This window comes from Planococcus citri, chromosome 2, assembly GCF_950023065.1.
Source record: "Planococcus citri chromosome 2, ihPlaCitr1.1, whole genome shotgun sequence".
Classification (NCBI taxonomy): Eukaryota; Metazoa; Arthropoda; class Insecta; order Hemiptera; family Pseudococcidae; genus Planococcus; species Planococcus citri.
Window position 1 is genome coordinate 80,614,791 of NC_088678.1, and position 1,034,330 is coordinate 81,649,120.

At 35.2% G+C, this 1,034,330-nt stretch overlaps 46 protein-coding genes, 5 long non-coding RNA genes and 1 other non-coding gene across 107 annotated transcripts; 21 read left to right on the forward strand and 31 right to left on the reverse strand.

Annotated features, from left to right (window-relative positions):
* Positions 1–2,065: 2,065 nt before the first annotated feature.
* LOC135837972 (multidrug resistance-associated protein 1-like) lies at positions 2,066–23,854 on the reverse strand. 2 transcript variants are annotated; one of them, XM_065353430.1, is made up of 31 exons: positions 23,707–23,854; positions 23,378–23,554; positions 23,163–23,279; positions 22,882–23,019; positions 22,674–22,799; positions 16,582–16,775; positions 16,122–16,316; positions 15,863–16,037; positions 15,084–15,252; positions 14,834–14,985; positions 14,406–14,543; positions 14,133–14,279; positions 13,970–14,051; positions 13,689–13,885; positions 13,414–13,590; positions 13,165–13,332; positions 12,639–12,816; positions 12,341–12,449; positions 9,263–9,288; positions 9,108–9,211; positions 8,796–9,018; positions 8,329–8,549; positions 7,891–7,980; positions 7,716–7,806; positions 4,872–4,980; positions 4,375–4,501; positions 4,032–4,280; positions 3,803–3,961; positions 3,457–3,623; positions 3,197–3,391; positions 2,066–3,085 (listed from the first exon to the last, which is right to left on the reverse strand). In XM_065353430.1, the coding sequence occupies exons 1-31, from the start codon at positions 23,734–23,736 to the stop codon at positions 2,974–2,976; spliced, it is 4,542 nt and encodes a 1,513-aa protein (XP_065209502.1). In that variant the 5' UTR covers positions 23,737–23,854; the 3' UTR covers positions 2,066–2,973. The 2 variants fall into 2 exon arrangements, with proteins under 2 accessions (XP_065209502.1, XP_065209501.1); XM_065353429.1 differs by having other exon boundaries at positions 9,108–9,288; positions 23,707–23,853.
* Positions 23,855–30,508: 6,654 nt separating this feature from the next.
* Positions 30,509–44,009, reverse strand: LOC135837973 (vesicular glutamate transporter 3-like). Of its 2 annotated transcripts, none has more exons than XM_065353431.1 (10): positions 43,792–44,009; positions 43,444–43,615; positions 36,391–36,621; positions 35,983–36,157; positions 35,733–35,863; positions 35,509–35,629; positions 33,049–33,182; positions 31,408–31,550; positions 31,206–31,326; positions 30,509–31,134 (listed from the first exon to the last, which is right to left on the reverse strand). In XM_065353431.1, exons 1-10 carry the CDS (start codon positions 43,866–43,868, stop codon positions 30,976–30,978), a joined length of 1,464 nt encoding a protein of 487 aa, XP_065209503.1. In that variant the 5' UTR covers positions 43,869–44,009; the 3' UTR covers positions 30,509–30,975. The 2 variants fall into 2 exon arrangements, with proteins under 2 accessions (XP_065209503.1, XP_065209504.1); XM_065353432.1 differs by having other exon boundaries at positions 43,785–44,000.
* Positions 44,010–44,469: 460 nt separating this feature from the next.
* Positions 44,470–64,385, reverse strand: LOC135837974 (ubiquinone biosynthesis O-methyltransferase, mitochondrial-like). Its single transcript, XM_065353433.1, has 7 exons — positions 64,131–64,385; positions 63,960–64,052; positions 50,709–50,835; positions 50,502–50,611; positions 50,272–50,410; positions 44,739–44,895; positions 44,470–44,608 (listed from the first exon to the last, which is right to left on the reverse strand). The coding sequence occupies exons 1-7, from the start codon at positions 64,211–64,213 to the stop codon at positions 44,487–44,489; spliced, it is 831 nt and encodes a 276-aa protein (XP_065209505.1). The 5' UTR covers positions 64,214–64,385; the 3' UTR covers positions 44,470–44,486.
* Positions 64,386–73,466: 9,081 nt separating this feature from the next.
* Positions 73,467–81,018, reverse strand: LOC135837975 (uncharacterized). Its single transcript, XR_010557280.1, has 5 exons — positions 80,584–81,018; positions 80,274–80,396; positions 79,932–80,120; positions 79,705–79,814; positions 73,467–75,773 (listed from the first exon to the last, which is right to left on the reverse strand). It is a non-coding gene; the product is annotated as an uncharacterized LOC135837975 (long non-coding RNA).
* Positions 81,019–81,381: 363 nt separating this feature from the next.
* On the forward strand, positions 81,382–82,704 carry Bka (FCF1 rRNA-processing protein Bka). Its single transcript, XM_065353436.1, has 7 exons — positions 81,382–81,536; positions 81,616–81,695; positions 81,770–81,847; positions 81,922–82,070; positions 82,152–82,312; positions 82,382–82,476; positions 82,554–82,704. Exons 1-7 carry the CDS (start codon positions 81,534–81,536, stop codon positions 82,600–82,602), a joined length of 615 nt encoding a protein of 204 aa, XP_065209508.1. The 5' UTR covers positions 81,382–81,533; the 3' UTR covers positions 82,603–82,704.
* A 73-nt stretch (positions 82,705–82,777) lies between these two features.
* On the reverse strand, positions 82,778–94,734 carry LOC135837976 (proton-coupled amino acid transporter-like protein CG1139). 2 transcript variants are annotated; one of them, XM_065353434.1, is made up of 10 exons: positions 94,460–94,734; positions 94,069–94,142; positions 93,571–93,744; positions 93,320–93,470; positions 93,119–93,240; positions 92,955–93,039; positions 88,486–88,758; positions 88,137–88,318; positions 87,751–87,923; positions 82,778–83,641 (listed from the first exon to the last, which is right to left on the reverse strand). In XM_065353434.1, the coding sequence occupies exons 2-10, from the start codon at positions 94,122–94,124 to the stop codon at positions 83,406–83,408; spliced, it is 1,452 nt and encodes a 483-aa protein (XP_065209506.1). In that variant the 5' UTR covers positions 94,125–94,142; positions 94,460–94,734; the 3' UTR covers positions 82,778–83,405. The 2 variants fall into 2 exon arrangements, with proteins under 2 accessions (XP_065209506.1, XP_065209507.1); XM_065353435.1 differs by lacking the exon at positions 94,460–94,734 and adding an exon at positions 94,245–94,393.
* An 8,107-nt stretch (positions 94,735–102,841) lies between these two features.
* Positions 102,842–248,731, reverse strand: numb (NUMB endocytic adaptor protein). 8 transcript variants are annotated; one of them, XM_065353440.1, is made up of 10 exons: positions 248,644–248,731; positions 133,043–133,204; positions 125,392–125,463; positions 121,328–121,405; positions 120,793–120,933; positions 115,306–115,603; positions 112,052–112,315; positions 111,214–111,374; positions 111,006–111,132; positions 102,842–104,644 (listed from the first exon to the last, which is right to left on the reverse strand). In XM_065353440.1, exons 1-10 carry the CDS (start codon positions 248,692–248,694, stop codon positions 103,983–103,985), a joined length of 2,016 nt encoding a protein of 671 aa, XP_065209512.1. In that variant the 5' UTR covers positions 248,695–248,731; the 3' UTR covers positions 102,842–103,982. The 8 variants fall into 8 exon arrangements, with proteins under 8 accessions (XP_065209512.1, XP_065209514.1, XP_065209515.1 ...); XM_065353442.1 differs by lacking the exon at positions 248,644–248,731 and adding an exon at positions 248,156–248,304; XM_065353443.1 differs by lacking the exon at positions 248,644–248,731 and adding an exon at positions 233,482–233,894.
* TRNAN-GUU (transfer RNA asparagine (anticodon GUU)) lies at positions 151,965–152,038 on the reverse strand. The gene has a single exon. It is a non-coding gene; the product is annotated as a tRNA-Asn (tRNA).
* Positions 193,475–195,423, forward strand: LOC135838210 (uncharacterized). The gene is made up of 6 exons (XM_065353841.1): positions 193,475–193,660; positions 193,736–193,909; positions 194,097–194,625; positions 194,711–194,787; positions 195,009–195,119; positions 195,247–195,423. The coding sequence occupies exons 1-6, from the start codon at positions 193,520–193,522 to the stop codon at positions 195,421–195,423; spliced, it is 1,209 nt and encodes a 402-aa protein (XP_065209913.1). The 5' UTR covers positions 193,475–193,519.
* LOC135837979 (uncharacterized) lies at positions 195,853–212,360 on the forward strand. Of its 2 annotated transcripts, XR_010557282.1 has the most exons (7): positions 195,853–196,576; positions 196,655–197,461; positions 208,058–208,176; positions 208,368–208,417; positions 208,506–208,645; positions 208,812–209,355; positions 212,124–212,360. It is a non-coding gene; the product is annotated as an uncharacterized LOC135837979 (long non-coding RNA). The 2 variants fall into 2 exon arrangements; XR_010557281.1 differs by having other exon boundaries at positions 195,862–197,461.
* A 4,083-nt stretch (positions 248,732–252,814) lies between the features above and the next one.
* On the reverse strand, positions 252,815–254,695 carry LOC135834586 (cytoplasmic dynein 2 light intermediate chain 1). Of its 2 annotated transcripts, none has more exons than XM_065348502.1 (8): positions 254,490–254,695; positions 254,296–254,406; positions 253,954–254,196; positions 253,799–253,873; positions 253,515–253,672; positions 253,225–253,372; positions 253,022–253,117; positions 252,815–252,953 (listed from the first exon to the last, which is right to left on the reverse strand). In XM_065348502.1, exons 1-8 carry the CDS (start codon positions 254,604–254,606, stop codon positions 252,915–252,917), a joined length of 987 nt encoding a protein of 328 aa, XP_065204574.1. In that variant the 5' UTR covers positions 254,607–254,695; the 3' UTR covers positions 252,815–252,914. The 2 variants fall into 2 exon arrangements, with proteins under 2 accessions (XP_065204574.1, XP_065204575.1); XM_065348503.1 differs by having other exon boundaries at positions 254,486–254,695.
* A 3,577-nt stretch (positions 254,696–258,272) lies between these two features.
* On the reverse strand, positions 258,273–388,833 carry Akap200 (A kinase anchor protein 200). 2 transcript variants are annotated; one of them, XM_065353453.1, is made up of 9 exons: positions 388,675–388,833; positions 331,319–331,662; positions 307,733–308,053; positions 288,327–288,353; positions 280,382–280,423; positions 275,129–275,215; positions 270,613–270,885; positions 270,435–270,533; positions 258,273–260,609 (listed from the first exon to the last, which is right to left on the reverse strand). In XM_065353453.1, the coding sequence occupies exons 2-9, from the start codon at positions 331,514–331,516 to the stop codon at positions 260,526–260,528; spliced, it is 1,131 nt and encodes a 376-aa protein (XP_065209525.1). In that variant the 5' UTR covers positions 331,517–331,662; positions 388,675–388,833; the 3' UTR covers positions 258,273–260,525. The 2 variants fall into 2 exon arrangements, with proteins under 2 accessions (XP_065209525.1, XP_065209526.1); XM_065353454.1 differs by lacking the exon at positions 288,327–288,353.
* Positions 388,834–392,991: 4,158 nt separating this feature from the next.
* On the reverse strand, positions 392,992–396,455 carry LOC135837981 (sphingosine-1-phosphate phosphatase 2-like). Its single transcript, XM_065353446.1, has 6 exons — positions 395,377–396,455; positions 394,974–395,137; positions 394,271–394,360; positions 394,020–394,189; positions 393,803–393,939; positions 392,992–393,725 (listed from the first exon to the last, which is right to left on the reverse strand). Exons 1-6 carry the CDS (start codon positions 395,840–395,842, stop codon positions 393,460–393,462), a joined length of 1,293 nt encoding a protein of 430 aa, XP_065209518.1. The 5' UTR covers positions 395,843–396,455; the 3' UTR covers positions 392,992–393,459.
* Positions 396,456–400,288: 3,833 nt separating this feature from the next.
* On the forward strand, positions 400,289–407,875 carry Bsg25D (blastoderm-specific gene 25D). Its single transcript, XM_065353447.1, has 21 exons — positions 400,289–400,474; positions 400,558–400,853; positions 401,859–402,022; positions 402,097–402,151; positions 402,226–402,347; positions 402,423–402,613; positions 402,709–402,969; positions 403,048–403,188; positions 403,275–403,437; positions 403,553–403,669; positions 403,818–403,951; positions 404,034–404,194; positions 404,517–404,602; positions 404,694–404,786; positions 404,861–405,673; positions 405,760–405,903; positions 405,994–406,209; positions 406,291–406,509; positions 406,584–406,698; positions 406,784–406,884; positions 406,963–407,875. Exons 2-21 carry the CDS (start codon positions 400,571–400,573, stop codon positions 407,086–407,088), a joined length of 3,705 nt encoding a protein of 1,234 aa, XP_065209519.1. The 5' UTR covers positions 400,289–400,474; positions 400,558–400,570; the 3' UTR covers positions 407,089–407,875.
* Positions 407,876–408,934: 1,059 nt separating this feature from the next.
* Positions 408,935–410,971, forward strand: LOC135837987 (uncharacterized). Its single transcript, XM_065353455.1, has 4 exons — positions 408,935–409,268; positions 409,556–409,617; positions 409,702–409,953; positions 410,201–410,971. Exons 1-4 carry the CDS (start codon positions 409,256–409,258, stop codon positions 410,651–410,653), a joined length of 780 nt encoding a protein of 259 aa, XP_065209527.1. The 5' UTR covers positions 408,935–409,255; the 3' UTR covers positions 410,654–410,971.
* On the reverse strand, positions 410,961–413,689 carry LOC135837985 (uncharacterized). Of its 2 annotated transcripts, XM_065353450.1 has the most exons (9): positions 413,548–413,689; positions 413,208–413,399; positions 412,931–413,134; positions 412,748–412,856; positions 412,550–412,669; positions 412,414–412,476; positions 412,207–412,314; positions 412,039–412,108; positions 410,961–411,953 (listed from the first exon to the last, which is right to left on the reverse strand). In XM_065353450.1, the coding sequence occupies exons 1-9, from the start codon at positions 413,548–413,550 to the stop codon at positions 411,551–411,553; spliced, it is 1,272 nt and encodes a 423-aa protein (XP_065209522.1). In that variant the 5' UTR covers positions 413,551–413,689; the 3' UTR covers positions 410,961–411,550. The 2 variants fall into 2 exon arrangements, with proteins under 2 accessions (XP_065209522.1, XP_065209523.1); XM_065353451.1 differs by lacking the exon at positions 413,548–413,689 and having other exon boundaries at positions 413,208–413,520.
* A 1,718-nt stretch (positions 413,690–415,407) lies between these two features.
* Positions 415,408–421,495, reverse strand: me31B (ATP-dependent RNA helicase me31b). 2 transcript variants are annotated; one of them, XM_065353448.1, is made up of 11 exons: positions 421,340–421,495; positions 420,793–421,025; positions 420,613–420,703; positions 420,274–420,508; positions 420,049–420,192; positions 419,682–419,776; positions 419,486–419,608; positions 419,278–419,406; positions 419,016–419,196; positions 418,718–418,929; positions 415,408–418,358 (listed from the first exon to the last, which is right to left on the reverse strand). In XM_065353448.1, exons 2-11 carry the CDS (start codon positions 420,876–420,878, stop codon positions 418,284–418,286), a joined length of 1,371 nt encoding a protein of 456 aa, XP_065209520.1. In that variant the 5' UTR covers positions 420,879–421,025; positions 421,340–421,495; the 3' UTR covers positions 415,408–418,283. The 2 variants fall into 2 exon arrangements, with proteins under 2 accessions (XP_065209520.1, XP_065209521.1); XM_065353449.1 differs by having other exon boundaries at positions 420,793–421,491.
* Positions 421,496–424,085: 2,590 nt separating this feature from the next.
* LOC135837995 (uncharacterized) lies at positions 424,086–508,156 on the forward strand. 4 transcript variants are annotated; one of them, XM_065353467.1, is made up of 6 exons: positions 424,086–424,925; positions 499,244–499,391; positions 507,046–507,293; positions 507,382–507,563; positions 507,658–507,795; positions 507,921–508,156. In XM_065353467.1, the coding sequence occupies exons 1-6, from the start codon at positions 424,500–424,502 to the stop codon at positions 508,021–508,023; spliced, it is 1,245 nt and encodes a 414-aa protein (XP_065209539.1). In that variant the 5' UTR covers positions 424,086–424,499; the 3' UTR covers positions 508,024–508,156. The 4 variants fall into 4 exon arrangements, with proteins under 4 accessions (XP_065209539.1, XP_065209540.1, XP_065209541.1 ...); XM_065353468.1 differs by having other exon boundaries at positions 507,661–507,795; XM_065353469.1 differs by lacking the exon at positions 507,921–508,156 and having other exon boundaries at positions 507,382–507,568; positions 507,658–507,793.
* A 64-nt stretch (positions 508,157–508,220) lies between these two features.
* GMF (Glia maturation factor) lies at positions 508,221–510,300 on the reverse strand. Its single transcript, XM_065353473.1, has 5 exons — positions 510,143–510,300; positions 509,950–510,046; positions 509,810–509,859; positions 509,604–509,736; positions 508,221–509,530 (listed from the first exon to the last, which is right to left on the reverse strand). The coding sequence occupies exons 1-5, from the start codon at positions 510,143–510,145 to the stop codon at positions 509,391–509,393; spliced, it is 423 nt and encodes a 140-aa protein (XP_065209545.1). The 5' UTR covers positions 510,146–510,300; the 3' UTR covers positions 508,221–509,390.
* Positions 510,301–510,516: 216 nt separating this feature from the next.
* Positions 510,517–516,038, forward strand: U2af38 (U2 small nuclear riboprotein auxiliary factor 38). 3 transcript variants are annotated; one of them, XR_010557285.1, is made up of 9 exons: positions 510,517–510,726; positions 510,830–510,917; positions 511,011–511,077; positions 511,160–511,242; positions 511,324–511,395; positions 511,471–511,604; positions 511,683–511,784; positions 511,862–512,028; positions 515,885–516,038. XR_010557285.1 is itself a non-coding variant. In XM_065353471.1 (8 exons), the coding sequence occupies exons 1-8, from the start codon at positions 510,683–510,685 to the stop codon at positions 511,947–511,949; spliced, it is 678 nt and encodes a 225-aa protein (XP_065209543.1). In that variant the 5' UTR covers positions 510,517–510,682; the 3' UTR covers positions 511,950–512,962. The 3 variants fall into 3 exon arrangements, 1 of the variants encoding a protein (XP_065209543.1); XR_010557286.1 differs by lacking the exon at positions 515,885–516,038 and adding an exon at positions 512,402–512,962; XM_065353471.1 differs by lacking the exon at positions 515,885–516,038 and having other exon boundaries at positions 511,862–512,962.
* On the reverse strand, positions 512,227–518,945 carry LOC135837989 (protein croquemort-like). 2 transcript variants are annotated; one of them, XM_065353457.1, is made up of 12 exons: positions 518,819–518,945; positions 518,643–518,721; positions 515,430–515,583; positions 514,675–514,835; positions 514,452–514,593; positions 514,155–514,379; positions 514,038–514,058; positions 513,864–513,968; positions 513,586–513,782; positions 513,223–513,505; positions 513,082–513,155; positions 512,227–513,000 (listed from the first exon to the last, which is right to left on the reverse strand). In XM_065353457.1, exons 2-12 carry the CDS (start codon positions 518,684–518,686, stop codon positions 512,697–512,699), a joined length of 1,710 nt encoding a protein of 569 aa, XP_065209529.1. In that variant the 5' UTR covers positions 518,687–518,721; positions 518,819–518,945; the 3' UTR covers positions 512,227–512,696. The 2 variants fall into 2 exon arrangements, with proteins under 2 accessions (XP_065209529.1, XP_065209530.1); XM_065353458.1 differs by lacking the exons at positions 515,430–515,583; positions 518,819–518,945 and having other exon boundaries at positions 518,643–518,727.
* A 1,270-nt stretch (positions 518,946–520,215) lies between these two features.
* LOC135837991 (protein croquemort-like) lies at positions 520,216–537,365 on the reverse strand. The gene is made up of 9 exons (XM_065353461.1): positions 537,226–537,365; positions 536,090–536,253; positions 535,826–535,986; positions 535,588–535,729; positions 529,509–529,724; positions 529,103–529,317; positions 528,654–528,948; positions 528,402–528,475; positions 520,216–520,952 (listed from the first exon to the last, which is right to left on the reverse strand). The coding sequence occupies exons 2-9, from the start codon at positions 536,207–536,209 to the stop codon at positions 520,703–520,705; spliced, it is 1,473 nt and encodes a 490-aa protein (XP_065209533.1). The 5' UTR covers positions 536,210–536,253; positions 537,226–537,365; the 3' UTR covers positions 520,216–520,702.
* Positions 537,192–551,815, reverse strand: LOC135837993 (protein croquemort-like). Of its 2 annotated transcripts, none has more exons than XM_065353464.1 (9): positions 551,011–551,815; positions 550,702–550,858; positions 550,427–550,587; positions 545,309–545,450; positions 545,003–545,221; positions 544,692–544,903; positions 544,301–544,595; positions 544,137–544,210; positions 537,192–544,012 (listed from the first exon to the last, which is right to left on the reverse strand). In XM_065353464.1, exons 2-9 carry the CDS (start codon positions 550,810–550,812, stop codon positions 543,769–543,771), a joined length of 1,458 nt encoding a protein of 485 aa, XP_065209536.1. In that variant the 5' UTR covers positions 550,813–550,858; positions 551,011–551,815; the 3' UTR covers positions 537,192–543,768. The 2 variants fall into 2 exon arrangements, with proteins under 2 accessions (XP_065209536.1, XP_065209535.1); XM_065353463.1 differs by having other exon boundaries at positions 551,019–551,813.
* Positions 551,816–555,043: 3,228 nt separating this feature from the next.
* On the reverse strand, positions 555,044–565,075 carry LOC135837994 (protein croquemort-like). 2 transcript variants are annotated; one of them, XM_065353466.1, is made up of 9 exons: positions 564,511–565,075; positions 564,050–564,352; positions 563,781–563,941; positions 563,555–563,696; positions 563,263–563,481; positions 562,938–563,146; positions 558,862–559,156; positions 558,681–558,754; positions 555,044–555,560 (listed from the first exon to the last, which is right to left on the reverse strand). In XM_065353466.1, the coding sequence occupies exons 2-9, from the start codon at positions 564,158–564,160 to the stop codon at positions 555,320–555,322; spliced, it is 1,452 nt and encodes a 483-aa protein (XP_065209538.1). In that variant the 5' UTR covers positions 564,161–564,352; positions 564,511–565,075; the 3' UTR covers positions 555,044–555,319. The 2 variants fall into 2 exon arrangements, with proteins under 2 accessions (XP_065209538.1, XP_065209537.1); XM_065353465.1 differs by having other exon boundaries at positions 564,050–564,388.
* Positions 565,076–569,797: 4,722 nt separating this feature from the next.
* LOC135837992 (protein croquemort-like) lies at positions 569,798–576,785 on the reverse strand. The gene is made up of 9 exons (XM_065353462.1): positions 576,527–576,785; positions 575,695–575,866; positions 575,449–575,609; positions 571,651–571,792; positions 571,352–571,570; positions 571,056–571,264; positions 570,627–570,924; positions 570,317–570,390; positions 569,798–570,187 (listed from the first exon to the last, which is right to left on the reverse strand). Exons 2-9 carry the CDS (start codon positions 575,803–575,805, stop codon positions 569,944–569,946), a joined length of 1,458 nt encoding a protein of 485 aa, XP_065209534.1. The 5' UTR covers positions 575,806–575,866; positions 576,527–576,785; the 3' UTR covers positions 569,798–569,943.
* A 432-nt stretch (positions 576,786–577,217) lies between these two features.
* Positions 577,218–584,850, reverse strand: LOC135837990 (protein croquemort-like). Of its 2 annotated transcripts, none has more exons than XM_065353459.1 (9): positions 584,518–584,850; positions 579,837–580,005; positions 579,411–579,571; positions 579,181–579,322; positions 578,876–579,091; positions 578,583–578,791; positions 578,212–578,506; positions 578,058–578,131; positions 577,218–577,985 (listed from the first exon to the last, which is right to left on the reverse strand). In XM_065353459.1, exons 1-9 carry the CDS (start codon positions 584,586–584,588, stop codon positions 577,754–577,756), a joined length of 1,569 nt encoding a protein of 522 aa, XP_065209531.1. In that variant the 5' UTR covers positions 584,589–584,850; the 3' UTR covers positions 577,218–577,753. The 2 variants fall into 2 exon arrangements, with proteins under 2 accessions (XP_065209531.1, XP_065209532.1); XM_065353460.1 differs by lacking the exon at positions 584,518–584,850 and adding an exon at positions 580,076–580,536.
* Positions 583,401–585,879, forward strand: LOC135837999 (uncharacterized). Of its 2 annotated transcripts, none has more exons than XR_010557288.1 (2): positions 583,401–583,984; positions 585,692–585,879. It is a non-coding gene; the product is annotated as an uncharacterized LOC135837999 (long non-coding RNA). The 2 variants fall into 2 exon arrangements; XR_010557287.1 differs by lacking the exon at positions 583,401–583,984 and adding an exon at positions 584,950–585,369.
* LOC135837988 (probable methyltransferase TARBP1) lies at positions 585,461–594,074 on the reverse strand. The gene is made up of 11 exons (XM_065353456.1): positions 591,217–594,074; positions 590,933–591,108; positions 590,771–590,842; positions 590,414–590,657; positions 590,072–590,230; positions 589,832–589,987; positions 589,574–589,747; positions 586,518–586,719; positions 586,167–586,444; positions 585,915–586,051; positions 585,461–585,841 (listed from the first exon to the last, which is right to left on the reverse strand). The coding sequence occupies exons 1-11, from the start codon at positions 593,881–593,883 to the stop codon at positions 585,688–585,690; spliced, it is 4,419 nt and encodes a 1,472-aa protein (XP_065209528.1). The 5' UTR covers positions 593,884–594,074; the 3' UTR covers positions 585,461–585,687.
* Positions 594,075–594,406: 332 nt separating this feature from the next.
* On the forward strand, positions 594,407–598,194 carry LOC135838000 (mucolipin-3-like). 8 transcript variants are annotated; one of them, XM_065353475.1, is made up of 14 exons: positions 594,407–594,610; positions 594,792–594,871; positions 594,949–595,151; positions 595,241–595,432; positions 595,506–595,644; positions 595,718–595,890; positions 595,979–596,075; positions 596,148–596,266; positions 596,348–596,497; positions 596,565–596,672; positions 596,749–596,871; positions 596,944–597,150; positions 597,231–597,388; positions 597,457–598,194. In XM_065353475.1, exons 2-14 carry the CDS (start codon positions 594,814–594,816, stop codon positions 597,506–597,508), a joined length of 1,779 nt encoding a protein of 592 aa, XP_065209547.1. In that variant the 5' UTR covers positions 594,407–594,610; positions 594,792–594,813; the 3' UTR covers positions 597,509–598,194. The 8 variants fall into 8 exon arrangements, with proteins under 8 accessions (XP_065209547.1, XP_065209551.1, XP_065209549.1 ...); XM_065353479.1 differs by having other exon boundaries at positions 594,792–594,865; XM_065353477.1 differs by having other exon boundaries at positions 594,795–594,871.
* An 826-nt stretch (positions 598,195–599,020) lies between these two features.
* On the forward strand, positions 599,021–601,545 carry LOC135838002 (acetylcholine receptor subunit beta-type unc-29-like). Of its 2 annotated transcripts, XM_065353484.1 has the most exons (9): positions 599,021–599,181; positions 599,363–599,487; positions 599,619–599,663; positions 599,763–599,872; positions 599,968–600,172; positions 600,309–600,492; positions 600,628–600,780; positions 600,908–601,077; positions 601,321–601,545. In XM_065353484.1, exons 1-9 carry the CDS (start codon positions 599,067–599,069, stop codon positions 601,474–601,476), a joined length of 1,263 nt encoding a protein of 420 aa, XP_065209556.1. In that variant the 5' UTR covers positions 599,021–599,066; the 3' UTR covers positions 601,477–601,545. The 2 variants fall into 2 exon arrangements, with proteins under 2 accessions (XP_065209556.1, XP_065209557.1); XM_065353485.1 differs by lacking the exon at positions 601,321–601,545 and having other exon boundaries at positions 600,628–600,692; positions 600,908–601,061.
* Positions 601,546–601,894: 349 nt separating this feature from the next.
* Smyd3 (SET and MYND domain containing, class 3) lies at positions 601,895–604,225 on the forward strand. The gene is made up of 9 exons (XM_065353483.1): positions 601,895–602,206; positions 602,280–602,451; positions 602,522–602,600; positions 602,675–602,802; positions 602,877–603,053; positions 603,122–603,298; positions 603,399–603,528; positions 603,602–603,764; positions 603,859–604,225. The coding sequence occupies exons 1-9, from the start codon at positions 602,109–602,111 to the stop codon at positions 604,043–604,045; spliced, it is 1,311 nt and encodes a 436-aa protein (XP_065209555.1). The 5' UTR covers positions 601,895–602,108; the 3' UTR covers positions 604,046–604,225.
* Uck (Uridine-cytidine kinase) lies at positions 604,043–606,319 on the reverse strand. 2 transcript variants are annotated; one of them, XM_065353487.1, is made up of 8 exons: positions 606,065–606,319; positions 605,381–605,466; positions 605,144–605,303; positions 604,971–605,067; positions 604,750–604,892; positions 604,553–604,650; positions 604,434–604,482; positions 604,043–604,355 (listed from the first exon to the last, which is right to left on the reverse strand). In XM_065353487.1, exons 1-8 carry the CDS (start codon positions 606,165–606,167, stop codon positions 604,249–604,251), a joined length of 843 nt encoding a protein of 280 aa, XP_065209559.1. In that variant the 5' UTR covers positions 606,168–606,319; the 3' UTR covers positions 604,043–604,248. The 2 variants fall into 2 exon arrangements, with proteins under 2 accessions (XP_065209559.1, XP_065209558.1); XM_065353486.1 differs by having other exon boundaries at positions 604,750–604,895.
* A 1,518-nt stretch (positions 606,320–607,837) lies between these two features.
* On the forward strand, positions 607,838–624,037 carry LOC135838004 (uncharacterized). Its single transcript, XR_010557289.1, has 5 exons — positions 607,838–608,912; positions 610,916–611,035; positions 617,262–617,371; positions 622,594–622,717; positions 622,835–624,037. It is a non-coding gene; the product is annotated as an uncharacterized LOC135838004 (long non-coding RNA).
* Positions 624,038–627,324: 3,287 nt separating this feature from the next.
* Positions 627,325–630,786, reverse strand: Hsc70-3 (heat shock protein 70 cognate 3). Its single transcript, XM_065353500.1, has 8 exons — positions 630,546–630,786; positions 630,243–630,382; positions 629,799–630,165; positions 629,104–629,721; positions 628,742–629,023; positions 628,481–628,618; positions 628,175–628,399; positions 627,325–628,092 (listed from the first exon to the last, which is right to left on the reverse strand). Exons 2-8 carry the CDS (start codon positions 630,365–630,367, stop codon positions 627,865–627,867), a joined length of 1,983 nt encoding a protein of 660 aa, XP_065209572.1. The 5' UTR covers positions 630,368–630,382; positions 630,546–630,786; the 3' UTR covers positions 627,325–627,864.
* Positions 630,787–631,804: 1,018 nt separating this feature from the next.
* On the reverse strand, positions 631,805–632,649 carry ubl (Ubiquitin-like protein 5). The gene is made up of 3 exons (XM_065353503.1): positions 632,491–632,649; positions 632,166–632,344; positions 631,805–632,023 (listed from the first exon to the last, which is right to left on the reverse strand). The coding sequence occupies exons 2-3, from the start codon at positions 632,341–632,343 to the stop codon at positions 631,980–631,982; spliced, it is 222 nt and encodes a 73-aa protein (XP_065209575.1). The 5' UTR covers position 632,344; positions 632,491–632,649; the 3' UTR covers positions 631,805–631,979.
* A 140-nt stretch (positions 632,650–632,789) lies between these two features.
* Surf4 (Surfeit locus protein 4) lies at positions 632,790–635,246 on the reverse strand. Its single transcript, XM_065353502.1, has 6 exons — positions 634,654–635,246; positions 634,317–634,580; positions 634,107–634,239; positions 633,936–634,033; positions 633,661–633,840; positions 632,790–633,310 (listed from the first exon to the last, which is right to left on the reverse strand). Exons 1-6 carry the CDS (start codon positions 634,711–634,713, stop codon positions 633,224–633,226), a joined length of 822 nt encoding a protein of 273 aa, XP_065209574.1. The 5' UTR covers positions 634,714–635,246; the 3' UTR covers positions 632,790–633,223.
* Positions 635,247–635,474: 228 nt separating this feature from the next.
* LOC135838009 (putative leucine-rich repeat-containing protein DDB_G0290503) lies at positions 635,475–638,611 on the forward strand. The gene is made up of 11 exons (XM_065353501.1): positions 635,475–635,859; positions 635,928–636,055; positions 636,133–636,401; positions 636,480–636,735; positions 636,809–636,973; positions 637,057–637,213; positions 637,309–637,426; positions 637,518–637,623; positions 637,700–637,906; positions 637,982–638,181; positions 638,250–638,611. The coding sequence occupies exons 1-11, from the start codon at positions 635,772–635,774 to the stop codon at positions 638,431–638,433; spliced, it is 1,878 nt and encodes a 625-aa protein (XP_065209573.1). The 5' UTR covers positions 635,475–635,771; the 3' UTR covers positions 638,434–638,611.
* A 172-nt stretch (positions 638,612–638,783) lies between these two features.
* Positions 638,784–645,287, reverse strand: LOC135838005 (exportin-4-like). Its single transcript, XM_065353489.1, has 22 exons — positions 644,305–645,287; positions 644,125–644,230; positions 643,865–644,040; positions 643,681–643,788; positions 643,495–643,611; positions 643,266–643,422; positions 643,049–643,173; positions 642,819–642,976; positions 642,559–642,736; positions 642,314–642,481; positions 642,135–642,227; positions 641,914–642,058; positions 641,639–641,825; positions 641,361–641,520; positions 641,119–641,288; positions 640,754–641,043; positions 640,486–640,679; positions 640,208–640,391; positions 640,014–640,138; positions 639,718–639,945; positions 639,561–639,653; positions 638,784–639,477 (listed from the first exon to the last, which is right to left on the reverse strand). The coding sequence occupies exons 1-22, from the start codon at positions 644,353–644,355 to the stop codon at positions 639,283–639,285; spliced, it is 3,408 nt and encodes a 1,135-aa protein (XP_065209561.1). The 5' UTR covers positions 644,356–645,287; the 3' UTR covers positions 638,784–639,282.
* A 686-nt stretch (positions 645,288–645,973) lies between these two features.
* Positions 645,974–650,782, reverse strand: LOC135838006 (dentin sialophosphoprotein-like). 3 transcript variants are annotated; one of them, XM_065353490.1, is made up of 15 exons: positions 650,447–650,781; positions 650,142–650,204; positions 649,934–650,041; positions 649,750–649,857; positions 649,609–649,668; positions 649,018–649,540; positions 648,854–648,937; positions 648,681–648,776; positions 648,412–648,603; positions 648,178–648,339; positions 647,910–648,101; positions 647,627–647,818; positions 647,344–647,535; positions 646,678–646,903; positions 645,974–646,586 (listed from the first exon to the last, which is right to left on the reverse strand). In XM_065353490.1, the coding sequence occupies exons 1-15, from the start codon at positions 650,517–650,519 to the stop codon at positions 646,449–646,451; spliced, it is 2,409 nt and encodes an 802-aa protein (XP_065209562.1). In that variant the 5' UTR covers positions 650,520–650,781; the 3' UTR covers positions 645,974–646,448. The 3 variants fall into 3 exon arrangements, with proteins under 3 accessions (XP_065209562.1, XP_065209563.1, XP_065209564.1); XM_065353491.1 differs by lacking the exon at positions 650,447–650,781 and adding an exon at positions 650,314–650,353; XM_065353492.1 differs by lacking the exon at positions 648,178–648,339 and having other exon boundaries at positions 650,447–650,782.
* A 146-nt stretch (positions 650,783–650,928) lies between these two features.
* Positions 650,929–654,874, forward strand: LOC135838007 (uncharacterized). Of its 7 annotated transcripts, none has more exons than XM_065353496.1 (15): positions 650,930–651,174; positions 651,258–651,591; positions 651,666–651,830; positions 651,915–651,976; positions 652,074–652,137; positions 652,212–652,274; positions 652,356–652,442; positions 652,535–652,604; positions 652,677–653,171; positions 653,252–653,392; positions 653,594–653,722; positions 653,890–654,009; positions 654,078–654,211; positions 654,296–654,444; positions 654,512–654,874. In XM_065353496.1, exons 2-15 carry the CDS (start codon positions 651,324–651,326, stop codon positions 654,653–654,655), a joined length of 2,091 nt encoding a protein of 696 aa, XP_065209568.1. In that variant the 5' UTR covers positions 650,930–651,174; positions 651,258–651,323; the 3' UTR covers positions 654,656–654,874. The 7 variants fall into 7 exon arrangements, with proteins under 7 accessions (XP_065209570.1, XP_065209571.1, XP_065209568.1 ...); XM_065353497.1 differs by having other exon boundaries at positions 651,915–651,964; XM_065353493.1 differs by having other exon boundaries at positions 651,666–651,976.
* Positions 654,875–655,338: 464 nt separating this feature from the next.
* Isha (Insulator su(Hw) mRNA adaptor) lies at positions 655,339–677,669 on the forward strand. Of its 3 annotated transcripts, none has more exons than XM_065353505.1 (19): positions 655,339–655,707; positions 656,009–656,137; positions 656,210–656,371; positions 656,448–656,616; positions 656,695–656,786; positions 656,865–657,008; positions 657,087–657,196; positions 659,287–659,395; positions 660,739–660,914; positions 662,016–662,171; positions 662,945–663,048; positions 664,225–664,433; positions 665,542–665,713; positions 665,806–666,186; positions 669,837–669,968; positions 670,056–670,223; positions 670,301–670,403; positions 670,493–672,175; positions 676,866–677,669. In XM_065353505.1, the coding sequence occupies exons 1-19, from the start codon at positions 655,591–655,593 to the stop codon at positions 677,326–677,328; spliced, it is 4,779 nt and encodes a 1,592-aa protein (XP_065209577.1). In that variant the 5' UTR covers positions 655,339–655,590; the 3' UTR covers positions 677,329–677,669. The 3 variants fall into 3 exon arrangements, with proteins under 3 accessions (XP_065209577.1, XP_065209576.1, XP_065209579.1); XM_065353504.1 differs by having other exon boundaries at positions 655,340–655,707; positions 665,794–666,186; XM_065353507.1 differs by having other exon boundaries at positions 655,340–655,707; positions 665,794–666,186; positions 676,831–677,062.
* Positions 677,670–682,834: 5,165 nt separating this feature from the next.
* Hr4 (Hormone receptor 4) lies at positions 682,835–895,296 on the reverse strand. Of its 4 annotated transcripts, none has more exons than XM_065353511.1 (13): positions 894,723–895,296; positions 704,685–704,798; positions 701,576–701,705; positions 696,078–697,799; positions 695,822–695,970; positions 692,911–692,972; positions 692,451–692,819; positions 692,215–692,349; positions 691,958–692,086; positions 691,647–691,796; positions 691,346–691,538; positions 691,095–691,243; positions 682,835–687,646 (listed from the first exon to the last, which is right to left on the reverse strand). In XM_065353511.1, the coding sequence occupies exons 2-13, from the start codon at positions 704,788–704,790 to the stop codon at positions 687,566–687,568; spliced, it is 3,375 nt and encodes a 1,124-aa protein (XP_065209583.1). In that variant the 5' UTR covers positions 704,791–704,798; positions 894,723–895,296; the 3' UTR covers positions 682,835–687,565. The 4 variants fall into 4 exon arrangements, with proteins under 4 accessions (XP_065209583.1, XP_065209580.1, XP_065209581.1 ...); XM_065353508.1 differs by lacking the exon at positions 894,723–895,296 and adding an exon at positions 752,967–753,926; XM_065353509.1 differs by lacking the exon at positions 894,723–895,296 and adding an exon at positions 752,967–753,750 and having other exon boundaries at positions 691,095–691,222.
* Positions 856,856–861,001, forward strand: LOC135834202 (uncharacterized). Its single transcript, XM_065348040.1, has one exon. It carries the CDS (start codon positions 856,856–856,858, stop codon positions 860,999–861,001), a length of 4,146 nt encoding a protein of 1,381 aa, XP_065204112.1.
* Positions 861,071–861,994, forward strand: LOC135834203 (uncharacterized). The gene has a single exon (XM_065348041.1). It carries the CDS (start codon positions 861,071–861,073, stop codon positions 861,992–861,994), a length of 924 nt encoding a protein of 307 aa, XP_065204113.1.
* A 6,049-nt stretch (positions 895,297–901,345) lies between the features above and the next one.
* On the forward strand, positions 901,346–907,716 carry LOC135838015 (uncharacterized). Its single transcript, XR_010557294.1, has 5 exons — positions 901,346–901,548; positions 906,381–906,643; positions 906,741–906,916; positions 906,990–907,126; positions 907,211–907,716. It is a non-coding gene; the product is annotated as an uncharacterized LOC135838015 (long non-coding RNA).
* A 34,839-nt stretch (positions 907,717–942,555) lies between these two features.
* On the forward strand, positions 942,556–945,677 carry LOC135838017 (uncharacterized). The gene is made up of 2 exons (XM_065353517.1): positions 942,556–942,710; positions 942,812–945,677. Exon 2 carries the CDS (start codon positions 942,857–942,859, stop codon positions 944,840–944,842), a length of 1,986 nt encoding a protein of 661 aa, XP_065209589.1. The 5' UTR covers positions 942,556–942,710; positions 942,812–942,856; the 3' UTR covers positions 944,843–945,677.
* On the reverse strand, positions 945,351–956,750 carry Gapvd1 (GTPase activating protein and VPS9 domains 1). Of its 5 annotated transcripts, none has more exons than XM_065353515.1 (25): positions 956,486–956,749; positions 956,096–956,260; positions 955,840–956,016; positions 955,354–955,754; positions 955,046–955,274; positions 954,610–954,975; positions 954,308–954,533; positions 954,036–954,229; positions 952,083–952,218; positions 951,867–952,001; positions 951,608–951,766; positions 951,352–951,521; positions 951,176–951,285; positions 951,024–951,106; positions 950,764–950,954; positions 950,540–950,687; positions 950,154–950,466; positions 949,916–950,067; positions 949,517–949,800; positions 947,175–947,317; positions 946,988–947,101; positions 946,567–946,893; positions 946,410–946,482; positions 946,083–946,280; positions 945,351–945,992 (listed from the first exon to the last, which is right to left on the reverse strand). In XM_065353515.1, exons 2-25 carry the CDS (start codon positions 956,231–956,233, stop codon positions 945,852–945,854), a joined length of 4,608 nt encoding a protein of 1,535 aa, XP_065209587.1. In that variant the 5' UTR covers positions 956,234–956,260; positions 956,486–956,749; the 3' UTR covers positions 945,351–945,851. The 5 variants fall into 5 exon arrangements, with proteins under 5 accessions (XP_065209587.1, XP_065209586.1, XP_065209584.1 ...); XM_065353514.1 differs by having other exon boundaries at positions 949,904–950,067; positions 950,160–950,466; positions 956,486–956,748; XM_065353512.1 differs by having other exon boundaries at positions 949,904–950,067; positions 956,486–956,748.
* Positions 956,751–996,993: 40,243 nt separating this feature from the next.
* On the reverse strand, positions 996,994–1,002,969 carry LOC135838018 (myrosinase 1-like). The gene is made up of 11 exons (XM_065353518.1): positions 1,002,693–1,002,969; positions 1,002,462–1,002,595; positions 1,002,190–1,002,324; positions 1,001,955–1,002,077; positions 1,001,618–1,001,801; positions 1,001,432–1,001,526; positions 1,001,174–1,001,321; positions 1,000,916–1,001,085; positions 1,000,279–1,000,413; positions 997,724–997,830; positions 996,994–997,596 (listed from the first exon to the last, which is right to left on the reverse strand). Exons 1-11 carry the CDS (start codon positions 1,002,868–1,002,870, stop codon positions 997,449–997,451), a joined length of 1,557 nt encoding a protein of 518 aa, XP_065209590.1. The 5' UTR covers positions 1,002,871–1,002,969; the 3' UTR covers positions 996,994–997,448.
* A 5,204-nt stretch (positions 1,002,970–1,008,173) lies between these two features.
* Positions 1,008,174–1,009,155, forward strand: LOC135838021 (DNA repair protein XRCC2-like). Its single transcript, XM_065353526.1, has one exon. It carries the CDS (start codon positions 1,008,314–1,008,316, stop codon positions 1,009,094–1,009,096), a length of 783 nt encoding a protein of 260 aa, XP_065209598.1. The 5' UTR covers positions 1,008,174–1,008,313; the 3' UTR covers positions 1,009,097–1,009,155.
* Positions 1,009,156–1,009,384: 229 nt separating this feature from the next.
* CkIIbeta (casein kinase II subunit beta) lies at positions 1,009,385–1,012,021 on the reverse strand. 4 transcript variants are annotated; one of them, XM_065353524.1, is made up of 7 exons: positions 1,011,895–1,012,021; positions 1,011,705–1,011,824; positions 1,010,562–1,010,637; positions 1,010,339–1,010,441; positions 1,010,063–1,010,254; positions 1,009,803–1,009,992; positions 1,009,385–1,009,715 (listed from the first exon to the last, which is right to left on the reverse strand). In XM_065353524.1, the coding sequence occupies exons 3-7, from the start codon at positions 1,010,631–1,010,633 to the stop codon at positions 1,009,607–1,009,609; spliced, it is 666 nt and encodes a 221-aa protein (XP_065209596.1). In that variant the 5' UTR covers positions 1,010,634–1,010,637; positions 1,011,705–1,011,824; positions 1,011,895–1,012,021; the 3' UTR covers positions 1,009,385–1,009,606. The 4 variants fall into 4 exon arrangements, with proteins under 4 accessions (XP_065209596.1, XP_065209593.1, XP_065209594.1 ...); XM_065353521.1 differs by lacking the exons at positions 1,011,705–1,011,824; positions 1,011,895–1,012,021 and adding exons at positions 1,011,092–1,011,318; positions 1,011,437–1,011,604; XM_065353522.1 differs by having other exon boundaries at positions 1,011,705–1,011,921.
* On the forward strand, positions 1,010,795–1,025,028 carry LOC135838019 (uncharacterized protein in vnfD 5'region-like). Of its 2 annotated transcripts, none has more exons than XM_065353519.1 (2): positions 1,010,795–1,011,048; positions 1,018,544–1,025,028. In XM_065353519.1, exons 1-2 carry the CDS (start codon positions 1,010,978–1,010,980, stop codon positions 1,019,985–1,019,987), a joined length of 1,515 nt encoding a protein of 504 aa, XP_065209591.1. In that variant the 5' UTR covers positions 1,010,795–1,010,977; the 3' UTR covers positions 1,019,988–1,025,028. The 2 variants fall into 2 exon arrangements, with proteins under 2 accessions (XP_065209591.1, XP_065209592.1); XM_065353520.1 differs by lacking the exon at positions 1,010,795–1,011,048 and adding an exon at positions 1,012,954–1,013,110 and having other exon boundaries at positions 1,018,544–1,025,025.
* Positions 1,025,029–1,028,759: 3,731 nt separating this feature from the next.
* Positions 1,028,760–1,029,688, reverse strand: LOC135838022 (small ribosomal subunit protein eS21-like). The gene is made up of 4 exons (XM_065353527.1): positions 1,029,476–1,029,688; positions 1,029,211–1,029,346; positions 1,029,077–1,029,132; positions 1,028,760–1,028,840 (listed from the first exon to the last, which is right to left on the reverse strand). The coding sequence occupies exons 1-4, from the start codon at positions 1,029,523–1,029,525 to the stop codon at positions 1,028,831–1,028,833; spliced, it is 252 nt and encodes an 83-aa protein (XP_065209599.1). The 5' UTR covers positions 1,029,526–1,029,688; the 3' UTR covers positions 1,028,760–1,028,830.
* Positions 1,029,689–1,034,330: the final 4,642 nt, after the last annotated feature.

Sequence of the window (1,034,330 nt, forward strand, 5' to 3'; positions counted from 1 at the left end):
TTTCAATTTCAAATTCTGCGAAAAATATTCAATCAAATGAAAATCGCTTCCGACATTTTCTTTTAATTGTTTCAAAGTATATATATTTCAAATTTCATCTAATTCTGTTCAGTAGATCTCCAGATCTGAAGATGCATGCTGATAAGCAAGGTTTACACGCTGCTAGTTTATTCAATTCAAACTACCGCAAGTAACTTGATTTTTTAATTAATTGACAGATTATCCATTCTATTTCACGATGAAAAATGATAAATACAAGTAAATTTATTTGATCAGAGATGATCAAGTACTTGAAAGTGAATGTACTTGAATTAAGTAAACTTGCAACGTGTGAATCTTAGTCAAGGATTCTGCCTGCTGCTTATGCAATAAAGTATGCGGAATCGGCCCTTAAACGTGAATTATTCACATTGAATAACAAAATGTTGATACCTAAAAAAAATAATGTGGTATTCTTGCGAATATGCTAATATTTTACTATTGCGGTAGGTGGGGATAGTGCAATGTCATTGTCATCATCCATCATGAATCATGATTGTCGTCAGCTGTAACCTTTGCTCGTTTGTCAAGCTATGTCGTTATTTCGATTGAATGGAAAGTGTCCGTTTTATACTTTTATTCGGTTAGGTATAATTAGTAATTAATTTTGTTTCTGTAATCGGTTTAATTCTTTTTCGAAGATTCGTTGGTGAGTACCTACCAATATTTCTTCGCGAATATTTTAATCGATTAAGTACTTCTCACGAGTGTTTCATCTTTCTATTTATAGTTTTTAGAATGGGGGGGGGTCTTAATTCGTCCACCGAAACCGATTCGTTGTTTTTTGGGGGGGGGGGACTTGTTTCAAATTTAATGCGATCGGTGATCGTTTCTCGTGATTCATTTTTCGATTATTCGTAATGAATAATATACATTTGTCTGTTCTCGCGATATTTAATAGTCAACGGTACCTACCTACTGTATCTTCAGTTCTGAGTTCAAATCCAAACACTTCGTTGCATTTTGTTTTGGTTCTAATCGGTTTCGGATTTTAGGTATTGAAGATAAAAACGAACACTGCATTTGTGTTCAGATGATGGAAGTATACTTACCGGAATTATCACGTTTTTCATCGTCATTTTGATCTTTCGGAGGTGATTTTCGACCAACTTCTTGAATGGGAATCGATACTCGACAGGGTTCTGGCCAATTTTGGAAAAAAGTGGCACACTTTGGAATTTTTTACCTTTAAAATTACAAATTGTAGCAATTTTTTCTGAAAAGCAAGAATTTTTGCCAATTTGTTGAAGAAGTGAGAATTTTTGATGATTTTAGGTAAAAAAAAGCAAAAAATGTACCCACAACTTGCTAAAAAAAAAAAAAAACGAAACTATTTGGAACTTTTGTTTCAGAAAAAAATGAACCGAGACGTTTGGATAATTTTTGAGATAAAAGTGAGCAATTTCTCTATAAAGTAAAGTGATTTGGGTGTGTCAATTTTTCTCAAAAAAACAAGACGTAGGCTATGGTAAATTTTGGATAAAGAAATGGACTATTTTGGAATTTTTTTAAAATAAAAAACGACAAATTTTGGCCATTTTTCTAAAAAGCAAAAATTGTTGCCGAAAAGAATCGAGAATTTTTGACGATTTTCAGAAAAAAATCCGGTACTCTTGGAGGTACCTACTTACTGGCGAAAAAGTGTAATTTTTTGGTAGGAATTTCAAGCGAAACTTTAGGTAAGGAAATTCTTGAAAAAATGACGAGTTTTTTCTCGAAGAGTAAAACTTTAACAATTTTAGCAAGAAGTGGAACTTTTTGATAATTTGGTATAAAAAAAATTGAGGTTTTTTTTTTGGCAAAAAAGCGAAACTTTTTGCAAATTTTAGGTTTTTTTATGAGGAGAAAGCGGGGAGGGGGTTCAACTGAAAATCTACCGACGGATATAGAGAAAACATAGGTACCAATTTTGGCGATTGATATCATTTCCATATAATTTTTCTAATTAGTATTTTGCAACAAGAAACAAACTGGCCCGAGCGAAGAAAAGGCGAAAGTTTTTACTTTTTAGATGAAAAGAGAACAATATTTTCGAATTCTATATTATGTATTTTACACAAAACGTTAAGTATGAAACAGGTTGCTACAGCCAATAAATATTAACAAACCGGCACAAAATTTTGATTTTTTTTTTTGAATGAAAAAAACTCGACATTTTTTTGTAACACCCCCCCCCCCACCCCTAACTTCAAAAATGAGTTCGAAGTAGTTTGAACTAATGAGTACTTACCTAACGACGCTAAAGTAAATGAAAAGTGAAATTCATAAGTCATAACACTACCATTTTTATTGTGATAGATCTATCACGGTTTACCTAGGTAAAGTAAACGAGAATACAGGGTGCCCAGAAATATCGAGTACCCCTAAGAAAGTTTTTCATTAAAAAAATAAGTTGGCAACGTGAAATAGATGCGTATGATTGGTGGAATGTTATCTCTCCAGTTCAACAACCAATCATGTGTTATCATTATTATCATTCACTGTGACCAACCCAAGTATTTTAGTAGAAAACTTTTTTAGGGGTACTCGATATTTCTGGGCACCCTGTACTAACAAGTAATCCTACAAAACTGAACTCTCAAATATTAGGTATCTGAGAATTTCCTTCAACCTGCCTCCTTTTTGCTTTCTTTTTTTTGAATATCAAAAGACACTAAGAAGACAGTATTGATTGAAGAACGCATTATGAGCGTTCATTTAAACTAAATCGATTGGAACATCAACACCCAACTTCGAATTTTCATACTAAACCGGCATCAACAGCCATTGCGTAGAATATCGAGGTCTTCTTTTGTAACAGAGCTTCCGGAGAATCATATTCCACCAAATATCCTCTGTCAAAAGACACTAAGAAGACAGTATTGATTGAAGAACGCATTATGAGCGTTCATTTAAACTAAATCGATTGGAACATCAACACCCAACTTCGAATTTTCATACTAAACCGGCATCAACAGCCATTGCGTAGAATATCGAGGTCTTCTTTTGTAACAAAGCTTCCGGAGAATCATATTCCACCAAATATCCTCTGTCAAGAACAATGATTCTATGCCAAAGAAATAATAATATAAATAGTAGTCACTAGTCAGATACCCGAAAGTTGAAATAAAAAAATATTCAAGTAGGTCCAGGTACCTACTCAACATGATAGGCTTACTTATCATAATCCATTATGGTATTCAATCGATGAGCAATCGTCAACACAGTACAGTCGACAAATTCGTTTCGAATTGTGTTTTGAATTAAATCATCAGTCTCTAAATCAACAACAGCTGTTGCTTCATCCAAAATTAGAATCTTCGTTTTACGCAATAAAGCTCTCGCCAAACAAATCAGCTGTCTCTGGCCACCGCTGCCATTTGAATTCGTCATCACACAAAGAGATCTAGGATGTTGTAAAAATACGAAGGAAAATACCTGACGTTTTCACCTCCTTCGGCGATTTCGAATCGTAGTGCATCGTTTAGACTCGAAATATAAGACTTTAGATGAGCTAATTCCAACGCGCGCCATATTTCGTCATCGGAATGATCACCGAAAGGATCTAAATTCATTCGTAATGAGCCAGCAAAAAGAACTGAATCCTGAAATATGAAAAATACGAATAAAAATATTCAATAAGGTATTGTTTTTTTCCTACAAGGTAGATAATGTTGAGGAAGTCAAGTTTTTTGCTTTTTTCGCAAAATGACAACACGTATCTATTATGTTATTCTGACTTACAAATTAATAAGAAAGAATAAGAAAAAAAAAAAAGATTTACCTGCGGGATAATAGTTAGTCTAGAACGAAGAGTATGTAATCCGAGAGTAGCAATGTCAATACCATCGATCAAAATTTTACCGCCGGCAGATTCCAGAATTCTGAATAAGCTCAAAGACAACGATGACTTTCCAGCACCAGTTCTGCCAACGATACCAACCTAGAATTAAGAAAAAATTATTCGAGCGTGTCTGGCTTAAAAACCTGATCGCAAACAAACATCGAATTACCTTTTGGCCATCACGTACGGAGAAAGTAATACCTTTCAAAACCAATTCCAAACCTTCTCGGTATCTGACTTTGAAATCTAGAAAATCTATATCTCCTTTTAAAGGCCAATTTTTTGGCATTGATTCATTAGGGACGTTCCAAGCTGCTTCTTGTGGCTTTTCACTGTATTCTTTAATCCTTTCCACAGAAACAATGCTGGTCTCGGTATTAGAAATTTTAAATATTGACCAACTCAGGGTCTGAGTAATCTAAAAAAAAAAAAAAGAAGATGACAAACTATTCATAGATTGAGTAGGTTAGATTAAGTATATTTAGGAGTCGATGAAAAAAAATATTATATACTTGAAAAGTGTATCCTACGGATAAACCAACAATTCCGGCACTAATAGAATCTCTTTCTAATACAGAAAACAAAGCCGCGAAAAATAGAATCAGATTGCTAATACTTTCTGCGCGAACCGAAAGCCATCTATTGATATGAAAACAATTTTAATATGTACTCGTATCATATCATTTTGATTTGATCAAAGAAAATTGGCGAAATTACATTATATCAATATCTAGGTCTATTCGTTTTACATGGGTCCTACCTACCTACTTATGTACAGGGTGCCCGGAAATATCGAGCACTCCTAAAAAAGTTTTCTACCAAAATACTTTGGTTGGTCACAGTGAATGATAATAATGATAGCCCATGATTGGTTGTTGGACTGGAGAAATAACATTCCACCAATCATATGCATCTATTTCACGTTGCCAACCTATATTTTTAATGAAAAACTTTCTTAGGGGTGCTCGATATTTCTGGGCACCCTGTACTTATTTGTTTACTTACTTACCTATTTGAAATAAGATTCAGGTAATAACTTCTATGATTATGGTCCAATTTTTCTTGCGACTGCTTGATGAATTTTTCTGTAAGACCGTAAGATCGAATTGACTGCGCACCTATAAGGTATAATATTTTTTTCAGAAATTATTTCTATCTCCGAATAAGTGATAAGTTTCATTCCATTTTAATAGTACAAGTTTAATATGCTTTAGATTATTTTCAATTTCTGTAAAATCGTTTCTGTGATCTGTGCCATCATCTCATTGTCAAAAAAATTTTTAAAAAACACTAATTTTTCAGCATTTTTTTTTTGTTTGAATTTGAATGTCCATTTTGGGGAGTTAGATTTGGATTTGGAAAATGACTCAAATTAATATAGAAACGTTGTACCTACTAAATTAAAGAGATTGTACTTGGTTACTTTTTAAAAATTTTGTTTACTACATAAAAGTAACTTTTTTTGAGTTTTTCCACATTTTTTTTTTTTCAAAATTATAACCAGAATTTTTGGAAAATTTGATCTTATTTGAATGGCCTCGCTGCTTTTTCAGCATTACAAATTTTATTTTTCTAGAGTTTATGATGTTTCTCGTGAAATTTTCTCAGGTTTTTCTTAATTTTAGCAAATAGGTACCTATTAATTATTAGATATTTTTGAATTTCTCGGTCCAGTTTTTGCCTTTGGTCCGAAGTGTTTGATCTGTTCAGTATACATGTTATCCACACCAGCAGCCTTCCTATTTTTGGACAATTTGATTGCAGACTTCACTTCTTTGTTAGTAATTGGTGTGGCAAAGTTATTCACTTCCACATCCATGCATCTTTCCACTTTTGTTCGGCGTTCGGCTGCATTTGCTTTCAGTTTTGCCATTCAGGAGTAGTTGATGGGCTACTTGGTTACCTATAACCTGAGTGAAATTGCTCTGTTGGGTTTTGCCTCCATCGTCAAGTCTCTTCAACAGTTGCCAGGCTCTTCAGCTATCTTTACAGAAATCCAGAATTTCTACTAATTTCTACCATTTTTTCTTTCTAAATTCTGCTATGCTATATCACTTGCTAATTGATTTCCTAGTTCAATGGTTTCCTCACTGAAAGGATTTTCATTAAATTTTTCAATATACTCCTTGTATTGTGTCATGAGGTGCAGCTCCATTACAGAGATATACTCTTTTCTTGCTCCCCTTGGAATATGATCTATTGAGGCTTTCTTAACAATTTCATTGAAGAGTTCATAATTTTCTGGTATTGGCAGTAGGTCATCTATCTTTTCTTCAAATGCTGGTTAAAAAGCTCGATGGTGAGGCGCCATTTAGCGTTAACTCCAATTTCCAAAATTTTACAGGAGAGCCTGTTGAAGTTTTCAAATCGAGATATTTTCAAAAAAAATGTATTAATTGAAAAACTGAAAATCCCGTTTCTAGTTTGGAGTTTTGGGAAGGGAATTATAATGCTACCAACACTGTTAAGGCATTTTTCAGGGAAATAGAAGCGAAAAACGATGAAGGTGTTGTCATGATTCCAAAATAATGAGCTGTGATTGGTTGAAATGAAATCATTTAACGTTAACTCCAGAAGTTGAGAATCATTTGACATTAACTCCACGAATTGATGGATTATGATTGGACAGTTCTTCATTTTAAGGGGATTTGATGTCGGAATTTCAAAAAACCAGTGGTACCACTGGTTCGGGCGCGAAATTTCCCTTAAGAATTCACCAAAAAGTGATTTTTGAAAAAAATTGGATTTAACGCTAAATGGCGCCTGACCATCGAGCTTCCCAATTGGCCTTTTTGAAATTGAATCTTGGAGGTTGGTTTTCACCTTTAATTGGGCTGATGACCGCCTTAATTTCGCATATAATTAGCCTGTGTTGGGTTCGGGGAATTGAATCTGCTACTAGTTTGTGACATAGACTTGAGATTCGCTCCAAAACAAAAATGTTATCTGGGTTATATCCGCGTTTCCATCTTCCACTATTGAAGGATGCCGGCAGTTTTGCATCAAAGACCAAGCTCAGCTGCTGCTCTTCAGCCCATTTCTCCACTAGGTCACCATCTGTATAATTTTCAGCATATCCCCAGCTTACACTATGGCTGTTGAAGTCTCCAACTATTATTCTTGTTTCTGTGGGTGGGACATTGCTGTTTTCTTTCCATATAAATTCTACATTCTCGTAAAATTACATATCTCCTGCAGGCTTTCTCACTATAGGTAGAGTTAAGTCATTTACATCTCCAAATATCATTCATTCAAATGCTATGTGAAAACATAATTGCACACGATGTATGTTTATGGCGATTTGTAAATAGTATAAATATAAGTAAAACAGTGTTTTTATTTATAACTATAAACATTGAATGTGTATGGTTGAATAGATAAGTTACGACCTTCTGAGCTAGCTGGCAATAGGCAATTATTCCCCACGTAAGGAATAATTCTTATCTTCATTGAGTACAAAATCAAACATTTCCTTCTCTCCCTTGAGTAATCCATCCGATTCTAACTATATCAACTTTTGAGAGTTTCTCATTTTCATCATTTCCATGATTTTGTGTTGAATTTTATAGATTCGTTTTTCTGCTTTAATTTTTGTTCTCATTATTTTGGCAAAACCTTTCTTCTTGAATTTTCTGGATTTTTATAAAATTTCGCCGCAAGTTTTAGTAATTTTTTCTGCTTAAATTTTTGTGGAATCCTCCTTTTTACAGTTTTTTTGGTTACCAATAAAGTTACTTTTTTTGAGAAAAATTTGAGTACAATCCCTATTGAAGTACATTTGAAGCGCTTCAGGGATATCAAAGACAGATACGATTCTTATACCTACGTCAAAAACAGTTCACATGAATCTTACCAACAACGGTTTCAACAAAATGCGAATACATGGGGGATCGTGATATCGATTCTAATCGTTTCAGTTGTCTCGACGTAGCCACATAAAATCGCTAAGTATTGAAAAAATACACCATTCGCGTTAGAAAATTTATAACGTGAAGCTGATTTTTATTTCATAGTCTTGAAGAACTTACTTGAACGAGACAATAAAGTACAGTGATGGGTAAAATGACGGTAACAAAAATCGGTGTACAGCAGCTGATAATGAATAGGTTGCATATCAGCTAAAAAAGTCAAAGGTATGTTACATGTAGTAAAAAACATTCCAAGCATGGGGAATCAAAATAATTATAAAGATTTTTATCCTACTAGTAGAATAAAACACTATTTTATTCACTCTTGCTAGTCGCTCGAGTAATCAAATGCGCTTTTTTGTTCACACGTTTGGATAAAATATGTTATTCAACTAGTGAAATAAAGTGATTTTCGACGATTTTTAATTACTTCCCTCGCTCTGCTCGGGAAATAAACCTCAAACATCGTCAAAAATCACTTTATTTTACTAGTAGGATAAAATACCATTTTGGAGCTTATTTTAATGGAATGTAACCTTGAATTTTTTGAACACATACGTCACCATTGCAGAAAAACACTTCACTGAGTAGATCAGGAAAAGAACCATCCACCACATCGATATCGCTTGAAAACCTGGATAAAATACGGCCACTGGGTGTCACATCCATGAATGAAAGTGGCAATCTAAGAAAGTTGTGCAGCAATGAATTATGTAAGACTTTGGCACTAATACAACACCCAACTCGAATAGCCACATCTGCCAAAAACTCTGTAACGCCTGTAAAAAAAAAAAAAAAAACAAATCAAAAAAATACAAAGTGAAGCAAATTGACCTACATATGATGAAATGAGCACCCCAAAACTGCAAATGATTGGACTGATGCTCCATCACACCAGCTTCGCCTTTAGAAGTACATAAGTACAAGCGAATGAGAAATTAACCTCAAGCAGTTTTGGAGCCTCTCCCACCCCCCCGCATAATCAGCAGGGGAGAGAAATGAGGGTATTTAATTTTTTTACCTACTTTTACTAAATCCCAACGAAATATAAATCCAAAGATAAAAATCCGTTTTACTAGTATTTTGAATACCATCTGAAGTAGTAATATTTGGGTCACTGGTCCATTCTATCAGCCACATACTTGAAGCAAAAGAAAACACTTGCAAAAAACAGTTTGAAAATATTATTCCACAAATCATGAGGTATCCAGTGGCACGTATGTAATAAGTGTAAACATCCCGACTTGACTAAAACATAAATATTCACGATGGAAAAACAAATTATCAGCACCTTGAAATTAAATCACTAGAGATAAGAGAAACACAATATTACTGACATTTCCCATTTCAGTGTGCTCAACTTCGATCAACTTTTGCCCAATTGCAGCGATCTCGTTTCCCTGCTTTGTTGAACGTTTTCTAAACGACTCTCGGGTATTCGAGTTCACTGACCAGACTGATTTACGTTTTGTAAACGACCCTCGGGTATTCAAGTTCACTGACCAAACTGATTTTCGTCTGTAAAAATTGAATCGTAACAATACTGGAATTGAAATAAGTGAACAATTGATTCGCTTACATGTAGATGACAGGGATGAGGGATGTTAACTGTAATTGTAATTTTCAACTGAAATGAATTTTAACCGCTAAAATGAGCCAAATACCTCTCCTTATTTTTCAAGCTTTTATTGCAAAGATCTTTTCAAAAAGTACAACATTTCATCATCAGGCAAGAGCACTTAATGACTAATACAAAGTATCAGACCAATAGTATCCAACATAGATGCACCCACATACCAGATTGCCAAACAACTTGTCACTGAATTACAAGCCATTAATCAGTCTGCCACATACCAAATAAGGAATAATGAAGAGCTGGTGGAGAAACTGAAAAACACCCGGATTACACCAACAGATAGACTCATCTCCTTTGATGTCACCAACTTATTCCCCAGTGTTCCCATACCAGAAACCTTGGCCATAATGAAAGACTGGCTCCAAAAACTAAAAAGAGAAAGTTTCTCAGGAAAGAATTGCTGAACTCATAAACTTCACAGAACTATGCATGAAACAAAAAATCTTTTGTGCAATTATCAACATTACACACCAAGTACCAGGGGACTACCAGTTTAGCCGAGCTAACAGATAATGCACGCCATCTGTTAGCAGAATCAAAAAGCTGAAACTGGTTCAAGTGTCTATAGAGGTCAACACTAGGTGCTTGTGTAGATGTCGCTAGAAAGCAATGGGAAACTACTAGTGGAAGCTCGAAACAACGTCGATTCCCTAGAATAATTGCAGTGGCAATAGGCATATGCCTCACCCTGTTAGGGTACCACAAAAATGTGATTTCCAATGTCCTGTAAAGGATAAGGAACCACGACTACGACGATGATGAGTATGAAAACAACCAATATTAACTGCCATTCCCTGACTTCCTGATCACCAGAAAAGACAACAAACTGGAATGTGATATCCACAGAAAGCCTATACCCACACCAACAATTACATTCCTGCTGACTCTTACCAGCCCTGGTACCAAAAACTGTCTGCTTTCAACAGTATGGTCCATAGATGTTGTGCACTACCCTTGAGTCCAAAAAATAGGAAGAGAGAATTTGACTAAGTACATTAAAAGAATAGACAACAATCTGGGTTATAACTCATATAAGACAAGAACTATAGACACTCCCATCAAAAACCATATCAGCAAACGAAGATTGAAAGAGATCACCACATTCCAAATAGATAAACCAGACAATAGAAGAATTAAGTTGACCTACTACCCAGGCATAACCAACAAACTTCACCAGATCTTGAGAAAAAATGATTTACATGGTTTGTCGAGGTTTGCCATAAAATGACATTTTGGTCAAGAAGTACCTGCTTTGGTCGAGAGGTCCCTCACTTACCTCATTCATTCAGTATAAAAAATTTTTTGGTTGTAAAACCATTTTCAGGAAAATCTTATGTTCCTTACATATCAATTACATGAAAAAAAAAAACAATTTTTTGGTCAGGTGGTCTATTTTTTGAATCGCCCTCACATATAGTCTACTGATCAACAAGACAAAAACAAAGATGAATGATAATTGACGCACTAACCAAACAACTCATCAGAAATTTAGGAAGTTGATGGAATCAAAGTTGTGAAGCAATTCTCCTACTTTGAATCCATCATCAAGAACACTGGTGGGTGTGAAGCTGAGATATGGCACAGCTGTCAGCTCAGCGGGACTATGATGACTCATTTGAAACAAATACCGGGTGACCAAGAATAATGGGGTTTGAAATGTTCTGATAAGTCAAAAAGGGGAAAAAATTTCCCTGGAATAACAAACGAGAAAAAGTGCTTTCGAATTATTGTTTCGATGCAAAATGAAAGATTATTTCTTGTTTCATTGAAACAATCATTCAAACGCTCATTTTTTACATGATTATTTAATTTTCTAATTTTCATCGTGGGAATTTTCTCTCCCTTTTGATACATCGAAATCCGTTATTCTTGGTCACCGGGTATGGAGAGATTTAGTGATAAGCAGGACCCTTAAAATTTGACTGGTCAATGTGCTGGTCTTCTCACTGTCAGTATTCCTATATGCATCACAGACTTGGGACCATTTGAAATGGGGATTGCTGACAGATCATGAAATCGACAGAGTTGGCGACAAAAGCAGTGGGATAATTTTTGCATACGAGTAGTCGTCTATATAACTAAAAAGTCGATGCATGCAACGGTCCTTGGCTGGATACTCCAAGTACTTTGGACAGGCCATAAGAGCAGATGGCATGCGCAGCGGAGACAATTTTATTCACAAATCAACAGGCTGCAGCTTTGTGGAATGGGTGAGAAGCACACTGGACAGAAAGCAATGCCAGGCGCAGGACCCACTTGAACACAGGCTTATTTAACTGTCAGGTCACAATAGTAATTTTGGCAGAATTTTGACAACTTCCATTGAATTTCCATACTTTTTTGACGATTCTCAGAGATTTTTTCCAAGTCTCAACATGCGTTGAAAGAAATTTCAAAGAAATTTCAACAATTATGCATGTAATTCCCACTGAATCCTCTTAAATTTTACAAAAGTTCATCTTTGAACATTTTTGCCTTTTTTTTATAACACATTTTCAACACTTCTACTTGCTCTTTTGGCACATTTTATCAAAATTTTATCAATTATTCAACTTTTTTTTGTCAAATTTTACATGTTTTCAACATTTCAAAAATGATTTCTTCCATGTATGTATTTCATTACTTTATGGAGATTTTCATGATTTTTGCACTTACTAGTTACTTTCCTATAATGGAGGAGTTGAGGAAAAACCATAACCTTTATTTTTAACCCTAACCACTATTTTTTTGTCATAACTATAACCTTTAACCATAAGGTAATCATTTTTTTGGATAAACCATAACTGCCAAAAAAATAAATCAATATTTTCAAGTGCAGAACCCTAATTAATTAGTAATTACAAAACTGTAAGTGAGCAATATTTTTTTTCATTTTGGTCAACTGGGTCAGCATCCCTGGTAGATGATAGTATATGCAATAGGTATATTACTTACTTCATTTCAAACGCTGCAATATCAGTCCCACAGTCAATTGACATCTGCCTAATATAATTATCATAGGTTTCTTTTTTCTTGACCAAAATATCTTTCAATTCACCCAACTCTGTGTAAAAGAAGAAAAAAAGTAAAAATTAAAAAAAAATTCAGACAAGAGATGTAGTACATATGTGAGGGCGCATACGGAAAGGGACCTTACAGAGTTCCTACAACAATTTCAGAGAACTTTTTTTTTTTTTTTGGTCGTTAGGTCCCTTTTCGTATGCGCCCTCACATATGTACTAATTCAACCAACCTTCTTCATCAGATTCCAAATTCTCTTCTAAATAAGTAATCAAAAATTCAGAGAAATCCCCTTTACTGTCGAGTAATTCCTGGAACGTGCCACATTCAGAAATAGTGCCATCTTTAATAACAATGATGAAGTCCACTTTAGACAAATGTGTGACGCCATGAGTCACCATGACGCGAGTCTGTGAATTACTTATGTATAAAAAGATGAGCCACGCAAATATGAAATATCTACACATTAAGCATGGACAGCTTCTATACACAGGGTGTGCCAAAGTGGCAAGTTCCCCAAAGAAAGTTTATTTTTAAAAATATAGGTTGGCAAGGTGAAATAGATGCATTATGATTGGTGGATTGTTATCACCTCAGCCCAACAACCGATTATGTGCTAGCAGCTAGCATTAGTATCATTCACTGTGACTGGCTGAAACATTTGACAGAAAACTTTTTTGGGGGTACTTGATGTTCCTGCACACCCTTTACATATGTATATTATACAATATACAAGTATAATAAAAATACGTGGGTACCTTATTTTTCAGCAACCCATTCGGTCCAATCACTCGTTCAAATACATGTTTACCAACTTGTGAATCTACTGCACTCAAAGGATCATCTAAAAGATACACATCAGCTCCATAATGCACCGCTCTGGCCAAGCTGAGTCTTTGCTTTTGACCTCCGCTTAAATTTATTCCCTGAACGAAAATATTAGACAATTACACTGACTATAAAATACATATCACCCAGATTTCAAAATCTAACAAAACAATTCTCACCTTGACTCCAATTTCTGTTAAATCACCACCAGAAAATGTTTTCAAATCTGGTTTCAAAGCACAAGCTTCCAGAACCTTGTCATATAACTGGCCTTTGACAGTTTCACCAAAAGTGATGTTATCTTTCACAGTGCTATTCAGGATCCAAGCTTCTTGTGGAACATATGCTATAGTACCCTGCACAAATATATATTCAAATTTGAATCATTCAACGACACCACCATCCCCCCTCCCCTAAAAAAACGATAATCAAGTTTTAAAAAGTGTCTTCTTACTTTTGTATTTACAACACCGGATAATTTATACATTTCACCAAGGAACGCAGAAAGTAACGAACTTTTACCAGACCCAATTGGTCCGACAACAGCTACCAGATCTCCTGCATTAATTTTCACATTGATGTCACGCAAAATAGGTAATGCTTCACTTCCTGCCCATGAAAAGGCCCCATGTTCCATAACCAGAACTTCAGCTGTAAAGACACAAAAATTATTCTTTCATGGCATCTTTTTCTTTGACAACGAGCAACCGGGTAGGTACTTTTGAAAAAACTCACGTCTGTCATCATGTGTAACATCATCGGAGCTTAATTCTTCGCAATTTAAAAATTTATCGATTCGTTTGACTGAAACATTGCTCTTGAAAAAATTTCATTTTAAATTAAAATATCAACGTGACTTATCATCTCATCAAAATAAGTCAGAATTAATCAAGGTTACCTGCACCAAATTGGATATCATGGATGATATAGAGAAAAGTGGCATTTTCAAAATACTAAACAATGCCAAAGATACAAAAACAACTCTAGCATCCAGTACATTTTTTTCATCTGATAACACATATACAGCAAAAGAGACAACATATACCTAAAATGAAATTGGAATAGATAGACAGTTAGATAGTCTGGCTATAATATAGCTGTTGGTACCTAAGCTATCAATTTAGGTGGCATGAACTATTTCATTTGCTGAGATATTTTATATTTTAATTACCAAAAAGGAAGTAGTATCCCAAGTAAATGTTGATATGCCAGTCAAGTATGCTTGTTTCTTCAATATCTTCATTTCATCATTTCGAATTGATGAGACTTGTTCTTCAAAACTGGGTTCCCATGCGTATAACTTCAACATCTGATGAGTAAACAACAGAAAAAAAAATAAGTAGGTAAACAGCTATGTTTCATTCGTCTTTGATTTTGCTGAAATTCAAGTATGTTGGAGATTTTGAGTTGAAATGACCTCATAACAATTTTCAGCGTCCCATATGTGCCCCTGTGCTGAAACAGTAGCCCTCCGGCCTCCCCCCTCAAAGTGGGGTCATTTTGAAAAAAAAATGTTTTTTAAATTTAAAAGCACCAGTCTTCGTTTTTTCTTAAAATTGGTAGGTAGCCCTGAAAAAGTGTTTTTACCCTAATACCTACTTTGATTCCATTGAGTATCTGATTCATTAATTTAATTCTGCTATCTTTTTTCTTCATTTGCTCAGATTGCAATAACTTTTTCTGAGATCCTATGTAGCTGTTGATAAGGATCGAAATTATCACAACGACTAAACTCGCTAATACGCTGGGACCTAGAAATAATATTGAAAAAAATATTTTTTCAAGAAATGCGCATATGACTATAACGGAAAGAGTTTTCGCATAAAATAGTTGAGAGAGAATTTCTTACCCAAAATTTGCCATAAAAAATACAGCGCCAGCACCGTTTGTAATGGAGTCGAAATGAATAAATACGAGTAGGATGGTAGTTCGACAAATCGATTGGCATCTACCGACATCAAGTTCACTATTTCTCCAGTAGTGAAATCTCTTCGAGCGACATTTGATATGTGTAATGCCTACAAACATAAAATAATTCGAATAGAAAAACAATCCAATTTTACAAGTGGAAAGATAATTAAATGCTGAATAGTTTTAGAGATGACTAGATCCTACCCAATTACCAACAAGGTATATTCATGTAATGTAATTAGTTCGTTTGAGACTCCTATATACCTTACTGTTCTCTATCTTTACACCAAATGTTAATTATATACCACAAATACGATCTATAAGTTCATTACACGAAATAATCGATTCAACAGATCAATGCTACATATATAATTAACATTTCACGGTAACAATCGAATTAATTCTTTGTATAACGAAATAACAGATTTACGCGAATTTGCAAACAATTAACAAACAATATTTAACCGATACAACACGATGTTTTACAATATTAAAACGTTCCTAGGTAAGCTATAAAAACAGACTAAACCGAGCCAACTGAGAGCAACCTTCACTACACTAAGTACCCCCCTACCTATTATAGGTACCTATTCTCCCTCCCTACTAAAGGTATTTTGTTGTACTTCGTTACTTTACGGTTATACTTCAGAGCTTATTCCAAGGAATGGGCCATAGATACTATCACACAAGTAATTTCAAAAAAATCGAATTTTGCACCTTTTTGTAAATAACTGAAATTAGGCAAGTTCGTATTTTAATTCCGATCGTGTACATTATGTCTTGATATTGTGCAGACAACAGGGTTTGAATTACAGCAGCTAAAAAAAGTGATGCTACGTATAGGTATCCTTTCCACATGGGTTCCTCGCTGCCCACAAAATCGATCAATAAGCTGTTCAAAAATTGAAAATATAACACTGTATTCGACTTTTTATCTCAAAACTGACAGATACAAAGTAATTTTCTCTTCACCTACCTTAATATCTGGGGATTAACGAAGACGAAAATGTCCAGGAAAATTTTCAACAGAGTCCCTTTTAAAAAAGTGCTACCAAAAGTTCGGCATAACGCAGGTACAACTGACGCGGGTTCATTTTTGATTTTATATTGGAGCCCATCGAAACTGCATCGACCACTTTTACGTTTAGCTTTTATACTGAAATCGGCATTTCTAAAAAAAAAATAATAATACATAGGTATTATATTTTCGTACTTATAATTCAGAATGATCTTACGATTAGATCATTATTTTTGAAAAGTAAAAATATTGAAGACAAAATGAAATAAAATTGGTTTAGGTACATTTGAGTACCTACCTACTTTAAGTATGTAAATACATCGCTCAAATTGGAATTTGAAAATTAAATTTATCAATCAACTTTATTTCTTCTCATCGTTTGCTTTTTTATTTTTACCCCATAAAAATAATTAATTACTTTTTGACTTTTCTTAAAGATTTCTTCAACTGTTTTTCAAATTTTGGCACGACGCAGGCTGTTGAAATTGAAGGATCTAAATTCCACAGATCTTCATCATCCAACGATTTTCTGTATCCTTTCCAAAGCAGCGGCTCAAACCATGCGAATAGAATTTGCGACAAAAATGAAGACTGGTTTCTTGGACATTCATTCTGTAAAAAATGAAAAAAATTGAGAAGTGCATTCTTCCTCATTTCAAAATTAAATACTCGGAATTACCCCATTTTTGGGGTAATTCCGATAATGAGTTTTATAAGGAAAGTAATTCTCCTGCGGATATCCTGCGGTAATTCCGAGCCAGTTATGTTGATGCATACCATTTATTGTATACTTAGGTTTTTATTTCATGTAAATTGAATCATTAGAACAAAAATTACAAAAATTTTACAAATATGAGTTTTTGAGGCATACTTTTTGAAAACTAGACTAACTAGAGAAAAATACCCCTTTCGATGTTTTTCTTTGATAATTTCGACCCCCCCCCCCCCAATAAAATACTACATTAAAACAGAGAAAAAAAACATTACCGGGCAATTTCACTAGGGCTATCGGAATTACCCCGTGGCATGAAAATGATCGACATGTTTAACAATTCAATACCACCAAAAAATAATTATAAAAGCAAAATCAAAAGAAGTACTGACACTTTAACACCTATCCATCAAATTTCAGCTTTGAAACAGAATTTTTCAACAAGTTTTGAACGATAAAAACGAGTTTCAAAAATGCACTGTTTTTTGCAGCAAAGGTTTTGGGCATTCAGATTTTGAACACGGCACAGACTTGACAAAACGGAGCAGATGGACAATCTGATCATTAATGGGTGTAGGTTAGCACTAATTCTACCTACTTTCTTCATCAGTTGTGCCAAAATGTGTTTTGCAACAAAGCTAGGGCTTGCTATTGGAATTACCCCACTTTACCTTAATTCCGATAACTCGACCTTCCAAAATGTTTTTTCAATTATATGTATAACGCCTCCACACAAATCACTCTTCAATATAGTCAATGTGTAGCTGAAGGACGTAGGAATAAAGTTGTTACATCAGTTTTGCCCCAAAATGTACAGGAAATCCAAAAAATGAGAAATTGCTAAAATTTTGAATTTTGCCATCGGAATTACCCCACTTTATTACCTTATCTTATTTTCTATTCTGGCATTTATGATGGTGAGTAGTAGCTTCAGTGTGTGGCTCATTAATGTGGTGGTTCTATATTCAGAGCAATTTGGCGAGTTGTTCTTTTTTGGTATTGGTACAAAATTTACTGCTTTGATGGCCATAGGCAGCTCACCTTCGTCGTAAGTTTTGTTTATAATCTTCAAAAGCTCCTATTTATACTCTGGTATTAGATGTTTAATCAAGTCTACTGGTATGAGATTTCCCCCCCCCCACTGCTTTGTGGTTCCTGGCTCTCTTCACCGCATTCCTCAGCTCTCACATTTCAATTTGTGGTACTGTACCTCCTTCATGGATGTAACTTCCATTTGAGCCAGACATGTGTCATCTAGTCATCTCCATACAATTCTTGTATGTAGCTGATCCAGACCTCTTCTGTTTCTTGATTATTAGCACCATACTTTCCATCTTTTCTTCGCATATATGCAGACCCAGACTGACCTACCCACCCACCGAGTTACTGAGAAAATCTCGGACAGTGGGGACGTATTTGGACCAATGAGGTAAAAACTGGGCCACTTAAAAAATTGCTGAATGAATTTGTATGCTCAGTGTCCTGCACTTTAAAAAATGGGAGAAAAAATTTAGCCGATTAATTAGGGAGCCCAAAATTAGGGCTCCTAAAATGGGATATCTCAGTGGGCTGCTAAATTTTCCATGTTCTTGGGTCCAGCCCGGCATATATGCTATTCCACTTCTCCTTTTCTTGTGGGCAGCCATCATCTGCTTCACTTTGGTATGCATTTCTCTGGAGTTGTGCCTTTTCTACAGTTCTTCTATTTCTTGGCACTTCTCCTCATACCATTCATTTTTGGCCATTCATTTGCACATTCCCATGATCTTGTTATTCAATGCTTTTAATTCACTACTTGGTCTGTTTGCTTTTCTTAATTCTTCCATCAGATTCAGTATCTCTTGAGTTATCCTTGGTTTGTGTTTTCTTTTTCCTTTGAGTGGAATAGACTTTTCTGCTGCTGCTTTAACCTTTTGCTCCCATTCTTGCCACTTTTCTTCGATACCTTGTTCTACTTCCACCTTGTCTTCCTTTTGTTTTTCTAGTTTTTCTCGGAATTTCTTTTGCAGGTGTTTTGATTTGATTTTTGCAATGTCAAGTTGTTGGTATCGTTCTTTGCTCTTCTTCTGGCTCTTCAAGGCTATCTGGTATTTTGCAGCCAATAGCTTGTGGTCAGAGTTACAGTCAGCACCAGAATATGTATGACAGTTCTTCACTGTGTTCTTGAATCGTTCTTTTACAAGTATGTAGTCTATGACTGGTTTCTGACTCGATTTCCAGGACTGCCCCACGTTAAGGTGGTTCAAAGAACAATAGAAAAAATTTTATGTTCTAATTTTTTTAGCTTACCCCTTAGAAGTGTTCCATTTGGTCAGAAAACACTTGACAAAAAATTTTAGGTCAAAAAAATAATATTTAGAGGTCGCACATGAAAGTTAAATGTTGAGAAGGTATGAGCGCATCGAGCAAAAACTTCCCACCGTTGCATGTTTGGGAGAGCAGCGTTGCATCTGCTCATTGGATCAAAGCAGATCACAACACATTATCCCCTCTACAATGCATGATAAGTAAGTCCTGTCCTTGGTTGACTTTTCAAGATGTTATTAATGATGAGCCAATGACAATTTTTCAATTCCAAAGATCACTGAAGGTGACAATACATATGAAAGATTTGAAAAGTAAAGAAAAAAGTACGAGTATGAATTTCAGGTTGTATTATTCTATTGTACTTGGAAACCGAAGGGAAAAAATTCATAGGATAAATTTATGTTGAAATATGTGATCTGTCACGAGAAAACCAACTTAGTGTCCAAAAAATCGATATCTTTTTTATGGTGGATATTAGTAGTACTTAGGGTGCTGAATCCGACTGTGGGGGTTGAAACGTTCGCGAACGATTCTCTTAACCCTAAATCTGAGGTCAAAAAATAGAGCAACTACAATAAAAGTTGGAAAAAATTTTTTTTTTTGATTTTCTTGAAAGGCATGTTCTGGGGAGTCGAAATACAGATTTTTACAACAATCGGCCCACATTTGGAGGATTTGTGCCATATTTTGGAATTTGAGTAAGGCTTGAGCTGGAAAAATCAACTCTTTTCACATTAAACAAATTTGTTACAAAACGTGATAAATTTAATAATAATAACTTATTTTTCATTAATAATTCATACTCAGGTAGTTTTTGAAACATTTTTGGTAAAAAATTCAAAAAAATCGAAAAAATCGATTTTGGGAAATTTCGATTATTGGACTTGGGCAACCTTGAATGCGATGATTTTGAAAAAAAAAATATCGGGTTATGTTGGCGCTCATGGGGGCCAAAAGTGGTACAAGTTTCATGGACCTACAAATTTTAGATCGCCTGATACATAGACTCAAAACTTCAAATGCCCTTCCTGTAAAATTTACGTTTTGGACACTAGGTTGGTTTTCTCGTGACAGATCACATATGAATATTATTTTATAAGATTCAGCACTTTAAGTTGATGTTTTACCTGTTCACTATTATCAATTTTAGAGCTGTTACTTAGTAAAAATGGAATTTTTTGATTTCTAAATTCTATAATTCAGGTTCAAATGAATTGTACAGCCAAAAAATCATAATCAATACTTTGGAATAGTTGTTTTAAAAACCCAAGAAAAATTGGTATCACTTAATAAGTTGTACTCGTAGTGGGGATGCCACACTCAGTACAGTTGTGTAGAATCAATCCCGTGGAGCTTCGTTGCATTTCTCGAGGCGCCGTCCTGGGAAGTGTTGTGCTTGCACGTGCTCAGGGGTGCTAACCTTAATTATTTTTATCAAGGTTACGGTTTCACTCCAATTTTTTCGTTGACATTTTTCAGTTTTTGTTTCGGTTTTGGTTTTAAAATTCAAAATTTCAATTTCGGTTTGGGTTTCGGTTTTATTTACAAAAATTTCGGGTTTGGTTTCGGTTTTCGGTTTTTTTCGTTTTACGTATTTTTTAAGAATTTCTTTAAAATTTCTCAATCTCAAAACACAAAGCGATTTAACAACCCTAAAAGCAACAAGTCAACAACAACAACCAAAGACCCAATTTAATAGGTTCTTTAAATTTATCAATTTCCCCGGATTTCGAGTCTCAAAAGTCGAAAATGTGAAAAAATCCCCCCAAAAAAATTGAAAAAACTGAAAAAACCCAAACCGAAAACCGAAAAAAACCGAAATAAATTATATCGGTTTAGGTTTTGGTTTCACTCACTCTGCTTCATTATTATTGTTATGGTTTTTTAGGGTTTTTAAAAAACTTATGAAATTTCGGTTTTTGTTTTCAGTTAGGGTTTGAAAATGGCTAAAATTAGGTTCTTGTTTGGGTTTCGGTTACGGTTTTCGGTTTTTTGCGGTTACGGTTAGCACCCCTGCACGTGCTTGTAGCTCTCAACATTCAACGCTTGTGCACGACCTCTAAATATTATTACTTTTCAACAAAATTTTTATGGTGTCATTTTTTCATCAAAAGGAACAAAATTAGGGGGTAAGACCTTAAGATTTGAGATTTCAAAAAAAATTTTACATGAACCACCCCTACCCCTACCCCACGTGTATAATCTTCTTGCATGCTGCTTGAACCAGGTATTGCATATTAAGAGATTGTATCTTTCTGCGAACTCTACGAGCATTTCACCTCTTTTATTCTGCTCTCAAAGTGCATACCACCCTGCAACTTGGCTGCTAACCGTAACCCCAAAAAACTGAAAACCGTAACCAAAACCTGAACAAGATCCATAATTTTAGCCATTTTCAAACCTTACCTGAAAAGAAAAACCAAAATTTCATAGGTTTTTTGAAAACCATAAAAAAACATTACAAGCATAATGAAGCAGTGTGAGTGAAACCAAAACCCAAACCAATATAATTTATTTCAGTTTTGGTTTTTTTCAGTTTTTCTTATTAGGTACATTTTTTTGCCATTCATTTTTTGCGATTTTTTCACTTTTTTGACTTTTGATTACAAATTATACTTTTTTAGAATTATTATGAAATTACTATACTTTGTTTCCTGAGATTGAGAAATTTTGAATTGAAGATATTTGAAAAAAAAGTTATGTAAAACCGAAAAAAAACCGAAAACTGAAACTGAAACTGAAATTTTTGTAAATAAGATCAAAACTGAAAACTGAAATTTTGAATTTCAAAACCAAAACTGAACCGAAAACTGAAAATTTTCAAGGAAAAATTGGAGTGAAACCATAATTGTAATTAAAATAATTAAGGTTAGCACCTCTGCTTGGCTGCCATGATCGTTCCCAACTTTGGCATTGAAGTCTCCCATCAAAAACACTACATCATTGTTTTTCATGCAGCTCATATGTAATTTGAGCAAATTCAAAATTTTTAGTTTTTTAAAACATCAAAACTTGTTGAAGTAGGTATGGTTTTTTCGCCGTTGTGGGCAAGGGTGGAGGAGTGAAGACAAATTTTTTCGAGTTCAACAATTTTTTAAAAATACTTGAAAAGGTTTGCCAGAATTTCAAAAATCCGATGGCAGGGGCATATGCCCCTGTAAATAGGCGAAATATTCCACATATGTATTTTACCCCAGAGTACCCTTTTTGAAAGCTGTTGCAACGGGCAGGGGCATATGCCCCTGTAAATAGGCAAAATATTCCACATATTTTACCCGAGAGTACCCTTTTTGAAAACTGTTGCAATTGTTGCATATCATTTTCAAAAAAGAGTGCCAAGCCTCGCAGAAACCAATATACCGCTAGTTTTGGAAAGCTCCTTCATACTCATTTTGCTTCTCAGAAGCGTAATAGTCATTTCCTAGAACGCTTTATTGTTATCTTACAGTGCAATAAACTCTCAAGTAGGTATCTTATTAGTTATTACAAACCTTATCAAACGGCCGAGGTAGGATTCGAGGGTATGAGTCAGCAAAACAATTCAAAACAAACACCACCACGATGGAAATGTAATAAATTACGTAGGAACAAAATTGCATCGTTGCGAATTGTCCTTGCTGAAAAAATTGAGTAACCAATCATTACCTAGATCGCAATTTTATTTTTATGAAATGTCCGAGGAAATATCGTAACGCTTACCTTGAACCATTTTAGTCGAAATTCAGTCCGACACTGAGGGGCGCCAAGTAACGCTAACAGTAACGAGAAGAAAAATAATACAGCCGACGACCTTCTACCAAATTTTACATTGGCATACGTTAATCCGAAAAACAGTATCTGAAATAAATAAATCATTCCAGATTAGCCAAGTTTCAAATTCGTAATATATTTATTCGACAAAATATACTTAATTGATTTTTTTCTCTTCTACTACGTTATAACGATCAGTACTTACAATAAATTAGTAGGTACCTACTTACCAAAGTAACAAACTTCACCAAAGGAGAATAAAAATCAACTGGAGAATGAGAGAAGTGAAAAATCACGTAGAGTACGATATCTGTAAGGGCAACAACAGCCGAAATGATTATTGCGATCTGTAAACGATTTGCACAAATATGTACCATACATCAAATCAGAGTTGACGACGAATTCCGTAGATAATTTTTATTAGATAGGTAAATGATTTGATTACCAATTTCGCAATATTATAAAAACTAAAAGGTATATGGGATGTTTTTGAACGACAAATATGGTAAATTTCCAGCGGCGAAAGAATCCAAAGAAATGTACAAGGAACCCAGACAAGAATAGTTTTTTCGAAACACAATGTCAAATCAGGATCATCTGTATCCCAAACAGCTCTTGAATCCTAGAATAATGCAATCACCGTAGGTGTAGGTAGAGGTACACATGAACAACAACGAACCAATGTTTTCTATGGAAACATTTTCCACAAAACGAATACCAAACCAAAATTGTCAATTTATGGAAAAAATTTAATCATTTGATCGGTTTACTTACCCAAAAAGCTGAACCGCAAAATTCATCCATCGTGTCTACGAAGCAAAAACGAACAAACGTACAAGTACCAACTTAATAACAACTAACGACATTTTTCACGATAACCCTACGGTTCCAAAGTAGCATTATAGATAATAATATAACAAAGAAACTTTATTAAACTAAATGCTAGGTATCGTTTCTTTGTCAATGTAATGGATTCAATTCTTGGTAGCATATCTGCAACGTTTATCTATATTCGTAGGTACTTAGAGCAAAGTAACTACTTACCTAATAATGAAAAAAGATTACGGATTTTTTTAAAAGTGCCCTTGCGAGGAAAATTTAAAGCAAAATAACTACTTACCTAATGAAAAAATATTACGGATTTTTTAAAAAATGACATTGCGAGGAAAATTTCCAAAATATCATACATTGCATTTCTTATCAAATGTCAAAACTGCAATATTCAAAACAAGGACAAGTTCGAAATTCAGAGCTGCGATAAATAACATGTAAAAGGTACTCCCGGGTAAAATTAATGAAATGCCCTTGTCCTCGGATTTTTGAAATTTTTATGAACTATACTGTTGGGTACCTACCTTTTAAAAAAATCTTGGACCCAAAACACACCCCATTTCCCCTCCTTCTACCTACACTGGCGAAAAAACGCATTTTTCGGGAAAAGAAATCACACTTCAACGAGTTTTGAAGAAAAAATTTCTTATTAACCAAAATATAGCCGAGACCAATCTAATTCTGGTACACAATTTTTTTCCTTCCAAAAAAATATATATCTGCATGAGTACGTATAAATGGTATTTTTTTTAGATTTTTCCTCCAGTAAGTGGGTCTTCTTAAAAAACTCAAAAAATTTCAGTTTCAATGTATAGCTCCGATTGTAAGTGGTATAGAATTTTGAACACATTTTTGAACTGTAGTACTTTGAGAGGGTGATCGAAGAATCATGTTAAAATCAGTGTTTATGTGAGATACTATCATGCCGACATTTGGTGTACGTGTGAAGTCCAGAAATCACTGGCTGGTGATTTCTAAGTACTTTGTCAACAACATCTGTTGTTGACAAATACTTTTTTGGTAAGTACCGTTTTGAATGCGCAACAAGACGGTACGTTCTCGTTTAAAATCATCTTTCCTTTTCTCCGGTTAAAGTTTAAATCTTGTAAAATAATCTTATAATTATTTTATCGCGAAAGTTTTCTTAACATTTTATAAATATTTTGTTTCAAGAAGTTTTCGTCGTTAATAACTATCAAAATAAACCTTTTCTCATTCGTGAATTAGTGTTATGCATTATTCGCGAATTATATGTGAAGCTTATCTTCTCGTGGAGAGAGCAAACTACGTAAACGACTATTTGGATCCCAGGGAATATTTCGAGGAAATATTTCAGCAAGTTATCTTTTACCGTTTTCCACCGAGAATCTCTAAGTTGTACTCTCACATTGCCACTTCCAAAAACCTTTAAAAAAAATAGTTAAAAACTCACAATCACAATTTAAACTTGTAGAATAACATATCAACAAATTGGACGGTCATTTGTCCAGTCATTTTAGTAAAATTTTTATTCGAACCTCGAAAAAATTGGGGGAAAGCTGAATTTCACATTATTTGTTCAGATTGGTCTCTAAAACAACCCATCAAAAGTTGCACACCGCAACTTGCCCCGCAAGAGGTCATTAACCTTTGTCGATACAGGTTTTTCGGCTATATCGCCGAAATGAAGAGCCACGAGGCAAAAAAGTGATTAAAATTTCCTATAAGCATGACCAGTTCAGTTAGAACTTATTTTTCGATTTTTGATGAATTTTTGAAAATCAAATGTTGGCCAAAAATGAGGAAAAAAAATCAAAATTTTACCAAATTGAGCTATAAAGCTTAAATTTGGGACATACCCTATTTTCGACCTGCCAAATTGATTGGAAAAGATTTCAACTCGTATTGAGCAGTTCTGGAGCCTCCAGCACATTTTTGAAACTTGAAATTTCCAGATAATTTCATCAAACGCTGTTGGAAAGCTAAAATACATTCTTTAAACTAATAATTTCAATACGCTAGGCAGCCGACTGCAAGTAGGCCTTCAGCGAGTTTTTGAAAATTACTGGAGCCTCCAGTAAATTTTTGAAACTTGCAACTTCTACAAAATTTCATCAAATGGAGTTAGAAAGCCGAAAGTTAATCCGGATAGGTTTTGTGGCATAGCCTATTTTAAAAAACAGAAGTTTCTAAAAATCTGCTGGAGACTCCAAAACGGATTGAAACTGCCTGCGATCCACTTCAGGATAATGTCAAAAATGGGGTGTCTCTGTTTGGTAACATTTTATGGAAATTTCGGGCATTGAAAAATCTCCTGGAGGCTCCGGTAATTTCTAAAAAGTCACTGGAGGCTCCAAAACAACTTGAAATCTACCGGTAGTCGACTTCATAGCGTATTGAAATTAATATACAGAGTGAATTTTAGCTTTCCAACTGCTTTTTTTAAAATGAAATTTCAAGTTTCTAAAATCTGTTGGAGGCTCTAGGAATTTTCGAAAAGTCGCTGAAGGCTCCAAAATCGCTCGAACCAACCTGCAGTCGACTTGATAGCGTATATTGAAATTGGAGTACACAGGGAATTTTGGATTTCCAATTCTGTTTGGTAAATTTTCATGGAAATTTCGAGCATTGAAATATCTGCAGGAGGCTCCAGTAATTTGCAAAAAGTCGCTGGAGGCGTCTAAACGATTTGAAATCTACTTGAAGTAGACCCTCTAGCGTATTGAAATTAGTTTACAGAATGTATTTTAGCTTTCCAACTGCTTTTGATGAAATATTGTGGAAATTTCAAAATTTCAAAAATCTACTGGAGGCTCCAAGAATTTTCAAAAAGTTGCTGGTGGCCACAAAATGACTCAAACCCACCAGCAGTCCACTTTGATAGCTTGTTTAAATTGGATTGCAGCGTGAATTTCCGCTTTTTCCAACTTCTTTTGATGTGTGGGAATTTCAAGTTTCAAAAATGTGCTGTAGGCTCCAGAACCGTTCAAAACGGGTTTAAATCGTTTCCAATCAATTTGGCAGGTCGAAAATAGGGTATGTCCCAAATTTCAGCTTTATAGCTGAGTTTGGTAAAATTTTGATTTTTTTCTCCACATTTTTTGCTAAAATTTGATTTTCAAAAATTCACCAAAAATCGAAAAATATATTTTAACTAGACTGGTCATGCTTAAGTATAGGAAATTGGATGTAGAATAATTTTAATTAGGTAAATCGCTTTTTTCCCTCTGATCCTTAATTTTGGTGATATAGCAGAAAAACGTAGATTGATAAAGGTTAATGACCTCTTGCGGAGGTAGCAGAGAAGTTCCAGTGTGCAACTTTGGTCAAAATATTTTCGAGTCTACTGTAAATCGAGTTCACGTTTTAAATTGTCGATTTTCATTTTTTAAAACAGTCATCATCATTGAACTTTGACCCGGTGAGCTGTTCGGCCCGTCTGGAAAATGGTAGAAGAATTGCTTGCTGATGTATCATCAAGTCTTTTCTTCGGTCTTTCTCTGCTCCTCCTGCCAGTTGGAGTGTATTCTTTGACTTTTCAAGGGGACCGTTTGTCAGGCATTCTGTCAACGTGTTTTCGCCATTTCTTTCTGTAATCTTTCACTCGTCTAATGATTGGCTCTGCTCCTAGCTCCTTCACAATGTCTTCGTTCCTTTTCCTATCTCGTCTAGTATATCCTGCTGTGGCTCACATGAATCTCATTTCCGCTGCGGTTACTCTGCTTTTTATATCCTTTCTCATTGTCCATGTTTCACTTCTATACAGCAGCATTGGTCTTGCCAGCGTATTGTAGATTCTTATTCGAGCTTCGACTCTGACTTTTGTTGGAGGTATGGCTCGGTTTATCGCTCCGCTTACTCTCAGGAATTTACTGATCTTAAGTTGTGCATCAACTTCTCCTTCATATGACAGCTCACATCCGAGATATTTAAAGCTTTCAACTTATTCCACTGGCAGTCCATTTACAAAAATTTTACTGCGTATGGCTCTTTCCCCCCTGAAGGTCATCACCTTTGTTTTTGATGACGAGATTCTCATTCTGTACTTATCAGCTACTTTCTGAAGGTTGTACAATGCTCTCTGCAAGTCATCTTTGTTGTCAGCAAAGACCACCTGATCATCAGCAAATAGCAGGGTATTGACATGGGTGTCGTTGATGTCTAGCCATTTTGGCTTGGTTTTCAGCCATTCTTTAATCATATCATCAGAGTAGATGTTGAACAGACTACAACTACATGACATTGGGCATCCCTGTCTTACTCCTCTTCCTATCTTCTTTGCTTCCAACATGTTTCCAGATCTTACTCTTATTACATTATCCACGTATATTTCTTCAATTAAGCATACTATTTGTTTGTTTACTTCAATTTTCCTCATGATTTCAAACAACTTCTTCCTTGATACTTGATCATACACCTTCTCCAGATCAACAAAGCACATGTGGGTCTCTAGGTTATATTCTCATCTCATCTCCATCAGCAGCTCTGTTACGTATACCCCATCTATGCATGATCTTCCCTTTCAAAATTAATTTTGGCATTCCAATAATATTGGTTCCGCATGGTTCACGATTCTTCTCACTAGCATCTCTGCAAGTATTTTGTAAGCAGCATTTAGTAGGCTAATTCCACAGTAGTTTGCTGGGTCATTTCTGTCTCCTTTTTTGAAAATGGGTATTACAATTGCAGTAAGGAAGTCTTTTGGTATGGTCGCACCTGATAGTATTTTATTGTAGAAAGCTAGCAGTCTCTTAATGGTTATTGTGGCTTTTTTGAATAAGTCTGTTGGTAATTTATTGCTGCCTGGGGCTTTTCGATTTCTGGAGCTTTTCAAGGCTCCATCTAGCTCTTCCCAAGAGAATGGCTCATATTTGTTCTCCTCATGGTTTGCCGCTTTGATTTCATTATCAGGATCACTCCATAGGTTTGCGTAGTATTCGACCATTTTTTCACAGTCTGGTGGGGCAATGTTGGCTCTGTGTGCCTCATCTTCCGATATTCTTTTGATTATTTTGTACACTTTTGGTTTCAGTTTATATGTATCCCTCTCCATGTTTGCCACAAACCTTTCATATTGTTCCTGTCGTGTTTCTCTTGTCATCTTTTTTCTCTTGCGGCTCTGTTCTTTGTAGCTTCCTTTGTCTTGTTCATTCTTTGAATGACAACTTTACCCCCTCCTTAGTAAGGGTGAAATCGCCATTTTTGGAAAAGCTGAACTAGTCATGCTGATAGGAAATATAGCGTAGAACAATTTTTGTTGGAACATTTTTCCTCTCGGATCCTTCATTTCGGCGATATAGCTGAAAAACCTGTATTGGCAAAGGTTAATGACTTGTTGCGGAGTTGGCCCGCAAGTTGCGGGTAGCAACTTTTGTTGGGTTGTTTTAGAGACCAATCTGAACAAATAATGTGAAATTCAGCTTTCCACCAATTTTTTTGAGGTTCGACTAAAAATTTTGCTAAAATGACTGGACCCTTGAAGTAATAATACATAATCAAGCAACTGGACTACAGGGGAACTTTGCCTAATATATTTTACGGAAGTACCCTTTGCACTCTGAGAAGTAAAAAACAATGTTTTTTTTGGTGATGAGTCGTATTTTTTTGATTCTATAATTTTAGGATTTGAACACCTAATCAAATCAAATCAACTTTATTTTTTGCAATAGGCAGCATTGCTGCATTTACAAAGTCGACTTATTTAATAATAAAGATATATATAAAAAAAGGGTAATAAAATGAAATAATATGAAAATTTAAAATGAATGTACCATGTACAGCATTGTAGAGGTAAGTATAGAAATAGCATAGATACATATTTATATAAATATCTTCAATAAAGCAATCGAATAAAAAAAAAAAACAAAAAAACATTGCAATAGATCAGAAAAAATACAGTATTGAGATATTTGGTACATTTATAAAAGATTCTTAGAATTATTTACAACATCACAAAATTATCAATCACACAAAAAGAATTAAAACGAAACAATGATGCTGTAAAAAGATCACTACATACTATTGAAGATGATAAATCGTAGTTTCAAATGCACTCAGTTATGTAACAGCGTCCAATTCCATATACTCATCTATTGAATAGAATGCTTTTTTTAGCAGCCATTTTTTCAGAGTTTTAGAAAATAATTTTGTGCAACTAACAACTTTGATTTCATTTGGAATTTTGTTATAAATTTTTGCAGCCATGAAGTCTATACTAACTCGGTAAAATTTAGTCCTGAATTGTGTGCTATGTAGTTGTTGGCTGTTTCTAGTGTAATGACTATGTTGAGGGGTATGTAATTTTACTATGCCCTTCTTCACAATAGGTACCTATAATATTAAAGATTTCCATTTTTAATAGAAGACAAGCAAACAGGCATGAGCGCGCGAAGCGAAGGTAAAAGCTTGCAACTAAGTATGTAGGTACTTAGATATGTTTAGAAAAAGTTCAAAATAGTATCTTTTTTTTGTTGAACATTAGGCCGTGGGGCCCGGGGGGCCCTATGGTGTCTCTCGATAGGCGAATCTCCCCCCCCCCCTTATCTACGTACGAAGAAAAGGTGAAATTCGGTCACGTAGCAAACCCCGTCGTGATAATCAGATAGGCACTCGTATGTGAACAGTTTAATGGGATTTCAGTGGAAAATGAATTGGTTGTTTTTTTTTGTAAGATAAGACGTAGGCAGGTATACATTATACAGGTGATGATTTCGGGAAAATCTCAATTCCTAGAAAAAAAACTCGTTAATGTTAAAGTACATATGAGTTCTGATAATTTTTCAAATTGGGGGGGGGGGTGGTGGTATCTCTTCACCGCGCTCATATCCTTGCAATTTCAGACACATGTGCACGTCACTGCCCAAAAGGAATCATTTTTAGTAAAAAGATAAAAATCGCTAAAAAAAAATCAAAAGCAGATCGATGTTTTCTAAAGCAAAAAATAGTGTTGAAAAATTTTAGATCTTTGTATTTTTAAATAAAACACAAAGGTTGTGTCCAATGCAAATTTTAATTTTAGTCTTGTTGCCTGTTGGAAAAAAAATCATATTTCATCGAAAAGAAATTCGAATTTTTCAAGCAGCCCTTACCCAGCTCATTCTCTACCACGCTCTTATCTTATATGGACAGAATGGTACCTATGTTTAAGTTTTATTAAAGATTGCGACAATCAAAAACAGCACATTGAGCATCGATGACTATAATATCGAAGAATTATTCGATTTGAATCCATAATCAGAAGTATACGAGAAGCGACGGTCGTCTATTTTCATTCACATTCGATGATAAGGCCCATTTTTGAGCTCTACTCGAGCCAAATTTTACGAATATTACTGTCCCAATGATGGCAACAATCGATGCTAAATAAAAACAATTATTCCATTCTTGAACTGTCTGAAAAATGCGACACGAACGATATAAGCGTTTTGGCATTTACGAGCATTATTCGGTTTCAAAAATCTTACATGGTGTGAGGTCATAAGGCCGATGACTGTTGCTGCGAGAATAGCGCTTAGTGAAAAGAAAAAAAACATCAAACTGGCAACAATGCTGGTATGATCGGGAGCTACGTTCACAACGACGATCCTGAAAAAAAAACAACAATGATTGCATAATTCGATAAAAAAAACGATCATGGAGTGACGAGTGCCAATGGTGGATACTTACTCGGAAATCAAGGGCACTGTGGACATTAGAATATCAATTACGACGAAAAAGCTCAACGTTACAGTAAAATTTGACAAAAACGTGCTAGCTATAAAGAAAATGGTCGCAGAAGTGAAGGCGATAGTAACCATGATTTTGTGTATCTGCAAAAATTACCTATACTCATTGATGGATTTTACCATAGGTATTCGATTCATCACTGTAACGAATCAACTACATATCTGAAACTTTTATTTATATCTAGCTGAAATATAAACTATAGGTAGGTACTAGAGCTGAAAACGGTTACGCTACCCGCTTACCGGTATCTGGTTAAAATACCGGCTAAACCCGCTAGTGGTTGTAGCGGGTTGATTCGGATATAGATAGTAGCGTCGCAGGGTTGGCAAGTAGACTATATAGTCTACTTTACACGCGTTGTCTATGTGTAAACAACATTACTGTAGACAACAATAGTTTACATGTAGACATTGTAGACTATGTAAACTATGTAAACTATGTAAACTATGTAAACTACAAAGTAAAACTGTTTTATGTTTTAGAATAAAGCCTTTGTTAGATGGATTTTGGCAGACAATTTTAAAAATTTGTGGTTAAAATCCAAAAAGTGTTCAAAAACAAGACATACTTACTTTGCAAAAAAGCTATACTTTTCATTTTTGGCAATTTTTGGCCCATCTAATTCTTGAAAAAAAGCGAAAATCTTTAGCAATATTGTTGAGCTGAAAAGCAAGAATTTGACAATTTTAGCAAAACACGGCATTTTTCCAATTTTTTTCGAAAAACGAGATTTTTTTGCATTTCTTGGGTAAAAAAAATGAAACTTTTGAAGAATTTGTAGAAAAAAAGGCTTTTTAATGTGTTTGCAGAAAAATGAAAATTTTCAGCAACTTGGCTGAAAAAACAAGAATTTTCAACAATTTTTGAAAAAAGGCGAGTACTTTATTTTTGACAACTTTTGAAAGGGAAAAAACTTGGAAAAAGCAAAACTGACAATTTTAGCAGAAGTAGATCTTGTCAATTACTTATTAGTGAGAAAATTATACTTTTTCACAATCTTTGTCAAAAATATAAGATTTTTTTTTCTTCAATTTTTCAGTTAAAAAGAGGGTAATTTTTTGCAAAAAAAAAAAATTAATGACAATTTTTAGCAAGAAGGGAGATTATTTGGGAATACACAGCTTCGAAGTTGACATACATTACACATAGTCTACAGGAAGTCTACTTTACATGAAGTTTACATAGATTACACGACAAATGTAGACTATGTAGACAAAGATAGTCTACGCGTAGAGAACCAACCCTGTATAGCGAGTACAACCCGAATGTTTTCGCACTTGGTCTGCGCACGCACCCCAAAATTTGATAATGCGTAAGTGGGAGGAGTTACGCTTCAACACCTGTCGTTCGTATGTGTGATCGACGTTTAACATGATTGATGACAATGATGATGTCATGCCGGCACACCAGCTACGCATTCAATGCGCTACTAGTTATATCCTGAACCGGTGCGACATTTTTTCAATTCGCTACCCGCTACTACCGAGTAGCGAGAATATACGATACGGATATGATAGTTACCCGCTGTCAGCGAGTACCGTTTTCAGCTCTAGTAGGTACATATGTAGGTATATGATTTACCCGAGTTAACGACATGATACCGCGATTGCTAAAGTGATCCATCAGTGGTCCAACGATTGGAAACATTAGGGTATAAACGACGCTCGGTATGGCCGATATCCAACCAATTTCGTCGGTATTCTTTTGAGTCAGATCTATTTGTAGTAAGATGTTTGGTATTCATTGGCATATAAAGTATAATGAAGTGGCAAATATGTAGCTGAATTTCAGAAGAAAACGGCTATTGGCGAAGTGAATTTTGGCGCGATGAATTTTAGGGTGATGATGAAATTTTCAAGACTGAGAACCACTTGGTCTCCTCCTCCTTCGATGGAGGTGGGGGCCTACAATTTTGAAACAATTCCTGTGGATCGAGTTTTAATCAGAAATCAAATATCCAGATTCCAAGTGCAATTCACTTGTGATTCACTTAGGATTCTATTCTAGTTAAGTTAACCCTAAAATTTGCAACTACTCAGAAAATGCGATAAAACTGATAAAATTATTTTTTCACAAATTTAGGATGCACTGAGCACAAAAATTGTGACAATTTTTTTTATTTTTTGCCCATAGGGCCCAAACTGTTAACTATACATTATATTGTAGTGTAAGTACTTTGCGTTTGCTTGGTGACTCGCGCCGTTTTCATCGAACCTGTATCCGATCTCTCTGACGACTGCGTTTTTAGCCGCTTTTCAAAGATTCTGAAATCGCCGAGGTACACCTGCGATAATGTACTCCGATAACGCAACGAATTTTGTTGGTGCAAAGAACGATCTCGAGAAAAATAATCCCAAACTCGCACTAGAATGGAAATTTATTTCTCCTAGAACTCCACACCAAGGTGGAGTCTGGGAAGCTGCTGTCAAAGCTGGGAAAAAGCATCTATTAGCTGCGACGAAAGGAGCTGTTCAAACAGAAGAAGAATTCCGAACAGTTCTCACCACTGTTGAGGCTATTCTCAATTCTAAACCATTATATGCCTCATGAAATTCGACCGATGTTGAGGAAATCGATGTCCTCACTCCATCTCATTTCCTGATTGGCTCAAGCTTGCTCGAAAAAGACGATCCTAGCCCTTTTGATATCACATTGGGTGAAAGATTGACGCTTCAAAGTCAGATTATTGAGTCCTTCTGGCATAATCTGAAATTGAGCTATCTTGCCAAGCTACAGACCCGCTCGAAATGGAAAAAAGCAGAACCGAATCTTTCAATCGGTGATATCGTCATATTGAAAGAAAATTTGTCACCATGTTCATGGCCACTTGGAAAAATCATCGATGGCAAACCGGATGCCAAAGGTCACTTACGAAAAGTCACCATCAAGGCCAAAGGATCGATTTTCCAACGAGGTGTCCAAGAACTGGTCAAACTTCCAGTCAAAATGAAAATCGCTGGAGACTAACGTTCGAATAATTTTAAACTCGTTTCGAAAGTTCGAATAATGTAAATAATTGTTCCTTTTCCATGTAAATTATTGAATTTTTTATTCTCTCATTTTTTTAAATTGTTTTTTTTGTTTTTACCCGCTCGAATGTAAATATCTTATGTAATCGTAATTTTTCTCGTTGTATAGCTTAGTTGATTACTACTCGAATGTATATAATTTATTTATATTTATTTCTTAAGACCCTTGGTCTTCCTGGGGGAGCTTTGTATAGATACTATTTGCGCTCTCTATCGGTATTAGTTACCATTTACCTCGTCTGTATATTTTCCCTTATCTCTATAACAGTCCACTTATATCCGTTGTAATGTGTATGTGTGTAAATAAAGCAAGTTAGCTTGTATGAGTTTTCTTCTATTTTTTATGCGTGTATCCGCGAAACACATGTCTAAAATCAAAAATGATTAAAATTCTATTCACAGAAATTATTTCAAAATTGTAGGCCCCATCCCCCTTGAAGAAGGGGGGGGGGCGCCTGAGTGTCTTTTGGTCTTAAAGTCTACATTTTCGCCCCTAAAATTCATCATACCAAAATTCACGCTTCTTTCGTCAAATACTATTTTTTTTCATTTGCCACTTCACTATTTGATAAGTCGGGTAAAATACAGGACAGGAGACTCATGAACAGCATGTGTCTGTGCCCTATAGCTGTGCGCATGGGTTTGGACTTCTGTTTGCTAGTGTGTAACTCTTGATAGGTTTGTTGGTGGTGTTTTTGAATATATTTTCCTATTATAAAATTCAAAGATAGTAATGTACCTACCTTATTCTTGGGGGTTTCTGTTTATAAAAATTACGCACGTATCTACCTACATACTTTTATGAATTTTTATCGAAAAATGGTGACTTTTATTCAAAAAATTCCGAGAATTTTCAAAACGGTCTGTTTTTTATACCTAGGTACTTAATGGCGTTTGATAACATGGCGACTCACACCACACTTGATAAAATTACAAGGGCGCATGCTGTCTCGAGTCTCCTGTGCAGAACTGCAGTTGTTTTTTTGTTGTTATTTTTGTTTCAAAATTTTACCTTTAACGTATAGAGGCAAACAAACCCCTAAATTAGTAACTATCCACATATAAACGAAGGATAGACAACACACCGACCAAACTGGTCTGGATGTCATAATTTTATTGTAAGGATGCTTAGTCTGCAAAACAATGTGAGATCTCATTAAAATCAATTTAAAGGCAATTGCAATGAAATAAGGTATAGGTACCTACTTATTTCAATAGTGATACTGATTCGCTTACTTTTGTTAGTTTATTATTGTCAGTTCCTTGGATTATGTATTCACGTTCTTCTTTTGATATGAATTTATCCTGTGATGGATGATTCTTTACAGCGAGCAAGCAAATTACCGCCATGATCAGCGGTAGTGTACCTTGAAGATGCCAAAAATATGGATTTATTCGAAAATCGTTGATAGTAAACTGACTTCGTATTAAATCTCGTATAGGTACCTATAATAAATTGGTGATACATATTATTATGGAATATTACCAGTAACGTAAAATACGGTTTCCCATCCCCATCTGTGAGCTACGTATCCGCTGAAAGGGTAAACTATCGCAACGCCTACGTTCGATCCGTTGAAACTGAATGATACTAGTTTTGATCTTTCTTGCAGAGGAAACCATCGTGAATACATCTCGGTAACACTCACATACAGGAATGTCTACGGAAGTGAATTGAAACAGAATAGGTATTGAAAAGTCATGATTCTGAGCACAGATGTAGGTACATTTGCGAAGTAGGTATCACGAACTATAGTAAAAAGAAACTGAACGCCCAAAAAAATTAACATCCAAAGGGTTAAAGTATAATACATATATGAAACGCCAGACTATAAAAATACTATCCGTCAACCAGTACCAAAGTAGATTAGAAATTTCTAGAGATGAGTTTAACCTGTGATAATCCGGTGATGAATCGACACGCCAAAAAGTAGTAAAAATGCACGTTCAACGCGTAAGGATGGAGTAAAGTGGTGATACCAGAAATCACCATAAAAACAGCGCAGCTCACTGAGCCTCCGAAAAAATTCACCATGAATCCGCCTAGAAATGAGAATAGGCCTCCGTACGCGAACATACTTATGACCAAAGCGACCCTCGTCGAATCCCAATCAAATTCTGGTGGCTGCAATATAAAATCGATTCATAAATTTTTACAAATTATTGGTACCACACAATGACCTTGTCGAGTGCTGATGTGAATTTCCTCGACATTTTCTATGTGTCAGTCTGGGTGGAAGGCAGGGGTGCTGTGATGCTATTTTCTTGATGAGTTTTCCTGCAGATTTGATGATTTTTTTTTAAAAATCTTCTTAGGTCATTTCTCCTTTCTCGATGGGTTTTAGTGGATTTTCTCCTGTTTTTATTGAATTTTACCTACTTGTGCATCTTGAATTTTGGTAGATTTTTTTCTCAAGTATCTAATTATTCCATTATTTCGTTATGAATTTTGACGATTTTTTTCACCTGAATTTTTGCTGACTTTTTATCAACTTGAGTTCTCGTGATTTTTTCATAAAAATTTCCCCTTAAGGAGCTTGTGTAATTTTATTGATTAAATAGTCGGAATTTCTCCTTATTTATGTTTGAACACTTTTTGAATTTTACGAGTTTTTTTTTCGCCAGATTTGGTGATTTTTCTTTAGAATTTTTGTAGATTTTCCCCCATCATTTTGAGGAGTAGGTATAATTCTTTTGAATTTTCGCGAGTTCTCTTTTTTTCTTTGACTATTTATATACATGGACTGCTATTGTAGAGACAGATTGTGCAGTATTTTCAGTCGCATAAGCGATAGAAATTCGTTCTGCCTATAGTCAACAGATTCTATTTTCCAATTTATTGACGATTTTCCCAAATTTTCATGTTTTTTTTGTGCCTACATTTTTGTAAATTTTCTGCAATTTTATTGTGAAATTTGATATAGGGCATACTGCCTCCATCGCCTAAAGGGGGACGATTTTATGAACCCCTTAAACTGAAAAGTTTGGTAACATGTTCCTTACGAAGGGTAAATAGTTAGCAATTTGTCATTAATTGGAATGACAGATTTATGATGACAGTTAGGTCTTTGTATCGAGCTCACGACCGCGAGTCGATTATTTAAATAGGGGAAAATGCCGACAAAGATCTTAGCCTTTGGTCACCTGACTATCTCAAAAAATTATATATACAAGTAGTCCGCGGCATTTTCTCCACTTAGTTCTGTTTCCTGCAGTAAGATGGTTCTTCATCATCCTAGTAATAAGTTTTTATTTGTTAACACCTCGCGTGTGAAATTATATAATTTGATTTAGACAATTAATTGATTCGATGATCAATTATATTGGAGTTCTTTTTGGTAGTTTGAGGTGTATCCGGACACCTGTAAATTATGCGAAGTGTTACATGAAATCTCGTTTAGTTAAGGTGCCATTGAAGTCCTTAGTATTGGTAGGACAACTGATAGAGATGGTCAATGTGGACAGTTTTCAGGTAAATGTTAAAGCGCATTTATCATCAAGGTAATTGGCTTATTACTAATTATTGTTATAGGTAGGTATATGGAATCCGAGAATTCTATGCCTAGCTAATTTTTATCAATGGTGTTTTGCATGATTTCATCGTGTATTATTTGTATAGGTTTCATGTTTTTCTACTCGTGAGCAATCCCTAAATAGGAGGATTGCTACGAGGAAATTAATTAGTTGCATCTAGTACTAGTTATAAATTATGCATTTTACTTCCTTATGACGGATCGTAGTAGACTTAGGCTACCAATAGGTAGAACCGATGGGTAGAACCGATGTCCTATGTACAAATACGAGTATGTTATAATCGTCGACCGTATATAATGGACGAATAATTCAACAGTGAAAAAATGACAAAATGTGACGGCTAGATTTTGGATGCAGAATCCTGGAAACAGGGGTGCTAACCGTAACCGCAAAAAACCGAAAACCCAAACCCAAACCCAAATAAGATCCATAATTTTAGCCATTTTCAAACCCAAACTGAAAACAAAAACCGAAATTTCGTAGGTTTTTTAAAAACCGTAAAAAACCAGAACGAAAATAATGAAGCAGCGTGAGTGAAACCGAAACCTAAACCGATATAATTTATTTTGGTTTTTTTCGGTTTTCAGTTTGGGTTTTTTTTCGGTTTTTTAAGGTTTTCTGTTGGGTTTTTTTCGGTTTTTTAAATTTTTTTGGGGAGATTTTTTCTAATTTTTGACTTTTGAGACTCGAAAGTCAAAATCCAGGGAAATTGATAAATATAATGAACTGAACCTAACAAATTCGGTTCTTGGTTGTTGCTGTTTGGGTTGCGAAGAAATTTTTTTAAAAAATATGTAAAACCCAAAAAAACCGAAAACCGAAACCAAAACTGGAATTTTTGTGAGTAAAACCGAAACCCAAACTGAAACCGAAATTTTGAATTTCAAAACCGAAACCGTAATCAAAACCGAAAAATGTCAACAAAAAAATTGGAGTGAAACCGTAACCTTAATTAAAATAATTAAGGTTAGCACCCCTGCCTGGAAATGTTCTGCTCATGCGCCAGACATGACGCTTACGGTGCTGGTGGAGAGAGAGACAGTTCCCTGGTTCAACCCATGTTCAACCAGTAAACTGTCTCTCTCTCCACCAGCGCCGTAAGCATCATGTTTGGCGCATGTGCAGAACGTTTCCAGGATTCTGCATCCAAAATCTAGCCGTCATTTCCTGCGATTTGAATTATTCGTCCATTATATACGGTCGACGGTTATAATAAATTCTTTAAATTGTAATGTAGGTTGTCTTTATTTCATCATTCATTACATAGTTTTTGCGTAGTTAAGTCAGGTTATTGGTTAGATAGAGAGTCTTGAGCTATCCTGGCAAATGAGGAAATATTCACCCCCAAGGTGATATTTCTAGAACTCACTAGCATAGGAAAATAAATTATTCCTTCTCTCCCTCTAACCAGTGGCCCCAAAATTAACTATGTCAAATTTTGTGATTTTTTTTCAATTTTTATTACCTACATTTTTTCTTTTTCTTAAATTTTAGTGCTTTTCACTCTGATTTTTTTGGAGGAGTTTTTTCACTATTCATCAAATTTTTATTCTGGAATCCTCGTGTTTTTTTTCAACTTTTTGAATTTTAGCAGAATATTTCTAATTTTTGGAGATTTTTTTTCATTTTGAATTTCGTTTTTGTGTTTTATTCTTAAGGACTTATGATTTTGATTTTAAAAAAAGATCACAGGGAGGTTTTTTCGCATTATTCTTCCGCTAATTCTTTTCTCTTCAGATCTTGATCTTACCTTTGCTTCCTGTTTTGGGTAATTTCTCTCAATTTCACTTAACTTTATCGCATTTTTTCCATTTATTTTTCAAAATGTAGTACGTGAATTTTTGCCTGGTTTTGATGTACTTTTCGGGTACATTTCCCCCTGCCCCCCATTTCGGGAGGGGTGGTAAAAAGCACCTAGAAGGATAGTGCTAGGTTAGTACTGGTTAGTGCACGTATCGCCGACGTTAGTGCACGCCCCCTTAACCCCCATTTTTTAAAAAATATGTGGGGGTACAGGGAAACGTGGTACCCCCCCATTCGCGGAAGGGGGTTAAAAACCACCTAGAAGGATAGTGCTAGGTTAGTGCTGGTTAGTGCACGTATCGCCGACGTTAGTGCACGCCCCCTTCACTCTCATTTTTTAAAAAATATGTGGGGGGTACAGGGAAACGTGGTACCCCCCATTCACGGAAGGAGGTTAAAAACCACCTAGAAGGATAGTGCTAGGTTAGTGCTGGATAGTGCACGCATCCCCAACGTTAGTGCACACTTTCTTCATCCCCTTTTTTGGCTTTTTTAAAAAAATTTGTGGGGGGGTACGGAGAAATGATTTACAAAAAAAGAGGAAGAACGTTGTTGAAAGGGTTAAAACCCACATAGTTCGATTCAGTTTCGTTAGTGCTGGTTAGTGCACACACTTATACAATTATTCCCCCTCCCCCTCCCTCCCCCAATATTAAATAAATAATTTTACACCCTATGGTCCAGTAAAATGAGCATCGAATAGGGAAAATCGAAGTGGCAAGCTGATTTTCGGTATATTGGTCCATTTTGATCTCCTGAAAACGAATCCGAGGAGTCCACCATTGTACCGGATCAACTTCCCCCCCCCCACCCTCAATCGGGGTTTAGCCAAAATCTCGAATAGTACATATTGACTCTAGCGCAAAAATGGTTTTAAAAAATGTTCTTCTACTTGTACGTCAAATTTCCCATTAGATGAGCCATTGATCAAATTTCCAGTCCCAAGGGGGGGTGGACCTACGGCGCTTCGAACACGTTGATAATTAATCATCATTAAATCGATTATATTGTTGTTTTACCAGGCGCATTATTTGACCCCTGTTACAAGATGTATTTTTCAAGGTCAGGGCTGTAAGGTAATTTATGTCGGTAAATTACAGCGGTAAATTATTGTATTTTACCAAAAGTTTATTGCCGTATTTTACCATCATTTACCAAAAAGCAAAATGGAAGACTTTTTTTGCAACTTTCTTTCATAAATTTCCTAATTTCCATGGAAATTTCTGAATTGAAAGTTACCAAAAATTTTCCATATAAATTTCCAATAATTTCCGTGGAAAATTTCCTATAATCTCTAATAACACCTAAAACCGATGAAAATTTACTTTGAGGACAGGTCAGAAGTTCAGAACTTCGAAATCAAACTACAAATAATTCTTCAAATCCAAATTGGTAAAATACCTAACGTATATTACCATATTATACCACCGTATTTTACCAGCGAATAAATTACAGTAATTTAACAGCCCTGTTCAAGGTGTTTCAATGACTTTTCAATCCCTCCCCAAGCGGATTTTCACACACTGTTTCGCAAAATGTGATTTTGTGTCTTCGCTGAAGACTCATCTCCTCCCCTCACACTTCCTCAAATTTTTCTAAAAGTCCCGATTCTTAAACATTGAACTAAAAATTCCCTTTGAGTACCTTTTTTTAAAGGCGTTCCCATAGCAGTCTTGCTAAAAAAAAATCATTTTCCTCAAAAACTTCTAAAAGTTTGGAGGGGAGGAGTGGGATAGGAAATCCCTGTAATCCTAATCTACACACTTCATACTTTCGGTTTTATGTGAAACAAACAAACTTTGGAGACTCTCAAGACTCGAGTGAACTTGAAGCAATTTTTCCAATTTGACCCATATTGAAGAAGATCGATAGGAAAAAGTTTCAGGGGGCTTGGGACCCACAAAGGGGGAGAATTCATTACTCTACGTTAAAATGGGTGTTTGAAACTCGTATTAACATTCCAATTTACATTCGACATTTTTACATTTTTTCGTACATTTCAATTCACTTCACGTACGTTATATGGGCAAATAACTAAATGGTCAGGGGCAGGTGGGAGGGGTGACACTGGTAGTCCGCTCTGTTCCTCAAAAAAACAAAGTGAATCACCATCATGCCATTTTTGAATGATTAAAAATATTACGATCAGTATTAACTATCATAGTTATGAAGCTATCCCAAACCCCCTTGTGTTCGAAGCGCCGTAGGTCCACCCCCCTTGGGACTGGAAATTTGATCAATGGCTCATCTAATGGGAAATTTGACGTACAAGTAGAAGAACATTTTTTAAAACCATTTTTGCGCTAGAGTCAATATGTACTATTCGAGATTTTGGCTAAACCCCGATTGAGGGTGGGGGGGGGAGTTGATCCGGTACAATGGTGGACTCCTCGGATTCGTTTTCAGGAGATCAAAATGGACCAATATACCGAAAATCAGCTTGCCACTTCGATTTTCCCTATTCGATGCTCATTTTACTGGACCATAGGGTATAAAATTATTTATTTAATATTGGGGGAGGGAGGGGGAGGGGGAATAATTGTATAAGTGTGTGCACTAACCAGCACTAACGAAACTGAATCGAACTATGTGGGTTTTAACCCTTTCAACAACGTTCTTCCTCTTTTTTTGTAAATCATTTCTCCGTACCCCCCCCACAAATTTTTTTAAAAAAGCCAAAAAAGGGGATGAAGAAAGTGTGCACTAACGTTGGGGATGCGTGCACTATCCAGCACTAACCTAGCACTATCCTTCTAGGTGGTTTTTAACCTCCTTCCGTGAATGGGGGGTACCACGTTTCCCTGTACCCCCCACATATTTTTTAAAAAATGAGAGTGAAGGGGGCGTGCACTAACGTCGGCGATACGTGCACTAACCAGCACTAACCTAGCACTATCCTTCTAGGTGGTTTTTAACCCCCTTCCGCGAATGGGGGGTACCACGTTTCCCTGTACCCCCACATATTTTTTTAAAAATGGGGGTGAAGGGGGCGTGCACTAACGTCGGCGATACGTGCACTAACCAGCACTAACCTAGCACTATCCTTCTAGGTGCTTTTTACCACCCCTCCCGAAATGGGGGGGGGGGGTACGGGGAAATGTACCCGTATTTTTCTCGTGAATTTGAGGATTTTTTTTTCTTTCTGAAGCAGGGTACATTTTTTGGTATTCGAATTTTTAAACCAATTTTTACAAATCACTATTTTCCCAAATTTGGATTTCAAGTCCCCTCTTTTGCTCTGTACCTTTGATTGTATAATATCATAGGTATGTTTCCTGGTCTAAAATGATTCTTTCTATTCATAGAGTTTTTTTTTTTACAATTACCTATTGTTTATTCTTTCTCAACACTTGAACAATTTTTCTCAATTGGGATTGTTGTGTTCATCTTTTTAAATGATTTTTGATAAAATATTACAAATTAGGGGGTGGATAGAAGGGAGCAAAGGTTCACTGGAAATAGGAGGGAACTCATAAAGTGCTCAGAGGATCACAGCACCCCTGAGTGGAAGGACGAGATCTATGTGACTTATTATACTCGTACTACATAATTCCAAGTACATACATATGTACATATTACATATTAAGCAATTAAGCGTACAAACTCGTACAATTGTAATATTGCTATCGACGAGTGATTTATTGGACGTCATCTCTACAACGGTGATGTTAATATGATTTCGTACGATTTGAGAAACGACTAGGCTTAAAAATAACACCACCACTACAAGTATTCGTTTCGATGGTAATAGTGGAGGTGCCATTGTCGTATTCGAGGTTTTTCTATGGAACAATAAAGTTTATTAGGAGTTTTCAAGATGTGAAATTACATTGCTAAATCAAATTTTCAAAGATCTAAGCGCATAAATGAGCGATAAGTAATTTTACATAAACAGAAAAGAGACAAGTATGTAGTATGTAGGTCAGTAAGAATAAAAATCAAAACACAAACTTCCTACTTGGATGCTGGATCATTCTGGTTCTCCAGAAGTTTCAGCGAACCGTTTGGTTGATCTGCTGCGTAGGTTTTCTCCATTATCCGGAAATTTTCCCTTCGATATTCTCGTCGACGAAATATTTTACTCGTACACCTTATTTATTTTTTATTTTACTTGCACAACTAAGTATGTATAAATGTACATAATGAAACACATTCACACCACTGAACAAGCGTAAAAGTGTCCTTGTTTTGAATGCAGCTTTGACATTTGCTAGGAATTTTACAGCGTGTTCTGAGAATTTTCCTCGCTTGTATAGGTTAAGTACCTATAATCTATATATTGAATACCTCGTACTAAGGTAGTAGGTGTCTGATATAGTATCTGACATTGTGTAATGTTTATGTCTATACAAGGTCGCTTTTATACTCTACTTAAAGTTCAAAGAATCCGTTATCTTTTTTCATCGCAGTAGGTATCTACGATACTTTGTTTTAGGTACTTGCGAAAAACGCTGGCCCGAAGGATCGACGGAGAGGTGCGCAATAGATCCTTATGCGGGCCCCGCGACTAATAGGCTTGAATTATGGTTTATTGGTCGTGTGATATGATATGAGGCGAGGTGTTTGTGAGAACATTGACCCTAGTGTTTGAAAAAACTCTGATAAGATATTTTAAAAAAAACAAAACAAAACAAAATCACACAATTATGATTTTTATTTTTCTTTCATTTTTATAGCATGAATCCCATAGAATAATGACTTGTACCAAGAAATCACGTAATCCTTTTTGAACGGATTGTAAAATATTCCTATGACGTTTTTACTTTCACATTTATCTGTAAATTAGAAAATCATTAGGTACATTTTGAAACACAGTAATACACATAGGTACGAGTATCTACCTATAAAAAATTGAATAGGTTATTGATCGAAATCATGAATAATAAGGATCATTTAAGAACTTACTTTTTTCGATCATCTTGATTAAAGATTCCGGAGTGATGAAATCATCGTAGTAGTGAGTACCTTTGGGAATCATGCCGATCAACTCGAATAAAAATATCACGATTATTCTGCTGGAAATTGTTCTGTTCGGGCAAGTGATGAATAATGAACCTCCGGGCTGTGGAACAGAAGTAATGAACTTATTTTTAAAATTTGCCATTGATGGTTTTTGATGATCTGGCGTGGGTGCCCACGTATTCGGTAAGAAACTCATTCTCCGCAGGATTCCCCCCCCCCTTCCATTGACAGGAGGAAAATCACCAAAATATGTTCAAAAAAAATAACGATTTCATTTTTTTAATTTTGAAACAGTTTTCTGCATTTGTTGTTGTTTTTTTCGGTGTAATTTTTTTGTTTTGGGTCAATTTTTCAATTTTTAACTGTCGTATTTCAAGACTCGACACCTGAAACAATTATCAGTTGATTTTTTGTATTTTACAGCAGTGTAAGGCAATAATGGTAACCACAAAAAATGATATAGTGCTAGTGATAAAAATGTTAGATTACTTAATGTGAACTATTACCAACAGAAGTGTAGGTATACCTATCTTAATGTTGAACAGAACCATTTCTCCTTTTTGTGTCTGTTAGTACATACATTATTCTACAATAATTCTCAAGGAGCAATATTTCATTTGACAGAGAGGGCAAAAATGTTCAGAAAAACTACAAAAATACTGTTCTGAATAAAAATGAACATTTTATGGTACATAATTATTTGTCCAATCCAAGATTTTTAAAACCCTTTTTTAAAAAATTCATCTTGGTATTGCTGAGACCATCGCTTTAGATTCAAATTCAAATTCTTTATTTGAGATATGTCCGACAGCATTGCTGTCATTATATCATTATATCGCGTTAAACATTAGGTACCTACATAATTAATAGAAAAATTATTTATAGAATTCAAATTTTATATTTAAATTAAATAAAAGGACATGATCAAAACATACAGAGATGAGGAGTTTTAAACTATATAAGGGTAGAAGCACCAAATATGGACCACTTTTTTTTTTGGAGGATTGCCACTTGAAAACTATAGGAGGTAGAAACCTCCACAAAGGCTTAAAATGAAGTTCCATCCTTCCACTGGGGGGCAAGGGATGAGCCTCCGCGAATGTTTTTTTTAAGAACTGTGAATAAAATTTCTCAATAAGCTGGCGCCCCCTGGAAACAGTAGTTCAACTACTGGCCAATCATCCCATCACCGGTCGATCGTGCACCCTATGCCCGGGTTAAAACGGCCCTTCTCAGGGCCTCCGACGAGGACACCTCCCTTAAGGATCATGTCCATAAATATAGAGGGCCTGTCAGGGCCAAAGGAAGTTATACTAGCTGAAATGGTCAAGAACCTGAACATAGACGTGATCGCCATTCAAGAAACACACAGGCGCAGAGAAAGCCAGAAGCCAAAAATTGAAGGAATGAAACTTATTATCGACAGACCTCATGAGAAATATGGAAGTGCCATACTAGTCAAGTTAAACATGGAGGTAATAAGTACTTCACTGTCTGATGAAAATAATGTTGAGATTCTAACAATCGACATGAGAAACTGCTCAATCTCATCAGTTTACAAACCACCAAATGTAGAATTTACTTGGACAGAAAACAGCAATGTCCCACTCACAAAAACAAGAATAATAGTTGGAGACTTCAACAGCCATAGTGTAAGCTGGGGATATGCTGAAAATGATACAGATGGTGACTTAGTGGAGAAATGGGCTGAAGAACAGCAGCTGAGCTTGGTCTTTGACGCAAAACTTCCAGCATCCTTCAATTCGGACCTCCACGTTCCCCAGAGCGCGCTAGCATTCGTGGTATGTGAGATTCTGTGCTCTTAGGTGTTTATCAAAATGGGACTTTTCTTATCACGAAATTGGCGTTTTCAAATTCGATGTCATATTTCCATTAATTCACATTAAATAAAACTAAATTTACGTGTAGTGAATTGTTTTGTCATCGTGCTATCAAGTAAATGTTGTGGTGAATTAAAATAACACTTGCAAACAACTTTAAATTTATTTAATCATGCAACTTTGTTTCATCCTTCTAAGCTCACTAAAACACTGTAACTCAAGGTAATATTAATTATTCACAATGTATCACGATATTAGAAGTCATAAATTAATCAAAAATACTAAAAAGTACCATGAAAGTTACGAAATTATCGAAATATCATTGAAAATATGAAATCGCATCGAATCGCCGAAGTTTGTGATAAGAAAAGTCCCGTTTTGAAAGTAAACACCTAAGAGCAATCTCACTAGCCAATCATGTACCGCGATGCTAGCACACTCTGGGGAACGTCGAGGTCCGAATAGTGGAAGATGGAAACGCGGATATAACCCAGATAACATTTTTGTTTCGGAGCAAATCTCAAGTCTATGTCACAAACGAGTAGCAGATCCAATTCCCCAAACCCTGCAAAATTAAGGCGGTCATCAGCCCAATTAAAGGTGAAAACCCCACCTCCAAGATTCAATTTCAAAAAGGCCAATTGGGAATCTTTTAAATAAGTAATTGAAGAAAAAATAGACGACCTATCGCCAATACCAGAAAATTATGAACTCTTCAATGAAATTGTTAAGAAAGCCTCAAAAGATCATATTCCAAGGGGAGCAAGAAAGGAGTATATCTCTGGAATGGAGCTGCACCTCATGACACAATATAAGGAGTATGTTAAAAAATTCAATGAAAACCCCTTCAGTGAGGAAACCATTGAACTGGGAAATAAATTGGCAAGTGATATAGCAGAATCCAGACAGAAAAAATGGCAGGAATTAGTAGAAAATCTGGATTTCTGCAAAGATAGCAGACGAGCCTGGCCAACTGTTGAAGAGACTCGATGGAGGTAAAACTCAACAGAGTAATTTCACACAGGTTACAGCTAACCAAGTAGCCCATCAACTACTCCTGAATGGCAAGACTGATAGCAAAAGCATCCGAACAAAAGTGGTAAGATGCATGGATGGGGAAGTGAATAACTTTGCCACACCAATTACTAACAAAGAAGTGAAATCCGCAATCAAACTGTCCAAAAATAAGAAGACTGCTGGAGTGGATAACATGTACACTGAACAGATCAAACACTTTGGACCAAAGGCAATAAATTGGATCCAAAAAATGTTTAATGCCTGTATAGAAACCTCAAAAATGCCAAGACTATGGCGACAGGCACATGTTATTGCATTACAGAAGCCAGGCAAAGATGCAAATGACCCAAAGAGTTACAGGCCTATCTCCCTGTTGTGTCATCTATACAAGATTTTTGAAAGAGTCATTTTAAATCGCATGGCTGACTGCATAGATGAGGGGCTAATCAAACAGCAGGCTGGATTTAGACCAGGAAAATCATGCACTGGCCAGATATTACACTTAACACAGCATATTGAAGATGGCTTTGAAAAGAAGAAAGTCACTGGAGTAGTGTTTGTCGACCTCACAGCAGCTTTTGACAGGGTGTGCCACCAACTACTCCAGTATAAGGTGTACCAACTTACAAAGGATTTAAAATTTACACAGATAGTCACTATGTTGATGAAAGACAGAAGATTCTATGTGACACTCAATGGTAAAAACAGCACCTGGAGGCAGCAAAAGAATGGATTGCCTCAGGGCAGTGTATTGTCACCAATCCTCTTCAACATTTACACCAATGACCAACCAATAGGACCAGATACTAACCACTTTCTGTATGTAGATGATCTTGCACTAACTGCCCAACATGACACGTTTGCGGAGGTGGAGGACACACTAAACCAGGCTATAGAAGAACTAGACACATACTATAAAGATAACCACCTCAAACCAAATCCAACAAAGACAGAGACATGCTCTTTTCATCTCAGAAATCGTGAAGCAAAGCGACAATTGAATATTCAATGGGGGTGGAACAGATCTGAAGCATGCAGATAACCCCAAATACCTGGGTGTAACCTTAGATAGGTCCTTGACCTACAAAAGGCACTGTGAGGCAACTAAAATGAAAGTTGCAGCCAGAACAAATATAATTCGCAAACTAGCAGGCAGCAGTTGGGGAGCTAAGCCCCAAGTTATGAGAGCATCTGCACTGGCACTGTGCTACTCAGTGGGAGAGTATGCCTGCCCTGTTTGGAGTCATTCAGCACATGCAAGCAAAGTTGATATACCCTTAAACGAAGCGTGTAGATTGGTGACAGGGTGCCTACGCCCAACACCATTGAATAACCTATATGAGTTGAGTGGAATTGCCCTACCAGCAGTCAAACGTGAAGTTGCATCCATGGTAGAGAAGACAAAGGTGCTAAAGAATCGACTGCATCCTATGTATGGATATGAAGAACTGACAGAAACCCTCCTCAGATCTACACACAGTTTCATGAAAACAGTTGAAGAACTAAAAGATACTCCTAGCACAGATAGATGCCGCATATGGAATGCAGGTGGTCAGGGAAGAGCTAGGCAGGAAGCCCTGCCAAGCGGAGAATACTTGAAATATGGACTGTGGAAAACACTGAACAGATTGAGGTGCGGAGTCACAAGGTCTAAGTACAACCTTCATAGATGGCAGTTGGCTGATGATGATCTGTGTGAATGCGGCGATGTTCAGACTGACACGACACTTATTTGAGTGTGAATTATCAGGAAAAATCGACCCTGGAAAATTGAATGGGACACTTGACGATGAAGCAGTTAGATTCCTGGAGTACTGGCAGGGGAAGGGTATATAGATTTAGATTTAGATTGAGTTTTTCATGTTAATTTAGGCATGTGGACCAGATACGAGAAAAAAAAAGTGGAAGCTAGCATTTAAAATTCTGAAAAAATTTCCATATATGTAGATACATTTTTAATACTGCTTTTTCGAAATATTCAAGTTTCGAGATGGGATCTCTTAATGGAGGGGGAGCACCCCCAACCCCCCAATTTTGAGCAAAACTTTCAAAAAAAAATCTCGGGCATGTGATGCATCGAATTGTATGTTTTTGGTGACGCTGAACACGAATATGACGTCAGATTTTTGATTGGACCCCATCCACGGCCCCCAGCACCTCCCCAAATGGGGTGAAAGTTCAAATTAGGGTTTTGTTCGTACAACACATGTAATAGTTCTACCTAGATAATTTTATAAAAATGTATGGATTACAGAAATAATTTGAAACATCGTGAGAATTATTGTAAATTTTTTAAAAATTGCTTAGCTTGCAAAAGTTAATTTTAAATGTCATGAAAATGTTAAAAAAAATGCCATAAAATGGTTTGAAATTTTCGGAAAATTATTAAAAATAGGTAAGTACATTTATGTACTATGTACCTATTGCAAAATAGGTAGGTTAAAATATTGAATTGGAACGTTTCAATATAAATAATTTTTTGACTTACTCTATCAATTTTTTTAAATTTATTTGCAAGTGAATCTTTCTCGCAACTTTTGCCTCATTTTATACCTATAAAGTAATATTTAAAAAATGTAGGTATTGTTATTATTGGTGAAGATATTTGTGTAACTTACTCGAAGAGCATTTATAGAGCTCGATAAGAATTTTTCTTTCTCTGTATTTGGTACATGCTCGATTACTTCGGAAATAATTACAGCGTCATATTTTTCAAAATTATCTCGTTCGTGTTCGTAAATCGAATCGTTTATGTAGCTGTAAAATAATTATAGGTAATTAAAAATAATAAGTCTTATAATCGATTGATTTTCTATCGCATACGAAATTGATCACTTAGGTAGTGTACTTTAAATTGTCTCTGATCGAATCGTCTAATAATTGATGATGTTTTGCTGTATCGAGGGCTTCTGCATCAACATCAAGTCCGTTTACATCTGCTCCTAATCTGGCTAATTCCTAAATTTTGATATCATTATAATTTCGCAATTTATTCTGTATCATTTAGGTATATTTTATGAAACAACGATCGCCACGATTGATGAAAATAGTTTACTTCGCAAAGTATTCCTCCTCCACATCCCACGTCGAGTACTTTGACACCATCTAAACGAGTTTTGTCGACAGTTGCTGTGTTATTTTTGATTCCAGTCTTATGAATGCCATCTCGAATGAAAGGAACTCTTGATTGAAATACATATAGGTATGTAATCAAATAATATACTTAATTTATATTCAGTCTGTTGTAGTTGATTCGAGAATAACCTTAGAATACAAATATTAATAGAGCGGGAAAATAACGTAAGTAGGTACCTAACTAAAGTTACTAATAGTAGCTTTTGGTTACTTTTTTTAAATAATTGGTTACTAAAAGTTACTTTTTCCGAGTTTTTTCACAAATTCCTCTTTGTTTTCAAAATTTTTTCCAAAATTCTTCGAAAAAAAATGTTTTTATGTAAATGGCATCGCTGCTTTTTCAGCACGAATTTTATTTTTTCAGTTGTGATAGATTTTCTTTCGAAATGTTACTTACCTAGGGGTTTTCTAATTTCGAAAGGGATTATTAAGTATTTTGAATTTCTCGATGGTTTTTTTCCTCTGAATTTTGACGATTTTTTTCGCTTGAATTTTTGCCGAATTTTATCACCTTGAATTCTCGTGATTTCTCCGTAAAAATTTTCCCTCGAGCTTGTGTGATTTTATTGCTCAAATAGTCGAAATTTCTCCTTATTTCTAGTCCGGCATATGACAACAGGAGTAATTGCCCCCCCCCCCGTCGATCCTCCGGGACAATTTTTTTCTTAAAGGGGACGTCCTAAGGAACATTTTAAAGCAAACTTGCCAAAAAAAAAGTTGGCCTTACTTACAAAATGGCGGCCATTTTAATTGACAGGTCAGCCGAAATCGCAGATTTTGCGTTTTAACATAGGACTTGCACGAACTTTTTCAAACTTTACAAAGGTAGATCGAAAGATCATGCAAAAATTTATCACCTATCAAAATTTCAAGTGCTAAAGTGGGTTTTTCGATTTTTGATGAATTTTTGAAAATCGAATTTAGGCCAAAAATGAGGAGAAAAAATCAAAATTTTACCAAATTCACCAAGAAAGCTGAAATTTGGGATATACCCTATTCTCGACATGCCAAATCCATTGGAAACGGTTTCAACCCGTTTTGAGCAGTTCTGGAGCCTCCAGCAGGTTTTTGAAACTCGAAATTCCTACGAAATTCCATAAAATTGGAGTTGTAAAGCTGAAATTTATTCTAAAAACTAATTTCAATACGCAACGAAGTACTGCAGGTGAATTTCAAGGAAGCCAATGGAGATGGAAAGCTGAAATATACTCGTACTGTACACCCCAATTTTAACACCCTGTGAAGACGACTTCAGGTGGGTTCAAGTCATTTTAGAGCCTCCAGCGACTTTTTTGAAAATTACTGGAGCCTCCAGTAGATTTTTGAAACTTGAAATTTCTCCAACATTAATTTATCAAATGGAGTTGGCACGCTGGAATTTACTTCGCAGACTACACGGTGGTTTCAAATGGTTCTGAAGCTTCCAGCTACTTTTAGGAAATTTCAATTTTCTAAAAAAACGTCATACAACTTTTCAAAAAGTTGCTGGAGGCGCCAAAACGACTTGAAATTCACCAGCAGTCAACTTCGTAGCGTATTGAAATTAGTTTGCAGAATGAATTTCGACTTTCCATCTTAGTTTGATGAAATTTTTGGGAAATTTCAAGTTTCAAAAATCTACTGGAGGCTCCAGTAATTTTCAAAAAAGTCGTTGGAGGCTTTACAATGACTTGAAATCCACCAGAAGTCGTTTTCAGAGGGTGTTAAAATTGGAGTGTAGAGTAAATTTCAGCTTTCCACTCCATTTTGAAGAAATTTTGTGAAAAGGAGGGGTATCGATAAGGCCATTTTTTGGCCCCAGACAGTTATCGACTGAACTACTCTTAAATTGTTGTAATAAATGCCCAAAATACGAATCCGTGGTTAGTTGACCCAAAATGACCATTTTTTGGGCTCCAGGGGTCCCCAAAGTTGCGAATAAAAAAAGAATTTTTGGAACCACTGAGTATTATTTTCAAAAACTTTTTTGGCGTAAAATATCTGTTTGAACCCGTTAAACATGATACGAGACAATCTTTCCATTTTCGACCCTCAGGGGCAGAAATTGGGGGGTTTTAATTTTTGGAAAATTTTGGAACCACCATTTTGAACCTAATCCTTTGAACCCCCCCAAAAAGCTGCTTACAGTTTATTAGTATCTGAAAGACCTCCATCCTACCAAATTTTCAGCTCAATAAAAATTTTCGCTGGTACTCAAAAATCCAATTTTCCAATTTTTTGTAATTTGGATTTTTTGGGAACCCCTGGATAGCTGGAAACCTGCGATTTGCGCCAAACGTAACGTTTTGAGGCATATATTCAATTACCTATGTGAAAAAGTTTAATTAAGCTTCCTGTATATTCATAATTTTGAACCCTTTTTTTAGAGCCCCCCACTTTGGGCACCCCTGAAAAAAGCGATTATGCATATTTTTTCAAATAAATTGAAGAATTTACATTTGGAACACACTAGCAAGAGCTCGATAATTTTTCACTCGATTTTACCAATAACTTTCAAAATTGATCTTTTTTGGACCAAATTCTGAGATTTTACTCTTCGAAAAAACGTTAAAATCACGTTTTCATGATTTCAACGAAGTAAAATCTCAGAATTTGGCCCAAAAAAACTCAATTTTGAAAATTATTGGTAAAATCAAGTGAAAAATTATCGAGCTCTTGCTAGTGTTTTCCAAATGTAAATTCTTCAATTTATTTGAAAAAATATGCATAATCGTCTTTTTCAGGGGTTCCTAAAATGGAGGGCTCTGAAAAAAGGGTTCAAAATTACAAATGTACACGGAGCTTAATTAAACTTTTTCATCTGGTTAATTGAATATATACTTCAAAACGTTACGTTTGGCGCAAATCGCAGGTTTCCAGCTATCCAGAGGTTCCCAAAAAATCCAAATTACAAAAAATTGGAAAATTGGATTTTTTAGTACCAGCGAAAATTTTTATTGAGCTGAAAATTTGGTAGGATGGAGGTCTTTCAAATAATAATGAACTGTAAAAAGCTTTTTAGCGGGGTTCAAAGGGGTGTGTTCAAAATGGTGGTTCCAAAATTTTCCAAAAATTAAAACCCCCCAATTTCTGCCCCCGAGGGTCGAAAATGGAAAAATTTTCCCGTATCATGTTTAACGGGTTCAAACAGATATTTTACGCCAAAAAAGTTTTTGAAAATAATACTCAGTGGTTCCAAAAATTCTTTTTTTATTCGCAACTTTGGGGACCCCTGGAGCCCAAAAAATGGTCATTTTGGGTCAACTAACCACGGATTCGTATTTGGGGCATTTATTACAACAATTTAAGAGTGGTTCAATCGATAACGGTCTGGGGCCAAAAAATGGCCTTATTGATATACCCCTCCTTTAAAGTTTCAAAAATCTGCTGGAGGCTTCAGGAATTTTTAAAAAGTCGTTGGAGGATCCAAGACGACTTGAAATTTACCTGCAGTACTTCGTACCGTATTGAAATTAGTTTTTAGAATAAATTTTAGCTTTACAACTCCAAATTGATGGAATTTTGTGGCATTTCGAGTTTCGAAAATCTACTGGAGGCTCCAGAACTGCTCAAAACGAGTTGAAACCGTTTCCAATTGATTTGGCATATCAAAAATAGGGTATATTCCAAATTTCAGCTTTCTTGGTGAATTTGGTAAAATTTTGATTTTTTCCCTCATTTTTGGCCTAAATTGGATTTTCAAAAATTCACCAAAAATCGAAAAACCCAATTTAGCTCTTTAAATTTTGACAGGTGATAAATTTTTGCATGATCTTTCGATCTACCTTTGTAAAGTTTGAAAAAGTTCGTGCAAGTCTTATGTTAAAACGCAAAATCTGCGATTTCGGCTGACCTGTCAATCAAAATGGCCGCCATTTTGTAAGTAAGGCCAACTTTTTTTTTGGCAAGTTTGCTTTATAATGTTCCTTAGGATGTCGTCTTTAAGAAAAAAGTAGTCCCGGAGGATCGGCGGGGGGGGGGGTGCAATTACTCCTATTGTCATATGCCGGACTATTCGGTTCGATGTTTTTTTTTTTTTTGAATTTTGTGAATTTTTTTCTTCGTCAATTTAGTAAATTATCTTTTGAATTTTTATAGATTTTCCCTATTTTGACAGGTATGATTTTTTTTAATTTTCGCGAGTTCTCTTTCTCGAAGTTTTTCGATGATTTTCTCGGAATTTCCATTTTTCTTTCTCTTTTCAAAATGTTGACGAAATTTCTCCAGTTTTGACAGACTTTTTTAACTTTGAATTTTCACGACTCTATAGTTTTGTTCTGGATTGTGGTCATTTTTTTCCCTAAATTTTGACTGTTTTTTTTTTTTGTTATAAGAGTATTTTGGGGAGGGTGGGGGGGTTCATGCTTTAAGAAAACAATAGTGATTTTTTGCTCACATTTTTTGGGAATTGTGATTTCTCTTCCAAAAATCACGATTTCCTTTAAATTTTGGTATTTTTTTTCGAGAATGGGATGAAAGTTTCTTCAAGATTTGATGACTTTGTTTTTTTTTATTTTCACCTTTTGTGGTGGATTTTTCTGCATCTTGATATCTTTCATTCGTTGATCCCTCTCTCTCTTTTCCTCTTAGTTACGAGGGAAGGTCATCCGGATTTCCTCTTTCTTTGAACAATTTTTTTTTCAAGTTCGAATTATTTTTCTCTGTTCTTTGCTGAACTGAATTTTCGAGAGTTTTCCAGTTTCATCATTTGCAAAATTTTGTTTTGAATTTTATCGATTCCTTTTTCTGCCTACATTTTTGTTCTTAATTTCGACGAAATCTTTTTTCTTGGATTTTCGAGAGATTTTTTAAATAAAATTTTCTCCTAACTTAGCTCAAATTTTATAGTAATTTTTTCTGCTTAAATTTTTGTGGAATTCCTGTGTTTGCAGATTTTTTTTCGAGGTTTTGAAAGTTTTTTTGGACTTTGAGACTTGATGGTTTTGTTTAGAATGTTTTTGAGGATTTTTTGAGTTTTTTTTCTCAAGTTTTATTCTTTTGAATTCTCGTAGATTTTATTTTCCATTCGTGATTTATTCTTTTGCGTCTAAATTTTTGTGAAGGTTTCGCAATTTTATCGTTAAATCTCGTGATTTTTTTTTCAAATTCTTGCGATGTTTTTTCTTAAGTTGTAGAGCTTTTTACCTCAATTTTTTCGGTGGAGTTTTTCTATACTTCTAATCGAATTTTTTATTCTGGAATCCTCGTCGTGATTTTTTTTTCAACTTTTTTACTTTTGACAAAACTCTGGTTTTTGGTTGTGTTTTATTCTTAGGGATGCTTTAGAGGTTTTTCAGCATGTTTTGACTTTTTTTTTTCGCTCCACATCTTGATCTTTGCTCTGCTTCCTGTTTTGCTCATTTTCTCTCATATTTTAATAATTTTATCGTCTTTTTTTCATTTTTAGTGTGCGTAGCACACTATTGGTTTCGTTCCGAAAGTTGAAAAATTCTTTGGCTCGAATGTTCTCTTAGAGGAATGGGCCGATTTTTTTGAATCTTTCGTAGGTAGGTGAGGCATAACTTGAGGGAGGGAATGTCGTAATTATAATTGCAATTACTCAATTAGCTTCTTGAGTAATTGCAATTAATTACGAAAATTTGTACCAAAAAAAGAATAAAAAAGGGAAAAGGGCCATATCAAAAGGGAAGCCGACAAAAGCGAAGCCGACTTTAAATTTTCAAAATTGAACAATGAGAAAGGTATCAAAAGCGGCGCCGACAGTCAGTTAAATTTCTAAATTTATGTAACTCCACAGGGGTGATTTTTCGGAAATTAAACAATGGGAAATGTTCTTACAACCCCATGCTGTGTTACATAAATTTGGAAATTTAACTGACTGTCGGCGCCGCTTTTGATACCTTTCTCATTGTTCAATTTTGAAAATTTAAAGTCGGCTTCGCTTTTGTCAGCTTCCCTTTTGATATGGCATTTCCCTTTGTGTTCGCTTATCTGCCGGTTTTTATTGAATTGAGCGAACACAACGGGTGGTAAAAATTTAATTTTGAAGAGCATGTTGCGGCTCCACGTGGAGCTAAACTTTAAATTTTCAAAATTGAACAATGAGAAAGGTATCAAAAGGGAAGCCGACATCGGTTTTAAAATGAAACACTGCAGGGGTCCTAAAACATTCTTATCTACAGTGTTATCTTTCCCATTGTTCAATTTTAGACTAGACGCCGAAAGCAGGTGGTTACCCTTTCGGAATCAAAACCCACCAGTCATTTGTGAAACACCTGCAGGTGTTTCATTTACACACGTAGATGCTGAAAGCAGGTGGTTACCCTTTCAGAATCAAAACCTCCAGTCATTTGTGATTTTGCTGTGCTCCCAAGAGGTTCTCTCACTCTCTCAGTACTGCAGTGCTTATGCTTTCCTGATATATCGCGTTGTGCTCCGGAGCTTTCAGAATAGCATAGCATAGTGTATTCGGAATCGCGTTGTGCTTTTTCTTTCAAAATCGTGTTGTGCTTTTTTTTGAAATCGCGTTGTGCTTTTTGTTCAAAATCGAGTTTTTTTTGAAAATCACGTTGTGCTTTTTTTTCAAATTTCGCGTTGCGCTTCTTTTTTAAAATCGCGTGCTTTTTTTCAAAATCGAGTTGTTTTTTTTAAAAATCACGTTGTGCTTTTTTTTCAAAGTTCACGTTGCGCTTCTTTTTTAAAATCACGTTGTGCTTCTTTTTTAAAATCGCGTTGTGCTTTTTTTTAAAAAATTGCGTTGTGCTTTTTTTTCGAAATCTAGTGCTTTTCAATTCCTAAAATTTGCATTGTGTTTTTTTTTTCGAAGTTCGCGTTGTGCTTCTTTTTCTGAAATTGCGTGGTGCTTTTTTTCGAAAACGCGTTGTGCTTTTTTTCTAAAATTCGCGTTGTTTTTTTATTTCAAAGTTCGCGTTGTGCTTTTTTTTTCAAAATCGCGTTGTGCTTTTTTTTCAAAATTGTGTGGTGCTTTTTTTCGAAATTGCGTTGCGATTCTTTTTGAAGTTCACGTTGTGCTTTTTTTTCAAAATCGCGTTGTGCTTTTTTTTTAAATCTCGTTTTTTTTTCAAAATCGCGTTATGCTTTTTTTCCAAAATGGTGTGGTGCTTTTTTTCAAAATTTTGTTGTGCCTTGATTTTTGAAGTTCGCGTTGTGCTTTTTTTTCAAAGTTCGCGTTGCGCTTTTCTTTAAAAATCACGTTGTGCTTTTTTTCCAAAATTTGCGTTGTGCTTTTTTTTCAAAATCGCGTTGCGCTTTTTTTTAAAAATCACGTTGTGCTTTTTTTCCAAAATTTGCGTTGTGCTTTTTTTTCAAAATCGCGCTGCGCTTTTTTTTAAAAATCACGTTGTGCTTTTTTTCCAAAATTTGCGTTGTGCTTTTTTTTCAAAATCGCGTTGTGCTTTTTTTTAAAATCTCGTGCTTTTTTTCAAAATCGCGTTATGCTTTTTTTCCAAAATGGTGTGGTGCTTTTTTTCAAAATTTTGTTGTGCCTTTTTTTTGAAGTTCGGGTTGTGCTTTTTTTTCAAAGTTCGCGTTGCGCTTTTTTTTAAAAATCACGTTGTGCTTTTTTTCCAAAATTCGCGTTGTGCTTTTTTTTCAAAATCGCGTTGTGCATTTTTTTTTAAAATCTCATGCTTTTTTTTCAAAATTGCGTTATGCTTTTTTTAAAAATCGCGTTATGCTTTTTTTCCAAAATTGTGTGGTGCTTTTTTTTCAAAATTTTGTTGTGCCTTTTTTTTGAAGTTCGCGTTGTGCTTTTTTTTCAAAGTTTGCGTTGGGCTTTTTTTTTAAAAATCACAACTGTTTTTTTTCCAAAATTCCCGTTGTGCTTTTTAAAAAAAAAATCGCGTTGTGCTTTTTTTCTAAAATTTGCGTTGTGCTTTTTTTCCAAAATTTGCGTTGTGCTTTTTTTCCTAAAATTCGCGTTGTGTTTTTTTTTGAAGTTCGCGTTGTGCTTTTTTTTTAAAATCACATTGTGCTTTTTTTAAAAAAAATCTTGTTGTGCTTTTTTTTCAAAATTGCGTTATGTTTTTTTTCCAAAATGGTGTGGTGCTTTTTTTCAAAATTTTGTTGTGCCTTTTTTTTGAAGTTCGCGTTGTGCTTTTTTTTCAAAGTTTGCGCTGGGCTTTTTTTTTAAAAATCACAACTGTGTTTTTTTTCCAAAATTCCCGTTGTGCTTTTTAAAAAAAAAAATCGCGTTGTGCTTTTTTTCCTAAAATTCGCGTTGTGTTCTTTTTTTTTGAAGTTCGCGTTGTGCGTTTTTTTTTTCAAAATCGCGCTGTGCTTTTTTTCCAAAATTTGCTTTGTGCTTTTTTTTCAAAGTTCGCGTTGTGCTTTTTAAAATGAAAATCGCGTTTTTTTTTTTTTTGAAATCGCATTGTGTTTTTTTCCAACGTTCAAGTTGTTTTTTTTTTAACGTTCACATTGTGCTTTTTTTCTGAAATTGTATTGTACTTTTTTTTCCGAAATTGCGTGGTGTTTTTTTTCAAAGTCGCGTTCAAAATGTCATTGTGCTTTTTTTTTTGAAGTTCGTGTTGTGCTTTTTTTCGATGTTTGCATTGTGCTTTTTTTTCTGAAATAGCGTTGTGCTTTTTTTCCAAAATCCGCATTGTGCTTTTTTTTAAAAGTTGGCCTTGTGCTTTTTTCAGAATTCACGTTGAGCTTTTTTTCAAAGTTTGCATTGTGCTTTTTTTTCAAAATTGTGGTGTGTTTTTTTTTCGAAGTCCTCATTGTGCTTTTTTTTTGAAGTTCACGTTGTGCTTTTTTTCCGAAATTGTGTTGTGCTTTTTTTTTCAAAATCGCATTGTGCTTTTTTTTTGAAATCGCGTTGTGCTTTTTTTCAAAGTTCGCTTTTTTTTCAAAATCGCGTTGTGCTTTTTTCCGAAATTGTGTTGTGCTTTTTTTCCAAAATTGCGTGGTGCTTTTTTTTCACAATCGCGTTCAAAATCGCGTTGTGCTTTTTTTTTGAAGTTCGCGTTCTGTTTTTTTTTCAACATTTGCGTTGTGCTTTTTTTCCAAAGTCGCGTTGTGCTTTTTTTCAAAGTTGGCCTTGTGCTTTTTTGAGAATTCGCGTTGATCTTTTTTCAAAGTTTGCACTGTGCTTTTTTTTCAAAATTGTGTTGTGCTTTTTTTTCGAAATCGCGTTGTGCTTTTTTTAAACTAAAATTCGCGTTGTGCCTTTTTTTCAAAATCGCGTTGTGCTTTTTTTCCAAAATCGCGTTGTGCTTTTTTTTAAATCATCATTGCGTTCTGCTTTCAAAATCCCAATCGCTTTTTTCCAAAGTTGCTTTGTGCTTTTTTTGAAAATCGTATTGTGCTTTTTTTCTCCAAATCACGTTGTGCGTTTTTTTAAAATCATGATTGCGTTCTGCTTTCAAAATCCCAATCGCTTTTTTTCAAAGTTGCATTGTGCTTTTTTTGAAAATCGTGATGTGCTTTTTTTTCATAATCGTATTGTGGTTTTTTTTAAAATCGTGATTGCGTTCTGCTTTCAAAATTCCAATCGTTTTTTTTTAAAGTTGCGTTATGCTTTTTTTTCAAAATCGTATTTTGATTTTTTTCGGAATCTTGTTCTATTTTTGAAATTTGCGTTGTGATTTTGTTCTAAATCGCATTGTGCTTATTATTTTGAAGTCGCATTGTGCTTTTTTCGAAGTTGCGCCTTTTTTTGAAATTTTGTTATGCTTCTTTTCCAAAATTGCGTTGCGCTTTCCAAACTAAAGAAGCTACGCACACTGTTACAGCTGCGCTTGGCGCAGCTGTCTAGTTTTTTTTTTGAATCGTGTCAATTTTTTTTCTTTTTGTAGCAAGGTACATTTTTTTGTACTTATTCGAATTTTCAAAATGATTTTCACCTATGACCTTTTTTCCAAATTGGGAAATCTTCGCTCATGTCAACATTTCTGCTATTTTACAATTGGTACATTTGTGTTTGATTTTTTGAAATGATTTAATTTTTTCAGTAGTTTAACACATTTTACGATTATGTTTTCAAATCTGATATTTTTTTCATGCTTTCTTTTTGCATTTTGACCTACGAGTTGTTTACTTTCGAAATGTTGATAATTATCTAATTTGAATTTCGATGTTTTTTTCTGGGTTTTTTGAAAAAACTGATATCGAAATTTTCGTTACGTTTTGTTTTTGTTTTTTTTTTGCAATCTAAAATAAAATGTAATATTTTATATGCGTTAAAGTTTTCTGATTGCCACTTTTTTTTACATTAAATTTTTTTTTCGGTCACTTTTTCCGATTTTTTTACTTACTAAAGTTACTTTTTTTGAGAAAAATTTGAGTACAATCCCTGCAATTGCTCCAAAAAGGTTGAAAAGGCTATAGGTGGATAAGTATGGTGAATTTGCCCCCGAGAGCTTCAGGGTTGATATTTGCATGGAAGGTTGGTACCCTTGAGCACCTTCCGTCACGAAAGTTTCAGACCCCCAGACCCCCCCGTTTTTGAGAAACCCCCCCCTTTTCTAAAATTACAATAAAAATTTTTTTCTCAGCCCCATGTGAACCGATATTTTTAATTTTTTGGTATGTTGTAAACATCCATAAGAGGCATCCCCACAAAAAATTTCAACCCCCTCCCCCCATATTTTCCCCTCAAAATGGCGTTTTTTAGTTTTGTTTGCCCGTTTTAGCAATGATCATGATTTGGCACAAAAATGCGAATAGCATTTTTAAATGTATTTTTGACTCCTACAAAACATATATTTTTTTCAAATAAAAATTTTTGGTGGGCCGTGGTCAAAAATTGAAAAAACCAACAGAGGGGGTTAAAAATGGATTCTGGTGTAAATCATTGTTTTTGGTAAACAAGGTGTCGTTTCCATATGAATCGAACCCCCCGAACACGAATATGACGCCCAATCTTATGCTACCCTCATCCACACCCCTCCAGCGCCTCTGCCTCCTTCTCAATTTTTACTATATCAAAAGTTGAGCTATTTTCGTAATATTGGTGTCGTTTCCAAATGAATCGAACCCCCTGAACACGAATATGACGTCCAATTTTTTGCTACCCTCATCCACACCCCTCCAGCGCCTCTGCCCCCTTCTCAATTTTTACTATATCAAAAGTTGAGCTATTTTCGTAATATTGGTGTCGTTTCCAAATGAATCGAACCCCCTGAACACGAATATGACGTCCAATTTTATGCTACCCTCATCCACACCCCTCGAGTGTCTCTGCCCCAACTCAATTTTCACTATAAATATTGAAAGTTCAGATATTTTCAAAATGTTGGTGTCGTTTCCATATGAATCTAACACCCCGAATACGAATATGAAGTCCAATTTTATGCTAACCTCAACCACAACCCTATACAGTGCCTCCGCCCCCACCTAAACCATAAATGTTTTCACCAACTCTGATCAATCTTCTACAAATAATTACTCGGGTTGTTATTACTTTTAAAAGTATGTTTCGCGAAGGTTGAAAACTCGTAAAACAATGACCATCGCAAGGTTCAAACTTTAACATTCAAGTTTCGAGGTTTCCATTCGTGCCAAAATGACACCCAGCATTATGAAAATAGGTTTAGCATTTCGAATAATAAAAATTGTTGAGCTGGCTGTAGCCTGAAAGGCGATGGACGGGATTAGAGCTAAATTGGACTTCATATTCGTGTTCGGGGTGTTCGACTCATATAGTACCGACACCAACATTATGAAAATATCTGAACTTTCAGTATAGTGAAAATTGAGTTGGGGGCAGACGCACTGGGGAGGGGTGTGGATGAGGGTAGCAAAAAATTGGAATTCATATTCGTATTCGGAGGGTTCGATTAATATGGAAACGATACCAACATTATGAAAATAGCTCAATATTTAATATAGTAGGAATTGAGGTGGGGGCTAAGGCACTGGAGGGGTGTGGATGAGGGTAGCGTAAAATTGGACGTCATATTCGTGTTCGTGGGGTTCGATCCATATGGAAACAATACCAACATTACGAAAATAGCTCAACTTTTAATACTCGTATAGTAAAAATTGAGAAGGGGGCAGAGGCGCTGGAGGGGTATGGATGAGGGTAGCATAAAATTGGACGTCATATTCGTGTTCAGGGGGTTCGATTCATTTGGAAACGACACCAATATTACGAAAATAGCTCAACTTTTGATATATTAAAAATTGAGAAGGGGGCAGAGGCGCTGGAGGGGTGTGGATGAGGGTAGCATAAAATTGGACGTCATATTCGTGTTCAGGGGGTTCGATTCATTTGGAAACGACACCAATATTACGAAAATAGCTCAACTTTTGATATAGTAAAAATTGAGAAGGGGGCAGAGGCGCTGGAGGGGTGTGGATGAGGGTAGCATAAGATTGGGCGTCATATTCGTGTTCGGGGGGTTCGATTCATATGGAAACGACACCTTGTTTACCAAAAACAATGATTTACACCAGAATCCATTTTTAACCCCCTCTGTTGGTTTTTCAATTTTTGACCACGGCCCACCAAAAATTTTTGTTTGAAAAAAATATATGTTTTGTAGGAGTCAAAAATACATTTAAAAATGCTATTCGCATTTTTGTGCCAAATCATAATCATTGCTAAAACGGGCAAACAAAACTAAAAAACGCCATTTTGAGGGGAAAATATGGGGGGAGGGGGTTGAAATTTTTTGTGGGGATGCCTCTTATGGATGTTTACAACATACCAAAAAATTAAAAAAATCGGTTCACATGGGGCTGAGAAAAAAATTTTTATTGTAATTTTAGAAAAGGGGGGGTTTCTCAAAAACGGTGGGGTCTGGGGGTCTGAAACTTTCGTGACGGAAGGTGCTCAAGGGTACCAACCTTCCATGCAAATATCAACCCTGAAGCTCTCGGGGGCAAATTCACCATACTTATCCACCTATAGCCTTTTGAGAAATTGTGAAAAGTCGCGTGATATATCGAATAATATGTCTTCGAGACCGCTGAGTATAAATATGAACTTATTTTCTAGGTCCAACCCCTCAAAGCCCCTCTGGGCCCCAAAAAAGGTCAAAATTTTGAAAAATCGTGAAAAGTCGAGTTATATATCGAATGTTATGTTATCGAGGTCGCTGAGTACGAATGTGAACTTATTTTTGGACTCAACCCCTCAATGTCCCTCTGTGCTTCAAAAAGGGGTGAAAATTTTGAAAAATCGTGAAAAAGTCGAGTGATATATCAACTTAAGAACCGCTACTTTCCCGCTCTGTCGATTCTCGATGATTTTTATTCTTACCGAACTGTATTGAAAAGTGTTAACGAACAACCATTCCACCAAGCCATATTTACTTTTTGTTGTTTTTCAGTTTCTTTTTGCATCGCAATCGATCTGAGAAGAATTTCACGACGAATCATTGATTTTTGACAATGCACTAGAAATGAAAGAAAAATAGGTAGAGGTACTCACTGTGTATGTAGGTCCATGTTTCCTTTTGCTTTTATTCGAAAAGCAAGTCGACGTAGGACAGTCGTATGTCTTGTAAATTCCATCACTTGTATAGCTTTTTGCCTTTATAGATATTGTAATAAAAATGATATCTATTTATATGTAGGTATTTATCTTACACAGGTATTTAATCTTTTCTCGCGAATGAATGCACTTGATAATCCGCCAGAGGCTATGTACATTGGACATCTGGTACAGTTATAGCTATATATGTAGATAGGCATAATGAAAATGAGAATGTACCTATTTAACAATAATTAATTGGAAGCAGTCTTCCTTGAACCATTTGATGCATTACAGACAGCATTGACGTCAGTGGCATACACACGCGACCTCTTCTGGGGGTGGATGGTCTTGGTTGAAGGTGTCCGAAGTGCGTAGGTATTATGTCTCATTAATACATTAATACATATAATTGAAAAGAAAAAAATTAATAAGGTACCTATATGCATTTTCTTACTTATATCGTCATACATTATGTAAAATCTAAACCCAAGGATAAAAATAATATAACAACGATTGAAAAATATGTAAAATCAAGTTAACGCTACATTAACCACCCTCGTTGTTGTTTCTATTACGACACGTCTGACGCAAGTACAGGCAAATGTACCATATTTATTCATTGATACATTACCTACATGTAATTATATAAGTAAGTACAGTGATGCAGATCTTATGGTCAGCAAAAACACGAATGCGTACTGGGCTCCCAATATCCCATGACCATAGGATGGGCCCACAGCCAGACCCATAATCCAAGCCCAAGACTACTGCTGGGTGGTCCTATATAGTTTTTAGGCTCTGAAGGTGCTGGTTTCATTGGAGAACGTCGAGGATCCTGAGCTTCTAAGTTTCTTTTGAAGCTCGTAGGGTATTCCTTGAGGATTGTGTACAGAAACCAAGTCCTGCATTCATTAGAAGACGCAGGGGTTGAAAACTGATATAAATTGATTTGAGGAGCTGAGAATCAATACTCACATTTGCCAAAAAAAAAAAAGTTTTATGGCAGATTTGGATATACCGTTTTACACTCTATAATGTGACATATTCGGTTTTTTTGGATCAAAGTCATTTTGGTGTGAAATTCACTCTCAAAACCAAGGGTTAGAATCAAAACTCACATTTGCCAGTGAGTTTTGATGAAAACTTATAGTTTTGTTTGCAAAATTCCATAGGGAAAAGTTTGATAACAAGCTGAATTTTGGTACACGGGGGTTTTTTGATACGCTGAACACGAATTTGAGGTGTCCAGGTGAATCCGGTGTACGCTTCCCCCTTTTTTGTGGACCTTACGCCTCCAAATTTGTTTTTATGCGTTCAGGTCCGAAAATATGCAATTTTATGCAAAATGCTTCTCATCGATTTCGTTTTACTATTCCACGTCGAATGAAGAGTCAGCGAAGTTTCCCACCCCAAAGGGGGTGGACCTATGGTCACTCAAAGTAGGGGTGCACAGTTGACTGTGAGCATCCTCAAAACGGGTGTAATTCAAAAACATACAATGAACCCTTAAAAAATGGTACAATGGTGTGCTCCCTTATGATTTTTGGGTTGCAGAATACGAATTTGACAATATTATTTTTGTAGGGGTGGGGGATGAGGGGGTGAGGGGGGCAAGAAATTCAAAATTTGACTATAATGATGTGCGATATGTCGAAATGTATGTTTTTGAGGGTGTAGATCACGAATTTGACAATATTTTTTTCGTAGGGGTCAATGGTGGGGGCTGACAAGGGGTGAAAATGGTTGAAAATTCAAAATTTGACTATAATGATGTGTGATATGTCGAAATGTATGTTTTCGTGGTTGTAGATCACGAATTTGACAATATTTTTTTCGTAAGGGTTAACGGTGGGGGATGAAGGGGTTGAAAAATTCAAAATTTGACCATAATGATGCGTGATATGTCGAAATGTATGTTTTTGAGGGTGTAGATCACGAATTTGACAATATTTTTTTCGTAGGGGTGAATTGTGGGGGATGAAGGGGGTGAAAACGGTGAAAAATTCAAAATTTGACCATAATGATGTGTGATATGTCAAAATGTATGTTTTCGAGGTTGTAGATCACGAATTTGACAATACTTTTTTCGTAGGGGTAATGGTGGGGGATGAAGGGGTTGAAAAATTCAAAATTTGACCATAATGATGTGTGATATGTCGAAATGTATGTTTTTGAGGGTGTAGATCACGAATTTGACAATATTTTTTTCGTAGGGGTGAATTGTGGGGGATGAAGGGGGTGAAAACGGTGAACAATTCAACATTTGACTATAATGATGTGTGATATGTCGAAATGTACCAAGTATGAATAATTCAACTGAAAGTGAGAAATTTTCATCAATTTACTCGATTTTAGTTATTATAAAGTCATTATATGTATAGAGGTTTAATTTACGTTAAAACTCCGTTTTTTGCCTACTCTGCTACATAAATAGGAATAGAACAAATTTTTGCACGTAGATGCACGGGAAATCCCAGGGGCTAGTACTTAAGATAGTGTATTTCAAGATGTCATTTGCCATTTTTGCCCCCGAATGCCCAGGCGACCACAACAGTCAATTATAGTGAAAAATCATGGTGAATTTTGTTTAAATGTTACAAATTTTTTCTTCCAGGGACTTTGACGGCTCTCCAATAGAAAATTCTCCATCCCCCACCCTTAACCTTTTCTAAACCTTCAAAAACATACATTTTGACATATCACACATCATTATGGTCAAATTTTGAATTTTTCACCGGTTTCACCCCCTTCATCCCCCACAATTCGCCCCTACGAAAAAAATATTGTCAAATTCGTGATCTACACCTTCAAAAACATACATTTCGACATATCACACATCATTATGGTCGAATTTTGAATTTTTCACCCTCTTCATCCCCCACCATTAACCCTTACGAAAAAAATATTGTCAAATTCGTGATCTACACCCTCAAAAACATACATTTCGACATATCACACATCATTATAGTCAAATTTTGAGTTTATCGCCCCCCTCACCCTCTCATCCCCCACCCCTACAAAAAAAATATTGTCAAATTCGTATTCTGCGACCCAAAAAACATAAATTTTGCATAAAATTGCATATTTTCGGACTTGAACGCAAAAAAACAAATTTGGGGGCATAAGGTCCACAAAAAAGGGGGAAGAGTACACCGGATTCACCTGGGCACTCCAAATTCGTGTTCAGTGTATCAAAAAACCCCCGAGAACCAAAATTCAGTTTGTTATCAAACTTTTCCCTATCATCGTAATTAAAACAGTGAAAAAAAATTTGATCGCAAATCTTGGAGTCAAAACTCACATTTGCCATTCTTTGTCTGGATATTAAAGCAGAAGGGAGCTAGGTTCTATTTATATGTACATACTAATCAATTAATGCATAAAAGTCAAAACATTACACATTATTTTGATGATTTAAATTTTAAATTTTTTATATTTGGTTTTTGAGTTTTGCACAAAACAGATTTTTATTTGGTTTTTTCTTGGTTTTTGGTTTTTCAACAGTTTCTCAACCCAGCTACCTGACAGCTCAACTTTTTCGAAAAATACTTCATTTCACAGGGAACTTTGAGCTTTTTGACCGAATCAACACCGGAAACGAATACCCCATACCCAAAAACCCCCCAACTCGTTCAGTTCGTACAGTCTGAAAAGCTCTCTAAAGCTCGTAAAGTGCATTTGAAAGTTCAAGTATTAGGAATGTCAAACCTCCTAATACTGTATATTCTCCTAATGAAATTGGTCTTATTTAGCATGTAATATGCTCAAAAACGAACAAAATTGAAACATTTGTACTTTTTCAAAATTGAGCTTTTTATCCGAATGAAAGCCAAATAGCGTGTACGAATAGTTGATTACCAGATTACCACTAATTCGACTTCGCTGATAACGTCAAGCTCGTTTATTTTAAGCGTCAAAGCTTTTTTGCACCTGAAAACTCAACTTTCTTGAATAAAAGCTTCATTTTGGAGGGAACTTTGAGCTTTTTGGAAGAACCAACGCCGGAAACGAATTCGCCGAACCCAAAAACCCCCCTATTCGTAGTTCGTACTGTCTAAAAAGCTCTCGAAAGCTCGTAACGTGTATTCGAAAGTTCAAATATTAGGAGTATCGAACCTCCTAATACTCTATATTCTCCTAATGAAAATGGTCTCATATAGCATCTAAGGTAGGTACTCAAAATCATCAAAATTGGAAAATTTGTGCTTTTCAAAAATTGAGCTTTTTAGCCAAATAAAAGTCAAATAGCCTGTACGAATAGTCAATTATCACTAATTCGACATCGCTGATCACGTCAAGCTCATTCATTTTTGTCAATCGAGCTTTTTTCTACCTTAAAGCTCAACATTTTTGAAAAAAAGCTTCATTTCAGACGGAATTTTGAGCTTTTTGCATGAATCAACACCGGAAACGAATTCGCCGACCCCATAAACCCCCTCATTCGTGCAGTTCGTACAGTCTAAAAAGCTCTCGAAAGCTCGTAACCTGTATTCGAAAGCTCAAATATTAGGAGGATCGAACCTCCTAATACTCTATATTCTCCTAATGAAAGTGGTCTCATATAGCATCTAATGTACTAAAAATTCTCAAAATTGGAAAATTTGAACTTCTTCAAAATTGAGCTTTTTAGCCAAATGAAAGCCAAAGAGCCTGTACGAATAGTCGATTACCAATAATTCGACATCGCTGATCACGTCAAGCTCGTTCATTTTTTTCTATCGAGCTACCTTAAACGTGTTCCCACAACCCTATAAAAATGTCGTATCTAATATAATTTTTGCGCCTTGTAAGTAGACAACTTCTTCGACACCATGGAAAATTTCAAGCACATTTTGTTTAAATCTATTTCAACGTCATTTTTTGGCAAGAACGAGTATCTACAGAACCAAAGACGTCGAGTTCAATTTCAGCGAATAATTTCAGCCAGAAACGCCAACCTTACCGTCCAAAATCGTGTAGATTGAAATTTGAATGCCAAAATTTCCAGTTTCTTTTAACTTCACTTGGAACATCGTTCGTATCATGTAACGAACAAAAATTACCGAATTTCATCATTTCATTTACCACAGCCAAAATTCTCAACTTCGGTCAAAATAATCCAATATGGTTCGCGCATTTTGGTAGTTGGCCTTCTGTTTCAGCTGCAATACGATCAAAAGTTCAAAAATTGAGCCCAACTTTCCTAGCGCATTACTACGCTAACTTGATTTGTCGCTGATTTATGTACCTACCATCATTAGTGAGATGCGAATCAAGTTTTAACACACGTGACGAATTAAAATAACACACAACAAAGTAAAAATGGCGATGCGGCGAAAAAAAAATGGAAGACTTATTCTATGCATACCTACTACTGATCAATCTGGGCAAAAAAAAAACACTGTTCGCCGCTCAACAGTGAAAACCCATGATCGATCATTACAAAGATGAAAGTAACTAGAGTACTAATAATACATGTTCAAGAATATGAAAACAATCAAATACACTAAAAACAATATTGCAATAATACCTAAAGATAGCTAAGCATAAGAGACGAGAACTTAAAGATGAACATTTTACCACTATTTAGGTATAGGAAATATTACTTACAATACCTGATATACTTATCAAATCAACGATAGAATATGTTACGACATGACAATATTGAACACCAAATACATCAACAATAAAATTACACAACAAAGTAGGTAGTAGATACGTACATCAATAACATACACAACAAAAGACAAAAATACGAACTTACCTATTTTCTAAAAACAAACAATAGGTACGAACGATGGGGCCATATCGATAAAAATCACGTTCGAGCTGAACTTGCAGAATTGGGCCTGAAGAAACGATCAAAGGAAACTAAAACTAATTCGAGCAAACCCTGTCAGTTCGAGAAAGTTCAACGAGAAATGTTTGAAAAACGTTCTTCAACCAGAGCAGTTGGTGAGCTGCTTTCTGGTGATATTTGCTGGCCATTCGATTGTTCCTTTGGTGGTCGCAAATTTCTCATCGTTATCAAAGATGATTATTCCAATTATCATCATAATATGTTCGTCGAGAAGGAGAAAACCGCCGCAGTAGTATCGCATTGCGTTCGAGAGGTACTGTCCAAATCTCACGCCTTAGGTCATTGAGTGTCAGAATTCCAGTCTGATAACCAAGGTGAGTTCGCTAACGAAGCGGTATGTTCAGTATTACGAGAGTTCAATGTTCATCAACGGTTTACGCCACATGCAGCTGTTGAATGTATTACATATCCTGTCAAAATCTGGGCTGAACTTGTTACCACCGCTTCATATTTGCTGAATCGAGTAGGCAAATCATCAAATCAACGGTTCGACTCCTTACAAGATGTGGTTTGGTATACCACCGTGAATAAAACATCTTCGAATTGTTAGTTCGAAATGTTATGTTAATGTTCCAATCCACCCGGGAAAAAATGGATTAGATCTAATTATATATAAAATGGTTAGATCTAACTAGATCAGTGGCGTAGCCAAGGGGGGGCGAAGGGGGCCATGGCCCCCCCTTGAGAGCAAAAATTTGAAAGAAAACACGCAAAAATGGACGTTTTTTCGTTGTTTAGACCATTTTTTCTAAAAATTTTCGCTCTCGCTTCGCTCGAGCAGTAATTTTGACTTCATTTTCGTGAAATCACCACACGTCACAATAGATTTCCAGAAAATTACCCCTCATTTCGATTTTTCATGCCTAATAATCTGGTTTTGCCCCCTCCTTGAGAAAATCCTGGCTACGCTACTGAACTAGATATAGAAAATGTCTCTATCTAGATAGATCTAACTACTCATAATTGATGTACTTGTGGCACCATTTTATATACTTTACACACGTTCAGGCACCAAAATTTACGTTGTGGCACCACCAAATGGTGCCACAACGTATTTTATTTAAAATTGTGTGGAATGTCATCAGGGCACTGCCAAGGGTCGTTAGGCAAATTTTTGTAATGGTGCCACAACGACATTTAAAAGTCCCTTTTAATATACTGGTAAAATTATATAGTCAACAGACGTTGTGGCACCATTTTCAGGTCTCATTGGTTTTCGATGTATTCTTTTGTAAAAATTCGTTGTAAAATGTTTCGATTAGATGGCGCAGTTGCTTATACCCTTAATCATCACTCTATACTCATATAATATAGAGGCACCAGTTGGTTTTTATTAATGAATAAACCGTTGCCAGAAAAACGCTCGTGTAAATGACTAAGTTTTTTTCACTTGCTACCTGGTGCCACAACGACGTTCAACTAAATGGTGCCATAACGTTACAAAAGTAGATATTGATATATATAATTTGATCTAATTATATCCAGTTAGATCTATTTAGATAGAGACATTTTCTATATCTAGTTAGATCTAACCATGTTATTGGTCAATGTTCAGTTTTATTCATTTACATATAGAAAGTGTTTTAGTCCAATTTGGATCCTCGCCCTTTAATATGTAGTTTGTCTCCCAAAAAATGGGTAGATGGAATAATAATAATGAAAATTATAATTTTCAACTGAAATGTTTTACTCAATCAATTTTACTTAGATGGAACCATGAAAAGTTAATTTGGAAGTTTGAGCCTTGAACCCTATATAGGATTCTGCTCAAGACTTTATCTGCGAGTAGCCAAAACGACACACTTTTCGAGCATTTCAGATCCAACTTGATCTTCATAGATCTAACCAGATATAATGAGATCCATTCAGATATAATTTGATCAACTCTGATCTGAATAGATATGTCCGCAAAAAATATGATTCAAACATTTTAGATCCAACTGGATCTTCATAGATCTGACCAGATATAATGAGATCAATTCAGATATAATTTGATCAAATCTGATCTGAATAGATATATGTTTGTAAGAAATACTATTCAAACATTTTAGATCTAACTGGATCTTCATAGATCTAACCAGATATAATGAGATCAATTCAGATATAATTTGATCAAATCTGATCTGAATAGATATGTTTGTAAGAAATACGATTCAAGCTTTTTAGATCCAATTGGATCTTAATATATATGAACAGATATAATGGGACAAATTTATATCTAAGATGATCAACATTCAGATATAATTTTATCAAATCTAATCTATGTTGATCAATTTTTAGATCTAATTTGATCACATTAGATATGATCAGATACAATTAGATCTGTCCCATTTTTTCCTGGGCAGTCACGTCGAAACCTGGATAAAAAGGTACTTGAAGGTTACCTCATTGGATACGATAGTGACAAGCAATATCGAGTTTATATACCAGCGAAACGTGACATTGTTATTTCGAAAGATGTTACCTTCAACGAGAAACTTCGAGATTGTGACCAACAAGTTACCTTACCAATCAATCGAGATTTGCTAGATCCGATTGATAACGATACCAATACTGAAATAAGCGATGAGAAGGATACTAAAAGTGCACCTTCTATGTCAAAGTCATCGCCTGTTACCTCAAAATCTTCAACCAATTACCAAATCAACTCCGAAAAGTTTACTGAAATCATCGAATAGTTCTTCACTCGAGAATGACGATTTCGATGATGCTAACAATAATATCAACGATGATATCAACAATGATTGTCAAGACAATTCAGCACTCGTTTCAGACCTGACAAAATGGCGATTATTAGGCGGCCAAAATCGTTTGAATTCTCAAGACATCAACAATCACGCTCATTGCGTTGAGATTGAGATTTTCATGGCTGAAGTAGAAGCTTCACCGAAGTGGTATGTGGAAGCTGTTTGAAGCCAACCTCGTTCCAATTTGAAAGACTCTATGGACACCGCGATCCGTTCCATAGCCGCTAACGATGCGCCGGATTTGCATTCAAGATCTCCGGGAAAGCTATCAGACATCGATAAGTCTGATATTTCCATTTGATCATCGATTAGCAGCAAATGAGCTGCTGTTACGTTGCCAGAGACACGTCGAAATCACTCAGGAAAATCCTACCACCGAAAACGCCAGCTGTCTACATCATGTAATTCACAGACAGCTCCAATATTCCAGCTTTGCTGAATTCGCCAGATGTCTGAGTCCGTTTCACTCGACAACTGGCGTACCTATTCGAAAATGCTGACGTGGCGATTTGTGGATCCAGGTAGTTGATCGAGTTACTTATTCGAGTTCATCACCGCTATCGAAGCATCTTTAACATTGACCAAATTCAAGGAAACATGATTATCGTTCATCATGTTAGATTTTTGAGTAGTTTTAGAATTTAGATTATTACTCGATAATTCTCGAATTAGAGAAAGTGTTAAAAATAATGAAAAATTTGCGTATACATTGTAATCGTTTATTACTTCGTAATTACTCGTAATTCGTCGTATTATTGAGATACATTGTATAGTTTACATTTCCGAGAAGTCAACAAACATCAATCATGACTTTGAAATATTTTCTATTTGAATATCCGACGGATTTCTATTCAAATTTATTACGTTTCCGTTCGCATTATGGCGATTTTATTTTCGTTTGAATTAATGTACATATTTTAATTATTATGTATTCAAGTAAATACATCTTTCACTTTGAATGTGCGCATTGTATTTTATTATGGAATGATTGAAATATCGTTTTTTTCAATATTTTCATACCGGATTAAACATTAAGAAATCAATCCACTCTACTCGCATCTAATCATCGCGAAATCATTCGCATTACAAAATTACGTTATTTTCAAGGATGCTTTTCATTTCAACATGACCAAAATATACTCCGAAACTTGAATTTGTTCATTCAAATTTTACAAAACACAAATTCAATCACAACCAGACATCGTACACAGTCCAGATCACCATACTCCTTTTCACACACACTCACCTGCCTGGCAAGTTGACCTAAGCAACAAACCCAGGTCAGCCTGCTTTGAAATTTCTCTAAAAAAAAACAACTCACATTTCACGCAAGCAAGTGTATGCAAAACCTAGAGTGCACCACTTACTGTGCGTGCGGTTGGTTCACAGACAGATCCGGCGATCCAACCGAGGCAGGTCATCCTTGATGGCAGGAATGGCAATATTGTCGATTCTGAGGGGCAACATTAACCATCCCTGCTCCATCTTTGATGAACCGGAACTAAGGTCACAGAAATAGTCAGACTATAACCGCTAGATGGAAACGCAAACGTTACTTCCTGTACCAGCCTATTACAACTACCCCTCGTTGGAGTGAGGCCAGGTTTCCCTCAATTCAACGAATATCATCGGCCCCTGGACTCCGTACAGTTTTCTGCCAGCGCGGCCCACCGAGCAGGCCCCCGACCTGACGGATCCTTGGGCGAGAGCCCGTACCCGCGGATGCGTTTTCTTAACCTAGAAGCTAACAGAAGACAAATTTTCAAAAAATCGCCATGGAAAATGTACAGTTGTGGGTTGATGCTTAACAGGCGAGCACGGGACAAAACGTAACAAGACCAGCCACAACCGTATCCCCTACAAACACTCACCACCGCCGCCACGCAACTTCCATCTGCACACAAATACCCACGTAGACTCATCACCAGCACTACACGCCAACATTTCTCTTTTGATCCCCAACTTCTACGATATCAGGTTGTAATTCAAACTTGCAGCCTATCTAACCAAAAATAATAATCCCACGACCACGTTCCATGATGTCAATTAGTTCAAATAACCGCGAAAGCGAAACACCTTCCCTAACAACCAACCACCAGAAATTTTTCGATTAATCATCGGTTTTCGTAAATAACAATACATAATTATATCGATAGCCCAAAATGAATCAAAAAGCCATAAACTTCCGCGAGCAAATAATATGTGCGTCTTGCAATCAAATCGCGAAAAAAAAAATAAAATACCCGCAAAATCTCAAGAATTCGAAAACCCCAAGTTACAAATTAAGCGAAAAATTTTGTGGGGAGGGGTGGAGGGTGAACGATGTTGAGAGACGAAGGATACGGCGAAAATCCTCGTATTTTACCGGAAATGTGGGTCGAAATTTGTTCACGACAAAGGTACATTAGGGCACAAAAGTGGATGGGAGGGGGGGGGGGGTTCAGAAAGTTTCATCAAAAATGTCAGTCGAAATGTATCGTGAAAATTTGAAACACAGTCGGAAAATTATCTGCAATTTATACAGCTTGGAAAAAGAAACTAAGTACGAAGAAAAATGAATTTGAAATCAAATTGTGGGGGGGGAGGGCTTGAATTGATTTCATTGAACATGACATATTCACTTGACAATATTTTAAACTCGTTATTAAATCATTCATGCTCTCTCTGATAAATTATTTCATTCGACTCGTAACTTGAAAATCCAAATTTCGAAGAAACCCAACCCAAATGTAAAATGACAGGGTGATTTTTCATTATTAAGCAATGGACGACTTACAGACGAAAGCTTATTTCGGGGGGGGGGCGGCGGGTAATGATGAAAGAGTCACTGGAGACAGGACAGAAACAGCATCAAATCTAGTTCATCTGATAGCAGCACCAAGACGTTGACAGAAGGTAGTACGTAGGTATGTTTTCTCTTTGTAGGCAGCCATGATGGAGATAATGAAGGCAGCATCAGACGATTTTGATTTGACAGCAACATGGAAACTCCTCTTGGTTTAATACGAGCACCTGAAATATTTGAAAAAGCAATACAGATTAGTGATCTTTCAAGAATTAAATAATATAGGTATAGAACATTCCTAAATCAATAACAATCATTTCAACAGTCAAGGTCAAAGTGATAAACAAAGAGGACAACTTGCAAAACCAAGTATATAAAAAACCGCGAATTTGAAAAAAAAGCACAACGCAAATTTGAAAAAAAAACAAGAGATTTTGAAAAAAAGCACAACGCGAATTTGAAAAAAAAGCACAACGCAAATTTGAAAAAAAGCACAATGTGAATTTGAAAAAAAAGCACAACGCAATTTTGAAAAAAAAACACAAGAGATTTTGAAAAAAAGCACAACACGAATTTGAAAAAAATCACAACGCGATTTAGAAAAAAAAGCACAATGCAAATTTGAAAAAAAGCACAATGTGAATTTGAAAAAAAGCACAACGCAATTTTGAAAAAAAAGCACAACATGAATTTGAAAAAAAGCACCACGGGATTTAAAAAAAAAGCACAACGCAATTTTAAAAAAAAAGAACATCGCAAATTTGAAAAAAAAAGCACAACGTGAATTTGAAAAAAAGCACATCGCGAATTAGAAAAAAAAGCACATCGCGAATTTGAAAAAAAAAACATGGGTTTTTGAAAAAAAGCACAATGTGTGGTGTAGGAATTAGGAATAAAAGAGATTTTTAGAACTAGGAACAAATAATGAGAAGATAGGTATTAGGAAAATTCACGATTAGGAAATATTGGGATGGGTTTGGATTAGGATAAGACAAACCTACCTAACCACATAATACAAAAATGCTCTAATTTTACTCAAATTCACGAAGATATGTTTCAACCAATATTCTATCGAAAGAAAGGGATTTTATTTACAAGGTAGGTAGAACCTACATCAAACACAATCGTAGTTGGAACGTATCCCAGTGTTAAATTAACTCGAAAAGTAATTGGAAATTACCTACATTTCTAGACATTGTAAAACAAGTCGAAATAGTTGGAAATCTACAAAATCTTTACCTAGATTATTCAGATTGAATCACTGTTACAAATCCATACCTAGATTATTCTGTGTAATTCTAACTACTTTACCATTAACCTAATCATTACCTTGACCATATCAATAGTAGTTTGGACTCAGTCTTTTCATAGACTATATCTAAGCCCTGCACTTTGAAATAAGAACCTAAATGCTGACCAACATATTGGCTAGAGGATTTCCCTCAGCCTTGCCGGCAACTCGATAAAGGAAACTTACTCCATTAGAATTATTGTCCAATTAATAACGAAATAAAATCATAACAACACAAATAACACTCGCGTTGCCGGAGAAATTAAATCATTTTAATCAGTTCAAATATTAAACAAAAAACTCGAATACTGCCATGAAATGACAGGCAAATTACAAGATAAAAAATAGAAAAAATACGAATACGCGTATATCATTCGAGAGGAAAAAACATACTGAATAATAGGTAGGTTATACCTATTGTCATAATCACTCGAGTTTCCCACCATAGATTTTAACCTTGAAATGGGCTCATTGAATTTATGCACCAAGTTTTGCCTAATTATTTCTATTTAGGCTCGTCTGTAGCACAAATGTGATTTTGAAAAAAAAGAACACAAATTTGAAAAAAAGCACAAAGCGATTCCGAATAACTACACTATGCTATTCTGAAAGCTCCTGAGTTGAAAGCATATGCGACTCCAAAAGCAGTACGGTACTGAGAGAACCTCTTGGGAGCACAGCAAAATCACAAATGACTAGTAGGTTTTGATTCCGAAAGGGTAACCACCTGCTTGCAGTGTCTAGGTACTGAATGTGTGTAAATGAAACACCTGCACCTGCAGGTGTGCTAAAAACCTTTCTCAAAATTGAACAATAGAGAAATGTTTAAAATTGATCAATGGGAAAGATAACACTGTAGATAAGAATATTTTAGGACACCTGTGGTGTTACATTTTAAAATGGATGTCGGCTTCGCTTTTGATAAAATCTTTTCCATTATTCAATTTTGAAAAATAAATTCGAAAATTGAACAATAGAAAAGATTTTAGAACTCCTGTGGTGTTACATAAATTTCAAAATTTATCTGACATCGGCTTTGTTTTTGATATGGCCCTATTCCCCTTTTTATTCTTTTTTTGGTACAAATTTTCGTAATTAATTGCAATTACTCAAGAAGCTAATAATTGTGATCTGTCACAAGAAAACCAACCTAGTGTCCAAAATGTAAATTTTACAGGAAGGGCATTTGAAGTTTTGAGTCTCTGTATCAGGCAATCTAAAATTTGTAGGTCCGTGAAACTTGCACCACTTTTGGCCCCCATGAGTCCCAACATGACCCGATATTTTTTTTCAGAATTATCACATTCAAAGTTGCCAAGTCCAATAATCGAAATTTCTCAAAATCAATTTTTTCGATTTTTTTGAATTTTTTGCCAAAAATATTGCAAAAACTACCAGAGTATGAATTATTAATGAAGAATAAGTTATTATTATTAAATTTATCACGTTTCTTAACAAATTTTTGTTGATTTTTCCAGAGTGAAGCTCATTCAAATTTCAAAAAAACGGCCTAAATTCTACAAATGTGAGCCGATATCCACAAAAATTTGCATGTTGACTCCCCCAAACATACATTTTTTTTGTAGTTGCTCAATTTTTTTGACCTTAAATTTAGGGTCAAAAGAATCGTTCGCGAACGTTTTTAGCACCGCAGGCAGATTCAGCACCCTGAATACTACCAATATCCATCATTAAAAAAATATTGATTTTTTGGACACTAAGTTGGTTTTCTCATGACAGATCACAATTGAGTAATTGCAATTATAATTACGGCGTTGAATGCCTCACGTCAAGCCGCATCTACATAAGGAAATTTCAAAAAAATCGGCCCATCCATCTAAGAGAACATTCGTTCCAAAGAATTTTTCCACTTTCAGACCGAAACTAATAGTATGCTACTCACACTAAAAAAACAGGAAATTTTGAAACTCGACTGGAAAATTTTCAGAATGTTTCAATTTATTTATGGAGGGGGGAGGCAATATTATGAGAAAAAACTTTTCGAATTTCAAAGTTCAAAAATCCAAATCAGGACCTTCGGTAAGAAATTTATTCAAATTTATTTCAAAACGAAATTTCTCCATGACAAATTTTTTTCATTTTCGAGGAAAGAAAATTACCGAAAACATTTTTAAAAACCCAAATTTGGAATGGGGGTCATTATTCAATCGATTGAAAGCATTCGACAAGATGTGGGGGGGGGAATTCATTTGTAAAATTTATTTAAATTAAAAAAATCAAAATTCCGAAGTGTTTAGAACAAACAGAAAATTTCGTAGAATTTCGGCTAAAAAAAGAGTACTTTCCAACAGTCAACCGGGGGCGTCTCAAGCAATACTACATGAAATACATATTTATAAAAATCCAGAATATCACAAAACGAGAGAATCGGTACTCATGGCAGTAAATACTCATCTTCTTGTGATTTCACCGAGAAATTGAAAAGGTGGGGGGGGGGATGTCAAAATTCATTCGATTCATCAGAATCAAAAAAAGACACCAGCAAAAAATTAAAACTCTAATACATAAGGAAGATTCTCAATCTCAACCAACAAAACATCAGAAAATTTCTTACATTTAGATAACTATAGAATTATTCAACTTGGAACATGTTTCTGACTAGAAGAGCAAGAAAAAAATTGCCTCGATACCAGTGAACTTGTCAAAAAATCAAATAAAAAAATCAAGAATAACTACGTTCAAAAAAAAAACTAAATTCTAATTAAACTGTATCTTGATCCACATGAAAAATTAGAATTTCAGTTTCTAAAAATAAGCTTATCGCGATTCAACATTTTGAAGCATCCATTCGCAGAACTCAAAAACATATTCCGAACTAAAGAAGATAGAAAAAATTGCCCACTCACCATCAGAACTCGTCAAGAAATTACGAAGTCCTATTGAAAAGAAAATATCGACAGCTCGTATTCTAATTCTGTATGCTCCATCGGCCAAAATACAATGACACCTGCTGGACCTGTTGACAATTCAAAGAAAAATTAATAATATGTACCTACGTTCAAAAAAAAAAAATTAAAAACGAATCAAAAAATAACTTGATCCAAATCTACACCAAGACGAGTTCTAAACGTACAGACAGATTGAAAAATTACAATTTCTTCCTCTGAAGATATGCTTATCACGATTCAACATTTTGAAAAATTGCTTTCTTAACAGTAGAATTTGTCAAGAAATCAAGAAGTCGTCCGATTGAGAAATATCAACAGCTCGAATTCTAATCCGGAATGATCCATCGGTACAAATACGTTGACAACTGCTGGACCTATTGACACATTTCAAAAAAAAAAAAAATTAACAATACGTCCAAAAAAACAACAACAAGAAACAAATAGGCCTAAGCCATTCAAAGAACTCATAGATGAACATATAGGTACCTATTCCTAACTAGAAAAGGATGCAAAAATTGTTTTCTTACTGGTAGAACTTGTCAAGAAATCAAGAAGTCCGATTGAAAAATATCGACAGCTTGCATTCTAATCCGGTACCTACTTATACTCCATCAGTCCAAAATTTCCAAGTACAATAACAACTGCTAGACCTGTTGACAAATTCAAAAAAAAATGATTAGTTTAGAAATAACAACAATAGATCAAAAAACGAATTTAAAAATAACTTGATCTCACATTAAGACGAGTTCTAAGAAACAAATAAACCATTCAAAGAACTCATAGATACCTAAACATATTATTTCTAACTAGAAAAAGATGCAAAAATTGTTTTCTTACCGGTAGAACTTGTCAAGAAATCAAGAAGTCCGATTGAAAAATATCGACAGCTTGCATTTTAATCCGGTATACTCCATCAGTCCAAAATTTCCAAATACAATACTTAACAACTGCTAGACCTGTTGACAAATCAAAAAAAAATGAATAGTTTAGAAAAAACAACAATAAATCAAAAAACGAATTAAAAAATAACTTGACATACACATACATAAGTACCTTCAAACTGCGACAATCATGCAATAATTTCAGCTACTTGTTCATTACAAAAAACCTTTCGACCGATAAAGGCAATAATTCACGCGAAATTGAAACCAAAAAATCCATATTTTTACTAACTAATTACGAAAAAAACGCAGGACATTTTACAAATAGAAGAAATTCAACTAAAAGCAAGAAGAATCAAGAAAAAAGAAAAACTGTGCAGGTGTGCATGGATTGTCGGATTGGGCGGGATTCTCAGCCGCTGAGTCATCACAAATTCCCAAAAATTCGCAAAAATTCCACAATGCGTTCAAGAAAGCAGGAAAGCACAGACAAAAAACTATGGAACACTTACACTAGCGCTCGGTTTTAGATTTTTAGAATCAAAATTTTTTTCAATTATTTTTTTTGGACAAAATTCATGAAATTTCAATTAGAAAAATATTTTTTTCTTGATATTCGGTAATGGAATTTACAATTTTAATTCAATACAATCAATTATTTCGAAAATAATTACAAAAAAACAATTATTCAAAAATCTTGAAAACTTTTTGACCGATTGTCGCGATCGAAGTTTTCATTTTTTCTCTGACTAGTGATAATAAAAACACATGATAAGATTTTTGTAAACATGTGATTTTTTTCGTTTTTCAATCACCGTCACAATTTATTCGAAAAATCCATAATTTTGAATATAAAACGCGAGTTTACAGTAATTAAAACACGTCTCTAACAAACCCTTCGGCAAAATGGTAACTACTTTCTACATTCATCAGAAACCTACGCTCATTCATTCGTCGATAAATAACCCATACATATTTTCAATTTCAGGGTAAAGCAAAGCAGCTTCGAAAACAAGCGAATAAATTCTCCAAAATGAAGAAAATGATGAGTGCTCGAGACAGCAGACTGTAAGGATCGCTAATACCTTCACTAATTTACTCTAGATATCTCATTTTAACACATCTTACGATGATTTCTACAGCAAAGAATCCGAACGTAAATTCAAAACGAAAAAGCCTAAGAAGAAGGATAACTCTCAAGAGATGAAAGTAAACAGAGTGTAAGTTTCAATGTATCTCCGTTGGAGGAATTCTACGAGCTGTAATATTATGTACTAATTCATTTACTTTACAGACCTCAAGTATCGTCAGCTTTGTTCTTCCAGTATAATACTCAGTTAGGACCACCGTTTCACATTCTAGTCGATACCAATTTCATTAACTTCTCAGTTAAATATAAACTAGACGTGATACAGAACATGATGGATTGTTTGTACGCTAAATGTGAGTAATCGTTCTGAATGAATCCATCGAGATTGTACGAAATATTCAATATTGATATCATGCATGTTCTTTCTTCGACAGGTATACCTTACGTGACAGATTGTGTTATCGGCGAATTGGAGAAATTAGGTCCGAAGTATAAAATAGCTTTAAGGATAGTTAAGGATCCACGATTTGAAAGAATACAATGTATGCATTCTGGCACTTATGCCGATGACTGCTTAGTCGAAAGAGTGAATCAAGTAAGCGTTTGACTACGAAACACATTCCATTTCATTTCGACCATATCTAACTCGATGCTGTAATTTCAGCATAAATGTTTCATCGTAGCTACCTGTGATAAAGACTTGAAACGTAGAATAAGGAAAATACCCGGAGTTCCAATAATGTACATATCCCATAGAAGGTAACGAATCGATATTGAAATCTAACTTGATTTTCTCAATCACCCAACTAACTCGATTGTTCCTCTTGCATTTCCAGATACACCATCGAACGAATGCCAGATGCATACGGAGCACCGAAAGTATAACCGTAAAACTCAATCCATTATTTATATTCTTTCCTGTTAAGTTATTTGATATATTTTGTTCTTCCTAACGAATTGTTTCCAATAAACATCTTGTTTGACGTATATTCATTTTCTATTTCTCTGCCACCGAAACCGATTAACTGTGAATCGAATCAAGCACAGTTTAGATAAAAACTCAACACACGTATTCTGTATGATTTGAAATTCTTTTTCAACACGTACAAAAATTCTCTTCTTATCAACGATGGTTAATTAAATAATGCATTAAAATAATCGAAATAAAACACTGGGAAAATAACAAAAAGATATTAAGTAATTAAAAATTGGAATAATTCAGCTAAAATATAATATAAGTCAACACGATCGAGGAATAGAGGAAGTACATGATGTGGATCTAGTACGTTACGTATACAAGATAAAACACACATACACACATAATTTGTACGAAGGACTAGATGAACAACGAAAGAAAAAAAATAAGGAATACAATAATAAAACAAAAAAAAAACGAAAATAAGGAAGGAAAACTTAATAAAATATAACACATTATTGTCTTCATTTGCTAAAATTAAAATCGAAGATCAGCTTGGAATGTTTTTAAGCGTAGAAAACCAGAAGAAAAAAAAACAAAAAACAAACGTTCGTTTAAAAATAATAATCGAGTGATAGAAGTTGGAAAATCTTTCACACGAAGTGGAAATGAAAAGCTTTCGATTTTTTTCGAGTCGAATATACTCGTCAATATTAAGGAGTTGTACGTAGTAGTAGGGTTTGTTTCGTTCTAGATCAGTAGTTGTTTCTTTCTAGTCGTAACCGTAGAGTATGTTCAATATACTTGTGTACGATCCGGCCACAAAACCTAGTAGTCCGAAGAGAGCGATGAATATGTCTTTGGCGATGGTAAAACGAGATATTCCGGCATCCCAGAAGGTGGCGAGTTCTATCAGTGGTGGGAAGATTAGAGCTAGCATCGAACTACTTACCGAACCGACTAACGAGATGACCGAACTCAGATTTGGAATTACAGCTGCGAGTAAAACTGTAACAAAAAATTGAGGAAAAAAATACAAGATGAATAATGATAAGCCAACGATCGAAAAATGTAACGCAATTGATGTTGCAGAATCTCATTTTTAGCAATTTTGAGTATTTTGGAAATACACATGAACGTAAAAATAATATCAAAAGTAGGTTTCGTAGAATTATAAGTTGAAAGGTAGAACTTGCTGACAATTTTGACAAAAAGCAGGAGTTTTGAAAGTTTTGACTAAAAGCGAAGCTTTTTTTACAATACATAAGGTATTATATGTATTAAAATCCTTATGCAATTATTTTGGCAAAAAACTGGTTTTTTTTTATCGAAAAAAATTAATTTTGACAATGATTTGGCAATAAAAAGACTTTTTAGAACAATTTTGGCAAAAGCAAGAATTTTTGCCAATTTTGACAACAGAATTTTTTTGAACATTTTGGAAAAAAGCAGAAGTTTTTTTCGGCAATTTTTACAAAAGTTTTTTTTATAATTTTGACAAGAAAGGAACTTCCTTACAATTTTAACATAAACGATACTTCTTTGACAATTTAGGCAAAACATAACAAGGACTTCTTAGGATAATTTTGGCAAAAGCAGAAATTTTCAAAATTTTGACTTCTGTTTTTTGGTTATTTCTGCAAGAAATATTACGAATTTTTTTAACGTCAAAAAAAAGGTATTTTTCGACCACTTTGGCAAAAAACAAGACTGTTTTGCAATTTTAACAAAAATTGGGATTTTTTAATAATTTTTTTTTTTTTGAAAAAAAACTTCTGTACAATTTTGAGCAAGAATGAGATTTTTTTGACAATTCTTCTGAATCTGAATAATAAGTATATGATTTTTTTAAACATTTTTTTGGCTACTTTTACAAAAAGATGAAAATTTTTAATAATTTTGGCAAAAATAGGAATTTTTGAATGTTTGGCAAACAACAGGGGTTCTTGTTTATTTTTACAAAAAAATGTATGACTTTTTTGATAACGTCAGAAGAAAATGTATTTTTTGACAAATGGAAAAAAGCGCTGTTTTTTTTGACAATTTTGACAAAAGTGACCATTTTGGCAATAAACAAGACTGTTTTGCAGTTTTAACAAAAGTTGGGATTTTTTAATAATTAAAAAAAAAAAACTTCTGCACAATTTTGGCAAAAATGAGATTTTTCTAACAATTCTTCTGGATATATGATTTTTATAAACATTTTTGCAAAAAACATGTGCTTTTTTGGCTACTTTTACAAAAAGATGAAAATTTTTAATAATTTTGGCAAAAATAGGAATTTTTGAATGTTTGGCAAACAACAGGGGTTCTTGTTTATTTTTGCAAAAAAATTTAGGACTTTTTTGATAACGTCAGAAGTGGCGATAAACAAGACTGTTTTACAATTTTAACAAAAGTTGGGATTTTTTAATAATTTTTGTTTAAAAAGAAACTTCTGTACAATTTTGAGCAAAAATGAGATTTTTTTGACAATTCTTCTGGATATATGATTTTTTTAAACCTTTTTGCAAAAAACATACGCTTTTTTGGCTACTTTTACAATAAGTTGAAAATTTTTAATAATTTTGGCAAAAATAGGAATTTTTGAAATTTTGGCTAACAACAGGGGTTCTTGTTTAATGTTTATTTTTACAAAAAAAATTAGAAATGTATTTTTTGACAAATGGAAAAAAGCACTGTTTATTTTTGACAATTTTGACAAAAGTGACCATTTTGGCGATAAACAAGACTGTTTTGCAATTTTAACAAAAGTTGGGATTTTTTAATCATTTTTTTTAAAAAGAAAGTTCTGTACAATTTTGGGCAAAAATGAGATTTTTTTGACAATTCTTCTGGATAAATGATTTTTTTAAACCTTTTTGCAAAAAACATACGCTTTTTTGGCTACTTTTACAAAAAATTGAAAATTTTTAATAATTTTGGCAAAAATAGGAATTTTTGAAATTTTGGCAAACAACAGGAGTTCTTGTTTATTTTTACAAAAAAATTTAGGACTTTTTTAGTAACGTCAGAAGAAAATGTATTTTTTGACAAATGGAGAAAAGCACTGTTTTTTTTGACAATTTTGACAAAAGTGACAATTTTGGCAATAAACAAAACTGTTTTGCAATGTTAACAAAAGTTGGGATTTTTCAATCATTTAAAAAAAAACAACTTTTGTACAATTTTGGGCAAAAATGAGATTTTTTTGACAATTCTTCTGGATATATGATTTTTTTAAACATTTTCGCAAAAAACATGTGCTTTTTTGGCTACTTTTACATAAAGTTAAGAATTTTTAATACCTTTGGCAAAAATAAGAATTTTTTAAATTTTGGCTAACAACAAAGGTTCTTGTTTATTTTTACAAAAAAAATAAAACAATTTAGGACTTTTATGATAACGTCAGAAGATGTATTTTTTAACAAATGGAAAAAAGCACTGTTTTTTTTTTTGATAATTTGGACAAAAGTGACCATTTTGGCAATAAACAAGACTGTTTTGCAATTTTAACAAAAGTTGGGATTTTTTAATAATTTTTTTCAAAAATAAACTTCTATTACAATTTTGGCAAAAATGAGATTTTTTTGACAATTCTTCTGGATATATGATTTTTTAAAACATTTTTGCAAAAAACATGTGCTTTTTTGGCTACTTTTACAAAAAGTTAAGAATTTTTAATAATTTTTGCAAAAATAGGAATTTTTGAAATTTTGGCTAACAACAGGGGTTGTTTATTTTTACAAAAAAATTAGGACTTTTTTGATAACGTCAGAAGAAAATGTATTTTTTGACAAATGGAAAAAAGCACTGTTTTTTTTTGACAATTTTGACAAAAGTGAGGGTTTTTGAAAGCTTTTGCCCTTGCTTCACTCGAGCTCGTTTGTTTTTTTTTTCAATTTTGAATTTTTCAAAAAAAACATTAATTGAATTTCAAAATTTTGAACCAAAGCAACAAACTTTTTACAATTAACTCATCACACAAAAAAATCATCGTTTTTTATACCTCTCAAAATACTGATTTCCGAGAGCTTTTGCCCTCGCTTCACTAGGGCCAGTTTGTTTCTCCTTTCCGCAATTAAAAAATTCCAGACTTAGAAGAGAAATCAAAATTTTGTACGTTGCAAAATTTTATCTTTCAAATGACAAAATTGTCATTATTTTTATCTCTTACTACTCTTACTATTGTTTTACTTTAAAACTCGCCGTTTCATTTCGAAAAATTGGTATATTTTCTCCTCAAATGCCATTCAATAATTTTTCATCATTTTTTTTTTTTGTATTTTTCAAAAAAGTTGTTACGTATGTTAAAAATTTGACAATTTCATTGCATTTTAGCATGAAAATAATATCAAAAATTGAAATGATATTATTATATTTTCAACATCCGCTTGCTAGACAAAAATCTTGAGATGTTTGATGACATTAGAAAAACGAAAAATTCTAATTTAAAATTTTGCCTCCCCATCCGGCTCCCTTTTCTTATAAAATTTTTCATTTTGTATCAATTTTCTTCCAATTTTAATTTTTTTGAGAATTTTCAATTTTTTAGTGAAAAATTTGACTTTGTTAATTTTTTATGTGTGTGTGGGTGGGGGGGGGGGGGTCGAGTGGATAGCATTCTGAAAATTTGGCTGAAAAAAGGTAGTGAAAAAGTAGTGATTTTTCCAAATAAAAATCCGTTAAGATACTATGAATTGTAAAGAAGTTCCTTTCTGGTCAAAATTATTATAAAAAACTCCTAACTTTTGTAAAAATTGCCAACAAAAAAAATCTGTTTTTTTCCAAAATGTTCAAAAAAATTCTGTTGTCAAAATTGGCAAAAATTCTTGCTTTTGCCAAAATTGTTCTAAAAAGTCATTTTCTTGCCAAATCATTGTTAAAATTAATTTTTTTCGATTAAAAAAAAACCAGTTTTTTTGCCAAGATAAATGCATAAGGATTTAATATCTATTGTAAAAAAAGTTTCACTTTTAGTCAAAATTTTCAAAACTCCTGCTTTTTGTCAAAATCGTCAGCAAGTTCTACTTTTTTGACATTGTAGACAAAGACCTTTTTTGACTAGTTATCCATGTGTTATGCCGAAATGTTCGACGCTGTTTTGCACAACTTCGACAAAAGTGAACTAAACTTACAGGTGAACATTATAAGAACAACTCGAACAACGTATTCGCCGTATTTCTTGGTAACCTCGGTAGGAAACCTTTGCGATAGAGTGGGCCAAATTATACTCATCGGTACGTAAAACTGTAATCCATACGAAAGGAAAATTGCAATCGCCATACAGACGCGGACACATTGGGCCAATCTGCGAAAAAAAAAACAACAAAAACAACGATAAGATTATCGAACAATGTAGAACGATAAAAGTAATAAAGATAAGCTAATTACTAATTAGTCTACCATAGACGTAAATTAAATCATCTCACTGCAGTCTACGTATTCAAACGTCACGTAATTTCGTTATCTAATCAAAATATTACAAAAGTCGGAGTAGGTAATTTCTCGATAATATACTCACATGTCGTTGGCGGGTAAATTCAACGTAATACTGCCTAGTTTGACTTTATCGCCGTACTTCAAGTACCCGAAGAATCCAACGCCGATATAGAGACAAGCAACGATCACCATTCCGGTATTTAGGACACCGGTATAGCCTCCGAAATCTTGGGGAGTTTCCATGTTATTTTCCAAAGGTAGCACCTACAACAAACAAATGATAAAGCATCGTTGGTGATAATCGATAACAACTACAAACAGTAGTACATAATTTGATCAAGTGTCGAAGTAAATATTGATCAGGAAATTATACAATCTCTAAGATGCAGTCAAATATTATGTACACGAACGTCACATCAGATCACACATACCAGGCTAATTCCTTCGAAAGCGTAAATAGCGGTTCCGAAGTACAACGGTAATTGGTCGAGGGGAGCGAACGCTCGTACAGTCGAAGTTCGAGGTAATCCTTGTAGGAGATAGAAGAAAGTAATACCCAGTCCGGATACGGTCAATATACTCGCGGTCAATGATGCGGGTGTTAAGTATTTCAGGCTCTTGATGAGATTCAAAAATATCAACGGTAACAGTAGAAGCACCAGGAACCATTTTACGTCCAGACGAACGAAGTAGTGGGCTGTGAACTGTAACAATAAAATCATCATTAGTAAGAAATAAAGTATAATGAGGGTACTATGGGTAGGATGTTTTCTTTTCTTCGATAGCGATTTGCATGAAATTGGTTTGGCGAATGTAATTGTAAACGGAGTGCAGGAAAAACAACTCAGCCTTCGTACGATGAAAAATTATTGTCATTATAAAGACGAGAATTTCTCAACTTTGGTCAATTAAGTTGAATTATTCGAACAAAAACGAACAACTCGAATGCAGATTACTGCAAAAGGTGTCAAGACCATGTTGAATTATTACTGATATATAAAATTGCTCAAAACTGATAAAATTTTGATGAAATTTTCACAAAATGCACGAGAAAATGTTTGAAACGTATTGACTGATCTAATAGTGCTCCTACAAAACATTAAAATCACTGAAAATGGCCAAAAACTGTTGAAATTTTGATGAAAGTTGCTCAAAATTGATTATTAAAAATTTTTAAAAAGTCAGAATGGCGTAAAAACATTCAGAAAAACAATCGAGTTTCTAAAAACGACCACATTTCAGTAAAACTTTGCCAAAAACGCATGAAAAAATCTTGAAAACGTGTTAAAATGGCGTAAACACTGTTCCCAGTTATGTAAAATGTACAAAGATGGGCCCAAGTTCAGGTTTTTTTTTGTCGAAATTGCAGGAGCTTTTCTTATTGAGAATTTCATCAGAAAATAAGTCTTCATCAATTTTGCAACTTTGACACCCGAAACAGTTTTTTTGTCCCTATAAAAACCTTTTTCAGTTGTCAAAATTGCAAAATTAATAAGTAAGTAAAAGTACTCATTTTCCATAAAAATTCTCAAAAAAAAATCTTTTTTATAAAAATTGGCAAAAAGTCTTGTTTTTTGCCAAAATTGAAGAAAAAAAACTTTTGTTAGCCAAAATCCCCCCTTAGGTGGTCAAAAGATCATGCTTCTGGTGTCAAATGATGCAAAAAAAAAAAAAACAGGGGATATTTTATCAAAGCTATTAAAATACTTTTTTTTTGCAAAAATTGGAAACATTTCTACGTTTTTTTGTAGAATTTGTAAAGCATTCTTTTTCAAAATTTCGAAAAATATTTTTTTTTTTTTTTTTAATCAAAATTGCAGGGAAGGTCCCTGTGATTGGGTCAAAATTGAAAATTTTTAGGAAGTTTTCCGTAAAAAGACTTAAGGCAAATTTTAACATTTTTGTAAAAAAAAACAGGACTATTGTTTGGCAAACAGTGTAACACAAAGTGGACTTTTTTGGTATATGAAGAAAAAATCAATGTTTTTTGGACGTTTTGGCCAAAAAAAATCCAAAATTTCTTGGCAATTCCTTGGACAAAATTACGACTATTTGACGATTTTATCAAAAAAGTACTCCCAGAAAAAATGTTGACGAAAAAACATTACAACTTTTCATCAACTAGCCAAAAATTGGCTCTTTCTATTTTGACAAAAAACAGGAGTTTTTCGCCAATTTTGGTTAAAGCTTGATTTTTTTGGCAATCTTGGACAAGACAGGACTGTTTTTATAATTCTGGCAAAAGTTGGCACTTTTTGACAATTTTACCAAAAATGGGCACTATTAGACCATTTTACCAAACATTGGCACTTTTTGACAATTTTACCAAGAATTGGCACTTTTTGATCATTTTACCAAAAATTGGCACTTTTTCACAATTTTACCAGAAGTTGGCACTTTTGACCATTTTACCAAAAATTGACACTTTTTGACAATTTTACCAAAAGTTGGCACTTTTTGACAATTTTGTCAAAAATTGGCACTTCTGACCGTTCTACCAAAAATTGACACTTTTTTAAAATTTTACCAAAAATTGGCACTTTTGACTATTTTACCAAAAAAAAATTGGCACTTTTTCACAATTTTATCAAAAATCGACACTTTTTGACAATTTTACCAAAAATTGAAACTTTTGACTATTTTACCAAAAAAAAATTGGCACTTTTTCACAATTTTATTAAAAGTTGACACTTTTTGACAATTTTACCAGAAGTTGGCACTTTTGACCATTTTACCAAAAGTAGGCACTTTTGACCATTTTACCAAAAGTTGGCACTTTTGACCATTTTACCAAAAAAATTGGCACTTTTTCACAACTTTATCAAAAGTTGACACTTTTTGACAATTTTACCAAAAATTGACACTTTTGACTATTTTACCAAAAATTGACACTTTCTGACCATTTTACCAAAAATTGACACTTTTTGACAATGATACCAAAAGTTGGCACTTTTTGACAATGATACCAAAAGTTGAAACTTTTTGACAATTTTACCAAAAGTTGGCACTTTTGACCATTTTACCAAAAAAATTGGCACTTTTTCACAATTTTACCCAAAGTTGGCACTTTTTTGACAATTTTGCCAAAATTGGGACTTTTGACCATTCTACCAAAAATTGACACTTTTAAAATTTTACCAAAAATTGGCACTTTTTCACAACTTTATCAAAAGTTGACACTTTTTGACAATTTTACCAAAAATTGACACTTTTGACTATTTTACCAAAAATTGACACTTTCTGACCATTTTACCAAAAATTGACACTTTTTGACAATGATACCAAAAGTTGGGACTTTTTGACAATTTAACCAAAAATTGACACTTTTTGACAATGATACCAAAAGTTGGCACTTTTTGACAATGTTACCAAAAGTTGGGACTTTTTGACAATTTAACCAAAAGTTGCTACTTTTTGACAATTTTACCAAAAAAATGGCACTTTTCGACAATTTTACCAAAAAATTGCATTTTTGACAATTTTACAAAAATTGGCACTTTATAACAATTTTACCAAAAATTGACACTTTTTAAAAATAATTCCAAAATGGGCTTATCTTGGCTATTTTGCTTAAAATTGACGCTTATCGACTTTTTTTTTTTTTTTTTTCAAAATTAACGAAAATTTATAAACTTCACCAGCAACCTTGGCCAAAACAGGATTTTTGTCTGCCAATTTTGGAACAAAAATAAGACTTTTTATGCAGGTGTGTCGAAAATTAATTCTTCTTGGATATTAAGGTGGGGGGGGGTGTGTGGAGGGATTACAAAAAATTATGAACTTACAACTTTCGAGAGAATTAGCGTGCTCCCCCTTCAACCAAGCTTTTTCGTTATACCTTTTCGTTCCATTCTGTGAAAGTTGTATCGTTTCGTTTCGTTTTGTTTCCGCTTCGTTTCGTTCCAGGCAAAAATGACAAAAAAGTGAGAAAACGGACATTTTTATCAACAAATGCAGAAGATAAAACCTCTAGAGGCTCTAGATGGATGAAATTTGAGTGAATTAGACAAAATTTGGTCAAAATTTACAAAAAAATTGCCATGAAAAGCCGAAAATTGAAGAAGTTTGAAATGATTTGTTTCGTTATAACGTTTCGTTCCGTGCAATTTTTTTATTCGTTTCGTTTCCACAGCCCTAAAATTACAAGAAACGTTACTTTTTCGTAAACATTATAGAAATGAAATATTTTTTTTGCCAAAATCAAATCTTGGAAAGATTTGTTTTTTTCTGGTCTTTATTCTCCTAAAAGTGTAGGTTGGTACTCTTGTTTGCCAAAGTTGCAAAATCGTTCAAAGGAACCTGAGTTCAATTTTCTAGAAATCTGGAGCCCAAAATTCTCGAATCCAAGAAACCAGATTTCAAAACGTAAATTTTCATACTTCGCTGGTAGAATTCTGGCAACCAGAGTCTATATAGGCACAAGAATAGCTAACAATTACAATCCCAGAAAAATCTCATACTCATTATTCATCTTGCACAAAATTAAACAACATTGCTGCAATCGCTCGATTAATTACTCTCGTTAAACATTATTCATCACCTAAATTTCAAATTACTCTATCTTTCTTTTGATAAGAGCTATCACGCCGGAAGATTGCGTTTTTCTCAAAATCGTAACTCGGAATAATTTCGTAACATTTAAAATGGAATTTTTATCAAATAAAATATAACCAAACTTTCACCGAAAGTAAAAATTTATCAATGACCATAGAGTGAAAGCTGCACGTTGCAATCATTCCGATCTCGTTATCGTTTTCGATGATTCGTCTTCCGGCTGCAACTGAATAGCTTTCCTTTCCCTTTTCCTTCCTCCGTTTACATACGTTCATTAATGAAAAACGAGCACGATACAAACACACTCATTGGTCCGTTGACGACAATCAATTAAATTTATACTCACTTCCTGCAAATTAGCCGCCACGAAAACGAAATATACGCAACAGAAACCAATTTGCGTAATTACGAGGAACGCGTTAACTAGAAATCTATCGAGAAAACAAAACGATTATTAATTTTCAGCACGATAGATCAATATTTTGAATACAAGTCGTTTGATTGATGTACCTCGCGAGTTTGGAGAATTTCTGAAACTGACGCGGTCCTGTATCGAAGGCTACTTCGGCCACATTAGCAAATCCCAACGTTGGTACTCGAATCCTTCGACATAATTCTTGCGAACAGTACACCTAAAACAGTATTCAAAGTTAGACGAATTCGTAGGTAGGTACTCGTGATTTTTATATCAAAAATACGCGACCTACTTACCAAGATATGCATACAATGGGTACAAATAACAGCCATAAACATGGTACCGAAAATACCCACTAACCAGCCAGAGTTTCGGAATGCATCTGGCATCGCTAAAATTCCAGTACCGATATTACCCTTCAAAAGATGTATCATCGTATCGAGATTACTACATGAAACAAAACAATAAAAATTCATCGTCAGCTTATACTCGTATATCGATGTACTCTCTTCATGAGCGTGATCTCATAGGCGAATATTTTACTTACGACGTAGGATTCTCGAGAATACGATTCAACAATGGATTATAAATACGTCTTTCTTCTTCGTTAGCACCTCTGATGTTTTTCATCGTATCGTTAGACTCTTCCATCGGTCCACCTCCAATATGAACGGTGGAGGTATCGGGCGATTCTCTAATCGGGTGATACGAAGAAGCAGACCTGTAACAGGACGAGAATCCGAATAATTTCCTTGTTTACTTCTGATAACTAAATGATAATAGAGTTCTGTGCCAGTGCCACGAACTGAGCAAATGGTAAAACGTGATTTATTATCTATCAGTGTGTAAATACTTGGCACAATTTTATCGATTCGGGGTCGTGAATTATGATAAACCAGAGACTCGTGATCGTTGTAGGTAATCGTTTAATAGGTCAGTTAAATTACGTCAAATGGTACGAACACCCGAAAAGTATAATGCAAGCAATACACACTAATCATCGATCATTTTCATTAAATAATACAATATTAGGTATCACCCTTACTTGTCTGCTTTCTTCGTATCTGGTGCTGATATCAAGGGTTGATTTTCTTCGGACATTTTGCGCGTTTATTTGATCTGTATAATATTGCAATTAAAACATCTTCGTTTAGTAAATCATTTCATCGAGATTTAATTAACTTAAGTATAATATTCGAGTATCTACAAGACGATATTAACTTGTTGAAACACTATATCTCTCGAGAGTATTGGTCATTCTCAGCGATCAAATGTGTTTCGCGAACAAAAAAAGAAAAACACTCGACAGGTAGGTTACGGTTACAGCACATTCGTTACACAGTAAAATGCTCACACGACTACTAACGAGTAACGAATTATAATGTACCTAGATGTGTTCTAGTCTAATTTAAATAAACAAAGAATTAATTACGTACCATATGTTGCTCAAGAACACAATAACGAGTTATTACATGTTTCGCGAAACAGTACTATTTTTGCATTCGACGAATATCCACCATTGCTAAATACACAATTACAACGTCGAAGCAATACTGTTTGATAATTTGCGATCACACAAGCTTCGAAATAATCTATAAAATAAAAGTATTATTTAATACACGACGATTCGGATTCAATATTTCACTACAAGTACACGATCTTATAACACAGATAATTTCAGTCCAGAGACAGGCAGACGCAGAAAGAAGTACTAGTGTTGCGCGATTATTAATCGATTAATCGAAATGGACGATTAATCGGCAAAAATAATCGATGATAATCGATTATCCGATTATTTGAAAAATCGTCAGATTAATCGATTATTTCAGAAATAATCGATTAATCGGATTTTTCTTATTTTTACGAGTTTTCCTGCAAAATTTTACAATGATTCTCAATACTTTGGCACTTGTAAAAAAAAGTATATTGAAAAAAACGTAAAAATTGATTCATACTATGTATTTTGAGGTTAAATTTCATGTTTTTCTAGAATACTTTGAAAAAATTTCAACTTTTTTTATGATTTTCTCACAATTGACAATTTACAACACTTTTTTTTCATAAATTCCCATGGAAATTTATCATTTTTAAGAGACCAGACATTTCCTTCATAAATTTCCAGAAACTTTTCGTGGAAAATTTTCCTTTATCTCTACTCTGCGCTACTTAAAAAATTGATCGATTAATCGATTAATAATCGATTATTTTTGTAAATTTTTGTCGATTAATCGATTGGAAAAATAATCGTAATCGGAATCATCGATTTTCAAAATAATCGATTATTCCCAACACTAAGAAGTACAGTAACTGTACCACTTTATCCGCAGCTCATTGTGTTGGTGGTTATGACGCATGCGCATTCGCTACGTAAGGTTTGATTGTTACAAATAGTTTTATGAACACCCAGCTGTTCGTGTGTTTACTTACATGTATTTCTCCTCGTTCCACCCATCGACTGGTGCCCGGTGCTTGGTCCATTACAATGCAAGCTGCAGTTTATCTTTCATTTTCATGTCGAAGTAGCCGAAGGGGAAATGAAGACGGAGATTTAATATACTGGTAGCTGATGCTTGAGGCTAGACTAGGTTTCCATTATTTTTTAGATTTCAATGGGTATATTCTATTCTACGAAGAACTCGAAGGAGTTGGCTAGGCTAGACAATTCATCTGACGTGAGAGAACACCTGTAATGAAAGAAAAAGAAACCCCAGATTAGTAGGTTCAACGAAATCGAGTGATGAATATAATTTTTAGACTGGACTCGAAGAGCTCTTTATTGACTTTATTAAGTGAATAAATTCTCTATCGTTTAACTCCACACAAGCTCACTCGTGCTGTTTTAGGCCTACAAGTAGTCTTGTAATAAAAATGCAATGGAAGTTGCAGTAAAAATTTGAATGCCATCGTCGTCTTTTAGAACAGTGCGAAACAAGATGTTTATTATCAATTTAAACATTTCTGATTACACTGATGAATTATACTCTTATCGACGAATGACCAATCATCACAAAAACATTTAATTTGTCAGTAGGAAAAATACGTACCTTCAATCACTCTATCAGCATTCGGCTCATTACGAAGAACCAGGGAGTAATAAATCTAATGAGTTTATATTTCTTGCAAATAAATAACGATAAGTATTGATTGAATTGAAGGTCAACATCAGTTCATCCCTCAGTCTCTGAGTCATAATATGATACCTAGAGGGAAAAGAAAAACAAACATTTATTAAGTACAAACTCGTAGATTCACTCGTAATAAAATGAAAAAAGTACAACAAAATGGTGATTGAATTTTTTGCTCCTCGAGGAGAAAAACTTACCAGAATTGCGATTGATTTTTTGCGAATTTTTAAAAATTCAAAATTGATCATTTTTGGCAGATTATGTTTTTTTTTTTAATTTTTTAATGGATTGGTACATATCAAGTAAAAATATGAAAATTGTCCTGAAAGTAATATGTAAATGAACTACCTCGAACGAATTTTTACCATTTATTTAGGCCAGTTTGGAGCTTCCAGTGCAATTTTTGATTTCTCCAAAAAATTTAAAATTCCTCTGAAAGGCACAGATATTAATTTAGGCAGCTGAAAATATAATTGTGGCTGATTTTCATTCCTTTAAAGGATTTATTCACATTTGAACCTATTTCCAAGCGAATACCACCAAAGTATGTTTTTTTGACTGGAGTTGAAAAAAAAATCAAAATCTGCATGTTTGCAAAAAAGTTTTCGAAATTTGCACAAATGGCTGTCTCTTGTTGCCATCCTCATGCAAATTTTGCAATTCCGAGCAATTCTGGAGCCTCCAGCGCGATTTTCGGTTTCTCCAAATTGATAAAATTTCTCCAGAAGGCGTAGAAATCAATTTGGGTGACTGAAAATCGGGTTGTAGCATATTCTCGAATATGTTTAGCGAGTTTATCCACATTTGGGTCGATTTCCAGGCAAACACTTCACGGTCTGGACAAATTTTTGAATTCTGGAAAAATCAAAAATCGTGCTGGAGGTTCCAGAATGGCCGAAAATGGTGAAATTTAGTTTGAGGGGGTTGATATTAATTTCAGGACTAATTTCCATTATTATTACTGAATATGTATCAATTTTTTTAAAAAAGCACAATTCGCCAAAATTAGTCCATTTTGAATTTTCAAAAATTCTCCAAAAATTGAAAAATCAATTTGGACAGCTGATTTTGGTCAAAAGGATTACAGACCATATAGTCCGGCATATGACAATAGGAGTAATTGCCCTCCCCCCACCGCCGATCCTCCGAGACAACTTTTTTCTTAAAGGGGACATCCTAAGGAACATTTTAAAGCAAACTTGCCCAAAAAAAATTGGCCTTACTTACAAAATGGCGGCCATTTTGATTGACAGGTCAGCCGAAATCGCAGATTTTGCGTTTCAACATAGGACTTGCACGAAATTTTTCAAACTTTACAAAGGTAGATCGAAAGATCATGCAAAAATTCATCACCTGTCAAAATTTCAAGTGCTAAAGTGCGTTTTTCGATTTTTGGTGAATTTTTGAAAATCAAATTTTGGCAAAAATTAGGGAAAAAATCAAAATTTTACCAAATTGACCCAGAAAGCTGAAATTGGGATATACCCTATTTTCGACATGCGAAATCGATTGGAAACGGTTTCAAACCGTTTTGAGCAGTTCTGAAGCCTCCAGCAGATTTTTGAAATTCGAAATTACCACAAAATTCCATCAAATTGGAGTTGTAAAGCAGAAATTTATTTTTAAAACTAATTTCAATACGCTATGAAGTACTGCAGGTGAATTTCAAGTCATTTTAGAGCCTCCGGTGACTTTTTTGAAAATTACTGGAGCCTCCAGCAGATTTTTAAAACTCGAAATTCCCACAAAATATCATTAAATGGAGTTGGAAAACCGAAATTCATTCTGCAAACTAACTTCAATACGCTATGAAGTTGACTGCTGATAAATTTCAAGTCGTTTTGGAGCCTCCAGTGACTTTTTGAAAATTCCTGAAGCCTCCAGCAGATTTTTGAAACTTGAAATGTCCCTAAAATTTCATCAAACTGAGATGGAGAGTCGAAATTCATTCTGCAAACCAATTTCAATTCGCTACGAAGTACTCCAGGCAAATTTCAAGTCATTTTGGAGCCTCCAGCGACTTTTTTGAAAATTACTGGAGCCTCCAGCAGATTTTTAAAATTCAAAATTCCCACAAAATATCATTAAATGGAGTTGGAAAGTCGAAATTCATTCTGCAAACTAATTTCAATACGCTACGAAGTTGACTGCTGGTGGATTTCAAGTCGTTTTGGAGCCTCCAGCGACTTTTTGAAAGTTTGTATGGCGTTTTTTTGGAAAATTGAAATTTACTAAAAGTAGCTGAAAGCTTCAAAACCATTTGAAACCACCATGTAGTCTGCGAAGTAAATTTCAGCTTGCCAACTTCATTTGATACATTAATGTTGCAGGAACTTAAGGTTTCAAAAATCTACTGGAGGCTCCAGTAATTTTCAAAAAAGTCGCTGGAGGCTCTAAAATGACTTGAACCCACCTGAAGTCGTCTTCAGAGGGTGTTAAAATTGGCGTGTAGAGTAAATTTCAACTTTCCATCTCCATTTGATGAAATTTTGTGAAAATTCAAAGTTTCAAAAATCTGCTGGAGGCTTCAGGAATTTTCAAAAAGTCACTGGAGGCTCCAAAACGACTTGAAATTTATCGGCAGTCAACTTCATAACGTATTGAAGTTAGTTTGCAGAATGAATTTCGGTTTTCCAACTCCATTTAATGATATTTTGTGGGAATTTCGAGTTTTAAAAATCTGCTGGAGGCTCCAGTAATTTTCAAAAAAGTCACCGGAGGCTCTAAAATGACTTGATATTCACCTGCAGTACTTCATAGCGTATTGAAATTAGTTTTAAAAATAAATTTCTGCTTTACAACTCCAATTTGATGGAATTTTGTGGTAATTTCGAATTTCAAAAATCTGCTGGAGGCTTCAGAACTGCTCAAAACGGTTTGAAACCGTTCCCAATCGATTTCGCATGTCGAAAATAGGGTATATACCAAATTTCAGCTTTCTGGGTCAATTTGGTAAAATTTTGATTTTTTCCCTAATTTTTGCCAAAATTTGATTTTCAAAAATTCACCAAAAATCGAAAAACGCACTTTAGCACTTGAAATTTTGACAGGTGATGAATTTTTGCATGATCTTTCGATCTACCTTTGTAAAGTTTGAAAAATTTCGTGCAAGTCCTATGTTGAAACGCAAAATCTGCGATTTCGGCTGACCTGTCAATCAAAATGGCCGCCATTTTGTAAGTAAGGCCAACTTTTTTTTGGGCAACTTTGCTTTAAAATGTTCCTTAGGATGTCCCCTTTAAGAAAAAAGTTGTCCCGGAGGATCGGCGGGGGGGGGGGGGTGTAATTACTCCTATTGTCATATGCCGGACTATTATGCAAATAGCGCCATTCTGGAGCCTCCAGCGCGATTTTCGATTTCTCCAAACTTATAAAATTTCTCCAAAAGGCGTAGAAATCAATTTGGGTAACTAATCAGGTTGTGACTTATTCTCGATCTGTTCAACGAGTTTATCCACATTTGGGTCGATTTCCAGACAAACACTTCATGGTCTGGACAAATTTTTGAATTCTGGAAAAATCAAAAATTGTGTTGGTGGCTCCAGAAGGACCAAGAAATGGTGAAATTTAGTTCTAGGGAGTTGATATTAAGTTTAAGGATTAATTTCCATTGTTTTTACTGAATATGTATCAATTTTTTTAAAAAAGCATAATTCGCCAAAAATGGTCCATTTCGAATTTTCAAAAAAAAATTCTCCAAAAATTGAAAAATCAATTTGGCCAGCTGAAATTTTGGTTAGAAGGGTTTCAGATCATGCTCTTCAAAAATTGCAGTGGGCTATTGGAGGTCATTGACCCGTCTGATGAAATATTTATGTGACCTAATATCAAAATGTAACGAAGGGGTAGAGGTTAATAAGGACAGTTCCTTTCTTCTCAATGCTGACTAAAAGTTGGAAGAGTCCATCAGCTTCAGGATCTCAGAACAAAAAATATCTCTCGATGATCAGCTATGAAAAGATGTATTTGCCATGATATTTTCCCCGATTTCTAAAAAAGGGCCATTAGGAGCTTTTTTTATTGTGTAGAAAATTGTGCTTTTTCATCAAAAAAACTCAACTTTCAATTCATGGAAATTTGCAACGAACATTCTAAATCTCCTTTAAATTTGCTTTTTGATGCGTGAGTTCAAGGAAATATATTCCAACTGACAGAAAAACATTTGAATACGTCACAGAGCAAAATTTCCGGTACCAAAGTACTATTCTTGATTTATGGTGAATTTCTAAAAATCAGACAATTTCGAACCGTTTAGAGCAGTTCTGGAGCCTCCAGCTGATTTTTTAAAGTTGAAATTTCCACAAATCACTAATACGCAATAAATTGGTAACGCTAAGATCCACTCAATTTCCAAATACCGAATGAACTCGAGGCGATTAGAAGCAGTTCTGGAACCTCCGACGATTTTTTTGGAAATTCCAGATTATCAAAAAGTTTCATAAAAACAGTCCAATATCCAGTTCAAAAAATTACTTACAGGGAGCTGCAAAAATCGATCACGATCGAAAATATCGATTTATTTGCGATTTTTGATCATACATGATCAGACCTGTATTTGAAATGAAAAAATTGGTCAAGCTTCAAAAGCAAACTGTCAGATTAAAAATTGGTTATGATCGAAAGTTAATTGATCTAATCTCTATATAATCGATTCATTTCTGATGTTCGATCTCATATGAAGGAACATGTTCAAAATCAAAAATCAAAATTTTGCCTTCAAAAGTGAACTTTATGATTGAAAATTGATCGTGATCAAAAATCAAACAATCGAATCTCAAAAATCGATTAATTTACGATTTTCAATCTCATATGATGAAACATGTTCGAAATCAAAAATAAAATTTTCATTTCAAAAATGAACATTTGATCAAAAATTGATCATGATCGAAAATCGAATATTTGAATCTCAAAAATCGATTCATTTGCGTTGCGATGTTCGATCTTACATGACCGGACATGTTGGAAATTTTCAAAAAATCACCTCAAAAGTAAAACAATCGGATCAAAAATTGGTCAAGATCGAAAATCGGTCAATCGAATCCTAAAAATCGATTAATTTATGATTTTCGATCTCATATGATGTAAAATGTTCGAAATCAAAAATGAAATTTTTATTTCAAAAATGAACATCTGATCAGAAAACTGATCATGATCGAAAATTGAATATTTGAATCTCAAAAATCGATTCACTTGCGATTTTCGATTTTACATGACCGGACATGTTGGAAATTTTAAAAAAGTCATTTCAGCCTTAAAAGAAAACTATCGAATCAAAAATTGGTTAAGATCGAAAATCGATCAATCGAATCCTAAAAATCGATTCATTCGCGATTTTCGAAAACTCGATTAATTTACGATTTTCGATCTCATAAGATGAAACATGTTCGAAATCAAAAATGAACATCCTGATCAAAAATTGATCATGATCGAAAATCGAATATTCGAAAATTGATTCATTTGCGATGATCGATCTTACATAACCGGACATGTTTGAAATTTTAAAAAGTCATTTCAGCCTCAAAAGTAAATTATCGGATCAAAAATTTGTCAAGATCGAAAATCGATCAATCGAATCCTAAAAATCGATTGATGAGCAATTTAAAAAAAATCGATTAATTTGCGATTTTAAAAAAATCGATTAATATTTGCGATTTAAAAAAAAATCGATTATTTTGCGATTTTCGATCTCATATGATGAAACATGTTTGAAATCAAAAATAAAATTTCTATTTCAAAGATGAACATTGATCAAAAATTGATCATGATCGAAAATCGAATATTCGAAAATCGATTCATTTGCGATGTTCGATCTTACATGACCGGACGACATGTTTGAAATTTTGAAAAACTCATTTCAGCCTCAAAAGTAAACTATCGGATCAAAAATATTAGTCATGATCGAAAATCGATCAATCGAATTCCAAAAATCGATTCATTCGCGATTTTTGATCTATAAAGTAACATGTTCGAAATCAAAACTCAAATTTGTCCTTCAAAAATCGACACGCTAAGATCCACTCAATTTCCAAATACCGAATGAACTCGAGGCGATTCGAAGCAGTTCTGGAACCTCCGACGATTTTTTGGAAATTCCAGTTTATCAAAAAGTTCCATAAAAACAGTCCTTTTCAAACACTTCTAATTACGTATTGGTACTTTTTGAAAATCTATAGTTTTCAAAATATGGCTGGAAGCTCGAAAAAGCTTAAAATCGCCAATTTTCGCTTTCCAACTTCACCGAGTAGATATAACTTTGAAGAAATTCCAACTTTCAAAAATTTTCTGGAGGCTCCAGAACTGCTCAAAACTGGTTGGAATCGTTTGTAATCGATTTGGAGATTCAAACATGGAGTACACAACAAATTTCTGTTTTCTAAATTAATTTGGAGAAATTTCAATTTTTCTCTCCATTTTTAAGGTCAAATTGATTTTTAAAAATTTACCAAAAATCGAAAAATGCACTTTCACTTTAGAAATTTTAGCTGGAGATGTATTTTAGCAGCCTTCAAAGTTACTACGTTCCTTCTTCACAAAAAAAAAAAAAAAAATCAATCGTAGTTTATGAAACTCCCTAATTCTGGAGTGAATTATCAACAAAATTTAGCAAGAGCGAATTTCCCTTACTTTTCCCGAATTAACCAAGATTTCCAACAACTGGACATCTCGAACGGAAAAAGAATAACCAAGCACACACTCGGTATAAAATTATATTTGTAACGCATAGCTACATTCTTTAACCCTAATAGTTTTCTTAATACTGAATTACATATTTCTATCTCTGTACAACGATATAACAAAAATACTACGATGATAAAAAAAAGAAAAAGAAAAAAAGGAATAGAAGAGAAAAAAAAATAAACACAACTAAAAAGCTCTTGTTTACGCAGTTTTTTTTTATCACACTACGAGAATTAGCTACCAACAGATATACGATGACGACGTGATATGCTCAAGTTCTCAAAAGCATTTACTTAATTTAAAGAAAAAAAACAAAACAAAAACAAAAAAAAAATAAATCATGATAAAAATAATGGCACTTAAAATTTTCATTTCGTAATAAAAACAACGTCAAGCGTATTCTGATATGTTTTGGAGACAATAAAGAACAAGAAGAAGAAGGTCGTAATGTAATGAGCATTGGTTCCCAAAAAAAAAAAATCACAACTCGTTGGACAACTGCGTCAAAGCTACCACGTGTAGTGTAAATTTACACAAAAAAATTATTACCTCTTATGCATTATATAGTAGTACAATATTTTGTTTCAAGTTTGTTTTTTTTTACAATATTATTATATTAACGAAACATGTACATAAAATAGTAAAGAAATAAAGAAGAAGTTCGAATATATTACATTTTTCTAATAACGACCGGATTCCACTCCGGTGGGAGATCAAATTAAAAAGTAAAAATAAAACAATAAGCTAATATCGTTTTGTTTTTATCCTTAAGTACACGTTCATTTTTTTTAATTTCAATTAAAAAGAGAGGAGGAAAACATAAAAAAAAAGAAACTAAAATAAAAAATATAAACCCTTCAACACGACGATGTACGTATACAGACAGTCTCAAAGCATTGCAGCAATAGCCCCCTCCTTAGCACCATAAATGCGCAATACTCTCAAACAAATTTCGCTCGGTAGAGCTCATAAATGTACTACTACGTTCAACTTAAAGACAAAAAAAAAGAGAAAGAAAGAAAAAAGAAAAGAAAAGAAAAACATGATCACAGCTCGCTCAGTCGTAATATACACAACATAAGTAGTCCAAATGGTACATTCTGATCAATCTAAAAAAATAAATAACAATGAAAGACTTGACAGATGACACGTTGCACTACATCTGTACTTCGAAAGACGTCTTGACGCCGCCACCACCGTCAGCTGTCGAAGAACTACCAGCCAAAGGGCTACCGGTCAAAAAAGGGTTGGTATTTTTAGACGACGGAGCTGCCCTCGAAGAAGGTTTCGCTGCTTCGGTCAAAGAAGCCCAATCGATATTAAACGGATCCGGTTTCTCGTTGTTGGCTGTCGCAGCTCGACTCAATACGGTTTCAGCTGACCCCAGGGAATAGCCTCGAGAATGCATCGCTAAAGTAGGTATACGTTTAATGGCAGGAGGCGACGTGGAAGAAGACGACGAATCTGAGACGTTCATTGTGAGTTGAGCTACTTTACCCAGCCATTGCTCGGGTTTCGGTAACTGGGCATTATTTGACGATAACGGAGGAGTATCTGGCGGAGTTAGAGGGATCTCGACCGATGATACGGTGGACATGGGCTGCGACAGAGTACTGCTGTTGCTCATCTCATCCCGGGATATGTTATTAATTGTATTATTAGCGGTAATGGTGTTATTGGTTGAGGTGGTGGTGTTGGTGTTGTTGTTGTTCAGAGTATTTGTGTCCATCAATTGGAGTACATCGGAGTGGTGGTGTTGTTGTTGTGGGTGTTGGGACGGTTGGTAGAGTAACTGGTCCAGAGGGTTATCAGAATCTGCTGTAAGAGAAAACCGTATTGGAATTAGTTTCGTTGAAATTATCTCGTTAAGTAAGTAGCCATATTATCGTACTAAATGGTGCAAAATTGAAGCAAAAGCGAGAAAATTGTCATTTCTGAAGGGAAATAGAATCAAGGAATGTAAGCAAATAGGCCCTAATTTCGACTAGATTTCAAAAAATCGAAAGGAAATGGGAAAGGGAACGTCTTTTTGGCAATTTTGGCAAAATGTATAAATTTCATTAAATTTTGACCCAAAAATAGACTTTTGAAAAAAAGGACTAAAAGTAAGAAATTTGAGCAATTTTAATGAAATGAAAAAAAAAAAAAAAAAAAAAAAAAAAAAAAATAGACTTCATGGGAAAAATACTACTTTTTGGCAACTTTGGCAAAAAGCAGAAAATGTGGGCAATTTTGGTTTAAAAAAGTCAGACTTTAAGGTAGCTTAAGCAGATAAGTGGAACTTTTAGAGAATTTTTGGGGCAAAGCAGGCCCTCAAATTTCAACAAGAAATACAATTTTCAGTAAATTTTAGAAAAAAAAATGTAAACTATCTGACAATTTTAACCAAAATTAGAACCTATTTTTAGTCAATTTCGGAAAAAAATCTACTGAACTTTTAAGGGTGTTTTCAACAGAAAAAAGAACTTTCAATCTTGGCAAAAAAATGCAGAACTTCAAATTTTGACAAAAACTTACGATTTTTCTTAGCAATTTTGGCAGAAAACAGGACTTGTTATTTTACTCAAAAAAATATTTTAGTGACTTTTGACCAAAAAATTAGAACATTTCTGCAATTTTTAAATTTTTTTAGCCCAAAAAAGTCACAATTTCTTATTGTTGGACGAAAAATCAAATCGACAATTTTTTGACCAAAATTTTGAAATCTGGACTTTTTTGGCAAAAAAAAAAAACTTTTATCAATTTTGACAAAAGCTTAGCCAATTTTGCCCAAAATTGAAACTTATAGTCCAGTTTGAAAAAAAAATCGGATTTTCTCAGAAAATAGGAATTTTGATCTAAAAGTTACTGCTTTTGGTTAAATTTGGAAAAAATCGAGGCCTTCGGTCAAATTGGGCAGAAATAAGGACTTTTGGGAATAATTCATGGTAGAAAACAGTGCCTTGCAATTTTGACATTGAATTGAGAATTTTTCCAAAAAGTATGACTTTTTAGCAATTTTTGGAAAAATTTCACTTTTTGCCAAAAAAAATATGCAATCTTCCTCTACAATTTTGCAAAAAATCTGCAATTTTTTGCAAAAAAAAAATGAATCTGTTGATCAATAATTATTTTAGCAAGTAAAAAAAGTAGACCTTTGTTGACAATTTTTTCCAAAGTTGAACAACTTGTAAACTAAAAAAGAGTGAGCATTTTTGGACATTTCTAGCAGAATGGTTTCGGCAAAAAGCAGCATTTTCAGTCAACTTTTGAATTGTTTGAAATTTTAGCAACAAACAGGACTTGCAATTTCTACAAAATGTAAGACTTTTAGTCATTTTTACCAAAAATCAGGACTTTCAGTCATTTCTGGCAAAAGTGCTCAACTTTTTTGAAAAAATTAGGGCTTTTTGACAGATTTTACAGGAACAAGACTATAGCAATTTTGCCCAAAAATAGGTGATTTTGAAGATTTAGGCAAAAATTAGGACTCATGAGCAATTTTGGAGTTTGAAAGAAAACTGGACTCACAATTTTTTGGCAATTTTTTTTTTGGAAATTTTGGCTAAAAATAGATGATTTTGAAGATTCAGACAAAAATTAGGACTCATGAGCAATTTTGGAGTTTGAAAGAAAACTGGACTCACAATTTTTCAAAAAAGACAATTTATTGGAAATTTTTGGGAAATTTTGCCCAAAAATAGATGATTTTGAAGATTTAGGCAAAAATTAGGACTCATGAGCAATTTTGGAGTTCGAAAGAAAACTGGACTCACAATTTTTCAAAGAAGACAATTTTTTGGAAATTTTTGGGAAATTTTTTTGGCAATTTTTTTTTGGAAATTTTGCCCAAAAATAGATGATTTTGAAGATTTAGGCAAAAATTAGGACTCATGAGCAATTTTAGAGTTCGAAAGAAAACTGGACTCACAATTTTTCAAAACAGACAATTTTTTGGAAATTTTTGGGAAATTTTGCCCATTAATAGATGATTTTGAAGATTTAGGCAAAAATTGAGACTCATGAGCAATTTTGGAGTTGGAAAGAAAACTGGACTCACAATTTTTTGGCAATTTTTGAAAATTTTTTTTGGAAATTTTGGCAAAATTGCAGAATTTTTTCAAACAAATTACGGTTTGCAATTAATGAAAATAAATAGAATTTTAAATGTAGTATCTTAACGAAAATTTGGAACTTTCTTTCTGCTGAATTTGACAGAAAATAAGACAATTTTTTTTTGAAAAAATAAGCCTTTCAGTCAGTTTAGGAAAAATTTGAAGCTTTTCGACAATTTTGGCCAACGTTGAAACTTCCAGTCAATATGTAGAAACTTTTTACCAACTTTGCAAAAACATGATAACTTTTGGGAAATTTTAGCAGAAAATAGGTCTCTTGATTTTGGCAAAGCAGCAATTTCAGTAAATTTTGCAAAAAATATACTTTTTTCAATAGCAAATCTTGACAGAAAACAGGACTTGAGAATGGTAGGATCATTATGACCTTGAAAATTCCAGAGATTTTATGAAAAAATTGAGACTTAAGGAAAATTTTAGTAAAAAAAAATAGCGCCTGTACTTTTTTTGAAAAGTAGAACTTTCAGTTAGTCGATTTGACGAAAAAAACTTTAACAATATTTTGAGTGAAAAATTCAGGTTTCAGATAATTTTGATGAAGAAAAGAAGCAGGATAACAGAACAGTTTGACATCCTCACAGCTTTTAAACCTCAGAAAAATGAAAAAAAAAAACAATATAAGTATAAGATGAAACCTCAGTAATGGATATGAAACAAAAATGACCGTGAAAGTTCAAAAAGGCAATTTTCAGAATTCAAAACAGCCTACATCGATAAAAAAAATAGAATAAAACCCTTTCACACAGCCACTGCAACAGCAGGATTTTATCAAAACCCGAGAGAAAAACTTCGTATAAAATTAATACAGTCCATCGATTACTTTCTTTTCTGTTTCTTTGGAAAAAAAAAGAAAAAAAAATACAAGTTCGTCTCCGTCATTTCAAATTACTCTCAAATTTCACCGTCAAATCAAAAATTAAAACCCACGATCCCCAAAAGACCGAAAAAAAAACAACAGTAAAGAAACATTGCTCATATTCCGATTTTCGACGACGACGTTGCCATGTGATTACAACAAAATGAGGCCTTTGACTTTCGCCTTTTCCTTTTCATTACAATTCCGCCAGATTGGATTAAAATAACCGACTCGAGAATTTGCTCGAATTAAAAAAAAAGGCCTCGTTAGTGGCCGATTAGCATCGGCACATTTTTCACGCTTTATAAAAGCAAAAAAAGAACAAACCACGAGCGCGAAGCGAACAGAAACCTCGAATCAACATAACCAGCAGGCAGCAGCGCACGGTAAATTTCGCTAAATCGATATTTGTGACCTTCTCGTGACACTAGACCGAGATAATTCCATATTTTCCGCACACTTGAAACTTCGCCGTGTAACGAAAAAGGTCAATCGGGGTAATTGCAAGCAAAGGGGGAGGGGGTAGTTGTAAAGAAGGCATTTACCTCTCAACATGTCACACATATCGAGTAACCATAACCAAACTTACATACACTCAATCAAGTATCACTCGACACAAAAATTGAAAATTTCATCATCATGATCGATAGCGATAGGGTAAATGATAAAACTCCATTACATTAGGGGACCACCTATAGCTGGTTTGGCGAAGTGGAAATTCTTGAACCAGGCCGGAAGTAATTTCTAATGTCAACAGAAATACCCACGCTAGGATGTATTACTATTACTACATATCCTCGCAACTTTTAATCTTCAACAGCACTTTCTCCCACACACATGGATTAACGTTGAAAGGTGTAACCCACCCACAATCTTTGTAACGAGATGTAATTCTCAGAGTAAAATGTTCATTTACTCGAAATCGAGGAATTTTGTGAATTTTTATCTCCTTTCCAGGGCTTTTTACTGACCGAGAAAAGGTCCAAAATTCAAATCAGGTATTTTTTTCATGTCGATCTTTCAATCTAAAAAGTTATAAAATTGGCGAATTTTCGCTGTTTTTGATCAAATTTTGGAAACAGAATTTCACTTTTCAATTCTTGAGGAATTTTTTAGAACAAAATGTCTCAGAAAACGCTTGAAGTAAGAAATTTTTGGAATACCTATTTCAATTTGAGGGAAAGCCAACTGATCATGTCAACATTTTTTTCAATCCACAATTTTTCAATTTCGACAAAAATTGAGAAAAATGAAAAAAATCAAACTTTTGAATGAAAAACAGAAAAGTGAACAATTTCAAAGTTTATTTGTTGAAAATTAAAAAAAAATTTTTTTCACAGTTTTGGCAGAAAGCAGGACTTTGAACAGTAAAGTTGTCTTTGAAGAAGGGGGAAGGGGAGTTGAACTTATTCAAGTCAAATTTTTCTATTAAAAACAAAAAACAAAAAAAAATTAAAAAATTTTGAAAAAACTTTGAAATCTGATTTTCAAGAAGGGTATAATAATCTAGTAATTAAAAACACCCCCCCCCCCCCAAAAAAAATCAAAATAGAAAACAGTTTTTTTTTGAAAATTTTGGAAGATAACATAACTTTCTGGTCATTCAATTTTGGTTTTAAAAAAAGAGATTTTATTCTTGAAAATTTTTCAAAAAAATAAAGGATTTATTTTTTTAAGTTTTTGTCAAAAATTGAGACTTTTTGCAAATTTTGGCAGAATGATCAAAATTTTTGCAATTTTGAAAGAACAGCAAGACTTTCTAAAAACTCAATTTTGAAGTATGAGGTGGAATTTTTTGCAGCTTTAGCAGCATTTTTTGAAATTTTATCAAAAAACATGACTTTTTGGAATTTTGGCGGTAAATAAGATTTTTTTACAATTATGAACAAAACTACAGCTTCGTTTCAATTTTGGTTTCGAAGTAGGACTTTTTTTTTTGCAGTTTTGGAAAAACACAGAAACTCTTGGAAACTCGAATTTGATGAAAAAAGCAACATTTTTTTCAGGTTTGACAAAAAAACGACAATTTTTTTGAAATCTAGTCAAAAATAGGGTCTTTTTTGCAGTTTTGAATTTTTTTTTAGCAAGTTCGCAAAAATTACGACCTTTCGACAGTTTTATCAAAAAACTACTTTTTGAGAATTTTGACGAAAAAACATTACAACTTTTCGTCAACTCGCCAAAAATTAACATTCTCTGGCAATTTTGATTGAAAAATGGAAATTTTTGACAATTTTGGTAAAAACAGGATTTTTTGGGCGATATTGACAAGAACAGGACTGTTTTGATACTTTTGGTAAAAATTGACCTTTTTTTCGACCACTTTATAACAGACATTTTTTGGCAATTTTCACAGGAAGGAGCACTTTTTCCCAAAAATGGACACTTCTTGACAACTTCACCAAAAATTGACACTGCTTGACTGGGACAAATTTAGCAGAAAAAAAGGCACACATTTTTTTAGCAATTTTGGCAAAAATTACGTCCATTTGACAGTTTTATCAAAAAACTACTTTCTGAGAATTTTGATGAAAAAAAATGATGAAAAAACATCACAATTTTTCGTCAACTCGCCAAAAATTGACGCTTTCTGATAATTTTTGGAATTTTTTGACAATGTTCACATAAAGAGATTCTTTTTGACAGATACCATGCTTGATTATATTTATCCAAAAGTTGACGCTTTTTGACATTTCCCCTAAAAATAAACACGTCTTGATTTGACAAAAAAAAAAAAAAAAAACAGAACATTTCAAGTGAACAAAAATTGTGAGAGGATTTTTTCCGATCCCTTCAGCTCCATTTTCCAACATTTAGAATTTCCGAATAACAAAATTTTCAATAATTTTTTTCGACGGATCGTATTTCTCTCCTCCTCCCCCCTCCCCCACCAACCATAATACCTACAAGCAATTTCCGGCACGAACAAGCTAATCAGCTTCGCTCGATCATAAACATCCTGGCCGAGACCGAGACAATCGTCCAGAGTCGAATATCAATCAGTGTTTGGCACATAGCGTTATTTTTACTCCTAATTGAGTATTCAGTCGACGTATCACGGAGTACAACCAGATACACAAGTACCTACTTCGGGTAGGTAGCTTAGCTAAAAGAAGCACATGGCTGCTAACAGGAAGGGCTTGTACCTACGTAGACCTACGCAGATTGCATGTGCAATACGAAATGAATGAAATAATGCAATATCCTTTACCTGAACTCGACTTGAGCATAAATGCCGACGAACTGGTGGTAGTCATGGTTTTCATTTCGATCAACTGCGAAAAATCATTCACTTTGCTGGCGAATAAATCTCTGGCTGCTAATTGATTCGAGCTCAGCTGAAATTACACAATTTGATACATCGTCAGAAACCATATTATAAAAAACACCCCACCGCTGATGATCTTTCAAACACTCACTTCGACAGAATTCGAAGTCAATAAATCATCATTTTTCGTCAAAAGTGATAATCCTTGCGATAGTTGTTGACACATGGCGCTAACTTGATCGGTTACCGTATTCACGGAACTTAGGTTAAGATCGTTCGAATGAGTCGGTGATACTTCGGGTATTGGACTTACTGAAATCATCGAGAAAAAAAATACATCAGTATAATACATATTATAAAAATTAGACCAATTTTCAGTCACAATGAATAATAAGGTAAAGCAAAATGTACTAATTAATTCTCAAAACGATTCGAAAATTCAACTCTAACTCTCTTCAATTAAGTAAACTAAATTTATTCCTATAGTGTCGGAAGACAACCAACGAAGTGAGGGAAAGAGGGTGCTCAAATGAAGGGCGCATCGATCGTCCGTGTATTAATTAATCTCGTATTTAAAATTCGTCCCGTCGACATTACCGTGTAATTCGATTTAGTACAAAACCCACCAATCCAACCAATGTGAAAAAAATTCCACCTAACGATACCGTGTTTTTTTTTCACTTTCGTCAAACAAGATTAAAATTAAAAAAAACGCGTGGGAGAAGGAAAGTAGGGATGTACACGTAATCGGGCTTTAACAGTCGTATTTTTTTTTTTTCGGAATAATTATAAAACGACCGACGACAACAGGCGACGATATACTAATCCCTCTGCGCAAAATGAACACTGAACAGACTATTATTTAATACAATTGTACATAAAACAATATGCTATAGAAGGGCGAGAGGGGCACTGATGATGAAGATGGGCGAGCGGAGGATGAGATTACTCGTTGAGTATTAGAGTAATATATGAGTCGGTATTTATACCTGGTGTTTTTAAATGGATGAATTGCGACGTAGGTGTCCTAGGATCTAGAGAGTATTGATCTAAGCTATGCGATCTCGTTCTTTCCACGTTCGAAGGTAAATCGCTAATTCTCAACGAGAGCTGCCTCTTGAAAGGCGATGCTTGACTGTTCAGATGTGATAAGCCTCTGAAGGAGCCTTGTCTTTGCAGCAGCGATATGGTAGCGTGAGGTCTTTCGATTGCAGCTGTGTGTATCTTTGGTGTTGACCTTATTGGAATATTCTCTGTAATGAAGAAAATTAAAAATTAAAAATCATTTAACGAGAGACGATAATTACATAATCGTAGACGAATATCAAAAAATGTGAAACATGTGAATAGTTTTTTTAGATGCTGAATTTCAAAATCAAGACTTAATTATGAAGTTTTTTTTTTCGAAATTCAAAAACTCAGAAGTCTGATGGAGTCTCTGGAACGCTTTGAAAGCGATATCTATCGATTCGATAAGCCAAAAATAGGGTACAAACTTGATTTTAGTTTTCTGCTTGAATTTTGTATTTTTTTTTTCAAAAATAAACACGAGTTTTTCAATTTTGGGGGGGGGGGGGGTGGGGAGGGGGTTCAACAGTCTTGCGTATACTATCAATTTCAAAAAGTATTGCTTTTTAGCTAAATCAGGGAAAAATTTCAACTTTTTCATCAAACAAGAAAAGTCCACCTTTCGAACCAAGATTGAAAAGAAGTCGTAGCTTCGTCCAAAATCGTAAAAAAATACGTTTTTCTTTCAAAATTCCAATAAGTCGTGTTCTTTGATAAAATTTGAAAAAATGTTGCTAAATCTGCAGAAAAAACATCGATTTTTACATCAGAATTGAACTGCCAGAAAATCTTGCTGCTCTTCCAAAATTTCAAAAAAGACTAATTTTGGGCCAAAAAATGCAACTAGCAAAATTTTCAAAAAAAAAGTCTTGCTTTGTGTCAAAAATTGCAAAAAAATCTACTTTTTGACAAAATTGCAAAAAAATCCTATATTTTATAGTTTTTTCAATCCAACACTTTGGAATTTTCATTTTTTATTCTCTTCCACTTCTCTTTAAAAATGAAAAAAAAATTGCAAAGTTGAAAAAGTCTCGGGCTAAAAATCGTGCTTTTTTGCCAACATTACAAAAAGCCATAATTTGCAACAAAATTGCAAAAAATAGTGATAAAAAGTTCGTTTCCAAAAAAATTACTGGCAATAAATTTTTATTTTTTGACAAAATTGAAAAAATCATCTCTTTTCTTCTTTTCAAGTATTTCAAAATTTTTAATCAACTCAATTTTTCAATCAGAATTTTCACGTTTTTTTAGTTTACTTGATTAAAGGAAAAATTCGACTCGAATGAATTGGGATTGGGTTTCCCTCCCCCCCCCTTGAAAATTTTCTGTTCAAAGGCTCAAATCTCTGTTTTTGGCCAAAACTGTAAAAAAAAATTCAAATTTTTCCACAATAAATTTTTAGAATTTTTCACTTTTTTTCTTTTTATTATTCATAAGTGTAATTTTTTCTCATTTTTTCAAATTTTTGTCGAAGATGACTCCAAATTGAGTTGTTAGGCAGTCTTGATGTTTTCTCAAAATTTCAAACATCTTTCATAATCCAGCCAAAATTACGAAATACGGTGTTATTTTCCAAAATTGCTAAAAAAAACAGTTTCATTTTTTTTTTCAAAAATCAGATTTCAAAATTTTCAATCAACTCGAGTTTTAATTCAAAATTTTCGAATTTTTCATACTTTTTTGAAATATAAAACATTCGGCTTTAATAAGTTCAACCCCTCCCCTCCCCTCCTCTCCTCCATTGAGAACTTTCCTGTCCAAAGCCTTTCTGCCAAACTGTAAAAAAAAAAATGAAAATTTTTTCCCCAATCAAGCCTTTAAATTTTCTACTTTTCTGTTTTTCATTCCAAAATTTTCAATTAACTCGAGTTTTTATTCAAAATTTTTGAATTTTTCTATTCTTTTGAAATATGTAAGTATAAAAAAATTGACTCTAATAAGTTCAACCCCCCCCCCTCCTTCATTGAGAACTTTCCTGTCCAATATCCTGCTTTCTGCCAAACTGTAAGAAAAATCAACATTTTTTCCTCAATCAGACCTCGAAATTTTCCAATTTTCTGTTTTTCATTCAAAAGTTTGATTTTTTTCTCATTTTCCTCAATTTTTGTCGAAGATGACTCAAAATTGAGTTGTCAGGCGTCTTGATGTTTTCTCATTGCAAACATCTTTCATCATCCTGCCAAAAATAGTGTTATTTTCCAAAATTACCAAAAAAAGCCATTTTATTTTTTTTTAAAATCAGATTTCAAAATTTTCAATTAACTCGCTGTCCAAAACCTTTCTGCCAAACTGTAAAAAAAACGATTTTTTTTCTCCAATCAAACCTTGAAATTTTCTACTTTTCAGTTTTTCATTCCAAAATTTTCAATTAACTCGAGGTTTTATTCAAAATTTTTGTATCATTTTATTTTTTTTTTGAAATATAAAAAAATTGACTCTAATAAGTTCAACCTCCCCCCTTCTTCATTGAGAACTTTCCTGTCCAAAATCCTGCTTTCTGCCAAACTGTAAGAAAAACCAAAATTTTTCCCCAATCAAACCTTGGAATTTTTTACTTTTCTGTTTTTCATTCCAAAATTTTCAATTAACTCGAGTTTTTATTCAAAATTTTTCTATTTTTCTATTTTTTTCGAAATATAAAAAAATTGACTCTAATAAGTTCAACCCCCCCCCCCCTCCTTCATTGAGAACTTTCCTGTCCAAAATCCTGCTTTCTGTCAAACTGTAAAAAAAATCAAAAATTTTTCCCTAATCAAATCTTGAAATTTTCCACTTTTCTGTTTTTCATTCGAAAGTTTGATTTTTTCCCCATTTTCCTCAATTTCTGTCGAAGATGCCTCGAAAGAAAACGCTGACCTGATCGCTTGATTTTACCTCAAATTGAAATATTTCAAAAATTCCCTACTTTCAAAAAATTGAAAACTGAAATTTAATATCTAAAATTTGATTAATTTTGCAGATTGTCTGGAGGGGGGAAGATGAGAAAAAAATTCACAAGGTTCCTCGATTTCGAGAGGAAAATTGCTACAAATTTCTGATCTTTTCCAGCAGAAAGCGAAATTCTCTCATTTTCCCCCGTTTTCCAGAGATCACTGGACAGTGGACATGCTGCTTTATAACATCCGTAACAACGACAACAACAACGACAAAACAAACAAAGCTTTCGGCATTTTACCTTTTCTATTATAATCGTTGCTATTGTTAATATTATTGATAACGTTGGCCGGAATATTCGGTAATGCGGCGGTATTATTCGTGGGCGTCGTAACCGATGCGTTATTAACGTTATTATTCACATTAGTCGTATCTTGAAGCTTTTCAGTGAGCGTCTGTTGTCGAAAACTACCCGTTCTGGTGAACGTTGAATTTTGCATATCGAAATTCATCGTAACGCTGCACTCTTTATCGCGTTTCTGTTTCCGTTCCAGACAAACGGAAAATGCGCAGCCGACCGCGTGGCTCAATCTTTCACCCTGTGAACATCGAATCAAAAACGTACAAAAAATTAGCTTCAAAAAGATAGCAACAGAAATGGTAATACATAAGTAGGTACATATAAAAATAATGCTCGATGTGAAACCCATTCGCAGCCCAGAAATACCTTCTCGAGTAGGTCTAGGTACACTCTGAGTGAGTAATATTGTAATAATCCAATAAATGGCCGATTACGTTGCGAAGGAGGGTAATAAGGCGAGAACTCGTGTTGTACTCGATTAACCTTCGCAATATGTACGACCAGAAAGAAAAAATGTTCATTATCGAGTTGTCGGATAGAGAGATGAGGAGGCAGACGAGGAACAACTGGTTATTATAGTATACGATCGTCGATGGTCTCTGCATGGCGCACGGTTTTGTATTTTTTTTTTTTTTTTTTGCTGGCTGACTTTCTTTCACCGATTCAAGGTACCTACTGCTAGCTATGTAGTGTAATAATTCGCTGTGCAATCGTCATCCAGAATGATCATCGGCTTCGTGACGTCACACAGAAGCTGAACATTGGTTGCTGATTGCTCGGGCAAAAAAAAAAAAATACATCGTACCTGCATCCTCTGTCAAGTACCTAACCCTACCCACAGGCCACAAACAACTGCAACGGATCCAGAAATGGGTAAACTTTATCTATCGAGTCGAGTCGAGCGAGTCCTTACAACACACCTTATGTTAGGTCACAGCGCAGCAACCTAATGTCGCCAAACTAGTCATCGTATAAGTGCATTTACTTTGAGCATAGAGCATTGTCTTGAAAATGCACATGTGCTAAGCCTCAGGCCACCAGCAAGCTGATCCAGCGCCCTACCACATCAACGACGATGTGCAGATTACTGCACCAATCGATTTAGTAATCGAAACATATTTTTTCAAATCGCACCTATCTTTTTAAAAAAATAAATTATTTCCTAGAATTGGGTGAGATATCGAATTTCTAGAAAAGAAAATAACCGAACGAGTACGTCACGATGTGGTATTGGTATTTGTCTCCATGGTAGAAATACCCAACGCCATTCGCATAATCTTGTCGCGAGACTATGCTAATAATGCGGTCTCAAAAGAGATTACGTCACCGCCGATGAATTTTATCGACTCGATCGAACGTTATTATACAGGTAGGACCAATACGCGTACTCGTATAACTAACGGTACGTGCTCGCTGTTCAGTTGCAGTAGCAGTAGCTGTACCTTGACGAGATGACAGCAGTAAAAGTGAAATCCAAGCACAAAGAGATGCTGATAAATGGATTTCAAACGAGACAAATAATGGTATATTTCCAACGATAGGGAGACGTTGAGAGTAAATTTCAAAACTCGAGATGAAGTTAAAACACGTTGATACGAAGAACAAAGCGAACTTTGTAGATAAACAGTGAGAATTGGAGAGGAAAAAAATAAAATGGACACAAAAAGCAGAAAAAATAATGAACTGATGAAATTTTTGACTGAAACATATCAACCACAGAAGCGAGAGCAATGGGAAAGAAAAAGCTTAATTCAAGACGTGAAAATGAACAGAAATGTCAGAAATGTGTGCTTCATTGAAATACAATCATGTTGGTATTCAAAATTGCTGATTCTAATCCTGAAAACTCTTCGACTCTAAAAATTGAAAAAATGCACTCAGAGAGAGATACAGAGGAGGGGTCGAAGATCAAGATTCTGAAAAATGCAACGAGTGTCAAAATCTGGGTTTTTAGGGACCGGATTCTCGAATTGATAGTTTGCCTTCAAATTAAAACTGAATCCTCGACGGAGAATGGTTGGGCCAAAATTTGTGCAAAATGGTAATATTGGTGTGAAGAATGCAGGCTCTCTAAGGAGCCTAGTCTCAGCCATATAGGGATTCTTGGAAAATCGATTACTTAATCGATTGACAAAAATTCTCGTTTGCGATTTTAAACTCATCAGATTGAACAAGTTCGAAAAGAAAAAAAGAAAAATTGAAAAAATCAACGTTTAAGCTTCAAAACTGAACTTTCAGACCAAAAATCGATCATGATCGGAAATCGATTAATCGCGTTCCAAAAATTTCAATCATCAAACTTATCAGATCGAACAAGCGTAAAATGAAAAATCAATATTTCAGCTTCAAAACTAAATTTTTTGATCAAAAATCGATCATAACCCAAATCGATTAATCGATTTCCAAAAATTCCGATTTTCAAACTTATCAGATCGAATAAGTTTGAAATGAAAAATCAGTATTCTAGTTTTAAAACTAAACTTTCAGATCAAAAATCGATCATGATCGCAAATCGATTAATCGATTTCCAAAAATTCCGATTTTCAAACTTATCAGATCGAATAAGTTTGAAATGAAAAATCAGTATTTTAGCTTCAAAACTAAATTTTCGGATCAAAAATCGATCATGATCGCAAATCGATTAATCGATTTCCAAAATTTTCGATTTTCAAACTCATCAGATCGAATAAGTTCAAAATGAAAAAATCGACATTTTAGCTTCAAGACTGAACTTTAAGATCAAAAATCGATCATAATCGCAAATCGATTAATCGATTTCTAAAAATTTCGATTTTCAAACTTATCAGATCGAATAAGTTTGAAATGAAAAATCAGTATTTTAGCTTCAAAACTAAATTTTCGGATCAAACATCGATCATGATCGCAAATCGATTAATCGAACTACATAAAATCGATTAATCGAGCTCCAAAAATCGATTCTTCAACGATTTTCCGTCTCATATGATACGAATAATCGAACATATGCTCGAGGCGATAAAATCAATTTCAATCCTCAAAAATAGATCAACCGATTCAAGAATACAATTCAAGATCGATAATCGATTTTATTCAGTCCACAAAAATCGATTCCATTTGCAATTTTCGATCCCATGTAATCAATCATATTCAAGATTGAAAAAATTAACCCCCTCCTCAACGATCTTTTGAATCCAAAGTCGATAATCGAATACCAGAAATCGACTTATTTGTATTTACGATTGCGATCTCACAAGATCAAACATAATTGTTATGATGCGAGATATGAAAAATTGATTTTTCGCTTCAAAAATCAAATTACGTATCAAAAGTTGATTTTGATCGAAAATCGATTAATCGAACTCTGAAAATAGATTCATTTTCATTGAACATGTTCAAAATCATAATTTTGTATATTCGTTTGAGCTTTTCTGTTTGGAAAAAATTGACCAAAATTACATTTCTTTTTTTTAAATCATCGATATTTTTAATCGAATGGTTTCTGATTTTTACTCCCGATCATAAAAAAGACTGATCGATCTTCTCAAAGATGATTGGGAGATCTGAAACTTGGAAAAATTGCGATCAATGATAGATAATTTTTTGGTAAATACCAAACTGGTACTTTTTGAAAATCAATAATTTGTTATGTATGTAAGAGAGCAGGGGGGGGGAGGATTAAAAGCGAGGGTTCTCAAAGTTACTCGCAGAAGGGATAAAAATTGAAAATTTTCCTGAAAAATCAAAAAATCTAAGAAAGGTTAGAAATATTTCGTCTAATCTTTGTCTGGAATCATCCCAAGACTTCAGCTCGATCTTGAGTACAGTGTTTCTCGATTCCTCCCTTTCTCCCCCCCCCCCCCACCTTACAAAATGTATCTTGCATCCGGAATTATTTCCAACATTCGCTCATTACTTCATTAGTAAATATTAGAGAACAAAAGTGCAAACATTAGTGGTCGATTCGACAATAAAACTAATGAGAAAAATCTCACAGGAAGTAGATCAGCATTTTTTACGACTTGATAAGAAAAAATAGTCAGAAGGGAACAGTTGTCTGTAAAAACAACAATAGGTATACGTGCGAAGTTTGAAAAATACGAGATTTAGCAAATTGAGAAGCTGGAGAAAAATAATTAATGAACAAAAAGCATTGATTAGCAAAAAAAAATGATCTTTCAAGGTCAAGATTGTGAATATCGAAACGACCGCAAATGACTCGCCTAACCATACATTTTCAATACAAATGCGACGAATACCGGAAGGAAAGGAGAGGAAGACACCAGTAATAATTCAATTGTTTCATTCTTGTTTTATCCCTCATCCCTCGTAAACAAAATGGTCTTACATATTTGGCCAAACATTAAAGCAATCACATTTCCTGGAACATTTTTCAAAGTAATGCAGGACAAAAAACCAGTCAAAAAGGTGAATTGGAGACCGGCACTAAAAGCCAGTGGAGCGTTCAAATGGTAAAATTTCAACAGATAGTTCACCAGTCGAGATAGACAATCTTTTAAATTTCACTTTATTTGCGTTTCGACTTCGATGGTGAACTGACTCGAGATTTTCACATCAAAGGCCAAAAATGGAGTTCGTTTTCGATTACTTTTTTCATTTGACAACTATTGAAGTGCATTTTCGCTTCACGTTTACAAATTGGTGTAATTTAGCTAGTTTTATGACGGTTGGACTTAGAAGACACTTTCAAGGTAAGTGTCCAATATTTCTATGAATTTTATCGTGATTTTTTAAATGTGTTCTAAGTAAATTTTCAATTATCATAAATTCGCGAACTTCACAATTTCTGTGGATTCGTTTTTGTGATTCATGCCATTTAAAAAAACAAGTTTCACAATATTCGATTGCGTTAAACAAATTTTTTTTCATGAATTTTTGGCCAATTTAGTCGATTGATCGATCAATCAATCATTTTAGATTCAAAAATTTCTCCACATCGTGATCAAGGATTACAAATTTTAAAAATTGACCAAAAATTTTTGAACCTAATTTTTTCCAAATCTGACCCACACAAAAAGTAAAACTTACGCAATGTCCCCCTTTTCCTTTCACAAAGACACACTTGACATCGAAACTAGGTTGATTTAAAACCAACCAGCTTCATTTTCAAAACTACATGACCGCATCCGGTACCATAACATTACATAACCTAGACTTGGCAACTTCAGAAGACCCATTTCCACATTCACTATCATTTATGCTGATTCGAAATCCACTAATAAGACTAATTACGAGATCCCATGTGACATCCATCCACCACCAACCCAATCTCATAGACCAACGTAAAAACCACATTAACTGGGGAATTCGAAACATAATACGTATATTACTATACGTTAAAAATTACATCATCGTCGTGATAGGATCAATGTCCCAGCATAATGACCAATTGACCATACACACAGATAAAATTATATGTACAACAATTACCGATTCTTTCAAAGCTAGGAATCCATGGCACATCCATCTTCTGGTGGTTCCATCTCGGCATATGTAGGAAAATCCGCGTTCGTTGTTTCTATCCGGAGCGCAGAATGATACCTTTTCGATAGTCTGGTCGACGATCAAACCCTGCAGCAAAATGTAAAATCACGTACATTAGAGAGAGATTTGAACACGATAGCTCAAGTGTAATGGTAATGTTACAGAAGGCCTGTCAAACCAAGCCCTAAAGTTAATCGAAAATTCTCTCTCATTTGCTTGAAATTTGTATACTTGAGGTAAAAAAACGATCGAATTGAGGTATACAATGCTCCACGTACAGGTGGTTTTCAAACGTCAGGTGTATTTTACCAACGTTCGCATTACCTATTACTATTAGTTATACTCTTTCTCTCTGTTTCCCTCGCCTTCATCGCCATATATAGTTTGCGTTTTTTCCGGGCATACCAGAGCACTCGACTGTCTATTATATTAACATGTGTGAATTTACACGAATATGTGTTCGGAATATGAATTACCATACCTTTGTATCATCTTCGACAACCCTTAATCCGTCTCCGGAAACGTACAATATTGCTTTTACGGGTTTACGACGCATATTCTGTAAACAAGACCGAATATTACACGTTAATTTATACCGTAAATTGTTTCACAAAGCCATGTTGTATATGATAATTAACTATATACTCAGAGGTCGTCGCATAGTTATCTATTTTTCATTATACAAATAGGTAGTTACATTATAACTTTAAAGTACGAGTAGGTAGAAGACTGAAGTTGCAGGAGATTCTATTTGTAAAAAGAATGTTTTCAAGGTGATAAATGAACTAGAACTGCGGATAGAAAACAGTCCAGATAAACTAGTTATGGACTTGAACCAGTAAATTCGATATTATTAGAACAGAAACGAAAAAGTGCCTATTTTTTTCAAGTAGATTTTTTTTTGTTGAAGAAAACAACAATTTCAAAGTAGGTATGCCTTCGAAGGGAGATCCTCAAGTTTTGTTTCGTTTATTCATTTAGACTCTAAAGTTGTTAATTAGATTTTACGAGAAAATGACAATTTTTCAATATTTTTCTCAACAGAAAAAGAGTGTGCATGAACCCCCTAACCCCCTCCCCCCGTACCTAATGAAAAAATGTTTTTCAAAAATTATTAATTTCTGCGTTGAAATATTTTCTCAAACGACTTCTTTTTCAGAAAAAATCTCTCCAATCCTCCAAAAAAAAATAATTGGTTCTTTCGTAATAATGACCCAGAGTTGACAATAAAAATACAAAAAAACCAAAAAAATGAAAATATTTTCCGAAGAATGATCAATTTTTACGACAGAATTTCTCTAAATCTTCTCACTTTCTTTCAAGAAAAAATCAACTGTCTCCTCTTTTTTCGAGAAAAATCTTTTCAAAGTCCCCAAACAGCGTTTAGAGTTAAGCAGGGATTCTCAAAGTTGAAAAAAAAAATCTGAAACTTCCAATGAAATCTGCAATTTTTTGACTTCTTTACGACAAAAGCAATTTTTTTTTTTTTGAAAATTCGGTTATTTCATTTTCAAATTTTGAACAGAATGAAAAATTCCGAGACAGGAATTAAAATTAGTTGAAAAAAATCACTGAACTTTCTTTCAGTTTTTTCTCGATTTTTTTCCATTTTGGAAGGGGTGAGGCTTCAAACCCCACGTTCTAGAGTGTAGGGGGTTGCTCAAAAGCAGTCAGACGCAAGAACTGAGGATTTCAAGAAAAATTTCATCATCAGATATGTACCTACATTTTTTTCAATTTCTGAAGGCTTCTCACTAAATACAATATTTTCTGCAGTTTGAAAGCTGAGAATTTAGTCAACGATCTTTTTTCATAAAAATCATCAATTTGGAAGAATGAGAATAAGAAATCAAATTTCAAAAAAAAAATCACAAGTTGGTACAAATAAGAGCAACCCTAAAATGCAGGATAATTTTTCAATTTCAATGATTCATTTTTCCACAACTTTTCGTCCATTTTCCAGGTCCAAAAAAAGTTTTATCAACGAATTTTGCAATATTTTTGATCAATAAATGAAAATTTTTCATTTTTAAGAGATTTTCGAACAATTTTTTGGAAATTATATTTTTTTAAATGAATTTTTCAGGTGTTAATTTCAGAAAGGAGTTCTACATGAAAAATAGTTTCCGTTTTAGATGAATTTTTGCACTTTCTTCTGAAGACAATAAACACGTTTCCAATCCGTAAGTTTTTCCAAAATTGTGCTGCAGAAATCCAATTTGGCTTACATTTGTGCATCCCAAAAAATTCAGTTAAATTTTGATGTGGGTTCAATTTTGGGCGATTTCAACACAAAAATAAATACGTAGACGTGATCAAAGGTAGGAGAGCCCAAAAAAATGCATCAGTTGGTTCCAAGCCACCAAAATTCGCAAAAAACGACCTCATATTTCAAGTAAAAATAAACTGTTCCAGAATTATTTAAAATTGACCTTGCAACCTATAAAAATAGGTTAAAATTTCGCGAAAAATTCAAATTTTTTCACGAGAATGTTTTTTGAGAATTTTTGAAAAATTTTGAGCTCAAAATTAGGTAATGATTTTTTGGATTACTAAAAATGTCATAATGGGTAAAAATTTCGCGAGAAATTAAGGTATTTCCACAACCATGGTTTTAGAACATTTAAACTTACATATTTTCACAACAATGTTTTTGAGCATTTTTGAAAAATTTTGAGCTCAAAATTGGGTACTTAATGATTTTTTGAACTTTTGAAAAAGTGTCACAAGCAACTTTCAAAATAGGTAAAAATTTCACGAGAAATTGAAACATCTCCACAACCATGTTTTTTTTAGCATTTTTGAAAAATTCTGAACTCAAAATTCAGTCAACGATTTTTTAAATTTTCAAAAAAATTTCACTATGCGACCTATTCTTAAAAAAAAATAAATAAAAAAAAATATCTAGTAATTTGTTGATAAACTTACATATTTTCAAAATTTTGAGCTCAAAATTGGGTACCTAATGATTTTTTGAACTTTTGAAAAAGTGTCACAAGCGACCTTCAAAATAGATAAAAATTTCACGAGAAATTGAAACATCTCCACAACCATGTTTTTTTTAGCATTTTTGAAAAATTTTAAGCTCAAATTTTTTTTTTTTTTTTTTTTTTTGGGTGAGTCAACGATTTTTTAGATTTTCAAAAAAATTTCCCTATGCGACCTATTCTTAAAAAAAAAAAATTAAAAAAAATTGTAATTTGTTGATAAACTCACATATTTTCACAACAATGTTTTTGAGCATTTTTGAAAAATTTTGAGCTCAAAATTGGGTAATGAAAATGATTTTTTGAACTTTTGAAAAAGTGTCACAAGCGACCTTCAAAATGGGTAAAAATTTCACAAGAAATTGAAACATCTTCACAACCATGTTTTTTTTTAGCATTTTTGAAAAATGTTGAGCTCAAAATTGAATCAATGATTTTTTAGATTTTCAAAAAAAAATTCACTATGCGACCTACTTATTTAAAAAAAAAAAAAAAATTCTAAAAATTCTAAAAATTTGGGGATAAGTAAACTTACATTTTTTCACAACAATGTTTTTGAGCATTTTTGAAAAATTTTGAGCTCAAAATTGGGTAATGATTTTTTGAACTTTTGAAAAAATGTCACAAGCGACCTTCAAAATGTGTAAAAATTTCACGAGAAATTGAAACATCTCCACAACCATGTTTTTTTATAGCACTTTTGAGACATTTTGAGCTCAAAATTAAGCTGTGGATTTCTAAAAGTGGTCTGGCAACTCATCAAAATTGGGTAAAATTAGGCAAGAAATTGAACTATATCCCACGAACATGTTTTTGACTATTTTTGAAAACTTTTGAGCCCAAAATTGGGTTATGACTCTTTAGATCTGTGAAAAAGGTGTCATGCAACCAGTCAATATAGGTTCTTTCGTCAAAAAGTCAAAAATCTTCAATCAAAACTTTTTTTGAGCAGTTTAGAAGAACTTCAAGCCTAAAATTGTGCCATAATTCATATTTTTGAAAAAGTTGTCATGCAACCTATCAAAATGGGTTAAAATTCTTTCAAAAATCAAAAATTTCTATCAAAATATCTTTTTGAGCCCTTTTTTTTGAGATTTTTGAGTCACAAAAATAAGGCAAATAAAATACCAATGGTGGTGAGAAAAATTTCTAAACGGCCAATCTCCCAAAAATTGTCACCTTCTTGAACCGCATGAATGACAAAATTGATTTCAAATATTCGAATAATCGAATCTGCAGAATTTTTGTTCGACAATTTTAACGAGTACTTAGTATGTAATAAAAATCACTCATAATCGGGAATTATGCAATTTTTCTGCAATTATGATGGCAAATTTTATTACATTGGTAAGTACTACATAAAAGGTGAATTTTTACGACCTTGAAACTCCTGTTTCTGTCTTACGAGTAGTAACGATTAAAACAACCTCTAGTCATATTTTTCAACAATTCAGAAGAATTTCAAATTGACTTCTGCACGAACGAAAACATCCAAGACGTCGTTCGAAGTATAATAAAAAAATATGTACAATACTGACACAAAATAAATAAAACTCACCTTAAGTACCTTTAAAGCTTCCTCGCAAACTTGCATTCCGCGAGATTCGAAAACTTCGACACAGCCTAAATACTGAAACAAGAACAAAAAAAATACCAAAACATAAATAAATAAAATACCAAAGAAAAAGAAAGAAAAAAACGTTCTTGAAATAGACTTAGGATTACAGTATAAAGTGAAAAAATCGAGAGACGTCGTAAAGAGCATAAATCCTCAGGTAGTAGATAAATCTTCTTTCAGTTTCGTATTATTCGTATTCTGATACAACAAAATATGCGTTTCGAACGTGAACGTGTTACGAATACTTTGTATACATATTTTTATCTTTCGTGAACCATCCTCTACATTTTCTTTCCCTACCCAGCCAATTCTTACTCATATAAAATTTCCAAAATCTCGTCGTATTTTTTTCACGTCAAAAACTCGAGGGAGCAATTCAAACATAGCTCGGAGCTGTCGTAAAACTGCACCGATATCTCCAGCTTGTCATTACATCCTCTCGCGTCCAATTAGGACGAAATCCCTTCATAATAATGGCTCGGCACATCGTCCACGTTTTCGTAAAATTATAACGACAATTTCCATCCTATATAATAACACCCATTAAATGAAAAACGAACATTGGGAATAAACAGAGGAGGTCATTTTGTACCCTCATTTCCTCCTTTTCGTGGCACACCCTCATTTTCTCACTCTGCTTTAGAGACAGAGTGGACAAGATGTGAAAATCCGACGAAACGAAATTAGCAACCGGAGAATACACCGTGTCATCTTGTCAATTAGCAGCTGTATTTTGCGTGGAAAATTCGAGAGAAGATGAGACAGAGAGGGAGAGGGAGAGGAGGAGCTACGTCAGTCTAGTTTCTCGTTAACTGTTTAAAATCCTGTGATCAGTCTACAAGTATGTAATCACTTTTCGAGTGGACTGGGAATTTCAAGTTGACCCCTTTTCCCCTTGGTCATAATTTTGCTTCTTTTTGGCACAAAACTTCGAATGATTGTCCGGCATTTATGACAATAGGAGTAATTGCACCCCCCCCCCCCGATCCACCGGGACAACTTTTTCCTTAAAGGGGACATCCTAAGGAACATTTTAAAGCAAACTTGCCAAAAAAAAGTTGGCCTTACTTACAAAATGGCGGCCATTTTGATTGACAGGTCAGCTGAGATCGCAGATTTTGCGTTTTAACATAGGACTTGCACGAACTTTTTCAAACTTGCAGAATAAATTTCGTCTTTTCAACTCCATTTTGATGAAATTTTGTGGGAATTTCAAGTTTCAAAAATCTGCTGGAGGCTCCAGAACTGCTCAAAACGGTCTGAAACAGTTTCCAATCGATTTGGCAGGTCGAAAATATGGTATATCCCAAATTTCAGCTTTCTAGGTCAATTTGGTCAGATTTTGATTTTTTTCCTCATTTTTGGCCTAAATTTGATTTTTAAAAATTCACCAAAAATCGAAAAAGGCATTTCAGCACTTGAAATTTTGTCAGATGGTAAACTTTTGCCTTTAAGAAAAAAGTTGTCCCGGAGGATCGGCAGGAAGGTGTAATAGTAGTCCGGCATATGACAATAGGAGTAATTGCAACCCCCCCGCCGATCATCCGGGACAACTTTTTTCTTAAAGGGGACATCCTAAGGAACATTCTAAAGCAAACTTGCCCCACCCAAAAAAAAAATAGATCGAAAGATCATGCAAACATTTATTACCAGTCAAAATTTCAAGTGCTAAAGTGCGTTTTTCGATTTTTAGTGAATTTTTGAAAATCGAATTTGGACCAAAAATGAGGGAAAAAATCAAAATTTTACCAAATTGACTAAGAAAGCTGAAATTTGGGATATGCACTATTTTCGACATGCCAAATCGATTGGAAACGGTTTCAACCTGTTTTGAACAGTTCTGGAGCCTCCAGCAGATTTTTGAAACTCGAAAGTCCCACAAAATTCCATCAAATTGGAGTTGTAAAGCTAAAATTTATTCTAAAAACCAATTTCAATACGCTACGAAGTACTGCAGGCAAATTTCAAGTCGTTTTGGATCCTCCAGCGACTTTTTGAAAATTCCAAAAGACTCCAGCAGATTTTCGAAACTTTAAATTTTCACAAAATTTCATCAAAATGGAGATGGAAAGCTGAAATTAACTCTACACTCCAATTTTAACACCCTCTGGAAACGACTTCTGGTGGATTTCAAGTCATTTTAGAGCATCCAACGACTTTTTTGAAAATTACTGGAGCCTCCAGTAGATTTTTGAAGCTTGAAATTTTCCCAAAATATCATCAAAGTAAGATGGAGAATTGGAGAGTCGAAATTCATTCTGCAAACTGATTTCAATACGCTACGAAGTTGACTGCTGGTGAATTTCAAGTCGTTTTGGAGCCTCCAGCAACTTTTTGAAAGGTTGTAAGACGTTTTTTTTGGAAAATTGAAATTTCGTAAAAGTAGCTGGAAGATTCAAAACCATTTGAAACCACCATGTAGTCTGCGAAGTAAATTTCAGCTTGCCAACTCTATTTGATAAATTAATGTTGGGAAAATTTCAAGTTTCAAGAATCTACTGGAGGCTCCACTAAAAGTCGCTGGAGGCCCTAAAATGACTTGAATCCACCTGAAGTCGTCTTCAGAGGGTGTTAAAATTGGAGTGTAGAGTAAATTTCAGGTTTCCATCTCCATTTTGATGAAATTTTGTGTAAATTTAAAGTTTCAAAAATCTGCTGGAGGCTCCAGTAATTTTCAAAAAAAGTCACTGGAGGCCCTAAAATTACTTGAGCCCACCTGAAGTCGTCTTCAGAGGGTGTTAAAATTGGAGTGTAGAGTAAATTTCAGCTTTCCATCTCCATTTGATGAAATTTTGTGAAAATTTAAAGTTTCAAAAATTTGCTGGAGGCTTTAGGAATTTTCAAAAAGTCGCTGGAGGATCCAAAACGACTTGAAATTCACCTGCAGTATTTCGCAGCGTATTGAAATTGGGTTTTAGAATAAATTTTAGCTTTACAACTCCAATTTGATGGAATTTTGTGGGAATTTCGAGTTTCAAAAATCTGCTGGAGGCTCCAGAATTGCTCAAAACAGGTTGAAACCGTTTCCAATCGATTTGGCATGTCGAAAATAGGGTATATCCCAAATTTCAGCTTTCTTGGTCAATTTGGTAAAATTTTGATTTTTTCCCCTCATTTTTGGTCTAAATTCGATTTTCAAAAATTCACCAAAAATCGAAAAACGCACTTTAGCATTTGAAATTTTGACAGGTGATAAATGTTTGCATGATCTTTCAATCTACCTTTGTAAAGTTTGAAAAAATTCGTTCAAGTCCTATGTTAAAACGCAAAATCTGCGATTTCGGCTGACCTGTCAATCAAAATGACCGCCATTTTGTAAGTAAGGCCAACTTTTTTTTGGGCAAGTTTGCTTTAAAATGTTCCTGAGGATGTCCCCTTTAAGAAAAAAGTTGTCCCAGAGGATCGGCGGGGGGGGGGGGGTGCAATTACTCCTATTTGCCATATGCCGGACTATAAAGACAAAAAATATCAACTAAATTGAACTTTTAATAAAAAATACTCGATTTTTGGAACTCTTTTGCCTCTTCACTCGAAAAATCGACACTTTAATTCATTTAAACCCACCATCGAACCTACGAGACTATACACCGTGTTATAAAACTTCAATCAAATTTCAAACTTCAGCCCTCCTCGAACTCGAAAACAAAACGAAGGCGTTTAAAAAGTTTTAACGACTTGTTCGTGAAAATTTACACACCTCTGAAACGCCACAACTCGCTCGAGATGACATTAAGGCGAATTAATTTAACCCGAAAACGCCAAAATAAACAGGTAATTTACTCGTGTCCCAAAAATAATACCACTTCTTTCGTCGAACAGAAGGTTGGGCAGAGAGAGGGGGGCAGCTTATCAAAACTTTGTTCGGCCTGGCCGCGGCCGAGGAAAGAAAAACTCGCTCGTGTTCAATTTTCCTCGTTAACAAGTTTTCTTTCCAGAAATGTACATAATTCAAAGTGGCGGTAGAGATGCGATCATCGTTACAAGGTAAATAAATGCGAGACGTTTTTATTACAAAAGCTAACACGATTATATCGGACCTTCTTGGCTCGTTTCTTCGATGAAAATCCTTGGTATAAGGCGTCGTTTTAAAAAGTCGAGTATTTTTTTTCCTCGTCGCCACTTTCAAAGTTTAAATTACGCGGGAAATTGATACTAAAAAGACTTACGAGCTCATCCAAGAACACACAAAAGCTTTGAGGAAGTTGAAGGGCATTGAGTCTTCAACGAAAATAAAATTTCAAATATCAAAAAACTGCTCCCATCGTAATTCTTGATCAACTACGAACTTGTGGGTGGGGGGGGGGAAGGGGAAAGATACAAACTGAATTTTTTTGTCAGAGAATTACATTTTCAAAGTACCAACTCGGTAGCGCGAATTCTCATTAAGGTTTGTTTACACACGAGTATATAAAATGTACACAATACATGCCACTTTGACATCCTGTTTCATTTATTTTTATCAACATGTTAACTCGCAGAGTAATTGGTAAGTTACATTGAGACGAGCGCTAATTAGCCTACATCATCGCAGAAATTCTTGCGACAATAGTTTACTTATGATAATTTAATATGGGTATCAAAACCTCTCTCTGAACGACACATTCATTATATATGTAGTAGCTTCTGTCAATAAAGATTCATAAATTATTGCATACGCGATACCCTGGTGGGATTTTTGTACTCGTAGTTGGAATTTCTCCCCTTTAGCGATCTCATTTTGCTAAAAGTAATCAACGTAATGAAAGTGTTTTAATTTTTCGAGATTCGGAAGGAGAAACCGTGTGAAGTGAAAAGTTTTGATTTAATTTTCTATAAAATCAGAAGCTAGAAAGGCAAACGCGAACACTGAACACTCAAATTTTATCATCATCAAATGTAGAATTCTCAGGGTTTGTAGTTACTCAATTTTTTCCAAAAAAAAAAAAAAAAACATGGAAAAATAATCAAAAAAGTTACAAAATGCGAGCCAAACATTTCAATAGCCTGTAGAAAAAATTACAAAAAAAACCTGATCGAGGTTTCAAAAATTTTTTCAAAAAGCAAGATTTTCTGAAAATCATTGGCAACAATTTTCGTAACACATCAGAATTTTTGGCAATTTTATCGAAAAGCAGTACTTTTTTTTTACCAATTTTCAGCAAAACAGCGAGAATGGGCATGGGCAAGTTTTGGGAAAAAAAGTGACTTTTTGATTTTTGGTAGAAAACTTAACGTTGACGATTCTAGCAAAAGGAACAACTTTCGGTGATTTCTGGCAAAAAAAGTAAGTTTTTTGAAATAATATTCAGCAAAAATGTTTGATTCATTTTCAATTTCAGGCAACAAAAAAAAAATGAAAGCTTCAGGAAATTTTCGGTAAAAAGCAAGACTTCAACCATTTGGCCAAAAAAAAAACTTTTTGAAAAAAAGACAATATTTTGACAATTTTAATAACAAAAGTCAGGACTTTTTGACAACTTTTGGCAAAAAGGCCGGATTTCTGGCAGATTTTAGGAAATAAGTGAGACTTGGTGGGATTTTTTGCATTAAACAATAATTTTTAGCAACATGGTTGAAAAGCGAAAACTTTTGAAACTTTTCGGAGAAAAACACTGATAATTTGATCAATTTTTGGCGAAATGAAATACTAGAACAATTTCAATGAAAGAAATGGATTTTTTTTTTTGAAAATTTCTGGCAAAAAAGCGAGACTTTTGGACAATTTTTTTTAAAAAGTGAGTGATGGAATTTTTTGCAAGAAATCAATACCGTTGAAAAGTAAAAACGTTTGAAAATTTTTGGCAAAAAACAAGACTTTTACAGCAAAAAGCAGCACTTTTTGACAATTTCTAGCAGAAAAGCAAGACTTTTGATAAATTTTGTGGGAAAATGAAAATCTTTGTGCTAAAACGCGAGAATTTTTGAGAATTTTAGGTTTGGTTGAAAAAGCGTGAATGTTCAATTACTACGTAAAAAGTTGACACTTTTGACAAGAGACTTGTGGACAATTTTTGGAAACATTTTTGGAATTTTTTTCTAAACAATAATTTTTATCAATTTTTAGCTGAAAAGCCGAGACTTTCCAATTGCTAAAAATCTAGAATTTCAGTCAGAAAACAAAACGTTTGAAATTAAAATTTTTGCAATTTTTTTTTGCAGAAAACGACAATAAATTAACAATTTGCTTGGGAAAAAAATAAAATTTTCATCACTTCATGAAAAAAAGATTTTGCCAAAAAGTGCATGAGGCATGAAGAATTAGAAATTTTTGGTTAAAAAAAACTTGGAAAATTTTGGGGAAAAAATTTTTTTTTGAAATTTTTTGGTAAAAAATATGACATTTTCTCAATTTTTGTAAAAAAAAAATAACCCTATGACAGTTTCAGAAAAAGACGAGAGCTTTTTAGCAATGATTTCTGGGAAAGAATCAAGACTTTTGGGCACTTTATTTTCAAAAATTACTTTTTGGAATTTCTTGCGAAAAAGCAAAAATTTCAAGCAGTTTTTTTTCTAATCATGAAAAACGAGACAAGACAACTTCGACTAAATGCAAAACATTTTGCTATTTTTGGTCGACCGAAAGCAAACCTCTGTCAATTTTGGCAGAAGGAAGAGCCTTTAGCATTTTTCAACAAAAAAGTGATGCTTATTGGAGATTTTTGATAAAAAATAAAAATTATTGGCAATTTTTGACAAAAAGCAGGACTTTTTAGAAATTCTTGGCAAAAAAGTAATGGGTAATTTTATCAAAAGGAACTTTTGACAATTTCTGGCAAAAAAGGGAGAAAAGAAAGTGAGACAATTTTCAGAAATTTTTGGAATGAAACAATGAAATGTAGGGTCTTATATTTTTTCATGTACATAAATGGTTTTTTCTTTTCATCAAAAAAATCAAAATCGCAGTAAAACTAAGCATTTTAGGAAGATTATTGATGGGGTGATTGCATAGAACAAAACTTGCAGCGCTTCAAATTTCCCATCAGCAATAACTGTCATTGAATTTTATATTGGATGCTTACAAGGAAATTTTTATGAAGTCGTTAACTTCGATCGAGCTCGAATTCGGTCCATTAAACAAAAATATAACTCACGACTTCAGAAACAAATTTTTAGCTGCCGAAGTTGATTTTTTGATCTCAGTGAACTTTTTGAAAATGGCTGAAATAACCCATCCAAAGGATAATTATGAATACCGCTAGTTCATTTTATAGGACTCAACAATGTATATCGATCAATAATTTGATTTGTTTTTTGTTTTTGCTTTTTTTTGCAGAGCCATACCTATACTCGAATTTACAAAAATCATCAGCCGATGAAGCCAACCCAGATGAAGCACTCGAAATTTTTGAAATTCATCGGACATTGACTCCAACATTCAATCAGATATTAAGACTTAATTCCAAAATCAAAAACTTGATTCAATTTGTATTTTTTTATACTTACAAATTTTCAATAACTCATCATGTTTTTTTTTAAATTTTTATGTGTAATGCTGTATCATTCACAATGATTTTCTCCCATACCCTAAAGACGACTCTCGTAATAAAATAATAAAAAATAAAACGTAATCCCAAAATTCGTTCAAATAACCAATCAAATAATGCAAACTTACTTTAACGTGAAAAGAACACGTTCCAGATCTAACATCCTTCTCATCACTCTGCCATAAATGCGGTTTCGCTGCTTCCGATATCGTCGGATCCTTTCGTCGGCGGAAACTGTCGCGGAAACTCCTCCTTAACTTATCCATCCTTCGAGGAGGAGACGATTTGTTCTGAAAGCAAACAAAAATAAAAAAAATTTAGTCGAGACCTTTTTTTTTCTTCTTCGTATAGCTAATATACGTATTAAAGAAACAGCAAAACTCATATTATAATAAAGAGCAGGAAACCGGAGCTAACGTAAGATCTTTCTCCCTTTTTCCTGAAAGGAAATCAAGCAACATCGGCTCAACCATGCTTGTACAAAGGACAAAGGTGAGGTACGTAGCTGCGGGACGGATCATTACCGGAATATGATACACATGTACACAGACACACACATTACACACATGCATGCATACGAGTATACGAGTACCAGAGTACGAGTCGTATTCCATGTACGGGTAAATCTGTCTTGTGTACCTAAACGAAGGTATTTCACAATCATACAATATTCGCTTTGTGATGCCGGAAACGCGAAGAAGACACGTGTTGCATTCGTAATATAATTTGCTGGTGATGGTAGATCAGCTATAGGTATAGGTACCAGGTATTCGGTGATACAGCCAAACCCCTCAAATTTTTTTAGAAAAGTCATGGGATTGGAAAATTTTGGAATTGATTTCTAAAACACTAATAGCTGAAGCTGCTCTCTCTAGAGGCTTCGATAAACACGAAATTATCGACGAATTTCCAATTATGTAAATCTCTTCAGAGCTGGGCAAAGGAAATCAAATTTAAATATTATCCCACGCAAAAAATTCAGGACTAAAAAGCTCATCATCCCACAAAATCCCAACTGACCATAATTCAAACTAAAAACTAAATCAAATTTAAATATTATCCCACGCAAAAAATTCAGGACCAAAAAGCTCATCCCACAAAATCCCAACTGATCATAATTCAAACTGAAAACTAAATCAAATTTAAATATTATCTCACGCAAAAAATTCAGGACCAAAAAGCTCATCCCACAAAATCCCAACTGACCATAATTCAAACTGAAAACTCCACAAATTATGTAACTCTTTGCTTTTGCTAATAAAGTAAAAGTATAATAAGCTGTAGGTATAAGACTCCACGGACCAAATCAGCTACCTACTACCGAAACCATGGCAAATTTTTCAACTCGTGTAGGCAATTCTTAAATTTATTTGATTAAATTACCGCGCATTCGATTCCCCAAAGAGCTACATGAAAATCGAACAATCCACACATCATTCTATGCGAAGTCATTCGCCACCCATCGCCATTCCAATACGATACACCAAATATCAATTCGATACGCAGCAGTAAAACATGAGAGATCGATTTATCACACAAATGTTATTGTTATTTGTATCAAGTACATGAAAAATAAACGCGCACGAAACGATGTGGTAATAAAATTTACTCGTTAACTGCAGGCAACCCTTCCGGGATTAGCTTGGATGTATTTGCAGAGGCAATAAGAAACAGCCATTTTCAACTTTTTTTATGCAGCGCTCGTGTCTGAAAATGGTTATTTGGTGACCTGTAAATTCATTTCAAGGCGATACAATAGTACATTTTCATCTTACCATCAAAAAGAAAAAAAAATGAAGTAGAAATGGTTTTATGTTTTGCTCAAAGTCCGAGATGTTTTATCAATTTTCACTTGTTCTCAAAAAAAAGTCACATTATCTGAGGGGAAAGTGATTGGATCTCTTATCAGGTTAGAACAGATCTGATTATGTCAAAACGCTGATCTGATTAGATCTCTATTTTCAATCGGGAGATTGATTTTTCATTTCAGAAATCGCAAATGAAACGATTTTTGGAATTCGAGAAATCGATTTTTGATCATGATGAATTTCTGATCCGGAAGTCAATTCCTGAAGGTAAAATTGATTAAATCATTTCGGGCATGTTCGATCATATAGACTCAGAAATCGCAAATAAATCGATTTTTGGAATTCGATTAATCGACTTTTGCACCAAAATTCAAGTTCGAAGATGGAATTTTTTCCATTTCAGACAAGTTTTATCATAAAATATGAAATTGAAAATTACACATAAATCGATTTTTGGAGTTCGATTAGTCGATTTTTGGAATTTGATTAATCGAATTTGGACCATGATGAATTTCTGATCCAGAGATCATTTAGAATCTAAAATTAATTTTCTCATTTCAGACCTGATCGATTATGTGAAATCGAAAATCGCAAATGAATCGATTACTGGAATTTGATTAATCGATTTTTGAACTGGAAGTCAATGTTTGAAGTTGAGATCATTTTTTTCATTTCGGGTAATTTCGATCACGTGAGATCGAAAATCGCACTTAGGTAAATCGATTATGATATTCGATTAATCGATTTTGATGTTCGATTGATCGCTTTTTGAACCAAAAGTCAAATTTTGAGGTTGAGATAATTTTTATCATTTCACAAAAATCGCACATAGGTAAATCGATTTTGATGTTCGATTGATCGATTTTAGAGCCGGAAGTCAATTAATCGATTTTTGAACCAGAAGTTAAATTTTGAAGTTCAGATTATTTTTTTTATTTCATAGGTAAATCGATTTTGATGTTCGATTGATCGATTTTTGAACCAGAAGTTAAATTTTGAAGTTCAGATCATTTTTTTTTTCATTTCAGGTAAGTTTGATCACGTGAGATCGAAAATCGCACATAGGTAAATCAATTTTGATATTCGATTAATCAATTTTGATGTTCGATTGATCGCTTTTTGAACCGGAAGTCAATTTTGAAGTTGAGATCATTTTTTTCATTTCACTAAAATCGCACATAGGTAAATCGATTTAGATGTTCGATTGATCGATTTCAAAACCTAAAGTCAATTAAATCGATTTTTGAACCAGAAGTTGAATTTTGAAGTTCAGATCATTTTTTTCATTTCATAGGTAAATCGATTTTGATATTCGATTAATCGATTTTGATGTTCGATTGATCACTTTTTGAACCGAAGTCAAATTTTGAAGTTGAGATCATTTTTTTCATTACACTAAAATCGCACATAGGTAAATCGATTTTGATGTTCGATTGATCGATTTTAGAACCTGAAGTCATTTAAATCGATTTTTGAACCAGAAGTTAAATTTTGAAGTTCAGATCATTTTTTTTATTTCATAGGTAAATCGATTTTGATGTTCGATTGATCGACTTTTGAACCGGAAGTCAATTTCTGAAGTTGAGATAATTTTTTTCATTTCAGGTAAGTTTAATCACCTGAGATCGAAAATCGCACATAGGTAAATCAATTTTGATATTCGATTAATCGATTTTGATGTTCGATTGATCGCTTTTTGAACCGAAAGTCAAATTTTGAAGTTGAGATCATTTTTTTCATTTCACAAAAATCGCACATAGGTAAATCGATTTTGATGTTCGATATTTCAGGTAAGTTTGATCACGTGAGATCGAAAATCGCACATAGGTAAATCGATTTTGATGTTCGATTGATCGATTTTTGAACCGGAAGTCAATTTCTGAAGCAGAGATAATTTTTTTTGTTTCAGGTAAGTTTAATAACGTGAGATCGAAAATTGCACAAAAGTAAATCAATTTTGATATTCGATGTTCGATTGATCGCTTTTAGAACCGGAAGTCAATTAATCGATTTTTGAACCAGAAGTTAAATTTTGAAATTCAGATCTTTTTTTTTTCATTTCAGGTAAGTTTGATCACGTGAGAATGAAAATCGCACATAGGTAAATCGATTTTGATATTCGATTAATCGATTTTGATGTTCGATTGATCGATTTTTAAATTGAAAGTCAATTTCTGAAGTTGAAATCATATTTTTTTCATTTCAAGTAAGTTTGATTACCTGAGATCGAAAACTGCACATAGGTAAATCAATTTTGATACTCGATTAATCGATTTTTGAATTGCAAGTCAATTTCTGAAGTTGAAATCATTTTTTTTTCATTTCCGGTAAGTCTGATCATACGAGATAAAAAATTACACTTTCGTAAGTAAACCAATTCAGATATTCGATTAATCGATTTTTCACTATGATTGATTTAAATGTTTTCATTCGTTCCAAGTTTTTCATCCAAAACAACACGAATGACGAATATACGTATTTCCCTCCAACACATTTTTTTATAATTTCCTCAGACCCATGACACCATTAGTCAAGCATTTAAATACCTACCATTCAAACTCATCTGCAACGACCTTCTACCGCCACACCGGATAATCAGACAACAGTGGGCCATACTTTACGGTACTTTATCCCAAATTTAATACATACTTTCTCTGTCTCTAAATACTTCTCTACGATTCAAAATCATGCTCCCTCGTACCATAACCTCTAATCACAAGTATACTCGAGTCGATACGCTCCTTCCATCATTTACTATAACGAGAAAAGCTCTTGAAAACGTTTCAAAAAAAAAGAAAAAAAAACCCAACACGTTTGAATTGAAGCCGCCCATCCGTGTTGACCTTTTTCTGGTTCGTTATTGAATGGTAGCAACAGCAAGCAAGAGCAAGAGCAGCGTATACAAAGCGAAATGATAAAAAAGCGTTAATACAAATAGTTGACGCGTTCACGCATATCGAAAGAGGCACACAGAGAAAGAGAACGCGTAACACCTCTCCTGTTTTATGTAACAATTACTCTCACACATACCTACTTCAATATATAAACGCTTCAACTTGCACATAATCGTCTTCTTTCAACACTCTACAAGTACGACTGAAGCACAAAACGACAGCTCGCTTTTTTTCCTTATTTCTCTCACATCCACGAGGAGCGGATAATCTACTCCTTTTATTTGAACACTCATATGAGATGAAAATTTCACGTGCTGAGATTCCAAAATACATATTTGTCAACAACGTATACTACATTACATTACATATAGGTTTAGGTATGTAATACTAAAACACCTACCTAATGTTCGTCATACAAATAAGAAACATTATTGCTACAGGGAACGCAACACAAGACCGGGTTTTGTTGCTTGAAATGTGTATAAGTGAGGTGTTGTAGGTACATGTGAGAGAAACAAGAACATTAGGAAGAATGACGTCATATACGACAATTATCGTTACAAAAAATAACATCAAAAGCTTACGACAGCGACATTACGATTAGGGCCACTATTTCTAATGTTTTGGAGTATTTTTTTCTCAACACGATATCAGAAGCACTCAAAGTACTTTTATGATTCATGAAAATTCTCGTAGAAATGGTGATAATTTTCGGGACATAAAAAGTACAATATTTTTACAAAAATATGATTATTTGGAAATTTCGAGTATTTGCTTCCAAAAGAAATCGACAAAACTAGCTAGGAGGAGAAGGGACGAAATGAAAGTTCAAAAGTTTGGGCAGGGTATTTTTCGAATGTTTCAGTTTGGAGGAAATGAGGTTTCAAACTTGCTTGAGACAGATTTTTTATGAAATCAATGTAGTTATGGGTTCATTTTCAAAAAAAAAAAATTATGTTGGAAAATCAAAATTCTGCAAGAAAAAAATGGTCTCAACTTCAAAATTTGACCTCCGGTTCAAAATTCGATTAATAGACTTCCGGTTCAAAAATCGATCAATCGAACATCAAAATCGATTTACCTATGTGCGATTTTTGATCTGATGTGATCAAACTTACCTAAAATGAAAAAAAAAATGATCTCAACTTCAAAATTTGACTTCCGGTTCAAAAATCGATCAATCGAACATGAAAATCGATTTACCTATGTGCGATTTTAGATGTCACGTGATCGAATTTACCTAAAATGAAAAAAAAAATGATCTCCACTTCAAAATTCAACCTTTGGTTTAAAAATCGATTATTTGACTTCTGATTCAAAAATCGATTAATTGACTTCCGGTTCAAAAATCGATCAATCGAATATCAAAATCGATTTACCCACGTGCGATTTTTAATCTCATGTGATCAAACTTATCTGAAATAAAAAAAAATGATCTCAACTTCAAAATTTGACTTCCGGTTCAAAAATCGATCAATCGAACATGAAAATCGATTTACCTATGTGCGATTTTAGATGTCACGTGATCGAATTTACCTAAAATGAAAAAAAAAAATGATCTCAACTTCAAAATTCATCTTTTGGTTCAAAAATCGATTAATTGACTTCTGGTTCAAAAATCGATCAATCGAACATCACAATCGATTAATCGAATATTAAAATCGATTTTATTTGCGATTTTTGATCTTATGTGATCAAACTTATCTGAAATGAAAAAAATGATCTCAACTTCAAAATTTGACTTTCAGTTCTTCAAATCCAAAAAGCGATCAATCGAACATCAAAATCGATTTACCTATGTGCGATTTTCGATCTCACGTAATCAAACTTACCTAAAATAAATAAAATAATCTCAACTTCAAAATTTGACTTTCGATTCAAAAATCGATTAATCGAATTCTAATAGTCGATTCATTTGCAATTTTTGATTGCACATAATCGATCTGGTCCGAATCAAATGAGAAAATTTATTTTAGATTCTATGTAAATGATCTTCTGGATCAGAAATTATTGATCATGGTCAAAAATTGATTAATCGCACTCCAGAAATCGATTCATGCGTAATTTTCCATTTCATATTTTATGATACAACTTTGTCTGAAATGGAAAAAATTCCATTTTCGAAATTGAATTTTGGTACAAATAAAGTACGAAGTTTGAAGAAATAAAAAAATACAGAACTCGTGGAACTTTCAGGAAATTTTGGCAAAAATAAGTCTTTTTAGCGTACCTTAGAAGAAAACAACGACTTTTTTTAACCATTTTCATAAAAGCAGCCTATTTTCGCAGAGTTTTTGGCAAAAAACAAATTTTTGGCCATTTTTACAGAACACTGGTTTTTGAGGGAGAGAAGGGAGGATTTCTGCCAAAATCGAGGACTTTGAAGTTTTTATATTAAAAAATTAAAAACCAGGATCGTTTTTCACTAGGAAGGCACGAATTAGCACTTTTCGGAGGTTATGACAGAAGAAGAGAAATTTCTCGACAATTTTGGCAAACAAATTAGGATTTTTTGGCAATTTTGGCAGAATAATGAAAATTTTAGTAAATTTTTACGACTTCTTTCGAATAGAAAAAAACAAGACCTTTTGCCTATTTTCATAAAAGCAGTCCTTTTTTCGGAGATTTTGGCAAAAAACAATTTTGTTTACAATTTTTGTAGAACATGATACATTTTTTGGGGGGGGGGGGGCGGAAATTTGTGCCAAAATCAAGGATTTTACAAGTTTTTTTTTTTTTTTTTTTGAAAAACTGGCCCATTTTTGCCATTTTGATTTCAAAAAATATTTTCAGTGTTATGGCAGCAAAGCAAGAATTTTTCAAAAAAGGCAAAAAGTAGGATTATTGGAAAGTTTTGACAAAAAAAGAGATTTTTGAGAACTTTCAAGAAAAGCACGACTTTTTTTTTAAAAATATTGGCAGAAAACTAAATTTTTTGTCAATTTGGATAAAAAAAACCACAAGATTTTTAAGCGTTTTTTGTCAAAAAAAAAACATATTTTTTGGCAATTTTGATGGGAAAAATTTGAAAAAAAAATAAAAACAGTAATTTCTTGACCATTTTGGTAAAAATGGAATTTCCTGACAATATAGACAAAAACTTGTATTTTTTCGGCAATTTTGGCAGAAAAACAAGTTTTTTGGAAATTTTTGCCAAAACATGGGATTTTCTTGAACAATTTATGAAGAAAAAACAGGATCTTTTTTTGGCAATTTGCAGGACCTGTTTCAACAATTTCGAAAAAAGCTCAACTTCCTTGAAAATTTTTGACAAAAAACGGGACGTTTTACAACAATTTTTGCAGAAAAACAAAATTTAAAAAAAATACCAATTTTTATGAAACTTTCCGCAAATACTTTCAAAAAAATTGACTCTGGCACACATTTTAGAAAAATTCTCTCCACGAAACTGACCAACCATGTATGTACAATGGTCCACAATACACTTTCTCCCACACATGGTGAAAAATCTGCCAAAAAATCGATAGCAGGTATTTCGAAACCTCTGCTATAATTTAATTCAACCTTAAGGCTCTCGAGACATCTCGAAAACAAAAAAATTCTTCGAAATGGGCACACGTTTCACATACGAGTTAGGTAGACGTAAAAGTACGTAATTCAGTCCGTTTTTTTTTTTTACGTTTCTCAAACCATATTACCCAATTCAGCGCGACACAATCGAATGGAATTCCTTTGGGAACACCACGTTGCTGCTGGTCTGCTGATACATTCAGTTCATAAAGTACACGTATCGTAATCTAGTGAACGCCCTTCTCTCTCGTTGTATACATGTGTAATGTAGTCAAAGTTGGGATACCACATGACGATAGAATATGCAACACACACTGTATGAGTATAAATTACCAATATACGAGTACGAGTGCGTATATAAACTCGTATTCGTATATGCACACGATCAGAGAGTAGCAGAGAAGACCGTTATGGGTAAAATTTGCTTCTTCCAAGTCGTATACGTATAACTTGTAAACACGATTACCTTGAAAAATATACGTGAAAATTCGCGCCTCCGTGCCCGTGTCGATGTCGCAGTTCCTTCTATACACATTTACATTCTGGGTCTGGGAGCAGAAATACGTGCCCGCAATTACCACAGATAATGATAACATAATCGTTTCTATTTACAAATAAAAACTACGAAAATGGATACAATAAAATACGCCGCAGAAATTTAATAAAGATGGTGTTTCCTCGTGGAAATGAAATTCGATAATTAATGTTGTTTTTTTTTCGAATTAGGAGAGGTTGGATTTACGACTCTTGGCATGTTTTTCAACGGGTGTAGAAATATTGACAAAATGATAGCTTCGGGCAATGATGAGATTTTGTTTTTACCATAATTTGTTTCGAAACTACGTCTACGACCAAAAATTATCAAAATGGATGCGAGAAGTCTAACTTTAGGAAAGATGTACATTACGACTCGAATTTTCAAAGGACTCGAGGTTGAGGGGGAGTAAAAAATTCGGAGATTAGGGTCTTTGAGAAAAACTGGAAGATCAGGTGGGGGGGGGGGTGGAATGCTCTGAAAATTGTTAAACTTCGACCCAAATACTGAAGAATACATCACATCGAACTTCAAAAAAAATATTGAACTTACAAAGCCCGTTGAGGGGATTCAAGAATACCAAATTTTTTCAAATCAGCAGAAGTCAGCAATTTTTTCGACTGAAAATTGGAAATGAATAGTCTGGATTTTGCAAACAGAGGGCATATTTGGGATACACAGTGAGTTAGGAAAAAAAAGGAGAGAGAGGATAAAATATCTCAAAATATGAAATGGGAATTCTAAACCTCATTCTCGAGTCCATTCCAAGTCTTTCATGCCCCACATCAAAGTACTTATTCAAGTTCATAAATCAAAAATTGTCGAATCAGGTAAGTTTTTGTGATTTTCATAAATTTTCAGGGCACACAGCCTCCCATCCAATTTTTTTGAGACTGGTAGGACGGACTTGTAAAACTTGAAGACAATCTGTTCGCGATGTTTCAAAGATGACAGAGTAATTTCAAGAATTTCAAAAGTTCAAAGTTCAGCTCTTTTTGAGAGCGTTTTCAAAAGCTTGCTCCAAATTTTTTGCAATAAGCACAAGTCGACAATTTTTTCGACTGAAAATTGGAAATGTACAATCCAGATTATGCAGACAAAAGAGATATTTGGGATACAAGGTAAGTTTAGGGAGGGAGGTTTCAAAACCATATACAAATACACGTCACAAAATATTAAAATTTTATTACATCTTGATCAAAATTTTGAGGCTCTTAACCTCTCCCCCCCCATGGAATGGTTTTTTTGAATCCCATCACGAAAAGTTCATAGACAGTCGTGAACATCATAAAAATAATATGCAAGACTCGCACATTATTTCAAAAAAAAAAAAAAAAAAAAACAACAACTTTAGCAACCAAAAATTTTGAAAAAAGACCCAAAAAAGTGGCAAAACGTGAGCAAAAAATTGTAAAGCAAAAGAAATCACCCTCCCTCCTCTCCTCTCCCCACAAAAAAAAAAAAACAGAAAATCACAAATTCAAATAAATTTTTCAAACAGTTGCTGGAGGCTCTAAAACGACTTGAAATTCACCTGCAGTCGTCTTCAGAGAGTGCTGAAATTGGAGTGCAGAGTTCACTTTTCAACCCCATGTTTATGAAATTTTGTGACAATTTCAAGTTTCAGAAATCTACTGGAGGCTCCAGTAATTTTCAAAAAGTCGCTGGAGACTCTAAAACGACTTGAAATCCACCTGCAGTCGACTTCGTAGCGTATTGAAATAAGCTTGCAGAATAAATTTCGTCTTTCCAACTCCATTTTGATGAAATTTTGTGGGAATTTCAAGTTTCAAAAATCTGCTGGAGGCTCCAGAACTGCTCAAAACGGTCTGAAACAGTTTCCAATCGATTTGGCAGGTCGAAAATATGGTATATCCCAAATTTCAGCTTTCTAGGTCAATTTGGTCAGATTTTGATTTTTTTCCTCATTTTTGGCCTAAATTTGATTTTCAAAAATTCACCAAAAATCAAAAAAGGCACTTCAGCACTTGAAATTTTGTCAGATGGTAAACTTTTGCCTTTAAGAAAAAAGTTGTCCCGGAGGATCGGCAGGAAGGTGTAATAGTAGTCCGGAATATGACAATAGGAGTAATTGCAACCCCCCCGCCGATCATCCGGGACAACTTTTTTCTTAAAGGGGACATCCTAAGGAACATTTTAAAGCAAACTTGCCCCCCCCCCCCCAAAAATAGATCGAAAGATCATGCAAAAATTTATTACCAGTCAAAATTTCAAGTGCTGAAGTGCCTTTTTCGATTTTTGGTGAATTTTCGAAAATCCCATTTAGGCCAAAAATGAGGGGGAAAAATCAAAATTTCACCAAATTGACCAAGAAAGCTGAAATTTGGGATATACCCTATTTTCGATAAGCCAAATCGATTGAAAACGGTTTCAACCCATTTTGAGCAGTTCTGGAGCCTCCAGCAGATCTTTGAAACTCGAAATTCCCACAAAATTCCATTGAATTGGAGTTGTAAAGCTGAAATTTATTTTAAAAACTGATTTCAATACGCTACGAAGTACTCCAGGTGAATTTCAAGTCGTTTTGGAGCCCCCAGTGACTTTTTGGAAATTCCTGAAGCCTCTAGCAGATTTTCGAAACTCGAGATTTCCTCAAAGTTTCATCAAACTGAGATGGAAAGTCGAAATTCGTTCTGCAAACTAATTTTAATACGCTACGAAGTTGACTGCTCGCAGATTTCAAGTCGTTTTGGAGCCTCCAGCGACTTTTTGAAAGGTTGTGTGGTGTTTTTTTGGAAAATTGAAATTTCCTAAAAGTAGCTGGATGCTTCAAAACTATTTGATCAGCTTGCCAACTCCATTTGATAAATTAATGTTGCGGGAAATTCAAGTTTCAAAAATCTACTGGAGGCTCCAGTAATTTTCAAAAAAGTCGCTGGAGGCTATAAAATGACTTGAACCCACCTAAAGTCGTCTTCAAAGGGTGTTAAAATTGGAGTGTAGAGAAAATTTCAGCTTTCCATCTCCATTTGATGAAATTTTGTGAAAATTTAAAGTTTCAAAAATCTGCTGGAGGCTTTTGGAATTTTCAAAAAGTCGCTGGAGGATCCAAAATTGGTTTTTAGAATAAATTTTAGCTTTACAACTCCAATTTAATGGAATTTTGTGGGAATTTCGAGTTTCAAAAATCTGCTGGAGGCTCCAGAACTGCTCAAAACGGGTTGAAATCGTTTCCAATCGATTTGGCATGTCGAAAATAGGGTATACCCTAAATTTCAGCTTTCTTAGTCAATTTGGTAAAATTTTGATTTTTTCCCTCATTTTTGGTCTAAATTCGATTTTCAAAAATTCACTAAAAATCGAAAAACGCACTTTAGCACTTGAAATTTTGACAGGTGATAAATGTTTGCATGATCTTTTGATCTACCTTTTTTGGGGGGGGGGGCAAGTTTGCTTTAAAATGTTCCTTAGGATGTCCCCTTTAAGAAAAAAGTTGTCCCGGAGGATCGGGAGGGGGGGTGGCGGCGGCAATTACTCCTATTGTCATATGCCGGACTATAAATCCTTATGCGCGCCCCCGACTACCGAGACTTCAAATTTTAGTCAAAATCAAGGCTTTTTGTGAATTATTGACCAAAAAAATATATGTATTTTAGGGGATTTTTGGAGAAAACCCGAGATTTTAGGACATACATTTTTTTTGAGGGTGCGAGAGATGTTGAAAATGTTTAGCAATATTGCTAAAAAGCAATTATTGTTCTTGTCAAAAAGCAGCAATCTTTGAGCACTGTTGGCAAAAAAATGACTCATATTTTTTCGCAATTTTTTCCACAAACCAGACTTTTCCCCCTCATTTTCTAGGCAAAAAACGAGATAACCTTCAAACCAAGCAGCAAATCTCATCCGTGAAAACTTTATTAAAAACATCGTCACCAAAAAAAAAGTTCTATCGATTTTCCCACCACAAAAACGACGTCAAAAACCTCAAAGAAGGGAAAAACTCTGTCACGTGAACTTTCCCTCGCAACCGAACCGTACTATACGTAGGAAGTTTATCGATATAATTAGCAGACGTGTGTCTGACAACATTGCCTATTCCATGTACCTAGTAATCGGCCAATCATCGCCTTACAACGGCAATAATAAGGGCCTTTTCTTCTTTTAACATCGAGGACCAGCACGACCACGACCACGAGGTGCACGTGAGAACCTCGAAGAAAGCAATAAACATAGCAAGGGAGGAGGGTATCGTACATTGGAAAAAAAAATCATATCATACCCACTTATCTAATCGTGAGAGAATATTCGCGCATCGCGTCGGCTAAAAAACACAAACCGTCGTCATAGTCGTTTTAATTACTATGTAAATATACGTCACACACACACACACACACGCCACAGCCGCCGCTTATATACCACTCAAACGACCCTTTCTCATTCTCTGTCCCCTCACCTCGAATATCACTATCTACTCGTTAGTCGTTCGTAGGACATTATTGACAATTAACCGGAGCGGTTAATTTTCAAAGGTGTGCAATGCACCGTATACCGGTTTCCATTTCAAGTAGGTATGATAAATTTATATACGAGGAATCCTCGTCATCGTCGTCATAATCATCATCATCGTTGTGCGAAACACCATCACCATTGAATTTTTTACACGATAATACACGATGACTAATTCCGTCCACCCTCTTTCCCTTCCACCTTCCTACAAAGCATCTTTTTTTCATCGTCCGACTTATAATATGTTTCTGTCAGTAAATAATAATGGATATAGAGCAAAGTACGAGTACAATAACGAAAGTTGTTTAACGTTGGAAAAAAAAATTGAAACAATAAAGTCGAGTAAAAAAAAACGCACCTATTAGCGGACTTAATCAAGGTTATATGCTCGAACAAACGGTATTTTTGTCTTAATATAAAATTATTAAATACAGTAAAAAATTCAATTAATTAAAACACTAGGTATCTGCGCGTTGCATATTTTCGGTCGTTTCGGTATTTTTTTTTCTTAGTTAATACGGTTTTTTATTCTTTTAATGAATCGAGAAAACTTTGTATAGGTATAGTTTGCAGTTGAAAGGATAAAGAAAATTAATACCGGAGTTTTTTGCTTTGAAAAGAAGATTCGATCATTATTCCTACCTTACCCTCTTTTTTTTTAGGGCGAAATAAGAATCTTAATTTATTGATTTATGACTTTTATTTTTTTTAGCTGACGAAAAATTCACCTTGAGGAAAAAAAATCGAAGATTTGGCTCAAATTACATAATCCGCGAACGTTGCTTCGTTCATTTATTTCAATAATCTTACTGTTTTTCAACTTCTATAATCTCTTCGCATTGTATACAGATACACACTACCTTGACGATTACAGCCTGCTCTTGAAAACTTTTACAGAAAAACACATAGGCCTACAACGCAGCCTGTTAATTTTAACCCCTGAAATACGGTTTATTTTTAACCTTCGAATTGCGAAGGAAATTATAGGTACACCTTTTAATACACTCCCTGACATCAATCACTGCACTAATATGTATAGTACAACCTCCGTGAAATTAATTAAAATTCAACGTTTTTACTCAACATTACACACAACTTACATGAAAATATTAAACTAAAATTTGCCACAAAAAAAAAAAAAAAAAAAATTACCCACATAAATCTAGAGCAGGCTGTGTTTTGTATAGCACGCGATTAAAATTCACGCGAAAAATTACGTACTTATGTAATTTACTTTGTACGTATTGTACTAATTTTACTCGAAGGTATTCTTTTCTATACAGTTTGGTATTGTAAGACGATCATTATCAAGATACCTTTGTTGTGAAAAGTTTCAAAGCTGTGCTAAAAGAAGATCGGAGGAGAGTTGGCTAACAACTCTCGAGTTATAAGAACAGAATAGATACGAATTTTGATGACGAGAATTCCTCAAAAAGATAAGGCCAACTCACGTTTCGCAATTCATTTTCAATATACGAAAATGCTTGATAAAAGGCAACCTTCCATTTCAACTTTAAAACTTTCCAAGACAACCTCAAAATGAAGCAACTGAAGCGTCTTTTTGAAAAAAAAAAAAAAAATGTTTATAATCCAAATATTGACTAAATTTCTCCTACACCAATTCTTGAGAATTTCAACGAGAAAATAACCAAGGTCAATTATTTTGAAAACAAAAGTGATGACTTCTTTATTCTAATTTTAAACAGATACATATCAAAACTTTGGCCATTATTTCTCTTCAAAAATTAGCTAACTGGAGAAAAATTTTATAGCATTTTTGAACGTTGAAAAAAGGCCAACAACCAACATCCTCTGAATCAAATCTTCACCTTTCCCCCTCTCTCTAAAATCGAATTTTTCAAAATTTTCACAACCTACCTACTTTAATTATTTCCTCTTTTTATTTTATTTTTTCCAAAAATTTTGGAAGGATTTATACAATTCCAGAAAAGTATTCAAAGCTCGTATTCAATTTTTTCCAAAAAAAGAAAAAAAGTATTTTTTAGTAATTGAAAAAGATTGAAAAAGTAGTTAAAAAGGTGACAAAACGTGAGCAAAATATTGTAATATCGTATTTATACCTAAGGAAAAAACAGAACATTTACAAATTGAAATGTTCTGGTTTTCAACTTTGAAATTTCAACTATTTCGGAATTTCGTGATAAAAAGCGAGACTTTCGGGGCAATTTTTGGCAAAAAGTGGAATTCTGACAATTTTAACAAAAGAAGCGATTTTCAGCAATTTCTGAAAAAAAAGGGAAAGACTTGGACAATATTTAGAAAAAAAATAGACTTGTAGATGTGATTTTTTACGAAAAAAAAAAATTTTGAAAAGTTGGAACTTTTGAAAAATTTTAGCAAAAAACAAGACTTTGACAATTTTATTTGGAATTGACAAAAAAGTGATACTTTTTGACAATTTCTGTCAAAAAATCGAGATTTCGAAAATTTCTGACAAAAAACCCGAGACTTTTCAAGAGTTTTTGGACAAAAGTGAGACTTATTGATGGGATTTTTTGCAAAAAAAAAAAAAAAATACAACTACTGTTGAAAAGTGAAAATTTCCAAAAATTTTTGGCAAAAAGCAAGACTTCGAAAATTTTTAGCAAAAAAGCAAGACTTTTGATCATTTTTTGGGGAAAACATGAAAATCTTGCGCTAAAAAGCGAGGATTTTTAATATCAAAAATCAAAAATTTGACAATGTTAACAAACAAGGATAATTTTTGGGAATAAGTACTTATTGTTGGCGAATAAATTGAACTTTTTCATCAGTAAAAAAAAGCGACAGTTTTAGGTAATTTTTGAAGATTTCAGACTTTCAATCGATCAAAAGCTACAATTTTTGACAAGTTTTTACAAAAAGCAGATTTGTGGACAATTTTGAGAATTTCTTGCTGAACAAAAAATACCTAATTTTCAACAATTTTAGCTAATAAACCGAGATTCTCCAATCTCTAAAAAGCAAGAACTTTTTTTTTTTTTTTTTGGTTGTTTATAATTACTAGATTATTTTCTGTTAAAAAGCCAGAATTTTCACATACAAAAAAAATATAAATGTACAGCATTTCTGAATTTTTTTGCAACAAACGACAATCATTATAGCAATTTGTTAAAAAAAAAAACAAGAATTTGGGTCAGGTGCTGACTTCTTTATTCTAATTTTAAACTCACCTTTCCCCCTCACTTTAAAATCAAAATTTTTCAAAAATTTTGGAAGAATTCATATACAACCCCAGAAAAGTATTCAAAGCTAAAATTCAATTTATTTCAAATTTTGTGATGAAAAGCGAGATTTTCGGGGCAAGTTTTGGCGAAAAAGTCAATTTTTTGGGAAAAAGTGGAATTTTGACAATTTCAACAATTTTCAGAAATTTCTGAAAAAAAGGGGGAGACTTGGATAACATTTTAGAAAAAAATTAAACTTGTAGATGTGATTTTTTGCAAAAAAAAAAAATATTATTTTTAGCAATACTGTTGAAAAGTGGGATCTTTTGAATACGTTTAGTAAAAAGCAAGACTTTGACAATAAAAGCACCACTTTTCAAGTTTGGAATTATTGGCAAAAAAGTGATACTTTTCGACAATTTTTGGCGAAAAATCGAGACTTTCGAACAGTTTTCGGAAAAAAGTGAGACATGTTGATGGGATATTTTGCAAAAAAAAAAAACTATTAATTTTTAGCAATTACTGTTGAAAAGTGGAAATTTTCGAAAATTTTTGGCAAGAAGCATAACCTTGACAATTTTAGCAATAAGCAGCACTTTTTGAACTTGTAATTATTGTCGAAAAAAGTGATACTTTATGACAATTTCTGGCAGAAAAGCAAGGCATTTGATCATTTTTGGGAAAAACATAAAAATCTTGCGCTAAAAAGCCTGCCAGAATTTTAAATAACGAAAAGCAAAAATTTGACAATAATTTCAACAAACAAGGACAATTTTTGGGAATTATTGGCGAATAAATTGAACTTTTTTCTCGTTTAAAAAAAACGACACTTTTAGGTGATTTTATGTTGAAAAAGCAACGACTTTCAATCGCTAGCAAAAGCTACAATTTTTGACAAGTTTTTACAAAAAGCAGATTCGATGACAATTTTTGGAATTTCCTGCTCAACAAAAAAATAATTTCCAACAATTTTAGCTAAAAAAAATCGAGATTTTACAATCCCTAAAAAGCTAGCATTTTTGTTGAAAAGCCAGACGACTTTCGACAAATTAAAAAAATACAGCATTTCTGAATTTTTTTGCAACAAATGACAATCATTAACAATTTGATGAAAAAAAAACAACAAGAATTTGGGTCAGTTTATGAAAAAGGAAAAAGACGAACAGGAGAGGGGGAGGGGGGAATTTCTTCAAAAGAAGATTGTTTGCAAAAATTCTAACCCTTACTCGAATTGATTTTTTTTTTCAAATTTTGGGACTTTCTCAACTCCAATTCAAAGAGCTAAAATTTTCAGAGATTTTTTTTCCCTCTCGGTTAAAAACGACTAAATTTGGGAGAGGGAGGAAAGCTCAGCTGAATAAATGGCAAAAAAAATTTTCACACGAGTAAAAATTCAATTATTATCGATTCCAAATTACAAAAATTGTGGTTTGCTAGTTTGCTACTATAGGTTGTAGTTTATAGCTGTACTATGTACTTACTTACACTAGCACCATCGGATCAAAAACTGGTTTTCAGGTTGAAAATTTTAAATTGTGATATATCGTTCAATTTTCGCAAATAATAATAAACATGTAAACGGTACATACTTTTTCACTTTTTCTCATCGTAAAATATTTTGTTTTAAATTCATTACTCACCTGAAACAAAGAAACAAAATTCATTCGTTAATTGATTGCTTATTTTATAATGGAATTACAAAAATAATACCTACTAGGTTTATTCTAGGACTATTCGAGAGACAATAAAATGGATAATATCGTAACATAAGAATTTTATGCAATAATATGTACGTGTTCAATTAATTCTCGCTATTTCAACGTTCAGAAAATGAGAAATTGATTGTTCAATTTTGATTTTTTTAAAAAATTACAATTTATAATTTTGAAAAAAAATACTATTGGGCAAAAAAAGTACTTTTTCTGACCAGGAGGACCTGTTAGACACCCTGTTTCATCAATTATACGGAATAGCAATATTCAGGTTGTCTAAAAAAAATACCATTTTGTATTTTCCTCTTTCACAAAAAAAAAAATTGAAGATAAATTGAAAATCAATTTTTACTTGAAAGAAAAAAAATAAGCCATATCAATAAATATTACATACAATGTTTGAGACGATCCTCGAACTCCGTAAAAAATAAATTTTTAAAATCTAAATATAACCGCAGGCAAGTGATAAGAAACTGAAAATTTTCGAGGTCAACACACGAAATGGGTCTGATACGTTGTAATCAATACATTTATTTTACAAAATAACTTTGTCAACAGTCAGCATTGACCAAAGACTAAACTTCCGACCTCATCGTTGAAAAAAAAAAAGAATTTATTACAAATTTTTTTGGTCATTTTTCCATTACAAACGCATCGTCTTCTGCGCACATCGAACTTCTTACAACTTCAGACCCCTACCCACCTCCCCACTGCAAATCTTCATTGCGCAAATGGTCAAACTTGTCTGGTTTCTGTACGTATGCTACGAGTACGAATATTCCATGTTATACTACGAGGAAACTTATTTTTATTTTTAAAAAATCGAATAAATTTTATAACTGACTCGGGTCAACTCTATTCCGCATGAAAAAAAATGCTGAACAAAATGGTGCCCTCAGAAATTCACTGGGGTGAAAATCCGAGAACAAAATTCTACGCCCCCGGGTGGGCTCGAACCACCAACCTTTCGGTTAACAGCCGAACGCGCTAGCCGATTGCGCCACGGAGGCTCGTACCGAAAGTGCCCGAACCATCGTACATAGCAACACAGCGATGACGACGACGACGAGTTTCGAGCACGTTGCATATCAAACACAACGAAAACACTCCACTCCTCACGCCCTGCCTTGCCTCCTGTTGCCCAGCTGCATGTAGAAGTATAGACAGTTTAGACGTACAATATTGTATCGTACACACAGTTTCACCTTTATGAATTTCGTTCGCGTAATATATTTTCATTTAGCTCACTCTGTCTTGTTCTGTTCTAACACAACATTGGATAATTTCTAAAATAAAACACAATAGGCCCAGGCTAGGCTCGAGTATCAAGTATACTAACTGATGTGTTTCAATGGCGATTACTCGACGTAGGTAATTACGAAACTTTGTCAACTGTACGAGTACGATACATTACGTTATGGTACTTATTTGGTGGCTCGATAAACTATACTACCAACTGTTTCCAATAAATCACGTTTCCATTACCATTCTACAGTACGTCTACGTACAAATAGTTGGGCACCTAATACCTATATGTATATCTACATTTATAACTTGAGTGGTTTACTTTCGCTCGTTTCTCTCTTGTTCCTATTCCTTTCCTACCAGATGTACGTAAAGTTATATTCTGATAAAATGTTACCTCGATTAACTCTCTGGTAATAGCATTCAACGTTCCATTTGTTTGTAGTTTGTGTACACTGTACATCAACATGAATAAATGTACCTACTTAATAATACGAGTAGCCTACGAAAGAACGAAAAGGTAGGCTGCTATGAATAATATGCCATCATTTTACTCTAGAATTTGTAGTTATAAGTAGGCTAGATAAGTGCCAGGTGGTAAAGTAAGGAGGTATTTTAGGGGTGATTTGGTTTCGTGTCATCGTAATTCATCAATTGGTAGAAAGAACCCGCTGGTTGGAAGAAACGAATCTGGTTGCCTACATACAGGGTGCCCCAATCATTTGACATCTCAAGGGGAAAAACTGTCTAATAAAATTGAGATTTCCAAGTTGTACCAATACCAGAAATTATTGACGCTGAGCTTCGAGATATCCACAAACTTGAAACAAAATTTGATGATGTGGCCAGAAGTCTCTTACTTTAGCTCGTACTGGAGAAAATAATACCATCTAGAATCATCAAAATGACTTTGATTCGTTGCATAGAAATATTGCAAAAAAAAATATTAAAAAACAGGAGCGTTTTTAAAATTTTGAATTACCAAAGGTGAACATACCAGAATTGAATGCAGACAACAAACACAGGTTGAATTTCTGAAACGTTTGCATCAAAATTATTCATAGCAACCGCCAACTTATTTGCACATAATATTTCAAAAACGAAGATCTCCCACCCAAAACATCTTTCATTGGCTTTTTGTTTTTTTCTCTCTCAGGACGTGTACTAAATTAACCAAAAAATCTCGAAAAAGTAACCAAATACTTGGTAGGTAACCAACAAAAATGACAAAAAGCAAGTAAAATATTTTAGTGCAGAAAAAATTACCGAAAAAACCAGACCTTTTCCTCTTTAATTAAAATCAAAAAATCAAACTGAAAAGAAACTTATACAATTTTAGCCAATAAGCACAGGCATCGTAGCCAAATTTTTCTAAAAAAAAGTGACTTTAGTGACTTTTATCAGTGAAAAAAGTGACCAAAAAAGTGACCAATTTTTTTTTAATTCCAGCGTTTAGGAGAGCAAAAAATCGAAAAACAAAAGCAAAAAAAACCTTCAATATCTCACCTAAAAACTATTACTTTATTCTCACGCCTGGCCCCACCGGAAAATCCGTTTTAAAAACAGGTCTAATCGAGGGCGAAAGCTCAGTTTATTTTCTGGCTTTAGAACTTGATTTTTAAAAAAAAATAAATTTCCATCTTTATTTTGAAAAAGAAAAGAAAACAAGCCCGAGCGAAGCGAGGGCAAAAACTTTCGAAAATTGATGTGTTGAAAAGTAAAAATTTGTGTTTTTAAAATTCTGAAAATTGTTCAATAAAGGAAATTCACATAATATCCTTTGAAAATGAATGTAAATAAGATAATTTGGATAAAAAACGAAAAAAAAATTCAAAAAAGTGACTTTTTGATGAAAAAAGTGTCCAAGTGACTATAAAAGTGACCCGCTACAATGCCTGAATAAGCAGGATTTTTTGGCAAGTGTGCAAAAAGTAATGCTTATTTTTTCTCAAATTTTTCCAAAAAAAACTTGATTTCACAACTTTATGATTTAAAAAATCAAGATTTTTTGGCAATGAGGCAAAAAGTGAGAATTTTGCAATTTCTGGCAAAAAAAAAACAAAACTTCTGATGATTTCTCAGCAAAAAAAAAGGTCTTTTTAGCAATCTCAGGTAAAAAAAAGACACATGAGTGTGACTTTGGAATTTTTTCTGTCACTTTTTAGCAATTCTTGTTAAAAAATGATACTTCTCTGGCAATTTAGGCGAAAAGCAAGCTTTTTTGCTACTTTTGGCAGGAAATAAGACTTAAGTAACAATTTTAGCAAAAGACAAGGGACTTCTTCATCATTTTTTTGCAATTTTTGTCGAAAGAGGTCGATTATTTTGCAATTTTTTTGGTAAAAAACAAAACTTTGGCGTACTTAATTTTTTGCAAAAAAGTTCAACTTTTTTGGGGGGGAGGTGTGATTTTCATTTCGTTGCTTTATTAGGAAAAGGTCGTAACTACAATTTTTATAAAAAATGAGATAGTGGTATCATTGGAAAGAGAATTTTGTCCTCTACATGATGCAACACTTGAAATTGAATTTTGATGTTTTTTGTTCTCGTAATAGCCGAAAACAAATGGTTTTAAATATACGTTTTCAAAACCGTTACAATGAAAAGGTTCTAAATGATATTGTTTCTCAGATTGAACCTATTTCTTTCGATTTTTGTAATTTGTTGGTAAGAAAAGTCATTATAAACACATAATTTCACGTAATTTCACTGATAAATTGCAGAAAATCAACCTCATCACCTTAAGGATATCGTTCCTGTGTATTTCTTATGGGCTTTTGATGAAAAAAGCTTGACTTAAGGTGAAAGTTCCTTTGTTGAATTTTACTTTTTTCAGTTCAGAGTTCCTCAAATAAAAAAATGAAAAATCAGTGCTACCAGGATGTTTATTTTGAAAATTAGCAGGAAAATGATTGCAATAACCAAATGTTCTCTTACCTTATCTAAAACTATCAAGTGTACTTGATAGAATGCTCTTTAAAAATTAAAATGCATTTTCTGAGAAATCAACTTTCATGTAGTTACGACCTTTTCCTAATAAAGCAACGATTTGGTTATTTTGCTATAAACATGCGAGATGTTTTGTAAATTTTTTGCAAATATCTAGACTTTTACAATTTTGGTTAAAGATACTTTTTTTTTTTTTTTTTAGCAATTTTTCACATTTTTCAACAAAAAATTCAATTTTTAAAGGGAAACAACAATTTTTTAAAAATTTTAGGAAGAAACGAGTTTTTTTTGGAAATTTTGAAAAAGGTAGGATTGGTTATTTTTGTATTTCAGCATTTTTGGCATAAAGCGAGATTTTTTTGGGATTTCTTCCCAAATTAGGGCCAAAATTTTGAAAAAATTATCCAAAATTAGTAACTGAGTACAAGCCCTGATTCATAATGCTGATATAATTGTCAAATTTTTCATCACAAGCTGGAATTTCAGGTAACTCCTGAAAATTTAGAAACGTGTTCAATTTTACACAGTTGAATATTGAATCCTATGTATTAATTTTATCAACTTCAATGGTGCAAGGGTCAAGGACAACACGGAAAAGCAAAGGTTAACAGGACAGGACTTTCAGCAGGGAAATTTTCAAGATTTTCAACGGGGGGGGGGGGGAGAGAAAGAGAGACAAGAAGGGCCAAATCTGAATTCATTCAAATCGGAAATTTTGGCTCAAAATTTTTATACTCTCGAAGGAGCTGGGGAAATTTTTCAAAAATCAGTGAAAGGAGAAAAAATTAAAATAGGTATAATAAATACCAAAGTTACCTACATACCTACCTACATTTTAAAAAAAAAAACAGAAATGTTCAAAAATTTAGGCAAAACTGCGAAACTTTTAGTCAAAAATAGACTTTTTATGCAATTTTGAAAAAAGTAAACATCCTGCCAATTTTAACAAAAATCCAGAACGTTTCAGTAAAAAAGGTCTATTTTTGCAATTTAAATCTTCAGCGATTTCAACAAAGCAGTATAGAAATGTTTTTGGTTGCTATAGTAGCTTTTTTCGATAAAGAAAGGATTTTTTACAATTTTGGTAACGAGAGGCGAATTTTTGTAAATTTTCGATCAAAAAGAAGACTGTAAGGCAATTTTGGCAACCAAAAAACTGGACAAAAGAAAGGGAAACAGGACTATAAAATCGGGTACTTTGATTAGATTTTTTTGAAAATACGTACCTATCAAAATCTGTACAAAAATGGGCAACAAATCAGCTTCATTTCATACGATTTGTCTGAAATATCAGTTTTGTTTGGTGAATCTTTACTTACACCTCAACCCCCCCCCCACCCACAATTAAACAATTCAAAAATGTACCTACAATTTTTTCAGCAAAAAAAACTTCAAAGTCACTCGTTACTTTTTTGTGATTGTGAATTATCTCCTCCGATCACAGGTGCAATTACTTCCATACATACAACATTTTTCATTTTTCTTGACCAGGTTCATCAACAGATGAAATAACATTAACCCTGTCATCTGGACATTTCGATCCAAAAAAATCTCAACGATGGGGACTTTTTTGAAATTTGTGGAATATTTCCCTGAACAACATATTAGAAATCCCCACCTATAGATGGTGAGCGTTACTTTGGAGCAGGGTAGGAGGGAGGGGGGGGGGGGCGAGACTCCAAAATCGATTTTTCGAATTTTCTTCTGAAAACACAAACAACCTATAATATTCAATTTTTACTCGTACAGTTTGAATTAAAATTTTGACAATTCCCCCTCTTCTAACTTCTTCTCCTCCGTCTAATAACATATTTAATACACGAATCAAAAAATTTCCACAAAATTTCACCACTATAAATTGATCGAATTCCACGTAAAAAGTCTCTGCAATATCGTACGAACAAAATGTAGACCACGACGATGAGGCCAAATAAAATACATATGTACTATATAATTTTATACGTAAATAAGGCAGAGGCATTCGTATAGGCAAGTACAACGAAAACCATTTCACGCGAGGATCCATTTTCCATATTTTCCTCGATCATGGCGAAATGTTTGTTTACTCGCATAATACCACAACTACCTTGGATTTCTTTTTATCTCATCCTTACACGCATATACCTACTACCTAGTAGGTAGCTAGGTACCTACGATATCGAAAAAGAAAATATATAATATTGAATATGGTTACCTCGGAACCTCGAACGAACACAATAATAATAATAATATACGAATATAGGTATACTGCTTGACATAAAACACTCTTCTCATTTGAATTTTCATCTCAGCATCTTTCATATGTATCTTCATAGACTCGTATATCTATATACCGGCACGTGGAAGGGAAAAAAAAGCACACCACGAAATATCAAACAAAGCTGTCTTCTTTTTTACACTACACCAATAGGTAGATGTATAGGAAGGTGAAGGTACTGCTGAACATACAATGTATGTAAATGCTCGCACTGCTCAGCAAAGCCACGAATATTGTTATTTCAAACTTATGTAGTATGGTTCGTATTTATTTATATTATGTATTATTGAAACAACAGCACGAAACACGATACACATTTATACGAAAACTCTCAATATCTCGGAATGTAAATAAATAGGTATACACACGAAAAAATTCAACTCGACTACGAACAACACAACACCATACTGAAGGTACGAGTATTATGACATTATGTATCTGCTATCTACACAGCAGTTGTAGGTATATTATAGGTATACACTTATGTATAGGTAGGTACACCTCACCTCTAAACATAACACAAACAGATACCAAGGTATGGGTTTTAGAAAAAATTCGTCACGTGTGACAGCTCACACACACACACACAGATAACCATACGACGTCTAGGAGGACTATATACGACCATATTATGAATTCGGGTAATTTCATAATTATATTTGCGAAAAAAAAAAGGTACCTAACCAGTAGTTAGTATTTTGACTCGTCGCAGGTACCTACAACTATCGAACTACATACATAGTATAAAGTAATTAGCAATTCATTTCGTTTCGAAACAGCAGGTAGTGCTATAATATAGTTACACTACCGAATGCCATGTGATTTATCATCCGTGAACTATATTACGAATAAGTACACCAATGTAGGTACTCTATTTTCATAGAGGGAAAAGCAGAAGAAATTATGTCGTAAAAATATATACGTACGTATTATGTATATGTACCATCAGAGAGACCAACATGCGTGATATAATCGTACAACTCATAAACGTAGTATACGTACCTAAAACCCACTATTTAGAAGCACACGATGTACTGGCTGCATACATTATCATTCAAGAAGTACCTATCATGATTATATTATTTGGGTGTTGCTTATACCTGAACTTTTGTACATGCAGCTCATTCACGACCGTTATCAAATATACTTTTTTTTCTAATCGCCGCAGCCATAAAAGCATAGCAGAGCATAGAGTTATTTTATAATATGTATTAGATGATTCCACAATTCCACATCCACACAGATAATCTTCTATCCACAATGAGGAAAGTAATAAACACACGTCATAGTTGCAAAAACAACGTTTCAACTAAGTAGTTACCTACTCATTTCATTTCAGTCGCACACTTACACTTACAGTCTGTTCTTCGTCAATGAAGTAATAAAAATGTATCCTCGTCATTACACAGAGAACGAATAACCACAGATGTAATTATCTAGTTTGCGAGAAATGTGTAATTGCTGCTCTTTGCTCTTTCAAGTGCATGTACGAGTGAATCGGAATAATAATCGTACTCGTAATTTCAGCACTCGAATAAATCCGAGCAGATTTGTTCGTTTGATTTCTGTGTAATCAACGTTGAAAGCATTAAATCAGTTCACTTTTAACGAGATGGTTGAATTTGATGATTTATTTGTTTAAATCATCGATGATTACGTATTTTCAACTCGCCTATATTGGATGGTTTTACCTGAAATAATTTCAAAAACAATCGCCAGTCAATTATGAAGCTTGGGTTTCCAAAAAGGGTACATACCAAACAGAACAATATGCAATAGCAGGGCATTTCTTCAAATATTTCAATGACCGGGGGGGGGGGGGTTGTAGAATAAAAATTTACGTTAGATAGCCAACACAACTTGTTTACATTTCTGATAAGAACTAAGAAAAATTGAAAAAAACTCGAATTTTTTTAGGAAGAAGGAAATGTACACAAAATATAAAAATTTGATTGAAAAAAGAACAGAACTGTTTTGCAAATTTTTCTATTATAAGAAATGATTTTTACAGAAAAATTGTGTTGAAATTTGACAAAAAAGGCCACAATTCATTTTAGCAATTCTGCTCATAAAGCAAAACATTTTGGGCAAAAAAGCATGACTTTTCGTGTGAAACGGGGGACTTTTAGTAATGTTATAGCGTTGAAAAAACATTTCCGTAAAAAAAGTTTTTTTTTTGCAATTTTGACAAAAAAACACGACTTTTTGGCAATTTTGAGCAAAAAAAAAATACTTTGAGCAATGAATTGTTTTGTCATCTTTGGAAAAGGAGAGGGAAATGATCTAGGTCAATCATGGACAATATTTTTCGGGTCAAAATTTTTCTATACCCAAAAAATATATAAAAATCCCCCCAAAAAATTGAACATACATACCTAGTTTAAAATAAATGAGGCAAGGAGGGATCCTTTTCTCAATTTGAAAAAAAAGTAGGTAAGATTTTTCACAGTTTTGGTTTTCAAGCATGACTTTCAGTAGAAGTTTTTCAAATATTTCGAAATTGTGGAGGGGAAGAGGGGAGGTCAAAATTCACCCCGAGTCAAATCTCTTCTATTTATCAAAATTCTAAACGAAAAAAAAATCTAAAAATTTTTTGAAAAAATAAAAAAAGTTGTACTATTTTGCAATTTTGGAAAAAAAAATCAAAATCCGGACAGTTTGGCAAAAAAGTGTCATTTTTTAGCAATTTTGACAAAAAACCAAGACTTTTGAAAATTTTGCCAAGAAAAAAGTTTTATTTTTTTCATTTTTTACTAAAATTCCAGATTTTTTTTGGTCAATTTAGGCGAAAAGGCAGAATATTTGACGACAAAAGTACGACTTTTCGACAATTTCAAAAAAAAAATTGTATTAAATTTTGACAATTTTGCCAAAGTGCAGAATTTTTTGTCAATTTTGACAAAAAAAGACTTTTTAGCGATTTTGAAAAAAAACAACCAATTTTGCATTTTTGATGACAACGACTTTTTGGCAATTTTTGTGAAAAACAGAACTTTTTTCTGTGATTTTGACCTGATTTTTTGGCAATTCTGACAAATAAGCACGAGTTCTTGGCAATTTTGGCAAAAAAAATCACAGCTGGATTTCAGGCGAGCAAGCAGAATATTTGACGAAAAAGGTACAACTTTTCGCCAACTTCAAAAAAAAATAAAAAAATTGTATCAAATTTTGGCAATTTTGCCAAAGTGCAGAATTTTTGGTCAATTTTGACAAAAAAAGACTTTTTAGCGATTTTGAAAAAAAAAACAATTTTGCATTTTTGATGACAACGACTTTTTGGCAATTATTGTGAAAAAACAGAACTTTTTTCTGTGATTTTGACCTGATTTTTTGACGATTCTGACAAATAAGCACGACTTCTTCGCAATTTGGGAAAAAAACCACAGTTGGATTTCAAGCTGGGAATTGCAGTATCAATAACTAATTATTTCAGTTGTTTTCTTTTGTTTGGTTGGGAGGATGATCGGGGGGGGGGGGGGAGGTTCAGTTCAATATTTATTCACAATAACATTTTAGGAGTCAAAATTTCTCCCAAAATGTTGAAATATCAGAATAAAATGATAAATTTGAAGCTTATTTTGGCAAAAAAAAAAGAACTTCTGGTAATTTCGACTCATTGAACAGGAATTTGAGTACATAAATAAGTTATTTTTTCATGTGTTTCAAACGAATGAGAGGGGGGGGGGGGGAGGTGAATGGAAATCTGGTGAAAATTTATTCAAGTCGAAACTATTCTAGTTATCAAAATTCTGAAAGAAAAAAGACAGTTAAAAATTTCAAAGTAGTGAAAAATAGAGAAAAGCACGACTATTTCGGCAGTTTTGTCAAAAAATTGGCAAAGTTCGAAAAAAAAATACATTTTTTTTGATATTTTGAAAATTTTTGGACAAAAAGCAAGATGTAGAATCAAATTCTGCTATTTTCGCAAAAATCCAGGTTTTTGGCAATTTTTTTGAAAAATTAGAACACTTTGGCAAGAAGATACTTCTCGACAAAAAACCAAGATATTTTGAAAATTCAGCTCAAAAACCAAGATTTTCTTTCAATTTTTGCCAAAATCTAAAATTAGCTGTCAATTCTGCCAAAAAATGCAAGATTTTGTACCAAATTTTAACAAAAAAGTACAACTTTCTTGAAATTTATGCAAAACTGCAGCATTTTTTGAATTTTTTTGAAATAGCTGAATATTTTGGCAAAAAAAGCAAAACTTTAGAAAAATGGTCAAAATTTATAGATTTTTTTTAAATTTTATTTCTGGAAATTTTGGTTGAAAAAGCAAGACTTTTAGGTAATTTTGACAAGAAGTTAAAATAAAAATTTTCAGCAATTTTGGTGAAAAAAAATGATACAAAAAAAGTAATGAAAACTGGAGAAAGCAGGATTATAACACTTTTCAATTCCCCTGGCAAATTAGAATTTTCGTGTTAAATTTGAAATAAATACAAGAAAAACTCCAAAATTTTACATCCCCTGGGCTGAAATTTGGAAAAGCAGTCAATTTTTTTCAATATTACTGAAAGTATTTTTCCCGATGTTTTCTCGTCATATTTTGCCATTTTCTTGAAAAAAATTAATTCCAAAAATATCTTTTGGACTACTCGTATTAAATGGAAGCCTTGAAGCACTAAAAAAAATTCAAAATAAATGATTTCAAGACGTGGTATCTCTACCAAATCATTCAATTTATGTACCCAATTTAAGGCATTTCCCACTTTCAGGTACTTGGCAATACTTTTCTAAAAAATTATCATTGAAAATATCCATAATTAATTAATTATAATCATTTCTGCAACTTGGACTGTAAATTTTCTAGCACCCTCGACTCCACAAATGGTCAAAAGAAACCCAACAAAGCAACTCATCTTGTACTTTCGAACGAAAAAACGACTTAAATTCAAAAACACAAGCCCACATATATGATCCCCTTATATACATAATAAGCTAGATTATCAAACCGATCGTCTCTTCAAGATGCAGTTAATCAACTTCACGAACCCTAAAGACCCTATAACCACAAAAATATTACAAGGCAACGTAGCTTGTATACGAGTATACTTTACGTAACAATCTCTCGGCTGCAGCATGAAATATGTAAATGACCCAATAAATCATCGTTTACGTTCCCAAATGAGCTGACTCTCTTTATAATCAAAAGAATACCTAAGCGAACTTCAATTAACCAACAAAAACGAGTATTGAAATACTGTACATACATAAGAAGTACAAGCCGAGTAGTTTCTCATTATACCTATGTACCTTTATATAAGATGAAAATCTAAACTATTTATTCATTTCAATCAATGTATGTACCTACATTATTATATAGGTAGGTACACGAAAATACCTCGTGGCGACATGGACACTTGCATCAGGGTACTTGATATACCTACCAGTGATCTTGGTACATAATCGTTCACATTTTAAAACCGTTCCCATGTACCTTTACCTACATATATCCATACAGGGTGCCCAGAAATATCGAGTACCCCTAAACAAGTTTTCTACTAAAATACTTTGGTTGGTCACAGTGCATGATAATAATGATAGCACATGATTCGTTGTTGGACTGGAGAGCTAACATTCCACCAATCATATGGATCTATTTCACGTTGCCAACCTATATTTTCAACGAAAAACTTTCTTAGAGGTACTCGATATTTCTGGGCACCCTGTACCCCAAGATGAACTAGGTACCTATACTATAACTTGGACCAAGGTGCACGTATTCGATTTTTTTTCCTCCTTCAAACACGACAGACATCTCGTCTTATTATTGAATTGATGCAGCCAGAGATCGCAAGATGAAAAGCCTCGATCTTGGTGTTCTTTGTGTGCTGTGTGCACGCCGAATGCACAAGCACATTGCGTAAGAGAATCTAAGCAACGTTGCCAAATACCTTCGGAGCGTTTATTTTCACGGAGAATACCTATGTAGTATATTGTATTAGTGTGCGAGATCGAGATTCGATGAAATGGCAGAATAAACTTGTATTTTATAGGAATTTTTTCAAGTTAACCAACGACAACGAGTCAGAGATGTTTCTTCGATCAACTCTCAGTAGTGTTATGATCGTTTTCAATTACTCAGCGATGATTAGGGTACTCGAGCTTATATTTTCAAACCTCTTCGCGAACAAATTGTTAGGAAAAAATTTGCAAATTCATTCGAATCATCTTTCCATTTAGGGTAATCTCACTCTAGCATTGATTTTCGAGCCAATCGACTCCACAGCTCTAACAAAATAGAACACATAACCTCTGGTATATAACGGCTCTAGGTCGCTCTAATCTACACAATGACATCAGCTTTCTTCACCAGGCGATGTTCGGTTCGGGTATTCGAACAAAGAACCATATGGAACTAGCAGTAGTAGGTAATTTCTCGAATACTTCTACTCACTTTGGATTTAGTTTGACGCATACTAGATGATCTTCTGAAAGACGTCCCATGTCGATCCAAACGTTCGGGATGGTGATGATGACTAGAAGTTGCACCCATTTTGGCACACACTAAAAAATAATCAGGGCTTCCAGAAAACAGACCACCAACACCAAAATTTTTCAACTAAACACTTCCACTCGGACGATCACCACTAAGTACACGACGATACACGAACACAGATTTATCAATGGAAAGGCAGATGAGGCAGAGGTAAATGACATTTGATAAGTGCCACTGACACAGCCGGCATCTATGAATTTCAAAATCACCGACCGTTAACTACTCTGGCAGCATTGTCGTCGTTGAACCGTAGCCAGTGATCCAAGTTCCACACACAAACACCATAAAACCGTTTAGATCTCTACGCTGCACTGAGGCAAATCATCGCCCAGATTCGCACTTTTCGATCGTCCGCGAACAACACCACAAAACACTATCGATCAACCGCAGAATACCTTTTTTTTTTCGTCGTCGTCGAAAAAGCACACCGAACACTTATTTTTAATAACTTTCTCGAAAAAAAATCACCGATATTCGGACACTGCACTGGTCAAATATACGAGAATAGCTTTACACTGCAAAAATAAAAAGGTAAAAGAGGTAACCAAAATAATGAAAAACAGAAGAAAAAAAATACGTTAAAACCCCGACGACCAGCACGACTATAAGAGTAAGAGAGACAGAGACTACGTAACGTATCCACAGCAGACCGTGAGAACTGTGAAAGTTGATAAATAACACGACGACGGGGAACCGAACACACTCACACTACCTCTACCTCTAACTAAACTCTAGCAGCTACCACAGCATACGAATACTACTATACTCGTATACACAAACCAAACCTAAACCAAACCAGCAACAGCTAACCATCGAGTTAGGGAGAAGAAGAGAATCCATTGCTCTCTGCGCGAGCCTACCTTATCCCGGAAGTAAGCCAGGGGTAAAGTGTACTAATAATAAAGGCTATAGGTGGATAAATATGGTGAATTTGCACCCGAGAGCTTCAGGGTTGATATTTGCATGGAAGGTTGGTACCCTTGAGCACCTTCCGTCACGAAAGTTTCAGACCCCCAGGACCCCCCGTTTTTGAGAAACCCCCCCTTTTCTAAAATTACAATAAAAATTTTTTTCTCAGCCCCATGTGAACCGATTTTTTTAATTTTTTCGTATGTTGTAAACATCCATAAGAGGCATCCCCACAAAAAATTTCAACCCCCTCCCCCCATATTTTCCCCGCAAAATGGCGTTTTTTAGTTTTGTTTGCCCGTTTTAGCAATGATCATGATTCGGCACAAAAATGCGAATAGCATTTTTAAATGTATTTTTGACTCCTACAAAACATATATTTTTTTCAAAAAAAAATTTTTGGTGGGCCGTGGTCAAAAATTGAAAAAACCAACGAGGGGGTTAAAAATGGATTCTGGTGTAAATCATTGTTTTTGGTAAACAAGGTGTCGTTTCCATATGAATCGAACCCCCCGAACACAAATATGACGCCCAATCTTATGCTACACTCATCCACACCCCTCCAGCGCCTCTGCCCCCTTCTCAATTTTTACTATATCAAAAGTTGAGCTATTTTCGTAATATTGGTGTCGTTTTCAAGTGAATCGAACCCCCTGAACACGAATATGACGTCCAATTTTATGCTACCCTCATCCACACCCCTCCAGCGCCTCTGCCCCCTTCTCAATTTTTACTATACGAGTATTAAAAGTTGAACTATTTTCGTAATGTTGGTATTGTTTCCATATGGATCGAACCCCAAGAACACGAATATGACGTCCAATTTTACGCTACCCTCATCCACACCCCTCCAGTGCCTTAGCCCCCACCTCAATTCCTACTATATTAAATATTGAGCTATTTTCATAATGTTGGTATCGTTTCCATATGAATCGAACCCTCCGAACACGAATATGAATTCCAATTTTTTCCTACCCTCATGCACACCCCTCCACGGTGCGTCTGCCCCCAACTCAATTTTCACTATATTGAAAGTTCAGATATTTTCATAATGTTGGTATTGGTTCCATATGAGTCGAACACTCCAAACACGAATATGACGTCCAATTTTATGCTACTCTCATCCACGCCCCTCGAGTGCCTCTGCCCCAACTCAATTTTCACTATATATTGAAAGTTCAGATATTTTCAAAATGTTGGTGTCGTTTCCATATGAATCTAACACCCCGAATACGAATATGAAGTCCAATGTTATGCTAACCTCAACCACAACCCTATACAGTGCCTCCGCCCCCACCTAAACCATAAATGTTTTCACCAACTCTGATCAATCTTCTACAAATAATTACTCGGGTTGTTATTACTTTTAAAAGTATGTTTCGCGAAGGTTGAAAACTCGTAAAACAATGACCATCGCAAGGTTCAAACTTTAACATTCACGTTTCGAGGTTTCCATTCGTGCCAAAATGACACCCAGCATTATGAAAATAGGTTTAGCATTTCAAATAATAAAAATTGTCGAGCTGGCTGTAGCCTGAAAGGCGATGGATGAGAGTAGAGCTAAATTGGACTTCATATTCGTGTTCGGGGTGTTCGACTCATATAGAACCGACACCAACATTATGAAAATATCTGAACTTTCAATATAGTGAAAATTGAGTTGGGGGCAGACGCACTGGGGAGGGGTGTGGATGAGGGTAGCAAAAAATTGGAATTCATATTCGTGTTCGGAGGGTTCGATTCATATGGAAACGATACCAACATTATGAAAATAGCTCAATACTTAATATAGTAGGAATTGAGGTGGGGGCTAAGGCACTGGAGGGGTGTGGATGAGGGTAGCGTAAAATTGGACGTCATATTTGTGTTCGGGGGGTTCGATTCATTTGGAAACGACACCAATATTACGAAAATAGCTCAACTTTTGATATAGTAAAAATTGAGAAGGGGGCAGAGGCGCTGGAGGGGTGTGGATGAGGGTAGCATAAGATTGGGCGTCATATTCGTGTTCGGGGGGTTCGATTCATATGGAAACGACACCTTGTTTACCAAAAACAATGATTTACACCAGAATCCATTTTTAACCCCCTCTGTTGGTTTTTTCAATTTTTTACCACGGCCCACCAAAAAATTTTTTTTGAAAAAAATATATGTTTTGTAGGAGTCAAAAATACATTTAAAAATGCTATTCGCATTTTTGTGCCGAATCATGATCATTGCTAAAACGGGCAAACAAAACTAAAAAACGCCATTTTGAGGGGAAAATATGGGGGGAGGGGGTTGAAATTTTTTGTGGGGATGCCTCTTATGGATGTTCACAACATACCAAAAAATTAAAAAAATCGGTTCACATGGGGCTGAGAAAAAAATTTTCATTGTAATTTTAGAAAAGGGGGGGTTTTTCAAAAACGGGGGGTCCTGGGCGTCTGAAACTTTCGTGACGGAAGGTGCTCAAGGGTACCAACCTTCCATGCAAATATCAACCCTGAAGCTCTCGGGGGCAAATTCACCATACTTATCCACCTACAGCCAATCCGGAAATATTTCATACATGAAAGAACAATACAAATCGCTCGATACGTAAAATTGTCATTATTCTTCGAACGATCATTATTAATCCATTTCCATCCGCAGGTTTGATCTCGTCAGCTCATTTTTTTTGGTCGATTTTCGTCGCTTTTGGCCATTGATAATGATGCCGATGACGATGCCGTCGATGACGATGGTCTTTCGTGCTCCTCGTCGTTAATAATAACGCCCCCTTATTTGTTGTCAAATTATTTCTCAATCATCTCCTCGTTAAGTATACACGACTCTTTTAATTACGAGCACGAATTCTCATATTATAGTGATATTATTGTTTCTCGTTATAATTGGATCCATTGGGATTGGGAGGTAGAATCCGCCGAATACGCCCTTCTTCCACGAGGAGTTTTCATTCTTTTAATACTAATTAGTAATCGAATCTTGCTCCAATTACCTTCACTTTCCAATAGTTCGACTTTGCAACGATTTGAAATCGAATCGAGCGTCTGTCTAACGAGTGCGTCAATTTTCACAGAAATTTGATATCGTTCGTTGTGGCGAGAAGAAAATCATTGAATCGATTCGGCGAATATATCCATTCATTGGAAAAGCTATCATCTGACTAATAATCGACTCGGAGTAGTTAACGAGAAAAAATGAATAAAGGCACAGGTGTTCGCAAATTAAGGCTTGAAATAACGTCCTAGTCATATTCAGCTTCAAAACTGCAGAAAGGACCGAAGAAAAAAGGGACAATTTGCCCTACAAGCTTTGATCTTAAGTGATTAGCAATCAAAACTATGTATTCGATTTATTTAGGGCCCTTCCCCAGTTGACTAACGCAGAAGGTATCAATGAAAAACACTTTGATGAATTGGATGAAAAAAATCACAAAAATTTTAGCAGGCATTTGGCAGGACACATTCAAATACATACAATATATTTCAAGAGGAAGGTAGGGAGAAAAGAAGAGAAGAGGTTGAAGATTTATTCGAATCAGAATTTTTTCGGCCAAAATTTACCATTTTTAAAGAGAACTAGAAATGATAAAGATAAAAAATTTGAGAGAAAATTGAAAAATAAAAGAAGAATTACTTCAAAGTTTCATCAAAATGATTGAATCAGGACTTTTTTGCATTTCAGACAAAAAAGCGAGACTTTTTCTGGCAAAGGTCATTATGAGAAAAAAGGAGGAATTTTTGGACATTGTGGCAAAAAAAAAAACATGATTTTTGATTAGAACTTTCAGACAATTTTGACTAAAAATCGTGAGATCATTCGGCAATTTCGACACAAAACAAAAATTTTTGCACACAATGAGTAAAGTTTTGCTGGCAAATTTTGAAAAAAAACAACTTCTGGAAAAAGGCAGGATTTTTAAAAATTGTAACAAAAAAATCTAGATTTCTTGGCAATTTTGGCAAGAAACAGAAATTTTTTGGCATCGATAGCAAAAAAAGCAAAATTTTGTAAAAAAAAAAAAAAAAAAAAATTGTAAAAAAAAAAAACTGAATTTTTCTAGTAAGTAATTTTGGGCGAAAAATGAGATTTTTGAAATTGTAACAAAATAAGCGCAATGGTAAAAACGAGAAATTTTGGCAATTCCAACAAAAAAGGCAGGAATTTTTGGCAATTTCGGTGAAAATTTCAAGTGAATGGCAACATTTTTTGGCAATTTTAACAAAAAGCAGGATAAATAAAGAAGCTATGATTTAAGTATTGGTTTATCTTGAAAAAACAAGAATTTATTTACACTTCAGGACATTTTCACAAAAATAAATAAATAAATGAATAAAAAAACAGGAATTTTTGGAAATTTTACAAAAAAAACAATTTCAGAAGAAAGAAAGGATTTTTGTGGCATTTTTGGCAAAAGAAATTAACAAAATCAAAATTTTCACCTGAATTTTGAAAAAAAAAACAGAAATTTTAGCTACTTTTGCAAAAAAAAAAAAACAAACAAACAAACAAACAAACAAAACAAGAAATTATGGTAACTTTTACAGAAACGCAAACATTTTCTGACTGCGTATTTTTACAAATAAAAAAAAAATGAAAAAAATAAAAACGAATAAAACATGAACTTTTGGAAATTTTGGCAAAAAAGCAAGATTTTTTCAAAAATGTTTCCAAAACAGGAATTTTAGGAAATTTTGCCTCAAAACAGTAGGATATTTTGTTAAAAAATGAAACTTTTTTGTAAGCTGAGAACTTCAAAACAAAAAAGCAAGATTTTAAACGCAATATTCAAAAAAAAAAATGGAAATTTTGACCAAAAAATCTTGATTTTTTTGAAATTTTGATTATAAACAAAACTTCATTGTTTTGCCAAAAATTAGATTTTTTCGTCATTTTCTATGAAAAAAAAGAAGGAAAAAACAGGAATTTTGGCAATTTTGGTAAAAATTAGGAATTTTAGTATTTTTGTTTTTTTTTTTTTTTTTTACAAAAGCATGATTTTTAGGCAACTTTAACAATTCTGGCAAAAACACGGGATTTTTTGACACCTTTGTTAAAAAAAAACAAAAAAAAAACTGAAATTATTAATGATAAAATTACACAAATTGGTGCATTTAAACTGATCTGAAATTACTGGATTTTGATGCACTTTCTCCAAATTAAAAAAAATATTGTTTTCGCTACAAAATGCAGTTTAAAATGCCCAGGGTGTCTAACAAAATTTCAAAATCAAAAAGTAGGACTTAAGTAGGACTTTTAGCAGGACTTTCAGCAGGTAATTTTTTTAGCACTTACGGAATTTTTAAGGTGGGAGGGGGTAGGGTCAAAATTTTTGTAAAAAAATGTTTCTTATGATTTTATTTAAACAATAAGTAGACACCAAAAATATAACGTTTCACTCCAATTTTTTGATTTATTCTCTCCTTATAAATTTTTAAAAAGGGCAGCTCTCAAAAATGTGTAAGTAATTCAAAATCTAAAGAAGTCGACAAATGAGCCTTTTAAACAAAATTTGTTCAAAATTCCGGAAAAGGGGGAAAATTGAAAATTTGAAAAAATCTTATTGAAAAAAAAGTAGGACTTTTGGATAAAATTGTTGAAAAGTAGGACTAAAAGGACTTTTGAGAACAAGTAGGACTTTAGTAGGACTAATAGGACCAGTAGGACCTGTTAGACACATTGATGCCGATTAACACGTTACAGAAAAGATTTATTATCTACTCTGCCTGGCAGGGAATTAAAAACACACACACAAATTTCAAAATATTCTAGATAAAATTAAGAAATTTCAAATACATTTTTCGAAAATTTGAAAAAATGTCATCATTAGGGTAACAAAAATGATTTTTTTAGCCCGATCCTCTTTCCTTTCCTCTCTATTCCTCTTCCTCTTCCTCAAATACATTATCATTAATGTTTATGTTTATAATGAGTGACGATAGTCAACTCGAACTTGTATGTATAAATTTTAGCAGATCTTTAAATTCAAAATATTGTCAATTTTGAAGCATATAGCGGTGATTCATTTCAGGGAAAGGACCATAAATTAGCTGCCATTATACATTTTTTTGGGATAAGCATTAGTCATCGATGCGATAAATCTCGAAAATTTCAAAAATTACAGAATTTACTAAAAAAAAAGCTAGCGTAGGTCATTCTTGTTTTGCTCTGCAGCAATTCTTATGGAGTTCCTCAACTTCCAAAGTACTCAAATTCCGCATCAACATACCACTCAACTCAACGAAACTCGTGTGTCAAGATCAGATCACACTATACCAATGAGTCATTCTCTACATAGGTATTATTCATAGCTGATGACAAGGTACACCAGTTTTACCTTCCAAGACCACGATACCTGGTTTGGTATAAACTGTATAGATGCGCGTACATATAATGAAACCGTTTGCTGCGCGAACCAACTATTATTTTAGCCACATTCCCCCTTTCATTCTACAATCCAACTAAGCTCGGGGATCTAGAACCTGTCCTCTACCTCGCACCTCTCACGTGTACTCGACTACTGAATACCCGCAGACCCACACCTTCCTGTGGTACCTCTACCTTTATATGTAGTATGTGTATGTCGGAATCATTTACGCCATCATTGCACAGCATTCGCAGACGATTTTAGGAACCACTCGCGAGATACGTAAAAATCTACGAGAGTATGATTAACTTAAGGGTATTCTTTACACCTTTATCAGTAAGTGCGGTTTCTGGTTGCATACCAGTTTTTCCTTAACATGTATGTTTACATTTGATGATTTACTTCGCGAACGACCAAAAATCACGAACTGCAGAGGTGCATTTCTTCTGTCTATTCATTTCATTCACAGTCAGACAATGGTGCATACGCAAACCCACTTTTAACAATATACCTACCCTCTTCACCCCACACTTGCATAGTTTTTTAAACCGTCTCAGCTTCTTGTTGTAAGTATACGTAGGTGTAGTGAGATACATTCGAGAATGACTTTTGTGTTACTGTACTGTATACACCCTACCTACCCATACCTAGACCTACACCCTGCTGTGTATTTTTATACTTTTTCTCTCAGTTTGTTTTTTTTTTCTCGCAAGTGTTATAGATACCTGGAGTGCATAAGACTACAGTAAGCTAAATTAGTAAAAGAAGAGAGGACATACTCATGCGAAATATTGAATTTTTGAGGGTGATTCTGATGGGACCTTTCACACTGATCTCGAGAATGAGAAAAATGATAAAAAAGTTCCACTTCATAAGCATTTTCCGCAAAACGAATTTTCTGATTGAAAATTTTTTTCAATTTTTCATCGTTTTTGAGGGTAAAAAATGCTACACGATCAAAATGTTTTTTAATTTTTGGGTCAATATTTTTTTTAGAAGACAAGGGGCTTCACATGTTTTTCAAATTTTGTTTCGAGTTGCGTAATAAAGACCTATTGCATTTTTGCGAATTTTGCTGATAAAATTTGAGAATAATGAGAGAAATTTTTCAATATTTCACTAAAGTTTGCCAATTTTTTGTCAATAATCGTGTTCTAAGATGTCGCTTTTTTGATGGAAGTGTGCTAAACCAAAATAGCTCAAACCAACAGGTTACAGGTGCCATTGAAAATCACCAAAACTGTCAAAACTGTGCAGTCCTCTGAAAACATTTCGAGAAAAACTTTATATTCAAAAATGGGGGAAAAAATTGAAATCTTATCAAATAGACCTAGAAAGCTGACATTTGGAATATACCCTATTTTTGACCTGCCAAATCGATTGGAAACTGTTTCAGACCGTTTAGAGTAGTTCTGAAGCCTCCAGAAGATTTTTAAAACTTGAAATTCCCACAAAATTTCATGAAATGGTGTTGGAAAAACGAAATTTATTCTGCAAACCAATTTCAATACGCTACGAAGTCGACTGCAGGTGGATTTCAAGTCATTTTAGAGTACTGGAGCCTCCAGGAGATTTCTGAAACTTGAAATTTTGTATTTTCACAAAATTTCATTAAATGGAGATGAAAAGCGGAAATTTACTCTGCACTCTAATTTTAGCACTCTCCGAAGACGACTTCAGGTGGGTTCAAGTCATTTTGAAGCCTCTCTTGCGCCTTTTTGGAAACTTCAATTTTTTTTTAAATGCCACAAAATCTGTCCGAATTAGCTCTAGCTTGTACTGTGCATAAAAGTTTCAAAAATCTGCTGGAGACTCTAGTAATAATTTTCAAAAAGTCTCAGGAGGCTCCAAAATGACTTGAACCCACTTGAAGTCGTCTTCGAAGAGTGCTAAAATTAGATTGCAGAGTAAATTTTCGCTTTTCATCTCTATTTGATGAATTTTTGTGAAAATTTCAATACTGGAGGCTCCAGTAACTTTCAAAAAGTCGCTGGAGACTCTAAAGTGACTTGAAATCCACCTGCAGGCTGCAGTCGACTTCGTAGCGTATTGAAATTAGTTTGCAGAATGAATTTCGTTTTTCCAACACCATTTCATGAAATTTTGTGGGAATTTCAAGTTTTAAAAATCTTCTGGAGGCTCCAGAACTACTCTAAACGGTCTGAAACAGTTTCCAATCGATTTGGCAGGTCAAAAATAGGGTACATTCCTAATGTCAGATTTCTAGGTCAATTTGGCGAGATTTTAATTTTTCCCCTCATTTTTGGCCTTTTGATTTTCAAAAATTCACCAAGAATCGAAAAAAGCACTTAAGCACTTGAAATTTTGTCAGTTCCTTAGGACTCCCCTTTAAAAAAAGTAGTCGCGGAGGATAGGCTGCGGGCTGCAATTGACCCTTATGCGAGTCCCCCAACTAATATAAGTAAGTACTTTTTATACGACCAGCTTCGTGTTTTATTGCAATTGAATGTTCTTTTCAGATGTGCCAATTTTCCTCAAAGAGAGGAAATTTTTCAAAATATGCATTGAGATTTTTTACTTCTACTACTATCTCCACCTCTTTTCAAAAAGAACTGCCCCAGTTCTAAAAGATAGTATACTTGAGATTCTGCGTGGCGTCGATCAATGATCAAGGTCCGTCATTGTCCTCAAAATCCAAGACCTCTTTTAGAGTTCTACTGAGTGGTTAAAAATTCTAAAATTGCTTAGTTTTAGGTAAGTAAATTAGTATTTTGAAAATTGTTTCTTCCCAAATATTTTGCATTAAGGCAAAACATCGAAAGATACTCGTATAATTTCTGAAACGGGGGAATACTTTGGAATTCAGTTGTGTCAATTTTTCAATCATTATTGCCAATTTCATAAACTCGAAAAATTTGTATCAATTTTAACCAATTTGTCATCAAACTAAAATACTAAATTAGAAACTAGTACTTACTAGTTACTCAAATAATTTCAATTTATTGATGAAAAAAAATGAAATTTTACTAAGTAGGTAGTACACTAGGTACATGACATACGTATCAAAAAAATTTCCTGGGTGAAACTCGAGTATTGTTAAGAAAACCAAACAGGCCTATACGTGAACTGGAGGCTTTAGCTTTTAAAAATTGATAATTCAAGAAGTAAAAACATCATTTTTGACGATCAGAAAAGTCTATTTTTCAAAATTTGATACTTAGTTTTAAAAAATTGAACAAGAACAAGCGTTTGAAATTTCATATTTCAAGAAGTAGGTAAAACAAAAAGCCTTCAGTTGCCTGCTTCGCTACTCGCAAGTTACTGTGTTTTCAAAGCTTTTTTTGAGAAAAAAAATTGATAATTTCGAAAAATCGCTACGTACTCGGCTAGATAAAAGAATAAACGTCATATTAAAACAAACTCCATTGAAATCGGTTAAAAATTCACGGAGTAATCAGGTGCATAAGTTGAGCATTTTTCTCGAGCTGAAACAACTGATAACAGTGGTAAAGAATACCCTTAAGGCAGGCGTGTGATTTTTCATTTAGTTTAGTTTTTTTTTTTTCATAGAATACTGTAAAAATACAGCAGCAAAGCAACACAGCTTTGAAGAAGAAGAAAAAAAAGGATAAAATTATACCGAAATTAAGAAGATGAGTATATAAATCGTTCACCCGAAGACCGGTTTTGTAGCTGGCGACCCAGACTGCTTTTCCTCTACTCTGATGCAGAGGTTCAACACACAAATCGATCGTTTAATCCTTTTGTTTCTACATAGGTACTTTTTCGAATCAAGTGGAAGGACAGGGCAAATTACACGTTTTGAACCCCGCACTGGCCTGAGGAGAGGGGGGTGTCAACAGCACGCATATTTTAAAGGCTACGTGTTTTTTGTTATTTTGGCAACATCGTCTCGTCATTGCGTTCATCAAAACAAAGTGTTTATTTTAGGTAATCTGCCAACACAACCAGCTTCTCCTCGTCATCGCTACTCAACTTCTCTATGCGTTATCATCGCGTATTTTATCAGTATTATTTGCGCTATTACAATACACCGATAGGTAATTTATCATATCGAGAGCATTGTTTGTAAAAAGCGAAGCTTTCTCAATCGCGAGGTACCTGAATGATGATTCACCACAGTCAACATACCTATAAGGTGGTCTACAAACTATACATAGTCAGTCAGAGCCGAGACTTCGATGCAGAAGAACTGATGGGCCAGTAATAAATTTTTACCCTCTCTCCATTCCAACACACGCAAAAAAAGACTGAATTAAAGTTCCCGAGAGAATCTAAAGCAGGTTTCAATCAGCCAAAGATCCAGTTGGAATTTGGATCACGCAATCACAAGACAGAAGAGCATCCATTCCACACCCCCCCCCCATCATGTCTACAGTTTTGAATGAATAATCCAATTCACATGCTGCAAATACTTCTGCGATCCTCGAACTAAGAGTAAGCCAATTGAACAAAGATATCGATTATGCGAATCGAGTCAGGTGACTGGAAAAATGTAGATGAACCCAGCACAAAACATTTGTACACGTCTACGTACCCTGTACTCTTGAGATCTGACAAGCCCGTATACTTCATTACAGTCTACAAAAATGGTGGTTATAACTATATCCATAGATCGAGCTCTTATAATTCAACCACACATGGCATAGAATACACGAGCCGGAGCGAGAGTTCCTCGACGAACTCTGTGGTCTTCTGTGACCTTGAAAAAAGACTGAGAAAAACCGAACCGAATTGTTCCAAAGTCTTTCTAACCAACTCTCATTTTTCTTTTGTCAATCCATTGACTCATCGCGTCGACTCTGGAAATTCCAGCTTTTAATCCAACAAGATGAAACAATTCCTCGCACGATGTAGGCACATTAAAATATCACGTCATTCTGTCTGTCAAATAGTACAAGTACATAGTACGAGTATGACAATAATTTCACGTTTAAATTTAACTCTGGACGTAATTGCTTGCTTACTGTACTACCGTAGTATATACGATGAAGTCGACCGACTCGACGTATGACATAGAAAAAAAAACAAAGTTAAAGAGAGAGAGGGGAAATAACACCAAAACACGTATTAACGTATACGTCATATCGTATATAGTTAATTGACGTAATAGGTATAGTAAAGGTACACTTAAGCTTCGTCATCGAGCTGCTCGAACATGTGTGTTTTTGAGGATACAATTACACATATTTTCCTTCACTTTCGGTGGCACTAGCTCGCTCAATACACATCACATCACATCACACATCATACAAAGACACGCACGCGTATTATTACATTTTGCGCCATATATAATAAAATAAATTTTGTGCTGTACTCTTTTACACAATGATAATAATAATCGAATGAAACGAGACGCCAGCGCCAGCCACAGGCAAAGGCACGCCATGGGAATTCCATTTTTAATGTTATCGTATGTGTACCTGCTGTGGCGTCATATAACTTTCACCCATATTACGAGAATAATGCTATATATGTAACCTTGCTGAGGGATTATTTTCAGCAAAAAATGCAGTAATTTCATTTCTCGTAAGTAGGCGACATAATTTTCCTCGAAAATTAACGAGATGTGGGCATATAGGTAGGTTATTTTTTGGAATTTTTTCGAGTAGGTAGGTAGTTGATCAAATTTCCTAATCCTCCAACCCCAGTGGATCATTTTTTTTCAACTTCACGGGGGCGAATAATGATTCCTCGGAATACTGAAAACGATTTATTATAAAAACACCTTTTTCTTGCCCATAAATAGGTATGGCATCAGGGATTATAATTATAAGGATTTTTTGGAGCTACACAACCAGTATAATTTCAATCTAAAAATTTTTCCAACCCCAATTTTTCCAAATTGTCCCCCTATTTTTGGTACTACGACTACGAGTACGAGTACCTCTACCTACCTACACAACAAATTTTTAAAACTACACAAAATGTGCGGAGCTACATTACACATTAAAATAATCTCTGTATGTGTTTGTGTATGGTATTAAATTCACGAACGATTCACAGTTGAACGACAACACAATTGAACTGTTAGTTCACAAACGACTCAGTTCAATTGAACGATTCGTTCGCGAACGATTCACTTTAATTGAACGATTCGTTCGCGAATGATTCTTTGATTTACTTCATGCATTATGATTTTACATAATTTGAATTTTGAACGATTCGTTAGCGAACGATTCACTTTAATTGAACGATTCATTCGTGAACGATTCACTTTGATTGAACGATTCATTCGCGAACGATTCATTTTAATTGAACGATTCTTTGATTCACTTCATTAAATTGATTTTACATAATTTGAATTTTGAACGATCAATCGAACGATTCACTTAAATTGAACGATTCATTTTAATTGAACGATTCGTTCGTGAATGATTCTTTGATTCACTTCATTCAAATGATTTTACGTAATTAGAATTTTGAACGATCAATTAATCGAACGATTCGTTCGCGAACGATTCAGTTTAATCGAACGATTCACTTTAATTGAACGATTCGTTCGCGAATGATTCTTTGATTTACTTCATGCATTATGATTTTACATAATTTGAATTTTGAACGATCAATTAAACGATTCGTTCGCGAACGATTCACTTTAATTGAACGATGAACGATTCGTTCGCGAACGATTCATTTTAATTGAACGATTCGTTCGCGAATGATTCTTTGATTCACTTCATTCAAATGATTTTACATAATTTGAATTTAGAACGATCAATCGAACGATTCACTTAAATTGAACGATTCGTTCGCGAATGATTCTTTGATTCACTTCATTCAAATGATTTCACGTAATTTGAATTTTGAACAATCAATTAATCGAACGATTCGTTCGCGAACGATTCACTTTAATTGAACGGTTCGTTCGCGAATGATTCACTTTAATTGAACGGTTCGTTCGCGAATGATTCTTTGATTCTCTTTCCAATTTTTCATTCAAATAATTTTACATAATTTGAATTTTGAACGATCAATTGAACGATTCGTTCGCGAACGATTCACTTTATTTGAACGAATCGTTCGCTAACAACTCACATTGAACAAACGATTCGTTCGCGAACCGATTCAGTACACTTGAACGATTCGTTCGAGAACGACTCACTTCATTTGAACAATTTTGGCTTTGGCGAACAACTCAGTCCAACTGAACAAGTTATTTAGGAATGATGATTCTATTCAGTTTATGTTGAATTAGATCATTGTTTTACCAAGGATTCACTTTACTTGATTTGAACGATTTGTTTGCTTGAGAAAGATTCACTCCGATTCAACGTTTCGTTTGCGAACGGCCCATTTTGAACATACGATCGTTCTAATGAAGTGAGTCGTTCGCGAACGACTCAGGCTACCTGAACGATTCATTCCAGTTCCAAACCAAAAGACTTATCATCAGTTCAATTGAACGATTGGTTCGCTAACCAATAAAATTCATTAAAAATTTAAATGATTATTTTATTAATTGAACGATTCCTTCGCGAACGATTCACTTCATTTGAAATTAGAATGATTTGTTTGTTTGAGAAAGATTCACACAAACTCCAATTAAAAGTTTGTTCGCAAACGACTCAAGTACTTCGAACAAACGATTCGTTCGCAAACAATTCACTTCAATTGAACGATTCGACCGCGAATGACTCAATCCAACTAAACAATTCGTTCCGAACGACTCAGTTCAATCAAATTATTCGTCTGCTGACGATTCACTTCATCTGGATTTGGAATTTCAGACGATTTGTTTGAGAAGGATTCATTCCAAATGAGGATCTGGTTTAAAAAAGCACCAATGTCAGAGCTAAATTCAACACCTGATGAAAAAAAACAACAGTAAATTGGTGAAAGTTCAGAGCCATGTTTTGACAATAATTTGAATTTGATAGACCCTGCCCCTCAATCGAACGTTTCGTTCAGGAACGACTCTTTTCGAGCAAACGATTCACTATATTTGAACGATTCGTTCGAGAAAGATTCACGCCAATTGAACGATGTGTTCGCGAACGACTCACTCTAAACAAACGATTAATCAGTTCATTTGAACAATTGAACGATTTTTTCCATAAATAATTCACGCCATTTGAATGATTCTTTCATTTCACGAAGAATTCACTTCATTCGAATTCGAACCATTCGTTCACAAAAGATTCACTCAAAGAAATAAAAATTCATCATTTACCATGAGGTCATTTCAAATTCTGAATTTAGATTTGTTCCCAGAATAACTCCACAACCACCACTACCACAAGCAGTTGATTCATTCTCGAAAAGATTCACTTCAAACTCCCTGTTTCTGTTCTTCGTTCGTTTCAGTTTCTTTAAAAATATGACTTCGCTACATAAAAAATAATTCATTCGCGAACTATTCGACACAAACGAATGAATATTTTTATTCGCTGCTCCAAACATCGAAATCTACTTCAAAACCAAACAGTCGCCCTCTTTTCCAAAATCCCTCCACTCTAATTTTTTTTTAAAAAGTAGCTTCTCGCGACGATTTTCATTTTAAATACGACTTCAAGGTTACACGAGTTTATTACCCCATCGCATTGCGTAACATCGGCGCTCGAGTTTATTCATCCGAGCGAGCATGTAAAATGAAAAAAAAAAAAAAAAAATGAAAATCTCGACAAATAGTTAAAGAATTTGACATCGCATATCATCGCGTAATCTCACCATACAAAACCGAACAAGGGGAAAAGAAAATGTACTTATGAAGAATCCGGTTGTCCCACACTCGTGCTCTTATACGTTCGTTTATCGACAAAAAATTTACTCTTTAGCAACGTCATTACGACGACGAGTATCTCTACTTGCAATTCGAGAGACTCGAGTAATACATACGAATTTCGTGCCAAAAAAAGACACTTTTGACGACTATAACAGCACGACAACATCGATAAAAATTTTATTTACTTTCAATCTTGTCTGGTAATCTCATTTTTACGTACGAGTAGATAACAAATGATAGAAAAAAAAGAAACAATAAGTCCCGAAATTAAATTCAATAAACCGCGTATACACGATTTACGAGTATGTACTGTATTTTTACAGGCAGATGAGGCACAGCTCCGCCTTCGTTTCATGCATTATTCATTTAAGCGATTCGAGCAAATACCATCCCTTCCCCCGTCTCTTTAACACATCGTAATACACCGAATACATTTACATTTATACGCAGATACTATTTTCTAGCCGGTGAGAAAATTTTCTACCGCAGTGATGGGCTCAAGCAGGGGCAGGGAAATGACGCCATAGTCGGTCGTTTTACTTTATATTTCACTAACGTTACAATTTACTTCGCTGTAACGCCCTTGAAATTCAACATCATCTCGTGTTTTCTTTTTTCACGAATTCGCAAAACGGCTCATCTCTCGACTCGTTAGCTCTCTTCTCCTTCCTCATTCTACAGCAAATACAAATAACACGATGCTTTATCAGGACCACCGGATCCCTTCACCCCTCCTCGCCAACTCTAGAGGTAAAAATTCGCCTATTTTCGTACACCTAATTATAGTAATAATGAAGCCCAGCTTTTCCGTAATTTGTCACACATCTCGTACGAGTATTTCCTCGATGACTCTTCTTCCGCTGCTATAATCAACGAGCCGCATCCTATGTATTCGTTAAGTTCATAAAAATAGTGAATTGTCACCGGTAGGTAGGTAGGTAGGGGTTTCTCTCTTATGCGCGTGATGACAAAAATATTCGTATGACGATCCGCGAGCCATCGTACATCATTCTTTTTAAGGCTTAAATTTATTGCAGGCTCGTTTGTAACCGTTACAGTGACCTATTTAACATATCAACCGTGTAACTTTACGTATAATAACCTTAACCCTTTGACGAAAAAATTACGTCGTCGCCGTCGTCGGTATATTACGCCAAACACTCGTGTATTTGTTGCGCTGGGAATACAAAACAATCGCGATATTTTAGAGTATGAAAAGAGGTCTGTTGAACTATATTAGAGACCTCCTCCCCCTCCGCGAGTTTCTGTTCTGAACCTCCAAATTCTCGGCAGGAGGAGAAAGGAGGAGGACTATGAATATGAACCCATAAAAATGGATTTTTCGGAACATTCAGAAATTTTGACCCACAAAACAGAAATTTTTCATATATTTTTGACAAAAAAAATTAAGAAATTTTTGGCAATTCTCTCGAAAAAATAAAAAATATTTTCCAGTCTATTTTGGTAGACAGGCTTTCCAGAGGAAAGAAGAGGGGGAAGAGTCGTCGATTCTTTGATAATATAATATTCTGGCTAGATTTCATCAGTATTTTCATCCGCCAACTTTAATCACGTCACTAATCGATTCAATTAGAATTCATCCCCTAACTCAATTAAAACTCTAAATAAAAATACTTACTCACGCTTTCAAAATTCATTAAGCGTTATAAATTTAAAATCAAATACTTACCCATGGTTTTCGAGTCAATTAATAAACAGTAAAATTTTATAGCTGTGGGCTCTTCGATTCCCACAGCCACCCCCGATTCACACGATAATTTGGTTCTCATAAATGTCAAAACTTGGAAATTTTTATGGCTTTGGGCTCACATTTTCGCCCTCACGCCTGCGACCATTTTCAATATGAAAAAACCAAAATCTGAATACGTTAATATTTTCTCATACCAAAAGTCGACACTTGTAACAATTTGTACAAGAGCTAATGAGCTCTAAGTACTTTTTAAACCCCTTTAAAATTAACCACAAGTACATTCAAAACATTGACATGACATTTACGACTTTTTTCATCACTTATCCACTAATTATTCAGAATTGTAACCCTTTTTCATTTGTTGCGCGCACATACCCTCCAAATTGCAACTTTATGATGTCATAAATGTCACCCACATTTCAAAATTGTGCATCTTTTTGATCCTTTCCCAAAATAAATTTAAATCAAACTGTCTTACCGATTTGCCCAATTCGAATCCCTCCCCTCTAACAAACCAAATTTTAATATAAATACAATTAGGGTGAGTTTACAAATCCTCAGTTGTTTTTGGACTGCTGAAATATATACTTGAGTTCTGTTTAATGGTTTGTTTCTCAACTACTGAATTTTTAAGTTCTTACTTACTTACTTATCAAATTTTTGAATTCACGAGTTTTATTTATTTTGTTCACTAATTTTCAAGTATCATTAATTTTGGAGATTTATTGAATTTATTCGCGAATCAATTTATTGGTCAATTATTTTTACTCTCGAGTCAACAAACGTTTTTTATCGCGCATTTTATAATTTTTCACAAGATCAATCGACAATTTGGTTTTTTGGTTCGCAAATCCATTTACAGCACTAGAGATTTCCTGTATATTTTACTAGTTCAATTTATGTGACAATTGAAGACGTCATAACAAAAAGGGGTATATGACACATATGTCCTTTTTGAGACAAATCCATATTGTTATTCTTCAGACCTTCCTCTATCAAATGAGACCACCCCCCACTTCACAAAGTCGAAAAACCAGTGAGATATCGCCATTTTAAAACTGCGAAGTCGATTAAAAATTTACTTTTTCAGAGATAATGGGTTACTCGTGGTCGATTTTGTGTTGTCAACCATTATTTACCTGGTTTAAATCCAAAAATTTGCTCAAAAACATTTTTAAATCAAAAAAAAAAATTGGCCAATTTTTCGCTTCAAAAAGGACATATAATTCGAAATGTTAGAGGTTAGAGCGCATTACTGCTAACACACAGTTTCCTCCAGACTGATGGTGCATAGCATTTCATATAGTTAGATAGTGGGAAAATAAGATAAAATCATCACCATGTTCAAATATGCACATTTCTAAACTTCACAAGCACTCAAACTTTCAAACAGTTTTTTCTCAAAATACAACTTTCACACATATGTCCTTTTTGCTATGACTTCTTCAATTGGTAAGTCTCCCTTTGGAGTTTTATTTATTTATTTATTTATTTATTTTTAGTTTATTTTTCCTTACTTCGCCTAAACTTAATTTCAAATCTTTGTATTTTGTGTAAAATAACAATTTAAATATTTTCCAAATTTGACCGTAAATTTTCATATAATTAGATTTTATTACTTTTTATCCAAAATTTTGTAAATTTCTATTTTGAATTTATCAAATTAAATTTTGAAAACTCGAATTTTTGAATTTTATTTAATTTAAACTTGAGGAATATAACAATAACAATTTGAGATTTTTTCATCCGGGAGAATTTTCACAAACCCAGTACCTACACTAGAAATAGTTTTAAGCCGTTTTGAAGCCTCCAGAAATTTTTTTTGGAAATTCCAGTTTTTCACAAAATTTTATCAACAACTGTTCAAATGAACTTTGGTACTTCTATTTTTCTCTAAAAAAAATCATTTTCCCTAATCCTGGATGAGACTATTTGATGAAGCACAACCACTCCAAAAATGGCTGAAAAAGAAATACTCTCACAATCCGAAAATACGAGAAAGAGAATACACACCTGAGCACCCCCTTCCCCTTCCTGTATCAGGATATTTGGGAATATCGATGCGACCTATCAAAATATCTTAAAATTTCGCGCAAAATTCAAAAATTGTGATCATTTTTCAATTCGACCCTCTCGACAGAATTTTTCCACTGTAAATGACATAAAAAAAGTAAACAGATCAATTTTATGCATCTATCGACATCAATATTGGCTGGAGAGATTTTCAATTTTGTTATATTTCTGCTTTAAAATTAACTCAATTTTCAATAAAGTAAACCGAGAAATTTTTCCAATACTTTTCGCAATTTCAATCGATCGGATTTCTGTAGATTCCTTCACCAATAATGAAAAATAAAACTCACTCGTGTTTATCCTTTTCAATTAGTATTCTACGAGTAATATGTACGATGAAAATTTAGAAACTGATGCTCACCTGAAACAAAAAAGCAAAACAAATTGTTGATTAGTTTATTTTTTCAAAACGAATGATGGATTATAGATAACTCTTATCATCACTTGAAGTGAATAGAATTTGCTTATCTACGGCTGATCTTATTTTGAAAACTATTTGTATCAATATCAAAAATCAAAATGAAAAGAGAATACTCGAAATTAGTTACGAAAACTTCGCATTTAGAGGTGTACAAAAAAGTGGAGGGGATGAAATGGACCCTTAGATCACAATTTAAATTCAAAATGAGAAACTTCTATACAGTATTGATCTTATTACAGTATAAACTCATATTCTATCAATTTTCATACATAATTTTCATCAGAAACTCAATCTCAATTCGTTCAACCATTTTACCAAAAATTGACGACAAACGACGCCATCATATAATTATTTCAAGGACATGGTACATCGTGTAGAACCTAGTTAAATTCATCTTGATGATAATCATTATCAAGATAGGTAAAAAAAAAGTAACAAACGAGCCGTATAATGCTGATTTAGCAAAATTTACTCGTATACCTACCAGACTCACATTTACTTTGTAAGTAGGTGTATTATTGTATGCAATCTACATCGAAAATACCAATAATTCGCAGCAAACGAGGTACTTAGGTACTTGTAAGTAAGATTTCTTAAAACTCATCTCAATCAGCAGCTCTCCACTCGCATTAAAGCATTCAACGAACAAAACCTTGCGATTATTTCTGATCTAAGCTACTAGATAAATATTGCCATCTGCATGGCTTTTCGAGGCCACTTAAGGCCCAAGGTATCTCGACGCACGCGACCAACTACTGGAACTCACTCAAAAGAAGAAATTATGCAACTACGCGGATCAAACAGAAGCAAAAAAAAAACAAAACGTGCACCAACAAAAGGTGTAAGAATAAGAAAATCTTATAAATACGACGACAAAGAAACTTATCTAGATACAAGTGGAAGATACGAGTCTAGAAGAGTATATATTGAAACAGTAAATAAGTATAACAGAGCAGATATCTATACTTAGAGCAAAACTAATAGAATAGCGACCTTGTGTAATAAATTCGCTGTATACGTTAATTATGATCGCAGCAGCGGCGAATAATTTGCTATCTATACTTTGAAATAATGTACATAATAATTCATCGCTTAGTTAAAATACCACCACAGCCGAGGGTTACACTGCGAACAATTTATTCATTCGATTGTTTTTTCACTGCCTTTTCAAATAGTTACCCTGCTGTAGCAAGTCTTTCCAAGAATTTAAATTTGCACAGAAGATATTTTACCGGTAAATTAAGAAATATTTGAGGGCTCTATGAACAAATCTCGAAATGTCGAGCTCAATAATTCCAGGAAGAATACAAGTAAAATAAAACAAGTACCTGCAAAGACTGAATAGGCAATCACCACAACGATATTGATAATTGAAAAACTGATCCCAACAATTTAAATACGCGAGACCTTTCAATTCTTATTTTAAAAACAAAACCGCGACAACGAAAAAAGATTCCGCAATCTTTGTCACATCCTGAAACACATCCGAACTCTGACCAACTGAACTCACCAAACCATAAACTCGATACAGAAACGATCGCATTCGAAAAACAAACACAAATATCCGATGTATTTTTCATTTTCAACGATCGATATGAAAAAGATAAATAAAAGCTAAAATTTCATCATAATAAACCATACCTACACGAACGAGACTTATGTACCTATATGTACATACGTATAGGTATACGTAACCATATTTTGAACTTGATAATTATCAATTTTAACGTACAAGTGTACCGTTATCCGTTCACGCCATCGTGATTTACCATCTATCTTTCGTATACAGTCGACAGATAAAGAATATTACACAAGAATATCCCACCAAAAAAAAAATACACCGTAAGATACATCAACGGCAACGTATCCGGAAAATCATCATTAATTCGTGGAGCAAGGCGAGATCGACTGCAGAAATTTTATCTCGTAGTTTGGATTGGTTTTTGTTCCCATTTCCTCGACAATGATTGAATACAAGATGATATTTGGTGAAAATAGCTAACTGACAGTAATTAGAATTTTAGAGAATCACACTTCTTAAAATCATTACATTTTTTTTCAAATTTCCAACACACTCAAGTCGTTCCGATTAAGTCACCTTTATTACAGGATTTAAAGCAGCATAATTTATTCCAATTTAAGCAATCTTTGGAATCTTCCTTCAAAATATACTACCAAAAACAAAAGTATTTCCTTCAAAATTTTGTAAATTTTACTGGATTTTAGTATTTTTGAATTTTGTATGTACTTTTTTTGGCCAGTAAAATAATTAACCCCATACCTTAATTTCCTTGACTGCAGGTGATTTCAAGCCATTCTAGAACCTGTAAGGACGTTTTGTTAATTCTACGTATGTTTCAAGTTTTCAAGCATTAAATCAGTTGTGAATAATTAATTGGTCAAGTAAATCCCTAACAAGCACGAATTGCAAGCACACGTGACACAGGCTAAATCCAATCGGCAGATATTTAACAAAGTTTTCTCTGGAAAACTGGAATTTTTAAATGTTGCTGAAGGTTCCAGAACAGCGTGTTCAGGTAGGCTTCTCTGTCTTTCCTGCAATTTCTCTGAACGCATCTATTCAAGGCCGTGTACTTGTTAACAAGCACTAATTGCAAGCACACGTGACACAGGCTAAATCCAATCGGCAGATATTTAACAAAGTTTTCTCTGGAAAACTGGAATTTTTAAAATGTTGCTGAAGGTTCCAGAACAGCGTGTTCAGGTAGGCTTCTCTGTCTTTCCTGCAATTTCTCTGAACGCATCTATTCAAGGCCGTGTACTTGTTAACAAGCACTAATTGCAAGCACACGTGACACAGGCTAAATCCAATCGGCAGATATTTAACAAAGTTTTCTCTGGAAAACTGGAATTTTTAAAATGTTGCTGAAGGTTCCAGAACAGCGTGTTCAGGTAGGCTTCTCTGTCTTTCCTGCAATTTCTCTGAACGCATCTATTCAAGGCCATGTACTTGTTATCATTTCCTTCCAGTTTTACTTTACTGTGTTCTTCTCAGAGCATCAATGTTTCTTCCAACATCCATAGTTGACATGTTTTCAGTTCTTCCTTCCTATTCTTGATCACAAAATCACGTTTCTTTTGGATTTGTGCTTTTTCCCATAAGGTATTTGGGTCCTCCTCATCCGTGTGATCAATACTTATTTGGGCAGCCAGTCTTATCCTTTCTTGGTTACTAAGGTAAGGTGCACCGGGGGAAGTCAGAACGTTTTTTCACAATTTCAACTTTGATCAGCTGTTACTCTCGTACTAATGAACCAATATGGCTGAAATTTGGTATGTAGGTTCCCATAAGGGTTCTTAACCTATGGTAAAAATTTCAGCGCGATTGTCGCAGTAGCTTTCGCACAATCGAATAAAATGTAACTTGTTCTGACTTACCCCACTTTGGGGTAAGTCAGAAAATCTACAAAATTAATTGGTATTATTAGGATTCGACCCTGATCGATGCGCAATATGTCGAATAACATGTTTTCGAGGTCGTAGAATCCAAATCTGGAGTTATTTTTTTTTTGTAGGAGTGGGGGGTGAGGCGTGGGGAGGGGGCAATTCCAAATTTTTCGTACATTATTGTGTAATATGTCGATTGATATGTTTTCAAGGTCGTAGACTCCGAATCTGCAGTTATTTTTTTTTAGGAGTGGGGAGTGAGGCGTGGGGAGAGGGAAAATTTCGAATTTTTCCCACATTATTGTGTAATATGTCGAATAATATGTTTTCGAAATCGTAGAATCCGAATTTGGAGTAATTTTTTTTGTAGGAGTGGGGGGTGAGGCGTGGGGAAAGGGAAAATTTCAAATTTCTCCTACATTATCGAGTTATATGTCGAATAATATATTTTCTAGGTCGTAGAATTCGAATCTGGAGTTATTTTTTTAGGAGAGGGAAGTGAGGCGTGGGAAGAGGTAATATATAAAATTTTTCCTACACTATCGTGAAATATGTTGAATAATATGTTCTCGAGGTCGTAGAATTCGAATCTGGAGATATTTTTTTTGTTGGGGTGGGAGGTGAGTCAAGGGGAGAGAGAGTAAATTACAAATTTTGCCTATATTAATGTGTAATATGTCGATTGATATGTTTTTGAGGTCGTATAATTCGAATCTGGGGTTATTTTTTCGCAGGGGTATGAGGCGAGGCAAGAGGAGAGGAGAAATTTCAAATTTTGCCTATAATATTGTGTAACATGTTGGTTGATATGTGTTCAAGGTCGCAGAATTCGAATCTTGAGCTAGTTTATAGGGTCGAGTGCTATTCAAGTATCACCGTTTGGGGAGAGGGCCCCACCCATGCGAACCTACGACTCACCTTCCACCTTCACCATAAAAAATGACTCCGGATTCGAATTCTACGACCTCAAAAATATATTATTCGACATATAACACGATAATGTAGGAGAAATTTGAAATTTTCCCTTTCCCCACGCCTCACTCTCCACTCCTACAAAAAAAATTACTCCAAATTCGGATTCTACGATTTTGAAAACATATTATTCGACATATTACACAATAATGTACGAAAAATTCCAAATTTTCCCTCTCCCCACGCCTCACCCCCCACTCCTACAAAAAAAATAACTGCAGATTCGGATTCTACGACCTCGAAAACATATCAATCGACATATTACACAATAATGTACGAAAAATTTAGAATTGCCTCCTCCCCACGCCTCACCCCCCACTCCTACAAAAAAAATAACTCCAGATTTGGATTCTACGACCTCGAAAACATATTATCCTACGTATTACACATCGATGAAGTCGAATCCTAATTATCAATGTTCACTTTTCTGACTTACCCCATAGCACTAATTTAGGGGGTAAGTCAGAAAAAGCGATATAAATAATGAATAATTGAAAATTAACAAAAATTGAATACTTGGGGTTTTACATTATTGTTTTAGGAATACTTTCGCTTATAATATCACTTTTACTGATCATTTCTTCTGAGGTAAAAAGCAGTTTGAAAAACACTGATTACAATTTGAAATCAAATTCAAAACAGCAACTAAAAATGAACCAATGAAAAGCCTGTAAAATGAAACTGGGTCGCGAAATTTTTTATGCTGTGATGAAGTAGGGGTAGTACCCTCAAGTTACCCCTGGGTAGCGCTTCGGCAGATATAAGCCTCTAAGAGCTAGAGCAGTTTTTCTGACTTACCCCGAATTCGGACTTCCCCCGGTGCACCTTATATGCAACTTTTCTTTGTTGGTTTCTTCCCACTGCGAAGATGCAATTTGAATGAAGCCACCAGCAATTGGTGATCTGATGCAACATCTGCTCCAGGATAAGTCTAGAATATTGTGTTATTGCCAACTTCCACCTCTTTTGTACTAGGATGTAAGTAATCAATTTGATTTTCAACACCTCCAATACCTCCATGTGTACAGTCGTCTACTATGATGCTGAAAGAGCATATTTGTAACGACCATTTCTTATTCAGCATAAAATTGTAACAATCTTTCAGACTTTCACCCCACTCATTCCTCGCACCTAATCCATGGCAGCCAACATAGCCATAGAACCCATCGAAGGTGTCAGATTTTTCAACTTTTGCATTGAAATTGTCCATAACCAGTTTCATATCTTGTCTAGGTACAAGGTATAGTCATAAAGTAAGTTTCACATTTTTTTTTAAAATAGAAGGTGTGGATATTTTTTGACCAAAATTGGAGGGGATGTAGTTCAAACATTCGACCAGATCTGACAAAATTTATTTTGCATTTGGGTGCGTTGTTCGTATTTCACAGCGTGATTAGTAAAGTGCTGATAGAAAAATGCCATCCAAATGTGGTATTTGGCCAAAAAAAATTTGTAGTTGTAATAATTATGACTAAAATTTATCAAAAATTACTCAAAACATATCATAGTAATTATTTCAAGTTAAGATGTTATTTGGTGCTGTAATTTGTTCATGTGATGGTTGCAAAATTTCTGGTGCTGAGTGACTCTCGACAATGCCGACATTCAGCAGATTATCACTGAACAATTTACTTGATTTGGATTTTGATTGAATCAAAATAATGTTAGTATGTTATGTCTTGAGTGGTTCTCAATCAATTTTCCGATGAATTTTTATTTTGTTAGGTTGAAAAATTCATTTTTTCTGAAATATAATTTTTGGATGGCATTTTTTTATCAGCACTTTACTAATCACGCTGTGAAATACGAACAATGCACCTAAATGCAAAATAAATTTTGTCAGATCTGGTCGAATGTTTGAACTACATCGCCTCCAATTTTGGTCAAAAAATATTCACGCCTTCCATTTTTAAAAAAAATGTGAAACTTACTTTGTGACTATACCTCATACATTGCCTAGCATCTCCTCCAAGTCCTTGTAAAATTTTTCAATTTCTTCATCCATTGACTGACTTGTTGGAGCATAAACCTGTATAACGCTTAGTGGGGTCAGAACTGCAGCAATTCGATCACTCATTGCCCTCGTCCCAATAACATTATCTGCATATTTTCCATCAACCTATTACCACTATGCCAGTGTGTTTGCCAGCCCCTGAAGCAAAAACTAGATTTCCCTCCAAAGATCTGAATTCTCCTCATGTCTTCCAGTGAGTCTCACTGAGTCCCAGCACCATAAAGTTCAGCCTCTTCATCTCCTTTTCCACAATGGTCAGCTTTCCCATTGAATTCAAGCCTTGTAAATTCCATAAGCCCATCTTGCTGCACATTTTTGCAATTTGAATCCGATTAGTGCAAACGGATATTCTTAGCACCCCTGCCCCATCTAAGGGGCACTGGAACTCGGGGCCATTTGGATTCATCACACTTGTCATCAGGGGTTTCTTGCGAATTGATTCCACTGTGGTTTTGCATTGCCTTCAGTGAGGCTATTTATCCTCTAGCCAAGAGAAGTCCATGTCTGTCCTGTTTCTGATATACATATGAAGAGTGATATTCCAAAACTCGCTTTGTCCATTTTTAGCAAAGTTTGGTTTTCAGTGGTACCTGGGAGATGAAGTATCAACTCACATTCCTACATCATCAACCTACCAAAATGAGGTTTTAAACTCACCTAAATAGCCAATTCACTAAAAAAATTTTAAAAAATAATGTTCCAAAATGCGCTTTGTCCATTTTTATTGAAATTTTTTTCAGCAGTATTTAGTGGATGAAATGTATACCTACACTCCTACATCATAAATCCACCCAAATAAAGTGCTAAACTCGCCTAAAAAGCCAATTTACCCGTTTAAAGGGAAACTGTTTTTCCTCTCTCCTGAAAAGTTGTGAAAATGGACAAAGCAAGTTTCGGAATATCACTCTTCATATAGTACCAAATAACTATTGCTTCTTAATGGTTTATAATTTGTATTGTATTGTGAGCTATGGACTGAGTGTAAGTGGCTGGCTTACTCAGTTCTCTTTTAGTCTCATTTTACGACCAGCAGAGACTATACCATGGGAAGATTTGTCAGATCAAAAACAAGCTATATAGCCTATGTAGAAACCTAATTTCAGCTTTCTAGGTCAATTTTGGTGAGATTTTGATTTTTTCCCATTTTTGGACCACAGTTAGAAAAAAAAATCACCAAAAATCGAAAAAAATAAGCTTCAGCATCTAAAATCTTGGCTTGTATTATTCAGTGTTGCTAAAACCCTAAGAAATCGCCAATCTCCACGAAATTTAGAACACTAATGAGGGTGAGAGTTGGACACTGCGTTAATTTGTCACAAGCAATTCGATTTCATCATGCTACAAATATAAAATAATTGAAAAGTAAAGATACTCAGAAAATTCCACATCATACCTACCTATCTAACTGATAAAATCAAATTTAGCGATCATCCAATCATAAGTACAAACTACACAAATACCAACCTAATCACCATTAATTTTAGTCAAAATTAATAATCATTCCCTTCCCTACTACACCAAACGATATGATAATTTCTATGTATTAACAGGGTTGCTAACAAAATTTCTCGGAAGAAATGCAGTACTTTTGCAGTACTTTTTGCAGTACCTTGTTTTTTTAATCCAGCTTACACCGACCCCCCCCCAAAAAAAAATCTTTTTGAAACAGTTGGAATTAAGCAGTAATTTTTTAGTTTACATGGAAAAACTTGTTAATTTCAGTTTGTTTTCAGTTTTCAGTTTTCAGTTTCAGCTTTCATATCTTGAGGTTCAAAAATTTTTTTAAAAAAGAATTCAATTTTTTCAGGAGTTTTCAAACACTAATTTGCCACTTGGCAGCAAAAACTTGAAATTTCAAACGCTAAAATTATGAAGAAATCCGAATAAGTTGAATTTTATAATTTGTAATAAGGGTATATATTCATAGCCTATCATGACTGAAAAAAAATCGTTTTCATTTTTCAATTTTTAGAGGCCTTAAACATAAAAACTTTATCATTTTGAAAAAAAATAAAATAATAACCATAAAAGTAAACAAGTTGAAAATTCCTGTTTTGATAAATGAAAGAACACGGTTTTTTATAGGAAGAGATTGATTTTTTTGGCTTAAAAATTTCAGAATTTGAACAATTTTTTTAAATAAATTTCAGTTCCAAAAAAGAAAAGTAAAAAAGCCCGAACGAAGTAAGGGCATAAGCTCTCAAAATTTTCGTATTTCGAGCAATAAAAAAAAATTTTTTTCATGTGAGGAGTTTATTTTTGATTCAAACATCTTTTTGAGTTTGAATGATGGATTTTTAGAAAGTTTGATTTTGTAAAAAAAAAACCAATAGACCTAGAAATTCAGAAAAAGAGAAAGAGCATTCGTCAGCCCGAGCGAAGCGAGGGCGAAAAATTCTTAAAATGTGCTATTCAAGTCTCACAAAAGTTGGTAATTAAACCTCTTTATTAAGACTAAAAATTTTCAAAATTTATTGACATTGACGAGTCCCAACACGATCAGCACATTTGGGCAAATTTGCTGACTTTTTATAATTTGACAACTTTGGGTAGGTGGTCCGTTGGAAAAATTAAAAGGTATACATAGATGAAAACTGACCAAACATAATGTGATTTTTATGAGTTTTTTTAAAATTGAGAAATATGAAAAGAAAACCAAAATATTGCCCGAGCAAAGTGAGGGCGAAAAAAATTTTTGTGGAATTTTGTTTGAAAAATAGTGGTTTTTAACCATTTTAAGCACAATTTTCACCAAAAACTGAAATGAGTTTGAGAAAAAATGCAGTACTTTTCAGGCAAAATGCAGTACTTTACAGTACTTGCAGTACCGAGGATTTCAATGCAGTACTTTTACAGTACTTGCAGTACCTGCAGTACCTGTTAGACACCCTGATTAAATTTTACAAATGCAAATTGGTTTTGACAAACATTTCATTTTATTCTCACTCTCATTATCACCTCACAAAAGTCTATGAGTGGTTTGATTTTTTACAGTCTTGTTCAGCAAAATATACCTAGTTACCTACCTACTATAATAATGAATTTTAAAAGTTTTCAAATTTGTTTCGCAGTTTTGATTGCTACGATGGAAATGCTGATATCATTACCACAAGTGAGTACCCAAATTTACAGCGAGTACCGAGATTTGTTAACTTAGCATAAATAACATGATTAAATTGAATTTTAGAATGAGATACTGACATCACTTCTTGATAAGAAAAATAAGGAAAAGGAGGCTTTAGGGAAACTAAACGAAGAAGAAAAAATTGAGAGTATCCTTGCCTTACAATCCGAATGGAAAATCATGGAAGAAAGATTGAAACGTCTCGAAGAAACAAAGAAACAACTCAACGAAACACTGGTTAGAATTTTTTTTTAAAACAAATATTTTCTAATTTCATGTTCAAAGTAAAATTCAGTTTTGGGCGAGTACACTCCTACATCACCAAATGCATAGTACACGTGTAAAAACTGCGCTATTAGATTTTGTAATTTGACATCATACGAGTATACTTACCTACTGGAATTCGAAACTTCAAAATTTTCAGATAGCAGAGACGAATTTAAGACTAAAGTTGCAGGCTATAGTCGATTTCAATCAACTCGTAAAAGGTCTTTTCGAAGAATGCTACCCCGAATGGGGTGAACACAGAAACGACGAATACACCGATCAAGCCTGGCACACCATGTTTCTAAACATTGAAAATGAAAGAATCATCGCCATCAAATTGGAAATGATCAAGAGCGGCATTTCAGAGGACCGATTCATCAAGGAAGTTGATAATTTTTTAATATTGCGGAATCAAAATGCCCATCAAGCTCTCACCAACGAAGAACGAGAAAAAGCGTACCCGAAGCTGTTGGCAGTGAGCAATGAAGGACAAAAGGTTGTTTTAGCTTCTCTGCTCAAGTTTTCCTATCTCGTGAAAAGCGACAATACCGTGATCACAAAGGAGGGAACAATCCCCCGCGCAAATGCGCAATATACCAACATTCTTCAAAATCTACCTGATTCCGCATCCAATGCTGAACATGATGATCATGAGCTGCTTGAAAAAATAACTCGTGATACTAAAAGTATGCTTGTTCAAATTCGTAGCTAAAAACCACCAACAATACGTAATCAGGTCTAATTGAAATTAATTTTTTTCTTCTTTTTCAGTGGCAAGAAAAGAGCTGAACCTACTGATAATTTCGAATTTCAAAGGCGACACACCCAGCGAAGAATCACTTGAAATGGTAAGCCCTTTTCATTTTAAAATCCTATTTTTGGGCTACCCTCTTCACCCAATGTGATCGTTAGAAGACTTCAACTTCAAATCAAACTTCGTATACCTGTTCAGCAAGTTCGATTCATATGATAACGATATTACCCATATTGTCAATCTTCATTCGCCCCAAAATTGAGGTTCCAAAAATTTGATTGATTTTGCAATTTTGCAATTATGATTTTTAAATAGGAACTTGACAAAAACGAAGAAACTAAAACACAAGCGTGTTTGGTCCATGAAAATAAAGTATTCTTTTTATTCGAAGATTTCGATAAAGCCTATGCTGCTTTCAAACATTTTGTAAGTAGTTCATCAGGTATATTATAATTAGAAAAATAGTTATGTGCATTATCATAAAAAGATAATATATTACCTATATCGTCCAGCACCAGTCGATCAGTCGTACTAACAATGCCTGGTTTTTTAGAATGAAGAAAAACATAGATTCACAGAAGAGAAAAACGCAGTCATCAAGAATTCGAAAGATTTTACAATACACAAGAGTCAATACTCCATATTAAAAATAGCGATATCAGAATCAGAATTCAACATAAATACGACCAATGGCATAAAAGAATACGTAAGTAGGCTACATTTTTTTTAGCAACTTCTCTTTTTAAATAATATTTACGTTGTAATTAATTTTATGAACAATTGCCTCGATACCTAGATATTCAAGAGTTATATTAAGGGCTCCAACTTTGAAAAACCAGTACTGTGGCAGCTTGATAGCGCAAGCGCCAAAAATAAGCGATTATTCTTCGCGACGTTTAAAACGATGGACCATCTACTAATCACTTACCAAGAAATGGTATGTATGAAAAAAGAAAACGAAAGGAAATTAAAAATATATACTCGTAATTATAGGATAGGTATATTTTGTATACGATCATGAAATTAATTGACAATTGACACTATTTCATTGCAGAAAAAGACATTCAAGTCAAAAGAAACAGAGATAAGAATAGTAGCCGAGCATAGGTACCTACTTGATTACTTATTTTACATTTTTTTTTTACATTTTGACCAAAATTTTGGGAATTTGCACAATCCGTTAATTTGTAATAAGGGATTCGATTTCATCACGCTACAAAATAATTAAAAAGCAACGATACCTATTCAAAAAATTCTACATCGTACTTATCTAACTGATTAAAAAATCTGATTCAGCGATCATTCGATCTTCCAATCATCCAATCGTAAGCACAAACTACACGAATATCAACCTAATCACGATTAACTTCAGTCAAAATTAATAATTAATCTCTACCATACCAAAATATTTGATAATTTTTATTAAATTCCAAATTCAAATTAGTTTTGGTTCACATTTTCAATCATTCTCACTCTCAGTAATATTTCAAAGAATCCAGCGAGTGGTTTGATTTTTCTACAGTTGTTTCGTTCAGTAAAAAACATCTAAAGAATTTCCAAGGTTCCAGGAAGAAACATCTAAAGAATTTCCAAAGTTTCCAAGTTACAATAATTTGCAGTGGTGAGTTAAGTACACTACTCTTGCTCTGTATAGCTTTCTTTGATTTCATATACTTTGTAGACTGTGAAAATAGGTTTCAAAATTGAACAAGTTTCTGTTTGGTGCACTGCTCAGTTTCTGTTTGTTTTAATTTTGGGATACTTACGAGTACCTACAAAAATGGTGTCCGGTTAATAATATTGTCATTTGTTTCAGTTAAGATTGCTATGATGGAAGTAATGAAGTCATTACATACAATACATCATTATCAACTATAAGAATGGTGAGTACCTATTTAAGCCTATCCAGTAGAAAAATTGTCAACCTAACATACACATAACTAATCATATCCTTATTTTAGAATGCGATTATGATATCATTGCTTGATGAAAAAAAAAGCGAAACGAAAGAATCATCGCCATAAAATTCGAAATGAATAAAAACGAGACACAACTACAGAAAAACTTAAACTGGAAACCGATAAGAACGAAAGACAACTATTAAAGAAACATGGCTACAAAATTCGAGAGGATAATCAAGAAGTGAATAATTTTCTAATCTTGCGAAATCGGGATGCCCATCAAGCTCTCAGCTCTGACGAACGGGAAGAAGCGTATCCGAAGAGTTGTTGGAAGCTAGCAGCAATGGAGGACAAAAAGGCTGTGGTACCACTTTTATACTCAAATTTTCCAATGTACCTTATGAAAACAATAAGACTGGAATCAAAAAAGAGGAAACACTCTCTGGTGCTAAATGAACAGCATTCCCCAAGTTGCCTATAGTTCCCAACTAAAGTACGAGCAGATTAGAAGAACAAGAAAGTTCTTTCTATTTGAAAATTCGAAAAGGCTTATGCTGCTTCATCAACATTTTGTGAAGATTAGGAGGACCACAGGATGACCAACGTGAAGAAGCGTATCCCAAGTTGTTGGAAGCTAGCAGCAATAATGAGAGACAAAAAGTTGTTTTATAGCTTCTACACTCAAGTTTTCCTATCTCGTGAAAAGCGACAATACCGTGATCACAAGGGAGGAAACACGGCTAAATGAACAACATTCGCCTAGTTGCCTATAGTTCCCAACTAAAGTACGAGCACCTTAGGAAAAGAACAAACGTATTCTTTCTGTTTGAAGATTTCGAAAAGGCATACGCTGCTTCTCAACATTTTGTAAGTATCTGAACAGTTACTATATAAAATAATAACAAAAAACAACGCTTTTGACTGGGCAGCTTCCAAGTAATACTTATAGAAGGATTGATAATCTGAGATCTGTAGAAATGAATGCTGCCACAATGAACATATGCAAATATTTCTTAAGTGAATTTTTAATACATTTACAAAAAGGAAAAAAATAATGAAGAAACTTTTGATTACACATTCTCCGATTAAAAACGAAACCAAGCTATATATCGGAAGAACATCGTCTTAAAACCCACGTAACCAAAATTACAGGTTCTAAAAAAGTTCATTTTTGGATTTTTGGCGAATTTTCGAAATTTTTTGAAGAAATGAACCAATGTGAATAATTGTTTCAATTCAACTCTCGTGCATCACTAACTACCAGCACCTACAGCGATTCCTCTAGAAAAATCATGAAGATTAGGAGGACACCAGACTTCAAATTTTGTAATGGATTAATAATATATGGTCCATCAATAATGTAAACAGCTTCTTCAATAAACCCTTCGCAGTATTTTGTTTTCCTGAACGGATTAAGATGGCGAAATTGCTTTAATTTTTCGACGGTCTTGATTTATTAACGAGAGGAAATCATAGGGGCGCCGCTGAGGTCAAATTTCTGGGGGGGGGGGCAAAGCTATGAGGGCAAATTACCAGCAGCATATACCTACATATATTTTTTTTACGTAACATATGATTTTAGTAGGGTACCCGAGTGCCTACATTCGTTCGTTTGCATTAAAAACAGTGTTTCAAAATACATATTCATTTTTGGTGCTAATAAAAACTTGAAAAAAGGAAAAAAAATGAAAATTTTAGAAACCAGAGCTCATCCAAAGGAAATTTTGGAGCTGCACAATGATGAGTTACTTCTAAAAAGTTTATCATTTACATTTTGTTTCAAAATTTTGAAATTCAAATGATGTTTTTTTTTTGAAAAATTCAAAAGCGAAAAAAATGAGCCCAAACGTTCTTGAAAATTAGTATTTTGAGAAGCAAGAAGCATGAAGCAATGGAATTTGAATGATGATTTTTTTTATAAATCTAAGAAGGAAAACAGAAAAGCAAACGGCCCGAGCGAAGCGAGGGCAAAATTTTCAAAAATCAGTCCTTCTTTCAAGAGGTACACGATGGTTTTATCACAGTGGGCCACAGACCCCCCCAAAAACGGCGATAATTCGGATTCAACCTTGATTAATGTGCAATACGTCGAATAATACGTTTTCGAGGTCGTAGAATTCGAATCTGCACTTATTTTTCTGGTAGGGGTTGGGGGGGGGGGTAAGGCGCGGGGAGGGGATAATTTCAAATTTTGCTTATATTATTGTGTAATATATCGATTGATATGTTTTCGAGGTCGTAGAGTTCGAATCTGCACTTATTTTTTTTGTAGGGGTGGGTGTGAGGCGTGGGGAAGTGAAAAATTCCAAATTTACCATTTGATGTTTTCTTATGTACCACATGATTTTGAAAGTTTACAGTTTTTTACACAAAATCAGAACACATTTTGGAACAAAACTCATATAACTGCGCAATCTTGCGTGTTCTCTTGTGCATAGTGATGTGTATTTGGGAGTAGTGTAAGTATACTATGTTTTAGCGATTTTTTGCCCGAAATTGCCCCATTGCTTTAGGTTCATTTTTCTATTAAAAATACATCAATTTTCTTCACAATTGCGGATATATCGCAATTTTAAGATCGAAACATGATATACTCGATTCAATTTTGATTGAAATACATTATTTGAGATATAAAATGATTTTTTCAAATCAACGATATAAACAACCTCAAAAACATAACAAACGGAATATTAAACGATAACATGAGCAAAATTTGGAATTTTTCACCTCTCCACGCCTCACTTTTAATCCCTACCAAAAAAATAACTCCATATTCGAACTCTACGACCTCGAAAACATATTAATTGATATATTACACAATAATATAAGCAAAATTTGAAAATTTTCCGCTTTCCACGCCTCACCCCCCCCCCCCCCACCCCTACAAAAAAAATAAGTGCAGATTCGAATTCTACGACCTCGAAAACATATCAATCGACATATTACACAATAATATAAGCAAAATTTGAAATTATCCCCTCCCCGCGCCTCACCCCCACCCCTACCAAAAAATAACTCCAGATTCGAACTCTACGACCTCGAAAACATATCAATCGATATATTACACGATTATATAAGCAACATTTCAAATTTTCCCGCTCCCAAGGCCTCACCCCCCACCCCTACAAAAAAAATAAGTGCAGATTCGAATTCTACGACCTCGAAAACGTATTATTCGACGTATTGCACATCGATGAAGGTCGAATCCGAATTATCGCCGTTTTTGGGGGGTCTGTGGCCCACTGTGGCTCACTGTGGCGTTAGCTCAAATATATACATACCTACTTTTCCCAAAAAACATCGGTCATAAAAACTTTTTTTTTCGGTTTTTCATTTTTGAAAATTGAATCCAAGGAAGAGAACATCTTTGTTATTCGAACCAAATGAGGGCGAAAGATTTGAAAATCTACGATTTGTGCGAACATGAAATCAGTTTTCTTCAGTTTACCTACTTCAAAAAATGAAAGAATTTTTATTTTTTTGTTGTGAGTGTAATTTTTATCAACTTTTTCATGAAATACGTCACAAAGAGGTCGAAATGAGACAACTGAATAAATTTAAACTTTTTTTGATGTTTGAAATTGGTAATTGAATTTTTTCGAATTTTGATTTTTTGTGACGAGTTCATTTCATCGAGTGAAAGGGGGGTTTTCAACTTTTTCAACAGATACGTAAAAATAGAGGTCAAATGGATCAACTTCACCTATCAAAACTTTTTTTCATGTTTTAAATCGAAAAATCGCATTTTTCGCAAACTTTAAATTTTTTTAAATCAACTTTGCAACATGTCAGCATACCAATTTTTTAATATGTTGTTCAGCATGAAAAGTTGTCCATAACATATTTTTTTCAGAATTTTTGAGAGTCGCAACGATATGAAATCTACGTTTCAAAACTTTTTAAGCTAATTTTTTGTACGAAAAAAAGTGGTAACAGTGATTTTTATGATATCACCAAAAAGCCTTTCAAACCCCCTAACTATGGGAAAATGTTCCATTTTGGTAGGTATCGCGGTTATCGAGTAATCTACTGCTGAAATTAATGATATTTTAGGTTCACTGAAAACTTTTGACACCCCCTGGCTGCCTCCAAAAATGGGCTAGAGGGCTGCGATTTGCGCTATTGGTCATACCTTTGAAAGGTCTTTGCACAGGAAAAATTTCAAAAAAATCGCCGAACCCCCCCCCCACCACATCTTGGTTCAATTGACGTGGAATGACCCCCCCCCCTCCTGGGATTTCCAAAATAATACTGAAGACTCCAGAATGGCTTGAAATCATATCCACTCGACTCAGCACGGTTGAAATTATAGAGTACAGGATGAATTTCAATTTTTCAAGTTCATTTGGTAAAATGTTGTGGAAATTTCAACTTTCGAAAATCTTCAGGAGGCTACAAAGATTACTCAAAACTTTCTGAAACAGTTCCCAATCGATTTGGCCTATGGAAAACAGAGTATGTACCTATATACCAAATTTCAGCTTTCTAGGTCAATTTGGTAAAATTGTAATTTTTTACATTTTTGGACCAGAGTTTTAAAAAAAAATCACCAAAAATCGAAAACCGCGCTTCAACACCTAAAATTTTGGTATGGTATTCTGTGCTGCTAAAACAGCCGAAAAATCACAATGCCACACGATTTTTTCCAATTTCCAGGAAATTTAGTGCACCAATGGGGGTGAGAGTTGGACGGATTGAATCAAAAATACAAACATATACCTACGTTGATATCCGTATTCAGCACTTACGAGAAAGTAACTATTAACCCGCCGACACCATCCATAGTTTTTAGGCGATGCCACCACCGTTCGTGACAAATGTCACACATTGTTTTTTATTAGGAAAATCCTCGCTTGAGCCTGCCAAACGCCATATATGTGAAGCGTCATCTCTCACCTCATCAAAATACCCCTCCCCCTCACCCCCTCCTCAATCCACCACTTGTATTGCATACCCTGCCCCTTCAAAGAATTATCATTTTTTAAAAACAATTTACTCATTCAAATACCCTCATAAGCACTTGATTTGTAAGATTTTTTATTGAGAGACAAATAAAAACTGAAAAATAAACACGAATGTCTTTCGCTTCAATAATTTTTTTCCAAGGAAATTATTAAATTAATCATTTCCTTGGGAAAAAAATAATTATTGTGCAAAAATCCATCAAAAGCAAGTAAAAAAAATTTTTTGCCCCTTCAAATAATTAAGTAGGCAACTTGCTCAGCACGCGACATAGACCAGCAGATATACACGCCCAGGTACCCGGGTGCCTACCAACGAATCACCCTTCCGTCAGTTGAAGCGCTCTTGCAAAAACTGGTTTGTGACAATTGTCACGAACGGTGGTGTTGGCGGGTTAAAACAAAATGTTACATAGGTACTTATTTTACATTATTTTTTTCAACATTTTGACCAAAATTTTAGGGCTTTGCACAATCAGTTAATTTGTAATAAGTGATTTGATTTCATCATACTACAAAATAATTAAAAAGTAACGATATTCAGAAAATTCCACGTCATCCATACTTATCTAACTGATTAAAAAATTCTGATTCAGCGATCATCCGATCTTCCAATCATCCAATCGTAAGCACAAACTACACGAATATCAACCTAATCACGATTAATTTCAGTCAAAATTAATAATTAATCTCTACCATACCAAAACATTTGATAATTTTTATTAAATTCCAAATTCAAATTAATTTTGGTCAACATTTTCAATCATTTTCACTCTCATTAATACCGCAAGAAGTCTACGTGAAAGGTTTCAAATCAAATCAAATCAACTTTATTTTTTGCAATAGACAGCGTTGCTGCATTTACAAAGTCGACTTATGTACTAACATAGGAAATAATCAATACATAAAAGAATGAATAATGAAATTAAATAACATGAAATAAAATGAAATAAATGCGCCATGTATAGCACCATACAGGCATAGGATCAGCACAGATATCCAAATAGACGCATTCAATGAAAATAATAGAAACCAAATAAGAAATAAAGAAAAAAGAAAAAAAAAACAACATAATTACATGAATCAGAAAACAATACATTATAAAAAAAGTGAGATTTCATGTACATTTATAAAAATTCTTAGAATTATTTACCACATAACATCCAAAAATTATCGGTTATACATAAAAATAAAAAAAGAAACAATGACGCTAGATGATAAATCAAAATTACAAGTAGTTGCTGAAAGTTCAGTTGCTAATGTACTCAGTTATGTAACAGTGTCCATATACTCATCTATTGAATAAAATGCTTTTTTTAGTAGCCATTTTTTCAGAGTTTTAGAAAATAATTTTGTGCAATTGATAATTTTAATTTCAGTTGGGATTTTGTTATAAATTTTTGCAGCCATGAAGTCTATACTAACTTGGTGAAATTTAGTCCTGAATTGTGTGCTATGTAGTTGTTGGCTATTTCTAGTATAATGACTGTGTTGAGGGGTATGTAATTTCACTATGCCTTTCTTCACAATTTGGGATATCAGATATATGTATAAGCAGGGTAGGGTTAAAATTTCATTTGAAAGAAAGATAGTCTTGCATGATTCTGTGACTTGCATTCGATAGATGATTCTTATTGCTCGTTTTTGTATTACAAAAATTCTCTGCATAAGACTGACATTACCGCCCCAAAACACTAAGCCATATGACATATTAGACTGGAACATTCCATAATATGCCATTTTTAATGTTTGCACATTGGTGACACCTTTTAATTGCCAAAGGAGATAATTTATTGATGATAGCTTCCCAGCTAAATAGTCTATGTGATCAGTCCAAGTAAGAGTGGAGTTGATGTATACTCCTAAAAATTTTAGACTTTCAACTTTAGTAATTGGCAGTGCCAAATTTAAATTTTGTGAGCTGTGACCAAAATATATCAGGTTTGTTTTCTCAACATTTAATTTCATTTTATTTATTCTGAACCACTCTACCAAATCATCCACTACCTGCTGTACTGAGATACCCATATTCATAGGAATCAGTGCTGTAGTGTCATCTGCGAATAGGATCAGATTACTCCTTACATTTTTTGGAAGGTCATTAACATAATAGATAAAGAACAAAGGTCCTAATATTGACCCCTGTGGAACTCCTTGCTCAACTGGATATTGATCAGAGAAATGGTATTCTCCATTTATATCTTCTATCTTAACAATTTGAGTTCTATTTTTGAGAAAGGATGTGGTCCAGTCCAAAGCCACCCCTCTAATGCCATACTTTTCTAGTTTACCTAGCAATATTTCATGATTAATCATATCAAATGCTTTTGAAAGATCACAAAAAATCCCTATAATGTCATTTTTGCTGTGGAGATTTTCCAAGATATTGTGAATAAGTTGGTAAATGGCACCTGTTGTATTTTTATTTTTGCAAAATCCAAATTGAGAGCTGTGTAACAGATTATTATCGCTGAAAAATTTAGATATACGTTTATAAAATAAGCTTTCTAGAACTTTGGAAAACACTGATGTTATAGATATGGGTCTGTAATTATTCATGGCACTTCTTTCCCCCTTTTTGAACACAGGTGTCACAATATTGACCTTAAGGATATCAGGGAAGGCTCCTTCCTGAACAGACATGTTGAAGAGGCTGGCTAATGGTTCAGCAATGTATGGCGCTGCTATTTTCAGTATATAGGTATCAAGCCCATGGTAGTCTTTTGAATAGGAATTTTTGAGTGAGTGAATTACATTCACAACCTCAACTGAATTTGTTGGTGCAATGAAGAATGTGGAATTATTGGATGGGTTTAAATTATTCAAGGGATTTTCATCATCTTTCAAGTTTTCAACCTTTGGTAAATTACAAAAGAATTTATTTAAGGTAGAGGCAATTTCCAGTGGATTGGTTACCATACGGTTTTGGTCCATTATATAATCTATACAGTTATGTTTTGTTTTTGTTTTGATAAGTTCCCAGGATGTTTTGTTCAAGTTTTTGGCATTTTGGAGTTTTCTATCATTTGCAGATTTTTTTGCATTTTCAATCAAAGTTTTATATTTTTGTTTAGTTATTTTATATTTTTCTTTCAGGTATGGAGAGTCAAAAGTCTTCTTCATGCTATGTAGGTCCATTAAATTTTGCTTAACAGTTTTTATTTCAATTTTGGTTGGTAGGGGGAATTTTATAAAATTTTTTTGTTTCCTTTTCACTATACCAAATGGGAATGACAAATTATAGTGTGATAAGAACACATTTAGGAAACTCTGAAAAGCTGAATTAATGGTATCTGTTTCACTCCAGCAGTTACTCCAGTTTTCTCCCTCAAGTAACCTGAGAAAAGTTCCCCTAGTGGTATCATTTATTAATCTTTGTTGAGGTTTTAAATAATTTACTTCTTGTACCTGTTCAGAGATATTGAGCATGAACATTACTCCCTCATGATCTGAGATATGTGTTTTACATACTTCAATTCCAAAAGGGGCATCTATATTACTCAGAAAATTGTCCAAACAAGTTTTAGATCTTGTAGGTTTGTTGCATAGTAAGTTCATTTTATAACAAGAGCATAAATCCCGAAATGTTGTTGCAGCTTGGCTATTTGATAGTGTGTTTATGTTGAAATCACCACCTATAATGTTGAGAAAACCATTTTTGGATACAATTTTCATCACAGTTTCTAGCTTTTTGAAAAATACATCTATGTTACCTTGTGGTGGCCTATATAGAGAGATAACATTCAATTTTCCCATGATGGATGTCATAGCTGCAACCTCAAAGTCCCCCTCCTGTGATATACAAGTGATATCCCCTCTGTTTTTAAATACAAGTTTCAAGTGATTTGATATTAGGATACATGTACCACCACCCCTCTTTATTTTCCTACAGAAATATGATACAACCTGGTAATCACCAATGTGCACAAATGGGATGTTCTCAGCAGATATCCAGTGTTCTGTAATGCATGCTATATGGACACTGTTACATTTCAGAGTATGGCTGAGTAGATGCACCTTGCCAGACATTGACTGCACATTCTGCGTAATTACATTCAGATTAAACTTTGGTGTGTGGGGGGGATTGGATTTCAGGGTAGAAAGGGATGACTTTGTGATGGTATGATATGATTTAGTATTAGCTAAAGGAGGGTGCCGTTCAGCCTCAGAAAGAGGGTTTTCGTGGCTTAGTAATGAAAAGGATAGGTATTCTGGGGATGTGGGATGGAATTGGCTGGCAAAACTGGGATATTAGGATGAGATTGGGTATATGGAAAAGAAAGCTGGTGAATCGTAGGTGGAGGTTGGCTTAGATAAGTTTGGAGGTCTGATAATACAGGATGCATAGGTAGGTGTGCTGGTGTGACAGGATATGTAGGCTGTGCAGAGACTGTATTTTGCACATTCTGGTTTAGGCGCTGTGGGTGAAACTGGCCTGTTCCAGTTAGTGCAGGAGCTGAAGGAACCACAGACATTTTGACAGTAGTGATGCCATTTTGGATACTAGGAGTATGAGGGAAAACGTTCCTGTAATTGGATGGATGAGGTTTATAAGAGGTATCCCCACACAGAGCAGAATTCCTATTAACATGAACATTTTTAGTATTATTCAGGTTACTACTTCGATTTCTAGAATTATTATAGTTACCATTATGATTAGTAATTTTAGAGCTACTAACACCAAGATTAGTTCCATTATGACTACGTTTATAATTAACATTAGATCGGATGTAGGATTTATTATATTTAACACGACGAGGTGCTACACATTCACCTACTCCGGAAAGTTTCATCAACATGATATGCATATTTTTACAAAGTTGAAATTTACCTTCATAATTCAAGTGTCGTCCATGTCTCACATAATGGTAGGTTGGAGGTTTGTAGCAACGGTAGTGTACTCTAGCATGATTCATTACCTGAATGAGGGAGCGCATGTGCAAGTTGACTTTACTAATTTTATCATCAAGGGAGCGTTCCTGGTAGGTGAATGGTATTTCGTATTGTATGATATTTGTCCTTTCAGCCACATTTCTAACTATCTGGATATGCCTATTAATTTCATCAGTTGTTGGAGAGTTAGAACCACCGTATATTATTACAGCATCATTTTTGGTGTAATCTTGAGTGAGAGTGTCTAGGTCACTTGTGCAATCCACAAGTGAATAACCTGGCTTGAAAAGCGCCTCCACATGAATAGACGGATCTACGCGCTGGAGAATCCCTTTCAGTCTTCGTACATGACTGTCTCCGACCAAGAGTACATTTATTTTGCCATTCGACCTGCGCAGCTTTGCTCGGGGTGGTGTAATTACATCATTATCGTCATTTTTAGTAGAGATGTCACCTTGATTTGGATTACGTATGATCACATTTGGGAAAATATGCTCAGGTGTAGGATCTATTTTTTTCTCCAGGTCACTGAGTTGTTTTAGCGCTAATTTTAATGCAGCCTCTAGGTCAGCCACTCTTTTCAGCAGATTAGGCAATTCCTTGACGTGTTGATAGTCATTGAACTCTTCAATCTGAGACAGATTTGAGTATTCTGCATCAGAGTCAGTACTAATATCGTCAGCAACGTTGATATCATCAACCAACTTGTAGTTTTCTATGGGGGGAATCGGAGTTGACGTAGCTGCACCAGCGTTGGGAAACCCATCAGTAGTATCAACAGTGATAAGATTATTATCCAAAGCACATTTTGGCTGCAATGAGATATTCACATTCGTCGCAGCAGTTTCCTTTTCAGGTTTCAGTTTGGATGGTAAGGAGATGTTCTTTTTAGTATTAACTGAAACAGAGACATTATGATCATGTTCTTTTCCATTTGAACCAACTAGTCGCGATTTTCCAGGAGAGATCTGGATTGAAGCTGGGCATTTTGAGACTGTGCACTTATAGGTGAAATTTCCATTGACACATTGACGAACTTCTCTATATTTATTTCCACTGTGGTGGAAGTAAGTTACCATTTTTGCCTTTATTTGCGTAGCTGCAACCCAAACAACACATGTATTCTGCTATCCCAGTCTGCACTCTATTGGTCATAAGAGTAACTAATCAACCACAGGACCAGTTCTGTTTAGTACGCCATAAAATGGTCGCGGAGCTTTCTGGTACTAGTATTGAACTTGCAATCAATAACAACACGGCCTTTTGTGGGAAACGAGTGTGGTACAATGACTCAACCAATTTTGAGAAAATAGCTCAAATTACGATCCACTTAAGTTAAAACACCCGAATTTCTGCTCACCGTACACACCAGGAAGAGTGGGAACGTCGAAACGATATAAATATTCAGGATCACCAGAAAAATTAGCCATTTAAGTCACTTTTCACGACACACTCGTTATCAGTAAACTATCTGCCCGAGTTCACGAAATAATCGAATTATTTATTGTTTATGCATTAAGAAACCGCCGAATAAGCTACTGAGTAATACACGGACACTTCATGCATCTATATAAACCAATTTGAGTTTAAAAAAATCACGTTTTTTCAGAAATATACGCAAATTAAAGGAACTAACATTGTTTGGGGGACCAAGGGAGTTTTCTATATATAGTCTCGCCCAGTAGACAAGATCTAAAGAATGTTCGATAGTTTTCAAATTACAATTGAGTAAGTACCTACACTACTCTTGCTCTATTATAGCTTTCTTTGATTTGATACACTTTGTAGACTGTGAAAATAAATTTCAAAATTGGACACGTTTCTGTTATTCGATGCACTGCTCAGTTTCTGTTTGTTTTAATTTTGGGATATACATACAATATGGGTTCGGTTAATAATTATTGTCATTTGTTTCGCAGTTTAGATTGTCATGATGGAAATGATCTTCCTTGCCATCCTTACCAACTATGTGAGTACCTATACATAATCAAGTCTATCCATGTAGAAAAATTGTCAACTTAACACACATAACTAATCATATCCAATTTTACAATAAGATGACGAAACCAATTAAAAATTATGATGATGCGGAAAACGAGAAATAACTAAACCTGGACGATGATACAAACAGAGTATATATCATAGGACCCAACAACAAGAAAACGGAAACGCCTCAATGAACTCATCAAAACACATGGTTTGAATTTTTTTCTGTTCATTTTTCAAAGTAAAATTTACACAATTTTTAGCAAGAAAACATCACTAAATACATAGTTTACAAACTCATATAAAAATTTCAAATTTAGGTTTTGTAATTTTACAAAGCACATAAATTGAAATTATCAAACCTTTTATATTTTCAGATCACAGAGGAAAATTGAAGACTCAAGTTACAGGCGATAGTCGATTTAAATATTTGGTAAAATGTCTTTTTCGAGGACAGCCACCCCGAGTGGATGAACAAAGAAACGAATACTCAGATCGAGCCAAGAACGCAAATGTTTCTCAACATTGAAAACGAAAGAATCATCGCCATAAAAAATTCGAAATGGATAAGAACGAGACCAACAGCTTATCCAGAAAAATGAAAACTAGAGATGGATAAGAACGAAACACAACTAAAGAAAAATGGCTGACGAGAGAGAAGAAGCGTATCCGAAGTTGTTGGAAGCCATAGCAGCAATGAGAGACAAAAAGTTGTTTTATAGCTTATATACTCAAGTTTTCCTATCTCGTGAAAAGCGACAATACCGTGATCACAAAGGAGGAAACACGGCTAAATGAACAACATTCACCTAGTTGCCTATATATAGTTCCCAACTAAAGTACGAGCATGTTAGGAAAAGAAGAAACGTAATCTTTCTGTTTGAAGATTTCGAAAAGGCTTATGCTGCTTCTCAACATTTTGTAAGTATTTGAACAGTTACTATAAAATATAATAAATAACTTAATGAGGACGAAATAACAAAAAACAACGCTTTTGACTGGGCAGCTTCCAAGTAATATACAGTAGAAGGATTGATAATCTGAGATGTGTGGAAATGATGCTGCCACAATGAACATATTATGCAAATATTTCTCAAGACGAATTTAAAACATAGTCGGGGAGCCCACTTACGGATAAATTGCACCCCCTCCGTCGATCCTCCAGGGCAACTTTTTTCTTAAAGGGGGAGTCCTAAGGAACATTTCTAGCCCCTGTACTCAAAAAAAAGTGGCCCTACTTACAAAATGGCGGCCATTTTGATTGACAGGTCAGCCGAAATCGCAGATTTTGCGTTCCAACATAGGACTTGCACAAAATTTTTCAAACTGTACAAAGGTAGATCGAAAGATCAAGCAAAAATTCATCACCTGTCAAAATTTCAAGTGCTGAAGTGCGTTTTTCGATTTTTGGTGAATTTTTGAAAATCAAATTTAGGCCAAAAATGAGGGAAAAAATCAAAATTTTACCAAATTGACCAAGAAAGCTGAAATTTAGGATACACCCTATTTTCGACATGCCAAATCGATTGGAAACTGTTTCAAACCGTTTTGAGCAGTTCTGGAGCCTCCAGCAGATTTTTTAAACTCGAAATTCATACAAAATTTCATCAAAATATGGAGTTGGATAGCCGAAATTTACTCTGCAAACTAATTTCAATACGCTACGAAGCAACTGCAGGGGGATTTCAAGTCGTTTTGGAGCATCCAGCGATTTTTTGAAAATTACTGGAGCCTCCAAGAGATTTTTGAAACTTTAAATTTCCTAAAAATTTCATCAAACGTGGATGGAAAGTCAAAATTCATTCTGCAAACTAATTTCAATACGCTACGAAGTCGTCTGCTGGTGGATTTCAAGTCGTTTTGGAGCCTCCAGTGACTTTTCGAGAGGTCATGTCGCACCTCGGGAGTAATAAGGTCACATCTCAAAAAAAATTGATTTTGATGTTTTTGCATTTTTGGGGTTTGTACGATCCCCCTCAACCAAAAATTACACTTTGAGTTGGGTACATTATCTAGATCTTGTGAAAAACGCAAATGGCCTAACTCAAAATCTCAACAACATTGCAAGTTGTTTGGAGTTATAAGGGTACATCTCAAAAAACTCCACATTTTTTGAGCAAATTTCGTACATACAAAGTGTTAACAAATAGTTTTGATTGTTTTGAATGTTTGTCAGTTAGAAATAGTCACAAAGAGTGCCTTTTTTTATTGGTTTGTACCAAATGGAAAATTTTTTTTAAATTGATCACTTTTCTGAAAAATGAATTTGCACATGTCATGAAATTTTAGTTTTTTGAGAAAAACTCAAAAACTAAGCACTCTAGAAAAAAACTAACGACATAAAGTCGATTGGAAATTTAATTCTCTACAACTTTGTTGTGATGAAATTTTTTTGGACGCTTCCTTTCGCCTCCACATCAACTTTAATGAAAGGTTATAACTCAAAATGTTTTCTAAACATTGAAATATTTCCTCTTTAAGATTTTATTTTTCAAAGTGTTCTTATGCTAAACGAAGGTAGGATACCAGATTTTTAAAATGAGGTGCTATTCATTCCTCACAATTAATTATAAGTCGATAAAAATAATGAATTGTGTTTTTAAAAAAAAGAAAATCACTCTCCTGTAAAATTTCACTTTTTTGAGATGTGACCTTATTACTCCCGAGGTGCGATGTGGTGTTTTTTGGAAAATTTAAATTTCCAAAAAGTAGTTGGAAGCTTCAAAATCATTTAAAACCATTTGGAACCACCATGTAGTCGACTTCATATCGTATTGAAATTAGTTTGCGAAGTAAATTTCAGCTTTCCAACTCCATTTGGTAAAATGTTGCGGGAATTTAGGTTTCAAGGCGGCTCCAGTAATTTTCAAAAAACTCGTGGGATGCTCTAAAATGACTTGAAATCCACCAGAAGTCGTCTTCAGAGGGTATTAAAATTGGAGTGTAGAGTAAATTTCAGCTTTCCATCACCCTTTGATGAAATTTTGTGAAAATTTAAAGTTTCAAAAATCTGACGGAGGCTCCAGGAATTATCAAAAAGTCGCCGGAGGCTCCAAAACTACTTGAAATCCCCCTGCAGTACTTCGTAGCGCATTGAAATTAGTTTGCAGAATAAATCTCAGCTTTCCAACTCCATTTTGGTGAAATTTTGTGGGAATTTCGAGTTTCAAAAATCTGCTGGAGGCTCCAGAACTGCTCAAAACGGTTTGAAACAGTTTCCAATCGATTTGGCATGTCGAAAATAAGGTGTATCCCAAATTTCAGCTTTCTTGGTCAATGTGGTAAAATTTCGATTTTTTCCCTCATTTTTGGCCTAAATTTTATTTTCAAAAATTCGTCAAAAATCGAAAAACGCACTTTAGCACTTGAAATGTTGACAGGTGATAAATTGGCGAATTTTCGAAAACTCCAGAAAGACACCTATTTTCAAACTTTATCATAAAATAAAAATTTTTTTTGAAAAAATGAACCAATGTGAATAATTCTTTCAATTCAATTCTCGTGCATCACTAACTACTGGTTTTGCTCCATTCTGAAGACTCCAGCGATTTTTCATTTTTTCCCAAAAATTTCGAATCGCTCTCGAGGGTCCAAAATTGAGCTTTGGAACGGTCAACTTTGGTCGGTGCTTATCAAAGAGGTTCATTTATTATACGACTATGAAATTAACAGACACAATTTCATTTCAGAAAAGTACATCCTACAAGATCAAAAGAATCGTGATGAGCATAGTGCCAGAAGTTACCTCAAATAATACATAGGATAAAATATCGAAGAAAGATGCAGCAATCACCTACAGCGTCTCCTCTAGAAAAAATAAAAATCATGAAGATTAGGAGGACACCAGACTTCAAGCAATGTAATGGATTAATAATATTATGGCCATCAATAATGTAAACAGCTTCTTCAATAAACCCTTCGCAGTATTTTGTTTTCCTGAACGGATTAAGATAGAAAAATTGCTTAAATTTTTCGACGTCATGATCTATTAATGACAGGAAACGCCTTTACAAAAACAAGCAGGCAAATTTTTAATAATTCTAATTAAGCCAATTTTTCATGGGGAAAAAAATATCAAAATTTGATCAAATTGACATAAAAAGCTGAAATTTGGATTGTACTTCATTTCCAACCTCTCGAGTCAAATTGATGATGATTTCGAACCGTTCTGGAGTCTCCAGTAGATTTTCAGATTTTCCAGATTACGAAAAAAAAAAAAACAATATACAAATGCAGGCTTTTCCATCCCATAATAGCTATGGAAAGTCCGCATTGTTTCGTACAAAAAAATCAACCCCTCATATACATACCTCAGCTCAATGTACAAGTACACATGCACGATGTACATTAAAAGGGTTACAGAGCAGAAAAATGGTTAAAATCAAGAAGCGAGAAAAACAACAGCCGCCAGTGTGCAGAAGTAATCTTACCCGTAGTAAAAACCTCAATGAAACCGTATCTCGTAGGCAGAGGAATCGACATCGACATCGTACTCGTATATCGCGAAAAATTCCATCAGAAGGGGGAAATACACCCTATCATTTAAAAACACATCGCATTGTGTAAATTATATGTATACGTACACGTACAAAAGAAAGCCAGGTGGATTACGAATCCTGCGATGCGAGAAATACCTATTACATCCTACGCCGACTCTCGTGCATACTCCAATGAAAAATTCTATCTATCCGGATACAATGTATCTGTTAGGTACCAAGTCCGAAATTGTACAATTCGGGGTTGGTACAGCCAATTTTGTACCATCTCCGAAGTGTCCGGACCAAGCGTGAATATTACTTTTTCATCGGACTTTGTTCGTACCATGCCCGGAGGGTCCGGACAAAGTGTTCGACTTGGTACAATTTGTGTTGTGCAAAGTCCGATTTAAAGTTTTATAATGAAGGAATTTAAATTTTATGCTTTTTCTATACTGTTGTATTGTTATAGTTGAAAAATAATCATCAATACCCCTCCCTCCCTCGCCCTTGAAAAGGACCCCCCACACAAATTTAAAATGCGTTTATTATATTGGTATTAATTTAAAAGATTGAATAGCATCAATAAGAATAAAATAAGTTAATGTTGTGGGCCTTGATCGCCTTGGGAATTTTTCTAATTTCAGCTGATATTTTACCTATAAAAATTTCAATTTTCAAAATGAAAAACAACCAGCCCTAGAGAAGTTCTCAAAAATTGAGAGATGCAAAATTTTGAAACGAAAAACGATTAGCCCAGGTGAAGTGAGGGCAAAACCTATCAAAAATTTATAATTCTAGGATTAAATATCATTTTTCTAGTCTCCCTGAAGAAAAAATGTCAATTTCAGAATAATGAAAAAACTGGCCCTAGAGTGAAATGAGGAACAGAAGCTCTCAAAAATTCATAATTTAAAAACTAAATAATAGGCCTAGGTAAGGCCTAGGTATATTTGTAGACGTAAAAATATAATTTTTCTGGTTTCAAGATTTTAAAATTTGTAATTCTAAGATTAAAAAATCATTTCTTTAGTCTTGTTCTTTGAAGAAAAAATGTAAATGTCAGAATAGTGAAGAAACTTTGGCCTTAGTGCGAAGCGAGGGCAGAAGCTCTCGAAAATTCCTAATTCAAGAACCAAATAATTGGCCTATAGGTACCTATATTTTTAGATGCAAAAAGATAATTTTTCTGGTTTTAAGATTTTAAAAATTTGAAAAATAAATTTCAAAAAATTTCAGTTTTGTAATGAAAAAAGAGGCAAATGCGAGTGCAAAAGCTTTTGAAAATTTATAAATCAAAAAAAAATGCCTTCGTTTTTTGACTTGATTAAAATGTCAAGGTTTGAATTTTTAAATAATGGCATGAAATTCGAATTTCTTCATTATAAAACTTCAAATCGGACTTTGCACAACACAAATTGTACCAAGTCGAACACTTCGTCCGGACCCTCCGGGCATGGTACGAACAAAGTCCGAAGAAAAAGTAATATTCACGCTTGGTCCGGACACTTCGGAGATGGTACAAATTTGGCTGTACCATCCCCGAATTGTACAATTTCGGACTTGGTACCTAACATATCTATAGTATACACTCGTATACCTTTACCTATCTATCTATCTATCACTTCGATGCACATATTCGTCATGATCATTTAAATGAAAAATGGAAAACACGATAACACATTCATCTCGTATTAATATCTGTTTCTGTATACTAAACAAATAACAAATACACATCACGCTGTTCAATTAACCGTTTACACACTACCCTGTGCGATCAAAACAATATAAACTCGTATACTATTTAATTGATTGAAATTGACATGACGTTCGAGTTCCTCGCCGGTTGCTATAAGAGCTTTTTTATCAGACTCGAGCCAACCAAACATTCATTCCGGGTCAAAGCTTGAATTTCTCACACGTTTAAATTATGTACAAGACTCGCCTGCGGGTCTGGTCTATAGTGATAATATGGTCCGCAGTCGAGCGTAAACAATACGTTCGGTTCGCAAAAATAATAACCGTAGTAATGATAGACGGGCCTACTATTTGTACCTTCATCCGACAGAGATCATTAAAAAATAGCTCGATGAAAATAAAAGCCTCAACTTTTCACCCCTTTGCACACTAATTTTGATAACGACCACCGCGATGATGACGCGATCGCACCCTTTTCTCACAATGAAAAGGGTACTCAACAATTCAGGATTATAAGTAGTGAAAACATGGTCGATCTCTGTCATTCAAATAGAGCACAATCACAATTATTTACAAAAAGAATCGTTCGCGAACGACTGATACGATTTCGATTCGTCGTCAACGCCAACAGAATCAGAAAATGGGCAAAAATCCATTTCCTTGTTCCTGAAGAGTGGTGAGGAGGAGGGGGGGGGTTAAAAATTGGAACCTCTTTAGAAACTTCAAATGGGCAAGCGAAATTTCAGCCTTCTGGGTGAATCGCGGGAGGGGGCTTCAGCCATGGCACAAAGCTGAAAAACAGCGAAGAGAGTTTGAAAAGTCAAAACCTTAAAAGACACATGGCACATCCAGGAGACCAAACTGCATAGTTCAATTTTAGGATCATTTAAAGGGGGGGGGGTGACGACTCGACACGAGTTCTTTATCAAGGACACAATACCACGAAAAACCGAATTTCTAGCCATAAAATAACTCTAGGATACCGATTTTAAAATTAAATGCCCAACATTAACTTTTGATTTCCCTTGATTTCCCTTCGATTGATTTTAATGTTGACCTTTTTCACTCCCCTTTAGCCCCACCCAAAAATTTGAACATTCGCAGTTTTTAGTTCAAGATCATCCTCACACAACTTGTAATGTAGTCCAGAAAAATGTAAGTATTCAAAATTTAAAAAATCAATTTTTAAAAACAATCATTTTTAGCTGGGATTTCGCACAAACGGATGCTATTGCACTTTGAATGCAGTTTTTATGCACTTTTGATGGTTACATCGTTCTGTAGTCGTAAGTAAGAGGTAACTGAAAGATTTTCGTGAAATTAGTTTGACAAGATTATTTCCAACCGAACTGAAAAAAAAACCGGCTGAAAAATACCCGCACAATGACGAGTGATGGCGCGGAGTATGATTGGTTACCCCCACTCCAAAATTTAGTTCGACATTTTTTCCCTCAAAGTACCCGTGCGACCTATCAAAATGTATTAAAATTTCGCGTAGAATCCGAATATATCATCAATTTTGAATTTCAATCCTTCTGAGCCCCCTCCCCACCCTTAAGTGTAGTTTGAAAACTTTTTCCTTCAAATTACCCGTGCGACCTATCAAAATGTATTAAAATTTCGCGTAGAATCTGAATATACCATTGATTTTGAATTTCAACCCTTCTGTGACCCCCTCCTCCACCCTTAAGTGTAGTTCGACAACTTATTCTTTCAATGTAGCCATGCGACCTATCAAAATGTATTAAAATTTCGCGTAGAATCCGAATATACCATTGATTTTGAATTTCAACATTTCTGTGCCTCTTCCCCCACTCCAAACTTCATTCAAACTGTTTTTCCTCAAGACTATCCGTGTGACCTATCAAAGAATATTAAAATTTTAAGCACAACCCAAATGTCGGGTTCATAAAATGAGATAAGATGCAGCTGTTATACAGTAGGGTTTTTTTTTTAATTCTTAAGTCAACTTGAAACCATGTTCAGTCATTCAAATTGACTCGCCTGTAGTTTTGTTTTTGAAATGGTAATTGGTAAATTTCTAAGCCTTTTTAGTAAGTTTTTTCGATGAATTTTTTGACCAGAGTTTAATTTTTCAAAAATTCATTAAAAATCAAAATCATTTGTGAATTCAAAAATTTGATCTACTGTTTCCAAATTCGTATTCGAAAAACCAGATCACCTCGATTCAAACCTGATGGACAAATATTTCAGCAGATCTTCAAATACCACGATTTTAGAATTTTTTTATTCAATTTGCCATTGAAAATAAAAGGGACACAGGTGTAGAAATGACTTGGATAACTTTTCTCATAAAGATTATATGTAAAATTACCTTACTTATTCTCATACGCGAGTTCATATTCTATGCATCATTATGGAAGGAAATTTGTACTCACCTGAAACAAAAAAAAATTAAGGCGGATTAGTTGGTTATAAAATTATTGATCAATCAACGGATATATGAAATAATATGTAATGGTCGAAAGCCAAAGTAGAAATTCTGACGATCGATCTCGACGTTCAATAAAGAGCCAGAAATGAGTATATTTACAAAAAAAGTATCATAAAAATTGTAAAATTCATAGTGAAAATCACTCAAAAATATCAAAAATTGATGCACCATCAGAAAACGACCAAAATTTGAGAAAATGCCTCGTTTGGGTAGATTATTGAAAAATACCAAGGAATTAATCGGAAATTCTCAAAATCGAATGACAATTTGTCAAAACTGCAGAAAATGTTGGAAAATTTGTCAAATTAACCCCCCTCCCCTCCCACTTCCATAATTGAAAATTACCAGAAGTAGATTTCGTGTTTTTCCATCGGATAGAGACTATTTTTACACAATTTTTTTTTTTGAAAAACGTTTTTTTTTTAAAAAAAACCACATAAAAGGAAAATAAATTGAAAATTTGAAGTCTGAGTGAAAAAAAAACAGGACATTTTGATAAAATTAAAAAGCACTAAATAAAAGCAGGGCAAAAAGAGCGTTTTTCGATTTATTTTGATGAATTTCTGAAAATCAAATTTGGGCCAAAAATGAGGAGAAAAATCAGAATGAAAGTCCTGCTTCTTTGCTAAAATTGTCAGTTTTGCTGTTTTTCTACAAATTTACAAAAATGTTCTGCTTTTTTATATTTTTTCCGATCAAGCTTTGAAATTTCTCATTATTTAATTATGTAATCATAACCAATTTTCCTTTCGGAATTTTCCCTTTTTTTCATTTTTTCTGTACTTCTTCTATAATATTAAATTTTTGTGTCGATTAAATTCAGAAACTCTCCCTCTCTCTTCCCATTGAAACATTGAGAAGAAAAATTCTTCTAAATAATTATACTGTTTTTTGCCCGAATTTCTACAAAAAATTCTGCTTCTTCTGTATCATTTTCCATTTATTTTCTCTTTCTTTCAGAATTTCAATTTTTTTCACTTTTTCTAGTTTTTTTTTTGAAAGCAGACTAATTTCGTCTTGAATAAATGTTGACCTAGTCCCTCCCTTCCCCTCGTCTTTTCCAAAAATAAGCATTTGAAAAAATTTCCTGCAGTTTAAATCACTTCTTTTGCATGTTGTCCTATTTATTGGACGCAATTGGTTTTACAGTAATTATTTATCGCACCAGATTCCCAAATTTCAAAACCAAGTTATCCTAGATGAGCGCCTACGAAACTTCATAACGCATGCCTGATGCCCTTTCATCAAAATTGAATTCATCGCCATGAAATTCAACTCTCGAATTTAATCTACTCGCGCCGACGAAGTTATAATTACTGAATCCCTTGTTTGCACTAGGCTATATGCATAATTGACGAAACAACGAAGTCTAAATGGCTCAAAAAGATACACATCCATTGAGAACACCCAACTTAATAATGCATCTCGAACTCGAAATGTACAGCTACCTTTTCCGAACCCCCTATATGCGGATTATATCTAGAATTTCAATTTAGGTATTAACCACTCAGTCGCAACAAAGTCCAATTTTTTAATTACCTCGTCGCTACTGGAAAGCCTTCATCATCGATCTGCTGGTTCAAGTATATTTAGTACCTACCTATTTAAACATAATATATGTAACACATGTGTATAGATCTACCTGCATCATCATGTACGACCAGAACACCCCTCGAAGAAATAGAATGGGGCAGGTGCGGAGATTTTTTTTTTCGAACCGTAGAACTGATTTTTTCCCCCAAGTCTGGGCGCCTCTGAAAACAAGTTACCTTTACCTTTACCTAAAGGAAATACAGTGTCCTGATTCGGCCTTCGACTTCGGAGTTCGTACCATGTTATTCTCATTATAGAAAGATTCGGCCATTCACACACACATCGAGCTCCTTCAACATCTGCTTCGTGTGAAACGATAACAAAGTTTCCGAAATTATCGACAAGGGTACTGCGGAGAATACGAGTAAAAAAGAACTCGTGAATTTATCACGTTCTCGGGTGGGTAAATTTTTAGTGGCGAGATTTTTTTTTCGTGAGAAAAATTACGTGACTTGAAAAATTCACTCGTTATTGAGGAGAATTTTCGCTCTTTTTTCGCCTCTATTCTATACGTTGGTAGTTGATGGGAAATTAGGTCGAACGCGTACCTAATAATTAATAGATAGGAATTTTTACAACCCTCTTTATGTCTCTGTTTTGCCGAGTAGTCGTAAAGTTTGTGCTGTGAAATTGGACGAGTCGATGAGGGCGTTGTGAATTTTCACCACTCATATTGTAGGTAGGTAGTGATTTCAACGCCTCGAATATGCCAAGTCAGTCAAGTCGTATTCTTTCACGTACGAATACAATTTGATGTTTGTAAAAAAAAGAAAAGAAAAAGAAGATAGAAAGAAACACAATCATTAAATAACAAACGAGGGTAATACACTTCTATCAAAATTAACGACTCGACGAGTTCATCAAACTGCGCCGGCATCGCACACGCTTCATTGTTAGCCACACCAAATTAAAACACCGCTGTCTTCGCTCGCCGAGATCAAGTTAAAAGTGTAGGTAGCTCGTGTAGGATGCTGCAGTCATCGTAATTCGGAATGTTCTCAAGTTCTTCTATAGTCGATGATATACGATAACTTGAGCTCGGATGCCAGCGATTCCTCATTTTTGGTGTAAATTTGATTTTCAAAAATTCACCAAAAATCAAAAAATACTTTTTAGCTCTTGAAATTATTTTGACTGGTGATAAATTTTTGCAAGCTCTTTCGATCTAGCTTTGTCCAAGTTCAAAAAATTTCATGCGAGTGCTTAGTTGGAAAGCAAAATTTGCCATTTCGACTCACCTGTCAATCGAAATGACCGAAATTTTTTTGGCAAGTTGAATTTAAAACGTTCCTTGGGATGTCCCCTTTGAAAAAAAAACTATCTCAGTGGATCCGGGGGGGGGGGGGGGTGTGGCGGTGCAATTATTCCTATTATCATATGCGGGGCGAATCATTTCAAACGACCACGTCTCTCTTTACTTACAAGTAAGTACTACAGGTCGTTGAGAAAATTACTATTATTTTCATCAGAAGACGTGTAATAATTTACACGCGGTATCGTCGGGTGCTGCTTTCACGCAGTAATTTTAGCGCCCGAGCCCGATAAACGACCATTTTGGAAGCTTTAGACTAGGTAATCTATGTTGTTTGATTTATTTGTACGTTCTGAACACTCGACTAAGTAAAGTACGCATAAAAATGCCAAAAATGTGTCTTTGGCTTCGTTCCACGTCGAAAGTGTCTAGTCTATACATTGAAGTGTCATTTGAGAGAATTTCGCCTTCGTAGGTCCCACTCTTCCCGACGAAACAACAAAATAATGTAGGTAGGTATCCTTAAATTGATTTAAACGTTTACGCCTAATTCTTCGTTCGCAATTACAACTCGAATTAATGCAATTTTGTCGCTTTGGTCGAAATAGGTACCGTTAATTCATTAAATGATCGAGCCACGAACAGAGGAAGTACTCAATGGGCGATTATTTGACTAAAATCTCACGTTATTCGAGTGATGAAGTCCATTCGAATTGTACACATAGAAAAAACGTATATTTATACCAAAAAATACTAAACGAAGTATACGTAAGAAAGGGTATTACAAAACGTTAAGTTTTTATTTACCTATTTATTTTCTACTGCGCATGCTGTTGATGGTGGAGAAGATATTACGGTATTTATTCGTATATTCGCATAATTTTCCGATTCGGTGTAGGTAGGCAGATTCGATGCTGAAAATTGCTTTGTCTTTTTGAAGAACCGTTTGAATTTAGATTTAAAGCAACACGTTCCGAATTGCGGATTTCTATTCGTGCGGATGAGAGTTCGAGCAAAACGAAGACAAAGAAGTGCTAATAACCTTGATCCTAATCTGATCTGCGTATACTTTGCGATTCGTGTTTCGCCCGATTGATTGAACCTAAATACCCCCCAGGATATTCGATTTGGATAATGAACCGATTTTACAGTTTTGACTTAGAACGTGCCAAATGTCTTATGGCTGAGGATGTGAAAAAGATGTTGGGGAATAAAGATGGACGTCAACGGAAGTCAAAGGGCCAATTCGCAGAAGACGGTGAGAAGAGTAGCAAAATTCGTAGGTTTTTCGATTTTGCTCATTATCCTCTCAAGAATTTATTTTTTGCAGTTTTTGCAATTGATTCGTATAAGTGATTCGTTCGCGAACGAATCGATTCATTCACTCAATTTTTAGTGAATGATTCGCGAACGAATCGATTCGTACATGTGACTCGTTTGCGAACGAATCGATTCATATACTCAATTTTTGATGAATCGTTTGCGAACGAATTGATTCGCATAAGTGACTCATTCGCGAACAAATTGATTTATTTACTCAATTTTTGGTGAATCATTCGCGAACGAGTCGATTCAGTAACTTGATTTTCGATAAATCATTTGCGAACGAATTGATTCGCATAAGTGACTCATTTGCAAACGAATCGATTTATTTACTCAATTTATGGTGAATGATTCGCGAACGAATCGATTTATTTACTCAATTTTTGATGAATCATTCGCGAACGAATTGATTCTCGTATAAGTACATATAAGTAATTCGTTCGCGAACGAATCGATTAATTTACTCAATTTTTGGTGACTGATTCGCGAACGAATCGATTCATATACTCAATTTTTGATGAATCATTCACGAACGAATCGATTCATTTACTCAACTTTTGGCGAATCATTCGCGAACGAATCGATTTATTTACTCAACTTTTGGTGAATCATTCTTGAACGAGTCGATTCATTAGCTTGATTTTTGATAAATCGTTCGCGAACGAACTGATTCATTTGCTCATTTTTTGGAGAATGATTCGCGAACGAATCGATTCGTACAAGTGACTCGTTTGCGAACGAATCAATTCATTCAATTTTTGATGAATCATTCGCGAACGAATTGATTCGCATAAGTGACTCATTCGCGAACGAATCGATTTATTTACTCAATTTTTGGTGAATCATTCGAGAACGAGTCGATTCATTAACTTGATTTTTGATGAATCATTCGCGAACGAATTGATTCGCATAAGTGACTCATTCGCAAACGAATCGATTTATTCACTCAATTTTTGGTGAATCATTCGCGAACGAATTGATTCGCATAAGTGACTCATTCGCAAACGAATCGATTTATTCACTCAATTTTTGGTGAATGACTCGCGAACGAATCGATTCGTACAAGTGACTCGTTTGCCAACGAATCGATTCATATGCCGGTTCCAGACTATGCGCGGTTCGCGTTTCGTGGTTCGCATTTTGAGATTCGTGAAGGATTCGCGATAAAAATGATGAAATACGAAACACCTCGAATTTGCACTCTACACACTATTCGTATTTCGTCGATATATGTACATTTGACAAGAACGAACTTGAAAATTCGTCAACGAATCGCGAATCCCTTTGACGATTCGTCTAAAAACCGCCCGGTCGAGAGATCGGGCGCGAAACGCGAAACGTGAAAAAACTGATTCGTGATGATTGCGAATCACCACGAACAGGTGCGAAATCTGATCTACACACTATTCGCAGTTCGCGATATATTCGCGAATCATGTTTTTTTCGTGGTGATTCGCGCATAGTCTGGAACCGGCAATATACTCAATTTTTGATGAATCATTCGCGAACAAATTGATTCGTATAGGTGACTCGTTCGCGAACGAATTGACTCACTTACTAAATTTTTGATGAATCATTCGCGAACGAATCAATTCATTTATTCAATTTTTGGTGAATCATTCGCACACGAATCGGTTTATTTACTCAACTCTTGGTGGATCATTCGCGAACGAGTCGATTCATTTGCTTGATTTTTGATAAATTAAATCGTTTGCCAACAAATCGATTCATATACCTACTCAATTTTTGATGAATTGATCGCGAACGAATTGATTCGTATAAGTGACTCGTTCGCGAACGAATCGATTCGAATAAATGACTCGTTCGCGAACGAATCGGTTCATTTACTCAATTTTTGATGAATTGTTCGCGAACGAATTGATTCGTATAAGTGACTCGTTCACAAACGATTCGATGCATATTGCATTTACTCAATTTTTGGTGAATCATTCGCGAACGAATTGATTCATGAATTAAAGAATTGATCGATTCGTTGGCGAATGGTTCTTTCAAAAAAATTAAATAATTCGTTCACGAATGATTCAGCCATTTTCCAGGTAACGAGTTTAAAAAAATTTTGAAAAAAATTTTGTCACTCGTTAAACATGGAAGCTTTGAGCTTTTGGAACATGATGATGATGATGGCGAAATGTCCAGCTAGTAGTCTAGTTGTGAAATTTCAAAGTTGATCAAAATCGGTTCAACCGTTCCTGAGAGATTTAATTTTCAATGAATGGAAAAAGTCAGAACTTTTTTTTTTTTGTAATTTCAGCACTAACCGTTTTTTGGGGTGGTGGGGGGGGGGAGAAACAGCACTTTTTTTGTTTTGTATGCAAGTACAAAAAGAGGTCTTTCCTGCTATTCTTGTTGCCTTTCGACAATTTTTGGAAAAAAGCAAGTCTCTATTTCCATTCTGCAATTTGAACGGAAAATGTGAATTCAATTTTTAGTAAGTCTTACAAAAAAGCAAGAGTTTTCTGCAATGTTGGAGAACCATCAAAAAAGCAGGGCATTTTTCATGAGCGAATTGACAATTGAGTTGACACTTTTTCCGCACCATCCTCCACTAAAATACATACATATTTCATCACAGTTTGAATATCTTCCTTTCTAATGGAGGCATTTAGGGAAATTTTCGGAAACAATGTTTTCAAGATACATGATGCATATATATAGTTCCTAAACTTCTAATACGTAACTATTTCTCATCTCAAGCCAGCTCATCGTTCACCATCAGTTCATCGCATCCAACTTGTCAGACGGATCTACCAAACAAAGGAAACCCCTATAATCTAGCAACCAAAAACACAGTTCGTCGTTCGAATCAATTAGACACACGGTACGGTACACATTTAAAATCGAAATCCTCAAAACAACGAAAAAAACCAACACCTGAAAACCGTTGATCACGATCAGCCAGATAGACCGCGTGAAAAATCCAATCAACGTATCACGAATACAGTCAAAACCGCAGCATCGTAATAGGTACAATAACGGTGAATTTGTATGTACATACATATATTCGAATATAAATGATTAATTTCCAGCTTACGTTAAGCTTTTTCGATTCGACAAATTCCACAGTGTGGGATTAGTTCCACCAAAATGCGAAGATTGACCTTAAACTTACAAGCGAACTTCGCCGAATTAGGATAGAAAAGGAATTTCAGGTATTTTATTTACCATATAAATGATTTGCGATGGTAAGTAAGTACCTCACCTATCTAAACGAGTAAGTATAAATAGATCGAAATGATGGCGATGGCGTTTACAAGTCGTAAATCGTTTGAAGAAGAAGAGAAAAAAAAACTGTACCATAAGTTGAATATGTTGGCGTTTCCTTTTATAGTCTTTGTTACACCTACCGTCCAAAGTATTATAAGTGCACCATGGTACATAAGGCAGCATTATACATTTTGGATGTGAGCATCTTTCGTCATCTTTTCAATAGACTAGTAGGTAAGGTACAAGCTGAAAGGTATAGTACCTCTGCGTCCACATACAGTAACCATCTGCTCTGCTCTTCTTCTTATCAATTCCTACGCTTTTTTTCCTACATTTCTTCCTAAGTATCCTACATTTTCTTTTCCATTGTGATAGGATATACAATCTTCTGTTGCCGTAATTTTTCGACTCACTATAAAAGATTACGTAACGAAGACGACGATACCTTACGATGATGGCACAATTGCTTCTTGTGTCGGTCGGCCAACTGCAAGAAGAAGCCTTTCTCGACTTCGCATTTATCACTAATTAACCTTTCGCTAAACTCGAGACGATATTTCCGTTCTGATTTAGGCGAATTCTCTTTTATACGAGTATACAAAGTGTGCACAGTGGTGCACTTCCGCATCACGAATATACCCACCGCGAGTTAACACCAACATGAAAATAAGAAACCCACCATCATAAGGCACCATTACCAATCGTAAGGATTCGCGAAGAAAGAACGAGAGATACAGTAGAAATACGAACGAATTTTAGCGTAAAATGCAGTTTAGTTATACGAGTATCATCCGTAGCAAAAGCAATCACGTCACATTGCACATTCGTATTCGTTGAGCATTTTGCTCGCATTCTTCGTAACGTTTCGTCGAACGCGAATTCATTAATTTTACGCTTAAACGTGATTTTCGTACTTGAACTAATTAACACAGCTGAAGACGAAGACGACGCGTGCTATGCGCCATTTAACGTAATTCAGCACGTAGCACGTATACGACAGTGGTCAAGGAGTGGGCAGATGATGCGAATGTGTACGTCTATGTACACGTACATATCGTATATGTGAGATGACTATGAAATAACCGGATGAGGAACAGCTCGAGTACCGAGAAAATCGAGTACTTTTGCCATCGTTCAGCGAAGAACCCTCGTTGAACTTGATAATCAACTTTGGCCAATCAGCCAAAAAAGAAGACTACAAAAAGATGGGTCTGATGAGCTTTTTTGGATTAAGACTCTACGATGAAGTGTCTTCTAAACTTGATTTGTCAGGCAGGGGTTGATTTTGGCACTTGGAATGGTCAGAGTTCGAATTCAATCATTTCCCAAAACAAAAAAGTAACTTTACTAACCATAAAAAAGAGCCTTATTCAGGATAAGATAGTGAAAGCTCTTTCTCGAATTTTATTGACAAAACTCACCCAAAATGTTAGTTTGGATGTAAAACCATCCCAAAATGTTTTTGAGCCGACCCCCCCCCCCCCCCCAATATGCCCATACGTGCTCCAAATTCAAAATTTGGGAAAAACCAATTTTTAGGCAATTTTTTGATAAAAGTGGGACTCTGCAGAATTTTTGAAAAAAAAATGTAGGAAGTCATTTTTGTTACGGTATATTTTGTGTGTCTCTCACGCTATTTTCGTCGTCTTGGTGCGTTTGGCGTTTCTGATACCTCCTGGGATGTTGGCTCCTAGAGCAATTAGCGACTGTGTGTTTTCTATATGTGACCCGCTCTGATAAAATTGACCATTTCGACTAAATTTCAAAAAATGTTTTTTTCCCCCTAAAATCTGATATTTCAACCCTTAAAAGTTAAAACTCATTTTAAACGTCATTATTTTGGACACTTTTTTTTGTCAAAATGGTGGATTTTGTCAGAGCGGGTCACATATGTATATTTATACAATACACAGATACGCATTTATAGATTTTTATGATGCACAAATATGCATTATTGGCAGCTGCATTGAGTTACGTTTATTACAAGGGGTTATCTTAGTGACCATGGGTGATGGGGACAAGGGTTCTCCCACTTATTGAGTACAAATATACCAGCAAAGAGTTGGGCTGAGCACAGAGATCTCAGTCAATATAAGACTTTGTTGAAGTAAAGTGCCTGTGCTTGTCGCTGCTATTTTTCCCTGGTTGCCAAGAGATACCCATCGACCTTTTAGTTAACCTAGATGGCTACTCATATGCAAAATTATCCCACTGGTTATGTCGCCAACTCTGTGGATTTCAAATTAGAAACAAACGCATCTGCGCATGTTTCAGGAAAGTGGAAACGTGTGTGTGTATTTTGTTGTCAGTGGATTAGTGGTGGAAGTGGGGGTGCTGGTGGTGTTTCCATTTACTGTTCACAAGCATCAATTCCTGAGACATGCGCAGATGCGTTTTTTCTAATTTGAAATTCACAGAGTTGGCGACATAACCAGTGGCCTCAGTTAACATTAGAGTAGCCGTCTAGGTTAACTAAAAGGTCGATGGAGATACCTGCTTGGTTGACGCTGTATTGACAATTACAAATACGATACCCAATACTACGCGAATATGTGAGTTATCTTACTGAGTACAAAGATACATGAATACTTGTTAGAATATGTTTTGCTTCAGTTATTTGAATGATATCATGGTGCATTGCGCATGCAATGTAACTAGATATGATTTTAATTGAGACAGTGATTGTGATTAGTACAGTGGTCGCCTTTTAATACACGCATTGTACATCTTGTCAGTGAGTCAGGACCCTGCGGGGGACTCGAAGGAGTACCACTATGCAGTATGTGTGACGAGCTATACAGGCAATGATGTGGCCTCTCAGATAAATCTGTGTTGGTGCCTAGGGTGTCACTGAACAGTGCTACTAGTCAACCATTGAAGGTCATTCTGTTATACTGACACTGATGGGTGAACCATGGGTAGAATTGGTACTCAGATCCGAAGCATCCCCACAGTTGGCTATGGCTGAGACTGCACAGCCTGAGAGTGAGGTCTTTTAGATATGATTGAGATTGAGATATTTACGAGTTATCTATAAGTTATTTACAAGCCTTGCATGATCCATGAGTAGTATGTGTGTGTACTCAAAAGCTATTATTTTTATTACAGATCACTTATCATCCATCCAAGTTCCAGCCAAGCCAGAACTCCGGACCTGACAACCTCAATTACTTGATTGATTGATTTACGATATGGATTTAGATAATTTGCATATTCTTTTGATGACGTTTTATTTAGTTTACCTGTCAATTGCTTATGTTGTAATGGCTATTTCCTGACGCATTTTCAAACGACTTTTCAAAAACACACTCTTTTACAAAAATTTAAATTTTTCAAAAATGTTGCAAGAAAATGAAAGTTTTTGTCATTTTTTTTCTTAGCAAAAAGCAAGACTTTGACAATATTAGCAAGAAAGCAGGACTTTTTTTTGCAGTTATGTTATCAGCGAGAAAATTATACTTTTTCGCAATTTTTGTAGAAAAAGGAGACTTTTTTCAACCAATTTTGGAGAAAAAAAATGAAAATTTTTTGTAAAATAGCATAATTTTTAGTAATTTTTGGTGATATGTTAGGCAAAAAGTGAGACTATGACATTTTTAGCAAAAATCAGGACTTAATTGGCAAAATTAGCAAAAAATAGTACTTTTATCCAATTTTGTCGAAAAAGTGAAGGAATTTTTTTCCCCAACTTTTCAATAACAAGGCGAGACTTTTGGACAATTTTAGGGAAAAAATTTGAAAAAAAATCAAATTTACGAAACTTTGAATTAAATGGAAAGTAACTTTAATATCAAAGCACTCTGAAAAAGTACCCAAAAATTACTTTAAGTAACTTCAAGAACTTAAAATAGTTTCTAGAAAAGTAACCAATAGTACGAGCATTGCAATCGAGAAAACTCTCGCTCAGCTCATAATCGTCGTAAAAACAATCAATAATTCCAACCAACGATCTACGAATCGCGTCAATATAGATCTATCACCCTACATCCTATCTCCGCGCGGTAAATCCTCATCATCTTTAATCTTTCCTCATTTCCTGACCCATATTTGCCCAAAAATTCGTCATCTACAACAAATCAGCGATGAGAAAAAAAGAAATCAACGTCTTTGGTCTTATGGATTTCAGCTCGTTATTCTCGCCGCGCATAACTTGCGCATAAAAAACCGATGACTAGTACGAAAAAGTAGGAAAAAAACAACGCCAATTTTCCATTCTAGTGATTTTAATGAGATAGCGAAAACCTGACATCGATTGTCATCATCTGTGAGAATATTTATAGCGGAAACGCGCATCGAGTGTACGTGAAAAAATCATTTTCGGGCTACCTATTTTAAATTTTATCAACGTTAAAACGTACTCGTTTTCGTATACTTTTTGCATTTGCATTTTGCTTATGAACGGTTAGACGAACTTTGCATTCTCCGTGTTGTTATAGGTTGTCCTATATATTTATTCGTATTTTGTATTTATATACAACACGATGATTCGGGTTTGTCTATGTCTGTCAACGTCTTTTTCAGTATAAATACGCCGACTGAAAGCCTTCGTTTTTATGGTAGAGTAAATACATTATTAAACATCGCGTTTAGAATGTTGCAGATTTCTTCTCAACTCGATCAATGGTATCCATATCTCTCAAGTTCTCTCTTTCTTTTTTTTAATTTGAAAAAAAGATTGACGAATGACGTTTTTAAATTGAACTAGGTATAAGTAAATAGGTCTGGTGGTCACCCTAAGGTTCGATTGAAGAAATGAAAAAAGAAAAAGAAAAACTGTCAATTTAAGCAATAGCAGAACTTTTTATGGCAGTCTGGACAAAGAACAAGACTTTCTGATACATTTTGCAAAAAATGAGACTTTTATTTGGCAATGTTGAAAGAAAACAGGATGCAAAGGAAGAGTAAATTTTTTGACCAAAAATGAAACTTTCTCGCAATTTTGACAAGAAAGCAGGACTTCTTTCAGAAAATATTCTGGTAAAAATCAAAAGTTTGTAACAATTTAGCCAAAAAATGAAACTTTTTAACAATTTTGACAAACAGCAAAAATTCTTTGAAAATTCAGCCAAAAACAGTTCCTAATATTTTTTGTCAATTTATGCAAAAATAGAATTTTTTTTTAGTAATGTAGGCAAAAATTAATACCATAGTCTTTTAGACAATTTTGCCAAAAATTAAAGTTTCTGTCAATTCTGGCAAAAAAAACACTATATTTCTGATATTCCAATTTTCGGAAATAACACAATTTTTAGCAATTTTTGTGAATATGGGACCTTTTTCTTTACTTGGCAATTCAGAAGAAAAAAACAGTACATTTTTTGAGAAAGTTTTGGTAAGAAAAGAGAGCTTTTTTGAGCAATTTTGCTGAGAAACGGGACTTTTGTTTGACATTTTGGATAAAAACAGGATTTCAAAACAGTTGAGACGAAATTCAATTCTTATTGAATGTTTGCACCAAAAAACAGGAATTTCTGAGCAATTTCAGCCCAAAATAAGACTGTTTGACAATTTTATTCAAAAATCATAACAGGACGATTTTAACTATTTCAACAAAAAATGTGTTTTTTTTACACTTTTGAAGAAAAGTAGGACTTTTTGACAATTTTGACAAAAAGCAAGAATTTTTCAACAATTTTGGCAAAAGACAGTATTTTATAAACCATTTTTGAAAAAGCAGAACTTTTTTGGCAATTTTCATGGGAATTATATTTTGGCAGCCAAAATCAGTTCAATGTTCGTCTGTTCTGCCAAAATTGTCAGAAATTTACTTTCTTCAAAAGTGCCAAAAAAAGTCTTCTTGCTGTTCTTTTGGTCAGAATTGTCAATTAAGTGCTGTTTTTTTGGCAAAATTAAATTACCTATACTTATAAAATAGTCCTACTGTTTTTTGCCAAAATTGTCAGAGAATTCATGCTTTATGTGAAAATTTTCAAAAAGCCACACTTTTCTTGAAAAGTATAAAAAACTCACATTTTTTGTTAAAATTGTCAAAAAGGTCCTCTTATATTGTTAAAATATTGCTAAGAGTCATTTTTTGAATGAAAATTGTTAAAAAGGTCCAGTTTTTCAGTCAAAAATAGTATAAGTCATTTTCATGAAAGAAATTATTAAAAATAGTAAGTAGTCTCATTTTTTTTGCTGAAATTGCTCAGAAATTCCTGGTTTTTTGGTCAAAACATTAAAAAAAAATTGATTTTCGTCTCAGTTCTCTTGAAGTCCTGTTTTTGTCCAAAATTGTGCCAAACAAAAAATCTTGCATTTTGTCAAAATTACATAAAAAACGCTCCTTTTTCTTGACAAAATTTTCTCAAAATATGCTGTTTTTTCACCCAGATTGCCATGAAAAGAAAAAAGTCTCACAATCTACAATAATTGCCAAAAATTTCATTTTCCCCGAAAATTTGCCCAGAACTGGACGAAGCTAGATCGAAAGAGCGTGCAAAAATTCATCACCAAAATTTCAAGTGCTAAAGTGTACTTTTTGATTTCTGGTGAAGTTTTGACAATCAGGCCAAAAATGAGGGAAAAATCCAAGATTTACTTTACCTGGAAAGCAGAAATTTGGGATACAGACAGACTATAATTTTCGACCACCCCAATCGATTGTTAACAGTTTCAAATCGTTAAGAGCAGTTCTGGAGCTTCCAGTAGATTTTTTAAACTTGAAATTTCCACAAAATCTTATCAAACGAAATAAGAAATCCGAACTTGAAGATGCACTCCAACTTGAACACGTTATCAAGTCGACTACTGGTGGATTCAAGTCATTTTGGAGCTTCCAGCAATTTTTTAAAAATTCTCGGAGCCTCCAGTAAATTTTTGAAATTTGTAAAATGGAATTTAAAGCCGAAATTTACGTTTGCCTCCGAATTAAGCAGGTTGTTAAGTATAAGTCAACTGCTGGTGGGTTCAAGTCATTTTGGAACTTCCAGCAATTTTTTAAAATTTTTTGGAGCCTCCAGTAAATTTTTGAAATTTGAAATTTCCACAAAATCTCATCAAATGAAGTAGAAAATCCGAACTTGACGATGCACTCCAACTTGAACACGTTATCAAGTCGACTGTTGGTGGGATTACGTCATTTTGGTGCTTCCAGCAATTTTTCAAAAATTCTTGGAAGCCTCCAGTAAATTTTTGAAATTTGAAATTTCCTCAAAATGGAATTTAAAGCTGAAATTTACGCTTGCCTCCGAATTAAGCAGATTATCAAATCAATTGCTGGTAGGTTCAAGTCATTTTGGAGCTTCCAGCAATTTTTCAAAAATTCTTGGAAGCCTCCAGTAAATTTTTGAAATTTGAAATTTCCTCAAAATGGAATTTAAAGCCGAAATTTACGCTTGCCTCCGAATTAAGCAGATTATTAAGTCAACTGCTGGTAGGTTCAAGTCATTTTGGAGCTTCCAGCAATTTTTTAAAAATTCTTGGAGCCTCCAGTTAATTTTTGAAATTTGAAATTCCCACAAAATTTCATCAAAATGGAATTCAAAGCCAAAATTTACTTTGCCAACAAATTACAATACGATATGAAGTCGATTAAAGGTAGATTCCAAGTCATTTTGGAGCCTCCAGCGATTTTTGGACCTTCTAACAAAATTGCAAAAATGTCAGACTTTTGTCAATTTTGGCAAAAATGGTACCTTTTGACTATCAAAAGAACCGCATAACCTTTTTATTTGGCAATACTCTGGGGGAAAAATATTTTTGACAATTTTGGGAGATCATTGAACTTCTTTTTTGACAATTCAGGCAAAGAAACAACACGCATATTTTTTGGCAATATTTCCAGAAAACGCAACTTTTTAGAGCAACTTGACCGCAATCTTCGTGACTTTTTCATAAATGAAAAATTCCCCGTCTCTTTCCCGTCCATCCACAGAATGGAAACCCTGTTAGGGTCTAGAGGAAAGACACGATCGTCGAAGAAACTGACCCTTCGTGTGAAAAATATCAACTAGACAGTAGACACCTTCTGAAAATCACCACCTAAAAAAAGAAAACCTTTGTCAAATGACTCACTTAATCCCTTTGTACCATTCTAATGTTTTCCCATCGCGCTAAAAAGGAAACCAAAAAATCCATTACAATAGTTGTATAATTTACAAACAAAACGTCTCACCTTCACCTCTTCGACAACCTTATTTCTCTAAAAGAGTATCCGAATTAAGCCAAAACTCGACCACATCAGATATAAACTGAACGATAAATCAATTGATAAACTCGCCATAGTTACTCGTGTAGGTATCGGATGTATTACCAAAAAAAAAAAAAATCGCAAACAAATGCAGCAAGTACCTACTGCATTATACTTGTACGAAGGGTACTGTGAACCATCATCAGCCTCCCTCCCTTCAACTTCCGACATTTCGGCTTAATTTAAGGGTAGTGTAGGAAACGTCCAACAAAGAGATGCTGCGATATTACTTTTTTTTCACACAACAATTGATAAAAGGGTCTTCGGCCGAGTACACTACGTACATACAATACGGTATTTCACAGGTGTACTTTTTTTCATTCAATAGGGTTGCATATTCACACACAAATAACTTTTTTTTTCCAAAGCAGGTACCTCGGCTGGCTACAGTAACACCTCGTAAAGGAATTCCAATTTTATAAAAATTCGCGGTACAAAACCGGTCAAGTACAGGGTAATCCCCTCTGCATGCGTAATTCTCACGCTGTTCTCTCACCTTCATCATTTTACATCAAATATCGCCAAAAAAAAAAAGGAGCAAATTAATCTCGAATGCATAAAAATACTAATCGTTGCATCGTGATTGTTGCAGACCCCGGAAGACATCGTAAGCCTTTGAAGGTAACCACAACAACATGTAAAAGTATCGATTCATACTAGAAGAGCTAAATGAAGGAAATTTTCATTCGTGACGAAAAATTATTTTCAACTAACACGAAAACAAGCGAGCTTTATTACAACTAGGTTAATAATAATACTAGTTTCGGGAATAACACGTAATATAATGACGAATAAAATCGTCAAATTTAAGTTCGTAATCGACCATAAGACTTACTTAATTAGGAATTCCTCGAGTGTTAAAAGTTTACGATCTCCTGTTCAGACTCATATCACATCGAATTTGACTAAGAATAAATCACTGATTAACGGAAGAATACAAAAAACCAATCATCGATACGATAACGAACATCAAAAAGATACGTACGTACATATAAATCACTCCGATAAAATGTAGATCGAATTACTCGATTTGAAAATCATCGTAAACAAAAGGTGCTATAGGTAGTTTTTCCAAACGAATCATAATTTATTTCATAATACGAGTACACGACAATCGACTCGACTCGACGAATAATTTGAACAATACAGTGTTGTTTGAATTTACCTTCAGGTGAATTGAAATTAAGCAGTTTGAATGTGACGAACGACGAAGGCTAGACTAAAACTAAAACGTATCGTAGTCGTAGTCGAAAACAGAGAGAGAGCAAATAATCAGAGCAAAGCCGATATTTACGTCGGCCGAGACTCGGTGCGGGGTCATTTTTCATACATCACAAGACGTCTTACGCGCACTTGCATATTTAGAGTCGGCGCAATAGCCCCGGTTGTCGAAAAAAATTCACCTCTGCCACAAGCCGAACGTCGTCGTGCTGCAATTATGAATGGATGGATACGGAAAGGAAAAGACGACGAAGCTGTTTAAATTTATAATGCATTATGCAGCAGCCTTTTATCGTCGACGACGATTACTCGTACGTACGTCGTTGTACGCTTTATGCATGTGCAGTTAATTGCCAACATGTCTACGAGAGATTTTACAAGGGATGATACGATGGTAAAGGGTGGTTCTTGCTTTTTAATCGTTCACGTTGACCCAACTTCCGTCGCTTTTCAGGGTTTAATTTTTGATTATACTTACTTTGGTTTTAAAAATTAATGCAAGGATGCTTATTTCGTCTCCCCCCCCCGCATTCAACTCGTCAAAAAGACAGAAAGAGTGTCCACTTTACTGAAGAAATGATTTTCAATAACTTTTCAGGGTTTACCAGACGACTTTTCCAATTTTACAGATTCTTCAAACATTAACAATGTATTATAATACAGGGTGGACAGAAATATCGGGTACCCCTAAGAAAGTTTTTCATTAAAAATATAGGTTGGCAACGTGAAATAGATGCATATGATTGGTGAAATGTTATCTCTCCAGTCTAACAACCAATCATGTGCTACAATTATTATCATTCACTGTGATCAACCGAAGTATTTAGTAGAAAACTTTTTTAGGGGTACCCGATATTTCTGTCCACCCTGTACAGGGAGAAGGAAGAATTCATTTGGGGGGGGGGAGAGGAATTTACATTCAAGTCTGAAACTTTTGGAGTCAAAATGTTTCCATTTAAAAAAAAACACACTCACGTGAGAAGACCGACTTCTCTTTGAATAAAATTTTTTACGAACGAATTGATTCACTTGTTTTGAAACATTTATACAGCAATTTGATCTGTTTACAATCGAATCGAATCATTTACGAACGATTGACGATTAAATAATCACTCGCAAGCGGGTCCATTAATTTATGATTGATTCGGTTTTTGTGAAACTATTGTATAGGAATTGAACTGTTTTCAAGCGCAGTGAATCAGATCAAATCGAATCGCATTCGCGAACGAGTTGATCAATAGATACTGAATCATTCGCGAACGAATCGATTCGTATGAGTGACTCGTTCGCGAACGAATCGATTCATTTACTAATTACTCAATTTTTGATGAATCATTCGCGAATGAATCGATTCGTACAAGTGACACGTTCGTGAACGAATCGACTCATTTATCCAATTTTTGATGACTCGTTCGCGAACGAATCGACTCATTTATCCAATTTTTGATGACTCGTTCGCGAACGAATCGATTCGTACAAGTGACACGTTCGTGAACGAATCGACTCATTTATCCAATTTTTGATGACTCGTTCGCGAACGAATCGATTCGTATAAGTCACTCGTTCGCGAACGAATCGATTCGTATAAGTCACTCGTTCGCGAACGAATCGATTCATTTCCTCAATTTTATTCTTTGATGAATCATTCGCGAACGAATTGATTGGTATAAGTGACTCGCTCGTGAGCGAATCGACTCATTTATCCAATTTTTGATGACTCGTTCGCGAACGAATCGATTCGTATAAGACACTCGTTCGCAAACGAATCGATTCGTATGAGTGACTCGTTTACGAACGAATTGATTAGTAAAAGTGACTAGTTTGTGAACGAATCAATTCATTTACCGAATTTTTTATGAATCGTTCGCGAACGAATCGATTCGTATAAGTCACTCGTTCGCGAACAAATCGATTCGTATAAGTCACTCGTTCGCGAACAAATCGATTCGTATGAGTGACTCGTTTACGAACGAATTGATTAGTAAAAGTGACTAGTTTGTGAACGAATCAATTCATTTACCGAATTTTTTATGAATCGTTCGCGAACGAATCGATTCGTATAAGTCACTCGTTCGCGAACAAATCGATTCGTATAAGTCACTCGTTCGCGAACAAATCGATTCGTATGAGTGACCGTTCGCAAACAAATCGATTCGTATGAGTGACTCGTTTGCGAACGAATTGATTAGTAAAAGTGACTAGTTTGTGAACGAATCAATTCATTTATCGAATTTTTTATGAATCGTTCGCGAACGAATCGATTCGTATGAGTGAGTCGTTCGCGAACGAATTGATTCGTACAAGTGACTCGTTCGCAAACGAATCGATTCGTATAAGTGACTCGTTTGCGAACGAATTGATTCGTAAAAGTGACTAGTTTGTGAACGAAAACGAATCAATTCATTTATCGAATTTTTTATGAATCGTTCGCGAACGAATCGATTCATATAAGTGACTCGTTCGCAAACGAATCGATTTGTATGAGTGACTCGTTCGCGAACGAATTGATTCGTACAAGTGACTCGTTCACGAACGAATTGATTCGTAAAAGTGACTCGTTTGTGAACGAATCAATTCATTTATCCAAGTTTTTATGAATCATTCGCGAACGAATTGATTCGTACAAGTGACTCGTTCGCGAACGAATCGATTCGTATAATGACTCGTTCGCGAACGAATCGATTCGTACAATGACTCGTTCGCGAACGAATCGATTCGTATAAGTGACTCGTTCGCGAACGAATCGATTCATTTCTCAAATTTTTTATGAATCATTCGCGAACGAATTGATTCGTATAAGTGACTCGTTCGTGAACGAATCGGCTCATTTATCCAATTTTTGTTGACTCGTTCGCGAACGAATCGATTCGTACAAGTGACTTGTTTGTGAACGCATCGATTCATTTATCCAACTTTTTATGAATCGTTCGCGAACGAATCGATTTATTTACTCAATTTTTGGCGAATCACTCACTCACGAATCGAATTATTATTTATTGTGAATCATTCGTGAACGAATTGAATCATAAATTAAAGAATTGATCGATTCGATGGCGAATGGTTCTTTCAAAAAATTAATCAATTCGTTTATGAATGATTCACCAAAAATTCAGGGTCGTATTAGTACTTTGTAGGAATCGTGCAGGCCTAGTGAGATTTCAAGTTTCATCAAAATCGATTCAGCCATTTTCTAGGTAATGAGCTTTAAAAAATTTTGTCGCTCGATAAACTTGGAAGCTTTGAGTTTTTGGAACATGATGAGACCCTCAAAACGTAAAGAAAAGTCACTCCCCAGTCCAACTCTCACTATTGCAACAAATACGGTACTCCACTTTTCTAAATAAAAGTCGGTAAAAACCTAGGTATAATGTTTGAAAAATGAAAATTATCAAGGTTATAGTCGAGGAAATGAACTAATTGACAAAAAACAGGAATTTTTGACAAAGATAGAAAACAGGACTGGCAGTTTAGGCAGAAAAGGAATTTTTGGACAATTTTGGATAGAAAAAGCATCTTTGTGATAATTTTGGAAAAAAACAAGACTTCTTGACAAAATTTCAATTTTTGGACAATTTTAATGAAAAAATCACACATTCAGACAATTTTGACAAAATATGAGATCTGTTTCGGAAATTTAGACAAAAGCAGGACTTTTTCTACACAAACATGGAACAGTTCTTTAATAATTGGCACTTCAGTCAAAAAAAAAAAGGCAGGCTTCTCAACAATTTTAGCAAAAAAAGAACTTTCTGTCAATTTTGGCAAAAAACAGCACTTTTTGACAAAACTTGGAACCTTTTTACATCTTCTACAAAAAAATCGGCCTCACCGACAATTTAGACAAAAAACCGATACCTTTTTCTACAAAGTTTGGAAAAGGGGGACTTTTTTGACAAAGACCGAAAATAAGGGCCTTTATAATGGCAATTATGCGGAAAAAGGACTTTCTGACGGTTTTTGGTGGTAAAAAAAAACACCGTCTTGATAATTTGGACAAAAAACTGACCTGTCTACGAAAGTTTGGCAAAAAAATCGGATTTCCTCGACGAAGACAAAAAACATGACTTTTAGTGGCCGTTTATGCAGAAAAAGGACTTCTTGATATAAATTTTAGCAAAAATCGCAACTTCCTGACAGTTTTGGGTAATAAAAGCACTTTTTTGATAAATTTGACAAAAAAGTGAACATTTTGACAAAGATTGCAAAATGTTGACAATTTTTTCAAGTTGGACCTTTTTTGGAAATTTTGTCTAAAAAACATGGCTTTTTTCACAAAAAATTATAAGTCTGACAATTTTGATAAAAATTATACCTTTCTCGGCGATTCTGATGAATAAAAATATTTTCATTTTTTATTTATTTATTAAGAGCCATTTAGAGCAACTTAGGCTAGGGGCCCTATATTAAGACAAACTTATGATTAGGGTATATACATATCTAGAAATAAAGTTACAATCAGTACAAAGAAATGGGCTACCTGGATTTTTAAATTTTAAATTTTTTAAAAAAGACTTTTCAGACAACTAAGGCAAAAATCAATATTTTTTAAGAAGTGACAAAAAACAGGAATTTCATAAAAATTTAGGTAAAAATTACGATCTTCTGCAAATTTTGGCAAAAAAATGCGATTTTTCAAGGTTTAATTTCTAAAAAAAATAAAGATTTTCGACAATTCTGACAAAAAAATGATGACAATTTTTACAAAAACTAGCAATAAAGTAGAACTGCTGAATTTCTTATTAAATACATACTTACTTACTTAGTTTTATGAAATTCCTCGATTGCGGAGTGCAAAAATCTGGCTTCAAAATCGCTCCAAACGGAGATCAAAAAATAGGATGTGTAGAAAATTTTAGCTTTCTTGGTTAATTTGGTAGTTAATTTTGCTCCAAAGTACATATCACTTGTAAAATTTCATCAAAAATCTAAAAATGTACTCAAATTTTGTCTTTTTTTTTCAAACATTACACATGGATTCCCTGCATTCAATTGAGGAGAATTTTTATTTTGAATATCAATAACAAGTCAACAATACAATTTGATTTTTTTTTTCAAACAAAAAAAAAACACGTAGTAAGGTATTTATTCTCACATTTTTTAATAAAAATCATCGATCATTAATTTTTTTTCAGTACATAATAAACATTTAAAAGTACTTTTACAAACCCAAATTACATTATTAATGTAAGTTACGTTTGTAAAAGTACTTGTAAATGTTTATGTACCGAAAAAAAAATTAACGATTGATGATTTTTATTCAGTGAAAAGGGTGAGAATAAATACTACGTATAATTGTAGAGAAATTCTCCTCCACTATCTTTAAGAAGGGATTTCTCCTCACCAGGAAAGTATCCCAACTGCAACAGGAATTTTGGAACCAGACAAAGGTGAACTGATAAGGGACTCTAAAATATACCATTATGGTCGAAATTTCAGATGCCATTTCATTTTTGGATTTTTAGCAAATTTTCTTCAAAATTTCAATTGAGTTAAAAATGAAGAAAAAATTAAAAAAGCAATTATTTTCTACATCTCGAGCTGATTACCCCATTTAAATTTTTTCAAAATTAATCGCCAAAGAAAATTTTAATTTTTTTTTTTTTTGATCGACTCGAAAGGTCGAAAATAGTGTACCTACAAACTTTTCAGCTTTCTGGATTTAAATGATGAAATTTTGATTTTTTTTCCATTTTCGGATCGATTTAAATTTTTAAAAATTTGCCAAAACTCAAAAAATTAAGTTTATTATTTTAGCACGTGAAATTTTGATTCGTGGTTTATTTTGAGGCCCTCTACTATCGATTCTCTTTCATCGGGTCCAAAAAGTTCCCTGACGATTGGGATACTGTGTTTGTCAATTGCCTGCCTTGTCAGGTAGGATACTATACGTAACATTGAATAATTAATTACGTACTTAAAAATACTTATACAAATCTATAGTTGAATAAAACCACATTTTCATAACATAGTTGATGGTAAGAACGTGTGCGAGCAAGTCATTATCACCTGCGTCATTTTTTAGATCACCGTTATCTTCAAATAAAATATCAGCCTGAATGCTTATCTCAAGATAAGAAAAATCTGTCATACGAGATGATTTGAAATCACACGAAATATGCTTGTAATAATGGAAGCTGCACAAATTATTGGAAATCTCTAGTTCATTTTTTCATATACTTCGGGATTTTCAACCTGTAGTGTTTTTAGCAGAATTAATGCCCCAAAAATTGTCAAGTAGCCATACGTGAGCATCCGACGCTTCAATGGCAGTGAAAAAATTGAAGGATCTTCTCTAACCAGCAATTCTTGAACGCCACTCGAAAAACTAAATAGATGGTAAATTAAATTTCATTTTATACTCTGTCATGGTAATTTTTCTAAATGGGGCATTCCATCGATGCTGCGGACGACATCTGCATTTTTTTGGTCCAAATTTAGATGATAGATACAGGATTGTACACCTTAATTGGGAATTTGTCAAATTAGTACCCACCATACCAGCCGTATATCCACTCAGAAATTAATGTAGCTATTTTCAATTCTTTAGATGTTGGATTTTTCTCGATGGTACTCTTTCATTTAAGGCTCGGTTATACCAAATGCTTCCGCCATTTCTGGGTTCGGTTGTATAGATGAAAAATCCACGATGCTGTTGCCGCTTCTTTCCATGTAGTATTGGATTCAGTGTTTTCCCGGAAATAAAGACCGGTCTAAATCTTTTTTGCTATTTTCAATTATTTCTTCAAAAAGTGAATCTATAGATAACGCATGTGATGTCGTTAATTACGTCGTTCTTCTTTACACGGAAAATAATTTGATGGAACGGTTTGTCGTGTCATCTGACATTTCCATCAGCTTCTTCACGAAGATCATGTGATCCGTTGCTCGTACATGGAAATCCAATCTGTACATTTTCTTGGCAAGGGACGTCTGGATTTATCTTTAGTTGGTAATTCATTTTGAAACGCGCAATGCACAAATATGTAGGTATTAAAAAAGGGTCGTGGACAAAAAAGCACGAAAATCCGAATTTCTCGAAAATAAGACATTTTTGGCAGCGCGCAAGTTGACGAATAAATGCCGTTCTAATAAAACGGATACACATTCCATCATCAAAATTTATACTTAATCGTATCGTATGATCAATATTTTTATCTTCGCTTCCTCTTTGATTATACATTATCAGATATAAATCGATCAAATTCGGCAATTTTCAGTGTTGAGAGGAGAAATTCCTATTCACTTTCCAATTTAATCTGATTCAATTTTACTCGATTCATTTCGATTTTTAATTCATTTTTAGTTCAAATTTAATTTTGTTCACTTCACATGATTTGGTTGCAGGGAAAATACGATTCGAATCGCGGATCACTGCTCAAAAAAAAGATTCGACTTATTTTTATAAATCAATAATTTGATGTAAAGTCACTCAAAGTGTAATATTCAAGAACTGATAAAAAAATAAAATCACAAGTAACGACAATTTCACAAAGTTGGAAAATTTTTCCAAATTTAGGTGATATTTTCACTCACACTAATTCAGATGATGATTCGTCAAAAATGCAAAAAGTATGATAAAAATCGTCCCAATTATTGAAAATAACCATAAACTGAATTTAAAAAAAGTAGCATAATAGAGCACAGCATTACAAAAATTCCTTAAAACTTTGTTAAAATTTCGAGAAATCGATTGAAGTTTACTTAAAATTATTGAGCAAAATATCGCAAAAATGCATTTAAAAAAAAATTGTTAAAAAATGACGAAAAATTCATCAAAATAATGTTATTGAAATAGAAAGAAATTATTGGAAAAAATCACATAAAGCAAACATTGTAAAATAACACAAAACTAGCTTAAAATCATCAAAATGTTGATGAAACGTTTTGAAATTTGAGTAAAATCCTGCATAAGTCGAATAAGCTATTGAAAATGATTCAAATATTCTTAAAATTACATGAAAATTCAGCAAAATTGTTTCTCCAAATGAATGACTTCTCGGTTACTGGTTTTGACCCTAAATCGATAAAAATTCACCACAATCGAGCAAAATTGCAAATAATAACTTACGAAAAATTGATTAATTAGGCTCGTACTAAATTCCTCCCTCCCCCCCCCCCCAAAAAAAGGATACCTTCAATAGGTTACTAAAATATTTAAGAAAACAATGAATAAGTAAAAACAAAAAAAATTACAAAACGTAAGCAAAACACTTTCATGCAGAAAAGATACCCCCCCCCCCAAAAAGGACCTTTTGAAAATTGGCAACAAGTGAGATATTTGACAATTTTTGACGTGAAAAGTGGAAATTTTTGGAACTTTTTCCAAAAAAACGACAATTTTGAGCAAATATTTAGCCAACTTTCTTACTACGTATTTTTGGCTGGTCGCAAAGCTTTCGACAATTTCAATAAGAATCAAGATTTTTGAGCAATTGTTGGCAAAATGGAGAAACTTTATAACAACGTTTCGCAAAACAGTGAGACTTTGGTGGGCTATAAAAGAAAATGAACATTTTTCTCAGCTTTAAGTAAAAAATCGAGATTTTTTTGCGATTGTGATAAAAATTAGGGTGGCAAAAAGCAGAACTATTTGTATTTGAAAATTATTGACTAAGAAATTAAAATTTTTTTCATTCAAAAAAAAAAAAAAGCGATAATTTTTTATCGTCGAAAACGGGACTTGGGAAATTTGAAAGAAGCAATCCACGGACCCCAACAATTTTTTTGGACTTTTACCAATTGGGGGAGGTTCTGGGGGCCATGGGTGAAGTCGATTCGAAAAACTAAGGTAATATTCGTGTTCAGCGATATCGAAAACATACTATTTCATGTGTCACACGAATGTAACCATTTTTTGGGGGGTCACCCCCTATGGGGAGGTCCTGGGGGCCGTGGATGGGGTCCAATCAAAATCTGACGTCATATTCGTGTTCAGCGTCACCAAAAACATACTATCCCATGTGTCACACGAACAAAACGCTTTTTTGAACTTTTACCCCCTTTGGGGAGGTGCTGGGGGCCGTGCATGGGTCCAATCAAAAATCTGACGTCATATTCGTGTTTAGCGTCACCAAAAACATACAATTCGATATATCACATGCTTCAGATTTTCTTTCGAAAGTTTCGCCCAAAATGGGGGGGTGGGGTGCTCCCCCTCCATTGAAAGATCCCATCTCGAAACTTGAATATTTCGAAAAAGCATCAAAAGGTATATCTATGGAAATTTTTTCAAAATTTTAAATGGTAGCTCCCACTTACAGCGCCATTTGGAAATTTGAACTTTCAATTTGAAAGTTCAACTTTCAACTTTTGAAAATTTCAAAATGCTTAAAAAGTTCTAAATGCAATGCCCTTTCGAACTGTGAAATCAGTTTTGATCAAAGTATCATAGTTTTGGAGCAATGGGCTGATGAAGTTGAGTATCTCGAGACAATGCGAAAATAATGGAAGCCCCCCACCCGCCCCCTGAAAGTACTTGGACCAAACTAATTGCGGGGTTCTTACTTACTGGGTGGGTATCTTATTGTAAAAAAAAATTGAGCGAAATCGAAAGACATGACTTTCAAAATCGCCTTTTTTTGGTTGAGTTGACATGGAATGACCCGGCAACGAGAATTCCAAAAATTTATTTGAAATTTCAGAATTTGAAAAGAATTTTGAAAATTATTTAAAATTTGTGTAATTTAGAGGTAATGTGAATTTCAAACAGTGATTGAAAATTTGATAATTTAGTAGGTAAATCAATAATTTCAATTTCAAATTTCAACTCAATTCCAAGCTGATTCATTTCATATTCAGTATCTGTTCTTTTTATTGTGCTTCAAATTGAATTCAACTTACTTTCAATTTGATCTAATTTACTTTCAATCTTTTGAAAATATAATATTCGTTTGTAAACTTGATGTAAATAATTCATTATTCCCAATTCGGTTAACTTTAATTCATTTTTCGTGTAATTTAATTTCATTCATTTTCAATCACCGAATGAAATAAATGTACATATAATGCGATCGATTTTTAATTCAACTGTCAAATGTCATTCTAAACTTTTAGAAATTCAGACCATAATATTGTGACAATGAAGTGGAGGGCGGGTTCTAGAAAAGTAATCGAAAAAATGAGCAAATATTCAAGCTTAGCAGCTTCCAATTATGTAGTAACAATCGAGATACGGGTGACCAAAAAATAGTTAAAGTAAAAATCAGCATTTAAGCACTGTGAGAAGCTCGGAGGGTTGCATAAATGCAGTACGTTTAGGAGCTACACAAGCAAGCATTTACAGTCCGGCATATGACAATAGGAGTACTGCACCCCCCGCCGATCCTCCAGGACAACTTTTTTCTTAAAGGGGACATCCTAAAGAACATTTTAAAGCAAACTTGCCCAAAAAAAAGTTGGCCTTACTTACAAAATGGGGGACATTTTGATTGACAGGTCAGCCGAAATCGCAGATTTTGCGTTTCAACATAGGACTTGCACGAAATTTTTCAAACTTCACAAAGGTAGATCGAAAGATCATGCAAAAATTCATCACCTGTCAGAATTTCAAGTGCTAAAGTGCGTTTTTCGATTTTTGGTGAATTTTTGAAAATCGAATTTAGGCCAAAAATGAGGGGAAAAATCAAAATTTTACCAAATTGACCAAGAAAGCTGAAATTTGGGATATACCCTATTTTCGACATGCCAAATTGATTAGAAACGGTTTCAACCCGTTTTGAGCAGTTCTGGAGCCTCCAGCAGATTTTTGAAACTTGAAATTCTCACAAAATTCCATCAAATTGGAGTTATAAAGCTAAAATTTATTCTGCAAACTAATTTCAATACGCTACAAAGTACTACAGGTGAATTTCAAGTCGTTTTGGATCCTCCAGCAGATTTTTGAAACTTTAAATTTTCACAAAATTTCATCAAATGGAGATGGAAAGCTGAAATTTACTCTACACTCCAATTTTAACACCCTCTGAAAACGACTTCTGGTAGATTTCAAGTCATTTTAGAGCATCCAACGACTTTTTTGAAAATTACTGGAGCCCCCAGTAGACTTTTGAAACTTGAAATTTCCCCAAAATATCATCAAACTAAGATGGAGAGTCGAAATTCATTCTGCAAACTGATTTCAATACGCTACGAAGTTGACTGCTGGTGAATTTCAAGTCGTTTTGGAGCCTCCAGCGACTTTTTGAAAATTCCTGAAGCCTCCAGCAGATTTTTTAAATTTTAAATTTGCACAAAATTTCATCAATAATGGAGATGGAAACCTGAATTTTACTCTACATTCCAATTTTAACGCCCTCTGTAGACGACTTCAGGTGGGTTCAAGTCAGTTTAGAGCCTCCAGCGACTTTTTTGAAAATTACTGGAGCCTCCAGTAGATTTTAGTAACTTGAAATTTCCCAAAATTTCATCAAACTGAGATGGAGAGTCGAAATTCATTCTGCAAACTAATTTCAATACACTACGAAGTTGACTGCTGGTGGATTTCAGGTCGTTTTGGAGCCTCCAGCGACTTTTTGAAAGGTTGTATGACGTTTTTTTGGAAAATTGAAATTTCCTAAAAGTAGTTGGAAGCTTCAAAACCATTTGAAACCACCATGTAGTCTGCGAAGTAAATTTCAGCTTGCCAACTCCATTTGATAAATTAATGTTAGAGAAATTTAAAGTTTCAAAAATCTACTGGAGGCTCCAGACTTGAACCCACCTGAAGTCGTCTTCAGAGGGTGTTAAAATTGGAGTGTAGAGAGAATTACAGCTTTCCATCTTCATTTGATGAAATTTTGTGCAAATTTAAAGTTTCAAAAATCTGCTGGAGGCTTCAGAAATTTTCAAAAAGTCGCTGGGGGCTCCAAAACGACTTGAAATTCACCTGAAGTACTTCGTAGCGTATTGAAATTAGTTTGTAGAATAAATTTTAGCTTTGCAACTCAAATTTGATGGAATTTTGTGAGAATTTCAAGTTTCAAAAATCTGCTGGAGGCTCCAGAACTGCTCAAAACGGGTTGAAACTGTTTTCAATCGATTTGGCATGTCGAAAATAGGGTATATCCCAAATTTCAGCTTTCTTGGTCAATTTGATAAAATTTTGATTTTTCCCCTCATTTTTGTCCTAAATTCGATTTTCAAAAATTCACCAAAAATCGAAAAACGCACTTTAGCACTTGAAATTTTGACAGGTGATAAATTTTTGCATGATCTTTCGATCTACCTTTGTAAAGTTTGAAAAATTTCGTGCAAGTCCTATGTTGAAACGCAAAATCCGCGATTTCGGGTGACCTGTCAATCAAAATGGCCGCCATTTTGTAAGTAAGGCCAACTTTTTTTTGGGCAAGTTTGCTTTAAAATGTTCCTTAGCATGTCCCCTTTAAGAAAAAAGTTGTCCCGGAGGATCGGCAGGGGAGTGAAATTACTCTTATTGTCATATGCCGGACTATTAGGCTTGTTTTGGGAACGCAGTGCTGCCAATTTGAAAACTTTATAATTTAGCGAATATCGCGGCATTTTTAAATAATAAAATATTTCAGGAGTAAGTACAAGTAGTCCATGGACCTGCTAGAGGTTGACGAAAGAAACAAAAATCTCATGTAAACTTTTTGCCTGACTTGAAATTTGAAGGGGCAATGATTCGGATTTCAATGTTCAAATTAATGAGTTAATTATTGTCTCACTATAAATTTTAAAACAACAGATTTTTTTTAATGATAAGTGTTTGAACAGTAATGGACCAAGGGTGACAGGAATTTGGATTTTTTGGATAACTTAATTAGGGAATTTTTGACAAGCATTTTTCTACTTCAACTACTTGTTAGTTGTTGGTCACCCTGTACCATGACGAAAGGTCTGTATATGAATTTCCATCAAAATGGTACCACTAGGTACATAGAATATTTGCTATCGACAGACAAATCAAGTTTTTCAAGATTCAACCTGTAATACTAACAGGAATCAAGACAGTCCTGCATCAAGATTTTTTTCAACTACCTATTTGAAATCAAAAACAAAACAGAAGCTTTGTTCTTTTCGCATTTTACTCTTTACACTAGTGTAGCTTGGTGTATTACACTGGAGTAGGTGGTGTACTCCACTCATGCACCACTCACACCAGTGTATGTGGTGGTGTAACATTTATTTGGTGATGTTTTTTTCATCCCATTTTTGTTATCATCATCACTTCCGATAGTTCGTAAAAAGAATGAAATAAGGTTTTTTAGAATTTCACTCTCCATTTACAACTTTTCTTCAATAAATTCATTCACATTTGAACGCAAACGCAAACAATTATCATCAATAATCAATTCAATTTCAGTGTGCATGGTGTACACCATCTACTCCTCCTCCAGAGCAGGAGTAGATGGTGTATGCACCAACTACACCAATGCATTACACCAGAGTACACCCGACTGAATAGAACACAAACTTGCCTGCACTAGTGTAAAAAAAAAATGAAAAGAACAAAAATCCTACACTTTCTACACCAGTGTACACTAGTGCAGTAAATTTGTGCGAAAAGAACAAAGCTAGAAATTTTAAAGTTTTCAAGTAGGTACTTATTTATTAATGCACTGCAGATGAGTCACGAACTAAAAACTGAACAGTGAACACGTCTGAAATGACGAAATTTATTTCAAAATGAACGAAAAATATTGCAATGAGTGATTGAGTGCCTATAATTTGAATATCCTGTGCATAAAAACGAACTTTCTAGATACCAATGAGAATGAGCCAATGCACTGAAAAGTGTTAGGAGTTTGGTAACAATCACACTTTGAAGGAAATGCTCCAAGAATTACTTTGTTTACAACGCTGACTCGTCAGATGACCGAACTAAGGAACTACATATGTAGATCGAACGTGCAAGTCAACAAGTTAACCGACGACTCATCAGAATTCACAATAATCAAATATGATACCAGAGACCAGATTAAAATCAAATAACTGAATAATTTCAATTCCACCGGTAGCAATGGCTATCAGCTCAACTTTGCTGAATGAATAATATAAATATGCACTCGATTCGATCATACTTGGTACGATTCACGACTGTCATAAAAAAAAATACGATTTCCTGTACACAGCCACAGCCGCACAGTACACTACACATTGATTTACATAATTGTACCACAATATAATTATGTGAGTCACTCGATAAAGGTTACACAACTCATGGTTCGATTATTTTACTCGGAAATACTACACTAAAAAATACTAGAAAAATAGCTCCTCGGCTCCTCCATCGACACCACAATTACAATAATTTCATACACAACAAAATACATATGTAAATCGTAGCTTACCGATTCAGAATCAGAATTATTCATCGCGAACTATATAGGTAGATAGAAAACAAACTCGTATATTCGTATCACTGATTGTGATGATGAGTTAAAAATGCACACATTTTACAAACTTTCGAATCGATACATCGACAGCACCCAACTGATTAAAAATAAAACATTTTATCGCAATCGTATTTCACCCAGTATTTATCTAACGATGAGGTGATTAATTGCCTGTAAATTGTTCTGGTAAACACTTCATTTTCGAGTGATTTATACGCGCGTCGTAGTCGATGAAAAAAAAATTCGAATATACGAGCTTATTGATGACAAGTTCGGAGTTCTGAATGGAAAATTCGAGCATCGGAGAACATCATGACTGCGGTCTGTGATGTATTTACTTCAAGCTTACTTCAAGCACACAAACACAATAGTATAATATAGAATACTTTCGATGGCGGTAATTGAGTATGACTTAAAACAATGAATTGTACTTGATTACGTACCTTTGATTCACATGATGATGGATCGTGCTGCAGCTCCGGATTTCGGTACATTCCAAAGCCCGCGATGGCTAAAATGCTGCTGTATCGTTTCATCGTATTGACTCACACTCGCTAGTAAATTAACACGAGATTATTAACACCAAATTAACACAATACATAACACATTAGTGGCATTTGGAGTCTAAATGCATGTTGACAGTTCACACAGCACACACACAGCGTCTCTAGATTTTCGCAAATCTTCAACGTCTAACGATAGTAAAACTGATTTATTCTCGTTTTATATTCACTCACCAGTAGGTAAATAAAACGTTGATTAAACGCCAATTTAACGAATTCATTAACTTTTCGTAAGCACGTTGACAGAAGACCGGCGTTTCCGAATTTTCGCAAATTAGAAGTATAGCATTACTAAAACTGCTTTAGCTTTGTTTTATATCGACTTACCAACGAATTAAGCGTCGATTCGACACCAAATTAATGAATTAATTAACGATTAAAACACGATTAATTACAAAAAAGCACCGAAATAACGCAACCATCACGTGTTTGCAAAGTAAAACTAGAAATTAGAAAAAAAAGTTGATCGGTGACTCACGTCAGATCGGACATGCATAAAAAAAACTGAAAATCCGAAAACAAAAATTCCAGAAAATATCAGTGTGGCCAATTGACAGAAAAAAAGTTTCTTGAATTTTTTCTGTGAAAAAAGCTAAAGCTAAAAATGCAAGGTCATGAAAACAAAGGTGATTGTGGGTAGCCTAGTCTTTTTGTGCAGGCGGTGGTATGAATCATGATTCAAGTTTCCATTAATTAATTAATAACTTTATTTTATTAATTTATTTAACCTATTATCTTATATCTTATCTTATCATTCGCCAATCCCTATTCCAAAATTTGAATACAAGTCACAAGATTAGAAGGTGATTACTTACGGTTATTTATAAACGTTGGTCGTTGATTGATGCCATTCAAAAAGAATAATTATATTTTTCTTGCTCTATCTTGCATATTACATAATTACAATTACACGTATAATGAAGCTGATACTGATACTGCTGATATTGAACTTGAAAAATATACTTACGAAATATTGTTGGACCGTTGAGTTTCCAATTGAAAATTTTATTATTGATTTCAATTGGACTTTTTTTTTTTTTTTTTTTGGTACCTAACACGACAGATCGAGTTTAACAAAAAAGAGTGTTCGACTGTTCGTTGTCAAAAAGAAAATTAGGAACTACATAATGCAGTACCTAGTACTACTTTTGGAAAGATAAAGTTTCAAATTTCAATACCACAATTACCTAATCAAAAAACTTGATAATGTTCAGATGAGAATTTTTACAAAAATGCATTCAACATTGAGAAATAATAACAAACTGTGGTCCGAAAATAAATTTAAAAAAATAAATATTTCAGAATCACAACAGCTTACTTAAAATATTAGTCCGACACATGACGATACGAATATTTGCATCCCCCCGCCGCGCCTCCTATACCACCGATACTCTGGGACAACTTTTTTCTTAAACGAGACATGTTGAGGAACATTTTGAAGCAAACTTACCATATAATTTGGGCTTAGTAATAATAATAAAATGACAGTCATTTTGATTGACAGGTCATGCAGTTGAAATCGTAGATTTTGTTTTCCAATATAAGTAGGACTCGTACGAAATTTTTTGAACTGGACGAAGCTAGATCGATAAAGCATGCAAAAAAACCATAATTTCAAGCTGGAAGCTTCAAAAAGACCTGAAATCCGGATGCAGTTGACTTTATAGCGTAATGAAATTAGTTTGCAGAGTAAATTTCGACTTCATAACTCCATCTCATGAAATTTTGTGGTAATTTCAAGTTTTAAAAACCTATTGGAGGCTCCAAGAATTTTCAAAAAGTCGCTGGAGGCTCCAAAATGAGTTGAACCCACGAGCAGTCAACTTTTAACGTGTTTGAGTTGGAGTACAGGCGTTAATTTCGGATTTCCAACATCACTTGGTGAAATTTAAAATTTCAAAAATCTGCTGGAGGCTCCAGAACTGCTGAAAACGGTTTGAAAACGCTTCCAATCGATTTGGCAGGTCGAATATGGGATATATCCCAAATCGTAGCTTTCCAGGTCAATTTGGTGAAATTTTGATTTTTTTTCTCATTTTTGGCCAAAATTTGTTTTTTAAAAATTCACCGAAAACCGAAAAATACACTTGGCTCTTGAAATTTTGGCTGGTGATAAATTCTTGCACGCTCTTTCGATCTATAGCTTTGTACAGTTCAAAAATTTCGTTCAGTCAATTAAGATGACTGCCATTTTGTTAGTAAGGCCCACTTTTTTTTTTTGGAAAGTTTAGCTTAAAATCATAAAATCTTCCTTAGAATGTCCTCTTCAAGAAAAAAGTTGCCCCAGACAATAGACCGGGCCGGGGGAAGGGGTGCAATTATTCCTATTATCATATGCCAAATTAAACAGGTATTAGCCTACAGTTGGATTAGTCCGGCATATGACAATAGGAGTAATTGCACCCCCCCCCCGCCGATCATCCGGGACATCTTTTTAATTTTTCAAATTTTACACAGGTAGATCGAAAGATCATGAAAAAATTCATCACCTGTCAAAATTTCAAGTGCTAAAGTGCGTTTTTCGATTTTTGGTGAATTTTTGAAAATCGAATTTAGGCCAAAAATGAGGGAAAAAAATCAAAATGTTACCAAATTGACCAAGAAAGCTGAAATTTGGGATATACCCTATTTTCGACATGCCAAATCGATTGGAAACGGTTTCAACCCGTTTTGAGCAGTTCTGGAGCTTCCAGCAGATTTTTGAAAATTGAAATTCCCACAAAATTCCATTAAATTGGAGTTGTAAAGCTGAAATTTATTCTAAAAACTAATTTCAATACGCTACGAAGTACTGCAGGTAAATTTCAAGTTGTTTTTGACCCTCCAGCGACTTTTTGAAAATTCCTGAAGCCTCCAACAGATTTTTGAAACTTTAAATTTTCACAAAATTTCATCAAATGGAGATGGAAAGCTGAAATTTACTCTACACTCCAATTTTAACACTCTCTAAAGACGACTTCAGGTGGGTTCAAGTCATTTTAGAGCCTCCAGCGACTTTTTTGAAAATTACTGGAGCCTCCAGTAGATTTTTGAAACTTGAAATTTCCCCAAAATTTCATCAAACTATGATGGAGAGTCGAAATTCATTCTGCAAACTAATTTCAATACGCTACGAAGTTGACTGCTGGTGAATTTCAAGTCGTTTTGGAACCTCCAGCGAAGTTTTGAAAGGTTGTATGGCGTTTTTTTGGAAAATTAAAATTTTCTAAAAGTAGCTGGAAGCTTCAAAACCATTTGAAACCACCATGTAGTCTGCGAAGTAAATTTCAGCTTGCCAACTCCATTAGATAAATTAATGTTGGGGAAATTTCAAGTTTCAAAAATCTACTGGAGGCTCCAAAACAACTCGAAATTCACCTGCAGTACTTCGTAGCGTATTGAAATTAGTTTTTAGAATAAATTTCAGCTTTACAACTCCAATTTAATGGAATTTTGTGGGAATTTCGAGTTTCAAAAATCTGCTGGAGGCTCCAGAACTGCTCAAAACGGGTTGAAACCGTTTCCAATCGATTTGGCATGTCGAAAATAGGGTATATCCCAAATTTCAGCTTTCTTGGTCAATTTGGTAAAATTTTGATTTTTTCCCCTCATTTTTGGCCTAAATTCTATTTTCAAAAATTCACCAAAAATCGAAAAACGCACTTTAGCACTTGAAATTTTGACAGGTGATGAATTTTTGCATGATCTTTCGATCTACCTTTGAAAAATTTCGTGCAAGTCCTATTTTGAAACGCAAAATCTGCGATTTCGGCTGACCTGTCAATCAAAATGGCCGCCATTTTGTAAGTAAGGCCAACTTTTTCTTGGGCAAGTTTGCTTTAAAATGTTGCTTAGGATGTCCCCTTTAAGAAAAAAGATGTCCCGGAGGATCAGCGGGGGGGGGGGGGTGTGCAATTACTCCTATTATCATATGCCGGACTATGTAGATAGTTTAGAAGAACATTCAGTTCCTTATAATAAAATTAAACCCATTGTATTGATCAACTATTCAAGGTATTAGATGGATTCTGTTGGCTGCTTTCAGATCAGATTATGCTTAGGCACAAATGCATAGAATTTGATTTAAACGAATTTATTTCCAAAACAAAGTTGTAGTTAGAAGTACTTAGGTATCCTCTTACAAACCTAAACTTACCACTCGCAAAATTCGTTCACTTCCTTTCGATAATTTTCTTCAACAACTTCAATTCCTGTACGTAAACGAAGCAATAGGAAATTACTCGCTTGAAGTAAACCATTTCGTAAATATATAACTCACCTCAGATTTCTGTTGACATAAATTATCAATGGCAGCTTCCTCGAAATTCAAATCACTCGCAGGATCATCTGGTAACCGTTCTTGTTTATCAGTCTTCTGTGCATATAGGAACATAGCAGAAAACAAAAAGCGCAATCATCAGCCATCATACCTACCCTCTTCGATATTCCATTCGAGATTATTCAACGTGCGACAAAACAAACCTGATTAAAATGAGCTTCTAAACTATTCTTATATTTATCCAAAGAATAATTAATAGCACCCGCAGGGGAACCTTGAATGTTACGGAAAGAATCGAAGCCTGCGGGTATTCTCAACGGTTTATTGTAATCCGTAACTATCGAGCTGCTGCTAAAATAATGCAATAATTCAACCATCCAATTAGACGATAGGATAGGAAAAATATTTAAGTCAATTCAAAGTCTATCTACGTAAGTAATACATATAAAATACGCTTCGGTATAGGTACAGTCAGTATAGGTACTTTACTTACGGTATAGAAATATTGAATCCGTAATGCAATAAAATATCTCTAGTTTTCTTAATCAACGAAGTATCGTTATTACTGTAGAATAAAAGATCTGCTTGCAAAATATGAGCTAAACATCTCAAGTATTGGCATATGATTCGTTTCTTGGCTGGTTCCATGTTCTAATTTAACGATAATTTTATTTTAATTAGGTATATATTCTACCACTTTCACATATAGATACACGTTTGCTTTATAGTTTTTAAAGTATAAGCATTTCCTAACGCTTAAAAATAAATCTTACGTACTTGAAACAAATCATATTTAGCTCCAATAATAGCTATTTGCACAGGAAACGGATCCAAATACGGTTTATCTTCCTCCTATGTAGAAAAATTTGCATATTCATTCATTCAAAATGAACGTCTTCGCCTACCTATACAAATAATATGTATACTTATACCTCTGCATTTACGACAATTCTCTTTATCACTTCGTTCTGTTGTAATTCTAACGATTTAAGTAGAGCTGATTTGGCAGCTTTTAACAACACATCAACGGTATTAAGAATAATCTCCGGATATGTCAAATCGAGCATTAAGACAATAGATAAAGGATGATTGTACTTCACTTTGGCTACAACATCGAGTAAATTCGCGAACGTAATATTGCTTCCTAATTCCCAAATATGGCAAATATCCTTAACCTGAAATTAGGCACACAGTATTTGTACATTTTAAATAATAAAAACTGATTCAGTAACATTTTATTACCTATAATTGTAATTCAATTCAACCATATTTACCAAGCTTTTACCGGATTGCCTAGCGTAGGTGTACTCCAATAAGAAAGTAGACGCAGATTCCACAGCTCCTCTTTCTTTCTCGATGAATTGATGTATTACGTTTGTTTTACCCTGTACAGTACAATGATGAAACACCACTAAAATGAACACCATAAATTTCCATTTTATACGAGTTAAAATCGAGTAATACTTGCACAACTTTTGCTACCCATAACGATGATGGTTTTTTCATTGGCTTCGGTTTTCTTGTGATGTAACAATTTATCGCGATTTTGAGATATTGCAACGTCTCTTAAACTTCTCGTACGCATATTCCCGGCAGCGATTCCAAATTAACCGATTCTCACTGTAATTTGAAATAAAAGACGAATGTAAATTCACCTAAAAGTGTACCTAACCGTAAGTTAGGCTGGATGTATACAGTGGTTGCTAAGCGACGAGCATTAAACCATTATAACTTATAATAATATGAACCTCAGACAAACAAGAAACTCAAATACGAACTTTTAATACAGATATGTGTGAGGTTTTACCATTTTGCAGACATTAATGGGAATCTTCCATAGCATCATTCGTGTCTATAACCTTTACCTACGGTAATCTGACATTGGTTCTCGTAGCTTTAGGCAGGAATTAATTAAAACACAGACGCTTTAAAGTGGGTTTTCAAAAGTTTAAAAGCTGCAATATGAATTAAAGAGTTCACTTTATAACTTAACACGATTAAAAACTAATTAAATTCGACTTTAATGCATCAATTTCGGTATATTTCAACTTCAATTCGATGCCGGATCCGGCTTCGAAATTTGAAATTTTGAAAGAAGCAATCAGTGTTGCCACGTGGCTGATCGAGAATTACACAATTCGGCTATAATTTTTTTTTGTAACCAGTTGCAACTTGCAAATGAACTTGGAAATTGCAATTTTTAATTTTATTTAATAAATTAAAATTTTAGCAAGTTCGAAATCAAAATTGATCTAACTGATTCAACTTTTTAGTCTGTACAAAATTTTGGGTCATCAATGTCATAATAATTCATCAATAATTCGTAGAATGAAAAATTGACAAAAATATTGTTCAATAAAGTTGAGATTTGCTAAGAATATCTACAAACAAAGACATCCTCCTCGTTTAAAAATCAATTTCTGTTTTTTTGACATTGTAAAAATTTTGAATTCCATCACAAATAAATAATGATCGATTCAAGTTAAATTCCCTCAATTCTATGTAGTATGTACTCTAAAATATCTAAAAACAGATTCCCTGGCGGCTGGGAGGGGAAGGGATGAAGAATTGAAGACCCTCAGTAATCCAAAGTTTTTTGTAAGCTATGTAGAGACACAAAAAATTATGTATCTAATAAAAAATTTTCAAATTTTTTGTCCAAGTTCAGTTTTTGTAAAATTTTTGATTTTCATCAACGATGAAGTTGAAAATGGTTTAATTTTTTCATTGCCAATAATTTGGATTTTATGTGCGAGGAACATTTTTTCAAGTCAGAAATTTTCTGTTAAAATGTTTTATTTTTAAAAAGAACAAGAAAATTAAAAAAAAAAACAAAAATCTGAAAGGAGAAAAAAATAAATAGAAAATATTAAAATTTTAATTAATAAATAAATACTGAAAAAAATAGCAGGACAACACGTTTCGAATGCTCGCAAACTTCGAGAGAAAAACCAAAAAAAAAAAAAAACAAAAATGTTTTGAGTGTAAAAAAAATCAAAGATTAGTTCTTTTTTGAAATTTTTGTAAAAACAAAAGTCTAGCTTTTTTGTTAAAAATGACAAATTGCAAAGATAACCAATTTCTGGCAATTTTGAAAATGAAAAATAAAATAGAAATTTTGATAAAACAACAAAAAATGAATAATCAATTTGTCAATGTTGTTTTGCAAAAACAATTTCATTTTCAAAGATTTTTGTCTTTTTTTTGCAACAAACAGAATTTTTCAACAATAGAAAACTAGAAATGATCTGCAATTTTAACACACAATTATTCTAGATATTTCATTAAAAAAAAAAAAAAGTTTCAGTGTGAAAAAATAAAAGATTAGTTTTTTTTAAATTTTTGTAAAAACTAAAAAAGTCTTGCTTTTTTGTTAAAAATGTCAAGCATTGTTGATGTTTTGCCAACATTTCTCATCTTTTTTTTCATTTTCATAAATCAGAACATTATTACCATAAATTGTTGTATTTCAACAAAAATTGCAAAAATAAACCAATTTCTGGTAATTTTGTAAATGAAAAATAAAATGGAAATTTTGATAAAACAACAAAAATGAATAATCAATTTTTCAATGTTGTTTTGCAAAAAAATTTCATTTTCAAAAATTTTTGGTTTTTTTTGCAACAAACAGAATTTTTTCAACAATAGAAAAAATAGAAAAATAGAAATGATCTGCAATTTCAACATACAATTATTCTAGATAATTCATTTTAAAAAAAAAAGTGTAAATGTAAAAATAAAAAAAAATCAATGACTAGTTTTTTTTGAAATTTTTGTGAAAACAAAAAAAGTCATGCTTTTTTGTTAAAAATGTCAAACATTGTTGGTGTTTTGCCAAAATTTCTCTCCTTTTTTTTCATTTTCTTAAATCATAACATTATTGCCATAAATTGTTGTATTTCAACAAGAATTGCAAAAATAAACCAATTTCTGGCAATTTTGAAAATGAATAAAATAGAAATTTTGATAAAACAACAAAAATAATTTCATTTTCAAAATTTTTTGTTTTTTTCTGCAACAAACAGAATTTTTTAACAATGGAAAATTAGAAATGATCTGCAATTTTAACATAGAATTATTCTAGATATTTCATTGAAAAAAAAAAAATGTTCAAGTGTAAAAAATATCAAAGATTAGTTTTTTTTTGAAATTTTTGTGAAAACAAATTTTTTGTTAAAAATGTCAAACATTGTTGATGTTTTGCCAAAATTTCTCATATTTTTTTTCATTTTCATAAATCATAACATTATTGCTATAAATTGTTGTAACTTATTTCAACAAAAATTGCAAAAATAAACCAATTTCTAGCAATTTTGAAAATGAAAAATGAAATAGAAATTTTGATAAAACAACAAAAATAATTTCATTTTTAACAATTTTTGTTTTTTTTTGCAACAAACAGAATTTTTCAACAATAGAAAATTAGAAATGATCTGCAATTTCAACACACAATATTATTCTACATATTTCATTTAAAAAAAAAAAAAGTTTCAGTGTGAAAAAAATCAAAGATTAGTTTTTTTTGAAATTTTTGTGAAAACAAAAAAATTCTTGCTTTTTTGTTAAAAATCAAAAAAATGTCAAACATTGTTGATGTTTTGCTAAAATTTCTCATCTTTTTTTTTCATTTTCATAAATCATAACATTATTGCCATAAATTGTTGTATTTCAACAAAAATTGCAAAAATAAACCAATTTCTGGCAATTTTGAAAATGAAAAATGAAATAGAAATTTTGATAAAACAACAAAAATAATTTCATTTTCAAAAATTCTTCAACAATAGGAAATTAGAAATGATCTGCAATTTTAACACACAAATTACTTACTTATTCTAGATATTTCATTAAAAAAAAAAAAAAAAAAAAAAAAAAAAAACTTCAAGCAGTTTAAAAACCAAGGACTTGGTCTATAAAAAAAACTAAATTCTTGTTATTTTGACCAAAAACATCGACTTTTTTTCTTGTAGCTTCAGCAACAAAATGACCTTTTCTGGTTAATAAATCAAAAATATGTACATACGTATCTAGCAATTGTAACAATAATGTACCATTTTTGAACAAAAACAAGATTTTTTTGCAATTATGACCAAAAACAGCATTTCTTTCTCACTTTTCATCGCGTTTGGCGAAAAAAAGTTCGAAATCATTCAAAAATCAACATTTTCCCAGCTAAAAAAAATTCAAAATTGATTAAAATAAATGATCTAAGAACACAGTCAACTCAAAAAAAATAAAATAAACAAACACTCGATAAATTTTAAATTTATATTTGCAAACTAATATACAAATAAAAATACTAACGCTATGAACATTTAAATAATAAATCAAAAATAAAAAATTATAAATGGAATTTTATAAATTTCAGTATAGTTGTATCATAATTTTCGTATTAAAATTCACGTGTCTTTTAGAAAAAAATAAATAAAAAAACGGCATGTAAAAAAAAATTGGAAGAATGAATAAACAGTAAGTAGTAAGACGTAAATAAACAAATTGACATTAATTTCCAGTAAGCAGTTTTCAATCATCTTAAAAAATAGGTATTCGATACACACAGATTAAGCAACCAGCGCAAAACGGACATGCTTTTTCTTACGCAACAAAAAAAGAGAGAAAAAAAATTAAAAATGTACAAAAGAGAAAAAAAAATATATAAACATTTACTCTTACAATATAATATGTATAAAATGGAGTGATATTTTTGTATTACTCTAAAACGATACCAAAAAAAATCATCATTTGTTCGAATTAAAAAAAAAAAAAAACAATCAATCATTTTAAGTAGTCCGTAAAATAAAATTCCCACATGATTCATGTTTTGTATCTTTATCTACTCGTATTGTAGTTGGAAAACAGTCACCATTTAACTTGTGTAGTACCTCTCTAACTATCGTCTACAGTTTCCAAAGTATATAAGAAAAAAAAAACTCGTAATAAATAAACTCTATAGAAAAAGTAAGTAAATAAGGTAAAACATACATAAATAATAAACACCATTAAATGCTAAATTAAAATCATCGTAACAGCAAGCGTAAAATAATTTTTTAAAATAACATTAACAACGATAAAAATCGTATACTAAACACCTGTGTATTATTCTCTTTGTTGTGATCGGCTCTCTTTACATAAAGATGGCGAAATTCGAATTCGAAAAAAAAATCCAATAATATAACAATTGATCAGACGAAAAATTTACCAACGTGAAGTTCGAGTTTCCATATTACAAAAAAAACAACCGGCGCATGCGTCGTAACCAGTAAAAATTTTCTCATCTGACTAGACAATTTTTTCTTTAAATAAACATAGCTTAAAAATTACATGAAAGATATTCGATTCCAAATAAATATTAAAAAATTACAAATTTTTTATTAAACTCTACACAAGGAAGGAAAAATAATAGAAAAAAAAAGAAATCACTAAACATAAATAAAATTCCATTTTACGCAAAACCTTGTTTTTGTTTCCAATAAATTAAATAGGCCTAAATACATATAAAAAGCGATTAAAAAGAAAGCACCGTATGGAGCATCGATATATATAAATCAAAGTGTAAATTGGTGACTGTTTTTCCCTCTTATTGAACAAAAAAAATACACACACACAGCAAAGGACAGACACGATATTTTCTTTCGTTTATGACACAAATTATAACAATACACACACACAAAAAAAAACAACGGATCAGACAGCAAATCTTCGATTCGGTATTAAAAAAAATTCATTCCAGGGTATTTTTTTTCTATGCTGGCTTGGCAAAAATGTGATGCAATCTCTCAACCAGTACAACGCGCCGCGAAGAAGGGTAGAAAAATTATAAAAGTATAAAAATCACGTTATTTATAAAATGAAAACATATTTGCTGCTAAAAAAAAAGAAAAAAAACAGACACACACATTGAGGTATACGCAGAGAGAGAGAAAAGACGATCAAAAAAATACAAACACAACAATACGTGAGCAAAAAGTGGTGGTGTGAATTTGGTCCGCATTTCACAATAAGATGGAATATTAAGAGAATTAAATAAGAAAAAATTGGAATGATCATAAACATTATTATAATAATATAAAAGTTGAGCTCGTAAATCGACACCTTGTTTTTTTTTTTTTTTTTCGTTTTTTTTCGTTCTTTATATACTTTTTCTTACAGTTCGCGATCGTTCATTATCAGCTGTAGTTCAATATGGGTATATTATTCTAAAATATCGTACACGTAACATATTTTTTTTTTTAATTACACCGAAAAAACACTCTTCTTCTTTTTTTCATTCTGTATAGTATAATATGTATATTAAAAAAAAAAAAAAAAATGCGAATATAAATACATAAAAAAAAATTATTTATGTCTTAAAAAATAAAAAAAAATTGAATGGGAGACCACACACGCGATTCAGAGCAAAGCGATAATCAGCATCTTCATTTTTTTTCCTTGATAAAAATTTTTTTAAAAAAATGAACAGCGTAAAGATGATGTTGAATGATTCTGCTATTTTAAAAATGACTTAAAATTAATTCTCGACCGTCGCAACCGCCGTATTCTCCGTAGACGATACGTCGTTTTCTTTAACTCCGTTCAATTCTGGCGTCGCCGTCTGCGAAGCAAACAAAAAAAAACACCGAAAAATTAATATTAATAATCCGTACACGTGTAATTAAACCGTACCTGTATTTCTATTTTCTACGTATGTATTATTGAATGAAATGAATTTTCAAGTAAAGTAAAATACCGTAAATCGTACTACGAGTACAATAATGGATAATTACACGGTCACGTTGCAGCAGCATTTTAGTAAATGAAACGCAGAACTCGATTTACAAAAATACACTTCGTAATCGTTGTAAAACGATGTAAATATACCTTGTATATACGATATGAATTTTTAACTCTGAAAAAATTCGCAATTCTAGGTACCAAAATGTCATAAACTCGTAAAAAATAATAATTAACGAATTACAAACTCTATTAAAAAAAAAAAAAAAAACCTAAATGGGTGAAGCATGAGTAACGATATCAATTTGTAGGAGTACCATAGTTGGAAAAATTATACAAGTAGCAATCAAATAAAATCCTTTCGTAATCATTCCCGAGAAAAAAAATTATACGATTTTCTCCCTTAGTACGAGCCTCATTTGACCAATTAAGATTAAAATAATAGCAAACTTTCTCGCAAGTTATGGAATGTTCGCTACGTTCGTTCGTTCAATTACCCTTCTATATACTTCTAATTAACAACAATTTACGATTGACTAATGAATCATCTTCCAATTCCAAGAAGATAATCATGTTTTACACGACATTACAATAAAACTTGAAATAATCCGCCGGAATATTATGACTAATTATCGCTACTTCTTTCATACAAATTCACGAGGCATCTATTTTTTTCCATTTTTTTTTTTTTTTCAAAATTGATAGCAGAAAATAAATCTAATTTCACGTAAGTAATACAAGAAAATGGGTTAAAACATTTTCTAAACACTAAAATTCTAAAATAAAATGCTACAACAATTTTAAAAAATGGAAAAAGTAAAAGTATTCTGCGATTTTGGCAAAAAAATGAAATATTTCAGCGGTTTTCTTGGGGTTAGTGGGGGGGGGAGAGGAGGAGGGAGGAAGATAATTACACTTTTTCGGATTATGGCGAAGGAAAAAACGTGATTTCTTTGGCAATTTGGACAAAAAAGCAGAACATTTTGACAATTTTTTTGACTTTTTCGCCATTTTAGCAAAAAATTTGTTCAAAAATAAACGCAAAGAAAAAAGTTTTGGGGAAGGAGAGAGCAGAGGAAGGAGCGAGTGATCGAGTCAACATTTTTTCAGACTTCCAAAGGAAACTAAAAAAAAAATTACGAATTTCGAAAAAAAAATAGGTAATGGAAATTTGAAAGTTTGATTGAAAAAGTTTCATTTTTTGAAGGAGGGAGGGGACATGGGGGAGGGATAAAATTTATCCAAAATGTAAAAATCTAAAATTTCTATTTGAAAAAAAAAAAAAAAAAAAAAACACGAAAAAAACGTCAGAAATGCAAAACTCAAGTTCGTTGATTGAAAAAAATTGAATAAAGCAAGGTTTTTTTTTGATATTTGAGCAAAAACATGGGATCTTTTTTTCGAGTTTGGAAATGAAACTGGACTTTTTTTTTACCAATTTCCAATTTGACAAAAAGTACATTTTAAACGTAAAGAAAAAAGTTTTGGGGAATGAGAGAGCAAAGGAAGGAGCGAGTGATCGAGTCAAAATTTTTTCAGACTTCCAAAAGGAACAAAGTAAAAAAAAATTAAAATTTTAAAAAATTACAAATTTCGAAAAAAAATAGGTAGGTACTTAATGGAAATTGAAAGTTTTATTGAAAAAGTTTCATTTTTTGAAGGAGGGAGGGGACATGGAGGAGGGATGAAATTTATCCGAAATGGAAAAATCTAAAATTTCTATTTGAAAAAAAAAAGAAGAAGAAAACGTCAGAAATGCAAAACTTTAGTTCGTTGATTGAAAAAAATTGAATAAAGCAAGGCTTTTTTGATATTTGAGCAAAAAAATAGGACCTTTTTACAAGTTTGGCAATGAAACTGGACTTTTTTTTTACCAACTTCCAATTTGACAAAAAAAAACAAATAACTTTGTGCAAATTTTTGCAAAAAAACAAAAATAAGGATATAGTAAGGTTGAGCAAGACTTACACTTTCCACGAACGAATAAACAAAAAAATATATAACATTAAAAAAATTAATCCAAAATGACTGAAATATTAAAATATTGTAGAAATCGACGAAAAAATTGATAAGATTTAGCAAAAATGGAACGAAATATTACAAACATTGCTTTGAAATGATTGAAACGCCACGAAAATAGTCTAAAAATTACCAAAAATAAAATTCACTCGACATCTCAAAATCCTAGCAAAATCCAGCAAAAATATCTCAAAATATTTTTTAAAAATAACAAAAAATTGATTCAAAATAGGACCAAACTGAGCAACATTTAAGTAAACTATTATAAACATGAACAAGGCTATAAAATAGGAATCTCATGTGCACTGAAAATGATCAATATTTGATAAAATTACAGTAAAATTAAGCAAAATGAGACAAAAATGACTAAACTTATTGTTAAAATTTGTTTTACAAAAACAATTTGAACGACTACAAAAGTTAGTAGAATACCTCGAGATTTGAGATTTCAGCAAAAAAAAATAAATAAATAAAACTAAACCAAACCATTCTTAAATTCTTTTTTTTTTTTTTTTTTTTTTTAATCAAATTTACACAAAATAAACATTTTTATTTCAAAAAAACCACCTGAAGAGTGAAGAAAAATCATTTTGATTAAATTGAGGTGAAATTTCAATAAAAATTGAACAAAATTTAGCAAAAAAAAATTGCATAAAATAATCAAGTCGAAAAAATATCTTGAAATTTGAGCAAAATTTATCAAAAATTGAATAAATAAATGAATATTAAATTTAAACAAAATTGAATATGAATTATGATCAAAAATCTTCGAACGGTATCATTGAATAATTTTTTTTAAAAATTCAATTGAATTAAAAATTAAGTACAAATGATTAAGATTTATGCAGTAGGAAAGTAATTTTTACCGTTCCAAAGATCGATGCACAATGTACAATATTATTTGAAACATTTTATGAATCATTAAAAAAATAAGACACTCTGAAATCATCCAATCAATCACTAAAATATTCCAAAAGTCATCGATAAGTAAGAAGTTCAATACCGTTATTTCCCATAAGACTAATCGTAAAAGTAAGTACATAAATTTGTCACTTTAACACATTCTTTTTAATTTTAAAATATTTATCATCGTAGAATAGTATATACATAATTCCAAAGTTAACACGAATTTCAAGCCAATGTACTCGTATTTCTACTCAGTGGGAAACACGTAAGTTGAACTCGATGACTATACTTTTATCATCCACGTATAACCTTTAAAATATCGATAAGGATTCTTACTACAGATTTCAGAATTTCATCGAATTAGTAAAAAGTACATAAATCGATAAGATATTTTTCTTAAAAAATAAACCCATTTTTCTAAACGTAATTTTTCAATTTTGAAGTCGTAGATAAAGCTTCGATGAGTCATCGATCCCTGTATGAAAATCTAATCACACAATCTACATACATTAAATTTAATTTAATCTCTCGAAAATAAAACATTAGTGTAAGTGATTCGTCATTTTAAAACATATTTTTCAAATGTACATTTTGCAACAAAAAAAAAATCCATTCAATTAAAGGCTCGATAAACCTATTTCCCGATAATTTTTCCTACAACCGGTTGCATTCCGTTGCTGCATTTCGAATACGAACGAATCACTTTCCATATCACAGATATATCTTTATCTACGTAGGTAGATTCTACGAGAGGAAAATTGAGTATTAATCAGCTTAAAAACCTCGCTCGTGAACCCAGATCTACTAAATTATCATCAGCGATTCTTCACGGTTCGTATAAAGGTACTTATGGCGGATAAAAAACGTATTATAACTCGATACCTGTGCGTAAATTAGGTATCAAGTATATAATAATATGCACCTATGCACTCGAACGTTTACGATATAAAATTAATTCGTCGACACGAAGAATTCCGAGAATTGATTCCGAATGAATCATACTCTCTCAGACTGGCAGCAAAGCAAGCAACTGTACCGTATTATTAAATCAATCCGTCGATATGTGTAATGAATTATTTCGCAATACAGGTGTTAATACTACATTGAATAAATTTCTAACCGGAAAATACTGATACAAAAGTGGAATTCTCGTCGAGTTTCCTTCGTTATCGATAAAATACGAGAGAGAAAAAAAACGACGAAAAATTACTTCAAACAGAGCATGTGTTCAAAGACCATCTCAACTGTTAGGAAGAAATCAGTCGAGATAACATTGTACGTAAATCGAAATTCAACCATTAGAAATGTACGAGATTACCTAGACCTACAGAATATCTCGACCAATACCGAGAAACAACCAATACAGATGGAAAAAACCAATTCCTACGAATGAGAATAGACCTAATGCTAATGATGCTCGGAATACGGCCATTTTCCAACTAAAAACTAACCCATCTTGCCATTTTTCAATTCTTGCAAATCGAATTCCCTCGCTTTGGTTGCTGCCAGAGCAAAAAAAAAAAAAGCGTTCATTTATCGTTAAAAAATACATACAATCGCATCCACACAATAATTACAAATGCTTCGTGGTGTTTGTACATTTTACACACGTACAGTACACTACACAACTACATTACAAACATTTATACAACAATATAAAATAAAATGGAGGAAAAAAAATACTACATTATCGTATTGCGATAAGCAAAAATACAAAGAAGTTATTTATACTCTGGTTCAACACTCACACAATCATCATTCAATATTGTACATTTTAAAGACGTAGAAAAAAATAAACAAACGAAACAAAACAAAAAAAGCTTCATTAGCGATTACAGAACATGTACCAAGCTACATAATATAATGGTAAATATGCATTCTCTGTGAAACTTTTTCAATTTAAAAACTCTCGTTCTGCAACATCCAATCCATCAACCCACCGAGAGATGCAATGAGAATGAAACCTTCGAATTCGTTGATCAATTTAAAATGCTGCTGTATCGTAACCAAACGTTGACCGTTGAATTACCTATGTACGAATACCTTTACCAGGTACTAGAGAGGTACCCTTATAGCTACATATATTAATCGTAACTAGTATTTTAAAAAGGCGATATCCAACGATTAATCTACTCAATAGGTAATATTCTCGGTAAACGACTAATTGAGCGTTAACGAGACTCTTATTAAAAATAAAAATAATAAAAAGTACAATCGTTTATGGAAGAATTTTACTGTTCGTCGTCCTCGTTCTACAATAAACCTTGCAAATACATTTATATTTGTACCTAATAGTATAAGCTCTCTCGGTGTACTTGTTGTGTGTGTAGCTTCTTACAGCTCAACAGATGGTTCAATATTCGATCCACATTTTTCTATTCCACACTAATCATCGACACGAGATACAGAGTACGACTTTTTTGGAATATCTTATCACGATTGGAAGAACTCAAAATCAATTTATTAGAGAATTAGAAGCCGAGAGACTTTACAAAATATCCGGATAAAAGTCACAAATCGTTAGTTTTATCGAGAAATCCCACGAAACAAAGGGCATATTTTTACATCGGCGTGCATCGCAGCGCACACAAAAGTGGTTCTAATGAGTCGCACATTTATATTTCAAACCGGTTCAGTGGTTCTCAATAAAACATCTTCTTCTACATTATAACTAACAAATTGAAAGTGACCTTTCGTGAACAACGTACGAATGATCGATTGCTCGAGATTATCGCTTTTTGGGGTTTTTGATCTTGGAAGCCGGAAGGCATGAGAGGGATGGAGCAAATATTGAACAAAATTGCCAACTTTTATGAGCCATTCTTCGAAATAACGAATCAAAATCGATAAATTCAGTTTCTCATTGAAAAAAAAAAAAAAAAAACAGCAAAAATCCTTTATCTGCAAACTTTTTAGATTTTTTTTCCAAAGACCAAAATTTTGGTTTTGAGGATTGAATTATCATGTTCATCCAGAGTTCAAATTTTAGAAGTGCTCAATTGCGATAATTTTTTGTCCGAAAATTTAAAGTAAATACTGCAGTCAAATAAGATCAACGAATCATCTTTGAAAAAATCGATCACAGCTCATGATAAAAATCGAAAATACAATATTCTTGTTTTAAAAAATCACTTTGAGAATAAAAATGTAATTTTGGTCGGTTTTTGCCAAACAAAATAATATAAAACGAATGATGATTTTAGATCATTGTCTACAACTCTACGACTGTCGACTGACTTTTTATTTCGATACATAATCGAAAATCGCAAATTAATCGATTTTTGGGATTCGATTGATCGAATTTCGATCATGATCAATTTTAGATCGGAAAGTTTATTTTCGAAGCTTAGATTGATTTTTCATTTCGAACACAATCGATCATACCAAATTCAAAATAAATCGATTTACAAAAGATTCGATCAATCGATTTCCGAGCGTGATCAATTTTTTGATCGGAAAGTTCATTTTTGAAGTTTACATTGATTTTTCATTTTGAGTATTAGAGATTAGCGAATAAAATCAAAAATCTGAAAAAAATCGATTTTTGGGATTCGATTAATCAAATATTTTGATTATGATCAATATTTTTAATCGAAATGTTTAGGTATTTTAATTTTCAAAAGCTAAATTTGGTTTTTCATTTTGGATATGATCGATCATGTGGAATCAAAAATCTCAAATAAATCGATTTTTGGGATTCGATAGATTGAATTTTGATCATCATCAATATTTTACATAGACAAGTTGATTTTTAAAGGCTTAGATTGGTTTGATCATACTAAATCGAAAATTGCATATAAATCGATTGACAGGAGTCGATCAATCGATTCTCGATCATGATCAATTTTTGTTCGAGCATTACCGATTAAAATGAAATCACGAATCAAAAAAAAAAAAAAAAAAAAAAAAAAAAAAATCGATTTTTGGAATTCGATTAATCGATTTTTGATCGAAATGGTCAATTTAAAAGCTAAAATTGGTTTTCATTTCGGATATGATCGATTAGATGGAATAAAAAAATCTCAAATAAATCGATTTTTGGGATTCGATAGATCGAATTTTGATCATCATCGATTCTACATAGACAAGTTGATTTTGAAAGGCTTAGATGGGTTTTCCATCTCGAGCACAATCGAAAATCGCAAATAAATCGATTTACAGGATTCGATTAATCGATTTTTGATCATGATCAATCTTTGATCGAAAAGTTCATTTTTGAGGCTTGGATTGATTTTTCATTTCGAGCATTACTGACTAAAATGAAATCACGAATCTAAAAAAGTAATAATCGATTTTTGATCATGATCAATTTTTGATCGAAATGGTTAATTTAAAAGCTAAAATTGGTTTTCATTTCGGATATGATCGATCATATGGAATCAAATATCTCAAATAAATCGATTTTTTGGATTCGATAGATCGAATTTTGATCATCATCAATTCTACGTAGACAAGTTGATTTTTAAAGGCTTAGATTGGTTTTCCATTTTGAACATGATCGATCATACTAAATCGAAAATTACATATAAATCGATTTACAGGATTCGATCAATCGATTTTCGATCATGATCAATTTTTGATCGGAAAGTTCATTTTGAGGCTTGAATTGATTTTTCATTTCGAACATCACAGATTAAAATGAAATCACGAATCTAAAAAAAATAATCGATTTTTGATCATGATCAATTTTTGATCGAAATGGTTAATTTAAAAGCTAAAATCGGTTTTCATTTCGGATATGATCGTTCATATCAATGGAATCGAAAATCTCAAATAAATCGATTTTTGGGATTCGATTGATCGAATTTTGATCATCAATTCTAGATAGGAAAGTTCATTTCTGAGGCTTGGATTAATTTTTTATTTCGAACACAATCGATCATACTAAGTCGAAAATTGAAAAAAAAACGATTTATATAGGATTAATTCGATCAATCGAATTTCGAGCCTGATCAATTTTTCATCCGGGAGTTTATTTTTGAGTCTAAAATTAATTTCTGATTTTGAACGTAATCGATCATATGAAATCGATTTTCGGAGTTCGATTATTCGATTATTGATTAGGAAGTCTATGACTATAATTGATTCTTCATTTTAAACATCATCGATGATCATTCATACGGGATCGAAAATCGCAAATAAATCGATTTATGATTTTCGAATTTCGATCATGATCGATTTTTGATAATAGGGGAGTTCATTTTCGTCGAAGCTAAAATTGATTATTTCAAATATTATCGATGATCGTGTAAAATTGAAAACTTGACAGTAAATAAATCGATTTACTCGTACAGGGTGCGATTGATCAATTTTCGAACGGTCGAGAGATCTAATTGGGGGATTTGATGGGGGGGGGGGGGGAAGGAAAGTGTGAGAGGTAGGAAGTGAAGGGAAAAAACGGAGAGAGGAGTCCGAAATATTGCAGATTTCTTTTCAAATACGGTCCCTAAAAAGACCAACGCGTCACAAAATGTTTGAAAATGAGAGGGAAAATAATGCTGATTTTCGAAAATTTTTGAGGGCCTTTCAATTCCTCCCACTCAGGCCTGTTTCCGAAGGCTTTACACGCCAGATTAAAAATCAACGAAATTCCCTGACTTTGGATTGAAAATTTCAGAACGTTTCGACTTTTCCAGAAAATAAGGCAAATTTCTCAACTTTTTCCGGGGTTTTGTTCCAGAATTCAGAGACCTGATACATAATACTTTCATAAACAGAAGAAAAAATGAATTTTCAATGAAAACTATGGCACTTTTGAATCAAAAGCAAAATTCTTCGACAATTTTTTGGATTTTCAATATCACTCTGGCCAAAAACAGATTTCTTCAAAGTTCAAATGAGAGAACTTCGAATGATCGAATGAGCAACGAGCATTTAAAAACCCTAAATAAACTTTATAAATACCTAGTTCACTTCTCCCTACAATTTTTTCAGTTTTGAATTTCGTGAAGAAATCGGACCACATTTCCCCTTCACCTCCCCTCCTCCAACTTTCCCGCTCATTCAAACCCACAAAATCCCCCTCAGTCTCAGATGAGAAATATTCGCATCGCAGAGAAAATTCCTCGCCGGCTTATCAACTCGTGTCGCGTAGACAGACCGCCAGACAACAACAATGTAATTACGTAAGTAAACACATGCAGATAGTCTGTCTCTCGAGAGCGAAAAAAATTCCACAAAATTACGACACCGCAGACGACGACGTCGGCTTCTGATTAAAAATTCCACCAAGTTGCGTGAAATTTAAAACACAATGTAATTGCAAGGTGTAGGTAAATGTAAAATGTAACGAGAAGAAGAAAAATTTCGATACCGATCGGTCGAATTAATCGAGCGCACCAGACCTAAAGACCGGTACGCCGTTTACCTCGGCTACGTAATTTACCGTTAAATACCATCGTCGTCATCGTCATCGTCATTGCTGCCATGCCGCCTTGCCGCCGTTATCAACGTCTTCTGCGTTGCGCTGCACTGCACTTCACACTCGCAGCTCCTTCGTTCATGCTCATTCTAATTACTTAATTAGCTCGAGTCGTCGTACCCAGCGATTTGTACCCGCTAATCGTAGGTATACGAGTATAATAAATAATTGCCACACATTATAGATACACTTTTATGCACAGGTAGACATCGATGACGACGACGACGAAGACGAAAGTACGAAATATGCACCTATCACGTCGTGTATTAATTAATACTAAAAATACATATACTCGCTCAGAACTCGAGTTTTCCCAAAGACGACAATCTAGTCAATTTTTTTTTTTTGCTTTCAACTTACTTCGTCAGAAACGCCATTTTGGGCGGGTTGTTCGCTACTTTCCGAATTAATTTGTAACTTCAATGATCCAATTTTAGCCGTAACACTATCGACGGATGGCTATAAAAAAACACAAAACAAACGTATTAATTTTTCAGGTCGATGGGTACTGAAGCTGGATGAAAATTACTCGACGTACTTTTCTTTCGTGTACAGGAGAGTTTTCGTCTTCTTCTTCGGCGGCGTGTTTGCCGTTTAGTTCTTTATAGTCGCCATTTTGAGCTGCGACGCCATTCGTTAGAGGTGCTGCGGCCACAGGAGCCACTGGAGTCGTGGTTACGGTTTCTTCGGTGGCTGGTGCAGCCGGAGCAGGAACCGCGGCCGGCGCTGGCGCTGGGGCCGATTCTTCTAATTCGGCTTCTTCGATGGGTTCGGCGAGACCTTCGCCACCGCCGCTGGCATCGACGTCTCCCTGTAATCAGATTTTCGTCCAATTAACACATGCTTGACTTTGATAGAACACAATCATTCAATCACCAAAAAATCTTTAGATGGAAATTTATCCAATTACATTTCCACTTCCGACGCACTATCCCATAAAATTACATCATCCTTCTTTCCCTTCCTCTTTGCGTTCACTCGGCACAAAAAAAATCTCCACCGAATTCGAATTCGCCACTCCCTTTTTCCCTGATCCCTGGCTCGCAAATCCGACGACAAGAAATTGCCTAGCTTACACAGCATCGTCCTCCCTTCGCCACTTTACGTTAATCCGCGATAAAAACTTAATCCGCAGCAGCTTTAGTAAATTAAAAACAGATTTAATATTCACACCGGGGCGGTAAAAAAGTTACGGCATTAGTTAAAGTACCGGTACCGTCGCTCGAGTCGTACGAGTTACGCGTATGTCCCACTGAAGTACGATATACTCAATTTACCAACCCTTTCGACATCAAAAAGCTTCCCAGTTCCCGGCTGGCTGCTGCAGAGTGCCGAGAGGCAGAGGTGTGGTAGGGGGGGGCGGTTATATGCATTATTCGAGTCGAGGGTACGTGCTACGTGTATAGCCTAATTTACAGGTACCTCTGCTCTGCTCTGCCTTTTCATAAGACCCATTCCGCTTTCACCCGGTGTCTTTTTACCTAAATCATTATAAAAGCGTAAACTTTATGAAATTCATTCCACCATTCCGATGATACTCGTATTTTCTCCTTTCTGCTGGGTGGTTGCGGGACGACTCGACTAGCTCGATGATAATACTCCACCGTGTGTACCCGAAACCCGAATTAATAGAACGTAGCTAACGCAGCTTCCATTTCATTTGACTTTGCGCTTTTCAGGGGGTATTATTTTTTTTGTTTCATTCGATTTTCACCACTTTTTCTTCATTTGGCCGGGAAAAACACATTTTCTAATCGATTTTTTTCGACGGTTTGTTCCTGAATTGATATTGACCTCTCTCCAGGCCAAAAACGAGTTGAAGCAGTGGATGTTTGGATACAGCTTTAATGAGCACCTCAATGGCAGGCAGAAGTTCAATTTTCAGCAGCGTAACTCAATTTTTACTATTTCAGTAAAATTTTAAAAATTTCGGCACAGAATCAAAATATTTTTTTGGAGGCTTCAGATTGTTTGGAAGAGACGATGGAGCATAATTTTTCAATTTTTTCGTAAATATACTTTTTTTGAGAAAATTGAATCAATGTGAATTCTTTTTTTCAGCTCTTACTCATCAACTCATCAAGATCTACTAGTTTTGGGCTATTCTGATGCCTCCAGAAATGTTTTGATTTTCTCAAGAAATTTCAAATCGCTTTAAAAGAGCCAAAAATGAACGTTTAGCATAGTCTAAAACTTTGATTTTCAACTTTTTTGGAGCCTCCAGCGAGTTTTCAAAAATTTCTTCAGGAATTTCAAATCCTTCTGGAAAAGTCAAAAATCGACTTTGGTACGCATAACTTTGGTCGGTAAACCTATAAAAGTTACAAAAGTTCCGGTTCAAAAGTGAATTTTTTGCTGTTCCAGGGTTATTTAAAGTTCCTGGAGAAATTTGAAAACTCGCTAGAGGCTCAAAAACAATTTAAATTGAGCACCCCTCGACCGAATTAAATGGTTAAGTACCTAAAAATTCCAAAAGTTCTCGTTTAAAAGTAAATTTTTGGCTCTTCCAGAGTGATTTTAAGTTTCTGGAAAAATTTGAAAACTCGCTGGAGGCTCCAAAAAATTCAAAATTGAGCACTCGCTCGACCAAATCAAGTAAGTTATCTAAAATTTCAAATGTTTCTGTTCAAAAGTGAATTTTCGACCTTTCCAGAATGATTTGAAGTTCCTGGAAAAATTTTAAAACTTGCTGGAGGCTCAAAAAAAATTCAAATTGAGCACCCCTCGACCGAATTAAAATGGTCAAGTACCTAAAAATTCCAAAAGTTCTCGTTCACGTTCAAAAGTGAATTTTCGATCTTTTCCAGAATGATTTGAAGTTCCTAGAAAAATTTGAAAACTCGCTGGAGGCTCCAAAAAAATTCAAATGATGTAATCTCTCGACCAAATCCAGTGAATTATCTAAAAATTTCAAAAGTTCTCGTTCAAAAGTACATTTTTGGTCTTTCCAGAATGATTTGCAATTTCTGGAGAAAATTAAAACCTCGCTGGAGGCTCCAAAAAAATTCAAAATGACGTCCTCTCTCGACCAAATCCAGTGAGTTATCTATCCTGTAAATTCTAGAAGTTCCCGTTCGAAAATGAATTTTTGGTCTTTTCAGAATGATTTGAAGTTCCTGGAGAAATTTAAAAACTCGCTGGAGGCTCCAAAAAATTTAAATTGAGCACTCGCTCGACCGAATCAAGTAAGTTATCTAAAAATTCCAGAAGTTTCCGTTCAAAAGTGAATTTTCGGCCTTTCCAGGATGATTCAAAGTTCCTGGAAAAAATCAAAAACTCGCTGGAGGCTCCAAAAAAATTCAAATGATGTACTCTCTCGACCAAATCCAGCGAGTAATCCTAAAAATTCCAGAACTTTCCGTTCAAAAATGAATTTTTGGTCTTTCCAGAATGATTTGAAGTTCCTGGAGAAATTTTAAAACTCGCTGGAGGCTCCAAAAAATTCAAATTGAGCACTCGCTCGACCGAATTAATTGGTTACCTAAAAATTTCAAAAGTTCTCGTTCAAAAGTGAATTTTTGGTCTTTCAAGAATGATTTGCAATTTCTGGAAAATTTTAAAAACTAGCTGGAGGCTCCAAAAAAATTCAAATCGAGATTTTTTTCAAGTTGGGTAATCGCTGACCAAAGTTATAGCTGTTAAAATTGAGTTTCGACTCTTCCAGCGCGATTTGAAATTTCTGGAGAAATTTGAAAACACGCTGGAGGCTCCAAAATGGTCTAATTAAGATTCTTTTTAAGAGTTGGGTGATCGTGTAGACAAACCAGATGATATCTTGCCAAAAAAACCGCTCATTACATGTCTTTTTCTAAAATTTGATTTTTTTCACCTTTTTTGGAAGTTTACAAATTGGTGAAAAATTCAGAAAAACAGTCTAAAACGGCTGAGAAGGTACCCAATAAGGACCACCAAAGTTATAGAACCTCAATATCGAAAAAAAATTATTCATATTGGTTCAATTTGCTCAAAAAAAAGTATATTTTATGAAAAAGTTCAAAAATCCCCCTTGAAACAGCTTTTTGGAATTTTTGAAAAAATTTGTCAAAAATTCGAACATGAACTTCTTTAGGACCCAAAATTTTGGTTACGACAATTTCAGGGGATGCTCTTCGACCTACATCTTAGTTTTGTTCAAATTTGAAAGTGCCATTTCAAAAAGATCCTTTTGAAAGGGGGGAAAGTAGAAAAATCAAAAATTTGCCCAAATCACCAAACCCTTCCCCAAGTCCGAATTTCGCCATTATGGGCCATTCTGCAGCCTCTAACGCGATTTTCGAGTATTCCAGAATTTTTTAAGTTTTTCCAGACGACGTGGAAACCAATTTGGTCAGCCAAAAATCGAGTTGGGCCTTATTTTACACATTGAATACCTGAAAACGCTACAAAATTAATACAACGTTCCCTCCTCACACCACCAAGTCCTACACTCGAATAAATATTCTCCTAATCCCAATTAAGAAAGACTCCACTTCGAGGAAAAAACCAGAGCGAAACGAGAAGCGAAAGATCGACAATCACCTCAACTTCATAATTCATTCAACAACCGCACACTCATTCCAATTCGATTACTTTAGCTAATTCTATTTTCACGCTAAATTGTTCATATTTCATTCGATGCTGCTGGTGGAGAGATAGAGAGAGAAAGAAAAAAAAAGGCCACTAAACTCGGCTTCACCGCCCCAGGGATGAGTTTAGCCTTGGTCTTGTAACACGCGAAATGATACACGACTATTAATACGAGTACATATACTACATACATACGTTAACCGCCTAAGTATTCAAAATCGATTTCCAGCTGGCTAAACATACTCGTTCAACAAATCTACTCGCAACTACAAAAGAATTAATACCAGCACCGAAAAATCACGCTGGAATGCTCCAGGCAACTACGTAGTCGTCGTCGTCGTATTTTCGAAGAAGACGAATCGCGATGAGCCTGTCAAGTGGCTCTCGAGAGAGCGAGAGAGAGAACTCAAAAACTCAACCGAGTAAATGATTGAGGTAATTTCGCGTTTCTAATCTTGGCAAGGTTCAAGTTTGGACCGTTTACGTACCTCCGAGATGGTCGGCGTTTCCTCTTTTTCAGCAGTTTCATCGGCCGGAGTTGGGGGCGGACTGGTAGGCAATGGAGGAGGTTTTTCCTGCAAAAGAGAAACATAACACAAGTCGAAATTAGTATACGCTTTCAATCGGTAGATTTCCATTTTTAATTGGTGTATTTAGAAATTCGGTCGTCGTCGTCGTCGTCGTCGGTGAAAAACATTCGAAAATATGCGTCAAGTGTGGACCAAGTTAGTCCGTGAAAATATAATTACAATAAAACATCGCAGCGGGACACGCGGGCACACGAGTCGTGCTACTGGCGGATTTTCATTCTTTTTTTATTTTTTATTCTCCAAATAATTAACACAGGTACCCCCCCTGCCCCCTCTTACTGCAGTCAAATACATTCCATCCACTTCCAAAAAGACAGACAACACGACACAAACACTCCAGTTTCGTGTATTATTAATTAATAAACCGCAAATTAATTAAAATAAAAATACATAAAAACATAAACGAAACCGCGACGACGTCGACGACGACGCAGTCACGACCAAATCAGTCAAAAAATAATGCCGAAAAAATTCTCCTTATACGAGTTAAGTATAAAATTCACGACGAACATGTCATAAAGGTAAAGTATTGGGAGAAGCAGCATCAGCAGTTACAGCGGCGACCATTAAAACGCCATCGTCATTCTTATCACTTCATTATACTGTATTTTTCTTATTTTCTACTTGATCTGCGAATCAACTCTTTTTATCGGCTCGATTTGGGAAAAAAATTCCGTCGATAGTAAATTCCATCGTGGCAGCCATCGCATCGCATTTAGTACCATACACAACACATTACATAAATATTTCCCGCCCTTTCCTGTCCCCTCCAGCTCCCCATGCTTCCATTTCTACACATACTCGTAATCTCCATTGTGCAGTTTTTTTTCTCTCTGTCTTGCTGTGTTTGCAATTTGTAATTTGTACACACACACACGTAAGTCGTCACTACTTCGGCGTAATTCTTTTCAAAGCGATAAAGAATACTAAATAATCGTCAATTTTATTCCCCCAACTCCACGTCAGATTATGAGAATATTTTCTTCTTTCGAATTCCATGGACGATAAGTGATAAAATTGTTCTTCTCAAATCATCTCAGCTACTCAAGAACAGCCATCACTAAAACTCTGAATTTTTCCTCAGACCTGCACTCCTACTCCTTTCAAGTTGTGGTGGTTCTCAAAAAAAAAATCCCTGAAAATTTTAGTCTCGCAACTTGAAATTGGAACTTGTGTTATAAAGTCCTCAAGTCCTTAACAAAAAAAGGAAAAAACCCACTTTATCCAAAAAATTTAATTTTTACGCTAAAATTCTTCTAAAAAATTCACTTTTTTGAAAAAATCCCCCCCCCCCTGTGTCTCAAGGTATTTTGATCCTTCAATGAAGAAATTTCTCTCAAAGTTTATAGAAAAATTAAAAGATGAACTACCTAAATTAGTGTCGCTCAATTTTTGTGGGAAATTCAGTGCCTCATATCAGAATTCTTTTGAATCACCCCCCCCCCAACTAAGAAAATAACCTCCCTCGCCCCTCCCCTCCCTCACAACTAAAGTTGGTTCTCTCATAGGGAATCCAAAATATTGAAAAAAAAAATCAAAAAGAAATTGAGATCAAGTCTCTCTACCCCCTCAAGAAAAATTGAATCAGGACTTCAAAAATTATTGTCTAAAAAGTCAACGATTTCTCAATAATTTGATAAGAAAGCGAGACTTTTTCGCAATTTACAGCAACATAGTAAAAATTTTAACAATTTCTCAAAAAATGGCCAATTTTTGGGAAAAAATGAGACTTGAATAATTTTAGCTAAAGGAAGGAATTTTTGAAAACTAGGTAAATTTTGGCAAAAAAGTGATGTTTTTTCGTAAATTTTGTCAACGAAGTTGGGCCACGAGTATTTTGCAATTTTTTTAAAATTTGCAAAAACTAGGATAATTTATGCAATTTTTGAGAAAATTGGACGGTTTTAGGCGAAGCAACAGGAAAATCGTTTTTGTAATTTCTGTCACAAAAACGAGACTTTCAAGAATTTTTTGCCAAAAAATGACAATTTTAAGCAATTTTTAGCAAAAAACGAAGCCTTTCTGGCTATTTAGATCAAAGAGCGAGACTTTGCAATTTTTGGAAAAAAATCAAATTTTCAGAAAACAACAAATTTTTGACTGTGAGGATTTTTTACAATTTCTGACAACTTCTAGAAAAAAAAGCGAGACTTTTAAACTTTTTTTCTTTTTAAAAGAGGAATTTGAAAGATTGAGTCAAAAAGCAAACACTTTTTTGCAACTTATTTTTGGAAATTTCAGGAAAAAAAGTGAGATTTTTCATAAATTCTGTTGAAAAGAACGAATTTTTCTCATTTTATGGGAAAAAGCAAGACGAACAATTTTTAGCAAAAATCGTGACATTTTGCTATTTGACCAAAATAAATGAACATTTTTCTCAATTTTAGTTAAAAACAACACTTTTTTCAACTTTTTCATAAAAAATGAGGCTTTTGAAAATTTTTTGAAAACGAGTGACTCCTTTTGGATTTTTCCCCTAAAAAACAATTTCTAGCGGTTTATGGACATTTAGACGAAAAAGAGACTTTCAACTATTTATGAGAAAAGGAGAAGCTTTTTAATAATTTTGTTGAAAAGCAAAAATTATTTTTTTCAATTTGTTCACAATTTTTGGAAAAAAGCATAATATTTAAAAAAAAATCATTGATAATAACTTGACCTTTTTTTAGCAAAAAAGCGAAACTTCTGGGTACTTTTTGAAAAAAAGTGAGATTTGAGAATTTTTGTTGAAAAGTAAAACAATTAAAATGCCATCAAAAAGTATCTACGACACTTTCACAACAATTGGCAAAACCTATTGGTAAAAAAAATGCGCCTTTTTGTCAATCTTCAGAGACTTTTAACAAACAAAAAAAAACTCAAAACAATTTCTGTAAAAAGTTAAATTTTTTAGCTAATTTTCTTAGTTGAAAAAAAGGAAACATTTTAGTCATATTTTGGAAAAAGAGCAAGACTTTGACAATTTTAGCAAAAAGCAGGATTTTTGGCAATTATTGCAAGCATTGTAGCGAAATTTTTCTTCAAAAAAGTGACTTTAGTGACTTTTAGCAGTGAAAAAAGTGACCAAAAAGTGACTTTTTCTTCAAAAAAGTGACCAAAAATTAACAAAAAAGTGACCAATTTTCATGAATCAGGCGAATTTTTAAAGTTTCCAAAAATTTTGGGGTCCTTAATTCCCCCCCCCCAATTTGAAACTCGAGAAAAAATATTCAATTTTTGGGTTAAAAAAAGTCAACATATTAATTTTTGAAATTTTAAATCATTCGATCCAAGCCTTCCTCCTTTCTCCTCTTTTTCTTCGAGTTCACTACAGCAGGCATCGTATCCAAATCTTGCTAAAAAAAAAAGTGACTTCAGTGACTTTCATCAGTGAAAAAAGTGACCAATTTTTTTTATTTAATTCCAGCGTTCAGGAGAGCAAAAAAAACGTTCAATATCTCACCTAAAAACGATTACTTTATTCTCCCGCCTGGCCCCACCGGACAATCCGTTTTTTTTTTAAATCTGAGAATGAGAACAAGTAGTTTGTTTTTTTGAAGGAAGTTGATATTGAAAATGAAACAAGACAGGCTTAATCGAGCGCGAAAGCTCTTGAATTTTGAGAGGCATAAAAACGATGTTTTTTTGTGAGAAGTTTATTTTTTGGCTTTAGAACTTTATTTTAAAAAAAAATAAATTTCCATCTTTATTTTGAAAAAGAAAAGAAAACAAGCCCGAGCGAAGCGAGGACAAAAGCTTTCGAAAATTGATGTTTCAAAAAGTAAAAACTTGTGTTTTTAAAATTCTGAAATTTTTTAATAAAGAAAATTCGCATAAAACCATTTGAAAATGAATTAAAAAAAATATATTTTGGATAAAAAACGATTTTTTTTGTTTAAAAAACCAAAAAAAATTCAAAAAAGTGACCAATAGTAACTTTTTGATGAAAAAAGTAACCAAAAGTGACTTTTCGTGAAAAAAGTGACCCGCTACGATGCCTGAATTATCGAAATAAAATTCCTTACTTTCCCTTTTGATCGATTGAGGCGAGGCACATATTTTCAATTTATTTTGCTGGTTCAAATTCAAAATTATTCAGCACAGGGCATGTTTTTGGAAAAAAAATCAACAAACTCAAAAATGTTGAATTTGATTTAAACCAGCACTAAATATTTTGAAAATATATTGAAAAGGTCATAAAATATGGCAAATTCAAAATTCATTGTAGCTGAATTTCATTTTCACCCTTCTTATAGAGATCTTTCGAGAACTGTGGAATGAAAAAATTCACAGGAGGCTCCAAAACGAATTCTTCAAAACCATCTCCAATCGACTCAGAAGGTCGAAAATAAGGTACAAATCAAATTCAAGCCTTTTTATGTGAAATTTAATCAAATTTATTCATTTTTTTCATCGGAAATGGGCCATTGAATAATTTATTAAAATTCGCCAAAAAACGAAAAATCACTTTCAGCACCTGAAATTTTCGCAAATGGCCTATTTTGGGGCCCTCTTTCGATTTGTCTACATCTGGTTCAGTTTGCTCCAAAAATTATTTCATACACGGAAACGTCTCCCAACTTCACTTCAAGCACCTGATATTTCATTTTCACCCACTTTCCAACAATTTTCGTCTCTTCTGAGCCCCAAAATTTGGCCATACCAGACATTCTATAAATCTATCTTTGAAGCTTTGTGACACAAGAAAAAATTTTTGTTCACTCAATCACTGCTGAGGGTGAACAATACTGGCAATCGTAAATCGGAATTTCATTCACCAGTGCTAAAAATCAATCACAAATTCTACACGATCTCGTAACAGGTCTTTCTTGCTTTCAATCACTGTTCGCTAAAAAGCTCTCAAACCATCCACAAAGATCGCCTCAACCCCACTCACTCTTCAACTCCATCACAAGTGCACAAAATCAAGTCCAATGCTATCACGATTCACGATTCAGATTCAGATTCGATCAATGAAACGAACGACCTGTGACAAAGAGAACTAAACTCGTCATGTTTCCTCTATACCAACTTCAAATCCGCCAATATAGCTGCCATCAGCCATTCCGTTACAGGCGAGCTTCAAAAATCGCCAGCAGCATAACCTGTACAACTATCTACATACAATCTAACTTACAACGACGCAGTAAAAATACGAGTAGTAATACTTACGCTTTGAACTGGTGTAACAGTATTGGCTTCTGCTGAATTAACCTGAAACAGACCAAAGCATAAAATCGATTAGTGACGTTTATCGCTCATAATCATCGCCATCATTCTCAATAAAATTCATGAAAATTATACATCTACTACATAATCCGTCGAATTGGACAATTTTACAACAAACATATCCCAATGATCTATGGCACAAACGTACCTACAACATACAGTCTCTCTCTCTCCTTCTCTCTTTCTATTCAAAGTCGTCGTTGTTGACCATCTACATAGGTACAAATAATGTTAGCGTAATTCATTGTCACCTCGGAACCGAGCGTGAAGTGAGAAGGAATAAAGAGAATCAAAGAACCAACCGCTTAGAAATTGTAATAGCTCGCGCTTTCCACTTCCAGTAGGCAAGGCACTTATAGTACAGAGAGTACTTTGGTGGTACCTACCTACCTACTATAAGAAAACCCATAGGTACACAACTACGTACAAAGAGAATACAAAACTCTTACCGTTATGTACATTTAACCGGAACACGTTTCGCGAAACATCTTTCTTTCTGTTTATTTCTTTTTTTTATATTCGCTGCCATCGAGATCGAGACAGAAGCCTCGGTCGACTTCGAGTTGACCTACAATCGGCTGAGAGATCTCGACTGTGGCATTTTTTTATGGTAAAAATCGCCTCCCACGACAGAGCACTACACACATCTCTTCGATTCACAATTCGCCAAAACCCATCGCTCGTCGACGACGCGTGGGCTGTGTTAGCTTTTTGTTGGTCTTCGCCCATATCTCAGAGCACCTTGATCTTCTTCTCTCAATCTCTCAAAACACAGGTTTCTCACACACATGCCTGCCTGTAATCTGCAGATAACGAACAGATACTTGTTGCCATCCAGAGAGACTTTATCTCTCTGTCTTTCTATAGCGTTCTAGATTGCCCCAAACCGTAGATCATCTTTGCTCAGCTTGCTCTCGACGGGCGGGCGATTCCACCGCACTCAACCCTTCTGGCTCATAGCTCTAATACGCTTAATTAGTCGAAGCTTCGCCATCGTTTTGTACAAGTACATACAATACCGCATACAGAGCGATGGCTGGCTTCACACACACACACACACACACACATACGCTAATAATCGTTGCTGAAAATCGTTTTAGTGTAATTACGTACAAAAGCCATAAACACTCCGTTGCTGTTGCTGTTGTTGTTGTTGTACTCTGACGAAAAATTAAAAAAGAAAGAAGATAGCGTATTATCGTTTCCATTTCCCTCCCACCAGCCGACCATCCATCCATCCATCATGCTAACTCTTTCTCTTCACCTCTCTGGCGTTCAGCAGCATCGTTCACTAGTGCAGGCATTTATGAGTAACGCGTTTAATTACACTTCATTATCCTTGGCAGAGGCAGCAACAGCCTCATCATCATCATTATCATCATCGCATACTCTCGTACTGGCGTACGAATAGTTTGTTCTAAACGTAGCATATGCGATGAATAATACGAAGCGTCGCTCAACGTCGTCGTTAGCTATTTATTCTTAGATTAATCGTGAGTCAATTTCTGACGAACGCGAGTCTGCTTTAATCATATTTTCTTCTTCTTGTATAAACTGTACACAGTGTACAGTGTATACAAAGCTCGAATAAAATGACGATGATGAAGGAGTCACATGGATGAATAATAACGCTTCTTTTCTATTTCTTCCTACAAGTACTCGTACATCTACATACGTACATTGCCGGAATATCTTCCGTATGGCGCTTTTTTTTCCTTCCAACTAAAATATCCATTAAACACCATCTGGAAAGTTTACGGTATGTTTACGTAAAAATTCGCCGAGACACACCCACGAAGTTTCAATGTCCCTAGATCTACCATGACGTTTAGGCTCTCGAACCCCTCTTCTTTTCTCTCCTCCTGTCATTGAGCTGCTAACAAGATTCTAATCGAGAACTCGAGTAATGATCGAGAGAATTGGTGACTTCGAAAAGTGCATCTACATAGAGCTAAAAATTTTCGGATATCTTGACCAGAGCGCAGAGCGACAGCTTAGTCAAGGGGGTTTAACTGGAATCCAAAACGAAAAATTTCATGATTTTTTTCCTGCTTCCGAGCTGAAATTTCGTACCTCCCCTTCCCCTCTCCCTCCCGAAAAATCAAGTTTTCAAAAAATGATTTTTTTGAGATATTTTTCTACATGAAGGTACAGGGTGGACAGAAATATCGGGTACCCCTAAGAAAGTTTTTCATTAAAAATATAGGTTGGCAACGTGAAATAGATGCATATGATTGGTGAAATGTTATCTCTCCAGTCTAACAACCAAGCATGTGCTACCATTATTATCATTCACTGTGACCAACCGAAGTATTTAGCAGAAAACTTTTTTAGGGGTACCCGATATTTCTGTCCACCCTGTACAAAAGATTCCAAGATTTACCACATGTTTTCAACCCTCCCTCGGGTTTCTGTTTTCTCTGATCAAAATCAAACCTGAGTCTGATTATTTCAGCCATCCGCTTAATACCAGAATATTGAATGGTTGAATGGTTCCTCTTCTTTTTCGTGCTTCTCTGTATTGTTTTTGCCTCGTACCACGTCTCTGTTACTTGGGACCAATCTGACTCCCAGTTATTTTCAGAATAATAACTGTCAGATTGCTCGCTAGAAGTCAATCTCTTCTAGCTTCATATACACTGCTGTACTCGCTTGCAGCGTCATCCTAATATTCAGGTTCCGGAAAATCAAACTCGGAATCAGTGTCCATATGCCAAGACTGCGTACTCCTTGTTTCAAAATCTCTGGTTGGAGTTAAACTCCAGTTAAAGTCCCGAGCACCTGAGCGAGAATCGAGAAATGAGTAAAAATGCTCCTCACCAATGACCAAACAAATCAAACTTGCCTGCCTTGCAACCTCGCAAACATACTCCGCAAACACTAACCAAAACTGCAGACGTACACGAACGGGCCACATAATCGAACTGTGACATAGAAAGCTGCAAAAGCTCGAGCAAGCTGAGCTTTTATCCGATAACAGGTGGGAGAAACCAGTTGCCACGCCCTTGACGGTATGTAGAAAATAATGCTAAAGTTACGCCTCTGTGTAAAAGCATGAAAAATTTTGCCTAATTCTAGATAACACCGTAAGATTTTTGTGATTTGTGGACTACTTTTTTGAAAAAAAAAAAAAAAAAAAAAAAAAAATGGATTAATGACTCGTAAAATTTTTATTTATTTCCTTGTCCAAAATTTTATAAAACTACCTCGTCGTTTTTGATCATTTTCCAGAAATTTGAAAAAAAATGTCTACTAAAATCTAAAAGGCTAAACTCGCGTTTTTTTTTTCTTATTTCGCGTCAATGTCCTTGAATCTACCTACAGTTGACCTCCCCCAACCCCCCCCCCCAAATCAAGAATTATTAATTAATGCAATTTTTCCAAAATTTGTCGAAATTTCAACAATGATTGGCGAATTTTTAGCAATTCTATGCCAATTCCATAGATTTCGAAGACACTTCATTTGATTTTCGTCAAATTTTATCCACTTTTCATTCTATGTATTTGATAATTTTTTTGTCATACATTTTGCTTGATGTTTCATATTAATTATATTGCGACATTTTTTTCAAATTTCAAGATACCAGCTGGTTGGTATTAAACTTAAAGTCAAAAATTGAAAAATTTCGCACCTTTTTTCGTTCATTTTTTCAGCTTTTGATCTTCAAAAATTGAATTTATAGGCTAAAAATGATAATAAAAAAATGGGGTAATTTTTGGTAAATAATTGGTAATTTTTGTGAGCTAGAAAAGTCATTTTAAAAATGAGAACCATTTTCAGGGTATTTTAATAAATTTTTTAGCAATTTTCGCCAAGTTTGCTTCAGTGTGCTAATTTCCAACAGTTGATGTAATTTTCCATAATTAGCTGAGAAGACAGTTCGACAAATTTTACAGTAACTTCTACAATTTTGATAAAGGAGGAGTATCGATCAGGCCATTTTTTGGCACCAGACAGTTATCGACTGAACCACTCTTAAAATGTTGTAATGAATGCCCCAAATACGAATCCTAGCAAGAGCTCGATAATTTTTCACTCGATTTTACCAGTAATTTTCAAAATTGAGCTTTTTTAGGCCAAATTCTGAGATTTTACTTCGTTGAAATCATGAAAACGTGATTTTAACGTTTTCTCGAAGAGTAAAATCTCAGAATTTGGACCAAAAAAGCTCAATTTTTAAAGTTACCGGTAAAATCGAGTGAAAAATTATGCATAATCGCCTTTTTCAGGGGTGCCCAAAGTGGAAGGGTCTAAAAAAAGGGTTCAAAATTACGAATATACAGGGAGCTTAATTAAACTTTTTCATCTATAGGTAATTGAATATATGCCTCGAAACGTTACGTTTGGCGCAAATCGCAGGTTTCCAGCTATCCAGGGGTTCCCAAAAAATCCAAATTACAAAAAATTGGAAATTAGGATTTTCGAGTATCAGAGCAAAATTTTATTGAGCTCAAAATTTGGTAGGATGGAGGTCATTCAGATACTAATAAACTGTAAAAAGCTTTTTAGCGGGGTTCAAAGGGGTCGGTTCAAAATGGTGGTTCCAAAGTTTTTCAAAAATTAAAACCACCCCAATTTCTGACCCCGAGGGTCGAAAATGGCAAAATTGCCTCGTATAATGTTTGACGGGTTCAAACAGATATTTTACGTTGAAAAAGTTTTTGAAAATAATACTCAGTGGTTCCAAAACTTATTTTTTATTCGCAACTTTGGGGACCCCTGGAGCCCAAAAAATGGTCATTTTGGGTTAACTAACCACGGATTCGTATTTGGGGCATTCCATTTTAAGAGTGGTTCAGTCGATAACTGTCTGTAGCCAAAAAATGGCCTTATCAATACTCCTCCTTTTTACATATCTAGTACTTAATTTTAAGTAAGAATATTCGATCACTTTTGAAAATTTATTTAGGTAACTTTTGCAAGAGTTTATATCAATTTCGAAACATTTCATCAAATTTTGATCATTGTTGAATGTTTTTTAACCATTTTAATCAGTTTTAACCGCGTTTTAGGATCTCAGAAATACCATAAATTTTTAGTAATTTTTCAGTGGTTTCTATATTAATTTTATTGCTTTTATGACACATTATGCAATATTTCATAGTTTTATTCCATTTCGATAATCTTTTATCAACTGTTTGAAATTTACAATCATTTTCTTGAAATTTGAGCATTTTTGTGGTTTTTTGTCCAATTTTTGTAATGCTCTGTCAATTTTCACCCAATTTCAAGTAGGTATTTTTATAATATTTCAGTAGATTTTAAAAGCAGTTTTCACAAAAAATTTTTATCGATTTTTTGTGATTTTCAACTATTTGTAGTAGTTTTCCGATGTTCCATTATTTATTGGCAACACTGAGTAAATTTAATACATGATTTTACACCTTTTTTTTTTTTTAAATGAACGTAGAGATTGTCTGAATTTTCTTTCACCTTCGACCGTTATCATTTGTCTTTTTCCCACATCTTTTGAGATTTTTATCAATGTGGGGAAAAAATACAATAGCCGAAAATATCATTAGAAAGAACGGGCAGACCTTGAAAATTAAAACTTACTAACACAATGATAGGGCAATGGAATTCATTTATAGCATTCTCTACAGATAAAATATGCCCATATTGAACCAAAAATGATTCAAAACTACGTGATTTCAAATTTGAATCACTTTTTTCGAGATATTTTTCGTGATTTCATCAACCCTGACTTACAACAAACAATTAATATAATGGTGAATTGATGATGAAATCATCACGAAACACGAGTACCTATCATTTCGCTATTTTGCAGAAAATAATGAACTTTTTTCAATCAACAGAAACGATTGATAAATAAAATCAGATTTTAAGAAGAAAAAAAATACTACTATATGCTTTCATTTTTCTGAGTTTTTTTTTTACAAAATTGAAAGCATGGTATTATAAAGATTAGATATTCAGAATCCAGAATCTACGTCAAACGACTGAACATCCACACACTTTTACTCTTAAAGTCACAATATACATAAAAAATACTTGGGAGAACGAGTAAAAAAATGACACCCACGTGAAGCGTATTTTTCAAACACTTCCATCTACTGAGAAAGCTCATTTTTCTCGACCTTATATCGTAATAAAAAACATATTCTAGAATTTTTTCGACGCGAAAATATTACTCTAGATTCGTATGCCATGCCATGCCATACCATACCATAAGAGAAAACGTGTACATCACTGTTACATTTTTTTACAATCATCAAGGGGCAACTTACACGCTGAGATACTCGCGCACTATCATCTTCATCTACCATCTCTGTACAGCCATATCTCACTATACGTACGATTACCTGGCTTATCCACCTGACCCCTCTTCACCACCTTGTACCTCGTGTATCGTTTCCTGTGACTGCAACCATTTTACGCGAATAAAAATACTATCAGATCGAATGTCACTATACGTTTCGCCAGAGTCTCATAAAATTTACCCCTCAATTTTCATCATCATCGTCGTCGCCACTATACAAGAGATAACCATACGAGTACAACGATATCGTGCTCCAAATTTCCAACATCACACGCCATGCCACACAATTCAACAATATAAACTATCACAGCAAAATTCTAGGAACCCCTGAAGGCTAAAGCACGATATTCCTACAGCATCCGTAAGACTCGGATCGGATATTTTTGCGAACAATACATCTATGTATATGCCTCTACCTCTACCCGTAAAGATACCTACGCTTAATGCAGGTACCCAGCCCTCCCTTGATCGCGGCATTTCGTTCCTTTCTTCACTATAACACTCTTCCCTCATCGAATATACGAGTACGTTCCGGTTTATCAAAAATTCAACTCGAATCATCGATATGGAAAAAAAAATATATGAAAGAGGAACAGAGACGGAGAATGCGGAATGATTAATTATCCGCGTATCCGAAGTACAGAGTAATGTGTACCTATTTGGACCGAGCTGATCGATTTCGTCGAACGTGCGTGTGTGTTGAAGATGAAGAAGGAAAAAAAAGAGAACCATAATAACCATAGACTCGATGAATAACAATACAAAAGTTCGACCATAATTATTATTATAGGTTTCGGGTCCAATTAAATCGCCATTTTGATCGACGAAGACATTTTTTGTATCCTTCCTTCGCAGAACGATTCGAAGCAAAGTGGCAACATTGTGATTTAATGGCACAAGTCACTACTCACACGAATTCTTCTCTGTGGTTTCTACAATTTTTTTTTACCTGAATCAAACGAATGATCATTTTGAATAATTGGACAAAAGTCCTGTTTTTTTTTTTTTTTTTTTTTTTTGCCAAACTTACTTATACGAGTAAAAGTCCGGTTTTTTTCGGCCAAATTTGCCCAAGTCAAGAAGTGTCAAAAAGCATCAATTTTTAGCAAAATATTCAAAAAACGTTCATTTTTGGATTTTTCAAAAGTGTTCATTTTTGGAAAAATTTTCAAAAAGGCTATTTTTGCCAAAATTATCAAACAGTCCAAAAAACCACCAATTTTGATAAAATTGTCAAAAAATTCTTGTTTTTCATCAAAATTGTCAGAGAGGGTAAATTTTTGGCGATTTGAAGAAAAGTTGTAACGTTTTTTCGTGAAAATTCTCAAAAGTAATTTTTTTGATAAAACTTCAAAAATATGGTTTTAATTTTTGCCAAAACTTATCAAAGATTTTCGCTTTTTATCAAAACGTCTAAAAAACATTCGACTTATGCCTTTCCTGTCAAAAAAAGTCTTCTTCTTGTATCAAAATTCGCCCAGGTACACTCTTAACACTTCATACATCTCTTAAACTCAAACCTTCATTTTATCGCTTCTGCCAACCTCTGCCCAGAGGTCTATACCTGAAAAAATAAATTAACCGGATACACTCATAAAGTACATTACCTGTTCGGACTGTGTGGTTTCATTGCCCTGCAACAAAGAGAGAAAAAAAACACGAGAAATTAATTTTCCACTCTTTAATAATAAATAATAATAATGTTTCGGCTTTTGTATTTTTAAAAACCAACATCTATAAAATTAATCGACATATGGGCAATAAAAGGACCACTATTTTTATCTCTCAACCCCGAGCTCGACACTAAAATTGTCCAATTCCAACTTATTCACCGCGAGTAATAGTACATATTTCGTGTTACAGCACACACACGTATAAATGGTGTAGATTAGATCGACGATATACTCGCCGCCTCCTCCACTCTGCATCTATGTACTCGTACTATACGTACAAATGATAGATGCGTGTGTAGGTACAGTTCAACATTACATACAGCATTAAATAGGTCTACCTACTACAACAACGTCGATTAAAGCATGCATGCGGGTACCCATTGTACTGTGTGTAGTGTGTGTATTGGGTGCCTCCCCATATAATAATTTCGATGATGAAAGGCCACGTGGTCAACATTCGACTACGTAGTATGTCTCGTTGATTATCGATCAGCTATTTCAGTCTGATTAAAATGGTATAAATGACTGGGGGTCGACTGCATGGCTAAATGATCATCATATTGTGTCGTACTATGTACTAGAACACGATACAACAAAAATGGAATCAACAATCAACTCGTTTGTTGATTTCTTCCCACCAGTCGATATCGCGAATTCTCAATTTCCACCCCCTGCATTGTTGATCCAGCAGAATAACGAAGATCGTCTCATCCAACTCTAAATAGGTATATCTACCATGCATTAAAGCATTCGTCATCTATTTTTTTCCCATCTCGTTAGAGGTATGCCCAGCCTGACTGGTCATTTCGCGAGTCATCAATTTCCTCCTTCAACAACCGGTTAGCTTAGACTAGATATGATTTTCAACGAACAGTATACCAGTCCAATGTTGTACAATCAGCAAGTTAGCTCATCGTTCCAACGAGCTTCGAGCTCGAGCTCGCCTGTTCCAAGCTGTCTTAAAAATTCGCAGCTTCAGCGTAATTCCTCGTTTTAAATGATTTACTATACTAGTACATATTGCTATCGTATCAAATTCTTCATCGACTGAGTGAAACTATACACAATGAAGCAAAATGTACGCTATGTTAATACGTCGTTGTCGTGCCAACGCCAAGTCATCGCAATCTGCTGCTACTTTACTCTTAATCATCATGTAGACTATATTATAAGTTCTTCACCAATACTACGCAGATGATATCGTAAATAGTGTTTTTTATCGCGCCATCGAGTTCGAATCAGCTTAAAATGCTCATTCATCAAAAATTACAAACTGAAGAGACGGTAAGTTCTTGCATCAGATACAGAAATAATAACAACATTCAATTCTGTAGAGGATAAGTTGAAATGGATCTAGAAAGGGGAGGTAATTCCAGACCAAGAATCGGTACAAACTGCAGTGAACAATCAATCGCTGAATCATCAGAGTATTGCTAATTTTGAAAAACAGTGACCTCAAAATTTGACCATCTACCTCAATCAAAAAAAAATGCATCATTCTTCTGAACGTTTTCACATCATTTCAACACGTTTTTTTAAATTTTAATGCATTTTCGGTCAATTTTGCTGAAATTTTAGTGATTTAATTGCATTTTGACAGAATAGACGTGATATCAACACGTTTTCATAATTCAGCACTTTTTCACGTTTTCATGCATTTTTGTCAAATTGTTCGATGGGGGGGGGGGGGGAGGGGGTAGGGAGGGAAGGGGTAATTTTTAGTGATATTGATGTTTTGAGTGTTCGGAAATCGTTTTGAAACGATTTTCGATACTTTTTCATGCATTTTTGAAAAATTTCACTAAATTTTCATATTCTTACTAATTTTTGGTGATTTTATATATTTTTTTTTAAATTTTAATTTCAAGATATTTTTAGCAATTTTTTAGACGTTTTGCATTTTTGGTAGATTAAGTCACCTTTTCGGCAATTTTCAGTAATTTCCATGAATTTTTGTCAAATTGTAAAAATTTTCAATTTTTTTCGAAGTAATTTTCTGATATTATTGATTTTACTCAAGTATTAATTTTTTTTATTTCATTTTTTTTTTTTCATTCATAAATATTTATTTTCAAGATTTTTTTTACAATTTTTTAGGCATTTTGCATTTTTAAAAGACTAAATCGCATTTTTGAATATTTTTAGTCATTTCCACGTAATTTGATACATTTTACTGAAATTTTATCACTTTTTGATGATGTTCTGTGATCATCACGATACTTCATGGGTCATTCCATGTCAACTCAACCAATGTTTTTGAGTCATGTCTTTCGATTTCGCTCAAATGCACCTCTCTAAAGGGGGTAACCCCCCAAAAAAAGGATTACATTCTTGTGACACATGAAATAGTATGTTTTCGATATCGCTGAACACGAATATAGCCATAGTTTTTTGAATCGACCTCACCCGTGGCCCCCAGAACCTCCCCCAATAGGTAAAATTCCAAAAAAATTGTTGGGGGACGTGGATGGGATCCAATCAAAAATCTGACGTCATATTCGTGTTCAGCTGTAGTGGGGACTAGGGACTCCTAGTTACCTACCTAGTGGGGTAATTATGCCCAGGCTGGGGGTAAGCTATCTTGTATAGCGCCCTCTGGTGGATTAGTTCCATCCAGAGGTAGACCCTGCCGAAAGATCCTGCCTCTGTGCAGTTGTATTTATCTCATTGACGTAGCAAGGCTTTAACGCTGGCCGCTTACCGTCGTAAGTACAACGCTCAGCAGAAGAATAGTTACCTATTGTATGGTGGCATACGTATGACCGTATGTCCAAGTTACCTCTTTGTCTAATAAACGTATACAACCAGTGCTATGCCTCGTTATTGATTATTAGGTATTGGGGTCCCCGTGTATATTGTTGGGATTGTCGTAGTACCCCCTGGGGGCGAGACAGTGGATATTTACCCCTCATTGGAGGAAACGTAGTATTTCCCCCTAACACAGCGTCACCAAAAACATACCATTCCATGTGTCGCACGTACAAAACACTTTTTTGAACTTTTACCCCCTTTGGGGAGGTGCTGGGGGCCATGGATGGGGTCTTATCAGAAATCTGACGTCATATTCGTGTTCAGCGTCACCAAAAACATAGAATTCGATATATCACATGCCCCAGATTTTCTTTCGAAAGTTTCACCCAAAATTAGTGATGGGGGTGCTCCCCCTCTATCAAGAGATCCCATCTCGAAACTTGAATATTTCAAAAACGCATAAAACGGTACATCAATGGAAATTTTTTCAAAATTTTAAATGGTAGCTCCCACCTACAGCGCCATTTTGAAATTTGAACTTTCAATTTGAAAGTACAACTTTCAACTTTTGAAAATTTCAAAATGCTTAAAAAAGTTTTAAATGCAATGCCTTTTTGAACTGTGAAATCAGTTTTGATCAAAGTGTCATAGTTTTAGAGGAATGGACTGCCGAAGGTGAGTACCTCGAGGCAATGTGAAAATAATGGAAGCCCCCCCACACTCCCCCTGAGGGGCCTGGGACCAAACTAATTGCGGGGTTCTTACTTACTGGATGGGTATAATATATTGTAAACAAAATTTGAGCAAAATCGAAAGACATGACTTTCAAAATCGCCTTTTTTTGGTCGAGTTGACATGGAATGACCCCTCATTCATGTTTTCAAGTCGAGGTTTTATGGAATTTTTTCCAATAATTTCGCTCATTTTGGTAAAAGTTTACTCTGTTTATAATAATTTTGAATGATTGCAATTCTCTTTTCTGAGCATTTTCACATCATTCAATGTGGGTTCAACACTTGTAAACGCAATTTAGGTCAAAATTTTAACAAAATTTCGTCAATTTTATGTTTTTGAGTAATTTCAACCATGTTTTTATAAGACTTCTTCATGCATTTTTGACAAATTTTATTAAATTATCATCATTTTTTGGAGATTTGGAGTGTTTTTAAAGCGACGTTTTACTTAATTCTGGTTAGATTTTGTTGAATTTCACTGAAATTTTATCACTTTTTGGTAATTTTTAGATGCTAATTTTGGATAAAAATTAAAATCAATTTTATGGAATTCTAGGAGAAAAATTTTGATAAAAACCTGATATTTTTTTTTCGATACATGTAGTTTCAAGTTTTAGTTTTCTCAGTTCTTAGCTCAAGTCAAGGTTTCCAATTTTCTATGCCTGAGTGAGCAATCACAGAATCATACGAGGAAATCAGCGATGCTCATTGTTCACTTCTTTGAAAAATAAAGCTGGTACACAAAACATTCATTAACTGATTAGTAAAATGTTTGAAGAAAATTACGAAAAGATGAACGGCATGAGCAATGGGGAAATCAGGTGGGCATGATTCATGCAATTTATCTAGTTCACTTCAGCATGTACGATAGTAAGGCAGACGTATCTCTAGTTTTCTTATCAATTTCACCGAGTAAACTTCCCAAGCTCGCATTATCGCATAACCTTCTAGATCATATTCGAAGATTTCCTATTTCCTGAGTATCCGCAGTCAACGACATCTTCGCGAGAATTCAGATCAACAAAAAGAACAAGAACCTGACCACCAAAGTCCTCCCTTCACACTCACAGACACACTACGAGATATAAAAAGACAAAAACACCTTAACGCAATAACAATGCAAGTTCCAGCCATCGTTTGTGTAATATTATTATTAGTTTACGCACGAACGCTATATTCTGCCAGCGGCTTTACTACGTACGTACGTATCTCGCCTAGTCCGGAATAATAATACATATTGAATACACTTCGGTTTATTAACGCACAAAACTTCATCGTGTTGTTACGAGAGAGGAGATTTTATTCGTATTCGCGTTGCTGTAGCCTGACTGCCTTACTCCTCTTGGTCGTAATTGCCGGCCAGTCAGCCGGTTAACTCTGCCTATACCAGTATATTGACAACAGTGTCGAGTACACGCATACTTAGGTACCTACTGCAAGTCCACACAACTCCACAACAAGTACCACTTCTCCAGCACATCTCCAGCCCCGTCCACTGCATCACACGCTGCAAACATCATCGTTCTCTTTTTATTCTTTTTTTCCACCTTCCCAACTTCCAAGTACCACAGCGACCTTGAAATATGTTCCTCATCTCTCGTTTCGGAGTCATCATCATCTCGCTTCTTTTTCATTTTATTAAGATCGAGCCAGTAGTTGGCAGCTTACGTTAGATGGACAGAAAGGGGGGATGGGAAGGGGGCGAGGGGCAAGTCCGCGTATAAAAAGATAATATAATGGCTACGGATACTGTGCACTGTATGTACTTCTTCTCTCGCGCGCCAACGTCCTTAACAAAGATATCCATAAAATCAATAAAAAAAAAAATCATCAGCGTCTACAATGATCCGCCGCGATGGACCAGCTAACCGGTTACACGTATGTATCGTTTCTTTTCATTCAACGCCGTGTACGTGGATTTACTTCTTTTTCTTCAACGATGATCAAGAGTAGAGTGCTCATCTCATAGTCAGTGCTTTGCCTCTACAATCGCCACCGCTCTCTACTTGGGACTTATGGTATCGTCTTGTATAGGCTGTCTTCGAGGATATGATATGCTATGTTATGAATAACATCTGCCAGAGCCATTTGCCACATCTTATTTCGCAGCTTGTGCAAATATGCATATTGTAAACCATGCTAAAGAGTAAAGATACACTACTGTAACACAAAGATGAGATAATTTTCGCCATATTCGACTACGGCTATTGACTTTTCTAGGGGTCTTTGCTCGATGCAAATAGAAGATGATTAGCAAGGGTGCCGAGATGATGACTCGATGTTGCAACATCATCTTCGCATCCATCATTCGCGCCATTAGCAGCATAAATAAACACTTATAAACGCAAATTGCAAACCGGATCGTATGTCCATTCCGGAGCATTTCCAGGGAATGTAATCCAGAAAAAAAAAACACGTTTCTAGCGATTTGGAACTTCGGCTCTGACAGCAAGGTTCAAAAAAGAGTACGGAGGAAAGGAGGATGAGACATGCTTTACTTGAAAAATTCAACAACCCTATTTTGAGTATACTACTAGAATATTTGGAACCTGATCGGAAGTCCTTCAATTGAAGTAATCACAATAGACACCTTACGTATTCAACCTTCAGATAAGATTTAACCCTACTGCAAAATATAGTATATCAATCAATTAAACCACAAAAGTACCATGAAAACAACTCAAGAGTTTGAGAACACCGAGCTAAATTAACAAATAACTACAAAATATAATATTCAAGAGAGAAGATTTGAGCCTTGATGGCATTTTATCAATTTTATGATTTACGTTTTTATAACACATCAGATTTTTTGTTAAAAATTGTTCAAATTTCGCTTGAAAAATTTTCACTAAAAAATTGCTGCAAGATCTCACTTTTTGGACAAAAATTTCGAAAAACTCTTACTTTTTTACCAATAGTTCGAAATACCTCCTATTTGATAAAATGTTCTAGGGCTTTTGTTTCAAGCTTTTTTCTCTATCTTCAATTTGTAGGTGATTGTCAAAAACTGGCTGCTGAACGCAAATCAATGAACCGGTTTCAAAATGTGATAGAACAGAATTGTGTAATTTTTCATGCCCCACACAACTTTTGTTTCAAGTTTTTTTCTGGATTTCCAATTTTTAGGTAATTTTTGATAACTGGTTGCAAATTAATGAACCGGTTTCAAGATCCGATCAGCGAAAATGGTTCAATTTTTCACGCTCTACAACTTTTGTTTCAAGCTTTTTTCTCGATCTTCAACTTTTAGGTGATTGTCAAAAACTAGTTGCTAAATGCGAACCATTGAACCGGTTTCAAAATGTGATTAGACAGAATTGTGTAATTTTTGATGCCCCGCCCCACAACTTTTGTTCCAAGCTTTTTCTCTATCTACAATTTTTGGGTATTTTTTTCAACTGGTTGCAAATTAATGAACCGGTTTCAAAATGTCATTAGACAGAATTGTGTAATTTTTCATGCCCCACAACTTTCGTTCCAAGCGAAAATGCTTCAATTTTTCACGCTCTACAACTTTTGATTCAAGTTTTTTTCTCTATCTACAACTTTTAGGTGATTGTCAAAAACTGGTTGCTAAATGCGAACCAATGAACCGGTTTCAAAATGTGATTAGACAGAATTGTGTAATTTTTCATACCCCACAACTTTTGTTCCAAGCTTTTTTCTCGGACGATCCTCAATTTTTAGGTAATTTTTGATAACTGGTTGCAAATTGATGAACCGGTTTCAAGATCCGATCAGCGAAAATGCTCCAATTTTTCACGCTCTACAACTTTTGATTCAAGCTTTTTTCTCTATCTACAACTTTTAGGTGATTGTCAAAAACTAGTTGCTAAATGCGAACCAATGAACCGGTTTCCAAATGTGATTAGACAGAATTGTGTAATTTTTCATGCCCCACAACTTTTGTTTCAAGCTTATTTCTCGGACGATCCCCAATTTTTAGGTAATTTTTGATAACTGGTTGCAAATTGATGAACCGGTTTCAAGATCCGATCAGCGAAAATGGTTCAATTTTTCACGCTCTACAACTTTTGTTCCAAGCTTTTTTCTCTATCTCTATCTCCAACTTTTAGGTGATTGTCAAAAACTGGTTGCTAAATGCGAACCAATGAACCAGTTTCAAAATCCGATCAGCGAAAATAGTTCAATTTTTCACGCTCTACAACTCTTGTTCCAAACTTTTTTCTATATCTACAATTTTAGGGTATTTTTTTCAACTGGTTGCAAATTAATGAACCGGTTTCAAAAAATTCATATCACGTTTTTTTCGCCTTAGTGTGTAGAATACATTGCGCCAGTAAAAAACAGGTTGAATTTTTTGACCAAACCGGTTTTTCAATTTGTGGACACCCTGTGCATGGGCCCGAAATTTTCAAGGTCGCTTTTGAAACCACTTATTTTTCCCTACTCAACGCCACTTCATCATTCATCTCTCTAGCTCTTTCCACTTAGAAATAAAAGCCACAGGGCACTACTTTTGTGTCATACTGTAGATCGATTTTTTTTTTCGAGTGGGGAGAGATTTTTTCTGCAATTATTCAAAATTCAATTCTGTCAATCGAATTCTCAATTACTTTCTCCTCAAAAGCTCGAAGTTACACTCGTGATGAAGAAAGAATTGAGCTACAGGGTGGTTATCAAGTTTGCCTACTTCTTTTTTCTGACTCCTTCGAGACATCCATTCATATAATTTTCAAAAGCACCTTCTTCGTGAATTATAGATCTTACAAAGTATTAACACACGTAACAGAATAGCCACAACTGCAACAATGTACGAGCACAAAAGCGAGAAATCCAAACAACCAAAAAAATTGAATCGTAATGAACCAGACGTCCTCCAACTTTTTTTTTTGGTCGAATTTCAAATGTATCCATGTGTAACTGCATAGTTAAGGCCATGTCGATATGATTTTCGGAACAGCCTGTATCTAGTCGAGTGTGATGATAATGGGCGAGGGTTGACCGAATTTTTTCACTTCGTTAATTGTTGTACCATATTTCACATCCGATGATGGTACCTACGGTCATTTCGAAGGGCGAAAAAAATGACGAATTTTGTAAACGATTAGAATTTTTTCGAGGTCGAGCCATTTTTTGGTATAGGACCAGTTATATACGTACATATGTTGTACATCGACGAAACGAAACCGCCGGCGTATTTTATTTTATTGTAACAGGAAAATTTATAGGTAGCAGGAGTTGGAATATTCGGACTCGGACGAGCCGCCGCCGGACACACTCGTCCGTAAAGAAACGGTCTATGGTAACGTTTTTCAAGGGCGGATTCACGCATTGCCGAGCATAGAACATCGCGCCGCTGTCCGCGTTTCAAGAAAACGCTTCTGGCTTATTGAAAAATCCGCCCGCACCCTGCCCAATGCCCATGGTCCATGCTCCATGCTCCATGTTACGCAATCCTATTAGAAAAGTGGGAAACGTAGGGATGAAAGAAGACTAGTCTCCGCCGATAATGGAGTAGGTAAGACTAAGCTTTTGGCAGGGGGCTTGAAAGTTGAAAGCTCGTCATGTCTGCTGAAAGAGCCCGTCTGAGAATACTACAAAGAGCAAAGAGGAAGTACATCGCGATGCTTTTGGTGCTTTCTACCTTGTACCTACGTTCAACCCATTCGAAAGAAGAGAGGTGCTTATGTGATGTGTGCACGTGTAGTACCTACTGGGTCGGCTTACTTTTTTTGCTGCTTTCGTTTTAAATGGCATTTCCGGGATTCTCTCGCGAAAGAAATACCTATAGGATGTGATATTTTTCCCCCGATATTGGAACGTATGAGATAGACGATTTACGAATGGATGGGAATAGTGATGAGGATTTTATTGAGGTTCACAGCCCCCCCTTCCCGCCTGTTCTCTGGATGTGCAAACAATTGTATACACGTTTTACAATACGCATGCATATAGGTAATATTGTAAAAGAACACACTAAGCACAGGTCGACACAACAACGCAGACGAAATGCAGCCAAAACGTTACCATTATCGATTAAAATTTTCTGGGTGTGTGCACACTGCACAAAGCAACGCAAAGGCGAGACGAGTACTGTACAGACAGAGAGAGAGAGAGAAGTACGTCGATGGCAAACTGGAAAAAAAAATACCGCGACTGGAATTTTTCGCGAAAAATACCCCATCAACTTTCGCATCGAATCAAGAGTCCTGAGACGTGTCTACAAGACGCCAGAAGCCATCAGAGATCTAGTTGACGAAAATTTTGATACTAGATCGAATCATCTACCTACTAGATAACTCAGCTACGAGTACATGAAAATCCAGGGCGTGTACCTTGTTATATACTCTCTAGCTGTAAGCATGGAATACAATACCCAGCGCCGCGATAACTCAATTAGCCGGCGAACGTGCGGACTGCGGACGTGTTACGTGCCAAAAAAAAAAGTGCTGCTCTATTGTCAGGCTTGACACGATGTCGTTGTCGTTGTTGCTGTCCACCAATCTCATTCCACGAAACGAAAGCACAAAATAATGAAATGAAAAAAAAGGCTAATTGATATTGTCGCCATCGACCCCTAAGATGGCTATCTCGTTCTACGTAATGGACGTGGTATTACGTACTACATACATAGGTAGAATGGCCGAGTCGAGTGAAACCGCACACGTAGTACGAATCGTTGAGTAGATGTTGCTGAGAAAATTAAGAAAGTACTTGCAAAAGCAGATCTCTTTGTGGTACGTGTGTGTCTGTATGGTACAACTGTGCAATAATTATAAACATTACGTATCGTTCGAGTTATCAGAATATTGCGACGTAATATAATTCGTAAATGAGATATTAATTTGCATTATCAACCGGAGTATTGTGAGATAAACAGTGTGTGTTGTTATCTGAACGAGAGGTCAGATAAATCTGGTAATGAATCACGATTCGATAATTTCCCAGAAAGGCTGTCAGTCAAAAGTTAGCAGTTCTGAGAGCTTCAGTGACCCCAAATCAACAGCCAACTGAAAGTATTACTCGTGCTTCTAAGACTTCTCTATTAGATTTTTTGCAGATTTTGAATTTTCAAAATTTGAAGACAAACAGGATTTCAAAAAAAAAAAAAGATCTACATACAAGTAGGTTTTCATTAATTTTGGGAGCTTCCAAAGTCACCAAAAATTGATAAAACGATTAAAAGTTGAATAAAAGTCTCAAATTTGGATGAAGTTCTGCTTAATTATGTATGTACATAATAAAGATTGAATTGAATTAATTATATCGCTTAAATTTTTAAAAATTGCCAAAATCAAATCAAACACTCCTTACATTCAATTATGGCAATTTTAAGCAAAAGGCTGTTAGATTTTTGTAATTTCTGCGGAAAGAGTTGAAAAAAATTACATTTAAACTTTTTGCAAAAAGGTAAACATTTTCAAGCACTTTTTGGAAATTTTGATCAAAAGACGAGATTTTTTGCCATTTTTAACCCGGCAATTTTTATCAAAAAAGTGAGGCTAACGGGAAATTTTTGGCAAAAAGGTGAAAATGATTGGCAATTTAGGACAAAAAGCAAAACTATAAGAATGAATGAAAGTTTTATTTAGGGCTAATTTCTATTCGCTTGTTTCCGAGCTGATTCAGTTTCGCCAACTGCTTTAATTAACACACCAAATCATCAATCAACAACAAGTCGCTTGTATCTACATCAATATAACGCAACCTGGATAATTAAGATTCTAAGATGTATTGTTATTATTAAGATGTAGACTTATTAGATAAACCCCTCTGGTAAATAATAAGCTGTGTCCCATCAAATAACAATATACTAACCCCACCAGGCAAGTCCGGACTGGGGTACCATTAAAAAAAAAAAAAAAAAAAAAAAGGGCTAAGAAACCTAAAAGAAATTTTGAGAAAGTTTTGGTTTGAGTTTTTAAGGGCGATTTTGCCCAATATCAAAGCAGCAAGCGAGGGTGTTTTCAGATAATTTGTTCAGGTATTACAGTTTTCAGAAAGTTGTCAATCGTTTCAATTTTGAGCTCACGTTGTATTTGGGTATTCCGGCAAAACCATGGAGCGTTAGTGGCGATTCGACAACATTTATTTCGGAATATTTGAACTTTTTTCTTGTTTGTTTTGGAGGTACCATACCACACTAGAGCCGCATATGTAAATGTAGGAAGAAGAAATAGTCTTGTAGATCAGTAATTCTGTTTGGATTTTCAAGTGGGAACTTCTGTTGATTAGTGGGAAAAGTGTTTTGGGTTTGAAGTAGGTAGCTTTCATTTTCTGTGAGATGTGACTTGTGAATGTGAGTCGTTTGTCAAGGAATACTCCAAGATATTTAACGGCATCATCACTCCATTCTATTGTAGTGTTTTCGAAATATTAATGTTTCTGGCAGGGTTACAGTGATGTCTCAGCGTGAAGATTTTTGTAACTGTTTTGTTTGGATTGAGTTCAAGTTTCCAGGATTTTAGCCAGGAGTTAGTGGTGTTAATACTTTGTTCGAGTTTGTCGATTGCACTGGAGAGATTATTACTTTGGGTGCATAAGCAGGTATCATCTGCAAATTGAAGAATTTTAGCATTTGATGAAGTTGTGATGTCATTGCAGTAGATGTTGAAAAGCGTAGGGCTTAAAACAGCTCCTTGAGGTACACCTCTGAAGACAGGTTTAGGGTCCAAAAGTGAATTGTTGATGCGAATCTGGAAGTAACGGTCTAATAGGAATGATTTGATAATATCAAATAAGTAACGAGGTACTTGAGTATTCTGCAATTTTTGTAGGAGATTGGAATGCCATATAGAGTCGTAAGCTTGTTTAATGTCGAGAAATGCCGTGGCGGTGTACTGTTTATTTTTAAAACCTTGGTGGATAATTTTGGTAAGACGATGGAGTTGATGCGTTGTTGCTGTATGTTTTCTAAAGCCAAACTGAAACTGTGGCAATATTTTGTGTCTGTTGGTGTGATCAGTTAAGCGCTTCAAGATGATACGTTCTAGTAATTTGGAAAGTGAAGTCAGTAGGCTGATTAGTGATTGGTCTATAGCTAGCAGGAGAAGTTGGAGCAGGACTTTTCTTTAGAGAAATTTAATTAAAAATTGAGACAGGCAATTTTGTAACCAAGTACGAGTCAAATCTTGAGAAAATTTCAACTTTTAAAAATTTACTGGAGACTCTAGATTTGCTTAAAATAGGTCGGAACTGTTTTAAATTTATTCGAGAAGGAGAGGGGAGGGGAGGTCGAAAATGAGGTGGACTCAAAATTTCAGCTTTCCAATCCAATTTGGTAACATTTTGATTATTTTTCATCATTTTTAACCCAAATTTTGATTTTTAAAAATTCGTCGAAAATTAGAAAAAATGCACTCCAGTGTCATAAATTTTGACTGATGATGTATTTCGACATGCTCTTTCTTTTCAGATTTATCCAGTTCAAAAAAATTGGCGACAGTTGGGGCTGAAATTCGTGCCTCGTACCTGATACACAAGATAAATTCTACGCTTTGACACAATTTGTGAGCTCTTCCTCGTGAAACAATTCCAAAGATTCCAGCAAACTCGTACATATAATATTATCCTCATATACGAGTAATTAAACCATCCACCGCACCCCATACCACACCAACAACCCCCTACAATCGTGTGGAATCATCCCACACACGACTAATTAACTCGTACGAAAGCAACAGCGTGAAAACATTAAATCTTGCACCGAGTAAAAAAAAAATTGTTTCCGTCGAATTACCCTAAGCTACCTACAGCAACACTTTAGTCGAAAATTTCCACCACGACTCCCCCTCTTCAACAATGCTCTACTAAAGAACTTCGAAACGACGAGAAGAAGAGGAGGAACTGGATGACGGTAAAATGCAAACTGTAGGGTTCATCAAATGGCTCGGAAAATCCAACTCGGATGACTTGTTTCCTTTACACAGGCTAATCTTTCGAGTTCATCCGTCCGCGGAAAAATTGCACTCCCATTATCTAACATATTTGATTTATTTTAACCAACAAAATAGGTACCAGTAGTGGGCGAAAGAGGGGAGACGATTCGATACCGGACACCGAAACTGTATCTTTTATAAAGCTTCTCAATAATAGATACGTATATAAGGTTTGAAATTCCCTCATCCCCTATACATATATGATTCATTTGCAATTCCAATTCCGAGCAGGGCAGTATTTAAACTTCTTCTTTGGCTCTTTCTCTGTCGCTCTTCTATTAGCCCCCTCCGTGTTTTTTCATGGTATACGAAGCTCAAACAGTATAAACTAAACATCGCTTCCCGGAGGCGTCTTTTTGGTTGTTTGCTCACTCGAGCTGGCTAGAAAGGAAAACGGACATCCGGCTTGACTGCAGGCTATTCTAAAAACTTCAACCCTGCATAGATGCTACAATACTATACTCGTAGTACGTACGTCGATGTCGAATATAAATAATAAATTTATACTTAGCACGTATAATTTGTAATACTGAATACATCGTGTATTGTCAATGTTTACATTTTTAGTAATAATTGTCATCATTTATTTAATCGGAACTAGAGTGGGGTGGGGAGGGGGGGCGTAATGATCAGAAAATCTGTTAATTCTGAAAAATATCGAAGCAAATCAATTCAGCCAAAAAAAATTGGAGAAATTAGCTTAGTTCCAGTGACCTCTGCGATTGGAAAATCAGTGAAATTAATAGATATTTGTGCGAATTTCACTTATTTTTCCCAATTCCAAAGCTGAAATTAAGTATAGCTTTTCACCGAATGAAAAATTCAGAACCGATACTCGTACGGTGAAGACCTCACTCACTCTTACATAAAATTTGAACCTGGTTTCATCTCTCCACCTACACCCCTTTCTCCAGATGTATTGTGTGCTTCGATCGAAAAGGCTTCTAGTCTAGCAGCTCGCTTCTTTCATTTATAGTACCTACGTCTATATGTATAGTCTCAACACAGCAGTACATCACACACAGACACACCAACACGCGTATCCGAATCACTCGAGCGAATGATTAGAATACATAGAGCGACGTAAGTAAGACCAGAGAACACAAGGGTGCATTCTACAGCCAGCTTACCCTGACCCAAGTAATAATAATAATCATAATACAACAGCAAATCCTGCACGTTACCTACCTACGTTATAATACTTATACGATAAACAGGACTAAAGAGGCAAGGCAAACGTCGGTCGTCGTCGTCGATGAAAATATGCGTGTACTTTTCAAATAATAATAACAACAGCGAACGAGAGAGACAGAGACAGAGGTGGAAAAAACAGACAAAAAAGATACAAATATGGCTGAAAAACAACACCACGACCACCACCACCCCCAACAACTTCGATTAGGAGAGAAGTTCCATCGAATAGTACACTGGAAAATGGAAACGAGTACGATCGAGAGAGAAAGAGAGAGAGAGAGCACGAGATAGAGGAAGTAATCGTCGTCGTGCAATATAAGAATAGAGAGTACGTAATACCTTCGGCGGAAAGTTCAGTTCAGCTTAAAAGGGCGTAGGACTAGACAGGGTGGTGGGTTTACCTTCTCCAGGCTAGGCTGCGTTATTCCAGCACACCCTCCCCCACCCACCTTCATCCCGTTGTGTTGCGTCGCGCGTTGCGTTGCTTACGTTACGACGACGACGACGACTCCGACTCTCACTGGTAGTAACGTTACACACGCACAACCACTCCATTTTCTGGCGTTCGCTGCGCTACTGGAGTGCACAGTGCTGGCTGGAGAAGAACAAGACCTGGAGAAAGAGAAAGGGCGCGAGCATGAGGCAGCACTAGGCTAGTGTAGCGATGGTGAATATCAATCGATAATAGAGTTAGCGACGGCGGCGGCGGAGGAGGAGGAGGTGGCTGCTATGCTATATGCCGCCACCGCAGAGACTGTGACAACAACCGACAACGATGTGCGAGCAGTACACCATTGCCACGAGGGAAAACAATTTATGTTGCGCGACTTGGCACGACGACTACGACGACGACGCGATGTTGCCACATCCGTTCGTCCACACATATTCTCTCCAGCCGGAAACTTATCCAGCAATTAGCATTTTATCGCACAATTTCGGACCGTCGTCGTCCCATATATCGCGATTGCAGTGCGCCTCCTTCCAGCCAAATTCCAGCTTTGTGGTGTGTCGTAGCGATGGGCGTTTTCTCTCAATCGAGCTGGTTTCTTTTTTTGTAGAAGATCCAAAGAACTTGGCTAATGTTCTTATCCTCTTTTTCTTGGAATGCCCATAGTCGTGAATTTTTCAATTTGACTAATCAATCAAAGGAAGATCTGTTGTTTTGGAAATAAGATGAACTACGAATCAGTGCAGTACCATCTGCTCATAGATCAAACTTACGAGAATGGCAATCATTTTGAATGACTTCAAATGACCGGTCCCAAGTTTACAAGCTTGAATCATCAGATTTCCCGCAAGAATCGGTGGATTTTCAAAATTTCGATCAGTGATATAGGTGGTCGAAAAGGCTTGAAAAAGCAATAAAAAATTAATTGACAAAACACATTTCCGGTAAAAGAGTTTTTGGAGAAAGTGAGATTTTGTAGCAATTTTGTCAAAAAGCGAGAATTTTTGTCAACTTTAGCAAAAAATTCAATTTCTTGACAAAAAAACTACCATTTTAGAATTGTTGGATATTGCTGAAAGAAAGGGGAGGTTTTTTAAGAAAAAAGAAATTTTTTCAGCAATTTTGCCAAACTGCGAGAATTTTTGTCAACTTAGAACAAAGCAAAACTTTGACAGTTTTAGCAAAAAGCACGACTTTTTGACAAAAAAAAACTACAACTTTAGAATTTCTAACAATTTTAGGAAAAAATGAGATTTTTCAGACATTTTGGCAAAAAGCGAGAATTTTTGTCAATTTTAGCAAAAAGCTCAATTTCTTGACAAAAAAACTACCATTTGAGAATTGTTGGATATTTCTGAAAGAATAAAGGGGAGGTTTTCCAAGAAAAAAAATTTTTCCAGCAATTTTGCTAAACTGCGAGAATTTTTGTCAACTTTAGAACAAAGCAAAACTTTGACAGTTTTAGCAAAAAGCACGAATTTCTTACAACAAAAAAACTACAACTTCAGAATTTCTGACAATTTTAGGAAAATGAAAAAATGAGATTTTCAAGATATTTTGGCAAAAAGCGAGAATTTTTGTCAATTTTAGCAAAAAGCTCAATTTCCTGACAAAAAAACTACCATTTCAGAATTGTTGGATATTTCTGAAAAAAGGGGAGGTTTTTCAAGAAAAAAATTTTTTTCAGCAATTTTGCCAAACTTCGAGAATTTTCTGTCAATTTTTGCAAAAAGCAAAACTTTGACAATTTCAGCATAAATCACGACTTTCAGACAAAAGCTCAACAATTATTTTAGAACTTTCGACAACATCTGGCAAAGTTAAGCTTTTTGGTAATTCTTGTAAAAAAAAGTTACATTCTTCCAGCAAATTTGCTAAAAAAACAAGCATTTTTGGCAAAAAGCAAGACTGACAATTTGTACAGTATCTGAGTCAACCACCCCCCCCCCCTCCTCCTCCTATTCGAAAATTAATTTTCCACACAAATTTTCCTGACCCATTGACTGAAATTCAATACCACTTTCAGTCCTCCACCTGGTACTTGATTGAAGATCGATAGATTACGAAAATTACGATTCTTCATTAACTTTAAAACATTTTTCTACCCCCACGTCAACAAAAAATGAATGAAAAACAGAACTGGAGCTAAATATTCATGACTAGTAAGTAGAAACATACCTCAATAACACTTTGTTGGGACCATTTTGATCAAATTTTCAAAAAGCATATTTTTAAACTCATCTTGAGAAGTACTAGAAAAGATTTCGAGCCAGAAAAATTGAGAATTTGACCAAATTCAACTTGCACACTACCCAAAGATGGCAAAAAACAAGTTTTTTTTCAAAAATGACTCCACTTTGAGGACAACTAGTTCACTTGGAATTTCTCTGGTCCAAAAGAACCGATATAAAAAATTCTAAATACGAGTATTACAAGAAAATGTAACTTCTCTTCATTGAAAGTCGAAATCGTAGAAATTTGATCATTTTCATCAATAAGCTTTCCAATCAAGAAAATAATAATCCACCAAAAGGATAAATCAAATTGGAAAATTTTTTCATTTCAACATAATTACGTATTGTGGCAATTTTCCCAACAAATGGCAATCTAAGCAGCTATAAGTACATAAATAGATACAAAACACGTCAATAAATATTCGACCAAAAAAAAAAATCGACCATAAAACGTATAGCAACGACGTCTGAGTCAGTGTTCCGAATTATGCGATTGCGAACGTTCGCAGACGAATGACGAACTACCCTTAACATTGCTGGAAGCGCCCTTTCGCACCCCGATCACTTGCCGCACCCATCGTCACTGTATAAAGTCTGACTCACCACACCCACGCAGCAGCAAATACGATACGGAAACTCATCGTCGATTCTCCGAGTCAGTCGAGTTATATCATAGCTTTTTTCTCGTCTCTCCACCCCGCTCTCCCCAACATATGTTTAGTCTGTAAGACTACGTAGAAAAGCCCTTTCTTTATTCTTCTTTCTAAACGTACCGTGTATCTGTATAGTGCACAGTTCAGTGTTCAACCACGGAGTGTCTGCAGCCGATGCCCTTCTTTATTCATCGATACGTACAAAAATACATATAAATGTAAAAACGATGCCACTTTTGTACAGTTCTCTCTCTCTCTCTTTTTTTCTCAGTTTTCCATTTTTTTTCCACGTACATAATATCTATCTCATATCTTCCACTATACGTATCTTCTCTCTTTTTTCATCCCACTCTTCTAGCTTTACAACAACAACAACAGCAACGACGATATGAGATTGATAACGTCGGCCCAGATACCTCGATATACGTATACATACAACCATTATGTAAACCATACTCTCTTACTCTTGCGCAGCGATTTCCTTTGTAAATACATCAACTTCACTGATCACTTGATCAAATAACACAGCGAGCAGGATGAATTTCGACGTAATATTTCCTTACCTCGACTACAACGAAGACGACGACGACTACGAGTCGACCTTTTAATTTCTAATCTTTTAAAAGCATCGCTCGCTTAGATTTCTCTCTTTCAAAATCTTGAACGCGAACGATGGCGGCGAAGAGGAGCAGAAGAAGCAGAGTGCTTCGCTCGTCGTAGTCGTCTCCAGCCCTCATTTAGTTGAACTGCCCTTTGCCCTGCTGTTCCGTCATCATCGTGACAGCATTCAGCAGGTCTATAAGCTGTCACGACTGATTTGAAAATGAAATATACACACAACAACAATAACAACGATGAAAAAAAATACCACTTTTATTGACGGAGTCTCTCTCTCTCTCGTCTTCGTTGAATCGTGATTCGAAGAAACGCGTTATTCATTAAAACAACAATGAAATCTCAACCCCTTCTCGCCGTTCTTTGCACACAATTTGAAATCATTACATGTATGTACTTCTAGCACATCTTTGATCAAAAGCACACACATTGTACCATTCCTTCAATTGCTTAGTTCGATCAATTTCAAGCTTTCGAAATTTTTTAAAGTTTGCAGAACACGAGATGAAAAGAGCATATGGTGAGCTCTGGGCAAAGGAGTCGAAAGGCTTCTTCGAAATTGGACTCAACTCCCAAAAACTTGATTCTGAACAGCTCCTGAACTTTGTTTTTCGACAAAAATTCACTGAAATCCAGATCAATACCCCGACAATGGCTCCTCTGAAACATTTCAGTACGTGTTGGAGCCTCACACAAAAAAATCGAGAACTCGATGCGTCCCTCCTTCTAGGAGCAGAAAACTCAGTGGTCCTTTACTTCGATTCCTCATTCGGAAATTTTTAAATTGAAACATGAAAAAAGAAACTTACTTCTGGAACGGTTTCTTGTTTCTCTTCTTTGCTGGCCGGCTTCACTTTGTCTTTTTTCGAAAAGCTGAACGATCTGAAAGACCATTTTTTCTTAGGTTTCTTCTTCTTTTCTGACGAAGCGCCTTCTTCGGGCGTCGATGGTGTTTCGCTAGGGCTGGCCGGACTGCTGGGCTCTGCAGGTTTGTTTTCTTCGATGGTAGTCGTGCTAACTTCAGCTGGTTTTTCGGCGGCTTGCTCGGACGATTCTTCGGTTTTGGCGGATGATGGCGCTTCGCCAGATTCGGCTACAGTTGTGGTCGTCGAGTCGGCGGCCGCTGTTTCCTGCGCGAAACAATAATAAATTATTATCGGACGAGTACATTACAATAAACGCGGCGATAATTTATATCATTTTTATACAACTAGTTGCGTGAGCCAGTAAGGGTGTGAACGTGTAAATTATTGTGATTCGCAATCGGCATAGTAATTGACATACGAGCCAAGTATCAACCAGCTAGCTACGCTAGGTATAATTGACTGAAATTCTCATTTTCACACCTTTCGTTTCCGGAAGAGTAGGTAAATGGTATACCACAATAAAGGGTAATTATATTCGTCCGGTTCAAATTCAAAATGCTTACACAAATAGATAGGTCGTAGATAGGTAACAGGTATATTAGATACAGACCACTTGGACGTTTCCCTCACATTTTCATAGTACACTCTTTTTTTTTGCACGAATCGTTCCAATACTTGAACTTCAAACCGCAGTATTTTATTATTCTTTTTAGATATTTTGTTGCAGGGTTGACGTTTGTAGCTTTAAAACTGGCATCATGGAAAAATAAATCTTGAAAAATGATATTTTAATCACAAAACTAAAGAAATTATGTCGGGGAGGGGGAGGGGTGGTAATGTGATCTTATTATTTTGAAGGAAAAAAAAGTGAGAATTTAAAAAATAATAAATATTGAAACATTTGTTAAATTGATAAGATTTTAAAAAAATATATTGAAATAGATTATAGCCATTAAGAAGGAGGGAGGGGGAGGGGGAGGGGGGGGTCAAAAGTCACAAAATCCTGAACCTTGGTTTCTCAATATTTACCGTTTTTTCGTAAAAATTTGGGGCTCTAGGAAATTAGATTAGTTAGTTTGGTTTGATGGAAAAAGAGGTGAATTAAGTTCAACATTGTGGATTTTTCAAATCTTCAAATAATAGCTTTCAACATTCGCACTCCTCAAGTTGCCGTGGTTTTTTGGTGGGGGAGGGTCAGGAGGGAGAGGGAGCCGAATTCCCAGAAAATGTTAGCCCTTCCCCTCCCCACACATATACGACAAAAAGTGAAACTTCAGCCCCAAGAATAATAAAAAAAAATATGGAAATTTCATGAAGAATTCTGCATGCAAGAGGGCTATTGAGCTGAAGAGGCGGGGGGGGGGGGGGGTACTTGAACTTTGGCGTTTGAAATTTTGGCTACTGAAGATCGAGGAATGCTTTTCGATCCAGCCTGATTTCGTTCAAAAAGAAAAGAACGATTTAAAAAAATTTTCTTATGAGCAGAAATTAAAAATTAAAAAAAAAATGACTTTATTTTTTCCTTCAATTTCTGCAAACTTTGGGGGCAATATACGATGGGCTTAGGGAGATGCTTTCTTGAAAAAAACGATTATTTAGTTGAATTCTGAGGCAGAAATAAACAATACATTTCTCGATTGATTGAATTTTCAGGGATTTTACTCAAATTTCTCTCAAAAAAAAGTAACTCTAGTAACTAAAAAAGTGACGAAAAGAGTTTTCGATGTAAAAAAAAAAGGTGACCAAAAACAGGCATCGTAGCCAAATTTTTCTAAAAAAAAAGTGACTTTAGTGACTTTTATTAGTGAAAAGTGAACAAAAAAGTGACCAATTTTTTTCAATTCCAGCGTTCAGGAGAGCAAAAAATCGAAAACCAAAAGCAAAATTTTTTTATTATTAAAATTTTAGAATTTGAATGATGTTTTTTTGAAAGAAGTTGATTTTGGAAATGAAAAAAGACAGACCTGATCGAGGACGAAAGCTCTTGAAAATTTGTATGTTGAGAGGCATAAAAACAATGTTTTTTTGTGAGGTGAGAAGTTTATTTTTTGGCTTTCTTTAGAACTTAATTTTTAAAAAATCATAAATTTTCAAAGCTTTCGAAAATTGATGTTTTGAAAAGTAAAAATCTGTGTTTTTAAAATTCTGAAATAGTTTAATAAAGAAAATTCGCATAAAATCCTTTAAAAATGAGTTTAAAAAAAGGTAATTTGAACAAAAAACGTTTTTTTTTTGTTTAAAAACGACAAAAACATCAAAAAAGTGACTTTTTTGGAAGAAAAGTGACCAATAGTGACTTTTTGATGAAAAAAGTAACCAAAAGTGACTTTTCGTGAAAAAAGTGACCCGCTACGATGCCTGCCAAAAATCATTAATCCATACAAACAGAGGCGAGACGAAGCAATGTGTAGTGGGGGAGGGGAGTGGGAAAGACAAATTGTCCTAACTTTTCTCGCTAGATTTCTTCAACTTTATAATCCATACCCCCCCCCCTCCAGGACCAAGATTTTTCCAATTAATTGGCCAGATGTGGTTCGAATCATGTTTTTAAAAGATGAGTTGGAAACAAACATTTTTTCATCATTGATTGGATTATGTTTTTGGAATTTTTCGAGTTGATTTTTCCATTATAGGGAATGTTTTAAAATTTATTGCAGTAGAATCCAAATCTGCCCGAGCGAAGCGAGGACGAAAGTTGTGAAAAATAGATAACTCAAAACATAAAAACAACACTCTTTTTTATGTAGGTATACTTATTATTTTGTCAAATTGCAAAACAAAGTCAAATTGCAAAAAAAACATGTTTTTTGTCAAATTGCAAAAAAAAAACATGTTCTTTGTCAAATTGCAAAAAAAAAAGTTTTTTGTCAAATTGCAAAAAAAAACAGTTTTTTGTCAAATTGCAAAAAAAAAACATGTTTCTTGCAAGAAGTGCGAGAAAAAACCTGTTTATTGCAAACATTTTCTGCTCTCCTCCCCCTCTCCCCATCCCGAAGAAAAGCTAAAATAAAATCCTGTTTTTTTCACTTTTTTAATTTCACTTTTAAATTTTTCTTTCGTTTTCCAAAACTTTGATTTTTTTTGTTTTTTCCAGAAAATGAAATTAGTTTGATTGAATCTTGACTCTACCTCCCCCTTCCCCGAAATTATTCTATTAAAAACATTTTTTGTCGATTATCCAGATTTTTTTCAAGAGTTTTTTTTGGTGGGGGGGGATCCTGTTTTTTTTTTCTCAAGAAATGCTAAAGCGCTGCTTTTCTACATTTTTATGATCAAACTTTTTTATGATCAAACTTTTAAATTTTCCATTCCGTCTTTCAAAATTTTGAATTTTTTTCATTTTTTCTAGAAAATGAAATTAATTTGAATAAAAAAATGTTAACCATTCCTCCCTCTTCCTCCATCCCCCTCCTCTTCTAAAATTATACATTTTGAAAAATAATTCCTGTCAGAATAATTCCTAATTTTTCGCAAAAATTGAAGAAAAAACTTTTTTTTTATTTTTTTAATCAAACTTTTAAATTTTCCATTTTGTATTTCTTATGCTTTCAATATTTTACATTTTTTCAATTTCTCTTTGAAAATAAAAAAAATTTGACTCCCACTCCTTCCTCCTTCGAAGTTGAAAGTTTGTAAAAAATTCCTCTGTCAAAAGCTCATCTTTTTTCTTTGATTCATTTTCGATCATTTTTGAAAAATTTGCTCACCTCACTAGAACGTTTGGTATCCATTGCCCTTCTACAAGTAGTTTGACAAATAGACACGTCTTCATCATTGAACTTCATTTTCTCTCTTCGTTCGCCTTGAAAAATTGTCGCAGAATGCCCTTTGGCCTCTCAAAATTGAACTAGACATGGTTCTCGGAAGTAGAGGATACGAAAAATTGCCTCGTTGTTATCCGAATGGGTTCTTTCACCTTGTCAGTTTGAACTGGGGCACCCTGTTTGTGTGTGTACTGTGTATATGGTTTCTGATGTTGTGGGTGAAAGTAACATTCACGATGACGCGTACATAATATACGTATAAATTTCTGCGAATTAATTTAGTTATTCGTCATTTTGTACGCGGAAAATACGAAAGAAGAAAAGAAAATTACGTGCGGAGTAATTTACTCTCGTATTACTAATTTTCACCGCTATGTGTGGTGTACTTACATCTACATATATACAGCATAGTACTGTCATTGTTAACCCTTTTCGTCTCTGGCATCCTCAACACGTCGTCTTGGTGCAGACAAGAAAGCAATTAGAGACGACTTGTCGCGTCGATATCGCGGTATAATGAGATAATTTTATATGTATTACGCCGGCCAAGCAGCGAACACTCCTCGATCTACAGCCAGAGTCAGAGTTGTTCGCGAAAGCAAAAGTTTTTTTTTCTTCTCGTTTCGGTTCGAAAGAAAAACTGGTTTACCGGCCGGGCCATGTCCGCGGCGCAGCCACTGCACCTGGACCAGATCTATGCGCGATTGGTTCGCGAAAGTTGAATCGGTTGCGATTGCGAATTGGTGCGGGGTCGCTGAGGATGACGATGACTCATCGCGTCCGTCCGTCACTGCGCGAGACCGTCGAACTTTCACGGTTATAAGTTCGCGACCTTTTACGCGGCCGTGCAGTGTTGGTACTTGTAGTAATAATTGCACGGCGCGATGGATATGGCTGTTCGTGAACCATTTAACTATAGGTATAACGTTGCGCCAGCGCCACCGCCTCCGTCGGTCTCAACTTTCCACGGAATATGCTATTAAACGGTAAAATGACGGCGCGACGCGACGGTAGCTGTCTAACGGATATTGAAAAAAAAAACAGCACGAAATGAAACGCGATATTATGATTGTGTTCATCGACGAGATCGCGATTTTTATGCAGAAGTACAGATGAGAGAATTTTCATGGTGGGGGCTGCATCACTCAGAGTGTTGGGCTGATTTTGATCTAATATGATGTACGTGATTGAACAGGGTGTCTTATAATCCTGCTTATGCTGTTTTTTTACCTGATTTTGAGCTGTTTTTTGCGAGAGTGTTACTTCTGGATTGATTGTTTTGTCAAAATTTGCCCGAAGCCCTTTTGTTTTTCATTTGTAATCAATCAATTTTTGAATGTTGATTTTTTTCATTTTTCGAAATTCTCTATAAAAATAAAAAAATTGACCTAAAAACATTTCCTTCTGAAATTTTTGCGTTTTGGACTCCTTGATGAACGACAAATTCGATTTCGTTCAATTTTTTCTCACGAGTTGCACCTTGGATGATTTGGTATCCTATAGAACAACCATAATTTCCATTCTAACCCTGCTAACAAAGATTGAAAGATGATAGAAAAATTGACTCCTCGCGTCAAAAATAATACTATTTTACTTCTATAGAATTTTATGATTTTTCAAGTTTTTTTTTTTTCTGAAAGCTTTGAAAATTTGAAAATTTTGAAGCTATGAAAATCAACTTTTTACCTACATGTTTTTTTTTGCAATTTGACAAAAAACATGTTTTTTTCTGCAATTTGACAAAAAACATGTTTTTTTTGGCAATTTGCCATAAAACATATTTTTATGTGATTTTTGCAAAAAAAATGATTTTTATACATTTTTGAAATATTTTCATCATATTTTGACAGAAAAATTTTGTATTTTTAGCAGAGTAGGAGAGAGGGGAGGTGTCAAGATTCATTAAATTCACTATTTTCAAAGAAAACTACATACATACAAAAAAATTGAAAAATTCAATGTTCTAAAATAAAACCGAAAAAGAGAATGAAAAATTGAAGAAAGCAGAACATTTCAGAATTTTTTAGTAAATGAAGGGCCCAGTTCCAAGTTGGCCTAAGTCCATTTTTATCATTTTTGAGTTAGCAGCACCATCTGGTAGTACAGGTCGGTTAACACCTTTACCACCTTGTCCCAACCCCTGGCGTTACTTTTTTCGCTCAGGAGTACTGTTTTGCCGGTTCGAAAAAAAAGCTGATTATTCCAAAGTGGCCTAAATCATGCATTTTTTACAAATATTTGTATACAAGTGCGGTTTTTCAGAAGTTTTTCAACGATTTTCGAGTGAAGGCGTTTTCACATGTATTATTTATCATGGTATGTACAAATAGGTGCTTTGAATGAAATTGTTTCAGAAATGTATTAAATTAATGATTCGTGAATTTTTTTTTGAAAAAACGCACTTTTTCAGCTCTTTTTCGAAAATTTTAACATCAGATAATTCCAAAGTGGCCTAAGTCCACTTTTTCTGACTCTTTGACGTGCTCTGGAGCTGAAAATACTCAAAATTAAAAAAATACCAATATGGTACTTTAAAGCAGAAAGATCAAGCTTTACAACCATATAATCACATCATTTATTATTGAAGCGGAAGGGCGAGAAAAACAGTTATTTGCGTTTTTCTCAAAACGGAAAAAATGGACTTAGGCCGACTTGGAACTGGGCCCTTCAAATAAAAAAAAAAAAAAAACTTCTTGCAATTTTGGCAAAAAAAAAACAGACGTCTTAGAAGAAATTTCTTCAAATGTTTAGAAAGGGAGAATGAAAATGAGAGGCAAAGTTTTTTCATTTTCAAAGAGAACAAAAATAAGTGGAAAAAATCAAAATTCTGAAAAAATGAGACTAAATTGAAAATTAAAAAGTGTGATTGAAACAGTGAGAAAAACATTGAATGTTTTGAAATTCTGTCAAAACAGCTGGCTTCTCTGACATAGGTACAGGGTGTTCCAGAATAACCTTTCACATTTTGGTAACCACTGATCTGTGTTCAAGTGGAGCTAGGGGAATGGTAAAGGCGGTTCTAGGTAGCCAAAGCATGCCGAATTATGTTTCAATAGTTATTTTTTGTCCTGGAGAAGTAGATGGCTGTACAGTGTACGTTTACTGTGAAGGTCTTTTTTTAAAAATAAAGACTCCTGGACCCCTTCACTCTTTACTCATCGGTAACGAAGCTCATTTTTATCTAAACAGTGAAGTGAATATACAGAATGTGCGCTTCAAGTGTACAGAGAATCTTTTGATAATACTCGAGAAACCTCTACACGCCGTCAAGTTGACTGTTTGGTTGGGCGTGGCTAAAGTTGGTGTAGTGGGACCATGTGTGTTTAATGAAACAGTGATGGTGAGGGGTAAGGCAAAATGTTGAACAAGTTTCTTGTTCCTGAACTGAAAGGCAGATAAAATAGAGTTACTTACTTGGTTCCAACATGTTGGAGCTACCTATCATTCAGAGACCAACACAATATGTTTAGCGCGTGAGCACTTTGGACATTGAATAATTTCGTTGAACACAGAAATTTAAAGGCCACCTCGATCCCCTGATTTTTCAGCCTATGATTTTTTTTTATGGAGTTACCTCAAGTCAAAAGTGTATCAGGATGAATCTAGGACTCTGAAACATCTTCTAGGTAATCTTAATCGTGAGTCGAGACTGATAGGAAGAGAAGTGTTCAATAATTTGAAAAAATGTTCGGTTGAATGTGTCAAAAATGATGGAAAATATCTCGATGAAAAAATTTTTAAAACTTGATTTTTAATGGAAACTCAAATATACGGTCTAAAAACGGCATGTTTCTACTTCATTTTGGTTGTAAAAGAATTTTTGTAAACATTTTTCTCTCAGAGTAATAAGAAAAACAAATGTGAAAGGTTATTCTGGAACACCCTGTACAACTAAAAAAAAAAAAAAGTAGACCTTCCTTAAAAATGTTGACAAAAAAGGAGTACTAAAGCAGAATAGCACAGATTCATAAGGTATACTCAGTACATGTTTAATATCTCCTTTCGTTTCAAAAACCATACCCAGCTTTACCACAGCAAAAACCCAATCTGATTATCAAATCAACGAATACTACAGTACAGACCTTCGACTAAAACACTCCACAAATTTAAAATGGACAAGGTACGATTCAATTTACCAACCACACATTTGCACACACCTTCAACAGTGACTATAATTCTTACATTTTATACACCAAGACCAAGTACACAGCACACAGAATAAAAGCAAACGTGCACTGTTCAGTTTGAAATATACGCACACAAATAGGCACCTACATACGTACAATAAACCAGTCACTAGCCATTACTTCTAGTTCTAGTATACAAAACAAAGCCAAATTACCCAATAGCTGCGTGTGAAAAGTTGAAAACGAAGTCACGTTTTTCGATATCATACTTACTACGTACATTATAAGTAAACCAAGCCTATACTACACAAATCTCTCAGCATCTACGGTATGGGCTCAGCCTGCTAAACACGACTATACGTATTACGTACGTATACAAATTGCTCAATAATATTCACAACTTTTTTATCATCATACCTCCTCCTTGCCTTCTCCTCCAGAGAGTTCTCATTCCCCATAGAAGTACCTACCTACGTAGTAAGTAATAAGACGTATTCGTGGTATATTTCGTACATTAATCGAACAATAAAGCCATCAATTAGACGTGACGAATGAGAAAAGAAAAAAAGAAACAGTGAACATTGCTGGCTGAAACATCGACAATAATTTTCTTACAGGTACTTTTTCCGGTCTCGATAACGCTATCGTTTGTGGATAGGATACTTTTCCACAATTGGTGTTTTCTCTTTACTCGCTGACATCGACTTGGTGCAGTAAGTCGATGTTTATGAGCAGGTAAAAATATTTCACCTCGAAAAATTCGTAGAAAATCCATCTACCTATTATAAATTAAGCTAGAGAGCATGAATTTTTTCGCTTTTTTACAACACACGGTTCACAAGTAATACCGCACGTATCGCGATATCGTCGGTTATTTCTATTCTCGAATATACCTGTGCACTTAGTTCGTGAAGCATTAGCAAGCTGATAAAATACAGGTATGAGTAAGAAAAAAGTTTTCCACTGTCTAGAAGTCAATTAAAGAACACCAAAGTGTTTAAAAATAACTCTCGAAGAAGACAGACGATTTGCCAAAACGAAGTTACGAACAATTTTAACGAGTGAAAAAATTAATATTGATTGGAAAATTTGGTTAAGTATTACAGAGAAATAAATCGACTTTTATGGACCTCGTAAATGCGAATCAGAAAATCCAGAAATGATAGAACTTTGCAGACGTGTTCAAAAATATTTTATTTTGGGAACAAAATTCTATTAAAGATCTTGGATTTTTTTATCAAAAATTGGAGGAAGTAGTAAGCTAATTTTTTCTGCAGAGAATGAAAATCTATCTGTCAGACCAGACACTGATTCAGCACTTCAGTCATGAACTCATGAAAAAATACGATGACGTCAGTTCCAAAGTCAAAAAACTTGAACTCGCACCACTCATCGCCAACATCATCTCATCAACACGTAATTTTTCTTCGAAAACGCCACCTTCGCGAAGAAAAATACGCCTGATCAGCTCGATATGCAAATTGTCGACTACCAAACATCTGCGTGAACGCGACATATGTCATCTTGCATAATGTCGAGTCGACAAATCACCTTATGCTAATTTACCAATCACCGGGTATGATTTTTTTTCTCGATTTGACAAATTATACAAACAAGCGAGCGGAGCGATATCAGTAGCCAAATTATAGCTCGTTAAAATTCGACGCGAAATAAAAAATTTATGGCGCGAAAAAAAATCCAAATCGATTGATCGAACGCGCCTTAATTAGTTAAACGAACGAAACAACCGACTATATAACCAGACGTGATTGTAAATTACGAAAAAATTAACCTCGCCAAAACGGTCCGCCGCTCCGTACTTTGTCCCTCCTGTGGTCTGCTTTCCTTCGCGAAGTGTTGAATAACACGAACGCGATGTACGAGGTAGAGGAGAGGTACATCAAGTGTAGTAAAACGTACGTGATTTGCTCGGATTTTATTTTACGAACGCGTGAAACACGTCCGAGAAAATATCGACAGATTTTTCCAGCGGATAAGGTGTGCGAGCTCGTTACGTATTCGATTGCGTAATTTTTCGTTTATCCCTAAGGGAACTCGAGACGGAGAAGACTTCGCGATTCGTCTTGAAATTAGAGGTGGAAACGCTGAGAGATGGATTTGAAGTAGAGCCGGCAATGCTACTAGTAATAGACTGCTCTCTACTCAACGAGTTCTGATTATTTCAAGTGATCGAATCAAAATCAGCAGAGGTTCCCTTGTTATTATAGGTACAAATAGCGATGGATTGATCCAATGGACCAGTTTAACTGAAAGTAATCGATCTTTGAGATTATATTTTGATTAACCAAATACATAGATCAATTCAAGTGCCCAATGATCGAAGATTATGTTCAGCTTTGATACTCCACTTTGATCAAATCCACTCATAAATCTATGAAAATGCACTGATGTTGGTTCAAATCATTATTCAGGGTGTCCAACAAAATTTGATATTCAAAAATCGCGACTTTTAGCGATCTTTTTCCGCGACTTTTTTCTCAGTACCCCCCTCTCCATTTTCTAACAAAAAAAAAAAAAAAACGAGTTCCAATAAAGTTTACTTTTTTTTTAGGGAGTTGGTGGCCAACTTTCAATAGTTCCCATGTGACAAAAAAATTTGGTATTCAAAAATTGTGACTTTTCGCGACCTTTTCCTTAGTACTTCCCCCCTCCCCCTTTCTTAAAAGGTATGAGGCTTCGCGATCGGTGGTCGGAGAAAAACTGGAAGCTGAAGAGTGCTCCCCCTGGGGGGGCAGGTGTCTGGAACAAGGGTTATACCACCGGGACCGTATGAGAACAGCCACACGTTAGAAGATGGCAACTCGAGACTTCTAGTGGTGAGGTCATTCTTTGATCATACAAAAAAGCCAACTTTTAAGGACAATCCGATCAGCCCCCAGTCCATTCTGGGGAAGTACTTTGCCGATATCGAATACCAAAATGTGACGTTCAGGATAGTTGATAGGGTCATGGACCAGCTAGTTGTATCCAACGATCTGGGACACCCCTATAGCCTGATCTTCACAAACCACAGATACACCAATGCGATGAAATATCTTGTGCTCAGAGCCATAAAGAAGAGATTCTACCACCCAGTGGGGCCAGCTTCTGTGTCCTCCCTGCTTCCATACAGGGAGTACCTTAGCATCAGTGAACTGCACACTAGCAAACTGACCCCCCACTCAGGTGAAGAGTATACTTGAACATATTGAAAGGAAACGCGAGGCCAAGATCCAGAGGGACAACTGGGGATGTATATCAGTAAGATCAAATGGAGTATTTACAATAGAAAAACTAGAAGACGACCTAATGCTGCAAATCCCAGAGTATTGTGTAAGTTGGGACTTCGAGATGAGTAAGGGCATATCAGTCAAATTCAGACAAGCCTTTGGCAATGTTGACACTCAAGTCAAGGGGTGCCAAAGTGGGTGATGTGGTGGAGATATACAGCAAAGGGAACTGCGTTTTATATGCAGTAACCAAAGAAAGACACCAGGACAAGCCGACAATAGAAGACTTTGTACAAACAATGAAAGCTCTGGTAGCCAAATGCGTTGAGCTAAACATCACAAAAATCACAGTACTAAGATCAGGGTGTGGCTTGGACCAACTTGAATGGCCACTAGTTAAACATTAAACAAACGCTCCTAGAGTGCTTCAAGGGCCTTACAGTGACTCTGAGAGTTTGCACCCTTCCACCAAACATGAAAGCGTGACTACCTGAACAAGATGTCAAAAACTAATATTGTCAACTGTAAATCAAATTATGCCAGAAGCCAAATTCAAGACATGAAATATGTACTCAGGACCGAATTTACCTGGATCTTGAGATAATCCTAAAATTTACTATAATATTTATCTATAATTGTAAATACATACTAAACTTATAATACAGAAAACAATCTTTTCTTGTGGGCAGTTGGTGAGAAGCCCTAAGCAAGTGCACCAACTGCCCACAAAAGTCCAAATTAACCTCATGGCAATAACTAGGGGACCTAACTTGTTGGGATCACCCCTAGGCAAAATCACTCCTCCTTCAAACTTCACCCTGAGACAGGTTGGGGGCTCAGTTGTGATTGGAACAGGTATGCGACTACACATGAAGGGCGGTTTTCCAAAAAGCGATAAGTCAAAAATTATGATTTCGAGATAAATGATGTTTTTAGTGCCCATTCCAAGGCGCGATGCACTTGGAGTATGCCACCTATCCTGCATGTTGTATTGGATCTACCTCAACACGTACGTGTTGGTTTTGTGGTGTAACTCAAGTTTGCAGCGCTTCTGGGGCAGAAAAAGTAAACTGACTTATCGCTTTTTGGAAAAACGATTTTTCATGTTTTCATTTATATGATAGAACCAGTGTTGCAAATCGATGTAAGTCAACTCTAATTCACAATATAAAAGTATATGACCAAAAAAATTGATTACAAAAAATTTTTACCTGTATTTTAAACAAAAATTAAGTACCTATTACAACACTATAAATTGAAAAAAAAAAGATTTTTGATTTTAAAAAAAATCTTACTACTATTTCGGCAATAAATTTACGAAAAAAAATTTTTGATTAAAAAAAAAAATGTTTACTTCCATTTTGGCGATAAAATGGACAAAAATTAAGTATTTATCTACAGCACTATCATTAAAAAAAAATTTATCTGCATTTTGGCAATAAAATGAAAACGAAAATTTAGTACATATTACAGTACTATCTATTAAAAAAAAACATATTCGCAGCTCTATTTTGGCTATAAAAGTAATAAAAATGAAGTAATCATGACTTATTGCGTTTTGGAAAAACGATTGCAATCCGCAACTTACAGAAAAGCTGGATTGTGCGTAGATGAATAGGTATTTTGGGTAGGATAGGCATAAAATAGGTGAGATACGACCTATAGAACACAATGCCGTGAAAAACTCAATTTTCAAAAAAATTGACCTTATCCACTTTTGGAAAACCGCCCTTCACATGGAAACGAAACCTAGGAAGTAACAACTGGGCCTTAGGCAACTGCCTAGGGGTTTGGGTCGTGGTGGACAATCCGTCACACCTCCCCCCTCTCCCCTCCCTGCACAGCCTTGAGATGAAGCTATAATTATATTTAGATACATAATGTTTATTCTAGTAACCCTTAGTCTAAGATTGTTTTTTCTTTAATAATAAAATATCCCCACCGCCTGGTGCGGATTGGGGAAAAACTTTAGGAAAAAAAATGGATTTCTAACATGTTTACACTATTTTTTAAGGAGTTATTGGCCAATTTTCAATAGTTCCCATGTGACATGAAAAAATTTGATATTAAAAAATTGTGACTTTTTGCGACCTTTTCCCGCGACTTTTTTCTTAATACCCCCCCCCCTCCCCTTTGAAATACACACTGTAATTGAAAACTTCATTTTATAATGGAAATGCTTCAATTTTAAAAAAATGAATTTCAAATCGGGACGATTTTTAGCGACTTTTTCACGATTTTCGCGACGTATTTTCAAAATCGCGACTTTTTCGAGACTTTCGCGACCTGGTGGACATCCTGTTATTGGATTGATCAATTGATCATGTAGTGTAAAAAAAGGAAACAGTACGAGGCGGACGCAAACGATGGCAAGTTTATTCGCCAAGACCCTGAAACAGCTCTTAATGACTTACAACTGGTTACGTTATACTTCAAATGATGTTCTTTCTCTATTACGAGTATCATTATTCCGCCATTTCTTAGAAGTCGAGTTAGAGTACAGCAGAACAGAGCTGCGATATATGTATTTGAAAAATTATACATGTAGATGTGCCTACCTAACGAATAGGTACAATGAACAAGCTAGCTGAGCGAATACGTCTTGTAGAACTCTTGTATCACGCAAATCGTGCGCGATTTCGTAGAAACCTACAATTTCCCTCCTATCTTTCTTTCTTCTTTTATTTCTTCCTTACTCGACTGCTACATCCACATCGCGGCCGGCGCGGCGTTTTATTTAATACGTAATTGTAATTTGTATACGGTTGTAATGGCTCGCGCAATTCCAGCATTGTTTGGACTTTGAACCGATTTGTTTCGGAGTCTTCTTCTTCTTCTCCTCTATATCTATTCCTATTCCAGCACGCAGTATTCGTTTTGTTGCTACTATAACTCGTATGTACTTATACAAATGTATTTTTGTGTGTTTGTGGGTTGCACGAATGTTGACGATGATGGCAGACGAGCGGAAGGCCGCATGTATAATATTTTTCAACACACATCTGGTTGCTTCTGCGAACTGCCAAATGGTGTTGTTGTGGCTGCAGGCAGCAGAATAGAGATATTCCAGCGAAGGGTGGTCTAGTGCGAACTGTGTTGATGGATGAAGTTAGTTAGGGAGTCGATGGGGGTGACGAAGCGATGTCTAGTAGACCAGATTTGAGTGTAAGCGAACAGGAATGTGGTTATTTTGGAATTTAGTGGAGAAGTAATGGTGGTGAAAATATTTCAGATTATTACCCTCGTGAACCTTTATGCCCAGGCTTTAGGTTCATTTGGACCAGTTATGGGGATGTGAATTTGAATCGACTGAATTTCTAGAATTCTGCTCAGGTTTCAGTTACTCTTTCAATTTCGTTACAACACACACACTGAATTCTATTGATTCAATATTTTTACATATGAACAAAACAATCAAAAGAAGAAAGAGTGCACACTTCAAGAGAGAAAAAAACGCCATTTCTGCATCTCTCTGAAGTATACAGGAAACATCCCATTAAAAAACAAATCACCATCTCGTATACCTAACCTATCACCTAGTCACCTGCCTTCCCTACAAAATAATAAACGTATGTGCTCAACAGTAAAAACACTTTTCCACTCGAGCAGTCTTACAATGACTTCCTAACGAAGGGGCTTTCACCACTTCTTCAATGCTGCCGGTAAAAAAAAGAAAGAAAGAAAGAAAGTAACGAAAAAAGTCAGCATGAAAAACAAGACAAAAAAAAGTAAAAAAGGACATCAACGAATATAAACGCAGCAGTAAAATTTAGCGAGCAAATCATTTGACACCCCTTCATTAAACATTCCATTTTACGTTTCGTTCGTCTATACAGAAAAGAAAACGTTTGTAGCGAAGGAGCTACGTAAGCGAGGGTCGAAGGATTTGTGTCTTTGAAGCAAGCGTAAACAAGCTAATTACTGAACTTAACGTCGTCGGTGTAAAAGAGATTACTACGACGATGGTGCGAAGGATCTGCAGCAGAACACTTAGGGGGATGGTAAATTCATTCGAGAGGTACTTACTCGCAAAGTGAGTACCTAAGTTTGAATAATGCATTTTTATAAGCGCGTTGGTACCCTTATTTTTGCGTAGGTATTACGGTTTTACTCGTTTTCAAATCTCTAAAAGGACAGAGAATAGAAGATATCGAAAGAGATTCTTCGCTTGGAAGATATGTATTTTACTCGGTGGAGGGAGACAGACGCAAGATTCAGGTGTTTCGATGCGTAGGTCTAGGCAGGTATTTGTATTATTCTTGGAACAGGTGTTGCTGCGGAAGGGTCCCCAGGTCCGTAGTTTTGTGGAATATTAGTGTTACAATCGAACTTTGATACACGTTGTGCAGGTACATACATGTCAATATAAGGAGGGATGTGCTTATGTAGGTTAAAGACATTTTGGTGAGATTTGGTCACTGGTTGCAGTGATGATCTGATGATCTTGTGAAGTACTATAGGGAAGTCTTAGCTCAACTGAAAAGAGAAATTTGATCACAGTTGTTCTATTCTTTCGCTGTGTGATAACAAAATCACCACAAAAAACACGTACTTTGAATTATATCCCAAATAAGATCACCGCAGTGGCCGCTGCCGTTGCTGCGACAGCTGTAATGGTACCAGTACCACCATTGGTCAGCGAACAGGTCACGTGTGAATGACCCTCGGCGTTCAAAAAGTGTCGTATGAACGCGCCTCTAATGCACAAGGACGACGCGATACTATATATACTATATAACAAAGCATTGTTGCTCTGTTATGCGTGCGTGTACCCCTGGCTGCCCCCTGCCCCTCGTATCGACTTCACCTGCGACTCTCTTTCTCTCTAGCGCGCTTTCTGTTGACCATTCTATATGTTTCTGTTGGGTATTTACGAGTATAATATAAGCTATACGTAAATGTACGAGTTCTTGAGTAAACGAAATCGTAAATTTCGAATAATCTGGTCTTTTGTTAATTAAAAAGAATCCGAGTCTTTGTCATTTTATATGCGATTCTATACTGTGTACAATGTGTATGGTATGAGTTGGAATAAACTAAGTTGAAAGTGAGTCATGAAAGGAAAAGTCGTTTTTGTTGGTGTTTTTTTATAGAGTATTAACTTGGCAGGTTCGTGTATAAGATTGTTTCATTAACTCGAGTAGAAACTAGACTTTTTCGACGATCGGTCTTTTTTTTTTAAAGAGGAATTTCGAAGAGGGAGAACATAGGCCACACAAATTACAGTATTTAGATGAGAGAGATATCTTAGGGTCATTGTCCTGGAAAAGTGTGCTAATCTTGGGATTTGTTTCGTATAATTTTCAACGAGGGTTTATGAGATTTGATGAGTAAGCGTTTGAAGAAGGTTTGTTATACGTTGTCGTAGTCGCTTCTTTTTTGCTGAAGATTGCCCAACTTACTTTGAATAGGGTGCTTTTATTAGTTTCAGGGGTCTTGAAAGCTGTTGTTTATTGCTAAAGTAGTTTTTTTTGACAAGATGGTCAAAAGAAACTTGGGGATCTTTAGTGACAGATGAAAGGGACAAAGATAGCAATATGGGCTACGATTTGATTAGAACCAAGATTTTTGGAAAGAGCGCGGTCTGAAACCCCGATAACCAAAATTTAAGCTATACCCAAAAAAATTTTTGACTTTTGGCAAATTTTAAAAAATCAAAATTGATTATTTTTGAGAGATGTGTTTTTTTTTGTTTTTTTTTGAAAAAAGCGTATTTGGTTTAGAAAAATAGCCCTGGAACTACATCTCCTCTCCCTCGAACCAAATTTCACCATTTCTGGATATTCTGGAGCCTCCAGTACTATTTTCAATTTCTCCAGAATCTTAAAATTTCTCCAGGTTACTCATTGAAAGGAAATTTCTGACTTGCACGAATGGCTGTGCCCAGAAACAACCCATTCAAACCCGCATTCAACAATTCCGAGCCATTTAGAATCCTTTAGCGTGAGTTTCGATTTCTTCAAAACTCTGAAACTTCCCCAAAAGACAATCACATGGAAATCAATTTGGGCACCTAAAAATCGAGTTGTGGCTTATTCTCGACCTGTTTGAAAAAGGTCAATCCACGTTTTAACCTTTTTCCAGGTGCAAACCTCCGGTGCGTTTCTTTGCCCAGAATTTTTAAAAGAAAAAAATTCAAATTCAAAAAAATCAAAACTTTAGTGTTTGTAGGAAAATTTTTGAAATTTGCATGAATGGTTGTATCTTGCCTAAAACCACCACCCCTCCACCCCTGATCCGCATTTCATAATTTCTAGCCATTCTGGAGCCTCCAGCGAGATTTTCAATTTCTCCAGGATACTCAAATTTTCCAAGAAGGCTGTAGAAATGATTTTGTGCAACTAAAAATCGATTTGTGGTTATTTTCAAAACGTTTATCCACAGTTAACCCAATTTCCAGGCGAACACCTCGAGTACACTTTTTTGGCCAGCATTCCACACTTGTCATTGAAAATAATATGTTGGTCAAAAAAATGCACTCGAGGTGTCTGTCTGAAAATTGGTTCAAATATGGATGAAATCGTTCACTAGGTCGAGCATAAGCCACCACTCGATTTTTAGGTTCTCAAGTGAATTTTTACTTTCTGGAGAAATTGAAAATTTACCTAGAGGTTCCGGCATAGATGGACAAGATACAGACATTCGTAGACATTTCACAAATTCCCCTTCCAGAAGAAAAATTTTGTTTTTAATTTTTTTCTCGTAAAATTTGTAAGTCAAAAAACGAGGTGATGTCTGCTTCGAAATCGGGTCAAATGCGGAAAAGCCCCTTTAAAAAGATCGAGAATAAGTCACAACTTAATGTTTAGATGTCCAAATTAATTGTCACGACTTCTGGAGAAATCGAAAATTGCGCTGGAGGATCCAGAATGGCCAAAAATTATGAAATTCGGCTCAGGGGTGTTGATATTGGTTCAGGACGAATTTCCATTATTTTCACAGCTTAAATCAGCATGCATTTTATTTTTTTCAATTTTTTTTTAAACATGGTCAATTTTGAATTTTAAAAAATTCGCTACCAGCTGAAATTTTGATTGTGGGGACTTCAGACCACATTTTTTCCAAAAATCGCACCCATATTAAAATTGGAGACGGACACTTTTCGTCAGTCGAGTTGATCCATTAGATCCAGCAGAGGATTTGTGAACCTAATCTTTGATCTTTTGATGCCTATATTCAAACCTGATCTAGCTTACCTATTCAATCAAAAAACAATCTCAAATATTTATGCATCCTCATGCGGTTTTCACAGCACTTCAAATAAAATGAAAATGGCAAAGTTTGGCAGCAGCACTCAGGTTTTATCAAAAAAAAAAAAAAACCCTTCCAACATTCATTAGCACCCGTATAGGAGTACCTATAAAAGTGCACTTACATTAATATTCCTACAAGTTGGTAGCATTCGCGTTCTCACAATCACATAGGCACCTCCAAAACCTAACTGATAAATAAACAAAACACGAAAATGACGAACGGAAGCTCGTTCCGGTCTCTATCGATTATAATTATCGGCTGGTGTATTTTAATAGGAGTACATAACGCCGGAGGTCGTTGTGGTTTCAACTTCGACAAGACAACGCCAACATTTTCTTTTCAACATATACAAGATTTGGCGCTACGTGTTGAACTCTCCTTTCATATTTTCCCTCAATTTTCTTCAAAAATCAAACTTCCAACTTCCATCATTATACACTCGATCACTCGATTAGATACCAATTCCAACAACCATCTGTACACTTGCTCTACTTTCCCCTCCTGCGCATTTTCAAACCATGAAAATTTTAATACATCTCATCGCAACACAACCGGTAGATAGCTTCAACTTCAAGGGTCGCCGTCGATTTGTAACGCAAACCGTGAATTTTACGACCTATGAGAAACCATGAATTATCATTTTACCACACACATATACGCGTAAGCTTTACATAAACTACTACAAACACACCACGCCACGCTAGAACGTTTTAATAACTCGGTAAAATGAATTTAAAAAGACGAATGATGATGAAAAAAAAACCAACTACGACAACTACGGCAGTAATTATTTTAATGAAATAAAAAAGAAAAAAAAATCAACAACAAAAACTACTATTCACGGTTCGCAAACCACGAGCGTTGTTTTTTGGCGGTAGATGAATATTTTGGATGTAGTAGGTACAGGTAGGTAGCGAGAGAAGTGTTACGAATATGGTTCTTTTTACACTACTACGAGTACGAATCCAACCTTGCGAATAATTCTTCTGCGTTAAATACGATAACAATCGAGTAAACGGATAATTAAACCGCGATTTGGTGTTGATTAAGCGTCGACGCGGTGACGACGAGGTGAGATTAGCACGAACATCTAAACTTTACCAAAAATAAGTACGAGTAAAAATAGAGAAGGGGGGATTTCTGTACTGGTTGAAAAAGTGAAGTTTATCTACGTTCACGGTACGAAGTGTCTAAAAGAAATGGGCGTGATAAGAGAAAAAAAACTCTTCTAAAAAAAGGTAAACAAAAAATTGAATTTCGCGTTTTCGAAAAATTCTTCACATTAATTAAAAATAATATGATGATTTTAATTAATCGATTTCGTAGAGTTAAATGATGAAATTTTTCCTCCATTTTCACGCCTTTTTTTATCGCGTTCATTTGATTAGGACACTATGTATGTATAACGCATTTTCAAAATGATTATCACCACACTCCTCCTTCCTGCGAATAATCTAGCGAAATGGAATTGAGATAAAATCGTACACACAACTTCTCATTTCCCATTTTTTCCCACAAATAGTATCAAAAAACCGAGTTTTAATCTGATAATCTCATGGAATTAATGTTTTTTTTTTCAATTTTTTGAAACTTCTACAAATTTAAGTTTTGCTACATTAAGTACTCACGTTCGCAGTTGAAAATGATTAATTTTCATACTCCCCCAACTTCCGCTCAAACATTTCTTGATATTTAAATTTTTCGGAAATAATATTCGAGGATGATTCAAATTCTCTCCATATTTTTCCTATCATCACCACCAAAAAAATGAATAAATTTGAATCAAATTCACTTTTTCAAAACCAACCAAGGCACTGACCGGATTGATTGGGGGCTCCTCACAGTAGCCATTCTTGAACCTGGGAAAGATCCTGATGATAGGAAAAGCTACAGATCCATCTCACTCCTGTGCCATTGCTATACTTAAGCTATTCGAGCAACTACTTCTCAATAGAGTACAGGACACAATTGATAACAGACTTATCCCTCAACAAGCTGATTTTCGCCAGGGGAAAAGCTGTACAAGTCAGGCCACCAACCTCATACAACACATTGAAGATGGGTTTGAGAAGAAAAAAATCACAGGTGCAGTATTTGTTGACCTAACTGCTGCATATGATACTATGAATCACCACCTACTGTGCAAGAAAGTATATGAAGTCACCCAGGAGGCCAGGATCACAATTTCACCACCATCATTAAATCTATGCTCAGTAACAGGATGTTCTATGTAACCCACATGGGAAAGTCCAGTAGATGGAGAAAGCAAAAAAGTGGACTGCCACAGAGGAGTGTTCTTGCCCCAATCCTATTCAATATACATATACAAAAATGACCAGCCAATCAGAGACCAGACCAGACACTTCCTGTATGCAGATGATCTAGCAGCAACAGCTCAGGGGGATACACACATAGAGGTATAAGAAATGTTGCAGGAAACTCTGAACAGACTGCAGACCTACTATGTGGATAATGCCCTCAGACCAAACCCATCCAAAACTCAAATGTGTAGCTTCCACCTGAAGAATGCAAAGGCGAAATGCACATTGAAGCTGGTGTGGGGAGGAGTGCAGCTGGAGAACTGTGAAAATCCCAAGTACCTAGGAATCACACTAGATCAAACCCTCACATATAAGAGACACTCGTCGGCCTAGAGTCAAACACACGTAACTCCATTGGCACTAAGGACCCTGTGTAAAATGGTCTTTACACTGTGGCGCTCCCTATTGGACTTGAACGCTCAACTAAAAGATAGGTAACATCGGGTGACCACCCCGAATGACCTACCTCGATGGTGAGGCGCCATTTAGCGTTAACTCCAATTTCCAAAATTTTACAGGAGAGCCTGTTGAAGTTTTCAAATCGAGATATTTTCAACAAATATGTATTAATTGAAAAACTGAAAATCCCGTTTCTAGTTTGGAGTGTTGGGAAGGGAATTCTAATGCTACCAACACTGTTAAGGCATTTTTCAGGGAAATAGAAGCGAAAAACGATGAAGGTGTTGTCATGATTCCAAAATAATGAGCTGTGATTGGTTGAAATGAAATCATTTAACGTTAACTCCACGAATTGATGGATTATGATTGGACAGTTCTTCATTTTAAGGGGATTTGATGTCAGAATTTCAAAAAACCAGTGGTACCACTGGATCGGGCGCGAAATTTCCCTTAAGAATTCTCTAAAAAGTGATTTTTGAAAAAAATTGGATTTAACGCTAAATGGCGCCTGACCATCGACCTTTTAGTTGAGCATTCAAGTCCAAAAGGGAGCGCCACAGTGCAAAGACCGTTTTACACAGGGTCCTTAGTGCCAATGGAGTTACGTGTGTTTGACTCTAGGCCGACGCACTGTGAGAACACAAAAATGAAGGTGGAAGCAAGAAATAACTTACTGCGGAAACTAGTATCAACTAGATGGGGAGTGAAGCCAAAGACACCGAGGACAACAGCCATGGCACTGTGCTACTCTACAGCAGAGTATGGATGTGCCGCCTAGGGGCGATCAGCATATGTTAAGAAGATTGACATTGCTCTCAACAACACCATGAGAATTGTGTCTGCCTGCCTAAGACCAACCAGTGTTAAACACCTACCAAGAATATGTGGCATTGCACCCCCTGGGATAAGACAGTGTATGGTAGCGGATGTAGAGAGAACAAAAAAAGAACAAGACCCCCACCACGTTATGTTCAACCAGAAGGAGGTGACCCCAAGGCTGAAGTCCAGGAGGAGCTTTATGAAGGAGACCCATGTGATGAAAGTGGATCCAGCAGAAGATAGAGAGAAAAGATGGTCGGATCTGGAAAAGACCACATGTAACGAGAACCTGGCAAATGGACACAAACTGCCATATATAGAGTGGCTCACTCTGAACTGGATCCGAGCCGGATGCGCCTGGACAGCAGTCAACCTTACCAGATGGGGTATTCAGGATGATGTGAAGTGTGCGGATTGTGGACAAATACAGACTGACAATCACCTCCTCGTATGTGGCACAGGCACTGCATACACCAGAGAGGAGCTGTGGGGAGAAATGAACAATCGCACAGAAGACCTGGTGCAGAGATGGAAGGGGAGAATTTGAAGTGATCCGAATGTCCCGGACACGAGAAGAAGAAGAAGAAACGAATGCACCTAATGGAGCCTTCAAAATTGTAACACCCCCCCCCCCCCTTAGACTATTTCTCCGCCACATCTTTTTTCAGATTCGGGTACTTGACTGCGAGTTGTACAATTTATTTTCATTTTTTCGAGCTTTTTCATTCAATTTCGCGCAAATCAGTCATATTGACAAGATAAAAATTGAAGTTTTTTTGTAGTGGAAGGGGAGGGGGCGGTGGGTGAAAAATTACAGACTGGTATCAGAAAAAATATCAATTTTGCCTTTTAAAAGTTTTTTTTATTTCTATTGATCCAAAATTTCAAATGCTGCAAAAAAGGGACAAAAACCAGAACTCCCTCTTGAAATTGGCAATTAGGTGATACCTCGTTCAACTTTCTTCATGCTTCGATCTATTTCTCAAATTCAAATTTTCCAGCTTCGATCATGAAGTCAATTTTATGTCAAGAAAAAAACAATTGAGGGGAGAAGAGAAGAGAGGAGGAAATAAGGACACGAATTAGTTTTGCTATGCATGATATCAGTTGGTCGATGGCACAATCATGCAATTATTCGTTTCAATCATCTTATATTTCACTCGTTAGAACGCATCGTTATCTACATCGATTACATGACCTCTTCTCTTTCCCTGCTTTCGTATTCCTTATCAAACGAATAAAAGTGAAAAATCCACTAAAATACATAAGTACAACGTTTTCAGAAATCTAATCAGTCAATTTTTCCTTCCTATGATAATGTGACAATAAACGATCAAATATTGTAGCATCGTCGTGGGAGGTGATATCATCGTCGAAAGTGATACAAAAACAATTTTGATAATCTAAATCACGTCATCTCGGACTTGGCACTGATAACTGATAAGAACATTATCACTGTCATAGACGCCAGATATTTGGAAGAACAAAATTTTTAAAAAAATTTCCACGTTCAACTCCACAAAATTTCTACATACGTTTAGGGTACGAGATCCACGAGGTGAACCCCCCTCCCCCTCAAATTCCAGTATAGTACATAAACATTTAATATGCAAACCTGCTGTTCGGCTGTAACGGTCGATGTGGTGGTGGTGGATCCGTTGGCGTTTACTTTGGCGGCTGCGGCTGAATCGGCTTCGGGGATTTTTTCCAATTTCTCTTCGACGTTGGTGGTAACAGCGCCGTTTTCGAGTTCGCCGCCTTTTTTCGGCGTACCCGAAATATCTACCGAGCGCTTACTCTGTCTAGCACCCATCTCGTGCCGGATTGATCACTTCGCGAATGGAAAACAACAAAAATAACAACAACAATAACACCGCGCACCGATGCACACTTATTAGATTCTCGTTACAATCACGTGTCACGTCCACGGCACTCGCGTTCGTTCTCTACAAGTACAATCTGAAACACAAGACGAATAGAAAAATATTATACATTAAATACCGCACAGTACTACCAACATGGCACATTGAAGAGAAAAAAAATCAACATTAATAGAACACGAGTATAAGTATGTATGTATTAATAAGAATAGTTTCTCAACAGTATATATGTATGGAATGATTTACGCCGCTAATTAATCGTGTATTATCGTTCCTAATATCCACCTCTCTTTCCTTCTCCTTCCCACTTCCCAGAAATGAGGTACAAAGTTCAATTATTTTTATACACACGATTGTATTTTTTCCTTCAACTCGTAACTAATCGACGTAATATTTTTTTTTAAATTTCATCTCAGATAAGTCTGTCCTAAACCGATCATTCGAAGCAATTGCAGATCGTTGAGAGAATGTGACTACTGCAGCTGCGTGTTACCTGTACAGAGGAGAGTAACACAGGTATTCCGATATCTTATCGCTCTCACAGCACCCAACCAAGTACAACCTACATATAAGCAGCTCGTATCAATACTTTTTTTTTACGCTGTAAAAATACTGTATCGCTTTCCGTTTATTATGTTTTATTTTCGATTTCGATCGACTCGACTCTGGAGCATAACACGATTGCATTATCAACAATCCGTGAATTCTGTTCGTCACAACAATTCACCCGACGATGTGGTCTGGTGTTCGCCTCACCCACTCACCGAAACGCACGTAATGTGTCTTAATAATTATTTCAAAGACGAAATATGTTGTATTTACGGAGAACACGATGACGACCGTATTCAGCGATTAAATGTCTCACTTTGGTGTGAAATATTGCCCCGGACCCCTCCCCTCAACTCATCAACTTAGGTAGTAGCCATTGTGCAGGAAAACATTTGGCAAATATTTACAAATGGTTGCCTATACTCGCTCACACCAATCAAGGCCACCACGTGGTAAAAACATACTTATTTTCTCCACGATGACTAACAGTAAGATCTTCGAAGTCTCAATTGAGGAGGAGGGGGTGCAGGGGAGAGGTGATGAGCTTCATTAAAATATAATCTAAAGCCAACTTCGAGACAAACTCACGAGTATTCCCAGAAACTATCTTAAAATACTTTCTAAAAATTTGAAATTTAGTGAAAGAAGTGTGGTGGGGTGGGGGGGGGGGGGGGGTTTGGAAAGCGCCAAATCTAATACTGCATAATTTTTGTGACAGTATAGGAGGGTTCACAGAAGAGGAACAGCAAAATGAAACATGATAAGATTTCTTCGAATAAATTTTCTAAATTTTTCTTCTCTTCTCGAGGAATAGTCCAGTAACTTTAGCAAAAAAATAGGGGCTATAGTGAATCTCTAGGCGGCAAGCTGATTTTTGGTATACTGGTCCATTTTGATGTCCTGAAAACGAATCCGAGGAGTCCCCAACTGTCCGAGGTGAGCTTTCCCCCAAATTGTGGATCTTAGCCCCCCAAAATAGGGTTTTGGCCAATATATCGAAAAATATCGACTCTAGCGCAAAAATGATTGAAGAATGTTGTTCTACGTTAAATTTCCGATCTATTGATATATCAATTGTTTTCCCCCCCCCAAGGGGGGTGGAACTACAACCATTCAAAAAAGGGGGGTTTCCTGAAAAATACATAAAGGATATAGGCGCCTGAGGGGGGTGAAATAGTCCCCGAAAGCGTTCGAGTTGATATCAGCATGGAAGGTGGGTCCCATCGAGAAACTTCCGCGTGAAAAATTTCAGATCGGCACCGCCTCCCCTTTTTGGGGAACCCCCCTTTTCTGTAATTTCAATACCAATTTTCTCAGCCCCATTTCAATCGATTTTGAAAATTTTTCAGTATGTTATGTATATTCATAGTAGGTATCCCCACAAAAATTTTCAACCCCCTCCCCTCATATTTACCCCTCAAAATGGTGTGAAAATGTGCCTTGGGGAGGGTTGGGGTAAAATGGAAATTTCGGGGAAAATAACTAAGTATTAATGAGTAGGGTGTCGTTTTCTTATGATTCGATACCGCTGAGCACGAATATGACGTCAGATTTTTTGCTACACTCATCTAGCCCTCTCCACAGCACATAGCCCCCTCAATTTATACTATTTGAAATAAGTTGAAAAACGCTATTTTGAGGAGTAAATATGAGGGGAGGGGGTTGAAAATTTTTGTGGGGATACCTACTATGAATATACATAACATACTGAAAAATTTTCAAAATCGGTTGAAATGGGGCTGAGAAAATTGGTATTGAAATTACAGAAAAGGGGGGTTCCCCAAAAAGGGGAGGTGGTGCCGATCTGAAATTTTTCACGCGGAAGTTTCTCGATGGGACCCACCTTCCATGCTGATATCAACTCGAACGCTTTCGGGGACCATTTCACCCCCCTCAGGCGCCTATATCCTTTATGTATTTTTCAGGAAACCCCCTTTTTTGAATGGTTGTAGTTCCACCCCCCTTGGGGGGGAGAAAAACAATTGATATATCAATAGATCGGAAATTTAACGTAGAACAACATTCGTCAATCATTTTTGCGCTAGAGTCGATATTTTTCGATATATTGGCCAAAACCATATTTTGGGGGGCTAAGATCCACAATTTGGGGGAAAGCTCACCTCGGACAGTTGGGGACTCCTCGGATTCGTTTTCAGGACATCAAAATGGACCAGCATACCAAAAATCAGCTTGCCACCTAGAGATTCACTATTCAATGCTAAAGTTACTGGACTAGAAACAATGGTTCCAAACCTGTCATGGGCTACCAATTTCATTTCCAATAAGGACGGCATCTCAACTGGCAGAAAATTTTTTTTGAACTGGACAAAGCTAAATCAATAGAGCATGCAAAAATACTCCATCAATCAAAATTTCAGATGCTGAAGTGCATTTTATGATTTTTGGTGAATTTTTGAAACTGAAATTTGGGCCCAAATTGGTCAAAATCTCAATTTTACCCATCAAATTGACCTAGAAAGCTGAAATTTATACTTGGTGTAGTTCAGACCACCCTCCCCACCCAAATCGATTGAACGAGCTTTTTGAAAATTAAAATTCCCACAAGAGTATTCTGGAGTCAAAAATGGTGAAATGCCCCTGTCATCAGATTTTTTCAAAATTGAAATCAAACACTGTCGGGTAGCTCTAAAAAAATTTTCAACTTGCAAATCCCCCCCCCCCCCCCAATAAATTATGAAAAAAGTTTTTTTTGGAAGAGAAAGTGAACTTTTGGAAATTTTAATATTCAAAAAATCTGCAGGAGGCTCCAAAACCATTCAAAACAGTTTGAAACAGTTTCCAACAGATTCCGAAGGTCAAAAATAGGGTACACATCATATCTCAGCTTTCTGGGTCAATTTGGTAAAATTTTCATTTTTCCTCATTTTGGGCCCAAATTTGATTTTTTCAATAATTCGCCAAAAATCAAAAAATACATTTCAGCACCTGAAATATTGTAATATTCTGGCTAGATTTCATCAGTATTTTCATCCACTAACTTTAACCGTGTCACTAATAGGTTCAACTCATTCATCCCCTAATTCAATTAAAACTCTAAAATCAAAATATTTACTCACGCTTTCAAAACTCATTAAGCGTTGTAAATTTAAAATCAAACACTTACCCACGATTCTCGAGTCAATTAATAAACAGTAAAAATTTATAGCTGTGGGCTCTCTGATTCCCACAGCCACCCCCGATTCACAAGATAATTCGGTGCTCATAAAATATGTCAAAAAAAACCGAAATTTGAATAACGTTAATATTTCTCATAATAAAATGTTGACACTTATAACAATTTGTACAAGAGCTAATGAGCTCTAAGTGAGGAGGTTGGTTACAAAGTTAGACAAACGCCACTTCCACAAAAATCGAGTTACATATTGATTCTTATAGGATTTTTAACGCTCTTTTCATTGCCGAGGTCCGTTATTTTCAATATAGTACGTAAAAGGGTAAAGAACGCGCTCAAAGTTTTGCCTTAGTTTCAAACACAGACATGTGCAAATTGTCTCAAGTTTCAAAAACAGACATATCCAACTAAGATGATAGGATATGTCTCATTTTGAAACTAAGATAATGTTCACATGTCTGTGTTTGAAACTAAGGCAAAACTTTGATCGCGTTTTTTGACCTTTTATGTGCTATTTTGAAACTAAGGGACCTCAGAAACGGAAAGAGGGTTAAAAATCCTATACATATCAAAACCTAACTGATCTAGACAGCTTCAATTTCAAATTATCTTCATCTTGGTTTCAAAATCAGACAAGTGCATTTTCAGGTTCTTTTTATTAGTGGGGGGGGGGGGGGGGGGTGATGGTGGAAGGATATTTTTTGTATTTTTGTTACTCAGTATCATCACTACAATTTGTCAAATGTCCCCCGCCTTTACAATGCTGTATATTTTTGTAACAAAAAACATAGATTTTCTCAAAATCAACCCTGTGGCGTTTGTCTAACTTTGTAACCAAGCTCCTCAAGTACTTTTTAAACCCCTTTAAAATTAACCACAAGTATGTACATTCAAAACATTGACCTGACATTTTCAACTTCCTTTATCACTTACTGATTATTCAGAATTGTAACCCTTTTTCATTTGTCACGTGCACACACCCTCCAAATCGAAATTTTACAATGTCATAAATGTCACCTGCATTTCGAAATTGCGCATCCTTTTTGATCCTTTCCCAAAATAAATTTAGATCAAATTGTCTTACTGATTTGCCCAATGCCAAAGCCCTCCCTCTCAAAACAAACCAAATTTTGTTATAAATACAATTAGGGTGAGTTTACAAATCCTCAGTTGTTTTCGGATCTTTAAAATAGATACTTCAAGTTCTGTTTTACAGTTCGTTTCTCAACTACCTACTTTGTATTTTTGAAAGTTCGTTACTGAATTTTGTCATTATCTAGTTTACAGTTCATTTATTTTGTTCACTAATTTTCAAGTATTGTTTTTTTTTTTTTTTTTTTGAGATTTATTGAATTTATTTGCGAATCAATTTATTGGTCAATTATTTCTACTCTCGAGTCAATGAACGTTTTTTATTGCGCATTTTATAATTTTTCACCAGATCATTTGACAATTTCGATTTTTGGTTTGCGAAACCATTTACAGCACTAGAGATTACCTGTAGCCTATATTTTACTAGTTCAATTTATTCGACAATCGGGAAGTCTCCCTTTGGAGTTTTATTTATTTATTTATTTATTTTTAGTTTATTTTTCCTTACTTCGCCTAAACTTAATTTCAAATTTTTGTATTTTGTGTAAATAATGATTTAAATATTTTCCAAATTTAACCATAAATTTAGATTTTCATAAAATTAGGTTTTATTACTTTTTTTATCCAAAATTTTGTAAATTTCTATCTTAAATTTATCAAATTATTTGAAAACTTGAATTTTCAAATTTTATCTACTTAATTAAAACTTGAGGAATATAACAATATTGTCTAGTGATGTATTTTCGCCCTTTCGAACTTGCTATACCCACTTCAAAAAAATTTTCAGGCAATTCACCTCCCTTGTGAGTAAACTTCCATCTTGAATTTGACCAATATTTAATGTTTATACAGAACACGCCAAGATATTTTTTATCAAAATTTGAAGCATTTCAATTCCTCAAACGTTGACTGGCATAATTGCAATCTATGTAAACCACTCTCGATGATCTCATTTTCGCCGAATTCGCAGTTCAACACGGATGACACGCGTCAAAAACAGGTATGTCTCAGTACATGCTACATGAATTCGGCGTCCTTCGAAATATTATTATGGCATACCGCAACAATACGATAAAATTTTCGAGCCATCACGTGCGTTGTCAAAACGCGAGTAAGTATAATTGAAAAACACGACGACGACGACGATGAGTAAACAACCAACGCCAATTTCGACTTCGACGACGAAAAATATAAGGTGCGAAATCGCCCAAGCACCGAAGTCGAATCAGTATAAATATAGGTAAGTTAGTCAATCAGTCAGCCAGTCAGTGAGTGAATTCGCGTAGGCGGTTATAGGAGAGACGCTGTCAACTTGAGATATCACCTCGAATGAATACTCGACAACACCCTACAAAACAGCAATCTGACTCTCGAGTTGAACATTGAACATTGTACTCGACGTACTCATTTGTACCATGGTGTAGGTATTCGCGTATGTAGTTAGCCGGATACGAGCTAAAACTCCATTTTCCGCTGCTTGAGAATCCACCTTATAGTAATACATAAACCGAGCCTATCCTACGCTGCATGCAGATTGGAATACACCTTGTTTTCCAATTAGGAGATAATCCGTTCGTGATGTGGACATTGTACGAGTAAATAGTATACTATATCGTGACACTCCCAATATCGATATCGGTGCACAAGAGTCGAGATCAGCAGTTGCCTCTCTGTCTCCACTCTGCAGTTCCTCTCCAGCGCTCATCTCTGTTCTGCCGAGAGTTAATCTGTTACACGTACTACACGAGATGATGATGGCACGCGAGAGAAGCGATCACGTAATTTATTAGAAAAAAAAATCTTTACACACGTATCTGTTTAGCTGCGGTAAAAAAACACAAGATGAGGAGGGAGGGGGGGCTACCGAAAAAGTAATTAGAATCTCATTTATGCGAGAAATTCTTTCTTATCGTGGTTACACAATTTACTCGTGTTCACGATCGTCGAGTTCCTTCATTCGTAGCGATTCTTGCTGCACTTGAGAAAATCAATTCTGATGAAAGATGATCTAGAATACCATCGAACTGATCTACATCGATATGAAAGTCCATTTTTGAAAATCTTCTTGAGTCAGAAATAAAAATAAGCTACAAATCCTGGAGACTTTCAGCCACGAGTATATCTGCGATCAGTTTTCATTACAAACCTTCTTCTCATTTCACTTCATTTTTTTTCATTTTATTTTTTTACAGCAACGTCGCCGTCGTAATTGCGCGCTAATTCTCTCATCTCGGCGTACTTCAGCCTCGTATATCATCAAACGTAACCGCGCCGCCATATCTCCACCGAAGACCGGTTTATCGATGATTTATAGAGAAATGCACCGCATCCAAGTGGCAGCGACGTGAGGCAAGTTACCTACATGACATGATATGCGTACGTACGTAGTAAGTACGACCGTATAGCATGCAGCATGCAGCTGCAGGAGGATGCTGATGCCATCGCTGTAATGCTGTATCTCACTATAGCATACTCTACTCTCCAATTCTCCAAAGCCAAAGGGTACTCTCAACCGAGAGTTGTCACCTCACGCTCGCAAAAACCAAAACCTATTTAACGCGTCGTCCGCATGAAGATGCGTATCACGATTTTCATCTCCCACTCGTTGAACTACCATATCGTATCATACGCTGCCTTGTCACCGGTTCGTGGGCAGTTCCAACAGTACCTAACGAGTAACGACCGCTATTTATTTATAGCATACTTCGCACAGATGTACGTATCATCGCGTAAATTATTCTACGAGAATGACAAACGAAAACGCAAACCAACGTCCAGCAACTCGCTACGCTGCTCTACGACGATGACCTCATTATACATTATAAACGATATGAAAATTTACCGCAGCCAAACTACGTACTATTTGGAAAGTAGGTAAGAAAACGGCGATTATCGAGAAAATGGTCTAGTTTCTTTCATCAATTGAACGAAAATGCTCACTGGATGCTGATTGCTGAAGTGTGCGATCGTCATCTTTGACGAACGAATCGTTTACGAACGAACATGGACAACATAAACAGGACAAATTGGAAGAGAATGTGTTCGAATATTTCACTGGAGGGGGGAGGAGGTTAAATAAAAATTATTTCTAACTTTTTTTTTTTCAAAGAAAACTGGGAACAAAAAGTAAAAAAAAAATCAAAATCTTGAGAAAAGAAGATTCAAAGTTGAATTGAAGAGCTCTATTCCAAAGTGGGTTAAGTCAAATTTTTTCATTTTTCATAAAACGCATTTGAAATTTTTGATGTAGAATTTGTTCTGTTCCTGAAGTGGCACCAATTGTAGAAGGTTGATACATCCTTCCTCTCTTTGGACAAAAAAAATCGATCGTAGAAAAAGTTATTTTTTCGACCATTTTGCACCACTGAAGTTGAAAAATCAATGACTTAACCCACTTTGGAAATAAGAATCGCCGTAAGAATGGAATCTGCCGTTTTGAACCGTACAAACTGCACATTTCGTGTTTTTTTCTTCTGAAATTGGTTAAGTCTTCCTTTCACAACTTTAGACTGTCCAATATGAAGTTGAAACATCAATGACTTAACCCACTTTGGAAATAAGAATCGCCGTAAGAATGAAATCCGCCGTTTTGAACCCTACAAACTGCACATTTCGTGTTTTTTTCTTCTGAAATTGGTCAAGTCTTCCTTTCACAACTTTGGACTGTCAAATATGAAGTTGAAACATCAATGACTTAACCCACTTTGGAAATAAGAATCGCCGCACAGTGGGCCACATACCCCCAAAAACGGCGATAATTCGGTTTCAACCCTCATTGATGTGATACGTCGAATAATACATTTTCGAGGTCGTAGAATTCGAATCTGCACTTATTTTTTTTGTAGGGGTGGGGGGGTGAGGCGTGGGGAGCGGGAAAATTTGAAATGTTGCTTATATTATCGTGTAATATATCGATTAATATGTTTTCGAGGTCGTAGAGTTCGAATATGGAGTTATTTTTTTGGTAGGGGTGAGGGGTGAGGCGCGGGGAGGAAGGAATTTCAAATTTTGCTTATATTATTGTGTAATATGTCGATTGATATGTTTTCGAAGTCGTAGAACTTGAATCTGCACTTATTTTGTTTGTAGGGGTGAGGGGTGAGGCGTGGGGGAGTGAAAAATTCCAAATTTACTTTTTGATGTTTTCTTATACCACTGATTTTTAAAGTTTGCAGTTTTTTACACAAAATCAGAACACATTTTGGAACAAAACTCATATAATCGCGCAATATCGTGTGTTCTCTTCTGCATAGTGATGTGTATTTAGAAGTAGTGTATATTATGTTTTAGCGATTTTTTGCCCGAAATTGCCCCATTGCTTTGCAGGTTCCTTTTTCTAACAAAAATACATCAATTTTCTTCAGAATAGCGGATATACCTATCGCAATTTTAAGATCGAAACATGATATACTCGATTCAATTTTAATTGAAATACATTATTTGAGTTATAAAATGATTTTTTCAAATCAACAATGAAAAAAACCTCAAAAACATGACAAACGGCATATTAAACGACACAATGAGCAAAATTCACCTCTCCACGCCTCACTTTTAATCCCTACCAGAAAAATAACTCCATATTCGAACGCTACGACCTCGAAAACATATTAATCGATATATTACACAATAATATAAGCAAAATTTGAAATTTTCTTACTCCCCACGCCTCACCCCCTACCCCTACAAAAAAAGTAAGTGCAGATTCGAATTCTACGACCTCGAAAACATATCAATCGACATATTACACAATAATATAAGCAAAATTTGAAATTCCTTCCTCCCCGCGCCTCACCCCCCACCCCTACCAAAAAAATAACTCCATATTCGAACTCTACGACCTCGAAAACATATTAATCGATATATTACACGATAATATAAGCAACATTTCAAATTTTCCCGCTCCCCACGCCTCACCCCCCACCCCTACAAAAAAAATAAGTGCAGATTCGAATTCTACGACCTCGAAAATGTATTATTCGACGTATTGCACATCAATGAGGGTTGAATCCGAATTAGCTGAATCTCACGCAGTGTTGACTTAACCCATTTTGGAAACCAAAAGTAATTTGACTTAACCCACTTTGGAAAAATGTGAATTTTTAAAGGGCTGGCAACACTGATATGAGGTAGGTATGAAAGTTCTGATACCTATGTTTTGTAAGTACCTCTCTGAACTATTGGATGGCGGTGCTAACTCAATTTTTTAAAAATTTGACTTAACCCACTTTGGAATAGAGCTCTTCAATTGAAAAAAGTGGAGAAAAGTAGGACCATCTTATTGCCAGTTTGGCAAGATGAAGCTGCGATTTTCTGGCAATTTTTGACAAAGAATTGAACTTTTCAGCAATTTTGAAACAAAAAATAGAACTTCTAGGCAATACTTACTTTTTGCCGAAAAACAAGGGAGTTTCTAACAACAAAAATTAGAACTTTGTAGCAAACGTAGACAAGAATTTTCTTGTCAAAAAACAGAAGATTTTTATAAAACTTTCATGCAATTTTTGTTGGAAACGTATCACAATTTTGAAAAGAAAAAAAAACAAAAATTTCTGACATTTTTAACAAAAATTCAGACTTTTTGACAATTTTAGCGCAGAAAATAGGGTTTCCACTTACCAGCAATTTTGACAGAGAAGTGGCAACTCCTCATAATCTTCAGAATTCACATAAGAATAGAGCAAAACTTTCAATTTTTGGCGAAAATTTGGACTATTGGGTGATTTTACCACAAAAAAAGGGCTTCCAGGCAATTTTGAAAAAAAAATATGGAGGTTTCAACAATTCTAGTACTTACAGAAAAAATGATTTTCAGCAGAAAAGTAGATACAAATATTTTTTGACAAATTTCAATTTGAAAAATTATTTCAACACAAAAAATAGGGCTTCCAGGCAATTTTGGCAAAAAAAAATATTAAGAACATTTCAACAATTCTAGCACAGAAAATATAATTTTTAGACAGTTTTAGCAAAAAAGTAGGTACCTACAAATACTTTTTGACAATTTTTTATTTTGGAAAAAACAGGACTTTTCGGCAATTTTTGCAAAAAATAGAACTTTGAGGCATTTTGACAATTCCCCGAGTAAAAACAAGAACTTTTCGCAATTTTCGCAAAAAATAAGAACATAATTGCAATTTTGAAAAAAAAACAAGCACTTTTGAATATTTTTGGCAAAAATTCGGACCTTTTTGACAATTTTGGCAGAAAAAGTAGAAGTTTTCAGGCACTGGCAATTGTGTCAAAAAGCACAAGACCTAGTTTTGAGAATTTTGACAAGAAAGCTGAATTTTATGGTAATTTTGAAAAATTGGTAAGAAACACGAATTTCTAATAAGTTTCTTCGTGAAAAAAACAAGGACTTGTGAAAATTTTTGGCAAAAATGCGGATTTTTCGACAATTTTAGTGCAGAAAATAGCACTTCCGGACAATTTGACAAAAAAGACGTATTTTCAGACAATTTTGGCAAAAAATGGAGAATTTGGCAAATTATGAACAAACAGCAGAACTTCCTTCGAGGTAATTTTTGGAAAAAAACACAACAATGTTTTGTCAATTTCGACCCGAAAAAGACTTTTTGGCATTTTAAAGGGAAAACATCACTTTTTTTTTGTAATAATTTTGGCAAAAATTCAATTCTCTGAAGTAGAACAGCAGAGCACCTAGATAAAATCCAAGACAAAGCTGATCACAGAATTTTTTAAAAATCCATGTTTTTCTTCAAAAACCTCAAAACCAGAGTTAATTAGTAGAAAAACTGCAATCACTACAGAATTCTAAAAATGACTAACAACCCATCATCTATAATTTTCAATCATTACACAGCAATCTCTTCGTATAAAGAAACACCTATCGGCTGAAATTATCATAAAAACAGTCCAATTGACATGTTGGGAGATTTACACGATCTCTTAAATCTTAATCACACCATTCTCAAGGTTAACAATGATGATTTAGTTCACATAATTTCGAGCTTTGGTAATACCACGGCACATTACATATAGCTCGTGTAATATACCATATCTCTTCTTCCATATTTCGTTTCAATTGCCAACAGATAATCTCGGCCAAACAAAAGAATGCGCGATTGTCGAAAAAATTATAGTTACGATAATGATACCTATGTTCTCATGAAGAGCGGCGATGGCGTTAAGACAACAATAACAGCGGCATTAAAACAGAAAATACAATTCTTCCGAATGAATTTACAAGTCGTGTAAGTAATGTAATCGACAGCAATGGCGTCTAGCGAGGCCTGCTTCGAATAAGTAAAATTCGACGTTACTGGCGTCGTATTACAAAACACACTCATATAACTCGCCACCAACTCGGCGATCAGTAGCTCAGCTAGTATTACTCAAGCCAAAAAAAAGTGAGACACACATGCCAATGAGAGACAGAGACGCAGATATACATAAAAGAAGTATGATAAACGCGTACGAAATTCATTAACGAATCGCCATAGAGAGGAGGCAGGGAGACGAGCGACGAGGAAGACTTTGCGAACACGCTATAGCTACGCAACATTATTATAATGCTAATTGTTAAGGAATGCGCCTCGCATTGCCTTCATCATCGTGATCTGCAAAGTCGTCTGTAAATTCTTAGATTGTAATTGCCATCACAAACACACACACCTAACGTTAAATAAGTATATCCATTTAATTCGTCATTCGCCTAAGTAACCATAAATACAGGATAGTAGACGGAGGTATCCGTCACGAGTGGTCAAATCACCAAAGACTTGAGATACGTGATGCAGAAACAGGAGGAGATCTCCCCTCAGAGTTGAGGAGGGCCCCTCCTGATACGATCACAACGACGACGACGCAGTAATTCATCATTCGATACGACGACACAGCGAGAAGCATTAAACGATAATATGATCCTGGATTGGTTGGTGCTTTGGCTAGATTATGATTGTTAAAAATTCACGAGCACGCGAGTCATTTTTTCTTTTTTTAGAGTACGTAATGGCAGTAACGATACACTATTTTAAATACGTCTATTGACCATTTATGCGAGAGGCATTAACCAGCGAAAGCGAGATAAGGCTGCTAAGCGATTTTACAACATTACGTGCTTGTAAACGGACATAATGTTTAATACGCCGTAGAGAAGCTCAACGATGTGCTAATGTAATCGTCTATACGTATAAACTTACATATAACGCAGAGTATCTATATTTGTACATAGTACATAGCAAAGCAGGCTTGTTATCATACTACATAAAGTGCTGATACAATAATAATGTTAAGTGGGAAAGAATTTAGTGGTCGGAAAAAAATTCGTAGCCATTTCTAATACGCGAATTTTTAGAACGTTACGAGCGAGCTGAACGATGGATAATTTTATTCTTTGAACAGGAATCGGTAGATTTATATCGGTTTATCAGTTGAATAATTGACGAATTATTGGTAACATTTCATCAACAAACTACTCAAAAATCGTAAGATAATCAGTCAAATTCTCAAAAAAAAACTACATAAATCAGAACTTGAACATTTACGTAAGAATGAAGTATTTCATTCAAAATTTTCAAAAAAAGAATGCAGGGCTCGTTCTTACTTTTTTTTTCATAAAAAAGTTCGAAGAAGTAACGAAAAAGTAACCAAAAATGTGACAAAACATTTTAATGCAGAAAAAAAAATTACCAAAAAAAAAAAACAGAACGTCCAAGTTCATTAAAATTTAAAAATACAACTCGATAGAGTTTGTCTAATTTCAATAAAATAAAGCAGGCTTTCAAGCAACTGTTGCCAAAAACTGGCACTCTTTCGCAATTTTTGCAAAAAAGTTAATTTTTCAACTTTTTGATAAAGAAAGTCGATTTTTCAATTTCTTGATCAAGAAAGTCGATTTTCAATTTTTTGATCAAAAAAGTCGATGTTTCAATTTTTTGATCAAAAAAGTTGATTTTTCAACTTTTAAATGAAGAACGTTTATTTTTTAATTTTTCGATCAAAAAAGTCGATTTTTCAATTTCTTGATCAAAAAAGTCGATTTTTCAATTTTTTGAACAAAAAAGTCAATTTTTCAATTTCTTGATCAAAAAAGTTGATTTTTCAATTTTTTGATCAAAAAGGTTGATTTTTCAATTTTTTGATTGAAAAAAGTCAATTTTTCAACTTTTTTGATAAAGCAGTTGATTTCTAAATTTTTTGATTGAAAAAAGTCAATTTTTCAACTTTTAAATGAAAAATAAAGTCGATTTTTCAATTTCTTGATCAAAAAAGTCAATTTTTCAACTTTTAAATGAAGAAAGTTGATTTTTCAATTTTTTGATCAAAAAAGCCAATTTTTCAATTGAAGGGTTTAATTCCAAGTCGGCCTAAGTCCATTTTTTCCGTTTCGAGAAAAACACAAATAAGTGTTTTTCTCGCCCTTCCGCTTCAATAATAAATGATGTGATTATATGGCTGTGAAGCTTGATCTTTCTGCTTTAAAGTACCGTATTGGTATTTTTTTAATTTTGCGTATTTTCAGCTCCAGAGCGCGTCAAACAGTCAGAAAAAGTGGACTTAGGCCCTTTTGGAATTATCTGATGTTAAAAATTTCGAAAAAGAGCTGAAAAACGCGTTTTTTCAAAAAAAAATTCACGAATCATTAATTTAATACATTTCTGAAACAATTTCATTCGAAGCACCTTCAAATTTCGTCTCTCGAAAATCGTTGAAAAACTTGAAAAAAAAACCGGCACAACTGCACTTGTATACAAATACTCGTAAAAAATGGATTTAGGCCACTTTGGAATAATCAGCTGTTTTTTCGAGCCGGCAAAACAGCGCTCCTGAGCGAAAAAAGTAACGCCAGGTGTTGGGACAAGGTGATAAAGGTGTTAACCGACCTGTACCAGCAGATGGCGCTGCTAACTCAAAAATGATAAAAATGGACTTAGGCCGACTTGGAATTAAACCCTTCAATTTTTTGATCAAAAAAGCCACTTTTTCAATTTTTTGATCAAAAAAGTCAATTTTTCAACTTTTTTGATAAAGCAGTTGATTTTGAATAAAAAAAGTTGATTTTTAAATTTTTTGATTGAAAAAAGTCGATTTTTCAACTTTTAAATGAAGAATAAAGTTGATTTTTCAATTTTTCGATCAAAAAAGTCGATTTTTCAATTTCTTGATCAAAAAAGTCGATTTTTAAATTTTTTGATAAAGCAGTCGATTTTTAATTTTTTGATCAAAAAGTCGATTTTTCAATTTCTTGATCAAAAAAGTCAATTTTTCAACTTTTAAATGAAGAAAGTTGATTTTTTAATTTTTCGATCAAAAAAGTTGATTTGTCAATTTTTTGATCAAAAAAGTTGATTTTTCAATTTTTTGATCAAAAAAGTTGATTTTTCAATTTTTTGATCAAAAAAGTCAATTTTTCAATTTTTTGATTTAAAAAAGTCGATTTTTCAACTTTTAAATGAAGAAAGTTGATTTTTTAAGTTTTCGATCAAGAAAGTCGATTTTTCAATTTCTTGATCAAAAAAGTTGATTTTTTAGTTTTTTGATCAAAAAAGTCGATTTTTCAACTTTTTGATGAAGCAGTCGATTTTTCAATTTAATGATCAAGAAAGTCAATTTTTCAATTTTTTGATCAAAAAAGTCAGGTTTTCAACATTTTGATAAAGCAGTCGATTTGTAATTATGGATCAAAAAAAGTCAATTTTTCAATTTTTTGATCAAAAAAGTCAATTTTTCAACTTTTTGATAAAGCAGTCGATTTTTAATTTACTTACGAGTATGGATCAAAAAAGTCGATTTTTCAACTTTTAAATAAAGAAAGTCGAAAATAAAAGTGATTGATTGATTGATTGATTGATTTTTTAACTTCTTCACAAAACAGTTCATTTTTCAAATTTCTGATGAAAAAAAAAACATTTTTCAACTTTGCAATCTGTGGCAAAAAAAACGAGGCTAGCCTGACTTTTAACTACATTTCCCAAAACTACTGGAAAGATCACTTTCGTTTTTGCAAAACTGAACTCTAGCTACTTCAACTGAGCATACCACAGGACGACATCCGGATCCGGAAGACTTTCAGAACAACAAAAACGTCAGTAATCTCAACACTCGTTTTGGAAGTCTCAAAGAGACGCCCTTGCACACACGTTTGTAAAACTGGTAAATAAACATTGACGCCATCAGAAGCGTCATTTTCGTCGCCATCTCACATACTTCGCTCGTCGTAATTTTGGCAAGACGTACCATACCATTACTCGATTAAGTACATACAACCCATAATATTGAAAGCACGCCGCCGCCATCGCGCGGCACGTTCCCCAATAAATAGCAATAGCTCGTCAATAATCAGGAGGAATCGAGCAGCAATGTGTTTTTAATGAATGTTTACATACACACATGTATGTGTAGCACACCCTGGACCCAGCATCGTGCACACGTTTTACACACACCTTCTCTTCTTCTAAATACTACAATACATTGTACACACATTCCATAAATACGAATGAATTCGTAAATACATACGAGTATGTACTACTCGTTCGCACATTTTTCTCCTCCTACTCTCCTTCTCTGGTCTTTAGACGAGGCGACGACATGACGCAGCAGCTAAATATGTAACCAATACCCGAAGGAATCTGTGATATTTGCCAGATGACGTATTCCGGTCAAATATAACCCGTTTCAACCCGACAGATTAGACGTAATCGAATAAATTACGAATAATTAAACGGTAATTGAAGATTCCAACCGAGACATTCCACGGTAATTATTCAATTTCGTTCCAACGCTGCTGTGTGGCGTTCTATAACAATCAAACCGGGATGGACTGTACGTAATACGTATGTATTTCAAACACGAGGCATACATACATAATGCTGAGCAGTAGCGTTGTACCGTAGACGAACTCAATTTTCTGCAGGAAGGTACAAAAATTGAAAGAAAATCGTGGATAACATGGACAATTCTCAAAATTTGCAGCCCTTCATACGTTCAATCATCTGCATTTCATGTATGTACTCAAAAAACCGATCAATTTTGAAAAAAAAACATCAAAAATAAGAAAATGTTTGAATCATTCAAATGATGTCCCATAACTCATAGTACTCGAGTGAACGAACAAAAAATATTGTTACGACAAACTGTTCACTTTCAAAATTGAAAAAGCAAACTCAAAATTTCCAAATTTGTTGTGTCCCAGATTCTGAAAAATAAATTTTCAAATTTCAAATTTCATTTGCCCCTTCAATTTTTAACAGAGGCAACCAGTTACAATACTGTTTTTTGTTCGTCTCCTCGAGTACAACGTACAGTTGAATATTGGCAGAAGATTTCCGGAACACCCTGTATGTAAATTAGTATACCTGTTTCTAGTGTCGTAGGCCAGAAAGGACACCATTTAACACACCCTTTCAATAATCTCCTTTCTTCTTATAAAACTCATCATCGTCGTTTAAGCCCCATAGCAGTATATTTCCATCAATGTAGACGAGACAGGCGCAGGCGGCGTCGACCTACGAAACCAAACAGAGGAAAAAACCGCTCGACGTACTTTGACAATCCAAACAATATTGTACGTATATTTTCGATAAAAACACTCACACAATGCATCGATATCATCGAGTATAGGGTACGAATATCATTTCAACGTTGGTAAATATACTTCGCACCTTGAGTAACAAAAATGTAAACTCATAATACGGCGTCTACTCTACTCGTATGTACATTGTAAGCATGCGTAGCAACTCGAGAGCCAGCAGAGCTTCCTTCGTGTCCTATATCTGAAGGCAATGACGACGACTTCGGTGATGATGATGGCGGTATCCGTTCTTTATGCAGCGGCGTCGATGACTACAATAGCCTTCTTCATCTTCCTTCACTCTTACAGCAGCAACTCACACAATCATGAGTGTCTTCCATTGATGGAAAACATATCGAAACTTTCAACTCCAATTTCCAATAACTTCCATCACTATATTCCACACAAAATTCATCGCCGCGTAAGATTCCTCCAATTACAACATCGAAGCAGGCAGCACCTCCTCGTATAGCTGCAGAGAGAACGAGTTCTCCAGTCAAGAACTTGGCTGCTCGCTTTTCGAATGCACGAGTATTTTGAGAGAGCAGGCACCTATTCATATTCGGGTCTAGGTCATTACAGTACATTCTCGCGTCGAGAACAATACATCTCGAAGAAGAAAGATGGAGCAGAAGAAGAAGAAAAAGAAAAACCCACCGCCAGAAGAGGAATTCCCTTTCTCTAGAGTAGTAAAAAGACGACCAAGTAAGCAGTCGCGCCGCGTGTCCGCATATCAATTTCGGATCGTCGCGGCTTCTTTTCGCGTTACTCTATATTTATATACGACTTACGAGCCTTAGCCCAGCCTAGACTAGTCCTTTGATGAACAATTTTCAACAATATCTAGAGATCGCGCGCAGTACTACTATCACACAAGACAACGACGCAATAACAATAACATCCGTGACAAGGTTATCACGTCCGAAGTATACTATTTTTACCTCCAAGACGAAGTGGTAGCAGCATCGACATCGGCAGCATTGGTCACAGGATAACCTACCTGCCTGCCTCAGCCTGCACTATTCATTGACTGGCAGTGACGACTTAAGCAAATTGGTGAACGAACAAGTCGAACAAAAACAACTCTCCCAATTCATTCGTACGTGTGAAAATATTCTCGAGTCATCCGCCCTTCTTCCGCTAGGATCAAATTTTTTTTTCATCGTTTCACGAGCTCGTATTAGAATACCCATCATGAAGAAAAAAATTGATAGGAAGGAACCTATTATCACATGCATAGTACACCGAGTGCTGTTTCTTAAACCTTGGCATACTCCATCACCATCGTCGTCGTCGTCGTCGTAATATGTACCTCCTCATCATTATCTTCATCATCAACATCATCATCATCGCCATCATCAGTATCGTAATCGTCGTAATAGTGGCATGTGTGTCGTGTGTACCAAGCTGCACAACAACCAAATAGATAAAATGTTGTCGTTGTATATTCGGGGCACGTTCAAGGCTACCACGACGAATACCTCAGCGGATCTCACTCTTTTTCCAACCATCTCTGCGTTTTCGTCTCCATCCATCTATTTCTCGTACTCACTCTCACTCAGCCATCTATCCAGTTCCATGTCGCCTATGTACATATTGTACTTCTGCGCAACATCGAATGCACAAAAATATGTCGTCTGTGTACTCTTCGTGTACATATACTATTAAGGAACGTGCCCACTGCCAGCTAACTAGTATTTTATCCGATCTCGTATCCCATATAGTGCACATACACATGGTAAGTCACCTTCTTTGGTGTTATGTTCACTTTTTGCGGCGAATGAGAAGTCAGGAGCATATTATTGATTGTAAGAGAACACACATACAGTCTCTTTTTCGAGCAAGGCTCTGGAGGGCTTATCAGAAACTGAAACCTATCTTATGGTTGGAATCGGCAATGGCTGGTCCAAAGATGATTATCTGCATTGAATTTGATGATAATGGTGAAGATTCCACAAATGGGACAATTGAAGATCATACATGCATTTGTAATGTGGTGCTGTTGATGATCAAACTGAAAGTTGTTCTTGTAAATGGCAAATTTCAAAAAAACCTCCCCCCCCCTAAAGAAAACCATCGAGCATTTACAGTGATCTGGAGAAATTCCACCCAGAGAGAGGAGTACGACAAGGCTGCATTCTTCCCCCTCCTGTTTAATCTATGTGGAGAATACATTAATTGGTGAGATGCTGCCACTAATTGTAGCAGAAAGCGCCAATGACGATGGCTCAGGCGAGTGGCATGGAAGAGAATCAATCGGAGGTATACTAATGTCAAATCTTTGCTACGCTGATGACACAACCCTCATCGCCTCACTTGTCGAAAATATGACCAGTTTTCTGAAATGTCTGGAAGAGGTTAGCGCAAAATATGGCCTGCTGATAAATAAAGCGAAGATGAAAATCATGATTGTGAATCAGCCTGAGAACAACTTTCCTGAAACCCAGGAAATTGAGGGAATCAAAGTGGTGAATCAATTTGTGTACCTAGGATCCATTGTTGATAACAAAGGTGGTAGTGAAGACAAGATAAGACTCCACGAAGCACCTTTCTTGCCCAAAGAGGATATGGTCAGATGCAGCAGTGTGCAAGATTCTGAAGATAAAGCTTATAAATGCTCTAGTTTTTTTAGTTTTTCTCTATGCATCAGAAACCTGGACATGACCAGAGCTGTGGGACTTGAACATTGACTTTTTAGATTTGGACTGCTAGCGGCCCATAAGCTTAACATACTGCTATTGTCTTGAACTTAGTAAGTTGAGGGTTGCAATCTGCACATGCGCCAGCTCTGTAGTCACGTTATACCACCCAGGTACAGTTAAATGGAGGTGCAGGAGGTATAACATTGACACCTGGTGCGACGTCATTTTTCAGATTTTGACATGCGCAGAAGCCAAACCTCGACTAACTGATGAACTATGTTCAAGACCATTGGCTTATATACCGCTAGCAGTCCATATTTAAAAAGTCGATGGACTGAAACGATCCCAAAACTGAAACCGTTTAAATCCACATTCAAATCCAATCCTAAAACTGAAATCGTTATTTTTCTTGATCCCAAAACCGAAAAAATCCCAGAACCAATATAATTTTGAACCCAAAACAATCCTGAAACTGATCGGGATTTCAATTTTTGCCTTTTTCCCGAGATTTTATTTTGATAAATGGCCATTTTACATCATTTATTGTCAATCATACAGATAATAATAAAAATTACTCGACGAATTAAGCAAAATATGCATTTAAAATGTTGAACTAATTACACCATTGGATTTTTCATGTCAAAACCTCCCATTTTTCAAACCCTTGCAGGGTCCATTAGTCAATTTGTGTTTAAAATTAGTTAAAATGGAAATCCTGAAACCGAAACAATTTTTTCAATCCTAAAACGAATCCCAAAAGGCCAAAGCCAAAATAAAAATTTAGAAGAATGAATTCTGAAACTAAGTAATCCAATCCAATCCAATCCAATCCAATCCAATCCAATCCAATCCAATCCAATCCAATCCAATCCAATCCAATCCCGAAATGAAAAAATTTCAAAACTGAAATCCAATCCCAAAATTGATTTGGTCCCACAGCTCTGGACATGACACGAGCGAGACAGAAGAGAAATTGATGTGCTTGAGATGTGGTGCTGGAGGAGGATGCTTCGGATCTCACGGATGGAGAAGAGGACTAATGCGTCCGTTCTAAAGGAAATTGCTGGCCAGAAGAGGTGTGTCCAGAAGAGGTTGTCAGCAGTGGTACTCAGCCGAATCCTCAAATACTTCGGGCATGTCACAAGAGTAGATGTGATGGAGTCCCTGTTCATTCAAGGCAAAGTAGAGGGAACGAGAGGGTGTGGATGATCTCCCACAAGATGGACAGACTCATCTGGAAGGCCATTGTATGCAGCTTCCCAGCATCCCAGCAGAGTTAGGAACGCCCAAAACAGAGATAGTTGGAGGAAGCTGGTGTATCGAGTCACAGAAACGGTGGCCATTGCATCATAGTCACGAATTGACACCCTCTCAGGGGTAAAACGGCACAAAGAAGAAGATCATAGATCAGATCAGATCAAATGAAATCTGTCTAGATCTGAACTGATCAGATTAAATCCAATCATTTTCTTCTGGGAAGTCAAACAAATGCACGAAAGTTCAGTTTGAGACAATAAACCATTCAACGAGAAAATATTTGTAGATGCTATCACTTTGTTAACTCTGAGCCGAGGTGAACTTTTCTCAACAAAAGAACAAAGGAACATCACAGATGATACCAAATATCATTAGATCATTACAAATTATTATCACAACACAAATTGATGAATCGAAACGTTGAATATAGTGATATTTTCTTGGCAATAACATAGAGATTAGTCTAACTGTCATTAAATGAAATGAACCATTCAATTATTCCAAGATTTCAGTTATAAAAAATGCATGTTTGATAAGAAAACGAAAAAATTACAATTAGTGTGGTTATCATTGAGATTAGGATACGATAGTCTACATCCAACAGTCATTAGTCAGAGATACACTATCGTCACAACAAACATTGGGGAAAAAAAGAAACACTGTAACTTGTTATCTGATACTTCGACCCACTGCTGAAAAGGTAGCACAAGATTCATCATCATCACACAGTCCCAAGTCCACAAAATTTATCAACAAACACACAAGTCACTCGGATTTTCCTCAAGCATATTCTTCTAGTACATCTACACCACAAGAAAAAACTCTCCTCCTAATAGTCCATTTTAGCACAACTCTCATCTACAGTAGCACCATCAGCTGCTCTTGAATCGAGAGCAATAAACGTGCATTATCGCAAAAAAAATCACCATGATGCGGGCGACCAAACTGTTCTCATCAGCCCGAACCCATCAACGATCAACACCGGATCTCTCGAGAAACCGATTCGATTTTCGTACATATCGACTAAGATAATCTGGAAATTGAAATAGGCTACACATGCACGGTAGAGATACGTAAGATTCACAGCGTACTTCATTAACGATCATTGATCCATCCATCGCCGTTCTATTTTCCCACAATTTTCAAATTATTATCGTTATATAGCCCGGTTTGTCAAGTTTTCGGCGATGTACCATGCCTCCGAGAATAGAGAGAGGAAAAAAATGCACGCATTATCTACTCGTACATATACAGCGATAAAGACAGAGAGGAAGTACACGGTGGTTGTCGTTAAAAAAAAAAAGTACATAAAGGCAGCTGGAAAGAGTAACCACGTTCTACAGAGAAGCAACTTGGCAGACGCGCAGCAAGGTCACTGTCAAGTATACTAGAACAAACTCTTCCAAAGTGAAGAAGTAAAAATTTTTACTCGTTAATTAGCCATAAGGAGGTAGAAGGCGGCGTGCACGGTGCAGTGGTAACCTGGCCAACAGACTCGACTTTATAAGCGTGTATTAGACAATCTCGTTGCCAAATGTGTGCGTGAGTCGAGCGTCGTCATCGTCGTCGTGTAAAACATGAATGAAGAAGCCGTACCGGTGCGAATGACTACGTACAAGACGTACGAATAGTATATACAATAGCACACAGGTAAGTAATCAAACACTCGAAAGACAAAATGGAAAATTCAAATCGAGTTTCGTTAGCGAGAAAAATGGCCACCTTCCGTAGGCCATGGATCGTGTTTCCATAAACAGCCATAGTATAATCAGTATCTCACTCCAGCTGGAGGCATCATACAGACAGACACTTCTTTTTCCCCTCCATTTCAAATGATACGACAAGTGAATGAAGACCTACGAAGGTATGATAAATTTGCAGGTCACGATGAATTTGCAATCAGAGAGTCCAAGAGTCACAACATTGGTCATTTTGACAACTTCAATTCTTCAAAGGGCTCATAAGGTGACAAATCCAAAAATTAAAAGTACCTCTGAAGACAAAATGAACACACTGTGTAGGTAGCCTATTCTTAAGGTACACAGTTCGGTACCTAAGCAATTGATACCACATATTTCCAAAGAGCACAATACGAGGCTACATGACTCGTTCGATATAACATAGGTATGTCGTTAAAATACACACACCAATATGGTAATTAGATTTTTCCCGCCATATTTATCGCGATTACTACATAAAAAAACATGGCCGCTGTTTATATGAAAAGCCTTCGACCAGTCGTAAAAATACGGCACAAATTTACGCCTGGTGTTACGTGATAATAATTGAAAATTTCTTTCTATTAGTTTCCACGAAACAGGTACCCTCCTCTTCCAACTGCCTCTAGCTCTACTCACTCTAGACTTACGCATGTTTCGATATTGGTATTTCAATTAGCAAAAGGGTACAACTTTTTCGCAGAAAAGTTCTATCGCATCAAAATATACTTACTCAAAACGTAGCACATAAACATATGTAACCGTGCACCACAAAAAGCTACGACGAAATTTCATTCGTTCGAGATGTGCAATTCTAATCCGAGGGGGTTTCGTAATAGAATTTTATGGCGTGACTTTATTAGCAATGTGTGAGCGAACTTCTTTACTACAGTCGAGGGGAGAAGGAATGACCACCGCGCCCTGGGCAGTAAAATATTTTATTTGGGTGATATTTGGCCAAGCGAAGAAAATGGTCTTACGCACACCGAATGGCTTCCATTTACGAGGTTGTCGGACTTACGAGCTCTAACACACATTAGGAAGTAGAAGTACCCCACATTTGAAGTGTTTTTCGCACTCGCCTTCGGAACACACGATTTAGAGACGGCAAATTAGCCGTATTACGACCTTTCCGCCAGCTTTTCAGTAGGCCAGAGTTTTGGGGTTAGGAAGTCAGAGTCATGAAACCATTTCCGAAGCAAAGTTACATAATACATGCGAATGGAAACAGATGGACTGGGGCAGGACTTCGCAGATTCAAAAGTATTCAACTTTTCTTTCTGTACATATTTTGAGCGAATGCTTCCTGAAGATTTTGACGAAAAAACATTACAACTTTAAGCCAACTCGCCAAAAATTGACACTCACAATTTTGACCAAAAAAAATAAAATTTTCAACAGTTAGACAATTTTGACAGAAATAGGCTTTTTTGATAATTTTGCCAAAAATAAGACACTTTTTGACAATTGAGCCAATGACACCTGTGTTCAAAAAGGGTGATAGAAGTGCCATGAATAACTACAGACCCATCTCTATAACATCAGTGTTTTCCAAAGTTCTAGAAAGCTTATTCTATAAAAGTATATCAAAATTTTTCAGTGATAATAATTTGTTACACAGCTTCCAATATGGATTTTGCAAAAACAAAAATACAACAAGTGCCATTTAACAACTTATTCACAATATGTTGGAAAATCTCCACAACAAAAAGGGTTACTTTGCGATCTTTCAAAAGCACTTGATATAATTAATCATAAAATATTGCGAGGTAAACTAGAAAATTATGATATTAGAGAGGTGGCTTCGGACTGGACCACATCCTTTCTCAAAAATAGAACTCAAATTGTTAAGACAGGAGATATAAATGGAGAACACCATTTCTCTGAACAATACCCAGTTGAGCAAGGAGTTCCACAGGGGTCAATATTAGGACCTCTGTTCTTTATTTATCATGTCAATGACCTTCCAAAAAATGTAAAGAGTAACTTGATCCTATTTGCAGATGACACTACAGCACTGATTCCTATGAATATGGGTGTCTCAGTACAGCAGGTTGTGGATGATTTGGTAGCATGGTTCAGAATAAATAAAATGAAATTAAATGTTGAGAAAACAGACCTAATATATTTTGGTCACAGCACACAAAATTTAAATTTGGTACTGCCTATTACTAAAGTCAAATGTCTAAAATTTTTGGGAGTATATATCAACTTCAGTCTAACTTGGACTGATCACATAGATTATTTAGCTGGGAAACTATCATCAATAAATTATCTTCTTTGGCAATTAAAAGGTGTTACCAATGTGCAAACTTTAACAATGGCATATTATGGAATGCTCCAGTCTAATATGGCATATGGCTTGGTGTTTTGGGGTGGTAATATCAGTCTTATGCAGAGAATTTTTGTAATTCAAAAACGAGCAATAAGAATCATCTATTGAATGCGAGTCACAGAATCATGCAAGAATGTTTTTCTTTCAAATGAAATTTTCACCTTACCCTGCTTATACATATATCTGATAGCCCAAATTGTGGAGAAGGGCATAGTAAAATTACATACCCCTCAACATAGTCATACAGTGGAACCTCGATAACTCGAAACTCTTCAACTCGAAAACCTCTATTAGCCGAACCAACCTCCATTCCCCTTGAAATCTCCATAACACTCAATGTTAACTTTACTCGGATAAGTCGAAATTCACTACACAAACCAGTCATAACTCGAAGCTAAAATTTTGCCAAAAAAGCAAGAAAACCTCTATAAGTCGTACGTTGTCGAGCGTTTACCTCTATAACTCGAATATTTTTCAATTCATACTTCAATCTTTTATGCACTTACATATGTCAGCTGTAACTCCAAGCTAAACTCTTGCCAAGAATAGTGAGAAAGCCTCTATAAGTCATACGTTGTCTGGCGTTTACCTCCATAACTCGAATATTTCAATTCATACTTCTATCATTTATGCACTTACATATCTCTAAATTCATTCATTTCGTAAAACCTCTATAACTCGAACTCTCTCAAAATCTTACCTGCATAACTCGAAACTGATTATCTCGAAAACCTCTATAAGCCGAATGAATGACCATTCCCCTTGGATTTCGAGTTATCGAGGTTCCACTGTACTAGAAATAGCTAACAACTACATAGCACACAATTCAGGACTAAATTTTACGAAGCTAGTATAGACTTCATGGCTGTAAAAATTTATAACAAAATTCTAAATGAAATCAAAATTATCAATTGCACAAAATTATTTTCTAAAACTCTGAAAAAATGGCTGCTAAAAAAAGCATTTTATTCAATAGATGAGTATATGGATGCTGTTACATAACTGAGTGCATTAGAAACTGAACTTTCAGCGACTCCTTGTATTTTTGATTTATCATCTTCAATATTCATAATCATTCATACAGAATCATTGTTTCTTTTTAATTTTTTGTTTTGTTTTTGTATAATCGATAATTTTAGGATGTTGTAAATAATTCTAAGAATCTTTTTAAATGTACAAAATATCTCAACTTTTTTAGAATGTACTTTTTTCTGATTTACTTATTACAATTATGTTGCTTTTTTTTTAGTTTCTATTATTTTCATTGAAGGCATCCATTTAAATATCTGTGCTAATCTTATACCTCTATAATGCTGTACATAGCACATTCATTTCATTATATTTCATATTATTTCATTTTATTATTCATTTTTTTTAAAAATATCTTCATCATTTCCTATACTTACTGTTAATAAATAAGTCGACTTTGTAAATGCAGCAATGCTGCCTATTGCAAAAAATAAAGTTGATTTGATTTGACTTGAAATGAACACTCCTGACTATTCTCTCCAAAAATTGACACTTTTCAACTTGGACTTTGGCAAAAAAATCTCAGGGTTTCTAACAAAATTTCTCTGAAGAAATGCAGTACTTTTACAGTACCTTTTGCATTACCTTATTTTTTTAAATCCAGCTTACACCGACCCCCCCCCCCCCAAGAAAACATTTTTGAGCCGGTTGGAATTTGTCTATAAAATTTTTACAAGTAAGTATTAATTTAACAAGTGTTGCCATCTTTTGAGGTACAAAATGAACATTTTTTTAAAAAATTTTTACCAATTTAATTCATTTTGAGGTTTTTAAAAAATTTTAAATCAATGATTCTGAGAAAAAATACAGTACTTTTCAGGCAAAATGCAGTACCTGCAGTACCTGTTAGACACCCTGAATCTGAATTTTAATATTTTTTTCATCAAAAATGACAATAATCGTTCAATTCCAGCTCGTATTTCGACAGGTACAATTTTTGACAATTTCCAAAAATTCCATCATTTTTTGATGATTTCTTCCTCATTATTTCAAATTTGAACCAATTTATCCCAATTTTTTACCGTAATTCAGAAATTTTTTCAATTTTCATCACATTTTATCAACTTTTGAGTAATTTCAAATATTTTTCATGACTTTCAAAAAACTTTTCCCTCAAATTTGAACCAAATTTTCATATTTTTTTTTGGCAATTCTGTCAATTTATGACTTTGCAAAAAACTTGATGAAATTGACACAGAGTTTTCAGCAATTCCATCACAATCTGTTTCAAACCATTTGCCATTTTACAACCCCGTAGAACAATTTCAGCCAAAAAAAACTCATCTCGACCATTTTGACATTTTCAACTACCAATTTCGCTACGAAAATGATATATATTTCCAAAGTAAACCACACACGTCTTAAATTTCGTTTCGATTTAATTAATATCGTACAATGGCAGCCTACGCGGATCCTTTTACACACACATCACGCATACTCATTCGCCGCCATCATCGCCATAACGTACAGTGTATAATATTCGAGTCGATCGCATCGTGTTTTCATTAAAATACGGTGTCAAAATTACCTCGCTTCGTTTCTGGATCGTGTCTCTCTAATTAACCGCTGTTAATTTCCCTTCGGGGCGCATCTCTAATAATAATATCGCGCGGCTGCGACGACGACGATCATGGCGATGGCGACGTGATATAAACCGTTACACTCTTTCGCGTGCACTACTCGGTGCGGAAAAAACCCCTCACACATACACATACACACACTAGAAGAACTTAATACTCTTCTCATCATCGTCAGTACCACCAACAAACCAAACTAAACCCATTTCTCTTCACACAAGAATAAAAATTCCATATGGCATCGAAGACGACGGACGACAATAACAACAACGACGGCGCCTGAACGCCATCACCGGAAACGTCGTCAACAGAAAAAAATCACACTTTTAATCGACACCACCACAGCGCAGCATCGATAAAAATGCGATGCCGGCCGCAGATTCGAAGAAAAACTAGGTCTAGTACAAAATTACACACACGCAGACACATACAAATAAAAATACACGTGCTCGTACACAAGTATTATAGGCATAGGGTCTTATAGGTGGAAGTAAATTACTACACAATTCATAATACTCTCATACATACATATGATATACTCGAAGTAATATGCAGAGAGCATCGATATCTCTCGCTATCTCGCTAATAAATATTTTCGATCGGCATTCCACAGTCGTCAATTCGAACGTGTGTTTGTGCCACTCCTCGTCCTCGACCTCGACTATTGCGCGTCTGTTCTTCGAAACTTCAATAAGAAATTCTTTAGGTGTAAGTTTGAGGCGCGCATAAACGAGCAGTAGAGTAGTTAGACGTATACCTACATACGTAATAGACACTTACACATAGTTTCAGACTATACGTAATTACTCGCGACGAGACGAACTTTCGAGCTGAGCATACCAAAGTCAACGTAAGTCTCGTTAGAGAAAAAGAAAAGAGAAGTCGTCATTGAAACAAAAAAGGACAAGGGACACCCCCACCCCACTCGTCTTTCTCGTCGATTGAATACTTTCCTCGTTCTCCAAACCCGAAGATTTTCACTCACGAATTAATAGATTTCTGCAATTCGACTGACAAAATACTTGGAGAATTGATTCATTGATCAGAAATCATTCAAATCAGTCACTTTCGTTTATCAAATAAGAGATTACGATAAGAATCAGTCTTCCCCCCCCCCACCATTTCAAAATATGATAGGTGATTGGCCACAATTTTTGCTTCAAATTATCCCTGTACATTTTTCTTTCGAGAATTAAAACCAAAACTTCATAATTCGATACAACAAAAAATATTATTTTTTTGTTGAAACCCCTAGAACGTGTTATCTTCACAGCATCTGCTACTATTTCAACATCTCTCAAGTTCAGCGACCGACCTTCGCGTCGTTTCCAATTCCAAAACCGAAACACATGTTTCATAATCGATTCGCATTGTGATAAAAAAGACCAAACGCACCGATTCATGTAACAACACAGGGAGGAGAAGCAAGAGCACAGCACACCGACATACAACACGATGACAATAAACGTGAAATAATGTCCTTATTCGCTCGTTGTCTTCAGTATATGTGTATGTACTTTACGCCGCACCGGCCAAAATGAATAAGTATATACGAAGAGAGAAGAAGAAGAAAAAAAACCACCAAATTTGTTAACAGAAAGCGTACTACAGTAATGCGGATGAGTTGCATCATCGATACGTGCTCACTCCGGCTCCTCACTCACCCTCACTTTCTTTTCACTTGGTATCATATACGAGTACACAGTGTCCACGGATCGGATACATGTATCCAATTGTGCACATGTGAGTTACCATTATGATAAGTGCATGCGTTTCCATCGTCATTGTCACGAACTTGATGCGTGTTCTTGCCCCCTCGCCATCTATGCTGGCCATCTTGGAGGTTTTTTTTACAATAATTATGTTAGACCAGTCTACTTATACACTCGTATAATTTGATGATAATGACCCTGATGCGGACTTTCGAGCCAAAAAGAGATAAAATTTTGAAAGAAATTAGTTTTCTGTCTTCTTTTCACTTATGTGAATGCCATCTGATTTCCTTACATTGAGAAAAAACGAAAAATGTCATTATTAGGACCTCAGCCCCGCCCTACTTGGGGGCAATTCGAGCGATTTTTCTTCACCAACTGAATTTTAAAAATCTTTCCAAATTTCGGAGCAATAATTTTAAAATAACCACACGTAACACAATTTGGTTGGAGGGGGTGGAATCGAAAAAATAAATTGAAATTCGTATTCAGAGCTCAAAAAAACCATATATAAACCATGCGTCACACGATTTTAACAGTTTTCAGAAAATTTAGAAGGGGGGGGGGTCAGGAGAAGACGTTGGAAAGGTCGAATCGAAAAAACAAGTTGATATTCGCATTAGGCACTGTCAAAATATGTGAAACGATATGTCACACGATATTTCACTCTTTTTTTTACATTCTGACCAAAATTTTGGGGCTCCGCACCCCCCCCCCCCCAATCCTCTGCTTTATCGAATCTCGTCGAGCCATCATGAAAAGTTCATAGTTGTAAATTAAATATAAAAAACACAGGATTCCTTCAAATTTTTAAACTATAGCTCCAAAATTTGAAGCTTTTAAAAATAGGGTATCGTTTTTAAAAAAGCTCAACTTTGAACTTTTGAATTTTCGACAAACATTTTGAAATAAGTAATTTCAGATTAAGGAACCGTTTTGATCTAATGATGGTGATTTTCTTTACTTTTTCTAATCAGCGGAGACTTTCATTTTGACTTGAAAGCCAGGAAAGCCACCCAGAAAAAAGTTCAGAGCTCCTGGAAGCGAGATATGGGTTCTGAGAGACGAGGCACTTTCGAAAAAAAATCATATTTTTTGCTCAAGCCCTTCCTCAGGCTCAAAAGATAGTATCAGTGGCGCAAATTTTTTGGCCATTACGACCAATTTTCAAAAAAACAAAAAAATAAATGTTTTTTCAAAAAAAAAAAAAAAAGTAACTTTAGAGTGTGAAAAAGTTGACAAATGTTACAAGACGTGGGCAAAACATATTAATGTAGAAAAAAAATCAAAAAAAAACCACAACATTCCAATTTAAAATGCAAAAAAATTGACCAAATAATAAACATTTCAATTAAAATCTAATAAGTACATAATGAAATTTGATTAATTCTTTGGAAATTTCAGCAAAAAGCAGGGCTTTTGGGCAATTACTGGCAAATACATACGAGATAACATCCATTCCCAAATTTTTATCATAGTGCGACAATTTCGACAATTTTTGACATTTATGTAAAAGTAAGAATCTTTAACACTACAAAAGAAAAATTTTAACGATTAGCAAAAAGCAACTTTTTTGGCAATTATTGGCAAAAAAGCAAAACTTTACCGCGAATTTTGGAAAGAAAATTGACGCTTTGGAATTCTTTGCAAAAAAAGCGACCATCGCAATTTTAATTTTGGCAAAAAAGTGATTTTTCGACAACTTTTGACATTTTTAGGTGAAAAAGCGAAAATTTTCAGTAATTTAGTGAAAAGCAAGCATTTTTGTAAATTTTTGAATTTTGACAAACAGCAAGACTTTTTGGAAAATTGGCAAAAAAAAAAGTGGTAGGTACTTTTGAACAAATTATTCAATTGAAAAAAAAGTAAGACCTTTAAGCAATTGGTAAGAAAGTGACTCTTTTTTCAGAAAAGTTGGCAAAAAGCGAGACTTTTTGGCAATTTTTGGGGAAAAATTGAGACATTTGGAATTTTTCGCAAACAAGAGACATTATTTATATCAATTTTTGACAAGAGACAACTTTTTTTTGGTAATTTTGACCAAAGTCGAAACTTTTTGCTATTTTTGGCAGGAAACGAAACTTCGACAATTGTTTTTTTTTCTTCAAAAAGAAATCCCAAAATTTGGAAAAATTGAATTTTTGAATATTTTTTTTAAAAGTAACTTTGACAACCAAAATTTTGAAAAAGTATCCAAAAGTTACTTTAGTAACCTGAGTAACTCATTACTCGTTAACAATAAAATTGATAATAACACGTTTCATATTCTTCTTTTACAGTCGATTATTCCACTTCAACAATTTCAACGGTGCAATTACGTGGCTCGCGAGAATTGCAGCATAAATTAGCGGCGTAAAGAGGAAATAACTTACTTATTTTTATCTTCGCTAATTTAATAATCTTTCTTAAAGGCTGGAAAAATTTGGTACTCACCTAGAACAAACAAAAAAAAATGATCGATTAGTTACTAGATACGAGTAGGAGTAGGTACATCATCTCAAAGGTCAACATATCATCTAAATTCGATAAAATATCAATAGGTAAAATCAAATTTTATTTCTGAAGAGCGTTCTCTCCTTCCATGCCCCAAACAATCTCAATTTTTGGCACATCTTCACTCATTTTAAATCCAGCTAATAATTTCTGACCACCTTTCAATCATTTTAAAACTCCTATCAACTTCTCCAACAGCTGCACTCACAAAACAAGATATCCAGTTAAAGAAAGAGAAGAGCTCGCGAGCTCATCGAGTCGAGCTGCTGGTCTTGCGAGGAGCGTACCATCATCATCTGCAACTCACATTCAAACGACGCCACGATACGGCTACCGGTCACGAGCAATTAATTCGGGTCATTCGTTTGATAAATTCAATTTAACAAGAATGCTCGTCGTCGTTCCCGAAGAATGAATACGAACAGAAGAGAGCTGACTGAGCGGACCTCTCCGATGACACTTGTATACTATATTCAATTTTAATTACACCGATGATCGCCTCTTGATCTCGCATGGTGCCGCCGCACCGTCTCAAGTGGACGCGAATGGAAACCGAAATTATTTATGGACTCGAAAATGCTTCTATCTATGCAGCAGCCGAGAAAAAGCACATATAGTCGCGTTTTTTCTCACGAGAGATAGTACGATATACCTCCTGCCGTCGCCTCAAATCACCCTTCGTGTTTAGTTCGGTCGGGGCCAAAGCCAACCAATATTAATGGCATTACCCATGCCCTCTCGTGTTTAACCGCAATTACCCTCCTCTCTTTTCTCATGACGCCTCGAAAAACATACCCGAGATTTGATTTGTTTTTCCAAGAACTCCATCTTCGCGTCGTCTCTTCCTATACAAATTTAGTAACTAATTGTTCGGCGTGTATAAGGGTTTAACTTTGAACTTGCTACTGTGTGTGAGCTTGGTTTCATGATCATGATGATGATGAAGCCGCTAATTCGGCTGCTGATAGGATTCTGCCTATTGTACGATAGTCAAAGCTGTTTCCAAGTATATGCTTCGAGGTACATATCTCCAGCTCCAGCCACACCACACTGTTGTTTTCTCTCTCCTCAGTCATCCAGTAACAGCTTCCTAAGAACCTATCACTGTATGGTTTACCTCACACGCCATTGTGTTTTTCTTCTTTCACTGTCTGCTTGTCTCTCTCTCTCTCACACACACTTTCATACAGAGATTCTAAAACGTAGTCGTAGGATAACGGTATACATTTGTGTATATAAAGTACATGGTCGAGTGTGCACAGAGTGTTGTTCTCTGTATCATACACACCAACCTCGTGTTCTACAGCCCGCAGTGTTGGTAATTCTTCTTTTCAGCTACTCCATTGTAACCATATACCAATTAACACCATTACCTCGTGTTTGTACCGATGTTAACGTTCACTATATAATATATCCATTTAACATACACATCTTATTATAGCATAAATACAACAGCTTCCTATATACACTAAGAGTTGGTTGTTGTCACCATCGTTCTAACCGATGATGATGATGACGATGACGACCACGTATTATTTTAACAGGGTCTTAATAATCCCATCAGCAAAGCGTGTACAAAGTTCTTGCCGAGATTTTACCAAGAACGCTGTTGCTGCCATCGAGGGCCAACAATTTACAAACAACATACTGCCAGGGACCGGGGACACCATCGCATCGTCTTTTTTTTCATCACGAAAGCGCGTGTGATTAACCTTTATTATTTAGATTTTCAATTCTTTTCAACACACGAAGACGTATAGTAGGCTGACTAACGTTATTGTAATCAACGATTCGTCGTCATTCGGTAGTACATAGCTTAGCTATGGATAATGCTAATTCATCGCGCTATTAATGACTTAATCGGGTACGTGTTATCTTTCTTCATCGAATACTTATACATACTTCGTAACAATTTGGCACGAGCTTAGAATTCCTACTGTTTGTACCCTGCAGGCGATGACGAAATTTATGCGCGAACATGTGATTCATTGAGAGAGAGAGAAAAAAAAAACAAACGAGTTCGTGAACTGTGCACGAAACTAGATCAATCTTTTCACAAGTATTTTAGAAAATGTAGATCGTTGCCATGACCTTTTAGTGTACGAGTAGGGATGTCCAATTGTCCATTGCTGGAAATTCTACATAATCTACACGGTCTATAATAACTGGAAAAGTGCTTTAGAAATCGAATTTGATGGAAATTTTGGTAGACCTATCAAAAAAAGTTGTAACGAGAACTAAAAATTTTTTTAAGGGAATTTTTTGAAGAATTTTTAGCTTAAAATTGTATCTTGATCCTGAAACCTTTGAAAGAAGTGCCACGTAACTGCATCAAAAAGGGTTAGAATTTCGCGAAAACTTCAAAAATTTCAACAAAAATGCTATTTGGTCAGTTTTGAAGAATTTTATGCTATAATTGGGTCATGATTTTTGAGATTTTAAGAAATTTTACGAAAAATTCAAAGATTGCAACGAAAATGCTTCATTTTTTGAGAGGAGGAGGGGGGGGGAATTTTTCAAGATTTTCAAACTCAAAATCGGGTCATGACTTTTGGGGATTTTTGAAAAAATGTCACGTGGCCTATTAGAATGGGTCAAAATTTCGCGAGAAATTCAACTATGTCAACCAAACTGTTTTTTGATCATTTTTGAAAAAATGTTAGCCTCACATTGAATCACGATTTTCAATATTTCAGAAAAAAAAATGTCACCCGACGTATCCAAATGGGTTAAAATTCAACTAGAAATCCAAAATTTTCAAAAACAATTTTTTTGAAAATTTTTAGCTCAAAATTGTATTTTGATCCAAAAATGTCACGTGACTTCATCAAAAAAAAGAGTTGAAATCTCGCAAAAAATTCCTACAAAAACGATATTTTATCAGTTTTGAAGAATTTTGAGCCCTAAATTGAATCATAAGATTTTTGAGATTTTGGAAAAAGTGTCACACAACGTATCAAAATGAGTTGAAATTCCACGATAAATTCAATGATTTCAACGGAAATGCTTTTTTTGGAGGGAGGGAGGGGTATCAATGAATTTCAAGTTCAAGATCAAGCCACGAATTTTGAGAAAACGTCACGTGACTTATCAGAATGGGTTAAAATTTCGCGAGAAATTCAAATATTTCAACGAAAATATTTTCTGAGCATTTTAAAAGAACTTTTAGCCCAAATTGGATCATGATATTGGATTTTATGAGTAAGTGACGCGTGTCTAAAATTTTGCGAAAAGTTCAAAAATTTCAACGAGAACATTTTTTGAACATTTTTGAAAATAATCTTGAGCGTAAAATTGGGCAAAAATCAGGATTTTTATAATAAGGTTGCAAAATATTTCAAATGATTGATTTAACCATTTATCAATAGTTTCTAAAAATCAATCAAATTCAAGCTTCAATTCTTCAAAAATTCACAGAAAACATTTTTTTTGCAGAAATTATTTAAACACATTTTGATAGGTCGCAACCCTTTACAAATACTTCGAAAATAATGACCCAATTTTGGGCACCAAATTCTTCAAAAATGCTCAAAACAATACTTGTAGAAAATTCAAATTTTTTCGTGAAATTTCAACTCATTCTGATATGTCACAATATGAGAACACATTCTCAAAAATTTCAAATCACACGACTCAAATTTGTGCTAAAAAATCTTTTAAAAAGCTCGGAAAAGTTTCGACGGAAATTTTTGATTTTCTGCTGAAATTTCAATCCATTTTGATAGGTCTCGTGGCACCTTGCTTCAAAAACCACGAAAATGATGACCTAATTTCGTGTTCAAAAATTCTTCAAGTGCTCGAAAAACATTTTCGTTGAAACGTTCGAATTTCTAAAAGTTCTACCAATTTTAAGCTAGAATTTCTTCAAAAATGCTCAGAAACAGAGTTGGATGTTAATTTTTGATTTTCTGCCGAAATTTTAACCTTTTTCGATCGATCTCGTGATACTTTTTCAAAAATCCAAAAAACCAAAGCGTATAATCTCAAGATTAAAAATCTTCAAAAATGATTAAGAAAATTTTCGTTGAAACGATTCGAATTTTTTTTACAAAATTTCAACCTACATAACACTTTTTCAGTGATCACAAAAATCGAGGGCGAATTTCAACCCAAAATTCTTCAAAAATGCCCCCAAAAAAAAAGTTTTGATAATAATTTTTGATTTTCTGTAGAAATCTCAACTCATTTTGATTTGTCGTAGGTATAACATCTTTTTGAAAAATCCCGAAAGTCGTGACCAAGTTTTAGGATCAAAAACCCTCAAAAGTGCCCACAAAATGTTTCGATGGTAGATAATTTTTGATTTTCTTCCAAAATTTTAATTTCATTCCAACAGGTTCGCATGACACCTTCTCTAAAATCTTGAAAATCATGACCCAATTTCGACTCAAAATTCTTCAAAAAACATGTTTGTCAAAACATGTATTTGAATTCTTCGTGAAATTAGATAAAATTCATTTTTCACCACAATTCTGAAATCTACTCCACCAAAATATAAATTCATTACATCTCAAACATCCTCCTCACACCAATCAGACGACCGTATACCACTCACCATGCCACACTAACAGTACACTCGACTTTCCATCACCTTCTTATAGAACAATAAAAGCTCACAGAATGAAAATTATAGTCGGTAACTCTCTCGAAGGTAACATTACCAACGCTCTTGTCGCTCTGGTATCAAATCAAACGATGAAAACTCGGAAAGAGCTGCATATAGGTATAGAGTGAAAGTAAACGAAATTACGTAACAAGTATCACGAATCCGGCGACATACACAAATGAAAATACTACGTCTGCAGTGAAGGAGTGACCCTACATGCAAGATGAAAGAGCTCCCTTCGGGCTTGCTCTCTTTTTCTCGCTCTCTCCGGTGATTACTCTTCACTTAGGAAGAAGAGACTCGTGCGTATGCGTACCTCTCTATAATAATTCTCGCCTGTTATCGTTGTCCTCAACAACCGACGATTGAAACAGAACTAGACACAAAACACCGGAGCTGAAAAAAAAAAACCTTAGGGGGGACAAAAATGATGATAATAGTAATACATAGTGGAATGTTAATGTGTCGACCTTGAATTAAGAGGAGTCGCAGTCTGAACTCGGAGAAGAAGGCGACGGTGGTGCGGTTCAAGATCAAGAATTATGTACTGTATGTATGTATAAACTACATATAAAGTAGTACCTATGTGTGTATATATGCAAGAAGACAGAAGAAAAGATGTGACGATCAAGACGACGACAACTACTGCAACGCACAACCTCTCAGGATAAACAACCGGTTTCTTCGATTTTTTTTCTCTCTTTTTTTTCGTTATAATTTGAAAAGAAGAGATGCTTTTTTGAATAAATTGTTCGTCTTCCATCGTTTGTAGGTAGGTACATGTAGGATCGAGAGTGACAATAATGCTGGCTGCTTTCATAGTCGAGCTCAGAAGAAGAATTCACCACCACACTGCTTCTGTTGTTTCTTTAGATGTGCATTGTTCGGTGTGTGTGTAAATGATTCGCACACAGTTCGACAAGGTGGATGGAAATTTTGGCCTACTGCTGGAAGAATTGGAAGATCATGCCAAAGAAAGATGCTGCAAACGAGTTCGCCACAGCATTGTTTACACAGTGTCAGTGTATCGTGGATGCAGAGATGCATATACCTGATCTGTTTTCGCGAATGAGATGAGAGTTCATATTGTACGAGTGTGTGGTACGCGGTACGTGCAGGTCAGTGTTGACTTTATTAGTAGATATGTGTGAAGGTTAACTCGGACCAGCGTGCGGTTATGGCTAAAAATAATAATAGCTGCGAGATACCTACAACACAAATGGAGATACACGCAGGTTCACGTGTAATCTTACATAAATATACAGCTATGGTATATACAAATTTTTATTCTTCTCGTGTATTTTTTTTCATCATTTTTTCGATATACCAGTAAGTATATGAAAAACTTATCAATCGAACGCCTCTGCGCGAAAGGTCACGTGACCTGCGGATTGATTGAACTCGAGATCTACGACGACGACGACGACGCCGGAATTCAACCAAGTTTAGACAACGACGACGATATCGCATCATGACCTGTATTTTTTTTTGATTTCGTACTCGTATTTACGCGGTGCGATATTCTACTTGTCTTGGCGGAGCCTAGAATTACGTAAATTGTAAACAAAACACTTTATGTAGTTCAAAAAACTTGACAACGTGTACCTTTATGTACTTAATGAGTTGGCGATATATAATATAGGTATGATGGTGATGATGATGGCGAAGAAAAAGAAAACAACAACTCTATTTTACCTATACTACTACGAGTACCTACGATGATAAAAAAAAAATATCGATGATTAAGGAAAAACATTACTTGTACGTGTCGAGTGTTTAATCGAGGAAAAATCTCGGCTATGTACGAATTAACCTGATTTTAAAATGTAGAACGACTTGTAATAGGTAAATTGAAATTATACGCCGAATTTAGCGATAATAATGCTAAAAAAAAAGAGAATCAATTTTCAGAGTATCGTCATAAGCGTCTCGAAATATAAAATAATTCATTTTACCTACAGCAAAACTATGCTTGTTTCTGAAACGGTCAGTACAGGACGATTCAAAAAGGTTTATTGTTCAAATACAGGGATTGTACTCAATCCCCCCCCCCCTTCAAAAAAAGGTGTGACGATAATGACCAATGAAATGTTGAAAAATAATCAAAAAAATGTTCCAGCCGGTTCAAAAGTTCATCAAGAAATCTCCGGAAAATTGTGAACAAATCAGTCCAAAATAGGAAAATTTTCAAAACAAACACACTCAACGTAGTTTCAAAGGAGGGTTGGAGGAAAGTGAGCATTAAAATTTTGACAACTTGTTCAACTAACAAAAGTTGTCAAAAGATGTCATATGTATTTCGAAAAAGTTGTCAAAAAGTGTCAATTTTTGAAAACTTTGTCAAAATGAGCAATTTTTGTAAAATTTGTCAAAAAGTGTCAATTTTAGTAAAATTTGTCAAAAAGTGTCAATTTTTGAAAAAATTGTCAAAAAAGTATCAATTTATGGAAAAGTTGTCAAAATATGTCAATTATGGAAAAGTTGTCAAAAAGTGTCAATTTTTGGAAAAGTTGTCAAAAGATGTCAAAAAGTGTCAATTTTTGAAATTCTTGTCAAAAAGTATCATTTTTTGAAAAAGTTGTCAAAAAGTCAAAAAAATGTCAAAAAGTGTCAATTTTTGGAAACTTTGTCAAAAGGTGTCAATTTTTATAAAATTTGACAAAAAGTGCCAATTTTTGAAAAAGTTGTCAAAAAGGATCATTTTTTGAAAAAGTTGTCAAAAAAATGTCAAAAAGAGTCAATTTTTGGAAACTTTGTCAAAAGGTTTCAATTTTTGTAAAATTTGTCAAAAAGTGTCAATTTTTGAAAAAATTGTCAAAAGGTGTCAATTTCTGAAAAAGTTGTCAAAAAGTGTCAATTTTTGAAAAAGTTGTCAAAAAGTGTCAATTTTTGGAAACGTTGTCAAAGTGTCAATTTTTGAATTGGGAAACGTTGTCAAAAAGGTGTCAATTTTTGGAAACGTTGTCAAAGTGTCAATTTTTGGAAACGTTGTCAACGTGTCAATTTTTGAAAAAATTGTCAAAAAGTATCAATTTCTGGAAAAGTTGTCAAAAGATGTCATATTTTGAACATTTTAAATCTTTTGAAGGGAAGAAAGGGAGTTCTTTTCTGATTTTTTTCATTTGCTCAAAAAACATGAGGGAAAAATTGAGAAAAATCCAAATTTCTGAAAGAAGTTGAGATTTACATCGGAAATTTTGCAGTTAAGATTTAAAGAATAGTAGAAAACAGAAAAAGGAGCATTTGTAATTTGGAGGAGAAGGGAGGGGGGGGGTGAAAATGTTTACGATTGGTTTCTTCAAATAGGGTACACTCAGGAAATTTCAGAAAATCAAAAATTCATTTCACTCATTTGGATGGAAGATTTTACTGATTAAAAAAATGAATTTTTTAGATCGATATTCAAGAAGATGTGAAGAATGCGAGGAAAATTTGAAAAATTGTGCATAATAGCACGAGTTTTTGGCAATTTTGGCCAAAAAGCCAAAAATCCTTTTTTTTTAGCCAAAGTCGTTGTCGAAAATCCTACCTTTTTTGTCCAAAAATTCAAAAAATCCAAAAATACCAAAATTATCATGAATCACTCTTTTGTCGGAATTGTCAAAACATCACTCATTTTTTCCCCAAAATTAAAAAAAAATTCATTTTTTTTATCAAAATTGCCAAAAATTTTACTTTGTTTATTTTAGCTAAAATTGCTAATAATTTAATTGTTTTTTTATTTCACACGTATTCTGTAACTTTTTTTTTAATATCGATTTTTTTCTCATTTTTTTTCTTCGAATATATATTTTGATTATAATAAATTCTCACGCCCCCTCCCCAATATTGAATCATTTAGATTCTGACCCAGTTTTCCTGCTTGTGCTGCTTCTTTTTTTTTTTTGAATTTGTTATACGATACCTACCATTCGTTTATTTACTCGGCCATTACAATCGTCATCGAACATGAAACATTCGACGCGTGTGTGCAACGTGCATGCGTTCAAAAAAAAAGATACACAACGAGATAAAAATACGACTTAATTACTCGACGATTTTTTTTTCAACTGGTTTTCGAATCCCCTTTCCCTTGGCCCCAAAAATTGCAGCGCGTGTGGAGTAAAAAAGAAGCGATCGATACTGAAATAGATATTTTTAACCTTATTTCGACATAATCATCGCCAATTTATAACACGTTTTATCTAATCTTCGCGGTATGTTAATTAGCAATGGGAGCAGATTAGCAGAGAGGTATTAATGAGTCGGACGATGGTCTTTGGAGATGTTGCCTTTTTCATAGAGACTTCTGTTTTTTTCTTCTTCTTCAAATCGCGTACTTGTGTAAGCTCTAAATGAGTGTTGCTGCTCGTACGAGTTGTAATAATAAGAAAATTTCTCTAATTACAAGATTTATACCTTTTCTTTATATACGCGGTTGTACGTAATTTCGTTTTTGTTGTTTTTTTCTTCTTTGATGATAAAAAAAAAGTTTCAAATGTGGCGCGACCAAGCCACACGGTGGTTTGAACTTTGAGCTTTTCACAGCGAAATATTAGCCATCTTTTTATAAAGTATTTTTACACCGATACTTTTTGTTTTTATATAACCGTGTGACCGAACGAAGATTTATTCTAAGCACGTTTATCTCGACTTTTTTTTCACTTCTCTCTGTCGGTTGAATATTGTATAATGTTGCTGTCTGTATAGTTCGCGGATTTATTTTTGACGGTTTTGATGATTCAGGATGTACAATGATCGTGGCTGGCCACATAGAATGGTACGTGAGTCGATTAAGATCTACTGTGTGTATATAGAGAAATTATTATTGTATGCACTATAGTCGAGTACGTGGGCGTAGGGTCGACGACAGTATGATCTAGATGCGAAAATTTTTATTATTGTACGCCTTAATAAAATAAAAACTTCGCGAAGAAAGATTACGAGTGATAGGAGGAGTAGAAGTATGAACGAGACGGTTATTGTGTGAGGTGGAAATACGAGTACGCGATTACTCGAGTAGGGCTATAAAATTTGCAGGAAATTGTTGTATTTTTGGCTTGAATATGATTTGAAAATTTATCCAAGTCTTTCGAAATTGTTCGGTTACGATTTCAACTTCTATACTGGCATATCTTCGAGTAACTGGGCCTTAGACAAGGAGCCTGCCGGGTAAAAATGGAACAAACACAACGATCAACCGTCCGATTACATTTCCCCTAAAACCAATCAGAATTTATGCTGTTGAACACTGCCCTGCAGATTACAAGATCAGACTCATTTCATTCCCTGTACAGCCTACCAATTTAGCAATCGCAACTGCGAGCGAATCAAAAAGCGAAGCAAAAAACCAACCGTACCGACCACCGCAGATACCTCGAGGCTCGAAGGCGCGAATAAATCGGTACAGATCTCGTCGATGACCTGTACTCTAGAGCAGAAGGTAGACGCGAGGGGCATTTTTTAACGCACCAATACCGCCGACTGCTTTATAGGTATATTTTTTATCGAATCGATGATACGCCGATCGATTGATGATCAACCGAACAGAGCTGCTGCTGCTTATTCGCAAGTTCCATAGATGGATGATGAGGTGGTGGTGGTGGAGCCGGGGGGTAAGCGATGTTAGGGCAGCAGAAAACGAGGTTGGCGGCGCCCGTACGGCAGTAAAAATTATACATTTATTAATGGCGAAACATCTCGCGCTCTAAGAGAATAAATAATCTCACTTGTTATACCGTTGTTGGAGCGACGAAGAAGTGAGGGCAGGGGGGGGGGGGTACAAGCGAAGAATTTTTATAGAGAATAATAAAATCGAAAAGCGAAACGGAGTACGATGATGGCTGATGGTGTTGAGTCGAAGAAGAAAGATGGTAGTTCACCAAGACCAAGAGTGTCAAGATGAGGCTGATGATGATGGGGGTGGTGGTGGGTATGTGTGTGTATTGTTGTATGTACTTAACTGTTTGAGGAAATTACGTACGTCGTATTGTGCGTGTCTGCACTGCCTACAATAAGTAATGCTTTTAGCTGTTATATTTAACGATATTTAAAAAAAGGCTTGTAAACATTTGGCCTGGGTCGGGAGATGAGCAAGACGATGCGATGGTGAGTTTTGAGCCTTTTGTGCGTCTACTACTTATAGTAGTTATACACTCTTGAGAAAGTTATTGTAGTGGTAATAGTGAGCCAGTATGGAACTCTATCGTATACACTCACGTTTTTATTAGATAGAATTAAATTTGATTAACGATTTCCGGACACTATATACTTATCATTTTTTATTCGTTTAGTAGTTTTCTATTGTGTTTGGAATGGTCGTTGTCGTCGCCGCCGTCTCCGTATTCTTCGTCTTCGATGTGTAGTACCTTATTAAACGTCGTATTGTGCTGGGACTGAGACAGAGATGCGGCGATGTTTACTATTTTTATGGTCGAGTGAAATTTGCAGTTACTTGCAAACTTATCATATTGTTTGGTCGAAGTGCTGGGAAAAAAATGTCGAAGGACTTTGATCAAACTCGACGGAAACCTTAATTTTGAGTTGAAAGTTATTCAGAAATTTTATTCAGCTCTGGAGGTGTCAATGGAAGCGTGATATGGGTTTCCAAAGAGGGGAAATTTTAGAAAAAAATCGCTAGATTTTCGCTCTAGTTTCTGCCAAACCTGTCTCTACACAACGGTATTTGAGATGGTGGTCGGAGAAAAACCGGAAGCTGAAGAGTGCTCCCCCCAGGAGGGCAGGTGTCTGGAACAAGGGTTATACCACCGGGACCGTATGAGAACAGCCACACGTTAGAAGAAGGCAACTCAAGACTTCTAGTGGTGAGGTCATTCTTTGATCATACAAAAAAGCCAACTCTTAAGGACAATCCGATCAGCCCCCAGTCCATTCTGGGGAAGTACTTTGCCAATATCGAATACCAAAATGTGACGTTCAGGATAGTTGATAGGGCCATGGACCAGCTAGTTGTAACCAACAATCTGGGACACCCCCTATAGCCTGATCTTCACAAACCACAGATACACCAATGCAAAGAAATATCTTGTGTTCAGAGCCGTAAAGGAGAGATTCTACCACCCAGTGGGGCCAGCTTCTGTGTCCTCCCAGCTTCCATATAGGGAGTACCTTAGCATCAGTGAACTGCACACCGGCAAACTGACCCCCACTCAGGTGAAGAGTATACTTGAACATATCAAAAGGAAACGCGAGGCTAAGATTCAGAGGGACAACTGGGGACATATATCAGTAAGATCAAATGGAGTATTTACGATAGATGAACTAGAAGACGACCTAATGCTGCAAATCCCAGAGTATGCCTTAGCGCATTGTGTTAGCCAGGACTTTTAGATGAGTAAGGGCATAGCAGTCAAATTCAGATGAGCCTTTGGCAATGTTGACACTCTAAAGTCAAGGGGTGCCGAAGTGGGTGATGTGGTGGAGATATACAGCAAAGGGAACTACGTTTTATATGCAGTAACCAAAGAAAGACACCAGAACAAGCCGACAATGGGAGACTTTGTACAAACAATGAAAGCTCTGGCAGCCAAATGTGTTGAGCTAAACATCACAAAAATTGCAGTACCAAGATTAGGGTGCGGCTTGGACCAACTTGAATGGCCACTAGTTAAACAAGCGCTCCTAGAGTGCTTCAATGGGTCTTACAGTGACTCTGAGAGTTTGCACCCTCCCACCAAACATGAAAGCGTGACTACCTGAACATGATGTCAAAAACCAATATTGTCAACTGTAAATCAAATTATGCTCGAAGCCAAATTCAAGACATGAAATACTCAGGACCAAATTTACCTGGATCTTGAGATAATCCTAAAGTTTACTATAATATTTATCTATAATTGTAAATACAGTGGAGTCTCAATAACTCGAAGCTGAAGGGAGAAGGAGTTGACTTCGAGTATTGGAGTTTTTGTGTAATTGGAGTTTGAGTTATAGAGGTTAATTTTTGGTATATTTCGAGTTAGCGAAGTTTTGAATTAGATGAGTGTCAGATGGATATGTATTCTTACAATGGCTAGGTATTTATCACAAACCTGCGTGAATAGATCAAAAAAATTAAAATATGGAATGAGATTGTACAATAGGTACCATTGAAGATAACCGATTTATGTGAATATGTGAATGTGAAAGAGTTTTGTATCAATGAGATTCGAATTTACGAGTGTTTTCAACTAGAAATTCAAGTTATAGAGGCAAAATGTATGGCAATGTTAGACTTGCAGAGGTTTTTTCTTGCCTTTTTCAAAAATACACGGAAAAAAATTATGGATAATTTTTACTATTTCATACAGTAATCGGATCCCATTCAAAAATATTGCGATTTTTACTATGAGATTAGTAAATTTTACTATGAGAGTAATAAATTTTACCGAATTGTATAGGTAAAATGTATTTTTTGGCTGAGTAAAAATCACTATTATTTTTGGATTGGATCCGGTTACTATACTGAAATAGTAATTTTTATTGTTTTTTTTTTTCAGTGTATTACTTCCGAGTTATCGCGTTTTATTTAGAGGTAAAGAAGTGAATTTTACATTGAGTCTTATGGAGAGTTGAAGGGAAACAGACTTTGCTTTGAGTTATCGGAGTTTTTGAATTAACAGAGTTTGAGTTATCAAGACTCCACCATACCAAACTTATAATACAGAAAACAATCTTTTCTTGTGGGCAGTTGGTGAAAAGCTCTAAGCAAGTGCACAGACTGCTCACAAAAGTCCAAATAAACCTTGTGGCAATAACTAGGGGACCTAACCTGTTGAGATCACCCTCAGGTAAAATCATTCCCCCTTCAAACTTCACCCGGAGACGGGTTGGGAGCTCAGTTGTGATCGGAACAGGTACGTGTGGAAACGAAACCTGGGAAGAGACAACTGGGCCTTAGGCAGCTGCCTAGGGGTTTGGGTCGTGGTGGACAATCCGTCTCATCTCTCCCCTCCCTGCTTAGACTTGGGGTGAAGCTATAATTATATTTAGATACATGTGTTTATTTATTCTAGTAACCCTTAGTCTAAGATTGTTATTGGGGAAAAATTTTAAAAAAAAACCTCATCAAAATACCAGAGGCTATTCTGACAATTTTGGCAGAAAGTACAATTTCTGAAATTTTTGACATCTTCAGCTGATCTGGTTGACGAGATAGTTCAAATTGAAAATTTAGTCATTATATTTATTCAATTTTTTAAAAAGTGTGTGAAATTTTGGTTGTAAAAGCAGAATTTTATGGCAAATTTGGCAAAACAAGTTAGACTCATTCCATAGTCAAGTTGACAATAATTTTGGCAAGGTCACAGAAAATTTGAGCAATTATAGCCTTAACGAGGAATTTTTTACAATTTAATTTTGGCGAAAGAATCGAGAACTTTCTGACGATTTTGCCAAAAAATATGTAATTTTTTTCAAATTTGACCAAAAATCAGACCTCTGATGACAATTTTGGCAAAAAAGCAAGACATTATTGCAATCTTCACAAAAAATGAAATTTTTGATTGGACAGTGGACACCCTGTGTACCTGTTATATTCATTTTCATTATAAATGCACAGGGACAGGGTGACAAATGCATCTTGACCAGCACTTCTCATTTCTTCAAACAAGCGTGAAACAAAGGGCTCCAAAGGATTCTTGACTTTTCATTATAATAGACGCTTTCATCCTGAAGTTACCATATCACATACATGGTGTCCTAACAAAAAAAAAATCACAAAAAGTTCACCGTTTTTTTTTTGTTTTTTTTTTTGCTATCTTAACAACCGGCTTCTCCAATCACCCCAGCACCCTAATCCAACTCGGCCAACCTGTTTTAAACCTCTGAAAAGTGTGACGATCCAGAATACAACACCTTTCCATACAAAGGTAGAGATATGTAGGTAAATCTAAAAGGTACACAAACGCGCACCTTACTCTCTATCCTTCCATTGCAACCGCTTTCAAGACGACCATTTATCACAATCGAATCACAAACAAGTTCCACACAATGTACTCGTACATACACAACCGCACCAGCCTAGGTATGGCGTTTCCTTCAAATGGGTCATTTTAACGCGCAAAATAACACCATCTTCCATACTTCCATATAGCTGACGACCATCGCATCGTCGCGTCGTCGGATCATAACAACACGAGCTGGCGAATGTCGCGACCGAAAAAAATCACCTTTTCCATAATACTAGTGCCACTTGCCTGTACCGTGCCATTGCCATTATACGATACTTTCTACAGCCATTTTCCAGCGCGTATCGTCGAATAATTACCTACTCGTCCAAAGAGAAATGGTAATAAAATCGGAGTAAGTAACGTAGGTACATAAACAGAGTAATATTACGAGCCATCTTCGCTTTCGATTTGCGCTGTGTTCCAAGAGTATGTTTTTTTTTCAACTCTTAGCATCGAACAAGGGGTCATGTACCTCGACAAAATGATCTCTCTACACAATAATACGCGATATGACGATGGTACTTCGGCGATGCGATTTACAGTAGTAGTACATCGTCCATCGTCCATCGTCCAAAAAATATTCTCTCGAGTACGATATTCATGTTTCAGGTAATTCGTTGGTTCTCTGTGCTCGGTCACGGGCTACCAGATTTCGATCAACGGCTGCGGCTACAATACACAGCCGAGCCGCTGCTGCGTCGTAAATCATCCACATCCAGCAACGTTGCCAAGTATCGTGCCAAAGTAAAAGCAACGGTATAGAGAGTAGGTACAGTACAGCAGAGAGCTACACTACAGAGACACAGATACACCGCATGATACAATACGGAAACTCAATCAAAGGTCAAGGGGAAATTGTCACCTTTGGATAATGTCAAAATGAAGTGATTTTTTTTTCGCCTACGGTTACTAATAATAATAATGGTATCAGTACTGTTATAAATCAGCACGAGTTCTTCCGACTGCATGGTATCCCTGATTTCTTCCATCAGCAACAATATTGTAACTCTTAATGTCGCCTTTAGGCAATTACGGAAAACATACAAGTATACATGTTTTCCGGGTAGGTTCTCCCATTTTATTTTAGTCAGACAACAGAGAATTGGCAAAAACATTGCAATTCTAATTGGAAATTGTAAGTTTCAAAAATCAGCTAGAGCAGGGTGTCTAACAAAATTTCAAAATAAAAAAGTAGGACTTAAGTAGGACTTTTAGCAGGACATTCAGCAGGTCATTTTTCGGGCACTTATGGAATTTTTAAGGGGGTGAGGGGTGGGGGGGGGGTAAAAATTCCCATTTAAGTTTTTGGCCAAATTTTTGTAAAAAATGTTTGCTTTTCTTGTCTTCAAACACCTTATGATTTTATTTTTAAAAGTAGGTAAACGCCATAAAATATAATGTTTCAATTCAATTTTTCGTTTGATTTTCTCCTTTTCAATTTTAAAAATTGATGAATATCAGATCATGTTCGCTTAAAATCAAATTTAACCAGAATTTTTCAATTTTGATCGTAAATATTTCATATTAAGCACTATTTGCTTCAAAATTTTAAAATTTGAATGTTATTTTTTGTTGAAAAATGGAAAATGTAAAAAGAAAATCAAATGGGCCCGAGCAAAGCGAGGGCAAAAGCTTTCGAAAATTAGTATTCTAGGAGGCATAAAAACGATAGAATTCGAATGATATTATTTTTTTTGTAAAATCCAAAATAATAAAAAAAGACCCGAGCGAAGCAAGGGCAAAAAATCTCGAAAATCAGTATATTTTCGAGAGATATAAAAAACGATGATGTTTGAGTAATGAGTTACTTACAAAAAGTTCGTCATTTTGTTTCAAAATTTTGAAATTCGAATAATGATTTTTTTTTTGAAAAATCCAAGATTGACAAAGTAAAGCGAACGGGCTTGAGCGAAGCGAGGGCAAAAGCTCTCAGAAATCAGTATTCCGAGAGGCATAAAAACGATGGTATTTGAATGCAAAAATTCAATCATGGTTTGAGAAGTGAAAACAAAAAGTTTCTTTATGGAGGGAGGAGTTTATTTTTCTGATTCAAAATTTGAACATTTCTTGGATTAGAACAATACGTGTTTTATGCGGGAAAAGAAGAGCAAATAGCCCGAGCGAAGCGAGGGCGAAAGCTTTCAAAAATATGCAATTCAAAATCTAAAAAAGTCAACAAATGAGCCCTCAAAATTCTGGAAAAAGGGGAAAAAATTGAAAGTTTTAAATGGTCTAATTGAAAAAAAGTAGGACTTCTGCATAAAATTGTTGAAAAGTAGGACTTTAGTAGGACCAAAAGGACTTTTGAAAAAAAGTAGGACTTAAGTAGGACTAATAGGACCAGTAGGACCTGTTAGACACCCTGTAGAGGCACTAGGAATTTTTAGAAAGTCGCTGGAGGCTCCAAAATGACTTGAGCTCACCTGCAGTCGGCTTGATACAGTGTTGAAATTGGAGTGTGGACAGAATTTTGGAATTCCAGCCCTTTTGGATAACATTTTATGGAAATTTCGAGCATTGAAAAATTTTCTGGAGGCTCCAGTAATTCGCAAAAAATCGCTAAAGGCTCCAAAATGGCTTGAACCCACCTGCAGTCGACTTGATACAGTATTGAAATTGGAGTGCAGAGAGAATTTTTGAATTCCAGCTCTTTTGGGTAAAATTTTATGGAAATTTCGAGCATTGAAAAATTTGCTGGAGGCTCCAGTAATTTCCAAAAATTTGCTGGAGGCTTCAAAATGACTTGAACCCACCTGCAGTCGACTTGATACAGTGTTGAAATTGGAGTGCAGAGAGAATTTTGGAATTCCAGCTCTTTTGGGTAAAATTTTATGGAAATTTCGAGCATTGAAAAATTTTTTGGAGGCTCCAGTAATTCGCAAAAAGTCGCTGGAGACTCCAAAATGGCTTGAACCCACCTGCAGTCAACTTGATACGGTGTTGAAATTGGAGTGCAGAGAGAATTTTAAAATTCCAGCTCTTTGGAGTAAATTTTTTGGAAATTTCGAGCATTGAAAAATCTGATGGAAACTCCAGCAATTCACAAAAAGTCGCTGAAGGCTCCAAAATGACTTGAACCCGCCAGCAGTGGACTTGATACAGCATTGAAATTGGAGTGGAGAAAAAATTTTGGAATTCCAGCTCTTTTGGTTAAAATTTATGGAAATTTCGAGAATTGAAAAATTTGCTGGAGGCTCCAAAATGACTTCAATCCACTAGAAGTCTACTTAATAACGTGTTCAAGTTGGAGTGCAGCGTGAATTTTGGTTTTCTAACTTCATTTGATGACATTTTGAGGAAATTTCAATTTTCAAAAATCTGCTGGAAGCTCCAGAACTGCTCAAAACGGTTTGAAACAGTTTCCAATCGATTTGACAGGTTGAAAATTAGGTAGATCACACATTTCAGCTTCCTAGGTCAATTTGATAAAATTTTGATTTTTTTCCCCTTATTTTTTACCTGAATTTGATTTTCAAAAATTCACCAAAAATCGAAAAATACACTTATAAGCTCTTAAAATTTTGACTGGTGATATTTTTGCATGCTCTTTCAATCTAGCTTTGTCCAGAGTTCAAAAAATTTCGTGCGAGTGCTAAGTTGGAATGCAAAATTTTCAATTTTGGCTCACCTGTCACTCAAAAATGACCGATATTCTGTGAGTAAGGTTGACTTTTTTTTGGCAAGTTGGTTTTAAGATACCCCTTTAGGAATGTCCCTTTCAAGAAAAAAGTTATTCTGGTGGGGGGGGGGGAAGCGGTGCAATAATTCCTATTGTCATATGTCGGACTAGGATACTTGAAATTCATAGTCGACCTAGCCCATTACTATCAAAATTCAAGACCACTTTTTAGGCTTTTCTTGAGCGATTGATGCCAAAACATTTTTATAAGAATTGCACCATTTTTCCAAAAACAGAAAAGGGAGGAGCTAGAGCGAAAAACTGAAATTTTTTCGAAAATCCCCTCTCTTCGAGAACCCATATCTCCCCTCCAAGGGCACCTCCAGAGCTGAAATTTTCTCTAAGTGACTTTCAAACTCAAAAATGAGCAAGTCTTCATTAAATTTGGTCAAAATCCTCTGAGAATTGGCTTGAAACACCCACACGAGTCTTCGAACTCATTTTGAAATAACATCACAACATTCATTAAAAAAATAATTTTCGAAACACCCTGTAGCCCTGTTATAAATCGAATAAAATCTCATAATAACCTCGAAAATTGCACTAAAATAACGCGTGAAATACCCAACACGACGTTAACGAAGCTTTTATATCGAAATTAGCGCATTTCCAACATAATTTAAGGTGACGTACCTCTACACAAAGTAGATTAACCAAGCCATATTTCAATCTAGAAGCTCGAGATAAACCACCATAACATTTAGTACGTAATAATACGTAATGTACTATGTACAATGTAATAGAGACGAAGAAGAAGAAGGAAAAAACGCTTCGTTAGAAATTCGACGTTCGCGAACGAATCATCTGCTCACAATGTTCACATGGTACACCACGTATAAGGGTGTTGTGTTTTTCAAGTGACTGAAGACAGACCGCGTAATCTGAAGGAAATTCCATTCTCGTGATCAATGCGACTTGAATTTTTTCCGATTCAGAAATTGAAAAAAAAAAACCTATAATATATTAGTCTAGGACTCTACGTTTGGTTTCATACGGGACAAAGATGGCAGCAGACCACACCTTATTCTGATATACCTATATCGTCTGGAATGGTCAACAACAGCGATTCAGGTTCACAATGTATACGATGGTACATAATTTCTCAAGGTCGTACGATAAAATACAGGTAGGAAAAAAAAAAAAGAATTAAAGCAAAGGGGAAAATCATACGTACTACAATCAACCATCGTCGTTTAAAAAATTACTCTTTTTTACGCCATAAATCACATTCTGACCATTGACCAAACATTACAGTGATTTCATTTTTACGAAAACAATCAAGCATACAAAACTGACTACACACAGACATACGAAAGAAAAAAAAAGACAAGACTAAGAGACGATCACTCATCATAATAATGAAAAGCGACGACGACGACGATGACTACGACGACGAATGCACATTATTCGAATACCAGAGAAGATAACCAGCGGCTAAATAATTCACTAATGACGCCAGTTCGTGAAAATTCACCGTTTCCTCATTAATTAACAGTGTGTACACATATTTTTGTACAAAAGATAAACGTTATTGGTAATAAAACAATAACACGTAGCTCGACATACAGGCGACCTGATGACTGACTGACTACCGAGAACTGAGAAGTGTGTATTTTGAAACAACATGTGCATGCGTTAATTAGGCGAAATATATTACACGCTGGAATAATTTATAATTAGGCAGGTACGAGCAGAGAGAGGTAAAAATTAATCCGCAGATTGGCCTTTCACCGTATGTACTTCGCACGTTTAGTTGAAAATTTGAGATACCAAAATTGAACCGAGACAGAGGAGAATCACAACTTTCTTATCATACTCGGAAATCTGAATTACTAGGGCGGGGGGGGGGTTGATCCCATTTTAATTTGACCAGAGTCCGAAAGACCAAAAAAATGGGGCAATCCCTCTCTCAAATTTGAAAAAAAAAATACGAAGTCATTCGATATCAAAATAGTATGTTTTCACAGATGCTGAACTCAATTATCCCTTCCACCCCCTCCCCCATGAATTGACCCCTTTTACATAAAAAATACACTATTCAAAAGTTCTGACCTCAACACAGATGAAATACTTGGTGTAATTTGAGCCGTCACACAAAAAAATAAGAGAAAAACTCAAAATTATTTGAATTTTGATAAATGAAAATTTTCAATTTTTTTGCAGACCCAAATTTTTTATATTTGTTACCTGAGCAAGGGGGAGCAGGAGGTGCTCCACATAAGGAGGTTAGCATTATTCGCAGTACCGAAAAATGTTACTTCAAGAGAAGTGAGCTATTGAGATGGATAGATCGTGTGGTACAAAAATGAAGAATTTTCAAAAAATGTTCAGCAATTTTGATTTATTTCATTTTTGGGAGAATTTTCAACAAATTTAGGGGGCTCTCTGACTGAAAGATGAAGGGGACATGGCTTGGAAGATCAAGGCGGTTAATTCTTAAAAATGGGACTACCTCAAGAATTCTGACACAGATATGGAAATTTCATGAAAATTCAGACACCTGCATTTCATTCCATATTTAATTTTTTTTCTCAATTTTAAGGGAAATTTTCCAAAAATTATGGACTTGAAACTTTCAAAAAAATAGCACCGACCGCCCCCCCCCCACCAGAAAAAAAATAAGTGACATTACAAGTTTTCAGATAATATGCACCTGCAAACATCAATTTTACACCTTTTCTGATATTTTTCAACTTTGGAAGCTTCATATGAAAAATTCTCAACAAATTTCTACAGACATAAAATTTTCAGCTTTTCCAAATTTGGGGGGAGGGGGAGGGGGAAATTTGGCAAAAATTAGCCTCATAGATAAATTCACCAAAAATGAAGCTTCTTGACTATTTTACCAAAAATTGATGCTTTTTGACACTTTCTGACTTGAGCAGATTTGGCAGGGAAAAAACAGAACTACCTACTTTATAAGCAAGTTTGACAAAAAAAAACAGGGATTTTGAACCAGACAGGATGAAAATCAATTTTTTTTTTGGTGGTTTGAGGTGGGGATGGGGTAGAAAAAATTATGGACTTACAACTTTCAAAAATTACGCTCCCCCTCCCCCAAAAAAGATCCAAATTTGGGGGGATGAGGGGTGGAGGAATTTGGCAAAAATGGGTCCCTTTGATAATTTTACCAAAAGTGGACCTTCTTGATTACTTTACCAAAAATTGATAGATTTGCAGGGAAAAAAACAGAAACTTTATAAGCAAGTTTGACAAAAAAACAGCTTTTAAGACAGACAAGGTGAAAATAAATTTTTTTCGGTGGTTTGAGGTGGGGATGGTGTAGAAAAAATTATGGACTTGAAACTCTCAAAAATTACGCTCCATCTCCCCCCCCCCAAAAAAATATCCAAATTTGCGGAGATGACCCGAGGAATTTGGCAAAAATGAGTCCCTTTGATAATTGTGCCAAAAATGGAGCTTCTTGATCATTTTACCAAAAAATGACGTTTTTTGACACTTTCTGACGCAGATGGAAAAAACAGAACTTTATAAACAAGTTTGGCAAGAAACAGGGCTTTTGAAACAGATAAGGTGAAAATCTATTTTTTTTTTGGCGGTTTGAGGTGGGGATGGGGTAGAAAAAATTATGAACTTACAACTTTCAAAAATTACGCTCTCCCTTCCCCAAAAAAGATCCAAATGGGGGGGGGGGTGGAGAAATTTGGCAAAAATGAGCCCTTTTGATAATTTCATCAAAAATGGAGCTTCTTGATCATTTTACCAAAAATTGACGTTTTTTGACACTTTCTGACTTGGGGCAGATTTGGCAGGGAAAAAACAGAACTTTATTAAACAAGTTTGGCAAAAAACAGGGCTTTTGAAACAGATAAGATGAAAATAATTTTTTTTTGATGGTTCGAGGTGGGGATGGGGTAGAAAAAATGATGGACTTACAACTTTCAAAAATTACGGTTCACCCCCCCCCACCCCACCCGAAAAAAGTCTGTTTGGAAGTATTCTGCCTGGAGATGACAAATTTTCAGATAATTTGTACAGATATCAATTTTCTGTCATCTTTTATTTTTTCCAAATGTAAAGGGTTCCATCTTACATGAGAGCCATTATCATTTAGGGGTCCAACGGAAGTTTTTTCTTAAAACAGGGCAAATTTTAATCTGATATTTTCAAAAATTTCTCCCTGATATTTCATCTCATTTTTTGAAATTTTTTCAACTTTCAAGGAGCTCAATATGTTTTGAAGAGCCGGAGAAAATTTTTCTTAAAAATGGGACAGTTTAGAAAAATTATGTCGCAGAAACGAAGAATTTTGATAAATTGATTTTTTGCCATTTTTTTCATTTTTTCAACTTCTGGCTACGACACTACTTTTTTTGCAGATACGGGGAGAATAAATAATCTTGAATTATTTTCTCACTCGAGATAACACCTTGGAGGGGGGGTGGGGTGGGGTGGGAGGTGCAAACTCTCAACTTTGCAAAATAAAAAATACACACTAGTGCACAGGTTACTGAGGTTACCCAAAGTGATTCTGGTGGAGGAGATCTAAAAATTCCTCAACATTCGATGAACGAGATCTTCGAGTACGTCTTAGAAAAGAAGATGAAACACTGAACCATTCTCAAAAATGTATCTTAGCTAACCACTTCAAATGAGTGCTCATTACTCTCTGAATGAAAATTATAATACCTTAACAGCTGGTTGCATTTCTCCCCTCCCCCTCCCATCCCACAATATCTGAAAAGAACAACAATTTCTTCAAGACACCTACCATTTTCTCGTTCAGATTGTATTAGAAAGAAAAACCACTGAATTTTTTGCAGGACACCCTGTATATGGAGGAATATCGACGAAATAACTCATCCAACACCATTACCTATGCTCACAGAGCCATTACCTTCACCACAACAACAACAACAACAAACTTAATGAACACACAGTACCATACTATACGATGATCTAGGCGGTAAAAAAGAACGAATATTTCCAATCTATACTATACGCAGGAGGGTTAAATATACGATGTATTATGTATTTTTATGGGAAATAGATGAGGCACACACGATGAAATACTAACGGGCTGACAACTTGCAGCTGTTCAATGTTGTCCTTATATACTCGTAGTCGGCACCAACCAACCAACGCCCGGGTTCTCCATCTCCACACTACACATCGCATACTACATACACAGAAGTCATATTAGGACCCTTTTTTTTTTCATCATCTTCTAAAAATATCCCATGTACCCTTTAAAAACGCGTACATACGTGTACATCGTATAAAATGAAAGGCGCACTGTCTCCTTTTTGGTAGCAGATACTGCCACATAAAGCACCTCTACTCCCCTCCAGAGAACCAACACTTCGATATAATCTAATCAACACACATACACGAGAAAGACAGAGTATATTCGTGTACATAAGTTTACTAGTAGTACATAGCATCATGATAACTAATGAAGGCAATTTGAAACCACCACCGCTAACACCTCTCGACTTCCTTCAAGAAAATACTCGCAGATGTTCTGTTCGTGTAGTATAGACTCGACTCGCTATTATATAGCGGTTTGTTTCAATAATGTATTATCGCGAAAATTGCACATATCGATAAAATAATAATAAAATTCATTTATCCATCGGGTAAACCCTCGAGTACAAAAGCAGCTTTTCAATTATGTTTCAAATGGAAACTTAATACTGTCGCCATTTCCCTAGCGTACCGCTGCGTTGAAATTTGCGATGGTTTTTTTCTCTCTTCGCTTTTGTTACCCTCATGGCAACACGTACTTGTACATATATTTTTATAATACTCTATGTACTACATACATACGTGTATTAATCAACACTTTTTTCGCAGATTGAGCGAATAAAATTAATTTTAACCTTGAACACTGGTTTCCAACGACACGATGGGCAAGTGAGCTGAGTTGAGTACGCTATCTCTTTGTTCCATCTTCCAGGTTCAACGCTGGATGGTAAAAATTGCAATGTTTTCGCAGTAGCTGCCTTTCAAATGAAAACTAGCGAAATAAAATCGCTCTTTTTTCTCGCAGGATCGTAGAAAATGATTAATAATGAACGATATGATGCAGAATCATCGATGAATCGAGTCAGAATGAAAACACTTGCAACACATCTCAAGATAATTACCTACGTAGAGCATCGAAAGACGCATCGATGACGATGAGTCATTCCATCAGGTCATAGTCACTACTTATCTATTTGTAAAATACACCATCTTCCCAACTACTTCCGTTCGATTAAATTCAAGTCACATTTTACGTACATTTACGCATATTTTACAAACGATAGATAGATAATTCTTTCATCGATAATCATTATATTGTATACTGATCGAATGATCAATGGTCATCAAAACAATAGCTATACCAGAACTTGATGAGATTTCAGCCTGCAAATGATTCGATCGAAACACAATAATTGAAATAAACTATTCCATTACCTAAACCTTCTTTTTAGCCCAAAAAAATTGAAATCGTACAATGCGAACATTTTGTAAACAAAAACACTACGAGCGAACATGCTTTTTCAACTTCAGCAACCGGATTTGCTACAAAAGAAAATCTCGTTCTTTTCACTCGTACATCTCTAAAAATGTGATAAATGCGAGTGAAAACTTTCTGTTAATTGAAAGTTCTATCACGATGGGATTGAAAAAAGTGTATTTTTCGAATAAATAGAAACGCCGGTATGAAAAAACTTGAAGCATTGGTCACTGGAGATGAAAAAAAGGCGGTATGACCCAACCCTGTTGTGAGTTGATTTGTGATAAAGTATGATTTTACATAGAAAGTATTATTATTGTAAATGGATTTCAAAGTACTTACGGTGTATTTAAAAGATGAATTTAATTACATAAACAACTCGATTGTTATTAAACGGTATAAAAAAACCGGCACTTCACGCGACACTCTTCAATTCACGATTACACAAAACGACTAAGCGAACGTACAACAATAAACTAAAAACATAAAGGCATTCAAACAACGAGCTGCTCTCTGCACAAATCGCCACTGAAATGAATCGTGGATTTTGATTGGTCGAAAGGTAGCGATAGTGGCGCTCCGTGATCATATCGGTGAAAAATGTAACTACTGGAAGTTGATTGGATTTCAGAAAAGAGCTAGGCTATTGTACAAAACGTTGGAACTTTGACGTGATTGTTGAATTTTTTTTTAATTTTTTTTTTTCAGAAATATGAGTAACTTGAAATAAAATATACTGTAAAATAGAGTTGAAAGAAAGTTCGATGAAATTGAAAACTTACGGGGAAAATAACTGAGCAATAAATAAAGGCATCTTTCAATGTTGCAGTTTTTTTTCTGGTATTTCATTCATCAAATCATTATTCGCATAAAAATGATTCAACTTCAACAATTCAACTTTCTTTATTCCATCCATAGACCATAGGTTTACTCATTGTTTTCCTTTCCATTCCACCATTGTTTGTTTTTTTTTTCGAGGAAAACTCTCAGCTAACTCACTAGCGGATTAATAATTCTGATTCTGAAAATCTAATCACCCTTTGAGACTGATTAACCTACGAAAATTCACTTTCCCCATAAAGTTGTGAGAAAATATACTTCAAATTAATACAGCGTTATTTTTGGATGAGTCAGAAGTTCCTTTTTCTGGAACATGATTCAAATTATTGAAAACTTTGTTTTCGAATAATTCGAATAATCATTTTACTTAAATTCCAATTTTAGAAATACCCTAATTAGCCTGAGAGAACTGCAGAACGAGAGTAAAAGCTTCGAACGTTTAAAGATTTAGGATTCACCGATTCACGAATCACGAAGTTGAATTCTCTCATTTTTGATACAAGGACTTCATTTTTCAAAAAAGCTGATATTAATTCTAAAAGTTTGAAAAAAAAAGGTTCGAAGTCGTCTAATTTTATCCTTTGAGTTAAAAACATCGAGAAGCATAGAAATTTCTGCGTTTTCCACCGGTCTTCTTTAACAAAAACGAACCAACTGCAATGGACACGAAGTTAACAATTTGTCAAAAATATTGAAAGACAACAAAACCTGATGTTTCAAGTAAATTTGTCAAAAAGAATGCATGAATAAGAGAAAAGAAGTTTTAAAAGTGTGTTAAAGCTATTTGAAAAACACTGAAAAGAAGAGAAAAAACATGGCAATCGATGGAAATCAACGAAACATTACAGAATTTCTGTGGAAATTGTCAAAATGCATAAGAAAGTAAAAAACTACAAAAAATGATAATATTTCAGCAACATTTTTCAAAAGTTAGCGAAATTTGCAAAAAATCTTCAAACTCCTTTCAAACAACAAGTGTAAAATCAGTAAGCAATATATAGTCCGGCATAATATGACAATAGGAGTAATTGAACCCCCCCCCCCCCCCCGGCGATCCTCTGGAACAACTTTTTTCTTAAAGGGAACATCCTTATAGGAACATTTTAAAGCAAATTTGCCAAAAAAAAAAGTTGGCCTTACTTACAAAATGGCGGCCATTTTGATTGACAGGTCAGCCGAAATCGCAGATTTTGCGTTTTAACATAGGACTTGCACGAACTTTTTCAAACTTTACAAAGGTAGATCGAAAGATCATGCAAAAATTTATCACCTGTCAAAATCTCAAGTGCTAAAGTGCGTTTTTCGATTTTTGGTGAATTTTTGAAAATCGAATTTAGGCCAAAAATGAGGGGAAAAAATCAAAATTTTACCAAATTGACCAAGAAAGCTGAAATTTGGGATATACCCTATTTTCGAAATGCCAAATCGATTGAAAACGGTTTCAACCCGTTTTGAGCAGTTTTGGAGCCTTCAGCAGATTTTTGAAACTCGAAATTCCCACAAAATTCCATCAAATTGGAGTTGTAAAGCTAAAATTTATTCTAAAAACTAATTTCAATACGCTACGAAGTACTGCATGTGAATTTCAAGTCGTTTTGGATCCTCCAGCGACTTTTTGAAAATTCCTAAAACCTCCAGCAGATTTTTGAAACTTTAAATTTTCATAAAATTTCATCAAATGGAGATGGAAAGTTTAAATTTACTCTACACTCCAATTTTAACACCTTCTGAAAACGACTTTTGGTGGATTTCAAGTCATTTTAGAGCCTCCAACGACTTTTTTGAAAATTACTGGAGCCTCCAGTAGATTTTTGAAACTTGAAATTTCCCCAAAATTTCATCAACCTAAGATGGAGAGTCGAAATTCATTCTGTAAACTAATTTCAATACGCTACGAAGTTGACTGCTGGTGAATTTCAAGTCGTTTTGGAGCCACCAGCAACTTTTTGAAAGGTTGTATGACGTTTTTTTGGAACATTGAAATTTCCTAAAAGTAGCTGGAAGCTTTAAAACCATTTGAAACCACCATGTAGTCTGCGAAGTAAATTTCAGCTTGCCAACTCCATTTGATAAATTAATGTTGGGGAAATTTCAAGTTTCAAAAATCTACTGGAGGCTCCAGTAATTTTCAAAAAAGTCGCTGGAAGCCCTAAAATGACTTGAACCCACCTGAAGTCGTTTTCAGTGGGTGTTAACATTGAAGTGTAGAGTGAATTTCAGCTTTCCATCTCCTTTTGATGAAATTTTCTGAAAATTTAAAGTTTCAAAAATCTGCTGGAGGCTACAGTAATTTTTTAAAAAAGTCGCAGGAGGCCCTAAAATTACTTGAACCCACCAGAAGTCGTCTTCAAAGGGTGTTAAAATTAGAGTGTAGAGTAAATTTCTGCTTTCCATCTCCATTTGATGAAATTTTGTGAAAATTTAAAGTTTCAAAAATCTGCTGGAGGCTTCAGGAATTTTCAAAAAGTTGCTGGAGGATCCAAAACGACTTGAAATTCACATGCAGTACTTCGTAGCGTATTGAAATTAGTTTGTAGAATAAATTTTAGCTTTACAACTCCAATTTGATGGAATTTTGTGGGAATTTCGAGTTTCAAAAATCTGCTGGAGGCTCCAGAACTGCTCAAAACGGGTTGAAACCGTTTTCAATCGATTTGGCGTGTCGAAAATAGAGTATATCTCAAATTTCAGCTTTCTTGGTCAATTTGGTAAAATTTTGATTTTTTCCCTCATTTTTGGCCTAAATTCGATTTTCAAAAATTCACCAAAAATCGAAAAACGCACTTTAGCACTTGAAATTTTGACAGGTGATAAATTTTTGCATGATCTTTCGATCTACCTTTGCTGCGATTTCGGCTGACCAGTCAATCAAAATGGCCGCCATTTTGTAAGTAAGGCCACCCTTTTTTTTTGGCAAGTTTGCTTTAAAATGTTCCTTAGGATGTCCCCTTTAAGAAAAAAGTTGTCCCAGAGGATCGGCGGGGGGGTGCAATTACTCCTATTGTCATATGCCGGACTAATATAAAAACACTGCAAATCATCAAAAAGAAATTTCATCAAGTTTTTCATTATTCTGAGTCATTTTCAGTGATTTTAATGCACTTTTGACCATTTTTGGTTTTTATATCATTTTAAGATTTTTTCAAGCACTTTGAAAAACTTTCATTGATATTTCATCACTGTTTGGTGGTTTTCAGTGATTTCAATGTTTTTTTTTTCATATGTTTTTGCATAATTTTAACGCAATTTCAACTCTTTTTAATGCATTTTAGGAAAGTTTCTTACGAGTTTTAGCAGTTTTTTTGTTGTTGTAAATTTTAGTGATTTTTAAAGCTCTTTTTGAGGGTTTCAAAAACATTTTAACGCGTTTTCAATACTTCTTCGTGTATTTTAAGGAAATTTTGTATTTTTTGGCAATCAATAGTCATTTATTCACAATTTCAGCTCACGAGTTTTGTATTTTTGTAATGATGAAAACATTTCAGCTGGATTTTTAAAAGTCAGAAACATCGAAAATAATAATATTTGAAAGTGGTATAAGAATATTGGAAACAAAAAATTAGGTACTAAGGATTTAAATTTCGTTACGTCATTTAGTAACATTCAAAGTGTAGAAATAAATTCCAAAACCACGAAATCAAAATATGCATAAAATCAAGCTTACAGACACGTTCATTCGTCACTTTGTCACAACTGTCACAAGTTTCTGATTCAACGTACCAGCAGATACGAGTACAACACAATTAACAACAAAAAACAACTAATTAGCACTTATAAATAGGTAGCTAAACCAACCGAATATAAAAATTAATACAAACGTACAAATTGTGAACCTGTTTATTTGATTTTCTTCCCTTTGAAAGTTATTGTGAAATGAAAATGACTGCCAATATCGTACTACACAAACCATTATTACACGATCTTTTTCCAAAAAACGTATCGAACGATTATTAAAATACGTAAAAAGTAACAATCGCTATAAAATAATTATTAAAAACGAAAACTTTGTGAAAAAAGTTTAAAAAACAGTCTTATATATTTTTCTTAACGACAAAAGAATACTTCTTAAGCGACCATTTTCCATTACTGTAGACATACGTATACGTATACAAAACAAAACAATTAATCAAGAGACCTGGGACCACCGAGATCGATTCTATTGGAAATTACGTATCTTTGAACACAGCGAAAAAATTATCTTCTGGTAAAAACTCATACAAAATGATAACAAAAAAAATCACCACAGCGATTTGAAATGCTGCAATAGAACAAGTGTGAGGTAGGTAACTATTCCCAATAATAGTTTGTTCGATTGATATTCAAACATTGAAAAATGTACGGAAACACAAACACAATATTAAACGAAGTAGTCGAGTATGTTAAGTACTTATAAATCAAATCGATATGTGCAAGACGTCGATTCGTATTTACATCTTTGACTTTGACTCTCATTCTAGTTAACACCCAATCGAAAATTTTATTCAAAACATCGAAAAATAAAAGCACTACGACGATGCCTAAGTATCCAAGTAGCGTACGTATTGCAACATAACCTGTAATCAAAATACAACTTTCAATAAGTCAAAATGGAACTCGCAGAAGTTGATTATTATGGGTAGTAAAAGATTACCTATTTCATTCAACGGAGGTAAATCGAACGCAAAAGGAGGATCAAAAGGTGGTCGTTCTACCCAGTTTACTTTATAATGCAACCATGCAGCTGTTTGGATGCCCACACACGTAGAAAGAATAGTAGTCGTATCGCCTCTGCAAATTTCCAATTGAAGAGATATTAAAATATTGTCATTTTACTATTTATGACAAATTTGATGGGGTTTCGGACTCACCGCGTAGGAGTCCATGTTTTTCCGCTGGGATATGTGGCGATTAAAATCACACTTATGGCGATTATTATAAACAAAAACCAGTCGTGTTCTATTAGCTTATCGGTATAATCAACTAGAGGTAAAAATGGAAGCACCAATAATGAAGAAAACAAAAGCCCGGCGAGAATGTCCTGTAAACAAAATTTAATAATAAAAATAGATTAATTACTCGGAAATGTTCTTCAACACTTTGATAAATTGATAAAAATTACCAGCAAACTATGCATTCCCAAATATAGCCGACTTAATGAGATCAAAATGCAAAATAACAGCGCCAAGGAAACACCAATTTCGACTGGAAACTGAAAATTGAACATTATGTTAATAATTTCATTAATTTGGATGGAAAATTTCAACGAATGCATTCATTTTTTTTTACGAATACTACGAAATAAGAAATTAAGGTTCCATCGTAACGTTAGTGTTTATCACATCAAGGGTCATTCTACTCTTATTATTCTCAAGTACATACTAGACTATAGCTGTACGAAATTTATTTACTCGTTTATTTTAACTTTAATCTTCTCAATGCAAAAAGATATCATTCGTTCATCGGTTCGTATGACTTTACGCTGGTGAAATATTTCATTTTTTTATTACAATTTTTTTTCGTTAGATGATTTTAATGATTTGTTTGCGAATTTCGATTGCATTATTATTTCGTTCATAATCTCACATCAGATCATCTACAATAAAATAGGTACTTATTTATGACATTGAACATCAACGCTATACACGATGACGGTGATTTTACGAAATGATAAGAGCACACGAACCGAATTTACAATCATTTCCTAGCAGGAAAACCAAAATACCTACGCAATCGCAATTCGCGAAACAGATACAGCAACATAGTACATTTCCGTTTTCAAATTACAACTAAAATCGAGTATAATAATGAATAATAAAAAGCACCTTATAACGATGTGATGTATAATACAAAACGCTCGACGGTAAGGCAACGCCGACCATTGCATGAGTCGAAGGCATACCGTACTCCAATGACCATTTCTTCTGTAAACGAATGACTGGAGGACAGGCCGGCCTAGGCCATTGAATAATATCTTTACTAACTTGCCCTGGAAAGAGAAAATTCGTTAGTTAACGCGCTGTCAAAATACAGTATTTAAAATACGTGTCTTGTAACTAAGTTGTAATCAATATTCGACCTTCAACTGTGAATAAATATGCATTAGAATGAAGACGATGAGGTACGCCAGATGTATTTTCTGACATCTACGTGAATCATTCTTGTAAATTTAACACGTTGCCGGCCATTTTAAGCGAATGAATATTTATTTAAAATGCATTTACTCACCTATATACATTACCAAAGTCCAAACTAGTACAATTTTCCTAGCGATTTGTGCATCGATATTCCAAAACCAAAATGGTAAAAATATAGCATATCCGATATGATCTCCCAGATATGTTCCGAATAGGAAAATAAAATACCAGGATTTATATTTCACTTCGTAACTTCTAGTTTCTTTCGTTTCCGGCGAATTCTTATTGCTGGATTCTGTTCTTGAAACGGGTTCTTCCAGCGTTAAAGATCCATTATTCGGTTTGTACGTTAATTCGACCGTTTCTTTGTCATCGTCTAATTCGGTTAGATTTTTATTACTCTTCTTCCGCAACATGATCGGCTGTTCTTGACTACGATGCTCATTTTCGTTGGCTGTTTTAATGTTGAGCGTATCTTTTAGATAGGAAACACCGAAGCAGTTCTGGATTTTGGCCACGATAGAAGGGTCTTTCAATATAGCAATAACGCGAATCATTTTGAAATATTTTCGCGTGAATTTACGATTTAAAAATGTTGAATCGTTACAGTCGTAACATTTCTTACTTATAGAGGTATTATTTCAACTCTGATGAGTTTTACAGGATGGAATCGAATACGTTGGTTGTCGAACTGATTACGAAAAATAATTACGATGGGGTGAGAGTGATCAATAGATGAGTAATTTATGAATAATCATAATTATCGATTGTTTGACACTTGTAACACATTCTTAAAGCTACACTACACTACATTGAACTGACCGAAACCACGTTGACTACTGACCACCTATGACTTGACTACTGATTCTACGAAATGTACTGATAGCATATCAGCATTGTTTTCAAATTAGCATTTTTTATGAACTCGCCGGAACTGGCAAGAACCAAACCGTACCCTACCGATGATCGTAACCGACGATGACCTCCAAAAGTTGATGAAACTGAAATGAAACTGAAATATCTATCTATATTGGATTTGAGCTTCGACTTTGAAGTGTAAAGTCTCGTAAAAAGTTTCCAAGTGCCAAGTTATACCTAGAAATTACTGAAAATTAATTACCTACTCAAATTATCATCGGCGTTGTGAAAAATGTTGTCAAAATTGTGAAGTAATAAATTAAATTATAAAATACAACCAACAGGTGTCATCGAGAATTTCGATCATATTCGCTCGTCAAAGCAAAGATACGCTATCTGGCGGATTACCTCGGAAACATCGTAAATGGTGAAGACGATTAAACGCCATTGTTTTATATGTAATTTTTCGTGTAAAAAATGTAATTTTTTCGGTTGTTCGGAAGTTCGGGTAAAGTTTTATGTACATCAAATTAAAGAGAATGAAATCCTCTATCGATTGATGTGAAATTTATATCATTTCGCGTAAAAATAACGATTTTCTGAACATTTCTATTTACGATTTTTTCATTTTACATATGTCAACTTTAAACTATAATTACTCAAAATTTAGAGTGGACACTTAGGTATTTTAGTATCGCAAAATGTTCGTTATTTTATCCTCTTCAAAATGAGTGTTTACCGAAAGCTCTATGTACAACCGTTCAAAAGTTCTAGAAGATTAAAGTTGCGAAAACAAGCTGAATGCGGTGAGTATTGCACTTCAAACTAAAATTACTCGAAATTTTGATCGAACACATAGGTATTTTATTATTGCAAAATGTTCGTAATTTTATTCTCTATAAAATGGTTTTTCACCCAAAGCTCTAGCTTTTACCGTTCAAAAGCTCTCGTAGTTTAAAGTTGCGGAAAGAGGTTACTGATCAACACAAGTTACTGATAACAGAAATTAACACAATTTGACCACTTTCCGCAACTTTAAACTACGAGAGCTTTTGAACGGTAAAAGCTAGAGCTTTGGGTGAAAAACCATTTTATAGAGAATAAAATCACGAACATTTTGCAATAGTAAAATACCTATCGTCGGCTAAGTGCGGAAGGGTGCCTCGTGCAACTCGTTACTTGATACCTGTGTAAAACTGCCTTTCCACACTGAGCGCCATCTATCAGTCCAAGTTCAAATCTAAAGGTATCTTTGGTGATGGGAAGGGTGTCTTGAGGTAACATAACTTTTGGTTTGAACATTTGGACTGATAGATGGTGCTCAGAGTGGAAAGGCAGTTTTACACAGGTATCAAGTAACAAGTTGCACGAGGCACCCTTCCGCACTTAGCGGACGCTATGTGTTCGATCAAAATTTCGAGTAATTTTAGTTTGAAGTGCAATACTCACCGCATTCAGCTTGTTTTCGCAACTTTAATCTTCTAGAACTTTTGAACGGTTGTACGTAGAGCTTTCGGTAAACACTCATTTTGAAGAGGATAAAATAACGAACATTTTGCGATACTAAAATACCTAGGTGTCCACTCTAAATTTTGAGTAATTATAGTTTAAAGTTGACGTATGTAGTATGAAAAAATTGTAAATAGAAATGTTCAGAAAATCGTTACTTTTACGCGAAATGATATAAATTTCACATCAATCGATAGAGGATTTCATTCTCTTTAATTTGATATACCTAAAACTTTACCCGAACTTCCGAACAACCGTAAAAATTACATTTTTTACACGAAAAATTACATATAAAACAATGGTGTTTTGATCATCTTCACCATTTTCGTTATCAATGTTTACGTTTTTGCTACTTTTCGCGAGCCCTACACTAGCGCCATCTAGAATGCTTTGACGAGCGAATGGTCATGGTCGAAAATTAGTACATTAGTAGTCTAGACAGTCTATTTTAAAATAAATTATCTTATACAGTATAGTCGAAGCTCGAAGATCAAAATGGTCATATAAAACTGAACTGACACAAAATCCGTTGCTCATCGAATAATTTCCCTAAAATTTGATAAAAAATTATGTAAATTTAAGCGAAATTTTGAGGGAAACGACTAACAAGAGAGAACTGTTTGAAAAACTTGTTCAAATTTCATGAGCACAATTTGAAGTTTGAATATGACTGAAGACATCGAGACAAAAGAGAAAAGGGTACAAGGTATAAGATCAATTGTTCTCACTATTGAAAAATACCTATGCCTAAAATGAGAAAATATTCTGATTTCAAATGCAGTTCAATTTGTTAAGACAAAATTTACACAAAGAATCATAAAAAAGAAAATAAGGAATCGGTGTGAATAATACCGAGTCTATTCAAAAATGAGAATTGTTTTTACGGTACCAGTTACCTACCTATTCGATTTTATCAACAGTAAATTTTACGAGAACGAATCGACAAATTAATGATTTCAAACTCAAACTCAAAATGATGTATTCTTGATTGTTTTTTTTTTCTATGTTCAATAATCACGACAGTACGAGGTAATACATATTTTAATATTCACAATAAATTTTTGATTTGAAAATGACAAAGAACAGAACTGATCAAAAATATTGCCCAAGTGACGTATAAAATTGTACAGAAATGACATGAAATCAAGTAGGCATCGAAGTACCTAAGTACAAGTATCATGAAAACAAATCGGTATATAAGAAAATCACTGAAATGAAATGTACCTACTACCTACCTACTTACTAAAAAATTGAAAGTTGATAGATTGCAATTTACATTTTGTGAAATTCAAAAGGCAAAACACAATATTTTTTCAAAGAATATTCGAAAGATTGTCAGAATATGGCATTATAAAAATGAGTTGACTTTGGCTAGACGTGGACCTAAGACAAGTGTTTGGAAAGGAATTACTTCAATCGTCGTAAGGAAGAGAAAAATAATGTTTTGAAAAAAATTCTTGATTGAAAACGTTAACGATCATTCTCATTGTTCTCATCAAAATATTTTTGATTTGCATTTTGAAAGTTGAAATTGAAATTGAAAGTTGTATTGTATTCTTCACGTGATGGCAAAACTTTTTTAAATTTCAGTTTCCAGCTTTTAGTTTCAGTTTTGCTTTTTTCAGTTTCACTTTTCGTTAAAGTAGCATTTTTTATTCTACTAGAAGGATAAAATTTTATGAATTTCGTGTACCTACCTAATAAAGAAATAAAACAATAGCGGTTTCATTGATTAGCATTAATTTCATTCAGTGGTTTTTGACACTCAAAATTTCAAATGAGAAGTTGAGAACATGCATGTTTTAATGAAGTAGGAAGTAGGTAATGTTATAGAATTTTAATTTTATTCTTTTTAAACTGATTTTTATCAAATGTTCTAGGTTCTAGCTTTGACTGTTGAAAAGTTCTTTAATTTTAAAGTTGTAAAAAAACAGGTGTGAGCAACAAAAATAAAAATTTGAATTGACGTAAGTGTTTCAACTTTTAATACAGAAAAATATTCAGACAGTTTTTTAAATGGCAAAATGGCATTTCATTTGGCAAGTGACTGAAGTGACGCAAGTGTTGAAGGGTAAAATTTAAAATTCATAACATTTGGAAGTTTACATAAATTTAGCGTAATTAAGATTAACCAACGTAATTACTAATTAGTCCTCAATTTGCGAAAACTGAAAACCACAATTATTATTACAAGATTAAAATTCTAATTAAATAATCGGAATCCACTGGAAATTGAAATTTCGTAAAACTAAAAATTTGGTATACTTACGAGTACGAGTAGCTCAAAAAAACTGCATATTACCTACTTTAATTTTGAAGCAAAACTAAAGCAAGTAAAACCAGACTTAGAAGAAGTTGGCATGTAGCAAAATTTGAATTGAAATTGAATTTGAACAAAAAATTTCTCAAAAAATATGAAAAATTAATTTTTAATTTATTAGCAAATTTGCATGAAGCATGAATTATCGTAACGGAACAGAAACCAATGAAACCATAACCCAAAACGGAACGCTACACGTAACGAACAATTTCCACTTCTCTGATTGGCTAATTCTGGTTATTGACAACGATTTCCAGTTCACTGATTGGCTGATATAGGCCAATGACACTTTGTTTACGTAAAAAAACCCATTCTTGTTTTGTTGAACATGAAACGAAAGTACGAAGTGTGTTGAAATATTTCTGAAAGCTCTAACCTAAATATTTTATCAAATTCGCAATTAATTTCGAGGAAAATGTCCGTAGTTGGTGATTATCTAGTCACTTAATCATCTTCAAATGACAGTGAATTGGTTTAGTTTGTGAAAATCATGCATTCCGAGGTAATTATTTAGCCTTTTTACTCTCACCTAATCTCGTCCAACATTGATTATCACTATTGTCAAATATTTCAACTTTTACGTAGTGAATAATACACGATGGAAGAAGAAATAGATCCGTACGAAGGACAGCTGTTAGCTGTGTTCAAAAGTTGCGACAATACTGGTAACGGAGTTCTGGACCAAAATGGATTCATCAAGTTATGCGACACATTACAGTTGGAGGACGCTCACAGAAGCCAGCTTTCTTCTCAATTATGTATAAATGGAAAATGTAATATCGCTTTTAATCAATTTCGAGACGCTCTGTTGACTATTCTATCTGCACTCAAGTCTCCTAGCGATGAATATCCGTCACCGATCGGTAGCATTGAAAGTCCAGGTATGTGCCAGTGTCAGTTGAGGTTTGATAATACACTTGATCATACAACGGCTGCCCGGAAACAACTGAGATTGGTGCTCGCGTTCGAACACCCTTTGACCTAGCGACTTCATTAGTATCTCATTCGAAAGCTCATTCTTTTCTCTACAAAATGGTATAATAATTTTTTTTCCCACCGCGCGTGAAAAAAAAACACAGCGTTTCCCGCGCGACCAGTTTGGCGCGACCCTCCAACTTTTTTTCAGTAAAAAAAAATAATGCTCAAAAAACGTTTATTATTCGCATAATTTATAACTTTTCGAAATAGTTGCAATTATTATCGATACACAGCATTCATCTGGTAATCCATTTATCAAAAAAATTTTGAAAATCGGTTGGTTTGAGCGTTTTGAAAAACTTTTAGCATGCACTACGCACTTCATCATCTTCATTGAACTTTTTACCTCAAAGGAAATGTTTCAGCATCGGAAACAACAAAAAATCGCACGGGGATGAACTCAGTGAATATTGTGGATGTGGCATGACAGTTATTTTTAACTTTCCCAAGAAATTTGAGGTGAGAATAGCAGTATGCGGTCGAGTGTTAACAAAACTGAAAAAAACTGACAATTTTTATCACTATACACCGAACGCGCTTCGCCGTTGCTCCCTGAATAATGCAGCTAGAACCTTGTAATTTTAGTATGTTATGGAGGGAAGAATCCTCTATCGATCTGTTTTTCAATTTCATCGATAGACCACGTGGTTCGTGAATCACAGCTGATTGAAAAAAGTTGGAGGGTCGCGCCAAACTGGTCGCGCGGGAAGCGCTGTATTTTTTTTTCACGCGCGATGGGAAAAAAACTTATTTTACCATTTTGTAGAGAAAAGAATGAACTTTCGAATGAGATACTAACGAAGTCGCTAGGTCAAAGGGTGTTCGAACGCGAGCACCAATCTCAGTTGTTTCTGGGCAGCCATTGTATATAGGATAGAGAAATGTAACGTAGATTTTGTTGGTTTCAGAACAAGAAATATCGCCCAAGTTCGTATTCGGTGGTAAGAAGTATGGACGAAGATCGCGACCTGCTAGCACTGATCAAGACGAAGAAAAGATTGATAGAGGGTTGTCGGGAAGTGGTGATGATATATTCTGTTCCGACAGTGGATATTCGAATGAGTTACTTATGGTAATGAAACAAAGATACGTTTAATGTCGATATAATTATCAATTGTATTAATAATGCTGGTATAATTTTTTCAGGAAACTGATTACAAAGATAAATCTAAAGATGTGAATGAAAGTCCTTTAAGCCCAGGTATGATTTATTGATTTATAGATGAAAAATGATCGATCACCTAAATTCGAATTTATCGGTACGTTTTCTTTCAGGTGAAGATTTTGAAATCGAGGCATTTTGTCAGCATCTGGGTGTTCTCGAAGACGACAAGATCGCCAGTCACGAACTTATTCCTATTTGCAGTTCTCTCGGTATTCCGAACTCTTTATGTGAGGCAAGTATCTCTCACCAGTTACCTCGCTAAAGTTATCCTGAGGAACTTGATTTTAATTTGTTGTGTTTCGAGCAGATCATTCGAGAGAATATATCCAAATTACAAGTCACCGATAACGATATTACTTACAAAGAATTATTCCCTTTGATCCGGAAATTAGGCTGCTTCACTGCATCGTCTCCGGTAGTAGCTAAAAATATTGGTCTCTCTGGGCCTACTCCTTTTAGCGAAAATGAGATCTCGAGTGTCGATATAAATGCTACAGGGTGAGTTGAAATATTCCATCGCTTATAAAATTATACATATTTTCCGAATAATTAAATAAAATGAGAAATTTCGTATCACTTACATCTATCTATAGATGCATCAGCTACGACACATTGGTATATTTATTTGAAAACGCCGGCATCAGCGACGCCAGTACATTCCTAAATGATCTCGGTATATCGCCCCAGTTCGACGTACATTTATCAGAACTAGCGATTCAGTTACAAGAAGAACTGATGAACATACAACGCTGCATGGACGACTCCTCTAATCCAATGTACACGTTGTTAAATCCACATTTATTATTGTTACAAGCGTCGGTAGTCGTTAGTCAAGCGCAGATAAAGTGGTATAGGTAAGTTACATTTAAAATGAAACTAGCTCGGTACACAAAAAAATCATTATTGTTTTCAACTCGTTGTTCGCTTTTAAGGTCGTCGGTAGAACAGATGCAATGCGAACGAGATAAATTAAGGAATGATTTATTAGTCGCTAATGAAAGAGCTAGTTTATTGGCCCAGGAAGTCGACGATAACCACGCGCGAATGGAAAACTCGTTGCAAATGAAGTTGAAGTAATTTTCTCGTCATTTGTTCGATTTCGGTAAATCGAATACGTAGTGAGCTGTGTATTAAAACGGTGATTACTTTATTTTCTTAGATTATTGGAGCAAAAACACGCTGAGCAGATTAAGAAATTGACATTCCAGTGGTCTGCTGAAAGAGAACAGTTGACTAGTCAGAATTTAAAAATGGAGAAGCAGTTGGAACAGTTGCTTCACGACGAAACGAAATTGAGAACCGAAGTTGCTTCTCTGAAACAAGTAAGATTCGCGAATTAATTTAAAAAATAAAATTTTCATGTAAGATTAGTAAATTGATTTAAAAGATGAAATTTTGGTGTAAGTTTATTGAGTTTTAATTCTATTTTTTTTTCAGGATTATGAAAATCTCGAAAAAGAGAATCGTAATCTTCTGGATCAGCTTGTTAACGCCGAAACCGTCAGAACTGAATTGGAGAAAGAAATTCAACGTTTGTCTTCGTTGAAAAAGAAGGTAATTTTTTCGTGATTTCGAGTCAGATTGACCTATTTGAGATCTGAGTGCATTGGAGCTCATTCTGTTCGAATCACAAATTATTTCAAATACGACAAGTCATCATAAAAGTAATCAATTACTGATCGAATGAAATTTATCATTACAGGTTCTAGAACTAGAAAGCAGCAACGAACAAGCGATTTCATTTTTGGAAAAAATGAATCAATTGCAAGCGGAAAATAACAGATTACGAGATAAAAACGACGAACTGGAAGTAGAACTAGAAAATGTTACCTCGAGGTACAATAATTTTCTAGAAAATAATCGACGAATAATTTCTGACCCATTTTTTAACCTCGATTCCGATTTTATTCCACCTTAGGCAAATGCAGAATCGAAACTTACGCAGCAAACGTCGAGGAAATTCGCCTCTAGAAGGCGATGACAATTCCGATACCGATTTCGCAGCTTCTTCGACTCATCGTATGTTCTCAAAAGTACGAAAATTCAACACCGAAAAAGACCTCTCCGTTCATTCGGAAAGTAAGTTGCAAACTAGCTGCCGACAAGTGCATCAACAACGCCCCCTTAATCGATCACCTTGATCGACCCATATTTGGAAACTGGAATTAAACATATGCTAATATACTTCAATTAGACGTGTATTACGTTGAAAAAATTTGCGAATTTCAAAAATTGTCGCCTTATGTCGTTGGAAAAAATTTCGAGTACGAATTTGGCACAATGTCAATACGACTGGCTGGCGATGTAGAATCGTTTCTAAAATATTTTTGCTTTCATTTGTCATTTGACTTATTTGCGAAAAGTTTAGTAAACGCGATTTACTTTTTTCTCTGTTCTATAGCTATGAATAGCGGCGGCCTAATGACGCAGCATTCGGAGAGCGGTGTGGAAGCCGATATATCAACGTCTAGTTCATCACTGGATCGAGTAAGTGAACTGGTTTCATTCTGCGCTAACCTGTTTGTCGTTTATCAACTTTCCGCATATGGTTTGTTTTTATTTTATTTCTTTTCTGCAGGTGGGTGAAGGTTTATTCGAAGGAAGCGATAAGACGATATCTGTACTCAGAAATAGAGTTTGTTTCTTGGAGAATTTCATCAATAAGTATCAAGTACGTGATTATTCAGTGTTTAATTTTACGTGTTTTGTGTTGAAAAAATTCATCGTGACATTTTTTTCTCGCAGTTGAAAGTGCCCTCGAGTGGAGACGACATCGAAACAAACGGAGAATCAGCGAAAACCTACGACGAGTTGCCATTATTACCAGAGAAATCAGCCGATGACTTGGAAAAACAATGCGAAACGTTGCAACAACGCTTAGATCAAGTTCAAAAAGAGATACTGAAAATACTCTCAGAAAAAAGAGCCTGCACCGAAGAAAATTGCGCTCTAAAAATCAAAATCTCCGAATTAATGAAACGTTTACCAGTCAACTCATCCGGTGCTGAAGGTGACAAAGCGACTAAAGCTGATTCTATTCATTCGTCTTTGGAAACAGTCAAAGGCGAATGGTCTCAGGTGCCATTCGACGAACCGAAAAATACCACGATGACCGAATTCGCCAATTTATCCGAGTGCGCGTTCAAAGTTGATTCGAGCTTAGAGAAATCATTGAGAGAAGATCTGGACGAGGTTTCTCAAAGTAGCGATAAAAATACATTGAGCGCGAGTTCAGCTCCTACGCAAACGGTGGATACTTCGTGTTCCAGTATGTTCGCTACGGTTTCCGAAGAGGAGAGCGAAATGGAATGGAAAACGATCGGAGATGATAAAAGACCCATCGACGACGGTGGCGAAGAAGATAAACAGGAGTCTATACAGGAACAAAGTTATAATAAATTGGTCGACGATTATAATCATTTAAAGAAGGAGAATAAAACTCTCAAGGATAAATGTGAAGAGTTGGAAAGCTGTTTGGATATGCTAAGGAACGAGTACGATCAATGCGAAGAATATTGGTCGTCGAAATTGGACGAAGAACGTAAATTATTCGAAGAGGTAAGATGATTTCGGGTATAGCAAGAGCTTTGAATTAATGTTGTTCGTTCGTGTTAAATTTTCAACGTGAAATCATCATATTTTAGGAACAAAGAATCAGCGACGAGAAATTTTCCGATCTTCAAGCCAAAATCAACGAATACAGCGATATGTTCGATTGCGAATCGATGTCGTCGCAGATGATGTCCAAATTACCTCCGATTGCGGAAAATGATACTCTCGAAAAAGAAGTAAGTTCAGCAAACTCATCTGATGAAAATCGAAATTTTTTTTCGATCAATTACCGAGCTCGAGTCATTTATTATTTGTTTGCATTCCAGGTCACTGATTTGCAAGAAGAATTTCAATCTTATAAAGAAAAAATGGAACACGAAAATAAAGAAAAACAAAGCGAAATTGAAAGATTAATGCAAATCATCAGTCTGTACGAAAATACCACCGGATTGAAAAATAACGATCCGGGTATCGAACAGAGCTTAGAGAGTCTCAAAAGCGATAAAACTTACGTGTTGGAAAAACCATCGTTAGATTTACAAGTGAGTCGAGTCGAATTACGAAATAATCCTCTTCAAACATGAGTTGACAATATTGACATATTTTTCAAAATTTATTTTCAGGAGGTTCCTCGAGTACCAGAAAACACTGTCGAACGTTGTTGCAAAGAAAATGATTCTAAATTAATCGAATTGAAGCATCGTAAGAAACAACTGAAAAAAGAATGCATGAAACTAGAACTGGAGAAAGAGTCGTTGATGGATCAACTAATCAAAATGAAATCCGAGCCCAGACCCGTGTATAATTACGCCCCTTGTAGCCACGTCATCCAACAACGAAATGTAATAATTTAACGAAAATTTGTACCGATGGTTCTTCTTCGAAATGGTTAATTTAATTCAATTTTTTATCTTAGGCTGAAGCGTCGAAAAATGGAATCTTACTACGTCTCAGACGTCAAGAAATGAAGAACAGACAGTTACGTAATGTGCTTTTGCAACAACAGAAAAAACTCAACAAAACGATGAGAGGTTGGTCGAGATTTAATTCAATCGATTTTTGTAATTTCCAAAGATGTAAAATTTTACTTACGTCGTGTTTTTTTGATATTATCAGAAACACTCGAACAACACGAGAAAGAATTAGCGAAATATCGTTCGGCTTTAGCATCTTCTCAAGAAATGTGGCAATCGTTGCAACAAACTACAAAAAAACAAGTTCGTTGAAATCTGTATCGAAATTATTCGCTTAATCTTTCGCGCATTAATTACAACTGTATCTCTTTCTATTTATAGGCCGAACAAATAGCCATGTCTGATGTCTTGGTGAAAGAATTATACTGCGAAAATTCTCAGTTAATGGCCACCATTCATCAACTAGAACAACAACATTTAGATTGCCCATCGCCAGTTTTACTCTAATTATTATTCTTTAACGCTTTGGTTTTTTTTTCTTTGTTTCTCTAATTAAGTAATGATTTTCAAACAAACCTCGCGTATATTCAAAGTGTGAATTGCTTATCACTGAAAAATCATGTTTAGTTTGCATTTTCCCCCTTTTAATTCGACTTTTACTTATTACCAATTTTTTTTCTACGTATTGTTTTGTTTTGTTAGTACTTATTATTATTATCTGTTTACGATGTAGATGAGTTAGAAATTTGATAATTACTTCATTTTTATTACACATTTTCATTTCGATGCTAAATACCGATGTATGTTTTGTACGATGAAGAAGATCACTCGTGTATTTAGTCCTTTTCTGAGTACATTATAATCCTGGACTGAAAATTTTCAAATGGAAGGGTTCGCATTCTCTCGGGTATTTTTTTTTCGTGTAATACACTTTATTGAAATTATAACGGCGGGCTTATATCAGTTAATTATGTGTTAAGCCAAAGCGTTTGATTTTGTTGAATAATACTCCCAAGTACTTACTGTTTTACCAATATTTTAATTAATATTTCTAAAACACCTATTTTTAATGGATGTTTTATAAGTAGTTTATTTTTCATCACGTATAGTGTACGAACAAAAATTATTTTGTTTTCAAAATCATCTCGATATCAAAAAAAAAAAATGCTTTCTTCGGCGTTTTATATATTTACAATGGGCAGTATTGTATTTTTTTTTGTTTTTGTGTTTTTTTTTTCTGTTTTTATATTATTTGCGTAGTTTGTAAGGCTATTAAATGTTTTGTTTTGCTGTTTTCGTTGATATTTTTTATTACGAGACACGAGTTGACCTCACCTATGCAGATGAATGTATGACGTAGGTAGGTAATTTGACCATAGAACGAGTTCAAAATTTGTAATTGAGTAATACAGATTCCGCTCGAACGTATCATCAAATACTATCAACTAGTATTTGGTATCATCGTATTAATTCGTAAACTTGGGAATGTTGCAATAGGTACAGTGGCGTAGCAAAGTGATTTTACAAGGGGGGTAAATTCTAAGAAATGCCAACTGCAAAATCGATTAAAAATTTGCTCAAATGAAACATCTTTTCTAGTACTTTTTTCGCTCGGGCTAGAAATTGTGATTTGAGGTAATACTCCCAATTTTTGTATTTGACCCAATGTTTTTATTTAACATTACTGGAAATTTATAAAAATTAAAAATTACCTTACGCAATTTTATTCAAAAACTTTTACGTATAATTGGGGAGTAATTTCACTTTAAGAGCTTAAACAAAAAACGAAATGGAATTGGGCCAAGCAAAGCGAGGGTAAAAGCTTGCAAAATTTTATAACTTGAGAGTCTGAAAACCCGTCATTTTTTAAAGTCAAAAATGATATCTTCCAATCTTGATATTTTTCAAATTCGAGACTTACCAACCTAATATTTTTTGTAGAAATTTAGAATTGTGAATGTGAAATGCAAATGGCCCAAGCGAAGCGAGGGCAAACGCTTTTAACAATTTGTAACACAAAAAACCGAAGGACATCATTTTTGACGATAGAAAATCATTTTTCTAATCTTTGCATTTTTCAAATTCTCACAACATTTTTCTAGAAAATGTAAACTTACTGCTGTGAAAAAGGAAAACAAATTAGCCTGAGCGAAGCGAGGGCCAAAGCTTTTGGAAATGTACATAACTAAAATAGCATAAAAAGCTATCACAATAATTGTATTATTTGGAAAAATAAATAAGTAAATGAAAAAATGAGTAAAGTATAAATTTGTCAACTAAGTACATAGGTACAACATTATTGTCAATTTGCCAACTGAGAACGTCAATGGGAAAAAAGGTGGAAGGACGAGCCAAATCAAAACTTATCAACTGCGGGAGTGCAAACTTTGAACTTGAATAAAAGTTGAACGGTAAAAGCTAGGATTCCGTAAATCATTGCATCATGTAGAGCGTGAAATATAGATAATCTTACACTGCTAAAACATTCATGTGCCCACTCAAGTTTTCTTCAATTTTAGTTTAAACAAAAATACAAATTGACGTTTTGTTAACAAACATTACTGTAAATCGTAGAATATTTTCCCTTCGTAGAAAACGCGGATACTTGGCGATAAGTTTTCAACGAGTTTGTACGAATAGCCTAGCACACCGAATTTCTTCGCGTGTGAAAAAAATGACCGATAAAAGTGAGTACCGTTCTATTCTTTCAATATTACGTATTATTAAATCAGTACTTCCAGTTTTCAGTAGAATAATCATTTTTCGGAATTTGATTGTCTATGTGAAGAAAGTATCTCGTATTTGAAAACTTTTTCGTTATTCGTTATGAAAAAGAAATTGTAGACGTATTTGATTGACTACATTTAGCTGTTGAAAAACTTATCGCCCATTTTTTGGTCTCGATGGCTACAATTGATTTAGAAAATAAAACATCATGCATTATTCTGTAAATTAATGATAGTTTGTCTGTTAGGTACACCAAGACGCAGCTGGTCTCCGACACCGGAGCATCTGAAAGAAGCCGCGGACCTCATCGTAAGTAAATTAATGCTCAATATTAGGTATGTTGAAATTATTCTATCTTTGATTAGGTATATTTTTTTTGTAATTTTTATAAAGGAAATCGCGGAATATGAAGATGCGATCGAAAAACGATGTCAACGAAAGAAGATGTCCAATCCTGCACCGGACGCTAGTGTTATTACTGGAGATGCATTAAAAATATTTAATCTAGAAAACCGCCTCCGTGAAATGGAGACTGCAAATGACATGCTGTTTGCTAACCTAGAAGCTTGCGTCCGAGAAAAACACCGTTATCGAAAAAAATATGAGTATGCAAAAGACGAGTTGAGTAAATCTGAAACTATGAAGGTGAATAATTAATCCATTTAAACTTTTTTTGAATTTAATTGTCCGATTATTGAATTTATTTGAATAATCGACTTGAGCTATCTGGTGTGGGCGGTGTGCTATGACGAGTTAATGAATTATTGACAACTTAAACGCACGATCGAATTATACAAATTATTCGTATTTAGAATTAGATTACATACATGATGTTTTCATACAATCTATTTTAACATAGACGTACTTGAGAGGTAATATTTGAAACTTTCAGCTCAGTTATGAGAAAGTTCTCCGCATCATCGGCGTGCGATTTAAACTCGAGAATTTCGTGGATAAAAACTACCCATTGAGAGAGAACAAAAAAACCGGCGAGATTGTTTACGGAAAACCTGACTCATCGTATTGTGATGCGCTCAACGAGATGTTGGTATCCAAGGATGATAGGTTCACTAAAGATGCATTCATCGTAATGATCCGGCAACGATTGATCGACAATAAAGTGAATTCGGCTGTCTTCATGAAATTTGCACGTTGGCTCTACAGCCAGTTTAGTGACGAAGCGTGTCACAGAATGGCACAATTTTGTCCGCCATTACCTAAATTTAATGACGATAAAGGAATATCGGAAATGTTAGAATCGGTTGAAATTGATGAAGACGTACCGTCTGTCATATGTATAAAAATTATTTTACAACCGCTAGATTTACCAGCAATCTCTCCCTAGATTTATTAGATTTTTAGATAAAATTTTGTTTTTTTATTTTGGGAGTGAGTATTTTTGAACAAATCTATCTGCCCATTTACGAGGTCAAGTCAATATTTGAATGTAAAATTTCCTTTAATTGAATTTATCTACGTGTTGATGTGATAATTGTAGAATTGTGATATTAGTCTGTAGTTGAATTTCAACTTCATTTTTCTCTTCGTACATATCTATCAAGTATCAATCTTTCTAATAACCGTTGAGTAGGTAGGTACTTAGGTAGTTTTTTTTAAATTATTCATTTTCACCTTCTAAATAAAAAATGACGTGAATATTGAATCTGTTTTTTAATGAAATGTATCAATACATAGAATCTTTACAGTCATTATAATGAGAGAAAGTAAGTCTACAGTTTTGAGATTCGATTTTCAAATCAACAATTTTAAAATTAGTGGAGAAGTTATCAATTCTTAATTATGATACATTTTCATAATTTCTAAAAATTTTATGACAATTTCTTCAGAAAAATCAAGAATACCAAATCTGTTGCTGATAAATAAGAAAAGCATTAATTTATGCCTATCTGACTCTTAAAATTTGCTACGCGAACGAGATGAATAATGATTAATGCGAATTGGGCTTCATTTTCACGAACGTAATTGGAAACTACGCTATTATAAATTCGCTTTTACGATATAAATAATCAAAAAAATTAACCATAAACGGAACTTTTAGTTCATTATCTCTCACGCAGCGAAGATAAGATAGTACATATTTTAACTGTACCTACTACGTATGTAAACATTATTATGACCGTTCAAAATAGTTTATATTTTTAAAACTAGGTAATTTGGTAGGAAGAAAATTTATTGACGTGCGATAGGAATTATACACGTCGACTTATATAAAATATATCTATTACTTAATAATAATCTCATTACTGCTGTTACTATTTGTAGTACTGGATTTCTGAAACTCCAATCTATCAGCAGAATTATGCCTTTCTCTGTGCCTTCGCCGTTTAGCCTTATTGTTCGAATTCTCGATAGCCTTTTCTAATCTAGGAAGTGTTTCGAGGCAATTATCGAGCATTATCTTCAACTCCCAATCTTCCTCGACGTCGATAAATGTGTAATTCCCTTGCGACGAAATAGTCACTTCGGGTGACAGAAGATCGTTTATATCTACGATGCACTGTTTCACGATTCTGATACACGATTGCAGGTTATTTAGAGTATTTTCATCGTCGCTAACGCCGACCGATTCTAGATCCTGACACGCGACCAACACCTTTTTCAAAACAGCCGATAAGTGTTTTTTTCTGAAACAAGAGTATCTCTACGTATTAGTGGTCGATGCCCAATGGGTTAAGCTATAACGATGACGAGTAAAGGAGCCCAACTTACTTTGAGGTTGAAGATTCTTCGTTATGCGAGGTCGTGGTCGACGAAAATGAAGTTGATTTGATACCTGTACCTATACAGAAAGATAGACATGGTTGAAACGAAGATGAACATGCAGAAAATAGGACAGAAATGGATGAAAATTTTAAACTTAAGTAACCTAATACGTACTGTTTACATTAGGCAATTTTGGAGCAGTAGATGGCTGCGATGGATGATTTTTACGACTAGAATCTTCAGACGAGGTTATTTGTTGTTCAGAACTGATATCTTGTTTACCTAGTACAAAATAAGTCGATGAAAATGAAGGTTGAATTGTAACCATTCGACGTTACACTATGATCATGAAATTATTAACGAGTATGGTAGTTTAGGTACCTGGCAAAACATCTGCACATTCTTTAGTAGCGTTTTTCTGCCTGTTGACATTAGCTGTAGGATCTGTCAACAAAGTAAATCTATGATATAGGAATTCAATAGGTTTCAAACTACCTAAACGTTAGATATTCTATACCTAACGTAATCACACTCGAAATAACAGGTAACGACGACGAAGACGACGATACTCCATCAGCATTACCGACAGCATTTATGACACCGTTAACAACCGGCTCGCTATTCGTCACACAATCATCTACAGAAAAAAAAGAAGGATAAAATGTCTCTATTTGCATAGGATTTCTAAGAAAAAAAAACTCTTATCAAACGTTACCGGAAGTATTACTCGTCTTCGGTATCGGATCATCAACATATTCAGTTTTAATGACTGGTAAATTCACGTTGTTGGAATTTTTCATACCGGAAATATACGTACAAAATGGCTGCAATCAAAACGCAATTTCATTAATCGTGATTCGATGACATTTTTGATCGAATTGACGAATCGTTAGGGTACCTCTGATTCGGAGGAAATAGCATTAGAAGGCAAACCCAAGAAAACTAGATCTTCGTACATGTGAGACAGTTCTCTTTTATTCTTCAGAGCAACTTTACCATAGTAAATAAACTTCAAGATATTCTGCATGCTGCTAGCCCTTATATCCGGTACACATACGTATGCGATATCTCCTTTGAAATATTGCTGATGATCGCTAAATAACTATAAAACGAATTAGATAACGTATCGACATTCGCCAATAAAGTTTTCTTGTTTAGTTTCGTCGTCGACTTACTTGATATAAAAATGTGCTAAACGAACCCAAAACAACTTGATGAGCCGACACTTTTTTGTTACACTTGCAAATAAATATAAGATCGATGTACAGCTCTTGTTCTAAATGCCATCGGAAATACTTGGTTAGACTGTCGCAGTACGAATTATGAAATATATAAGCTAACTTTGTCTTTGGCTGCTCCATGTTGCTCTGAAAATGAAATAATCCTCCACTTTATACCGGTTACTGTATAATATTGAGATTATCACAACACAACGAACATCATCGACTCATCGTTCGGTAATCACAATGATTACCGAACGATGAGTCGATGATATTTTTAAACACGGCTACACACCATGCTATCACTACGATAGAATAAAACCGAATAAACTACGAGCTGATTTTGTAGAATATTTTCAGGTTCCGTTGAATAAAGGTTCACTCCTCTCCTTTCGTACTATCGCTCTGATGTAACATGTGCACGTGTTTACGTGTTTCGTTCTTGTTCGAGGGGGAACACTTCATAAAAATACCCATATTTATCGCCAACCTGCTAACCATTACTTTCCAGTTATGCTATGCTTCGTTTCTCTATCATTTCTCAAATTCTTCACTGTACATATGTGAATTTTTGAATTTTGATCTTGATCAAATTCAAATTTGAAAAACAAAACAAAACAAATGATGATGAATGACTGGTAATTGAATTCAATGAATTCAGACTTTGAAATAGTGGTCAGTTGTGTCGTCATTCTATCAAGGCATTATTCAATTTCTTATGCAATATGATGGCAAATAAAATGAAAAGACTGGGTCTCTTATGGGAACTATCTCTTCGAATAAAAATCCACGACTTTCAACTCAAAATAGAACGAAAACTAGACAGTAAAAATTGCTGAAAATGAGTCTATCATTTGCTAAATAATAACTCAATAAGTCGAAAAATCGTATAAAAATATAATTCATATCACAAAGTACACGAATACATCAGAAATTAGTAACAAGCTGGAAAAATTTATAAAATCCACAAAACCAGAATTCAAATTTACAATCGTAACGTAATACTAACATGACATCTGAAACTTGAGTCGCAGATAAATCCAATTTATCGTTCAATATATTTTAAATCGAATCCTCAGATAAATTGGGAACTCGGATATCCTTTGAGTTCCAATAAGTGGATCTTTTCAAAGATATTTCTCATATTGATGCAAAATCCATGAAGTAGAATTCTAGATCAGTTTTGGGTAATCTGTCACAATTTGTCTCCGAAGAGTTTTCATCGGCAATTCGCAGTATATGCTGTCAATACTTGTAACGCTGATCGGTGATCAAGACTTCGATGGATGGATAAACTTTTACGACTTGATTATAACGATTGCAAAAAGTCCAGCAATACTTTAGTATCATGAAAGCATCTTGACCGAAGATGATTCGTTTATCAGACATCTACTTCGGGATTTGTTCCAACGATTTCTGAAACTGAAAAGTAAAAAAGAATGTAAGTTAATAAAGTCGGTGATTCGATAGAAAGCTTTCTGTCTATGTACTTTCGAAAGCATCATTTTAATTCAAATTCGGCTCGATGACTTCTAATTTTAATTGAACAAACTCATATACGTTTACTTCATTAACATTATGAACGATATTCAACGTTTAGTTCGTTGAACCGGTAAAAATCAGATCATGCATTGAAAGTTGTGATTTGAAAATTGAACAGAAGAATTGCCAAAATATTTCTGAATTAAATAATTAAATTTGGACAGTTCGCAAATTACATTTTGTACGTTGAATAAATTTTTTTTGATTTCTTTGAAATTTTTTCTTAATTAACACGAATTCTTGCAAGTAATTTTGGACTTGTTGACCACAAAAGTTTTAAAAAGTATTGAACCAAAAAGGTTGCACTTCACAAGACGTGAGCAAAACATGGCAAAATTAGACACAAAAAAATTACAAAAAAACAAAAACTTTTTCAAAATAAAATCAAAAATGTAAAAAAAGGACTTTATAAATTTTCAGCTAAAACCAAGATTTTGACAATTTTACAGAAAGGCAAGAGCTTCTTGGAAATTCTCGATAAAAACCAAGACTTTAGCAATTTCTGAACAAAAATCGAAACTTTTTGAGATTTTTGCAAAACAGCGACGATTTTCAACTAAATCATTTAAAACAGTTCGATCACTCATTAAATAATGAAAACACAACACAATCATCACGGAATCAACATCTGATTTATTATTCAATCAAAAACAATTAATTTTTTTTTTTGTAAATAAAAACCAAAATTCATCTCTTTTTTCGTAATTACATAATTCGATAATCGATACAACATCATAGACAGACTGAAAAAAGAGACTCAGATCACATTATTTTTCTTAGGTAAATTCAAAAACAAAATTTTCATCATGCCACGAGAAGTTTGAACAGTTAGAACAATTAAATAAATAAACTAAAACCGGAGATGAACGTCTGTCTACGATGAACATTGAAAAACGACACGATAGCTTCACTTCGATGTAAAATAACTGCATCAGCGATCGTTTCATTTCATTAAAAAAAAAACACAGGTTCATTATTATCATTACATCTTCGACAATTATTCACCAATCGTCGATAAAACTTCAAAATAACAATTTCCGCATACGTTACACGTTTATCTTTAACTCGAAATTTCACATTCGCAGCATCCTAGCATTTAATACATTAAATATTCTTACGTCGGCTCAGAGAGAAACAGATACAGAAGGAACAGAACAGAACAGCGAGAAGAACAGAAATAGAGAAAACAAAAAAAATATATGGGAAAAGAGAACAGCATAAATAATAAACCATATTAATTAAACAAGACTAAACAATAAATATATAAAATAAAAAAAAAATTAAAATACTAAAACGACGAGCATTACAGTTTTAATACCAGAGTAACAACTAAAAAAAAAAAATAATCCATTACTTGCTGCTGGATTTTAAAATATTCTTCGCGACGACGTAACGTATGCGTAAACTCAACTTGAAAAAGAATTAATCGAACGCCATTTTCTTCGAAAAACAAATTATTTATCCAAAAAAAAAAAATCGAAAGATAGATTACGAGGCTTGAATCATTTTTTAGAATTCGGCGTTCGTAAAAAACAAAAAAAAATTAGGTAGAATATCGACTGAACTGCCACAAAGGCGGTTAAAATTTCGAGGAAAGGATAGAGAAAAATGATATCTTCGAGTAATTCGACTAATTAATAAATAAATAAATGGAAAATTCTGTTTTAACGTTTCTTACATCGATATTCTACCAATGGGGAATAATTTCGTACCACTTTAAGTGAAATATCAAAGCCTCGTATGCCACAAAATTCTTAAAATAAAACCAAAGACAATCCTTTCCTCGGGAATATCTTCAACCATTCCAGAAACCAGTTCAATTATATCTAAATCTAAATCCTGAGAAAGACGATGAAAAAAAAAATAATCAGAAAGAAACAGGCATTAGCCAACAAAAATATCATCTATACTGACACAGTCACTACGTAAATTTTTGAGAAAAGAAATAAATAACTAAGCGGAGTGATTTCAAAACAAGTTCGTGTTAAATCGATAATAATTTTGAATCGTTAAAATCGAGGCCAAAATTTAGAAATAAAATCGATATACGTGTACGTCGATTAAATAAAAAAAATATTCATCTATCACTGAGAAGGGTACGTTTTTTTCCTCACAATAACCCCGGTCACTGAATCGAGACTTAACTCGTATCACATGGAAGCATCAACTTCGAAAATTGAAATTCATGCTTCCCAAAATATGTAAGAAAAAAAAGTAAAACAAAAAATTCAAAAGCGAGAAAGAATTTTAATACCGCTTTGAAATCGGGTCAATTTTCACCCCACCCCACCCCCTCCCCTGGAAATTTTCAACAACTCACACAATTGCAAAAAAAAATCGGACATCCCTCCCTTCCACCCGGCCACAAAACCCCCACTTCGTAGTACAGTCAACACTTTTATAATGGTAACCGAACACATAATTAAAAATTTGTGAAAAAGTACAAAACGATGGTTTTATGTACATACAATAAATAATAGAAAAAAAAAATCGATCTCTTTTTAAAACCACAGTAAGTAAAAAATTCTACAGCTCTTCGAACGAAAAAAAAAAAAAAAGAAAGAAAAAAACTTCTAACTCGTGTATCTTTGTCAAACACGAAGAGGTGAAAACGAGTTTTTCTCATTATCCGAAAACGTATCACAAATATTCGAACCAATGCACTTGGTAATTCTACACAAAAGCAAGATCAAAACACGTACGAATTATTTACAAATATCGAATTTTTCTTCAGTGCACATTCTCTAATTAATATTCGGATCGAGTAAAACAACGCGAAGAAAAACGCATTTCCACGTAACGACTAAGAAAATATGAAAAACGAGGACGCTCCTCCTCATTGTTGGTGCGAAAACGAATAAATTTTTCGTTAAAACTTCGGTATAAAAAATCCTCGTATCGTTTCCCGCGATGACAACGGAACGTACGATAAATCGTAATATTTACAAATTGTACAAATTTTTTAAAAGTTGAAAGGAAAAGAGAGAAAAAAAAACGAAAATATAACCAAGTACGACGACGACGAGAGACGACTACAACGGTAAACAACGAACAAAAACATAATTTTAGAGATCTTCGACAGTTAATATGTATATCCGGCGGATTGCGTAAAAGAAAGAGAAAAAATGAGGAAAAAACAAAAATCATCTGCGTACACGATTCAGCAACGATGCTAAATCGTTCAAATCACGCGATAACGACTCTAAGGTAAGTCGAGTAAAAATCGCGCGATAAAAAAAATTACCTATTATACAACGCCTATTTACAACACTGTACAAAAAAAAGAGAGGTATTTACAAACAGAAAAAGGAAAAAAAGAAACGATGGCATGAATATCAACTGAATTGCGAAGTTGGATTAAATTAAAATCATGCGCAGAACATTCGCGGAGATAAAATATGTAAAAGGAGAAAAATCAAGTAAATATTGCTTCAGACGGAACTTAAATAGAAAAATCGAGCTAGCGAGAGCGTTACGATAGCAGCACGATTATTTGTTGTTTTCGTTCCCATCTTCAATGTGATTTTCCAGCATCGAAGGTACGTAAAGGGCTGGATCGATGACCTGAAACAAGAATCACATTCGTAACATATAAAATCATCGGTTCGACGGAGCTAAATTCATTTTTATTTGCCATTTAGAGTCATCTCATACGGCGATTCAGACAGCTTTCCATTTTTTCAGGAGGATGAGGAGAGGGGGGAGCAGACTATTTCGCTGGACAGCTTTATGGCTGCCTTCTGCAATTTTGAGATATTATTTTTTCAACGCTGATTACGATTTTGACCAAAAAACTAATCCAAATGGTTTGTCAGCGATCTCGACAACTCATTTCTTTCTCAATTTACGGTTTCAAAAGCGAGCAGAATCGATATAAGATGACAATATGGGCATTCGATGCACAATAAGATGATGAACAATACCTTCGGAATTGGTTTTATCTCCGTTCCCAATTCTTGTTCTATTCTATGCAACGCGAATCTATCTTCGTAGGTGATTAAATTGATAGCAATACCTAAATGACCGAAACGCCCAGAACGACCAATTCGATGAAGATAAGTTTCGGCCATTTTAGGAAAATCGAAATTGATAACTACGTTTACAGCTTGTACGTCGATACCTCTGGTAAAAAGATCTGAAACGAGGGAAATACGACGATTAGATTAAAACCAAAAGAGACGAATTACGACTTTTGTAAACGTTAAACCGAACACAACTCACCGGAACATACAAGATTTCGGCAAAGACCTGCTCTGAAATCGTGAAAAACGCGATTTCTATGCGGTTGGGCCATCTTGGCGTGAATGTAATAACAACAGTATCCTAGTTCAGTAATTTTTTTCGCTAAAAGTTCTACTCTTTGAGTTGAATTACAAAAGATGATACTTTGCGTAATTTGTAACTGAAAAATACGAGTCGAATTAATACTTTGAAGCGATGACTGGAAGTATTCATGATGTAAGATCATCAAGTTGAAACGTACCTTAGAAAACAGGGTATTTAAACAATGCACTTTTTGTTTTTCTTGCACGAAAGCGTAATATTGTGTTACACCTTTCAACGTAAGTTCTTCCATTAAATTAAGTTCGAAAGGATCTTTCAAATATTTATCCTACAGAATCATAAGTAAAAGGTAAGTCGAAATAATAAACAATTAGTGAATTGAAACGCGTAAAAACTGAAATATTTACCATAAACATTTTGACAGTCAATGGGAAAGTAGCAGAATATAACAATATTTGCCTGTCTTTTGGTAATTTCTGAATAATTAGGTCTAGCATTCCTTTAAAATCTTGAGATAATAATTTATCAGCCTGCAAACGACGGTGAAATATTACTACAAACGTTCATGAAGGAAAAACACTCGAGAAAGGGGTAGAAACTAACTTCGTCTAAAACCAGTATCTTGCAAAGTTCCATCTTAGCGACGCCTTTGTCAACCAAATCCAAAATACGTCCGGGAGTAGCGATGATGACTTGAACTGGAAAAACAAAGTGAATTGAAAATAAACAACGAAAAGAATACGGAATTAGAGTACGTATTTGTCAGTTGAGGAACTTTTCATCGACAGTAAAACGATGAAGGGGAATCCCACTATCATCATGGAAAAAACAATAATGATACGAAATTCGAGTACATATATCTCAGATTAGGAACTTTTCATCGACAGTAAAACGATGAAGGGGAATCCCATTATCATCATGGAAAAAATAATGCTAATTCATAACTCGATCAATGAAAATATATACGTACCACGTTGATATATTCTTAAAATATCATCTCGTAAATTTGTTCCACCCGTAGTGACCATTATTTTAGCACCCAAATGCTTCGCTAACTCCATGCATATCTGACTAGTTTGTAAAGCTAATTCTCTAGTAGGTACGATAATGAGAGCTGTGAAAAAAACAGAAGAAAATATTAGCGAAGAAAGCTCATATATAAGGCGATGAATAATGAAATGAAATTGATCGTCACCTTGAATGGCATCTTTATTCGGGTCGATTTGTTCTAGAATAGGAATACAGTAGGCTCCAGTTTTACCGGTACCGTTTTTCGCCCTAGCGAGGATATCTTTACCGGAAAGAGCAACGGGTATACTAGCTTCTTGAATGGGACTCGGTTTTTCCCAACCTTTTTCGAATATTCCCATAAGTAATTCACGTTTAAGGCAAAATTCTTCGAAATCATTGCCTCTGGTTTCGGTTACATCCTATCAGCGAGCAAACACAAACACGAAAATAGTACACGAGTGCGTGTGACACATTTCAACACAGAGAGAACGAAAACTCGAAACTAGTGATGCGGATTACTTACGCTAGTTTTTACTCGATTATCGGGAGGTGGTAATTTCAACTTAGCTTTCCAATTAGCGTCTTCGATATTGTTTTCGACGTTGTTTTTAACCCTGCAGAAGGAAATGAGAATCGGAGATTAGATGCTAACACGTAACACGTCTTGAAAAACCAACAACAAAATGATAACGATAATACTTACAATTTGGTTGTTTTTGCGGCTAGATGAGGCTTCGCAGGAACCGAATGATTATTCGTCATGTGATTGAGCATTTTTAATTCTTTCATTCAGATATCTTGAACAAACTGATATCTCAACTATTCAATTTTTATCAAACGAATTGTCTTTTTAACGCGAGAACCGCGATATCAACAGTTTATACGTCTTTAAAGTCGTTAAAATGTTGCTTTGACTTTTAAACATAAAATCAAGTCCTGCAACAAAATATTAACACAAAAATTAGGAGGTATCACAACGGTATGAGAGAGTGTTATGAAACGAAAAATCGAACGACTCGAATATTTAGCACATGAAATCAAACACGCTTTCGGCCAATATTATTCGGAAAAATTTATTCAATATTACACGTTTTCGATTTCGAATTATACGATAAATAATTCGGTTTATAAATAAAAATGGCGACCGCCGAGTTACTTTTTAATGTAATGATAATACTGGGTCAAACACATTTCAAAACAATCGAGTCTCGATTTAACACACGTATTTTTACTTTTTTCAATTCACTTACGTATTAAATACTAATTGTATTCGAAGAAAATCTCTAGTTTAAAACAAGAACATTAACAAAAATCATAAATAGCACATAAAATCCTCTGACAATAGAAAACCAATTTTCACGAAATGGACGATGACGGCGATGGAAGATTCGTGACGTCGATTCCAGTGTTCGCACTTTCTTTTTTTTTTATGCTTCAATTTGGGTTACAAAGAAGAACGAAATTTCTCTGCGGATCCGCGACAATTTCACAGAATCACAGATGATAATTCGTTAAGTAGGCAAAAAAATTGAAAAGTTTGTTAGCGCTTTCTGGTGGAAATATAAGAAAGTAGGAAAAATCGGCGATGACGGTGATTGATAAGTTGCCTAACTTAAAAATTGAAAGGAAATTTTAAAAATTCATTTTGATTGAATTATTATTGAAATAAAATTAAAAAATATATGAAATATGAAATTTATTCATCTACGATCTACGAAAAGGGTGTCATCAAAATATTCATCATCAGTTCATCACACAAGGCTGCAAAAACTGAAAACTGATTAGGATGATTGAAAACTGGAAAAAGAAATGAAACGATGAACTGAATTAAATTAATAATTAAAATCAGAAATTAGAACTGAAAACTGATGTAAAATTGAAAGTCTTGAAACACATTCGTCTGCTTATTCAAGGCTGCAAAACTGAAATAATATTGTAACTGAAAACTAATGAAGTGATGATTGATGAAAGTTGAAAAGTTGAAACTGGAAAATGAAACGAAGAAAGAAGACAGAACCAAACTAAGACAGAACTAGAACTATAGAAAAATGAAATTGAAAACTGAAACTGAGATTTTTTCAGTTAGATTCCCCTTTGTTCATTTTTTGGCAGTTTTTTTAAGGCTAGTTTGGTTCAAATTCGTCCTGTTTTTGCTTACCAAAAACACCAAAGTCGTTCCTACAAAATTAAAATACAGCTATAAGACGTAATATGTATTAGATCATTTTTTTCATTCCAAATAAAGCCAAAAGGCTTTGAACATAAAGCAAATGGTTCAAATTATTAAAAGTTTTTTTCTCATTGAAAAATTGGAAATTCAGTTTTGATCTTTCGGTTGTTTTGAAAATTTCCTATTTTAATAAAACAAAACAGTTCTGAGCTCTTATTCCTCATCGAGTTGTGTTGTCACTTGTCGAACACTCGTTAATCGTGATCTCGTTTTCAATTTTTAAAATACGAAGAGTAAATATAACGTTTCATTCTGTGTATGTATTTTTTTCTAACAAAAAATGACATAACTGAAACTGAAAACTGAAAACGGAAGTAAAAAAATGAAAACTGAAGCTTTTACAGGAAGTACCTACCTATTTAAAAAACAAACTTGACTTTTTATTCTTGATGAAAAAAATTCGTTTCATTTTTCAGTTTTTGCATTTTTTATCAGTTTTAGTTTCATCTTTCAGTTTTGTCAGTACTCATATTTCAGTTTCAGTTTCATTTTTGCAGCCCTGCTCAGAAATGAAGCTTCAAAAAACAGAAAAAACTTCTAAATTAAAATTTTATATGATTTTTTTTGAAAAAATTTCTAAAATTTTGTCCTTTTTAATTTTTTTTTTTAAACTGAAATTTCGTATTTTTCTGTAACCGTTACCAGATAACAAATTTCCACCCCCCCCCCCTCTTTCAAAAAGATCAAAAACTAGCGGGTAAAATTTGAACGGTTTTTGAAAAATATTGTCATTTTTTTCATTATTTTCAAGAAAGTAAGCACATATTTTGTATTTTAATTGAAATTGTTACGTTCAAAACAAAAAATAATCACTGAAAACACACAAAAAAAAAAAATGAAAAATTTCATGTTTTCGCCTTTCGAGGTTCATTTTATTTATTAAAAAAAAATTCACATTATTGAAAATCACGATTTCCAATTTTGTTCACCATTTCATTTTCAGAAAATGTGTTTTTTATTGTTATCGTTTTCTCAACAATATTAAAAAGTTATAAGTAAAGAGTTTGGAATTAAATCGATGGGGGTTTTGTCGGAAAAAGCACCAACTTTTTGTAGCTTCCAATTTTGGATCACTTTAATTTTAGTTTCAGTTTGTAATTGTATAGTTCAATTACCTTTTACCTAAATCACTCTTTACTCGAAAAAAGTGAGAGAAGAATTCAGGAACGAAATGAAAAAAATTGAAAACTAAAAAACAACATTGCGAAATTATATTTTTAATTCTTCAGAATAAAATTATTATGGGAAAACTCAATTCAGTTTTTCAAAACTTAATTTGTTACAACAAACTAGGTAAGTGTAGGTAGGTACTTGAAAGTTGAAACACATTTCCGGAGTCATTAGATTTTCACATTTCGTTCTTAATTATACTTGAATTATCTCGAAAACAAAAGTACTTATAATATGTTAATTGATATGTAATTTATAGCATTATTCAAAAAACAATTCATCTTGATTGAATATAATGATTCACGCACATCATAAGTATGTATTTCTACCACTCAAATTATTTGTAAAGTTCATCCGTTAGTAGTTATTTTTAACGTATGTACGAACATTTTAAGTCACAAAATTCCTGTAACTCATGTAGAGCGTAATTAAATTTGTTATGCACTCGAATGTGCAAATTTTTACTATCGGATTGGAATTTTTTTCTTGAATAGAGTGGTTCTGCAGACCGCTGGGATTACCGCGTTGAAATAGCTGCGATGATTGGTCGACCAACCACGCCGTTTGTGCATTGGTAACCGCGCTTTATACTCCAATCCACAATCCACCAGTCTCAGTTTGGCGCATCACGTGGCGGAAGGTGGTCATTTCAAAGAGAAGTGTCGCGGCGCGAAGATATTTTCGTAATTTTCGCGAGTCGATTTACGCGAATACCTACCTGTATTTCAATTTTTCAACGTAACTCTCAACTTCGTTATCATTGCTGTAATTGTACTTTAGAAATAATTTTCGTCAATGAATAAAAATTCAGCTACATGATTCATCCGTGTAAATTCGAGACCACTTGAAGAAAAAAATTTCGTACTTGGGTAATTAAAATGGTTATTGTATTCGTATCCGGTATGATTTACTGTTAAAATATATCGCAAAATCTGCTCTCTCGTCGTAAAATGATGCAAATACTTTTCGAATTCGGTGTACGGTAATAGTGTGCTGAATACAGGTTTAAAATGCGCCTCGCGTTATGGACTGTGGGCTTAATTTTTCTGCAAATTGCCATCACCTTCGTCTATTCTTCGGATAAATACTTAAAAGTTACCAATTACGGAGACGAGTATCAAGATGATGTAGATCCTTGGGTATCCAATCAGCAGAATCTACGAGAAGAACACGAACACGAACAGGAACATGTGACCAGTAAAAAGCCTCGGTTTCAAAAATTGGATAATTTCATCAAACAAACCTTCGCTAGGTTTGATAATAATCACGTTGATAGAAGCGAACCCGAACCCGAACCCATCAGTACGGAAAAATCGCCACCTATTCGTCATAGGAAACGTCATAATAGACGATTGCATTCCGATTACTCGAAAAATGATTTGAAATCTTCCAAGGAACCAGACCCTTGGAGTAAGGATCCTGTACAAAATAAACCTGTAAGTTTTTTTTTTTTTTTTTTTTTAATTTTATAAGTTTAATTATGGAGATAAATGTGACGAATGATACTATTCCTATCTTATGAAGAAGGACTACTGAAGGCATTGGAATGAACGAGTAGGTAAATAATGTCACCAGTCTCTTTACGATTTCTGTGTAGGTATTATAACCCTCGAATAATAAATCCGATAGGATATCGAACCCTATATATTTTCATCTAAACCAATATACTCATCCTAAATTGCATAAGTCACGTAGACGTCTTCATCATCGTTTACTTTACCTACTCGTACCCATCATGATACATATTTCTCATGTTCCAAGCTTTTCGATAAAATAATTCGAGTTGTGTACATAATATCTCATTCGTCAGGTTTATGTGGATACAAAAAATAAATACTAACAGAGAGATAGTTTTGTTAGGTGAGGTGAGATATGAAATCCTAACAAAAATGATACCATTTCTCACAAATTGAGATGGATTCTGTTCCCTCGTTCAGATTCTCAACTTGAATTATTCATTAAATTAAAGAAAATCCTTTCAAAAAAAAAAAAAAAAAAAAAAAAGACAGATAGATAGACACCTAAAGATAAAATAACGCAAACTTTTGCTCCGAATTTTGACGTATTCGTTGAAGAAAAAATAAAGTGTAATGAAACACTTGGCTGAACACATTTCACCCAGATAAAAAGTCATATAACTCGTTCGTATGCGGTTATTTGTTTGTATTTTTGAATCGATTTGAATCACGATATACGTTTCCGCATTTTAATAAATAGTGGCGGAAAAGCCTACGGTTTTACAACTTTTTTTTTTTTTTTTTTTTTTTTTGAACTAAGTTTGACTTTTTGAGAAACTTTTAATGGCATAATTTCTTATCACTATTGGTCTGTAAAACTTATTTTTGGTATAAATTCGTCGAATAAACATGCCAAAAATATTTAGTCTTTTTGGCTGAATTTTCTTTCTAAACGAATAATATGTATCGAGACAGGAGGAATAGGAAAGCAAGAAGGGAGGAGATGTATAAAATCTATTCCAAAATTTTTTAAAGTTTGTTTTTAATCGACTTTAGTCCACTTTTATTGGTTCTAAAGATGATATTTTTAGCCAAATTCAAATTTACCATTTTTTTCAGGGGTTCTTATATGATGAAAATTTGAAATAAAATGAGATACCTACCTACTTCCTGTAAAATAAGCAAAATTTTTAATTTTTAGAACTAGGTTCTCATTTTCTTCAATGAATTATCTCTCTGATCTTATATGATGAAAATTTGAAATAAAATGAGATACCTACCTACTTCCTGTAAAATAAGCAAAATTTTTAATTTTTAGAACTAGGTTCTCATTTTCTTCAATGAATTATCTCTCTGAATACCTTCTGAGTATCTATTTAACTTACCCAGCAAATAATTGGACGTCTGACAATATAAAGAATGCTCTAATCTAACGTACCTTCGTGGATAAAAATTATCGTAAATAAATTTGCCAACTCGACGACTTTATTTTATGGGAAAATTTTACTAACCAGATTACTTACCTAATGTACCTCTATACCTATCGCATTCATCCGGCTGGACTTTTTGTTCACTGTGCATTTTTTCTTATAATTTACCTAATGCTACTTCGTTTTACTAAAGGTGTAGGTAGGTACCTAATAAACGACACGAACAATCCCATCATTTTTCCAGAGGTATTCGCTTATACTTCACTATTGCAGATAAAAATGAATCATCACGAGTTTCTTCGTACTTGGGTATATACCTAGCTTTATGTGTGTGTTCTTGGATAAAGTCATTCATTATTGCTGCTTATACCCAGAAAAAAAGTGTATCAATTTGAATATTTTATTTAGTTCTTAAAAAACATATTCCACGAATATATTTCTACTTTATTTGTACCTACTAGAATGTTGCATAACTAGATTTGAAAATGGGTATTGGAGAAATAAAAATTGAAACATGCTAACCCGACGTTTTTTTTTAGCCAAATTTTTATAAAAAATGATGGTTATTGCGGCTCAACCTCGCATAAAAAGGTCGGGGGTCAAAAATTTTGATAGTTCTCGACGTTTTGAGCTCAAACTAGACGATTCCCGGTGTGTCAGTTTTTATATATATTATACCTATTTATTTATTTATTATTTAGATATAAGTTTCAGCACAATCGAGATTTTTACATTTTATGACCTGGAACCTGCTCTAATTGATCAAATCAACTCAAACTTGGGGAATAGGGTTCTTTTAGGACCTTAAATTGACCCCCGCAGTTTGAAGGGCCAATGTTGAAAATTACAGAAAGGTCATTTTTTTGGAGGGGCATAATATGACCACAAACAGATGAAAATGGTCCAAAATCATACCATTGGTCAGTACTCCCATTGTGATCAACATATCCAAATTTCAGCTTCTTAGGTCATCCGCATCTCGTTTAAGGTGGGAAAAACCACATTTGACCCCAGTTTTTGACCACCTCGCCCCTAAAATTGATCTAGAAGGTTCAAATTTTCAGCATACAATGGGAAGATGCCCCATGAGTGATTATTGCCGGTTTCAATCTTCCAACCCTATTTGACCTCTCTCCCGGGTCAAAAGGTGGAATTTTGGTCTATCTTATGTGTTTTTCAATTTTTCAGACAGCCTACAGACTCCCCAAATTGACCTAGAGGGTCCAAATTCTCACAGTACAATGGGAGGATGTACCTGAAGTGCCTTTTGCATGTTTCAACCTTCCAACACCATTTTTACAGAAAGGTCATTTTTTTCAAGGGGCATAATATGATCCCAAATGAATGAAAAGGATCCAAAATCATACCACTGATCAGCACCCTCATTGTGATCAACATATCCAAATTTCAGCTTCCTAGGTCATCCTCACCCCGTTTAAGGTGGGAAAAACCACATTTGACCCCAGTTTTTGACCCCCTCATCCCCAAAATTGATCTAAAAGGTCCAAATTTTCAGCATACAATGGGAGGGTGCCCCATGAGTGATTATTGCAGGTTTCAACCTTCCAACTCTATTTGACCTCTCTCCAGGGTCAAAAGGTGGAATTTTGGTCTATCTTATGTGTTTTTCAATTTTTCAGACAGCCTACAGGCTCCCCAAATTGACCTAGAGGGTCCAAATTCTCACAGTACAATAGGAGGATGTACCTGAAGTGCCTTTTGCATGTTTCAACCTTCCAACCCCATTTTTACAGAAAGGTCATTTTTTTCAAGGGACATAATATGACCCCAAATGAATGAAAAGGATCCAAAATCATACCACTGATCAGCACCCTCATTTTGATCAACATATTATGCAAATTTCAGCTTCCTAGGTCATCCTCACCCCGTTTATGGTGGGGAAAACCACATTGGACCCCAATTTTCGACCCCCTCGCCCCTAAAACTGATCTAGAAGGTTCAAATTTTCAGCATAAAATGGGAAGATGCCCCATGAGTGATTATTGCCGGTTTCAATCTTCCAACCCTATTTGACCTCTCTCCCGGGTCAAAAGGTGAAATTTTGGTCTATCTTATGTGTTTTTCAATTTTTCAGACAGCCTACAGGCTCCCCAAATTGACCTAGAGGGTCCAAATTCTCACAGTACAATAGGAGGATGTACCTGAAGTGCCTTTTGCATGTTTCAACCTTCCAACCCCATTTTTACAGAAAGGTCATTTTTTTCAAGGGACATAATATGACCCCAAATGAATGAAAAGGATCCAAAATCATACCACTGATCAGCACCCTCATTTTGATCAACATATTATGCAAATTTCAGCTTCCTAGGTCATCCTCACCCCGTTTATGGTGGGGAAAACCACATTGGACCCCAATTTTCGACCCCCTCGCCCCTAAAATTGATCTAGAAGGTTCAAATTTTCAGCATAAAATGGGAAGATGCCCCATGAGTGATTATTGCCGGTTTCAATCTTCCAACCCTATTTGACCTCTCTCCCGGGTCAAAAGGTGAAATTTTGGTCTATCTTATGTGTTTTTCAATTTTTCAGACAGCCTACAGACTCCCCAAATTGACCTAGAGGGTACAAATTCTCACAGTACAATGGGAGGATGTACCTGAAGTGCCTTTTGCATGTCTCAACCTTCCAACACCATTTTTACAGAAATGTCATTTTTTTCAAGGGGCATAATATGACCCCAAATGAATGAAAAGGATCCAAAATCATACCACTGATCAGCACCCTCATTGTGATCAACATATCCAAATTTCAGCTTCCTAGGTCATCCTCACCCCGTTTAAGGTGGGAAAAACCACATTTGACCCCAGTGTTTGACCCCCTCATCCCCAAAATTGATCTAAAAGGTCCAAATTTTCAGCATACAATGGGAGGGTGCCCCATGAGTGATTATTGCAGGTTTCAACCTTCCAATCCTATCTGACCTCTCTCTAGGGTCAAAAAAGTGGATTTTTTTTGCCAATCTATGTGTTTTTCAATTTTTTAGACAGCCTACAGCCTCCCCAAATTGACCTAGAGGGTCCAAATTTTCACAGTACATTGGGAGGACGTATCCGAAGTGCCTTTTGCATGTTTCAACCTTCCAATCTCATTTTTACAGAAAGGTCATTTTTTTCAAGGGGCATAATATGACCCCAAATGAATGAAAAGGATCCAAAATCATACCACTGATCAGCACCCTCATTGTGATCAACATATCCAAATTTCAGCTTCCTAGGTCATCCCCACCCCGTTTAAGGTGGGAAAACCCACATTTGACCCCAATTTTCGACCCCCTCGCCCCTAAAATTGATCTAGAAGGTCCAAATTTCCAGCATAATATGGGAGGGTGCCCCATGGGTGATTATTGCCGGTTTCAATCTTCCAACTCTATTTGACCTCTCTCCAGGGTCAAAAGGTGGAATTTTGGTCTATCAGAGTCTATCTTATGTGTTTTTCAATTTTTTGGACAGCCTACAGCCTCCCCAAATTGACCTAGAGGGTCCAAATTCTCACAGTACAATGGGAGGATGTACCTGAAGAGCCTTTTGCATGTTTCAACCTTCCAACCCCATTTTTACAGAAAGGTCATTTTTTTCAAGGGGCATAATATGACCCCAAATGAATGAAAAGGGTCCAAAATCATACCACTGATCAGCACCTTCATTGTGATCAACATATCCAAATTTCAGCTTCCTAGGTCATCCCCACCCTGTTTAAGGTGGGAAAAAACACATTTGATCCCAATTTTCGACCCCCTCGCCCCTAAAATTGATCTAGAAGGTTCAAATTTTCAGCATACAATGGGAGGGTGCCCCATGAGTGATTATTGCCGGTTTCAATCTTCCAACTCTATTTGAACTCTCTCCAGGGTCAAAAGGTGGAATTTCGGTCTATCTTATGTGTTTTTCAATTTTTCAGACAGCCTACAGCCTCTCCAAATTGACCTAGAGGGTCCAAATTCTCACAGTACAATGGGAGGATGTATCTGAAGAGCCTTTTGCATGTTTCAACCTTCCAACCCCATTTTTACAGAAAGGTCATTTTTTTCAAGGGGCATAATATGACCCCAAATGAATGAAAAGGGTCCAAAATCATACCACTGATCAGCACCCTCATTGTGATCAACATATCCAAATTTCAGCTTCCTAGGTCATCCTCACCCCGTTTAAGGTGGGGAAAACCACATTGGACCCCAATTTTCGACCCCCTCGCCCCTAAAATTGATCTAGAAGGTTCAAATTTTCAGCATACAATGGGAAGATGCCCCATGAGTGATTATTGCCAGTTTCAATCTTCCAACCCTATTTGACCTCTCTCCCGGGTCAAAAGGTGGAATTTTGGTCTATCTTATGTGTTTTTCAATTTTTCAGACAGCCTACAGACTCCCCAAATTGACCTAGAGGGTCCAAATTCTCACAGTACAATGGGAGGATGTACCTGAAGTGCCTTTTGCATGTTTCAACCTTCCAACACCATTTTTACAGAAAGGTCATTTTTTTCAAGGGGCATAATATGATCCCAAATGAATGAAAAGGATCCAAAATCATACCACTGATCAGCACCCTCATTGTGATCAACATATCCAAATTTCAGCTTCCTAGGTCATCCTCACCCCGTTTAAGGTGGGAAAAACCACATTTGACCCCAGTTTTTGACCCCCTCATCCCCAAAATTGATCTAAAAGGTCCAAATTTTCAGCATACAATGGGAGGGTGCCCCATGAGTGATTATTGCAGGTTTCAACCTTCCAACCCTATTTGACCTCTCTCTAGGGTCAAAAAAGTGGATTTTTTTGCTAAGTTACGTGTTTTTCAATTTTTTAGACAGCCTGTAGCCCCTCCAAATTCACCTAGAGGGTCCAAATTTTCACAGTACATTGGGAGGATGTATCCTAAGTGCCTTTTTCTGGTTTCAACCTTCCAACCTTATTTGACCTCTCTCCAGGGTCAAAAGAGTGGATTTTTTTGCTATTTTACGCATTTTCCAATTTTTCAGACAGCCTGTAGCCTCTCCAAATTGACCTAGAGGGTTCAAATTTTCACAGTACAATGGGAGGATGTACCCGAAGGCCCTTTTGCCGGTTTCAACCTTCCAACCCCATTTGACCTGTTTCAGGGTCAAGACAGGTTTGTTACCATACTTTTTGCAGGAGGAAGAAGAAAGTTGGGTGAAGCCCGAGGGGGGTGCAGGGGGGACGGAGTCCTCTTACGAATACAAGAAGGAAACCGCGGAAAGAGAAAGTTGGGTAAAGCCCAAGGGGGGGTTCAGGGGGGACAAAGTCCACCCCAAATGCAGGCGAAGCCCAGGAGCGAAGCGAGGGTGCGAGTAGTTCAAGAGCCCTCAATATTTCTGGCCCAAAAATTTGGCTCTTACGTAGCGGCAGACTGCTACTTTTTTTTTTTAGGGACCCCAATTCAATCTCAAAAGTTCAAATAACGTGAGTTCAGAATCCTTTTTTCCAAAAATCGAAAAGGCTTTGGTGATTCAAATTGAATCAATTCCTGCAATTTTATTTTGAAGTTTCCTTGCGGGTTTTCGAAGTCATTCAAAAAAATAAAATAAAATTTGGTATTTTGAAGCATCAAATTTTCCCCCCATAAATTTCGATCAAACTGAAATCACATCAGAGTAATTTAATCATTTATAATCCAAAATCAAAAACCTTACCCATCAGTAAAAGAACTTTATGAACACACTGTTAACATCTTCAGATCAACTAGCAACTACCTATCGAAGTAAAAAAGAAGAATAGCCGTATTACCCCGTTATTAAGTAGTTAAAGGCGAATTTTCGAATCGAAATTTGTAAATCGATAATCTCCATTCTCCGTTACGTACCTATAGCTTTTCGTGACGTACCCATGTCTTTTATTTTTATATTTCTTCTAAACCATTAAACTGGTTTCTCTCTAGCACATGTACGTACGTACCTATCGTTACAGCTATAGCATTAATGAAAGCGACTAAAATATGGCGATAATAAATCTTCGATCAAGTTCGCAACATTGTTAATTGCATGTAAAATGCATTAAAAATATGTTAAACGTACCTATAGTCTGCCGATACTTTACTGTATAGTCTAGTTGAACGATACCCCCGCGTACCTCTATCTTTGTAACTGGTTTGATAAAAATAGGATTGAACGTCGGTCGTCGCGTCGGGTTTCAATATTCAGATTATTTACCTAGAAATTTACATTTTTGTTAACACGATTAATTAATTCTTTCGCGAAATTTCAGTCTACAAATTGTAATAATGGTGCAAAATTTATGAACATGGTGTGATTTGGGTACTGAATTAAAATCCCCCCCCCACTTTGAATTCATTACAGTTCGCAAGATACTTTCCGCCGAACATTCATAACTTTATCGTCCTGTAGGCCTAATATTAATATTTTTGCCAACTCATTTAATTTTCGTTTTAATTAATTGATGTATAACCCTACAATAGATAAGTTTTTATGTACATTTAACTTCAATTACATAATTTTTGGAACTCATCTAACATATTATATACAGTAACAAATGGTTAAAGTGGTACCTAAAAATATTTAAAAAATTTCAAACACCATGAGAAAAAAAAAGTTGGTTCAATAGCATACAAAGTTTTGCAACAGACGCGTCGAAAAGTCATTAACTTTAATCGTACTCGTACTCGTACATATTCAACACTCGTAATTTTAAATTGATGAAATTGACAACATCTTGTCTTGTCTATCGAGTCAATTCAGTATACACAACTGAGCATTATAGCCTACAAAATATACATATATTTGTCGTCAAATTAAACGACAATATGACTGTGACAAAAAGAAATTTCATGCTTTATGGCGTTCAGCCAACGATTATAAGTATCCACTTTGCGAGAAAAAAATTGCAGAATTTTTTACGAATGTTTCTCTATAGTATATTATGTTTATGTATTAATTACTCGTAAATGGTTTCTAGTTCAAGACTTGTGTGAACTTCAACAAAATATCAACCACGTTATATGTATGTACTTACATCACATTTTCGTCTAAAAGTTTATTTCATTTAAAAATACTACCCAGACAAATTAACCAGTAAGTGTAATTTTAAGAAGCGTAGACGCCGGTTTATTATTAGAAGCATTTTTTTTTTTTTACTATTATTCTGCATATTAAACCAACTGTCGAGTGTGAAAATATTTTTAATGGGTTAAAAATGTTGCACGATTATCACATCAAAAAAGTTTCAGTCACATGATTGTCTGTGTTTGGCTGAAGTTGGGATGTGACATAACGTAGGACGTAATTAATTAGTAAATCGTATTTAATCAAAAGTAATGCAAATTTTTAATAAAAATACATCTTACCTACCTCAGCTTTTTGATGTTTTTTTTTTTTTTTTTTTTTTTAATTTTCAAAATATTAAATAGGTATTTTGAAAATCTCAATTATTGATTTTGGTTTTGAGAAAACTTGAATAAATCTTCTCCACTCCTAATAAGCACTCTAACCTTGAAATATTCAACTGTTTTGACATCGAATTAATCACAATATTTTGAACTGTGATTTAAAAACATTTTCAATTCTCAACTTGGGCATCTCTCATCCCTTCCCTTTCTCTTTAGGAGAAGATTTTTGGATGATTCGATGCTCGATTTTTATTGAGAAGGTAACTTAACATATTTTCAGTCTTCAGATATTCAAGTTCAAAATTTTCTAAAATACTGACTTTCAAGCTCTGGAGCTGGTAGTTCCCAAAAAATCTCGCTTTTTGGACAAAGATTGCAAAAAAATACTCAAGTCTTCATTGTTCTCCATATAGATTTTACCCAACAATCTCTTCTTTTGCCAGAAATTGTCAAAAAAAAAGTATTTTTTGCCTACAATTCTCAAAAAAAATTTGCTTATTACATACAGTAAAAGCTCGTTATAACGCTCTTCAAGGGACCGGAGAAAAAGAGCGTTATAAGCCGAAGCGCGTTATAACCGAAAGTCTCATTTTAACGCTGATTAGCGTTATACCGCGAATTCTCGTTTTAAAGCGAAAAAAACGTTATAAAGGAAGTGGAAACGAGAACTTTATTTTGAATTTGAACAACTGTTCCAGGTGGAAACAAAAAAATCAGAAATTTTACTTTGATTTTGAGGTCTGCTATAATAATATAAATTATTTTTTGGCCAAATTTTGCCATAAAAGTTTTTTTTTTTTGCTTTTTTAAAAATCAAAACTACAAAAATTACAAAAAAAACTGTTGTTGCGGCCAAAATTTTCAGAAAGTGATAATTTTTCACACATCAGTAAGCTTTTTTTTGCAAAAAATTGGGTTTTTGTTGCTAAAATTATGAAAAAAATGTGATTTTTCCTGAATTTTAGAGCGTTAAAACGCGATTTATAATCACTCATGAGCGTTATATCGCGATTAATTTTACATTGGTTTAAATGGGGATGTCAAGGGACCGGAAGGAATCAGCGTTATAACGAAATCAGCGTTATATCCGAAAGCGTTATAACGAGCTTTTACTGTACTAAATTTTCAGTTTTGCTATTTGCCAGAAAATAACAAAAAATTTGCCATTTTTTTGCAAAAAAATTCAAAATTTTTGATTTTTTTTCTTCAAAAACTGTCCAAAAAATCCATTATTCTGCAAAAAAATCTACAAAAGTTTTACACTTTTTTTTACCAAAAACCCAAAAGAAAGCTTCGCTTTTTCCATAAAAATTGCGAATAATCGTCATTTTTTGCCAAAGTTAACTAAAATTCTAGTTTTTTAGAAAAATTGCAAAATCCTACTTTTTAAGCAGTTGTCAAAAATTACCAACGTTTTTCAAGATTGCAAAAAATTCTCTTTTTGAAAAATATTCCTCGCCTTTTTAAAAAGAGTTCAATTTTTGTCTCCATAAGGATTACTTTTTGCTAAATTGTCAAAATCCTTGTTTTTTGACAAAAATTCTCACTTTATTTTAACAAATTTTTTAAAGATTTTCATCTTTTTTCAAAAATTACCCAAAATTCACATTTTTTTGGCAGAAATACCCGAAAAAGGGGTATTTTTTTTTGCCAACAGGTAATCCAAAAAGTTCTGCTTTTGATAAAATTAGCCAAATCTTCTTTTGTTCCAAAAATTTTTGCAATTGCTGGATATTCTATATTTTTTTTTGCAGAAAATTTCAAAAATTGTCCAAAAGACTTGATTTTTTCCAGAAATAAAATTGCCAAAAGGCTCATTTCTTGTGCTAAAATTGTCAAGGTCTCACTTTTTGCCAAAAATTGCAAGAATTCTTGCTTTTTTTAATCAAAAAGTTGCCAAATAATTCAACTTCTTGTTTCAATTTGTATCTAATATTTTTTTGATGATTTTTTTTTTCATGCAGTAGGTACAATATTCTGCTTTTGTTTCATCACTTTTTTGGTTACTTTTCCAAGCTCTTTTGGTTAGATAGGATACAAAGATTTAGATTTTTTGGTAGATACTTAATTTGATTTTTTTTGCTACTTTTGACAGAGGGCAGATTGGCCCCACTGCCGAAGGTAGTGCTGATGTAACATATCCCTTATAGTAATGTAGGTAACGTGTACAGGGTGGACAGAAATATCGGGTACCCCTAAGAAAGTTTTTCATTAAAAATATAGGTTGGCAACGTGAAATAGATGCATATGATTGGTGAAATGTTATCTCTCCAGTCTAACAACCAATCATGTGCTACCATTATTATCATTCACTGTGACCAACCGAAGTATTTTAGCAGAAAACTTTTTTAGGGGTACCCGATATTTCTGTCCACCCTGTATAAATATCTTAAAAGAAGTAGGCTAAGTACACTATGTACTCGCGCATACAAGGCGGCACCCTTCTCAAAGAGAAAGGGTTTGCGAGCCGCTAGGAAAGGGCTCGCGAGCCGTTGACAGTTATGACTCGAGATAGGGATTCTTGGTGACATTTATAGCTCGAGATAGGAATTTTGGGCATAAATTAACAAAATCACATAAATTTGAACGCTATTGGTACCCCACTGATAGGGGTGGAGACTTGACCATCTCAAGTCTCTTTATAATACCGATCTTCGCGCCAAAATCTTCAGTAATAACTGGCACTTCTTACTCAATGAAGCAGAAACGTTTTGTCTCTTGTCTCGGTGATTCGCGGTCGTCAGTTCTTTAGCAGGACATTGATAAAATTTATGCCATGGGAGCGCCTCATACGAGGAGACCATGGCAAAGTTCTTTTGTTTTCTGCATCTCATTTGATGGTAAATAACCTGGGCACAACGGTGAGATTAATAATTGTGCATGTGTACGATTAATAATTAGTGTACCTTTTTGATATCTTGGGATGTATCCGGACATCACAAAGGTCCAAGATAGGCAAAGAATAATTAAAATGCACCTCTTTTAGTTAAGTTCCATCGAACGCCTTAGTATTGGGTTGGCACCAGAAAGAGATGGAAAACGCGTACAGTTTGTCGTAAGTGGTGAGATACACTTATTTGTTTAGTTTAAGTTTAATACTATACCTATACCTTTCGCATGGATTTCGAGCAAGGTGTTGTAATCCAAGAAGATTAATATTTATGTTGTTTTCTCGTGTAAATATTACCAAAAGCTACTTATTTTCGCATATCCTATTCTTCACAGGCGTTTAGGGTAAAATCTCAAGTTAGATTATTTATTGTTTCGATTTTTATGATCTAAGCTAACACACATATGGCGAGATCATCTCAAACTAAATTCATTTGTTTCATACTTTCTACTAAAATTAGAGAATATTACGTATGTCGATGAATTTGTGTGTAAAATGTAAATATACCTTGTAAATAGAGCAGAGTTTTATTTATTAGGTATTCTTTTTAAATGATGTATAGGGCAGAATAGTCAAACTACACCCTTCTGAGCGATCTAGATATTGGCAAATATTCCCTGCTTAAGGAATATTTCTAAATCTCCCCCCAATGGTATTAATTCAAATCCTATACTACCTATCGTAGGGAGGCTTTTCCCCCCTATTACATTATTACAAAAAAATACCATTTTTTTCGCAACAAAAAAGCAAGATTTTTTGGAAATGACTGAAAAATTTTTCCGACTATTTTGGTAAAAAACAAGATTTTTGAAAATTTTTGATGAAAAGGACCAGTTACTTATTCTGATAAGGTAATTCTGACCAAAAACAGATTTTTTATGACAATTTTGGTGAAAAGTACCGATTTTTTTGCAAGTTTGACCAAAAAGTAACTTTTTGACAACTTTGACCAAGAAATAGGATATTTTACAATTTTCACAAAACATGGAGCTTTTTACAGTTTTTATGAGAATAATAAAATTTTTTGCAATTTTGAAAAAAAAAACGAAACTTGTTTTGGAGATTTTGATTTATTTTAAAACAAAGTCGTTTTGTCCATTTTGACTTGAAATGGGAGCCCAGCCTTCTTTATAATGTAAAAAGAGTAAGATTTTTTTGTAATTTGATTTCATTTGCTAATTTTGCAGAAGAATCAGTTTTTTGCGACAAAAAAAGCAAGACTTTCTGAAAATTTTGACTAAAAACATTTTATTGGACATTCGAAAAATGTCAATTGAGGAGTTTTCCGGTAAGGAAAACATATGGAGAGGATGTGGGAGGAATGTTCAAGAACCCTGGTGTCCCTGGTGGGCATGCTGCGATTATTTTGCTCCAAAAATAATGCAAAATGAGTACCATTCTTCCATTCGTAAATTCATTTTATGGAAAAATCTTATTCAATGAATCAGTTTAAAAAATCCTGTCAGAACTTGTCCTTCGTCATTGAAATTCATTCAGTATTTTCGTCGCAGGTATACATTTATACCTACTCGTAATATGCAACTCTAAAAATAAATTTATATTACGAAGAAAAACCAACGTCAACAGTGCCAAAAAATTTATTACTTACCTTATATTTTTGTTTTAAAAACCAGTTCAGTGCTTCTCAAACAGCAGCTGCGAAGCTGATCGCGTGCGAAATGAAAGTACACTGTCGAGGTTGCAACGTTGAAATCAAATTTATCATTTTCTTTCCTATAAGCCTATATGTAGTTAAGTATTTTTTGTGCTCAGCCAACAAGAAAGAAATGTAAAGAGCTATTTATAAGATATCTATATCTTATTAAACCGCTTCTAGTGTATAATAAAATACGCCTTACGTTTAGTCTCAAAGTCAGCAAATCGCGAAAATATTTCATCATGTACCATGCAGTACCTATACTATAAGGAACAGTAGTAGGTAACTTAAAACCTTATTTCTATTAATAGACGAATGCAGTACCTTCGTTTATGCCTACTTTCGCATTTACAGAGTATAAGTACGAGTACATAAGTGGTTTTCTTATACTCGAACTCGATACATTCGGAAACATAAATCGCCGCCGTTATATTGTTGGAAATGATTTTTTAAAATCTTCCTCGAAGGTTTAAAATTTTTTCGTCTCATTTGAATCATGTAGAAGGAGACGAAGATGGTACAACGAGAATGAAGCTACCGGTTTTTTTAAATACCTATACCTACGTTAGAAGGTCGTTAAATTGAATTCTCCTCTTACTCATATGCTTCAAAGCGTTCTGGGTAGGTAACTAGTAATTAGCGAGTACTTCTGCTAATAATTAATACACGTAAGCAAAAATTCTACATTCAGACTGCATACTGCATTAGCTACTAAAGACACAGACGTTAAATTATAATAATTTGTACGTCTAGCTGGAATATTGAACTGATCCATGAGGAAAAGCAACCGGAAGATTTTGTTTACTTTTCGTAAATTAATTTCCGATTACTAATGATTTTATAATAAAAATCGAATAAAGATCTTTTTTCGTCTGTCCAGTTCTGATTTTTATGGCAGAAATTTCTCCTCGTTATCAGAATACTTTTTCATCGCCATATTTTTGACACAGGGTGTTGAATGAGATGAAATTCTGGGTCCGTAAAAAAATGAAATTTCGACGAAACCCTTCTCCATCCTTCATCCGGTTTAAATTTAGGCACATCGCGAAGGACTTCCGAGTAATTAAACGTTGTGTTTAAGTATATAGCTGAGGCGATGAGGTATTTTCCTGGGCGACTAAATATACAAAAATTTAAAGCATGACTCATTCCAGATCCATTCATAGAATCACGTCTGTCTGATACACGTCTTTCATTGGTTAGAAGTACATATGTATGTAAATGTATAGGTATAGTGTACATTTCGAAGCATCGTGCTGTTTATTAATGATGTGCTAAGTATGTTCACCCAGTGAAGCGTTCGTATTCGCGACGTCAATTCGCAAAAAAAAAAAATAGCCGATATGTATTTATTGGATATTGTTCAAAAGAATATAATTCACGAATACGAATGATGATATGAAAAATTGTTATTTTTTTTCTGCACACTACACGTTAAAACTGGAATTAATTGGACTTGTGGTTCAGGGACGTTGGTTAATGAATTTTTAAAAATTCACTCCGCATGGTACCCGCGTACTTTGTAACGAACAGTCGAACACCTAATTGTTTATACCTACATAAATGATACTCTTTAATATGAGATTAATCGTTGCCAATATTTCGCATACTTACATACTTGATTTCATTTATATCGAACTGATACGGGGTTTTATTTTCACAAACCATATCTCTTCTCGCAAAAAATAAGCTCGAAGCGACGCGGATGATTTTTCATTATTTATTTTATATCCACCCAGAAACGGGAAATTGATTGACAGCTCTACGATTATAGGTAGATGCTTTTTAATACTTATATAGGAACTGATTGCTCGAGGGGTGATGTACATCGGTATACTTATAACTAGGTACCTATGAGATATAGAAATCAACCGCAATTGCCCAATAGGTACCTCACGATCACTTCCGTGTAGTGTTAAAGGTCGAATTGACCTTTGAAGAATGTCGTGAAATTGACTGAGCGTTGAGTACCTATATAGATTTCCAATGATGGGCTAATATGAGGGTAACAAACGTTTTGGAACATGGTTTTGTATGAACAAAACAGTAAGTTTTCATTTCTAAAGGATTGTGAGTAGATTTAATCTAAGAGTTGATTGGTCCAGGTTTTTGAGACCTTTTTTTCAAAATTGGGGTTTGGAGGGTCACTGAGGGGTCGTACGTGAAAATTAAGTGAATTTTCGAAATCAGCACCCTCGAAAACATAACAAACGATATGTCACAAGCCAGTTTCAATTTTTTGCATTTTGACCAGATCCCCCCCCCCCCAATGGGACTTTTGAAGATCAGTGTTTTCTTTATTTTTGAATAAGTATTTTTATTTTTATTTTACGGTTTAGGTCTCTCCAACAGCTAAAATCGACTATTTCAGTCCAAAAACTGGATGGGAGGTTGTAAGTTGTGCACCCATTTTTTTTTTTAATTTTAAAACTTCGTCTACTTATTCCAGAATTTGTGATCTATAATCTGAGACAAAAAGCCGCGCCAGAGAAAGGGGGAGGGGGTTCCCTGAAAATTCTGAGACATTTTCAAACAATTTTCAAGCCCATCTAACTTAATGTGGGTCCCAAATGCCCCCGTGGGCTTAATCTCCACAGATTATTTATTTCAATTTTTTCGTCAAAAAATACAAAAATCTCGAATTAGGGGAATTTTTGTCATTATCAAAAATTTTTAGTTAGAGGGTAAATCATGAAAAAAAATGTCGCAGAATTTTGATCAAATTCAGTGGAGAATTTTCGAAAAAATTGTCGTTTTTTCACTCTAAATCCTACCCAACCTGCTTTGTGAAAAATGGCCTAGTTCCAAAAGTTGGTGTTTGAGATTATGCGTTGACCTAGGTGATTGTCATTGAAAAATCTTACTTTTTTATAGAAATTTAAAAACGATTCATATTTAGTCGAAATTGGTGAAGATGCCTGTTTTTTGGGCAAATTTGTCAGAAAATCTTACGTATGGTATAATCTACAGTTATGACACAAAAGTAGTGCCCGGTAGCTTTTATTTCTAAGTGGAAAGAGCTAGCGAGATGAAGGCGTTGAATAGGAAAAAAATAAGGGCTTTCAAAAGTGACTTTGAAAATTTCACGCCCATACACAGGGTGTCAACAAATTGGAAAACCGATTTGGTCAAAAAATTCAAACCGATTTTTATTGGTGTAATGTATTCTACACACTAAGGCGACAAAAGCGTGATATTAATTTTTTGAAACCGGTTCATTAATTTGCAACCAGTTGACAAAAAATACCCAAAAATTGAAGATAGAGAGAAAAACTTGAAACAAAAGTTGTAGAGCGTAAAAAATTGAACCATTTTCGCTGATCGGATTTTGAAACCGGTTCATTAATTTGCAAGCAGTTATCAAAAATTACTTAAAAATTGGAGATCGAGAAAAAAGCTTGAAACAAAAGTTGTAGAGTGTAAAAAATAACGCCATTCTGTCTAATCATCATGTTGAAACCGGTTCAGTGGTTCGCATTTAGCAACCAGTTTTTGACAATCACCTAAAAATTGGAAATGGTGAAAAAAAACTTGACAAAAGTTGTGGAGCGTGAAAAATTGGACCATTTTCGCTGATCGGATTTTGAAACCGGTTCAATAATGTGCAACCAGTTATAGAAAATTATTCAAAAATTGTAGATAGTGAAAAAAGCTTGAAACAAAATTTGTAGAGTGTGAAAAATAACACAATTCTGTGTTATCACATTTTGAAACCGGTTCATTGGTTCGCATTTAGTAACCAGTTTTTGACAATCACCTAAAAATTGAAGATAGAGAAAAAAACTTGAAACAAAAGTTGTAGAGCGTGAAAAATTGAACCATTTTTGCTAATTAGTAATTAGATTTTGAACATGGCTAATTAATTTGCAACCCAGTATCTTTTTGATGGCTTGCTGCGAATTAATGAACTGGTTTCAAATCTAATTAGCAAAAATAGTTCAATTTTTCCCACTCTCCGACTTATGTTTCAAACTTTTTTCTCTATTCTACGTATCTTCAATTTTTAAGTGATTGTCAGAAACATGGTTACTAAATGCGAACCAATGAACCGGTTTCAAAATGTGATTGGAGAGAATTGTATTATTTTTCACACTCTACAACATTTGTTTCAAGCTTTTTTCTCCATCTACAATTTTTGGGTATTTTTTGTTAACCAGTTGCGAATTAATGAACCGGTTCCAAAATCCGATCAGTGAAAATGGTTCAATTTTTCACGCTCCACAACTGTTCTTTCAAGTTTTTTTTTCTATCTCTAATTTTTAGCTGATTGTTGAAAAACTGGTTGCTGAATGCGAACCAATGAACCGGTTTCAAAATGTGATAACACAAAATTGTGTTATTTTTTACACTCTACAACTTTTGTTTTGAGCTTTTTTCACTATGTACAATTTTTAAATAATTTTCGATAACTGGTTGCGTATTAATGAACCGGTTTCAAAATCCGATCAGCGAAAATGGTTCAATTTTTCACGCTCCACAACTTTTCTTTCAAGTTTTTTTTTCTATCTCCAATTTTTAGCTGATTGTCAAAAACTGGTTGCTGAATGCAAACTAATGAACCGGTTTCAAAATCCGATCAGCGAAAATGGTTCAATTTTTCATGCTCTACAACTTTTGTTTCAAGTTTTTTTCTCTATCTCCAATTTTTAGATGATTGTCAAAAACTGGTCGCTACATGGGAACCAATGAACCGGTTTCAAAATGTGATTAGACAGAATTGTGTAATTTTTCACGCTCTACAACTTTTGTTTCAGGCTTTTTACTCCATCTACAATTTTTGGATATTTTTTGTTAACTGGTTACAAATTAATGAACCGGTTTCAAAAAATTCATATCACGTTTTTGTCGCCTTAGTGTGTAGAATACATTGCACTTATAAAAACCGGTTTGAATTTTTTGACCAAACCGGTTTTTCAATTTTGGACACCCTGTGCGTGGGCCTGAAATTTTCAAGGTCACTTTTGAAAGCCCTTATTTTTCCCTACTCAACGCCGCGCCGCTTCATTCATCTCGCTAGCTCTTTCCACTTGGAAATAAAATTTACGGGCACTACTTTCGTGTCATACTGTATAAAATACCCATTTATTTGTCAAACGAATTCAATTTCTGAAATGAAAACTCAACTTTTCATAGCAAATAAAAAAAATCCTGAACAACCCCAAGTAAAGGGCAATAGGACTACTACCAATTCTCATTAAAAATTTGAATTAAAAAAAAATGAATAATAAAGTAAAGTGTTTTTTCAATTTGACCCTCAGCATCCCTTCTCTCCCCATTTTTGGCTATTTTTCATTGCTCATTGATTTTTTTGGTGAGATAGTTACTTAAGTATCTCTACCTACTCATAGAAAATTTGAATAATACGTCTCGATTGTATTGTTTGATGTCACTTTTACCATCTTGTATAAGTATAGGTATCATTTTCATTTCCACAACTTAATCAATATTTTATTAAGTCATTCCAAAGACACTTTCATATTTTTATATAAAGATTATCACGATGTTTAAGAATTTCTCTGATATTTCGAAATAAGCTACAAGATCTTTGTAGCAATTCAACATTTTAAATATATACTTTAGCTCGTCTTTATTGATATCTTGAGCAACGATGAAGCCGCCGAATAATCTTTTTCGCCTTTCTCCACCAATACTCGAGCCATTTTCACGCATTTAGACGCGATTATTTTATACCACACACTGTATAATAATACAAAACAGAAGCATATAGGTAGGATTAGCTTGAAATATATAGTCTGGGGTACCACTTGTACTTTTACTTGTATACAGACTACAGAGAGCTGAGCTAAACAGTAAGCTCAACTGTGGCTTCATCGCTGTCAAAGCGTCGTGGTGTTGAATGTAATGACGAAAACAAAACGTTTACAGAATGTGTGTTCTTTTCATTACTTTGAACAAGCGACGATTGCACGCCATGCTCGCAGTCGCAGTCGACTCGTAGTGTAGGTAATAAATTAACAAAAGTGTAAGCTGTTGAGTACTCATTTGTCTAGCAAACTACCTACCTATACCATACCTCTCTGTGGGCCCTTTTACTCGCATATTATACGATGTATTTATGGTTAACACTTTTCGAAGGCGTAGGTATGTTGTACCTATACGAGTATAATTACCCTGGCTGGTTGGTGTGCGTGTGGCTTTTCGCAAAAATAATTATTCTCTATCGTTTTTATTGTTTCGTATTGGTTTTTTCATCTTCTCTCGATGCACGTGCGTATTATTTTCAAACAAAAAGCTCGCCGTATAGACCTATCTACAATCTACATGCTGTTTTGATATTTGCCAGCTTCTTCGTCGGAAATTAATCTTTATCGCGATAAATGTATCAGAATTTTTCGGCTTGGCTATGGATCATATTGCGAGCTATTGCTATTGTTATTATAATGCATCATTATTCTAATTAATCGCATTTAGACTTACCTACACTTGGAAATTTCTGGCCAAATTTAAAAATAAGCTGGTTTAAAAATAAGTAGTTTGAGCGAATGTTGATTTTGGAACATGTAATACAAAGTTTCCAAGTCGAGTAGATCTTTTTCAAGATATTAGGTAGAAAAAGAAAGGTACTTATTTATAATGTGTAGGTACGTACCAAAGAAGATTAGCTCGAATAGTGTTCCATTGGCTGCAGTTGCCAAATTCGTACTTATTAATTAAGTTGATTGTCTATTTGATAGCATTCGACTCGATCGAAGTTTTATTGAACTCGATCTCGTCGAATATGCGATATGTGATAAAATTTTTGGGCAAATTTGATAAACGAGTAGGTAGGTAGTGATCCAGATGTGATTTTAATTCCTATATCCGATCCATATTTTTTCCTTCAATCCTTCTCATTAATCATCGAATACAATAGTGTTTTGGAAAGATAAAAAACACATGTTTGGGTGCAACGAGAGAGTCGTAGGTATATACTGTACGACACGATAGTCGTAAATTTGCCGCCATAACACGTGCGTGCTGTCTATGACCTATTCGCAAAAATAACTCGCGTATATGCGGTAATTTATTTTTGTGTATCAAAAAAACGCTATACAAGTTGCATATTATTATACGAGTTTGACTCGTTCGTCGTGTTCTGTCTGTTGTATTTGGGGGATATGCAGAATATAACTTAATCCTTTCATTTTTCATTCCAACAACTTACTTACTTGCATATTTATAGACGGTTTCACGACGAAAGACTTTGTCGGCGTTGGTTTTGAATGAGATGTTTCAAAATCACACAATTGAAGCGACTATAAAAAATAAAAACGTACGTTTATAGGTAATATGTAATTAAAGTACCATATTGGTACGTTTTCGTGTCATTTTCATAGGCGTTAAAATTAATAATTATTTCAATTCTTTTCCATAATACTTTGTATCTTATTTTATAGCGACTAGTCACGATTTTCGAATGGGTTACCTATCACAAATTTTATAAATTTTTATTTATTCTCTTTACACTAAATCAACCATAAACGTTTCAAGGTCTTGTGACAAGCGAGAGGCTAAAATTGGTGAATTCTCATAATGCTCATTTTGGTCATTCCTCATTCTGCGTTTTATCGTCGTTTCATTGGTTGGATTTTTTTTTCGAGCCATCCGATGTTCTTCATTAAGAAATGTAGAACATGTAGAGTCCGGGGAATAATGATTGATGTGGTCGGATTTCAACTGGATCCGAGTAAATTCGGGGATGGCACCAAGGGAGGGGTGGATCAGCCCTACAATTGTGAAAATTTGAAAAAGTAGGCAAATTTTGACAAAGTTGTCAAATTTTGATGAAGCTGGCAGGTCGACAAATTTTGAAAATTTTCTAGACTTGCATGATAAAGAAATTATTTTACTGACTTTTTGGAACATGAATTATAAATTTTTGAAAATTTCGGACCTCGCATCGCTCAGGCCTGTTAGTTTTTCTTTTTAAAAATCAATATTATTCACACTCAAAATAAGTTTAATTTAGAAAATGAACTAGGTACCTACATAAAAAATGAACGTTTTTTTACCTTCTCAAAAATCAAATTTTCGAAAGCTTTTGCCCTCAATTCGTTCGGATCTGTTCGCTTTTTTTTTCAAAGTCGAGATTTCTAAAAAACCATCATTCAAATTCTAAAAGTTTTGAGACCGAAGAAACCAAGCTCTTCTCATACTTTCTAAGTCTTTTTACCTATGCCATTTTCATGCATGTTTCGTATATTTTTTTTTCTTGAAATTTGCTGAATTTCGAAATTTTTTTATCAATTTTTGATAGGTAGTTATTTAGTTGATTTTAGGAGTAGTAAAGGTTTTATAAAATGTTTTTTAACCTTCTGTCATTTTATGCAAAATTTGCTGCATTTTCACCGCTTTCAGTGATTTTTGATGATTTTAATTACATTTTTCCATGATAGATTATCACACTTTTTTTTCGGTGATTTCAAATTTGTATTTTCATCATTGATTGCCTGATTTTTATGAAAATGTTTGCTAAGTTTGTTATCTTAGAATTGATAATGATTAGCGATGGTAGGTGTAATTATTTATTACTGTTTCGATGGTTTCTCTCATAAATATCACCTTAGGGGGGAGATTTATTCGACTCCTAGCCAGGCCCGTAGCCAGGATTTTTTTCAGTCAGGGCAGATGGAATTGTAACCAGGGCATGAAAATTTACCAAATTTTATGAGTTGTGTGGGGGAGGTCACAATTTTTGTATTTGAGTAATAATTCAAGCATTTCAAGCACTCATAGCTCTTGAAAATCAGTATTTCGAGGGGCATAAAACGATGGTATTTGAATGATGAAAAAAAGAAAATCAAATGGGCCCGAGCGAAGCGAGGGCAAAAGCTTTCGAAAATCAGCATTTTGAATGGTATAAAACAACGTTTTTTTGAATGTGATGAGTTAATTAGGTATAAAAAGTTTATTATTTTGCTTCAAAATTTTTAAATTCAAGTGATGATTTTTTTCGAAAATTTAAAATTGAAAAAAGAAAAGCAAACGTACCCGAAAAATTAGTATTATGAAGAGTATGAATATGAAAAAGATGTTTCCTTGTATAATATATGAAGAAGTTTATTATTTTTGTTTCAAAATTTAAAAAAATTCGAATCATTATTTTAAAATATTTCAAACTTGAAAAAGAAAATTAAACGATCCTTAAATGAAGCGAGGCCAAAAGCTTTCAAGAATTCAATCATGTTTTGTGAAGTAAAAATAAAGAGTTTCTTCGTGGAGAGAGGATTTTATTTTTCTGATTCAAACTTTGAAAGTTTGAACATTTCTTGAATTTGAACAATACCTAAGTTTTCTAGGCGAGAAAAAAAGATGCAAATAACACGAGCGAAGCTAGGGCAAAAGCTCCCAAAATGTGTAATTCAAAATCTAAAAAAGTTGACAAATGAGCCCAGTGGCGTAGCCAGAATTTTCTCAAGGAGGGGGCAAAACCAGATTTTTAGGCATAAAAAATCGAAATGAGGAGTAATTTTCTGGAAATCTATCGTGATGTGTGATGATATCATGAAAATGAAGGCAAAATTACTGCTCGAGCGAAACGAGAGCGAAAATTAAAAAAAAAAATAGGTCCAAACAACAAAAAAATGTCAATTTTTGCATGTTTTCTTTCAAATTTTTGCTCGCAAGGGGGAGGGCATGGCCCCCTTCGCCCCCCTTTGCTACGCCACTGAATGAGCCCTTTTCTACAAAAGTTCAAAATTCCGCAAAAAGGGAAAAAATTGAAAATTTGAAAAAAAGTAGGACTTTTGGATGAAATTGTTGAAAAATAGGACTTTAGCAGGATTAAACGGACTTTTGAGAAAAAGTAGAACTTTAGTAAGACCAGTAGGACCTGTTAGACTCCTTATTGAATATGCAATTATTTTGAATGTGAAATTGCAAAAAATGAAAAAATGATTTTAAAATTTGTTTGAAAGAGGAGAAATTTGCGAATTCGTCCAACCAGGGCAAAGCGTTTTGCCAGCCAGGGCGCCGCCCTGGCTGCCCTTATGCTGGCTACGGGCCTGCTCCTAGCTATCTCAGAATGATGGGAGTTCTCTTGAGTAATCAATACGAATTCTAAGTCATCAAGTACAGAAATGATCAACATTTAAATACCATTTATGTACAAAGGATTTATTCGGTCAAGACATTCACTACATCTACGTTATTTATAGCATATTGTAATATGTTATTTATTTATTAAATGCGTTCAATCTAGACAGATAGGATAGTGCTTAAGGCACTTCTCCTGGTAGATCATGGCAATTATACATGGAATTGACACCTTACTAGCCGAGCAATTTACTAAAGCTATGTATGCGATATAGGTTCATAATGCGTAAGTGAGGAATCCATGCTCCATCCCTTACGGCGAATGACATCATCTATTAATTACGATAAAGCTATAATTAATATAGTGGAGACACCACCATGTAAGTACCCACTTACCGAACACTGCTCACTGTCACACCACCTCTTTTCCTTAGCCTACCCCAATAATAGTGGCTGTCGGTGGCTGCTTTACGAAGAGACACACGTATCACACGCTTCATTCAAGATACGTAGGAATATCTTGATATGACCGCAAAGGTTATAATCGTCGGATCATCACCTCAGAGTATTAATTAATGACTACCGGCGATTATGATTAAATCAAAATATCATCTTAAACACACGCGTAGTGGGTTAACTTGAAAATAATATTACTTAGGCCTAGGCCTGTTTTCGTATACAAATTACTCCTTGACCACATACTTTGACGAGGATCTTGCCACAGCCGATCGCAAAAACTAAGTGATGATACCTTTCAAGTTTCAATCGACAGAAGCTTGTGCCTCCTTGACTATTGAAAGGTATTGTTCACTCCCTATGTTATAGTATTTTCCCACGTTACTGGAACCCTCTTTACTAAATAGCAATAAATCACATCGCGTAAAGGGTTACCCTAAGATCTATCACCTAGCAGGTGGAGGCAGATTGCACCATAACAAGTTTTGACAACTTTTGTTAAAATTTCATTAGATTTTAGTCATTTTTCGATTTAGATTAGATTTTTTAAAAATCAAAAAAAAAAAAAACTGTCTCAAAAAAAATCTCCAAATCAGTTTCCATTAATTTTTTGAATTGACTGTTTTTTTTACCAAGTAGTTTTATTCTGAAATGAATTAAATTATGAATTTTTAAAGTGAGATTTGGAATTTGGATGCACTTAATAGAGACAAAAAACCTCAATTTGCAATAAAAATAAAAAAAATGTTATGACTACAGTATGACACAAAAGTAACGCCCGGTGACTTTTATTTCTAAGTGGAAAGAGCTAGCGAGATGAATGAAGCGGCGTTCCCGTTGAGTAGGGAAAAATAAGGGCTTTCAAAAGTGACCATGAAAATTTCAGGCCCATGCACAGGGTGTCCACAAATTGAAAAACCGGTTTGGTCCAAAAATTCAAACCGGTTTTATTGGTGCAATGTATTCTACACACTAGTGCGACAAAAACGTGATATGAATTTTTGGAAACCGGTTCATTAATTTGCAACCAGTTGACAAAAAATACCCAAAAATTTGTATATGGAGATGAATGAAAAGGCTTGAAACAAAAGTTGTAAAGCGTGAAAAATAACACAATTCTGTCTAATCAAATTTGGAAACCGGTTCATTATGGTTCGCATTTAGCAACCGGTTTTTCACAATCGCCTAAAAATTGAAGATAGAGAAAAAAACTTGAAACAAAAGTTGTAGAGCGTGAAAAATTGAACCAGTTTCGCTGATCGGATTTTAAAACCGGTTCAATAATTTGCAACCAGTTATCAAAAATTATTCAAAAATTGTAGATAGTGAAAAAAGCTTGAAACAAAAGTTGTAGAGTGTGAAAAATGATATAATTCTGTCCAATCACGTTATGAAACCGGTTCATTGGTTCGCATTCAGTAACCAGTTTTTGACAATCACCTAAGAATTGGAGATAGAGATGAAAGTGTGAACATCTTAGAGCAAAAAGTTTGAAACATAAGTTTTAGAGTGGAAAAAACTTGAACTATTTTTGATAATCAGATTTGAAACCAGTTCATTAATTCGCAGCTAGCCATTGAAAAGATACTGGGTTGCAAATTAATTAGCCATCCTCAAAATCTGATCAGCAAAAATGGTTCAATTTTTCACACTCTACAACTTTTGTTTCAAGTTTTTTTCTCTATCTTCAATTTTTAGGTGATTGTCAAAAACTGGTTGCTAAATGCGAACCGATGAACCGGTTTCAAAATGTGATTAGACAGAATTGTGTAATTTTTCATTCCCCGAAACTTTTGTTTCAAGTTTTTTTCTCGACTCCAATTTTTAGGTAATTTTTGATAACTGGTTGCAAATTAATGAACCGGTTTCAAAATCCGACCTGCGAAAATGGTTTAATTTTTCACGCTCTACAACTTTTGATTCAAGTTTTTTTCTCTACCTCCAACTTTTAGTTGATTGTCAAAAACTGGTTGCTAAATGCGAACCAATGAACCGGTTTCAAAGTGTGATTAGTCTGAATTGTGTAATTTTTCACGCTCTACAACTTTTGTTTCAAGCTTTTTTCTCCACCTACAATTTTTGGGTATTTTTTTTCAACTGGTTGCAATTTAATGAACCGGTTTCAAAAAATTCATATCAAGTTTTTGTCACCTTAGTGTGTAGAATACATTGCAGCAATAAAAACCGGTTTGAATTTTTTGATCAAACCGGTTTTTTCAATTTGTGGACCCCCTGTGCATGGGCCTGAAATTTTCAAAATCACTTTTGAAAGCCCTTATTTTTCCCAACTTAACGCCGCTTCATTCATCTCGCTAGCTCTTTCCACTTGAGAATAAAAGCCACCAGGAACTACTTTTGTGTCATACTGTATAGGTACCTATCTAATTCAAAGTTTCTAAGATACTGAGTTGAAATATTGGCTTATTTTTTCGATACGACCCTTTTGCAGCTCCCCCCCCCCTTAGCTATAATTCCCTTGAATGTAATCGAAATATACTAAGAGCTCCGAAGAACTCCTAGAGAGGAGATATTCATTCTCGAAGGAGAATTTTCGAAAAAAGCGTAGTTTTTTCGCTCTAGCCTTCCAAAAGATGATACCATATTTGGAATTCTTCTTTGATCTCAGGCTATCGCTATTTCCATCAGAATCCATGATCACTTTTCAGGATTCCACTGAAAGATTGACAATTTTCGAATAGCTTATTTTTGGGTAAATTCGTGTTTGGAAAATTTTTTCTTCTCAAATAGATACATTTTGGTATTAATCGAGCGAAAACATCGAAAGATTTCTTTTTTGAAACTGGAGAAATTTTTTGGCATTCAGAGATGCAAAATTGTTTGGCCTTTATTGCCAATTTCTAAAAACCCGAAATGTTAAGTTTTTGGCTATCTACAATTTTTCTCGATTTTTTGAAATTGGCAACAAGGACTAAAACGTGGCATCAACTTGAGAAGAAAATATTTTTAAAAAACGAATATTTCCAAAAATGAGAGATTTGCAAATTTTTAACCCCTCAGTAGTTTTGGATTTTAATGGTGATTGCCTCGAAAATTCCCCCTCTTTGAGGACACATTTCTTCCCTTCAGGGACCTCCAGAGCTGAAATTTTTTCTGAGTGATTTTCCACTCAAAATCAAGGTCTACGCTGAATTTGATCAAAATCCACTGCCATTTTTTTTCGTGATCCTCCTTAATGCAGACATTTCGATTGAGTTAGGTTCGTCTGTGAATGAATCAAGTTCCCATGTAGGTAAGTACTTCATGCTCTCAAAATTCCAGTATTTCTTCGACCCTCGGCGAATTTCTCCATCATCGACCGACTAACCCAACACAACACCGACATTACATATGCATTAGGTAAAATCTAAATCTAAAAATACCCAATTCGCTATACGTATACCGCAGCAAGAGCAGCAAATAGCAATCGGCAAAAGTAAAACCGATATTCCAGCCAATCCGTTGTACCTTTTTTATTGGCACGCAAACTCGAACTAAGAAAAGATTGATGGGCATTTGCACATTATTTTAATATTCGTGACCGCAACAGGCGCGTCGTCGTTATTCTAATTTGAATTTATTAACATCGTCTTCTTCTTTTTTTTCTCCATTTACAAATTCTATCCACGGACGTTTCCCACATTTGCGTGTATTAGATGGGCACTATATGTGCATAGGCAGTGAGGCAGTGAGGCACACGAGTTCAACACACAATACACGTGGTTAGTCAGTCTCTCTTATTTGTACATGGATTTTTAAATCTTGACATGTTGGTGTTTTGTCCATGTCAGAGCCGGACGAGCAACGACGTATATCGCTAACGATTAATTATTAATTAATCATTCTCGCCGCACTATTGTAGGTATACCGAAATCGTGATTCTTCTGTAGGCATATGGGCAAAAAAAACCTTACGTAAGAGTCCAACAACTGACCTAGTGTGCCAGTTTTCTTCAAAAATGATTTTCAACTTGCGGTTTTTCTTACAAATATAGGATATTTTTCAAAACAAGACTGTTTCTAGTAAATACCTAACCTCGCTTCTTCTTCGCCATCGCCTAGGTCATTTTATTCGATGATGTAGGCATTTACTATACCGGAGACTAAATGAAGTAGAATAATCGACGACGTCTTAATTATATCTGCTATTTAAATTTGATTAGCTCGTTAAGCCTATACGGCACCTACACCACATCAAACCAACTTGACCCGTCACAAATATTATTTCTAAAAATATTATCCGCGTTTATATTTACAACAGTCACTTCGCTATAAGCAGAACTCGTGCTGTAGTAATGATAATTTCAAATTGCAGTCGTCTGCTTTGCAAAGTTTCTTACTATTTTTCTGATTATTTTCCCATTTGTCTGGGTATTTTATTACATATTAATAGATTTTTCATCACCGTGTATATTAAAGACACGCACGATTAATATTAGCAAAATTTGCGTTGTTATTTATGCTACTAGGTATATGGTAGATGGTATTAATTTCTCGGTAATGCATTTCTCATCGTCTTATCATGCCGTGTTATCCGCCGTTTATCTACTTATACCGGTGAACTTTTGATTTTATAGCAATAAATAAAGTTGGTTTGAAAATTTTTCATTTTGATTTTTTTTGTTGTTTTTTTAACTTCTTGATAAAATAACGGTCTCGTTGCGATGGAAAGTGCAGCGCGTGTCATGATTACCTATCCATGACCTATAGATTACCCACCTACTGTCTAATATGCATTTTTTTTTCTTTATCAATTTGTATGTACCTATGTCTGAATTTCACTTTTCTATAAGTTGCCTCGAGGTATACCCAACTTACCATTATTAATTGTGAGTTGATAAAGTTTAATTACATTTAACCTTTTAAGTTTATACATTATAAATAGAAAAAGTGCCTATATGCCTATAATGTAAGTCGAGATAATCTATAATAATCAAGGTAATATAAACACGAAGTCGAACCTGTATACATAATATACGTTTGGTAATAGTTGTAATAGGTAATGTATGTGTATATTTTTGCTGTATACAAAGGCGTGAAGTAATCGATATGGTATCTGATTTTTCTTTGGCTATAGTGTGCCTAAAAAAGTTGTTCGGGTGTCGACGATTCTGAGCCTCTGAGGACGTGGATAAAAGACGATAAAAATTGTTTCTTAGAGATAGGATGTCTAGCAAAATCCAGAAAGGGTCATTCCATGTCAACTCAACCAACGTTTTTGGGTCATGTCCTTCGATTTTGCTCAATTTTTTTTACAATATCTACCCGCAACCAGTAAGTAAGAAAACCGCAATCAGTTTGATCCCAGCCCCCTCAGGAGGCGGGTGGGGGGCTTCCATTATTTTCACATTATCTCGAGGTACTCAACTTCGGCAGCTCATTCTTCCAAAACTACGATACTTTGATCAAAACTGATTTCACAGTTCAAAAGAGCATTGAATTTTAAACTTTTTAAGTATTTTGAAATTTTCAAAAGTTGAAAGTTGAACTTTCAATTTGAACGTTCAAATTTCAAAATGGCGCTGTAAGTGGGAGCTACCATTTAAAATTTTGAAAAAATTTCCATAGATGTACATATTGATACTTTTTCGAAATATTTAGGTTTCGAGATGGCACTCGTTGACGGAGGGGGAGCACCCCCACCCCCAATTTTGGGTGAAACTTTCAAAAGAAAATCTGGGGCATGTGATATATCGAATTGTATGTTTTCGGCAACGCTGAACACGAATATGACATCAGATTTTTTATAGGACCCCATCCACGCCCCCCAGCACCTCCTCAAAGGGGATAAAAGTTCAAAAAAGCGTTTTGTTCGTGTGACACATGGAATAGTATGTTTTTGGTGACGCTGAACACGAATATGGCGTCAGATTTGTGATTGGACCAGTCCACGGGCCCCCAGCACCTCTCCAAAGGGGGTGCCCCCCAAAAATGGTTACATTCGTGTGACACATGCAATAGTATGTTTTCGATATCGCTGAACACGAATATTGCCTTAGTTTTTCGAATCGACTTCACCCATGGCCCCAGGACCTCCCCCAATTGACTCAAAGAAGACTTGAAATCTTGCATGTGGACCTCTAAACACAGCAGAAAACGAAACAACTTCTCGAAAATTTCATTTTGGGCCCATTGGTTTGGTTCAAATTAGAGATTGTCACTCAGGGGAAAGTGCTTATAGTCGTGGAGACGTCATAAGGATCAATTGCACCCCCTACCGATCCTCCGGGACAACTTTTTTCTTAAAAAAGGAGGAGTCCTAAGGAACATTTCTAGCCCTGGTACTCAAAAAAAAGTGACCCTACTTACAAAATGGCGGCCATAATCGCAGATTTTGCGTACCAACATAGGACTTGCACACAATTTTTCAAACTGTACAAAGGTAGATCGAAAGAGCAGGCAAAAATTCATCAGCTGTCAAAATTTCAAGTGGTAAAGTGCCCTTTTCGATTTTTGGTGAATTTTTAAAAATCAAATTTTGGCCAAAATGTGAGAAAAAATCAAAATTTTACCAAATTGACCTGGAAAGCTGAAATTTGCGATATACCCTATTTTCGACCTGCCAAATCGATTGGAAACTGTTTCAACCCGTTTTGAGCAGTTCTGGAACCTCCAGCAAATTTTTAAAACTCGAAATTCCCACAAAATTTCATCAAATGGAGTTGGAAAGCCGAAATTAATTCTGCGAACTAATTTCAATACGAGCTACGAAGTCGACTACAGGTAAATTTCAAGTCGTTTTGGAGCCTTCAGTGACTTTTGGAAAATTTTTGGAGCCTCTAGTAAATTTTGAAACTTGAAATTTTCCAAAATTTCATAAAGTGAGGTTAGCAAGCTGAAATTTACTCTGCAAACTAATTTCAATACAATATGACGTCGACTGCATGGTGGTTTTAAGTGGTTTTGAAGCTTCCAGCTACTTTTTGGAAATTTCAATTCTCCTAAAGACGCCATGAAACCTTTCAAAAATTCACCGGAGGCTCCAAAATTACTTTGACCCGCCTGAAGTCGTCTTCAGAGGGTGTTAAAATCAGAGTGCAATGAGTGCATAGTTGATTTCAGCTTTCTATCTCCATTTGATAAAATGTTGGGGAAATTTCAAGTTTCAAAAATCGTACTGGAGGCTCCACTAATTTTCAAAAAGTAGCTGGAGGTTCCAAAACGGCTTGAAATCTACCTGCAGTCGACTTCATTCATAGCGTATTGAAATTAGTTTGCAGAATTAATTTCGGCTTTCCAACTCCATTTGATGACATTTTGTGGTAATTTCGAGTTTCAAAAATCTGCTGGAGGCTCCAGAACTGCTCAAAACGGTTTGAAACAGTTTCCAATCGATTTGGCAGGTCGAAAATAGGGTATATCGCAAATTTCAGCTTTTCAGGTCAATTTGGTAAAATTTTGATTTTTTCTCACATTTTGGCCAAAATTTGATTTTTGAAAATTCACCAAAAATCGAAAAAGGCACTTTAGCACTTGAAATTTTGACAGCTGATGAATTTTTGCCTGCCCTTCCGATCTACGTTTGTACGGTTTAAAAATTTTTATGCCAGTCCTATGTTGGAACGCAAAATCTACGATTTCGGCTGACCTGTCAATCAAAATGGCCGCCATTTTGTAAGTAGGTCCACTTTTTCTTTTTTTTTTTTTTGAGGACAAGGGCTAGAAATGTTCCTTAGGACTCCCCCTTTATGAGAAAAATTGTCCCGGAGGATCGGCAGGGGGTGCAATTGATCCTTATGCGGGCCCCCCGACTATTAGTAGACCTAGAAATGGGCTTAAATCGATTCAAATTTTGGATTTGAGTTAAGTTAAAATGCATTGGAAAAAAATCCAATTTTTAAGTTGGTTTTAGGATCCTCGATGTCCTCCTCCCATTTTCGGGACCTTATCGAAATTGGTCCTTCGATACAAATAAGTAAGTAGATACATATCGTAGATAGAATTTTTTTTCAACTTTTAAAACTTTTAATGAATGTTAAACTCAAGTATTTAAATGTCAAGGAAACACGACACTTATTATTATAATATTTCAATACAACATGTCAAATAATTTTGAAAAGCGGTTAACCACAAAGCGGCAACATCAACAACATCATAGCCAATAACCAAACAGGCCTATTGGGAATTAATTTTTAAAAATAAACAAAGTTTAGTTCTTCATTTTAAAATAAATTTGGCTTTTTATTCGCTTATTGCTTCTTTGAACAAAAATTTTGAAATTATACATATCTACAGGTCAAAGTACATACTAGCATGAGATCTTTAATTTATTGTAGGTCTGAAAAAATCATAACAACGTTAACGTTATTAAAAACTGCATGGCCGATTGTCCACATAAAGTTCTTTTAAATGGGTGAAAAAAGATCCTACTCATACAATTGGAATTCATATACAGTGGATAATTCAACTTAAATTTATCAGCGAGGAAATTTCCGCGGATTTTCCCATTATTTGTTTCGATTCCAAAATTCTTTCGATAAAAACATTTCAGATAAAATTTGCAAACAAATAAATGGCAAAGCATTTATCATAGATCTAATACGAACGATGATGTAAGTTTCGCGGAATCCATCTAGCAGCAGCTCAATATAATTTTAAATGTACATACATAAGACCGCAACCAATTAATCAATGAATTAGGTGTAATTAAAAATTGGCAATTCATGCGAGATGAATCGATATCGAAGCATTTTTTTCATCCATTGAAAACATATTTGCAACGATTTAAAAAAAAAAGTACCTCGATGAAATATATTTTCTGAGAATTCATTCTACTAACATTACGTGTATACGAATGTTTATAAACTTTATCATCGTATAATGTAAACTTTCGTCTAGTTAATGGTTTACTGGACCACCTTTTATTCACACTTTTAATAATCAAATATTCCAGACGATTGCCTAATATTCTGCACTGCAATTCGGGCGAGTGCGAGTTTCATCTGTCAATAAAACAGAGCAAAGAATTTAGGCGCGAGTAAAATAAAAAAAAAATAAACGAAGGACAAAAAAGAGCTTTTGATGCACGAAATATTCGTACGCTTATTATCAACATTAGGTAGGCAATTAAATTATTAAATAAGCTCAACGTGGTTTTCAAGTCCACAAAAAAATCTAACGTGTCGTGTTCTGTTTTATAATTAATTACATCTTTTATTACTTCTATTAAAATGTTATTCTTTTTCATTTTATAACTTTAAGCTTCGCGTCTCGCTTATAAATAGATTTAGGTATTCGAGCATATAGGCCTATAATACGTGTGAAGCGAAAGTAAAAAAAAAAATCGTAAAATTTACGCTTCTCAGGAAAGTTTTTTGATTGTAAAACTCGTCGAGTTGTAAAGCAGTATTTAGAGGTACCTACCTACCTAATCTACTATACCGAATTCACTCTTGACAATTTGTGCATGTGCGGTACATGTCTGTAGATGTTGAATGTTGCCTATTCGATAATTTATCACGTGAAACCAGTTACCTGTTTTTACTATATTTACTAACCGGGAGCATAAAAATTTGTGAATCAAAACGTTCGCTTCGCTGAATCACGGATTAAATTTAGACCCTGTAGGTATTTATTGATACGAATTACGGTCATTATCTTTCTTTACCATACTTATACTTGTACTTCTGTTATCGGCACCCGAATGAGTCATTAAATTTTATTGTAGACCTATTTTACGTCTTAATTATACCTACGCCGTCGTCAAAAAATTCAAAATCTGCATCTGCAAAGATAAAAACAATCACGTGGTAACTGTTTCAATGTTATTCAAACGGATAAAACGTCTTTGTACAGCAATTGCACTTTAGTTATTACGTAAGTCAATACCTACCTGATTATCCATTTAGAATAAACATGTTTCTCTTTAAATTCTTTTTCAATTTTTCACAAAAAAATTTTTTTTAAATCATTTATCCGAAAATAAATTACGAGTATTAAGACAGACAGACTTGAGCTAAAAATGAAAAGAAAAGAAATATAAAATATGGCGGGGAGAGGGAAGAGGGGAAAAGCATAAGATTGAACTATATACTTTTATGAAATTCGTTCAAGTTGAAAAAATCCCCTTCAGTGTGCCCTCACTTTGATCTCAAGAAGGGAAGCTTTTCACGAATCAAACACGTCACAAGTACCATATTTTCTCAATGTTGACCAATTTTTTCAAAAAAGAAGTGACTAGAGAGGAACTGAGGGGCTGCATTCAAAAATTGAACCCATATTCAAACTTTAGGTCCAACTTTTTCCAACTCCTTTTTAGGATTACTAATAAAACTAGGCAGCTGCGCTGCGCTGTAGTAGTGTGCGTGGCCTATTTTGTTACAAAAGTACAACACAATTTCAAAAAACAAAGCAATTTTGGATTTTGAAAGCACAACGCGATTTCAAAAAAAGCACAACTTCGAAAAAAGCACAAGCCGATTTTGAAAAAAGCACAACACAATTTAAAAAAAAAACACAACGCAATTTCAAAAAATAAGCACAACGCAATTCCGAAAATGAAAACGCGATTTTGAAAAAAAAAACAACTCAATTTCAAAAAAAAAGCACAAAGCGAATTTCAAAAAAAGCACAACACGATTTAGAAAAAAAATCTAAATGCTATTTCCAAAATAAAAATGCGATTTCAAAAAAAGCACAACGCAAATTTGAAAAAAAGCACAACGCGAATTTGAAAAAAAGCACGCAACGCACATTTGGAAATAAAACATGATTTTGAAAAAAAAAGCACAACACGATTTCAAAATAAAAGCACATCACAAATTTAAAAGAAAAGCACAACACAAATTTGAAAAAAAAACAACACAAATTTGAAAAAAAGCACTATGAGAGTTTGAAAAAAAGCACAACGTGATTTTGAAACAAGTACAACGTGATTTTGAAAAAGAAGCACAATGCGATTTTGAAAAAAATACAATGTGAATTTGAAAAGAAAGCACAACACAAATTGGCGAAAAAGCACAACACAATTTTGAAAAAAAGGACAACACAATTTTGAAAAAAGCACAACACAATTTTTCAAAAAAAAGCACAACGCAATTTTGAAAAAAAGCACAACGCAAATTCAAAAATAAAACCGGATTTTAAAAAAAAGCACAACGCGATTTCAAAAAAAAAGAGCACAACACAATATTTAGATAATTTGAGATAGCTACCTATATGTGACGCAACAGGACAAAATCGACCTTCGGACCTAAAAAATTATTTTTCACTTTTTGACGGATTTTTGGTACTCGGACATTCAAAAATCATTCAAAACCACCCAGAAGTCCCTAAAATTTGCATAGCTCCATATACATGGTAATCCAGTCAGAAGTGTGCTCATTTTTTTTTCGATTTTTTCATTATTTCAACTTTTAAATCGACCTGGAGGTGAAACAAAGCGTTCTACGAGAAAAATACATCGAGCAAAGATGTAGAGAATTAAATTTCCAAAAATCTATAACAGGTTTATTTTTCTCCAAAATGCATAGTTTTTCCCAGGCTTGTAGGACCGGACCGAAAGACCGGTCCGATGACCGCGACCGGACCCAAAAATGCACACAAGACCGAGTGGACCGGACCAGACCTTAGACCTCTAAAAATAATTGATGTAAATATTAACCGAACAGATGACCCTTTTCAGAAAAAATAACAGGGACAGACCGAGACCGAAGACCTTTCTTAAATATCAGACCAATGACCACAGTTTGGACCTCAGTTATGTCCGATTTTTCAAATTTATAATGCCATTTTAGATGCCTATTTCGGCTATTTCAAATAAATTTCCATTGAGCTTTAATTTCTTTCAAAGATCCAATGTTTTGAAAGTAAAAATCCCATTTTTCAACTCATCTTGTGTGTTAGGAAGCTTTTTTCTTTCTGAAAAATGAAGACCGTTTTTTGGACCTGGACTGACCCATGACCATGATGAAAATTTCTGGTCAGGACCGAACCCAACCGACCTACAAAGACAAAAAATGCAGAACCGAATGACCAGACCGGACCTTTTGAAAGCTCCAAACTAGGACCTTGATTTTGGAGCAACCGCAAAACCTGAGCGGTCCTACAAGCCTGGTTTTTCCGTTATTCTCAAAAAACAGAAATTTTATGGTAATCGTCATGAGGTTTTTGTTTTTTGAGAAAAACAGAAAAACTATGCATTTTGGAGAAAAATAAACCTCTTATAGGTTTTTGGAAATTTAATTCTCTACAACTTTGCTCGATGTATTTTTCTCATAGAACGCTTTGTTTCGCCTCCAGATCAATTTTAAAATTGAAATAATGAAAAAATTTTTAAAAAATTGAAAAAATGAGTGAAATCACGACTGAGCCCCCTGTATCAATGTAAATAACCATTTTACCCAGTGATATTCACACAAAACAGGCAAGAAACGTTATTCAAGACTATGTTTAGCTCAGTTTAGCCGGAGAACCTGATTAGAACGCAAGCGCTTCCACTAAATGAGCAGAACTGGACTGAAAACTTTAACCCCCCATAACTCAAAAACTTGTTTTCAGCTCAAAGGTCGATTTTGTCGTGCCGCGCGTCACATATGCTATTCAGAAAGCTCCAGAGCATACCCACTTGACAATAGATTCGCCGGTTGAAAAGCCGGTGAAAAAGCCGGCCCAAAAATGACAGTAAATTTGCTGGTAAAAAAACGCCGGCTGTTTAAAGTGGCTGTTTATTTCATTAAAACGCCGAAAAGTCTACCAAACTACAAAAAATTTTGAACTCAAGCGGGGATCGAACCCATGACTCCTGCGTGGAAGTCCAGAGCGCTCACCATTCAGCTATCACAGCAACATTAAAATGTTTGTTTTCAAGCGGTATACATGTACCGCACTTCGTACTTTCCTTTAAATTTTGTGAAAATGAGTTGTGAAACATACGTTGCGCATGTGCATTGTAATCAGCGAATCAACACGCGGCTGTTTCTATAAAAGTAGCCGGCGACTTTTTACTAGGGCTAACTGGCGATTCGGCAAATAAAAAAAAACTGCCATTCGCTGGCTGTTTAAGTAGCTGTTTTCTTAAAAGTAGCCGGCGTTTTTTTCACCGGCAAATTCACTGTCGTTTTTGAGCGCATTTCAAGTGGCAGTTATGCAAAAACAACCGGCGTTTCGGCTGAAAGCGGCGAATTTATTGTCAAGTGGGTAATGTGATTTATCTCAAAAGCATAATGCAACTCCAAAAGTACTTCAGTACTGAGAGAACCTCTTGGGAGCACAGTGAAATCACAAATGACTGGTGGGATTTGATTCAGAAAAGGTAACCCCTGCTTTCCTTGTCTAGGTACTGAACTTGTGTGAATGAAACACCTGTAGGTGTTCTAAAAACATTTCTCAAAATTGAACAATGGAGAAAATTTTATAACCCCTGTGGTGTTACATTTAGGTATTAGGAGACAGATAAGCGAATACAATGGATCATTGAATATCAATAGGAGGTAAATCACTTTGATTTATTTTAGAAAATAACCAAATTTGAAATTTTTGAAATTGAACAATGGGAAAGATAACACTGTAGATAAGAAATTTCAAAATTTATGTAACACCACAGGGGTTGTAAAATCTTTACCATTGTTCAATTTTGAAAAATAAATCCGAAAATTGGACAATAGAAAAGATTTTACAACCCCTGAGGTGTTACATAAATTTTTAAATTTAACTGACGTCGGCTTCGCTTTTGATATGGCCCTTTTCCCTTTTTTTTTAAATTCTTTTTTTGGTGCAAATTTTTGAAATTAATTGCAATTACTCAAGAAGCTACTTGAGTAATTGCAATTACGAGTATAATTACGGCGTTCCATGCCTCACGTTAGGCTACATCTACATATGGAAATTTCCAAAAAATCGACCTATTCATCTAAGAGAACATTCGTTCCAAAGAATTTTTCCATTTTCAGACCAAAACTAATAGTGTGCTATGCACACTGAAAATCAAAAAGGATATCCTGTCGTGGGATTTTTAAAAAGATGAAACATTGTTGGGTCCCCTATAGGTAAACAAAAAATGTTGGAGTCAAAAAAATTTCTCAACCACCCCCTCCTCTATTTTGCTCAAAATGGGCAAAAAAACGCTTTTTTGCGGGGGGGGGGGGATCATATGCATACTTCAACGAGTTTTAAATAAAAAATTTTGAATTCACCAAAAATATGTATAAGCATTAATAGAAGAGACACGAGTCTAGCCACGTGAATTTTTTCAAAAGTTTTTGGCCTATCTGAATTCAATTTTCGCTCTATTTACAAACTGAAGAAATCGAAAATCCGCCGGAGGCTCCAGAACGCTTCGAAACCGTCACCAATCGACTTGAGAAGTCAAAAATAGGGTATAAACCATATTTCAACTTTCTAGGTTAATTTGCTGAAAATCTGATTTTTTTTTCTAATTTTTGCTCAAATTTGAATTTTTAAAAATTCGGCAAAATTCAAAAAAGAATTTCAGCAACTGAAATTTTGACTGGTGGTACGAGTTGGAGTCCTCTTTTGATTCCTCTTTGTACGGTTAAAAAATTGTTGTGCCGGTTGGAATACGTCCCTTGTGAGTAGAACCCTGAAAGTGCAGGTCATGGATTTTTATGGCAATCAAATATTTTGGAACTGGACTATTTTTTCCAAAAGTAAGTTGGATAGCGAGGCTAATAATTCGAAAAAACCACGATTTTTTTTTTTGATAATGTCTTCTGTTTATGGCCGCATTTATCTTTCCGAAGCTAAACATTTTTTTTGAGTGATTTTCATTTCAAAATGAAGGTCAAATCTGAGAAATTTCCACTCCACTGTATATCGCGTGATTAGATTACGACTGAAATAAAAGAAAAAGAAACAAATATACCTATACCCACCTACGTTTCATTGACAAGAAGAAGAACAACAACAACAGCTCATATAGGTACGCTGCAGTTCTTCTTCATTAAAATAAAATCTTACAGATAGCCGAGAAAAAGGTAAGGCTCAGGTTTAGACTAATATCCACACAATAGCTTACACTCGACTAATTACGATCCACGTCCAGTTGTCTACTTCAACTCGGGCTTTATTTTTATTCAACATTACTAGTTGTATCGATGTCGTGTATAAGCAGATATCTACATTGGTCGATTGTTCTTTATTCTTTCGCTTGGGGATAGGATTGTTTGCCCATCAGCATCACCATCAGCGACTACTGCGAGAAGATAAAAAGAGTTGAAAGGTGGACTTTGCGAACCAAAACGATAAAATCTCTTTTGGACATCTGTTTATGCAACAAATTCCGTTCTAAAAGCGCGTATAAGGCGTGAAATATTACTCGAAACTCGAATTGTTTCGTTACACTATAGGTATACCTACTTGTACAAACACATACCGAATAATAATTTTTCCTTTTGGTGTTGAACGAACAATTAAAAATATTCATTGCCTCTTGAACATACGTATGTACATTTAGGTACATACTACATACAACAAATCAAGCATGAAAATCATTTTCAAAGGCTAATTTACGAGAGCTGCTGTAGAGAATAATAATTGTCAACTTTGCCTCACGTTCCGGAACTAAATATTTACCTACCTGGTATACGATGGTCAGTGGAAAGAATACCACCTGGATGCTGGGTGATCTTCATCAGTTTTCAAAATAATAAAAAAATTTCCAACTACTACTCAATCATCCCGCTGAGAGGCGCCCATATGCTAAAAATAGGTCGGATTGCTCGAGGATACGATTATAAAAATCTCCGGATTTATTCTAAACATCGATTTTTTTTTTCAATTTCATTAATAATGCAACAGTTTTTTTCCTCATATCATCGTCTTCGTTAATTATTACGTCATTTTTTGTCGGATGAGATGTAAGTATATCTCGCTTAGGTGCTCTAGCTTCTTTTATATACCTAGGTAGTCGTACAGATAATTAAATTGCCAGGTTTCTTCTGCAGGTACTACATAAACTGCGGTAGCAAAATCAAATTCACGTTGCTGTTTGGCAAAACACGACTGAAGGGTTTGTTGGCAAACTCAGCTGGGTTTGCTTGCCAGACAAAATATGTGCATCGAAATTACTAATTTCAAGAGAAAATATCTGCGGAAGGGCCTTGGGTGTTTCAAACCTTTTTCCAATAGATTTACCAGATTACTTTCAGTGAGTTCAAAGATGAAAAGTGTACCTATTCTCGTGGTTAAAATTGTGTACGTGAAATTCCCCTGTCCTCGGATTTTTGAAATGTTGATGAAACATTGTTGGGTCCCCTAAAAAAATGTTGGAGCCGAAAAATTTCCTCAATCCGATCCCCTCTTGCCCACAATGCCGGAAAAACGCTTTTTTGGGGGAAAAAATAATACTTCAAAAAGTTTTGAATAAAAAATTTCGAATTCACCCAAAATATATAGGCCCAGAAGAGAGAGAGAGACATGAGTGTAGCTACGTGAATTTTTTCAAATTTTTTGGTCTCTGAAGGGGAGGGGAGGATTTGACATAAGAAAATGTACACAAATTTTTTTTTCTTTCAAAAATACATCTGCATATGTGTACTATAGTTGGCATTTTTTTCAAATTTTTTCTCCAGGTGGGTCATCTTCAAAAACTCAAAAAAACACTTGAATCAGGCTTTATCTGCATAAAAAATTTTCACGTTATCGACCTTAGAAGGTCGATAACGTAAAAAGTTATCGATAACTTATCGATGGTTGGAGTTATCGATAGAATGGAAATGGTCTCAAACCTTTTTAAGCAATTCATGGAGCCTCCAGCAAATTTTTGAAAGTTGAAATTTTCACAAAATTTCACCAAACGTTACCAAATTGACATAGAAAAGTGAAATTTGATGATTATGCCTATTTTTGACCCACCAAATCGAATGGAAATGGTTTCAAACCGTTTTGAGCAATTCATGGAGCCTCCAGCAAATTTTTGAGGGTAGGAATTTTTACAAAATTTTTCCAAACTTTACCAAATTGACATAGAAAAGTGAAATTTGATGATTATGCCTATTTTTGACCCACCAAATCGATTGGAAATGGCCTCAAACCGTTTTGAGCAGTTCATGGAGCCTCCAGCAAATTTTTGAAAGTTGAAATTTTTACAAAATTTTACCAAACTTCACCAAATTGACGTAGAAAAGTGAAATTTGATGAATATGCCTATTTTTGACCCACCAAATCGATCGGAATTGGTCTCAACCCGTTTTGAGCAGTTCATGGAGCCTCCAGCAAATTTTTGAAAGTTGGAATTTTCACAAAATTTCACCGAACATTACCAAATTGACCTAGAAAACTAAAATTTGGTGATTATGCCTATTTTTAACCCACCAAATCGATCGGAAATGGTCTCAAACCGTTTTGAGTAGTTCATGGAGCCTCCAGCAAATTTTTGAAAGTTGGAATTTTCACAAAATTTTACCAAACTTTACCAAATTGACATAGAAAAGTGAAATTTGATGATTATGCCCATTTTTGACCCACCAAATCGATTGTAAATGGTCTCAAACCGTTTTGAGCAGTTCATGGAGCCTCCAGAAAATTTTTGAAAGTTTGAATTTTCACAAAATTTCACCAAACTTTACCAAATTGACCTAGAAAACTAAAATTTGATGAATATGCCTATTTTTGACCCACCAAATCGATTGGAAATGGTCTCAAACCGTTTTGAGCAGTTCATGGAGCCTCCAGCAAATTTTTGAGGGTAGGAATTTTTACAAAATTTTTCCAAACTTTACCAAATTGACACCGAAAAGTGAAATTTTGATGATTAGCCTATTTTTGACCCACCAAATCGATCGGAATTGGTCTCAAACCGTTTTGAGCAGTTCATGGAGCCTCCAGCAAATTTTTGAAAGTTAAAACTTTTTATCAAAATTTCACCAAATGAAACTGGAAAGCTAAAATATACTCTGTGCTCTAATTTTAACATGTTGAGTTGACTGGAGATGGGTTTCAAAGCGTTCTGGAATCTCCAGCGACATTTTGGAAATTCCGATTTTTCCAAAAGAACACTATAAAAAAATGTCCAAATTGAATTTAGAATATATTCTGGCGATTGGTGCTTGTTATCTAGTGACCTACTTGACTGTTCCACTTTGTAACTAGATAAGTATATTTTTGTCCAGCGATTTCATATTTTGAAAATTTAAAAAAGATGTGCCCCTGTTTTTTGGCTCAAACAGTTGAAATCCAGTTCACACCTTATTTTTGACAACCCTCGTCGATTTTAAGTGGTTTCAAGCCGTTCTGGAGCCTCCAGAATTTGTCAGGTTTTCTATAAAATCGAGCTGGACAAAAATAGTCATGATTCAAAACTGGAACTCATCTATTCTGGAAAAAATGGCATGTAATTGATCGGTGGGTCACTAATAAGCACCAATCGGAAGCATATCCACTAAAAAATAAGCTTGGACATATTTCATTGCCTTTTTTTGGAAAACTGGAATTTCCATAATATCACTGGAGGCTCCAAAACGGCGTAAGAAAACATCTCTATTCGTCTCATCATGTTGAAATTAAACTAAAGAGTGGATTTTAGATTTTCAAACTTCATTTGGCAAAATTTTCTGGAAATTTCACTTTCAAAAATTCGCTGCTGGAGGCTTTAGAACTGCTCTAAATGGTTTGAAACCGTTTCCAGTCGATTTGGCGGGCTGAAAATATAGTCTATGCCAAATTTTAGTTCTTTAGATCAATTTGGTAAAATCTTGATTTTTTTCGAATTTTTGCCCAAAATTTGATTTTTAAACATTTTACCAGAAATCGAAAAATGTTCTTCAATTTCTGAAATTTTAGTTGAAGATATTTGTTTGCATTTTCTTTAGTTCTAGCTCAGTTTGGTTCAAAAATTTCTGTGCCAATTGGGGCACCTCCCTTGTAAGCCTCAAGAAATGAGGGGATTTGAATAAGTAGGTAAGGGTTAATGAACCTGTATGAAAGGCTGAAATTTGCCATCATAGGACAGTCCTTCTTTTTAAATTCTCTCTTCAACACGATGGACGTCATTTCCAAAACATCTCATCGCTATACATTCGGAAAATTCGGCATTAAAAACATCGCAATTGATTACCTATACGATGTTTATGCAATCAACCATAACCATAATAATAATTTTAATCGCAGAATAATTCGGCCTTCAGAATCCTTACCAGGGAAAACCACTTGTTATCAGTAGGCCAACTGTGTGCATTACTGCGCTGATAAGCTTAAAATTATTTAAATCAAAGTACCACGTAAATCTAGGTAGGTAGGCTATAGGTAACTTATCACACTCGTACCTACAGTCGTACATTATTGGAAACAGTGCAAAATTTTTTTCTCAAAACAATCTAATTAATAATAATAATACACACGTATTCGTAGTATAAGAAGAACGCGCAGAATAATTCATAAGTAAACGAATAAAATCGTACTGCATTTCGTAAATATATAAACGGAAGAACGCATAAATCTTATTTAATTTACGAGTGGGATCGGATCGTAAATTTGGCACACGTTTATTTTCTTGCTCTATTTGTTATATAAGAATACGATGACGTCATGTGGAGACCGCATCGTACGTATTTATACGAGTACGTATATACAACTCCGACAGACGAGGGTGCAATTGATTTCCAAATGTGGCAGATTTTTCGATCATTTTCTACTAAATTGTCCACGTCGTCGACCGAATAATACAATAGTCGTTTGTAATCCGAGTCTATAACGTATATCTGCAGTGCAATCGAAATCGAACCAAAAAAGAGACCTACCATCACAAAGGGTGCGGATTTCCAATTCTAAATAAACTAAAACTTCCCTCATCGCCTCGACGTTGTATCATTGTAATAGTTATAAATACGCTCGTATCATTGCGAATAATAAATAAGGTACTAGAATGAATCATTTTTCAGCACATCTTTTCACTCGAACACGAACACGTGTTGCGATTGCGAATCATTTCAAATAAGGCTGCCAGCTATTGTCTAGTTGTTCGTCAAAATACAACCGGATAAGGAATGAGAGGATACGTCGAAATTTGAGTCATTTCGACTAAAAATCACTCACCTATATTCCTACATTGTCACATAGGTACTTACGAGTAAATTTGAGATGAAGATAACACCTGCATACAAGTAGGTATAATATGTTGCTAATCATCTCTCAAGATGCAACCTTAGTACGTAGGTAAGGTAGGTAGAGGTACCATTCCATTAATAGGTGGTCCTGCTGTTCGGCACATGGCGTACGTATCTCAATGGAATGATAATAATTTCTAATTAAACGATTTCCTCAATGAATGCCGCAGCTTCCTGTCGTCATACGATATGCAAGTTTAGCACTTGCCACTTTCGAAGAAAACTTTTCTCAAATTATTTATGACTCATTGAAAATTCCAAGCTGACTCTGACGTCTCTGACTGTAGTACCTAAGTATATACTCTGTTCCCTTCCACAAATAGGCTAAACTGTGAAATAAGAATACCATTCGTCGATCATTCTGAGAAAAAGCAATGATTGGTTGGTTTGTTTGTTTAATGTGTACTGTGTAGGGCCTCATCATCAATAGGTCAATTATTGCTACAGATTGTAGATACTAAAAAGACTTCGTGTTAATCGAAGCCAACGTGATAGAACACGTGAAAATTGAAAAACAGAAAGAGTTTAGTGTATGGAATTATACAGACACACGTTACATCATTTTATTACTCATTTCTTTTCACTAAATACAAACCGATCATAAAGACAGCCCATTACTCATGCATATAACTGACTATATATTAATGACATCTCTATCACACTTGTGGATAAAAATATGTAAACATACGCATATAGATAGGTAGTTTAACTCTTACTGTAGAGAAAGAGTTTCAATACAACAATCGATGAGTAGGATATTACTACCTGTATTACGTATCATATCTATGATAATTCAATTTAAATATTGAATACAATAAGCTGTCTTGTCAATATATGTAGGTAAACCAGGATACCTACCTATTATAATTACATATATTTTAACATTTTTATTTATCTACTACTGTAGCACTTATAACACGAAATAATCACGCGTGAAATCTTTATTATTATCATTAGACGTACAGCAATGTCAATGGTCTTTCTATAAGCAATAAATTATTAATAATTAAATTTAGACGCGAGACAGCGCAGCGTTTTCGATTAAACTTATAAAATCGTTTACGCTTCTGACGTACAAACGAGTACTTTGAGGAATTCAAAGAATGCAATCCATGGTGTTAGAGATTGTATGTATCGAACGTATGTACTTCGAGACGCATCGTATTAATTTGATAAATATTGCAATCCAGCTCCAATTTTTTGAGCCACCGGGGAGATGTCTTGAGCCCTTCGCCTTTTTTTTTTTTTAGATAAAGATTGGGAATTTGGGACTGAAAATCGACTCTTGGCCCCACATTCTATTAACATAGGTAAACTGTTTAATAAGAATAACTACACCGCCACCCCTCGATCCTTTGGGACAACTTTTTTCTTACAGGGGACATCCTAACGAACATTTTAAAGCAAACGTGCTAAAAAAACAGTTGACCTTACAACAAAATGGCGGCCATTTTGATTGAAAAGTCAGCCAAAATCGCAGATTTTTCTTTCCAGCACGCAATTTTTTGAACTGTACAAGGCTAGATCGAAAGAGCATGGAAAAATTTATCACTATAGTCAAAATTTCAAGAGCTAAAGTACATTTTTCAATTTTTGGTGAATTTTTAAAAATCAAATTTGAGTCAAAAATGAAGGAAAAAAATCAAAATATTACCAACTCGATCTAAAAAGCTGAAATTTGGAATACACCTTATTTTTGACCTGCCAAATCGATTGGAGACGGTTTCAAACTGTTTTGAGCTGTTCTGGAGCCCCTAGCAGATTTTTCAAACTTGAAGTAATTTCCCCAAAATTTCATCAAATGAAGTTGGAAATCCAAAATTTACGAAAAATCCATACTGGAGACTCCAGAACTGCTCAAAACTGTTTGAAACCGTTTCCAATCGATTTGGCAGGTCAAAAATAGGGTGTATTCCAATTTTGAGCTTTTTAGGTCGAGTTGGTAATATTTTGATTTTTTTTTCATATTTGGCTCAAATTTGATTGTCAAAAATTCACCAAAAATTGAAAAATGCACAGTAGCACTTGAAATTTTGACTATAGTGATAATGTATCTCAAATTTGAACTTTCTGTGTCAATTTGGTGATATTTCGATTTTTTTTCTTCTGATTTTTGGCTCAAATTTGATTTTCAAAAATTCACCAAAAATCGAAAAATGCAATTTAGCACTTGAAATTTTGAAAATATCATTAAAATCCTTCAAAATTATGCATTAGGTACATACCAACTAAGAACCAATGAAATTTAAACAGAAATCAGAATGTGTCCAAATTTGTCAAAAATTGCATGAAATACTTTTTATTAAAATGTGTTATTAATTTTTATGTAATTTAAAGCATATTTTTGAAAAATTTTAACAAATTTCATAATAGTCCGGCATATGACAATAGGAGTAATTGCACCCCCCCCCCCCGCCGATCCACCAGGACAACTTTTTTCTTAAAGGGGACATCCTAAGGAACATTTTAAAGCAAACTTGCCAAAAAAAAAAGTTGGCCTTACTTACAAAATGGCGGCCATTTTGATTGGTTAGGTCAGCCGAAATCGCAGATTTTGCGTTAACATAGGACTTGCACGAACTTTTTCAAACTTCACAAAGGTAGATCGAAAGATTATGCAAAAATTTATCACCTGTCAAAATTTCAAGTGCTAAAGTGCGTTTTTCGATTTTTGGTGAATTTTTGAAAATCGAATTTAGGCCAAAAATGAGGGGAAAAATCAAAATTTTACCAAATTGACCAAGAAAGTTGAAATTTGAGATATACCCTATTTTCGACACGCTAAATCGATTGGAAACGGTTTCAATCCGTTTTGAGCAGTTCTGGAGCCTCCAGCAGATTTTTGAAACTCGAAATTCCCACAAAATTCCATCAAATTGCAGTTTTAAAGCTAAAATGTATTCTAAAAAGTAATTACAATACGCTACGAAGTACTGCAGGCGAATTTCAAGTCGTTTTGGATCTTCTAGCGACGTTTTTGAAAATCCCTAAAGCCTCCAGCAGATTTTTGAAACTTTAAATTTTCACAAAATTTCATCAAATGGAGATGGAAATCTGAAATTTACTCTACACTCCAATTTTAACACCCTCTGAAGACAACTTTAGGTGGGCTCAAGTCATTTTAGAGCCTCTAGCGACTTTTTTGAAAATTACTGGAGCCTTGTAGAGACAGATTGTGATGCATTTTCGGTCGCGTATGCGAGAGAAATTCGTTCTGCCTCTAGCCAACATTAAAGATAGTTTCGTAATACGACACCTAGCGGATTAGTTCACTCTATACTTCGTAACGAGAGAACATACGCTAGAGAAATCAGTCATTTGGCGACTCCCGATGATAAAACATCGGATATCAATGTTCCGGAGATGGTATAGGACCACCTATACCATGCTATTTGCGTAAATCTAATGGACTAAATTAGTAGCACAAGTCCAGTCATATACGAAATATGAACTGGTGAAGCAAGTGATCTATTTCGAATATGTTCTGTGTTCCAGTTACGTTGATAGAGTCGTTCAGATGCACTCGGGTCCAGGAGTTATTACGTAAAACATCTGTGGATCCTTATTGTAAATCTCATCTTAATGAGTAACATATATGGACCTTCCCACATCCGTGTACTGTTCCCTATTCCCCGTGGTGATGTGCTTTGCACTTTTAAGGCATAAACGCCATCTCTTTCTTTCCGTAATACTGTACAGGCCAGTATAAATAATATAGCTTGAGTAAGTTGTAATTATGTACTTGAATACAATACATTGAATTACAACTGAAGATGTGTTTTATTTTGTAAGATAAATTATTAGATAATTGTCTGTGTGGTATACGTAAATACACTCAGTGTCCGAAAAGTAGGTAACGAGGCGGTAAGTCGCCAGGTACCTACGAAGCTCTCAGAAGCTAGGTACTGCTAGACCTCAAGTAGGTAGCTAGCATATGTGAGACCTATACATGGAGATGTGCTTGTAACAGCATCATCGTAATGTGCAGAATATTTCTCCACATTTGGCGCCCCCGGGTGGGCACGAAGTGTTGAAACACTGTTCCAGAATAATTCCAGTGAATATTTCGTAATTTCAACACTCCTGAAAATATCAACTTCAGGCAGAAGCGTCTACCTACTCATCTGCTCATACCTATTTTTGCATGGGACACATTTTTATTCAATGTACGTGTTCGTGTTTATTTATAAGAAGAAATAGTTATAAGAAGATTAAATTTAAGGAATTATCCGGAGATATTCCAGAAGAAAAGATTTCGTAAGAACCTACTGCAGAGGTAACTTCGCTATTCAATTCAGATGGATTATTGAAGGCCATTCGCGTAATATGATACACGTTGCATGTTCAAAACGTGTTGAAATGTTACCTATTTATTTCATGTGTAATCAGCAACGTGAGGTAGGTAACACCTACTCGTCAGCGATATATTACGTAAAACAGCCAATTCGTTATGAAACTTGTTCAGATAACACTCTCAAACAATAAGAGTATTGGAGCAGGTTTTTGGCTGAAAATAAAATACATTGTGTAATGCAAAATTTATCGTACGAATTGCTACATTGTATTATTACGAGGCTAGACCATCTGAGCACATCATTTCGAAGTGCAAAGAGGAGGGGAAGGTTATCTACTCCCACTATACCTATTTTTCATCGAAGGTACTAGCTAGCGAGCTAAGCAACGATACGGAGTTCATATGTTTATTTTCTCTGCTATGAGAAGGTGTTCCATTTCTGTTATCATCAAGCGTTGCTTAGGCAATTTTCATCAAGTGAATATTTCGAAATATTCTCTCGTTCCTGTGTGAATAATTTTAATTATTCAAGCAGTTAATTTATTACGTAAATACAGACGTTAGCCAAACGTGTTATTTCGTAATAATTCCATCATCCAGTTTATCGTAAAACAGGCGTTAGCCAAACGTAAATTTTACGCAATAAACTTGGTATCCTGCTTATCGGAAGACATCAACGTTAGTCAATTGCAGTGTCTCGTTAGATTCTATTTTTGAAAATATGAATCCTCATCCTACTCAGCAAGGTGGACCTACCAACGGGCAAGCGAGTATCTTTCAAAGTACTCCTTTCGTGAATCAAACTGGCACTACTCCTGCTTCAACAGGACAAATGCTCGTTCCGAATCCAGTCCCGACTGCACCTCAGGCAAATGCACCGCCGAACAATTATCATTTATTTCATCCGATCCCTTCGATTTGGGGCACAACCCCACCAGTTCAAAATGGACAAAATCCAAATTTGAATCATACTGTTCCGGTACAAGGAAACTTGACGGATTCTAACCCACCTCAGCAAGATCTGAATAGATCACTGAATGTTCAAGCAATGTCACAAGCAAATCAGAACAATCCTCCTTCGGATTTCTTTACGGCAATGATTCAAACGAACCCCTTATTACTTAGTCAACAACCTGTCGTAAACCAAAATGGTGTTCCGAATAATGGCAATCTGCAGCAAAACGCTGCTGGGCAATCGAACCCAACTGCTACAACCCACAAAGGTAAGAATACCGGTCCTGTGGAACCACGTTTTCATCAAAGCACAAGGGCTTATGCTCGACAAATGGCAAAACTTGCAGCAATTAACACCACGGAAAGTCCCCAGATGAGACATCTCAAAAATATTGCTACAAATTTACGTACGAAAAAACTACCGAAAACTACTCCCCAAGGCCATCAGCTTATCTATCCAACTAATCAAGTAGGTCGTAATGAACAAATTATGAACAACCTGCAAAATGATTTGCAACAATCGGTAGCTACTTCCACTCAAAGAATGTCAGGCCTTTTTGGAGGTCCTAATGTTTCACCTATACGTACCATGCCTCAGATCAATGAGCAAGAAAACGTAGACGATTCTTCATTTAACCTGCAAATAGACGATGACCCGAATGTTGGTAACATGATAGGGAGTGAGATTACGAAGCAAGTAAACGTACACCAAATTTTATCAGTGGCCACTCAGAGCCAACGTCACGTACGTATATACGATTTTGCGCCTATCAATCATGAAAAAGAATTCGTTAAGGACGCGGAAAATGCAATTCCGGAAGATCCCGAGGCAGTTGCGCATAAAGACCATATTAAATGGGCAATCGAAAACGAAACTGCACGCCGTGAAGCGATAACTGATCTTCAAAATCGCATAAAAAACCTTGAAATCCAATTAACAAAATCTCGTGATGACATGAATGACTATGTAGTGAACCAACCAGCTCAAATGGATAAATGTTACAAAAACATGCAAGCCTCTATGGCTACTGAGTGTCGACACATTCGGGAACAATTTCTATCGTTTCATCAAAAACAAATCCAAATCAGAGATGCCCTGTTTACTTGCATGAATACATGTATACAAGGGGTAGAAGGAGTCACAAAGTTGAAAGACTGTGTCGGAGAAACATGGACCGCACTCGAAAAATTGGATGAAAAAGTCAACCCGATGTATGAGAAATTTTGTGAAGCCCAACATTTTAATCAACAGATGTCGGATCAGAGGAATGTACAATCACACCATGTACAACAACCGACTAATAATCAACAAATGGGGCAAGCAACCCCACACGTCCAATTCAATGTAGGCTCTACCAATGGACCACAATCTAATTCTCATTCCGTAAACCAAACTTCGGATCATCCTCAGCCAAATTTTACGCAATATCCACCACCAAATTATACTGCTATGAACACCAACATGACGGGGATGATAACCGGACAAACCATGTTAACATGTGATCCTACTAATGCCGTTGACGATCAATTAGAGGATTTTCCCCCTCGTGACGAGAAAGGAAATGAAATTGTGGTACCTTTCCAATTAGGAAATCGACACCAATATATACCCATCAATGTACCACGTAGACAACGGATACTCAGATATGACTTATATTTTTCCAAAGAACCCAATAATTACATCAAGACAAAACAACTCTCGGATCAAGGCATCAAACATATTAATTCAAACCTTTATCATGTCATGCAATTTATTTATGAGTTCGAAGGAGCCATGTCTACTAAAGGAGCTTCAGAAGCTCAATACGTTGAATTTTTCAAGGCATTAGTACTAAGCGATGCAGGAAAAAATTGGAAGGAAAGCTTAATGGGCCTTAACGGTGAGATCAAGACTTATTACAATTTGAGAACATCATTCATTCAAACATTATGGAATACTACTCAACAAGAGAATGCCAAGATGTACTTCATCATGACACAACTTACGAAAGTAAATTCGATTAAATGGGCTTTTGAACTACAAAAATGGTTCAAAACATTATGTGATGCAGAATTTCCCGATTGTACTATAATTTCTACTATTCAATTGAAAATAGACGACGATATGAAACATCATTTTGATTTGGGCGTAACTAAAAACATCCAGAATTTAGGTGCGCGAATTAAGGAGCTCACGAAACGCTCTGTACCGATGAATAGTACCCCGAGGCCCAACGCCGCACCTTTTCAATCTACCCCAGCTGGCTGGTACCAAAATAATGGTCGCAACAACCCGAGAGGTAGAAATTTAAACCAGAGTCTAGAAAATAGTGGGAAAGGAAAACAAAACAATGGAACTTCAACACAGGATACGAACGCTGGGGCAGGCACTTCATCTGGCCAACGTGGAAACTATCAGAAACAACAACCACTTTTGAATTCTTTAACTCAAGAACAATTACAAGCATTATATGCAGGAGCATTGAACAACATCCTAGTGGATTTCACGCAACAACAAGATGAGGATTCAAAAAACGAGGATGGTCTAGAGATTTCAATACCTCCAGACGAAGACGAGGAGGAGGCAGAACAGTTGTTGAATATTTAAACTCCGTCGACGTATATAGGTCAAAGTTCCCGATTACCGAATACCAAATGATAGGTGACACTTTGGCCTCTTATCTGTTCGACATAGCAAACTGCGAAACTGACCGACTATGTCTAATTGATAATGTATCTGCATATAGCTTACTCCAAGCATTGCGTAAAACACGATTCAAACACCGTTATCACGCCGTTATATCTTTCGGTCAAAAAGAACTCAATAGTAACTACGTTGACTACCAACAATTCATTAAATATGCTGATGCTATTATCTTAGAATTAATTGAAAAAGGATTCGAGGACATAATATTAGCCTTCCCGCTAGTATTACCTACGAAAGATCAACGTAACCACGTTCCAGTCACTCGATGGTATGCTTTTCAAAGAATCTTCTATGCTTTATCAAAGAAACACAACCTCCGTTTAGTGATTGAACCATCGCTGATATTCACCTGTTTAAAACCTCATCCTAAAATTAAGTCTCAGTATGTAATCAAAGAAGACCGCCATCATAATGTAGTACCTGATTTTAAGAAATTTTATGCAAATAATACTGGCAACTATTTACCAAATAATGCAATGAAAGAAAAATTCATCGAAACGTTTGTAAACATTGTGTTAGACAGCCACCCGAAAAGTGCTAAATCTCCTCCTCTGGATAACCGTAAAATCAAAATGCCAGAGGAAACACCGCCTCCCCCAACACTAGATGAAACGGAAGAAGCTGCCCAACACAAGCTAAACAACATTAAAAATGTTATTGCTAATGAGTTGGAGAAGTCCGAAATTTTATGTAATACAGTATTCGATGAAACTGATCTACTTGACCGTACGGAAAACACCTCGATGTTGGCACCTGAAAAAACAATCACCACGGATCAAACAAATTCAGAAAAATCAGCATCACCTAATGATACTCACCTTGATTCCATTGTAATCGATTTCCGACCACCAAAAATTGAAGCTATTTCGAAAGAGGAAATTGCGTACAACGCTGCGAAGGAACAGCTTGCAATCTGGTACCACACCTATATGTCAATTCATCATAGAACTAAGGCTATCCATACGAAACTGTTAAATACATCAGAAGATGATATTGAAAAAATATTAGATTACAATAACAATGAAATTGGAATTTACGATGTTCCATCAGGAATATTTACTCACTTGCCAAAAGATGTAGTTCCTGATCACAAGTATGCACATGATGGAAACAAATTGATTCAAACTTCTGAGGTGGAAGATGCTTCGAATTTATCTTCAGATATGCTTATTGTTACCAAAGATACCAAAATATTAAGTGACCTGGATTTGTACCTACAATGCAAAAACATTTCATTCAATGATTTCGTAATGCCATCAACCAAAATGGTCCAAGGTGTGGCTGGATGTGGAAAAACCACATACTTACTCAAACACGTAAACACTGATGGGTCAGATTTGGTATTATTTCCAACGAAGGAAGGATGTAAAGATTTTCGTACTCGTTTATGTAAATTACGCAACCTAGACATAGAAAATCAAGACGTAGTTAAAAATTACCGCACCATCGATTCGTACTTAATGCATAGTAGTGATCAACAATATAAACGACTTATCATCGACGAAGCCATGTTGGTACATTTCGGTGAAATTATTTTAGCTATTGCAAAATCAAAAGTAAAAGAAGTGATACTCATCGGAGATGGACATCAAATCCAGTACATAAACAGATCGCCATTACGTGATACGTTATACCAAAACGTACATCAACAATTAATTGATAAAATTGAATACTTATCTGTATCACATCGCTGCACGTTAACCACCTGTGCCGTATTATCCGATATGTATGACAGAGGGATGACTACCACGTCAAAAGTACATTCTGAAATGTCACTGCACGATTTCGTAAACCTCGATCAATTACCGCGAGTAGCAGGAGCTCAGTACTTAGTGTACACTCAGCAGGAGAAAGCTACGCTGGAAAAAGAAAAGTTTTGCGTGAACACAATTCATGAGTTTCAAGGCAAACAAAATGATCATATAATAGTAGTGAGACTGCAGAAAGAACACTTGTCGATTTACGATAGCTTGCCCCATGCAATAGTAGCACTCAGTAGACATACAACCAAATTTGATTATTACACCGTGAACAAGAAAGATTTACTATCTTCATTCGTTTATCGAGCCTATCAACTATTTTTACGAGATTACTTGAGTGCGAGAGAATACCCTGGGGCAAATGGGTTAGAGAAAGTTATCAATCAGATGGAAGATTATGCTACCTGCACAATCAACCAAATATTTACGAACAGTCCTTATTACGAACCTGATTTAATAAAAAATTCAACTCTGAGCAACGATGAAACTCCTTCGGTAGTTTCCCAATTAATACAGCGACGGATGATGCCACAAACGTGCGTAGTCAATCTCCAAATTGGTGAAACAGACTTCCCAACCCAACTTGACACTGGGGCAGTCCTTAACGTTATATCTGAAGAAACAGCGTTAAGATTGATACGAGAACATTCCAGCGAGCTTGACTTTTTAGAATTACACGAACCAGTTCAATGCATGATGGCGAACAAACAAGTAGTAACCACCTCGGAATATATAATCGTACCTAAAATGAAATTCGGAAAACATCATTTAAAAATACCATTTTATATAATCAAGGAATGCAACCAAGTATGTTTGATTGGGTCACAAACCATGATACAACTTGGAATAGTAGCCAAAATGAGAGATCAGATAGCCGAGTGTCAACCTACCCCCGAACACGACATCGCAAGTATCCCAATTCTACAATTCCACGAATATGCAGACAAACTTGCTATTAACAACGTTACGATGGGATCGCAATATGTTGACGAAATGTATGCCATTTTGAACCGAGCTGACACCGCTCGCAGATTCTACTCTTTACCCGATGGCGTTAAAGATACTGGACCTGAAACATTTATTAAGAAATTAAAAGCCGACCTAGACGAAGCAGTATCAGAACAACGATTAACTCAACAACAAGCTGACTATGCATACAATATCCTATCACCTTACAAAGACATTTTTAGCAAGTTTCCAGGTCGTTATAAAGGAAAGAAATCTAAATTGGTGTTCAATATTCCGCAAAACAAGATAGTTTATCGAAGTGGTAAATACAATCCATCTAAAAAGATGATGGAAGCCATCAAGAAAGAAATCCAAATCATGCTTGCAACAAACGTAATTGAACCATCCAATTCTAAATTTATTAATCCTATCGTAATTAACATCAAGAAAAATGGTGACATGCGTATATGTCTAAATCCTGTGGACCTAAACCCAATTCTAGAAGAAGATTACAACGAAGCTGGATTACTAGATAGGATACTCACAGAATACCCAGAAGCAAAGTTTTTCAGTTCGTTAGATTTCGTTGCTGGTTTCTGGCAAATCGTGCTAGAAGAATCTTTTCGTAAATATTGCGCTTTCCAAATCGACGGGCGTGTCTACCAGTTCATACGTTTACCGTATGGACTCAAAATATCTTCAGCATATTTCGTAAAACTCATTAACCACGTAATACCAGACAAAGATGGACTAACCAAGTACGTCGACGATATTTTACTCCGATGTAAAACTTTCGAAGAAATGTTATCGTTATTAGAAGACACATTCAAGAAATTAAGAGCGAATGGACTGAAGTTGAACGCAACTAAGTCGACATTTTTCCGTAAACAAATCGACCACCTAGGTTTCGATTTAGAAGCTGGCATTATCAAGAAACAATCGAAGAAAATTGCCAAATTCATGGAGTATATCGAAAAGCATACTAATAAGAAAACCGGTAAGTTTGAATTAAAGAATGCCACAGAAGTGCTTGAATTAATAGGGTTAACCGGACTCTATAGGCGGTTTATCCCCTGCTATCAGCAGATACTACGTAATTTGTATAAGTTGACGGAAAAAGGCGTAACATTTCACTGGGGCAAGGAGCAGGAAGAAGCTTTTGAATTACTTAAAGAAAAATACACGGAAAATTTTGCTCTAAAATCCCCCCGAAACGGAATTGATCTATGGCTCGATACCTATACTTCACCTGATGCTATGAACGCAGTTTTATACCAAACGTTCGAAGGTCAAGACGAAATAGTAATGTTTTCTAGTTTTTCATTCAAAGAACACCAAAAGTCATACACTCTCATAGAACGAGAAATGTACAATCTTGCGAAAACTATCAAAAAGTTGCAGCTTTGGCTACATGGAAGGACCATCCATGTTAGAAGTGATTTGAAATCAATTGTTTCACAATTTGAGGTCATAGCCGAAGTACACCGGAAAGCTGCTATTTGGATCACTCAACTCAATTGTTACAACTTGATATATGATTTGCGAAAAAAGCATAAACGGTGGTTTGGAATTCAAGCTCCTGAATTGACTTTGAACAGCATTAACGTTATCAATTTCGTAACACAAGTAGACACACATCAAGAAAAAATCGTCGACAAACTGCTCAGCAGTTTAGACAAAATCGATGTTATGCAGAAGAGAGATCCGAATTGCATGAAAATTACACGTAAGTTAAGAACACCCGATTCAGAACTCACAAAAAGAGAACGTCTTGCAAAAGGACAATTAGCTAAAAGATACGAGATACACGAAATCAATGGTAGAGAATTCCTAATGTTCAGATATAAGGACGATTCAATTGTACCAGTTCTTCCCGATGAACTATTCGCAGACACGATGATGTATATACATGATATTTTTGGACATGTTGGTGCCAACAAGTTGACCCAAATTTTCCGAAGATTTTATTATTCATCAAATTCAAAACATTACGCTCGATACCTGACCAGTGCCTGCCTAGCATGTAAATCAAACAAATCCTATGGAATAAAGAAACCGGTAGAATTTTCATTTGTAGAAGCACATTGCCTAGCTGACGTATTATCTGTAGATATCCTAGGACCGATTGCAAATAGTTCAAATGAACCTAGATACCTCTTGGTAGCAAAAGATATTTTCTCCGGAAAAATTTGGTTACAGCTTATGTTAGACATAAAACAAGAAACAGTCGCAGACTGCATGTTAACCATAATTAATAACATCAAGGATTTAGGGTACAAAATCAGAAAAATCAATACAGACAATGCTGTTCAATTTCGTAATTCACTTTGGAATCAAACTCTTACAAAACAAAAAATCACCGTAGGTAATTCAACACCCTATAACCCACAGTCCAACCCAGTTGAACGATCAATGAGAGTGATCGGAGAACGTCTACGACTAAAAATCAATTTTGACTGTAGAGGAGCGTATTCCCATGAAGGATGGCATCACTATACTAAAGAAGTCGAAGACGAAATCAACAATTGCCCTAACGAAGTCGGCATTCTACCTAATGACCTTTGGGAAATTAATGATTTTGTTTTGAACCTACCTATCGACCGGGTCCCGATTAATGCTCACTATGAACTAAAAGAATTACGTAAAACTGCTAGAAACAAACAAGTGCCATCTATCACGATAGAAGAACTTAAATCTACGAAATTAGATATGCTAAACGACGTCTATACAGCATCCGATGGCCACGTATGGGTTTGGGTAGATGGAGCTTGTGCAAACAACGGTGACGAAGATGCAATTGCTGGTATCGGAATCTGTTGGCATCCGGAAGGATCGAAGAACATTTCTGAAAGAATCAACCACCCAAATTATACGAATACTAACAATTTAGCAGAGATCATGGCACTTAAAATTGCTATGGAAACTATGATTACCCATGGAGTTACGAAACTAATGATTTTCACGGATTCTCAATATGTCACGTTAGCAATTAACTCTGAATGTGATCGATGGGTAGAAAACAAATGGAAAAATAATTCCGGAAAACCTGTACATCACAAAGAGATTTTCGAGGAAGTAATTAAATTGAAACAACAGTTTGACGAATTCCATTTATGTCATACCTACGCTCGAAAAACTGATTACGGAAACTTCACTGCGGATCAACTTGCAAGAAAGGCTGTATATACGGAAGAAGTTGACACGGCTCGAATAGACCTAATGTCATACCACCAGGCATTAATCCATCTGAATAAAGAAAAAAGAGCGATTAAACATCAAAACGATGAACAGAAGTTCAATGAGAAAAGAGGAGATCTACGTTTACACAAACCTGGTGAACTGGTGATGATTACGAATCATCGTCAATCATCAGCAGATAAACTTGCTTCCGCTAAACTTTATGTCAAACAGAATGGGCCATATGCGATTGTGAAGAGGGCAGGCAGAAATTGTTACGAAATACAAAATCTGAAAGAAAAGAAAGACAGAACACTCATTAGCGTAAGACAAATAGTAACTTACCTCACGTTACATCAACTTGAGGCATTTAGAAAGGAGCCTAAACTCCGATCGAAATTTGATAAACGCTCTTTACATCAAAAAATTCTTGCATTCTGGAAACACAAAGATTTACTCGAAAATTTCGTAAATGAAGAATATGATAAAAAAGTGGCTAATAAAAAGAGACGTAAACAATCCGAATACGATAAAATCAGAAGAAAATTGAAAACTACATTGTCAACTGATGAACAAAAAGATTTCGAAACTACCCTGGAAAAAACGATTCCGGATGTAAAAGAACGTGAATCAGTTAAACGAGAAGCAGAACAACGTTATAACCTGCGTAAACGCAATTCAGCGATAAATTATGACGAAGATAACGCCATTATCAGAATTAATCCACGTTTAACAAAGAAAAAACTGACAATGAATTCTATAATACTGGAAATAATGAGTGAAACGCAGCGTGAAACGTTCACTAAATCATTTGAAACTGATTGGAATTACGTACCAACACACACAGAGTGGGCAATTAGACATTATCGTCGATTCCGCGGAAAAGAAACTGCCGTATAATTCAGCAACGTAATAATTTAGTTTTCGCAAAAGTTATCCAGTGAATATAGTGCACATTCCGTAAAATATTCGCAAGCAAGTCAACGTCAAACGCTACAAAGCAAAATTTCGTTAAACATCTTGTACGAACGTAAAGAAGGTAAGAAACGCTTACTCAGATAAATCAATCGAACTCACACCACATGGATTAACACATGATGATATTTTCTCAATAGATAATCCAAGATGAACGTATATGAACCATCAAGCTACTTTGCCGTTCCAGCCTGCTCCATCTGTTTAAAGAGTTACACGGAAAACACACCGGTGATTAAAGCTTACACATGCGGACACACCGCTCACCGAAGCTGCGTAGAAGAAACTTACGGAAACCTTGAACACGATGCCTTAGTGGTCTACCATTGCGTAAAACAAGACTGCACCGGGACGCTACTTCTGGCTCAAAATTACGTAGAAGTAAAATTTGTGTACGCAGACCTTCTACTACGTGGATCCAGAGCTAATTATATAGGGCAGATTGCTCGCCTACACCGACAATTAGCAGACATGGAAAATACAAACCACCAGTTACGAACAACCAACCGTAACCTAACAGAAGAATGCAACGATTTAAGATCCGAATTAAACTTAAAAAATCGAGAAACCATTCCACAGCTTCGAAAAGAAATTGAAAAACTCACCATCGAATTGCGAAAGAATTCCGTCATCGAAACATTTACTCATCACCGGTCCATCCCGAAATGCGATATCATTGCAATCTTACGTAAGAAAACAGGACTTCCTGAAGTCATGGTAGAACTATTGAATGGATTAATTGCGAAAAACATTCATTTATGCCAAGACATAGAAGACCACCTGAAAACAGATGAAATATACGTTAGAGAGAATTTCCAGACCAGTTTAACTCGATACACTTGTACCAATGGCAAAGCAAGAGGAATAGACACATACTTCTTGAATGGTGTTCTCATACTCGGCGATGCAGCTAGCCATGATCTAGTATATCGATCACTGGATTCGTACAATGCCGCTCAATCTTATTGGGAAAATAATGAACTTTCCCAATACAGAATGACGATCAACTCGTTCCTAATGAATTTGAACATCTTCGTAAAGACACTTCCATCGACCGTACTGTTGTCATTTGGTGAATTCGATCTCACCGAAAACCAAACCGAAGATCAAACGCTCGCAAACATCAAAAGAGCAATTGACCATTTAGAATACCGCGGCGTACAGAAAGTATATCTTATGCCAACGCGATGTTCCAATCGACTTGATCTAAATTCGCTGCTACGAAGAAACGTCCGCGAGCGCATCAGGGAATTAAATAACAACGGATCCATTATCTATCTGCAAACAGTAGAAAATATAATCGACCAAAATGTACCCGAAGACAACCGTATTTTTAATCGAAAAAGCTACATCGAGACATTCTCATACCTTGCAGAATTATTCCAATGAGGATTCCAGTAAAACAATTCCAGAGGAAGAAACAAGCAGTTGTTGTTATCGAAACTGGGATATAACCTAATAATTAGATTTATTTCGTAAAACATCATATCAAATTTATTTTATTATGTTTGCACCATTTTAATAAGTTTAAAAAACCGAGAAGAGTATGTGTTAATTTTAAACAGAGAATAAATTTTTGTTTACGTTTCAAACCTCGTGATAATTATTTATGCGTACGTGACTCGAACACAGGTAACGTAAGCCACGCCCCCTACCGGCTGAAACACATGTAGCGATAAGGTTTGTTTTTGTTCAAGAAAAGACGAGTAAGCTATTTTAAGCTCAAAATGGTTGTTGTCATGGAACCTATGCTATCTTTCAATGAATTATTGGTGTAATGGTTTAAAGTACTGGTGATAAAATTTAAATTGAACTAAAAGCAGATTTCTCCCTGTTAATCAAAATGTCCAGGAAAGGAAAAAGTCAAAAGAGTAACGATGAAATTATCGACCTGATGAGTAGCCCTGAAGTAAGTCAAAAGTTTACGAAACACACTTTGAATTTAATCAGCACAGAATACTGAAATAAATTTTCATTTAACAGGAAGACAAAGTGAGAATCCTCATTCCATTTTGTGTAGTCTGTTCACGAATACTGACCAATGGCGAGGACACAGTAGCAAGCAAAATCTGCGGTCATGTAATGCACACAAAATGCATAAAGCGATACGTATACATAAGCTGTGACGGAAAGGAACGTTTCCCGATAGTAAAGTGTTTCGATGACCATTGCAAAAAACCATTTTCGAACGACGATTTGATCACGATCAATCTCAAATGCGAAGATGAAGAGAATGCAATCGCGGTTTACGTAAAACAAATAACAATTAAGGACCAACAGATTCACGAACATGAGCTTACTGTAGCTAGACTAAACGGCATACTTGAAGGAATAAAACACCGCAAACCCTCAACAGACGACAGGCATTGGTCTAATGTAAATAAAAAGGAAGACAACTTAAACTTACAGAAAAAAATCGAGGAAGACGATGCTGCACGTAAAAAAACGCAACCCATTTCGTAAAACATCTACCTCGAGCGGAACCTCCGACGAACGAGAAGATCTTAAACCATTCTCAAAACCATTTCCGGATAGAAAACTACCACAATCACGAGAAACCCAAACATCAAAAGAATACGAAGAAATTCGAAGCGAACTAAAACCATTCGATAAACCCTTTCCCGAAAAACGAGATCGAGAAGAGAAAACATACCGTAACACAGCGTCAACGATCCAAAGACCACGAAACGATCAATCTTTTAAGAAAGAATCCACTCGAGACCCCAGAAAGAGACGTGAAGCTGAGAGAAACGCTCAACCACATTGGCAAAATTATTCGTACGATGTTAACCCTAAGAAACACACTAACGCAGAAAAAAGAAGATTTTCAAATAATCAACAGGGTACGGAAGAAGGTGATCGGCATGAAACTCAAAACGAATGCAAAAGAATGCGACACAACGAGTCGAATCAAGTCTCACATTATGACGAAAATTACCAAAATAAAAAACCAGTAACTAATGAAACTTTGATATCCGAGTACGACCAAATACGACATGAATTCTTACTCGATGAAGTTGATGACCAAGAACCGCTACCACGATGGAACGTGCAATTCGATGCTGATTTTGTAATACATGACAGAACAATCATCAACCTACCCGTTGAATTCACGCTAAAGGCTTTATACAAACGATGTAATCAACAAGGATGGTCACTGGGCCAGGATATCGGTAACGAAGATGCAAAGGATTTTGAGTTACGGAAAACATTTGCATACGTAAAATTATATGACCAAACACGCCGCAGCAGCAAAACTACTCAATGCTATTTTCTAAATGACCATATGGTTATTGGCGACAGTTTTCTATATGGCATGATTCGACAACCAATAGTGGGAGAAAAATCTGATAGATTTGAAGTAGCCAACAGTGCTTTCACCGGTCCGTTTTTTTCGACACCGTTAGTTAAACGTCACATAGAAATGTTTATGAATCAACGAACACCACGCAAGATCCTATTATCTTTCGGATCTCACGACCTACGCATGGAATCAGACATCAATTCAACGTTTAATAATGTGACTCAACTTATCAAAATGATGATTAAAAGAGGGACGACTAACATTTTAATTATACCAACTTACGTAACACATCGCGTGGAAAGCATAAACCCCATAATGAATCGCACGAGATTATTCAATCATTGGTTAAAGAACACAGCTACTAGAATCAAAGGAGCTGAAATTAAATACATCGGAATTGCTGAGAAAATATTCAGGAAATATGATATTCCAGCTTATATAGATCACCACAAGAATCCATTCCCCATCTACCCGGCTTACTTCGAATTGATGTATTACCTGGCTCAAGATATCCAATAATTGCGTAAAACATTCCATTTTGATATGTTCAAATACCGTTACCTGTATCAATGTTATGAATTATGTATAATTTATCGTTATTTGTTTTATTTTCGTTCGTCCTTTTATTGGAAAGAAATCAATGTTATTTTGTGAATATCAGCTAATTTATAAGAAGTGATTCATCTAATTTAGTGAAACATAATCCTAGTATGCACATTATTCAAATAAAGAAGTACAACGCGTTTCGTCAGTTTAATCAATCTTCGCAAAAATGATGCACCACATCCACAGATAGTCGTCAAAATAGACATTAAAACCGGCAAGACATCAGCCACACTCGAGACTAACTAACGTTACAGCTTATCAACAAACGTTAAAATTTTGAAGTGACACCGTATGTTAAAGTCCATTATGAAAACATATTAGTAAAACATATTTAAAGTAGAAGAATTTATGCAGAAGTAGTAAGATTAATTGTAGAAAAACATCCAGTAGGAAGATACGAAAGGTAAGCTGTTTAAAACTAGCAACGTTGACAATATCAGTAGACCAGATATCTTACGTTAAAAAACACGTGTTACAGATCGTCGAAGAATAATTTTCGTAAAACAATGGAAGAAGAACGTGATCAATCGTTCTACGATACACCAATACCCAACTGTACAATCTGCGACAAAATATTAGCGGGTGACAGACATCGAGAAGTAACGGCAATCAGTCTATGGTGCAAACACTTAGTCCATCTCCAATGTGCGAAGGAAGCATCGATCCGATATGTCTCGGGAGTATATAAAGAACTAGAAATATTATGTGGAGCTCCTAAAGGAAATAATGATGAAAAATGTCGAGTCCCGAATCGTTTCATCGACTACAAAACGATAAATATATCTACGGTATCAATACCAACAGCGATTGGAGCGTACGTTACGGCGAATAGTTTACTCCAAAGCAATCTAAATAATGCCAACGAACGAATTACCACTCTAACTGAAAATCTACAAGAACATCAAATACAGATCCAACATTGGCAAGGGTTATACGAAGAAACTAAAAGAGACTACGATCGTCAAGAAGAATACTATAAAGACTTATCAAAAAGACTTTATGATTCTGAGTTTCGGTGCCAACAAATGGAGAATGAATTGAAAACTATCGGCTTGCGTAATACATACAATCTCGATGGTACGGTAAGAACCAACCAGCGGACTGTGGAACGAAGAGAAATTACATTAGAGAAGAACGGGAATATCACGATTTCGAATCAGAAAGAAAATGTGAAAACATCAACTTTTAATTCCACGTTCAATTTTAATGGCATTCCGGTAGATATTTCGAACATACCTTCTACATCGAGTGGATATATGCACGAAGAAGACTTATTACGTAAAACACCAACCGATAAACACGAAGCACAACCAGCAGACACTATAAAACGAGAAAGTAAAAAACCAACGTTGGAAGAACTGTTATACGAGCCAAAGGACTCGGATAATTATAAAGACTTTGATAATGAAGATTACACCGAAGTTCTTGATTACGAGAAAAATAGAACCCAAGAGATGATTTTACCAAGACGAAATGTACTCTTCTGGGATAACCTCTTCATACACAACGGCCAAAAAGTGAAACAGCCAGTAGTCCTAACGACTAGAGAATTGATGAAAGAGTGTGATGCAAAAAACCAGCACTTCGATTGGCCTCTAATACCGTCGAACATTCAATACCGACCAGTGAGACAATATCATTACGTGAGAATTTATGAGCACAACCAAACACAACTGTACTTCCTAAACAATTTCCTTACCATCGCAGACGGACTATTGTATGGAGCCATTAGAGAAGCCATTTTTGACACGGTACCGAAAAGACGATATGAAGAAAGTGCATTAGGAGGAGCATTTGTATCGACGGCTATGTTCAAGAGTAACATAGAATTTTGCGTAAAACAAATGCCAGAAAATGTTGCAGTATCGGCAGGCGCTCATGATCTAAGGCAGCAACGAAAGTTTCTATACGTAATTAACAATATGCGCCAGCTCCTCACTTTATTGGTTAAAAAGGGTGCAAGACGCATTCTATTAGTACCACAATACTATACGACGGCGACGAAAGAAACAGCTGCGATTAAAAACAAAACCATCCTATACAATCAGTGGTTAAGCAGTTTAGCAGGAAGGTATAATAACGTAACAATCGAGTATGCAGCCTACGCCGAAGATATATCAAGAATATACAACACGCCGACATACATTGATCGAAAAGCAAACGCTTTCCCTCTATTTCCAGCATATCTGGAAATGATAGCTGAAATGGCGAACTTCCTACATACAGAAGAAACAGAGTAACTAAAATTTTTCGTAAAACGTCAACCCAAAGGAAGAAGTAATCCGCCGATAGTATATTCGTTCATTATATTTTCGTAAACCATCAATCAATTTAACCTCATTCCAGAAGATTTACGTAAAACATCAAAGAACGTTCTGGGTTTCGTTGGTTGAATAAATCTTATCACTGTAATTTAGAGAATAAGAAGAAGATTCTAGTATCATTATTTGTTATCAATACCTAGAGAATAAGAGAAGTTTTCAATTGTCTTCATCGTTTTAGAAGAATAAAATTGTGTTATTACAAGTGATTCATGTTATTTACTACAAGATCAAACATTATTTTATTTTCATTTTTCATTGGAAAGAATTCGCTACACAACATCCGCATGAATAAAGCCAAAATAGATGCGAAGAAAACAGCACCACATCGTTAGTGACCAGCTAAAATAGATGGTAAACACACTTCATCAGATTATGAAATTATCTTATACATTGCAAAGTTACGAAAGATTTTATGAATACGAAAAGTGTTTAATTTGCGAAAACGTGACTTATTCAGTACAAATTTTACGATCAATCTCTGAAACTGTTTCTGAAAATTCAAATCTTCCCGATTAACGACAGGTAATAATTACTATCACAGTACTTCATCATAATTACTAGAAATTATTCTGAACAACACACGTGTGTTTTAGTGTTGAACAAATCAAGTCAACATGAGCACTATATCCAGCGAAGGATCGGACAACAGCGACGTAATTCTAATAGCCCGTGAAATCCCAGTTCCGAAGTGCATCATGTGCGATGAAATATTGTTAGGTCAACCGTCGAAACCAAAGATATTGATAAATCCGGAATGCCTACATACAATGCACGAAACCTGCGCAAAAAGAAGATTATTGCTAGAAATAGATGGAAAAATAGAGAAACAAACAGTACAATGCAAAGTCCACGATTGCGTAAAGACATACAATTTCGAAAATTTAAAATCCATTGAGATAGAAACGATTTCGGTGTCAACTGAGATGAATCGATTCAAGCTAAAAATTTCATCACTACAGCAAGAACTACAAACTGCCAAAGCTGAAATCGAGAAACAGGAAAACAAGCTACGTAAACAACAAGGAGAAATAACAAACCTTCAAAACGTCATTGACTTCTTAAAAACCAAAATTGCGACGAATGAAAATTCCACCTTCGATATTAACAACTCTCAACCATCTACATCCACTGGCATACACCACGAAAGTAGATCCTTGCGTAAAACATCCAAACAACAAAACAATGACACGGTCGACAAATCAAACGATGAAAAGAAATTGAAACCGATCAACGAGAAGCTAGAAACAATTGAAGTCAAACCAGAAGAAGACAACGACGCAGATTTAATTCAGAATGAAGCCGAAGATAAACTGATCACACCATCGTACCCAGCTCTCACCATTTTAAAAAGAAGACCAACCATCATGGAATTAGATTTTGAAGTACATAACGGAAACCAAATACGATTACCAGTCGACATAACAACGAAGTACCTACATGAGGAATGCAGAAAAAGTGGTTTTACTTTTAATGAACCTTTACCTCAAGATTTAAGAAATACATTCAAGATCATTGAAAAATGGAATCATATTCGAATTGCAAAACACCTCCCAAATGGTGAAATTGTATACATGCTGAATAAATTCATGGTCATCGGTGACAGTTTAGCTCTAGGATTAGTAAGAGATGCCATAAGCAAATTTCGTAAAACTCAATGCGTAAAAAGCAAATTTATGGGAGCCATGGTTTCTACACCATTACTAAAGAGGAACGTAAAGGATCATTTGAAAATCGTTACGGAAGGAGTAATTGTGTCAGCAGGAGCCCATGACTTACGAAAAGAAAAAAATGTAAAACACGCGATGAACAACATGAGACAGCTGATTTCCGTACTGATCGAAAAAGGATGCAAACGCTTATTAATTATACCGCAATATACCAGTTATGCAACGAAGGAAACACGCAGATTTAGACAAAGAACAATTACATACAATCAATGGCTTAAAACATTAGCGGGAAAATACTCAAACATATGGATCAAATATGCAGAATGCGTGGACGAGATCGATACCAAATATCCAGTCCCAAGGTATATTGATGAGAACGGCAACCCTTTCCCAGTGTTCATGGCATACCTAGACATAATCCTACATATTGCGTATCATGTACACAGCAGCGAAAAATTCTACTAATGAAATTTTCGTAATACATCTCAGAAAACAAGATACGTCAGATTAATTGATATTTCTCGATGCTTGAATACTCAATTTTCATTTTACGTAAAACATTCAAGTAGAGTTATTGATGTAACTTTAGGTGTACCGTTATCGTAATTATAAGAAAGAAGATTATATTCCGTTTATTTCTATTTTACTCAGCCGTAATTAAAAATAATCATTTGTTCACGTAATTTTACATATGAAAATAAAAATAAAAAATCATCGCTAAAACACGCTATAGTTCTTATTTAACATCATAGAAGGGTAAAAGGCAAAAGCCCAACTAGTCAGAGCAGCTTCATCTGTTAACAAAAACCTAAAATGGGTATTCCCAACGATAACCGGCTGATTGTATAATCTTCAAGAAATATTTTGCTACATTTCTACTCAGCATCGACAACAGTGAAGCACGAAATACGAGTAAAATTTTCTCTAGTGGCGTAAGTAAAAGAAAATTTACATCAAGACAATTCCATTTATTTACATCAACAATTTCCGTAAGTACAGATTCATTTGTAACAGTAAAAATTACACAAAACAGCATGAAAATTAATGTAATACAAAATACACGAAATTTAACGAATACCCATGATGTTGACAGAAAATGGATAGCAGAATAGTGAATATCGTGTCTTGCTCATCATGTAATCAATCACTGGCTGAGCCCCCGATCGTCGAGCAAATAGAAAATCCTCTCGTAGCAACCACGTGCACGCATCTGTATCACCTGCAGTGTTTGAAAGACGTAATAGATATTGCTCCACCTGGTGCTGTAAAATGCGTATTCCCTAGATGTGACCAAGAAATCCAACCAGACACTCATTATTTCGTAAAAGGTAACATGAAGCAAATTACCATGATAGATGAATTTCGTAACACACCATCTTTCCTCGTAAGTCGAATCAAAGAACTAGAAGAAGAAAATCAAGAATTACGTAAAACAAATACATCACAAGAAATAGAAATTCAACGCATCAATAATAAAGCTAAACAAAGTATTCAAAAGATTATTGACCTGAAAGCAATCACGAAAACAGTAGAATTTTCAACACCAGCACCGAAACTCGAGGGAATTAAACATGACTCACCGTTGTCCGAAGAGAATAATCGTACTGATGACGACGGAGAAATGCTTGAGATGAATTTCACCCCTTCATATGAATGCATGTCTGATGAAGATAAAAAATCAACGAACTCGAAGATAGCAAAAGAAGACATCCAAGAATTATCACCTATAAAACAAAGAACAAAAGATAAATCTCCAATTACTAAAAAAGCGAACAGTACTATAATCAAAATAAGACAAAGCAGCAATGATCGTAAACAGTTGTCACCGAAGAAAAAATCACCAGAACGCAAAAAATTAATAACACCGCCACGTAGCAAATCTCCAACTAAATCAACAATCACACGTATTCGCCCTACGTCTCCGGTATACAAACGACCATACGTAAAACCAAATTATTCTAGCTATCGATATTCAACACGCATACCGAGAACACCATTAGGATATAACAGAAGACATGAATTAAGAAAACAAGATTACGAAAGACGCAACTCGAAACGCTATGAATCTCTGATGATTTATCCATCTTCTAAATGTTACCCTAAACCTGGACAATTTGCGGCGATTAAGACAATCAAACATTTACGTAACTCGATAACAATAGATACCTATGCAGAAAAAAGAGCTCAAACAGTATATTTACCGATTAACTACACTTTATTTCGAAAAGAGCTGGAAAATTTCAGTTACCCGCTAATGAACAGAGCACCAAAAGAAGTATACAATAACATACGCCCGATCAAAGATCATCTATTTCTCAGAAGTTTTTCAATGACAGTTGGAAATGGTGGTTCTGAAACAATCTTCTTGATTCAAAATCATTTCATGATTGGAGATGGAGCAATCCAACAAATTGTCCACACAGCCGTAAAAGCAGATCCCAGTTATGTAGATGCGATGAAATTTAATGACTTCATACAGCCAAACATCTCCGTTGACCAACTCGAACGCAATATTGACAAACACCTTCTAAAATCAACGCGAGGTATAATAATGTCGGTAGGCCACAAAGACCTCATGGATGGGACCTGTGAAGAAAAGTTAAAATCTCAGTATTTACGATTAATAAATACTTTGGAACGCAAAGGAGCTGAAACAATAGTGATATTACCTCCAATCCTGTTAAAAGAGTTTAAGGATCAAGGTTCTAAATTACGAGATTGGCTACAAAGAACAGCACATGAAAGACAGGAAACAGTAACATACGTAAGACAAGCGGAATCCATACTTGACCGATCCACTCCAATTGAAAAAGGTGAAAACGAAGCGCCGACAATGATACAACATATCATTCTAGAACTGATCCTGGGTCTCATTCCATTCCTCACCGAATAAAAATTCACACATTGAACCATTTCGAAAATCTTCTGATCCTATGAAACAATTTGACACAAAGTATTCAAACATTTCACATTGCGTAACACAAGAGAAATATACTTCCCGTAATGATTGTTCACAAATGGTTTCAACTGAAATGAAGATTAATCCAAGATATTATTCACCATCAAGATAGAAACCTGAAACAGAAAAACAGAAACACATTATTAGTTGCAAATAATTCAAAAATTTCGTAAAACACATACTTGTACTATTTATTATTTTATCTTTTAAGCAAGAAGCATTGTAAAATTTTTTTTTTCTCTTATCAGTAAGCAGTGTTATCTATTTTTTTATTTTTTTTATTTCACAAATTATGTATTTTAATATGTTTTTACCTAGTACAGTTTCCATTTTATCCATTCATTCATTTCTCGGAAGGTCCATGTTCAAGCGTAATAACCAAATGTTGACATAATTCGGGGCAGAAGAAGAGGAGATCGCAATCATCTCTTAATTTGAGAATTTATGTAAACACTATGCCATTACACAAACTCGGGGCATATGTAGAGACAGATTGTGATGCATTTTCGGTCGCGTATGCGAGAGAAATTCGTTCTGCCTCTAGCCAACATTAAAGATAGTTTCGTAATACGACACCTAGCGGATTAGTTCACTCTATACTTCGTAACGAGAGAACATACGCTAGAGAAATCAGTCATTTGGCGACTCCCGATGATAAAACATCGGATATCAATGTTCCGGAGATGGTATAGGACCACCTATACCATGCTATTTGCGTAAATCTAATGGACTAAATTAGTAGCACAAGTCCAGTCATATACGAAATATGAACTGGTGAAGCAAGTGATCTATTTCGAATATGTTCTGTGTTCCAGTTACGTTGATAGAGTCGTTCAGATGCACTCGGGTCCAGGAGTTATTACGTAAAACATCTGTGGATCCTTATTGTAAATCTCATCTTAATGAGTAACATATATGGACCTTCCCACATCCGTGTACTGTTCCCTATTCCCCGTGGTGATGTGCTTTGCACTTTTAAGGCATAAACGCCATCTCTTTCTTTCCGTAATACTGTACAGGCCAGTATGAATAATATAGCTTGAGTAAGTTGTAATTATGTACTTGAATACAATACATTGAATTACAACTGAAGATGTGTTTTATTTTGTAAGATAAATTATTAGATAATTGTCTGTGTGGTATACGTAAATACACTCAGTGTCCGAAAAGTAGGTAACGAGGCGGTAAGTCGCCAGGTACCTACGAAGCTCTCAGAAGCTAGGTACTGCTAGACCTCAAGTAGGTAGCTAGCATATGTGAGACCTATACATGGAGATGTGCTTGTAACAGCATCATCGTAATGTGCAGAATATTTCTCCACAGCCTTCAGTAGATTTTTGAAACTTAAAATTTCCCCAACATTAATTTATCAAATGGAGTTGGCAAGATTAAATTTACTTCGCAGACTACATGGTGGTTTCAAATGGTTTTGAAGCTTCCAGCTACTTTTAGGAAATTTCAATTTTCCAAAAAAACGTCAAAAAACCTTTCAAAAAGTTGCAAGAGGCTCCAAAACGACTTGAAATCCACCTGCAGTCGACTTCGTAGCGTATTGAAATTAGTTTGCAGAATGAATTTCGACTCTACCTCTTAGTTTGATGATATTTTGGGGAAATTTCAAGTTTCAAAAATCTACTGGAGGCTCCGGTAATTTTCAAAAAAGTTGTTGGATGCTCTAAAATGACTTGAAATCCACCAGAAATCGTTTTCAGAGGGTGTTAAAATTGGAGTGTAGAGTAAATTTTAGCTTTCCATCTCCATTTTGATGAAATTTTGTGAAAATTTAAAGTTTCAAAAATCTGCTGGAGGCTTTAGGAATTTTCAAAAGTCGCTGGAGGAGCCGAAACGACTTGAAATTCGCCTACAGTACTTCGTAGCGTATTGAAATTACTTTTTAGAATAAATTTTAGCTTTACAACTCCAATTTGATGGAATTTTGTGGGAATTCCGAGTTTCAAAAATCTGCTGGAGGCTCCATGAATTGCTCAAAACGAGTTGAAATCGTTTCCAATCGATTTGTCATGTCGAAAATAGGGCATATCCCAAATTTCAGCTTTCTTGGTCAATTTGGTAAAATTTTGAATTTTTTCCCTCATTTTTGGCCTAAATTCGATTTTCAAAAATTCACCAAAAATCGAAAAACGCACTTTAGCACTTGAAATTTTGACAGGTGATAAATTTTTGCATGATCTTTCGATCTACCTTTGTAAAGTTTGAAAAAGTTCGTGCAAGTCCTATGTTAAAACGCAAAATCTGCAATTTCGGCTGACCTGTCAATCAAAATGGCCGCCATTTTGATTGGCAAGTTTGCTTTAAAATGTTCCTAAGGATGTCCCCTTTAAAAAAACGTTGTCCCCGAGGATCGGCGGGGGGGGGGGGGTGCAATTATTCCTATTGTCATATGCCGGACTATAAGTTTTCAATTATTTTATCATTTTTTATGTTTCCTTTTCAATACGTTTTCATAATATTTTGTGAACATTGCAACAATTTATGTTGAAATTTTACCAGTTTTGAGCAATTTTGAATACTTACCTTTAATAGTTTTTAGGTAAGTATTTTTAAGTTTGTTTCAGCATTTTTCTGCCATAATTTGTGCAATTTTCACTAAATTTCAGCAAATTTTGTTTAATTTTTTTCAAATCCTTTATTGTAATTTTTAATGTTTTATTTCTTTTTTTTTTGTTTTGAAAGTATTTTCATAAACGTGAACGTTTTATGCAATATTTTTCAATTTGACCAAATCTCATCAGTTTATGATATTTTTTATGAATTTTTTGGACGTCTTATGCAAACTTTGCTAAAAATTCATCAAGTTTGGGTCAATTTGAAAGTTTTTAATCCGGAAGTAGGTATGTATTTTCATTTTTTATAACGTAGGTACAAATGCATTGCAATTTTTCCTTAATTCGGCCAAATTTAAAAATTTATAAATAATTTTAAATGGTTTCAATGTTGTATTTTTGATTTTTTTTTCAAATGTTTTCAACATGTTTTACTTATATACTTATACAAATTTTATTAGAATTTCATCAGTTTTTAGTCATCGAAGATGATTTTGAACAGCTTTGAATTTAAGATGAGCAAATTTTTCAAAAATTTGAAGGTCTAATAATCTGCTTGAGACTCCAACGCGATTAGAAACCATCATAATCGATTCGGGAAGTCAAAAATAGAGTAGTTATTGGTGCAACTAAACAAAAACGTCATTTTTAATTTATTAATACAATCGAGGCCAATGTGCTCTGTGACTGTGAACACAACTTTTTTTTTGAGAACATTTAGATACTTACCTATTAACAAAAGTTGCATTATGTTCTAACTACGTTGATAGGTATGTACATAATTTCAAAATAAATAGAAGGCGTTATAGTTCCAACTTTGAATCAACCTTTGAAGTTGAACCTAAAAAATTGGCATATTTTTCACTTTTTAAAAAAGAGATGCAATCATATTATTTTAAGCTTAGGGTCAACCATATTTTAAATTGGTGAAATCATCAATAATGTAGCGCGATCTCTTAATATTTGAGATTCAACCGCTTCTGCTTGAAATTTTTCGAAAATTGGAAACTCCAAGACCTGGTCATCACTTTTATCAGTCAAATTTAGGATCTCGAAAGACAAATTTTAACCAAATTTCAATAGATAAGACTACGTACTTTTTTCTCAAAAAATTCCTAAATAGTTTTTTTTTTTTGAAAATTTGAATTACTTATTTAACATTTTGACATTTTAAGCTTCAAAAATGGAGTGGAAAGATTTAAGGTTCGCAAAATAAAAATCTCTTCTGAAAATTGTCTAAAAAAAAAAAAAACAAAACCAAAAACCGAGGCAAAAATTGAATTTATTTCAAATTGTCGTGTTAGATATTTAAGTTTAGACTTATCAGGGCTTTTCCTGATGTTTTAAAATTAAAAATATAATTTTTTGAAGTATTTATTTTGAAAATGTTTGAATTTTGGTTGAATTTTATTTCATCAGTAAAAATTATTTAAAGAAATGAATTCAGGACTCGTAAACTCTTCGAAACCCACATTTTCAGTGTAAAAACATGTCCACAACTTATTCTAATAAATTGGTATAGGGTTTCAAGTGACCTCTTTGTAGTCAGTGAGGTCCTGATACACAGTAGGTATCATTGTAGCCTTGCCTGCACTCGAATCGCCTGCATCATTCAAAAAGCGACGACACTCTCAGCCAAATAATAATAAAATTACAACAATTATCGCCACAAATGTCCGAATTAATGATATTCCAGCGATCTCGACTATTTTTAATGTTCATCATAATGGCACCGCGCGTCCATCGTCATGGGTATTATTGTATATTCAACAGCGTGGCCCCGTTAAATCGTAATTTCACACTTTATAAACCTAGTATGTACTTTGCTTTTTCGGTAGACGAAATAAAGAGATTCACATTTGTAACGCTATATAGCATTTCGCCAGTCATATTAAACTGTAAGGATCGCACATTAAGTAATGGCTTCGTACACATATAAACGATTCGATTAGCAGCTGGCCTTTGTGGACTCGTGCATTTGGAATATAAGAGCAAAGAGCCTGCGGTCGGTCATACAAATACGAGTACGATGTAGTTTTATTTGTACGGGTATATACTATAGGCTAATTATATGGCGTATATTTAGCATCGTATTACCATTAATAAGCTTAAATATCAGTTTCTAACGTTTTAAATAAACATCGGTTTGTGATTTTTGTTTTTTATTTTTATTTCGTAGGGTGATACGAATTTCTTGGATATGGAGATGAACGATGCAGCTCCAGCATTGTCACCGGTATCGCAGGCGAAATTAGACAATTATGGGAGTGATGATAAAGTCAGAGAAAAGTTCCAGCAGACGTATGGAACATTACCAGCTTCCATTAGTGAGTATTTTACGTGTGCTTTTTATCCCAATCTGCGATTCGATTCGATTGGTATTGATTTGTTCATTTGCAAAATTAACTTAGGTAATTTGAATAAAAAAAAAAAAAAAAAAAAAAAAAAAAGTACTTACCTTCCTTAACTTAGGCTATCAGTGTGATAATTTGCAGTATAGATGTTGATATAGGTTATTATGCGTACGTAAGTATGCAAATTTTATTTTTTCGTGTTACTTTTTTAAAAGTTGAATGAAAAGTTCATTGTAAAGGTGATAAAATTATGAATGTACACGAATGGTTCAAGTAATACAGAGCTGAATTTTCAATGAAACCACATTTCATATACCTTGAATATAGGTATACTTATCTATAAATAGATTTGAAACAATGTATTAGCAATTAAGCGTAATAAATCCAATTTAAAACGAGAATGCAGTCGTAATAAACGATCGAATGATGATTACAAACCGTGAAAAAGATGAGCTCGAAAGTTGGATAATTTTTCGATAAATTTTCGCATAATATTATAAAATAGAAACTTTATATTTCTGTATTAAAGGCCTACGAGGGTGAGGTACATATATTATTATAAGGATGTTTCGAGATGTTAGATGCTTTTACCATTGGTCACACTAATAAACTTGTCATGTCACAAAAACAAAAACAAAAAGCTTGGGTGGTCCGAATGTATACCTAAGCTATTGTTTTTGCTACCGAAGGCTTTGCCTTCGGCTTTTATTGACGCTTCGAGAACATGCTAATTATGTAATGAAAAACAATACCTAGGTAACCAAAGAGAACACGGGTCATTAATGAAACTCGTCTATGATCGTAATATACTCGTACCTTTCAGATGTACGAGCTTATGTGTACCTATGTCTTGATTAGCTCTCGATATGATTTTTTTTTCTTTTTTTCTTCTTTTTTTATTATTGTATGCAAAGCATCAGTAGGTACCTTCGTTCAACGTGTGGTACGGATATGAGTCATGGTTTTCATAATATCACCATGCTATAGTTTTAATTAACAGTAACAAAACATATTGTGGCCACCACATACGATTTTTCTATCCATCTATCTATCTCCTAGTCCTATATGTAATGTGAAACGCCGAGCAATTAATATTTCACGTAACCTTGAATAAGACGTTATAAAACAGATAGAGTGTCGATGGTACATCACTATTTCTTAACACATTCAATGTACATATATGCTACTGTAGATTCTTATATGTACATTTGTAATAATGTGTTATAAATTAATCGTTTAAAAGTGCTACCGAATCGATACTTCAGTGGTACTTATACAGATCGATACGATAAAAATATCGTTTTATTAATAATGGTCACCCTTGTGTTATTTTTTTTGCGGTACAGCGTTTGACTCTTAAAGTTTTTATAGGTCATAGGTGATGTGAACTTTGATGATCAGTTCGGCTTTTCAAAAATTATCAAATCGAATATTTTTGACAACCGGAAAATGTTTAATAATTTGAGAAATAAATAAACGTATGGTTATGTTTGTAAATTAAAAGTTACATTGTTGCAAGTTGCAATGTTTTATTTGTAAAGTACAATTAGAAATGCCTCGTTTGGTGATTGAATATTTTGACCTGTAGATTTGTCTCGGCGTACACTTAAAATTATTTAGGAGAATTGTTTCCTTGTCTCGAGTCTCGAGGTACCTACCTATTTATTTTCGCGAAATTCAGATGCAAGTGGTAAATTTTTATTCCTTTTGAACCCGTTTTCGAACGAGTCCTTGGTTTTTGAAACTGGTTCAATGGTTTTCAGTCTACCATTTAATTGGTTTTATTATGAAAATGTGGATGCATTCGGGGAAAAGAATGATCAAAAAATATTGTAATTGTGTACGGAACGACTTGAAGGTTGTTAAAAATATCAAAAGTGCAAATCATTTCAATGTAGATATTTTCAATGAGTAAAATCAATAATTAAAATCAAAGATAGCATATTGAAATGTCAAAAAATCCCTACATCAGTTACATGTGGAATTTGCCAGTGTTGAAAGATTCTTTTTTTTTTTTAAATTTTAAAATTAAGTTACATAAATAGTCCAGGAAAATTAGACGAAAAAAAAAGAGTCATTGGGAAAAGTGAGGTAGAAAGCTGAATTTTGGTATACTGATCCATTTTTATGTGCTGAACACGAATCTGATGAGTCCCCGCTCGTCCCTGGTGAGCTTTCTCCCCTATTGTGGATCTAAGCCCCCCAAAACCAGTTTTTTTGCAATTTTCTCCCCCGCATTGCACTTTAGCGAAAAATGAGGTTATATACAAGAATCTACATCAAATTTCCGATCTGATGATATATCAACTGTAGTTCTACCCCCAAGGGGGGTGGAGCTGGACTGGAACCATTCAAATGAGAGGGGTTTTCTAAAAAACACAAAAAAACTATCGGCGCATAGGAGGGGTGAAACGGCTCCCGAGAGCGTTCGGGTTGATACTAGCATGGAATGTGGGTACCATCGAGAAACTACCGCGTGAAAAATTTCAGATCCACACCACCTCCCCTTTTTGGGGAACCTTCCTTTTTTGAAATTTCAATAATACTTTTCTCAGCTCCATTTCAACCGATTTTGAAAATTTTTCTGGAAGTTATGTATATTCTCAGTAGGTATCTCCACAAAAATTTTCATTTCCCTCCCCTTATATTTACCCCTCAAAAAAATGGTGTTTTTTTCATTTTTTTACAATCAAGATTGCAAGGTACAATTTTGGAAACACGTTTTTTGGATGTATTTTTGGCCCCTAAACATCATACACTATATTAGAAATTTTTGCTTTGGTGCGCCGTGGTGAAAACTTGGAATAATGTATCGTAGGGGGTGAGGGGGGGGAATGGGAATTTCGAGAAAAATAACTATCAATGAGTAGGGTATCGTTTTCATATGATTCGATACCGCTGAGCACGAATATGACCTTAGATTTTCTGCTAGACTCACCTACCCCTCTCCAGAGCCCCTCAGCCCCCCCCCCCATTTTCACGATTTTCGAAGTGAAGTTACTTTGATGACATTGGTGTCGTTTTCATATGATTCGACACCGCTGAGCACGAATATCGACTTCAGATTTTCCACTACACTCACCTACCCCTCTCCAGAGCCCCTTCAGCCCCCCTCAATTTCCACAAATTTCGAAATAACGTTATTTTTATGACATTGATGTCGTTTTCATATGATTCGATACCGCTGAGCACGAATATGACCTCAGATTTTCTGCTACACTCACCTACCCCTCTCCAGAGCCTCTCACCCCCCCCCCAATTTCCACGATTTTCGAAATAAAGTTATTTTGATGCCATTGATGTCGTTTTCATATGATTCGATACCGCTGAGCACGAAAATGACCTCAGATTTTCTGCTACACTCACCTACCCTTCTCCAGAGCTCCTCAGCCCCCTCCAAATTTTCACGATTTTTGAAATAAAGTTATTTTGATACTCGAGTATGTACGAGTATGTATGTATTTTATAATTCAATGACTACCTACATAAAAAATCACAAGAAAAAATATGGTAACGAAATACTGATAAAAAAAAGCAAAGAATGTTATTTGTGATTCACTTAATCGTCATCATCACTAATGTCATCATCTATGGTGTAACTTTCGTCACTGGAATAGCTGTAATCGTCATTTTCGAGGTCATAATTGCTATCATCTTCGTCGGGGTCCACACCCCTCGAGGGAGAGCCATGTGCTGCAGCTCATTCTATGAGAAATTTTATGTACAATAACAATGAACTTATGTAATTCTACCATAGCAATGAAACCAACATCATCAAAATAACTTTATTTCGAAAATCGTGAAAATGGGGGGGGGGCTGAGGGAGCAATGAAACCAACATCATCAAAATAACTTTATTTCGAAAATCGTGAAAATGGGAGGGGGCTGAGGGGCTCTGGAGATGGGTAGGTGAGTGTAGCAGAAAATCTGAGGTCATTTTCGTGCTCAGCGGTATCGAATCATATGAAAACGACATCAATGTTATCAATATAACTTTATTTCGAAAATCGTGGAAATTGAGGGGGGGCTGAGGAGCTCTGGAGAGGGATAGGTGAGTCTAGCAGAAAATCTGATGTCATATTCGTGCTCAGCGGTATCGAATCATATGAAAACGATACCCTACTCATTAATAGTTATTTTTCTCGAAATTCCCATTTCACCCCCCCACCCCCCTACGATACTTTATTCCAAGTTTTCACCACGGTGCACCAAAGCAAACATTTCTAATATAGTGTATGATGTTTAGGGGCCAAAAATACATCCAAAAAACGTGTTTCCAAAATTGTACCTCGCAATCTTGATTGTTAATAGGCATAAAAAAATGAAAAATAACGCCATTTTGAGGGGAAAATATGAGGGGAGGGGTTTGAAAATTTTTGTGAGGATACCTACTGAGGATATACATAACTTCCAGAAAAGTTTTCAAAATCGGTTGAAATCGAGCTGAGAAAAGTATTATTTAAATTTCAAAAAAGGAAGGTTCCCCAAAAAGGGGAGGTGGTGTGGATCTGAAATTTTTCACGCGATAGTTTCTCGATGGTACCCACCTTCCATGCTAGTATCAACCCGAACGCTCTCGGGGGCCGTTTCACCCCTCCTATGCGTCGATAGTTTTTTTGTGTTTTTTAGAAAACCACTCTCATTTGAATGGTTCCAGTCCAGCTCCACCCCCCTTGGGGGTAGAAATACAGTTGATATATCATCAGATCGGAAATTTGACGTAGATTCTTGTATATAACCTCATTTTTCGCTAAAATGCAATGCGGGCGAGAAAATTGCAAAAAAACTGGTTTTGGGGGACTTAGATCCACAATAGGGGAGAACGCTCACCAGGAACGAGCGGGGTCTCATCAGATTCGTGTTCAGCACATAAAAATGGACCAGTATACCAAAATTCAGCTTTCTACCTCACTGTTCCCAATGACCCCTTTTTTTGGTCTAATTTTCCTGGACGCCGAATCGTTGTAATTTTAAAAGTTTTTTGTTGTTTTTTAATTTTAAAATTACATAAAATAAAAGTTTTAAAATTTAAAATAAAAAATAGTAAAAATGAAAGAATAAATTTAAGTACTTATACCGGGTGTTCCGGGAGAGGTGTCAATCCCTTTGACTTGTAATACACCAACCCAAACCACGCAGATCGCAGATGTAAGTTGGTTTGCCGACCCTAAAAATTGAAGGGGCAAAATTAGAGGCCATTTATTGTCAATTCTTTGAGGTAGTGCAATTCCTCAACCATTATAGATAGCTTCAATCTGATTTCACCATGTTGTAGAACTCTTCAAGGAGTGTAAAAAAGGTATTTTCAATTTTTGCCTATCTTCAAAATTGAGGGAGCTGTGATCGCTTCAAATTTTCAATGTGCTCTAGCACCTTCAATTTTAGATCTAGTCAAAATGTAGTTATGTTCTTTTTTGAAGAACATTCAAAGTTCTACAACTCAAGTTATACCACTTGTTGGTCTATCTTCAAAATTGAAGGAGCTACGATCGCTTCAAATTTTAAATGTGCTCTAGCACCTTCAATTTTAGATCTAGTTAAAATGTAGTTATGTTCTTTTTTGAAGAACATTCTCAAAGTTCTACAACTTAAGTTATATCACTTGTTGGTCTACCTTCAAAATTGAAGGAGCTACGATCACTTAAAATTTTCGAAATGCTCTGGCGCCTTCAATTTTGAGTTTAGGCCAACAATTGATGCAACGTAAGTTGTAGAACATTCATTGTTCTTCAAAAAAGAACATAACTACATTTTGCCTACATCTAAAATTGAAGGCGCTAGAGCACATTGAAAATTTGAAGTGATCACAGCTCCTTCGATTTTGAAGATAGGCAAATATTTGAAATACCTTTTTTTATACTCCTTAAGGAGTTCTAGAACATGGCGAAATCAGATTGAAGCTATCTATAATAGTCGAGGAATTACAATACATGACACATTACCCACTACAGATACAGCCTGGAAGTACAATCTCGCAACGTCGCGCATCTAGTCCGGCTTTATCAATTGTTCTTATGTAGTTATCGATGCGTAACGTTGAAATTCGGATTTTTCTCGGAACTGAAGGGGTTTAGGAAAATTTTTGTCAGAACATAAATTGAAGAGGATGAAATTTCCTATCGATTGGTATATTTTTCTTCGAGTTTCGTTCAGAAATGGCGATTTTTTAAACATTTTTATGGACAGATTTTTCAAAATGCCAACTTTAAATTGAAATTACGCAAAATTTTCAGTGGACACATAGGTACTTTAATATACCAAAATGTTCAGAATTCCATCCCCTTTCAAATGGTTTTTTACCGAAAGCGCTAGCATTTACCGTTCAAAAGTTTCTAAAGCTCAAAGCTTTGAGCTTTCACAACTTTTGATCGAAAAGCGCTAGAGCTCTGGGGAAAAAACGAGGTTGTAGAGGAGAAAGAGTAGATCATTTTTCATGTTTCAAACACCTATGTGCTCGATCAAATTTTCGATTTATTAAAGTTCAAAGTTTCAAGGTTGAAATTTTTTTACATTTAAATTAAAATAAATCAAAATTTTGATCGAGCACATAGGTGTTTGAAGAATGAAAAATGATCTACTCTCTTTCCTCTATAAACTGGTTTTTAATTCAAATCTGTAGCATTAACCATTCAAAAGTTATTCAAGAAAAACTAAGAAATTTGGGCAATATCCCATAAGACAATGCAGCCGTATAGGACTACATCGTATGATTTTTGAGACGTTGCCGCTCTGCACTTCCAGGCTGTATCTGTAGTGGGTAATGCATGACACATAACTTCGCCCCTTCAATTTTTAGGGTCGACAAACCAACTTACATCTGTGTAGTTTGGGTTGGAGTATTATCAGTCGAAGGGGTTGACACCTGTCCCGGAAGGGCCGGAACACCCAGGAGTGAATTTAAAATACGTAATTGTTTTTAACGAAAACGAAAATCAAAAAATGAATACCTATAAAAATTGTGATTAGAAAATTAGAAAATTATTAATTATCAAAAACAGACCATCTTTGTTCTACCGTTCTATGTATTATCATATTTTTTTTTTTTTTTGAAAAAAAAGTTGTAGATGCAAACTACTTTTTGGAAGGATTGAAAGCTGTCTTTTGTCTCTCTAAATAAAAATCACTAAAAATTGGCAAGAATTATAATGTGCCTAATTTAATTTTCGTGTGGATATATACTGATAGCGTCTAATAATAATAATGATTAATTGGCATTATACGAGTAGATATGTTAACGACTATTAAACGTATCTAAAATACTTTTACTTTACCTATCTATGTATTAGTAAATCTGACAAAAGAGAAAGATGCATAAGTTAGGTACTTAAAACGTTGGAAGATTTTCCTTCAATTTTATATACTTACTCCGTACGAGTAATAAGTTTTTTAATAATCCGTCTCTCAAATATTATAAAAGTGCATTAGGAAGCCTATTCACTTTCATCGCTGTCTAATTTCATCATTTGTAATTTGCCTCTCGTAAACATCATTAATAATTCTAATCAAATCGAACGACAGATAATTTATTAATATCCGTTTCTTTAGTTTGGATTAATTACTTAATAACATCTCTATTTATTTACCTTTACTACCTATAGGTATTAATTATGATTTTTTTTTTTTGCAGAATCCCAAGATCCTTTTGAAAAAGCTGCGAATGCCCATTACGACGACATGAAAAGACGTACACTATGCAAATTACCTATACCGAAAATAGTCAGAGTGGACGACGTTTATCCAAATGTATTGAAAACATACCATCCATCTTGTACAATTCTCCACCAATGCTCCGAAGAAAGCGGCTGCTGTTCGTTAAAAAATAACAAATGTACTCCAAGCTCAACTCAAAATGTAACTTTGTATTTTATCGTTAGGGTGAGTTCATCGTGATAAAATGAAATTATTCGATTATGTAATGAAATTACGAGTACTTATTCTAATAAAAATGATATTTGTTTGATAGAATAAACCGTCCACTTCCAAAAGTTTGAAACAGACTTACGAAGGTTTATCGTTTATTAACCATACGGAATGTAGATGTACTGTAGCAGAACCTGATCGACGGACAAGAGCTGTATTATCCCTCGCTCAGCCGTCTCCTATTCAAATCGTTCCAAAAAGTCAACATTCGTCTTACTTGAAAAAGTAAGGTAAATTATTCTGAAGCGATACTAGAAACAATTCGTATTGCATTTAGCGCAATTCTAATTTTTTTTTTTTTAATCATGTTAAATTATAGCAGGTGTCCATCACCATGTCCGTCCTCATTTTCGCACAGATTCATGGCTGATGGTACTTGTATTTGCGAATGCAACGGTGATGAGAATTGTCAGAAGTATAGAAGAGGGGAATTGATGTTCAATTTACAAGATCATTTGTGAGTAATTACGATCATTTATCTATTATTTTGATATAGTCGTTTGTCGTTACATATGAGTAAGATATCAAAGAAGTAGGTTACGAGTGTTACGAGTATTAATACCGATTTATTATATTTTTCAGTTGCTTATTTACGAACCAGTGTATTTATCCGAGTTGTGCTTATGGTAATTACTTGGCCAAGCTTGGCAGATGCCCTAAACAATATGAGCAGCGTCCGTATTAAACTCTTTTATTACTTTACTAAGCCTACTTTTTGTACTTTTTTACGCTTCTATGTATTGTTTTTTCCTAAAACATTTTTCTTTTTCAATGTTGCATTTAAATAAAGATTCCACCGATGGGTTTTCCTTCTTTAATATCGACTAATTCAATCGAATCAAAATACGAAGATCTTTCACGCGAGAAATAATTTACATCGAATAAACTAATCTAAAAGTTTTATTTCCAATACGACAATACGAATGTAAAAAAATAAACAAAATATCAGATTACGTATAACAAAACACAGGGTCTAGAAATTACTAATAACTAATCTACATTCTACATTAATATTCAATATTTTTTTTATTATTTGTTGTGCAGTATATTTTCATACCTTGGCATTACAAATTGATGGTTTTGACGTTGGTAACTAACGGAAAAGCTTTATTTAACGTTTCAAAAACGATATTACGAGTACCTATACGAGGAATACGTAATGTTTCTTTGGAATTCTACAGATAGGGAATATTAATCAAGCTCGACTTGATTATCTCTAGGCAAGTAAGTTACGTTAGATTCAAAAAATGGCAGTTAAATATTTCCACGAATCACATTTTTAATAATATGGAATTATTCATCAATATTTTTGTGCAGCGATACTACCACAGGCACAGAGACGCCTAATTCTAATATTTTTCATATTTCACAACATTTCTAGGTAATTAACTTGAGAACAAGTCGGACAAGTTTTAGCAAAATACCTATAACGTAACTATAAATGGACTTGGATTCAGACATAAAAATTGTCGATATTTTAAAAATATAAAATAAATATAATAATATTTCAAGTAAAATAACTACAGCGTTATATCTACGTAGAGAAATGAGCATAAATTTCAATTATATTTGTCATAATTTCATGATTAAAAAAAAAAAAATAAGAAAACATTGTCACGGTCAAGGGTATCCTCCAGTAAGGTAGGTGAGGTATTTTGTCATCTTGGTCAATTTTTAAATAATTCGAAGGATAATTCAGTTTGAAAAATAAAATAATAATTAGACAGAAATTCTCATAAAAAGTTATTAGGCAAGAACTTGGTTTGAAGTATTGTTACACATCTCCTCTGATCAATTTCAAAATCAACGATTGTGAAATGTGAAAATTCAGCCCTCATGAAAAAGTACCCTTCGCGTAAACAGTCATTTATAAATAAATTTTGTCAAGATTCGTTTTTTTAAAAAACACACATTTACGAAGATAAAATGAAAGTTATAAATAATATTCTCAAGCGATATCATCCGATAAAAATGTAAAATAAAAGTATAAAAATAATAAGTGTTGATTAATAATATATACGTAGCATGTTTTTGAAAAACAGCAGCGTCAGATTACTTTCCTATTTGCTCTTCAAGCCATTCTTCAGTCAATTCGTCGAGATCACGTATTTCGTACGATCGTGTGAGATTCGCTTCCCTTTGAAGGGCTATTTTTGTACCAGCGTACATGATTTGCAGCTCCATATGACTATCTGCGAATTTATCACAACGATGATGAGTCAAAATGAGAAGCATAAAGGAAAATAAATCCGAGACTGGGCATACCTCTGGGAGTAAAATAAATGAAACACATTGGAAACGATATCCGACCATCCAAATGCTCCATTCTGTAGCAATAAATGATGTAACGTGGCTGATGACTAGGAATGATTTCTCTCAGTTCGTCCACACTGACGTCCTGAAACAAGATGAACGTTCATTGTACTGTAATTAAATAAGGAATGACGAAGAACTGAGGTAAAATTACTCACTTCTAGCTCCGTATCGACGCATATTCGTTGCTCTTCTCGGTTCACTTTTACTGTAAAAGTATACCAAGTGTTAAGATTACAAAAACCAATCAACAATGGTGAGTTTATGGGGTAAAACTAAATACTAATGGAATACTAACGTATTAGAGCAGCGTTTGTATTACTCTTGCGGAACCGGAATTTCTTCAGGGCTGCCTTCACATCGTCGTTTATATCGCAAACTTTAACATTTTGAGACTGTGGACAGAATTTGAATCGAGTGGTGAATATTTTTTCAAATTGAATGCTGAATCAATCGAAGTTTAGGAATGAATTAGCGAAATCTGTACTCACCATGATAATGCCACGAAGTCACTTTACGTAGAATAAAATTGCGATCGTCGTTTAAAGGAAAAAGTTCATTTCTTTTTGAAATGAAATGAAATGATCTAATTTTATTATCAGCAATTTTTTTTGTAAATAAATTTTTTCACTGTGGAGGGGGAAATAATAACATAAGCCTGCATAATCCACGTAGGCCAGGTCGTTGCTCACTTTTTGGCTTTTTCCTACAGCGATTTCAGGCAGTATTGATAAAATTTGAACAGCTTCCACATATGTTCCACATCGTATTGACGCGTTCGTTCATTGGTCGATACCGAATACGCTGTGGAAAATGTTCAACTGCCATTGGTCAACAAGACCAACCTTGTTGATTTTGTGTTTTCGAAACATGGCGTTGATTGATGAAATTAATTGAAGTTCATCAACGAAAGCTATTTCACGCTGAAATTCTCGAAAGATACTTGATTAAATTATTCGATTGATTTTTAAAATAATACAGAATACAACGAAGCATAATCTAGGATAAGGTATCTCTGAGAGAACTCCATCATGGCCGAGTATTTGGCTTCAATTTTCGGTACCGAGAAAGACAAGTAAGTTTCATCAGTTCACATCTTCGTTTTGATAGATATTTCGTAAAAGTACGTCTGTTATTTCGCCGCATTTATGATTATTTAATTCTTTACTCGTTTACAGAGTCAATTGTTCTTTTTACTTCAAAATTGGCGCTTGTCGGCACGGAGATCGATGCTCTCGAATCCATAACAAACCTACGTTCAGTCAGGTACGTGTAGATTGATTTTTAACGTTGAATTGGTTATTTCATTTAGATATTCATCATTTACTAATGTAACATTTCGCTGTTGTAACTTTCTAGACGGTCTTGCTGCAAAATTTGTACGTAAATCCTCAAAATTCTGCAAAATCAGCGGATGGATCTCATTGTAAGTTTCATGTTTCAATAGCTTGTTTATATTTTTTTGGGACTATGTCGTGTATTAATTGTTTTGCGTTGCGTTACCGCAGTGGTTTCTAATGTTTCGGACGAAGAAATGCAAGAGCATTATGATAATTTTTTTGAAGATGTGTTCGTAGAATGTGAAGACAAAGTGAGTTACTCCTTAATAACTAGTGCCTAGAATAATGATACATACATTTCATCACCATTCTCATATATTTATTTTTCACAGTATGGCGAAATAGAAGAAATGAATGTATGTGACAATCTTGGAGATCATTTGGTTGGAAATGTTTATATCAAGGTGAGTGATTTCAATCATTTGTATGATACGAATTTGACTATTTGACCGAATTTACTTACCTATCGTGTTTTGCAGTTTCGTCGCGAAGAAGATGCTGAGAAAGCGGTAACTGATTTGAATAATCGATGGTTCGGAGGTCGACCTGTGTACGCTGAATTGAGCCCTGTCACCGATTTCCGAGAAGCTTGTTGTCGTCAGTACGAAATGGGGTAATTGACTCGATTTAGTTGTCGATTTCGAGTGATACGTATCTTTAATTTTATTAATCGTGGAATTTATTTCTGCAGCGAATGCACCAGGAGTGGATTTTGCAACTTCATGCACCTGAAACCGATATCTCGTGATTTACGGCGTTATTTGTACAGTAGACGTAAGAAGAGCAGCAGACGGTAATTACATATTGATTTATAATCATCTCGTAATTTTTCTGATCGTGTTTATAAAATCAAATACGTTTTTTTTTTAGATCACGAAGCAAATCACCACGTGAACCACGTGAACGTAATAACAGAAGATCACGTTCGTCTTCCAGAAGCCGACATCGTAGATATTAAACCCATCGAGGCCGAAAATTTTACTGTTGTATCGATTTTATTTTTCTGGTCCAGTATACCACATTGCGACGAATACGAGGTGGGTATTCATCTACGAAGACATTAGTTTTCTTATTCAAAAGCTTCCCTATGTTTTGAACTTCACGATGAAGGAGATTAATAATTCACTTATCATAAAATTTATTTTAAATTTAGAACTATACGGATATGAATGAAATACGCATAAATCGCATTTTATTATTCATTTTCGTTGAGACTTGTAAATTGATATACAAAAAAAGTTTTATTTTTTTATTAATTAAACAAAATACTGGATTTTGAGTAATACTATGTACAAAAATTACAAAAAAAAAACTTCTTTAAAAACATATTTTGTTTCATATTTTTTATTAGTACATTCTTTATTAATTTTTTTTATGATTTTGATTTTTTTTTCTTTTTTCGTAAGGTAGATACATATTTTTCAAGTCAGTCAGTCTTGACATCTCATAAAACCGGTCGTGAAACGTGTCAAAATACTCGGAAACATTTCTCGGACGATTTCGGCTGCTTTGTTGATATCATAATCGTTCATTTCGTTGGTCACTGTCGGTGATTCCAAAGTAATCCCATTGACATCTCGTATTTATTCAACTAGTTATCCATCTTGCGACACTTGATTAGCTCTAGTATAAGTAAACACGATTCGTTCGACGTTCATTATTACGAAGATTGAGCGAGAATTACGCGAATGATTCTTTGATTTGATTATTTAGCAGGTTTCGTAGGTTTTTGAACCGTTATCGTGATTTTTTTCGATTTGAATACTAATACGTTGAAGCACGTGACGACTTTTTTACGCGGTTCGGGCTTATAGAGTACGTAAACGAGTACGAATCCGGTGACTAGAAACGTTATGGCAATTATTAAACATCCTACGCCAGTTCCGATTAATATACGTGGCGCCGTAATGAAAGCTAATTTCAACTGGTCCATCACATCTGGCGGAATTTCTCCCGTTTGTTCGAACCAAATTGTGGGGAAAAGAACTGTGGGCAGTTTTGAAGTGAGACTGAAAATTAAGATTGATTTATTAGGTAATTCGGATTTTTAGCTCGATCGAAAAAATTCGTGGATCTGAAGGTAGGCTTACTCGATTCTGGGCGATGGTTCCAGCATAATGTTAACCTGTATTCTACCTTTGCCTTGTAACACGATACTAGCATCCTGTAATGATTTGTTGGTGTTAGGAGATTGAAACGAATTCGTCGAAGAGTGAAAATAACCTACTTACTTTTTGTAAGACCAACCACAACTCGTGTTTTTCTTTATCTGGCTTCATACCGGAAACACCCAGTCTGTATTCTTCGTTAGCCTCGTAGAAATGTGGAAAAGATATAAACACCGGAGCTTTCACGATACTGGTTATGTTTCGTAGTCCTGTCAGCAAGTCGGTGTCGATATAAGTTCCCGGTGCCCTTGCTACCGATGGACCCATTGTTTCCTTAGTTCCAACGAATTTAACTCCTTCGATACCTTCGACCACAGTAGGTCCCGAATTCATGAGATCAAATGAACTGGAAAACACAAAATTTTACGAATGTATAATGCTTGATTTTAGCTGTTTAGGGTTCTAGTAGGTGGTATGGATTCACACCTGCACATATCTGGAATGAAGAGAAGAACTCGTTCACTTTGTGCACCTTTCATTGGCCATAGATCACCTACTGATCCGTGTATTTTTTGGTTATCTCTGCAGACGTCTTTGTTGTCCCACGAGTGAATGTCTCCCAGCTGATTAGCATCGTCTTCGCCGGTGTGCACGTTGAAACGATGAGTTTCGGTCAGATTTTTCTAAGAGAGATGAATTTATTTCATTATTTGTTCGAGATCGAGTACAGATCGACTGGAAAGGGTTCTCTTTGCATTACCTACCTGATACCACCAACCAAATCTGTCCTTGATATTGTCTAATTTATGTAATTTATCGACGAGTTGTGCGTAAAGTGATGTGGTGTCTTTAGCTGGTTCTTGTTTGGTCTGTAATTAATCGACGGTTTCAAAATTCGAGTTAGGTTTTCGAACTACGAGAAAATTCTCAATACTTACGAAGCCTAAAATAGTCTTCAACTGTTGGGAAAAAATGAAATTGAAAAATTGATTAATATCATTTGTGTATTCGAGCTGCTAGTACGAGATAGCCTGTTTAATTTTTAATACACTTACATCAGTCCACGAATCCTTCCAATTACCAAGCGTCTTGAGTACTTCGGGATTGACGACGTTGCCAACTTGTTTTAATACTGGTAAAATACCGTCGTCGTAGCCCAGAAAAAGCTGATTTTCAACCGATTCGGTTACAACCAAAGGTATTTTTCGCATGTTCATGGCATTATTAATAACGTCTACTACCATGCGGGATGACATGTGCTTCAATTGATACGCTAGTGCCTGAAAGTAAAGGGAAAAAATTAATTTCTCCGTCTGGTAATTTTTTCGTATTGCTGACTCGTCATTGCTTACCACAGCAACTACATTGATCGAAGTAATTTGATCCGTAAGAGATCCGTTCGACTTCTCAGGCATAAAATCCCACCTTCTTCTTTGCAAATACGAAACCGTAAAATTATCATTAAATACTACATCTTCTTTGAATACTCGAGCTCTGAAATATTAAAACGTATTTTTTTATCGACGAATTTCTCTATTTTGCAATCTCCTTTTTCTCTTTTTTCCTTCTACGTACCGGAATACGTAAGGTCCACATTCGGTAAACCGAGGAATCTCACTACCCGCCAACGTTTCGTCTGGATTAGTCCAATTGAACATGTAAACTTTCAAATATTGCGGCACTTTTTGAGATAACCATAATTTAGTGGTCTGAGAATCATTTGATAATTGTAGTTTCTATAAAAAAAAAAAAAATACAAATGCAACCTTTCGTTATCTAATTTCATTGCAGATAAAAACCTCTACGCATATTTTATATAAAATAATTATAATTCGTGAGTAATAAACATCGAGAGAAGAAAAACGACGAACGGATTTCGTTCGAGAGTAAAAATACCGGAACCGTTACCATGTACCATATGGTTTTTTTTCGATGGATTTTGAAAATTCACCAACCGTGAACTTCTTTGATAAGAATTTTAGAAAATGTGATAAAAAAATTTTATCAATAATTACGTCGGAATAATTTTAGTCTTTAAGTCTTGATTTGATAGAAAAAATGCGTTTTTTTTCCTTCACTTGGTCAAATTAATCTTGCAGAACTTTGAACGAATTACGAGTAAGAATGAAAGCTTCGAAGTGTGAAAAACGTGTAAAAGAATTTTGAGTGTTTTTGTTTTCGAATAAATTAATGAAACATTTTATGATTAGATTTTGAAGTTGGTTTGTAGTTCGTGTGACGTTTTTAATGATCAGAAAAAATATAGAATGAGTGTGAATTTTATAAGACTGATGTAGAATTAAAATGAGTAAGAGTAAATTGAAACTCACTTTGGAAATTTCTTGAATGAAAACATCTCGCCAAAATATGCAAATTATTATTCCAAATATTAAAAGAAAGATTCCTAATACGAACACGACGAGTAAAAAATAAGGATTCGTTCGTCGAACGAATTTCAAAAATCGGCCATCTTTTTCATTTATCCTGAAAACAAAGAAAAATAGATAAATATGTATTTTTTTTTATGGCTTGGAAATTTATTATTATTGCATAATCGTTGATTAAAGTACATAATAAAAATTGTCACGAATGTAGAAAAAAAATTGCTTTTTAAATTTTAAAATACTTCATTTCGATATTTTCGATCATTTCCCTAATTTTTTCCCTGTAGCAATTTTGTAAATATTCAAACAATTTTTTTGAATATAATTCATGTAACTTTTTTAAAGTTTACCTCTTTCAAGATGTTTTTTTTTTTTTTACTAATTTTTGTGTAATTTTTCAGGCTCCCAGTCAACATAAGGGCAGCCAGGGCATCATCTTGATCGAATTCGCGAATTTTATTCTTATCTTCCCTTCTGCAAATTTATTTTTAAATCACACAAAGATTGTAATTTATTCATAATAAAAATTCCCAAAATTGGGATTTACATTTTAAATCGAGGTTTTTTCATTTTAAGACAGTTTTCATATTTTTCAGCCAAATGGAAGAAAAGAACAAAGTTGAAGATAATTTTTCAGGCTACTTATGTTGATTTTTTTTTTTTTTAGTTAGGAATTCAAAGATTCTCTTCTGCGTATAAAATTGAGTTAAAATTGCTCGAAGTTGCCCAATAAGGTGAATCAAATCAATTAATCATAGCGTTGTTTTTTTCATTGCATAAATGTAATGTGAAAATTGTTTCTTCAATAATCTTAAAATCACGTACAGAGATTCTAAAAATAATTTTTAATGTTACATTACTAGAAACGAGTAATCTCAAATGTCTTGAGAATTTTTCGGATCGGATAAAGCTGGATCAAAATAGCATAAAGAATACCCAATCAGTCGAAATTTTACAAGATGGAGGTAATTTTTTAGGGAAATGGGGGATTTTATAAATCAAATTTGGTCCAAAAAAGCAAAAAATCTGAATTTTAGCCCAATTTGGATAGAAAGATGAAATTTAGTGTGTACATAGCCCAAATCGATTGGAAATTCTTACGAGAAGTGTCATTTTTTTGCCAAAAATTTCCCAAAAATATGTACCTACAGCTTTTTACTATTTGCAAAGTCTGGCTTTTGTTAAGATTTTACAAAAATGCTCGCTTTTGTAGCAAAATTGTTTTTAAAAATCTCTCTGTTTATTCCAACAATTTCCATAAAAGCTCGTTTTTTACCAATACATATTTTCAAAAAGACATCAATTTTTCTACAAAAATGCAAAAAGTGTCGTTTTCTTGCCAATAATTGCCAAAAAGTCATGTGTTTTGCTAAAACTCGTCAAAGCCTTGCTTTTTGCAAAAAATTGACAAAAATTCTTGCTTTTTAGCGAAATTTTTATGAAATCCAATTTTTTTCCCAAGTCCTGCATTTTTGCCAAAAATTGGCAGAAATTACCAAAAAGCCTACTTTTTTTTACTAGAAGAACGTTTTTCCTTAAATTCCTTGAACAGAAGATTGTTTTGAGAAATTCAGACCAAAAATTGAAAAAAATTTACAGGCTTCAATTTTTCATTTTTTGAATGTTTTTTTTTTCAAATTTTGAGGTGCCATTTTTACTCGAACAGAAGATTGTTTTGAGAAATTCTGACCAAAAATTGAAAAAAATTTACAGACTTCCATTTTTTATTTTTTGAATGTTTTTTTTTTCAAATTTTGAGATGCCATTTTTACTTAAACAGAAGATTGTTTTGAGAAATTCTAACCAAAAATTGAAAAAAATTTACAGACTTTCAATTTTCCATTTCTTGAATGTTTTTTTTTTTCAAATTTTGAGGTGCCATTTTTACTCAAACAGAAGATTGTTTTAAGAAATTCTGTCCAAAAATTGAAAAAAAATTTACAGTTTTCCATTTTTAATTTTTTTAAATTTTGAGGTGCTCTATACAAAGAGGACCAACATTGTTGGAGGGAGGGGGTGAGGTGAACTTTTTCTTAAAATGAGGTTATTTGATACTGAAATTTCCATTTTTCTTGATTTTTTTCAACCTTAAAACTGCTCGGAGTACCAGCAGAGCATTTTTCTTGGAAACGATATTATTAATTAGAAGAATTTTGATGCAGAAATGAGAAATTTTTGGATTAAAAATCAACGACTGGGATTTTCCTTTGGATTAAAAATCAACGACTTTTGGAGGGAGGGAGCAAAAAAGTTCAAAAAAATGTTCGCAATTGTAAATAAAAGCCACTCTAATTATCAATAATATATAATTGAATGAAATAGGAAGCGAATTGGAAATGAAACTGGTCAAACAGAAGTTAAAAAATGAACATTTTGTTTGATCGATGCAATTTGACGTATGAAAATTCGTAAACAAATTTGTCCAAATGTCTTTCGAGTTGTCCTAGATTAGTATATATTTACATACAAATTGATCTAGATGTACGATTCGATCGATTAGAAAAACAAATAAGTACCTAAATCACGATACTCTCGATACCACTCACTGTTAATATAGATTCTAAATCTAGCCAAGTGAAGTAATAGGTATAGGTAATATGGAAAGGAATAGTATTTCTGTGTATCTAATCAGCTTAATAACGTTTCCTTTTAAATTGATAAAGAAAATTATTCTATATTTTCATTATTTCTGTCGTAGGTACGTTTTAGTATAATGTTGCCTTCGATGAAGCTCGTGTACGATATACGATAACAATTAAATAGATAGAATGAAGAAAAAAATATCTAAGTATGTAGGTAGAGCTTTAGCTATTATTGACGTTAATTCGATACCTTGTACCTATCATAAAAAATTATTATGGTTCAGGATTAATAATGTATAGATATTTGTTTCAGATTGATACCTTGGTACACGAAGCAAACGGAATAATAATATTTTCAACTAGACACGCTGCCTCATTTGATAAAATTTAAAAAACAAAATTCAATTTAATTTAGTTTAACTTACCTCATGTACCAAGGTATAGAGCTGAACAGAAGTATTAAAACTTGAACCTATAATATCTCTATTCGTAAGTTTTCAAAAAAAAAAAGAAAAAAAAGTCCAAAAAACGTCGATAATTATACAAAAATAATAAACTAGGTGATCGAAGAATTTACCTATTCGCGCAGGCTTCTTCTTTACCGGTCGTAGTGGACACCATGGCAACGCGAACAGATCTCTACATATTCAGATCAACTATCAACAAACGAATAATGAATGGTTTAACTAGTACGCTAAGATTGATAAATTATAAAATTAATATCGAGATCCAAAGTCCATCGTTTGATTATACCTATCGATTCAAAACACTCATTAACTCGGCTCTATGGAACTAACTTCATGAATAGATCATCGGCGAATCTCCATCTCTCTCTTCGTAATACTCATACAGTCGACTAAATTTTCATTTCATTCGCCCCCTGTTGATTGCTACAGGTGAATCAGATTTGTCACAATAGTCACAACTTTCGCTGTTCGACAATATTATCTCAATTGTGTGATATGAAAAAAATTCTTCCTCCTCTTTTTTTCACGAATTTTTTTATTGCAAATAGTTCGTTTGTGATAAAAAAAAAAAAATGGTTTTCGCGTGCCCTTGAAAATAAACGGTAAAAAAAATAAAAGGTCATAAGCTAGAACGGTCTGTGAAAAATTACGATTAGTTATCAGCGTACCTAGACCTAAGAAGCGAACAGAAACAAAAGTGTAGATAATTGAGGTGAAAAAAATCGAGTCGAATATAGAAATAGCAGATAACCGGTGTTCAATATGAGTATTCTTAGCATCGGGAACTGGAAATAGCTTCGTAATCACCCTCTATGTGTTTTCCAATTAAAAAAACAATCACGTGAAAATTCATCGATCACTCCCCGATGAGGCTTAGTCTTACTCGTCTTTCTTGTAAACTGTACCGACCTTGGATGATGGAAATACGCCTAGAGCTATCTGTAAATTACTCTGTATGTCGATTTATCTCCTATCCGCGAGCTAAAAACGTTCTGGCGACCGAATCGAAATAATTTTCATTGCGGGAAAACTCGTATTTCAAGTCTCGCTGTATGCCTGTGAAATTTTCCTATCGTCTGATGAGGTGCATTGGCAATGACCATTCGGCATTCGTACGTTAATCTTCTAACCTCGTACGTACCTACCTATACTCGTGATGCAGCTCTAGAGTCGGAACCTATCGAATAATAATATTGATAAGCTTATTATACTCGTATTTTTATAATCGAAGCTTTTTTTCTTCTCTCTATCGAATTCCGAGAACTTGAAACTAAGTTAATGAAGCGTGAAAAAAAACTAATTGCGTAAATTCGCGCGATAATTTCATAGACCCGACGTCACGTCGTGTTATTGTGTAACGAAATCCGAAATTTGGAGATCGTGTGAAGAAAAAGAGAGAAAGAGAGAGATAATCGAAGTATATTTCTGTTTTTTTTTTTTTTTTTTTGTATTCGTACTTGAAAAAAATTATATGTTGGTTTCATTTCAGCGTTAAATGTATTCGAAAATTGGAATTGAGCGATTGAGGTAAATGAATGATCTGTTTGTTGTGTTTCATTTCAATGTTTATTGTTGAAGTACCTACTCGAAATCATGGTTTGAAAATATTGACGAGTTCTCTTTGTGTGTGTGTTGCTAAAGTATGAGGAAAAGATAAACGGAAAAATACGTAGATGAAATGAATGGCTTTAAAAAAATATATTTTAATTTTTTTTACGACGAATAAAAAACAACTTAAATAGGTAATACTTATTCTAAGTTCATATTCAACGATCAGTTTCCATTTTGTTTCACCCACGAATACTTTACACTCTCGTCCCTTCCTTTGCATTTAGTTCAATAAACGTGGTAAATTAATTGAGTATTTAAAAAAAAATAAAAAATAAAAAATTATTGTCAATTGTCGACTTGATCTAAAAATTGCAACGATATTTTGCTGGTAATATTTTCATGTCGAATATGTTGTCTAATTTTATTACGAAGGCGCTTTCGTGTTGTAGAAAATGCATTTTTATTTAGGTGGGATAGTTCGTATCAGTTTTTTTTTTTTTTTTTACAAGACACAATTGAAAAATATGTCTTTGCTCCTCGAGATCAAAAAAAAAAAAAACAATTGTAAGAAAATTCAAAAATAACATCGTGAGATTGTATGTAGAATCGGAGGACAAATTCACCTTTTAAGAACGTCAAAAAAAATTAACTCATCGAACGATTCAGATTCGCGATAATATTTTGTACAATAATATCCGACAATTATTAGGATAACACCGGCGATAATGAGAACGTATCCGATAAGTGATATCAGAATAGGAGCGTAATTGAGGAGCAATGTAAGTTGATCTTCTAAGTCCTTGGGAAATTCGATGTACTGCTCGAACCAAAAAGTAGGAACCATAATTTCTGGTAAATCTGAGAAGAATCTGTAAGAAAAAAAAATGTATTTTCAAATGAATTTTTATATGTAGTAGTTGATTATTGTATTGAATTGATTATTTTTAATAAGTATAGTAGGGGTCTGATTGACTTGACTACCTGACTGAATTTAACCAAAATTGGATTTTTAAAAATAATACATGATCTAATATTAGGTACCCGATAAAAATTGTTCGAATTTTTGAAAAATTCGTTCATTTTATTCTGTTTAAAAATGATTATTTTTATGCATAAAAAATTGCAAATTTTAAAATGAGGTACATATTTTGATTTGAAAATTACATAATAGTTTTTAAATAATCATATACTTTTATTCAATATTGAACATTCCTCCCCCTCCCCCTTAGACAGATTTAAGTTGACTGTACGAATTTTTCAAGGGTTGAAAAGGCACAGAAACTAATCAGGCTCGCTAAAAATTTGATTTCCTCCATATTTTGAAGTGCTCATTTTGAAGATCCATCATTTTCAAATAATAGACGCGTTAAAAACCAAAAGTCGCCATTTTGAATATTTTTGATTTTTAAAAACAAATTTTACTGGGTGGTTTAGAAATCAACCTAGGAAATCTGGGAACTTAATTTCACTTTATTTTTTTTGAGGTTTCAATTTTATTTTCAGGATTTTTGGTTTCATTTTCAGCGTTTTCAGTTTTATTTTCATTTTTTGAGTTTATTTTCATTTTTGGATTTCTATTTTATTTCCCAAATTTTTGGTTTTATTTTCGTTTTTCGGTCGTAAGTATTTTTAGTTATCTATGAAATTTTCATTTTTGGGTTTAGATTTTATTTTTAGTTTTCAAATTTCAATTTAAAAATTGGTTTTTTTGGTCCATTTTTAGCCAAATTTTTAGTCAAATTTTAGTAAAAAATTGAGCTATTTGCGGCAGGCCAGAAATTTTTATTTATAAGTTTCAGCACGATGGAGATTTTTACATTTTATGACCTGGAACTTGAAGCCTGTTCTAAATTATCAAATAAAGTCAAACTTGGAGAATGAGGTTCTCTTGGAAGCTAGAATTGACCCCTGCAGTTGGAAGGGTCAAAGTTGAAAATTACATAAAGGTCATTTTTTCGGAGAAGCATAATTTGGCTCCAAATTGATGAAAGGAGACCGAATTCATACCATTGGTGAGTATCGCCATTGTGAACAATTTATCCAAATTTCAGCTTCCTAGGACATCCCCACCCCATTTAAGGTAGAAAAAACCTGATTTTGACCCTATTTTTGACCCCACCCCACTCTTAAAATTGACCTAAAGAGCCCCAATGTCCAGCATTCAATGGAATGGTGCCACTTGAGTGTATTTTGCAGGTTTCAATCTTCCAACCCTATTTGACCCCTTTCCAGGGTCAAAAAAGTGGATTTTTTTGCTATTTTACGTGTTTTTCGGCCTTTAGGAAAGCCTACAGCCCCTCCAAATTTACCTAGAGAATCCAAATTTTCACAGTACATTGGGAGGATGTATCAGAACTTCAGAAGTGTCTTTTGCTAGTTTCAGCCTTCCATACCCATTTGACCCCTCTCCAGGGTGAAAAAAGTGGATTTTTCAGCAATTTTCAAGTTTTTTTTTCAACTTTTAGAACACCCTGCAGCTCCTTCAAATCAACCTAGAGGGTCCAAACCCATTTGACTTTCTTCCAGAGTCAAAAAACTAGATTTTCAGCTGAATTTTTAGCCAAATGTTTGTAAAAAATGGGGTTATTTGCGGTAGGCCAGAAATTTTTATTTATAAGTTTCAGCACGACGATGGTGATTTTTACATTTTATGACCTGGAGCCTGTTCTAATTGATCAAATAAAGTCAAACTTGGGGAATGGGGTTCTCTTGGAAGCTAAAATTTACCCCTGCATTTGGAAGGGTCAAAGTTGAAAATTACATAAAGGTCATTTTTTTTAGAGAAGCATAATCTGACCTCAAATTGATGAAAAGAGTCCAAATTCATGCCATTGGTGAGTAACGCCTTTGTGAACAACATATCCAAATTTCAGCTTCCTAGGTCATCCCCACCCCACTTAAGGTGGAAAAAACCTGATTTTTTCGCGGGGGGGGGGGGACGAATTATCCTCCAAAAAATTCTCCCCCCGAACATGCTAAAAAAGCACTTTACTTGTGAAGAAAAATCCAAACAAGAGGAAAGCATTGCAGCGGAGCTGTAAATACATAATGTTTAAAAACACTCATCATGTCACCATTTAATTAATTGAATGTTTTTAACAGAAAACATTTTTTGATTTTTTTGTTCAGCTTTTTATTTAATTATCAGAATTTACCATTTTATTTTCAATGTTTGATCTAATTTGATTTCATTTTCGGGTTTTTGATGTTATTTTTAGTTTTTTGTTTCATTTACAGTTTTTGATTTCAATTTTATTGTTGGATTAGGTACCTAGTACCTACCTACATTATACCTATCTAATTTTCAAAAGAGTTCTCATTTGCAATTTGATTTTCACCTGAGCTCATTTTGTTTTTTTTCAACTTTTGGAGAGCTCGAAAACGAATTTTTCCTGTATCAAGGGTAGGGGAATGAAAAAAACTTATCGAATTATTTTTTATAAAAGCCAGCCAGTTCAAAGAGTGAGAGCATTAAAATGGAAATTTTGAAATTAGAACCACCGCGTCCTTGCTCTTGATGACCATATTCAATATTCTGTGTGGGTAATTTTGACTCGAACTCCCAAGAAATCATAATTTTCTGTACCTAGACTACCCCCTTCTCTTCTGATCGTTTTCTGGATTAAAGTTTGGCGTGATCAATTATTTCGTATAATTAATAAGATCAATAACTTTATTATTACCCCTGCAAAGACAATGTCCTTAACGACAACTTGATGTAATTTTTTACATCAGGTTGAAAAGAAAAAATTTTTCACAACATGATGAAAAAAAATCACATCAAAACTACGATTAGTTCGGCATATGACAATAAGAGTAATTGCACACCCCCCCCCCCCGCCGATTCTCCGGGACAACTTTTTCCTTAAAGGGGACATCCTAAGGAACATTTTAAACCAAACTTGCCTAAAAAAAAAGCTGGCCTTACTTACAAAACGGCGGCCATTTTGATTGACAGGTCAGCCGAAATCGCAGATTTTGCGTTTCAACGTAGGACTTGCACGAAATTTTCCAAACCTTACAAATTATCACCTGCCAAAATTTCAAGTGCTAAAGTACGTTTTTCGATTTTTGGTGCATTTTTGAAAATCGAATTTAGGCCAAAAATGAGGGAAAAAAATCAAAATTTTACCAAATTGACCAAGAAAGCTGAAATTTGAGATATACCCTATTTTCGACATGCCAAATCGATTGGAAACGGTTTCAACCCGTTTTGAGCAGTTCTGGAGCCTCCAGCAAATTTTTGAAACTTGAAATTTCCCCAACATTAATTTATCAAATGGAGTTGGCAAGCTGAAATTTACTTCGCAGACTACATGGTGGTTTCAAATGGTTTTGAAGCTTCCAGCTACTTTTAGGAAATTTCAATTTTCCAAAAAAACGCCATACAACCTTTCAAAAAGTCGCTGGAGGCTCCAAAACGACTTGAAATTCACCAGCAGTCAACTCTGTAGCGTACTGAAATTAGTTTGCAGAATGAATTTCGACGCTCCATCTCAGTGTGATGTAATTTTTCAAAATCTACTGGAGGCTCCAGTAATTTTCAAAAAAAGTCGCTGGAGGCTCTAAAATGACTTGAACCCACCTGAAGTCGTCTTCAGAGGGTGTTAAAATTGGAGTGTAGAGTAAACTTCAGCTTTCCATTTCCATTTGATGAAATTTTGTGAAAATTTAAAGTTTCAAACATCTGCTGGAGGCTTTAGGAATTTTCAAAAAGTCGCTGGAGGCTCCAAAACGACTTGAAATTTACCTGCAGTACTTCGTAGCGTATTGAAATTAGTTTTTAGAATAAATTTTAGCTTTACAACTCCAATTTGATGGAATTTTGTCGGAATTTCGAGTTTCAAAAATCTGCTGGAGGCTCCAGAACTGCTCAAAACGGATTGAAACCATTTCCAATCGATTTGGCATGTCGAAAATAGGGTATTTCCCAAATTTCAGCTTTCTTGGTCAATTTGGTAAAATTTTGATTTTTACCCTCATTTTTGGCCTAAATTCGATATTCAAAAATTCACCAAAAATCGAAAAACGCAGTTCAACACTTGAAATTTTGACAGGTGATAAATTTTTGCATGATCTTTCGATCTACCTTTGTAAAGTTTGAAAAAGTTCGTGCAAGTCCTATGTTGAAATACGGAATCTGCAATTTCGGCTGACCTGTCAATCAAAATGGCCGCCATTTTGTAAGTAAGGCCAGCTTTTTTTAAGGCAAGTTTGGCTTAAAATGTTCCTTAGGATTTCCCCTTTAGGAAAAAGTTGTCCCGGAGAATCGGCGAGGGGGGGGTGCAATTATTCCTATTGTCATATGTCGGACTAATACTATAAAAAAAATTTTTCCAGTATTGATGTAAAAAAATACATCAAGTTGTGAAAAATTTAACGAATTTCACAATAGTCCGGCATATGACAATAGGAGTAATTGCACCCCCCCCCCGCCGATCCACCGGGACAACTTTTTTCTTAATGGGGACATCCTAAGGAACATTTTAAAGCAAACTTGCCAAAAAAAAGTTGGCCTTACTTACAAAATGTCCATTTTGATTGACAGGTCAGCCGAAATTGCAGATTTTGCGTTTTAACATAGGACTTGCGCGAACTTTTTCAAACTTCACAAAGGTAGATCGAAAGATCATGCAAAAATTTATCACCTGTCAAAATTTCAAGTGCTAAAGTGCGTTTTTCGATTTTTGGTGAATTTTTGAAAATCCAATTTACGCCAAAAATGAGGGGGAAAATCAAAATTTTACCAAATTAACCAAGAAAGCTGAAATTTGGGATATACCCTATTTTCGACCTGCCAAATCGATTGGCCTCTGTTTCAACCCGTTTTGAGCAGTTCTGGAGCCTCCAGCAGATTTTTGAAACTCGAAATTCCCACAAAATTCCATCAAATTGGAGTTGTAAAGCTAAAATTTATTCTAAAAAGTAATTTCAATACGCTACGAAGTACTGCAGGCGTATTTCAAGTCGTTTTGGATCCTCCAGCGACTTTTTGAAAATTCCTGAAGCCTCCAGCAGATTTTTGAAACTTTAAATTTTCACAAAATTTCATCAAATGGAGATGGAAATCTGAAATTTACTCTACACTCCAATTTTAACACCCTCTGAAGACGACTTCAGGTGGGCTCAAGTAATTTTAGGGCCTCCAGCAACTTTTTTTGAAAATTACTGGAGCCTCCAGCAGAGTTTTGAAAATTTAAATTTTCACAAAATTTCATCAGATGGAAATGGAAATCTGAAATTTACTCTACACTCCAATTTTAACACCCTCTTAAGACGACTTCTGGTGGGCTCACGTCATTTTAGGGCCTCCAGCGACTTTTTTGAAAATTACTGGAGCCTCCAGTAGATTTTTGAAACTTAAAATTTCCCCAACATTAATTTATCAAATGGAGTTGGCAAGCTGAAATTTACTTCGCAGACTACATGGTGGTTTCAAATGGTTTTGAAGCTTCCAGCTACTTTTAGGAAATTTCAATTTTCCAAAAAAACGTCAAAAATCCTTTCAAAAAGTTGCAAGAGGCTCCAAAACGACTTGAAATCCACCTGCAGTCGACTTCGTAGCGTATTGAAATTAGTTTGCAGAATGAATTTCGGCTCTCCATCTTAGTTTGATGATATTTTGGGGAAATTTCAAGTTTCAAAAATCTACTGGAGGCTCCAGTAATTTTCAAAAAAGTTGTTGGATGCTCTAAAATTATTTGAGCCCACCTAAAGTCGTCTTCAGAGGGTGTTAAAATTGGAGTGTAGAGTAAATTTCAGATTTCCATCTCCATTTTGATGAAATTTTGTGAAAATTTAAAGCTTCAAAAATCTGCTGGAGGCTTCAGGAATTTTTAAAAAGTCGCTGGAGGCTCCAAAACGATTTGAAATTTGCCTGCAGTACTTCGTAGCGTATTGAAATTACTTTTTAGAATAAATTTTAGCTTTACAACTCCAATTTGATGGAATTTTGTCGGAATTTCGAGTTTCAAAAATCTGCTGGAGGCTCCAGAACTGCTCAAAACGGGTTGAAACAGAGGCCAATCGATTTGGCAGGTCGAAAATAGGGTATATCCCAAATTTCAGCTTTCTTGGTCAATTTGGTAAAATTTTGATTTTTTTCCCTCATTTTTGGCCTAAATTGGATTTTCAAAAATTCACCAAAAATCGAAAAACGCACTTTGGCACTTGAAATTTTGACAGGTGATGAATTTTTGCATGATCTTTCGATTTACCTTTGTAAAGTTTGAAAAAGTTCGTGCAAGTCCTATGTTGAAATGCAAAATCTGCAATTTCGGCTGACCTGTCAATCAAAATGGCCGCCATTTTGTACGTAAGGCCAACTTTTTTTTAGGCAAGTTTGCTTTAAAATGTTCCTTAGGATGTCCCCTTTAAGAAAAAAGTTATCCCGGAGAATCGGCGAGGGGGGGGTGCAATTATTCCTATTGTCATATGTCGGACTAATACTATAAAAAAAAATTTTCCAGTATTGATGTAAAAAAATACATCAAGTTGTGAAAATTTTTTTAAAATTTAACATTTGATGTATTTTTTTTACATCAGTTGTCGTTTGAGGGTTACTCCAATTTATTTTTAGCAGGTGATAGGGCACAAAAATAATGGGTGGCTATTGATACATTTCGCTGTTTTGTGTGATGATTTCATTGTTCCGGATGTGCGATGTGCGATATGTTTGCTGTTATTACCTTACATTTAAAATTTAAATGATACAATATCATGTTATATCTGACATTAATATCATCGAAGGGAAATCATCGTTTAAAACAAGAGTGATGTCATCGCTAGGGAACTTCTCGCATAGATTGAAAAAAAAAATTATCGGCGTAAGGGATTTCCTGCATTGACGTAGAAAACCGCGAATGATGCTGTTTTCTGAGACTTGTTGCATTGCGTTAGGTACGTCATTTCATTATGCATAGAACAACTCGTCTCCGCATTATTATCATCGAGAAGTTGCAATTTTTTTACATTCATTATGAGTAAATATTTAGGAATCAATTTCCAAGTATTTTAATATTATTTTATTTCATTCGTGGGCTTTGAAAAAAAATTAATTTCTGGATTTAAAAAAAAAAAAAAATGAAAAAAGGTTGACGAAAGGAAATTAACTGAAAATCGTGTGTAGTTTCATATTCGATGACAAAAATTCGTTAAGAAGAGTGCACAACATTTCTGCTCACCCTATAGTAAGCGATATTCTTAGACCATTAGGTACTCGAAGATGAATACCATTATTTCGTACCCCTTTTACAAAAGACTCCTGCTGTCGGAGTGGGGTTTGGGTTTTGTCGTATAGAATAGTGAATTTCACTCACCCAAATCCTGGATAAGGTTCGACTTTAACGTTTATTTGTAATCGACCTAGTATCTCCATTAGCATTCCCAATTCCTAGATGTGTGTAAAAAAAAAAAAAAAAAGAAATAGGTATTTAAAAACACATACGATACGATACACGATTAATAAATCGTCACGTGGTCTAGTGGATTATAGGTTTAGGTGCAAGAAAAATGATAACTCGAAGTGGTTTTTTTCGTTATTATAGGTAGATACTCTTAGAGAGACTGACCTTATGCAGTGTGATGGAGAACTGGTGTTTTGCAGCCACTGGATTCATACCGTTAATATCTAATCTGTAGGTATGATCGGCCGAGTAGAAATGTGGAAACGAGGCGTATATAGGTCCGTGTACGCATTCCGATAGGTCTCGAACGCCGTAGGGTATACTGACGGTGGTATTCTTGCTGTAACAACTATTTTTCGGGTTTTTGACTCCATTGTCGAAGGTTTTTTCAGTACTAACAAAACGTACGGTTTCTATGCCGTGTAATGTACGAGGGCCTTGTTTGGTTAAATCTATGGCTCTGGAAACAAAAGCAAAACATCGATGATAGGTAGAGGTATGAACCTAGGTTAAGGTACCATTAATACCTACTCGTATAGGTACCTGTTTGCTAGTTGAAGAACTATGCTAAATAATTATTTTTTTTTTGTCAAACATTGTCACGATTTACTTACCCGCAGAAATCCGGTACGAAGACGGAAGCTGTTTGCTTTTCGGCTGCATTCTTGGGCCAAAGGTCGCCCAGTGAGCCTCGTACTCTATCGCATTGGGCGGAATAAACGCCGCATTCGGTTTTATAATTCCACGAATGCACTTCACCCAAAAGGTTGAGATCGTCTGTACCCGTATGAATGTTGAAGATAGGCCTGTCATCAGCTGTGGCATTTTTCTACGAGTCGAGTACAAACAAATAATTAAATGGTACGAGTCTCACTATACCACATTATATACGAGTATCTGTTCTGTGCATATTGCATCGTGTAGTATAAATTATTATACAACATGCGATGCGTAGGCGAGAATGAATTACGTTACAATATGTACGATGAGAGGCTGGAAGTACTCGTATGTATCACTTACGTTGAAATACCATCCAAATCTACCCGGTATAGAACCTGTATTTATTCCTAGTTTCTTGAAAATATCAATCACTGAGAGCAATTGATCTCGATAGCCTTCGAAAAGAAGCTCCTCCACTGATTTTGTGATGTATACTTGCCGCTCGATCAGTCTTAGAGCTTGGTTCATGATCAATTTACCAACAGAGTTGAATTCTTTCACTCGGTGTCCGAGAGACTGTATTAGTGTAAACAAACATAGGCTGATTATCGTCTATTTATATGTACGAGGAAACCGTTTAGCTGCAGCATTTATTATGAAGCTCATAAGAAATGAAAATTATTAACCATAAGCGGCGACAATGGAAAGGCTAATCAAAACTTATTAAACTCGAATTTAGTTAATTTGGTCGTTTCTTGAAGGATGTGTGAACACAGATTTTGGGATGTGTGGTTTTGATCTCGTAGATGACAAAAAATGCATTCTAGGAAAAACGCATGTCAAGGTCTGGATTTTTTTTTTGTTGGAAAAAAGTCGAAAATTGATGTGCTCTTGGTTGTGATTGGGATTGGAAGGGGTAGATCGAAAAATTGAGTTGTAATTTGTTCTCAGCGTCCTTAAAAACATAACAAACCTTATCATTTTTTGTTTTTTTTTCTCAGATTTTGTCCCGAACTCTTCTATACTTTTATTTTCCTGATGTATTTTCGGAATTTTTGATTTTTTTTCTGTTTTTGGTGCAATTTTTGGAATTTCTGATTGCATTTTTCGGTTTTCAATTTCATTTTCGATTTTTATCGCTATTTTTAGTTTTTAATTTCTGTTTTGGTCCTACTCTTAGAACTTTCGATTTCATTTTCGGTTGGTCAAGTTACCTACTTTTAATTTCCAATTTCACTTTCAGTTTCTGATTTTAATTTTAATTTTTTTTTGCTTCGTTTTCAGCTTTAAATTTTATTTTCAAAGTTTTTGAATTTATTAAAAAATTTTGATCTAATTTTCTAAATTTTTGATTTCAGTTTAGATTTTTAATTCCATTTTTAGTTTTTATTTTCATTTTCAGTTTGTATTGTCAATTTTATTTTTGGAGTTTTTGGGAGTTTTTGGAAGTATTTTCAGGTTTTGATCTAATTTGCCAAACTTTTGATTTCATTTTCAGTTTTGACTCTACTTTTATTTCAAGTTTATGATTACAAATTTTTATTTTTATTTTTTCATTTTCTGTTCTGAATTTTATTTTCAAATTCATCTACATAAATTTTACCTTCATTTTTTGATTTTTTTCAGTTTTTGATTTTCTTTCCAACTTTTTATTTAATTTTCAGCGTTTTCTATTTTATTTTCAGTTTTTGAACTAATTTGATTCGATTTTCAGTTTTCAGTCTTATTTTTAATTTATCAATTTCAGTTTCAGTTTCTGATTTAAATTTTAGTTTTCTATTACTTTTTCGGTTTTGACTGTTATTTTCAGGCCTTTTGGATTTATTTTTAGTTTTTGATCCAATTTTCCAAATTTTTGATTTCATTTTCAGTTTTTCACATTATTTTTAGTTTTTAATTTAATTTTTGAATTTCTGATTTCAATTTGAGTTTTTTATTCCTTTTTCGGTTTTTAATTTCATCTTTCAGGCTTTTTGGATTTATTTTTAGTTTTTGATATGATTTTCCAAATTTTTGATTTCATTTCCGGTTTTTCACATTATTTTTAGTTTTCAATTTCAGTTTCAGTTCCTGATTTGAATTTTAGTTTTCTATTCCTTTTTCGGTTTTGAATTTTATTTTCAGGCCTTTTGGATTTATTTTTAGTTTTTGATCCAATTTGCCAAATTTTTGATTTCATTTCCAGTTTTTCACATTATTTTTAGTTTTCAATTTAATTTTTGAATTTCTGATTTCAATGTTAGTTTTCTATTCCATTTTCAATTTTGAATTTTATTTTCAAGCTTTTTGGATTTATTTTTAGTTTTTGATCTGATTTTCCAAATTTTTGATTTCATTTCCGGTTTTTCACATCATTTTTAGTTTTTAATTTCAGTTTCAGTTTCTGATTTGAATTTTAGTTTTCTATTCCTTTTTTGGTTTTTAATTTCATCTTTCAGGCTCATTTTTAGTTTTTGATCTGATTTTCCAAATTTTTGATTTCATTTGCGGTTTTCCACATTATTTTTAGTTTTCAATTTGAGTTTCAGTTCCTGATTTGAATTTTAGTTTTCTATTCCTTTTTCGGTTTTTAATTTCACCTTCAGACTTTTTGGATTTATTTTTAGTTTTTGATCTGATTTTCCAAATTTTTGATTTCATTTCCGGTTTTTCACATTATTTTTAGTTTTCAATTTAATTTTCAGTTTCTGATTTCAATGTTAGTTTTCTATTCAATTTTAAATTTTGAATTTTATTTTCAGGCTTTTTGGATTTATTTTTAGTTTTTGATCTGATTTTCCAAATTTTTGATTTCATTTCCGGTTTTTCACATTATTTTTAGTTTTTAATTCAATTTCAGTTTTTGATTTGAATTTTAGTTTTCTTTTCCTTTTTCGGTTTTTAATTTCATCTTTCAGGTTTTTTGGATTTATTTTTAGTTTTTGATCTGATTTTTTTCAAATTTTTGATTTCATTTCTGGTTTTCACATTACTTTTAGTTTTCAATTTAATTTTCAGTTTCTGATTTCAATGTTAGTTTTCTATTCCATTTTTAATTTTGAATTCTATTTTTAAGCTTTTTGGATTTATTTTTAGTTTTTGATCTGATTTTCCAAATTTTTGATTTCATTTCCGGTTTTCCACATTATTTTTAGTTTTCAATTTCAGTTTCAGTTCCTGATTTAAATTTTAGTTTTCTATACGGTTTTGGATTTATTTTTATTTTTTGATCTGATTTTCCAAATTTTTGATTTCATTTCCGGTTTTTCTTATTATTTTTAATTTTTAATTTCAGTTTCAGTTCCTGATTTAAATTTTAGTTTTCTATAGGGTTTTTGGATTTATTTTTATTTTTTGATCTGATTTTCCAAATTTTTTATTTCATTTCCGGTTTTTCACATTATTTTTAGTTTTCAATTTAATTTTCATTTGTTGATTTCAATGTTAGTTTTCCTATTGCATTTTCAATTTTATTTTCTGGATTTATTTTCAATTTATGTTCTCATTTACTTATCTAATTTTTGATTTTATTTTCAATGTTTAGTCTTTGGTTTAATTTTCAGTTTTCAATTTTATTGTTGGTTTTATTTTCAGAGTTTTAAGCCCTACTTTCATTACCAAAAAACGAAATGGAAAATTGGCAATGAAATTGAAGCCTGGAAATTTGAATTTAAATTAAGAATAAAATTCACTCAACACTATCAAATACTTAGGTATTAACTTTGACAATAATCTCTCCTGGTCCTCTCATATAGAAGAAATCCGATCTAAATGCTTCAAAAAAATGAACCTACTTAAGAAACTTTCACACACCTCTTATGGCTCTGATCGTCATACCTTACTCAAACTATACCGCACACTCATCAGACCAGTTTTAGATTATGGATGCTCTATCTATACCTATGCTCCTGAAAATCGCCTCAGCAGGCTAAACACTATCCAAAATACAGCTGTACGGATTTCCACTGGAGCATTTAGAACTACCCCCACAGTAAGTCTTCTCAATGATGCTTCTGAATGTCCACTTGAACATAAAATCAAACCCAGATTTCAACTTGAAGTTGGAATATATGATTCCCATGCATTCACTATCTGTAAAATTCCAATCTTTTCTACAACAAGTAGAAGAAAATAACATCAAAATACACCATTTGCTAGTAAACCCTACCCCACCTTGGCAATCTTTTAACCCTATCATTGACCTATCTTTGACAGAATTTAATAAAAATCTCACCAACCCCATCATACTTAAAAGACATTTTCTTCTTCTTCTTGACAAGTATAAAGAATACAGTCACATATATACGGATGGCTCAAAAACCAAACAATTCACTGGATGTGCTATCATTCATGACGATATCTCTATTCCCATTGCTCTCCCCTCCCTTTGCACCATTCTCACTGCTGAATTATATGCAATTAAATCTGCAATAACATATTCCCTTGATTTTTCATTAAATAAAGTTACAGTTTTTACTGACTCACTATCAGCTCTTTTATCAATAAAAAACTATAGGTCAAAATATTCACATCCTATATCACTTGAAATTGTTGAACTCCTGCAACTCTTCCAAAATAGCACACCCATACTATGCTGGATACCTTCACACTCCCAGATTCATGGTAATGAGTTGGCTGATAAAATAGCTAAGCAAGCACACCTGCACCTCCCCCTTGCCAACATTCCAATCCCTCTATCAGACCTAAAGCTCCATTCAAAAACTTTAATGCATGAAGTGTTTCAATTTTCATGGTCTCTAATCCCTAGCTCAAATAAACTAAAAAGAATAAAAAACACTACATCTTTGTGGAAAACTTCTGAACAACTTCAGCGTAGATCTGAAGTTCTTCTCACCAGACTCAGAACTGGTCACTCTCTTCTTACTCACCAATTCATATTCCTCAAACAGCCTCCTCCATCATGCCCAGAATGCAACATCCCTTTAAACATTGCTCATCTACTAATAGACTGTCCTTCCTACCAAAATGAACGCTCCAGACTTCTAAATTCCAACCAACTTCAAGTCCTCCTTTCTGATGACCCCACTCATATAGACAATGTCATTAAATTTCTTTACTCTACTAAATTAGATAAAAAAATTTAAAATTTAAAAACCCAGGTAGCCCATTTTTTGTACTGATTGTGACTTTATTTCTAGATATGTATATACCCTAATCATAAGTTTGTCTTAATATAGGGCCCCTAGCCTAAGTTGCTGTAAATGGCTCTTAATAAATAAATAAAATAAAAATTCAGAATTGAAAGGAAAACAGAAAAGACTTTTAAAAAAACATCAGATTAATAAAAAAAAAACTAAATTTAAAATCAGAAACTGAGAATAAAAAATGATAACCGAACATGAAAAAATCTAAACCGCAAATTAAAATCCAAAATGAAATGAAACTAAAAACTTCGGAAATGAAATCAAAAACCAAAAACTATAAAAATTGGATCAAAAACTGAAAATAAAATAAAATAAAATGAAAAAATGGAAGCTAAACTGAAAACTACGAAAATGAAACAAAAACTAAAAAATCATTTGTTTTTGATTTTATTTTTAGTTTTCTATATTTTTTCCAAAGTTTCCAGTTTTAAAGTGACAAAGAGATTGAAAATTCTGGCTCTAGAAGACGTTTTTGGAATTGACAATCGACTTCTGGAGCTATTTCAAAAATTTCTGAAGAGAAGTCAACTTCTGCTGGAGGATCCAGATCGGTTCAAAAGAGATTGTAATCGATTTAGGAATCGATTTTGAAAAATAGAGGACATTTTGAGCACCTATTTTGACATAAAATGAACCTAAAATTTGAGATTTTCAACTTGCTTAAAAAATACACCTCTTCACCCTTCATCTTTAAATTCGAGATTCATCTGTTCCAGTCAGTTCAGAATTAAATTCTCAGCCACCAAAATTGATTACAATACTCCAGGAAATCATTGCATTACTTTTCCTTACTTTTCAAGACATTTTCTTGGTTGGTGAGGAGGAGGAGGAGGAGGTGGAGGAGGGGGGATTTTGTTGCTCTGAGTGAATATTCATTCAATTATATTTGTATTTTAATCAATCGAGAAGGATTTCCTTTTGTTCTGATCGAGCTTTCATGTCTTCTACCTGAATTCGCTTTTTCAGTATAATACGTATCTCAGGGAAAAAATTTCACACGCCTCCCCCCCCCCTCTTCCTTATCAATCTTTGGGAAATTTCTTAATCGAATTGCAATTTTTTTGCGGTACATTGATTCAGACTTGAATTTTTAGAAACTCGTCTAAAATTGAAAATTCCAGTTGGGTAGTTAACCTTTGTAAGTAGGGATTTCGAAAGCTGCTTTTTCTGGAACTCCAACTTTTGTTAGGTATAATTGACACCGGACATTTAGATTTATAATGTTTCCTTATTACGTAATAACTGCCTGTAAACGGTTTAAAAGTTGGAAAGAAATTTTGAGTAGGTATACTCACTATAGCCACAGCGTTAATATTAGTTACACTATCTGAAAGGTTTCCATTGGACATTTCCGGTACGAAGTCCCATATTCTGTCCAAGTTGAACGTAACTGTATCGTTCTTGTTCCAAACAGTATCGGATTTCTTCATAGTATACCTGTCAATTAACACGTAAACGAGATGATAATTTCCTGAGCAAATATATTTAACAAAAAAAAAATCACATCAGAAAAGTAGGTATAGGTATTCGAACCTAAAAATATATGGACCCATTTCTGTGAAATTAGCTTTCTCTGACTTGCTCAAGGTTTGCTCTGGATTGGTCCAATTGAACATATAAATTTTAGTGTAAATCGGTACAGTGTTTTCGGTCCATACTTTGTGGTTTTGAGACCCACTCGTTAATCTGAGATCCTGAAATTATTTATATTTTTACTGACTATACTTATCGAATCGTGAAAGGAGATTTTGAGAACTTATAATTTATCATGTAGTGAAATAATAATGAAAATCTTACCGAATTAAAGGAACTGTAAAATAGTGGTTTCCAAAACAAAGTGATGAAAAGTCCAAGGATGAAGGTGATATTTCCACATACGTAGTAAAGGCATCTGGCAGTTACAGAATTGGAGTACATTTTGGTGAAGTTGAGATCAGGTTTATTTTAATTTTTTTCGTTCGCTGTTGAGAAATTTTCATTTCGTTGAGTAAACGGATTGAAATGAGGTGTTTGTATTTTGCCTACTCATATAAATTGAATAAAATTCCTTCAAAATGATAGGCTACGTCATTTTTTTGGTGGATTTTTAATCTGGCAGTGAGAAAATAAATCGTCTAAAATTCATCTCAGCTTGCTTCATTTTCAAAATTCAGGGACGCTTGAAAATTTTCAATTTCTCTTGGCATACGTATGAAGGTCAAAAGCTGCAATTTGTGGCCTTGGGTTGTGCATTTCTTCTACAACGTTTCTCATTATCAATGTACAAGGTCGAAAGGCGCTTGTTTCAGTATCGAAATATTTCTTCAAAACATACGCACAAATTGACGGTTCTTTTCATTTGAACTAAATAATGGTAATCTTGTTTTCTTTGCTTCTTGTTATTTATGCAAATTGCAATGTCCTTAGATAAAAAAAAATATATAGGATTTTCCAATGACGTAAATTTTTGCAGCTAATTCTGTTCTGAGTTACGAGGATTCGAATTCGGGAAACACAATACCTATTTCATTTTCAACTGTCGATGACCTCGTTACCTACCAAGCAAGATAGATGAATGCAATTTACTCCAATGACATTTTCAAAACTCGTTTTCAACGTTGGGCTATTTTTAGAGAGTCAAACAAACTGAATTTAGGAGATTGATATTTCGTATTCCTACCTATGTAAATTCAAGTAGATTAGATTTCGATTGGTATATTTACAGGGAGAAAAGGGTCAGTTTTTTATGTGGTTTGACCTCGTTTTACTCGTAGAACTCGAAAATCAAATTTTTTAGTTTTATAAAAATTCCCAAGTTTCGGTTTCCGGATTAAAATTTTAAATATGTACAAATGAATGAAGGGGGGGGGGTGGAAGATTCCTTTCTTTAGAAAAGATAATAATACGTATTAAAATCATCAATATTTACAAAAAAGATATATTTCATCACTTACTAGGAATTTATGAAAATCCAATAATAATCTTAAAGAACAGTCATGCTTAAGTACACAGTTTTAAGTATAAAAACATTGAAAATATTTATTGTTATTTCACTATAGAAAAAGTACACAAACATTTAAACCGACCACTTCGTTACATCATAATCCATAATGGATGATAATCATGATTACAAAACTTCTACTTTCTTCGAGTTAATATCATTTTCCTCCTGAAATTTAACGAGTAATAATACATTGTACACAGTAGATATTCAAATGAGCACGAGGATGAAAAAATTTGAGTTACATGGCCATTTGAAATCTTCTTTATCGCCTTTGATGATAAAATTATGTCCAAACCTTATCACGTATTGAATCAATGCAACCGAAATTTCCGATGATTGAAGCTCATTATAAACATTTGCAATATAAGTATACTTAACATTACATTTAGATACATTCATTAATTAAAAAATATTCATTCGCGTAAAAAAAATGTAAATATTCGAATGCGACTTTTTAATATAAAATTACAAAAGATAAATCGCTTGTTAAGCGTCGAAAGTATGACGTATTATACTTATTTGGTAGGTACTTAACATTACTTTGGCACCGCTATTTATTTTTTTTAAATTAAAAATATTTTAGCATTTTTTGATATAAGTAATTTTACCTTGATGAAATTCAAAGACAGAAATGCTAATTAGGTATTCTGAGTTTTGAATGATTTACACAGTACCTATTAAGTAAATTAGACTAGAGATATCTGATCTGAATTTTGATATGATTTACTAAAAAAAACTACGAAATACCTGACCTAACCCAACATGAAGGCCATTTGAAGCATCATTCTTTGATTTCAACAAAAATGGATGCAATTTTCAGAATGGGTTTTAAAACATCTGCTATCAAAATTTCAGCTGACTTGACTCAAATGATATTGTCATTGCCTCCTCTTTTCGAATAGATCGCTACTGAGCCCTTAATACTTTTCATTTGGAGACTTTCAACAACCATTTGGAGGTCAGGTTTTGCGGCCGATATAAGGCGGGCTCGGGGGGGGGGGAGACGAAGTCAGATCGAAAAAATGAGGTCATATTCGTGTTCAGTGTCATCAAAAACATACTATCCGATATATCGCATGACTTCCACATTTTTTTTCCAAAGTCCCAAAATTGAGGAAGGAGTTGCAACACCCACCCTCCCCCCATTTTTGAGTCACCGATTTAGATATTCTTAATTATTGAGTGGGTGTAGATGTTGCTAAAGTTTTTTTTCAGTGAGATCAAAAGACATAAGGACATAACTTCAAACCCTTCTTGAATTGACATGGAATAGTACAAGTCATAAACCACGCTCTGCTACCATATTTTGGAAAAACACTGAAAACTTGGGTTCAAATTTTCAAAAACCAAATTAGTGGTACTGGTACAGTGTGATGTAATATGTAATATGTAGGTCCCTAATACACAAACTGAAAACCACGCTCTGCTACCATATTTCACAAAAATTACTTGAAATAGCAGTGGTTTACTAGTTTGTTGTTGGATGGATAAATATTGATGAAAAAAAATTTAGCAAAATCAAAAGACTTAGAGACCAGAGAAATCATTAGCCACTGCAAAATTGGATATTTTACTCCGACCAATGAAAACGTATTCCCCACACCCAGAAGGATACCTAATCATGATAACAAACTTACAATTTTTACTTGAAAATAAATTCAAACTGTCCAATTTCGCGTGATATTAATCTATCGTGGAAATATACGAGATTCATATTCATTACAAATGAGTAATTTTTTATGCAGTATGCAATCTTGTCATTTCCTTTATGATAATTGAATTGATAATTGATAATGATAACTGTAGCAAATCTTGCTCGCGGTGTTGCAATTCATTGCAAAAATTTAATTCTCCAATCTGAATTCTGAAAAGAATGAATTTTGATCTACATTTTACGAATGATTCAATCACTCTGATCTACAAATCGATTAGATTAGAATGAATTTACTTTTCAAAATGCCAAAGAGTTTATGCTAAAAAAGATTTGTATTCTCACTCTCGTTATATTTCCTTCTCATTAGGCCTACTTATTTTGTTTTTTCTCCTCATCTAAAGTAAATAGTAGGAGTAGTTTTACAGAAGAAAATAGTTCTCAAAATTTCTAATCAATAATAACTTATGTGGAAATCAGTCTACTGTGGAAAAACAAAATAAATTAACTCAGAAAATGTTGAGTGAAATTCCAGATAATCGAGATAACTAAATTCATCGAAGGAGTTTGTGAATCTGTTTTATTGACGATATTCAACGAGTGCATATTTTATTTCACTCTCCTTTTTTTCACAATTATAAAATTGAAACTTACAAAAATAACACAGTGGGAGGTTACGGAAATGTAAAACACATTTTCATTGGTCGGAGTAAAATCCAATTTTACGGTGGCTAATGGTTAGTAACGGCACTGGTTAATTGACATGAAAATAAAATAGCCCAAAAGTTATAAACCACGCTCTGCTACCATATTTGAAAAATACTGAACAATTTTAGTTCAAATTTTCAAAAACCAAATTTGGTCAATCACACCAACTCAAACTACACTCTGCTACCATATTTCAGAAAAAAAAGGATCCAAAATGGCTGTGGCTTGACAGGGCTTGCAAACCAAAACCAAAACTGAAACTGAAATCCCCAAAAACCGATTAAAATTACTCAAAACCAAAACCGAAACAAGAGTGTTATTTTCCCTCGGGTGTGATTTAATACCACGACAAAAAAGGGCGTCAGCACGACAAGCATAGGCACTTTCACGCCAGAAAAATCATTTCCACGACTAAATTGGAAATTCCCGACAATAAAGAGCTTACCCCGACATAAAAGGTACTCCAACGACAAAATAATGTATCAAACGACGAATTAAAAAATTCACGACATTTAATTACTTTCCACTGCTATATAAGGCAATGCACGACAACATTTTTCTATCAAAAACAGGCGTTTCACCAACAGAAATAAACGTTTCAAAATATTAAAATGATACCAAAAAAACGAAGTAGGTATGTAAAAAATTGCTCTTTATAGAAGTAATGTTTGGTGGACTTTGATGACCCCCTTCGTTTTTTGACCTCAGGTACGAAAAGCGAAAGGGGGCTAAGGAGAGACAGTTTGCCCCCCTCCGGTTCCGCGAAAGTAGGAAAAACTTGGGAAATTGTGAGAAATTCAAGAAAGTTAAGAAAATACAAAAATTCCAACAATATTTTAGTTTATAGTTTTCAAAAATTCAAATTTTTTACAATCATGTATTTAATTATTGTTTATTTGTCGTCAAAATCGCCGATCTATCCTCAAAATTCTCATTTTTTTGCCTAAGATTTTTCCCTCGCTTCGCTTAGGTCAATTTGGTTCTCCTCTACTGAGTCACAATTTCACTCAAATTTATTTAAAATAAACCCTCAGTTGATCATTTGTTAACATTTGTACAAAATATAAACGTAATTGAACTCATAATGTTCTGTCGTGTATGAAATTATTTTGTCGTGAATACTGCTTATCTCGTTATTAAATCGTAGTCGTTCATAAATACTTTATTGTCGGGCGTCATCTGGCGTGGAACTTCATAATTTTTCGTCGTTCATTCATCTTTTATGAACGAAAAAATGCTTGTCGTGATGACGCCCTTTTTCGTCGTGCAAAAAATATTTCCCCTTTTCCCTCAACAAAACTGAACCGAAACCAAAACCAGGAGTGTTATTTTATTTCTCAAATTCAAAGTCTGAAACTGAAACCTTAACCAATTTAAAACTGAATTGGTCTTGGTTTTGGATTTTTTTTAGGTAATTAGCCTAATTAATACTGCATTTTTGGTAAAAAATGAAGTAAAAATTGTTGATAAAGGTAAAAACTTAAATTTGGCACTGCCAAACTGCAAAAGTCCCGCTTTCTAGTCACATACACAAAGTATTTGAAAAAGTGATCACCTTCTTGGGCGTCTTCCCTCTAAAAAATGGAGAAAAAAGGAAAATATCAAAACCAAAACCAATGGCTTTGAATTCAAAACCCTTATCCAAAACTGGAAGTGAAGAGCGATATATGTATTTAAAAACTGAAACCAAAACCTTGACTTATTCAAAAAACATGAAACCAAAATCAAAACTGAGTCATATTATTTTATTATATTTGGTTTGCAAGCCCTGTGGCTTGATTGTTGTTCTGTTGGATGTGTAGAGGTCGATGAAAAGCAGAAAAGCATTGAGCAAAATCAAAAGACATGACTGTTTGGACCCTAGTTGAATTGCCATTGAAGGATTCGAGTTATAAAAAAACCACGCTCTGCTACCATTTTTGAAAAAAAAATGTAAAAATTTGAATAATGATTTTGAACGCTAAATTAAGGGTATAAAAGTATAAATACATGATGAAATTTGTATAGGTGACTAATCATGCAAATTAAAACCACGCTCTGCTACCATGTTGCTCTAAAATGGCTCAAAATGGTGATAGTTCACTTAATGTTAGGCGGGTAGATGTTGATGAAAAATAAAAATATAAATTGAGTAAAATCAAAAGACAGAGCTGTGAATCACAGTTAAGCCGAGATTGACATGGAATGGTATTATAGTACAAGTTGTAAACCATGCTCTGCTACCATATTTGAAAAAAACTGAAAAACTGAGTTTCAAAAGTTTCAATCCCAAATTAGTGTTACACAATATGATGATATGTGTATGTATCCAATCATGAATTTGTGTATACTAAAACCACGCTCTGCTACCATTTTCAAGAAAACTGAAAAACTGAGTTTTAAGCGTTTCCAATCCAAAGTAGTCATCAAAGGGACAATACAATGATATATATATTTGTACAAATTCAATCTGGAATTCACGTTAATCAAAACCGCGCTCTGCTACCATATTTCACAAAATTAAATATGACTCAATTGTTGTTCTGTTAGTAAATGTCATAAAAAAAGGTCAGAAAACTCGAGTGACATGATTTCGAACCCCCTTAAATTCACATTAAATACCTAGTCCAAGTTATAATCCACGCTCTGCTACCATATTTCACAAAATCAAAATATGACTCAATTGTTGTTCTGTTAGTAAATGTTGTAAAAGAAAAAATGTCAAAAAACTCGAGTGACATGATTTCGAACTCCCTTAAATTCACATTGAATAAATGAATACCTAGTCCAAGTTATAAACCACGCTCTGCTACCATATTTCACAAAAATGACTCAATCGCTAAAAAAATGTTCGAAATCAAAAAGACATGACTTTAAAATTCTGGTCTAATTTACGTTACATAGAATGAATGACCTTGAACCCAATTTTTTTTTAGAAAAATGCATAAAAAACTCACGTTTTGAGAGTAACTTTTGACATGAGTGAAAAATGGATATTTTTGGGTTCATTTTTGTTTCAAAAACTGCTCTAAAATCTCAAATTTTGACATATCGGGCATCACAACTCTGAAAACTTTTTTTTCGGGGGAGAGGGCTTCAATAGTCATTAGTCAACTTGTTTACGGTGCTACTTCCAACGTGATCAAAATAAGTGCATTTTTCGACATTCTACGTTTTTTTGAAAAATGCCCCCCCCCCCCTCTAACCACCATCTCCATAATTATCAAAATTGTCAATTTGACGTTTCTATCTTGGAAAATAGACGTTCAAAAGGAGAGACGAAAAAAGTCCAAAGAAAATTCTCGCACCAAAATTTCAGATTTTGTTGAAAATCAAAGCTGGTTGCTTCAATTGGTTCCTTTGTTAACACATAAGTAAATATCAGGAAGTTTAACAAGATTTACACTAATTCTAATTTATAAAAAAAATAGGTATTCGCTTAAAAAGATGTATAAAAATAGGCAATATAATGATAAAATCACAAAAAATCATCCACATGTGGGATTATAGGTAGGTAGGTAGATTGATAGGTAGGTAGGCAAGCACATCTAACTCGAATAGTACAGCAATTAAAATGAACTCGTGCATGAAAAATTGCAAAATTGACCATAAATTTAGTACATATATTTTCAAATTTGGAGGAAAGCAGGTGTTTCTAAGATTTAAAAACGTGTCTGGTTTATGGTTTTAAAAAATTAACTTTCTGCCTCCCTAATATAATTCTCCCATGTTGCTCTTGGTACATTTATGACGAGAACTCGTTAACTGAGTACCGAGTAGGTAGTTAGGTACATCTATTGTAGACACCATTGTACGAGTACAAAGTGCATAAACCATATCAGCAAGTCGCCTACACTTCTATAAAACGAACATTATTTCCAACTACCTTACCTACCTATTGAATAGGTATAAAAAATTAATGATTAATCACATTACAATTGTATTATGAGCAATGTAGTCAGATTTTTTACTTATAGACTAATAATTATGGTTTGTTGCTTAGTACGACAGTACGAGTACATATTTTAAATGCGCAGTACCATGATTCACCTAATATTACGGTAAACCGTTAATGAGATCACGTACACTGATAAGAAATCACTTATCTTATCAGTTTTGACTCGTTTGTGTTGCAAAAAATTCGCGATAGTGTGCTCACGATTTGACTTTTTTAAGGCTAGGTGCACTCGGAGACGGTATTGGTCGAATGGTGTAGGAAATATGTCCATAAATAAGACAAACTATTCCAATAATTATAGAACCGTATCCTATGATTGATATTAATAACGGGGCTAGGCCGAAAGCTATTCTAACTTGCCAGCTCAAACTGGAAGGCATTTCGATGTATTCTTCGAACCATAATGTAGGCACCATCATTTTAGGTAAATCTGAGAAAAATCTATACACAAAAAAAGAGGAAAAAAAATTTGCAGAATGAAACTAGGTACAATGTGCCTGCTAGAGTTTGATTTTGAATATGTAGGTAGGTAGGTAAAATATAACACTTGATGTGGTGAACTTACCCTAATCCTGAGAAAGGTTCAACTCTGACGTTGATTTGTAATCTGGCGAAAATCTCCATTACCATTCCAGAATCCTGTAATTAAAGCATAAATACGTATAAATGTATGAGTGGAAAATTCTGAGAAATTTTTTAATGCAATCCTTATCTTATCTATTAACCTACCTTTTGTACGGTGATGGAAAACTGATGTTTTTCAGCAGTCGGATGCATACCCTTTATATCTCTTCTGTATTGCTCGCTAGCCAAGTAAAAATGAGGAAAAGAGAGGAAAATTGGACCATGGACGCAATCCGATACATCTCTAATGCCAGATGGATAATTGCACTTGTTGTTTTTACAATAGCATCGATTTTGATAATATTTATTTCCATTATCGAATGTTCTGTCGGTGCCAACGAATTGTACTCCGGTTGTCCAAAATAATCTACGAGTTTCCATTCTGGTCAAGTCGAATGAACTGAAAACAGATAGGTAGGTATTCGTTAAAAAATGAGTCGTTTTGCCCAACTCATCGTATTCGTATTGTTGATAAAATGCAATTCGCATTTTTTACCTGCAAAAGTCTGATATGTATAAAGAAGCGATTTTTTCTTTAGTCAAGTTCTTTGGCCAAAGATCACCCAATGATCCGTGTACTTGATCACATCGATCGGAATAAACTCCGCAGCGTGTTTTGTAATTGAACCAATTCACTTTACCCAGATTGTTGAGGTCATCAGTACCAGTATTCACATTGTAAAGAGTAACGTCGCTGGATGCGTTTTTCTGCAAAAATTCACGATGCGATTGATTAAGTATATTATAGTTTTCGGCCAACGTGACTAAACAAACAATAACGAATAAAAAAGTACTATAAAATCTTACATCGAAATACCATCCGAACTTTTCCGGTAAGAATTCGTCTACGCTGGCTCCCCACGACTTTAATGTAGTCGCCATTGATAGAATTCGATCGTCGTAACCTTCGAAAAGAAGCTCTTCGACGGTTTTCGTTACGTATACTTCTTTCTCCATGAAGCTCAAGAATTTACTTATGAATGGCTTTTTAAAAAACGACTGACTTTTAGCTCGGTCGCCGACTGACTGTAAAAATTGGGGGAAGGGAATTAATAAACTCATTAATTCTGTTATGGTTTTTTTTTAAAAAATGGTTTATAGAAATTATCTTACCATTGCTATGGGATTAATATTGGTTATACGATCTGAAAGTCTGCCTTTTGATTTTTTCGCTTCAAAATGCCAAAGCCGATCAGATGAGAAAGTAACGGTGTGGTTTTTGTTGTATACGATGTTGGTTTTTGGTTGAGAAAACCTATCGTAACAGATTGAATTAATGTCAAAATATTCGAGTTGCTTAAATCAGTGGCTTGTGGCGTAACAAGTGTCAAAAAACCCTCATCTTTCGAGAAATTCCCATTTAGACATTTTCATTCTCCAATCTCATATGCATTTTCAAATTTTGCCCGAACTGGAAGAGAGGGAGGGGGGGTGCTTCCGAAAAGATCTTGAAAAATATTTGATTTTTGAAAAAAAAAACATTTTGTAAACCAAATTTGACAATTTTTGGTGCATTTTTGAAAATTAAAAATTATTGTCATTTCTTAGTTGAAATGTGAAAATGTTTGGAATGTAAGTGGGGGGGGGGAATTCCTAAAAATCAATATTTCAACAAAATATCATGATTTTATGATTTTTGAGATGAAATAATTTTAAAGTTGAAGATATCTTGAGATGAAATCTTCTCAAAAATTTCAAACTTGACAAAAAAAATAATAAATTTGGGGGGCAAAAATTATCAAAATTTGAAGTGAAATTTCACAAATTGAAGTCACGACGATAATCTCAAAATCTAAGAAACAAAAAGATTTTGAAATTTCTAGGCAAGGAAATTACAAAATCTTGGGAGAAAAATTGAAATCTCCAGACGAAATTTTTCTTAAGATCAAATAATTATTTTGAGACCAAAAAAATTGAGATGAAATTATTGTAAAATTAAAGGAATTTTGAAATGAAAAAATCTTGACCAAAAAACTATTATTTTTTTTGGGGGGGGGGGGGGTCACCGAAATCTGGAATCAGCAAGTCTTGAAATCTCAAAAATCGAAATCACGATAATCTCAAAATCTGAGAAACAAAAAGCTTTTGAAATTTCTAGACAAGGAAATTTACAAAATCTTGTGAGAAAAATTGAAATCTTGAGACAAAAATTTCTAAGATCAAATTACCTCGAGACCAAAATAAAAACTTGATCTTGAAATTTTACGAGAAAAATCTTGAATTGAAAATCCAATGATTTGAAAGATCTGGGTGGGGGGGGGCAAAAATTATCAAAATTTGAAGTGAAATTTCACAAATTGAAGTCACGACGATAATCTCAAAATCTAAGAAACAAAAAGATTTTGAAATTTCTAGGCAAGGAAATTACAAAATCTTGGGAGAAAAATTGAAATCTCCAGACGAAATTTTTCTTAAGTTCAAATAATTATTTTGACACCAAAAAAATTGAGATGAAATTATTGTAAAATTAAAGAAATTTTGAAATGAAAAAATCTTGACCAAAAAACTAATAATTTTTTTTGGGGGGGGGGGGGTAACCGAAATCTGGAATCAGCGAGTCTTGAAATCTCAAAAATCGAAGTCACGATAATCTCAAAATCTGAGAAGAAACAAAAAGATTTTGAAATTTCTAGACAAGGAAATTTACAAAATTTTGAGAGAAAAATTGAAATCTCGAGACAAAAATTTCTAAGATCAAATTACCTCGAGACCAAAATAAAAACTTGATCTTGAAATTTTACGAGAAAAATCTTGAATTGAAAATCCAATGATTTGAACGATCTGGGGGGGGGGGGCAAAAATTATCAAAATTTGAAGTGAAATTTCACAAATTGAAGTCACGATAATCTCAAAATCTAAGAAACAAAAAGATTTTGAAATTTCTAGGCAAGGAAATTACAAAATCTTAAGAGAAAAATTGAAATCTCGAGACTGAGATGAAATTATCGTAAAATTAAAGAAATTTTAAAATGAAAAAATCTTGACCAAAAAACTAATAATTTTTTGGGGGGAGGGGGGTAACCTAAATCTGGAATCAGCAAGTCTTGAAATCTGAAAAATCGAAATCACGATAATCTCAAAATCTGAGAAGAAACAAAAAGATTTTGAAATTTCCAGACAAAGAAATTTACAAAATCTTGAGAGAAAAATTGAAATCTCGAGACAAAAATTTCTAAGATCAAATTATGTACCTCGAGACCAAAATAAAAACTTGATCTAGAAATTTTACGAGAAAAATCTTGAATTGAAAATCCAATGATTTGAACGATGGGGGGGGGGGCAAAAATTATCAAAATTTGAAGTGAAATTTCACAAATTGAAGTCACGATAATCTCAAAATCTAAGAAACAAAAAGATTTTGAAATTTCTAGGCAAGGAAATTACAAAATTTTAAGAGAAAAATTGAAATCTCGAGACTGAGATGAAATTATCGTAAAATTAAAGAAATTTTAGAATGAAAAAATCTTGACCAAAAAACTAATAATTTTTTTTTTTTGGGGGGGGGGGGGGTAACCGAAATCTGGAATCAGCAAGTCTTGAAATCTCAAAAATCGAAATCACGATAATCTCAAAATCTGAGAAGAAACAAAAAGATTTTGAAATTTCTAGACAAAGAAATTTACAAAATCTTGAGAGAAAAATTGAAATCTCGAGACAAAAATTTCTAAGATCAAATTACCTCGGGACCAAAATAAAAACTTGATCTTGAATTTTTACGAGAAAAATCTTGAATTGAAAATCCAATAATTTAAAAGATCTCGAAATCTGGAGACAGAAAAATAATCTCGAGACTGAATAATCCTGAATAAGTAAATCTCAAAATCTAGAGTCCTAAAAATCTCATGATAAAAGAAAAAACTTGAAGTCTCGAGATCGAAAACAATAATTTCGGAATTGAAAAAATCTCGAATGGAAAATCTCGAGATCAAATAAATCTTGAATTTCGAGACAGAAATTGACGAAATGTAATCTTGAAATAAAAAATCTCGAAACAAAAAATTCAAATCCTAAATTTTTGAAATTAAATATCAAACAAAAAATTCAGATTGAGAAAATCATAAATCTTAAAATTTAGGTGTAAAAGATTTGCTGGAATTTAAAGGCAAAAAATCTCCTAATCTAAAAATTTTTAGTCATGAAAATCTCAACATTTCAAGATCAAAAAATTTTGAGGCAATTTTTTTTTGTTGAAATTTTAAGCCATGAAAAGCACAGAGCCTCGAGAGGAGAATCTAAATTTTCAGACTAAAATTTTTGGGATCGAATAATCTTGAAATCGGTAAAATCTTGAAAGAAAAAATCCTTTGACAAAAAATGATTGAAATTCAAAACCTTGCAAAAAAGACATTTTAAATTGAACCTCGATACCTTACACATAAAATTTCGAGTCAAAAAAATCTTGAAACCACGTGATCAAAAAAATCTCAAGATTGAAAAAAATATTCAAAGAAAATGATCTTGAGATCGATGAAAATTTCGAAATTTTCAGATTGAAAAATGTCGAAATCTCAAAACATCAACAAGCAAGATTATAAAAGGGGAGGCACGGAGGGGGGAGAGTTAGCAATCTTATAAAAGTGAGGTACTTCAACTTTTAAAATTCATTGAAAAAACTTCTTTTCTCGTGTTCTTTTTTCACCATCTAGAGATTTCAAAATTTTTACGTTTCAATATTGATCTCGAGAATTTTTATGGTTTGAGATTCATTTTTGATCTCGAAAATTTCGCGATTTTCATGTCTCGAGATTTTAAGATCTTTTTTGAGATTATTTTTTTCGAGGTTTTCAAGAGATTTTCAGGGCTTGTAAAGTTTTTTTTCCTGTCTTGAGATTTTGAAATTTTTCTTACCTAGAAATTTCAATACCTAATTTCTTGTCTCAAGATTTAGAGCAGATTTTCACGTCGCAAAATTGTAAGATTTTAAAGATTTTTTTCGATCTCGAGATTATTTGATCTCGAGAATTTAAGAGATTGGAAATGCATTTGATCTCAAAATTTCGTTTTTTTATGCTTCGAGATTTCAAAATTTTTTCTTGAGATTTTCATCGAAATTTCGAAGTTTCTAAGCGTTTAAAGTTTTTTTTGGTCTCAAGATTTCAAGATTTTTTTCGTTTAGAATTTTCTATAATTTTTGTCTCGAGATTTCGAGATTTTTACGTCTTAAAATTTCAAGGTTTTGCTCGATCTCTCTCAAGATTATTTTATATCGAAAATTTTAGAAATTTGAAATTCATTTTGATCTCGAGATTTCGTGATTTCATGATTTTTATGGCTTGAGAGAATCAAAATTTCAAGATTTTTTTTTGTCTTGACAAGATTTGTCTATTTTTTCCTCAAAAATTGGAATTTTTTGTGATGTCAAGATTTTGACATTTTTATAGGTGAATATGCACGTCTTATTTCAAGATTTTTTTGTCTCAAAATATCGAGATTTTTTCAACTCCCCCCACCATTTTCCCTCCTCATCAAAAACTAATATTTCTGGAATGTTCTGGAGCCTCTAGTGAAATTTTGATTCCTCAAAAAAATTTTGAATTGTTTCAGATAATCTTTCATGCTTGAAATCTGGATGAGAGGTGGAAGGGGTTAGTGAAAATCTTCAATTTTTCAGAAGGCAATTGATTTGAAAAAATTATAATTTATCGATTTTTCTACGAGGTGATTTCTCGAGTTGAAGTGGCAAAGGGTATGGGTACATTGCTCTGGGCTCTGGGCCAGAATTGGTTCTCGAAGACTTTTTTTTATAATAACGTGACCGTGAGTCATTGCAATTTCTTGGCATTGCAAGCATATTATCGTAAAAATTATTATCAACTTTCTTCCATTTAAAAAAAAAATTTTAACAGGGTCAAAAATCAAGAAAACGTAATTAGCGTGAAAATATCGAAAATTCGGTTGAATTTTCTGATTATCATCAATGATGATACCTCGTATCAATATTACGTCACGATATTGTGTTTTTTCGGTTTTTCAGAAGTGAACCTATTTTTTTCTTTCATCATGATTTCAGTGGAAAAAAATAAACTGCTTCAATTTCTTACCACAGTAGACTACGAACCTTGGACAGTTGGACTTTGCATTCTCTAAACACACCAAACAATTCTTTCATTGTTTAAAACCCCCTGCTAGAGAACAAGCAAATGTCACGACTATACGCCTCGCCACTGATTTAAAAACCTGTCCAGTATAAGTACAATAAAAACACTACAAACAATGGAAAAACAATCCAACCTAAAAGTATAAGGTCCGATTTCTTGAAAATTAGGCTTCTGTTTCTTAGCCAAAGTTTCCTCCGGGTTAGTCCAATTGAACATGTATACTTTGAAATAAATAGGCACTAGGTTCTCTTTCCATATGTGCTCACTTTGGGAACCTTTTACCAGGACGAGTTTCTATAACGAAATGTAATATTATATAGCTACAGGTAATGCACATATTTGTAATTGAAATCTAATCAGGCTGAATATAGGAAACGAATAATAGGTATAAAAAAAAACAAGTCTTACAGAATTCAATATGTAACCGAACAGTAGTTCCCAAGCTAACAGTACGACTAATCCTATCAAAATAATCAGATATCCGCATCTGTAGGGATGTTTATTAATTACGCTGACCATTTTTTTTTTTTCGGTTGTTAGGTATTTCTCGCGACGAACAAGCAATCTATTTCAAATCAAACAAACACGAGTTAAAAAAAAAAAAAAAAACAGGCAGTTATTTTGTACAAAATACTACAATGAGTTTAAGTGGGTAGTTAATGAGTAAGTTGGTTAGGTAATTTTAGAGGTGTATTAAAAATTTATTATTTTCGTTACCTGCCTACCTTTGTAAATTCAACTATAGATAATACTTGGGATTTCACGTCTTGGCTGAATATATTAATCTTATGTATAGATGACCTTCGTGTTGTTCAAAGTGTGTATCTTCAGGTACTATTTGAAACTGCTCCAATTTCTCGAGTTATTATGACCAGAATCACAGTCGAATGCAGTCCAGTCGAGTCCACTTCCAGTGTCCAGCTACCACGTAATAATATTGCACTTACACTATTTCACATACCGAAAATTTTTTTAACCGGTACCCGAATCGAAATAATTAATCGACGATAAAATAATATATAAAAAATACGCGACACGTAGATTTACACGTACATTAAAATAAACGATCTATTCGTGAATGAGGGTTGAATGTTGAATGGATGAAATCGAGTTCGAGTAAACGCGTAACGGACGTGAGAAGGTTTCCATGTGGTGTATAGATGTGCTCCTCTCCTATGCTTCTCTGTTTCTGTCTCTGCCTCTGCCTGGCTTTTGTTAATCAAAATTTCTGTTTCATCTGCTCATCGTCGCTATGCTGCTGTGGCTAGTTATCAAAGTACTACAGTCGGAGCAACATGGAACTATTATACAATAACAACAACAAGTTTTTTTTTCATCTAAAACAATCACTTCTGGCTTAACGTATAATCATAAAATTGGGTAGGTATATTATCGGTGGAGCTCGAGCAACAATTAAATTCTCGTACCACTATATAATAACGAATAACGAGTGTTTCGTCTTCGGCTATAGTACAAAATAGCTGTATACGATCTTTAATATGTATGGCACCAGGTAGGGAAAAAAATAGAATATTAATGCAGTCGAAAGGTGAATCATATTAGTACTTTAATGTTTATGATGCGTTGTAATCAATTTCTTGATACGTAAACGTATAAGTACCTACTTATATATATACGAGTACCTAGGTAAGCTATGCTATAACGTAAGCTACTCGTACTGATGTCGTCAGATGAACTTTAGATGGTAATAATTAGGTATTCTCAGTATTCGTATTCAGTTCAACTTGTGATCGGTTATGGTGGTCGTGGTTCATTAACTTCAGCATCCGTTTGAGAAACTTTACCATTTATTTAATCACGTTCGAAGAGTTGCCTAGTTGTGTTTATTAAAAGGCGAACTCGAACTCGTTTCTCGACTGTTTTGTAACTATTGTAATAATAGACCGGGCAAATAGCAGTTTTAAAAAGGAAAAAATTGGCACATCAATTTTTTCTTCGGGAATGTGTTCAGATGGACCCCCTGAACTACCAAAAAAAAACCCGACCCTCCTACCCTTGGAGCTAATTTTTTTTAGGGGGCTAAAACCGGTTGCGATTCACGTTTTTTGCGTTTTACTCCGTAAATATTAGGTTTACGATAAAAACTACCATGACAAAAAATGTTCCCCTTCAAATTCTCGATAATTTGATACTGCTCTCGATACCCATCCCTCAAGGGGGGTGCCTAAAAAAAAGGGGTGGAAAGAGTAGGTGTTTCAAAAAAATGTAAGTCCAGTAAATTAATCAAAATTACCACCTAATATTATTCGTTTTCGCTCATTTTTTTTTTACAAAGTCTACACACCCAACTACTAATCAAACCACCATTGATTGGTCTTCAACCCTCCCTGAGGGTTGGTGGGGGGTGCTTGATTATTCAAGTAACACACAACTGAATCATGTATTCGAAAAACGAATCTGGACGTGCGATGTATCGAAGAATATGTTTTCGAGGTCGCTGAATACGAATATGAACTTATTTTCTGGGTCTAACCCCTCAAAGCCCCTCTGTGCCCCAAAAAGGGGGTCAAAATTTTGAAAAATCGCGAAAAGTCGAGTGATATATCAAATGGTATGTTTTCGAGGTCGCTGAGTACGAATATGAACTTATTTTTTGGGTCCAATCCCTCGAAGCCCCCCTGTGCCCCAAAAAGAGGGTCAAAATTTTGAAAAATCGCGATAAGTCGAGTGATATATCGAATTTGTAGCATACTAGCTCACTTGTTCTATTTTTAAATCATGGAACAAAACTCTTGAGACTTCCTTCTGAAAAAAATTGAAGTATTTTTGGAAGAAAATGGCTTGTCTTTTCATATGTATTATACTTAACTAAAATTTTTTGCCATTTTCATTTATTATTTCTTCTTCGTCGTCTTCTTCTTCTTCTTTTTTTTTTGTTGAAAATATGAATGTCTAAAAATTTTCTACCAAGTGATGATAAATTTCAGGGGGAGGGGAAGACATCAAAGCATCTGAAAATTTTGATTTGAAAAAAAAATCGAAATGCTTTTTGAAGTAGTGAAAAAATAATATTGAACCCCTCCCCCTTCCATTCAAATAAAATTCGAGAAATTGTCTTGCTTTGTCTTTTTTACTATTTTTTAATCATAAAACAAAAACTTGGAGCCCCCCTTTTCTGAAAAATATTCAGGTAGTTTTGAAAAAATGGCTCGTACTTCCATATTTTGAATCAAAAATTTTTCAATTTCCCACTTATTCTTCCCTTATTTTGGAAATTTTAATTTCTAAAATTTTTTACTCTAGTAGTGATAAATTAGGGAGGAAAAATCTAAACATTTTGAAATTTTGAATTGAAAAAAATCAAAATGTTTTTTAAAGTACCTAAGTAGTGAAACAAATTGATTGTAATAATATTGAACATCTCCCCTTCCTTTAAAATAAAATATGAGAAATTTTTCTGCTTTTATTACCCTATTTTTCATGCTTTTTCGTTTTTTGGACAACTTTTCATGTTGAAAATCACAAATAGAAGCAAATAACGCCCATTAGTGGAATTTGCGCGCAAATGCTCAAGCAAATGAATATGCGCGCATTTCAACATCACTAATTGGTGGGAAGTGTAAAGAGTAAAATGAGTGATATATTGAAAATGAGTCCATGGTCTTGTTATCAACGATCTTGAAAATATAATATTCGACATAATATTACACGACTTCTGGCAACTTTTCAAAGTTTTGTCCTATTTAGGGGAGCGTAAGGGGGTTTTGAGGAATCGTTAGCAGAAAAACAATTCATATTCGTATACTCAGCGACTTTGAAAACGTACAATTCGATATGTCACTCAACTTTTCAGAAATTTTCAAAATTTTGGACTTTTTTGGGGCAGTTAGGAGCTTTGCGGGGTTGGGGGCAAAAAATAATACCATATTCGTACTCAGCGACTTTGAAAACATATCATTCGATATATCACTCGACTTTTCGCGATTTTTCAAAATTTTGACCCTCTTTTTGGGGCACAGAGGGGCTTCGAGGGATTGAACCCAAAAAATAAGTTCATATTCGTACTCAGCGATCTCGAAAACATACCATTTGATATATCACTCGACTTTTCGCGATTTTTCAAAATTTTGACCCCCTTTTTGGGGCACAGAGGGGCTTTGAGGAGTTAGACCCAGAAATTAAGTTCATATTCGTATTCAGCGACCTCGAAAACATATTCTTCGATATATCGCACGTCCAGATTCGTTTTTCGAATACATGATTCAGTTGAGTGTTATTTGAAAAATCAAGCACCCCCCACCAACCCTCAGGGAGGGTTGAAGACCAATCAATGGTGGTTTGATTAGTAGTTGGGTGTGTAGACTTTGTAAAAAAAAAAAAATGAGCGAAAACGAATAATATTAGGTGGTAATTTTGATTAATTTACTGGACTTACATTTTTTTGAAACACCTACTCTTTCCACCCCTTTTTTTAGGCACCCCCCTTGAGGGATGGGTATCGAGAGCAGTATCAAATTATCGAGAATTTGAAGGGGAACATTTTTTGTCATGGTAGTTTTTATCGTAAACCTAATATTTACGGAGTAAAACGCAAAAAACGTGAATCGCAACCGGTTTTAGCCCCCTAAAAAAATTAGCTCCAGGGGTAGGAGGGTCGGGTTTTTTTTGGTAGTTCAGAGGGTCCATCTGAACACATTCCCGAAGAAAAAATTGATGTGCCAATTTTTTCTTTTTCGCCCTCGCTTTTTTACGTTATTTTCCTACTCTAATAAGGAACGTGAAAAGAAACTCTCGAGATTTATCGCTCGTTTATTATCATGGATAGATTACGAGTACTAGGTACCTATCTAATGAAAATATAAAATTATTGCAAATATTTACACTTTACACTTTTATAAATACTAAAATGAATAATGATATTACATATATTTCGAAACTATACAAATTCATATACTTAATTACTTATACTCGTACATCACACAAAAGCATTCGGGTATTATACTTATAATAATGAAAATGATGTTTTATTCTTATAGGTACTTAATCTTATCGTAAACTGTAACAATTAAAGTATCATGTTCGATATGGGTGCAGGATCGACGGAAATTACATACATTTGCGTATAAATATATCCGCAGTTCAACAGAACGGAACCGAGAATTATAAATATAAATCCGAACGTTGATAGCAAATTTGGTGCGAGATTGAAAGCTAATTTCATACGATTTTGTAGATTTTCTGGTAATTCGATGTATTCTTCGAACCATACTGTAGGAACCATCATTCTTGGCAAATTTGAGAAGAAGCTGTACAAAAAAAAATTGAAATGAAAATATAAATAATGAAGAAACCTTTGGAATTCATTTTCCCATTTTTTTAAACGAAACTTAGTTAGATAGAAAGGGTATTTCTTGAAACTCTTGAAATAAAAATTTCAAATAATTTACTTCTTGAATTACATTGAAATTTTTGAAACTTTTCACCCTCGTTGGTCTCGCTTCGCTCAGCCTGGATCATTTCCCTTTTTTTTCCCCGACTAAAGTTGGAAAGTGAAAAAATTGACTTCTCATATCAACATTAATTCACTTGAAATTTTTCAACAAAAAAAAAGTCTTTCCAATTTTTTATTTTAGTCAAAACTGCCGAAAAGTCCCAACTTTTGCCAAAGTATTTAAAAATGCCCTATTTTTCGCCGAACATTTGGAAACAATAATTTATTTTTGTGAAAATTATGACCTGAAAATAAAATTGTGATCTGTCACGACTCACGAGAAAACCAACCTAGTGTCCAAAACGTAAATTTTACTGAAGTTTTGAGTCTATGTATCAGGCGATCTAAAATTTGTAGGTCCGTGAAACTTGCACCCCTTTTGTCCCCCATGAGTGCCAACATAACCCGCTATTTTTTTTTTCAGAATCATCAGATTCAAGGTAGCCAAGTCCAATAATCAAAATTTTCCAAAATCAATTTTTTGCCAAAAATGTTGCAAAAACTACCAGAGTTTGAATTATTAATGAAGAATAAGTTATTATTATTAAATTTATCACGTTTCTTAACAAATTTGTTCAAAATGAAAAGAGTTGATTTTTCCAACTCAAGCCTTACTCAAATTTCAAAATATGTCACAAATCCTCCAAATGTGGGCCGATTGTTGCAAACATTTGCATTTCGACTCCCCAGAACATACCCTACCTTTTAAGAAAATCAAAAAAACATTTTTTTCAATTTTTACTGTGGTTGCTCTAATTTTTTGACCTCAGATTTAGGGTCAAGAGAATCGTTCGCGAACGTTTCAACCCCCACAGTCGGATTCAGCACCTCAAGTACTACTAATATCCACCATAAAAAAGATATCGATTTTTTGGACACTAAGTTGGTTTTCTCGTGACAGATCACAATTAAGAATAATTGTGAATTTAGATTTTTAAAGACCCTTTTCCCATTTGAATTTTTTATTCCAATTTTTCAATCGAAAAATTTTTTAAATCGGCTCAATTTTCACTCATTTTTAGAAATTCTGGAGCTCATGAAACCCCTGAAATCGGATCTGTGAAGTGCAAATTAAAAAACGTAGATTTTTCAATGATCCATTTTCCATTTGGATTATTTTCCATTTCAAAAAATTGTCTGAGTCAAAAAATCTCAACCGCATAAAGCCTCTCAAAGGAGTCCTGTAAAGTCAAAATTTGAAAATGAGATTTTTTAATCTCACTTTTGGATTTTTTAATTTCGATTTTTCAATCAAAAAAAATATCGAATCAGCCAAATTTTTGCTCGTTTCAAGAAATTCTGAAACGCATCATACTTTTCAACTGTCCCCAACTAAAACGAAACAGACTTACACTACAGATAAAAGAAAACCCACCTACCATCCCTGACGAACCCTCTGAAATACAAAAATTCATCTCCCTAATAAAAAAAAACATCAACCTCACAAACCAAATTTAACCCCCCCCCCCTTTACGGGTGTAATGATCTTGTGATTATAACACCCCCCCCCCCCCAAAAAAAGCATCATGAGACCCCTCAAATTGGTCTTTCGAGGTCAAAATTTGACAAAATTTGATTTTTTAAAGACCCATCGGCCATTACCCATCTGGATTTCCTGTTTCAATTTTTCAATCAAAAAAATTGTCAAGTCAATGCCAATTTTGTCAATTGATATTTGTATCATATTCAATTCAATTCACATTGACTCATAAAAATTTTCATTTTTTGTTTTAAATTTTTGGAGCCCAAACGTGAATAAAAAAATTTTTTAACGTAAAAAAAATTGGCCAGAGTGAAGCAAGGGCGATAGTTTTTGAAAATTTGTTTTTGAGGCACTTTTAACACGATTGTTTTTTATTGAAAGATTTTTTTTAGGATGTTAATTTTTGAGAAGTAAAAGAGAACAGGCTTGTGAGGGCAAAAGCTCTTGAAAATTTGTATTTCGAGAGGCATAAAAACGATACTTTTTTTTTGTAAAAAAACTAGGGTTTTCTATTGTTGAAAAGTTTTTCTTTTTTGCCAAAAAATTGCAAAGAAGCCCTGTCTTTTGCTGAAATAATTGTCTAAATCTCGTTCCCTGCCAAAAATAGCAAAAAGTCTCACATTTGGGCTAAATTTCCAAGAAGCTTCGTTTTTATTTGTCTTCAAACATTGCTAAAAATTGTGGTTATTTTGCTAAAAATTTCAAAAAATCTCAATCTTTCCCACAAATTGTGATAATGAATGATTTTTTTGCCAAAAACTGCTAAAAAAGCCATTTTTTTTGCTAAAATTGTCAAAATTTTCGCTTTTTGCCAAAAATTTTGAATATTCTCACTTTAATTTCCAAAAAAAGCTCACTTTTTCAGGATTTCAATTGAAAGCAAACTTATTTTTTTTTTTTGGTGATTTTTGTCTGCATTTTACACGTGATTTGTCATTTTGGGTTACTTTTTCATGCTTTTTTGGTTACTTACTGATACTGAAGTTACTTTTTTTTTTTTTTTTTTTGTTGATACAAATGAGTACCTATGAGCTCTGATTTACTTGATCACCAACTAAGTAGTTCATTTTTGACCCTACAGACCGATTTGAAATTTCTGGAGAAAATCAACAAACCGTTGGAGGCTTCAGTATGGCCCAAAACCAGTATTTGTGGAAGTTGGATTGAAGGAATTACTCACATTGGTTCACTTTGCCAAAAACATTTTCATCTCATAAATACTTTAAAAATTGTCCTTACTTATACTTACTGTAGCTCAAAGCAGTTTTTTGAAATTTGAAAAATTAAAAAAAATTCCCCTAAAATCCAAAAATGAACTTCAACATTCTGAAATTTTGGTTTCGGAAGTTCAAGGACATGCTCTTTCAATGTGGCTTGGTTTCGTTCAATTTGGAGAGTACCTATGAATTCAAAAAGGTTCTCTATAGGAAAAACAAGAAGTCAAACTCTTACCCAATTCCTGGATACGGTTCCACTTTTATATTGATTTGAAACCGCGCGAAAATCTCCGTCAATATCCCACTCTCCTGAAAAAATTGCCCAAAAATTAAAATTTATAGTACTCGAATCAATTTTACGATTAAATTTTTAAAAATAATCTTCGTTCAAAAGCAAATAAAGCGTAGGTACCTACCTTTTGCATGGTTATGGAAAACTTGTGTTTTTCAGGATCCGGCTTCATGCCTTTGATAGCCCTTCGGTAAATATCGTTGGCTAAATAAAAATGTGGAAAGGAAACATAAACGGGTCCGTGGACACAATTTGATACGTCTCTGACTCCTGAAGGGAGAGTACATTTGGAGTTTTTACAATAGCACCGATTCTTCGCCCTTTTATTCGTATTATTGAAAGTTTTCGCAGTTCCGGTGAATTGTACTCCTTCGACACCGTGTACGATTTGAGTTCCGGATTTTTCTAATTCGAATGATCTGAAAATAATATACCATACGTATAGCATTAAGTAACCAGGACTACAAAAATATGCTTAAGGATCTCATTTATGCTTAATATGGCCGGGGGGAAATTTTTTCATAATTTTATAGCATTGTAAACTCTTGAAATGATTCGTTTTGGCTAAACAATGAATCATTGAGCGAAATTGACAGATTCTACTTCATTTTTTTAGTTCGAGTTGATAAAAAATACTAAAAAGTCACCATTGCTTTGACTGAGTTTCTCACTAACCCCTCTTCCCTCTCTAAAGCATTCCAGCTAAAAAAATATATTGTTTGAACTCAGCGTTCATGAAAACCATTAGAAGATGGATGAATTATTTGGGGGGGGAGGGGGGTCATATTTGAATGATTCAGCTTGTAAAAAAATGTTCAATAAAATGATAGGTGAACCGAGGAAGCGGAGAGTTGCCGAGTTGTTTATGGCATGGAAATCCGGGTACTAAAAATAATATGGTGATTAAATTGCCTATCTTAAAAATCAAAGGGGCCAAATACACCAATCGCAAAAATTCACGTTATAGTTTATTTTGCGTTATACTCGTAACACCATTTTGACAAGTTTTCAACTTTTTTTTTGTATACCTATCGTTTCACGTTTTCAACACTTTGATGCAATTTTTGGCAAGTTTTCTTGAAGTTCCATTACTTTTTCATTTTTAGTTGATTTCGTTTTCACTTTTTAATTTCATTTTCTGAATTTTTGGTTTCATGTTTTTTTTTTGATTTTTTGATTTTTCTGTTTTTCATCTGATTTTTGACATTTTTAATTTATTTCAGTTTTTGATTTCCGAACTCAATTTTAATTATTAATCATTTTCATTTCAGTATTATTATTATAATTTCATTTTTAGAATTTTCTGTTCTATTTTCAAGTGTTAGATTTTATTTTCATTTTCATTTTTCGATTTTATTTTCTGTTTTGGATCGAATTTTCAAAATTTTCGACGTTATTTTCGGTTTTTTGATTAAATTTCAAGTCTTTAATTTCATTTTTTGTTTTCAATTTCGGTTTTATTTTTTATTTGATTTCCATTTTTTTGATTTTACATAGGAATTTTCAATTTCATTTTCAGTTGAGTATTGATTTTAATTTTTTCGTTTCAGTTTCATTTTTTGATCCAATTTTTAGTTTTTGATTGAATTTTTCAATTTCATTTTCTGATTTGGATTTCAGTTTTAGTTTTGTAGGTTTTTATTTAATTTCAGAATTTTAATTTTTATGTCCAGTTTTTGATTTTATTTTCGGTGTTTCATCTAGAATCTATTTACTTATTTGTACAAAATTTTCTATTTTGTTATCGATTTTTGATTTAATTTTTAATTTAATTTTCAGTTTTCAAGTTCAATTTTATAGTTGTTTATTTCATTTTGATTTCATTTCCAACATTTTTAATTTAATTTTCAGCGTTTGATTTGATTTTCTGAGTTTTTTTAGTTTTTTTATTTTTATTATTGATTATCACTATTATCAGTTTTTAATTCTGATTTTCAAAATTCTCTTCTCTTTCTTGTTTTTTTTTTCAAACTTGTGAATTTTCTTCAAGTTTTTTTTTTTTTTGGATTTTTGATTCCATATTCAGAGGCTCTAATTTATTTTTCGAATTTTCCACTTCCACTTTACTTCTGGAGTTTTATATTTGACTTTCAGAGTATGTATTTGATTTCATCCAGTTTATGATTTCATTTTCAATGTTTTCAATTTTATTTTCATACGAGTAGGTATTCAATTTTTAGAATTTTCAATTTCATTTTTGGTTTTTGAATTTCAGTTTTTGATTAGGTACATTTTCAGAGTTTTCGATTGTATTTTCAATTTACTTATTTCATTTTCAGTTTTTGTACTTTCAGAGCTTTTGGTTTCATTTTCAAATTTTGATTTTGTTTTCAAAGTTTTCAAATTTTATTATATGCTTTAGGGTCATTTCATGTCAACTCAAGCAACGTTTTTGAGTCATGTCTTTCGAGTTCGCTCAAATTTTTTTTACAATATACCTACCCACCCAGTAAACCCCGCAATCAGTTTGGTCCCAGCCCCTTCAGGGGGCGGGGGGGCTTCAATTATTTTCACATTGTCTGGAGGTACTCAACTTCAGCAGTCCATTCCTCCAAAACTATGATACTTTGATCAAAACTGATTTCACAGTTCGAAAGGGCATTGCATTTAGAACTTATCATCGTTTTGAAATTTTCAAAAGTTGAAAGTTCAAATTTCAAAATAGGGCTGTAAGTGGGAGCTACCATTTAAAATTTTGAAAAAATTTCCATTGATGAACCTTTTGATGCTTTTTCGAAATATTCAAGTTTCGAGATGGGATCTCTTAATGGTGGGGAAGCACCCCCACCCCCAATTTTGGGAAACTTTTGAAAGAAAATCTGGGGCATGTGACATATCGAATTCTATGTTTTTGGTGACGTTGAACACGAATATGAGGTCAGATTTTTGATAGGACCCCATCCATTGCCCCCAGTACCTCCCCAAAAGGGGTAAAAGTTCAAAAAAGTGTTTTTGTTCGTGCGACACATGGAATAGTATGTTTTTGGTGACGCTGAACACGAATATGACGTCAGATTTTTGATTGGATCCGTCCACGGCCCCCGGCACCTCCCCAAAGGGTGTAATCCCCAAAAACATGGTTACATTCGAGTGATTCGTGTGACACATGAAATAGTATGTTTTCGATATCGCTGAACACGAATATTGCCATAGTTTTTTAAATCGACCTCACCCATGGCCCCCAGAACCTCCCCCAATAGGTAAAAGTCCAAAAAAAATGTTTGGGGCCGTGGATGGAGTCCAGTCAAAAATCTGACGTCAAATTCGTGTTCAGCGTCACCAAAAACATAGAATTCGATATGTCACATGCCCCAGATTTTCTTTCAAAAGTTTTGCCCAAAATTGGGGGGGGTGGGGGTGCTCCTCCCCCACTGAGAGATACCATCTCGAAACCTGAATATTTCAAAAAAGCATCAAGAGGTTCATCTATGGAATTTTTTTCAAAATTTTAAATGGTAGCTCCCACTTGCAGCCCCATTTTGAAATTTGAACTTTCAATTTGAAAGTTCAACTTTCAACTTTTGAAAACTTCAAAATGCTTATAAACTTTTAAATGCAATGCTCTTTTGAACTGTGAAATCAGTTTTGATCAAAGTATCATAGTTTTGGAGGAATGAGCTGCTGAAGTTGAGTACCTCGAGACAATGTGAAAATAATGGAAGCCCCCCCACCCACCCCCTGAGGGGTCTGAGACCAAACTGATTGCGGGGTTATTACTTACTGGGTGGTTATATATTTGTATTGTAAAAAAATATGAGCGAAATCGAAAGACATGACTTTCAAAATCGCCTTTTTTTGGTTGAGTTGACATGGAATGACCCTTTATTCAGTTTATTCAATTGAATGTTCAGAACTTTCATTTTTTTCTACGTTTTGGACTTGATATTTTGAATGTTCAATTTCATTATCAGTTTTCTGTTATTTTTGAAAAGTTTTCAGTTTTATTTTCATTTTTCAATTTTACTTTTCAGTTACAGCTTTGCGCTCACTTTGCAGCTAAAAGCCTTCGCATTAGCTGACTAGTTATCGCTTTATCCCTGATCCCTTCATTTCTAATGTACCTCTACCTAGGTACCTTCCTACTTATCTAATATTTTCAAACTTTGAAAGATAGGTAATCTAATATTATGCTAACCTACTACCAAAAAAAAAAAAAGAACCCATTGTTACTCGTATATCCATAATAATTTCTGTACTTACCCGCAAAAATCAGATATGAACAAAGAAACGCTATCTTTTTCAGCGCTATTCTTTGGCCAAAGTTCGCCCAACGATCCTCTCACTTGATCGCAGTGATCGGAATAAACGCCGCTATCAGTTTTAAAATTCCAAGAATGCACTAAACCCAGCTTATTTATATCTTCTGCACCGGTGAACATATTGAAAGTATTTTTCTCGGTTGCATTTTTCTGTATAGAAACAAAACAAAAAACAAAAAAAAATCACAATTGCATCACTATACCTACTCGTATTTCAACTTTGATGTTGCAAAAGTTATTCACAACACAACAATGCGAGTACCTACCCTAAAATACCATCCGAACTTTTCGGGTAAATATCCGAAATCCATCGCTAAATATTTTTTGGCGAATCTTCCGATATCTAGGACTTCGTCGCGGTATCCTTTGAAAAGCAATTCTTCGACTGTTTTAGTCACGTATAATTGCTTCTCGAGTATGTCGAGAAATGCACTCCAGAGGAATTTCTTGATCCAAAGCGTGTCTTTGACTCTTTCACCGAGAGACTGAAATTCAAAAAATTGATAGATTTTATTGTCTGGATGCTTATCAAATAAAATTCAAATCCAAAAATCTTACAATAGCAACTGCATTAATATTGGTAATATGATCAGTCAGGTTGCCATTCGACTTTTCAGGAACAAAACTCCATAATCGATCAACTCGAAACGAAACAGTTCCATTTTGATTCCAAATAACATTAGATTTAATTTGGGAAAACCTAGAACGTTTAAAAATAAATATTCCTAATCAGTGCATTCGTTCATTGCCATTTATATCATTAAAAGGTTATTAACTTAGCAACCTAAATGTATACGGTCCAACTTCCGCGAAATTGGCTTTTTGTTTTCTGGCCAACGTTTGAGTAGGATTCGTCCAATTGAACATATAAACCTTAAAATAAATAGGAACTGAGTTTTGACTCCAAACTTCTCCGGTTTGCGAATCCTTCGTTAGAACTAATTGCTGAAATACGAGTAATAACGTTAGAATATTAGGTTGAATAGGTATAAATATGATAAAAATGATTAAAAACAGATGAAATTAACATTATGTAGGTAGGTAGGTACGTACGTTAGCTAATATATTGTGAAATAACGGTTCCCAAAATCCGCTTATCGCTAGTCCAAGTACGAGAAAAAAACTTCCGCATCCGTAAAATAGATAAGTAATGATATTGATCATTTTCAAGCATGGCCTCGTATCGGAAATATTTCAGAATTTAATCAATCGCGAGATTTTTGCATTTAGAAGTCTCGAGCTTCAATATTCAAGATGAGCTGAAACGACTTCAACAAAAATACAGAATGTATTTTGTGAAAAATATGTCTTGGCAGATTTTGTCCTCTTGTCGTTCAGTAAGTAGGTACTTGTGATCTGTTGAGCATTTTATCTGTCTCAGGTGAGTAATATCTAAACCCATATAAATAAAAAATTCTTCAATTTTAAAATTTGATGCTCAATTTATGTGAAAAAAAATTCTAATAAATAATTATAAAAATTCGCTCAAACTAAATTTTTATTAAATTACTTACCACAATAATTATGGAATTGAAATTAAATCAATCATCCAGTCGCGACGAACCAAAGACCATCGGGCATTAATTCGACGTCTTGTGTAAAAAAAAATTCAAATCCCACTTATATAGATGAATTAAACCACTAACCACACATCAATGAAGAACAAATGATAATAGCAACATGATTTTATAAAATAAAAATCGATACACGAACCAGGCAACACAAAAACTATACTAAATAGATAGGTATTTAAATCTTTATAGATTGATTCATTTACGCATGCAGACGAACGTGGGAAACCTTACTCATATAGAGTTCAATTTTTTTTTCCATCACAATAATAATAGGTTATCTACATACAAAAGAAGAATCCGAATCCGTTAATTACCGAATTAGTATCTCTACTAGGTATGTAACTGTTTTGATGAAATAATAATTCTATGTAGTATGTATAATTTGGTGATTCAAACTGTGAGCCTTGTCAATACTGGAAAATTAGACTATTACACTCTCGAGACTGTTTGTGCCCTAAGTTAACTTGACTATGTACATAAGTAGCATCATCATTACTACGAATGTCAATCAGATGAAATAATATGTAAACGATGCAGCAAGGTCAAGTAGATGCAATAATTTAAATGGAAAACCTATTTGTTTTCTAGAGATATAATTCATTAATGGAGGCGGTACTGTCTGTGAACGATAAGTGTTGTTAAGATTGATTGCCATCGTGATGTTTTGTTCGAAATTATGTACTCAAATGAGTACTCGGTATACTTATCATCGATACAATAATTTTTCTCTTGAAAAAAGAAATGCATTGATTACTCGTTGATTTTTTTTTTAAAATGCAGATATCGCTGGAGGTCTAGGTAGAAGTACATACAGTACACAGTTAGGTATACACGAGTGAGTATCGTGCAATTCAACGGAGTAGTCGATTATTTTCATAGTACCTACGTATACCTATTTACGTCAAATTTACAAAAAAATAAAACGTAAAAGTGTTTTAAAAAAATTATTTACGTAGGTACTAGTAGGTATAGGCAATCAAATTCTTAGGTGCTAGATAATAGGTAAAATTCTATGATACTCGCCACAATAAGTATACGTATGAATGAAAACTTGTAAACATAACGTACGTAAAAATTTGTGTAATAACATGAAATTTTCATTCATTAAAAAAAAAAATACAAAAACAGAACAAGAATAAGTAGGTACAATAATGCCTACCTAAGTACATCATGGAAAAATTTTGAAGATGAAATTTCACTCACATATTTTAAACTGACGAGGGAGCTTTTTGAACTGACAATCTCCAATTTGAACGAAACCCAGCTAGATCAAAAGAGCGTATCGTTTCCTGAAACCCACAAGAGTCTTTGTTTTGACGATTACTGCGATAAAATTTTTGCTTCTTTTCAAAAAAATTCCAGTGTGTTTTTTTCCGAAAATTGCTCAAAAGTCTCGCATTTTTCCCTAAGATTATTAAAAAGCCCTATATTTTTCTGGAATTGTCGTAGGTACGCGCGTACGTCTTGCTGCCAAAAGCTGCCAAAAACTGCCAAAAAGTTTCGTTTTTCATCAATAAATTGCGAAAAAATCACATTGTTTGACTGAAGATTATGAAAAAGTCTCACTTTTTTCCATTTATGACATAAAAAATAGGTACCAAAGTTTAACTAAAATTTATAAAATTTTGCTTTTTGCCTATTATTGCTGCAACAATTTTCACTTTTTAAACAAAAATGTGCAAGAATGCCTTACTTGCTTGCTGAAAATTGCCATAAAGGGTCTCAACTTCTTTTCAAAAATCAGACAGAAGTATTGTCTTGGTTTACAAAAAGTTGCCAGAAAGCCCTGCTGCAATAAAAACTTTTACTTTTCCAACATAAATGCAAAAAATCTCACTTTTTTGCTGAAAACTGAAAATTTTTAAAACCCTTAAAAGGACAGGCAGCAAACGTGCAAGCCAGAAAGACGGGTCAATGACCTTAGAAGGCCAGTCAGACAGCCAGATGGTTACAAGAAACCGGATAGATTGGTTAATGACCTTACAAGTCCAGACAGGAAACCACACTGGTGGGTCAATGACCTTTGTAGGTCCCACAGGAATCCAGACGACCTTGAAAAGCAAGATAGACAGGTCGATGACCTCTTAAAGACCAGATAAGAACACATACGGCCTTGAGAAATTTGGCAGATTGTTCAATGACCTTGGAAGATCAGACAGAGAGCCAGACAGACGGGTAAATGGCCTTAGAAGGAAGCCAGACGGCCTTAAGCCAGACAGAGGTTTCAATGACCTCATAGGACTAAACAGATAGCCAGATGGTCTTGAGAAGTTTGACTTGCGAGTCAATGATCTCATAAGGCAAGAGAGAAAGCCAACCAACCCCGTGAAGCCAAAAAGACGGGTCAATGACCTTAGAAAATCAGACGGAAAACCGACGTTGTTGAGAATCCAGGCAGACGGGTCAATGACCTTTCAAAGACAGCCATGAAGCCAACCATCTTTCAAAATGTCAGACACATGGGTCAATGACCTTTATGGAGGCCAGATATGAAGTCAGACAGCCTTGAGAAGTCAGACATATGGGTCAATGACCTTTATGGAGACCATACAGGAATCCAGACAGTCTTGAGAAGCCAGACCGACAGGTCAATGACCTGAAGAAGCTGAACAGGAAGCCACACAGCCTTATAATGCCAGAATGACGGGTCAATGACCTTTGAAAATCAGAAATAAAGCCAGAGAGCCTTGAGAAGTCAGATTGCTGTGACAATGACCTTAATAGAGGTCAGACAGGAATCCAAACGGTCTTGAGAAGCCAGACCAACGGGTCATGTGGCTTTAAGAAACTGAACAGGAAGCCAGGCAGCCCTGTGATGCCAGACAAATGGGACAATGACCTTTCAAAGCCAGACATCAAGCCAACCATCTTTCAAAAAGTCAGACACATGGGTCAATGACCTTTATGGAGGCCAGATATGAAGTCAGACAGCCTTGAGAAGTCAGACAGATGGGTCAATGACCTTTATGGGTACCATACAGGAATCCAGACAGTCTTGAGAAGCCAGACCGACATCAGGTCAATGACCTGCAGAAGCTGAACAGGAAGCCACACAGCCTTATAATGCCAGAATGACGGGTCAATGACCTTTGAAAATCAGAAATAAAGCCAGAGAGCCTTGAGAAGTCAGATTGCTGTGCCAATGACCTTAATAGAGGTCAGACAGGAATCCAAACGGTCTTGAGAAGCCAGACCGACGGGTCATGTGGCTTTAAGAAACTGAACAGGAAGCCAGGCAGCCCTGTAATGCCAGACAAACGGACCTATGACCTTTGAAAACCAGAAATAAAGCCAGTAGTGAGCCTTGAGAAGCCAGATAGATAGTCAATGACGTATATGGAGGTCACACAGAAATCCAGACGGCCTTGAGAAGCCAGACCGACGGGTCATGTGGTCTTAAGGAGCTGAAAACAAGAAACCAGGCAGCCTTGTGATGCCAGACAAACGGGTCAATGACCTTTAAAAACCAGAAATAAAGCCAGAGAGCCTCGAGAAGTCAGATAGATGGGTCAATGACCTTCATGGAGGTCAGACAGAAATTCAGACTGCTTTGAGAAGCCAGACAGGTGGGCCGATGACCTTTGTGGAGGCAATACAGGAATCCAGACAGCCTTGAGAAGCCAAACAGCCGGGTCAATGACCTTTGAAAATCAAGAATAAATCCAGTCGAGTGCCTCGAGAAGTTAGGTTGATGGGCCATTGACCTCAATAGACGTCAGACAGGGAACCAGACGGTCTTGAGAAGCCAGACCAACGGGTCAGTGGCCTTAAGAGCTGAACAGGAAGTCAGACAGCCTTGTGATACCAGACAAACGGGTCAATGATCTTTAAAGACCAGAAGTAAAGTCAGAGAGCCTCAAGAAGTCAGATAGATGAGTCAATGACCTTTATGGAGGCCAGTCATGACACCAGACAGCCTTGAGAAATCAGGCAGATGGGTCAATTACCTTTATGGGGGCCATGCAGGAATCCAGACAGCCTTGAGAAGCCAGGCCGACGGGTCAATGACTTTGAGAAGCTGAACAGGAAGCCAAGCAGTTGTGTGATGCCAGACAGACGGGTCAATGACCTTTGAAAACCAGAAAAAAGCCATAGAGCCACGAGAAGTCAGATAGATGGGTCAATGACCTTTATGAAGGTCAGACAGGAATCCAGATGGCCTTGAGAAGCCAGACCAACGGGTCAGTGACCTTAAGAAGCTAAACAGAACACCAGGAAGCCTCATGATGCCAGACAAACGGGTCAATGACCTTTGAAAACCAGAAATAAAGCTAGAGCCTCGAAAAGTTGGATAGATGGGTCAATGAACTTTATGGAGGCCAGACAGGAATCCAGACAGCCTGAATAGAGGATTCAATGATCTCGTGGTACCAGACAGGAAGCCAGTCTGCCTTGAGAAGCCGCACAGATGGGTCAATGACCTCAAAAGACCAGATAGGAAACCAGATGTAGGTACTTTAGCAACTAGACAGCTCCCTCAAAGGTCCATTTCTAGACTGAAAATTGATCTTGAAAAATTTACAAAATTTTTCTCTTTTCATGACTCTTTCTGACCAAGTTCAGTGTTGAGATCGCTGAGCTAAAATCTTGACGTCCATATTGAGCCTGGCTTCAATGTTTTCGAAAAAATTCAATTTTTAGCGAATAAATTGTCGGTTTTTGTGAGGAATGGATCGAGGCGTAAAATACACCAAATTCAGACTTGACCTCGAATACCTTGCGAATCGGGTCAAAATTTTGACCAGTTAGATATTCATTGGTTTCTAAGCAAAATTGCTCATTTTGAGGCTCAAATTTCCAACGCGGAAAGTGTTTTTGAAAATTGCACATTTAATGACATTCTCTTACAAATTTGAGATCGCTGAACATGAATATGACGTTCAAATGGCATTTTTGGTCAAGTGAATTAGGGGATTTCCGGTGTCTATTTTTTTTAGAGGTGGTATCAGTTTTACCTAGAAAATTCTTTTTTTTTTGAGACTCCAAATTGAATCAAGAAATATTCGTTACATGTTTTCAAACCCCTTCCTACAGCAAATGAGATCAAATCTCTTCCTACGATTTCATAGGAAGGTTGGTTCCCTTCCCTCATCCATTTCATCGAAGAAAAATCTAAATGCGCTATACTCATATTGCTACGAATAAAAATATAATATTGGGTACTTAGATTGTCTTCTGAATAATTAGTGCAGTACATTACGTAAGTCCGCGAGATAAAACAACATAATTATATTTTTTTTGTTGTTCCAAATAATATATTGGTGGATTGTATGTACATGTAATTTTATTCTACAGCAAGACAGATTATAATAGTTCATAGGTAGGTATTGAGTTCTACATCTATATTACATAAAATGATAAGCTTTTTATCAGCTATTCAGTCTGAGTGGTGTAGGGAACTTCGGAGTCGGAATTCTGACGATAAAATCGTGAACTTATACATCCGATGGTAATAATAATGGCGCCGAGAGTCATCAAAACAAATGCAGAAACTGGTAACCAACCCGGAAGTTGTGTGAAAAGTAAATTCAGTTTGCCTCTTAGGTCGTTAGGCAATTCGGCGTGTTCTTCAAACCATACTGTTGGGAACATTGCTTTTGGCAAACGAGAAAAGAAACTGCAAACGATAAAATATTACACATTACTCGTTAGGCTTTTTTTTCATCGCATTGCATTGTTTGTTGTTGATTGTAGATAAATGGACACTTTGAAATAAAGTAGAAATATTGTTAATAACTTGACTTACGCTATTCCTGGATAAGGTTGAACGTCGACGTTGATCTGTAATCGAGCAAAAATCTCCATTGGTATTCCAGAATCCTGCGCAGATTAAATTCAAAGTAAATTAATCCAACACCAATCAAACCAAAATCCTCGAAACAGTTCTATGACGTTGTTTTGAGCCCCCCCTCCCATTCAGAATTAGAATTAATCTTCAAGAGAACTTTCAGACCTACATTTCCATCCATGACAATTGACAAAAGTGACTAATTTCATCCTCTTTCTTTGAAAATGCATTCTTAGAGTCAAATAGGTAGGTAGGTAGGTATACGTACTTTTTGCAAAGTGACAGAAAACTGATGCTTTTCAAGCACAGGATCCATACCACTGACATTCTGTCTATAACTCTCATCAGCCAAGTAAAAATGAGGAAATGAAATACGAATAGGTGCATGAACGCAATCAGACACATCTCTGATTCCTGATAAGTACTGGCATTGGTAATTTTTGCAATAACAAAGGTTTTCTGGGAACCTGGTTCCATTATCGAAAGTTCTTTCGGTACCGATAAAACGTACTCCGGCCACGTTGTACAATCTTTCTGTGTTACCTACTTTGATTAAATCGAAAGCCCTAAAATATCACAATTATAATTATTAGAACACAGTTAAGTATATTATAGTTATCACGGTGATTATTTATAAATAATTCAAATTGTGTGCTAATTTCGAAATAGTAGGTCAATAATAGGAATACCTACTAACCCGCAAAAATCTGATACAAATATGGAAGCTGTATTTTCTGCACTGATATTCATTGGCCATAGATCCCCCAATGATCCTCTTACTCGATCGCAGCTATCGCTGTAAACGCCACATTGAGTCGAATAATTCCACGAATTCACTTTACCCAGTAGATTGATATTATCGGTACCGGTGTGAATATTAAATACGTCGATTTCTGATACATTTTTCTTGAAAAAAAAAAAAAATTGTTCGAGTTTGGAAAAATTCATTAATTTTATTTTCTAGTCCGTATGTTTTAGTAGAGGAATACTCACCTTGAAATACCATCCGAATTTTTCAGGTAGATAGCCAATATCGAAAGGGATTTTGGGTTTTATATAATTCGCGATATTTAACAATCTGTCTTGGTATCCATCAAAAAGTAGGTCTTCGACTGTTTTCGTGACGTAAATTTTTCCTTCGAGCACTTCCAAAGCTTCGTTTACAGCAATTTTTCCTATTTTGATCCAATCTTTAGCTCGATCACCAATTGTCTATGAGAGAAAAAAAAGTGAGCAGGGATGAAATGAAAATTTAATTGACTCGAGGTTGGTATAAAATTCAGAATATTTACCATAGCTACTGCGTTAATGTTGGTAACGAGATCAGAAAGGTTGCCATTAGACATTTCTGGGACAAATGTCCAAATTCGATCAGAATTGAATGTCAAAGTACTATTTTCATTCCAAACGATGTTCGATTTCACTTGCAAAAATCTGTCGAAATAAAATCGTAAAATTAGACATGATTTCACTGTTTATTTTTTTCTAACTGGTTAGACTGTTTTTTCAGTGGTTACTATAGAAAAGTCTTGTCTTTAGCTGAATTCGTCAAAGTCTCGGTTTCTGCCAGAAATAGCAAAAATTACATATTTTATTTAAAATTAAAAATTGCTACAAACTGTTGCTTTTTTGCAAAGATTCCCAGAAGGTCAGAATTTTTTCTCTTGAAATCATCAAATAGGTTTTTCACAAAACTTGCAGAAAAGTAGTCTATTTTTCTGCCAATAATTTAGGGTCATTCCATGTCAACTCAACCAACGTTTTTGAGTCATGTCTTTCGATTTCGCTCAAATTTTTTTTACAATATATACCCACCCACCCAGTAAGTAATAACCCCGCAATCAGTTTGGTACCAGCCCCCTCAGGGGGCGGGTGGGAGGGGGGGCTTCCATTATTTTCACATTGTCTGGAGGTACTCAACTTCAGCAGCCCATTTCTCCAAAACTATGATACTTTGATCAAAACGGATTTCACAGTTCGAAAGAGCATTGCATTTAGAACTTTTTAAGCATAAAGTTGAAAGTTGAACTTTCAAATTGAAAGTTCAAATTTCAAAACGACGCTGTAAGTGGGAGCTATCATTTAAAATGCTGAAAAAATTTCCATAGATGAACCTTTTGATGCTTTTTCGAAATATTCAAGTTTCGAGATGGGATCTCTTAATGGAGGGGGAGCACCCCCACCCCCAATTTTGGGCGAAACTTTTTAAAGAAAATCTGGGGCATGTGACATATCGCATGCTATGTTTTTGGTGACGCTGAACACGAATATGACGTTAGATTTTTGATTAGACCCCATCCATGGCCCCTAGGGCCTCCCCAAAAGGGGTAAAAGTTCAAAAAAGTGTTTTTGTTTGTGCGACACCTGGAATGGTATTTTTTGGTGACGCTAAACACGAATATGACGTCAGATTTTTGATTGGACCCGTCAACGGCCCCCAGCACCTCCCCAAAGGGGGTAACCCCCAAAAACATGGTTACATTCGTGTGACACATGAAATAGTATGTTTTCGATATCGCAGAACACGAATATTGCCATAGTTTTTCAAATCGACCTCACCCATGGCCCCCAGAACCTTCCCCATATAGGTAAAAGTCCAAAAAAATTGTTGGGGGCCGTGGATGGAGTCCAATCAAAAATCTGACGTCAATTCGTGTTCAGCGTCACCAAAAACATACTATTCCATGTGTCACACGAACAAAAACACTTTTTTGAACTTTTACCCCTTTTGGGGAGGTGCTGGGGGCCGTGGATGGGGTCCTATCAAACATCTGACGTCATATTCGTGTTCAGCGTCACCAAAAACATAGAATTCGATAAGTCACATGCCCCAGATTTTCTTTCAAAAGTTTCGCCCAAAATTGGGGGTGGGGGTGCTCCTCCTCCATTGAGAGATCCCATCTTGAAACTTGAATATTTCGAAAAAGCATCAAAAGGTTCATCTGTGGAAATTTTTTCAAAATTTTAAATGGTAGCTCCCACTTACAGCGCTATTTTGAAATTTGAACTTTCAATTTGAAAGTTCAACTTTCAACTATTGAAAATTTCAAAATGCTTAAAAAGTTTTAAATGCAATGCTCTTTCGAACTGTGAAATCAGTTTTGATCAAAGTATCATAGTTTTGGAGGAATGGCCTTTTTTTGATTGAGAAAAAGTTTTGCTTTTTACTTAAAATGTCAGTCTTGTTTTTTGCCAAAAATTTTCACTTTTTTACAAAATTCCTACTTGCTTTTCATCAAGAATTACTCAATAGCCATGCTTATATTTGCCAGAAATCGCCAAAAACTATCACTTGAAAATCGTTAGTATAAATTCTCGTTTTTTTCAGAAATTGACCAGGTACTTTTTTTTTTTGATTTTTTTTTAGAATATCTAATAGCCACAAAAGTTGTTTTTTTTTGCTAAAAATTTCAAAAAATACAATATTTTTTCCAAAAATGTTCTAAAAGTCTCACATTTTAAAAGAAATTGCCAAAAAATCATATTTTTTCTAAAATTGTCGACGTTTTGCTTTTTGCGAAAAATTGGCTAAAACTCTCCCTGTCCAGCAAACTTGTTAACAAATTTAATTTCCGAGAATAGCTCAAAAGTATAGCTTTACTCTAAAAATTTTCCAAAAGTCTCGGTTTTTATAAACATACAATAAATTTTGCTTTTAACGAAATGGCTAAAAAGTATTTTTTTTGGGGGCAAAAAATCAAGAAAATCGTTTATTTTTCCAAAAATTGTTCAATAGTGTTGGGGGGAAATACCAACTTAACCACTGAGTGGTGCCACTCCCTGCGTTATTCACTCCTGGGGGCACCACTAACTTGGCTATACTACGTCAGTCCCAACCAAGTACCATATAATACCCCAATAAGGAACAATCCAGTTGCTTATTACGTTTATTATATAATGCACAATGGTCACCTGGTCATACAGGTGACACGATACAATACGATGGTATTCTTCTGCTGAGCGTTCTCTCATTAGACGGAAGCGGCCAGCGTTAAAGATGCTACGTCAACTAGTATAAAAGAACTGCACAGAGGCAGGAGCTTTCGGCAGGGTCTACCTCTGGATGGAACGAATCCACCAGAGGGCGCTAGTCTAGCTAGCTTACCCCCAGCCTGGGCATAATTCCCTACCAGGTAGGTAACTAGGAGTCCCTAGTCCCCACTACAATAGACTCGTTTTTTTTGCCAGAAATTTCTCCTTTTGCTACACTGGTCAAAGTCTCGCTTTTTGCCAAAAGTTTGCATTTTGATAGAAATTGCGAAAATTCTCTTGCATTTCGCTAAACTGTCAAATCCTTGCTTTTCTAAAATCGGTATTTTTTCGGTTTTTTTTTGTTTTAGAAATTGGCAAAAATTTTTGCTTTTTAGATCAACGGTCAAAGATAGTTATTTTTTTAGTGAAAACTTCCGAATATAATAGCCTCACGTTTTTCTCCAAAATTGTCTCAAAGTCTCGCTTTACCGACAAAATTTGCCAACAAATCCTATTTTCGCTAAAATTGTCGAAGTCTGGCTTTTTGCTCAAAAAAATCTTACTTTTTTCCAAAAATTGTCCAAAAATTCTGGATTTTTTGCAAAAAATATACCTAAAGCCCTCCTCAGTGCTTAAATTGTCAAAGGGTTTCTTTTTTCCAAAAGTTACCAACAATTTTCAATGAAAAAGCTTTTAATTTTTTAAAAATAAAAAAAAAAAATTACTTTTAACAGAACAGCTAAACAGCCAAGTTACTGTTTTTTTTGACAAAAAATTCCAAAAAATCTCGTTTTTTATTCACATAAATTGCCAAAAAAAACTCCATTCTTTTTTTACCGCTGTTTGTTTTGGTCATTTTTTTCTCTGCATTGAAATGTTTTGTAAATCTGATTGATTCTGATTAGATTTTATTCGGTATGATCAGACCGGTTTGATCTTGATCTACCTACCTATAGATCTATCTAATAAGATCAGAGTTTTGATTGAATTAAATTCGTTCGGATGTTGATCAACAAAATACAATATTTTCCTATTACTGACAATGAGTAGGTAGGTAACTAGGTATTATCAATGATTTCTAAAATAGAATAATTTTAGCCAGTTGTTATCGCATTTACTTGAATGTGTAGGGTCCCATTTCAACGAAATTGGGCTTTTTATTTTCGTTCAACGTTTCCTCTGGATTAGACCAATTGAACATGTAAACTTTGAAATATATTGGAACTGAATTTTGAATCCACGTTTGTTCTGTTAGAGAGCCATTAGTTAGAGCAATATTCTAGAAGGAAAACACCATAAATTTTTAAACATTCAAAATTTAATATCTGATCACACTAAACCACTCAAGTTCTAGTATAACTTACTTTGACTAGAAGGTAATCGAACACTGGTTTCCAAATTAAGATCAGTATAAATCCTATAACACAGAGAGCACTTCCACATACGTACAGAATAATTTTAATATTTCTCGCCATTTTGATTTAAAAAATCTTCCAAAGTTGACCTCTTCTTCCGTTTGAATTTGTTGTTTTTCATCTGCAAATCACAACACGATAGTAGGCATGAGTTCATCATTCAACTACACACGAGTAGGTTTAACTTAAAAATAGTACATAAATATCAAATATTGGTATATCAGTTCATACAAATAGATTCTGATAAAAAAAAAACACACACACACAAAACTAAAAATAAGTATGTAGTTAAATTAAATAAAGGAACACTTTTTGAGTTCCAAAGATTCGAAAGAATAAGACGCATACATTATACGAGTTTGAGGAATAGAAAACTATTATCAGCATAAATTAGGACAAACTTCAATATTTAGTATATCTGTTATCAGTTTGCTGAGGTAGTAAATTTACTCGTACTTGGTCAAAAAACAAATTGATAAGTGATAATATAGCTAGACATGACTGACATTGACTTTAAATTGTATTGTATCTATTTTAATGAGGTTTCCTGCAAAATTGAAGCTTGATTTTTTTGAAGTTTTTGAAAAGTGCGCAGAATATATCCCATTACCAACCTACCTACCTACCACAACCTTGGATAAGCGAATACGAATGATAAGCAAGCACCCAAAGCTCAGCATCGGCGTTTATATTTAAAACAAAATGATAAGAGAATAAACATACGTCGATATAAAGTAAGTACTTATATGTACCTATACTTATAGATTATGCTATTACTTACCAATAATGAAGTGCAACAATTGTAATCATCTTCGTACGTCCACAATTGAGCATATAAAATCTACGTCTATTGTAACCGACCGATCATTCGTGATTGGAAAGTTATATTCATCTGTCAGTATAGAAAATCATTCTAGTGTGTTTATCACGAGATGAGAACGAATCGCACATATAAAAATAAAAAATATACGACGTACCTACGAAAGATCTTTGAGCGAAGATCAACTGATACAGTCTGGTAGGTACTTGGTGTATAGCAAAGTACTTTGCGCAAATATAGGAAAAGCTGAGTCACTAAATCCATCTGTTTCATTATCACCTCTGGTGATAGGTTATCTCATTGAAGGAAACCGTCATTCGCAAACATCAATCAATGGGCCATCTCGTCTCGTAATAATTTTCATTAACTTATTTTAAAACGAGAAAAATTCTCACACTTCGTTTTCCATTTTCATTTTATTTTTTTCAACAAATTAGTCGAGTTTGCAGAAGTTTCTTTATCTACGTAGTACACATGCTTACTTTGATGTGGATTCAGAGAGCTAAGATATTTGATATTCCTTTTTTAGCTGCACAGCAAATAAAGCATTGTTCACGTTTAGTTTTTAATCTCGCGATAAAATTCCTACACGGTGATTAGAACGAACCGAACCAAAGTCATAATCGCAAAAAATAAACATATAAAAATCAACTCCACTGGATGAAAATGTATTCGATATTTTCTTTTCGTAAAATAGTAAACTTTACACACGATACAAATAATAAATAATTAAATCAGCCTTGAAACGAATGAATAATTTCCATTTTTTACACAATATATATTCCATTTTAAAAATACGGTTTGTTATAATGATATCACAAAATTATTTCAACGAAAAAAAAAATTAAATCATTCGAGCATTATCATTTATCACTTCTTACTCATCGTTCCCACGTGTTTCACTTTCAATATTTTTTTTTGATTCGAGTAAAACAGACGAAAAATACTCACACCTGATTTCAAAACACCCCACATTAAAAATACGTAAACTATTCCCGGGCAGTTCGTAGAATAACAACGTTTCAAAATGCGATGTTCAATTTGACTAGAGCAACTTGCAACCAAAATAATGGATAATGTTCTGATTAAATGAGATGAAATGTACGATTGAACGATAGGCATCTCTCCAGTCTCCTTCGGAGGGTTGAAATATGGCACAGGTTTCTTTAGGAAGATGGCGATTCGAAATCAAATATCGCCCACGGTGTAAGGAACCGAAGAGTAACTCAAACGTGCGACGACGAATCCGGAGACCAGAAGTAAAGCTCCTAAGATAACGAACACAAATCCGCTGGCTGCTAATAAATTTGGAACTTGATTGAAGCCGAATTTTAACTTTCGTTTGAACTCGTCGGGCATTTCGATGTATTGATCAAACCATAACGAAGGAACTAACATGCTGGGTAAATTCGAGAAGAAACTGTAAACAGATGGTTTATATTTAGACCGGTATTTTCGAAGTGTGGGAAAATTATTTCAATTATTTATTTACTTTAATCCTTGAAAAGCTTCAACTTTGACGTTGATTTGAAGTCGAGCGAAGATCTCCATCATGACACCTGAATCCTGAAATGTAAATGGAAAAATTAAACCATTTATAGAAATAAAATATCGAACGTAGAAAATACAAACGTTACTTTTTTTACCTTCTGCATAGTGAAAGAGAACTCGTGCTTCTCAGCACTTGGATTCATACCGTTGATATCTTTCGTGTAACTCGGATCAGCCAAATAAAAATGAGGAAACGATACGTAAATTGGAGCTCGTAAACAAGCGGATAGATTTCGTACACCGGGTGCCATAGTACACTGGTTATCTTTACAATAACAGCTATTTTCCGGGTATTTTCCACCGTTATCGAAAGTTCGCTCGGTACCAGCGAAACGAACACCTTCGACATCGTATAATTCTCTCGGTCCGATTTTACTCATATCGAAAGCTCTGCAAAAATACACGTTTATTTAAAAATATTGCATTTATTTTAAAAAAAAGTATACGTAGAGTTGAGTAAAATTACCCGCATAAATCCGATATAAATAACGAAGCGATGTCTCCTTCGGTGATATTCATAGGCCATAGATCGCCCAAAGATCCGTGTACTTGATCGCATCGACCGGAGTACACTCCGCATTGAGTTTTATAATTCCAAGCGTGTACGTTTCCGAGCACGTCGATATTATCTGTGCCAGTGTGGATATTGTAAACGTCAACTTGGCTTTCGTTTTTCTAAATGAGAATACAAAATGAATGAGTTCTTTTACTCCTCACAGTTCTCACGATGAGTTTAGTATTTTACGATGATCAACTTACTCCAAAATACCATCCGAATTTATCGGTCATATAGTCGAAATTTTTAATGTATTTCTTTAATATTTTGCCCAAATCCAAGATCTTATCTTGATATCCTTGGAAGAGCAATTCTTCTACGGTTTTTGTGACGTACAATTGTTTTTCATTATAAGCGAGTAGCTGGTTTACTAATATTTTGTCAAAATGATTCAACCATCTGGCTTGATCACCAATTGACTGAAAAAAAAGGATAAATATTATCGATGAGTTTAGTATTGAACAAGAATAGCAGGAAATTACTGAGTGGTCTGAGGGAAATTACTCACCACAGCGACTACATTAATACTAGTGATGATATCTGTAAGACTGCCTTTAGATTTTTCAGGAACGAAATCCCAAACTCGTCGACCATTATACGTAACAGTGTGATTATTATTCCACACAATATCAGATTTTAATTGTTGAAATCTGTAACCAAGCCCAGAAAAGCTTTAGTATTGCAATACATTCATTCGTATCATCGTAATAAATAATTAATTATGCATAGTTATTCAACCTAAATGTGTAAGGTCCATTTTCTTCGAAATTAGGTTTTTCTATATGACCTAATGTTTGAATTGGATTCGTCCAATTGAACATGTACACTCTAAAGTAAAGAGGAACCGCACCATTAGTCCACAATTCTTTGGCTTGACTTCCATTGGTTAATGCGAGATTCTGAAGGAAAAAAACACCAAAAATTAGACTCGTTATGAATTACCTATACTATTGTTATTATTGTATTCGAATCAATTGTTTGTGAGTGACTTTCACCGTCACTATTTGAAAGATGATTCTATAACATCTTCTTTAAATCATACACTATCGATTATTCGGTTACATAAAGACGAACATGTTTCGATAAATCGAGTACATTACATAAGAGTATGAGTATTGATATCGAGACATTATTTAATATCAAAATCACGAGTGAAATACTCACAGAGGCTAACAAATGACGATAGAGAGGTCTCCAAAATCCTGTAATTGCCAATCCTAGTAGAAGGAAAACACCTCCGAAACCGTACAGAAGATATTTAACAATTCTGGCCATTTTGCCACTCATACATTTGTTTTTTGGAACTTGTTTTGGTTCGTTTGCCACCGGAACTCTGTAATAAATACATTCTAGTATAAGTAATCTTGAATTTACTCGCATTTAATAAATAATATATAACTTACTATATGAATGAATTAACAATGAAACACTGAGATCATTTTTCAACGTGTGGGCGAGAACTTCAACATGTGGAAATGAAAATGAATAGTGGAATCGAACCGAAATGAGTCAATAAAAAATACGCTACGAGAACATATTCTTTATATTTTATTAAGAATTAATAATATTTTAAAATACTGTGAAAATCGACGTTTAGGTAGTTCATTTGCATTTGCATTTAATTCATTTCCTTATCAATAATTCTGATAACACCTTATCACACCGAACTGCTGAGCTCATTTTTCGCGCATTAACTCGCGATATTGTGTACAATTTTAGTATCACTTTCAATTACAATATTATTACACATTGAACGACGGTTCGAATAATACTGAAGAAAAAATTGTCGCACAATTACTCGTATAAAGACGTAGAAATTCTTGGGGATTCATTAGTCATTGTTGCGTACCTCTACCTACCTATAGTGAAAGGGCGAGAGGAGAGGAGAGGGAAGATGTAAACAATGTTGATTTTTCAGGGGGTATCAAAATTCGCCCAAATCGTGTTTTTACGTTTTTTAATTTTATACGAAATTTAAATATTGAACTGACGAAAGAACTACTGGGAATATTTTCTTTGTCGATGGAATTTGGTAAATCTAATGGTAATGAGCTAGAGGAAAATGATCCAATTTTAAACACTTTTCCTGAATTAAGTGCGTAAATAAACATCAAATTAATGACATCATGATACTGAATTGCTGACAAGGACACTGGCAACCGTAGCCTAAAAGCTATACTTGACTAGAAAATAAACTGGTAGAAAGAGGATCAAATCTGTACCATCACCATCCAATAATGGATTACTTACCAATGTGAGTTACCACTAGGTGAGGTCTTTTATTATAAATTTTCTGCACGTACACTCACGTGGATCGTGCTGATTTCAAGATTTGCTAATCTTAATGTGTTTCTACTTACTAATTGCTTTACAGTTTACACCTACCAGGCAGACCAGGATTCTACTTACTCCAGAGATTGAAAAATTGAGATAAGGAACAACAATCAGCATTATATTTTAAAATACTAAAAATTAGGTACCCTAAATTCATAAACTTACAAAAAAAATAAAATGATTTTAAAAACCTCAAAAAAGCATTGCAACCACTAAAAATGACCCAAAAGTGAAAAACTGAAAAATTTCCGATGAAAATTACCCAAAATGCATTTAAAGAAGTGTCGAAAACGTGTCAAAACTCCAAAATAGTGATTGATAAAATGTTTGTAAAAATTTCCAGAAAAGAATGAGAAAATCTTGAACTTTTTTCGAAATTTCTAATAACAACCTGATCGTAGTCAAAATTTTCAACATGACTGAAAAAATCTTGTTTTTCTGCCAAAATAGTAGAAAACCTCTTCGTTTTGGTCAAAATTTTCTGAAAAGTTTTCGTCTTTTGTTGCAAAAATAATAATTTTTGTCAAAATTGTGAACAGGAAATCATCCTTATTTTCGTCTTTACCAAAAATTATTTTTCAATACACCTCCTCTTACCATAAATAAAATAGTTTACACATATGTAGTCCGGCATATGACAATAGGAGTAATTGCACCCCGCCCCCCCCCAAGATCCTCCGGGACGACTTTTTTTCTTAAAGGGGACATCCTAAGGGACATTTTAAAGCAAACTTACCCAAAAAAAAGTTGGCCTTACTTACAAAATGGCGGCCATTTTGATTGACAGGTCAGCCGAAATCGCAGATTTTGCGTTTTAACATAGGACTTGCACGAACTTTTTCAAACTTTACAAAGGTAGATCGAAAGATCATGCTAAAATTTATCACCTGTCAAAATTTCAAGTGCTAAAGTGCGTTTTTCGATTATTGGTGAATTTTTGAAAATCCAATTTAGGCCAAAAATGAGGGAAAAAATCAAAATTTTACCAAATTGATCAAGAAAGCTGAAATTTGGAATATACCCTATTTTCGACATGCCAAATCGATTAGAAACGGTTTCAACCCGTTTTGAGCAGTTCTGGAGCCTCCAGCAGATTTTTGAAACTCGAAATTCCCACAAAATTCCATCAAATTGGAGTTGTAAAGCTGAAATCTATTCTAAAAACTAATTTCAATACGCTACGAAGTACTGCAGGTGAATTTCAAGTCATTTTAGAGCCCCCAGCGACTTTTTTGAAAATTACTGGAGCCTCCAGCAGATTTTCAAAACTTGAAATGGAGTTGGAAAGCCGAAATTCATTCTGCAAACTAATTTCAATACGCTACGAAGTTGACTGCTGGTGAATTTCAAGTCGTTTTGGAGCCTCCAGCGACTTTTTGAAAGTGTTGTATGGCGTTTTTTTGGAAAATTAAAATTTTCTAAAAGTAGCTGGAAGCTGTAAAATCATTTGAAACCACCATGTAGTCTGCGAAGTAAATTTCAGCTTGCCAACTCCATTTGATAAATTGATGTTGGGGAAATTTCAAGTTTCGAAAATCCACTGGAGGCTCCAGCAATTTTCAAAAAAGTCGCTGGAGGCCATAAAATGACTTGAACCCACCTGAAGTCGTCTCCAGAGGGTGTTAAAATTCAAGTGTGGAGTAAATTTCAGCTTTCCATCTCCATTTGATGAAATTTTGGAGAAATTTAAAGTTTCAAAAATCTGCTGGAGGCTTCAGGAATTTTCAAAAAGTCGCTGGGGGCTCCAAAACGACTTGAAATTCACCAGCAGTCAACTTCGCAGCGTATTGAAATTAGTTTACAGAATGAATTTCGGCTTTCCAACTCCATTTCGAGTTTTGAAAATCTGCTGGAGGCTCCAGTAATTTTCAAAAAAGTCGCTGGAAACTCTAAAATGACTTGAAAATCACCTGCAGTACTTCTTAGCGTATTGAAATTAGTTTTTAGAATAGATTTCAGCTTTACAACTCCAATTTGATGGAATTTTGTGGGAATTTCGAGTTTCAAAAATCTGCTGGAGGCTCCAGAACTGCTCAAAACGGGTTGAAACCGTTTCCAATCGATTTGGCATGTCGAAGATAGGGTATATCCCAAATTTCAGCTTTCTTGGTCAATTTTGTAAAATTTTGATTTTTTCTCTCATTTTTGGCCCAAATTGGATTTTAAAAAATTCGCCAAAATTCGAAAAACGCACTTTAGCACTTGAAATTTTGACAGGTGATAAATTTTTGCATGATCTTTCGATCTACCTTTGTAAAGTTTGAAAAATTTCGTGCAAGTCCTATGTTGGAACGCAAAATCTGCGATTTCGGCTGGCCTGTCAATCAAAATGGCCGCCATTTTGTAAGTAAGGCCAACTTTTTTTTGGCAAGTTTGCTTTTAAATGTTCCTTAGGATGTCCCCTTTAAGAAAAAAGTTGTCCCGGATGGTCGGCGGGGGGGGGGGGGTGCAATTTCTCCTATTGTCATATGCCGGACTAACATACAAGTAGAATTGAGCAAGTAGGTAGACAATAAAATACAGCGAGGTTTTAATATGGTATCAAACCGAAGCACGAAAAATGAGGCCTCATGTCTCATTAACTCAATTAATATGGTTGTAATTTTGTGACAACAAAATCACGTATGGTATGAAACATCGAAAGTACTTTCAATGTAATATGTAACATTTGATTTTGTTCACTTTCATTCGTCGTACATTATTTATATTAAGAATGTAATAAGAAGACAAAACTGATTGCAATAATTAATCATCCTCTGAGATCCCCATTTTCATTTTCAACAGAGATGAAAAATGGAATAATTAGGTTCATCTTGAGAGTTATAAACAATATTCGCGTAAGTACATATTATGTAGTTGGTAAATAAACTCATATACTACGCGTTTTTTTTCTCTTAAAATACCTAATTAATTAATAATGTTAAAATGTACTTCATCCACGAACTGATTCTAAGAATCATGTTTGATGAACACCTGTGGTACGTATTCAAATTCATCTAGAATCATTTACCTAGTGATAAAAACAAAAATACCAACATAAAGTAACCTACATCATCTCATGCATGAGTTCTAAAACAATATTTCCATTTTCACGTGACGAAGTTACCTACAGGTTCGTACTTCGTATGTAATTCTGACGTAAATAATGATCCAGTCAAAGCCGAAATTAAAATAAATACGTAGCTAGGTAATAGTTTTGTGGCCAATTTAAAAAACCATTTTTTTAAATTGATATTTCTCATTTCATAGTCATTCTGCATTTGACGTCATAATAATTAGCTACCAACACCTCGAGACGGGCGCGAAAATAAATCGGCCAACTTGTACAAACACGTAAAATAGACAAAAAAATAAATTTTGCGAAAATGTATCTATCATTACTACAACACACTGTCATCATTATCAAGGTGAACCACTGAGTGAGATTACGATGAATTTATCGCATCGTAAACTAAATTACTCATAGGTCTAGGTATAAGTATAGGTATAGGTAACAATATGAAAAATATACCCATTATTTTCCTTCGCACTGGAACCAGGTTCCTCGACTGTTTTATCCGTATTTGAATCCATTGACACCATCACAATATTTTACATATTCACAAGACCGTTTCACTATGTAATAAATTAATCGGAATACTTTTTATCACACGAAAGATTATGCTGATCAAACTTTCAGTGTGAAGATTCCGAAGTTCAGAAAAGTTTTTTGTTTGAAATTCACTAGAAATTCTTGCACAAAATAACACGACGTTTACGATGCAACTCGTTAATGTAGGTAGGTACCTAAAACCTACGTTTGTATTACACCGTTTTTAATTTAGCTCTGGCTTCTTCAAAGTGTGAAATTTAAAGCTTTGACGAAAATTAAAAAAAAAATATGTCAGATAATGTTTATATAAGTTGGTGTTTTTTTTTTCTTACATGCGATAAAAGTAATAAACCTCAATTGAGGTACCTACCGATTAAAATAATTATCAAATAATAGGTACTTGACTTTGTGCTGCCAACAAGATAACTCGTGTTCTATTTGCAATTAGTCATTGTCTCGTAATGTCGTAAAAATTCACAGATATGAAGAAATTGGACTTTAGTTAAAGATGCTGTGTTTGTTAATATAATTTCAGATGCGATAAATTGTGTTAATTATTATTGAAAAACCAGCAAACTATGAACGATTCTGTGCATGAAATTTTGTTTTTCTTCGTTTTATTTACCTACCTAATAGAATAAGGACGGATGAAGTATCTTGCTTTCAAAGTATCGAACAAAGAACGAGTCGAAGAATTTATTTTTTAGAACGATGATACTAAATTAATCGAAGATAAAATTTGTGAATTAGTTGTTCGTGACAGTTGGAAAGGTATCTACAAATACTTTAGCATTTTTCCGCGTTCTTAATTTTTCCTTAAACAACACATTGTGATTAAATAACATCAGACTTGAACACAAAATGATATTTAGAAAAGTTTAATAATGCAACATAAAAAAAATAAAATCTTCTGTAATCAAAAAAAAAAAAAATTCAAACACTAATTTTTTCAACGTTCATCAAATTACTCCAGTCTTGTTCACGATTGCGAACAAAAAAATCCAACAAAGTACAATTTTCAAAAATTAATATCACAATCGATCACAGTACTTAATATTTTTTATAGAAGGTAATTTGTACTTTTTGCTTTCAGTGACCGAATACATGTTGTTTAGCGTACTCCCAAATGAACAATGATGCCGAAACGTGTACGTTTAGAGAACGAATCACTCCTTTTTGAGGAATCTCTACGCAGGTGTCGAATAAACACAACAGATCAGCTGGAATACCTTCTTTTTCATTTCTAAAATAAAAAACTAAAATAAATATTTCACACGTTCAGCTTTGGGGCACTTACAGAGTGTATAGTTATTTACCCGAGAACGAGAACCGATTTTTTAGGGAACGAAAATTCGCTCAAGTTTTTACTATTCGTGGTTTGTTCCAATCCAATAATACAGTATCCTTCTTCTTTTTTATTTTTCAAGTATCCGAATAAATTGTACTTTTTGACCTGCGAAAATAAACGATTGAAAGTTATACCAGCTATCTAGAGTAGGTACATATTTGCTCGATTAATTATTCAAAAATTTTCCAATGATTATCTCTCTATAGGTAGAGGTACTTACTTCGTTAATCTGGACGTGTTTTTCTGCGGTTATGCTGAGCGATGTGTACTCTTTATTTTTAAGAACTTCTAAATTATTTACGACTAATGCTGATACGGCGAAAATTTCGCAAGTTCGAGTTAATCCTCCTAAATTGGGAGCTCTGTCGATTAAACTCGCGACAACGATTAGGTTATGATTTTTACTGGAGTCGGCAGATAAAGAGGTCCAGGCGAGTATATCGGTTTGAGGGATGAATTTTTTTTGGCTTTCTTGTAACGAAAGAGTAGAGTTGAGATCTGAAGTACATAAATATTATTGATGTGGTATCTAGTTATTTTAATAATTACCGAATAATTTAAAAAAAATTACCATTGGAGTATTTTTCATCATCGTGAGTTGGGGAGGTTGCTTTGGCAATCCACGAAGATGATGAGAACGTAGCAAAATTGCTATCTTTATTTCTAATAGGAATATCTTTACGTGCAGTGATGATGAACTTTTCGTACAAATCAGTTGGAATCCATTCTTCGTTACAGATATTTGATAATCTGGGTAAATGCCATAAAATTGTCTGTAAACGAAACCAATTGTGAGTATCACTCTTGCGGTAATGTTTGAAAAGAACGTTCATTTTTCTCACAAGGGAACCTCTTGAGGTGTCACACTGCGATTTGAACGGGACCGCGATTTTTGTAATGAACGAAGTCTAAAACCCCCAAAAACGGAATTTTCAGCTGCCCAAGTTCATTTTTCGATTTTTGGCGAACGTTTGAAAATTCAAAATTGACAGTTTTTGGCGATTTATGCTTTTTTTTTAAAAGTACGTACTTTATCAGTAAAAATGGTCCAAATAAATCCCAAAATTAATATCGATTACCCAAATCCAAATTTCACCACTTCCAGCCATTCTGGAGCCTCCAGCCAGATTTTCGATTTCTCCAGAACGCATGAATATGCAGTTGGGGAGCTAAAAATGGAGTTGTGTATTAAACTCGACCTGTTTAACGGGTTTATCCACATTTGAACCGATTTTGAGAGTGACACCTCAAAATTGGTTTTTTGACCAGCTTTTTTCAAAATTGAAAAATCAAAAAAATCAAAATTTTCCTTTTTGGGTGGAAATTTTTGAAATTCGCGCGAATCGCTGTATTTTGTCCAAAACTAACGCCCAAAAACTAAATTTCTCAATTTCCAGGTGTTCTGGAGCCTCCAGCGCGATTTTTCAATTTCTCCAGAATTTTGAATTTTCTCCAGAAGGTGTGAATATGAAGTTGGGCAGCTAAAAATCGAGTTGTGTATTAAACTCGACCTGTTTAACGAGTTTATCCAAATTTGAGCCGATTTTGAGAGTGACACCTCAAAAGTGGTTTTTTGACCAGCTTTTTTCAAACTTGAAAAATCCAAAAAAAATCAAAAGTTTCCTGTTTGAGTGGAAATTTTTGAAATTCGCGCGAATCGCTGTATTTTGTTCATAAATAACTCTCCAAATCCCAATTTCACCATTTCCAGCCGTTCTGGAGCCTCCAGCGCAATTTTTCAATTTCTCCAGAATTTTGAATTTTCTCCAGAAGGTGTGAATATGAAGTTGGGCAGCTAAAAATCGAGTTGTGTATTAAACTCGACCTGTTTAACGAGTTTATCCAAATTTGAGCCGATTTTGAGAGTGACACCTCAAAAGTGGTTTTTTGACCAGCTTTTTTCAAACTTGAAAAATCCAAAAAAAATCAAAAGTTTCCTGTTTGAGTGGAAATTTTTGAAATTCGCGCGAATCGCTGTATTTTGTTCATAAATAACTCTCCAAATCCCAATTTCACCATTTCCAGCCGTTCTGGAGCCTCCAGCGCAATTTTTCAATTTCTCCAGAATTTTGAATTTGCTCCAGTCCAGAAGGTGTAAATATGAAGTTGGGCAGCTAAAAATCGAGTTGTGTATTACACTCGACCTGTTCAACGAGTTCATCTACATTTGAGCCGATTTTGGGAGTAAACTTGATTTTTGGATTTTTTATTTATGAAAAAAGCTGGTCAAAAAACCACTCTTTAGGTGTCACTCTCAAAATCCACTCAAATGTGGATAAACTCGTTAAACAGGTCGAGTCTAATACACAACTCGTTTTTTAGCTGCCCCAACTTCATATTCACGCCTTCTGGAGCAAATTCAAAATTCTGGAGAAATTGAAAAATTGCGCTGGAGGCTCCAGAACACCTGGCAATTGAGAAATTGGGATTTGGAGAGTTATTTATGGACAAAATACAGCGATTCGCGCGAATTTCAAAAATTTCCACCCAAACAGGTAACTTTTTGATTTTGAAAAAAATTGGTCAAAAAACCACTCTTGAGGTGTCACTTCCAAAATCGGCTCGAATGTAGATAAACTCGTTTAACAGGTCTAGTATAATACACAACTCGATTTTTAGCTTCCCAACTTCATATTCACGCCTTCTGGAAGTTCTGGAGAAAATTAAAAATTCTGGAGAAATTGAAAAATTGCGCTGGAGGCTCCAGAACGGCTGGAAATGGTGAAATTGGGATTTGGAGAGTTATTTATGAACAAAATACAGCGATTCGCGCGAATTTCAAAAATTTCCACCCAAACAGGTAACTTTTTGATTTTGAAAAAAATTGGTCAAAAAACCACTCTTGAGGTGTCACTCCCAAAATCGGCTCGAATGTAGATAAACTCGTTAAACAGGTCTAGTATAATACACAACTCGATTTTTAGCTTCCCAACTTCATATTCACGCCTTCTGGAAGTTCTGGAGAAAATTAAAAATTCTGGAGAAATTGAAAAATTGCGCTGGAGGCTCCAGAACGGCTGGAAATGGTGAAATTGGGATTTGGAGAGTTATTTATGAACAAAATACAGCGATTCGCGCGAATTTCAAAAATTTCCACTCAAACAGGAAACTTTTGATTTTTTTTGGATTTTTCAAGTCTGAAAAAAGCTGGTCAAAAAATTACTTTTGAGGTGTCACTCTCAAAATCAGCTCAAATATAGATAAACTCGTTAAACAAGTCGAGTGTAATACACAACTCGATTTTTAGCTGCTCAACTGCATATTCACGCCTTCTGGAGCAAATTCAAAATTCTGGAGAAATTGAAAATCGCGCTGGAGGCTCCAGAATGGCTGGAAGTGGTGAAATTTGGATTTGGGTAATTTATATTAGTTTTGGGATTCATTTTGACCATTTTTACTGATAAAGTAGGTACTTTTTAAAAAAAGCATAAATCGCCAAAAACAGTCAATTTTGAATTTTCAAAAATTCCCCAAAAATCGAAAAATGAACTTGGGCAGCTGAAAATTCGTTTTTGGGGGTTTTAGGCTATGTTCATTCCAAAAATCGCGGTCCCGTTAAAACCAGTGTGTGACACCTCAAGAGGTCCCCTTTGTTGGCTTTGTTAGCTCAGTTAGTGAAAATCATACTTCTAAAGAGAAATGGTCCATCGGATGAAAATACGAAAAATAAAAATCATTTTGCAATTTGACAGAATTTTTCACCGCGTTTCCAGTTTTCAAGCTGTTTTCCAAACTTCGCCGGATGATATCGTAATTCTTAGAAATACTACTATTTATACTCATGAGCTTCGCGAGAACAGTCTGTGAAAACAAAAAATTCCCCACTTAGATAAACTGAAATCGAACTCGAAAAAAATATGTACATTTTTTGAAAGATGGAATTACTTGAGCGTATAATCTGGCATTGAAATGTTGAGCCATTGTCCACGGTAGTACAGATTTAATAGCCATTTCGATCATTGATTCGGTGCCATTAGTGTTGGCCAAATGGAAAGCTATTGATATGAAAGAACAAATGCTACCGATTCTTTCTTCTGAAGCCTGGAAAATATAATTTTTAAATAGGTAGGCATTTTCAATTTTCATGCATTTGCATTTATTTTTAATTCGAATAAATATACGAACCTCCAAAAAACACTTCCAAAATTTATCCTCCAATGTGCCACCGAAATGAATAATTAAACGAATCAATAGCCATTCTAACATATAACGAACACTTGGTTGATGAGGTTCTAATAATAAGCTGTTCACCGTACAAGTGAATAATTTTTCTGCGCATTTATACTGAAAAGAAAAAAAAACATTGATTAGAGTTCTGATGTTAGGAATAGATATGGGATCTGATCAAGTCTGAACAGATCAAATTGGATGCTGGGAATATCCATTTCTAGATCGCATCAGATGCAATTATTTTCAAACTGGACTTTCATTATTAGGCACAATAAGTGAAAAAAATAATAAAAACACCTTTTCTAACGACGATGTTTCATTGAACAATACGGTCTCGAAAATCAGTAATAGCTGCAATCTCCTGTGTTTTATTCGATGAGTGGCGGAGTCATTGAAATAACGTTTTTTGCTCAGTTCGTCAGATGAACTAAGCTGCTTCATGATTTCAATCCATTTCTCATTGTTGATTCTTTCGTTGCAAAAATTCAGTAACATATTCAATGCCATAAGGCGCATTTCTTCAGCTGAATCAGCATTATCGCTGGAACATAGTTTCAATTAGCTGATAACATTCTAATATTAGCTACAAATTTTAATACCTAATTGAGGTATATTTTTTTGCGAAGTAATTCGAAAATTTTATTTCAGACTTACAATTTAATTATCTGATTGAGTGAAACGTTATCACCTAATCCTCTGATATACTCGATAGTTTCATTTTCGATTCTAAAAAAAAATAATTAAATAGGTAAGTATAAGTAATCATGTTTAGTCCTAATTGACCATGCAGCACATTCAGATAATTGAAATAATAACCTTTGATCTTTACGATTGATATGACTGATACAAAAAATATTTATCAAAATCGAAACTGCGTCTGGGAATCTTTGGAATAAATTCGGTATTTGGCTCAATTCGGTCAAAATTAATATCATACTGTAGTAGGATTGACCTCCATCTTCAGCAACCTTCTTCAGCATCTCGTTCACGTACTAAAAACAACAGTGATTTACGATTATTCGATTACAAATTTGAGTCCTCCAGTTCACCTAAATTTGTAGGCAGTGGTCTAGATTTTAGAAAACACAAATGAAACTTACTTCGATAAGTTTCAATTGATAGATTCTTTCGCTAGAAAATGTTTCTTGATAGAACGCCCGTATCCAGTATTTCAAAGAATCAGTGTAAAACGGCGTCGTTAAAGTTTCTTCGACCAATCTCCAACTAATACTCATCATATTCAATACTATAGATTCGTATTTCAAAACGGTGTTCATCGAGAATAAAATTTTTAAAAATTTAAAAAGACTAGTTAGGTTCTCTTTTCGAGCCAAGTCCAACGCATTTAGAATTATATCGAATAAAGATGAAATTTCTACGGTTTCGAAGATATTTTCCTTCTCGAAAAATAAATATAATTCCATCGTAGACCATAAGTTGTTCATAAATCGAGAATATAATTTTCCAGTTTTAGTCCTTCCAGAGCTATTGATTTCTTCGATATTTAACGATCTTATACGAAAATTATTCACGTAATCTGTCATACTCGCTGCCAGCATGTTTTTCCATTTATCTACGTTTATATGCAGCTGCGGATAGCGATAAATTAGCAAATAAATCCAAGATATAACTTTTAGAGAAGAATATCGTCGATGAACCGATTCGTTTTTCAATCCTTCGCTGGATTTCACCAGCCAGTCTTGTACATTTGAGATATTTATCAAAGACGAGAATTTGTCTTCAAACAAATAGGAAAATTCGGTCAGCGAATGTTCGTAAAATTCAATTTTATCAAAATTATCGCACTCCAATAAGCTCTTAACGATGTAGGTAAATAAGTGAGTAAAATGATTCGCAGCTAAGGAGTAATATCGCAAAGATCCGAAGAGGGGATTTTTAACGTTGACACAGCTACGTTCAATTTTTAATAAATTCACGATGAATTTCAAACGATTATTTTGTATTACTTTATTTAGATAAGCTCGATGTAATACGTTTTCAAACGAACTCATCCATTCGGCGATTCGAATGTGGTAATTACTCGGTGTAAATGCGTCTTCGAGCAGAATCGTTAGTCGAGCTAAGAAGCTCGCTGAGGTATCAGATAACGATTCATCGCAGTCGATTTGCTTGCTCGCGTGTTCCATCAGGTACAATTCGAAATCTTCGTACGATGAAGATTGCCGAAGATACTCGACGATCTGTTGCCAACTTGTGGTACTCCTCTGCAGACATTCTTCTTGGTTAAAATTGCTCATTAAAGTTAAAACCTGTAACGCGGTATCGTTATTTTTCTCGCTGTACATGAGGATTAATTCGACAAATAAAGACTGAATAGCAGCTCGTATTTTTATATTATGGTATCTGACGATGTTTTGGATAATATCGGCGGTCATTCGAATTAATTTAGTATCGAGACATTGGAAATTTTGACGGGTTTGGGTAATCGATCTGAGAGTATAGAATAAAGGCACCGGAGACCACTTGATTTGTATCAACATTTCATAAAAAATAATCAGCTGTTCGGAGTCGAAGTTGGAGATGCACTTGACAAATCCTTCTTTGATATTATGAAATTTATTCAATTTGAAAGACTTTCTGAATAAGTACGAATCGTTCAATGCGGTCAACATAATTCGAACAATGTAACGAACATGACGTTTATTAAAGCTAGAAACATTTACATCGAGTAGAAATAACAGAGCTTCTATTCTGACCGTTCTAGAATCGTGTTTTAAACCATTTTCCAATAACCTCAAAATCCAGAATTTATCATTCGATACGATTTCATCGTTTAGTAAATTATTCACCAAAGAGAAGGTAGGTAAGACTAAATGAGTCTGCTTTTCGTCTAAATTCTCCATTATAACGAAATAAGTCTTCCACCAAGAGAGATACTCTTTCGAATGAGCGCAATCGAATACACTCGAATGATTCAACTTACAAAATTTAGGCTGGTCGCATAAATTAAACGAAGCGTATTTCAATACGTGAAGAGCATGTTTTTGGATACATTGGTCATCTTCGAGGCATAATTGTAAAGCTGTCCAAAATTCGTCTGTGTTTAAAATTTCATTCAGTTCTTTTCTACCAAATGAGCAACCGACTAGGTAGGAAATCATGATTAAGTAGAATTCGCAATAGGAGCGTTCTTTTAATAGATTAGCGACAGCTTCGGACCATATTTTATAGACGAGTCTGGTTTCTGGTACGATATGGTAATATGCATCGAGCACCGAGAACGAATATACCAATAAAGATTGATTCTGTATGGTAAACGTTTTCGATAATAAATCTTCCAACGTAGTTAGAACGCAATAAATCTTAGTATTCCTTTCCAACTTTGATACGCATTTTAATAATGTTTCGATAAGTCGAAAATATTTAATTAAGTTTTCCAACTCGGCACCGTCGTTACGAGTATTAGATTGTAGAATTTTATCGCACGATGCCAGTAAACTTGGTAATACGATTTCTGTCGTTTTACATCGATCGTTTGAGTCTTGAAATTCGAGTAATAACGATATCAAACTTATAACTTGGCTGAAATCTTCCATCTCCAAATCTACAAACGTGTTGTAGTTTTTCAAATAATTTGATATAAAATTACTCAATTTTTCCTTCAAAGCTGGCGATACCTTTATGCCATGTTGATCGATTAGATTCAAATTCGAGATTAATATGTTGCAAACTACTTCATCGTAGTATACGTCGTTCAAACATTCGATCGCCGTTACGATGGAGAGCTCTGTGAAATGTGTTGCCATTTTTTCGACACTTCGCAATCCTTGGATCCAATAAGTATTCGATGGGGGAATTATTCCAAAATGAAATTAAGTTCGGAACGATCGATCACCATAATTACATCGTTAAATTTCACACGGATTCGCAAACTACGTCGACTTTTTCGGAGCACAATTTTTAAAAAAATGGAATTTTACCGCATTTCGATATGAAATTGATAATTTTTTATCAATGAGTTATTTCAGTGTTGCCACAAAATGAAATTGAAAATTTTAGAATTCCCAAACGCAACGAATTTTTTATTTTTATTTTTTTTGGTTACTTTTTTTATTCATTTCAGTTTTGAGTTTAGACATAGTTAAATGTTAATTGAATGAGTAATTATTATTGCATTTATTTTTAAAAAAAGAAATTATTTCTGATTTCGATTTCGAATGATTCGAAGTGGCGAATTTAGGTTGCAATATAAAGCAACAGTGTTTCTGTCACGTGTCGCGCATGCGCACAACCGCATTTCAAGAATTACCCTTTCCCTTCCACATTCAATTTGTTTATCCTTTATCAAGAAAAGTGATAACAATGATGTCAGAAAATTGCAATTGCAGACAAATAAATTGAAACTGAAGAGAATTCCGTTCATAAATTCAATTGCTCGTCCTAGGTTTCCAAGTTGGATTCAATATTCGCCCACTCACTTGAAACACAACACTACATAATCATCGATTCATTCTTCGCTATATTTTTGGGTAGGTATGTGTTTCCTCTACTAATCTCGTTCAACTTTTTACTTTTATCTACGATATTATTTCTTTGTTTTATTTCAACATCGACGTACATTCTCAATACACGCATTTGATGTTTTCGTCAAAACCTTACCGAAATCATTAAAGCAGTGCTTACTCGAGAATTTTGGTGTTTTTTTTTTTTTTAGCAGAAGCTGTGATGTAGCGATTATGGACTCAGGCCCTTCGATGTCTCAGTCTAGTGTTCCTGCCATGAAATACGGTGAGAGTAAGTCATAAACACCCTTTCCGCCGGGTATAGATTACAATTTTCTTGGATTTAACATTAGATAATTTTATTTTCAGGTAGCTCAGAGAGCCTACTCAGAACAGATTCGATCACAAGCTCTCCGAGTATAAGCAATAATATGTCTTCTCCGGAGGCTCGTATGTTGAGGAAGAGTTTAAAGTTCTTTTTTATGAACCCTATACAAAAATGGCGTGTCAGGAGGCAATTCCCGTTTAAATTTTTCCTTCAAGTTGTGAAAATTATTTTGGTTACTTATCAGGTATGATTGCGTTGTTTTTTGTCTTATTTTGACGTACGATAATTCTATTGATTACATTCGATATTCATGCAAATTTATTTTCATCGCAGCTGTGTAATTTTGCTGAAAATCGTTACAACCATATGGAGTATTCGAACAACAATCGTGTTTCGTTTTCGCATTTATTTCTGAAAAATTGGGACGATTCGAGGGAAGTAGTGTCATATCCTCCGGAAGCTGGACCTTTGGCGTTGTATAGAGTGGACGAACTTCACGATAATATTAATTTCGCTGTTAAAAACGTACCTAATTTATATCGAATATTTTATGCTGGTACGCGATGGATGGAGTAATATCGTATGGTTTCATTTCCAGTATCACGATTTGTCCAATGCGATTGGTCCTTATAATCATGTTACTCACGAGCACGAGATTATGCCAGTCGAATTATGTATTGAAAATTACCAAGAAAGTGATTTTGAACTTCAACTTCCGCAAGAGAATGTTACCAAACGTACGTTTTTGAGGAGTGAAACGTTTTTTTTTTTTTAGATTTTACGTTCATACTCATAAATTTTGATGTTTAGGTTGCTTGAATATTTCGTGGAATGATACGAAGAATTTTTCGTTACACGACTTTTTACATAAAAATAATGTAACGTTGAATTTCAAGTTTTTGGCTGAAATTAAGCTTCGTTTCGATCTGCACGCTGTTACTTACAAAGCTCCTGGGAAGCACTGTATTAAATTTCATATCGAGGTGAGATAGGACAAATTCGAGTTCTTTTTGTTTTTGTAATATTTAAGATTTATTACTAACATTAATATTGGTATTTTTTTTTGTACAGATCATCTACGATAATAAAAGATTAGACGGTCAAATGATAATGTCATTGAAAACAACTTTAATAAGAGTTGGATGTTCCGATGATATACATTATGCCAGTAAGCGTCCAAACTTCAACATTAATAATTGCAATTACCTCGACTCTAATGATATTTGAACTCGATTTACAGATTTTAATCGTTCTGAAAGTTTTTGGGATACTGCAATTGATGTGATTGTAATTTTAGTTTGCTTTCTATCGATGATCTTGTGTATTCGGGCCATTTATAAAGCTCAGCTGCTGAAGTACGTAAGTGAATGGATTGAAAATGAAACTTCATTCTTTCTCATTGCATTCCGAGTATTTTTGTATTCATATTTTTTTTTCCAGAGAACTATGAATTTCTTTAGAAATGTTAAAGGAGTAGAACTCAGTAGAGAAGGCCGGTTGACATTTTATAATTTGTGGTACATGATGATAATCACGAACGATATATTGATCATCGTGGGATCCTATGCTCAATCATTGATTTCGAAAAACGTTGGTATACTTATTTCGACGATTACGTTTCGAAATAATCTTTTTAATGGGAATTTTGTATTTTTAGGAATACTTGGGAGATACATGGAGTATTTGTAGTCTTTGTTTGGGAACTGGAAACATGCTCGTTTGGTTCGGAGTGTTACGATATTTTGAATTTTTCAAGACTTATAACGTAATGTTTATTGTTTTCAATCTTACGTCTGCGATTACTCATCATCATCGAACTAATCGAAAAAAATTCTCAACAGGTGGTTATGTTGACTTTGAAATGCGCTTTTCCGAAAATATTACGATTTTTGTTATGTTCGCTGATTATTTATGCTGGTTACGTGTTCTGTGGCTGGCTAGTTCTTGGTCCATTCCATATTAAAGTAGGTTCTGTTGAATTTTCATTGTATAAATTGAAGGTCCGCTAAATTAAACGAATAATGATGCTTTTTCAGTTCCATAAAATATCCACCACATCGGAAAATTTATTCTCGTTGATCAACGGAGACGATATGTTTGCTACGTTTACAATTTTAGAAACGGATTCACGTATTGTGTGGTGGTATTGTCGAATATACATCTACTCGTTTATCATGCTGTTCATTTACGTTATTCTCAGTTTATTTTTATCTGTGATAATCGATGCCTATGAAACAATTAAGGTATGTATCAGAAAATAATTTTCTTAGTTACTATACGAACTATGGCTTAGAATAAATTTCATTTCGTATTCTGTCAACAGGATTATTACATTCATGGATTCCCAAAATCCGATTTACAGCATTTCATTTACGAAAACTCGAACGAAGACGATGATGATTTTTTAATCGGTACACAACAAGGGTACAGTCACGGAATATGGTGTCTTACGAAGGATTTTTTCAGAATATTATTCAAATGGTAAATTGCATACGATAGCATTTCAAATTGATTTAATTCCGATCTTGATGATGTTCGTTATTTTATAGTCAATGGAGAACAAAAGATCCTCCGGTACAGAACGAACCCACTCAGAGATGAATTATCGTGATTGGTTAAAGTTACAAATTCGAAAAACTTGAAGACTTGAAATTTTATGACATTTCACATCGCTAAATCAAAACCTATTAATCACACGATGTTACCATTAAATTAACCGGTGATGATATCAACATTTTAAATATTAAACTGTCACATCGTCGAAACTTTTCTAGTTTACATGTTCTCTCTGTTGTATGTACATTTGTACCTATATATTATTTAAAAGTAATAAGATTCATTACTCGTTGTTTTAAGGTTGATAATTGGATAATATCTCTGATGTTGTTTTTGGGTGTTGCTATTTTTTCCATTAATTGGAAATTTGTGTTGTTCAGAAATGCAATTCTTCGTGAAAGTTAGGTGTACCTATTATTTTTTCTGCGCACAAATTCGTGCTGATTTGTTGAACGCTTCGAGTTGTGATACCTGTTTGTAAGTTTTAGTCATTTATTATTTTATATTTTTATGTTTTATCGAATTCTTAAATTACGAGATGAATTCTAATGTGTTCACATAAGCAAGTATGTAGTTGTGAAATGTTATCATTTTTGTTATACCTAAATGAATTGTTTACTTATGATGATGATGTTCGATCGTGTGCTTGATTATTGATTTTACTCTCTAGTTTGTATTTTTAATTTCATTTCTTTTTATAATAAATCTCATCGTGTTTGTTTTCTTATAAATGAGTTTCATTTTGGTGACCTCTTCCCCTTCCCCTTGTATTCAAAATTGAACTCGAGTTCGTTTTGATTTTTTGGACATTTCTTATACCTAATTTGATTGATCTGGCTTTCAAATCACCCTAAGTATTGTGAAAAAATGGGCATATCAGATTCAGATTCAATATGGAAAAAAAGTCAATATACCATCAAACATTTTGCAAGTGATGATATTCACTATTCAAGATCATCTCAATTCCGAAGTAATTATCAGCATTTTGTCAACTGGAAGCGATACCACTTTTACCTACCTGTTTGTGCAACTATTTCCATTTCCGTTTGAAGTAGTGAGGAGGGGATGCGCGGGCGTACAAGAAAAGAAGTTGAATAAATTGCATACTTGATTCGCCGTAACTCCCAAAAGTTTATTCACCTGTCGATGTCGGTGCGACCAAAAACAGTTCAACCGATTTTTAGACCAAACAAGAAGAAAGTTTGTTATAAAGTTTCTTAACAATAAAATAGTTGTCCCCTCAATTCAGAAGATCGGCAAACCAATTCACAATTGGGTGGATTTGTCCAAAGAAGTAATATTTTATGCAGACATTTTTCATTCAACCAATATGCAAAAAAATCAACGCTGAATTTTTCTATATCAATCTACTGAAATGGTGCAGCGCGCATTTAAATCTTGACTACACATTTTAAAGCGAGCACGAGTCTCAATTATACGTACGTAAGTATTTATTATGGCAACATCATCTCAAGTTGTATGTTTTAATTCGATACTTCCTCCGTGAGCTGCGTTTGCAGCAACATCTATAATTAATTCTATTGACGCCGAAAATTTCTTTTCTTATAAAATATGTTGGTCGCAAGCAAACAAGACGGGCAAGATGGCGCGTCGAAGAAACATCATGCAATTTAATTCTTCAAAGTTTATATTATTATTTGTTTTTATAATTGTATTCGTTACTGGGTATCGTTCTGTCACCTGTTTAGTAACTCCAAGTAGGTAATCGAGTTTAATTTTTTATTCAGATATTTGCTTCAACCTGAGAATCGACCGCTCTCTGATCATTCTTAATTTCAAGTTGAGCTTGAGTCAGGGTGATTAAAAAATCACGTAGCAAGTTTCAATTTTCTATAAAATAATTTAAAATACGTTTTCTGATGTTCTTTTTTTTTAAAGATAATACAGCCGAAATATTACGTTTAAAATTACTCAACAATTACGACCCTTTTACCGAACCATCGCCTCAGAATGGGAAAATTCTTCAATTTGGAGCTGTACCTAATGCGTTGGGAATTGATGTGGTAAATGAATAATATACACACATTATTTACTATTTTTCAAAAAATATTTTATCTTTGTAAGCATATTTTTAATGACCAATTTGGAGGAAACTACTCCTATAGAGCTAGATTAATATTTATTCATTTTCAAGGATTATATGGAGTCTTCTTTTCATCTTATCGGCTGGCTTAGACTGGTGAGTTGATAAGTATTCTTTTCACATTTGATGAATATTACCAATTACTAGTTCAAAAAATCAAAAAATCAATAAATCAATACGTTGCATAATTTTTAGAGATGGTTTGATCCTAGATTGATGTGGGATCCTTCGAAATATGGTAATTTGAGTATGATGCATTTTGCTCCTCATGAAGTATGGAAACCTCAAATTATAGCCATGAGACGGTAATATAATAATTATAGTTCGTACAATTAAGATTTCGTTTTTATTCTCAAGATTTATAATACCTATCTGTTTGTATTTCGTTCGAAACTTTTAGTTTGGATGCTCACCTTGTAGATAATTACTCGCAAAATTTCATCGTGGTTAATTACACCGGTTTAGCATTATTCGTACCAGCGACAAATTTCAAAGTGAGGTGTGATTTGAACTATTATGATTGGCCCTTTGATAAACAAATATGTCAACTGATTTTAAGAGTGACCGGTACTCGTACAACACCGATGCAGTTCAATTCTACCTATGTAGGTATCAATTTTAAAGTGTTGCAGATTTGAACTTTTTTGACAAAGCTACCTATATAATATTGACTTGTAAATATTTCGCATTTTAATTTAGGAAACATCGCTTTTAATATCAATTTTGCCATTTTGTTTGTAGTTTTCTGCGAGCGATCTTAGCGATGGTATAGTATCCAACTGGGAAATTGAAACTGTAAATACCCAATATGTATCGACAAACTCGTGTCTGATTTGCAGCGGACCTATATCGGAATTGCATTATGAATTTCATATTAAAAAAATCGAAGTGAAATATTATGGATTCGTTATCCTGCCTGCTTTCGGTAAATAAGTAAACTTCGAGCTTAACTATAGGTATTTAATTAAAATGAACGTAATAAATTGAATTCAAATTATTGACAAATTTGGATCATAAAGATATAGGGTAGGTATAATAGTATATTCTTTGTGGGTTACAGGATTATCTTTCTTGTTGCTTTCAACATTCTGGTTACCTATAACGTCGCAGAAAAAATTAACTCTGGTAATTATCTTGGTGATCGTGCCAGTGATATTTTTGTTATTTTTTTCTCGTAAAGTGCCTGTATTTAATCATCAGTTACCTAAAATAAGTGAGTAACTTTGATTAAATTTATTATTCCATCATTGACTCATCGATGAGTTCACTTTTCTCAGAATAAAACCTCAAACGTCGAGCAAAAAGTTGCAATTTAGGTTTATAATTTTATATTTTTACAGTGTTATTTTATTCGTGGTTGATGTTACTATCGATAATTCAACTCTTGATGTCTCTGATCTTGAGCTCCATCGTTAATTCGGAAACGTTGCAGAGTAATCCAATTGCTCAAAATATTAAATCGATGTTCGATCACCCGATCTTACACTTTTTGCATCTTGTACCAGATTCGGTAAGTCAAGAAAATATAAAATGCTGTAAGAACTGTTTGATTTGATTCTTCTTGAAATTAAATTAGTACGACTTATGAACTAGGTATAGGTAACAAGTTAGTTCGAGTAAGTATTTCATTGTCAATTCCTGATTTGAAATTTTTCTTTACAAATAATTCTGAAAATAAATCGCAGCTTCTATGTTTATTTTAATTGACTCTATTAGGCGTTTATTGATTGAATATTTATCATTCTTATTTCAGGAATTTGTTCGATATCAATTGCAAAAAATGGATCCAAGTCAGAAATTGAATGAAAATTATGTAAAATATCAATGGCTTAGCATAATGATTATAATCAACAGGATAATTTTCGTAATTTACGCAATAATTATGATTGTATTGATGATATGTTGTTGACTGTTGATCAAATAATCCAATCCAATCACTATACAATCAATTTGTAAAAACTCGTTGTGTAATCAGTAATGTGTATTTTTTTCTGCTGAACTTGTGAGAAGAGCTGGAAAATGAGATTTTAAAATTGATGTAGGTGTTTTCGAATTTATTTTCAAGACAAAAGCTGAAGCTATGAAGCTAAGGCCGGTACCTTGGATTTGAATAAATATGTCGAAGCTCGAGTTAACAACTTTCAAATCGGACAAAAGCTGTTTAAAAAATGACAAAATAAATTCAAAATTCTGATCGTACAGCTTGATTTTTCCTGCATTTTCATCGATATGCAACTGATTTTACACCACCGAATTGGCGAACGAGGCAAAATCTAGCTGCTTGAGTCTATGAGAATTATTGTTTATTTTTATTTTTCTGTATCAATCTTCATTGATAAGCAGAAATACTGAAAATAGCGAAACAATTTTTTCTCATCCGCAGCCAAAATTTTTATTTTTACTTTCTTTCTAACCTTGATCGATGAGGCCATAGCTTCGTAATATTTGCTGTTAAATCGCGCAGGTACGAACCATTACTCCATTTCACAAAACGTACGCAAACATATCGTAATTTCATTTCGGTGACTGAATGTGTTACTCATGATTAAAAAAGGCGAAATTCTATTATCCGAAAAACCTTTCGTTTTTGTTTTAAAATCATCTTTACTGAAGCAAAGATGCAATCATTGTTTTGCCTCGTAAGTATCCTATCCCTTAAGGGTTTATTTTTAGTCAAAATAATTATTACATTTGTGGTACCTACTTTTACAGATCAGAAGTGAAAAAATGTTCTCAGTGTCATTACGTTTCCTATTGTGGAAAAAACTGTCAAAGGTCTGCGTGGGCTCTGCATAAGCTGGAATGCTCCAAATTGGCCAAAACATTACCTAATATTTTACCAGATTCCGCTCATTTATTGATTAGATTGATTTTGAAGTTGAAAGTTGGTATATTTTGAATTTCACTTAGCGTATTTATAGGATTTCGAAATGATTCGTTGTTTTTTTTTTCAGATCTCATCAAATCAAGATTCCAACATTTGTCAAAATAAGTATAAAGCTAAGAATCGTCCTTTTTCTGATCTCATGTCTCGTTAGTTTCTTTTTTTCTTTATTGTACATTATTGGAAATGAATTGAGAATTGCAAGACTGCGATATTTTTCCAGATTATGACGAATTATTGCAAGATCAAAGAAGAATGGAACATTTCAGAACTCTGATAATGCTGTTAGGAATATTTTTCAACGACGAGGAGAATTTAGACGAAGATGAAATATTGCAGTTGTTTGGAAAGGTATTTTGTTACGGTTTTTTAGATTAAATTTGTTAATATTTTGAAAGTGTTTTTTTGAATTTTTTTTTCTTCAGATGTGTATAAATAGTTTTAATATTTTGGATAACGACATGAACAGCATAGGAACTGGAATGTATTTAGCAGCTTCCATTCTCGATCATTCCTGCGAACCAAATGCAGTCGCTATTTTCGAAGGGACCACTATTTACATAAGGACGATTAAGAATTTGAAACGATTCGATTGGAGTAATGTAAGTTGAACTTTTCACCTCTCAGAATTATACAAAATATAAATTTATTATTACTATTTTTGTTCCAGATTAGAATATCGTATATCGATGTTCTGAATTTAACATCGCATCGTAAAAAAGAACTGCAATCGATGTATTATTTTCTATGTGATTGTGAACGTTGTCGTGATCAAGAGGAAGGTAATTTAATGAATTCGATGGCCTGTCCTAATAAAAATTGTTCCGGTTTCGTCCACGTACCTGAAGTAATATCACACACAGAGTTTTTTTTATCCTAGCACTTGATTTATTTTTTTGTTACAATATTCGCACGTGAATTTTCGTCCTTTTTTTGTTTTTTAATAGAACATTTCCGATAAATTAAGCTGTGCGATGTGTCGAAGTATTGTTTCCAAAGCCCGTATCGATAAGTTTCAAGAAATAACCCCGCTTTCTGATTACCACTTACAGAATATGAAAAGCAAAGATATGGCTTGTATCCTTTTGTGTTTTCAATTTAGTGTTCGTACTCCGAATGTTGTTTTTATTTCCTTGACCCAATTGAATAGATATCGATGTATGTGAAATGACGTTGAAAAAACAAATCAATGTTTTGCACGAATACAATGTACGTAGAGTGAAAATCATGGATTTAGCCTTTGAAGCATGTATAAATTTAGAACGATGGGAAGACGCTTTCAAATATGGTCGACAATTATTACCTGGTTTCCGGTAATTATTTTAAAGTCTCTAGAGTTATCGTATTACTACAGTATTCTTCATTCAATAAATACATATTGTAAATCTTCGTGATCTCGTGTTCCAGAAAATACTACCGAAACCATCACCCGCTGGTCGGACTACTGAATATGAAGTTATTGAAACTAGCCCTTCTGCAAGATGATTTATTCGCTGCCAAATCTTATTATAACGAAGCGAAAGAAATTCTTTTGGTCAGCCACGGAAGTCATCATTCGTTATATGCATCGCTACAAGAAGTATTCTGCTCGTAATCTGCCGTTTTATATTTTATTTAAAAATCAAACAACACATAGAAAGTTTTGAAATGCAGATAAATGAACAATAATGATAATCGTGAATGTACTCCGCTAGATGAATTAATTTTTAGACTAGTAAAACGTTGAATGAATTAGTTTAAAAATAACTGGTTAAAAATGAAAGCATCAATGGCAGCTTGTTTTGCTTCTGTTCTGCGTCAATGTAATCGCGCTAGATGACTGGTATTGATCTTATTTTCCAAATCGTTATGACGAATATTGTTCAAAAAATCTCGAATGTGTTGAACAATTAAGTCTATGGCAACTGTAACATCAAGATGTGATACATTATTAAAAATCGATGAAAAATAAGAAGAGAGATAGCGCGTTTTTCATTACTTACCAGCGTTATCCGCTCCTCTGGGAATAATGATATCGGCGAATTTTTTGGTCTGTGAAAGGTTCACAAAGGGGTTAATAATTTTGATTACATTTTATAATATAAAATATAAATAAACTCACAGGTAGACAAAATTCTTCGAAAGCTGGTTTGACAAACGTCATATACTGATTTAAAACCTGATCCAAATCTCGACCTCTTTCCATGATATCTTTAGTAACTGGAATTGATACAATAGAATGAATATAAAATTTAAAAATATTTTATAGAGAATTAATATAAATACGAAACGAACCAATAATTACAATATTTCACTCACCTCTATCAGCCAATCTCATATCTGAATCCATATCGACAAATAATTTCATATGGAACAATTCCCTAACAGATGGGAAATAGAAGACCAAGATTCCTTCAAATAAGACCACATCAGCTGGGTAAATCACGATTTGTTGATCTTTACTGCTGAATAAATTCAATTAAAAGAATGAAAATACACATCAACGAGTAAAGAAAATAACAAAATAACGATAATCTTACAAAGAGTTAGTTTTATAATCGTAAACGGGAATCGTACATATTTCGCCATCTAATATTTTTTTCAACGTTTCATACATTAGATCTTCATTGAAAGCATCTGTGCAAAAACCAGGTTGAAATTAATACACCGAAATTGGCTGGGTCAAATGTCAATGAAATTCATTACTACTAACCCGGATGATCGAAATTAAACTGTCCTTTCAGAGCTCTACTTCGTTCAGCTGGATTCAATTCCCTATAAAAGCTGTCTTGACTGATACACACTACTTGTCTTTCTTTATGATCCATTACTGCTTGGCCTAATCTTTCCATGATTCGTTTACATACCGTAGACTGTAAGTATGAAGGAATATCTTAATTAAAGTACGTTTTAGTGATTATATGATTGGAATACAGTTCAAGAGTCTTACTTTGCCACTGGCAGTACCACCAGCTACACCGATGAGGAATGGTACCTTTCCGTTGGGCGATGAGAAACTCATGGATGTTTTTTTAGCTGACATATCAACAGGAAATTGTTGAATTTAATTAGGTACACTATTGTGTTCGAAAAGCAGTAAAACGCAACATATGGATATTGTAAATTGTAAAATTTTAAAAATGATCTGATACAAAATGAAAATATGAAAAAAAATTTTGTAGTGATAACACAGAATGTAAACAAGCGGAGAAGTAACTGCAAAAAGATAAGCGTTCTTGACCGTAATTTACCATGAAAACTGAAAACTTAATTTTTTCAAAGTAAAGGCTCATTTTCTTTTCTACGAAAATGAATATGATTCAGGAAAAATTCCAAAATTAGACGAATGGAATCCAATGGATAGGGCCCTAACTTCAGATGCCTTATCGATATTGGCGATAAACTGAGACTTATATTTTTGGGAAATTATCGCATAACATATGGCTGAAAAATAATATCCGCTGCTGATCTCATGCGTTCTTAGCGAACAAATCTGTACTGCTACTGCTAGTAGGTACTGAAGCTTCTGGTACTAGTAATATGAAGTTCATGGTATAAGGTATAATTATCAAATTTTATTCGTAGATTTTCGTAAAGATTACTTATAAATGAAATATAACAATATGTTACTTACAGTCGAACCACGGTGCTTCAACTATCGGTGCTTCAACTAGCGGTACGTTGGACGGTGTTAACATTGGAGTGGTCGAAGAAATGGGTCGTGAGAATAATTTCATTTTCGGTATGACCTTCGACCAAGTCGAAAAGCTCAAAAAAGACGGCTACGATGCGAGAAAATATTAGAAAACCGATCCTGAATTGCAACTTTGTATCGATCAAATATCAAATTTAAAATGGATTTTTTAGCCGAGCTAATCCTGACGATAAACTTAGACACGTTGTCGATGTATTATTGAAATAGGATATAGGTACGTGTTTATTTTCACTGTAGCGAAATTCGATTACCTTGGCTGATTACGGCGATCATATCAAAAAGCAAGATAAAGTTAACTCAACATATCTCGTAATGTGAAACGCGTTATTGCTTTTAAATCGTATATTCAATTCAATTAAGTATAATTCGTGTATAATTTTACAGAATCAAGAAAATTGCACCGAAATGGCCTTAATGAACGCATCGAATCTTCTGGTAAATTCTTATCAGATCGGACTATTGCCGAATTTAGGTGTGCTCGAGAAATTTGGGGCGTTGAACCTAACTGGGAGAAATGACTAGCTCCTCATGAAACGTTCAATAAAAATTAATGTAGGTATTTATTTTGCTTAAAACACTTTCAAATTATGATTAGGCCTATTAACACAGACGTGTCATATTTTTATCATTTATATGATGTCGTTTTAACATTTTGAAATAATTTTGCGTCGGTTTATCAAACATTAATATACATCTAATGCATCACATCTTCGGTCTTTTGTATCAATCCTTTACTCATCGTTAATCAATCCATATTGATTTTAATTTATTCCACTTTACCTATATATTGCAGGTAATGTTAAAATATAAGCAAAAAAAAAATCGCTGGTATTCTGTCACAGTCCACAGACAGTTATCAAATTTGTATTACAATATTTTAATAATAAGCAATAATTTTTGAACTGAATGTAGAATTTTAATTTATAGGTAGCGAAATCAATGTTGTTAAACTTAGACATATACCTATAGTAAATTCATCGCGATATATGGTTTTGAATCTGAAAATTATTCTTTTTCCCAACTGTTACCTATCTCACCGGATATATGTTTGTTACTAAGGTGTGAAGATGAACTTTTCATTTTCAAAGTTTTTAATTTGACACAGAATCAAAATCAAATGATATTTTTATACGAAACATTCGGAAATTGGAATTTGAATGTTGGATTGGATTAGTTGAGCTGCTGTTTTGAAATAAACTATACTTTCTCTAAGAGAATTGTAAAATATTGTGACATCTTCCCTTCTGTTTTACTGAAAGCAGTTACTTTATCATCTTAATTGTTTCAAAAAACGAGTTTAGATTTCGAAAGGATAACGAAACATGTGCAGATTTTTTCTTCGTTTTGATCGTTATAACTAAGTACCTATATATTCTCGTCGGTCGTGACCGAAATTTTATCATCTCATTTCTTTTTGAAAAATTAAAAAATGCCTATAATTATCTGCTAATTTTTTTATAGGTACGGAAATTAAAGATTTTATTCATATATGAAGATGATTTTCCAATTCAGTTCAAAACGGCAATGATTGCATCCTTATGATATTAGAACTTGAAAGTACAATACTACCTATACACAAAATATCCTAAGTACCTAGTACCTTTTCGTGAAATTCAAGATTTCCATTTTGTTGATTGATGATTATCTGAATTTTAATTTTTTTTAAAACGTTGGATTACGAACGGTATAGGTAGTAATTTAATGCTTACTCGTTCGTTCTAGGCTTATTTTGATATTACATTCTACGGAATCTGCACTTCTGCAATAAATACTGATAACGAAAAGACGAGAATTTTATTCCTCAAACCGCCTTTTAAAAAATATTATTTTCATAATACAAAAGCTGAAAATGCATTTCCCACTTCCATGAATAATTCCAATTTCTAGATTCATTTATTACGATCAATTTTCCATTCCTAAAAATATTAAAAACGAAGAAAAACAAAAGTTTCCGTTACGTTTTGATTTTCTGTTTACTTTTCAAACCCTCCACGCTGCGCGCACCTTGAGCTAAACGCAGTAAGGTGTTTTTTGTACAAGTATTACTCCGCCATTTTATTTCAGTCGTTTGGGAAACACTCTTATGTTGCATACGATATGTATGTACTAAAATTTTATTAATTAATACGATATTTTGCATTTATATTTATTAAAATGTTTCGTAAATTCGATTTCAAATAATATTACGCTCGATTATTCGGTAATATTGTCGCGAACGTGTTGTTTTCTCGGAACTATGTTTTTGTAATTGTGATCGAGTCGTCAACGACCATTTTGATTTTTGATCAGTTAGCTTAATTTTCTTGTCGACTCTTGTAAGTACGTCGCCGACTTTTCCGCGAATAATTCTAGTTATTCGTGACATTTTGGTAATATTTTTAGCTAATTTTTTGCAGTTCGGTGCCTCGAAGTGAACTGAAAGTAATATACGATTCGATCTTTTCTCTTTGTCGGTGTTTTTGATTAAAGAAGTGCGTACGTAGATAATTCGTTTGCAGTTGCGACGGTTTGTTTTTCACGACTTTTTTCTCGTAAATTTTCTTCGGTTTTTTCATGATTACAAAGTGATTCGATCTAAATACGGTATCGGTGATCTACGTAGTGTTTTCGCGTATTCTAGTTTCCGGTTGGTTTTGACGGCGTAAATGTTATGTATTTTGATCTCGTAGTACATATATTCGATGCGTACGTGTTTTCCGGCGCCCAGTAGTCTAACAGTTCGAAGCTGTTTCACCGTGATTTCCAGTCGATTTTCTTCGTTTAATCGGTGAGTTTTTATTTAAATTATTACGCAAATGTATCCAAATAATACTTCGATGCTTGAATATTGTGCGTGTTCGTATAATCGTATATTTTACTCAAAATTTCCGGTGCGTTTAACGATTTCGTGCGGTTAGTATTCGAATGAATTTTCTTCGTGTTCTCTCGTCTTTTGAGCAAATTCCAACGTTTTTTTTCTTTCTATTTTATTCACGTCGTTCTTTGATTCAAAATTTACGTACGTTATAGTTAGTATTCGAGTTCCTGTACCTGTATGCGTCATTTTCTTGTTCGTTGGTGTGATTTTCTCGCTAGTCGTTTAGTGGCAAGTTCCGGTGTGCCTTACAATGAAACCGCGTACGTACGAATTTCTCTGTCCTGTTCGCATTCTTTTATTTTATTGAGTTAATTTCAACGTCGCGTTTTCTTTTCTAATCTAACAGTGTTGCTTTTTTGTTCGAAATCTTTTGCTTAATATTTTTCCGCGTAACTATACACGACGAAGTTTCGAGATTGTTCTTCGTTTATTTTGTGGATTCGTCACACCTCCTCCTCCTTTAAAGTCTGGTTATGATCGAGAATGGCACTATTTCACTTCGTATTTACGGCAAACTAAGTCTGCAATTTATTTAACGTCTTTTTTCAAAACGATTCATATTTACGGCACACCCGATAGGCAACTTATTTTACATGATTTTTTTATTTTTATTTTTATTTTTTTTTTACGAACAATCTTCTTCATGATGGTTTGAAGTTCGATTTTATTTTTACTAAATTATTTTTCGTGCGGTTTTTTATTTCATTGATCCATAAAGATCAATTGTAACTTTGTAATTGAATTTTTCATCTAGATGCCAAGAACTTTTTGACTTGATTTGTGACTTTTGAGTTATTATTTTGAAAACACGAATTAATGAAACAAAATCATCCATTACTGATACTACAAATTATAAATTTGAGTTTTAACATGACTGTCTGAATGTGTTCTGGCTGTTTCAGTACCACAATCTATTATTTTTTTATTTATTTGTCTACGAGTTGTGATTAATTTAATTTCGTTATTTTACCATTTGAATGAGTTTTTTGTTCGTAAATTTTGCTATAGATATGCCTATCAACTTGTATATCACTATCAAAAATACTTAATTATACCTTGGTGACATGTATGAATTCATTTCACTTTTGAAAATCCTATATTTCCACTTTAAGGTTGTTTTATTCTAATTTACATGTTTAATACTTTGATATTAAAAAGTATTAAACATGTACCTAAGTCTTAATAGTCATTCATTTTATAACTACGAGTACGTTGATCGTTGATTCACTCATTCATTAGTTAAGTTTTTCGATTTCAATCTGAATTTGAGTCGCAAAGATAGATAGTTGAATTAAAATAAAAAATTGAAAAACGAATATCTGCAACTTTTGCACTGATAATGATCGATGATCTAATTTTATTTAATTCATTCATTCATCGTAGTTAAATTTCCAATTTTCTGACAAAAAACGGAAAAGTTTGTTTTGATGCTTTGAACTTTACGAACCCCTCCGTACCCGTTTCGCGTGTGCGAGTTCGTACTAGTCCGTTCATTCCGGTAACGTACGTTGAAGCTTGAAGCTTTTACGTTCGTCATGTGATTCAAGTTTCGGTATTCTTTTACTCGTTAATGAGGTATTTTTAATATTATTTTGATTAAAAAGTATCGAATAAGTGTATCTTAATACAATTACGTTTTATTTACTCGATAATATCCGCCCGATCGTGTTTTATTCGTGAGAATTCGACGATCATCGTCGATTCGTCGATCGCCTTTAGCGAGATCGCGACTTTTGTGTCGGGGTGTACTTAACGGTTTTTCTATTTCGGAAGTATTAGGTACCTACTTTGATTTCGTATTCGTGTTTCATCGTGATGTAAGCTATAGTATAATTGTGTTTATTTATGCATTATTTTCGCGTTTGTCGGTTTTCATTTTAATTTCGATTAATTGATTGTGTTTTTGAATCTAGTGCGGTGTTCTGTGTCAACGATCAACGATCTTTTTGCGTACGTGTTGCCTGGCGTCCAACGGTTTGCCATATCTTGCTGCTGTTTTATACGATCATTTCTCGGTTTCCTTCGGTTAATCGGTGAGTAATTATTAATTATTACCTACGTGAATGTGTTTTCAAAAGGTATTCGTTTATGATATCTATTTCGATGCAATTGAATGTCGTTCGTGTTTTATTCTAAATCTTCGGTGTGTTTAACGGAAAAATCGCACGTTCCTATACCTGAGTGAATTTCCTTCGCGTTTTCTCTTTTTTGAAGTTTCAATCTTGGCTTAATTCTAACGGTTGTTTTTTCTAAAATATCGATGTGTTTTAAATATCCGTTTATGATACCGGTTTCGATGATTGAATATCGTTCGTGTGGTTCGTGTTTTATTATAATTTTCCGGCGTGTTTTTACGCAACAAAATCGCACGTTCCTACTCGAGTGAATTTTCTTCGCAGTTTCAATCTTGGCTTAATTCTAACGGTCGGTCGTTTCTTCTGATATCATATTGTTGTTTCGGAATTCAGAATTTATCTAACAATGATCAATATTCACGTTCCTGTATCTATCTGTGTAATTTTCTAGTTTGTTAACGTAATCACTCGCGAGTCGTTTGGAGTTCAGGAATGCTCGACAACAAAATCGTACGTACGTTGATACAATTGGAGTAAATTTTCGTCGTGTTTCATCGTTTTTCAAAGAAAATCTCAACGGTTCTTTTCGTATTTTCTTAAAAATCTCGAGCCGGTTTCTTAATTGAAAATAATTGATTTAAATACGAGTTACTATTATTTCACCATTTCTGTATTTTTGCATTCATCTTTTGTACGTACCTACGTAAGTTTCTATTTCATTGATGTGATTGCCTATCTCTCGAATCGTTTGGCGTCCGGTGACTCGACGTTGAGTAATGTATCGCGAGTGTATTTTTTAACCCTGCTCACCGCTCTCCAACTGTAGTCAACGTATTTACGGCATACTAGCTATGCAATTTATATACATATTTTTTCAATGATTCGTGTAAATAATAAGGTGAAACGGAGGGACAACTTATCCGTGAGGTTCGAGAATCGAGTGGTAGGAATTTAGTAAAACAAAAAAACCGTAGGAAAAGAAAGTGAATCGAATTAAAAATTGATCGAAGTAAAGTAAACGATTTGTGATTTGAGTAATGATAATTTGGAAGCGTCGCGGTTGTTCATGCCAATTTTTCCTATCGATGTTATTTCAATTTTGATCCTAAATAAAAACGTAAAAGAATTAAAATTGAAAATTTTAGCGTTCGTATGTGGAATAATTCTAGCGTCGTGTTGATGAAACGAATAAGTGTTGGAACAACATAGTGTTCATTGTTCTAAATTTTCGATCGATAATTTTTCCACCATAAGTCCATCAATCAGGGATAGGTTTTTTGTTAAACGCTTTGGTTTTTGTTTCGGTGATTCAATTCTTTTAGCTTCAATGGGTTTTCTGATTGTTGGTGGTTCTAATGATTGTAGGTAATACTGATACGAGTAAAAGTTTAAAAGCTGCATCGATGAGGGGGTTATTTTCTTCATACCTACTTATCATGTCGATGTCGCTTTTTAATATTGGAAAAGTGAAATTTATCATTGTATTAAATGTTTCGAGTGACGATGTAGTTTTCCTATAGGAAAATCGATAGACGATAAATTGAAAGTTACGATCTTGAACTTTTCCGGTAAGCTATCTTCGGCCGACAATACATTTTCTAGTTGGAAATTTGATTGTGGTTTCGAAATCGTTTTCTTTTTAAAAAATAGAAGTGAGGTTGAAGGTTGAGGTTTGTGATTTTCGTTGAGAAAAATAGGAGAGTTCTGATTAATAACTTTTCTGGTAAATGCTCTATGATCTTCGATGCTTTATTGTGTAATCTAGAAAAGGAAATCGATGTTAATGATGTAGGTAATAATGATTAAAATTCGTTTAGTTTCGATTAACTTATTTGCGGTGGTATTTCTTATCATAAAATAGGTACCTAGGTATTCTTTATAGGTACTTACTATCAATTTTCAAATTTTTGGATGTTAGTATTGACGAAATCGTTTTGTGTAAAGTTTTGGTAGTAATTATCAATTCAGTCGAGGCGAGGTCAATCAAAAATAAATTCTTTAATTGGTTTCAAAAAAGCGATACATCTTTTTCATAGTTCTTTTGTTGATGAACATTTTCAAATTTTTCTTTTAACAATTGGTGAAGTTAAAGAGTTCAAAACGAAGGAATTTAAATTTGAACGATCGTAATGGTGAGAATAATTACTTGAGTGGTAGTTTGCGATCAACGATTTTCGATGCTATGTTTTGTCAAAAAAATTTCCTTTAGTGTATCTTCCTGTTCCCTGTTTGTTAATTTATTTGATATGTAAACTGACACTGAAAAGCCTACGATTATTTTGAAGATAACTATAATTTAAAACGAAAAAAACAGTGTTGTAAATACGATCGGTAGGTATATGTATTAAAAGGTATTTAGTTTCGGGAATATTATTTAATTTAAAACGTTTTTAATTCATAATTGAAATTGCGATTAATTTATGAATTCGCGTACCATAACCGTACCATTTTGATTGATTTAAAAATTTGTTATCAGTGTTATCAGTATTATTTTCGTGTTTACTTGTTATTGGCTATTTTTTCTCATTACGCAGATAAATTTTGTGGGGTGGTGTTACGAAAATGAGAAGCATTTTTTATTTTTTACTTCAAAATTTTGATGCGATTCGTTATTCGTTTAGGCATACAAATAAAAAAAATTCGATTTCTTCTGCTCCCAACACTCACAAAGTGGTGACCTCTGAGGCTCTGGTGAGAAAAGAAAATAATCCCCTTTTGATAACGTCAGAAGAAAATGTATTTTCCGATTTCCGACAATTGATGACCAAAAACAGTGCTTGTTTTGACAATTTCGACAAAAGTTGAGATTTTTCAATAATTTTGACAAAAACGAGAATTTTTTGATATTTGGCAAAAGCAGGAATTTTTGGCAAGTTCGCAGTACTTAGCGATTTTTCGCCCCATATTATGTAGTATCTACCTATGTCAGGCGCGGACTGGGTCGGTTGGAGGCCGGAGGCCCCTGGCAGATGCACTGAATAAGACCTTCAAAATTTACTCCCTCCCCCCCCCCCACCACAGAATCTTACTCCTACTGGTTTTTTTCTCGGGTTCCGATACTTGAAAGTTAAATGCGAGTGGTAAACAATTGTTTTTTTGAAAAAATTTTTACTCACTTTTGCGAAAATAAGTCAATATACCTACCTAACAAGAAAAAACTGGAGTTTTCTTGGGAGGGGTGGGGAGGAGAGGGGATGGGGGTTGAAGTTGCCAATTTGACATAATATGTATCACGTTGAGTTAGGTTCATTAAAGAATTGCTACTTTCATTTTTGAATTTACAGAAGTTTTAAACTGGAATTTTTTTCAGTTTAGAAATGAGAATTGAGCCGAACGAAGCAAGGGAAAAATATTTCAAAAACTTGAGTTTCGAGAAGTAAAAACAATGTTCAAAAAAATCTGTACATTTCTTTTGGTCCAAAATTTTAAAATTTGAACGAATAAATAGATCCGAGTGAAGGGAGGGCAGAGCTCGTACTCAATTCCCCCTCCCCCAAAAAGTATATTTTTTGTAATCGAAAAAGAACCAAAAAGTAATTGAAAAGATTATCAAAAAAGTGATAAAATGCGAGCAAAACATTCTAATACGGGGAAAAAATTACAAAAAAAAAACAGATTATTACGAATAGGAATAATTGAAATCTATTTGGGGGGGGCGGGGGGGTTGTAATCAATCATTTAATTTTGAAAAGTTGAACTATTTTGAAACTTTTCGATGAAAAATCGAGATTTTTTGGCAGAAAAGTAAGAATTTTGGCAATTTTTGATGAAAAAGGCAATTTTTGAAAAATAAAACGAGACTGACAATTTTAACAAACAAAGGGTCATTCCATGTCAACTCGAACAACGTTTTTGAGTCATGTCGTTCGATTTCGCTCAAATTTTTTTTACAATATACATCCACCCAGTAAGCAAGAACCCCGCAATTAGTTTGGTCCCAGCCCCCCTCAGGGGGCGGGTGGGGAGGCTTCTATTATGTTCACATTGTCTCGAGGTACTCAACATCAGCAGCCCATTCCTCCAAAACTATGATACTTTGATCAAAACTAATTTCACAGTTCGAAAGGGCATTTCATTTAGAACTTTTTAAGCATTTTGAAATTTTCAAAAGTTGAAAGTTGAACTTTTAAATTGAAAGTTCAAATTTCAAAATGGCGCTGTAAATAGAGCTACCATTTACAATTTCGAAAAAATCTCCATGGATGTACCTTTTGATACTTTTTTGAAATATTCAAGTTTCGAGATGGTATCTCTCAATGGAGGGGGAGCACTCCCACCCACAACTTTGGGCGAAACTTTCAAAAGAAAATCTGGGGCATGTGTTATATTGAATTCTATGTTTTTGGTGACGCTGAACATGAATATGACGTCAGATTTTTGACAGCACCTCATCCACGGCCCCCAGCACCTCCCCAAAGGGGGTAAAAGTTCAAAAACGTGTTTTGTTCGTGTGACACATGGAATAGTATGTTTTTGGTGACGCTGAACACGAATATGACGTCAGATTTTTTGATAGGACCCGTCCACAGCCCCCAGAACCTCGGGTAACCCCCCAAAAAATGGTTACATTCGTGTGACATGAAATAGTATGTTTTCGATATCGCTGAACACGAATATTGCCTTAGTTTTTCGAATCGACTTTACCCATGGCCCCCAGAACCTCTCCTAATGGGTAAAAGTCCAAACAAATTGTTTGGGGCCGTAGATGGGGGTCCTATCAAAAATCTGACGTCATATTCGGGTTCAGCGTCACCGAAAACATACTATTCCATGTGTCACACGAACAAAACACGTTTTTGAACTTTTACCCTCTTTGGGGAAGTGCTGGGGGCCGTGGATGGGTCCTATAAAAAATCTGACGTCATATTCGTGTTCAGCGTCACCAAAAACATAGAATTCGATATATCACATGCCCCAGATTTTCTTTTGAAAGTTTCGCCCAAAGTTGGGAGTGGGGGCGCTCCCCCTTCATTGAGAGATTCCATCTCGAAACTTGAATATTTCAAAAAAGCATCAAAAGGTACATCCATGGAAATTTTTTCAAAATTTTAAATGGTAGCTCCCACTTACATCGCCATTTTGAAATTTGTTGAAAGTTCAACTTTCAATTTGAAAGTTCAACTTTCAACTTTTGAATATTTAAAAATGCTTAAGAAGTTTTAAATGCAATGCCCTTTCGAACTGTCAAATTAGTTTTGATCAAAGTATCATAGTTTTGGAGGAATGGGCTCGGCAATAACGCAAAAAGACGTACTTTTATGCAAGGCTTTTAGATAATTTTGAAGCAAAAATGTTTATTAAAGCAAAAATTTGATAATTTTAGTAAAAATCAGAATTTTTCTGAACAAGAAATGAAGTACCTATATTTTTTGGCAATTTTTTTTCGAAAAGCGAGATTTTTCACTGTGCAACATTGGCAATTTTACGTAAAAAAATCGAGACTTTTCAACTGCGAAAAAGTTGGAATTTTCATCAATCCTAAGGGAATATTAGGGGTACCAAAAGTCGGTCTATCGTTTCAAAATCGCAAAAGAGTTGAACCTGGAAGATATAAAAATTTTCGCGATATTCCCTCGAAAGGGGACCATTTCCCGACCTCGAAACCATCATTACATTTTTTATATCGAATTGCAAAACCGATTCAGGGGTTCCCAAAGTAGTGAAAATTGAGCACCCCTGTTGTCGTCTGTTTCGGTCAATAAATTCTGACGAAATGGGAGTAGTGGGCCGGTTGTGGCCTCAAATTACTTGTATTGGCCCACTCTTGAAATTTTCTTCCCACGAACATTCTCATTTAGTGATACTCAACAGGTCAACATTTCAGTGGTTCCCAAAGTTGAATTATTCAATTCCAAGTTTCTCAAGTCAGTGTCACGCATTCAAACGAATATTGTCGTTAAGAAAAATTGCATTTGAACCTGAATTTGCATTTCTTACGAAGATTTGAGCTATTGAATTGTTGACTTCAACTGAACTGGATATTGTTCTCGATACATGTGACCACCATCCACTTCCCTCACGCCCCCCTCTCAAGAAAGCTCCGCAATACCTACTAAAAGTGCACTCCTGATTTTCTACTGTGTTCAAAAATTGAAAATTTTATTCATAAATCGCCATTTGCTCATGTACGAGTACATAGGTGTCAATTCGGTTCTTAATGTTGGTATTATTTTTTTGTTTTCAGATTCAACCATAAAGTGTTTCGATGGGCACGAGTGTCGAATTGTTACATTTTTTGGTGGATTCGTGCGACATCATGACTGTTATCATGATTTTTATACGAGAATCATTCAGGTAAAAATTCTTTTTCTGTATTATGTAGTTCATTTTACCGATATATTTGTCTGCTGAAAACGAGATTGGGAAGTGATAAGAAATGTAGTGGTTAAAGAAGTCGAAGCTAGAAAAGGATAAGTATTTTGAAATTATTGGTAAGTTTGTCTTTACTAAGTTTGGAGGCTCGAATGTTCAAACAGAATCAGAATTTATGTGTTTAGTTGTAGGTACGTGATTCTAAAAGTTTAGGGTTTTTCATTTATAATTATTACGGTTACGGATACTGAAAAAAAATTCAAGATTGGGTGGGGATTTCGGTACGTCTCATTGGTCAGCATATTGCAAGCAAAATTTAAGGCAATTTCGCGCTGCAGAATACCTACTCTTGAAGCAAGAAACAGAGGCACCTAAGAGGCTATGGCTGCGAGGGCTCTTTTGAAGACGTAGCACAAACGAAAGCTGAGAAAGATAGGTCACAGAAGAACGAAATTTAAGGGTAAAAGATCAAGGGTTCCCGACAGAAAATGGATAAAGTTTTTCTCATCAGTTGTCAAAGAATTCTTCGTGGGTTCACGCATAGCCCCACAGCCCCACGTTTGAGCATTGTGTTTCCTTTCTTATACCTAGATACGTATTTTTTAATTTTGGTAACATTTTATTTTTATGAGCCTCGCCCCATTTTTTTTAATATTATAAAATTGGATATTATTAACTAATAGCATAGTATTTTTTTAACAAAGCACTAACACGTAGTTTAAGTTGAATACGATTTGATTTTGATGAACCCTCCCTAAATTTTAAAAAAGTCTAATGAACGTATCAGAAAGTCATGTTTTGAAAGTTTGATAGTTACAATTTTAGTAGGTACCTATCTAATTCTTCGTTTTTTTCGAAGTCACGACAAAATGTCAGAAAATTATCAAACTTTTTTCTATAATGCCTTTTTCTCGAATTATCAAAATGTCAACCTCCCGTTTTTTCTCTGCCTGTCTGACTGTCTTTCGTGTCGTAATCGGTGGTGCCGGTTACACGCTTCCTGGTGGTGATTTCAGCTGAGATTACTTGGGGGGGAGATGTGCCATTGTTGGTGGGCGTGGTGGAAATTTGTGGTGGCGAGGGTCTTTCGGGTCTCCAGGCTCCCTGTCGCAGTTGGGAAAAGATTTTCCTGAGGGTTAAAATTTTCCTGTGATGGGTTAAAATTTTCCTGATGATGGTTAATATTTTCCTGATGGTTGGACGGCAGAGTGGGCTCTCGTTGCTGCAATGCTTTGTTGCGTTTGCTTGCGGTGACATGTTGAACTCTAGGTATGATTTGTTGTCATTGCTGCTCGGGGGTTGTGTTCCTGTGCACCGCAGCCTCGATGGCTCCATTAGGATAAGTAATTTCGATCCTTTTTGGGAACGCCTTCAATTATCTAGATGAAAAAGTTTAGTTGAGCTTCCTGTATATTCGTTCTAAATGCCAGATCGTTTTTATGAGGCAATGGCAATACTTTTCAAGAAAATTTCAGTACCCTGGCAGTATTTTAAAATTTCACAAGGGGAATTGAATTTTTCAATTTTAATTCAAAATTTGTTGAAGTTCAAAGTTTTTTGATGAAGTGAGCCTGGGAAAAATTGGTGCAATTTTTAGAAGTTGGCTCGAATTGCCTCTTCATCGGATTCGGCAGTCTGCAATGAGTCATTGATAAAATGAATGGTTCTAGGTAATTTTGAATTATTTCTCTTGCTTCGCTTGAAAAATAAACCTCAAAATTTGTCGAAATTGTTTCATTTTCTCAGTTTACCTTATATAGGTACCTATTGCTTACGCACTTCAGTCCAGGTTCTCTCTTTCCAATCTTTCATTCGCAAACTAGTTTAGATCCTAAACCTTTCATGTTCCATATTTAGGTAGGTACCTATTTTATTTGTTGTCTCGTTGTGTGATTATTCGTTGGATTTTGGAAAGAGATCTTCAGGTTCTGTAATGTCAAATTTTGGTATAAAAGCCAGTTGTACTAATCCTCGAATTGGTGTACAAATTCTCCAGCCGTCGCTGGTATCATGCGTCCCCTGTAATGTATAATTATGATGTTGATTTGTTTGTTTTCATTATTGTCGGTCAACTGATATCTTTTGGTTTCATGTTGTTGGTTAATGTGTTCGTATCGTACATTATTTCGACGAATCATATGTTTGTTCTAAATAATATTCTTCAAGAAAAGCTCGATGACATTTTGTAGTTTATGGTGGTGTTTGTTTTCAGTCGGGCCATCATCGGCTGTTTCCATACAAGGTGCCTAGGCTTTTTTATTTGTAATTTTCTAAAAATTGATCTAACTTGAAACAGGTTCACTAATCGATCAACTGATGAACTTGGGGGCAAAAAAAAAAAACGAATAGGAAAGTATGGAGTTGAGAATTGGTTTGCACTAGCATTGCATTTTGTATTATGATTTCTGAATTTTTGGTTGGGAGTGAATTTTATGAATTGTTTTAAATGATTACAATTTTTTTGATAGCATATCATGGCAATAAGTCAACAGGTTCTTTCCCAAGTTTTCATACTGTTTTTGCTTTTCCTTTTTGATCGATTTTCTTTCAAGTTGTTTGAAAATCTGGCATTATGTCAGAAAGTCAACCTGTATACTCTGTCGGGGTTTTTCCAGGTCTGTAAGCTGTTCCCAGGGCCTCTGCGTTGACTATCTGTTGGGGCTGCAGTCTGCAGGGATTTTCTAGTCACACGGACATGTTTGCGGAGGGTCTGTCGTCCTTGAACTGCTGCACCAGTGATGAAGAGATTTTTCAATTGAGTCCGAGTCTCACGAGCCCGAGTGCGGCCTCACGAGTCCGAGTCTCCCAAGGAGGAGCTCATTGCAAAAATAGCAATGACAGCTCTTCTTAAGAAGTCCCTTCATGAGTGTCCAGAGTCTAACTTTGGAGAAAATCGGCGTTTTCTACGAGTCCGAGTCTCACGACGCCGAGTGCGACCTCACGAGTCCGAGTCTCACAAGTCCGAAATTATTGCTGGTGTTGGCCATTCCGGTTGCTCAGTCTACATCTGTTCTAAACAGTCCGACTGGTCAGTCTCTGTATGTGCTCAGATTGCTGACTTATCAGTCCGCAAGTCTGATTTTACGGTCAGCCCAGGCTTGGTCTGCTCGGGCAAGTCAATACAGGTTGGTGTGATGAAAATGGAAGTAAAGTCTCCTGTCTGAGAAAAGTTTGAAATCTGTATATTCTGGGAAAGAATGGAGTTGACTGTTGAGGAATGGTTTGCATTCAAAATGAATTTTATATGGTGTTTGAATTTTTGCAACTTTTTAAGAATTTAAATCATATTTTTATTTATTTTTTAAAAAACGATATTATGAATGATAATTTTTTCGTAATTATGTGCTTTGTGTAATGCCTATCCTGTTTCTTGGCGTTTGAGAAAGCGACCCCATCTATTCTTAGATCCTAGTTAAGTACCTATAGGTAGGTACATATTAAGTTGAAATAATGTTGTATAACATTGGTCCCCCAACCTCATTGTCATTATCTGTCAATTTTTTGAAGTAGATATACCTACATTTTACAGAGCATATTGGCATTGATAAAGAAGTGTCTTATATTTTAAACTATGTAATAACTAATATATGTACATAATATATGTAGTGTAGTATAGTGTAAGTTAAATACGAATCAATTTTGATGGACCCCCCCCCCCAAATCCACACAATATTCTAAATGGTAGCTCAGTTTTATGAGGGAATACTTTTCAGGAAATTTCAGTACCCTAGCAGTATTTTCTCTTGAATCCAACGTGCTAACTCAACGGGGGGGGGGGGTGTGAAGTCACGTTTCTTTAGTTTAATTAAGTAGGTAGGTAATTTATTTAGTTTTAGAGGGTTGTTGGACTGTGGTGCCGGTTACGGTACACACTTCCTGGTGGTGATTTCATCCGAGATTACTTGGAGGGAGATGTGTCATTGTGGGTGGGCGTGGTGGAAATTTGTGGTGGCGAGGGTCTTTCGGGTCTCCAGGCTCCCTGTCGCAGTTGGGAAAAGATTTTCCTGAGGGTTAAAATTTTCCTGATGGTTGGACGGCAGAGTGGGCTCTCGTTGCTGCAATGCTTTGTTGCGTTTGCTTGCGGTGACATGTTGAACTCTGGGTATGATTTGTTGTCATTGCTGCTCGCGGGGGTTGTGTTCCTGTGCACCTCAGCCTCGATGGCTCATTAGTAGGGCTAGGATTTTTATGCAAATGCTTGTCTGAATGCACTGCAGTAGATACCGCATAACAATGTTTCTTTTGCGATTCATGCATTTTTAAGCCGAATTGCAAAATTTTTTAGCGCATAATTTTGCTTTTTTAGACCATAAACGCTTAATACTGTTTATTTTCAGCAAAAAATGGCCAATAACCGCTTTTTTAGCGCTTTTTCAAGTACTTTAGAGCATATTTCGAAGAAAAACGACAAAAAATCGTTCTAAAAACTCGAATTTTCGTTGTTTTGTCAAAAAAAATCACTTTCAAACCATTTTAGTTGAAAAAAAAAAAAAAAGAACATTTTGATGATTTTGATCCCTGATTTTGCAAACGAACGTTTGAATTTTGAATCAGTTAGTTTTTATTTACCTAAATCTTGTAATCTGACACTTGTAGGTACATTTAATGTTTTTGTTCAAAAATTAAATCTAAAATAAATGATTTTTGCTATTTCTCTGATTTAAATAATTCAGTTTAAACTTGATAGGGAATCCAATAGGATTTTTGCATTCTGCTTAAAAATACCTGCATTTTGATATACCACATAATGCACTTACAAATCGCTTATTTTCGCTTTTTCAGATTTTTTGGCGCATAATTTTGCTTTTTTTGGCCATTTTAACTGCTTTTTTTAAGCGCTTAAAACTGTTTTTTTAGCGCATAAAAATCCTAGCCCTACTCATTAGGATAATTTAAATAAGTAGATTAGAACGTACCTATTAAGTAGATTAATTACATCAAATTAGTATCTGAAAGCCCGCCATTTTACCAAATTTTGGGATCAATAAAATTTTGCCCTGGTACTCAAAAATCCAATTTTACTCTATGGGAAAGGATGGAGTTGAGATTGAGAATTGGTTTCCACTCTTTGTGTTTTTTTTTCTTGACTTCTCATCTTTTGGCATGAAAAATTCCATTGATTAATTTATAAAAATGCTTTGCTCTTTTCAAGAGATTATTATTATTTAATTCCTGCATTTTATTAATCGAAATCATTTTCGCAGATTAGATAACACGTACCTACCTACTTATAAAACGTGATCAAGTTCTCTTGTTTATCTCAGAATGTGAATTCGTAGCGTAGCTCAGATCAGAACAAAAAGGTGTTTGATATCTCCGTGATAAGTGGTAAGTATTTGAAATTGAGATACAATGATTTTTTTTCAAAGCGTGAATTTATGAGATTTGTTTATCATGGTTTATCGTATCTTTTATGGAGTTGTTTTTATTGTTTTTTCTATGTAGGTACCTACAGTTGGCAGGGTCAGTTTTTTTGGAAAAAAATCGTGGATATTCGGTACATATTGCGTGTTCAAAATGCCACAAATATTCGCCAACTATACTACTCATCTCATTAGACAATGGACATCATAGATTTCTACCATAAAGTACGATCGTATACTCTGAAATTGGACGATGTAATCATTTTATTTTGTGAAAATATTAATGTTATTGTTATAAGTACTTTACCTAATTTGAAAATGTATTTTGTAATTTATTTTTTCGTGCCCAAATAATTCTGTGTGGCATTATGTACCTGAACCTATGAAATGCATAATTATTATCTTGACTTGTAAGAGTATCCGGATACTTGGGTAGATTTAAGGAGTACCTGTTAGATTGGTAATTATCGTAGGTACCTATTTATATGATGTATTCTTGATTGCATTCATTATTTTTCATGTCATGTTTATGTATTGTATGTAATTGCATAATGTTTTACTAATACTTTTTTCATAGCAGAATTATATGAAGATTCATAGATCGTGTAGATCTATTGATGGCAGAAAGGTAAGTGGATATTGAGTTACCTACTTTGAATACGCGTGTTCGTTTTTTCAAAATTTGATTGAAAAAAGTTGAATGATCAGTGCCCATATTTTTTGATACTGAATTGTTTTGGATATTGAGGCTTCGATGAAAAATATTTTTCAGTAAACTGCAATGTCTCTTCCAAAATTGTTCTTACAGAAATGATTTTTAAAAAATTCATTTTTAAATAAATAAGAAAAGTTGTACGTATTTAAATGATAATCAAAGAGCAAAGGATACGTATACGTATATATCTATTGAAATTGTAATATTTTAAATCATTTTAATGTGATCGAAATTGAGAATTTTGGACCAAAGTTCTCTGCTGAGTGCTGAGCCATGATCATTTTACGTTATTCATTCGTAATATTTTAGGATGATTTACGAATATGATGGAAATAAAAATTAGAATGCAGAAATAAAGTTATCACAGTACCTAATTGGTAAAATAATTTATAGAAGAATTATCTAAGGTAGTTAGGTACGTTTTTGAAACGGCCAATAAACTTAATTCATCGAGATGACGATGCCTACCTGTACCTACCAATGAAGAAGTTAATCAAATCAAGAATAAGAATAACTTAGATCAATAGTAAATTGAAAACGTAACGTGAACGAAGACCGGTAGGTAAAAGAATGTAGCATAAAGATTTTCCTCAAAATAAACCTTTGAAAATATGTCAGTTCTGGTTCCCAAAATGTTTTCAAATGTACTTAGTTTGAAATGTTTTTTTCTGGTTCTAAAAGGTAACTTTCAGGTTATAAATTTTTATTTGATTTCCACAAAAAAAAAACACTTTTCTTTTTATTTGAGATCGCCGAGTCCGAATTTGGTGTCAATTATTATTCATGTTTCTATCAGAAATTGTGACTAAGTATTTCAAAAACTACAAGTTTAGTCAAATTGCAAAAAAAAAAAAAATGCAAAATTTGACAACTTTATGTGGGTCATTTTGGAACCCAAAATAGCCATTTCTGGAGAAGGGTGCGTTCTGGTTAAAATCTGACACCGGAAGTGAATTTGCCTTCCCAACCCCCCCCCCCCTTAAATTGAACCGAATTTCGATTGGATTCGCGATAACAAGTTTTTTTGCTAAAAAAAATGCATTTTTTTTATTCCTAAAATATGAATGAAATGAGGAGCTGAGAATCAAAACTCACATTTGCCACCATAAACGATTTTGAGAAAAACGCGAAAAACTGAGTTAGTAGTGTTGCCAGTTGAAAAAACTTATAATACCAAAATGAATCATTAGATAGCGCTACTAGAACACGATTCCCTGTGTTGACTGATTTTCACCTAGCTCCCTTCTGCTTTAATATCCAGACAAAGAATGGCAAATGTGAGTTTTGACTCCAAGATTTGCAATCAAATTTTTTTTCACTGTTTTAATTACGACGATAGGGAAAAGTTTGATAACAAGCTGAATTTTGGTACACGGGGGTTTTTTGATACGCTGAACACGAATTTGGGGTGTCCAGGTGAATCCGGTGTACGCTTCCCCCTTTTTTGTGGACCTTAAGCCCCCAAATTTGTTTTTTTGCGTTTAAGTCCGAAAATATGCAATTTTATGCAAGATTTATGTTTTTTGGGTCGCAGAATACGAATTTGACAATATTTTTTTTGTAGGGGTGGGGGATGAGGGGGTTAGGGGGGCGAGAAATTCAAAATTTGACTATAATGATGTGTGATATGTCGAAATGTATGTTTTTGAGGGTGTAGATCACGAATTTGACAATATTTTTTTCGTAGGGGTGAATTGTGGGGGATGAAGGGGGTGAAAACGGTGAACAATTCAAAATTTGACTATAATGATGTGTAATATGTCGAAATGTACCAAGTATGAATAATTCAACTGAAAGTGAGTAATTTTCATCAATTTACTCGATTTTAGTTTGTTATAAAGTCATTATAGAGGTTTAATTTACGTTAAAACTCCGTGTTTTGCCTATTCTGCTACATAAATAGGAATAGAACAAATTTTACGTAGATGCACGGGAAATCCCAGGGGCTAGTACTTCAGATAGTGTATTTCAAGATGTCATTTGCCATTTTTGCCCCCGAATGCCCCGGCGACGACAACAGTCAATTATAGTGAAAAATCATGGTGAATTTTGTTTAAATGTTACAAATTTTTTCTTCCAGGGACTTTGACGGCTCTCCAATAGAAAATTCTCCATCCCCCACCCTTCACCTTTTCTACACCTTCAAAAACATACATTTTGACATATCACACATCATTATGGTCAAATTTTGAATTTTTCACCGTTTTCACCCCCTTCATCCCCCACAATTCACCCCTACGAAAAAAATATTGTCAAATTCGTGATCTACACCCTCAAAAACATACATTTCGACATATCACACATCATTATGGTCAAATTTTGAATTTTTCACCCCCTTCATCCCCCACCATCAACCCTTACGAAAAAAATATTGTCAAATTCGTGATCTACAACCACGAAAACATACATTTCGACATGTCACACATCATTATAGTCAAATTTTGAATTTTCAACCATTTTCACCCCTCAGCCCCCACCATTGACCCCTACGAAAAAAAATATTGTCAAATTCGTGATCTACACCCTCAAAAACATACATTTCGACATATCACACATCATTATAGTCAAATTTTGAATTTCTCGCCCCCCTAACCCCCTCATCCCCCACCCCTACAAAAAAAATATTGTCAAATTCGTATTCTGCGACCCAAAAAACATAAATCTTGCATAAAATTGCATATTTTCGGACTTAAACGCAAAAAAACAAATTTGGGGGCTTAAGGTCCACAAAAAAGGGGGAAGCGTACACCGGATTCACCTGGACACCCCAAATTCGTGTTCAGCGTATCAAAAAACCCCCGTGTACCAAAATTCAGCTTGTTATCAAACTTTTCCCTATGGAATTTTGCAAACAAAACTAAGTTTTCACCAAAACTCACATTTGCCATTGGCAAATGTGAGTTTTGATTCTAACCCTTGGTTTTGAAGGTGAATTTCACACCAAAATGACTTTGATCCAAAAAAACCGAATATGTCACATTATAGAGTGTAAAACGGTATATCCAAATCTGCCATAAAACGGTATTTTTTTTTTTTGGCAAATGTGAGTTTTGATTCTCAGCTCCTCAAATAGGTACTCGTACAGGGTGCCCAGAAATATTGAGCACCCCTAAAAAAGTTTTCAAACTAAAATACTTAGGTTGGTCACAGTGAATGATAATAATGATAGCACATGATTGGTTGTTGGATTGGAGAGATAGGTAACATTCCACCAATCATATGGATCTATTTCACGTTGCCAACCTATATTTTTAATGAAAAACTTTCTTAGGGGTGCTCAATATTTCTGGGCACCCTGTAGAATGTTTTTCGACTAATTTGCGGTCGCCGAGTTCGAATCCGGTGTCCATTTAGAGCATTGGTCACTGCTTCAGTGAGAATTTTGACAATTTTAATTTTAAACACCACGAAATCGAATTGCAAAATGAACTTCATTTTCAAGCTCAGCGACCTCAAGTTAGCCAGAAAACGTCATGAAAAATACAAAATAAAATTTAATACCGTTTTAGACCAATTTATAGCCGGAAACCCCACCGACTCCATTCGCAACCAAATTCTTCACTCTCAAACAAAACGTTGGGTTGATGCTGGTTTTCAATTCATCCAAAAGTTGAAATTTTATTTCATTTTTTTCATAAATTTCAACGCTTAACTCCAGTTTGCGGTTCCTGAATCCTAAATCCCGACCCGAAAACTGATGTGGTTTTTTGGTAGAAACGTTTCGAAAACTTCAAACCCAGGATTACTAATTAACGAACGAGCGATGGTAGTAAAAAGTATACTTAGGCTCGCGCCAATCAAAACGGAATTACGAATAATTTACGATGAAAATAGTATTCAGAAATAAAACTCCGAAGTAATAACCGTGATTTTAGAAAATTTTATTTAAAAAAAAAAATTCAAGAAAATAAATAAATAACAATAATTAAATGTTACCTAAAATTAATTACATGTACAATGACGCGAATCAAAATTACATATACATCATTTACACAATTATTAGGATACATTCGCGATCTCGCTAATAAATTAACGCTCAGCGTGACGCAGGCAGTGCGGCGGTTAAACCACAACATTTCGAAATAGCCTTAAAAATTAACAAAAAGGAAAGGAAGGAAACGTAAAAAAAAAAAATACAACGATTCTAAATAATTCCCTTTCGAACTTACGCCTCAATACGATACATTAAATGCACTGTTCTCACATACAGCCCCTGAAAAGATTAGAAATTCCCTCGTTTCAAGCAGGGTGGGGGGGGGGGGGGTAAACCATATATATACATTTAACATACACAGTCTTTTCTATATACTCGTAAGTTTTACACATACATATATAATCGAGGGGAAAACGATTTCAAAAAAAGGAAAGTACGGTGTGATTTGAGACCATCGAGGAATTTACAATTCGTCTCTTTCATCTTCGTCACTGGCTCCAGCTCCTCCGGCAGGTGGAGGAGGCATACCACCGGTGCTTTGGTACAATTTGGCGATAATCGGTTGGGCTACTTCTTCTAATTCTTTCTTCTTTTTCGTGAATGCTTCACCGTCGGCGTCTTGGTTCGATTCTAACCATTTGATTTTATCGTCGATGGCTTCTTCTAACTTAGTTTTGTCTGATTCCGATAACTGCGTTAACAAAAAACGATAATGATTAAAAATCTTTGTCAAAATTCAGTGCTTGAAAAAAAAAAATAGAAAGAGAAGTTACCTTAGCACCCAATTTATCCTTATCTGAGATCTGATTTTTCAACGAATAAGCGTAAGATTCTAATTCATTTCTCGATTCTACACGTTCTTTCAATTTCTTGTCGTCATCGGCGAATTTTTCGGCGTCCTTGATCATACGTTCGATATCGTCGGGCGTTAATCGGTTTTGGTCGTTCGTGATGACAATCTTTTCTCGGTTACCAGTACCTTTATCTTCAGCGGACACCTAAACGTGAATAAACGATTAGTAACACTAGAAAATAGCAATTTTGATAGACGGAATGATAAAATCAATGCTATATTTTACCTGTAAGATACCGTTAGCATCGATTTCGAAGGTAACTTCAATCTGTGGAACACCTCTGGGTGCAGGTGGAATACCAGTCAAGTCGAATTTGCCAAGTGGGTGATTATCTTTGGTCATTGGTCGTTCACCTTCGAATACCTAAACAAAAAAAACATCGTTAAAATCATTTGAAATTTTCCCCAGATTAGTTCAAAAATAATTTTCCTCAAAAATTAGGAGTAAAAGAGCTCAATTTGACGATTACAAATAACAATCACTTACTTGAATAGTGACAGTATGTTGATTATCGGAAGCAGTGGAGAAAATTTGAGACTTCTTGGTTGGGATAACGGTATTTCTTGGAATCAATTTGGTCATTACACCACCGACAGTTTCAATACCCAAGGTAAGAGGATTGACATCTAATAAGACAATAGCGTCGGTATCTTGTTCGCCGGATAATACACCAGCTTGAACGGCGGCACCGTAGGCAACAGCTTCATCAGGATTGATTCCTCGGCTAGGTTCTTTACCGTTGAAGAATTCTTTGACTAGTGATTGAACCTGTTCACGAAACACGAAAAAATTATAAAATACAGATCGAAGAATTCAATCAAAGCAGATTACAGCAACGAAGATGTTACCTTAGGAATACGAGTACTACCGCCGACAAGTACGATTTCGTGTACGTCTTTCTTGTTCATATCAGCATCTTCCATTACTTTTTGTACCGGTTTCAAGGTCGATCTGAATAAATCCATGTTCAATTCTTCGAATTTAGCTCTGGTAAGGGTTTCTGAGAAATCTTCTCCTTCGAAGAAACTTTCGATTTCTACTCTAACTTGGTGACTAGAAGACAACGCACGTTTTGCTTTTTCGACTTCTCTACGTAATTTCTGCACAGCTCGGTTATCTTTACGGATATCTTTGCCCTTCTTCTTCTTGTACAATTTGATGAAGTGATCCATGACACGTTGATCGAAATCTTCACCACCCAAGTGGGTGTCTCCGTTGGTAGATACTACTTCGAATACACCGTTATCGATGGTCAATAGAGATACATCGAAGGTACCGCCACCGAGATCGAAAACTAATACGTTCTTTTCGCCTTCTTTTTTGTCTAAACCGTATGCAATAGCGGCGGCTGTCGGTTCGTTGATGATACGCATAACGATTAATCCAGATATCGTTCCAGCGTCTTTGGTAGCTTGACGTTGCGCATCGTTGAAGTACGCGGGTACTGTGACGACAGCGTGGGTAACCTGTGAAAATAGATGACGTTAGAAATGATGCAATTTCGCGATACAGAGGAAAAGAAAACTGTCTACGTGATACGTACTTTCTTGCCTAAGTAGGCTTCGGCGGTTTCCTTCATTTTACCAAGAACCATGGCAGAAATTTCTTCGGGAGCGAAGACTTTGTTACCTTGGGCAGTACTCACTTCGATGTGAGGTTTGCTGTTCTTTTGTAAAACTTTGAATGGGAAGAATTTAATATCATGCTGGACGGTCGGGTCACTCCATTCACGACCGATGAGACGTTTAGCGTCGAAAACGGTGTTCTCGGGGTTGATTGTAAGCTGGTTTTTGGCAGCGTCACCGATAAGACGTTCGCCATCTGGAGTGAAGGCTACGTACGATGGGGTGATACGATTACCCTGATCGTTGGCTATGATTTCAACTCGACCATTCTTAAATACGCCGACACTATGAGGAAGCAAATAAGCCAGGTTAGAGGGTGCGAATTATTATTGGCAGAGTTACACGTTGATTTGAGTACTTACCAGGAATACGTTGTTCCTAAATCGATACCGATAACAGTGCCTACTTCATCTTTGGACTTTTCTTTCGCGAAGACCGCACATAATAATGCGGTCAAAAGAAGACCGTATTTAAACGACCTTAACATGATTGCGTTTCACAACTGGAAATTGAAAAAAAAAAGTAAATTATTACCGGCAATCTAACACAATCAATTTTCAACTTCTCGACAATGGAACAGATGGCTTAGCATTACGTCAATAAGAAGCCGATGAGACAACTCATCACACGAATCACGAAATATCTAACGGTACTTTGATACATACCGGAATCCAGTAGGTTCAATGAAACTTGGCACTTTGTGATAATCCTCAGGGCTGTGATGAAACAATACCCGATACCGAAATGAAATATTCGCGGAGTTGGACGATAAATTTATCACACGACACCAGACACACGTATCCACTAATTCGTACTTTTACTTTATTGTCGAAAATAATTAAAATGACACGAACTCGATTCACTGACTGTAAGTACTTCAATGAATGCCGCAGTATATGAAAAAAAATTGTTTCCATGTATTCCCCCCTGATTATCGTGTTCCTTCATGATTGGTCCAAGTATCCGGCGTGGAATATGCCGCTAAATTCCCATTGGCTACCGAACCAATTCGGTGGACTGTTATTGGTCCACGTGATTTGCGAAAAATTAAAATACGTGGTATTCCAGCCATTCACGAGTGAATTTTACTAGCGCTTGCTAGAAATTTCCAAATCGAAGTGCGTTGTTGGGCAACTAATTTGTTTATCCGGTAATTCGTCGTAATTACCGTTATTATGTGAAATTGAGGTGTTTCGTCTTTCGTCATATTTTTTCGCGGCAGAAAATTTTCCAGATGCCGATTTTGAATTTGTACTCGGGAAAGCTCGTAAAATTTGGGATTTCTTGGTAACTAAAGCGTCTTAAATCACTGAATACGAGACCACAACAACTCAGAGAGCTCAAAGGTCAGTTTTTCTACAGAAAAACGATAGATTCATTCTGCGTTCAGTTGTTCGCCATCAGTAACGTAACTCATCAAGTTGCAGGTTATGTTATGATGAAGCAATTCAATTGAGGAGCTCATTGCAAAAGTAGCCCTTGTCACATGAACCTATGCAATCTCCAAAGCTCTCCCTTGAGCGTACCCAGTATCACGAATGTAAACTCTATAAAGCAATTCCTCTCAGGGCTACTCAGGGTAGACTAACTTGACGGTCATTTCATCATTACAACATGATCTCCGCAGTTGGCAATAGGTGCAATCGAGTAAAACGTGTCTAAAATTTCATGTGACAAGGGCTACTTTTGCAATGAGCTCCTCAATTATTTTCGCTCTGCTCTCCGCATGTACAATTTTTTTCTACGATAAAAGAACCAATTAAAGTAGTAATCTCCATAGTCATAATCTGTCCGAAAACAAACCCATTCAACCTACTCAAAATCAAAAATGCTACTTCTACAAACAGTCTTACTCGAAGCCTCGAAGTCGAAGGAAATAGGAATAACCACAATCTATCATTACACATCGAATGATCGAAATGAATAAGTAGTAAAAGTATATTTACAACATCGGAGATGACATTTCATGATACAGAGAGTTACAGGGGAAAAAATTGACAATCCATCGTAAAATTTCTCAGAATGGACTTCAGGAGATGATGATCTCTCCAATTCAGCATGTTTTCAGCATCCATACCAGTCCAATTTAATCAAATACATTACTGATAATAGAGCTCCAAATTCATTCCATCGTGTATTTCATCTAAATTGAAATATTAAGGAAAATATGTACCTACATAGAGTTATTTTGGACATTCATCACTTCACTACTTGCAAACACTCGTTAACATGGTGTCATAAAACATATGAAAATGAAATAGGTATTCAAACGTATAAAAGGATACAATCTTCCAATTTGATATGATCCTTGAAAATGGTATACCATTTCTTTAATACTATCTTCTCCCAATGTGTGCCGGTTTGAGCTGCGATCAACTTCTTCAAATCTCCAATCGTGTCATCGGGATTACATTTTACACGTACTTTTTTACCCAATCGGTCATTACACGTAACTTCAATCATTCTGAAATCAGGAAATTAAATTCAGTCAATAGTTGACGAATTAGTAATGCAACAGAATCTTGATACAGATAGTGGTAGAATCCGCTCATCAACCAAGTTGGCTATCTGAGATGATGGAAAGTTGGAAACTGAAATGAAAATACTCACGTTGGAAAGTAATTATCTCGTGAAATAAGTGGAAAATTGAACGAAGGCCGGTTTAAAGTAGAAAATTTCGATTAAATTCGATAAAATTACGAACTCGCAAATATTTTTTCAATTTTCAGCACAAAATTGATAAGATTCAAAAATAGTAAATAAACTTTCTGCGCAGGCGCAGTGCAGCCATATATTCCAACATTTCCAACTTTTTTTCGGCGTTCAGATTTTTTTCAACAAAAATGCAAAATGCCCCAATAATTCGAGGCATTTGAGCATTTTGAGCACACAAAAATTCAACAATGAAATTATTTCAACACCAATTATTTATTCGTTTGAAATAAAAACAGTTGTACTTCTTTTTGCATAGAGAATACGTATAATGGTTAAAAAAATTTCCCTAAAAAACATCAATAATATCAAACGGCTTAAAAGAAACACATTTTGAAGAATAATACATTAACGAATATTACAAGAACCAAAAAAAGTTATCCGTTCAAATTGAAGAATGGTATGCCTAAGTATTACATTTTATCGCACAATGAAAATTTCTTTAAAACAATTGCGCACGTAATCGTATAGCATTGTAGGTACGTTGGTATCGTCTTAGACCATGAAACATTCCATGTTTACAGTCTAAGGGCACCATATAAATACAAAAAAACGACACAATTTTTTCTGAGAATTATAAAACAACTTAAAAAATATAACAGGATAATGGAAAAATCGTGCGATTTTGATATCACCAAATTTTTTTATGTTCATCCATTGAAACGCCACCAGGGCCTCTTAAAACAATCATGAGAAGACCTCCAACGACTGAGAGAGTCTGTTGAGAAACAAAAAAATAGTCAACGTTAGTACAATGTAAACGAGTACGTATCTCCGAAAACGAGCGTTGAAATTGTTCGATATTTTCGTAGTTCGTCAGTGTGCAAAAAATACATCGCATATCAAAGTCAAATAAACGAGTGTCCTGGCAACTGACAATCATATTATTCGTATCATTTTTTTATTTGAACACTCTGACGTGTGTACATACATGGCACACTTATAAATTTACTTTAGAATTTGATAATGATAAAATTAGGTTGCATAACTAACGCAAAATTGCTCAATGTTATCCAATCGTAACAATTTCAACGCTTTTTGCATCGACAAAAAAATGGGTTTATTTACTTGGAAAAAGTCATATTTCAAGAAATCTCGGAGCGGTTTGTTTTGCGGCACATTCCACCAATCATTATGATAAACATTGACCGAGCTCAAGAATATAACGAGAATTAACGCGCTTAGCTTTGTTTTATAGCCTATTGTTACCAATACCATCAAAATGGATCCTAAAATATCTTGCACCACCTGTAATCAATAAAACATATCGAAACGTTTCAACTTTACTGTCAACATATCTGTTTATCATTTTCTAATCGCTTCAGCCAGAAAAATAGGTTTACCTGTAGGAAAGAAAATTCAAAACGAATCAACGTAACGAACATGAATGCTAATAAACACCTTCCTGCCAGCTGCAGGTAGTTTTTAGGTTTATTTTCACCTGTATGGAAAAAATTACGTATTATTCCCTACTCGAGAATTGCAATACCACATTATAAAAAATGTATTCTAACCTAGCGAAGGTACCCCTGCGAATAAACTACGAGATTCAGCATGACTATCGGCAACTAACAGCAGTAGAGCACCAATCAATGCCAGGTTACGCAATAGAAATTGAAAATCCCATATAATACTATACGCGAACGTCTGTAAAAATGAATGATATCGTTAGTAATAAATGAAATAAAAATCGAAGCTATCTACGAGTGAATATGGAAATTTACTTGTAGGACGACGATGAAAAACAACACTCCACAGGCGTGAGGTACTCTCATTTGGAGTAGAACCATTACGCAGCCTCCTAGTTGGCCGAATAAATTGAAAAGCACAAAAATGGAAGCTAGGAACATACCACAACTCCACGATAGATCCATATAGGATCTTTGTTCATTCCACTGGAAATACATTCGTAATCCATCTTCGATGAATGTAGACACCAAACATAATCTTGAGATCGTAGGTAAATATGTTTTAGTATTTCTGTACACCTGATGACGACAAAAAACACTTTTAGTACAAGATACATTTGGAGTAAGTAAACTTTGCAGTGGTAAGACTTACTAGTTCAGAGTAATCTTCCAGCTTGTCGACGAAAGCCTTCGAATCGAATTTGTTGGCCATTATGTTGTAAGATATATTGAAACACGATCGGTATAATGATAATTGAATTATACTTTTCTGTTATCACTTTCAACGAGCATTGTTTTCCAAAATTCAGCACTCAAAGTAATCTATAGGAAACGTAATATAAACCCGAGTTCATTATCAGCACTAAACAAGTTCGTCGCGAGTTCAGCAGACGGTGACGGCGGTTCTGAAATTTTGACCTCGTGTCCGTTGGCGTTCGCCAGCCACGTTAATAAATACGTTTTTAATTACGTAAAAATTCTTGTTCTCCCTGAATTGAACGTTCTTAAGTTGTTAGAACTAGACGGTGCAAAGGTATTTCGCGCACGGTCGTAGACGTGTTCAAAAACAGCTTTCACGAAAAATGAACTTTACTTTCTTCAACTTTCATCAAGCAGGACTTCGGTAGTTCGGAGCTGACGCAGGATTTTTCCGACCAAAAGATGGAATTTCGTTACGTCTGTACTTCAATTTGAAACGACCTGTTTTTGAAAAATTCCAAGTTCTTGAGCAATATGAAGTTGCCACTTACTGAATTTTAATAAAATGATTGATCGATGAATTTGTACGATTCATGTTCGAAAAATTAAAATTTCAAATGAAGGAAAAAATCAAAAAGCTTTTATCAATTTTTCCAACTTTTTAGACACGTGACTCATCATCGAAAATCTTCAGAACCAAAACTTCAATCCCTCTTCCCCTTCCTTTTTTGCCCCTTCCACTTCTTCAGAAATAATGATAAAAAATTTATTTACGTATTTCTTATCATTCTTTCTTGTTCAAAAAATTGGAAAAATAAAGGTAAAAAGTACTTACGTAAAGTGATTCTTTCTACAAAACTGTACAGAAATTCAAACTGTATGAAATTATAAAGAATTGTATGTACTTTTCGCTGTCCACGTACTCTTAAAAATGCTTACGTACTATCTGCGGCACTTTCAAAGATTTCAAAAATACAAACAGCTGTCACTCGTATTAGTATTGTAATTTGAACAGATCTAGATCACTTCTAACGTCAAAGCTTTCCTCCATCTCGATAAGTTCCTCCAACAATGGCTTCACAAAAAAGCGAAAAAGATGTCCAAGCCATCATAAGAGATCACGAAGATCAACTGAATCGTTACAAAAAACGATTACAAGGTTTTGAGATCTTATTGCATATTAACATAGAATTTTCGCAACGTTGTTATTTTTTATTTTTTATTCAGATGTGGTTGCCGCACATAAAAAATTGATCGCAGAAAAAGAACGTCTTGAGGAAACCCTAGCAGCTGTTACATCTTCAGCGAAACAGTCGAGCAGTAATGATGGTCTAGAAAACGTAGTCGATTCTGATGTAATGAAGCATTGTTCAAATATGTTTCAAAATACGTACCTTGCACGACGTTAATTTTTAAATTTAACGCATTTTAGAAAGAAATAAACGAATTGAAATCCAAAATCAATAAACTGGCTCAGTCGTTATCTTCACTTTCGGATGAAAAGCGTCAAATGGAAGAGCAGTTTTTAACTGAGAGAAAGCAGCTCATTCAACAGATCAACCACCTGGAGAAAAAACTCAAAAATCTGTCCGCATCGGTCGGAAATTCGAAAAAAATTCAAGAAGTAGAAGTTGAAAACGTGAAATCACAGTTGAATTTGGAAAATCACCAAAGAGAGCTCGAATTTTCTTCTACGATTAGGTTAAATTTTGAATAAACTCTTCTGTTAAAATTATAAATACGAAGTTGCGAGTCCTAATTGAATCTGTAATATTTCAGAGAACTTCAAAAAATCCTCAGCGATGAAAGAAATAAAAGAGAAGAAAGAGACATGTACATCGAAAAATTAAAAAACCAACTGAAGGAAGCGCAGATTAAATTAAACGAAAGTAAAAAAATAGAAAATAATCTGCTAGTTCAGTTGGATGATGTGAAACGAAGACTCGATAATGAAACTGCTCCTCACGTCGTTATGGAGAAACTAGAACGTGAAATACAACTAATGAAGGAGCAACATAATTACACTATTCAACAAGTTAATATTCGAGAAAAGTAATTTTTGTTGATAATTTTGAAAATTTGGTGATTAATTATAAAATACGTTTCAGGAGCAAATGAGAGCTTTGAAAGCTGAAGAAAGAACTCGAAGATTGGCAGCCGAACATGAAAACAGAGTATCCAAATTGGAACAAAGATTAGCTCAGCTTTCTGATTTGGCCAGTAATCACGATAAATATCGACAAGACGATCAAGAAACTATTTCAAAATTGAAAGTAATTATTACCAGAATGCCAAGTCGTTGAATTTTCCTAATTCAATTCACTCGACAAATGTTTTAAATTAACGTTTTATTCAGAATCGATTGATGCAATTGGAATTAGAAAACACTAATACCAAGTGCGAAGACGACAGATTGCAAGTTACTGATGAAGCCTTATTCCAACAATTACGTAACGTGAAGCAGCAGTTGATAATGAATTGTAAAACTTCCTCCGAGCTTGGTCATTTAAGAAGTACGTATTAATTTATTACTAAGATCGAGTCGGTAATACGATCAATCATAAAAATTTAAATGATTTTTCAATTTCTACGTCTATTTTTATTTCAGATGTACTGTTAGAAGGCTTAGAAAGCATTCAAAAAGACGAAATTAAACATTACAAACAACAAAATTTACAACTCAAACAGCAGCTCGAGGATTACAAGCAGAAAATCAGCAAGCACCAGTAATTTATTTTCAAACAAAAATTAACGATGATCGTATTATTCATTTCGTAACTAGCATCGAAATCTAATCCATTATCTATCAAATTATAGGAATAGCGAAAAAATCCACAATTTAAAAGCCAAACTATCAGAACTAGAATCAATCAACGCTGACTTACAACAAGAACTTAAAGTTAGAATTGAGAATGAAAACAAGGTACACAGCTCGCCCAATATCTCTCATCCAGTGATTTTGTCAACTTTTTCTTTATTTCTGTGAATTTCATCTGCAGTTGATCGAAGACGAACGTCAAGTTTGGAAAGCGAAGCTAAACTCGGTTGAATCCGATTACAGGAATAAATTAATCGTCATGGAACGTGAACTAGTCAAACAACGAGAAAGAGTTACCGCTATCATTGAAGAAAAAGACAAACAATTGGTTAATTTACAACAGCATTATTTCCCAGTTTACCAATTCAACGATGAGACTCCTGCAGAAGTGAGTTGTTATAATGTTTCTTCTACCGAACTGCTTCATCGTGTGCTAATAATTCATTTCTAAATGATTCGCTAGGTTAAAAAACCATCGTCGAGAGCTCCTCGAAGACAAAGCTCGACTCTAATTTATTATATGGAAGATGTAGCTCGCAAAGAAGCTGATATCAATAGGCTGCGTAAAGAAAATAACGATTTGCAAGTTAAAATGCATGAAATAGAAAGAGAACATTATCAACAAATGCAATTGTACACGCAACTGCAGCATGATATTAAAAGGTGACGTTTTGGTTTCATTGAATACGATCTTTTTTTCTCATTTCATATCCATATTGATAATTTTTCAGGTTGGAGAAACAACAAGATGGAGCTGAAGAGTTGAATACGCGATATTTGAAGAATGTTTTTTATAATTATTTAGTAACTCCAGAGAGTAAAATGAGATCTCATATGTTGAATGCTATTTTCGCAATTTTAAAGTTCAATGATTTAGAAATTAATAAAGTTTCGAAATTGACTACTAAAAAATAAACAAATTTGTTTCCTCGGTGAATTTTCTTGTCTCATCTAACGATGACTTTTTTTCGTTGTAATGATAAATTATTACGATCACGGTTAATTTATTAATAATATATCCTTTGTTTACCTTCTAAGAGACATATCATTATACTTTCATGTTAAAAATAAAAATATTAATTTTTCAAACTTATTTAAATTGAAAATTTTGTATAATTTGAGTCGGTTTTAATCTCTAATAAGTTGCATAAATTTAAACAACGATTTCACCTAATTCCATGAAAGATTCCGCTGACCAAAAACATTCCAATAGTGGCAGGAATTTTAAACCAAAACATCGTAAATCACCACCATAAAAGTACAAATTAATCGTCAGCATTTATTGGAATTCACAGCAGAACACGCGATAATTATTAAAATAAAACAAAACAGAAAAACAAAAAACAAAAACAAACATTAATTAAACAAGTAAAAAAAAAATGCACAAACAGTGGCACATATCGATATAATCACGATAAAATAAATAAGAATGAAAAAAAAATATATAAGTAGAATACAAGACGTCATTAAACTTCATCGATGAACAAAAAAAAAATACTCTGACTAAGATTTTAAAAAAAGGAAAAAACACGTGAAAAAAAACAATAATACAATCAAGCGAGAAAAAAAATTACAAAAGAACACGATAGTACTACCTGATGAATGGTTACAATAAAACTATTACGGCAACGAACGGGGAAAGTTAATACACGGTAATTTGAAAATGTCGAAAAAAAAAAGATAATTAAAATATAAAATAAAACATGCAAAAACAAATCTTGAGGAGTTTATCATTCTTGGATGAATGAAAGAAAAAAAAATACATTACTTAACAAACAAGAAACCCTGAATATTGAAGACGAATTTTTCGAAATTATTTTCAAATGTGATTTTTTCTTGACGATCGTAACATAAACGAAGACGAGAAGTTAGATCGGTGAACGCTTTCGATAGTCTTTCAGCGACTTCCGGGTCCGTTTGACTAGATATTAGTTCTTCCACTAGTTGCGCGTAGTATTCCTGAACAAACGAAGGAAAATTATAGAAATGTTGGTGAGGTTACGATCATATCGAACTCGTCATCAACTAGATAGAAAAATTACCTTGTAGCAGCAAATTAACGAATGAAAAGCTGATCCAAATGCATTCACGTTGTCCGAATTGATCTGTCTTGATAATATGATCGTGATCATGATCTGCAATAGCAAAATAATATAATTTAGAAATAGTTTTTCACGATCATTAATTCCAAGAATATACCTTCAAGAACGGCTGCAATAAAAGGAACTTTTCAGGAGGTACTGGAGCTGTAGCACTACTTTGACATAAATATTTAGAAAAGGTTTGTATAAATTCGCAACATAAATTCGTAATATCCGGTCCAAATAGCGTCAAGCCTAATTCAATCACTGCTAAAATACTGACGAGAAATTCTTGAGGTTGTTCGCAGATCTTTTTCGCGTGTAGTTCGCAAATGAAGCGTAATAACTGTAAAAAAAATCACAAGTAATAATCATTTTATTTCCGGTCATTTTACGTAGGCTAATATCGCTTACCGTATAAAATTTAGAACATAGAGTAGGAAATTTCAAAGTATCCACTGACATTAATGGAAGAATACCACGTAAGCCAAGCATACAAACGTTGACTGAATTTACAGCTAGTTCGTCGCATCCGTTCTCTGGGGAAAACAAAATCCATAAAACCAAGATCCAAGATGGACAAAAAATTTACACTATGGGCTAATTACCTTCGTCCGAATTGAAATCTATGATCTCTTTGCTTAATAAATTAGATAATAAATCCATAAATATCAACATATCGTTGAACGAATCCTCTTCAGCGTTTACTTCTTCGGTAAGTCTACCGCTGTTATGTTTCACATACGTTTCAACCAATCTTAAGCACGTTCCATAAAAAATACGTTCATTATCCTGCGGAAAAAAATATAGAATTTTTAAAGAAGTTGAAATCACTTAGATAAATGAGAAAATTTAGAGTAAAAACAAATTGAAATGTAATACTCACTTTGCCTAAATAACACAGCAACGTATGCGAGCATTCGCGAAATAATTCCAATATCAGTTGAGAAATTTGCTGATAATTATGATAAATCGAAAGCAACGTGACCATATCGGGTAACACAGGAGACATGTAACCGAACAAACATTTACAAAACGAAACGCCAGTTTCTTCGACAACTCCGGTACCTTCGACGATACCTGTAATTGAGAAAAATCCAAGTTCAACATTCAATTTCGAACATTTGCTCGTTGAAAAATAATAATTTACCAACCTAAAAATAGATGCACGATTTCCATAATCTCGCTACGGACCATCTCGTCGTGATACTGTTTTTTGAAATTCTCTTCCAAAACTATACTACGAAATTTTTCCGTAATTGGTTTAATTATCTGATTCAGATATTCGATACGTTTTTCTTCAGGACCGTCAAAGGCAGATACAGCGATAGTGAAACTTTTCACGAGGACTTTTTTAATATCCGGCGAAACGTATCTGTTATTGCTTCCCAGACCGCTACTGATCAAGTTCCAAAAGAATTGATTTTTCAGTAGAAATACAGCTCTGGAAAAAAATCAAGTAAATAAATGTTACGAGTGACGATGACGTCGAATAAGGTTCAATTTGGAAGATACTCACTTTTCTCTCGTACTGACTAGCGATAGTAACAATTTACAGGTATTTTCTCTGATACAAGGATCGGCGTGGAAGAGTGAAAAATTTGACTGTATTTTATTCAATATAAAACTAACGATCCATTTGGCGCATTCCGTATCTGTTCCGAAAGCTGATGCTAGAGCTACGCTGGTCTGCAAGGGAAAAAATGACACAAAAAATTATAATTTTTGTTTCGTTTTTTAAAATTTTTATTAAGGACTTACTTTGCTGTAATGCACTCCAGAAAATAATAAATAAGGATGAGACCACGTCTGCAGAAACCAGGCAATAGTTGAAGATAAAGTTGGGCTCAGAATATGAGTCAGCTTTGCTTCGCCCATTTGTTTTTCCAATTCGCCTAAACGAAATACTGACGATACCAGCCTGTTTGAAAATGAAAACAAAAAAAATGAATACTTCGATTCATCTAAAGAAATCCAGGTTGAAATCTCTATTTTGGATTTTGAGACCAGTAATCAAACTGTGAAAGCTCAATTCTCACCATATGATATGATCCGTTGATTCTTCCAAACTGGCAAAATCCGACGGAGTAATCGGCCGATCGATCATGGCTAAAAGATTCAACGAATCGTTCACATTAATGTTGGACGCCTTTTCTAAACTATATTGCATTAGTCTAGTAGGTATAAGGCTGGCCATGCCGTCTTTTTCTTTGGTAAGTATGTGACCTGAAGAACGAAAAAAAATACGAAATATTTACAATTTGATGAAGAAGATCGTTGCCCGTCTGAGGAACAGTATTTTATCGAATCTTACCGGCAATCATTAATAACCAATGCAGATCTTCGTACAGATCGTCCCTTTGAATATTATTATTCGAAGTTCCCTGCCACATTAATCTAAGCTCGTATGTTTTTTCATCAATTAACTTGGCAAGGGTGGGTATAGCCAGATCTGGAACCTGTGAAATCAACGAATTAATTTTATTACTCGCCATGTACTTTATAATTTTTATCACTAGAGTAAAATGAACCGACCATTCTGGCAAATATGCCAATGGCTTCTAATTGTGAACCGTATTTATTCAAATCTTCTTCTTCCTCAGCGTCATCTACCTCATCGGTAGATACCTAAACAATAATCAAAACATTAGATTATCAATTTTTGTACCATTTTGCAACTCGACACGTTTACTACCAACGGTAGAAAGACTTACTTTAGATCTGAATCCATAAGGAGGTGAAAGATGCCATTTCAAATAGCTATTAAATATACATCTCGAAGCTTCTTTGTAAATAGCTTCGGAATCGTCACGAAATAGACAATTCCACGCCTTTAACATATTATCAAACGCTTCGGTGAACATGGATTCGTCGTAATTTATCTGAAACACGCAGACATACACGTTATAAATTCGTCGATTAAAATATTCCCAGTCGAAAGAACCTTTATAATATTTACCGAATCCTGCTGCGATGCTTTCTCAGCAAAGTAACACGTGAGACGAGCCATTTGCTGAAAGAATGAAGTAATAATATCCTGACCAGCAAGATCGGTTACAATAGTCATTTCGTTAAATATTAACAGCTTCAAAAATATATTCGAGACTCCAATCGCTTCGCGATCTACAACCTCGACACTACGAACAGAAATGACCAATGATTTAATTATAAGATTTAGATTAAAAAAAAGATCGACTCGACTGTGGATGAAAAACCAACCTGTTCAAGAAATTCAAAAAACATTCGATATAGTTTCTCACGTAATCTATTTTAACGCTCTTGTTACTCAAAATTGGCCCGCAAAGTGAAGCTAATTGTACTAGACAATTGAGAGAATAATGCGTTAAATGAGCGTTATCGCGTATTTTCCAATGTAACTGAAAAATAAAAAAATAATAATGGTAATCGAATACACGAAACGTAAAATTCTACGCAGAATTAAAACTCACATGAAAAAATAACTGAAGAAAATTAGGAACCAATATAACATCTTTCCAGTAAGAAGCCAACTTCAAGGATCGATTATAATCCGATTCGTAGGACATTTCCACAATACAAATAATTCTTTTCGGCAGTAAGCAAAAGTTAAGGAAAATTAACACTAAATCTACAGATACATAAATAAATTACATCGTAAAATATCATAATCGTGTATAAAAAGGATATTTGCCGATGAAATAAAAGCCCACGTTAACGTTCCTTCGGCTATTTGCAGCAGACTTTTGATCAACATTAAGGCATTATCTGAAAATGGTCCGTCAACTTTGCATATTTCACTCAAAGTTGTAACGCTGAGTTGAAAAATTTTCTTCAAATCTGTCATCTATATCGGAAAAAATATCATTAAAATAAGATTCGACGATTCGAATAACAAATCAAGAGTCGAGTTACAAACCTCGAAATGCTTTTTAGCGTTCAAATGAGTCTCCCATTGTAACCCAACATCGGCTGATTTCACAGTTATAGCGTATTCTTGCATCAAAGCGCATATTATACTGCATCCTAGAATTTGCTGCAATTGAATAATACTAGCGTTAATTTTGTGACAAATTTAATTTTGGCAATTCTACAAGATACCAACTTTTCGAAGCTCTCCGCTCATGATTAATTGTTCCACTTGTCCTAATAATTTACGTCGTTCGTTTCCCATATCAGATATGCTGCCTCTTTTAACCATGATAGCGATTACCTGAAATGATCAAAATTCGTCGTAGTTTCAACGTAATAAAATGCATAATGGATAATTCAATTCACGAATAATTTACTTGTAATATTTTTTCCCTGACGAAAACAGCCAGATTAGGATGATTTAATACATGCTGTAGTAAGTAGTTTGGAATCGAGTTGATGTTATCGATATCCATATAATTCCATTCTCTAATGACTGCCTCTTTTAAAGTATTACTCGTTTCGAAAATCACATAATCGATGGTACTGTTTTCTGTAAGAAAAAATCACTCGAGTTTAGAATTTTTAAAATTCGAATGCGGCGTATTTCAAGCATGCTTGTTTCACATCACATTACCGAAAATGTATTTGCAAATCTGATAAGGGCATTTGGTCTGTCTGAAGTTTAAGAACACTGCTTCAGCTTCTGATCTTTGTTGATTAGTTATTGCCGATGGTGGAGCCTGTAATTAACAATATAAAATTATAACTCAATCGTGAAATTTCATAAAATTATTTTATAGTGATAAGAACAAACCAAAATAACTTTAGCAGCGGATTCGAGTTCTTGTAAAATTTGCTGTTCCATCGTTGCAAATTATTTCACCAAATTCATAGTACGCTTAATAAAAATGTCAATTCACAACTGCATTAAAATAATACGCATATCATCGGGAAAAATGACAAGGAATACGATATTTTTGCTGACAGATGGGCACCTCTTTATGCAATGTAACGTTGAGAAACAGGGCGCTGGATTACATACCCATAGACGAGATCAACTCGATTCAATTAATTATCAAAGGCTCGACACTGACACGCACGAGAAATTTAAAAATAAATTGAAATTTGTGCACGATTTCTATGAGAAAAAGGTTCGATGTCAGCGTAGGTGAGAACCACTGCACGGCTGAATAGTGTTGCTAAAAAAGTACCGAAGATTTGCTCATAGCCTGGTGCTCTGTACAGGGAGAGATTTTTTAGTTCCGGTTTCACTTTCAAATATAGGAGTGCTGTATGTCGTGGTAGTGGTGAAGTTGAAAGTGAACTGTGAAGTGAAACCTGAATCCGGTACCGTCCTATTTTGGCCTTATGGCCTTTGAATAAGAATTATTCAACTGGTATCCATCTATGATCTACCTCAACTCGAAAGTCGAAACAGTTGTGAGTTGACTGACAATTCATCTTCAGGTTGCTTTGCACCAGGGCTTAAAACCATTTGGATTTTATTGGTTGTTGTGGTAGGTGGTTTTTAAAAGACTTAAAAATAATGGTTTTTGGTTATGGTTTCTGAATTGGTTTTCCAATCAGAAACCATAACGGTTCTAATTGGTTTTAAGGTTTAGGTTTCAACGTTTTTCTGGTTCTGGTTTTGAAATGGTTTCAATTTTTTTTAATAAGGTGTGGATGTGGTTTTGGTTCCGTAATAATAGTGTTTTTTGCGGTAGTGGTGGTTTTTCATATCAAAAACCATTTCAAATTTTCAAATGGTTTTGGTGGTTGTGGTGGTTTTGATATCAAAAACAATTTTGATTTTCAAATAAATTTATAGAAAAACTAATTCAGGACTACTAAAAGTATGATTTGAGACAAAAAACTAGAAAATTTCCATCACAGGTCTGGAAAAATTGAAAAAAAATTGCAAAAACCAAAAAGAACCATTTCATGAATTGGTTGTTATTGGTTATGGTTACATTTGAAAATTGAAATGGTTCTTGTGGTTGTGGTTTTCTCCAAAGAACACAACTTTTTGGTGGTTGTGGTTGTTTCAATTCAAATTTTTTTCCCAAATGGTTGTTTTTAAATGAATTGGTTTTCATTTTTTTCAAATATATTGGTTTTTTGTTGTTGTTGTTTTTGAAATTTACAAAAAGAAATTGAAATGGTTGTGGTGGTAGTGGTTAAAACTTAAAACCAATTAAAAACAATGGTTATGGTGGTTTTATTTGGTTTTGGTTTTGGTGGTTTTAAGCCCTGCTTTTTGCACTCTTGAGTGTCAATAGATGAAGAGCAGTGAAGTGAACTGTGAAAGTCAGAAAGTGTGAACTGTGAAGTGATAGTCGATTAGTCGATGGAAGATTCAGATTGAAGAATATTATATTCTGTATTGCTGCAAGCAAAACTAATGCTCGAGTCATGAGATTTCATTCCTCACATCGATGCTGTTAAACGCAGATTAGGTTTGAGGTTGAGTAATTGAAAAATAATTTCCGATGCACCATCGAGTTTTATAATTATAAACAAATTTTAGCTTACAAACTACAAAGATTTAAATAGGTAATAATTTTTACGTAATACACAATCGTAATCTCATCATTACACCTCTGTCGCTAGATGCAAAATGTACGTCATTATGAGCGACCTAATGTCGGGTCAAACACGTACATAATGAGCGTATTATATCCCTAGTGTTATGTGGCAACGCCGCGAAACTCGCCATTACGTACGTGTTACGTTTGGACATAATAATTTAACAAATACCGGTGAAGTTTGGTCACTCATAGACGCACATTTTTTGCATCTAAACAACAGAAGTGTAAAATGGTGAGGGGTGAGGTTACGAGTGTTTATTATGTAAAGCACCTTACACTACGCGATTAATAAAGTGTGTAATGTAATGTACTATTACTTCGAACAATCAAGAATGAATCTAAATCCAAATTAGGTATAAAAATATGATACTCAAAATCGAATAACTTGAATGGTACCGAATTCCATTTCAAAATTGTAAATATCTTCAAGGCAATGAGCAAGTCTACTGACTGGAACACCGTTTTCCTTTGCAAGGCACGTACTCGGTGGATCCAAAGGTTTGAAAATCTGTAAAATAGGTACAACAATTCGTTGAGAGGTAAGGAAACGTCTCATTTATTTTAATTATTGCTCAAATATGTGATCACGAGTGTCTTACATCGATACCCATTTTCAACGCTTCTGCTCTAGGCGGATACTGCAACTTATGCATGTCCATGGATTGATTTTGATTTTCGCTAGACGATGATTGAGGGTTCTGGTTCAGAGAGGTTTTACCATCATGTTGATGTGCAGCTTTATTAGGTGGTTTCTTTTGAGTTTTTTTTTGCGAAGGTACATGAGAAGTCTCAGAAGCGTTATCACTGACAACGTCGTCTACAGGTCTGAAAAATTCGAAAAAATAACGATTGAAATACCTAGTATATCACAAATTACAATACAAGGAGCGAAACATTCACGTCGCTTCTTGCATTGTAAGATATTTTTCATTATTCATGCTACGAAAATAAGTTTTACTCCCGTTTTTGGTTAAAGTGATGAGTATGACCCCTTTTTTGCATAGTAAATATATCGAATACTAAGCCTCCTAGAAAAAAACTAAAGGCATTATGTCGATTGGAAATTTAATTCTCTACAATTTTCCTCGACTTCATTTTTCCGCCTCCAGGGCGCTTCAAAAGTTAAAAGATCTTCATTTTCGACCCGGATAAACATAGAGTATTTTCGTAGCATGCACGGAGGGCGGAAAACTTATACTTTCGTAGCATGTATAATGAAATATATTTCGTATGGATGGAATTTCGCATTTAGATGGCAGAATTACTTTGCCTGAGGAGTTTGCAAGTTTGAAGAATCACTTTCCCCAGTTGATGCTGGAGGATTTTTTTTCCGAGCAGGTTTAGCTTTACGTGGTTTTCCAGCAGTATGCGGGTGGGTAGAGGTACCTTCCTTCTCACTGTTTTTGGTAGATACGTGAGAGTGTGTAGAAGTATCGCTGTCATCTCCGTCATCACGACTGTAAATATCACGAAATACAACGTTTGAATTTGAAAAACGCACATAATTAATTCATTGCATGGAATTTCGCATTCAGATAGCAGAATTACTTTGCCTGAGGAGTTTGCAAGTTTGAAGAATCACTTTCCCCAGCTGATGCGGGAGGATTTTTTTTCGGAGCGGGTTTAGATTTACGTGGTTTTCCAGCAGTATGCGGGTGGGTAGAGGTACCTTCTTTCTCACTGTTTTTGGTAGATACGTGAGAGTGTGTAGAAGTATCGCTGTCATCTCCGTCATCACGACTGAAAATATCACGAAATACAACGTTTGAATTTGAAAAACGCACATAATTAATTCATTGCATGGAATTTCGCATTCAGATAGCAGAATTACTTTGCCTGAGGAGTTTGCAAGTTTGAAGAATCACTTTCCCCAGCTGATGCGGGAGGATTTTTTTTCGGAGCGGGTTTAGATTTACGTGGTTTTCCAGCAGTATGCGGGTGGGTAGAGGTACCTTCTTTCTCACTGTTTTTGGTAGATACGTGAGAGTGTGTAGAAGTATCGCTGTCATCTCCGTCATCACGACTGAAAATATCACGAAATACAACGTTTGAATTTGAAAAACGAACATATTTAATTCATTGAGCTCTTCTGAGCATACTTTTGATTTTGATTTTTGCTAGACGATGATTGAGGATTTTGGTTCAGAGAGGTTTTACCATCATGTTGATGTGCAGCTTTATTAGGTGGTTTCTTCTGAGTTTTTTTTTTCGAAGGTACATGGGAAGTCGCAGAAGCGTTATCACTGACAACGTCTACCGGTCTGAAAAATTCGAAAACGATTGAAAAATATATTTCGTATGGATGGAATTTCGCATTCAGATGGCAGAATTACTTTGCCTGAGAAGTTTGCAAGTTTGAAGAATCACTTTTTCCAGTTGATGTTGGAGGATTTTTTTTCGGAGCTGGTTTAGATTGACATGGTTTTCCAGCAGTATGCGGGTAGGTAGAGGTACCTTCCTTGCCACTGTTTTTGGCAGATACGTGAGAGTGTGTAGAAGTATCGCTGTCATCTCCGTCATCACAACTGAAAATATCACGAAATACAACGTTTGAATTTGAAAAACGCACATAATTAATTCATTGAGCTCTTCTGAGCATTACTTTTGTGGACGATTTTTGCCAAATTGTTGCTGACGTTTATTTCGATCTCGATCAGCGTAATGTTTGAATTGGTTCGGGTGTGCGGATTTTGGGTTGCTGAAATTAAATTTCACAATTACTTAGTCAAATCGCAATAATGAAAAATACATTGTTGAGGCAATAAACTCGAGCACCTGTTGAAATCACCGCCTGATTGTTCACCCGGCGCCGGCATCTTAAAACGAGGTTTTCCACCGGCTGCGTTTGAGGACTCGTTTCTAAATAAATAAAAATAAAATCGTGTAAATATACTAAATTTGTTGATGATGCTTTATTTTTTCTGGTCAAATATCCGTACTTGAATCCGTGCTCTTTGTTATTATTATCGAATTTTTTCCAGTGAGGGGAGCAGTAACTTTTCCTCGGGTTGGAATCGGGTTTACAATCACTTTCACGCTGAAAAGGTTTATCAAAACGAGGATTCGAATGACCACTACCTCTGGTGAAATGTTTACCCGATTCTGAACCGGGTTTTCCGCTGAACTGATAAACTTTTTGAGCCGTGTCATATGAAGGCATGTTGGGTGGTCCAGGTTGATTGTACGAAAACGATGAACCCATCAGGGGTACAGGTCCAACTGGTACAGGCATCGGATGGAATCCTTGGGAAGGTGAAGGAAAGTAAGGTATGTTTGGATTGGAAGCCATCGGCGGATAAGGTTGGTAGGGTGGCGGAGGACCATCGTAATGAGGGAAATGTTGCGGTTGTGGAGGATTGAAATTCGAAGGACCAGGACGTGGTTGCGCAACAGCTGTGCGCATCAAACCCTTTAAACTTTCCGTCAGTTGTTCGAAATCCCGATCGATGATCTTTTTTTCTTCTGAAAATGAAACGATTGTTATTCAGAGAACGAATCGCACTAAAAACTTAATTTAGCAATCAATGAACCTTGCTCTTTACGGGTTTTTTCGGATTCCAACTTTGTAATCTGTTTTCTCAACATTTTCACTGTAAGAATAGATCAGAACTGCGTTTATTAAATTCATACAATTATACCACTCAAATGAAGAGGTGTTGGTAGGTACAAACTTTGGTCGCTGTATTCCTTCGAAATGGTATCAATTTTACCATGAATGTAACCAGTTTCTTTACTAATTTTGTCGCTGACTTGATTTATTTTCGAATCAAACGAAGCGGCTGAAATTAAAAGGATAAGAAAAATGTGGGAAAAAAATACTTCGAGATTATTTTTCAAAATGCGAACTCTGTTTACTTTTAAAATGAGGTTTATTAGGCTTATTTTGGTATTTCTTCTCGTATCGATCACCTGAACTTGCCATTCCAGAAAATTGAGGCGCTTGATGATTTCCACTTCTTGGTTCTAAAATACCCAGGTAAACATTATAGGAAAATCAGAAAGGTTATTGATATGTACGTTAGTGAGTTTCAAGTTATTAAGCCAGAATGTACGATTACGTCACCTGTTTGAGTTTGTAATTGACGTTTGAATGAATCCAACAAATTATGAATTTCTCTTCTTTGAGCTGCAAAATTACAAAAACAAAAGTATTAAGTTCAAGGCATTTCAAATAATACCTGAGCATACGACGGAATAATTCAACTACATATGAGAATGATTAATGCGTAATTTACATTGACACGTAGAATCACTGAGCATATTTCCGCGTCATGTGTAGATCGAATGACATCGAGAAAATAATGAAACTATGAAATGTGCCCATGTCCGATAAAATGAATCGAAATTATGTAAAATCAAAGAACTCACAATCAGAAATATTTCCACTGTTTCTTGATAACCAATTCAATGTATTTTCCAGAGCGTTATTAAATCCCTCCATGATATGATTGAACAAAATATTACAAATGCTATTTAAAAAGAGATATTACAAAAGCGAATCGTGGTTGTTGAAAATTAAACTATTGAATTGAATTTTAAATCACATCATATTTTTCAGTTCACTACAGACAGAGGGTTAATATTCAAATGAAATTACTCTACGAAAATGATTACGAAATGATGAAAACTCGTGAAAACTTCAAATTAATAATCGCGAATTCACTTTGGATTGTTTGATGACGGATCGCAGAATGAATGTGGAATGGATGAAGAGGAGGGAGTTTGGTCAACATTTTGGGTAACACTGAACGCTTTTATGCTGACTTTGCGAATTATTAATCTAAAAAACAAAAGAAAAAGGCAACACTGGTGCGTTTATCTCTCTCTTCGACGTGTTTGTGTGTGTTGAGATAAGATTATTTAAAGTTTTGCTTGCCCCTTGCTCCGTCAACGTCTTCTGAGTATTTTTCGATTTCGATGTGAGTTCATTAGATTGTACGTAGTAATTTCTATACATTTAATTCAAGTGTACCATTTGGTGGGTTATCGATTGCTCAGTTCGTTCAAATAAAATTGCTACAACGTTAAATCAATTTCAAGTACTTAAGTAAAGCTTCGGTGTGTATTTTAGCTATACGGACTATTCAATTAGCACAGTACGTGATCTCATCTCACATATCGTTTCGAACTGTTGATAAGATATCTGTGTATTTGTAAGTAATTTTTGTTGTTATTTCAGAAGCGGCTATAACAATTGAGAATTTATGTGATTTGAACCAACCGGAGATCGACGATCATCATCACCATGACGGAGATTGTGGTTCAAGAACAGTTGTTGGAATGCGCCATTTGCATCGATCGATTGGACGAAAACTGTAAAATGCTACCATGCCAGCATACCTACTGCAAGACGTGCTTGGAGCAAACTTTCGAACATGAAGGATGCCTGAGTTGTCCTCAGTGTAGGAAACTTGTTCCGAACATAACCAGCAGCGATCTGATTGATACTTTACCGACGAATTTAATGTTGCTGAACCTAATCGAACTAGTGAAAAGGAATCCTCAAAGACCTCGTAAATATACCCATACCTATCTACTTATTTGAAGCTCATTCTGTATGTAAACAATTATCGATGTATTCTGATAGGAAACGAAGACGAAGAATTGGATATCGCGATAATGAACTCGATCAAGGATTTTCAAAAAGAAAAAGCAGCTGATGTTTTATTAAAAAATAATGAACAGTTGCAAACTCAATTGGCGATGGAAAGTTCGAAACGAGATGCCCTACTTAAAAGTGCTCAAGATATGAGTGAGGAGTATAACCAATTATTTATAAGCCAGAGATCGATTGATGAAGAAAGCTTTATTCGAGAAAAACGAAATTTGCTTTCAGAAAAGGAACAGCTTGAGACGGAAGTTGCTACTTTAAAATCTGAACAAGAGGTCAGTTTATTGGTATGTTTTGTGTTCTGTTTTGGTATTATTGTTTTCTAATAGGTACCTAATTGATATGTTTTGTGTAATGATTCCTTTACTATGTTTGGTTTTTTAGAATCCCGACTACGTAGCAGATTTAATTTCTTGGTTTGAAACGAGTCTCGGCGAATTCACACAAGGTTTGTTGGAGTTTTATAATTCTTAAATTTAACGACTACGTGTTGATTGATTACCTACTCATTTTTTGAAACAGAATCGAAGAAAAAAGCTGCAGCTGCGTTGAAAAGTTTGAGGCAAGCGAAAGTAACGCAACAAAGTGAGTATTCTGAAACAAAAAAGGTGATTATTCATTAATGAAAATAATGTAATCCTAATTTGTTGACACTTTGTTATGCAGATGGTACAATTCAAAAACGCATACGAACTTTATTAGAAAATTTGAAAACCCCTGCTCCTAAAAGTGAAATTAAAGATGGTGTTGCAGGTAAATCCTATACCTTTCTCATCTATCAATTTTTTTGTAGAGTTTACCTATCTTGAGATGAGGTATTTATTCCTTAATATTTTTTGTGTTAGGCGATTCATCAAAAGATGACATGATTGAGAAAGTTAACAAAAAATTTGAAGAAGTGAAATTTCTGTTGAGGTAGGTCTTCTTTGATTCTCGTTTTTTCAAACGTTTTGAAACGGTTTTAAAATGTGTACGTCGTATTTCCAGAAATGAAATCCATTCCAAGGAGTTAAAATCAAAAGTTGAAAAGAATTATTTGAGTCAGCCTCATCAGCTTCATCCGCCTGAAAACTCCAAAAGCGCTCACGTATCCCATCATCCGTATCCAGCTCAGCAGTTTCATCCCTTTCCCTACACGCCACCTCACTTGATGTCGATTCCCACGAGTCCTACTAGACCTGTTGGATTTACACCTAACGTTAATCATCAACCTACGTATCAACCATATTACGGACCTTATCCCCGTCATTTTTTCCCTTACTATCCTACTTATGCTCCGACGACAGGACCTTTCGGCCCTATGCCATGTCCATACCCAGGAGATTCTCAACAGAATCACGATAAACCTCTTCATCATGCCTCAGCCTCATTCAAAGACAAACGTGGCAGAGGTAGTCATCATTCGGCACCTTCGGCTGATTTTAAGAAGTCGTCGAATCCAAAATTCGCTAATAGGAATGATAATCTCAATCTCAGCACCCAGTTAGTATTCATCAAATGATATATTTTGAATTTATATATTTTTATCCTAGATTATTAACTTATGCTGTCACGTCTCGCAGATCTTTGATTTTACCTGATGTTAGAGATTACGATCGTTTCGAGAAAAAAATGACCAATTTGAGGATTGATAACGGCGGAGATCGTTTACAAAAATCCGATAAAAAGATTCGTGAAAAGGTGTATCAGTTACCTACATCAAGGTACATTACTCGGAATCGATAACCTTTGTTTATATCCTAGGGTCTTCATTTTTAACCTGCCTACCTATCTTTTACGTGATGTTCGCGCGTTTACGATTTAACCAAAACTTATGCAACTAACCGGGCGAAAAATGCATGTTAAAATCGTTAATGCAACTTCGTATTAATTGTCTGAATTTTAATTTTTGCCATTCAATGTAGCAAAGGAGAAGTTGCTGAACCTTTGTTAATGTTACCCGATGTACGCCATTACGAGAAAGTGTACTCGCAATTCCCACGTCGTCGTTTTAGCGTGTCGGAAAATGTGAAAAACGATGCTGAATCGTTTGGGTACCTACATTTTTGCTGTAGTTTTCCATTGAATTTATTTATACGAATTTTTCTATTTTATTTAGTAGTAATTTTGGATAGTTACAAATGTTCTTGAATTATGCTATAGGTCCTACTCAATGAAAAGTAGGTAGGTATGCCATTTTAATCGCTTATTTCTTCAACAGGATTAGGCACGACGGTGAAATCAAAAGTTCGAAAGATGGAAACCCTCATAAACGTAACAGAGTAAGATCGCGTCGTGGAAGAGGCAAAAATTGGAATAGTAACTCGTCAAAATCTACCAAGTAGGTTAATCAGCTTCATCAATCATCTGGGGATTTTACGTTGAGTTTATCTTTGTCGTTGGTTTTAGGGATGCGGATGGTTTTGAAAGCGATTCGAGTGTTAATTCAACGACATCTGTATCATCCAAACTGAGTACATGCAGCACTCCTGCCGTGTTTAGTGATAAAAAAAGGTTCTCTTCTCCCAGAGGTACACATTTAGGTATGTGACGAACGTTTCCCCATAATTTTACATTTCTTTGAAGTAGTCACGATCTGAAATATGGATGAATTGAATATCTTGTAGAAAAAAATCGAGGTTGGCGAAATCAAAATTTTCAAAGAAAATCTCGCAATGATGTTTCTTCAAAAGAAATTACAAATGAAAATAAATCTGATGCGGTGAAAAAAGTAGTGTATCCTAGTAAAGAAGAAGCCCGTGCTCTGAAATTGGATGTAAGCGCAATATGACTTCGTGAGATATGAATTTTCCAGTATTTAATTTTAAATTTGTTTGTCGTAGGTAAATAAACCCTTTGCATCGGCTTTAGTTTGCTTGGGTAAGAGTAAGATAGGAGCAGAACCTGTATCTCTTACGGTTGGATGTTTGGCTGATATTTATGCGTTTGAAGAGAATCATTCGGATTGTACACTAGTTGCGTACTGATTACGTTTTTGATACTCATTTTATTTCGTTTGTTCGTTTATTATTGTGTTTTCTTTGTACATTTCAAGTACTTATCGTGAATTTTTTGTTGGATTCAACTTTTTTTTACCATACGTGATACTCATTCCTAACTGTATGATACTTTGATGATATCTTACGTCTTTACTTGAATTTTGTATTTTTGATTTTTGATTAGAAATATTTTGTTCTGAATTATTATCAGCTGTCAACTTTTTTATTTTAATTTTACTAGGGTACTAATTTTACTCAAGAGTCCTAAAACAGGCTGAAATGTTTCAAAACTTCAGAAGTTTTATTTCAGGGCTAAATTTTTTGAAATAGTCCATAAATAAACGATGAAGATGAAGAGAAAATACGTCGGGCGCCGCATCCGTGTTTTATTTCACCAGCCCTCCCCCTCCCCCGCTTTTTTGATTGATTATCCCCTCCAAAGGCGCCTATTTCAAATTGACCAATAGGAATTTATTTATATCTAAATCAACCAATGAGATACGAGATAGGTAAATATTCCTCGAGTTATCATATCGATCATTAAAATACTGGCAAATTCTGCCTTAAGGTGCGTGCTTTTATACTACACCTTAAAGTGCATTTACCCAGATCATAATACTGTTGTCATATTTGCACACAGCCGGGCAAAATTTGTGGTGCTGGGTACGCCAAACTCACGTACTCCGACTCGAAAGCTCGAATCATTTTTTCGTGAAGTAAAAATTGCAGTAACTTATTTATTCATAATATTTTTCGCCTTGCAATTAATTTACATTCAATTCGAATGTAGTTTTTGTAAAATCGTTGTTATTTTTTGCCATCATCGTGTTAGTCATGTAGTTTTTAAAGCACCGTTCGCCAGTATGTGTCTAACGTACGAGTTAGTAATTGTGTCATAAACATTCTATCGTGACAAAGAACAGATGGAAAACTTTCAATTTAACGATAAATTCGCCTCGGAAAACATTATTTCTATTCCTAATCCGCATCTGTTCCAAGACGAATCCAAAATGGAAGTTGTCAAAGCCTTTAATAACGAAGTAAGATATTTCTCGTATCAAAATATTTACATGATTTTCATGTCATGCTGCCTTGTTTTCATCACGTTATTAATACTTTAAACGATTACTTTTCTATGATACCTTTAATTGAAATTATAAATTTCAACCTTCTCGGTCGAAATCTGTAATCTAGTAATTTCAATGTTGAAGGTATACTATACGGAAGGCGTCGCGTTATCACGCGTTGTTTCGTTTACAAGTTCAATGTTTTCACCGCCATCATGATGCCTAATTGCGAGTTGAACTTACACTAATTTGTATCATTTTGATTAATTTCTAGTTGGTTTCGCTGTACGATATAAAGCCGCCTATATCCAAAGCCAAGATGACCGCTATTACCAAAGCCGCTATGAAATCAGTCAAATTCTATAAACATGTAGTACATGGAGTCGAAAAATTCATCCTTAAAGTGAGTAGTCGATGAAATGGAGAATGTTTTCGAATAATCGAGATGCTAATACGAATTTAATGTTTGTTATAGTGTCGGCCAGATTATAAAATACCGGGATTATACGTAATCGATTCAATTGTCAGACAATCCAGGCATCAGTTCGGCGTTGAAAAGGACGTATTCGCCCCGAGATTTTCTAAAAATTTACTGCAAACGTTTAAAAATATTTGTACATGTCCGGAAGATGATAAGGTATTGAAATCGAGTCGTTTGGACGAGTGTTTTCGTTAATTTGTTTATTTATTTGTAATCTTTTTTGTTCGAGTAGCAAAAATTAGTTCGCGTGATTAATTTATGGCAAAAACACAAAGTATTTCCGGACGACTTGTTGAAAAAATTCCTCGTTATGGCCGAAGCCGGAGAAGACGAATTACCGACCTTATATAACGAAGAAATCGAAGCTATTCAAAAATCATCGAAGAAGTCACCCTCCTCGGGTAACATATTTTATCAGTTTTAGTAGCATGTTTGTTCCAATATTCGGTGTATTAATAAATTGATCGTACGTTTTATAGGCAAAAAGAAGAAGAAATCACCCGCGAAAACCGGACTCGATGCGACTCTTCAGAACTCATTCTATTCAACTAACGCGATGAACTCGACACCGGTAACATTTCATTCAGTTAATTTCTCCTCGACCGATATTTCGAGCAAAATGATAATAACACGTTCGTTTATTTTTCAGCGAATGGATGGCTCGGCAAATAAAAACTCGCTCGATCCGAATTTCATTCAGTCTTTACAAACGTTAACCAACCTGCTTCAACAATCGTCAGCTCCGACCAGCGCTTCTCCAGCCACCGGAAACGCGACACCTGGCAATGATCAAGTACATATTGTCAAGAACACGGTTGAATAATGCTGTTGTGTTATTGATGATTCTAATTCGAAATAATTTTATTCCTAGGTGAAATTCGACCGCAAGCTTTTGGATTATGATTATGGAGAAGAAGATGAAGACGGACCTTCAACGCAATCGGCTCATCAACCAGCTCAGTCGGCAGATAATTTATCCAGGTTACTTATTTGAATTGATTTATTAATAAGCAACGATAACTAAGCATTTTGATCGATTCGTACGAAGATTTGAAACGAAAAAAATCGATCCGTTATTATTTTTTGACGAATATCGCGTCATTGTGAAAATTCAAATGGCGATTTGCGTCGCGATTTCATTCAAGCAATATGGAAATTTTTCTCGCATTTTCCATTATTTTATACGATACGATGCTTCGATGTCGAGAACAAATGGCCAAACTAGATGATTACTCGTTAGATTTAGAAATGAGTAGAATTATGTACTATAGAGTATTATCAGCAGCGGATTCTAGTTTTTCATTTTGGAGCTCGATAACACAAAGCTCTATTATTTCCTATTTGGGTGCACATCTGACTCATGGAACGATACGAACGAACCAAAATGTGTAATGTGTTTGACATTACCAGGCAGAAACCATTCGAAACATTTTATTATGTGATGGTTCTTTTTTTTTCCAAAAGAAGATTTGATTTATAGCATTGAAATTCGCTAGTTAGATTTCGCTACTGATCGAATTAGAATAAGATCAATCTGAAATTGAGAGACAATTAGATCCGAGGAGTACACGTAATATAATTATCAACCGAGAAATTATTTTCGTGTACTTTTTCAAGTGATTATTGGGTGAAATCAGGTAAGTGATCGTGCATTTTCACCTTTCCTCAAGAAGATTCAGAATGTAGGTAAGAATTTGTGTTATTCTAGTAAAAAAAAAAAACAACAAAAACAACACTGCGATGTGCTCTGTTATTTCTCGAGCCGAGTTTTCTGAATTTTATCATTCTTCGAAGCGTTCTTCTTCGAAAGGCACGATGCGATAAATCAGACATTTTTAACGAGATAGAGGTGATTTGAAAGTTAACCTTTGGCTTCTTCCCAATCTAGGTGTTTGTGCAGCTGCGATCTGCTCATTTACAGAATTTTAATTCTATACGTTGATTTCGGTTGAGCTGAAGAGATAGTTTGGTGGGTCGTGAACTTTTTTTTTGGGGGGGGGGGGGAGGAAATTGGGGGTATATGAAAAATCTTTGTGAACTGACTTTTTGAAAAAGATTAATATTGCAGATTTCGACATTAGGAATTTGAAGTTTACTTTTTTTTTTTTTTTTTTTTTTTTAATTTTCTAAATCATGATTTTTTGCTCATCAGCAAATTCAGAGAATTATTTAGGTTTAAAAAATTGATTTATTTCTTTTTTTAAATTTATTTTTGATGGAATGATACCAAAGAAAACTCGGCTTAGAAATAATAAAGTAAATGCAAAAATAAAAAACAACAATAGCAACTGAATATTTTCTGGAGACATACCCAAGTTCGCCATTTTGATTATGCTGAACATTGGCATTCTGCATACGAAATGTACTAGATAACGATGAAATGGGTGTTGAAGTATTTAATGTGTAGAATACTTATGGGTTATATTTATACTTAGAATGAGTTGTAATTACATATTGGTACCTAGATATATTTGCAACACGACACTTAGGTATTAACAGGCAGTTACGATATTTTTAATTGTTGAAAATTTTAAAGACTCGAAGCAGAGAGATATTTATGTACAGAGGCGTCTACAGAATTTTTCAAAACAGGGTATGGAATGACAAAAAGTATTGCGATATTCAAAACGATGTAAAATTGATGAAAATGTTTGAACAGAATTCTTTGAATGCATTTTTAAGAAATTGAGGGTGTATTAACAATTAACATTATTAAAATGTCTACCATGAAAACTGTACAAAATTGTTGAATAAAAACAGAAATCATAGAAAAAAATTACCTATTCATTTTTTTAAAATTTTTTATTTCAAGAATATTTGAAATATTTTGGTTTTTTTTTTCGTTATGTTTGAAAAATCGTTGATACATGATGATACTGTATGATTTGATTAATGATTACTTTTTATTATATTTTTTGATAATTTTGAAAGTACGAATATTTTTTGATCTTACGAAAATTCAACCATCACCATACCTTGACCTTTAGACGCCACTGTTCGTGTACAGATTTACGAGTCTTTAGACGACTGTTTATTTTTATCGTTTGGTATTTTTGTATTGTTTTTTGCAGCTTGTTAACGAATCCCGAAATAATACGACATATTCATAATCTACAAGTTCAATTGTCGATGGCTCAGGTGCAAGCTAAACCGCAAGATGCGCAGCTTCCTTCGATCATGGTGAGTTTCGATATTATTATGAGAATTTGATTTATGGAAAATTGTCCACAGTGTTCAGTCTTCCCCTAAAAATGTTGAAAAGTTAAGGAATTCCCTACTCCTCCTCTGTCCTCCATACCAACTCTTCTCTTTCAGAACTAAAGACGGGTTTCTTCTAAAAAAAAAAAACAGAAGGTGTTGATTTTTGCCTCAATTGCCCAAAGTCCTATTTTTTTTTTAAATTCCCAATTAAATCCTGTTTGTTTTTTTTTCAAAATTGCCTGAATTTTTTTTTTTTTTAAGTCAAAATTGGCACAAATGATCTCAATTTTGTTAAAAATGAAAAAAAAAATATTTTTGTCCAAATTTCCAAAAGAAGTCCCGTTTTTTTAATGTCAAAATAGTAAAAAAGTCCCAATTGCCAAAAAGTCTAATTTTTTTCCAAAATTGTTGACAAGTCTCAACTTTTTCTAGAACTGTGAAGAAGCCACATTTTTTTTGCAAACTTGCCAGACGATCTCATTTTTGACAGAATGGTCATTGGTCATGGTCAAAAATCCTAATTAGAAAGGCCTCTGATTATTGCCCAAAAAATCCTCTTTGTTTTGATCAATATTTTTTTTTTTTTAAAAAGAAACTCGTTTTTTGACAGAAATGCCAAAAAGTAATCCTGTTCTTCCCTGGATTGCTAAAAAAAAAGTCTTGTATTCCGTCAAAAAATTCCAAAAAAATCTTGTCTTTTGCCAAAATGGCCAGAAAGTCCTATTTTTGCCAACATTGTCAAAAAGTTCTCATTTCCCTCTAAATTGTAAAAGTCCACATTTTGTTCAAGATTTTTAGATTTTTCTGTTTTTTTTTTTTTTATTATTATTTATTTTTATTTTGAAGGAGCTAAGCTCGACTTGATTTCTAACTGAAAAGCGAAAATTTCATGATTTTTTTTTTTCTTATAAAAATCAACAAATTTAGGAAGTTGGGGCAAAAATAAAATCACAAAAGAATTTCACATGTCTGTAAATTTTTAAAAACTAGGCTTTACGAAATCAAAATTTTTCTATGAGGTTCGCTTTTTACAAACGAGATAAATACTTTTTGAATTTTTTCTTAAATCAAAGAAGCCAATTTTATGACAAAATGTTTGAAAATTCCTGAAATTCCTATTTTCAAAATTTGACACTGATAAATGTGTAAAATTGGTCTGTAAAATCGACATATTTCTTTGAAAGGCTGAACATTCTGTATAGTGTGAAGAAAAGTGTTGCATGTGGCAACATTGTAATATATGTATTATGTAGTATGTAAATTATGTAATGTACCTACGATGAGACTACGAATAAACTGACGATGCTTTTTTTTTCCCCCAGGAACATCAACGTATGTTTCAAAACCAACAAATGCAAGCTTTCAATCAGGCGTTGATGCAGCAACAACAGGCATATCTGCAAAATTGCAACCCAGCGGAATTCTACGCCAGTGGAATGCAAAATATGGATGCTAATGCGGCCGCTAACGACGACGATTTAGATGATAAACCCGAGATGTACGTTTGTCACGTCTTGTTCTCTTGTTCTTATATCATTATGTCTTTTTTACCCCTTACTTTTTGTTAGAATTGGACTCGGTTTAGAGCGGAATTTGGAAGGTGGTATTTTTGCAAATTTGTTAGAATTTTCTCCTATTTCTAAACTGAACGCGTTGGTTAATTTCGTTTTTTTTAATGTTTAAAAAAATTAATTTTGAGGGTATTTTTGGATTCTAATTTGAGGTATTAAATATAGGGACTCGGCTAGTCTCTTGTGTAGGTTTTTATAATTTTACTCGATCTAAAATTTGAAAAAAAAATCGTGAAAATTATATTTTTTTATTTCGTTCTCGAGTTTCCTAAATACATTTTATTCGACATTTTTTTAAAATAATTTTAATTTAGTTTTCAAATCAAAATTTATTTTGTTTGATTTTTGTTCGATTTTTTTTGTGCTTTCAACCATTTTTGAAATTCAATATGAATCTTCTCAATTGCATTTTTTTTGTAACTACATATTACGTGTTAGGTTCTCAAAAATTGACCGTATTTTTTTTTTCAAATTCTCAAATTTAATTTTGGTTAAATACTTACTGATTGTATGTCTTTCTTTTGTCTTTTTTAGAAAATTATTTCTTTAGTTTTAAAAATGTTCGGTGTCCTTGAAAAATTTATTTTTCTCCCACTTCCCAAAGTTGTTAGTTTTTATTTTTAAATTGAAAAATTTTCTGAAAATTTCCTCTTGGTTGAAAAATTGAATTTATTCAAAAATTTCTCATTTACGCGTATAAATTGTTCTAATTCCCTTTTCCAAGAAAAATCTTCCTTGGCATCCCGAGCTAATATTAAAAAAAAACTTCCCTCCGGCAACTGTTTTGAACTGAACAAAAAATGAAAACAATTGGGAATTATTTTTTCATAAAATCCGATAATTTTAAAGCATATTCAAATTGGAATCACCTTGAAAAATTATCTTTTCTAATTTCATGACCTCGAAAAATTTTTATTTTATTTTTTATTTTCGCTGTATTTTTACTATTAACGCTTCTTTATTGTTAGTTTTTGATAAATTCTGTATTTCAATTTTTTTCTCTAATCGTGAATTTCTGTATTTTACAGTGTTATGGAGAAAACCGCCACCGAACCGTTAGAAGTAATCGATTTAGATCATATCGCCACGCCTCCAAGTGATAAGTCTCGTGGTAGATCATATTCTCGATCAAGATCCAGATCTCGTTCTAGAACTCCTTCAAGATCTCGTCGTGGGCGTAGAAGGTATTTTTAATTGTTTCAATATTACATAAATATAAATGCTAGATGAGTCGATTTTCAAATTTCTCAAAATTTGGTGAAACTTCGCCCGAAAATTTTGTTTAAATTTGTCTGTTTTTTTTCAATGTTTGACCTGTCTGCTTTCCCCTTCTTGGTTTCGAAAGTTACCGCCATGAATGTTTAATAATAATTATAATTTGTTTTAAAATCCCCCCTCCCTCTCCCTCCCCACAAATGAAAAAAATGCATAGGTTTGAGAAAGTTTTGCCTCATCAAGTTTTGGTGGGCAAAAAGAATTTTTTATTAATTTTATTAATTTTTTTTTTTTTTTTTTTTGAAAAAAATGTCTTCGGCATCTTTGAAGAATTTTTGTAATTAAGTCGAAGAAACTTTTTTTTTATTTTTTGTGGTTAAAAAAATACTTAAAGTTGTATTATTTGAAATTTTTTTTTGAAAATTGAAAACACAAGTTTGAATTTTGAAACTAAGTATTTTTGAGAGAATGAAAAAAAGAGATGAATAATTCGATGAACTAAAATTTCAATTTTTTTTTTTTTGGTCATTCAATAACATTTCTGATTTTATCGAATTCAGAATCTGAAGCAAAAATAAATTCTCTCCCCCCCCCCCCCAAAAAAAACCAGTATTAATCGAAGTAGCGTTTCTAAAAAATAGAATGGTGGTGGATTTCAACCTCCATTTATTTATGTATTATTTATATTTATTCCTGGTATACTTGACTAAGTACTAATTCAAGAAATATTGTATTTTTACAGAACCAGGAGCAGATCTTGGAATCGTGACCGTAGTCGAGATCGTGAAAGGAACGAAGATAGACGTAGACGTGCGTTGCCTCCGATCAAAAGAAAGCATTTGGCTGGTTAGTTTCTTTCTCGAAAAAGGAGTACCTATTTTAAAATGTTCAGCGTGTAATTTGTAGGGATTCGAGTGGAAATATTTACTCGTAATTTGAGATTTCAAAAAACGTTAATAGTAATATTATTGAGGCTATTTTAAAATATCAGAAAAGTGTCAGGCATTCTTGATTTTCGTTTATTAATCGCTGATTTTTGGATTTTGTTTCAATCTTTTTCGATTTGTAGCCACTTTTACTCTTTTGCGACGTGTAATTTTTTGGGAATGTGATTGAAAATTGGATTTGAATTATTTTTTATTGTCGTTCGTTGTAATTTTTACAAATCGGTTTTTTTTTCAAGTTTTAGCCTTGAAAGGTTGTTATAATTTTTGAAAAATCGATTATGGTCGAATGTGATCAAAATTAGTGATTGTTTTGGAAATTTTCAAGTATCGTGATGAAAAAAATCACCTGATAAATTTTACGAGAAAAACGAAAAATTTATTTTTAGAAAATTTTGGTTTTATCTGACGAGAGGATTCTTTTTTACTTCCTTTGCAATTATTTGTGCGTTTTTTTCTTTTTTTCAAAACTTGAAAATTCATTAATTCAATCTTCGAATCACAAAAGATGATTTTTCTTTATTCGGGAAAGGGGCAAAATAATACTCGTGTCATTCAGAAATTCTACGAAATTTGAAATAATTTTCAAAATTCAAATTCAATAAGTATGATAAAAATAAAGTCAGCTTGAAAGGGAAAAAAAGGAGGGTTTGATACGTCGAAATTATTTTTCAGTCAGTAATTTCAATCTTCTAGTTTTTCGATCGAGTGCCTTTTGAAAAAATGTGGCGATTTTTTTATTTTTCTGACCATTTTCCGCTAAATTGATTTTATTATATTTTTTTTAATTCTGATTTTTTTTTTTGATTTTCAACTTCAGAATTAAATTGAAAAAATTTTCCGAGAAATTGGAATAACGTTATAAAATCGATTCTAAAATTCGATTAATCTATTCAAGCGAGTAAAAAACTCATTTTTCCTCTTTGCCAATTTTATTTCGCTTCATCTTTTCGAAAGAATGATTACAATTTTTTCCACTCGTGTAACTTTAATTTTTTAATTATTTTATCAAAGATTTAATCGTATTTTTGACGTTTTTGGTTGACAATAATTTCTAATTTTACGTATTTTTTTTCAGTTTGCAGTACAACGTTATGGGTCGGCCATTTATCAAAACTAGTTCAAGAACAAGATTTAAGCGATACGTTCGGCGAATTCGGCGATATCGTCTCAATTGACTTAATTCCTCCGCGAGGGTGCGCTTTCCTATGCATGAATCGACGACAAGATGCTTACCGAGCCCTGCACAAATTGAAGAATACCAAATTACACGGAAAATCGATAACGGTATACATCATTTCGAGATCGTAGTTATTTTTGAATATTTAATTATCTATTTTTATTACGTCGTAACTGCCTGTCTGTCTGTTTGTCGTGTTGATGTGTATTTTGAGGTTTAATTTTTAGTCTAAATTCAGCCTTGATCCTTCAAGGAGAAGAGGTGTTCGTAATCCATTAGGGTATAATTATTGTACTAGATATTTGTGATGGGTGGTGGTGGGAGGAGAGGGGGTGGGGGTGCAAAAATCAGATTTCTTTTTCCTCTCATGTTATGATAACTAGTTATTTTTGCGATTTTAGAATTTTTTTTGTGCGAAGTTCGAAGGGGAAGTTGAATTTTTTATCATGTTTGGGGTTGAAAATGGAAATTTCTGTCGAAGTGAGTTCTGACGTTTTTAAATAATCCCTGCCACTTTTTGAACCTTTTTTAGATCAAGTCTGGTGGGAGGGGGTGGGAATGTAAAATATTTGGAGAGAATCCATTTTAATTTTTTCATCTCAGACTTTCGTTTTATTCTTCGATTGATGAACATAAAAATAAATTAATTTAATGATTTGACCAAAATTACGGTAATTACCATTTTACAGTCCAGATGCCCTTCTAAATTTCGATAATTTTTTCTAAAGATGAATTTGCGTTTTTTTTTTTTTTGGCAGCAAAAGTCTGAGATTACAACCAATCTTGAGTACAAAATTGAAATTTTTCTCACATTTCAAGAATATATTTACAAAAAAATTTTTGTTTGCGTAAAATGATGATTTTGGCATCTCTTCATCATCATTTATCAGTCTAGGCGTCAATATCAATATTTTATCTAAAATAGGTCATTCTGTCACTTGGAATGAAAATTTCTATGGGGAAAATGGTAAACGAAGTAGAGTGAGGTTCGTAAAAGAGTATGCCAAATGGAGGGGGAAAGAGGAGGGTATCGTAAATTTCGCCTAGTAAATTACTACTCCTGTCAATGAGAAGAATACCTTACTTTGTTCTGAAATTTAATCCACGTCACCTTGTTATGCAGTTGTTGTTGTTGTTGTTTTTTTACGTGAAATGAAAACCGCAAATTTAGTTTTCCCTTGCCGAGTTTAATATGTGATGATTTTAATTATGTAGATTGCTTGGGCGCCTGGAAAAGGTATGAAAGGTCGAGAATGGAAAGACTATTGGGAAGTGGACTACGGCGTATCGTATATTCCCTGGAATAAGCTGACACCGGACACCGATTACGATTTACTCGAAGAAGGCGGTGTTTTGGATCAAGAAACGATGCCCGAATGGTTAAAAAGTGAGTACGACGACGACGCCTCGAAACTTACGCGTCTATCGCAAATATCCTCGATTTTTGACTGATATTGTATGTTTCAGCATTGCTCGAAGATAAACGCAAAGTACCGTACGGAGCGAAATCCGGTCCCCATCCTACATCAGGTAGCCTTATGCCTCCGATACCGTTTCCGGGAACGGGTGCAGCTGCTGCGTCTTCTAAAGCGCTGTACACGCCGACCGGTACTGATATGGACGAGAGTAGCAACGATGGCGACGATATGCAGCGGTCGCACTCTCGAGCTTCGAACGATATGATCATCGAGTCGCAGAACGGCGTACCGGAGCAGATGATACCGTTACCGGATGGTCCTCAGCCGATGGTAGCTCCTAATCCTGATATACCTCCTCCATTGGGTATTCCGTTACCGCCTCAGACGCCGGGATCGTTACCGCCGCCGCCGAATTTGCTGAATCCGTTCGGTTTACCGCCTAGTGAGTAATTTGTTTATTTATGTATTATTAGACGATTGGTGTGGGCTTTTCGGGTTTGTAAACCTCTATGAAACATGATTATGCATCATCATCATTGAACTTTGACCCGGTGAGCTGGTCAGCCCATCTGAGAAAATGTAGAAGAATTGCTTGCCGATGTATCATCAAGTCGTTTCTTTGGTCTTCTTCTATTCCTCCTGCCAGTTGGAGTGTACTCTTTGACTTTTCGAGGGGACTGTTCATCAGGCATTCTGTCAACATGTTTTCGCCATTTCCTTCTGTAATCTTTCACTCGTCTAATGGTTGGCTCTGCTCCTAGCTCCTTCAGAATGTCTTCGTTCCTTTTCCTATCTCGTCTAGTATATCCTGCTGTGGCTCGCATGAATCTCATTTCTGCTGTGGTTACTCTGCTTTTTATATCCTTTCTCATTGTCCATGTTTCACTTCTGTACAGCAGCATTGGTCTTGCCAGCGTATTGTAGATTCTTATTCGAGTTTCAGCTCTGACTTTTCTTGGAGGTATGGCTTGGTTTATAGCTCCGCTTACTCTCAGGAATTTACTGATCTTAAGTTGTGCATCAACTTCTCCTTCATATGACAGCTGACATCTGAGATATTTAAAGCTTTTAACTTGTTCCACTGGCAGTCCATTTACAACAGTTTCACTGCGTATTGGCTCTTTCCCCTCGAAGGCCATCACCTTTGTTTTTAATGACGAGATTCTCATTTTATACTCATCAGCTACTTTCTGAATGTTGTACATTGCTCTCTGCAAGTCATCTTTGTTGTCAACAAAGACCACCTGATCATCAGCAAACAGCAGGGTATTGACATGGGTGTTGTTGATATCTAGCCCTTTTGGCTTGGTTTTCAGCCATTCTTTAGTCATGTCATCAAAGTAGATGTTGAACAGACTACATGACATTGGGCATCCCTGTCTTACTCCTCTTCCTATCTTCTTTGCTTCCGACATGTTTCCAGATCTCACTCTTATTACATTATCCGAGTATATTTCTTCAATTAGGCGTACTTTTTGTTCATTCAATTTGATTTTCCTCAGGATTTCAAACAACTTCTTCCCTCGTACTCAATCATACACCTACTCCAGATCAACAAAGCACGTGTGGGTCTCTAAGTTATATTCTCGTCTCTTCTCCATCAGCAGCTTTGCTGCATATACCCCATCTATGCATGATCTTCCCTTTTGAAATCCATTTTGGCATTCCAATATTATTGGCTCTGCATGGCTCTTGATTCTTCTCACTAGCATCGTAGCATCTTTGGAAGTATTTTGTAAGCAGCATTTAGTAGGCTACTTCCACAGTAGTTTCCTGGGTCATTTCGGTCTCCTGTTTTGAAGATTGGTATTAAAATTGTAGTGCGGAAGTCTTCTGGTATGGTCACACCTGATAGTATTTTATTGTCAGTGGCGTAGCCAAGGGGGGGCGAAGGGTGCCATGCCCCCCTTGCGAGCAAAAATTTGAAAGAAAACATGCTGAAATGGGCGTTTTTTTGTTGTTTGTACCCATTTTTTCTAAAAATTTTCGCTCTCGCTTCGCTCGAGCAATAATTTTGCCTTCATTTTCATGATATCATCACATATCACAATAAGTTTCTAGAAAATTACCCCTCATTTCGATTTTTCATGCCTAAAAATCTGGTTTTGCCCCCTCCTTGAGAAAATCCTGGCTACGCCACTGTTTATTGTAGAAAGCTAGCAGTCTCTTCTTAATGGTTATTGTGGCGTTCTCGAATAAGTCTGTTGATAATTTATCACTGCCTGGGGCTTTTCCATTTCTGGAGCTTTTCAAGGTTTCATCTAGTTCTTCCCAAGAGAATGCCTCATACTTGTTCTCCTCATGGTTTGCCACTTCAATTTCATTGTTGGGATCACTCCATAGGTTCGCATAGTATTTGACCATTTTTTCACAGTCTGGTGGGGCAATGTTGGCTCTGTGTGCCTCATCTTCCAATAATCTTTTGATTATTTTGTATACTTTTGGTTTCAGTTTATATGTGTCCCTATCCATGTTTGCCACAAACCTTTTGTATTGTTCCTGTTGTGTTTCTCTTATCCTCTTTTTTGTCTTGCGGCACTGTTCTTTGTAGCTTCCTTTGTCTTGTTCATTCTTTGAACTCATCCACTTCTGGAAAAGGTTTTGTTTCCTCTTCACTTCTCTTGATAGTTCATCGTTCCAGATTTTCAGCTTTTTGTGGTTTTGTCTCAGAGCTGTGGGACTGAAACAATCCCAAAACCTGGACCAATTAAAATTAAATCCCGATTCAAATCCAATCCCAAAACCAAAACTGTAAGTTTTTCTTGATCCCTAACCCGAAAAATCCCAGAACCGATATCATTTTGAACTGAAAACAATCCTGAAACCAAAATGATTTCGTTTCAGTTTTGGTATTTCAATTTTTGCCTTTTTTTCTGCGATTTTATTTTGAAAAATGGTTGTTTTACCTACATCATTTATTGTAAATCATTCAGATTACAATAAAAATTGCTCGACAAATTCAACAAAATATGCACTTGAAACATTAAAGTAATCATTCCATTGGATTTTTCACGTCAAACCTCCCATTTTTTAGACCCCTGTAAGGTTCATTGGTGAATTTGGGCTTAAAATTGGTTGGAATGAAAATCCCAAAACCAAAACCAATTCAACCTGGAACTGAAACAGTGAAACAAATTTTTCAATCCTAAAATGAATCCTGAAACCAAAATAAAAATTTGAAGAACAAATTCGGAAATGAATTCAATCCCGCAATGAAAAAATTTCAATCCCAAAATCGTTTTGGTCCCACAGCTCTGTTTTGTCTATTTGATCTTTTTCCTAGTGCCTCCTCTGCTGCTCTCTGTACAATAGTTTTCAGGCATACCCACTCCTTTTCTACATCCTCTTCTATTGGTAAGTCTTTTTCAATGATTTCTATTCTTCTTTTGTACAGCTAGTTTGTTACTGAATCATTTAATGAGTTGATGTTGAGCTGCATCTGTCTACATTCAGTTGTCTTTCCTATGTTGTTGAATCTAATGGCTGCTTTGACAAGATGGTGATCTGATCCGATACCTTAGCACATCTAACATTGTCTTCTTATTGGCATGGATGTTCGCCACCACATAATCGATTATTGACTCTTGGTCTCTGGCTACCCGTGTGATTTTATGGCATTTCTTATGTTTGTAGAACCTGTTCATAATTGTTGACATCTCAAGCTACAACAAGCTTGAGATGTCAATCAGCCTTTTCCCATTCTTGTTTACTGTGATTTCTCCATGTCTTCCTACCATTTTGTCATTTTCACTGTACCCTGTTCTTGCATTGAGGTCTCCTATTACAAAAATGCTACGTTTTGGGTTCATCTTGTCGATGGTCTTTTGGAGCTGTTCGTAGAACTCGTCACTTTCCTCCTCTTTGCCTTCCTCTGGAGCATATACGCCAATCACTGAAATATCTTGGTTCCCAAATTTCAGATTTATCTCGATTTGTCTTTCACTCCATATTCTATATGCCTGGATGTTGTCTTTGAGTCTTGTTTCATGATTATTGAAAATCTATTTTAATTCAGCCTATTTTCAACATTCTCTCACTTTGTACATCAAAAGTCGACAAAATTGAGTAATAATTTTTCTTTTTTCATTGCAGGATTGTTGACCCCTATGGGCGTTTTAGGCGGTAATTTCCTGCCTCCTCTAGGTGTACCTCCTCCCGTTCCTGGGCTATTGATGTCGCCTCAGCAAATGTTAAACAGATTACCTCCGCCATTTAATACCGGACGTAAGTATCACTCGAATAATTATTATCGTTTTGATGTATTTTACTATCGAAAAGGATCGATTTTTATCGCGATGTTTTGCATTCCAGCTCCCGGTTTACCGATGCTGAACCCAGGTCCGAATCCAAACACGTCCTTGTCGCAGATACCGCTGCCAGACAGTGCTTCGAATTTGGTGAACGTGACTTCGGGCATGCCACCGAATACTGATTTCAAACCACCGCCGTTCGGGCTTACTCCTCCTCTACTCTTCCCTGGTAAGAAAATTTTAGACGACGATTGCGGTAATGTAGCTACGAATTGTGTACTTGACGCACCATTTCTTTCTCTTTAGGTAATCCGAATTTCAAGATCGATTTGCCCGGTAATCCGAATATGAATATGCCGACGCCGCCGAATCCGAACGATATGAGTAGTGACACATCTAGCGTCGATAGGTGAGTTTTGTGTACAAATTCGTTGCTTTTTAAGAGTTTTGCGATGATTCTTCTATTTTTTAAATTGCATTTTATGTTTTCTTCAACAGTGCGAACCCGTTCGCGAACGCATTCCCCAGCCTCATGCAGTCATTCGGCAAGAACCCGATGGGCGGCCTACCTGGCAACACGATCGATAAAGACGACCGAGGCCCACCTGGCGGCGGCGGCGGTATCGATAATTCATCCATCGATACCGATTATCGATTACACAGAGGAGGAGGCGGTGGCAGCGACGACATCAGCAACAGCAATAACTCTAGCCAATTGAATAACTCGTTCACCAGCGAGAACGGCGCCAACGATTCGGATAACAACAAGAGCCACCATCATCACCACCACGACAGAGAAGATTTCCGTCACAGAGGCGGCGATCGCTACGGCGGTGGCGAGTTTGGTCGAGGAGGCGATCGAGATCATCGTCACTACGATCGTAATCCGAGATTATTCGATAAAGATCGCAGCGGCGGCGGCGGAGGCGTTGGCGACAAGTACCATAACAGGGATCGCCGAGGAGTAGACGGAAGATCGCCGTATAGAGAGAGTAATTACGATATGAACGACCGATACAACAAGTACGATCGGTTAGGCGGTATGGGCCCTGGCGGTGCCGGCGGTGGTCCTGGCGAATTCAGACGTAATCGATACGATAGCAGAGATTTCAGCAGAGGAGGCAGAGATTTCCCACCGCGTGGAGGCGGTAGACCTCCCAGAGATATGGGTCCGATGAGGCCGCGTGGTAGATCGCCCGATCGATATAGAGATAGAAGAGATTACGGCGGTGGTGGCGGCGGCGGCGGCGGCATGGATAACGATAAAAATCGAAGATTCGAGAAACGTGGCCGAAGCCGAGATAAAACGCCTCCGGAGAATACTCATCATAACGGTAAACGAAGCCGATGGGGCGATAAAGTCACCACCGATCAGCCTTGGGCGTCTTCTAAACCGGCCGAAGACTGGAATAAACCCGAAGAAGATAATTGGAATAAACGAGAAGAGCCAAGTTGGGATAAACCAGCTGGTGCGACGACGACGACAACGACTACGGCTCCGGCTGCGACTAATATGACCTCAATGAATCAGGACGCGTGGAATAATAAGAATGACAAACAGCAGGAAGAAGAGAACTGGTGCATGGAAGAGAGTTGGGATGCGCAGATAGACGATTCAGAACCGATGACAGAGTCGATCCCGATCCCATCGATGCCGGAACCGCCGCTCGCGCCCACGATTTCCATCGAACAAAATTCACCCATCGAGAGGAGCGACGACGCTTTCGAAGAATGTCGACAATCGGTTCCGGTCGACGACGTGCCCGAGCCCGAGTTCGAACACGAACCTGAGCCCGAGCCCGAGTTCGAACATGAACCTGAGCCCGAGCCCGAGCCCGAGCCCGTACCCGAGCTACCTCTTCCTCGTGCTCCTCCTGCACAACGTAAAGAACAAATATTTTATGACGACGACGACGATGACGATTTCAACGAACCACCCCCCTCCAGTAAACCAAACGTTTCGGTAACCGAACCCGAACCGGAACCAGTTAGGTTTGACGAATCGATTAAAAGCTGCGAGATCGACTACCTGGGCGAAGATCTGGCCGATAGTTCGGCGGCGTCTCAAGACCGTCAAGAGACATTCGCAGCGCAGAAAGATCAAAGCGAAGATATGTTCTGTGATGATAGCGTCGTTGATAACGAAACAGTAGCGGCGTCTGAAGCGGAACCGGCGTCTGCGTAAGTTTTTTTCATCTTTAGCGAGTTTTGCAATTCAACGAGAGCGAATACGAAAGTGCAGTGTGTTTTGAAAAGTCCCTCTCGATGCTGATCCATCTTATCGATGAGACGTTTCTGATAAGCTGATGGTTTTTCTGTAGATACGAGTCTAAAATATCGGAAGAGACATATTTTCGAGTTTCGCAGTTGTAATTGGGGGGGAGGGGGGGCTAAAACATCAAATTTTTGAAATTTCTCGATTCTAAAAAAAATGTTGACTGGATAGTGCTGGCTACTTTCCTCACTTCAAACACACATAAATTATGTCGACTTCAGCAGGCTTGTGATCTCCTCCCCCCCCATTTCGAATTAAATCGAACCGTTTGTAAAATAATTCGAAAGTGACCTTGCAAACTATCAAAACGGGTTAAAATTTTGCGGGAAATTCAAATATTTCAACGTTAAATCTTTTTAGAGCTTTTAAAAAAAAAATGTTAGCACAAAATTGGATTATGATTTGTGGAATTTTTGCATAAAAGTTGGTGGAAAATTCGAAGATTACGACGGAAATGATTTTTGAGGATTTCTGAAGAATTTTGACCTCAAAATTTGGTCATGATTTTGGGGATTTTTGAAAAAAATATACAATCAAAAAAAAGAGGATTTAAACTCTGCCAGAAAATTAGGAAAATTTCTATCTAAACTTCTTTTGAACAATTTTGAAAAATTTTTACTCGAAAAATTTGGTTGTGATTTTCGGGGTTGGTGAAAAAGGCACATGTTATGTGAAAAACATTTTTATAGAAAAAATCAATCAAATTTGTTGCTGCAATCTTTCAAAAAAATTTTGATACAAGACTTTTTGTCCATTTCAAAAATCCCAAAAATCATAATTCAAATTTTGTGGCCTGAATTTTTAAAAAAGGTCGGAAATGTGTAGTTTTGGTATGAAGAAAAAGTCATGAATATGTTAGGAAAATAGAGTTACATTTTTGGAAAAATTGTTGAAAAAGATGCAGTTTTTGCCAAAATTTTGAAAAAGGCTCGCTCCGGTTCTTTTGTCAGAACTGTCAAAGTGTCAGTAAAACAAAAATTTTCCCACCTTTTCAAATAATCTCAGTTTTTTTCACTTCAAAATTGTCAAAAAGTTATAATTTTTGCTAAAATTTCAAAAAAATCCCAATGTTTTCCCAAAATGGTTAATGAGTCAAATTTTTGCCAAAATCTCAGAAAATCTTATTTGTGTCCAAAATTGGCAAAAAGGTAAATTTCTCATTTTTTTTCCGGTTTAAACATCCGAAGCGTAGTAATTTTTGCCTTGGCTGTCCTAAAAGTCCTGTATTTCCAAAAAAAAAAAAACAATGTTCTGTCAAAGTCTTCAAAATTTACTCTTTTCGCCAAAATTGCCTGGAGAGGTCTGATTTTTTCAAACTTTTCTAAAAAGTACCTACTGTTTTTTGCCAAAATTTCTATGAAGGTGCAATTTTTTACGAAATTGTTGAAAAGTTCTCTACTTTGTACAAAATTGTTGAGAAATTCGACTTTCTGCCAAAATTGTCAAAAAGTCGTGTCAAACTTTTTTTAAAAAAAGTCCTGTTTTTTGCCAGTTGCCAAAAACACAATGTTCTGTCGAAACTTTGGGAAAATTATTCACTTGAATTCCCCCCCCCCACCCCACTCCACCACACTCCATCCCATCAAAAAAAGATTCAATATTCTACAGAAATTGTCAAAAATTCTTCTTCATTTCTCGAAATTGCCGGATTTTTTTCATAATTGCGCCAAAAAGTCCTCAAATTGTCGAATAGCACTTATTTTTGTCCAAAAAGTTGTATTTTCTCCAAAATTGTGTGGGCAGTAAAAAGCCTGTTTTTTTGTCTATAAAAAGTCTAATTTTTGACAAAATCTCAGAAAATCTTATTTGTGTCCAAAATTGGCAAAAAAGTAAATTTATGATTTTTTTTCTGTTTAAATATCCGAAGAGTATTAATTTTTGCGTTGGCTGTCCTAAAAGTCCTGTATTTCCAAAAAAAAAAGCACAATGTTCTGTTAAAGTCTTCAAAATTTACTCTTTTCGCCAAAATTGCGCGAAGAGGTCAGATTTTTTCATAATAGTCAAAAAATTAAAAATTCTAATTTTTCTAAAAAGTACTGTATTTTGCCAAAATTTTTGAAAAGGGGCAATTTTTGACAAAATTGTTGAAAAGTTCTATTTTTTGACAAAATTGTTGAGAAGTTCGACTTTCTGCCAAAATTGTCAAAAATCCGGGCCAATATTTAAAAAAAAAGGTCCTGTTTTTTGCCAGTTGTCAAAAACACAATGTTCTGCCGAAAGTTTGGGAAAATTATTCACTTGAATTTCCCCCTACCCCCATTCTCACCTCATCTCCAACCCCCCCCACCCCACCCTATCAAAAAAAGATTTCAAAATTCTACAGAAATTGTCGAAAATTCTTCTTCATTTCACGAAATTGCCAGATTTTTTAATTGCCAAAAAGTCCCCGGGTCATTCCATGCCAACTCAACCAAGGTTTTTGAGTCATGTCTTTCAATTTCGATCAAATTTTTTTTTACAAAAAATACCCACCCAGTAAGTAAGAACCTCGCAATTGGTTTGGTCCCAGCCCTCTCAGGCGGCGGGTGGGGGGGGGTTCCATTATTTTCACATTATCTCGAGCTACTCAACTTCAGCAGCCCATTCCTCCAAAACTATGATACTTTGATCAAAACTGATTTCACAGTTCGAAAGGGCATTGCATTTAGAACTTTTTAAGTGTTTCGAAATTTTCAAAAGTTGAAAGTTGAACTTTCGAATTGAAAGTTCAAATTTCAAAATGGCGCTGTAAGTGGGAGCTACCATTTAAAATTAAATTTTGAAAAAATTTCCATAAATGTACCTTTTGATGCTTTATTGAAATATTCAAGTTTGGAGATGGGATCTCTCGATGGAGGGGGAGCATCCCTGCCCCCAATTTTGGGCGAAACTTTCGAAAGAAAATCTGGGGCATGTGATATATCGAATTCTATGTTTTTGGTGACGCTAAACACGAATATGATGTCAGATTTTTGATAGGACCCCATCCATGGCCCCCAGCACCTCCTCAAAAGGGGGTAAAAGTTCAAAAAAGTGTTTTGTTTGTGTGACACATGAAATAGTATGTTTTTGGTGACGCTGAACACGAATATGACGTCAGATTTTTGATTGGACCCGTCCACGGCCCCCACCATCTCCCCAAAGGTGGTGACCCCCAAAAAAATGGTTACATTCGTGTGACACATGAACTAGTATGTTTTCGATATCGCTGAAAACGAATATTGCCTTAGTTTTTCGAATAGACTTCACCCATGGCCCCCAGAACCTCCCCCAATAGGTAAAAGTCCAAAAAAATTGTTGGGGGCTGTGGATGGGGTCCAATCAAACATCTGACGTCATATTCGTGTTCAGCGTCACCAAAAACATACTATTCCATGTGTTACACGAACAAAACAATTTTTTGAAATTTTACCCTTTCTGGGGAGGTGCTGAGGGCCATGGATGGGGTCCTATCAAAAATCTGATGCCATATTCGTATTCAGCGTCACCTAAAACATAGAATTTGATATATCACATGCCCCAGATTTTCTTTCGAAAGTGTCGCCCAAAATTGGGGGCAGGGGTTCTCCCCCTCCATCGAGAGATCCCATCTCGAAACATGAATATTTCAAAAAAGCATTAAAAGGTGCATCTGTGGAAATTTATTTTAAATTCTACATGGTTGCTCCCACTTACAGCGCCATTTTGAAATTTGAACATTCAATTTGAAAGTTCAACTTTCAACTTTTGAAAATTTCAAAATGCTTAAAAAGTTCTAAATGCAATGCCCTTCCGAACTGTGAAATCAGTTTTGATCAAAGTATCATAGTTTTGGAGGAATAGGCTGCTGAAGTTGAGTAGCTCGAGACAATGTGAAAATAATGGAAGCCCCCCCCCCCCCCCCACCCGCCGCCTGAGAGGGCTGGGACCAAACTAATTGCGGGGTTCTTACTTACTGGGTGGGTATATATTGTAAAAAAAAATTGAGCGAAATCGAAAGACATGACTTTCAAAATCGCCTTTTTGTGGTTGAGTTGACATGGAATGACCCCCGGACCAAATTGTCGAATAGCACTTATTTTCGTCCAAAAAGTTGTATTTTCCCTAAAATTGTGTGGGCAGTAAAAATTCTGTTTTTTTGTCTATAAAAAGTCTTATTTTTGACAAAATTGTTGAAAAAGTTCGATTTTCTGTCTTTGTCAAAATTGTCAAAAGTCTCAATTTTGGTCGAAACTCCTGATTTTTATCAATGTTCAAAAAGGGCTCGTTTTCTGCAGAAATTATTTTATTGAAATTTCATTTTTTGCCAAAAATCATTCGAGAAAAGTTTTTGAACACCCTGTATTTTCTTCTATGTACTTTTGAAGAAGCTGCAATTAAAATTACAACATGATCAGGATTATTCAATCATGTTCATCCGTTCGATGGACTTTTCAGACACACTGTACTCGTACGAATAATAGCTGTGCACCTAGTTGCTGTATCTAATATGCATTTCGCGAATACCTAACTCTATACGTATAGCATAGCTGAATCTTAGCACAAACCTAGTCGCTTATTTGGTTTTAAAAAAAAATATGGTTTTTTTGTTCTCGATTTACAGGTAGTAGGAATTTAATTTTTCTTTTGCGTGCACAGGAAGAACGAGCAGGGCGGCGTTTTGCAGATGGCTGACGATGTACGAATACCGTTGCGGCGGCCCGGCCAACAGCAAACGTTGAATTTGTACGATGACGAAGCGAATGACGCGAACGCCGCCGATGCCCCTAACGCTGCCCTACCATTATTAGACACGAATCGGTCGCCGGCTCCGGCTCTGGGTCCGGCTTCCTTGTTTCAAAATAGCATACAATTAAGGTTTCGCGAACCTCGCATCATGTTTCAAAATCGTGGTATGCTAGGCCGTGCTGGTCCACCGCCTCATTTCGGTGGTCCGCGGTTTGGTGGCGGGGGCGGGGGCGGTGGCGGCGCTGGCCCTGGCCATTTTCCAAGACCACCTCCTTGGTTGCAGGGCCATCGACCGCCGCCGCCGTTTTTTGCCGCTCCTCCTGCGCCCAGACACGTTAGACCATTCATGTCACCTAGGTCGAGTAGTTTTTGAACATCCGCAGCATCGTAATAATAATAATAATATTCGTAACGACCATATTTAGTCAGTTGATCGTTCTTCTTTTTTCTCTATTTTTTTTTCTTTTTTTGTTTTATGGTGTAGTTTTCGTGTTTTCTTTATCGTTTATTTCTTTTTTTTTTCTCTCTCTCTCTCTCCCTCCCCCCTCTATTCTTTTCATTCTTCATATTTTCGTTGTTTAAATATTATATATACACACCCACGATTATGTATAAAAGTGTATTGATTATTATTATAAACATTTATTGTTTTTATGTAAATATTTAATATTTATTTTGAAAAAAAAAATGCAAATAAAGTTTAGTTTTTTAATATGATTTGTTTTTTACGCTGAGAAACGTAATATCAGGTCTATTTATTTTATTTAGATAAAGTACCTAACATGGCAGCTGATTTCGTTTTGAAAATTTGGGCTATTTTGGATTCAGTTAAATCGATCAATCAGCGATGGTTAATTAGTGATAATCGACTATTCGCACACGCTATTTGGCCTTCATTCGGATGAAAAGTTCAATTTTGAAAAACGGCATATCCTCCTGATACTTGAAATATTGAATCGATTTTGCGAGCTTTAGAGAGCTTTTTAGACTGAACGAACTGGTCGAATGGGGGGGGGGGGATTATTGTGGTCGGCAAATTCGTTCCCGGTGATTGTTCTTCCAAAAAGCTCAAAGTTATCAGTGAAATGAAGCTTTTTTTCAAAAAAGTTGAACTTTCAGGTAGAAAAAAGCTTCGACCCTCGAAATAAACGAGCTTGACGTGATCAGCGATGCTCGATTAGTGATAATCAACTATTCGTACACCCTATTCGATTATTAATTCGGCTACAAAGCTCAATTTTGAAGAGAGGAAAATTTGGAAAAAATGACGCAGCGCTTCAGGTGGCAGAAAATGGAACTTCTTTTGTATTCGTCAAAAATACGTTGTAAATACACCTTTTCATATCCAAAAATCTGGATTACAAAAGAACTTCTAAGTTTCGCCGCCTGCAGCGCTGCATCATAAATGTTGAACTTTTGAATCAATTTTGCAAGCTTTAGAGAGCTTTTTAAACTGTACGAACGTTACGAATGAGGGGGTTTTTGGGGTCGCTGAATTCGATTCCGGTGTTGGTTTTTCCAAAAAGCTCAAAGCTCCCTGTGAAATGAAGCTTTTTTTCATAAAAGTTTAACTTTTGGGTAGAAAAAAGCTTCGACGCTTGAAATAAACGAGCTTGACGTGATCAGCGGTGCCGAATTAGTGATAATCGACTATTCGTACACCCTATTTGATTATTAATTCGGCTACAAAGCTCAATTTTGAAGAGAGGAAAATTTAGAAAAAATGATGCAGCGCTTCAGGTGGCAGAAAATGGAACTTCTTTTGTATTCGTCAAAAATACGTTGTAAATACACCTTTTCATATCCAAAACTCTGGATTACAAAAGAACTTCCAAGTTTCGCCGCCTGCAGCGCTGCATCATAAATGTTGAACTTTTGAATCAATTTTTCAAGCTTTAGAGAGCTTTTTAAACTGTACGAACCTTACGAATGGGGGGGTTTTATGGGTCGCTGAATTCGATTCCGGTGTTGGTTTTTCCAAAAAGCTCAAAGTTCCCTGTGAAATGAAGCTTTTTTTCAAAAAAGTTGAACTTTCGGGTCGAAAAAAGCTTCGACGCTTAAAATAACCGAGCTTGACGTGATCAGCGGTGCCGAATTAGTGATAATCGACTATTCGTACAGGCTATTTGGCTTTCATTTGGCTGAAAAGCTCAATTTCAAAAAAGGAAAAATTTTTCAATTTTGATCATTTTTGAGCATATTAGATGCTAAATAAGACCAATTCATTAGGAGAATATAGAGTATTAGGAGGTTCAATACTCCTAATACTTGAACTTTTGAATTGATTTTGCGAGCTTTAGAGAGCTTTTTAGACTGTACGAACTGAACGAATAGGGGGGTTTTTGGCGTCGCCGAATTCGATTCCGGTGTTGGTTCTTCCAAAAAGCTCAAAGTTCCTTGTGAAATGAAGCTTTTTTTCATAAAAGTTGAACTTTCGGGTAGAAAAAAGCTCGATCGACTAGAACTGACGAGCTTGACGTGATCAGCGATGCTCAATTAGTGATAATCGACTATTCGTACACCCTGTTTGGTTTTCATTTAACTGAAAAGCTCAATTTTGAAAAAATTCAAATTTTCAAATTTTGATCATTTTCGAGTATAAAAGATGCTAAAAGAGACCAATTTCATTAGGAGAATATAGAATATTAGGAGGTTCGATACTCCTAATACTTGAACTTTTGAATTGATTTTGCGAGCTTTAGAGAGCTTTTTAGACTGTACGAATGGTGCGAATATGGGGGTTTTTGGGTACGGCGAATTCGATTCCGGTGTTGGTTCTTCAAAAAAGCTCAAAGTTCCCTGTGAAACGAAGCTTTTTTTCATAAAAGTTGAACTTTCAGGTAGAAAAAAGCTTGATCGCCTAGAACTGACGAGCTTGACGTGATCAGCAATGCTTAATTAGTGATAATTGACTATTCGTACACCCTATTTGGCTTTCATTTGACTGCAAAGCTCAATTTTAAAAAAATGCAAATTATCAAATTTTGATCAATTTCGAGAATAAAAGATGCTAAATAAGACCAATTTCATTAGGAGAATATAGAGTATCAGGAGGTTCGATACTCCTAATACTTGAACTTTTGAATTGATTTTGCGAGCTTTAGAGAGCTTTTTAGACTGTAGGAATGGTGCGAATAAGGGGGTTTTTGGGTACGGCGAATTCGATTCCGGTGTTGGTTCTTCAAAAAAGCTCAAAGTTCCCTGTGAAACGAAGCTTTTTTTCTTAAAAGTTGAACTTTCAGGTAGAAAAAAGCTTCGACGCTTAAAATAAACGAGCTCGACATGATCACCGATGCCTGATTAGTGATAATCGACTATTCGTACACCCTATTTGGTTTTCATTTGGCTGAAAAGCTCAATTTTGAAAAAATTCATTTTTAAAATTTTGATCATTTTCGAGAATAAAAGATGCAAAATGAGACCAATTTCATTATGAGAATATAGGATATTAGGAGGTTCGATACTCCTAATATTTGAACTATTGAATCAATTTTGTGAGCTTTAGAGAGCTTTTTAGACTGTACGAACTGTACGAATCAGGGGATTTTTGGGGTCGCCGAATTCGATTCCGTCGTTGGGTCTTCCAAAAAGCTCGAAGTTCCCTGTGTAATGAACCTTTTTTTCAAAAAAGTTGTACTTTCGGGTTGAAAAAAGCTTCGACGCTTGAAATAAGTAAGCTTGACGTGATCAGCGATGCTTACTTAGTGATAATCGACTGTTCGTATACTCTATTTGACTTTCATTCGGCAAAAAGCTCAATTTTGAAGACAACTAATTTTGAAAAAAATGACGCAGCGCTTCAGGTGGTAGAAAATGGTACTTCTTTTGTATTCGTCAAAAATACGTTGTAAATACACCTTTTTATATCCGAAAATCTGGATTACAAAAGAACTTCCAAGGTTCACCGCCTGCAGCGCTGCATCATAAATGCTGAACTTTTGAATCAATTTTGCAAGCTTTAGAGAGCTTTTTAAACTGTACGAACTTTACGAATGGGGGGGTTTTTGGGGTAGCCAAATTCGATTCCGGGGTTGGTTTTTCCAAAAAGCTCAAAGTTCCCTGTGAAATGAAGCTTTTTTTCGAAAAAGTTCAACTTCTGGGTTGTGAAAAGCTTCGATGCTCAAAATGACCGAGCTTGACGTTATCAGCGATGCTCGATTAGTTATAATCGACTATTCGTACACCCTATTTGACGTCCATTCCGCCACAAAAGCTCAATTTTGAAAAAATGCATATTCTCAAATTTTGATCAATTTCGAGTATATTTGATGCAAAATTAGACCAAATTTATTAGGAGAATATAGAATATTAGGAGGTTAGATACTTCTAATACTTGAACTTTTAAATCAATTTTGCGAGCTTTAGAGAGCTTTTTAGACTGTACGAACGGTGCAAATATGGGGGTTTTTGGGTACGGCGAATTCGTTTCCGGTGTTGGTTCTTGCAAAAAGCTCAAAGTTCCTTGTGAAATGAAGCTTTTTTTCAAAAAACTTGAACTTTCGTGTAGAAAAAAGCTTCGACGCTTGAAATAAATATGCTTGACGTGATCAGCGGTGCTCAATTAGTAGTAATCGACTATTCGTACACCCTATTGGGCTTTCATTCGGCCACAAAAGCTCAATTTTGAAAAAACACAATTTTCCTATTTTGATCATTTTTGAGTATAAGATGCAAAATGAGACCACTTTCATTAGGAGAATATAGAATATTAGGAGGTTCGATACTCCTAATACTTGAACTTTTGAATCAATTTTGCGAGCTTTAGAGAGCTTTTTAGGCTGTACGAAGTGCACGACTAAGGGGGTTTTTGGGTATGGAGAATTCGTATCCGGTGTCAATTCTTTCAAAAAGCTTAAAGTTCCTTGTGAAATGAAGCTTTTTTTCAAAAAAGTTGAACTTTCAGGTAGAAAAAAGCTGGATTGACCGAAACTAACGAGCTTGACGTGATCAGCGATGCTTAATTAGTAACAATCGACTATTCGTACACGCTATTTGGCTTTCATTCGGCTTAAAAGCTCAATTTTGAAGACAACTATTTTGAAAAAAACGACGCAGCGCTTCAGGTGGTAGAAAATGGAACTTCTTTTGTATTCGTCAAAAATACGTTGTAAATACACTTTTTATATCCGAAAATCAGGATTACAAAAGAACTTCTCAGTTTCTCCGCCTGCAGCACGGCATCTTAAATTTTAAACTTTCGAATTAATTTCGCGAGCTTTAGAGAGCTTTTTAGGCTGTACGAACTTGACGAATAAGGGGGTTTTTGGTGTCGACGAATTCGATTCCGCTGTTGGTTTTTCCAAAAACCTCAAAGTTCCTTGTGAAATGAAGCTTTTTTTCAAAAAAGTTGAACTTTCAGGTAGAAAAAAGCTCGATCGACCGAAACTAAAGAGCTTGACGTGATCAGCGATGCTTAATTAGTAATAATCGACTATTCGTACACGATATTTAGCTTTCATTCGGCTTAAAAGCTCAATTTTGAAGACAACTAATTTTGAAAAAAACGACGCAGCGCTTCAGGTGGTAGAAAATGGAACTTCTTTTGTATTCGTCAAAAATACGTTGTAAATACACTTTTTTATATCCGAAAATCAGGATTACAAAAGAACTTCTCAGTTTCACCGCCTGCAGCGCTGCATCTTAAATTTTGAACTTTCGAATCAATTTCGCGAGCTTTAGAGAGCTTTTTAGGCTGTACGAACTTGACGAATAGGGAGGTTTTTGGGGTCGGCAAATTCGTTTCCGGCGTTGTTTCTTCCCAAAATCTCAAACTTCCATCAGAAATGAAGCTGTTTTTCAAAAAAGTTGAACTTTCAGATACAAAAAAGCTCGATCGACTAAAATAAATCAAAATTTCAAAATAAGCGTTCACAAAACGGTTAAAACTTGCATAATATCATTTATTTGTTTATCAACACAAAATGAAAACAATATATTATAAGTATATATACAAACAATATACACGAGTTCAAACACACGCTTAAGCTTACGCACACAATGTGGACTTTTTAATTGAAAAAAAAAGAAGAAAAAAATAGAGAAAGAAAGAAAGAAAAAAACAATAAAAACATGGGGTACATAATCTTCCGAAAAGTAAAGAAAGAAAAAAAACAGGACATCGATAAAAAGAGAAAAAAAATAAAGAAAATAGAAAAAAAAAGCGCTACTACACACGAAACACCGGAAACCAATAATATCAATATCGAAGCAGCCAATTGCATGTTTTTATTTTTTAGAGTCTTACAGACTAAAACGTTACTTCAATAATTATTTAGCACCGCGAAAAAAAAAACGACCACGTATTAAAAATAGTAATATAAATGCTTTTAAAAGTTAAAACATACACAAATACATAGTAAATTAGGAATCCTACATAGCGAGAACACAACAACAACAACAAAAAAATGAGAATCGCGGGGACTTTCCGCAAGGCAGAAACGTTCGTAGTACAAAGCGTGGCAGTTTTTATAGTTTATCTTTTACGATTATTATTATAAGTAAAATGATTTTTTCAAATTTTCAAAAAATTTTTTCCATCGAAATTTATCGTAAAATTATTTATAGAAGATGAAAAAAAAAAAAAAAAAAAAAAAAAAACATCAGAAAGGAAAACAAATAATAATTACACAATATACTCGCGTTATACTTGGTATACAAATAACATGACTTAGAATGCGTGAAATCATTTACTATTTTTCATCAATATAATATAATAATATTATATAATTTGTAACACATAAATAGAAACTTTTCATTTTCATACATAAATCTCTAACTACACATCAGGCAATTATCGGTAACTCGTGACTAAAACGGTGATTTAGCAATGGCAAATATAAACCAATCAGTCGGCTCTTTCAGCGAAACCAGTTAATAGGCCCCTACCTACTTCGTTCAAAAAAATTACAAAAAGATGAGCTTTTTGATGAAATTTCAAATTAAGAATTTAGAATATTGAGAACTGAACCACATTATTTTTTATCCTGTAGGGTACAGGGTGTTTCAAACATTTCAAGCTATTTGGGTCGGTGGCGCACTCGAACCTTAAGAGTTAAGAATCGCATGATTACGAGTAATTTACCGTAATTATAAATAATTACCAATAATTTACCATAATTACAAGTAATTACCATAAATTTACCTTCATTACCGGTAATTTACCGCGATTACAAAAAAATTACCAGTGAATTACCAGTGATTTACCGTAATTCGAGTAGTACAATTACCGGTAATTTACCGTAATTTATGGTAATATACCGTAATTACCTGTAATTTATCTGTAATTTTAGGTAATTTCTGGTAATTACGAGTAATTTTCAGAAATTTACAGAAAAAAGGTAATTTGCCACAATAACAAAATTATTAACTGTAATTGACAGTAATTACCCGTAATTTACTATAAACTCGTAATTTCCGTAAAAATGAGTAATTACCAGTAATTACAAGAAATTACAATTACTGGTAATTTACTGTAATTACTCGTAATTTACGGAAATATACCGTAATAACCTGTAATTTACCGTAATTATCCGTAATTTCTTGTAATTACGAGTAATTTTCAGAAATTTACAGAACAAAGGTAATTTGCCACAATAACAAAATTATTAACTGTAATTGACAGTAATTACCCGTAATTTACCATAAACTCGTAATTTCCGTAATAATGAGTAATTACCGGTAATTACAAGAAATTGTCGGTAATTAGATGTTTTTGTGAAAAAACGACTTCAAGGATCCCAGAATTTGGAAAATTTTAATCTAATGAGCAAGTTCTTTTGCACTTTGGACAATTTTTTTAAAATAGTTCACACCCCCTCCCCCCTCACACAAAACCTAGAACCTATACGCGGTTTCCGCATGAAAAAGCGCTGATTGTAATTCAACGGCGTTGGTTGCCAAACTGAAAATAAGGCCTCGAAATATTCCAATATTTTTTTTTTGAGATCGAAAATTCTTACATGAAAATCCACATTTTAATTACCCACCTTTCGCAATCGATAATTATTTTTGCAATATTTTATCACGAACCAACGCCATCGAGTTCATACTTTGGTTGCAGTTTTGGTAACGACGGATTAGTGGCCTAAACTAAATGGTCCTTTGCTTAAATATACGAAAAAGAAGAAGAGAAAAAAAAACTTAAAACATACAACACGTTACAATTATGTAAACTATACATTATAAATACAATTTTACAAATTCCATTTTCTTTTTTGTTATTTTTTTGTTTTTACAATCGATAAAAGCGATGATCGACAGAGATCAAAAATACTAAAAAAAAAAAGAAAGAAAAAAAACACGACGACGACGTTTCTTACATTATAAATTTCTATAAAGTAGTAAATACCTATTCGAAAAATAGAAAAAAAAAAACAAAATTCGCTAATATATTATCTCGGAGACTGTTATTTTAATGTATAAAATATTACGAATATAAAAACAAATGTCTTTACCAAATTATTCATTATTGATAAACGCGAAGAGGATATAGAGAGAGAAAAAAAATAAAAATCGCCGAATTTAAAAACACAGTCTTAGGTATACTACTATGAAATCGCGTATTCGCAATAACAACGTGTAGATATTATATAATTACAACAAAAGGAAAAAAAAAGAAGAAAGAAAAGAAAACGAAACAAAAATGGCAGTGATTACGCTAAGTATTGTTATAGATGGAGCCGAAGGGGGGACCTGAAGAAAAAGGGGGGAACCGGAACCGGCAACATAAAACAGAAACAAGACACGTAGTATACATTTCATGGAGTGGGCAGGGGAGAGCAGGGGCAAGAGAATCTGTACATGAAAAAATTATTAAAGAAAATTCGAAGAGAAAACAACGATTTTCCAAAATTCGTAAAAAGGGTTTAGTCTTTTTTAAAATTATTTTTTACTGAACGACGAAATTCGTATCAGAAGATATCATAATTTAGCTAAAAAAAAAATCGTCAATTTGTATAAAAATACTTCAATTAGTTTTTTCTTTTTTCAGAAAAATGTTCGTATAAAAAATGTTTTTTCGTTTATTTACATACACGTAAAATAAATGCTCGCTATGTTACATAAAAATTTCCAATTGAAAAAAAATGTAAAATATAAAAAAGTACCTACATGCAAATTATGTTTTAAATTTTTCATCGTGTGACTTTTTTTTTGCCAATGTTTGAGTATTCGTGAAGAATTTTTCAGGTTATTCGAGGTTCAAAATTTCAACTCTCAAAAAAAAATCCTACAATTCAAAAAATCCAAGTTTAGCACAACTCTGTCAAAAATCGAAAAAATTCAACCTCTGTTTCAAATATTTTTTCCAAAACTGAGCTCAATTCTTTTCTTTTCTCGTGTTTTTAGTTCGTACGAATTTTTTTCTCTAAAAAATAGTCTCGAAAAATTTGCAAATCACATCGAAACAATATTTCAGTTTCAAAATAAAATAGAAAAAAAAATTAATAAATTACAAAATGCTATAACTCGGTTATTTCGAATCAGTCAAATTAATTCCATGAAAATGAGCAGATTTTTCACTAAAAATATCGAATTTTCCTCTTTTTCAACCATCTCTTCTCTGTTCACCAACCCGTCTAATTTCACGAGCTGCAGAGGAGGAAAAACGAACGGAATGAATTTTTCATCAGCAACGCAGCACTACCTATCGCAATACCCCACAAAATGAGATATTCGTGGGGAATAGAGCAGTACTATAAATTAAACCATCTTTTATACACGATCTATAACAATTCGCTTTTATCAATTAAAATAAAAAACATCTCAACGTCTCGAATCTCGAACGCGTTAAACTTAATGGAAAAATGGGTGGGGGAGGGGGAATTAATTTTACAAAAGACATTCGTGGAACTGGAGAAAAACCTCGATGCGCTCGCAGCTCTAAGTACCTACTTCGCATCGATGAAAATTGAAAATTTATCGTTATTGTAATAATTTTCTTATGTTTTTGTTTCCTTCGACGAAATACGTAGAGTACATTTTATATACAAGAGTGAAAATGTAACCGACGACGCGACGCGAATCTATAAGGTACAATATTAAATCTTAAGGAATGAGATAGGAGGAGGTGGTGGATTTGAATGAATTTTTTTTCTCTTACAATGTGTAATAGGAACTAAAAAAAAATAATAGGCGAAGGAGTGGAACAATATTGCCTCATCATCTTTCACACTAATTTCATCGTCTCAATAGGTATTATTATCATTATTCATAAATTATCAATTTTTTTCCCTCTTCTTTTTATATAAAAAATTTCTTCATCAGTAACAATTCAACGACGACGACGACGACACGACAACAACAACAACAACAACAATATTAATAATAATTATAACTCATGGCAAATACACGCGATCAATTTTTTCAAACGAGCCGCCCTGTTTTGGGTTTCTTTTTTTTTCGTAAATGAAAGAAAAAAAAAATGGTAACTAATAACCAAACCATTATACAATATAAATTCATCGCAGCGAAAATACTCGTAACTGGTATCTTTTGGACAATCACAGAGGAGTACACGTTCGACAAGGAACTCCTCTCTGTAGAAGTATCTTCTGAGCCGATGGCGACGACGACGATGCGGGTGAAGGTGATTTCAAATCATTTCCGATGTACTATCTCTGTATGGCTGAATTTAGCAGGAACGGTACGTAGAACATTTTACTTTCCAGTAATAAAGATGCCGCCGATTTGACCTGAAAATCGAATGTATATTTAGTGATATTGACAGTGAAACTGCAACATTTTTTACAATACAGATTTTCCAAAAAAATTTTAAAAAATACGCGGGGCACTCTACAGAATGGCTGGAAACCACCATTGACCGATTTGGCAGGTCGAAAGTGAAACAAAAACCAAATTTCAAACTATTTCATTGACGAATTTGTAAAGGGCGACGTTTCCCTTCCCCCTCCTCCTAAGAGAAAAATCAGAATCACTGGCAAATAAGTTGGGATTTGAATTTGGAAATTTTTTACCTCGATCTGCTGATAATTTTTGAAACGATACATGATTCCCAAGTCCCAACAATCAAAATTTAAAATTAAAAATTGACTAATCAAAAATATAGGTCTAGCAAATTTATGAAAAAAATAAATAAATAAAAAATGAAAAAAATAATTTTGTTCAATTTTTAATAATCAGAATTGAAAATTAAAAATATTCATTTATGAAAAAATAAAATAAAATAATAAAATAAAAATGTAACTTTGTTCAATTATTTATTCCTAACAAAAGAAGAGTTTGAAAAGATCGATTATTCATGAACAAAATTATTAAAAACCACAAAAATGATTTTCGAAGGATTGTTTTAAAAAAAAAATTGTAATAACAATGAAACGAAACAATACAAAACAAAATGATACTTTCGAAATCGAACACGATCGCTGAAATGAATCGACTTTTGGCGTTCAATCAATCGATATTCTATCACGATCAATTTTTGATTGAGTTTTATTTGTGAGACTAAAATTGATTTTTCATTTTGAACATATTCGATCCTGCGAAATACAAAGCGCTAACTAATGAATCGATTTTTGGTAGGTATTCGATTAATCGATTTTTGATCTGGAATTTTAAGGTTCATTTTGAGAGTGGAAATATTTTTTAATTTTGGGAGTGGAAATTTGAATTTATTTTTCAATTTCAACATGTTCTATCATACGAAATCGAAAATCGCAAACGAATCGATTTTTGGCATTCGATTAATCGATTTTCAATCATGATCCTTAGAAGTTCATTTTGGGAGTGAAATACAAATTCATTTTTCAATTTCAACATTTTCGATCATACGAGATCGAAATTCGCAAATAAATCGATTTTTGGCATTCGATAATCGATTTTTGATCTGGAATTTTAAAGTTCATATTTTTGAGAGTGGAAATATTCTTTAATTTTGGGAGTGGAAATTTAAATTTATTTTCCAATTTCAACATGTTCGATCATACGAAATCGAAAATCGCTAACGAATCGATTTTTGGCATTCGATTAATCGATTTTCAATCACGATCCTTGGAAGTTCATTTTGGGAGAGAAATTCGAATTCATTTTTCAATTTCAACATTTTTCGTTCATACGAGATCGAAAATCGAAAATAAATCGATTTTTGGCATTCGATAATCGATTTTCAATAACGATCAATTTTGGAACTATGGAAGTTCATTTTGGGAGTGGAAATTCATTCTTCAATTATTTCAAAATGTTCGATCATATGAAATAAAAAATCGCAAACAAATCGATTTTTTGAATTCGATTAATCGATTTTTGATCACAATCGATTTTTGATCACAATCAATTCTTGATCTGGAACTTGGAAGTTCATTTTGGGTTTTGGGAGTGGAAATTCATTCTTCAATTTCAAAATGTTCGATCATACGAAATCAATTTTTCGAATTCGATTAATCGATTTTTGATCACAATCAATTTTTGATCTGGAACTTAGAAGTTCATTTTAGGAGTGGAAATTCAAATTCATTTTTCAATTTTCACTTATGTTCGATCATACGAGATCGAAAATTGCAAACAAATCGATTTTTTGAATTCGATTAATCGATTTTTGATCACGATCAATTTTTGATCTGGAACTTAAAAGTTCATTTTAGGAGTGGAAATTCAAATTCATTTTTCAATTTTAATTATGTTCAATCATACGAAATCGAAAATTGCAAATAAATCGATTTTTTGAATTCGATTAATCGATTTTTGATCACGATCAATTTTTGATCTGGAACTTAAAAGTTCATTTTAGGAGTAGAAATTCAAATTCATTTTTCAATTTTAATTATGTTCAATCATACGAAATCGAAAATTGCAAAGAAATCGATTTTTTGAATTCGATTAATCGACTTTTGATCACGATCAATTCATGATCTGAAACTATTGAAGTTAAATTTTGAGATTGAGAGTGGAAATTTATTTTTCAATTTCAACATATTCGATCATACGAAATCGAAAATCGCTATAACGAATCGAAAATTGCAAACAAATCGATTTTTTGAATTCGATTAATCGATTTTTGATCTGGAACTTGGAAGTTCATTTTAGGAATGAAAATTCAAATTCATTTTTCAATTTTAATTATGTTCGATCACACCAAAATCGAAAATTGCAAACAAATCGATTTTTTTAATTCGATTAATCGACTTTTGATCACGATCAATTCTTGATCTGGAACTATTGAAGTTAAATTTTGAGATTGAGAGTGGAAATTCATTTTTGAATTTCAGCATATTCGATCACAGGAAATCGAAAATCGCTAACGAATCGATTTTTCGAATTCGATTGATCGATTTTTCGAATTCGATTGATCGATTTTCAATCACGATTAATTTTTGATCTGGAACTTGGAAGTTCATTTTTTGGGAGTGGAAATTCAAATATATTTTTCAGTTTCAACAAGTTTGATCATACCAGATTGAAAATCGCAAACGAATCGATTTTTTGAATTCGATTAATCGATTTTCAATCACGATTATTTTAGATCTGGAACTTGGAAGTTTTGGGAGCGGAAATTCATTTTTCAATTTCAACGTGTTCGATCATACCAGATTGAAAATCGCAACTTTATCAATTTTTGGAATTCGATTAATCGATTTTGGCATTCAATTACTCGATTTTTAATCACGATTAATTTTTGATCTGGAATTTGGAAGTTCATTTTGGGAGTGGAAATTTCGAAATCAAAAATAACAAACGAATCGATTTTTTGCATAATTTTTTTCTTAAAATTTTTTTTGGAAGCTACTAAAATTGATTTTTCATTTCGAATAGGTATGTTCGATGTCAAAATGAGATCGAAAATCGCAAATGAATCGATTACTCGATTTTTGAACCAGAAGTGTGTTTTCAGATTTTCAAATATGATTGATCACGTGTGATCGAAAATCGCCAAATCGATCTCTCCGTTCCAAGAGCTTCTAATCCCGAATACTTTGGAAGTACATATTTTTTCAATCAAGAAAATGGTTGGAATAATTAATTATTCTCTGTTTTCAAAAGTTTTCGAGCACAACCCCCCTCCCCTCTCCCCGTCATTAAACGGGGTTCTATAAAAGTTAAGTCTTCGATATTCGCCTCAAACGAATTCTCAAATTTATAAGGACCAAAAAAAAATCGTAAGTATTTTTAAGCGAAATGATCACATACCTCTGGCATTCGATCGAGTAAACTTTGCAATCTAGTCGGCTGTTGAGGATTCGTATGTTCCATGAAGGTTTTCAAACACGTCATGTATCGATCTTGAATCGCCTCCAATTCACTATTTTCTCCATTAGCTGCACGAACAAAAAAATTACCTAGGTAAGCATAAGTTAAACAATCCGTATATGTATAAGTACCTAATATTGCGAATAGCTTCAACACTGTATAGATAAAAAAAATCGAATCGAGCACCATACCTGGATTCAACATTATGATGACTTTCAAACAAACGTATTCCTCCATTCTTAATTTCAGGTGTCTGAACATTAACGTAACGTGGGTGATTTTCTCGACCATTAGGCCAACATCTTCGCGCAGCTGATCTAACGTTATAGCTGTGCCCATCATTGAGGATAAGCACGTTTGCAACGTTCGTAAATTTTTGGCAACCTGGAAAAAAAAATACGAACTAATTAATAAATTCCAATACTTATCGCGATAATTGACTCTTCGCGAAGGCTTCTAGTATAGCACCTATTATGGGTAACTTGGGCATACCTGTTCAGCAAATTCCGCGTCTACAGTATCGTTTAAATTGTTAATATGACAAGGGGACGAATTACGCGAAAAACCGTGCATCGCTTGATACGCTGACGTCGTCAATACCAATAATTCGTGCCATCTGTGAGTCAGTAGTCTCGTATGAACCTAGACAAATGCATGTATACCGGACATTAAAAAACAAATAGTATCTGGTGTCCTTATAGGTACCTATCTATATGCATAATAAATCGTATCGTATCACTAGGTAGGTATAGGTAATAATATATTCGTCATTTTTAATTCGTGTTATGAACTCTGAAGCTCACCTCGACTGGTAATTCGGCGTAAAATGGTAACCGTTTGGTCCATTGAACTAATTTATACACGATCGAATCTCCAATTTGCATTAATCTATCACTCAAGTCTGCTCGGTTTCCGAGTAATTCGTTAACGTTCTGTAAAAAAATTACACGAATGATTAATAAATCGTCTTAATTCCTCGCATTTCATCGATAGGTTGGATTATATTTTTTTTAAAAAAAATAATAAATTATAAAAAATTAATAAAAAAAACAGAACTCACTTGTAAAGTAGCAATATCTTGAAATTCATCACAGTCTATAAGTGTTTGCATCATCGATAACGCGGTATCTAACGACATCGATCGGTCTCTAGACGAAGTTACAGGCGACTCTAGTCTCTGTCTTAAATACACCACCTGTTCAATAAACACAAAATTTGCCACAAAATTAGTCAACACATTTTTCGAGGATTCGAATACTTCAAAGATGCAGTTAAGGTATGTACCAAACTTCTCACCTCGCTCGGATTCGTTAACGCAGTCTTTAATATGGTGCCGTTGAACAGATGAGGACGATTATGAGGAGGAACTCCGTGCTCTGAATTATTCATCGAAACGGTCGTAAACTTTTGCTGCTGGTTTGCCTGCTGCTGCTGAGATTGCTGAATTTGCGTCTGCTGATGCAGTTGCGTTTGTTGATTGTGCACGTGATGCTGCTGCGATTGTCGTTGCTGCTGCTGGTGCTGCTGTTGTTGTTGCTGCTGTTGCTGTTGTTGTTGCTGCTGCTGATGATGGGTTTGCTGTAACGACTGTAGATGCTGTTGTTGCGGTTTGTCTACCTTTATTTGACCGTTTCTCGTGGCTTTTTTATGTTTTTTGTATTTGACCTAAGAAGAAGAGGAAACCGGATGAAAAATTTTGCACATTTTTTTATTTTTTGCTTTTTTTTCTTCGTATTTGCGAATTGTGAGACCTTACCTTGTACAAATTGTAAACTGCTCCGGAATTCCTGCCACCAGGCATTCGATCTTCGCGAACAGCTGCAAATTTATCGAGAATTAGATTAGTCAACTGATTAAATAACATCAAAATCAAATATGAACTCAAATAACGTTAGCATAATGGCGAATTTCAACACATAACGAGGTTTTCCAAACATAACCCTTCTTTAGATGGCCTATTTTTGAAAAACAACGTTAGCTAGATGAAGAACCATAACGCATAAGGTGGTTTTTCAAATACGGATGATTATTCAAGGAGCTCATATGGCTATGTTTTGAAAAACAACGTCAGTAGAATAAATAATAATTGCTCATAAGAAGATTTTTCAAAAAACGCGAACATTTAGAACAGTCTTTGGAAAACAACGTTAGCTAAATAGAAAATCATCACTTATAAAACGGTTTTCCAAATACAAGTTAATTTGAGGTATTTATAGAGAAACAACGTTAGCTAGATGAAGAATCATCCTTCGTAAGGAGTTTTTTCAATTATTCAACGTGCTAATTTGGAATAATCTTCAGAAAACAACGTTAGCAAAATAGAAAACCATCACTTATAAAGCGGTTTTCCAAATACAAGTTAATTTGGAGGTATTTTTACAGAAACAACAGTACCTAAATGAAGAATCATCCCTCATAAGGTGGTTTATCAATTATTCAACGCGCTAATTTGGAATAATCTTCAAAAAACAACGTTAGCTAAACAGAAAATCATCACTTATAAAGCGGTTTTCCAAATACAAGTTAATTTGAGGTATTTTTAGAGAAACAACGTTAGCTAGATAAAGAATCATAACGCATAAGGTGGTTTTTCTAATACGGTTGATTATTTAAGGAGCTCATAATGGCTATGTTTTGCAAAACAACGTCAGTAGAATAAACAATCATTGCTCATAAGAAGGAATTTCAAAAAAACGCAAAAATTTAGAACAGTCTTTGGAAAACAACGTTAGCTAAATGGAAAATCATCACTTATAAAGCGGTTTTTCAAATACAAGTTCATTTTAGGTATTTTTAGAGAAACAGCGTTAGCTAGATTAAGAATCATCCTTCGTAAGGAGATTTTTCAATTATTCAACGTGCTAATTTGGAATAATCTTCAGAAAACAACGTTAGCTAAATAGGAAACCATCACTTATAAAGCGGTTTTCCAAATACAAGTTAATTTGGAGGTATTTTTAGAGAAACAACGTTAGCTGAATGAAGAATCATCCCTCATACGGAGTTTTTTCAATTATTCAACGAGCTAAGTTGGAATAATCTTTAGAAAACAACGTTAGCTAAATAGGAAACCATCACTTATAAAGCGGTTTTCCAAATACAAATTAATTTAAGGTATTTTTAGAGAAACAACGTTAGCTAGATGAAGAATCATCCCTCATAAGAAGTTTTTTCAATTATTCAACATGCTAATTTGGAATAATCTTCAGAAAACAACGTTAGCTAAATACAAAATCATCACTTATAAAGGGGTTTTTCAGAAACAAGTTGATTTCTGGAATAATCTTCAGAAAACAACGTTAGCTGAATAGAAAACCATCACTTATAAAGCGGTTTTCCAAAGATAAGTTCATTTGGAGGTATTTTTAGAGAATCAACGTTAGCTGAATGAAGAATCATCCCTCATAAGGTGGTTTTTCAAGTACACGTGTTCATTAGTCATTGGTTTTCAAAAAACAACGTTAGCCAGATAAAAAATAACGACTCGTAAGGCGGTTTTGCTATGTTTGTCCCAAATACTGGATATTTAATCGGTTTTTAAGCCACTTTCTACCAATTTCGTGGAATTTTATTACAGTTTAACGATTATTCTTTCAACTTGCGTTCAATTTTATTACAATTTTGATCAAATTCTCATAATTTTTGATGATTTCAATGCCACTTCCACTATTTTCAATATTTGATGAAATTAGCAATTTTCAATCATCTTGTGCATTTTTGCGATACTTTTGTCAAATTTCACAATATTTTATCAACTTCTAAGCAATTTTCAAGAAATTTTTATTCAATAAAAAAAAAAGAAAAAAATCAGACTGAGTTCAGTTTTAACGAAATTAGGAACTTAGGAAGGTAGTTATGGACATTTTGAAAAACGGAGCTTTTCACTGCACAATTAGCCCTAAATTTTCAGAATGTTTTGGATTTTTTTTTCATATAAGTATTTATTGCTTTTACAAAATATTTTTAATATTAAAATTCAAAACGGAAAAAAAGTATTTTAAAAAAATAAATTTTTTGATTTTATTGACTTATTACTGATAGGTAAGTACTTTTTTTTATTATTATTATTATTATTTTTTTTTTACTAATTTAACGAAAATTTTTCAAATTATCAATTTTAACTAAAAATTGATTTGAAATTCAAAAAGTAAAAAAATCATTTTTTTTGATTTTATGTATTTTATACTTTTATTGGTACTTTCTTCAATTTTGTTTACTTATTTAACAAAAATTTTAATAGAATTTATTTCAAATTATCAATTTTGACTAAAAATTGACTTGAAATTCAAACCGTGAAAAAAATCAATTTTTTGATTTTATTCAAGATTTTTTTTGGTAGATACTTTTCATTTTTTTTCAGTAATTTAACGAAAATGTTGATAAATTTCATTTCAAATCATTATTTTTAACCAAAACTAACTTGAAATTCAAAACGTAAAAAAAAATAATTGTTTCAAAAAAAATCATGATTTTTTAATTTAATTTTCAAAATTTTTAAGTATGGTTCGTTTTCTTTTTTTCCCATCAATTTAATGAAAATTTTCATAAATTAAATTTTAAAATCAATTTGTGAGCAAAAATTTTAGAAAGGAACGTTACAGAATCCGAAATTTTATAGAATTAGGTTTCAGAACGTGTTTTATCAATAATTGAATTTGGATACGAACCTTGTAAGACCATGCCTTGTTCCAGGCATTTCTTAAATCTGCAATATTGACATCTGTTTCTTTGGGCTTTGGTAATCTCACAAACACCATCGGCAACGCAAGTGTACACTCTTCTATTCTGCACCGTCCTCTTGAAGAATCCTTTACATCTGTAAGTGAACAAAAACACCAAACCACGTTAGCTCGTATATCGTGAAAATGGAATAAAATATTCGGCAAAATTCTCGCACAAGATATTTCAAAATGGCGAACCTACCCTTCGCAAGTGATGATTCCGTAATGCAATCCGGTGGCCTTATCTTCGCAAATCATGCAAATCATCGGCTGCTCTTCCTCGTCGTTACCGTCTTCGTTGGCGTGATGCGACGATGGCAGTAGTTTGGTTAGCGAAGACATATCTCCGTTATTCTTGAGGAAATGCGGCCAAGGAGGTATCGGTGGTCCGGGATTCGATAAATTCAACGCTTGTATTTGCTGCGACGGAGGTAACTGAGATAAATCGCCGGCCCACAAACGTTCCATATTCAACGGTAACGGTATGGTCGTCGTGCTCGGATGACGATCCGGTGGCGAGTGTTGCTGCTGCTGCTGCTGCTGTTGCTGTTGTTGCTGTTGCAAAGCCTGCTGATGGGATGCCGGAATATGCTGCACTAGCGGCCGGATCGCCGCCGATAGATGCGAATTAGGAATCTCCTGGCCTAGGTTCAGCAACAGTTGGGCTTCCGTTTCGGCTACGTTCAGTCCGGCTGACGTCGAAGTCTGCGTCCACGTGGTCGTCGACTGCGGCGTGACCGAGATTAAACTATGGGCAGCCGATTGCGACTGCTGTTGTTGATGCAATAGCTGAGCTGCTGAGACAGCGGCTACTGCTGCAGCTGCGGACACCGAGGAGGGTTGCTGTTGTTGCTGTTGGTGGTGTTGTTGTTGTTGATTCAGTACGTGTTGTTGAGATGTAGGAGTCGGTGGCGAGTGTTGTTGTTGTTGTTGCTGCTGGGCGCTCTGTTCGGCGGCGGCGGAGGCCATCGGCGTGGACCAGATCATGGTGCGGACACCTCCGGCTTCGCCCATGATGACCGTAGGCGTCGTCCTGAGACCGCTGCTCGTCGGTCGTTGTGGTAACATTACAGGAGGTTTCATGCTTTCGCAATAGTTGACGCCGCCGATGAGCTCGGGCCGGACGCCGTTGATGCGGCACGCCTGCAGAACCTGGGGCGCCGCCGCCGTACCGGTCGTCACCCAGAATTTAGGCGGCGAAGATATCACAGAACAATACAAACCGGCCGCAGCCGCCGCCGGACTAGCTGCCGCCGTCGGTACGTCGTTACACAAGGAACTTGTACTACTATTACTACTATTGCAACCGCTGCTGCTGCTACTGCTACTACTACTACTGCTGCTGCTGCTGCTACTGCAATTGGTGGTATTACCGTTATTGCCGCTACTACTGTTGTTGTTGGTGGTCGTGATGGTAGCAGCCACCGAAGTTGTACCGTTCAAGCCGCTGCCGACCACCTTGACCCGGCTGCCCATATCGTCGCAAGCCGCCGCTTTCTGCGACTCGGCCGACGCGGCTGCTGCGTTCCACGCGGCCAGCGCGCTCGCGCCGGACACGACGACCGATTCGCGTCGCTGTTGTTCGCCTACGACGCGATTCCGGATCACACTTTCGGCCGCTTCCTCGTCCATGTCGTGGTCGTGGTCGTCGCCGCTGTCGTGCGATGCGTCGCCGTTCATGTCCGGCTTGATGTGCGGGCTGCCGATGCCGATGTGGCCGCCGCCGCCAGTATCGTCGATTGGTGGACTTCCTCCGCCGTCGAAGACGCCGTTATTCGGCTCCTCTTTGATTTTCTGCGTGATTATGAAACTTTTCGCCGTCACTACCGCCGTCGCGCACAGGTCGCCGCCGCGGTGGTCTTTCGGGCCGCCGGACGATTCGTTGACGACGCCGTCCGATAGTCCAGAATCTGGAGACGAGACCCTGTGAACACAGCAGAAATCACGCGTGAACATTGAACGTCGTTAGAAGGGGCTACAGAATTTGATAAGTTAACCTAAAAGCACCTTGTATCTTTACTATCTCAACGTGAAGAAAAACAATCCATCCTCTCTCAGAAATTAAGAAAAAAAGACAATATTATTTGGAGTAGGACGACTTCAGCCATGATCCACAAAGGCGTGCCGAACGAAGTTGTGTGTAGGAGTCTCAATCCCCCTCCCAACCAGAAAAATTTAGGGAAAAAGTTTGGAATATTTGGGAAAAATTGGGTGAGTTGGAAAAAGATGGAAAATTTGGGAAGAAATTGTATAAGCGAGGAATGCTAGTTTTTTTAAAATCAAAATTTCCAAAAAGTTTCAATTTTTCTGTCAAAATTCTCAAAAAGTTTTTTTGTTTTGAAAAATCTGGAGTTTTTTGGTCAAAATTGTTGAAAAAAAGTTTATCAAACTTATCAAAAAATCGTACTCCTTTCCCCAAAATTGCAAAAACAAATTTTTCTGTAACAAGTGTAAAAGATTCACTTTTTCTAATAATTGACAGGTTTTTGTTTTGGTAGAATTGCCTTGAAATTTCATTTTTTTTGCCATAATTCTAAAAAGACTTGTTTTTTATTTTTTTCATGTCATAATTTACCTTGAAGTCTTCCTTTTTGCTTGCCAAAATCGCAAAAAAATCTTACTTCATCAAAATTGGTTTGGTTTTGTTTTATTCTTAAAATTGCAAGCGATTTTAATATTTCTTAAAAGGTTTTCAAGTTTTGAGTGAAATTAACTTTTAAAAACTTGCTAGAGGCTTCAGATCAGCTCAAAGTGGATCAAAACAGCTTCCAATCGATTTGGAAGGTCAAAAATTGAGTATGTACCAAATTTCAGCTTTCTAGGTTAATTTGATGAAATGTTTTTGGCCGTTTAATTTACAAAACAGAAGTCATTACGACACTGCTCAAAGACCAAAGGTTCTATGTGAATGTAACTTTAGATGGAAAGTATAGCACTTGGAGAAGGCAAAAAATGGCTTGCTGCAGGGAAGCGTCTTATCACCCATTCTTTTTAATATCTACACCAATGACCAACCAGTTGGAGGTCCTACATGTGGCTTCCTTTATGCAGATGACTTGGTGCTCACAGCACAGTGCGACACATTTGTAAAGGTGGAAGACATGCTGAATCAGGCAATAGAAGAACTTGAAGCATACTACAGAGCCAACCACTTGAGGCCAAACCCAGCCAAGACAGAAACTTGTTCATTCCACCTATGAAACTGTGAGGCCAAGAGACAGCTCAACATCCAATGGAGAAACACCGCACTAAACCACACTGACCACCCCAAATATTTAGGAGTGACCCTGGATAGATCACTCACCTACCCTCAACACTGTCAAGACCAAATGAAACTAGCTGCTAGAACAAACCGGATCCAAAAGCTTGTAGGCAGCAATGGGGAGCTAAACCCATTGACTTTCTAGATGTGGACTGCTAGCAGCCCATAAGCGTAACATATGGCTATTGTCTTGAACATAGTATGTCGAGGGTTGCAATCTGCGCATGCGCCAGCTCTGTTGTGACGTTATACCACCCAGGTACAATTACACGGAAGTGCGAGAGGTATAACATCGTCATCTGGTACGATGTCATTTTTCAGATTCCGGCATGCGCAGAAGCCAAACCTCGACTAACTGATGACCTATGTTCAAGACCATTGGCTTATGTACTGCTAGAAGTCCATATCTAAAAAGTCAATGGCTAAACCACAGGTCTTGCGTACATAACGTTACCTTAATGCCAAATCTGTGTATGTCCATCAAAAACAAAATCATCTTTTTGGGTCACTGATAAGACTCTGGGAAGCCCTGAATTGAAAAATTTGAATCGGAGTACAGTTGAAATGCACCACCAAAGATGCACAAAGCTGACCAATGTTCAATCAGAACTCAACAAACCCTTCCGAGCATATCCGAACCTTATGAGTGATGTGCAAAATCGTACTTTTTTGTATGAACATACTCGGATTTTGCATTAAGGTAACGATAAGCGCAAGCGCTGTGTTATCCAGTCGCAGAATGCATATGCATAGCCAGTGTGGGGAAGATCAGCACATACTAAAAAAGTAGATGTACCCCTAAATGAAGCCTGTTGATTGGTGACTGGGTGCCTCAGACCTACTCCACTCACAACTGTGAATTTGTATTGCAGGGATTGCACCACTGGAGGTATGTAAGGAGGTGGCTGTCAGAGTAGAAAAAGCTAAAGCCACACCCAACCCCCTATACCCCATGTATGGCTACAACAAATTACCAGCAGAGCTGTGGGACCGAAATGATCCTGAAACCAGAACCGATTAAATCCCGATTCAAATCCAATCCCAAAACCAGTCCCCAAAACTGAAATTGTTATTTTTCTTGATCCCAAGACCAAAAAAATCCAGTAACTGATATAATTATGAACCTGAAACAATCCCGAAGCCGAAACAAAATCATTTCGGTTTCAGGATTTCAATTTTTGTCTTTTTTCCGCGATTTGATTTTGATAAATGGTCATTTTACATCATTTATCATCAATCATTCAGATTATAATAAAAATTACTCGACAAATTAAGCAAAATATGCATTTAAAACGTTAAACTAACTACACCATTGGATTTTTCACATCAAAACCAGCCATTTTTTAAACCCTTGCAGGCTCCATTAGTCAATTTGGGCTTAAAATCGGTTGAAATGGAAATCCCAAAACTGAAACTGACTCAACCAGGAACCGAAACAATGTTTTCAATCCCAAAACAAATCCTGAAATTGAAATGAAAATTTAGAAGAACAAATCCTGAAATGAATCCACTCCCAAAATGAAAAAATTTCAATCCTAAAACCAAAATCCAATCTAATACTGAAATTGTTTCAGTCTCACAACTCTGATTACCAGAGAGCAGACTAAAATCCAGACACGTGTTTCCTGAGAACAGTAAATGAATTAAGTGCTCCTGCAGAAGTTGAGTGCTGTTAAATCTGGAATGCAGCATCAAGAAGCAATACTATGAGCAAATTGTTGCCTCAAGGCAGCCAACTGAAATACAACCTCTGGAAATTGCTGAATAGATTGAGAAGTGAAACAACATGCTCAAAATCCAACCTATACAGATGGCACTTGGCTGATGACGATCTATGCGAAGGTGGCATGGTACAAAATGACAGACACCTTTTCAAGTGTCGATTATAATTATGGAAACTTGGACACGGACAAACTGGACCAGACAATTGACAACGAGAGGATGAAGTTCCTCTAATACTGGGGGAAAAAGGGAATTTAGATATGTAGTTGACTGGACAAAAGAAAAAAATGTTTTTCAAAATTTCGGCAAAAATTGAAAAATGCACTTCAGCACCCGATAAATGCTGATGGTTGATATATTTTGGCAAGCTATTTCGATTAAGCATTGTTCGGTTCAATTTTTCTTCCACTTTGAATAGGTACTTCTTTTGTGAGACATTAATCACAAACAGATCAAAGATATTTGGAAGAAGTGAATCAGTCTCGGAACAATCTGATCAATTACGAATCTATCGCGAACGATCGGATCACGTGGTGGAATCTTCACCAAATTTACCCACTCATATTTCCAGTCTCCACCATTACTCCCCCCAAATCTCATATCGCTCCACAAAATACTCGAACACATCCAAACATCCAAAAATAAATAACTACGAGTATGTAACTCAATTAGATAACAATTAAAACATATGTACGGTTTACGATACCACCACATACCTGTTATCCGACGGTATTGATAACGTTCCCGGACTCGGCGACGTACGAGAAACGTCCATTTTCGAAGTCGACGGAGAAATGGGTCCGGCCAGATCTGGAGAAGACGTACTGGTATCTGCTACACTTTCACCTGATGTAAAAGCAAAAAAGAAAAAAAAAATTGAAACGAAATAAAAACAACGAGAACACGACCACAGTAGGTATATAGGTACTCGGTATACATACACATACGATAATTACGTAAATTAAATAAAACGGAAGTAATGCGAAAAAAACGTGACTGCCTGCGTATGCGTAGGAAACGTTATACGAGCTATGGGTAATGGCCGGGTATACGCGTACATGATACAGGTACGAGTAAGTACGTAATGTCTGTCGCTGTCATTAAACCAACCAACATGAATTTTTCAAATGTGAACACTATACATGCATACGAGCACATTCTCTTATTGCTACCCTCCTATAGCCTCCTACTCAACTTCTATCGTCTCGCGAGAGTCTTCTCTCTTTTTTTTCCTCTCTCAAATAACGTCATCGAGTTTATTTTATTCTCGACAATCATTCGAGCGTAGTAAAAAATAAAAGCGCAAGTTCACTTAGGCATAGGTACTGGTAATGACACGATAGTCTGTGGATCGTCTCAGCCTATCTCTCATAACGTACTCTTTTATCATGATCATTCATACATATGTACATAATACAAAGACAAACGCACTTTGGACCATAGTAATACAAAATACAAAGAATTATGGAACAATGGTAACGTGGAATTGTAATCACAAGTCGTCGAGCATCTACATATCATGTACTTCCTTCATTTAGATAATTAAATCTCAAGTTCTTTCAATTTCGATAATATTTTGCCCAGAAATGAAATGAAAATTTTTCAAAAAACTGGCAAAAAAATATGATGCAAAATGTTTCAGAATTCGTACGAGTATATTAAAATTTGAAGTAACGTAATTTTTTATTTAAAAACCATCATTGTTCAGCTGAAATGTGATGAATATTTCAGAAATGGAGTATTTTTCCGCAACCAATGTTCTGGAGCATTCAACAAGATTTTGATTTTTTTTGTTGCAAATTTTCAATATCACTCAGAAGACGTTGAAAATTTATTCAAACAGTAGAAAATTTTCAAGGGGGAGGGGAGGGGAGGAGTGCAGCTGAGGATTCGAATCCATGAAAAAGATATAACTTAAAAAGAGAATCTCACGATCACTCGGTCAATGATTTTGATAACTTTTAAACCATCATACGAGACCTACAGGTTGGCCCTCAAAGAAATTCAGAGGCCCTGATAGAATATTAAGGATCCAACAGGGTCTTTTTTCCAAAAAAAGGTATCAATAAATGTAAATTTTTTGGAAAATTGTAAAAAAGTGACAACTTTTGACAAAGTTTTCAAAAAGTGTAAAATTTTTGACAAAGTTGTCTAAAAGTGTCAATTTTTGGAAAAGTTGTACAAAAACGACATTTTTAGAAAAATTGTAAGAAAGTGTCAATTTTTAACAGAGCTGTCAATATTTGGAAAAGTTGTCAGAAAGCTCCAATTTCCAACAAAGTTGTCAATTTTTGAAAAAGTTGTCAAAAAGTCAATTTTTGAAAAAGATTGTCAGAAAGAGTCAATTTTTGGAAAAGTTGTCAAAAAGTTTCAATTTTTGGAAAAGTTGTCAAAAAGTGTCAATTTTTGGAAAAGTAGTCAAAAAGTGTCAATTTTTGGAAAAGTAGTCAAAAAGTGTCAATTTCTCAAAAAATTGTGAAAAAGTGACAATTTTTTGAATAATTTGTCATAAATGTCAATTTTTTAAATAAGTTCTCGATTTTCGAAAAAGTTGTAAAAAAATGCAATTTTTGGAAAGTTGTCAGAAAGTGTCAATTTTTCAAAAAGTTGTCAAAAAATGTCAATTTTTTGAATAAGTTGTCAAAGAGTGTCAATTTTTTGAATAAGTTGTCAATTTTTGAAAAAGTTGTGAAAAAATGCAATTTTTGGAAAAGTTGTCAAAAAGTATCAATTTTTGACAAAGTTGCCAAAAAGTATCAATTTTTGACAAAGTTGTTAGAAAATGTCAATTTTTGGAAATGTTGTCAAACAGTGACCATTTTTGGTACGAATAACAAATGTCCATTATCACCTGACAACTTTGTCAAAAATTGTCACTTCTTGACAACTAAAATTTGTAACTTATTTAAAAAATTACACTTGAACAATTTTTTCAAAAATTGACACTTTTTAACAACTTTGTCAAAAATTGTAACCTGTTCAAAAAATGGACACTTTTAGACAACTTTTTTTTTCAAAAATTGACACTTCTTGACAACTTCTTCAAAAAATGTAACTTATTCCAAAAATTTACACTTTTTGACAACTATTTCAACAATTGACACTTCTTGACAACTTTTCCAAAAATTTACACTTTTTTTGTTATGTAACTTTTCCAAAAATTGAAACCGATTCAAAAAATTGACACTTTGGACAACTTTTTTAAAAATCCATACTTTTAGACAACTTTTTCAAAAATTGTAACTTATTCAAAAAATTGACACTTCTTGACAACTTTTTCCAAAATGGACACTTCTTGGCAACTTTGTCAAAAATTGACACTTCTTGGCAACTTTTCCAAAAATTGACACTTTTTCAGAACTTTTCTCAAAATTGTAACCTATTCAAAAAATTGACACTTTTTGACAACTTTATCAACAATTGACACTTCTTGACAACTTTTCCAAAAATTGACACTCTTTCAGAACTTTTCTCAAAATTGTAACCTATTCAAAAAATTGACACATTTTTTATTACAACTTTTCCAATAATTGAAACCGATTCAAAAAATTGACACTTTGGACAACTTTTTCAAAAATTCATATCTACTTTTAGACAACTTTTTCAAAAATTGGCACTTTTTGACAACTTTTTCAAAAATTGACACTTTTTTACAACTTTTCCCAAAATTATAACCTATTGGGCTGTCCTTTGAATTATCATGCTCTAGTGAGGAAAAAAATGATAAAAATTGACATTTAAGTGACTGAGAGATTCCCTTGTCCGAATTTAATTCGATAACATAAAAAATTACATATAGTAGGTGTAAATAAATGAGTAAATTACCGTCACTGCTACACCGTGAATCTATTTTTCGTCTCTTCAGCTTCAGATCTTGGAATAAGCTCATCGTATCGAAATCAGACAAGGAATTTTTCGTCAGCAAGGTCATAATAATTTCTGTAAAAAACAAAAAGAAAAACATTCGTTAAAAATTGAGTTAAAATAAATTAAAATTTCAAAAAATTAATAATACCGAACATTCGAATTAAAAAATAAATAAATTAGTAAACAACATACAAAAATAGATAAAGAAATTAATGAATGAATAAATCAACGCAGAAGATTGTAAACATTATACCGAACAAACGATAAAATTCGCCTACAAAAATCACGTTTAGGCAAATCCATTACCACGTGTACTTCAAGTCACCGTAATCTGACTACTTCAGCATGTTATCTTACTCTAACATTATTCTGCCATAGGTTGCGCAACACGTTTTTCATACACATGTGTAAGATAGGTATTATACATAATTTTATAATAGATGATAATGATGTTGGAAATGGGACGTGGAATTTTCACCTCGTTCATCTCCTATCATCGCTCATTCGCTCTCCTCCGCTGACTAATCACGCTGGGAAGAAATTTTCATACCAGTTGAATCATCTCGTTCGTGTACCTACAACTACATTAACGATAAATAACTTCGGTGGCCTTTCAAAACCGCAAAAAAAAAACTCCTTTCGTTCAATAAACCGCCATCCTGCACATGCACAATCGTACCAATACAGTTACGTAGCACCGTTAAGAGACACCGTAATAAACACACACGCTTCTCCTCTCCGAGCTGGTTCTCTTGGCTGCAGTTGGCACGACCAACAATACCACCAGCGCGCAACCGGTTTTGCAAACGTTAACGAAAGTTTCACCGCGTGATCTTGAAATTAAACGTTAGTTGTGTCTCGAAGTCTCGACGAAGCGAAGCCGTTCGAGTGTCCGCGTGATTCTGTCTCTGACAGTGAATACTGAATCGAGAACGAGAGTGAATCGAATTCGCGGCGCGGTAACTTCTCATATCGAAATTCACTTCCTGTCTGTTTTAATCGACAACCAGAATGAGAATAGAATCGCCAAACGAGCACATAATTGGAAAAATAATCAAACTAGGAAGAGAACATTAACACTTTGTACATACGAACGATGGTAGCGTAAAAATAAACGCGAAAAAACTCCCCTCTCACTGCGCCACCTTCCCATCCTAACAATCCACGTTAATAAATTTGCATACCCGATGGTTTTTACGGCGTCTCGGCGCTGCAATTTGAAAACCTCTTCAGGACTCTTCGTAGTTCGTATCTCGCAACTATTTTGTCTCAAATAGGAAACCATCGTGGTAGTCGACTGAAGAACCAGCAGCAGCATCGCGCGATGGCTTAAAAAATAACAATAATAATAATACGCCGCGTTCGTCGCTCGTTCTAAGCATCACGTAGGCATTACACGACGACGACGCGGCGTATACTCGGCAGACCTTGTTCGAAATGAATTCAATGTCGGTCATTGTGCAGCACACGCCATTCGAAACACTCGGAATGGTTAAATTTACCGCTAAATACATTTAAAGCGACGAAAAAAAAACCAACGAGCATCGTTTCGTGGAACATTCTCATGGTCAAATGCGTTGCCGTTACTTAAGTGTCAGATATCAATTGTCCTCCCGCGCCTGTGTGCGTTTTCTGTTTTGTCGACGTGCGTAGTTTTACCGCTATCTGCGATCGCTGACTAGGCTAAAAAAAAACACACCACAAACGACCAAATCAGGTGCCAAAATGATTCCGAGAACTCTCTTCATCGTCGGATAGTTTGGCGAGAACTAGAGCGATGGTAGCAGGCATAGGAGTTGATTGAAAACGATAAGTACATAGTTTGTTGGCTGAAAGAATATCGAAGGAATAACTGTCTAGAGAATGCACCGCTGTGAACTTCAACATAGGCAAGCCTATTCTTGATCACTTCTTTTTTTGAGGGCACGCTAATTATCGAAAGTTGCAAATCGATAATTTTTTGTACCTCCTACCCACCCTAAACATCCAAAAAGAAATGATTTTCGCATGTTAAAAAGTCATATTTTGTTCCAAAATCGTCAAACAAAGGTCTTGTTTTTTGAAAAACTTGCTTAAGTTAAGTATTATAAGGTTCTGACTTTTTTCCTTTCGCCAAATGTGCCCAAGTAAAAAGTGTCAATAATTGAAAAATAGTCAAAAAATTTCGATTTTTGAAAAAGTTGTCAGAAACTGCAATTTTTAGAAAAATGATTGAAAAATGTCAAGTTTTGGAGAAAAATTCCATAAAGCGTCAATTTTTGGCCAAATAGGTAGTTAATTGGTGTCAATTTTTGAAAAAAATGGCAAAAAGTGGTAATTTTTGGAAAAAATTGTCAAAAAGGGTCAACTTTTTAAATAGGTAAGTTTCAATTTTTGGATAAGTTGTAAAAAGGTGTAAATTTCTGACAAAGTTATAAAAAAGTGTAAATTTTTGACAAAGTTGTAAAAAAGTGTAAATTTTTGACAAAGTTGTCAAAAAGAGTCAACTTTTGACAAAGTTGTCAAGGAGTGTCAATTTTAGAAAAAGTTTTCAGTGTCAATTTTTGAAAAAAGTTGTCAAGAGGTGTCAATTTTTGACAAGGTTGCCAAATAGTGTGAATTTTGGAAAATGTGTCAGAAAGTGTTAAATTTTTGGGAAGGTTGTCAAAAAGTGTCCACTTTTGACAAAGTTGTCAAAAAGTGTCCATTTTTGGGAAAGGGGTCAAAAAGCGACAATATTTAGAAAAAGTTGTCAAAAAGTGTCAATTTTTACGAGTGGACAAAGTTGTCAAAAAGAGTCAATTTTTGAAAAAAGTTGTCAAAAAGAGTCAATTTTTGAAACAAGTTGTCAAAAGGAGTCAATTTTTGACAAAGTTGTCAAAAGTCAAGAGGTGTCAATTTTTGACAAAGTTGCCAAATAGTGTGAATTTTGGAAAAATGTGTCAGAAGTTGTCAAAAAGTGTCCATTTTTGGGAAAGGTGTCAAAAAATTACAATTTTCGGAGAAGCTGTGAAAAAGTGTCAATTTTTAGACCAAGTTGTCAAAAAGAATCAACTTTTGACAAAATTGTCAAGAAGTGTCAATTTTTAAAAAATGTGTCCAAAAGTCTGAAATTTTTGGGAAAGTTGTCAAAAAGTGTCATTTTTTGGAAAAGTTGTCAAAGTGTCAATTTTTGACAACGTTGTCAAGAAGTGTCAATTTTTGAAAAATGTGACACAAAGTGTGAAATATTGAAAAAATTGTCAAAAAGAGTCAATTTTTGACAAAGTTGTCAAAAAGAGTCAATTTTTGACAAAGTTGTCAAAAAGAGTCAATTTTTGACAAAGTTGTCAAAAAGAGTCAACTTATGACAAAATTGTCAAGAAGTGTCAACTTTTAAAAAATGTGTCAGAAAGTGTTGAATTTTTGGGGAAAATGCTGGAAAGTTGTCAAAAAATGTCATTTTTTGGAAAAGTTGTCAAAAAGTGTCATTTTTTGGAAAAGTTGTTGAAGTGTCAAGTTTTGACAACGTTGTCAAGAAATTCAATTTTTGATAACATTGTCAAGAAGTGTCAATTTTTGAAAAATGTGTCAGAAAGTGTGAAATTTTTGACAAAGTTGTCAAAAAGAGTCAACTTTTGACAAAGTTGTCAAAAACTGTCAATTTTTGACAAAGTTGTCATGATGTGCAATTTTTGAAAAATGTGTCAGAAAGTGTTGAATTTTTGGGGAAAATGCTGGAAAGTTGTCAAAAAATGTCATTTTTTGTAAAAGTTGTCAAAGTGTCAATTTTCAAAAAAGTTGTCAAGAAGTGCAATTTTTGAAAAATGTGTCAGAAAGTGTTAAATTTTTGGGGAAAATGCGGGAAAGTTGTCAAAAAATGTCATTTTTTGGAAAAGTTGTTCAAGTGTCAATTTTTGGAGAAGTTGTGAAAAAGTGTCAATTTTTGGAGAAGTTGTGAAAAAGTGTCAATTTTTAGACAAAGTTGTCAAGATGTGTCCATTTTTGACAAAGTTGTCAAAAAATTCCTGTTTTCAATCAAAATGGTCAGAGAGTGTCAATTATTAGTGAGTTGAGGAAAAGTTGGAATGTTTTTTCATCAAAATTCTCAGAAAGTAGTTTTTTGATATCAAATGGTTGTAATTCCTATCAAAATTGCTCATAATGTGTGTTTTTTTTTTGACAAAATGCCCACAAAGTATTGTTTTTTGTCTTGCCTGCCAAAAAAGTTAATTTTTTGTTTCAAACTTTGTCAAGCCAAAGTTCTGTTTTTTTTTGGTCATTTTTTTTTAAACAAAATTTCTTAAAAGCTTATTTTGTTGAATTTTATTTTTTCTCCAAACATCCTTTCAGTTTTCATGGCAATTTTTCGGTATTTTTGACTGCGTGCTCCCACAAAAAAAAAAAACTTTGAATGTGGGCATTCATAATCGCGTGGAGACTCAGTTACACAGGCGATAGGCAAACTAAACCCAAAAGCCACGCTCTGCTACCATTTGAAAATCATCCATCAAGAAAATCTCCCAATTGACATTTTAAAATGAGATTGTACTGTAATCTTTACAGTTCTGAATTGTGAGGTTTATGACACCATGAAAATAAGAGATTCTTTAGAGACCACGCTCTGCTACCATGTAGGAGACTGGCAGTCAAGAGCAGAATTTTTTTGAGGCGTGGAATAAGTTACACTGGCAATATTCAACGAATAAGTGTTCCTACGATATGAATTAGACAGCCAAAAACCACGCTCTGCTACCATGTAAAAAAAAGACCTATCATTATTGAAATTCAAAAATATAGACGCAATGCTTTACTGTGGTATAAAATTTGGATTAATGTGTAGTGAGGTTTATGACTTCTACATGCTGAACTTGAAATCCTCTGCTAAAAACCATGCTCTGCTACCATATAGAAAACCGATTCCAACTTTTTTCAACTTTTTGAAAGAAGAGAGGATTAATCTCGCACTGTTACTCCTCGCTTGCTTTCCAATCTCATTTTCAACTACCGCAAGCTGAAATTCTATATCTATCCCATATGAAAACTAAAACACAGGAAACCACAGAATAAATTTTCGATGAAAGTAACAACCGAATATTTCCAACAATAATAATTCTCGAAAGACCTTGAATCGAAATTAGTACTACAACTAAGTAAACCAATCCTGCAAAAACCCACTTCCTCTTACGTTACACAATATAAAAGCTCCTCACTCGCAAGTTCGCAACATCGCCACTTGCAAAATAAACTGCAGAAGATGAAACTCGAAAAAAGGCCACCTCGTTCCAACGCACAAGTTGAGGGCATTGTTCGGGCGCAGCGTCCGCCATTAGCTAACACAGTTCTGTTTAAAAAAGAAAAAAAAACTCACGGTTGCCGCAGCGTCGTCGTCGTCGTCTCGCGTCGCACCCGCCACCTCCCCCCGCGCCACCTTGCCTCCTATCACACCGTAATAACTTTATCAGCAGCGCGGCGCACAGCACAACATTGGCAATAAACATTGAAAACGGTACGCGGTGGCGAGGCGAGGCAAAGAGATGGTCGCCAGTATAACCGTCAACATGACACGACGGGTCTTTAACCCGTACCCGTTAACTGGGTCAAATTCAACTATGCCACCTCCCATTCCCCACACACCGACAAGACCCTCTCCTTTGACGCCGCGCCGCGCCGCCGTACTTTTGCCCATCATTAACATATACACGCACACATACTGTATAGTGTACTATACTATCCAATTCACACTACTTTATACGTTCGCGATGGTGATGGAGATGGCGATGGAAACGAAAAGAGAAGCGAGAAGCGCGGTAAATGCGGCGACCCATCAAGGCTACGCGATATAACCCTTCCACCACTCCCTCTTCCCAACATCTTTCTTCATCGTTGATTTCACACATTACACTTCAAATTCTCTTCTCTCTCCTTCTTTCAATTTTTTTTTCTTTTTTGCATAGTTTATCTACCCTATAATGCATGACGCGAATTTCGTGAGTAATTTTCCCAGAAAAATGCTGCTGATAAAAAACCGGAGATCAGAACTTATTTTTACAAAAATTGATTTGCCTTGTGGTTTGATTGAAAAAATTGGCCATTTTGCCATAATTTTTGATCAAGTTTCCGCCATTTTTGGGAGGAGGGGACAATCTCAACAGATCTTCTACGTACATTTTCACCCTAAAATCACAACAACTGGATCCAGAGTGATGTATCCAACCATTTCAACGGATCCACATCAATTTTAGAGTTTTGGCTCATCGCTAAAATCATAGCCATGACAGAGAAAAAAAATAAAGAAATAATAACAGAAGACATCTCGCATTTTGCATTAATATAAATTCTTGTATAATCACTGCACCGTGCTATTTCGATATTGGCATTCAAGAAGGTATATAACGCGAGTAAATTACAAGATTAATGCCACGCCAATACCCGCTCGTCGTCGAGGTCATTTTTTAATTGAAAAACTTACTTTTTTTTCAATATAAAATTCAATTGTTAATCTAGCAACGTTGTAACGTCTCGCTTCTCTCTCTACAAGTACCTATACAGATTTTTAGCCGAATGAATTTCGAAATCAAAAATCTAATTCAACCGCATTATGTATTTTTAAATTGGTAATGGTTTTATATCACTGCCCAGTACTCATATCTATCTCTTCAATCGCACAAATTCCAACTCAATATAGTGTAATTAACAGAAACGACGAATCTGACGATTAGACTTCATATCAATAAACACTTCTTCTAATTATTCAACTACTGATACACGATATGACATTATAAGATGATCGTCTTGGACAACCACATCACCAAAAATTTTATGGTCTTTTTCACTTGAAATATGTGGGAAACAAAAGCAGATTCACTCTCACATTTTTTCAAATTAAAAATTGCCTATTTTTTCATCGCTTTCAAATTCCTGTTGATTCGTTTCATCGGCCATGTAATCACCCCCCCCCCTCCACCCTCCCAATTCAGATAGACTAAATTTGAAATAGAACTTAGATTCTGAAAGATCAACACCACAGAGTGATTGAAACTGAAAATCACGTCGTCGAGCTATAACGCTCCACCCAACTTGGTACACTACATATCTCGAAGAGTGTTATTTTTTATTGACTTTTACTCATTTGCATCGATCAAGGTCCCATTATACGATTACCGTTACGCATCATTTATTATTTTTAGGTCGTTGCACGATTCATTCGAATCAGGCACCAGAGACCAGATACTAGAAAAACCCTACTTCGAATATGCTACAACAGTGTTGAAGAAAAAAAATCTATACCAAAACTTGGCCATATCGCCGAGAAGAAAATATACACAGGGTTACTATACGATTATAGGCTATACTACTGGTGTCCATACACATGTACCTTGACAGGCGCACGCACCCACCCCCATTTTCATTTATTGATAACAAACTCGACGGTCGACGCCGCCGGTGAAGGCCGGAAAAACAGCCGGCCAAAATATTCGGCATCGTTTCCATCGCCTTTGCACAGGCGTGTCATCCACGAGGCGAATCGTTTATCGACGTAATTTGTCGATGGCAAATTGTGGTCGTCGACGTCGTCGTCATCGCCGCGTCGAATTCACTTCCTAATTTATAAAAAGCTCGCATTTTCACGTGGTACCTCTACCTACACCTTTCGTACATTTCATATTTCTCAAATTTCCTCTAATATAATGCCACCGGCGGCGGTTAGCAGAAAACAAGACATTTGGAAATGCTTTTCGGCGTATCGAGTTCATCGTAATGGAATGGAACGTCATTTTCGTATACGCGAGCTATGTAAATTCCTTCCTCTCGCCTGTATTTACAAAATTAGCCACCCTTTGTCTTATTTTTATATACGTAGTTAAGAATGTGTAATACGAGTACTTGAGGCAAATGCGTCGTCTACGTCATTGAACATTTCACCTATATACATACACTCGGTACGTAAGTATATAGAAAGAGAGGAAAAAACGACCAGAAAAACAACGTGCTTCGGTATTAAAGAAAAAGATTGCGTAAACACGCGTTGTCGTCGACTGTCGTTCGTCGATCGTCTTGCTTTTGCGACTTCGTTTCGTTGTTGATCTAATGCCAATCCGGCTCTTGGCTCTTGATATCTTTTCGCGGCAGATACTTACAAAATATATAGGTATATGTACTCGAAATTTGGGCCAATGATCACCTATAATAAGTAGCCTACCTCGCTCCGCCTATGTATAGTAGGCGATCATCGTCGTATACAAAGATATAGGGAACGCAGCACGCGCCAATCACGCTTTGTTGCTCATCTTGCTCAATTACATCACACTTACTTAGTTACTACTGCATTAACATAAGATGTACAATATTTTACAGCGCAGCTCTGCTACAATTTCCTGCAGTACAATTTCAAGGAGCGAACATCTACGCAAAATTCTGATCATTCGTGAAAAATCTCATAAGAAGGAAAATAAACACACGCTCTGCTACCATTTTCCATTATTTTTGCCAATTTTGAATGAACAGGGCAAAAGTCCACACAGCTCTGCTACCATTTCCTACAGAACAATTTGAAGGAGCGAACATCAACGCAAAATTCTGATCGTTTATGAAAGATCTCACAAGAAGGAAAATAAACACACGCTCTGCTACCATTTTCCATCATCTTTGCTTATTTTGCACGAACAGAGCAAAATTCTGTAATATTCTGGCTAGATTTCATCAGTATTTTCATCTGCTAACTTTAGTCACATCTGACATCACTAATCGGTTCAACTCGTTCATCCCCTAACTCAATTAAAACTCTAAATCAAAATACTTACTCACTCTTTCAAAATTTATTAAGCGTTGTAAATTTAAAATCAAACACTTACCCACGGTTTTCGAGTCAATTAACAAACAGTAAAATTGTATAGCTGTGGGCTCTTTGATTCCCACAGCCACCCCCCGATTCACACAATAATTCGGTTCTCATAAATATCAACACTTTGAAATTTTTATGGCTCGGGGCTCACGTTTTCACCCTCACGCTCACAACCATTTTCAATATGATAAAACCAAAATTTGAATAACATTGATATTTCTCATATAAAAAGTTGACATAATTGACAATTTGTACAAGAGCTAATGAGCTCTAAGTACTTTTTAAGCCCCTTTAAAATTAACCACAAGTACATTCAAAACACTGACATGAAATTTACGACTTTTTTATCACTTACTAATTATTCAGAATTATAACCCTTTTTCATTTGTCGCACGCACGTACCCTCCAAATTGCAACTTTACAAAGTCATAAATGTCACCCGCATTTCGAAATCCCGCATCCTTTTTGATCATTTCCCAAAATAAATTTAAATCAAACTGTCTTACCAATTTGCCTGATTTGAAGCCCTCCCTCTGAAAAACAAACCAAATTTTATTATAAACACAATTAGGGTGAGGTTACAAATCCTCAGTTGTTTTCGGACTACCAAAATAGATACTTCGAGTTCTATTCAAAGGTTCGATTCTCAACTACTGAATTTCTAAGTTCTTACTTACTTACTTATCAAATTTTCGAGTTCACAGTTTTTATTTATTTGGTTCACACATTTTCAAGCATGGTTTTTTTGGAGATCATACTGAATTTATTCATTGGTCAATTAATTCTTTTACTCTTGAGTCACCAAACGTTTTTTATCACACATTTTATAATTTTTCACGAGATCATTTGAGAATTTCGATTTTGGTTTGCGAATCCATTTACAGCACTAGAGATTTCCTGTATATTTTACTAGCTCAATTTATTTGACAATTGGTAAGTCTCCCTTTGGAGTTTTATTTATTTATTTAAATTTTAGTTCATTTTTCTTTACTTTGCCTAAACTAAATTTCAAATTTTTGTATTGTGTAAATAATGATTTCCAAATTTAACCATAAATTTAGATTTTTAGATATGAGAGGCATTTCGCGATATGGGTCCTTGTGGTGATTCGATGTTTTTTTTTTTATTGGCGATTCCGACTTACTTTTTCACGAGAAATCAAATGGTGCAATCAGATTTCGCCTATCTCATCAACTTCTCGTTTTAAAAATTACTTGAACATGAATACTCAAAAACTCACATTTTTGGGAAATCGAAAAACAAAGTTTTTGTTTGTTTTTGATTTTTTTTTTTTAAAAAAAAAGGTCGATGGAAAAATCATTTTATTGTTGTTACCTATGTAAAATTTCATGGCGAATCCGAATTTCTCAGTATTTTTTTGCGGGGTAGTCTGTAACATTGTGTAAATTCGGCTGTTCACCACAAGGTCCCTTTTCTAAATCACGGATATCAGGCGATGATGAACGAATTTCGTCAAAATTTCTCATCCAACCTATGCGCAAGACAACACTGCACCCAAAAATCAAAAAAAATCAAAAAATCGAAAAAATCGAAGCAATTCGATGTTTTTTCTCTCCTAAAAAAATCGAAATATCACCACAAGGGCCCATATCGCAAAACCCCTCTCATATTATTTTTATCCAAAATTTTGTAAATTTCTATCTTGAATTTGTCAAATTAAAATTTTGAAAACTCACATTTTCAAATGTTATCTATTCAATTAAAATTGAGGAATATAACAATTCCACCCAGCTCTGCTACCATATTCTACAGTACAATTTGAAGAAGCAAACATCAATGCAAAATTCTGATCATTTTATAAAAAATCTCACAAGAAGGAAAATAAACACACGCTCTGCTACCATTTCCTGCTTCATAAATTTTGAAGGAATGAATACCACGGTGCAATCCTACTCATTTTTGTAAGACTTTTGTAGGAAGAAAAATATACACACGCTCTGCTACCATTCATCATCATTCCGGCTACTTTTGAAAATCCAGACAGCTCTGCTACCATTTCCTACTTCACATGTTGTAGGAGCAAATATCAAATCGTCATACCACTTATTTTTTTTGTAAAAGATACCTCATAACAGAGAAAATTTACACACGCTCTGCTACCATTTTCGATAATTTCTGCTACTTTTATGTGAACAAGGCAAATTAGTATGACAAATCCACACACTTCACCACCATTTCCTGCAACACATTTTTCAAGACCTATCATCAACGCGTCATCCTACTCATTGTGGGAAAGAAACCTCACAAACACGCTCTGCTACCATTTCCAACCATTCTGCTGCTTTTGAACAAACTAAGCAAAGATTTGAAAAATCCACACACCAGTCACACCACACTCTGCTACATATTTTGAAAGAGCTTAAGAGCTGTCACCGAAGCGCTATCCTGCTCATTTTTTTTAAAAGACACATCACTAGAAATAAAATTTAGACATGCTCTGCTACCATTCCTCATCATTTCTACAACTTTTGAATGAAAAAAGAAAAAATCCAACAAATCCACTGACTCTGCTACCATTTCCCATAGTTTTTGCTACTTTTGAATGAAAAGAACAAAAATCTGAAAAATCCACAGGCTCTGCTACCATTTACTGGTTCACATTTTGGAGGAAACAAACTCAAATCCTCATCTAGCTCATTTCGTTCAAAAAAACACTTGACAAAATAGAAAATCGACACACGCTCTGCTACCATTTCCCATCATTTTCATCATTTTGACGCACAACAAACATACTAAATAGCCAGAACTGCGTTCCAATTTGAAATTAGCCATTTCCAACAAATTACATGGGTGGATCAACTCGTAGTCAAAAAACCATGATACCTATAACATCGCGTCACTCCGTCTGACTTCCCACATCATTGTCGAGTTATCATAGTAAACTATAAACGACAGTAGAAAAAAATCTAGTAGGTGCTACCTCTGTTTCTCTCTGCGTCCGCCATCATCGCTCGCCTTCTCTCAACTGATACCAAGTACCAACCAATGACTCCCTGAAATCCAGGAAGTGTTTTTCGAGGTGTTTCCGCGCCGCTGCTGTATCGCGGAAATCGCATCTTACGTCGGATGCTATTTTCGTCGACGTCTTCGACAATAACGAACTCATATCGCACGCGCGCGTTAACGACCCCGTATAGGTAATGATCGAGCGAAAATTATGAAAAATGTACCGATGCCTTGGACTAACACAGTGTGCGTTAAGAATCGTGTCATCTTCATTAGCTAGCATATAATGTAATGTGCGTTGTGATGTTGGCCAGGTGAATTTGACTGCGATAATTCGCGTGCGTGACAATGATACCTAAAAATAAATTCATGTGCCCACTTCGTCTCTTCTCCAACCACATGGTGACATGATGTGGTTTTTCCCACAGACGGATGGATTGTCAACTGAACAGGAAATTGGTCCGCAACCCAACGATGGGAATCTGTGACTGGTGACCGTAGATCCTGCGAATTGGTCATTTTTCAGAAATGAAAACTAGATCGATGGATCATGACTCGACAGTTCGCAAAAAGATCAACTACATATAGGAATTGATATCCGGATTCTACGACTCCGAAATCTTCAGACTGATGATTCATATTTTGAAGTTATTCCAGTGAGAATAATTTTTCAACGTACTATCAACAAACTCTAAAAACCACCACCCTATTCTTCTCAATCACTACATCACAAGGCCACAAATCGGAAGCTCAGCACCGATACGGGTCAAAGTTCAATACTCCATTAAAAAAAAAAAAGGAAAAAAATCATCGCACACATGTTGGACAAAAATACACATGCACACGAGCTACAAGGAAAATCGATGATGCACAATACATATACAAGCACGCGTTCCATAACAAAGAAAACAACACTGCAGAGTGCAGACGAGGGATATGCAGAAGAGGGAGAGAAACAGAACCCATGAATATAGGTCAGTACTGCGCGCAATACATAATAATTCCATCGTAATGCATGCGTTTACTTTATAACCATTCTATTAGGTAGGTATTATAATTTCGCATTCCGATGATTTCCTCCTGTTTGGTGGAAATGCGCGTATTTTTTCACCAGCCAGGCCGCCCAAGAAACCGAGAGTGGCAACAGCGTGCAGTCGAGGAATACGTGTTCAGACTAGATTCAGTTTCAACTTCATCTCTCTCTCTGTGTAAACAACCGTTGGTTTACATTTACATTTTCCTTTTCCACCTTCGCTTTCCATCGTCGTCGTCGTCGTTGCTGTCGACGCTCAATGTATCGTCTCACAGGTTTTTTATTACGTTTGTCCGACTGTGACTGCATAGTGTCTGCGTACGTAATATACGTGAACTTTTCGAATGAAGGAATGTGTGCTTGGACGACCACAAGTTCTATCGTAAATCGAATTCCACAAATTTTATGACATCCTAACCATAAACCATTTTTTTTCATCTAGAGTTCGAACGAGAAAAGGACTGACTTTGGAGGGACTCTGATTTGGTCCTCTTCGATCACGAGGGGTGTAGCACTTTGGACCAATTTTCACCACACGAGGCTCTTGGCAAAAAAAGCAGTCCTATCTGAAGGCACGTGACTTCTCCATCTGAATCTGAATTGAGACCACAAGGTCACATTGGCTGAACAAAAAAAATGAAAGATTACCAAGAAAATTGAGTAGATTCTCACATCTGAATAGAATCTCTCATCGAACGACCTCTGCTCCTGATCTCCCTCAGCATGACACACCAAGTCAACCACCACCACATTAAAGCAAGTTGTGCACTCAGGGTGCAACAGAATATGAAAAATACCCCCCCCCCCCAATGATACAACATCAGGGAAATTGCATTTCATCACAGAACCGAGATTTTCATCCTCCAAACTGCCTTTATGGAGATGTATCAAAAACCACCTCACCAAAAACACACACTTGTCTTGCACATGCATCGCCAATCAATCCATCTATAAGAAGATCACCAGGCATTCGACGTTATCGTTCTGGCTACATAGAATGTCTCCTTGATCTGGTACCATCTCTCAAGGTACCGTGTCGTTGACACATAACCCTGACTCGTGACCACTTCGGTTAATTTTCCTTCATTACCATCGCTCACAAACCGGCTCACAAGCATCTCACTCAGCCCTTCTAACGAGTTGAATGGATTACTACCAGCTTGCCATAGCATAGCCATTAGGTCGGCACAGGCGCAGGCGCAGGCGCGGGCGCAAGCGCGCTCAGCAAAAGGGCATCGTACCTAACGGGCCTCGTCCCTGAACACCATCGACACCTCCGCCATCGCAGCAGCAGCAGCAACAACACCGTTCTTGTAATTGAAATTTTTTCACATCTCTTTATGCACCAGTGAACTCGATAGGCGTAAAAATAGCGATATACCTGAGATGGGAGGGAGGAGGGTGGCAACGGCGGCGGCGGTGCGGCGCGTACTAACAACATTGTCAACTATACAGTAATATTGGAAGCTGAACGAGCTGTGTGAGGTACGGTGATGGTGACGGGCAGTGGAGGTGTTTCACTCTCTGTACACCGTATACAATATACAGTATACCTACAAGCTCAGGTAAGTATACTCTTATAACGTACGTACGTAGTGTTGTAGTAGGTACCTATAATACCTGATGCCCGTGCTCAAGCCCAGGGTGACGGTAATACCTTGGCCCGATTGAAACGCGCCACTGATCTAACGTTGTATCGACGTCCGCCCCAGCCTCTTGGACCACCTTAGCACTCGTTCTCTCTCACTCGCACTCGCGCACGCCGCACACTTGATACTCGCGAGCGGCGCGGCGCGACGCGGCGGCGTGGCGTTGCTAGTTTGTTGAGCGCCGGTTCAAGGAGGTTCATCATCATTAACATTAACATTAACGACGGTTCTAACGCAGGGACTCGAGCGTTTTTTTTCTTCTTTTTGCTTCTCTCTTCGCGATTTATTGGCCTGTTTTTTCTTCTTCTTATATGTACGTAGTAGGTACATTTTCAACGACAAGATGCTGAGATTTTTTAGCCAAAGTCTCAACAAAAATTAACGAATGGAGTAACAGAGATTTTGACGAGCATCCATGATTGGTGGTACATGAATGAATATTGCTCAAGATTATAATTATCTTGACGTCGAGTTGAAAAATCCCAAGTTCAGAATAAGTCACATCAAAATTTTCCATCACTTTTGCCTTAAACCAATCTTTTTGGCTGCAGAAAGATATCGACCGGAAGTGGAGTTGACAAAATGTATTACCGTTGATACTTTCGAGTTCAGCACTAAATTTTCATCTATGTATTCTTAGATTTGCACAGCTACAAACTCGGGGGAAAATGATCAAATATGATCGAGTCTGATCAGTGATATTGTCAGATTCAATCAGATCTACCCTAGCTGTTAGGTCTGCTGAGTAGATCCACATAATTAAATCCAGGAATCCCCAATATGATCCGGTTTCATCAATCAGAGGACTGATCAAATCTATTCAGATCCGGTTAAATCCAATCTGTTCCCCTCTATTGGATTTAATCAGGTCTGAACAGATCCAACTCGATCAAAACTCAAAGCTGACCAGATTAAAATTGAATTCAGGAGAACTCCAGATCTGATCCTCTTTTTCTACTCACAAGAGAACCTCTTGAGGTGTCCGCCTCCGATTTGAACGGGACCGCGATTTTTGGAAAGAGCATGTTCTAAAACCCCAAAATCCAAATTTTCAGCTGCCCAAGTTCATTTTTCGATTTTTGGAGAATTTTTGAAAATCCAAAATTGATTATTTTGGTGATTTATGCTTTTTTAAAAAAAAGTACGTACTTGATCAGTAAAAATGTTCAAAATAAGTCCTAAAAGTGATATTAACCCCCCAAATCCAAATTTCGCCATTTCCAGCCATTCTGGAGTCTCCAGCGCGATTTTTCAATTTCTCCAGAATTTTGAATTTGCTCCAGAAGGCGTGAATATGAAGTTGGGCAGCTAAAAATCGAGTTGTGTGTTATACTCGACCTGTTTAACGAATTTATCCACATTTGATCCGATTCTGGAGCGGACACCTCAAGAGTAGTTTTTTGACCAGCTTTTTTCATAATAAGAAATCCAAAAAAAATCAAAATTTTACCGTTTGCGAGGAAATTTTCGAAATTTGCGCGAATCACTGTATTTCGAACACAACAAACGCCCTGAGGCCGAGTTCCGCCATTTCCAGCCATTCTGGAGCCTCCAGTGCGATTTTTCAATTTCTCCAGAATTTTGAATTTGCTCCAGAAGGCGTGAATATGAAGTTGGGCAGCTAAAAATCGAGTTGTGTGTTTGTACTCGACCTGTTTAACGAATTTATCCACATTTCAGCCGATTCTGGAGCGGACACCTCAAGAGTGGTTTTTTGACCAGCTTTTTTTCAAAATAAAAATATTCAAAAATCAAAAATTTCCCGTTTGTGAGAAAATTTTCGAAATTTGCGCGAATCGCAGTATTTTGTCATGAACTAACCCCACGAGGGCAAATTTCGCCATTTCCAGCCATTCTGGAGCCTCCAGTGCGATTTTTCAATTAGCTCCAGAAGGCGTGAATATGAAGTTGGGCAGCTAAAAATCGAGTTGTGTGTTATACTCGACCTGTTTAACGAATTTATCCACATTTGAGCCGATTCTAGAGGGGACACCTCAAGAGTGGGTTTTTGACCAGCTTTTTTCATAATAAAAATACTTATGCAAAAATTAAAGGGAGGCCCAAGAAAGACTGGAAATGGCGAAATTCGCTCTCGTGTGGTTAATTAATGCCGACATACAGCGATTCGCCCAAATTTCTAAAATTTTCTCACAAACGAGGAATTTTTTATAATTTTTACAAAATTATTCAAAAAAGTCAAGAAAACGAAAAAAACAAAAATCAATACCCACAAAACTGAAAAAAAAATCAAAATATGAAAATGAAAAATGAATTCTGCAAAAATTTATTTAAAAGCTCATATTTCAGGTCAGAATTCGTCTTCCATTTCAATTATTGTTTTTTTTTCAACTTTGAAGGGGTTCAATACAAGGGGGGGGGGGGTCCAAAATAGCTTGGTCGATAATCAGGGAGGGGTTTTTTTCTTGAGAAGGTCATCATTTAAAGGAATTTGGCCTACAAATAGGTATACGTAAACTTTTCGGATAAATTGATTTTTTTTTGACTAAGGAGTGACGGAGAAACGGGGGGGGGGGCACTGAGATTTTTCAAATTCATTTTTAAAAATTCGTATATTTTCACGAATAATAAACACGTGAAAAGTAAGATGTATCTACATACTTTTTTAGTTCTTCTCGTCCTTAAATGATTAAATAGGCATCTCTTGCTAGAAATTCATTACTCACCTGAAACAAATAAATAAAATTCATCTATTAATTAATTGTAAAATATAAAATTACAAAATACGCAAGACACATAATACAAATTATCATACTTCGAGACTTTTGCATTTCATATTGAAATGTTCTGGTTTTTAATAAAGGAAAACTGCAGCTTTTTAATAATTTCTCGCAACAAACTGAGAATTACTTCAATTTCTGACGAAAAAGTCAATTTTTGGGGAGAAGCGAGACTTTTGGACAATTTTTCAAAAAAAGTGAGATTTTGGCAGATTTTTGCAAAAAAATGACAATTTTTGTCAAAAATTAACACAGATAATTTCTGCAAAAAGCAAGACTTTTTTAGAATTAATTTTTGAAAAAAAATAAAACTATCTGGAAATTTTGCTAAAAAAATTAGAATTTTGGTCAATTTTTAGCAAAAAGCGAGACTTTTGGTCAATTTTTAGAAAAAAGTGAGATTTCGGCAATAAAAGACAATTTTTAGTAATTTTGCCAAAAAGCGAGAATTTTTGACGAATTTTGGCAATTTTTTGAAAAAAGTGAACCTTTTAGGCAATTTTGCTAAAAAACTAGAATTTTTGTCAATTTTTGGAAAAAAAAACAAAAGTTTGACAATTTTAGCAAAAAGCAGGATTTTTTGGCAACCATGCGAGTATTGACCAAAGAATGATGCATTACGTTATTTTCATCGAAAAACAAGATTTTCGAGACCTTCGAGACCTTTTGACAATTTTTTGGCAAAAAAACGATACTTTTGGGTAACTTTTAGAAAGAAATTGATACCTTTTGGATTTTCTGTCATGTTGAGGCAGAAAAAAAGCAAATCTTTGACACTCACAAATGAACAAACATAAGGATCTTCAGATGGGGAAACCTTAACTCCTTTTCGAACACCCACTGAATCTTCCTCCCTTAACCAATACCTACACCAAACCAATTCAAACTTTCCACCACTCCTATCATAATCATCGAGCACCTAAATAAATCAGCTATACGTGTTCTGTGCGCAGCAAAAAAACTGGCTTACCGAGTCTTACACAAGACACTTCCACGTAATGAAAGAGAAATTGAATTCTTTTCTTCCTCGTTGTCTCTTTCACCGCACCGGTTGCTCGAAAGAAAGAAAGAAAGAAAGAAAAAACATTTACGTAACTCGGACGTCGTCGTCGTCGTAGATGAACGGTACCATACAGTTTACAGGGGGCTTGGGGCTTGTACAACCACACAGCACAACTCGAGTCATATATACGCTTATGCCTATGTAGTCAATATGGCGCTGTGTGGCTCGCGGACCGCGTCCCCATTTTCAACAAGTTCATTGATCTGAACAGCAATGTGTACGCGGCGACGTTCGGTTCAATGCCAATTGTACATAGGGCCCATAACGTTTGGAGGTGGTACTGGTTTTTTTTTCATTCGTTCTCTCTTTCTATATCGTATTCACACATATATAAGAGTACGTATTGGCGTGTGATGCAGTAATGTCTGCGTCCTGCACCGCACTCCTCAGGTTCTCTATCACTCTCTACCAATTACTCACACTCACACATACACACACAGGCAGAGAAGTAGTCTATCTCTCTCATTCTCTATACAACCAGTGCTAGTATATGTATGTTGTCTTCCAACACCGCGAGTGGAGGGGTCGAGAGCGGAATAACCTAAGTTGTTGACTTTCACTTTTCAGCAACTAATGAGGGGAGACCTTGCCGATGGTGCTAACTTTGCACAACGACGACGACGACGACAACAACAACCAGCACCAGCGCACTAAACCATACCTCAACTTCGCTTCACGTAACTATAATACGTATAACGGAGTGCATGGCGATTGGCGAGGTACCTCTGCCTTCGTCGCAGGTAAGTGCGCTCTTCTCTTCTACGAGTAGGTACGTGTTGGTGTTTCCCTCTTTGTCACTCGTGATACACCGTTATTATAGAGGTTTACTATTTTTCATTCGGTATTATTGGACTGGGTGATCTAACGTTTCCATTGTGACGACATTTTCCTGGATTTTTCTGCTCGTCGTTTTTGAACGGGCATCTAAGTCATTTTTTCAGACAGGTGAACTGTAGTCGAAGCTTGGAGGAGAAAGGGAGCTCGATTTGTGGAACGTATTCACAGCCAATGAAAATGTTCCCTCTGCATCGACGCGATGTTATTTTATCAATAGGTGGCGAAATATTTAGCAGATTCCTTCGAGGTCGTGCTGGTAATTTTTTCACTTCATCTTCCGCCTTGTTGCTCTTAACCATGGCTTCCTGTGTGATTCCACGAATCGTACTCGTACAATACGTTCGAATTTATATCCTCCATTGAATGAGAATTCCATTCACACACAGAGCACCATTTTTGAGCTAATGAGAGGAATTTGCCAAAGTATTGAAAAATGGCGGGCACTTTTTTTTTGTAAATCTTGATTATTTTTTTTTTTTTTGAAAACCTAATCTCAAAATTTGGCCAATCAAAGTATCCCCGAAGCAATCTGAAATTTACAGCTATCACCTAAAATTCGACTTCCCCACCGATAAATCAACAACTGACAAGACGTCGACGACTCCAGGCTCGTAAAAATTTCTCCACACATGACACAAATGCATAAAAAATGAGATATGGTCTCTCTTTCATCGGGCAAAGAGCCTTTTGTAATGCGATCGCTTCAACGATGCGTTACCGTTAGCATAAGCGATACATAAACGTATACATCATACGTTATGCATACTCTGGAAATTAAGGTATAGATATGCAAAACGCATAAATTTACCACAATTTTACCGGACGTACGAGTACGTACGGTCTATTGTTCGATGATGCGCGAAATTCGGGTGAAAGTCGTGGCTCGACTCGACTCGACTCGACGACGACGTCGGGTCGACCAGTATCATGAAAAGACACTCGATATCGTATGCGCGAAATGAAGGCAAAAATCGTTCGAATGGAAATGATTTCCAGAAATTAAAAATACACCGTTAGATCGGCATAAAAAAACAAATCTGAAGAAAAGGAGAGCAAGGGGATTATTGGTACAGAATTTTGAACATTTTCAAGGTAATGTGGTACAAAAATGAACTTTTTAATTTGAATTTATGGATAAGAGAACTAGAGTTGGAGGCAAAGGTGTATTGAAAATCCAAAAATTTCCTGAAATCAAATTTGAAAATTCGACAATGAGAGGCCATCTGAACATGTTGCTTGCATGCAAAATAGTGGACGAAAAATGAACGAGAAAATAATAATAAACTGAAACAAACGAAATTTTTGGACAAATAGAGGGAGGGGGGCCAATTCTTCAATAAAATAGTTGTCCAAAATACAGGGTCATCCAAAAAAGAATTTACCATTTCAAACGCACGTGTATAAGACAACAGTGCATTTTAGCGCCGATCTCTTGGCAGAACTGAATTCCTTGAAGAATTCCATTTTTAAAACACTCCCCACAAAGTAAGTTTGGTATAAACGTTCGGCTGCCAGAGCGATTTTTGTAAAAAAAAAAAAATATACATTTTTACACACAACAGCTCATTTTTATCATGTCAAAACTTTTAAAAATCGAAAGCTTGGGTACTGAGCAAGAAAGTTTTATGAAAAAGTTGAACTGTCCGCGTGGAAAGAAGCCAGAGAGACTCAAAATGAACACCCTCTCCATAAAATTCAACAAAAAATGAATTGCGGTGGGGTGCTCAATAATCAGCTCAGTGCAGTAAAGTTGAACTGAAAAAAAAGTCGAGCACAACTTGCACGATTTCAAATTCGTGATGAAACAAGAGGAATGTCTGTGATATCGCACCTCGGGAGTTATAAGGTCACATCTCAAAAAAATTGATTTTGATGTTTTTGCATTTTTGGGGTTTGCATGACCCCCTGCAACCAAAAATAACACTTTGAGTCGGGTATGCTGCTTAGATCATGTAAAAAATGCAAAGGGCCTAACTCAAAATTTCTACAACATTGCAAGTTGTTTGGAGTTATAAGGTCACATCTCAAAAAACTCCTCTTTCTTTGAGTAAAATTTGCACATACAAAGTGTCAGAAACCAGTTTCGATAGTGTTGAACGTTTTTAAGATGTAAAATAATCACAAGGAGTGTATTTTTTGTAGGTTTGTTCCAAAACAAAAAATTTTTAAAATAGAACATTTTTCAGAAAAATTAATTTGCATATATATTAAAATTTTAGTTTTTTGGGAAAAACTCAAAAACTAAGCACTCTAGAAAAAAACTAACGACATTATGTCGATTGGAAATTTAATTCTCTACAATTTTGTTATCATGAAAATTTTTTTGGACGCTTTTTTTCGCCTCCAGATCACTTTTTATGAAAGGTTATAACTCAAAATGTTTTCCAAACACTGAAATATTTCCTCTTTAAGATTTTATTTTTCAAAATATTCTTATGCTAAATGAAGGTAGGATACCCAATCTTCAAAATGACATGCTATTCATTCCTCACAATTGATTATAAGTTGATGAAAATAATGAATCAAGTTTTAAAAAAAAAGAAAATCACTCTCCTGTAAAATTTCACTTTTTTGAGATGTGACCTTATAACTCCCGAGGTGCGATATGTAATTAGTAGATTGGGGAATGCTTTGGAAATGAATTTCTTCATAGAATGATGTGCTGAGCAGAACATTTATATACGTGCGATTGAAATGGTAAAGTCCTTTTTGGATGACCCTACTCCCCCCCACAAGTTTTTTTCCGTTTTCATGCAGACTTTCATTTAAGTTGAAATTCTAACATGAAAAATTTCGGAGGTGCCTGAATGGGAAAATATGGGTTCACGAAAAGAGGTCACTTTTTTTTAAAAATTGCAGTTTTTTGCTCTAGCCCCTACCTAACTTGTTATGGGGAAAATGGTCCAGTAGCATGAGCAGTTGAAAATTTCCAAAACGTCGAATTCTGAGTGAATTGTGTTTTGAATTTTTCTTTCTATGAGCCTGGGGCAAATAAGTACATATAATTTAGCTCCATTTCTAGGGACGAAACTATATATGTAGAGGTTTTTTGAGAGGGGAAGGGGGATGGAGTTCGACTGAAAATTTGCCGACTGATGTAGGCAATACACATTTTGTTGTTGATTAATATCATATTCAAATGACTTATAAAAATCTTCGTTTTTTGTTTTGGGATTTTTGGGGTCTCAAAATGTGATTTTTTCTCTATTTCAAAACAAGAAACAAATTGCCCCGAGCGAAGCAAGGGCAAATTTGATTTTGAGAGGCCTGAAAACAATGTGTTTGGGGGGGGGGGGAAATTGATTTTCAAAAAAAAGAGGACAGTCGCATGAACTATTGAAAAGTATTTTGAAAGAACTAAAAACGATGTTTTTTATGCAAGAAGTTTATTTTTCATTTTTTTTAAACGTTCAGAAATTGAAATATTTTTTTTTAGTATGTTAATTTTGAAAAAGAAAAAAGAATAAGTTCAAGTGAGGGCGAAAGCATTGAAAATTTCCATTTCGAGAATTAAAAAAAAAACAAGTTTTTCTGTCATCGCAAGCCCCGGGCAAACTGCCTCCTTCACCCCCCCCCCCCGACAGCCCAGCAAACAAAAATAATCATAAAAAATTGACATCATTGCTTACCAAAATATTCCCTCAGTTTCAGAAATGACATTTTTCGATGTCTTGGCATAAAAATCGATGCCAAATGAGTAATTATTTTGAAAGTAAAAAATTCTCAAAAATAGAAAATGGGCCATTTGCAAATTTTCAAATGCTTAATAGAACTCTCAAAATGTGGTCTTAGATTGTGATGGCAATTGCCTGTAGGTCAACGCAGACAGAATATCAAATATCATCTTTTGGAACTGGGCTATTATCTCAAAAACAGGTTGAGTAGAGACTAGAGCGAAAAAAATACCATTTCTTCGAAAATGCTGCTTCTTTGGGAACCCATAGGGTCTCACTTTCAGGGGTACACTTGAATTTTTCAACTCAAAATTTGAATGGAATAGTCTTCATCAACGTTCAAGGACGTTCATCTGCGCAACAATTCATTCTACACGGAAAATGACAATAACCTTTCATGTTAGAAATTTTACTTGGAACAATAAAAAAAAAAAAAAAAAAAACGTGAAAACCCTATTTTCAAATAGGTCTCAACCCCTCTTGAGCGAGATCTCCATCTATGACGGGGGGAAGGGGGAGACTTTTACAATGTGACCCAGGGAGGTATTCTCTACATTTTTTTTTCCAAAAAGTCACCTCACTGTTGAGATTTTTTTTGGCCGAAACCTGAAAATTGCTTTAAAAAAATGGCATAAGTAGGCTATAATTCGATGAATAATTCATTTTGTCTTCTTCAAACGCTCGAAAAGATCTGCACCTGCGCCATCTCCTTCCAAATATTTGCCAAAAAATACGCACCTGACAATTCATCGAACTCAGCAACTTCGATGATTTCAAGCATCAGGTCGAAATTCTGAGAATTATAAAAATACTAGGAAACTGATATTTCAAAACAGCACAGTCCATCTTGGCGAAACCTGATCTGATTACATCCTAGTCCCAAGGTGGTGGAGAATCAATCATCAAGTAGCTTTTTATTCCTACATATAGTCGATCATGCACGAGGAAGTATTTCTCCCTGCAGTCCCAAAGCAACGGAGACTTTGTAATGGAAAAATAAGCGCTAGCAAAGATGTAACTTCATTCACTGAGCTCGAATATGGAATAAATAATAATCGCAGTTTCCGGTGACGTAATACGCCAACAGAGGAATACGGAGAGGTGTATCTTACCTCTTACGTTCTGCTTCAAAACATAAACACGTTTTTAAAATTCAATTTTCATTTTAGAAATTTGCATGTTTTTTTTTTTTTGGTGCAACCAATCAACAAACCTCTCCCCTCCTCCCCTCCTCGTGAACAGAAGTCGTAAAAATTCCAGCGCTGCAAATGATTTTTCAAAACCTTGCCCGACTTCTTATAGGAAAATTTCAATTCGCACAACAACGACATTATTGTTGAAATAATTTTTAAAAATTCCCCCCAAAAAAATGGGGGCAAATTGAACGAGGTATCGCGATATAACCTCTTAACCTTTCCAATCCCTTTCGCCTTTTCACGGTCGTTGGTCGACGTTTACCTATACATAGTGGTGGCGTTGACGGCGTTGGGGTGTGGGGAGGGGAGGGGAGGGGTGGGGGTACGATATCGCGTATAATTTACTTTCGACCTTGTTGTATGAAATTATACGTACGTATGCACATTTATATGTATTTTCTTGCAGCCAATTAAAACGGAGCACGAAAAAATTTGCCATTGCACCGCTATAGTATGTACTTCTTATAATTGAGTTTCAAATTCAAGATACCTACCTAATATAAAAAGCATCGATAATAATATACGCTCGTAAAGATGTAAAAATTCCAGTCGCGAATAACATCTTATGTAATTGCAAGAGTTATAATAGGCTATCACGAGCATATAGCTTAGGCACGTATACATAGAATAGACCTACGTATACTATAAACTTGCGATGAAGAAGATGACTTACGTAAAGATTATCCGGTATTTAGAGAATTGACTGACAACCTCGCGGTAGTCCAAGTAGTAATTTTCAATCAATTTGTGCTTTCGATTGCAATCCAGATGGTCGACACACAAACACCGCACTCCGAGCTTCTCTCCCATCCATACAAAAGATCAATTTCGCACATAAATCGATACCATCGTTTCGCCGAACAAAATACAGCCTTTATTAATTATTTTTTGGCAGTTAGTCGAGGATGAGTATCACTTCATCGCGACGACGTGGAGGCCAACAGCGCAGAAACAAACATCACCAAAGGTTCGGGCCTCGATCGCCGGACACGTGTAAATACGCGCACATTTTTCAACGCTAAATTACCGAGGTAAAAATTCACGATACATCACGACTAGAACACGTATGAGACAAAATTTTTCGAAAAAAAAAAAAAATTAAAAAAAACGTGGGATGAAAAAAAAACGCACGTTGACGAAAAATCGGCCACTGAGGCTACTCTACTCGTACATATTATACGTAAGGCAGACGAAGGCGAAGGCGAAAATAGCGCGCGATACAGTCGACGGCTATTTCTATTTTAGCGTCAGCGACTCAGCGTCGATTTCGCGATCGCGTTCGCGTCGTTCGCGGGTGAGGCGCGCGATCGTGTTGTGTTGTATGGCAGTGGTGGCGATGTGGTCGTGTACCAGCGTACGTGTACGTATTTGCCCGCCGTTGTGTGCGTTATTTAGGTCACAAGGTATAAGGTGCGTTGAACTTGCCAACCCCGCTAGCCTCGCGCCGCGCACAGTCGCATCATTCTCGCGCCAACACACGCACACTACCGAACCTGCGGAAGGTCGAATAAAATAATAACTTATATAGTTCACTGGTAGAACACACCGCACAACAAAGAGTCGAACGGAGCGGCGCGGCGGAGCGGCATGGCAGCCGCACAGAGCAGGCGGGGGCGCTGCTGCTGATAACGAGTACGTCGTATACGACCTATTGCCTAGTACGTATATTTGCCCTGAAAAAATGCCGAAATTACGTCGATATCGCGATGCAAAATCGCCCCCCTCCCCCCTCTCTCACCTTCTACTCGGATCGTCAAAAATACACGAATCGAGCCATTATTCGAAAAAGCTGAGAACGATCCGCTTGAAAAGAAAATTCGCCATTAATTTTTGCAATTCCTGCCCCCCTCCTACCCTCTCCTATAGTAGGAAGATTTGGGATAAATGTTCGAATGCATAATTACGTAATGCATTGAATAACTTCAATTTTTCATCCACATGCATCATTCAAAATTGCGAAAGACCTAAGCAAGCTACACAAACAGTTTTTGACTTTTTTTACACAATTTTTTTAGTATTTTGTTTATTTTTGAAAATTTTTGAATCATCTCAACTTTTTCACTGCTTTCCAACCCACTTGGGAAATTTTGAGTTTATCTAACCTACATGTGAAAATGAGCCAAACTATTCAAAACGAAGAGTATCGTACTTGGGCCATTTTGATGTCAAATCGTCGAGTGTTTGCACTTGAGGTCGTGGCTCGAAGCTATGAAGAAATAGGGAACAGGAATATTGTAAATTTCGAGCAAGAGCAACATGAAATCTGCAAAATGGTACTTTGAAAATTTCCAAAAATGTAGGACATGGGATCAAAAAAGCGTTTTTTTGAAAATTTCATCAAAATCAGTGCTGCCACCATCGGCAAATTAGCAGCATGATAATCGTTGAAAATTTGGAAAACATTGACGGAGTGATATTTTTTATGATTTGGTGGCTCGAATCTCAAATAACTCGACTGAAATCACCATTAGAGTTTTCACTTCCCTCTTACTCATCTAATCGTAAGATTTCAAAGGATCGAAAGAAAGTTCAATTTTGGGAACCACTTAATTCTTGAAAATTATTTGTCTGTATGCTTGGCTGGAGTGAAAACGTTCAAGGTGGTCTCAAACACGTAATTTCAGACCAATTCCTGCACACTTTTTAATAAATCCAGGAACTAAAACAAAACTTTGAGAACCCCTGAAATCAGTGGCGTAGCCAAGCGGGGCGAAGGGGGCCATGCCCCCCTAGCGAGCGAAAATTTGAAAGCAAACATGCAAAAATGTACGTTTAAATTTTTGCTCTTGCTTCGCTCGAGCAGTAATTTTGCCTTCATTTTCATGAAATTTCCAGAAAATTACCCCTCATTTCGATTTTTCATACCTGAAAATCTGGTTTTGCCCCCTCCTTGAGAAAATCCTGGCTACGCCACTGCCTGAAATGTAGCAAGAATGAAACGTCAACATCATCACCCAACAGGAAAAGAATACACATACCTGAAGCTGAAAGAACGCTAATGCTTGACACATCCAGTGGGAGCCAGAGTGAAGGTGATGCTGACCAGTTAGAAACCAATCAACAGTAAGAAACTATCAAACACCACAAGAGCAGACCATCCATGATGGAGTGTTATTTTAATACTCAATCCAACCTCAGAAAGACAATAGCGCTAAATAAACCACAGTGTGCCAATAACTTACTTAACATTAGTAATATAACAATAGCAGAAGATGGAGTTCAATCAACTTATGAAGATACAGCTAGGGTCTCTGTAGTCAGCCAGAAACTAACCAGCCCAGAATTTAAGGTGCCATGGCAGCCAGGGTGTTGAAGTGTGCTCAAAAGCACACAGCTTCACATGTGGTGGCCAGAGAAAATCTGGAGGCCAAAAGGTGCTCCCCTCAGGGGGGGAGGGTTTCTGGTGGAAACTACACACCTCTGGGACCGTACAAAAATGGATTAACACTTGAAGATATCAACCAACGCGTCATATTTGTTAGAACAACTTTTAGACACACACAAAAACCGAGGTTTAACAATCCTATTAGTCCACAATCGATCATTGGTAAACACTTTGCTGATATCAAAAACCAAAATGTGGCATGTAACATAGTTGACAAGGGGATGGATCAGTTGATCATTGATGGTGAACAGGGCCATCCCTACTCTCTGATATTTTCACATCACGTATACCAACCCACAATGCAGTACCTTGTACTAAGAGGGATAAAAGAGAGATTCTACCACCCAGTTGGGCCGGCTCACAGTGGGACCTGAGCAGAATTTAGGAGGAAAAAAGTCAAATTGACGGATGCACCTGAAACCTTTGTTTTCTACTTGAAAATACTTTAGAGTAACACATACAATCATTAAAAACTCGCCCCACCCACTTTTCCTGGAATTACAGATAGAGGAACTTCAATGTTCTAGGAATGTGAAAAATGGTGAAGGTAATGTTGATAAGTGCGCGGTGTTGTACATTTTAAGTTTGCGTGAGTTAAATAGTAGGTAGGAAAATTCTGAAACATGGAAATGAAAGCTGAAGGGATGTAGATTCTATTAATGTACTTAATTTTGAATTTACAATTATTTATAATGTAATTATAAGCTGTTGAAGTTGGAGAAAAAATTTGTAATTTTGAAATTTTCAAAAAAATGGTAAACTTGGCTTTCAAAAATTAGGGTGTAAGTTAAAAAAATTTCAAATGCAAGAAAATGTGACACCAAGTGTAGACTTTTGAAAGAATCGAAAATTTTTTGCAACTGAGCTTTAGTTGGTTTGCAATTTTTGGTTTTAGCAGCCAAAAACGTTGAAATTTTGCAAAAAAAACTGTTATATTTAGTCATTTTTTTTTCTATCTAAAAATTTTTTCAGAAAAATGGTTTTGGGCTCAAAAGACGCGAAATTTTATGCTGTTTCCAAATCACCTATCGTATACTGGATTTTTCCAATAATAAGTGCCCAAAAATCGTTTTTTTCTAGAGATTACATCAAAATTAGTGATTTTCCAAGTACCTGAATTTTCTAATTTCAAATTTTTTAGGGTGAATTCCGGCGGGGGTGTAATGATTTTGGTTTTGAAAGATGCTAAATTTGATACCTTCTCATAATTTGTTTCAACCAATGGGATAAGTTTGCAACTTCTCCCCCTATGGTGGAATCAGAATGAAATGGAGGGGGCATGAAACCTTTTTCTATGGTAATCCAGCTTTTGAAGGGTAAAAATTGTTTTTTTTTGGTTCTGAATGCAAATTTCATGTCCGATTTGAAACATCGTACCCCTAACGTGGTGAACCGCCACCCCCCACCCCTTTATGATCCAAAATTGAAAAAAAATTTAAATACCATGTGACGTATCGTTTGTTATGTTTTTGGGGACGCTGAATCCGAATATCGACTTCGTTTTTCGATCTGGCCTTCTCTACCCTTTCCACCCCCTCCCCCCACCCTTTATGATCCAAAATTGAAAAAAATAATACCATGTTGCATATCGTTTGTTATGTTTTTGGGGATGCTGAGTCCGAATATGCACTTAGTTTTTCGATCTGGCCTTCTCTACCCTTTCCACCCCCTCCCCCCACCTCTTATGAACCAAAATTGAAAAAAAATAATACCATGTGACGTATCGTTTGTTATGTTTTTGGGGACGGTGAATCCGAATATGGACTTAGTTTTTCGATCTGGGCTTCTGTATCCGTTCCACCTCCTCCCTTGCCCCTTCTTCAGCCAAAATTCAAAAAAAATAATTATAAAACCATTGGACATCCGATTACTATGGACAAAACCTAATAATGGATTCGGATTCAGCGCCTCAAAAAACGTATATGAGAATACCCATATTGGTTTATAAACCCATTTTATGATTTTACTCCTTTCCTCCCCCTTTTTCTCACCCTCAGATGACCATAGACAAAAAACTAATATTGGATTCAGATTCAGCGCCTCAAAAAACATATATGAGAATACCCATATTGGGTTTTAAGCCTATTTTCATGATTTTACCCCCTCCCTCCCCCTCTCTCCCACCCCCTGATGACCATAGATAAAAACTACCATCGAATTCGGATTCAGCGCCTCAAAAAACATACATGAGAATACCCAATTACCCATATTCGTTTTTAAGCCTATTTTCATGATTTTACCCCCTCCCTCCCCCTCTCCCACACCCCCTGATGACCATAGATGAAAACTATCATCAAATTCGGATTCAGCGCCTCAAAAAACATACATGAGGACACCCATATTGGTTTTTAAGCCTATTTTTATGATTTTACCCCCTCCCCTCACCCCCCTAATGCCCATAGTCAAAAATTGATATCAGATTCAGATTCAGCGCTAAAAAATACTTCTAGTCAGACATATTCCAAAACTACTACATTCAAAGGGACTTTTTTCCTCCTAAATTCTGCTCAGGTCCCACTGTGCGGCTGCTGTGGGTTATCTACTGCCATACAGCGATTACCTACAGATGGGCCAAATAACCCTGGCTGGGGTGGAGAAAGTTCTCAAACAAGCTGAAAAGGATCTAGAAAAGAAAATCCAACACTCCAACTAGGGAAAGATAGAGACTAAATCAAATGGGATCTTCACCCTGGAGGAATTAGAGGATGATCTGTTTAGACAATACCCACAGTTTGCCCTGAGGGGCCCATTGTATCATCAGAGACTTCAGGATGTCCAAGGGCATTGCACTCCTATTTAAACGAGCTTTCGGCAACTAGGACACTCTGAGGTCAAGGGGTGCTAAGGTTGGTGAAGTAGCTGAGCTCAAAAAAGGTGGAAATTACATCCTTTATGCCATCACCAAAGAACAGTACAATGATAAGCCATCAATCAAGGACTTTGTAAGGATGATGAAAGCACTTGCTGCCAAATGCGACCTACTCAAGATCAAAAAGGTAGCAGTACCAAGACTAGGGTGTGGTCAAACTGGAGTGGCCAACATTGAAACAATCCATCAACCCCTGAAATGAGTTCTGTATTAATGTTGCTTTTGAGAAACTCAAACTACAAATGGTACAATTTTTCAACAATATTCAGTTCGTAGGCAGGCCAATAGACGCGTTTTTGAGGAATGAGATGTAAACCAATGTTGCCACTTTTTTAAGCATTAAAAATTTATTAGAGAAATTGAAAAATGATATTCTCTCCATCACGCCCGTGCTCAAAAATTCTGAAAAAATTATATCATTTGTAAATTTTTATGCTGAATAATAAAAATAAAGAAATTGAAGTAGCTTTTTTCCAATTCTAGATTTTAATTTTTTTTTAAAAATAATTCAACAACCTCTTTTACCAAAGCTGTGTAAAATAATAAAATGCTGTTTAAACTGAATTCCCTCCATGGTACATGAATACACCCATATTTAATATTTTACTATTTTGATGATTATCAAATTTCCTCAGAAGGCTTAGTTTTTGCGTAATATTCATAAAATTGATTAAATTATGAAAACCCGTGAAAAATCGACCAAAAAGTTCAATTCTGGATACGTATTAAAGGTGTTAAGAGAAGTTTAACTACTTTTAGCTCATTTTCCTATAAATGGAGGTTCAAAAATGATGACAATACTTCAATTTGCGCGAGATTTCCATCTCATCTGCAAAAATTACACTTTCTTGTAATATTTAAAATTATTCAAAATCGAGAATACAAAGAAAATTCGATTTAATTTTTTGATATCTCAATTGACATAAAAAGTTCTACTCCGAGTATTTTTTTTTTTTGAAATTTTTGAGCCTGTACGCAACAAAGAAACATTATTTTTTCATTTTTCTAGCTAATTTTCAATGTTTAAAAAGATGGCAACACTGATTTTCACCACATCTTTCAAAAAAAAACTCTTATGGGCCTACAAACTGGAAAAAAATTCAAAACCGTACCATACGTAATTTTCAAACAATCCAGTCTTGAAATTTAAAACATTATCAAGAAATCATTTCAGGGGTCCTCAAAGTTTTGAAATGGTTTCAGGGATCGCCAAAAAAGGGAACAGGAATCAACTTGATCGGTAGTCGGAACCTATTCTGACATTTTCACTCTAACCATCCATTCAGGAAATAGTTTTCACGATTTCAGTTGTTCCCAAAGTTGAAACTTTTGAGATTTTGATAATTTTTAGTCTCTGCAGAATCATTAAATGAGGGATGTTTTGGGGGGAGAAAATGCCCAAGATGGTTCTAAAGAAGCCATTTTTGAGGCTGAAGCCACAAAATTAATTCAAAATATTGCTCTATTAATTTCTTGTTTTTTTTTTGGCTGATTTTTGCCGATTTCAAAAAAATGTTGAGAACCGTTGAAGAAATTTTCGCAATTGATGAATTTTCAGCTCTGTTTCATATACAAATGTGGCCACTTATCTGTAAATTTCACAAAGAGTTGACATTGTTTTATCCAATTTTGGTAACATTTCGACATTTTTTTTCAAATTTTTAACCATTTTCATGTCAATTTTACTGATTTAATGCCTATTTGGTAAACTCGTTTCAAAAGCACGTGAGAGATTTACTCGACGGATCACTTCAGGCAGCAATATCATTATATTACACAACATCTCGTTAATTTTTCTTCGATTTAGGGCGTCGTCGTCGTCGTCGTCGACGTGAAAAAACCTCTCAATACTCAAACTAACCCAGAACGACACGACGAATTACGCTGGAAAAACTGAAAACACTCTCCTCTTTCTCTCTTTCTTAACGTTAACCATAATATTATACGATGCCACCCTTTACACGGCGTAACAACGAGCGAACTGTATTTACGTCTCATGTTTTGAATTTTCGAGGTCATCTGTGGCGCGACGCGCTATGGCCGCATCGCGATTCATATTATACTGCATGTGTATTATACGTACGTTGATGATTACTTCCTGCTACTGATACATTATGTATAGTATATGCGATTCTCGCGATTAAACAGCGAAAATATAATTCATCTCGGAACGATTCGACCTGATGTTTCGGTTTCGGAGAATTTCATTTCATTCGTTGGAAAATTTCCTACGAACGTCAAATTCACATCATCACACATCGCCACTCTTTCTACTGCCTAATAAATTGCAGTTTTTACACTAACCAAATTTTTTCCCAACAAAAAGTCATCGACAATTGGTTCCCTTCAATATCGTCCCTTCTCTTGGCAGTGAAAACTTGCTCGAAGTATCATTTTTTCTTCATTTTTCGCAGCACCCCCCCCCTCCTGCCTCCTCCTGGCATATGTAAATTTGCAGACGTATGATCCACTGACCGTCTTTAAGAACCCGGAATACTAATTATTTCGTTCCGGCGCGCCACTATACATACATATAACGAGTATAAGTACCTAGCTTTATAATTAGAAATATTGCCTTCAATCGTTACATCTGGCCAAATTTCAAGGCTCGGCGGGGCGTTTTTCTTTTTCTTTCTTTTTTTCGTTTCGTCTCTCTTTCTCGTTTATCCTTTTAGAGTACAAGTGAATCCCTTGAACTCAACATTCCGAGATCATTTTCAGTGTTTTTATTTTATCGTACGTCGGTCGCGTGTCTCGAAATGACGTTTTTCAACCTCGCTATACGACATAACGCGTCTTCTTTTAATCGGCGACCCGAGCAACCCGGAAGTGATTTTCGCATCTATCTGCTTCTTAAACAGATGCGAAAAACTTTTCTTCGCTGTTATCAAATTACAATAACGTTGCGATCGACTGTCGACTGGTCGACTCCGATATTATGAGGAATCATTCTTTGCATTGGTTCCCTTATAAAATAGAGTGGAACACTAATTCATTATAGTGAGGTATTGTAAATTATGAATCAATTGTCATCCCATCGACATTGGTAATCGTTTTTTAAATACACCTACGCACGAAAGGGTTTAAAATTTTCAGGTCTGATCAATTAAACGGCACGTTCGTGTCTTTTATTACCTATCGATATTAGTCCTTGAATTGTTTATTTTGACAGAAAAGTCTCCTAGAGGTTCCAAGAATTTTAAAAAAGTCCCTGGGGTCTCCAAAATGACTCGAACCCACCTGTAGTCGACTGGATAGCGTGTTTAAGTTGGAGTGCAGCGTGAATTTCGGATTTTCTACTTCATTTGATGATTTTTTTTTTTGTAAATTTCAAGTTTCAAAAATCTACTGGAGGCTCGAAGAATTTTTAAAAAGTCGCTGGAGGGTCCAAAATGGCTTAAACTCTCCAGCTGCCGACTTAATAGTGTGTTCAAGTTGGAGTGCAGCGTGAATTTCGGATTTCCAAATTCATTTGATGAAATTTTTTGGAAATTGCAAGTTTCAGAAATTTGCTGGAGCCTCCAGAATTGCTCAAAACGGCTTGAAACCATTTCTAATCGATTTGGAAGGTCGAAAATGGGGTATATTCCAAATTTCAGCGTTCTAGGTCAATTCGGTAAAATTTTGATTTTTTTCATCACTTGTGATCTGTCACGAGAAAACTAGGTTAGTGTCCAACAAATCGATTTGGTTTTTTTTATGGATATTGGTAGTACTCATTGTGCAGAATCCGCCTGTGGTGGTTAAAACGTGAAAACAAATTTTTTTGTGCTTTTCTTGGAAAGTATGTTCTGAGCAGTCAATATGCAAATTTTTGGGGAAATCGGCCTACATTTGGAGGATTAGTGCCATTTTATTGAAATTTGAATGAGGCTTAAGCTGGAAAAATCAACTCTTTTCACCTTGAACAATGTGGCGGCAACTGGCACACGTCTGCCAGTCTGCCAAGCTGCCAAGCGCAACTCACTGTGACGGAGTGGGAGGCATAGTACCTCTAGCCACAGACGCAGTTCACCTATTGATCAATCTGTATTTATCTCGCGCCCGATTACTATGTATATTTTATGTGTTCCTCAAATAAGCGTTTGTCAATTGACACCCGCCTGTCCGTCGACTATTTATTTATTCAAGTCGTAGCTTGACGTTTTCGAGTTGAGGCCTAGACCTCACAAACAAGTTTTTTGAAAAAATTGAAAAACTCAATAAATAACTTTATTTTATATAATAATTCATTCTTAGCAGTTTTAGCGAAATTTTTGGCGCGAAATTTAAAAAAAAAACGAAAAAATTGATTTAGGGAAATTTTGATTATTGGACTTTGGCAACCTTGATTTTGAAAAAAAAAATGTCAGGTTATGCTGGCACCCCTGGTGTCCAAAAGTGGTCCAAGTTTGGTTTCTCGGACCTACGAATCATAGATCGCCGAACACATAGATACAAAACTTCAAATGCCTATCCTATAAAAATTATGTTTTGGACGCTAACCTGGGTTTCTCATGACAGATCACATATGAAGCTGATCAACTACACCTAATCTCCATTTCCTCTCAAAACATCCTCTTCTATTAATACAGGCTCTCCGACACTTGGTACTCAACAAACAGCGTTCCTTTAAATAAAATTATCCTTTTTGCGTAAATTGGATAAGTATTCTTTATTACCAAATAGACATTTTCAATTTCTTTTAACATTGTTCTCAAGTTTTCAAAACTAATCATGCCAGAAACTGATTTTTTAATACATTTCTTCACTGACAAAATCAAACATTCTTAAACACCTCCCATCCAGGGAGCATTTTCAGGAATCAAGTTCCATTCGATATTATTTTCAAGTAGAAAGGAAACAAATTCGTTGTTCTTTCTTAAATTTTCTCTCCAGACGTGATCGATGAAAGATTTAAATTTTTTAAATTGTGCTGCGTTATCAGAAATCATATTTTTTGGCATGTTTCTCTGCGCAAAAAAATGATGAAAAACAATTAAGAAATCTGTAGCTTTCATACTTTGACAAGTTCCAAATGAATAGCTCGGACAGTTAAACAAGTGAAAATAACGATGAAAAATTTCTTTAATTTCATATGATCGGAAAATGAGTAGTTTCCTACACAGCTTTGTGGTTGGAAAATACGTCTTTAACGCATCTATCTAAACATGTGCGGAAAACAGTTACTTTCCTCCCTAGGGAGGAAAATAACTGTTTTCCGCACATGTTTACAAATTCGAAATTAGCCATTTTTTAAAATTTCAGCATTTATTTTCCTCTCATATGAAATTAAAATAGTATACGCGACAGGATTGGACAGTAACGCGATTAACTTGTGCGATTTAAGTCGCTCGGCTTCGCCTCACTCCTTAAACTTCGCACTCGTTAATCGCATACTTTCCGCTCCTGTCACGTAATATACTATTACATTTCCACAACATTTTGCATGTAAAGGACCAAAGTAATCGACACCAGCATAAGTAAAAGGAATAACTTTTGAGACTCGTTCAGTAGGAAAAGGAGGAAGATCAGGAATGATAAACGGACCTTTATTGACTTGTCTGCAATTAACACATTTGTTCAACACTTTTAAGTATGACAGCTTGTCTCCCCCCCCCCCGGTGTAGGGACGTGTCAAGAATATCCTTATGGGTACCCTCTGCCTGTCGTAAAAGGCGACTAAAAGATGACCAGGCAAGCGCGGATGCCTAGATAGCAGCCCTATCACCGTGATATATCTGGCATGGCTGGTAACCAAGTCAGACGAAAATCAACCTTACTCAAAACTCACAAACAACAGAAAACGGATGGAACTATGGGATCCCAGGCGGAGGTGAATCCCTGGTTAAAATAAAAACACACGCTAACGAAAGGAAATACAAATTTGGAAACTGGAATGTAAGAGGATATGCAGCCAAGGAAGCAGAAATAAACGGAATTCTAAGCAGCAGAAATATAGACTTTGCCGTGATGTCTGAAACAAAGAAGAAAGGAAGTGGAACAATCGAATCTGGAAATTACATCGTTATTTACAGTGGAGTTGACAAGAAAACCAGAGCTGCAGGCGGAGTGATGTTACACATACATAATAAACACCGCGAAAACATCGACTCATACAACATATGGCATGAAAGAATTGTATCAGCAAGGATGAGATTGAAAAAAGACTTTCTTACAATAATCGGAGTATATGCACCAGAAGAGGGAAGAGAGGAACACTGATAAATAGGACCCTGAGAAGCAGTAAGGTGTGAAAATAAACAAGATTGAAGGTGTACAATACCCTAGCAATACCAATGATGACTTATGGAAGCGAGGTATGGGCACTGAAGAAATTTGATAAAAGAAGAATAACGGCAGCAGAGATGAAGTTCATGAGGAGAACGGCAGGGGTGACTCTCAGAGACAGAGTCCCATCTGAGAAAATAACAGCAGATCTCGGAGTGAAGCCAGTCATGAAGAAGATAAAACAGTATAGGAAAGATTGGAGAAATCATGTTAAAAGGATGGAGGAAACAAGATCACCAAAACAGGTCCTTCAATATACGCCAACGGGGAAGAGAAGCAGAGGGAGACCAAGGAGGAAACTCACGCATACCTCAGGCTCATCCTCAACAGGTTCCACACCGCAGCAGACAGGCCAACAGGCCTACCGCTTATAAGGAAACGACGACGACGAGCTTGTCTACTATTTTTAATCCAATATTCACGACAAATTATTGATAAAATATGCGAGACTCCCACAGGGCTGGACCCAAGAGCACGTGGCCCACCGAGATATCCCATTTTAGCGGCCCTGATTTTGGGCTCCTCAATCAATAGGCCAAAATTTTTTCTCCTATTTTTAAAAATGCAGGACACTGAGCATAAGAACTCATTCAGAATTTTTTTAAATGGTTCAGCTTTTACCTAATTGGCCCAAATATGTATGTCTCGGCCCACCAAGATTTTCTCAGTAATTCGGTGGGTGGGTCTGGGCCTGGACTCCCACGTGGAAGTATTCAACGTGAATATTCATAATCAATTCAATAATAATTATAATTTGAGATGTTTCTCATTTCAATATTTACAGTGGAATAAAAACAATAATTTTAACAATTTTGAAGATAAAAGTTTGTAGTAGCCAACAATAACTATAACCAAAACATTTAAACTTACCTACAAAATGTAGCCAAATATATTTAGGTACCTGTCGAAATATTTTATTTTTATTTAAAATTAATCGCAATTCGCGACAGGGGGAGGGTTGCAATTATTCCCATTGTCATATGCCAGACTGTTTCAAAAGAAGTCCAGATCATTATATGCATGCAATGATTGGAATAGTTTCAGACTTCCATTTTTGGTTCTAAATACAATTCTTTTCCTCCCCTCTCCCCTCCCCTCCTCCCAAAACGCCAAAATATAGATCAAATTTCTGATAACACCGCCAGACATATCAATTTCAAAATTTTCGATAGCCCCGATTTCAATTCCAGCCTGAATTTCGATCTCAGATCGACTTTCCAAGCCAAATGTACAAAAATAGCACCACAAAAAAACACTCCAACACTGATAAGAATCACATCAGAACACTAAATTGGCCTAATACTGGCCTAAGGACACTCCTCGACGTGATATCAAACTCCCTCAAGCCAGGCGGGTTGTGCGCCAGGAGCCGGGGAAACTCATTTCCTACTCGCACAGCACGGCGGCGGCCGCGACCCGACCATACCACATCGATGGCCGCGTAGCGATTCGTGAACGAAAATTCTCACTCGCAAGGGTTAACGGGTTAAACGCGATGATATTCCGTAAATATTTCTATTTGTCAAGGACACAACACGACGACGATGACGACGACGTCGACGCGGCACATCCCAGAAAAAAAAAACTACAGCTCCGTTTCAACACCATTGAATAAACGTTGTAGTCGCGTCCGCGGTCGCGACTTATACGTTCGTTGTCGTCGACGGCGTCGCCGTAGTTGTCGCCGTCGTCGTAGTTTATCGGCGTTCGTTGTTCTTTGACCGAATTTTCAAACGCACAACAAACACCGACGACCAACACATTAACACACTGACACATCGAATGCTCGTATATATCGTTTGACGTACTCGTACTCGTATACTCGTATTATGCGGCTGGCGGTGGTACCGGCGTCATAGCTTCTCTTTCTCTTTCTGCTTATTATTATTTTTTTCCTCCTTCTATACGTACAACTTACTTCTTCTTTTACATTTTATACAGAGAGTATTACGTACGTGCGTTTGAAATCCAGCGTACCACTCTGCCATCTTTTACGTAATTTTTCAATGGGCGCGAGTCTCGAGCGAACGATGGATGGATGGAAATTTCCTCTTTGAATTTGTGCCGATGCCATCGCGTTCTTTTTCGTACTCTTTTTTTCGCCGCAATTTATTCCGCATCTCTTTCAGTCTCGAGTTCAACACGGAGTCGCCCTAGTTTCTCTATGTGCAGTCTCGTCTGGCGGATTATTTTGGCCAAATTTTATCCCATCCTCTTCGAAAATAATAAACTCTGAGATGCGAAAGCGAAGAGGATTACGAGACACGAACCTTGAATTTTTTTTCCCTGTTCGAATTTACTGATGTAGACTGTAGAGGGAAAAAAATTACGCCCAAATTGCGGCTGGGCTCAACCAAGTTTTACTAATAATACTTATAAAACGAGACAATTTCAAAATAAATGTAGCCCTATTCGCTTTCATGGCCGTCGCGCGACCTATAATATAGGTTCGAAGTTCTCACACGTGTACGACCTCTTCTTACAGTAGTAACCCTCTTTTGAACGTAAAGTAGGAGGATACCTTTGAATGCGGGGGGGAGGGGGCGAGGGGCGAGGGGGCGAGGGAGAATTTCGATATTACACGCGAAGAATTTCGACGTCGGCGTCGCGTCGTTCCAGCCTCGAGTATTCGCATTATACTCGTACGTACGATTACGATGCGAAGCCGACATATTTTTCCATTATGTTTTCTATTCGAATTAATTCGATCTCGTATTAAATTAATAGATATAAATACATTTATATGAATTTTCAATTACAGTTTTCCTACATCGCAATCACTTTATTTCCCGTATTACTCATCTATTTATTATAATTCTTTCAACCATTATCAGACTAATTGAAAAACCTCGAGCATTCGATAAGTATTGATTAACCCAGCAAAACAAAAATTTAGCACAGCTCATTATTATAGGTACTTACTTATAAATTACATTTTCAATACATGTAAAAATTAACCCAAATGTTGAGAATGTTTTTCCATCGTGCTTAAGTATTTTCATTTTCAAAAAAAAAAAAAAAATGATCAACTTCAAAATACACCCAATTTTCTACAAAACGTATAAGAAAATCAAATTTCAACATGATTGAAATTTCTCAGGGTCATCGATTTTTTTTTCATATTTTAAATGTCGGTAGGTATAGCTATAGAGGTCATCAAACGATGAGAATAGCGCAAACTGGAGGTTTCTACGATTTTTTTGCTGGCAGGAGGAGTATTTGAAAATTTTCAAAATGGCTGCCAAATGAAAATTTCAAATACCCCAGGCAGTGGTTCTAAATCAATTTTGCGGTTCAGGTTTTTTTGCTCATTTTATTCTACATTTCAAGGGTTATTTGCTGATGGTGCCAAAATTAGTGCTGCTACTTTTGATGATACGAAAAAATCAGTTGAAAAATTTACAATTAACATAAAAAATGTAAAAAATGCATAAATTGAAAATTCTGATAAAAATTCTCTCAAAAATATTTCTCAAAAAACTGCGGTATTATTTTTTGATATTTTCGATAAAATAATTTTCGAAGATTTAAAAATTGAAAAAAATTTAAATTTGCTTATCTACACCTACCAGAATTTTTTTTTTGATATTTTCAACAGAAATTTTGTATTTTTTACTCGCAATCATTGAAAATATTGTTTTCTAAAAAATATCACAAAACATCATCTCATTTTTTTAAACATGTTGTTCTGCATAAAAAATGTCATTTTTGAGAATTTTTTTAGAATTTTCAACGCAGTCTGACATACTTATTTTCATTTCCGAGTTTTTGAACAGATTTTTTTTACATCATCGAAAGTGGCAACACTGATTTTGGCACCATCGACAAATAACCCTTGGAATATAAAATGAATAAAATTTAGAGCATTTAAAATTTTCATTTGGCAGCCATTTTGAAAATTTTTAAATATTTTTCTACCCCCCCCCCCCCAAGTCATAGGGACCTCCAAGGTGTTTTCGCCCTTTTCATCGTTTGATGCGAAATATAACTTTTTCGCTGTTTTCATTTTCGAACCGAATTTAAAAATCCTGCAGGTACAGGAGTTCGTGATAATGAGAAACAATACAGCTCTAATTATTAGGTCAAATTTTATTAGTATATAACCAACGTTCTGCGTTATTTTTCTCCATAAAAACGATCAACTTGCAGAATATAACAATCGATTCTGAATCTCGATCGTTGATTTAGCTCATAAACTGACCGTGGTGGTAAGATGTTGTAAAATGAGTTCCATGCATCGGTAACTGGTCAAATCGCGTTTTTCATTCGACATCGAAACTGCAAAACATTTTACCTTTATTTTTAAAAAGACGATACCTGATTTTTATAATTTTAATTGACAAATTTAAAAATTTTTCCATTTCTTTCATTATGGAAGTCTCTATAATTTTCCAGGAGTGGAGATTCGGGAGTCAATTTTTTGCCAATTTGTAAAGTTCATTTTTAGTACCTATTTCCAGTGTGATAGAAAATTCCTGCAGAAATTTGAAAACGAGCTGGAGGCTCATCAAAGACCAATTCCTGGAAGCTCTAAAATGGCTCAAAGTCACGACTTGTTAATGCCAGGGATTTGAAATTGAAGGAATTATTCAATTCAGTTCACTTGGCTGTAATATTCTGGCTAGATTTCAGTATTTTCATCCACTAACTTTAATCGCGTCACTAATTGGTTCAACTCATTCATCCCCTAACTCGATTAAAACTCTAAATCAAAACATTTACTCGCGCTTTCAAAATTCATTGAGCGTTGTAAATTTAAAATCAAACACTTACCCACAGTTCTCAAGTCAATTAATAAACAGTAAAATTTTATAGCTGCGGGCTCTTTGATTCCCATGCCACTCCCAATTCACAGGATAATTTGATTCTCATAAATGTCAAATTTTGAAACTTTTATGGCTCTGGGCTCACGCTTTCGCCCTCGCGCTCGCAACCATCTCAATATGGTAAAAGCCAAAATTTGAATACTTACGTTAATATTTTCTCATAGCAAAAAGATGACACTTATAACAATTTGTACAAGAGCTAATGAGCTCCAAGTACTTTTTAAACCCCTTTAAAATTAACCACTACCACAAGTATATTTAAAACATTGACATGACATTTATGACTTTTTCATCACCTAGTTCAATTTACTAATTATTCAGATTTGAGGACTTGTTAACCCTTTTCAATTGTCGCGCCCACGCACTCCAAATTGCAATTTTATGATGTCGTAAATGTCACCCGCATCTCGAAATCGCACATCCTTTCTCAATCCTTTCCCAAAATAAATTCAAATCAACTGATTTGACAATTTGCTCACTCGAGGGCCTCCCTCTCAAAACAAACCAAAATTTCATTATAAATAGAATTAGGGTGAGTTTACAAATCCTTGGTTGTTTTTCAGACTTCCAAATAGATACTTCGAGTTCTGTTTTATGGTTCGTTTCTCAACTACTTTGTGTTTTTAAAAGTTCATAACATACATACTGACTAGTGGTGTCGCTTAAAAATCGATATAAGTAATCAAACATCAATAAAATTGGCCTCAAATCATCAATTTTCTGCCGATTTTTTGATCGGCCAATTTTCTTTATTCCAATTTTAATTTTACAAGAATTGATTAATTCAATTTTTTTCAAAAAATACAAGAAAATTAGTTGAAAATGATCTGAAAAAAGACAAACTACGTTAAAAATTCTGCAAAAATTGAAAAATCGATAAAATTTACACTGGAAATACCAGTTTTTTCATTAATGTAAATTCACTGTTGAAATTCTAGAAATTTCAAAACACAATCATTCAAAAAATCATTGAAAAAGTATGAAAAAAATCGAAAATCGGAAAAAATCGATTATGCAGAATCGATTATTTTTGGGCCGATTTTTTCTAAAAATCGAAAATCGATCTTCAAAATCGATGTTTTTTTCAAATAAGTAATTGACACCACTAATACTGACTTACTAAATTTTGTCATCTTCGAGTTCACGGTTTTATTTATTTTGTTCACTAATTTTCAAGTATCATTTTTCTGAAGGTTTACTGAATTTATTCGCAGACTTACTGAATTCATTCGCGAATCAATTCATTGATCGATTAGTTTTATTCTCGAGTCAATAAACGTTTTTTATCACACATTTTATATTTTTTCGCAAGATCATTTGAGAATTTTGATTTTGGTTCACAAATCCATTTTACGGCACTAGAGGTTTCCTGTCCATTTTACTAGTTCAATTTATTCAACTTAATTGGTAAGTCTCCATTTGGAGTTTTATTTATTTAGGTATTTAAATTTTAGTTCATTAAATTTTCCTTTACTTCGCCTAAACTTAATTTCAAATTTTTGTATTTGTGTAAAATAACAATTTAAACATTTTCCAAATTCAACGGTATTAAGGCTATTCTCTACCCCAGTGAAAACGTTCGAAATATGAAGCCGATTTGTTCGTTATTTTCATCGTTCGTTCATAAGATTGAATGTAATCGAGTGAACGAATTTAGTCGTTCTTATGTCCCGCGACCCGCTCCCATCTAAACTTCAGACGGGGATTTCTCCGTGAATTTCCAAAATTCTTTCAATTTTTTTTCACCAATGCTAATAATTCATCATTAAAAGCGAGGGTATGTAGCCATATTTTCCAATTTAGCTTTTCCAACGGAGATCTGAGCATCAATAATACCTCCATTCAATTCCCAATGACGGCTACAAAATGACATAAATCAAAAATATCTCGACATACCCTCGCTTTTGAATGTTTTCTGAGTAAAATAAACCAAACCCCACAAAAATCCGTCCAGTAGTTTTCGCACAATCCCCGGCCAAAGTTCGTAGTTTTCATCAAAAATCGCTACTGATAACAGGGGTAGAGAATAGCCTTAAATTTTTATTATTTTTTAATCCAAAATTTTGTAAATTTCTATTTTGAATTTGTCAAATGAAATTTTGATTTCTATTTAGTAAAACTTGAGGAATATAACATGGCTCAAAAATTCAAATTTTACAAAAAAAAGTTTGAAAATTGCCGTTGAAATAATTTTTTTTATTTTTGTAGACTTATAAAAATTTGCCAAAAATTCAAAAATTTAAATTCAACACAAAAGTTTAAAAATTGCTCTTGAAACAGTTTTTTTTTTTAGAATTTTTGTAGACTTTAAAAAATTGTACCAAAAATTCCAAAAACACCAAAAAATGACCCCCCCCCCCTACCCACTGAATTTCTCCACTTCCATTTCAAAAACCACACTTTAGCACCCACTGCAGCTAAAATGCATTTCAACGCAACACCAATGACGAATTTATCGCCTGCATGGTAATAACGTACCTAAAAGATATATTCGCAGTTTATCGCCGTGCTGCATGGCCAATTTTCGTTCGAGCTGTGAAAAATTTTCTCAATTTGTTACAACCAGGTTATCTTATCAGAACGATAATGAACCTCATAAAAACCTAGCGTACTTATTTCACGTGCGTGTGTTTCATTATACTCGTACCTATACCTACGCGCCATTTTACCCAACAAACTACGTAAGTACAAATAATAATTACTCTCGTCCTATATATTATTTAAATTGTACTGTATTTTTCGAACCAAAATCACGCGACAGAATAAGAGAAGCCTGAACTTCAGGCACCAAATTTCTACGCTCAAAATGTAAAAAAAATCTGCCGCCATTCCGAAATACTCGTACACATACATACAAGAACGCGTGCACATGCGTTCATTCGTATACGTATAAATGTATGTTAAACGTTGTCGTTGAAAAAAAAAAAAAAAAAAAATACGTACAACGATACCACAGCTACCAATACTATAGCACACAATATTGTATAATACGCCAGTGTACGCGTTTAAAAACTAATAACCTACGCCTTTTATAGATGCGCGCTCAAGGCTTTCGAGCGTACTTTTCTAGGACGCTTTTAAATTTGATCTGTTCTAATTTTCAGAATGTCAACGACCTCAAGGACGCTGAAAAATCGAAAACAACGTCCAACGTTCAACGTTTATGTGTTCTTGTACGTTGTATATACGCTCGCTTCTCTCCTCGCACTGCCTTCTCCATCGTCGCTCGCCTCCCTCCTCCCATCCCCTCATCCCTCTTCAACACTCCTCCTCTTCCTCTTTTACCTCTCACCTCGTTTCTCGTCAACGCGCACAAGCGCACGTTAACGTAGATCTACGCTACGTAAGTACATACAGAAAACACATCGTCGTCGTGGTACTGTTGATGGTACTCCCCCTCCCCGCCACCTCCACCTACACTACTCGCATTCGCATCTTCCTTGCCGAAATGCTGAGGGGTCGAGGGGCGAGGGAAGGGGTTGCGTTACGTGCGGTAATGCTCGCAGCTAAACGTGACGCGTAACGCGCCAAGCTTTGCGTCCTACGCTTCTGTCGAGATTAATAAAAAGTATACGTAAGAAAAAAAAAACTTTCAAAAACTTGCGGAGCTTTTTCATTTTCAGCGCGCTGCTATCGCGCGAAATACCGGAAATGAAGTTTTTTGTACCGTTGCTGCTGCGACGTGCTGAGTGGCAGATTAGGAAGCGACGACTTGAAATTCACTTATAAGATTCGAGTTTAGAATCTTCAGAATGTCGTCTACTCGTCAGAAGAAGGTGAAGAGGGGGGAAGGGGGAGTACGAGTGAACTCTGGGACTAGTTTTGAGATCCTCAAAAGACGTAACTTGAAACTCTTTTTGGAACTCTTTTTCTCTTTCTGTATGAGCTTCCCATCTCTTTCTCAATTTTTTAGTTTCAACCACAAAACTTTCAAAAATTCCTAAAAAAATCGCTTGAAGTTCGGTGAATTATTGAACCTCAAAACGTGACAATTGTACAAGAAATTTGGCTATTTTCCATTTTTGAAGTCATTTTCATTGGTCACACAAAAGAGACTCTCGAGACGTCTGCCTGATCTGAAATTGGCCAAATAAATTTTTAGATTTTTGACCTTTGAAAACTTCGATATTTTCCTCCCCCCTCCCCCTCAAAAAAATAATCTATAGATAATTCGATTTTAAAAAATACGATAATCTTTCTTGAAATTAAAATCGATGATTCTGAACCGAATTTGAGCATTTTCAGTCATTCTGGAGCCTCCAGCGCAATTTATAGGTTCCTCTGGAATTATTGAATTTCTCCAAAAGGCGCGGGAATTAGCTTGGGCAGCTAACAATCGATTTGTGGCTTATTCTCAGCCTGTTTAACGAGTTTATCAGCATTTCAGCCGATTTCCAGGCGAATGACCTCGAATGCGTTTTTTTGATCAGCATATTCATCAAAGGGGGAAAAAAAATCAAAAAATTCCCCAAAATTTGCACAAATCACTGCATCTTGTCAAAAACCGAGCCCCCAAATCCGAATCCCATCTCATTGAGACGTTCTGGAACTTCTAGTCCAATTTTCGATTTCTACAGAATTTAAAAATTTCTCCAGAAGTCTTTGAAATTTATTTTCGGCAGCTAAAAATCGAGCTGATGGCTTGTTCTTGACCTGCTTCAAGAGTAAGTATATCCATATTCGAGCCAATCTCCAGGCGGATATCTCCAGTGCAATTTTTCAAACAGCATTTTTATAAAGAAAAAAAATTCAAAAAAAAAATCAAAATTATTAGTTATTCGCACGAATGGCTGAATCTCGTCTAAAACACCCCCCCCCCCTCATCCAATCAGAATTTCCCTGTAAAAAATTTTCCATTGTTTCAAACGCTGGACAAAAAATCGCTGAAAATCAGCCCATTTTTTTTTTTTTTTTTTTTGTAATATTTCGAAACTCGATTTTTAGCTCCCCAAAATCAATTTTCGACTCTTCCAGAGAAATTCCAAAATTCTGGAGAAATCGAAAATCATGCTGGAGGCTCCAGAATTCCTGGAAATGGTGAAATTCGGTTTAGGGGAGTTGACATTAATTTCAGAACTTATTTTCACCATTTTTGCAAAATAAATTACATGTTTTATGAATTTAAAAAAAATATAAATAGTTGAAAATACTCAATTTTGGATTTTTTAAAATTCGTCAGAACTCGAAAAATGAATCTGGACAGCTGAAATTTTACTGTTGTCCAGATCAAATTGATCGAAAGGTTCCCTTGTCAAGACTTTTGGGTCACACTGTATATTGTACATATAAATTTTCGTTCTAATGGGATTAGAACAATCTTGATTCAAAAGAACGACTGCAAAAGGTCAGAAAATTTCTCATTAACATTGTTATTAGAACTATTCTTTTCACAAATCAAAATTTAAAACATGAGAAAATTCAGATTTTTGTGCAACTATATAGAAGTCTCCTGGCTCAGTTAACCGATTTTCTCGATATCCAGATGTTGAAATAACGATAAGGTTAAATATTTCAAAATTTTACAATCACCAAACATCACTATTGTATTCACTTCATTCCAAAATTGAAGGCTGGAAAAATTATCTTCAAATTGAAAAAGAAATAATTTCTCAAAATTTATCTACGCAATGCAGGATCTGAAATAAATTTCCAGATATCTATTTATGGACTTGGTCAGATACTTTTTTTCTTCAAATCCAAATCGTAGGCTTCAACATGCGGTAGGCATAAATTCAAACGAAAATAATAATATAAAAAAAAACAACTTTAAACTGTCTTTTGAAATTAAAATCATGGCCAATGACCACGCACATTTTTTTTTCAGAAAAGAGAACACCTCCTTCAACCTGAAACTTGGCCTTTTACAAGGTTTCCATATTCTAGCCTCGCCTTTAAAAAAATTCCGATTTTTTTTAGCATTATTTTCAAAGCTTCAGAGATCCATATTTTTTCCACATTTACGAATATTCGTTCTTCAATAAAATATCGTAGGATTTTCAACCTTTGAATTTCAATCACGACTTTTGCCTACATTATGGTACTCGTTGCATTTTACAACATAGAAGATTTTTCAGGATTTAGCACTTCCATGAAATTCGTACCTATACAAATTATATAATTTTTGGTCAGCTGTTGCAAAAACCACGTGAACCTCATGCCACCTCTTTTCCAAAGGATAACCTTCGTCTCAAAAACTAAGCCAGCAGAGTTCATCAACCTCGGGTTTTGCTTAGAATTAACAACTGGCTTGAAACATAAAATTTATCAACGTGTCCTCGTCCTCGACATATATTCTTCAACTCCTCAAGTCGAGTTCATCGACTATACGTAGGTATAGGTACTTTCAGCCAGTTTATATAATACCTATCTATCTACGTATTCGAACATACACACACCTTATGTATAAATCATAATCCGATTCTTCGTTCTTAGTAGTCAGATGGTTTGAACCTGATAAGCGTCTCTTATGTAAAATTTGCGCAGACAAAAAATACGTATTACGTAATGTAATTTTTCAACTTTGCGATGACCAGTGCTGGGTGCTCTGATCGAAATAGAGACCCATTATAGTGCTCAGTAAAACAAGTGCACGTGTACAAAAAAAAATAGCTATAAAAACAAATAACACCGAAAAAAAAACTGAAACAGTCTAGAGAGATTCTTATGTCATCAGCCTAAGAAGTCATTTATAGGCAATTTTCAATACATTCGAGAACTTATTCGAAAATATAAACATCCCTAGAGACATGACGGAGTTGCTGATTTCACTGAGGAAACCTCCAGTTGTGCTAACTCGCTCAGGAATCATCTAGAGGCATCCTCAGTACACTTCTCATAGGCTCGAGCCAGCTGCCTCCAGATACGAATAAAACCAGCTTCCAAAAGCTATGTACCAATACCAATACGAACATATTACAAACACCTACGTACCTTTTTCTATCACCATCCATTACATGTAGAAACCAATATTGGAAAACAACCACCGCTCGTACGTATTTTGCAATAAGACAGTTCAACGTACAACAGAGCTCTTATCGAACCAGTTGCGATAAAAAACTTGGCCAACGAAAATACCGACAAAATAGTCGCCACATCTCGAAAACTTGATACTTAATAAAAAAAAATACAGCTAAAATACACAAAGAACCAAAATATTTAGGACAAAAAAAAATCACTCCAACGGTTCTTCGCGCGTCGCGAATTCCACCACAGATAATATAATACGATAACAATATTCCAAACTCGTCGAACAAACTATTACAACGATACAAAACCACGCCGCGACGCCGGATCCGATCAGGCACCGGCCAAAAAAACTCGGCTAATCGTTAAAAACAGACGCGAATTTCGGCGAAAACAACTTATACTCGTATGTGAGAACAAAATGTCCACGATCACCAATCCGTCGCAACCAGATAAATACTCAAAGGACAACTCGCGTTTTCTCGACGTCCGTCGATCGTCGATTCGGCCACGCCGGCTACCAACGTTCTATCATTCGATCGCTACGTACAGCATGCGAACTCGTAGTCGTAGCAGCAGTCGTAACACGCTGTTCGTCGAAACACCGCACAACACGCTCACGCTACCGCAACAATAACACGTACCGATACACAGACCGAACCTTGGACACTTTCTCTCACCGAATCCCTTCCCCAGTCGCTCAAACTTGACGACTTATTACTCTTTGGTTGGTCGATTCCATTCGCGATTTCTTCTCTTCCGCGTTTTGCTGCGTTGCATACCCTACTGCCGCCGTCTATACGTACAACTGGCTGCTGCAGTCCTCAGTGGTTATGATGGTTACCAGCCACCTTTGCTACCTCCATCCTCATCCACAATTATTGTGTGGCTCTAACTACAGCTTAGCTGCTATCTTACCGCATTCTAACTCTTACTCTTGCTTTTGCTCTTGTCTTTCCTCTTTGCTTTGACGCCATCTAGAACTGCGAACCTATTATTGCGGTTTTCTTTTCAAATCCATTGCAGAACATTGTGTTACACCTTTACCATTCACACTTTCCTCCAAAATGCCAGCACAATTTCTTGGTTTCCTCGACGGAAATCAACTCAACTGATTCATCATGACGAGCAACCTGAAGATTTACAGCAAACCAGACTGCAGAATTAGCCAAGTTCAAGAATTGGCTTTACAAATAGGTACTTTTGAGAGTAAAACGGCAGATGAAGTTGCTCGTTCGCCACCTTTCCTTTGAGAAGTCTTGTCATCCTGGAATTAGCCAATTGTATCCTTCATTTCTCAGAACTTATCCCAGTACAGTGGTCAATGACTTCTTGTTCATAATTCCACACTATTCATTATTCATAATGTAGCCATCATATCCTTGTACTATTCCATTATCAATTCAACAGGAAACTGATCCTTCTCACTTCAACCCACAGAAACTTTCTGGAAGCAGTGTATCAAGTTCTAAATTGTCGATGATTTTTCTCGAATTTTTGAAATCCTCAACATTGGCACCACTGCATTCCAAAATACTTCCTCAGTTTCAAGAATGATATCATTCAATATATTGTAATATTCTGGCTGTAAATTTAAAATCAAACACTTACCCACGGTTTTCGAGTCAATAAACAGTAAAATTTTATAGCTGTGAGCTCTTGATTCCCACAGCCACCCCTGATTCGCACAATAATTTGGTTCTCATAAATGTCAAAACTTCGAAACTTTTATGGCTCAGGGCTCAAGTTTTCACCCTCAAGCTCGCAACTATTTTCAATATGATAAAACCTAAACTTGAATAACATTGATATTTCTCATACATATTATAAAAAGTTGACATAATTAACAATTTGTACCAGAGCTAATGAGCTCTAAGTACTTTTTAACCCCTTTAAAATTAACCACAAGTACATTCAAAACACTGACATGACATTTACGACTTTTTTATCACTTACTATTACAGTGGGTTCCGTTTAATGTGGGTGCGTTGGTCCAAGGCATGTTCAACTCTATTAAGTGAAAAACTCTAATAACCAATTTAGAAAAAAATTGCAAAATTCCAAATTTAATTGAAGTTTTATCACTTTTTGATGTTTTTTAAAGGTGATTTCAATACTGTTTGTGTTTTTCAGTTAAGGTTAATCTTTTAATACACTTTGAACGCCTTTTCTTACAATTTTTATAAATTTTTACAAAAAATTCATCATCTCTCGCTAATTTTGTACTCCAATGCAAAAAGGATGGAAGTCCAATGACCTGGCACAAGGAAAGGAGGTTAGTGTGTTTAATGCAGTTTTGAGAAACAGGAATTTTAAATTTTGAACTGAAAAGTTTAAAATCCCTGTATCAAACTGCATTAAACACACTAACCTCCTTTCCTTATACCAGGTCATTGGACTTCCATCCTTTTTGCATTGGAGTACAGAATTTTCATCAATTTCAACATTTTTTCATCCAATTTTTGTTAAATTTTGCTGAAATTCATGATTTTCTCCAACTTTTAAAGATTAGTCCACTCTATTAACCGAGTGCAATGCTCATTTTCACGATTATAAGCGATAAAACTTGCATGTAAAAAGATGCAAACATTCCGTTCCAACTCATTTCAACTCTATTAAGCGAATTTCTCTATTAACCGATAACACATTAAGCGGAACTCACTGTATTTAGAATTGTAAACCTTTTTCATTTGTCGCGAGCGCCCACCCTCCAAATTGCAATTTTACAATATTGTAAATGTCACCCACATTTTGAAATCGCACATCCTTTTTGATCCTTTCCCAAAATAAATTTAAATCAAACTGACTTACCAATTTGACTAATTCAAAGCCCTCCCGCTCAAAACAAACCAAATTTTAATGTAAATACAATTAGGGTGAGTTTACAAATCCTCAGTTGTTTTCAGTCTACCAAAATAAATACTTCGAGTTCTGTTTTAACAATTCATTTCTTGACTACTGAATTTTTAAGCACTTACTTACTTATCAAATTTTCGAGTTTACGGTTTTTATTTATTTTTGTTTAATAATTTTTGAGTATTGTTTTTGAAGATTTTTTTTATTGCTGAATTTATTCACGAATCAATTAATTGAACAATTATTTTGTTCTCGAGTTATCAAACGTTTTCTTTTATCAAACATTTTATATTTTTTTGAAACCAATCGAGAATTTTGATTTTGATTCGCGAATCCATTTACAGCACCAGAGATTTCCTGTATATTTTACCAGTTCAATTTATTCAACAATTGGTATAAGTCTCCTTTTGGAGTACTTGGGACCTTTGGACATTGACCTGCTCAAATGCCTACATGGAACCAGTCACATACACATTCCAAGAAACAGACACACCCATCCTGGTAGTGACCACACCCAAGTTTTAGGACCAATCACAACACAGAGAAACTGACACACCCAAAGGAGTGACCACACCCAACCTTTACTTTAAGATGCACACTTTGTATTTGTTCATTAAGTGCTCTTGCCTGATGATGAAAAGTTGTACTTTTTGAAAAGATCTTTGCAATAAAAAGCATTAAAAATAAGGAGAGAGTTTTTTCTTTTCCAATTATTGGACTCCTTAGTTTTGGTTCATCCTTTACCTACCTTTTATTTATTTATTTATTTATTTATTCATTTATTTAAATTTTAGTTTAATAAGTTTTTCCTTACTTCGCCTAAACTTTAATTTCAAATTTTTTTATTTGAGTAAATAAAGATTTAAACATTTTCCTAATTTAACAGTAAATTTAGATTTTATTATTTTTATCCAAAATTTTGTAAATTTCTATCTCAAATTTATCAAATTAAATTTTGAAACTTAAACTCTCAAATTTTATTGAAATCAAAATTGAGGAATATAACAATATGTGGGCATCATTTATGCAAAATGAAGTAATTTTTCACGAAAAACTCAATTTTTGGGCAACCTCCCCCCCCCCCCAATGTGGCCCTTAGGAAGGTCCAACTGCAAATCTAACTTCATATTAGTGTTCAGCGGGATCGATTAATATGAAAACGATACCCATATTGTCAATTCTCTTTCACCCCAAAAATGAGGGAGGGGGTGCCAATGGGCTCAAAATGGGGCTTTCTGCAAAATCGCAACGAATTTTACTGAAATGTCATCAGTTTTTGGTACTTTATAATATATTCTAATCATTTTTCCAGATGACATTTCTGACATTTCTTCTCAAGATGTTTTAAACTGAATCTAGCTGAACTTTGACCGAATTTATTTTGACAATTTTCCCAGAAATATCATCAGTTTTTGGCAATTTTTAATAATTTAAATGTTTTTTTTTTTCAAATGCTTTTACATGACTTTCAACATTTTTCTCACAATTTTCAAGCCACACTCAATTTTTTTTCAGATTTCATCAGTTTTTGATAATTTTTAATACTTACATAGGTACTTTTAAAATTTTTTTTAAAATTTCTTTTTCAATTTTTTTGGATTACTTTTAGCATTTTTTTAAGGATATTTTAGACTACATTTTTCAAAAATTCGCCAAAATTTGATTCAAATTATATCAATTCTTGGTCATTTACCTAAAATGATTTTATCATGTTATTTTCCCAAATTCTATCAGTTTTCAGTGATTTTAAGCATTTTTATGTCATTACTAACGTTTTTCAAGATGTTTGGAGCTAATTTTGTCAAATTTTGATGTGAATTTCATTAGTTTTTGATCAGATATTTTTAATGATTTTATTTGTACTTTTTTCGGGTTTGGTTTCAATTTACTTCGTCGTTCAATAACTTAAAAAATTTGATCAGGTTTTAATAATTTTCAACGATTTTCTCATTTTTTTTTGATGTTTTTATGTAACTTTTCTCATTTTAAAATAATGTTTTACGCTTCTGTTGCGAAATTTTGATGAAATGTCATGAATTTTCATCAATTTTTGACGATTTTAATTTTTTTTTGTTCTAGTGTCTTTGGGTCACTTTTTGCATTTTTTTTTTCAAATGCAATGTATCCAGAAACTTTTACAAAATTTTATAAAATTGTTTCAAATTGTAACAGTTTTTGATAAGTTTTAATGATTTTAATGGTTTCCAAGTATTTAAATGTCATTTTCAATATGTTCCGTGTGTTATGATTGCCAATCGGTAACTTTTAATGATTTTATTGCTTATTTCAAGCGTTTTGGATTTTTTTGTGTCATTTTTTCGCAATATTTTCAAGTTGCTCATGTCAAACTTTGCAAAAATTCCATCAGTTTCAGATAACTTTCAATTACATATTTCTATGCATGTTTCACTCAACTTCTGTCAATTTTGATAAATTTCACGGAATTTTTCATCAGTTTTTGGTGATTTTATGTTATGTCATTTTTTCGACGTACGTAATTCAAAATTTTCAGTAATTCTCACTCAATTTTGTCAATGTTTGAATGAAATTCATGCTTTAATTAACTACAAATTGAACCATTACCTTTCCTTCTTCCGCTTCATTTTCTAAGATAATCTTGACATCAACAAAAAAGAACCCATCTGGTCCAAGTTACCAATTTTGTACATTAATATTTTCAACATACCTGAAACAAACGAAATCAAAATAAAACCAAATTAATTTACAACTTCATCGATTCGATGCTTTATTAAATTAATATTATACATAATTGACATATTAAACAAAGAGAATGGCACTAAGACTTGGTTTAATTTCGCTAGATCAAAGTTACAATGGCAGGTAAGGTATGCTCTTTAATGGCACCGTAAGAGAATAGCTTTCGTTCGATCCAATACCCATGTCCTATACGTGTACGTAAGTATATAATGTAGCAATGAAATAACGATTTCGGCAACGCTGCACACGGTGACGTGTGTGTTGTGTACATAACCGGCCATCATATACTTTCTAGGTATAGCAGTCAAGTTCGCCGTCAAAATCTTCGATATGCGAAAGGTAAAAGGCGTACCTGGACCTGGCCATTCGTATTCGTCGTGTATGCATAATTCGAGCACAATGCGCATTATCTCGACGACACATGTTTATCCGAAAGTAAAAGTTACTCGACGAAATTACCGACAACGGATGAAGCGCGGCGATGACGATGACATTCGAAAGAAACCTATTAAAAAAAATATGTACCTACTCGTCGTAACTCGTAATTTTCATCGCTTTTAGAGGTCGTTCAGTCGAATTATAAAAATTTAACAATAATTAAAATCAATTTAATCAAGAAGTAATGCACGCGTTACGATGACTCTCGAATATCATCAGCTTCTCATAGGTACACCTTCAATAGTACCATCAGCCAATCGTAATAAATTGCAACGGTACCATCATCATCACCATCACCTTCATCTCTATCGGATGTTGATGAATTCATCCGCACTCGCACGTTTAATTTCCAACTTTTCGCTTATAGGCTGGCAGACAATAGATTTCACATTGTACAGTCTTCGATTCAAAGTAAACATAGCCTGCCCACGTATAATCATTAATCATCTCAACTAGCGAAAGAAATTTTCTGCACCGTACCTCCACTACCTCTACCTACCTACGTGAACTATTAATGGAATCACAATACCTGCTAGAATAATTTGTCTATCAAATAGGTACATGCCCATTTTGTCTCAACATTTACCGTTATAATGATTATTTTTCGTTAGAAGAAATTCGTTGCCATCTTATAGATCATATTAAATTTAATGACAATGAGGAAGCGCAGGCCCTTTTCGACCTCCCATCTAGACAAACCTCACTTTCACACATATTTGTGAATAGTTTTTATTTTCCAGTAAACCTTAGGTATGTACATATATAGTCCGGCATATGCATATAGGAATAATTGCACCCCCCCCCCCACTGACTCTCTGGGACACCTTTTTCTTAAAGGGGAAATCCTAAAGAACATTTTAAAGCAAACTTTCCCAAAAAAAAAGTTGGCCTTATGTATCTACTCTTCTTGTTTCTTACTTGCCCGCGTCTGGACATTGCAACTATGAAATTCTTGCAACCAGTTCCCTCCAGCCAGGGCTGTATACCAATATAAATACCAAAATACCAATACCGGCAAATTTTGAAAAAATTTATGAATACCGTTATACTAATACCGGTCAATTAGCAGACAGACGAAGTACCAATTTACAAAATACCAATAAACATGTTGAAATGGTATTAATACCAAAATAATTTTCAATGGTATTATTTTGGTACCTATTTTGAATTTTCATATTGAAAAACTTATATATAACTCCAAAATCAAGGTGTTCAAAAATAAAAAAAAATCGTAAGTCCCAAAACAATTGAAAAAATTTCGAAGTTTTTGATTTCTTTATTATTTTGTATTGATATTTCATCCTTGACTTCCTTAAGTATTGAACCTAGGTAGGCAATTATGGTCAGTTTTGGCCTAAAAACACACGTTTCAGTTTGGTATTATATTGGTACAATACCAATACCAATACCAATACCAGATACTGAAAAAAAATCCACAAAATACCAATACCATCTTGGGTACTGTATGCTAAATACCAATACCTGATACCAATACCCTATATGTTTATCGGTATACAGCCCGGGCTCCAGCTATCTCTGTCATCGACCCTTCTTGTGCATTCTACCAGCGACATTTTGGCAGCTTTCTTGATCAAGTCCGTGTATCAGGTGGGTGATCATATTGATGACTGTGCTAAGTCCATCAACCTTTTACTCTCCTTATCTGGACCACTATTCCAATGGTACATTTTGATGCAAACCTCCCAAATTGAGCTCGTAAAGAATGCTTCTGCACATTGCGCAAACTCATCTATTATACCTTACCCCGCATATAGTCAGATTTGAAAGTTATCATCTTCCACATGCAATTATACATAGGGTTGAGTAACTACACCTTGATGGTGCCATTAGATTCTTTATAAACTTGATTTGAAGGTTTGCATCAAGTATTTGCATGATTTCTGATTGGAATAGCGGTCCAGATAAGGAATAAAAGGTTGATGGCTAAGTCTCTCCCTTACTCCCAACTACTGTTTGAATATTGATGTATATTTTGTTCTTTTCCAGACCCACAATATCCTTAGCATGAGTCTGTAGCAGCTCCATTGGGTGAAAATCTGCCGATGATATGCAACAAAAAACGTGGCAGGAATTGCAACACTTTCCGCCAATACTTTTCTACTCATTAATCAACACACATATTTTTTTACGCGATAAATTCTGCAACGTCCAATATTCATGAACATTTTTTTGGCTCTGCCAGGGATCGAACCCCGGGTCTCTGAATTGAAGAGCATCTTTCCTACTTCCCTAACCACCGGGACATGTGATGGAATAAATGCAAATATTTCTATACTATGCTAAAACATTCGCGTAAAATACCACATTTATACGTGTTATTTAGCAAATACGTGAAAGAATATGCCAAACAAAAAGGTTAGTGGCATATTTTGTAGTTGGTTTCTTCCAGTGTGAAGAAACACGCCATGTAATTTGAAAGCGTTGTGGCCTTATGCAAGAAAAATACCCTACAAAATATTCAAGTAGCATATTTTTCAGCAGATTTTTTGGTGCACCAATCCGCCTTCTGAATAGCGCTTTTTCATGCGTATATATTCAGAATACATCAAAAAACCAGCTAGTTTTGGTGTCTTTTTCAGCGTATGGGCAGATTTTCCACCAATGGAAAGTACATTTCAAATGCATTGATTTTGTCTTGATCTGTCTTGCATATTGTCCAGCATTCTGTCGCATACAGGAAGATGGAGAAAACTAGCATTTTCACAATTCTGAGTTTTGTGACCTTTGTGATGTCACGGTTTTTCCAGATCCAATTGAGCTTTCCCACCTCCGCTTTTGATATGACTGACCTTCTCCTGATTTCTGCAGCTGAGCCTCCCTAATTTGTTATCAAGAACCAGTCCTGAACTACCCCATGTCAATGATTTCCAAAATTTCAGTTCTGTCCTTACACTCCCTATTGATTATCATTATTTTTGGTTTTCCTTTATTTTAATTTCAGACCTGCCTTGTTGCTGGTTTTTTCAATCTTCTGGAACATGATTGACAGGTCGGCCAAAATCACAGATTTCAAACACGTTTTGGAGCTACCAGCAGATTTTTGAAATTAATGTAATCCTGCAAGTAAGCGTGTACCATTGCTCTGTGTGCTGTGCGCTTCTCATGCACTTGGCAAGGCTGAGGTTTGTGGCTTTGCAAATGGAGTCACTGACAATCATCCACTTGCTCTAGCTCCATCTACTCTGCCTTGCACAAATATTGTCCCCATGTCATCTGCTCTTGTGACCAGGCTGAAATATGTACTTGAGTATCTGGCCAAGGAACACTGCATATAGTCGTTTGGTCACACCAATTTCTCTCAGTATAGAAGCGTTAGTTCTTTTCGCTGCCAAAGGGACTCTCAGTAGCCACCTCCAGAACCATATTTCCATTGTGTCGACTCATCACAGTCATCACCAATCTTCTTGGCAAATAGTCCAAATCTTGGTTGCATACAGAATACTGAGAAGACCTGCACACTCACTAATTTTAGGAAACCTGCTTATTTCTGAATTGCTCCATATTCGTTTTAAACAAGTCGTTGCAGTTCTGGTGAGCTGGCAGCAGTGATGTACTCGTATCTCAGCTTCACACTCACTAGTGTTCTTAACTTCTTCTTAATGATTGATCCAAGGTGGGCAAATCACTTCAAACTTTCAATTCCATGGGCTTACTGGATTTCTGCCGAGTTGTTGGTTAGCCTGTCAATTATACCATCATCTTTGTTTTTGTCCTGTTGATCAGTATTCAGTAATAAGCCATATCTTGCACTGACTTCCTCCAGGCATTTGAGTAGCATGGACATATACTCCATACTTGAGGCGGCCAAATATGTCATCAGCATACTGAAGTTTCCTAATTCAACTAATTTGCCAAAAAGTTTTGTTTCTTGCCAAGAAAATTACAGTCTTTTTAGCAAAAAATTGGAAAAAAAATTCTTCCTAAAGTCTGACTTTTTGACAGAAATTGCAAAAAAGCATAATTTTTTCACTAACAAAAAAATGCCAACAAGTTTTGCTTTCTGCTAAGAATGGTGAAAAATCTCCTTTTTGTCAAAATTGCCAATTAATAGTAAGGTTAGGTAGATATTGTTTTTTGCTAAAAATAGTCGCGATTTTTTTTTTTACCAATTGTTGGCTAAAATTTTCAATCTCACATTTCGCCAAAAATTGCCAAACAAATTCCCTTTTTCAAACAATTACAGAAATTTCATTTTGTGTTTTTTTTTGCAAAAAAGTCCAAATTGTACTTTTTTCAAAACTTGTCCAAAAAGCTTGCTTATTTTGGCAATATAGTTGCCAATTGATTTTTTGCTTTTTATCAAATAAAAAGTTTTGTTTTTTTGCCTAAAATTGCCAAAAATTACCAAAAAGTCTAATTTTTTACCTAAAAAAAAATACCTACTTACATTTCACTTTTCGAAAAAATAACGAGAAGACGTAATTTTTTCCTCGATAATTATTGTTGGTTTTTGCTGAATTGACAAATGTTTGCTTTTTGACAACCAATCTCGCTTTTCTGTCAAAAGTTGCTAAAATGTAAGTTATCACTTTTTCCAGCAATTCCCAAGTTTCGCTTTTTGCTAAAATTGTGAAAATCTTGCTTTTTCTCAAAGTTTCCTATTTGGAAAAAGAAGAGGAAATAGTCCGAGCGGTTTTGAAGGCAAAGTCGACAAACCCAGTTGACCAAATGCTAGCAAATTTTGTGCTAGCGTAAATGGTGCCGGAATTTGAGACACTTTTTTAAAAAAATGCTAGCAAATCAGTTGCGATTAGGTCGCATTAGAGTAGCAGAATTGCGCACAAATAGCTAGCACGTAGCTGGCACAAAGCTAGCAAAAAGCTAGCATTTTGTTGGCACTTTGCTCTGCATTCTGCTACGTACATGCAACTAAATCGCGACTGATTTGCTAGCAATTTTTGCAAAAAGTGTCTCATATTCCGGCACCATTTACGCTAGCGCAAATTATGCTAGCAAGAAGCTAGCATTTTGCTAGCGTAGAAAAACTTTGATCAGTAAAGTAATTACTATTAATTAATTTTTAAAAATTCTGGGTGTTTACCTTTAACAGGTGGTAGTTTTCCAGGAAATTCCAAAAATTAGGCGACTGTCCCAGCTCAGAGGTAGCATAACGCTAGCATCTTGGGATAGTATAAGAAGAGTGATGTCACTCTTCTTACTTTTCAACAAGATACCACCTTGAGCTTATATTCAACTTGATGACACACTTTATCTAAGAGTAGCAAACTATACCATGAGAGAGATCGACGCTAGCAATTCGCTAGCATTATGCTAGCGCTTATGTTGAAAAATCTCTTTATTAAATAAAAAATGAAGTTTTTTTTTTAAATAGAAAAATTGTCAAAATTTAAAATTTGAAAATGAAGTATCAAACAAACCATGAAAAGGAAAAATTTCAAAATTTTTGAACAACATTTTAGTCCACGGCAATGGGAGTAATTGCACCCCCTGCCGATCCTCCGGGACAACTTTTTCCTCAAAGGGGACATCCTAAGGAACATTTTAAAGCAAACTTGCTGAAAAAAAAATTGGCCTTACTTACAAAATGGCGGCAATTTTGATTGAAAGGTCAGCCGAAATCGCAGAATTCGCGTTTCAACATAGGACGTGCACGAAATTTTTCAAACCTTACAAACGTAGATCGAAAGATCATGCAAAAATTCATCACCTGTCAAAATTTCAAGTGGTAAAGTACCTTTTTCGATTTTCGGTGAATTTTCAAAAATCAAATTTTGGCCAAAATGTGAGAAAAAATCAAAATTTTACCAAATTGACCAAGAAACCTGACATTTGGGATATACCCTATTTTCGACATGCCAAATCGATGGGAAACGGTTTCAACTTGTTTTGAGCAGTTCTGTATCCTCCAGCAGATTTTTGAAACTCAAATTGAAGTTGTAAAGCTCAAATTTATTCTGAAAACTAATTTCAATACGCTACGAAGTACTGCAGGTGAATTTCAAGTCGTTTTGGAGCCTCCAGCAGATTTTTGAAACTTTAAATTTTCACAAAATTTCATCAAACTGAGATGGAGAGTCGAAATTCATTCTGCAAACTAATTTTAATACGCTACGAAGTCGACTGCTTGTGGATTTCAAGTCGTTTTGGAGCCTCCAGCGAATTTTCGAAGGTTGTATGGCGTTTTTTGGAAAATTGGAATTTCCTAAAAGTAGCTGGAAGCTTCAAAACCATTTGAAACCTGCGAAGTAAATTTCAGCTTGCCAACTCCAATTGATTAATTAATGTTGTGGGAATTTCAAGTTTCAAAAGCCTACTGGAGGCTCTAAAATGACTTGAACCCACCTGAAGTCGTCTTCAGAGGGTGTTAAAATTGGAGTGTAGAGTAAACTACAGCTTTCCATGTCCATTTGATGAAATTTTGTTGTCCCCTTTAAGAAAAAAGTTGCCCCGGAAGATCGGCGGGGGGGGGGGTGCAATTACTCCTATTGTCATATGCAGGAATATTTTTAATGATTTTTGTATGCGCGCTGAGGGATGGAAAAGATACTTGCTCGCATTTGCTACAATAAATAACGCAGAAAAAGGTTTATTGGTGAGAAATGCGTAAGATCTGGTAGCACGTTCCTATCATTTGACTATAAAGAAAACGCCAAGTCACCAGATGCAGAAACTAGAGATATGCTTACATTTTTCTAGAGCCAGATGGCTAAGTAAATGCTAGCTCAGAGATGCAAGAATATTACCTGAAGTTTCCTATCATAAAACTGTGAGCAGGTACATATTAGTCAGTGATACGCTGGCATTAAGCGAGCAGGTATAGATTGAGGCAAAAGCTAGCTGAGATATGCGAGAATATTGCTTGAACTTTCTTGGCATAGAATTGCAAGCAAGTATCCATCAGTGATACGCTAGCATCAGGCAAGCATGTATGAAGTGAAGTAAAAGCTAGCTGAGATATGCGAGAATATTGCTTGAACTGTCCTAGCATAGAATTGCGAGCAAGTATCCGCTAGTAATACGCTAGCATAAGGCGAGCAAGTTAAAGTGAAGTAAAAGCTAGCTGAGAGTCGCTGGAAAACAGCTCGAAAATTGCTAGAATTGAATTTGCTAGCGAAAAACTGCAAGAAAATCGCTTACTTTTAGCGAGATAATTATTGCTGGCCACAAAAAGCGAGTAAATTGCTAGCAACTTATCAAAACGCGAATAAAACGCTAGCTTTTTGCTAGCATGTGGTCAACTGGGTTAATGAGCATTTTTCTACGACTTTTTTTCTTTCAAAATTCCAGAAAAAGGAGAAATGAATTTGATACATAATTTGAAGTCTGATTGAAAAAAAGCAGAACTTTTTGATGAAAAAGTAAAAAAAGCAGGACTTGCAGTAGTAATGTCAACCTTTTTTTGGCATGTTTGCTTTATAATGTTCTTTAGGATGTCCCCTCTAAGAAAAAAAGCTAACCCAGTGGTTGGAGGCGGGGGGGGAGGTGCAATCATTCCTATTGTCATATGCGGGACTATTACACGTATAACGATGATTGTTTAAACGGAATCACTTCGCCAATACAAAAAATACAATCTCATTCCAGACATTCTTCCAAAAAAAAAAGTTGCTATCATTCGCCCACGCTGAGTACATACATACAGCATCCCCGGAACCATATTATGCACACCGCAGAGCAAAATGAGACCAGCGTGGGCGTAAGTGAACAGCTAAACATCGGTAAAAATAAGAGGAGAAGAAGGGGCAACAGAACTAGCTGTACTCGTAGAAGCAAAAACAACGCGATTGTGGAGCACTTTATTGTGGCTTCTGTTTTCCAATTAATTTCGCTCACCAGCGATATCCATTATCCGCACATACAACATGTGCACCGCAACGAACTGAAGGCAACTTTTCGAGCAGCTTTCTTTCGATTCGAATCAATAACCTCACGTTTAGGGCGTACGTAGGTACTTCCGTCATTTACTTCGTGTACTTGGAATATTCAAAGTTCTATAGTCGTATAGGTATTACCAGATCGTGTTTCGAGAATTGCAAAAATCCACCTTTTGATCGTGATGTAAGCGATGACTGACTAGCTCACCGAGATACCCATCGGACAATAATTTCTCGGTATCTCTACGAGCCAGTCCATCGTTGAATGTAAATACGAGTAAATAAATCTGCAAACGTATAACGGTCATCAACATATCGCGAATCACATCAGGTTAGCTGTACACGCAGGTGACAATAATTCATTAATACGATATCGTGATTACTTCCTTTAGGTATAGTTTCGAAACACACGTGTGAACCAAAGAAATGGCGGTAAAATAAAATCCAGCTTCTCGCAAATTTTTACGATGATTTTGTACATATCACTATAATACTATGTATGTACCATGATTACCGCACGTGCCGTCGTCGCCGCCGCCATTGTCGCCCAAATTAAAACAGACTATGTAAATACGAGTAAGTATACTGAGCCACCGTATGACGTACTCGTATTTTTTGTACACTTTATCCATCTGGAAACGCCAGCACCCATCGGTATGACTGCTGCTGTCGTTACGCTGCAGCTCGCACACCTCCCGTCCTAAAATTTGGAATAGTTCGACGAACACGCGCGCCCAATGCTTTAGCAAACACGGTTTTCTAAAATAGACTCGAAGTAGATCGCCTATTTCATCCAGCCTATATAGCCGAGTATTCCTCGTACCCCTTCCTCACTTTCGGCTTCCTTCTGTTGGATGGCGGATTCTCTTGAATTTTTACCGATCGCGGGTTTCGAAGCAAGGGTAGAATGTTTTTGGAATACCGAAGGAAGGAGAAACGGAGAGGAAAAGGAGGCGTTCGAGCTTATACGTGTGATCATTTTCGAACACCACGTCTGGAAGCCTTCAAAAGAAGTTACATTTTCTCCAGCAATTTTAGATCGCTCTAGAAGGCGATGTGCAATCAACTTCGTTATACCTGAAAATTTACTGTAGACAAGATTTCGAGCCCCCCCCCCCCCTATTGCCGCCAGTTTTGAACCGATTTGAAGCCTACAGCACGAGTTGACTTCTCTCCAGAAAATCAAGATCCCTCCAAAAGGCTTTCGATCAACTTCTGCAACTTGAAGTGTAATCCTACCATACGTTTGACATTTTCAATTGATGGGGACAAATGATATTCCAAATCGAAGAGACTGGTTGATTTTTTTACAAAAAAATCCGAAATAGAGCTCGTTCTCAATCCCCCCCCCCCCAAAAACCCCTGAAGCAAACAAAAAAACTCGTTTTGGCAACAAAGAATTCTTGAATTTCAATTTCTGGCTCAAAAATATTTTTTGATCATTTCAGCAAGAAGGGAGACTTCCCAGGAATTTCTGAAAAAACGTGATACTTGAGAATTTTTGGCAGGAAAGCAAGCTTTTTGTGTGGTTTCTAAAAAGAAGTGAGACTATTTTAGAATATTTTGCAAAAAAAAAAAACGACAAGCTATTTTGTAAAAAAAAGGGGGAATTTTAGACAATTTTTGGGAAAGCAGGCATTTGTCGACATTGCCCTTAAAACCGCTCGGACTATTTGCTCTTATTCTTTTTCCAAATAAGAAACTTTGAGAAAAAGCAAGATTTTCACTATTTTAGCAAAAAGCGAGACTTTGGAATTGCTGGTAAAAAGTGATACAATTTAGTAATTTTTGATAGAAAAGCGAGAGTGTTTGTCAAAAAGCAAAAATTTGTCAATTTCAGCAAAAACCAACAATTATTGACGAAAAAATCATGTCTTCTCGTTATTTTTTCGAAAAGTGAAACTTTTTGTAAGTATTTTTTTAGGTAAAAAATTAGACTTTTTGATAGTTTTTGGCGATTTTAGGCGAAAAAACAAAACTTTTCATTTGGTAAAAAACTAAAAAGTAATTAGCAACTTTTGCCAAAAAGCAAGAATTTTGGGCAATTTTTGGAAAAAAGTACGACTTTTTTAAATTTATTGCAAAAAACGACAATTAAATTTATTGCAAAAAACGACAATTTTTATTTCGAGAAAATTTTGTTTAAAAAAAATGAAAATTTCTTGTCATCTTTGACAAAACGAGATGCGAGAGTTTCAATTTTAGCAGAAAACAGAATTTTTTGGCTACCTACTTTCAGCAAAAAAATTATACTTTTTCGCATTCGTTTTCGAAAAAACGAGACTTTTTAATTTTTTGGTTAAAAATCAAGACTTTTGCATAATCTTAAAAAAAAATCGGGGGTTTTGAAATATTTTGCGAACAAGTCACAATTTTTAGCAAGAAACGAGACCATTAGTTCGACAAAAAAGTGAGATTATTTACAATTTTTGGCAGAAACCAAAACTTTTTGGATAGTGAAAAAATGATGCTTTTTCGCAATTTTTGTGAAAAAGCTAGATTTTTTTACAACATTAATATACGGCAATTTCCACCAATTTTTGTAGGCAAATTTGATAAAAGGCGAAACTTTTAGACAATTTTTGGAAAGAATACAACTTCTTGGAATTTTTTACAAAAAACTACAATTCTAAGCAAATTTTGCTGGGAAAATAAAAATTTCTGTCATTTTTTGAAATACTGAAACTTTTAAAAATTTTTTTGCAAAAAGTGAGATTTAGGTACATTATTTTAGCAATATGTAGAACTTTTTGGCTACAATTAGCAAAAAAAGAATACCATTTCGCACAATGGTTGTCAAAAAAATCAGACTTTTAATTTTTTGTTTAAAGCCCTTAGACACCAGAAATTTTGTTCAATTTCAAACCTCAGGCTAACAGAAAAGCTCAACTTTTTGAACTTTCTGAATTTCTTCATACTCAGTCAGAAGGGAACCTCTTGAGGTGTCACACTCCGATTTGAACGGGACCGCGATTTTTGGAAAGAGCAGAGTCTAAAACTCCCAAAACCAAATTTTCAGCTACCCAAGTTCATTTTTAGATTTTTTGGCGAATTTTTGAAAATTCAAAATTGACTGTTTTTGGCGATTTATGCATTTTTTAAAAAAAAAAGTACGTACTTGATCAGTAAAAATGGCCAAAATAAGTCTCAAAACTAATATTTATTACCCAAATCCAAATTTTACCATTGCCAGTCATTCTGGAGCCTCCAGCGCGATTTTTCAATTTCTCCAGAATTCTGAATTTGCTCCAAGAAGGCGTGAATATGAAGTTGGGCAGCTAAAAATCGAGTTGTATAAATTACACTCGACCTGTTTAACGAGTTTATCCACATTTGAGCCGATTTTGAGAGTGACACCTCAAAAGTGGCTTTTTGACCACCTTTTTCCAAAATTGAAAAATCCAAGAAATCAAGTTTTCCGTTTGTGTGGAAATTTTCGAAATTCACGCGAATCGTTGTGTTTCGTCCAAAACTACCCCCCCCCCCCCATCCAAATTTCACAATTTCCAGCCATTCTGGAGCCTCCAGCGCGATTTTAAATTTCTCCAGAATTTTGGATTTGCTCTAGTTCTTGAAAAAATACAGCGATTCGCGCAAATTTCAAAAATTTCCTCACAAACGGTTATCTTTTGATTTTTTAGATTTTTTAATTTTGAAAAAAGCTGGTCAAAAAACCACTCTTGAGGTTTCACTTTCACACTCAAAATCGGCTCAAATGTAGATAAACTCGTTAAACAGGTCGAGTATAATACACAACTCGATTTTAAGCTGCCCAACTTCATATTCACGCCTTCTGGAGCAAATTCAAAATTCTGGAGAAATTGAAAAATCGCGCTGGAGGTTCCAAAACGGCTGGAAATGGTAGAATTTGAGCTCCAGGGGTTAGTTCTTGAAGAAATACAGCGATTCGAACAAATTTCAAAAATTTCCTCACAAACGGTTATCTTTTGATTTTTTGGATTTCTTATCATTTTGGAAAAAACTGGTCAAAAAGCCACTTTTGAGGTGTCACTCTCAAAATCGGCTCAAATGTGGATAAACTCGTTAAACAGGTCGAGTGTAATATATTACTCGATTTTTAACTTCCCAACTTCATATTCACGCCTTCTGGAGCAAATTCAGAATTCTGGAGAAATTGAAAAATCGCGCTGGAGGCTCCAGAATGGCTGGAAATGGTAAAATTTGGATTTGGGTAATTAATATTAGTTTTGGGACTCATTTTGGCCATTTTTACTGAGCAAGTACGTACTTTGAAAAAAAAAGCATAAATCGCCAAAAACTGTCAATTTTGAATTTTCAAAAATTCGCCAAAAATCGAAAAATGAACTTGGGTAGCTGAAAATTTGGTTTTGGGGGGTTTTAGACTATGCTCTTTCCAAAAATCGCGGTCCTGTTCAAATCGGAGTGTGACACCTCAAGAGGTTCCCTTGTTAGATAATTCCAGATCAGCTTTCAATATTTCTTCGATGACTTTGAAACAGTGGAAATAATTAGAGGCAACAACTCGTTAGATATTTTATTGGACGAAAAACAGTATCATTCTGCTCTCCATCCTGAACTATTCCAACGAATTGTGAAAATAAATTCCGCAAAAATTAGAATAAAATGAGTCAAATAATGAGCATATATAACGGTAAAACAGCAATCCGACAATTCTCGGGTACACAACATGTATGTATTATGTCGGAAGTACGCAGTGATTCGCTTCGTTCCTATACACACTAGAGCAGGAAGGTGGTCAGAATCGCTCACGCGAACCGTGATATTCAAATGAATTAATTATTGACACCGCATTCGTAAAAATTAAACAACCAAAACTAAGTACTGCAGGACCAATTCCAATAAGGTAACCTGCCCTAATATGGGAACCTTTTTGTAGAACCTGTATCACTCCGAACCTATTGCATATTTTTTAATTCTGTTTCCACTAAAACGTACTCAATACTCCAATCTACAACCCCCTTGTGTTGATTAAACAAAAAAAACAAAAATCATATGATTTTTTTTCGATCAAAAAAAAAATTGCAATTTTGACAACAAAAAAAAAGTGGTCCTAATATGAGACCCTAAGTTTTTTTTAAAAAAAATATAGGAAAAAAATGGAAATAGGATATAAAAACATTATATTTTGGTTAATAAACAATACAAATCGTTTGTACAGGATATATGCCATTTTTATCAGTTTTGGTGTGCATTGGGCACATAAAGTCTAAATCTTCAGCTTGTACATAGTTCACAGGCCCATTATTCAAATTTCATCCAATTTTAAAATTTTAAATGATTTTATTACGTTTTAAAGTGTTTTATGTCCATTTTTAACCTGTTCCAAGAAAGCTCAATGTAATTTGTATTACAAGATGGGGTCTCATATTAGGCAACTCATGGGGTCTCATATTAGGAAATCAGTGTTTTTTTTTTTATTTTCTCTAAATCCATAAAATCATAAAATAAATCACCAAACATGCCAGAATCATAAAATATAACATCTTGGCTGCACATTTATGTAAAGATATTAAAATTACCTTGCCTAGTTCCGAAATAATGCGTCCCCAAATACACCTCTAAAAATATTTCACGAAGTAAAAAAAATGTTATCGGCAATGTAATGAAAACATTTCACAGAAACTTGCCAGTTGAAAGGTGCAGCCTAGTTATTGACAAATACCTACTAGTACATGCAATCAGCGCTGGAGTGGGCTAATAAACAGCTGAGAAATCGAAGGGTCTCATATTAGGCAGGGTCTCATAATAGGGCAGGTTACCTTAACCTAATTCATTCCAAAAAAAAAAAAGTACAGGATTCGAAAAACCTAAACCTACAAAAAACCAAATCAAATAGCCCCTTATAATCAATATAATAACGAAAGAAACCGCGTTCAAATTACAAACAAGCCCACCTTTTCAAAACCCATTCCGAATCCGAATCGAGGAGGGGAAAAAACAGTAATGAAAAGAAGGAACCATCTGCAAAATTCCAGATTGCCCCAAAAAATCCCCACTCCGGCGTACACGCGCGCTCGAGGAAGAAAAATATGCGACGCATATGTCTCGAGGTCATCGTATCCCATCTGGCCTAATTTCACGGGGAAAATAAAAATGTAAGCAATGCCGGGCCCGATCAGGCCATTCGAGTACGATTCGAGGCACCGTCGTCGTCGTCGCCGTAGCTTTACACTACACGCGACTACAAGGCTATTTCTATACGCACTATTTTCCCTAAAGTTCGCAGCGCTGACCTGGCAGCTCTTTTCGCCGGTGTAATGTACTCTATGTAGTATAACGTCGTACGTAATCTAGTTATATTGTAGACAGTTTGATAAAATCGTAGCAGCCGCAACTTGGGTAGGTAAATAGACTGATACTTTAGGTAGGTAGTAGGTGTACGTACAGTATAGGTACAAAGTACGAATAATTCACTATACAGACAGACACACGAAAACGGACGAATGAGCAATCAAACGCACACAGGCAGGCAGTCAGGCAGGTAGCATACCCATGCGCCTTGGTAAAACGCAGGGAAAGTTGCCAGCGGTGTTACATTATTTGTGAAAAGCGAAGAGACCGTGACCCTAACACTAACAGTGAAAGTTAGCGAACACTATACACTTCAGTTCGCCTCTTTTGCCGTCTCCTCACCGCCACAGCAGCGTTGCTCTCTTCCTCTCACCATCCGCCTTATATACTGTCTCACTGTATGCATAAAATTTACCTCTCTCGCGTAACACATTTCCGGGTACCTTTGTGGTGATGATAATTCGATCGCGCCGTAACCAGTTTTTGTCCCAGTCCCGTCCCATATTATCCTCCTATGAGTATATACTCGAGTCTTCTACTTTTCTGTTAGTTTTTTCTTTCTTTTTCTTTCTGCACTGCTCTGCCCTGCTAGAACCTAGTACAACAAGAACAGTCGTAATACCGCACAAAAATATGCACCGAAGTCGTCTGATTCATCGTTGACTAACGAGGTGTACTGTGTGACTTTCCAAATAGCTATAAGTAACTTTTCATTATTCAGAGTCTCACTATCACAGAAATCACGGTGCCAAAAAGGAGAAAAACGCCTAAATGAGGGGCAGGGGGGAAATGCTTCAATTCCTAGTAATAATGCGAATGATTCGTAATTTTTTTTCAGTCCTTCGTGCGTAGTTTTATTTTATTTTTTTTTATCGAAACAACCATCAACGTGCGCATATCTAACAACGTAAATATTACCTTATACACCTATACCTACACGAATGAGAGAGATTACAATCGCTAAATTATAATGTAAGATGCTTCGTTTATTACGGTAACACGCGGGGAGCTTCGTATTGAAAGTTACGCGATTTCGTCCTAATACCAATTTACACACGCATATAGAAAACCTCTCTCTACGAAATGAAACCTTTACAGGGAGAAAAAAAAGGAAAGAAAGGCGAACACCTATTTGAAGGACTAAAAGCTCGAGTTCTTTTGAAGTTGACTATATAACGATAAATGTATAGGAAAATTTCAAACACGGTGTAGGTTTTATTTTGTCAATTGATAGCTCACAAGGGGATCACTTGAACTCGACGGCTCCAATTTCAACTTTAGTAGCATTTTCTGAAAGAGGGCGTTCAAAAATCCTCGCGATGGGAATTTCAAGACTTCCGCAGCACTCAAAGTGCAGTACAGAATGCTGCAGAATAATAATCATTCATTTACATGGTGTGGCATTCTACACGATGAGTTGAGCAGCCAAAAAATCACCAATTTTTGAAAAATGGAGTACCTACAAATTTTTCAGCAAATATTTTTTCAATTTTAGCAGTTCTCAGAGTCTCCAATGATAGTCCGGCATACGACAACAGACTTAACTGACCCCCCTCCCCTTGCCAAAAAAAGTTATCCTTACTAACAAAATAGCGGCCATATTAATTGACAGATCAGCTTAAATATCCAGCAGAAGGGTAATTTTTCATATTTTCAAACAATTATGAAATCGATGGACAAAAATATATACTTATTTGTCCGGCATATGACAATAGGAGTAATTGCACCCCCCTGCCGATCCTCCGGGACAACTTTTTTCTTAAAGGGGACATCCTAAGGAACATTTTAAAGCAAACTTGCCCAAAAAAAAGTTGGCCTTACTTACAAAATGGCGGCCATTTTGATTAACAGGTCAGCCGAAATCGCAGATTTCGCGTTTCAACATAGGACTTGCACGAAATTTTTCAAACTTTACAAAGGTAGATCGAAAGATCATGCAAAAATTTATCACCTGTCCAAATTTCAAGTGCTAAAGTGCGTTTTTCGATTTTTGGTGAATTTTTGAAAATCTCATTTAGGCCAAAAAGGAGGGAAAAAATCAAAATTTTACCAAATTGACCAAGAAAGCTGAAATTTGGTATATACCCTATTTTTGACTTGCCAAACCGATTGGAAACGGTTTCAACCCATTTTGAGTAGTTCTGGAGCCTCCAGCAGATTTTTGAAACTCGAAATTCTCACAAAATTCCATCAAATTGCAGTTGTAAAACTGAAATTTATTCTAAAAACTAATTTCAATACGCTACGAAGTAGTGCAGGTGAATTTCAAGTAGTTTTGGAGCCTCCAGCGACTTTTTGAAAATTCCTGAAGCCTCCAGCAGATTTTTGAAACTTTGAATTTTCACAACATTCATCAAATGGAGATGGAAAGCCGAAATTTACTCTACACTCCAATTTTAACACCCACTGAAGACGACTTCAGGTAAGTTCAAGTCATTTTAGAGCCTCCAGCGACTTTTTTGAAAATTACTGGAGCCTCCAGTAGATTTTTGAAACTTAAAAATTTCATCAAGCTAAGATGGAGAGTCGAATTCATTCTGCAAACTAATTTCAATACGCTACGAAGTACTGCAGGTGAATTTCAAGTCGTTTTGGAGCCTCCAGCGACTTTTTGAAAATTCCTGAAGCCTCCAGCAGATGTTTTAAACTTTAAATTTTCACAAAATTTCATCAAAATGGAGATGGAAAGTTGAAATTTACTCTACACTCCAATTTTAGGTGGGTTCAAGTCATTTTAGAGCCTCCAGCGACTTTTTTGAAAATTACTGGAGCTTCCAGTAGATTTTTGAAACTTGAAATTTCATCAAACTGAGATGGAGAGTCGAAATTCATTCTGCAAACCAATTTCGATACGCTATGAAGTTGACTGCTGGTGGATTTCAAGTCTTTTTGGAGTCTCCAGCGACTTTTTGAAAGGTTATATGGCCTTTTTTTTGGAAAATTGAAATTTCCTAAAAGTAGCTGGAAGCTTCAAAACCATTTGAAACCACCATGTAGTCTGCGAAGTCAATTTCAGCTTGCCAACTCCATTTGATAAATTAATGTTGGGGAAAGTTCAAGTTTCAAAAATCTACTGGAGCCTCCAGTAAGTTTCAAAAAATTCGCTGGACGCTCTAAAATGACTTGAACACACCTAAAGTCGTCTTCAGAGTGTGTTAAAATTAGTTTGCAGAATAAATTTCGACTCTCTATCTCAGTTTGATGAAATTTTGGGTAAATTTCAAGTTTTAAAAATCTACTGGAGGCTCCAGGAATTTTCAAAAAAGTCGCTGGAGGCTCTAAAATGATTTGAACACACCTGAAGTCATCTTCAGAGTGTGTTAAAATTAGCTTGCAGAATAAACTTCGACTCTCTATCTCAGTTTGATGAAATTTTGTGAAAATTTCAAGTTTCAAAAACCTACTGGAGGCTCCAGAAATTTTCAAAAAGTCGCTGGAGGCTCCAAAGCGACTTTAAATTCACCTGCAGTACTTCGTAGCGTATTGAAATTAGTTTTTAGAATAAATTCAGCTTTACAACTCCAATTTGATGGAATTTTGTGGAAATTTTAACTTTCAAAAATCTGCTGGAAGCTCCAGAACTGCTCAAAACGGGTTGAAACCGTTTCCAATCGATTTGGAATGTCGAAAATATGTTATATCCCAAATTTCAGCTTTCTAGGTCCATTTGGTAAAATTTCGATTTTTTTCTCATTTTTGGCTCAAATTTAATTTTTAAAAATTCACCAAAACAAAAGGAAATTTCAAAAATATCGAAAAATCGTCATAAAAACTGAAAAAAAATGGAAGAATTTGGGGGGAAAATGAAATTTAACCAAAAAAAAAAAAGAAGACAGGACTTTTGTTTGGCGAACTTTGAAACAAAAAGAGCACTTTTCAGGCGAGCGATGAAGCAAAAATAAAGGCTACGAGTATTTTGAACGTTTTGGCAAAAAAAGCAAAAAATTTCTCCGCAATTTTGGAAAAAATTACGACTATTCGACTATTTTATCAGAAAATTATTTTTGAACAGAACTCTTGAACAATTTTAGCAAAAGTTGGCTCTTTTCAACATTTTTACTCGCCAAAAATGGACAATTTTTGACAATGAAAATTTCTTGACAATTATGCCAAAAATTGAAGCATATGGCATTTTTCCCTCCAAAAATTCACACTTTTCGACATTTTTCTCCAAAAGTTGACACTTTGACAGTTTTTCCATAACACTTTTTGACTATTGGGCAAATTTGACAAAATAAAACCAATAAACAACAAAATCCTATAACGAAGCAAGTTTTGCAAAAAACAGGAATTTTGTTTGGCAATTTTAGAACACAAAGATGAGAGTTTGAATAGATAAGGCGAAAATAAATTCTTTTTTAATGTTTGAGTTGGTGGAGGGAGGGGGGGGGTTACGAAAAATTATGGACTTACCTACAACCTTCGAGAATTAGAATGTTTCCAAAAAAAAAAAAGGCGACAAAAAAGGCAAGTTTGTAACAACGAACTTCTTGTGATGGAATATTTGTAAGGATAATTTTTTGGTAAAATGTCAAAAAATCGCATATTGTGTCAAAGGGGGGGGGGTGGTTCGAAGAATCAAATAAAAAAAATTAAGTTGATATTTGTATTCCACGTATGATTTTTTTCAATTTTCATGAAATTGGATGACCTATGCTGGAGGACGTTAGAAGGGGTCGAATAAAAAAAAAAAAAAACATCATCAAACTGCATTAGAATTCGATTTAGAGCGAGTTCAACTCGATTATTTATTTACATTTGACCATATAACTTCCTCATTTTCTCTCATCTGTTCACATCATTCACATCAATTCCATAAAGCGTAATTGGCATTCCATCATCGAGATTGGTAATTTTATGTAATTATTATAGTCTCAGATGCCTTTCATCTATCACAATTTCTCATCTTCGATTACTCCTCCGTATTCAGCAATATAAGAAGCATTCTCTCTAACCTAAAAGTGAGTATAAATTCTATTCCCATAATCATAATTGGTCGATGTTACTACTCGTATATTCTACAAACACTAAACACATGGTCCATTACTTCTTCCTTTTCCCGATCAATTTCCTGTATTGTTTTTTTTTTTACCAAGGTACTACAAGTGAGAAGACAAACTCGTACCGTGAACTACGAAATTGTATGGCAGGTGGGTATATTCATAAATGAGTCGAAAAGATGACCTTCGAGCTTGGCAGAAGCGAACATATTATAACACTTCATTCAGATAATGCCAATTACCAACTCGCTGCTAAATCGAATCAAGTCTTAATCGAAAATGAGTTTGAAACACGACAGCTCGAGTTCTTGACCTATCTATAATGACTCCTTTAGGATGAAAAATTAAACAGGTGAGAATTCCCGCATATCTTACGAGTGATCCATGCTTATGTGAACAGCGAACACGTTCCATCGCAGCTATAATGACGATCCACCCTAAATTATAATACGCTTTCGATAGATAGAAGAGATCGAAATGAAATCAAGATCGGTTTCAACGAACAAGGTTGCAAAGATGGGCGTTCAAAATACCTTCTCGCATGAGATTACACAAGTGTCCAATCTAATTAGTAATTTGGCCAAGAAAAAGGACTGCAGAAGACTAAATTCCGTAACACTTCTCTTTCCAGTTCCAATCAATCAGAAAGTTCCTAAATTCCTCATTTTCCTGACAGGTCTAAAGATCGTTCCATTAACATCCGCCATTCGTTCGAATTCCCCAACTCCTCTATCAATTTCCTCTTCAGCCAATTCACCCCCAAGTCCATCAGCCTCAGGATTTGAATACTCATAAAATATGGCGTTAACTTGAGCACAGCATAGCAGAGCACGTTACTTCACTTCCCAATTCACGTACCTACCAAACAATCAACCTACACGTCCCGTCCACGTCCTCTTCATCACTCTCTGTCTCTGACATTATGACGGCCAAAAAAAAAGTGAATTCGCTGACGCAGTCGAAGAGGTCGTTAACGTCTCGGCTAAAAGAGAAAGTGAGATCAGTCGGCAATGATGGTAAGACAACCAATACCAACGTAGTGCCAGTTAACGGCAACATATAACAGGTTACCGACTTTCACGTAAAAACTGTTCGTGTTCTGTTATACTCGGTCCTTCTACAATACACCATAGTATAGGTAAGGTACTATACACACAGAAAAGTACGAGTACTTGCAAGAATACAGGCGACGAGACGCAGACGGCGGCGCAGCGCCAGCCCACGGTTACAGAATACTCTACCTCTGCCTCTGTATATACTACAACAACACCAAGAGCTAGTCATCATCCTTGACACTAGGTCGTGGTACATTCACAAGCCACCGTTATCGCCTCGTCGCGTCGCACCGCGCTGCTAAAGCCACGACTATATATATAGGTATAGCTGCTGGTGTGGCGTAATTTTCGCTATTTCTTCAACAACACTACCGGTACGCCAGGCAGGCATGGTAAATCCATCGTTTTGTTCTTTTTCATCTTGATTTACATATTATTTGTACGGTAGGTAGGCTATCGTTGTCGAAGAAGTTTGCATGAAAGTCGAAAAGTATGCTCTGTTAGGCCCGACTGAGGCTCAGATCTGGAGCATTGTGCAGAACAGGCATAGGCAATGGTCTCATATTGGAGAGAACTTGAGCTTCCATGATTAGTCTTTTCCTGCAGGAAACGTGCAAGATTTCTTTTTGATGGCATAATTTGTTCTGAAACATAACTCTTGTTGGAATTTAGAGGACTTTTAAAGCACAAAATGAGACTTTTTTTGGGGAATTTTTGCAAAAAATGGAGGTTGTATCTTGTATACAATTCAGTTGGATTAAAAAATGGAATTTTAAGACTATTTTCATTGAAAAAAATGTGATTTTTTAAACAATTTTGAAACAAAAGTGAGTTTTTTTTTTTTAGGAAATGTTGGCCAAAATTAAAGTTTTTGGACAATTTTTGCAAAACTGAGATCTTTTTGGAAATTTTTACTAAAAGAGATATGTCTCAGCAATTAATTAAATAGATGGAATTTTTGAGAATTTTGGCAAAAAAATGGAAGTTTTAGACAATTTTGATTTGAAATGGGTTTTTTTAGACAACTCTGACAAAAAAATGGGGTTTTTAAACAATTTTGAGGAAAAAGTGAGATCTTCTGGAAACTTCAGCCAAAAAAAAAAGTTTTCAGATAATTATGCAAAAAATGAGGAAGTTTCAGACAATTTTGATAAAAAATGGAACTTTGAGGAAATTTTGGCAAAAAATGAGGATTTTTTAGAAATCTTGGCTAAAAAAATTGTACTTTTGAAAATTTGGCTGAAAATGCAAGTTTTAGACAAGTTTGACTAAAAACGGAATCTTAGACAATTTTGATTAAAAATGGGATTTTTTAGGCAACTTTGACTAAAAATGGTGTTTTTAGACAATTTTGGAAAAAGAAAAGTTTTTAATTAATAACTGTGGCAAAAATGAAGACGTCTTTTTGACAATTTTGACTAGAAATATAATTTTATGAAATTTTGATGAGAAATGAGGACTTTTTAAAAATCTTGAATAAAAATGGTATTTTTGAAAATTTGGACTAAAAATGAAAGTTTTAGACAAGTTTGACTACAAATGAGAATTTTAGACAATTTCGATTAAAAGTGGGATTTTTTAGGCAACTTTGACTAAAAATGGTGTTTTTAGACAATTTTGACTAGAAATATGATTTTAGGAAATTTTGATGAGAAATGAGGACTTTTTAAAAATCTTGACTAAAAATGGTTTTTTTGAAAATTTTGACTGAAAACGAAAGTATTAGACAAGTTTGACTAAAAATGGGAACTTTAGACAATTTTGGTCAAAAATGGGATTTTTTAGGCAACTTTGACTAAAAATGGTATTTTTAGACAATTTTGACTAGAAATATGATTTTAGGGAATTTTGATGAGAAATGAGGACTTTTTAAAAATCTTGACTGAAAATGGTAGATATTTTTGAAAATTTGGACTAAAAATGAAAGTTTTAGACAAGTTTGACTACAAATGAGAATTTTAGACAATTTTGAATAAAAGTGGGATTTTTTAGGCAACTTTGACTAAAAATGGTGTTTTTAGACAATTTTGACTAGAAATATGATTTTAGGAAATTTTAATGAGAAATGAGGACCTTTTTAAAAATCTTGACTGAAAATGGTAGATATTTTTGAAAATTTGGACTAAAAATGAAAGTTTTAGACAAGTTTGACTACAAATGAGAATTTTAGACAATTTCAATTAAAAGTGGGATTTTTTAGGCAACTTTGACTAAAAATGGTGTTTTTAGACAATTTTGACTAGAAATATGATTTTAGGAAATTTTAATGAGAAATGAGGACCTTTTTAAAAATCTTGACTAAAAATGGTAGATATTTTTGAAAATGTGGACTAAAAATGAAAGTTTTAGACAAGTTTGACTACAAATGAGAATTTTAGACAATTTCAATTAAAAGTGGCATTTTTTAGGCAACTTTGACTAAAAATGGTGTTTTTAGACAATTTTGACTAGAAATATGATTTTAGGAAATTTTGATAAAAAATGAGGACTTTTTAAAAATCTTGACTAAAAATGGTATTTTTGAAAATTTGGACTAAAAACGCAAGTTTTAGACAACTTTGATTAAAAATGGGAATTTTAGACAATTTTGATTGAAAATGGGGTTTTTTAGGCAACATTGACTAAAAATTGTGGTTTTAGACAATTTTGACTAGAAATATGATTTTTGGAAATTTTGATGAAAAATCAGGACTTTTCCAAAATTTTGACTAGAAATGGTATTTTTGAAAATTTGGACTAAAAACGCAAGTTTTAGACAACTTTGATTAAAAATGGGAATTTTAGACAATTTTGATATAAAATGGGATTTTTTAGGCAACTTTGACTAAAAATGGTGTTTGTAGACGATTTTGAAAAAAGAAAAGTAGGTATAGGTAACTGTGACAAAAATGTGGACTTTTTAAAAATCTTGACTAAAAATGATATTTTTGAAAATATGGACTACAAACGAAAGTTTTAGACAAGTTTGACTACAAATGGTAATTTTAGACAATTTTGATTAAAAGTAGGATTTTTTAGGCAACTTTGAGTAAAAATGGTGTTTTTAGACAATTTTGACTAGAAATATGATTTTTGGAAATTTTTATGAAAAATGAGGACTTTTTAAAAATCTTGACTAAAAACAAAAGTATTAGACAAGTTTGACTAAAAATGGAAATTTTTGACAATTTTGAAGAAAAAGTGAGATCTTGAGACAATTTTTACAATTTTTAGAAACAACAGACTTTTTTGTCAATTTTGACACCTCCTATCCACTCCGCTTCCCTTCCCTTCCCACCCCTTCCCCCCCTTCTTGAAAACAAAAAAACAGGATTTAAGGCAATTTTGGCAATAATCGCTGCACTTGAAATCAATTATGAGTTTATGACAATTTTACAATCTCAATACCAAATGGATCGTTTTGACAACTTTGACAAAAAAAATTGGGCTTATTTTTACAATTTTGGAAAAACATGAAACTTTCAAATAATTTTGATAAAAATGGGACTTTTGAGTCGTTTTTTACAGAAAACATTACCTTTTTTTTTTTTTTTAGTAAAGTATGGGACCATTTATGGAAATTTAAGCAAAGACGAGATTTTTAGGCAATTTTGTCACAACACATGGACCTTTGTGGTTTAAAAATGAGCACTTTCTGACAACTTTTCATAGAAAATGAGATTTTTCGACAAATTTTGGCGAAAATGGGAACTTTTAGACAATTTCAACATACAAGCAGGTATTTTTTCTTCTAGAAATTTTGTCAAAGTTCAAAATATTTTCAACAATTTTGGCCAAAAAATGCAGAATTTTTGAATTTCCGACAATTTTGACAAGAAATAGGACCTTTGAGGCAATTTTTACAAAAGCAAGACTTATTTGGAAGTTTTAAAAAAACGACTTTTTAGCCAATTGAGGCAAAAATCAGCACTTTTTGCATATTCAGCAAAAAAGTAGGACTTTTCAGACAGTATAACTCATTCGGTATACCTAGATTTTGTTTCAATCTTCGATCACCATTTCAAATGACTTGCAACCCACCATTTTGATGCTCAAACTCACAATCACTGCAAGTATAGGTATGCAGGAAATCATAGTACTAGGATAACTAAGTTCAACTGCAACTACTACGCAACTAACACTCAAACGTATCCTTTTACACGCCACTTCGTCGTGCCTTCAAGCCAACACAATAGGTCTCTCTAGCCCTTCACAACATACAACAGGGATCCGTACATCTGATCTTCGGCACTTCACGTCGCACTCAACTCTTAAGGTTCCATCTTTGTTGATCTAACGTTGCCACAAAAAAAAGAAAAAGAAAAAAAAACGATTACGAAACGGCTCTCTCGACACTGGCACAACCGCTTAGCGCGAATACGCGTAACACAACACGTTACATAAGATCATCTCGTCGGTCAGTAACCTCGCACAGTTAGAGGCAATTTCTAACCCCTACTCGTTCTGGTTTCGGTCGCGTTCTATCTACCTTTTTTTTTCATGATTAAGGTGAAATTCTCTCATTAAAATCCCGCGTCGCGTTCGCAGCGAACACGCCGCTAAATATATTATATAACAGAGCGCTCTCAGCGAGTTGCGCTGCTTCGCGCTGCTTCTCCCGATACACAGCTGCAACGAATAATAATAACCGGCGATAAAGCTCTCTAACACCAATTTACAAGTTTATCAGGTACCTATCTATCTATGTAGTCGTTTGTGTGTGTCTATCTGTCTGTGTATGTGTAATTGCATAGTGCAGGAATCTTTTCGCCACACAATGTACGAGTAGTGGAATTCGTACATTTGTTCCGCGCTGCCATAATTTTCGGTATAGGCTATACACAGTAAGCGTGTAGTAGTGTGTAGTTCACCCACACCCACGCCCACCCTCTTCCAACATCGTATTTAAAAGGTGAAGGGCTTTTTTGCTTTTATCGACTTTTACGCCAAGCGTTGTTGCCCTTCTTTCATCGGTTAGGCTATCGTGCTTTGTGCGCCGCGCTGCTGCTGCTGCTGCCACCGCCGTAGAAAAACTAAAAATGCAAAATACAACCCTCTTCTTCGTTCACCGGCCTGCATCGCTGCGCCGGTATAAATATTAATTTCGAAACGTAAAGCAGAGCTTCGTTATAGAGTGCTCCCGCGCAACTGCTCCCATCCACTTCACAACAGTTGCTATATCAATCGCACAACTACGCGATAAAGTACTCGCTTTTTTGAACCAATGACACAGTTCCTAGGTCAAGCCAGGACTATGACCTTTTTCATTCGTGTTTGTTTCTCTTCACCTCGCCTCTTGCAAGTTGGACGCTTTTATCGTTATCGTTTCTCAACACTATATCGTCGTCGTTTTCATTCGCTGATTTTTCTTCGAATTCGAGTAAATAATAATCTATATAAGCTCGTATACCGCCATACTATCTTTGAGTCAGAAGTAGGTATAGTTTAAGGGTGTGCATATCAGTGTACCTCTACCTATCCTATCGGTGTCGGTGTCGTCGTGTCGTTGTTGCGCCGTTAATGACGGCTACACGACAATGGCGCCCAATTTAGTTCGCTTATTTCCTTAAATAAATATTTACTCGAGAGATAACGTAGCGTGAATTGAAGACGACGATACATGAGTTGGGATTAAAAATCCAGCACACGGTTATGTATCTTTATAGCCGTCGTATATCGTCGATTTTCCTGGTACCAATTTTTAAATAGAGCTAACTCTGCAATACTTATTGCTAGATGTACAGGAATCCTCTCCCCTTTTGTTGATTCTTCAGGTTTCCAACAAATATTACGGGTGCTCGCTGCTCATTTGTCGATAAGGTAGTTTTTTTTGGAAGGGGTGGGGGCGTCATTTATGAGAGATATGCAAGAACTTCGCAGTAATCAAAATTTCAGTAGAGCCTAATTCAATTTGAAGGCTGTGACCGAAAGTTCAAAATAGAATAAACAGCTAAAACTTTGTGCTGAAATACATGTTTGGATTGTAGGTGAATTTTTGAAAATCACATTTGGGTCAAAAATGGAGAAAAAAAGAATAAAATGTTACTGAATCAGGGTATCTACACAATCAGACAACATGCTAAAGGGTCATTCCATGTCAATTCGACCAACGTTTTTGAGTCATGTCTTTCGATTTCGCTCAAATTTTTTTTACAATATCTACCCACCCAGTAAGTAAGAAACTCGCAATCAGTTTGGTCCCAGCCTCCTCAGGGGTGGGTAGGGGGAGGGCTTCCATTATTTTCACATTGTCTCGAGGTGCTCAATTTCAGTAGCGGATTCCACCAAAACTATGATACTTTGATCAAAACTGATTTTACAGTTCAGAAGGATATTAAATTTTGAACTTTTTAAGCATCTTGATGTTTTCAAAATTTGAAAGTTGAACTTTCAAATTGAAAGTTCGAATTTCAAAATAGCACTGTAAGTGGGAGCTACCATTTAAAATTCTGAAAAAATCACCAAAGATGCACCTCTTGATGCTTTTTCGAAGTATTTAAGTTTCGAGATGGGATCTCTTGATGGAAGGGGAGCACCCCCACCCCCAATTTTAGGCAAAACTTTGGAAAAAAATCTTGGGCATGTGATATATCGTATTGTATGTTTTTGGTAACGCTGAACACGAATATGACGTTAGATTTTCGATTTGGCCCCAACCACGTCCCCCAGCACCTTCCCAAATGGGGTAAAAGTTCAAAATTGAGTTTTTCTCGTGCGACACATCAAATAGTATGTTTTTGGTGACGCTGAATACGAATATTCTAATTTTTTGTCAATATTGTTCCAGAAAGTCTCATTTTTTATCAAAATAATTATGTGGTATGAAGTCTGATTTTTTGTCAATAAATAAAATTTTGAATTAAAAGCCCTATTTTTTTCATAATTTGTCAAAAAAAAGGTCCGATGTTGGGTCAAAGTGTCAGAACGTTAAATTCTTGTCAAAATTGTAAAAAGTTCAGTTTTTTTGGTCAAAATTGCCAAACAGTCTTAATTTTGGTCTACGAGTAAAGTGCCAAAAAGTTTCATGTTTTTCTGGAATAGTTTTTTTTTTGAAAATTTCTAATTGAAAGCTTGAGATATTTTTTGTCAAATTTTGTGAAAAGTACCGTTTTCACTGAAATTGCCAAAAAGTACTGCTTTTGTCAAAATTCCTAATAAAAAGTCCATTTTTTGTCAAAATTGTAGAAAGTCTCGTTTTTTTGTCAAAATTGTCAAAAAGTCCTGTTTTTTTGGTCAAAATCATCAAAAAGTCTTAATTTTGGTCTAAACGAGCCAGAAAGTCACATGTTTTCCTAAAATAGTTTTTTTTGAAAATTTACAATTACAAGTTTTATTTTTTGTCAAATTTTGTGGACCGTTTTCACTGAAATTGCCAAAAAGTAGGTAGGCACTGCTTTTGTCAAATTTGTCAAAAAAGGTCCATTTTTGTCAAAAGTGTCAGAACGTTGAATTTATTTTTGTCAAAATTGTAACAAGTCCAGCTTTTTTGGTCAAAATCATCAATAAGTCTTAATTTTGGTCTTAAGTGCCAGAAAGTCTCATGTTTTTCTACAATAGGTTTTTTTGAAAATTTCCAATTAAAAGCTTTATTTTTTGTCAAATTTTGTGGAAAAATACCGTTTTTACTGAAATTGTCAAAAAGTACTGCTTTTGTCAAAATTGTCAAAAAAAATGTCCATTTTTTTGTCAAAAGTGTCAGAACGTTGAATTTTTGTAAAAATTGTAACAAGTCTAGTTTTTTTGGTAACCGGACACTTCCCCGAATCCACTTCCCCGAAAGACGTTTTCCCGAATACCAAAATCCCGAATTTTTTTATCCCGAATCCATTTCCCCGAAGGACCTACACCCGAAAATTGAAAAAAAATTGAGTTATTTAACTGGTCCTTTTAGAACAAGCAGTTCCCCGTTTTTTTGGTCAAAATCAACAAAAAGTCTCAATTTTGGTCTAAAGTGCCAAAAAGTATCATGTTTTTCTAAAATAGGGTTTTTTGAAAATTTCTAATTGCATATGCCAAGAAACAGGCCCTAAATTGGCATTTTGGAAAAAAAGAGAGTTTTTTCAGATTAGCCAAGGAAATAATCAATACCAGATACCTTTGGATGTTTTGTCAAAACTGCAGGAATTATTTAGGAGATCTAAAGTGATATTAAGGAGATCTGAAAAAAACAAACTTTTTGGGAAGTTTTGGTTTAAAAAAAAAAAAACAGAACTTTTTCAACAATTCAGGCAAAAAAAGGATTTCTTGACAAAATAAACAAAATTTCATAGCCAGGGTGCTTAGGCAAAAATCAATAACATTTGGGAATTTAGATACTTAAGAAAGTAGGAATTTTTCAGTTATCTTTGCAAGAATTACGATTTTTTGACAGTTTTGGAAAAAATGAGACTTTTGAGCAATTTTGGTAAAAATAGGGCTTTTTGACAATTTTGACAAAAAACAGGATTCTTTTGGCAATTTTGGCATAACAACAGGATTTCAAGCATTTTTGTCAAAAAACGTGTTTTTTTACAATTTTAGGGTGTTTAAAAGAATTTGTTGACCGAAAATCACTAACTTTGCTTTACTTTTTCATTACCTTCCGAAATGTTTCAACAACCCCCTCCCCCACCAACAAAATCAATTTATTCGTATTTTTCATTTCTGTTTTTTTGGTTCGGACTTATTAATTTTTTACGTTGCGTTGAAGTACCTATAGGTTTACATGTTTTCATCAATTTGAAATCAATTTTGAGATTAAAATTTTTGCAAATATAAAATATAGGGGATTTTTCTTCATTTTTAGCAGCGATTTTCAAATTTTTCAAGTGAGAAAAATCGGATTTTCCACTTTTTCAAATTTTCTACTATGTACCTTTCAAATATGTAAAATCGCCGAAAATCACTACTTTTTCACTACTTTACTACCGACTTTCAAAATCACTACTTTCTCGCTACTTTCACTACCTGTAGACATCCTGATTTTTCTTTTTTTTTAAACAAGAATTTTAAAACAATTGCAGTTGGAGGTTTTTGGCAAAAAACCAAGACAAAAGCAGGGGAAACAGGGCCTGTAAATTGACCTAGAAAGCTAAATTTTGATATTTACACCATTTTGAAGCCCCCCTCTCCCAGGCTCAATTCCAATATAACGGTTAGAACCAATTTGAGCAGTTCTGGAGCTTCCAGCAGATTTTTCAAAGTAATGAAGTTAAAATTCTAAATACTTTGAACCCTAATTTCTACTTGCTTAGTCGATTGGAGGTGGTTTCAACTCATTCTAGAATTTCCAGCAATACATACGTATTTTGGCGAATTTTTGAAAATTTTAACATTCCAAATCAACTATGGAGTTGGATTTAGGATCTTTTGGAGTTCTCCAACAATTCTTTAAAAATTCCAATTTCCCTGCAAAAAATGCCATAGAATCTGTCGAAACCAACTTCATAAACCTCAATCAAGTTCAATTTATTGCTAGAGCCTGATTGTGACTCACTTGACCAATTGAGTCCCAATTTTCAAAAATCACCTTCTATCTGTCCGGAACAGCTCATTTGTCAAATTTTTAAATGTGAATTTGCTAGAGAAATAAACGTTTTTGAACTGGCAGAAACTGATTTCAGAAAATAGTATAATCACAATCAGCCAAAGCGGTCACTAACAATAAGCTCCAATGTTGTCGATACGTGCTCAAGTTAATCTGGCCATATTTTCATGGCAGCTTCTTGAAAATTGCAGGAGACTATAACAATTTGAAACCATCTTCATTTGACCCAGCAAGTTGAATTGAAATTGGGGTACCTTTCAACATCATTGGGTGAAATCATTCTCTGAAAACCTGCTGGAGGCTGCAAAACTTCTCAAAATAGTTCGAAACGGTTTCCAATTCATTCAAATGGGGGGGGGGGTGGAGGTGTTCCAACCAAATTCTAATTTACGCAATTCACACCTGGATAAAAAGTAAAATTCTCAGCAATCTATATCATTTGAAAATTTCTGAAGAAAACAACAACCTCGCTGGAAGTTCCAGATACGCTGGAAACGATGGAATCGCGAGCTCCCAAACCTTATAAAGTTCCTCACACACACACACACCACAACTCTGCATTGCAATGCCAAAAACAACCGAATCTGTTTTTTCGTTCAAACATTCATTTTCATAATAATAATGAAAGCAAGTAAAAGATCACCCGAAGAGGTCATTGATCCGAAAATATGTACCATCATCGTCACACCTCACGCAAACCATCGCCATTTTCACCATCTACGTACAAGACGATGTTTAAAACAATACCACGGACGTCATCTTTGATAAAAATCAGCTCCCCGCCTAGCTTCGATTATGAAATTTCTCTCTACGCCAAATTGACTTTAGAGAAGCTAAAAAACAACACCAAGATAGGCTAACAACACATCCACAACACGCTGAGCTGCGAGATTCGGGTATAATCTTGTAACAATTATCCGGCCATTAACTTTTAACATTCGACGTTGTGTAAAAAAAGTATCGAAAGAATAGAGGAGAGGCGCGGGCGCGGAAGAGAGACGAAAAAAAAAACTCGAACAAGATCAGCTATTACGTAGTCGGTTCCTGGTTGGTTACACTTGATGCCCGTTCAAGACATTCGCTTTCGTTGGTCGTCGACGACGTCGTCGACGTCGAAAAAAAATCTCTTTCACACGTTATCTTCGGCTTCGCCGCCGTCGTGCTGCGGCAACGACGACGACCGCCAATGGCAGCCAGGCAGATGTGGTGAAAATCGTTCTCCTCGTTCAGGCACAGGCACAGGCACTGGCACAGCTTGAAGCAGGCAGCCGAAGCCGAAGCCAAAACCTGCTATCTCGTCATCGTCGTCGTAGTCGTCGCCGCCGCCATCTTAGTCAATCGTGACGACGACGATTCGTTCGCGACCGATTACCACTCTTTTTTATGCCTTACATCCAAGAAGAGAGAACGGTAAATGAGCAAAAGTGAAAGCGTTCTCTTATATAACATCTCTCATCGACAGCAGAGAATTCAACTCAACTGAAAAAACGTTAAACGTGTACCTTTTCTGGTACACTACACGCCACCTCTCTCGCGTCCTTGTCTCATCTCATCTCTTTTATACTTGTACGTATTTCTTTTCTTCACGCACAACTTTACCTACCTCTCTGTCCACATAGGTATAACGTGTAGGTATATAGTATACAAACTCTAACGACCGTAATAACTGTTATTACAGTACAGACAAGTACATACAAGAAGAGAAAAAAATACATCATCATCATCGCGAAGCGCGCAATTATAAAGGAAGTAAACTAGTACACAATCGACCGATGCATCGTTTACATTACACAGTCTATCTTTTCAATAATCTTCTTTCTCTTTTCCTCCGCGTGTTTGCCAACGGCGGCGGCCCTCATTCATTCTGGCCTGTGGATGTGGAAGTACTACACCTACGCCTACGCGCGATAACGAAAGTGAAATTTTAATCGCCTTCTTCGATCCGAGCTTTTGCCTTTTGCCATACTATAAAACGATACAGTGATGACGTAACCGCTATCCTCCTACAAAATCAGATCGTGGTCGTACGTAGCTTCCAACTACATCCAACGAGCAAATCCACCAATAGGTATCAACTTCATTATTGTAACATTTTGAAAAGTTAATGAAGATTAAAAATTTTCATCGACTCTTCAAAGAACGATTCATTATTCATCGCAGGCTTTTCATTTGCTGAGCCTTCCAGAATACCTAGTCCCGGAGCATCACCTGAAAATCCATCATCGCAGCTGGTTCGAGATGGACATGACAAGTTCTCCATTTTGACCAGATTTAAGAACGAGGTGTCCCACAAATGGTACAACATACTGAAGCAGGACAACAGCAGGACGTCTGGTGATACATTCTTTCGACGTTTCAATTGAGGGAGAAGAGAGGGGGAGGGGGTTGAATTTTTATCCGAGCCAGAAATTTTCAGGGCCAAAAATGCCAAAATATTCCAGACGAAAATACAAGAAAAATTATGGATAAAGTTTGATTGATAGAGAAAGCAGAATTGTATTGGAAATATTGGCAAAAAAATGAAAAATTTTGGCAATTTTGGCAAAAACGCAGGAATTTCCCACAAATTTTAACAACACTTGGGACTTTTTTGACAATTTTGTCCAAATTTAAGACTCTTTGATAATTTTGAAGAAAAATTGCATTTTCTTACGTTAAGCAACAATACTTATTGGAAAATTCGAAGAAAAGGACTTTTTAGACAGATAAAAAAAATTAACACTGTGATATTTTGACAAAAAACAGGAATCTCCTACAAATTTTAACAAAAATTAGGAGTTTTTGACAATTTTGACAAAAAATGAGGGATTTTTTAACAATTTTAATTATTGGTGAAAAAAAGTCCCACAAAATTTTTGGTAAATTTGGCAAAAATCGTGACTTTCAATTCAACATTTTGAAAAAAACCGGGCTTTTTAGACAACTACATATCAACACACGTTTCAATTTTGGCAGAAAAGCAGGAATCTCCTGAAAAAAATTTGGCAAAACTGACTTTTTGGCAATTTTTGGCTGAAAATATGATTTTTTAATACTACTGACAAAAAAGGGTCCTTTTTCGAAAATGTTGGGAGAAAGCAAGACTTACTTATTGGGCATTTTGACAAAACATACAACTTACTTTTTCGCAATTTTGATTAAAAATGGGACTTTTTGAGAAGTTTTAAAATTTTTCTGGAAAACTTGGTAAAAAAAATAGCACTTTCAATTTGAGAGGTTGAAAAAAATTGGACTTTTTTAAAGCTCTTCGGGTGTTTTGGCAAAAAGAGCAAGAACTGCTCAAGAATTTTGGTTGATAATTTTCGCAACATTTTGAAAAAAAGTAGGTACGACTTCCTGACACTTTTGACAAAAAATGGACCTTTTTTTGGCGATTTCGACAAAAGCAGTATTTTTTGGCAATTTCAGTAAAAACGGTACTTTTTCACAAAATTTGACAAAAAATGAAGTTTTTAATTGGAAATTTTCAAAAAAAAACCTATTTTAGAAAAACATGAGACTTTCTGGCACTTTAGACCAAAATTGAGACTTTTTGTTGATTTTGACCAAAAAAACAGGACATTTTGACAATTTTGACAAAAAATAGACCTTTTTTGGAAATTTTGACAAAAGCAGTATTTTTTGGCAATTTTGGTGAAAACGGTACTTTTCCACAAAATTTGACAAAAAATAAAGCTTTTAATTGGAAATTTTCAAAAAAAAACTATTTTAGAAAAACATGAGACTTTCTGGCACTTTGGACCAAAATTGAGACTTTTTGTTGATTTTGACCAAAAAAATAGGACTATATTTGACAATTTTGACAAAAAACTGGACTTTCTACAATTTTGACAAAAATGAGTTCTGACATTTCTGACAAAAAATGAACCTTTTTTTGGCAATTTCGACAAAAGCGGTACTTTTTGGCAATTTCAGTTAAAACGGTACTTTTCCAAAAAATGAAGCTTTCAATTGGAAATTTTCAAAAAAAAACTATTTTAGGAAAACATGCGACTTTCTGGCACTTTAGACTAAAATTAAGACTTTTTTATGATTTGGCAAAAAAAACTGGACTTTTTGACAATTGGGATAGAATAGCGAGACATTCTACAATTTTGACAAAAAATGGACTTTTATTGGCAATTGCGACAAAAGCAGTAGGTACTTTTTGGAAATTTCAGTGAAAACGGCACTTTTCCACAAAATTTGACAAAAAATAAAGCTTTCAATTGGAAATTTTCAAAAAAAAACTATTTTAGAAAAACATGAAACTTTTTGGCACTTTAGACCAAAATTAAGACTGTTTGATCATTTTGACAAAAAAAAAACTGGACTTTTTGATAATTTTGACAGGAATTCAACGTTCTGACACTTTGACCAAACATTTGGATCTTTTTTTTGACAAACTATGAAAAAAGGGCTTTTAATTTAAAAGTTTGAAAAAATAGTCCTCTAAATAACCAAAGAATTTATTGACATAAAATCAGACTTTATACTACATAATTATTTTGATAAGAAATGAGACTTTCTGGAACAAGTTTTCAAAAAATTAGACGTTGACAAAAAAAAGTTGAACTTTTTTGACAATTTTAACATAAATCTAACCTCTTGGCACTTTCGACGAAAATTGGGACACCAGAATGATACAAAAAGAGCTGGCTAGCTGAATTTTGTCGTAGACGTCCATTTGATTTCCTATACAAGAACTTATCATCAGATGATTTTTTCACATTTATTGATATCTTTGACCTCAAAGTGGCAACTTGAAAGGAAAAAAAACAGCATTTTTCAAACAACTAAGGCAAGAACCAACTCTTTTTAGATGTTTTGGCAAAAAACACGAATTTCTTTGCGATTTTAACAAATTGAAACAGGACTTTTCTTGGCAATTCAGGCCAAAAAAAAGGCTTTTTGAATTGAGAAAAATTATGATAAGTAAACATTACGAAACTGAACTCACGCGTGCCTTTGAATTTGAGGAAAGCCATCGGCTACTAATCTGCATCATTTTCACCAATACAGCCTCCTACCTCACATAGTACGTATACCATCATTTAGGTATAAACATGGAGAATTCACTGAAATGAAACATACCTGCAAAAACAGAACAAACAATTCGAATTTAGAATATGCGCATCAAATCAATACAATATGAAACATTTAAAATATAGTATTATGATTTATTATTGAGTTACGTAAGTCTGCAACAAGTACATAAATATATGCCAAATAATGTCCAAGAGCCCTTAGGTGGGCACTTGTTGCTCATCCCGCTTGTATATTTTACGAGTAAAATTCAATTTCTGCGAAATTTTCACGGTACCTATCGATCGTTATTATTAATCCTCGACATATTCTACGTATACCTATATTCTAATACCCATCGTATGTGTATATTGTGATAGACTCATGAAACCTAGAAACCCGTTCACGTTCATGTGTTCAGTTTCCGAGTCTAGTTCAATTACACTATACACACTTTCATCTCGCTTTGCGAACTAGTAGATTGGAAAAAACCACTCGTACCATTCTTCCTCGTCAATTACCAAGTTGAATGCGACCGACCTCATTATATCTACTCTCCGTCAGGACGATGAACTCTTTACATAACACTCGATCGACTTTGACGGCCGCATTTTCACAAACAGTAACAGTAACAACAACAACAACACCGCACACACAAAAATAAAACCTAAACTAAACGCTTGAAAAACATCGACCGCGAGGTGCGTTACATAATACCTGTCTCTCTCTCTTTCTCTAACATGAGCTACTCTCTGCTCGGCTCTGCTCTCGATAACCTCTAATGTTACACCAGCAATGGCCGCCATGAAATCTTCCAGCAGCATTTTTGCAGAAAATTAATCGCGTTGGGGAAGGTTCTCCACCGATCTTTGAGGTGCTAAAACTGCAATGGCTACTAGGCCGGCATATGACAATAGGAGTAATTGCACCCCCCCCCGCCGATCCTCCGGGACAACTTTTTTCTTAAAGTGGACATCCTAAGGAACATTTCAAAGCAAACTTTCCAAAAAAAAAAGTTGGCCTTACTTACAAAATGGCGGCCATTTTGATTGACAGGTCAGCCGAAATCGCAGATTTTGCGTTTTAACATAGGACTTGCACGAACTTTTTCAAACTTTACAAAGGTAGATCGAAAGATCATGCAAAAATTCATCACCTGTCAAAATTTCAAGTGCTAAAGTGCGTTTTTCGATTTTTGGTGAATTTTTGAAAATCGAACTTAGGCCAAAAATGAGGGAAAAAATCAAAATTTTACCAAATTGACCAAGAAAGCTGAAATTTGGGATATACCCTACTTTCGACATGCCAAATCGATTGGAAACGGTTTCGACCCGTTTTGAGCAGTTCTGGAGCCTCCAGCAGATTTTTGAAACTCGAAATTCCCACAAACTTTCATCAAATTGGAGTTGTAAAGCTAAAATTTATTTTAAAACTAATTTCAATACGCTACGAAGTACTGCAGGTGAATTTCAAGTTGTTTTGGGTCCTCCTGCAACTTTTTGAAAATTCCTGAAGCCTCCAGCAGATTTTTGAAACTTTAAATTTTCACAAAATTTCATCAAATGGAGATGGACAGCTGAAATTTACTCTACACTCCAATTTTAACACCCTTCTGAAGACGACTTCAGGTGGGCTCAAGTAATTTCAGGGCCTCCAGTGACTTTTTTTGAAAATTACTGGAGCCTCCAGCACATTTTCGAAACTTTAAATTTTCACAAAATTTCATCAAATGGAGATTGAAAGCATCATTGCGTTTTGACATAGGACTTGCACGAACTTTTTCAAACTTTACAAAAGTAGATCGAAAGATCATGCAAAAATTTATCACCTGTCAAAATTTCAAGTGCTAAAGTGCGTTTTTCGATTTTTGGTGCATTTTTGAAAATCGAATTTAGGCCAAAAATGAGGGAAAAAATCAAAATTTTACCAAATTGACCAAGAAAGCTGAAATTTGGGATATATCCTATTTTCGATATGCCAAATCGATTGGAAACGGTTTCGACCCGTTTTGAGCAGTTCTGGAGCCTCCAGCAGATTTTTGAAACTCGAAATTCCCACAAAATTGCATCAAATTGCAGTTGTAAAACTGAAATTTATTCTAAAAACTAATTTCAATACGCTACGAAGTAGTGCAGGTGAATTTCAAGTCGTTTTGGAGCCTCCAGCGACTTTTTGAAAATTCCTGAAGCCTCCAGCAGATTATTGAAACTTTAAATTTTCACAAAATTTCATCAAATGAAGAGTGATATTCCAAAACTCGCTTTGTCCATTTTTATCAAAGTTGGGTTTTCAGTGGTACCTGGTAGATGAAGTATTAACTCACATTCCTACATCATCAACCTACCAAAATGAGGTGTTAAACTCACCTAAATAGCCAATTCACTAAAAATTTAAAAAAAATGATGTTCTAAAACGCGCTTTGTCCATTGTTATTGAAATTTTTTTCAGCAGTATTTAGTGGATGAAATGTATACCTACACTCCTACATCATAAATCCACCCAAATAAAGTGCTAAACTCGCCTAAAAAGCCAATTTACCCGTTTATAGGGAAACTGTTTTTCCTCTCTCCTGAAAAGTTGTGAAAATGGACAAAGCGAGTTTTGGAATATCACTCTTCAAATGGAGATGGAGAGTCGAAATTCATTGTGCAAACTAATTTTAACACCCTCTGAAGACGACTTCAGGTGGGTTCAAGTCATTTTAGAGCCTCCAGCGACTTTTTTGAAAATTACTGGAGCCTCCAGCAGATTTTCGAAACTTTATATTTTCACAAAATTTCATCAAATGGAGATGGACAGCTGAAATTTACTCTCTCACTATAATTTTAACACCCTCTGAAGACGACTTCAGGTGGATTCAAGTCATTTTAGAGCCTCCAGAGACATTTTTGAAAATTACTGGAGCCTCCAGTAGATTTTTGAAACTTGAAATTTCCCCAACAATAATTTATCAAATAGAGTTGGCAAGCTGAAATTTACTTCGCAGACTACATGGTGGTTTCAAATGGTTGTGAAGCTTCCAGCTACATTTTTGAAATTTCAATTTTACAAAAAAACGTCATACAACCTTTCAAAAAATTGCTGGATGCTCCAAAACGACTTGAAATTTACCAGCAGTCAACTTCGTAGCGCATTGAAATTAGTTTGCAGAATGAATTTTGACTCTCCATCTTAGTTTGGTGAAATTTTGGGGAAATTTAAAGTTTCAAAAATTTACTGGAGGCTCCAGTAATTTTCAAAAAAGTCACTGAAGGCGCTAAAATGACTTGAACCCACCTGAAGTCGTCTTCAGAAGGGTGTTAAAATTGGAGTGTAGAGTAAATTTCAGCTTTCCATCTCCATTTGATGAAATTTTGTGAAAATTTAAAGTTTCAAAAATCTGCTGGAGGCTTCAGGAATTTTCAAAAAGTTGCTGGAGGATCCAAAACGACTTGAAATTCACCTGCAGTACTTCGTAGCGTATTGAAATTAACTCCAATTTTATGAAAGTTTGTGGGAATTTCGAGTTTCAAAAATCTGCTGGAGGCTCCAGAACTGCTCAAAACGGGTTGAAACCGTTTCCAATCGATTTGGCATATCGAAAATAGGATATATCCCAAATTTCAGCTTTCTTGGTCAATTTGGTAAAATTTTGATTTTTTCCCTCATTTTTGGCCTAAGTTCGATTTTCAAAAATTCACCAAAAATCGAAAAACGCACTTTAGCACTTGAAATGTTGACAGGTGTTAAATTTTTGCATGATCTTTCGATCTACCTTTGTACGGTTTTAAAAAGTTCGTGCAAGTCCTATGTTAAAACGCAAAATCTGCGATTTCGGCTGACCTGTCAATCAAAATGGCCGCCATTTTGTAAGTAAGGCCAACTTTTTTTTTGGCAAGTTTGCTTTGAAATGTTCCTTAGGATGTCCCCTTTAAGAAAAAAGTTGTCCCGGAGGATCGGCGGGGGTGTGTAATTACTCCTATTGTCATATGCCGGACTATACAATTTGATCATTTTCACTCCAATTCCACAACTCGAAACTATACGGACTGTAAACTCCTATCTCGAAAACCTTTGGCTCCAGGAGGCTGTTTCTTTCATCAAGTTTCAAATCACACATGATACCTCAATACGGATGGATCTTCTTTGAGAGCAAAGTTCGCCGACCTCTCATCGCCAGTCACCAGTGACTCGAGGACTTGAAAACGCTGACTTGGAGCACCTACAATATACTCGTCATCAATAGTATGGTGCTGGTCGACGACGGCACAAGGATGTACGCGTACCCTGACCGCCGAAAACTTCTCCCAAAGGCCTCTCTGCGTCGATGTTGCATCTTTCTTTGCATTACAATGGATATAGTAGAGGTAGGTACATAATGTGAAGCAGCTGCACGGCGGCGGCGGCGGCGATGAAGGCACACACAGTGCAAATAATACAAATTATAATAGTTACGTGATAACGCTGCATCAGCCGCCGCCATGGTGAAAGGCGACGCAACATCGTAGGTCGTCGAACTCTCTTCTCGATGTTTCTCGGCCGCACACGCAAACGCGGACGAGGCTGCGGGCTGAGCTGCGGCTCTGCTCGATGGCATCGCGCTCTTTGCCACTTGGATTATTATAAAATCGTTTCCACGTTATACTCGCGAGCTGCAGCCGCACACAGCCTCTCTTTACCTCATCCGCGTATACTCCGTAACGACCTAATACTTTTTCCATAGGCTGATAAGACGAGCATATTACGTGAGAAATTACCATTACCGCACTGACTGCCATGCCATGGCAGTGCCTGCCCTGCGCATCTCATGAACCTTTTTTTTTTCACTCTTTACCAATCTCACACGTTATAATTAGTTCACAAATGCCTCACACATGTGTTGTTCCTCATTGTAGATGAGAATCGATTACACATTGTTTAATAAAGATATTCTCGTTTGTTTAAATAATTATTTTCATTCCTTAAAACATCGTCTAATGACCGTGATCCTGACAAGAAAAAAAAACGACTCTGTAACCGCAAATGATCAGCGAGAGTAACGCAACGTACTCATCGTTGGACCACTATATGTACAAAATTATAACTCTACGACGACGACCAGGATGGCCAATAATACATAGAATATATCTACACACATGACATTGTCGCCCTCCTCCCCTCCTTCCCTCTATTTCTGTGCGTGTATCGTCTTCTTTATCATCCGAACAATGCAACAAATTGCGTACAGTTCGATACACACAGTACAGTACACTTCAAACAGCATCTACTACCAGCCACACACAGATGAACCGAAGGCCATCTCTTTCAAGAAAGCAACGCCGCTAGAGACTAGACGTTAAAGTGCACTAGTTTTTTTTTCCGGTGCAAAAACTCGGAAGCCGTCGGGTATTGTCGGAGGTACTTCGTTCAACTTGTATTTATCATTTCATCGTAAGGTGCGATGATTTTATTATTTTTATCAATGATGATCTTCCCTGACACTGGTTTTTCAAATTCAAATTTTTGATGTCAAGTATTTTACTATTTTTCCACAACTAAAGCATACTAATGATGTTCATATGAACTTACTCGATAGTTGATGTTGATTGAAAAACCACTGTCACTGTAGAGGCGAAGATTATTGACATAATCACCGCGAACTGAGAAAGAAAATATGAAAAAACAGTAAACAAGTTGAATTAAGTAGATTATTACGTATTTCCGAGCTTTCAACAATTGTTTTTCAACTCATATAATCCAAATTTGCGTACTTATGTGATATGATATGTTTTGTGGAGTATGTACAGTTGGTGAACGATATGTATCACCACTGTCGGGCTTAACTTTATTAAAAAACTACCTTGAAGTGATGATAATTGAACCATCTAACGATTAATATTATGGAAATGTATGTACGTAATGGAATATTATATATTTTTTTTTCATCTTTATAAAGCAGAACAGAGTTTGAGTTATCAGTTATCACACTAGAAAAATAGAACAAGTCGAACGAAGTATTTCCGACTGTACCCGATGACTTCCGAGTTTTTGCACCGGAAAAAAAAACTAGTGTACTTTAACGTCTAGTCGCTAGAGGTTGCGAAACGTTCACCACAAAGTGTACACACTATAATGTACGCACACACATGTAAATTTCCGCTACTTCTCTCTCTCTCATCTTTTTTTTTCTTTCATGTGTAAGTATACTTAGTTATAAGCATGTCGTATAGTATTCTACAATAATTATTATACATACATTAATGAATTATTTTTATCTTATAAATCGCCACCATCTTCATCATTCTTCTGAACCTCTACCTACTATTCGTGAATATCTGCCTCGTCAATCCAGCTTTTAAAAAACCTTAGGAATATTATTAGGTACTAGGTATGGTATATACCTTTAAATTAACAGTTCATTTTATCTTTCGAGTAATTATTATATAACGAGTATTTATACCTAGGTTTCTTTTCAAGAATTAACGAGGGTCATTATCGTCTTTGGGTATTTTTTATACGAGTACTCGTATTATCTGTTTTGAACTTCTCTTATCGGGCCATTCACAACGTAGGTAAATAAAAATGGATTTATCCATTAGTAATAGGTACATAGCAAAAGAAAACTCAGGCGAGCATTATGCTTGACCCAATTTTCACGAAGGGAGGGGAAACCGGGGCAAAAAAGCACGTTCACACCACGAATGCAGCAGAAGTTTCCAGAATTTCAATACAGGTGAGTAATGAAATGGTTTTTTTTTTTGCAATTTCAACACTTCGTCGCGATTTCAGCTCCAACGAGAACGTCAGTAAAAAGTTCCCATGCCCACTGTCCCCATCAAAAAAAAAAAAAAAAAAAAAAAAAATGGCAAGAGATTTGGAGAGGATGAGTTAAGTCCTTCTCAACCTCGCTCAAGACCAAAGGGCCTTCAGCTTTAGTTCCAGAAAAGTGTGTCACTCTCGCTCCAAAACGGCTGAAAATGGAAGAATTTGCGCACCGGGGGTTAGTTCTTGAAAAAATACAGCGATTCGCGCAAATTTCAAAAATTTCCTCACAAACGGTTATCTTTTGATTTTTAAGATTTTTTAATTTTGAAAAACGCTGGTCAAAAAACCACTCTTGAGGTGTCACTCGCAAAATCGGCTCAAATGTAGATAAACTCGTTAAACAGGTCGAGTATAATACACAACTCGATTTTTAACTACCCAACTGCATATTCACGCCTTCTGGAGCAAATTTAAAATTCTGGAGAAATTTTAAATCGCGCTGGAGGCTCCAGAATGGCTGGAAATTGTGAAATTTTGATTTGGGGGGTTAGTTACGGACAAAATACAGCGATTCGCGCAAATTTCAAAAATTTCCTCACTAACGGTTATCTTTGATTTTTTGGATTTTTTAAATAAATTTTGAAAAAAGCTGATCAAAAAGCCACTTTTGAGATATCACTCTCAAAATCCGCTCAAATGTGGATAAACTCGTTAAACAGGTCGAGTGTAATATACAACTTGATTTTTAGCTGCACAACTTCGTATTCACGCCATCTGCAGCAAATTCAAAATTCTGGAGAAATTGAAAAATCGCGCTGGAGGCTCCAGAATGACTGGAAATGGTGAAATTTGGATTTGGGTAATTAATATGTATTAGTTTTGGGACTTATTTTGACCATTTTTATTGATCAAGTAACTACGTACTTTAAAAAAAAAAAAACATAAATCGCCAAAAACAATAAATTTTCAATTTTCAAAAATTCGCCAAAAATCGAAAAATGAACTTGAGCAGCTGAAAATTTGGTTTTTGGCGGTTTTAGACTATGCTCTTTCCAAAAATCGCGGTCCCGTTCAAATCGGAGTGTGACACCTCAAGAGGTTCCCTTGTAAGAATCAAACCATGATATAACCCCCCCCCCCCCCTCAAAAAAAGTCAGATCGGAAAAACGAAAATCATAACCTAAACATTTCCCATTTTTGCGTCAGAAGTCTTCTAACATCAAGAGAGCTGTATTTCCACTGGCAAAAAAACTTCTGAGCCGTAAAAAGCCAAATCGAAAGAACGTGTAAAACACAAATTCATCAATAGTCAAAATTCCGGGCACAGAAATGCATTTTTCAATTTTTGGTGAATTTTTGAAAATAAAATGAGAGCAAAAAATAGGAAAAATGAAAATTTTCCCAAATTGACCTAGAAAGCTCAAAGGTACGTATTATTTATTTTCGATCCTCTGAGAATCGAGATTAGAAATGATTTCAAACCGTTTTGAGCAGTTTTAAAGCCTTTAGCATATTTTTCAAAATTGAAATTCTAACATAATTTTACCCAAAGATGCTGAAAAGCTGAAATTTACACAGTTATACTCTTAATTCCAGCATGCTGAGTCGATTGCAGATAGTTTCAAAGCATTCTGCAGCCTTCACCTCTTATTTTGGAAGTTCTAGATTTTCAAAAGGTTCCATAAAAATCGTACAAACTCGCATTTTAGTATCCTGACCTGAAAAAAAAAACGATTGGAGAACGATTCTGTGGCAGAGGGGGGGGGAGGGGGGATTTCGATTCACCAATGGCTTCCAGCTGATCCGGTCTGTGCCTGATTCAGCGCGAAAAATTCTATAAAAATCACTCATCAAAGTTGGATTTTAAACGCACACTAGGTAATTTGAAAAAAGAAAGAGTCGTCTATAAAAGTGAAAGTTCGGTATCCAAAAATCTTCAAAAAGTCATTCTTTTTTATTTTTTCGATTTAGTAGGCAGCTAGACACCCTGATGTCGAATCAGCGAGATTTCAAGCCGTTTTGGGTTTGGGTACTCCGGTTTTGCTAAATTTTTTCGTAGGTTCCAAACATAAGAAAATAAGGAAAATCGCCATCTTTGGTTGGGTAGGGTGTTTGTTTTTTCAGCAGTAGAACATGTTTCGTCGTGATGCCCAATCATGGAGTCTGATTGCTAAAAATTGCTACGACTTGGAGAAAACCTGTTTGAAAGTACAGCTTCAAAAATATTCGACCAAAGTTTCAAAAATTCAAGTTGAACTTTGTTGAAATCTCAATTCTTAAAAGTTTTCCAACTTTTAGAGATACGATTTAAACATAAAAAAAAGTGGGCATCGATTTTGTCGAAGGAGGAGGGGGGAGAGCTAGGGGCTCTAAAATTTTGATTAGAATGTAAACAAAATATATCAAATACGTCATAATGTTCGTATGACCTTTCGTTTCATAAGTTTTCAAGAACGCTGAATATCAATATCAACTAATTTTTTGATTTTACTCCTCCCCCCACGGCCCCTTCAACCCCCGAAAATTTCCTGAAAATTGAAAAAAAAAAAAAACATTGTGACACAGGGTTCATTGGGTTTTTGAAGGCGCAAACATGTAGGACAAATTGAAATAAATGAGTTGATATTTTGTATTCTGAAACGATATGTCACACAATATTTGACATTTTTTTACATTTCAACTAAAATTTTGGGACTCCTCCGTACGTCCCTTTTTTCTCTCTCAAGATTCTGTGAATCTCATCGTAAAAAGTGGATAATATTATAAAAATGTGTATGTTTCTTGCATTATCAAAAAATTTAAAAGTATGGCCCCAAAATCTGGTAAGTTTTTGAAAATTGATACTTCATGAAAGCCGATCTCAGCATTTCTGAAACTTTTGACAAATATTTTATTTAACGTCTATTCTCGATTGCCTTTAAAACCCCAAACCAGATTTTCTCGAAATTGCAGTAAGTCTGGCATATGAAAACAGTAATAACTGCACCCCCCCCCCTCGATCATCGGCGACAACTTTTTTCTTATATGTAGGGGACATCCTAAGGAACATTGTAAAGCAAACTTGCCAAAAAAAAAATTGGCCTTACTAACAGAATGGTGGGCATTTTTATATTGACAAGTCAGCTGAAATCACAGATTTTGCTTTCCAACGTAGAACTCGCACATAATTTTTCGTGCTAAATTGCATTTTTTGATTTTCGGTGAATTTTTGAAAATCTTTAGGCCGAAAATGAGAGAAAAAAAATCAAAATTTTACCAAATTGAGCAGGAAAGCTGAAATTTGAGTTATACCCTATTTTCGACCTGCCGAATCGATTGGAAACGATTTGAAACCGTTTTGAGCAGTTCATGGAGCCTCCAGCGGATTTTTGAAAATGGAAATTCCCACAAAATTTCACCAAATGGTGTTGGAAAGCCGAAATTTACTCTGCAACTAATATCTTTTGGAGACTCCAGCGATTTTTCGAAAATTACTGGAGCCTCCAGCAGATTTTTGGAACTGGAAATTTCCATAAAATGTCATCAAAAATGAAGTTGGAAATCCGAAATTTACGCTGCATTCCAACTTGAACACGCTATTAAGTCGACTGTTGTGGGGTCAAGTCATTTTGGAGCCTCCAGCGACTTTTTGAAAATTATTGCAGCCTCCAGTAGATTTTTGAAACTTGAAATTTCCACAAACAAAATTTGAGGACCTGGAGAGATCTTCTGAAAATCTCTAATCTTGCTCAAGAATGTCCAATTTAGTGACTACCTGTTTGAATCATAGGTAGATTCATTAGTTAGATGTAAGAGTAAACTACATATTATAAGGGCTTTATTAGGCTAGCAAAAGAGTGTCTTTCTGATTTCGAGATTTTAGGAACTGCTTCAATTCACGCAGTGCATAGTACACGATGTCTCAAAAATATAAACATCAAACGTTGATATAAATTTGACATCGATCGACTGAAACAGCCTAACGACAGCTAATCACACCATCAATCCAACTCATCCTCTGTTGTTCAGCTGTGGAATAGCTGGATTCTCGTGATACACGAAAAATCGTGCGATACGATTCGATTTCTTAAACCGATTCATGATGCGAGCACCGTTATGTAGTCTATAATGGTGGACCGGGGGTGCGGATACGGGATCGTGTTCGCGATCGCGAAAAAAAAAGACAATTATTAGAAACTACGATGAAAATTTCTTCTTTCAACGTGAAATAGCGCGAAATAAAGCCGACACAGTTCAACGCGTACGAAATAATCACGATTTCCTGCTTTCACTATATACCTATACTACGATGTTCAATGCAGAGCCATTCGTAGTACTTCTATACCTACAAGTACCTACTATTGGCGTGCGCAAAAAAAACGCACACTACAAAAACCCGTCGCAATCGTCTTCCAAGTGGCGAAAAAGAAGAAAAAAAATTCTAAAATATGGCAATTATCGTCTCACCTTTCTAAAAGTGTGCGCCATTCATCACGCTTACTTTTCTCCTTATACCTTATAGTACCAGGGACCAGGAAGATGGCGCTATCGGCGCTCAATTTCACGTTTCTTCGATAAAAATCCGTTCTCGATGGAAGCTGTATAGTCGTGGCGAAGGAGAAAAAAAATTGTAACGGTTTCTCCAACACCGGTATCGAGAAAAATAAAGCGCTTTAACAAATCGCCTTTATAGCGACGACGACGCGCGTTATAATCTTTCTCGCGGTGAAATTTGTAGCGCTTTCTCGACTCGGAGTCGGACTATAGTTGGTCTTTTGATAATGCAGAATCGCAAAGGTGAACGAGGAAAATCGTCGATTCAGATTGTCGAAGGTACATTTCTTGTGTCCTTTCGGCCGTCATGTTATTAGGTGATTCTTACGGGATTCATTCGAGGGAAACCGCGAGTCTCTTACTACTTCCATAATGAATTTTAGCTGCCGAAGTGCATTTTTCGATCTTTGATGAATTTTTGAAAATCAAAGGGTCGAAAAATGAGAAAAAAATGGTCACCAAATTCGCATAGAAAACTAAAATTTGGCATGTGCCTTATTTTTACTTCCCCCTCCCAATTCGATTGAAAACTGTTTCGAGCCGCTTTGAGCAACTTATCCAGAGCCTGGAGTAGGCTTTTGAGAGTTGAAATTTTCACAAAATTTTACCCAATGAAGATTGAAAATCGTCTCGTTGATTTTGACAGATTCTGCGACTTTTTTGGCATGGGGTTGGGGAAGACTGGGATTTTCGAAAAACTTCTAGTGACTCCGGAAGATCCTGAAACCATTTCATTTCGACTCGAATTGAGCATAAACTGTTTTTCAACTTTGTTCGTCGAATGGATCGAGTATAGTGAACTTTTCGAATTTTAAAATTTTGAAATATCACTGAGGAAATTTTGAAAAAATGGCGTGTAATCGACCAGTAAGTGGATCTCTTAGAAGCACAGATCATCTTTATAAATGTATGTGCTAAAGAGTATAATATTTGGACAGTTTATGTCACTTTTAGGGTATCTAACAGGTAGTGAAAGTAGTGAAAAAGTAGTGAAAATATGACGAAAAAATGAAAAAATTCGACTTCAAATCATTGAAAAAAATTCTCTTCCAATTTCAATTTTTTTTAAATTTTCCTGTGAAAAATTTGACTTTGTAATTTTTTTTTGTGTTGGGGGAGAGAGGAGGGGGAAATTTCTCAAAGTTTGGTTGAAAAAAGGTAGCAATTTTTTCAACAAAAGTTCCATTAGATACCATAACTTTTTGAAAATCTGGAATTTTTGAAATATAACTGAAAGCTTCGGAACGACTTGAAATTTCCTGCATTTTGACTCAGTGTGTTTAGAGATGTGCAGTCTGAAAAGTGAAAAGTGAAAAGTACTTTTCTTTCAATGAAAAGTTGAAAAGAAAAGTTCCTACTTTTCACTTCACTTTTATTTTCAGTTTTTACTAAAAAAAAAAGCGAGTGACCAATCAATTTACTCATCAGAGATCACTGACCTCATTGATGAAGTCAAATATCAAGTTTCACTCTCTCCACTCCTCCACCTTCGCAATCCAGCACCCACTTTTGATATTTTTCACTACATTTTTTTCAAAACTGAAAACCCCAAAACTGTTAGAGGCTCTAGAAAGGTTCAAAACTACCATTATTTGATTAATTAGGTGGAAAAAATGATTTTGTTTTTCTGTATGTTTTAGATAGGCAAAAAATACATCAATTTGAAGCTCTTGCAGAGAGCTTTAAAATGAGACTCGCATGATTTACTTTTCACACTTTTCATTTTACCAAAATTACTTTTCTGAAACGTGCACATCTCTAAGTATGTTTAAATTGAGCATAAAGCAAATTTTGATGGCTAAAGTTTTTTTTTAAACTGTCAAAAATTTAAATTGTCCAAGTCTTGCTTGCTTTCTGCCAAAAATTGCAAAAAGTCTCGCCTCTCGTAAGATTTGCCAAAAAGTCTTGTTTCTTGCCAAAATATGTAGTCGTTTTTTTTGAAAAAATTTTCCAGAAAAATTCTCATTTTTTGACAAAAACAGCCTAAAAATCTTCTTTGTTTGCAAAAATTTGTGAGAAGCCTTTTTTGCCAGTAATTGTGTCATAAAATCCTGCTTTTTGCTAAAAATGAGAAGTCGTCTCCAAAACTTGTTAAGAATCCTTCATTTTGCTAAGATTCTCATAGTCTTGAGTTCAGTAAAAAAATGGCCAAAGTTTTGCCACTGATTCCAATTGCCAAAAAATCTCGTTATTTACTGAAAACTTTCTGAAAAAATTTAGTCCTCTGCAAAACATTCCGAAAAAAAGTTCAACTTTTCCTCCAAAAATTTCCAAAAATGTGCTTTTTTGCCGAAAAGTTGCGAAAATGTGTCACTATTTTTGATAAAAATTGTAAAAATGTATTTACTAATTTCTCGCTAATATTTGTCAAAAAGTGTTTTTTTGGTGATTTTTTTCTGCCTTAAAAATTAAAATGTTCGGCACACGTTTTATGAATTTTTTTTTTTACTTTTTGATTACTGAGGTATTTTTTCAGAGTGTCTAATGGGCATGAAAGTCATGAATTTTGCTCGAAACACACTTGAAAATTTTTTAAAAGCCCATAAAATGAAAAAAAATAATCGAAAAATCACAAATTTGTTCAAAAAATCAGGAAAATGAAAAAACTGAAATTCCTGAGTTTTGATCCTGCAAAAAATGGCTACCCTGTTCGATTTCCTCGCAGTTTCAAATTATTCAATTGTTTTGGGCGGAGAGGGGGGCGGGGGTATTTTCATGCGAAAAAATTGTGAAAAATAAATCATGAAGAAGTCATGATTTTTTTGTCACGGAGCTTTGTTAAACACTCCGTTTTTTGAACGTTTTTGGTTACTATTTACGTTTTTGTTTTTGTTTTTTTTTTTTTTGAAAATAGTCAAGTACGAGCTCTACTTTCTAACTGCATTTTACTGCTTGAGGCTTCATCAGAACTGCTCAAAACTGTTCGAACCAGTTTTCAGTCGATCCGGGGTAGAGGGCAAGTTGAAAATAGGGCACTTACGGTGGTTTAGTTTTCAAGGTCAATTTGGTGACATTTTAATAATCCGCCCCCTCCCTCTCGCAGTAAAATCGAAAAATGCACTTCAGCTGCCGGAATTTTAGCTGGTGATGTATGTTTGCGTGATTTTTCGATTTAGCTTTATCTGGTTCGAAAATATTTCTGCCAAAGGCGAAAAGTTGAAAATTTTCCACCTCAAGACACCACTCTTGATGTGTCACACTCAAAATCGGCTCAAATGTGGATAAACTCGTTAAACAGGTCGAGTGTAATATACAACTCGATTTTTAGCTGCCCAACTTCATATTCACGCCTTCTGGAGCAAATTAAAAATTCTGGAGAAATTGAAAAATCGCGCTGGAGGCTCCAGAATGGCTGGAAATGGTGAAATTTGGATTTGGGTAATAAATTTAAGTTTTGGGACTTATTTTGACCATTTTTATTGATCAAGTACGTACTTTTTAAAAAAAAAGCATAAATCGCCACAAACAGTAAATTTTGAATTTTCAAAAATTCGCCAAAAATCGAAAAATGAATTTGGGCAGCTGAAAATTTGGTTTTGGGGGTGTTAGACTATGATCTTTCCAAAAATCGCGGTCCCGTTCAAATCGGAGTGTGACACCTTAAGAGGTTCCCTAGCCCAAGGGACCTCCCTCGATGTTAAAAGACTTCTGGTCGCAAAATTGGGAATTTTTCAGTTTTGATTTATTTTTGTTTTTCCGAACTTTTTAAACTTTTTTTTGGGGGGAGGGGGTTTGTACCTTCTTTCAATTTGTCTGTGTACGACTCAAATTTCTTTTTTCCAGCTGGAATACCTCCCTTGATGTTAGAAGACTTCTGATGCAAAAATGGTGAACTTTTGGGTTTTGATTGTCGTTTTTCCGAATTTTTTTAACTTTTTTTTGAGGGGGGGGGGGGGTTCTAGCATGGTTTGATTCCTAGTCGAAGGGCTAAAATTCTTACCACGAAATTCTCTCGCATAAAATTCAACCACTTTGGAGGGTGGGTGCGAAAAATGCAAAATAAGGGCCCCCTATTGTCTTAGTACAGTATCACGAGTCAGTTCGAGATTGACAATGCGCTTCCTTGTTCCACTAATTGCGGATATTTTTGAATTTTTTTTTTAGCATCGTCTCGTATGAATATTCACATTGAAACGTTTTGGCGTGTTCTTCCGAGTACATTTAAATACCGCATCACATATGTGTACTGTACATTACATATGTATAGGTAGGTACTCGTAGACGAGCGATTTCTCTGATCCAATTCATGAAACACCTCGCATCTCTCCTCCGCGTCGCGTCGTCGTCTGTTAGCTTTTCGTGTAAATTAGCAGCCGCCGCGTATCGTATCGTATCCAACACACGACCTTAAAATTAGCATACGAGAAAAGACCATAAACTCGAACTCGTCGTCGTCGTCGTTGTTGCTGATAATTAAGACAAGGCAACTTGTACAGCAGCGGCGGGGTTAAGGTACCTCTAGTGGTACACCTATGTACTTACCTACATCTAGCAAGAGAAGTACTTACGATAAACGTTACGTAATGAGCGAAAATAATAATTTCATTCTGGATTCGAGCAAGAGCATGTTGCATTCGACATCTTATCTTACACTACCTATATTGGTTTGGTGCATTCGAACGATAAAACCCGTCTATTACAGGTACGAGTACGAAGAAGAGATTCACTGTCCAAAAATTCTGATCGATGGTAATGCTCGTTGCTCGTCACCTTGATCGCTGTGGCGATCGCGTAACAACAGATAACAGGCGGCGAAAAGCGTAGCGCCAGTGCCAGTGCCATCGTGACCGCGTAGATTGGCAGTGGCAACTGGCAACCTGTTAGGCGGATTGTGCCAGCGGCCTATCAGGCCATTACCCGGCATTATCTCACGAATACGATACGTAACGAGTACAAGCTCGAGCTGGAGCTGTCGTAGGAAGTATACTACGGAAGCCCGGAAGCGAATCTAGCCAGTAAAATGTTGAGTAAATTCCGTATCACAAGCTTTTCGTCGTCGTTGTTGCTCAAATTCAACGTATAATGTAATGTATCTCATCGTAAACGTATTAAGTTCGATGGTACTAAATTCGACATTGAAATTTCTCCTTCTGCTTGACACCATCTTCGTCGCTATTTGCTTTAAAATCTGATTCGCTCATGTGCCAGCACGTTCGCTGTTTGTGTGTCCAAGTCGATCGAATCGACCCGACCGACGCTATACATTGTATCGCAAATGGAAACTTCCTACTTGTACAGTACGTTATTACAAAATTTCTCGAGATAACGCTTCCTCGTATATTTCATCGACTCGTTGTCGCGCGGTTGTGTTTTTTTTCCTCTTCCAATCTTTTTTTTAAACGATTTGGATTACACGCTGGTCTGGTATGGTGTTTTAAGGCGGCACACCGCAGCGCGTGATACGCAAATAATCGTCGAGAATTGCCATTGCCGCGTACTACACGCACAGTTAACCTCGCCGAGGCGGGTTATTGTACCTGCGAGTCCTTCATTTCGCGTTAACGCATACCGACCTATCCTATCCTTCTGCTGTTTCTGTATAGCTATAGCTGTATATAGCTACTCGAAATAGGTTACTAATTCGTCTCGTATTCAGACTATCTATACAAAGCTATTCAGCTCGTTACTCGTTATTCGTTACTAACCAAATAAATCCGTTGGCGAGATCGCAATAAGTCAGCGACGATGAAATCAACGTGTCCATTGCATATGTTTTTATTACGAACAGGACTCCTATACCTATGCGTACGACGAATAGATGTCTCGATCTTGAAATTTCTTCGAACTGTGATTAACCAATCGACACGTGCTCGTATATTGTAACTCTTCCTCTCCTCCCCCCCCCCCCCCAGGTTGCCATAGTAATAATTAGTAACCCTGAAAATATCGTTTCTGGTCGATCGAATGGTATTTGAAAATAGTCCGGCATATGCCAATAGGAGTAATTGCATTCACCCCCCCCCCCCGCCGATCCTCTGGGGCAACTTTTTTCTTAAAAGGGACATACTAAGGAACATTTTAAAGCAAACTTGCCCAAAAAAAGTTAGCCTTACTTACAAAATGGCGGCCATTTTGATTGACAGGTCAGCCGAAATCGCAGATTTTGCGTTTCAACATAGGACTTCCACGAAATTATTCAAACCTTACAAAGGTAGATCGAAAGATCATGCAAAAATTCATCACTTGTCAAAATTTCAAGTGCTAAAGTGCATTTTTCGATTTTTGGTGAATTTTTGAAATTCCAATTTTAGTCCAGGAAAAATAGCATTCCATTGGGAAAAGTGACAATGAACTTATGTAATTTTCCCATAGCAATGAAACCAACATCATCAAAATAACTTTATTTCGAAAATTCGTGAAAATTGGGGGGGGGCTGAAGAGCTCTGGAGAGGGGTAGGTAGGTGTAGCAGAAAATCTTAGGTCATATTCGTGCTCAGCGGTATCGAATCATATGAAAACGACACCAATGTCATCAAAATAACTATATTTCAAAAATCGTGAAAATTGAGGGGGGCTGGAGAGGGTTAGGTGAGTGTAGCAGAAAATCTGAGGTCATATTCGTGCTCAGCGGTATCGAATCATATGAAAACGATACCCTACTCATTGATAGTTATTTTTTTCAAAATTGCCATTTCACCCCCCACCCCCCTACGATACATTATTCCAAGTTTTCACCACGGCGCACCAAAGCAAAAATTTCTAATATAGTATAAGTAATTAAGTATGATGTTTGGGGGTCAAAAATACATCCAAAAAACGTGTTTACAAAATTGTACTTCGCAATCTTGATTGTTAATATGCATAAAAAAATGGAAAAAACGCCATTTTGAGGGGTAAATATGAGGGGAGGGGGTTGAAAATTTTTGTGGGGATACCTATCAAGGATATACATAACCTCCAGAAAAATTTTCGAAATCGGTTGAAATGGGGCTGAGAAAAGTGTTACTGAAATTTCAAAAAAGGGGGGTTCCGCAAAAAGGGGAGGTGGTGTGGATCTGAAATTTTTCACGGGGTAGTTTCTCGATGGTACCCACTTTCAATGCTGATATCAACCCGAACGCTCTCGGGGCACATTTCACCCCTCTTATGCGCCGACAGCCCTTTTGTGTTTTTTAGAAAACCCCTCACATTTGAATGGTTCCTGCTCCACCCCCCTTGGGGGTAGAAGGAAAGTTGATATATCATTAGATCGGAAATTTGACGTAGATTCTTTTATCTGACCACATATTTTTCGCTAAAATGCAATGCGGGGGAGAAAATTGCAAAAAACTGGTTTTGGGGGGCTTAGATCCACAATAGGGGAGAACGCTCACCAGGGACGACCGGGGACTCATCGGATTCGTGTTCAGCACAAAAAAATGGACCAGTATACCAAAATTCAGCTTTCTACCTCACTTTTCCCAATGACCCTTTTTTTTCATCTAATTTTTCTGGACTAAGTATTTTAGGCTTTAGGCTAAAAATGAGGGAAAAAATCAAAATTTTACCAAATTGACCAAGAAAGCTGAAATTTCGGATATACCCTATTTTCGACATGCCAAATCGATTGGAAACGGTTTCAACCCGTTTTGAGCAGTTCTGGAGCCTCCAGCAGATTTTTGAAACTCGAAATTTCCACAAAATTCCATCAAATTGGAGTTGTAAAGCTGAAATTTATTCTAAAAACTAATGTCAATACGCTACGAAGTACTGCAGGTGAATTCGAAGTCGTTTTGGAGCCTCCAGCGACTTTTTGAAAATTCCTGAAGCCTCCAGCAGATTATTGAAACTTTGAATTTTCACAAAATTTCATCAAATGGAGATGGAAAGCTGAAATTTACTCTACACTCCAATTTTAACACCCTCTGAAGACGACTTCTGGTGGATTTCAAGTCATTTTAGAGCCTCCAGCGACTTTTTTGAAAATTACTGGAGCCTCCAATAGATTTTTGAAACTTGAAACTCCCGTAACATTAATTTATCAAATGGAGTTGGCAAGCTGAAATTTACTTCGCAGACTACATGGTGGTTTCAAATCGTTTTGAAGCTTCCAGCTACTTTTAGGAAATTTCAATTTGCCAAAAAAAAACGCTATACAACCTTTCAAAAAGTCGCTGGAGGCTCCAAAACGACTTGAAATCTACCAGAAGTCAAATTCGTAGCATATTGAAATTAGTTTGCAGAATGAATTTTGACTCTCCATCTCAGTTTGATAAAATTTTGGGGAAATTTCAAGTTTCGAAAATCCACTGGAGGCTCCAGTAATTTTCAAAAAAGTCGCTGGAGGCTCTAAAATGACTTGAACCCACCTGAAGTCGTCTTCAGAGGGTGTTAAAATTAGTTTGCACAATGAATTTCGACTCTCCATCTCCATTTGATGAAATTTTGTGAAAATTCAAAGTTTCAAAAATCTGCTGGAGGCTTCAGGGATTTTCAAAAAGTCGCTGGAGGCTCCAAAACGACTTGAAATTCACCTGCACTACTTCGTAGCGTATTGAAATTAGTTTTTAGAATAAATTTCAGTTTTACAACTGCAATTTGATGCAATTTTGTGGGAATTTCGAGTTTCAAAAATCTGCTGGAGGCTCCAGAACCGCTCAAAACGGCTTGAAACCGTTTCCAATCGATTTGGCATGTCGAAAATAGGGTATATCCCAAATTTCAGCTTTCTTGGTCAATTTGGTAAAATTTTGATTTTTTCCCTCATTTTTAGCCTAAGTTGGATTTTCAAAAATTCACCAAAAATCGAAAAACGCACTTTAGCACTTGAAATTTTGACAGGTGATGAATTTTTGCATGATCTTTCGATCTACCTTTGTAAGGTTTGAAAAATTTCGTGCAAGTCCTATGTTGAAACGCAAAATCTGCGATTTCGGCTGACCTGTCAATCAAAATGGCCGCCATTTTGTAAGTAAGTCCAACTTTTTTTTGGGCAAGTTTGCTTTAAAATGTTCCTTAGGATGTCCCTTTTAAGAAAAAAGTTGTCCCAGTGGATCGGCGAGGGGGGGGTATTACTCCTATTGTCATATGCCGGACTACAATGTACGAGGTACTGGATCGGCTCAAATTTTGTGTACATTTTTACTATGTATTTGCCAGGTGACAATAAATTTTATAAAGTTAGAAAAAGTGCAACATGATTACGTATCAGGATCTCTGCCATGTCAGTGTCATCAAGTGTCAAAGTCATCGAGTCAGGATGCCAACGAGTACCAAATTTTGATTATGTGACTCTGAGTAGTACCATCGTATAGTGTCAGAGTATGACACCAATTTCTTTAAAAAATTTCAGTAGTTTTGTATAAAATTTGTGAAGAAAAGAGTTTCGAAATATATGTATATTTTTTTGTAAAAACTGAATATTATCAAAAGATTGAATGTTTCAAAAACTGAATATTATCAAAAGATTGAATGTTTCAACAACTCATCGAATATCTGATGTAAAAAAAAAAAATGAAATTTTTGTCCAGAACACACGATTACAATAGTAATACGTTATATCATAATATACAGAAAAGGAACTCAAGGTTGATCTCTTCGCACGCTACATAACGATTTTTTTTTTTTAACGAATCCACCATTTTTTCTCTCTTTCTTCCCAATTGCCATCGTAATTGAAATGCCCTTCACCTTTCATTTATTATACACAACAACGTGTACACAATTTACTGTACGCATGAAGATGTATGAGTACAATTGTTCGGATTGTGTATTTTGTTAAATGACACTTTCCAGCCCTCAAGGGAAGAGTTGTGAAAAAAATTGATTCGCAATTCCATTCATTTTTTTTCCGGGAGAGCTGCATTGTGTGCCACGTGCCTCGTTATTAGAATACTCTCGTTTCATAGATCGTGCCTCAAGTTGCTTGAAATTGCTTCTTCATGACCTCCAATTCTCACAATCAGATGTGTGTATTTGAAAATCTCAGAACGTGCTCAAGAATGCCCTTTGTGTGTTCCAAAGTGTCCACTGGATCATCAAAGTCATCAGAAATGTTCACAAAGTCATTTTTATGAATCAAAATCAAACGCAATTAATCAAAAGTGATCAAATACTCTCAAAATTGAATGATAATTGTTAAAAAAAAAAAAAAAAAAAAAAATGTAGAAAATACATAATATGAAAATTGTCAATCTGACCCCTCCCCCCCCCCCCCGGGAAAAAAATCAGAATTAGGTATTGAGAGAGTTTTTACGAAAATTGCTTGAAAATTTGTGGAAATGCCATAAACATTGTCAATACAGGGTGTCGGAGGGTAGAAAAAGTAGTATGTTTTTTAAACAAACATGCTTACCCATAAAAATCCTGTTTTTGTCTGAATTGTCCAAAAAAAATGCTGTTTTTTTAAACCAAAATTTCCAAAAAATTTGATTTTTGAAAAAAATTAAAAAATGAAGCCGATTTTGGGTGAGGAGGGAGGGGGGGGGGGGGTCAACATATTTTGGAAGGTAGTGATTTTTTTTTGAAAGGTATTGAAAAGGTAGTGAAAAGGTGATGATTTTTCGGTCAACAAATTCCTGTAAACACCCTGAAATTGTAAAAAAAAAGGCTCGTTTTTGACAAAAATGCGTATAAAATCCTGTTTTTTGGCCAAAATTGCTCAAAAGTGTCAAAAAGTTCAAATTTTTATTAAAAACCAAAAAAAGTCCTATTTTTGTCAAAAGGCAAAAAGTTTCATTTATTCCAAAACTGCCAAAAAATCGTAATTTTTACAAAGATTACTGAAGAATTTCTGCTTTTTCATCTAAATTTCCAAACTTTATGATTCCTGCCTAAGCAGCCTTAGAAGTTCTGTTTGATTTTTTTTTTTTTTTTGACAAACATGCTTACCCATAAAAATCTTGTTTTTTGCCTGAATTGCCAAAAAAAAAAGTTCTGTTTTCTTTAAAACCAAAATTTCCAAAAAGTTTGATTTTTGAAACAAATTTTTAAAAAAATTAAATAAAAAAGTGAAGTTGATTTTGGGTGGGGGAGGGGTGAGGGGGTTGAAATATTTTGGATGGTGGTGATTTCTTTTTTTTTGAAAGATATTGAAAAAGTATAGTGAAAAGGTGATGATTTTCGGCCAACTAATTCCTACAGTAGACACCCTAAAATTGTAAAAAAAAGGCTCGTTTTTGACAAAAATGCGTAAAATCCTGTTTTTTGCAAAAATTGCCCAAAAGTCTCACTTTTTTCCCAAAACTGTCAAAAAGTTCTAGTTTTTAATAAAAACCAAAAAAAGTCCTGTTTTCGCCAAAATTGTTATCTAAAATGAGGTTCTGTTTTTCATCAAAATTAGCAGAAAGTTTCATTTTTTCCAAAACTACCAAAAAGTCGTAATTTTTTCCAACACTACTAAAAAATTTCCGCTTTTTTGTCCAAATTTCCAAACTTTATGATTCCTGTCTAAGCTGCTTTAGAAGTTCTGTTTTTGCCGAAAAAAATCATGTTTTTTGACAAACAAGCTTCACCTACCCATAAAAATCTTGTTTTTTGCCTGAATTGATAAAAAACGTACCTCTAGCTACAGCTTTTTTTCAAACAAAAATTTCCAAAAAGTTTGATTTTTGACAAAATTTATAACAAATTTTTAAAAAATGGAAAAAATGGAAAAATTGATCTTGATGGGGGGGGGGGGGGGGGGGTTGAAAGTACTTTGGAAGGTTTTTTTGAAAGGTAGTGAAAAAGTAGTGAATTTTGGTCAAAAAATTCCAAAAATCACAATCACAAAGAATAAAAACCGTAAAATTACCAAAAAAGTTATTTGAAAATTAACAAAAATTGACATAATTTCAGCGATAGCGTCATCAAATCTGAAATTGTGAAAAATCTTGACGTGAGGGAAGTTGCTCGAACACTACTTAGGCAAACACCATCCCCCCCCCCTATAAGGCTACTCATATATCACATTTTTACACGAATGAAACAGTCAACATATTTATATTATGTATTTCAGAAGCGTCGAATTATATCTACTAGAAAATATGAACGACGCTAGAAATCGCCGGCAAAAGGGTCAGTTTCACAAAATAACCAACACACGCTGTTTTCTCGTTCATAGGCCTATTTATCTTTTAAAAATATTTGGCTACGTTCCTATATTCTTCGCGAGTATTTCTACATAATGACCTTTCACGTTCTTCCTTCTCCTATTAAAAGCAACGTGAAACACAGACTACAATAATTATTTAGAGGGACAAGAAACTATACTGTTCGATCCTCTTATACCCCCTTATCATCGAAAACTTGCACCAAAAAAATAGGCATTCACTGTACATATTCGGAAATACTCGTAACACTGCTCGTCGTCGACGTCGTCCGACATTCCATTCTGTTGCAAAATTTCACCTTAACCATTACCGCAGCGGAGCAGCAGCGAAGAAGTCTTGGAAAACGAGATGAGTGGGTATGGTAAGACGTAATCTTGATCGCGATGAAGATGATTCAAAAGAAACCGATTTCCAGCCTACGGTGTGATCTTCATCGACGCGACGTGATGATGAGAAGGGCAACGCGCGACGAAGATCTGAAAAATCGTCCATCCAGCAGGATTTTGGGGGACACGAGCACGATTGTGAGCTGGGAAGGGAAACAAGATGAAGGCGTAAATCGCTATATACTGGTTGGTACATGTACAAAATAATGTACATATGTATGTACTCGCTGCCAATGCAAGTGTATTTGTATGTACGTAAAAATATGCTGCGCGCACACAACAGTCACCAATTTATACATATCGTGTAAGTATATGTAAAAAGTACACATACTCACACATACATACTCAAATATGTGTATTATAAGTAGTCGTCATCGTATAGTTTTTACGTACGTACATACATCGAGCCATGTCGATGCCGATGCCGCTTCTGCCAGGACGGCGCAGCGCGGCGTCCGTTACCGCTGCCTCTGCAGCTATTATTAAGCAGTATTAACACTGCTGACCCAGTTTCTATGTTAAGATCGTTGCCCTTTCTCGCATTCACCTCTCCGGCTCGGCTCGGCTCGGCGCGGCGCAGTGCGGCTCTCCGTTTACGTCGTCGTCGTTTATACACAGAGCCAAGCTAGAGCCAGAGCCGTCCAGCCCCTTCTAACACTCGCAAAGGCAAACCTTCGGTCTTCGGTCGCCCCACCGCACTTCTCCCGCTGCCAACGCCAATCTGACGCGCGATACCCGAAGCCGAAACCATCGTTACCGCTCCTCCTACTCCTGTTACTTTGCTGCCGTATCACAATACATATACCGAGGGAAAAAACCTTCCATCAAAATATTATGTTTTTTTACTCTTTTCTTATTTTCTTTTTTTTTTTTTTAGGTTGTTCTGGAATCGAATGGAAAAGCACCCTAACGATTAAATGAAACGAAAAAGGAATGATGGAAAATTTTTTCTAAACCCTCGGTTTACGTAAGCTTACAAGTTTCGTAAAAATTGAAAGAAGAAACGATTTTTGCCTTTATTTGTACGGTTTTATTTTTGTTCCGAATTCTGCGTTCGTACCACGTGCTCTTAGCCCAGAAAAATATTAGCTCCGTGGAATCTCTTGATCCTAGTCTTCCGAAACCCCCCCCCCCCTCCCGACAGAAAAATTCGAGTGAAGTTCAAGTTGGGAATTTTTAGGCAAAATTGGATAGGGGACCAACATCATTTGAAGGACCAATAGGTGATTTTCTTGAAAATGTCCGCCCCTACCTCACGAGCTAACCCCCCCCCCCCCGGGGATCAAAGCCAAAATCAGTTTTTTGTCCAAAACTCCTGAAATATTGAATTTTGAGTAAAATGAGCTCAGTGATCATTTCATCTCCTCTCTAATACCTATCAAATGAGCTATCGACCAACTCCCTAGCCTCAAGGGGGTGGCGCTACGACCCCTAAAAGTGACGTGATTTTAATAATTTTACATTTTATGACTTGGGACTTGTAACCTGTTCTAATTGATAAAATGAACTATGAAGTCAAACTTGGGGAATGGGATTCTTTTGGGAAGTAGAGTTGACCTCTGGAGTCTGGGGGGGGGGTCAAAGTTGAAAATTACAGAAAGGTCATTTTTTTGGAGGGGCATAACATGACCCCAAATTGACGAAAAGGGTCCAAAATCATACCATCGGACAGCACCTCCATTGTGATCAACATATCCAAATTTCAGCTTCCTGGGTCATCCCCACCCCATTTAAAGCGGAATCAAGGTGAAAATCCCCTTATTTTGCCCATATTTTCGGATTTCTTCATCTTAAAAGGAGTGGGGATGACCTAGGAAGCTGAAATTTCGATATGTTGATCACAATGGAAGTGCTGTCTGATGGTATGATTTTGGACTCTTTTCATCCAATTGGGGTCATGTTATGCCCCTCCAAAAAAATGACCTTTCTGTAATTTTCAACTTTGACCCTCCAGACTTCAGAGGTCAACTCTAGCCCCCAAAAGAATCCCATTCCCCAAGTTTGACTTCATTTGATTAATTAGAACACAGGTTACAAGTCCAAAGCCATAAAATGTAAAATTATTAAAGTCACGTCACTTTTAGGGGTCGTAGCGCCACCCCCCTTGAGGCTAGGGAGTTGGTCGATAGCTCATTTGATAGGTATTGGAGAGGAGATGAAATGATCACTGAGCTCATTTTACTCAAAATTCAATATTTCAGGAGTTTTGGACGAAAAACTGATTTGGGGGGGCTTTGATCCACTGTGGGGGGGGGGGGTTAGCTCGTGGGGTAGGGGCGGGAACTTTAAGTAAGTTATTCAGCATACCACCCTAGACAATATTCACCAAAAAAACCTTTGTTTGCAATAATGTTTGGGTTCAGCTACTTTTTTCTGCTATTTGACTGGGCTAAAAAGTCCTCTGTCTAGAAATGAAAATTTCCAAAGAATTTGTCTAGATATCAAATTTTCATTTTTTGTTGTTGATTTTTTTCGACTTTGAGGGTATTTTTACAGAACCAACATCACTTGGGAGACCGTGGCACAGTTGAATTTCAAAATTTTCAAAAAAATCATGTGACGTATTAAAATGTATGTTTTCGAACCTTCTGAATACGTTTCTGGAGACCATTTTACTCAAAACTTCATTGGAGCTTCTGTAGGGGGGAGTTCAATTTCAAAATTTTCAAAAAAAAATCATGTGACGTATCAAAATGTATGTTTTTAAACCTTCTAATCACGTTTCTGGGAACTATTTCACTCAATACTTCAATAGGCCTTCTAGAGGAGAGCTTTAAATGTCAAAATTTCCAAAAAATCATGTGTGGTATGGAAACAAATGTTTTTGAACTTTCTAAATACGGTTCTGCGAACCATTTTATTTACCAAAAACTCCAATGGAGCTTCTAGGGAGGGGGTAAGATTTCGAAATTTTCAAAAAAATCAAGTAGGATATTAAAATGCATGGTTTTGAACCTTCTAACATCGTCTCTGTAAACCATTTTACCAAAAATCAAAATGTGGCCCATAAGGGAGGGAATAATGTTCCAAAAATTGACCCTCGTTAGAGATTGTGACATTATTGAATACATTTTTCATGCACTGAAAAAGTGGAATATGAACCATCTCAATCACGTACGCCGGATTCACTTGGACACGCCAAATTCGTTTTCAGCGTATCAAGCCCCCCCCTCCACCCATCATACCAAAATTCAGCTTGTTACCAAACTTTTCCCTATGGAATGCTAATTTTCCTGTACAATTTACACTCATCCGCAGTTTGAATGTTACATTTCTGCTTTATTAATTCATTTTCGCTTCAATTATGCTATTTTGTTCAATATTGGAGAGAAATATTTAGCCCATAGACCCCCATTTAATGTAATCACTTCTTGGTGAAATATCCAGAGACCAAAAAAATTTAGGCGAAAAGTTGGGAATTTTTGAGAAAAATTGAGTGAGTTGGAAAAAGTTGAGAAATTTGGAAAAAATAATTAAATGAAAAAATTACCAAAAACTGTGTGTTTTTACTTCTTGAATTACAAATTTTCAAAAGCTTTCACCTTCGCTTGGTTCGAGCCAGATGATTTTTCTTTTTCTTTCTTCGACCAAAGTTGAAAAGCAGAAAAATTGAATTCTCACACCAAAAATAGGTAGGTAATAATGTTTTACTTGAAATTTTCTAAAAAAAAAAAGGTCTCTCCAATTCATTTTAGTCAAAAAAAATCAACATCTTTCAAAATACTTTCCCCCCATCAACTTTTTTCATGCCGTAAGGATAGTTGCTGGAGAACGCTGGGATACCCCATCCGTGCCAGTGTTCCAGTCACTCCGTTTGCTCAGTATTCATCAGCTTTATACGTGTGCCTTATTAATTTTCTTCCATCGTTACAGAGACTCATTTGGTTTTCTGGTAGGAGAGACCAGCACCAGAAGGGCAGCATCGGGGGTTGCCTTGTTGCCAAATTGGGGAAGGTCAACTTCCCGGTCTCAATTTCGTTTCTATTCTGCCTACTTGTACACAAACCTGCCGTTGGAACTTAAGAACATGGGCTTGAGTGAATTTATACAAAAAATTGGTATGCATGTGACATCTAATATGAAGGAATGAGTTATTGAATGAATGAATGACTGAATGAGGAATGATTAAGGGTCTGTCTCTGTTTTGACTTTATGTCTGTTTATCCGCCTGACTGCCTACCTGCTGTATGTATGGTGTATCCCTCACATCAAAAGTTGAAAACTGGTTAGAGGTCTTATTTTCAAGCGATTTTCAGTATAGATTTATATCGATATTTTTTCCCCAAGTATCGATAATATCGATAAATATCGATACTTTTCAATTGACTTCAATGACCAGTTATTTTTCTCATAATTTATAATTAATTACGAATATTATTGAAATGGATAGCCGCCAAGCCGGACAGAACTCGAAAATGTAGATACAGTAAAAGCTCGTTATAACGCTCTTCAAGGGACTGGAGAAAAAAAGCGTTATAAGCCGAAGCGCGTTATAATCGAAAGTCTCATTTTAACGCTGATTAGCGTTATACCGTGAATTCTCGTTTTAAAGCGAAAAAAGCGTTATAAAGGAAGTGGAAACGAGAACTTTATTTTGAATTTGAACAACTGTTCCAGGTGGAAATGAAAAAATCTGAAATTTTACTTTGATTTTTAGGTCTGCTATAATAATATAAATGATTTTTTGGCAAAATTTTGCAATAAGAGTTTTTTTTGCTTTTTTAAAAATCAAAACTACAAAAATTGCAAAAAAAAACTGTTGTTGCGGCCAAAATTTTCAGAAAGTGATAATTTTTTACACATGAGTAAGCTTTTTTTCGCAAAAAATTAGGTTTTTAATACTAAAATTATGAAAAAAATGTGATTTTTTCTGAATTTTAGAGAGTTAAAACGCGATTTATAATTGCTCATGAGCGTTATATCGCGATTAATTTTACATTGGTTTAAATGAGGATGTCAAGGGACCGGAAGGAATCAGTGTTATAACGAAATCAGCATTATATCCGAAAGCGTTATAACGAGCTTTTACTGTATAATTGAAGGGTTCCTTTCCAAGTCGGCCTAAGTCCATTTTTTTCGTTTCGAGAAAAACACAAATAAGTGTTTTTCTCGCCCTTCCGCTTCAATAATAAATGATGTGATTATATGGTTGTGAAGCTTGATCTTTCTGCTTTAAAGTACCGTATTGGTATTTTTTTAATTTTGCGTATTTTCAGCTCCAGAGCGCGTCAAACAGTCAGAAAAAGTGGACTTAGGCCCATTTGGAATTATCTGATTTTAAAAATTTCGAAAAAGAGCTGAAAAAACGCGTTTTTTTAAAAAAAATTCACAAATCATTAATTTAATACATTTCTGAAACAATTTCATGTGAAAACGCCTTCACTCGAAAGTCGTTGAAAAACTTGAAAAAAAAAACGGCACAACTGCACTTGTATACAAATACTCGTAAAAAATGGATTTAGGCCACTTTGGAATAATCAGCTGTTTTTTCGAGCCGGCAAAACAGCGCTCCTGAGCGAAAAAAGTAACGCCAGGTGTTGGGACAAGGTGATAAAGGTGTTAACTGACCTGTACCAGCAGATGGCGCTGCTAACTCAAAAATGATAAAAATGGACTTAGGCCGACTTGGAAAGGAACCCTTCAATTGAGGAGCTTGGTGACAAAGTTAGACAAACGCCACTGAGGGCGCATACGAAAAGGGACCTAACGACCAAAAAAAAAAAAAAAAAAAAGTTCTCCGAAATTGTTGTAGGAACCGTTCCTACAACAATTTCAGAGAACTTTTTTTTTTTTTTTTTTGGTCGTTAGGTCCCTTTCCGTATGCGCCCTCAGTGGCGTTTGTCTAACTTTGTCACCAAGCTCCTCAATTATTTTCTTGATAGAAATTATTAATGTTCAAATACAAATTACGAACCAAAAAAAGGGCAAAAAATGGAGATAAGAGCGTAAAAACGCAAATATTGATACTCATTCGATACTACGAATTAGTATCAACACCTTTCGATACTACGAAGTATCGATATTATCGATAAATATCAATACTCATAAGACCTCTAAAACTGGTAGTATTATGATGCTTTTACATTTTATTATCGCGGTTGCCCTCTTTTTATACTTTTTATACTCTTTTTATACTTTTTATTCGTTTGTATCTGTATTTTATTTTTATTTTTGTTTATTTTCATTTTTGTTTTTGCTTTTGTGTTTTCAAACTTTTGTTTTTCTCTTTCTTTATCTGCGTTGCCTATTGGTTTTGTTTGTTTTTCTTTTCTTTGTTGGCGTGCTTAATGGTTTGATTTGTAAAGTCTCCTCGCTTACCTTTGGGTACAGAGGGGCTATTGTCTTCTAATTATATGTCAAATGTAACAAGATCTGAAAAATATATTCTATTCTACATATTCTATTCTATATTTTTTTTTGGCTTGGACTCTGCAATTTTCACGGTTGACTAGGGGGAAGAAACTGAACTAGGTAGGCACATAACACCAGTGTTACCATCTAACAATTTCAAAAATAATTGTTTTTCAAATATGAAAGATGTAGGATTTTTTTTTAATTTTTACTTTTTTAGGTTAGGAACAGAAATGAATAGTATTTTTAAAAAATTTTAGCAGTGATTTTTATATTTTTTATGTGTTTGTTTTTCACCACCTTTAAGCGAAATTACTGAAAATCACTACTTTCACTACCGAATTTCAAAATCACTACCTGTAGACACCCTGCAACGTCTAATTCAAATACCTACTAATATCTTTTTTTGCCAAAACAGGTTAGGTAAATGCTAGAGCTAAAAAATTACGATTTTTTCCAAAAATTCCCACTCTTTGAACACAGCTGTATCTTCCCTCCAGTAAGATTTTCGAGGCTAGAAAAATTTCCTGGGTAACTACCAACTTAAAATGAAGGTCTCTACTGAATTTGGTCACAATCCTTCAACTGTTTTCGTGATTTTACCCAAAATGCTGCAAATCCATACCAATTTTTCAAGCTGAAACGTTTCCCAAATTTCTTTTTCTGGTAAAAAATGTACCCTTTTTGCAGCCGAATTGGCTCGCCACAGCCACGAACATGATCATCGGGGGCTATAACCCTACTACCATATGTATGTATAGGAATAACGTGCTAGAACATATGCCACATGCCACATACGAATATTAGCGATGACGACGAACGATGCCCGTTACGCAACGTGACAATAAAAGAAATTGAAGGACAAATGCGCGTATAAAGCTTTTTCTCTATCTCTCTCTCTTTGCTCGCGCTCGCTGTCGCTGTTTGGGGCGCGAACTCGAACGCGAACGTTATCGTGCTCTCATTGTTATTCTCGAATTAGCGCCTTGGTTCGTTACGCAGGTTGTACATACACTGTACACACTGTACACAGTATTTATATTGTTATTTATTCAGTCATCTACCCTGCGCCTTCACCTCTTCCTCTTTCTCACTCTGTCACTATTTTTCTCTCGAATTCTGTCCATAATATGTATACCTGACACATTGATAGGTCGTGACAATTCTCCTTTCTCTTTCATCGAGTCCCACTAGGTAGGTAAAACTAACACGGCGCAATAACCTTTTCAGTGTTATTCAGGAAATTCGCGCAGCACAAGTGTCGAGAGTTTCAAACTATATTTATACCTACGCAAATGATGGCAAAATCGATTGAATAATGTTCGGACGGACGCGGACGGCTTCTATTCAGAAATATTTTTACACATTTTCTGAATGATGATGAGGCAAGTAGGTATTGTGAGGCGAGATCGAGGCCAAGCTCTTATATATCTCTAGTTTCAATTTCTAACGTCTGAAGCATCGCAGGCAAATTTACGAACCTTTAAGCCAATTTGAATAAAAATTCTAAAGATGCCAAAAGATCTAAAATTTTACGTAACACTACACAAAATATTTCATGTACGCAAATGGGTACAATATTTCAAAAAATGGGGGAAGGGAATAATTCAGAACGAATAAAAGGAAATATAATACCTCTTCCTTTTCCATCCGAGACGAAAAAATTCAACAAAAACATATACACGCGATGCCGAATCATCAAACCAAACAAAAAATACCATACTATACACGATGACGGCAGCGGCCATGACCCTTTTCATTCGATTTGAAAATCTTCGGTCATTATCAACAATTTATCGATACGTAATTTAAACGATCCGAGATTGAAAATAAAAATACGAACTCGGTCAGTTATAATGATGTTACACTAAAATGTACTGTACATCGGTGTTATCATTACATCGACATATTGTTTCATGACCCGTTCTTCTTCACTTCTTTTCTATGTATTTACGAAGTATTATCGACAAAAACAAACCTGGATTTTGACATCCAAGCTGTGTTTTTCAAAATTTTGGGCTCTTAGTACCACTTTGACAATGGAGGTGTTCAACTTACAGAAAAAATTTTGAACCATGACTACGTACGCTAAATCGAAAAAGCATGCGAAATTTCAGTTTCTGAAGAGCACTTTTCGAATTTTGGTAATTTTTTAAAAATCAAATTTGGCCTAAAAATGAGAAAAAAATCAAAATTTTACCAAATTGATCCAGAAAGCTGAAATTTGGTAAGCAGGTGTACTTAACTTTCGACTTCTATCTCAAAAGTAGTAAGTGGGTAATTTACCCACCATGCAAATTTTCCTCAACAATTTCAAATTGGGACGCAAATTGTATCAAAATAAAATCTTTAGGTACTTACTAACTAAACCATCGATGAGTCTAAACTCGATTTTCATCTTATTCTTTCATTTTCATAAGAAATAATTGTGCTCACCTGAAACAAAAAATAAAATACATCATTAATTAATGGATTGACAAATTATTTCGTGACAGATAATACAATTAAAAAACAAACCAAATACCTATGTAGGATTGTAGATAAGACTCCATTAAATAGATATAATTACATATACTTAACGTGTGCCACTCAGGTTTGAGTGTACAGTTGAAGATTAACGGTCGACAAAAAAATATTCAAATCTGAACTTGTTTAGAAAAAAGTGATGTATCAAACAGGGTTGAAATTTAAAAATAGTTTTTGGCAAAAAAATCAAACCAATTTTTGGTGAATTTTTAAAAATCAATTTTAGACAAATGTGACCTATTTTTGACCCATCCCCCTCCCTCGAACCGAGTAGAGGAAACGGTTTAGAACAGTTTTCAGCAGTTCTGGTACCTGGAGCCTCCATCAGATTTTTGGAAGTTGAAAATCTTACAAAATTTTACTTACTTTATAGTCCGGCATATGACAATAGGAGTACCTAATTGTACCCCCCCCCCCCCACCAATCCTCCGGGACAACCTTTTTCTTAAAGGGGACATCCTATGGAACATTTTAAAGCAAACTTGCCCAAAAAAAAGTTGGCATTACTTACAAAATGGCGGCCATTTTGATTGACAGGTCAGCCGAAATCGCAGATTCTGCGTTTCAACGTAGGACTTGCACGAAAGTTTTCAAACCTTACAAAGGTAGATCGAAAGATCATGCATAAATTTATCACCTGTCAAAATTTCAAGTGCTAATGTGCGTTTTTCGATTTTTGGTGAATTTTTGAAAATTAAATTTAGGCCAAAAATAAGGGGAAAAAATCAAAATTTGACCAAATTGACCAAGAAAGCTGAAATTCGGGATATACCCTATTTTCGACATTCCAAATCGATTGGAAACTGTTTCAACCCGTTTTGAGCAGTTCTGGAGCCTCCAGCAGATTTTTGAAACTCGAAATTCCCACAAAATTCCCTCAAATGGGAGTTGTAAAGCTAAAATTTATTCTAAAAACTAATTTCAATACGCTACGAAGTACTGCAGGTAAATTTCAAGTCGTTTTGGAGTCTCCAGCGACTTTTTGAAAATTCCTGAAACCTCCAGCAGATTTTTGAAATTTTAAATTTTCACAAAATCTCATCAAATGGAGATGGAAAGCTGACATTTACTCTACACTCCAATTTTAACACCCTCTGAAGACGACTTCAGATGGGTTCAAGTCAATTTATAGCTTCCAGCGACTTTTTTGAAAATTACTGGAGCCTCCAGTGGATTTTTGAAACTTGAAATTTCCCCAAAATTTTATCAGACTGAGATGGAGGGTCGAAATTCATTCTGCAAACTAATTTCAATACGCTACGAAGTTGACTGCTGGTAGATTTCAAGTCGTTTTGGAGCCTCCAGCGACTTTTTGAAAGGTTGTATGGCGTTTTTTTGGAAATTGAAATTTCCTAAAAGTAGCTGGAAGCTTCAAAACTATTTGAAACCACCATGTAGTCTGCAAAGTAAATTTCAGCTTGCCAACTCCATTTGACAAATTAATGTTGCGGGAATTTCAAGTTTCAAAAATTTACTGGAGGCTCCAGTAATTTTCAAAAAAGTCGCTGGATGCTCTAAAATGACTTGAACCCACCTGAAGTCGTCTTCAGAGGGTGTTAAAATTGAAGTGTAGAGTAAATTTCAGCTTTCCATCTCCATTTGATGGAATTTTGTGAGAATTTCGAGTTTCAAAAATCTGCTGGAGGCTCCAGAACCGCTCAAAACTGGTTGAAATCGTTTCCAATCGATTTGGCATGTCGGAAATAGGGTATATCCCAAATTTCAGCTTTCTTGGTCAATTTGGTAAAATTTTGATTTTTCCCCTCATTTTTGGCCTAAATTCGATTTTCAAAAATTCACCAAAAATCGAAAAACGCACTTTAGCATTTGAAATTTTGACAGGTGATGAATTTTTGCATGATCTTTCGATCTACCTTTGTAAAGTTTGAAAAATTTCGTGCAAGTCCTATGTTGAAACGCAAAATCTGCGATTTCGGCTGACCAGTCAATCAAAATGGCTGCCATTTTGTAAGTAAGGCCAACTGTTTTTGGGGCAAGTTTGCTTTAAAGAGTTCCTTTGGATGTCCCCTTCAAGAAAAAAGTTGTCTCGTAGGATCGGCGGGGGGGGGGATGTACATCAATCAGTCCTATTGTCATATGCCGGACTATTACCTTTATACCTTTTCAACACTCCAACTCGATTGGAACTGGTTTCAAGTAAGGTTTGGTTTTCCAGCTTTGAAGTACTCGTAGGTAAAATTTTGTAAGAATTTTTACTTTCCAAAATATGATGGAGGCTCCAGAACAGTTGAAAACGGTTCTAAACCGTTTCTAATCGTTTCAGAGGAGGGGAGGGGGGAGGGGTCAAAAATAGGTTACAGGACCAAAATTGATTTTCGAAAATTCTCCAAAAATTGGTTTGAATTTTTTTTTGTCAAAAACTATTTTCAATCCTGTTTGATGCATCATTTTTTTTCTCAGCAAGTTCAGATTTGAACATTTTGACGACTGTGGGAGCTTCCAGCTATGTTTTGGAAATTCCAGATTTTTTTTTGTTAAGCTATAAAACTGTTTAAATTACCTAACTGATAAGTAATTGGTCGAGTGAGTCACTAAAATGCACAGAACAAGTTTGAAGGAACTGTAATTCGTTTCGACAAATTTTACGACATTTTTTTTCGAAAACTTGGAATTTCCAAAAAATTGCTGGAGGCTCCAAAACAGCTTGAAATCATGTCAAATCAGTGTAGCATCTCAAAAATACGGCATAAACTGAATTTTAGCTTTTTTTGTCAAACGACACTGATACCGTGCATTTTTCAATTATATCAATTATACGAAATCGCTGGAGAAGTATATCAAGTTAACAGAAACTGATCTTGGAAAAATTGCATGAAATATTGGCGAAATAGGCCACAACCAAGCATCAATCGCGTTATTACAAGCCCAAATTGAATTGGATGAATTTTGAAATATTTTTTTCAAAAACTGGAATTTCCAAAATACTGCTGGAGGCTCCAGAATGGCTTGAAACCACCTGCAATCAACTCAGTATGTTGAAGTAATTACAGTATAGAGTAACGTTTCGCTTTCCAACTTCATTGGACAACATTTTGTAGAAATTTTAGGTTTTGTAAATGTGCTGGAGGCTCCAGAACTGCTCGAAACGGTCCAAAATTGTTTTCAATCGATATGGAGGGTCAATAATAAGGCAAACGCTAAATTTCAGCTTTCTCGGTCAATTTAGTAAAATTTTGATTTTTTCCAAATTTTTCGTACTTTGATTTTCAAAAATTCACCAAAAATCTGAAAATATGCTTCAGCATCTGAAATTTTGGTAGGTGGTGTAGTTTTTCAATTTTAGGAAGTGATGGCTTTCAGAATCAGAATTAATGTTTTAAAAGCACATTTTCCTTCTATGTAGTTTTAGGGATCTATTTTTCAAAAATGCCAATTAAACAAACCATTCACTCCACCTGCCCCTACTTTTTCTAGCTTTCTCGAAATTATCGTTTTTAAATAGAAAATGGAAACTAAAGGTGCCCAACTCCAACTACAACGAAAATTGGGCATTTGAAAGAAAATGAACTACTGCTTCGAAGTGTTCAAAAATTCATCGAAAAATGGCAAAATCAACTTTCAAAACTGATTTCCTAGTTGCGAAAGTTTCGAAACACGCTCTATTCAAAAACCCAACACGAAAAGTTGACCCGAACACTTGCAGCGATTCCCTCGTAATTTCAATTCAATTTCCATCAGAATCATCCCACACCCTTCAACTCGACCGATCATTTAACAAGCTGCCATCGTCGTGGTAAGCCTGTAATTAGAACCACCACAAAACACAGAAATACCACGCGGACACCGCGAATTATTTATTTAAAATATCCCCTCGCTCGTCCGTAATCCAAAAAGTTAACCCTTTACATTTCAAGATCAGGCACGAAGTTTACGAGATCGATATCATATAGGGGGGATTCGTGCCTTGGAAACGAACTGTTCGCTGGAAGAGTGCATTAGCTGGAAAGTTGGAAAGCACGCGTAAACGTACAAAATTATTAATTAATTTTTTCGCGATTCCCTCGTCGTCGTACACGTACTTTGTCGGAGGGTATCGTATTCTGTACTAAACAATATAACGTAAATTAGGGGAAACATTTTGCAAAATCCGTTCATTAACTGGACGTACTACGAGAATATACCTATGCAGAGGCTACATATTTCCCTATTCATCTCCTATAACTCTTCCAAATACTAGATACGAGCTGTAATGCTCCGATAGAGCGTATTCGTTAAATAGATACGATTAAATGGCCTTTTTTTCGATCATTTCGCCCAAGATTTTAACAAATTGTAACGTTAACGTTCATTTAAAACGCTTCCGTTTGAACGTGAACGCGAGTACGTTTATCTGTCGATGCCATTTACGTAATACCTGCCGCATCCCACCTCGTCTCTCAGTGTTAATTTCTCGTAACTTTCATGAACATTACGGTCTGTTATTCCTATGGCAGCGTGGAAGACGCAAGCCTCAATTTCCAAGCACGATAAATTGCCTACAGATCAGACCGCAGGCATTTCCAGTCTCGAATACTAACTCGCGCGTTTTGCCATTATTTTTACTTCGCTAGATCCAGCAGCAAAGAGAAGACTACACTATTCAGAAGCTTCAGTGTGGAGAGGAAAACTAACTCATACTTTTTCTCAAAATCATGCAAACGAACTTCATTTTCAATTTTTCTATCCATATTTCGTCACATTAACTTCGGGAAAATTGCGCTGAAAAAGCACGTTTTCTTTCATTCATTTCCACCGAGCGAGCGAGCGACCCGTTGACGTTGTTCATCTGACAATGATTTTCATAACGTTGCAACATACTTAGTCATATGGAATGATACAGAATATTACTCTTGAATTCCGAATGCTTCATTTCCCGCCTGTTAAAACGTAACTATAGCGGGGTTCATTGACCTTAACGCAACGTGCGCGCATGCGTCTATTTCTTCTTCACATATCGCTCTCGTTCATTTCCCTCTGCAATCTTTCCCTTTTATTTTTTTCATGTTTTTTTCGGCAGAAAATCCGTATTCGCACCAAATTGTAAATTTTAATGCTCGAGATGAGTTTCGTTTCGTTTCGTTCAAACAGAACACCGAATAAATCAACGATGAGATAAGAATCAAACAAGATTTGTACAAAAGATTAATGAAAAAAAAAGAAGAAAAAAACACGCGAATTCTTTCAAAAAATCTCGAAATTCTGCTCCAGCAACGAAACGATGAGGAAAACACACCGTATAAGAAGAAGAAAAAACCACGCAATCTTCAACAACATCGTGGAATCAGGAAAAAAAGTAGGTATACGTATGGAGGATTTAAGCCGCGAGTTCTCAAACCGAGGATTCTGAAAAAGACAGATACGAGAACGGAGATGAGATTAATTTCTTCTTTTTTTGAAATTCTTCCTCTTAATTTACTACTACTTCTTCTTCGTCGCTCGTCGAGAAAACCACGCGTCTGCGTCTGTTTTCTGCGGTATAGTATACGTCGAGAAATATTAATAATAATACTTCGCACTCCTTTGGGAAATCAACAAAACAGCGCGTCACTTTTTCTTGCTTTTCTTTTTTTAAAAGCCCTTTTAGCGTAGGTACTATTTCGGCTAATCTCTCATAAGCTCGTTTTACTTTTGAGAAAAAAAAATTATAAGGAGCGAACGAGAAATTGTCCACTTTCCGAACGATAATACCCTACAATTTTTTTTTCATCTAGGAGCTGAGTGCTTATTAATCGAGCTAAAAAGTTACCAGAAAAATCATCAAAAATCAAATAAAAACCATTTACCTATCAACACTTTGAAAGTAATAAACTGGGTGAAAATGCAAAAAGGAAGCATGGAAAAAATATCAGATAGGGTTCCGGAAACATCCGAACTAATGAAAAAAAAAAAGCAAAATTGAAAGATAGGGAGGGGTAAGGTCCAACGAAATAGGGAGGAACTAAATTTAATCTTATCCAAAATCATTTCGAAAAATTAAACATAAAAGTATAACCAATTGTAAAATTGCAGAAATGTTGACACGAGCGAGCAATTTGATGAAAAAAATTCCATAAATAATAAGAATCATTTTGGAACAGAAAACTCAATAAAATCAATGGTAAAGGGCGAGGGAGGCAAATTTGTAATCCAAATTCGGGAAAAATACTCAGTGATTTGTGAAAATCATTTAAAAAATTCGAATACAAAAAAATGTACTGTGCTTCAGAAATGAAAAAAAATCCTCTAAGACATCAAAACTTGACAAAAATTTACTCAATAAATTTAAAAAAAAAAAAAGAAAGTGTAACAAAAATATTGAAATTGAAAGAAAATAGGTAACCATAGTCCGGCATATGACTATAGGAGTAATTGCATCCCCCCCGCCGATCCTCTGGGACAACTTTTTTCTTAAAGGTGACATCCTAAGGAACATTTTAAAGCAAACTTGCCCAAAAAAAAGTTGGACTTACTTACAAAATGGCGGCCATTTTGATTGACAGGTCAGCGGAAATCGCAGATTTTGCGTTTCAACATAGGACTTGCACGAAATTTTTCAAACCTTACAAAGGTAGATCGAAAGATCATATAAAAATTTATCACCTGTCAAAATTTCAAGTGCTAAAGTACGTTTTTCGATTTTTGGTGAATTTTTGAAAATCGAATTTTGGCCAAAAATGAGGGAAAAAATCAAAATTTTACCAAATTGACCAAGAAAATTTGGGATATACCCTATTTTCGACATGCCAAATCGATTGGAAACGGTTTCAACCCGTTTTGAGCAGTTCTGGAGCCTCCAGCAAATTTTTGAAACTCGAAATTCCCACAAAATGTAAAGCTGAAATTTACCCTACACTCCAATTGCAACACCCTCTGAAGACGACTTCAGGTGGGTTCAAGTCATTTTAGAGCCTCCAGCGACTTTTTTGAAAATTACTGGAGCCTCCAGCAGATTTTTGAAACTTTTAATTTTTACAAAATTTCATCAAATGGAGATGAAAAGCTGAAATTTACTCTACACTCCAATTTTAACACCCCCTGAAGACGACTCAGGTGGGTTCGAGTCATTTTAGAGCCTCCAGCGACTTTTTTGAAAATACTGGAGCCTCCAATAGATTTTTGAAACTTGAAATTTCCCCAACATTAATTTATCAAATGGAGTTGGCAAGCTGAAATTTACTTCGCAGACTACATGGTGGTTTCAAATGGTGTTGAAGCTTCCGGCTACTTTTAGGAAATTACAATTTTCCAAAAAAACGTCATACAACCTTTCAAAAAGTCGCTGGAGGCTCCACAACGACTTGAAATCCACCAGCAGTCCACTTCGTAGCGTATTGAAATTAGTTTGCAGAATGAATTTCGACTCTCCACCTCAGTTTGATGAAATTTTGGTAAAATTTCAAGTTTCAAAAATCTACTGGAGGCTCCAGTAATTTTCAAAAAAGTCGCTAGATGCTCTAAAATGACTTGAACCCACCTGAAGTCGCCTTCAGAGGGTGTTAAAATTGGAGTGTAGAGTAAATTTCAGCTTTCCATCTCCATTGATGAAATTTTGTGAAAATTTAAAGTTTCAAAAATCTGCTGGAGGCTTCAGGAATTTTCAAAAAGTCGCTGGAGCATCCAAAACGACTTGAAATTCACCTGCAGTACTTCGTAGCGTATTGAAATTAGTTTTTAGAATAAAGTTTAGCTTTACAACTCCAATTTGAGGGAATTTTGTGGGAATTTCGAGTTTCAAAAATCTGCTGGAGGCTCCAGAACTGCTCAAAACGGGTTGAAACCGTTTCCAATCGATTTGGCATGTCGAATATAAAAAGTGTGCAGCATATAACATCAGATTATCAAGAGTGCTAATTATGAATTTCATCACAGTTTTTGATTTAATCCCTGCAACCCCCTCCCCTACATTAATTCTTTATAATTCGTGAAAACTGAAAAAAATTGGGAGTTCTGAATTCGAATGTCGACTTACTTTTTTGATTCGACCTTTCCAACACCCCCTCTCCTTTTTTAACCCCTTGAATTGGCTGAAAGTGGAAAAAAAATCGTGAGCCATAACATAGTTGAATTGATTAGATTTTTAGGAGTGCTGAATACGAGTATTATGTATACGAATATCGACACATTTTCTTGATTCGACCCTTTCGACCCCCCTCCCCTTTCATTAATTCCTTAAAATTCCTGAAATCTGAAAAAACTCGAGTCACATAATATGATCTAGTAGGTAACATTAGGTGCTATTTTTTTGATTTGACCCTTCCACTCCCTCCTCCCTCAATCAGGTATTCCCCCAAGTTGCCTGAAAATTGATAAAAATCAAGTGCCATACGGTTTATTTGGTTATTGGGAGTGCTGAATGCGAATGTCGACTTACTTTTTTGATTCTACCCCTGCATACCCCTCCTCCCAAACTCTTGATTTGTCTGAAAATTGAAAAAAACCACTTACTTGATCAGATTTTGAAAGTGCTGAATAGGAATATCAACATATTTTTTTGATTCGATCCTTTTAACGTTCGAACAGCTTTTTTGGATTTTCAAAAATTCTCCAAAAATCCAAAATGAATTTTGGCACCCGAAATTTCAGTTGCGGGGGATTTGAGGGCATGTTATTTCGATCTAGCTTGGTGCCAGTTCAAATTTGGGAGTGCCAATTTAAACGGTTTCCTTGTTAGATCATTCCACGCCGGATATGTACTTTTACACCAAATGCAGAAAAAAATGACGAGAGGAAGAAAACTTTGAGAAATTTTCAACATTCGAACATGGGTTAGCAAATTAATTCGATTTTGATATTATTCTGTTGACCTATTTACGAGTTTTAAGAACAATGTCTTGTAAAAATTGCATAGGTTTTTAAATTGGAAATTTACCAAATTATCAAGTTGGATACATAATTGGATATGCATTTTGATCTCTTGAGTAGGTTTCTGAATTTACGAGTAAATCATGTTTGGTGAGTTTTTGATGTTGCCAATTGCCATTCTACTATACTGCTTCCCATCACGGTTCAAGACAGTTTAGCCCTGCTGTTATTGATGATTGGAAAATTGGTGCCGTTTTCTGCTCCTCAAAGGTTTGAAGAATAATTTTGTCAGTTAACTTTTTAGGCATAGTTTTACAGCTTTGGTGACCTCGCGAGTGATTCAAACAACTATGCCCCAGCTTCAGATCATCCACACAGAAATACTCTAGTGTTTCAATGACTCGAATCGCAAGCTCACGTGACAGGCGATAAAATTATCGTTTTTTCCCGCCAATATAACGGTACAAATGACCAAAAAAAAAAAAAGGAAGTCAGTATCCGAAGGCCGAGCCCTCGTTTATATTTTGTAGATTACACTCGAATAAAATATTTTCCGTAGTTCTAAGAGTACATAAAAGCTGTTTTTTTTCCTAAACTGCTCGAAACATCACCAATCCTCTAAAAACATTAAAAAGAAAGGAGTTTTTCACTCCACAGTGGGAAAAATCTTTTACCTACTCGAATCTATCGTGCTAATCTATCGAATTGATGAAATTTCAACGTTTCGCTTTTATTCCGGCTTCGACACTTCCTCTACTCGTTTATCGTAATGAAGACGGTAGAACGTACTAACTACGAGGGTCATTCCACGTCAATTGGACCAAGAAGTGGTAGGTGGGTTCGGCGATTTTTTTGAAATTTTTTCTGTGGAAAGACCTTCCGAAAGGATGACCAATGGCGCAAATCGCAGCCCTCTAGCCCATTTTTAACGCCAGCCAGGAGGTGTCAAAGTTTTCAGAGAACGTGAAATATCATCCATTTCAGAAGTGGATTGCTCGATAACCGCGATACCTACCGAAATGGAACTTTTCTCAATAGTCAGGGGTTTTGAAAGGCTTTTTGGAGATATCATAAAAATCAGTGTTGCCACTTTTTTTCGTACAAAAAATTAGCTCAAAAAGTTTCAAAACGTAGTTTTCATATCGTTCCGACTCTCAAAAATTCTGAAAAAAATATATTATGGACAACTGTTCATGCTGAACAACATATTAAAAAATTGGGATGGTAACTTGTAACAAAGTCGATTTAAAAAAATTTAAACCTTGCGAAAAAATGCAATTTTTTGATTTAAAACATGAAAAAAAGTATTGATAGGTAAAGTTGACCCATTTGATCCCTATTTTTACATATCTGTTGAAAAAGTTGAAAAAACTCCTTTCACTCAATAAAATGAACTCATCACAAAAAAAATCAAAATTCGAAAAAATTCAATTTTCAATTTCAAACATCAAAAAAAGTTTAAATTTATTCAGTTGTCTTATTTTGACCACTTTCTGACGTATTTCATGAAAAAGTTGATAAAAATCTCACTCACAGCAAAAAAAATAAAATTTGCTTTTTTTTGAATTTTTTTGAATTTTGATTTTTTTGTGATGAGTTAATTTCACCGAGTGAAGGGGTTTTTTCAACTTTTTCAACAGATACGTAAAAATAGGGGTCAAATGGGTCAACTTCACCTATCAAAACTTTTTTTCATGTTTTAAATCAAAAAATCACATTTTTTCGCTAAGTTTAAAATTTTTTAAATCGACTTTGTTACAAGTTACCATCCCAATTTTTTAATATGTTGTTCAGCATGAACAGTTGTCCATAATATATTTTTTTCAGAATTTTTGAGAGTCGGAACGATATGAAAACTACGTTTTGAAACTTTTTGAGCTAATTTTTTGTACGAAAAAAAGTGGCAACACTGATTTTTATGATATCACCAAAAAACCTTTCAAAACCCCTAACTATTGAGAAAAGTTCCATTTCGGTAGGTATCGCGGTTATCGAGCAATCCACTGCTGAAATGGATGATATTTCACGTTCACTGAAAACTTTGACACCCCCTGGCTGACGTTAAAAATGGGCTAGAGGGCTGCGATTTGCGCCATTGGTCATCCCTTCGGAAGGTCTTTTCACAGGAAAAATTTCAAAAAAATCGCCGAACCCACCTACCACTTTTTGGTCCAATTGACGTGGAATGACCCACGAGCAAAATGAGTGGGTATGGGTAGCGAGTAGCGACAAAATAGCAAAAGTACGTTAAAACGTAGGTAGAGGTACGAGATAGGCTCTAGTGCACCCTATTTGGCCGCACAACAGCTCCGTATCGAGTAAATTTCGGGCCGAGTAAATTTGCTCGGATGCCAACGAACTATAAAGCGATGCGCGTTTACGAGCCTATATAATAAATTTTCCAAAAGTCATCCACCACCATTGTGATGCGGCACAGCCCGTACGTTCGTAGGCAGGTATACTCGTATACCATGCCATACCATACCGTAATACACCACCATTCACTTCAGGTTCAATCCGCCCCCAGCCCCTTCGCGTTGGCGTACCCCTAACCCCTTTCACATTTCGCCGGGTTACGATACCCCCCCCCCACGCTCAATAAGGATCGGGGTACAATACGTCACGAAAAAGTACAGTTCCGCGTCTCTCGATGGTCGGTCGGTCGTTGGGTTGGTTGCTACCTCTGCCTGCTCCCCATCGCTGCGCCATGGCCGCCCCATACGAGGATGCAAATCGATTTGTTCGTAAAGTTCACTACCCCCGACCTAGTATGCATCTAACGCGATCGAAGCTCAACTTTTCCATCATAACCTCGATTGCAATTGTGCGAATTTAGCCCCCGCTCGCATACCCGCTCACTCTCTGGCCTCCTTCGCCTTCTCTTCTTCCGTATAAAGCAAGTACCTACGTCCTACGTATACTGTAAAGCTGCGAAAATTTATACCTCCGCGCACTCCGCGTCTGTGTACCTACTCTTTTGTTGTACGATTTGCAGCGCGCGCAATTTTCCACGCGGTCGCGCCTAAATTTTCCAAACCGCCGACGCAACGCTTTTCGCTTTATTGACGATGATCGTCGACGACTGTGCCAGGCATTTTGTGTAGGTACACGATTTTCGCCAATTTCATCGAGCTTAATGTCGAATAATTCATATATACGTATATCAACCGAGCTTCCGATTCCAATTTCGAGTGGAACCGTAAGCAGAAGCACACACATGTAGGTAGTTGTGCTCATGTGACCCAGTTTTACACCCCTACACATATCGCTATTATTGCCTGCCATTACAAAACTATAAGTATATCGATACTTACGCTATTCGTAACCCAAAACTGAAATAAAAATGAATAGCTGGATTATAGAATCGTGTTTTCAATTGGTGGATTTGGAGAGGAAATTAAATTCCAAGTTTTAAACGAGTAAGGCGTTAGCTTGAGATATCCGAAAAAAGAATATAGATTTATTTTTGAAAGCAGCTTTTGAAAATTGAACTTGAAAAAAAGCTCAATTTTTGAACTTTTCGAAGTGTTTACCAGTCATCAAAGCCATTTAAAAGTCATACTTTTGGCCAACAACTGCATGCAATCACCGAAACGTAATCGAATATTCTCGAAATTGAATGATAATTATTTATCAAACGTGAAGAAATTATTATAAAAATTATTATTGTTGAATTGGCCTCTCACTTAGGTACTGCAAATTATCAAAAATTTGGCGTAAAATCAGCTAATAAATTGAGTAAAATTTTTCAAGAATTGCTCGAAAATGCTGAGTTAGTCAGTTATGAAAAAAAATTGTGAGAAATTATGAAAAATACTAGATTAAAAGTATTGTAATGATATGAAATTGTGAAAAAAAAATCACAAAAACTGTAAAATTAGTAAAATAACCTTGGAAGTTGAACCAAAATAATAATAAACGTCCGAAGCAGTTCCTCAAATTGAACTTTGGGTGCTGAGAAATGCTATAAAAAGAGCCAGAAACCACGAAGTAGTGGGAGAGAATCTCATCCCAGCAGACTGATTCAAACACATCGCGCCTCAGTGTGAGAAACAGCTATTGAAGATGATTATAAACAAATGTATGATGGCGACTTTTAGATTTTTTAAATAAATTTAAACATGATACGAAGTTTTTTTGAGAGAAATCGAAGTACCTTTTAACCCAAATTCGAACGGATTTGGCATGCAATGACCTTTTTGGAGCTTGCCATGACATCAACTGTCCCCCTCCCTACGCGACAGATTCCTCAAAATTTGAAAAAAGTAGAAAAAACCAAAATACTGTTGGGAATAAATTATTGATGATTCATGTGATTCTATTTCAGGGATTGTCAAGTTACTAAAGTTACTAATAGTTACTTTTTTGGGGTTACTTTCTAAAAATGTTCGTTACTATAAAAGTTAATTTTTCTTAGTTTTTTCACAAATTTTCTTTTTTATTTTCGAAATTCATAACCAAAATTCTTGAAGGAAAAATTGCTCTTACTGCTTTTTCAGCGTTTTGAAATTTATTTTTCCAAATTTAGTGGTTTTTCTTTTGAAATTTTTCCAATTTTTGCTTAATTTTATCAAGTAAGTACATAATTATTATTTATTATTTTTGAATTTCTCGTTAGTTTTTAGTGGATTTTTGCTGAATTTTATCACCTCGAGATCGTGTGATTTTTTCATCAAAATTTCCCCTCAGGCTCGTATGGTTTTATTGTTCAAATCCCCGATTCGGTGTTTTTTTGTGAATTTTTGTAGATTTTTCTCAATTTTGACAAATGTAATTTTTTTGTATTTTCGTGAATTCATTCATTTTTTTAGTTTTTTGAAGATTTTTCTGGAATTTCGATTTTTTTTCCTTTGAAATCGTGGCGAAATTTCTCCAGTTTTGATATACTTTTCGACTTTGAATTTTCACGATTTTAGTTTTACTTTAAATTATGGTCATTTTTAGTGTGCGTAGCACACTATTAGTTTTGGTCTAAAAGTTTAAAAATTGCGTTGTGTTTTTATTTCAAAATCGCGTTGCTTTTATTACAAAATCGCGTTGTGCTTCTTTTTCAAAATCGAGTTGCACGGTTTTTTCAGAATTGTGTTGGGTTTTTCCAAAATTGAGTTTTTTTTTCAAAATCAGGTTTTTTACTTTCAAAATTGCGTTGAGCGCGTTGTGCTTTTTCTCAAAGTCGCGTTTTTTTCCGAAATCGCGTTGTGCTTTTTTTAAAAATTGCGTTGTTTTTATTTCAAAATCGCGTTGTGCTTTTTTTTTGAAATCGTGTTGTGCCTTTTTTTCATAATCACGTTGTGCTTTTCTTTCCAAAATCCCATTGTGCTTTTTTCTAAAATCGCATTCTCCTAAATTGCTATGTGCTTTTTCTCAAAATGGCGTTTTTTCCAAAATCGCGTTGTGCTTTTTTTTCAAAATCGAGTTGGGCGGTTTTTTCAGAATTGTGTTGTGTTTTTCCAAAATTGAGTTTTTTTTTTCAAAATCAGGTTGTTTTACTTTCAAAATTGCGTTGTGATTCTTTTTCAAAATTGCGTAGTGTGTTTTTTTAAAAAGATCGCATTTTTCTTTTTTTTAAGTGTTTTTTTTTTTTTAAATTTCATTGTGCTTTCAAAATCATAATTGCGTTCTGCTTTCAAAATCCCAATTGCTTTTTTTCAAATTTGCGTTGTGCTTTTTTTTGAAAATCGTGTTGTGATTTTTTTTCAAAATCGCGTTCTATTTTCGAAATTTGCGTTGTGCTTTTTTTCAAAATTGTTTGGTGATTTTTTTTCAAAATCGCATTGTGCTTATTATTTTAAAGTCGCGTTTTGCTTTTTTTCGTAGTTGCGTCTTTTTTTGAAATTTTGTTCTGTTTTTTTTTCAAAACCACGTTGTTACCTAACTAAATAGGCTATGCACACTATTACAGCTGCACTAAGCGCAGCTGTCTAGTTTTGCCTTAATTTTGACTGAAATTTTTTTTCAATTTCAACAATTTTTTTTCGAGTCTTGGGCTTAAAAAAAACTATGTAGTGCCTAATTTTTTGGCTCATACGTTTTCGTGGAATTGTGATTTTTCTTTTTCCAAAAGTTACGATTTGCTTTAAATTTTATCATTTTTTAAGGGAGGGGAGAACTTCTTCAAGATTGGATGAGTTTGTTTTTTTCATTTTCACTTTTTAAGGTGGATTTTTTTCCTAGTTTTGATATCTTTCATTCGTTGATCCCGCTCTTCTTTCCCCTTCACTCCCAATTATGGAGAAGATCTTCAAGATTTCCGCTCTCTTTGAACAATTTTTCTAAATTGAAATTATTTTTTTTTTTCGAATCGTCTGGAGTTTTGCTCGAAATTTGTCGATGATTATTCTTCGAAATTTTGTCGATTTTTTTCGATTCGTTTTTCTGATTGAATTTTTGTTCTTGATTTTGACGAAACCTTTTTTCTTGAATTTTCGCGATTTTTACAAAATTTTCTTTTAATTCTGTGTCAAATTTTAGTAATTTTTTCTGCTCAAAATTTTTGTAGAATTCTCCTTTTTACAGTTTTTTTTTTAGTTTTTGAGAGGTTTTTTTGGATTTTAAGACTCGATGTTTTTATATTGATTTTTTTTTTTTTTTTGGCTTTCTTGGATAATTTTCACGTTTCACTCTTTTAAATTCTCGTAGATTCTATTTCCCAATTTTTCGACGATTTTCCCCGAATTTTCTCGTTTTCTCTTGTGCCTAAATTTTTGCGAAGTTTTCCGCAATTTTATCGTGAGTTTTTTTTTTTAATTTTTAATGTTTTTTCTGAAATTTTTAGTGCTGTTATGTCAAAATACATCACTTTTCAGGCAAAATGCATTACTTAACATTACTTGCATTACCGAGGATTTCAATGCAATACTTTTACAGTACTTACAGTACCTGCATTACCTGTTAGACACCCTGCAACTGGACATATGCGAAAATATGCAAATTCAGCAGCTTCTAAATTCTTAAGTTTTGATAAACATTGTTTTAAGGCATTTTCAGCGAATTTTGCAAACTAGGTACAGGAATGTAAAACTTCGTATAGCTTCAAAAATTTAATGTTGCCCAAACTTCCCATCATTTCTGTAACATTTTGAATCAATTTAACAAAATTTCGACTTTCCAATGACCACATATTTCAACAATTCGATCACCCTCAAAATGCAAATGAACTGACCAAAAAAGCCCACATTATTCTTCAGCTATGTACATATTATCGCAGGTACACGAGAGGAAAATTCCATCTCTATTTTTCAAATATGTACCTGCGTGGAATTCGCGTGCGAATTCCAAGCTACGGCAGCGTCGTTTCCCGCGCTCGAATCGCGCATTCATTAACCGACGCTGGTGCGAATTCAACCGCGTGCACAACTCGAATCGTGGCCATACAAAAGAGTATACGCACTTGCAAATAGAAAGACTACGTGCGACTGCGAGCAGCGTTCTAAGTTAATCAACGGCCATGCCAATAATAATCTCTCTCTCTCTGGTTAACTGAATGTATCCTCGAGCTGTATAAATTCTGCCAACATTAAATTACCTAGACGGTTTCTTCATACGAGTAGTATACAAGCAAAAGCCGCAAGGTCGAAGACTGCATTCAACAGACGAGCGAGGGTAGGTACCTTATAGCTAGCGAACCAAATATAATATTTTTATTTGTCTGCGTCTTCTTCGCTATTTCTATTGACGTTGTTGAGAAGAGATTCTATCATTTTGGCGATAAGTTCTCACGTCGTGGTTGTCGTCGTCATGTCAGTGCAAGCGAGAAAGTCCCATCTGGATAACCGACGACGACGCCTTTTCCCTGTGTGTTTCGATTTTTTTCAGTTCAGGGTAAACGACTCGAGAAAATTCCTTCGACGAGGAAACTCGGGTTTTCTCGTCGCCGCGCCGTTGAATAATTCAAAAAAAGCTTCGAATACGTAATAAATCCTGGCGTGAAAAAAAAAAATTATTTGAAAATACGCCGTCGTATTCGTTGTCTCGAAAAACCTTGTCAAATATACCATAAAATCCAGCCGGGAGAAGGGGGAGAGGGGAAGCGGTGGCATGGCGTGGCGTGGCGCTCGCACCAAAACAGCAACCGCAAAAAAGAGGGGGGGTTGGAAAAAAGGGGTACAAAGGGGGTTCGCCGAAGCTGGGTAAAAACCCGCCGAGAACGCGCGCCGGCTTCGGCACCCACCAAGCCACGCGGAAGCGCCGCGTCGCCGGCCGCTGACACTTTGAGCGGCGGCGGCGGCGCGGCGTGGCGCAGCAGTGGGTGGCCAGGCATGGCAGGGCAGTAACGACCCTATATACATATACGAGTACGAAGAACGAAACGAAAACTCGGTGCGCGAGTCGTTCGTTCATCCCTGCGCTCGTGTAACCCTTACTTACATTTCGGGGTTAATGCACTCTAAATGAGAACGAAATAACATATCCCGGACCATCCTCAACCACCACCTCTTGCTCGTTCGTCCACCTTTCGTCATCGCATCTCTTCCGCAACACGCTCTTTTCTCTCATTCTTTTCCACTATGTACGCTCCACTCCATTCCACTCTGCGAAAGCTCTATAGTCTTCGTTCTTTTCACGTCCCAGCAACGAAACGGGAACGCAGCCGCGATACCAGCATTATTTTCAAAAACTCGCTTCATCGTTCCATTCCATCCGAGATGCAAGCGGCCACGTTGCCAAATTCACTCGTTTTTTTTTTACCAGTACCTTGGCCCCGCCAGCGGAAATCCACGATATCGGCTCAAAAGGTTACATAGGCTTTTGGAATTTTCCTTTGAAATTCCTCTCACACCGTCGTCGTCGTCGCCATCTATTCCCATTCTCGTCTTCCTTATATACGGTGGCTCTGGCTCGATGGGCTCGTTGTTGTTTTGAACTTTTCTTAACGATTCCGCTGCCACCAAGTCCCGTATACCTATTTTGTTCTCTTCATTTCATCGTTCGACCTTTTTCAGCCCTCATACACACCTTTCCATTACTGCCCTGTGTGACTTGATTATTTCACCTTTTTGCCATCTCCGGCTCGATGTAGCGAGTAAAATCAATTCAAAAGTTGAATAGGTTCTAGGTTTTCTCTACCTTTTCGTCGTCGTCATTTGTTTCTATTTTCAGAACAAACACGAGTACCTACATTTTACTAGGTACCTTATATTTGTAGCTCGAGAACGAACTATATAAATAGGTAAGTATACCCAGCTGCTTCCAACAAACAATTCAGTTTCAGTTATTTACGAGCTATCAACTTGCCCAACGAATTTCCACTGGCCTGATAAACAGACAAGGTCATTAACCTGGCGTTTAGTTATTCTCGAGTCGAGTAGGGGCAAAACCTTTCACGATTAATTCTATTGAAAGAGGCCACCTTTTCGATCGACTTAGTTGGGTACAAATTCTCAATACACTGTATCCCATCCAGATTCGATGCATGTTTCAATATAGTCCGCCATATGACAATAGGAGTAATTGCACCCCCCCCCCCACCGCCGATCTTCCGGGACAACTTTTTTCTTAAAGGGGACATCCTAAGGAATATTTTAAAGCACACTTGCCCAAAAAATAGTTGGCCTTACTTACAAAATGGCGGCCATTTTGATTGACAGGTCAGCGGAAATCGCAGATTTTGCGTTTTAACATAGGACTTGCACGAAATTTTTCAAACCTTACAAAGGTAGATCGAAAGATCATGCAAAAATTTATCATTTGTCAAAATTTCAAGTGCTAAAGTGCGTTTTTCAATTCTTGGTGAATTTTTGAAAATCGAATTTAGGCCAAAAATGAGGGGAAAAATCAAAATTTTACCGAATTGACCAAGAAAGCTGAAATTTGGGATGTACCCTATTTTCGACATGCCAAATCGATTGAAAACGGTTTCAACCCGTTTTGAGCAGTTTTGGAGCCTCCAGCAGATTTTTGAAACTCGAAATTCCCACAAAATTCCATCAAATTGGAGTTGTAAAGCTAAAATTTATTCTAAAAACTAATTTCAATACGCTACGAAGCACTGCAGGTGAATTTCAAGTCGTTTTGGAGCCTCTAGCGACTTTTTGAAAATTCCTGAAGCCTCTAGCAGATTTTTGAAATTTTAAATTTTCACAAAATTTCATCTAATGGAGATGGAACACTTAACCTTACTCTACACTCCAATTTCAACACCCTCTGAAGACGACTTCAGGTGGGTTGAAGTCATTTTAATGCATCCAGCGACTTTTTTGAAAATTACTGGAGCCTCCAGTAAATTTTTGAAACTTGAAATTCCCGCAACATCAATTTATCAAATGGAGTTGGCAAGCTGAAATTCACTTCGCAGACTACATGGCGGTTTCAAATGGTTTTGAAGCTTCCAGCTACTTTCAGGAAATTTCAATTTTCCGAAAAAACGCCATACAACTTTTCAAAAAGTCGCTGGAGGCTCCAAAACGACTTGAAATTCACCAGCAGTTAACTTCGCAGCGTATTAAAATTAGTTTGCAGAATGAATTTCGACTCTCCATCTCAGTTTGACGAAATTTTGGGGAATTTTCAAGTTTCAAAGATCTACTGGAGGCTCCAGTAATTTTCAAAAAAGTCGCTGGATGCTCTAAAATGACTTGAACCCACCTGAAGTCGTCTTCAGAGGGTGTTAAAATTGGAGTGTAGATTAAATTTGAGTTTTCCATCTCCATTTGATGAAATTTTGTGAAAATTTAAAGTTTCAAAAACCTGCTGGAGGCTCCAGGAATTTTCAAAAAAGTCACTGAAGGCTCTAAAGTGACTTGAACCCACCTGAAGTTGTCTTCAGAGGGTGTTAAAATTGGAGTGTAGATTAAATTTGAGTTTTCCATCTCCATTCGATAAAGTTTCAAAAATCTGCTGGAGGCTTCAGGAATTTTCAAAAAGTCGCTGGAGGCTCCAAAACGACTCGAAATTCACCTGCAGTACTTCGTAACGTATTGAAATTAGTTTTTAGAATAAATTTCAGCTTTACAACTCAAATTTGATGGAATGTTGTGGGAATTTCGAGTTTCAAAAATCTGCTGGAGGCTCCAGAACTGCTTGAAACGGGTTGAACCCGTTTCCAATCGATTTGGCATGTCGAAAATAGGGTACATCCCAAATTTCAGCTTTCTTGGTCAATTTGGTAAAATTTTGATTTTTTCCCTCATTTTTTGCCTAAATTGAATTTTTAAAAATTCACCAAAAATCGAAAAACGCACTTTAGCACTTGAAATTTTGACAAGTGATAAATTTTTGCATGATCTTTTGATCTACCTTTGTAAGGTTTGAAAAATTTCGTGCAAGTCCTATGTTGAAACGCAAAATCTGCTATTTCGGCTGGCCTTTCAATCAAAATGGCCGCCATTTTGTAAGTAATGCCAACTTTTTTTGAGCAAGTTTGCATTAAAATGTTCCTTAGGATGTCCCCTTTAAGATAAAAGTTGTTCTGGAAGATCGGCGGGGGTGGGGGTGCAATTACTCCTATTGTCATACGCCGGACGATGAAAACTGGAAAATTCAAGGATTCGCTGGAGGTTTTTAGGCAGCTCGAAATCTCATCTACAAATTAGATCGCTATAAAAAAATGAATTTTCATTTTTTGACACACTTGCAAAGGATGGATTTTATATATATATATTTTTTTCAACCAAATTAATTATTGAGGAAAAGCTCGATTGAATGCGCTGCGAGGATGATCAATGTTCCAAATTTCATTGAATATTAAAGCTTTTTTGATTTTTTTTTCAAAATTGGAAAATCCAAAAACCAGTGGAGGCTTTTGTATGGCTTGAAACCACGACGGATCGATTTAGAAGTCCAAAAATTAAGATGTAAAGAGAATTTTAGTATCGTACCTCAATTTGATCAAACAATTACTGTAATGAATAATAGGAGGGAGTGGGAAGAAGGGATGGATTAAAGCCTCAAAATTTTAGTCGAAATGTAACAATAAAATGTCACATATTGTGTGACAAATACGAATATCGATTCATTTTTTTTTTTAAATTCAACTTCTCGAGCGCGGCGTATCCATTGACGCCCCCCTCCCCCCTAAGCTCGTACACTATTTTTCCAACAAAAAAAAAGTAACTTTAGTGACCAAAAAAGTAACTAAAAATAAACAAAAACGCGAGCATATAAAAAACAGAAATTGAAATGTTTTAGTTTTTAATTTCAAAAAATTGAACTATTTTGAAACATTTTGACAATTCTCGCCATTTTGTAGCGAAAAAGTCAATTTCTGGAAAAACAAAACGACCTCAGCAATTTCAAAAAAAGGAATGGTTTTCCTGCAATTTAAAAAAAAAGTAAGACTGGAATTTTTTGCAAGAAAGCGACATTTTGTTAAAAAGCAACGATGGGGGGAGGGGGGAGATACAAACAATTTGAAAAAAATGGCAATTCCAAAAAAATCAGCAATTTTTAGAAATTAATTTTTTTTTAAAACGTGAAATTTTTAGCCATTTCAGGTACAAAAGCGAAACTATTCGATTGCAAAAAAGCTAGCATTTTTATTTTCTGGCAATAAGCGAAACTTGTAGACAATTTTTGGCAAAAAAAAACTGACAAATTGAACAAAAATCACGAATTTTTGGTTACCACCTGAAAAAAAAAATGGCAGATGCTTTTTCGCAGTCTTTGTTGAAAATGGGTGTTTTTTTAGTCCATTTTTCGATTAAAAAGTGAGACAGGGCAACAAAGATGAACTTTCGGGTAATTTTTTTTGGGGGGGAGGGGAGAATTCCTACTTGAAATTTTCTGGGAAAAATTGACAGGGGTTAAGTTCGAATTATCAAAAATTCTAAAAATGAAATTCACCTCCTGAATTTGGTTCAGTGATATTTTTCGAGATAATCGTTCGATTTTTCTTTGCCCAATATAACAATTTTTCCACCTTTAAAATACCTAACCTCCCATATTATGTACTTAAAAAACAACCTCGTAAAAACTTGTAAAAAAAATGTCGATAAACTATCTCGTCGTCAATATTATACAATAGAAAATAATTATATAAATCTCCGAGGTCACGAACATCGAAATTTTTATTGGGTACGATTGATTTCATCGTAATTACAACGATACGCTACCTTTACACTCGAATCGTATCATTTCTCGCGATAAAGGCCGCAACATTCGCGCGTAAAAACCAATATGGTGCGGCGAAAAATATACTCGTACTATGACGATCGTCTCGCTCTTCGACGACCAATCAACCGTCGAAAGTCATCTTTCTGCGCTTGTATAACGTGCTCGCGAGGTCAACGACCGCGTTATACACCAACGCATCACACCGTTTTCGTCAAGTTACTCTTACTACATACATACCTACATAATACATACATATTATTATTACTCTTATATGTACGTAGTACTTTGTATGTACTATGTATATATTAAAACGAACAGAAATGCAAACACATTTGGGCTAGCATCTGTGCTGCTGAAACAGAATAAAGGTGTAAAGCGAGGATAAAGGGTCAAAAGGGGTGAGCCAGAGAAAAACATCCGAGAATGAGAAAAAATAAGACAACGATTCCTCATAACTAAAGCCAGCCATCCAAACTCTATACCTTGTCAACTTTAATTTTCTCTTTATTTTGAGCACTTTTACATAGTTTGATTTTACTCCTTCTCGCTCTTTTAATATGCATTACGTATAACTCGCAAAAAAACACCCCCACAACACACACACACACACACACACACACACACACACACACACACACGCGCGAAGATAGTGTTATGAAAAAATTTCATATTACTAGTAAGTCCTACGCCTTATCTCTTCCACTTAATCCCGCATCCTCTTCCTGTCAATTCTACTCTATTTAAAGATACAAATGAAAACAAGTTGAGAAGACGAAAATCAACCCAAAATAACACCGCATCGATGCTTTTTTTGATATAACGAAATCCATCAATTGATACAAAAATCAGGTCATATGGCAACCTCCCCGCTACCCCCCCCACCGATCACCAGCGACAACTTCTTACTTCCAGGGCCCTAAGGAACATTTTAAAGCAGAATTGCTCCAAAAAAAAAGTTGGCCTTATTAACAAAATAGAATATTTTGTTTTCCTACATAGGACTTGCGAGAAAATTTTTAAATTGTACACATGTTAGATCGGAAGAGAATGCAAAAATTTATCACCAGCCAAAATTTTAAGCGCTAGAGTACATTTTTCGATTTTTGGTGAATTTTAGAAAATCAGATTTAGGCCAAAAATTAGAAAAAAACAAAATGTTACCATTTTGATTTAGACCTAGAAAGCTGAAATTTCTTTCGCCCCCTTCAATAATTTCAAATTGGGGCCCAAACTGTATCTAAAATAAATATCTTTACTTACTAAGTAGATCATCTATGGGTGTAAACTCGCTTCTCATCATATTCTTTCATTTCATAAGAAAAATTTGTGCTCACCTGAAACAAAAAATAAAATACACCATCAATATTAATGGATTGAAAAATCATTTCGTGGCAGATAATAGTGGATTACTCGATAACCGCGATACCTACCAAAATTGAACTTTTCCCCATAGTTCGGGGTTTTGAAAGGCTTTTTGGCGATATCATAAAAATCAGTGTTGCCACTTTTTTTCGGACAAAAAATTAGTTTAAAAAGTTTCTAAACGTTGTTTTCATATCGTTCCAACTCAGAAAAATTCTGAAAAAAATATATTTTGGACAACTTTTCATACTGAACAACATTATTAAAAAATTAAGATGGCACTAAATCCCAAAGTCGATTTAATAAAATTCAAAGTTTGCGAAAAGATGTGATTTTCTGATTTAAAACATGAAAAAAAGTTTTGATAGGTGAAGTTGGCCCATTTGACCCCTATTTTTACGTATCTGTTGGAAAAGTTGAAAAACTCCTTTCACTCGATGAAATAAACTCATCACAAAAAAATCAAAATTCGAAAAAAATCAAAAAATAAACGAATTTTAATTTTTTTTGCTGTGAGTGTAATTTTTATCAACTTTTTCATGAAATACGTCAGAAGGAGGTCAAAATAAGACAACTGAATAAATTTAACCTTTTTTTGATGTTTGAAATTGAAAATTGAATTTTTTTGTGAGATCATTTCATCGAGTGAAAGGAGTTTTTCAACTTTTCCCACAGATACGTAAAAATAGGAGTCAAATGGGCCAACTTTACCAATCAAAACTTTTTTCATGTTTTAAATCAGAAAATCACATTTTTCGCAAACTTTGAATCTTATTAAATCGACTTTGTGACTTCCAAAAAGCCTTTTAAAACCCTAACTATGGAAAAATGTTTCATTCACAAAAAAGTCAAAATTCGAAAAAATTCATTTTTCAAATTTTAAACATCAAAAAAAGTTTAAATTTATTCAGTTGTCTTATTTTGACCTCCTTTTGACGTATTTCATGAAAAAGTTGACGAATATTACACTCATAGTAAAGAAATTAAAATTCGTTTATTTTTTGATTTTTTTTCGAATTTTGAGTGTTTTGTGATGGAGTTTATTTCATTATTTTTGGCAAGAAAATGTTGGTGAATTTTTGAAAATTATTTCTGGTCCAAAATGTTGACCAGTTTCAAATCCCCTCCCTTCCCACCAACGGCATGGAAACGGTTCAGAACCGTTTTAAGAAGTTCGGGGAGAGGGAAGGGGGTTGAAAATAGGTTACATTTTGGATCAAAATTGATTTTCGAAAATTTTCCAAAAATTAGTTTGATTTTTTTTTTACCAAAAACTATTTTCAACCCTGTTTGATGCATCATTTTTTCCTCAGCAAGTTCAGATTTGAATATTTTGACGACTGCAAAGCCTCCAACAATGGTTTGGAAATTCCATATTTTTAAAAAAAATAAAAGTATAAAACATGTGTAATTGGTCGAATGAGCCACTAAAATGTTCTGAACGAGTTTGAAACAACTATAGTTCGTATCGGTAGTTTTATGACTTTTTTTTTTTGAAAACTGGAATTTTCAAAAAATTGCTGGAGGCTCCAGAACGGCTTGAAACCACTTGAAATCGACTCGGTATTTCGAAATAATTGCAGTATAAAGTGACGTTTCGCTTTCAAACTTCATTGGGCAAAATTTGGTAAAAATTGCAGATTTAAAAAATTTACTGGAGACTCCAGTAATTTCCAAAATGTTGCTGAAGGCTCCAAAACCACTTGAAAACTACCTACAGTCGACTTAAAAGCTTATTAAAATTAAATTATAAAATGAATGTCGGCTTTCCAAGTGCATTTCATGAAAAGTTGTGGAAATTTCAAGTTCAAAAAATCTGCTCGAGGCTCCAGAACTGCATGCTCAAAACGGGTTGAAACTGTTTCCAATCAATTTGGCAGGTCAAAATGGGGCATAACCCAGAGTTTAGCTTCTTATGTCAGTTTTGGTAAAATTTTGATTTTTTTTCAATTTTTTGGCATAAATTTAATTTTTTTAAATTTACCATGCTCTTTCGTTCTAGCTTTGTCCAGTTCCAGTACAAAAAAATGTCGTGCAAATCCTATAGGTACATATTGGAAAGCAAAATCTGTGATTTTGGTTCACCTGTCAATCAAAAAGATCGAATAAAGCCAACTTTTTTTAGGAGGTAGGGGCGATTTTGCTTCAAAATGTTCCTTAGGATGTCCACTTTAGAAAAAAGTTGTCCCAGACGGCGGGTGGGGGGGGGGTGCAATTCCTGTGTCATATATACCGGACTAAATAGTGTGATTGATCCATTCTCACTTCACAAACAAATCTTGAGTCAAGTCGGAGAACTTGAACCCAAAACAGGATTGATTTGACTTGGAATGATCCTTCTTGAGTCAGGTGCAAACGAAAAATTTCGATTTGACAAAATTGCAGTTTTTTTTGGACTTGGTGAGAGTTCGAGTAATGAATGTACTTGAATTTTAGTGGTCGACAAATTGAAGTGAAATCAAAATCGTTAGAAGGATGTGGGGAGGAGTAAGGATCCCCAAGATGGAATACATGTAATGTGATAACTTTCTGTATAACTAAAATTGAACTTGGAGCAGACAGACCGGGTAAGAAATAGCGCTAAGGCTATAGAAGAGGACGTCGGTGCAGATTGCCCGCACCTCGTCGCCGGATACGGATGCTGCAAGAATGGCGTCGATTACGATGACGTTGGGCTGTGTCGTTGTCGCGGCCGCCGCGCCGCTGTCGGTTGCATTATGCAATTTTGATTTTCTCGCGTATTATCGTATTTTCGTCGAGCGCATCTGCTATAAATTTGGCAACGTGTTGGGCGCATTGCACCGCTTGCACTATAGAGGAGATGACTGAGGAGTAGGTACTGGGTGTTGGTTTGGTACTCACCTCACCTATCTGACTGTGTAGTGTGTATGCATACTTATGTAGTTGTACTCTGGTATAGTAGCATAATACGAATTACGAATACGAAATACGAAATACACAGCGTACTTATACATATATCTGTGATGTGAAGCGCAGAGAGAACAGAACGGCGAACGCTGAAGAACGCAGAGCACATAGCACAACGCCAATCGATAAGATAACATTAGGCTAAATATGTAGGAACGGTAGCGTTTGTGCGCGGCGCTCATCAGAGGCCATTGACCTTTATGCCAGTGTGTGTGGAAAAGATGTGCAAGTTTACGCGCGCCGCCGCCACCACCTCCTCAGATATGCGCTGCTCTTCGCCTTCGTCTTGGTCGCTATGTTATCGTGGTCGTATGTATTTTTCTTATGTCGTCAAATACTTACATCGTCGTCCAAATTCTAACTATACAGAGTACATGGATCTTCGTATAGCTCTGAAGCTCTGAAGCTCTGATGAGTGGCTCTTTTTTGTCCAATTTCGTAATAATGCATCGTCCTACTCGAGCTAATGTATGAATATGTATCTATATGCTCCAGTGTCGCTGACAGTGAGATGGTCATAGATTGAGCTGTGCAGTGTGTTCGGTGCCGGAAGACTTACATGCGTGGTTTTTTCTTTCATATACGTAGCTCAGAGTGTAATGTAAAGTATATTAATACAGCACGAGATACGTGTACTGTATTTTACGTACTACGAATACGACGACGACGTAGGTACTTGTAGATCGCAAAATACATACAATGGATTAGCCCTCGAGAGGTGAAGTTTTCTATTTATAAATTGATTGAAGAATCGACGTACTGTACTATAATTTGGTTTGAGGTAGTGTAGACTCCGATACGATTCGCTAAACCCCGCAGACACATTGTTATTTTCGCTTCTGTTCGTGAAACTGACACTTGCGTGAAAACTGAATGAATTTCGACGGTATGAGATGATTTTTTCGTCTCGAAATGAAATTTGAGAATGCTACAAACTGATTGTGTTCTTCGAAGAAAAATCTATAGTTGTTACTGATTGAGTTCCTGTAACCATTTTCGGCGCTCGTGAATGACGTAGTGCCAAAAAACGCAATTCTTTCAACGTGTCCAAGTTGCATTTTTCCTTCAAACGACCTTGATCATAGCTCGCAGGTTTGATGAGCACAGAGCAGTTCAGTCGTTCGTACAGGTCACATAGAGGAAAAAAGAGAATGAGTATCACTAGCACAGGCCCACAACTTCTCTTACAGCAGGACGCGGACGCGACCAAAAAAATGTTGGAGGAAGTTGACCAAATTTGAGTGGAAAACCCTTCGTTTCGAGTTTCAAGTCGATTCTGAAAATATTTTAACTCCGGAGGTGCCCTTGAAGGAGAGATAGAAATCCTCAAAGAGGGGACATTTTTGAAAAAATTGAGGTTTTTTCATTCTAGTCCGTTACTTGATCTTTTTCGAGAAAAACTACCCAGTTCCAAAAGATGATACTATGTATTTGAGATTCTGCGCTGACCTAACGATTTTTTGAAGAAAATTCCTCTTTTTTGAGAACTCTATCTCTCCTCCAGGGACACCTTGAGAGCTAAAATTCTTTCTGAGCGACTTTCAATTCAAAATGGAGACGTCCTCTGAATTTGGTAAAATTTTCAAAATTTAAAGTTGAGCTTTTTTTCAAAGCTCAGTTTTCAAAAGCTTCAATTTTGAGGCTAAAATTTTCAAAATTTGTTAGAGGGTTCAATTCCCAAAAATTTTAGTCAACGCGCGAAAAAAGGTAAAATGTCACGTGACATATCCTTTCATGCGTTTTTGAGACCGCTGAATACGAATTATAAATAATTGTTAATTCCTTCTTACCCCACCCATTTACTGAAAATTGATTTATCAGTAACACAATATCAACCAGGAATCAAAAAAAAAAAAAAAAAAAAAATACTTTTGTAATCAAAAAAGCTTGAAAAAGTAACCAAAAAAAAACGCAGAAAAAACCACAAAAAAACAGAGCACTGACAATTGAATTGTTCTGATTTTAAATTAAAGGGGGAAAAACAACCAAGCATGTATTTTGAAACTTATTGACAAAAAAGCGAGACTTTTTGGCAACAAATTAACAATTCTTGCAATTTTTGGCCAAAAAAAAACAATTTAGAACAAAACAAAAGGTTTTTTAATTTAGCAATTTCTAGCAAAAAAAACAAGGTTAATAAGCTTTCTTTGAGGCGGTGGGAGGGGAAGGACACTCATAGTCGTTGATTTGATTACGATGAGCAATGATACATTACATTAGATCTTTAGTTATCGTTGTTGAACTTTGAGTACGATTTTTTTGGCTCTCAAACACCCGTCAACACTCCTCTACTCACTGTCACAAATGCAAAGCTCGTACTTGATTTTTTTCAAAAAAAAAAAAAAAAAAAAAAGAGAATCTGAATAACAAAATTTAAAAAACCCAAAAAGTAACCAAACATTTCAAATTAAAGTGCTCTAAAATGAGAATTTTTGCAATTTCTGACAAAAAACGTCAATTTTGAGCAAAATTAAGCGAGATTACGAAAATTTTAACAAAACAAAAGACCTTTCAATTTGGCAATTTCTGGCCAAAAAGCGAGATTTTCGAGCAATTTTTTTGAAAAAAATGAAACTTTTTGGAATTTTTTGCGAAAAAAACAACAATTTTGAGCAATTTTGTCAAAAATTCACAATTTTTTCAAATGGCAGTAATTTGACAATTTAAGCAAAAAGCAGTAATTTTTGAGGAATTACTGGCAAAAAAATTATGTTTTTGCTCAATTTTTTGCAAAAAGTGAAACTTTTTTGCTTTTTGGTAAAATTTTTGGCAAAATGGTTCATTGGGTTTTTGGGAGCGCAGAATACGAACAACAACTCTTTTTTTTTGAATCGGTCCCTTTTTTTTAAATCAACATTTTCACCAAAGTTCTGAGACTCTGACCCTCCCCCTTCCTTTCCTCCAATGACTTTGCGAATCGCATCTTAAAAAGTTCTTACAAGGGAACCTCTTGAGGTGTCACACTCCGATTTGAACGGGACCGCGATTTTTCGAAAGATCATAGTCTAAAACCCCCAAAACCAAATTTCCAGCTGCCCAAGTTCATTTTTCGATTTTTGGCGAATTTTTGAAAAAAATTCAAAATTGACTGTTTTTGGTGATTTATGTTTTTTTTTAAAAAAAAGTACGTACTTGATCAATAAAAATGGTCAAAATAAGTCCCAAAACTAATATTAATTACCGAAATCTAAATTTCACCATTTCCAGCCATTCTGGAGCCTCCAGCGCGAATTTTCAATTTCTCCAGAATTTTTAATTTGCTCCAGAAGGCGTGAACATGAAGTTGGGCAGCTAAAAATCGAGTTGTGTAATATACTCGACCTGTTTAACGAGTTTATCTACATTTGAACCGATTTTGGAAGTGACACCTCAAGAGTGTTTTTTTTTACCAGCTTTTTTCAAAATTAAAAAATCAAAAAAATCAAAAGATAACCGTTTGTGAGGAAATGTTTGAAAATTGCGCGAATCGCTGTATTTCTTCAAGAACTAACCCCCGGAGCGCAAATTCTACCATTTCTAGCCGTTTTGGAGCGAGAGTGACACCTCAAAAAACCACTCTTGAGGTGTCACTCCCAAAATCGGCTCAAATGTAGTGTTTAGATAATAATTACGCTCTCTATCGGTATTAGTTACCATTTACCTCGTCTGTATATTTTCCCTTATCTCTCTATCAGTCCACTATCATCCGAATGTGTATCATAACGTGTAAATATAGCAAGTATGCTTTAATGAGTATTTCTTTCTTTTTTACTCGAATATACGCAAAACAAATGGTCCTTCCGACCTGAATATCAGTTAACTCGATTATTAATCACTCGTTTCTCTCGTTTAAATCGATTAAAGTGCAATCGCGTATGTGTTTTAATTGATCTCGAACATCTCTCGGAAAACGAAAGTTTTCACCTCGTCACCTCGTTTACTCGCTCCTGTGTTCCTGTCAAGGGAAATCTACCCGAAACCAACTCGAATTCGACTCGTTCCAGCTTCATTTCAATCAACCTGTAAGTCTTTCATCGTAATTTACTTCGTTGTGCTGAAAAAAGCTGTGAATTTCTGCTGCAAAAGTGTGGAAAAAACCAAAAAGCAGCAAGCTTCGACAATCCGGTGCTGTTACATTGTTTCTCAACGCCAATACGTTCGAACCCCGCTCGCCGCACCCGCCAGCTCGCCGAAAATCACCGTACCTCGTCTTACCTCGCCTATCAACGTTCCTGCTACACACACGCTCGTCGCTCCGCACCCCGACCTCGTATCAGCAGCAGCAACGCTCGTTTCTCGTCGTATCAACTCGGAAATCGCCGTACGAAGCCAGTACTTGTTGTTATCACGTACTGAAACGTACCCCTCGCCGCGCCTACTCTGTAAAAGGCTCACGCAACTCGTTCCTCGCAGTTTCTGCTGTTATCAACGCAGAAAACACGTAAATATTCTCGCTACCTCGCATTCTCGACGCGCCTTGATCAATAGAAATTATTCATCATGCCATCTGATGATGAAGATTTTGGAGATCTGACGTATGATCAGTGTACACGTAACAAACGACTGCTGACCAAAAATCTGAACTATGATCAAGCTGATGCACTAGCTAAATTGAATGAACAACCATCGCAAGATTTAGTTCATCAAATTGGTGCTATACTCGATTCGTGGTTGAAACAGCTTAGAAAATTAGAAGCTCTAGACCAGCAAATTCTCGACCTACTCGATCCTAAGGCCTACAAAGATGCCAAAGAGCTGGAAAAGGCTGAAGATGAAGTTGTGAAACCCTACAACGATTCTCGAAAGAAATTCAACGAAGCCAAAGGTTTGTTGAGTGCAATGGCAGCTCGCATCAACAAAGCTGATCAAGCTGCTCAGCAAATGGCTAAAGCTCGTAAATCCATGGATTCGTCATTCGTTGGTGAAAATATGCTCGGAAACCCGCTCGCTAAACTACCAGACATCAAAGTGCCTAAATTCGATGGTGATATTACCAATTTCACTGAATGGCATTCGATGTATGTAGCATTGGTTCATTCGAACGATATGCTGCAACCAGTGCATAAACTCTTCTTCCTCAAAGGTGCTCTCATCAAGGATGCCGAATACCTCCTCAAAGAGACACCAGTGAAAGAGGGTATGTACGAACTCGCATACCAAGCAGTATTGACTGAATATTTCAATGTTCGAGCCATTATTGCTGCTCATTTCGGTAAACTACTCGATATGCCGTCAATTACGTCATCCACATTACGCGATTCGATCAGTAAAATTCGAGCACTTATCAGAGGTTTACAAACATGCGATATCGATGTTGCGAAGATGTCTCCTCTCATAACGTTCATCACTGTTCGAAAACTGCCCGAAAAACTTCGAATAGACTGGGAAAACAGCAACCTAGACTATTCCGCATATCCCTCGTTCGACTCACTCGATAAATTTCTCAGCGCTCGTTGTTTTGCTTACGAAACAGCCAATCTGATGTCTTCTACCTCGAAAGCGACACCAGAAAAAACAAACGGCTCTTCAAAGAAGACAAAATCTACGTTGGCAGTCTCGAGTCCTTCCAGTACTTCGCCGCAGACTACTCAACGAACTCCCTCGACTGTGCTGAAATGTTTCGACTGCGGAGAAGCGCATTACCTCTCACAGTGTCCGAAATTTCAGGCAAAGAACGTCACAGATCGCGAACTGTACGTTACCTCGAAAAAACTGTGCAAAAATTGCTTGCGTCCTGGACACACTAGCAACGTTTGTCGCTCCTCAAAATGTCGCACGTGTGAAAAGAATCATCACACTATGCTTCATCCCGAATCAAAACCAGACCCGAAATCCGATGACCAGACAAAAGCAGTAGTAGCAATTCGTTCTGGTAAGGATGTTCTTCTGCCTTCTGCTGTCATCAAAGTGCAAATTGGCAAGAAATTTGTACTCGCTCGTGCCTTAATCGACTCGTGTTCACAAGTCAATCTTGTCACGGAAGCGTTTGTGAACAAACACCATCTCGTTAAACGCCCATCTGCGTACAGTCTCGAAGGTATTTCATCTCAAACGGTACATACAAGCTATGTTGTTTCGTTTACTGTGAAATCTCGTTTCAATAAAGCTCAGCTGAAAATCGATGCAGAACTTATTGGCTCACTACCTTACACCATCGACTCGAAAATGCAACGACACGTTGCCACGCTCGAACCAGACCTCGCTCTCGCCGATTCTGAACTTGAAACCAGCCACGTTGACATTCTCATCGGTGCTGAATATGTCAGTCGCATCATGACTGGTAATAAAAAGTTCGTCGGTGATCTCGCATTTGAAGAATCGCTCTTCGGTTGGCTCACGATCGGAGCTGTCAAAGTTCCACCTCTCGAACGAAAATGCTGTTTGCTTAGTACAACAACGCACGACGTACTAGCTAAATTTTGGGAAATCGAAGAAGTCAATCCTCCCAAGATTACTCTCAGCGAACATGAGCTTTGGGAAACCCACTTCCAAAGCACACGAATTCGATTACCTGATGGCAGATTCCAAGTTCGATTACCTTTCAAGGATTCAACTGAGAAACTCGCTAACACGTATCCTCAAGCTCTCAGTGCTTTGTTAAAGTACGAGAAATCGCCACTTCGACCTCGATATACCGAATTCATGCGCGAATATCTCAATCTCGGTCACATGCGTCTCGTTAAAGATCCAGATGCAGTTCAGCGATACTACATTCCGCACTTACCCGTGTTACGCGAAGACAGCTCGACTACAAAACTGCGCGTAGTGTTTAACGCTTCTGCCAAAAACAAATCTGGTCTTTCTCTGAACGATATCTTGCTGAACGGTCCGATTCGTCAATCGTTTCTATTCAATATTCTCATTCGATGGAGAATTTTCCTAATCGCCTTTTCTGCTGACATCAAGATGATGTATCGTTGTATCGGTATGAACGAAGATGATTGTCGATTTCAATCAATCTTATGGCGTTTCGATCTTGATCAACCTGTCGAAGTATTTGAGCTCACAACAGTGACATACGGAACAGGTCCAGCCGCTGCCGATTCTACTGCCTGTGTCAACGAAGTAGCTGACACAGAAGTACCCGAAGATGAACCCGAAGTGAAAGAAGCGATAAAGGAAATGACCTATATGGATGATATTCTATCTGGTGCGGAAAACGTTCAAGCAGCTATCGTTAAAGCGCAAAAAATTCACAACGCGCTTATGAAAGCTCAATTTCCTTTGCGTAAATATGTCTCAAACTCGACTGAATTTCTCACCTCGCTCGCTCCTGAACTCGTTGAAGAATTGAAACCAGTATCGTTTTGCTCTGATGGAGTTGCAAAAATACTTGGTCTTCAATGGTACCCGAACGAAGATGTGCTGCGTGTTCACCATCAAACGGTGGATATTTCGAAAGTCACTCTCACCAAACGAGTGGTATCCTCGTTAATTGCCAGCATCTTCGATCCGCTCGGTCTCGTAAACCCCATATTGATTCGAGGTAAAATCTTGCTTCAAGAAATATGGCGGCAAGATTTGGCGTGGGATGACCAAATTCCTCACAAAATTGAAAAAAGTTTTCGAGAATACTACCAAGACCTTGAAAAGCTGTTTTCTATTCAAATACCTCGCGCTTACTCGACATTTGCTCCTAAACGGTTCGAATTAATTGGTTTCAGCGATGCAAGTGAAAAAGCTTACGGTGCTGTTGTCTACATCAAATCGTATTCTTCATCATCCATCGCTGTCTCGCTCGTTGCCTCAAAGTCGAAAGTCACACCGATAAAGGAGCTCAAAGTTCATCGACTCGAATTACTCGGTGCTGTACTGCTCGTTAATCTACTCTCAAATATCTCCAAAATGCTGAAATACGACGTCTCGAAGTCACGAGTCTTCTCAGATTCTCAAGTCGCACTCGCTTGGCTGAAAGGTCCAGCATCTCGATTCGATACCTTCGTACGCAATCGTATCGAACACGTCAACTCGATCATACCGTACGCTCAATGGAGTTACGTCAACACGAAAGAAAATCCTGCTGATTTGGTCACTCGAGGTGTATCTATCGAATCGCTCATCGACAATCAACTTTGGCTCCAAGGACCTAGTTGGTTACAAACCAAAGATACTCCGAAAGTCGAAATTAGTTTACCCGAGCCACCTGAAAAACGTCGAACTGTATTGCTGTTATGTCAAGCAACTACAGAAGCATTCATCAGCGAATATTCATCGTACGAAAAGCTGATTCGAATGGTTCGATTGTTTGTAACGTTCTACGCTCGATTATCTCGTTACGAATTGCGAATTTCGAAGATCATGTTCGAAGATCCACGATTACCGATTTACGTCATCGCTCGAATTGCTCAGCTTACTTGGTTCAAGAACGAAATCGAATCAATCCAGAATCAAGTACCTTTGAAATCTCGTAACACGCTCGCTTCGATAAGTCCTTTTCTCGATCAGTTTGGAGTACTCCGGGTAGGAGGAAGGCTTCGAAATAGTCGCTTCTCTTATGATGTAAAGCACCCGATCATCTTACACGGACAGTCCGAGTACGCCAAACTACTTGCTCGACATATTCACGAAAAATATTACCACGCATCACAATCGTTTACTCGATCATTCATACTCAGTCGCTACTGGATAGTTACTGGAGTTCGGTGACTAGTGAAAAACACCATCGATAATTGCGTCTGGTGTACTCGAATGAAAGCTCAGACAGTTAGCCAAATCATGGGTGATTTGCCTACTGAACGCTTAACCATCGCTCGTCCGTTTACCAATGCCAGTGTCGATTACGGCGGTCCTTTCACGATCAGATGTACTAATCATCGAACACCAAAGTACATCAAATGTTATGCCGCTTTCTTCGTTTGCTTGGTGACTCGCGCTGTATTCATCGAACCTGTGTCCGATCTCTCGACGACTGCGTTTTTAGCCGCTTTTCAACGCTTCCGGAATCGCCGAGGTACTCCTGCGATAATGTACTCCGATAACGGAACGAATTTCGTTGGTGCTAAGAACGATCTCGAGAAAAATAATCCCGAACTCGCACTCGAATGGAAATTTATTTCTCCTAGAACTCCACACCAAGGTGGAGTCTGGGAAGCTGCGGTCAAAGCTGGGAAAAAGCATCTACTAGCTGCGACGAAAGGAGCTGTTCAAACCGAAGAAGAATTCCGAACAGTTCTCACCGCAGTTGAGGCAACCCTCAACTCTCGACCATTATATGCCTCTCGTAATTCGACCGATGTTGAGGAGATCGATGTCCTCACTCCATCTCATTTCCTGATTGGTTCAAGTTTGCTCGAAAAGGACGATCCTAGCCCATTCGATATTACATTGGGCGAAAGATTGACGCTTCAACGTCAGATTATCGAGTCATTCTGGCATAATCTGAAATCGAGCTATCTTGCCAAACTTCAGACTCGCTCGAAATGGAAAAAAGCCGAACCGAATCTTTCAATCGGTGATATCGTCATATTGAAAGAAAATTCGTCGCCATGTTCATGGCCCCTCGGAAGAATCATCGATGGCAAACCTGATGCCAAAGGCCACCTACGAAAGGTCTCCGTTAAGGCCAAAGGATCGATTTTCCAACGAGGTGTCCAGGAATTGGTCAAACTTCCAGTCGAAACGAAAATCACTGGAGAATAACGTTCGAATAATTTTAAACTCGTTTTGGATGTTCGAATAATGTAAATAATTGTTCCTTTTCATGTAAATTATTGCATTTTATTCACTCGTTAATTTTTAAATTGTTTTTTGTTTTTTTTTCTACTCGCTCGAATGTAAATATCATACGTAATCGTAATTTCTCGTTGTATAGTTTAAGTACTACTCGAATGTATATAATTTATTTATATTTATTTCTTAAGACCCTTGGTCTTCCTGGGGGAGCTTTGTTTAGATAATAATTACGCTCTCTATCGGTATTAGTTACCATTTACCTCGTCTGTATATTTTCCCTTATCTCTCTATCAGTCCACTATCATCCGAATGTGTATCATAACGTGTAAATATAGCAAGTATGCTTTAATGAGTATTTCTTTCTTTTTTACTCGAATATACGCAAAACATGTAGATAAACTTGTTAAAAGGTTCAAGTATAATACACAACTCGATTTTTAGGTGCCCAACTGCATATTCACGCCTTCTGGAGCAAATTCAAAATTCTGGAGAAATTGAAAAATCGCGCTGGAGGCTCCAGAATGGCTAGAAATTGTGAAATTTGGATTTGGGGGTTAGTTTTGGAAAAAATACAGCGAATCGGGCGAATTTCAAAAATTTCCACACAAACGGGAAACTTTTGATTTTTTTGATTTTGTAATTTTGAAAAAAGCTGGTCAAAAAGCCACTTTTAAGGTATCACTCTCAAAATCGGCTCAAATGTGGATAAACTCGTTAAACAGGTCGAGTGTAATATACAACTCGATTTTTAGCTGCCCAACTTCATGTTCACGCCTTCTGGAGCAAATTCAAAATTCTGGAGAAATTGAAAATTCTCGCTGGACGCTCCAGAATGGCTGGAAATGGTAAAATTTGGATTTCGGTAATTAATATTAATGTTTGGGACTTATTTTGACCATTTTTATTGATCAAGTACGTACTTTTTTTAAAAAAGCATAACTCGCCAAAAACAGTCAATTTTGAATTTTCAAAAATTCGCCAAGAATAGAAAAATGAACTTGGGCAGCTGAAAATTTGGTTTTGGGGGTTTTAGACTATGCTTTTTCCAAAAATCGCGGTCCCGTTCAAATCGGAGTGTGACACCTCGAGAGGATCCCTTGTCAGCTGTAAAAATCACAAAGATATAATATACGCTTCCAGGATTTTCCCCCAAATTTTTAAAATTGTAACTCAAGAATTTGGTAAGCTTCTGAAAATTGACCATTTAAAAAAACTCAAACTTTTGACATTTTTGGCAAATATCTTTGAAACTATTTTCAATTACCTTGAAAAATCTGCAAACCGATTCTCTCCCATTTACAGCTGTTTCGAGCATTCAACTCTCAAGTTGAGCACTATTTACGTCGAGAAATTTCAATCTCTGAAAATACCCCGCCTCCCTCCTCCCCCTCCCCATCCCCTCCCAAACGAGGTCAAGTGAGCCAAGATTGAAACTTCCGTCCTTCTCGAAAAAAAAAAAACAAAAAAACTATCGAGCAAAATTCATAGGTTTTGAGCCCAAAATGGGACCGATTCGACTCGAAATGACCCCTAAGAAAGCTCACATCTCACGTCTTCGGAGGGCGCAATTTCTATACTTTTTTCTCTCCCAATCCCGTCATCTAACATCATCGCAGCCCGATTCCTAAAACAGAAAAAGAACTTCTCGTCGAACTACGAGTTTATACGCATCGCAGAGTTCAATGACCCGCCTCTCAATACGTAATGATGAACCCGCTCGATGAAATTGAATACCCCTGCTCTCTGTCCCTCCCAATAAGTACTTTATTTCTGATGTGAATTGTGAATAGACGAACGCGTGCGTTTCATAACATTCTTATAAACAGTTATCCCTAATTTTTAAGGTTATGTGGCATTTTCACAGGAGAACATGCATGATTACGTCACAATGTGGAATGGCAAGTTCCAACGAGAGAGTTCACCTTTGGCCCATGTTACCTTTCAAGTTCTAAGACCATACTGACTAAGTTAAGTGCATTTTTAAACACCATAACAAATTCTGCATTTATTCAATATCCGTGTATAAAATTTTTCAAAATTTCGATTTCTAACCGCCCTCCTCTAGTCCCTTCAATCTGAATTCTGAACGTCTATTGTGGGTTTGAGGGGTGAACTACGGAGGCAAATCGGAATAAATGTTCAACGTTGAAGATATTTCAATTCTATAAAATAAAAGTCGGGATAATTTTTGATCACTTTTCATCATCTAGCCGAACTACGTCTAATTTCAACAAAAATAAAATTTTCGGAAACAGCACGTTCCAAAATCTGAGAAACCATTTATTTTTTCATGTTTTGATAAATTTTTCATTTGAAACTTCAAAAATTGCCATCTACCTTTTTTTTGAAAAAAAAAATCAGAGGAAAAATGAAATATATTTGAAATGAAGTGTTTTCAAAGCAAGGACTGATACTCGAACAATAAATATCTTTCAACAAACGCGTACCAAAAAAAAATCTCACCAGCCAGAAAAACACACAATTCGAACGTTCGTCATCATTCGCTCAATTTAAGAGCTGCTGCGCTCATCTCGCGCGCATCATTCGTTAAATAAAAACACCGGCGGCGTAGCGAAAGAAAGTACTAAAAAAAAAAAAAAAAATGGAAAGAAAATAAACACTGGCGAAATACTTCCGGCATCCTACGCGTAAATTTCAGACGATTCGAGCAACGCCCTTCGAAAACGATGTCTTTGTATTTACAATTATCACTCTTACGACGTTAGATCCGTACAAAGTGCAATTAACACGCTCATCGTCGTCTCAGTTCTGCTGCAGTCAAACTCTTCCTCTCGTGATCTGCTGTGCGCATAATCCTATCAATTAAATCGCTCACATGTGGAGCAGCATCATCATTTACTCGAAAAAAAAATTCATTAAATACTCATACTCGGCTAGTTTCTGTAAAAAAAAAAATGATCGTTTAAATTACTCTGACGCTTACAAAGTCTCCTATAATGTACGCTAATGCATAACATGCAGTCATACATTACGTATCACATACACATAGTAACTCACACGGTTTCAGCTCCCAGCAGTGTTCAGAAAACGTTGAATGTAGTATAATTTGAAGGTACGAGTACGTAGTATATTTATACTCACAAACACACACACACACACACACGCAGCACCGCGACCAAAACACGCCGGCCTAGCCTATCTGATGTAATGTAACATTGCAAAGGACGGTCGTTGAACTTGATCTCTCCTCTGGCTTCTCTTCGCGCCAAGCGAAGCCCGCCACGCCGCCGTAGTCTGCGTCGTTCTGTATACGTATATACGGTACATTCTCTATTCGTAGGCTGTAGTTGGTTATATGTATAGGCAGATGGATAGGGTAGCTTACGCCTTGCCGCGGCCCTGCCCCTACACCGGCCCGACCGCACCCTATCGACTATCGTGTAGCACCCTTACCAAGGGTAAATGCTACGGCTCAGGCTATAGAGAGTGCGGAATTCGCGAAGCTTTTTCCCCGAAATTTCATCTCTCTCTCTCTCTCTCTCTCTCTCTCTCTTCCGTCAACGCGCAGCCGAGCGAGCTGAACGCCCACATCGACTATGGAAAAAAATTTCCGGAAGCATTTACGCGAGTAATTTTCCTCTCTACTTTCCTCTCAGTCTCTCTCGCTGTATATGTCGTTGCTTCGGATTGGAACGATATCAGCCATGCTATATGCCATACATTCGCGATATGGACGAGCTTTGGGAAAAAACCATATATTCGTAGCCGACCGATGACGATAATTACACACTACAGAGCCCTTCGCTTCGTCTCTATTCGCAACCACAAGTGACCAGCTGACCACACCATCCATATACGAGTATTTGCACAAAATATAACGCGCAGTTTGCCAAATTATTAAAACTTGAACCTACGTCCTGCCACGAAAATGCCTTCCATCACGCAATCGATTCGCGTACTACGTAGAAGCATTCTTTCTCTTTTCGATGTTTTTGAGCGAAGAGCGAGGATTCTTGTTAGAATCATTTTTCTGGCTTCGATTGGCAAAAAATAGGTACTCGTATTTTAACGAAGCCAACGAGCAATCGATATTTACTGAAACCAAATTCGAGATTACATTGGGATCGAATTTATGATGTAATTGACGTTTTCACATTAGTAATCGAAAGTATTTTCAAAAATATTCGCCAAAAAATTCAGAATAATTATCTAAATTGAGATTTTTTGAAAGCTCAAATTACAAAATCTTGCTACGTAAATTTCGGAGCTATAAGTAATTTAAAATTTAAAAAAAAAACAGGAATCATACATTCTTATAGTCCGGCATATGACAATAGGAGTAATTGCACCCCCCCCCCACCGATCCTCCGGGACAACTTTTTTCTTAAAGGGGACATCCTAAGGAACATTTTATAGCAAACTTGTCCAAAACAAAGTTGGCTTTACTTACAAAATGGCGGCCATTTTGATTGACAGGACAGCCGAAATCGCAGATTTTGCGTTTCAACATAGGACTTGCACGAAATTTTTCAAACTTTACAAAGATAGATCGAAAGATCATGCAAAAATTTATCACCTATCAAAATTTCAAGTGCTAAAGTGCGTTTTTCGATTTTTGGTGATTTTTTGAAAATCGAATCTAGGCCAAAAATGAGGGAAAAAATCAAAATGCTACCAAATTGACCAAGAAAGCTAAAATTTGGGATATACCCTATTTTCGACATGCCAAATCGATTGGAAACGGTTTCAACCCGTTTTGAGCAGTTCTGGAGCCTCCAGCAGATTTTTGAAACTCGAAATTCCCACAAAATTCCATCAAATTGGAGTTGTAAAGCTAAAATTTATTCTAAAAACTAATTTCAATACGCTACGAAGTACTGCAGGTAAATTTCAAGTCGTTTTGTAGCCTCCAGCAAATTTTTGAAAATTCCTAAAGCCTCCAGCAGATTTTTGAAATTTTAAATTTTTACAAAATTTCATCAATAATGGAGATGGAAAGCTGAAATTTACTCTACACTCCCAAGTTGCATTTTTCCTTCAAACGACCTTGATCATAGCTCGGTGAGAATGGATCAATCATATTTAATCCGGCATATGACAATAGGAATAATTGCACCCCCCTCCTTCGCCGATGGTCTGGGACAACTTTTTCTTGAAGTGGACATTCTGAAGAACATTTTAAAGCAAAATCCCCCCTCGCCCAAATTTATTAACAAAATGGCGGCCATTTTGATTGACAGGTGAACTGAAATCACAGATTTTGCTTTCTAACATAGGATAGTTATTCGCATAACATTTTTTTGTACTATGGACAAAGCTAGAACGAAAGGGCATGCAACATTTATCACCAGTCAAAATTTCAAGTGCATTTTTTGATTTTTGGTAAATTTTTAAAAATTAAATCTATGTCAGAAAATTAAAAAAAAAAAAATTCACCAAACTGACCTAGGAAGCTAAACTTTGGGTTATACCCCATTTTGACTTGCCAAATTGATTGGAAACAGTTTCAAACCGTTTTGAGCACGCAGTTCTGGAGCCTCCAGCAGATTTTTTGAAACTTGAAATTTCCACAACATTTCATAAAAAATTCACTTGGAAAGCCGAAATTTTTCAAACTTTACAAAGGTAGATCGAAAGATCTTGCAAAAATTCATCACCTGTCAAAATTTCAAGTGCTAATGTGCGTTTTTCGATTTTTGGTGAATTTTTGAAAATCCAATTTAGGCCCAAAATGAGGGAAAAAATCAAAATGCTACCAAATTGACTAAGAAAGCTAAAGTTTGGGATATACCCTATTTTCGACATGCCAAATCGATTGGAAACGGTTTCAACCCGTTTTGAGCAGTTCTGGAGCCTCCAGCAAATTTTTGAAACTCGAAATTCCCACAAAATTCCATCAAATTGGAGTTGTAACGCTGAAATGTATTCTATAAAAACTAATTTCAATACGCTACGAAGTACTGCAGGCGAATTTCGAGTCGTTTTGGAGCCTCCAGCGACTTTTTGAAAATTCCTGAAGCCTCCAGCAGATTTTTGAAACTTTAAATTTTCACAAAATTTCATCAAATGGAGATGGAAAGCTGAAATTTACTCTACACTCCAATTTTAACACCCTCTGAAGACGTCTTCAGGCGAGTTCAAGTCATTTTAGAGCCTCTAGCGACTTTTTTGAAAATTACTGGAGCCTCCAGTCGATTTTTGAAACTTGAAATTCCCGCAACATTAATAATTTATAAAATGGAGTTGGCGAGCTGAAATTTATTTCGCAGACTACATGGTGTTTTTAAATGTGTATGAAGCTTCCAGCTACTTTTAGGAAATTTCAATTTTCCTAAAAAACGCCAAACAACCTTTCAAAAAGTCGCTGGAGGCACCAAAACGACTTGAAATGCACCAGCAGTCAATTTCGTAACGTATTGAAATTAGTTTGCAGAATGAATTTCGACCCTCCATCTCGGTTTGATGAAATTTTGGGGGAATTTCAAGTTTCAAAAATCTACTGGAGGCTCCAGTAATTTTCAAAAAAAGTCGCTGGAGGCTCTAAAATGACTTGAACCCGCCTGAAGTCGTCTTCAGAGGGTGTTAAAATTGGAGTGTAGAGTAAATTTCAGCTTTTCATCTCCATTTGATGAAATTTTGTGAAAATTTAAAGTTTCAAAAATCTGCTGGAGGCTTCAGGAATTTTCAAAAAGTCGCTGGAGCATCCAAAACGACTTGAAATTCACCTGCAGTACTTCGTAGCGTATTCAACTTAGTTTTTAGAATAAATTTTAGCTTTATAACTCCAATTTGATGGAATTTTGTGGGATTTTCGAGTTTCAAAAATCTGCTGGAGGCTCCAGAACTGCTCAAAACGGGTTGAAACCGTTTCCAATCGATTTGGCATGTCGAAAATAAGGTACGAGGGGTGATCAGAAAATTCTTGGACAATTGCTCCTATGTCGCGACTATTATAGCTAGCGAGTCGAGTGAAGTGGCATTTGATAGCATAAACCTTCCTCTTTCCAACGAGCTACTGGCGACCTAGTCTGGATGTTTAGTTTCAGTTGTACTGGCGGTTGAATGAGGTAGTGTCAGTATAGTTTTTCGATTTTTTTTTCTCAGTAAACATGATGATTTTCAAAAAACGAACAATTTTGTGTTTTGCTCGGGAAATCTTTCACGCAGTGTCTTGAAATGATGAGATCGGCTCCGTGGTAATTCAGTGAAGAGGACTACTGTTCATTTTTGGTACCAGAAATTCGCGAAAGACCGTTATTGATTGCAGATGATGCCAGAAGGGGGTGACCTCAAAATGCTCGCTCTCCAGAGCGAATTTCTCGAGTAGGCACTTTAATTCGTTCGAATAGATGTTTGACAATTTGAGAATCAGTTCTTTTTTCAATTTGAGCTATGAGACAGTTCAAAAAATTCTCAAAGATGATTTAGAAATGACCAGGATTTGTGTTTAAATGGTTCCGCGGAAACACCTGTTTACAGATGCGCAGCCCCACTCCCGACGAATACGCGAAGTGCTTTGAAAAAAGGATCGTACGTTGGAAGAAAGTGGTTGCAACGAAGGGGGAGTATTTTGAGGGGGATAAGAATGCCTTAGATAATGAATCTCGTGATATTTTCAAATAAAAAAAATTTTTTTGCACTTCTATACTCCATTTTATAAAAATCGAAAAACTTTTCTGAGGTGACCTCATTAAAAGCACATTAGTTCGTCAACCACTGCATGAAATTGGTTCGTAAGCTGCTTATTGTTGGAAAGAGGAAGGATTAAGTTATCGAATGGCACCTAGCGCAACTCTCTAGGCTATAATAGTAGTGACATACGCACAACAATCCAAGAATTTTTTGATCACACCTCGTATATCCCAAATTTCAGCTTTCTTGGTCAATTTGGTGAAATTTTGATTTTTTCCCTCATTTTTGGCCTAAATTCGATTTTCAAAAATTCACCAAAAATCGAAAAACGCACTTTAGCACTTGAAATTTTGACAGGTGATAAATGCTTGCATGATCTTTCGATCTACCTTTGTAAAGTTTGAAAAAGTTCATGCAAGTCCTATGTTGGAACGCAAAATCTGCGATTTCGGCTGACCTGTCAATCAAAATGGCCGCCATTTTGTAAGTAAGGCCAACTTTTTTTTTGGCAAGTTTGCTTTAAAATGTTCCTTAGGATGTCCCCTTTAAGAAAAAAGTTGTCCCGGAGGATCGGCGGGGGTGGGGGGGTGCAATTACTCCTATTGTCATATGCCGGACTATATGGAAAACGTAAAAAAAAATCATTCTCCGAAAGACTGTCGCAGTCAATGACCTCTGGAGCTGTAGATTCACCAGCTTCACAATCTGTACCCGAAAAACAAACGACGCGACGATAGACCAGAAAGAAAGCATGAGATGTTGAAAAAGCTCATTCTTTATGCAAAGGTCATCGACGAAAATTTCGACAATAGCACTATTTAACTCGCGTAGGAGAAAGATATGCGCGAGTAAGTACGGATTATTAATACCACGTACCATACCATTTTCAAGGTCTGCGCTTTAGTCTAGGTGGAAAGAGAGAAAAAGTGATAGAGAAAGAGAGGACAGGTACGCGAAGGCGCGTCACTATAATACTCTACATAATGCTCGCGAAACGTGCACCGTGCACCATGTAAATGTGTAACGGGAGCAGGGTGGAGGTACTCGTAGTTGGTAATTTTAACGACGACGGCGGCGGCGACACGTTTACCGTTAGCTAGTTAAGCTATACTATAGTAAGCGTAGTTTTTCGATCACGCTTCAAAGAGTATACCAAATCATTGCTATGGGATTTCATGGCGTGGTCGACTGGTCGTATATTTACATCCTGCGTACAGAATACGGTACCTATAGTGTTACAGCACTAAACCAAATTATTTTATTTGGTAACTCGACTCGAGCCTCCAGGCAGGGTGAAGAGAAAATGATTGAGGACCAGAAAACCATAACATCGAGTTGTTGGAATGTGTGTTTTTTTCATTTTGAATGAAATTTTTTTGAAGTTCATTGACTCGTGATTCATCGCCCGGAGAGGCTGCGATGATCCTGAATTTTCCAATAATAATTCACCTCGAAATTTGTCGTCTTGATCCTCGAGAAGAGGTGCTTCCCTTTCATAAACTCATCGTTCGATTAAACCCCATGTGGTTTGTCGACTGTCGAGACTCCTTAATTTCACCCAATTTCGAGCACATTGACCCCTGTAAACATTCGTCCCTGCCTGTGAAAGGATGTTGCACGCGATGAGGGCTGATGCGAGACTAACTCATCGTAGTACAATTTTGTGACATCTTTGTGTACGCACACATTACACAGAGACTTACGTATTCATCTGGGGAAGCCAGCCTACACAGGTATTATTTATACGCAGGTGAAACAGGCCGGAATCAAGAGATCGAGAGAGAGTGGACCTCGTATACCGGTTCGAGTGAGTCGGCGTGAGCAACCGTCTGTTGTTCAAGTTCAAGGTTATTGTTTACCTCCTCCATTTTCAATTTTTTTTCTTCTTTTTTATCGTCGTATAACTGTAAAGCTAGTTTTTTTCCTTCTCTTCGCTTCCTTTCATCGCCGCATTTATTTATCATTTTTTTTTTTTTTTTAGGATGCCTAATGTGTACTTCCCGTTTATATTATACTATTGTATGCGGCTCGAGCAGATGAGAGAGAGTGAGAGGTATGGACGCAATACCAACCAACGGTATAATGATATACCTTTGATTAGCGCGTTCGATTTTAAACTGGTTTTCCCGAAATATAATAGGTAGATAAATGTGCGTGCGCCTGCTTTCGACTGGCACGAAACCTTGCTCGCGTCTGGATTTGGTATTGGAAATTTGCTGCTGGCGAAAGTATTTTTGCAAATACGAGGAGGTGGTGTGTATGGGGCACGAAGTGATGTCGATAGAGGGAGTGAAAGGTGAAAGCGTCGTCGATATTGTAGAAATGGAGTCTGTGCAAATTTCGCAGTGGAATGATTTATTGCTGTAAATGCGATGAACAATGGTGCTGTCAAAATAGTGGACTGGGGTGATTGTCTCGTCCATCTCTGCTTTATCTGAAATACCCCCTCCCAGAACATTCCGAAGAAGCGGAAGCTGGAGCCTAGAGGACTAGTTGTTTCAATCCTTCCTCCGTCACCCACCCTTGCGTCATGCTTTTGGCCAATTTTCAGAAGCAGTTTTTGAATTGATCTTATTCGTGGAGCTTGCCTCGTGCCCCAATCAATATGAAAATTCAATCGGACCTTATTCCAGGAGGCTTGTGAGGGCATATGTATTTTAATAAACCAACTTGGTCTACACATCCCTGATCCCTTTCTTGGCTTTGTTATACTCTGCTAAAATTACCAATCAAACTAAGTTCAGAATTGGATTTGTTTTTTTAAATTATGTACATCCAGTCCACTAATTTATGGTTTATTTTGTTTTTTGTTTCAGGTGAGCACAAATTTTTTCCTATGAAAATTAATTAAAGAACGTGATGAGAAGTGAGTCATTCGTAGATAATATAGTTTATCAGTAAAATAAATACGAACTAGCTTATGAAAATGTTCAGGTTCAATTTGGAACTTTGGATACAATTTGTGTTTCAATTAGAAATTATTGCAGCAGATTTCAGTAGTAGCTAAATTACTTACTATTTTTGGGACGGGCGAATAATTTGACAGGCGAGCGTTTCAAAATTGATTCGAGAAGAGTAACCCTCTATTTTCAGCTGTCAGGTTTTTATGTTACTAATTATTTGAAGAAGTTGTAAGAGAGATGTAATATTGGGTTGAATATTTAGTCAAAAAATTTCCAAAGTTCAAAGTTGAGTAGATCAATTTTTGAAAGCTTGCTTAATTTTGGTAGTAGACCTTCGTTCAAAGATTTGAAAAACTCCGGAAGCTTATAGGTACATTTTTATTCTTTATGGTATTTACAACTACGAACTTTTTGTGATGGAATTCGCAACTCTGTTGGAGGGTGAAGGCTGAGGGGGGGGGGACAAAGTTCCAAAATTTTGGTCAAATTGTGAAACGTGACACATCTTTTCATATTCTCTCGAGAGCGCTGAATAGAAATATCAAGTAATTTTTTTTTCGACTTCTCTAACCCTCCCCCCCTCCATAACACCCCTCCATATAAGCTCATTTTTTTGATTCGACAAACTTTCGGATCATTCTGGTGACCAATGATCAACTTCACTGAAAGCCAAAAAACCTACAAGTCAAGCAATTTCTTCAATTTCTAGGAAATTTGAGGTAGTTGGGAGCGTTGGAGGGGTCGAATCGAAAAAATAAGTTGATATTCGTATCCAGCGCTCCCGAAAACCTAATAATCCATATGTCATACGATTTTTTTGATTTTTATAAAATTGTGGGGTTAATGGAGGGGGAGGGGGAGGGCGAGTTGGAGTCGATTTAAAAAAATAAGTTGATACTCGTATTTAGTGCTTTTGAACACGTATGAAACAATATGCGACACAATATTTGAAAGTTTTTTACATTTTGACCAAAATTTTGGGGCTCATCCCCCCCTCCCCCTCCAATCTAATCTCGAATACCTCACAATTATATACCTAGCTGTAAAAATGAAATATAAACTGCGTCCTAGATTTTTCAAAATTTTTAAATTATGCCTCCAAAGTTTGACAAGCTTTTGAAAATTTATCTTCTAAAAAAGCTCATCCAGGAAACCCCCTCCCCCTCCTAATTTAGCTCTCAAATTTTCTGTTGGTCATCAGGAGCGCTGAATACGAATTTCAGCTCATTTTATCAATTTGATTTGATCGCTCCTTCCCCCTCCTCCACCACTCAATACCGGTCTTCTAAAATTCCAGAAAATTGAAAAAATCGTGTGACGTATGGATTATTAAGGTTTTCAGTGCGCTGAATGTGAATATAAGCTTGTTTTTCGATTTTTCAAAGAAAAAGAAGAGATATTTTGTATTTTGAGAGCCCTTCGTCTGATGTATCAATGAGGGAAAAAAATCAAAATTTTACCAAATTGACCAAGAAGCTGAAATTTGGTAAATACCCTATTTTCGATATGCCAAATCGATTGGAAATGGTTTCAACCCGTTTTGAGCAGTTCTGGAGCCTCCAGCACATTTTTGAAATTTGAAATTCACACAAAATTCCATCAAATTGGAGTTGTAAAGCTAAAATTTATTCTAAAAACTAATTTGAATACGCTACGAAGTACTGCAGGTGAATTTCAAGTCGTTTTGGATGCTCCAGCGACTTTTTGAAAATTCCTGAAGCCTCCAGCAGATTTTTGAAACTTTAAATTTTCACAAAATTTCATCAAATGGAGATGGAAAGCTGAAATTTACTCTACACTCCAATTTTAACACCCTCTGAAGACGACTTCAGGCGGGTTCAAGTCATTTTAGAGCCTCCAGCGACTTTTTTTGAAAATTACTGGAGCCTCCAGTAGATTTTTGAAACTTGAAATTCCCCCAAAATTTCATCAAACCGAGATGGAGGGTCGAAATTCATTCTGCAAACTAATTTCAATACGTTACGAAATTGACTGCTGGTGCATTTCAAGTCGTTTTGGAGCCTCCAGCGACTTTTTGAAAGGTTGTTTGGCGTTTTTTAGGAAAATTGAAATTTCCTAAAAGTAGCTGGAAGCTTCATACACATTTGAAACCACCATTGACAAGCTTTTGAAAATTTATCTTGTAAAAAAGTTTAACCAGGAACCCCCCCTCCTCCCTCATTTGGCTCTCAAATTTTCTGAAAACTGAAAAAATCGTGTGACATATGGTTTATTAGGTTATTAGGAGCGCCGAATACGATTTTCAACTCATTTTTTCAATTTAATCGCTCCTTCACCCCTCCCCCACTCAATATTGGTTTTCTAAGCTTCCGGAAAATTGAAAAAAATCGTGTGACATATGGATTATTAGGGTCAACCGAGGGGGGGGGGGTGCGAGTTGGAAGAATCGATTTAGAAAAAAAAATCGATATTCGTATTTATTGCTTTTAAAAACGTATGAAACAATATACCTATCACACAATATTTGAAACTTTTTAAAATTTTGACCAAAATTTTAGGGCTCCACCCCCCTCCCATCCCCATTGGTGTTACGTATCCCATCACGAACATCTCATAGTCGTAAAAATGTGATTAAAAAATGCGTCCTAGATTTTTTCAAAGTTTGTAAATTGTTCCTGCAAACTTTGACAAGCTTTTGAAAATTTATCTTGCAAAAAATCTCAACTAGGAACCTCCCCCCGCCCCATTGAGCTCGAAAATTTCCCGAAAACTGAAAAAATCGCGTGACATAAACAATTCCCGCAAATTTTGCTCAACTGCACTGATTTTTCATTAGTTTACGATAGTGTTCGATAACTGATAATTCGCTTTGACAAATTTCATAATGCTTTTCAACAAATTTTGATGCAAGTTTGAGAATTATTGATCAATTTTTAATAATAAGTATAGGCGACTTTTGCAAGATCGAGACATTTCATCAAGTTTTGACCATTTTCAGATATTTTCATGTCTTTCTAACGAGCTTCAAAAAGGTTTCAAGCAATTTTTGCAAATTTTTGCGCAATAATTCTATCAATTGTTGGTAACTTTTAACAGATTTCTACGCCGATTTCATTTTCACCATTTTATCCCAATTCGATAATATTTTACCAAGTTTTTGTAATTTTTCAACAATTTTCAGCTCTTGAAGCATTTTATTTTGGTGTTTAGTAAAATTTTCGCGATGTTTCATCAATTTTCAGTCAATTACAACTATTTTTATGACATTTCGTCTTATTTCTAAGCCATTTTCGCAAAACTTCACTCAATAATACTGATTAGTGATTTCTTAATCGACTTAATTTTATTGTTTTCAATAAGTATATCGAGTGAATTTAACAAATTCTGTAACACTTTTGTCATCATCATCACTTTTAGCTTTTTTATTCAATTTTGAGAATTTCTGATTAATTTTTGATAAATTTTGATCACCTAAACGAATGACAAAAAATCTTTAACGATCATCTTTATTAGTTAAAACTTGGAACTTGAACTGCATTTTCGAATATTCCACAAATTGACGATGCCTTAATTACGAAACATACTCTTCAAAATCCCTGTTTAAAAATCCACCATTTTTTCTCAAAATTTTCACATTTTTCAGGTGTTGAAACGAAACAGAAAAGTACCCAGTAAAATACAGTGTGCTCTAAAACCGCGATTTCTAATACGTTAAATTTGACGAAACTGAACAATATCTTCATGTTTATAGTCTCCATTCGTCAATTTCATCGAATTTTGATTTTTTTACCCCCCCCGCCCTACCAAAACTGAAAAAAAAACAATTTGAGCATTCTGAAAGCTTCCCCACGCCCTCTGCTTCAGCATTCTACACGAGGTCGAAATTCATCGTCAGTCTTTCCCCTCTCATCCCTCACAAAATAAAACAGAGTAATCTCAGCTATTTGTCGATGATAAGCACGGATCATTGATTCGTAACTCCTATTTTGATAAGATTAAACCACGTTAATTTGGGAAACAGAATACTCACACTTGAAGTTCTCGAGTAATTGCCCACGTCCTTGAAAAAATTGGTTTATTTCGCAACTGGCGCGTAAAAAAGCCCAACGCACTTGAAAATCGAACACCAGGAAATCGACTACGGCGATATTTTCGAACGCGGAAATTGTCGTACGTTGATACGGCAGCTTTCTTATCGCATCGCCTCTTTCTATATATATACTCGTATATCCGACGATAATGAAAATTACTCAAGTTCGTGTACATCGGAATATAACGAGCGTATTACCCTTCAAAATAAACCATCGAGATATCTCTCGACTGATTCGTACGACTACGAGTACGAGTACAATAATCCTATTTCTTTCCTTCCTCCCTTCAGACATCAACACAACAGCAAACTGGCTACTTGTTGAAGTTGAAGGTGAAGAACGTGTACTTGATAAACTTAGGGTGCCAAATGCTACGTAAATAAATTCTTTGCTGTAGAAAAATTTTCGAAATTTAACCTACACCTATTATGTGACTCTTTACAGGTACTGGGAAGTAGGTACATAAATAGGATAGGACTGATAAGCATAGGTATAGTAGGTTCTCTCGTATAGCTGTACCTCTTCATCTACCTACCAATGTATTATTTTAGCGAAGATGTATACGACACAAGATGTATTCAATGAACCTCAAAAGATTATAAATACAGGTATTTATCTTTATCAGTTCCACACATCTTTTCTTTTCTTCTTTCTTTAGTTATGAAAATTTATTCTTAGCTCGGTGTTTATTTATGCTCTGTTCTATACACCTAGTATACCTAATTTTAAAAGAAAAAAAAAAAAAGTTCGCCTTGAAACCGTTCGGTTGATAATCATTCCGATGAGATACCGTTACCGTCGCAATAGAGGTCATACACCCATAACTCGGCTCTCTATACACAACACATACGTAACGTTCGTATTCGTACATTTCAATCAACGTAAATTCGTACATTATTCTATTCGACGTTCCACGCCGTTGAATTTTTTTCTTTCATTTTCAGCAAAAAAAATTGTTCACGAGGGGGTGAAGAAGAGCGATAAAATGATACGTTACGACGACGACGACGACGTTATACATACACAAAAAAATTTCAATGGTAAAAATACGTGCGGCGAAACTTTCAAAACAAACGTCGTGTCCGAGGGTGGCTTTTAAAACCCTTAAAAAAACATACACACATCAGGAAGGATAACGTCGTAGTTGCTAAAATTACACCTTATACAGAGTTCTTCGACCTTTGGAAACAATTTTTACCATCCTTTTACGTTACACGTTTGTCGTATTCGCGTGACTTGGAAACGTTTTTATACTTTATTTTTTCATTATGTAATTTCAACGCCACCCTACTATATAATTCCATCCTGTAGGTAGTAGGTAGGTACTGTGGACTTGGCGAGGTACGTATTTTTTCAATAAGTATCTAAAAAAAAAAAAGTACCTGAGCTATACCTAGAACCCGGTACTTGTTCCAACATCGATTGGTACCCCGAAATGAAATTTTAATACACCCCTATTATTTAATTCGGAGATTCGTCGGAATAAAGGCCTTATGTCTGAAGTGTCCTATTTCCAGGAAAAAATGGTGTGTAACTTTTTTAACTGCGTCGTTAGTCTGAAAGCTTTGATCCTTCAATTCAAACTTCAATATCAAACAGAATTTTTTTTTGAAAAAATCGCTACGTTTTTCACTACCAGTGTTCGACCAAATTTTTCGAAAACTCTCCACGCAACCCTTCACCCCCCCCCCCCCCCATTTTTAAAATCACCACTTTTTCACCACTTTCACTACCTGCAATAATACCCTGCATTTTGAAATATGACGCCGAAGTTGATTAGGACGATTTTCAGACCACTTTTTAGAAAATCTAAAATTTTCAAAATATACCCAAAGGCTCCAGAGTGCAGAACAGCCTGAAACCAATCTCAATTTTCAAAAATCTGCTAGAGTGCTGAGTGCTCCAGAACTGCCCCGCAAAATGGTTCGAAACCGTTTCCAATAGATTTGGAGGGTCGAAAAGAGGGCACACGCCAAATTTCAGCTTTCTTGGTCTATTTGGTAAAATTTTTTAATTTTTCTCCATTTTTAAGCCAAGCTCAATTTTTGAAAAATTCATTAAAAATCAAAATTGTTTTTGAACTCAAAAATTCGATCTACTGTTTGCAAATTCGTATTCGGAAAATTAGATAACCTGAATTTAAACCAGATTGACAATTATTTCAGGTGATTTTCAAATTATGTGATTTTAGAATTTTTTTTTGATTTACCGTCGAAAATGAAAGGTCACTGGTGTAGAAGTGATTTTTTTCTCATAAGGATTATAAAATTACTTACTCGTTCTCATACGCGACTTCATATTCTACATATCATTTTTGGATGGAAATTTGTACTCACCTGAAACAAAGAAAATTTAAGGTGGATTAGTTAGTTGTAAAATTATTGATACATCAATAGATAAGTAATGAAATAATAATGGTGGCAGGCCGAAGCAAAAATCCTGACGATCTCGACGTTTAATAAAGAGCCAGAAATGAATAAGTATTCACAAAGAAAGTATCATACAAATTGTAAAATTGATGGTGAAAATCACTTAAAAGTACATATCAAAAATTGATCGACCATCAGAAAACTACCAAAATTTGAGAAAATATCTCATTAGGGTAAAATTTTGCACAGACTGCTTAAAGGCTTAAATCATTGAAAAATCTCGAAAATTAATAGGAAATTCTCAAAATTGATCGATGATTTGTCAAAACTGCAGAAATTGTCATAAAATTTGTCAAAATGACCCCCTCTCCCCAATAATTGAAAATTACCCAGAGTTGATCATGGTATCTAGTAACGGATTTTTTCTAGAAAAAAAATCACTTCTGTTCTCAACCAAATTTTCAGAAAGTTCTCCACTTGACCCCCCCCTCTCCCACAAACCCCCCAAAAAAATAACGAAGTCAAATTTGTAAGTATATCTATAATTATAAAGTAGGTATTTTTCAATTTCAATCAAATAAAAAAAAGCAATACAAATGAACGCATTAGTGAATTTCTTCATTTTTTCACCACCTTTTCGACTGAATTCACTACTTTTTCACAGCCCATATTTAAAATCACTACTTTTTCACTACCCTGTACATCCTAATTGCATATTCAAATGCAATTAATACCTAACAAGAGAACCTTTTGAACTCACACTCTCCAAATTGAATAAAACTAACAAGGGAACCTCTTGAGGTGTCTGCCTCCGATTTGAACGGGACCGCGATTTTTGGAAAGAGCATGTTCTAAAACCCCCAAATCCAAATTTTCAGCTGCCCAAGTTCATTTTTCGATTTTTGGCGAATTTTTGAAAATCCAAAATTGACTATTTTGGTGATTTATGCTTTTTTTTTAGAGTACGTACTTGATCAGTAAAAATGTTCAAAATAAGTCCTAAAAGTGATATTAACCCCCCCATCAAAATTTTACCATTTCCAGCCATTCTGGAGCCTCCAGCGCGATTTTTCAATTTCTCCAGAATTTTGAATTTGCTCCAAAAGGCGTGAATATGAAGTTGGGCAGCTAAAAATCGAGTTGTGTGTTATACTCGACCTGTTTAACAAATTTATCCACATTTGAGGCGATTCTGGAGCGGACACTTCAAGAGTGGTTTTTTGACCAGCTTTTTTCATACTTAAAATAAGAAATCCAAAAAAATCAAAATTTTACCGTTTGCGAGAAAATTTTCGAAATTTGCGCGAATCGCAGTATTTTGTCATGAACTAACCCCACGAGGGCGAATTTTGCCATTTCCAGCTATCCTGGAGGCTCCAGCGCGATTTTTCATTTTCTCCAGAATTTTGAATTTGCTCCAGAAGGCGTGAATATGAAGTTGGGCAGCTAAAAATCGAGTTGTATGTTATACTCGACCTGTTTGACGAATTTATCCACATTTGAGCCGATTCTGGAGCGGACACCTCAAGAATGGTTTTTTGACCAGCTTTTTTTCAAAATAAAAATATCCAAAAACCAAAAATTCCTCGTTTGTGAGAAAATTTTTGAAATTTGCGCAAATCGCTGTTATATCGTCATTAATTAACCACACGAGAGCGAATTTCGCCATTTCCAGCATTTCTTGGGCCTCTCTTTAATTTTTGGATATTTTTATTTTGAAAAATGCTGCTGGAGGCTCCAGAATGGCTGGAAATGGCGAAATTTGGATTGTTAATATCAGTTTTAGGACTTATTTTGAACATGTTTACTGATCAGGTACGTACTTTTTTTTAAAAAAAGCATAAATCACCGAAATAGTCAATTTTGGATTTTCAAAAATTCGCCAAAAATCGAAAAATGAACTTGGGCAGCTGAAAATTTGGATTTGGGGGTTTTAGAACATGCTCTTTCCAAAAATCGCGGTTCGTTCAAATCGGAGGCGGACTTTTCAAGAGGTTCTCTTGTAAGTTACGAGTACATCGAATAAGCATGTTCTAAAATTTTCTGTAACCAAAATTCCAGTTCACGAGTTGCTCAAAAACATCTTTTTTCAACTTTTTAAATTCTCAAAAATTCACCAAAAATCCAAAAATGGTCTCGAGCACCCGAATTTTTAGTTACAGGAGTTTTTGGACTCGACCTTGTTCAAATCGAAGTTTTTTTGTTTTTTGTTTGGTGTTTATAATCACAAGATTATTACACCCGTAAAGTGGGGTGGGGGTGGGGGGTATTAGGGAGATGAATTTTTGTATTTCAGAGGGTTCGTCAGTATTAATAGGGGGTGGGGGGGGTGTCAGTTCAAAAGCTTCCCTCGTAAGATACTTATTCTGCAAAACCTCTCGACCATATTCACTTTCATTTCTTTCAACATGGTAGATCACACCACGAAAACCTCCTGTTAAATAATAACCATTAAGTACGAGTAACAAAACCCAGCAGCGGAATAAAAGTCAGTCAGCGAATCGGCGAAAAGTCAAATGAAGAAATAAACGAGGTCACATTCGTTTAACCTTGAATGCACACACGATTAAAAAAATGCATGCGCTGCACTCTGCACACGATGCATTGGCATTGCATTCGCATCATCTATCGGTCATTCGCTGGTGACTCTTGGTGTGTGCATGTGCAAGCGCATGTAGTATGACCATGTACTTGTGGTACACTTCGCTTCAAGTTTGATGAAAATAACGGTTCCGCCGCGCTTAGCAAGTACATAGAAGAAGAAGAATAATAATACAGAACTGATGACGCGTGCTTCATCAACACGATCGAATGAACCGTTTTCCTCTAGCGATTTTTCACGAATTACTACTACGAGTATTTTAACGGTTTTATTCATTTTCCTGTAGTCTTTTATATCTACTCTTTTTGTTGAAACGTTACAATTTTTACACTAAGCTCACACGAGCTTCTCAATTCTAGCCAAGCAGCCAATTAACCAAAGTTATTTTTGGGTACACGAATTAGCACCCTAGAGCCCCATTCAATAAGGCATCAAGTCAACAGTAAACTAAATTCTTCCAAAAGATGTTCTTGTTATGTTGCATGTTGATTTAGTGGATGCCCTCGAGGGATTTGAACATTCCAGCTACTCCCTTAGGGTGGCTTTTATTTAGAGGTTTTGCTTTTTTGAGTTCTCATATCCTGACGTGTTGTTGGATTTTATGAGGAAACAATCTCTTATTTTCTGTGATTTTCTTCAAATCCAAAAAAAACTGTGCTGGGAACGTTCCCTTCAGAAGTTGAAAAAATTGAAAAAAAAGAAAAGATGAACTCTAATTTACACAAAAATTTTTCATACCTGTATCTAAATTCATTTCAAATTAAATATTCCATTTTTGAAAAAAAAACCTTACTTACCCAGTTCTCCCAAAAAAAGAAGAAAATCAAAAAAAAAATGGAATAAGTAAGTCAAAGTGATCGATAAAATTTTTCGAAAATTTCCCATTCCCGTGTTAAAATTACTCAAAATGGCCACATCTTCAAAAAAACCCTCTTTCGCACCCCCCCCCTCCTCGACTTCATTTTCATTTTCACCAATTACGAGTACAAGGTCCTGTAATACAAGAAGACCAACACACTGCTTGGAAATCGAGGGAAGTTTTTTTCTTGATAAAAAAATAATTATTTAGATAGATTTGGACCAGAAATGAGAAATTTCCAACAAAATTTCACAGACTTCAATTTTTTGTTGTTTTTCTTTTGTGTATTTTTCCAATTTTGGTATGCTCTATGCAACGGGCCACCATGCATTGTTTTTGAGATCGAGGGCGGTCTTTTTTGAAAAAGAATTTTTTAGACGATTTCTGACGCAAAAATGGAAATTTTTCGGATGAATTTGATTTTGTTGATTTCTTTTAATTTGGGGGATTCGTGGCGTAAGTTAAATTTCAAAATTTATTTGAAAATGAACAAAATTTCAAAACGAACTGGGAACGAAAAATTTTAAAAATCAGAAAGTAAGATTTTTTGGTAATTTTTTTTAGCAGAATTGGGGGATTTTTGGCGTAAAGTAAATTTCAAGATTTATTTGAAAAGAAAAAAAAATTCAAAAAGAACTAGGAACGAAATATTTTGAAAATCAGAATGTAAGATTTTTTGGTAATTTTTTAGCAAAATTTTTCACCGCAATTTTTTTTCAAATGTGTCAATTTGAAGAAGAGAGGAGGATCGGAAAGATCAAAATTTATCCGAGTCAAATTTTTTCGGGGTTAAAATTTCCTTTTTTCTGAACAAAGATGAGATGAGAAATGTTTTTAAAAATTCAAAATTCTGAAAGAGGAAAACAATGAATGCACATGTTTTAAAGTTAAAATTTTATAAGAATGGTAAACAGCAAGATTCTTTCTAGATTTTAGTAGAAATTTTTTCGAATGTCTCAAATTTTAGGATGAGGGGAGAGGGGAGGGCTCGAAAATATTTATTCGAGTTGAAACTTTCTTTTCGGGTCAAAAATTTAGCTATTTTTACATCAAAGTAGAAAATCTAAAAAAAAAAAAATACTTACGAAATTTTGCAGGAAGAAGAAGAGAATGAATGTAAAACAGAGTTTCAAAAAGTCGCTGGAGGCTCCAAAACGACTTGAAATCCACCAGCAGTCTACTTCGTAGCGTATTGAAATTAGTTTGCAGAATGATTTCGAATCTCCATCTCACTTTTATGAAATTTTGGGGAGATTTCAAGTTTCAAAAATCTGCTGGACGCTTCAGGAATTTTCTTAAAGTCGCTGGAGGCTCCAAAACAACTTGAAATTCACCTATAGTACTTCGTAGCGTATTGAAATTAGTTTTTAGAATGAATTTTAGCTTTACAACTCCAATTTGATGGAATTTTGTGAGAATTTCGAGTTTCAAAAATCTTCTGGAGGCTCCAGAACTGCTCAAAACTGGTTGAAACCGTTTCCAATCGATTTGGCATGTCGAAAATAGGGTATATCCCAAATTTCAGCTTTCTTGGCTAATTTAGTAAAATTTTGATTTTTTCCCTCATTTTTGGCCTAAATTCGATTTTCAAATTTGTTAATTTTTGGCAATTTTGGTAAATTGCTGGTAGTTTTGGTAATTTTTTGTAATTACACGGTGGTTTGGTAATTTTGGTAAATTTCTGGTACTTTGGTAATTATTGGTAAATTACTAATATTTTGTTAATTTTGAAAAATTACGGGTGATTTTGGTAATTTTTGGTAATTACGTGGTAGTTTGGTAATTTAAGTAAATTGCTGGTAATTTTTGATAAATTACAGGTAACTTTGATGAAATTAATGAGAAAGCAATTCAAATTAAAACTTTTTTATAGCAACGCTGGCAATTATTAGTCATTTACGTATCCAGTTTACATGAATTTCCGTGAGTTTGAGTCTTTTGGGTTGAAGTTTGATAATCAAAAGAATTTTTCCAAGATAACTTTTTCTCGAGATTTAGGTGGAAAATTCAAAACATTTCCGATGTGTTTTAATTATGTACTCTGTAGCGTTGCTCTGTTTTATTGAACAATCTCTTAATTTGAATTTTGTCGAGGAAATTATTTTAATAATATTTGGAAATAAAAGTCGTTTCGACTTTTGAGGCGCTGACGGACGCTAAGATTGCTTTTCCAAGTATGTGCTACGTGTATCTTGCCATTTCGTTTTACCACTTAACGCTTATAAATATTTTTGTTTGTTTTGATACACCTAATGATATCGTTATTTTCTGTATCATTATATACGATGAAATGGAGGGGGCAGGGGCAAGGGGATAAGGGGCTTTCGACATTAGCGATTGTGTGTATTAAACTCGTATATATCTAGCGTGGTATGCTATTTTTAAAGCTATACGACGACGATATACGACGACACGACCCACCCAAGGTGGGGGCGCTCTGCGTTCTTCTCAAGCTCCAACGACATGCTCCTCTACCTACCTACCTTCGTAGGAAATTATTTTTACGGGTATATAGATGCGCTGCATCGCGATGTTTCAAGTTTATTGCCCCCTGTGTGTGTATGTACTGTAGTACAGTGTATAGTGTACGTACTCGCAGCGAGCCCAAGCGTCCGCGTCCCTGCGACGACGTCGTCTTCGTCGCGCGTCGGTGTCACGTTTATAACGGCGAAGGTTACGTATTCGATTCAAGAGCGAGCACGCCGCACCCGACCGCCAAAATAGCGTGAAAATTTTCCACATATTTTCGTCATTTCGACGTCGACGTCGACGACGTCGTTGTACGCTATCTACGTGGATTTATATCATTTTCGCCGCTGTCACCGGAATCAGATCGACATTTTTCATCAGTAGTTGGCGGAAATGGTGCGTGAATTTTTCCGTGTTGTTTTTGGTCAACGCCAACGCGAAATATACGAGATGTACGAGATAAGAGTTTGGCGATGGTATGGTTGAAAGAAAAAACTATGTATGTACAATGTACATACGTAGTACTTGTAGCACGTATGTAGTATACTTGGTAATTACGTGTATAGTATAGTACCGAATGAAAGAGCGTAGGTGTAAGTGCAGCTGTGACTATGTTTTCAGCCACTCTCGACTCGACTCTCGAGCCAGGAAAAATGTCGCACCGAGCGATGGGTACTCGACACGTGACACGATGAGAAGTTTTCCGCGAAACTGAGGCCAATAAATAATATGCGGAAATATGTACCTAGATGAACCTACCTATAGTAGAAGATGAGTCGTCGCTCGGTAAAGCACACACAGTGTGTTTTATTATAATAGCGATTAAAAAGATGAAGGTAAAAAAGTATACATATAGTGTGTAGAGAATGTATGTACTACGTACACCGAACGTCGTCGTCGTTGTCGCTCTAAAGGCGAAGAGGCGGTCGCGGCGGCCACTCTGCCAGGATTATTCGTACGCAGCTCTCAGCGGTCATTGAACTTTCGATGCAATAGCTCGCGCTCGCGCCTCATCTAATCGTAACACGCGAACGAACGCATCGGGCCCGAGCCTGAGCCCGAGCCCGTCGCGTCGCGTCGCCGACGACTATACCATACTTTGAACAGAGGGATGCACAGGCATAAAAAGGGGGAAAGGGGAAATGCGTTCTCCCCTTGTTTTTTTTTCTTCAATATTATACGTACTCGGTCCCTGATTTACTGCGGAGGGACTGTACGAGGATGAGATGGCTCAGTAGTTTCTCGAGAGGTAGGCTAAACGACGTTTGAGAGGGTTGTTTGCCCCCTATGCTGTCTTTTGAATGGTGTGGCTCGACAAAGGGGAGTGGCGGCGTTATTTAGGTGGTATTAGTATAGTCTTGAAAGTGTTGAATTTTGGACTAAATTGTAATCTTTTATGAAATTAGTATGATCAGTTTTGGAAAAAGAAATCGGTCCAAAGTTTCTTTTCGTTCGATATTCTCACCGAAATTTGTAATTTTGCGAGAAACTCGGATCTAAATAATTACCAAAGAACCAGAAATCTACCAAAATTACCAAACCACCATGTCATTACCAAAAAATACCAAAATTACCAAACCACCGTGTAATTACAAAAAATTACCAAAACTACCAGCAATTTACCAAAATTACCAAACTGCTGTGTAGTTACCAAAAATTACCAAAATTACCAGTATTTCATCGAAATTAATTACCAAACCACTGTGTAATTACCAAAAATTAACAAAATTACCCGTAATCTATCCAAATTAACAAAATACTAGTAATTCACCAATAATTATCAAAGAACCAGAAACCCACCAAAATTACCAAACCACCGTGTTATTACCAAAAAATACCAAAATTACCAAACCACCGTGTAATTACAAAAAATTACCAAAACTACCGGCAATTTACCAAAATTACCAAACTGCTGTGTAGTTACCAAAAATTACCAAAATTACCAGTATTTCATCGAAATTAATTACCAAACCACTGTGTAATTACCAAAAAGTACCAAAATTACCCGTAATCTATCCAAATCAACAAAATACTAGTAATTCACCAATAATTACCAAAGAACCAGAAATCTACCAAAATTACCAAACCACCGTGTAATTACCAAAAAATACCAAAATTACCAGAAATTTACCAAAATTACCAAACCACTGTGTAATTACCAAAAATTACCAAAACTATCAGCAATTTACCAAAATGACCAAACTGCTCTGTAGTTACCAAAAATTACAAAAATTACCAGTATTTCATCGAAGTCAATTACCAAACCACTGTGTAATTACCAAAAATTACCAAAATTACCCGTTCTCTATCCAAATTAACAAAATACTAGTAATTCGCCAATAATTACCAAAGAACCAGAAATCTACCAAAATTACCAAACCACCGTGTTATTACCAAAAAATACCAAAATTACCAGCAATTTACCAAAATTACCAAACCACTGTGTGATTACCAAAAATTACCAAAATTACCCGTAATTTATCAAAATTAACAAAATACTAGTAATTCACAAATAATTACCAAAATACCAGTAATTTACCAAAATTACCAAAATACCGTGTAATTACCAAAAATTACCGGTATTTTATCAAAATTACCAAACCTCTGTACAGGGTGGCCAGAAATATCGGGTACCCCTAAGAAAGTTTTTCATTAAAAATATAGGTTGGCAACGTGAAATAGATGCATATGATTGATGGAATGTAAAATGTTATCTCTCCAGTCCAACAACCAATCATGTGTTATCATTATTATCATTCACTGTGACCAACCGAAGTATTAGTTAGAAAACTTTTTTAGGGGTACCCGATATTTCTGGCCACCCTGTATAATTTCTACCAAAAATTACCAAATTCACCAAAATTTGCCAATAATTACTAAACCACCAGTAATTTACCAAAAGTTGACAATAAATTACCAGAAATGTATGTACCAAAATTACCAAACCATCAAAAATTACCTATCTCCAGTAATTTACCATGCACTATCAGTCGTTTACCAAAAATTTACCCATTAGTTTGGCCACAATGACCAGAGTTTACCAAAAATGGGCATTCATTTATGAAAAATTGACCAGTATTATTGCCAAACCAACAGAACTTATAACTAAAAAAAACTACTTTGGTGCACAAAAAAATCGCCATTAATTTATCAGCAATTAAAATTAATTTTGGAAGACCACATAATATGATTTTTGGAATTTGATTACAAAATTTTGGTAGTTTTTTGTTCTCTTTCAACAAAATGTCAAAGATTTTCGTGACTTTGTTCTTTGCTCACCTAAACAGGAATTTTTTTGAAAATTTAAAAACATAAGAATTTCGTTGGTTTGCCAAACTATTTCCAAATTTTAAGATTCCAAAATTAAATTTCGAAATCGACCGCCCCCTCCCTTCCCGCCATCTCATCCCAATTCATTACAATAACAAAAAAAAACTTTTTGATCGAGAAATTTGAAAAAAAAAACAAAAAAATGAAGTAGCAACCAAAATTGAATTTACTTGTACGTTGCAAATACTATGTAGGTATGTACTTTCAGGAGGAAAGGGGAGGGGAGGGGAGGGGAGGGGGGATGGGAGGGGGTAGAAATTTCCACAATTTTGCGAATTTTCTTGCCGCGGTCATGATAACTATAATTTCCTGATTCCATCAAAATACAAAACTTCCGCCCTCCCGAATCGAGTAATGGCAATTTTGAGCTGTTCTGGAGTCTCCATCCAAGGATTTCTTTCCGATAATACATAGAAATTCGTGAAGATGCATAAAAGGTCGTTAAAGCAATTACACTTGAAACTGGAAATTTATCAGCTAACTTCGTGTAATAAGTGAAGTGAAGGTACGAGGTACCTTATTCGTTGAGTACTTTTCTCTTCAAACAAACGTACGTAGATAAAAATTTTATTAACGCAGAACGCAGCATATGTGTAGATTTTACGAATATTACGCATAAACATGCGAATATGCATCGCAGCTTAGCGCTTTATAATAATAATCTTTATGGCTAGATAGGTAGTCGACCATTCGTATAATAACGTTTACATGTACATACAGTACAAGCTCTCGCGGATAGCAGAATGAAAAAAAGGAGAAGAAAACAAACGTCATATTATTATAGACGTATAGCTAAACGAATAACCGATAACGCCAAAGTTCATTTAATACATACATAACGACGCCTCGTCGTATCGTAATTATGTACTTATTATAAAACAATAAAAAATATCTCGCTTTTACGCGTGCTCTGGCGTATACTCGTAAATTAATGTACCTATAGGTTATTATACGTATGTACAGCAATACCTCGTAATATGTATTTTTTTGCCTTACTCAACCATAAACCATACCTGCGAACTTTTTTTTTTTTACTGTATTTCACTTTTCTTCAATAACTTACTACTACACTACACCTACACATACTCGCAGAAGCCAGCTAGTTTTCACCCAGAGCTGAAAAAAAATCACGTGTCGCCAATTTTTCCACAGACTATGAAGATTAACTTATCGCACTGTTGTTCACTTTTTAGGGTTTGAAAAAATGAAGAAAGGGTTAAAAATGCAATCTCCTACCAGACAAATCAAAAGATCCTCATTCATCGCATCCACACATTGAAAAAATCTGACCTGTCTTATCCTCTTCCCTTTCTTTCTCACCTATCGCATTCCAAAAACTTCATGTTATTCCAGACAAGTCACACTTTACTTATATTTGCTCAAGAGTTCATTTGTCTACTCAATTACTCATCTTTGAAGTTTTCTGATCCATCGACAAATATAGGTAAGCCAAGTATCATGCACGATGATTTCAAACCACAGAAAACGAAATACATATTTTCCATTTTACCGCCAAAACACGCGCATAATTCGTTATTCCGAGAAAAAACATCGCTTTGAATATCCAAGTACGAAGCAGCATACTTGAAATCGACTCTTATCATTCACAACGTCGTGTTGGGTAATTTTTTTTTGCTTTCAACGAAAATTTTCCACACGAATTCGCATGATATCGTCATAATCTGAAGAGGGGGGGGGGAGGGTGATAATTTTTTCGAAAATCATCGACGGCAAAATTCATCAATCATCAAATAATCCGTGAACTTTTTGATGGTGTTTATGAAACATTTTTTCGACAACAGTACAAAATTAAAGCATTCCCAATATTACTCGAAGCATCAGGAATCAGGATTTGATGACGAATGGAGGAGGAGGAATTTCAGTATAGGCATCAAAAGGGGGGCTTCTTCGATCCGAAAATGAAAAAAATATTCAGACAGCGAATCTCGGAGAGTAATTTTCACCTCACGAGCCTATTTACGAGGAAATTAGTGAGCAGCAGGATTTTTTAAAACATCGAAATTTCGCCTAGGCAAGGTGGAAGGGTTAGAATACCTCACAAATTTGAAAGAAATCAGCAACTGAAAAATGTTTGAAAAGATTGGGAGCCTTCTCAGCTGTTCCAAGTCTCTCAAGCCTCAACTCAGAGTATATTTTACTTTCATAATCCCAAGATTTTTGAATCAGACTAATTTTCGTAATTTTCAAAACTGTTGAAGTACACGACCCGCGACCTCTATCATCCAGTTTTGAAGCTAGAAAAAGTCAACGGGGAAACAAAATCTTCGAAAATGGAAGAAATACTCATTTTTAAAATTTTGGGACATTCAACTCTCTCGCCCATTAATATGACATGTTTTCAAATTTTTATTTTAAAAACATAATCTTTGTACCTACGTACGAGAAAGCTAAACAAGAAAAAATCACAATCATTCACGCAATGATTACAACCACATTACGGTTTTGAATAATCCAAGTTGATAATGAAATGACTCAACGATAAGGTTATTTTTTGCGAATGGAAACCGACGACGCGATGATGCGCTATTAAAATATTTACACGACGAAAAAATACCTAGCAATAGATAATATTGGTCTCGTATCTATGAGTGTCTGCGAACGGTTGAGACTTGAATAGATGGAGCTGATAGTGTTCGTAATTGAAATATCTGCCTCGTCATGGTATGGTTCAACTTTGAACCGAAACATTCAATTTTTATTTCACTTTCACACTCAAAAGAATCGCTCAATTTTTTTTCCTTTACGTGGAACTTGAAGACTAAAGTACGAGTAATTATGCAAGGTCGCACTCTATTTCAAAGCCAGACCTATTTTTTAGTTTTATTTTTGACACGATAAAGTGTAAAATTCGAACCCAACATGCTATTAATTTTCCTCCAAAGTCAGCACATAAAACTGCTGGGTCATTCCATGTCAACTCAACCAACGTTTTTGAGTCATGTCTTTCGATTTCGCTCAAATTTTTTTTACAATATATACCCATCCAGTAAGTAAGAACCCCGCAATTAGTTTGGTCCCAGCCCCCTCAGGGGGGCGGGTGGGGGGCTTCCATTATTTTCACATTGTCTCGAGGTACTCAACTTCAGCAGCCCGTTCCTCCAAAACTATGATACTTTGATCAAAACTGATTTCACAGTTCGAAAGGGCATTGCATTTAGAACTTTTCAAGCATTTTGAAATTTTCAAAAGTTGAAAGTCGAACTTTCACATTGAAAGTTCAAATTTCAAAATGGCGCTGTAAGTGGGAGCGATCATTTAAAATTTTGAAAAAACTTCCATAAATGTACCTTTGATGCTTTTTTGAAATATTCAAGTTTCGAGATGGGATCTCTCAATGGAGGGGGAGCACCCCTCCCCCAATTTTGGGCAAAAGTTTTGAAAGAAAATCTGGGGCATGTGATATATCGAATTCTATGTTTTTGGTGACGCTGAACACGAATATGACGTCAGATTTTTGATAGGACCCCAACCACGGCCCCCAGCACCTCCCCAAAGGGGGTAGAAGTTGAAAAAAGTGTTTTGTTCGCGTGACACATTGGAATAGTATGTTTTTGGTGACGCTGAACACGAATATGACGTCAGATTTTTGATTGGACCCCATTCACGACCCCAAACAATTTTTTTTAGGCTTTTACCTATTGAGGGAGGTTCTGGGGGCCATGGGTGAAGTCGAGTCGAAAAACTAAGGCAATATTCGTGTTCAGCGATATCGAAAACATACTATTCCATGTGTCACACGAACAAAACACGTTTTTTCAACTTTTACCCCCTTTGGGGAGGTGCTGGGGGCCGTGGATGGGCCCTATCAAAAATCTGACGTCATATTCGTGTTCAGCGTCACCAAAAACATAGAATTTGATATATCACATGCCCCAGATATTCTTTCGAAAGTTTTGTCCAAAATTGGGGGTGGGGTGCTCCCCCTCCATTGAGAGATCCCATCTCCAAACTTAAATATTTCAAAAAAGCATCAAAAGGTACATCTATGGAAGTTTTTTCAAAATTTTAAATGGTAGCTCCCACTTACAGCGCCATTTTGAAATTTGAACTTTCAATTTCAAAGTTCAACTTTCAACTTTTGAAAATTTTAAAATGCTCAAAAAGTTCTAAATGCAATGCCCTTTTAAACTGTGAAATCAGTTTTGATCAAAGTATCATAATACATCGAAATCAATTTTTAGCAAATTTTCAAAAATCCAAAAATGATAATTTTCTAAAATGATTTCGTTTTTTTTTCAACTTCAGGTAAAAATCATGAAAGTTCTAAAACAATAATAACGACTCATGTACACCAAATTTCACAATTTTCAACCATTCTGGAACCTCCAGGGCGACTTTCGATTTTTCCAGAATTTTTGAATTTCTCCAGAAGTTGGGAAAATTTACTCGAGCAGCTAAAATCGAGTCATGACCCATTCTGAACCAGTTCAACGAGTAGTTCTTTCAAAATTTCAGCTACTAAAATTGATTTTCCGATTTTTAGCGAGTTTTTAAAAATTCAAAAGAGACGATTTTCTGAAATTTGAGGTACATTTATCATTAAAACTGACGAAAATAGTTTCTAAAGCTGTAACATCGACTTCTCTACACAGAATTCCACCATTTCTAGCAATTCCGGTGCCCCTGGAGTAATTGTCGATTATTCCAGAATTTTTGAAATTTTCCAGAAAATTGGGAAAATTGACTTGGCCAGCTATAGTAGTCGAGTTTTGGTATATTTTCAACCTGTCCCACGAGTTTCTTCACAATTTGGGAACTCTTTGAAACAAAAAGGCAAAATAATTTTTAAAAAACCGTCATTTCTGGGTTTTTAAAAATTTGCCAAAAGCGGAAAAATCAACCGGTGGGAGGGGGGGGGGGGTGAAATTTTGGTTGTGGGGATTCCAGACTTTGCTCTTTCTAAAATTTACACTCGAGTTCGAATCAAAGTCGGTCATCTTGAGTGGCTTTCTTGTGAAACACAAAATAAAAACTCAAAACTGCCCTCATTTTCAGATTAAGCATACCAAAATCCAGGTGTTTTTTTCATTCAAACAAGGCGAGAGTTGACCCAAAATAAAATTAATTCAGGGTTCTTTTTATGCTTCACTGCACCTTCTTCTAAAAATGATGAAACATTTGTCGAAATTCACGCAACTTGAATCCATCATTTCATAATCGAACCTAAAATTTTAGTCGAAAAAAACCACGAATTGAAAACAGAAAACAAAAGAGAAACTTCATCACCATTTTTTTTGAAAAATTCTTCAACTTGATAAAATTTTTCGACACAAGCCACACACGTTTTCAAAATCTTAAAACTCCAGGGCACAGTCCACACCCCACCTCCCATAATATCTCCTACTCCACCTCCCAGCAAAAGGCTATTGCCCCGGGAATCTCATCGCGATAAATCAACGAATGGAGTAATTTTTCTTATTGATCAGTTCAGTTCAATTCACGTTTACGTATATGAAAAGAATGAAGATAGAGATAGCTACACTACTCTCTCTCGTTATCTCATCGAGTTAAATTTATCGTACATAAAAATATTATACCAACGAGATGTACGTACACGTATATTACATACGAATATCTATACAGTATACACGTAGAAGAAAAAAAAAACGAAAACAAAACTCAAGAACATACAGGAAAAAATATTCGGTTGATACGAGGCCAATGACCTTCACCCCTTTCAATTAACAAGACGATTGTTTATACCGTTGCAATATACTTATTGCAGATAAATCGGCAATTTTTTCCATTCCAACAAACGAATAATAAGGTAATTCTATAGGTAGCTAGCTAATTGCCTCTCTCGTACGAATCCAAGTTGAAATAACTCTAAACATAATATTATTAGTATTTTTACACCTGTAAACTTCCAATAATTAATTGTATAAGGCATAAATATACCGCAATAAACACTCGCAATCAACTTGGAATATTTCAAATATTCCAGCCATCAAGTGCATATAGTGTTGTCGATTAGTATACCTAATTGTTCTCGGGGATTTTTTCTTCTTTTTTACCCCAAAAGCAAAGGTCATACTTGCATAGGGTACGACGCATGCGGCTTACGTTCATTTCCGATACCGATTTTCTCTCGCACACTTGGTCGAAAATATGTATACCTCTTTGAAGTATCTATCTCTATGTACGAGAATCGAGATTCGGATTCGGTTATTTTTTCCCATTCTCAACGTACAAAACAAATAAACTCGACGCAGCAGAGGTCAAAGGTAACAGAACTATGCAATTGTCAAAACTTTCCTATTTAGAACAGTGGTATTTGATTTACACGATCTCGTATCCAGTACCTTATAACTTATCACGATGAACCGAATCGTAATCTTGTGCAAAATATTAATAATTTCAGACTCGATACTCTACGATGACTTGTTAATTTTCAAAAAATAAATATACCCTGCTAACGAATTCTACTCCCACGAACGTGCAAATTACATCATCTACGTACTTAATCTATATCTAAGACAAAAAACACAATTTATTACCTTAAATATCTAATCCTTAGGTAATTGTGCCTTTGCACAGCGTCAATTTCCATGTTTCAGCTTAGACGAATTTCACCCACAGGCCACAATACACTTCACATAATATCACACCGACAATAATACGAGTTGAAAATACGAACAAAAACCGAAAAAAATACAAAATTTTTCTACATAAGGTGCACCAAAATTTGGGTATTGAAAAAAACCTCGAAACCCGGAACCCGATCAACGTTTACTTCCGCGAAAACCCCTTAGTCATAAGTTGGCTCGACGGTGGTGAAAATACACACGAGTATTATCGCGACACGAATTATTTCAAACCATCGATAGAATAATAGAATAGAAGAACGGTAAAATTAACGCGAAAAAAACACCAACGATTCGCGAAGAAAACGAACAAATTTCCTCAAAATATTATTTCAATTCGCGCACATATCGCACTCGATTTACCAATAATTATTACAATTACGAGTATTACGACGAACGAAGAAAATAGTGTCAATATAGTATGTGCCGTATATCAAAAAAGATGAAGCTGGAGTGTATAGGAAAGAGAAGTAGCGTGTTATGTTATCGGTGTGGCGACCGCGTGTTTCGGCACAAGTCGTTGACCTCGGTAGTCGGTCGGCGTCCCCGTTTACCGCACCGCGCCCCATCCGAAATGCTTCACTATCGGCAGCAGCTGCCGTGACGTAGACCAGCCATTCCGTGGTGGGGATGTCGTTTCGTGTATCACAACTGTGCTTTGAGGGGAATCACTACAATTCCTCCTAATGCCTGCCTAAAAACGTAAACGCAACCCCCTTCCGCGAAATGCCCGTTAGGCAGTTTAACCATGTGACTTTTCCCCTCGTCATCGTTGAATCACTCATCGACACTGTCGTAATCGTAATCGCAATTCACTCGCACTCATTCACGATCAGATGAATTGAAAGCTTACGATGGGTAATGGTTTTTAAACTTTCGAACTTTGCAATTCCGATGTCACCAACCCTTCTTCCAAGTAGGACAAGCTACACTCTATCTTTTTTGATCTTGAAAAGGCATTTGATAAAGCCCGGCGTTATAAAATTCTCCAAAAATTACATTCCATTGGAATTAGAGGACATTTGGCTTACTTTATTCAGAATTTCTTAACAAACCGTACTTTTAGAGTGAGAGTTGACAATACATACTCAGAATTTTTTGAAATTGAAAATGGAGTCCCCCAAGGTTCAGTTCTTAGCACAGTCTTATTTATACTTTTGATTGATGACATTTCCAATGTTGTTTCTAGACCCATTTCTCTGAGAATCTTTGCTGATGATATAAACATTTCCTTTCGTTCAAATAATATTCAACTAGCTCTTCAAGTAATCCAAGAAACCCTTGAAAAAATTGAATCATGGGCAGATTCAAATGGTCTAACCTTCTCTGAGTCAAAAACCCACTGTATACTTTTCACCAAAAAAAATAAGATTCCTCCAGACCTCATCCTCAACTTCAAAGGACACTCTTTAGAATTCAAAACCACAACTAAATTTCTCGGCTTAACTTTTGATAGAAAACTAAATTGGACTCCTCATTTTCTAAAAGTAAAATCAGATATCATGAAACGCCTAAATCTGTTGAAAATAATCAAAAACACCAAGTATAAACCATCTCGCAAACTCCTACTTCACTTGTATAAATCTCTAATTCGCAGTAAAATTGAGTAGGGAAGCCCATGTTTTACAAATATCTCAAATAAAACTTCAAATATCCTAAAAACAATTCAAAATTCAGCCCTAAGGATCTGTTTAGGAGCCCTCTATTCCTCTCCAATAGATAGCCTATATTGTGAAGCAGCAGAATTACCCCCAGATTTCAAAAGAACTCTCATAACTAACAAATTCATCTCAAATGCATCCACCAACCCTTCCCATCCACTCCAAAACTCAATTAACCCACCCAACCCCCAACATTTTGATCATATAGAAGGACCCATGACCTATTTCTAATTTCATCACAATGTTGAATGATCTTCAAATCAATCCCAAAACTCTCATCCAAAAACCAATATTATACCCCCCTTGGCTTCTAAAACCTCCTCAAGTCAACCTACAGCTTATTAACTACCCAAAAAATAGCCACTCTCCATTAGTAATAAAACAGAACTATCTTGAACTTTTATCAGAATACAAAAAATTCAATCTTTGCTTTACAGATGGATCAAAAATACCAACACTTCACACAGGATATGCATACTCTATAAATGATAGAATTTCAAATTTTAAAATCCATAACTGTTCTTCAATCTACACTGCCGAACTCACAGCTATTTCCCACTGTCTCTGTGACATACTCACTTATGAATCAGAAAATAAGTCCTTCTTAATTCAAAGTGATTCCCTCAGCTCACTAACTGCTATCCAAAATCTTTTTTCCGATCACCTTCTAATTCAAAATATTCATAAAACTCTATTTGACTTACAAAATTCAAACTTCTTCATACAGTTTATGTATGTACCCAGCCACGTTGGAATCTTAGGAAATGAAATTGTAGATATTAATGCAAAATCTGCCACCATCCTTTCTCCCCTTATATTTATCACAGCTGACGACCTCAAATCTATCTTCACCCAAAGCACACTTAAGAAATGGCAAAACTTTTGGTCCCTCCAAACCACAAACAAGCTCTTTCAACATAAAAAATTAGTCCATCCTTGGAAAAACCTCTCCCACTTAAACAGACTTGAAGAAATCATTATAACCAGACTGAGAATTGGCCACACAAAAATCACACATAATCACCTCTATGAAAAGGCCCCAAAACCCACATGTCAATTCTGCCTCTCAGAACTTATATCTGTCCAACACTTACTATTTCAATGTCCCTCCTTACATCAGCACAGACTGTCCCTACAAATAGATGAAAGATCCCTATTCATACCAGACGACCCTTCCGAAATTAAAAAATTCTTAGACCTAATTAAAAAACTTGACCTTACCAACTCGATTTAAATCTCATACGACGGGTGTAATAATCAAGTAATTACAAACACCCAAAAAAAAAAAAAAAAAAAAAAAAAAATTTTGACAAAATAGGTTGTTTTTGAAAATATAAAAGTTATGTCCTGAAAAAGTGAAGAATTGTGAATTTTCGAGAGCTTTTTCCTCGCCTCGCTCGGGCCCCATTCATATATTTGAAACTACATTATAATTTTCTAAAAACTGAAAATGCTGAAGCTCTCGCTCTCGGGCTACATCATCTTCCTTTTGTTTTCTGGAGATCAAAGTTGGAGGGTTGAAAAATTGACTTCTCACATCGAAAATAATGTCGTTTTTTTTTTTTGAAAAAATTATTAATTTTCAAAAGCTTTTGCCCTCACTTCGACCGAGTCTTTATCTCTATTTTTGGAAATATTTCCTGAAAACTATTGTTAAAATTTTTAAATGTTGAAGCTATACGAATTAATAAATTTTTTCAAATCTTTTGCTCTCGCTTCGCTCGGGTAAACTTGAATTCTGCAGCGCAATTTTTCAAAAATTTTCAAGAATGCAAAATTATTAGCTTCAGAAATTCAAAAAACATGACCACATGATTACGTACAGACTTGGTACCAATGCAAAAAAGTGCAAAATAGAGAAAAAAGGTGCGAAATTTCATTCAATTCAAAAAAATAACTTTAGCACCCAAAAAAGCTAGAAAAAGCTTAACCAGAAAAAAATCATCGAAATTCAAATTTAAAAAAAAAAAAAAAACTTGAAAAAACTAGCAAAAGCTCAAAACTGATAATTATCAACACTTCGAAAGTAAACTAAATAAAAATGCAAAAAAGAAGCTTGAAAAAAATATGGAAACATAATCGAAAAAACGTGCCGAACTAATGAGAAAAATTGCAAAATTGAAAGATGAGGGGGGGGGAGGTCGTCCAACGAAATAAGGAGGAACTAAATAAATTTAATCTTGTCTGTAATCACTTCAAAAAATTAAACACAAAAATTCCAATTGTAAAATTGCAGAAATTTTGACACGAGCGAGCAATTGATCAAAAACATGATTCGAGTGTTGAGAAAGAATGAACGATAGGTTTGTTTTTTTTACACGGATTTTGGCAGATTTAAAATCCACGAGAATCTGCTAGGATAGTAGCTTTTGAAAATGGATTTTGGATTTTACCTGAAGAGGGAAGACTTCTGATGTTTTGAAAGTTTGTGGTGGGGGGATCTAAAAAGTGTTTAAAAAAGAGATTCAAAAAACGTCCAAAAACCAGATTTTTGAGAATCCGAGTAAAAAAACAAACCTAATAATTGTAAAAAATTCCGTAAGTAAAATCATTTTAGAACAGAAAACTTATTAAAATCAAAGGTAAGGAACGGGGGAGGGGAGCTTATAGTCCAAATTTGGAAAAATAATTACTTATAGTGATTTGTGAATATCATTTTAAAAATTCGAATACGAAAAAATGTGCCGTGTTTCAGAAAGGAAAAAAATTCTCAATTTCGCGAGAAAAAGACATTAAAACCTGGCAAAAATTGACACGTTTCAAAAAAAAAAAAAAAAAAAAAAAAAAAAAAAATGCAACAAAGTTATTGACATTTACAGAAAAATGAAACGTAAAAAAAATCAAGAAAGCCCCCCGCCCAAAAAAAAGAAACAAAAACATCAAATCTTGAAATCCAAAAAAAAAAAAACTCAAAAAAATGTAAAAAAGGGAATTCTATAAAAATTTAAGCAGAAAAAAATTACCAAAATTTGGCGTAAAATTGGGAGGAAATTTCATAAAAATCACGAAAATTTAAGAAAAAAAGGTTTTGCTGAAATTGGTCAAAAAAACGAATCGATAAAATTCGAAATAAAATTATGGAAGGGACGAAAATGGAAAACTCTCGAAAATTCAGTTCAGGAAAAATCACTGAAAATTCAGAACAGAGAACTGGCGAGAATTAAAACTAAAAGTAAGTATATGAATTCAGAAAAATATCAAAAACATTTTGAGAAAAATCATCGAAAAATTTCGAGCAAAACTCAAGACGATTCAAAAGAAAAAAATAATTCGAACTTGAAAAAAAAAATAGTTCAGAGAGAAAGGAAATCCCGAGCACCTTCCACATAACTGGGAGGGAAAGAGATTGAAGAGAGTGATCAACGAATGAAAGAAATTATATCAAGATTCTGAAAAAAATCCACCACAAAAGATGAAAATAAAAAAAAACAAACTTGTCAAATCTTAAAGGAGCTCCCCTCCATCCCTAAAAAATAATCAAAATTTAAAGGAAATCATAACTTTTGGAAGAAAAAAATTAATTCCACAAAAATGTAAACGAAAAAAATCACTAGTTTTTTTAAAGCACCAAACCAGAAAAAAACTGCTAAAAAACAGTCAAAATTAAGGTAAAAAATGACCGTAATTTAGAGCAAAACTGAAATCCTGAAAATTTGAAGTTAAAAAAAATTCCATCAAAACTAAAGAAACTTTGCCAAAATTTGAGGAGGAAAAAAATGCGAATTCCGGTAAAATCATTGAAAAACCAAAAAAAGGAATAATTCATAAAAATTCAAAAGAAAAAATTTTTATGAAAAAATTACGAGAACTCGAGGTGATAAAATTCAGCAACAATCCAGGCGAAAAAAAAACAACAAAATTCAAAACAAACATCATGGAAAAATCATTTTGGAAAAAAAATCGCTGCAACTCAAGATGTAAAAATCCATCAAAATAGGACCAAATCCAGTAAAAACTACCTATCGAGAAATTCAAAAATAATGACTGAGTAATAGTAGTTAAAATTAGAAAAAACCTTTAAAAAATTTTAAAGAAAAACCCAAATCAGGAAGCTAAAATTCGTAACGCTAAAAAAGCAGTAAGGTCAGTTATAAATAAGAGCGTTGTTTTTTCTTCAAAAATTTCGCCTCTGGTCATAATAATTTTGAGGAAAAAAAGGAAATTTGTGAAAAAACAACGAAAAAGTCACTTTTAGTACCTAATCAAAAGTTACTAATAGTAACTTCAGTATAACTTAGTTACTTGAAAAGTAACCTAGTACAATCCCTGTAATAATAAGTCTTGTATTAATTTAGGTTTTAATCATCTGAAAATGTTTTTTTTCAGCCCCTCCGCTTCCCAGGATCCAACCCCCCTTTCTTAAAAATGCATATACCTATCTTGTATATCTCGTTATTGGTCATACAGGAAAATTTTTCGAGTAAAAGTTATTTCTTGAACGCTTCTCTACGTTTTTAGTTATTACAATAATGTCATTTGGAGCAACTTTTGCTACCCCCCCCCCATCAATTTGAAAAATCCACTTCGAAAAATACTCAAAATTACATTATTTGCATTTATACCGTGGAAATTATTGACGATAGCGAAAGTGATAGTCGCATCCTATCCAGATAGATTTTTATCACTATTCACTTCCCCCTAGCTCCTCTCCATCTGAGGACGTCTGACGCCTTCTTCCTTCCTAGAAAAGTACAAATGTATGTACGTATCTCCCCTCCTACGTTCCTATCGAAGGGCAAAACAAAGGTACAAAAGAGAATCCTAGCTAAGAAATTCTAAGGGTAGGGAGGGCGGCGCCGCGGAGGAGAGCAACCGGTTATCTTGTTTTCGCCACGAGGCGAGGGTGGTTATTTATGCGATTCTCGTTGCTAATTGTTCGACACAACACATTACATTAGTACAGACTACAAGTTGCAGTCGTGAGATTCCAAGTACTGGTACACAGAGTAGCTATAGTTATCAGTGACAAAAGTTTGCTTTTTCACTTCGTAACATAATATACCTAGTATCAAGATCAAGAAAACCCAATTGATTAACTAACACGTGTTTTAGCATATTATTTTCTCAATCAAGTCGAGGTAAGAGTTTTTTTGTAATACCTTTATCAAGTGTTTTTGGCCGTTTAGCGTTGTAAAAATGTAAGTATGGAGTGGCGTTAGTGGCGTGTGTTTTGTTTGGTGTGTGAGTGTGTGTGTATGTGTGCTTTTCTGTGTAGTGTTATCGTATCCCTTAAGGGCCGATTCCGCATACACGATTGCATACCCGATCCGCCTGATTTTCGAGTGTTGAGATCTCGAGATCTATCCGACGAAAATTGATGAAATTTGAAATATAGATACTATGAAGCAATTAGAAAAACATGTCGGAGGGGATTTTTAATTACTTGAATAGTTTTGGAATGAACAACGATTGAAAAGTGTTCAAATTTCGTTGATTTTCAATTTCAAATTCTACGAAAAATATTCAATCAAATGAAAATCCCATCCGACATTTTCTTTTAATTGTTTCAAAGTATATATATTTTAAATTTCATTCAATTCTGTTCAGTAGATCTCCAGATCTGAAGATGCAAGGTGACAACTGGAGCTTACACGTGGCTAGTTTATTCAATTCAAACAACCGCAAGTAACTTGACTTTTCAATTAATTGGCGGATTATCCATTCCATTTCACGATGAAAAATAATAAATACAAGTAAATTTATTTGATCAGACATGATCAAGTACTTGAAAGTAAATGTACTTGAATTAAGTAAACTTGCAACGTGTGAATTTTAGCGCCTGCTGCTTATGCAAAAAAGTATGCGGAATCGGCCCTAAGCGATGACTTATTTTTATGCTGACATCGCTGAGGTGATGTCAGCACGTAAAATTAATGTACAGACATCACTGAGGAAACCTCCGGGTTATGTTAAGTTAACAAGTAAAATTAAAATACTGACATCACTGAGGAAACCTCCGGGTGCTGAGATGGACCCGGAGGTTTCCTCAGTGAAGTCAGCACCCGGAGGTTTCCTCAGTGATGTCAGTTCTCGAGGGATATCACATATCATCTTGTAAATAATTATTGGTTTACTACGACTTCATACAGTAAACAAATATCTGATATTTTTGATGATTTTGAAAATAATTTGAATTTTGAATTGAGTTTTTACCTATAATGGGTCATTCCACGTGAATTGGACCAAGAAGTGGTAGGGGGGGGGGGGGGGTTCGGCGATTTTTGTGACATTTTTCCTGTGCAAAGACCTTCCGAAGGGATGATCAATGGCGCAAATCGCAGCCCTCTAGCCCATTTTTAAAGGCAGCCGGGGGGGGGGGGTGTCAAAGTTTTCAGTGAACCTAAAATATCATCCATTTCAGCAGTGGATTACTCCATAACCGCGATACTTACCAAAATGGAACTTTTTCTCATAGTTAGGGGTTTTGAAAGGCTTTTTGGTGATATCATAAAAATCAGTGTTGCCACTTTTTTTCGTACAAAAAATTAGCTCAATAAGTTTCGAAACGTAATTTTCACATCGTTGCGACTCCCAAAAATTCTGAAAAAAATATATTACGGACAACATTTCATGCTGAACAACATATTAAAAAACTGGAATGGTAACATGTTGCAAAGTTGATTTAAAAAATTTCAAGTTTGCGAAAAAATGAGATTTTTTGATTTAAAACATGAAAAAAAGTTTTGATAGGTGAAGTTGACTCATTTGACATTTATTTTTGTGTGGGTATCTGTCGAAAAAAGTTGAAAAAACTCTTTCACTCGATGAAATAAACTCCTCACAAAAAATCAAAATTCGAAAAGATTCAAAGGGGTCATTCCACAATTGGACCAAGAAGTGGTAACTGGGTTCCGCGATTTTTGTGAAATTTTTCCTGTGCAAAGACCTTCCGAAGGGATGACCAATAGCGCAAATCGCAGCCCTCTAGCCCATTTTTAACGCTGCCAGGGGGTGTCAAAGTTTTCAGTGAACCTAAAATATCATCCATTTCAGCAATGGATTACTCGACAACCGCGATACTCCCAAAATGGAACATTTTCCCATAGTTAGGGGTTTTGAAAGGCTTTCTGGTGATATCATAGAAATCAGTGTTGCCACTTTTTTTTCGTACAAAAAATTAGTTAAAAAAGTTTCTAAACGTTGTTTTCATATCGTTCCAACTCAGAAAAATTCTGAAAAAAATATATTATGGACAACTTTTCATGCTGAACAACATATTAAAAAATTGGGATGGTGCCATGTTGCGAAGTTGACTTTAAAAAATTCAAAGTTTGCGAAAAAAATGTGATTTTTTGATATAAAACATGAAAACAGTTTTGATAGGTGAAGTTGACCCATTTGACCCCTATTTTTACGTACCCGTTGAAAAAGTTGAAAAAACCCCTTCACTCGATGAAATGAACTCCTCACAAAAAAATCAAAATTTGAAAAGATTCAAAAAATGAACGAATTTTTATTTTTTTGTTGTGAGTGTAATTTTTATAAACTTTTTCATGAAATACGTCAGAAAGAGGTCAAAATAAGACAACTGAATTAATTTAAACTTTTTTTGATGTTTGAAATTGAAAATTGAATTTTTTCGAATTTTGATTTTTTTGTGAGGAGTTCATTTCATCGAGTGATAAATCAAAAAATCGCATTTTTTCGCAAACTTTGAATTTTGCTAAAATCAACTTTGCAACATGGCACCATCCCAATTTTTTAATATGTTGTTCAGCATGAGAAGTTGTCTATAATATATTTTTTTCACAATTTTTGAGAGTCGGAACGATATGAAAACAACGTTTCGAAACTTTTGAGCTAATTTTTTGTACGAAAAAAAGTGGCAACACTGATTTTTATGATATCACCAAAAAGCCTTTCAAATACCCCTAACTATGGGAAAATGTTCCATTTTGGTAGGTATCGCGGTTATCGAGTAATCCACCGCTGAAATGGATGATATTTTAGATTCACTAAAAACTTTGACACCCCCTGGCTGCCTTTAAAAATAGGCTAGAGGGCTGCGATTTGCGCCATTGTTCATCCCTTCGGAAGATCTTTGCACAGGAAAAATTTCAAAAAAATCGCCGAACCCTCCTATCACTTCTTGGTCCAACTGGCGCGGAATGACCCTAATGGGCCATTCCATGTCAATTCGACCAAAAAAATGCGATTTTGAAAGTCATGTCTTTCGATTTCGCTCAAATTTTTTTTACAATATCTACCCACCCAGTAAGTAAGAAACTCGCAATCAGTTTGGTCCCAGCCCCCTCAGGGGGTGGGTGGGGGGCTTCCATTATTTTCACATTGTCTCGAGGTATTCAGCATTCCTCCAAAACTATGATACTTTGATCAAAACTGATTTCACAGTTCGAAAGGGCATTGAATTTCAAACTTTTTAAGCATTTTGAAATTTTCACAATTTGAAAGTTGAACTTTGAAATTGAAAGTCAAATTTCAAAATGGCGCTGTAAGTGGGAGCTACCACTTGAAATTCTGAAAAAATTTCCATAGATGTAACTCTTAATGCTTTTTCGAAATATTCAAGTTTCAAGATGGGATCTCTTGATAGAGGGGAAGCACCCCCACCACCAATTTTGAGCAAAACATCCAAAAAAAAATCTGGGGCGTGTGATATATCGAATTGTACGTTTTTGGTAACACTGAACACGAATATGACGTCAGATTTTTGATTAGACCTCATCCACGGCCCCCAGCACCTCCCCAAATGGGGTAAAAGTTCAAAAAATATGGGGTTTTCCGTGCGACACATCAAATAGTATGTTTTTGGTGACGCTGAACACGAATATGACGTCAGATTTTTGGTTGGACCCCATCCACGCCCTCCAACAAATTTTTTGGACTTTAACCAATTGGGGGAGGTTCTGGGAGCAATGGGTGAGGTCAATTTGAAAAACTAAGGCTATATTCGTGTTCAGCGATATCGAAAACATATCTACTATTTCATGTGTCACACGATTGAAACCAGTTTTTTTCAGGGTACCCCTCTTGGGAAGGTACTGAGGGCCGTGGATGGGGTCCAACCAAAAATCTGACGTCATATTCGTGTACAGCGTCACAAAAAACATGCTATGTGATGTGTCGCACGAAAAAAAAACATATTTTGAACTTTTACCTCATTTGGGGAGGTGCTGGGGGCCGTGGATGAGGTCTAATCAAAAATCTAACGTCATATTCGTGTTCAGCGTTACCGAAAACGTACAATTCAATACATCACATGCCCCAGATTTTTTTAAAAAATGTTTTGCTCAAAATTGGGGTGGGGGTGCTCCCCCTCTACCAAGAGATCCCATCTTGAAACTTGAATATTTCGAAAAAGCATCAAAAGGTACAACTATGGAAATTTTTTCAGAATTTTAAATGGTAGCTCCAACTTACAGCGCCATTTTGAAATTTGAACTTTCAATTTCAAAGTTCAACTTTCAAATTTTGAAAATTTCAAAATGCTTAAAAAGTTTGAAATTCAATGCCCTTTCGAACTGTGCAATCAGTTTTGATCAAAGTATCATAGTTTTGGAGGAATGCGCTGCTGAAGTTGAGTACCTCGAGACAATGTGAAAATAATGGAAGCCCCCCACCCACCCCCTGAGGGGGCTGGGACTAAACTGATTGCGGGTTTCTTACTTACTGGGTGGGTAGATAGATATTGTAAAAAAAATTTGAGCGAAATCGAAAGACATGACTCAAAAACGTTGGCCGAATTGACATGGAATGACCCTAATCAAACCTTTGAGTACATAATCTGTTTATGATTAGAGACGATTACTGATCAAATCATCAAAATCATCGTCTTTTGGCTTTATCATCTCGCATATCATAACTTGCGAGTAATATTGTTTTTTTTTTGTGTTTTTTTTTTTTTGTAATACGAATTTTGAAATATTTTCACGTAATTTTCAATTTTCAGGTATGGCGCGTTCGGCCTTGATTAAAATGATAAAATTCGATAACAGTCTTCCTAGACGGTTGGCTTTGAAATATATGGTTTTCCGGTGGTTCATAGACCACAATTGTTTATTTGTGGAGGGCGACAAAAAAGTTGCACGAAAGCCGGAAAACTGGAAAAAGAGTAACGAATTCGCGTTATACATAGGCGCTCATCATCTCACATTGATGTTCACGACCGATAAAAAAAATGTGAAAAAGCGATGCATGATGATCTATTTAATAGTAAGTGACCACTCGAAGACACATTCATCGTATGTACGTTAATGAAAAATTAATTATCATTTTTTTCAAAACTAAATAATATGTTTGACGTTTTCAGTATCAAAAGGACCCGACAACGATCACAAGCGACATTACTCGCGTTGTAGCAGTATTCTTGGAAACATTACCGAAAACTTACACAGACACAAACAAGCCTACTCGTCCTGACTACAACTGTACCAATTATTATAACAAGTTGTTCCATCAAATGACGATGGAAATGTATGGTGATATGTGAGTGTTCCTTTTATATGTTTCATACCTGTTATGCGATTTTGAGAAAACACCTAATAGGTTTCTTTTGCAGTTTAAAGCCATTGACGTGCAACTACCCAATCAGGGATATACCCCGTCAACTCGATCTTTTCGAAGATATGGAATTCGAATAAAATCATCGAAGTTAATTTCCTCAAAAGAATACGTTAGATGAGATGAGATTAATCTGTAAGTTTGGCTCTACATTCAAACTTTGATGAAAGATAACAATATGGCTAGGGTGATAATATTTCGTTTTCATTTTATTTGTAGGTACCTGCCATTCATTCTCCAACATGTAAAGCATCAAAATGAAAATCACTCAACTTACAACCATTTATCGGCAAATTCTTTTAAATTTTGACTATCGAGGTTTTCGACCAGCGACGTTTTACTACATACACATTAATATCATAATATCATTTGTGTGTTTGAATTATATTTAGGTTTTAGCGTTTTAAATTTTATAATTGAATTAATGTCCATTTAATATCGTGTAGGGATACTTCGAACTTTTTTGCTCGTAACTGTTTGAGTTGTACGTAAATTAGCGTGTAAAATTTTTGTGAATCATAATTCTTGCAAATTCTTCCAATTTTTAGTGGATTTTTGTACATAGTTTTTTCAAATTTTTGAAGTTGTGTGTCATTTTAATTTTATAACTGGATCAACGTACTTGTAATATCGTTGCGATTTGAACTTTTTGGCTCGTGACTGTTTGAGTTCTATGTATTTTATAAGTTAACGTGAATAAATCAGCATAGGAATTGTGTTATCAATCATGATTTTTTCCTATCATGAAAATGAGTGTTTTTCAGTGATATCGTTGTTAAAATTTGATTACAATTATTTTGGCTATCAAACAACCATAAACCCCCTCTCCAGCTCCAAAATGCAGGGCTTATACTCGAATTTTTTCAAAAAAACAAAAAAAAAGCTCGAGTAACCAAACAATCTTGAAACAGCTAAACAAAAGTTACCATTGAAATGTTCTGGTTTTTAATCTTGAAAAGTTGAACTATTTCGCAACTTTGCATGGTAAAAATAAAAAACGAGATTTTTGGCAGCTTTTGGCAACAAAGTGAAAATTTTGGTCATACCTGGTAAAAAAAAGTAATTTTCGATAAAAAGCCGAACTTTTGACCAATTTTTTGGAATTTAAAAAAAAATTCAGTTATTTTGCTAAAAGAAAATTTTTTTCTCAATTTTAGAAAAAGCTGGAATTTTTGTAAAAATCAAAACTTTGTTAATTGTTTAGCAAAAAAAAGCAATTATAGAGTTTATAGAAAAAAGCGAGACTTTTTGGATACTTTGAGCAACAGAGTGAAAATTTTTGTCATTGTACCTGGTAAAAAAAAAAGTAATTTTTGACAAAAAGCGGAACTTTTGACCAATTTTTTTGAAATTTTCTGCAAAAAAACACAATTTTTAGTCATTTTGCTGAAAAGCAAAAAAATGTTGTCAAGTTTAGAAAAAGCGATAATTTATGTGAAAAGTAAAACCTTGACAATTATTTTAACAAAAAATAGCAAACGTGGGATTTCTAGAAAAAAGCGAAACTTTCGGTTAGTTTTTGGATAACAAATGAGACTTTTTAGCAATTTAGTTACAAAAAAAAATTTTTTTGTCAGAATGCAAAACTTTGACAATTTCAGTAAAGCAAAAACATAATACCTAGTCTGTCAAAACGAAACTTTTTGAGTCTTTAGAATTACTCGTATTTGTATGAGAAGTGTTTTTTTTTTTTCAATTTTGCTAGAAAGCCATGCAGAGTTCAGGTCATTTCATCTGGAAATTTGGGCCTTCAACAATTTTAGCAAAAAGCAGGAGGGGAAAGTGGTATTTTTTCGCAATTTCTGTCAAAAAAGGGAGACTTACGTACTTTGAACACTTTTTCAAAAATGTGTAACAGCTAATTGGCAATTTTGGGTAAACAAGTTTGGAAAAAAGTGAGACGTATTGGATCAATTATTTTGGAGAAAATGTAAAATTTTTTAGCGATTTTGCTGGAAAGCGAGAAAAAGCAGGACGTTTTGACAAAATGGCAAAAGGTATTTTATTACGAGTATAATTTTTGTCGAAAAATCGAGACTTTTCGACAATCTGTTAGAGAAATGGCACTTTTTGGTATTTTCAGCAAAAAAAGACGAGTAAAATGACGAAAAGATGAAAGAAAAATGCATTCAAAATTGTGTAAAATTGAGGGGAAAAAACGCCAAAATTCATGAGAAATCTGAATAGGAAAACACATCAGGAAACGCTATCAAAATAAGCTAAAAATATACGCAAAAATTGTTGAAAACCCAATAAAAATTAATAGAAAATTCTAAAATTTTTGAAAAATTCAACAAAATATCAGTAAAATTTATGAAATTTTGCAGAAACTGATTTAAAAAATAGGTAAAACACATCTGAAACGATATAGAATTGAAAAAGAGACGTCAAAGTTGTAGAAAATTGGCGAAACTAGAGTACTAGACACTAATATAATAATAATTATGTAAAATAAAAATAAAAAAACTCCTGAAACACATCAAAATGATCTGAAAATGCGTGAAAAATGTAAAAACACGATAAAACTTGATTAAACATCATAAAAATCGAGTAAAAACCTACAGAAAATGATAAAAATTGAGTAAAAACCAACAGAAAATCATGGAAATTAAATTAAATTCGCAAAATACATATGATGAAAAAATGAGTAGAGAATGCTTAAATGATGGAAAATTTTCAAAAGGGTAAAACACCAAAAATTAGTAAGAATTTAGCAAAACTGGTATGAAAAATGTGAGTAAAAAAAACATGAAAGGTAAGTATTTTGTAAAATTTAGCAAAAAATCAGTGGAAACCACAATACGAAATTTACAGACACCGATGTAAAAATGAATGAAATACACGATATAAAATTGAAAAGAAATGTCGAAATTTGTTAGTCAATTTAGAGGACACAGTCCAGGGAAAGCTCAAAATCAAAAGAAATAAACGAAAAAAAATTGCGCTAGAATTTCTTTCTTGGCAGCTTGGAGTTGAGAAGTCGAAACTGCAGTGAAAGAAAGAGGCTCCAACGATGATACCAAATCAAAAACCATTCAATAAGGCGCGAAACTCAACTTTCTTGTAACTGGAAATAGAGCCCAGGGAAATAGTTGAGTAGTCAAAATCTCCATCAAATGTACCTACAGGCCATATTTCAGCCACCTATGTTTATTTGGAGGGGCTCCAGCAATGACACAAAATCAAAAAACAGTTTAGGGTCATTCCACGTCAATTGGACCAAAAAGTGGTAGGTGGGTTCGGCGATTTTTTTGAAATTTTTCCTGTGGAAAGACCTTCCGAAGGGATGGCCAATGGCGCAAATCGCAGTCCTCTAGCCCATTTTTAACGGCAGCCAGGGGGTGTCAAAGTTTTCAGTGAACCTAAAATTTCATCCATTTCAGCAGTGGATTGCTCGATAACCGCGATACCTACCGAAATGGAACTTTTCCCAACAGTTAGAGGTTTTGAAAGGCTTTTTGGTGATATCATAAAAATCAGTGTTGCCACTTTTTTTCGTACAAAAAATTAGCTCAAAAAGTTTCAAAACGTAGTTTTCATATCGTTCCGACTCTCAAAAATTCTGAAAAAAATATATTATGGACAACTGTTCATGATGAACAACATATTAAAAAATTGGGATGGTAACATGTTGCAAAGTTGATTTAAAAAAATTTCAAGTTTGCGAAAAAATGAGATTTTTTGATTTAAAACATGAAAAAAAGTTTTGATAGGTGAAGTTGACCCATTTGACCCCTATTTTTACATACCTGTTGAAAAAGTTGAAAAAACTCCTTTCACTCAATAAAATGAACTCATCACAAAAAAATCAAAATTTGAAAAAATTCAATTTTTAATTTTGAACATCAAAAAAAGTTTAAATTTATTCAGTTGTCTTATTTTGGCCACTTTCTGACGTATTTCATGAAAAAGTTGATATAGAAATCTCACTCACGGCAAAAAAATAAAATTTGCTTTTTTTTGAATTTTTTTTGAATTTTGATTTTTTTGTGATGAGTTAATTTCACCGAGTGAAGGGGTTTTTTCAACTTTTTCAACAGATACGTAAAAATAGGGGTCAAATGGGTCAACTTCACCTATCAAAAATTTTTTTTCATGCTTTAAATCAAAAAATCGCATTTTTTCGCAAAGTTTAAATTTTTTTAAATCGACTTTGTTACAAGTTACCATCCCAATTTTTTAATATGTTGTTCAGCATGAACAGTTGTCCATAATATATTTTTTTCAGAATTTTTGAGAGTCGGAACGATATGAAAACTACGTTTTGAAACTTTTTGAGCTAATTTTTTGTACGAAAAAAAGTGGCAACACTGATTTTTTATGATATCACCAAAAAGCCTTTCAAAACCCCTAACTGTTGGGAAAAGTTCCATTTCGGTAGGTATCGCGGTTATCGAGCAATCCACTGCTGAAATGGATGATATTTTAGGTTCACTGAAAACTTTGACACCCCCTGGCTGCCGTTAAAAACGGGCAAGAGGACTGCGATTTGCGCCATTGGTCATCCCTTCGGAAGGTCTTTCCACAGGAAAAATTTCAAAAAAATCGCCGAACCCCCTACCACTTCTTGGTCCAATTGACGTGGAATGAACCTTTATAAAAGGAGCGAAAATCCTTTTGTTAATTGTTATCGCTGGTAAAGGGTGGAGGGGGAGTTTGAGAAGTCAAAACTCCTAAAAGACACATTCCATAAAATGTACATGGCAAATATCAGTCACCCAAGTTCATTGAGAGTGGGCTCCAGTGACGTCATAGAATCAAAGACCGCTGAAAATGGCACGAAATGAAATACATACCTACCATCTCATTTCAATACTTTCTTTTAGGGTACTAAAAAAGGGGGTATAATCATTGTCCACCATTTTGGTTACGGTGATAACAGTTTTCAACGGACTGCTACACCAAGTTTACCCTCCCCTTCACTACCTTACCCATGGTTGTTTACCTCACTTCACCCAGAAATAACCAAAATGCCGGACAATGATTATACCATACCCCCTCTTTTAGTACCCTACTTTCTTTAAGGAGCGCCTACAGGGCGCCCAGAAATATCGAGTACCCAAACAAGGTTTTTCATTAAAAATATAGGTTGGAAACGTGAAATAGTAATAGATGCATATGATTGGTGGAATGTTATCTCTCCAGTCCAACAACCAATCATGTGCTATCATTATCATTCACTGTGACCAACCAAAGTATTTTAGTAAAAAACTTTTTTAGAGGTACTCGATATTTCTGGGCACCCTGTATATACTGAACTCAACTGTAACCTTAAACTTGGCCCTAGAAGTTGAACAAAGGCAACTTTTATGTTAACGGACATCAAGTTCAGTATAAACCAGTCTTATGCTTAAGTTATGGGAATAAGTTTACGGTTAAGTTCAGTATAGCCGCTCGTTGAAACACATCATCGGTATCATCGGTGAAAAAAAAACGAAAATCTGCAGTTCAAAACCAAACATTCAAGACTGAACTTGAAAGAATTTAGATTCCGCAATTCCATATGTTATTTCCGATTGTCATACTTGAAGGTGAAAGTAATTTCATGAAATGAAAAACTGATCAACGAAAACCTCGCCATAAATAGCCTGATCTTTCCTTTCTTGAACTAGACTAGATATACATCTAACACTTCACCATTCAAGCGAACTTGCGATCATCTATTTCTATATTCTATACAGTACCTACTACAGTAGTAGATATGCTTCTGAAATATGTACGAGTAGATTGGTATTTAGAAGAATGGGATTCGAGCTTGAAGAATCAATACTCGATTACATTTCTCCAAATGCTTCACTCATTCATGGAAACAAAATATAACACAAACACTTAATAATGTGAATCTTACCTTGAACAAACGTTGAAGTTTTATAAGAAGTATCCAATCCAATCGGCAGGAAACAGCGGAATTTGAATAGGTAAGTAGATGAAAACCGAACATTTTCAAACCGACAATCAGACATTTACTAGAAAATAATATACTAAACAAGTTCACAAAAAGCACGAAAAAACAAACCGACGCCGATCCGCCATTACGCATCAAATTTACAATTACAAAAGGTAACAAAGACAAAGAACTAACCGGACCGCACTACGACGTTTGCGCATAGAACTACAGTACCTTGTACCTTACATAGAACATTCGTGACTGACGAGTTGACGATGACGAATCACGACTCAAAATTTTTTGGCAAGAGCAGGGTTGCATATTGATAAAAAGGATTCAAAATTTTATTAAAGTACAAAGTTTTCGAGAGCTTTCTTCGTTGCAAATAATATCACAAAAATTACTTAGTAATATTAAATGTAAAATAAAAGTATCCAATTTACCGATCGAATTTTCAAATTTTCATTTGCAAATTGCGCCAGCCGAAGGTTTCGAAATCAATACCAATAGGTAATGATAAATCAATCTCAGACAGGTGTTTTTTTTACTCGTTGCGTGGATTGCATAACTTGTTAACCTTTTCGGCTACGAGACAAACTGACGGATAAAATTTGAAGTGCTTCAAACTGAGTCAGGTCGGTTGCTGCCTAGAACTCAAAATTTGCTGGAAATCGCACATTCAGAAAGTATTCATGTCACAAATGGCAATAAACCTTAAATTGACTATTTTTCGATTTATGACACTGAATAGCATTATAAATCAAAATCAAGCCTTCTGGGGCATCTGATATTTCAAGATGAAAATATTGATTACAAGCATTTTTGAAAATAGAAAAAAAGATGAGCTAAAATAAAATAAGTTTGAGTAAAAAAAGAATTTTTTGAAGAAAAACAAGGCATGAGACTTCAGATGGTTATTCAAACTGCAAATGTTTGAAGGTGATTGCTTGTGGGAGGATTAAAATTGATGGAAAAATCTTTGTGTTACAGAGAGCATTTTTCGAAATTTTGAAAACTTGTGTCACAATTCAACCTGAAAAGTATGACATCATTTTCATTTTCTGACACATACATCTCTCTTGAGGTGATTTGCTTGGGTGAGTAAGTTACCTCAGAAGATGACTAGGTGAACTTTTGCGAGCATTTAAATTTTATGATAGATACTGTGTCATAATACAGCCCTCAATCCTTTTGCCATAAGGAGATAATAAAAATAAAATACGTACGTCATGTTATGGAATTACTGGAATCACTTTTTAGAAGTCATCTTACAGATAATGAATTGATAGAGCGCAGTCTTTATGACACAGTATCCATCATAAAATTCAAATGCTTGCAAAAGTTTACCCAGTCATCTTCTGAGGCAACTTACTCACCCAAGCAAGTTATCTCAAGAGAGATGTGTGTGTCAGAAGATGAAAATGATACATATTTTTCAGAATTTCATTGAAAATTAGCGTTGAATTGTGACATGGGTTTTCAAAATTTTGAAAAATGCTCTCTATAACACAAAGATTTTTCCATCAATTTTAATCCTCCCACAAGCAAACACCTTCAAACATTTGCAGTTTGAATAACTATCTGAAGTCGCATGCCTTGCTTTTCTTCAATAATTTCTCTTTTTTACTCAAACTAATTTTATTTTAGTTCATCTTTTTTTCTATTTTCAAAAATGCTTGCTACCAATACTTTTATCTTGAAGTATCAGATGTCTCAGAAGGCTTGATTTTGATTTACATATAATGCTATTCGGTGTCATAAATCAAAAAATAGTCAATTTATGGTTTATTGTCATTTGTGACATAAATACTTTCTGAATGTGCGATTTCCAGCAAATTTTGAGTTCTAGGCAGCAACCGGCCTTACTTAGTTTAAAGCACTTCGAATTTTATTCGTCAGTTTGTCTCGTAGCCGAAAGGGTTAATCTTATCACTCTTTAAGTCTTTATCAATTTGAATTTTAATTTTAATTTTTTTTTCAAATTTATGAATGGTTAATTTTATAAATTTTTCCAAGCAGAAAGCACATTACGAAGGGACGAGACTTTAGGGGGAGAATGATATGCTTCCTGATGAAAATGCATTGGAATAATCAATGAGGTCATTCGTACCTATAATGAATCTGCGATAAGATACGAACAAAACATCGTGTAATTGAGTGTTTTTTAAAACTACCTACCTAATATACCTATAGATACTTAGATAAAATATTTGCATTTTAAGAAAATCAATCTAACACCAAAAACTGCTGAACGATGTGCAATTTTGAGTGTCCAATCTCCCGTTACTACTTTTAATTATCTGCAGAAGATCTGCATTTCAAATCATTGAAGTCCTGCTGAAATTCACAGTACCTATGAATGAAAATACATGAGACCCACAGTACACATTAATTGCAAAAAGTGATCGAGTTTCTTCGCCCCAAATAAATAGCCTACATCGTTTTTCAAAAACAAAATCATACAATTTTAGGCTAAGAAAATTCATGTTCAAATTCAAGTTATACAAAATTGTCAAGATAAATAATTCTGATATTACATCAGACTGAATTTGAATTACAATTCATCGCGCAATGTTTTTCCGGTCGATGAATCGGGCATTATTTACGGTGACGATTGTGTTGCAGGTCTGCATAAAGTAAGGAATAACGTACCGTAGACATTAGACTTTGACTTTACACTAAGGCACCTGCAGCCATTACTCGAAGAATGGAAACATGATTCAAAGAGTGTTCAGTTTCTGAAACACGAACCGAACGAAAACTGGCCGGATTTCTTTCTATTTTCCGTACAGAATTTCATTTTCTATCTTCAAAAATCTTTGAAATTAATTAATGGTAATTACTTACCGAAAGGTAATTAATTCAATCGCTGAGATTATTAGGTACAGCAATAAAAGTATTACCTACTCGTAACAGTGATGAATATAGGTACTATACTTACGCTTCCCTGAACCATTAAATTTCTAAATTCACAACTTTTACGTTATTATGTACGATGACTTAAAAATAATTTTTACTTTATCTGTTCGTAATCAAAACTCATCTAATTTTTAAAATTATAATTCAATTTGTATTTTATTTTTACCAGGTTTGAAAGAAAATATGCAAAGGTCAATGAAAACGATAATACCTAACATGATACACCTTAAATGATCGGAAATTTATTATTATTCGTATTTGAGAGCAATTTATTCGATAGTGATAAGAGCCTGAACTTGTAGAAGATTAAATATAATTCTTGGTGTATATTTATACGTAGGTATGTACATAAATTAGACATTTTTTAGTTCTAGTGAAGAACCAAACTAAGTAATTTAATTTCTAAGGTGTCTAGATTGAAATAAGCAGACAGCTATTTCACAGTTTCGACGGTTGGTAAAAAAAAAACCTAGACTCCATGGACAATTAAACTGCCGTTAAAATAAACTAGGTATTCATTAAATTATTGCTTTTTTAAATCGGTATTGAATTCCTACCGAAAAAAAATTTAGAATTGACACGATGACACGTGCAGATGGAAGCTTTCTAATTTTGTTTTTATTTAAACTAACATATTAATTTGTATGATTATTGAAAAAATAAACCTTAAGGAGCGAAAAGACATAAATAAATAGCAACTCTATTACGACTGATTAGAAAATATCTTTTACCATAAGTAAGTATACGTAGGTAAATATAGCAGTCACATGCCTGGCTTTAATGATAGGTAATGATTCGCAAAATCCTACTTTCTACTCATACTATATGTATAGGTAATAACATTCATTATTCATTATAAGAAAATCTAAATCACTTCAGTAAATATGCTGAAAACTTACCTGCGACATGAAATGAATCGGGTTTCCTAATGTTTGTATCATTTGATCCAACTCTCCCATTTTACTTTCACACTTGACCTGCCTTTTACCTTCTACCCAAATTTTTGTCATTTTTTTCCACGCAAACATATGTACACGTACACCAACATTGAAACTTGAAAGCAGCAATAAGCTAGAAACAAAAATAAACATGTTGAATTTCTGAGCAAACAAAGCTGGCAACCTCTCTGACATCTCAACTATCAACACAGTTGGTTGTATTGGACGCAAGGAAAATCAAACCATATACTTACCTACCTACATATTGAGAAACATTTTCTAATCACTCAATATAAAACATTGTTGAGCTAATAGATAACAATAAGGGAATTATCTGAACCATGTTTGAAATCTCAACACTCGAAAATCAGGCGAACGGGGTATGCAATCGTGTATGCGGAATCGGCCCTTAAATATCAAAATGGTGTGTCTATGCTAACGGAACATTGTGTATGTAGCGGTCTCATCTTGAAGTATCAGGTCTTTACTTAGGGATCACTAGGCCAAGTAGTGAATTTTGATTCAATTTTTCTCGCTTAAACGAGTAAACATTTAATATTTTCAAACTGATAAAACGATACTTTAGAGTTCAATATTTCAATTTATTAATAATTTTTTTTTTTCAAAAATTCTATCACACCTGGAAAAATTGCTTCAAAATTCATCACTTGGCCAAGTGATCCCTAAATAACGTCTATGAATATTGAATATTGAATATGGCCCCAAAACTGATTCATGAATACTATTGCGGAGAAATATTTTATTAATGGACAGACAATATTATACTTCGATATTAACTTATTAGTGAGCGACTGGATCACATTTTTATCAAATGAATACATTTGAAATGCAAACAAAGTAATTTATTGTGCCTTCTACTAATCAGGAATGATGGGAAACGATTTTTGAAAAATTAGGGATTTTTTATGAGTTTAGGGATTTTTTTTCACTCAAAATGGTGAAAACAGGGATTTTTCAAGAAATCAGTTGGCAACGCTGTATATGGGTTTCTTCGTTTCACTGTACCAACATGGAGATGTTGTCTTTTGTCAATTGTGTACTCAGTACTGTGTTGCGGTAATATTTTTAGCAGATAAATTAGGTATGTATAAAGTTGCATTATTACCACTTTGATTTTTTAGGTACCTAGGTATAGGTAACTAGCTGTCTATGTGCTACATACGTATGAATGAATGCGAACGTATAGTCCAGGGGTGCGGTGATGGGGTATTCTTGACGAGCGATTCGTCGTTGACGATTTAGGGGGGGCCGATTTTTTTTTTTTTTAATTTCATTGTTCTACTAAAAAATGTAGTTCTCAGAACTTTCAACTCAAAATCAGTGGATATATTGATACTTGAGGCAAAAATGTTAGGCCCCCCCCCTAATCAAATTGAGACCTACCCAATCAAAGTAGCCCTCTTCCACCCCACACTCATCCATTTTTTTATATCACTTTGCTGCTTTAAAAAACTTCAACTTCTTAACTTGGAACTTTTCCTTGAAATTATTCAATTTATTTGATATTTGTGCCAAAAGTGTAAGGCCCCCCTGATCAGAATGAGCCCCCCCCCCAAATCAGAACAGGTCCCCATCACTCAATTTTTTTTACGTTTTTTTCAATCTCGAATGTCATTACCTCATTAGGTCATTACTTTTCATACAAAAGTCAAAACCAAAAGTAAAAAAATTGACAAGAAATTAAACACGTATGCAGAAGTATTCATATAATCATTTTTTTAACAAGATACGCGAATAAGCCTTACAAGGGAACCTCTTGAGGTGTCCGCCTCCGATTTGAACGGGACCGCGATTTTTGGAAAGAGCATGGTCTGAAATCCCCAAAACCAAATTTTCAGCTGCCCAACATGAAAATTCAAAATTGACTGTTTTTTTTTGTGATTTATGCCTTCTTCAAAAACGTACGTATTTGATCAGTAAAAATGATCAAAATAAGTCCTAAAACTGCTGTCAAGTCCCCAAATCCAAATTTAACCATTTTTAGCCATTCTGGAGCCTCCAGCGCGATTTTTCAATTTCTCCAGAATTTTAAATTTGCTCTAGAAGACGTGAATATGAAGTTGGGCAGCTGAAAATCGAGTTGTGTGTCATACTCGACCTGTTCAACGAATTTATCCAGATTTCAGCCGATTCCGGAGAGGACACCTCAAAAATGGTTTTTTGACCAGCTTTTTTTCAAAATAAAAATATCCAAAAATCAAAAATTTCCAGTTTACGATAAAATTTTCGAAATTTGCGCGAATTGCAGTATGTATTTTGTCATGAATTAACCCCACGAGAGCAAATCTCGCCATTTCCAGCCGCTCTGGAGCCTCCAGCGCGAATTTTCAGTTTCTCTGGAGGCTTCAGAAAGGCTGAAAATGGAGAAATTCACCCTCGTGGACTTGATTTAATGACAAAATACAGCGATTCGCGCATATTTCGATAATTTTCTCGCAAACGAGGAATTTTCGATTTTTGGATATTTTTATTTTGAAAAAAAGCTGGTCACAAAACCATTCTTGAGGTGTCCTCTGCAGAATCGGCTGAAATCTGGATAAATTCGTTGAAAAGGTCGAGTATGATACACAACTCGATTTTCAGCTGCTCTACATCATATTCACGCCTTCTGGAGCAAATTTAAAATTCTGGAGAAATTGAAAAATCGCGCTGGAGGCTCCGGAATGGCTGGAAATGGTTAAATTTGGATTTTGGGACTTAACAGCAGTTTTAGGACTTATTTTGATCATTTTTACTGATCAAATACGTACGTTTTTGAAGAAGGCATTAATCACCAAAAACAGTCAATTTTGAATTTTCAAACGTTCGCCAAATATCGAGATAAGTATGATGTTGGGCAGCTGAAAATTTGGTTTTGGGGGTTTTAGACCATGCTCATTCCAAAAATCGCGGTCCCAGTCAAATCGGAGGCGGACACCTCAATAGGTTGCCTTGTTAGATTTATTTGCCAACTTTTCAATAATTTCTTGGTTCGAAATTCCTTGGATGGGCGATAGCCAGCATTGCCAGCAATACGTAGTATTTTGTTTTGAAAAAAAAATATATATATTTTTTCGATTTTCGAATCTATAAAATTAAAATTCTATAGGGCAAAAATGTTGTTACATTTAATGGGCAAAACTCAGTAGGAGAGGGGGGTCTCTGTAAACTGGGGGGGGGGCGTCCAAGTGAAAACAGGGGGGCGCTCGTCGTTGACGTAGGTGGTTCACCGCACCCCTGATAGTTATAAACAAAAAACTGAAAAATATACTTCTTCGTTGGTTGTTGTATTCAATGATGAGGTATAATTATACTTGATTGAACTTAATCGAAAAATTACATTTGTGACCTGTTCTGACAAAAGGTACCACAAGTCGGAAAACGTTTTTTTACAGTAGAGGCAAAAATGTAAAAATAAGTCAAAATTTTGAAAAATTGTTTTTTCGCGGATTTCGGTTGTTTGACACGTGAACTGTAATGTGATACAGCCACAACACGTAATTTGACCGCAACATGTGTTGAAAGCGCATTTTGAAGTTAGTGTCAGTCAAAAATTTGAGCGCTAAATACTTTCAAAGCTCTCTGGAGGCGGAACAAAGCATTCTACGGAAAAATTAGGTCGAGGAAAATTGTAGAGAATTAAATTTCCAATCGACTTAATGCCATTAGTTTTTTTCTAGGAGGCTTAGTTTTCGATATAATTGCAAAAGAAAGTAAAAATTGGGAAAAAATTTCAATTTTTTTTAAACATTTTTTTCTCATTTTATCTTATTTTTTTACGTTTTTATAATGTGTATGTGTTCTTATCGTAAATTTAACTTATTCCATGTTATTCTACGCACTTTCAAGTACCAGAATCCATTTTTTGAAACATTATGTACCTTTTCTCGGAAAACATCACATTTATGATTTCGTTTTGGTGTTTTCTATACGATTGCTGATTGTATGTCAATTGACATAATCTATCACCATATTTTCAATATACCAACAAAAAAAAATATCAAAGATAGGGCTTTGTAGTAAGTACATATCTTATCAGGACCATCCTGTGTGTAAATCGAATAAGAGATTAGAAATATATTAATGATTAATGATGAACCATTTATATATTTGCCGAAAATATGTAAATGTTTTGATATCCTTTATTTTATTTGTTCTTATCTTAATATCCGTTTGTTTTTGAACATGCGTGTTAGGTAGTCGAACTACACAATAAATTTCAATGAATTATTCTACGTACGTAAGGCGGGGTTTCAGTCAATATAATGAGGAAAACTTTATTTGAAGTTGTTGGAGGTGACTGGATTATCAGCGTTTGAGGCGTAAATATATTTCGAAACTAGGTAATCATCACAACTCACAAGTAAAATATTTTTCAAATTATAGGAAAAGAGAAGGCTCTTCTTAGTGAATCTACCCATGAACTAAGTAAATTACAAAATATTTTCTTCTCTCTCTCAAATTTCATTTAATTGGAGAGGGGGAGGATATGAATTGAACAGTGAAAACTCCCAGAATGCTCGTCGAAAGTACTCTCTAGATGTACTTACATCATCAAATTCCAGTCTCTCAATAAGTCAATTTTTATGGGTTCCAGCGATGGCACAAATTGAAAACCGTTGAAAAAAACACGCTGAAATTCACTTTCTCGTAACTGGAAAGGAACCGGGAGGGGTGGATAACTCGAAATCTATTTTTAAAAAACACACACACACATCTAGGGTATCATGCTAACTTTCAATTTTCAACCTTTTGAGTAGGTTTTAGAGGGTAGGAGAGGAGTGATTTCAAGCTGTTCTGGATCTTCCAATCGTATTTGGGAGATTTCAGATTTTCAAAAAGTGCTATAAAAGACATACAAATACATATACAAATCAACGTTAGCATGTATGAAGGAGATTGGTGCTTGTGGGAGTTGTGGGTGATCCACTGGACCAATCACACTCCACCTTTCCATAACCGGTTTCTGTCTCTTCAATTGTAAGTATATTTCTCCAGCGATGTTGTAGTTGAAAAGTTGAAAAATATGTATGGTCCGAATTGGCGGAAACCGATTTTGAAAAATTGTTGGTAATCCATCAAGTGGTCGAACCTGGTCATTAACCTGCCCTAAACGCGTTTATAGTTGTCAAAGTTGATTTCGACAGCTTTTATGACGCATTTTTGGAAAACATGGAATTACCAAAATCCGACTGGAGGCTCTAGCACAGCTTGAAACTACTCCCAATCGACACAGAATGCTCAAATTGGGCATAATACAGTAAATTTTAACTCTCTAACTTCATTCAGTGAAATTCTATGGAAATTTCAATTTTTAAAAATCTGCTGCAGGCTCCAGAACTTTTCAAAACGGTTCGAAACTGTTTTCAATCGATTCAGAACGTCAAAAATAGAGTGCATACCAAATTTCAGGTGTCTAGGTCAGTTTTGTAGGTAAAGTTCTGATTACCTATAGGTACATTAGGTATTTACAATTTTTTGCCCAAGTTTGGTTTTGCTTGGTGATGTATTTTTGCATTTTATTTTGATTTAAATTCATCTGGATCGAAAATTTTTCACGTGGAATACTCTCTTTAAAATAATTTGGAGAGATGTGGGCGTGACAAAATTTTTCAAGGTAAAAAATCATGAAAAAACTTCACCATCTTCCGTCTAAATTGTCCTATAACGCATATTTTTCAATATGAACTACATTACAACTACTAATTTCCTATCGATTGATTTCTAATTTGACCTTTTTCAATCATTTTCACTTCTCCCCCAGCACAAATCATGAGTCAAAGGTCAAACTCACTCAAAATAACCCTTTAAATCCAACGAAAAATGAATCTCGAGCACTGAATTTGAACGAATTTTGGGCAAAATGATTCCTTCTGATATGCTCTTAAAGCCACAGGGAATATAAAATGATTCGTTTTGCCTCCAGATTGATCTCAAATTTGAAATGATAAAAAAATGAAAAAAAAATGATAAAAATGAGCACACTTATAACTGGGCGGCCACCCTGTATATGGAGCTGTGCATATCAATACTGCACTATAGGGACTTCTGGGTAGTTTCACATGAATTTTGAAGCTTTGGAGCACAAAATGTGTGAAAAAGTGAATTTTAATTTTTTTGACACATTTGGTCGGTTTTAACGCAGACGGTCACGTATTCGTCACTGAGTGAAGTCCATGTTGAAAACGAAAATCAACAGTTTGGAGACAATTCAGGAAGTAGACATCTGCGAGTATTGACCCAAGGTCATTCTCACTCAAACTCCTTAATTTGCTCGCCAAACCAAGCATAAAATACCGAATTTGGGTGGATTTAGTTGAAAGAAATCGACTTATTGCCATTTTTGGTAATTTTTACTTCGGAAAATCTGACTATTTTCATTTCATTATGAAAAATTTCATTTCAATCTTTCTGCCATCAAAGAATATCCCTTGAGAGCTGACATCACTGAGGAAACCTCCGTGCCCATGTCAGCACCCGGAGGTTTCCTCAGTGATGTCAGTATTTTAATTTTACTTGTTAACTAAACATAACCCGGAGGTTTCCTTAGCGATGTCAGCATAAAATTAAGCCATCGCTTAAGGGATATGAACCAAATCCGTTTCGAAATTTCTTTCAAAACGAATGCACACACGGGAGGGAGGGGTCATTTTGATAAAATTTTAATGTACCTATAAGTACTTATAAAAAATGAAAGGTCAACGAAAATTGATTCCCAATTTTTAAAAATATTTGAATTTGATTCCCACACCCGCACGCCCTTTTAATGCATAGCGTAATATTGTTTCCAACCCTAAGTTTTTGACCAAAGAAACGAACATGGATACTACTACGAGTATACCTATACAAATATTTGTATCTTAAAAGACGATATTTTATGATTCATAAAAAACCATACCTACCTGCGTACTTGTAATATGGATAAAATTCGCATCACAAGTCAGCTTTTTTGCTTTCTGTTTTTTGACAAAATTTCAAAAAATCTCGCTATATTCCATTTTTATGATCAAATTTTGGAATGTTTCGTTTATTCTCTTTTTTATTTGAAGTTCTGAATTTTGTCCCTTCATTTCATCGTACTTACTTCGAAAATAGAATTTCGACTTGAATAAATTTTGACCCCCTCCGCCGCCTTAGGTAAAACACGCCAAAATTGGAAAGAAAGGCCTACTACGTCCATTTTTTCCAATACAACTTAAACATTTCAGGTACCTACCTATACCCACATTTATTTTAGAATTTAGAATTTCCAAAATGTTTTTCTGCTTCAAAAAAGAAAAGAAAATTTTGATTTTTGACCTAAACTAATTCACTCTACACCTTTCCTTCTCTTCTACGGTGGGAATCAATTTGATTGCATGCTAAAGGTAGGAATCAGTTTCACCTGAATTGTCATTATACGTAATACAAACCCAGTAGACAATAGACATTCTTCTTGATAAGAAGTGGATAAGATCACGTTGAACTCTTGTAGGAATTTCATCGTAGCCCCAATTGGTACACTTCTGGTGATATCTGACTAGTCATTTATGCAGTCATGAAATTGCCGTTTAGACACAATCAACCAATCACAAACAAGTATTTTTATAATATTCCAAGATGGCGCTGACTTGTCAGACTGAGTGTACATAGATCTGACTGTGGATCTGACCAGTAAGATTCACAGTCAGAACCATAGTCAGATATTGCCGTTTTGCCAACCGGGGCACCGAATACACCTACAGTGTGTCTAAAAAATTCTTACTGGTAGGTGTAGGTATACCTTTCACATTTCACTCAAATCTCAATGAAGATGCGGTGAAAAGATTTTCCGCGTGGGTTGAACTATTTTAGATTTACCTATTCATGGTGTGTTCGAAGCACACGGCTATGTGTCTTTTAGAAATAATATCGAGAGACGGAAAAAACAAAATTAATGAGGAAATTTTAATGAAAAGGCTCAATTTGAACTTTGAAGTGGAAGTTCTAAAATGAACATCGAATATTATTGCGTAATAGTGATACGAAAAAAAGGTACCTAATTGAAGTTCTGGCAGATTAGATATACGCAAGTATTACTTAGTTTTGTATTCAACTAGAAAGCTAAGTGCCTAATTAGATGCATTGAACGTGAGTAAATCTATGTAATTATGAATGTGAGAGAACGAATGGATACATTATCGGAAGCATTAAGATAAGATGTATGTGTAGTGAGGTTCTGAGGTTATCTGCCATTAAGGCGTGATGGAGTGGGACGGCAGATAACATCACAATAATAAGGCAATTGAACATCCTGTTAACGCGCTATATAGACACTGATGAGTACCTAGGGAAATATACTGATGAGATCATCATGGTGTAAAAATAACCATTATAAACCAATCTATCAGAGCGTTTTTGATAACAGTTAGTTTTACTGAGGGCCGTTCAGATAGCGCTATTGTTGCGAGCTTGCGACTAAAACCAATACCACCTATAGTAAAAGGCCTGAGCGCTGAATCCTTATCAGCTCTGACGTCACCACAAGTAGATGACTCGATTGTGTTTACCATTTGAATTTTAACGTATGTTTAAATGGCGAATTTGTGAAATTGAGTAAAACTTTCGTTAAAAAAGTTATTTAAATTATGAAATTCAATTAATATTTGTCATAAAATGTGTTCTAGTAATGTGGTACTGATGTTTTCAATTACAGATGGTGTTGGTTTATTTGATTTGTGTACAAAAATGAATTTTTTGCGACTCGTTTGTGTTGTGTAATTTGAATGAATAGTGATGTAAACTGTAGATTAAAATGAAAATTAATGTGTACTAGTGTGTTGTACCGGAATGATGTTGTAATGAAATAAGTAGTTAGTGAACAATGCAATCGCATCAAGTTGGAGAAAAATCTACAATACAGTTTAATTTTCAAATCTACTTCTTAGACCAGCCATGCTAAAGCTGCTATGCTATGATGGATAATGGATATTAAACAAGAAATCATCAGTATCTCAAACCAATTGAAGCAGCTTTAAATTCCAAAATACTTAGGATGGATTTCAACAGGCTTAAATACAATGTTTGCAAAGAATTTCGAGAGAAATCTCCGTCATGTATGCAATGTTTGGTGATCGTTTTATATACCTTAGTCTTTGAGTTGGAGATTATGTTCGCGTATATTCGGTAATATTTACAATAATTTGTATGTGTTGTACTTCTTTGCTATATTCCTCATTGTCAGCTGTCATCCTCCAGAGTTTTTCTTGATATTCTTTTAGAAATTAGATCATAAACGAGTGTAGTTCTCATCGTTAATGATAAAAACAGTGTTGATTATGAGCTTATATTTACTTATTTTTCCATTCAAATCATTCCCTCTTGATCTCAAATTGATTATTAAGTATCAGAATGTGATTCAAAACGCAAAATAAAATGTTCTCGGTATTTATTTCGTTCTAGTGCATTAATATTTCATTCATTTCTATAGTGTTATCGGAGTACATACTGTCTATTAGTGATGACGTCACAAAACAGCGCTCAGGCCTTTTACTATAGGTGGTATTGCTAAAACGCTCAATTCAATATAGTATTTTAAATGAAGTTTTCATTCCACCATTGTTACTATGATCATTGCATTTAATGCAGTAAGATTTCGATTTTAGTTTTTTCGTATTTTTTTCGGGTAAGTTTGAATTTGTATCGATTTATTATGATTCAGAAATTTTATAATATAATTATGTATTTTGCTGTTGAAGTCCCGAGTAGATAGAAGTTTCGCCCTTGATCAAATTTAATTTACTTACCTACCAAATTTGCTTTTATTTTTTATTTTTTTTTTGTTTTTCATTCATTAAAATAATATGATTCCATTCCTGATAAAATTGTTCTAATAAGTATACTTATTTAAGACTACTTATTTTAAAGCATGAGTAGGTATAAGATTTTTTGCTCTGTAGAGAGCAGTAGGTAGTTTGTTTAAATCCCAACATTTCAAGATTTCGATGTTTTCAACCTCGTAATCAAGATTTTCAAGTCTCGAGAAAAAATTGGCATCTATGTATATTATGATATCTATTACCAAGATTTATAATTGTTTATCAATATTGCAGGATTCCGAGACGCGAAGTTCAAATCAAAAGAATACTATATTTTCCTGGAATTGGTTACAGACAGCGACCCAGCGTGGAAGGGATCAAATTTGTGTTCAGCGTTTACAAACATACATAGGTACTTACTAGGTATTCGGTATTTTTTTTTTTTTTCAAATTTGCTTCCTAATTATAAAGAGTCAATATTTAGAGGTTTCGCTTTGACCAAGAAAATTGACTCAAGTGAGGTGCCCCACATTTTAATCCCTTGGGTTTTCTGTTTTTTTTTTTTTTTTTTTTTTTTTTTTGGCGAGACTGAAATTTTTGGCCTTAGAAGAAAAAGAGAAAGTGAGGTGGATTGAAGAATTGAGAGAGATTAATGTCTATGCAGAGTTTGGTCAGAGTTGTTTTTAAAAAAGAAATGAAAAATATCCTTTGTGAGAGAAGCTTTAAAGGATGAGGAATGAGAATGGAGATCAATTTTCACCAAATTCATTTTTGTGCTACATAGGTAGGTATTGTAAAAAAAAGTTCTGCTTTTAGTAAAATTTTTCGAAACTTCTGCTCTTTGTCAAAATTTATCAGCAAGTTCTACTTTTTTTGACAAAATAATATTTCTTGCAGAAATAACCAAAAAACTTTGTTAGTAGCAAAAATTTCGAATTCCTGCTTTTGCCAAAATTATCCTAAGAAGTCATTATGTTTTTTGCCAGAATTGTGTGCAAACTTCTGTTTTTGCCTAAATTGTCAAAAAAGTCTCATTTATGTGACAATTGTAAAGAAGTTTCTTTTTTTGTCAAATTTATAAAAAACTAACGTTTGTAAAAATTACCGAAAAAAAACTTCTGCTTTTTGCCAAAATGTTCAAAAAAAATCCTTTTTTTGCCAAATCGTTGTTAAAATCAATTTTTTGTAAATGAAAAACAAACATTTTTTGCCAAAATAAATTCATACTTAATATTGTAAAAAAAACTTTGCTTTTAGCCAAAATTTTCAAAACTTCTGTTTTTTGTCAAAATTGTCAGCTAGTTCTAATTGTTTGTCAAAATGTTGTAGGCAAAGACCTTTTTTTGACAATTTATCAAAAAGATTCTGTTTATGCCGAAATGGGCAATGCCTTTTTTGACAATTTCGACAAAAATGAGACTTTTTTTGATAATTTTGGCAAAATCAGTTTAGCAAGGAAAACGTGCTGGGCGGTGGGCATGACCTTTTTTTCCAAAATGGTTAATCACAACTACACCAAAAGTCACACTTTGGTTGAGTCAATTTTGTCTCTCGACCCCAAGGGGAGGTGTCACTGAATTAAAATTAGGGGAAAATGCAAAAAATTGAGTACCTATAGTGCCAAAATCTTGGTAGGTACTTTAGGCTAAAAACCACGATTTTCGAGTATGTTTTCCCCCTTGTCCCCCAGGGAAATGATACCAAATCAAAATTTTGGGAAATTGTGAAAAAATAGAGTATACGTATAGTGTCGAAATCTTGGTACTTTGTGCTGAAACCCCGATTTTCGAGTCAATTTTGTCCCTCGCTCTCCAGGGGGAAGGAGGTGGTACCGAATCAAAATTTGTGAAAAAAGTGAAAAAAATGAGTGCGCACTCACATATGCATGGCTAAAGTATGAGACGACGATGATACAGTCTTCCACAGGTTTCCGCAGAGAAATCTATCACCGTAGTTTTACGTACACTAATGCATAATTTTTCATATTCGTCGTTTTGGCGGATGCTGACGGAAGAAACTTCTGCCCTACAGTATTAGAAATATTACATTTAAAGTACTTACTCAATTTTTTCACTTTTTTCCCAAATTTTGATTTGGTATTAGACCCTTTACCTCTGGATGGCGAGTGACAAAATTGACTTGTTTAATGGGTTTTCTGCCCGAGGTACCGATATTTTGACACTATACTAGATTTTTGTCACATTTTCCCGAAATTTTGATTCAAAGCTCAAGTCCTGAGCAAGTTCATTCATATTGATAGTCAAAATTTTCGAATTAAAATTTTCTGCATTAGTGCTGATTTTTTTGATGCAATAATTAATATAATGGTTTGATTTTGTTTGCTAATTACAGAGACTGTAGTGGCGTTCTTGGATCGTTGACAGAAAAGTGTTAATATCATCAGAAAGTGTACAATCTTTTCGGCACACATTGCTGCTATACTTACTGAAGAAAGGTGTTTTCATATAGGATTACTTTCGGAGATTGACTAAAAGGTACGTTTTGTACAATAATTTCAGCTTTCCTTTTATTTCCAATGGTGCGAGAAAAAATGTTTCAGTGGGTACTTATTCATTGCCTACATTTTTTTTTCAGATTTTAGTGGAAAATATCAAAAATATGCGAGCAATAATTATTGCAGTTGTCAGCGTTATTGCTGCATCGTATGAGTCGGAAGCGAATGTGACCGAGAATACTGTTTTCGACCGGTATGAAGATTTTGTCCAGAAACACGTTATGTCCAAGGGAAAATCGGCTAATAATTTTATTACTGCGTATCATAGGCCCAGTAAAATTCCCCCAGTGATCAGCGTGTTAGAAACTGACCCACTCTTCAGTGCATTCCGCGAAATCGAAAAGGAAGAAAGATATGAATCGAAAAAAAGCATTACCAACGAAAATTTCCTAACGAAGCCTCTTTTCGGAGAAACTACGTACCGATGTGTCCGGTTCGAGGACAAAAAAATAGAACTCAAATTTGTTAGTACAATAAAAGGGAAAAAATGGGCGTGTTTATCATTATAACGAAAATATTCGACTCGTCTTCGACTAAAATGACTTCGAAAAATAAACAACACATAAACGCATAATTGTGGACTGTATAATTCCAACGTCAATAACAATAACATACGTTAACAATTCTCCCCCCGAAAAGGAGATCAAACAAAATATCTCCTTTTCCAAAAACAAAAAAAACTTAAAAAAAACACAAAACTAAAAAACTTAACAAAATAACATCATATAACTTCCAAAATTACAAAAAACAAAGTACATTTGAGTATCAAAATAACATTATCGATAAATATTACGATTACATATCAAAATACATCGAAGTATAAATACATTGTATCATATATTACTCATTTTCCAATAACAAAACGAGATTTTGAACAGATGATTTCTTGAGCCCGCCTCCCTTTGACTTAACTAACACATTACGAACTAACCCACGATCATCCGGGTAGACCTGCTCAACTATGCCCATTGGCCATTCAAAAACGCTCTCATCCTTCGACACGATCAAAACAACATCACCTACTTTCAAACTCCTCTCTTCAGTTTTCCACTTTGACCTAATTCTTAACTGATTCAAATAATCATGTCGCCAAGATGACCAGAACGAATCGACGATCCTTCTCCAGAGAAAGTACCGCGATTTGATCTTCAAATTATCGGCATTTTCGTCAACCGGCGGCTCAAACATACCTGTACCTATCAAAAAATGTCCGGGAGTTAGCGGCTCCACGAACGCATTACTCTTACGATAAGAAATTGGCCGTGCATTCAATATTGCCTCGACCTTTGTCGCAATATTGAACAATTCGAGTAAATTCAACCTCTGATTACCTATTGCCTTCTTTAAACACGATTTTCCCGCCTTCACCGCCGCCTCCCACGCACCACCTTGATGCGGAGAGTATGGAGCGATAAAGTTCCACTTTATCTTGCTGTAGTTACTATCGAAAGAACTACTATCGAAAACCTTCTTCGTAGCTACAAAATTAGAAGCGTTATCACTGTACATGACATTAGGCAAACCTCTACGAGCCGAAAACCTATCAAACGCGTTAATAAAACCTTCCGTAGACAAATCACCAACTACTTCGATGTGTACAGCACGTGTACACATGCAAACGAAAAATGCCAGATAAATCTTGTAATTTTTAACTGACCTGTGATTCGTACATTTAAGCATAAAATGACCAGTAAAATCTACACCTACAACAGTAAACGGACGTGAGATTACAAAACGATCCTTTGGCAAATCACCCATTAATTGAGCATTACGTTTTGCCTTTATCCGAATACAACCAATACAAAGACGAATTATCTTCTTGATTTTTGAGAGTAAATTTCCAACTACCCAATAACTAGATCGAACAAAGTTCAGCATAAATGAAACATTTGCATGAAAGTACTTATCATGTATCATTTCGAGATACAACTCCAACAGGCGAGATTTTGCATGAAGAACAATAGGAAATTTAGTCTCATATGAGAAACTAGAATTTACTGTACGTCCTCTCGAGCGTAAAATACCATTCGAATCCATAAACACATCGATTGATAACAAACCACTCTCCTTACCTATCTCCATACCTTTCGACAACTTATCACACTCGTTCGGAAAGCTCTCATGCTGAGAAGCTCGAATAATATTATTAAACGCATCTTCTCTCTCTTCCATTCGAACTAATGGTACCAATGCAACCAATTCTTTTATTGTTCGTTTTTCTATCACAACACTATTCGTACCTACAATTCTATTTTTAACCTTATCTTTCAGAATACGAATAAACCGTATAGCATAGGCTAAACCTGCAACACATATTGAGAGAGATGATCTTCGAACCAACAACGCTAAAACATGATGATTTTTATAAGTCAGCAACGACACAGTTCGTTCAACTTCCAACTCCGGTACCCTACCTACTACCTGAAATCCATCCGAAACATACCTGCCAAATTCATCCTCACTAAGCAAAATTTCAGGCCCATTTTTCCAACACTCTAACGACATGAATTTTGAGGCAGACACACCTCGCGTACCCAAATCAGCAGGGTTCAGTTTTCCATCAATATGGAACCAGTGTTCCTTATTTACCAACGAATTTACTAACTTTACTCTGGTTGAAACAAACAATTTCAGCTTAATAGGATCAATATTGATCCAACTGAGCGCTACTTGCGAATCTGTAAAACAGTACACTTTCTCAACACCGAGCTCTAAACGAATGCTAGCAATTAATTTTGCTAACAGAACAGTTGCGATCAATTCCATGCGATGAATATCTGTAGATTTCATCGGTGCTAATCTTGATTTTGAACAAATAAACGTGACACGAACATTACCATCAATATCAATCGATCTTAAATACACTACAGCACACGCCGTTCTCATTGACGCATCGCAATAGCCAATGAGCTGGGTACTGGTCAACGAACTACTTGAAAAATAACACCTTGGAACGGTATAAGACTGAACCTCAACTAAATCCCTGCAATATGCCTCGAATTCTTCTCTCAACTCAATCGAAATTTCCTCATCCCAATCACGACCTTCTTTCCATAATTCTTGAAGTAAAATCTTCGCACGAACCGTAATAGGCATCAAAATACCCATAATATCAAAAGTCTTTGAAATCACAGATAACATTACCCTTTTTGTTACAATGGAAGGTAGCACTTCCTCACGAATATTGACACCTATTTCGTCAGCATCCAAATACCACAATAAACCCAACAACATAACAAATTTTTTACCATTACGAACCTTCACCGTATCAATTAATTCACTTGAAATTTGCGCTAAAAAATCAGGCGAATTTGACTGATATTTCCGTAAGGGAAATCCATACTTCAACAAAACTTTATAAATTCGATGATTAATCGCCACAGCATCAGCAACTGTATCACTACCAGTAGCTAAATTATCCATATAAAGATCGCGCAATAAAATGTTACTAACAATTTCATCAGAATCTTTAATGAACGTTGCGATCTTTTCTAAACACTTTGGCGCAATGTACGATGCCGGACCTATACCATTTGCTAAAGTATTCAACTCATAGGTATCAATTTCATCGTTGAAATTGAACCGAAAAACAATACGTTGATAAATGCGATCTTCAGGGTGGATTAATATATCTCGATACATGCGAAAAATATCACAAATGAAACCAATCAAATTCCAACGAAAACGAATTAAATTTACCACTAAATCAGGTTGAACTTTCGGACCAGCTAAAAAATGTGAATTCAGCGATGTACCTGAATTATCCATGAACGATGCATTAAAAACAATACGATGCGAATCTTCACCTTTTGATACAACATGATGCGGCATATAATATGCACGCTGATCTGGTATACTAGAAATTTTGGTCATATGACCAAGCGAAAGATATTCATTAAAAATATCTTCATAAGCCTTTTGAACAACCACAGATCGGCGTTTTTCAGATTTAACCAACATCGAACATACCTTACCGAACGAACCATTTAAAATACCTACACTATCCTTCAAAGGTAACCTAACTACAAATCTATTCGTCTCTCGATCAATCGAATAAGTCGATTCAAAATGATGATCAATTAGCTCATGTTCAACAATTTTCTCTTTCTTACCATCCGGAATCTCTTCTACTTCAACAAACTTACGAAATTGATTAGACAATTCAAGGTTACTTAAACCACAAAACGAAGACGATTTCTGACCAAAAAACGAACATTTAGTCGATGATCCGGTGATCAAATAACCGAATTGCGACTCACGTAAAACCAAACCTTCAATAAAATGACGTTTATCGAGAAATATAAATTCTGCATACTCGCTACCTAATAAAATATCCGCTGTATCATACGGCAATTCACACGTTTCTCCAAAATCATACTTCAAACCTTCAACGGCCTTCGAAACATTTGATCTATTCACTTTGTACGGAATTTTATTGATAACATCAGCTGAAATAGCCAAACTAAAATCTGTAAAACGAGACTTGATCACACATTTCACTGACTGAGTAACGTCAATTGAATTATTTGTTATACCTATCAAACTAATTGGCACATCATTTTTACACAATACTAATTTTGCACGTTTGCAAAATTCCTTCGATACTAACGTCATTTCGGAGCCTTGGTCAATAAAGACCCTTGCTTTCTCCGTACTATTGCCCCCTACAACGTCTACTACTGCAGTAGCCAAAAAAACAACCCTTCCAGAATCAGTCATACCACTACTAACTACACTTGAAGTAGTACCACCCTGACCAGTACCTGACTGGGTGCTCGAACCAGAACCGTTATTATCATTACTACCAGTATTACTACTATTATCACGAACGAGTTCGCGATGTAACAATCGATGATGGGGTTTTTCGCACTGACTACATTTAACGTTACGTTTACAAACTGATACAATATGCCCCTTTTTTAGGCATTTTAAACACAACGAATTACTTTTAACAAAATTATAACGATCAATTACCGATTTTTTAAGAAAAACATTACATTGGTCTAAAAAATGATTCTCATCACATAATAAACACATTCTATTACCCGATTCTGAGGACGTACCATTCGATGCAGCCGCAGAGACTTTCCTTTCCATCGTTTTACCCTTACTAACCAACTTGGGTGGTTCGTTCTTCAGTTGAGATGAAACTTGGTTTTGAATTGGACCAGTGGAACCAGACTCGAACGCAAAACTTCGATTTATCAGGAAGGTAGCCATACTTTCAAAGGTAGGATACGTCGAAAAATCATGGTTACTTGTATCCCAATCCAACCGTACTTTCTCGGGTATTTTCCGAGCTACCAAAAATGCAATTAACGGAGACATCATCGGCGTATCAATTCCTGCGACCTTGATACCGCGCATCGCTCGCTTAACTTTATCCACACTCTCCCGAATCGTATTTATCTTGATTACCGGCATATCTACGATATTCGCGAAATGTTCAGCCAAAATTCTACGTCGATTAAAATATGTCTTATGAAGACCATCCAATGTCGGCTTATACAACTCAGGATCCGTACCAACGTCTTTCATTGCTTCTTGCATCTTTCCTACCATACAGCGTTTCAACAAATACAACTTTTGGGTACCATTGTACGCTTCATTGCGATCTACAGACGATACAAATTCGTTGTACCAGTCAGGGAAATCTGAGTAGGTACCGTCAAACTTTGGTAATGGTACATCGTTTAACCTAATACAAGCACCTGGACCTGATTCGAATATTGACGTATTCGCTCCCACAGAGCGTCTTGGGGTCGAGGTAGCTGTAGGTGTTTCCAAGGTTTCCTTTATTGAGATCAATTTGGCTGTAGCTATTTGAAGATCCTTTCTTAATTCATCACGATCCGACAAAATCGCAGCTTCTTGATTGAGAAAATCATCGTCATCTTCATCCAACTCGTTTAACAATATTTCATCTAACTCCGCCAACTCCTTCAACGATTCCCTCCATGATCCGATAAAAACATCTATCTGGCACGCCAAAGCTTTGGAAGGCACTTGCTCAAACAATCGACTAACATCAGCTTGATCCTTTTTGATCACAGTAATTAGACGGCGCTTGGAATTCTTCGCCGCTTTAATTCGCGCTGCTTTCTCTTTGGCGAGACGAGTAGCCTTTTCTGCTGCAGTCTCCGCCATCATACACCAAAACTTTCGCGATAAACACGATCGAAAAATCCGAAACAAACAAAACTAATCATTCACGAGTAACTCGCGATCAAAAACCATTCGAACTTCGCAAAATTACATCGACGAGCCGATCAAACCGGAGTATTACATCCGGCCCGAAGGACCAAATTGTTTATCATTATAACGAAAATATTCGACTCGTCTTCGACTAAAATGACTTCGAAAAATAAACAACACATAAACGCATAATTGTGGACTGTATAATTCCAACGTCAATAACAATAACATACGTTAACAGGGCGCCCGTCCATTATTTTGAAATGATTTCTTACAACTTATTTCACCAAATATTTTATGACCGTAAATTCATATCGAATTGTACCTATGTCATTAAAAGAAACGTGAAAGATGTTTAATTATGTAGGTACCTACCTACCTACCATTCCCGAAATAAATAATTAATCTCATATCAAAATTTATTATTTGTGTGTTCATAATATTATAGATATATCTGCTTGCAGTGGCGTGCACATGCAGTCTACAATGATAAGAGAAGAGCGACCTTCTACAGGTTTATCATCAATTATCGACGTTACGGGTGTTACTGGCACCACCGTGATTGGTTTCTTGACTGTTTTTTCTGAGTCGAATTTTCGTCCGAAGAACTAGTAGCCCTGCTGTTTTCATCCATTAAACAGGTCATATAATTTTCCTCCTGAAAAGTATACATGCAAAGTTCATGCGGATCTAAGTACGGCATACGAGGAGGAAAGGGCTAGAGGGGATGATGACGTATGTATATTTTTAGCCGAATTTTCTGAGTGGTAATTCTTTTAACGATAGGTACAGTGATTTATTCCGTAAATTTGATTCACTCCATCAAACGCTCAATCATCTCAGAAAATTCATGAGAAAGTACATACGTTGATGCTTATGCAACAATAAACTCATTTTTTCAACAGGGAAAATTCAAGTAGAGTAATTTTCAGTTACATATCGACACTCGCGCAGGCTCAAATTGTATTTCCGAACTCACCATTATTTCGCCGTTTCGTTTATCGAAGTGGACTCGTATGTGAGTTCGCATTCCTCTGATGGTATTTCCTTTATAACTGCAAATAACGCATAAAAAGGCTTTCACGCCACTGTGACTTTCGATATGCTTTTGAATCGCATTTGTTGAATTGCAAATTGGCACTGCGACGCAAAGTGGCTGACATCTAGCGGCAAACGCTCGAAATGCTGAAAACGGGTCCAGTTGTACAGAGAGCATAGGGAGGAATCGCGTTTTTTAATTTTTACGCAACAACAGTAGGGTTTTTTACCAATTGTGTAGGGCATTATTTAAAGGGAATTTAATTTCCGATTTTTTGGTATAAAAAAAAATGACCTTCGACCATTTCCAACGTGACAAATTCGGTTTTCGTGTAGCAATTTCACCCGTTTTCAGCATTTCACAAAAAAATATATTGGTAAATGCCGATTTTTTTAATGTTCTCAGTAATCAGCATTTTCTCCTCTTTACATTAATATACTCACCAGATTTTTAGCTTGAATACTCGCGGAGAAATTCAATTAAAAAGTTGTAAAATGCTGAAAGCGGGTGAAAGAAATTATTGAAATTCAATTTTTTTTACACCAAAAAATCGGAAATTAAATTCTCTGAAAATAATGTTTCATACATAATAGCAAAAAACCCTACTGTTTTTGCGTAAAAATTAAAAAACGTGATTTCTCCCCATGCTCTCTGTACAACTGGACCCGTTTTCAACCAGGGCTTAAAACCATTTGGATTTTATTGGTTGTTGTGGTAGGTGGTTTTTAAAGGACTCAAAAATATTGGTTTTTGGTTATGGTTTCTGAATTGGTTTTTCAATCACAGTTTTTCTGGTTCTGGTTTTGAAATGGTTTCAATTTTTTTTTAATATAGGTGGATGTGGTTTTGGTTTTGTAATAATACTTTTTTTTGAGGTAGTGGTGGTTTTTGATATGAAAAACCATTTCAAATTTTCAAATGGTTTTGGTGGTTGTGGTGGTTTTGATATCAAAAAATTTTTGAATTTTCAAATAAATTTACCAAAAAACAAATTAAGGTACGAGTATTGTCTGATTTGAGACCAAAAAACAGAAAATTTTCATCACTGGTCTAGAAAAATTGAAAAAAATTGCAGAAACCAAAAAGAACCATTTCATGAATTGGTTGTTATTGGTTATGGTTACATTTGAAAATTGAAATGGTTCTTGTGGTTGTGGTTTTCTCCAAATAACACAACTATTTGGTGGTTTTGGTTTTTTCAATCCATTTTTTTTTCCAACGTATTGGTTTTTGGTTGTTGTTGTTTTTGGAATGTATAGAGAGAAGTTGAAATGGTTGTGGTAGTGGTTAAACCAATTGAAAAACAATGGTTGTGGTGGTTTTATTTGGTTTTGGTTTTGGTGGTTTTAAGCCCTGTTTTCAACTTAACGTTTCGGCGCGTAACAGCGCGCTCTATGTATCCGTCGCACAGCCAATAGTGAAACAACATGGACATTTCTACCCTGAACTCGCAGTCCCGGTACACTGATGGGTTGGTAATTGGTTTACTGGTAACAACACCTGCAGAAGTATTTCTCGATTAAGGGCCGATTCCGCATACTTTTTTGCATAAGCAGCAGGCGCTAAAATTCACACGTTGCAAGTTTATTTAATTCAAGTACATTTACTTTCAAGTACTTGATCATGTCTGATCAAATAAATTTACTTGTATTTATTATTTTTCATCGTGAAATGGAATGGATAATCCGCCAATTAATTGAAAAGTCAAGTTACTTGCGGTTGTTTGAATTGAATAAACTAGCCACGTGTAAACTCCAGTTGTCACCTTGCATCTTCAGATCTGGAGATCTACTGAACAGAATTGAATTAAATTTAAAATATATATACTTTGAAACAATTAAAAGAAAATGTCGGATGGGATTTTCATTTGATTGAATATTTTTCGTAGAATTTGAAATTGAAAATCAACGAAATTTGAACACTTTTCAATCGTTGTTCATTCCAAAACTATTCAAGTAATTAAAAATCCCCTCCGACATTTTTTTCTAATTGCTTCATAGTATCTATATTTCAAATTTCATCAATTTTCATCGGATAGATCTCGAGATCTCAACACTCGAAAATCAGGCGGATCGGGTATGCAATCGTGTATGCGGAATCGGCCCTTAATAAACGTATCCCGCATAGACTCACAAGTGTAGGATATTAAATTTGAAAAGTTTTGATCACAAAACAGTACATAATTTTAAATCCAATTGGATGAATCAACTGTAAAAAATTTCAACAATTTTTACTCGATAATTCAATTCAAAATTTTCCAACCAAAAACATTTACATAGGTACTATAGGTATGTCTGATTTTTCTACGCCATCGGTAACGGCAATTCGATTGGGACAGTAGAACGTCTGATGGGTAGATCTATCTATCTATCTATCTATTCTATCTAATTATATAAAGCTCTGCGCGGTGAAGTCCTTTGATCTTCTCCACAACGGAGAAGTTTTCTTTAAAACAGGTAGATTGTGCAAGATACATGGCGGACTCGGCCAGCATCGTTTCATTTCCTACATGTCCACATTTCATTTTTAATTGTGACGCCGGAAGGGGAAAGGGACCTTAGGGTGAAATCACAAATTTTACAGTACAGCCATTGATTTTTTACGTATACAGATAGTCAATGTACCTAATGGTTTTAAAACGAACAGCCCTGATGCATCCGACCACATTGCCGCGCTACAGTCGCTGCATCCGACATTCCGACAGAACAATCTTCGGATGCAGCATACTTCATATCTAGTGCGAAAGATGGCGCTTTTGAGAAAGTGAATTTGTGTGGGTGTGTGAATGTGTAAAATTATTCTCTGTAGTGGTGACTACCGTGTGGCGTTTAAAGTGTAGCGAGTTGACAAAAAATAATGTGAATGAATAGAACAGACCATTGAATACAATGCATGACATGGGTAGGCGTAGGCGATGAGGGTGTAAATGCTAAAGAAAAAGAACATTGATCTCCAGAGGTGGAAAAAATATACCTACAAAAGGCAGACGAACTGTTTCATATCATTGTTTAACCAGGAAATAAATACCCTAATTTGTAATGGGTACCATTGGTTTTCTCTCTATATTAAAAATCAATTCTGGTAGGTAGAGGTACACAGGTACGTGAAAGATTTCGAATGGAAATAATACATATAACTGAATTAGAATATGCCTATTTCATTGCATCAAACCGAGATGCATATCAAATAAGTACTTGATAACACTTATGTTGACAATCCAAGTCCTACAAGAGAGGTAGGTACAATTCCGACTCAGGAACTGATGGAAAATTTTTGGACCGGACACAGCTAGGTCTGATGAACGGCATCGAAAATTGCAGGTACGGAAATGATGCACTTTTCGATTTTTGGTGATTTTATGAAAATCAAAGGGCTGAAAGTGAAAAAATAACGAGTTCACCAAATCAACCTGGAAAGCTGAAATTAACTTTATACCTTACTTATGACTCATCACACCAACTGGAAGCAGGTTCGAGCCATTTTGAGCAGTTCTGGGCCTTTGGCAAATTTTTGAAATTCAAAATTTTTATAAATCATAGGAAAGCTGGAATTTACACTGTACTGTACATAATAAATTGTAAATTGCTGAGTCAACTGGTGGTGTTTTTGAAAAGTTTTGGAGGCTCCAGTACTCGAGCAGCTTTTAGGAAATTCGGATTTTACACATTTTCAATTGAGCTTCATAATTATAAAAGTGCTAGAGAAAATTATGATTTTGAACTGGGTGACTGATCCCACCTTAATCCCACCAATGTTGGTATTTATGATGTAATCAGTCGAGTGAATAACTATTATAACAAGCAACAAATGCGAGACCCAGCGAGGGTAAGTAAAGTATAGGTACCTACGTACTAAAGTCTATTTGGGCAGATTGCATTGCATATTATTAAATACTGGATTTTCCATAAGTTGCTGGAGTTTCCTGAATCTGAGAGAAAACTTCTGTGGGAGGGGTAAGGGTGGACCACCTCCAACTCAAAAACTATTCGAAAACTCGGCAATTTTTCAAAAATTGATTGCATTTCCTTCAAAATCGGCAAATTTTATCATTGGGTGAAATATTTCGAAAAAATTGAAGAATTATTGACTTCAAAAAACGGTAAATGCGGGTAATTTTTCCAGAAAATTTGAAAAATTCATTATAAAAATCGTCAAATTTCACGATTTTGACAAAGTTTTGCCAAAATCTTGAAAAATTGTCCAAACGTTGTGAAGAATGTTTAAGAATTCACTGATTTTTTTTTAAACATCAAAAATTTTGAAGTCGGCAAATTTATGAATTTAAACACCTGAATTTGATAATTTGTAAATTAAGGAAAATTTGATTGGTTGGAAATTTAGCTAAACTAAGCAGAGCTGTTGAAATTACATAAATTTTTAAAAGCTTCTGCCTCGTTTGTTTTTCTTAAGGATTCAAAATTAATATTTCTAAAAATCCATCATTCAAATAAAAATATTAAATTTCGAGAAAATGAAGTTTTTCGACTTACTCATCGAAATATTAGTTTTCAAAAGATTTCGCCCTCGCTTCGCTCGGGACTCTTCGGTTTTCTTTTTCAAATTTGGATTTAAAAAAAAACTAGTCATCATTAAATCCTAAAATCTTGAATTATAAAAACAAATTTATACTTGAACTTGAGCTTTCCATCTTCATATTTTGAAGTTTGGTGATAGGTAATTTCTAGTGTTTTCTAAGATCATTTCTTACGACTCATCAAAACGACTGGAAGTGGGTTCGAGGCATTTGAGCAGTTCAGAAGTCCAAGCAGATTTTTAAAATTCAAAATTTCTATAGATTTTAACAGTATGAAGAAGGAAAGCTGAAATTCACACTGTACCCCAATTGTTAACTGTTGAGACGACTGGCGGTGCTTTCAAACCGCTTTGGGAATTTTCAAAAATTTTCAGTTAGCATACCTACATACGTATAAAATCTGCTGGACAAAAATATGGTTTTTAACTGGGTTAATGATCCCACCAATGTAATTGTGGTGTGTCAACAGTCAAGTGCATACTTGACAAGCGCCAAATGCGAGTGTAAGTAGTGCAAAAATTTATTTGAACAGATTGCAATAAGCCGCAAATTTAATGTTTGGGTGAAATATTCCAAAAAAATTGAATACAAAAATCGGCAGGTGCATATTATAAAATAAAATTTACTACTGCAATGAAAGTTTTTCAAAAAATTTGAAAAATTTATATCAAAAATCAAATGTTATGATTTTGACAAAGGTTTGCCCTAAATTTTGAAAAATTGACAAACGTTGAGAAAAAAGTTTAAAAAATGACCAAAATAAAAAAAATTGTCAATTTAAAAATTCTGAATTTAATAATTAGAAAATTAAGGAAAATTTGGTTGGTCAGAAATATTGCTGAAGTAGGCAAAGCTGCTGAAATTATATACATTTTTAAAAGCTTCTGTCTCTACTTCGCTCGGTCTCGTTGCTTTTCTTACTCGTAATATGTATTCAAAACTAAAATTTCTAAAATTCCATCATTTAAGTTTAAAAAATTTTAAATTTCGAGAATATGAAGTTTTTGGATAAAAAATGTTTTTTTACTTCTTAAAATACAAATTTTCATAAGCTTTCGTCCCTCGCTTCGTTCGGGCTACTTTATTTTATTTTTTCAAAGAAATTTTTAAAAGATTCAAGATCTAAACTCTTGTTGTGAAAAGTGAAAACAATGTAATATTCACAAACAGAACATTTTTTTTTTATTCTCAAAACACGAATTTTCGATTGCTTGCCTGTTAACTTTTTTCTTTATTGAAATTTCTAAAAAAAAAAAAAACTTCATTCACATTCTAATTTTGAAACCAACAAATTTCTCAAATACCTATATCATTTTTTTACTTTTTACTTCGCTCAGGTACCTACATTCATCTCTCTTTTCCAAAATGAAATCCAAAAATTAAAAACGGAAAATTAACATTTCTTCAAATCAAAGAACACCTACATAATATGCACGAGTATATGTAGGCAAAATTGTCATATTTTTTTCATTTTCTGTAAAAAAAATTGTCATTTTATTTGGCAAAAGTGGTGTTCTTTTCTTATGCCAGTTGGCAAATTGTTATTTCTGATTCCAATTCTGTTTAGAGAGGCTACATTAAAAATCATTTCGAAGTATAATACAAAGAAAGTGAAAACTGAACAGAGGGATGGAACAAGTTCTTATAACCACAGTGGTGCCTCTATAGTTTTTTCATGCCCGTCATCTAGTACTCTCTAGCGGATATTATGGGAAGCTTGCAACAGCTTGCATTTGAGGTGTTTGGCAATGGCATTGGGTCAGGGGGACTTCTATTATCAGTATTAGTCATTCTCTCATATCATATGTGGTCTGGAACTGTCAGAACTGAAGTGAATTGTGTAGTGTATTTTCTTTTCTCTCTTCGCAAATATCCAACTTCCTGAATAATAACACACCTGGAAATTCTTATTACAGGTATGGAGAGTGAAATACAATTGTGTTCTATCATCATCATATGAATATATTTTTGTTAAACCCTTCTTCCTTCATATGAATCAGTTTCATTTCTGTTCTAGGGCTCGCTTTCACATCAATGGTGATTAATTTGATTTAATTTCGAAATGGCCAAAGTCTTGAACAATATCTACGACCTACTTTACCCTAGTCCGCCAGCTCTGCAAGATCTCGCAGCAATCGCAATCGCAGCAAAAATGTGGCATAAAAGAACAATCGAGATATTATGTGATAGTAATGCTTCAGACGATGACAAGGCGAATTGTTTTTGGTCTGAAGTTTCATTGCGCAGTGAACTCCCTGAGCTACCATCTACCATTCTTTCCATCGTGGAAGGATATTTTGATAAAGTTCGATTTTCATATTCTGGTTATTCCCGTGAGAATTCGGTCGAGACTTTCCACGATATCGTTTGCAATTTCTACGGAACTATTGATAATGATAAACGCGCGAAACTTGCGATGTTGAGTGAAGAAGTCAGCGATGTCGAGAAGTTCAAGATTGCTTGTAGATTTTGCTTGGAGGATGATATAAAACGAATTTGGCCATCTGTATCAGACTCGGAAGACTTGAACTTGGATGATGATCATTTACAGTTTCATCGTGATCCTTTGTTGTATTACTGGGTTTACCGTCTAAGGGATCAGTTGCATAAAATCCCCTTATCAGATTTTGGTTATGCTACTATCGATGGAAAAGAAATTCAAATTTTTGATCATAATTGGTCTGCCGTCGAGTACTTTTGGAACCGTTTGAAAGTTGCAGACCGAAAAGAAAGTGCAGCTCATTTACTTAAACATAGGGGACAGATATTCTGTAGGTATATATTTGCAAGATTGACCGAGGATGAACTTAATACATTGATGACTGAAAGAAGGGATAGTTTTTTGTGTACTATATTGAATAGTGATTTCCATGCTTTGAACTCAGACGACGACATCGCTGGGGGTTGCATTCTAGCTGTATGGGAATATATTAAACATAAAGTAAGTGAAAGAGATTTTATTTGCGCGGTAGGAGAGATTATAAAGAATCAGGCTATACCCATGGGTGACATTTGGAGCGACGAATCTTTCTCTAACGAATTTTGGAATTGTACACCAGATCATTTAAAACAGGTTGCTATCCATGATGTTTTACTTGATCGATCTTTATTCGTGAAGAATAACCCTAGTGATCACAGAAATAATTGGCTTATATGGTCTGTTTTGACTGATGCACTCTTTGAAGCTAGAAGCGCTTTTTGGAACGCAAATTTCCATGTCGTATTACCTGGTACGAAAATGGAAGATTTGCAACAATTTCTCACCCTATGTTGCGAGACTGAAAGTGACATTATTTTGTTCAAAAAAAATCACATGTCTAAATATGAAAACGTTGGACAAGTCTGCTTGGAATACCTGAAAAAATTCAGTTTCGATGAATTGAACCAATATTTAAATTTTTGCTGCGTGGAAAAGGAAACCATTTCAGCTTTAAAACTCGAGTTGTTAACTGATTACCTAAATTTTCTCCATAACAATTATCCCCCTATGCGCAGAACTGGTACAGAGAACAATATCATTGGTCATATTCATTCCCTGTGTGCGTTCATCGATGATGTTTATAACGATATCGACCTCGCAGCTGATTTCAAAACTCAGGTCTTGTTGGCTCCTCGAACGATCGAACTTCTAGCTAGATATGTCATTGAGAATCACCTTGAGGAAGTAATGCCGTTTGTCGACTCATTTGCGGTGTCTGAGGAAGCGGCGATTAATTTTAAACATGTTTTGGTGCCTTCTCTGGTGAATCTCCTGTCAACTGGAGATCTTTTTTATTTCAAATTTGATAATGACTGCTTTGAAAATTTTATGCGATGGTGTTTTGGAAGTGACGATGAGATCTCAGCATTTAAACGAACTGTTCCTGTTGATGAAATCGTCCGAAATCTCTTAGAAGGCCAGAGCTACATCCAGGATTGCGATTATGAAGATTTATGTAAATTTTATTCTGACCTCGACAAATTTTTAGAATGGGTTTTTTCCTCTCCCGAGGAAGTTGCAGAGTTTAAAAAGAAGTTAGATGGGTTTGAGGAATACACTAAATTGTGAAAGTAGTCCAGCATTTTTTATATATTTATTGTAAGTATTTTTATGTAAAGATTATTGTTTGTTCTTTTGTTACATATTTTAGAAATAAATTTTGATTAAAAACACAAAAAAAAATTGTTTCACTAAAATTAATCATTTGAAATGCCTGGAGAAAATTTTAAAAAATCTCTGAAGGCTCCTCAATGCTCCAAAACTAGTACTTGTTAATGTGCGAGGGTTGAATTGGAGAAATCGTTTAGATTGCTTCACCTCGGTCAAAAAAAATTATGTTTCATGGCGAAAGAAAAGTCGCCCATAACATCGACTTTTGAAATTTATTAATTTTTCAAAAAATCTCCAAAAATTAACTTCAGCCGGTCACAAGGGTTTCAGGACAATCAGGACATGCTCTTTCCACCTAATAGCTTGGTTTGCATTTAGTTTGCATTCAAATCGAAGAGTGCCAGTTCAAAAAGTTCATTCATGGGTGAAAAAAACACATACCTACAAATAATTAGCAAATAGTATCTAAAATATTCAACAAAATAGTTTATTTTCATTACAAGATCAAAATAATGCTCATTAACTTTGGTATTAAATTCAAAATATTGTTACATATTTTCGATAAAATTATTAAAAATATACGATGAAAGTAACAATAAAAACATAGATATTATTTTGCTAAAAAGTATTAAGGTATATACATTTACAAAAATTAACTAAAATACGCGTTCGATCAATCAACTGTGCCATCCACCGCTCAAAAAAATACTGCAAAAAATCAATCGTGTTCGTAAAAAACCAAATTAAAAAAAAAACTGAATCTAGCTCGATTAGATTTTAACTCGTACTTAATTGCATCAGTTATACAATACTGTTAATATTATACTTTTAAATAACAAATGGACACGAATCATATTAGAAATTTAAAAAAGAAAAAGAAAACAACATTTACAACACTATTAATCTAATTAAACTTAAAAACTTCGATTAACTGAATATAGCGCTTTTAATATTTTACATAATTTATCTACGACGTGTACTCCATGGTTTTAATGTATTCGACAGCTGAGGTGAACTGTACCCACCAGTATTGTTCTTCTCCTTTCAACCGCGTCTCGTAAAAACTATTTATGTATTGGATCGTAGACAGTAAAGATGGCGGATTGGCCTAAAAGTGAAAAGAAAAAAAATGATGTAATTATTTCAAATTCAATATCTGGGTAAATAGAATCGCTAAAACAGTATCGCGAAATCTTACCATGATGATAACGAATACAAGAACTGGAACTAGGATATCAGCCGATGGAACGGAATTATTACAAGCTAAACATAATAAATTCTGTATCGTTTGCGTGCACCGTAATATACAATCCAACTTTTCAGCTGGTGTTTTGTACGCAGACATGGCCGTTAGTTCTTCTTGAGCTGCCGGCCAAGGACACTCGTAGTGATATTTCTGTAAATCAAAACTTACGATTAGTTCGGTTCGTTTTTCATTTCGGATCTCTTCGATGCAAACAATTCATGGTCGTTTGGTCGTGCTTTTTACTATTATGACCGTTGGTTAATATTATAGAAAACTTACTTTAGGAATGCATAGGTATTTGTGATTCGGTGTGATTATTTTGCTCAATTTTTTTATGTGCTCGTGTAAAACTCTGTAATAAAGCTCATTGGTTAGTTCTCTTCGATTGGTTTATTAGTTACGCAGCAGCATGCATAATTTAAACGCGATGACTTACTCGTCTCGAGATATATCACCGTCTCCGTTCGGGAACATGGCGTACATGTAGACGCGAGAAATAACAGATCTTTCGATAGCCACTTTAATCGATTCTAATTGCTGTTCGTTAACGCCTTGCCACGTCGAATCGTTATCGACGTGTTTCTCCAGAGTTGATAAAAAGTTACGTAATAGATCGCTCTTCTCGTCAGCCAGAGTCAGGCTATGGAATTCGGTAGCGAACTGCAGTAAAAGCTGTTCTCTTTTTTGTAAAAATAAACGAACACAGATCGAGGCGAAGAAATTCTTGCAAACGTCTTGCTGGCATTTTACTCTTTTCGTTAATCTGCAAAAGTGAAAAAGAAAAGTTATTTTCGTTAATGAATTGAGATTGATTCAAAAAAAAAAAAAAAAAAAAAAAAGCACAGCACAATAGATACCTATTCAGATGAGCTGTAATTGACAATAAAGTCTGCCGGCATCTCATCAAATATGATAAATACGGAGCTCTAGCTTTATATTCTTTTTTCAACGTTTCCAATAAATAAAGGCATCTGGAATAAAGATCAGATTAATAAAAAAGCCGAATCAATGGTTCCCAGCACAAAAAATAAGGTGCCTACTTACTTCTGATCATTGAATGATTTCACACATCGAACAGTCTCATGAAGGTGAGCGATAAGCGAACGATCTTTCAGATGTATAGCTTCGGCCAACTGCAATTGAAGAAATGCAACCAGTACGTTTGGTTGTTGACACCATGCCTCTTTCTGTAACCAGCAAAGCACAAATTATTATTGATATACAGCACCCAATCAGTAGGAAAGTTTATAAATCCAAGAAAGGGGAATGGAAAGAGGACCCTAAAATATTCCACTACCAAAAATTTCATTTCAAGTGCTGAAATTCATTTTTCAATTTTGGAGAATTTTTTAAAAAATTCAAGTTTGGCCCATTTCTGATGAAAAAAAATCAAAATTTGATCAAACTGATACGAAAGCATGAATTTCTATTTGTATCTTATTTTCGACCTCCCGAGTCGATTGGTGATGGTTTCAAAGCATTTTGGAGCCTCCAGCGGGTGCCAAGTCAATGACCTTGAGAAGGCATAGTAAAAGGTCAGTGACCTTGGGAGAGCAGAAGGTACGTAGACAACCTCGGGAGACCAGTCAGGTAGACAAACAATCTCAGGAACCCAGACAGCAGGGTCAATGATCTTGGGACGCCGGCCAGAAGGGTCAATGAACATAACACTGCAGTCAGATGGGTCGATGACCTTAACACGTGGGCTAGAAGGGTCTATGCCATTTACAGGTCAGACAAGCAGCATATGGAAACATGATAGAAAGGGTCAATGACCTTCAAAATCTGGTCAGAAGGGTCAATGACCTTAACATGTCCGACAACTGGGTTGATGACCTCAACACGGCAGCTAGAAGGGCCAATGCCATTTACAGGTCGGACAAGCAGCATTTGGAAACCTGACAGAAGGGTCAATAATCTTTAAAATCCGATATGAAGGGTCAATGACCTTAACATGCCTGACAACTGGGTTGATGGCCTCAGCACGACAGCTAGAAGGGCCAATGTCATTTACAGGTCGGACAAGCAGCATTTGGAAACCTGATAGAAGGGTCAATCACCTTTGGAATTCCAGAAAAACAGACAGATGACTTTGAGAAGGCAGATAAAAGGATCAATGACCGTAGGAGGCCAGACAGACGACATTGAGAATCCAGACAGAAGGGTCGATGACCTTGTGATGCCTAGAGGGTCTTAGAATATACCACTATCAGAAATTTCAAGCGCTGAAATTGATTTTCCAATTTTGGAGAATTTTTACAAAATTCAAATTTGGTTCAAAAAAAAATCAAAATTTGATCAAACTGTTACAAAATGATGAACTTCTATTCGTACCTTATTTTCGACCTCCCGAGTCGATTGGTGATGGTTTCAAAGAATTTTGGAGCCTACAGTGGAAGTCAATGACCTTAAGAAGACAGACAACCTTCAGAAGCAAGGAAAAGGGTCAGTGACCTCGGGAGACCAGTCAGGTAGACAAACGACCTTGGAAATCCAGACAGAAAGGTCAATGACCTGTAGATGCCAGTGGCCAGTCAGAAGGGTCAATGACCTCAAAAAATCAGTCAACCTTCTGAAGCCAGAAAAAGGTCAGTGACCTAAGAAGACCAGTCAGGTAGACAAACGACCTTAGAAAACCAGACAGAAAGGCCAATGACCTGTAGAGACCAGTGGCTAGTCAGAAGGGTCAATGACCTCAAGAAATCAGCCAACCTTGGAAACCAGAAAAAAGTCAGTGTCCTCGGGAGACCAGTCAGGTAGACAAACGACATTAGAAAGCCGGACGGACAGGTCAATGACCTGAAGAGGCCAGTCAGAAGGGTCAATGACCCTAAGAGGGCGCCCAGACGGTTCAATGATTTCAAGAGACCACAGAGAATGGTTAATGACCTTCAGAGGCCAATCAGAAGGGTCAATGACCTCTGGAAGGTCAGAAAAACAGACGTATGACTTTGAGAAGGCAGACAGAAGGATCAATGACCGTTTGGGGGGGGGGGGGACAAAATGGTCAATGAACTTGTGATGCCTACCAGACAACCTTAGGACGTTGGGTCAGTGACCTTTAGAGTTCAGCCACACGGGTCAATGACCTCAATAGGACGATATTGAACGTCTTTGCAATCAAAGAAATCTACGAGCCCAGAATTTACTCATACACATGAATTTTGTCATTTTTCATCTTAATTTTGAGTGCTTTAACTTCCTTTCTCATTCCTAAAAAGTAATTATCTCTCCGGGTCCAAACTTTTGGCGGAAATTTTCAGGATCTCATTTTTTTTTTAATTGGCCGATTTAGCTATTTGAATAGGGAGCAATAAAAATTGAAATTATGGAATCGAAGGTCACTCAGACCAGAGTCACATCAACGGTGAAATTCGTTCACTTACCAAGCTCCTTAAATCATTATTAGCGCAAGGTAACTGCTGAATTTCCGCATTACTTAAAACGGATCGTAATTTTCTTTTCGCGTTTTCAAACTTGAACTTCTCGCAATGAATATTCAATTCCGATTCATCTTCGTTTTGTACGTTGACAGCGACACCATCTACGCTGGGTCCATTCTCATTTCTGCTTACACCATCCGGTAAATCAACACTAGCCGAGGTACTAGGATCGTTGGGTTGTTTTCTGTACTTATTCAGGATATCGTCCGATGTGGAAGTAGAAGTATCTGTATTAAAAAAAAACGACGACGACCTCGCAAAATGAGCAAAAGATATTTAAAGCGATATTTAAGCATCACGTAAGCATTATTTACAGACGAAGCCACATACAAAATACGGTACCACGTGACATTCCGTTCGAAGTATACGATGGTTTTAGTTTATTCGAATCGTATCGCGAGTTCGATCTGACTTTGGAAGCGTTTTGTTGTTCTTGCAACATTTTAGCGTTATTCGTGAACTGAACGGCCAAAGAACCGGATGTTGATTCGCTCCTGTAAATTAGTATTCAGTTTTAAATTCACTGTTCGAAATTCGAATCATTTTAAAACTAGAAAAATATAGGATGAAAATGAATTACATGTACCACTGAGATGAACTATCCCTTCCGCGACGATTCTTGAATATATTCAGTTTATTTAGGAAACCGCTTCTTTGTTTATTCTTATCGTCGTCTTTATCTCCTTTTTCGGCTGTTTTATCGAAGCTGATAGATTTAACGACTGCTGACGATGAAGATGATCGGTTCGAGGTGCTTCTTTCGTTTAATGAAATGATGGCGCATCCGTTACCCATGTTCACTGAGGATGAACACGCGGTCGTTGTGATGGTTACCGAAGACGAGGAAGCGTTGGACGTGAATGATACTACTTGGCTGGATGAAGAAGCGTGATCTAAAACAAGCATAAATTACGCATATTATTCGTATTCGCAAAAATTAGGCTTTTTTAATAATCGTTGACTGACCACTGAATGAGAATTGTTTGCTTTGAACGTGATCATTATCGGCATTACCGGCCGAACTGCAACTACTGCTCACTGAAGCGGCGCTGCTCATGCTAACGCTAGCTATGTCGCCGCCGATACCTCTTATATCTTCGGAATCCATGCTAGCCTTTAAAATAACACCATTTAGATTAATATTTTGAGATATTACTGGATTTTTTCGATATAAAGATAGAAAAAATTACTTGATGACTGGAACTAGATCTGGATTGCGATCCAGTTGAACTCTGGGATAGGTTCGAGAGTAAATTAGGGCGAGTTTTGGAGTCACAGTTCAGAGAAGCGGCACAATCGGGTACCTCTTCTGATCCAATAACGTGGATCAGGTTACCGGAGTCTTCTTTTTGGAACAGGAGATGGGAAGCGGAGGCTGCATCTGAAGAAAAACATACCTCAGGGTTAGTTTGGGGTTTAAAATTATCTATTCTAGTTTCAAATTACTAACTTGACGTCGAAGGCATATCTTCGGCGTTGATATCAACTCCTTCGCCACGACTTTCAACCTCTGATCTGGTAGTAATATCGGACCTGAATAAATAATTTGCCAATAAATTAATTTTTCAAAATATTCAACAAAAAAAGCTCAACGAAACAAACCTAGCAACGCTAGCAGTATCATCTGTATCAACTTCGGTCACTCGATCGGAATCTGAAACCACGACATCGGTGCTCCAGCCCTCAGAAGCTGTTTCTGAGATATCAACGAGCTACGAAACACAGAAATGAATTACTCATCGGTCTGTACACGAATAATTTTATTAAAAAATACACACCGGTGAAAAACTGGAATTTTGTAGCAAAGCTAAAGCGTCACTAGACGAGAACACAGAGTTGGCATTACTCAAATTATGGTTCGACTGGTTCTGATCGATATTTTCCGAATCACTGGCCAAAACATCAGTGCTCCAAGTATCCGATACCAACGAAACAGTCTCATCTCCGGCTACAATCGAGCAAAAAGAGATTTCAATCAAGTATTTCCTCAACAGATATTCGTATAACTTGACTAGATAATTTTTTAGTACTCACAATGGGGTAAATTTTTGACCTCGAATTTACCAAATTTGTCGTCCAAGTCGAATCGAGGTTGCTTAGCTTGAGATTGAGGTGGAAGAGGCACCGCTCTTTCCATCGGGTTCGCTTCTTCGTTCTCGTTTTCCATTATTTGCGACGAAGGAGTATCTCGTCCTAAAAAAATAACCCCCAGAACGAATTAAGCATTTAAATAAATCGATCATTCGTAAAAAAAATTAACATTTTAAAAGAAAATTCGCACAGATCGACTAACCAGAAATGTTAGGAGTGCCTCGTCCCGAAACGTTGGCCGAAATCATATCCGATAAGTTATCATTTTGGTCTTCAGCTTCTAAATCAATCGACGAAGAATCTTCACTCTCGTTAGAACCGTTTTCGGAAACACCTTCTGTAATATTACACGAAGAAACTATCAGTAAAATGTTTCTAGAGTTTGATAAATGTCATCGAATTGAAACACATTGATCACCTTCTCCATCTTGCGATGAACAACAAGTACTCAGAGTTTTAGTCTGAGAAGTAGCAGGTTCTACGCAACTGTTGACATTTAATAACGGATCACAGTTAGATTCGATCATATTGATACTTTGTCCCTCTTCCAACACCTGGAAAGTAATAAAATTAGCGTTAAGACGGATGAAATATAATATCATAGTCCGGCATATGACAATAGGAGTAATTGCACCCCCCTCCCCCCCGCCAATCCTCCGAGACAACTTTCTTCTTAAAGGGGACATCCTAAGGAACATTTTAAAGCAAACTTGCCCAAAAAAAAAGTTGGCCTTACTTACAAAATGGCGGCCATTTTGATTGACAGGTCAGCCGAAATCGCAGATTTTGCGTTTCAACATAGGACTTGCACGAAATTTTTCAAACTTTACAAAGGTAGATCGAAAGATCATGCAAAAATTCATCACCTGCCAAAATTTCAAGTGCTAAAGTGCGTTTTTCGATTTTTGGTGAATTTTTGAAAATCAAATTTAGGCCAAAAATAAGAGGAAAAAATCAAAATTTTACCAAATTGACCAAGAAAGCTGAAAATTGGGTTATACCCTATTTTCGACATGCCAAATCGATTGGAAACTGTTTCAACCCGTTTTGAGTAGTTCTGGAGCCTCCAGCAGATTTTTGAAACTCGAAATTCCCACGAAATTCCATCAAATTGGAGTTGTACAGCTGAAATTTATTCTAAAAATTAATTTCAATACGCTACGAAGTACTGCAGATGAATTTCAAGTCGTTTTGGAGTGTCCAGCGACTTTTTGAAAATTTCTGAAGCTTCCAGCAGATGTTTGAAACTTTAAATTTTCACAAAAATGTTATCAAATGGAGATGGAAAGCTAAAATTTATTGTACACTCCAATTTTAACACCCTCTGAAGACGACTTCAGGTAGATTCAAGTCATTTTAGAGCCTCCAGCGACTTTTTTGAAAATTACTGGAACCTCCGAAAATTACTGGAACCTCCAGTAGATTTTAAATTTCTTCAACATTAATTTATCAAATGGAGTTGGCATGCTGAAATTTACTTCGCAGACTACATGGTGTTTTCAAATGGTTTTGAAGCTTCCAGCTACTTTTAGGAAATTTCAATTTCCCAAAAAAACGCCATACAACCCTTCAAAAAGTCGCTGGAGGCTCCAAAACGTCTTGAAATACACCAGCAGTCAACTTCGTAGCGTATTGAAATCAGTTTGCAGAATGAATTTCGACTCTCCATCTCAGTTTGATAAAATTTTGGGGAAATTTCAAGTTTCAAAAATCTACTGGAGGCTCCAGTAATTTTCAAAAAGTCGCTGGAGGCTACAAAACAACTTGAAATTCGCCTGCAGTACTTCGTAGCGTATTGAAATTAGTTTTTAGAATAAATTTCAGCTTTACAACTCCAATTTGATTGAATTTCGAGTTTCAAAAATCTGCTGGAGGCTCCAGAACTGCTCAAAACGGGTTGAAACAGTTTCCAATCGATTTGGCATGTCGAAAATAGGGTATATCCCAACTTTCAGCTTTCTTGGTCAATTTGGTAAAATTTTGATTTTTTTCCCTCATTTTTGGCGTAAATTCGATTTTCAAAAATTCACCAAAAATCGAAAAACGCACTTTAGCACTTGAAATTTTGGCAGGTGATGAATTTTTGCATGATCTTTCGATCTACCTTTGTATTGAAAAAATTCGTGCAAGTCCTATGTTGAAACGCAAAATCTGCGATTTCGGCTGACCTGTGAATCAAAATGGCCGCCATTTTGTAAGTAAGACCAACTTTTTTTTGGGCAAGTTTGCTTTAAAATGTTCCTTAGGATGTCCCCTTTAAGAAGAAAGTTGTCCCGGAGGATCGTCGGGGGCCGGGGGGGGGGGGGGTAATTACTCCTACTGTCATATGCCGGACTATCAACTTTGATCAAGTCGTTGAATTGAAAAACACCTGTTGTTCGGTGAGTAATCCGATGATGCCCATTTCGCTATCGTCTTCCAGAGCAAAAACCAACACAGTTTCCAAGTCTCTATTTGGACTGACGAAATCTCGTTCTCGTTCTCGCGACTGGTATTCGGTGTCGTTGTTGTCCGAATTTAAAACCGATGATGCTACAGCAGCAGCCGACTGCTTGGTTCGATTCACTACAAAATGAACAAGAATATTCTCATTAACTCGGTCAATATTTTAAACGGGTCATTCGTGAAAAAATAATAATTTACCAGCTTTACTAATGATATTAATTTGTCGTTTAGCCAACGTTATCGGAGACGAGTCCCCATTCACGTTACGATTCGAAGGAGGCGCAAGTGTTACAACGTTATTGCAATTTGAGGTACTCGGTACTGGTGAAAAATCAGTAGCCACCGCCGAAATCAGCTCCTCTAAACGAATTTTCTCTTTCTTCGGTAACATATCGTTGGTTAAAGCCGATTGTAGGAAAATAATCTGGAAAAAAGATCAAATCGATGAACACGACGTAAATTTCCAAAAAAAGTCTACCTCGTCGAAATAATTTACTGACCAAATTATGTAATTGTTGTTCAGTGAAGAAAGCTTTCACATTGTAAGCCATCTGTTTGAGTTGATCGTTAGTTTCCAAATTGCTAGGTTCTTTATCAAGCTCAACTTTATGCAAGGCATCTTCCAATAAAATATTTATAATCGATGAAAGGCAGTCTTCGTCGAAATGTTTATACAAATCGGCTACTTTCGCTTCAACAGGTTCGTATTTACGCATAGCCAACATTTGCAATATCTTGGCCACTTGCATCAAGTTGAATCGTGCGATGTAGCTGACAGGAGCATCGATAATACCGTACGATTCTGGATTAACGATAGCCGGGCAGATGAAAGACGTTATCACTAAATCGACGCACAACGCGAAAATCTACGAACAATTATCAATTAGTGGGCGGTACGTAATGACGATATGAGAGGAAAATCCCAATATTACGTACTTGTTTCTCTTCTAATTTCCTCGTATTTGCTAATAAATTATAAATGTGTCGAACCAACCAACAAATACTGCTCGGAAAGCAATGAATATGAGCTTTAATATTATCAATGAACTTATTGGTGATTGCGACTAATTTATTGATAGTCCAAAGTCGATATTTTTGTAAGGAATTTTTATACTCCGGCGTACCTTCGGTTCCAAACATTTTCAACCTTTCAGCCGTAGCAAATCTGCAACGTAAAAAAAATCATTCGAGTTTAAAAACGAAAAAAAAATCGTACGAAGTTGAGCTAGTTTTCAGAAACAAACCTAATAAGAGCTTTATCCGGATCGATATCGAGAAATTTTTCATCTTCCATTAATAAATGCATTATAGGAGAATGCAGCGCGGCAGTAAGAAACAGCTGAGCGGAATACAGCCCTTCGTGGAACAACGAATAGAGTCGAGCGAAAGCGCAAGATCCATGTCTAATCAATCGTAAAGGATCTTCGGCAGGAACGAGTTGTAAATGAGTCAAATGGAGCAGTAATTCCAACACTAGAGCTTTATCTTCGGGTAATAAACAACAACCGTACAATCCTAATATGATAGACTCGATGACAGCAGCAAGAAAATCCGATTGTGTTTGATTTATAACCGATAAACACTGCGCTATCAGTTGAGGACGTTGTTTTAGATAATTCAATAACTGAGTACAGTGCAAATTCGACTAGAATGTAGACAAACAAAACGAGTTACTTAGATAACGTACGGTAATGAGATATCTGAAATGCGCTTACAATGCGCTAGTTTACCTGATAACTTAATATCTTGTGAGCTTCTTCGAATTCTGTATTATCGAGTATGCCAATATTCGAACAACAAGAGGCGGGTGTAAAGTCGCAATGTGAAACCGAGAGTTTATTGATGCAAATACGCTGCTGCCAAGTAACCCAAACTAATTTCGTCAAATCGTACCATGATTTGTTAACCTAAATGGGGAAATTAAACGTTCTAGAGTCAGTTTCAAGGTGTAAGGAATATTTTGAAACGTAGAATAATTAAACTCACGTTGATATTTAGGTCTTGAAGATGATGCTGTTCCGATATTACGAATAATCGTTCCTGTCTCAGACTCGTAGCTAGATCTGTTAGCTGACATATGAGAGAAAGTTTCTCAGGATCTTCGATACTGTTTGGAACCACCATATTTATGCAGCACAACGTATCACATACCTGAACGAGAATTAAATAATAAAATTAACGAATCTATAACTGACATGTTTCATAGTTTCATATTATTCTAAACGCAGATTATTTGCAAAACACATATGTTACACACGGTTTCGACTCGAGTTGACGAATCAAATCATCAAATGTGACACATCGTGACTTTTTCTTTTAATTTAATCAACGTACTTGACATTAGGAATGAATGCAGCGATAGAAGAGCATACTTACGTTACGTTTAATTTAATAGCAGCACAATTACAATTACATTTAATAACGTTCGTAGAGTAATGTGACGATTGCTAATTGAACGAATGAGTAAACGAAAAGCAACGCACTAACACAACGATTTCGCGAAGCAAACACAACGTAATTGAACTCAATTATATCTTTATTCGACAAATTAAATTGCAAATCAATTCGCTAATTTTCAACTACCCTCTATTTACATTGTAATTCGTAGAAATGAGAAAATATTATGAAGCAAAAAATTCAGAAAAATTAATTACGCAGAGGGAATTTGAAATTATCAGTATCGAAATTCCCAACACAAATTCCCCAGGAATTTCTTCTCCTCTTTTTCAATGTTACCAACTTAGAAAACTTCGTTACTCGTAGCGTTGTCGAATATCCGGATACTCGGAAATTCGGATTTCTCCAAAATCATCATCCGGATATCCGGATGCATCCGGATTGTCGCCATCATTCCGAGTTTTCTCTTGCGATGAAGTGATAAGCGATTTTTAAATTTTGAAAAAATTCATTCTGTGGATTTTTCACAACCTTATCTTTTGTATTTGGCATATCCGAGTGCAATCCGGGTATCCGGATACACTTTGGATCCGGATTAATAATTCGTTTGTATCCGGATGCATCCGGATATTCGACATCGCTAGTTACTCGTGTGTTTTTGATTTTTTTTCTCGTTCAATTTCGCAAATTGAAATAATTCTTTTGAAATGAAAATGAAACGAAGATTTTTACATTGATTTTCGTAAATGTTCTAATCTGTGGTTTATGAAACTAAATGATTATTCATTGTTCATTGAAGTAAAACCGCTACAACCTACATTTTTCTCAAACCGAAATGTGTGATTCGAACGAAATTGAAACAAAACCAACCTACCTAAAGAGTCAAACACTCGTGTTTTCAAAAATCAATCAAATCAAAATTCAAAATCAAAAAACCAAACACTTACAAAACCAAGTCCAAAACCTCTCCATAAGTTGTATGTTTCAACTTATAAGTTTCTGATTGATTCTTCTCAATACTTTTTTACACACACACACAAAAAAAAAACCAGTCTTCTTCAGGTTTGCCTTACCTGATAGGTATTTTATTAAAACTTTGTACAATTTTCCTATTTCCATGACAAGAAAACATTTTTTAAAAATGTAAAAATGATGGAATTTGTGCTAAAAATCATTAGTGACAGAAGCACAAGGAAATTCCAGTATCTAATTTCTAAGAGGTTCGTTTAAGAAATCACCACCATTGTCAACATTTTCAGGAAATTTTTCATCAGTTTTTGAACGAGAATGTGACGAAAAAAACAAGAATAAAAATGCAAACGCTTTCTCAAAAAAAATAAAATCACATTTTTTCGTTAATTTCTTAAAATTTCAACCGGATTCGTTTAAAAAACCACCATAGTCAGCATTTTTTTTGCAGGAAAATCAGGAGTTTTAGAGAAAACAAGTTTTTCTTGGTTTTGTCCAGTGTCCTATATTAAAAACTATTTGTAACCCCCCCCCCCCCTCACAAATGGTCAAAATTGGATATTGGCTCTTAGATTTTGAAAACCAATTTTGCTCCTTCAATTTTCAAAATAGGCAACTTGTTTATCTTACGTTTTTTTTACTAATAGGTAGATAGGTACTATTAGTCCGGCATATGACAATTGGAGTAATTGCACCCCCCCCCGCGCCGACCCTTCGGGACAACTTTTTTCTTAAAGGGAACATCCTAAGGAATATTTTAAAGCAAACTTGCCCAAAAAAAAAGTTGTCCTTACTTACAAAATGGCGGCCATTTTGATTGACAGGTCAGCCGAAATTGCAGATTTTGCGTTTTAACATAGGACTTGCACGAACTTTTTCAAACTTTACAAAGGTAGATCGAAAGATCATGCAAAAATTTATCACCTGTCAAAATTTCAAGTGCTAAAGTGCGTTTTTCGATTTTTGGTGAATTTTTGAAAATTGAATTTAGGCCCAAAATGAGAGAAAAAATCAAAATTTTACCAAATTGACCAAGAAAGCTGAAATTTGGGATATACCCTACTTTCGACATGCCAAATCGATTGGAAACGGTTTCGACCCGTTTTGAGCAGTTCTGGAGCCTCCAGCAGATTTTTGAAGCTCGATATTCCCACAAAATTTCATTGAATTGGAGTTGTAAAGCTAAAATTTATTCTAAAAACTAATTTCAATACGCTACGAAGTACTGCAGGTGAATTTCAAGTCGTTTTGGATCCTCCAGCGACTTTTTGAAAATTACTGGAGCCTGCTCCAGCAGATTTTTGAAACTTAAATTTTCACAAAATTTCATCAAATGGAGATGGAAAGCTGAAATTTACTCTACACTCCAATTTTAACACCCTCTGAAGACGACTTCTGGTGGGTTCAAGTCATTCTAGAGCCTCCAACGACTTTTTTGAAAATTACTGGAGCCTCCAGTAGATTTTTGAAACTTTAAATTTCCCCAAAATATCATCAAACTATAAGATGGAGAGTCGAAATTCATTCTGCAAACTAATTTCAATACACTACGAAGTTGACTGCTGGTGAATTTCAAGTCGTTTTGGAGCCTCCAGCGACTTTTTGAAAGGTTGTATGACGTTTTTTTGGAAAATTAAAATTTCCTATGAAAGTAGCTGGAAGCTTCAAAACCATTTGAAACCACCATGTAGTCTGCGAAGTAAATATCAGCTTGCCAATTCCATTTGATAAATTAATGTTGGGGAAATTTAAAGTTTCAAAAATCTACTGGAGGCTCCACTAATTTTCAAAAAAGTCGCTGGAGGCCCTAAAATGACTCGAACCCACCTGAAGTCGTCTTCAGAGGGTGTTAAAATTGGAGTGTAGAGTAAATGTCAGATTTCCATCTCCATTTGATGACATTTTGTGAAAATTTAAAGTTTCAAAAATCTGCTGGAGCCGCAGGGATGGAAGAGCCGAGAGCGAGCCGGAGCCAGAGTCTGAAAGAGCCAGATTTTTTGAGGAGCTAGAGCCAGAGCCAAGAGCCAAATAAATGAAAGTGCAGAAAAACATCAAGAGCTCTCTTGCAAAAGAGCTCCTTATTTTACTCAAGAGAGCCATCATCATAAGGAGACTTTAACCTGAAAAGAGCCAGAGCCGAGTGGGAGCCCACGAAATTTTTCTTTTTTTTCAGGCTCTTTGGCTCCCTAAAAGTAGAGAAAAAAGTAAAAAAATGCGCACAATTTTATCAAAAATTCAACTTTTAACTCACATTTGTGAAGAAAATGAAGAATTTCTAAGTTTGTTTCCTCATTGAGAAATGAAATGAAAATAAATGCAGAGTATTTTCATTTTTTTCATAGTTTTTCCACGAATTTTGAACTCTAATTTAAAGAGCCAAGAGCCAGAGCTGGAGCTCGAGTGGGAGCCCAGAAATTGGAAGAGGGAGCCGAGAGTCAAAGAGCGGAGTCGGAAAGAATTGAGGAGCGAGCAAGGAGCCAAAGAGCTCATGTAAAGAAAAAGATCCAAGAGCGAGCCAGAGCTGAAACTTGCGGGGAGCTGAGCCAGAGCCAAGAGTGGGAGCCCTGAATTCAAGGCTCTTCCATCCCTGCCTGGAGGCTTCAGTAATTTTCAAAAAAAGTCGCGGGAGGCCCTAAATTACTTGAGCTCACCTGAAGTCGTCTTCAGAGGGTGTTAAAATTGCAGTGTAGAGTAAATTTCATCTTTCCATCTCCATTTGATGGAATTTTGTGAAAATTTAAAGTTTCAAAATCTGCTGGAGGCTTTATGAATTTTCAAAAAGTCGCTGGAGGATCCAAAACGACTTGAAATTTCCCTGCAGTACTTCGTAGCGTATTAAAAGTAGTTGTTAGAATAAATTTTAGCTTTACAACTTCAATTTGATGGAATTTTGTGAGAATTTCGAGTTTCAAAAATCTGCTGGAGGCTCCAAAACTGCTCTAAACGGGTTGAAACCGTTTCCAATCGATTTGGCATGCCGAAAACAGGGTATATCCCAAATTTCAGCTTTCTTGGTCAATTTGGTAAAATTTTGATTTTTTCCCTCATTTTTGGCCTAAATTCGATTTTCAAAAATTCACCAAAAATCGAAAACGCGTTTTAGCACTTGAAATTTTGACAGTTGATAAATTTTTGCATGATCTTTCGATCTACCTTTGTAAAGTTTGAAAAAGTTCGTGCAAGTCCTATATTGAAACGCAAAATCTGCGATTTCGGCTGACCTGTCAATCAAAATGGCCGCCATTTTAGTAAGGCCAACTTTTTTTTGGGCAAGTTTGCTTTAAAATGTTCCTTAGGATGTCCCCTTTAAGAAAAAAGTTGTCCCGGGGGATCGGCGAGGGAGGGGGTGCAATTACTCCTATCGTCACATGCCGGACTATACGGGGTTCGTTTACGGTTTAAGAAACCACCATTGTCAAAATTTTCAAAAAATTTCTCATCAGTTTTTGAATGAAAATGTGACGAAAAAAACAATAATAAAAACGCAAACGTTTTTTCAAAAGAATCACATTTTTTCGTTAATTTTTTAAAATTTTAGAAGTATGTATTTCAATTGGATTCGTTTAAAAATAAAAAACCACCATAGTCAGCATTTTTTTTTTACAGGAAAATTAGGAATTTTAGAGAAAACAAGTTTTTGTTGGTTCTGCCCTGTATTAAAAACCATTTGTACCTCCCCCCCCCCCCAAATGGTCACAATTAGATATTGGCTCTTGGATTTTGAAAACGTGTCTTGCTCCTTCAATTTTCACAATAGGCAACTTGTTTATCTTACGTTTTTTTTGCTCGTAGGTAGGTAAGTAGAAGTACCCGGCTATGTAATGTATACAAATCTGAAGTTTGTACCACCACTCCCCGGATACCCTGTAAATAGACTTACATAATGTACCTCATATCAATTCGAAGTACACTTTATATCGTATCTAATCTTGGAAAAATTAGAAATCATCAATTATGTTTTCCTACTCTTTTTTATCAGACATGATTTGTACTCAAGTTACTTTCCAATTTAAAAAAGTTGGTACGCTCGCCATGAGTAGAAAAAAATCAAAACACATTAAAAATTCGTGTTAGAAATTTATTGAAAAAATGATTGGGTAAATACTTTTTCACCGCAGATTTGGGATGTCTCGTAAAATCGCCAATTTCGCTTCACTCGACAAATCGAACGAACAAAATTTCAGTTTAGATCTGTTATTCAATCAATCAATCAATCAATATTTATTAAAACAGTATTTCAAATTACAAAATGTAAAATATCCCCCCCAATGCGCCATTGCGCGAGCGAGGAGGCCTCCATGGTAACAATGTTCGACAGTAAATATTGAAATAAAATTTTACAAATTGGAGGAGGGAAGAAAAACAACAAAACAAAAATAGATAAGTAAATAATTAAGTATATAAATGAATTTAAAACAAAGCTAAAAAATATAAATAATTACATCAGATAATTTAGAAAATTGTGAAGGAACACATTGGTGAAAACTGAAATGAATGGATGGATCTACCAAGGAACAACAGGACCCTACGTTATATGAAGAAAACAAAAATAGACAAAAATAAAAATAGATATAGAAATAGAAATAGACATGTGATGTAGTACTACTCAGTGGACTATAAGGTGTTTTCGCTCTCCAGGAGCCATCGGACCAGTGCCAGCCGAGAGCCCAAACCTTTACTCATCACTGCATTAAACAGCTTAGGCGCACACCACGGGGCCTGAGCACCTGATCTTTCTCTTCGGTACCTAGGTAGGAGAGCAACGGTGTTATCAATTTTCCTCCCCCTATGATTCACATAAACTCCAAATTTGGACCTATTCCTTTGTATATAGTCAATTGCCTGGACTTGATAGAGTTTTTGAATAGGCAGAATTTTCAGTTTCTGAAAATCATTTTTTGTACTTTCCCCCCTCTTTTTACCAACAATGCTCCTAACTGCCCATTTTTGTAAAATATGAATAGGTTCTAATTGACAGTCCGCTGCTCCCCCCCAGATGAACAGGCCATACTGGAGCACAGATTGATAAAGAGCATAATAAATTTTTACCATGTGTTGAGTGCCAAAATGTTGTGCCAGGAAACGAATCAGATAGTTTAGTTTTCTAAGTTTAGTTTGTAAGTATAAGCTCTGTTCTTTCCAAATCAATTTGGAATCAATCATTATTCCGAGGTACCGAGTTGACTCAACTTGGGACAGGGGAGTGCAGCCACACAGAGCCCCACAATCCGGGCTTTCATGCAAGTAGCACCTAGACCCCAGGTCAGGGGAAATCCTATAGCCAAAACTTAACAATTTTGATTTGGACGAATTTGGTTTTAATTTGTGTTGCCAGAACCAGCCTCCCAATATTTTCAAATCTTCATTAATAAACTTAATAAGATCATCTTGACTTTTAGCCCTATTTACTAAAGTTGTATCATCTGCAAATCCATATAATGTACCATTTAATTTCAGTTCAAAGATGTCATTAATGTAAATTAAAAAGAGAATTGGACCTAGTATGCTGCCCTGTGGTACCCCATGCACTACAGGCAAGAAATTCCCAATTTTATTCCCAACTTTAACAGCTTGAGTTCTTCCCTCCAGGTAGGATCCAAACCAGTCATGCTGCACGCCCCTTATCCCACAGTTCCACAGCTTCTGTAACAGAATCCCAACATCAACTGTGTCAAATGCCTTACTGAGATCGAGGTATGCCGCCGCAACACTATCACCTGCATCCAGGCCATCAACTACCTCAGTAATATGATCAAATAGGGCATCACTAGTACTTTTCCCAGACAAAAATCCGTATTGCTGTTTTGAAAAGAAATCTTTTGAATGAAGGAAATTTAAAATTCGATTTTTTATAACTTTTTCAAAAATTTTTGATAGTACTGAAAGGAGGGAGATTGGCCTGTAATGTTCCATGAGTAATTTACTCTTGTTCTTATGAACAGGAATAACAAAGGCTATCTTTCCTTGAGCGATATGCCCAATAAATACTGTTTACCGAACAGAGTGGCCGTGAATGATACATGGAGTGCCATGAAAATCTATTACAACGATGTGAACCAACAGTCTCTTCGTAAAATCGCGTTTTATTTCAAGGAAATTCTGCTTTGCCAGAACACCAACCAAACAGACTGGTTGAACGAACAATTGCAGAACGAGTTGACGCGATGTTTTAAACGGCTTCTAGATTCAGAGCATTTACTTAAAATTAAAGCACCCGAGTATCATTTCCATAGCATTATTTACGCTGCGATCGCCTCATCCTTCTCAGAATTAACCTTGAAGGAGAATGAACTAGATGGTTTCAGCAAATCGGTCATTCAGTTTTCCATTCCTGGCTGCAGCATCGGTGGTGTAATTGGAATTAGATACGCGGAGAGCGTTGAGCAAGCAGTGGAGTTGACGATCAGCAGCTTTATTCCAGAGACATGTCTTACCCAGAGCAAATATATCGCGATTAATATCGATCAACGTTTTAATACATTAATAATTTTAATGTAGCTAATCATTAAGTAAGGTTATTGCTTCGAAAGAACTTTATTGTATTTTTTATTTTTAGCCAAATTTTTGTAAAAAATGATGGCCATTGCAGTAGGCCCAAGGCCCAACTTTGGATAAAAAGGTCCCGGGTCAAAAATTTTGATAGTTCTCGACGTTTTGAGCTCAAACTAGACGATTCCCAGTGTGTCAGTTTTTAAATATAGGTATACATTGTATATAAGGTGAACTGGGGGAAGTCAGAATTTGGGGAAAGTTAAAAAACTTGCTCTGACTCCTAGAGGTTTATATCTGGCGAAGTGCCACTAAAGGTGACTTGAGGGTACTAGTTACCCCTACTTCATCACCGCATAAAAATTCTTCGCGATTCAGTTTCATTTTAGATGTCTTTGGTTCAATTGTATTTTGTTGTTGTTTTGAACTTGTTTTGAATTTGTTCTAAAATACAGACTTTCTATTTCTTAGTTTTCTGCATATAGCGGACGAACCGTGTGTCCTAGTGAAAATCTGATGAGAATGTTCTCAAAGAGAATTAAATTCTCTACAATTTTGTTTCTGTGCAATTTTTCTAAGACGCTCCGTTTGTGATCTACGCCTCTGCAAAGTTTAGTCTCTTCTGACTTCCCCCAATTGGGGTAAGTCAGAACAGTTTATATTTTATTCCACTGAGCGAAAGCTACTGTGTTCACCATAGGTTAAGAACCCTTATGGGAACCTACATAATGAATTTGATCCATATTGGTTCATTAGAAGGGGAGTAACAGCTGCTCAATGTTGAAATTGCGAAAAATCATTCAGACTTGCCCAGGTGCACCTTATGTACTTATAAGTTTCAGCATGGCACGGCCTTGATTTTTACATTTTATCACCTGGAACCTGTTCTAATTGATCAAATAAGATCAAACTTGGGAAATGAAGTTCTTTTAGGACCTAAAATTGACTCCTGAAGTTTGAAGGGTCAAAGTTGAAAATGACAGAAAGATCATTTTTTTGGAGGGGCATAAAATGGCCCCAAATGAACGAAAAGAGTCCAAAATCATACCATAGGTCAGTACCTCCACTGTGATCAACATATCCAAATTTCAGCTTCCTAGGTTACCCCCACCTCATTTAAGGTGAGAAAAATCACATTTGACCCCATTTTTTGACCCCCTCATCCCTAAAATTGATCTAGAAGGTCCAAATTTTCAGCATATAATGGGAGGGTGCCCCATGAGTGATTATTACAGGTTTCAACCTTCCAAGCCCATTTGACAATCTCCAGGGACAAAAAGTGGATTTTTGGTCTATTTTACCAGTTTTCCAATTTTTCAGACAACCTACAGCCCCTCCAAATTGACCTAGACGGTCCAAATTCTCGCAGTACAATGAGAGAATGTACCCGAAGTGCCTTTTGCATGTGTTGACCTTCCAACCCTATTTTTACAGAAAGGTTATTTTTTTGGAGGGGCATAATATGACCCCAAATTGATGAAAAGGGTCCAAAATCATACCATAGGTCAGTACCCCCATTGTGATCAACATATCCAAATTTCAGCTTTCTAGATCACCCCCACCCGATTTAAGGTGAGAAAAATAACATTTGACCCCGGTTTTCAACCCCCTCACTCCTAAAATTCATCTAGAAGGTACAAATTTTCAGCATACAATGGGAGGGTGTCCCATGAGTGATTAATGTAAGTTTCAACCTTCCAACCCTATTTGACCTCTCTCCAGGGTCAAAAAAGTTGGTTTTTGTTGCTATTTTACGTGTTTTTCAATTTTTCAGACAGTCTGTAGCCCCTCCAAATTGACCTAGAGGGTCCAAATTTTCACAGTAGATTGGGAGGATGTATCCGAAGTGCCTATTGCCGGTTTCAATCTTCCAGTTCTATTCGACCTCTCTGCAGGGTCAAATGTGTTTTTTGACATTTAGGAAAGCCTACAGCACCTCCAAATTGACCTACAGGGGTCAAATTTTCACAGTACAATGGGAGGATGTACCCGAAGGCCCTTTTGCCGGTTTCAACCTTCCAACCTCATTTGACCTGTTTCAGGGTCCAGGATGTCAAGATAGATTTGTTACCATACTTTTTGCAGGAGGAAGAAGAGAGTTGGGCAAAGCCCAAGGGGGTGCAGGTAGAACGAAGTCCCCCCAAAGACAGACAAAGCACATGAGTGAGGCGTGGGTGCGAATAGTTCAAGAGAAGCGCGGAACATTAAAAAAACCTGCAGGAGGTAGATGGGCAAAGCCCCAGGGGGTGCAGGGGGACCAAGTCTCCTCCAAACACAGGCAAAGCGCAGGAGCGAAGCGATGGTGCGAGTGGTTCAAGAGCCCTCAATGTTTCTGGCACAAAAATTCGGCTCCTACGTAGCGGCAGACTGCTACGACTTTTTTTCTTTTTTTAGGAAAATTAGGAATTTTAGAGGAAACAAGTTTTTCTTGGTTTTGTCTTCTTCCAGTGTCCTGTATTAAAAACCATTTGTAACCCCCCCCCCCCCAATGGTCAAAATTGGATATTGGCTCTTAAGATTTTGAAAACGTATTTTGCTCCTTCAATTTTCAAAATAGGCAACTTGTTTATCTTACGTTTTTTTTTACTCCTAGGTACCGGGTGACTTAAAAATTCCGAAATTCAAAATTTTTTCTTGAATAAAAAATATGTTTTTGAACAGGCTCTTTTAATTGTGGTGGTATTAATGGCAGAAGGGTCCTCCCCCAAGTAATTGAAGTTTCACCCCCCCCCCCCCATTGAAATTGCATAGCACACATTTGCAGGGGCAGACCAGGCATGATTGAATAATGAGAACCTGGCAGACAATTATCATTGGTGTACGAAAGGTAGTCTACGTCGGATTATTTTAGGGTGGCTCATGCAACGCTACACGATGGTGGTCTTCATGTGATGATGCAACCCCCGCCATTCAACGACCGTTCGTTAATTTTTCAGAAAAAAAAACTTAAAAAATTTTAGGTGAAAAATTAAAATTTTTTGCTTATTATTATAAATGTTGTGGAAGAATTATTACAAAGGAACAGCTTTATTATCTGCGAATCACATGGAGTGTCTGCTATGCAACGACTGCCATTTCATTTCTTTTTGGCTGCTGATATTTTTTTAAGAAATTAATTTTTCGATTCCGGAACTTTTAAGTCACCCTGTCCTACTATAGGTAGGTAGAGATACCCGGTTATATCCAAATCTGAAGTTCGTACCACCACTCCCCGGACACCCTGTAATAGACTTACATAATGTACCTCATATCAATTCGAAGTAGTGAACTGTGAAGTAACTACACCTTATCGTATCTAATCTTGGAAAAATTAGAATTAGAAATCATCAATAAATTATTCCTACTCATTTTTATCAGACATGATTTTGTATGTACTCAAGTTACTTTCCAATTTAAAAAAGTACGCTCGCCATGAGTAGAAAAAAATTCAAAACACATTTTAAAGATATAATTTTCGCAAAAATTCGTGTTAGAAATTTTTTGAAAAATGATTAGATAGGTAAATAGATACTTTTTCACCGCAGATTTCTGATGTCTCGTAAGATCGCGGTTCTTCTCACGATTGTTTCCTCGTTGGCCCTTTCTCACCAAGATGATTCCTACATCAAACGTCAATCTAAGTTCAACTTGGTTCGTGAGCGGGATTATTACATGGATAAGACCGATATGCTGAGTCTACTAGTCACTAAATATTCGAAGACGCAGTGTTTGTATCTGAGTGCTGCCCATGGTTTTGGATCCAGTATGATCCTGGAAATGATTGACTTCTGCTTGAATTGTGAAATCGCTCCACCTTACAGTCCTTTCAGACACGGAGAATTCTCTCATTACGTTTTGGAGTACGATTATAACGTGTACGACGATAAGTACGTGTGGAACTGTTACCTCAATCAACACGTTGTAATTCATTTACGTTTATGCTTATCGGAACATTTTGAAATACAATCCGAGCACATTGCGTGGAGCTTGAATAGGATGATCGAGTTGAGCCACAGACGTTGGAAATGGATGAGTTCCGAAATCACGCGTGCAAAAGATTTATCAATTATAGGCAGATACCCAGGATATTACCAGCGAGCAATTAGGTTTTTGAAAAAATTGGATAAAGCGAAATTTGAATTAAGTAAAATGGCCGACGTTTTAAAAAAATATGCTGAACTGCTGAACAGATTTTTTGGAATGATGGTCATCGTTCTAGTAGACGACTACGATAAAGTGTTCCGGTACACTCTTCAACATTCGAAGAAAGATGTTAGCAAGTATTACCATTATTTGAATAAAATGCTGCTTCCAATAACTCAGCGTAGCAATGAAAATAATGTGTACAAGGTCATCATTACTGGCACTACTACGCTACCTTTGTACGAGAAAAGTTGCAACTTGGCGCCTCTGGTGAAAAAATTCGCCTTCTTGCGCGAACACGAGTTCACCTCTTACTTCGGATTCAACGATGACGAAGTCGATTACATGATGTCGATGTATAATATTTCGAAGAGCGAAAAACCAGAATTGGAAGATCTGGCCAACGGGTACAAAACCTTGGAACAAAACTCAACCAGATACTTTAATGTGGAGTCGACGATGTCTTATTTCAGACGTAAATGTAACAAATCAGCAGAAGATATTTTTAACGGCACCGCGTATCAAAAAGATTCCAAAAACAAAGATGAGTTGTATTTCCCAACACCTTTTTTGAAAATTTTACCCTTCCGGAGCAAGATCATCGACCTATTGCATAAACTCAATGTCAAATTCACTTTGATCGAATTTGATGAAAACTCCTATGAAAAGTTCGCCAATTTCGCTTCACTCGACAAATCGATCGAACAAAATTTTAGTTTAGATCTGTTATTCACTTACATCTTCGATCAAGGGTACCTTTCCTTGAGCGATGTGCCCAATAAATACTGCTTACCGAACAGATTGGCCATGAATGATACATGGAGTGCCATGAAAATCTATTATAACGATGTGAACCAACAGTCTCTTCGTAAAATTGCGTTCTATTTCAAGGAAATTCTGCTTTCCCAGAACAACAACCAAACAGACTGGTTGAAGGAACAATTGCAGAACGAGTTGACGCGATGTTTTAAACGACTTCTAGATTCAGAGCATTTACTTAAAATTAAAGCACCCGAGTATCATTTTCACAGCATTATTTACGCTGCGATCGCCTCATCCTTCTCAGAATTGACCTTGAAGGAGAATGAATTAGATGGTTTCAGCAAAGGGGTAAAATGACTTAAAGTATGAGATTGTTTAGACTATACCATAATTGGGGGGATGATACGCCTAATCATTACTGTCGTGTTGTTTCCTAGAAATATTCCTTAAAGTCTTTCTACGAAATACTTACCAGAATACCTCATTTGCTCGGCTAGGGCGTGAGGTAGGAAGGTTTGCATTTACCACTCTTTACAAGATGTTCACACTCACCATAAATAACTACAGTTTTACACAAAGAAATATATAATGAGCATGAGATTAACAACACTTTACATGACTTATTCAATTAACACACGTTGGTGTACATGAAAGGGGTTAACATGACAAATGGTTACTTACATTTACATACGCTGATGTAGAATAAGTGTTAACTCAATGCACCTTTCGCACATTGGCGAGGTTTCATTCGCACATCGGCGAGGGGGTGGCCTTACAGAATCCCTCAGCGGGGACTCCGGTACGTTCAACGACGTAATCTAACCGTGATGGCGACGAGTAGATCATCAATCCTTCTCGCCTCACTCCGACGACATCGTGAGTGCATCGACCTTATACTTAAGTAACCTAATTAAAACTAAATGAACTTATTAACACTACACTTAATACTCGAGAATAAAACTTATACACTACTTATATACTAAATGACTGCATTAACCGATTGACTGTGAATAACATACCCGCGTGCACTCGAATACGTTACTGACGATCGCTACTCTCGTTGCTTGGCTCGTATGGCTAGCTGACGAGAACGCGACGCAGTGTTGCCTTAGTGCAACGCAGTGTTACCATGTGGGCGCGCCCTAAACATACCACGTACGGCATAGTAGTATATCACAGTACCTACCTCATATCAATTCGAAGTAGTGAACTGTGAAGTAACTACACCTTATCGTATCTAATCTTGGAAAAATTAGAATTAGAAATCATCAATAAATTATTCCTACTCATTTTTATCAGACATGATTTTGTATGTACTCAAGTTACTTTCCAATTTAAAAAAGTACGCTCGCCATGAGTAGAAAAAAATTCAAAACACATTTTAAAGATATAATTTTCGCAAAAATTCGTGTTAGAAATTTTTTGAAAAATGATTAGATAGGTAAATAGATACTTTTTCACCGCAGATTTCTGATGTCTCGTAAGATCGCGGTTCTTCTCACGATTGTTTCCTCGTTGGCCCTTTCTCACCAAGATGATTCCTACATCAAACGTCAATCCATGTTCAACTTGGTTCGTGAGCGGGATTATTACATGGATAAGACCGATATGCTGAGTCTACTAGTTACTAAATATTCGAAGACGCAGTGTTTGTATCTGAGTGCTGCCCATGGTTTTGGATCCAGTATGATCCTGGAAATGATTGACTTCTGCTTGAATTGTGAAATCGCTCCACCTTACAGTCCTTTCAGACACGGAGAATTCTCTCATTACGTTTTGGAGTACGATTATAACGTGTACGACGATAAGTACGTGTGGAACTGTTACCTCAATCAACACGTTGTAATTCATTTACGTTTATGCTTATCGGAACATTTTGAAATACAATCCGAGCACATTGCGTGGAGCTTGAATAGGATGATCGAGTTGAGCCACAGACGTTGGAAATGGATGAGTTCCGAAATCACGCGTGCAAAGAATTTATCAATTATAGGCAGATACCCAGGATATTACCAGCGAGCAATTAGGTTTTTGAAAAAATTGGATAAAGCGAAATTTGAATTAAGTAAAATGGCCGAAGTTTTAAAAAAATATGCTGAACTGCTGAACAGATTTTTTGGAATGATGGTCATCGTTCTAGTAGACGACTACGATAAAGTGTTCCGGTACGCTCTTCAACATTCGAAGAAAGATGTCAGCAAGTATTACCATTATTTGAATAAAATGCTGCTTCCAATAACTCAGCGTAGCAATGAAAATAATGTGTACAAGGTCATCATTACTGGCACTACTACCCTACCTTTGTACGAGAAAAGTTGCAACCTGGCGCCTTTGGTGAAAACATTCGCCTTCTTGCGCGAACACGACTTTACTTCTTACTTCGGATTCAACGATGACGAAGTCGATTACATGATGTCGATGTATAATATTTCGAAGAGCGAAAAACCAGAATTAGAAGAATTGGCCAATGGGTACAAAACTTTGGAGCAAAACTCAACCAGATACTTCAATGTGGAGTCGACGATGTCTTATTTCAGACGTAAATGTAACAAATCAGAAGATATTTTTAACGGCACTGCGTATCAAAAAGATTCCAAAAACAAAGATGAGTTGTATTTCCCAACACCTTTCTTGAAAATCTTACCATTTCGGAGTAAGATCATCATTCTCTTGCATAAGCTGGATGTCGAATTCAATTTGATTGAATTTGATGAAAACTCCTATGAAAAGTTCGCCAATTTCGCTTCACTCGACAAATCGATCGAACAAAATTTTAGTTTAGATCTGTTATTCACTTACATCTTCGATCAAGGCTATCTTTCCTTATCGAGCGATGTGCCCAATAAATACTGCTTACCGAACAGAGTGGCCATGAATGATACATGGAAAGCCATGAAAATCTATTACAACGATGTGAACCAACAGTCTCTTCGTAAAATCGCGTTCTATTTCAAGGAAATTCTGCTTTCCCAGAACAACAATAACCAAACAGACTGGTTGAACGAACAATTGCAGAACGAGTTGACGCGATGTTTTAAACGACTTCTAGATACAGAGGATTTACAAAAAATTAAAGCACCCGAGTATCATTTCCATAGCATTATTTACGCTGCGATCGCCTCATCCTTCTCAGAATTAACCTTGAAGGAGAATGAACTAGATGGTTTCAGCAAATCGGTCATTCAGTTTTCCATTCCTGGCTGCAGCATCGGTGGTGTAATTGGAATTAGATACGCGGAGAGCGTTGAGCAAGCAGTGGAGTTGACGATCAGCAGCTTTATTCCAGAGACATGTCTTACCCAGAGCAAATATATCGCGATTAATATCGATCAACGTTTTAATACATTAATAATTTTAATGTAGCTAATCATTAAGTAAGGTTATTGCTTCGAAAGAACTTTATTGTATTTTTTATTTTTAGCCAAATTTTTGTAAAAAATGATGGCCATTGCAGTAGGCCCAAGGCCCAACTTTGGATAAAAAGGTCCCGGGTCAAAAATTTTGATAGTTCTCGACGTTTTGAGCTCAAACTAGACGATTCCCAGTGTGTCAGTTTTTAAATATAGGTATACATTGTATATAAGGTGAACTGGGGGAAGTCAGAATTTGGGGAAAGTTAAAAAACTTGCTCTGACTCCTAGAGGTTTATATCTGGCGAAGTGCCACTAAAGGTGACTTGAGGGTACTAGTTACCCCTACTTCATCACCGCATAAAAATTCTTCGCGATTCAGTTTCATTTTAGATGTCTTTGGTTCAATTGTATTTTGTTGTTGTTTTGAACTTGTTTTGAATTTGTTCTAAAATACAGACTTTCTATTTCTTAGTTTTCTGCATATAGCGGACGAACCGTGTGTCCTAGTGAAAATCTGATGAGAATGTTCTCAAAGAGAATTAAATTCTCTACAATTTTGTTTCTGTGCAATTTTTCTAAGACGCTCCGTTTGTGATCTACGCCTCTGCAAAGTTTAGTCTCTTCTGACTTCCCCCAATTGGGGTAAGTCAGAACAGTTTATATTTTATTCCACTGAGCGAAAGCTACTGTGTTCACCATAGGTTAAGAACCCTTATGGGAACCTACATAATGAATTTGATCCATATTGGTTCATTAGAAGGGGAGTAACAGCTGCTCAATGTTGAAATTGCGAAAAATCATTCAGACTTGCCCAGGTGCACCTTATGTACTTATAAGTTTCAGCATGGCACGGCCTTGATTTTTACATTTTATCACCTGGAACCTGTTCTAATTGATCAAATAAGATCAAACTTGGGAAATGAAGTTCTTTTAGGACCTAAAATTGACTCCTGAAGTTTGAAGGGTCAAAGTTGAAAATGACAGAAAGATCATTTTTTTGGAGGGGCATAAAATGGCCCCAAATGAACGAAAAGAGTCCAAAATCATACCATAGGTCAGTACCTCCACTGTGATCAACATATCCAAATTTCAGCTTCCTAGGTTACCCCCACCTCATTTAAGGTGAGAAAAATCACATTTGACCCCATTTTTTGACCCCCTCATCCCTAAAATTGATCTAGAAGGTCCAAATTTTCAGCATATAATGGGAGGGTGCCCCATGAGTGATTATTACAGGTTTCAACCTTCCAAGCCCATTTGACAATCTCCAGGGACAAAAAGTGGATTTTTGGTCTATTTTACCAGTTTTCCAATTTTTCAGACAACCTACAGCCCCTCCAAATTGACCTAGACGGTCCAAATTCTCGCAGTACAATGAGAGAATGTACCCGAAGTGCCTTTTGCATGTGTTGACCTTCCAACCCTATTTTTACAGAAAGGTTATTTTTTTGGAGGGGCATAATATGACCCCAAATTGATGAAAAGGGTCCAAAATCATACCATAGGTCAGTACCCCCATTGTGATCAACATATCCAAATTTCAGCTTTCTAGATCACCCCCACCCGATTTAAGGTGAGAAAAATAACATTTGACCCCGGTTTTCAACCCCCTCACTCCTAAAATTCATCTAGAAGGTACAAATTTTCAGCATACAATGGGAGGGTGTCCCATGAGTGATTAATGTAAGTTTCAACCTTCCAACCCTATTTGACCTCTCTCCAGGGTCAAAAAAGTTGGTTTTTGTTGCTATTTTACGTGTTTTTCAATTTTTCAGACAGTCTGTAGCCCCTCCAAATTGACCTAGAGGGTCCAAATTTTCACAGTAGATTGGGAGGATGTATCCGAAGTGCCTATTGCCGGTTTCAATCTTCCAGTTCTATTCGACCTCTCTGCAGGGTCAAATGTGTTTTTTGACATTTAGGAAAGCCTACAGCACCTCCAAATTGACCTACAGGGGTCAAATTTTCACAGTACAATGGGAGGATGTACCCGAAGGCCCTTTTGCCGGTTTCAACCTTCCAACCTCATTTGACCTGTTTCAGGGTCCAGGATGTCAAGATAGATTTGTTACCATACTTTTTGCAGGAGGAAGAAGAGAGTTGGGCAAAGCCCAAGGGGGTGCAGGTAGAACGAAGTCCCCCCAAAGACAGACAAAGCACATGAGTGAGGCGTGGGTGCGAATAGTTCAAGAGAAGCGCGGAACATTAAAAAAACCTGCAGGAGGTAGATGGGCAAAGCCCCAGGGGGTGCAGGGGGACCAAGTCTCCTCCAAACACAGGCAAAGCGCAGGAGCGAAGCGATGGTGCGAGTGGTTCAAGAGCCCTCAATGTTTCTGGCACAAAAATTCGGCTCCTACGTAGCGGCAGACTGCTACGACTTTTTTTCTTTTTTTAGGAAAATTAGGAATTTTAGAGGAAACAAGTTTTTCTTGGTTTTGTCTTCTTCCAGTGTCCTGTATTAAAAACCATTTGTAACCCCCCCCCCCCCAATGGTCAAAATTGGATATTGGCTCTTAAGATTTTGAAAACGTATTTTGCTCCTTCAATTTTCAAAATAGGCAACTTGTTTATCTTACGTTTTTTTTTACTCCTAGGTACCGGGTGACTTAAAAATTCCGAAATTCAAAATTTTTTCTTGAATAAAAAATATGTTTTTGAACAGGCTCTTTTAATTGTGGTGGTATTAATGGCAGAAGGGTCCTCCCCCAAGTAATTGAAGTTTCACCCCCCCCCCCATTGAAATTGCATAGCACACATTTGCAGGGGCAGACCAGGCATGATTGAATAATGAGAACCTGGCAGACAATTATCATTGGTGTACGAAAGGTAGTCTACGTCGGATTATTTTAGGGTGGCTCATGCAACGCTACACGATGGTGGTCTTCATGTGATGATGCAACCCCCGCCATTCAACGACTGTTCGTTAATTTTTCAGAAAAAAAAACTTAAAAAATTTTAGGTGAAAAATTAAAATTTTTTGCTTATTATTATAAATGTTGTGGAAGAATTATTACAAAGGAACAGCTTTATTATCTGCGAATCACATGGAGTGTCTGCTATGCAACGACTGCCATTTCATTTCTTTTTGGCTGCTGATATTTTTTTAAGAAATTAATTTTTCGATTCCGGAACTTTTAAGTCACCCTGTCCTACTATAGGTAGGTAGAGATACCCGGTTATATCCAAATCTGAAGTTCGTACCACCACTCCCCGGACACCCTGTAATAGACTTACATAATGTACCTCATATCAATTCGAAGTAGTGAACTGTGAAGTAACTACACCTTATCGTATCTAATCTTGGAAAAATTAGAATTAGAAATCATCAATAAATTATTCCTACTCATTTTTATCAGACATGATTTTGTATGTACTCAAGTTACTTTCCAATTTAAAAAAGTACGCTCGCCATGAGTAGAAAAAAATTCAAAACACATTTTAAAGATATAATTTTCGCAAAAATTCGTGTTAGAAATTTTTTGAAAAATGATTAGATAGGTAAATAGATACTTTTTCACCGCAGATTTCTGATGTCTCGTAAGATCGCGGTTCTTCTCACGATTGTTTCCTCGTTGGCCCTTTCTCACCAAGATGATTCCTACATCAAACGTCAATCTAAGTTCAACTTGGTTCGTGAGTGGGATTATTACATGGATAAGACCGATATGCTGAGTCTACTAGTCACTAAATATTCGAAGACGCAGTGTTTGTATCTGAGTGCTGCCCATGGTTTTGGATCCAGTATGATCCTGGAAATGATTGACTTCTGCTTGAATTGTGAAATCGCTCCACCTTACAGTCCTTTCAGACACGGAGAATTCTCTCATTACGTTTTGGAGTACGATTATAACGTGTACGACGATAAGTACGTGTGGAACTGTTACCTCAATCAACACGTTGTAATTCATTTACGTTTATGCTTATCGGAACATTTTGAAATACAATCCGAGCACATTGCGTGGAGCTTGAATAGGATGATCGAGTTGAGCCACAGACGTTGGAAATGGATGAGTTCCGAAATCACGCGTGCAAAAGATTTATCAATTATAGGCAGATACCCAGGATATTACCAGCGAGCAATTAGGTTTTTGAAAAAATTGGATAAAGCGAAATTTGAATTAAGTAAAATGGCCGACGTTTTAAAAAAATATGCTGAACTGCTGAACAGATTTTTTGGAATGATGGTCATCGTTCTAGTAGACGACTACGATAAAGTGTTCCGGTACACTCTTCAACATTCGAAGAAAGATGTTAGCAAGTATTACCATTATTTGAATAAAATGCTGCTTCCAATAACTCAGCGTAGCAATGAAAATAATGTGTACAAGGTCATCATTACTGGCACTACTACGCTACCTTTGTACGAGAAAAGTTGCAACTTGGCGCCTCTGGTGAAAAAATTCGCCTTCTTGCGCGAACACGAGTTCACCTCTTACTTCGGATTCAACGATGACGAAGTCGATTACATGATGTCGATGTATAATATTTCGAAGAGCGAAAAACCAGAATTGGAAGATCTGGCCAACGGGTACAAAACCTTGGAACAAAACTCAACCAGATACTTTAATGTGGAGTCGACGATGTCTTATTTCAGACGTAAATGTAACAAATCAGCAGAAGATATTTTTAACGGCACCGCGTATCAAAAAGATTCCAAAAACAAAGATGAGTTGTATTTCCCAACACCTTTTTTGAAAATTTTACCCTTCCGGAGCAAGATCATCGACCTATTGCATAAACTCGATGTCAAATTCACTTTGATCGAATTTGATGAAAACTCCTATGAAAAGTTCGCCAATTTCGCTTCACTCGACAAATCGATCGAACAAAATTTTAGTTTAGATCTGTTATTCACTTACATCTTCGATCAAGGGTACCTTTCCTTGAGCGATGTGCCCAATAAATACTGCTTACCGAACAGATTGGCCATGAATGATACATGGAGTGCCATGAAAATCTATTATAACGATGTGAACCAACAGTCTCTTCGTAAAATTGCGTTCTATTTCAAGGAAATTCTGCTTTCCCAGAACAACAACCAAACAGACTGGTTGAAGGAACAATTGCAGAACGAGTTGACGCGATGTTTTAAACGACTTCTAGATTCAGAGCATTTACTTAAAATTAAAGCACCCGAGTATCATTTTCACAGCATTATTTACGCTGCGATCGCCTCATCCTTCTCAGAATTGACCTTGAAGGAGAATGAATTAGATGGTTTCAGCAAAGGGGTAAAATGACTTAAAGTATGAGATTGTTTAGACTATACCATAATTGGGGGGATGATACGCCTAATCATTACTGTCGTGTTGTTTCCTAGAAATATTCCTTAAAGTCTTTCTACGAAATACTTACCAGAATACCTCATTTGCTCGGCTAGGGCGTGAGGTAGGAAGGTTTGCATTTACCACTCTTTACAAGATGTTCACACTCACCATAAATAACTACAGTTTTACACAAAGAAATATATAATGAGCATGAGATTAACAACACTTTACATGACTTATTCAATTAACACACGTTGGTGTACATGAAAGGGGTTAACATGACAAATGGTTACTTACATTTACATACGCTGATGTAGAATAAGTGTTAACTCAATGCACCTTTCGCACATTGGCGAGGTTTCATTCGCACATCGGCGAGGGGGTGGCCTTACAGAATCCCTCAGCGGGGACTCCGGTACGTTCAACGACGTAATCTAACCGTGATGGCGACGAGTAGATCATCAATCCTTCTCGCCTCACTCCGACGACATCGTGAGTGCATCGACCTTATACTTAAGTAACCTAATTAAAACTAAATGAACTTATTAACACTACACTTAATACTCGAGAATAAAACTTATACACTACTTATATACTAAATGACTGCATTAACCGATTGACTGTGAATAACATACCCGCGTGCACTCGAATACGTTACTGACGATCGCTACTCTCGTTGCTTGGCTCGTATGGCTAGCTGACGAGAACGCGACGCAGTGTTGCCTTAGTGCAACGCAGTGTTACCATGTGGGCGCGCCCTAAACATACCACGTACGGCATAGTAGTATATCACAGTACCTACCTCATATCAATTCGAAGTAGTGAACTGTGAAGTAACTACACCTTATCGTATCTAATCTTGGAAAAATTAGAATTAGAAATCATCAATAAATTATTCCTACTCATTTTTATCAGACATGATTTTGTATGTACTCAAGTTACTTTCCAATTTAAAAAAGTACGCTCGCCATGAGTAGAAAAAAATTCAAAACACATTTTAAAGATATAATTTTCGCAAAAATTCGTGTTAGAAATTTTTTGAAAAATGATTAGATAGGTAAATAGATACTTTTTCACCGCAGATTTCTGATGTCTCGTAAGATCGCGGTTCTTCTCACGATTGTTTCCTCGTTGGCCCTTTCTCACCAAGATGATTCCTACATCAAACGTCAATCCATGTTCAACTTGGTTCGTGAGCGGGATTATTACATGGATAAGACCGATATGCTGAGTCTACTAGTTACTAAATATTCGAAGACGCAGTGTTTGTATCTGAGTGCTGCCCATGGTTTTGGATCCAGTATGATCCTGGAAATGATTGACTTCTGCTTGAATTGTGAAATCGCTCCACCTTACAGTCCTTTCAGACACGGAGAATTCTCTCATTACGTTTTGGAGTACGATTATAACGTGTACGACGATAAGTACGTGTGGAACTGTTACCTCAATCAACACGTTGTAATTCATTTACGTTTATGCTTATCGGAACATTTTGAAATACAATCCGAGCACATTGCGTGGAGCTTGAATAGGATGATCGAGTTGAGCCACAGACGTTGGAAATGGATGAGTTCCGAAATCACGCGTGCAAAGAATTTATCAATTATAGGCAGATACCCAGGATATTACCAGCGAGCAATTAGGTTTTTGAAAAAATTGGATAAAGCGAAATTTGAATTAAGTAAAATGGCCGAAGTTTTAAAAAAATATGCTGAACTGCTGAACAGATTTTTTGGAATGATGGTCATCGTTCTAGTAGACGACTACGATAAAGTGTTCCGGTACGCTCTTCAACATTCGAAGAAAGATGTCAGCAAGTATTACCATTATTTGAATAAAATGCTGCTTCCAATAACTCAGCGTAGCAATGAAAATAATGTGTACAAGGTCATCATTACTGGCACTACTACCCTACCTTTGTACGAGAAAAGTTGCAACCTGGCGCCTTTGGTGAAAACATTCGCCTTCTTGCGCGAACACGACTTTACTTCTTACTTCGGATTCAACGATGACGAAGTCGATTACATGATGTCGATGTATAATATTTCGAAGAGCGAAAAACCAGAATTAGAAGAATTGGCCAATGGGTACAAAACTTTGGAGCAAAACTCAACCAGATACTTCAATGTGGAGTCGACGATGTCTTATTTCAGACGTAAATGTAACAAATCAGAAGATATTTTTAACGGCACTGCGTATCAAAAAGATTCCAAAAACAAAGATGAGTTGTATTTCCCAACACCTTTCTTGAAAATCTTACCATTTCGGAGTAAGATCATCATTCTCTTGCATAAGCTGGATGTCGAATTCAATTTGATTGAATTTGATGAAAACTCCTATGAAAAGTTCGCCAATTTCGCTTCACTCGACAAATCGACCGAACAAAATTTTAGTTTAGATCTGTTATTCACTTACATCTTCGATCAAGGCTATCTTTCCTTATCGAGCGATGTGCCCAATAAATACTGCTTACCGAACAGAGTGGCCATGAATGATACATGGAAAGCCATGAAAATCTATTACAACGATGTGAACCAACAGTCTCTTCGTAAAATCGCGTTCTATTTCAAGGAAATTCTGCTTTCCCAGAACAACAATAACCAAACAGACTGGTTGAACGAACAATTGCAGAACGAGTTGACGCGATGTTTTAAACGACTTCTAGATACAGAGGATTTACAAAAAATTAAAGCACCCGAGTATCATTTCCATAGCATTATTTACGCTGCGATCGCCTCATCCTTCTCAGAATTAACCTTGAAGGAGAATGAACTAGATGGTTTCAGCAAATCGGTCATTCAGTTTTCCATTCCTGGCTGCAGCATCGGTGGTGTAATTGGAATTAGATACGCGGAGAGCGTTGAGCAAGCAGTGGAGTTGACGATCAGCAGCTTTATTCCAGAGACATGTCTTACCCAGAGCAAATATATCGCGATTAATATCGATCAACGTTTTAATACATTAATAATTTTAATGTAGCTAATCATTAAGTAAGGTTATTGCTTCGAAAGAACTTTATTGTATTTTTTATTTTTAGCCAAATTTTTGTAAAAAATGATGGCCATTGCAGTAGGCCCAAGGCCCAACTTTGGATAAAAAGGTCCCGGGTCAAAAATTTTGATAGTTCTCGACGTTTTGAGCTCAAACTAGACGATTCCCAGTGTGTCAGTTTTTAAATATAGGTATACATTGTATATAAGGTGAACTGGGGGAAGTCAGAATTTGGGGAAAGTTAAAAAACTTGCTCTGACTCCTAGAGGTTTATATCTGGCGAAGTGCCACTAAAGGTGACTTGAGGGTACTAGTTACCCCTACTTCATCACCGCATAAAAATTCTTCGCGATTCAGTTTCATTTTAGATGTCTTTGGTTCAATTGTATTTTGTTGTTGTTTTGAACTTGTTTTGAATTTGTTCTAAAATACAGACTTTCTATTTCTTAGTTTTCTGCATATAGCGGACGAACCGTGTGTCCTAGTGAAAATCTGATGAGAATGTTCTCAAAGAGAATTAAATTCTCTACAATTTTGTTTCTGTGCAATTTTTCTAAGACGCTCCGTTTGTGATCTACGCCTCTGCAAAGTTTAGTCTCTTCTGACTTCCCCCAATTGGGGTAAGTCAGAACAGTTTATATTTTATTCCACTGAGCGAAAGCTACTGTGTTCACCATAGGTTAAGAACCCTTATGGGAACCTACATAATGAATTTGATCCATATTGGTTCATTAGAAGGGGAGTAACAGCTGCTCAATGTTGAAATTGCGAAAAATCATTCAGACTTGCCCAGGTGCACCTTATGTACTTATAAGTTTCAGCATGGCACGGCCTTGATTTTTACATTTTATCACCTGGAACCTGTTCTAATTGATCAAATAAGATCAAACTTGGGAAATGAAGTTCTTTTAGGACCTAAAATTGACTCCTGAAGTTTGAAGGGTCAAAGTTGAAAATGACAGAAAGATCATTTTTTTGGAGGGGCATAAAATGGCCCCAAATGAACGAAAAGAGTCCAAAATCATACCATAGGTCAGTACCTCCACTGTGATCAACATATCCAAATTTCAGCTTCCTAGGTTACCCCCACCTCATTTAAGGTGAGAAAAATCACATTTGACCCCATTTTTTGACCCCCTCATCCCTAAAATTGATCTAGAAGGTCCAAATTTTCAGCATATAATGGGAGGGTGCCCCATGAGTGATTATTACAGGTTTCAACCTTCCAAGCCCATTTGACAATCTCCAGGGACAAAAAGTGGATTTTTGGTCTATTTTACCAGTTTTCCAATTTTTCAGACAACCTACAGCCCCTCCAAATTGACCTAGACGGTCCAAATTCTCGCAGTACAATGAGAGAATGTACCCGAAGTGCCTTTTGCATGTGTTGACCTTCCAACCCTATTTTTACAGAAAGGTTATTTTTTTGGAGGGGCATAATATGACCCCAAATTGATGAAAAGGGTCCAAAATCATACCATAGGTCAGTACCCCCATTGTGATCAACATATCCAAATTTCAGCTTTCTAGATCACCCCCACCCGATTTAAGGTGAGAAAAATAACATTTGACCCCGGTTTTCAACCCCCTCACTCCTAAAATTCATCTAGAAGGTACAAATTTTCAGCATACAATGGGAGGGTGTCCCATGAGTGATTAATGTAAGTTTCAACCTTCCAACCCTATTTGACCTCTCTCCAGGGTCAAAAAAGTTGGTTTTTGTTGCTATTTTACGTGTTTTTCAATTTTTCAGACAGTCTGTAGCCCCTCCAAATTGACCTAGAGGGTCCAAATTTTCACAGTAGATTGGGAGGATGTATCCGAAGTGCCTATTGCCGGTTTCAATCTTCCAGTTCTATTCGACCTCTCTGCAGGGTCAAATGTGTTTTTTGACATTTAGGAAAGCCTACAGCACCTCCAAATTGACCTACAGGGGTCAAATTTTCACAGTACAATGGGAGGATGTACCCGAAGGCCCTTTTGCCGGTTTCAACCTTCCAACCTCATTTGACCTGTTTCAGGGTCCAGGATGTCAAGATAGATTTGTTACCATACTTTTTGCAGGAGGAAGAAGAGAGTTGGGCAAAGCCCAAGGGGGTGCAGGTAGAACGAAGTCCCCCCAAAGACAGACAAAGCACATGAGTGAGGCGTGGGTGCGAATAGTTCAAGAGAAGCGCGGAACATTAAAAAAACCTGCAGGAGGTAGATGGGCAAAGCCCCAGGGGGTGCAGGGGGACCAAGTCTCCTCCAAACACAGGCAAAGCGCAGGAGCGAAGCGATGGTGCGAGTGGTTCAAGAGCCCTCAATGTTTCTGGCACAAAAATTCGGCTCCTACGTAGCGGCAGACTGCTACGACTTTTTTTCTTTTTTTAGGAAAATTAGGAATTTTAGAGGAAACAAGTTTTTCTTGGTTTTGTCTTCTTCCAGTGTCCTGTATTAAAAACCATTTGTAACCCCCCCCCCCCAATGGTCAAAATTGGATATTGGCTCTTAAGATTTTGAAAACGTATTTTGCTCCTTCAATTTTCAAAATAGGCAACTTGTTTATCTTACGTTTTTTTTTACTCCTAGGTACCGGGTGACTTAAAAATTCCGAAATTCAAAATTTTTTCTTGAATAAAAAATATGTTTTTGAACAGGCTCTTTTAATTGTGGTGGTATTAATGGCAGAAGGGTCCTCCCCCAAGTAATTGAAGTTTCACCCCCCCCCCATTGAAATTGCATAGCACACATTTGCAGGGGCAGACCAGGCATGATTGAATAATGAGAACCTGGCAGACAATTATCATTGGTGTACGAAAGGTAGTCTACGTCGGATTATTTTAGGGTGGCTCATGCAACGCTACACGATGGTGGTCTTCATGTGATGATGCAACCCCCGCCATTCAACGACTGTTCGTTAATTTTTCAGAAAAAAAAACTTAAAAAATTTTAGGTGAAAAATTAAAATTTTTTGCTTATTATTATAAATGTTGTGGAAGAATTATTACAAAGGAACAGCTTTATTATCTGCGAATCACATGGAGTGTCTGCTATGCAACGACTGCCATTTCATTTCTTTTTGGCTGCTGATATTTTTTTAAGAAATTAATTTTTCGATTCCGGAACTTTTAAGTCACCCTGTCCTACTATAGGTAGGTAGAGATACCCGGTTATATCCAAATCTGAAGTTCGTACCACCACTCCCCGGACACCCTGTAATAGACTTACATAATGTACCTCATATCAATTCGAAGTAGTGAACTGTGAAGTAACTACACCTTATCGTATCTAATCTTGGAAAAATTAGAATTAGAAATCATCAATAAATTATTCCTACTCATTTTTATCAGACATGATTTTGTATGTACTCAAGTTACTTTCCAATTTAAAAAAGTACGCTCGCCATGAGTAGAAAAAAATTCAAAACACATTTTAAAGATATAATTTTCGCAAAAATTCGTGTTAGAAATTTTTTGAAAAATGATTAGATAGGTAAATAGATACTTTTTCACCGCAGATTTCTGATGTCTCGTAAGATCGCGGTTCTTCTCACGATTGTTTCCTCGTTGGCCCTTTCTCACCAAGATGATTCCTACATCAAACGTCAATCTAAGTTCAACTTGGTTCGTGAGCGGGATTATTACATGGATAAGACCGATATGCTGAGTCTACTAGTCACTAAATATTCGAAGACGCAGTGTTTGTATCTGAGTGCTGCCCATGGTTTTGGATCCAGTATGATCCTGGAAATGATTGACTTCTGCTTGAATTGTGAAATCGCTCCACCTTACAGTCCTTTCAGACACGGAGAATTCTCTCATTACGTTTTGGAGTACGATTATAACGTGTACGACGATAAGTACGTGTGGAACTGTTACCTCAATCAACACGTTGTAATTCATTTACGTTTATGCTTATCGGAACATTTTGAAATACAATCCGAGCACATTGCGTGGAGCTTGAATAGGATGATCGAGTTGAGCCACAGACGTTGGAAATGGATGAGTTCCGAAATCACGCGTGCAAAAGATTTATCAATTATAGGCAGATACCCAGGATATTACCAGCGAGCAATTAGGTTTTTGAAAAAATTGGATAAAGCGAAATTTGAATTAAGTAAAATGGCCGACGTTTTAAAAAAATATGCTGAACTGCTGAACAGATTTTTTGGAATGATGGTCATCGTTCTAGTAGACGACTACGATAAAGTGTTCCGGTACACTCTTCAACATTCGAAGAAAGATGTTAGCAAGTATTACCATTATTTGAATAAAATGCTGCTTCCAATAACTCAGCGTAGCAATGAAAATAATGTGTACAAGGTCATCATTACTGGCACTACTACGCTACCTTTGTACGAGAAAAGTTGCAACTTGGCGCCTCTGGTGAAAAAATTCGCCTTCTTGCGCGAACACGAGTTCACCTCTTACTTCGGATTCAACGATGACGAAGTCGATTACATGATGTCGATGTATAATATTTCGAAGAGCGAAAAACCAGAATTGGAAGATCTGGCCAACGGGTACAAAACCTTGGAACAAAACTCAACCAGATACTTTAATGTGGAGTCGACGATGTCTTATTTCAGACGTAAATGTAACAAATCAGCAGAAGATATTTTTAACGGCACCGCGTATCAAAAAGATTCCAAAAACAAAGATGAGTTGTATTTCCCAACACCTTTTTTGAAAATTTTACCCTTCCGGAGCAAGATCATCGACCTATTGCATAAACTCGATGTCAAATTCACTTTGATCGAATTTGATGAAAACTCCTATGAAAAGTTCGCCAATTTCGCTTCACTCGACAAATCGATCGAACAAAATTTTAGTTTAGATCTGTTATTCACTTACATCTTCGATCAAGGGTACCTTTCCTTGAGCGATGTGCCCAATAAATACTGCTTACCGAACAGATTGGCCATGAATGATACATGGAGTGCCATGAAAATCTATTATAACGATGTGAACCAACAGTCTCTTCGTAAAATTGCGTTCTATTTCAAGGAAATTCTGCTTTCCCAGAACAACAACCAAACAGACTGGTTGAAGGAACAATTGCAGAACGAGTTGACGCGATGTTTTAAACGACTTCTAGATTCAGAGCATTTACTTAAAATTAAAGCACCCGAGTATCATTTTCACAGCATTATTTACGCTGCGATCGCCTCATCCTTCTCAGAATTGACCTTGAAGGAGAATGAATTAGATGGTTTCAGCAAAGGGGTAAAATGACTTAAAGTATGAGATTGTTTAGACTATACCATAATTGGGGGGATGATACGCCTAATCATTACTGTCGTGTTGTTTCCTAGAAATATTCCTTAAAGTCTTTCTACGAAATACTTACCAGAATACCTCATTTGCTCGGCTAGGGCGTGAGGTAGGAAGGTTTGCATTTACCACTCTTTACAAGATGTTCACACTCACCATAAATAACTACAGTTTTACACAAAGAAATATATAATGAGCATGAGATTAACAACACTTTACATGACTTATTCAATTAACACACGTTGGTGTACATGAAAGGGGTTAACATGACAAATGGTTACTTACATTTACATACGCTGATGTAGAATAAGTGTTAACTCAATGCACCTTTCGCACATTGGCGAGGTTTCATTCGCACATCGGCGAGGGGGTGGCCTTACAGAATCCCTCAGCGGGGACTCCGGTACGTTCAACGACGTAATCTAACCGTGATGGCAACGAGTAGATCATCAATCCTTCTCGCCTCACTCCGACGACATCGTGAGTGCATCGACCTTATACTTAAGTAACCTAATTAAAACTAAATGAACTTATTAACACTACACTTAATACTCGAGAATAAAACTTATACACTACTTATATACTAAATGACTGCATTAACCGATTGACTGTGAATAACATACCCGCGTGCACTCGAATACGTTACTGACGATCGCTACTCTCGTTGCTTGGCTCGTATGGCTAGCTGACGAGAACGCGACGCAGTGTTGCCTTAGTGCAACGCAGTGTTACCATGTGGGCGCGCCCTAAACATACCACGTACGGCATAGTAGTATATCACAGTACCTACCTCATATCAATTCGAAGTAGTGAACTGTGAAGTAACTACACCTTATCGTATCTAATCTTGGAAAAATTAGAATTAGAAATCATCAATAAATTATTCCTACTCATTTTTATCAGACATGATTTTGTATGTACTCAAGTTACTTTCCAATTTAAAAAAGTACGCTCGCCATGAGTAGAAAAAAATTCAAAACACATTTTAAAGATATAATTTTCGCAAAAATTCGTGTTAGAAATTTTTTGAAAAATGATTAGATAGGTAAATAGATACTTTTTCACCGCAGATTTCTGATGTCTCGTAAGATCGCGGTTCTTCTCACGATTGTTTCCTCGTTGGCCCTTTCTCACCAAGATGATTCCTACATCAAACGTCAATCCATGTTCAACTTGGTTCGTGAGCGGGATTATTACATGGATAAGACCGATATGCTGAGTCTACTAGTTACTAAATATTCGAAGACGCAGTGTTTGTATCTGAGTGCTGCCCATGGTTTTGGATCCAGTATGATCCTGGAAATGATTGACTTCTGCTTGAATTGTGAAATCGCTCCACCTTACAGTCCTTTCAGACACGGAGAATTCTCTCATTACGTTTTGGAGTACGATTATAACGTGTACGACGATAAGTACGTGTGGAACTGTTACCTCAATCAACACGTTGTAATTCATTTACGTTTATGCTTATCGGAACATTTTGAAATACAATCCGAGCACATTGCGTGGAGCTTGAATAGGATGATCGAGTTGAGCCACAGACGTTGGAAATGGATGAGTTCCGAAATCACGCGTGCAAAGAATTTATCAATTATAGGCAGATACCCAGGATATTACCAGCGAGCAATTAGGTTTTTGAAAAAATTGGATAAAGCGAAATTTGAATTAAGTAAAATGGCCGAAGTTTTAAAAAAATATGCTGAACTGCTGAACAGATTTTTTGGAATGATGGTCATCGTTCTAGTAGACGACTACGATAAAGTGTTCCGGTACGCTCTTCAACATTCGAAGAAAGATGTCAGCAAGTATTACCATTATTTGAATAAAATGCTGCTTCCAATAACTCAGCGTAGCAATGAAAATAATGTGTACAAGGTCATCATTACTGGCACTACTACCCTACCTTTGTACGAGAAAAGTTGCAACCTGGCGCCTTTGGTGAAAACATTCGCCTTCTTGCGCGAACACGACTTTACTTCTTACTTCGGATTCAACGATGACGAAGTCGATTACATGATGTCGATGTATAATATTTCGAAGAGCGAAAAACCAGAATTAGAAGAATTGGCCAATGGGTACAAAACTTTGGAGCAAAACTCAACCAGATACTTCAATGTGGAGTCGACGATGTCTTATTTCAGACGTAAATGTAACAAATCAGAAGATATTTTTAACGGCACTGCGTATCAAAAAGATTCCAAAAACAAAGATGAGTTGTATTTCCCAACACCTTTCTTGAAAATCTTACCATTTCGGAGTAAGATCATCATTCTCTTGCATAAGCTGGATGTCGAATTCAATTTGATTGAATTTGATGAAAACTCCTATGAAAAGTTCGCCAATTTCGCTTCACTCGACAAATCGACCGAACAAAATTTTAGTTTAGATCTGTTATTCACTTACATCTTCGATCAAGGCTATCTTTCCTTATCGAGCGATGTGCCCAATAAATACTGCTTACCGAACAGAGTGGCCATGAATGATACATGGAAAGCCATGAAAATCTATTACAACGATGTGAACCAACAGTCTCTTCGTAAAATCGCGTTCTATTTCAAGGAAATTCTGCTTTCCCAGAACAACAATAACCAAACAGACTGGTTGAACGAACAATTGCAGAACGAGTTGACGCGATGTTTTAAACGACTTCTAGATACAGAGGATTTACAAAAAATTAAAGCACCCGAGTATCATTTCCATAGCATTATTTACGCTGCGATCGCCTCATCCTTCTCAGAATTAACCTTGAAGGAGAATGAACTAGATGGTTTCAGCAAATCGGTCATTCAGTTTTCCATTCCTGGCTGCAGCATCGGTGGTGTAATTGGAATTAGATACGCGGAGAGCGTTGAGCAAGCAGTGGAGTTGACGATCAGCAGCTTTATTCCAGAGACATGTCTTACCCAGAGCAAATATATCGCGATTAATATCGATCAACGTTTTAATACATTAATAATTTTAATGTAGCTAATCATTAAGTAAGGTTATTGCTTCGAAAGAACTTTATTGTATTTTTTATTTTTAGCCAAATTTTTGTAAAAAATGATGGCCATTGCAGTAGGCCCAAGGCCCAACTTTGGATAAAAAGGTCCCGGGTCAAAAATTTTGATAGTTCTCGACGTTTTGAGCTCAAACTAGACGATTCCCAGTGTGTCAGTTTTTAAATATAGGTATACATTGTATATAAGGTGAACTGGGGGAAGTCAGAATTTGGGGAAAGTTAAAAAACTTGCTCTGACTCCTAGAGGTTTATATCTGGCGAAGTGCCACTAAAGGTGACTTGAGGGTACTAGTTACCCCTACTTCATCACCGCATAAAAATTCTTCGCGATTCAGTTTCATTTTAGATGTCTTTGGTTCAATTGTATTTTGTTGTTGTTTTGAACTTGTTTTGAATTTGTTCTAAAATACAGACTTTCTATTTCTTAGTTTTCTGCATATAGCGGACGAACCGTGTGTCCTAGTGAAAATCTGATGAGAATGTTCTCAAAGAGAATTAAATTCTCTACAATTTTGTTTCTGTGCAATTTTTCTAAGACGCTCCGTTTGTGATCTACGCCTCTGCAAAGTTTAGTCTCTTCTGACTTCCCCCAATTGGGGTAAGTCAGAACAGTTTATATTTTATTCCACTGAGCGAAAGCTACTGTGTTCACCATAGGTTAAGAACCCTTATGGGAACCTACATAATGAATTTGATCCATATTGGTTCATTAGAAGGGGAGTAACAGCTGCTCAATGTTGAAATTGCGAAAAATCATTCAGACTTGCCCAGGTGCACCTTATGTACTTATAAGTTTCAGCATGGCACGGCCTTGATTTTTACATTTTATCACCTGGAACCTGTTCTAATTGATCAAATAAGATCAAACTTGGGAAATGAAGTTCTTTTAGGACCTAAAATTGACTCCTGAAGTTTGAAGGGTCAAAGTTGAAAATGACAGAAAGATCATTTTTTTGGAGGGGCATAAAATGGCCCCAAATGAACGAAAAGAGTCCAAAATCATACCATAGGTCAGTACCTCCACTGTGATCAACATATCCAAATTTCAGCTTCCTAGGTTACCCCCACCTCATTTAAGGTGAGAAAAATCACATTTGACCCCATTTTTTGACCCCCTCATCCCTAAAATTGATCTAGAAGGTCCAAATTTTCAGCATATAATGGGAGGGTGCCCCATGAGTGATTATTACAGGTTTCAACCTTCCAAGCCCATTTGACAATCTCCAGGGACAAAAAGTGGATTTTTGGTCTATTTTACCAGTTTTCCAATTTTTCAGACAACCTACAGCCCCTCCAAATTGACCTAGACGGTCCAAATTCTCGCAGTACAATGAGAGAATGTACCCGAAGTGCCTTTTGCATGTGTTGACCTTCCAACCCTATTTTTACAGAAAGGTTATTTTTTTGGAGGGGCATAATATGACCCCAAATTGATGAAAAGGGTCCAAAATCATACCATAGGTCAGTACCCCCATTGTGATCAACATATCCAAATTTCAGCTTTCTAGATCACCCCCACCCGATTTAAGGTGAGAAAAATAACATTTGACCCCGGTTTTCAACCCCCTCACTCCTAAAATTCATCTAGAAGGTACAAATTTTCAGCATACAATGGGAGGGTGTCCCATGAGTGATTAATGTAAGTTTCAACCTTCCAACCCTATTTGACCTCTCTCCAGGGTCAAAAAAGTTGGTTTTTGTTGCTATTTTACGTGTTTTTCAATTTTTCAGACAGTCTGTAGCCCCTCCAAATTGACCTAGAGGGTCCAAATTTTCACAGTAGATTGGGAGGATGTATCCGAAGTGCCTATTGCCGGTTTCAATCTTCCAGTTCTATTCGACCTCTCTGCAGGGTCAAATGTGTTTTTTGACATTTAGGAAAGCCTACAGCACCTCCAAATTGACCTACAGGGGTCAAATTTTCACAGTACAATGGGAGGATGTACCCGAAGGCCCTTTTGCCGGTTTCAACCTTCCAACCTCATTTGACCTGTTTCAGGGTCCAGGATGTCAAGATAGATTTGTTACCATACTTTTTGCAGGAGGAAGAAGAGAGTTGGGCAAAGCCCAAGGGGGTGCAGGTAGAACGAAGTCCCCCCAAAGACAGACAAAGCACATGAGTGAGGCGTGGGTGCGAATAGTTCAAGAGAAGCGCGGAACATTAAAAAAACCTGCAGGAGGTAGATGGGCAAAGCCCCAGGGGGTGCAGGGGGACCAAGTCTCCTCCAAACACAGGCAAAGCGCAGGAGCGAAGCGATGGTGCGAGTGGTTCAAGAGCCCTCAATGTTTCTGGCACAAAAATTCGGCTCCTACGTAGCGGCAGACTGCTACGACTTTTTTTCTTTTTTTAGGAAAATTAGGAATTTTAGAGGAAACAAGTTTTTCTTGGTTTTGTCTTCTTCCAGTGTCCTGTATTAAAAACCATTTGTAACCCCCCCCCCCAATGGTCAAAATTGGATATTGGCTCTTAAGATTTTGAAAACGTATTTTGCTCCTTCAATTTTCAAAATAGGCAACTTGTTTATCTTACGTTTTTTTTTACTCCTAGGTACCGGGTGACTTAAAAATTCCGAAATTCAAAATTTTTTCTTGAATAAAAAATATGTTTTTGAACAGGCTCTTTTAATTGTGGTGGTATTAATGGCAGAAGGGTCCTCCCCCAAGTAATTGAAGTTTCACCCCCCCCCCCCATTGAAATTGCATAGCACACATTTGCAGGGGCAGACCAGGCATGATTGAATAATGAGAACCTGGCAGACAATTATCATTGGTGTACGAAAGGTAGTCTACGTCGGATTATTTTAGGGTGGCTCATGCAACGCTACACGATGGTGGTCTTCATGTGATGATGCAACCCCCGCCATTCAACGACTGTTCGTTAATTTTTCAGAAAAAAAAACTTAAAAAATTTTAGGTGAAAAATTAAAATTTTTTGCTTATTATTATAAATGTTGTGGAAGAATTATTACAAAGGAACAGCTTTATTATCTGCGAATCACATGGAGTGTCTGCTATGCAACGACTGCCATTTCATTTCTTTTTGGCTGCTGATATTTTTTTAAGAAATTAATTTTTCGATTCCGGAACTTTTAAGTCACCCTGTCCTACTATAGGTAGGTAGAGATACCCGGTTATATCCAAATCTGAAGTTCGTACCACCACTCCCCGGACACCCTGTAATAGACTTACATAATGTACCTCATATCAATTCGAAGTAGTGAACTGTGAAGTAACTACACCTTATCGTATCTAATCTTGGAAAAATTAGAATTAGAAATCATCAATAAATTATTCCTACTCATTTTTATCAGACATGATTTTGTATGTACTCAAGTTACTTTCCAATTTAAAAAAGTACGCTCGCCATGAGTAGAAAAAAATTCAAAACACATTTTAAAGATATAATTTTCGCAAAAATTCGTGTTAGAAATTTTTTGAAAAATGATTAGATAGGTAAATAGATACTTTTTCACCGCAGATTTCTGATGTCTCGTAAGATCGCGGTTCTTCTCACGATTGTTTCCTCGTTGGCCCTTTCTCACCAAGATGATTCCTACATCAAACGTCAATCTAAGTTCAACTTGGTTCGTGAGCGGGATTATTACATGGATAAGACCGATATGCTGAGTCTACTAGTCACTAAATATTCGAAGACGCAGTGTTTGTATCTGAGTGCTGCCCATGGTTTTGGATCCAGTATGATCCTGGAAATGATTGACTTCTGCTTGAATTGTGAAATCGCTCCACCTTACAGTCCTTTCAGACACGGAGAATTCTCTCATTACGTTTTGGAGTACGATTATAACGTGTACGACGATAAGTACGTGTGGAACTGTTACCTCAATCAACACGTTGTAATTCATTTACGTTTATGCTTATCGGAACATTTTGAAATACAATCCGAGCACATTGCGTGGAGCTTGAATAGGATGATCGAGTTGAGCCACAGACGTTGGAAATGGATGAGTTCCGAAATCACGCGTGCAAAAGATTTATCAATTATAGGCAGATACCCAGGATATTACCAGCGAGCAATTAGGTTTTTGAAAAAATTGGATAAAGCGAAATTTGAATTAAGTAAAATGGCCGACGTTTTAAAAAAATATGCTGAACTGCTGAACAGATTTTTTGGAATGATGGTCATCGTTCTAGTAGACGACTACGATAAAGTGTTCCGGTACACTCTTCAACATTCGAAGAAAGATGTTAGCAAGTATTACCATTATTTGAATAAAATGCTGCTTCCAATAACTCAGCGTAGCAATGAAAATAATGTGTACAAGGTCATCATTACTGGCACTACTACGCTACCTTTGTACGAGAAAAGTTGCAACTTGGCGCCTCTGGTGAAAAAATTCGCCTTCTTGCGCGAACACGAGTTCACCTCTTACTTCGGATTCAACGATGACGAAGTCGATTACATGATGTCGATGTATAATATTTCGAAGAGCGAAAAACCAGAATTGGAAGATCTGGCCAACGGGTACAAAACCTTGGAACAAAACTCAACCAGATACTTTAATGTGGAGTCGACGATGTCTTATTTCAGACGTAAATGTAACAAATCAGCAGAAGATATTTTTAACGGCACCGCGTATCAAAAAGATTCCAAAAACAAAGATGAGTTGTATTTCCCAACACCTTTTTTGAAAATTTTACCCTTCCGGAGCAAGATCATCGACCTATTGCATAAACTCGATGTCAAATTCACTTTGATCGAATTTGATGAAAACTCCTATGAAAAGTTCGCCAATTTCGCTTCACTCGACAAATCGATCGAACAAAATTTTAGTTTAGATCTGTTATTCACTTACATCTTCGATCAAGGGTACCTTTCCTTGAGCGATGTGCCCAATAAATACTGCTTACCGAACAGATTGGCCATGAATGATACATGGAGTGCCATGAAAATCTATTATAACGATGTGAACCAACAGTCTCTTCGTAAAATTGCGTTCTATTTCAAGGAAATTCTGCTTTCCCAGAACAACAACCAAACAGACTGGTTGAAGGAACAATTGCAGAACGAGTTGACGCGATGTTTTAAACGACTTCTAGATTCAGAGCATTTACTTAAAATTAAAGCACCCGAGTATCATTTTCACAGCATTATTTACGCTGCGATCGCCTCATCCTTCTCAGAATTGACCTTGAAGGAGAATGAATTAGATGGTTTCAGCAAAGGGGTAAAATGACTTAAAGTATGAGATTGTTTAGACTATACCATAATTGGGGGGATGATACGCCTAATCATTACTGTCGTGTTGTTTCCTAGAAATATTCCTTAAAGTCTTTCTACGAAATACTTACCAGAATACCTCATTTGCTCGGCTAGGGCGTGAGGTAGGAAGGTTTGCATTTACCACTCTTTACAAGATGTTCACACTCACCATAAATAACTACAGTTTTACACAAAGAAATATATAATGAGCATGAGATTAACAACACTTTACATGACTTATTCAATTAACACACGTTGGTGTACATGAAAGGGGTTAACATGACAAATGGTTACTTACATTTACATACGCTGATGTAGAATAAGTGTTAACTCAATGCACCTTTCGCACATTGGCGAGGTTTCATTCGCACATCGGCGAGGGGGTGGCCTTACAGAATCCCTCAGCGGGGACTCCGGTACGTTCAACGACGTAATCTAACCGTGATGGCGACGAGTAGATCATCAATCCTTCTCGCCTCACTCCGACGACATCGTGAGTGCATCGACCTTATACTTAAGTAACCTAATTAAAACTAAATGAACTTATTAACACTACACTTAATACTCGAGAATAAAACTTATACACTACTTATATACTAAATGACTGCATTAACCGATTGACTGTGAATAACATACCCGCGTGCACTCGAATACGTTACTGACGATCGCTACTCTCGTTGCTTGGCTCGTATGGCTAGCTGACGAGAACGCGACGCAGTGTTGCCTTAGTGCAACGCAGTGTTACCATGTGGGCGCGCCCTAAACATACCACGTACGGCATAGTAGTATATCACAGTACCTACCTCATATCAATTCGAAGTAGTGAACTGTGAAGTAACTACACCTTATCGTATCTAATCTTGGAAAAATTAGAATTAGAAATCATCAATAAATTATTCCTACTCATTTTTATCAGACATGATTTTGTATGTACTCAAGTTACTTTCCAATTTAAAAAAGTACGCTCGCCATGAGTAGAAAAAAATTCAAAACACATTTTAAAGATATAATTTTCGCAAAAATTCGTGTTAGAAATTTTTTGAAAAATGATTAGATAGGTAAATAGATACTTTTTCACCGCAGATTTCTGATGTCTCGTAAGATCGCGGTTCTTCTCACGATTGTTTCCTCGTTGGCCCTTTCTCACCAAGATGATTCCTACATCAAACGTCAATCCATGTTCAACTTGGTTCGTGAGCGGGATTATTACATGGATAAGACCGATATGCTGAGTCTACTAGTTACTAAATATTCGAAGACGCAGTGTTTGTATCTGAGTGCTGCCCATGGTTTTGGATCCAGTATGATCCTGGAAATGATTGACTTCTGCTTGAATTGTGAAATCGCTCCACCTTACAGTCCTTTCAGACACGGAGAATTCTCTCATTACGTTTTGGAGTACGATTATAACGTGTACGACGATAAGTACGTGTGGAACTGTTACCTCAATCAACACGTTGTAATTCATTTACGTTTATGCTTATCGGAACATTTTGAAATACAATCCGAGCACATTGCGTGGAGCTTGAATAGGATGATCGAGTTGAGCCACAGACGTTGGAAATGGATGAGTTCCGAAATCACGCGTGCAAAGAATTTATCAATTATAGGCAGATACCCAGGATATTACCAGCGAGCAATTAGGTTTTTGAAAAAATTGGATAAAGCGAAATTTGAATTAAGTAAAATGGCCGAAGTTTTAAAAAAATATGCTGAACTGCTGAACAGATTTTTTGGAATGATGGTCATCGTTCTAGTAGACGACTACGATAAAGTGTTCCGGTACGCTCTTCAACATTCGAAGAAAGATGTCAGCAAGTATTACCATTATTTGAATAAAATGCTGCTTCCAATAACTCAGCGTAGCAATGAAAATAATGTGTACAAGGTCATCATTACTGGCACTACTACCCTACCTTTGTACGAGAAAAGTTGCAACCTGGCGCCTTTGGTGAAAACATTCGCCTTCTTGCGCGAACACGACTTTACTTCTTACTTCGGATTCAACGATGACGAAGTCGATTACATGATGTCGATGTATAATATTTCGAAGAGCGAAAAACCAGAATTAGAAGAATTGGCCAATGGGTACAAAACTTTGGAGCAAAACTCAACCAGATACTTCAATGTGGAGTCGACGATGTCTTATTTCAGACGTAAATGTAACAAATCAGAAGATATTTTTAACGGCACTGCGTATCAAAAAGATTCCAAAAACAAAGATGAGTTGTATTTCCCAACACCTTTCTTGAAAATCTTACCATTTCGGAGTAAGATCATCATTCTCTTGCATAAGCTGGATGTCGAATTCAATTTGATTGAATTTGATGAAAACTCCTATGAAAAGTTCGCCAATTTCGCTTCACTCGACAAATCGATCGAACAAAATTTTAGTTTAGATCTGTTATTCACTTACATCTTCGATCAAGGCTATCTTTCCTTATCGAGCGATGTGCCCAATAAATACTGCTTACCGAACAGAGTGGCCATGAATGATACATGGAAAGCCATGAAAATCTATTACAACGATGTGAACCAACAGTCTCTTCGTAAAATCGCGTTCTATTTCAAGGAAATTCTGCTTTCCCAGAACAACAATAACCAAACAGACTGGTTGAACGAACAATTGCAGAACGAGTTGACGCGATGTTTTAAACGACTTCTAGATACAGAGGATTTACAAAAAATTAAAGCACCCGAGTATCATTTTCATAGCATTATTTACACTGCGATCGCCTCATCCTTTTCAGGAATAACCTTGAAGGAAAATGAACTAGATGGTTTCAATAAATCGGTCATTCAGTTTTCCATTCCTGGCTGCAGCGTCCGTGGTGTTATTGGAATTAGATACGCGGAGAGCATTGAGCAAGCAGTGGAGTTGACGATCAGCAGCTTTATTCCAGAGACAAGTCTTACCCAGAGCAAATATATCGCGATTAATATTGATCAACGTTTTAATACATTAATAATTTTAATGTAGCTAATCATTAAGTAGGTAAGGTTATTGCTTCGAAAGAACTTTATTGTATTTTTTTAATTTTTTTATTTGTGTTACCGTTGATTTACAGTTTTTTTAATTTTAAATAAAAAATTAAATTCTTGAGTAGGTAGGTAGTTTTCATATGTTTTGAAAATTTTCACAGGTGTTTTCTGTTCAAATCGTGTATGCGAAATGCAGAACCATTATTAAGTTACCTACGTAGGTAGGTACCTAACGTCAGTGCTACAAATTACACATTTTACATCTTTGATTGATTCAAATCGCAATCATTGAATCTTTGAAGAAATTATTGAAAAATGTTCACCTATACGAAGTAGGTTTGTAGATTTTATTGAGATCAACTACAAAAGTTAAACTCGAGAAGATGTACCAAGGGTACGTAGACGTACTAAGTATGTGTATCTACGTAGGGTAAGGGTCCCCAAAAGACCCATTCATTGAGATCTGTTCACAAATCTGATGAAATGAGTTCCACGATGGAACCATAAGTACATATTCTGTTCCTTCAGGGCTAAGATTCATTACTTCGAAGCAGCCAGTCATCCAAGTCTGGTATTTTTCGATCGTCTATAAGTGTTTTGAACCAACTAGCTGATAATTTTGGTGTTCTAGTCTTCTCTGTTGAATTGAAGTCAACTCGTATTAGTCCAAATTTCGATCTAAACATTTGAAAAATTGTGTTTTGTAATTAGATTACTATCTTACAATTACGCTTTATCAATCATCAAGTGGATTTCTATGATTAATATGAGGATAGGTAGTCGTTATGTTCTGTTCCATACGTACGTGTATCCAGCTAGCCACTGGAAATTATCCAGGAGAGACCACACAGTGTAGCCGATTATTTTACAACCATCCAAGTACAACGCTTTGAGAAGTTGTTCGAGGTAAAGCTGAAAGTGAACATTCAAAAATGTGAACCAAATTCACTTCGTTGCTCAATTGCTCATAAAATGAACCTATTTTCATGCTTGCAAAAGGTTTAGACTATAATCCATAGGTACCTACACGAAAAAGTGCTCTAGAAGTTGATTTTGTATTTTTTTTTTCGGGGACCAAAAAAATACGCTGCCAAAATGAAGGTACTACGTACCTGCGCCATTCAGAAAAGTGCACTTTTGAAATTTTTACCCCGCACAACGAGGGGATGGACCCTCAAAAAGGTGATTTTGGGGACATGGTCGGGACCGAAAAAACTCGACGGGGTTGTGTTGGGGGACTTTTACCGATGCCAAATATGTAATTTTTTTTCGTGAAACCCTGCACAACTGCATTCTATGGCACTTTGAATGCGATTTTTATGCATTTTTGGCCATTTTTGATGGTAAAATGGCTCTTATGTCCAGGATATGGCTGGGGACCGAACGATTCTTGGACGTTTGTTAGACGGGGCTATTTGAAGCCCAACTGCGCAAAAACGGCGAAAAAATACGATCACAACGCGATTTTATGAGCACTAATAGGCTTGTTACCACTCCCCCATCCCCCAGAATTAAATAATGCGTTGTCTATTCGATAATATCGATGCGACCCATCAAAATGGTATAAAATTTCGTGCTGAACTCAAAAATCGCAATCATTTTTACTTCTGACTCCCCCGCGGTGGAGTTTTGCCCCCTTCCTCCCATAAAGGTGACTATGAAATTGAACACATTGCACATTACGTGTCTGTGCATATGAGAATTTATGTAACAATATGACGCTTGTAATATAAAAAAATAGTCGAGGAAAAGGATACATACTTACAAGAAAATATGAAAATTGGAATAAAAATGGAAGATGAAAAAAATAAGATGAAATGAGAAAAAACAGAAAAATTATAAAAACGAGAAAAGATACAAACAAACAGAAATGAAACAGCAATGAAAGGTAGATACAAAAATACAAACAAGAAAAATGGAACAACAACAAAAGATACAATAAATGTAGGTAAATAACAAAAAAATGAGATGAAATGAGTAAAAACAGAAAAATGAGAAAAACAAGAAAAAAATAAAAACAAAAAAAAAATGGAACAACAATGAAAGATACAAAAAATACAAACGAAAAAAACGAGATGAAATAAAAAAAAAACAGAAAAATAAGAACGAGAAAAAAAATACAAAGAAATAAGAAAATTGGAACGAAAATGAAAGATGAAAAAATATAAATGAAAAGAAATCAGATGAAATAAGAAAAAAAAAAATACAACCAAGAAAAATGGAACAACAATGAAAGGTACAAAAAATGTAAATGAAAAAAATGAGATGAATAGAGTAAACACAGAAAAATAGAAATGAAAAACGAGAAAAAAATACTCTGATTACGTGTACATAAATTTTCATTTACTGACGCGTAATGTGCAAGCTTTGTTCAATTTTATAGCTAGATTCATTTTGAGGAGAAAAACTCCACTGAAGAGGTCCAAATGAAAAATGACTGCAATTTTCGAGCTCAGCGCAAAATTTTATACCATTTTGATAGGTCATGTTCAAGTTTTCAAATCCATGTTCAAACATAGTCTTTAAGGGGGAGGGGAGAGGGTGGAGATTGAATGAAAAATTTTGAAGAAAAAAGATTCCCAATCAACGAATATGAGAATCATTCGATTGTGTTCACATAAATCCTCAGTATTGACGTGTAATGTGCAAATTTTGTTCAATATCATCGTTATATTCGGTTTAGGGGGCAAAACTCCACCGCGGGGGAGTCAGAATTAAAAATGATTGCGATTTTTGAGTTCAGCACGAAATTTTATACCATTTTGATGGGTCGCATCGATATTATCGAATAGACCATGCATTATTTAATTCTGGGGGTGGGGGAGTGGTAACAAGCCTATTAGTGCTCATAAAATCGCGTTGTGATCGTATTTTTTCGCCGTTTTTGCGCAGTTGGTCTTCAAATAGCCCCGTCTGACAAACGTCCAAGAATCGTTCGGTCCCCAGCCATATCCTGGACATAAGAGCCCATTTTACCATCAAAAATGGCCAAAAATGCATAAAAATCGCATTCAAAGTGCCATAGAATGCAGTTGTGCAGGGTTTCACGAAAAAAAATACATATTTGGCATCGGTAGAAGTCCCCCAACACAACCCCGTCGAGTTTTTTCGGTCCCGACCATGTCCCCAAAATCACCTTTTTGAGGGTCCATCCCCTCGTTGTGCGGGGTAAAAATTTCAAAAGTGCACTTTTCTGAATGGCGCAGGTACGTAGTACCTTCATTTTGGCAGCGTATTTTTTTGGTCCCCGAAAAAAAAAAAATACAAAATCCACTTCTAGAGCACTTTTTCGTGTATGGATTATAGTCTAGTGTCTAGTTAGGTATACTGGCTCAAACCACAAAGTTATACTTTTCTTACTTGATGAAATATGATTCGTTTGTAATCTTGCAATGGGCTCGGGTCGCTGTAACCGTTTTCAGTAACGAAAATGTTAGGAAAATAATATTCTTGCGAAATTTTCTTTAATCCGTCTCGGAATCCAACTGGAGTTACCTGCAATATTAATCAACTAATATAAGCCCCCGTTGAAATAATAAATCTTGGTAATAGTTACAGGGTGCCCAGAAATATCGTGAACCCCAAAGAATGTTTTTTGTTTAAAAAAATATAAGTTGGCAACGTGAAATATAGAATAGATGCATATGATTGGTGGAATGTTATCTCTCCAGTCCAACAACCAATCATGTGCTATCATTATTATCATTCACTGTGACTGTGACCAACCGAAATACTTAGCAGAAAACTTTTTTAGGGGTTCACGATATTTCTGGGCACCCTGTATGTTTTGGTTGATCACAGTGGATGATAATAATAGCGCATGATTGGTTGTTAAACTGAGGTGATAACATTCCACCAATCATATGCATGTATTTCGCATTGCCAACCTATATTTTTAATAAAAATTGATTTACGATATTTCTGGGCACCCTGTCGATGCCAATTTTTCGTTAGGTGTACCTAAACTTATCAGCAATTTCCAATCGAAAATACTTACATACATATCGTTTTCACCTGTCTTAGGTTTGTAAGGTATTGGTTCCACTTTAACGTTTAAATCTTCACTAAAAATAGAATACCAGCTGTCGTTGTCTACAGTTTCATTATTAGGGGGCGTGCTGCATAAAAAACTTGTGTAATGATTGAAACTAAAGTAATCAAATGCGCCTGTAACATTAACATCGAACAACATAACCAATAAGTTCGTTATATGAAATTAGATCTGTAGGTAGTATAGGTACCTAAGTATACCTACCTATCAGATTCAGCTTTTCCTGTTTTGTGAATTCTGGAAGTCTTGACTTTTTCAAACCATATTTCTTGCTGTTTTCATTGACTATGTAGCGAACCAAAGGCGGATAATCTCCTTCTTTTGAGTAAATAGGATGAGCAAAAAGTCCAACCTAACAACACAGAATGCCAACCATTAAACAAATGAATGCCTTATATTATAATGCCACATGCCTTATTACTTATTTCACGAAAGTTATGTCGAACTAATTTACTCGTTTACCATAAATTGGAAATATTTTTCCACAGCAAAGTCACTCCCCAACGAATTCGGTTTTGGGTAACAGGTTTCGTAATCGATTGTCATGCTGATCTTTCCTGGAATTTATTTCGTATCAATATAAGTATCTTTACAATATTGGTTAGGTACCTACATGAATGATTTGCGAACGCATTGATGAAAATTTACCTTTCTGCCATTTCTTATATTTCTTTTTGTATATATTATAAATACGTCCATGGGCTAATAGAATATTATGAACAACTTGGTAATCAGCTGGCGTACCTAAGCCTAACGAAGGTGCTACAGTATTGTTACTGGCATAACCTTTTACAATATTTATAGGCTCGTTTAATGTATTCCACCATTTCACCTGAATATTTTTGAAATCAAGACGTTAGAATTAGCATGTATCAATGGTAGGTAAGTATATACTAATCATTTTCTAACAAAATTTTGTTTATATTTTCAACAAATTGTGTTCGCGCAGATTTTGGATTTTAATGAGAATACAGATTGTATTTACCCGGTCACCAAAGTGTTTAAAAAGCAGATCAGCATAATCTCCCATGTATTTAACAATTGACGGATTCAGCCAACCTCCCGTATCTTGCAATTTTTGCGGCAAATCCCAATGGTACATTATCACCTATGATAAAAATAATAATAATAATAATGAAAACTAGGTGGGTATCTACGATGATTTTTTTTTGTGTAGCATCGTTTTAGTGATGTTTTTTCTTATTCATCAAATAATTTACCATTGGTTGTATTCCTTTCCAGAGTAGATCATCTATCACATGATTGTAATGATCGATTCCTTTTTGATTAATAAAACTCATGTCACCATTGGGTAAAATCCTAGTCCAGCTTATAGACATTCGGTGTATCTGGAACTGCACGAAAGACAAATGTAGGTAGGTAACATTGGGGAAATCACGATCGTAACTCGTAAGTAATAGGGAAAAAAATAAATTACCTACATATATGTACTGTAGTAATAATAATATTGAAATCAATGATTGATACATACATTAAATTCCTTCAAAAGAGCGGAATCATTTTTATACCAATAGTATGATTTGGCAGCATCGTCAGCATTTTGCCCATCTTTTATTACATCTGGATCCTTGTGAGTGTACCGATCCCAAATATTTACTCCTTTCCCTGAAAGTCAATCAAATCCTTATAAATAATCAACTCATAAGGACACATACCTAGGTGTACTATACTTAATTGAATAAAACAAATTTATTCATTTTACCATCCACATTCCATGCTCCTTCTACTTGATACGCCGAAGTTGAAGCAGCAAAAAGAAAATCATCTGGAAAATGATTCAAACTTTTATTCCCAGTTTCAGTATCAGTACCAGTAGCAAATGTTTCAATTTTTAATAAAATACTCAACGAGCAAAAAATTATGAAAATTTTCTCACGCATAACGATTAAAATGAGTTTTCTTATTCACTCATCAAATCGCTCTCAGAGTACCTATAGGTGTACTAGCACACCTTCAGTTTAACGAACTGCCTTAAAACTAAAAAAAAGACATGGGATAGCAACCTAATTCACTTTCCATAACCTTTTCCCACTTTTAAATACTTATCGTTAGTTTTTCAAATAAATAAAAGAAAAACAACTTAATAGTTAATAAAAATACGTAGGTAGATACTCATTCATGTTTTTGTCGCTTTAGTGATAAAGATGAGATACTATAGAACCTAACATACAGTATTGGTTGTCGTCATATTGCGAACTAAACTCCAAGTCGATATACTTTACAAGTATATCTACATATCTCCATGCCTCATTATTAAGTCAAATTTTATGGCACCTGATTATACTCCAGCTAATTGAAACAGTCGAAATTTTACGTAGGCCTATTAAATAAACAATCGTCAAAGTTTTTTTTTCTAAATACTTTATACGATTAGGTACTTAGGTTAGGTGTTACCTGCATAAATAATGCAATGACTGTGACCTAATGAGATAGGAAATAGCATTGAAGAAAATAAAAACGATTTCAAAAGTGTGTCTTCTGTTCACTCGTGCAGATGATTTATGAGTTATTGGTTTTCATTTTATTATAGATTACCAAATAAAAAATAAAAAATAAAAATGTACATCAAGTACTTATTATTTATCATTATGGTTTTTGAACATCGTCATTTAAATGATTCAGATATTTGATGATTTTTTTCAAAATAGGTTTTCGAATTTTGCGAAGCACGTGGCTCCTTCAATTAGCAAGATAGACAACCAGTCACAATAAAGTTATTTGTTTGTCTCCTCGAGTATTATCGATACAATTGAATGCAGACAGATAAGACAGACGATTCCTGGAATACCCCGAACTTTTTAAAATGCATTTCCACATGTCATGTTTTACGGTTTTTCGATGAAGATATCCAAAACACATAAAGATAAATCCCTGTAGATCAGGGCCGGATTTAACATTAGGCCGCCCTAGGCAGAAAAGAATTTGCCGCCCCTCCCTCCCCCCAATTTTTTTGTTTTGTGTGGACATTTTCGCCCACCTATAATTCAATTTTTAATCAAAATACAAAAAACGTAACTGATATGAATACAATATCAATACTTATCTACGTACTACGTAGGTACTCTCTAAATTTAAAACAGTGAAATTTCACTGCTTAGCAGTCACGACATTTTGGCTTTTTAAAAGCAGTAGTTTTTTACTGCAAAACAGTAAAAAATTTACTGAATTGATCAGTAAAAATGATTTTTACTGACCAATTCAGTAGATTTTTCACTGTTTTGCGGTAAAAAACTACTGCTTTTAAAAAGCCAAAATGTCGTGACTGCTAAGCAGTGAAATTTCACTGTTTCAAATTTAGAGAGTAAGTAATCAGTAATCAAGTATCAGAAACATTGCATTTGTTTATTATGTTTTATAAAGTGCTGGCAGCCAAAAAATCTATTCTAAATCCATATTTTTAATGAAAAACTAGCAAACCCGTAAATTGCGCGATTCTTCAAAATGTAATAATATACATTTTGAAAATTCAGTAAGTAACTACATAATAGGTACGTAGAAGGATCACAATTTTTTCACTGTTAGTTATTGGGAAATTCATTTTTTACAATTGAAGCATGTGTTACCAAAACGCACCAAGTCCAAAAATATGTTGAAAAGAAATTCATGGTAGGTAGAGGTACTTAGTTAGTATACAATTTGGAAACGTAGAAATGGCCCAAATTGGCTGATTTTTTGATATGTTGTAGCCAAAACCCTTGGGCACAACATATCATAAAATCAGTCATTTTGGACCGCAACTTTATGCTAGATGGCCTTGCAACCTCAGAATGTTTGAAAACAGACTTGTTGCCTTTTGGAAACACATGCTTGAATTAGTATTATCCTTCTTTTCAACAATTGGCAAAAAGCAGTGGTTTCATTTCTTCAAAAGTTTACAAAAATGTTCACTTTTTGGCAACATTGCAAACTTTTACCAAAAATACCAAAAAAAGAATCGTTTTTTACCCTATAGTTTTACCTAATAAAAGTGACAAAAATAATTGCAAAAAAATGTAGACTGCATAATTTTTTTTTGTCAATAACTACCAAAATTGCTACTTTTTGCTAAAATAGACAATGTTTCTTGTTTTTCTCCAAATCAACAATTTACAAAAATGTTTTGTTTTCTAGTTTAAAAAAAAATAAAAAAATAAATAATAATTTTTATCAGAAATTACCAAAAATCTTGCTAATTCTTTTGCTGTTATGCTAAGATTGTCAAAGTCTCAACTAAAGTGACTCGATCTGCTGCACCCTCTGCATGAAGTGGTGAAAACTTTCAACCTTGACTATATCAAAAAACGCTAAACAAAAGCTCAAAACTTCGTGACATGTGGTATTTCACCTAAAATAACAACCTCTGGATAGAAAGGCTTTAAAGTGTAGATGTGTAAGTTTATGTTGTAGGTACAAAAGGTTGTGTAGTAAACTGAAAAAAGTTCAACAATTGATTAAGCCATATTTGATGGGTAGACAAAAGTACTTATGTTGTACCCGGAAAGATCGAAGTTGAAAAACAATTTTCGACAGAAAAAAAAGTTGAAGTTGATGTTGAAAGCTCAGCGAAAGAAAACTTCATGACATGAGGTAATGTTGACGATGCACCATGAAAGTTTTTTTTTTTATAAAATCAACTTTTTGTCGTAATTTCATTTCACATTTTAAAATTTAGTAAATTAATTTTTGAGCTTTTTTAAGCTCATAGTGAAAATTGTTAAATTTTCAACATAAACCTGCATACCTATCTACTATTTAAAACCTTTCTATCGAGTGGCTGTTTATCAAAATTGGTCCAGCTGTTGCAGAGATCTTACTGTGACGAAAAACTGACTTATAATGAACTTTCAAACTTTCTCTGAGCTTTTGCCATAAATTTTTAAAAGTTTTTTACAGTCTAGAATGGTTTTTTCGCGGTAATCTTTCAAGGTACAATTTGTATATTTTTTTACACATCAAATTAGATCAAATACTAAATGATCAAAATTTTCAAGCTTTCACTTAGCTTAGCTTTGACTGTGAACTTTTGTAAGCTTGTTTTCTTCAAGATTTGTCTTTTTGTGAAGCTCTTTCAAAGGGACAATAATATATGTATGTACTTCTTTCCAAATTTTAAGCTTTTGCTGAGCTTTTACCATCAACTTTTTTTTGTCAAAGTTTGTTTTTCCCTGGAGATTTTTTGAGGTACAAATGTAGGTACTTTTGTGTACCCACCCAATATGACATAATCGATTATTGAGCTTCTTTGAGCTTATGGTGTAACTTTTTGGCCTTTCAACATAAACCTGCACATTTAGACTTTAAAGCTTTTCTGTTGAGAGGTCGTTCATCAAAATTGGTTCAGCCATTGCTGAGATCTCACAGAAAAAAGAATCTGGTCATGATTTAAAACTTTCAAGCTTTCACTTAGCTTTCACCAGGAACTTTCTAAAGCTTTTCTTCTTCAAGGTTTGTCTTTTTGTGATGCTCTTTCAAGGTATACATATTATACGTACTACTGTGTATAGGTACTTCAAATGCGCTACATATAGGATAAAATCAATCATTGAGCTTTTTTGAGCGTTACAGCGCAACTTTTTGAACTTTTGATTAAAACCTGCACATCTATGGGTTAAAAGCTTTTTTTTGAGACATTGTCGAGCAAAATCGGTTCAGCCATTGCTGAGATCTTAAGAGTCGAAAGAATCCAGTCATAATTGAGCTTTTTTGAGCTTTTTATAGGGCAGCTTTTTTTGTAAACATCTATGCATTAATTTTTCTTCAACGTTCGACTTCTTTCGATGCTCTTTCAAGGTATGTATAACATACATACTTCTCTGTATGTGTCGAATGCACTACGTATGGGCTAAAATCATTTATTGAGCTTTTTTGAGCTTGAAAGCGCAACTTTTTTGTGAACTTTTTTCTTCAACATGTGACTTCTTTTGACGCTCTTTCAAGGTATAATATACGTATGTACTACTGTCTGTACGTCAAATGCGCTACGTATAGGCGAAAATCATTTATTGAGCTTTTTTGAGCTTTAAAGCACAACTTTTTTGTGAATTTTTTCTCCAACATGTGACTTCTTTTGACGCTCTTTCAAGGTATAATATACGTACTACTGCCTATACGTCGAATGCGCTACGTATAGGCTAAAATCAATTATTGAGCTTTTTTGAGCTTTAAAGCTCAACTTTTTGAACTTTTGATTAAAACCTGCACATCTACGGGTCAAAACCTTTTTTTGAGACATCGTCGAGCAAAATCGGTTCAGCCGTTCCTGAGATCTCAGAGTCAAAAGAATCCGGTCATAATTTTAATATATAGATGAAATCCCTACGTTTTCGTATGTTGAAAAAACCTTTCAAAAAACGCGTAATCTTGATTTTGACCGCGTGCAAAACCAAATTTTTAGGCATGAAAACTTGAAATTAGAGGTAATTATCGGAGAACCTTTAGTGGCATGTGATAATTCTAGAAGAAGAAAGGCAAAATTACTGCTCGAGCGAAGCGAGAGCGAATTTTTTTTTGAAAAAATGGGTTCAAGAAACAAAAAAACGTCCATTTTTGCATGTTTTTAGGGTAAAAATCGCGAAATCCGTATATTTCCGTTGGTACCTACTTTTTGCCAAATCCGTACAATTTTTTTTTTTAAAGCAAAAATCTGCCGCCCCCTAAAATTTGCCGCCCTAGGCAGCTGCCTATACTGCCTATACGTAAATACGGCCCTGCTGTAGATTATCAGAAAAAAAAATGAACTTCAACTTTCGAGTAAGTACCTATTATTCATTTTTATATTTTTTTGGACATCCTAATCGAAAAACCATAAAACCCAGGAAATACATTTTGAAAAGTTCAATTTTTTTTACAAGTTGAGTATACCAAACTTTATTACTCTGGCTCTGGATTTAGCGATTTACGATTTATTTTACCTCGACTAGATATGTTGAACATGGTTAAATTCTTAAATTGACGTAAAATTCAAGAAGTGATAACAGATAACGTTCGATTTAGACGTACTAATCCTCTGTCCATAAAAATTCCATCAACTTATGATTTTAGACGAAGAAAAAAGTGCTGATTATAATGCAATCATAAAAATGAGATTCAGCAATATTTTTTTTAAAAAAAAAGTAATTCTTTTTAGTTCTTCATGTTGGCTACACTTTTCTCAAAAAATAAAATTCAATGTTGCCAATGATCGCGATATTTTTTCCCTTCTTGCATCTTTCTTGTTTTTGACACTTGTTTGTTATCAAATTATCAATTTTTTCAAATTTTCCATTTCAAGATGCAATTATCGTACTTTCTGCATATTTTTAATTATCAAACGAATCGCTAATTAAATCGTAAATGTTTTAAAAAATGTCTAATTACCGAGTAGAATCAGGACTACAATTTCTTTCGCGAATCAAAAGTGTAAAAAGCAATCTACACAATTTGGAAAATAACATATTTGCCAACAAACTAACACCCACCGATGTGATAGAATTTTCATCAGAGTCAAATTTTGGAAAAACTCAAACCTTGCTTCATCTAATTAAAAACGCCATCTTAATCGATAATCACAACACCATCTCGATCGGAGGACTCGACTCAAGTGTTTTATTCATAGACACAGCTTGTCATTTAGAAATCGAGCAACTTTCTCAATACATCAAAAAAACCGTATCTAATTCAAATACTCGTTTCAACGACGAAGATCACAACACCATTGTAAAGAAATCGCTGGAAAATTTAACCATTGTACGATGCTACGACAGTCAACAACTTCTGATAGCTTTTCATTCGCTGAAGACTTTACTAACGTCGAATCCTAAGATAAAATTCATCATTTTAGACGGTATCGGTGCTCATTATTGGCAAGATTTCATCAACGGAGGTGTAAGGAAAATGGATCTTTACGAGAAGAAAGTTCTATCTGTTCTGGATACTTGTATCAAAGAGTTTAAGTTACTGCTGCTTTACGTTAGACCGGAATATTTCGTCATGAAGAATCCTGCCGGAAACGCGTCAGCTACCCATAAAGTTAGAATTCGAGTTAAAGATAAGAATAATCTAATTTTAGAAAGTACTGTGATATTTAAAGATAAATCTGTCCATAACAAATCATTTACTGTACGAGATCATCAATTGGTTTGGATGTAGTTTATACTAGTTTTAATTTCAAGTTCCTGTTGAATTTTTTAATAAAAATATTTTTGTAAGGTGTTTGTAACTAATCATTTATTGTACGAGATCACGAATTGGTTTGGATGTAGTCTGTCTGTTGAATTTTTTAATGGAAATATTTTTGTATCGTTTGTAAATAATTTACATCATTGTTCGAACTTCGAAACGATATTTCGAAAGATAGAAATACTATTTAACGATTTTAAAAATTCAACCATTTCGATAGGGTTGATGGTTTATTAACAATTCGTTAATGAAAGAACGAACTTTATATAAAATTTATTCAAGCAAGTCATAGAAAATTAACAATAAGCATATCGTATATTTACTTAGAAGGAAGAAAAAAAAACGAAAACAATATCAATCAAAATTAATACTACTTCAGAAAAAATTATTTATATACCGGATATTATAATGATAAAATGTTCCTAATATAATTTACAAATCATTTCTCCAAATTTCGACGATGATTCATTTACACAGTGATTAGCGTTTTCCGTTATTATAAGTCAAACCGCGAATAGGTGCTTTGAAGTTACTAGCTGCCTGTTGTTGCAATTGATATGCAAGAGGATGAATTTTAAATCCGTATAATCTGAAACGAATCGACGAAGAAAATTAATAAAAATTAACCATCGTTATCTCGTACGAATTGAAAATCAAACAGTCGAAAAATCGTTACCTAGGTTCGAAAAATACATTCGATTTCTTAGGACGATATTCCGGATGAACCATGAATAACATGTGAGGAAATCCTGTTCCGAAGTAAGCACCATCTGTGTGATGATGACGAGACGATTTCGGAGTATAAACTTCCATACATTTCGGACAATACAGCTTGACCATTGCTTCGCCGGGTACATCGGATAAGCCTATAAAAAAATCACACACAGTTAGAAAGCGAGTATTTTAAAATCAAACGACAGTCTTCGAATAATTTACCGATGGGCAACATTGGTTGATCTTCGCAATAAGCACGTGGACAATGTCCGAAGTCACCAGCTTGGTATTTTTCAATCATTTGAGCGATACCGCGATTAGTTAAAATGTATCGAGCGTGAATTAAACCGTACAGCATTTCAGCTGCTTGTTCGATCATATCACTTTGATTAGGATTGTCTTCGAGTTCATCGTCTGTAAAAGAGAAATGCTCGACGTTAGTATCGAATATCGATACTTTGTCATCTTACGACGAGTAAAGTTGAGAAGCAAACTGACCCGGTTCTAAATCTAGGATCATGTCCAATGCTTGTCGATAATGAGGTACTTGTTCGTTTAAACCAGTTAAATTGAATTTATCTTGAATGTAGTCTTCGTCGACCTATTTAAACAGCAGAAAAAAAAGAACAGTAATTAAATTCAAGGTCGTAAAATTCAATCTACTCTAAGAACGAGAAATATAAAATAAAAAAACGTATGTCTCAAGGAACCGAGCACTTACTTCGCAGAAGAATTCATTTCCACGTAATCCACAAAACCACGAAATCCAAGAAACTTCTTCGGAACTACTCATTTTTCTGTCACACATAATAATAAGATTGTATTAATTAAACGTAGAAGTGCTTTCGGATCACAAAGTACATACAATATGTTAATATTATTTATTCGTCCAATTTATATTGGCGAAAAAAAATCTTCTCGAGTACCTAAGCAACCTTTATCTCTTTCGCAATTGCTTATCAAACATTAAAATGTAATACACGGTTTCGATAAGTAGCCAGTAATCGAACCATCGCTTCGCAATTTTTTTTAAAGTGTAAATTCAGCAAATCGCCGATCACTTTCTACGCACAGTACGATTTTTTTTTCTCAACACTATGCATATTTTTATATTGTAAATTCAGCAGTAGTAGGTGAATGAGCATGCATTATTGTCAGCGACTAATCAATCGACAAAAGCTACTCTACAATACAAAGAAAAAATACAGGTAAATAAATAATGGAGTAATTTTTCAATTCGAATAAACCCACCGTTTTCCATTATCACTACGTTCACGCGACATGGTGTTTCCCTTCGGTAATAAAAAGCTTAACAAATTTGTAACAATAGAAGATATAATAAGTTCTTCATCGGAAGACGACATAATCATAAAAACCGAAACTCGCACATCGAGATTACTTTTTCTCTTTAATCTAATACAAAATCTATCGTCTACAATGGTATACGGTGCGCGGATTAATCAACATACGGCTTCACCCTAAAACAAGCAACGTACAAAGAGTAACCCAAGCAAATGAAAATCTCATTATACTAATTTCTTGATTAACGCCAAACAATAATGTAACTACTACAACGAAAACTATCGCAAAACGTACTTGATTTATGAACGCAATCGAAGGATTATCGTACATTGAATCACTACACACAATGTACCTACTACATCATCACAATACTCATTTTACACGCGCAGAAAATCACAATGCAACGAACCAACAAGAATGCGAGAGTTATGTCAAAGCTCGTTAGTATTGTAAATGCTCAAAGAGTCGCAGAATCTAATATTCTAATCGGTGTAACAATCTCAGTACGAGAGAAGGATTGTGCTAGAGAGTAATCAGTTGAGGAATAGATAATCGAACTCACCTTTTGAAGTTGTAAAGAGCCACACTTCAAATTATTGTTCGAGTTGATCGGGAAAGTTTTGATGGGTTGCAGGTTCTCGAGTGAACGTTTGGATAGATAATTCTTCGGATAATCTTGAACCTGGTCAAAAATTCGACATTGAATTACTCAACATTAGAAATTATTATTGAATTTTACAAGAATTCATTACAAGAAGAGAAAACTTCGGCGCATTGGATCCAATAAGTAAACATTGCGAGAATTTTGATAGCAAGGTCGTTATCGGAAAGGTTTACCGGGTCGATATTTTTACCGGTAATTACTGGTAATTTTCAATGTAAGTTGATGAAAAACGAGCTTTTTGTTTTTTGTTTTTTTTTAAACAAAAAATAAAAAAACTACAAAGGATGAAAGGAACTAGGAACTTGGGAATTGAGTTGACTGTTGAGAAGACATGACATGAGTTAAGCTTGTCATAAATTTGATAAATTGAATCAAAAATCAGTGAAATCAGTGAAATCACTCAAAAAAAAATTGACAAAAATTAAATTTTTCAAGAAAATTACTCGAATAATTGTCGAATTAAAAATGAAAGATCGTTTTATTTTTTTTATACTCGAATTCGATTACTTTATTTGAAAATTGAAAGCAAGAACGAAGAACGAATAAAGAACAAATGAACAAAACAACAACTGACAAAACTTTTCAAGAATATTACTCGAACTCGAATCAAAAAAATCAAAGAATTTTGAATTTGTCAATTTGAAAGAAAGAACTATGAAAGAACAAAGAACGAATACTTTCAAAACTGATTTCCTGTTCTTGTTCTTATTCAGTTTGTTATTCTTTATTATTTTAAAATAATTCGTTTTGCGTTTTTGTTCTTGTTCATTTCAAAATGCTTCGTTCTTTATCATTTTGTTCCATTCTAAACTCAAGCAGTATCTGCAGTACCTTCCTTTTCAACTCAAATTTTTTTGACCCCTTGCTCTTGCTTTTAAATAGAATTCAATGCATAATACAATGCATCGATCTCTTGACGAATTAAAGACATCATCTAATTGTTGTTTGTTGATTTAATTCAATTTTTTAGTCGAATTTGAACGAAGTAAATTCTGTTCCTAATCTTGATTTTAAAAAATAGGTAACAAAAAACTTCCTTTGAAGTAGGTACTAGGTACTCAATATTTCTGCGCATCCTGTATGTACATACATTATAAGAACGTGCATACTAATTAGTAATTACTTATCTAACCGAAATATCTAGAATTTCAATTCCGGAAAGTCGAATGGTTTTCAAGGGAAATTAGGAGTGATCGAAACAGATAAGTTATTTTAATGTGATAGCAATATCCCTATTTCATTGCTGATTTCGGCTCGTCAAACGATCAATCGTGGTTTTTTGCTCTCTAAGCCTACCCGCATTGGTAAGTTGAAAGTTTAAGTACATTTTTCCCCCACTTGTTAAATGTAAACTACCTTAGCTATACCTATCACCTGGTAAAGTTTTATGGTAGGTACCTAATTTCGAGCATTGCAAATCTGCTGGAGGCCCCAGTAGATTCCAAAAAGTCGCCAGAGGTTCCAAAACGACTTGAAATTCACCTGCTGTCGAATTCACAGCAGGGTTGTACATGTTTAAAACAAAAATGTTTTAAACATGTTTAAAACACGTTTAAAACAAGTGAAAAAAAACAGAACGATGTTTTAAACAAAAAAAGCCGTTTAAAACCTTGTTTTTTTTTGTTTTAAACGTGTTTTTTTTCGACTCCAATTTCCTAAAAAAAACTTGTTTTTTTAGCTTTTTGTTGAAAAAAGGTGAAATAGAACAAACTGTATTTTTGGAGACAAATTTTGTGTTTTGATTCCGATTTTTCAATATTTCTTGAGCTTTACAGCGTTTTTATGACGTCACATCTCAAAAATTGATAACTGGTGAACCCAAAACAAATGAATTTGTGTTTAAAACACATTTTAAACGTGTTTAAAACGCGTTTTAAACACATAGTTTTAAACACGAGAAAAAAACTGTTTTAAAACAAAAAAAAACGTTTTAAACAAAAAAAAACGTTTTTTTTGTTTTTTTCAAAAAAAACACGTTTTTGTACAACCCTGATTCACAGCGTACTGAAATTCGTTTAAATAACTTTACACAACGAATTTCGGCTCTCTCCAACAGTCCAACTACATTCGATTAAATTTTGTGAAAATTTCAAGTTTCAAAAATCTGTCAGAAGCTCCAGAACTGCTCAGAACGGTTAAAAGCCGTTTCCAATCGATTTGACAGTTCAAAAGTAGGGCATATCCCCAAATTTTAGCTTTCTAGGTCAATTTGGTAAAATTTTGATTTTTTCCTCATTTTTGACCAAAATTTGATTTTTAAAAATTCATCAATACCTAATAATCAAAAAATGCACTTTAGCACATGAAGTTTTGACTGGTGATGAATTTTTGCATGCTCTTTCGACCTAGCTTCGCCCAGTTTAAAAAATTGCATGCAAATTCTTTGTTGGAATGAAAAATCTGATTTTGGCTGATCTGTCAATCAAAATAGCTGCCATTTGGTCACTAAGTCCAACTTTTTTTCAGCAAGTTTACTTTAAAATGTTCCTTAAGAAAGATGTCCCCTTTAAGAAAAATGTTGTTCCAGGGGATCGGTGGGGGGGGGGTCAACTATTCCTGTTGTAATATCCCGGACTATCTATTTCATCATCATAGGTACATGCGTGGTCAGCACTTTTATCTTCGTTCAAAGTCATAAGTTAATGGCATTTTTATCAAAGAAGGATTAGTACGCAGAAGTCGAACGTTATCTGTTATCATTTCCTGAATTTTACGTCAATTTTTAACCATGTTTAACAAAGTCGAGATAAAATAAATCGTAAATCTAGAGCCACAATAACAAAGTGTGATATGCTTTTTTAACTTGTAAAAAATCTAACTTTTTAAAATGTATTGTCACCTATTTTATGACTTGTTTTATGGGTTTTCGATGAAGATGTCCAAAAAACATAAGAATGAATAATAGCTAGGTACTTGAAGTTTCGTTTTTTTTCCTGGTAGGTAAGCTCTAATCTGTAAAATGAAAACCAATAACTCATAAATCATCTGCACGAGCGGACAGAAGACAAAATTTTGATAAAGGTTTTATTTTCTTCAATGCTATTTCCTGTCTCATTAGGGGGGAGGGGGGATTATTCCAATTGCCATACCATATGCCGAACAGCCGAGCTATTAGGATAATGATTTATTATAGGTATCATTACCAAGTATGGTATAGTAGGTACCTAGTCAAAAGTCCAACTCGTTTTGCTTGAAAACATGCTCCCAGTTTCAAATTTTTGATTCGGAGTATGCCTCGAATATTTAAAGATGATCTCCATTTTCATTTCCGAAATACTTGAAGTTTTTTTTTTTTTGAAAAAAAGAAAGTTTAGCATTTTTTTTTTTCAAAAACCTATTCCACTTTTAATGGGTCTGATTGCATCACACTGTGATAAGAAAAATTATAGTGTAAGGTCATTCCATGTCAATTCGACTGACGTTTTTGAGTCATGTCTTTCAATTTCGCTCAATTTTTTTTTACAATATCTACCCATCCAGTAAGTAAGAAACCCGCAATCAGTTTGGTCCCAGCCCCCTCAGGGGGTGGTTGGGGGCTTCCATTATTTTCATCATTGTCTCAAGGTACTCAACTTCAGCAGCGCTTTCCTCCAAAACTATGATACTTTGATCAAAACTGATTTCACAGTTCAAAAGGGTATTGAATTTTGAACTTTTGAAGCATTTTGAAATTTCCAAAATTTGAAAGTTGAACTTTCAAATTGAAAGTTCAAATTTCAAAATGGCGGTGTGAGTGGGAGCTACCATTTAAAATTCTGAAAAAATTTCCATAGATGTACCTTTTGATGTTTTTTCGAAATATTCAAGTTTCGAGATGGCACCTCTCAATGGAAGGGGAGCACCCTCACCCCCCATTTGGGGCAAAACTTTCGAAAAAAATCTGGGGCATGTGATATATCGAATTGTATGTTTTTGGTAACGCTGAACACGAATATGACGTTAGATTTTTGATTGGACCCCATCCACGGCCCCCAGCACCTCCCCAAATGAGGTAAAATTTCAAAATAGGGGTTTTTCGTGCGACACATCAAATAATTATGATGTTTTTGGTGACGCTGAACACGAATATGATGTCAGATTTCTGGTTGGACCCATCCACGGCCCTCAGCACCTCCCCAAGGGGGGACCTAAAAAAAATGGTTTCAATCGTGTGACACATGAAATAGTATGTTTTTGATATCGCTGAACACGAATATAGCTGTAGTTTTTCAAATTGACCTCACCCATGGCTCCCAGAACCTCCCCCAATTGGTAAAAGTCCAAAAAAATTGTTGGAGGCCGTAGATGGGGTCCAACCGAAAATCTGACATCATATTCGTGTTCAGCATCACCAATAACGTACTACTAGATGTGTCACAGGAAAAAACTCTTATTTTGAATTTTTACCCCATTTGGGGAGGTGCTGGGGGCGTGGATGTTTTTTTTTCATTTTTTTGGTTCCTCAGACACACAAGGTGCCGTAGGTTTTTTCAAATAAACATATTTATTTACATCTTAAATCCAAGACTAACCACGACCCATACCCCCTAGGTGGCTGCCAAGGGCCCAATCACCCTACCAGGCTTTGTTATTCACGCAAGCCGGCAAGCCCATCAGGTAGACTGAGTCCCCCAACCCATCTTGGGAAAAGGATTTTAAGGAAGAGAATTTGGTGCCTGGGGGGAGGGGTCAACAAGTGTTGGTCTCCCCTTCGCATTACACGAGTTTTGGATATGGGGGGATATTTGCGAGGAGGCTGGTGCACATGCTAAGGGCTTCACACCAGCCTCTCACATTGGACTTAAGAGTACAATACCTACTAGATATGACTAATTATTATAGGCTGAAAAATGTAGGAAAATGGGTATGATTAGTTAACTTGGTCTACTTTGCAAATATATACAGCATTATAATACAAAAAAGAAATTATAATACAAGAAAGAAACCCACAGTGAATTAATTTAAGCTTATGGTTTTGAAAAGAATATATTTAGGGCATGCATAGGTTTTGAAAAATCTAACTATAGTTATTTACAGCTTGAGGTAATGCATTTTAATGGGTTATTTATAGGGCTTCTACTGGTCGATATTTGATAGGTATTTGGTTGATAGATCAGGATTGAAGCTGTTACTCCTTCTGGGTGCATACTCTGACAGTAACTGGGTGGTCCCTGAAGCATTTGATGATGGATTGTTTCACTGTTGACCACTCCAGTTTATCCAGACCACACCCTAGTCTTAGTACCTACTGCTATCTTTTTGATTTTGAGTTGGTCGCATTTGGCAACAAGTGCTTTCATTGTTGTTACAAATGTCCTTGATTGACGGCTTATCATTGTACTGTTCTTTGGTGATGGCATAAAGGTAAAGGATGTAATTTCCACCTTTTTAGAACTCAACTACTTCACCAACCTTAGCACCCCTTGACCTCAGAGTGTCCTGGTTACTGAAGGCTCACTTAAATAGGAGCGCAATGCCCTTCTTAGACATCCTAAAGTCTCTGATGACATAATGGGCCCCTCTGGGCAAACTATGGGTATTATCTAAACAGATCATCCTCTTAATTCCTCCAAGGTGAAGATCCCATTTGATTTGGTCTTTATCTTTCTCTAGTTGGAGTGTTGGATTCTTTTTTGTAGTCCCTTCTCAGCTTGTTTGAGAACTTTCTCCGCCCTAGCTGGGGTTATTTGGCCCATCTGTAGGGAATCGCTGTATGGCAGTAGACAACCCACAGCAGCTGGCCCAACTGGGCGGTAGAATCTCTCTTTTATCCCTCTTAGTACAAGGTACTGCATTGTGGGTTGGAATAGTACGTGATGTGAAAATATCAGAGAGTAGGATAGGAATGGCCCAGTTTACCATCAGTGATCAACAAACTGATCCATTGCCTTGTCAACTATGTTACATTCCACATTTTGGTTTTCAATATCAGCAAAGTGTTTACTAAGGAAGGATCGATTGTGGACAAATAGGATTGTCCAACCTCGGTTTTTGTGCGTGTCTAAAAGTTGTTCTAACAAATAAGACGCGTTGGTTGACATCTTCAAGTGTTAATCCATTTTTGTACGGTCCTAGAGGTATGTAGTTTCCACCAAGAACCAGTCCCCTCTGAGGGGAGCACTCTTTGGCCTCCGGATTTTCTCCGGCTGTCACACGCGAAGCCATGTGCTTTTGGGCACACTTCAACACACTGGCTGCTGTGGCGCCTTCAGCTTCTGGGCTGGTTTGTTTCTGGCTGACCAATCAAAAATCTAACGTCATATTCGTGTTCAGCGTTACCAAAAACATACAATTCGATATATCACATGCCCCAGATTTTTTTTCAAAAATTTTGCCTCAAATTGGGGGTGGGGGTGCTTCTTCTCCATTAAGAGATCCCATCTTGAAACTTGCTTATTTCGAAAAAGCATCAAAAGGTGCATCTATGGAAATTCCGAAATTTTTTCAGAGGAATGCGCTGCTGAAGTTGAGTACCTCAACTACCTCGAGACAATGTGAAAATAATGGAAGCCCCCCACCCGCCCCCTGAGGGGGCTGGGACCAAACTGATTGCGGGTTTCTTACTTACTGGATGGGTAAATACTGTAAAAAAAATTTGAGCGAAATCGAAAGACGTGACTTTCGAAATCACATTTTTTTGGTCAAATTGACATGGAATGACCCTGATACCTATAGTTATACCTACATTTGCAGATCCGGTATCAATAATTATTAGGTACCTACCTGTATACTTATTATTATTTTTATTTTGATTGTAGGCCATTCAGCACTAACCGCCATACAGATCTATCAATCCAGTCGGACTTTGTCTCTATAGCCTTGACCTCCGAACAAAAGGAAAATATGCAGATCATAGTGAAACCGTCTTGGTTCGCGTTTACCCTCTTAATTATTTATGTGAACCTTAGTCAGCAACAGCCATCAACAAAAGCATTGCCTGGAACTAGTGAAACGTGGGAACAAATTATAAAAGGAAATAAAGTATACGTTGATAAAACAAAGTACTTACGAGAAATGTTGGAAAGTTGGCCTACTCGAGCATTCTGGCTGCTTACAAGGCCACGTCGATTCGGCAAGTCTGTATTCGTACGAATGGCTAAGAACTTTCTTCAAGGAAATGACGAATTGTTCAAAGGTCTCGATATTTACAACGATGGAAATACCAAGTTTTTCAACGCATGTTGTGGGAAGATATACGATTCAGCGTGGACCCAGTTCCCTGTTCTTCATTTGGATTTCAACGAAATAAACGAATTTAATACGTTCGAAGAACTTAAACTTCGATATAAAAGCTTGCTGGAAGCTGCAGTGAAATCCTACGGAAGTGATCCAACAACGTTAACATATTGCGGCATGAGCGATGTTATCACTGAATTGTATTTACACTCCAACAGATCACCAGTTATGGTTCTCATTGACGAATACGATAAACAATTTCATACAGCAAAGTACGTATTGAAGAATGATACGTTGGCTAAAAGAATTGCGCTGTTTATGACTGATATTTTATCCGAAGTGAAAGGCAGTTACGGATCGGGAAAGGTGGGATTTGTTTTTGTCACCGGTGTTACAAAAGCAGTGCTACAAATTACAGAAAGTGGCGCTGCTAATGATTTCGAAGATGTTACATACGATAGCCTTTTCAACGACGCATTTGGTTTCACAGAGAATGAAATCCGTTCATATATGCGAGATCATCTGACCGAGTTCGCTCGTGAGAAAACCTACCTCCCAGAGGACGACGAATCGCCCGAAGACCAAATTATGAAGGATTTAAAAGACATGTACGACGGTTACCGATTCCATATAAGAAATAATTCAGCCACCAAGATTTTTAACCCTGTGTCCGTGATTGAAAGTCTGACGAATAAAGATTTACAGAAATACTGGTGTGCCACCAGTTCAAACGAATACGTGATTGAACGATTGTACGAAGAATCAAGGGATTGTTACTTACACGATGACATCCATGGATATGTATTTGAAGTTGTGGAACGTGATGCCCTTAATGCCAGGAATTCGATCGAAGTTTCTACAAAATTACCTATTTATATGCTCACGTACGGTTACTTGACTGTCAAAAATTATTCAGCAGAAAGAAACGCGATTGATTTAACTTTTCCTAATACTGAGATGAAGGATTATATTAGAATGGAATTAGAGGAGTACCGACCGCCCCGACATAAAGTGTATAAACACTAACTTTCTGCATCAACTGATGAGCTTCAGGTTGCCTTTGAACAATGAACTATGGCAACATATGGACGATTGCAGGTAGGTAAGTATAGATATAACCGAATTCACGACCCTAGACCTACCTACGAGATAAAATCCTTGGTAAAATTTCGAGCAATTTTGTTGTAAAATGAGGTTCGTCATCTTGTAAAGAAATATAGGTATGTAGGTGCCAAGGTAAATAAATACTACGATAGTATTTATTTACCTTATGTACCTACTTTTCAATTCGTCACTTCGGATTTTCGATTCATCGACTGATCTTATGGTAGTAAGTATTGAATTTTCAGCTGCCGAAGGTGATTTGCAACGCCTTCTGGAGCGATTTGGAATTGCTGGAGAATAGACAATTTCTGCTTGAGGGTCCAGATCGGTCCAAGATGGTGGCAATCGATAGGAGGGGTGAGTTGGTGAAATCACTTGAATGATCCAAACATTTTTCTCATTTTTGGCGAATTTTTCGAAATCGGTAACTTTTTGCCCAAAAATCAAGAGTGGCGAATTCAATGTACAAAGTAAGAAAATGTTTGCATCATTAAAATGACTTCAATAACCCATAGTGTTAGAATGGACGAGCAAAACATGTTATTACTTAATAGGTCAAATTGCCTATCTTCCAAATTGTGGGGGCAAACACTACGATGCCGATGGCAAAAAAAAACAGGCCACAACGAGTTTTGAATAAAAAATTTTCATATTATACTTACAGTATGACACAAAAGTAATGCACAGTGGCTTTTATTTCTAAGTGGAAAGAGCTAGCGAGATGAATGAAGCGACGTTTACATGCACAGAGTGTCCACAAATTAAAAACCGGGTTGGTCAAAAAATTTAAACTGGTTTTTATTGGCGCAATGTATTCTACACACTAAAGTGACAAAAACGTGATATGAATTTTTTTAAACCGGTTCATTAATTTGCAACCAGTTGACAAAAAACACCCAAAAACTGTAGATAGAGAAAACAGATTGAAACAAAAGTTGTAGAGCGTGAAAAATTACACAATACTGTCAAATCACATTTTGAAACCGGTTCATTGGTTCATATTCAGCAACCAGTTTTTGATAATCACCTAAAAATTGGAGATAATTAAAAAAGCTTGAAACAGAAGTAGTGGAGCATAAAAAATTGAACCATTTCCGCTGATCAGATTTTGAAACTGGTTTATTAATTTGCAACCAGTTGATAAGAATTACCTAAAAATTAGAAATAGGTACAGAAAAAAACTTGAAACAAAAGTTGTAGGGCGTGAAAAATTGAACCATTTTCGCTGATCAAATTTTGAAACCGGTTCATTAATTTGCAACCAGTTGATAAGAATTACCTAAAAATTAGAGATACAGAAAAAAGCTTGAGACAAAAGTTGTAGAGAGTGAAAAATTACACAATTCTGTCTAATCACATTTTGAAACCAGTTCATTAATTTGCAACCAGTAATCAAAAATTACCAAAAAATTGGAGATAGAGAAAAAAGCTTGAAACAAGAGTTGTAGGGCGTGAAACATTGAACCATTTTCGCTGATCAGATTTTGAAACCGGTTCATTAATTTGCAACCAGTTATCAAAAATTACCAAAAAATTGGAGATACTTAGAGAAAAAAGCTTGAAACAAAAGTTGTAGGGCGTGAAAGATTGTACCATTTTCGCTGATCAGATGTTGAAACCGGTTCATTGATTTGCAACCAGTTGATAAAAATTACCTGAAAATTGGAGCAATACAGAAAAAAGCTCGAGACAACAGTTGTAGGGCGTGAAAAATTACACAATTCTGTTCAATAACATTTTGAAACCGGGCCATTGGTTCGCATTTAGAAACCAGTTTTTGACAATCACCTAAAAATTGATGATAGAGAAAAAAGCTTGGAACAAAAGTTGTAGAGTGTAAAAAATTGAACCATTTTTGCTGATTGGATTTTGTAAATGGCTAATTAATTTGTAACCAGGTAACTTTTGATGGTTTGCTGCGAATTAATGAACCGGTTTCAAAATCTGATCAGCAAAAATGGTTCAAAAACTGGTTGCTAAATGTACACCAATGAACCGGTTTCAAAATGTGATTAGACAGAAATGTGTAATTTTTCACGCTGTACAACTTTGGTTTCAAGCTTTTTTCTCTGTCTACAATTTTTGAGTGTTTTTTGCCAACTGGTTGCAAATTAATGAACCGGTTTCAAAAAAATCATATCACGTTTTTGTCATCTTGGTGTGGAATACATTGCGCCAATAAAAACCAGTTTGAATTTTGTGACAAAAACCGGTTTTACAATTGGCGGACACCCTGTGCATGGGCCTGAAATTTTCAAGGTCACTTTTAAAAGCCATTATTTTTCCCTACTCAACGCCGCTTCATTCATCTCGCTAGCTCTGTCCATTTGGAAATAAAAGCCACCGGCACTACTTTTGTGGCATACTGTATTGTAGAAGGTACGAGTATGAATATGCATGTGGGAGTTTAATTATATTTGTATCGCCGGTATTCCAAAGTGACTTGATAGATTACAGCTTCCGAAGAACGAAGCTAGGAGAGCTGGGGGCCCAGCACTCTGTATTGATGATTTTTTTTCATTTCAAATCGTCAATTTCCTTGAAATTTTCGATTCAGTCATTCAGTTTCGGAATTTCTTGTCAGAAAAAAACTCTTTTCTCTCACTTCTTCAAAAATTCTCGCACGAGTTTTCACCCTCACTCCTCGCTTGAGCAGAACTTCTTTCTTGTTTCTGAATAATTTTATGTATTTTTGCAATGTTTGTCTCTCATCAAAAATGTTTCACTTCCTAAATTATGATCTTTCGAAAGCTCTTGCCCTTGCTATCGCTGTGTTCGGATTTGAAATTTTTGAAAAGCATTTAAATCCAGAAAAATCAATCTCTCGTGTCAAGAATAACGTTTTTTCAATCTCTTGGAGTAGAAAAATTTCCAAAATTTCTGCCCTAGCTTCACTCGAACCACTTTACATTTTTTTCGAAACTTGAAATTTTCTGAAAATATTACAGGTACATTAAATTTTAAAAAAATCCAATCTCACGCATCAAAAATAACTTTTTTTTACCTTTTGGATTTAAAATTTATAAAGCTTAGTTTTTTTTAGTAACTTCCCAAAAATGCCATCATCTTCCATCTTTTGTTTACCTTAACTGCCTGAAAGATTCTTTTCCATGCCCGGAAACGCCCATACATAAGATATCTTCTTGCAGTTCCTTTTGTTATGTAGACAGGGATCTTCACTGCCTGTGTTGTAGAGACCAAACCACGAAGCTGAAACAATAAATGTACAAGTGATAAAAATGATGCTTTACCTTTTATTTAAACAGCTTTAGCTAGATAATGAAATTCAAATTACTTTTTCCTTTAATTTCTTCGGCTCATCCTGGAGCTCTTTTTTTCTTCCTCCGCTCGCTCAATAAGCTTCTTGTTTTCTTTCTCCGCTCGTTCAATGAATTCTTTTTTCTCCCTCTCGGCTTGCTCAGCTCGTCGGGTTTGTTTCTGAAATAAGTTATTACACAGATTTGCTAATTACATGAGGAAATCTGTACACTACTCCACAATAGTTTTCAGCTAGTAGTTTCATATCATCATCATCATGAATAGTACTTAAAATTGTCCCTTCAATTTTGAAGATAGGCAACTTGTTTATCTTACTTTTTTTTAATCGTACCCGATTATATCCAAATCTACATCTCAAGTTTGTACTACCATTCCACTCCCCGGACAGTGGACACCTTGTATTGTATATAACATTTTTTTCTTTAATAATTATTTCAATCGCCCGTTCTCCGGCGTTCTGCTAGGCCATGATCTACTGCGATGTATAGTTCATCAGAAATCATAAAATACTTAATAAAATAATATGTACCTATTTCGTAAAAATTTAGTTAAAATGAATTATTATTTTATTTAAAAAATATTCCCTCATTGAGCCAAAACATTGATGGAAAACTTGAAAACGTACGTTGATTTGAGCAAAGTTTTAAAAGTTTCCTTTGTGAATTTATCACGTACGAAGGGAATTCTACGAGGGCACAAGCTCAGGAAATTTTCTAATCCAAGACTGGAGCAAGAGAAAGTTATTTTTTTAGAATAGAAATGTGAAGTGATTCGAGTAAAACGAGGTAGAAATTTTGGAAAATTTTTCAAATCCAAGAGATTAAAAACGCGTTTTTTTTACACGAGAAATTTATTTTTCTGGATTTATAAATGTGTTTTAAAAATTTCAAATCCAAGCACAGCGACAGCGAGAGTTTTCAAAAGTTCATAATTTAGGAAGTATAACAAATTGAAGAAGTGAGAGGAAGTGTTTTTTTTTCTGACGAAAAATTCCCAAACTGAATCGAAAAATCGTTAATACAGAGTGCTGGGCCCCAAGTCCTCCTAGCTTCGTTCCTCGGAAGCTGTAATCTATCAAGTCACTTTAGAATATCACGATACAAATAATTAGAACCCTACTTGCATATTCATACCTACTACAATAAAAGACTTCTATGTACCTACTTATATCTATTGAATTATGCCTGTCTTCTTGAATTAGAAAATGGTATTGCTAATTTTTTGATCATTCTTTCTAATTTTATTATTTAAATTCTTTTACACGCTTTGTATTGAATTTAGTTTTATTTTCAATTTCTATGTAACCTAAATTGTGAAATTGTTTCTGAATTCAAGATAATTACAAATTTATCGACCATAAATTTTTAATAAAAAATTCATATTTTGTTACAAGATAAATACTTTACACAAATTGTGAAATTTTGAAAATGTTTCTAGGTTTAAGATTGTGAATTCAGATTTATTGACCATGAATTGTTTTTTCCCTCTTGATTTGTACCTGCGAATTACTCCTGTTACATTTTCATGTTGTAATAAACTCCTGAAATAAAAATACGCTCACTTAAGAAATTATTTTAATTCAATTTTCTCCTTATTAACTTTCTTTGAAAATTTGATTTGTATCACTTTTTCTGAAATTTACAAATTGATTAAAAATTCACTTTTCAATTCACACTCCTAGGATATCACGTTAGCCACCTAAAACGATCTACAGGACGCATAGAACTTAGAAGCACCGACTACAGTACCTAATATGGGTACTAAAAATAATTTTTGACCCTTTCAGAGTGATTTTGGTGTAAAAATGAAAAAAAATCGCCGGAGGACTCAGAAGTGTGCTTTCTCTCTGTGAAAAAAAAAATCATCAAGCCAATTATCGTGCAATACCATTTAATAAAATTCATATCGCACACGAAGAAATTATAATTAATACAATAACATGCGCAGAAGAATATAGTAATAAATGTAATATAATATATAATAGTCCGAACATTTTAGAGCGAACTTGCCAAAAAAAAGTTGGCCTTACTTACAAAATGGCGGCCATTTTGATTGACAGGTCAGCCGAAATCGCCAATTTTGCGTTTTAACATAGGACTTGCACGAACTTTTTCAAACTTTACAAAGGTAGATCGAAAGATCATACAAAGATTTATCACCTGTCAAAATTTCAAGTGCTAAAGTGCGTTTTTCGATTTTTGGTGAATTTTTGAAAATCGAATTTCGGCCAAAAATGAGGGAAAAAATCAAAATTTTACCAAATTGACCAAGAAAGCTGAAATTTGGGATATACCCTATTTTCGACATGCCAAATCGATTGCAAACGGTTTCAACCCGTTTTGAGCAGTTCTGGAGCCTCCAGCAGATTTTTGAAACTCGAAATTCCCACAAAATTCCATCAAATTGGAGTTGTAAAGCTAAAATTTATTCTAAAAACTAATTTCAATACGCTACGAAGTACCGCAGGTGAATTTCAAGTCGTTTTGGATCCTCCAGCGACTTTTTTAAAATTCCTGCAGCCTCCAGCAGATTTTTGAAACTTTAATTTTTCACAAAATTTCATCAAATGGAGATGGAAAGCTGAAATTTACTCTACACTCCAATTTTAGCACCCTCTGAAAACGACTTCTGGTGGATTTCAAGTCATTTTAGAGTCTCCAGCGACTTTTTTGAAAATTACTGGAGCCTCCAGCAGATTTTTGAAACTTTAAATTTTCACAAAATTCCATCAAATTGGAGTTGTAAAGCTAAAATTTATTCTAAAAACTAATTTCAATACGCTACGAAGTACTGCAGGTGAATTTCAAATCGTTTTGGATCCTCCAGCGACTTTTCGAAAATTTCTGCAGCCTCCAGCAGATTTTTGAAACTTTAAATTTTCACAAAATTTTATCAAAATGGAGATGAAAGTATGAAATTTACTCTACACTCCAATTTTAACACCCTCTGAAGACGACTCCAGGTGGGTTCAAGTAATTTTAGGGCCTCCAGCGACTTTTTTGAAAATTACTGGAGCCTCCAGTAGATTATTGAAACTTGAAATTTTCCCAACATAAATTTACAGTAGACTCCCAATTATCCGACTCCGAATTATCCAACTTTCGGGTTATCCGGTACAAATTTATCCGACTTACTTTTCGCATTATCCGACCCACCAAGGTCGGATAATCCAAAAAAACCCTAATTTTTGATTTTGATGTGTAAATAATTTAATGCAGTGTGCAGCATTTTGTATTCTATTGGTGTTATTTTCCTTGAAATCAATCAAACCTATCTCAAAAAATTAAAATTTGAGTCAGTATTTCATTGTCTTTTATGTACAAAAGTATAGGTATTATTTTTGTTTAGGTAATCGTAATTTTTTCGATTCTTTGTTCCTGTTTTGAGCCAAAACTTGATTTTCTGAATGAAAAATTGTCTTCTCAAGCTCATGCACTTCATTTCTACGCTAAAAACATCCATTTTGGATTATCCGACTTTTTTGGTATCTGACCTACATTACCCCCCCCCCTCGATTAGGTGGGATAAGCGGGAGTCTACTGTATCAAAATGGAGTTGGCAAGCTGAAATTTACTTCGCAGACTACATGGTGGTTTCAAATGGTTTTAAAGCTTCCAGCTACTCTTAGGAAATTTCAATTTTCCAAAAAAACGTCATACAACCTTTCAAAAAGTTGTTGGAGGCTCCAAAACGACTTGAAATTCACCAGCAGTCAACTTCGTAGCGTATTGAAATTAGTTTGCAGAATGAATTTCGACTCTCCATCTTGGTTTGATAAAATTTTGTGAAAATTTAAAGTTTCAAAAATCTGCTGGAGGCTCCAGTAATTTTCAAAAAAGTCGCTGGAGGCTCTAAAATGACTTGAACCCCCCTTAAGTCGTTTTCAGAGGGTGTTAAAATTGGAGTGTAGAGTAAATTTCAGCTTTCCATCTCCATTTGATGAAATTTTGTGAAAAATTAAAGTTTCAAAAATCTGCTGGAGGCTCCAGAACTGCTCAAAACGGATTGAAACCGTTTGCAATCGATTTGGCATGTCGAAAATAGGGTATATCCCAAATTTCAGATTTCTTGGTCAATTTGGTAAAATTTTGATTTTTTCCCTCATTTTTGGCCGAAATTCGATTTTCAAAAATTCACCAAAAATCGAAAAACGCACTTAAGCACTTGAAATTCTGACAGGTGATAAATTTTTGCTTGATCTTTCGATCTACCTTTGTAAGGTTTGAAAAATTTCGTGCAAGTCCTATGTTAAAACGCAAAATCTGCGATTTCAGCTGACCTGTCAATCAAAATGGCCGCCATTTTGTAAGTAAGACCAACTTTTTTTTGAAATGTACTTGCAGTCGACTCCCTAGCGTACTGAAATTAGTTTACAGAATACATTTTAGCTTTCTAACTGTTTTTAATAAAATTTTATGGAAATTTCAAGTTTCAAAAATCTACTGGAGGCTCCAATAATTTTCAAAAAGTCGCTGGTGGCCACAAAATGACTCAAACCCACCAGCAGTTGACTTACTACCGTGTTTAAATTGGATTGCAGCGTGAATTTCCGCATTCTAACTTCATTTGATGAAATTTTGTGGAAATTTCAAGTTTCAAAAATGTTCTGGAGGCTCCAGAACTGCTCAAAACGGTTTTAAATTGTTCCCAATCGATTTGGCAGGTCGAAAATAAGGTTTGTCCCAAATTTCAGCTTTACAGCTCAATTTGGTAAAATTTTGATTTTTTTCCTCATTTTTAGCCTAAACTTGATTTTCAAAAATTCACCAAAAATCGAAAAATATATTTCAACTGAACTGGTCATGCTTATAGGAAATTTGACGTAGAATAATTTTAGTTCAATCACTTTTTTCCCTCCGACCCTTGATTTCGGCGATATAGCCGAAAAACGTAGATTGACAAAGGTCAATGACCTTTCACGGCGGGGGGGGGGTAGCAGACAAGTTGCAGTGTGCAACTTTGGTCAAAATATTTTTGAGTCTACCGTAAATCGAGTTCACGTTTTAAATTGCCGATTTTCATTTTTTAAAACAATTTTCATAAAATTGACAACTTTACCCCCTCCTTAGTAAGGGTGAAATCGCCATTTTGGGAAAAGCTGGACTTGTCATGCTGATAGGAAATTTAGCGTAGAACAATTTTCTTCGAACATTTTTCCTCTCGGACCCTTCATTTTGGCGATACAGCCGAAAAACCTGTATCGGCAAAGGTTAATGACCTCTTGCGGGGGTAGCGGTCAAGTGGGGGGGGTGCAACTTTTGATGAGTTGTTTTAGAGACCAATCTGAACAAATAATGTGAAATTCAGCTTGCTACTAATTTTTTTGAGGTTCGACTAAAAATTTTGCTAAAATGACTGGACTAAAATTCAGAAGTTTTGGATCATACAGAAGAATAATCAAATAGTGGCACAAAATTAATTAACAATACATTTTTATTGTTTTATACTACGATCTTACAAGTTCATAATTCCAGTTAACGGTTACATTAGAAGTTCCTGCAACAGAAATCAAACAGAAAAATTGATAGAACGCTTCAAAAATGAAACGATAGAAAATAATTGATGCATTAATTCAATATTGCGATGCTAACAACGCAAGTAGGTACTAGGTACATATGATATGCGATTTGGGATATAACAGCGTACTGACGGTACATAGGTACAATAATACATACGTGGCTCATTACGTACACAACAAATATCGTATTGAATAAGTATGAAAAAATTCTTACTTAGGTACAAGTCCATCTTTCTTCGCTAACCTCAGAAGGCAATCGTCAGATTCTCCCTACATAAACACGTATCACATTAATACAACGCATAACAACGTAAAATATGTATGTCAAGTCAGAAAAATCTAACTCACCATCCTTCTGATATCACCGCTGATAGCATAAATTTTCACGTTATCGGCCATTCTACCAGTAGCTGGATCGACTTCGGCTAAATTCAGTTGAATGGATGCATGGTCCTTAGCGTGAATGATACGATTGCTAGCGGAACTATATAAAATAAACATGTAAATTACTATTTTATAGACATTAGACAGCGTATAGGACTTGTGGATTATCATTGGAAAAATAACACGTGTAAAGCCGAAGTTTGACCGGAAATATTCAATTCGTGCTTACCACTTTCTGGGGATGTATAAATCCACGTTTTCACCAGCGTCATTTTGCATATTTGTATTTTAGTAAAATTTAATACCGAAATAACAAGGAATTTAATAAAAATTCAATAATTTTCTGGACAAATCGAGGATGTAAAAAAATTTTGTGAGAGAAAACTAGAAGTCTAGAAAACGGCACACCCATTTGTGAGGTAGTGCTTTTATTTATAGTTTTATCAATACCTAGCTTTAGATGTTGTATTTTTCAATTCAGTGATAACCTAACGAGTATTTTTCTGATTTACATAGTAGATACCTATTATGAGTTTATGTGCACCAAGTTAATGATGAGTATCGAAGTGTATAATTCATTTTGCTGTAATTTTATTGAGTATTATCATCCTAAATTGCGCATTGAAAATGTTCTAGATTTTTAAGATAATTACAAAATCAAATTTATTGGCCATGAATTGTTTTTCCCTCTTGATTTATACCTACAAATTACTTCTGTTACATTTTCATCGTTGTAAAAAACTTGTGAAATAAAAATACGATCAATAAAATTAAGAAATTATTTTCATTTCTGAATTATTTTGACTTAATTATTGAACTTGAAAAAGTGCAATTTTCGAGTAGAAGGCGGCTTTGCCTCGGCAATTGGACATCGGAATTGAATTCCCCGTCCCAAAAACCCCCCTGGCCGAAAATTCAGCTCGTTTACGCCGTAATTTCGATGAGTCATTTTTTGAGTAAAAAAGCTGCATTTTAAAACCAAAAATTGATCCATCGAAATTACGGCGTAATCGAGCTGAGTTTTTGGCTAGGGTGGTTTTTTGGGACGAGAAATTCATTTCCGGTGTCCAATTGTCGCGACGAATCCGCCTTTTACTCGAAAATTGCACTTTTTTGAGTTCAAAAAAAAGTCAAAAAAAACCATCGAATTTTGCGTTTTTAATCACGTCTTCTGACTAATTTGAGATCGCTGAATCCGAAAATGACGTTTGTTTTGCGATCGGACTCGTACTCGGCGAAATAGTCGCAATTTTTCACTGAAGCAGCGTCCCTCGACACAAATGAACACCAGATTCGATAAGATTTGTTTATTTTTTGAAGTAGGTAGTTTTCATTTCCGCATTTGTGTTTTTTATCGCGAGTTTTTGAAATTAAAAATCATTTGCAGCCCCTTCAATTTTCGATTTATGCAAAAAGTCATAATAGGCTATTTTGTTTATTTTTCAAAGTAGGTACCCACTACCTACTGCCGACCTCCATGGCCGAGAATGGATTTTCATTCTTGGATTTTGAAAACGTAGGTACTCGTATTTTGCCCCTTTAATTTTCTAGATAGGCAACTTGTTCATCTTTGTACGTTTTTTTAATCGTACCCGGTCAAATCTGAAGAATTTATAAAGCTCACAATTAGCTTTCTTTTAGCTTCCAAAAATCTTTAAAATATCACTTCTGCTCTCAGCTTTCAGCTTTCAGCTTCCTTTACCCGGTATTATAAATTTTCGAAAAAAATCTCTTCAGTTTTCGAAAGAAAATGTGATGAGAAAAACTGATTTTTTAAAATTTCAGAAGTACGTATTCGGTATTTCAAGTGGATTTGTTTAAAAAACCGCTACCAGTAACAGTCAACATTTTTACAAGAAAGTGAAGTCAATAATATAATCTCAGATCACTCTCTCTCCACCTCCGCCCCGCTCCGCGATCCCTGCTCCAAATTTCGAAAAAAATTTTGCTAATAGCCAATGAGTGAAAATGAACTCACTCCCTGTCCCTAATAGTCCGGCATATGACAATAGGAGTAATTGCACCCCCCCCCCCACCGATCCTCCGGGACAACTTTTTTCTTAAAGGGGACCATCCTAAGGAACATTTTAAAGCAAACTTGCCAAAAAGAAAGTTGTAGTGGGAGAAAATTACAGCGTTTTCTTCCACCTTAGTGGGAGAAAACAATTTTCTTCTGTCACTTAAGCTGGGAGAAGCCTAATTTTATATTTTTCTATCACCTATATACTGGGAGAAATTTATTTCGTCGTATTTCTGTCTGCCTATGTGGGAGAAAATAATTCTATCTCCGTATAGAATAAAATTTTCCCCAGTCTTTTAGGACGAATGAATATTTTTCTGTCCCCTTAGCGACGAACATTCGACCATTTTAATGACCATTTATGACGTCAGTGACCAAATACGACATTTTTCCCAATCTATTTAGTGGTGGTGGCGCCTACGACCAATGGCAATCGCGAGATTATCGAATATCGACGATTAAGTATACACGATCATAGCTTCGTATTTCCGGTGGTGGCGCCAAGTTTACCTCCACTTCCGATATATTAACCAATAACAAGCAAGTTTTTTACGATTTTCGCCGAATATACGCGAATATGACGTAATACGAGCGCCGGTCGCCTACGTTAGCGCCACTAGACGAGATATACGCGTGCGCCACTTACCCCACCCAGCTGCTGCACGATTTTCGACTACCGAAGGTTATAAATACGCCGATCCGAGACGAAATCATTGATATTCGTTCTATTAGCGCCATAGCTAGGAATGATATCCGCTAACCGGCACACAAGCGCCATAGCTTCGGTTAGCTATCAATGAGTCATTCTTCAAGAATCTGTAATGTCAAGTTACAGGTTGTTAGTTGGTAAGTACTACAACTTCTGATGTCGTCATCATCATCTACTTGGATTAATCTGCAGCTTAATACAAGAGATGAATTAAATCCAGTACAGTTCGTGTTCAAGTTAAGTAGGCAATTCGGTCATAAGAAACTTACGATACTAAATGGATTAGACATCCACGACTCGGGCATTTTCGTCGCCATAGACGATTTTATGTCCTTAGCACTGTTTCCATTGAGGATAAGTTATCGATTCTCGTCTGTCTCGGATCGGTTACTGACAATTTTGTACAGCGGTAGGCACTTTAGGGCTTTTCTTTTCCTTTTTTTCCAAAATTTCCTTTATTCTGATAAGTTATTTTGATAAGTTTATTCTGATAAGTTTTATTCTGATAAGTTCTCCCTTTCCCAATAAAAATCCCTTTATTCTGATAAGTTATTCTGATAAGTTTTATTCTGATAAGTTCTCCCTTTCCCAATAAAAAATCCCTTTATTCTGATAAGTTATTCTGATAAGTACACAAATCAAAAAGGACAATTTTGTATCAAAATGTCCACCTTTTACTCTTGGCATAATTATAATATACTTACAAGTTATTTCACGAGTTCTTTTCTTATTTATCAACGATTGTCGAATCGTCGAATTATTATTCTTGGTAAATCATTCCATCTACGACAAAAGTAAGTATTTCCACGAATAAAGTAAGTATTTCTACGGTATGAGTAAATATGGTATTTTGGCGTTCGAGACTACACAGACTCATACAATATACGAAGTATGTTATCGTGTCCCCACGACAAATATAAATAAATTTAAATATTCCGGTGGGAATTAGGAATAATTCCTTGTCCGCGATTCATACAACCCTAAGATCATTGCACTGAGCTAGTGTACGAATCGTGAGAGATATTAATTATATGCACGACCACATCCATTAAAACCAGGAGAGTGCATAATAGGATATCCAGTACAACTAAGTGGGTATGAGGTTATTAGTTACAATTAAGTTGTGTATCGACGGCTCTCATATCTTCAAAGAAATCAGAAATTTTCCTTCTGGAAAATTTCTGGGAAATTCCAAAATTCAAAAACCTCAAAACTTCAAACGAAAAAATTTTCTTAATTTTTTGTTTTATGGTTGTTTTTGATTGGGTTCCAATTTTTTCTCCCACCACAAAGTTGGCCTTACTTACAAAATGGCGGCCATTTTGATCGACAGGTCAGCCGAAATCGCAGATTTTGCGTTTTAATATAGGACTTGCACGAACTTTTTCAAACTTTACAAAGGTAGATCGAAAGATCATGCAAAAATTTATCACCTGTCAAAATTTCAAGTGCTAAAGTGCGTTTTTCGATTTTTGGTGAATTTTTGAAAATCAAATTTCGGCCAAAAATGAGGGAAAAAATCAAAATTTTACCAAATTGACCAAGAAAGCTGAAATTTGGGATATGCCCTATTTTCGACATGCCAAATCGATTGGAAACGGTTTCAACCCGTTTTGAGCAGTTCTGGAGCCTCCAGCAGATTTTTGAATCTCGAAATTTCCACAAAATTCCATCAAATTGGAGTTGTAAAGCTAAAATTTATTCTAAAAACTAATTTCGATAGGCTACGAAGTACTGCAGGTGAATTTCAAGTCGTTTTGGATCCTCCAGCGACTTTTTTAAAATTCCTGAAGCCTCCAGCAGATTTTTGAAACTTTAAATTTTCACAAAATTTCATCAAATGGAAATGGAAAGCTGAAATTTACTCTACACTCCAATTTTAACACCCTCTGAAGACGACTTCAGGTGGGTTCAAGTAATTTTAAGGCCTCCAGCGACTATCTTTGAAAATTACTGGAGGCTCCAGCAGATTTTTGAATCTTTAAATTTTCACAAAATTTCATCAAATGGAGATGAAAAGCTGAAATTTACTCTGCACTCCAATTTTAACACCCTCTGAAGACGACTTTAGGTGAGTTCAAGTCATTTTGGGGCCTCCAGAGACTTTTTTGAAAATTACTGGAGCCTCCAGTAGATTTTTGAAACTTGAAATTTCCCCAAAGTTAATTTATCAAATGGAGTTGGCAAGCTGAAATTTACTTCGCAGACTACATGGTAGTTTCAAAATATGGTTTTGAAGCTTCCAGCTACTTTCATAGGAAATTTTAATTTTCCAAAAAAACGTCATACAACGTTTCAAAAAGTTGCTGGAGGCTCCAAAACGACTTGAAATTCACCAGCAGTCAACTTCGTAGC

Bases quoted from the DNA above. Each gene is read 5' to 3' on its own strand.
- LOC135837972 (XM_065353429.1), bottom strand. From the start codon at position 23,736: ATGGATGAATTTTGCGGTTCAGCTTTTTGG. The intron at 8,550-8,795 runs GTAGGTAAAAAA...TTTTTTTTACAG, and splicing joins TTCGTTGGGATTTAGTAAAA to GCGTTACAGAGTTTTTGGCA. The intron at 7,807-7,890 runs GTAAGTTCTTCA...TTCAATACTTAG, and splicing joins TACTTTATTGTCTCGTTCAA to CGATTTTATGTGGCTACGTC.
- LOC135837973 (XM_065353431.1), bottom strand. From the start codon at position 43,868: ATGGAGAAAACCTACGCAGCAGATCAACCAAACGGTTCGCTGAAACTT. The intron at 35,630-35,732 runs GTAAGCGAATCA...ATTGTTTTGCAG, and splicing joins ACAATAATAAACTAACAAAA to ACTAAGCATCCTTACAATAA. The intron at 31,327-31,407 runs GTAAGTATCCAC...TTTTTTTTTCAG, and splicing joins ACAGTGCCCTTGATTTCCGA to GATCGTCGTTGTGAACGTAG.
- LOC135837974 (XM_065353433.1), bottom strand. From the start codon at position 64,213: ATGGAATTTACAAGACATACGACTGTCCTACGTCGACTTGCTTTTCGA. The intron at 50,836-63,959 runs GTAAGAATAAAA...ATTTCAATCAAG, and splicing joins ACACTTTTCAATACAGTTCG to AGTTCCTTTCATTCGAGATG. The intron at 44,896-50,271 runs GTAAGTTACACA...TCTGTTCCACAG, and splicing joins GCTCTATAAATGCTCTTCGA to CCCGGAGGTTCATTATTCAT.
- Bka (XM_065353436.1), top strand. The intron at 81,848-81,921 runs GTAAGTTTCAAT...TTTACTTTACAG, and splicing joins GAGATGAAAGTAAACAGAGT to ACCTCAAGTATCGTCAGCTT. The intron at 82,071-82,151 runs GTGAGTAATCGT...TTTCTTCGACAG, and splicing joins GGATTGTTTGTACGCTAAAT to GTATACCTTACGTGACAGAT.
- LOC135837976 (XM_065353434.1), bottom strand. From the start codon at position 94,124: ATGTCCGAAGAAAATCAACCCTTGATATCAGCACCAGATACGAAGAAA. The intron at 88,759-92,954 runs GTGAGTATAAAT...TTATTGTTACAG, and splicing joins TGGCGGCTAATTTGCAGGAA to TTCACAGCCCACTACTTCGT. The intron at 88,319-88,485 runs GTATGTGTGATC...TGTTTGTTGTAG, and splicing joins CTTTCGAAGGAATTAGCCTG to GTGCTACCTTTGGAAAATAA.
- numb (XM_065353437.1), bottom strand. From the start codon at position 163,978: ATGGGTGCAACTTCTAGTCATCATCACCATCCCGAACGTTTGGATCGA. The intron at 125,464-133,042 runs GTAAGTTTGCAT...TTCTTGTTTCAG, and splicing joins CGTGTTCTTTTCACGTTAAA to TATTTAGGCTGTGTCGAAGT. The intron at 111,375-112,051 runs GTATAAATACCG...CGATGATTTCAG, and splicing joins CATCCATTTAAAAACACCAG to TAAGTCCAATACCCGAAGTA.
- LOC135838210 (XM_065353841.1), top strand. From the start codon at position 193,520: ATGAGTGGTTTGATTTTTTACAGTCTTGTTCAGCAAAATATACCTAGT. The intron at 194,788-195,008 runs GTAAGCCCTTTT...ATTTTTAAATAG, and splicing joins GCGAAGAATCACTTGAAATG to GAACTTGACAAAAACGAAGA. The intron at 195,120-195,246 runs GTAAGTAGTTCA...CTGGTTTTTTAG, and splicing joins ATGCTGCTTTCAAACATTTT to AATGAAGAAAAACATAGATT.
- LOC135834586 (XM_065348502.1), bottom strand. From the start codon at position 254,606: ATGCGTACGAGAAGTTTAAGAGACGTTGCAATATCTCAAAATCGCGAT. The intron at 254,407-254,489 runs GCAAGTATTACT...TGTACTGTACAG, and splicing joins TTATGGGTAGCAAAAGTTGT to GGTAAAACAAACGTAATACA. The intron at 253,673-253,798 runs GTACGTAAGATT...TCGTTAAATTAG, and splicing joins CTAAATATGATTTGTTTCAA to AACATGGAACCAGCCAAGAA.
- Akap200 (XM_065353453.1), bottom strand. From the start codon at position 331,516: ATGGGTGCTAGACAGAGTAAGCGCTCGGTAGATATTTCGGGTACGCCG. The intron at 275,216-280,381 runs GTAAGTATTACT...TCTCTTTTGCAG, and splicing joins CTGTTACACCAGTTCAAAGC to GAAAAACCTCCTCCATTGCC. The intron at 270,886-275,128 runs GTACGTAAACGG...ATCTGATTACAG, and splicing joins AAACGCCGACCATCTCGGAG to GGAGACGTCGATGCCAGCGG.
- LOC135837981 (XM_065353446.1), bottom strand. From the start codon at position 395,842: ATGATTCGCGTTATTGCTATATTGAAAGACCCTTCTATCGTGGCCAAA. The intron at 394,190-394,270 runs GTAATTTTTATC...TTTTGTTTACAG, and splicing joins TGGGAATGCATAGTTTGCTG to GACATTCTCGCCGGGCTTTT. The intron at 393,726-393,802 runs GTAATCTTTTAC...TTTTGATTACAG, and splicing joins ACCTCCGTTGAATGAAATAG to GTTATGTTGCAATACGTACG.
- Bsg25D (XM_065353447.1), top strand. From the start codon at position 400,571: ATGGAAGAAGAAATAGATCCGTACGAAGGACAGCTGTTAGCTGTGTTC. The intron at 402,348-402,422 runs GCAAGTATCTCT...TGTTTCGAGCAG, and splicing joins TTCCGAACTCTTTATGTGAG to ATCATTCGAGAGAATATATC. The intron at 403,670-403,817 runs GTAATTTTTTCG...TTATCATTACAG, and splicing joins TGTCTTCGTTGAAAAAGAAG to GTTCTAGAACTAGAAAGCAG.
- LOC135837987 (XM_065353455.1), top strand. The intron at 409,618-409,701 runs GTAAGTAAATTA...ATTTTTATAAAG, and splicing joins AAGAAGCCGCGGACCTCATC to GAAATCGCGGAATATGAAGA. The intron at 409,954-410,200 runs GTGAATAATTAA...TGAAACTTTCAG, and splicing joins GTAAATCTGAAACTATGAAG to CTCAGTTATGAGAAAGTTCT.
- LOC135837985 (XM_065353450.1), bottom strand. The intron at 412,857-412,930 runs GTACCCTAACGA...TTTTGATTGCAG, and splicing joins CTATTTCCTCCGAATCAGAG to CCATTTTGTACGTATATTTC. The intron at 412,315-412,413 runs GTACCTAAACTA...ATTTTGTACTAG, and splicing joins ATGTGCAGATGTTTTGCCAG to GTAAACAAGATATCAGTTCT.
- me31B (XM_065353448.1), bottom strand. From the start codon at position 420,878: ATGAAAGAATTAAAAATGCTCAATCACATGACGAATAATCATTCGGTT. The intron at 419,197-419,277 runs GTACGTTTCAAC...CGTATTTTTCAG, and splicing joins TAAATACCCTGTTTTCTAAG to TTACAAATTACGCAAAGTAT. The intron at 418,359-418,717 runs GTATTGTTCATC...TTCTTGTTTCAG, and splicing joins AGATAAAACCAATTCCGAAG to GTCATCGATCCAGCCCTTTA.
- LOC135837995 (XM_065353467.1), top strand. From the start codon at position 424,500: ATGCGCCTCGCGTTATGGACTGTGGGCTTAATTTTTCTGCAAATTGCC. The intron at 507,294-507,381 runs GTGAGTTCATCG...TTTGTTTGATAG, and splicing joins CTTTGTATTTTATCGTTAGG to AATAAACCGTCCACTTCCAA. The intron at 507,564-507,657 runs GTAAGGTAAATT...GTTAAATTATAG, and splicing joins CATTCGTCTTACTTGAAAAA to CAGGTGTCCATCACCATGTC.
- GMF (XM_065353473.1), bottom strand. The intron at 509,860-509,949 runs GTTAGTATTCCA...ATACTTTTACAG, and splicing joins TACAAACGCTGCTCTAATAC to TAAAAGTGAACCGAGAAGAG. The intron at 509,531-509,603 runs GTATGCCCAGTC...ATAAATTCGCAG, and splicing joins CATTTATTTTACTCCCAGAG to ATAGTCATATGGAGCTGCAA.
- U2af38 (XM_065353471.1), top strand. From the start codon at position 510,683: ATGGCCGAGTATTTGGCTTCAATTTTCGGTACCGAGAAAGACAA. The intron at 511,605-511,682 runs GTAATTGACTCG...TTATTTCTGCAG, and splicing joins TGTCGTCAGTACGAAATGGG to CGAATGCACCAGGAGTGGAT. The intron at 511,785-511,861 runs GTAATTACATAT...TTTTTTTTTTAG, and splicing joins CGTAAGAAGAGCAGCAGACG to ATCACGAAGCAAATCACCAC.
- LOC135837989 (XM_065353457.1), bottom strand. From the start codon at position 518,686: ATGGTGTCCACTACGACCGGTAAAGAAGAAGCCTGCGCGAATAG. The intron at 514,380-514,451 runs GTAAGCAATGAC...CTTTACTTTCAG, and splicing joins CGATCAATGTAGTTGCTGTG to GCACTAGCGTATCAATTGAA. The intron at 513,506-513,585 runs GTGTGAATCCAT...TGTGTTTTCCAG, and splicing joins TTCATTCCAGATATGTGCAG to TTCATTTGATCTCATGAATT.
- LOC135837991 (XM_065353461.1), bottom strand. From the start codon at position 536,209: ATGTACTCCAATTCTGTAACTGCCAGATGCCTTTACTACGTATGTGGA. The intron at 535,987-536,089 runs GTAAGATTTTCA...AAATAATTTCAG, and splicing joins TTTACAGTTCCTTTAATTCG to GATCTCAGATTAACGAGTGG. The intron at 535,730-535,825 runs GTTCGAATACCT...GTTAATTGACAG, and splicing joins ATGGGTCCATATATTTTTAG to GTATACTATGAAGAAATCCG.
- LOC135837993 (XM_065353464.1), bottom strand. From the start codon at position 550,812: ATGGTCAGCGTAATTAATAAACATCCCTACAGATGCGGATATCTGATT. The intron at 545,451-550,426 runs GTTGGATTGTTT...CTGTTACGATAG, and splicing joins ATCGGACCTTATACTTTTAG to GTTTTCTCAACCAAAAACCA. The intron at 544,211-544,300 runs GTAGGTTAATAG...CTTTAATTACAG, and splicing joins TTTCCATCACCGTACAAAAG to GATTCTGGAATGGTAATGGA.
- LOC135837994 (XM_065353466.1), bottom strand. From the start codon at position 564,160: ATGATCAATATCATTACTTATCTATTTTACGGATGCGGAAGTTTTTTT. The intron at 563,482-563,554 runs GTAAGATTTTTG...TTTGAATTTCAG, and splicing joins ATATTAATGCAGTTGCTATT to TCTCTCGGTGAAAGAGTCAA. The intron at 555,561-558,680 runs GTAAGAGTTTGA...TTTTTTGTACAG, and splicing joins GAACCGTATCCAGGAATTGG to CTTCTTCTCAAATTTGCCAA.
- LOC135837992 (XM_065353462.1), bottom strand. From the start codon at position 575,805: ATGGCGAGAAATATTAAAATTATTCTGTACGTATGTGGAAGTGCTCTC. The intron at 571,265-571,351 runs GTGAGTATTCCT...TTTTTTTTCAAG, and splicing joins AATTCGGATGGTATTTCAAG to AAAAATGTATCAGAAATCGA. The intron at 570,391-570,626 runs GTACGTATACCT...TAATCTGCGCAG, and splicing joins TTTCTGTCACTTTGCAAAAA to GATTCTGGAATACCAATGGA.
- LOC135837990 (XM_065353459.1), bottom strand. From the start codon at position 584,588: ATGGTGTCAATGGATTCAAATACGGATAAAACAGTCGAGGAACCTGGT. The intron at 580,006-584,517 runs GTATATTTTTCA...TATTTATTACAG, and splicing joins AGTGCGAAGGAAAATAATGG to AGTTCCGGTGGCAAACGAAC. The intron at 579,572-579,836 runs GTGAGTATTTCA...TTTTTCCTTCAG, and splicing joins ATCGTCATTTGTTAGCCTCT to AATCTCGCATTAACCAATGG.
- LOC135837988 (XM_065353456.1), bottom strand. From the start codon at position 593,883: ATGGCAACACATTTCACAGAGCTCTCCATCGTAACGGCGATCGAATGT. The intron at 590,843-590,932 runs GTTATTATTTCA...ATTTTTTTTTAG, and splicing joins ATCAATCGTAAAGATCAAAG to AATCGAAAATGAAACTATCG. The intron at 590,231-590,413 runs GTGTTTTTATTA...TTTTCTTTTCAG, and splicing joins AAACATCGTCGTTAGAAAAG to TATAAATGCGCAGAAAAATT.
- LOC135838000 (XM_065353475.1), top strand. From the start codon at position 594,814: ATGGACTCAGGCCCTTCGATGTCTCAGTCTAGTGTTCCTGCCATGAAA. The intron at 596,267-596,347 runs GTAAGTGAATGG...TTTTTTTTCCAG, and splicing joins AAGCTCAGCTGCTGAAGTAC to AGAACTATGAATTTCTTTAG. The intron at 596,673-596,748 runs GTAATGTTTATT...AATTCTCAACAG, and splicing joins AATTTTTCAAGACTTATAAC to GTGGTTATGTTGACTTTGAA.
- LOC135838002 (XM_065353484.1), top strand. From the start codon at position 599,067: ATGGCGCGTCGAAGAAACATCATGCAATTTAATTCTTCAAAGTTTATA. The intron at 599,488-599,618 runs GTAAATGAATAA...TTCATTTTCAAG, and splicing joins ATGCGTTGGGAATTGATGTG to GATTATATGGAGTCTTCTTT. The intron at 600,493-600,627 runs GTAAATAAGTAA...TGTGGGTTACAG, and splicing joins CGTTATCCTGCCTGCTTTCG to GATTATCTTTCTTGTTGCTT.
- Smyd3 (XM_065353483.1), top strand. From the start codon at position 602,109: ATGATTAAAAAAGGCGAAATTCTATTATCCGAAAAACCTTTCGTTTTT. The intron at 602,452-602,521 runs GTTGGTATATTT...TTTTTTTTTCAG, and splicing joins GATTGATTTTGAAGTTGAAA to ATCTCATCAAATCAAGATTC. The intron at 603,299-603,398 runs GTAATATCACAC...GTTTTTTAATAG, and splicing joins GTTTCGTCCACGTACCTGAA to AACATTTCCGATAAATTAAG.
- Uck (XM_065353486.1), bottom strand. From the start codon at position 606,167: ATGAAATTATTCTCACGACCCATTTCTTCGACCACTCCAATGTTAACA. The intron at 605,304-605,380 runs GTAAGACTCTTG...TCATACTTACAG, and splicing joins GTGGTACTGCCAGTGGCAAA to TCTACGGTATGTAAACGAAT. The intron at 604,356-604,433 runs GTAAGTAATGAA...TTGATGTTACAG, and splicing joins CAGAGGAGCGGATAACGCTG to TTGCCATAGACTTAATTGTT.
- Hsc70-3 (XM_065353500.1), bottom strand. From the start codon at position 630,367: ATGTTAAGGTCGTTTAAATACGGTCTTCTTTTGACCGCATTATTATGT. The intron at 629,722-629,798 runs GTACGTATCACG...CTATTTTCACAG, and splicing joins AAGCCTACTTAGGCAAGAAA to GTTACCCACGCTGTCGTCAC. The intron at 628,093-628,174 runs GTAACTTCTCTT...TTGTTAACGCAG, and splicing joins AGGATAAATTGGGTGCTAAG to TTATCGGAATCAGACAAAAC.
- ubl (XM_065353503.1), bottom strand. From the start codon at position 632,343: ATGATTGAAGTTACGTGTAATGACCGATTGGGTAAAAAAGTACGTGTA. The intron at 632,024-632,165 runs GTATCCTTTTAT...ATTTCAATTTAG, and splicing joins TCATATCAAATTGGAAGATT to ATGAAATACACGATGGAATG.
- Surf4 (XM_065353502.1), bottom strand. From the start codon at position 634,713: ATGGCCAACAAATTCGATTCGAAGGCTTTCGTCGACAAGCTGGAAGAT. The intron at 634,240-634,316 runs GTAAATTTCCAT...TCATTTTTACAG, and splicing joins TTTTCATCGTCGTCCTACAA to ACGTTCGCGTATAGTATTAT. The intron at 633,841-633,935 runs GTAAACCTATTT...TATTGATTACAG, and splicing joins TTGAATTTTCTTTCCTACAG to GTGGTGCAAGATATTTTAGG.
- LOC135838009 (XM_065353501.1), top strand. From the start codon at position 635,772: ATGGCTTCACAAAAAAGCGAAAAAGATGTCCAAGCCATCATAAGAGAT. The intron at 636,736-636,808 runs GTTAATATTCGA...AATACGTTTCAG, and splicing joins ATAATTACACTATTCAACAA to GAGCAAATGAGAGCTTTGAA. The intron at 637,214-637,308 runs GTACGTATTAAT...TTTTTATTTCAG, and splicing joins CGAGCTTGGTCATTTAAGAA to ATGTACTGTTAGAAGGCTTA.
- LOC135838005 (XM_065353489.1), bottom strand. From the start codon at position 644,355: ATGGAACAGCAAATTTTACAAGAACTCGAATCCGCTGCTAAAGTTATT. The intron at 642,977-643,048 runs GTGAGTTTTAAT...TTTATTTTTCAG, and splicing joins TTCTTCAGTTATTTTTTCAT to TTACATTGGAAAATACGCGA. The intron at 640,139-640,207 runs GTAATTAGCCCA...TGTTTTCCCCAG, and splicing joins AGATTTCAATTCGGACGAAG to AGAACGGATGCGACGAACTA.
- LOC135838006 (XM_065353490.1), bottom strand. From the start codon at position 650,519: ATGGAGGGATTTAATAACGCTCTGGAAAATACATTGAATTGGTTATCA. The intron at 648,938-649,017 runs GTACGGATATTT...TTATTTATTTAG, and splicing joins AACAAAGAGCACGGATTCAA to AAACGAGTCCTCAAACGCAG. The intron at 648,340-648,411 runs GTAATTCTGCCA...CGAATTTTTCAG, and splicing joins TTGCAAACTTCTCAGGCAAA to ACCGGTAGACGTTGTCAGTG.
- LOC135838007 (XM_065353493.1), top strand. From the start codon at position 651,324: ATGACGGAGATTGTGGTTCAAGAACAGTTGTTGGAATGCGCCATTTGC. The intron at 652,138-652,211 runs GTTTGTTGGAGT...TTTTTGAAACAG, and splicing joins TCTCGGCGAATTCACACAAG to AATCGAAGAAAAAAGCTGCA. The intron at 653,723-653,889 runs GTACCTACATTT...TTTCTTCAACAG, and splicing joins AACGATGCTGAATCGTTTGG to GATTAGGCACGACGGTGAAA.
- Isha (XM_065353504.1), top strand. From the start codon at position 655,591: ATGGAAAACTTTCAATTTAACGATAAATTCGCCTCGGAAAACATTATT. The intron at 663,049-664,224 runs GTTAGTTTCTTT...ATTTTTTTTCAG, and splicing joins CAAAAGAAAGCATTTGGCTG to TTTGCAGTACAACGTTATGG. The intron at 665,714-665,793 runs GTGAGTACGACG...TGTATGTTTCAG, and splicing joins GATGCCCGAATGGTTAAAAA to CATTGCTCGAAGATAAACGC.
- Hr4 (XM_065353508.1), bottom strand. The intron at 701,706-704,684 runs GTAATTTACTCA...CTTTTACATCAG, and splicing joins TTCACGGTGTAGCAGTGACG to GTGAAAGTGTAGCAGATACC. The intron at 687,647-691,094 runs GTATGTGATCAT...TTCGATTTTCAG, and splicing joins TACTCGATCGAATGCCAGAG to GTCAAATCGGCGGCATCTTT.
- LOC135834202 (XM_065348040.1), top strand. From the start codon at position 856,856: ATGCCATCTGATGATGAAGATTTTGGAGATCTGACGTATGATCAGTGT.
- LOC135834203 (XM_065348041.1), top strand. From the start codon at position 861,071: ATGGGTGATTTGCCTACTGAACGCTTAACCATCGCTCGTCCGTTTACC.
- LOC135838017 (XM_065353517.1), top strand. From the start codon at position 942,857: ATGGCCAAAGTCTTGAACAATATCTACGACCTACTTTACCCTAGTCCG.
- Gapvd1 (XM_065353512.1), bottom strand. From the start codon at position 956,233: ATGGTGGTTCCAAACAGTATCGAAGATCCTGAGAAACTTTCTCTCATA. The intron at 951,286-951,351 runs GTGTGTATTTTT...TGTGTTTCGTAG, and splicing joins AAAATTCCAGTTTTTCACCG to CTCGTTGATATCTCAGAAAC. The intron at 949,801-949,903 runs GTATGTGGCTTC...TTTTTAATACAG, and splicing joins GTCACGTGGTACCGTATTTT to ATACTTCTACTTCCACATCG.
- LOC135838018 (XM_065353518.1), bottom strand. From the start codon at position 1,002,870: ATGCGTGAGAAAATTTTCATAATTTTTTGCTCGTTGAGTATTTTATTA. The intron at 1,002,596-1,002,692 runs GTAAAATGAATA...ATTGACTTTCAG, and splicing joins AGGAGCATGGAATGTGGATG to GGAAAGGAGTAAATATTTGG. The intron at 1,001,527-1,001,617 runs GTAAATTTTCAT...AATAAATTCCAG, and splicing joins ATATAAGAAATGGCAGAAAG to GAAAGATCAGCATGACAATC.
- LOC135838021 (XM_065353526.1), top strand. From the start codon at position 1,008,314: ATGTCTAATTACCGAGTAGAATCAGGACTACAATTTCTTTCGCGAATC.
- LOC135838019 (XM_065353519.1), top strand. From the start codon at position 1,010,978: ATGAGCATGCATTATTGTCAGCGACTAATCAATCGACAAAAGCTACTC. The intron at 1,011,049-1,018,543 runs GTAAATAAATAA...TTTTGATTGTAG, and splicing joins AATACAAAGAAAAAATACAG to GCCATTCAGCACTAACCGCC.
- CkIIbeta (XM_065353521.1), bottom strand. From the start codon at position 1,011,210: ATGATTATGTCGTCTTCCGATGAAGAACTTATTATATCTTCTATTGTT. The intron at 1,010,638-1,011,091 runs GTGGGTTTATTC...TATGTGTGACAG, and splicing joins CGTAGTGATAATGGAAAACG to AAAAATGAGTAGTTCCGAAG. The intron at 1,010,255-1,010,338 runs GTCAGTTTGCTT...TCTCTTTTACAG, and splicing joins GATCCTAGATTTAGAACCGG to ACGATGAACTCGAAGACAAT.
- LOC135838022 (XM_065353527.1), bottom strand. From the start codon at position 1,029,525: ATGCAAAATGACGCTGGTGAAAACGTGGATTTATACATCCCCAGAAAG. The intron at 1,029,347-1,029,475 runs GTAAGCACGAAT...TATTTTATATAG, and splicing joins TTATACATCCCCAGAAAGTG to TTCCGCTAGCAATCGTATCA. The intron at 1,029,133-1,029,210 runs GTGAGTTAGATT...GTGTTTATGTAG, and splicing joins GCGGTGATATCAGAAGGATG to GGAGAATCTGACGATTGCCT.